This window comes from Sphaerodactylus townsendi, linkage group LG01 (assembly GCF_021028975.2).
Source record: "Sphaerodactylus townsendi isolate TG3544 linkage group LG01, MPM_Stown_v2.3, whole genome shotgun sequence".
Classification (NCBI taxonomy): Eukaryota; Metazoa; Chordata; class Lepidosauria; order Squamata; family Sphaerodactylidae; genus Sphaerodactylus; species Sphaerodactylus townsendi.
This window is the reverse complement of record NC_059425.1, coordinates 178,880,201-180,033,633: the sequence shown is the minus strand read 5'-3', so window position 1 is coordinate 180,033,633 and position 1,153,433 is coordinate 178,880,201. Positions and strand designations below refer to the sequence as shown.

Here is a 1,153,433-nt window from a genome sequence, read left to right as displayed (position 1 = left end):
GCCTAAGGGAAACAAAAGACAGATATTACATCCCAGAGATTAAACGGCAACACTACACACTCATAACTCAAAGCAGAATAGCGCTGGACGTGTATTCAATGCTTAACCTTCCTGTGCGGCGTGTATGTATGAGTCACAATTCATTGTTGCTGCCTCACTTTCAAAAACTTGCAAAACATTAGAAGGGGTTAACTGTGAAGGGGGGGGGGTCTCTGTGATGAAGGAGGAAGAGAATGAGGATCCAGAGTCAGAGTCCTGGCGAACCTTGGCTACGAGAGTCCAGGATTACTTTCGGTTCCTTTATTTTTTTACTGGTGAAAAGGCTAGGGGTCTCTTGAAAGCTATCTGGAAAAAAAAAGCCGGTAGGTTTCAAAACATCTCTTTTGAGCCAAGAGATTCTGTACTAACATTTATTTCCTGTCTAGCATTTATTTCCTGTATTGTATATGCTTTTTAATCCATTTTTTATTATTGTTGTACTGTTGTCTATGCCAATAAATGCTTGCTTCGTCTATAATTACAAGAGATTCTGTTCGAGAAACAGTCCTGGTCAAATATTCGGGACAAATGTTTTGCTGCGTTGTTCTTGAAGCTGAACCAGAAACTGAGATATGAAAATCGCACCGTTGGAGAAGGTGTGATGCAGCTGGCCATTAGAGACACAAAGCAGGCCACCTGGGCCACAACCCAAAGACCACAAGGGGTTGTAGACCACTCGGAGTATGAAGGTGGACCATGCGCTACAAGGAAAAACCCCTTCTCAATCAGATGCAACTTGGAAAATGATGGAGGAGAACAAGAGAATGCAAGCCAAGCGTTCTCGTTCACGTGTCTGTAATTCCACTGCAGTTTGTTTTAAATTTTAAAAAACCCTTTAAAGAGCGGTTGGGAAAAGGAGAACTTCTACTGATATGGCTGCCTAGATGAAGAGCAGAAGAGAGTCAAAGAAGGGAAAGAACGGGCCGGAGGCAATTACGGAAGCAGAGTTCTCAAAGCAGGCGACGGAGCTTGAATGAGTCCCTGGGACAAATAGGGTGTGATGTATTTATGGGGTGTGATGTATACATGGAAGTGTGGTAGAAGAAGGGAGACCAGTCGGCTGGTGGTGGTGGTTGAAAGTGCGGTCAAGTTGCAGCCGACTTGTGGCAATCTTGTAGGCTTTTCAAGGGGACAGCTTAAAAGGGGTGATTTGCCGTTGCCTGCCTCTGTGTAGCAACTCTGGTATTCCTCCTTGTTGGTTGCCCCACTCAAGTACTGACCAGAGGTGACCCTGCTTAGCTTCTGAGATCTGATGAGATCGGGCTAGCCTGGGCTATCCAGGTCAGGGCGACCAGCCAGCTAAACCAACCAAAAACAATCAGGAGAACTATTCTCTCATGCTCTCGGGATGTCCTCTCCAAGTTCAAATGTGGCTTCACATGGTGACTCCATAATGTGCGTAGTGCGGAGCGATGTTTTGTGACTCCGGGATAATGTGACTAAGGCATAATGAAAAATTCTTCTGGATTTTCATTATGTCTTAGTCACGTCATCCTGGAGTCACAAGGGAAGACGCTCCACACACATCCAATAATTAAGACAGAAAAGCCCCTGATACACAAAAAAACAACGGGCAGCTTCTGGACTGCACTGTAGGCCTGTAAGATCCAGAATTGTTCCAATCGGCATTTGAGTAGGCCAGCCTGCAGATTGGATGTCCCTGTGTTGTGGCGCGGCTGTACCATCATTGGCACTCCACCGATGTGACATCTTTTGGTATTGTCTGTCCCTCCTCGGCCTTGGAACTGGGGAGCCATCATTAGTATTATTAACATTGTTTTCCTGGCCTTTAGAATGCTGCTTATTCTGAGTTAATGTATTTTTTAACTATTTATCACTTTCTCTATTTATTGTGCATATTGTTTTAGTTGTGATTTTGTTGTACACCGCCCAGAGCCCTTCGGGGGTGGGCAGTTTATCAAATTTAATTAATTAATTAATTAATTAATTAATTAATTAATTAATTAATTAATTAATTAATTAATTACAACAACAACAACAACAACAATAATAATGAGCAGAGTAGCTGAGTCACTCTGCAAATCTGGCCACATCTTTCTGCACCTACAGGCTGGGGCCTGATGAAGAGAGCACTGACTCTCAAAAGCTTACACCCTGAAACCCTTGTTGCTCTCTGTATTGCTACTGGACTCAAATCTAACCAGGCTACTGCAGTCTGGAGAATGGCAGGCTGAATGGCTGCTCCCTTTAAAGTATTTGAAAGGCTGTTGCTTAGAGGAGGGCAGGGAGCTGTTCCTGTTGGCAGCAGAAAAAATGTTGCTCGGGGGGGGTGGGATGCAGGCCAGATGCAGGTATGTTGTTCTCAGAATGCCAGAAGCAATCTTTTTACAATCCTTAATTTTTTTTGTTTGATGTTTCTGCAGAGCATCTTCCAAGGGTACAGCAACTGATATATGATGGGGAAACTTTCTCTGAGAAAGGGCAACATGCGTTTTCTAGAAGACGCCATACGTTTTAAATGTCAATGACTATGTGCAAAAACTATACGTTTTATTGATTCTGATATATGATGGGGAAACTTTCTCTGAGAAAGGGCAACATGCATTTTCTAGAAGACACCATACGTTTTAAATGTCAATGACTATGTGCAAAAACTATACGTTTTATTGATTCTGATATATGATGGGGAAACTTTCTCTGAGAAAGGGTAACATGCATTTTCTAGAAGATGCCATACGTTTTAAATTTCAATGACTATGTGCAAAACGCTTTACCAGTTCTGTTACACACAACTGACATCAGCTGTCCGTCCCATCTCTTCCAGCTGGCCAATTCAATGGAAAGACACCGAATCACAATGTATGGTGAAGAGAAAAGAAGTTATCCTACCTTCTTCATGTTGTTGGCCACAGATTCTTTTTGGCTCAAGTCATCTGCAGATAGCTCGCTCCCAAATTTATATTCAGGGTGGGCTTCTTCTTCTTGGTCAGCTGCAATTCAAGCCAAAGAGAAATAGGACATATTAAGAAACTTACTGGAATTTTAAAAAAACAAGGCTGCAAAGTTATGGGAAAAACCACTGGCTTTCCTTGAATTGTTTTCATGAACTGAGGTCTATGCAGTAGCAGCAAACAGTCAGTGTGGTGGCCAGCGTGGTGTAGTGGTTAAGAGCAGGTGGATTCTAATCTGGAGAACCGAGTTTGATTCCCCACTCATCCACCTGAGTGGCAGTGATTTATCTGGTGAACCAGATGTCTTTCTTCACTCCTACATTCCTGTTGGGTGACCTTGGGCTAGTCACAGTTCTTCAGAACTCTCTCAGCCCCACCTACCTCACAAGGTGCCTGTTGTGGGGAGAGGAAGGAAAAGGAGCTTGTAAGCCACCTTGAATCTCCTTACAGGAGAGAAAGGTGGGATATATTTCCAAACTCTTCTTCTTCTTAGCACATACACAATTTGCTACTCCGTCACTGCCTACTACATGAGAGAAGGTGATATTTCTCTTTGTGCTTTGCTTTCCCACCATCAGCACATACGTTTATGGCTTAAGCAAGGTTGCTTACATGGCCTTGTAAATACATGGAAGATGGGAGCTGATAGATCTAGCCAAGATAGCTAAATTGAGCCTCCAGGTTAAGAAGCAGTAAGCCTATGGTGGTTGTTGTGGTTGTGTGTGTGGTGGGGAAGGGGGTGGTGGAACAAACAGACAATGCAGAACAGCATCTGACTTGCCACTCCCTTTCCAGCATAGTGTAATGGTTAAGAGTGGCAGACTCTAATCTGGGGAATCAGCTTTGCTTCCCCACTCCTCCACATGAACCCTGCTGGGTGACCTTGGGCTAGTCACAGCTCCCTTCAAACTGTCTCAGCTACTTCACAAAATATCTGTTGTGGGGAAGAGAAGGTGATTGCAAACCGCTTTGAGACTCCTTAAAAGTAGAGAGAGCAGGATACAAAAGCCTACTCTGCTGAAATTCATTTTGTGAGTTTGGGCCCAGCTCTCTAATCTGTCCAGGGATTCTAACCCTGTCCTCTGAGGCATTAGCTATCCCTAATGTGGTGTCAATTGCAAATTTCTGTTGCCTTTCTCCCCAATGAAGCTTGCATCATTCTCCTCTCCTCCACTATATCTTCACAAAAACCCTGTGAGGTAGGCCAGGTTGAGACAGTGTGAAAGGCCCTAGATCCCCCAGCAAGCTTCCATGGCAGAGAAGGGATTCAAACTGGGTCTATCCAACTCCTCTGACCACTACACCATGCTGCTTGTTCAGCTGCACAAGTTCCTTGCAAGGTCTCAGAACAATAAAATGTAAATTAATTGTCAAGTTCAAGGTCTCTCAGCAAGATAATCTGCATGTCAAATGAGCCAGTGAGTTGCCATAATCCAGTGGTGTAGTGTCAACGGGGCTGGGGGGAGGCACAACGCCCTGGGCAGAGCTGTGGCAGGGGAGTGGGCCGCATGGAGCTGGAGCTGCCCAGGGCTGGGCCATTGGCAGTGCTCGGGTGCAGGAGCTGCAGGCGCGTGGCGCGTCTCCCTAACACAGTCCCCCCTCACTCTGCCCCTGCCATAACCATTTGCAAAGGGAGGGAAAAAGTTAAGTGAGTGAGTGAGTGAGTGAGTGAGTGAGTGAGTGAGTGAGTGAGTGAGTGAGTGAGTGAGTGAGTGAGTGAGTGAGTGAGTGAGTGAGTGAATGAGCGAGTTTATTACAGTCATTGACCAACCATCATATAAAAATAAAATTGGCAAACATACAAAATGGAAAATACATAGTTAAGTTACAATCTATCATGAATTAAAATAATCACCAATTAAAATTTTTTAAATCCTCTTACAAATACACCACGCAAACTTGGCCATATTTAGAGTTATCCTCTCATCGGATCCAGCTGTTAAATTAGAAATAATGGTTTTTCTTTCTGTACCCGGGTATTTACAGAGAAGAGGGTCAATCAGGAGTTTGTGTTCTTCAGTCATCTTGTTACAATCAAATATAAGGTGTTCCAAAGTTTCGTAAGAGCCATCATGGCAGGTACATAAGAAAACTTCTTTTAAGATCTCGTTTTGTTTGGGGGAAAGGAGGGGGGGAAATCTCAGACCCGCCTTACCACTTTCGATCTCTTCTTCAGTGTCATCTTCCAAGATGCTGACCGGAGCAGCCGTTTCGCCAGCTTCCATCATACTTTTCAAAGCTTCGAGCTGTTCTATTTAAAGCAAACAAGACATACACCACACAAAAACGAAACAAACAGAAAGCATCATCCAGTTGTTAAACAAAATCTACTAGGAGAACTAGCGGAGGTAAGGCTACTTGGCATAGCCTGCTCTCGTCAGAACCAGAAAGCCAAGTTGGGTTGGTAATTGGAAGGGGGACCTCTGAGGAAGACTCTGCAGAGGAAGGAAATGGCCAACCTCCTCCACTTCTCACTCGCCTTGAAAGCCCCTTGGTGGGGTTGCCATACCTTGGTAACTAAGCAGGATCAGTATTTGGATGGGAGACCACCAAGGAAGACTCTGCAGAGGCAGGCAATGGCCAATCTCCTCTGCTCCTCACTTGTCCTGAAAGCTACACAAGGGAGCTAAACAAGGGAGACCACCAAGGAAGCTAGACAAGGGAGACCAGCAAGGAAACTAAGCAGGGTCAGTATTTGGATGGGAGACCACCAAGGAAGACTCTGCAGAGGCAGGCAATGGCCAATCTCCTCTGCTCCTCACTTGTCCTGAAAGGCCCTTGCTATGGTTGTCATATGTTGGAAGCTAAACAAGGGAGACCACCAGGGAAACTAAGCAGAGGCAGGCAATGGCAAACCAGTGGCGGAGCTACAAGGGAACGAGGGGTGCAGCGTGCACATGCTTGGGATAGGCAGGGCTGGTTCCCAGGCCACCCTCCCCCTGCCCCCCCCCCCCCCCGCAGTGCCCTCCTGTGGCGCCCCCAGGAGACCTTGGGACTCACAAAATCTCCTGGAAAGTATAGTCCCCATCAGGCCATTTTTAAGCCTGAACTGTGAATAGGCCTTTTTTTCAGCCTGAAAAAGTTCTGGAAAAGGAAAGGAACTAAGGTAAGTGTGGGAAGGGGGGACGCCACGGGGGAGGCGCCGGGGAAGGGCATGGGGGGTGGAAAATATAGACTGTCCATATAACCCAAACATTTCCTTCTCTCTGGACACAGTGTGTAACAGACTTCCCTCTGTTATACATACACCTCTGAAGATGCCAGCCACAGATGCAGGCGAAACGTTAGGAACAAGATCCACCAGACCACAGCCACGCAACCCGGAAAACCCACCAGAACCAGCTGAATCTGGCCATGAAAGCCTTCGACAGCACATCTGGGAACAGTCCCAGTAGCCATTTTCCTTGATGCCCTCAAAACAGCCTCCAACAAGAGACCGAACGGTGGCTTATTTTGGTGTTAGTTTCAGTGTTTGCATTTTCCTGCACTTACTTCTTTCTACTTCAGGTTTCAGCCTTTTGTTTTTAATAAGTATCTTCCTCTTCAGGTCATTTGGGGACGGCAAGGATCTCCCGGCTTCCAGCTGCAGCCAAGAAATGAAGCATCATTAGGCACAGCTTTTACATGGTTACGCTTGGCAAGATCTAAGTCCCTGGGATTCACAAAAACCGATCTGGCCTGCTGCCACATGCATCGGTCTCTTTCCTTCGCATATTATTGGCTGGCAATGGCAGCCTGTTGACTTGGGGGCAGCACAGTTTGATTTACGGTTTGGTCCTCTCTGCCATTCTTTAAAAAAGAAACTGCATATTTATGGTATTAAAAGACAAAATATGCTAACATTATACAAATACTATACATACATTTGGGTGCTGTGTGGTTTCCGGGCTGTATGGCCGTGTTCTAGCAGCATTCTCTCCTGACGTTTCGCCTGCATCTGTGGCTGGCACTTAGAGGATCTGATGTTGGGAAAGCAAGTGGGAGTATATATCTGTTGAGTGTCCAGGGTGGGTGGAGAAACCTTGTCTGTGAGTAACAAAGAAGGCAAACCAGGTCAATAGTTGAGAGCGCCTGAATAGAAGCATGAGTAACAATGAAGACTATAAGCATGGGCGGGTGATAACATTCTGAGGTAGCAAGGTCACTGGTATACGGGAGCATCTGAATAGAAGTATCCTGGCTCTTTGTTTCTTTGCTCTAATTGGTCATCCTGTGTTTGCATTGTGGGATTGGTTAGACACTGTCTTGACTCTAGTATTTTCACCTGGTGTTGCTCTGTTCATTATGCCGCAGTGTTGAAAAATACTAGAGTCAAGACAGTGTCTAACCAGCTCCACACAATGTAACATCAGGATGATTATTCCTTTAGACAAAAAAGAAACAAAGGCCAGGATACTTCTATTCGATGGATGCGTTCCCACCAGTGATCCTTCGCTATTCCAGTGTTAGCTGCCCATGCTATAGTTCCTTCATGCCGTTACTCAGTACTTCATTCAGATGCCCCTCAACTATTGACCTGGTTGCCTTTGTTACCACAGACAAGGCTTCTCCACCCACCCTGACACTCCAACAGATATATACTCCTAATTTGTTTTCCCAACACTTCAGGATCCCTCTTGAACGATGCCAGCCACAGATGCAGGTATGTAAACGGCCAGGAGAGAATGCTGCTAGAACACGGCCATACAGCCCGGAAACCACACAGCACCCAAGTGATTCCGGCCGTGAAAGCCTTCGACAATACTATACATACATTTGATGCATTTTGGAGATTCTAAACTTTTTCTATGTCATCTGCTGGTCTCCAGCCCCTTCCGCACATGCAGAATAATGCACTTTCAATCCCCTTTCACAATTGCTTGCAAGTGGATTTTGCTATTCCGCACAGTCAAATCCAACTGCAAAGTGCATTGAAAGTGGACTGAAACTGCATTATTCTGCATGTGCGGAAGGGACCTTCGGGTGTCATCTGCAGCTTCTGCAAAAACCCCGACTGAATGGCATATTAAATATTCCCATTTAATTTCTCATGCCGACCCACAATATATCAAAGCTGTGATGGGGAAAATCATGATGTGGAAGGGATAACTGTACTCTTGCTGCCCATTTGAGAAATATTTTTTCCAATAAAATACAAATACGACTGGAAGGTACCTACTGGATGAGTCTCTAGTGGTTGCTTTAATAGAAGGTCTCCAAAAATATCTTCACAGTATTTTGACATTTTGTACTGCTGGTATTTGCTGTAAACAATTGAAGATTCACAGTTATGAACCAAATAGTATATGGTATAAATCAGAGTATACTCTTAATGTGATAAGCTCGACCCGCGACATATGTCGAGGCAACCTTAATTTTACCACAAAAAACTGGGAAAACTTATTGACTACAATGAGCAAGTCGAGGGTGGGAAATGCAGCAGCTGCTGGTAAATTTCAAAAAATAAAAAATAGATGCCAATAAAATTACATCAATTGAGGCATCAGTAGGTTAAATGTTTTTGAATATTTATTTCAAAGAAAAACAGTAAACTGGCTCTGTAAGTGGAAAAGAGGATCAACAAGAACAATATGGTATCAACAATAACTTTAAAAGTACAAAAACCTTAGCTCAACCAGCAACCAAGCTAAAACAGAAGAGTTAAAATCCTCCAAAACTGGGTTCCTCATCATCATCTGTATGTCCAAATGTAACCCAACTTTAGATTTTGGTGAGGGATATTATCTGAAATGGAAAATTTACGACACATTAGCTTCCCATTGTAAACAATGGGGATAATATTCTTTGGGGTCAATAACTTTGGATCCTCTGATTCCAAACTCCATTGCAAACCTGGTTGATATCATAAAGAGACTCTCCTGAGGAGACCAGCTGTGGTTTGGTGAAGCTTGGTCTCAGGAGGGTCTTTAAAGTTATGGACCCCTCAAAAGGGTAGCCGCCCATCTTTATTAATAATTCCCATTGAAAACTGAATGGGGAAATTGGGGCATCCTCAGTTGGGGGTCCATAACTTTGGACCCCTCGAACCAAACTTTTACCGCCAAACTTTAGTTGGTATCATCAGGGAGTGTCTTCCTGAGGAGGGTACCCTTGGAATTTTGCGTGCCGCTAGCGATAAAAAATCTGTGCCCCCCTGCTGGCCGGCAAAGTAAAAACACACAAAAAATTTTAATGACCCAGATATGGGTATAGAGGGAGTTTCTCTTTTTCAGCATTTAAAAAAATGCAACTGAAAAAAATTCGACCCCCCCCTTATACTATGAGTATATGGCGGTGGTATATAAGATAACTTTTAATGCTCTCTGCCCACTACAGACAGAAACTATATCTGAAGAGTTTAATCATGCATAAAAATTGAGCACTGCAAATTATTTTGAGGCTGCAAATAAAACATTTTGGCAACTAAAGGGGGTCAAAAGAATGCAGAACTCCATGTGGGAAACATTTTATTTCCTGCCTGAAAACATTGTAAAAGGTTTGTGTAGAAAGGGCCAGAGTTTCTCTCTTATCTCACCACTGCAATATGCAAGATGAACAATCCTTCATAAAATACCTGCAGTGATTTTCAAATGACAAGATGACGGGATACTCGGACGTCACAAAAGCTGTTTCCTTGATGGCTTGAATCACATCCTTTAAAATACAGAGGAAAAAGTTACAGGATGAGCAATCAAGGCAAGATGTAAACAAGGTGAAAAACACATACACATGCTGGAATTTATTTATGAAGTAAATAACGGAAAACTGAAGCCACCGACAAGCGACTGCTGTTGGTAAAATCTAAATGTTGAAGCACTGAAGAAAACTTCTCCCACAAAATGGCTTTTAGACACAAGAAGAAGAAGAAGAAGAAGAAGAAGAAGAGGAGGAGGAGGAGGAGGAGGAGTTTGGATTTATATCCCCCCTTTCTCTCCTGTAGGAGACTCAAAGGGGCTTACTTGGCAATCTCCTTGCCCTTCCCCCCTCACAACAAACACCCAGTGAGGTGGTGGGGCTGAGAGAGCTCTGAAAGTGCTGGATGCATGTGGGAGTGCACAGGCTAATCTGAATTCCCCAGATAAGCCTCCACAGCTCAGGCGGCAGAGCTGGGAATCAAACCCAGTTCCTCCAGATTAGAATGCACCTGCTCTTAACCACTGCGCCACTGCTGCTCCCAACCAGAAGCGTCCTTGAAGAGCCTTGGGAGTTACTTGGCCCCAGTATTTATGCAAAGACAGGATATGGCCTTTGCCTATAAAAGGCACTCTGAATGGCTGTCGGTTTTGGCCACCTTTGCCTGACAAGAAGCACACTTCTGGAAGAATGCTCCGCTCTTTTTCGGTCCAATAAGGAATGAGAAGAACGGTAAAAAAGAGCAACGTTGAAGAGATTAAACTCAGCAGCAGAACACAGAAAACGGCATCCTCACATGGCGGCAAAAGAAGAACTGAGGGATATCCCCTCCCCCTCACGAGGTCATGAAGGTAGGAAAATTGATTCACAAGGAAAATCGATAAGGAAAGGTGAAGAATCCCTCCCACAACTGGCCTAGGCATCAGAGCTGGGATCCAGCAGGTTCTCACAGGTTTCCAAGAGTAGGTTACTAATTATTTGTGTGTGCCAAGAGGGGGTTACTAATGGGTGATTTTGCCAATGCGATTTTGCCTCAAGCTACGCCCCTCCTCTCAGCAGAAGCTGCCAAGTAGAACTGGAAGCAGTCTAGGGCAGGAGGGGTGGCAATGCAAGGCAGCATGGTGCCCGCGTCAAGGTATCTTCGCATTCCCCGCCTAAGGATCATGCACGGCTACAAGGCCCTTGCCACTAGCCCCGCTTCCAGGGAATGCTCCTGTTCCCGGAATGCCCGGCCACGCCCCCGTTGTGCCCCGCCCAGCCCCATTGGCGCTACGCCACAGTTTGAAGCCCACCACCATGGGAACCTGTTACTAAAATTTTTGGATCCCACCACTGCTGGGCATACACACTCCAATTGTGGGAGACTGCATAGTAAGACCTTGATGATGAACCTTCAGATACCTCGGTAGAGTAGCAGCATTACAAGAGGAAGTTTACTCTACATAGAAGTACATATGAAAATGCAAAAAATGCTTAAACAAAAATTTCCTTTTACTGCTAAAAACTATGTTATTGTGCAGTTTGCCTGAAAGTCTTCCAAAGAAGTTTAATGAACCATGTTGACACTTATTAATAACTGCAAGGGTAACAATTGCATCCCATTGGAAAAGTGAGAGATCTCAGCATAGCACTTTGGAAAGATAGAGAATATGCTACAATGGCCAAATTAACAAATCTTCTGAACAGATGGTCAAAACAAGAGTTTGATGAGAAATGGGAAATGTATTTTTTTATTTGAGGCTGAATCAATTATGTAAGAATAAGAATAAGTAAAATATTCATTTGTTAGTAAGATATAAGTAACTTATCATTAAGCTATTAAGTAACTTATTATTATGTTATTATAATTATAGAATTATATTATTATATTATAAGTAACTTATAATATAATAATCTAATAATAAAGTATAATTATATTATTATAAGTAACTTATTAAGTTATTAAGATATAAGTAACTGCTGATTAGATACTGTCATTTTGGAATGAAAGGTTAGAGGGTGATGAATTTTAAAACTATGTAGGCTTAGAAAGGTGTAATTGTGGTTGGGATCACACCTTTTGCATTTTAGGACAACTAATGGTTACCTTGAAAAGAATGTCTGTACACATCGCCTTCCCATGTGTGATGATTGGTTCTTGGTCTTCACCCTTTCCATCCCAGCAATCCAGTTCAACGCATCTAGAAACCAAGGCAAAAAAGTTCTGAACTCACTTTCCTGTTCCCTGAAGCAATTAACCGTCAAAAGAGAGAAAGACAGAACTCCCTGCAAACTATCTGGCGTACGAAACAGAAGCTCAGTTCATATACGTTTGGTGAGCACACAAAACATCTGAGGGAAAAGAATTTACTACCCGCTGTGGGATTTCATTGATGTGATTGTACCCTGCAATCAGTCAGATGAAAAATCACACTCATTCGAATGTAGGTTAGCGTAGATGCAGCTAAGCTGTAAATAAATGACACTGGGATGTGTTCCACGGTGTATCTAGGAAAAAATGTAGCCTGGTGCAAAATCTGAGTTTTCCGCTCCCCCCCCCCCCAATCTTCGTCTGAGGGGGGATATGATTGAAGTCTATAAAATTTTGCATGGGGGGTAGAAAATGTTGACAGAGAGAAATTTTTCTCTTTCTCACAATACTAGAACCAGGGGACATACATTGAAAATGCGGGGCGGGGGGGGGGGATTAGGACTAATAAAAGGAAACATTTTGTTCATGCAACGTGTGATTGGTATTTGGAATATGCTGCCACAGGAGGTGGTGATGGCCACTAACCTGGATAGCTTCAAAAAGGGCTTGGACAGATTGATGGAGAGGAGAAGTCGATCTGTGGCTACCAATCTTCATCCTCCTTGATCTGAGATTGCAAATGCCTTAGCAGACCAGGTGCTTGGGAGCAGCAGCAGCAGCAGCAGCAGCAGAAGGCCATTGCTTTCACATCCTGCACGTGAGCTCCCAAAGGCATCTGGTGGGCCACTGCGAGTAGCAGAGTGCTGGACTAGATGGACTCTGGTCTGATTCAGCAGGCTTGTTCTTATGTTCTTATAAAGAGGCATCATTCTTCCTCTGGTACCAGAGACCCATCATGACTAGTAACCATTGATAGCCCCCATCCTCCATGAATTTGCCCACTCCCTTTTCAGCATCTTTGAAGCTCGAAGCTATGACCACATCCTGTTTTGACACCTTCGCTGAACATTCATCCAATATATATTTAATCAAATGCAGTAGTGAATCAGATAAGTGTTTTATAACAGTTTCAGGGGGTAGCCATGTTGGTCTGCAGTGGAACAGTTATATCCAAGACCAGCAGAGTCTTAGACACCAATGAGCGTTTCAAGGTTCAAGCTTTCAAGAGTGAAAGCTCCCTTCATCAGACAGGAGTGCGAATGAAGATCCTTGAGTCTTTTTATCACAGTCGGGGGTGTTGTAAAGAACGCTCGTAAAGAATGCAGAAGTACAATGCATACTGTAATCAGATTAGCGCAGAGGACAAATGCTTAGAGGCAAAAAATTAGCATCGACCATGAGGTAAATTAGCATCTACAGCGAGATAAGAATCCAACGTCCCTATTCAGCCCCAGGGGGTTCATTCTTGAAAGCTTATACCCTAAAACTTTTGTACGTCTCTGGTGTGTTACTGGACTTAAACCTAAGTGTCTACACAAAATCTATATGGACTTCTGCTTAATATCAACTTAAAACACCATCTTGGCGTCCAACCTGCATCCAGATAAGAGGACTTGTCTATACATCTCCACAGAGGACCTCCCGCCAAACTGCCTCTCCTGTCAGATAGGTATTGTGGGAAGAGCTGATGAAGTAGTGAGCCAGAGGCTGTTCCATCTCCTGGTACGATTCTAAACGGTCAAGGAAGACGGGCGCATTCTCATCTGACATCAAGTACCGGCAAAACCCATCACTCGACATGAGACCTGAAATCAGGAAACCCATCATTTCTAAAAAAAAAAAAAAAAAAATCGTAAAATCCCAACCCGGGCTGTAAGAGGAGAGAAAACTTCGGCGCTTGTCTTTATTAAAGTCTAGGGACCCCAAATCCCTAGGAGAATGGGTCTTTGGTGTATATATCCAGGAAGGGGCGAGTTCCCTGTTTCCTCAGATGTGACACAAACGCTATCGAGATATTGGTGGGGGATGTCAGTTTTTAAAATATGAACATGAATACCAAGTGGCCTTTCTTCAGGTCTGGTCTACGAAGGCTGTTGTGTTTCAAAGCTCCACAGATGAATCACATCATCTGTCTGCAGAGCTACCATGAGAGGACTCTCCCTGAAGCTCCAGGAAGACCCCGATGTCCTCCAGTTTTCAAGGGGGGAGAGGTGGACATTTGATACAGGACTGCGAGTGGCCTTTCTGTAGTTACAGAAGACTAGAAAATAGTGGTTTTGAATCTGGGTCAATTTGTTTGCTGCTATCAGTGTCCAGATCCTGGAAAGGACCACCAGATGTTGACAGGAAGGCATCTTCCAAGATAACTCCTGTGACCACTGATTAGAATCTCCACCTGTAGGAGCATCATAGAATCATAGAGTTAGAGGAAACCACAAGGGCAATCCAGTCCAATTTCCTGCCATGTCTTAAAGGAGGGACTGGGGAATTCTGGAGGAATTTTAAACCATCCGGGTTAGATCCCTTCCGTTTATTTGTTTATTTGTTTGTTTGTTTGTTTGTTTGTTTGTTTATTCGATTTGATAAACTGCCCTACCCCCGGAGGGCTCAGGGCAGTGTACAATAACAAATAACAACACAATAAAACAAATTGAATATCCCCAATTAAAAAATATAAAACCTTAAAACTATAGCAGCAGTAACCTTCAATAAGTGATTAATAATAAGAGACGTCTGGCATCAAACCCCAGTGATCAAACCCTGGGAGGGAGGGGGTTGGCAGATGGTCAAATATATAGCCAGTGCGCGGGGCAGCAGAAGGGGGCGGGCTCAGCAGTCGCCCCCCCCCAAAAAAAGTTTCCAGACAATACCTCTGGAATCTGAGGTACCTGGTTTCAGAGAATAGCAACAGTGCTTCTATGTCACAGTCAAATCAAAGAACTACCATGGCCTGAGAGCTGAGAAAGAGAATAGATAAGTCTGGATCTGTTCATCAGTTAGTGGTGTCAACAATTCTCCTTCAACTTTATGGGCTTTGGTGTCTGGTGAAGCCCTTCCTATTCACTCAGACCTTTGGCCTTTGACCCCCCCCCCCCTTTGTGTCCCCTCTGGAGGCTGCCAGTGGGGTGGGGGATGGTATGTGGGTGGGTAGTACTATGTTTTTTGCGATGGTTGATGTTTTTACTGTTGTTTTTACAGTTGTTATTGTAAGTCGCCCTGAGACCTCTCTATAGGCTGGGGTATAAATTCCAAAAATAAATAAATAAATCAGAAATAAATGATCAAGACCAAAAAACTTACAGAAATTATCATTTTATCATTACATATCATTATAGCAAGAACCCTGACTCACCTTTGTTTTTTAAATCTTCATCTGGCTCGTACATTTCAACTATTTGCAAAGCTCTTTTATTATCGTAGAAGGGAAATAAAATTTCGTTCAGGCGAGGATCCCGCTGGTGCTAAAGTCAGAGAGAACAGGATTTAGACCGGTGAATTGCTGCACGGCTTGACTTTTGCAAACATTTAATTGATGATGAGGCAGGGGAGGGGTTTTGAAATGGAAACCTCGGCTATTCTGCCTGCAAACACACTTCCGATTCTTTTTTAAAATCACAGCATGTTGCAGATAAACTGATTTTAACAGATGTCAAATGTGGCTGCGTAATGCGCATTACTGTTCAAATGCGAAAAACACATGCAAGCAGTGCGTACAACAAGATCACAGGAATCACTTATCGCCCCACCTCACAGATTCATTGATAAATACATCTTGTCCAGTCCAAAACTGATTCGAATAGACAGGCTGAATTATTTTAGCAATAGATCACTTCCCGATTTCCCAAGAATCACATTGTCACTCTTCAAAAATATTCAAACATAAAACACAGAAAGCGCTCTACTGGAAGATGATCGCTTTATGATTTTTTTAAAGGATCCTACAAAGTCAGCAAATCAGTTTCAGAGGAAACCTGTGTCCATCTGTGGTAGGAAAAGCTAGATTCAAGGCCAGGAGCCCCGCAGAGACCAACAAAATGTGCGGGGGGGGGGATTCACTTTAGAAAGTCCAAAGTTCCTTACATGGACTCCAATTAATCTGTAAATTAGTTGTTAAATTTATTTCGACACATTTCAGTTCATTAGATCAGAAATAATAACTTGCATGCAAAGAAATTCAAGTGGAGCTCTGCTTTCCAGATGAACTTCTTGTGTCCTCCTCAATGCCTCTCTCCCCACCTGCCAACCCCATGGAACTATTCCTGAATGTCAGAAATGCAGTTGGGATGCCCCATGCCATTAATGGAACCTTCCCCACCCCTTAGGAGAGAAGGATCACTCTTCCATTGGGTTCCAACGCATGAGATACAAATGCTGTTGGCACAAAGGAAGAAAAAAAATCCTGAACAGAAAGAAAAAGGTTTCAGTTAACTTGGCGTGAAGATCAAGAACAGCGGTTCTCAACCTTCCTGATGCCGTGACCCTTTAATACAGTTCCTCATGTTGTGGTGACCCCCAACCATAAAATTACTTGTGTCTCGGTTCCTAAGACCATCGGAAATATGTGTTTTCCGATGGTCTTAGGCGACCTCTGTGAAAGGGTCATTCGACCCCCAAAGGGGTCACGACCCACAGGTTGAGAACTGCTGACCTAGAATGGTATCAACAAAAATCGCTGGCCAAGATCTAACACACCATTTGTAAAGTTCTGACATTCAAGTGATGGAGTTGACGTTAAAACCATGTAGTCCAAAATGGCAAAATGAGTATCTGAGGGACTCATGTAAACCAACAGTTTCCCAATCTCATCAATAGATTCTACAAACGTTCATTTTTTAACTTTTTGATGAAGAAGAGTTGGCCTTTATACCCCGCCTTTCCCTCCTGCAAGGAGTCTCAAAGTGGCTTACAACTACTCCCCACAACAGACACCTTGTCAGGTAGGTAGAGCTGACAGAGTTCAGAGAGAACTGTGGACTAGCCCAAGGTCACCCAGCAGGCTTCAAGTGCAGGAATGGCAAATGCAGTTCACTCGAGGAGAGGGGAATGAAACCCAGTTCTCCAGATTTGAGTCCACTACTCTTAACCACTACACCATGCTGCATATTAAAGGTCCAATTTGCTATTAATTTTTTTAACGAAAACCAAATATACCTCAGCTGAGTGGTATGTAAAGTGGATCCAAGCAAAATAAATCAATGATCATAGAAAGACCTTTCACCAAGGCCCAGATAGAAGCGTGAACCAAAACTCAGAGGTGGCCATCTTCTCTAAAAACCGAGGTAGTTTTCACCACCTTCTAAATGCGGAAATGCAAGGAGGTTCTTACTACCGAGATGAAGCGCACAGCTGAGAACACACCAGCCTTCATAATCCACCCAACTAACAGTCTGCACTGGATGGAGAACCATTTAATTCACTCTCCCTTGGCTTCCTGGATATTTAAGTTGAAGCCGATGAATGCTAGAAGCAGGCTGCCCTTTCCTAAGCAAGCGTCTCTCAGGAACCGTTCAGCCCAGCCATACGTTTGCAATGCCTGGGAGCAGGGGAATGCTTTGCACCAGGGGCAATCCTGCCAGAGGGACAGGGGGTAACCCCTGTCCCCGGGCACTGCCCATCAGGTCACATGGAGGGGCGCAAAATTGCCCCCTGCACACTGAAGCCTGCTGCGGAACTGCCGGGCACCCCTCAACTTGAGGGGCACTTCGGCGGGCTCATAGCGGGCTCTATTGGAGGCTGGCATGTCAGCAGAGAGGCCAAGGAGTGTAGGAGCCAGCGTCAGGCGTCTGCTGAGCCATTCCTCGAGCCCCCACCTCCCTGCAGGCTTGCAAAGATAAGTGGACCTTGGGGGTGGGGGGTCCCGCAGGGGTGGTACCCAGAGCCAGTGTTGCCCTCGGGTGCCATTCCCCCCCATACGCCTCTGCTTTGCACTGTCTGGTTTCAGATACAAGAAATACAACAAGCAGAGGGGTGGGTTCTGGAGCACTATGGGATGCCATGTGAAACTGGTGGAAATGGCTCTCAGCCTTCCCCCTTGTGAGAGAGGGATAGCAGGAGTGGATGGGAGGTTACTCCAGAGTTATCAGTCATTCTCCAAGCAGTCAGAAGAACTCTTCCATGCCTTTTTTCCATGCCGCTGTAACCACTTCCTTTCCCTTCCTTTCGAAGCAGCAGCCTCTCTCCTCTTCCTCGCACCCTTTGCTCTGACAGCATCTACCCCTTTCCCTACCTGCCTTTCCTCTTTCTCTGTGAGCATACACACACTCCCTCGATCTAGAGAGGAAAAGAATGTGCTGCTGACTCTTTCCCCCTGCATCAAAGTTGCTCGTTGCTCTGCCGGGGGAAAACACGGCAGTAAAACAACACTGCCTCATTGTGCGGTGCAAAATACAAATTTAGGGGAATGGTGGTCAGCTTGGGTGTTTCATCACCCAAGCCCTGCAAGTCCTTCTCTGAAACGCTGTAATTTTTGTTATTGGCTCCACCTCCTCAGCGGCCATTTTGTGACTGGTATCTCCCAAGGCTCTGAAAGAAAGCTAAGCAATTCCCAGAAATATAAAACCTGCCCTTTCCTGCTGTACATTACACACCAGTCTCCAGCATATACCTATGAAAAACCTCAACATTCACAGGCAGTAAAACTCTGGATCCCAGAGCCAGGAGGCTACAGGAATAGGCCTCAGCCTCTATGCCCTGTTGGTTTGCCCTCCAGAGTAACTTACTGGCCACTATAACAGGATGTAGGTCTAGATTCGTGGTGGCGAACCTTTGGCACTCCAGATGTTATGGACTACAATTCCCATCAGCCCCTGCCAGCATGGCCAATTGGCCGTGCTGGCAAGGGCTGATGGGAATTGTAGTCCATAACATCTGAAGTACCAAAGGTTCGCCACCACTGGTCTAGATGGACCCTCATAGGTCTGAGCTAGCAGGGCTCTTCTGATGTTCTTACATGGGGGAACTGACTAGTGAGATCCAGATGTAAACTGAGCACCTCAGGCCTTTGTAGGCTCTCAGGATTTCGCAAAGGTACCTGAAGATGCCCACTGCCGCTACAGTTGGCTCAAGGAAGGCCAATTTAAACAGTGAGAGAGGAAGAACCGACTGGAATATTTTCCAGTTTCCGGTCATGACTGTTGCCCAGTGGCGTAGCGCCCAGGGGACAGGGGCAGGGGTCTTGCTGGGGGCATGCCAGGGGCGCAGGGCACACATGTGCCCCGAGAAGAGTTCGCCCTCGCTACAGCTCTGCTGTTGCCCGAAGCTGCATAATGACCATGTGGAAATCCATTAACATTTCTTCTTTGAATGTAGTTTGTTCTTCACGAGAATGATTACTGATGAGGGGAACAAGTCTCCTCAACCTCAAGAAGGAAGAGAGGGGAAAGAACACAGAACAGCAAGGGAGATCCTCTCTTTGTGGAGGCAAAAAGAGAAGTGAAGGAGTGGTGCTTTCTCCTCCTGGCCATATGATCATTTTGGTATTAACTGTCAGAGGGAGGAGGGGTGCTCCTACAAGAAGAAGAAGGAGGAGGAGGAGGAGGAGGAGAAGAAGAGGAGGAGGAGGAGGAGTTTGGATTTATATCCCCCCTTTCTCTCCTGCAGAAGACTCAAAGGGGCTTACAATCTCCTTGCCCTTCCCCCCTCACAACAAACACCCTGTGAGGTAGGTGGGGCTGAGAGAGCTCCGAGAAGCTGTGACTCGCCCAAGGTCACCCAGCTGGCGTGTGTGGGAGTGCACAGGCTAATCTGAATTCCCCAGATAAGCCTCCACAGCTCAGGCAGCAGAGCTGGGAATCAAACCCGGTTCCTCCAGGTTAGATACATGAGCTCTTAACCTCCTACGCCACTGCTGCTCCTAGAAAGCTTTGGAAACATTCTCTGCACTGGCCAGCACACAGCGAGCCTTATTGGGAGAGCGCATGGAAGCCACAATGATGATGAAGAAGAAGAGCTTGGATTTATACCCCACCATTCTCTCCTGTAAGGAGACTGAAGGTGGCTTACAAGTTCCTTTCCCTTCCTCTCCCCACAACAGACTCTTTGTGAGGTAGGTGGGACTGAGAGAGTTCAGAGAGAACTGTGACTAGCCCAAGGTCACCCAGCAGGAACGTAGGAGCGTGGTAACACATCTTGTTCGCCAGATAAGCCTCTGCTATTCAGGTGGAGGAGTGGGGAATCAAACCTGGTTCTCCAGATTAGAATCCACCTGCTCTTAACCGCTACACCACGCTGGCTCTCCTAATAATACATACTCTTTTTAAAAAAAATTATTAAAAAGATGAAATTAATAACAATACAACAAAAACCATTAAACCACAAACGGTTAAGAAATAAAGGATAACGGGGAAGAAAGGTGCGTAAAAAATAATAATACATACTCTTGAATCCTTCAGTGGATTCAGACTCTTCAAAAACCCTGCAAGTGGAGAGGATGGCCACATTTTGCATCTTACTGACTACATGGCATGAGGAGGAGGTCATCTCAGGGCAGATTTTAAAACATCAAGAATATTACAAAGAGAATGACCAGAAAAATGCCCACAGAAAAAAGCCCACAGTTGTGAATGCCCACAGGAAACATGCCCACATGAGAAAGCTTGAGAAGGCTTGTATGACTGCAGGGAGGATTGCCTTTCCAAGCACTGAGGTCAAAGGGGGTTATTTTCATCTATACTAGGCTCTCATCAGGAAAATTAAAAATGTTGGCTTGAAGACTGACTATGGTCGCTTTCCCACTTACCGTCTGCTGCGCGCCACTTCCGCCAAGTAGCGCGGGGTCCCCCGGCACTCCCCACTACAGGGGCAGCAGCTCCTTGCCAGCCGCCTACGATGCTTTTCTGCCACTGGAATCGCGGCTCCCCTCAGCGCCAAGAGATCATTCCTGGCGCTCCTCAAAACAGCGCCTTTTGATGACCCCGCGCAGAGCGGGGTCATGGGGAAGCCTGGGGCGCACCAGAAATGACACGTGCTGAGAGTAGCGCCGGCACAGGGGGGTCGAGGTAAGTGGGGAAACGACCTATGAAACATTGGCCCCTTCCGCACATGCAGAATAATGCACTTTCAATCCACTTTCACAATTGTTTGCAAGTGGATTTTGCTATTCTGCACAGCTGCAAAGTGTACTGAAAGTGATGCATTACTCTGCATGTGCGGAAGGGGCCTAATAGAAACCTATTACACTTAAGTCTGCTTTCCTCATGTCTTGCTGGTATCGCCTCACCCCAATGGTGGGATTCAAATAATTTAACCACCAGTTCTGGTGGTGGGATTCAAATAATTGAACAACTGGTTGTTTACAAGCACCCTTTTAACAACCGGTTCTGCCAAAGTGGTGCGAACAGGCTGAATCCCACCACTGACAACAACCCTTTATTGCAAGTCGCATCCTCTCCAGCCAAATTTCACAAACAACAGGTCAATGCAATACTTCCCAAGGCACATAATCAGTGTTTATATGTTATTCATCGGAAGATTAATTGGAAACAAAAAAACACCCTCCAAATTTTACACAAGAGAAGCCCATAAACATGGGTGCCCCTTCAGAAAAACTCCACAAGGCATCACAACACGATGACCAGTTAACACACACAGTAGCTGCACAGCACGGCCAGAAATCAACACAAGCACTCGCAAAGCCAGGCATGAAGGGAAGCCGGATGCATCACGAAGGAGCTGATCTTTGCGCACAGATGAGGCTAAAATGGAAACATCAGCAGGGGTCAGGAGCGGAGCAAACGGTGGAAGGGGGCATGCGATGAGAGGGGCTGAAAGAAGCAAGCCACGGCAGACAAACTTCTACGTAGTTAATGTATGAAAAAGCTTACTTCATTTAGAAAGCTCACTAATTGGTCTACCGTTAAATAATCAGTTTTGTCGCCATTGCTGAAAAGAAATTTTTTAGACAAAGTAAGTTTTCATGTAAGTTGCTACAGCAGGTACGATTTACATGTTGACATTTTTTGATATGCTCAGCAGCCGTCTAATGTCCTAACGGGGATCTAAGCTCTGCTTTTTCGACATAGGAGCAATGATTTGTAAGGGACACTAACTAGCCTTGCTACAAACAGCAGCCCGCCCTGCCCCCGCCCCTACTTCCTGGTTCTAATAGATTCAAGCGATTTAAAAACCAACATGTAAGTCTTCCATTTTAAAATCTTAGTGAATGAAATTTCATACAGTAAGACTTTCTTAACCTAGTTAGTTCACGTATTATGTTAATCATCTTCAAAACAGCAGGTTAATTTTGTAGGTTAGTAAAGCCAGTACAAAAACAGTCCTCAGTACTTCCTTTGATAGTTTTTGAAAACTACTAATCTTAACTTTTACTGAAATTTGAGCCCCTGGAGAAGATGGTACCTCTGTCTACTAAGCTATGATTCAGAGATACCGTCCTTGAATAGGGTAAGATTGTAATTAGGTTAAATTGCACACTACAATCTGCTTACATCTTCCTAAAGAGGTCTTCGATGTCGGTGCGAGGACATATCTTCTGCGTCAGTTCATAAAATTTTTCGTAAGTAAACGCTGGAGGCTCTATTTCATCGTTCTGCAAAGGAAAGGATAACTGGTGTGGAATCGTCCCAAACACGTGTTTGACATTTTGACTACACAAACCCAAAATTACTGGTAAGAACCCCACTTGTTGAGTCAAACCAATATTCTATCCCACCCAATATTGTATTTCTGAGAGCGCCCAGACATAAACATTGTTTGCAACGAACCCAGCACAAGACTGTCACCCTAAGTTCAATGCCCAGAAACACCAGCTTAAGGTTTTGCAAGTATGACTCACAGACCAGATTGGGCTGCTATCCACAATATTTCACATACTAGGGCAGGGGTAGGGAACCTTTAACACTCAAAGAGCCATTTGGACCCGTTTTCCACGGGAAAAGAAAACACTTGGAGCCGCAAATAATTTTTGACATTTAAAATAAAGATAACACCGTATATATTGGGGTTTTTTTACCTTTTACTCCACTCATTCTGAGAAGCGCGTGGATGCGTCCGCCCTGCTGCCTGCAGGGTGGGCAAGGATGAGGCCAGCGGCTCGGCCTTGCCAGCTGCCGGGAAAGCACCCACCCCGCTACAACGGGGCAGGTGATAGGAGAAGCCCGTGGCGCGGTGCAGCCCAGCCGGCCGCAGGCAGTTGGTGCGCCCGCCCTGCTGCCTGCAGGGCAGGCAAGGATGGGGCCGGTGGCTCGGCTCGTGGAGCCGCAGTGCAAGAGCAGAAGAGCCGCATGTGGCTCTCGAGCCGCAGGTTCCCTACCCCTGTGCTAGGGTATTTAACATGGAAGTATTCGGCATCTTGCCGAATATTATTTGAAATAAAAACAAGAGAACTCAGAGATAATTCAAATTCACACGGCTATGTGAGATGGGTATCTTTTTAGTCCACCCTCTACAAAATGCCTTCCTTATAAATAGTGTGTAAAGATGGTACTAGTGGTTGGGATAGCCTGGGAATAATCTTCAGCTAGATCAACTGAGTATGTTGTATCATGACCCAAATCTAAAATTGATTAGCTCTTCATGCTTGAAAATTAAATATAAATACCTTGCCACTGGGAAGACCCAATTCCTTGAGTGCCTGAAAGATCACCTTTTCGGTTTTACCTGATGCAAAAGTTCGGGTAATGCTAGGGAAAAGAGAAAGGAAAGTTACTTGAAGACACTGAGGAATCCATCCACAGAGGTGACTCAGACACCACAGGGCTTCCCTTCTGGGCCATGCCTGCAAAGGTAACTTTAGCAAAAAAAACAACTAAGGAACATCCTGCCATCTAATCATTATGTATACAGACTTAGCATTTCATACAAGTCAGGAATAATTCCCTGAGAACTTTCAGTGAAATTGATTTATGCAATGGTTCTGAACAAGTGGGACCTCTAATTGACTAATTGTGTAGGTTTTCCACTGACATTACGGGGAGAGATGAAGCCAAACCAAAGGCGTATCTAGGGGAAATGTAGCCCGGTGCAAAATCTGCGTTTTCCACACACACATACCTCCCCCACCACTACCAAACAACTTTTTTTTGCACCAGGTCTTGAAGTTAGTGCATGGACCCAGGGGGAGGAGGAGGGGTGTGACTAAATTGCTGCAGCCCAGGAACATTTGACCCCATATGTCCCCCTGGGCAGCGCGCCCCTGAGCTAAACTCTCTCTCTAGTTCTCTTTTTGCCATAGAATGGAAAGACTTTGGTTTCTTAGCATGATCATTCTTAGCATGATAATCCTTCCCTTTTTATAATCTGTGGCCTTTTACATCTCGGGCCTTTCTGTTCCCTCTTCAGAGGGACTTTTAGATTGCCGGACGCGATGTTTTGTGCGCTGTTTTAAATGGTTTTAGTGTGACATTTAGAGCCCTAATTTTATCATATTGTATGGATTTATTGAATGTGCTCTTTTTGTTATTTTAGATTATAACAGTTGTTGGACACCACCCAGAGCCCTCCGGGGGTGGGTGGTATCGAAGTTGAATAGATAGATAGATAGATGGATAGATAGATAGATAGATAGATAGATAGATAGATAGATAGATAGATAGATAGATAGATAGAAAGAAAGAAAGAAAGAAAGAAAGAAAGAAAGAAAGAAAGAAAGAAAGAAAGAAAGAAAGAAAGAAAGAAAGAAGCCCAAGATCATGGATCCCAGTCTCTTGGGAGCAAGGTTGCTTTGCGACCCCTGAAATCACTGAACCAGAACCAAGGAAGTTTTCTAACCAGATTGAAATAAGCTTGTGTGTGTGTAGGAATACCCTCATCAGGCTGCAACCACACAGACCAGGAGAAAACATACATCCATGGAGGGGATTTTGGCTAAGCCTAACTATGCAGCATCTCTGAGCCTGTTTGAATAACGTCATAAATCACACAGTTTGGCTGTTATCACAATTTTGGAGTCTTTCTAGCCTGTCTTCCATGGCCTATATCAGGAACTTCCTGGTTGTGTGTTTTTTTTCCCCCTTGGAGCCTTAAAAATACCTTTTAAGACTTTTGCAAAATAATTTCCAGGATGTGGATGAAAATAATGAAGCATTTGATTTTTCAACCTGAACACTGTATGACAGGTTTGGTATTGAGCCCCATTGTGCTTCAACCCCCTTCTTTCGCCCACTTTTGTGATTTTTGTTACAAAAATCTCCAAAAAAAAATCTTCCCAGAAACATCCAATGAAGTTAGCTCTGACTCACAAAAGCTCCTGCTGGAAGAAAGTTTGTTACTCTTCAAGGAGGCAGGAGACACCTAATGTTTTTTTTTTTTAAAAAAAATAGCAACTGAGGTCATGGTACTAAACAGGTAAATAAAATAAAATCTGTCTAAGGCAGGGGTGTCCAACTCTGGTGCTTCAGATGTTCATGGACTACAATTCCCACCAGCCCCTGCTGGTATGGCCAATTAGCCATGCCAGCAGGGGCTGATGGGAATTGTGCTCCATGAACAACTGAAGCGCCAGAGTTGGACACCTCTGGTCTAAGGTTCTCAAGCAGTTTACAAGCTTCAAAAGACAGCAGTGGCTAGTATATCCGTCACCTGCACATTTTATGTATGAGTGTGTTACAGTCATATTGTAAAACGGACCAAGAAAATTGGAGCTCTTCTATTCAAGAATCTCAGCTCAATCCTTGCATTGTCAGAGGTTAAGGTTAAGAGGTGACATGATAGCCATGTTTAGATATTTGAAGGGATGTCATGTTGGTGAGGGAGCAAGCTTGTTTTCTGCTGCTGCAGAGATTAGGATCAGGAGTAATGGGTCCAAGGGGAAGGAAAAGAGATCCCACCTAAACATCATGAAAACCTTCCAGACAGTAAGGACTGTTCGGCAGTGGAATACACTACCTTGAAGTGTGGTGGAGTCTCCTCCTTTGGAGGTTTTTGAAGAGAGGCTGGATGGCCAACTGTCAGGAGTGCTTTAATTATGTGCTCCTGCATTGCAGGGAGTTCTACTTGATGGAGCAGCAGTGGGGTAGGAGGTTAAGAGCTCGTGTATCTAATCTGGAGGAACTGGGTTTGATTCCCAGCTCTGCCGCCTGAGCTGTGGAGGTTTATCTGGGGAAGTCAGATTAGCCTGTGTACTCCCACACACGCCAGCTGGGTGACCTTGGGCTAGTCACACCTTCTCGGAGCTCTCTCAGCCCCACCTACCTCACAGGGTGTTTGTTGTGAGGGGGGAAGGGCAAGGAGATTGTAAGCCCCTTTGAGTCTCCTGCAGGAGAGAAAGGGGGGATATAAATTCAAACTCTTCTTCTTCTTCTCCTTCTCTTCCAACTCCATGTTTCTATGATCCTATGATCCAGTTTGTTCCTTGCTTGCTTGCTTGCTTCCTTGCTTCCTTCAATTTTTATACCGCCCGATCCCCAGAGGGATTTAGTACTTCTTTATCCTCCCATTTTTCTCTGGAGCTACGTAAATGGTTCTTTGCTGCTCCAACTCCACCCCAAGCACCACTGGATGAATCAACTCATGTGGATTGGGTGTGTGTGTGTGTCTGTGTCATGCACTCTCATCTTCAGAATGCAAGTCCTTTCATCTGGCGGCATCTTCTATGGATCCGTCCTTTCGCTTGGTCTCATGACGTATCCTGCTATCCTAAACAGAAGTACGCTCTGCTCTTGACTGGCCAGTAATATAAGCCTAGCTCTACAAATGGGCACGAAGAGACAAGACCACATCCTCTAAGGCCAGAGACTGGTCGGCAAGCCTCCTCCTGGCTCTCCAACACCTGCCAGGTCTGGATTAAAAAGCTTGCAGCAAGCAGAGACGGCACTGCTATTATGACTAACTTCTTTCTCAGTTGGATCTGCTACCCCATTGCCCATATTAAATCTTGAGATTCAGATGGTCTGTCTAACACTGCCTGACAGAAGCAATGGAGGCACACACACACCCCACCACCAATTACTTACCAAAACAAAAACAGAACACACATACACAACTTATTGGATTACATTTTCTGCCATCAATAATAATTTTGGGCAACCGTCATCAAAAACAGTTCCTGTTTCACATCCCGCTGTAGCCTTGGAATGTCCCGCTGTATGTATTTTTCTCATCTCCTATCTCCTGGTAATTTCTCCAAATGTCCAAGTGGCCAGCATTACCGGAAGCGAATGATGAAAAACTAATGGTAAAGCAGAGACAGTCACTGTCTCGGGACTGAAGATAATGCTGAATCCTATTATTTTTATCAAAGCTAGCAAGTCTGGTAGTAACATGTCCAATTATTACTGCTTCCTGGACGTACATCTTGCAATGAACAGGGAACTGCCTCCTCCAGTGATCTCTCTAAAGCTCCCATTTGCCTGCCTCAGCCCTGCCAAAGGCTCATTCTGCACATGCAGAATAATGCACTTTCAAACTGCTTTCAGTGCTCTTTGAAGCTGTGTGGAATAGCAAAATCCACTTGCAAACAGTTGTGAAAGTGGTTTGAAAATGCATTATTTTGCGTGTGCGGAAGGGGCCAAAGATTTGGGTTTTCGGATGAAGCAACCGTTGGGCTGAGTGCTTTGGGTTCACAGTCTCGGAGACCAAACTTCCCTTCCGCTTTGAGTGGAAGACTCATAATCCATCCCAGCCGTGTGTGTGTGTGTGTGGGGGGGGATGTTGGCTTCAAATACAGTATCCTGAAGGACACACATTCTCCAAGGTGAACAGCATTGTTTGAGCTGTGCCAACACAATAACGACTGTTATCCATGGCCAGGGTTGAGGGTGAAAGGTATGGAGCGGTACTGAGTACCAGTAAGAAAGAGTCAGTATTCATTACCTCCCCAAGTTTCCATCGAGTCTCCCATGATAGACAATACTGACAATACTTTCAGTCTCAGTCAGGGCTAATGTCTCTGACAGGGGTTTTTAACTGAATCACCACAACACACACACACACACACACACACAAAATCTTATCAGGGTTTTAAAAAAAACTGAAAAAATCCCAATAAAGTTGAATATGATTTGGCTTCACTGTCTGAGAGAGCTTCAACTTCAACTGAAGTCCTTAATTCAGTTGAAAGTCCATCACCCCCATGTGGATTTGGGAACCAAAAACGTGGCTGAGAGAGCGCTTCAACTGCTCTCTCCTCCTACCACTGCCATTTCCCAAGCTGGGGTGGAGAGGGAGAGGAGAGAAGTTCTTCCTGCCACTGCTTTGCAATTCCATGTGGAAAACTGGAATTTTTCCAGTTCAAGTTTATAAACCCAAAAAAGTTCAGTAAAACCAATGTATATCAGTTTTATTCGGCTTTACCGAAATTTCCGAGTTTTTATTTCTTGTGCCCGAATTTTACCAGGTGCGATAGTTTGTGTTCAGTCCTAGTTTTTAAGTTTCTAATAACTTCAGAAGATACTCTCTCACTGCAAAAGCATGGGCACATGTGTCAAATCTTGCCGGAACTGTTTTTTGGCAGATCTGAACATTCCTTCCGAAATGCAGGACCTTGTGTGCGTGTTTTGTCTGTAGAAACCCACTGTGATTCTCTCTTTTTTCTGCAATTACTGAATGTCACTGACAAATATTTGCCAAGAGTCCTCTCACTTGGGGCAGTCCATCTTCTGATATGTCTCTACATGTAAAAAGCAACAGGTAACTCCGCATTCTCAAGTGCTGTAGGGGACCAGTTTGGATTGTGCACTCAACACAACACATGTGGTTCTCCAACAGGGGCTGTTTCAGGACCTTTTCCTCCTGTGCGATGGTTCCAACTCAAATTGGATCTTGTGGTACTTGGAAACTTAGTTCCCAGTAACAGCTATGTGATTAAAGGGAATGTAAAAGAAGCAGTGAAGATTATGGTTTCCATTCAAATCCCGAACCAAGGATCTCTACAACCTCAGAGAGTTACATAAAGCAGTAAAGAGGTCCTTGTTTTCCAAACCTCTAAGGGGCGCAAAATGAATTTGGGACTAGAATAAGGTTACTAGTTCTTCCCCCTTCCCCCAGCTACCTGTGGGGGTGGGGGTAAGGTGGCCAGATCCAGATTGGTAAAGTCCTAAAGAGTTAGGGGTGGAGCTTGTGAAGGACAAAGACCTCAGTGTGGTTCAATGCCACACAGTCCCCCCTTCAAACATCCATTTTCTCCAGAGGAATTGATCTCTGTCATCTGGAGATAAGATGTGAATCCAGGAAATTTCCAGGTCCTACCTGAAGGCTGGCATCCCTAAACTAAGAATACTTCCCCAAGTCTGTCCCCAGGTATCATCAGGCAAACAGGCAAGCACTGGGAGTTCTCAACTGAAACTTAAGATTCACAGGCTCATAGAAGCAAATTTGGATTGAAAACATGCTGTGCGGAGAGAGAGGGCTGATGTTTTATACAGCATAATCTCCTTGACTTGAAGTGGTCCAAGGATGCCACTAATTGCCCCGGTGGGGAAACTGATATATCACCCCCAATGATATACAAACATTTCCCCCAACAAAACCACAGGAACACTTTGGAGTCATTTCAGATTGGGAAAAGGGCATGCAAGGAGAATGGGAAGCTTAATCCTCTTCCCCCCCATCTATATTATTATTATTATTATTATTATTATTATTATTATTATTATTATTATTATTATTATTATTATTATTATTATTATTATTATTATAGATTTCATAGCTGCCAGATCTTTAGCTGGTTGTTGGCCTTCATTACAATTCGAGCCTCACCCAGAGGCCTAGGAAGTTATAATATATCGGCATAGTATTCATGCGGATCCCAGCAGCGCTGCCTTCTGAATTTGACAGATTATTATTATTATTATTATTATTATTATTATTATTATTATTATTATTATTATTATTATTATTATTATTATTATTATTGTTGTTGTTGTTGTTGTTGTTGTTGTTGTTGTTGTTGTTGTTGTTGTTGTTTGTTGTTGTTACTGTTGTTGTTGTTGTTGCTGCTGCTGCTGCTGTTGTTTGTTTGTTTTATTAATCTTATATGCTGCCCTCCCCCGGAGGGCTCAGGGTGGTGCACAACATGAATAGATATCTAATATCTAATATTTTAATATCAATATACAATATATAATATCAATATAATAGAGCACAATATAAAATAATTTAACAATCATAAATAAACGAATATAGGCTCTATAATATTAAAATACTACCCCTTTAAAATACAGCATTACAAGTTACCAATTACAAATATAACAGGTGGTGTCCAGCAGCTAAAAACCCTCCTGAGAGGGGAACGGCCTGCCAATGTTATAAAGGGGGGGGGGGGGGGGGCGCAATCAGCGGCCAGTCTACTCAAAAGCCCGGCGGAAAAGCTCAGTTCGCACCGAAATTGGCACCGAAGCCCTCAGAAATGTTGGTTTCAGTCAGGAGGTCCTGGCGTGTATCTCCTTGACAGAACTCAGGAACAGTTGTCTGGTGTAGTCAGGCCCCAAAGAGAGAGGGGGAAACCCTCCATTTTTCTACATGGTCTGGGGAAAGGAAGTGAAATCTCTCTGCTGCACGCAGAAAGGCAGGAAAAGGTGCCCCGAATTACAAACCATCTCCTGAGGCTTGGCAGGAGGCAGAGATATTCTCCCTCCCCTTTCCACATTGCCAAGAAAGATGGAGCAGGGCTCCCCCCACCCCACCGAGCTGAGGAAAGGAGCAATTTCCTGAAGAGGGGAGAGGAAAAAACAAACCTCCGTTTTTATCTGTCCACTTTTGCGAGATCTCCTGGACCCTTGATTAGGTAAGACCCAGGGCTCATGGCCAGGGCTGGCAGACAGCCGAAAACTTTTATCAACAGCAAGGGGGGGGATGCTTAAGCCCCCCCTCCAAAATGTCATTGCTGCACAGAAGAGTAGGGAACGGTGGAGGGGGGAATATAATATCCACAATCTTATGATATCACGCCCCGAGCCCCAACGGGAGAGCTGCAAAGCTTCAGCATGCTTGTGAAAGAAAAGAAATTGCACAGAAAAGAAATTACACAGTAGAGAAAAGCGAGGCATGAATCCAAACTCCAATGTGGCGCCCGGGGCTACTTTGATGTATTCATTTTCCAGTTGTTATTTTATGTATCGGTTGCAGTTTTCAATGAAGAATGATTGGGTTTCGTAATTGATTTTAGAATATTAATTTTTCTTTTTACTGCAGAACCACAGCTGTTTTCTTGAACTTGAACTCAGTAGCAGCCTCATTCCAGGACATTCTCGCCTCTCCTCATCCCGCTGCAGCCAGATGAAGAAGAATAGTTTGGATTTATATCCCCCCTTTCTCTCCTGTAGGAGACTCAAAGGGGCTAACAATCTCCTTGCCCTTCCCCCCTCACAACAAACACCCTGTGAGGTGGGTGGGGCTGAGAGAGCTCCGAGAAGCTGTGACTAGCCCAAGGTCACCAAGCTGGCATGTGTGGGAGTGTGCAGGCTAATCTGAATTCCCCAGATAAGCCTCCATAGCTCAGGCGGCAGAGCGGGGAATCAAACCCGGTTCCTCCAGATTAAATACATGAGCTCTTAACCTCCTACACCACTGCTGCTCCTACAAAATGCAGTTCCTGAGGAAGATACAAAATGTGCCCCCCAAAATGCAGTTCCTGAGGAAGATGCTCCCAGAAAAAAAATAGGGGGAAAGAATGGAAGAGAATGTACCCGCTCCACTGAGCTGCAGAGGCAGAGCAACAGATTCAACTCAGAGGCCCCTTCTGCACATGCAGAATAAGGCACTTTCAACCCACTTTCACAACTGTTTACAAGTGGATTTTGCTATTCCGCACAGTAAAATCCAGCTGCAAAGTGCATTGAAAGTGCATTATTCTGCATGTGCGGAAGGGGCCAGAGTGATTCAAATATCTATGGAAATGTATTCACACCAGCACAATCTGCAGCAATACTGAGGAATTGAATTGAGAACAGTTTTCACCCCATGGCTGTCATCTACACAGTTACCACAGAAGTACATCCCCTGGAGATTACTGCATCCAGCAAATGGAAACTGCTGGAAATCCCTGGCCCCAGACAAATCCAGCTGGCCTCAACCAGGGTTAGGGCTTTTTCAGCCCTGGCCCCACCTGGTGGAAAGCTCCATCTAATGAGCCCCAGAATCTGCTACAGTTCCTCAGTGCCTGTAAGACAGAACTGCTCCACTAGGCGTACAGTTGAAGCAGCTATGGCTTCTCCATCTGGCCTCCTCCATTCCACTCCACTGGTCCTTCTGATTTGGTTCTCTCCTCGGGAAAATGAATTATACATCTCTGTTATTTTATGCTTTCATTGCTGGAAGCTGCTCTGAGCCAAAAAAGGAGGAGTGGGATGGATGGATGGATGGATGGATGGATGGATGGATGGATGGATGGATGGATGGATGGATGGATGGATGGATGGATGGATGGATGGATGGATGGATGGATGGATGGGTGGATGGGTGGATGGGTGGGTGGGTGGGTGGGTGGGTGGATGGGTGGATGGGTGGATGGGTGGATGGATGGATGGATGGATGGATGGATGGATAGATAGATAGATAGATAGATAGATAGATAGATAGATAGATAGATAGATAGATAGATAGATAGATAGATAGATAGATAGATAGATAGATAGATAGATAGATAGATAGATAGATAGATAGATAGATAGATAGATAGATAGATAGATAGATAGATGACGGACAGACGGACGGCTGGCTGGAAGGACAGATATATAGATGGATGGACAGACAGATGAACGGATGGATGGAAAGACAAATGGCCAGATAGACAGACGACAGACAGATAGATAAATGCCCCACCCAGTGAGAAATGAAAAAAAAAAACCAAGGTCATTGAACTCCATCCCAACATATAACAATCTTTTTTTTTTTTAAAAAAAAAAACAAGCTCTGGCTGATTTTAAAATTCTTGCTGGGCACACCACTAACCAACAAGTACGCTCACCTCCTAACTGGAATCTTGCCGTTGGTGTTTGTCAGAAATGCCAGCTTCATCCAGCTAAAAGGTAAGAGAAGATAACATGAAAACACATTCCACAGGAGAAATGCAACGAGACACAGTTTCAGGGGAGGAAGGCAAAAAAGCAGGCAGCAAAACCGTGCCACATTCTCACGAATTTCACACAGCACAAGATCAATGAGATACCCTTTGAAAACCATGAGCTATGCTTTCCAGGATTCTACTCAGAGCGGAGTGAAACGCTCACAAGGTTCAACCATCCTAAACATCTCCATATTCCGTGCCGGAACTACAGCAAGAGAGGAATTTTAAGACTTCTCTAGTCCATGATTATGACTTTACCTCTAACCTTGTCTACGGTCACGTGGATGGAGACAAGGAGTGACTTACTGTGCAATCCTGCCATTAGTTCCTGCCATTTTTAACATCTTTCAACACCTTTTAACTGTTTTTGCATTAGAAGAAGAAGAAGAGTTTGGATTTATATCCCCCCTTTCTCTCCTGCAGGAGACTCAAAGGGGCTTACAATCTCCTTGCCCTTCCCCCCTCACAACAAACACCCTGTGAGGTGGGTGGGGCTGAGAGAGCTCCGAGAAGCTGTGACTAGCCTAAGGTCACCCAGCTGGCGTGTGTTGGAGTGTACAGGCTAATCTTAATTCCCCAGATAAACCTCCACAGCTCAGGCGGCAGAGCTGGGAATTTGTATGCCAATAAAGGCTTGTGTGTGGCTGGCATCTTCAGAGGGTCTGAAGATCCTTTGAAGATGCCCACCACAGATGCAGGCAAAACGTCAGGAGAAAATGCTACTGGAACACGGCCATACCACTTGGACAACCCACAACACCCTAGTGATTCTGGCTGTGAAAGCCTTCAACGATACATCTGGAATACTTTTTAAAAGGTCTGCCCAGCACATTTGTAACCCTCCCTTCCTTCCAAGAGGCGCAGAGGTAGCACATATGGTGTTCCCTTCTCCCACTTGACCCTGGCAACCACCCTGTAGGTTAGGCCAGGCCGGGACAGAGCGCAGCTCTGAGGTCACCCAGTGATCCTCTGCAGCACAGGGGAATCTGAACCCAGTTCTTCCAGCTCCTAGAAAAGTATCATGCCATATTGACTGTCCTGCTAGTCATGGCCAATTGTCATGACTAGTTCTAAGTTAATTAACTCGTGTCTCCAGGACTCCCTCCGAGGACTCTCAGAAAAACGCTAGGTTTTGTTGTTTTTAACAAGAGTTCTCAGAGAAAGCAACAGTCACACAAAGCTTTAAAAGGGGCTTGGACAGATTTATGGAGGAGAAGTCGATTTATGGCTACCAATCTTGATCCTCTTTGATCTGAGATTGCAAATGCCTCAGCAGTCCAGGTGCTCGGGAGCAACAGCCGCAGAAGGCCATTGCTTTCACATCCTGCATGTGAGCTCCCAAAGGCACCTGGTGGGCCACTGCAAGTAGCAGAGAGCTGGACTAGATGGACTCTGGTCTGATCCAGCTGGCTTGTTCTTATGTTCTTAAGACAGGTCTGGAAATGGGGGGTGGGCGGGCATTTTTTTGTCTCCTGAAAAGGTAATCAAAAGCTCACAATCTTCTCCATGCTCTGCCCTTGGATGGTGCTGTTGGCCATTCAAAGTGATGGTCTCCCCCCAAGAAGGATCTTTGTGCAGAACTAGGCCACTGTGCCTCTTTTTGCTCCCCAGTAAAAGTTCAGTCCAGGCCAAGAGCAGAAAACAGAATCTCTCCCTGCAAGAGTGGATTTGACTTCGGGAACATTTTTTTCCCTTTAATTTGTGTGGGGGAAAGTTATGAACCGAATATTAACACCACATTTCTCATGGATGTTTGCGTCCAAAGGGGGACGTCTCTTGCAATCTCCCCAGATATGATCTCCGGCTGGACCAAGTAAGGAAAGGAATTCTTTTTTTCGAAAGGGCATGAAGGAAAAATATGTGGCTAAAGGGGGGGGGGCAAGAATTGAAAAGGTGAGGGAAGAAAAGACTTACTGTTTCTTGAGACATGTCATGGGACAGACGTTGTTAGCTCTAAAGTTATGGATGACTGATCTGAGTCCATCCACCCATTGCTGAAAGACAAGAGATTAAGCAGTCAGTTGTGGGAAATGCCAGCAGGATCAAGCAGCGCCTTTTCTACAGCACAAAGGCTAATAATAATGACTCCATGGCCCTTGGGAGCTTCATCTGTTTTCTTTATTTGGATATTGGATATATTCCACTTTCACCCCTTATAGGGACACAAATGGCTTACACAGTTCTGCCTTTCCCCATTTTTATCCTCACAGCTACAACAACCCTGCTAAGGCGGTTCGGTTGTGAGAGAGTGACAGGTCAAAGGTCGCCCAGCAAGCTTCCAAGGCAGCGTGGGATTCGAACCCAAATCCTGGTCGGACACTTCAACCACTATAACACGCTGGCTAACACATATCTTATATTGCCATGGTGGCGAACCTTTGGCACTCCAGATGTTATGAACTACAATTCCCATCAGCCCCTGCCAGCATGGCCAATTGGCCATGCTGGCAGGGGCTGATAAGTATGATCAAAGCTATCTGGAGTGCCAGAATGCACTTTCCCACCTATTGCAAGATAGGTCAGGATTAGTACACCCGTAATTTCCCTGATTTGCTGTGGAAGCTAATTAAGTGACCTTTTGTCTATTGCAATCTCTCAGACTTACCCACCTCACAGGGTTGTTGTACGGCCAAAAGGGGGAGGGGGAGAACAATGTGTTAAGCCACTTCCAGAATCCAATTTGGAAGGAAAGAAGGATATACACAAACAAAAGTATTTCAGCCGTCACAACCAGATTCAGTTTTGATCTGTGCACCTTCTTCACTGACGCCCCTCCTTTTTCCATTCAGCTCAACAATTCCTTCTCGCCTTTCGTTAGGTCTCGAACCCTGAAGCAATAAACAGACTCTGTAGTGTTGATCAGCAGCGTTTATTGATAGCCACCGAAGCACCTAGTTGGACAAAGCCAGCTCTGGGGAATCTGGCTTTTGCTACCCATTTTATCCCAATGCTAAAAAAAACCTTTCCCTTTTTCCCAAGGAATGTGAGAAAGAGTTAGTTTGGAGCCAAGGAGCCCCAAGGTTGGTGATAGATAGAGATAAAGCCACCTGGCATCCTACCCCCACGGGACTAAAGTGTCAGGGGAAAGCCTAGTTATCCACATAGCATGTGAAGCCATAAAGCAAAGATCAAGGAAAGAATGCCCAGAATAGCAGTGATAACATATAGCAGGCTGGTTACATATATCTTGCAGTGGAGTAGTTACATATATCTTGTGGCAGTTGCATTGGGTTAGGAATGCATCATAATCACCAGATACAATCCCCCTGACACCTTTCACTCAAAGCCATATAAAGCAGCTGACCTCGTCTGCACTGACTTCATTCGGTTGCTGCTGCTTCTTCCTCTTTTCACATCTGTGCATTTAAGTAGCATCCCAAATCAGACATTTGCTTTTTATCTCCTTCATCAGGGGAGCTTTCCTAAGGACAAATGGGCAGGTCCCCAAGTGCTCACATGAGCAGCCACAAAAGACGTTCCTTCTTGAGTACCGTATATACTCGTGTATAAGCCGACTTTTTCAGCACATTTTTAATGCTGTAAAAGCCCCCCTCGGCTTATATTCGGGTTGGCTTATACTCAAGTATATACGATATTTATATACAACTGTATGTGCCCTATGTGCTGATAACCTCACACCAGCTATATCTGAAGCTCTGTTTGGACATACAGATGATGATGATGAATCCAGTTTTGAAGGATTTTAACTCGTTGCTGATTGAGATAAGGTTTTTGTACTTTTAAAGTTATTGTTGATACCATATTGTTTTTGTTGACGCTCTTTTCCACTGAGCTAGTTTACTGTTTTTCTTTGAAATAAATACTCAAAAACATTTAACCTACTGATGCCTCAATTAATGTAATGTTATTGGTATCTATTTGTATTTTTGAAATTTGCCAGTAGTGGCTGCATTTCCCACCCTCAACTTATATGCGAGTCAGTAAGTTTTCCCAGTTTTTTGTGGTAAAATTAGGTGCCTCAGCTTATACTCAAGTATATATGGTAATAACATGGGAGTTCCTGTATTCACTGCTACATAGCCTTTGTCTTTAAAAAACTAATAAACGCAGAGAGAGTTCATTTAGAAACAATCCAGGATTTCGACAGTGCAAACTGTCCTCATCTGATAACCATATAAATTATGGGTTTGACCTGAGGCTGTTCTGGGGTTGCCTTAAGATACATTCTATAGGTTGTCGAATATTGCCATTCAGTTTGTTGTTGGCCAGCTGGGTGCTTCTATAAGAAAGCGTTGGGCTAAGATCTGGGAAACCGGGTTCAAACCCCCATTCTGTCATGAAGTTTCCTGAGCAACCTTGGGCATGTCACTGTCAGAGTAACCTACCCAACAAGATTGTTGTAAGGCTAAACAGAGGAGGGGAGAACAAAACCCAGCACTTTAGCTCTTTTGAGGAAAGGTGCAGTAAAATGTACTAAATTCAAAAGTAACTGCATTATCTAACTGTGTCATTTGTATACGCAGGAATCTGCTGTCAAAAATCTTTCTCATTACGTTTTAGCGTGTGTATTTTATGCAGAGCCCAGAAACCAATTTATTGTAAATATAATCCCAGGCAATCTTTCTTCAGATTTCGATAAACAGGTACATTTGCTGTGGGATACCGATTCTTATGTATCCTACAGAGTAGCTATCTTTGCACTGACAGTAAGAAAGATTACAGCCAAAAGGTCTATAAACAAAGCATCTACGCTGAGCGGTTGAAACATATTTTTCAACCACTGAGTATTTTAACATAGATGTCACAAAGTTAACCAACCTTCCTTCCTTCCTTCCTTCCTTCCTTCCTTCCTTCCTTCCTTCCTTCCTTCCTTCCTTCCTTCCTTCCTTCCTTCCTTCCTTCCTTCCTTCCTTCCTTCCTTCCTTCCTTCCTTCCTTCCTTCCTTCCTTCCTTCCTTCCTTCCTTCCTTCCTTCCTTCCTCCCTCCCTCCCTCCCTCCCACTCCTCCCTCCCACTCCCACCCGCGACCAGCTTTTGGCCAGCCAAGTACAATAAAATTCTACAACTACTAAAATTCAAAAATGTATTCCAAGAAGCCCCCAGGGCCCACTAGTCGAAGATGCAAAGCCATGCAGAGTTACTTAGAAATATACCTCCATCAAACTCAATAGAACAGTGCTGGCAAACCCATGGCATGGGTGCCTGAGGTGGCACTCAGAGCCCTCTCTGTGGGCACACACACACAGAGTTCATCATGTGGGGGGCGGAAAAGCATCCCCCTCACACACACACATCTAGGGGCTGGCCCACGGGCCCACTGAGCAGTGATCGAACCTGGCTGCTCCCGAGTTCCCGGGCAGAGGGAGCAGAGGAGGAGGCAGAGATGCTAGAGAGAGCAGCACAGAAGCCCGGTAGCCATCAAGGACTTGCTGGAGGCTAGAGGCAGACTGGCCCTATACTGCTCGAAGCTTGGTGGGGGGGGCGGAGGAAGAGGGGAGCCAACCGGGTTTTTCTAAACTAAAACCCTCAGCATTCAGGTTAAATTGCCTGGTTGGCACTTTGAGATAAATAAGTGGGGTTTGGGTTGCAATTTGGGCACTCGGTCTCAAAAAAGTTCGCCATCACTGCAATAGAACTTATTCCACAGGAAATGTGTATGGGATGCATGCATACATAAATGTTACAGGGCAGGCACTAGGTGTCACTAGAAGCACGGTAAGCCTCACCACAAAGGAGAGCTAAATTGGAAAGAGGAAATTGAACAAAGCAATAAAAGCACCATTAACACCCAAGTAAGTTTCAGTCGGAATCAGTTATACAGCCTCCCTTATTCTAACAAGTGATCGATTCTTGAAAGTGGGGAAAGGCCTTCAGGAAAGTCACAGAGACGAGGAACTCAGTCCAGGGAGCTTGATGCCGCAGATGGCCATCTGACACAAATGACAGTAAAACACAGTATAATGTAAACAAGACATGGAGTCCCCTGTAATAAAGGCTACTGATAGCTGGCTTGTAAAAGCACTGTAGAAACGAGAGACTTTCCTTGCTGAGGTTTTGCAACTGGAATCCTTTAAAATAAATTGTAGTGGAGTCACAGTTCTTTAATCTGTTCAAACCGTTCGGCACTTTTATCCAAAGTAATTCAAAACCATTCACAAACAGGCTGATGGTTCTATCACAGTGATGGCGAACCTTTTTGAGACCGAGTGGCCAAATTGCAACCCAAAACCCACTTATTTATCACAAAGTGCCAATACGGCAATTTAACCTGAATACTGAGGTTTAGGAAAAATGGTTGGCTCCGAGGTGTGCGTTACTCGGGAGTAAACTTGGTGATTGTCGGTGGCTTTGCTTTGAAGCAACCATGCAGCTCTTCCAACGGTGAATCACGACCCTAGGAGGGTTTAATCAGAAGCAAGCCCCATTGCCAGCAACCAAGCATACTCCCAGGTAAGGATGTAGCTTTAGTTCCAGCGCAAGATATGAAAATCAGTGGGGTTAACAGCTTTAACAGGGTTACCTACCCTGCTTCCCCAAAACTAGGTCTTCGGTGTAATTCTAATAATCGGGCTCAGTGGCCCAGGCCAGCCCTTAGATGTGGGGGGGGGGGGCACTCTGCGGTACGTGCCAACAGAGAGGGCTCTGAGGGTGCCACCTCTGGCACCCGTGCCACAGGTTCGCCACCACTGTTCTATCGTGTTTTGACAGCCTTCACATGTGCACGTAGTATTTTGCAAGACAAATAAGATTATCTGACAGCAAGGCTGATTCTGGGAACTCAGGCAGATCACAAGATGGAGAGCAGCTGGAGAACCGTGTTTGATTCCCCCCCTCCACCTGAGTGGCAGAGGCTTATCTGGTGGTAGAACCAGATGTGTTTCCATGCGCACATCTACGTTCCTGCTGGGTGACCTTGGAGCTGAGTCTGACAGTTCTTTACGGAACTTCCTCTCAGGCTACACCTTGCCCTGGCACAAGGTGTCTGTTGTGGGGAGAGGAAGGGAAAGGAGTTTGTATGCCACCTTGAGTCTCCTTACAGGAGAGAAAGGTGGGGTATAAATCCAAACTCTTCTTCTTCTCTTACATGTTCTTATGCCTCTAGTCTGCCACTGCAGCTTATTTTGTCCTCCCCTTCTTCATTTGATCTTCACAACAACCTTGTGAAGCAGGTCAGGTTGAAAGTGTGGGTCTGCCTCAAGGTCATGAATGAGCTTCAGTAGCACAAGGGAGGACTCAAACCAGGTGTCTCCTACATCCTCATTCAGCATGCTAACCACTACACCACAGAAGTCTCTTCTCTAGATCAGAAGCAAGAACACAATGCCTCAAACACACACAAAAAAATCCCACTCTGCTTGTGTGTGCATCTGTACGTGTGCATGCAAGGACAGGAAGTCCCTCAACAGCCAGTTTGAAGAAGAGAAGAGTTTGGATTTTTTTTCCCTGCCGGATGTTCACCAAAAGAGTTGACAACATCATTGGTTTTATGTACTGTCGAAGGCTTTCGTGGCCGGAATCACTGGGATGTTGTGGGGTTTCCGGGCTGTCTGGTCGTGTTCCAGTAGCATTTTCTCCTGACATTTCGCCTGCATCTGTGGCTGGCATCTTTCAGAAGGATCTTCCAGAGGCCCCCTCTCATCTTCAAGATGATCCTCTCTGATGATGCCAAATCAACAAATGCAAGCTTAAAACGTCAGAGAAAATGCTACTGGAAGAAGAAGTATAAGAAGAAGAAGAAGAAGCTGGAGTATAAGGGGAAGAAGAAGAAGAAGAAGATGAATAAGAAGTAGAGGAAGACGAAGAAGAAGAAGAGGGAGGGAGGGAGGAGGAGGAGGAGGAAGGGAAGGAGGAGGGAGGAGGAGGAGGAGGAGGAGTTTGGATTTATATCCCCCCTTTCTCTCCTGCAGGAGACTCAAAGGGGCTTACAATCTCCTTGCCCTTCCCCCCTCACAACAAACACCCTGTGAGGTGGGTGGCGCTGAGAGAGCTCCGAGAAGCTGTGACTAGCCCAAGGTCACCCAGCTGGCTAATCTGAATTCCCCAGGCTAATCTGAATTCCCCAGATAACCCTCCACAGCTCAGGCGGCAGAGCGGGGAATCAAACCCGGTTCCTCCAGATTAGATACACGAGCTCTTAACCTCCTATGCCACTGGAACACGACCATACAGCCCAGAAACTCCACAACACAGCATCATTAGTTCTGGCCATACAGAATACCGAAAGGAGATAAAGCGGGCGAGCGGGATAGCAAGCAATCCAAGTGATCGTTTGGTTGTCCTAGCTGTAGAAATGGCGGTGGGATTAAGGACAACTTCGTCTGTTGGGACATGACACGTTATGGGGCCAGGTGGAAGTCATGTGAAAAGATTTCATAAAGAGCTGAAGCAAAAAGAACAAGTCAAGGCCGGCCATGAAACGATGGGTTAACATTTTTGCCTTCTACGTGGACAGGACTGCAGCGAGCCCTACGCTAAGATGACTTCAATCAAACTCATCCTTCCAGATGCATTAACTCAGTATTAAGGACCTACTGTTGATGGAGACCACAGAGGTCTTTCAGAACTAACTATGGAAAAACTTGTATGACTTTGCCCACTTTTTCTCCATCACAGCTGAACTACCAGGGCAGAGTTAAGGAACTGCCAAGTTTTCCAAATCAAGGTTATTATTAAACTTTAATCCTTGAATTATGCAACTCCTTGGTTTCAAGCCTTTTTAAAAAATAAACATATTAGCTCATGTTCCTTAAAATGTCAAGCCTAACTCTTTGGGGGGGGGGGGTGGATTTAATCAAGATATCAAATCAAGAGTTGAACTAAGAGACAGAAAGAAATCTGAAGTAGAAGAAGAAGAAGAAGAGGAGGAGGAGGAGGAGGAGGAGGAGGAGGAGGAGGAGGAGTTTGGATTTATATCCCCCCTTTCTCTCCTGCAGGAGACTCAAAGGGGCTTACAATCTCCTTGCCCTTCCCCCGTCACAACAAACACCCTGTGAGGTAGGTGGGGCTGAGAGAGCTCTGAGAAGCTGTGACTAGCCCAAGGTCACCCAGCTGGCATGTGCGGGAGTGCACAAGCTAATCTGAATTCCACAAGCTAATCTGAAGAAGAAGAAGAAGAAGAAGAAGAAGAAGAAGAAGAAGAAGAAGAAGAAGAAGAAGAAGAAGAAGAAGAAGAAGAAGAAGAAGAAGAAGAAGAAGAAGAAGAAGAAGAAGAAGAAGAAGAAGAAGAAGAAGAAGTATCCTGCGTGTGAGCTCCCAAAGGCACCTGGTGGGCCACTGCAAGTAGCAGAGAGCTGGACTAGATGGACTCTGGTCTGATCCAGCTGGCTTGTCTTATGTTCTTATGAAGGAGGAGGAGGAGGAGGAGTTTGGATTTATATCTTACTTTTCTCAACCTTAAGGAGTCTCAAAGTGGCTTACAATTCCTTCCCTTCCTCTCCTCACAACAGACACCTTGTGAGGTAGGTGGGGCTGAGAAAAAGAACTGTGACTAGTCTAAGGTCACCTAGCAGGCTTCCTGTGGAAGAGTGGGGAATCAAACCCAGTTGTCCAGGTTAGAGTCTAGCTGCTTTTAACCACTACACCATTACACAGCGCAGCACAACTTGTGGCTTACCGCATGCTCCAAAACCCTAATTTAGTAGCAAAGTCAGGGGAACAGTTTCAAGCAAATATCAACTTAGCAAAAATATTAGTTAAGCCTCGATAGCACCAGGGTGTACCAGGTAGATCGTGCCCGTGTACAATTAGGTCATAACCTGAATTAAAAGCGGGTCACCACCAAGCCACAAGGACCAACGTCAGATATTTCAGGAGCAGATGAGATAGGAGCACGGGGAGATGGGCAGCGAGGTAAGATACAGGCAGCAAATCAAGCGGGTCTCTTGTTGCAAGATAGGATTGCTTGCAAAAGCTGAGATTGAAGATGAGCCCCATCACCTTCAATTAAAGGAAGGGGACTGGGGGAACCTCAACTTTGTATGAAGAAGATCCCAAGGTTCAATCCCCGGCATTTCCAGTTAAAGGGACCAGGCAGTGGGTGATGTGAGAGACCCTGGAGAGCATCGGCCAGTCAGACTAGAACAGTGGTGGCAAACCTTTGGCACTCCAGATGTTATGGACTACAATTCCCATCAGCCCCAGCCAGCATGGCCAATTGGTCATGCTGGCAGGGGCTGATGGGAATTGTTGTCCATAACATCTGGAAATTAAGAGTTCCTATAGACTAGGCTATAGGTGTCAAACTTCAGCGACCCCTCGAAGTTATGGACTACAGTCCCCATCATCCCCTGCCAGCATCTTGCTGGCAGGGGATGATGGGAACTGTAGTCCATAACATCTGGAGGGCTGCGAGTTTGACACCTGTGGACTAGACAATATTGACCTTGGCGGACTTTAGTAAAAGGTGAAAGATTTATGCGATCTGAAGAGAGACCAGAGTATATGTGAGAATTTTACTGGAAGACCGAGTTTCTTTTATATCTCAGCAGGTAGCTAAATTTTGTATGATGGCACATAATAAGCGAAGAATCATGTTAGGACCAAGAGCCAGACCACATGAAGGTGACCGTAATAATGCTACAAGCTGATGATATTTTTTGTGTATAGACTTATACCATGGATTTCTGTACAAATTCGATTTTTCTTTTGTCTATTGTTCTTCCTTTTTCTTGTTCTTCTCTACTCTTTTTTGCTGGCCGAATGGCCGTAATAAAACTGAACTGACCTTGGCAGACCGAGGGTCTCATTCGGTATAATTGTTTGAAAAGTTGCAAACTATTATTTACAAAGTCTGGGAGCAGCCCTCTATACTGTTGCGGATAAACCAATTTCAAGCAGTGGGGAGTTCCAACGGCACAGCTACAGAGTTCAGTTTCCTTGGGAGGAGAGATTATCAAAGAGACTCATGAGGTCTCCGTGATATTTGTTTTATTTACTGACACACAAGCAGAGAAGCATGGACACAAATAGGCTCTCAGCCGATCCCTGGAGAGCAACTTGCACAGCTTCCAGCTAGAGACTCTTAACCCCACCCTGTTCTCTTTTTCCCAAATGGCTCTTTTTCCCACACATTTTAGTGAAAGACTCTAGTCCCAGACCCTGAGGGAGGACGGCCCATTCAGAAAATACCTCTGCCACTCAAAGACCGTGATGCTTGCCTTTCTGAAGGCAATTTAAGTCAGCCAAACCACACAAAAATCAGGCTCAGCTCAGACATCATGTGAAACCAGGCTTCTTTTCAAACTATGGTTATTTCATGAAGCTCCAATACTGGTTTGCTGGGACAAATGCTAATTTTGTCACCCTTGCCCGATAGCTAGGGAAGGAAGTGCCAAACATAGGATACACTCATACCTTCAGAACATGAATCTACCCAACTGGTACAGTCATCTTCTGAGGCCCTGCTTTGAGTGCCCCTATCTTTGGAAGGCAGACGGCAACCCAAGGCAGGGCCTTTTTAGTTGTGGCATTAAGATTCTGGCAATCCCTCCTCAGGAATGTTCCTCTTCTACCACACTTGTGTTCTGCCTCACAGTCAGCCTGCCTTCCTTTCACTGCAGACTTCCCGTTAACCTGATGTTTTTTGCCTCTTCCAAAACCAAATGCGGTCGATCAGAGAAGCCATGTGGCTTTCGAATGAGGGGAAAATGTTTTCTATCACTTCACTTTCCCTGCGAAGCAGAACGGTGTGCTACTCTTTGCCGTCCCGCCATGCCTTCCCCCTTCTGCCTAGTTGCTCTTCCGGTCACTCTATCATTGAAATGTTAATGGACAGTGAAATCTCTTAAATTTATGAATAGACCAAACCAGGGGCGTAACGAGGAAAACTGGAGCCCTGGGCAAAACCTGAGTTTGATGCCCCCCATGGGTGGTGGAAGGAGGCGGAGCTCCCCTGGCCTCCCCTGGTGGCTTATGGCTTCCTGTCCTGATGACACCCCCAAGTTTGGTGAAGTTTGGTTCACGGGGGACAAAGTTATGGACCCTCAAAGGTGCAGCCCCCATCTCCTTAGCTCCCATTGGAAACAATGGGGGATAGGGGCAACCCGTTTGGGGGTCCATAACTTTGGACCCCCTGAACCAAACTGCACCAAACTTGGGAGGCATCATCAGAACAGTCTCCTTATGATACCCTGAAATTTTGGTGCCGATATCTCTAAAAATGCGCCCCCTGCAGGCCGAAATGTGAAAAAACACCAAAAAATTAAAACGCAGGAGCATGCCCTGCAAAATTCCTGAGCCCTGGGCAGCTGCCCACATTGCCCAAGGGACATTACGCCACTAGACCAACCCCCCCCCAGAAGACAGTGGTAGGTGACCTCCCCATTCGGATGAAGGAGAAAGTGACCAGCGGCCAAATGGAGGAAGCTCCGTAGTGGGAGACTCCTTCAGAACAGGGAACCACAGTGGAAACCACGGAGCGAGGCACCCAGCCACGTGGCAGCAGTAAGTGCACAATGGGCCACAGTCTGCTACCAGAGGGTGAACATATTGTTGCTTTATCTGACATGCCTTCAATAATTTCTCCTCCCTGACAAACGTTTTTAATCAATGTCTCCACGTGTATGCACAGGCGAGTGTGTTTTAGTTCTAGTTTTTAACTGAAGAAGAAGAAGAAGAGTTTTGGATTTATATCCCCCCTTTCTCTCCTGCAGGAGACTCAAAGGGGCTTACAATTTCCTTGCCCTTCCCCCCTCACAACAAACACCCTGTGAGGTAGTTGGGGCTGAGAGAGCTCCGAGAAGCTGTAACTAGCCCAAGGTCACCCAGCTGGCGTCTGTGGGAGTGTACAGGCTAATCTGAATTCCCCAGATAAGCCTCCACAGCTCAGGCGGCAGAGCGGGGAATCAAACCCGGTTCCTCCAGATTAGATACACCACTGCTGCTCACTGTATTATGTGGTCCATTTATACCGCTCTTTTTTAGTTGCTAGCCGTCTCAATGGCCCTGACTCAGCTGAAAGGCAGCATATAACTTTTTGGAGTAATTAGGTCACAAAGAACCACGATTAACACTAATCGTAAATAATAAACCAACTTCAGACAATGGGGTTCAGATCCTAACTAACCGCGGTTAGTGCAGTGATCCAAGGCTGGATGTTCATCCTAACCACAGTTTGTCTAGTTAAACCACAGGTTTGTGTCGTAACTAAGGCCCCTTCTGCACACGCAACATAATGCGTTTTCAAACCACGTTCACAACTGTTTGCAAGTGGATTTTGCTATTCTGCACAGCTTCAAAGAGCACCGAAAGCAGTTTGGAAGTGCATTATTCTGCATGTGCGGAATGAGCCTAGGTTAAAAGCCCCAACATGGTATGCAGCAGATTTCAACAGACTGTGCCTCAATGTGGGCACCCAAACAAAAAGAACCAAAAGGAGATTAAACTAAGTCTTCAACCTCCTCCCCACTGTTGCTGGCACCTGGGATTTAATTCCCATTCCAAGAAACGTCCTCCAGCATCTCAAGAGAATTGCTTCCAGACTCATTCCTTCGGAAATTAACAAATAACCCCTAGCAAATTCTTTTCAACAGGAACAGACAATCAGAAACGTTCGACTCCGTAACCACCCACACGTCTGCAGCGCGCAGTATATTAACCAAAGCACTGCAATAGTACATTCCAATCAAGGAGTACGGAGCTGTTCCCATTAAATGTTCATAGCTGTTTTGCAAATATGTTTTGACTCGAAGATGCTATTAAAACGCTCCTGCCCGTTAAGCCGAGCTTTGTGTTTTCCCCGATGACCTGTTTGCACCTCGGTTGCCTTCTCTAAAGTACCATCTTCTTGAGACCATTATTATTCCCCACATAAATTGCCACGCATGCATATTCAACTGCCCACAACCACACTGAAAATGAGCTGGCAGCGCATCCCTTTGGAGACACTATCCAATGGCTCCTCTCTTTCTCATGCTGGTATTTGGGGGGAGCCGTCAGCTATGGCCCAAGAAACCAAAAAACAAGCACTTTCTCAATCAAGCTTGCCTACGAATGTGAACGAGAGCAACATAAAATCTGGCACCAGCAAGGCCATTCTAGTATTCCTTGCCCTCCCATCTCTTACAATCAGCTAGTAAAGCAGGGGCGTAACGAGGCAGCCCTGGGCAAACTGTAGCCCTGGGCAAAAGTTGGATGCCCCGCCCCCATGGGCGGCCACTCCACCACGACCAAATTTCTTTTTGCACCAGGACATTGGTGCCTGCAGGGGGTGCAATTTTAGACATATCAGCACCACAATTTCAGCATATCATCAGGAGACTGTCTTTATACTACTCCCCAAGTTTGGTGAGGTTTGGTTCAAGGAGTCCAAAGTTATGGACTCCCAAAGGAGGTGCCCCATCCCCCATTGTTTCCAATGGGAGCTAATAGGAGTTGGGGGCTACAGTTTTGAGGGTCCATAACTTTGCCCCCCCCCTGAAACAAACTGCACCAAACTTGGGGGGGTGCCATCATCTCCAGATGATACCCTGAAATTTTGGTGCCGATACATCCAAAAATGCACCCCCTGCAGGAACATCCTAGAAATGTGCCCAAGGATCTTTGTTCTGCATTGAGTTTTCTGCAGTGCTGTCAATGGGGGTTGCAGGCTGTGGGGGGCACATTTCTGAAGGCACAGTCTCAAAACTTTCAGGGTCTCATCAGGAGACTGCCCTAATGACACCCCCCAAATTTGGTGCAACTTGGTTCAGGGGGGCCAAGGTTATGGACCCTCAAAACTGTAGCCCCCAATCTCCTATTAGCTCCCATTGGAAACAATGAAGGATAGGGGCACCCCCTTTGGGAGTCCATAACTTTGGAATCCCTGAACCAAACCTCACCAAACTTGGGGGGTAACATAAGGACAGTCTCCTGATGATAAGCTGAAATTATGGTGCCGCTAGCCTAAAAACTGCGCCCCCTGCAGACCAAAAATGGAAAACCACTAAAATACCCAAAAACGAACCCAGCATTTTGATGCCCCCCCCCCAGGTGATGCCCTGGGCAGCTGCCCACCTTGCCCAATGGGCATTATGCCAGTGCTAGTAAGGTCTTGCCCAGACTACTGGATCAATAAAATTCAGGGGGTATCAGGTCATTTGGGAGGCAGCTGCAGCTTTTTCTCTTTCAGAGTGGTGAAGTGGTTAAGAACAGGTTGACTCTAATCTGACTCTAATCTGGAGAACCGGGTTTGATTCCCCACTCTTCCACATGAGTGGCGGACTCTTATCTGGCGAATGGGATTTGTTTACGCCGCTCGTACAGTCCTGCTGGGTGACCTTGGGCTAGTCACGGTTCTCTCAGAACTCTCTCATCCCCACCAACCTCACAAGGTGTCTGTTGTGGGGAGAGGAAGGGAAAAGGAGTTTGCGCGCCCCTTTGAGTCTCCTCACAGGAGAGGAAGAAAGGATATAAATCCAAACTCCTTTTCTTCCAACAAGCTTTCGGAGGCACAATACCAGTGTGTTGCTTTAACGGTAATGGCTGGTTGATTCTGATATTTTTATTCCTTAACATTCTGCAAATCACTTTGAATAGTTTAATATAACAATGGTCCAGCAAGAGAAGAAACTGTATGTTGTTGTAATTCTTGTGTCCACGGTGCGTTTTATTATGGATACTTTTTGTGCTGTTGCTTCTTACTCTGTTTACTTTGTGATCCACCTCAATCCACACATACAATCTTATCTGGATTTACCTTCAATTTACTTAGCCCATGAATACCCATGCCATTAATAGTCTGACATTCCTAGGACTCCTTCTTGTTTTCTGCTTTGTCTATCACAAAATACATCCAGACACCCCTTCCACCAAAATCCTCGAAACATTGTGCGCACCATAGCTTCTAAGAACCAAACTGCACGCAGACTCTCATGAGTGAAACAGAATATTTACTGAAAAGCACCATGAAGCCAGAGACCCAGTGAGCCTTTGCAATTCTCTTTCTGATGTCCTAAACGGCAAATAACTGCACAGGACTCCATTGAAGATCTCTGTATGCTGTCACCCAGAGAGATTCTGCAAACCTTAAAAAGCAGACTTCTAGAACAGGAATACCATATCTTGTTGGGCCAAGCAAATAAATCATGCTCACCCCTTTCTGTCGGGATAGTACCAGAACAGGGGCACATAGCCAAATATCTTGAACTATTAACTGAACCCCAACAGAGATGGATTATTACAAGGGCCAGATGCAATACTTTTCCATCGGCCATTACAAAGGGTCGCTACCTATCTATCCCCCTCCAGGATCGGGTCTGTTCACACTGTAAAAACCAAGTGGAGACTCTTGCTCCCATTATACTTGACTGTCCGAGATATGTGGGTATTAGGAATTTCTCTCCTGGGTGGGTCTTAGACAAATCTGAAAGAGACTCTGACAACTCTGTTGTGGAGCTTTTGTTAAATAACACAGAGGCCGTGCTCTTGGAAAAAGTAGCAAAATTTCTTTTACAAGTGACAGAATTTTCTAAGTAACATCCAGTGCTAGATACAGTTTATCTGTGTTTTGAATGTACTTTTGATTTGTACTTCAGAAATGTCTGTAACGCTCTGGAGCCTATTTTAATATGCCTAATAAAGGTTGTTGTATTGACTCCATACGCAAAAATCTCATTTGTCCTAAATGCTGCGATTTTCATGTCAGAGACATGACATAAAGTAAAACAAGCAACACTACAATACACAAAAAACAAACAAACTGGGGAGGATCTACTGTGCAGCAGCAGATGAATTGCTATCAATTCATGTTTAAGATCACAGGTTCAATTTTTGGCATCTTCAGCTACAGGATCTCTGGCAGCATGCTGGGAGAGCCCTTGGACAGCCATACCCAGTTTGAGCAGTGAATACTGCAGTAAACAGACCAGTGGGCTGCCTTGGGATAAGACGGCCTCAAATACTTCTATCGCCCTTAAAGCCGCAGGCCCACAATATTTACCATTTCGAGATTTCTTTTTTCTTTTGGCACTTTGTGAAATGTCAGATGATTTATTTTTTTTCCATTCAGGCTGCATGGTGTGGAATGGATAAATACAGAAACACGTCCGTTGGAGGGGAGTCAAGACCAGAGTGTTATTCGTTGTTGTTTTTTAAGTCGGATGAAAGCAAAGTCCGAACAGTCTTCCAGCAGCCCCTACTTTGAAGACTTACAGATAACATCTCTCGCTGTAATTTAATTTTATCGCACATCTACACACTTCCTAAGTTGCCCTTCAATCACATCCCCACATGGGGGAAACACCCTGTACTGCCAGCCTCACTTTGTAAAACCACTTTGCTTGTTTGTTTACGGATCGGTCTGGTTTCCTTGTAGAATGAAGTTCCAGCAGATCGGCGTCCTTTAGGATTCCACGACCAGTCGCTTATTCTCCCATAGGCTGGAAGATTTATACAGAGAAACGGAGGTGCGTTTAATTGTGCCGTACCTTAGCGTCTTCCGTGCTTTCTGCCACCATATATGTGAAGCTGATGTTCACCAGGTCAGTGCCACTACAGACACACACGATGCGCCCTTCCAGTTCATTTTCTGTTTTGCCAACAGCTTCTAGAACGGCTAATATTTTGGAGTCCTGTCAAAGACAATACACACCTTGTGAGTCGTCCAGAACTAAAGCAGAAAGGGATGTTCATCTTTTGGTACATTCATAGGGGAATCCAAAGTGTGTGTGTGTGTGTGTGTGGGAGGGAGGGAGGTGATGTGGTGGCGGTGTAACCAGAGGTGGGATCCAGCAGGTTTTCACAGGTTCCTGAGAGTAGGTGACTAATTATTTGTGCGTGCCAAGAGGGGGTTACTAATGGGTGATTTTGCCACGCGATTTTTGCCTTAGTTACGCCCCTCCTCTCAGCAGTAGCGCGCAGAACTTGAAGCAGTCTAGCAGGAGGTGCACCAAGGACTGGTGCAGTGGCTGCGTCCTTACCACAGCCCCGCCCAGAAATGCCCAACCCCCGGAATGCCCCGCCATGCCCCCGTTGTGCCCCGCCCAGCCCCATTGGCGCTACGCCACAGTTTGAATCCCACCACCATGGGAACCTGTTACTAAAATTTTTGGATCCCACCACTGGATACACTATCCTGACATTGTTCAGTTTTTGTTTATTTGTTGCTGTGAGACTTTCCATCCCAACCAGGGGTTGGATCCAGCATAAAATTCCTGCTTCTGCTCCAGCTCTTGCACAAGCCAAAGGGCAAGAAAAAGACAACGGTAGCTGCTTGAGCAAGTCAGACTTATCCCTTCCACACATGCACAATAATGCCCTTTTAATCCACTGTCTCAATTGCTTGTAAGTGGATTTTGCTATTCCGTACAGTAAAATCCAGCTGCAAAGTGCATTGAAAGTGCATTGAAAGTGCATTATTCTGCATGTGCGGAAGGGGCCTCAGAGTATTTCCACTTGCATTTGCATTTGTACAAGAATTTGTGAAACCAGTTTCAGGCTGCTACAGTATACAGGAAGGGAAGTGTGAGGTGTTGCTCTAGATCTTGCACAAGTGAAACTGTGCTGTTTATGCCTCCGTTCATGAATCCCTGAATCCTACTCCGTGTTTGCTGCAGGTGTTTCTAATGCACTTCTCCCCTTTATGGCAGGGGGCTGCAACCTGTGGCTCTCCAGATGTTCATGGACTACAATTCCCTTCAGCCCCTGCCTACATCCCAGGGATGCTCCATCCTCCACACAACCCAGTGGTGGGTTAAAATCGAAGCCAAACTTAATGAGTTGGGCATTTCCTTGGAGGACCTGCTAATGTTAACAGAGCAGGAGATCTATGGGGCTATCAAGAAGTGACTTTTTGATAGAGAGTTTCAACAGATGGTACAGGAAGCTAATAAAACCTGTTCCCCGATCTCTCTGGGAATACCTGTGGATAGATTAATTGTAGCCTGGTACCTTTATCTCCTGGTTGAGGCCCGGTGGCGTAGAGCAATCACCTTAGCTAGGTGTAATGCCCTGCCTTCTTCCTTTAGCCTTGGACGCCACCTTGGAATTCCACATAAAGAAAGGAAATGCCCGTATGGCATGGGTTCTGTGGAAACAGTATCTCATATGCTGTTGAATTGTCCTTTTTATGAGATAGGTAGGAAGAAGCACATAATCCCCTTCCTGCATGGAAGTGAAGGCATTACAGATAAACAGAAGGTTATATATCTTTTAAACAGCCACAACTACGAGCTGTTGGAAGCAGTGGCTAAATTTTTTAATGGTGTTATTTTAACTCGTCAGAAGTTGTAAAGGCTGTTATTATCTTGCAATGTTAATGTTAAACTATTTATATGCCATTAAAGGTATTAAAAAAAAATTCCCATCAGCCCCTGCCAATTGGTCATGCTCGCAGGGGCTGATGGGAATTGTAGTCCATGAACATCCGGAGAGCCACAGGCTGCAGACCCCTACTTCATGGCATTTTAATCCACTTATTTTGGCAGCTTTGGATCCTCTATCATTAATGCACAACCGATATAAAAACCTTGAAAAATTAGCAAAGTTGTAAAAAGGGGACACAAGGAAACTTTGCAGGAATTAACATTTATAGGCTCGAACCGCCACAAGCCAAACTGAAACAGCAGTTTTCCAAGCGAACAATGAGGGATGGGAAATCGAATCACGTCTCTATCGTTAAACTTTTTGTTCTATAGCCTGTATTCTGTGGCACTTACGTATCCGTCGCTTAAAAACAATAGATTTTAATCTCTACCCGTTCCAATATCAAATCAAAACTTCTGGTGTTTTAACAAAACTGTAGAATGAACTACAGCAATACCTTTGGTACTGCTCCAAAGCGAATACTATTGATAAGGGAACATTCCAAGACTTGCCCTTCCTGAAAAAAAAAAACAAAAGAAAAGAAAGGGTATGAGGTCGAAGGCATTCGCACATCCAAACAGGAAACAAAGCAAGTCCAGAGTAAGAAGCACAATCACAACTGACACAGCGAGGTACAGATTCTATTAAGTGGGGTTAAAAAATATTCATCATCAATATACCTATTTCTCAAGCGTGAAACCCTTCTGCAGACACTGAGATCTGAGGATTAGGAACATGCTTACCCCAAACAAATTTTTCTGCAAATGTGAGAAAGCCCCTCGGTTTGCAGAAAAATCTGAAAAGTTTTAAAAAAATCATTGTGGGATTTAAATTCCTCAAAATTGCCATTGGTAAACTGGACAGAGGACCAGCAGTGGCTGTTTCTGAGGCAGGGTCCTGGAGTCACCGCTGGACCCAGACAGAGCACAGTCTGAAGCAGAGGCGGAGCTACAAGGGGACCAGGGGGGTGCGATTGCGCGCCTGCAGGGGTGCAAAAATTTTAGGTTTGTTTTTTGTATTTTTTGTGTTTTTCAGTTTTTGGCCTGCAGGGGGTGCACTTTTAAGGCTAGCAGCACCAAACTTTCAGGGATTTTTCCGGGGACTCTCCTGATGATACCACCCAAGTTAGGTGAGGTTTGGTTCAGGGGGTCCAAAGTTATGGTCTCCCAAAGGGGGTGCCCCATTCCCCATTGTTTCCAATGGGAGCTAGTAGGAGATGGGGGCTACACTTTTGAGAGTCCATAACTTTGGACCCCCTGAACCAAACTTCACCAAACCTGGCTGGCATCGTCAGGATAGTCTTCTAAAGATACCCTGACATTTTGATGTTGCTAGCCTAAAAACTGTGCCCCCTGCAGGCTGAAAACTGAAAATACACTAAAAATACAAAAAAACAAACATTGTGGGATGGGGGCAGCAAAACTCAGATTTTGCACCAGGCTCCATTTTCCCTAGCTATGCCTCTGGTCTGGAAGAAGTGGCAAAGCCTGGGAGCTGCTCCCGGCCAGTTGCAACAGCAGCAGAAGGCACTCTGGGTTTGGTCATGGCTGCAAACTGCTTTAGGCCAGACTTCGGCAGATTTTGGGGATTACTCCAGGCTCAGAGAAGCTCCAATACCACACTTCAAGGTAAGTTGTCTTTGTCAGCAAGTGGGAGGGACATAGGATTTCCCCTCACGAGTTTTGTAGCAGGTGCCTTTATATTCTCGCAGTGAAGTCAGCCAATTCTGAGGATACTTAAATTTGATGATAACAGGCTATGAAAGGGCAAGACAGATCTGTCTGCAAACCCACACAGGGTTTGCAGAAAAAGTGTGAAATCTAAAGAAATAGTTTTTAAAAACCCCAAATGATAAAAGGTGTGCCTGTACCTTTAACAGACAGATTCTCTCAGTGGCTGTTACTATGTAACTGCAATCCCACCTCATTATGGCTAGGCCTGTCACTTCACTGGATCATTTGATACCACCCAACTGTGCAACTCACCCAGGCCTAGCAGCTTGCTACTGTTCAACAGCAGCCACACCAGTGAAACCCAGTGTGGTGCAGCAGTGAGCACTGAAGAGTAGGGTTTGTCACATGTTTAAATCACCCATCTGCCATGGAAGCTCACTAGGTGATATTTAGTTAGTCACATCCTATCTTACCTCATAGGGTTGTTGTGAGAATAAGGAGGGGAGTGATTGGAGCTGCTTTGATCACCAGTGTGGAGAAAGGTAGGATATAGAATTAGGTCAGTGATGGCGAACCTATGGCATGGGTGCCAGAGGTGGCACTCAGAGCCCTCTCTGTGGGCACGCACAAACAGAGTCCCCCCTCCCCCACACATCTAGGCTGGCCTGGGCCACTGGGCTCGATTATTAGCATTAAACTTATGACCTTGTTTTGGGGAAGCAGTGTCGGTAACCCTGTTAAGCACTACTAAACCCCACTGATTTTCATGCGAAGAACTAAAGAGTGATCCTTTACCTGGGAGTAAGCTCGGTTTCTGGCAATGGGGCTTGCTTCTGAGTAAACCCTCCTAGGGTCGTGATTCACCCATTGGAAGAGTTGCACGGCTGCTTCAAAGCAAAGCCACCGACTACCACCAAACTTACTCCCGAGTAACACACGTCTCAGAGCCAACTGCTTTTTCTAAACTAAAACCTCAGTATTCAGGTTAAATTGCCGTGTTGGCACTTTGCGATAAATAAGTGGGTTTTGGGTTGCAATTTTGGTGGTCTCAAAAAGGTTCGCCATCACTGAATTAGGTAAATAAATAATAAATATAGCTGAAGAGGGGAGGTAGCTGAAAGGTAGGTTGGTGAATGGCTGAGAAGGAAAGAATAAAGCAGGGAAAAGGGGGAAATATGGGGGTTGCCAGGAGGAGAGAAAGGGGAAATAATGTTTGGGTCACACTGAGGCCCCTTCCGCACATGCAGAATAATGCATTTTCAATCCACTTTCACAATTGCTTGTATGTGGATATGGCTATTCCGCACAATATAATCCAGATGCAAAGTGCATTGAAAGTGGATTGAAAGTGCATTATTCTGCATGTGCGGAAGGGGCCTAACAAATGCACACCTGAAGGTGAAGCAGCTGCTGCCATCTCCATGGTAATCTCACGAAGCAACTCAGGTGATCAGCCAAACGTAAGCAGATGGGATGCTGCTACTGTATTTGCCTCAGCCACCAGCACGGAAGTGGGCAGTAACAGGCGGGCATAGAAGCAGCATCAGCCTTACAAATGTCATCAGCAAGACAACTACCCTAATGCAGTTCTCCACATCTGCAGACTTCCTTTCTGGTTCCACACATGTGTCTTCCCAGCATGCCTTCCTGCAACAGAAGGCGATTGGGAGCTCTGAGGGAGAGGTCTATCCCAGCAGACTTGACAGTTTGAAAAACACCCTTTTCCCAACGGTGGCTTTTCTCTCGGAAATTAAGGCCCTGATCATTAGGAGGTGACTTATCAAAAACAGCGCTCTTCCATAGGCATGCCATGCTTTTCAGATCGGGGGATGTTTCCAAAGACAGCAGTGTTTTTGAAATCAGTTAACTGTACCTTTCCTTCACTTTTCCATGTTAGAAAAAAACCAAATTCATCCACTTTAAAAAGACAGTTGGGTTCAAACACAGAAGATTCCTGTTGGAAGAGAAATACAAAATAATCAGCCAGCTAGTCAAAGAAATAATTCAATAGATACATCTATTACCCCACGCATTTTTCAGATCATATATTTTGAAGGGTGGCGTAGTGATCAAGAGTGGCAAACTCTAATCTGGAGGACTAAATTTGTTTCCCCACTCTGCCACATGAAGCCTGCTGGCTGACTTTGGACTTGCCACAGTTCTCCGCCAACTCTCTCAACCCCATCTATTTCGTAAGGTATCCGTTGTGGGGAGGGGAAGGGAAGCCAATCACAAACTGCTTTGAGACTCCTTAAAGGTACAGAAAAGCAGTAAATAAAAACTAATTCTTCCTCTTCTTATACCTGAACCAGAAGGTATGTATAGTGGTCTGATGTAATACATTAAATATAAGACACATATGACAAATCCAAAAAACTGGCATGCCATTTCAGTGCACCAAATAATGTTCTGTATCTTATTCTCTCTGATGCAGAAGGGCAACAGATGGATAACGTCTCGCCCCATATGTCCCAGGTAGGCCTCTGCGGTCGTCAGAGGCCAATTTACTGGTGGTCCCTGACCCCTCCATGATGCAGCTGGCCTCTACACGGGTCAGGGCTTTTACGGCCCTGGCCCCTGCCTGGTGGAACACCCTTCCCTCAGATGTGCGGGCCCTGCGGGATTTTGGCGAATTCCGCAGGGCCTGTAAATTGGTTTTGTTCCACCGGGCCTTTGGTGAAGCCAGCCATGGACTCTCACTCCGGGATGCCCCTGTGTTGCGTGCCATTCCATCATTGGCACCCCCAATTTAACACCTAAGTTACACTGCTGCCCCCACCTGGCCTTGGGACCGGGCGCCACACTCTTATAATGCTGTTGTACTGTGTTGTACTTTACTGATGCTGCTAGGTTTTATGAATTTGTGAACTGTTTTTAGCTTAATTTAAGTTATTTTATGATGTGTAATGTTGTCTTTGGCCACTGTGTGAAATACTGTTTTGGCCTGGTGTACACCACCCAGAGCCCTTCGGGGGTGGGCGGTTAAAAAATTTAATATATATATAAATAAAATAAATAAACTGCGTTACTTGATCCACTGCAGTGACACTGGTGGTCTTTAGCCACTCAAACCCCGGACGCACCTTTAATAACCCGAGGACGTCAACATGGAACCCAGTTTCAGGTTCCACCCTGGTCCCACCTCAACTTGGGAGGAAGACTCTGGAGAAAGAGTCCTCAAGGGCTGAGGAACACCTCTCAGGACTCCACTATATCCAAGAGTTCCTGTACCCCCACAGTCTCCAAGGGATGGTCCCCTGCTTTCTCTACCACAGCAGGATTCCATTCTAGAACCTGTGGGAACAAAGCAGATCAGGAACTACATCACTGGTACTCTCAAAGTCTCACCCAAGATTCCAGGACCAAAGAAGAGAGCCAGAGCCGAAGTCTGGACTAGATGAACAAGCACACTCCAGGGTCATACAGAAGGAGGGCACCCCTCTCTTGACCAATGGTTCTTTAAACTTTTGGGGGCCACTATCTCCTTGGTTTCATGAGCTGGAAAATCATGGATTTGTACCACCAACTATATACAAGATCCAGTTGTTATGGACAAAGGTTTTGTTTAAAGAGCAAAGAGCACAGATTTACAAACTTGTAAAATGGAAATGTTGAGTGAGTGTTGGGTAATCAAATGCGATCATGGAGACTTAAAAGGACTTGAAGTCAAGAGTTCTAGAGGCACCAATGGCAAGAAACAAGCAGAGAGGCCAAAGTTTGTAAATCTGTGCTCTTTGCTCTTTAAACAAAAGCTTTGTCCATAACAACTGGACCTTGTATATAGTTGGTGGTACAAATCCATGATTTTCCAGCTCATGAAACCAAGGAGATAGTGGCCTCACTCACTCAACATTTCCATTTTACAATTAATATTGTGCTGTTCCTCTGGTTTGGGAATGTGGACAAGTATGCAAAAATATTACATATATCCCACCCTATCCTCGTGGGGCTCAATGAATAACTGCCCCAGGTTAGGCACATGCATAAATGGGGGGGAATTAAGGGGTTCATGGTGTTAGATTTCGTTTAGAGTCATGGATATGCCCAGTAGTGTGTGTGAATGCAGTTTATAGAAACTTCTCCAGAGACATAAATGTAAAAGGTAAAACTTATATTTATTCAATCATCTTCAGTTCACAACTTTGTTCCAAGAAAAGGTAGATAGAAAGAACCCTAGTCTAAAGAGATTACTTTCCCTACAACAAGTGGGCACAACTAACGCGCCATCACGTGTGTGCAGGTGAGAGGACGCTGCAGTGGCAAAGGCCCCACTGAGCAGGCTGCCATTGACCATGCGCTCGGGTCAAAGGCTAGAGCAGAAGTGAGGCTAGCATGGGGAAGAAAGGAAGTTAGTGGGCAGTCTCCTGGCCCAGACAAGGAGGGCAAACAAGAGAGGCAACATCACAGAGTGAGATACACAGCACCCCCCAGTGTCCAGGCATGCAGAAGTCACTTATTCCCACACATGTGGCCTGAATTGTATGGAGCCTGAAAGCACCAGTAGAACCAGCAAGCACATTGTCTGTCATGACCTAGATACATCCTCACCATTTTCTTTATTTAAATCGCAGTTATACCCTTAGATAGAATGGGCTTAATTGTTTTTGTGCAATATTCAATGGGAGTGAACTTTAGTTAGACACTGTCCCTTTAAGAAGCCCCCTCTAGGCAAGAGAACTATAGAATTTCTTATTAGTTAGTAGTCCCTTTTTTCAGTTTGTTATAGTTTCAGGCGTCTGGAAGCTGGAGACGGCAATATCCCAGATGTCTAAGATGTTATGTATATGGTGTTAGAGATCCACAGGACTCAGAGTAAACAAGTTTCAACAGGATTGCAGGAAAAAGAATCCAGTTAGAGGACACCGGGGGAACTCAGAAGAAGCATAAACAGACCAGACTTTCTTAGAAGCAGTTAAGGAAGAATTGGTGCCTGCAAGCTCCTCAAACAATCTCCAACTGTTTCCAGCATCGCAAGTATTCTTTATTAGTTAGACTTCATGGGAGGGGTCAGAGTCCTAAACTTTCAGTACTATTAAACTGTTTTTGAGCTGTTGCTCATTTGTCTATGGGTCTCACATTCTGTTCTGGCTGAGTGCAAGGCACCTGGTATTAGATTGCTTGGGAAACAGAACATTGTCACAGAAGGAAACATACCACGAAGGGGTGCTGGGATCACAAAGTCCTGGTTCTGGGCATTTGCATTCAGTGTGCAGAAGGACAACTACAGGAAACAGGAGACTGATCCGCCAAGATCAGAATGACCCAACCCATCATTGCTTCACTCCTATACAATGACTTTAACTGATGCTCTTAGGATTCCTTTAATCTTAGATAATCTTGATCCTTACTTTTGCGAAAGCGTAGCAAAATATCTTTTAAAGATTATAGATGCAACGCTAGATGGATACTAAGCATTAGATTGCTATCATCATAACAACAACGTTGCTTACATTAACTATTTGCTACTGGTATACAGTGCCTACCTCTGCCAGCAACCTTTGGGTTCACGGTCACCCAAAGTCAAATAACCTGTGGGTGATTCATTGAGAGATGTCGTAGTTTTGTTATTGATTGCCAGATGGAGTGACAACTGAAGGCTGTGGCAACCTATGGGAGTCAAATCAATTGTTTGCCCATTTCCTCGCCCCCTATCCCTTGTTCTGTGTTAGGTGCCACTTTAACAAACTCTGTGTTTTATAGTGGAGTGTTGATACTGTGTGCTGTTGTGATGCCTGGGCTCTGTTGGTGGGTTTTCAGTCTGGTCTGTGGAGAGGTGTATAGGAATGGCACTTTTGATGAGTCCATTTGGACTAAACTATTGATAAGACTCTGAATGGCTGTTGTATCTATCTGTCTCTTATGGACAATTGTTTTATTGTATTTTGGAATGCCAATAAAGGCTTGTCTATATACCAGGAGACTGATCCAAAGGACTATATGACATTCCTGGCTTCATGGAGGCTAACAGGGCTTGTGGGAATCTACTCTAGGCAGAAACAGCTTTTTCCTTATGGGGAACAAAATATACACCAAACTGCTGCAGAATAAAAATAATCACAGATGGACCATCGAGCCCATAACAACCATACAGCAAGCCTTACTTCATGAGTTTGCTGGATGCTGACGCGAATGTGAGGGATAAAATATTGAGCTGTCTTGGCAGGCCTTGATGTTCAAAAATACCTTTCCTTCATTTCAGGAGATTAGGGGATGAAGTCAAGTGTTACTGAAGGGATTTACTGAGACTAATTTTCTTTTTATTTGTTGTTACTCATCTTGTTAAACGGATCCGCTGGTTAATCTATCAAGAGCTGGGCAGATTAAGCCGGGAGGTTCTGTTTATGTGAAGACGGCTAAAGCGCCAAAACGATGCTGCCCGGCGAACTTCAGCTAGGCAGGAGTCTACCCCCTAAATCGATTCTTAAAAGGACGGCTGAGCAAATGATCAGATAAAGGGTGCCCCCCCCCCAGTGGTGGGATCCAAAAATTTTAGGAAGAAGAAGAAGAAGAAGAAGAAGAAGAGGAGGAGGAGGAGGAGGAGGAGGAGGAGGAGGAGGAGGAGTTGGATTTATATCCCCCCTTCTCTCCTGCAGGAGACTCAAAGGGGCTTACAATCTCCTTGCCCTTCCCCCCTCACAACAAACACCCTGTGAGGTAGGTGGGGCTGAGAGAGCTCTGAGAAGCTGTGACTAGCCCAAGGTCACCCAGCTGGCATGTGCGGGAGTGCACAAGCTAATCTGAATTCCCCAGATAAGCCTCCACAGCTCAGGTGGCAGAGCGGAGAATCAAACCCGGTTCCTCCAGATTAGATACACGAGATCTTAACCTCCTACGCCAGTGCTTTACGCCGCCAATGGTGGTGGGATTCAAACAGTGGCGCCGCCGCACACACGCACCTCCAGTCCCTATTGGGCAGGGAGGTTGCTTTAGTAACCCCTTCTCGGCACTCAGAAAAAATTACTAACCACTTCTAGAGAAGTGGTGAGAACTGGTTGGCTCCCACCTCTGGTTCCCCAGGTGCAATCAGTCACTCACATGATATCCTTCTCTTTCCACATGCACACTGGCACAATTCCTTTTTACAAATTCACAAATATAAAAATCATTTCATTTCATTTTAACCTTTAATGGCATACAAAATATAAAAATCATGCTGAGTGCTCTTATAAGCACATCTCACTGGAGTTGAATAGTTAGTTTTTGGTTATGCAGTCAGACGCATGGTTCCTCGGGCAAATGGAAGCCAAAGTGGCTCGGCCTTTGATAACAAAGCTTTTCAGGTGACATTGGCTCCCACAGAGGATTTCCCCAGACAGAGAAGGGGACCACTGTCTCTTGATTCCCCCCCTTCGACTCCTGACCTCCATCTCCCCCCTCCTGCTGTTCGTGGGGGAGTATTCTGTCCCCCAAAACAAAACATTTTGGGCTGTAGCAAGAGCAGGAAAAAATGGGGAAGTCATACTCAGCTGATGGAAATCATTTTTGCCAGGGGACAGTTCCAGTGGACACAAGTATGCGTTTCTACGCAGGAAATAGTCAAGGACAGAAAAAGAGCTCAAAGGTAGCCGCTGCCCTTAAAAAGGAAAAGGGAAACTTGGGTTTGCTTTCCTGCAAGGAAATGAAAATTGGCACTTCAAACACATGACTGGTTCAAAACTATCGTTTAGTATCACATCTAAAACAGCCCCCAGGGTACATACATGTTTTGCTTAATTAAGAAACAAAACCCCACTCCGGAACAACAGCAACTTGTACCAGGGGAAATGGGATTGTTGTTCTATTCTACAGCTTATTGCTTGCATCAGCTTGCTCCCACTTCACGGCCTTCTGCGTCTGTAATTTCATTTTCTGCATTGTTTATGGCATGTTCTATCATATGTACTCTTCTTTATTTGCACCGCTTTCTAGGGCAAAGGGGCAAGATCAGCACACGGGCGTTCTCTGTTGCAGCTCCATCCTTGAGCATCCTTGAGGAGGCCAGAAAGGCACCGACGCTTCCGTCACTTCACGAAGCCGAGTACAACAGAACTGTCCGGGAGGACATTTTTATCAAGGAAAAAGGCTGCAGTATAAAAGGAATGGTTTGAGCTGTAATCTATTCTACTGCTTATTGTCTTGCTCATATCGTATTATGATGATTGAGGCTTAGATCAAGCATGGGAGAGCCACGCTTATCTCACCCCAAACCCCAGGTTCTTTTCCTTCCAACAACTCCAGACCAGCTGAGTTCTCAAAGATTTATTGAAAAACAAAAATCAAAGAAATAAAACATAAATGCAGTTACAGAGATTGCTCAGCTGAATACATTCTTAGGTTCTGTTGGGACCTCCTGCCAAGAGGTACTTCTCTTAGTTTAGCCCATGATAGTGTCACCTTGGTCTTTGTTCTTAGTCTCCAAGAAAACTTCCCTCCTTGCCATGAGGTTGCCCAAAGCCTTTGAAGTGCCTCATTTGGGCATCTTCCTGCCCTGAGTACATTTCCATGGCCTTTTGGTTTCCCCATCCTGTGATCAAAGACCATTTTAACATGTAGGTGTGATGCTGCTAGCTTTACAGCATTACTCCATCACAGCATTGCTTTTTTACTTCTGTATTTCCATTTGTTTCCAAGTTTCTACGATCAATATTTGGAGTCGCTCAACACGTACCCAGTGCTCTTCTTGGACTGGAGACTGGGTTGGTTTGGACAGCCACTGGGTCATCTTCTCTGTCAAGCTCTTCTTTTGTGCCATTTTTCTGCAGTGCAGTTTGCTGCTTTCGTTTGGGCTCTGAGGGCTTCTTTGTCTGTTTTCACTCCACTTCCTCTGAGGCTCTTGGAGACCATGATGTCTCCCAGTGGCAAAGGAGACAGCTGCCCTAGGTCTGTGTCCTCATCAGAAAGAAAACTACACTGAATTCCTCCTGACCGTCACTGTCCTGGGGGAGAGGATGAACAAGGAGGAATGAACACAGGAGAGGAATGAAGGCGTGTGAGAGAGATTACGTCTGAGGATTAAGATCACTCTTGCAACAAGGATAGACCTTGGAAGGAGGAGGAAGAAAATAGGTGGAAGTTGGGTAGGAAGAATAGCTGCTGCAGAGAGCTGTTTTCCACCAGCTCTCCCTGTGCGAGGCAGGAAATAAACTGAGCCTGAGAGACAGGAAATGAGAAATTTGGCCCTATCTCCCTAAGTGGCTGGTGAGAAACACCCAAGATCCAAGTATGTCCTCAGAATGACATGATGACTTTTAGATCCATGCACAAAAGCCCCAGCATGCAAACAGAGCTGAACAGTGGGATTTTAAGAGAACCAGCGTGGTGTTGTGGTTAAGAGCAGGTGGATTTTAATCTGGAGAACCGGGTTTGATTCCCCATTCCTCCACCTGAGTGGCAGAGGCTTGTCTGGTGAACCAGATGTGTTTCCGCACTTCTACATTCCTGCTGGGTGACCTTGGGCTGGTCACAGTTCTCTCTGAACTCTGTCAGCCCCACCTACCTTACAAGGTGTCTGCTGTGGGGAGAGGAAGGGAAAGGAGCTTGTAAACCACCTTGAGTCCTTATTGGAGAGAAAGGTGGGGTAAACTCTTCTTCTTCTTCTTCTTCTTCTTCTTCTTCTTCTTCTTCTTCTTCTTCTTCTTCTTCTTCTTCCTCTTCGCAGCCACATTTCATATTACTATCATAATTACAACTATCAGAACAGTTCACAGACCTGAGTAAGATTCTGAGTAGGCTTGCTTAGGATGGCACTGTTTGTGTCACTGTGGTTCCTTGTGAGTCATTGTCAAGTGTGGGCCATGACAGTCACCTCTTCCACTCCCTAATCAGCTGTGGATGAGCCCATACTATCTGGGGGCAATATTAGGTAAGACGCCTTACCTCCTCATATCTGTCGAACATAGCACCCTCTTGAAGAAAGGATGGAACCGGCTTCTGCCAGTTGAATTCATATGGTTTCGCCATTCTTTTTTAAAAACCCTGAAACAAAACAAAGAGAAATTAAGTGTCCACCTGTCGGAACAGAAGGCAGCCGAGCAGCGTATTTGATTTGGTACAAACGATAATAAAAGTGGTTCATTAGAACTTCTCTAGCCACCATTTATTTTCTATGACAATTTACCCCTGAACACAGTCAGCATTTGAAAAACAGAGAATTAGATTCATGCTTCAAATATATCTGAGCCACACAGAATATATCTACTCCTCCCCCACTCCGAAAGTCAATGAAAGAAAGGGCCCTTCCTCAGTGGTGGGATCCAAACATTTTAATAACAGGTTCCAATGGTGGTGGGATTCAAACAGTGGTGCCGCTGCACACACGCACCTCCAGTCCCTATTGGGCAGGGAGGTTGCTTTAGTAACCCTTTCTCGGCACTCTAGAGAAGTGGTGAGAACTGGTTGGATCCCACCTCTGCCCTTCCTTCCCGCCCTCCTTTTCATGATCCACCTAAATTCATAGAATCAGCATTACTGTCCGATGGTCATCTAGCCTCTGCTTAAAAACCTCCAAAGGAGAACCCACCAACTTCCAAGGTAGTCTGTTCCACTGAGGAATTGTGTCAGGAGGTTGTTCCTGAAGTTCTTTTGATTTAATTTCATTGTGCTCTGGTCCGACCTTCTGGGGCAGAAAACACCTCTGCTCCATTTTCTATACGACAGTCTTTTACACTTGAAGAATTCTCCTCTCCTTCATTTTATGCTCACATCAACCCTGTGAAGTAGGTTATGCTGAGAGTGTGACTGGCACAAGATCACCTGGTATGTCTCCATGGCACAACTGGTAGGAAGAACCTGGCTCTCCCAAATACCAGTCCAACAGTCTTAACTACTACTCCACACTGGCTCTCACTCCCCTATTTCTATTTGTACTACTTCACTCCTTTGCCTTTCTAGCCAGCTCCACACAAACATAGGATGACTATAGACAAAGGAAACAAAGGCCAGGATACTTCTATTCAGATGCTCCCACCTATTGACCTTGCTATCTCCATTGTTACTCCCATGCTATAGACTTCATTGTTACTCATACTTCTATTCAGATGTCCTCACCTATTGACCTGGCTGTCTTCTTTGTTACTCACAGACAATGTTTCTTCACCCACCCTGGACACTCCAACAGGTATATAAACTCCACTCGCTTTCCCAACATCAGATTCTCTGAAGATGCCAGCCACAGATGCAGGCGAAACATCAGGAGAGAATGCTGCTAGAACACGGCCATACAGCCCGGAAACCACACAGCACCCAAGTGACTCCGGCTGTGAAAGCCTTCGACAATACATAGCATTACTGTTTGCTTGTTAATTGCCCCTAAGTCACAGAGAACTTTTGGTGATCCCATAGGGTTTTCAAAGCAAGAGATGTTCAGAGGTGGTTTGCCATTGCCTCTATGTAACTATAGATAGTTAAGGAGCACTGTGTAGGGACAATGGAATTATTTGGGGGTCTCCCATTCAAATACTGACCAGGGCTGATTCTGCTTAGCTTCTAAGATTGAATTAGCCTGCAGCATCCAGGGCAGGACAGAGAATTTAGAGGTGGTTTACCATTTAGAGGTGGTTTACCAGGAGAGCCAGTGTGGTGTAGTGGTTAAGAGCAGGTGGATTCTAATCTGGAAAACCAGGTTTGATTCTCCACTCCTCTACCTGAGTGGCAGAGGCTTTTTTGGTGAACTGGATGTGTTTCCCCGCTCCTACATTTCTGCTGAATGACCTTGGGCTAGTCACAGTTCTTTGGAACTCTCTCAGCCCCACCCACTTCACAAGGTGTCTGTTATGGGGAGAGGAAGGGAAAGGAGTTCATATGCCACCTTGAGTCTCCTTACAGGAGAGAAAGGTGGGATATAAATCCAAACAACAACTCCTTGTACTCCTCTTCTTTTCTTCATTACCTGTCTTTGTGTAACGACGACAGAATTCCTTGGAGGGGGGTGTGGTCTACCATCCAAATATTGACAAGGGCTGACCCTGTTTAGCTTGCATCAACCAGGTCAGCGCAGAAACATTTAGAGGAGGTTTGCTAATTGTCTGCCTCTGTGGAACAACCCTGGACTTCCTTGGTGGCCTCCCATTCCAATACTGATCCTGTTCAGCTTCCAAGATCTGACAAGATCGAACGAGCCAGGGTTATCTAGGTCAGGACGAGGCCATCATTATTACGTCATGTAGAAAGGAAGCACTCTATTTATGCTCCTTTCTGATAAGATAAAAATGGCTAAGCTTCTAAATAACTCTAATGTTGAAATCTCTGAAGCTGTTGCTATATTTTTACTCTGTGTACTGCAAGTTGTGCAATAATGCACAACTCTTTAGTTTGGAGAGGAGGAGGCTGAGGGGGGATATGATTGAAGTCTATAAAATTATGCATGGGGTAGAAAATGTTGACAGAGAGACATTTTTCTCTCTTTCTCACAATACTAGAACCAGGGGACATTCATTGAAAATGCTGGGGGAAAGAATTAGGACTAATAAAAGGAAACACTTCTTCACGCAACGTGTGATTGGTGTTTGGAATATGCTGCCACAGGAGGTGGTGATGGCCACTAACCTGATAGCTTTAAAAGGGGCTTGGACAGATTTATGGAGGAGAAGGATTGGTTATGGCTACCAATCTTGATCCTCTTTGATCTGAGGATTGCAAATGCCTTAACAGACCAGGTGATCGGGAGCAACAGCCGCAGAAGGCCATTGCGTTCACATCCTACATGTGAGCTCCCAAAGGCACCTGGTGGGCCACTGCGAGTAGCAGAGAGCTGGACTAGATGGACTTTGGTCTGATCCAGCTGGCTTATTCTTATGTTCTTATGTTCTTATGTTCTTATTGTATTTGGAATTCTTGACACACACCGGTTTTACGCCTAATAAAGGTTTTGGATTTGGATTTGGAGGAAGCACTCTCAACCACAGCCAAATTAAAATTCACAAACATTCCCTCTAACACAAGTGAAAAACCTTCAAACAACACTAAACAATATTTATTCCTAATTTTTGAACTGAAAAAGAAACCAAAGACGACTTTCTAAGAAAATGCACACGCCTGGAAGCCGGAACGTATGGATACTACAAGAATCTAGAGGCCAGACATAATTTGATGAGTATCAACTCATGATACGGGCAAGGAAAACAGCAATAACAAGCCATCATGTGATAAATGTTAACAGACAACACAATTTTTATTGGAAAGGGCTAAAAACGGGTTCAAAATTTTGCAGTAGCTTCTAGTTCAGTCACTCGTAATTGATTGTGTTAGCAATCGGCAAAATTGCATTACCGAAAGGAGAAACTATTAGGAACGAGGGGGGTTGGGTTTTTAACTCCCCACCTCCCACAGAATTTAAACACGCTCTTAAGAGAATTAAGACTGACATTTTAACTGAAGCTCCTTCCCCCTCGAGGGAATGAATGTTACATAAGCGATCCCTTTGCTGAAGCAAATACGTGACCTTCAATTTTAAATTACGACTTAGAATAGAAGTTAGCAAAGGAGTTGCGCGTTCCTTGGAGACAAGCAGCCAATACAAACGCACGGCGCTGCCTGCTAATGAAAACTATTTCAGACCTTTCATGAAGGGCAATGGAAATTATTGACATTTGAGTGCACTCTCTCTCCCTTTTAAGTTTTAATGTCAGGCAATTAGTTTTGAAAATAGATACATTAAGAAACAACTACGACGGAAAACAAAGGAGAAATAACCCTTGCCCTTAGCCCTTGCTTCTCTTCCCCGTGCCCTGTCGGCCTTAAAATTCCTTGGGGATAATCTTATCCGTGCCCTAGGCATTAACTAGGCCCAGATCTTCAACTATTACATTTCCTAAAAGCTCAAGATTATATCTCTGCCCTATCTTTTAGCTGAGCACTGGCAGTAGCCTCCGGCATGATAAAATATTTATTCAACCACAAACTTTATTAAAGTAAACCGTGGCATAATACGAGCTTGTCCTAACACTGCAGAGGGGTTTTTTTTTAAAAAAAAATACAAACAATGTTTATATTTACAAAAGTAAATTAAAAAAGCAAACAGGAAACTAAAATTGTACGTTGGAGGACTAAGAATTGGATCCCACAGGGGACCCCTGCAGATGTTAGCAGCCATTTCCCACCCCCACTCCTGCTAGAGAGTCCGTTCGCTCTCCCTTCCAGTCTTTCCTCTCAAGCAGAATTTGGGATATGTTTGGGGTAGTTGTGAAAGGGGAAATGGTGCTCCGCCAATCAAAATCTCTACCATCCACTGAGACTTCCATTAGATTAAGGTGACCAGCCATCCCGATTTTCGCGTGACACTCACGCTTTTGCACGATGTGTCCCACGTCCCGCCGGGCTTCAGCAGGCAGAGCCACCACCAGCCAAAGGAGCAGCCTGGCTGGAGTCGCGGATTAGAAGCTCTCGGCCTTATATCACGCAGGCTGCTCTTTCGGCGGATAGCCCTCAAGCAGTTGAATATGCTTGACTGGAGCCACCGCGCTGGGCACCTAAGAGCACCGGCGGGCAGTAAACTCCGTAGCCAGGCTAAGGTAAGCTGGAGATATACAATGAATGACTAAAAGACGTAATTCAAATATTTAAAGAGAAACCAACGCGTTGCACCTACCGCTATGCAATATATATTGGTATGACTCAGTTATAAACAAAGTGCAATAGACAATAAACATGCGCAGTGCTCTTATCCTATGTACAACATCAACATCCTCTAAAGTATACAAACAGAGTCCTGTAGGAGAATGCAGAATTAACCATCATATGAGCGTCTTTGGAGTGCCCAATTAGGCGTCAACAATATAGGCAATAGATTGGTTCAGTATCAAAGTACTTCTGTACTTTGTGCAATCGCTTTATGAATCGATACTGAACCGATCTTTGATACTGAACCAATCTATTGCCAATATTGTGGACACCACCACCCACACGTGCCAATGACTCTGGATCACCTTCCTCCTTGGTCACAGCACAGAACATTCTCCTCCGCTAAAACCCCTTAAAAACAGCACGCCTGGAAGATTGTTTTCTCCACCGAGGAAGGAAAATCCTTTCCAAGTGAGACAGGAAAAGGAACCCTGGTTCCCTTGGTAACCCAGCCTCACCCTTGGTGTGTGAAGCAACAAAAAGCTGGCAAAAGTCTCACTGTCTGGCTTGCCTTCTCTCCCTGCAGAGATCCGCAGGGATGGGGAGGCATGCCCATCATTGTCCTTCTCGTCCCTGGGGTCCGGTCCAGAGGCAGTGGTGGGATTCAAACAATTTAACAACTGTTTCCGGTGGTGGAATTCAAATAATTTAACAACTGGTTGTTTAAAAGTACCATTTTAACAACCAAGTGGTGCAAACCTGCTGAATCCCACTACTGGTCAGAGGGCAGCGTGGGTGTGCCTCCCCATTCCTGCAGAGCTCCGCAGGGAGAGCAGGTAAGTCTGGGGAAAGAAAATGGAGCATTTCCCTGGAGAAAGCATTGTGCCGCCTCATTTTGGAGGTGGCAGCCGTGCAAACAGCATCCCAGGTATGGCGTTTTTACTGCCCCGGGGCGCTGTTTATAGCCCGTGCAGACTCCGCCAAAGGGAATGGAATCCAGAGTTTTTACCATTCTGGTAAATCCTTGAATTAGCTCAACTTTGTGTATACACAATAAAAGCATGCAGAGAAAAATCTTTAAAAAGAATAAGATGTTACTCCACAGTGATATGATCACCAGCTTGCAGGAGAAGTGGACTTTGCAGGAAGGTGAAGCATCTAAGCAAACACGGATCCCTTTATTCCTTGCGTCAAAATCCCCAGCTGTTTGAAAAGGAATTTTCATTTTCTAGCAGCTGCTTATTTGGGTTTAAGGAGAGGCTCAAATGTAATTATATTTCCGATAGCTTTGGATGGAAAGGGGGAGAAAAAAAAGCTCGTTCCACACTAAGAATAGCTAACATCATTAAGCTCATCTGTCACTCAAACTCTGCTTGGAGCAGAATCCTGCAAAATCTTCCCCTAAGGGCATGCCTGGCCAACAAAGATCATCGCTATTATGTTGCAGATATTATGAGCATCTGAGACATGCCAAGATAGAAGTTCGGTGGGCGGCCTGGAAACTTTCCTTTTGTCATGACCCCACAGAGGCTTTTGTTATTTCCCCATTAAGCTTTGGTTACCCCATAGTTAGCATGGTTTTAGTTCATTGTTAAGTCTTCTAAGGAAGGGTATTTTAGTTAGCTCCTGTCCCTTTAAGACATTTCCCAATAGGCTGTTTCCTTTCTTTACCCAGCAATCCCCTGGTTTTAGTTCTAGCCAGTCAGTCAGAGTGAGGTGCTAAGAAAAGTTGGAGACTGGAATATTTGTGACGTATATAATATATGGTGGTCCATAGAGCACAAGCGTTTAAATTACAGTTAGAACTAGACAAAGACTGAAAGAACTGAAAAGAAGCAAAGACACAGTGCACTTTCTGAAAGCAGCCAAGAGAAGACACAGTCTACAGCTTCAAACCTGCTCAAGACAAGGGGTACTCTTGATTTGATAGACCCAAGGGTCTTAATTTCAAGTAATAAATCTATTGTTGAACTATTGGCTTGTGTCTCCCCCACTCTGTCCTAGCCAAGCACAGGGCACCAAAAATAGATTCACCTGGGGGGCAGAACACCTTTGCTGTTGAAGATGTTTATGTCTAAGGGTGGACAATATACAGTCCAAACCAATATATAATGGGCTTTTCCTCACAATTCATTTAAAACATTTCAAGGCAGGAAATAAAATGTTTCCTCCAAGGAATTTCGCATTCTTTTTACACCAAAACAGTTTATTTCCAGGCGCAAAATATTTTAAATGAATCCCCTTTTAAAACGATTCTCTGGGTTGGAAACGCTTTGAAAACAGTTCAATTGCTGTGCTGTCGCATTGACTAATATCACTTCCCTGAACTTCCTCCTCGGCGGCCATTTTCCTCGAAATACCGCCAGTTCTCCCTCGCCTGTTTATTTGCAGCATTTGACTGTTTGTTCTTTTATTATCAGGGGGCCAATATTCAAAGCATCAAGTATATGAAGAGACAAGAATGCAGCATGAAACTATGAAGCACTGGAGCTTCAATTCAACACAGAACTCAAAAAAGGGGGAAAATCACAAAATGGTGGCCAGGAATCATTGATGAATATGAACCTGTGTGTGTGTGTGTGTGTGTGTGTGTGTGTGCGTGCGTGCGTGCGTGCGTGCGTGCGTGCGCACGCACGCACGCCAGAAAGGGCCTGGGTGTTCAGATAATCACTGTTCATTCATGAATTTTATCTCGCCACTTTGGCTGACCTGTCTGGCGACCAAAGCACAGGTCTTTACCATCATGGCTCTGTGAAAAGGGCTCGTCTTTGAAGATTGTCAGAAGACACAGTAAGAGCTGGCTGTTTGCCAGGGCTTTTTTTTTGGGGGGGGGGTGAATCTTTTGAAGGGGGAGGGGAGATTTGGGGTTTGATTTTTTATTTTTGGTTTTAACGGAAACTGTTTTTCACTGTTGTTGTAAGTCCCCTTGAACCGAGAAGAAAGATTCATCTGCCTATCCCAACCGTATCATTTTGATAACTCTGTTTACCAGTTAAGGAATCTTATATCGCCATCAATGTGATTGGGGTGCTGTGTGGTTTCCGGGCTGTATGGCCGTGTTCTAGCAGCATTCTCTCCTGACGTTTCACCTGCATCTGTGGCTGGCATCTTCAGAGGATCTGATAGTAGGAATGGAAAGCAAGTGGAGTATATATACTGTGGGTTTTTGACTTGTGTGTAAACTGTAGGGTAACTGACAGTCGTACCCACATAGTTCCGTGGGCAAAAAGTGTGCTGAGCTGCGCAGAAACACAGCTTTGCGGAAACAAAGCGTTCTACCATTCCCACTCCAACTCAATTGCATGCGCTAAGCGACATGGCTCCACAGAACTTTTTTTAAAAAAATCCCGCCCCAACACAATGCAACAGCAAATGAGGATAAGGAGAGCATAGCCACTGAGCAGATTGCGCGTTCGATTGCGCGATTGCGGGGATTCCTGCATTGCCACTACATTGAGTGAAACCTGGATAGATTACTAGACTGCAACTGAGGTGGGGAGGAAGAAACCATGATGAAAAAGTGCTGATTCTTTTGGAACCTAGTTGTATCCAGATGGAAATTCTCAGTGGAAATTCGGCCCAGCAGGAGTAATGAGTTCAAGGTGAAGGAAAAGAGATTCCACCTAAACCTCAGGAAAAAACTTCCTGACAGTAAGGGCTGTTCGACTGTGGAATGCGCTACCTTGGAGTGTGGTGGAGTCTCCTTCTTTGGAGGTTTTTAAAGAGAGGTTGGATGGCCATCTATCAGGAGTGCTTTGATTATGTGTCCCCGCATTGCAGGGGGTTGGACTGGATGCCCCTTGGGGTCTCTTCCAGCTCTATGATTCTAAGGCAGGGAAGAGTCATGAAGACAGGGCCATAAGAAAACAAAACAGATATTTGATGAAAATATATTCTCCTTAAGGTTAACTTAAGAAACCAGCTCTGCAAGGGTTAGTTAGAATAGTAAAAGTAGAGAATTAGCTGAGTAGGTGCTATAGTGCGGTATATAAACCCAATTAATAATAATAATAATAATAATAATAATAATAATAATAATAATAATAATAATAATAATAATAATATGCATCAGAATTTTCTGCAAGTGCAGCTCGAGCCCTTCAATCCCGCTGTTCTGTCTGTTGGAATGTGCGACACGCACCGCTGGGCTGGTCCACACTTAACTAAACTCCAACACTTTCCCCATCCGTATAACGTCAAGCATAAACATGTTTGTCTACATGCATCAGATGAAATGGGCTTCGGGCCACGATATTTAAGACGGAGTAAATCTTGTCAGTCTTTAAGGTGCCACTAGACTCCCGTTCATTTGACCTCGCCAGCTTAGCTCACAAAGCCCAGTTGCTGTTCAGAACTGATAGTGAGGGTCTGCGAGCCAGGCAGCTTTTTGTTGCTTCACACACCAAGGGTGAGGCTGGGTTACCAAGGGAACCAGGGTTCCTTTTCCTGTCTCGCTTGGAAAGGATTTTCCTTCCTCAGTGGAGAAAACAATCTTCCAGGTGTGCTGTTTCTAAGGGGTCCTAGCGGAGGAGAATGAAATGTTCTGTGCTGTGACCAAGGAGGAAGGTGATCTACAGCCATTGACACATGTGGGTGGTGGTGACACCCTTGTCATCTGCTTGATAGATTATTCATCAGCTTGGGAGCAGCAGTGGCATAGGAGGTTAAGAGCTCATGTATCTAATCTGGAGGAACCGGGTTTGATTCCCAGCACTGACGCCTGAGCTGTGGAGGCTTATCTGGGGAATTCAGATTAGCCTGTGCACTCCCACACACGCCAGTTGGGTGACCTTGGGCTAGTCACAGCTTCTCGGTGCTCTCTCAGCCCCACCCACCTCACAGGGTGTTTGTTGTGAGGGGGGAAGGGCAAGGAGATTGTCAGCCCCTTTGAGTCTCCTGCAGGAGAGAAAGGGGGGATATAAATCCAAACTCTTCTTCTTCTTCTTCTTGATAGAAAACAGTGAATTCCTAGTACACGTTTAATGCAAGGATTCCTTTCTCAGGATCAAAATCTCTGTATGACAGAAAAAACAGCTCAGGAGAGGGGACCATAACCACCTGTGGTAGGCCCACATTGCTGTGGTGGACCCACATGGAAAACACAGTTCACTGTTGCTGTTGAGAGCAATGAGTGGTTCTGATGTTGTTGCATTGAACTTGGTGTGTTCCCCCACAAGATTTTTGTTGAATAATTTTTTTTACACAGCTGAGGGTCTTACACCTTGAAGACCCTCAGTTGTGTAAAAAAAGACTATATCTGCAAATGAAGCTGCTGTGTATGGAGTCAAACCAGAGGTGTGGGGGGGGGGAGATGGCGCCTAGGGCAATACCTGCTCTGGCCACCCCCCTCTCCACTGCCCCAGCACTCCCCACTTCCCCCCCACACCCCACTTCCCTTAGACTGGCTGGGGCGCCACCAGGTGTCCCTCGGCCCTGCCCCGCCCTGGCAGGCTGCTCCTTCAGCCAGTGGAGGCTACGCTGACCAAAGGAGCAGTCTGGTGGGGCTAGGTCGAGGGATGGGGCATGGGAGCGATTTGCCATCCCCCCACATGACCAGCTGGCATGTGCCCAGGGACATGTGGCCCACATGTCCCTGTGAGCGCTCCGCCTCTGAGTCAAACTGGTCTGTATAGTACATTATTTCCTCTACTAGATGGCTTTGCCTCCTTGGGGCCTCAGTCTCGGGGTCTTCCTTACTCTGCTACTACAAATTCATTCAAATAGAAATGCCAGAGGTGAAATCAGGGCATTGCCTCCGTTAAGGATCTCTGGCCCCTCTTCAAATTTTATAACCGTTTTAAGGATTTGTCATCTATATTAGATATCGGTGTGGTTTGTATCAGCTGGAAGCTAGGTAGGGCTATTTTAAATGGCTAAATGATGAATAAATCAGTCTGTACATTAAGGCTGCATGGCCATCTGACAGGAGTGTTTTGATTGTGTGTTTCTGCATTGCAGGGGGTTGGTCTAGATCAGGGGTAGGGAACCTGCGGCTCTCCAGATGTTCAGGAACTACAATTCCCATCAGCCTCTGTCAGCATGGCCAATTGGCCATGCTGACGAAGCTTGATAGAGATTATGGTCCCTAATTTATCTGGGCTCCCTGATCTAAATATTGCCCCGGTGTCATTCCAACTCTATGATTCTATGAACATAACCAACTCTGCAGCCACATAGGAAACAACAGGACTTCATGATTTTTGGACCTAATGGAATTTCTAACGGAAAAGCCGACCTGTCAGCACACACAAATAATTAGTAACCCACTCTCGGGAACTGGTGAGAACCTGCTGGATCCCACCTCTGCATGAGCTACATAGTAGTCAAGTTTGCAGACAAATTATTCAAGATCCTGAAAACCAAAGCAGATTGCAAAGAGCCACGTGAAAATTGGATTGTAAATCACACAAGTGGTTCACAATGTGACAAACGAAGTTTAACATGGGTAAGTGTAAGGCAAAATAGGTTAGAACAAAAAATCCTAACTTAGAATTCTGAACTGAGACTGAAAATGAAGACGATCTTGGAATTCTAGTGGAAAGCTCTATCCAACTGTTGACCCAGGGTGCGGCAGGAGTAAACAAGGCTAACTCCATGGTAGGGACTGTTAGAAAAAAGACCGAAAATAGAGCAGCGCATATTTGAATAGCCTTGTATAAAGCTAAGCTAAGAGCTTATTTGAAATACTGTGTGCAGTTCTGGTCACAAGAAGGATATTGCAGAGATGGAAAAAGTACAAAAGAAGACAGCTAAGATGATTGGGGGTCGTAGCATGTTATGAGGACAATCTGATCTTTTTCCGTTTCGAAGAAAGATGGGGGACGTGACAGAGATTTATAATGTTATGCACGGGGTGGTGAAAGTGGATTTGAGGGAAGTTTTTCTTTTTCTGCCATAAAACCAGAATTCAGGGGTATCTTAAATGGTTGGGAAACAGGTTCGGATGGCAAAAAGGGATACTTCTTTACTTAAGGAGTAATTAAACTGCAGAATTCCCCATCAATTAAGATAATGATGGCCACATGCATAGGTGTAGGCCAGCCATTCTCAACCAGGGTTCTGTGGTACCCTGGGGTGCCGTGAGCATGTCCCAGGGGTACTGCGGCAGCACTACCGCCCCCCCTCATTTTTGTGGTGTCTCCCACCGGTGCCCAGCAAGGACATGGAGCTGGCCCATGGGGCAGGGCCTGCCACAAGGTCAGCAGCCACCACCACCCCCAGTGCTTCCCTTCACCCTGGGAGGGGAAGGTGGGGTGTGTGGCAAGCAGGGGCAATGGGAGGGGAAGGTGGAGGGTGGCGGCAGGGGTACCGTGAGATATGAAGAGTGAGGTCAAGGGTACCCTGACCTCGAAAAGGTTTGGAAACACTGGTGTAGGCACTAGGACCTAAACAGAGCATTCCAAAACCCAGAGGTCTGCAAACTATGGCTCTCCAGTCCAGATGTTCATGGACTATGATTCCCTTTAGCCCTTGCCAGCATGGCACCAGACCATGCTGGCAGGGGCTGATGGGAATCGTAGTCCATGAACACCTGAAGAGTCATTGTTTGCAGACCCCTAGCCCATGGAGAATTAAATTACAACTTTTGTTTTTCCTTTTAGAGAAAGAGTATAGCTTTAAAAGGGAGTTTAAAAAATCACTACTAGCCAGAAGGGAGCCTTCACCTACAGAGGTGCTGGGAGGCAACAGCAGGGGAGGGTCTTGGCCTCCCAGTCCACTCATTGGCTGCTATTTGAAACAGGATGCTGGACTAGAAGGACCACTGGTCTGATCCAGCCGGACTCTTCTTAAGTTTTTATGACCAATTCACTACTTCAAGTTCTGTTCAAAATAATTTCACTCCTGCATCCAACTGTTTTACTAAATTAACTTAAAACTAACAATTTCAGTCAACTGGGGCCTTAATGCATATGTATACCTTTTTAACACAGAATATAACAATAGCCTTCAACTGTCTCTTCAAATAAGGAAAGGAGAATCAATTCCCAAGTTCAAAGGTCACCAGAAACTCAAAGACTATGCTCCCATTAACCCTAACGCTAACCCATTAACATTGTGCTACACTTCCCTCGCTGTAAATGTGTGCAAAGAAAACCTTCTAAAATTTTAATTGCTAAGATTAAATCAGACAGCCCTTCCCAAATGTTTTCCCAATACAGGGAGGAGAACCAGAAAAAAACATTTAGTTTCGCCAATGGATTCAAAATGTTCTGAAATTATACATCTCCACTCCCAAGCAAGGATACAGTTTAATTCATAGAAATGTACTACTGAGCATGTTCAGATATGAATGACAATGAGTGGTGTCAGGAACTGCTGCTCACCTTGCTGGATCCCCATACAGACGACCCTGATGATGCGCAGCAGTGGCATAATGGTTAAGAGCAGGTGCACTCTAATCTGGAGAACCGGGTTTGATTCCCCGCTCTGCCACTTGAGCTGTGGGGGCTTATCTGGGGAACTAGATTAGCCTGTGCACTCCAACGCATGCCAGCTGGGTGACCTTGGGCTAGTCACAGCTTTTTGGCGCTTTCTCAGCCCCACCTACCTCACAGGGTGTTTATTGTGGGGGGGGGGGGAAGGATATTGTAAGCCTCTTTGAGTCTCCTTACAAGAGAGAAAGGGGGGTATAAATCCAAAACTCTTCTTCTCTTCTTCTTCAGAATGGGGACCAGGCAGAAGGAGAGGGAGAGAAGGGGAATACAGAAGTCCAGCGAAGCTTCTAGAAGGAGACAGTGCAATTGCTTTGATAAAAACAAAATGTTTAATTTCTATGATCACTTCCGAATAATTCATGAACTTAACATCTTTTTTTTTTTAATTATTGTAGATGGGAACATGAGAAGGAAGCTTGTTGTGGTTTACAGCACACTCCTTCGTTCATCACATAAACATTAACTACGCTGGAAATGCTCCAATACTCTGAAGATGCGTCATGGTCCTATTTAACTAGGCCTAACAGGTGTTTTCCCCCGGGCGCGGTTTTCCCCGGATACACCTCTGCCTGAAACCAATTTTTGCCCGGATTGAACTCAGGTCATGAGCAGAGCTTTGACTGCAATACTGCAACTTACCACTCTGTGCCGCAGGGCTCAATACTTGGAAGGAAATGCATTTTTAAAGCACATCAACCCATTCAGCTACGGAATTAGGAGAGGGGTGGCACATTTTAAATAGGACCGCTGATCAGTGGTATGGCATGTACTTGAACATAAGACAGAACATGAAGACCACCCCTTCTGAGTGTAAATACAAGATATACATTCTCCAACTATATCCCTGGGTCAGGTTGGCAGATGTACTCTTGAGAGTCTGGGACTCGAAGAAGAAGAAGAAGAAGAAGAAGAAGAAGAAGAAGAAGAAGAAGAAGAAGAAGAAGAAGAAGAAGAAGAAGAAGAAGAAGAAGAAGGAGGAGGAGGAGGAGGAGGAGGAGGAGGAGGAGGAGGAGGAGGAGGAGGAGGAGGAGGAGGAGGAGGAGCTTGGATTTATATCCCCCCTTTTTCTCCTGCAGGAGACTCAAAGGGGCTTACAATCTCCTTGCCCTTCCCCCCTCACAACAAACACCCTGTGAGGTGGGTGGGGCTGAGAGAGCACAGACTAGCCCAAGGTCTCCCAGCTGGCATGAACTGGCTTGGTTCAGATCAGGACTACAGCAAGAGAGATGAGGGATATCTCCATTCATACCAATTTCCCCAAAAGAGCCACTGGGTTTGGTATTCACCCCCCTGGGGAAACCTGTCAGTATGTGGGGACTTCAATAAGCAAGCAGAACCCCTTCGGGTCATTTCCGCATCAGGAAAATGGCACAAGAGATGCCTGAAATCCTCTCTCTCCATGATCAAAACTGGACCCAGATTTATTTGGAAGGCACAGACTCCCAGAAGCCACCCTCTGACTCATGTATGTACCCAGGGAAGAGGTATCAGGCATGTGGCCACCACTAAGTCAGAGGTGGAGTTTCCACAGGACCACCTGGGGACAAACGCCCTGGGTGGCCGCAGTTCATTTCATGTGGGGGTGGAAAATTGCCCCACACCCCTCTTCCTTCCCCCTCGGTCCCGTCCCGTTCTGCCATGGTTCCTCATTCAGTCAGTGGAGGCTCCACTGTGTTGGAGTGTACATCTGAATTCCCCAAATAAACCTCCACAGCTCAGGCGGCAGAGTGTGGAATCAAACCCAGTTCCTCCAGATTAGAGTACACCTGATCTTAACCACTACACCACAGCTACTCCTAGATGGTTGACTAGCCCAAGGTCACCCAAGACATGCCAGCTGGATGACCTTGGGCTAGTCACAGTTTTTCAGAGCTCTCTCAGTCCCACTTACCTCACAGGGTGTTTATTGTGAGGGGGGGAAAGGAAAGGAGTTTGTAAGCCCCTTTGGGTCTCCTTATAGCAGAGATAGAGGGGCTATAAATCAAACTCTTCTTCTTCTTCTTCTTAAGTGCATAACCAAGTCCAATCCATGTTTTGAATGCGTGCTGAAATCGGAACACTAATTTTCCTTCCGACAGGGGGAACAGCCCAGATTAACAAGGATGGCAAAAATTAAACAAAGCTCAGAGAAAGCAAAACAGAGGATTTACCAATTGCTACTTTAAACTAGATAGATTTTCATGATTCAGCTCAACTCCCTTTGGAATCCTGCCAAGGAACAATCATGGGGAAGCTGCAGAGCAACGGATTCCCAAGGCAAAAATGTCATGAGAGCACAGCAAGGAAATTAAATTATTCGGTTTCTATATCCAGCATCGAAGAAAATCTCAACGAAACATGCAAATTTGCCTTGTTTGCATGGACAAACATACCCAAAGAAACAGCAAACTTAACTGGCAAACTGTGCAATTAAATGAACATAGAACAGAAAATGGGGGGGCTCGTCCATGACTCTTCTTTCAGTGACCAAATCAATCAATCAATTATTACGGTCATAGACCAGTATAGCAGTGACTAAAGATTTAATCCCCATCCCAACACCGTCCCTCACAGTTCAGTTTGGTATTTCTGAAACAGGGATGTACAAAACAGTTCAAATCCAGTTCATAAGAGAGAGAAAAATAGTTAAAGCAAGAGATACAAGAGATGGTGAACTAGAAAGAAGTGTACTGTATACACAGAATTCTCATGAAGGTATTTCCTTGCAACTCACAATGCCAGTTTCTCGGAAGACACATTGTGAAATAAACAGGCTTTACATCCTGACCCTTGTCTCATGTAGGAAAGTGCCCCGAACAATTTTATTGGTAAATTTCGGGTTCAGGGTTTTTAACCCAGACATTTTCAGGAAAATTCGGTTAAAAGGTTTAAAACCCCGAAACAGTCCCATTTCCTGGAAAGTGTCGATGGGGAAGATATTTCTATCAATCACCACTATCTTTAAGAGTGCAATGTCAATGTTAGCCCAAATAAATTCAAAAATACACGCGTTGCACTCTGGCTGTGCCCAATCTTATACAGAATTGGAATATGGACTATATGAAACTGAAGCTATGTTTCTGAACAAAGAATTGAATGGATCAAGTGATTATTTATGTTTAGTTATAAGGGTTGGAAAACTTATGCTGTATCTTTAAGAACATTGTCGGAGAAATAAGGAAATGTAAATACAAATAGAAGTGTTAAGTTGTTTAATTATATGTAAGATCAATATATAAGATTGGACACAGCCAGAGTGCAACATGTGTATTTTTGAATTTATTTGGGCTAACGAAGATATTTCTATGCCATGCTGAACGTGCTCAACGCAGCATGGAGATGCTGCTCCCCCCCCCACTGGCTCCCAAGTCCATGTGATTTTTTGGCCCCAGGTGTATTCGGCTTCTCAAATCCACCTTATTTTTATCAGTAAAAGAAAAATGGGGAAAATGCTGATATGGCTGGGGGGGAGGTCATTTGGCTTTACCAAATTGGGTTCATTTGGCTTTACCAAATTACCAAGCCTAGTCTCAAAGCCTCATGGTATCTAAGGGAAATATTCTCTCTATTCAGAAGGGAAAAGAGACAGCGAAAAACAGCCGACATGATGTAGTGGTTCAGTGGCAGACTCCAGGTTGGAAAAGTGAGCTTGATTCCCCCTCCTCCACATGAGCTGTGGATTCTAATCTGGTGAACCAGGTTTGTTTTGCCACTTCTACCATAAAGCCAGCTAGATGACCTTGGGCTAGTCACAGGTTCTCTGAGAGCCCTCTTAGCCCCACCTACCTCCCAAGGCATCTGATGTGGGATGGGAAAGAAATATGTAAGCCACTCTGAGGCCCTTTCTGCACGGGCGAAATACAGTTGCCCAAGGACGGCATTTTTGCCATCCTGGCCGCCCGGGAGCTGCTGCATCGCACAGGAGTCCTGGCTGCCTGGGAGTGGCGTGAAGGCGCCACTTTGAACCTCGCTCGTTGAGCAAGATTGTTGCAAAGTGGTGTCTTCCTGTCTGCGCGGTGCGAACCGCACCGCTGGGAAGATGCAGCTTTTCCCATCGCCTCCACTGACCTTCATGTCCAGCATCGCTCTGGAAGGCTGCAGAGACCCGCCCACGCTGCCCTCCGACCCCTGGAGGTCGGAGGGCAGTGTGGGCAAGTCCCTGCAGCCCTCCAGAGCGACGCTGGACATGAAGGAATCAATGCGGGAAGGGGTTGACTCCGAAACGCCTCTCCGGCTGGGGAAGTGGGGCTGCTGCTTTCGCACGCCTTCTTAGCGAAGCTTAATGGTACCCGAGCATAATTATGCCGGTGGAGGCTCGTTTCCGCGCATGTACAGAATGGGCCTGAGACCCCTTACAGTTGAGAAAACTGGAGTAGAAATCCAAACTCTTCTTTTTCTAAATCACTGCTATGAAAATGGGAATCCATACTCCCTTATGCCCCTACTTTTAGGGAACAGGAATGCTCTTCAATCCATGAGTAAGGACACTGACGTGTGTCATGAAATAACACCTGCTGCCATTTTGCTTCCTCTTGAAAGGATGCTGCATATGCATACTGAGAGGAGAGAAACACCAGGATGACGAGGTGAGATCACTCAGAGGTGGAGAGGACGTCTCCGTGAAACTGACCCTAGACTTGTTTTTCTCTATCGTACATCTCCTAGTGCCGTGGTGGCGAACCTTTGGCACTCCAGATGTTATGGACTACAATTCCCATCAGCCCCTACCAGCATGGCCAATTGGCTACAAATCCCATCCCAATTGGCCATGCTGGCAGGGGCTGATGGGAATTGTAGTCCATAACATCTGGAGTGCCAAAGGTTCGCCACCACTGTCCTAGTGCTTGACTGGTATTTGCTGTTCCTGGTTCTCTTGGTGTCTTGACTACAGTCTTGGTCCTGATATCAGGGCAGGTATAACCATGGTTCTTCCTTTCCTGTCAAGTGATTCTGATTTTACCTGATTGCAACTCACTGGGGTGAAAGCTGAGTTTGGATTCTGGAAAGGATGAAATTCACTATTTTGAGCACAAATCAACTGCAGAGGCAGGATTGGAATGGTCCTTTGACCTACAAGAAGGTGACTTGTAGGCAAGTCCAAGTTTCCTGTCCTTCCTAGTAGATCCACATACCACTCCACAGCAACATACAGAAACAGGGGAAAGACAAATATCGTGGAAGGCCATTGCTCTACGAAAGAAAATCAAGCCCAGTTGAAATCCTTTGGAGATTCTTCGGCCAAAGTAGTATTAGCAGAGACCCCCGTATGGCTCATCAACTAAAGGGAATGCCCAGTCATCTGATGTCCACTATTTTTTTCCATGAGATGCAGACCAGCAGGCTTAAGGGATTGCTACTGTACAGTGAGCCTTGATTACAGTCAAAACTGTCATGCTAAAGAAGGGGTGTCCGACTCTAGCTCGCCTGCTGTTCATGGACTATGATTCCCATCATCCCTTGTCAGCACAGCCAATTGGCCATAATGGCAGGGGCTGATGGGAATCATAGTCCATGAGCATGGGAAGGGCCAGATCTGGACCCCCCTGTGCTAGAGGCTTTGTACATCTCCTGAAGACTCTGATTTATGGACACAGGAAAGGGTAAAGTTCTTTCTTACTGGCTGCTCTAGTATAGCTGAACTTGGAAAAGTTGCTTTGAGCAGGACTCTGGAGAGGCAGAATAAATATTCATCGGGAGCCATTAAAATCTTCTAAATCAAAACCTCCTACATAAATTAATATTTACAAAACTTATTCACAGCTCTGAGGCCGTAACAAAAAGGCGTTGCCCAATTACCCGCCAGCAGTGATTTGGAGCAGAAGGAAGGAAAAATTATAATCTGTGCAGGAATAATGACCTCCATTTTGCAAACTGTCCTCAGGCTGATCCGAGAAAGGAAGGGCAGAACACACAGATATCGTCATGCATTGCATGAACACAGGCCAGAGTGCACCCAGTGCGCACACTATGTTTTCCGCCTCCTGTCCCGCCCCCTGCCCCTTGCCCCGTGGTGCCCTGCCCCCTTGATGTGCCTTCCCACACACTTACCTTCAATAAACAGTGCCAGCTGGAGAAGCAGCCAGTTCCCTTCAGGCTAAAAATGGCCTGGTGGGAACTATATTTCCCATGAGACCTTGTGAGCCCCAAGGTCTCATGGGAAATGTAGTTCCCACCAGGCCATTTGCAGCCTGAAGGGAACAGGCTGCTTCTCCAGTTGGCACTGTTTATTGAAGGTAAAGTTGAAGGAGGGCGCTGTGGGGGGCAGGGGGTGCTGTGGGGGAGGCGGGGCAGGAGGCAATTTTCCACGCCCCAGGCGCACGCTCGGTGTAGCACGCACCCCCGATCCCTTTGTAACTCCGCCTCTGCATGAACACAAAGAGCTACAGTAATTCTGGAAATTTGTAACTGAAAAGGTTCAAACAGGTCAGTGGCCAAAGCAAAACATCCAAGCTTCATGAGGGAATCTCTGCGCAAATAGAGCAGATCACACCCACACAGATAATGTGTAGATAGACTTCTAGTAACCTTCTAGATCCATCCAACATGACGTCACATGCTGAGACCCACTGCTTCCAGATAAAGGAGGCCGCAAATTCTGTGCGAAACGTGTTGAACAGTAGAGTTTACTATGCTAGAAAGAGCCCCTCAGGTGTCAGCCAAAAACTTTATATGATCAATTGGCAGCGAATGACTTGAATTCCTAACAAGCAGGCTTGCGTCAGGTTTTTCCAAAATTGGGCATGTATGAAGCCCTGCCAATCGAGGCAGATTGCAAGCCAGTGATTAAGGACAGTTTTGGCATACACAAGACTGCTTGCCAGAGAAAATTACCAGCAGAGGACAAATGTATTCCATTAACAAAAATACACACTTCCCCCCAAAGAAGAGTACATCAACATACACACGATGGACTTTCGATGATAAAAATCCCAACGCTTCAGGCTCACCCTTTTGCTGGGGCGGTTAGAAGTTCTTCTTCTCTTCCGGACACTGCCGCAGGGCAGCATCCTTCTCGATGATCAAAATCAAGGAGAGCAATGCTTTTGCCTCCACACTATGTATAAATTGGCTGAGGCAGCCTTAAATGATGCAAGCGTGGGGCCAAAGGTTTAAATTAAAACAGACTTAAGTTGAATCCTTAGGGTTTATTTCTACCTTAAAAGTGAAAACATTGTTTCAGAAAGTGTAGTCAGTGTTGGAACTATATTAGGGAATGTGTACAGGACATGTTTCTCTTATAAGAGAAAGGAAAACTAGATAGCATGCTAAGATATCAGGGTGGTTCCTACTCCTATCCTACTATTGCAGGGGTCTGCAACTTGCAGCTCTCCAGATGTTCATGGACTACAATTCCCATCAGCCCCTGCCAGCATGGCCAAGGAGCCTTCCACAGCCTAAGGCAGGGCTGGCCTCCAGATGTTCATGGACTACAATTGGCCATGCTGTAAGGGGCTGATGGGATTTGTAGTCCATGAACATCTGGAGAGCCGCAGGTTGCAGACCCCTCTACTACTGCACTGAGCATAGTTTGAACAGTTCCACCAGCTGAAAAGCCTTCCTCTAGCTTAAGTGTCTCTTCTATTAGAGGAAGATCCAGTTGAGTTGCAAGAAGACTCCTTAGGCCAGGGATGGCCAACCTATGGCGCTCCAGATGTTCATGGACTACAATTCCCATCAGCCCCTACCAACATGGTCAGTTGGCCATGCTGGCAGGGGCTGATGGGAATTGTAGTCCATGAACATCTGGAGTGCCACAGGTTGGCCACCCCTGCCTTAGGCTATGGAAGGCTCCTTGGGATCCACCCCCATTCTTTGAAAATGTTACAGTTCTCAGAGTGAACCCACTCACTCACAATCCGCTTCTCAAGATCCCTTCAGATGGCAGTAAAACATACTGACACAGTGTGAACCTGCTGGAGCAGTGGTCTTCAATTCATGTGCCAAGACTCAGGTGGGTACCAGAGATCCAGCACCTAGCTTGCAAGCTGTTGTGTTGCTATTTTTTGAAGGGACTTGCTAGTGTGCATCCATAACTAGTGAAAGGACCATATGCCTCCAGTCTCTCTTACTTTGCCAACTTTCTCAGCATGCATTTCCCAGCAGTGGAGAGGAGTCATCCAAGGCTGTGGCCTTTGAACACATGGACACATGAATCTGCCATATGCGAAAACAAACACTTCACTTAAGTCCAGTATTGTCTTCTCAGACTAGCAGCAGATCTCAGTGCCTCAGGCTGAGGTCTTTCCCATCAGCTACTGCCTAGTTCAGGGGTCTGCAACCTGAGGCTCTCCAGATGTTCATGGACTACAATTCCCATCAGCCCCTGCCAGCATGGCCAATTGGCCTAGTATGTACAATTGGAGATGCCGGGAATTGAACCTGGGGCCTTCTGATTGCCAAGCAGATGCTCCTCTGTCCCTCCCTAACTTGTTCTCTTTCACCTTGTTCCTTATTATGTGACCCCTCCTGGAGCTTTGCTTGGTGTAGCAGTTAAGAGTAGGTGGACGCTAATCGGGTTTGATTCCCCACTCCGCCATGTAAATGGCAGACTCTTACCTGGTGAACTAGATTTGTTTCCCTACCCCTACATTCCCTGCTGGGTGACCATGTGCCAATCACAGTTCATTCAGAACTCCCTCAGCCCCACCTACCTCATAAGGTGTCTGTTGTAGGGAGAGGAAGGAAAGGAGCTGTAAGCCACTCTGAGACTCCTTACAGGAGAGAAAGGCAGGGTATAAGTCCAAACTCTTCTTCTATTTCTTGTTCTTGGCTCCCTTGGTCTGCAGCTTCTCCTCAGTTCAGGCCTCAAAAGTGGAGAAGATGTAACTCTGGCTCCCTCTCCTTCTGACCTGTGACTGTGTCATCATATGGCTGATATCATGTGATTGTGATGTCACATGTTAGCCAGCTCTGTATATACTCAGTTCTGTTGCTGCCTGAGGTTAAAGATGGCTCCCTAGTCTGGAAGGGTTAAGGACCCCGGTGTTATTGGATTCCGGTTCTCTGCAGCTCCCTTGCGCACACGCACAGCGCCCCTACAGAACTGCACAGGTACTACAATGACAATGTTTACATGTGTTCCGTATTGCAAAGAACAGTGCAATCCTCTTTCCGCCAACCTTCCATAAGCCACTTATTGTGTTTGAGAAGGTACATGTACCTGAAAGCATTCTCTTTAAGCTAAATGTTATGCAAAGGTTCACTCACACGTCAATGAAAACAAAAAGTAACCACAATTGGCCTTTTATATTTAGCGTCTCCTGATCCATTCAAATTGCCCCTATTACAGTAATGGCTTTTGACTCGGTGTCTGTAATGAACTCTGTATTTATCAATATTTATGTAAGCCAAGCATCCTTGTGTAACTGGCTGATCAAGCTAGATGTGGTCTGGCAAGGAAAAGGGGAACCGATAATTTGAGTCACGCGGCAACGTACTTGCAAGCCACGTTTCAAACAGTCTGCAGAGCTGTGTGTGATACTTTAGAAAGGCCAGCCATCGGTCTAGATCAGGCAGATAAAAAAATATCCAGGTAAAGTTGGTGGTTTTCTATCACATATTTCTAAAATCATCTAACCAAATATGAAAGTGAACATTTATCATGATGTAGGCGCACAATTATATCTGCTGATTGAAACATGTAAACACCTTCACAATACGGCACAGTCTGAAATCATCTCCAGATATTTAAGAACAGAACCCAAGAAAATGAAGACTTATATATTCAAAGTATTTTTTTAAAAAATGTAATCATATTTGTTGCATGTTATTGAAAGAAATGTATTTAACAGCTTAGTGAATCAACTGTAACTACAGGAAAACCCCACTACTTTCAATGTGCTGAAATGGACTTGCCAACAGGTATAGACCACCACATACCTGTGTCCCCATCATAATTTACCACCTACCCCACAGCTGTTTCCTCATCCCAATTTACCACCTACCCCACTGCACTAGGGGTTCCAGCAGAATTTTAGAAGTTTCAAGGAGATAGAATCCAGGCCTGGGCGTAAACCCACCCAAGACTAAATAGATAAATGAGGAATACCAAGGTAAACTGAGAGGGAAAATTGGTTTACTTTTGTAAATGAATAAGAGCACGGTTTATTCAAAAAGAAAGATACAGCTGGAAAAAAAGATTAACAATTCAACAGGAATCATGGCATTCTCCTCTCTGGCAGGTTTCTATTGTATAAATGCAACACTCTACAGCAACTAAATTAGAAGCGAGACACAAGAAACCCTGTTGGCATGGTGTAAGGGCCGGTTGCTTATCCTGTAACTGCTGTTCACGTGGGCATCTGTATGTTCACTCTGATGGGCTGTGCGCTTGTATGGAAGTCAAAAATAGACACTTCTGAGAACTACAAAGCCCTGACTAGACCTCAGGAACAAAGCAGGGTCAGCCCTCACTACAGCGGTGGGATTCAAACAATTTAACAACCGGTTCCGGTGGGGTGGGATCAGTAGTGGGATCCAAAAAAATTAGTAACAGGTTCCCATAGTGGTGGGATTCAAACTGTGGCGTAGTGCCAATGGGGCTGGGCGGGGCACGATGGGGGCGTGGCCGGGCATTCTGGCGGCGGGGCATTCCTGGGCGGGGCTGTGGCCAGGACGCAGCCGCTGCGCCGGTCCTTGGGCGGGAAATGAATGCACGCAAGCGCAGGCTGCCACGCACGCCGGTGCACCTCCTGCTAGACTGCTTCAAGGTCTGCGTGCTACTGCTGAGAGGAGGGGCATAACTAAGGCAAAAATCATGTGGCAAAATCACCAATCAGTAACCCCCTCTCGGCACACACAAATAATTAGTAACCTACTCTCGGGAACCTGTGAGAACCTGCTGGATCCCACCTCTGGGTGGGATTCAAATAATTTAACAAGTGGCTGTTTACAAGCACCATTTTAACAACCGGTTCTGCCAAAGTGGTGCGAACCTGCTGGATTCCACCACTGCCTCACTAGTATTTGGGTGGGAATCCTTCAGAGTCCTGACATGGAGACAGGAAATGGCAAACCACCTCTGAGCATCTCTTGCCTTGAGGTAACAGTAAGGCGTCTTCTTTTTGTTCTTCGGGGGGAATAACAGGATGGACAGTTTGCTGACGCATTGATGATCGGGATTGAGAAGGACTATGGCCACAGGGTTGAGTAGAGTATCTGTTCCAGCGATTGCAACAGGAGCAATATTCCTGATAGTAACAGCAGCAGGAAGATCTGCTCAACTGTTTTTGTGATCTGGATATCGGGGGGACCTGGATCAGTGTAGGATCTTTAGCCCCTTCTGCACATGCAAAATAATGGACTTTTAATCCATTTTCACCATTGTTTGCAAATGGATTTTGCTATTCCGCACAGTAAAATCCAGCTGCAAAGTGCATTGAAAGTGGATTGAAAGTGCATTATTCTGCATGTGCAGAAGGGCTCTTTGAGGTTGCAGGTATTGACATGGTTGTGCATGGTGATGTTGAAGGTACCAAAAGTACACACAGCTGTTGGAAATGAGTTCAGAATGAAACAGCGTTTTCACACCTGTGCTGTATATCTGGCTGAGGAGCTGTGCTCAGAACTTATTTTACTGAGGTGAGAGTTTACTCCCACTAAAAGAGACAGAGGCAAGACTGCCAGTTAAGGTTACTTTGGGAATGCTTCTTAATGCTTACAGGCAGTGGTGGCATCCAAAAATTTTAGTAACAGGATCCCATGGTGGTGGGATTCAAACTGTGGCATAGTGCCAATGGGGCTGGGTGGGGCACGATGGGGGCGTGGCCGGGCATTCTGAGGGCAGGGCATTCCTGGGCAGGGCTGTGGCAAGGACGCAGCTGCTGCGCCGGTCTTTGGGCAGAAAACGAATGCACGGAGGCAGAGGCTGCCACGCACGCTGGTGCACCTCCTGTAGACTGCTTCAAGTTCTGCGCGCTACTGCTGAGAGGAGGGGTGTAACTAAGGCAAAAATCACGTGGCAAAATCACCAATTGGTAACCCCTTCTCGACACACGCAAATAATTAGTAACCTACTCTTGGGAACCTGTGAGAACCTGCTGGATCCCACCTCTGCTTACAGGCCTCAGTGTTGTGTCCTCTCCAAGGCGGAGGAAACAGCGACTATGGCTGTCCACTGATGGAAGGTTTCTTCCACAGCTTCAGAACTTTTGGAAGGAACATGGGAAATGAGAAGGGGCAAAGCCCCATAGGAGCCAACAGTAGCATGACACAAGGCAAGGAAGTTCCCAAAGAAAGATAACAAACTGTAAGGGATATGTGTTTCCTGCCCTTAAGAAATGCCTGTTACATCTCCAAACTGGGGGGGGGGGCTTTCATTACATTTTTGTAACTCTACAACTACCCAGTATCACCCTCCTCACAGGCACAGAATACATCAATGTGACACACAGAGACCAGGAGGAGGAAGAGAAGAGGAAGAGGAAGAAGAAGAGGAGGAGGAGAGTTGGATTTATATCCCCTCTTTCTCTCCTGTAAGGAGACTCAAGGGTTGTGGTGGTGGCATAGGATTACCCCCTGAGCCCCATCCCTGGGCTCAGTGCTTATAAAAGCAGCTCTTGGAGGCCGAGGGATGGCAGTCGTTTCTGGCCTCCCCAAAGGGGAGGGCAGAAGGGACTGCCGGCTGGGAGCCAGTAGCCGAGAGGGGGGCGGCAACCAGGCTGGGGGCGGAAGTGACCTTGGACCAGTCACAGTTCTTCAGAACTCTCTCAGCCCCTCCCACCTCACAAGGTGTCTGTTGTGGGGAGAGGAAGGAAAGGAACTTGTAAGCCACCCTGAGTCTCCTTACAGGAGAGAAAGGTGGCATATAAATCCAAACTACTCCTCCTCCTGCTGCTGCTGCTCCTGCTCCTCCTCCTTCTAATTCTGCTGTCAATAATGGTTTGGACTCAGCTCCATCTTTCTACTTATTCTTCTCTATGTCCACAGTTGAGATGTTCATCCACTGCAGGGTATCTTCCTCTCACACTAGGCATGTTTCAGCTCCTTGGTCTTGCCTGAGCAAAATCTCTCGCCACCCAAGGAGCGTGTCCTCCACAGTGGATGACGATACTGCGTGGGGAAATGAAGCGTATGATCTGAGCTGTAAACCCACTACGCTACGGTTAAATGAAGCAAAATTGGAATAGAGACTGAACTCAATGTTGGTGGTGTAATCTATTTTATTTATTTCATTTGTACCTCAACTGCCTCCCCAGTAGTAATAGAGGACCTAATGCAGCTTACAATGTTCTCCTCTCCTCCCTGGTATCTTCACAAAAACCTTCTGAGATAAGTTGGGCTGAGAGTACGTGATTGACCCAAGGTTGCCCCATACATTTCCACGATGGAGAGTAGGGATTTAAACCTGGGTCTTCCAGATCCTGGGCGGACACTCTAGCCACAACACTGTACAGAATTTAATGGTAGCAGACACACAAAAAGAAACATTTGTAGCTGAGGTGGAAGAAGAAGAAGAGTTTGGATTTAAACCCCCCCCTTTCTCTCCTATAGGGAGAGTCAAAGAAGCTTACAATCTCCTTTTCCCCCCCCCCCCCCGCCCACAACAAACACCCTGTGAGGTAGGTGGGGCTGAGAGAGCTCCAAAGAGCTGTGACTTGCCCAAGGTCACCCAGCTGGCATGTGTTGGGGTGCACAGGCCAATCTAGTTCACCAGCTAAGCCCCCACAGCTCAAGTGGCAGAGCGGGGAATCAAACCCGGTTCTCCAGATTAGAGTGCCCCAGCTTTTAACCACTGAGAGAGCTCCAAAGAGCTGTGACTTGCCCAAGGTCACCCAGCTGGCATGTGTTGGAGTGCACAGGCCAATCTACTTCACCAGCTAAGCCCCCACAGCTCAAGTGGCAGAGCGGGGAATCAAACCCGGTTCCTCCAGATTAGAGTGCCCCAGCTTTTAACCACTGAGAGAGCTCCAAAGAGCTGTGACTTGCCCAAGGTCACCCAGCTGGCATGTGTTGGAGTGCACAGGCCAATCTACTTCACCAGCTAAGCCCCCACAGCTCAAGTGGCAGAGCGGGAATCAAACCAGTTCTCCAGATTAGAGGGGCCCCAGCTTTTAACCACTGAGAGAGCTCCAGAGCTGTGACTTGCCCAAGGTCACCCAGCTGGCATGTGTTGGAGTGCACAGGCCAATCTACTTCACCAGCTAAGCCCCCACAGCTCAAGTGGCAGAGCGGGGAATCAAACCCGGTTCTCCAGATTAGAGGGCCCCAGCTTTTAACCACTGAGAGAGCTCCAAAGAGCTGTGACTTGCCCAAGGTCACCCAGCTGGTGTGTGTTGGAGGGCACAGGCTAATCTACTTCACTCAGCTAAGCCCCCCCAGCTCAGGTGGCAGGGCGGGAATTCAAACCCGGTTCTCCAGATTAGAGGGCCCCAGCTTTTAACCACTGAGAGAGCTCCAAAGAGCTGTGACTTGCCCAAGGTCACCCAGCTGGCATGTGTTGGCGTGCACAGGCCAATCTGAATTCCCCAGCTACGCCCCCACAGCTCAAGTGGCAGAGCGGGGAATCAAACCCGGTTCTCCAGATTAGAGGGCCCCAGCTTTTAACCACTGAGAGAGCTCCAAAGAGCTGTGACTTGCCCAAGGTCACCCAGCTGGCATGTGTTGGAGTGCACAGGCCAATCTACTTCACCAGCTAAGCCCCCACAGCTCAAGTGGCAGAGCGGGGAATCAAACCCGGTTCTCCAGATTAGAGGGCCCCAGCTTTTAACCACTGAGAGAGCTCCAAAGAGCTGTGACTTGCCCAAGGTCACCCAGCTGGCATGTGTTGGAGTGCACAGGCCAATCTACTTCACCAGCTAAGCCCCCACAGCTCAAGTGGCAGAGTGGGGAATCAAACCCGGTTCTCCAGATTAGAGGGCCCCAGCTTTTAACCACTGAGAGAGCTCCAAAGAGCTGTGACTTGCCCAAGGTCACCCAGCTGGCATGTGTTGGGGTGCACAGGCTGATCTAGTTCACCAGCTAAGCCCCCACAGCTCAAGTGGCAGAGCGGGGAATCAAACCCGGTTCTCCAGATTAGAGGGCCCCAGCTTTTAACCACTGAGAGAGCTCCAAAGAGCTGTGACTTGCCCAAGGTCACCCAGCTGGCATGTGTTGGAGTGCACAGGCCAATCTACTTCACCAGCTAAGCCCCCACAGCTCAAGTGGCAGAGCGGGGAATCAAACCCGGTTCTCCAGATTAGAGTGCCCCAGCTTTTAACCACTGAGAGAGCTCCAAAGAGCTGTGACTTGCCCAAGGTCACCCAGCTGGCATGTGTTGGAGTGCACAGGCTGATCTAGTTCACCAGCTAAGCCCCCACAGCTCAAGTGGCAGAGCGGGGAAACAAATCCGGTTCTCCAGATTAGAGGGCCCCAGCTTTTAACCACTCCACCACGCTGGCTCTCAAGCCAACTGAACATCCTTCTGCCAGACTCCTTGCCTCCCTCACGTCTCTGTTTTCCTGACTTGCCATGAAAAGATTATCACAAAAAGGTGTGTGTAAATGTTTTTGTTAGCTTTACCCTTTTCTAAGATGCTTCAGCACGCTTGTGCATTTTTTCCTGCTCATTGTTATATTAGTGCTCAATAACTCAGCGGCTCCCAACTTCACTCTTCAGCAAGTAGCTCTTCTCTACTCAGAGGCATGAAGCAGTTTCTACAAGTAGGTTGCCAGCAAATTTCTCCTCCCTCCAAATACCTACTGCTTTTTCTTTCTTGTCGAGCAAGCAAATGGTACCTGGGATCTCACCATTCAAGCACACTTTAATTTCCTTATGTCGGAGATGTCACTAAACCGGAACACCTGACTATGTTTCATTTTTCTAATTCTATAAATCAAGCCACTGATGGAGTAAAGCTGATCTGAAACCAATCTTATTTGGCTTGGACATCAGCAAAAACCACTAGTCAAGCTCCAAAGTCTACTAAACCCAAAATCTTTCCCAAGAAAATAGTAGACCCAATAAAACCTCACTTGACTTTAGTTGGAATTTGCTAGACCACAAGGTGCCCGCATACTTCAGTGCAGAGGCGGAGTGCTTACGGGGACACGTGGGGTAACATCCCCGGGCGCACGCCAGCTGATCATTTGGGGGCGAGAATCCCACACACACACCTCCCCTCAACCCTGCCCCACCAGACTGATCCTTTCCACTGGCTGAAAGAGCAGCCAGGTGAGTCCGGCCTGAGGGGCAGCCCACGGCAGCCTCCCTCTGGCTAAGGTAAATGGGGTGCGGGGGGTGAGGAGTGGCCAGAGCAGGTGTTGCCCCAGGCACCATTTTCCCCCTAAGCCTCTGCTTCAGTGTTATCACCCAGTACCTATTGGGGCCTTCAGATCTCAATGCATGTATACATCAGCATGTGCTAATGTCATTAGATAGCTCTGTCTGCAGACGTCTGTGAAGGCCTAAGAAAAGTCCACGGGTTACTATGGAAAGAAAAGGAGAATTCAAAAACCATAGGCCTTTTTGTGCATGTTTGGTCTCTTCAGCAGCAGTGGCGTAGGAGGTCAAGAGCTCGTGTATCTAATCTGGAGGAACCGGGTTTGATTCCCTGCTCTGCCGCCTGAGCTGTGGAGGCTTATCTGGGGAATTCAGATTAGCCTGTACACTCCCACACACGCCAGCTGGGTGACCTTGGGCTAGTCACAGCTTCTTGGAGCTCTCTCAGCCCCACCTACCTCACAGGGGTGTTGTTGTGAGGGAGGAAGGGCAAGGAGATTGTAAGCCCCTTTGAGTCTCCTACAGGAGAGAAAGGGAGGATATAAATCCAAACTCCTCTTCTTCTTTTTCTTCAGGTCAGATTCCCAATTGTATGAGTATTTTCCATTCATCAGAACTCACCACGCCACAGATCATAGAAGCTCTACAATTTCCAAGAGCAGGCAAAGCATAATTTTTTCCCACTGCCTGCGCAGAGAAAACTCTGCAGAGCAATATGAATTTTGCTTCATGGCTTTTTTCGCTTCTCCCTGCCCTTCCCCTGCCCACAATTTTTTTTCTCCACTGCCTGCCCAAATGTTCTGCCAGCATTTCCGGGAGATTGATAGGGCTCCTTGTTTTTGTTGCAATTTAAACACTTTCGCTCTATCCCAAAGCAACAGATCGAAGATACAGTCTTTTAAAAAAAAAATTAAATAGGCAGCAAACAACCACCCGAACCCAGAAGCATTCTTCTTGGGAGGCAGGCAAAATGGCAGCTAGGCTCGGGGGAAGCAATGAGACATCTCCTTCCGGGTAGACGAGAAAATGTAGGGAGACCCCACTGCAAATCACACATCCCCATTCATTCATTCATTCATTCATTCATTCATTCATTCATTCATTCATTCATTCATTCATTCATTCATTCATTCATTCATTCATTCATTCATTCATTCATTGTTTAGTTTTATATTCCGCCCTATCCCCGAAGGGCTCTGGGCGGTGTACAACAAAATTAAATCATAATACAACTAAACACAAGCAAAACTAAACAATTAAACTTCAATACAAATAAATTACTAAATCCCTTTTAAAAACAGCGGTTAATACAGATTTAAAGTCAAATTCAAAAATTCAAAATTCAAAAACTGTAAGCACACAAAAGGCCATAGGGATTTAGCAATGGATTCCAGTTACATCAACGTGAAAATCTGGCACAGAGTTTGCTGACCATGCTTCAGAGATGCTGCCAAGTTCAGATTTTGTTGTAAGTCCAGCAATCTCTTTGTACTTCAGTTCAATATTCGTTAAGCCCGTTAGATCACTATTAAGGCATAAGCTGCCAGGCCCATCGTCACCATCTTGAAGTCTTCATGTAAAAACTACCACAGCGTCAGGTTACGAGCAGAAGAGCTGATAATCCCCCACTCCACAAATGGCCATACTTGGGAAGAAAAGGGGGAAAAAATCCCCTGCTTGAATACCAAAGGCATGTTCAAGCATAAAGTACAACCGAACCACATTAATCAACTTTCAGTCAGTGCTCTGAAAAGCACAGAACAGGGTGTTTTCCCTGCTATGCCAGCTGAGATCATTCAAGATTCCACACGTTGGTACGCAACAGTTGCCCCATAACAGTGGCTGATGTTGGGTGCAAGCAGCCCATTAACCCGAAGTGTATTACGGTGCCAATTTAGCCCGCTGTACAAGACACGTGCGTGCACAATCCAGTGAACCAAAAAGCACATCAGTGAGGCAGGAAGGAATGCCTGCCCGGCTCTGCCACAACGAAGCAACTTGAGTGTCCACTGCTCAATGGAAGAGCAGAACGAGATCAAAACGGTGAATTTCATAAGAACATAAGAACAAGCCAGCTGGATCAGATCAGAGTCCATCTAGTCCAGCTCTCTGCTACTCGCAGTGGCCCACCAGGTGCCATTGGGAGCTCACATGCAGGATGTGAAAGCAATGGCCTTCTGCAGTTGTTGCTCCCGAGCACCTGGACTGTTAAGGCATTTCGGTAACGTACCTAGGGAACCAGGCCTGCTCCTGTGCATGTGCGAAAACAGAGAGAAGCAGCACTCAGAACACACTGAAACAAAAGGTAACTCAGCTTTGTCCCTCGGGCCAGCTTCTGCACTGTATTACATATTTAGCAATTAATTCAAGCCTGAATAAAATGGACACACGGGAGGGGTTTTTTTAAAAAACAAACATGAGAAGCTTCGATAAGTTCTTCTTCCTCTCAACTTACACGAAAAGCATATTCGACGGCACCTCTCCTTTTTAAAAAATGAAGAGCGAGTGGTCGTCTTTTCGTGTGATCTTTGCCAAACCTTCCACTCACAAAGCAGGGTTATCTGACTCGAATCACGTGGACGTCAACCAAGATAAAAATATTAGTTATGTAAGCATCTTGCAAGAGCAACTCCTCTCCCGATGTAATCTGCCGGGTTATGTATTCAATGCAACCGCATGATATGGGCGTAGAGGGTTAGTTGCGTGTTTTTTTTTCCCTTCGTCGGAGGCCGCAGTTAAAGATCACTCAGGCACAAAACCTCAAGCTTACAATATCGGCCTTTCTTTGCCACAGATGCTCAGTTGGACGCCCGATGGATCACCTCCGGTGTTTTGCATTTGCCATCAGGATTCTGGTGGAAATAAACATGCTTCGTGGGCTTCCCCTCTTCGAGAGCGAAGACAAAGCCGGCGTTACGTAATGAACTGAAAATGAAAACCTTCACGATGCCGCTGAGAAGAAATTAACACAAGAACCCCCTGAATATTTCATTAACATCCTCCTGCAGGAGAGAAAAAACAGACTCCCATTTTTTTATCGTTATATTTTATCTTTGAAAGAATCCACAGAGGAACGAGAGGCTGATCATGTCTATAATACATGGGAGCTGTCAAACGGGAACCCAAATAAGGACTCACTGTCTGAATTGTCTTCATAGCACCGTCTTTCCAATCGTGGAATGTTACAGAATCCTATCAGATATTTTCACTGTCGATCCCTAAACATTAACGTTTTACCATTCTCCTTATTAAAGTGCTATTCGTGGGCAGGAGGATTTAACTTTGTCTTTTCATTGTGAGTCAAATTATGAGTCAGAATACTGCCACCGTACAATTTTTACTGAGGTGTTTTGGGGGTTTTTTGCCGTGAAGTCACATCTGACTTACAGCAAACTGTCCTGGGGTTTTCCAAGGCAAGGGATGTTCAGAGATGGTTTGCCAATAACTGTCTGCCATAGCGAGCCTGCATGTCCTTGATGGATTCCCATCCAATTAATGATCAGGGCCAACCCTGCTTAGCTTCCAAGATCTGAGGAAATTGGGCTAGCCTAGGCCATCCAGGTTAGAGCAGAGACAAGCAGAGGTGGTTTGTCATTGGCTGTCCCTATTTAGCAATCCCAGACTTGGTGGTCTCCCATCCAAATACTAACCAGGGCTGACCCTACTTAGCTTCTGAGATCTGAGGAAATTGGGCTAGCCATCCAGGTTAGAGCAGAGACAAGCAGAGGTGGTTTGTCATTGGCTGTCCCTATGTAGCAACCCCAGACTTGGTGGTCTCCCATCCAAATACTAACCAGGGCGGACCCTACTTAGCTTCTGAGATCTGAGGAAATTGGGCTAGCCATCCAGGTTAGAGCAGAGACAAGCAGAGGTGGTTTGTCATTGGCTGTCCCTATGTAGCAACCCCAGACTTGGTGGTCTCCCATCCAAATACTAACCAGGGCTGACCCTACTTAGCTTCTGAGATCTGAGGAAATTGGGCTAGCCATCCAGGTTAGAGCAGAGACAAGCAGAGGTGGTTTGTCATTGGCTGTCCCTATGTAGCAACCCCAGACTTGGTGGTCTCCCATCCAAATACTAACCAGGGCTGACCCTACTTAGCTTCTGAGATCTGAGGAAATTGGGCTAGCCATCCAGGTTAGAGCAGAGACAAGCAGAGGTGGTTTGTCATTGGCTGTCCCTATGTAGCAACCCCAGACTTGGTGGTCTCCCATCCAAATACTAACCAGGGTGGACCCTACTTAGCTTCTGAGATCTGACGAGACTGGACTAGCCTGACCGATCCTGGTCAAGGCAGAGACAAAAAGAGATGGTTTGCCATTGCCTGTCCCTGCAGAGCAGCCCTGGGCTTCCTCAGTGGTCTCCTGTCCAAGCACTGACCACAGCTGACACTGCTCAGTTTCCAATACCTGACAAAATTGGTCTAACCTCAGTCAGGGAACGTTCATGAACTGCGTCCAGGGGGAAAAAGAGAGTAAAAACTATGCAATGAGACTGCACTAAACAGAAGCAAACGTGTGCACAGTCTTTATAATTGTCAGGAGAAAAGTCTGGAGGTTAAGGGGTGCTCCGGTGTAACCTGATTGATATGTCAAGGGCCTTTCTCTTCTTCCTTCCTTCCCTCCTGTGATGTTTATAGCTTTGACACTGATGGTAGATAACCAAGCTAAGTGACCCTGAGGACCCTGGGGGGGGGGGAGGAGGAGAGGCAGGTGGCTGCAGCTCTTCCTATCCTGACCTTGGGGCGCCTAAACCCCCAAACAACTCTTTTCACACTTTCTTTGGGAAAGCAGGAGAGGTAGACTGGGCACCGAAAAAGAGATCCAGAAAAGCCAGGTCTGTATGTGTATATGTATGTGTATATATGCGTGTGTGTGTATATATATATATGTACACACACACACACACACATGTATATATATTGCATTCACTACTCCTCCCAATTTGGTGTCATCTGCAAATTTAATGAGTAGCCCCTCCAAATCATTTATAAAAACACTGAAAAATATTGGGCCCAGAAGCAAGACCTGTGGCATTCCACTGGAGAACTCCTTCAAATCAGACAAAATGCCACTGAAAACTACCAGTTGGGTATTGTTCTTCAACAAGTTCCTTGTCCACTTAACTAGCTAATAATTTTGGTTCACTGTGAAGAACATATTTCATTGCAGTCACTTTTTTTGCAACTTACTCTCTGGAAAAGCATCTCCCGTATAACATAAGCTAAGAGCAAACTGCATTTTGATGCCACTTTTCCCTGACATCATTAATCTCCTTGGAAACCTTCTCAGAGTGACTTGGGGCCTCAGAGAAGTGCTAACTCATATCAGTTTGAGTGTAATATAAGAAAAGATTGGGTACCTGACATCTTACAGCTAAGGAGGCCCAAAAATAAAAAGAAACTAGATGCTCTCAATGTATCATCGAAGGCTTTCACAACTGGATTCAACTGGTTGTGGCCGTGGTCAGGTAGATCTCATTCCTAACGTTTCATCTGTGCAGGTGAAACGTCAGGAACAAGATCTACCAGACCACGGCCACACAGCCTGGAAAGCCCACAACAACCAGTAGAGCAGCAGTGGCGTAAGAGGTTAAGAGCTTGTGTATCTAATCTGGAGGAACCGGGTTTGATTCCCAGCTCTGCCGCCTGAACTGTGGAGGCTTATCTGGGGAATTCAGATTAGCCTGTGCACTCCCACACACGCCAGCTGGGTGACCTTGGGCTAGTCACAGCTTCTCGGAGCTCTCTCAGCCCCACCTGCCTCACAGGGTGTTTGTTGTGAGGGGGGAAGGGCAAGGAGATTGTAAGCCCCTTTGAGTCTCCTGCAGGAGAGAAAGGGGGAATATAAATCCAACTCTCCTCCTCCTCCTCTTCCTCCTCTTCCTCTTCTTCTTCTTTTTGACGCACCCAGTTTCCCATTCATAGAATTACAATCCTAAGCAAAACCTGTTGCATGAAGTCACACCAAAATATTACAATGCTCCTAGATTCTGATCAGCTCTTCGGCAACAAAGCCCTGGTTGCACTGGGACACCAGTACTGAACAATAAGAAATGGGGATCAGAGTTGGGTTTTATTAGGGGCAGCTCTGCTATCAATTTTTGTGGCATTATCAGATTATATAAAGGCCAGCTGGGGAAAACAAAGAGGCCTTTCTAATAAAACACTCATTAATCTTTTCGCTCAGAAAGCAGCCGTCCTAAATGGATTGCAAACAGATGTATCATGTTGTTTCGTTTTATATAATACCTCTTGTATACTAGCACAGCCAGTCACCATGACTATGGTCCCTGATCCAGAATCAGGGTATCCCTTTAAAAGAAAGATTACGCTCTGCAAATATGTTCAAATGTGACTTCGTGGATGTGAACACTTCTCTAACGGTGCAGTCTAATGAAGGAAGAATGCGCAAAACCCTTCCTCAGAAAGCAAAAAAAATGCACTTTACTAATCCAATGTTTAGGTTGAACAGATCCAAACTAAGCCCCTTGGAGATTGCACTCGACGTGCAACCAGCTGCCAAGAGGGAAAATACTACCCTTCGTTAAGTATTTCCAGTTGGCAGTATGGGAATAGAATAGCAGCAAAGGAGAAAAGGAGAAAATAGAATTATGCCAGTTTCATCATAGGCCCTTTCTGCACGGGCCGGAATCACCAATTCCGGCCCGGTAAAACATTGTGTGTGTGTGTGTGGGGGGTGGGGGGGGGACGCTTTGCACAGGCGGCGCTGCGAAAATGAGGCAGCACCGCTCTTTCCCTCCCCAAACATTGTTTTCAAACCTCACTTGGGGAGCGAGGTTTTCGGAACACACCAGCTTCCACCCGTTGCCGAGCGAACAGCAGCAGGTGGAAGCCGGTGTATTCCCTGCGCCGGCCCCAAACGGCTTCTTAACTTGTCCTGTCTTCTGTCACTCTGGGGAGGCCAGGGGACACACCTCCTGGCCTCCGTCGCTGCAGCCGTCACTCTGGCCATGGACGCGTGTCCCCTGGCCTCCTCAGAGCAACAGAAGCCAGAGAGAAGGTAAAAAGCTGTTCGGGGGGGCTGCACGGCTGTGCAGAGCCTGCTCCACCAGCTGCGTAGCCTGTGAATCATGCCGATGCAGCCCCGCAAATCTGGCCATGCTGAAACAGCCATAGAGACACGTTTCACTTTCCCACTCAGTTAAACCGAGGGTAAAAAGGAGTGGTGCGCCATCCCATGTACACTGCGGATCACAAAATATTACTGGGGGGACATGAGGGAACACGAAACACCACAAGGCAATTGACTTCATTAAGGCTGATGAGTACAGAGAGTTGCAGAAGACCAAAAACATCTGAGTATACTTTTTGGCACAGGTATACCAGAGAACAAAACTTCTTGTTAAAGCCAACCACAATCGATAAAATATACAAATCAAACATAGTGTGCATGCACTTATAAGCCAGTAGCTAACTGGCTGAATCCCCACCCTGGCAAGCTGCACCACATGCGCAACCGGATCTGGGGCTAGACAGGGCCCTCCATGGGGGGTCAGCCGACTGGGCCACACATGCGGCACGGTCTCCAGGGGAGGCCTCCCCCCAAAGCTGTACATGGTCTGTTAGGTGGTCAGCCAGCCCCCATTGGCCCCCTGAAGTCAGAGCCCCGAAGCCGCCACCTTCCCTTACCTCCCCCCCACAACATCGGAAAGAGAGGCGGGGCACAGCAACTAGATAAGTGGGGCACGCGGTGGGTGGGGGCGAACCGGTGTTTATAAGTATATGAATAGACATACATGTATAAGGTTCACTTCAGTGTTTGTTAGGTCTCTGACCTTTAGCCAGAGGTTCTCAACCTGTGGATCGTGACCCCTTTGGGGTCAAATGACCCTTTCACAGGGGTCGCCTAAGACCATTAGAAAACACATATTTCCAATGGTCTCAGGAACAGAGACCCAAATAATTTTAAGGTTGGGGGTCACCACAACATGAGGAACTGTATTAAAGGGTCGCGGCATTAAGAAGGTTGAGAACCACTGCAATAAACAGACTCTGGATGGTTGATCAGTAGCGTTTATTGAAAGGCAAAAAAAGTACCCAGCTTGAGAAAGCCGGTTCTGCCAGACCTGACTTTCGCTGTCCCATTTAACCCCAAAGAATCCCCCCCTATTTTCCCAAAGAAAGCGTGAAAGCAGTTAGCTCGGCAATTTGGTGCCCCAAGGTCGGAGATCGGGAGAGATACAGCCACTTGGCATGTTTACCCCTGCAGGCAACAAACACTTCCCGCTTTCCCCTGGGAGTATTGTGCTAGTCCAGTGATAGCGAACCTTTTTGAGACTGAGTGCCCAAATTGCAACCCAAAACCCACTTATTTATCGCAATGTGCCAACGTGGCAATTTAACCTGAATACTGAGGTTTTAGTTTAGAAAAAATGGTTGGCTCCAAGGCATGCGTTACTCGGGAGTAAGCTTGGTGGCTTTGCTTTGAAGCAACCATGCAACTCTTTGAACGGGTGAATCACGACCCTAGGAGGGTTTACACAGAAGCAAGCCCCATTGCCAGCAACCAAGCTTACTCTCAGGTAAAGGATCGTGCTTTAGTTCTTTGCATGAAAATCAGTGGGGTTTAACAGCACTTAACAGGGTTACCTACACTGCTTCCCCAAAACTAGGTCTTAGCTTTAATGCTAATAATCGAGCCCAGCGGCCCAGGCCAGCCTAGATGTGTGTGTGTGGGGGGGCGATTCCCCCACACACACGACAAACTCTGTTTGCGCATGCCCACAGAGAAGGCTCTGAGTGCCACCTCTGGCACCCGTGCCATAGGTTCGCCACCACTGTGCTAGGGTCAGCCTACTGATCTATACATGTTGCACGCCATAAAGATCAAGGAAGGGGGGAAAGGAAAGTTCCATTACATGTAGCAGGGCATTAACATATCTCTTGTCAGACCTGCCCTGAAGTGAAAGTGCCCTTTCATCACCTAGATAGCATCTCTATTAGCGTAAGGTGACACATATAACACTGAGCTGGAAATGTACCTCAATTACCAGGCGAGTTCCTGACAGTGTCCCTCAACACTATGAAAACATTAAAAAACTAAGGTGACTAACAGCCCAATCTAGACGGGGTCCGCGGGGGCAGGGGGGGCTCCATGGCAGGTGGGGACAGCAAGGCAAAGGCAGCCCCCTGCCACCTTCAAAAGGGTTTGGGGCAGTGCAGGAAGGAATGAAATTCAACAATTCTCCAGCTGCCCAAATAGCCCCATAGGCCAGGGGTCTACAACCTGCAGCTCTCCAGCCTGGCAGGGGGTGATGGGAATTGTAGTCCATGAATGTCTGGAGAGCCGCAGGTTGCAGACCCCTGCCATAGGCCAAGTAGGCTCACAACACGCTTTTCAGTAGTATCAGTCTGTGTCTGGGGAGGGTGGTCTAAAGAAAAAGGGAGGCAGACACATCTGCTCCTGTGGCGTAGGAGGTTAAGATCCTGTGTATCTAATCTGGAGGAACTGGGTTTGATTCCCTGCTCTGCCACCTGAGCTGTGGAGGCTTATCTGGGGAATTCAGATTAGCCTGTGCACTCCCACACACGCCAGCTGGGTGACCTTGGGCTAGTCACAGCTTCTCGGAGCTCTCTCAGCCCCCCTACCTCACAGGGTGTTTGTTGTGAGGGGGGAAGGGCAAGGAGGTTGTAAGCCCCTTTGAGCCTCCTACAGGAGAGAAAGGGGGGATATAAATCCAAACTCCTCTTCCTCCTCCTCCTCCTCCTCCTCCTCCTCCTCCTCCTCCGACCTGCAGCGTCTTGGGACTCTTTAGTTTGGAGATGATTGAAGTCTCCAAAATTATGCATTAGAAAATTTTGACAGAGAGAAATTTTCTTCTCACAATAATTAGAACCAGGGGCATCCATTGAAAATGCTAAAGAATTAGGACTACTAAAGGAAACACTTCTTCACGAACGCGGTGATTGGTGTTTGGAATATGCTGCCACAGGAGGTGGTGATGGGCTACTAACCTGGATAGTTTTAAAAGGGGCTTGACAGATTTTATGGAGGAGAAGCTTCCATTTATGGCTACCAATCTTTATCCTCTTTGATCTGAGATTACAAATGCCTTAACAGACCAGGTGATCGGGAGCAACAGCCGCAGAAGGCCATTGCGTTCACATCCTACATGTGAGCTCCCAAAGGCACCTGGTGGGCCACTGCGAGTAGCAGAGAGCTGGACTAGATGGACTTTGGTCTGATCCAGCTGGCTTGTTCTTATGTTCTTATGTTCTTATGTTCTTCTCTTCTTCTTCTTCTTCTTCTTCTTCTCATTGGCCCATTTATTTATCTGTGTTTTTTTTTTAAACTGAGCTTGTGGTTTTTTTTTCTTTTCTTCTGAATAGCAGAAGCTGCTTGAGGAACTCTGGTCAAATGCCCCCTTCTAAATCAGGGGGCGGGGGAGATCTTGCCCTTGGATGTTGCATAAAAAGCAGTTTGAGACACAATAGATGGGTCGTGCAAACTTCTTTGTTGCCAATTAAATTGACTGACGGGTGAGTGAATCAGTTTCATTGAAAATGCTGGGGGGAAGAATTAGGACTAATAAAAGGAAACACTTCTTCACACAACGTGTGATTGGTGTTTGGAATATGCTTCCACAGGAGGTGGTGATGGCCACTAACCTGGATAGCTTTAGAAGGGGCTTGGACAGATTTATGGTGGAGAAGTTGATTTATGGCTACCAGTCTTGATCCTCCTTGATCTCAGATTGCAAATGCCTTAACAGACCAGGTGCTCAGGAGCAGCAGCAGCAGAAGGCCATTGCTTTCACATCCCAAAGGCACCTGGTGGGCCACTGCGAGTAGCAGAGTGCTGGATTAGATGGACTCTGGTCTGATCCAGCAGGCATGTTCTTATGTTCTTATGTTCTTGAAGGTGGAGGAGGAGCTTGGATTTATACCCTGCTTTTCTCAACCATAAGGAGTCTCAAAGAGGCTTACATACTCCTTCCCTTCCTCTCCCCACAACAGCTACTTGTGAGGTAGGTGGGGCTGAGAGAGTCCTGAGAGAACTGTGACTAGCCCAAGGTCAGCCAGCAGGCTTCATGTGTAGGAGCGGAGAAACAAATTCAGTCCACCAGGTAAGAGTCCACTGCTCCTGTGGAGGGGTGGGGAATCAAACCCGGATCTCCAGATTAGAGTCCACCACTCCTAGCCAGTACACCCTGCTGGTCCCATCCTGCAGATGCAAGGAATATAAAATATGGTTCATAAAAGAGGAATCACAAGAGATATGGAAACAATGTCTGATGCAAAAGCGGTCACTGAAAAATGAGCAGAAGCCAAAGCAGCAACGGGATACACTTCTCATCCTATTAGACGAATGATTCTCAGACCCTTTGAAGTAAAACCCTACTGTTTGAATCCCATTTGCAAAATATTTACTACCATCCCACCATAAAAAAGTATTTCACAATCAGTTGACACTGAATAAGTTTATTGTGTATTTTCCATTTTTAATATGCATGCGTATATAGCATTATTGAGCAATAGACTGTATTTCATGACCTTTTCACACATAATGCAGAAGCTAAACCCCTATTTGCCGATGAAAACTGGTTTATCGCAAACCTGATTTATTGTTCAGTAGCTCACACAACAACCTTTATTAGGCATTTAAAATAGGCTCTAGAGCGTTACCAGACGTTTATAAAGTACAAATCAAGAGTACATTCAAAACGCAGACAGAAAGACTGTATACAGCAGTATACATTACTTAGAGAGTTCTGTCACTTGTAAAAGAAATTTGGCTACTTCTTCCAAGAGCACGGCATCTGTATTTTTTAACAGAAGCTCCACAACAGAACTGTCAGATTCTCTTTCAGATTTGTCTAGGGCCAGCCTGGGAGAGAAATTCCTAATGCCCACATATCTCGGACAGTCGAGTATAATGTGAGCAAGAGTCTCCACTTGGTTTTTACAGTGTGGACAAACCCGATCCTGGAGAGGGATGGATAAGTAACGACCCTTTGTTCAGTAGCTGTTCTGCTCTACCATGTGTGAGGGAAATGTCCTAAATATTAATTCCATAGTTACGAATGACAGCTCACACAGAATAAATCAAAGAATGTTTGAGTTTGACTAAGATTTGTCCAAGAGGTCAAATGCTTAGGGAGACTTGAAGTGTAAGCAACGGGATTCAAAGGGTGTAACAGTGTTTAGGTTTCGAATTGCACTTTTATTTGCCATTCTGCAAGAAGAGAGGCAAGGAAGTTGCCTTAATTGTGGTTGGCTCGATGCAAATATCAAGATAACCCATGGTTAATGCAAACTATGGCTTGCAAATATTCTTCTGACTGTGGTTTTACATGCTGGCTTGCAGCCAATTTTTAACTTTGATTTAGGTATTCAGATAGAAAATCCATGTTCAAGGAAAACCAGAATGTTGCCTGCAGAGAACTCAATCCCTCATTACACAATACTATTATTTCACAGTTGATAAAGATTCTCTAACGTGTACATCTCTGAGTCTTAATTGTTATGCATGAATCACAATGACGGAAATATTTGACAAATATTTGATAAATGCATTGACAAATATTTGACAAATGCATGAATCACAATGATGGAAATATTTGCACAAATCTTTGACAAATAAATTTCAAAAAATCAAATAGAATTTTACAAAGTCCAATAGAATGCCTCCGAATAAAATACAAACAGAAATGCATGCAACTGTTTCAAATCTTTGTGATCCTTCAGTGCTTAAAATTAGAGGTTTTCAGTGAGGAACGAGGTCCCTTCAAACTGAGCCTTACCTTAGTCAAATCATAGGGAATCTGTAGCTCTTATATAGGTAAATAAACTACAACAGCTGTTGCACTCTGGCTATGAAAATCTCTCAATGATGATCCTGGATTTACCTGTGATGATTTTGGACTTACCTTTTGGATGTTACTTGAAAATATGTGATTGTGATTATAACTAATGAAATATGTAAGGTGAACAATGATATAAGTTTGTGTGTATATATGCATCTGAGAGATTTTCATAGCCAGAGTGCAACAGCTCTTGTAGTTTATTTGCCAATATTTACTCCTGCACCCCTTCGTCTTATAGCTCTTATATAGGTAACTAAATAATTCCTTAAATGTAGCACATCTTCCCATAGTAGAACGACCAATACACAAATGTATCTTCAAAGATTTCCATAGTAGCCTTTAAGTATAAATTTTTTATCTTTGTGCCGCAACACAATATTTCTCTTTGCTGTTTTGCAGTTTCCTCCATGTTGCCTTTAATTTTGTTTTCTTAGTGCACAGAACTCAAGCAAAAATAATTGAAACTATTAACATTTTTTTTTTGCAAGATGCCATTGCTCAATTAGAGAAGGTCCCTTTATTCCAAATCACATAGTTTCATCATGGTAACTAGTTCAGTTAGCATGGCAAAACCATCGTACACAAAGGAACATGATACAAACAGCTGCACTCTGTTGAGGAAGAGGAGTTTGGATTTATATCCAATCTTTCTTTCCTGTAAGGAGACTCAAGTTGGTTTGCAAGCTCCTTTCCCTTCCTCTCCCTTGTGAGGTAGGTGGGGCTGAGAGAGTCCCGAAGAACTGTGACTAGCCCAAGGTTACCCAGCAGGAATGCGGAAACACATCTGGTTCACCAGATAAGCCGCTGTCACTCAGGTGGAGGAGTGGGGAATCAAACCCGGTTCTCCAGATTAGAATCCACCTGCTCTTAACCACTACACCAAGCTGGCTCTCATTTAGGCTTGTCTTGGCTGATAATTACAAAAGATTTCTGAGACCGTTTCTACTTTCCTCACTTTATGGAACACAATCAGGTTTCGCAAAGCATCAATATAAAAAGTACCCTCACTCCAAAAAATCAACCACCAGATTCTGCAGTAAGAATTCCCAATTGGTATCCTGAGGTTTTTTAAAAAAGTAGATCCATTGCCGTGAACTGACCTCAGCTCTGTCAAAAACATGTGGCTGAGCATCCAGCAAATGAAAACTATTTTGCACTTACACACCCCAAACAACGGGCACTCTGCTGTGAGACAGGGCTTCTTCATGCCAAAGGAGGCCCGACTGATTGCTAGAGATGATGGGACATCCCCAGTAGAACTTCACTAGCTGTGAAAACCTAAGCAAAATTGCAACTTTCCTAGTCCATTGAAGTAAATCAACTTAGACATGTTTTCTTAGTGCACTAAGCCATGTATTACTCTGCTCAGTATTTGCATAGGCCCATGGTGGCGAACCTTTGGCACTCCAGATGTTATGGACTACAATTCCCATCAGCCAATTGGCCATGCTGGCAGGGGCTGATGGGGATTGTAGTCCATAACATCTGCAGTGCCAAAGATTCGCCACCACTGGCATAGGCCAATCACAGTGAGTGCATGCCTTTGACTGACTACCACTTCTGGCTACACTCAGCCATCCTCTTAATAACATATGTAGTCTGTTGGCTGTCCTGACTAATGGAAGGGGAAGTCAAATGGATATTGCGTAGTGTCTCCTGTAATCCTTTCTTATGTGCACTAGAACAGACAGCAAAAGATTAATCTCACAAAGCCCGTGACATGTTTTGTCTTTCGTGACAGTTTTGTTTAAAAAGGGGGCTCCGATCAGCATCACGGGAAACGGTTGCAAAATGTGTCCTGTCAATTTCTACGGTCCTACCAAGGGGAAGAGGTTGAGGGATTCCACACTGTGACTTGAGCATCCAGAGAAGCTAACCGTTTTTCTCTAATGTACCTCTGGCAAAGCCACATTCTTTGGAGAAAGTTTCAGAAGCAACTTTGTTGAACGACTCTGTTTTTACAAGCATGGGCAGGCCAAGGCATTGGATAAGATGTACCAAAGGGAACTGGTGAGGAAGACAACGGGCAGAGAAGACATGCTCCTGGTTAAGAGGTGGGCAGGTGAAAAGGGCAGGGCAGAGGCGGAGCGCTCACGGGGACATGTAAGGTGAACACCAGCTGGTCACGTGGGGGGTGGAGAATCGCCTCACACACCCCTTCCCTCAACCCGCCCCACCAGGCTGCCCCATCGGCCAGCGGAGCCTCCGCCAACTGAAAGAGCAGCCTAGAGGGCGTGGAGGCCGAGGGGCGCCTGGCGGTGGCTCGTCCATATAAGTGGGGTGCGGGGTGGGGGGCACAGGAGGTGGGGGTGCTTGGGGTAGGGGCTGCCCCAGGCACCATTCCCCCCCCCCATGTCTCTGGATAAAGGGTCACGTATCGATTTAAAATATACAGACATCTAGCAGGATTGAACACTGCTGCTATTTTAGATATCCAGAAGTCACAAAGCCAAACGACAATACTGAGTGCAAGATTTTTTTAAAAAAACCTTTTACATTCACCAAAATAAAACGCAATCACACAAGAATTCACATTTCAAAAACCTCCGGAACCATCACTCGGCTTAATGCTGCTTTTAGGTAATTCCCATGATAAACCATAGCAGTGACCCCCTCTCTAAAAGTTTCTCTCTTTTTTGCGCTCTTTTCAGTTGGGTTGGGGGTTTGCAATATACAAGCACAGTCTCTTCCCAACAGGTACCAAGAAAGAACAAAAGTTCGCCACGCTTTGTACATTAGCTTTGTGCTACAAAAATAAAACAGCCTTTGGGGCTTTCCCAGGTTCAGTGGCACAAACTTTAATGCCTTTTTTTTAGTGGTGGCCTTTGACTGTGAAGTAGGATGAAGCTGATGTCTGGGTAACGGGATAATTATCTGGAAGGACCCCTGCTAAAAGGCTGAAGTATCCCTTTGCCTCTAGCACCTTGGGCAGTAGGACAGTAATTGCTGCTTGAAGGGCACACTATCTGCCCAGAAGATGCACAATACTAATACAATCAAACATCAGTTTTTATTGCCCCCCTCTCCAAATGATATATTCTCTGTTAATATTGAAGTCTGAGCCCCCAAATCATAAACAGGAAACTTACCAAGCAGCACTTAGACGTAGGGTAGACAGACGGAGTTCTTTTCGGGGGTCGAGGCAAACGTCTCTTTCTGCAAAAAGCAAGCATCGCGTCATTTTTGCACTTAGCTATTGATGGGGTATCTCCAGAGGTGGGATCCAGCAGGTTCTCACAGGTTCCCGAGAGTAGGTTACTAATTATTTGTGTGTGCCGAGACGGGGTTACTAATGGGTGATTTTGCCACATGATTTTTGCCTTAGTTACGCCCCTCCTCTCAGCAGTAGCGCGCAGAACTGGAAGCAGTCTAGCAGGAGGTGCACCGGCGTGCGTGGCAGCCTGCGCCTGCGTGCATTCGTTTCCCACCCAAGGACCGGCGTAGCAGCTGCGTCCTTGCCACAGCCCCACCCAGGAATGCCCCACCCCCGGAATGCCTGGCCATGCCCCCGTTGTGCCCCGCCCAGCCCCATTGGCGCTACGCCACAGTTTGAATCCCACCACCATGGGAACCTGTTACTAAAATTTTTGGATCCCACCACTGGGTCTCTCGGAACTACCCCCCCTCATTCCTCATTTTCAGTGACAGAAAGTAACCAAGTCAAATGAGTGACAGAACATTACAAAGCCAAAGGATAATCATGAGCGCAAGATCAACAACAAAAACTTTTAAGATTTACCAGAATAAAGCACACAGAGAAACATAAGAACTCACTGAGGACCATTAACATAAAAAAAAATCCTTAAAGCCAATTATGTTAAATCCACTTTCTGCTTAAAGTATTCAATGTGTTTAAACCATTGCAGATTTGATTGGGAAACTATTCCTAAGTATCTAAATTTAGTCACTGGTTGGAATTTATGTACACCAATTGTCCAAAGTTTGTTTGGTTTTATAGCAGATTTGGAAAATACCAGAATTTGGGATTTATCACCATTTATTTTTAAGAGCTCAAGTTTTACAATAATCTTCAGAAGCCCTGATTGAACATTTCAGTCCAATCTTAATTCTATACAAGTCAAGATCATAAAAATTAGGAAAGGAGTTGATAATAAAACTGCAAGGATTGTCATGCCCTTATATAAAGCCGTGGTGCAACTGCACTTGGAGTACTGTGTTCAGTTTTGGTCGCCACATCTCAAAAAAGATATCGAAGAGATAGAAAAAGTGCAGAGAAGGGCAACGAGGATGATTGAAGGATTGGAGCACCTTCCCTATGAGGAGAGGCTGCAGCGTTTGGGACTCTTTAGTTTGGAGAAGAGACGTCTGAGGGGGGATATGATTGAAGTCTATAAAATTATGCATGGGGTAGAAAATGTTGACAGAGAGAAATTTTTCTCTCTTTCTCACAATACTAGAACCAGGGGGCATCCATTGAAAATGCTGGGGGGAAGAATTAGAACTAATAAAAGGAAACACTTCCTCACACAACGTGTGATTGGTGTTTGGAATATGCTGCCACAGGAGATAGATATTTATTATTACGGCCTTTTGGCCAGCCAATAGTTTAAAATCAGAGTACATGTGAATACATAGCACTCCACTTATACAAAAATATAATATAAATTAAAATCCATTATAAAATCTATTAATAAATAACATTAGCTTCAGGCATTATTACAGTCCTCATCACACAGTGCGGCTCTTTGTTTTAATAAGGAACTACGCTTGTTGTGTACCAGTATGCAAAATTTAGCTACCTTCTGTGAGATGGCAGAAACACGATCTTCTAGCTGCCACAGGAGGTGGTGATGGCTAATGGATACCTGGATAGCTTTAAAAAGGGCTTGGACAGATTTATGGAGGAGAAGTCGATTTATGGCTCCCAATCTTGATCCTCCTTGATCTGCGATTGCAAATGCCTTAGCAGACCAGGTGCTCAGGAGCAGCAGCAGCAGAAGGCCCTTGCTTTCACCTCCTGCACGTGAGCTCCCAAAGGCCACCTGGTGGGCCACTGCGAGTAGCAGAGGGCTGGACTAGATGGACTCTGGTCTGATCCAGCAGGCTAGTTCTTATGTTTTTATCATCTGCATATAAAAATGCTGGTATTGATCAGTTTCCCAGATTTGGTTTAATCCATACGGTAGTTAAATTAGCCCCTTTCGTTGAAATGGTGAAATCAAGGTTGCTTCTTAATGGTCTAAATCAAAACTGTGCAGTAGACCTGGCAAAATTCTATTTGTCCTTTTGTCAAAGGTTTTAAAAATGGGTGTATGGTCTCATGGGCGGTTAATCCCAAATAAACTATGAACTCTGAATGATGACAAGAACTCGTGTGTCAAAAACCATTTTTGCAAATTCCTCCGAAACATTTTCTCAAACGCCCAATGCATATGCTCAGCACTCAGTCATTTTTAAAAACAGAATCCAAACATTTCATGAATTTGTAAACAGGAACGAGCTAGCCGAACATTTCCATGGGGAAAAAAAGATCTGTCACAACCATCAGGGTTGGATGACCTGGCGCTCAACAGTAGGCCACCCCCCCCACCCCCCACTGATTGGATGTTGCTCTCTGAACCCAATAAGCAAGGGAGAAAGTCACTAGCTCATTACCTGTACACATTAAATGCACCATCTGCTATGCTATGCTGAAGACAACGCATATTTGTGCTCGGAGAATTCCTGAACCTACCACATTGTTAGCCGGTTCGAGGAGGGGATCAGCGAGAGGGGAGGTACGACAGGCATAGAAAACACATGAACACCATCTGTTTGGTACAATTTGTCGGTCACTGCTTGTTTATTAGTGTTCAGACTAAAGGACCAGAGACGCAGCATGCGGACGGATCCCGGCATCAGGCAACCCACCAGAAGATCCGATGAATCCCACCTCCCATCTTGCCTCCTGGGGGGATAACCCATGAAATGGCAAGTGATTTGGACCCAATTGGTCCCCTTGCCACCCAGAGGTGTAGGCTGGCCAACAGCCCCCACCTGAGCACATGGCTCAGTGGTTACACACCCCAAGGCTCAATAGGGGCCCCAACAATGGGGAGGACAGGTGTGCAGGCGCAGCCTCCCTCCCAAACAGTGGTTCTCAACCTGGGGGTCGGGCCCCCGTTGGGGGTCCAATGCCCTTTCACAGGGGTCACCTAAGACTCTCTGCATCAGTGCTCTCCATCTGTAAAATGGATCAATGTTAGGGTTGGGGGTCACCCCACATGAGGGTATGAGAAGTATTAAAGGGTCACGGCATTAGGAAGGTTGAGAACCACTGCTCCAAAAGGATTTGTCTCAATGTCCAACCCATCAAGCTATGGCAGAAATCATGCGAAATACAGAAACAATACAACTCAGAAAACGTAAATGGTTATAGTTCAGTGATGGCGAACCTTTTTGAGACCAAGTGCCCAACTTGCAACCCAAAACCCACTTATTTATCACAAAGTGCCAACACGGCAATTTAATCCGAATACTGAGGTTTTAGTTTAGAAAAAACGGTTGGCTCTGAGACGTGTGTTACTCGGGAGTAAGCTTGGTGGTAGTCGGTGGCTTTGCTTTGAAGCAACCGTGCAACTCTTCCAATGGGTGAATCACAACCCTAGGAGGGTTTACTCAGAAGCAAGCCCCATGGCCAGAAACAGCTTATTCCCAGGTAAAGGATCATGCTTTTGTTCTTCGCATGAAAATCAGTGAGGTTTACCAGTGCTTAACAGGATTACCTACACTGCTTCCCCAAAACTAGGTCTTAGGTTTAATGCTAATAGTCGAGCCCAGCGGCCCAGGCCAGCCTAGATGGGGGGGTGTGTGTGTGACTCTATTTGCACGTGCCCACAGAGAGGGCTCTGAGTGCCACCTCTGGCACCCGTGCCATGGGTTCGCCACCACTGTTATAGTTGATAGACCAGGGATGGTGGACAAGCTGTTGCTCGGCAAGAAAGGGGAGAACAAGAGCAAGGCCCATGCCGGGCTCACTCTTAAAAGCCCCGTGACCTCCCAGGCTCAACTCTTGCCAGCCTGATGCAAGAAGATGTTTTCAGCCCTCAAGGGTTTTGCCCTGAGGACACCACGCAGCTGGCTGTGTGCGCCTCCTCCTGTCCACCCTCCCAAACAGCAATGGTGGTGCAGATAAGTCCACATTCTGTCACTGAAAACGGGAAACAGGTAGGTTCAGAGATACACCACAGACAGCAAAAAGCAGAGTTCTCTCAGAACAGGTGTTACTTTCCAGCTGCAAAACATGGGGAAAGCATGCCCCAAAACTTTTTCCTCTTTCATATCAAACGGAGGAAAACTCTTGACTGGGATGTATTGTCGCAGGCTTTCTTGACTGGGATAATTTCCACGAATGGGGATGTAGTGGTTAAGAGCAGGTGCACTCTAATCTGGAGAACAGGGTTTGATTCCCCGCTCTTCCACTTGAGCTGTGGAGGCTTATCTGGTGAACCAGATTAGCTTGTGCACTCCAACACACGCCAGCTGGGTGACCTTGGGCTAGTCACAGTTCTTTGGACCTCTCTCAGCATCAGAGGAAGAGGAGGAAGAAGAGGAGGAGGAGGAAGAGGAGGAGGAGGAGTTTGGATTTATATCCCACCTTTCTCTCCTGTACAGAGACTCAAATCTCCTTTCCCTTCCGCCCTCACAACAAACACCCTGTGAGATAGGTGGGGCTGACAGAGCTTTGAAGAACTGTGACTAGCCCAAGGTCACCCAGCTGTGTTAGAGCGCACAAGCTAATCTGGTTCCCCAGATAAGCCTCCACAGCTGAAGTGACAGAGCGGGGAATCAAACCTGGTTCTCCAGATCAGAGTGCACCTGCTCTTAATCACTACACCACGCAGGCTCTCTTTCCAGTTCTGGCTGGAAAGAGAAAGGGTTTTTCTTCCCTTCTTTGTTCTGGTCTAGGGCTGCACAGATGGTGCTTAGGACAGGAGAGAGCCCGCAAGACTCAAAGGGCTTTCTTCTCCTCACCCCACTCCTACACTTAACTGGCTTACTCTGGCACTGGCCTGAAGCAGTACTGGGATGGCAGAGGGCTTGTATCTGAACAGCCAATGAAAAGCCCTGCTGTGCAAAAGGCCTGACCTGGCCCCACCTAATTTCCAGGCACATCTGGCAGGTGCCAGGAAGGAGAAGAAGAGTTTGGATTTACACTCCACCTTTCTCTCCTGCAAGGAAACTCAAGGCAGCTTACAAAGTCCTTTCCCTTCCTCTCCCCACACCCTGTGAGATAGGTGGGGCTGCAAGAAGTCAGAGAAAACTGTGACTAGCTCGAGGTCACCCAGCTGGCGTGTGTTGGAGTGCACAAGCTAATCTGGTTCCCCAGATAAGCCTCCACAGCTCAAGTGGCCGAGCGGGGAATCAAACCCGGTTCTCCAGATTAGAGTGCACTTGCTCTTAACCACCACGCCACTGCTGCTCTCAAAGAGAAGATAAACGACATTCTGCTTTCCTGACACTATTTAGCCTATCATTCCAACCTATTATTCTTAATGATTATGCCAGGTTGGACCTCATGTGTTCTCAAACAAACACCCATCTCTTTTGTTGTTACAATAACCTGCTAACTTAAAAGAAGTCTCCTCCACTCTGTCTCACGCAGCCCAATCTACAAGGCTCTGGCAGCCGGGGATGGTGCTGCCGCCGCCGCCGCAAAAAAACCCCTATAAAGCCCTCCATAGGTTCTCAATGGACTTATGCCCAAGGTGACCCAGCTGACATGTGTAGGATGGGGAAGTGACCATAATGCCACAGACCCCACGGGAACTACGCTGGAGACTCCTAGCATAAAGGGAAAACGTCGTCATAAAATGCAAACCCCTCCAGCTTGGCAAAGCATCCGTATCGTAAACCTGCCACGAAAGCCGTTCGGGCAGGACTGATGGCAGCTATCGAGCGAAAGCGCTTCCTTCGGGACAAACCAGAAGCCCTGGTCCGGATCCAAGGAACTGGGCAATGAGTTCCAAGTGCCCCAGGGAGGTTCTGCATCGCAGGCTGCCACGTGCCTTTCGAAACCAAGAGGGCTTCCAGAAAGCAGGTTGAAATGGAGCATAAATATCCGCTGTTCAAAGAAGACCAAAAAAACCTCCCCATCAGGGCCAAGTGCGTTGGAACACTCTTTCCCTCGGAGGTCTGCCAGGTGCCGAGTCTGCAAGAGTTTAGGCACCTGCCGAGACCACCGTCTGTACCCGTGCATGAGAATAAGAACATAAGAACATAAGAACAAGCCAGCTGGATCAGACCAGAGTCCATCTAGTCCAGCTCTCTGCTACTTGCAGTGGCCCACCAGGTGCCTTTGAAAGCTCACATGCAGGATATGAAAGCAATGGCCTTCTGCGATGATCCCACTGCGTGGTGCCTCCCCCCTTGTCCCCATATACTTCCTTTTTTACTTGGTACTTGCCGTCCCTGTAGCGGCATTCTATTGGTGCAGCCCAGCCCAGTGGCATCGGGCCCAGGGGGCCGGGTGGGGTGCAACACCCCAGGCTTGCGCTGGTGTGTGGGGGTGTTGGGTTGTTCCGGGGCGTGGCGGAGGTGCAAGGCGAATGTGCATCCCTGGCACAGTTCCCCCCTCACTCCGCCCCAGCCCCAGCCCAATTTTTGAAGTGGGGTGGGGGAGCATTAAGGGGGAAGGATGATTATTATTTTTAGGATGGTTAGGATGGGGATGCTTCTAAGATTGTTTTATGTGTAGAAGGAGAAGGAGGAGGAGGAGTTTGGATTTATATCCCACCTTTCTCTCCTGTAAAGAGACTACAGGTGGCTTACAAGCTCCTTTCCCTTCCTCTCCCCACAACAGACACCTTGTGAGGTAGGTAGGGCTCAGAGAGTCATGAAGAACTGTGGCTAGCCCAAGGTCACCCAGCAGGAATGTAGGAGTGCGGAAATACATCTGGTTCACCAGATAAACCTCTGCCACTCAGGCAGAGAGCAGGGAATCAAACCCCGTCCTCCAGGTTAGAATCCAACTCAGAGGTGGGATCCAGCAGGTTCTCACAGGTTCCCGAGAGTAGGTTACTAATTATTTGTGTGTGCCGAGAGGGGGTTACTAATTGGTGATTTTGCCACGTGATTTTTGCCTTAGCTACGCCCCTCCTCTCAGCAGTAGCATGCAGAACTTGAAGCAGTCTAGCAGGAGGTGCACTGGCGTGCGTGGCAGCCTGCGCCTGCGTGCATTTGGTTCCTGCCCAAGGACCGAGAGCGCATGATGGCTGCGCGTCCCCTTGCCAGGGAAGCCCCCCCCCATGGGAATGCTCCCACCCCGGAATGCCCAGCCCATGCCCGGTCAGTGTTCACGCCCAGCCCCATTGGCACTACGCCACAGTTTGGATCCCACCACTGATCCAACTGCTCTTAACTGTAACCCACTGAGGGCCTTTGATGTTGGATGGGAAACGTTCATAGACAGAGACAGACAGACAGAAAGACGTACTGACGGGCAGACAGAAAGAAAGACCCACAGATACTGAATAATATTCACTGAATCCTGCCCAGTATCACTGAGTTGGAGAATGCATCCTGTTTGCACCATGTGGATCAGGCAACCAAGCACACCGTCCAGAAGTTCTTGTACTTAGTCCACGGATGGATGGGAAATTAGGAAAGCCACGGCATCCCGAGCAGTTAGGCGTGCATTTCCAGTTAAACCTGGAAATGCTCTGCAAGCAGCTTGCCATAAAATCTTATACAGAGTTCATCACTACAATCCATCATGTCAGACTGGGAGTAAATCCACACAGGATTTCACCATGACAGCCAGTGAAGTATCATGGTGAGTATGCTGGACTAAAATATTGGAAACCCAGGTTCGATTCCCCAGTGTGCTATGAAACTCCCTCTTCGCTCGCAGGAGACTATGAAACTCCCTGGGTGACCTTGGGAGGAGGAGGAGGAGGAGGAGGAGAGTTGGATTTATATCCCCCTTTGTCTCCTATAGGAGACTCAAAGGGGCTTACAAACTCCTTTCCTTTCTCCCCTCACAACAAACACCCTGTGAGGTAGGTGGGGCTGAGAGAGCTCCGTAGAGCTGTGACTAGCCCAAGGTCACCCAGCTGGCGTGTGTTGGAGTGCACAGGCTAATCTGAATTCCCCAGATAAGCCTCCACAGCTCAAGCAGCAGACCGGGGAATCAAACCTGGTTCCTCCAGATTAGATTTATATAAAAGTGCATGACAACACTAACTTTTTTTAAAAAAAGTCAACAACCTGCAAACTTTTTCAACTCACATTCCCTCCTCCGAACGAGAACATTAAAACTATCAAATGACTTGGAATGTAGCCACCGAAAGGCAGCCAAAAAGGAAACAAAAAAAGAAAGTGGCTACATTTTAAGAGTGAGGCATTACAGTTCTCTTGAAAGAGGGGATCTTCGAGTAATTAGAATTATTCCAAAAAAAAAAGAAAACAGTAGCTCTTGTGAGTACAGAAACATTTATGTTTCCCATTGCCAAAGTCAACACGACAATCTGTCTCCAATTCCCTATTGTATAAGCCCTAAGCACTATGATTACATTGTATGCCGGTAATGTACAGTTACTGAGCAAACAGCCGAGGAATTTCTTGTGCAACAGAATTCCAAACAGAAAGGAGGTTCCTATAAAGATACTTGCGCCCAACGCTGTAACTACGGAATCGTCTGAGGATTGAAATGGATGGCAGCATTAATCACTTCTTTCACACATTTAATTATATTTACGAGGAAGCTATATCCTCCAGGCTGCCCACAAAACTATAAAGCCACGGTATTTTGCAAGGATTTAAGAGATTAAGGCCACAAACACCAGGATAGAGAAGAAATATCAACAAATCCAGAAGGGTCATTCTGGAATAACTGAAATTATGTTTGCTCATGCTCATAGTTTTCTCCCCTACCTAGCTTCCTCGGGAGGTGATTGGCTCTCCATTTTTTGCAGGGTTTTATGCAGAAGTTAGTTGGTTGTCTGACAGCAATGCTGATTCCTGTGAACTTAGGCAAATAGTGAGGGGAACTGCAGGAAGAGATGAATCTGTGCTCGGTTTCCGTGGCTCGTTTTTCATGCCCAGGGTAATGCTGACCGCCAATCTGGGGTCAGGAAGGAATTTCCTCCAAACCACACTGGCCAGGGATCCTAGAGGGTTTTTTGCCATTTTCTGAGCAAGGAGCAGGGATCAATGATGCTGAGAGTGGGTGGTGGAGTGTCAGGGATGGCCTCTAGTTGATTGAGGTGCATTCCTAACTCAATGTAGGTAGTTGCAATGTAAAATAGGGATGGTGATTGAATCTGGGTGATTGAGATGCATTCCCACCAATGTAACAGCCACAAGATATATACTCAGCCTGCTATATGTTACCACTGTTCAATGGGACATTCATCCCTTGATCTTTCCTTTATGGTTTCACATGCTTTGTAGATAACTAGGCTTACCCCTGACACTTTCCTCTCCCATGGAGAACGGGATGTTTCCGTTGCTCTGTGGGGGTAGGAGTCCAGGTGGCTGTATCTCTATCTGTTGCTGACCTTGGGGCGCCTTGGCACTGAAGTAACTGTTTCTCACATTGTTTGGGAAAATGGGAGAAAGGATTATTTCTGAATAAAGAGGATAGCAAAAGCCAGGTCCACCAGAACTGGCTTCTTGCAAGCTGGGTGCTTCATTACAACAATCCAGAGTCTGTTTATTGATTCAAGGGTTGAGACCTAACAGGGAGGCAGTTGTGAATTCCCTGCATTGTGTAGACAGTTGACTTGATGACGCTGGAGGTACCTTCAGGCTCTGGGTTCCTATGCCCCTTATTTCAACTGTCACAGATATTCAGAAGCAAGGGCTGTTTCCACACGGGCAGAATACAGTGACCCAGGGACGCTAAAAACAGCATCCCTGGGGAGGAGTTCGCACGGCGACCTCGCAACCTCCGAGTGGCGCGAAGCAACTGTTTCCAGACCTCGCTCCCTGGGCGAGGTATTTTGGAAACAGTGGCTTCCAACCACTGCCGTGCGAACGGCAGCGGCTGGAAGGCACCACCCCCCCTTTCCCGAACGCCTTACCTTCCCTCCGACCTTCCGGTGCGTTGTCCAGGTTTGGGGACATGCCCCCCCCCGCCCTGTGACTCCAGAGCTGTCGCGCAGGGCAGGGGGCATGTCCCCTGGCCTGGGCGATGCGCCAGAAGGTCAGAGGGAAGCTATGGCATTTGGGCGACAGCACAGCGCTGCGCTGTCTTCCCCGCCCCTACCGGGACCGTTCAGGGTGCGTCAGTGTCATATTTGCCAACACACACCCCGAGCATGGCCGTGCGGAAACGGCCAAGGACTTCAAAGATTGCTAACAAAAGAAATTGTACCAGATATACTTCTTAAGCAGAACAGGAATTAATGATGATGCATCATAACCAGTGGCGTATCTGCAATGGGAACGGGAGGGTCAAATGTCCCCAGGCGCAATGGCGGGGATGCGAAATTGCCCCCCTCCCCCATCATACGGGGGGGTGCCAAACTCAGGTTTTGTCCCCCAGGCTCCAGTTTGCCTAGATGCGCCTCTGTCTCCATCCAGTTTAAGTGGATTTTCCTTCAGAGCAAGGAATTATTTCTGCTAGAAGAAGAATCCTGGAAACAGGTTCCATCATTAGCAGAATGAATTAAAAGGATCCCAAAGCAAGGAACAGAATGAAAAAAAATGTGTAGAAACCTTCAAAGCTTAAATAAATCACAGTCTGCTTTTACAAAATGAACCAAAAAGAAGCCATCGCTGAGCAAACCCACAAAGCAGACTGATAAGACACATGTTCAGGTGCACAAATTAATCAGATGCATCAATTAATAAAAACAAATGTTGACCCGTCCCTTCTGGTTCCATGCTGGGGCAGGGGGTGGGGGTGGCTCAGATGGACAAGTCAGCAACCCCCATCGGAGCCCCCCCCAGCCTCCCTGCAGACCACCTCCTGCCCTCCCCCGGCCCCCAGACACAGAGGGCGGCTCCGACAGGCATTGTGGGGGAGGAGGGGGGCAGGAGGGAGGTTACCAATTTTCTCCAGCCCCACACTGACTACTAACCGGAAAATTAACAAAAGAAGAAAGAATGAAGGAAGCAAAGAAGAGTGTAGCCTGCAACCATTTGGCAGAGCGAGGGTTACCAGGAACTGCCTCTCAATTGGTGGAAGAGTTGGGGCGGGGGGGGGGGGGGATGAAGTGTCACACAAGAATTTTTCTTTGAAAAAATGCAGCCTTGTGTACTTAGAAGTTCTTATCAGAAGTGGAACAGGGTAGCTCTAGGAACCGCCGGGAACTCTATGGTAAAACCAAAATGTTTCTGGCAAATTCCTTTGTTACTTCCAGTTAGAACTTCCAGGGAGTACATGATACTACCTTTAAAAAATATCTCCTTGCTGCTCCAAGCACTTGTGAGCAATGGGACCTGGGGGAAAGGATCCCCCACCCCACCAGGGAATTGGCAGTCCCACACAGAGCTGCTTCTGATCAGGGTATGGTTTGACATAACTGAGGCTATCTCAGTCCCAAGAGAAAGGCAGAGAAAGGCAAGAGGCGAGCCAATACGTCCATCTTTTACAGCTCTCTTTGCTTGTAGGGCCAGACAGCTGGGAGATTCCTTCAGACACCACATACATCTGGACGGCTTTCCCGTAGTGGCACAGCCAAAATCCAGAATTACCTCAGCACACAAATGTGCGAATCTTGCAAAGCTTGTTTGTATTTCAAGTCAGGCATCATTTCTCAATAAAGCTCGTTTCTGGCTCAGTGGGCTGCTTTAAATGCACATGAATATCAGTTTCTTTCACCTTCAGGGAAGAGGTTTTATTTGTTGTTTTTAAAAAGTTGTCCACCAGAGTTCCATTGCTATTGGAAGTACGCTTGTATCCCCCCATCAGCTTCCCTCAAATCCTTATTATAGAATCCTAGAGTTGGAAGAGACCCCAAGGGCCATCAAGTCCAACCCCCTGCCATGCAGGAACATACAATCAAAGCACTCCTGACAGATGCCCATCCAGCCTCTCTTTAAAAACCTCCAAAGAAGGAGACTCCACCACACTCCGAGGTAGTGCATTCCACTGTCAAACAACCCTTACCATCAGGAAGTTTTTCCTGATGTTTAGGTGGAATCTCTTTCCCATCTTGAACCCATTACTCCTGGTCCTAGTCTCTGGAGCAGCAGAAAACAAGCTTGCTCCCTCACCAACATGACATCCCTTCAAATATCTAAACATGGCTATCATGTCACCTCTTAACCTTCTTTTCACCAAACTAAACATACCCAGCTCCCTAAGTTTCTCTTCGTAGGACATGGACTCAGTGGTGGGATCCAAAAATTTTAGTAACAGGTTCCCTCGCCAGCCCCCCCTCAGCAAAGGGGGCAGAGGCGTACCTAGACAAACCTGAGCCCTGGGCAAAACCTGAGATGGATGCCCACCCCCCACCCCCATGGGCAGCCACCCCACCACGACCCCCCACATTTTTTTTGCACCAGGTCATTTCTAAATCATCATCCCATTATAGAAAATACTCCAACTCACAAATCTGAACACAGCAATGGTGAAACACACAGGTTCTTTGATAGAGACTGGTGAGATAAAAGGTACGAAAGACTGAGAATCAATGAATTGCAGTACCTGAAAGGGATTAACCCAGTTCAGGGAGTTACATTATTAGTCGCAATTGCTATATGGAACCTTCACGTTCAAAGGCAATATGCCTCTCGGGGCGTGGAGACGGAAAAGCGGACCCAATTAGTAACCCCCTCTCGGCACACACAAATAATTAGTAACCCACTCTCGGGAACTGGTGAGAACCTGCTGGATCCCACCTCTGCATGGACTCCAAATCTTTTCCCACTTTGGTTGCCCTCCTCTGGACCAGTTCCAGCTTGTCAATATCCTTCTCGAACTGCAGTGCCCAGAACTGTACACAATATTAGCACCAAACTTGTTCCAGCTTTCCCTAAGGTTTCTCTGTCTGCCTATGAGTGCCTTTTTAAAAAAATAAAAATAAAAATCTAGAATAGGGGCATTTTGGAGGACTCGGATTCGTAGGGTCACCATGAGCTGGAAGCAACTTGATGGCAGTTATCACACCCACCCACACAAGTTGCTGAAAATGCTGGGGGGGAAGAATTAGGACTAATACAAGGAAACACTTCTTCACGCAACGTGTGATTGGGGTTTGGAATGTGCTGCCACAGGAGGTGGTGATGGCCACTCACCTGGATAGCTTTAAAAAGGGCTTGGACAGATTTATGGAGGAGAAGTCCATCTATGGCTACCAATCTTGATCCTCCCTGATCTCAGATTGCAAAGGCCTTAGCAGACCAGGTGCTCGGGAGCAACAGCCACAGAAGGCCATTGCGTTCACGTCCTGCAGGTGAGCTCCCAAAGGCACCTGGTGGGCCACTGCGAGTAGCAGAGAGCTGGACTAGATGGCCTCTGGTCTGATCCAGCTGGCTTGTTCTTATGTTCTTATGTTGCTGCTATATTTCTTTAAGCATTCAGCCTCCATGTTTAATCCCTTCTACAGGGCAACTACCGGCAAAGGGGAAAAACTGTCAATTTTCCAGCCCAGAGCTCTTAAGGAGAGATGGTCACAGTCACAGCGGAGAACTATCCAGTGAGCATGAACAGCAGTCCCTGTCCCCAGGCCCAGTGGCTGATGCCCACCAAAGGTGCCTGGCAGGGGTGTACCGGCCATGGGGACATGTGGTGCCACATGTCCCTGGGTGCAGGCTGGTCAGTCATGCAGGGGGCGCAAAGTTGCTCCCCACACACCATGAGCGGAGGGGCCAGGAGCAGCAGGGCCAGGAGTATGCCACGGGCTGCCCCTCGTCCCACCCCTGCTAGGCTGCCCGGGACCATCGCCAGCTGCTATGGGAAGTGGGGTGTGGGGGCAGGGGGGCACCTGGAGCAGGCGTTGACCTGGGGACCATTTTACCCCCGATACACCTCTGGTGCCTAGACAACTGGAGGGTTATCTATCTATCTCCCCTACACAAAATCAGGAGTACCACCCCTACTCAGCTCACCAGAGTTCTGGTGTTACAAAAGAGGGGAATATATGTTTATCACCAGATACAGAATTCAAACACTTATCAGAGCCACCGAGACAGCTAACAGGTTAAAAACATACCTAATAAAAAGCAGTCCAACCATTAAAACCATCTTAAAACACAAACACATTAAAAGCAACAATTAAAAAAAGAATGATCGCAGAGGCACTGCCAGATGAAACAAAAGTTGGCATCCACTGGTGGAAGGCGGCAACCGAAGAGGACAACCAAATCTCACTGAGGAGTGAATTTCAGAGTTTTGGGGCCATGACAGGGAAGGTCCTGGATTGCCTATTGCCTAGTCTCATAAGATGGGCACAGCAAAGCAGAACTTCCAAAGATGACCAGAGTGGTTGGGTAGGTTCAAAATTGGGTAGGCAGTCCTTCATATAGAAATTATTTATTCCAGGAACAAGGACAATTATGCATTTTAAAATAATTTTGCTAAGGCGTTTTGGCATTTTTTTGGGGTGATGCTACATACCATTCTAATCCTATTTTTATTTTACCCTATTTTACCCTATTTTTATTTTATCTCCTCCAATATTATTCAGTAAGTACTGTCCTATAGTACAAAGACAAAGTTGAAATCATACAGCATTTTTGTAGCTAATTGGGCTTGATCCAGTGCGACATTGACAGTTCTCAGTATTTCTGATATATTATTACATTTCATTATATGCCTTAAAGCATATCCTTGTCTCCATACAAGACTGAAATCATCCTTCCCTACTTCAGGACAAGAAAACTATAACCTCTGTACTGAAAAAGACAGTGTCAGGTGACTGTATTTAGCGAATTAGGCATCACACCCTATACAGACAGCATTCTGGTGTACACTGGGTCAACGTATCTAATTTTCAATGTGACTAAATGTGTGGGTACTTAAATCTAGAAATTGCAGCCATGAACAGATATAACAGTTTCTTCTACAAACCAGAGACATGCTTCCAATTTGCAGGATGTTTTATTTCTTCTTTATTTTTTCCCGTCTTTCTTTCTCTCTGTCTTTATTTCTTCAATCACAACTATTATGGGCAGCTTCTTCACCCAAGTGCATGCCTGGGAACGCAACCTGGAAGCCACGTTAATGGGGGCCAATGCAATATCCTGGATTTCAAGGCTGTTAATAAGAGGTTGCCTCACGCTGCAAGATTGTATCTAAGTCGCTTCAACATACAGGTAAAGCAGATAAAAGAACCACCCTGCTAGATCACTCATCTAGTTCAGCATCCTTTTTCACACAGCAGACAACCAGTGATCTTGGAGGACCAATGAACAGTGCATGAAAATGTATTGGCAAGATGGTAAAATGGGTGAAACAGACATGTCTGCAAGGAAACAGTATCCACTGAAAATAAACTGTTATCAAAGGAACAGATCCATCATGGCTAGATTCTCTTCTTCCCCTTTCCATTCTATACTTTCCTTCTTTTCATTAAATTGGGAGGGGGTGGTGGTAAATTGTTCCACCCTTGGTTAAACCTCTAGCGCCATCTGATTTGGTCTACTGGTTTATCTGTTGTATATTGTTGGTGGGGTTTTTTTTGGTTTTAATAAATGTTTATTTGGCTTAACAACATTACAGAATAGACATACATTGTCTCACAATTAAAATTTTACATGAAGTTTACTTAAAAAAGGGTAAGATGGATTCCCTTCCCAATACATACATCCCTATTTGGGATTGTCATATCCATAATGATCAACTTATACAACTAAACTTAAGTTTGACTTCACCAATCGTAATAACATTCTTTTAGAAATTATTAATTGATTTTTACTAGCCATCTATCTTAAACAACATAACATAACATCTTCCTGTCCTTTACACCAGAAAAAGAAAACTAAAATTTTCAGATACAACTTTCGTATATACTTTAGTTCAAACAGTTTCAAATCTGTTTGCGAAGAATTCTTTCAACGGAGACCAGCTGTCTTCTTTATTTTCCTGCATATCTTTAGTTTGTATATTGTTGTTATGTATGGAACTGATCATTTCTCTGTTTGACCAATTTGCATTATTGTCCACGGGACCTGTCAGAAGAAAATAATGCATATGGGTCAAACGGAGAAATGATGTCATTTCTTGTAATGGGAAGGTCCAGCTGCTTCCAATTTATGACGTACCTTTTAACATGCAGTCTAAATACAAACCCGTATGCAGCACAGCATCGAGCATTTCTCTGACTTAGCCTGACACTGAAAAGAGACGTGAGCAAATCTGCATCTAGCAACTTTGAATGTGATGTCATAGGAAAATAGTGATCCCAAAAATACAGTGGGCAAGCCAAAATTACGTTGCTGATAGAGTGGACACATATCCACGAAACAGACTCTCTGGACGTTTTCCTTGCTGCTCATGATTGCATGAGACTAGCTTTGCTCTACTAGATTCTTATGAAGGACTTTTTATGGAGAGCCAGTGTGGTGTAGTGGTGAAGAGGAGGTGGATTCTATTCTGGAGAACCGGGTTTGATTCCCCACTCCTCCACCTGAGTAGCAGAGGCTCATCTGGCAAACCAGATGTGTTTCCTCACTCCTACACATGAAGCCTCCTGGGTGGCCTTGGGCTAGTCACAGTTCTTTGGGGAGAGGAAGGGAAAGGAGCTTGTAAGCCACCTTGAGTCTCCTTACATGAGAAAAAGGTGGGGTATAAATCCAGACTCCTCTTCTACTCTTCTTCTTTTTCACATTCATTTATGAGTCCATGTATTGTTATTAAGTTGTTAACTCCATGTTATTGGTTGCCATTATAGCCTGGGTATAGTGTTTTTTGTTTTGTCTTATTTTTCCCTTTTAAGTAACTGTTTTTCCATTTTAGGTAAAGAAGTATACTATGAGCTACTCTGAGTCCACTTCAGCAGGAGAAAGTGGGCATTAAATCAAACAAACAAATACTAATACTAATACTACTACTACTACTACTACTACTAATAATAATAATAATAATAATAATAATAATAATAATACTAACAACAACAACAACAACAACAACAACAACCCCTCACGGGTACCCCCTTGTCATGGGAAGGAGCCTGCATGCTTCGAAGACATTACGAGCTATGCTGGAGGTAGCATATTCTACCAGACGGATCTCCTAAATCAGACAGGTCTCAACCAAGAAACCACACTAAGAGTGTCCACCAACCCATATAACATGGTGTAGTCAAATACAAAAGAATTTCACACTGCATTGGAGGAGGGAGGGAGGGAGAGAGGGAGAGAGGGAGATTGCACCTATCACAACTACCCTGTTTCCCCGAATATAAGACATCCCCTGAAAATAAGACGTAGTAGAGGTTTTGCTGAAGTGCGAAATATAAGGCCTCCCCCAAAAGTAAGACGTAGCAAAGTTTTTGTTTGGAAGCATGCCCGATGAACAGAACACAGAAAAATAAGACATTCCCTGAAAATAAGACATAGCGCATCTTTGGGGGCAAAAATTAATATAAGACACTGTCTTATTTTCGGGGAAACACGGTAGATGAAGAGAGTAAGTCAGACTGGACTGGCGAAGCAACATTTCCACCTCTCCCAGTTACTGGAACAGTTTTTAATTTTTCCTTGAAAGGGAAGGCTATAAGCACCTACACTTGTATTAAAATACATATAAAGGTTTTTGTGCTTTTAAATAAAAAAGGAACAACATGCAATAGGATTCACAAGGTGGTACAAGTCCGGATCAAAAAGGGATGTTGAGGCACGGCCTGCTGACAAAAATAATGAATTTCGGTTTGTTTTGTTTTTAACGTGCCTGATGGCTCATGAACGTGGCTTACCAAAAGAAAACATAAACCACAAAGCAGAAAGCTGGGGCAACAGCAAGCTGTGCATATATAGCAGTCTTCATGAATTTCAGAAAACGAAGATGGAAAAATGGCAGAGAAGAAAAGTTCTTTGGGCAAGGCAAATAGAAACCAGCATGGGAAATAGACCCAGTGGGTTGCAGTGGTTAAGAGTGGCAGATTCTAATCTGGAAAACAAGTTTGTTTCCCCACTCCTCCACATGAAGCCTACTGGGTGACCTGGGCTAGTCACAGTTCTTTCAAAACTCTCAGCCCCAACTACCTCACGAGAAATGGAGCTTGTAAGCCACTTTGAGACTTCTTAACGTTAGAGGGAAAGGCAGGGCAGAGGTGGGATCCAGCAGGTTCTCACAGGTTCCCGAGAGTAGGTTACTAATTATTTGTGTGTGCCGAGAGGGGGTTACTAATTGGTGATTTCGCCACGTGATTTTTGCCTAGTTATGCCCCTCCTCTCAGCAGTTGCGTACAGAACTTGAAGCAGTCTAGCAGGAGGTGCACTGGCGTGCGTGGCAGCCTGCGCCTGCGTGCATTCGTTTCCCGCCCAAGGACCGGTGCAGCGGCTGCGTCCTTGCCACAACCCCGCCCAGGAATGCCCCGCCCCCAGAATGCCCACCCCCGCCCCCGCCGTGCCCCGCCCAGCCCTATTGGTGCTTCACCACAGTTTGAATTCCACCACCATGGGAATCTGTTACTAAAATTTTTGGATCCCACCACTGAAGCAGGGTATATAAAAACCAATTACTCCTACTCCTCCTCTTCTTTTATACAGGCCGTACAAATGATATAAGCAAGAACAGAACAACTTACAAAATTTTGTATTCCTCTGGAGACTGCTACAGCCCATAATGTGTAGAAGAAAGGATTAAGATATTTGCAAGAGTCTCCCTTCTCGGATGTAAATGGTTTCATGCGTAGCATAACTGAAGTACACTATCTTGGCTAATTAGTCTCTGGTCACTTGCCAATACCCTGAGCAGAAGAAAAGACGTTAAAATTGTCGATATTACAGCTTGAAAGGCAAACTGAACTTCAAGGCAAGGGACCACTTTGCTGTAAACGAGATCACATTCACTTTACAGAGGCTTAGAAAAGACCCCAAAAAGTCTAGTAACCCAGAATAACATCCTATGGCTCAGTCTCCCATTTGGAATCCCTACAAAAACCGTAATCATTAACTCCATGTACAAAACACACAAAGGACCACCAACACTTTTGTAGTAAAGTATATAATACATATTCCATACAAATGCTTCCCATTATTCATGAACTGGAACTCCATCCAATGTGGTGCCCCAACCTGGAAGACTTTGAAAACTTTGTTGGGTCTGCTGTACCAGGAAGGTCTTGCCCTGATGGAGGTTATGTACAGAAGGCTGGTTTTTACTTTAAGTGGCCCATGAATAGACAAATCCATATTTTGCATTGCCTGGCACCGAAAAGGCTGCAATAATTGTTGGAGAGGCCTGGAACGTTTAGAAACTCCCCATCGTATGGCCTCCGTGTTGGACATCATCAACCCCATTCGTGCTGACAAGGTCATGAGGGGAGTATGCCTGTAAATCGGCAGAGGCCAATTTACTGGTGATCCCTGGCCCCTCAACGATGCAGCTGGCCTCCACCCGGGCCAGAGCCTTTACAGCTCTGGCCCCGGCCTGGTGGAACGCTCTTCCGCCAGCTGTCCAGGCCCTGCGGGATCTTAATGAGTTCCGTAGGGCCTGTAAGACTGAGCTGTTCCTCCAGGCCTTTGGGGAGACTAGCCGCTGATGCCCCCTCCCCTTATAACATCAAGTGGATCCTACCGCCCTTCCATTTGGGGTTTTTAAGGGAATTGATAGTAGGCGCCATCTTTTATATGATCTTAAGAATGCTGCATTTTAATGGGGTAAGGTTTATATTTATTAGAGCCTGTATTAACTGATATTTAATGGATTTTAATCTGATATATGTGGTCTATTTTATATGTTGTTCACCGCCCTGAGCCCTCCAGGGGAGGGAGGTATATAAACCTAAATAATAATAATAATAATAATAATAATAATAATAATAATAATAATAATAATAATAATAATAATAATAGTAGTAGTAGTAGTAGTAGTAGTAGTAGTAGTAACAATAACAACAATAACAACAATAACAACAATAACAACAATAACAATAACAACAACAATAATAACAACAACAACAATAACAACAATAATAGTAGTAGTGACAACGACGGCGGCGGCGGCGGCGACAATAATAATAATAATAATAATAATAATAATAATAATAATAATAATAATAATAATTGATTTGCACCTTCTTGCCAGGCAGGATAAACTGATTTGAAACTGGGCCAATCAGGACTCCCAGACGTTTGAACCTCTGGGTAGGGTTCAGGGAGCTTTTGTTCAGATTGACAAGGAACCCAAAGCTCTGAAGAAAAAGAACAGCTTCCCAGAGACTATGGGTCTTCATCTTGCGTGTCAACTGATGGGAAAGAAAGGGTTTGGAAACTGTAGTTTTCCCATAGCCCAAGGTGTGCCTGGTTGAACAATGGGACTAGTTAATCTCCACAGTCTCATCCTAAAATGATTTAATCTGTGCTCCAAGCTCCAAGTCTATCACAGCCATTCATCATCAAGTTTCTCCCATCTCATTGTTAGAACCATGGAAAAGCAATCAATTCTTTGTCTCCGGCCTTCCTACCAGTTTACCTCATGCTGCCTCAGGGCCCGTTTCTGACTATAACTATTACTCGTGTGGCCAGTCATAGTGTGTACGTATCTTAGATCCCTGTGAACACCAGCAGGTTTGTGAGCGCTTCTTTTCTCTTTCGGCTGCTGCTTTTATTGGACCCTGTCCTCTGCAAGACTGGTAAATATCACCCATATCTGAAACCCTGTCCAACTCCTTCCTTTCTCTCTGAGTCAGCTCTTGTATGCCTTGTGTGTATGTGTTCAGCGCTCAAAATATATATTCCTTGTTTTTCATCATTTTATTAATAATAATCATTAACTTTATAGCAGCCTGCTCATTTAAGAGAATCCACCTGGACCACCTAGACCTGTGATGGTGAACCTTTTTGAGACCCGAGTGTAGTGGTTAGAAAGTGGAAGTAGGGCCTGGGATACCTAGGTGTGAATCCCACTCTGCCATAAAAATTTGCTGGGTGACCCTTGACCAATCACAGGGTTGTTGTGGCAATACAAATGCAAAATGGAGATGTTCCGCCAGGAATTTGGTTGAGGCCACCATGGGTCCATCCCATATTACTGGTCTTCTTATCCTACCACCCTTCCCCATCCTGATGGTTAACAATTAGATAATTAATGAGTTGGGGATGGTGTTTTTAGGCTATGTAGAGGTCCCGTTGGACACCCATTTTTCGTCATCTTTAATGTTTACTGTATGTTAAAGTTTCTTAGCGAGGTTTATATGGAAGCTGATTTTAAGATTGTGACTGATTTTAAGATTGTGACTTCTTTGTGACTCACATACCAGGCTACTCTATTCAGAGGGCCTCACCTTTTGACCTCACAGTATATATACTCCACTTGCTTTCCATTCCTACTATCAGATCCTCTGAAGATGCAATACACAATTACAATAGCAATCAAAGGAAGAAGAGAATCTCTACTAAGTATACTTGATAATGCAGCCCGGAAACCACACAGCACCCCAGTGATTTTAAGATTGTTGTTTCAAATAACGTGTATAAGCTGCCCTGAGCTCGGGTCTGGCAGGGAACATCGGGGTATCAAATATAATGAAATAAAAAATAAAAAAGAGTGGGGGGCAATGTAAACAGCTTTGCATCTTTAACGGGGAGGAAAGCGTGGTACACATGAAGTAAATTAAACAACTAATCTAAAGGAATGGGTGAATGCAATGGCAGGGACAGATTTATTTTACATACATTTCAATCAGGCTGGATTCCAGTCTGAAATACCATCTGCCCTTCCATTTTTTCCCAAAGTTCACCTCATCACGGAATGATGCTTTGTGGAAACGAACATTCATTAGCAAGCGTAACTTTCTGGGGCATCTGTTAATGAATGTCAGCCACACAAAATGCCAATTAGTTTCAAAATAATTAAGAAACCAGAGGTATAATGTGTGCGTACCTCAAACCCTATAGAAAATGTTCACAGGAGATTGTAAAAAATGGATGGCGCCCAGGGGCAGGCGATCTGCTTTAAATGAATTATAGATGTTCTCATTCAAACGCATAACTTACTCTTAAATTCCTCCCAATTAAGTGAATAAATATTGGGTGGCTGAAAGATTTGATCACTCAGATTCCAGCTAGAATGGAAACTTCTTTGGTGGTGCACATTTCTCCTTTAAAGGAAAGCAATGCGGCGTTCTCAGGGCCAGTCTGTGCACACAGATGCCGTTAGGAGACAAATGGTCATGCTGCCATTTTGGGAGCAGAAACCCAAGGGCAACATATGCAAAAGTCGCAGTGCGTGGCGTGCCGCAATCTCTAAGATCGGAATTATTAGGAGAGGAAAAGAAAATATGAGAACCGATGCCATTAATCTACCGCATTTGGAATTATGTGCTTGATTCTGCCACCCCATCTCGAAAAGAACACTGCACCACCCAAAAAATGTACAGAGAGAAGGAAACTACAATGACTGAGAGATTGGATCCTTCCCTGTGAAGAAAAACTGCGTGCTTGAGACTTTTTAGGGGTTTTTTTTTGTGGGGGAGACTACCATGAGAGACACAACAGAGGTTTATAAAGTTATGTACATTCCAGAGCGCAGAGACAGACACCCAGGTGTTCATCCCTCTTTTCTAAGATGAGAGAAACTGGGTTGCACATACCTATAATGGCTGTTCCTTGAGTGGTCACATGTGCAGGCCCTCCCCTTAGGAGGGGACACAACACATGCGCAGGCCAGCCACCAAGAAAAAGGCAAACTCTATGCTGGGGATAATTAGGAAAGGAGTTGATAATAAAACTGCAAGGATTGTCATGCCCTTATATAAAGCCGTGGTGCGACCACACTTGGAGTACTGTGTTCAGTTCTGGTTGCCACATCTCAAAAAGGATATCGAAGAGATAGAAAAAGTGCAGAGAAGGGCAATGAGGATGATTGAGGGACTGGAGCACCTTCCTTATGAGGAGAGGCTGCGGCATTTGAGAGTCTTTAGGTTGGAGAGGAGGCGATCTGAGGGGATATGATTGAAGTCTATAAAATTATGCATGGGGTAGAAAATGTTGACAGAGAGAAATTTTTCTCTCTTTCTCACAATACTAGAACCAGGGGGCATTCATTGAAAATGCTGGGGGAAAGAATTGGGACTAATAATAGGAAACACTTCTTCACGCAACGTGTGATTGGTGTTTGGAATATGCTGCCACAGGAGGTGGTGATGGCCACTAACCTGGATAGCTTTAAAAGGGGCTTGGACAGATTTATGGAGGAGAAGTCAATCTATGGCTACCAATCTTGATCCTCCTTGATCTCAGATTGCAAATGCCTTAGCAGACCAGGGGCTCAGGAGCAGCAGCAGCAGCAGAAGGCCATTGCTTTCACATCCTGCACGTGAGCTCCCAAAGGCACCTGGTGGGCCACTGCGAGTAGCAGAGTGCTGGACTAGATGGACTCTGGTCTGATCCAGCAGGCTAGTTCTTATGTTCTTAAGAAACGTAGTCAGTGGTAAGAGAGCAGAAGGAATGGCTCTCTCTCCTCCCTCGTGGCCATTATGGCAGGAATTTTCCTGCCTTTTGCTCAAGGAGGGAGGGGAAGAAGGTCCTTTGGAGAGTGAAGATCTACTGAGAAGCTTGTTACTCTTCTCTGCAACTGGCCAACGCAAGCGCAGTCTCCTCCCCATGGGACTGCATATAGGATCGTGAAGATGAATTTAGTATCAGCAAGGAGGAGGAGGAGTTTGGATTTATACCCCAACTTTCTCTCCTGTAAGGAGACTCAAGGTGGCTTACACGCTCCTTTCCCTTCCTCTCCCCACAACAGACACCTGGTGAGGCAGGTGGAGCTGCAAGAGTTCCAAGGTCACCCAGCAGGAATGTAGGAGTGCGGAAACAAATCTGGTTCACCAGATAAGCCTCTGCCACTCAAGTGGAGGAGTGGGGAATCAAACCCGGTTCTCCAGATTAGAATCCACCTGCTCTTAACCACTACACACACTGGCACAGTATACTCACGGCTAAAGAAAGCTGTTCTTCGCACAAATACATAATTAAACAACGGCCACTTGGGTGGGTGGTTTTTAAAGAGGGTTGGGTGTATTCATGGAGGAGAGTAGCGTTGTGGCAGTTTGCCACAACAGCTAACAAAAGCTCCAGATTCAGAGACAGACTACAGGAGAGGACCACCACTTTAAGGCTCTGAAATTCCTGTAAGAGTCCAGGTGGCCACTTGTAGAAACAAGATGGCACACAAGATGTACCCCAGGTGGTCTAGTGGGGGAAGGGTTATATTGCTGAACTGGCAAAAGCTAGAATAATGCACAAAGGGCATGAATAACACATGAAACCCATCTTCGGGCTGACACCTCTCCAAAACCCTCAAAGCATTCTTCTAAATAAGGCAGTTTCAGCAGCAGCAGCAGCAGCAGCAGGAGGAGGAGGAGGAGGAGGAGGAGGAGGAGTGGGGAATCAAACCTGGTTCTCCAGATTAGAATCCACCTGCCCATAACCACTACACCATGCTGTTAAGGCTTAAGCATCAGGGCTGTAAAAACTACACCATTACACAGTTCCAAAATTTAGATAACCAGTTAGTTTACGACGTAATGGTTGCCATCAACAACATTGGGTCTTTTTAACATACTAAAATATTTAGCAATTGAAAAACCAATATTCCTTCAAAGAAAGAGAAGATAAACTACATTCTGCCTTCCTGACACTTATTTAGCCTATCATTCTAACCTATTGTTCTTAATGTTTCTAAGCGCCAGGTTTGAACTTGTGTGTTCTCAAATCCACACCCATATCTTTTGTTGTTACAATAATCTGCTAACTTAAAAGAAGACTCCTCCACTCTCTCTCTCAGGCAGGCCAATGGCTCTACAAGGCTCCGGCAGCTGGGGGAAGTGCCGCTGCCGCACCACAGTGCCACTTCCAGAGGGCCAGTGGTGCTAAAAAGTGGCAGCTAAAAAGAAAAAAACCTCAGCCCCCTAGAAAGCCCTCCATAGGGCTCAACAGACTTTTCAGAAAACTCAATGCAGAACAAAGATTCTTGGGCAAATTTCTGGGATGTTCCTGCAGGGGGTGCATTTTTGGACGTATCAGCACCAAAATTCCAGGGTAGCATCTGGAGACTGTCATGATGGCAACCCCCAAGTTTGGTGCAGTTTGGTTCAGGGGGTCCAAAGTTATTGGACCCTCAAAAGGGTACCCCCCATCTCCTTAGCAAAGAATGGGGGATGGGGCACCCCCTTTGAGGGTCCATAACTTCGGCCTAAGAATCTTTGTTCTGAATTGAGTTTTCTGTATTGCTGTCAATGGGGGTTGCAGGCTGAGGGGGCACATTTCTGAAGGCACAGTCTCAAAACTTTCAGGGTCTCATCAGGAGACTGTCCTGATGATACACACCCCCCCCCCCAAGGTTTGGTGCAGTTTGGTTTAGGAGGTCCAAAGTTATGGACCCTCAAAACTGTAGCCTCATCTCCTATTAGCTCCCATTGGAAACAATGGGGGATGGGGCAACCCCTTTGGGAGTCCATAACTTTGGACTCCTTGAACCAAACCTCACCAAACTTGGGGAGTAGCATAAGGACAGCCTCCTGATGATATGCTAAAATTATGGTGCTGATATGTCTAAAAATGCACCCCCTGCAGGCACCAATGTCCTGGTGCAAAAAAAATTTGGTTGTGGTGGAGTGGCCACCCATGGGGGGGGGGGGGCATCCAATTCAGGTTTTGCCCAGGGCTACAGTTTGCCTCGTTATGCCCCTGCCACCACCACCCCCAGTGGGAAATTCCTATGAATGTCAGGTGGTGGCAGCAGTTACCCTTGAGAGAGAAACAAGTACTTCTAGAGTTGGGAACTCCTGGGAGAGGGTTGGGTGCATTAGAGCCTGCAGGTCAAAGCAGGGCTGTTCTGCCAAAGGCATGAAGCAGAATAATTTTCCTTCTTTGGTCCTACATCTTCATTAGCGTAGGGACACTAAGATTTTTTTTTCATTTTCTTGCTCCTGTCCCCTCTTCTCTGATTGTTCCAAAATAAAATTATGGATGCAGTTCACAGACAATTTGCCAACAATTACAGAGCCCAAATTAAATTACAAATCGCAGACTAAAAGGACGTTCCTGAATAAAAGAGGTTAGTGAAGCTATTTGCCCTTCAGTTTCAGTGGGGAGGGCCAGTTTGGGGGGGGGGGTCATGAGGCATGTCATATCACAACCCACCAAAGACTCCACCATCCAAGTTCCTTCTTCAAAGAGTCAACAAAGTTCTGATTGGAACCAAAGAAGCATCTCCCTAAATCCTTAACAAAGCTCTACTCTATAGCGATGGAAAACTTGGAGTGTTTATGCCTCTCCTGATATCAAGTGAAGGCAGAGACCTGCCAAATCTTCCAAATCCATTTTTCTATTAAAAGAAGAGGTATGTACTTTTCTTTAATCAGGTATGTACATTTTGTTGGTTTTCGTTTTTGAGCATGATTGGGAAGGCAATAGTATGTTCCTTAACAAAGGTACCCCTGTTTGTTTCTTACCTTTAAGGCTTTTTATACCATTCCTATGTCATACACCATTTTTATACAACTGATACCACCCAATTTTCAGTAAAATAATGCTGAATAAACTTTCAATAATGCCTTATCTTACTTCTTTGTTTAACGTTAACTATCGAAGAGCCTACAGCCTACTCCGTTACAACGCCCTTTCGTCTATACCAACTATACCAACGGGATTTATAACAAAGTACCAACTGAGGGTAGAATTTGCAGTTGTCAAATAGGAGGTGTTGAAAACTCGGAACATATATTATTTGAATGCTCATACTATGATGAGATACGTTGGATGCTTCTGTCCTTTGACCAGACAAACTCTCCTTTGGCTAAGAAAGAAAAGATTAAAATACTGTTATCAGATACCAATAAAAATCTAACGTATTCTGTTGCCAAGTTTGCCTGGATATCAAGTAAAATCAGGAAGGCCCAACAGAGCACTACTGGCTCTGCCAGCTAATCCTTATTATTAATTATTATTAGACTGACATTCCACTCATTATCTTGAGCTGATGTTCTGAGTTCCTGAGGCCTATTATCTGCACTTTGTTAACTGTTTTAATCTGTATATTTGTAATATCTGTGAATTTTATGATTTTAATTATTTTGGATCTTGCTGGTCAATGACTGTAAATAAACTATGATGATACAACTGATACAAAAAATAAAAAATAAAAACAAACATCAAATTTAATAGCCATATTTCTGTTTACGTTTCATCACTTTGGTCCAGAAAAAGGAGCAGTCCATTTTTGCCTCAAGTATGGAGAGGGCATAAAAGAAGTATAAATATTCAAACTAAACTGGCACTCTTGCAACATTTGTAAGATCCTTGTTTAACATTGTGCATTTGCCACAAGTCTAACAAAGCCTGCCGTGAAGATTTTTAAGCACACACATACTTATCGATGCAACTAAAATGTCCACCATATTCAATAAAGAAGATTCAAGTATTACAGATTATTTCTTTCCCACCGCTTTATACCACCTTTAATTCAAAAGGCTCTCAAGGGGAGGTAAGCAATACATCTTATACAAGAGCTAAGTTCCTAAAAACAGATTACTGCGTTCAAGAACTAAACACAGTATTTCAACAAACCACAATGATCGTAAATAAGACTGTTCGTAATTGTGGGGCTGTTAAGAATTGGGCAATTCTAGGAAATTTAAGAAATAGAAGTCATCGTTGTTTAACAAAACAAGAAAGGTTAACTCTAACTGTTCATTTTCCCACTCACCTGGAACTCTCATGCATCCTGCATTCAAAAACCATTCATTCTGAAGCTCTGTTTAACAAGATGCTTTTGAAAATGAATATATTGCTTGAAAACATCTTCTAGCACACACGCAGCTTATCTTCAGATATATAATGAAACTTGTGCTGCGGCGGCAGCTGCTGCTGAAGCAATTTCTTAAAAATCTATGCAGCCGATCAGAAGTCCTGCTAGACAAAAATCCTACTTTCTACAAATACATGGCAGGCATCATGGCGGGGAAACCCTGTATCACACTAACAGAACAATTCCACACAGAATAATTCAGGTCTAAGCTCACTGCCATCAACGTGTAGACTGAAGTAACTCTGCACAGGACTGTATTGTGACACACTGTCTAAAGGTCTGTTATACAATACTGTGCAGAATGCCACTGATAGGACTTGCCAGTAAAGATGTGTTTTCCAGATCAGGTTTTGGGGATTTACGAAGAATCCCCTATAGTTTGGATCCAGAGGCTAAGAGAATTCTACTGCCTCCCACCCACCCAAATGTCATATCCCTCAGGAGCATTTCAGATGGCATCTGGAGTCAAGGTCGAAAAGAGGCGTGAACATTCACCACCACAGATGGAAATTCCTTCTGTCTGGGCAAATTACGGGAGGAACCGAGCCTCTATTTATTTATTTTTTTAATTGTTCTGGACCAGACAGGAATCTTGACCTTGACAGCAGGAAGATTCCACCACATTTCACCTCAAAATGTATTCAGCGACTAGCCTACTAAATTAAATTGGAGAGAGAAAAAACATTTATTCTGGGGCACCACTCAAGCTAATGAGCATTCAGCAGTAATTTTGCAGCAATGAATTCAGTGAGGAATCACAAAATCAGGTTGAAGAAAATTATCTGCGCTAAAGGTTTGAGAAGAGCTCTTTCTTGTCATCATTGAGTTCAACACACTAAGCTGGGGGCGGGGGGAGATTACTATTTTCCCCAAAAAATTCTAGTTTTTTCGTCCATGGGGGTAGGGAGATGGACATAGGACATCTCTGTCCTTACAAGGTCCAACTGATCCCTTCGTTTCTCTTGACAGGATCTCATCTTCTCACTTTCCTGACCTCCATCAGCCTGAACAAAACCCATTCTGTGGGTCAAATGAATTGCCTCATAACTGAGAGTTGTATCATCTTTGTTCAGCAAAGTCTGCAAAGCAGATGGTTCAAGCTCCCTCTGATCTGTTTGCTTACGACCTACAGATCGCTGTTGGATATTGGAGCAGGCGGGCAGGCAGGCAGGGGGGCTGGTCTATTGGAAACAGCTTTGAGCTGACAGGAAAAGCGATATCACCTAAAATAAATGCAAAAGGGCCCCGTGAAAGATAACAGGAAAAGGACGTGAACCTTAGTAAACAAAAACATGACACCGAGAACACTGTTAGACAAGACAGAATCTGAGGAACAGGGGAAGATAGGTCATTATTTCAACACGATGAATAGTTGCATCAAATATTTATGGGACTATGTATTGTCGAAGGCTTTCACGGCCAGAATCACTGGGGTGCTGTATGGTTTCCGGGCTGTATGGCCGTGTTCTAGCAGCATTCTCTCCTGACGTTTTGCCTGCATCTTGGCTGACATCTTCAAAGGACCTGAAGATGCTCTGATCCTCTGAAGATGCCAGCCACAGATGCAGGCGAAACATCAGGAGAGAATGCTGCTAGAACAAGGCCATACAGCCCGGAAACCACACAGCACCCCATTTATGAGACTGCTTGCTACCAAAAGGTGCCATTTTAAGGAAGAGAGAGTTTTCCCCGTCAAAGAAAGCACATTGAAGGGATGGGAGGGATCGCACTGTAGCTAACATCCTCTAGCGTGGCAGGGTCCCCATTATAGGAGGCAGAAATCTTCACTCCTGTTTTCATGGTCTCCCTCGTAATACTGAAAAGGGCCCCTTTTCCACAGAGGTAAATATTGAGGGGCGGAGAAAGGCATCCATTGTCTTGGCTTAGCCTGCAGTACTGCAACTACTCTAAGTCCATCACAGGTGTAAAGCTACGATTGCAAAGGTTAATAAAGCAACTGCAAAGAATGCAGAGTCCAGAAGAGGAAAAGGAAAAAGACCATCTTAAAGGAACAGAGCAACTTTAGTTCCCCTTTCAATGAAGGCCTGGAAGACATTTTGTTGCATTAGTCAAGCGCTACATGTGGAGTAGCGCTCTATTTGCTGACAAAATGCATCGTGGTGGTGTTGTCTTTATGAATCTGCATAATCTTGTTTCATCAAAGGAAACATTTCTTCACGCAATGTGTGATTGGTGTTTGGAATATGCTGCCACAGGAGGTGATGATGGCCACTAACCTGGACAGCTTTAAAAGGGGCTTGGACAGATTTATGGAGGAGAAGTCGATCTATGGCTACCAATCTTGATCCTCCTTGATCTCAGATTGCAAATCCCTTAACAGACCAGGTGCTCGGGAGCAGCAGCAGCAGCAGAAGGCCATTGCTTTCACATCCTGCACGTGGGATCCCAAAGGCATCTGGTGGGCTACTGCGCGTAGCAGAGTGCTGGACTAGATGGACTCTGGTCTGATCCAGCAGGCTCCTTCTTATGTTCTTGTAACAGAGTTACAAAGCAAACAAGTGCATTACATATAGTGTACAACTCTAACATAGTGGTGTATAACTGTCTTTCGCCTGACTGACAAGTGTCACGTATTGATAAATCCATGCACCCTTGGGAAGCATCAGTAGTAACGGTGACTTCAGGTAACAGACTTCAGGTCACGCCCCCCAAAGATGCTGCTGTCTTTCAGTCACCTTAACAAGACCTTATCATCCAGGGTGGATGGAAAGCTTATGACTTTATGAATCAGGGTCAAAGTTTAAGGGTGAATTCTGAAGAAGTTGCATCCTCAATCTATCTAGTAAAATCACAGATGTAGTAGAGGCCATCAGACCCCTGAGTCTTTTTCAAGAAAGCCTCTTGAAAAAGTTAAGTAGAAAAATGCCGTATTAATGATTATGTAGTATGTGCTCTCACACTAGGTAAGAAGGACCAGGTAAATGTGGTATCCAAGATGGTCCCTATAAACTCTACACATTGCAATTGTTCAAACTAGAATTTTGTCCAATTAATCAAGAAGCCCAATCTTTGGCATGTTTGAAAGGCAAGACAGATATGTTTCCAGATAATATCTTGTAACGTAGCTGCTATAAGCTGCTATTAAGATAAGGGGAAATGGTAAATCCCAGAGAACTCAAATGTGAAATAATCACATCTACACACTTTGTAAAAACACCGAGAGTGGTAACCCGCACAGAAGGTAGAATGAGATCGTAATGCTTACATTAGGCTTAAAGTGGAGATGTTTCCTATAGGTGAAATTATAGATAGCAATAGTAACCAGTAAGCATCTAACACAACAGACCTGGTATTTATTTGCCACAACCTTAAAGCAGGCGAAAGTGTAAACATGCAAAAACAAGAAAACTTCTGAAAACGTATTCAAACCGCCTAAATCTAAAATGGGGCATTTCCCCCTCCTTTTTATCAACAAAGAAAAGAACTGGAGAAAAAACCCAAATAGTTCAGAAGGGTGCCCTTTTTGAATGCGAAAAGATCCCTCTCACTGGGTTAAGTGCCCCACGGAGGGCAAATCCACCAGAGCGACCACACGCCACTCCCATGGGCAGATTCAACCCCCCCACTCACCTCGGACGGGGCTCTCAAACTATTATATCATCTGCCAGGTAGATAGTCTTTGAGCAAATATCTTCTAGAAACTGGATAAATATGTGTAATGTAATCCATGCAGGGGTGGGGGGAATCAATGAAGCACTGTGCCTTGCAGTACAGGTGGGTGGACAAATGTTCAGAGAAAAGGCATCCTGAATTTTATGATAATGCCTCCACCAGTACAAAAGCATTGAAACGGGAGAGAATAGACACGCGGCAGAATACATTAATAATAAAATGTGAAGTCACAGAAAATGTTGGGACTGGTGAAGGATTTGTTTTGGTGACTGACAATGCAAGTAATATGAAAGTACCAAGGGAAATCATCGACGATAAATTTCCACATATTACTGCAACTGAATATACTTCCAGTGACCTAAAGCTGCTTCTTAATCGTTTTGTGGAGTCGCACAAAGTGGGAAAGATCTACTACAGACGAGCAAAAGAAAATATCAAATACGTAAAGTCTACTCAAATTGTAGTTGTAGTCTTTGAGAAGCAAGAAAAAATGGTAAGGACAGAGGAGACACAGTAAAACTCACTGCAGTCTCTTGGATCTGAGATTCAAAGGTCATAACGTCAATGACAATAGCATTCCTACTGCGTTTGGCTTGTTCAACAAACACAGAAGACTCTTAGAATGTACGGTGGAACCTCGGTAATTGTCGCCTCCGGTTTTCGCCGGTTGCCCCCGGCCATTTTTTTGCCTTGGTTTTCGCCGGGCGCCTCCATTTTCAGCTACACAGTTTGCGTAAATTTACACTTTTTGCGTAAATTTGCTACGCTGTTTGCATAGCGTGTGCGCGAACGGCTTAGCTTTGGTTTTCTCCAGTTTCGGTTTTCACCGAGTGTCGCCGGACTGATTACTGGTGAAAACCGAGGTTCTAGTGTAATGTCAAAAAGGTTCTCCCTTAACATTGCACGATAAAGCACATCGTCTGGAATTGGGTCCAGGAACACAACCTGACGCTCTTCCCAACACCCACTGCTTGAAACATGGGGATGAGTTCCATACACAATACAGTCTCCAACTCCCCCTGCTTCACACCTGCTCCGGATTCACCCATCTTTGCAACATGGGAATGAAACAGCCCATATTTGGCAGCAACCACACCAAATCAAGAAGCAAACTCACACATGAAAGAACAGAGAAGACTGTTTCAATTCATACGAACCTCAAGTGTCCCAAAGGGCTACATAAAGATAAATATGAAGGCCAAATACACACGGGTGCTCTGCCCCATGATGAATGGGGATTCATTTCGGAGCAGAGCTTCTGTTACAGACACAGTCCAAGGGACTGCTTTGCCTCTGTCATTTCAGGGAGGGATTATTTTTGGAACGGGGCTACAATATCAATATAACTGCAAAAACAGCAACATTGATATAACAGCAATTTCAAGGGCTTTAATAAAGCCAGCAATCTTGCAACTACCAGGTGTGCCTATAAAGAGTGAGTTGATGGGCAGAGTTAAGGGAACCAAAAAAAGCAGAGACCCAAGAGAGTTCAGCAGACTAACAGCACACCAATGCAGCGGGGTGCCTCCTTGTGTGCAGAGAAACACAAAAAGATCCCACTACAACCCCACTGCGCAGCGAAGAGCTTGAGATAAGCATTCCAGGCATAATGTGCCAAAGTCTCTGAAACTGACTCTGATAAGACACTTGAGATGCCAATACTTTTTAAACGGGACTAATTTCCCACAAATCAAAATGGTATCTATATATATAAACGCGAAATACCACTCACTCCGCAGCTCATCGTGGGAACTCAAAAACCACCGAAATACACACACACATGAAATTTGGCTTCCTATTTCCTTCACGTACTGGAGGTGCTCACTGAGAAACGATATCCCAAAACTATTCACTTCCACTCGATTTATTACCTATTTACTGTTTTAGCACTCATCTCTGGCCATCTACTTGAACATTCTAAAGAGAACCGAATATGCTCAGTCCACAGACATGCTGCACGAACATTCTAAGGGTGATAGTTCAACACCACCAGCTTCATGTCCTTCACCAACTGCACTCTACCACCGCCCTCGACGAACGTGAACCTATTTGAAAACAAACCCATCAGTCCACAGACAGGCTGTGAGGAAATATGATGCGTGTCACCCGAGGGATTCACAAACAGGCTGCAAAAAAAATTATGCCAGATATCACCCCGAAGTTAATAAGACAGGCTGTGAAAAATTACTCCTCCACCCACCCTCACGTTAACAACACCGCTTTACAATAAATACTATCAAAACAGATTACAAACCACACTATCACCTTGGACTACTAAACATTTGTCGGAGCTTTGCATATGGACATCAAGATTGATTACTGTGGGAGACAAGTTTGTGCTCCGCGACCTCCGATCCTGCCCCTGTGCTTGGTGTCGTGCTCTGAAGTGGCGGGATGCGTCCCCAGGAATGTACTGCAGTGGTGGAACAGTCCAGCTCCCTGCCCTTCAACCCTACCCTGAACCTCTTCACAGTCTTCTCACTCATCAGCACCCAGTGGCAGAACACTTCCTTTCTGCATCCCGAAAATACAACGGCTGCATCCAAATGATGTCTTTTGGAGCCCACCAGGTGGAAGAGAGCAATAACACATTGCATTAGAAAAAGACAACTACAGGAAGCTGCTGCAAAATATGCGAAAACAAACCCATCAGTCCACAGACAGGCTGTGAGGAAATATGCTGCATGTCACCCCAAAGTGCACAAACAGGCTGTAAAGAAGTATGCTGAATGTCACCCCGAAATTCATAGAGAGCCTGTGATGAAGTATGCGTAGCAAAGCACAGGTGCCCTGCTAGTAATGTATATGCTGATAACAGATTACTGAGCTGAGTGCTTTAATGTCATAAAGTTTAACTACATATTGAAATATGCTACCAGTTTTATTGTCTATGATCCTTTTCAATTCAGATAATATATTTGTATGCTATCTACCACAAAGCTTATGTTCTGTATTTAATTCATATTTTTTCTGCTTTTTTCTGCAAAAATTAAACCACACGTGCTTCTTTCAACTTCTTAGTCATGGTTTATGAAAAGACTGTTCAATATTGGATGAACTAATTTACATCAAAGGTTTTTGTTCACCATTGTAGTCAGAACTATTTGCAATCTAATGGATAGTTTTACTGAAAGTGGACTCCCTGAAGCTTCAAACCAGATTATAAGCAAAGGCCAAAACACCGGGGTGGGGAGCGGGATTTGTATGGCCTTCCTCTGTAATGTGACACTCAGGATACGCCAACCAAGAATCATGGGTTCAGTACTTTGACATGCATTGTCAAAGGCTTTCATGGTCAAAATCAACTGGTTGTTGTGTGTTTTCTGGGTTGTGCGGCTGATAACAATATAAGCTGCTTTTGTCTCCATTGTGGAGAAAGCAGCTTATGAAGTTAATAAATTATGAATATTGCTGAAGACAGGGGAGCAGATATAAGATAGTTATATCTGGTGGGAAGGAAGGGGGGTAAGGAAGCAGAGATACAGCGAGAGAATATAGGAGGAATTCCTAGAGATATTACATGTCTATGTTAAACTTGAGCAAGATGATTATTGATATATCCGTGGATTTGGACAGATGGGCAATCTTAAACCTTTCTTTATGGGATACAGTGCACACATTTAAAATGAGCATCATACCCCAGATAATATATATTTTCCATGCAATTCTTTTTCATACACCTTGTAGATGCAGTCATAAAATTAATATTTCATTTCAGAAATGTATATGAGGTTCCTTACCACCTTGGATTTCTTTGAAGAGGATGAGGCTCCTATTTCATAATTATTTCATTTCTTAATTTTAGATTATATGATCAATCATATTAATTTGTACTGATTATTGGGGTTGCGCCTGACAGACTACCCATCTTAGGTTATTTTGGAAGTTTCTTGTCTGGTGCCCCTCTTCAAATGGGTTGCATTAGGTACAGTGGTGGTGAACCTTTGGCACTCCAGATGTTATGGACTACAATTCCCATCAGCCCCTGCCAATTGGCCATGCTGGCAGAGGCTGATGGGAATTGTAGTCCATAACATCTGGAGTGCCAAAGGTTCGCCACCACGGCATTAGGATCTATTCATGCTAAAACAGATCCCGTTCCTCCTGCAATTTTTGCAATCAGAGAATTAAGGCATGTAATGTCGTGACAATATCCATCGGACGCATTTTCACATCCCAAAGTAACACAACGGGCCAATTAGGAAGAAATCTTTTTTATGGAAGGCTTGAACAGATACTGAGATTGTTACTTTGGACCAATTAGTAGACCACAATGACAAGTTTTTATTATTTTCTCTAGATATGACCTATCAACTTCCATTGATTTGCAATATGTATAACTGCAACATTTGTAAATATCTAAATACTGGACACCACACTGCCTTTTCAGTAAAGGACCAAAGGAAATGCCTAATTGCTGGTGCTCTTAACGCAGAAGACATGTCTCAAACAGATGATTTAGGCCTGTCCAATTATTTGGTCTTTGGGGGAAGAAGTAATTATGCATATGAATTTTGTGGTAAAATATTCACTGGTCATTAAGATGCTCACGTGCTTTTAAACTATTTAGCTATCTCCTGGAGACTAACAGATGGTCACCAAAAATAGACCTCCCATAACCTCACTGTTGCTAAAAGATTTATATTACCACGATGGAGAGATAAATGCCCATCCTGAGGAATCCAATCGATCGAGGACATTGCGACCTTAACAGCATTTGATTGTATGGCATAAAGATTGACACAGACATATTTTTTAGAGATTTGAACAAATTTTATACATGCTTATCTATGGACCTGCCACTACAGTTATTATATTTTTTTTTACATTTCTATCTGGTTGGAGGTTGAAATAAAAAAATTAAACAAAATAAGTAATACTTATGGTTACTCATAACAACAATAAAAAATAAGTGTTAAAAGGGAGGGGCACCCTGCCAAAGCCAAAATGTTCTCCAGCTATCGAAAGTTGGGTAAAAAATACTGACAGAACTAAGATTATACATACAAAGCTCTGGGAACACTACTAAGTGGTCCATGAATGGTCACTACTGATCGGATGTGCAGAGGGATGTTACTCCACACCAAATAAAACCAATATATCAAAACCAGCTCTTTATTTGTGTTTTTAAAATCACCCACAATTGGGGCAATGCTAAACCAGCTGGGGAATACAACGTCATGTTGATTCTAAACAGAGATGCAACTCACAGACCCAGTGACGTAACAAGGCAAACTGGAGCCCTGGGCAAAACCTGGGTTGGATCAGCCCCCCATGGGCGGCCACCCCACCACAACCAAAAAATTTTTTTGCACCAGGTCATTGGTGCCTGCAGGGGGTGCATTTTTAGACATATTGCCACCAAACTTTCAGCGTATCATCAGGAGACTTTCCTTATGCTACCCCCCCAAGTTTGGCGCAGTTTGGTTCAGTGGGGACAAAGTTATGGACCCTCAAAAAGGTAGCCCCCATCTCCTTAGCTCCCATTGGAAACAATGGGGGATGGGGGCACCCCCTTTGGGAGTCCATAACTTTGGACTCCCTGAACCAAACTGCACCAAACTTGGGGGGTAGCATAAGGCAGTCTCCTGATGATACGCTGAAATTTTGGTGCCACTAGCCTAAAAACTGTGCCCCCTGAAGGCTACAAACGGAAAACCACTAAAAATACCCAAAAATGAACTCTGCATTTTTGGTGCCCCCCACAAGGTGATGCCCTGGGCAGATGCCCACCTTGCCCAATGGGCATTACGCCCCTGCACAGACCTTTTCCAAGACTCTTTCAGCAATACATAACCTTTTTAGGGTTCTGTTGCCGAAGAAACAAACCATGGCCCATTCGCACAGAACACTTGCCTCAGGGCTCTTCAGTGTGCAGTGGGCTTGCAAAGGGGTAATGGTAGTGCCTATCTGGACGTGTTTCCCAGACAAGGAACATCAATATATGGATTTTCAATTTGTTGTATTCCTGCATGGCAGTGGGTAGGACTAGATGGCCTTTGTGATCTCTTTCAACTCTATGATTCTATGATTCACAGGTCCATTCAACCTCTTTGCACAAAATTAAATTATTATAATCAGCCCATTTATATGGATGTCTGTGTATTTCTCCATAAATGGAAAATCCAGATATTGATGTTCTTTGTCTAGAAACATGCCCCTTTAGGCACTTCCATTACAGCGTTCTTAATTTTAGACCAGCCTTTATTTTATCTTATTTAAATAATTTATTAGCCACCTTCCTACCGTGTGGAACTCAGGCCAGCTCACACAACATGCATGCAAATAACTTACAAGCACAATTTGAAAATGTGTACAACTTAAACTCATGACAGTCCTGGGGATGCTCACAGCACCATACTTGCATAGACAGAAACCAAATGGAACATTTTCCATGCTTAAACTACCTGTGCCGGATTCTCTGCTTGCTGGCGTATAAATAGTAAGTGACTGAGCACAGAGCCCCCTGCTGGCGGGAGGTTGAACAGTTCAGGGTAGTTCTTACCCATTCTGATTGGTTGTAGTTTTATGCTGGCCTCCACTTGCATTCCTCCCTCTTCTTCCTCCCTGTTTTCTGTTTGACTAAATGCAACTGATGAAGAGAGCTCTGGTCATCTTCTGGTCCTATGCTGAACCACTTCACCCTACTCTCCCAGTCTGATGTAGACAGAGTATTTGCAGCCATAAGACTTACTACTTGCTCTCTTGATCTGTGCCACTCATGACTGGTGAAGAGGCATTATGTGACCCCTGTTGGACACTGTCAACCACTCCCATGAGCAAGGAGTGTTCCCAGGGAGGTTGAAAGAGGCAACAATCTGCTTGCTCTTGAAGACACCATCTTCAGGTCGAACGGATCTGGCCAACTACTGCCCAGTCTTGAATCTTTTGTTTCTGGGGAAGGTAGTTGAGAGAACAGTTGACGAGCAACTGCAGGTATTTCCGGAGGACGCATCGGTACTGGATCCCTTCCAGTCTGGTTTCCATGTGGGTCACGGGACGGAGACCATTCTTGTTGCCATCACAGTTGCAGCTGGACTGAGGCGGGTCAGCACTGCTGGTGTTGTTAGATCTCACTGCAGCTTTTGACATGGCTGTGTTAGATTTAGTTTAGAGTCATGGATCTGCCCATTAGTGTGTGTGAGCGCAGTTTATAGAAACTTCTCAAGAGATAAATGTAAAAGGTAAAACTTACATTTATTCGAGCATCTCCAGTTCACAGCTTTGTTCCAGGAAAAAGGTAGATAGAAAGAAATCCTAGTCTAAAGAAATACTTTCCCTATGGACAAGTGGGCACTCTACCATGCCATCATCACTGTGTGCAGGTGAGAGAATGCTACAGTGGGAAAGCCCCACTGAGCAGGCTGCCATTGACCATGCGCTCAGCTCAGCGGCTAGAACAGAAGTGAGACCAGCATGGGGAAGAAAGGAAGTTAGTGGGTGGTCTCCTGGCCTAGACAAGGAAGGCAAACAAGAGAGGCAACATCACAGTTAGCGTGAGATACACAGCACCCCCCAGTGTCCAGGCATGCAGGTCGCTTATTCCAACAGGTTGGTCACGATCTTCTGACCCACTGCCTTGATGATGCTGAGATCTGGGGCACAGCCTTAAGATTGCTGACCTTGTTTCTCCAGGACCAGGGACAGCAGTTATCACTCGGTGAGGGGACATCACGGCGACACCTGCTTGTTTGTGGAGAGCTGCAGAAAGCTCTGCTCTCTTCGATGTAGTTTAACATCTATATGTGACCCCTGGCACAGCTGGTCTGGAGCTTTGTGCCGGGTTGTCACCAATATGCAGATGACACCTTAACTTGTTCTGTTGATGGAGGGCCGGACAGATGCTCTAACGCAGTGTCTGGAAGTTGTAGCTGGATGATTGAAAAAGAGCAGGCTGAAGTTCAATCCATCGAAGACAGAGGTCCTATGGCTGGGCCAGAGGGAGATGCTGGAGGGTCTCAATTTGACAGAGTGGCTTTACAACCTGCATCCTCAGCCAAAAGCCTGAGTGTGAGTCTGGAATCCTACTTATCAATGGAGGCTCACCACACACTGCAAGGGTGGCTCTTTCCATCTTCGTCTGGCCAGGAAGTTGGCCCCCTACCAATCCCATGCTGACTGAGTCACAGTGATCTATGCGATGGTCATCTCCAGGCTAGGATGTGAAGCTAGGAGCTGGCAAACCTAGGTTTCTCTACTTTGCCATGGGAGCTTATTGGGTGTTCCTCTCTCACAGTCTAACTCACCCCACACTGTTATTGTGAGCATAAAATGGAGAACAAGAGAACATAAACTACTCATTGCAGGAACCACGGATAAAATGTACTGTGTAAATAAATAAATAAATAAACAATCACAGCAGGAGCAGTAGTGGCGTAGGAGATTAAGAGCCCGTGTATACAAGGAGATTGTAAGCCCCTTTGAGTCTCCTATAGGAGAGAAAGGGGGGATATAAATCCAAACTACTACTACTACTACTACTACTACTACTACTACTACTACTACTACTACTACTACTACTACTACTAGTAGTAGTAGTAGTAGTAGTAGTAGTAGTAGTAGTAGTAGTAGTAGTAGTAGTAGTAGTAGTACTCTTCCTCTTCTTCTTCTTCTTCTTCTTCTTCAGGACCTTGTTCTTTTAAAACCAGTATGGGGGAAACCCAAACAGGGTTCAGCTATCCATCAGAGTTTGTGCACAGTCCTCTGAATAAAATACAAAAAGTAAGAACACCAAAGGGCACAAGAGTTGCTACTGGGAGCAGATCTAATCCTTGCTAATACCTGTTGAGATACCTGTTTGACTTTCAGCTCAGGGTACGTACTTGAAAAATTATCATTTTAATTGCTTATTAGAATTAACTAAGGGTATGATTTATCATTTTCATTACATGTCAGGAGTATTCTTACTGTATCAGAAAGCTGTGTCAGGGAAATAAATTGCTTTTTCATTAATGAGAGATAGGATGTCTGCCCATTATTTCTTATGAGCAACAATGGGAGACGTGGTGGGTTTTCCAAAACAGCTGTTTCCTTAAATGACAACATCTTAGTGAACCTTTCCACTAAGGATGCCCAAGTTTCAACTGAACTGGACAAGGAGTCCAATTTTACAACCCTTGAAGAGCCCCCCCCCCCCCCCGTATCATCTTTCTCCGTTGCTTACTATTGAGAGGGAGGAAAGGCAAGGAAATGGCAGGTTTTCTGGAGTAGCAAAATGTTCACTAACAGTAACCAAAATCTCAGCAAACGTAGCCCTCCATCTCTACTAAAGAGTTCCCAAATTTCAAAAATATGTAAAACAGGGTGAAATATTACAACCCCCATAAAGAAACCCACCAATCATATTTCTCCCTTGCTTCCTAAGAGGGGAGAAATGCTGTATTTCCAAAATGGCTAGTTTTCCAAAATGGCAACCCCTTACAAACACAACAAATGAACAACTGTTACAACAAGAACTATGTCTGAAATAACCAAATAACTTCCTCTCCCCCCGCCCCCACCTCAGAGAATATAACTATCCCTTTCCCAAGAGAGAATGGGAAAGTTAGCTACTAATTACAGTCATCCCTTCCACATAGCGACTTTCCACATAGCGATTTTGATACTTCACGGGTCAGCACAAGAAATTACATGGGCATTTTGGGGGAGTTTTGCAGAAGCTCCAACCAACACGCCAAAACCAGTAGATGACACAGAAAAAGTTAAGAAAGAAATGCATAAAATATATGTATATAATATCTATAATATAATATAATAATCTATAATATCAACATATTTTTATCTTTTAATACCATAAACGTACACAATTTCTTTTTTAAAGTTAAAAGAAAGGAAAAAAGAAAAAATGAGACACAGCCCAGAAAACCCACCAGAACCAGTAATCCTTCATTGTTTAAACTGCAGGTGCTGGGAATCAACCTAACCTAACCTTGGACCTCCGGCATGCCGAGAAGATGCTCTGCTCCTAAGTCACAGCCCCTCCAGTATGAACTTCTAAGGGAAAAGATTTATACAATGTGAGGAGAAAGAGAATATTCAACAATGGCAAAGCTGACATTTTTGGTTCATAGCAGACACTCCACAAAGAAGATGAAAAGGTTTTTGGGGGGACTACTTAAATCAATGACTTGGATATGGATAATTAGAGGTAGTAATGGTTATGCAGATAAGGAAAAACGACTGAGCCTGAATTTCAACCTTTTTTCCAGTCTCAAGATATAAAAACAGAGGACACCAATAGTGACACAATAAGTGTAATGACTGAATGTAATTTTATGCAATCAAAAAATGAAAAAAGGCAGAATGAACTTCTAAGGATAGGGACACATAATAGGCCAGACATATTTTCCTAACCTAACTAGGACCAAAAATATGAACTCCATCTTCTACATTTAAATGATGAGACTCGATTGGTGTAATGAACATAAGAACATAAGAACAAGCCAGCTGGATCAGACCAGAGTCCATCTAGTCTAGCTCTCTAATACTCGCAGCGGCCCACCAGGTGCCTTTGGGAGCTCACATGCAGGATGTGAAAGCAATGGCCTTCTTGGCCTTCAATGGCCTTGTTGCTCCCAAGCACCTGTCTGTTAAGGCATTTGCAATCTCAGATCAAAGAGGATCAAGATTGGTAGCCATAAATTGACTTCTCCTCCATAAATCTGTCCAAGCCCCTTTTAAAGCTATCCAGGTTAGTGGCCATCACCACTTCCTGTGGCAGCATATTCCAAACACCAATCACACGTTGCGTGAAGAAGTGTTTCCTTTTATTAGTCCTAATTCTTCCTCCCAACATTTTCAATGTATGCCCCTTGGTTATGGATAAACTGTGTCTGCCTTTGTCACCCAAACAAAATAATAATAAGGCCAAGAACCATCTAAAGAACTGGCAGCTGTGATATCAAACATAATAACACATGCCCATCTCTCTCCTACAAGCAGCAACTACCACTGCCTTATGCGGAAAAAGGCTGGATATGCTAAGGATGTAGCTATACTAAGTAAATACAAGCAGGTTTTATTTTTGCAAGTTTCTCAAGAAATAATTACAGCCAGTTTGCCAACACATCCTTCTTCACAAGCTAAGGCCACCAAGGTTATTGAACTGAGGATGACTAAATGCATCGCGGGCAAAGAGCCGCCTTTGGCAATATATAATAGTAGGTGGCAGGGAAGCACAGTCGCTCGACTACAGTCCGTGGAATGAGACGTGCTGCAATTATGTATGCAACAAAAGCTTCTTGAACAAGATCCCTCTTCCATCAAAGCTGTCTAATTCCAAATCTTTACAGAACGGGTTGGAAAAAACGTTTCACTCGAACCGAACCGAAAGGAACCGACACACTCGGTTCAAATGCAAAATTGAATTTTCCTCCTTCCCTCGACAAGGCCTAACTTCCTGACAGAGAGGCCAGTAGCATTCATAAAACCACAGTGCCATCTTTCACAAAGCCTGTTTCAAAAAATCAATTGCCAGATTGCAAATAAAAGTTCTGTTATTTTACCTTGTCCTGGTCTCTCCAGCTGTAGGATCAATTACCCTTTTGCCACACTCGAGAGGAAGAAAATGTCCTGAAGGCGCAGATACAAGCTTTGGAAAATGTTCCTGTGTCAGTGAGGCAAGAGGCCTTGTGAGTTGACCGAGTTGCCAATTTGCCCCTGGGCTGTATCACATGGCTGAAGCTGCTGCGTGTGGGTTTGTGTGTCTGTCTGTGCGTGTGTGAGTGTGATCTGGCTCATTCTCTGAGAGTTTACCTCTCCCGATTTCTGACCCCTTTGTCGCTGATGTTTCCACAGACGTTTCCCCCAGCTCTAACCGATGTTATCCATCAATTTCTTAGATTCAACCATTTTTATTCTTTATTTAAAACAGTTTAACGACACAGATAGATACAGGAAATATTATCGTAAGGATTCCCAATTTCGTCCGCATTGAATATTCGGAAAAATATACCTCTTGGCCTTTATCAACATAGGTAAAGTTATATCATTACAGGCGTTACTGATGAATTAATAAGAACCACCTTTTTCCTCTACCAAACCTTATTGTAAAAGTCCATTAACCTCCAATATTATCCATTCGTTTCTCACACAATTATATTTGCAACTCGCTAATTCCTTTTGCAACCACGTGTGTGTCCTAGGCGGAGAGTTTCATCAAGCACAAAAGCCCTGCTGAGAAACAGTAATCTAATTTAATGACCTTTCATCTCATGACTGTCTCAGACAACGGGGCGAAGCACATTTTAAAGAAAAGGTCTGAACAGGCGGCGCAGATGAAAACAGAACAGTCAAAAAAACCCATCGATTTGGGCAGTCGTCCATCTCAAATAAATCATTGTTAAATGAGAACACAAACAGAGATCGGTTGCTACAATCACGTAATCGCAAACCATTTGAGACTAGGAACAACAGAGATTTCAATTAGTGCTTGCTATGCCAATAGGCAAATATAGCAATTTTGGGACACCTTCTATTATTTATTTATTTTTAAAAGCCTGCTGCAACTGGATTAACTCCTGTAGCCCACTTGGAGTATGAACGATATTCAAGGAGGCAAGAAGAACCCGAAAAATGCAACCGAACCGAACCGAACCAAAGATACCATTCCATTTTATTTAGCATTCAAGCACACCAACACACCTCACTAATTGCTGCCATTGCATCACGCTCTAATCAGCCAATCACATAGCCAGTATCAAAGGAGAGTTGCAGACTTGTTAGAGGATATAAACTTCAGTCATGTTGATCGTACCAGCCATTGCATTTTCTCAAGCCCACCCACAGCAATGACTGCACCACACTAGGACGTGAAGGCCTCTTAACCAGTTCCCAAATCCATGAGTTCAACCCTACTAACCCACACCAGCTGGAAAAGTAGCAACATGGGAACAGGTCTGGAAGAGAGAGTTCTCCTTGGGTTGGAAGGCGACCATTCATCATCCCTCTGTTAGAAGAACAGAAAGCTGAACTGGTAGGCCAGCCCCACCAAAAGAAGCAGAAAACATGGTTTGCAACAGTGGTGAGATCCAAAAATGTTAGTAACAGGTTCCCATGGTGGTGGGATTCAAACTGTGGCGTAGCACCAATGGGGCTGGGCGGGGCACGATGGGGGGGCATGGCCGGGCATGATGGGGCGGGGCATTCCTGGGCGGGGCTGTGGCAAGGATGCAGCCGCTGCGCCGGTCCTTGAGCGGGAAACGAATGCACGCAGGCGCAGGCTGCCACGCACACCGGTGCACCTCCTGCTAGACTGCTTCAAGTTCTGCGCGCTACTGCTGAGAGGAGGGGCGTAACTAAGGCAAAAATCACGTGGCAAAATCACCAATTAGTAACCCCCTCTCGGCACACACAAATAATGAGTAACCTACTCTCGGGAACCTGTGAGAACCTGCTGGATCCCACCTCTGGTTTGTAACAAACAAAGATTATGGCACAAGGCAGAGCTATCCGCCTCAGGGCTGGACAACCATCTCCAGTCCCGTGCGGCCAGCAATAAAATAAAGAAGATGCTCAAGAGCTTTTCAGTTTGGCGTTAAAAGCTGTCACAGACAGGAAGAGTAAAATAGATATTCCAGAACAACTAGAACTAGAAAACGGTTTTATGCCCCTACATAAAACACAGTCTGATTTAGCACTTTCTTTTGACTTGTATTTAGCTAACCAAATTTCGAAAGTACCCCCGTGTTCATTTTGTGTCTGAACAGATAGAAATATCTGAACTTCTGATGAGAAAAAACAAGTGTGGTTTAGACGTCATGTTCAAAAATTTCAAAGCTTTATGTGGAAATTTTATTGGACAAGCGCTCAAACAAATTAAAAAAACAATACACCATGCACTTTCCTTACATTGTTTACATTTGAGAAAAATGGTAAGGAATTTAAACAGTTAACATGCGAATGTTGGCACACCGCTCTGCACACCCCTCCCCTTAGCCCCACCTTGCCAGGAAAGTGGGGCATGGGGGTAGTGGGGTGGGGGGGGTGCCCAGAGTAGGTTTTGCCCCAGGCGCCATTTTCCTTCCCTACACCTCTGGCTATGAGGAAAGGCTGAGGCACTCTCAAATGTTTGGTCTAGTAACGTGACATGTCTCTGAAGATGCCGGCCATAGACATGAGCAAAATGTTAGGGACTAAAGCTACCAGAACATGACCACGCAGGCCAGAAAACCCACAACAGCCAGTTTTAACTGTTATTTCTTTTCTTTTTTTGCACTTATTTTAAGTTCTGGTATTAGCTTATTTAAAACTACGTATTTGTGTGTTGGTTTTAATTGCTTTTAAGATGAGAGTCTAATTTGTTGGTTTTAATTTGTTTGGCTGGCTTGGCGGAAGAAGAACAAAGTAAGCATCTTGTTCAGGATAATAATAACAATGTCTACCTTTGCACAGCCTAGCTTGCTTAATGTGGCTCTCACAACCACCCCCGTTGGTTATTCAGTCTTCCATGAAACAAAGGAATCTTTTAAGAAGTGGAAAAATTCGGCAGGAAAACAAAACGCCAGAATTTTGTCCGCCCAACATCTCTGGGCAGGCGTCACACAAACCATACTCCTTCGGAACTAACCCTTGGCTATACCTCAGCAAGAAACAGTTAAAATGTGAATGTTTACAGTAAAGCCTACGCAGATAAATGAAGTACAGGCAACTTCTCTCTATTCAGCTCTCACGCACATTACACATTTATTTTAGAATGTATTTCAAGTCTATTAATGCTGGTCTTTCCAGCTCTTCTCATTTGAAGCTACATGCAACCTTCCAGATCAACTTAGTCCTCTGCACAGGCCCAGGTTTCATGTAGCTATTGGAATAGACCAGGGGTCTGCATCTCCAGATGTCCATGGACTACAATTCCATCAGCCCCTGCCAGCATGGCCAATTGGCTGATGGGAATTAAGAACATAAGAACTAGCCTGCTGTATCAGACCAGAGTCCATCTAGTCCAGCATTCTGCTACTCGCAGTGGCCCACCAGGTGCCTTTGGGAGCTCACATGCAGGATGTGAAAGCAATGGCCTTCTGCGGCTGCTGCTCCCGAGCACCTGGTCTGTTAAGGCATTTGCAATCTGAGATCAAGGAGGATCAAGATTGGTAGCCATAGATTGACTTCTCCTCCATAAATCTGTCCAAGCCCTTTTTAAAGCTATCCAGGTTGGTGGCCATCACCACCTCCTGTGGCAGCATATTCCAAACACCAATCACACGTTGCGTGAAGAAGTGTTTCCTTTTATTAGTCCTAATTCTTCCCCCCAGCATTTCCAATGAATGCTCCCAGTTCTAGTATTGTGAGAAAGACATTTTCTACCCCATGCATAATTTTATAGACTTCAATCATATCCCCCCTCAGCCGTCTCCTCTCCAAACTAAAGAGTCCCAAACGCTGCAGCCTCTCCTCATAAGGAAGGTGCTCCTGCCTATTGCACTCCATGAACATCTGGAGAGCCACAGGTTGCAGACCCCTGGAATAGACTGTTAGGAATGATTTACTCACTACGAAAGCCATGCTCACAAAAATCTTCACAAAGGTTCAAGAGACCAATGGTGTTTCTTTCCCCAGTTATGCATAGGCATGAGAATGAGCAGGCAGCACAATGGGATGCTGTGGGGAAGCACACTCCAAAGTCCAGAGGCGTAGTAAAGGGGAAAGCGCCCGGTGCACTGATGCGTCCTCCGCCCCCGTCCTGCCCTGGAACGCCCCCGGAACACCCTCGCAACGCCCCGCGCCCGGTGCATCGAGCACGCCCCTTGCTCTCTTGGAGCTACACCTCTGCCAAAGTCCTAGTCCCGTGGTGGCGAACCTTTGCCACTCCAGATGTTATGGACTACAATTCCCATCAGCCCCTGCAATTGGTCATGCTGGCAGGGGCTGATGGGAACTGTAGTCCATAACATCCGGAGTGCCAAAGGTTCACCACCACTGTCCTAGTCCAACCGACACCATGCACATTATTTAGATGTCAGATACTGATAGCTTCCATCCAGAGCTTAAGGAGTGAAAGGAGGGTGAAAAACAGGGTTCTGCTGAGATCCATAGGCATCCCCCTGGGTCTAAACAGAGCGCTTGCAACGCAAGTTAATTATGTATCTTATTTTTAATACAGAATTCGATTTTTAAAAAACTCTCAGCTCTTTAGCATTATGTGAGTCTTCATGATACTCAGACCAGCATGACCTCCTGCAAGCACTTTTACGGCCTGACACCATTATAGATTTTCTCCTCCAGGGAGAGAATAATATGGTAAACTTTAGCCTATACACAAAAAGATCCCAAGGCTTGTCGAATAGTCTGTTCAAAAAGTTTTACTGCTTGCCCCTCCCTCCTCACACTTAGCTCCTTGTGCAGGTCTATTCCATTCCAAACAATCTTCTATTCATTCAACTACTGAATCTTAACACTTAACAGGTACGGGGTTGATTTTGTGTTTACAGATTTACAAAGGAACAATGAGCTTAAGGTCTTTTTCCTCAACTCTGTATGTTTATTTCATAACATTTTTATTATGAAGAAGAGGCATGCTATCCAGTGGTGGGATCCAAAAATGTTAGTAACAGGTTCCCATGCTGGTGGGATTCAAACAGTGGTGTAGTGCCAATGGGGCTAGGCGGGGCACGACGGGGGCGTGGCTGGGCATTCCAGAGGCGGGGCATTGCTGGGCAGGGCTGTGGCAAGGACGCAGCCACCGTGCCGGTCCTTGGGCGGGAAACAAATGCACGCAGGCGCAGGCTGCCACGCACATTGGTGCACTTCCTGCTAGACTGCTTCAAGTTCTGCGGGCTACTGCTGAGGAGTGGAGGAGGGGCGTAACTAAGGCAAAAATCATGTGGCAAAATCACCAATTAGTAACCCCCTCTCGGCACACACAAATAATTAGTAACCTACTCTCGGGAACCTGTGAGAATCTGCTGGATCCCACCTCTGATGCTATCTCCACAGATACAAATTCACAGTTTTGAGAACTACAAAAAAACCCCAACCATCTGTGATAGTATCTTCTAGATGGAAATACTGCCCGAACAACCTTACAGAAATCTCTGGAAGAGCACAGCATTGTGAATATATGAATGGAATTCATTTACCAAAAAATGTAAACACTGCATGTATATGCAGTCTCATGCTGTATAATTAAAAACTAGCCCTTATTTCACGATGAGTAACCTTTGGACTATAATGCATCTTGAACAGAAAAGGATTTAAACTTTCTTTAGATACCTTTTTCTTCGAAAAGCATTTTATTTTTTTAAAAAAAATCTGTTCTAAAACAAAAAAAATCAACTTTGTGTTTTTTTAAAATTTGATTTTTATATACCCTGTTTCCCCAACCAGATAATGATCAACCTCAGGGATAACAATGACCTTGGTGGTTGACAAAGCCCAGCAAAAATTAGTGGATTCTTGCCCTGAGCCTTAGGACCATTCCACCAAAGACAGCCAGCGTGATGTAGTGGGAGAGCCAGAATGGTGCAGGTTAAAAGCAGATGGATTCTAATCTGGAGAACCGGGTTTGATTCCCCCACTCCTCCATCTGAGTGGCAGAGGCTTATCTGGTGAACCAGATGTGTTTCTGCACCTTCACAAGTCCCTTCAGCCCCCTCCCCCCCCCCAACTCTGGATTGGGCTGCTAGACTACTACGATCCTTTTTTGGAGTTCTACTACCAAGACTCATTCCCTTCCATATGTGCAGAATAAGGCACTTTCAACCCACTTTCAATCACTGTGCGGAAACTCTAATGACTGCAAACACACCGAATCTCTGCATTCAGTACCTTAAGGTTCTAAAAAATAACACCGAGCTTTTGAAGCGTGCCACCTCTCACGTAAAATAAATGCCACCGGTTGCAAAAAAAAAAAAATGAAAATACCGCATGCAACAACTGAAAACCATTCACGTTCTGTTAGATAACAGCTAGGCAGAAAGAATTCATTCCATAAAGAGATTCATGAAACGGTCTCCACAAACGGCACCTGCAAAAAGATGGCCTTGACCACAGACCTCCCTTTCATTCAGTTTTACTGACAACTGTACTAGGCCAAAAAAAAAGTCATTATGAGAAGAAAAGAAATGAGAAACTATTTAAATATGCTACAAAGGAAGAAGCTTTAAAATGCATCCTTTTGTCTGTCTCTTGCTTGTCAAGTATATCAGGTTTAAGGTCAAGGGAAGGACTCAAACCAACAGCGGGGCAAAGACACTCAAGATCAGAGAAGGTAATTTTAGAATATTTTTTCCTCTGGGTGTATCTATACATTACAAGTCCCTATTTTTTGTTGGGGGACAACCTAAGGACTTCACATTGAATGTGCAATGGGAGTTTTGTGTCTCTCAGACCCCTTCCATACATGCAGAATAGAGCACTTTCAATCCACTTTCCATGCATTTTGAAGCTGGATTTTACTGAGCGGAATAGCAATAAACCCGGGCTAACCACAGTATAAAACCTGTGTTGGGGAACTTCGCATGGATCCCACTCCTAATGCGAGTCTGCCCCACGTTTCCCACCCCACACCCTGGGCTTTTCAAGAATTGCACTATCAACGATTCTTTAGTTTGAACACGGATTGCAGCAGCTTGCGAGCGAACACTCTCTTCCCAGTTTTTAAAGGTCCTCTCTGCGCAGCTACGCAGCATGGTAGGTGAGGTGTTTTTTTAAAAAAAGACACACCTCCGTGCGAAGGCAGCCTGCATTGCTTCCGTGGGCTCCGTTCTCTGCCTGTACGGAGACATGTGAATGGGACAGCAGGAGAGTGGGTCACTTTATCCCGCCTGCAACCCGCTCTCCCAGTGCTGTGCAGAAAAAGCCTGGGAAGAGGTTCCAGTTCCAGTAACAGGCAGATTCACACTAGCCCAGGGGTAGGGAACCTTTAACACTCAAAGAGCCATTTGGACCCGTTTTCCATGGGAAAAGAAAACACTTGGAGCCGCAAATAATTTTTGACATTTAAAATAAAGATAACCCTGTACATATTGGGTTTTTTAACCTTTTGCTCCGCTCATTCTGAGAAGCGCATGGATGTGGCAAGGATGGGGCCAGCGGCTCAGCCTCGCCGGCCGCCGGGAAAACGCCCACCCCGCTCCAACGGGGCAGGCGAGAGGGAAAGCCCGTGGCACGGCCCAGCCGGCTGCAGGCAGTTGGAGCGCTCACCCTGCTGCCTGCAGGGCGGGCAAGGATGGGGCCAGTGGCTCGGCTCGTGGAGCCGCAGTGCAAGGGCAGAAGAGCCGCATGCGGCTCTCGAGCCGCAGGTTCCCTACCCCTGCACTAGCCTGACAAAGACCTTTGATCTCTGGATAGGAAGCTAGTGGCCAAACGGTTGTAGATCAGCGAGAGGTTGATTTACAGGAAGGGCCAGGAAACGGAGTTTACCCGAGAACCAAAGGGAGAGGACAAAGGGAATTCTGATCTGGGTTGTTCCCAGGTCTGCAACAAAGAACTTGCTTGGAACGATTCTGAAGTTGAGAAATCTATGTAATTAGAACATTTTCTTATTTTCTGTTTTTCAATAAAATCTTTGGAAAACTCAGTGATTTTTGAGTATCTGGGGAAAAAAGAACCCAGGATTTATAAGACAGGGGTGGAGCCCCCCCCCCCTCATTCCTGGCCTTCTATTCTAATCTTTCATGCATGGCAACGGGGGGGGGGGGGGTAGGCACGAAGTGCAGCCTATGTACCGGCTGCAAATAAAATTTGGAACTAAAATGTGAAAATATGCAAGTTAAACCATGAAAGAAGGGAGCGAAACAAACCCACAGAATGACGAGACAGTGGGAAAAATCCTCTCACCTCTCCACAGTGACAATTTAGTGACAATCTTGTGGGTGATCAAAAACCGAGAACATCTTTGTGGGTGAAAAAATCTTGACAACATCTTTCAGTCTTGTGGATGAGAAAAAAAAACTGAAAACAGCATTTGGGAAATCAGTGGATGCCTGACCACGATACCTACAAAACACCACGTTAACCTTACAGTACCTTCAGGTTCAACACTTCATCTCTCTCCTTCTTTGTTCACCTGAAACACAACAGTGCTACAGCTCTGGTGTGAACAAACAAATATGTATGTTTTGCACAATGCCATCTTGATTCAAAATGGTCCCTTAGAATATCCTTGATCTGCACTTTTAGTGTTTTTTTTGTACACATATAGTTTATGCTAATGGTGCTGTGAAATTGATGCATACTTGTTTTGTTGTACTGATCGTTGACTGTAAATAATTGATGGATGGATGGATGGATGGATGGATGGATGGATGGATGGATGGATGGATGGATGGATGGATGGATGGATGGATGGATGGATGGATGGATGGATGGATGGATGGATGGATGGATGGATGGATGGATGGATGGATGGATGGATGGATGGATGGATGGATGGATGGGTGGGTGGGTGGGTGGGTGGGTGGATGGATGGATGGATGGATGGATGGATGGATGGATGGATGGATGGATAATAGAGTGGGGATGTGCACCATTTTTTCAGGAATTGGGGGGTTCAGGTTTAATAGACCCAGAGGTTTTTGAAAAACCCAGTAGGAAGGGTTCAGTTTTTTTCAGATATTTGAATTGGGGGGGGGGGGTGTTTAAAACTCAAACCCAACAAATTCCAGCTGACACCAGGGTTCAGCTCTGCATTGCCTGCCATTTTTGAGACCCATGTGGAGTTTGGAGGTGGTGGCATAAAGTGGAACACCGGACTTAGCTAATCAAAGCCCAGCGTTCAGCTGCGCATCACCTGTTGCCTCCGAGTCGATGTGGTCTTTGGAAGAAGGGACAGCACAGAGCTATATCCGGCATATGGACAAGCCAAGCCTAGCATTCAGCTCTGTGCTGCGTGATGCCTTTGAGATCCAGCCAGCCAGCAAATAAGTGAGAGGAAGGGAGAGGGAAGAGAAAGGGGACTCCCCTCAAGGTTTTTTTTTTTTTGAAATGGTGAGGCCAAAGCAGCTCTAATAATACCGAAAAAACTATTTGGAATCAGCTTTTTGGTTCCCTTAAATTGCCACTATTTTGAGGGATGGGAGTGAGTGGTGGCATGCAAGAGAGGGGAAGGGGAGGAGCCCCTGGCATCTGGACATGGCCCACCCACCCTAGCAGAGGGAGAGGGAGGGGGAGGGGTGGAATGCAAGGGAAGGGGAGATAGGGAGGGGAGGGAGTAAGGGGTGGCATGCAAGGGAAGGGGAGTAAGGGAGGGGAGGGAAGGAGGGGGAGGGGCCCAGCATCTGAACATGGACCACCCACCCTAGAGGAGGGAGAGGGAGGGGAAGGGGTGGCATGCAAGGGAAGGGGAGTAAGGGAGGGGAGGGGAGGGAAGGAGGGAGAGGGGTCCAGCATCTAGACATGGTCCACCCACCCTAGCAGAGGGAGAGGGAGGGGAGGGAGGGGTGGCATGCAAGGGAAGGGGAGGGAAAGGGAGGGGTGCCATGCAAGGAAAGAGGAGGGAGGGAGAGGTGGCATGCAAGGGAGGGGTCCAGCATCTGGACATGGCCCACCCACCCCAGTGGAGGGAGGAAGGGGAGGGGAGGGGTGCCATGCAAGGGAAGAGGAGTGAAGGAGGGGAGTGAGGGGGGTGGCATTAAAAAATCCCCTAAAATGCCAATAACATATTTTTCAGGGGGGGGAGGGGAGGTTCTGTTTTGCGCTGTTGAATGCACAACCTAAATTAAAGTCCAAATCAAGCACAAGGCCTACATTTGATTCGGAACTAAGTTAATAAAACTGACATCCCTGGATAAAAGGTGCACTGTTTAACATACAAAGATCTAGGGACAATGAGTTCTTGAAATTAAGTATTCTAAGCGTATCAATTAAGAATAGAAAATTAGCAGAGAAAGCTCAGCGAGCGCTCTATCCTTTGCTGACTTAGCCAAGGCCCACCACTGATCCAGAAAAGTATGGAAAATGGATTAGACTGTTCCCCTGTGTCTAAAACCACGCACTCACACCTGGCGCATGACCAAAGACGTGCTCCGTACCTGTGAGACTGACCGGAGACACAATTAGTACAAAAGCCAGAACCCGCGGTTGCATCTGCAAAACAGATGGTCTTTTGCTCGAAAGCACAGCAAACTGCAACATATCAAACTGTAATTCAATTTACTCAGGGCCCACTATTTAAGCCCAGTTCACTCGAGAATGCATGTCCAGCCCTGCCTTAAACCACCAGTGAAATTTGCAGCGTGAACCATACAGAGGCATTCTGGGAAGAAAAAATATGACGGCAGCCAGTGTTTCAGTCGAGGACTATCTGCACACTAGACATTTGAAAAAGGGCTGGCGCCAAATGCGGCAGCAAGCAAGCGGCGCATGGACAGCTTCAGTTTACTTCTGCCCAACTGTGCATTACAAGCACCCGATTTCTCTCTCCAGTGAACCACTGGGACTACAGGTCACTTGCTAATTTTGTAGGAAATCCTGTCGAAAATAAACAAAACAGCCTCACCTCCCTGTGGGAAATGTGGGATAGAGAATGGAACTTTCAAACATGTTTGGCGGCTTTGCACCAAGATAAGCGAATATTGGAAAGAGATAAGAATACCAATTGAGAAGGTAATAAATCATGACCTCCCATTAAATCCTATAAACTATTTATTAGGACCTTCATTTTGTAAAGATCATAAGCTAAAACCACACATGCACCTTCTGCCATATATGATCATGGCAGCAAAAATTGTCTTAGCTCCAGTCTGGAAATCAGGAAATTTATCCACAATTGAGGACTGGACGCAAAAAGTGCAACATCTACATATGGTTGACAGAACAGGCCACCAATTATGTAATTCTCCATTCGAAATATATGAGATGAATTGGCATTTATGGATAAAATACATGAAGAAAGACAAAGATATGTCTGATACACTAAACACAACATGTTGTGTAAGAGAGAGCTTTACAACAGGATTAAATAGATCTGGAAAGAATAAATTTGATGGAGTGAGTGAGTGAGTGAGTGAGTGAGTGAGTGAGTGAGTGAGTGAGTGAGTGAGTGAGTGAGTGAGTGAGTGAGTGTGAGTGTGAGTGTGAGTGTGTGAGTGAGTGAGTGAGTGAGTGTGTGCGTGTGCGTGTGCGTGTGTGTGTGTGTTAAAAATAATGAATCAGTAAAGATTAGACTTCGGAATGTATAGTATATGAAATACTGTTAAGTCCAAATGTTTACCTTTAGTGAATGTTTATATTGATCTTATATGTTGGATTATTTATGTTAGAACTTGGAAAATCATAATAATAATTTTCAAAAATTGTAGGAACAAATTCACAGGCTTAGCATAGTTGGGTCTTCAATTCTAAGCCAGCTAAAGAAGCCAACGGGTGCTCTGAAGTCACCCTGAAGCTACCAACCTCTTCAATTTCAGCACTTGGGGGGGGGGCGGGGGGCAGTGTTTCAAAACACAGGCGAAAAACTGGACCTACCCCTTTGAAGAGCGTCTGGCGCACCTGAATTATAGTTCAGACGTTGTCACTGAGTGCCGGCTGTACGCTTCGGGGGGGGCGGGGGTGGTCTTTCCCTCAGATGGCTACACACATAAACAGACTCATCTGTTGAAACTCATGACCAAGCCAGTTTCTCTGTGATTATTCACAGTGCTAAATATTATTCAACTCCTGGAGTTTTACCCCTCTTAAGATGTACTCTGTATGGATAAGACAACCCCCCCCCCCAAAAAAAATCCATGGAACAAGAAATGTTCCATTTATGAACAGCAATGATAAGTTTCAGAAATCTGCCAAGTATCTGCACTTATAATGACCTCATAATGACTCGTTTAGCAGCAAACCAGATGTACAGTATCAGACAGCATGTTAGATTAATAAGCCTCGGGCATAAAAATATTGTGCCTGTTTTCAAAAATAATTCACCTTCAAAGATGGGGGCGGGAGGACACACCATTTAAAAATCTGTCTAGGACATACTATGACAAATATTTCTCACCCATTTTCATTTTAAAACACTGAACAGTTCTTAAAACACTGCTGCAGTTATCATTACAAATGCATAAGTTTTGTTCAGGAAGAAAAGACAGTGTTGTGTAGTGGTTAAGAGAAGGTGGACTGTAATCTGGAGAACTGGGTTTGATTTCCCACTCTTCCACATGAAGTCTGCTGGGGGACTTTGGTCTAGTCACAGTTCTCTCAGAACTCTCTCAGCCTCACCTGCCTCACAAGGTGATTGTTGTGGGGAGAGGAAGGGAAAGGAGTTTGTAACCTGCTTTGACACTCTTTAAAAGTAGAGGAAAAGGGAATATAAAAAACACTTTTTTTCTTCTTCCCTTTATACATAACTCACCCCAGCAGGGACTTGGAGTGGTTACCAATCTCATGACCCCATCTCTCTCTCAGTTCTTCGCTCACATTTTTTTGACTTTGTTTAGAGTTGGTGCCCTTGTGTTGAGGGCAATGGACAGCAGAGGCCTCCCTGACCAAAGGACAGCAACACGCAGGAGCCAGTTGGAGATAACTCAAGTAGCACTTGAAAGCTGGTAGAGACAGCAAGATATCCACCTATCCACCAGAAAGTACACCACGTTTCCATCTTGGACAGTTAAGGAGGAAGAACTAGTGTTGCAAAGAACTCTGTAAAAAGGGTAAAAATGGTTGCATGGCATGGGTTCACTAAAACAAAAAGAAGGGAAGAATCTTTTAATATTTATTTATTACACTTTTCCCCTGCCCACTCTCCCAATACAATAATATGTATTAGGACATTTCTATGTAGATTACGTGGATTTAATTTCCTCCCCATTCCCAATGAGTGGGGTTCATACTAATGCTCAGTTTAAAGTGGGGTCAGGTGGAGAATGTGAGAACTTTTTTCGGCAACCATATATTTCTGATCGGAATGAACGGAGATACATGCACACAATCTGCGATAACACAGTACAGTCTATAACTGTGGTGGCGAACCTATGGCACTCCAGATGTTCATGGACTACAATTCCCAATTGGCCATGCTGGCAGGGGCTGATGGGAATTGTAGTCCATGGACATCTGGAGTGCCATAGGTTGCTACCGCTGGTCTATAACTTCTGGGAGAATTTGCCCTAGCTAGCAGAGGCACAGAGCAAGCTTAGAAGTACAAGAGGCTCCCGCAAAGATCCCATGTGCACAGGTGAATGCGTGCCTACTCTGGCTAAGAGCCAGCATGGGTTCCTCAAGAACAAGTCATGTCAGACTAACCTACCTTTTTTTGAAGGAGTTCATACCTTGCTGGAGTGCAGTGGGCATCACTGACCCAGATTTATTGATTGATTGATTGATTGATTGATTGATTGATTGATTAAACTTTTATACCGCCCCATCCCCGAAGGGCTTTAAGGCTTTTGATAAGGTTCCACCTGGTATTCCGGTGGATAAGTTGGTAAAATGTGGTTTAGATCCTATTACTGCGAGGTGGATCTGTAACCGATTGACAGATCTCACCCGAAGAGTGCTCACTAATGGCTCCTCATTCTCCTAGAGAGGAGTGACAAGCGGAATGCCTCAGGGAACCGTCCTGAGCTCTGTGTGATCCAATATCTTCCTAAATGACTTGGATGAGGGAATCTTGGGTATGCTTATTCAATCTGCTGATGCTACTAAATTGGGTGTGATGTGAACCAACTCCAAGACTTGCAATAAAACTGGTTGTAAGGTCGTACATTCCAAAGTCGTCCACGTTCAGGCTCACACGGTACAATTCCTTGGCAGGTCAGAAACCTACGGCCTTGCCCACACGACAGTGAAACCCCTTAAGCATTCACACACACACACACACACACACACACACCCCACAAAACACAAACAAGAAAGCAGAAACTGCACAGCCACAGAAACAAAGTTGAGGTGAGACTCCAATTAGACAGTCTCCCGTTGTCTGGGGATAAGATGTTGTTATTGCAGGACCGATTATCTACATCTTAAGAAAGGAAATCCCTGAGCATCCTAAGCTACCCTGTTTCCCCGAATATAAGACATCCCCTGAAAATAAGACGTAGTAGAGGTTTTGCTGAAGTGCGAAATATAAGGCATCCCCTGAAAGTAAGACGTACCAAAGTTTTTGTTTGGAAGCAGGCCCAACGAACAGAACACAGAAAAACAAGACATCCCCTGAAAATAAGACATAGTGCATCTTTGGGAGCAAAAATTAATATAAGACACTGTCTTATATTCGGGGAAACACGGTAAGTGACACCCTTCCATGCCTGTCAACCCCAAGCCATCAACAATGTAAATTGTAGGATATCTTATCGGACAATATGACACAGCTACACCTCAAGGATATATAGTCAATGCTACTCAGCTAAGACTTGGAACGGATGCAGTTAAGACTATTTACGGAAAGCAGATTACTCCAATACAGAATTCAGCCGGCTGATTCCTAACAATTAATATAAACCTGAAAAGTCTTTAAAACGCAGCAGTACAAGCCACATTATGAATCATTTGAGAAAAGTATCGGCTTCTGCATCATTTGCTGACAACAACTTGTCGCTATATAAAGGAACAGGAAGATGAATTCTGAACCATTAAGCTGAACTGTGGATCACTGTCTGTAGTCGCTGTCATTAGCATAATTGGGAGCATATTTTACCCTAACCTTTGCAAAAGCTCTAATTTCCCAGACGGGATGGATACTGAATTGCTTTTTTTCTGTACCAATAGCTGTCCTTTCCTTTGGGAAAGTGCCAATTATATATTGGGGGGGGGGATGATACCTGGAATAGATGGATAGATAGAACATGGTTCTTCATCGTGGCAACCCTGAATTCAAATATTAGAATTACAGAATCATAGAGCTGGAAGAGAACTCAAGGGTCATCAAGTCCAACCCCCTACAATGCAGGAACACACAATCAAAGCACTCCTGACAGATGGTCATCGAGCCTCTGCTGAAAAACCTCCAAAGAAGGAGACTCCACCACGCTCCGAGGCAATGCATTCCTGATGTTTAGGTGGAATCTCTTTTCCTGCACCTTGAACCGGTGCTCTAATCGGTGCTCTAATCAAGTGGACTCTAATCTGGGGAACGGGATTTGTTTCCCTGCTCCTACCTTGGGCTAGTCACAGTTCTCGCAGAACTCTCTCAGTCCCACCTATCTCACAAGGTGTCTGTCATGGGGAGAGGAAGAGGTTTGTAAGCTGTTTTGAGCCTCCTTACAGGAGATAAAGGTGGGGTATAAATCCAAATTCCTCCTCACAGGAGATAAAGGTGGGGTATAAATCCAAATTCCTCCTCCCCCTCCTCTTCTTGTTGAAAACAAAAGGGGGGTTTCTACTGGTTCTTTTTGTTGGTTTTACTGACGGCTCAAATTAAATGTTGTTCGCTCTTCGATGTTTCGCTTGCCTTGTTCTTAGTAATCTTACAACTACTTTTCAGTTTAATTATTTTCACGGCTTACATTTCATGTTTTCATTCTTTTAATGGATATTGTGCATTGTCTCAGCTATTTTAAACAAGTCTCGGAAATATTTCAAACAAGTTATCTTGCCAGACTTTTAAAATGAAATCATGTGATGGCCAACCGGAGTTGCAGGGGAATGCAACCTCTTAAATGGTATTCAAGCCACTCGTGAAAGGAGTAGAAGATCTTTAAAATGACACTGCAGCTTTTGAAGGAAGTTTGAGCCGCTTTCAAAGCCAACAAAAGGCTGAGAAACACCACATAAATAACATACAATATTAAAACTTTAAAGAGCCAGGCCACACTGCTCGCTGATATAATGAATTAAGAACAACACAGTGAAAAACATCCAAAAGAGGGGAAGAACTAGTAAGAGGGGTTAAATTGGGGAGGGGGCAGAGGCGTAGCTACAAGGGGACCCGGGGGTGCGCGTCGCACCAAGCTTGCGCCTGGGGGGGAGCGGAGCAAAAATTTCAGGGGTTTTTTGGTATTTTTAGTGTTTTTCCAGTTTTGGCCTGAAGGGGGTGCAGTTTTTAGGCTAGCAGCACCAAAATTTCAGAGAGTTTTCGGGGGACTCTTGTGATGATCCAACCCAAGTTAGGTGAGGTTTGGTGAGGTGCCCCCATCCCCCATTGTTTCCAATGGGAGCTAATAGGAGATGGGGGCTACACCTTTGAGAGTCCATAACTTTGGTCCCCCTGAACCAAACTTCACCAAACCTGGCTGGTATCATCAGGATAGTCTTCTAAAGATATTCTGAAATTTTTATGCTGCTAGCCTAAAAACTGCCCCCCCCCGCAGGCCAAAAACTTAAAAAATACAAAAAATACAAACGAACATGGGGGCAGTAAAACTCAGATTTTGCACTGGGCTCCATTTCCCCTAGCTACACCTCTGGGAGGGGGGCTAGTCAGTCTGTGAAGCTAAGCACTGAGTCACAAGATTACTGTCTATGTGATATTTGAGCTAAGTGTTTTAAGGGGTAGCCCTGCGTGAATCTTTACCTGAAGGACCACAGTGGTCCGTAGCAACCAGAGTGACAGCTGGCTGGAGACCACCCAGCAAGCTTCCATGTCAGAGTGGGTATTCGGATCCGGGTCTTCCAGACCCCAATCTGACACTCTGTCCACTACACCACACTGTATTCAGGAGTTTCGGCACTCGCGTGATCTTGTCCTCGCCTTCTATATTGCAGTCACAAAACGTACTGCTTCCATCGCCCTTCATACCCAACTACTTCCAGCGGTGCTAGTGAGCAACAGGACTGAATTTAATTTCTTCTAAAATAAAAACAACTGCAGAGCTCTCTCTCTCTCTCTCTCTCTCTCTCTCTCTCTCTCTCTCGCTCTCGCTCTCGCTCTCGCTCTCGCTCTCTCAGTGACCTGGCATGTCACATCGTTCAGTGAAGCTCTTTCGTCTGTCCCTTCTTGATTTCACAAATGCCTCTTCTGCCTTGAGGCAAACTTCGAGACAGTTTAAGATAACTCGCAGTCAAACGCCACAACTTGAACAGCAGCCCACAGTGCCGCCGAAGAGGCCCATCAAGCCGGTTCTTAGAGCCACTTGTAAGACAGTCAGAGATCCCCCAGCAACAAGAAGGCTCCTGTCTTATTGGACCTCGTCCATTCAGCCACAGTCCCCAAGCTCTGATTTAAGACAGAGACAGAAACTCCTGGATGTTTTGTTAAGGGAATATACACAGGCACATTCGTAGCACTCCAGAGTCACGGCGCATCTCTCATATGGCCATTTTATAAAGATGTTAAGGAGCGCGGGAGATAACGCAGACCCCAATGGGGCACTACACTGCAGCGGCCAAGCTGACAACACCTTCCTCCCAGAACAAACCCCTGGGTGGACGCCAGCAAAAATGGAGCGTAAATACACATTGCAGCCAAGCATCAGGGTTAAAAGCTGGCCGGGTTAGTAAGCGTTTGATCACACCCCTGAAAAAGGTCAAAGACTCCACTGAATTATGAGTTGAGGACCTCGCCCCAAAGTAGCGGTGGTGATCGGATAAAACCAAACCACCCGTTCTATCCTCCGGAATACTGTCCTCCAGAATATTGGGTTTTATTTTTACCAAAAAAAATAGGATTTGGCTTTTTCGGAACATCCCCTCTCTCATTGGCAGGGCAGAGGAGCTCTGCTTGAACTGACTGCTGGAGTCCAACGTTCAGTTCAAGTGCTCGCCCGCTGCCATTTCCCAAGTCCCCATAGGGCAGGGGTAGGGAACCTGCGGCTCTCCAGATGTTCAGGAACTACAATTCCCATCAGCCTCTGTCAGCATGGCCAATTGGCCATGCTGGTAGGGGCTGATGGGAATTGTAGTTCCTGAACATCTGGAGAGCCGCAGGTTCCCTACCCCTGCCATAGGGGAACGGGGAGGAGTGCTTGCACTGCATGCTGGGAGTCCCAGCATGCAGTTCAAGTGCTCCCCACCACCACCACCTCCAGCAGCGTTTCCCAAATCCAGTGGGGGGAAAACTGGGTGCTCATCTCAGCCCATGAAAGCAATAAATATGCTCAGCAGTGGCGTAGGAGGTTAAGGGAGCAGCAGTGGCGTTGGAAGGTTAAGAGCTCGTGTATCTAATCTGGAGGAACCGGGTTTGATTCCCCGCTCTGCCGCCTGAGCTGTGGAGGCTTATCTGGGGAATTCAGATTAGCCTGTACACTCCCAACACACACCAGCTGGGTGACCTTGGGCTAGTCACAGTTCTTCTGAGCTCTCTCAGCCCCACCCACCTCACAGGGTGTTTGTTGTGATGGGGGGAAGGGCAAGGAGATTGTCAGCCCCTTTGAGTCTCCTACAGGAGAGAAAAGGGGGGATATAAATCCAAACTCTTCTCTTCTTCTTCTTCTCAGCCCTTTCACTGCATATGGTTCCTTAACTTTCTCTGCAGTCAGGCTCCCTTTGCTGAATGTACAATGGGCACCTGACCATAGAATGGTGGATTACACCCAGAGTCAATTTGCCAGGCAGTCTGAGCCTATGGATCCAATTGCGTCAGCTCCTTCTGAACGCTTCCTGATCTAACACAAGCTAGCTAGTATCCTGTGCTTAGCCTGACTGTTTCTTCAGGGATAGCCAAAGGGATTGCTGCATTTACTGAAAGGTAAAAATCAGTTTCACGCAGAAGAAGAGTTACCGTGCAGAGCTTCTTCTGTTGTGAGACCCACTCTGCATAGCTTTCCAAGAAAATTGTCTGTGTGCTTTCCACAAGATCTTTCTTTATGTAAGCTTTTAGCTATTTGTTTGCTCTGGTGCTTTGGGTAGAGGATTAAAGTTTTTGCCACTGTACAGTGCAGTAAACCTTTATTAGGCATAAATTAAAATGTCCATAAGCAATAAAATCCTGCACATAAACACAAAAATAAAATCCACTATCCAAGCCATAATAAAACATTGTGTACACAGATCATCAGATATATGACACAATATTTAGAATTAAGATTCACTTACATTTTGATAGCGGCTCACGTTTGTCGCTATATTAAATCACGTATAGATCCGTGTATTTGGAAACTTGTATGAGCTTGAGACGTTTTTGCCACTACTGTTCTATTGAGACTACGTCGAATTGGTTTTAACAATGCCATTTAACCAATCTTGCACATACCGTGTTTCCCCGAAAATAAGACAGTGTCTTATATTAATTTTTGCTCCCAAAGATGCGCTATGTCTTATTTTCAGGGGATGTCTTATTTTTTTTCTGTGTTCTGTTCGTTAAGTACATGCTTCCAAAACAAAACCTTTGCTCGTCTACGCCTTACTTCGGGGGGATGCCTTCCTTATATTTCCTCGCGACTCTCCTCAGCAAAACCTCTACTACGTCTTATTTTCAGAGGATGTCTTATATTCGGGGAAACAGGGTAATTCAAATTAAATATTAGATATCAGATCATTTGTATCAGTGAACTTTCCCCCAGGAAATGCAAGAAAAATTCTCCCTTTTCAGGAGCCGCCTATTACTTTTAATCCTATAAACAGAAAGAACTGCCCTGCGTTGCTTTTGTAGGTAACGGACAATTGTACACAACAGTTACAAATCGAATTCAAATCCATCGCTCTTTGTATTATCAAAAGCTTTCATAGCTGGCTGGTGTGGATTTCTGGGCTGTGTGGCTGTGGATTGGGTGAAGCCTATCTGTGCAAACACTCTGCCTATATCCCCTAAAGCGCTCGGCCCGTCTGCAGAGCCAAACGGTTTGCTCTACCCTGGTCTACCTTCTAGGACGTTCATGGTAAAACCTTGGCACTCCAGATGTTATGGACTATAATTCCCATCAGCCCCTGCCGCCATGGCCCATTGGCCCGTGCTGGCAAAGGGCTGATGGGAATTGTAGTCCATAACATCTGGAGTGCCGACGGTTCGCCAGCACTGCCCTAGAACAATGCACAGAAAATGCTGGGAACAGTTCACATTTGATAAGGGGCCGCTCTTCCCGGCTCCAAGGCCCCAGACAGTGGGAGAGCGATAACTGGACTCCTGCAGAGAAGAAAGCCTCACAGTTCCTTTGCAAATGCCCACCACTCAGATCCTAATGTTTCACCTGCATCTGCAGCTGGCATCTTCAGAGGCATGTCACAGTAAGATCTGTTTCCCGCCATGGCACAAAGTGAAGTATCCTGGGCAAATGGGTACCTGTTTTGTTTACCTCCCTTGTGGGAGGAAGAGAAGGCAGATAGAATACCTTTCAAATTGCATTTGGTTGAGTCTTGGTGGTTTGAGTGTGCGTGAGACTCATTTTAGAAACAGGTGATGGGGAAACGAAGGAGTTTATAGGATCCGGTTGATTGTTGAATGGTGTTTGAAAGTCCCCTGGTTTTTGTTCTTGGTGCTTTTTAGTACCGGTACTGTCACAAATATTACACCCATGCGTACTCCAACTCACTAGGTGAGTATCATTTTAACATTATCTTACTATCACAAATATGGCATAAAATGTTTAGTAAGTACACCGAAGCCAGGTATGGCTAGTACAACCTCTAGATTAGCTTTTATTTCTCGCAGTCCTTTGTCAAGCCAATCTGAAATGTACAAATACAAGTGTCAAGTGGGAGGGTTCTTTGGGTTTTGTCTAATTTGAGTATGAAAATGGGTATGATTGTAGATAGACTTTATATATTGACACCTTGTATTTGTACATTTCCAGATTGGCTTGACAAAGGACTGCCTCGAAATAAAAGAAGCCTAATCTAGAGGTATTATAGCCATACCTGACTCAGCGCATTCTACTAAACATTACCTTTTGTATATTTGTGATAGTAAGATAATGTTAAAATGATACTCACCTAGTGAGTTGGATGGGTGTAATATTTGTGACAGTACCTGTTGTACACCTGCCTTGATTATTATGGTATTTTAGTATCGGTAGCCAGATTTTGTTGATTTTCAGACTCGTTTTGCTGAACCGTCTCAGTATTTGTGGATTTCAATGGCTTCTTTGTGTCGTCTGACATAGCAGCTGTCAAAGGTGTCAAGAATTCCTGCATCATCAAATAAGATCCTACAACCCAAGCTCGACACAGAATCTTATTTGAGGACACTGAAATTTTTAACTCCGAGAGGTGGACGAAACAGATACCCAAGTAAACAGGACATGCCACACTGTGCCATGAAGAGAAACAAACCTTACTGTGACATGCTTCTGAAGATGCCAGTCATAGATACAGGCCAAACATTAGGAGTCAAAACTACCAGACTTCGGCCACGCAGCCCGGAAAACCCACACTGGCCATAAGTCTTGGTTGCCTAAGACAGGAAATTACAGAAATATTTTGAGCATTGCTGGACCATTTGTGGCTGCTCCTTTTTGTAGCCCAGAAACGTTTGTGAAGAAGAACATAAGAACATAAGAACAAGCCAGCTGGATCAGACCAGAGTCCATCTAGTCCAGCTCTCTGCTACTCGCAGCGGCCTGCCAGGTGCCTTTGGGAGCTCACATGCAGGATGTGAAAGCAATGGCCTTCTGCAGCTGTTGCTCCCGAAGAAGCAAGCCTTTATTGACATAAAGTGCAATAAAATAAATACAGCACAGTAAGCACCGATTTAAAAAAACCATATATATGTACATCTTCAAACAGGAAATAAAATGTTGAGTAAAAGGAAATCTACCGGCATTTAACAATTTCTAGGAGAAAGTCTGCCATTATCATACAGAAGGAAGGATCAGGATTGTACAGCAAGTAGTGTAATCTAAATAAATTGGGGAGATCAGGTGAGAGTGTAAAGGAGAAAATTCACATACTCGGATCTGATTTTCTTAAATCTGGGACAGTGTAACAATTGGTGGGCCAGAGATTCAACTGAGTCAGCATTACATGGACACAATCTGTTAGGCTTTTCTTGCTTGTTAAATCTGCCTGTGTGGCATCTTTTGCATATTATTATTGCATCATGCTGGCAGGGGATGATGGGCACTGTAGTCCATAACATCTGGAGGGCCGTGAGTTTGACACCTAGTCATTTTGCAAAAATAACCTTTCTAAAAAATGAAAACCAGCTAAAACATTTCCTGGCAATAAATAAAAACAGCCAGAGCCTGAAAGGTTGTAAAAAAAACCTCCTTGATATGACACCACTTCCGAAATATTAGAAATACACACACACACACACACACACACACACACACAAGTTTGCACAAATGTACTCTAACAAGAACCACCACCTACTGGATATCAAGGTGGAGAAAACACAAAGTTGATATGCAACACTTCTCCATACCTAGCAACTTCGACAGAATAAAAACTAGAAGGCCATGATCTCTTTCTATGCAACTATATACTGAGATTGAAAGGACTAGGGATGGAAGAGCGTCCGCCCTTGAAGCACACCTAATCGCTTTCATTACATTGAAGAGATTTTTTTTTTCCTTTCGTTGCCATTCCCGCGAACAGGGAACTTCAGGAGTTCCACCCAGTACGTTTCCATTTGGGATTAAATCAAGGGAGGACACCTACCTTTGAAATCCAGATTACATCCTAGAAATTCGCACTGCGAAGAACGGCACTCTTTTCTACAAAAAAAGAAAGAAAGGTTTTTTTTAATGAAAAAATCGGTATCTTGAAGTTCTCAGCTACGAAACTGCAGTTCATTTAGTTCGCTGTGAACGATGGGAATGTCAGTATGCAAAACTAATTTTGGACTTCTCTCCATTAATTATATTACCAGCAGGAAACATATATTAAAATGTAAGCACATTTCAGCCTCGCTGATTTCAACAGAAGTTTGACCTGCACTTCAATCTCTTCTGAAGACAGCAGGGGAACTTTGGGAGGATCATAACCCAAACCTGTAATCAACACTCCAGAAAGCAATTTTGCCAGAACACTTAGAATAAACGCTACAGTGACGCATCGCTCCCCGGAAGTCGTAGGGAGAGTTCCTGAGATGTTTCCACCTGCATCTTTCCTTCTTCGTCCTTGGAGCAGCAGTGGCGGAGTGGTTAAGAGCAGGTGCACTCTAATCCGGAGAACCAGGTTTGATTCCCCGCTCTGCCACTTGAGCTGTGGGGGCTTAGCTGGTGAACTAGATTAGCCAGTGCACTCCAACACATGCCAGCTGGGTGACCTTGGGTGAGTCACAGCTCTTCGGAGCTCTCAGCCCCACTCACCTCACAGGGTGTCTGTTGTGGGGGAAGGGAAGGGAAAGGAGATTGTAAGACCCTTTGAGTCTCCCTATAGGAGAGAAAAGGGGTATAAATCCAAACTCTTCTTCTTCTTCCACCTGTAGACATAGAGAACTTTTTCAGGCTGCAAAAGGCCTGTTCGCAGTAAAAACGGCCTGAGGAACTACAGTTCCCAGGAGACCTTGGGGCTCACAAGTCTCTGGAAAAAGAAAAGGAACTAAGGTGGCAGCAGTGTGGGGAGGGGGTGGGGTGCCTTGGGGCAGGAAAGGGGGAAAGGGGGAGGGGCCTGGGGGTAATTTTCTGTGCCCCCCAGATGTGTGTCTGGTGCACAGCGTGCACCCCCTGTCCCCTTATAGCTTTGCCACTGCTCTGAGGCAGAGCATAGTTCAGCTACCCGATTCAAGTGCAAAAGTGATCGCCCCCAATGTGTGTTTCCAAATTGCACTGAAAACTGATCCAACACAAACCATGCCTTAAAATACCTGATGAGGGAAATAAATACTAAAACAGATCTAAGGATCCGAGCCAGCTAATGCCCTAAATCAGCCAGCTCTCCCACAATATAGCAACGCTGGGGCGTGTGGTTTTTAATTCCATATTGTGTTTAATAGAAGAATCAAGCCTTATGGGGATTTCCCGCTTTTTAAAAATCCGACAGCTCTGCATGTACTTAGCAGCGAAACGACTCGTGCAAATAAATGAACGGATTAAACAAAGCTAAGGCTGCCTATTGAATGTGCAGGTTTTCTTTTCCTCCCAACCTGCAACATAGATTCTGTTCCTCTGCCCGCTCTGTACTCTGCTCCAATTCACTAGAAAAGCTCGCAACTGCCACAAGCAGACTCAGAAAGCATGCTGAGCATCATAACATCCGCATAGCAAGCTCATGAAGGAAGGAAGGAAGGAAGGAAGGAAGGAAGGAAGGAAGGAAGAAGGAAGGAAGGAAGGAAGGAAGGAAGGAAGGAAGGAAGGAAGGAAGGAAGGAAGGAAGGAAGGAAGGAAGGAAGGAAGGAAGGAGAAGAGAAGAAGAAGAAGCAAAGAGGAGGGAGGAGGGAGGAGGGAGGAGGAGGAGGAGAGGAGGAGGAGGAGGAGTTTGGGATTGAGCACCCCTTTCTCCCGCAGGAGACTCCAATGGGGCTGACAATCTCCTTTGCTCTTCCCCCTCACAACAAACACCCTGTGAGGTAGGTGGGCTGGAGAGAGCTCCGAGAAGCTGTGACTAGCCCAAGGTCACCCAGCTGGCGTGTGTGGGAGTGCACAGGCTAATCTGAATTCCCCAGATAAGCCTCCACAGCTCAGGCGGCAGAGCTGGGAATCAAACCCGGTTCCTCCAGTTTAGATACATGAGCTCTTAACCTCCTACGCCACTGCTGCTCCAGATTAGATACATGAGCTCTTAACCTCCTACGCCACTGTGACTGCCCCCCCCTTCCAAACATTTATTCATTAAACTTTTGAGTTGCCACTCACCCAGAGGGTCTCACGGTGACTTACACCATTTAAACGACATCCTAATTAATCAGCTAAAAACCGACAAAAACAAACGACACTGCTCCACACAAAAATTCAGGATATCAACTCTTTGTAAAGCATCTCCGGACAGTTAATGTAAATAACGATAACAATAATTAAAGCTCCCGTCTTCAGGGATAAGAGATAAGGGAACAAGTCATCTTCCATTTCCTCTTCGCATTCTAACCAACTGTTAATTACTTTGCGGGCACCGAGCGATGCTGGTGTCATAAATTTTCTAGTACACAACTGGGAAACAATACCCAAATGTTATTTATGTCTGCAGAGGGTTTGTTTATGTGGATCTGTGGTGTTTGAACCGCATGCCATATCTGTCTGGAGCACATTTTCATAAGGCCTTTCTTCGTTTCCAGTTTTGTCTACCCAGTTTGTGGAATTAAGGGCTGTATCATATCCCCTTGGAGTTAAAAAAAAAAAAAAAGGCTATCAGTAGTGAATAGAGCCAAGTGTTACTGGCCAGTAAATGAATGGGCTTTTAATTTCCATTTAATTTGCTTTTGAAACCACTTTATTCCAAATACCCTCTCAATATAGACTAGAACGTGGTTTCCAGACAGCCTAGGAACTACAATTCTATCAAAGCTTCGTCAGCATGGCCAATTGGCCATGCTGGTAGGGGCTGATGGGAATTGTAGTTCCTGAACATCTGGAGAGCCACAGGTTCCCTACCCCTGATATAGACAAATATTAAAATCTACACGGAGGGATTTTGACCTTGAGGCCCCACTGTAGCAGAAGAAACTGGTGCTCATCCAACTGAGTTGGTCCCTTGCTTCACAAAATTGGCTCTGAAGATTCGTGAAGGATCCTCTATGATTTGGGGGGACAAAGAGACCTGCAAACAGGAGAAATGGGACAAGACACATCTGGGTCATTCAATCCAGGTCACGATCTCTCAAAACTGACCCATGACTCTGCATCGATTACAGTTGAAGCAGGCTTCTTGGGTGGGGGGTGGGGGGACATACAAACGGAAAGCAAAAATACTATTTTCACAGTCTAATGCCTTATCTATTAGCACATCAACTCCTGAATATTTTATTCTGTCAATCCAATCAGCAAAGGTAATGGAAGAGCAAAGTTTCTCTGTGACACAGGGAAATCTAGGCACCTAACTTTCAGGAGAACGAACCATTTCAGCTGGTATGTGGTAGGAAATTTACACATAACAATAAATTACACTAAACCTTCCACACTGCGGGGGTTAGGGGCATAGCGCCCCTAGCAATCTGGAAATCTACATAAAAACTTTTGGCCCTTCCTTCGTACCAGAGAAGATGTTTCATTTTTTTCTTTTTTTCTTTTATTTTAACATTTAAGAAGAAGAAGAAGAAGAATTTGGATTTATATCCCCCCTTTCTCTCCTGTAGGAGACTCAAAGGGGCTTACAATCTCCTTGCCCTTCCCCCCTCACAGCAAACACCCTGTGAGGTGGGTGGGGCTGAGAGAGCTCTGAAAAGCTGTGACTAGCCCAAGGTCACCCAGCTGGCGTGGGAGTGCACAGGCTAATCTGAATTCCCCAGATAAGCCTCCACAGCTCAAGTGGCAGAGCGGGGAATCAAACCCGGTTCCTCCAGATTAGAATGTACCAGCTCTTAACCACTGCATCACTGCATGTACATTTATATCATGTATATTTATGGTATTAAAAGATAAAATGTGTCAATGTTATACAATACTATACATGTATTTTATGCATTTCTGAGTTCCTAGACATTTTCTGTGTCTTCTGCTGGTCTTCGCGTGTCGTCTGCAGCTTCCGCAAAACTCACACAAAAAATTCCCATTTAATTTCTTATGCCGTCCCACTATATATCAAAACCATGATGGGGAAAGTCGTGCTGTGGAAGTGATAACTGAGTTTCGACACCATTTCACACACTCACACTCTCTCTCTCTCTCTCTCTCTCACACACACACACACACACACACACACACACACGCACACACACACACGTTTCTGGTACTGCCTCTTTTCTTATTATCTGGCCAACCTTACCAGAGGACAGTGTTCATCATTAATGCCAATATCGTCCCATCTGGCTGCTAACTAATACATTTTCACGGCTGCTGCAACCGAGTCGTGGATTTCTGCTGGGAAAACATACGAACCAGGAAGCTAAATTGAAATCAGTGAGCAAAGACCGTGGCGAGTCAAACCAATTCAGTCTATTAGCCAATGGCATTCCTACTTGGTAAGCCTTGTGAACCATCTTCACTGCACAACGTGGCCGTGAACCTGAGGACACGAAATGCAAATGACTGCCACGTCGCATTGGCCACAGGTTAACCACAGTTAAGAAATGACCTGCTCACCAATTGTGTTCAACTGCTTGAAGAGTTGGTTTTTGTGACCTGCTTGTCTCTACCTTGAAGGAGTCTCAAAGTACTTATAATCACTTATAATCAATGGCGTAGGAGGTTAAGAGCTCGTGTATCTAATCTGGAGGAACCGGGTTTGATTCCCCGCTCTGCCACATGAGCTGTGGAGGCTTATCTGGGGAATTCAGATTAGCCTGTGCACTCCCAGACACGCCAGCTGGGTGACCTTGGGCTAGTCACAGCTTCACAGAGCTCTCTCAGCCCCACCTACCTCACAGGGTGTTTGTTGTGAGGGGGGAAGGGCAAGGAGATTGTAAGCCCCTTTGAGTCTCCTGCAGGAGAGAAAGGGGGGACATAAATCCAAACTCCTCCTCCTCCTCCTCCTCCTCCTCCTCCTTCTTCTTCCACTCCCCACAACAGACACATGGTGAGGTAAGTGGGGCTGAAATTGCTGTGACCAGCCCAAGGTCACCCAGCAGTCTTTATATGCAAGAACAGGGAAACAAACCTGATTCTCCAGAGTAGAGCTGTTCTGCATTTAACAACTACACCTCGTTGGCTCAACAAGTTTATGAAGCCCATATTCAAACACACTTTGTCCACCCTGCATCTCAGCTTCACTGAGAATTCCCTCTCAAATTCGAATTTTACGGGAGAAGAAGAACCTTCTCCATAGCCATAATTTCTCCACACGTGTCTCTGCTGTGTCCTTCCCTTAGTCACTTTTTTCCGAAACTGAAACCCCTCTGACTCATGAGCCTTTCCTCATACAAGTATACCCTCACTCACTGTATTACTGCATGAAACAACAAAGCTGGACCTTTGGTCCAGTGCTGTCTATTCCGATTGGCGGCAGCACTCTAGATTCTTCCCCAGGCCTGCTATGGCCAATCCTTTTCATGAGAAGGACCAAGGTTTGAATGCCCGCAATGTTCCTGATGACCAAGTACCTTCAAATGTCTAAAGGCAGAAGAATGGACACAGGGGTCTGGTGAAGACAACTAAACTGAATGGAGAGGAGAAGCAGAGTTGAGCAGATGCGTTTTTTATTGAGTACTTTTTGAAAGATGGGCTGTTTTCATACAGGGACGATGTACACTCTGTGAACGAAGAGCTTTGGCACTCCAAACCCCCCTGCTCCAACCAGCGTGGGGCAAATACACCATGCAGAATCAACCATGATTAAGTCTGCTATGCTGAATAGTGGGTTGGATTCCCAAATTAATGGGTTGGATCTTTCCCTATCTTTCCCAGAAGCCCCTTCAGACCCCTGAAAAGGCATAGCCGGGGACCAAGGATCCTCATGGATGCAAAGAAGCTTTCACATATGCTGAATAATGCACTTTCGATGCACTTTCACAAGCATGTCCAAATAGGAAATGGACATTTCCTATTTCACACAATAAAATGGTGCAAAGTGCATTATTAAGAACATTGTATCTATTGGATTAACTCTTGAATCTCTCTACCCTCTCTCCTATTCAGAAGCATATAAAGTATTAAAACGTCGGCTTTTAGACCAGGAATTTGCTAACCTATCTCTTGCAGCCAAACGGACCTGCTCTCCCTCACAACTTTTAGTTTTATTTCAGCAGGGACGGATGGCCCATTACTTATATTCTTTAACCAAGTCCTCTCAAGGAGAGCTCTCTCAACGGCTAGATATAATGTCATGCCATCTGCCTTGTTTAAACGGCAGGTTTAATAATCTCGAAAAAAACCTAAGAGGCCATGCAGTTGTAATTCAAATTAAGTTGAAACACTGGCTCACCGGTTATTACACTGTACTAGATTTGCCAAAATTAGATCCAAGTATGTCAATTTATCTCCTCTTTTTCAACCCGAGTTAACAGACTTGTTCAGATTATTTCTCCTGTTGGATAATTCCAATTCTACTTTTTGTGAAGAGGTAGCAAATTTTGCCATGGAAATCATTCAGAGTTTGTAATTTATTTATATTCACCAGAGTTTTATTGCCTGTTTTAATATTATTCATGTTAGTCACATTTTTTTTTGTTATGCCAATAAAGGCTATGCTTTGCTATTCATTATTAAGCAGGCGTGAAAGCATCCGAAGCCATGTTTCTTCGAGAGACTGCCACCGGAAAGGAAGGACCGAGTGATGTGCTATTTTGTATTATTATTATTAACCTCCTCCTCCTCTACCATGACGAAAGCAACAAGGTAATGGGAATTACTGAATTACCCCAAAAATCACCTCCCAGCTTACATTTTGAAAGAAGGTCTGCAACCGCTGTAAAAGTTATCAAATATTCCTCCGGCTCTAGCCTAGCCATCATATATTGATTGTCATGCCCTTATATAAAGCCGTGGTGCGACCGCACGGAGTACTGTGTTCAGTTCTGGTCGCCACATCTCAAAAAGGATATCGAAGAGATAGAAAAAGTGCAGAGAAGGGCAACGAGGATGATTGAAGGATTGGAGCACCTTCCTTATGAGGAGAGGCTGCAGCGTTTGGGACTCTTTAGTTTGGAGAGGAGACGTCTGAGGGGGGATATGATTGAAGTCTATAAAATTATGCATGGGGTAGAAAATGTTGACAGAGAGAAATTTTTCTCTCTTTCTCACAATACTAGAACCAGGGGGGCATTCATTGAAAAATGCTGGGGGGAAGAATTAGGACTAATAAAAGGAAACACTTCTTCACGCAACGTGTGATTGGTGTTTGGAATATGCTGCCACAGGAGGTGGTGATGGCCACTAACCTGGATAGCTTTAAAAAGGGCTTGGACAGATTTATGGAGGAGAAGTCAATCTATGGCTACCAATCTTGATCCTCCTTGATCTCAGATTGCTAATGCCTTAGCAGACCAGGTGCTCAGGAGCAGCAGCAGCAGAAGGCCATTGCTTTCACATCCTGCATGTGAGCTCCCAAAGGCACCTGGTGGGCCACTGCGAGTAGCAGAATGCTGGACTAGATGGACTCTGGTCTGATCCAGCAGGCTAGTTCTTATGTTCTTATGTTCTTATATAGCGAGAGCCAATGAGATGTCTTTAAAAGGGCATAGGAAGCATTTTCCTTTTAGCACTTCTTGCAACGACGGCCATGTTTACAACAGGAAGTTAGTACATCATACCAAGTAACACTAAACAGTTCCACGATTATCTTTCTGGTCCTTGTAACCAAGCAAAACACTGTCTTAAGAGACACAGATCCCTGCATACAGTGAATAAGTATGTATTCATTCATAAATCACAGAGCTGGAAGGGACCATACAGGCCATCTAGTCCAACCCCCTGCTTAAAGCAGCATCAGCCTAGACCAGGGATCAGCAACCTTTACCACCCAAAGAGCCATTTGGACCCATTTTCCATGGCCCCGAAGATCTACTGAGCCGGAGAGGTGGAAAGGTTTGGCCCCTCTACTCACCTTTCCTGGAGGAACACGCCCATGCTACCCTCCAACCTCCAGGCCACGTGGAGCCACAGTATAAGGCTGAAAGAACAGCATGCGGCTCTGGAGCCACAGCTTGCAGACCCTTGGCCTAGACCATCCTTGACAAGGGTTTGGCCAGCCGCTGCTTGAAGGCTGCCAGTGTGTATGGGGGTGGGGCTTACCGGTAGTTGATTCCACTGTTGAACAAATCTTACTGTATTTTTTTCTAATATCCAGCCAGTACCTTTCCATCCATAAGTTAAACTCATGATTGTAAGTGCTATCCTCTGCTGTCAAAAGGAACAGCTCCCTGCTCTCCTCTAAGTGACAGCCCTTCAAATCCTGTCCCCCCTCAACCCCTTCTCCAGAATGAACATTTCAAAATCCCTCAGCCTTTCCTCGTAGGGCTACGTCTCCTGGCCCCTGATCATTCGCGTCGCTCTCTTCTGCACCCGCTCCATTCTGCCCCCCTCCTTTTTGAAGCGAGACCTCCAGAACTGCACACAATACACCCAGGTATGGCCTGACTAATGCAGTGTAGAGTGGGACTATGAAATCTTGTCAGTTGGATTATGCCTTTGTTGATACCCCTGAAGACCACATGGGCCTTTTTTTGCTGCTGCATCACAATGGCGGCTCACATTTAATGTATGGTCAACCTGTACCCCGAGATCTTGTTCATGCACATTGCTACTCAGATTTGCTAAACCAGTTTTCTAAGTTCAAAGGAACAAATCTGTCTTCGCGGAGAACGACGTTGAATTGCACTTCACCCACCCATCCCAGCTACATGTGGTCTACTTCAACAGGAAGCAGTTCTCCCAACCAGGTTCCTGGAATCCTTTCGACAGTAGAGGCTACCAACCATGTCTGAAACCTCCTGTATGCCACCCCAAGAGCTCTACCACAAACCATGATCCCATCCCTCAAAACTGCAAAGTACATTTAATCACCCTTAATATTTATTTATTTATTTTATCAGTTTTATATCCCGCCCTCCCCCAAAGTGCTCAACATTAGCCATAAAAACAATTAAAATCAGTAACACAATCAATATCTAAATAATAAGAACCATATCTAAATAATAAGAACCAGTTTTAATTGGTTAATAGGTTTAAATTTTATGTTGTGTGATTGCTGTTTGGAATAACAGCCAGGTTGTGAGCCGCCTCGAGCCCTTCGGGGATGAGGCGGCTTATAAGTTGAATGAATGAATGAATGAATGAATGAATGAATGAATGAATGAATGAATGAATGAATGAATGAATGAATGAATGAATGAATGAATAACTTACTAACTTACTTACTTACTTACATATTTACTTACTGACGGCTTCAGCTCCCATCCGTCCCCCTAACTTGTACCCACAGGACGCCAGATCTTTTTTACATGGCGAAAAGTCGACGTTACCCCAGCTGGCCAAAAGCCTGGCGGAACAGGTCCGTTTTGCAGACCCCGTGGAAACTCTGCAAGTCCCGCAGGGCCCTGATCTCACCCGGGAGCCTGTTCCACCAAGTAGGGGCCAGGGCTGTAAAGGCCCTGGCCCTTGTAGAGGTCAGCCGGATCGCCTTGGGGCCAGGGATCACCAGCAGGTCTGCCTCCGATGAGCAGAGGGGCCTAGAAGGGCGATACGTGGAGAGAGGGTCCCTCAGATATGCAGGGCCAAAACTGCGAATGGCTTTAAAGGTGAATACCAAAACTTTAAACATGACCCGGTACTCGACTGGCAGCCAGCTGAAATAGGACCGGCATGATCCAGTCCCTAGATGTTGTCCCCGAAAAGAGCCTGGCTGCTGCATTTTGCACGAGTTTCAATTTCCAGATCATGGCTAAAGGTAAGCCCGTGTAGAGCGAGTTACAGTAGTCCAATCTAGAGTGTCCGTGGCATGGATCACAGTGGCCAGATCAGGATGGGAGAGATACGGGGCAAGTTGCCGCGCCTGTCGCAGATGGTAAAAAGCCACTGTCTGGGTGACCTGGGCTGCCAAAGATAAAGCTGGATCCAGGATCACCCCCAGGCTTTTGGCGGACCAAGCTAACTTTAAAGTTTCGCCATGAAGCGTAGGCGGGCCAAAGGCCACCAGACACTCCCCCGGCTCAGCCACAGGACCTCCGTCTTTGTAGGATTCAACTTCAGCCAACTTGCACTCAACCAACATACTAAAAAATAAAACAAAATTTGGGATTCCAGCAGAGCAAGAACCAGCAAATAACTCCCTTTGAAGAAAAGAAAAGAGATTTTGAAAGCATCTGTAACCCCCATGCTCAGAATGGGTTGACCCAGAAAGGGGTAGAGACTCAAAGCAGCAAAAGGCTGCAGAGCTCATGTAGTTTGGAGGAGACAAGGCTACCAGACTCGGACCTTGGTTTGTATAAGCCCTTAACACCTTGTTAAGGTAACTGCAATGTTGTTGGGAACTACTGGGAAGGTAGTTGTTTATTTTTTGCTATGTTGTAAATGTTGGAGTTTATTGTTTCAGGTTTTTTTGTGGTTGTAATGGGTGAGAGTTCTCCTGGAAACCTTCATCCTGTTGAATCCTGTTCATCAAGCCCTTGGAGTCTTCAGGAGCCAACCCACTTGCAAAGAAGAATTGGACTTGGCAGTATCAGTAGACTGTAAATATAAGGACTTGAAAATGCAACCTGAACAGGACCTTGAAGTGTGATGTTAAATGTTGATGTTATATGTTAAGAAAGTAAACCATTTTGTTTTGTTTTTTTAAATTTGTTGTTGCAAACTCATTCCAAGTTCTGCCCCACAGAACCCACAAGCTGAGGTTACACATCTACCCCTCACTTACAAGACTCATTGGGAACTATATTTTTCTGCAGGATAAAATCTACAACCTAAACCTATTCATATCTTCTTGACTTTTTCATGTCTCAAGGTGCTACCCTCTTCAGTTATGACATCTCCCTCTTACAGACCCGGAAATATTTTGCTGTCAGGCTGTTAAAGGCGTAAAAACCCTGGCAAAAAGAAAGGCATCTTTAAAAGCCTGTGATTAATGAGAGACACCTCTTCAAACAAATATATTCAACAGCAGCTAATCCCCCGGCAACCTCCTCAAGTTACAGCATGGCTACTTGGTGATTTCTTCTTCCATTAAAAAAAAATACAGGAAGTGGATTAAATTTTAAACGCTGTTCAAACAATAAAACAATGCTTCGTTTATAAACTCTGCTATGGCTAGGGTGGATGAAAGCAGCCTTATAAAACAAAATTATAGATAGCTTTTATACACACAGTGGGATTTCCCAGCTGTCTCCCGACTAGGCAAGCAAATGGATCAGGGACGGCCGTCAGGTGACGTGCCTATTTGTCTAGCAAACATACAGATCCTGCACGCTTCCTTGGGACCCAGTTGCAGATCACTGTGCAAAGTCAGCCGGCTCAAACTAGATCCTGAAGCCTCCAATAAAATCACAACGTGTCCACCAAGGTCAGTTCTGAACCCCGAGGGAGCATCTACGAGGTACTTGGAGAGCCGAATTAGATATTACGGACACAGCTATGCTTTTTCTGTGCGTACCTGCCTCAAAGTCCGGGGGCGGGGGGAAGGGAATTAATCCTTTTATGTGAAGAACTGCAAAGGAAACAAGAAGGGCAGTTTCAGCTCTCCTCTCCTACACACAACCTTCATTGTAAGAAACCGGTCACACTGTCCAACTACCCATTTAGATGCGAATGGGGCAGGACTGAATGAACAAGCCCACTTCCAGAAATGTGAGGAATCCCAATCAGTATCCCAGAGTCACCATGAGAAAAGTATATAAATAATTAAAACACAATAAAACAAATAAATCTTTGTCCGTGTTCCCCCTCCAGAGATTAAACGGTCTAAAAAGCACCAGAGTTTGGACCCAGCTGGTTCACTCTAGCAGGGTGCAGTCTATGGCAGTGGTGTATCTACCTAGGGACAGGGGCACCCTCTGCCCCCGGGTGCCACTAATCTGGTCATGTGGGGGGCCCAAAATCGCCCCCCCACGTGATCAGGAAGACGGCAAGGCAGCAGTAAGTCCCGCTGCCTCATCGTCTTTGGGCTCCCTTGGCCCCACCCATGTCATTATCGACATGGGTGGGGTCAACAAAGCAAGCCCGAGGACATCGCCCCCGGCTACCAGCCGGCAGTCCCTTCTGCCCTCCCCTCTGGGGAGAGCAGAAGGAACTGAAAGGCTCCATCCTCAGTTCCTTTGCTTTTATAACCCAGGGGAAGGGCTTGGGTTGGCCCCACCCCCAAGCCCTGCCCCCGTGCTTATAAAAGCAAAGGAGCTGAGGATGGAGTCTTTCAGTTCCTCCTGCACTCCCCAGAGGGAGGGCAGAAAGGACTGCTGGCTGCCGACTGGGAGCCGGGAAGGAAGCGAGGCCTGAGGGGGTGGGTGGGGCTCCACCCCCTGAGCCCCACCCCCTGGCATAGCGGGGGGGGGGACGCCCAGAGAATGGCTGTCTCTGGGCACCATTTTCCCACCATATGCTTCTGGTCTAAAAAGACTCCCACCAATAGGACCGGCTCCGTGGTAAAACACAAGTCACTGGCAGAGTACCTGGCAGATGTCAAGTTACAACAGCTGCACAGATCTCCTGTTGCACAGACCGCATAGTGCAAAAATGAAGCCACCTTCTTTTCTGTTAGGTTATCTATAACCTGCCCTTCCCACTGAGCACTGTGGATGACGGTTGCTTACAGAGACTGCCCAATACACAATACAACAATTAAAGCTATAAATAATCTAGATAACCATGCCATCAATAAGCCATACTCCCACAACATTGCTCCACATAATTGGTCAGATGCCAAAGGTTGCTAGTACAGCTCAGTCTAACGTAGGAGCTCTCCTTACATCTTCGGGGGGGCAGTCCTAAAGAGGATCCAAAAAGAGTCAGCATGGCGTAGTGGTTAAGAGCACATGGGTTCTAATCTGGAGAACCGGGTTTGATTCCCCACTCCTCCACTTGAGTGGCAGAGTCTTATCTGGTGAATCAAATGTGTTTCTGCACTCCTCCTGGGGTACCTCGGGCTAGTCACAGTTCTTTGGAACTCTCTCAGCCTCGCTTACCTCATAAGGTGTCTGTTGTGGGGAGAGGAAGGGAAAGGAGTTTGTAAGCTACCCTGAGTCTCCTTACAGGAGAGAAAGGTGGGGTATAAATCCAAACGTCTCGTCGTCATCGTCAAATAGGTCCAAAAGAGGTATCTACCAGGGAAGAGCCAAGATGATAGCACAGCCTCATAATATGACAAGACAGTCCTCTACTTTTGTATCTCCAGGCAGCAAACCATGCTAATTCCCTGTGGATTGAGAACGACCACAATGAATTCTTTAGGGTACTGGATTCTCAGGAGGGGGAAGAGCGGGAAACTACCATTAGATTCCTTTGGGAAACACATATTTTTGCTCACATCCATCTCCAGGAATTAATCAATTAGAAAGACATTGGCACGGATTCCCTCGAGCACCGTGCACAATTAATTTAGAAGGCAGTGGACCGATATTGGAATGCTACTGCATTGTCGTTTAAACACCATGGTGGATTAGGGAGCATTTCAAAAGCAGATACGTTTTGTTTCTATTGACAGGGGCTTTTTTAAAAAAAAATAGAGATGAGGGGGTTGTTTTACAATTTAGCTGAGAAATTCACTTATTATCTATCCTTTTGCCCTTGACGAAAACATGCCAAAGAAAAGGCCTGGCACACGGTGGACCTGCGTAGGGCACTCAGGATATATACTCAATGGACAGAGACTACTTGGAAAACAGACCTCCTATTCATTTCCTTGATGGCTCTGAACAAGGGGAGGAATCAGCTATAATATTGGATGGTACATCTTTCAGGCCTACAAGGCTAGCAGAATTCCTATACCTCATTCCGTAGCAGTGTTTTCACCTGTTCTTGCTAATGTTCTATGTTTATTAGATTCCTTCCTGTCTTCCTTCTTAGCTCAAACAGGATTTAAACTGAGCTCAGGAGCTTCCCTCCTGGGAAACAGGAGGTGGCAACTTAGTCCTGCCTCCCTGAACAGACGTTGGGAATCACCCAAGGTCAATTTTATGGACCCCATCCCCCACTGTTTCCAATGGGAGCTTAGGAGATGGGGACTATCCCTTTGAGGGTCCATAAAATTGCACCCCCTGAACCAAACTTCACCAAACCTAGGTGGTATCATCAGGAGAATCTCCTAAAGATACCCTGCAATTGTGGTGCTACTAGCTTAAGAAAATAAGCACCTGACAGGCACCCCAAGAAATTTCCCCAGATTCTCCCTTTGAACTGACCTGGCTCCATTGCAGCCAATGGGACATTTTTGGCTGTGTGTAAGCAGGGTGCACATTTTTCAAGGTAGAGGCACAAAACTTTCAGGAACCCCAAAATTCCACTTAAGAGACATTTTGTGATATCTGTATTTCCCAGTGATGAAGGGAGGGGAAACTGCACCCGAGCCATGAACTGCCCGCACACCCTATCCCATCCCATCCCCACTCCACCCCACCTCGCCCCCAAAATGCCCCCGAAACACCCCACCTCGTCCCCAACACATGACTGCAATGGCAGCGCCCAGGGCAAGCCGCCCCAGATATCCCCATTGCAGCTCCACCTCTGGTATTTCCCCTCAGCAATAAACTCCTCTTTAGGGGCTTTCCCCACTACAGAAGGGAGCTAAGGTCGACTCGGTTCCCTTCAGTGGAGGGCGATTCCAGGCTGTCCCCACAGCAACTGAGTCGGCCCCCTGGAACCAAGCTAAGTGGGCGGGATCATCTTGGTGCCTGTTTCGCTCCTCGATCGTGATTGGCGCTTGTGTTACGGAGGGAAACGGGAGCGTTCTCTTTTTTTTACAGTTTTCGTACGTCACAGCTACGTAGCACTAACGCACCAAACTGCTTCAGTCAGAGCTACGAAGCACTGGTAGCAGACGTATGATCGTAGCTTCGAAACGTCAGAGGAAGTTATTTTTTTAAAAGGCACGCTTTCTGCCTGCCACGACTCTCCCGTCTGTGCATGCCACAAAAGCGGCTCGTGATTGGTTGAATGGATGAGGTGTCGTCTCGATGCTTCCCCACTTCGAAGCTTCGAATCGGTATTGACCTTGTTCCGGCAGAAAAGTGTAGTTCATAACTGAGACAAAACAATGTTGAGCTGGGTGGCAGTGGGGATTCACTGAGGCGAACCTAGGTAAAAACCAGTTCAACTCTGTCAGTTGGGAAAGCCCCATTTGATAGAAAAACCTTTGGAGAGTTCTGTTCTGATCCAGTGGAGTGTAAGTAGAGAGGCAGGGCAGCACACACCAAACCATTTTTAACAACTAAACTATCGTCTGCCAGACCTTATGGCAGAAAACAGCAAAGCTGTTTAAAACGCTGTGTTCCCAGGGATTTTTAAGCCATGGAGACTTAGCTTTCAGAGTTAAGTCTGAACAATGGAAAACCCGAAATGTGTATCACCAGTGATTTGGGTTTTCTGGGGAGCCACCTCTGAACCCCTCTTGCCTTGAAAACCCTACGGGGTGGCCAAGAGTCAGTTGTGGCTTGACAGCACTTCAATACAATACGATAAACCTTTATTGGCATAACATGTTGACAGAGAGAAATTTTTCTCTCTTTCTCACAATACTAGAACCAGGGGGCATACATTGAAAATGCTGGGGGGAAGAATTAGGACTAATAAAAGGAAACATTTTTTCATGCAACGCATGATTGGTGTTTGGAATATGCTGCCACAGGAGGTGGTGATGGCCACTAACCTGGATAGCTTTAAAAAGGGCTTGGACAGATTTATGGAGGAGAAGTCAATCTATGGCTACCAATCTTGATCCTCCTTGATCTCAGATTGCAAATGCCTTAGCAGACCAGGTGCTCAGGAGCAGGAGCAGCAGCAGCAGCAGCAGCAGCAGGCCATTGCTTTCACCTCCTGCACGTGAGCTCCCAAAGGCATGTGAGCTCCCAAAGGTGGGCCACTGCGAGTAGCAGAGTGCTGGACTATGGTCTGATCCAGCAGGCTTGTTCTTATGTTCTTATGTATAACTATTCATAGACAGCAGTATAACTTCCTTTAAATTCGGTATTCGTGTTTATTCGCACCTCAACATGTTATTCCAGTAAAGGTTTATTGTATTGTATTGTACTGAAGTGGGACTTGACAGCACTTTCCATAACTTATTATTTGAATAATTGTTGCTGATACTGATGCTGTGACCTTTAATAGGCACAATCCAAGTACACAAAATGAGTATAACATATGCAATGAACCACAAAATAATCTCTATAAATAACATCCAGTCATGATATTCCATATAATAAAAGAAAATGCTCATACAAATATTGAAATACAACATAGATAGCCCCTGGCCCCTCAATGATGCGGCTGGCCTCCACCCGGGCCAGAGCCTTTACAGCTCTGGCCCCGGCCTGGTGGAACGCTCTTCCGCCAGCTGTCCAGGCCCTGCGGGATCTTTATGAGTTCCGCAGGGCCTGTAAGACTGAGCTGTTCCGCCAGGCCTTTGGGGAGACTAGCCGCTGATGGGCCCTCCTTCTTTATAATATCAAGTGGATCCTACCGCCCATTCCCTCTGGTTTTTAAGGGAATTGATAGTAGGTGCCATCTTTTATGTTGATCTTAATAATGCTGCATTTTAATCAGTTGGGGTTTATTTTATTAGAGCCTATATTAATTTATATTTAACGGATTTTAGTCTGACATATGTGCTCTATTCTATATGTTGTTCACCGCCCTGAGCCCTCCGGGGGAGGGTGGCATATAAACCTAACCAACAAATAAATAAATAAATAAATAAATAAATAGAATAACTTAGACCAATTAAAAAAGCACATAACCAATTAATTAATACATTAGACTGGACTGTAGATAAAAACCCTTATTTATCTAAAGCAGGGGTCGGCAACCTTTACCACCCAAAGAGCCATTGGGACCCATTTTCCACGGCCCTGAAGATCTACCAAGCCGGTGAGGCGGCTCCGCACAGAGCCGCCTCCGGTTCGGCCCCTTCACTCACCTTTCCTTCCAGCGCTGGGAGGCAGAGGCGCCGGGCAGGGAAACCCCCTCTGCCCGATGGAGCAGGCAGCTGCCTGCTGCATCGGGCAGAGGGGGGATAGCAGCTGCGGGAATGACAGAGGGGGGATCGTGGCTGCTCTGGAGGGACACACCCATGCTATCCTCCGACCTCCAGGCCACGCGGAGCTGCAGTATAAGGCTGAAAGAGCCACATGCGGCTCTGGAGCCACAAGTTGCAGACCCCTGATCTAAAGTTAACAGTGTTAATAAAAATGTAGATACTAAAATAGTGATCTCCTTATTAGAGTCTGACAACAGAATTTTCTGAGCATTATTAAAGGAACATTTTCTCTGTAATAAAGATGAAAGAAATATATTCCGGGACTCAGCAAATAAATGGCATTCTAGAATAATGTGAGTTAACAAATCAGGAGTCCCACCTGGATATAGTCTCTCAGAACAATTGTTAAGAACATAAGAACATAAGAAATAGCCTGCTGGATCAGACCGGAGTCCATCTAGTCCAGCATTCTGCTACTCGCAATGGCTCACCAGGTGCCTTTGGGAGCTCACATGCAGGATGTGAAAGCAATGGCCTTCTGCTGCTGCTGCTCCTGAGCACCTGGTCTGCTAAGGCATTTGCAATCTGAGATCAAGGAGGATCAAGATTGGTAGCCATAGATTGACTTCTCCTCCATAAATCTGTCCAAGCCCTTTTTAAAGCTATCCAGGTTAGTGGCCATAACCACCTCCTGTGGCAGCATATTCCAAACACCAATCACACGTTGCGTGAAGAAGTGTTTCCTTTTATTAGTCCTAATTCTTCCCCCCAGCATTTTCAGTGAATGCCCCCTGGTTCTAGTATTGTGAGAAAGAGAGAAAAATTTCTCTCGGTCAACATTTTCTACCCCATGCATAATTTTATAGACTTCAATCATATCAGACGTCGCCTCTCCAAACTAAAGAGTCCCAAACGCTGCAGCCTCTCCTCATAAGGAAGGTGCTCCAATCCTTCAATCATCCTCGTTGCCCTTCTCTGCACTTTTTCTATCTCTTCGATGTCCTTTGGGATGTGGCGACCAGAACTGAACACAGTACTCCAAGTGCGGTCGCACCACGGCTTTATATAAGGGCATGACAATCCTTGCAGTTTTATTATCAACTCCTTTCCTAATTATCCCCAGCATAGAGTTTGCCTTTTTCACAGCTGCCATGCATTGAGTTGACATTCCCATGGAACTATCAACTAAGACGCCCAAATCCCTTTCCTGGTCTGTGACTGATAGCACTGACCCCTGTAGCGTGTATGTGAAGTTTGGATTTTTTGCCCCTATGTGCATCACTTTGCATTTTGCTACGTTGAACTGCATTTGCCATTTCTTAGCCCACTCACCTAATTTATCAAGGTCCGCTTGGAGCTCTTCGCAATCCTTTGTGGTTTTCACCACCCTACAGTTCTCCAGATTAAATATAACCACCCTCAGATATAATAACAACTTTTAGCACTTTAACAAACACAGATGTAAAACTTTTTACCACTTGACAAAAAAGGACAATTAAGAAAACCAGAAATCTGGTACAAGATACTACTGATTTTCTCTGGAAGGAGTTGTGCTTGTCTCACTAAAATTAAAGTTAAAGTCCTGAGGGGAGAGAGAGAGAGAGAGAGAGAGAGAGAGAGAGAGAGAGAGAGAGAGAGAGAGAGTGTGTGTGTGTGTGTGTGTGTGTGTGTGTGTGTGTGTGTGTGTGTGTGTGTGTGTGTGTGTGTGTGTGTGTGTGTGTGTGTGTGTTTTGCTTTGCATCTTTGATGGGGTTCAGATGACCTGACCGACAGTCAAAAATCTGGGGGGTCACACTGGACCCAGCATTATTTCTGATTAAGAGGGTTATTTCCACAACAACAACAACCCCCCCTCCCCGATTTCTGCCATCTTCATCTAGCTTGGAAGAGGCATCCTTCCTTGACACAGCTGATCAGATCACAAGGTTCCTCATCCCCTTGAGACCAGACTACTGTACCACACTCCACATGGGATTACTCCCCAAAGGCAATCTAGAAACAGCTGTTACCACTGAACATTACTGCTTGATTCTTATCAGGAACCAGGCAGAATATGCTCTGTGGTAGTTCCACTGATTAATAGTTCCCGCATTCAATTCGAGGGACTGTCTTAGGGAGCTGGCGATGTTTAGCAGCGAAGGTTAAGGGGGGACATGATAACTCTGTTTAAATATTTGAAGGGCTGTCACGTCGAAGAGGGAGCAAGCTTGTTTTCTGCTGCTCCAGAGACTAGGACAGGGAGTAATGGATTCAAGGTGCAGGAAAAGAGATTCCCACCTAAACATTAGGAAGAACTTCCTGACTGTCAGGGCTGTTCAACAGTGGAATTCGCCACCTTGGAGAGGGGTGGAGTCTCCTTCTTTGGAGGTTTTTAAACAGAGGCTGGATGAGCATATGTCAGGAGTGCTTTGATTGTGTGTTCGTGCATGGCAGGGGGTTGGACTTGATGGCCCTTGGCGCCTCTTCCAACTCAACCACCTACAAAGCCTTTCATGGGCAACAGCTAGCCAAACCGCCTCTCCCACTATGCCCCACCGTGACAGTTGAAGCCTATAAGCAAAGTCTGCTAAAGGTGCCCCCATCCGTGCTGCACTATTTGCTGTGGAGTAGCCGGCCTGAGATGTCAGCAAGGCCTCTATACTTTGATCCTTCTGCAGAATGTGAAAAGCAGCGCTGTTGGGGGGAACGTTTTTACAAAGGAATGGGTCTGAAGTAAAATTGGAATTGTTCAGGAATTGTTACGCTTTAGCAAAAAAATAAGCACTGCAAATCAAGGCATGGCTTACTGGAGGCATTTCCTGTTTCTGAAGCATCGTTTGATAACGTTGGTAATCAGTTCTTGCATTTCTGGCGTTCTCTCCCGCTGTTTGCTACCTTTGTAATTCAATCTTATTATACTGTTTATTATAGATCAAATACCATTCCCATTGCCCCGCTGAGTTTCGCAATCTACCGTGAGTCTCAGGAACAAAGGCAGAGTATAACTAAAGAAAACGAATAAGTAATGAAAAGTTATCAGTCATCAGCTACTCTGAGTATCTCAGCCTAGCTCGGGGGTCAGCAACCTGAGGGTCTTCTGTTTTGCTCGTGAAGGTAACCAAAAATGTAAACATTTTTCTTTCATGTAGTTCTGTAATTTTATAAATAAACAAAACATGTCATAATTGTCATGGAAATGTATCGTTAAGGTCCCAAATAAAACATGATTGAACATATTAATGAATGTTCAATTAGACCTATTAGAAATGTTGATGGGCTAATTTAGACAGTGGGCTGTGTTACCTTCTTTATAAGGTTCAAATATGTTTTGTGACTCCAGACAGGGGTTGTTGTTTTTGTCTTTTGGGAGGGGAGGCAAAAATGGTTCTTTCAATAGTCAAGGTTGCTGACCTCTGGCCTAGCCAAAGCTTAGACACTAAGCAGGGACACCATAATTGGAGGAGGAGGAGGAGGAGTTTGGATTTATACCCCACCTTTCTCTCCTGTAGGGAGACTGACGGTGGCTTACAAGCGCCTTTCCCTTCCTCTCCCCACAACAGACACCTTGTGAGGTAGGCAGGACTGAGAGTGTTCAGAGAGAACTGTGACAAGCCCAAGGTCACCCAGCAGGAATGTAGCAGTGCGGAAACACATCTGGTTCACCAGATAAGGCTCAGCCACTTAGGTGGAGGAGTGGGGAATCAATCCCGGTTCTCCAGATTAGAATCCACCTGCACTTAACCACTACTCCACACTGGCTCTCACTGTACTTGGAAGGGAGATCACCGAGAAAGACCTGGGTTGCTATGCAGAGGCAAGCAATGGCAAACCACCTCTGAACATCTCCTGCCTGGATAACTTCATGAAGGGTTGGTTGCAACTCAATAGCGTGTTCTTCTTTTACAAGCCACGGCTGATTTATCTCATTAACTCTAAGGGGTCTTCAGTATGACTGACTTCTCTAGTGTGGGCTGGTAGACAGCCCACAATATGACTCTGCAGCAAGATATCTTCCACATCTGTGGTTAGATCTCCAGGGCCAAGCGTTTCTCAAAAGGGCAAAAATAAATTCATACTTCTGTGAAAGCCTGCGTATGCTACATTTTGTGTTAATCCAGACAGCTTTCTGCATCGGGCTGTTCACAGGAGCACAGTAATAAGGCAGGTCCCGTTCCAAACTGCGGTTTGGAGGATCAGAAACATACATCCACTGCATAACCCCACCAAACACATCACTTCTTTCTCTTTCTATCTCGTTAGCTTAAGGTGACCAGATGGTCACCTTTGGGATCCGGGACGGGGGAAGCGGCCGCACGCGCAGCTGCAGAAGCGCACGGCCTTCTAGGGCTTGCCTTTTGCCGCCCTGTGACAGGGCGGGAAACGGCAAGCCCCAGAAGCCCGTGCGCTCCTGCGGCCGGGCGCACGGGAGGCTGCCACACTGCCTTGCGCCCCAGAAGGCAGTGCAGCAGCCTCCCAAAAAATCGGGACAATTTGCAGAACCCACGGGATGCGGGACAAATTGTTTAAAGGCGTGACGGTCCCGCCAAAAGCGGGACGGCTGGTCAGCCTACGTTAGCTGCAACATACCAATTGGTAAATGCATACTGTTCACAGAAAAACAAAAATCCATGCTCGGGCATTGGTTTTCTGATTCGGGAATATCTCCCTGTGGCATTTCTCTAGGCTAGGAATGTCATCTTCCAGGTCTCCTAGAAGGCTAAATACACCATAGACTGCCAAAACTCCATTTCCAGCCACCTTCTACACATGAAGCCTGCTGGCTGACTTTGGGCAAGTCAAAGTTCTCTCCAAACTCTTGCAGCCCCACCTACCTCACGAAGTGCCTGTTGTGGGGAGAGGAAGGGAAAGGAGCTTGTGGGCCGCTTTAAGAGGAAAAACCCAAACAGCAACAATAACAAAACCACCAACTACTTTAGGCTCTATTTGACTCCCCACATCCGATTAGAAAAGCATGCGTTTTGCCTGGGCAAGAGTTTAAAAAAAAAATATATCGGGGAAAAGTCTGCATTCCATGCCTACAAAATTTACCCATTGTCAGAATTCAGCCCATGGAAACATAACTTACTTCAACTAATCACTGCAAATGCTGGAGGTTATCAACAAAACTAATAGGGAGGCAGGGCTGATAACTTACGTCTCTCATGCCTAGCGCCAGTTTATATATTCTGTGATATACGTTCAGGAGCGCAGGTGGGGAGAAGGTGGGGGATAATGTATGTCTGCGAATAATCAAACGAATCAAAGAAGCTGCGCTGTTTGACAGTTCCTTTCCCAATCAGAATCATGCAAATAAGCAGGAAGGCATGCAAATAAGCCAAATTTGCAACTTTTATGCAGCTAGTAGATGTGCTTTTTGTGGTTGTGAAAGAACAGACATACCAATCAAGTGGACAGATTGCACCTCCCTCAGTTCTTCAATTTTCATTTGCAGCAGGGACCACTGGCGTAATGCCCATTGAGCAAGGTGGGCAGCTGCCCAGGGCATCACCTTGTGGGGGGCATCAAAATGCTGGGTTCGTTTTTGGGGATTTTAGTGGTTTCCCATCTTTGGCCTGCAGGGGGCGCAGTTTTTAGGCTAGCGGCACCACAATTTCAGCGTATCATCAGGAGACTGTCCTTATGCTACCTCCCAAGTTTGGTGAGGTTTGGTTCAGGGAGTCCAAAGTTATGGACTCCCAAAGGGGGTGCCCCTATCCCCCATTGTTTCCAATGGGAGCTAATAGGAGATGGGGGCTACAGTTTTGAGGGTCCATAACTTTGGCCCCCCTGACCCAAACTGCACCAAACCTGGGGGGTATCATTAGGGCAGTCTCCTGATGAGACCCTGAAAGTTTTGAGACTGTGCCTTCAGAAATGTGCCCCCCACAGCCTGCAACCCCCACTGACAGAAATGCAGAAAACTCAATGCAGAACAAAGATTCTTGGGCAAATTTCTAGGATTTTCCTGCAGGGGGTGCATTTTTGGATGTATTGGCACCAAAATTTCAGGGTATCATCTGGAGATGATGGCACCCCCCAAGCTTGGTGCAGTTTGGTTTGGGGGGCCAAAGTTATGGACCCTCAAAGGTGTAGCCCCCATCTCCTATTAGCTCCCATTGGAAACAATGGGGGATGGGGCACCCCTTTGGGAGTCCATAACTTTGGACTCCTTGAACCAAACTTGGGGAGTAGCATAAGGACAGTCTCCTGATGATATGCTGAAATTTTGGTGCTGATATGTCTAAAAATGCACCCCCTGCAGGCACCAATGTCCTGGTGCAAAAAAAATTTTGGTCATGGTGGAGTGGCCGCCCATGGGGGGGGGGGGGCATCCAACTCAGGTTTTGCCCAGGGCTACAGTTTTCCCAGGGCTGCCTCGTTACGCCCCTGGCAGGGACCATGCAGCCAATGGTTCCTAGGGACCCACCGTTAGGACATTTGGGTAAAGAGACAATCAATTCTAGCTAGCACTGTGGCTGACGTAGCCAGGCTCAAAGCCAACCACCCAATCCACAGTTGTGCATCTCATTTAGGCAAAACAAAAGTACCTAACACAAACACACAATTCTCAAGTTGCAGTCCCAAAGAAAGCTAGTCAACAAACATGGAGGATAAAGAGAATTCCTGAAGATAGCCTTGTTGGTCCGTAGTAGAACCGTTAGATTCAAGTCAAGAAGCACCTTAGAGACTCATAAGTGTTTCAGGGTGTGAACTCCCAAGGGTCAAAGGTCCCGCTATCAGATACCACATAGCACAGATTCGAACAATTATACTGTTCAAATAAAATAACAAACCGCAACGCTCATTTGCAGTGGAGAAAGCTTTGCTGCTACCTGTTCTGGGAAGTATCTGAAGAATAAGGTCATTCATAACAAAAAGGAGGTTGTTCCAGCAGAGAGAACACAAGGTAAAATCCTGGTCGCTATATTGCAAAATAGTGCAATCCTCACAAGTCTTTTTTGCTCTCAAATCAGGGCCAAAGTACAACTGATAAATCTCATTTTAATACACTTGATGTCCAGTTATGCTACTGGGGATTTCCACAGTGAGTTTCTAGGATGCCGACTCCAAGTCTGAATTCATTTATTTGGTGTCATTTTTAATCCACCTTTCTCCTCTGACAGACTGAGGAACATTCACAAAAAAACCCCCAAACAAAACAGAAGCAAATTAAAACAGCATCAACAGGCCAGGAATTTATCAAGAATGAGTTATTCCCCCAGACCTCAGCCACTTGCAGAAAAAGTCCTGAAAGAGTCAGCCTTCATCCATATCCAAAAATGCATTCTCAGTATGCTCAGGGAGGCCTTCCCACAAAGGGGAAGCAAACAGGAGCAGGATGAGGCTAAACCCAAGAGGAAGTGGTGAGAAGACTCTCGTTCCCCTCACACTGGCCTACTGGCAGAGGCAGGTATGCGAGCCCCAGAACATGAAAGATTTCTAACAATAAGCACTGAAACTGGAAAATGGGTGTATTCCTCTGCCACAGAACAAAGCAGGCGGGGCCTTCTTTGCTCCATCTGGGTCCTACCCGTGTTTTTCCGAAAATAAGAGCAGCAGTGGCGTAGGAGGTTAAGAGCTCGTGCATCTAATCTGGAGGAACCAGGTTTGATTCCCCGCTCTGCCGCCTGAGCTGTGGAGGCTTATCTGGGGAATACAGATTAGCCTGTGCACTCCCACACACGCCAGCTGGGGGACCTTGGGCTAGTCACAGCTTCTCAGAGCTCTCTCAGCCCCACCTACCTCACAGGGTGTTTGTTGTGAGGGGGGAAGGGCAAGGAGATTGTAAGCCCCTTTGAGTCTCCTGCAGGAGAGAAAGGGGGGCTATAAATCCAAACTCTTCTTCTATATTAATTTTTGCACCAAAAGGTGCATTAAGGCTTATTTTCAGGGTAGGACTTATTTTAGGGGAAATACGGTACCCTCACAATTCATTCAGGTGGACTCTCGTCAGCCCCGTTTCTTCCCTGTCACGTGTGATGCAAGGAGCATCCTCATTGGCAGGGAGCACACTACTGGATCACACCATCCTAATTTGTAACTGCCGGTAGGGCTTATTTTTGGAGTAGGGCTTATATTTTAAGCCTGAAAATCCTGATAAATCATGATAGGGCTTATTTTCGCGGTAGGTCTTATTTTCGGGGAAATACGGTAGTACCTACCTAGCCCAGCTCCCCACCATCCATCTCAAAGTAAAAATACATTACAGTATAAATGCTCTTGTATCAAAAGTACCACGTTCAACAAAGCACAAAATAATGGTTTTGACAAAGGCAGTGTGTCAAAATGAACCATAATTCTCATATTCATTTCAGGACTATATTCTAATGCGGAAGCATGCAACGTTCTCAACCTCTCCCCCTCAAATGACCAAACTATCATCTTTATGCGAGACAGATGATAGTTTACGCGAGACCTCTGAAAAAGTTCTTCAATCCAGGCATATTTTTGTATGCAGTAGCCAATTACATGTAGCAACTGCTACGCTGGAACGCTTTTGCATTTTTCAATGCTTTCCCAGAAACCAAAAATGAATGGTCTCCTTTTGAGACAGAAAGCCCATAAGCCCATCTAGGGAATCTTTACTACACACACATCTTGGCATATTCTAGAAACCAGAGAATGCAAAAAGCATTCTAAATCAGCATTTGCTTAAGAAGTTTATTTTTATTTATTTATTCGATTTATAAACCGCCCTCCCCCGAAGGGCTCATACTGGCACCAATCGCCCCACAGTTTGGAAAGAGAAGCCCACCGTGGCTGTACGTACAGAGGGCAGAGGGGAACCCCCTTTTAGAGAATGGGGAATTTCAGATATCCCAAAGGGCTCCCAAGTTAGTACCCTGGACAGTACTGAGCCTTCTGTCAGGGACTCCTCTGCTCCCAGAGGAATTGACAAAAAGCCCACTGGCGGCGGCGGCGGAGGAGGAGGAGGAGGAGGAGGAGGCGGAGGAAGAGGCGGAGGAAGAAGAAGAAGAGGAGGAGGAGGAGGAGGAGGAGGAGGAGTTTGGGTTTATATCCCCCCTTTCTCTCCTGCAGGAGACTCAAAGGGGCTGACAATCTCCTTGCCCTTCCCCCCTCACAACAAACACCCTGTGAGGTGGGTGGGGCTGAGAGAGCTCTGAAAAGCTGTGACTAGCCCAAGGTCACCCAGCTGGCGTGTGTGGGAGTGTACAGGCTAATCTGAATTCCTCAGATAAGCCTCCACAACTCAAGTGGCAGAGCTGGGAATCAAACCCGGTTCCTCCAGATCAGAGTGCACCTGCTCTTAGCCACTACTCTTAGCCACTACGCCACTGCTGCTCCTATATTACTGAAAATATACCACTTTACATTTTGGGGAAAGTGTTACCACAGCTCAAATCTCAGGTTGCTGCAAGCGTTTTATCAGAAAACGGCAGTACACACACCCTGTGCAATATTTTAGCACATCAGCTATAAGTCTGCACATGGCTCACATTTGGATTGATTAAACTTAGGGTGTCAAACTCGCGGCCCTCCAGATGTTCATGAACTACAATTCCCATCAGTTTCTCCCAACCTGAGCATTGGCTATACTAAAGCATCTCCAAGAGAGCCAGCGTGGTGTAGTGGTTAAGAGCAGGTGCACTCTAATCTGGAGAACTGGGTTTGATTCCTCACTCTGCCACTTGAGCTGTGGAGGCTTATCTGGTGAACCAGATTAGCCTGTGTACTCCAACACATGGCAGCTGGGTGACCTTGGACTAGTCACAGTTCTTCGGAGCGCTCTCAGCCCCACCCACCTCACAGGATGTTTGCTGTGAGGGGGGAAGGGAAAGTCCCTTTGAGTCTCTGAATGTATCCAATGTAGTCTTCACCGTATCACTATAGTGGAGTTTTACGGACTATTGGATTTTGGATACTGTGAAGTCTACATTGGATACATTCAGAACTGTATGACTTGGAATTGGATTCCTTAATATATTGAAATGTAGTTCTGTCTCTTTGATGAAATCAAATATGCTTTACGAAATGTGTTTAGGTTTACGTTAGTGACCAAAATAAAACATTGAGCCTGATTTGTGACGTGTTTATTGTGATACATGTATTTAGTCGTTGTATTTCCTATGTTTAAATATCTTCAGAGGTATGCCGCAGTTAGATGGCACAGTCTGTGCTGAAGTATATGCTTTGCTCCCCTCCAAATCCACCTCCCCTCCCTGTGAGGTGGACAAAATATATACCCAGCACACAATCCCTCCATCGTGTGCCGTCTTACCATGACGTGCCTCTGAAGACGTCAGCCACAGATGCGGGCAAAGCGTTAGGAACAAAAACTACCAGGCCACGGCCACACAACCTGGAAAACTTACAACGTCGAATTCTAAGCTGCTTTTCCCAAATCATGCAAAACATCATACACATTTTTTTTTTAAAAAAAGATTTAGAAAAATTGACCAGAAAATGTAAAAAACAAGAACACAATTGATTGAGGGGGGGGGGGGTTGGGGGAGGTTGAGGGGGGGGACAACAGCATGCAGGAATAATGATAAAACCCAGTTTTGAAGTGAACAAAGTCTCTTCTCGTCCACACACACACACAGTGCAAGGGAATAAAGACAGCATCTGTAGAACTGCTCCAAGTCACAGCTAGCCTGAACTACCCTGTTTTCCGAATATAAGACATCCCCTAAAAATAAGACATAGTAGAGGTTTTGCTGAAGTGTGAAATATAAGGCATCCCCCGAAAGTAAGACATAGCAAAGTTTTTGTTTGGAAGCATGCCTGACGAACAGAACACAGAAAAATAAGACATCCCCTGAAAATAAGACATAGCGCATCTTTGGGAGCAAAAATTAATATAAGACACTGTCTTATATTCGGGGAAACACGGTACTTCCAGGAGTGGTGCTGGACAGTTGCAATCACATCTAAGGCACAGAGATGGATAGATGGACATCTAGAAGAACGTCCATAACAATTGTTTGTATATTTCGAAAGACATTTATATGCCACTTTTCTTCAATACCTGGGGAGGGGCTCGGTTGGCTTCCATGGCAGGAGTTTATTGTACACCGCCCAGAGCTCTTTGGGGGTTGGGTGGTCTATTAATTCTAATTAATTCTTATAAACAAATAAACAAACAAAACCCTGGCCACGGAAAGCCACAGACAGAAGTCAGCTTCCTAGCATTAATCCCAGACTTGGAGAAGTGCAAGAAACAAATGGCCATTTTTGACACAAACCGGAAAGTTTGTTTCCTGCTCCTCAAAGCATATGGCAAGAAACAGGAAAACTCAGTGACCTCCTCCCAAGACGAAGTTGCAAATACGTTCTACTTGGGGCCAGTAGAATTGCCGTGAGAGCTGGCTGCAACATCTAGAAGCACGTCCAAAACAATTGTTCATATGTTTCGAAAGACATTTATACGCCACTTTTCTTCAATACCTGGGGAGGGGCTCGGTTGGCCCAAGGTGAACTAGGTAGCTCCCACGGCAGGAGCAGGGTTTCCAACAGAGATCTTCCAAATCCTGATTGACACTAACCACTGCACGACACAGGTTCACAACCCAAAGCATTTCCACTTTTTCCAGGCCGTGTGGCCGTGGTCTGGTAGATCTTGTTCCTTAACATGAACAAGATCTACCAGACCACGACCACACAGCCTGGAAAACCCACCACAACCAATCAAGTATCCTTAATTCACATTAAACAAACAAAAAACCACTTTTCTCTCCCTCGCGGGAGGGCGCAAATGGATTTGACAAGCTCCCAGCAGTACTCCAACGCTAGGGTGCCAAAAAAATGCTTGGAACAATACAGACGAAGCAGAACCTACCGATAAATGTCACGTCTAGAGGACTGTGGAGTTACTTGCTAAAAAGGTAGAAAAGCAACGCGACGCAGTCACCCCGTCGATCCGGGACAGCGAACATTAACACCGAGCCATGAATAACCAGAACACATCCACCGTACGGAAAGAAGCGGGAAGGAAATCAGGTGGAGACATTTTTCCATTTTCAGACACCGGAGCTGACTGTTTGGATTACAGGTTCAATATTTCTGGATTATTTTTTTTTTAAAAGAACCTGCATTTAAGTTTTTTTTAAAAGCCCCCGCGCGTGGGAGTGCAGCTGTAAAGCAACGCACATTGTTATGCAAGCAGATACGAATCCCTGCCGAATGATCAAGGAATGCTTTAAATGTTTTGACAGTCACCGGCAGAGATCCATTTTTCAACAGGGGGGCTGATCCGCAGGCAGATACTAGGGCCATGATCCAGCCCAGAGCCAGGCGCGAGCAAATCCGCTCAGTCGTGGCCTAGGGGCCGACTAATTTTCTAGCACTGTGCTGCGTAGTTTTGAGATTGATGTTTGGTATTTTTTTTAAAAAAATGTAGTGCTGATCTATCCCTCCTGTTTTCACATGACAACTATCTATTCTCCCCTTTTTCAAGGAACTCAGGAAAGCACATGGGGTTCTCCCACATTTCATTCGTACAACAACCCTGTAAGGTAGGGCAAGGTCAACAAAGAGGGACTAGTGGTCCAAGGTCACCCAGCAAGATTCCATGGCAGAGTGGAGATTCAAACCAGATGCTAGTCCAGTGGTGGCAAACCTATGGCATTCCAGATGTTCATGGACTACAGCTGGTAGGGGCTGATGGGAATTGTAGTCCTTGAACATCTGGAGCTCCATAGGTTCGCCACCACTGTCCTAGTCTGACCCAATAACCGCTATGCCACATGAGCAACTGTTTATTTTATGTTATTATTGTTTTGATTTAATACCCTGGACTTGGAGCAGCTCACAATATAGTCATACAATACAACGCCATAAAATGCCATATAAAAATAATTAACCCTTAACAGGCTAGATTTCTATAAGGGAGCTCATGCAGTCAACACGCAAAAAGTTGTTCTAAAAATATGTATATGAGCACTTCCAAATAACTGGATGCAAAGCCAGCCTAATTCACCAACAGGTGACCCAAGCGACTTCACAACACACCATCAATATTGCTTTCCGACTGGGATGTTATTTCTTCTGCTGTTTCTGGGGAGGTTTAAGTTTAAGTTTTGGCCAAAATAACAACCCCGGTTGGCAAGCTGGGCCGTCAGAGCATGTTGCCAAAACAGCGAGGCTTCCGGTTTGCCAAATTTCACTGCGTTTGTTTTAATAGACCAATATGCTCAACTGGAAACGGGCCCATCCGTCAAACGCGTGTGCGGCACACAACTCTATCACAACCGGCAACATGTTTACATGGAAACAGGTCCTGCAGTTTTCGAAGGGCACTCGGTTCCTCTCCACACACACACACACACACCGTGTTCCAACCAATGCACCCGCTTCCACAAGAGCCACACCACAAACCCAGGGCCACCTTTCACCAACAACCTGTCCCAGACAAACGCAACGGTGAATTGCAACCGGAGCCCTGAAGAGCGTGGGCTCCAGCCTCCCAAGCGGGCAGCATCCGCAACAAGGAGGAATTGTGTCTTCCTTGGGTTCGTTGTGGGTGTGCGTGCTTCCCGGCCAGAGTTCACACCCAAAGCACAATCTCCCTGGCACTTCTGGAGGGGGCAGTGCCAGGGTCTTACTTGAGAGCAATGCAGTCCAGGTAAGTTCATGCAAACAGGCCAGTCGGGGGAAGAAAATTAACCGGTCGTTGTTGGAGAAGTTTTTCCTCCACCTTTTGCGAATTCCCCACGGCAGCCGCCTTTGCCACACAGTTCAAACCAGGCGCCGGGTTCCTTGAAGCGCTTTACTACATTTACTACTGACAGTTCGGGCTTCTTAAGCTGGCTGTTATTGGGAGGCTTTCAGACTTCTCTTTAGCAGCTCCCCCAAAATAAAAAAATATCATCCTTCACAGCCTAACCCTTGCCAGACTAGTGAGTGGAGGAAAGGGGTGGGGGTGGGGGGGGTGGACAGAGCCAAGAAGAGGGAGACGGGGGGGGGGTTCATCTGGAGCCCCAGGAGGGTTTGCTAACAGGTGTTTCCGGCTGCTTCCAAACCCACCTGCCCATCTCGGCTGAGGTCGAGGCGGCCAGAAAAGGTTCCGGATCGACCCCCCTTGTTGGGGAAAGCAGTCCTCCTGCTGGATCGCAGGGGGGTAACCCTCCAGATCCGGAGCGGGAATCGGCTCCAGATGAGACCCCCCTTCTCGCAACACAAAGACCACCACCCCACCCACCCCAAAAAGCGTCTCAGGCAAAGCCAACTTCAGGATCGCAGCCGGGCACCCCGCTCGGCACCATCCGGATGCAACCCGCCTCCCTCCCTCCCTCCCTCCGCCTTGGAGATGGCGCTTGGCAAAGGGGCTTGGCGCAATGCTGAGCGCCCCGGCCGGCCGCAGCCCCCCGCCCAGGGGACCCCCCCCCCGGACCCCCTCCGCGGGGAAGGAAGGAAGGAGGAGCGGCGGCCCCCTACCTGCGCCGGCCCTCCTGGAGACGCGGCCGCCCCGCAGCCCTCCGGCTCGCCCCAGACGCTCCGGCCGGCCCAGGCAGGCAGGCGGGCGGGGAAGGAGGGTTGCCTGGTTGGCGCTGCCTCCGCCCCTCCGCCGGCCGGCCGCGCCGATTGGCAGCCGCCCGGCTCGCCGCCCACAGGAGCCCCCCGGGGCCGGCGCCGCGGACGCGCTCCGAAGGGAGCGCGCCCGGCCGGCAGGTCTACCGCTCCCAGGCCCAGCCAGGGGCGAGACGGGAAGGGAGGCGCGGGCGGAGGGGGGCTCCTTTGTCCGCCGAGCCACGTCGCGAGAAGAGGAGGGCGCGCCGGAGCACGAGCAGCCCGGCGCTCCCCCCCCCCCCGCTCCAACCCGTGCGCGCGCCCGGCGGGGTCTCCGCTCGCCAGCCCCGACGGAGCAGCAGGGAAAGCCCCCTCCCCTCCCCTCCGGTGGCACTGTTGTCGCGCCGAGCAGGTGTATGGCTGGTGTTGGCGCAGGGGTGGCGCAGCCGCTTTGCCCCCAGCCCCCAGCCCGGTGATTCCCCAACCCGAGTGGGGAGGGGGGGGGGGTCGAAAAGGGGAGGGGGGAGAAACCAGCTTGTCAGGTGCAAACGGGGAGCCCTGTCGGGATTGAGCCCCTCCTGGGCCTTCCCCACTTGCTGCCGGGCTTCCCCGATCCCGCGCCCGAGACGGGGTTCCTGCTGCCAGGTTTTGTTTTGGTGCCTCTTACATAACCTTTTAAAAAGCCATTTGCGCCCAGCGGCTCAGGACCGGCAAGCGGGTGGGTGGGGGGGGGGGGGGAACGGAGACAGATCCGGTGCAAAACCCAGGCCTGGTGCAAAATGCCCACTGAAAATACGGAGATCTTACTTCTTATTATGGGTTATTCAATAGAGCATTCTGTTCAGGCCAGACTGGATGGATGGGTGCAGGGGCCAAGGGAAGGCTGACTTTGACTGGATGTCGCGAGGAGACTTCGTTACTATGCAGAATTAGAAAGTTTTTGGGAAATCTGGCCTTTGTTTTAGCTGCAGTTTGTGGCGCAAGCTGAAACCTGAGTGAGAAATGCATTGCGTCCAACTCATTTGGGGACGGCGTGCTTGAGTTACGGCACAAAAACCCCATATTCTTGAGGGGACGCTAAAGAATCTCCCAAACAGACATTGTCTCCGAAATAGGCATCGCATCGCTTTGATACTGGCACCTGCGACGTTGAGCAGCAATGGGCAGGAAAGCGGGAAAGGGAGCAGTTGTGGTTGGTTTTCTAGTTTGCCTGTATGCACGCACATCACTTTGGCGCCTAGCCACACCTGAAGAAAGAAATGACAGGCGACACGAATCGTGGTTGATAAATGCATCAGGATCTGGATTCAAATGATCTTGAAACCTGAATGGGAAGACTGGCTGATTTGGGAAACGGCAAAAGACTCCATAATCATGTTTGAAGTCAGGAATTAAATATGGTTGTAGTCTAAACGATGCCTGACAGCTCTTTTCCTTCAGCATGGCACAGTGGTTAAGAGCAGATGGATGCTAATCTGAAGATCCGGGCTCGATTCCCATTCCTCCTCATGAGTGGCAGACTCTTATCAGGTGAACTGGATTTGCTTCCCCGTTCCTACACACAAAGCCTGTTGGGGGAACTTGGGCTAGTCACTGTTCCTCGGAACTCTCTCAGCCCCACCTACCTCACAAGGTGTCTGTTGTCGTGAGACGAAGGGAAAGGAGTGTGTAAGCCCCTTTGAGTCTCCTTAGAGTAGCGGTTCTCAACCTATGGGTTGCAACCCCTTTGGGGGTCGAACGACCCTTTCGCAGGGGTCGCCTAAGACTCTCTGCATCAGTGTTCTCCATCTGTAAAATGTATAAATTTTAGGGTTGGGGGTCACCACAACATGAGGAACTGTATTAAAGGGTCGTGGCATTAGGAAGATTGAGAATTTCCTTAGAGCAGTGGTGACGAACCTATGGCACGGGTGCCAGAGGTGGCACTCAGAGCCCTCTCTTTGGGCACATGCAAACAGAGCACCCACATACACACATCCAGGCTGGCCTGGGCCGCTGGGCTCGATTATTAGCATTAAACCTAAGACCTAGTTTTGGGGAAGCAGTGTAGGTAACTCTGTTAAGTGCTGTTAAACCCCACTGATTTTCATACGAAGAACTAAAGTGTGATCCTTTACCTGGGAGTAAGCTCGGTTGCTGGCAATGGGTCTTGCTTCTGAGTAAACCCTCCTAGGTTCGTGATTCACCCGTTGGAAGAGTTGCACAGTTGCTTCAAAGCAAAGCCACCGACTACCACCAAGCTTACTCCTGAGTAATGCACGCCTTGGAGCCAACCGTTTTTTCCTAAACTAAAACCTCAGTATTCAGGTTAAATTGCCGTGTTGGCACTTTGCGATAAATAAGTGGGTTTTGGATTGCGGTTTGGGCACTCGGTCTTGAAAAGGTTCGCCATCACTGCCTTAGAGGTAGAAAAAAGCAGGGTATAAATCCAAACTCTTCTTGTTGTCTTTATTTAAAATATTTAGATGCCTACCTTTCTCTTATCTGAGGATCCAAGTCTGTGATAAGAGACTGTGTTTGTGGAGAACATTTGGAAATCCTGTCATACTTTCAATTCTCCGTCTCCAAAATAACTGTTCTCAGAAACCTGAGGGCCATTGGGTGGCTCAACACAGCCCCTTCCGCACAGGCAGAATAATGCACTTTCAATCCACTTTCAATGCACTTTGCAGCTGGTTTTTACTCTGCAGAAGAGCAAAATCCACTTGCAAACCATTATGAAAGTGGATTGAACGTGCATTATTTTGCATGTGCGGAAGGGCCCCAAGAAAGCATTTGCTTTGCATGCAGAAGGTTCAAGATTCATTTCGTAGCACCTCCAGTGAAAAGGACGAGGTCGTAGGCAGTGGGAAGAACCTCCAGCTGAGAGTCAGCAGCACCAATCAGAACAGACAATACTAACTGCAGAACAGACAATACTAACCAATGGTCTAACTCGGCATTCAGCTAATTCATATAGTCACATTTTTCGTTCTGTTGTGACTACTCCAGACTTGGTTTAATACTAACTCACACCAGCGAGAAATCATTCTGCCGTGGGTTAAACCAACAGGAGCTACCAGACAATCTCCAAAGGGCAGAGGCGTCCCGGGGGTAAATGGCGCCCGGAGACAAATTGTCTCCAGGACGCCCCCCCAGGCTCTGCCCCCTCACCACCCCAGCTCCGCCTCTGATGCCCCCAGCTCCAACCCCCACTGCCCTCAACCCCACCCATGTCACCATGGACATGGGCAAGGTCTAGGGTGCCCACCACCGACTGGACTCCCAGCCGGCAGGGGGGGAGGAAGGGAAGGAGGAGTCCAGGGTGGGGTTGAAGACGCTTGGAGGCAGTAGGAAGTCCTGCTGCTTCGTTTTTGCGTGCCTCGGATGGGGTTGAGGCACACGAAAACGACAAGGCAGCAGGACACGTGGAGGGCTGATTTTGCGCCCTCCGTGTGACCAGAAGAGTGGCGCCCGGGGACAAGGGCGCCTTGTCCCTAGGGGTACCCCTTGTCCCTAGGTAGATACACCACTGCCAAAGGGAGCCCCACAAAAACAGCCAATACAGTACTCCAACCTAGAAGAAACCAGCGCCTAGCTAGCGGTGGCCAAATCAAGTCTCTCACCATTCCAGCCATCAGTTACTTTACTAGCAGAAACCAAGGGCAACCAAGCTTTTACCATCATTTTCTTTTCCTGTTGCATCTGGGCAATGCTGAAGAACAGCAGTCTTCAACTTTCCCAGACCTCGGAGCCTCCTTGGCCTCCCAGGTTGAAATCTCGGGCCTACTGAGCTACAAGCACATGACCACGAACTGAAGTGTCAAGGAAGAATTAGTACCTTGCTAGGATGAAGCCCAGAACTGTGGCCAGCATGCCAGGAAACATAAGATGGACACTAGGAGGCACTCCGGGCAGACCCCACATGGTACTGTTGCTATGGAAATAAGAACATAAGAACAAGCCTGCTGGATCAGACCAGAGTCCATCTAGCCCAGCACTCTGCTACTCGCAGTGGCCCACCAGGTGCCATTGGGAGCTCACATGCAGGATGGGAAAGCAATGGCCTGCTCTGCTGCTGAGCACCTGGTCTGCTAAGGCATTTGCAATCTCAGATCAAGGTGGATCAAGATTGGTAGCCACAGTTCGACTTCTCCTCCATAAATCTGTCCAAGCCCCTTTTAAAGCTATCCAGGTTAGCGGCCATCACCACCTCCTGTGGCAGCATATTCCAAACACCAATCACGCGTTGCGTGAAGAAATGTTTCCTTTTATTACTCCTAATTCTTCCTGATTGACCAAAGGGGATACTCTGGACTGCTCCAGCACAGTGCTGGAAACCTGCAGGAAGAAGAAGAGTTTGGATTTATATCCCCCTTTCTCTCCTGTAGGAGACTCAAAGGGGCTGACAATCTCCTTTCCCTTCTCCCCTCACAACAAACACCCTGTGGGGTGGGTGGGGCTGAGAGAGCTCCAAGAAGCCGTGACTAGCCCAAGGTCACCCAGCTGGCGTGTGTGGGAGTGTACAGGCTAATCTGAATTCCCCAGATAAGCCTCCACAGCTCAGGCGGCAGAGCTGGGAATCAAACCCGGTTCCTCCAGATTAGATACACGAGCTCTTAACCTCCTACGCCACTTCTGCTCCTTTTACTTGTAAGGTCAAGATTAGGGAACACCCACCCCTCCCCGCCCCGCTCCTAGATTCCTACAGCAGAGACCGGTGTGATCAAAAACACCCTCTGTTTATGAACAAAGACAGGAGCAACAGTTTTCAGATGCAACGAGGGCATGGATTCTCTCCTAGCTCACTCAAAAGCAAGTTCCAACTCAGCGTGCCAAAGGGGAAGCAGTCCGTTCCATTGTCATGTATACAATAAATATATCAGTCACTGTGTAGGCACAGAGCAAGAGATGCCACTCCCTTTCTCTGCACGTGAAAAAAAGAAAATATGTGGTGGTTGCTTAGTAACAGTGGGTGGGGCTCTGTGACCCACCGGAGGGTCCTTACCCATGGGATGAAAATCAGTGTTATCAAACACAGATGGGGAAGGTTCTTCCACATAATTACCCACCTCCAAGCAGTAGCTTAATCCTGCAACAATGGAAACAATCCCTTCACTTCCCCTCTTCAGTTTTCGTTGGTCGCCGGCCAGTTACCCTCACACCAGTTCCTGAAACGCTATCCTGGAGACAACAACCACAAATGTCGCGACCTGAAAGACAGATTAATTGAGGCTCCGCTTCACGAAGCAGGAAAGGTTGAGGCCCCGCATTTCCTTTTAAGCTGGGAGCGATCTGGCCGCTGGAATGGAAGCCGGGCGTGTCGCCTGGCGGGGAGCCGCCTCTTGCCCGAGGTTGGGGCCTGCGGCAGGACTTCTTGACTCGGTGTTTTGAAGCTGGGTGGCATCTCCTGTTCCCTTCCACGCTGGTCCTCCACTGAGAGGGGCCAAAAATGCATGGCTCACTAGAAAGCTCCCCTCACTGTTATGTTTCCAGCGTTCCACCAAAGCAGCCAGGGCTGTATTAGCCAGGGACTCGGGGCCTGTATTATCCAGCCAGGGACTCGCGGCCTGTGAGGGTTTTTTTCCTGACGCACTGTTACCATCTCCTTAGGCATCAATGGTTAAAGGTGCCAAGAGTGCACCTGACGTCAAAAGGGGGTACAGGTTCTGTTATGTTAATGTGCTTTCTTTGTACTTTGTAACCTAAAGCAGTGGTGGCGAACCTTTCGCACTCCAGATATTATGGACTACAATTCCCATCAGCCAATTGGCCCTGCTGGCAGGGGCTGATAGGAATTGTAGTCCATAACATCTGGAGTGCCACAGATTCGCCACCACGGACCTATAGTATGTAAATTGTGCCCAAGCGCCAGGTGGGCTGAGGCAGGACAAATGGTTGTCACCCTGTTGCTTTGTACTGTTTTGCTTTGATGTTTCTGGGGACAGGAAGAAGGAGGAGGAGGAGGAGGAGGAGGAGGAGGAGGAGGAGTTTGGATTTATATCCCCCCTTTCCCTCCTGCAGGAGACTCAAAGGGGCTGACAATCTCCTTGCCCTTCCCCCCTCACAACAAACACCCTGTGAGGTGGGTGGGGCTGAGAGAGCTCCGAGAAGCTGTGACTCGCCCAAGGTCATCCAGCTGGCGTGTGTGGGAGTGCACAGGCTAATCTGAATTCCCCAGAGAAGCCTCCACAGCTCAGGCGGCAGAGCTGGGAATCAAACCCGGTTCCTCCAGATTAGATACACGAGCTCTTAACCTCCTACGCCACTGCAAGGGAGACCTAGGGGAACCTTTAGGCCATTAAAAGGGGTGCTAGAAGAGCTGATATTTAGAATTGGCTTCCTCTAGGGCTACCCCGCTGTCTGACAATAATAGACTTCTGATTGTAATCACTGAGTCCGGTATTGGTCCAGATCCAGGGCTTGACAAAAGGCACTTTGCATTCAGCTGAGGTTTGTATTGAGTCAATGGGGAGCAGGGGGAACAGTCAATCGCGCGCTAGTGTCAGGGTTGTGACGTGGTGCCGCCTCCTCCCTCATTACCCCTCCATGAGCAATACAGTTTAGTTGTGACCTTGATTGTGTGTGCGCAAACACTCCCACGAGCCAGCCAAAACAGTTATTATTTATACAATTGTACAAAGAACAAAACAGCAACCAATGTCGACAGGCACAAGTCAGGATTTCAAAAGAGAAATTGAAGAATGCCTGCGCTGTAACAAAAGAGGTCAGCCGATCAGGGTCTGTGTGAACACTGAAAGAAGTATGGCATAAATGATGGCATAAATACCTGAAAGTCGAGGGACCCAGTTGTGGGTTAACACAACGCTGAAAGCAGTCCCTATTCAAGCGAATTAAATCGCTGCACAAATACTATTGTGTACCAAACTGGAATAGCAAAGACCATATAAAGAAGGGGATTCCCTTTTCACCAGAAATGATAACACCATTACCGTCGTGCAATCCAGTAAGCACCAAAACTTTGGAACTCTGTCCCAAGGAAATTCACCTGTCTCCCTTTATTGGGGTCTTTAGCCATCAGGTGAAGACCTTTTTGTTTGACTTGGCATACCCCGAACATCGGTTATTGGCCCTCCTTCTAATGTGGCTGTTTATATATTTGAATGGAATTATTTTAAAATCTAAACTGTATTTGTATTTGTTTAAATCAGCCATTCTCAACCAGGGTTCCCTGGTACCCTGGGGTGCCGTGAGCATGTCCCAGTGGTACCGCGGCAACACTACCGCCCCCCCCCCCTCATTTTTGTGGTGTCTCCCACCGGCGCCAGCAAGGACATGGAGCTGGCCCATGGGGCAGGGCCTGCCACAAGGTCAGCAGCCACCCCCACCCCCCAGTGCTCACCCTGGGAGGGGAAGGTGGGGTGTGTGGCAAGCAGGGGCAATGGGAGGGGAAGGTGGAGGGTGGTGGCAGGGGTACCGTGAGATATGAAGAGTGAGGTCAAGGGTACCCTGACCTCAAAAAGGTTGGGAAACACTGGTTTAAATGTATTAATTTCTTTATGTTTGCCACCTGCGGATCCTGATCGGCCGGAAAGGCAGTAGGAAAAGGTTTTCAATAAATAAATCCGATGTCATCTACAAACTTACCCCCCGCCCCTCTCAATCACAGCTTCCTAAATGAGAATAATTATCTTTGACTTTCCTTTCAGGACTTGTGTAGGGACTACTGAATTATACGTGAAGCACTTTGACCATTGTCTTATGCAAATTAACATAAATGCAATCATTATTTTATTAAGTTCAAGAGGACTCAGTTAACAATAAGTGCCAGGAAGATCGCAACTCTCGTGTCACTGCAAAGTGCTTTCTTCTCCCTTGATTTCTTACGGCAGAGGTACAGGAGAGGCTCCCGAAAGCCCTTAGCAGACAAGGGAACCGCCAGGTACAGCAAGACTCAAAGCCAGAAGTACGACTGAGCAAAGGCTTTGTAATTCCACATTCCTTAGCCTCCCCGAGTAACCCCTTGGCCTAACAACTCTTCTTTACTGCAGAGAACAATGACAGATCCTGACCACTTAAACACAAGCTGGGCAGCTTCACAAGACTGTTTAAGCTGTCTGAAGGGAGAAAGAACTAAAGACCCGCATGCAGCCATTCGGAGGAACAGGATTAAAAAAAAAATCCACACCCCCCTTCAGCATCCTTGTGTTTTCTCGTTTAAGGTCAAACGTCGGCCAGTCAAAGAGTAGCTGAATCCACCAGAAGTCCAAATCGGAGTTTGCATTTGCATACGTACGTACACACATAATAAATGATTTGCAGTGTGGTCTTAAAAAAGAGTTACATGCCTCCAAGACCATTAACTTCAGCAGTCATAGAAGGGTGTAACCAGTGGTGGGATCCAAAAATTTTAGTAACAGGTTCCCATGGTGGTGGGATTCAAACAGTGGCATAGCACCAATGGGGCTGGCCCGAAGACCACGACAGGTGATGGCCAGGCATTCGAGTGAGGGCATTAATAATTTCTCTGTTACTGTAAAAAACTCTTACTGTAAAAAAAAAGTTCCTAATTTCCAGCTGGTATCTTTCTGTCCATAATTTAAACTCATTATAGCAAGTCCTATCGTCTACTGCCAACAGAAACAACTACTTCTCCTCTAACTGACTGCCTGTCAAATACTTAATACTTTCAAATACTTAATTTTGTTTCTAGAAATCAAAAGGAGGATACTTTCCTTAAACAAGGAACTTTACCATATTTCTAAAACATGTTTTTAAAACAGCCCAACAGGGAGAATTATCCCGTTTTCTACCTTCACTAACCAGCCACACAGGAAACAACAGGACTTTATGATTTTTGGACCTAATGGAATTTCTAACGGAAAATGGGATTTGTAGACCATGAAGATCTGGAGAGCCGCAGGTTGCAGACCCTTGTTCTACCCACACGTACACATCTGCTAGGCCCCGCAGGAGTGACGCAGATGTGTTTATTCTGCTCACTCTCTCTTCAATAACCGCCCAGAGCCCTTCGGGGATGGGGCGGTATAAAAGTCTAATAAAATAAAATAAATAAATGTCCAGTATGCTAGAATACACTATTGTCGCTACGTAGGTTGCTTTAAACAGAATAGGGTCTTGATACATTTTAAATGGGTTATCCACCATTGTGTGCTAACAAAAAAAAAAACACCCCTTCAACTGAAGAAGATAATGTTTCCCAGATAAGGCCTTCTCTGCGTACAGCAGAGCCGGCCTCTTCCAAATGGCTCTTCAACATATGCCTAATTTTAGGCACTGTCCTGGTTTTTATAAATGTTATTGATGTTGACAAAGCCAAAACACCTGCTGAAGTAAAACCAGGGCATTTTGAAATGCAGGGATAAACATGTGCTGGGAGACGGAAGGAGAAAGAACCATGTGCAGACATCCCAAACGCGGAGCCCCGATGGAATCATGCTCCTTCAGCACTGCCTCTTCAGGCGGCTCGACTTCTACATTTAAAAGTTCCAGGTGTACTAGAGTCGTCTGAGCATTGCACCCTGTGGATCATATTTAATTAATTGAATGACAGACATGATAGCGGAGCCAGAAGTGATTTTATTCCACTTCTGGTCTTGTTTTGAATAAAGATGGAACAATGTTTGATTTCTGTATAAGATAGGTAGGAACAAACTGTATTAGATAGAAAGTAGGACTTGTAGCTATCTTTTGTATTTGCGTCTGCATGGAACCGCCTTGGCTCAAGGCAGGAATCCACCCCTGCTCCACCTGGGCATGTCTCTGTCATTTGTAAAACCCTGAATGGACGTTGACAAAAGGGATCCTGGAAGAAGCGCCTCAATCTGCCTAATCCCACCAGCAGGCAGATAAGGGTGCCATCATCGTTAAGTTTCGTTTCCTGACCCCAAGCACCCAAAGGACTCTTTTGTGCTCTTCCTGCCAGTGCCTACGTCCATGCGCCCTGCATACTGCCTTTTGCCTTGCGAAATACAAGAAGAGACTGCCCGCTGGACCCTAATTGGTTCCCATGTACTTGTAGATGTCTGATTGGTTGTCATGTATTTTGCGAATGAATGGTTGTAGGCTGTCCTGTATTCTCCCGGACTCCCGGCGGGAGAAAGTGTATTTAAGGTGTTGTAAAGCTGCTAGGCAGTGCAGTTGCCATGGTGTGGAGGTGCTGACACGCAGGTCAGCATCTCAATAAACTCTTTTATTTTCACTATACTCGCTGTGTCGGGTCCCGTTTCTGTTCCCCTGCGCTGCCGAGAGCTGTTGGTCTGGAGCTATTAAAAGTTACCAGGCAGCGCGGTAACAAGACGGGACTGTCCCGCTTAGCACCGGTGGCTTCCTTAGCAAGCAAAGGTTACAAAAGCAAAAGCCTTCAAGGCTTTAGCTTCTGTAACCTTTGCTTGCTAAGGAAGCCATCGGTGCTAAGTGGGACGGGTAGTAAAGGACTGCAGAACTTTCACGAAGAACCGGACCTGTCCGGTACAACTGGATTGTGTATGAACTAATGAATTTAGGGTACGGCAATAGGTAACCTGATTCGGAATAACCTGATTCTCGTTTGTCTCAGTGCATACACGACTTGTTTTTGGTAGAGTCCCACAGAGAAATGCATAGTGGGCACAAGCCCCGTTTCTCTAGCCGGCAAACAATAAAGCTTTCTTTCTGGAACTCTGGATGGTGCGTAATCTAGCTTTTTGTTTAGCAACCCTAATGCAGATAGACTCTGGTTGCAGAAGGGTGTGGGGCCATGCAGAAACGTAGCGGGGGAAATTGGTGCCCAGGGCATCACTTGCTCTGGGCACCCCACCCCCATGCCCCCCCACACTCCCAGTGCCCACCCATGCCCTCCAAACCCCATTTACCTGAGCCAGCAGCGGTCCCGGGCAGGTTGGCGGGGCTTGGCGGGGACAGGCCAAGGGGTGCCAATCTGCAGCCTCTGCCAGGCCTGGCAAGGCAGGGCCAAGGGGTGCCAATCTGCAGCCCCTGCCAAGCCTGGTGGGTCAGGGCCGGGTCAAGGTGTGCCCAGCTGCGGCCTTCACTGGGCCGGGCAGGGCCGAGGGGTGGTCAGTGCTGGCTTCCATAGGGCCTGGCGGGGTGGGGCAGAGGCAAGTCAAGGGTAGGCTGACCAGACGTCCCGCTTTTACCGGGACAGTCCCGCCTTTAAACAATTTGTCCCGCCGGTTCTTCAAATTGTCCCAATTTTGGGGAGGCTGCCGCACTGCCTTCTGGGGCGCAAGGCAGTGCGGCAGCCTCCCGCGTGCGTGGCCGCAGGAGCACGGCCTTCTGGGGCTTGCTGTTTCCCGCCCTGTCACAGAGCGCTGGCAAACCTGAAGCCCCAGAAGGCAATCAGCGGCGCTCCTACTGACTCTTGTAGCGCAGCTGTAACCCGCCTACCCGATCTCGGTTCACAAAGGTGACCATCTGGTCACCTTAGTCAAGGGGTGTTCGGCGGCAGAGCAAGGTGAGGTGTGTGTGTGGGGGGTGATTCTCTGTCCCCCACATGACCATCTGGTGTATGCCCAGGGACATGTGCCCCACATGCCCTCTTGAGCGTTCCGCCCCTGGGGCCATGGAACTTTGCCACAGCTGATCTATCCCTTCCAGTTATCTTCTCTTCCCCACACACACCCTCCTTCCACTGACCCGTTTCAGGTCTGAAACAGGCAAGGGCCTTATCTGATTGTAGACTACAGAGATAAGTTCTTCTGGAGCAAATAGCTACTTTGAAAGGGGAACTGTCAAACTTTGTACCCAGCTGAAGTTTCTCCCCTACCCAAATACTGCCTTTCTTGGGTTCCTTTTGGCCAAAATCTCAAGGTATTTCTCAACCCAGAGCTGGTCACGTTCAGGCTTTGTAAGAGTGGGCTCAAACAAAATTTGGAGGGTGCCTGCTGTCATGGGTGCAACTGTTAAACTAGCAGCACCAAAATTTCAGGGTATCTTTAGGACACTCTCCTGATGATACCACCCGGGTTTGGGGAAATTTGGTTCAGGGGGGTCCAAAGTTATGGACCCTCAAATGTCTGGCCCCCATCTCCTATTAGCTCCCATTGGAAACCATGGGGGATGGGGTCACGTCCTTTGGGAGAGTCTCCTGAAAAATCCCTGAAATTTTGGTGCTGCTAGCCTAAAAACTGCGCCCCCTGCAGGCCAAAAACCGAAAAACACTAAAAAAAATACAAAAACACACACAAAGGAGCTTAGAAGCTTTGGACATGCAATGGGGGAGTTGAACCCGAGGAAACTCCCTCCTTACCTACGTCCTTGAACCCCATACGATGGATGAGCCAAACCAGCAAGCAGCTGAGCATCACTATTCAAACCTCAAAAGGTGCACCCAGTTTGAAAAGATTAATAGCAGGAACTCGGATCTTTTGAACCAAGGTTACTGTTTTCAGTTCCATTCGGAAATTATTATCATTCTTTTCAGTATAAGAATGTTTGTTTTTAAAAAAAACCCCACATGATATTCTGTTGTAAGACCTCCCATAATGCTTCGACTTGATGATTATCTAATAGATGGATATCAGGTTCTAAATACGCTTTGGAATGAGTGTCTCCAAGTAACACATTAGTTGTAGAACAAACATAACTGAAAACTGTGTCTCATATACCTTCTCTAAGGAAAGATTGTTGGCACTGAAATGAGGTGTGACTCACAAAAGCTTATACTACAATAAACAGTGTTAGTCAGTAAAGTGCCACGGGATGCTTGTCTTATTTTGTAGCTTTGCAATGGAATCTTTTTTTTAAAAAAAAAGTCAAATGATTTTCATAAGGATCTACTCGATAAGCCCAATATTTCTTAGTTCTGATGTAAAAGGAAAGTGTATTTTTCACTTTGATTATTCCCTTGATTGGTTTTCCTGTTACAACCATCTATACTCTGTCTGAGGAAAAGATGTCAGTACGGTCACATGAGGTGCAGCAGTCAGGAAAATGGTATGCTTCCGCTTTAGAATAAAGTCCTGAACTAATCTGAGAATTATCATTCATTTTACATGCTTACAGCAGTGGCGTAGGAGGTTAAGAGCTCGTGTGTCTAATCTGGAGGAACCGGGTTTGATTCCCAGCTCTGCTGCCTGAGCTGTGGAGGCTTATCTGGGGAATTCAGATTAGCCTGTACACTCCCACACATGCCAGCTGGGTGACCTTGGGCTAGTCACAGCTTCTCGGAGCTCTCTCAGCCCCACCTACCTCACAGGGTGTTTGTTGTGAGGGGGGAAGGGCAAGGAGATTGTCAGCCCCTTTGAGTCTCCTACAGGAGAGAAAGGGGGGATATAAATCCAAATTCTTCTTCTTCTTCTACCTTTGTCAAAATCATTATTTTGTGTATCATTGAACACGATAAGAGCATTTATAGTTCATTGTATTTCTGCTTTCAAATGGATGGGCTTAGCAGGGCTAGGTGGGCACTAGCACCCAAGTGGAACATTCTGCAACAAAGAAGGTCCAATATGTTTTGTTCTGTGGTGAGGAAGATGTGTGTTGAGTAGCTGTAGCAGAATGGGACAGGCAAGAAAGCCGCGCTTTAAGGGCGAAAATGCTCAGCAATTCCCACCAAGGTCTGCCTTAGAATACGCAGGTTGGTCAGAAAAGTTAAAACATATACACAAGGTATATTCTGCTAGCAGCCAGTCTGAAAACAGCATACATGAATGCTCTGCCAATCCCAATCCCGGCGTAGCTGACTAGCACGAACCATATCAAAGCAATCATCACTGAGGAACACTGGATTAAATAACACCAAAGGCACACGGCATTTCTGATCATGCAGGAAGGCAGGGTCAGCGTTACTGAACCACTGCAGCTGAAAGGGTCAATTAAGTTTCCAAAGGGGAATTCGCGCTGAAGCGATCGTTGCCACGCTTCTTCTGGGCACAGCGCCACAGCAACAAGATTTTCAAGTTTCCCTGAAGCAACAAAGCTCTAACAGTTCACTGGCACTGAGTAACTAGGAGTCACACAGTGTTACCAACAGCGATACTGGGAGACCGAGGCATTCCGATTCATTTCACTTCCCTTGCAACCAGTTCAACGGCTAGTTCAAGGTTTGGGGTCACCCCAGGCAGGGTCAATGCCCCCCACCCCATCCTGGGGTTGCAAGTAGAGCCCCAGCCCCACCTCATGGGACTGCCCCAAACAGCTGTTTGTGTGACCCAGGTAGAGAACCCGCCCCTGTTAATGCTGCAGATTGTTTGAAGCTGGCCAATGTCAAACAATCCCTGTTTAATAAGCTCCCTTTTGCATTTCAGGTCTCCAACAGATTGAGGTTAAGTGGGGGGAGCTCTCCTGGTGGTCCCTTTCCCCGCCGAGGTGTGGGGGGAGGGAATACGCAGGAGGACTTTCTCCATGGCCTGCTGCAGTTTATGGAACAGCCTCCCCATGGAAATTGACCCGGCACCAACCCTTTATGGGTTTTGGCGTCTGGTGAAGATTTTTCTCTTCACCAAGGCTTTGACCTTTGACCCCATTGATGACCCCTCTGGAAGCTGCTGGTCTGGGGTGGGGGAGGATATGTGGGTGGGTGGGTGGGTAATATTCTGGGACTTTGTTTCACAGTGTTTTATGACTGTTTTATATGATGAGGAGCTATTCGATGTTGTTTTAGTACTGTTCAATTTTGCATTTCTGGTACTTTGTTTTACGGCGTTTTTATATGTTGTTGTCAAGAGAGAATCCATTTGGTTTGCTAGAAGGTCTAGCAAAAATCCCTTTTCCTTTCTCGTGTGTTCAGAGGGTTTAGAAGGCAAGTGTTTCTTGATTGGGAATGTGTGCACTGGCTCTTCAAGGTCCTAGTTAGAGAGTATGGAATCACCTTTATCAATTTTAACCAGCTAGAACTGGTTAGCAAGAGACTAACTGGAAATGTTTCGTCTTAGGAGGGAGAAATAGGTTCACTCTTCATCTAGAACACAGGTGTCAAACTCGCGCCCCTCCAGTTGTTGTGGACTACAGTTCCCATCATCCCCTGCATCATGCTGGCATGGGATGATGGGAACTGTAGTCCATAACATCTGGAGGGGCGCGAGTTTGACACCTGTGTTCTACAACATTCCGATGATGGTGGACTCCAACTGGTTCATCAGTGTTCACTTGATGTGGCCAGCCTAAACCATAAATCAGTTCCGTTTGTATTAGCATTTACTCTCTCTTCTTCCCTTGTCCTATGCTTTCCCATTTATACTGCCTGAAAATTTTACTAGAACTTTGCACACGTGCTGAAGGGAACTACTACCTTTTACCTGCAAGTATTTCTTTCTGGTATGTAAACTGTAGCCTCGCTGGTTTCTTGGTGTAACTCAATTGCACCTTGATTTTGTGTTCTTTCTAATGTTTTCAAACCTGCATTTTACCTTCTTTCTTCAATAAAAATTTAAAAATCTATATTTTCTGTATTGTTGAAGGCACTCTGAAAGCCCCTGGCACTATGTCAGACTAATACTAGAAAATCCGAGGCCAGCCAAGCCAAAGAAGCATGGACTGTAGATATAGAGACACAAGACAATGAACTAATTGGCATATGCCATTACTTCGAGTATAAAGTCAGTAGATAAGGAAGATAAGGCTTGAGGAAGACTCCTTGGAGGATGGTTGGATATAGGTCACAGTATCTCAAAACAAAGGGGGAGATTAAAGAGCTGAAAAGTTTGCAGGAATGGCTGTCAAGGTGATTAAGGGATTGGAGCACCTTTCCTAGGAGGAGAGCATCTGGAGCTTTTCAGTTTAGCAAAAAAAAGCCGCAGGGGCCAATTTCACGGCAAAACAGCACGGGAAATGCCCCCGTGCAACGGAGAGTTCTTCACTGCCACCATTGCTGCAGCGTGTCTGCCACCTGTTGCCCCACCACCATCCCGGCTTTGCTTTGTGGCTTTCCAGAACTCCCAAAATGGAGGTTCTTTTTGAATGCCCAGGTGTTGCTCCGGGGGCTTCCCTGCTGGGAAGAATTCTACAGCAGGAGCACCGGGGCCATTTTTCCTGTGTCTTAAGAACATAAGAACTAGCCTGCTGGATCAGACCAGAGTCCTTCTAGTCCAGCACTCTGCCACTCGCAGTGGCCCACCAGGTGCCTTTGGGAGCTCACCTGCAGGATGTGAAAGCAATGGCCTTCTGCGGCTGCTGCTCCTGAGTACCTGGTCTGCTAAGGCATTTGCAATCTGAGATCAAGGAGGATCAAGATTGGTAGCCATAGACCGACTTCTCCTCCATCAATCTGTCCAAGCCCTTTTTAAAGCTATCCAGGTGAGTGGCCATCACCACCTCCTGTGGCAGCATATTCCAAACACCAATCACACGTTGCGTGAAGAAGTGTTTCCTTCTATTAGTCCTAATTCTTCCCCCCAGCATTTTCAACGAATGCCCCCTGGTTCTAGTATTGTGTCGCTTTTCTGGCCGGCCCCACCAAAACAAGAGGAAACGCACACACCCCATGCACAAAGAGTTTGCAGGAGGAGGACAATTCTCTTTGTTTTAACTTTTTTAAGTACTGGAAGTGAGTGGGGGGGAATGGGGCGAGATTCAGCCAATGGAGGCTGCCTGCTTATGCTTGGAAGAGACTGCGGAAGAGCTCGGGGCTTATGGGAAAGCCCCAGGCTCATGGGGAACCATCTGGGGCTTCCCGCCCCAGCCCTGACTCAAGTGAAGGAACTACAAGCAGGGTAGGAAGCCCCGCAGCAGGTACGCTCCCGGATATGCCACGGGGCATTTCAAAAGTGAAAAAAATCAGACAGGGAAGCATAACAGAGGCATTTGCAGAAACAGAGGACAGAGTGAGCTTTTTCCTCTTCTCCCAAAATCCAGGAAACTGGAAGGCACCCAGGGCACATAAAACAACAGACTTATTTACTCAACGTGATTGAAATGTGAAATTCACAGGCAAAGTACATAGTGACGGTCACTGGCATGTGTGGTTTTAGAAAAGAGATAGATTCATGGAGGAAAGGTCCATCAGGGGCTGCTAATCATTAAGACCAGTGGTGGGATCCAAAAAATTTTGTAACAGGTTCCCATGGTGGTGGGATTCAAACTGTGGTGAAGCGGCAATGGGGCTGGGCGGGGCATGACAGGGGCGTGGCCGGGCATTCCAGGGTCGGGGCATTCCTGGGCGGGGCTGTGGCGAGGATGCAGCCGCTGGCCCCGTCCTTGGGCGGGAAACGAATGCACGCAGGCGCAGGCTGCCACGCACACCGGTGCACCTCCTGCTAGACTGCTTCAAGTTCTGCGCGCTACTGCTGAGAGGAGGGGGGTAACTAAGGCAAAAATCACGTGGCAAAATCACCAATTAGTAACCCCCTCTCGGCACACACAAATAATTAGTAGCCTACTCTCGGGAACCTGTGAGAACCTGCTGGATCCCACCTCAGATTAAGACTAAAGGAAACCTTCATATTCAGAGACAGTAAACTGAGCCCAGGCAGCCCAATCCAGAGCCCCGGCAAGGCAGGGATGGCACTGCTGCCACCTCCAGAAGGCTTTTCAGTGATGCAGGGAGCCAAGCGATAAAAGTAAACATATATACCCCGCTGCACGAAAGTGCTCCATAGGGCTCCATGGACACAGCACAGTGCTACAGTGCATCTGAAGGCGAAGCCAAGGCGGAAGCTAACATTGACTCCACCCCCCACCCCCAATAATGTCCCCACTATGTCAGCAGGGCCAGCAGCAACGTGGGAGTACTGAGGAGGAGGAGGAGGAGGAGAGTTGGATTTATATCCCCCCTTTCTCTCCTGTAAGGAGACTCAAAGGGGCTTACAAACTCCTTTCCCTTCCCCCCTCACAACAAACACCCTGTGAGGTGGGTGGGGCGGAGAGAGCTCCAAAGAACTGTGACTAGCCCAAGGTCACCCAGCTGGCATGTGGGCACAAGCTACTCTAGTTCACCAGATAAGCCTCCACAGCTCAAGTGGCAGAGCGGGGAATCAAACCCGGTTGTCCAAATTAGAGTGCGCCTGCTGTAGGCCAGGCCAGCCTCTACAAATCCCTCCAGTGCCCCCACCCCCACGACTCTGTATTGGGCTGTAAGGCTCACTGACATTTTCCTAGATTTGGCAAAGTTCACAAAAGATTGAAATCTCTTTACACTTCTACAGCAGTGGTTCTCAACTTGTGGATCGGGACCCCTTTGGGGGTCGAACGACCCTTTCACAGGGGTCACCTAAGACTCTCTGCATCAGTGTTCTCCATCTGTAAAATGGATAAATGTTAGGGTTGGGGGTCACCACAACATGAGGAACTGTATTAAAGGGTCGTGGCATTAGGAAGGTTGAGAACCACTGCCTAAGACTCTCTGCATCAGTGTTCTCCATCTGTAAAATGGATAAATGTTAGGGTTGGGGGTCACCACAACATGAGGAACTGTATTAAAGGGTCATGGCATTAGGAAGGTTGAGAACCACTGCCTAAGACTCTTTGCATCAGTGTTCTCCATCTGTAAAATGGATAAATGTTAGGGTTGGGGGTCACCACAACATGAGGAACTGTATTAAAGGGTCGCGGCATTAGGAAGGTTGAGAACCACTGCCTAAGACTCTCTGCATCAGTATTCTCCATCTGTAAAATGGATAAATGTTAGGGTTGGGGGGCACCACAACATGAGGAACTGTATTAAAGGGTCGTGGCATTAGGAAGGTTGAGAACCACTGCCTAAGACTCTCTGCATCAGTGTTCTCCATCTGTAAAATGGATAAATGTTAGGGTTGGGGGTCACCACAACATGAGGAACTGTATTAAAGGGTCGCGGCATTAGGAAGGTTGAGAACCACTGCCTAAGACTCTCTGCATCAGTGTTCTCCATCCTGTAAAATGGATAAATGTTAGGGTTGGGTCACCACAACGCGAGGAACTGTATTAAAGAGGTTAGTGGCATTAGGAAGGTTGAGAACCACTGCCTAAGACTCTCTGCATCAGTGTTCTCCATCTGTAAAATGGATAAATGTTAGGGTTCTTGGTCCACCTAGCATGAGGAACTGTATTAAAGAATTGGCGGCATTAGGAAGGTTGAGAACCACTGCCTAAGACTCTCTGCATCAGTGTTCTCCATCTGTAAAATGGAGGAAGGTTGAGAACCACTGCCTAAGACTCTCTGCATCAGTGTTCTCCATCTGTAAAATGGATAAATGTTAGGGTTGCGGGTCACCACAACATGAGGAACTGTATTAAAGAATTAGAGTAGCATTAGGAAGGTTGAGAACCACTGCCCTAAGACTCTCTGCATCAGTGTTCTCCATCTGTAAAATCGATAAATGTTAGGGTTCGCGGTCACCACAACATGAGGAACTGTATTAAAGGGTCGTGGCATTAGGAAGGTTGAGAACCACTGCCTAAGACTCTCTGCATCAGTGTTCTCCATCTGTAAAATGGATAAATGTTAGGGTTGCGGGTCACCACAACATGAGGAACTGTATTAAAGGGTCGTGGCATTAGGAAGGTTGAGAACCACTGCCTAAGACTCTCTGCATCAGTGTTCTCCATCTGTAAAATGGATAAATGTTAGGGTTGGGGGGCACCACAACATGAGGAACTGTATTAAAGGGTCGCGGCATTAGGAAGGTTGAGAAGCACTGCCTAAGACTCTCTGCATCAGTGTTCTCCATCTGTAAAATGGATAAATGTTAGGGTTGCGGGTCACCACAACATGAGGAACTGTATGAAAGGGTCGTGGCATTAGGAAGGTTGAGAACCACTGCCTAAGACTCTCTGCATCAGTGTTCTCCATCTGTAAAATGGATAAATGTTAGGGTTGGGGGGCACCACAACATGAGGAACTGTATTAAAGGGTCGCGGCATTAGGAAGGTTGAGAACCACTGCTCTAGACCATACAAAACACCATTGTATGCTATCTGCCACATTAGATTGAAAATCTGCAACGCACATTAACTACTAAATCTTGCACGTATTCTATCTAGAGCAGTGATGGAGAACCTTTTTCAGACCAAGTGCCCAAATTGCAACCCAAAACCCACTTATTTATCACAAAGTGCCAACACGGCAATTTAACCTAAATACTGATGTTTTAGTTTAGAAAAAATGGTTGGCTCCAAGGCGCTAGTTACTTGGGAGTAAGCTTGGTGAAGCAACCGTGCAACGCTTCGAATGGGTGAATCACGACCCTAGGAGGGTTTACTCAGAAGCAAGCCCCATTGTGAGCAACTGAGCTTACTCCCAGGTAAAGGATCGTGTCCAGGCTAGCCTAGATGTGTGTGGGAGGGTGATTTTCCACCCCCTCCACATGATGAATTCTGTGCACGTGTCCCCACAGAAAGGGCTCTGAGTGCCACCTCCGGCACCCGTGCCATAGGTTCTCCACCACTGATCTAGAGCATTCTCCTTAGTTCAGAAGAAAATGTGTATCCTTTTCCTCTCAATCGCTTTAATTTCCGTACTACAGCCATGATCAGAGTGGAAAAACCACAGGCGTAGCGGAAGGAAATTGCGCCCTGGGGCAATGGCGCCCAATTGTGCTTCTCCCTCCACGAGCGCCATCCCCTCTCCCACACACCGACCTGGCTCAGACGAGCTGAGTCAGCACGGGGGAGGAGGGGTGTGGGGGTGATTTTGCACCCCCCCAAGTGACAGGATGGTGCGCGCCCGGGGGGGCGTGTGACCCTACCAAGCACATTTCCCAAGAGACCAGCACAATTTTGCATTTCTAGAACGGACATGGCCCAAAGTTTGGGTTGCCAGCGGAAACTGAGCAATTCCTGCATATTTCAAGATGGAGGGTGGGGCAGGTGGGTTAGGATGGCATAATCCCCCTCTGCCAAAAAAGCAATTTTCTCCAGGGGAATTAATTCATAGTCTGGAGAACAGGTGACATCCCAGGAGATCTCCAGCCTTCACTTGGCTTATCTGGGGAATTCAGATTAGCCTGTGCACTCCCACATATGCCAGCTGGGTGACCTTGGGCTAGTCACAGCTTCTCGGAGCTCTCTCAGCCCCACCTACCTCACGGGGTGTTTGTTGTGAGAGGGGAAGGGCAAGGAGATTGTAAGCCCCTTTGAGTCTCCTACAGGAGAGAAAGAGGAGATATAAAGAAGAAGAAGAAGAAGAAGAAGAAGAAGAAGAAGAAGAAGAAGAAGAAGAAGAAGAAGAAGAAGAAGAAGAAGAAGAAGAAGAAGAAGAAGAAGAAGAGGAGGAGGAGGAGGAGGAGGAGGAGGAGGAGTTTGGATTTATATCCCCCTTTGTCTCCTGCAGGAGACTCAAAGGAGCTGACAATCTCCTTGCCCTTCCCCCCCTCACAACAAACACCCTGTGAGGTTGGTGGGGCTGAGAGAGCTCCAAAGAACTGTGACTAGCCCAAGGTCACCCAGCTGGCGTGTGTGGGAGTGCCCAGGCTAATCTGAATTCCCCAGATAAGCCTCCACAGCTCAGGCGGCAGAGCTGGGAATCAGACCCGGTCCCTCCAGGTTAGATACATGAGCTCTTAACCTCCTACGCCACTGCTGCTCCAAACTCTTCTTCTTCTTCGAAGTTGGCAACCCTACAAGTAGATGTTCCAGAGCAGGCAAGTCCATGTGGAGAGGATTCCTCCAGGCCAGGGAGCTTGAAAGCTACTGTGCTGTTCCATTGCCTGTCACAGCTCAGCCAACCTATAAATGCCATCCAGTTGGATCCGAGCCGTCTGCAAACGGAGTGAGGAAGCACAGCGTAGGCTGCGTCTGTGAAAGCAGATGCTTCTTTTTAAAAAAAACAGTTCAGCGAGTCCTCTTTTTTTAGCACTCGGTTGCATAAACATCATCCTTCGGATTCAGCAGGGAAAATTTTCTCTGTCAGGGTGATAGCCCAACTGTCAAGTAATTACGTTTACACCCTAACTGTTCTTTTCCCAAGTACTCTTATCAAGAGATCAGATCCCTCCAGGAGTTATGAGTCTCCTGGACGCACGCAGAAAGTGCCTGGAGCTTTTACAAGTTCCTTTTTATAAGCAGGCGCCGCCGGGGCTGTAAGGGCCAGATTTCGGGGACGAAAGTCCCAGGCCCGTGGGCTCAGAAGAGGGCACTCAAAACCAACCGGTAGCCTCACAACTTCATTCCACGGCCGCTTTTAAAGGGGGTCTTGCTCCACAAGCTGATAAAGGCCAGAGTTCCAAAAAGTAAGATCGCCAGTTCTGGATTGGGAAATTCCTGGAAATTTGGGGACAGAATCGGCTGAGGTGAGGGAACTCAGCAGGTTATAATGCCACACAGTCCACCCTCCAAAGCAGCCATTTTCTCTAGGGGAGCTGTTCTCTCTAATCTGTTGATCTATTGGAATTCTGGGAGAACCGCCGGCCTTTCTGGAGGTTGGTACCAGCAGCAAGATCAACTGAAATATTGTATTAATGAATATTCTCAAACAGCACCTGGATAATTATTAGCACCTTGCGCATGCTTCTCATTTTGTCCCCAAACACTCTTCTGAAACGTTTGGTCCAAGGGCCATCGTTTGGCAGTGGAGAAATATCAGGGGTTGGATCCTGTCTACATTCCACGCCAAGTCCTGCACGTCCCCTCTCCAACTACAGCTTTAAAGACCAGTGGTGTAACTAGGGAGGGACACAAGGGGGCTGGAGCCCGGGGTGCTACTTGGGTAGGTCATGTGAGGGGCGTATCGGCTGTTTGCCTCTTCCCTTGTAATTGTGCCCCAGCCCCAAACTTCACGTGGAGTTTGGGGGCAGGTAATACTGAACTGGCCAGCATTTATTTGGGCTTGCCGTGCACAAATTCCACCTGCTGTTTGGGAGCAGAGTGGGCCCAGATAAATTCTGGCCAGTTCAACTGTGTGCCTGCCCACCGAACTCCATATGGTGTTGGGTCCCAGTTACAAAGTTACTCATTTCACTAATACTACTCTCATAGCAGAAAATAGTGTATGAGGGAGAAATTAAATAGTTAAATGAAAAGATCAGCAAATGAGGCTGAATCGATTATGTAAGAATAACAACAATAGTAAGAATATTAATTTGTCATTGATTAAGCTATCAATAACTGCTTACTAGATACTTATTGTTGTTTTGGAACTGAAGGTTAGAAGGTAACAAATTTTTAAGCTATGTAATGTTTTCTCTGAATGATACTAGTATTGTAATTCTCAGATCCAATGTGTTAGAGCTGGTGTGTATATGTGAGTGTGTGTGTGTGTATGCGTATACACACATCAGCTGGTTATGATTATGTTATGATTGTTATTATGTTGTTATAATTCTATGATTATATAATGTTGTTATGAAATGTTGTTATAAAATGTTGCTATGCAACGTTATTACGCTTATTGTGTTGATTATTGATATTTGAAATATTGTTTATTGTTGTTGTAGCCTATCTGACTATTATTATGTTTATAATGTTGTATTGTTCTATCATGATTGCTGATGTTTTGATTTTGTAATACTGCTTATTGTTGCCTATATTATGTGTGTTGTACACTGCTCTAACACATTGGCTCTTAGTATTACGAGAGAGAGAGAGAGAGAGAGAGAAAGAGAGAGTGAGAGAGAGAGAGAGTATTAATGGGTAACTATTTTTCTTTCTATCTTTTACTTTCTGTTTTTAAACTATATTTGAGAAAAATTAAAAATATTACACAAAAAGAAAAGACCAACAAACCAGTGACAGAAGAAGAGAGAAAGCACAGCACAAAGTATTCCTGTTCTGAATCTTGGATGTTCCCCACTTCTGTGTTGTAAGGAGTACCCGGGGTAATGCTACCAGCTTTGTTTTCCTTTGGATGAAACCAAGGACTTACCATGTCTTTGTACTGTTTGCTTTATTATTCAGCATACAAGCTAAACACAATGGAAGCAAATAGGCACTCCTTCGGGAGGCAACCGATTCCCACAGATCAACCTGTACACAAGCCCACCTCAAACCTATGTCAACAGTTTCAGACAATTCAGCCTAGAAACTCTCAGTTTGCTCTACCTCCCTCCCTCCTCCCCTCTTCCTGAGCCAGCTCCTCCCAGCTTGAGCAATGGCCGATTCTGCACAAGCAACTGAAACTGGTTACATGAACCCAGCAGCGTAGCACCCACAGGGTAGTGGGGGCACAATACCCCGGGTGGAGCCGCAGCGGGGGAGGGCGACACCACAGCAGGGGTGTAGGGCGCGCGCATGTCCTGGCCACAGCTTCCCCTCACTCCACCCCTGCATGTTGCCCATACAGCCATTTTGTACAGCAGGCACAGGGGCCAGTTGGGATTGTTGGGATCCCAGCGGCAGGAGGCAGCATGGTTCACACAGGAAATGCTATGTTTCCATGCAAACTGCACAGCTGAGAACCCCATCCCACCAGAGAATCCCCCCACCCGACAATCCCCACCCACTCACCTACTGGCAAAACATGGCGACTGCCTATTATAGAATCCACTCAAATGGCAGCCGCCTGGAAAATCCACCATAATGGCGGACAGCAGGGGGTGGGCACAGAGCCTTTGCTGTAGAATGTATAGGCAAGCAGGAAGTGTTAGAAACCCAGGTTGAAGGGGGGAAATCGCTAGTTTAGCACCTTTCATCTAACTTGGGTTCAGGCAAATAGAATAGGTCAGAAGCATTTGGAGGCCCAGTTCTGTGGGAATCTCTGCCTCAAAAATGCTTTGAAAAGGGACCTGACCCCGTTCTATTTGGCGTGTGCAGAATCACCCAATTTTCCCTTTGGAGCCTGGCAAAGTATCTTCTTCCAAAAACCGGGGAAAGATTGCCATTGATTAAGAGACAACTGCGTACCACAAATTCTTCTTGATAAAACACCAGAGACCATTGCAGAATGTTAGTGTAACCGTATAAGCATTTTTTTTAAAAAAAATTTTTTAATTCAGCCAGTATTATTTCAGCTTGGCCAAAGTTGTATCCCAAAATCCCTCATGTAGCCATATTCAGCCCAAGTCTCTTACCTCACCAAAGTGCTAACAAGCAAACTGACAGGATGTGGTAACAAAAAAGGCCATAGAAGAATCAAAGGTCTTTTGACTGACAGAATACGCAACACATCCCTGAAAGCATGTATCAAGAACCCATATTGTCTGCCCCAAGGGTCCCTGAGGATACCAGGTGTACGCCATTAATCTGTAAAGGGAATGATTTCTTTTGTTCAAAAGATCCATGCTTTTAGTCTTGAGATCCTAATTTACCTGTCTTTACTGCATTGTATTTCTATTTTTGTATATTTATATTTTGTAACTGAGAGACAATGATATTATGAAGCCCGTGGTTAACCTTCATGAAGAGAACTTGTAGAATGTTCGTTAAACTGAAGTGGAATTTCTGTCTGTCTGAATACTGAGAAGCTGTTCTGTCTCCCCTCAATGTTGCTATAATTCACACATTGCCTCCTGTAATCAAGTGCTGAGCCTTCGAGTATTATGACTAAAGAAAAACATCTGCTTTCCCAGAGTACTATCAAGTGTTCTAAAGGGCCCCTTTTTGTTGTGTTAGCAAGGTCATCAAGGACCAGGATGTTTAGGTACTGACTGATAAAAATCAGATGTTTAAATGGTAAACGTTGCCATCAAGGTGTTAACGCGAGTTAACCAATAAAGTAAAAGAAGCTCAAGAAAGCTCAAGCCGATACAGAATAAAATCGAATTGATTTTTATTCAGCCAACCATGGGCAATAGAGTACCAGAGGAGCCTCTATAAAATGGCAGTGTGTTCTTACTTTTATAGCATTATAGCAGGTTGCATCAAAATGGCAGAATAGAATACACCCCAAAATGCCCACATCATCAATCAATCATACAGAAAGGTGGAGATTTTCCCTTTCCCCAAAACATTTGGGGTTGTCTAAGACCCTTATTGGAAGATGGCAGCACCTGATCCTTTGACGCAAGATGAACTAGGGCCTGTTTCTTTGTTATCTGTATTGTCTTTTGTTGCCCTTCTTCTTAGACAAAGAGCCTAAACATTTTCATGTTTCTCTCTTCTGTCTCTAGAAGAAGGGCAAATTCAAGGTATCTGTTTGAGAACAGTGGGGCCTTTCCCCACTTCTCCTGCTGCCGCCGTCGCTGCGCGCTGCTCTGAGCACGCGGCATCCCTAGCACGCATCTGGGCATCCCCACTACCCCGCACTCTGCGCGGGGTCATCCAAAGGCGCCGTTTTCGCCAGCGCCAGCGGCAGTGTCGGGCCGGCTGCGCTGTTGCCGCCCCTGACGTGGGGAGTGCAGTGGGACCCCACGCTACTTGCGGAGAGTAGCGCGGGGCTTAAGGTAAGTGGGGAAAGGGCCAGTAAGACCTTAAAAACAGTTGAATTTGCACATTCTGTATAACTCTGAACAAGGGGCATTCTGCTGGGCTATCAAGCTTGCCTAGTAGCAGGAAAAGGATAGACTTTCAGGCCTGCATCTTTACTTTGTTCAGCTGCATTATGGTTGCCAACTCCCCATTACAGAAAGGAAGTAATGAGGGGCAAGAAGAAAACCTTTGCTTTTTAACAGAGTATATCCCTCTTATGCCTTCTGTGCCTATAAAGGTGCCAATGATTGCAGATGGATGCACTGATGTCTGAATGCTTGAATTGTTTTTGGAGACATTCCTTCCCAAGCTTGTTCCTATAAAAACCCTTGCTTTTTGCCGGTTGGTCGGTCCCCTACCACTGCTCAAGGACATTTCTTGACTCACAGTCATAGTCTGCTCCTCTTCATAAAACCCTCTGAACATTACCAAATTGTATAGACATTTAATACTAATCATTCGCTTTAAACTTAAAAGACTTATGTTCAGAAGATGAACGGCCTCATCAGACAGACAGCCAAAGGACAGCCCTCCAGTAATCATCACAAGACTTCTCCAGATGATCAAACTACACATCAGAAGAATGCACGCTACCCATGATCCTCCTGGTACAAATAGTCACTATTTGGTGTAAATTGAACGATACACATATTTCCCATCTTGGGAACCTTGGGAAAGGAACACTGGATTTTTGAGCGAACATGAAAGGAAAGATGTTCATGCTGCTGTGTTTAGAAGAGTTTGGATTTATATCCCCCCTTTCTCTCCTGAAGGAGGCTCAAAGGGGCTTACAATCTCCTTGCTCTTCCCCCCTCACAACAAACACCCTGTGAGGTAGGTGGGGCTGAGAGAGCTCCGAGAAGCTGTGACTCGCCCAAGGTCCCCCAGCTGGCGTGTGTGGGAGTGCACAGGCTAATCTGAATTCCCCAGATAAGCCTCCACAGCTCAGGCGGCAGAGCTGGGAATCAAACCCGGTTCCTCCAGATTAGATACACGAGCTCTTAACCTCCTATGCCACAAAATGGCGATCGCACTTATTGGGACGATTGTAGAAAATGAGGTAAAGAACATAGATAAACATCATTGACTGTTGGGTTTACTAACAGACAATTAATTCTTATATTGAATCATTTCCCAGACAAAAGCAAAGGTGGTGGAAGGAGCTGACAGATCAACCCTCAAGTCTCGTGCTAGTTAAGGCAATTCATTGCCTTCTCCCTTTACCATTCTGTTCTCTTGAAGAAATCAGGCCCAATGTTATTCCTAGTCTACTCTGCAGATTAAAACCCCAGACATACAGGAACATACCAAAGACTACTGCAATCCCCTCATTATTCAGCATCTTTGCTCCTTGTGCTGGGAGGGAAGGAAAGGTAGGTTGAATTCTAGGTAAATCTGACCTTCTAGCAAGCCTGGGTTTCGATATTTGCATTACAAACTGCTGTTGACCTATATAAGCGCCACGTGTGAAAACGTCCTCAGCGAAGGCCTGAAGCTATTTTCACTCTGACAGGTAAACAGGACAATACGACTGTGCCGTGATTTGTTTCAATGCTCTGTCTTTGCTGTGGGGAACGTACACTGGAGATGCCAAGAACAAGATCCTGTTCTGAAGCCAAGGCGTTTCTCCCCGGACATCTTAAGATTTAAAAAGCATAACGAGACAGTATTAAAAGCCTTCCGCATCCAAAACATGTAATAATCATCAGCCAAAGAACAAGTTTGGCGTAATTCAAGAGCCTGAAAACTTTGCTTGCCGCAAGTATTACTTTCCTCTCTGTGGTTTTCCTTTTAACGTCAACCGTTTTACTTCGGAGAATCCAGAAGAGCCATCTGAAAGAAGAAAGGAGGAAGAAGGAAGAAAAGAGAACATCCCATCTGGATTTTCCAAGACGTAAACAAACCAGGGGAGAGCAGAAACATGCAGAATTCAGCCACAAAGTGCCAGGCCGTTACTCTACATTTAGGTGTGCCTTCTAAAATTAATTACCCGCTTGGCTAAGGCCCCTTCCGCATGGGCCAATAAACATGGGATAATGATGGTGAAACCCTGTTTTGGGAGGGAACTTCGTACAATTCCCACCTTTAACGTGGGTCTGCCCCATCCCCCCCCCCCCAAAATGGGTTTTACCTGAATGGTGCCATCCGCAGGGCATTTTGAAAAGCCCGGGTCGCAGCTGCTTGCGTGCAAACAGCCCGGGCAGGGGCACTCTCTGCAGCTGCGCGTTCTGCTGTGGTGTTCCTTTCTGCCCTGTATCTGTTTGGCCACGCAGTTGCACAGGGTCGTCAGGCAAGGCAACGTGGCTGTGGCCACGCATCAACGGGAGGTGAGCGAGCAACAAATCCTGTGCCTCTGTGTGAAGGCGCGATGGCAGCTGGCATTCCCTCCATGGGCTCCGGTTGCTGCCTACATGGAGTCATGCAAACAGGACCAGAAAGAGAGTGGGTTCCTTCATCCTGCCTGCTACCCGCTCTCCCTGTGCTGTACGGAAGGGACCTAATATAAGGCCTATAGCAGTGATGGCAAACCAATGGCACGGGTGCCAGAAGTGATGGCAAACCAATGGCACGGGTGCCAGAAGAGTTTGTCATGTGGGGGGCAGAAAATCACCCCCCCACACACACACACACATACATCTAGGCTGGCCTGAGCCACTGAGCACGACGTGTGCGCACCATGGTGAGCAGGGAGGACTTGGCTGGCGGGCCTGGTGCCTGTGCTCTGGGTGATTGCTGCCCGAGGGGGGCGGGTGGTGCAGATGAGGCAGAGATGCTAGAGAGGCACAGAGCGGTGCGCGCGGGACTTGCTGGAGGCTTGGACAGGCTGGCCTCTGCTCGAGCGGGTGGGGTGGAGGAAGAAGGAGCCAACCGGTTTTTTCTAAATTAAAACCTCAGCATTCAGGTTAAATTGCCGGGTTGGCACTTTGCAATAAATAAGTGGGGTTTGGGTTGCAATTTGGGCACCCGGTCTCAAAAAGGTTCGCCATCACTGGCCTATAGTATATTGGTCACGTAGGTTCCCTGCCTTTAGAAGGTTCTGTTATTTCCAAAAGTGCTATGGACATATTCTGCGCACCACTGACCTCTGATTGATTCTCTGTCCCAGTTAGGCTCTGTGTAATCTGACATCTTTGGCACACAGTATTCTTGCACTCCAACAAGTCCTCAGAAACTCCCTCCATTTTGTATCTGGAGAATGAAATGCCTGCACACGTGCTTGCACACGCACAGGATTTCATGTTCCAAGGCACTTCCCCTCTGGATACATTTTAAACCCCTCAGCGAGGAAACGTTCAGAAGTCTGCATACTGCATTGTCCTATTTATTGGTCTGAACCAGGGGCCTTCAAACTATGGCCCTCCAGATGTTCATAGACTACAATTCCCATGGGCCCTACCACTTGGCCATGCTGGCAGGGGCTGATGGGAATTGCAGTCCATGAACATCTGGGGGGCCATAGTTTGAAGACCCCTGGTCTGAACAAAGAGATTATTTGCTGCCATCCTGTTACCAAAAGAGATTAAAAACAAAATGGAGACTTGTAAGAAAGTTCTCAGAGACAAGAGGCAGCTTTGACTTTCCCCAGGCCTCCAAAGGAAGGGAGCGAACACGGAGGAGGGCATGCTTAGTCACACCTGCCGCGTCCCCATAGCATCGGAAAGACGATAATGGGCTCATTTCTACATTGCACATGATTTGCGCTTCGCGGATCTCAAGCAGTCAAGCAAAAGGTATATGAAAAGTGCAACCTGGCTGTTTTCTAGGGACTGTTTCTGGAAGCCAACTAGAGTCACTCTCGTAGAGTCTAATGAACACGGAGACACCCTTGAACATACAGTGCTTAATATAGCAAGGTCAGCATCATCTACTTTGACAGGCAGCAGCTCTCTGGGGTCTCAGGAACAGGTTTTTCACATTACTTACTACCCAATCCTTTTTAACTGGTGGTTGAGGACTGCCTCTCCATCCATCCATCCATCCATCCATCCATCCATCCATCCATCCATCCATCCATCCATCCATCCATCCATCCATCCATCCATCCATCCATCCATCCATCCATCCATCCATCCATCCATCCATCCATCCATCCATCCATCCATCCATCCATCCATCCATCCATCCATCCATCCATCCATCCATCCATCCATCCATCCATCCATCCATCCATCCATCCATCCATCCATCCATCCTATCTATCCACCTGACCTACAATACAGAGACATTGAGTGCATCTTGCCCTTGTGGCACTTAGAGAGAAAGCAGGAAAGAAAGAAGAAAGGAAGCCCTAGCATTCTGGGTAAGCAAAGACCCATTCCGCACATAAGAAAGAAGGATCAGACCAGAGTCCATCTAGTCCAGCACTTTGCTACTCGCAGTGGCCCACCAGGTGCCTTTGGGAGCTCACGTGCAGACTGTGAAAGCAATGGCCTGCTGCTGCTGCTGCTGCTGCTCCCGAGCACCTGGTCTGCTAAGGCATTTACAATCTTAGATCAAGGAGGATCAAGATTGGTAGCCATAGATTGACTTCTCTTCCATAAATCTGTCCAAGCCCTTTTTAAAGCTATCCAGGTTAGTGGCCATCACCACCTCCTGTGGCAGCATGTTCTAAACACCAATCACACGTTGCGTGAAGAAGTGTTTCCTTTTATTAGTCCTCATTCTTCCCCCCAGCATTTTCAATGGATGCCCCCTGGTTCTAGTATTGTGAAAAATTTATCTCTGTCAATGCATAATTATGTAATGCATAATTTTATAGACTTCAATCATGTCCCCCCTCAGACGTCTCCTCCCCGAACTCGGGAGACATCATGCAGAATAATGCACTTTCAATCCGTTTTCACAACTGTTTGCAAGTGGATTTTGCTATTCCGCACAGCTGCAAAGTGCATTGGAGGTGGTTTGAAAGTGCACCATTCTGCACGTGCGGAAGGGGCCAAAGAGAGAGCAGCAAACGAGACAAGGAAGGATACAGGAAGTGACCCTTCTGAAATACTGGTTGCTCTGCACAAAGGAAACACTGCACAGCCCTTCGTCCCCAACATCTGGGACTTTGTGCATGCACAGGAGATGCTCTGCCACTGAGCCAGGTTCCCACACCCATGAAAGTTTAAGCCTCCTTAACTCTCCTGGGCACAGGTGAATGTGAACCTGCTTTTGCTTCCTTAAGGCAGAGGTGGGATCCAGCAGGTTCTCACAGGTTCCCGAGAGTAGGTTATTCATTATTTGTGTGTGCCGAGAGGGGGTTACTAATTGGTGATTTTGCCAGGTGATTTTTGCCTTAGTTACACCCCTCCTCTCAGCAGTAGCGCGCAGAACTTGAAGCAGTCTAGCAGGAGGTGCACCGGCGTGCGTGGCAGCCTGCGCCTGCGTGCATTCGTTTCCCGGCCAAGGACCGGCGCAGTGGCTGCGCCTTGCCACAGCCCCGTCCAGGAATGCCCCACCCCTGGAATACCCGGCCACGCCCCTGTTGTGCCCCGCCCAGCCCCATTGGCGCTACGCCACAGTTTGAATCCCACCACCATGGGAACCTGTTACTAAAATTTTTGGATCCCACCACTGCCTTAAGGAACTTGCCGAGCTCCGCCGTGGCTTTCTGCACATTGTGCAGAGAAAATAGTTGAAGGCAAACTGGGATATGGAAGATGGGGATGAAGTGAGAAGGGGCTGGAGCCAGTGGTGGGATTTAGCCGGTTTGTACCACTTCAGCTGGACCAGTTGTTAAAATGGTGCTTGTAAACAATCAGTTGTTTAATTATTTGAATCCCACCACTGGTTGGAGCTGAGATCCAGTCTCCTTAGTCTTTGCCTTGAAGTGTATGTGTGTGGGGTGGGGCGCGTGGCGTCAGGTCTAGGATTCATTAAATGACAGACTCTGGCATTTAGAGTAGAAGAAGAAGAAGAGTTTGGATTTATACCCCCCCTTTCTCTCCTGCAGGAGACTCAAAGGGGCTTACAATCTCCTTGCCCTTCCCCCCTCACAACAAACACCCTGTAAGGTAGGTGGGGCTGAGAGACCTCCGAAAAGCTGTGACTAGCCCAAGGTCACCCAGCTGGCGTGTGTGGGAGTGCACAGGCTAATCTGAATTCCCCAGATAAAACTCCACAGCTCAGGCGGCAGAGCTGGGAATCAAACCCGGTTCCTCCAGATTAGATACACGAGCTCTTAACCTCCTACGCCACTGCTGCTCCTTTTTATATTTATCACGCAGTAGCCTTTATTGAAACAAACGCTGACCCCCTGGCTTTCGCAAAGCCAATTCTAAAGCACCCTCCCCCCAAATGCCCATAGCTTTATTACCTCTGCTGTCCACTCCCTCCCCTACCCCCAACTACGTAAAGCACAGCTAGCAAGTGATCCAGAAAAAAATTCTTACGAGAAGACTGAAATTTGGTACGCGCACAGGGCACAGCGCAAAACCTAATTAGAATGACATCTGGAGCTAGCAGGTTATTCAGGAGAAATTCCTGCAAGGTAGAAGCCTGAAATTTGGTACACATATAGAGCACAGCACAGCCTAAGTGAAGAACTCTACCACTGATTGTTGAACTCTACCACTGATTGGTTAGACAATCAGATTAGATCTAGGACACAGATGTTATGGACTACAGCATCATGCTGGCAGGGGATGATGGGAACTGTAGTCCATAACAACTGGAGGGCCGCGAGTTTGACACCTATGATCTAGGACAGTGGTGGTGAACCTATGGCACGGGTGCCAGAGGTGGCACTCAGAGCCCTCTCTGTGGGCACGCGCACACAGAGTTTGTCTTGAAATCGCCCCCCCCCACACACACATCTAGGCTGGCTTGGGCCACTGGACTTGATGTGCATGCACCTCAGCAAGCAGGGAGGACTTGGCTGGCGGGCCTGGTGCCTGTGCTCCAGGTGGCTGCTACCCTGGGGGAGGGGGAGAGGCGGCAGAGATGCTAGAGAGGTACAGAGTGGCAGATGTGGGACTTGCTGGGGGCTACAGCAGGCTGGCCCCTGCTCGAGGGGGTTATTCAGGTTAAATTGCCGCGTTGGCACTTTGCGATAAATAAGTGGGTTTTGGGTTGCAATTTGGGCACTCGGTCTTGAAAAGGTTTGCCATCATTGATCTAGGACAGTGGTGGCGAACCTTTGGCACTCCAGATGTTATGGACTACAATTCCCATCAGCCCCTGCCAGCATGGCCAATTGGCCATGTATTATGCAACCAATTGGCCATGCTGGTAGGGGCTGATGGGAATTGTAGTCCATAACATCTGGAGTGCCAAAGGTTCGCCACCACGGATCTAGGAGATCTGGTTCAGGTCCCTACATGGCCATGGACATGGTCTGAGTAACCCCGAGTCAGCTACTCTCTGACAAGCCCCCCTCAACAGGGTTGTTGTGAGTATAACATGTTGGAGAGGAAATTATATTGTCAGCCACTTGAGGTCCCCATCAGGAAGAAAAGTAGGGTATACATATCTCAGTTAACTAACAAAAGGGAAAAAATCTCAAGAGAGAGATTAACTGTGCAATACAATGCAGAGTTACTCCAGTTTAAACCCATTACAATAGAGTTAAGCAAGTCTAACTCTATCGTATTTAGCAAAATCAGTGGGAAATGCACAACTTGGCAGGATCAAGCTGAAGCCTGTAAATGGGTTTTTAAAAAACAACACCACCCAAACCCAGATTTGTATTCTTCTCCTCAGAGAAAGGAGACACCCAGCATACTCCCGAACAGTGGTGCTATTTTTACAGTGACCAGATGCCTCATAACAATGACACAAGGTACCATCTGTATGGGAATAAATGACTCACTTCAAGCAGACTCCGGAAGGGAGGTTTCGAAGTGAAAGTCAAAGCAAGATGACTTCCCTTCACATCCTTGAAGCATCTCTGAGGTCACAACACAAAGGTGATGACCTCATAACAGATGCCAGGACACAGCATGCCAAGCTACACGTTAAACAGAAAAGTGGGCATTGGAGGGTTGGGGGCTTGGTTTCCACATCAGAGCAGGCCTTGGAGCATGGAAAGAATTTCCAGTGGTAGCCAGGAACGTATCACTACAGGTAAGTATTCAAGGTTTCTCCTCATAACTGAGAAAATAGGACACCCACCCCCCTGATCAAGGAGTTTACACATATGTCTTTCCCTCCAAGTGAGGGGAACCTGGCCTTCAGAGATACCTGCTGGGGTAGGGACTGTGTAGTTTTGTCTGGGGAGAAATTTTGAGACACTTCAGAAGCAAGCCTTTATTGGCATAGACAACAGTACAACAGTAATAAAAAAAACAGATTAAAAAGCATATACAAAACAGGTCGAAGGAAATCTACTGGCGTTTAGTAATTTCCTGGAGAAAGTCTGCCACTATCATACAGAGAGAAGGATCAGGGTTGTCCAACAAGTAGTGTAATCTAATTAAATCGAAGAGATGGGGTAAATGTAAAGGAGTAAGATTCACATACTTGGATCTGATTTCCTTGAATCTGAGACAGTGTAGTAATTGGTGGGCCAGAGATTCAACTGAGCCATCGTTACATGGGCACAATCTTTTAGCCTTTTCTTGCTTATTAAATCTGCCATGTAACAAGGCAGAAGGCATAACATTAAACCTGGCGAGCATTATGGCTCTCCTTTGAACAGGGTTTATTAAGCAATACAGGTAGTGTGCCAAGTGCCCCCGTTCAAATGGGAGAGAAAAATACAGGGGGGAGCACGTTTTCTTCGCTGTGGTGATTAGAGTAGAGAACTCTCTATCCAATAATTGGCCTTTTAATTTCCTATAAGCTTCTGAATAGGACACTTCTAGCCAGGACTTGGAACCAGTGGCGTAGCGCCAAGGGGAAAGGGGGGTGACACACTGGGCGCATGCTGGTGCAGGAGCGTGGCAGGGCGTTCTGGGGCACGGTGGGGGTGTTTCGGGCGAGGGCAGGTGGGGGTTTAGGGTTAGGGCCTGTGACTCACCACTGTGGTTAAATGGCTAAGAGTGAACAAACAGAACTAAATCCTGGCAGAACTAAATTTTTGTAATCCTAGGTCTATTGCAGTGGTTCCCAAACTTATTTGGCCTACCGCCCCCTTTCCAAAAAAAATATTACTTAGCGCCCCCTGGAAATTAATTTTTTAAAAATTTTAATAGCAATTAAACAGAAAGATATATGTATTAATGTTTCTACCTGTGGCCATCACTGCCCCCCTGGATCGCTGCAGCACCCACCAGGGGGAATCACTGGTCTATTGCATTGCTTATGAGGTCCCTCATGCTATTCAATCATGTTGCTTAATACCCATGCATACTCCTGAAGTCTCAGGGACGAAATTGGTAATTAAATAACAAAGCACAAAGAAAAACAAACAAACAAACAAACAAACAAACAAATAAATAAAGGAGCAGCAGTGGCATAGGAGGTTAAGAGCTCGTGTATCTAATCTGGAGGAACTGGGTTTGATTCCCAGCTCTGCCGCCTGAGCTGTGGAGGCTTATCTGGGGAATTCAGATTAGCCTGTGCACTCCCACACATGCCAGCTGGGTGACCTTGGGCTAGTCACAGCTTCTCGGAGCTCTCTCAGCCCCACCTACCTCACAAGGTGGGGATATAAATCCAAACTCCTCCTCCTCCTCCTCCATTAATTAATTAATTAATACATAAATACATACATACATACATACATACACACACACACACACACACACACACACACACACACACACACACACACACACACACACACACACACACACACACACACACACACACACACACACACACGTGCATAATAAAGAAAATAAATAATGATGGGCTGAGCACCCCTGGTCACATTTGTCCGCCACCCACCCATGAACATTTTCTGGCTACGGGCCTGATGGGGGGGGGAAGAAGAAGAAGAAGAAGGAGGAGGAGGAGGAGGAGGAGGAGTTTGGATTTATATCCCCCCTTTCTCTCCTGTAAGGAGACTCAAAGGGGCTGACAATCTCCTTGCCCTTCCCCCCTCACAACAAACACCCAGTGAAGTAGGTGGGGCTGAGAGAGCTCCGAGAAGCTGTGACTAGCCCGTCTGGCAGCGTGTCAGGAGTGCACAGGCTGGGAGGCTCCCAGGCCCACAGCTCAAGCAGCAGAGCGGGGAATCAAACCCGGTTCCTCCAGATTAGATACACGAGCTCTTAACCACTACACCACGATGGACTGAGTTCATAAAGAAGAAACTGGTGCAAAAAAAGTTGTTTGGTTTTGGTGGGGGGGGGGCAGAAGAATACTCATCTTGATTTGGGTGCACCCGGGCTACATTTCCTTGCCGTCATGCTAGTGCAGGAATCAAACCCAGTTCTCCAGATTAGAGTGCACCACCACAGAGAACACCCAGAAGACATCTGTGACTTCACCCAGGGACACACTCAGGAAAAATATAACATCCAGTTAGGGCTTATATTGTGGCTGCACAGGGCATCTGTCAAAGATGAGGTGTCAGTTACGATTGTGGGCATTTTAATCTTCTCCTGCTTTAGGATCCTTGATGGAAACAAGCAGAGTATTCATACAACTATCAGCCATTTCTATTTCCAGAGCAAGTGACAAATGATTGAAAACCCAGTGAAATCTAATACCACTAACACATTAGGTGTGCCTGGAAAGCCGGGCAAAATCAGGCTTCCGCAGGAATATTTTGATCTGTTATCTCGTTTTCTCCGCCCGCAGGCCTAGGGTAGGCAATCTAACAAAATGCATACCAAGGGAAAATCCCACTTCTAATCATCCTGAAGTTCAGAAAGAAATCAATCCACAATGGCGTGAGATTAAAACCCAAGCTACATTATCCCCGTCCCAGTTTAAGCCCCGCCAGGACCAAGCGAAATGAGATGGCCTTCCTGCACCGTCGGGAGGATTAAAGGGCTGAGTGGCTTTGAGTGGGCTGCGTTGCCCGGCAACAGCCGAGGCAGTGAGCTGACTGGTGGGGTGAGGAGGAACAGACCCAATTTTAACAACAAAGTAGGGTTCTGTTGGGGGCATCCCGCGCGCGGGGTCTGCAACCTGTGACTCTCCAGGTGTTTATGGACTACAATTCCCATCAGCCCCTGCCACCATGGTCAATTGGGAATTGTAGTCCATGAACATCTGGAGAGCCACAGGTTGCAGACCCCTGCCTAGCCACTCAGTGCGGTGTAGTGGTTAGGAGCAGGTGGGCTCTAATCTGGAGAACCAGGTTGGATTGCCCTCTTCTCTACATGAGCATCAGACTCCAATCTGATTAACTGGATTTGTTTCCCCAGTCCTACATATGAAGACCGCTGGGTGACTTTGGACCAGTCAAAGTTCTCTCAGAGTTCTCTCAGCCCCACCTATTTCACAAGGTGTCTGCTGTGGAGAGAGGGAGGGAAGGCATTTGTGAGACACTTTGAGACTCCTTACAGTTGAGAAAAGTAGGGTATAAATCCAAACTCTTCTTCTTTGCTCTAACCTGGAATGCACCCTCTCAGCAGTGTGGCTGGCATAGGAACAGCGGTCTTCTTAGCTACGAAGGTAGGACTCCCAGTCGTGTTGCAAGCCTTCTGGCAAATCCAAAGATGCATTTTGTCCAGAAGGGCTCTGAGGAGTATGGTGATATGTTGGCTTTAAAAGGTCGCATTTCTGTCTACAAACGGTGTTTTCGTTGCTCTATTTCATGGGCTTTGAAAATCAATTGTAAGATGCCTTAGAAGCTTAGAGTGTGATATATATTTTTCATTTATTTTTCACAAATTGCAGTATAGAATAGGAAATGAGAACAAAGCATAGTTTAATCACAGTTCTAAATATAAAGAAGAAGGAGGAGGAGGAGGAGGAGGAGGAGGAGGAGGAGGAGAAGAAGAAGAAGAAGAAGAAGAAGAAGAAGAAGAAGAGTAGTTTTGGATTTATATCCCCCCTTTCTCTCCTGTAGGAGACCTTGTGGGGTGGGTGGGGCTGAGAGAGCTCCGAGAAGCTGTGACTAGCCCAAGGTCACCCAGCTGGCGTGTGTGGGAGTGCACAGGCTAATCTGAATTCCCCATATTAAGCCTCCATAGCTCAAATGGCAGAGTGGGGAATCAAACCTGGTTCCTCCGGATTCGAACGCACCTGCTCTTAACCACTGCGCCGCTGCTGCTCTCAATATAATGAGGGAGTCAATAGAATTATAGCAATGACATTCTATAAAAACATAACTTGATCATCTAATATTCAAATGCATACACATGTGTTTGAATATTAGATGATCAAGCTATGTTTTTATATATATATATATATATATATATATATATATATATATATATACATACATACATATACATACATAGAGTGATTAGTTGCTAAATGAACAATTAGTTGCTAAATGAACAATCAAACCTCAGTGCCCCCAACAAGCATTAATACTGAGATAATCGCTGCATAGGTACCCCTCCCCCTCGGAAAAACCCAGCGGGTTTCAACTTTCATACTTGTTTTGAAAAGAGAACTTTGATCCTATCTTAGATCATTGTCAGCATATAAAAACAACAGCCTGCTATTCCTGAGCATAGTGGGTTATACCAAATGACTGTGATGGTCGTGGGTTGTCCATTATCTGAAAACCCACTTTACTGGATCCAGTAGAGTTTCAGATAAAATCTATGACAAAACAGCTGTACAGAGGTGTGGCTGGCAGAGGCTGGTAGGACTATTCTTGGCTATGAAGGTACAACTCCCAGCGGCGTTACAAAGCTCTAGCAAGTCCAAAGATACATTTCGTCCCAAAGGGCTCTGAGGAATGTAGACTTGCATTCCTGTTAACAAATGGTGTTTTCGTTGCTCTTCTTCACGGGCTTTGAAAATCATTTGTAAGATGCCTTAGAAGTTTATAGAGCACAGAGCTTGCTAAATGATCGAGCAAACCTCAACTGCCCCAATGAGCATTAATTCTGAGATTTTAAAAAACACACGCTGCATAGCTATATATTTTTTTAAAAACCGATTGATTTCACACTTGCTTTGCAAAGAGAACATTGATTCTACCCTGGGACATTGTCAGCATGTAAAAACTAGAGCCAGATATACTGAGCATAGTTGGATGTACCAACAGGATAAACCAACAGACATAGGTCGTCCATTATCTGAAGAGCCAATTGAATGGATCCGATACAATTTCATATACAATCTATTTCAAGGTAGCCGAATGGTAATATTAATCAGAAAACTATAGCGGATAAAACACTAATGGGAACTCTTCCCAGAGGGTGATGAATGCGTCAACATGTGAGACTTGGGGATTCAATGTTTGGTGTAACCCTTTGTAGACAAGCACCAAGTCATTCATCAACAGTGTGAAGGAGGTCTGACTCATTCCGACATAGGTTCAAGACAGAGTAGAAACAAAATGGTGCCCATTCCTCTAACGCAAGAGCAAAATTCTCCTCGAAGAGCGACTTCACAGACGGTATTAATTCTCTCAGATGGAATAGCTGTCTTATTTTGCCTGACTAGAAGCAACCAAGGGGGGGGGGGGGGGACACACAATACGCACAAAATAATCTTTCCAATTCCGGGTTATGAATGTTACAGTAACTTCTTCCTCACAGCTTTCCTCAGCAATAAGGGGAAATATTAGAAATTGCACGGAAGAGATTTCCACTGTCTCTATACCATCTGACGTGCCATGTGAAAGAAGACAGGTTCATTAATTAGAGGTTGATGCCACCAGGAGCAGTTTGAGACCACACAACCCAAGCCTATCTTACAAAAAACGAAATATCTTGAACAACTAATAGCCACAGAATCAGTTTCTCTCTGGGCTCTCATTAGGCTAACTCAGTGGTTCTCAACCTTCCTAATGCCGTGACCCTTTAATACAGTTCCTCATTTTGTGGTGACCCCCAACCATAAAATTGGTATCTATAAAATATAAAAAGACCGTTTTCTGATAGTCTTAGGCGACCCCTGTGAAAGGGTCGTTTGACCCCCAAAGGGGTCATGACCCACAGGTTGAGAACCACTGGGCTAGCTGGTCAGATCCCTTGAAGGCTGGCTGTGGTGACATTGTGGCTAATAACAGACTAGGTGTCTCTGCTTCTTCATGTTCTCCTGCCCACGTACCTCCTATTATTTGATAAATAGCCTCAAAATTAGTCTTGGGAATCTCTGACATAAAACATGGGTCACAAGTGAAGATGGGGGAAGGCATAAGGCAACATAATGGAAGCTGAATAGACAAGACACCAAGTAAAAGAAGAAGAGGAGGAGGGAAAGTTTGGATTTATAACACGCTTTTCTCGCATTTAAAGAGTCTCAAACGGCTTGCAAACTCCTTTCCTTTCCTCTCCCCACAACAGACACTTTGTGAGGTAAATGGGGCTGAGGGGGTTCTGAGAGAACGGTAACTACGCCGAGGTCACCCAGCAGACTCCCAGCCCCATCCAAAGCTTGTGGAAAACGGGCCACAGTGCCACTTCATCACTGCTCCTCCACCTCCAGGAGAGCTTCTCAGCCGCTCAGGGAGGGCTTCTCAGAACAATAGGGAGGCTAAAAACACCCCCCCCCCAAAAAAAAGCTGAGAAGTTCCTCATTGGGCTCTATGGGGCGGCAAGAGCCCAAACCCCAGCGCTCGCATTCCAGCAGGCAAAGACCAGGAGGAAGCCCACAGAGGCGTATCTAAGGAAAATGTAGCCCGGTGCAAAATCTGCCCCCCCCCTCCCCCCGCATGAGTACTTGCCCTCCCCCACCAAAACCAAACAACTTTTTTTGCACCAGGTCTTGAAGTCAGTGTATGGACCCGAGGGAAAGGAGGATCCATGCCAATGCAGAACTGCTCAGGCTCAAAAGAAGAAGAAGAAGAAGGAGAAGAAGGAGGAGGAGGAAGAGGAAGAGGAAGAGGAAGAGGAAGAGTTTGGATTTATATCCCCCCTTTCTCTCCTGCTGGAGACTCAAAGGGGCTTACAATCTCCTTGCCCTTCCCCCCTCACAACAAACACCCTCTGAGGTGGGTGGGGCTGAGAGAGCTCCGAGAAGCTGTGACTAGCCCAAGGTCACCCAGCTGGCGTGTGTGGGAGCGTACAGGCTAATCTGAATTCCCCAGATAAGCCTCCACAGCTCAGGCGGCAGAGCTGGGAATCAAACCCGGTTCCTCCAGATTAGATACACGAGCTCTTAGCCTCCTACGCCACTGAAGATTCTTCTCCAGATGAGGCTGTTCATATGTAGGAGCGGGGAAACAAATCCAGTTCACTACATAAGAGTTCACCACTCATGTAGGACGTGGGAAATCAAACCCAGTTCTCCAGATGAGAATTCACCTTCTTTTAACCGCTACACCACACCGGCTAGATGAGGAACAGAGAGCACAGTCCAAGAAATTCTGCGTAGGGAGTAAAAGGGGGCCTGCATTTCCTACCCGCAGATACCGGACTCACACAAATGATACCTGGAAAGATATGCATTGAAGGCACCACTCATTGAGAAAGGTTATTGGGTGACGGCGGGCCACTCACTGTTTCTTTTGTGAGGATTAAATGGTGGGAGGAGAAACCTGACGACACAATCTTACAGAATGGGCGGGCTAAATGTGTAATAATAAATCACACTCACCTTTATGAGCCATCTTCTGCGATGTTGTTTGAGTGAGCCTGTCGTAAACAGGCCCTCAGGAACCAAGGAGAGTCCACACACAGGTCTTAGCACAGTGATGGCGAACCTTTTCGAGACCAAGTGCCCAAATTGCAACCCAAAACCCACTTATTTATCGCAAAGTGCCAACATGGCAATTTAACCTGAATACTGAAGTTTTAGTTTAGAAAACATGGTTGGTGGTAGTCGGTGGCTTTGCTTTGAAGCAACCGTGCAACTCTTCGAACAGGTGGATCACAACCCTAGGAGGATTTATGCTGAAGCAAGCCCCATTGCCAGCAACTGAGCTTACTCCCAGGTAAAGGATCACGCTTTAGTTCTTCGCATGAAAATTAGTGGGGTTTAACAGCACTTAACAGGGTAACCTACACTGCTTCCCCAAAACTAGGTCTTAGGTTTAATGCTAATAATTGAGCTCAGTGGGCCAGGCCAGCCTAGATGTGTTTGCGCGTGCCCACAGAGAGGGCTCTGAGTGCCATCTCTGGCACCCGTGCCATAGGTTCTCCACCACTGTCCTAGCAGGTTCAGACGTTTAATAGGCACAGAGCAAGGAATCCAGACAAGACACAGTAACTTGCAAACTAAACCACAGCGCTGCTGCCACAAACTAGCTCAGCTGCAAGCAATCTTTCATAGCCAGCCTCCCATTCTCTTGTGAAATAACCTCTTGCAGCTGGGCTACTCTAGTCTGGCTCCTGAAAACACTCACAAAGGATATTGAAGAGATAGAAAAAGTGCAGAGAAGGGCAATGAGGATGATTGAGGGACTGGAGCACCTTCCTTATGAGGAGAGGCTGCAGCGTTTGGGACTCTTTCGTTTGGAGAGGAGACGTCTGAGGGGGGATATGATTGAAGTCTATAAAATTATGCATGGGGTAGAAAATGTTGACAGAGAGAAATTTTTCTCTCTTTCTCACAATACTAGAACCAGGGGGCATTCATTGCTTGAAAATGCTTGAGGGGGGGGGGGGATTAGAGGACTAATGAAAGGAAACACTTCTTCACGCAACGTGTGATTGGTGTTTGGAATATGCTGCCACAGGAGGTGGTGATGGCCACTAACCTGGATAGCTTTAAAAGGGGCTTGGACAGATTTATGAAGTCGATTTAAGGCTACCAATCTTGATCCTCTTAGATCTGAGATTGCAAATGCCTTAACAGTCCAGGTGCTCGGGAGCTACAGCCGCAGAAGGCCATTGCTTTCACATCCTGCACGTGAGCTCCCAAAGGCACCTGGTGGGCCACTGCGAGTAGCAGAGTGCTGGACTAGATGGATTCTGGTCTGATCCAGCTGGCTTGTTCTTATGTTCTTATGCATCTACTCCAGCTCACCCCAAAGCTGCTAACCTGCTGCTGCGTCTCCTTTGCTGTAAGCTAGCAAATAGTCTCCTCTTGTGTTGCTCCTGGGGCTTTGGAGACAGGGGTGGGGGGGTGGGGGAGCTGTTAGGGTCCCCTCTGGCTCTGTATCATAGGGCTGAAAAGTCTCAGAGCTAAGCTCTTGCTGGGGGATCTCAGAGCTTGGACCTGGCTGTGGATCCCAGCCTGAATGTTCTGCTTGAGCCTGGGAACCTGGTCCTGCAGGACATTCTGGCTGCTCAGTCTCTGCATCTACAGGTAGTGTTACCGCTGCTGCTCGGGTAACAATAAGCGATTTCAGCTCAGCAACATAATGAGGTGCAGGAAGTCGACGTTCTTCAAAGCAAAAGGATTTTATTTGCAAGTGATAGTCACAGCTCAGTCAGGAGAATCGCACCCTTGCAACGCAGTGCAAGAACTTTTATTCCCAAACTTCAAAAGGGGCAAAGGGGCAGGGAAAAGGGAGGAGAGGGGGAAAGTCCCTCACCAAACACCAATAAGAAAGCAAACAATGCAAAGACAAGATACAGTTACAACTTCTGAATGAGATTACAAAATATTAAAGGAATAAACACATATACTTATAGGCAAGACTTTCCTAAACCTAACAATAACAAAACTTTAAACTTAACTGGAGAACCTAGTCAAACTAAAATCCTAAACAGCGGGCACATCATAACTTCAACTAAAGAGGGGCTTTTATTACATCCTAGAATGGCATAAACAAGATGGAAACCATATAGCATTGGTACAATCCTACATCTACATTCTCTGTGAGTCTTATGGAGGCTTCTGAACCACACAAGTCTCCGCGTCCGGGCATGGAGCCAGTGTAGCCAGGCAACCTGACCCAGGAAAATATTTTGTTAATTTTCCTGGCGGTAACAGTAGTGTCTGAGAATCTGGAACCAACACTGTCCCCTCTTCTCTATCTGAGTCTTCCTCCCAAGGGTTCCCATTCAGACCAGGCTGAGCCCTAACAGAGCCCGAAGTTGCCATCTTGCGAACCCGAAGAGTGGGAAGAGATTGCCTGCTGTTCCAAACATCAAGATGGTTTCAGTGTGTAATCACTTGTAACAATTAAAAGAACTCCTCACAGTTTTATAGCGTCGGCACTCTGAAATCAATGTCCATGAAGAATTGTTATTGTATGCTGGGGGATATCTAAAGCAGGGTTTCTCTCAGAGCCATGAGAATTTGCTAGTTCCACATCTCAGTGACTCAGGTATGAGCAACAGAGAGGATTTAATGCAAATACCTTAAAGTTCCTTTCTGAATCAATTTACACTTGCTGGGTTTGAGAGCACATTATCCCAGATTGTCTGATCAAAAAGATTCTGCCTTCGTCCTCTGGCGACTAACCCCTTTGGCTCCAACTTTCCTCTTCAGACACATAAAGGGGACAGCACCAAATAGTTCCGCAAGAGAGTTTTTATTGTAAAAGGCCTTAATTTTTTTTCCAGATGCTTTGCACCATTAGCATTTTTTTACTTTCTAAAAATAGAGACCTAGTTTCTTTCACCTTTCTTTTTAATAAGAAACCTGTGCACTGTGGTATCACATTGGCTGCCTGCCAGTACACCTGGATCTCAGTAATGATGCTGTGTTGCAAGAACAACTCCCTTGGCATCCTAAAATAGTGTCCTCAATTTATATTTGGATACCATTTTTTTTCTTCTTCTGGAATCTACTACATCTTTCATTACTGAAAAAGTAAATCTCGGGATTACAGTCAGTATAAAAGTTGCGACCCTGTTACACAGTGTGTAACAGACTTCCCTCTGTGATACACCTCTGAAGATGCCAGCCACAGATGCAGGCAAAACGTTAGGAACAAGACCCACCAGACCACAACCACACAGCCCGGAAAACCCACCAGAACCAGTTGAATCCGGCCATGAAAGCCTTCAACAATACATATATAGATATATTTAGAGTTACACTGGAAGTATTTTTAGAGGAAGTTGAATATATGTTCAAGATCTATTACTTGTTTGATATATATCTGGGTTTTGGGTTTTTTTTTTCAATTCTTCAGATTCAGCCAACTCGATGGGAAAGTTCGTATTCGATTTTGTTATATTATTTGGAAAGGAAAGTTAAGTGGAAGAATTAAGCATATTATATGTCTACAGGACTAATTAGACCGGTTTATTCTATAATGTTAGTGAATCTGCCTTTATTATGTATGGAATGTTGATTTCTCTGACATTTCTTATTGTTTCTTACTATGTAATATATAATATATTAAATCAATAAGAACTTTCAAAAAATATAACTGAACCTGTTTTATGTTAATGAAACTCCTTCCTATTTGATCTGTCTCTATACGTTTGCATATATAGATAATTAGGCTAACCCTGCTCGGCACCCCAGGGTGGGCGGAAGTACTGGAGTCCGTGGGGACAGCCTGACAGGAGGCTATCTCTGTCCTGGCCTTGGGATGCTTAGCGTCAAAACAAATTCTTTCACACCTCTCACACATTCTCTGAGAAAACGGGAGGGGGGAAGTCAGGGGAATGCAAAGGGGGATAAATGTAACTGTGGAAGCCAGATTCAGCAGAATTGGCTTCCTAAGGCTAGGTACTTGATGCCAACTCAATAAACACTACTGTTCCTGAATCCAGAGTCCGTTTACTGACTACAGGTCCAAGACCTAACACATTGTGACTAGTGCAGAAGCAATAATAGGGATGGCTGGTTACATTACTTGGCTTAAAAGTAGTATGTTATTTACGGTTGCCAACATCCAGGTGGGGCCTGGAGATTCCCAAAATTAATGCCGGTTTCTAGATTACAGAGATAATTTCCCCAGAAGTTAATGGCTGCTTTGGAGGATGGACTCTATGGCATTATCACCCACTGAGATCTCTCCCCTTTCCAAAACTTGCTCCCCCTTCCAAATTTTGCCTCCCTCAACTCTCCAGGAATTTCCGAAGTTGGAGTTGGAAACCCCAGCCATCTATCAGTTCTCAGCACAACACAGCTAAGACTCTCTTAGGTAAGCATTATGAATGTCATTTTTAATGAGGTAAAATGAGTAAGGTATGCTATCGCAGGCAAACTACAACCCACTGTGTTTAGGACTCCTAACAACCGAAGAACTTACTTTCCCGATTCTTTCAGATTGTGTCTCTTTTAATCCGCTGATAATCTTGTGAGCAGATTCGTGAGGAGTGGATCCAAATTTATACGGAGTGAATGTTTACTTAGGAGTCCACCTCGCTGAACATATGCTGTGCTGAAAAAAAAAAGTTTATGCTTGGGACATAAAGTTAAGGCAAACAGATTTTATTTGCCTACTGACTTTCTATCACACATCCAACCCCGCAGCATTTACCGGGAAGCTATAAATATAGGACTGTAAACACGAGGAGCTTGAAAACGCAGAACAGATTAACAACAGTTTAGTTCTCAGTGTAAGAACATTTTAGAAGTCTGTCTCACTTGCTTTTTCATTGTGCTAGCTCTGAGGTAATTAAAAATCACGGAGTGTTCTAGCATCGATTAAGAGAACTGCTTGGCGCTAGTTGAAGAGGGAACCAGAGAGCGGCATATATAGATATATGCTTTTGCAGCATACCCAGGGATGCCATGTACCCACTTCTAACAGGAGGGGAACAACTTATTCCTCCTTGTTCCCCATCACTGCTTGAATGACCTATGGGAGAAAACAAGGTTGGAAAAATGAAACCCCCCCCCCCCAAAAAAAAAACAGGATTCCAACAAATCTCCCCACCCATCCTCCAGTAAGTCTGCTGGTGACTCGAAGTGTATGCATATTCCAGTTTCATATTCAATACATATTTTACTTCAGGAAGCAAATGTCATTTTTTAAAAAATAGCTTAGCTGATCTTTAGCTGAAGTAAATGTTATTCATAAACATGAACACCTAAAGATGGCAGCCAAAATAAAACCGCAATGACCATCTTAATTTTTTTCTGTGTGATATGAAACATCTAAGTATTTAATTTATTCCTGTGCGAACAGCACCCTGGGGACAGCGTTTTTTCCTTCTCTAGGGTGCTGTTATTTGGCCGTGCGGAAACGGCCTCTGTTTCCAAGCACAGTGATTAAAAACAAAAGGTCTAAGACAGTTGAATATGTGAAAGGATGTCCAAGTGTAGCTTTGGGCCCTGGCTGGTGTGGTGCCAGGGAGGGTGGGAGCTATACCTGACTGTGTTTGTTTATATTATTTATAGCCCACCTTTCTCACTACAAGGGTTTGCCTTGTAGAAATCTGGATGCAGTCAGAAGTGTAGTGAAGCTTAGTATTAGACAAATGCAAAAATTACATAGGAGGAACTTTCTTACAGCAACAGATTGTATGAATTATGCCCAGTGGTGCAGTCTAGAGTCCCTATCCCTTTACCTCACGCTTCCTTCCAAACCGCATTGTTACAATGCTGTTCTCTACACTGCAATGGAAGAAGGCATCTTTTGCAGCTACATTAATTTGCTTCTCTGGCAGAGCTGTTGGAGCCAATGTAACCCCAAGGCTGCTGACCGAGTCAGCAAGGGTCAGCTGAACCCAGAGGTGGGATCCAGCAGGTTCTCACCAGTTCCCGAGAGTGGGTTACTAATTATTTGTGTGTGCCGAGAGGGGGTTACTAATTGGGTGCGCTTTTCCATCTCCACGCCCTCACCTCCCCAAGAGGCATACTGCCTTTGAACGTGAAGGTTCCATATAGCAATTGCGACTAATAATGTAACTCCCTGAACTTGGTTAATCCCTTTCAGGTACTGCAATTCATGGATTCTCAGCCTTTCGTACCTTTTATCTCACCAGTCTCTATCAAAGAACCTGTGTGTTTCACCACTGCTGTGTTCAGATTTGTGAGTTGAGGCATTTTCTATAATGTGATGATGATTTAGAAATGACCTGATGCAAAAATATTTTTGGGGGTCGTGGTGGGGTGGCTGCCCATGGGCCCAGAGCTCAGGTTTTTTGCCCAGGGCTCAGGTTTGCCTAGGTACGCCTCTGCCCCCTTTGCTGAGGGGGGGCTGGCGAGGGAATCTGTTACTAAAATTTTTGGATCCCACCACTGGCTGAACCCCACTGAGAGCAAGGAACACAATATCCTTTCACAACTGCACCCTCCAAACCTACATTATCTCTGTCTTTTTCAGGAGTTAGTTTCAATGTATTCATCCGTAGCCATTTATCCACAGCACCCAAGCAGCGATAAAGGATATATAGAACAGAGAATACCGGCAGGTTGATGACTGCCGACCCCCAAACTATGCATTATTTGGCCCAAGGGCTTTACACAGAGATCAAACAGCATGGGAGATTTGGCCCCTGAGACTTTTCTCAGATATTAAGTATGGGGCTATCCTACTACACACAAGGAGAAACACGCTACCCCAAATTTCCCCAGTATATATTGTCATCATTTCATCTGAAATTGTCTCCTGTTTTATTATTTATTATTCTTTATTAAAATTTCTAGCACCCCTCCCCTCTCCTCCCCTTTTGGGCTCGGGGAGGTTAACAACATGATAGTCACATAACTTAAAACCAGTAATAATATCTAAAACAGTCCAATCCATTAGTTGGTGGTGACATAATTTACAATTTAACTAAAAATTTCCGGACGAACAAGCTTGGTTCACGAGGGACTCAGTCCATCTGCCTGAACAGCTCCAACTATAATAGTTTGACAATTCCCAAAATAAATTATTAAAAAGTGGAGAGCAGACAAGGGCAAAATGGTGCCTGTATTTACTGGGTGGACTGTAGATAGATCTCATGCTTCTGGTACGCACAGTTGTATACCTTCAATCATAACATCTGAAATCTCACCTCAAGAAATATCAGTATTAATAGAGGGAAGGTGTCGTGATCTTATTATTCACTGTTGGGAGATAAGCTTGTGGGTTTTTGATATTGCATAAGATTGCGGGTTTTCAATATCACATAAGAGATTCTTATATATTTCATTTGCATTGAGTCTAGGGAAGCCCTTCTGCCACAGTACATGCATAATTACTCCCCTAATGCTGATATTGTTAAATTACTTAATAGCAATGATCCTTGGATGCTAGGGAACACAGCCCAATATTTGCTGCAGGTTTTGCTTGTAGGGGAAACTTAATCTGTTCTGTCATAACTATCACTTTTATTATTTTATTTTGATATTTATGCTTGGGAGCAGCAGTGGCCTAGTGGCTAAGAGCAGGTGCACTCTGATCTGGAGGAACCGGGTTTGATTCCCAGCTCTGCCACCTGAGCTGTGGAGGCTTATCTGGGGAATTCAGATTAGCCTGTGCACTCCCACACATGCCAGCTGGGTGACCTTGGGCTAGTCACAGCTTCTCGGAGCTCTCTCAGCCCCACCTACCTCACAGGGTGTTTGTTGTGAGGGGGGAAGGGAAAGGAGATTGTAAGCCCCTTTGAGTCTGCTACAGGAGAGAAAGGGGGGATATAAATCCAAACTCCTCCTCCTCCTCCTCCTCCTAATAAAGGCCTTTCTTGTCGTTGTTGTATGGAAAAGTCCGTGAGACGAACTGATATTTGAAAAGTGGAACCAGGGCCCCTTCCGCACATGCAGAATAATACGTTTTCAAACCACTTTCACAACTGTTTGCAAGTGTGTTTTGCTATTCCGCACAGCTTCAAAGAGCATTGAAAGCAGTTGGAAAGTGCATTATCCTGCATGTGCGGAAAGAGCCTAAGCTTGAGTTGCTAGCCGCTTTTGTATATTGTGTAAACTCTATTTGTTGAGTAAAACTGTGAACGTGTTCAGTCTTTTTGCCTGCTAGTCGTTTCTTGTGCAAATAATAAATGTTTCAGAGAGGGCACCTCTTGCAGAATAAATCCAGAGGTGGGATCCAGCAGGTTCTCACCAGTTCCCGAGAGTGGGTTACTAATTATTTGTGTGTGCCGAGAGGGGGTTACTAATTGGGTCTGCTTTTCCGTTAGAAATTCCATTAGATCCAAAAATCATAAAGTCCCGTTGTTTCCTATGTGGCTGGTTAGCGAAGGTAGAAAACAGGATGATTCTCCTTGTTGGGCTGTTTTAAAAACATGTTTTAGAAATAGGGTAAAGTTCCTTGTTTGAGGAAAGTATCCTTCTTTTGATTTCTAGAAACAAAATTAAGTATTTGAAAGTATTAAGTATTTGACAGGCAGTCAATTAGAGGAGAAGTAGTTGTTTCTGTTGGCAGTAGACGATAGGACTTACTAGAATGAGTTTAAACTATGGACAGAAAGATACCAGCTGGAAATTAGGAACTTTTTTTTACAGTTAGAGTTTTTTACAGTAACAGAGAAATTATTAATGCTCCGCCCCCGGAATGCCCGGCCACGCCCCCATCGTGCCCCGGTCAGCCCCATTGGCGCTACACCACTGTTTGAATCCCACCACCATGGGAACCTGTTACTAAATTTTTTGGATCCCACCACTGAAAATCCTGTCGGCAATTCCAGTGAACTGTCTTCGCCAGACATTATTTTCCTAGAGCTGTTGTTCTATAGCAAGGAGGCCACCTGTGTTATAAACCATCTGCTCGAAGTTTATGAATATTGCCATTGACTTCTGTAATTAATGTTGCAAGGTCTAGCCCTCAGACACAGTATAATTTATTAGTGGGAACCCCCCCCCCCCCAATATTCAGTTTGAGTCCAGCCAAGTAATTGAATTCGGCAATTCACAGGCAGCTAGAAAACTGAGCATCGCTGGCAACCGAGAGAGGTGTGAGCTGGCAGCATTATAGGCCTTTGCCTTTTCAATTCCACATACATTGATTATTGTTCTAGGGTTGCAAAGGAATAATAAAACCAAGAAGTCTTGAGGGAAGGCAGGCCGGGGCCCAGAGGATTTTCCCCTCATTTATGCTTGGCTGGTGCTTTTGTTGAAAAAAGCTTTTCAACCAAGTCGTTGAGATACGATTAAAAAAATCTTCTTTATTAAAAAGACATAGTCAAATTACAAAAGACAAACATCAGAAAGGGGCTCCGAATTTCCTCTGCACTCAATATAGCCACTCTTTTTTTAAAAAAAAATCCCACTTGCTTCTTAACTACAGCCAAATAAAAATTAATTCTTCAATGTTATCCCTAAAAAAAACCCCATATCTTTTTCTATTAAAGCTCAATCCATTACCTTCTACTCCTCAGAACCACAAACCATTCATTCCGTTTTTTTCTGTTTTACACAAAAAGTCCATCAAGAGTTTCCCATAAACAATACATTTTCTCTAATCAAAGAAGTGAGTTTGGCCATCTCAGCCAATTCCAACGGCTTCACAAGCCGTTCTTCAGTTGTAGTATTGTATTAACCCCAAAACGTCTTCCTTTGACTAATCTCTCTCTAGTGACCACCTGATTTACGCTGCCATTGTTTTATAGTTATGATTGACTCAGCACTCTCCCCACCTCTGGGCACTTCAAGCTTAGCCCATCAGGCTAAGCACTCAAACCATTAGCTGAACAACTCAACACTTAAAGTTAATGTCTGTCTCTCACCTTTACCCTAAAAGGTAAGATTTCCCTTTGTCCTGGGAGATTAAGAGCCACCCTGCATAACCCCAAGGGTCCTTTTTCCCTATAAGGAACCCCGTCTCGCAGTTGCCAGTGTTCAGTATCTCAACACTGCTTATATTCTAGGGCTGGATGAAGGGGCTGACCTGGCATGCACTGCAGAGACCTGGGTGGCTCATCATTTACCCAGCTGTGTCCCCCAGGTAACTGTGTGCAACACCAGTCTAGGCTGGCGGAACAGAGTAAGGGAATGGCTGTGGTACCATAGAGATCCCATCACCCTCACCAGATGATTCTCCTGCCTGGTGTGGAGAGTCTGTTTTTGGTGCTTGGCCAAAGGGACTGGGACTGCTTCTGGAGTACCACACATCCCACGGCCCAGCTACCTCCCTGCCTGAACTGCTGGAGGCAGTCTTGGAGATGGTGTTGGAGGCTCCAAGTTCAGTGGTCCTGGGGGACTTCAGCCTCCATCTTGGGGATGCCCCTGATGGTCCAGCTCAGGACCTCATGGCCACCATGGCAACCGCCTCAGTTTGTTTCTAGACCAGTGTTTCCCAACCTTTTCGAGGTCAGGGTACCCTTGACCTCACTCTTCATATCTCACGGTACCCCTGCCGCCACCCTCCACCTTCCCCTCCCATTGCCCCTGCTTGCCACACCCCCCACCTTCCCCTCCCAGGGTGAAGGGTAGCACGGGGGGGTGGTGGCTGCTGACCTTGTGGCAGGCCCTGCCCCATGGGCCAGCTCCATGTCCTTGCTGGCGCCGGTGGGAGACACCACAAAAATGAGGGGGGGGGGGCGGTAGTGTTGCCGCGGTACCCCTGGGACATGCTCACGGCACCCCAGGGTACCAGGGAACCCTGGTTGAGAATGGCTGTTCTAGACCAACACATTCAGACTGACATGCTCTCAACCTGGTGTTTGCATTGTACAGCAGGTTGAACTAGATAATCCTTGGGTCCCTTCCAGCTGTATATTTCTACGCTGTCTTTAGGGCTATCCAAAAAGCACCAGGTCATAATGACATGCTATTAATGAGAAAGGAGGCAGAGTAGATCCTTAGAATAAAATGTTGAGCTAACTGGATTTTCTCGACTGTTTTCAAAAGCAGCTCCATTTATATATTTACATACACTGCCCAGAACCTCTGACAGAGGAAAGGCAGGATAAAATGCACTTAGCAAAGCGAGAGACAGTTCCTGTTAATGCCTGCTTTCCAAGGGGACACACCTATTAAGATATTTCATTAAATAAACTTGCAAGGCAAGAGGGAACAGCTCAGTGGTTTCTCTATTATTCCCTCAGGGGGTTAGTAAAACCAATATTTTTAAAAGCATCGTGTGTTTTTAAAGGCGATTAAAGGTGGTTTTATCATTCATACTCCCCAGTGGTGGGATCTAAAAGATTTAGTAACAGGTTCCCATGGTGGTGGGATTCAAACTGTGGCATAGCGCCAATGGGGCTGGGCGGGGCACGACGGGAGCGTGGCCAGGCATTCCGTGGCGGGGCATTCCTGGGCGGGGCTGTGGCAAGGATGCAGCCGCTGCGCCGGTCCTTGGGCGGGAGACGAATGCACGCAGGCGCAGGCTGCCACGCGCGCCGGTGCACCTCCTGCTAGGCTGCTTCAAGTTCTGCGCGCTACTGCTGAGAGGAGGGGCGTAACTAAGGCAAAATCACCCATTAGTAACCCCCTCTCGGCACACACAAATAATTAGTAACCTACTCTCGGGAACCTGTGAGAACCTGCTGGATCCCACCTCTGATATTCCCCCTCTGCATCTCTACCAAAGGAGGAAAAGGTGTGGATTGCAGCCCTGGTGGAGAGGTGGATTCTGAGGTGGAAACAAGGGGTGAAAATGGTTGCGATCAGAGGAGGGGGCAATGGCTTCAGGTGAGCATAGAGTACATTGAGGCAGCCATGGTGCCTAGATAGGAGGAGAGACTGAGTGAAGATGGAAGTGTACAGCTACATTCCTCTCCCCCCCCCCATTTTTTTACTTCCCTCTATTCTAGGAGGAGAAGAAGAGTTTGGATTTATACTTCACTTTTCTCAACTGTAAGGAGTCTCAAAGCGGCATACAAATTCCTTCCCTTCATCTCCCCACAATGACACCTTATGAGTAGATGGAGCTGAGAGATTCTGAGAGTACTGCGAAGGGAAACAAGGTCACCCAGTAAGTTTCAGATTAGGAGAAGGGAAACAAATCCAGCTCACCAGGTAAGAGTTCACCATTCATGTGGAAGAGCAGGGAATCAAACCCGGTTCTCCAGATTAGAGTCCACCACGCTAAACCGCTACCAGGGGGACGGGGTATGTGCATTACACCAGGCACGCGCCTGGGGGTGGAAAATCGCGCCCCCCCCCACTTTCCTTAGTTCAGCCTAAAAGTGCAGGCTGGAAAAGTGGCCTGTTCACTTGAGGTTGAAAATGGCCTGGTGGGAAGTCCATTTCCCAGGAGACCTTGCGAGCCCCAAGGTCTCTTGGGAAGTGTAGTTCCCACCAAACCGTTTTCAGCCTCAAGTGAACAGGCTGCTTTTTCCAGTCTGCTCTTTCAGGCTGAACTAAGGTAAGTGGGGGTGGAAAATGCAGAGTGCGCACCGGGCACAGTATGGCCCAGCTATGCCTCTGACCTTTACCCCAGGCTGTGTCTAGGGATGCGCATCCAGCTGATAACTAATAGAAACCCAAACTGAACCGACCCAGTAATGCCTCTGTCTCCACCTCCGAAAAGGAGTGAGGGGCCACCATGGTATAGTCCCTGCTCAAGGGAAATGCGGAAAAGGCCCAGAGGAAGGGGAGACAGTCTTGGGAGCAGCTTTCCTGCCTGGAGGACATCTTGAGGCCTCCAAAGGCCTCGCCTCGCCATGCCCTCTTGCTTTTATACAGTTTCAAGGCTGGGTCAATGATGGGGCCACCCTTGGAATAGAAAAATCCAAGTATAGTCACCACTGTCCTCTACGCAGAGACCTTAATTGTTGCAGATTCCAATTTAGGGTCTTGCTAAATGTGACATCCAGGCACTCAAAGGAGCTACATTGCTCCATTGGATTTCCATGAATGGTCCAGATGGATTTCTTTGGCTTTTTGCCAAAGCCAATCACTTTTGTTTTCAGATAGTTGATATTAAGAGCCTCCTCTTTACAGCATGTAACTAAGTGTTGCAGCAGGCTTCTTAATCCTATTTTTGCAAGGGAAATTAAAGCCATATCATCCGCATATAATAAGACTGAAATGTTTTGCTTACCAAGAGAAGGTGGAAAAATTGCAGATCAGAAAGCCTTTCTACAATGTCATTAATATACAAATTAAATAACAGGGGCGGGGACATATCCCTGTTTACTCCCTTACTGATTGTGATTTTATTGGTTAAGGACCCTGATGTACCTACTCTAAACTGAGCAGAGGTTTCTGTGTGCAGCTCTTATAATAAAAAAATAGTGATCTTTTATCATTGTTTGTTCCATGAACTTAGACCACATGCGGTCATTGTCTATGCAGTCAAATGCTGTAGCCAGATCTACGAATGCTACACAAAGCACTTTCTTTGGGCCATTTATATCTGAATGGGCCAACTGGTGGAGAGTTAGACAGTAGTCTACTGTACACAGCACAGTTGGCTTATGGTTCATGTCTCCACTTCTGACTGTGTCCCGTATTGGGGATGGGTTTACTCCTGTGCTGTAGCCTCATGTTTTATTTGCTCATGCTCAGCACTGACAGTTTATCTGTTTAGTCCATAGCTCATATTATTTTCCATAGCCACTGAAACATTTTAATGGTTTTATATCCATGCCTTTCCCATATGTATTCCCATAGTATTTTGGATTTAGTCTGCAATTTGCTTTGCTAGTGTGTTATGTACTAGTGCAGGGGTCTGCAACCTGCGGCTCTCCAGATGTTCATGGACTGTAAATCCCATCAGCCAATTGGCCATGCTGGGAGGGGCTGATGGGAATTGTAGTCTATGAACATCTGGAGAGCCGCAGGTTGCAGACCCCTGTACTAGTACATTTCAATAAACTGCAGAATTTGCATCAGTAACACTTTGGAGACTCTTTTGTTACATGATCGTCTTTGCATTCAGGCTTCATGCACTCTGTGGCTGATTCCCTAGCATGCACACTCTTTCGGCTTCTTCATGCTAACCCTGTCTCTGATCGTCAAAGCCCAGTGGTTTCCCAAACCTCTTAAATTGCAGTGTTAACTCCCCCTTCACAGAAAAAAATGAAGAACTCTGCAATATATTCTGCCCTATATGGGTCTTCCTGCTCTTCCTAGCTATCCCCACCCACAAAACAGCAGGGGGAATTCGGCGGGGAGAGGATCAGGAAGTCGGGGGTTGGAGCCACCTGGCTGCCCACTGCTTTGCTGCTGGAGAACCCCATTTGCCCAGAAAGCAACGGGGAAAACTCCATTTCAATGCTCCCATCTGCACCAAAGGAAGTGAGTGAACAATGGATCCGAGGCTTGCTATTGACGATAGCATACCCATCAGAGTGAGAAGAAGGGAGGTAACAGAGACCTCTGCTTATGGGGACTGAATTCACAATCTTTGCCCAGGTTTGTGAATTGTAATGCAGAAGCCCAGAGGGGAGGAAATGGTGCTCAGGGACAACACCTGCTCCAGGTGCCCCCCAGCTCCCCCCACTCTTGGGGCTGGGGCTTGGGGGCAGGGCTTGGAGGCGGGGGTAGCTCAGATGGGCACCGCAGCAGCAGCAGCAGGCCGGCAGCGCCCCGGAGCCCCACCCCCAAGGGCCTGGGGAGGGAATGAAGTGGCTCAGACAGGTGCCACAGCAGCAGGCCGGCTCCTGGCAACAGATCAGCACTACCTTTAGGCACCTTCCCCACGCCAGGGGCGTAATGCCCATTGGGCAAGGTGGGCAGCTGCCCAGGGCATCACCTTGTGGGGGGCATCAAAATGCAGGGTTCATTTTTGGGTATTTTTAGTGGTTTTCCATTTGTGGCCTGCAGGGGGTGCAGTTTTTAGGCTAGTGGCACCATAATTTCAGCGTATTATCAGGAGACTGTCCTTATGCTACCCCCCAAGTTTGGTGAAGTTTGGTTCAGGGGGTCCAAAGTTATGGACCCTCAACAGGGTAGCCCCCATCTCCTTAGCAAAGAATAGGGGATGGGGCACCCCCTTTGAGGGTCCATAACTTTGGGCCCCCTAAACCAAACTGCACCAAACTTTGGGGGTATCATAAGGACAGTCTCCAGATGATACCCTGGAATTTTGGTGCTGATACATCCAAAAATGCACCCCCTGCAGAAACATCCCAGAAATTTGCCCAAGAATCTTTGTTCTGCATTGAGTTTTCTGTATTGCTGTCCATGGGGGTTGCAGGCTGCGGGGGGGGGGGGGGACATTTCTGAAGGCAGAGTCTCAAAACTTTCAGGGTCTCATCAGGAGACTTCCCTGATGAAACCCCCCAGGTTTGGTGCAGTTTGGTTCAGTAGGGCCAAAGTTATAGACCCTCAAAACTGTAGCCCCCATATCCTATTAGCTCCCATTGGAAACAATGGGGGATGGGGCACCCCCTTTGGGAGTCCATAACTTTGGACTCCTTGAACCAAACCTCACCAAACTTGGGGAGCAGCATAAGGACAGTCTCCTGATGATATGCTGAAATTGTGGTGCTGATATGTCTAGAAATGCACTCCCTGCAGGCACCAATGTCCTGGTGCAAAAAAAAATTTGGTCGTGGTGGAGTGGCCGCCCATGGGGGGGGGCATCCAACTCAGGTTTTGCCCAGGGCTACAGTTTGCCCAGGGCTGCCTCGTTACGCCCCTGCCCCACGCTGTTGTACCTGGAATCATTGGACCCCACCTGTCCCCATGGGCGGTACGCCACTGCAGAAGCCAAGAGATGCTGGCATGATTCTGGCTCTCTTACTTAGGCACAGTTCTCCCAGCTGGCACAAGTTCCTCTATTTCCTCTCTCGACTACACGCTAGAGATGCCAGATGGAATTGTTGCTAAAACAGAATAAGCTTAATGAGGGCCAAAGTGGGAGTTCTGAGATTGGTTGGAAGCACGGCCTGAAGACGGCACGGTTGCAATTAAATGGAAAGCCCTTTTGGTTAGTGATGTAACTAACTCTTCTGGTATAACATGCTCCTGGTAGGCAGTCCCATCAGCAAGGATGCTTATGGAAGATTTTCAAAAGAGCTGCACAACGAATAAGTTTCTCCTCCCTGCGTGCCAATAATTCCAGAAGAACTCAGGCTCTTGTGGAGTGTGAAAGGCAGAGAGGAACAAGCGTGAAAAATCCTACAGCCCGCAAAGTTGGCAGCCGGGCGTTAGTCTGTGCTTACTCAGAAACGCAGTGTTTATGCGGCGGCTGCAGCTCCATCTGTGATGGTTGAAAAGTGAATCTGTTTAAGTCGACAGGCAATTCCAAATGCATAAATAAAACCTTTGCTCTTTTTTTTATTCCCACTGGTTTCTTTAAAGGAGGCTTTTTGATGCCTGATGGGAGAAGAACTGCCTTTAGATGTGCTAAAAGGGAATTGGGCAGGGGCAGGGAGCAACAGAGGATTCCTGATGGGATAGAGGAGGACTTTGTGTGGGCCAACAAGCAAAGAATGAAGCTTCACCAACAAAAGAAGAATGGATGACCCAAGTTATAGAATACCGTATATACTCATGTATAAGTCGAATTTTTCAGCACATCTTTAATGCTGAAAAAGCTCCCCTTGACTTATATGCGGGTCATTAAAAGTTTTTATGCTAGCGGCACCAAAATTTCAGGGTACCCTCAGAAGACACTCCTGATGATACCAGCCAAGTTTGGTAAAGTTTGGTTCAGGGGGTCTAAAGTTATGGACCCCCAAAGGGGGTGCCCCATTCCCCATTGTTTTCAATGGAAGCTATTAGTAGATGGAGCTACCCTTTTGAGGATCCATAACTTTTGACCCTCTGAACCAAACTTCACCAAACCTGGCTGGTTTCATCAGGAGAGTCTCTTTATGATACCAGCCAAGTTTGGTGAAGTTTGGGTCAGGAGATCCAAAGTTATTGATCCCCAAAGGGGTGCCCCATCCCCCATTGTTTACAATGGAAGCCAATAGTAGATTTTCCATTTCTGATAATATCCCTCTTAAAATCTAAGTTGGGTTACATTTGGACATACAGATGATGATGAGGAATCCAGTTTTGGAGGATTTTAACTCTTGTGTTTTAGCTTGGTTGCTGATTGAGCTAAGGTTTTTGTACTTTTAAAGTTAGTGTTGAGACCATATTGTTCTTGTTGACCCTCTTTTCCACTTTTTACAGAGCCAGTTTACTGTTTTTTTCTTTGAAATAACTATTCAAGGAAACATTTAACCTACTGATGCCTCAATTGATGTAATTTTATTGGTATCTATTTTTATTTTTGAAATTTACCAGCAGCTGCTGCATTTCCCACCCTCGACTTATACGCAAGTCAATAAGTTTTCCCAGCTTTTTGTGGTAAAATTAGGTGCCTCGACTTATATGCGGGTCGACTTATACGCGAGTATATACGGTACCTAAATATGGACAGATTATCGACGAGATTGAAAGAACTCCCACAAGAAAAGTTTTTGAAAACTTGGGGAAAGCTGATTATATATCTAGAAAAGAGTTCAAAGGATAAGATGATTGAAGAATATATAATATGAAATGGTTTACAAAAATTATATTGCAATAAGTTAATCTGCAAAAAAGTTGTATTACAAAATAAATTGTATACCTTTATTAAGGGAAAAATAAACATGGATTCAGTTACTTAACAGGGGAAGTCCAAAGCAATAAGTATTGGGCAGTTACATCACAATAAAAGGGATAAAATCATGATTATGGGATACTGAAAAGGCCTAGATAAAAAAAGAAATTTATTTAAATTAAAATATGAAGGACATATAGCATTATGAAATACAAGGTATATTTGTAGGTTAAATATTAAAAAATATGGAATGAAAAATAAGGTAGTATAGTATAGATATTTAAGTTTATTAAAGCTAAAGAATAAATTACCAAAGAATAGTGAAGTAACTGATTTAATTTAGATGTATTGAATTATGTGTTATTGTTATGGGTAGTTGGGGTAGGATAGATTATGTTTGGGTAACTGTAAATGTGGGTCATTTGTTACATGTTAATATTTGTTGATGTCTTATGTGTTTCAATGGTTTCATGTATGTTTTATGTTCAATGTGTTTTTTAAAGAAGCAAATTAATAAAAAGTATTATGAAAAAAACAAAACAAGCAACTTTCAAAAATCAAGGCAACTTTGAGAGCCAGCGTGGTAGAGGTTAAGAGCAGGTGGATTCTAATCTGGAGAACCAGGTTTGATTCCCCCCCTCCTCCGCCTGAATGGCTGAGGCTTATCTGGTGAAGCAGCTCCGTGGTAAAACACAAGTCACTGGCAGAGTAGCTGGCAGATGTAAAGTTACAACAGCTGCACAGATCTCCTGTTGCACAGACCGCAGAGTGCAAAAATGAAGCCGCCTCCTTTCCTATTATGTTATCTATAACCTGCCCTTCCCACTGAGCACTGTGGATGACGGCTGCTTACAGAGACTGCCCGATACACAATACAACAATTAAAGCTATAAATTATCTAGATAACCATGCCATCAATAAGCCATACTCCCACAACATTGCTCCACATAATTGGGCAGATGCCAAAGGTTGCTAGTACAGCTCAGTCTAACGTAGGAGCTCTCCTTACATTTTCGGGGGGGGGGGGGAGAGAGTCCTAAAGAGGATCCAAAAAGAGCCAGCATGGCGTAGTGGTTAAGAGCAGGTGGATTCTAATCTGGAGAACCGGTTTTGATTCCCCACTCCTCCACTTGAGTGGCAGAGTCTTATCTGGTGAATCAAATGTGTTTCCGCACTCCTACATTCCTGCTGGGTGACCTTGGGCTAGTCACAGTTCTTCGGAACTCTCTCAGCCTCACCTACCTCACAAGAAGAGAAGAAGCTTGGATTTATATCCCCCCTTTCTCTCCTGTAGGAGACTCAAAGGGGCTTACAATCTCCTTGCCCTTCCCCCCTCACAACAAACACACTGTGAGGTGGGTGGGGCTGAGAGATCTCTGAAGAACTGTGACTAGCCCAAGGTCACCCAGCTGGCGTGTGTGGGAGTGCACAGGCTAATCTGAATTCCCCAGATAAGCCTCCACAGCTCAAGAAAACAGAGCTGGGAATGAAACCCGGTTCCTCCAGAAAAGAATGCACATGCTCTTAGCCACTGCGCCACTGCTGCTCCTAGGTGTCTGTTGTGGGGAAAGGGAGAGGAGCTTGTAAGCCACCTTGAGTCTCTTTACAGGAGAGAAAAGTGGGGTATAAATCCTCCTCCTTCTCTTCTACTTCTTGTTGAGCAGGCAATCTAGGATTTGAGATCATTAGCTAGACCAGGGGTCCCCAAACTTTTTAAACAGGGGGCCAGTTCACTGTCCCTCAGACTGTTGGAGGGCCGGACTAAAAAAAACTATGAACAAATTCCTATGCACAAATGATTGTAAAATGTTTGATTTCACCTCTCAGCCTTTCTGTCATGGTCTATTTTTAGAACAGTAGCCAAAGTATGTCAAGTCCAGGGTGGGCTCCAAATATTGTTGGGGAGGCTGTGGAATACCTTCCCCTGTAAAAAAAAAGCAGAACTTTCCCAATGAAGCATTCCATCTAACCCAGGATCAGGTATCTTCCTGGGTTCTTTCCTCCCTAGCAGCCAGCGATTTGCCAGCCTGGCTGATGCCAATGGGAGTGAGGCGGAACAGAAAGCCTGAGAGCAACACATGGAGTAGCCGAGAGGGACGGGCGGAGCAGGCGTTGCCACATGTAAGGTTTCCAACTCTGGGTCAGAAAATTCATGGAGATTTGGGGGTGCCATCATGTAATTGCAATCAACAGCCATTGGGGCCGGTTCCTCCTCTCCCTTGAGCCCCCACTGCACATGAATGGAGCCATCGCCGCCATGCCTGGGGGGGCGGATAAATGCCTTCAGGGGGCCACATTTGGCCCCCGGGCCGTAGTTTGGGGACCCCTGAGCTAGACCATCTGGACAGCACAACCACTTTCGCATCTTCTAATGCTTTATATGTCATTACGTATCAAACATACCGCTTGCTGTCTGTGTAAGATGTACAGGTCGGCCCCTATGCAAACGAACAAGTGGATGCAAATTGGCAGTATTCAGAAAGGAATGGGAGAAAATGTTGATCATCCCAGGGCACATGGATGTGGATTTAAAAGTTAAAGTTCTCCCACAAAGGACTTGCAAAAGGGAGACTACAGGAGTAAACCGCCGAATTAGTATTCATCAAGAGGTTTGGCACAATCTCCCTTCCAGGACAGAACAAGGATTTGTTTACCTTGGCACTCCTCAGCCTACCAGTGTTAACTAGATCAGCAAAAAGAGCAAAAACCTCAGAAGGTTTCTGCTGATATAAAACCTGGCTTGTTTCTAAAAGCACCACTGGACCCCTGATGACTTTTGCTGAGACCTTTTGAATTAGTTCCCATTCTGAAAAGCCCCGGTGGAAAATGCGTGTGTGGAAGCACTTCTCGGCATTTAGAAAACAGTTTGGATCTGCTTCGTATGCTTCCAGAGCTCAGGTTCCGAATTCCTCCCAGGGTTCCTTCCCAAAACCAGACTTTAAAGCCTGTCTCTCTACTGCCTGTACCCAACCAGTTAATTCCACCAATGTAGCAAGAGTGTTCCCATTGCATTCATACTATATATGGAATAGAGTGTTAGGTCTTGGACTAGCTGATGTCTAAATGACTCTGGATGCCCAGTAGTGTTCATTGACTGGCAGCAGAGTATCCAGTTTGAGAAAGCTAGTTCTGTTTGGCCTGGCTTTCCTGGGTCCCTTTATCCTTGCCCAGTCCCCTATCCTGTTTTCCCAGAGAAAGTGTGAAAAGAGTGGTTTGGAGGCTCTATGCGCCTCAAGGTCACGATAGGGATAGATTCAGCCATCTGGCTCACCTCCCTTGGGCCAACAGGCCAACATCCTGTTTCTCTGGATGGCTCACCAGGGTCACAGCCTAGTTATCTACAATCCATGTCAAAGGCTGATTCCGCATGGGTGAAAAACAGCAGTGTGAAAATGGTGTGAAAACAGTATAAATCCTTTTATACTGTTTTAAACCCTTTTACACTATTTTCACACCGTTTTCACACAGCTTTTTTTGACCCATGCGGAATCAGCCAATGCTATAAACATCAGAAGGGAAAAGAAGAGAAAGGCCCTTTACATATCAAGTTACATATCATTTTTTTCCCAATTTCAATGTATACCCCACCCAATCCCTGAAGGGCTCAGGGCGGCTAACAACATAATAAAACAATAAACATTACAATAGAATAAACAGTAATAGCAATAATGAATACATTAAGAACTAGAATTAAGAATCAAAATACTCAGATGGCGACTTAAGCAACCGCAACAGCAGCACTAGAACAATACCTCAATACAAAATCCCTATCATAGCAATACACCGATAAACCAATATATAAACAATTATACAATTACAATAACAATATTTTAGCATGTGAAAAATCAATACGTATACACTTAACAATAAATCAATCCATTGAACACAGTATATTCAACAATATATTAACACATTAACGCTACTCTGACAGGACTAAAACTACTTCACACTAGCTATAACTGTCTCAAGAGTCAGTCTAGTAATACTATAGAACCCAGGTCTAATCTAACCACTAATGGTTCTAGTACAGGGGTAGGGAACCTGCGGCTCTCCAGATGTTCAGGAACTACAATTCCCATCAGCCCCTGCCAGCATGGCCAATCCAAACTAGCCCAACCACTAACATCAACTAACCTTCTACCTAAGCTAAGCTAGACAATAACCATACCTAAAAAGAACATACGAACTAGCCTGCTGGATCAGACCAGAGTCCATCTAGTCCAGCACTCTGCTACTCGCAGTGGCCCACCAGGTGCCTTTGGGAGCTTGGAAAAATAGGAAAAATATTTTCCTGAGCCCATCGCTGAACTACACTGGCTACGGATCAGAGCAAAGAGACCAGTGTGGTCCAGAAGCCTCCATAAGGCTTGGAAAGGACATATGTATGTGATTGTGCCAATGTTTTATATGGTTTCCTTCTAGTTTTTTGTCCCTTTTACGGTTTAATGTAAGCCCCCTCAGTGTTGGATTTATTATTTGCCCAATGTTTAGGATTATACTTTAGTTGATGTTACTGTTAATTTAGGATACTGTTGCTTATATGTATATGTGCTTGTACTGTATTGGAGGTTCTTTAAGATTTCCTCTAATGTTTCAGTTTAGAAATGTTATTTTAGAAATCTGTATCTGTTGGAAAAAGCAGCAGCTTGTAGCAGCTGATATTAAGGGCCAAGGAAGTTAGCCTTGGAATTCAGTTTGGACCAACACCCGGTAGATCTCTTTAGCGAAAACAAAGACCCCTTTGGATTTACAAATTGAATCTGATGATGGCACCCCAGATATCCCAGCCGTTGAAGAATGTGCCAAGATTGCCATTGGATCATTTGAACTTTCTTTTGTTGCGGGACTGAGCGCAGGAACCTCAGGACATATCTCAAGGAAGCAGCCCATCTGATGACCGGATTCCTGGGTGCGTTAAACAGCCTCACCCAGTTTTATGAATGGACACTCTCTGCTCTCCATTTCAGCACTATCGTAAAGTCTCGCGGGAAGATGCCTGACAGTGAGATCTCATGGTCCCATTCACAAAGTTGTAATTGTACCTTTTCTTTTAGGTGTTGATGTTTCCCTCTTGTTGAAAGGTAAGGGAACTGCCCCCTTACCTGCCCCCTTACCTGCCCCCTTTCCCCTTTTGATGTGTGTGTATAAGAGTTCTAGCGCTTGGCTACAAAAGCGTGATTCCCCTGCCCGAGCTGTAGGAACTACTTCTGAATAAAATACTTTGCTTTTGAAGAACAATGGCTTCCTGCCCCTCACTACGTTGCCTGAGCTGAAATCACTTAATGTTACCCGAGCAGCAGCGGTAACAAACTCACATGCAGGATGTGAAAGCAATGGCCTTCTGCTGCTGTTGCTCCTGAGCACCTGGTCTGCTAAGGCATCTGCAATCTCGGATCAAGGAGGATCAAGATTGGTAGGCAAAGAGCGACTTCTCCATAAATCCATCCAAGCCCCCTTTAAAGCTATCCAGGTTAGCAGCCATCACCACCTCCTGTGGCAGCATATTCCAAACACCAATCACACATTGCGTGAAGGAATGTTTCCTTTTATTAGTCCTAATTCTTCCCCCCAGCCTTTTCAATGAATGCCTCCTGGTTCTAGTATTGTGAGAAAGAGAAAAATTTCTAGTCACACTGCCTAACAATAATACAAACAAGTAGCCACTAATACAGCAATGCCCACTTAACCTCTCATTCAGCTAATCTACCAGGAGGAATCTACAACTTAACACTAACACCGCTGACTGAATCACCCCAAGGCTTCCACTGCTGGGAGGCAGGAAAAGGAAGAAGAAAAGGGCTGAGTGGGTGAGATGAGGGATTACAATCAAGGGCTTCATTGTAAGGTACAATCAAGTTGCATACGCCAGGCCCCATTCCCGACCACAAGGAACCAATCGTTTCTGCAGACCCCAGGAATAAAATATCAGTGGGCTCTCTGAGCTGCAGCGTGGAGGCGAAAGTGGGAAACTCTGTCCTGCAAAGTCTGCAGACGAATGAATGCATGACACTCTCCGGGGAACGCGAAAAGAGCTGTATCGGACCAGGAACCCTTTTAAGATGCATACAAGCATTAAAAAAAACTGATGGAGAAAGATGAGAGAGAATGTTCTGCCTTCTCTGATAACACAAGAACTCGGGCTCACCTGACAGCCGGTGACATTGATAAGCAGTAGACACAGGAGAAACAAAAACAAATGCACCTTCAAATAGCACCTAAAGCAGGTGTGAGAAGAAGAAGAAGAAGAAGAAGAAGAAGAAGAAGAAGAAGAAGAAGAAGAAGAAGAAGAAGAAGAAGAAGAAGAAGAAGAAGAAGAAGAAGAGGAAGAAGAAGAGGAAGAAGAGGAGGAGGAGTTTGGATTTATATCCCCCTTTCTCTCCTGCAGGAGACTCAAAGGGGGTGACAATCTCCTTGCCCTTCCCCCCTCACAACAAACACCCTATGAGATAGGTGGGGCTGAGAGAGCTCCGAGAAGCTGCGACTAGCCCAAGGTCACCCAGCTGGCGTGTGTGGGAGTGTACAGGCTAATCTGAATTCCCCAGATAAGCCTCCACAGCTCAGGCGGCAGAGTGGAGAATCAAACCCGGTTCCCCCAGATTAGATACACGAGCTCTTCACCTCCTACGCCTCTTAACCTCCTATTTAGAAGAAGAGTTTGGATTTATACCCTGCTTTTCTTGACTGTAAGGAGTCCCAAAGGGGCTGACAAACTCCTTTCCCTTCCTCTCCCTACAACAGATGATAGTAAATTGGGAGGGGTAGTAAACATGGTAGAAAACTGAGCCAGGAGACAGGATGATCCTGGCAGGCTGGATAACTGGGATGAAATTCATAAAAATGAATTTCAGCAGATGTTGAACAACACGGAGCCCAGGACAGATCTCTGAGGCTCCCGTCCAAGAAGATGAGGAATTATGAGTAAGCGTTAGTTGTAATCTGTGAACCAGTTCCAGGTCCACCTAACACTAATAGGATCCAAACTACATTTTACTAACTTGTCAACGCTGGTTATAGCAATGTTGTGACATTGGCCCCTTCTGTGCAGGTAGAGAATAATGCACTTTCAATCCACTTCGCAGCTGGATTTTACTGTGCATAACAGCAAAATCCATTTGCAAACAATTATGAAAGTGGATTGAAAGTGCATTATTTTGCTTGCGCAGAAGGGGCTATTGTGATGGGCAAAGAATCCAAGAGCAAACTGTTCCAGATCTCTGGGCTGGGAACGTTGCGCATGAGTTCAAGGGGCAAAGGGAAATAGTTTTTGCACGTCCCAAGCAGCACCTTGGGTTGGAGTCGGACCAAATTTCCCATCCGGGACAGCCCTTTCCTGCCATCATCCCAATTGACGTCCGTTGCCACTCCATTTTTACTGAGCTCTCTCTCTCCCTCCCCCAATATTCTGCAGTAAAGGAAAGAGGGCAATAAGCAAGCAAATATGATTTCGGGACTGTATAAAATCGTATTGAAAATTAAATTCTAAATCATTTAAAAGACACTCCCCCAAACTTGAAGTTCATTTATTTTCTGATACATGACACACTCAGGTGCATTCAGAGCACAAAGAAACGCGTGAAGCAGACACTTACCGTGGAAGAGGGCTGGCTGGTGAAGAACCGCAACTGCTTCCATGACCTGTGGTGTCCTTTTCTAAACCCGTCCCTCGAACAGTTCTTGAAGAATACGCAGCGGAGGAAGCTGCATCTGCCCCAACGTGGATTCATGACACTTTGGTGTTTTCATCCTAAAATGCTGTAGCTGTTAAGGACATGTTGATAAGAATTGGCTTATTGGGCTAAGATTTTGCCAAGCCGTGGCCAGTGCCGAGAAGACACAAAGCTCGGTGGCCCCGTACCCACCTGTCCGCGGGCCTCTACCTCCCTTAAGAAACGATAAGAAGAAGAGTTTGGATTTATATCCCCCCCTTTCTGTCCTGCAGGAGACTCAAAGGGGCTGACAATCTCCTTGCCCTTCCCCCCCTCACAACAAACACCCTGTGAGGTAGGTAGGGCTGAGAGAGCTCCAAAGAACTGTGACTAGCCCAAGGTCACCCAGCTGGCGTGTGTGGGAGTGCACAGGCTAATCTGAATTCCCCAGAGAAGCCTCCACAGCTCAAGCGGCAGAGCTGGGAATCAAACCCGGTTCCTCCAGATTAGATACAGGAGCTCTTAACCTCCTACGCCACTGCTGCTCCAGAGAGGAAAAAACAGGGAGGGGGTGATGGCCGGGGGTACGGGGAGAGAAGGGGTGGCGAACAACCCAGGTGCTCCGCATCGCCCTTACCCACAAAATTGGGGTGTTTCCCCGTGACCCCCCCCTTCGGCCAATGAAACTCCCCCCTTTATTGCCAAGGAAAAAACCGACTGCCCCAGGCCGCACCCCCTGCTCCAACCGCGAGCCTCCCCTCCGACGGCCAGTGCAAGGTAGGGTCTTAATTATTTCAAAAAGGTTTACCGCATTTTAAATGCGTCATGCCTGATTTCAATATTTTTTTCAGTCTTCCACATCAAAGAGAGCAAGGGTCAGCCTCTTCATCCATAGGCAGGTCTCTTAGGCAAGTGAGCTTGTCTGTTTCTTCAGTCCAGAACGTTGGGGTCTTCCTTTTTCAATCCCACTGCCCAATGAATTGTCCATAGTTTAGCAACCAACATCTCTGCTCCAAATATCAATTCATTATTAATTTATGGGGGTTGGGGGGGGGGGACCAGAGGCGTATCTAGGAAAAATGTAGCCCGGTGCAAAATCTGAGTTTTCCACCCCCCATTCTTTCATATGGGCAGCCGCCCTCCCCCACCACGACCAAAGAACTTTTTTTTTTTGCACCTCGTCTTCAAAGTCAGTGGACCCGGGGGGAAGGAGGAGAGGTATGGGGAGCAATTTTCCATCCCCCACGTGACTAAATGACCACAGCCTGGGGACATTTGACCCCATATGTCCTCCAGGGCAGTACACCCCTGGACCCAAACCCCTCCTTACTGCTCCACTGAGCCAAGTGTGTTTTGCTATTAAGAACATAAGAACATAAGAACTAGCCTGCTGGATCAGACCAGAGTCCATCTAGTCCAGCTCTCTGCTACTTGCAGTGGCCCACCAGGTGCCTTTGGGAGCTCACATGCAGGAGGTGAAAGCAATGGCCTGCTGCTGCTGCTGCTCCTGAGCACCTGGACTGTTAAGGCATTTGCAATCTCAGATCAAGGAGGATCAAGATTGGTAGCCATAAATCGACTTCTCCTCCATAAATCTGTCCAAGCTCCTTTTAAAGCTATCCAGGTTAGTGGCCGTCACCACCTCCTGTGGCAACATATTCCAAACACCAATCACACATTGCGTGAAGAAGTGTCTCCTTTTATTAGTCCTAATTCTTCCCCCCAGCATTTTCAATGTATGCCCCCTGGTTCTAGTATTGTGAGAAAGAGAGAAAAATGTCTCTCTGTCAACATTTTCTACCCCATGCATAATTTTATAGACTTCAATCATATCCCCCCTCAGACGTCTCCTCTCCAAACTTAAGAGTCCCAAGTGCTGCAGCCTCTCCTCATAAGGAAGGTGCTCCAGTCCCTCAATCATCCTCGTTGCCCTTCTCTGCACTTTTTCTATCTCTTCAATATCCTTTTTGAGATGCGGCGATCAGAACTGCAGACTCCAACTGCGGTCGAACCACTGCTTTATATAAGGGCATGACAATCTTTGCAGTTTTATTATCAATTCCTTTTCTAATAAACCCGAGCATAGAGTTTCACCTTTTCACAGCCGTTATTCATTGAGTTGATATTCCCATGGAACTATCAACTAAGATGCCCAAATCCCTTTCCTGGTCTGTGACTGATACCGTGTTTCCCTGAATATAAGACAGTGTCTTATATTAATTTTTGCTCCTAAAGATGCGCTTATGTTCCATTTTCAGGGATGTCTTATTTTCTGTGTGTTCTGTCTGCCGGGCATGCTTCCAAAACAAAACTTTGCTATAGCGTCTTACTTTCGGGATGCTCTTATATTTCCGTGACTTCAGCAAAACCTCTACTATGTCTTATTTTTAGGGGATGTCTTATATTCGGGGAAACAGGGTAGCACTGACCCCTGTAGAGTGTATATGAAGTTTGGATTTTTTGCCCCTATGTGCATCACTTTACATTTTGGAAGAAATGCTCCTTCAGGTGGAGGAAGATTCCACAGAAGACGGCTGGATCACATGTCCACATCTGGTAAGATACACAACAGAATTGACCACATATTTATATGAAGCCTCTGTTACATCAATTGTCTATACCAGGGGTAGGGAACCTTTAACACTCAAAGAGCCATTTGGACCCGTTTTCCACGGGAAAAGAAACACTTGGAGCCGCAAATAATTTTTGACATTTAAAATAAAGATAGCACTGTATATATTGGGTTTTTTTTTTTACCTTTTTTAATCTTCGCTTCATTCTGGAGAAGCGCATGGAAGCGTCCGCCCTGCTGCCTGCAGGGCGGGCAAGGATAAAATAGCAGCTCGGCCCAGCCAGCCTCGCCAGTTTAGCGCCCGCCCCGCTCAAACGGGGCGGGCGGGAGGGGAAGCCGGCCGCGGGCAATTGGTGCACCTGCCCTGCTGCCTGCAGGGCGGGCCAGGGTGGGGGCGGCGGCTTGGCTCGTGGAGCCGCAGTGCAAGGGCAGAAGAGCCGCATGCGGCTCTCGAGCCGCAGGTTCCCTACCCCTGGTCTATACTATAGACTCTGTAGTAACCATATCTTGTCACTTTGGGACCCAGTATCCCCCCTTCCCACCCACAAAGTATGTTCAAAATCTTTATCATAGTATTCAGGCCCTGCGGGACCTTGGTGAGTTCCGCAGGGCCTGCAAAACAGAGTTGTTCCACCGGGCCTTTGGAGAGGCTGGCCGCAGATTGGATGCCCCCTTGTGAGGCCCCTGCCATATTTCACCATCTTCGACAATGCCTTTTTCATCTGTTGGCACTGCCGCTCCCTCCTGACCATAGGAATGGGCGTCACTATCATGGGATTTTTAAGCTGTCTCTGTTTTGGTCCGCTGCTACTGAATTTTAAGGGTTTTAATTGTTTTTAATTATTGATTATGTTTTTGATTATTAATTATTGATTATTAATTATGGATGTTATGATTATGTTTTTGATTATTAATTATTGATTATTAATTATGGATGTTGTTGCTGTAAACCGCCTAGAGCCCTTCGGGGATGAGGCCCTCTATTGAAATCCAATCATTCATTCATTCATTCATTCATTCATTCATTCATTCATTCATTCATTCATTCATTCATTCATTCATTCATTCATTCATTCAATCAAGCAAGCAAGCAAGCAAGCAAGCAAGCAAGCAAGCAAGCAAGCAAGCATATGAACACTTCATAATAATTTTATTTTATTTATTTATTTATTTTTTAAACTTTTATACCGCCCCATCCTCTAGGGGCTCTGGGCGGTGTATGATATGAATATGAAGTACAAGCTCTCATACATGCTGAGATAAAGTGCTCCAGTTAATCGGGCGGGGTGAGTTTTGCTACGTGTCTCCTCTGACAGCGGTACTTTTAAAGATGGAAGAAACCAAATCAGATGCTTTACTCTTAGAAAATGGAAATTGAATGCGGAATGATATTTTAACTGAGCAACTGAAACCAGGCTTTTGACGCTGAAATGTCTTGCACCACAGAAAATTAAAGGTGGTTTATTTAAAAAAACTAACAATCCTGAAACACGGAAGTTTCAAATCTGGTTAATATTGAAACAGCAGAAAAGATTGACTTTTATAAATTTATTTTGAAAACGTATCCGCTCCCTCTCCAGAGAGTTGTCCAGGTAGCCCGAGAGTGAATTTTTCAATAGTTTGAAATGTTGCAGAGCTTTCAAAGAAGACGGAGGATTCACTTCCAGTGTTTTGATGCAGAATCATGTGCAATCTAGGGGCGTTGTAGCCAGAGGTGGGATCCAACCAGTTCTCACCACTTCTCTAGAAGTGGTTACTCATTTTTTCTGAGTGCCGAGAAGGGGTTACTAAAGCAACCTCCCTGCCCAATAGGGACTGGAGGGGCGTGTGTGCGGCGGCGCCACTGTTTGAATCCCACCACCATCGGAACCTGTTATTAAAATTTTTGGATCCCACCACTGGTTGTAGCCTTGCCCGTGCTAATCATCCGTGATTTAGAAACTGCTTTTGTAAGTATGCTGAGATCAGACAGGTCCGTAATCCCTGTACCTTCCTGAAGGAAGCAAGTTGTAAATGTGGACACATTTAAAACCCACAAAAGTGTTCTTCTGTTTGGCAAAGGGAAGGAACAATGTGTTTCTTGGAAACTGTAATACCAAGCCATCTGGGGAATACACTCAAATTGCCTTTATAAAGCAAGAATTATCCTGAATTCTTTCTAAAATAGCGCAATAACAATTTAAATGTCATGCAGATAAGTTGACCGAAGAAGGGGAAAAACACTAGCACTGGTGTCTGTAGCAGAGACAACACAGTGGAAAACCAGCCAGACACATGAGTAATTCAGAGAACCATACAAGACTCACTCCACACACACACACACAAACTAGCCAGGAATGTTGCCGCCTGCAGATGAAGCTTGATAACTCTGGCAGCGAATAAATAATACCCTTTTCACTCTCTGAATTCAAGCCGATGGGTTCAATTCAGGGGCACCATTTCTGCTCAGAGCATGATTTTCCACAGCAGCCTAAAATATCCCCCAAATCTTTTCCTGGGAGTCCCTGTCCTCCAAGAACACGATTTGAGGGGATATGTGAGGCGGCCACTAGCATAGGAACGCCAACTGCTAGTTGGAGTCCGGTGATCTCCTTAAATTACAACTAATATTCTGTGTGCAGAGATTTGTTCCTCTGGGGGAAAAATGGCAGGTTTGGTGGGTATGCTACCCCACTAAAGTTCCTCACCTCCAAACCCCTGCTTTCCACAGTCTCTACCGCCAAATCTTGAGGAAAATTCCAACATGGAGTAAGAACATAAGAACTAGCCTGCTGGATCAGACCAGAGTCCATCTAGTCCAGCTCTCTGCTACTCGCAGTGGCTCCACCGTAACCCTTTGGGAGCTCTCACCTTGCATGAAAGCAATGGCCTTTCGCTTCTGCTGCTCCTGAGCACCTGGTCTGCTAAGGCATTTGCAATCTGAGATCAAGGAGGCTCAAGATTGGTAGCCATAGATCGACTTCTCCTCCATAAATCTGTCCAAGCCCCTTTTAAAGCTATCCAGGTTAGTGGCCATCACCACCTCCTGTAGCAGCATATTCCAAACAAGACAATCGCACTGTACTCAATTCCAATACATTCCTCTGTAGGTAAACGTAAAAGTAAGCTGAAGAGTTTGAGTGAGGTTGGCCACATTTCCCAGCGAGGTTTTGCATATTCCTAACACCCATATCTTACCTCATAGTTTCAGTCACGCTCCTACGGATAAGTTTGGAATAAACAATAAGGAGTAAAAAATGAGTGTGGAAGACAGATCATAGCTCTGCAGGTTCAAACATTCTACTTTAAGAATGTTTCTTCGACTTTTCTACTTTTGCAACTTTTGCAACATTCTACTTTTGCAACTTTTAAACTAAGGGGCCCTTGCATGTGCGTCGAAAATGGTTTCGGAGCATCTTCCAGGGTGCCCTGTCTGTTTACACAGTGGCCAATCCCACTGAGTTGTATCTGTCCCCACAGTGAACAGACTCTGGAACACAACAAGCACTTTGCAGTCGGTATTTCCACAGACATCCAAGATGCTTGGAAGTTAGCCAGTTAAGAGAGAAAATACAGATTTGTGTCAAGAAATTTTATTTTGGATCTGTGATGAGAGCACAGGATTACAAGCGGAAGAAACAGAATGCCACCAACTTGCATAGGATCCTCACAGAAATGTGAATTGCACATCGAAAAAGGCGGGGCGCCAAATTATATACATGTTCAATAAGAGATTCCCCCCCCCACCCCTTATTGAAAGCAGACCACTATTTTTCCAACCTGCCAGCCATATACAGTATTCATATTATTTTACAACAGCCAGGTTAATTTCAAAGGAGGGAAACACCTCCTTTGTTCCGTTAGGCCTCTTTACAAGGAAACCTCCAAAATTATAAAGACGTTCTCTGCAAAAATGTCCAGCCTTTTATGAGCTGAAGTTCGACACGGGCTGTCAAAAACAAAGGGACTCTCGGGAGCGTGAAGAGTTGTGAAAGTTATAATAGAAATTCAACGTGTTTGGTTGAAGCTCTATCCTCTAAAGCAGGGGTCTTCAAACTATGGCCCTCCAGATGTTCATGAACTACAATTCCCATCAGCCCCTGCCAGCATGGCTAAGTGGCAGGGCTGATGGGAATTGTAGTTCATGAACATCTGGGGGGCCATAGTTTGAAGATCCCTGCTCTAAAGTAGTGGTTCTCAACCTTCCTAGTGCCGCGACCCTTTAATACAGTTCCTCATGTTGTGGTGACCCCCAACCCTCACATTTATCCATTTTACAGATGGAGAACACTGATGCAGAGAGTCTTAGGCAGTGGTTCTCAACCTTCCTAATGCCACGACCCTTTAATACAGTTCCTCATGTTGTGGTGACCCCCAACCCTCACATTTATCCATTTTACAGATGGAGAACACTGATGCAGCGAGTCTTAGGCAGTGGTTCTCAACCTTCCTAATGCCACGACCCTTTAATACAGTTCCTCATGTTGTGGTGACCCGCAACCCTCACATTTATCCATTTTACAGATGGAGAACACTGATGCAGAGAGTCTTAGGCGACCCCTGTGAAAGGGTCGTTCGACCCCCAAGGGGGTCGCGACCCACAGGTTGAGAACCACTGGTCTAAAACCAAAATGTCCACAGTCTGTTTCCACAGGCTCAACACACTCACAAGGCAAATACGTAAAAGGCACCAGACAAGTCACATCTTAGACTCCTTTTTATCATGACCGTACTTTATTTCAAGTAATATTAATGGTAAATAATATATTACTGTAAGTTTGAACAAGGCAAGATATATAATCTTACACACTAGACCACAACTGCAAAAAAAGGGCACTGTACAGATATATATATATATATTTATAATATATAAAATGTAAGTACAGTCAATGGTCAAATACAAATGTACTGAAAACCCAACTACAGCTGATAATATACTCTTGTCGAACCATTAACTTGTAAAATTATTTCATAAATTAAAAATCTCATTCAATTTCTCCTAGACTATTTTGAAGCTGCACTGTACACACGCAAGTCAAAAGAAATAATCTTATGTGTTTTTTGTAAATACTGCTATTATAGTATATCCTGCTTAACTGAAAACAATTCATTTAACCTTTATCGTATAAAATGCAGCATTAAACTTCTCACCTTCAAAGGTTTTTTTTTAACTTTTTGACCTTTAAAGGGTTTTTTTTTAATGATTAATATTAATCTTCAAAGTGCAAAAAAGTAAAATAAAATGACAGGAGTCATTTTCTTAAAATCAAAGGAAAGTCTGTTTAGAGTTACATGTTCTACATTATTCCAGCCATTGTAAGCAGAGCACATGGTATCTTGTACGTACTCTCCAAACAGTATACGTTTCTTCGTGCTTGCTATAAATTAAGAGGAAAAGAAAATACTGTTCAGCCAAAGTTTTAACTTCCCTATATGTACATGAAGCATTTAACTCAAAACTTAAGTTTGATCGCTATTTATTGCTTACATTTAAATGAATTAAGTTATTTCTAGCGTCTCCTGAGGGAAAGCGAACTACATATATGCTGTTATGTATGAAAAGACTTGCAGCTACCCGGCTAAAAATTTAGTGTTTCAATATTACCTATAAAGTAGTTTCTACTGAGTTCAGAGGGACATTAACCTTTCCTAAGGTTAACTGTATAAATAAAATTTACAGTCAGAACTCCTGCGTACTTCCCCCACATCCTTATACTGTCTGTCTGAATAAATTTGCCCCTACGTCCATAAGCATCCCACCCTGGAAAGAACCGTTTGATATATACATTCAGGAGATGGCGGTTTTCACATGCAAACTGTACAGTTTTTAAAACTATGGAAGAGATAGTCTGTATGTCAGATACTATACAAAACATTTTCAGAATCCAACTGTATGTGATTTGCAACCATGAAATAATAACTGAAAACAATACTCTAGAATCCACAAAAAGGTTTGAAAACCAATGTACAATATTAAGTCAAAGGTTTTTGTGATTTCCTACTACTTAGCAGTGGTAACAGTTATCACTTAGTCAGAAAAGCAACGTCTCTTTATTCTTGCTGGGTTTTTTTTCCAGCCCATCCTGATATCAGACTTCCAGCAAGGACGTGTATGTTTTGTACTTACAACGGGGCGGACACATGATGTGTGTCTATGCACATCTATGTGAATTCACACCTGTATGAAGCATATACAACCACATATATACTTCTAGGAAAAATATATATTTCCTCTTAGAAACATGCACAATACCGAAATTTCAATGGAACGCCTTTGGGACAGGTATTTCTGACAGATGGTCAACGCAGGAAGTGCTGGTGGTGTTGGCAAAGGAAAACAAAACTCAGTGCAAATATTAAGATGAAACAAGCGTCAAGATGCAATTACAGAAGGGGAAAGAAAGGGTTAAAAGGTGACAACTTGCTCAGAACACTTGGCACTGCGGCTTCACACAGGGGAGGGGTCTATGCACATTCACCTTAAACCAAAAGCAACACCGGTCCCCACAGACAGCTCCAGTGGGACCACACGCAACTTGACAAATGCCAGGTACAACTGGCTCGGGAAAGGGCTGTGCAGGTCAACGACTGCATTTTGAACGCGTTACAGTTTAGCATGCTGATAGGACAAAGGCCTATGAACATATAGCACGTCCACCCAGCTGGCTGCTCTAATCCCTCTGGATGTCTTCTATGTTGGAGGTTGCCCGGTGGCCACTCAAAATCCCCCAGTATCTGGGGAAGAAGGTAGTGATCTGTTCTGCCACAGTAATGTAGACGTGTGAACTGGTGGTGGTAGTTAAAGGGGGGTATCAAATTCTTTCCCCGGATTATCTTCCAGCTCTTCGTTTTGCAATGGTTTATGGTTCTGCTTCCTGCCCTCAGGCGCCAACGAAGGGGTTGAGCTGTGGTCGCCATCTTCAGTCATTTTGCCTTTCATGGCTTCCTGTACAAATTCCAGAATTTCCAACGGGAGTCTTTTGAACTTGTCCTGGTATTCTTGATCAAGCTCAGCCTGCAACTGGAAATAACATCAACAGTGTGATAAATAACACAACAAGACAAACTGGGTTCTTTCAGCAATGAGAAAACTGACAAACTGGTTTCCATTTTTACTGAACACAGCTGACAGGAACGTCATTGTGATGACTGTAAAGCGAACGGGGTGTGCTGCTATTAAAATTTGGGGTCATTTTGACACAGGCCGATTGCCCATGGGGCCACTGCGACACGCTGGCAACTGGAGCATGTCGGGGCAAGAAATCTTGTTCTGACACACTTCCTCCCTGAGGCGCGCTGACAGAGGAAGCATGTCGGGGCAAGATTTCCAATGCACTTCCTCTTCTCCCACCTGCTGCTACTTGCTTTCCCCACAGAAAGAGAGAACACTTCTGGTGCGACTTTTGCACCAAGCAGGGCAAGGGCAGGGCAGAGCCAGCTATGGGTGAGCTAGTTCCAATAAATTCTCACTGATACAACACTGATACCAATCCTCACTGATACAACACTGATACAAGTTTTTCAGGATAAAGGACGGTCGGTGTACTTTCTTCATTCAGAACGCACGTAACCTAAGATTATCAACATTTCAAAAGTAAGAAGAGTCTAAAAGTATTCTCTCAGGAAGGCCGCTGACTAAAACTGAAACACTTTTGTCCATGAAATTCTCAGAATTAGCATTGTTTAGTTTCTTGCACATGTTCTGGATATTGAATATCAACATCAAACACCTTAATGATGATCTTTGGATGCTAGAATCACAGCTGATATTTGAAAATATTTGACTGTAGATGTGTATGCTGTCACCCAGACAGATTCTGCAAACCTTAAAAAGCAGACTTCTAGAACAGGAGTACCATATCTTGTTGGGCCAAGCAAATAAATCATGCTCACCCCTCTCTGTCGGAATAGTACCAGAACAGAGGCACATAGCCAAATATCTTGAACTATTAACTGAACCCCAACAGAGATGGATTATCACAAGGGCCAGATGCAATACTTTTCCATCAGCCATTACAAAGGGTCGCTACCTATCTATCCCTCTCCAAACTGTAAAAACCCAGTGGAGACTCTTGCTCACATTACACTTGACTGTCCGAGATATGTGGGTATTAGGAATTTCTCTCCTGGGCGGGTCTTAGACAAATCTGAAAGAGACTCTGACAACTCTGTTGTGGAGCTTTTGTTCAATAACACAGAGGCCGTGCTCTTGGAAAAAGTAGCAAAATTTCTTTTACAAGTGACAGAATTTTCTAAGTAACGTCCAATGCTAGATACCGTTTATCTGTCTGTGTTTTGAATGTACTCTTGATTTGTACTTCAGAAATGTCTGCAGTGGTCTGGAGCCTATTTTAATATGCCTAATGAAGGTTGTTGTATTGTATTGTATAGGATCCCCCCCCCCTTTAATCTTCACAGAAATTCTGGGATGTGAAAGTAACACAAGTGACAGAATTTTCTAAGTAACGTCCAATGCTAGATACCGTTTATCTGTCTGTGTTTTGAATGTACTCTTGATTTGTACTTCAGAAATGTCTGCAGTGGTCTGGAGCCTATTTTAATATGCCTAATAATGAAGGTTGTTGTATTGTATTGTATAGGATCCCCCCCCCTTTAATCTTCACAGAAATTCTGGGATGTGAAAGTAACACAAGTGACAGAATTTTCTAAGTAACGTCCAATGCTAGATACCGTTTATCTGTCTGTGTTTTGAATGTACTCTTGATTTGTACTTCAGAAATGTCTGCAGTGGTCTGGAGCCTATTTTAATATGCCTAATGAAGGTTGTTGTATTGTATTGTATAGGATCCCCCCCCCTTTAATCTTCACAGAAATTCTGGGATGTGAAAGTAACACAGTTTAAATGGCTATGCATTTCAGGTATCAATCACTGCTCCTCCCCCCCCCCCTCCGCCCACCCCCCCACACACATTGGACTGCTGCAGAAGATATTAATCTCATTGTCAGGAAAAAGACCGTGTAACAGGGATATGGCTATGGTACTGTAAAGATTCAAAAAGCATACTTTCTCCTAGCATAAGGATTAGCCTCTGAGACAGACGTGGTGACCTGCAGAGTGTCCCAGAGAAACTACAGCATGTTTGCGGTGCTGTGTGGTTTCCGGGCTTTGTATGGGCCGTGTTCTAGCAGCATTTTCTCCTGACGTTTCGCCTGCATCTGTGGCTGGCATCTTCAGAGGATCCTCTGAAGATGCCAGCCATAGATGCAGGCGAAACGTCAGAAGAAAATGCTGCTAGAACACGGCCATACAGCCCAGAAACCACACAACACCCCAGAGATTCCGGCCGTGAGAGCCTTCGACAATACATACAGCATGTTTGTTTCCAGGCTATGCTGGGATAAGCTGGGGGGTGTGGGGTAGGAAGGAAATGCATTGTCCTTAATCTCTTCATGACGATCTCTTCCAGTAGTCACTGAAGAACACCTGATCAGCTACCTGAAAGCTCTGCCATAGCCACATGCTCTATACATCTTTAAACCAAAGACCCTTCCCTATTTTGAAGCCAAACAACGTTTTTAGTCACCCTGTAAATATACCCATTTCCTGACAGAAGTCATCCGCATTGTGAGTTTCGCTCTCACCAAAGAACTGACTGGGATCACGAGGAGAGGGAAGCAATTAAACAGTTCCAAAGCTGTAGACCAGGGGTCTGCAACCTGCAGCTCTCCAGATGTTCATGGATTACAAATCCCATCAGCCCCTGCCAGCATGGCCATGGTTGCAGGGCTGATGGGAATTGTAGTCCATGAACATCTGGAGAGCCGCAGGTTGCAGATCCCTGCTGTAGACAAATAGATTGGCCTCCCCATAATATCACTGCATGGTCCTCCCCAAAGCTAGCTAATGGCTTTACTAGAAATACTTCCATAATTATGACGCATCAATAGAATATTGGGGGTTTCCCCCCATTCACAAATGGAAAAACAGACACTAGGACATTCCCTCCACACCAGAGGCAGATTAATTTTTACAGATGGGGGAACTTGACTAGAGAAAGTGGAGATGGAGGAAAGTGGAGACAGATTTATGGAGGAAAAGTCGATCTATGGCTACCAATCTTGATCTTCCTTGATCTCAGATTGCAAATGCCTTAGCAGACCAGGTGCTCGGGAGCAGCAGCAGCAGCAGAAGGCCATTGCTTTCACATCCTGCATGTGAGCTCCCAAAGGCACCTGGTGGGCCACTGTGAGTAGTAGAATGCTGGACTAGATGGACTCTGGTCTGATCCAGCAGGCTAGTTCTTATGTTCTTATGGTAGGGAAGAAGGAGAGGAGTTTGGACTTACACCCTGTCTTTCTCTCCTGTGAGGAGTCTCAAGGCAGCTTACAAAATCCTTTTCCCTTCCTCTCCCCGCAACAGACACCTCGTGAGATAGGTGGGGCTGAGTGAGGTCAGAGAAAACTGGGATGAGCCCAAGGTCACTCGGCTAGGCTTCATGTGTAGGAGCAGGGAAACAAATCCAGCTCACCAGATAAGAGTTTGCCGCTCAGGTGGAGCAGTGAGGAATCAAACCCGGTTCTCCAGAGTAGAGTTCACCTGGTTTTGATCACTGCACCATTCTGGGAGAAACAGCAGCGCCTTTAACAGAGACTTGTTTGCTTCCTTTCATAACTCTTTTCTCTCTCGTTCCATATTGCCGGTGTGAATAGTCCAGCTGCATAATGGATGGCTTTTATATGGCTATACCACCACAATGGAGTGACTCTACTGCTACTGTGATGGGAATAACAAAGTTTGGCCACGTTACAAAAAGGAGGATGGACCTGAGGCCTCCCCTGGAAGACACAAACGATCTCTTCACTGCGGATCAAGTTCCCACAGAGACTTCCAATGGAACATGGACAGGAGAGCCATCTGTTAAACACGGTGACAGGATCAAGATCCTAGTTATGACGCTCTGCAAACAAACCGGCAGCAAGAGAACAAAGGTGAAGTTGAACAGCAAGGAGAGCACCTAAGCCAGAACAAACATTTGCGCTAACAAACGCCTTTTGAGTCATTCGACATTCACATAGACACTTCAAGTCGCACCGGAGCCAGAAATTGTGAGTCAAGCGGCCATCTGAGTGAATGCTGGCGCACGCTTTTGAACTCTCCGATGCCCTCCCATGGGCATATGCAGAAGACAGCCCGCCTTTTAAGCAGGAAGTAGATCCAAGGAGAAAGAGCAGCGCGAAAGTTTCAGGAGACAGCGACAGATGGCAATGACATGAGATGGTCAAGATGCTGCCTTTATCACAGTTGAAAACCAGCACAGTTGCAGCATTACAGTAGGATTTGTGAGACCCAAGTTTAAATTCCTCTCTGTCATGGAAGTCCACCAGTTACTTTGGCCAATAATTCTCTTTCAGACTAATCTACTAGCATGGTGTAGTGCAGGGGTCTGCAACCTGCAGCTCTCCAGATGTTCATGGACTACAAATCCCATCAGCCCCTGCCAGCATGGCAATTGGGCATGCTGGCAGGGACTGATGGGATTTGAAGTCCATGAACATCTGGAGAGCCGCAGTTTGCAGACCCCTGGTGTAGTGTTTAAAAGCCATGGACTATAATCTGGTTATATGCCTAAAGTGTTGTTGTTGTTGACTATAATCTAGAGAGCTGAGTTTGATTCTCCACTCCTCCACATGAGGGGTGAACTGGTGAACTCAGTTTGATTCCAAAGAAAAAATTTTAGAAGAAGAAAAAATAGAAAGAATTATGGTCAGTATGACGAAGATAAAGATTGAAAAATATGTGGAATTGGAAAGAAAGGTATAGAACCCCAATACAAGGTCACCCTTGTACTGAAATGGTATTGAACCCCAATACAGCTAGCCAATATGATTAAAGGATTAAGCCCAAAATGTTAGCACTGTGGAGAAAAAGGAGCATATTATATTCATATGTGGATAGAATGTAAAGTGGTAAAAAAGTTTTAGGAGAATATCTTGAAAATATGTAGAACAGTTAGTAAAAGTAAAAATTGATGTAAATAATGATTTACTAATTGTTGGGATAATAGATGATATAAGAGCGAACAGACGTTTGGAACCAATGTATAAAATAATGATCAGAGCAGCACATGCAGTGTTGGCGTTGGGCTGGAAAGATAACAAAAAATGGACAGTCTCAAAATGGTTGGAGTATATTTGGGAACAAATTCAGTTAGAGATTTTTGAGAGACTGGCAAAAATATATTATGGCAAGAAAAACTGGAAGATATTATGAAGCTATGGACATTGTATGAAAAGTGGATGGAAGAAGCCGGATTTAACGAAGAACTATGGAACAAGAGAATAAGAAGAATGAACCTTCTGCTGCTTGCTTGAAATAATCAATGGAAAAGAGGGGGGAGGGGGTGAAAAAGGAAAAATGTATAGAGGGAATAAATATATTGAATGTAACAAATATAAGAATATTCTATACAATAAAAAAAACTTGGTTCGATTCCCCGGTCCTGCTTATAAAGCCAGCTGGGTGACCTTGGGTTAGTCACAGTCCTTCGGAGCTCTCTCAGCCCCACCTACTGTTGTGGGGAGAGGAAGGCAAAAAGTTTGTAAGCCACTTTGAGTCTCCTGACAAGAGAGAAAGGGGGGATATAAATCCAAACTCTTCTCTTCTTCAACTAGCTACCTCACAAAAGCAGCTGCGAGGATATAATTGGAGCAGCAGAAAACAATGTGGTAAGTTGCACTGGGTCCCCATTGGATATAAATACGACAATAAACCTGTAAGGCACAGTTGTGTTGCGTAGACAATTAGTGAAACCTTGAGAAGTCCACCTTTTGTCAGCGGGATGCTATCCAGGTAAATGAGATACATTCCCAAGTCAATGTAATTGCTTAAAATAACAAATTAATTCTGCTTGAAAGATGTCAGGATGCCATTCTGTTGGGAGGGAGCAATTTCTGGAGCGTGCTTTTTGCCTGCAGATGCTGCCATCTCTGATTCCCAACCTTGAAGCTCAGCGGCTGGGACTGTGTTTCAAGTTGGCCTTTGCTGTCTTGTTCTCATGTGGGGGTGGGGGGGGGGGTGCTCTATCATATTATCAACTGTCTTGGCGGGGACACACCAGAACTCTCGTTGCCTTTCATACCCATGTATCCAATAAAGTCCTTGAAATCATCAAGTGTTGCTTTGAACTGAGACTTGACAAAAGATATATGTAACCAGCCCAGATGAGACCTCTTAAGGGCTGCGATCAATTTATCAACAATGGTCTCACATTTTTTATGAATGGCCTCAACTGACTGTAGCAGAGGTTTAACGTCAAAATTCTACGCTTTGATTTTGTTTATTTTATGCCAAGAAAGGTATTGCGTTGAACTGAATTGAAATTCTGGTCGTCTCTCCAAAGCCACTTCAGAAGGACTGTTGTGAGGATCGCACAATAGTTGATGCGAAGCTCTTCCAGCCCTCGAAAGCTCTGTGCCCACGCTAGGCATTTTATTTTTATTTATTTAAAACACTTCCATTATACGGCACACAATGAGGGCTGGCTCCTTGCTGAAGAGCTGCGCAACAGCAAGTGGTCTTGCGCTGCTCTAAGTACTTCATGCCTCTGTATGACAGTGATCAGTACAAAAAACGCCTTACTGTTCTCTAGTCAATTAAAGTAAGTGCTTGTGCCATCTGTCACTGGTCTAGCGTGGCTCAGAGACAGAACCTCCCTGGAGACTTCTACCACTGCGTTCCTGGGCTTTGGATAACAGCAAAACATCTCAAAAATGGCACTCGAGCTTCAAGGAGCAACACATGCTGCTGAAACCGTTTGTCTTTGAATCTACTTAGCCAATCAAATCTCCAATGTCCAATCAGAAGCCCAGTTGGGAAAAGTCCCACCTGGCCCCACCCACTGTCTAAAAATACTTGATGGGTGCCTGGAAATGTGTGGGTGCCCTGAAAGTATTTAACGTGAAAGTGGTCCAATATCTAATGTCTAGGGCAGGGGTCTGCAACCTGTGGCTCTCCAGATGTTCATGGACTAAAACTCCCATCAGCCCCTGCCAGCATGGCCAATTGCCCATGCTGGCAGGGGCTGATGGGTGTTGTAGTCCATGAACATCTGGAGAGCCACAGGTTGCAGACCCCTGGTCTAGGGCAGTGATGGTGAACCTATGGCACAGGTGCCAGAGGTGGCACTCGGAGCCTTCTCTGTGGGCACACGCACAGAGTTTGTCATGTGGGGAGTGGAAAATCACCCCCTCACACACATATATCTAGGCTGGCCTGGGCCACTGAGCACAGCGTGTGCGCACCGCGATGAGCAGGGAGGACTCGGCTGGTGGGCCTGGTGCCTGTGCTCCGGATGGCTGCTGCCTGAGGGGGTGGGCAAAGGAGGCAAAGATGCTGGAGAGACACAGAGCAATGTGCGTGGGACTTGCTGGAGGCTAGAGCAGGCTGCCCCCTGCTCAAGCAGGTGAGGCGGAGGAAGAGGGAGCCAACCGTTTTTTTCTAAACTAAACCTCAGCATTCAGGTTAAATTGCCAGGTTGGCACTTTGCGATAATTAAGTGGGGGTTTGGTTGCAATTTGGGCACTCGGTCTCAAAAAGGTTCGCCATCACTGGTCTAGGGTTTCTATATGGATCCACCATGGAAATCCAAGCTTGAACAGCTGCAGTCTAGCTTCCTATATAAAATCTTTGGATTCCCATACCGCACCCCCTATGCAGTCCTTGAGGCAGGACAGCACCTTCTGGAAACCAGGGTGTGGGTCACTACTTTCAAATTTTGGGGGTGCCTCTGTTTCCATTTTGACTTGCACAGCTTGGTCCAACTCGTGATGCATGAGCTCCAGACCTCTGACTGGTGGTGACTAATCGAGGTTAAGATCTTTTCATCGGGCCTTGCCTGAGACTCCCTGCTCATGCTCACTGCTAATGAAACCGTTCTAGTATGAAGCACAATTCCAAAAGGATTGATGGTGCCCTACATTGCACATTTGAACAAAGGGGCCTTTCCCCTATGGCAAATGTACAGAATTGAAACTATAATATGAAATCAGAACTGACCAGCTAGTGACTTTGCATCTAACGAAATAGCATGACAGTCAAATTAATAATGAGACAGTTAAGCTTACCCAAATAACGCACGCAGAAATATGACTAATGGGCTTTACAAAAACCAGCAACCATGATTACACCATGACTAAAAAAAGTACCCCAAATCGAGACAACAAAACCATCCACAAAAACGATTAATCATGGAACAAGAGAGAACTATCGAAAAAGCACCAAATGGTAAATGCTGTATTTATTATATTTATTCATTATATTTATAGGCTGCTTTTCCTCTTCTGGGCCCAGGCTGGATTTCATCATATAAAGGTATGATTAAATACTACATACTGCATGTGCTTGAAATTCAGGAAGGCTCTTCAGAGAAGCAGGAGGACTATTAGGCCCTTCCGTACTTGCGGAATAATGCTCTTTCAATCCACTTTGAAGCTGTGCGGAATAGCAAAATCCACTTGCAAACAATTGCGAAAGTGGATTGAAAGTGCATTATTCTGCATGTGCGGAAGGGGCCTTAGAGTAAATTCAGCGTTATCTTTAATGACTTCTTCCCCAGACTTTCAAACTGACTTGTCTGTTGAAAACAATGATTTTGAAAATCCAGAGCCTGAAAATACTACATGGGTCTCTTACCTGAACCAGTAATGCCCTACCGAAACAAAGCAGTTGTGGTAAACCTCTCCGCCCCCCACACCACTGAAGTCCAAATCTAAAAAAGTAATGAAACCCTCCCCCCTTGAAATTCTACCCAGTCACTTGTATGCTAAATTAGAAAGAAACTATGCAGTGATCAAAGCAAGAGGTGGAATATTTCCCTGAAACAAAGTTTTGACCTATTTTAATACAAGAAGTTGTTTCATTTCATTCTCTTTCTGTTCTTAAAACCCAGTGCATTATACAAGGTCAGTTTTTGTTGCAACCAGTGCTGGATGGAATCAATGCAAAGGTATGTATGTATGCTCTAATTGTAACACTCCAATAAAAGACAGCATCGAAAGATACTCCAACTTTTGAGTGCAGGTGTAACCCCCATGCTCAGAATGGGTTGACCCAGTAAGGGGTGGAGACTCAAAGCAGCAAGAGGCTGCAGCAGACCTCATGTAGTTGGAGGAGACAAGTCCACCAGATTCAGACCTTGATTTGTATAAGCCCTTAACACCTTGTTAAGGTAACTGCAATGTTGTTGGGAACTACTGGGAAGGTAGTTGTTGTTGTTTTTTGCTATGTTGTAAATATTGGAGTTTATTGTTTCAGGGTTTCTTTTTATGTTCGTAATGGGTGAGAGTTCTCCTGGAAACCTTCATCCTGTTGAATCCTGTTCATCAAGCCCTTGGAGTCTTCAGGAGCCAACCCACTTGCAAAGAAGAAGTGGACTTGGCAGTATCAGTAGACTGTAAATATAAGGACTTGAAAATGCAACCTGAACAGGACCTTGAAGTGTGATGTTAAATGTTGATGTTAAATGTTAAGAAAGTAAACCATTTTGTTTTTTAAAAAATTGTTGTTGCAAACTCATTCCAAGTTCTGCCCCACAGAACCCACAAGCTGAGGTTACACAGGTACAGAGCAAGCTATGAAAAGCACTGGGAGGCAGATCTCCACCCCCCCCACCCCGAATGAAAAGAAACTTTTAAATGAAAGCTCCATTTAAGAAACACCACTTCTGCTGCATACTGTTAACTATTCCAAAAACCCCTCGGAAAATGAATTTGTTTCCGCGTGTGCTGCCGAGAGATGGATTTTGCTGCCGAGAGATGAATTTACTATCCGCACATCACACTGGAGGAGGACTACGTGAAATCCCATTGTATGAATTGGTAAAAAAGAGAGCAGATGAATGAAGGCACTTCTTTCTTCAGGAGATCAGAGTGGAGAATGAATCATTCAAGCTGAACTGGATTAGACACGTCATGACAAGCCAACAAAGGAGTTATCAGAATCTTAGTAGAGATGTGAAATTTCTAGAGATTTTGAAGCCATGGACCACCACCACCATCCCCCCCCCCCGGTCTCGGTGCAGGGTCCCCCCTTTTTTGCAGCAGAAATTTACGCCAACAAAAAACATGGCTTAAATCACTCCCAGCAATGGGTTTCCCCAGGAGAGAAGAGGTTTTACTCCTTCTCCCCTTGATGCCAGAAAGACCTATAATCCAATGGGCAGGGATTTTTGCTGGGATCAGCTACACTGCCCTATTCATAGAGACAGAGCTACCAGGGGGTGGGGAGGTGTTGCACTGGGCGCGCACCTGGGAGGGTGGAAAATCACCCCCCTGAAGCGCCCCCCACGGCGCTCCCCCTACTTACTTTAGTGAAACAGTGCAGGCTGGAGAAGCAGCCTGTTCCCTTCAGGCTGAAAACGGCTTAGTGGGAACTACACTTCCCAGAAGACCTTGTGAGCCCCAAGGTCTCATGGGAAGTGTAGTTCCCACCAGGCCATTTTCAGTCTGAAAATGCTTCTCCAGCCTGTACGGTTTCATTAAAATAAGTGTGTGGGGGGCGGGGGGGGGGCAGGGCGCTGCGGGAGGGGGACACAGAGTGTGTACCGGGCGCAGTATGGCTCAGCTATGCTTCTGCCTCTTCATAATAACCTTGATATTATGAACAGCCTGGCCTCATAGAACAGAGCCAGAGTAGGATGGATGCGAGTTGTTTTTTAATTCAGGAATTAAGCAAGAGTTTGTTTGCTGCCTGACACATGACATCATTCTTCCCCCTCCCCAATTAGGAATGCAGAGCTTCAAACAGTGCCCCTACCCGAGTGCACTGCCACTCACATTCAGTTAACAACAGCCCAACTTTGAGAAGGTTCACCTGTCTCTGGCCCTACAATGATTTTGACATCCCTGCACCCTTTAATCTAACATTAACTCAATTATAGAAACTTCCTGCCGCCAAACCGTTAAGCTTCCTGGTTTCCTTTGCTTTAATCTCATCAGCACCGCCTAGAACTCATCAATTATTGGGCTCTCCCAGGTTTAATGTCATCAAATCATTTCCAATAGCATTGTCCATGTCTCAGAATGGGACTTTGCATTGTCACAAGGAATCACGCCCCTTATCATTGCCAGAGGGTGTATTTTGTTTATAACCAGAGCCTCAGATCCATAGTTCTCCACACCTGGACTTCTTCTTTGTGCCGGTTTGTGGGAAATGCTGGCCATTTTTTCCTTGCTCTCTTCTTGGACTTCTTCACTTCGAGAACGGTAAGTATTGCCCTTGTAATTCCCTAACCTATTTCTGCTTTTGCTCATCTCGTTATTCCTTAGGCCTCTTCAATTTGTGCGCTTGTGCGTGGTTTTATTACTTTTGTTCCCTTAATAAAATGGTAATCTCTTTTTCTGTAATCTCTTTTACCGGTTTTGAGTGACTGTCTGCAGGAATGGATCTCTGTTTGCACAGAGGGAGATATCGTACCTGCCTCTCTCATAGCCAAGTCTGCAATTCTCTCCACCGTTACAAAAGGAAAACCCAACCACTTTAGGTAACACTCCAGTTGCAAGTCACATTCACATTGTCATTCAACCATGATGGAAGAGAAAATTTTATAATCCACATTTAATGATGAGATTGATCTATACAATTCTGGTAAAAATGAGTCATTCCCTTCTTTTTTATATTCAAGTTGTATTAGCTTCTTACAAAGCAGGTGGCATATTCTGTCTTTCCTGTATTTCATTCATTGATTTTTCTAAGGCAATTTCTAATATTTCTTCAAAGCATTTATAATAAATTGCTGCTGGTTTAACATTCTTTTGTGTTCAGAGGAAAACTTTGCCATTGGTCCTTTTGTTAAAATTTTCTGCACATTGTCCACATCAATAGCATCTTTTTGTATAAGGATCTTTAAATATATATTTATTTGTTCATGTATTTCTTACTCTGGGTGAACTACTTGACTTCGTTTTTTGATCCCAGGTATGGCTACAGCGGTCTGCGACTCTTTTAAACCATTTTATACCGTTTTCAAACCGTTTTCACACCACTGTTTTGGGCCCATGAGGAATCCGCCTAAGTTTCCACGCTTCACTGCTAACCTGAAGTTCCCCTTCAGAGCCATTTTCTGAGCTCACTAAGTTCCCTCTCGCCTGTTTATTTGCATAACTTCTCTATTCTTTTATGTTGTGGGGGCAATCTTTGAAGCACTGAGAATACAAGGAGAAAAGAAAACGGCACGAGGCTGTGAAGCATTGATTCAACACAGAATTCCAAAAATAAAAGGGAAAAACCATGCAATGGCAACCAAGAATCATTTTGAGGAGGCGAGCGCAGACATAGGCTCATTCCGCACATGCAGAATAATGCACTTTCAAACTGCTTTCAGTGCTCTTTAAAGCTGTGTGGAAGAGCAAAATCCACTGGAAAACAGTTGTGAAAGTGGTTTGAAAACGCATTATTTTGCATGTGCAGAAGGGGCCATACATTCTTGTAAAGTAGCAGGGACTGAAAAAGTTTTAGAAATCTTTTAGGGATGTGTGGAAAGGGCCTAAGATTTGATTTGCAATGCATGTTTAAGTTATGTTATGAGTCTATAGCAGATGCGTAGCTGCCAGGGGGTGGGGCAGGGTGTCTTGCCCTGGTGTGCACACTGGTGTATGGCGTGGCAGGGGCGTTCCAGGGGGTGGGGGTGGCGTGGCAGGGCACACACGTTCCCCAGGCACAGTTCCCCCTCTCTACGGCTCTGGTCTATACTTTAATAGTTTAATATATGGTAGCAATGTCTATTCATCTTTTTAGAAGAGAGAGTTTTGGATTTATATCCCCCCCTTTCTCTCCTGTAGGAGACTCAAAGGGGCTTACAATCTCCTTGCCCTTCCCCCCTCACAACAAACACCCTGTGAGGTAGGTGGGGCTGAGAGAGCTCCGAGAAGCTGTGACTAGCCTAAGGTCACCCAGCTGGCATGTGTGGGAGTGCACAGGCTAGTCTGAATTCCCTAGATAAGCCTCCACAGCTCAGGCGGCAGAGCTGGGAATCAAACCCGGTTCCTCCAGATTAGATACACGAGCTCTTAACCTCCTACGCCACTGCTGCTCCTTATTGCCCTTTAAATAAAAAGGGCAAAAGATATCCCAAAACAGCAGAAGAACTTGGCTGATTTCTCAATCTTCTGCATGATGATGACATGTATTTGTATTAGATATACTTAATTTACAAATATGGCAGGCGAATTATGGGTGCAGCTCTGTGTTAAATTGTGACACAGAGAACAACCCTCTGCCATGCACAATTTCTCAAGCTAACGATGCGTAGAGAAATTGCTCCATTATACCTGTTATATGCCAAAATTCTGCCTGGTTCATAGCTGTTATGCTCAATTGCATCTCAATATGTAACTGCTAGCAAACTGTATTTCAGAAAACACACATTGTAAGGATGTAACTGACATGAATTTTAACTCAATTAAAATTAAGGTCATGTTAGGTTCAGACTAACCCGCCTTAATAATAAATCATATAATGAATTAGCTCTCTAAGGGTGATGGCTTATTTAGTGTTAGGCAAACAGCATGGCGTGCTAGACTAAGACCTTGGAGACGCAGGTCTGTATCCCCACTCAACCATGGAAGCATGATTGCTGACCCCTCCTTTATTTTGATATTATACCCGGTAAATGTCGGATAGCTGATTATCTAAACACACTGTCTAGCCCCAAGCTGAGATGGATGATTACCAGAGCAAGAATAAAACGTTTCCTCTCACATTACCTTTAGGGAGATTGATGAAATCTGTACACCAGAAGCGCATTTGTACTTACTATTTAGCTTCTGAAGAGTCGCTTGAGCACCCTTTGTTTCCCTGGAATTTATGAAATTTAGACCCAAACTTTTTCTAAAGGCCCCAACTTTGGCAGGTTCTTGCCCTGTTAACTTAAAACTGAGTTATCTCTTGAACAGTCAGGATCCTATGTTATTGGAAATGGTGGCCAATTTTCTGATCAAGATGGATTAATCTTTTGGATTCTCTTTTCTGTTCACAGTATTATATATCTTGGACATTCCTTTCTGTTCTGTTATTCTATTTATTTGTATTTGGCGATTCTCCTTTTGATGCCTAATAAAGGTTTCTGAACGGAACTGAACTGTATTGTCGAAGGCTTTCCCGGCCGGACTCAACTGGTGGTTGTTAGTTTTCCGGGCTGTGTGGCCGTGGTCTGGTAGATCTTGTTCCTAACATTTTGCCTGCCTCTGTGGTTGGCATCTTCAGAGGTGTATCACAGAGAGAAGTCTGTTACACACTGTGTCCACTGAGAAGGGGATGTTTAGTGGGGTATATATGGTCCATGTCCCCGGGTGGGGAGCCAATCAGTAAGTGTTTGGGTGGAACTTGCCATGCAAAGGGGTGGTTGTCTGCATTGCATTGCATTGCGGGGGGGGGGGGGGGTTCAGTCCATTTAACTGAACTGAACTGAACTGATCGCTGAGCTTGGGCCAGTCATGCTCTGCTTCACAGTGATGTTATTGTGAGGATAAAATAAGGGGGTTAGATAGATTTATGAAGGAAGGGTCCGTCAGTGGCTACTAGCCAAGATGAGTAAAAGGGACCTCCATATACAGAGGCAGAAAACCTCTACCAGGCTTTGGAGGCTACATCAGGGGAAGAGTCTCATTGACACACTCTTGTTAGGAGAAATGAAGACTGGTGAGCTCCAATGTTGGCCTCCTTGCCTTTGATAAATTTGGGCAAATCCCAAAAGATTGGAGGAGTAGCAATTATTGACCCCATGTTTAAGAAGGGGCTATAGGGAAGATATCTCCAGTTATAGATCTGTTAGTTTGCTTAGTGTAATAAACAAGTTGTATGCTAGACATCTTGAATGGAAACTTCAAGTGGATGGATCAAAAATATTGCTTGGCTGAAGAATATGCTGGATTTAGAGAGGATTGCTCCATGATAGACCAATGTCTATCATGATAGACTCCATGAGCAAACTCCATGATTTCTCCGTGACCAATGTCTAGGAGCAGCAGTGGCGTAGGAGGTTAAGAGCTCGTGTATCTAATCTGGAGGAACCGGGTTTGATTCCCATCTCTGCCGCCTGAGCTGTGGAGGCTGATCTGGGGAATTCAGATTAGCCTGTACACTCCCACACACGCCAGCTGGGTGACCTTGGGCTAGTCACAGCTTCTCGGAGCTCTCAGCCCCACCCACCTCACAGGATGTTTGTTGTGAGGGGGGAAGGGCAAGGAGATTGTAAGCCCCTTTGAGTCTCCTGCAGGAGAGAAAGGGGGGATATAAATCCAAAACTCCTCCTCCTCCTCCAATGTGTGATCCTTGATTATCTGACAGTAAAATATAGTAGCAGCTCCATAGTGTCCTTATATGCAGCTTTTATTGATTTAAGATTGGATTTCCTCTATTACTATGGAGGAAATTACAAGCTTAAGAACATAAGAACATACGAACTAGCCTGCTGGATCAGACCAGAGTCCATCTAGTCCAGCTCTCTGCTACTCGCAGTGGCCCACCAGGTGCCTTTGGGAGCTCACGTGCAGGAGGTGAAAGCAATGGCCTTCTGCGGCTGTTGCTCCCGAGCACCTGGACTGCTAAGGCATTTGCAATCTGAGATCAAAGAGAATCAAGATTGGTAGCCATAGATCGACTTCTCCTCCATAAATCTGTCCAAGCTCTTTTTAAAGCTATCCAGGTTAGTGGTCATCACCACCTCCTGTGGCAGCATATTCCAAACCCCAATCACACGTTGTGTGAAGAAGTGTTTCCTTTTATTGGTCCTAATTCTTCCCCCCAGCATTTTCAATGGATGCCCCCTGGTTCATCCATACATAGGCACTTACTATTTCAGATTTGTCCCTTATATGAAAATACGATCATACAAGTAAGATGTAATCCCCAGGGTCATCTTATAGATCCTATAATGGTAGGAAAAGGGGGTAAAACAAGTCTGCATATTAGCCCCTCTCTTGTTCAGTTTTTATAGAAATAATCTAGTTTACTATCGGAACAATCCAGAGTTTTACCCTCCCAAGTTAGCAGATAGGCATATATCTGGTTTTCTACACAAGGATGACACAGTTATCCGCTCCAGGGCTTCTACTTCTGGAGTAGTGGTTCTCAACCTTCCTAATGCCGCAACCCTTTAATACAGTTTTCTCTTGTTGTGGTGACCCCTAACCATAACATTTATCCATTTTACGGATGGAGAACACTGATGCAGGGAGTCTTAGGCGACCCCTGTGAAAGGGTCGTTCGACCCCCAAAGGGGTCCCGACCCCCAGGTTGAGAACCACTAGAGAGCCACTTGCCCATTAATGCCAAGAAGAACAGTTAGAAGTTATTTATTAAAAAAAACAAAAAGGATGGTCTTTGCTAAGAGACCTAACATTAGAGGCATGGGGGGGGGGGAATGGCACTCAGAGCAACACCTGCTCCAGCCCCCCCCCTTGCCCCCCACGTCCCACTTACCTTAGCTGGCAGGAGCCTGCTGCAGGCCACCCCTCAGCCCCGCCAGGCTGCTCATTCAGCTGGTGGAGCCTCCACTGGCTGAAGGAGCAGCCTGGCGGGGCGGGGTCAAGGGCGTCTGGTGGCGGCCCAGCTAGACTGCTCCTTCAGCCAGCGGAGGCTCTACTGGCTGAAGGAGCACCCTGGTGGGGTTGGGGTGGGCTGAGGGGCAGCCTGTGGCAGGTTCCTGCCAGCTAAGGTAAGTGGGGCAGGCCTGAGGGGAGGGGCATGGGGAGCGATTCTCCGCCTCCCACATGACCACCTAGGGTGCACCCGGGGACACATGAGCCCACATGTACCCATGAGCGCTCCGCCTCTGCCTAACATCCACTCATGGCACATAAATATGGTCGGTATTGAGTAGGTTTCTTATTTCAAATGTCTGGGGGTGGTCTTCCATGCAAGAGACTCTAGGGCCGTGGTGGTGAACCTTTGGCACTCCAGATGTTATGGACTACAATTCCCATCAGCCCCTGCCAGCATGGCCAATTGGCAGGGGCTGATGGGAATTGTAGTCCATAACATCTGGAGTGCCAAAGGTTCGCCACCAATGCTCTAGGAACACCCATGTGGCATATACTACTTCAAATGCACGAAAAGGTGCTAGAGCTGTACTGAGATTTTTCTGGAGTAATGGGAGCCACTGGCTTCCAGCAGCCCATAAGCTATTTATTGCCATCCAGCTTATGCATGGGGTGCCACTTAGAATCACCTTAAGTCTTGTCTCAATGGAGAGGGATGAAGAAGAAGAAGAAGAAGAAGAAGAAGAAGAAGAAGAAGAAGAAGAAGAAGAAGAAGAAGAAGAAGAAGAAGAAGAAGAAGAAGAAGAAGAAGAAGAAGAAGAAGAAGAAGAAGAGTTTGGATTTTTATCCCCCCTTTCTCTCCTGCAGGAGACTCAAAGGGGCTGACAATCTCCTTGCCCTCCCCCCCTCACAACAAACACCCTGTGAGGTGGGTGGGGCTGAGAGAGCTCCGAGAAGCTGTGACTAGCCCAAGGTCACCCAGCTGGCGTGTGTGGGAGTGCACAGGCTAATCTGAATTCCCCAGATAAGCCTCCACAGCTCAGGCAGCAGAGCTGGCACTGGCATAATGCCCATTGGGCAAGGTGGGCAGCTGCCCAGGGCATCACCTTGTGGGGGGCATCAAAATGCTGGGTTCGTTTTTGGGTATTTTAGTGGTTTTCCATTTCTGGCCTGCAGGGGGCGCAGTTTTTAGGCTAGCAGCACCGAAATTTCAGCGTATCATCAGGAGACTGTCCTTATGCTACCCCCCAAGTTTGGTGAGGTTTGGTTCAGGGGGTCTAAAGTTATGGACTCCCAAAGGGGGTGCCCCTATCCCCCATTGTTTCCAATGGGAGCTAATAGGAGATGGGGGCTACAGTTTTGAGGGTCCATAACTTTGGCCCCCGAACAAACTACACTAAACTTGGGGGGGGGGTATCATTAGGGCAGTCTCCTGATGAGACCACAAGAAAGTTTGAGACTGTGCCAGCTTCAGAAATGTGCCCCATGACCCTGCAACCCCCATTGTGACAGCAATGCAGAAAACTCAATGCAAAACAAAGATTCTTGGGCAAATTTCTAGGATGTGTTCCTGCAGGGGTGCATTTTTGGATGTATCGGCACCAAAATTTCAGGGTATCATCTGGAGATGATGGCACCCCCCAAGCTTGGTGCAGGTTGGTTCGGGGGGGGGGGGGCAAAGTTATGGACCCTCAAAACTGTAGCCCCCATCTCCTATTAGCTCCCATTGGAAACAATGGGGGATGGGGCACCCTCTTTGGGAGTCCATAACTTTGGACTCCTTGAACCAAACCTCACCAAACTTGGGGAGTAGCATAAGGACAGTCTCCTGATGATATGCTGATATTTTGGTGCTGATATGTCTAAAAATGCACCCCTGCAGGCACCAATGTCCTGGAGCAAAAAAAATTTGGTCATGGTGGAGTGGCCGCCCATGGGGGGGGGCATCCAACTCAGGTTTTGCCCAGGGCTACAGTTTGCCCAGGGCTGCCTCGTTACGCCCCTGAGAGCTGGGAATCAAACCCGGTTCCTCCAGATTAGATACACGAGCTCTTAACCTCCTACGCCACTCAAAAAAAATTTGAGATCAATTTTTCAGCTGCTGCCTACCATTTCAAATGCTATTTTACAGTCTAGTCCCGTGGTGGCGAACCTTTGGCACTCCAGATGTTATGGACTACAATTCCAAGGGGCTGATGGGAATTGTAGTCCATAACATCTGGAGTGCCAAAGGTTCGCCTCAAAGTGAAGGCTAGAGCAGTAGTAAAATGTATTGCCCATAGCCAAAGGCCATTATAACAATGGCTAGAGTATGGATAGCAGTTTTTACTGACTGACTAAAACTCAACTCCTCTGAGTTTGCAAGATTCTTTTGTCTCTCCATGGGTGAAACCTTTAAGTACTGAGTTCTGAGTGTATGGACTGATTCAGCAACTACTTCCATTTCTGGGATTTGATCAGGGCCGGGCCCTCTTTAAAAAGCGTATATTGGATGTTGAGAGGCAGCATGATAATTGGGGAAATGAATTATCATATGACCTGGTAAATTATTCTATGTTTTATCTCACACATTTAGAACATCGAGAATACAGGAGAGCCTTCACTTTGCTATGCTGCAATGCTCTTCAGGATTAATAGAGGGAAGATATAAAAAGATCTCTACGGAAGAATGACTATGCCCTTGGGGGAATGGAAGTGTAGAAACTGTAGAACATGTCATATTGGATTGTGTTAATTATAATCGGATTCATGATGTTTGTATCTCCCTGTTACGTAGGGAAACAAAGATTGTATCATCTCCCATTGATGCTTTCTGATTAGAAACCCGAAATTTTGTGCAAATTTGACCTGATTGCAAGTAGGATTAAGAGGTTCCCTCATCGATTCCATTTGACACCTATGGTGATGTTTACTGTTTTTAATGTGAACCTTATTTTTACTGAACTGCTGTGTTTTGTATTTTACATGGGTTTATTTTGTGCCAGTCTTGGATTGTGAATAAACTTTAGATCTGAACTAAACTACAGAGATCCTCTGTCCTTAGCATTGCCAGCTCTAGGTTGGGAACTTCCTGCATGCTTGAGGTGAAACCTTGGCAGGACAAGGGAAGCAATCTCAACAGGATATAATGGGGCTGGAGATTAGTTGTAATTTCAGGTGATTTCAATCACTCACTTGGAGATTGGCTACACCAGTTCTCCTAGAGCCGTGGTGGCAAACCTTAGGCACTCCAGATGTTATGGACTACAATTCCCATCAGCCCCTGCCAACACGGTCAATTGGCCATGCTGGCAGGGGCTGATGGGAATTGTAGTCCATAACATCTGGAGTGCCAAAGGTTCGCTACCACTGCCCTAGAGCAGAGGTGTCCAACTCTGGCACTCCAGATGTTCATGGACTACAATTCCCATCAGCCCCCTGGCCAACAGGGGCTGATGGGAATTGTAGTCCATGAACATCTGAAGCGCCAGAGTTGGACACCTCTGCCCTAGAAGAAATGGCTGCTTTAGAGGGCTGTGTGTGTGTAATGGATTAAGGGACTTCGACTCCAGAAAGCTTTAGAACCTTCAGACCCATAAAGGGTTAAGAGAAAACTCCTCCGGATTGACCAGCTGTTGCTGCAGTTGTTTATAAAGGCCAGAGGGTGTGTGTTGGTGAGGGAGAGAAGCAGAGCCAAAGAGGAGGCCGAGAAGGCCAGAAATAGATGTAGTTTTCTGAGCTGAGGGTCTTGAAAATTAACCAGAGCACAGTCACACTAGCGAACCCCACAAAGGGGGCTAGTCTGCATATCTCGAGAGAGAGAGACCCACCCAGATATGGACGCAGTGAAGCTCTTGAGGGTGTGGTAAATGTAGAGGAGGGGATTTTCGTCAGTTTAGGCCAGGGGTAGGGAACCTGCAGCTCTCCAGATGTTCAGGAACTACAATTCCCATCAGCCTCTGTCAGCATGGCCAATTGGCCATGCTGGTAGGGGCTGATGGGAATTGTAGTTCCTGAACATCTGGAGAGCCGCAGGTTCCCTACCCCTGGTTTAGGCAGAAAATCTTGAGGCTTTCCCTGTACTGCCCTGTGTGTGTGTGACAGGCACTCCAGGGGGGAGATTGTCTGTATGGCATTGGGTGTGCAACCCGTGGGAAGCTTAATTTCCTGAGGGAAAACGATAAGCCAAAAGCCTCTAAAGAGTGTAGGGACGGTTCTAAGAACAACTTAATGTGTGTAGCTTATGCTTTACCATAAACTTTAAAAAGAACAGTTTTCACTCCTTTCTGTAAAAGAATGTTTGTTTTGTCGTTCTCTAAAAGAAAAGCCTCTCATGTGCCATTAATAATTAAGAACTGGCAAAAACTCCAACAAGAATTTTAATTTTTTTGCCCCCTCGGCCCACCCTTTGGCAGCATCCCGCAGCAGGGCGTGAAACGGTTGGAGGGAGGTTTGTTATAGGGGGCTATGGCATTATGCCCTCCTGAAGTCCCTCCTATTCTCAAACCTACCCACCCTTGGCTCCACCCATCAAGTCTCCAGTAATTTCCTAACTTGGAGGTGGCAACCCTATCTCTCCCCAACAGCCAACCTTCTTTTATCCGCCTCTCTGTCTTAAGCTTTCCATCTCCTCCCTCTGTGGTTCTCTGCCTTGGGAAACAACAGTCTTCCCCCACTGTGGGGACCAGAGCAGCTTATCTAAGTCTCTTCTCCTTTTTGTCTGCACAACAACCCTGTACAGTAGGTTAAGCTGAAAGTTTGCGATTGGCCTGAAATCACCCAGTGAGGTTCCACAGCAAGATAAGAATTCAAACCTGGGTCTCTCATACCCTACTCTGAAGCTCCAATGGCTACAACACACTGGCTTTCGTAAGGTGGCTGCTGCAGGTCGGGTTGTATCAAGTCACGCAGGGGTTGCTGCCAGGCTTTGGGTTGCCAATCTCCAGGTGGGATCTGGAGCTCCCCAAGAATTACAATGAACTCCAGACTACGCAGATCTGCCCTCCTAGAGCAGTGGTGGTGAACCAATTGGTCATACTGGCAGGGGCTGATGGGAATTGTAGTCCATAACATCTGGAGTGCCAAAGGTTCACCACCATGGTCCTAGAGCACATGACTGCTTTGGAAGGTGGACTCTATGGCATTATATTTGGCTGAGGCATCCCTTCTTCCCAAACCCTACCATCAACCACAAAATCCCAGGAAATTCCCAACCTGGAGCTGGCAACTAGGCTTGAATTTGGATTTATTCGGGCATACAATTATCTGCAGGCCCAAATAAGACAAATAACATATTCAGATATACCCGAAAAATTCACGTCCATCTTATTTTTTTGGTATTTTTGCTGGGTTTTTTGCGTTTGCTCCTGCAGGGCGTACATTTGTAAAGCTAGTGGCACCAAAATTTCAGGGTCTTATCTCCAGGAGGCCCTCCTGGTAATAGCAAAGTTGGCTGGTTCCTTTCAGGAGACTCACACCAGCAGTTCTGAGAGAACTCAGCCAACAGGCTTCATGTGTAGGAGCAGGGAAACAAAATAAGCCTTTTGGGGGCCCATAAAATTGAACCCCCAGACGCAAAGGTCTCCAAACCTGGATGCTATTACTAGGAGGCCCTCCTGGAGTGACCTTGAAAGTCTGGTGCCTCTATCTTCAAAAATGTGCAGCCTGCTTACACACTCAGAAATTCTCCATTGGGTACAATAGTGCCAAGGCACTGCAGAGCTGAGAATCTGGGCAAATCTCTTGGGGTGCCTGTCAGGGGTGCATTGTTAAAGCTACTGGCACAAAAATTTCAAGGTATCATCTGGAGACTGTCCTGATTATACCACCTGAATTTGGTGAAGTTTGGTTCAGGGGACCAAAGTTATGGACCCTCAAAGCGGTAACACCCATCTCCTGTTAGCTTCCATTGGAAACAAGGGGGGATGGGGCACCCACTTTAGAGGTCCATAACTTTGGACCCCCTGAACCAAACTTCACCAAGCTCAGGTGGTATCATCAGGAGAGTCTCCAGATGAGACCCTGAAAGTTTGGTTTCGCTAGGTTTAAAAATGTGCCCCCTGCAGGCCAAAGCACAAAAACACCACAAAAATACCACAAAAAGTCCAAGTGCCTTGCATTTGGATTCGTTCATATTCAAGCAGGACATATTCGGAGCGATTTTGGCCCAAATATGCCCGAATGCACCCAGATTCGGGCCGAATCTGGGATTCAGTGCACCCGAATCTCCAAGCCTACTGGCAACTCTAGCCAGGTGTGGCCCCAAGGAGGCCTCCTTCAAATACCAAAATAGGCTGGAATGGGCTCTGCCTTCCCCTTTCCTTTTACTCACAGAACCAAGCCTTGGAATGTTGTGATTGAGCCACTGAGGGAATCTGTTGCTTAAAGATATACTCTTTTATCATTTTCATGGTTTTTAAACCACCTAATGTGTATATATATATATATATATTAGATTTCACATCGTTTCTACAAACCTGGGGCCCTTTTTAGATTTGTAAAAAGATCTGTCATGCCCATTGACAGCTTCCATCACTGAAGTATCCAAAGAATTGGCCAACTTTGCTATTAGAATATCACACATGCACACACATATATAATGAATAATGTTTTATAATATGATCATCTTGCTAGTAGAAAGGAAAATGACAATTCCTTTCCCGATAGGTACCAAACAACAAAAGGCAGCCCTTTGGAAGAGAAACAGCCAAAAACCATCTTTTGGCTCAGACATCTCTGCATTAAGTAGGGTAGTTTTAAAATCTGCCTCTAGAGTTTCACAGCTGATGATAAGGTTAATAAATTAATAAGTAGGTTACCTCAGAAAGGAAGGAACACATCCTAATATAGCAAGGTATTCAGCCACAGGAAGCTGTAGGGAAATTTAATACTTCCCAAAGCAGTTAGCGTGCTATTATCCCCTCTGGGTTTGAAGAAAACACAATTAGCTCCAATGCTTGCGGGGCTTCCTGGCGCTTAGGATGGGAGTTCAAGAGGTCATTTAAGGAAAAGCTTAAACTCTCTGGAAGCTCAGGTGACCTGAACAAGGGGTAAGACTAACCATCCTTCTTTCTATTTCAATGAAGCAGGTGTTTCTGCCTCAAAATATATACAGAAGAACTGTGAAATTTCCTTTGATCGTCCCTGGAACCAGAGTGGCCCCTCGTCTAAGGAGGCAGTTTTCGGTTGTATAGACGTTGCCTGACTAAATGGGGCACATCAGAAGGTAAGAACCCTGATCAAATAAATGAGGGAAAAGAGGAGGCATACGCAATAGAAGAAGAAGAAGAGTATGGATTTATATCCCCGCTTTCTCTCCTGCAGGAGACTCAAAGGGGCTGACAATCTCCTTGCCCTTCCCCCCTCACAACAAACACCCTGTGAGGTAGGTGGGGCTGAGAGAGCTCCGAGAAGCTGTGACTAGCCCAAGGTCACCCAGCTGGCATGTGTGGGAGTGCACAGGCCAATCTGAATTCCCCAGATAAGCCTCCACAGCTCAGGCGGCAAAGCTGGGAATCAAACCCGGTTCCTCCAGATTAGATACACGAGCTCTTAACCTCCTACGCCACTGCTGCTCCTAGGTACAAATAGGTACAAATTAAGATCTCTATTCAATACAATAAAAAGACACCCTTTGGCCCCTTCCGCACATGCAAAATAGTGCACTTTCAATCCACTTTCAATGCACTTTGAAGCTGGATTTTACAGTGCAGAAGAGCAAAATCCACTTGCAAACAATTGTGAAAGTGCATTGAAAGTGCATTATCCTGCATGCGCAGAAGAGGCCTTTGAGGACCCTATAGTGATCATAAAGCCTCTTTCCTTCCTGAATCCTGGCTTGCTAATATCTTCTCATTTCTAAGTATCTTAATAAAGGATTGGCACTCATTTGTGATGTAACCTTCTTTCCTCCACCAAGATTCCCACAGGTAAATCCTGCAGTCCTGGTACCAGTGACTGGCACATTCTCAAAAAGACTGTCCACATTTTGCTTGTTTTGTGAATGCATTTAAACCCCGCCCCTTCTTTAATTTTTCTCCCTGTACACAGCCCCATGGACTAGCTTCTGATTTTGGGAGATAGCATTTGAGTAACTTCATTATTTGTTTAGAAATTTATACCCTACTTTTCTTCCCTACTTTTTTTTTAACAAACAGAATGCACGGGAACTAATTTTTTGTGCTCTCCATCACATCGCCGAGCTGCACTTCATTGTTCAAAGGTCCCCCCCTCATTTTTACCCCTTCCGCACATGCAGAAAATGCACTTTGAATACACCTTCACAATTGTTTGCAAGTGGATTTTGCTATTCTGCGCAGTAAAATCCAGCTGCAAAGTGCATTGAAAGTGGTTTGAAAGTGCATTATTCTGCATGAGCGGAAGGGCCCTGAGTCTCGGATGGCGGCATTCTTGAGCTGGGGAAGAACACAAAAAGTGTCAAGGTGTTAAGGGGCGGGGGGGTTAGCCCTCATATCAGTATTTTCTGTAATCTTCTGCTTTGCACCTGGAGAGGCATGTATGGCTACATACAAACTGATCCTGATCTGTTGCGATTCCACAACAAGAAAGATGTCGTAAAATTGTGTCGAAACGGTAGCCTATTAACATCGAAATAAAAAAGCCAAAAAGGTAAAGGGGCCTTTTTTTCACCTCTCAAAAGCTCAGTGAAGGCATCAAATGTTAAACCATTAGTTAGTGCAATACTCATTTAAATAGAAATCTGAAAGCTGTAGAATATGGGCATGGCCAACGTGAGAAAGACATGATCCCAAATACAGGGACTCTTTAAAATTAAGTGCCCAATCGCAACTGCCGTTCAAAGAAGCCACACCTTCTCCTAAAAGACCACAAAACTCAAGCACAGGCTATGCAAACGTTTTTATGGAATTTTCTACATTTGTTTTCACCTTTTAATATTGCCCATTTCCATGTGTTTCCTCTCTCCTCCCCCATTTTTATGGACCACTGAATCAGTGAATGCCTGGATCAGAGGATCTTTTTTTATAAGCACTGAGGCCGTGGGGCTTGGGGAGCAGGAAGGGGTGGGACTTTCTGCTCCCCAAGCCCCACCCCTGGCCTCAGTGCTTATAAAAGAAGGTCTCCGAGGCCGGGACTGCAGTCTCTTCTGGCCTGCCTGGAGGGGAGGTCAGAAGAGACTGCGGGCTGCCGGCTGGGAGCCCAGCCAGCCGGGGGAGAAGGAAGGGAGGGGGGGTCCAGAGCAGGGTTGAGGGTGCTTGGAGGCAGCAGGAAGTCCTGCTGTCTCATCGTTTTTGCGTGCCTCAGGTGGCGTCGAGGCATGCGAAAATGAGGAGACAGCAGGACTTCCTGGTCATGTGGGGGGGCTGATTTTGCACCCCCCCCATATGACCAGAAGAATGGTGCCCAGGGACAAGGGGTGGGGATACAGCAGCCAGAAAGCAATATTTCAAGGAGGGAAGTGCGGACAAACATCAAGATAAACTATGGGATTGAAAACACTTTCAAAAATGGGGTAAGTGCTGTGTGTGGAAAAGGCCTCTGACTTCTTTGTGGGCTTCAGTGCAAAGTATAGTTGAAGCAGCTACTACAGTCGCACAAGGGATCATGAGTTGGATGACTGCATCAAAAACAAGGGTGGTGTTGGGGGTGCGGACAACACAACAGTCATGTGGCACCACAAGCAGCGAGACTCACACACTGAGAGGGAGATGCTGGGGGGGAACTTGTCATGGACGGACTCAAAGCAATATGTTCTCTCTTCTGTGTATTTGTTTTAGAGAGGAAAAGAAAAAAAGACAGACTTTCAGACGGAGTCTGTTGGAACAATCGTCTGGCCTTCTATATGATGTGCTGCCATGTGTCGTACATCTTGTATTTTAATAGTCACACAAAATAAAGATGTCGAAATGTGATCTGCCAAGCAAAATACTATTCTCTCTCATTAATGGGGCTGCCACTTAGATATGCAACGTGACAGCAATGCTGGGCAAGCTTCCAACTCCAGTGAGCGTACATTGTCAGACAAAAAACCCAACACCTAAAGTAAATGATGGCACAGTTCCTACTATTGGATCATGGGATTTGTTATGGCTGATACTGAGGCATCTGCACTTCGATCAAACAGAAGAAGAAGAAGAAGAAGAAGAAGAAGAAGAAGAAGAAGAAGAAGAAGAAGAAGAAGAAGAAGAAGAAGAAGAAGAAGAAGAAGAAGAAGAAGAAGAAGAAGAAGGAGGAGGGAGGGAGGAGGAGGAGGAGGGAGGGAGGAGGGAGGGAGGGAGGGAGGGAGGGAGGGGGGGGGGGGGGGGGGGGAGGGGGAAAGGAGGAGGGGGGGGGGAGGGAGGGGGAGGGGGGAGGAGGAAGGAAAGAAGAAGAAAAAGAAAAAGAAAGAAAGAAGAAGAAAAAAGAAAGAAGAAGAAAAAGAAGAAGAAAAAGAAGAAAGAAAGAAAGAAGAAGAAAAAAGAAAGAAGAAGAAGAAGAGAAGAAGAAAAGAAGAAGAAGAAGAAGAAGAAGAAGAAGAAGAAGAAGAAGAAGAAGGGAGGGGGAGGGGAGGAGGGAGGGAGGGGAGGAGGAGGAGGAGGAGAAGGAGAAGGAGGAGGAGGAGGGAGGGGAGGAGGGGGAGGAGGAGAAGGAGAAGAAAAAAAAAAAAAAAAGAAGAAGAAGAAGAAGAAGAAGAAGAAGAAGAAGAAGAAGAAGAAGAAGAAGAAGAAGAAGAAGAAGAAGAAGAAGAAGAAGAAGAAGAAGAAGAAGAAGAAGAAGAAGAAGAAGAAGAAGAAGGGGAGGAGGGGGAGGGGAGGAGGAGGAGAAGGAGAAGGAGGAGGAGGAGGGGAGGAGGGGGAGGAGGAGGAGGAGGAGAAGGAGAAAAAGAAGAAGAAGGGGAGGAGGGGGTGGGTGGATTCCGTTTCAGGGTGGATTCCGCACCCACAACCCAAATAGCATCATTTTCAATGTTGGTTATTGTGGGTTTTCTGGGCTGCGTGGCCGTGGTCTGGTAGATCATGTTCGTAATGTTTCGCCTGCATCTGTGGCTGGTATCTTCAGAGGTGTATCACACAGAGAAGTCTGTTACACACTGTGTCCAGACTTCTCTTATAACAGACTTCTCTCTGTGATACACTTCTCAAGATACCAGCAACAGATGCAGGCCAAATGTTAGGAACAAGATCTACCAGAACATGGCCACACAGCCTGTAAAACTCACAATATCCAGTTGAATCTAGTTCTGAAAGCCTTCAACACTCCAAAAGGGGTGGACTGAAAGAGAGAACCTGGGGAAAATTTGAGGGTGTCTGTCAGGGGAGCAATGTTTAAGCTAACAGTACCAAAATGTTAGGCTATCTTCAGGAGAAGTTTGATTCAGGGGGTCCAAAGTTATGGACCCTCAAAATGGTAGCCCCATCTACTATTAGCTCCCATTGGAAACAATGAAGGATAGGGTCACCCCCTTTGGGGGTCCATAACTTTGGACCCCCTGAATCAGACTTCACCAAACTTGGCTGATATCATCAGGAGAGTCATCCTGACATTTTGGTGCCACTAGCCTAAAAACTACACCCCCTGCAGGTCAAAAAGGGAAAAACACTAAAATATACAAAAAGCCACAAACGAACCTGCAATTTTTGCACCCCCACAAGGGGGGTGCCTGGGACATTTGTCCCCAGATGTCCCCATTGTAGCTATGCCTCTGAGTCTTGGGATTAGCTGGTGGCTTCTTTTTGGCCTACACTGGATCCTTAAAGAGGACTGATTGGAGTTGGATCAGCCTCTATGCTAGACCTGCAAGATTCTAAAAAGGGAAAGGGGAAGAACAGCCACCCAAAGCCAGGTTCCTCTCTAACAACCAGCAGGGAAGGGCGGTAGGTGTGGGGCTCCACTCAGAACTCAGCCTGAATTACACTCCCATCAGTTTCGTCAGCATGGCCAATTGGCTATGCTGGTAGGCTGATGGGAATTGTAGTTCCTGAACATCTGGAGAGAGCCTGCAGGTTCCTACCCCTGGGTCTAAACCCAGGGTAGGGAACCTGCGGCTCTCCAGATGTTCAGGAACTACAATTCCCCATCCTTACTCTGTCAGCATGGCCAATTGGCCATGCTGGTAGAATTGGACCCTGAGGCTATCCTGGAGAGCAGATTCCTGGGTACAACAGGCTTTCCAAAGTAAGTTCCAAGACTCAACAATATCAACATGATGACATCACTTTTGAATGTGACATCATTACAGTGATGATGATGAGAGAGTTGTTTGGTATTTGGGCATGATAGAAGCTGTTTTTACAATAGAGTTTCACCCAAATACCAGAGCATCTCCCTGGATATTGCTGACGTGATGATGTCACTTCTGAATGTGACATCATCACACTGGTAATGTCGAGGTCCTGGCTTCCTTTGAAGCCTGGTAAGATCTCCACTTTCTAGCTGGGTGGTACAGGAGGAATGGGGTCCCAAGTGGGGGTCCCTGTGGTCTGGTAACTCTGCTGGACCCCCAAGAGGCTGACGACAGGCAAGAACAGCACTTCCTGCTACTCCTTGGTTGTGTCCAACAGGTATGTTGGGAGTCTCACCAACAGCTGTTGGATTGTGAGTGGCATCCCATCCAAGGTCTGAGGAATCTGTAGTCAATCAAGTAGGGGCTTGAGTTGTCCTTCCCCTCCTCCCTGTTCTTCGCTCCAAGGCAGAGGTGGAACAGGAACACTTCCCTTTCAGAACTGGTCTCATCCTTGCGCATAGCATGAGGGTTCCCCAGTGACAGGTGGGAACACAGTTTGGCTTTCAAAACTCCATCATTTTTTTCTCTATAGATGCAAGAAAATTCTGTACAGAGGATCTACCGGACACAGTACAGGGTCTCAGGCAGTGACAGGTTCAATCGGCTGCATTTCAACCAGCTTAGTATTTAGAAGACTTGTAGTAAAGTGTTTGGAAATGGTTAGAAACTAAATGTGTTTTGTCCTGGAAAGCGTATGTGTATTATCATATTCCGCCCTGGAAACTGCAGTTCAGCAATACACATCTAAATCAGGCATTCCCTCTGTTTATTCCTGTATAAAATGTGGTATTGTGTTGTAAATTATACACCTACTTTAACAGGTTTGAGTAATTTGATAGCAATCTCTGAGAATTTCGTTGAAAGCACACAGCACTGCTGGGCTTTTGTGCCCATGGAGACAATGCAGTCATTTGGGGTACCTGATCTGCTGGACCCTGAAATTGAGGGCGGGGGGGGGTTAACTTCTATGCCTTCCCATTTGTGGGCCCTGCAGGGCAGCTGGCTGGCCACTGAAAGACAATGTTGGACTAGATCACAGGTGTCAAACTCATGGCCCTCCAGATGTTCATGAACTACAATTCCCATCAGACCTTGCCAGTATAGCCAATGCTCAAGTTGGGAGGGATTGATGGGAATTGTAGTTCATGAACATCTGGAGGGCCACAAGTTTGACATCCCTGGACTAGATCATAGGTGTCAGACTTGCGGCCCTCCAGATGTTGTGGACTATGCAGTGGCGTAGGAGGTTAAGAGCTCGTGTATCTAATCTGGAGGAACCAGGTTTGATTCCCAGCTCTGCCGCCTGAGCTGTGGAGGCTTATCTGGGGAATTCTGATTAGCCTGTACACTCCCACACACGCCAGCTGGTTGACCTTGGGCTAGTCACAGCTTCTCGGAGCTCTCTCAGCCCCACCTACCTCACAGGGTGTTTGTTGTGAGGGGGGAAGGGCAAGGAGATTGTAAGCCCCTTTGAGTCTCCTGCAGGAGAGAAAGGGGGGGATATAAATCCAAAACTCTTCTTCTCTTCTTCTTCTTCCATCATCTCCTGCCAGCATCATGCTGGCAGGGGATGATGGGAACTGTAGTCCATAACATCTGGAGGGCCATGAGTTTGACACCTGTGGACTAGATGGACCATGGGGTTTCACTTAAGATTCTTACATGAGGAATTCAATTGTGGAATTCACTGCCAGTAGTCATAGTCGTTAGCACAGACAACTTTGAACGGAACTGAGATGATGTCACGAAGAAGAGGGCTGTCATTGGCTGCTATCCACGCAGGCTATAGACTTCCGTCCCTGGAAGTATCCCAGCATCTGTGCTTTAAATGTAAAGACTAGAGTTTGAGGTCCAGGAACTTCTATATGCAAAACATGTTCTCGGCTACTGAAAGGGCTCCTCAGCAAGCTATCTTACAATCTATGTAGCAATGGAAAGCAGCATAATCACTCGGAGAATATTCACAGGGGAGTTGTCACACAACCATCATTGCTAAATCAGGATCACTATACAATGTGACATGGGTCTAGTTATCAAAAGCTTTTCAAAATCACTCAAAGCAATTCACTGTTCGGCATGCCATGCCCATTAGCATGCAAATCAACTTGCAATAAATAAAAAAGGTGAGTGCTTATTTTCATACAAGAGTAACGTTGCAATCAAAGCAGCATCCAAACGAGGTCACCTTCGAGTCATATCAGGCCCGGTGGATTACTTTCTTTCTGCAGGAAGGAATTCTCTTGGTGCAATCAGGAAAAGCAAAGAATAAATTTTAACCTTTTTTAAAAAAAGATTACAAGCCAATTTGATGTACTGATGTGTGAATTCTCTCTTCCGAATTAATCATTTTGGAGCTTTCATGGCAATTTCTCCGAAGGATCTGACACTATGTATTCATTTAATGTATTTTAATTCCCCTCTCGCCTCACACTTTCAAAGCCCCGTGACCATTTCGTGCTGTTTCCTTGCTTGTGCGGACATTATTTTTCCTCCCCTCGCATACACTGACTTGCTGACTGCATTTCTGTGGCTGAGTTCAGCTGATGAGTGGGACTGTGGAATAATGAAACCCACTATAGTGTATTGTCAAAGGTTTTCACGGCCAGCAGATGGCAGCCACAGATGCGGGGGAAACGTTAGGAGCAGAAACTACCAGACGACGGTCACATAGCCCGGAAAACCCACAATGGATATTATAGTGTGGATGTCCACCAGAGGCGTATCCTGGGAAAATGGAGTCTGGGGCAAAACCTGAGTTTTCCGCCCCCTCCCCGATAGGCAGCTCTGGAGGATTGTGAGCCTGCAGACCTAACCCCTGATTGATCCAGGATGCACCTGGCATGGCGCCACCCCCCCACGACTCCTTTGCCAAGGCGGACAGGGGAGGGGAAGGGGAGCTTTAGCTCTCCCTGCATTCTTCTCAATGAGAGTGCCTTCCTGAGCTTCACACATCGGGGGGGGGGGAGGCGAGGGCGGTCCAGCAACAGCCCCACAGCCACCACCGCTGCTGCTCCCCAGGTGCAGAGGCAATTTTCTGCCCCTGTGTGACTAAATGGCCTCCGCCCAGGGACATGTGATCCCACATGTCCCAGTGGGCAGCACGCCACTGTTGTCCACATATGTAAGAACATAAGAAGAGCCCTCCTGGATCAGACCAGTGAGGTTTCATTTCGCTCAGCATCCTGTCAATCAGTTGCCCTGGTGGGTCAACAAACAGAGCACAGGATGCTCCTCTAAACAACACAGAACCTTCCTATATATCAGTGATGGCGAACCTGTGGCATGGGTGCCAGAGGTGGCATTCGGAGCCCTATCTGTGGGCACAACACACAGAGTTCGACATGTGGGGGGGGGGCAGAAAATCACACCACCACTACCCACATACACACATCTAGGCTGGCCTGGGCCACTGAGCACAGCATGAGCGCACCACGGTGAGTAGGGAGGGCACGGCTGGCGGGCCTGGTGCCTGTGCTCCAGGTGGCTGCTACTCGAGGGGAGGGGCGCAAAGGAGGCAGAGATGCTAGAAAGGCACAGAGCGGGAAGTGGATCGCCGTGTCAATCCATCCGTGGCTGACGTTTCTCAGTAACAGGGACACCTACAAGTATCCGCTTACAAATACGTGCGAACTCATCCAGAAAGCATCTCAGCAGCTGACACGAAACAGTGCAAAATTCATATTTTTTCAGCTCAGCATCGCATGCACTCCATGGACCTCTGTAATGATTATTACTATATATTTATGTCGTCCGGTCATTTTGAGGTGGGGTAGATGGACAGATACAAATTAGCAGGCAGCGGAGCTTCCAAATGAAACAGCACAAGCTTTTTAATCGAATGGAAAAGGAACTGTTGGTGGTCCCGCTTGTTAAAACATGTAAGATCAAGGACTCGGTCATGCAAAGGGTCGGAAGGGTTGGATGAAGCAATGTTTTATGTTAGGATTCCTACCGATAATGTGCAAAATGAGAGCTGTTAGTTTTACTAGAGAAGAAAGGCAAACGTTTTCACTCACTTTCACTATACTCCATTTCTACTTCTGTTTTTCCTCCTCTACTTCTGGTTCTTCTATGCTCTTTAAAACAAAACCAAGGATTGTTTCAATTTTAGGCAAATCGTAAGTTGCTCTAAACTAGAATGACATGTTACAACATAACAGGATCTTTTTCATCATTGTGCTTTATCGAACGAAACAAAACTTATTCAAAGAATCTAAAAATGTCACCCCTTCGATATTTGCATCTCAGCCAACAACTCTGCTTCGTTGCTGCCTTTGACAAGGCAACAGGGTTTTCTTGAAGTTCCAGACCTCTACTTGAGAACAGAGAGTGCGCAGGGAGGGAAAGAAGCCCTTGAGGACAATGGCATCAGTCCAAGAAAAGAAAGAAGCCCTTGAGGACAATGGCATCAGTCCAAGAAGATGAAATAACCATCATTCTGTCTGAAAAATCACACACTGTGGGGTGTTGTGCACCTGAAGCCAAGGACTGCTAAGATAACATGCTTCTTGAATCGCAGACTTTCTATAGAAATCTAGACACGCTCAGTAGGAAATGTGAAGCAAAGCATAAAATCAAAGATTTTAACAACCAATTTTCACTACCTAGACTTGAATCTTGAAGTGATAAAAGTCACAGAGGGTATCAAAGCAGAAGTAAATTGGTCAGACCTTCTAAATATGAACCAAATTCCACATGCATCTTGACCCAGATGTTATCACGATCACCACTGACTTCCCTTTTGGTTATTTTTACCCAAATACCCTGTGTTGTTGTTTTTAAAATAATCAGATGTTTAACTTGGAGGTTCCCCTTGGCTTCCAGAACAGTAACTTTGGCTTTGCCTGGCCTCATTGTACAGATTTGCCTACCCACAGAGGGACCAGACCTTTGTGTATCAGATACAGGCATTGTTTTCAAAGGTGAAGATGTCTGGAATGTTTACATTTCATTCATTCTTTCACACCTATCTCTGTCTTTTAAAATGTAACTTGGCGCTATATAGCACTTTCCCCAGCAAAATAAATCCTGAAAATAAACCAAGTCACAACCTTTCGTAAATTGCCCAACGAAGTCAAAATCCAGAATAGGAGATCAAGAGCCAGCATAGGAGGAATGTCCATTCTTATAACTGAAAATTTGCAGGCTCTCGTTGTCCGGGCTGTGTGGCTGTGGTCTGGTAGTTTTTGCTTCTAACCTTGCCCGCATCTACAGTTGACATTTTCAGAGGCATGTCATGGTGAGATGTGAGAAACACATCTCGCCATGATATGCCTCTGAAGATGCCAGCCATAGATTGAATGAAATGTTAGAGGAGTTTAAACCAATGTTTCTCAACCTTTCTAATGCCACGACCCTTTAATACAGTTCCTCATGTTGAGGTGACCCCCAACCCTAACATTTATCCATTTTACAGATGGAGAACACTGATGCAGAGAGTCTTAGGCGACCCCTGTGAAAGGGTCGTTCGGCCCCCAAAGGGGTCGCGACCCACAGGTTGAGAACCGCTGGTTTAAACTATCTGACCATGGCCACACAGCCTAGAAAACCCACAACAGCCAGCTGTTCCTGGCCGGGAAAGCCTTTGTCAGTACGTTGAAAATGTACAACTTAATGCACTGATAACTGACATGTTAAGAAACGATACATAAAGTTTCTGAAGTCCAAATAATGACTGTGGCAAGTCCTGTATTATGCCGTGGCACAACAAGGTCTCAGAATAAGTAAGACATATGCAGAGAAGCACCCTTCTGCCACTGTTTTTGAACACGACCCTAAATCTGCACAAGGTTTACGCTTGGACTACTCCCAGCTTTTCACTCCTCTTAATTCCCTTTCTGGCAAGTATCCCTAGGAAGCCCTTTGGTCCCATAAACATTCATATGTGCTTCGCATGCTGGTCATGGTAGCATCTTGCCTACCTGTCCAAAACACCTGAACTTACAGACTGAATTTTCTTTTTTAACAAGAGCCACATTGGTTCTACACAGACCCACTGAGCCAAACGTTGCCGATTTCCTGAACCTAAGCCTAGGCAAGGTTTTAGAAAAGAAGCGCTGAACAAAACAAGGCTGCCCAAGCCCAGTTCCTGTTGCTGAAAAATAATAATTTGAAAAAGCGACATTGTGTATTTTCTATAAGGTATTACTGGAAGTGACGAAGGGTAGCTCTAGGAATCGCTGGAAACGCTGGTAAAACCACAGAATGCCTACAAACTCCTGGAGAGCTCCCCTTTTTAATAGCATAACATACCATGCTGCATTCCCCCATGCCCCCAACCAGTGGTGGGATCCAAAAATTTTAGTAACAGGTTCCCATGGTGGTGGGATTCAAACAGTGGCGTAGCACCAATGGGGCTGGGCGGGGCATGATGGGGGCGTGGCCGGGCATTCCGGGGGCAGGGCATTAATAATTTCTCTGTTACTGTAAAAAACTCTTACTGTAAAAAAATGTTCCTAATTTCCAGCTGCTATCTTTCTGTCCATAATTTAAACTCATTATAGCAAGTCCTATCATCTACTGCCAACAGAAACAACTACTTCTCCTCTAATTGACTGCCTGTCAAATACTTAATACTTTCAAATACTTAATTTTGTTTCTAGAAATCAAAAGAAGGATACTTTCCTTAAACAAGGAACTTTACCATATTTCTAAAACATGTTTTTGAAACAGCCCAACAGGGAGAATTATCGCGTTTTCTACCTTCGCTAACCAGCCACATAGGAAACAACAGGACTTTATGATTTTTGGACCTAATGGAATTTCTAATGGAAAAGCAGACCCAATTAGTAACCCCCTCTCGGCACACAAAATAATTAGTAACCCACTCTCGGGAACTGGTGAGAACCTACTGGATTCCACCCCTGCCCCCAACTCACAACCCTCCCACTGGTTGTTAGTTATTGCCTGACAGCTCTGGAAGAAAACACGCATATTCTGCTTCACTTCAGCTGGAAATGCTGTATGAGTCATTCTGGGCTCTTCAGACACTGATTAGAGAGTAATTTAAATGAACCAGTTTAGTGGTTTTACTACACACACATTTTACTACTGCCGTAATATTTGTTGTGATCCACGTACGATATATGAATGAACGAGACAGGATATGTCCAGGATTTGCTGTTCCTTGATATTATTAATAAAAGCTCACGTAAAACAGAACAGGGTGATGCTGTCAAGGCAGGATTTCGTTCCAAAATATGCAAATCGCTGCCTAAACAGGATTCATATTCTCTTTCTAGAAAATAATGAACGTTCCAAAGATACATCTGTCTAATGCATCCCTAAAATTACAACAGACTTACATTCACTGAGCCTCGTATGTGTATGATGCCATTGGTCCAATATCCAAACACACTTCAATGGTTAATGCACAAGGAAGAATCTCAGTCACAGAGATGCATAGGTGATTATTTCTCCTAATAAGTTTTGGGTTTAAATATCCAGTTAACGAGTTTTCACACATCTATACTTTCTGCTTTAGAACTGCTTTGGGAATAACCTCAAATCCGTCTCATCAATTAAGCCAGAGAGATATAACCTCGCCACAAAGGAGACTGCTCTTATGTTACAAGGTCGAGAGGTACTTCTGTCAATGTTGTGTCAGACATGATGGGTGCAAACGGCTTCAAACGAGAAAGGAACTTTCTAAACTGCCTTGCCAAAAGAATACAAAAGTAGGGCAAACTAAACTCTTTCATTCGTTAGGCAGAAACTTGAATTCTGCTGTATTGTTTGACTCCAAGTTTTCACCTACTGTATATACTCGAGTATAAGCCAACTTTTTCAGCACATTTTTAAGCTGAAAAAAACCCCTTCAGCTTATACTCGAGCATATGAGGTAATTCCAAGATGGCGGCCGGAGCTGGGGCTGCTGTGGGGATCCGGGAAGCATGTTGCTGCTTTTTTCCTAACTCACCAGAGAGCCGTAAATACAAGCTGTAAGGACAGCCTGCATAGCATTACAATTAGGTTGTGTTGCGTGTTACAAGAAACCGAGGCATTTCTCTCCTAAGGGTTATTGGTGCGTTGCATTCTAGATGCATACAATTCTTCATACAGTAGTTTACTGCCAAATACTGATGTTGCTGAAGACAAAGACTTTCTTTGGAGTGAAGTTTAGGCTGGCAGGGCTATGAATCCCAGAATTATTCTACATTTGGAGGAAAACAGCAGTTCATTTGTGTTCCTAGATTGCTGGAAAGCTGCTCATCCCTAATGCAAACTCTGTTAAGCAACTCTATCTCATCTTGCTCCCAAATCTTCTGTTTTTAGCTGCTACTGAGTCAAGTTCGAAGGCTTATACTTGAGTCAATAAGTTTCCCAGTTTTTTGTGATAAAATTAGGTGCCTCAGCTTATATTCAGGTCGGCCTTTGGCTGTCCAGATGTTCATGGACTACAATTCCCATTAGCCCCTGCCTGTATGGCCAATTGGAAATGGTGAGAATGGAAGTGGGATGAAAGAGCAGGGTAGGGGCTGATGTTTGGAATTCCACAGGATATGCAGAACTGCCAGCCTAGGATGGTACAGTCACATTGAACTGGGAAGCTACCAAGTTACCTACGCATGCTGCCACCAGCTCTTTGACAACATGTGCAACCCAAACTCGTGGCTGATTTGAATGTTCTGCTCTCCATGCAACTGAACACAACATCGGGCCTGTACCCAGGCATCCAGTGCAGCAGGAAGAACCCTTTATGTTGGTGAAAGCTCTTCCCACTGGTGAGAAGTGCCTCTCCCAGCACAATGGATCCATAGGGGCCCATCCACAGAATAGCTTCCTCCCTCCCTCCCTCCCTCTTTTCTTAAAGCACATTTTTTTTCCTTTTCAATCAAGAGACAATCCTTTTAAATAGCAATCCCAATTGTGACGCCGATCCAAGAACTGGGTATCTATAAACCTGGCCTTAAATACATTTTCTGAAAATCAAAAACACGCTGTGCTATTCTTAGTTTCATTCTTAAATTTTTTACTTTGTAAAAAAGGGAAGCAGGCAACCTCTTCCAGGCTGTACTCCATGGCCCAGCCATGTCCGCAAGGTCACCCCTGCCGAATTTGCCTGTGGTTGACATTGATGCATGCGGCCAGATGGTGGGAGATGAAGCGCAGTTGCTCAACACCACGTCTGACCCACTTACATGCCTGACAATCTGCTGCATAATACTTGGGAAAAGCTTCAAGCTTTGATTAAAAATTTAACTACGTTCCTCGGTGCAGACATGGGCTGCGCAAGCTGCATTTCTGAAGGCATCCTGACCAACAAAGCAAATGGGAGAAATCCAGCATTTCGATTTAAAGACTGTGGACGCAGAAATGCAAAACCGGTGGAACGCTGTAAAGCAATAGCAGAACAGAAAAATCAGCAATAGCAGAACACACGATAAACCAACCTGGACATAGAATATTATTTGAAAAAACAGAAATTCTGGACCACTCTGAAAGCCACTACGTCAGACTACACAGAGAAGCCATTGAAATCCATAAGCACATGGACAATTTTAACAGAAAGGAAGAAACTATGAAAATGAACAGAACTTGGCTGCCAGTGTTGAAAAATACTAGAGTCGAGACAGTGTCTAACCAGCTCCACACAAACATAGGATGACTATAGACAAAGAAAACAAAGGCCAGGGTACTTCTATTCAGATGCTCCCACCAGTGACCTTGCTATCTCCATTGTTACTCCCATGCTATAGACTTCATTGTTACTCATACTTCTATTCAGATGTCCTCAACTATTGACCTGGTTGTCTTCTTTGTTACTCACAGACAATGTTTCTTCACCCACCCTGGACACTCCACTTGCTTTCCCAACATCAGATCCTCGGAAGATGCCAGCCACAGATGCAGGCAAAACGTCAGGAGAGAATGCTGCTAGAACACGGCCATACAGCCCGGAAACCACACAGCACCGAAGCTGTAAAGCATTCTCACAACTAATTCTAATAGCCCAGGCTGGAGTGCGTTTGTGTGAACCGAGTTTTGGATGCGGTGTGGGCTCACACCAACGTGGGCGCCCATCCCGCTGGGCAAACACAGCAGCAGAGAAGGCACCCACATCAGCGGGCAGGTGGTGTACAGCCCTGAGGTGCCCGAACCTCGAAGAACCCACTGCCTTATCCCTGTTGATGCAGCAGAGAGTGAGTGAGGGGTATTCCCAAAGATGGAGCTGACGTTAGTCACCTTCCACTGGGCTTTTAGCATTGGAACACTCTCCTCCCAGGCCACAGACTTACACCACCCAAAAGTTTGGCAAAAGTCCTTTTTTTTTTTGAATAGGTGATTTTCAGGTGGCCGGGAGTTTTCTGTTTTAATGTATTGTCGAAGGCTTTCACGGCCGGAATCATCGGGGGTGCTGTGTGGTTTCCGGGCTGTATGGCCGTGTTCTAGCAGCATTCTCTCCTGACGTTTCGCCTGCATCTGTGGCTGGCATCTTCAGAGGACCTGATAGTAGGAAAGGAAAGCAAGTGGAGTATATATACCTGTGAGTAAAGGTCAATAGGTGAGGGCATCTGAATAGCAGTGGCCTGGCAAGTGAGTAACAATGAAGTGTAGCATGTGAGTAACAATGGAGATAGCAAGGTCAATAGGTGAGGGCATCAGAATAGAAGTAGCCTGGCCTTTGTTCCCTTTGATTGTTCATTGTCTGTAGTCATCCTGTGTTTGTGTGGAGCTGATTAGTCACTGTCTTGACTCTAGTGTTTTTCAAAACTGGCAGCCAAGTTCTGTTCATTTTTTTCTGTTTTCTTCCTCCTTCCCACGCCACCTTAAAGCTCTTTGAATGTAACACTGGCACTGTTCCTGGCTGCCACATACTCTGGATTGGTCTGCCTGGCAGCTACAGACAGATATTAATAATGACCCTGCTATAATACGTGACTTGATCCTCTAACACAAACAGAAGTCGGAAGATCCCTAACTATAACTCAAAGCTGTTTTGTATTTGGAAGACATACCATGCAACAGATTCCCACTCCCACTCCACCCCCACCCTTCTGTATACACTGAAATAAGAGTCCTCAAGTGAAGTATTCAGATATCATAGTTGTTCCACAATTCATTTCCCACTGAAATACTGATGGTTTAGATTTACCAGAGTGTGGACGGAAGGATTTCTATCTCCCAAAGGTGACTTTTTGGCTTCCCTTCTTCCACCGTAGCCCAAAATGTCCCCTGAAATACTTCTCCTATGTCCCCATGGCCAGCTGGTCATTCACAAGCCCAAAGGGACGAGGGACAAGCCACCTGACTTTGTGCAACGGGGGTGGTGTCCGTTAATATGTGGCTGCTGGAGGGAACATTGGTTGATGGTCACAAACTGTGCAAGAATGTGAAAGACCTCAAATAAATGAATGGTTACCAAGAACAGAAGAAGAACAGTATATCCCACCTTTCTCTCCTGTAAAGAAACTCAAGGTGGCTTACAAGCTCCTTTCCCTTCCTCTCCCCATAAGAGACACCTTGTGAGGTAGGTGGGGCTGAGAGAGTTCCCAAGAACTGTGACTAGCCCAAGGTCACCCAGCAGGAATGTAGGAGTGCGGAAACACATCAAGTTCACCAGATAAGCCTCCACCACTCAGGTGGAGGAGTGGGGAATCAAACCTGGTTCTGCAGATTAGAATCCACCTGCTCTTAACCACTACACCACGCTGGCTCTTGGAACTCTTGGATAGTCTTACCCATTTGGAATGGAGGGTTGCGTGTTATATTAGCCTAGGTTTCAGACTGACATTTTCTTCCAACATAGTATGATCTTGATAGCCATCTGTTTAAAAGAGGGAGGCACTTCCGCACCCCCCCCCCCAACCCAAACTGGCTCCAAACAGTTTGTGCACACAGCTGACCTTATGCTTATTTTGCAACGTGTGAAAATATCCAAAGAGGTCCTCCTAGTGTCATTAACTTTGATTTTCAGTATTTCTTGGTGACCTCCGAGGATGAAAATTGTTTATTTTGCCACAAAGACTTTGGTGTAGGGAGGGGAGGAACGTCACTCTTAGCTCAACAGCAGACAGAATGAGAACTGAGAAAAGACAACTGTGATTGAAGAGTAACTCATTAAAGAACAAAATGACAGACTAATCAGAATGTTTTGTATGTGAGAGTTAAAACCGCTCATTTTCTCTCCCGTTCAACTTTGCAACTAATTATCACTGTCAAAAAACCCCCCTCACATCAACTTCAGAAGAAATGTTTGCAAAACAATGAACCGTTGAAGCTGGCTTTGTGACAAACTCATTTTATGATTAGAGTGGGCAAGTACGTGGAGAAATAAGTCACGCTCAAATTGCAGGCGAGATCTGTTGGAGGCCATTTTGAAAATGGACTTGCTGTCATTAAACTCTGGATTGCATTTAGAGGGTGAAAAAATGGGCCAGTCAGGTCAGGGTGATCACATTAGCTAAACTCTGTTTTTGAGGTAGTCTAGGTCGCTGACTAGTAGCAACATATCTGAGGTGAAGAGAACGGACTTCACGGCCTAAGTCACGCAAATCATGCAAAATGTTCACCACTTTAGTCAATATCAACACACAGATACAATGAATTGAGTTCTAGAGAGATTAGCTGTAGGTATATTGTGTACAGTTCTGGGCACCACAATTCGAGAAGGATATTGACAAGCTGAAATGAGTCCAGAGGAGGGCAACCAAAACGGTGAAAGGTCTGGAATCCATGCCTCATGAAGAGAGACTTGGGGAGCTGGGTACGCTTAGTTTAGTGAAGAGAAGGTTAAGAAGTGACATGATAGCCATGTTTAGATATCTGAAGGGATGTCACGTTGGCGAGGGAGCAAGCTTGTTTCCTGCAGCTCCAGAGACTGGGACCAGGAGTAATGGGTTCAAGGTGAAGGAAAAGAGATTCCACCTAAACACTGGGAAAAAACTTCCTGACAGTAAGGGCTGTTTGACAGTGGAATGCACTACTTCAGAGTGAGGTAGAGTCTCTTTGGAGGTAATTAAACAGAGGCTGGATGGCCATCTGTCAAGAGTGCTTTGATTATGTGTTCCTGCATTGCAGGAGGTTGGACTGGATGGCCCTTGGGGTCTCTTCCAACTCTAGGTAGGGATAGAAGAAACCCATTTTGCTTTCAAGAAATATGAAAGCTTTCCCCACAGTGACATGTGGAAAGAGTCCAGTGACCAAGGCTGAAATCCCCACTTTGCTATGGAAGCTTGCTGGGTGTCTTTGGGCCAGCCTCTCCCTCTTTGCCTAGCCTAACCTAACCCAACTCACAGGGTTGTTTGTTGTGAGAACAAAACAGAACAGAGGAGAAGGGCGCAATTTGTCCTGGGTCCCCTCTAGGGAGAAAAGCAGGGAATCAATCAGGGCTGATCATTCGGTAAATTCAAATGACCACAAAACCGGGAAAAAATCCACATTGGCTTTCGGGGGGTTTCTTTCGTTGTTTCAGCTTTTTCAGCTTTCCTAGCTGCTAAGGCAAGTGTGAGATTCCCAGTCCCACAGGCTGTCCTCTCTCCACACTCGTGAAGCCGATTCCAACTTTGCAAGCAAGGAGGAGGCCAGCAGGGCTGGCTGTGGAGATCAGAAACCTTGAACTTTGGAGGTAACCCTACCTGCATGCTTGTGAAACTGGTTCCGACTTGGTTCCTCACTCCTCCATATGAGCAGCAGTGGCGTAGGAGGTTAAGAGCTCGTGTATCTAATCTGGAAAAACTGGGTTTGATCCCCAGCTCTGCCGCCTGAGCTGTGGAGGCTTATCTGGGGAATTCAGATTAGCCTGTACACTCCCACACACGCCAGCTGGGTGACCTTGGGGTAGTCACAGCTTCTTGGAGCTCTCTCAACCCCACCTACTTCACAGGGTGTTTGTTGTGAGGGGGGAAGGGAAAGGAGATTGTAAGCCCCTTTGAGTCTCCTGCAGGAGAGAAAGGGGGGATATAAATCCAAACTCTTCTTCTTCTTCTCCTTCTGGTGGGGCCTCAAGATCTCCCAGAATTCCAACTGGTCTCCAGATGAGAGAGATCGGCTCCCCAGGAGAAAATGGATGCTTTGGAGGGTGGACTCTATACCCTGTAACTTCCTGCCCCCCCCCCCCCGATCTAGACCCAAATCTCTGGGAATTTTCTAACCCAGGATTGGCAACTCAGCATCCCGACGCCAAGTTTAATTTGGCTTCAAGGGCTGCTCCGCTTCATAGGTTGCAGCAAAGCCCATCCCAGGAAATCAATGAAAGTCACCAGCATATTCTGTTCTAACAGACAAAGAAGGGAATACAGTTATTGTGCTTTCTCTTTGCCCCTCATCCGCAGCTATTCTGAAAGTCAACAGAGCGCTAGCCCACCCTCTTGGAGGCTGTGTACAAGTCTAGCAACTGACCTTTCATAACCTGGCTGTTTTTCACCTTAATGATAAAGAACTGAAAAACCACCACTTCATCACGAAATATGTCATGAAAATGGGTCTGTGCCGCATAGAAAGACGAGGGGCAGAAGAACACACACCCAGGGTTCAAGGTGGCGAGACCTGAGGTACAGCAATGGAACATCTATTCTCCTTGGATTGTGTAACAGACAATAAATTAATTGGTTCAAAAGAAGGGGTCAAGTGAGTTAATGTACACTAAATCCATCTGGCTGCACTAATGGAAAGGGCAGAAGAATGCATTATTTTCCATCATGTCCCTTGAACTCTTGACTGCCAGACAATCGGGCCAAACGAGCTGTGACAAATTCTTCTACGTGTTTCCAGGCTCAATCAGGGCCAAATACAAGAGGGGTGGGGTGCTGAGGCAGAGGCGTAGCTGGGCCACAGTGTGCCCGGTACGCACTCTGACTTTTGGGGGGGGGCCGGCAGCCCCCCTGCAGCACCCCCACACACACTTACTTTAGCAAACAAAGCAGGCTGGAGAACAGGCCTGTCTCTGTTCCCTTCCAGGCAGCAAAGGACCTGGTGGGAACTACATTTCCCAGGAGACCTTGGGAAATGTAGTTCCCATCAGGTTCTTTGCAGCCTGGAAGGGAACAGAGGCAGGCCTGTTCTCTAGCCTGCTCAGTTTGCTAAAGTAAGTGTCAGGGGGGCACCACAGGGGGGAAGGGGGAGGGGGAATTTTCTGCCCCCCATGTGACCCAAAGCCGTGCGCCCGTTGCGTGGCACACACCCGGTCCCCTGGTAGCTCCACCACTGTGCTGAGGGGAGGGGCAGACTATGCATCTTACTCATGCATAGGAGCAGCAGTGGCATAGGAGGTTAAGAGCTTGTGTATCTAATCTGGAGGAGCCAGGTTTGATTCCCCGCTCTGGCACCTGAGCTGTGGAGGCTTATCTGGGGAATTCAGATTAGCCTGTACACTCCCACACACGCCAGCTGGGTGACCTTGGGCTAGTCACAGCTTCTGGGAGCTCACTCAGCCCCCCCCCACCTCACAAGGTGTTTGTTGTGAGGGGGGAAGGGCAAGGAGATTGTAAGCCCCTTTGAGTCTCCTACAGGAGAGAAAGGGGGATATAAATCCAAACTCCTCCTCTTCCTCTTCCTCTTCCTCTTCCTCTCCTCTTCCTCTTCTTCTTCTTCTTCTTCTTCTTCATAATCAGTCCTATCCTAAGCATAGTTAAACCATTCAGAACCCATTGACTTCAGTGGATTTTGCAGGTATGATAATTTTGAATGATGACTGATAACTGAATGATGTATGATGATTTTGAAGATGGCTCCATAGGATGATTTTGAAGATTCAAAATGGCTTCTTTGATAGCTAAACTTCTAAAAGATAGTTCTCTTTTTGGATGCAAAGACAATTTAATACTAAAGCTATACATAGAGGTTGACCCCTGAACTGCTGATAAAAGTAGCGCTTCATTTTTTTTCCTACATTTTTTCTGATGGTAGGAAACGCCTACAAAGAGAATTCGGTGCCTGCTCCCCAAAGGATACAACCCTCATCCTTACTGCCACTTTTAATCTAACAGTGAAATTGTTTTTCTCACTCTGATGATTAATGCAATGTTCATAGGGCCTTGAACAAAGGGCAAAATGACGGAGAATCATGACCAACAGAGACTTTCAGTTTTTCAGAGCGCTACCAAGTCTACTTTACTTGCGAGAATGCTCGAAAGAACCGAAGCTGAAAAAAAATGCTTTTAGCAGTTTTTCTCTCACACACAATCAAAATTCTGATGGGTGCCATGCTTTAAAGGAAAGGGTCATCAAGAGTTCTTTTGACAAATCTTTGATCTCCCAGTTAGATTACACTTCAGGCAAAATCGTAGCGTTAGACCCATTCACAGTATCCTGTATGGGTGTGTTAAGTGCTGTCAAATTGCTCCCGACCTACAGCGACCCTAAGAATCAATGACCTTCAAAACTTCCCACCGTTAATAGCCTTACTCAGGCCTTGCAGAGATAGAGCCATGACTTCCATAACTGAGTCCATCCATCTCATGTTACACCTTCCTCTTTTCCTACCGCTTTCAAGGTTTCCTAGCACGGTTGTCTTTTCCACTGAGTCTTGTCTTCTTCGCAACACCCTAGTGAATCTCATTCCACACTAATTTAAGGGCACGGATTTAATTACTTTTGAAGTGCAGGCACATTTTAAAAAAACCAAAACTAAATTCCTATTAAAATTATTTGACCGGATGAGAGGTGGAAAGTGAAGAGTGACAGTCTATTTTTGCATGTGTCGAATCCAAAGCCCAACCAGCTTGTTGGTGCAAATTTACTTCCCTGTAGGCAATTTATGCATGTGGGATCTTCTCTGCGGTAAGCATTCATTCCCTCTAGGGCAGGGGTCGGGAACCCGCGGCTCCTTCCCGCTTGTACTGTGGCTCCCGGCACGGCTGCCCCTTCCAGAGGCGTACCAGGTCCAAATGGTGCCCGGAGTCAAAAAACCCTCTGGGCACCCCTCCTGCGGAGCCCCTCTTACTCGTGAGTAAGCGCAACGGCTTACTCATGAGTAAGCAGCACAGCGCTTACTTGCGCAGCCTGGCCTCCTCAGCAGCCACCCCGACTTACTCAGGCTAGCTCCAAGCTGCCGCTCCAGGCAGCCAGCCAGCCTCTATGACTTTCTTAAAGAGGCAATTCCCCAAAAGACTGCTTAAAGGGGAAAGCAATCTTTAATCAATCTTTGGAGAATTGCCCTTTTAAGAAAGTCACATAGAGGCTGGCTGCCAGAAGCCGAGCCTCAGATCCTGCCGTGGGAAGGTAAGTGAGGGGGAGGAGGGGAATGACGGCCGGCTGGTCAGTTGGCAGGGGTAGGGGGTAAGGGGTGAGGGGTAAGGGGTGAGGGGTAGGGGGTAAGGGGTGAGGGGTAGGGGGTAAGGGGTGGGGGGTAAGGGGTAAGGGGTGGGGGGTAAGGGGTGGGGGGCAGGAGCCTGCTAGGGAGGAGGCACTCTCCTCCTGTTCTGGAAGGGGGAAGGAGGTGCTCTGCCATCGGCAGCTGCTGAAGCTGCAGAGCTAGGGCTGGCTGGGTGTGGGGCGGGGCAGGGCGGCGCCGCGGGGGTGAGGCTCCCCAGTTGCTGCCACCGGGTCCAAATGGCTCTTTGGGTATCAAAGGTTCCAGACCCCTGCTCTAGGGGAATCTCTCTGTAATACACATATTTTACCCTCCTCCAAACTCATTGTGCCTCAGCTGTGAGAAGCCCCTCGGCTTTCAAAACCAGGAAAAGGTTGACTTTCCCCCTTCTTTTGCAGAAAAAGTGAAAGGAAAAAGATGTATTTTGTTTCCTATTCTTTCTCCTCCCTGTTTTCCCCACCCAGTTTCTCTGTTAGAGATAGAACTAGGAAGGGGGGGGGGGCAGGCAGAAGGGCAGATTCGCCCAGCTTCGGGATGCTTCACAGCAGGAGAATCCCGCTTGCTAAGAAAGCAGTGGGAAAAACTCACCGTGAAGATCACAGCTATGCAGAAAGTTGCAAGTCCACCAAAAAAAAGCACAAGTGTGCTCCAGCTTGCTAGTGGAGTGGGCTTACTAGATATTATTAGAGTGGAGTCAGTCAACATATTGTCCCTGTGGGGCAGACACAATGCCACATCTCAATAACCTTATTACCAGGGGGGAAATGTTTTCTTCCTTTGAGAAAGCTTTGGGAAAGCTTGTACTGTCAAGGGAGGGATGACTGAATCCCAAGGGTAAAAAAGACATTTGAAAACATCCGGATGGAGTAAAGACGACAGCAGAGCTGATACAATAAAACTGCAAAGCATCTTGCACAATATGTGGAGAAACCTGGCCAAAGTTGGCTGCTACAGCAGACTTAAGTCTTATCATCATTATTTTCCACTGGGAATTATTTTGTGGATGGTGTCTACCAACAGAGTGAAGAAGAAGAAGAGGATGAGTAGTAGTAGTAGTAGTAGTAGTAGTAGTAGTAGTAGTAGTAGTAGTAGTAGTAGTAGTAGTAGTAGTAGTAGTAGTAGTAGTAGTTTGGATTTATGTCCCACCTTTCTCTCCTGTAAGGAGACTAAGGTGGCTTGCAAGCTCCTTTCCAGATGCTCCTTAACAGAAGTTAATTTAATGTTAATTATTCAATTGTGAATTATTTCTGTTAGTTTTATCTACTGTACGCCGCCCAGAGTCCTTTGGGGGTGGGCGGTATAACGATAGATAGATAGCTAGACAGACAGACAGACAGACAGACAGACAGACAGACAGACAGACAGACAGACAGACAGACAGACAGACAGACAGACAGACAGACAGACAGACAGACAGACAGACAGACAGACAGACAGACAGACAGACAGATAGATAGATAGATAGATAGATAGATAGATAATACTGTTCAAAGACTGGTCCTAGGATACCTTCTGGGCTACCTTCTCCCATAGGCAAGGCTGGAACAAGATGGCAGGAGGGGATTTTCAAAAGAGTCCTTGGGCAGACGGTTTGCAGGCAGGAATACAGAATGGTACCTTTGCTGAAGCAGTACAACTCTCAATGGAATTCCCTGATCACATATGATTGACAGCTGAACTGGAGCCTTGTTTCAAAAGAAAGGGCAGCAGAGGCGTGCATTTCCTGTAGAGGCATCGGTAAGGTAAGGGCAGCATTCTAATTGCTTCCTTGCACTGCTGAGCTGGCAGCTGTGATTTAAATATTTTAAACCCTGTGATTTTAATTATGCGTTCTTGCTGTGGGCTTTGGGGCAATGGCTATTTTATTTACTTTGTGGCGCCACCAGCTGCCCTGAGGATGCTTTCCAGAATGACTGGTTGGAAGTGTATGGCATGCTAATCTGGAGATATTTGCTTTCGAAAACATGGTCCCTTGCGTTGCAGAATGCTACGCTTGGAATTTGCACTGGCTGATCTCCCAAGAATTGGTGCTTGGACAGCCCTGCTTTTGAGACAGGGACTGTCTATGCCCCTGCCCCAACTACTGCTGATCGCCAGACCATGACAGGCAATCCTATTTGTTTATATATGACATATTTATTTATATCCTACCCTTTCCCAACCAAGCCAGGTTGAAGGCAGCTATGTAAATACAGACAGAGCCACACTACCCACACACGCTTGCAGAGAAAGCCTGCATGGATGTTTTTCTCTGTCATAATCTCCTTTCAACCAAAGCTTACCTGAGCTCAACAGAGGTGGGCTAGTCAGGTTACAGACAACCCCTTGACTCACTGGCAAAGATTCAGCTATTAATCTTTGGGAGATAGCAGATGAAAGCAACTGCTGTTTTAGTGCGGAACATTAAACCATGTGTCACCAAGGGTGAAAAGAGAACGTTTGTTGAAATTACTCATGCGGCAACCACACAGGGAGTTCGCTTTCCTAGTAAACAGGTATGTCACCTAGAAGAAGAAGAAGAAGAAGAAGAAGAAGAAGAAGAAGAAGAAGAAGAAGAAGAAGAAGAAGAAGAAGAAGAAGAAGAAGAAGAAGAAGAAGAAGAAGAAGAAGAAGAAGAAGAAGAAGAAGAAGAAGAAGAAGAAGAAGAAGCAGCAGCAGCAGCAGCAGCAGCAGCAGCAGCAGCAGCAGAAGAAGAAGTTTGGATTTATATCCCCCCTTTCTCTCCTGCAGGAGACTCAAAGGGGCTTACAATCTCCTTGCCCTTCCACCCTCACAACAAACACCCTGTGAGGTAGGTGGGGCTGAGAGAGCTCTGAGAAGCTGTGACAAGCCCAAGGTCACCCAGCTGGCGTGTGTGGGAGTGTACAGGCTATTCTGAATTGCCCAGATAAGCCTCCACAGCTCAGATGGCAGAGCAGGGAATCAAACCCGGTTCCTCCAGATTAGATACACGAGCTCTTAACCTCCTACACCACTGCTGCTCCTAATGATTTTCATTTTTGCCCAGGCTCCTCCCTTTCTTCAGGGATTGAAAATGTACTAACTACTTTCTGTGTGGTGCTACTATTTGTTTACAAATTCATAAAATCAATTCTAGATTCATAGAGTTGGAAGGAGCCACACAGGCCATTGAATTCAATTCCTACTCAATTCCTACTCAATTCCTACTCAACCTAGAGCAGTGGTTCTCATCCTTCCTAATGCCGTGACCCTTGAATACAGTTCCTCATGTTGTGGTGACCCCCAACCCTAACATTTATCCATTTTACAGATGGAGAATACTGAGGCAGAGAGTCTTAGGCAACCCCTGTGAAAGGGTCGTTCGACCCCCAAAGGGGTCCCAATCCACAGGTTGAGAACTGCTGACCTAGAGCATCCCAGACAAGTGTTCATCCAGCTTGAAGACTGCCAGTGAGGGGAGGTCACAACCTAGATAGCTGATTCCATCGTTTCACAACTCTTACTGTAAAAGAAAAAAGATTCCTCATATCCAGCCAATACCGCTCCACCTGTAATTTCAACCCATTATTGCGAGTCCTATCCTCTGCTGCCAAATGGAACAGCTCCCTCCCCTCTTCTAAGTGACAGCCCTTCAGATACTTCAAGAGAGCAATCCTGCTCCACCTCAACTTCCTCTTTTCCAGACTGAAAATTCCCAAGTCCAATGAGGAATGGTTATTAGGGTCGATTCCTCACTGGTCAAAAAGTGTGTGTTAACAAAGTGAACAAATCCAGTTTGGGGAAGACTTACCCACGGTGTTCTGGTTGAACCAGGTTTCACCGCTGCTTCTCCCCATTAGCGCCTGCTTTTCCCAGACCTGGATGGAAGTAGAGCTTTTGAATGAAGGCAGGGTCAGTCCGGATTGGAGGGGATCAGTGGGGAGGATCAGTGGCTGAATTTCCCGCCATTGTGCGTGACGTGGAACTTCCCAGCCAATCAGGGTGCAGTGGGCGTCGCCCTTTAAAAAATTTTTTGTTAACTTTTGGAGCCAAGATCCATTTGTATACGTGGAGACATAGGGCCGGTTTTGAATAATTTCTCCCTGCAAAACAGTCATAAGCGACGCTACACCTCGTATCCACATGGATACGAGGAGAGAAACCGTAACGGAGATGGGGGATTTCCATGTTTGTGTGTACAGTTCTTCTGCGCATGCTCGCACAGACGTGGATTCGACGGGTTGAAAAAAATTCCTGCACCCAGCACAACACAACAGCCAATCAGAAAAGCCCCTGAGCGGATCACGCGGCAGATCCGTGACCAGTGGGCAATTCTGCCTGGCTGCTGCGTCAGCTAGAGCAGGGGTCGTTTGGTAGCCACAAACTGCAGTGGAGACTGTGAACGCGTGCTCAAAATATCCTGAAACAAACCAAACCGGTTTGTATCTACTTCAGTTTTGGGGGAATTGACCTAGGTTGTAATATGGCCTCGGGGAGTATTTTGGGGATTATATTGCTTATATGGAAATATATATTTTTGTACTGTATTGTTTATAAGTAACCCTGAGCTTGTCCTTGGACAGGAAAGGGCAGGATATAAACTAAATTAAACTTTCAAGGCAAGAGACTAGGCCACAAAAATTAACATACAGTTGAACGACCAAGCTTAGCTTCCTTCCACTGGCTGGATACCGAGACAAACTATTACCTGATACTTCTTGTGTTGTTCAGTTCATCACAAGGCCCAGTCACACAAACACCCCACACAAAGATAAAAATCAAACAATTGTACCAAGTTTGGGTTAGAACTGTTAACAAGCTGAGAAAGTCAAGTTCATGTTACCAAGTACGCTATTAAAAGATATCTATGTGAGATGGTGCCCAAATGAGGAGAAAGAGGAGGATGAAGAAGAAAAAGACGAAGCCGACCCTGATGGGGTCCTTTACACTGACAAAACTAACTGGCCTTCTGATTGGAGGAAAGGGGGAGACAGCGCTTCAGGACAGCGAGAAGACGAGAACTTTGTAGGGTTATCATGTGGCAACAGCCCTAGGATGCTTTCTTGATTCCCCTCCCTCAGAATGAAAAAAAAAGCCTCATTGTGTTGGTGGCAGCAATGAAAATGCAGATAAAGGGGACAAAGGGAGTGTTTCCTTTCATTCACACACAAGGCAGATCTTCCCTTCCAAACACATGAAAAAGCAACGCTGGGAAAGATTTCAGTTTTTCAGGTTTTAAAAAGGCACAGTTTCTAAGTGGAAAAAAAATGTTAATGATTTCTTCCAGAATGGAAGACAGTGGGAAAAGGCACACAACCCAACTTCTTTTCATATTCAAAGAAACATCCAGCTTTTACATGGAACAAGTGGCTATTTTTTTTGTTTAGATGCTGCTAGTACATGCTTTGAAAATCCTTTAGAGAGACTAGCTCCTCATGGAAGCAAAGCAAAAGGCTGCTGTTTGAGAGTGAGCAAAAATATTGCTGTCCAGGGTCCTGACTAGGGGGCCGAAGGGCATCTGCAGGCACTGTTCATCAAAAATGGTGCACGGTTGTTTTTCTGCTGTCCAGTTCCAGCAGATCTATGGCGACCCCTGGTGGGGATTTCAAGGCAGGAAATCTTCAGAGGTGGCATGCCATTGCCTGCCTCTGTGTAGTGATCCTCGGCTTCCATGGTGGTCTCCCATCCAAACCCTAACCAAGATCTGTTGAGACTGGGAGATCTTGGGACATCCAGGTGAGGATGATGCATAGGTAGCATCAGTGGGGAAACCCCCTTCTCATGGCTTTTGGGGGTGTCCAGTACTTTTCTCCCTCACCCAGTCAAAGGCCAACCTCTCTCTAAGGCAGGGGTCTTCAAACTATGGCCCTCCAGATGTTCATAGACTACAATTCCCATGAGCCCTACCACTTGGCCATGCTGGCAGGGGCTGATGGGAATTGCAGTCCATGAACATCTGGAGGGCCATAGTTTGAAGACCCCTGCTCTAAGGTCATCACTACCTGGATTTGATTCCCCACTCCTCCACCTGAGTGGCAGAGGCTTATCTGGTGAACCAGATGTGTTTCCGCACTCCTACATTCCTACTGAGTGACCTTGGGCTAGTCACAGTTCCCTCAGGACTCTCTCAGCCCCAGCTACCTCACCAGGTGTCTGTTGTGGGGAGAAGGGAAAGAAGATTGTAAGCCACCTTGAGTCTCCTTACAGGAGAGAAAGGTGGGGTATAAATCCAAACTCTTCTTCTTCATCATCAACACTGGGAATGGGACTTGTCCAAGGGATGCATACTGCAGACACAGGCAAAATTATGCACGGGGCCATTTTGTCATCCATAAGCCTGCGGGGGCGGGAGTCCGATTGTGCAGTGAGATGGGGCTGGGCTGACATGATCGCTGCCAAGCAACGCTGGCCACCGGCTCGTTAGCTGTGAACAGTCACTGACACAGAGAGCTTTAATTAGGTAAAAGCATGGCCCATCTATTGTCATCAAGAAAGGGGCGAAGCTGATTTGTAATTAAGCATTTAATCGACATGGCTGGGTGCTGCAGAACCGAACGAAAGTTAATTTATTACGAAAGAGTTGCAAACACACACAATCAATGGAAGCCAGCGTGAGTGCTTCCCGAAAGCCCTCTTGGCGGATTGCGAACGTGCACCCGTGCTCTGAAGGCATTGATCGTTTCTCATTGTGGAGTGCCATTAAGGCACAAGGGGAAAATCAATCAAGCCAAGGAAATTCAAAGCTCTAATGGCTTAAGATCCTACATAGTGATTTCATGGGCAGGGTAACCACCCACAGAGTAATGTAAGAATAAGGTTGTTCTCATGCCTTTGTAGATATTCAGAACGAATTATGATTAAAATCACATAAATCAGGTTATGGGAAGTGACGGCATTCCTGCACGAAGCTGATTTCTGCTCTTTAGATTCAATTTGCAAAATATATTTGGCTTCGACCAATGATCTTCAGAGAGCTGAAATGCAATTTTAACTTTTAACAACACAAACTGTTTCCTTGTTTACATTTTAATAATTACAGTGCTATCAAATATCCTCCTAATTACCCCTTCTCTTGCTCCCACAAAGCATCCTCTCCTGCCATATCCCACCTATCCTTCTCAGTTTCCCTATATGGATTGCCTTCTCCAAGTACAACTCGTTTGTTAAGATGTTACAATTCAAAAAACCCTGTGCTTAAATGACACTGAATGTGTTTATTCTATAATAATAATAATAAGCCTTTATTTGGCATAACAATAATCATAACACAATTTAAAAAACCTGAGATAAAAGGTACACAAACACAAAGGTTTAAGATAGAATATAAATGATTGATGGTGCATCGCCTCCAGTAAAAATCGTGCTACCAATTCACAAGTTTCATTGTAATCTCAGCATAACGTTACTACAGCAGTCATCTGCCCATGTCAGCTCTTCAAAATACCAGTTTTAAAAGTCCCTTCTTTGCTGCAATGACTTGAAAAATGTGTTTATTCTAATTGATGTTCTTTGAATGGACTCGTGAGCTATAACATTAAGGTCAATTTTACCGAGAGATCTGTTTATGCCCATAAAGAGCCTTGCCAGTCTCATGCTTGACTGTAGATAAATAACAAAAGGAAACTAATAAAAGGAAATATTTCTTCATGCAAAGCATGATCGGTGTTTGGAATATGCTGCCACACGTGGTGATGATGGCCACTAACCTGGATAGCTTTAAAAAGGGCTTGGGCAGATATATGGAGGAGAAGTCGATCTATGGCTACCAATCTTGATCCTCCTTGATCTGAGATTGCAAATGCCTTAGCAGATCAGGTGCTTGGGAGCAGCAGCAGCAGAAGGCCATTCCTTTCACATCGTGCATGCGAGCTCCCAAAGGCATATGGTGGGCTACTGTGAGTAGCAGAGTGCTGGACTAGATAGACTCTAGTCCAGTGGTGGGGAACCTTTGGCACTCCAGATGTTATGGACTACAATTCCCACCAGCCCTCAATTGGCCATGCTGGCAGGGGCTGATGGGAATTGTAGTCCATAACATCTGGAGCGCCAAAGGTTCGCCACCACGGCTCTAGTCTGATCCAGCAGGCTCTTTCCTATGTTCTTATGTAGAAAGGTTTTTATTCTCCGAAGGCATGAGTACAACCTATGCGAGGTGCAGAAGGAAACAGGTATGATAAGGCCTATTCTGATAAAGTTTAGCTAATTCTGGCATTAGCCTACGGAGACATTTTCCTTGTTCTCCACCGACTAGATCAGTCACATCACAAAGAGCTAAAAAGTTAACTTTCCACACCCTTGCAATATCCAAAAATATGTCCCGATGAAGCTGGAGTTGGGCAGCATCCAAATCAGTCTGGAAAAGTTGAGAAGGAATGCTCTAGCATTCTCTCCTCTAGCAAACTTTTCAACTTGGCACACGTGTTGGGACACATTTGGGGGAAAGCAACTGTGTAAACTGCTGCAGATATTATCAATGATTTCATAAATGATTTTCCAGTAGAAATTCTCAGGAAGGGGGAACTGATGAGGATCACATCCAGCATCAATACGTCATGCCGGCTTTCTGCATTTAGGAACAGTAGGACTCTCTAAGCCCCCTTCTGCACATGCAGAATAATGCACACTCAATCCACTTTCACAATGGTTTGCAAGTAGATTTTGCTATTCTGCACAGTAAAATCCAGCTGCGCAGTACACTGAAAGTGGATTTACACCATTTGGCTTACTTATGCCTCAGGTGTAGGCTGCCGAGATGTGGGGGTTCTACTGTTTAGTTTTATATAATTCTTCGTTTTTAATTTTCATTGTTTGTGCCTTGAGACACCTGAAGCAGTTTTTGCTGCAGATCAATCTCCTAACTGGATAAGAACAACCACCTGCCAGCTGGTGATTCCCCTAAAGACCCCCTTCCCCAATTTTCACAGGTTTCAGCTACACAGCCTTCTTCTTGTGAACTCACACATCAACAAAGAATCTTTCTCAAAAATGCAGCCTTCTAAATCACCTCAGATACGCTTGCTTCACCCTGGTTGGAAGGTTCTTCTCTCCACCGACAAACCAGTTATGCCACACAGATGCTGCTTCCTGGTTTCCTCTGGGGTGAAACTATGGCAAACCTAGAGGGTTTTATTCCTTGCAGGGTGGGAGGTTTGCTGGTTTTGCCTCTGGATACGGCAGGAAGGTAGGGCAGTCACGTGCTTCAGCTGCTGTTGTAACTTTTCTCCATATGGCTTGACACTGGTTGTCTCAGGGGAGGCTCAGCCCTCCTCCCTGGCCAAACTGGGTGGGGGGGGGGTCAAGCCCCTCAGCCTCCCCCCGCGATGTTCACACTTATGCACCTGGGTATGACTGATTGGATACAGGGGGCAGTGAATACCTCCTTGAGGTAGGAGGTGGTGCCGCTGGTTCTCAAGGAGGCGGCAGTGCACCCCCTTCTTGAGCGCTCTTCTTTCATTTTCATTTCATTTTAACCTTTAATGGCATACAAATTATTTCCATTTAAAAGAGAAAAGAGAAAACTTTTAAAACATTTAAAGGAGAAAACTTTTAAAACATTTAAATATGGGTATTTAAAATGCTTTCCAAGAATTTAGCCACTGCCAAGGTGATCGATGGATTACAGTCACTTAGCAGAAAGCGAGTGGCCTGGAACTTGGAGTGCTCAAGTCTTGGAAGCAGCAGAGGGTGAATTAAAATCATGGAGCGCTCTTCTTTAGATCCTGAAGATCTAAACAACTATCACCTGTAGGTTAATTTCTACAATTTTTTAGTCAAGGTATTAGAGCGGGTTGTGGCCGTTCAACAGCAGTCCTGCTTGGAAGAAGCTGATTACCAAATTCACTTAGTGTATCTGTACTAAATGTGGGATTGCAATTTCAATCTTAAAATTACTTGAGGGACAAGTGATCTCTTTGCGGGTGGATTGGTGGCCCTCCCACTCGGTCATGCTTCCCCAAAGAAACTACCGACACAATTTTAAAGTGGATAAGTAAATGGCCATAGCCAGAGAACTTTATTAACAGAAAGCATAGGAAAATAGATGGTGCAGCATGGGGGGTGATCCAAGCCTTAGTGCAGCACTAGTGCTGACCCCAGGGCAAACCAATTCCTCAGCCCAGGTGCTGGAGGAATAAACCAGGCGAAAGATTGGAGTGAGACAACGTCCAGTCCGGCGAAATGCCCATGAATGGAGGCCCCCTCCAACTTACGCTAGGGGCGCAAGCTTCTCAGCCAGCCAGCAGGCGTCCCCTTCCTTGAGCTTGCTCCTGCCCCACCTCTGGGAGGAGGTTGTTGCCCAAAACAGGGGAGCTCCCCCAGCTCCCCTTTCCATCAGATCATCCCCCATGCGCAACCCGCCAATGGCTATGACAAAACAACAATTAAACAAAAACGCGACAAAGCAGGGATCGGGTGGGAGGGAAAACCGTCTTATTCCAGGCTCCGAATGGGGCCTGGCCACGAGGCAGGGCCTTTTAAATGCCCTGCCCCACCCCCTCGACTGACATGCTGTCGCCCGACGTGAGAGCCGCCAGTCAAAGAGTCGACCGATCGACTGGCCCTCCCAACGGGCCAGCCGCCGCTTCTGCCGCCGCCCACGCATGTGCCTGATCCGGCGCGCATGCGTGGACCTCTCTGACGCCGGCCACCGAGACGGCAGGGCCAGCAGCCTCCTTTCCCGGGCCCCACTCCCACAACGGCGGCCGCGGTAAGGCGCGGCCGCGCTTTCCCTAAAATAAGTTGCTCCCTTCACTAGACACTATCGGGAAGACACCTTGATGCATCTTCAGCGACAGCTGTAGTATTTTAAACTGGAAAGCTACAGGTTTGGCAATAAGCCAAAAAATAGCCCAATGCAAGGAATAGTGCAAATAAATTCATGATAGCTATATTCTAAGTCACAACTTCCTTATAACTTTACAACATATAAATATACAGGTAAATCAAGGACATTCATCTATATCAGCCGGATATAACTAGACGTCTCATTCAATGGAAAATCGCATCAAGTCTATGTATGGTGAAGCGACAAAGAGCTCACCACACCGCCAAGGAACGTTGGAAGGGTTGCGAAAATGCTATCGAGGCGCGCATGCGTTTTGCTGATTGTTGATACTACATTTTGTCCTCATTATTTTCTGAACGCTGGGACTTTTGACTCGCTGCCTTCATAAACCACACGGAGAAAAGAACTGGCGGCGGTTATTTTGACTCCCTTCCAACGTTCCTTGGCGGTGTGGTGAGCTCTTTGTCGCTTCACCATACATAGACTTGATGCAATTTTTCCATTGAATGAGACGTCCAGTTATATCCGGCTGATATAGATGAATGTCCTTGACTTACCTGTATATTTATATGTTGTACAGTTATAAGGATGTTTACAGTTGTGACTTAGAATATAGCTATCCTGCAATTATTACTGTCTACGATTAAAATAACCTTTGAGTTATTGCTAAACAACAATTCAGTTTATTATATTTATGCCCGTTTGATTTTTTTCGTCAGCTGTAGTATTTTGCCATGCCTCTTGCTGATGAGCTACACAAGAGGATGAACTGGGATTCTGGGCTGGGTCTGTTATTGATATCTGAATTATGCTCTGTTACTCTGCTGGATGTTAATGATTTTATTGACTGTTCACACAACATTGTAAACCACCTTGAATCTTTTGCTGTAGACAAGGAAGTTTAAAATGTGAAAATACACAACAATACACCAAGTAAAGCAAGGTGGGAGACAAACATTAAAGAAAGGGGGGCATATGGAATAATAATAATAATAATAAGAATAATAATAAGAATAATAATAATAATAATAATAATAAGAAGAAGAAGAAGAAGAAGAAGAAGAAGACGAAGACGAAGACGAAGACGAAGACGAAGACAACGACAACGACAACAACGACATTTGGATTTATATCCCCCTTTCTCTCCTGTAGGAGACTCAAAGGGGCTTACAATCTCCTTGCCCTCCCCCCCACAACAAACACCCTGTTAGGTGGGTGGGGTTGAGAGAGCTCCAAAAAGCTGTGACTAGCCCAAGGTCACCCAGCTGGTGTGTGTGGGAGTGCACAGGCTAATCTGAATTCCCCAGATAAGCCTCCACAGCTCAATTTGAGTGCACCTGCTCTTAACCATAACACCACTGCTGCACCCTTATATGTCAGGCTGATTTTGTACGTCAAGATCAACTTGACATAACTTGCCAAAAATGGACCGTAGCTCTCGGCCTGACACTGGGCCTTCCTCTCTCTACTTCATGTCAAAATCGCTAAAGTCTTTGGCCAACCACTGCTTGTTTCGCTGTCCAACTGGGGTGTTGTTAACCAGTTCGTGTATTGTTTTACAACCCAGGATTTTAAACCAGTCTTAATGACTGCTGATTTGTAACACAAAGAAGAAACTAGATTTGGTTAAAATGCCTAGAATAGCCATTGCAAGAAATGAAGTACACTGAAAACATCTCGTTTTATCATTTCGACACTGTTGATGAGAGAAAAAGGAGCCTGCAGACCTGAGGTCTTTGGCCTGCTCTCATGCTTTATGCTTTATGACATCTGAATGCAACTCAGTTCGGACATCACTCAAGACCATAGTCAATGTGACTACCCCATGTATGGACCACTCTACTATGCTACAGATGGGCAGCTATGTTGGTATTTCAGGTGACACTGGGCACAGATTTTATTCTGCAACTGAAACTAATGAAATTTCCCAGGGTATAAGCTTTTATGAGTCAAAGCCCACTTCATCAGATACAATTGGGAATGAAGAACCATTAGCCTTAATATCCAGGATGGAAGACTTTTAATTTTTTTTAAAGGCCCAGCTGAAGTCAGAATGCCAAATGTAATTAGCGTCATTAGAGAGATGAGATATGCACAGAGTTGGAAAGGCAGGAAGTTGGCATCTGCAATGGGAGAAGAATCCTATGTCCTTATCTGGACCTGAGGTGCGTGTGTGTGAGCATACGTCCATTCTCCCAAACTTATTAATGAATTCTACCTCAGCAATTTTATGCTGCTGTTTTCCTCTACTAACTGTGGTTATTCCAATTCTCTCAAACCGGGGTCTGATGCCAGGGAGATTATATTAATCACAGTTAGTTTAAACCAGGGGTCCCCAACGTGGACCAAACCGTTTTCTGGTGCCTGCCAAGAGTTTTTGGAAAGTGGGTGGGGCCAAGTAGGGTTTTTGCCCAGCAAAGCTTCTGATTGACTACTGGATACTTGATTGGTTGAGCAGATTTTTAAAAATGTAGCCTTGGCAGCGGTTGCCACTGCAGTACAGTGCTGGACTAGATGGACTCTGCTCTGGTCTGGTCTGATCCAGCAGGCTAGTTCTTATGTTCTTATGTTCTTACAAGGATCTGCCCTGTGGTACTGGAGTGCAGCTGTGGCAATTATTTTGTGGCTGGCTCTGCCTCCTGTGGCAACCATTTTGTGGAAGCCGTTTTGTTGCTGTATCTACCATGTCATCAAGAATTCCAGGTGTGCCCACCAGCTAAAAAAGATCGGGGCCCTCTGGTCTGAACTACTGTACTATGTGCAGGGCCAGAGAGAGGGAAAACTGTGCCCTGCACCCCTGCCAGGCCCCACCCACACCCAAGAATACCCCTGCACCCAGCGCATCACGCACCCCCTTTCCCCTTGGTGCTACGCCACTGATCATGTGGCATACACACACACACACACACAAACAATCTGATCTAATTCTTACTGCCCCTTTACCGACTTCCTAATCATAGATCATTCAGCCAGAGAAAGGGTGATAGAGCCAGAAAATGTCCAAGCAACGTAGGATTTGAATGATCCAGTAGAAGCTGAATCTCGGCTTCAAAGACGAAACCAAAACTTATGCCTGCCCAGAGCCAACGTGTCCGTTTCAAAAATTACAACCCGCAAACCACGTTGTTCAAAAAATCACAGCTCTATAAAGCAACAAGGCAAAGCCATCAACAGGATCCAGTTTCTCAGTCAGATTAGGGTATGTCAAAGATATGGGAGACGATCTGTATTAGCAGATCTTCTTTGTAAGTTATAGGAATCCGCAAATTTGCTGTTCAACGGGGAAGTCGGTGATTTGCCCATCACATTTCCAAGATCCGGTGTAGGTCCAGTTGGCTTGTGGGAATTACAGCGAGGAACACAGTAGGGAAAAGCTCATGAAAAATTCATACTGCAGTCTAGTTTGAAACATCATGGCGTTGGAGGAAGCCCACAGGAAATTCCACTTGCATGCATGAGATATTCACATATAAACAAAGTTCTCTCAGACACCAGCTATGATCCTAAAAGCAGTCATGAGTGGACAACATTTGGCGCCTCTCCTGCCAGATTGGCTCCTGTGATGTACAGGATGGCAGGTGTGATCCTCTGCATTTATTTTTTTTCCTTCTCCAGTAGCCACCTTTTTGGCCCATATCCAGTGGTGCAAACGGCAGCAGCTGATAGGCGCCATTCCCCCCTTTCCCGAATGCCTTACCTTCCCTCCGAACTTCTGGCGTGTTGCCCAGGCCTGGGGACACGCCCCCCCTCTGCCCTGCGACTCCAAAGCTGCCGTGCAGGGCAGGGTGGTGTGTCCCCTGGCCTGGGTGACGCGCCGGAAGGTTGGAGGGAAGGGAAGGCGTTTGGCCGACGGCACAGTTCCGCGCAGGCTGCGCCGTCTTCCCCGCCCGTACCAGGACCGTTCGTGCAAACGGTCCCGGGGGGGTGCGTCGGCGTCATATACGCCAACGCACCCCCTGATCGTGGCCGTGCGGAAATGGCCTTAGATTTTGTGGACTAGATCCCCATTTCACTCATGTTTTTTTTTGGGGGGGGGGGGAGTAGGCAACCTTTTCACAGCATGAATAATTTTGTAAATCTCTATGACTGCTTAATGAGGATCCACTTCATGCATCAAAGTGAAATCTCGATCACGAAAGCTTATGCAAGAAGAAGAGGAAGAGGAGGAGGAGGAGTTTGGATTTATACCCCACCTTTCTCTCCTGCAAGGAGACTCAAGGTGGCTCACAAACTCCTTTCCTTTCCTCTTCCCACAACAGACACCTTGCAAGGTAGGTCGGGTTGAGAGAACTGTGACTAGCCTAAGGTCACTCAGCAGGAATGTGTAGGAGTCAAGAAACAAATCTGATTCATCAGATAAGAAGAAAAGGAGTTTGTCTTTATATCCCACCTTTCTCTCCTGTAAGGAGACTCAAGGTGGCTTACAAGCTCCTTTCCCTTCCTCTCACCGCAACAGACACCTTGTGAGGTAGGTGGGGCTGAGAGAGTTCCAAGAGAACTGTGACTAGCCCAAGGTCAGCCAGCAGGAATGTAGGAGTGTGGGAACACATCTGATTCACCAGATAACCTCTGCCACTCCGGTGGAGGAATGCGGAATCAAACCCGGTTCTCCAGATTAGAATCCACCCGCTCTTAACCACTACACCACGCTAGCATTACACCATGCTAGCTGACTTGCTAGTCCTTACGGTTTCACAAGACTCCCATTCTATTCAAAAGCAAATCTGCCACACAGTGGGCCTTTCCCCACTCACCATTTGCTGCGCACTACTCTTGCCAAGTAGCGCGGGGTCCAGCGGCACTCCCCACTACAGAGGCGGTGACAACACAGCCGCCCCGACTCTGCCGCTCTCACGCCCCCTCAGCGCACGTCATTTCTGGCACTGCTGAAAACGGCACCTTTTGATGACCCCGCGCTCTGTGGAAGTCGGGGAACACAATCCCCACGCTGAAAAGGTCCGCGCCGGATGAAACCGACGTCATTTTTAAAAGTGGGGAAACTGCCAGTGTTGGGGTCTGCTATAGGAAAAATGCAAGCCCAAAGCTATCTGTGTGGGGACAAAATTGCACTTTAACCTGGATCCCAACCAGAATGCATTCCATGCCTCTACTGAAATGCAAACCAGCTATCTCCAAACACCAAGCCCGCCCCTCCCCACTCTGTTGTTCTCAAAGGGACTGCACATTCAGGCCAACGCTCAACACAAATTAAAATTCACTTCCAAAGAATTACGTAGACCACATTATCGACTGCTTCCAAGCTTCAGACCAAAAATCCCATTAGCCGCGCGCACGATAATAACCTCATTGAACAAGGATGTGATTATGCTAAGGAAGAAAATGAGGTTTGATGAGGTGCAGAGAAGAGAAATTATGCCGACCCCTCCAAGGTCTACACAAGAAGATCAATACGTTTTTAGATTCCCCCTGACTTCTGGATCGTCTGCGGCTCATTGAACTTTCCAGCTACGCGGCTCATGCCAGAAATCATCCCTTTCTCCTGAAGGCAAACAAGAGTTAGAACATTTTTAGAAAGGGATGATTCATTCGGATATTCTTGAGGTTGTATGTATGCCATCGGAAGCAGTCGTGATCTTTTCAGGCATACACGCAGCATGGATTAGCAATAGTGACTGCAACTTGTGATATTGTTTACAATGTCGTAGATTTAACATGATGGAGCAAGAGGTCAGGAACTCCAGTTCACTAGCTGCTGTGTGTTTTCTGGGCTGTGTGGGCACAATTGGGTAGCTTTTGCTCCTAACATTTTGCCCGCATCTGCGGCTGGCATCTTCACAGACATGTGTTTCCCCCTGCGGCTCAGAGAAACTCATCTTTAACATGACATGCCTCTGAAGATACCAGCCACAGATGCGAGCAAAATGTTAGGAGCAAAAACGACCCAGCGGGAGCCACACAGCTCCGAACACCCACAACTGCCAGTTGATTCTGGTTGTGAAAATCTTCGACAATACAATTCTAATACACCTCACAGGCAGCCAGAGATGTAGCTGGGCCAAACTGCACCTGGTGTGTAGTCTTTATTTTCCACCCCCAGGCCCCCCCCCCCGCGGCGCCCCGCTCCCCCGCAGCGCCCCTCCTTCTCACACTTACCTTAGTTCCTTTCCTTTTTCTAGAACTTTTTCAGGCTGAAAAAAAGGCCTACTCACAGTTCAGGCTTAAAAACGGCCTGATGGGAACTATACTTCCCAGGAGACCTTGTGAGCCCCAAGGTCTCCTGGGAATTGTAGTTCCTCAGGCCGTTTTTGCCTGTTCTGTGAACAGGCCTTTTTTTCAGCCTGAAAAAGTTCTAGGAGAAGGAAAGGAACTAAGGTAAGTGTGGGAAGGGGGGTGGGGGGTGCCGCGGGGGGAGGGGGGAGGGGCCTGAGGGTGATTTTCCACCCCCAGGCATGCACCCGGTGCACGGCACACCCCTTCCCTTTGGTAGCTTCGCCACTGCAGGCAGCTTTGAAAAAAATTATGATATACTTAAATGTGTTTATGTTTTGCTCTGACTAGGACTTGGGGGTAGCATTCCAAAGTTCTCTACTTAAGTTCGTGGAATGACACCTTCTTTGGCCAGCTGCCCTATTCACTGCAGACCCCCCACCCAGTGGTGGGATCCAAAAATTTTAATAACAGGTTCCAATGGCGGTGGGATTCAAACAGTGGCGCCACTGCACACAAGCACCTCCAGTCCCTATTGGGCAGGGAGGTTGCTTTAGTAACCCCTTCTCGGCACTCAGAAAAAATTAGTAACCACTTCTAGAGAAGTGGTGAGAACTGGTTGGATCCTACCTCTGCCCTTCCTTCCTGCCCTCCTTTTCATGATCCACCTAAATTCACAACAGTTCCTCCTGTTGTGGTGACACCCAGCCATATTATTTGTGTCTCGGTTCCTAAGACCATCGGAAATATGTGTTTTCCGATGGTCTCAGGCGACCCCTGTGAAAGGGTTGTTTGACCCCCAAAGGGGTCGCGACCCACAGGTTGAGAACCCCTGGGCTATGTCAAAGAAGATGACAGGGTTGGTTATGACAGTAATGAATTGAGCGGGGGGGGGGGGTATAGTAAAAGCAGTGGTGTCATTAGCGCCAGTGGTAATGACTCCACAGGGTGAGCGTGGCACAGCTGACCTTCAGGAGAAGAATTGAGGGGGTTCTCGGGCTGCAACGAGGCTGGGGAAGGCCCATCTCCCGAGAAGTCAGCTCCAATCCTTCAGGGTTCTTTTTCACTCCTGCCGTCTGCAGTAAGTGCAGAGTTAAAGTCACCTACCAAAATAAGTATTTCCGCATTTTCTTTTTTTCTCCCTCGACACAACAGCACAGGGGCTCACAATTATGACATACGGAGGAATTATTATTATGTTTGTCACGCAAGCGCAAAACCAAAAGAGCTGGGATGTCTTTCTGGCTTAATTATTGTTAGGTTATTTTTAAAAGGATTCTTTGCCTGCTGGGTGCCTTGACTGCCTTGTTGAGAAACACCACCCACTGACAGGTAGTCTGTGCGAGGTATTCCTCAATGCTCAAATTAACTCACTACAGACTAAAAGAAAAAAGGAGCCTTATGAAGAATGAACATTTCAGGAATGTAAGATACCCACAGGGACAATTGCAATAACTTGGGAGTTTTGGGGGCCCGTTAAGCATACAGACATTTATTTAAACATTTCTGTCTTCTTATCTCCCCAATGGGAGGCCCAAAGTGACTTGCACCATTCTTCTCCCCTCCTCCATTTTATCCTAACCACCTCCCTGCGAGGTAGGTCAGATGGTGTACAATTGGCCCAAGGGCATTTCAGGATTCAAACCTGGGCCTTTGTCAGGGATGGAACCTAGCTGATTGAGATGCATTCCTAACTCCAGGCTGTGGCTACATAAAATATAGACGGTGATTGTATCTAGGTGATTCAGATGCATTCCTGTCAACGTAACTGCTTTTCGATATATGTACCCTGCTTGTTAAGTGTAACCACAGTGTTAATGGAACATTCTTTCCTTGATCATGCTTTTATGGTTTCACATGCTTGGTAGATAACTAGGCTTGCCCCTGACACTTTCTACTCCCATGGGAAATGGGATGTTTCTCTTGCTCCATGGGGGCAGAAGGCCAGGTGGCTTTATCTGTATCTGTTGCTGACCTTGGGGCGCACTTAGGCTCCAATGTAACTTTCACATTCTTTGGGAAAATGGGAGGGGGGATTGTTTCTGGATAAAGGGGGCTACAAAAGCCAGGTCTTGCAAAACTGGCTTCTTGCAAGCTGGGTGCTTCATTACCTTTCCAACGCTACTGATCCACAATCCAGAGACTGTTTATTGATTCAAGGATCAAGACCTAACAATCTTCCATATGGTAGTCCGACACTCCAGCTACTACACCAAACTGGCTCTCCTGTGCTGAAACAGCCCCATTTCTATCTTCATTAGCAGGAATCATGCACAAGGCCAATAAATCCCCTCCCCCCCCCACCACCACTGATGAGTAGTAGAAGGAGAAGAGTTGGATTTATAGCCCCCCTTTCTCTCCTATAGGAGGCTCAAAGGGGCTTACAAGTTCCTTTCCCTCCCCCCCCACAACAAACACCCTGTGAGGTGGGTGGGGCTGAGAGAGCTCCGAAGAACTGTGACTAGCCCAAGGTCACCCAGCTGGCGTGTGTGGGAGTGTACAGGCTAATCTGAATTGCCCAGATAAGCCTCCACAGCTCAAGCGGCAGAGCAGGGAATAAAACCCGGTTCCTCCAGATCAGAGTACACCTGCTCTTAACCACTACGCCATTGCTGATCACCATTGGAAACATGGCTGGAAATGGCTCTGACACATCAAGGCCTTTAATGCATGTTCCATTTCCCCCATAGCTGGTTGCTTTGCAGTGGGGTTTCCCTGCCACTTTCTGTTCTTTCTGATCACCCTGCAAGCATGCTGAGCCGAGCTGCCATTTTGCCCGCCCAACCCTGTCTTGCTTGTTTTTTATATCCACTTTTATACCTTTTTTTTGTTTCCCGTATTAGACCTAGCATTATTCCGTCTAATTTAATCTGGTCTATTGCTCCAATGCATTTAAAGACAAAAAAAAAGAGTCTTTCTGATTGATCTGTAATGATAGAATTAGGCGAAACTAGGGGCTGAATATGCAGAGAGGAGTGAAAAACTCCCAAAGAGAGAGTAATGCAGAGCCATCTGCATTACATAGACAAAAATGCAGATTAAAAAATCCTCAAAACAAGGCTATGCGCAAAGAAGGAACATTTTTTCCTACAAATTTGGAGGGAACTCCCGGTTTGCAGTAAAACACAAGATCTAATGATATCCCGGAAGATCTCAGCTGCCGCCATGGGGTTGTCTAAGCAACCATGGAAACAGACCCTCGATCTGGGCAATCCTAGCAGCAGCTGCTGGGACAGGAGCTGGAAAGAACAGCTGAGGAAGAAAGAGAGAAAGGAAGCGGAGAAAACAAGGTGATTGTGGTGGGAATAGAGAAAAGGATGAAAAGGGATAGATTGGGAAAGAGAAGGTGACAATACGCTGGTGCTCTGACCCACACTGAAGGGAGATTCCCCTCAGGGCAGAGCTTCTGTTATAGATTTCTTCTCCCCTGTCACACACCACTCACTGCACTACAGATCCCATAATCTCTGCTGCGGGGAAAGAGTGACCTCTCCATTTCAAGTATTCGTACCACATTAGATCTACTGAAATAATCATAGATTTCATACACCAATATTCAAATAACAAGCCTCTCCGCCTGTAGTAGCAGCAATGGCAGAAAGTGTGCATGAGTAAAGGGTGGAGAGAGAATATCAGTTCTAAGACATGGTTCCCTTGCTCAGGAGACTGTGGTCCAGGAAGCGGCTTTGTCTCTTTCATTTGTGGATTATGTCTGGAAAGGGGCTACCATATCGATGAAGCAGCAATAACAGCTGTATTGATATAACAGCAATTTAAAGGGCTTTAACAAAGCCAGCAAACTTGCGACTACTGGGTGCGATGAGGTGTGCCTTTAAGAGTGAGTTGATGGGCAGAGTTCAGAGAACCAGGAAAAGCAGTTAGAACTGAGATCTGGGAGAGTTCAGCAGGTAAACCACAATGCAGGCAGGGTGGTGCCCCCTCGCGTGTAAATAGGGAAACGTGAGGAGACCCCCCACTACAACTTCAATGTACAGCAAATAGCCCCAAGGAAAGCGTTTCATGCATAAAGAGCTAAAGAGAAGAAAATAAAATTAAAGACTGCAAAGAGAGAGACAACAGAAAATGGAGGGGGGGGGTTATGGAGAAAAATCTACAGAAAAAGTGGGGGGCAAAAGGGGAAGGAAAAACTGTCTGTGTGTGCAAATGTGCGTGTACATACACACGCATGCATGCACAGGAAACAAGGAAAGAAAGAGGTGGGGGGCCAGATTGGAGGGACAGTTTTCCTCTCCAAGGTTCATTCTGCACATGCAGAATAATGCACTTTCAAACTGCTTTCAGTGCTCTTTGAAGCTGTGCGGAATAGCAAAATCCACTTGCAAACAGTTGTGAAAGTGGCTTGAAAACGCATTATTTTGCATGTGCGGAAGGGGCCCAAGTTTCACAGGTCCTCAGTTTATGTACATTTGCTGGTTGGATGAGGGCTGCCCTTTTAGTACACAGATCAGGTAGAGACTGAGGAATTTTTTTTCAAATCAAGACTGGACACATCTTACTCCTGCCTTTCTCCATCCTCCGGCTCATACTTGAAGACCATCCCTGCCCTGCATCTCAAAATCCACCCCTTGTTGGCAGAAGCCGAGTCTGCAGGCATGAATATTAGTTCCTCTTCCCCAAGATCTACATCTGCCCATTTGGGGAAGGTTAGCTGAGCTACAACGCAGTATACGTTTTCCGGGCATACTCCCAGCTTAAGTGGTCACCTTGGGCAGACTGTTACTGGTTGCAAGTTTTGCTTTGCAGAACCTGATGGTTATTCAAAGTCATCTGCCCTCTCACTCCTCCAGTTTTTGGAGGTAAGTTTTATTTATGACCCTGCCCTCCAAAGGAGTCACTTGTGAAAAGCATGTTATGTCACTTCTTCAGAAAAAGCTGCTCAGCCAACCTACTGTTAAAAACCGCTCGCTATCCTTTCCAATTGGGTATTATCCGCCCGTTTGAGTTGGTACTTTCTGTTCTCCCCTTCAAGCTATGAATAAACCACCCAGCTCTAGACACGCATTCGTATTTTCTGAAGTGTTTGCGCTGTCATTGGGACGGGCATCCTCATTCTCCTTCAGATGTTTGCATTAGGTAACAGTGTCCCGGATTTTTAAAATTTGGAGAAGCAGGGAAGCAATCACAGCCAGAGGACAACTCTAGGTGGAAGCATGGGTGAACTAAAAACAGGATGCCTGACATTCTTTGACAACAATGACAGTCTTTCCGAAAATTAAGCCTTGATACACGGAACTCTTGAGAGGTGTAACTGAAGAACCATTGGATGGACCTCTGAACAATTTTTACACACAATTTTTTCCAACATTATAGACAGCTACATGGCAATTTTGGATGTGTTTGTTGGGATGGCCCTTGTGGCAGAACGGGCTTGCTTTGTCCCACAGGACCTATAACGCCCCAAGCTTCTACCAGAGGTTCCCAGCTTTTCCAGGCAAAGGCTTGCTTTCTCTCTTTGGGTAAACTGCTGCCACCACCTGACCATTTGAGGAACTGCCCACTGGGGTGGGTAAGGCCCCCCCCCAGCTTCCTTTCCCACTCGGAGGCCTAGCCTTGGTTTCCCCTGGCTCCCCTCTCCTGGGTTCTACAGGGCAGATTGGAGGCTCCACAGGAGTAGCTGCTTGCCAGCTTCCAGACTTCCTCCCCCCTCTTAGTTAGATAGTGCATCCAAGACAGTGGGGCATTCATGATACAGAAAACTGTTCTCCACATCTAAGATTTAAAGTATTTATTACAATTAAAATGGTCACAAGTCTGTTTTAGCACTGCACCAGATCGAGCAAGGGTTTCCAAAACAAGGGAGATATAAACGCAAATCCTCTGTCCTTTAATCTAAACATACAGTTGTTAAAATAGGGTAGGCTCTTAAACTTTAGAACATAGGTGTCAAACTCGCGGCCCTCCAGATGTTATGGACTACAGCTCCCATCATCCCCTGCCAGCATCATGCTGGCAGGGGATGATGGGAACTGCAGTCCATAACATCTGGAGGGCCATGAGTTTGACACCTGTGCTTTAGAAGGTTACACGGCTCACAGAGTTCCCATTACCTGGAAGGCCAAGTCAGCTCCCTAGGTGAACACATGGTCCAAAAATGGCTGCTCTCTCCAGAACCCAGGCAAGAGGTCTACTCCCTTCAGTGGCCCAGCAGAAAGAGACCTCGCCCCTCTGCTCCCAGCAGTTTTATCAGTTCCCAGGCTCCACCCCTCTCTCAGGGTCAGTTTTAGTTACCTTTTCCCCCTAGGTCAGGTAGCTCTTCCTGATGTCCTTCTGGCACTTTCAAGCCCTCCAAATCTATACCTGATTGGAGAAGGGGAGGGGAAAGGGGGGGGAAGGAGCCATTTCTCCACAGCCCACAGTACAGTGGAACCTCGGTGTTCATTGGTAATCCATCCGAAAAGAATCAATGAAAACCAAAACTGACGAAAACCGAGGCAAACATTTCCATTGGGATCAATGTAAATCCAATTAACTCCTAGACACTCCAAAATGCATACCAAAAACACATTTATAGAGAATAAACATGGTGTTTAACACTGAAAACAATAACAAACAAGCACTGGATTATCTTCACAAACCAGTGAAGAAAGCCTACATTGCACAAAATAAATCACTTGCCTTTAAAATCTGCAAAACAACCTTGAAACTGTACACAAGCAGACGCTGAATGCTCACCCAACGAGACACTGAGCGGGAAATTACGAGGTCACATGGCCGCTGAGAGCACACGAGGTCACATGGCCACCGAGAGCACGCCAACGAAATCCGAGGCAATCCGACGAAAACCGAGACATTTTTTTTCATGGAAAAAAATCAATGAAAACTGAAACCGAAAAAATCAACGAAACCGGCAAAAACAAAAGTCAACGAAAACCAAGGTTCCACTGTACTTAGGCTGTTGAATACACAAGCCGTAACACAAAACAATTGGACAAAAGTATTGTCAAAGGGTTTCACGACCAGAATCAATAGGCTGTTGTGGGTTTTACAGACTGTATGGCCATGGTCTGGTAGTTTTTGCTCCTAATGTTTTGCTCACATTACTCAGAATGCCTGATCATTCAGAAGTTGATAAAAGGCAAGTACCAAGGAAAAAACTGTCCGTCACCCATTTCCCCTCTAAACTGCTTCCTTACAGCAGCTCTTCTCCTGAGAGCAGAAAAACCTGTTGGGGAAGAGGAACTTCAGGAAAGAAACCCCTTCTAGTCTCTTTTTGCTTCTGACCACGGAGGGATCTCCACCTCCTGCAACAACAACTGACCGAGCTATGAGTAGTCCCAGTGCTAGCCCGCCGGTGGGGCCCAGAGAGGGCCCAGCTGTGCTGGGAGGTCAGCAGCAGGGGGCCTTCGGCACCATGGTGGGATCCAGAGGGCAAGCGGGGCAGCAAGTGGTAGCCCTGGTACCCCAGCCATTGGGACAGGTGGCGCCCCGGCAGGCCAAGCAAAAAGAACTGAAAGCGACATTCAATGGGGACCCAGAGAAGCTCCTGTATTTTTTGGTCCAAGTAGGATCCTACATGAGGATGATGAATGGGGCGTTTGAGACTGATGCTGAATGAGTGTATGAGGTTGGGATAAAGCTCAAGCCCAACTCAAGCAGTTGTGCCAGGGGGCCCGATCTGTGGCCAATTACGCAGGTGAGTTCCGAAAACTGGCCAGTCGCATTCACAACTGGCCAGAGAGGATCTTCATCCATATGTTCAAGGATGGCCTAGACCCAGTTATGCTGCAATGGGCACTGGCAGCGTGGGACCCCGACACCCTAACGGGATGGATCTGCTTGGTGGGAGATGTGGAAGGAAAAATGAAGGAAGTGCAAAGATCTCGACAACACACCTCAGGTACCTACTCCAGAGCAAAGAACTCTGGACCATCAAAGGTGTAGCTCTCAGCTCCTATGAGCTCCCATTGGAAACAATGGGGGATGGGGCACCCCTTTTGGGAGTCCATAACTTTGGACCCCCTGAACCAATTATCACCAAACATGGGTGGTATCATCATGAGAGTCTCCCAGAAAATCCCTGAAATTTTGGTACTGCTAGCCGAATTAAAGAAGGCAGCACTGGAGGACTCCAAACTGGAGGAATGCCGGGGGTGGGGGGGGGGCGGTCTGATGGAAAGCGAGGGGCTGTGATGGTGAGAGAATAAGCTACACGTGCCCACCACCCTCAGACTCAAAGGACTGCAAGGGTGCCATGATGTGAAATCAGGAGGACATTTTGGGTTAGTGAAAATACTGCATTTGGTGCGGAGGCAGTTTTGGGGGCAGTTTTGGTGGTGCGCCCTTAGAAAAGATGTGGAAGCTTATGTGAAGGGGTGCCCTATGTATGTCATGGCTAAAACGGTACCCAGGAGACAGCCAGGGTTACGTCAGCCATGTAGTAAACGGTACCCAGGAGATGCCTGAGGCTCTGGCACACGTTACAGACCCAATGCAGAATGGCATCTGGATTTAGCTTGCATTATTTATCTGACTTTAATAACTGGGCGTGCACACACAATTTCCTAGTACTCCTAGAACAAAGGCTTTCTAAAATTATAATCCATCTTATTCTTGATTGCCCAGGAAATGGGTGTGCTGGCCTATAAATTCAGCGAGCGAGACAGACTGCGGTTGTTTAATTCCCCGGGCATGTAAGCCTGTTGCAGCAAAACACAACACCTTAAAGACAAACCCATTTATTGTGGGCCACAACCCATCTGACAGATGGGAGAAGCGGTCAGTCACCAGTCTGCATCCGCATCTGTACATATCTGAGACAGAAATCTCTGAGGGACAGATAGAGAGGGGAGCTAAACCAAATGTCGCATCCCTTGCATCTGACAAAATGGGACCTGGCTCACAGGGTTTATGAATGCGTAAACTCTAGGAATTTGTTAGCTTTAGTGGGCACGATGAATTTGTAAGCTGGGGGGGGGGGGGGCGGGGGGTCACAGAACTCTTGTTTCGGCTACAGGAGACCAATACACCAACTCCTTTGAAATTGGCTAACATGTTCCAACACAAGAGATTTACATGGCAACTTAATCTGTACGACGTACGTAGGAAGAGCTCTCTTATTTCTTCCTAACAACAGTCCTATGGGGCATGTCATAAAGCCTATGTCAGGGGTGCGGAACCAGTGGTGGGATCCAAAAATTTTAGTAACAGGTTCCCATGGTGGTGGGATTCAAACAGTGGCGTAGTGCCAATGGGGCTGGGCGGGGCACGACGGGGGCGTGGCCGGGCATTACGGGGGCAGGGCATTAATAATTTCTCTGTTACTGTAAAAAACTCTTACTGTAAAAAAAAGTTCCTAATTTCCAGCTGGTATCTTTCTGTCCATAATTTAAACTCATTATAGCAAGTCCTATCGTCTACTGCCAACAGAAACAACTACTTCTCCTCTAATTGACTGCCTGTCAAATACTTAATACTTTCAAATACTTAATTTTGTTTCTAGAAATCAAAAGAAGGACACTTTCCTTAAACAAGGAACTTTACCATATTTCTAAAACATGCTTTTAAAACAGCCCAACAGGGAGAATTATCCCGTTTTCTACCTTCGCTAACCAGCCACATAGGAAACAACAGGACTTTATGATTTTTGGACCTAATGGAATTTCTAACGGAAAATCAGACGCAATTAGTAACCCCCTCTCCGCACACACAAATAATTAGTAACCCACTCTCGGGAACTGGTGAGAACCTGCTGGATCCCACCTCTGGGCGGAACTCACTTCTAACAAGGGTTGGATGTGACATAGATGTGACTTGGTCAAGCTGAGCTGAAGGCAGCGGGTAGCTAGTTCAGCTGGCCAGATCAGGAGCAGGGCAGGTGGGTGCCTGGACTGGCAAGCCACCCGGGGGGCTTGCCAGGCCAGATTAGGTACAAGTCGGGAGGGGGGTTAGCCTCAGCTGGTTTGCGGGCTTGATAACCCTCTCAATGGTCTGGCTTCGCATGTTTGACACCTAATGAGATTTACAGTTGACCAGGAATTGGAGTCTCGGGCCCCTTCCGCACATGCAGAATAATGCACTTTCAATCCACTTTCACAGTAGCTTTGCAAGTGGATTTTGCTATTCCTCACGGTAAAATGTGCAGAACAGCACAGCGATTTGTTAGCTGAAAAGTACATTCAGAGTGGATTGAAAGTGCATTATTCTGTGTGTGTGGAATGGGCCTCAGTCCTCCTTGCCTGGTACACCAAGAAAAAGAAGAAGAAGAGTTTGGATTTATATCCTCCCTTTCTCTCCTGCAGGAGGGGCTTACAATCTCCTTGCCCTTCCCCCCTCACAACAAACACCCTGTGAGGTGGGTGGGGCTGAGAGAGCTCAGAAGAACTGTGACTAGCCCAAGGTCACCCAGCTGGCATTTGTGGGAGTGTACAGGCTAATCTGAATTCCCCAGATAAGCCTCCACAGCTCAGGCGGCAGAGCGGAGAATCAAACCCGGTTCCTCCAGATTAGATACATGAGCTCTTAACCTCCTACGCCACTGCTGCTCCATTTTACTTCACCACCAGTGTTGTTTTGAAAAAACAAATCTCAAAACTGGTTGTGGTGGGTTTTCCGGGCTGTGTGGCTAGCATCTTCAGCGGTGTATCACAGAGAGAAACCTGTTACACACTGTTACACAGAGAAACATACTCCTCTCTGCGATGCACCTCTGAAGATGCCAGCCACATATGCAGGCAAAACGTTAGGAACGAGATCTACCAGACCACGGCCACACAGCCCGGAAAAACCACAACAACCAGTTGTATCCAGCCATCCAGGTCACCCAGCTGGCGTGTGTGGGAGTGTACAGGCTAATCTGAATTCCCCAGATAAGCCTCCACAGCTCAGGCGGCAGAGCTGGGAATCAAACCCGGTTCCTCCAGATTAGATACACGAGCTCTTATCCTCCTACGCCACTGCTGCTCCTGATAGGCAGCAACAGCCTATCAGAAGGATGTACCTCAACCTAAGGCTGAGAACAGTGATCGAAAATGGAACAGAAAAATCCAAAATCAACTTAATTACAGCAGGGGAAAAACCAGGCTATTTAAAACTGGCACAAATAAGACCCAATAACTAATACAGGCTCTGGCTTCACATATAAGCTCCTCTTTCCCGTATCCTGATTCTTGATCTACACTAGGGGTCTGCCACCTGCGGCTCTCCAATTGGCCGTGCTGGCACGGGCTGAATGGATTTGTAGTCCATGAACATCTGGAGAGCTGCAGGTTGCAGACCCCTGATCTATACCATAGGTGTCAAACTCGAGGCCCTCCAGATGTTATGGGCTACAGTTCCCATCATCCCCTGATGGGAACTGTAGTCCATAACATCTGGACGGCCACGAGTTTGACACCTGTGATCTACACAGAACTTTAACTGGAACTATCGTGTATATGCCAATAAAGGCTTATTGAATTGAGAGAGATTCCCAGCATTTAAATTACTGGCTTTTTGCATGCAACCATAACCAGATGGGATGCAAATATCCAAAATATAATTCTAAAACCAATCCCTTGTGCATATGGATATCCCAGCAGAGCCCAATCATTTTCCAGTACAATCTGGCGTTACATGACTTGGACCCAATTCTCTCTTCATACTACACAGAACCTCAGGCAGAAACATTCGGTACGAGGATCTTCTACATAAATATTTTCATGCAAATGGACTTCTTAGACCCGTGTAGGATTTTTATGCTTGACTTCAGTTGCTACAGCAGCTGCAAGTTGTGTCCGTGCTATTGGTCTGCTGAAACATGCACACAGTAAAAGATAGGAGAGACTGATAAACAGCCTGCCTATAAATATTTATTAAGATAGAACATTAGCAGCGATTAGAACGAAATCGCTTTGCTTCTGCGAAACGATCTGTTAAATAAACGGCTTTCAGGCATGGTAGCAGGCTTGTGGAAATAATCATATTAATAACAACCGGAGCCAGACTTGTTAAATATCTAGCCTAAGGATATGTCAATCATATCCTCTTGTAGGTGTTCGTTGCTGTTGTGGCTACGCTCCAGGATATCTACAGAAACTCGATGGGTTGGGCCAGATGTTCTGAACTGCGCACATGAACTGGAATCACGTTTGAATTTAAATGGCAGACGCTGCTCATTCTTTTCCGTGCATCTGTGAATGGACACTTTTTCTGCTTTTTGAATGGATAGCATGGTGTAGTGGTTAAGAGCGGGTGGATTCTAATCTGGAGAACCGGGTTTGATTCCCCACTCCTCCACCTGAGTGGCAGTGGCTTATCTGGTGAACCAGATGTGTTTCCCTACTCCTGCCAGGTGACCTTGGGCTAGTCACAGTTCCCTGGAGCTCTTTCAGCCCCTCCTACCTCACAAGGTGTCTGTTGTGGGGAGAGGAAAGGAAAGGAATTTGTAAGCCCCTTTGAATCTCCTTATAGGAGAGAAAGGTGGGTATAAATCCAAACCTCCTTCTTGCTCTTTGAATATCCCCATCCTTAAAACCGACAGCTTGACTTGAGTGGATATCAGTCATCGGCACTAATTTTCACTACTGGAAAGAATTCTGAACAAACTCCAACAGTGGATGAATTCAGCGGATGAGTCTGCTTCCGTACCAAGGATTTCCCATGTTTTTACCACCCGGCTGGCCGTGTTTCTTTTTATGTTGCCACATGGCACGGTCCTCTATTTGTGCGCAGACCAGTAGCAGTGTTTTTTCCACACACACAAAAATCTGTATTAAGTGAAGCCTGTAAAAAACAGCATTTTAGGGGCAGAAAGCTATCAGCACGGACAGTTCCTTGGGTCTGAAGGGGAAACCATGTAATTGCAGGACTCCAGTGAAGTGTGTGTTAGCTGGTTTTGCCAGCTGTTGATAACTACAAGAAGCAACCCCTGGAAATAATCAGCATAACAGAAGAGAACCACCTGCCTGTACACAAAGCAAGTGGAAGGCATTGCTTTATTCTTATCCAGCCTTATATATGCTCTTCTTTTAAAAACAGAAAGGAATCGCCTACAACTCAGCTTGCATCTTAGGGAGGGGGATTGTTGGAGGCCCTGCAAATCAGTCAAGGTTTTTTTTTTAAAGCGATGCGTTATTTCTATGTAGTGCTGTCTTACTCCAGTTCAAAACATAACAAGCAGGGTGGGTGGAGAATCCTGAAAGTCACGGAGAACACAGCTGGGTGGGTTTCAGTGCACGTCAGGTGTGAAAAAGAAAAAGATTACTCTGGCCTGTCTGGAATTTCCATGGCCAGGGTAATTTCACACAGAATTGCATCGACAACCAGACAGCCACTGAAAATCACCCTGGTGAGAAAGCAATCCCGGAGAGCCGTAAAAATCTGTGGTAGAAACAAATCTGTCTGAACATTGCAGCATCCTGAATCCAGTGTGTAAAACAGACACATGCAGACACTCAAACCTGCTTAGATGCCATATTACTTTTCTGTAAAAGAAGTGGAATATTAAATGCCCCACACTGAAAATGTCACAAAGGTGGTGGTATTTGCTTTCAGGTATGATGAATATACCCAGCGGAAAACACATGATTGGGAGAGACTATTAAAAAGCTAAATGACACTGGAGCTAACAATTACCGAAGGGAGGGTTTTCCACTTCCCAGCTGCCAATTCCAACCCAGGGGGTGTTTACCAGGTCTGAAGGATCCCCCATGGATGTTCTGCTTATAAACCAGAGTCCATGCAATAATGAGGCAGAGACGGTTGCTTTTACTGAAATATAGTTTACTTACTAAGAATAAGGGTAAGGTAACTTGGGAGATAAAACAAGAAATGTTTTACTAACTAGCCGGCTCATCAGCCAGCCCACTACTTAGACCCGTGGTGGCGAACCTTTGGCACTCCAGATGTTATGGACTACAATTTCCATCAGCCCCTGCCAGTATGATCAATTGGCCATGCTGGCAGGGGCTGATGGGAATTATAGTCCATAACATTTGGAGTGCCAAAGGTTCGCCACCACTGCCTTAGACTATCACATTGCTAACGAAGAACTGCTACTGTGCACACACAGAGTGTAACAAAGAATATATATCTAATGCCAACGTGTGCGACTGCATGTATCTCAGGCCAGCGGCTTAACCAATAGGTATCAATTACCTGGCTACTGACTTCTGACCTCACTAACTAATTAGCATGCAACAATTAACTCCTTCATTGCTGGATTGCGTGACTGACACTTTCCAAATCCCAGCACAATTTCATGGGATGGTAGGCTGCAGCCAAGAGGGAGAAGGAATCAAAATCGCCCTTCCTGCCCCCTTCATCAGTGGGGGTAGCTGTTCAATCCGCTGAATGCCAGGTGGAAGAAAGAGATTTCACTCCCTTCCGAACTGTAGCCCACCATCCCATGTGATGCCATGTGTGCCCCACAAACCCAGGAATCGACCTTCACAGGGTTGCTAATGGCTTTGGGGAGACTGGAAAGCAGGGGAGAGCCACTGTCCTTGCACAAAAAACCACAGTCTGGATTGCCGGGTCCCAACTGCTAGCTTAAAATTTTGTGAAGGATAAGCCACGTGTTGGAAACTAACCCAGTCCCAGCTGTAGGAGACTGTGGAAACAAACGGGCGTAGCTAGGGAAAAATGGAGTCCAGTGCAAAATTTGAGTTTTGCCCCCCCCCCCCCCCCGGTTCATTTGTGTTTTTATATTTTTGTGTGCGTTTTCAGTTTTTGGCCTGCAGGGGGTGCAGTTTTTAGGCTAGCAGCACCAAAATTTCAGGGTTTCTTTAGGTCACTCTCCTGATGATACCACCCAGGTTTGGTAAAGTTTGGATCAGGGTGACAACTCAAAAGGTGTAGCCCCATCTCCTATTAGCTCCCATTGGAAACAATGGGGGATGGGGGCAACCCTTTTGGGAATCCATAACTTTGGACCCCCTGAACCAAACCTCACCAAACCTGCGTGGTATCATCAGGACAGTCTCCTAAAGATACCTTGCTAGCCTAAAACCTGCACCCCCTGCAGGCCAAAAACTGAAAAAACACAAAAAACACAAAAAAACCCACAAACCTGAATTTTTGAGAGGCACCCCAAGTGAGCACCTGGTGCAACACACACCCTCTTGCCCCCTTGTAGCTTCGCCTCTGCAAACAATGTAAATGTGACCACATGTCAGCATGTTGTATATGCATCAAACATTCATCTGACTGACAGAAAATAAATATGTGGGAAGATTGACATGCATCTTTAATTTTCTTTAAAACAAACAGCCAGAGTGGTGGGCGGGAAGGAGATAATAGGAGGGATTTGGACCGCAGAAGGGTATGCTTGTGAATATTGTATCTTTTTTCGCGTTTCACTGGTTCTTTGAAACAGTCCTTCCACCGTTATGCTGCTAGAAATCTCAGTAGGGAACAGGGAAAGACGGGCACCTAAAGATCTACCTCATCACTGTTCTCCAGCATTCTGCATAGCGCCATCCCAAAACGCAACACCTCAAATTTCCTATATTCAGCATCTCTGTGTGAGAGAGAATCCTGTGCTTTCGCCTTAAACATCTTCTCAGCTGAGAAAACACTAGGAATTTTGCATGCTACAAAGATGACGCCTGACGCCCACGCATGCATACACACGGAGGAAACAGTGTAGATTTCATACTGCTCACAACATTGTCAGTATAGCACGCCCTCTGCTGTTGAAAGACACTCTTTGCAACACACACTGATGGATTAAAAAGCAATGTGAAATAAGCTTCCTGGTATATTCATTTTTGGCACAATAACAATAAACATCCCCACCACCACCACCACCCCTGCAAACATTTTCAAAATGTCACACCTCTGTATTTAATATTCACAATAAACCGTCTGGCCATTTATTAGCTCAACATCTGGAAACAATCGGAAACAGAAAAGACTAAATTGCCAGCGTTTCGGTCTCCTTACCTTGGGCTTTTCATCCAATATTTGCTGGCGAATCTCTTTGTGTTTCTCCACAAGCCTTTCTTGCCTTTTACTCTGAGCATCTTCTAGCTGCAAGACAAGAGCAAAACAATGAATTGAACTCAAACAGAAGTAATTACATTCAGCGCTGCAAAGATAAGAATGCTTTGAGATTCAATGTATTGTCGAAGACTTTCACAGCTGGATACCACTGGTAGTTGTGGGTTTTCCGGGCTGCGTGGCCGTGGTCTGGTAGATCTCGTTCCTAACGTTTTGCCTGCATCTGTGGCTGGCATCTTCAGAGGTGCATCACAGAGAGGAGTCTGTTCTCTCTGTGTAACAGTGTGTAACAGGCTTCTCTCTGTGATACACCGCTGAAGATGCCAGCCACACAGCCCGGAAAACCCACCACAACCAGCTTTGAGATTTGTTTTTTCAAAACAACACTGGTGGTGAAGTAAAATGCTTTCCTGCTTAGAAGGGTCCCTCACAAAGTTGTTTTTCATTACCAGGAATGGTCACTGGTGCTGTGTGTCCGGGCGCGGCCAGGGCTCCTGCGGCCGGGGCTCCTGCCACCTCCACGCCCGGACTTGCGCGTTCAGGCGGGCACCTAGCCAGCTGGTCGAAATGTCGATGCAACCATGGGAGAAGCGGGCGGCGAAGCGAAGCAGGGCTGCGTCGAAGCGGCGACGGGGAAGCAGAACGATGGCTCGGCGGTGCGCGGGGAGAACGCGCAGGGCCGTAGCCTTGGCCGCGCGCGGAGTGCAGCTGAGCCCAATCAGCTCGGCTCGGAGTGGCCTCAGCTGGGGAGAGGGAGGGATTTGAGAGCCGGAAGGGCGTTTAAGGCTGGAAGCAACTACGCACGGGAGCTGCCACTGCAGCGGGGTGCAGGGAAGGGACTGGTTGGTGGCAGTGGGAAAGTCGAGGGAGTGGCCGGGTTGAGCCAGGTGGGCAGGCCAAAGACAGCTCAGCCCGGGGAACTGACTCTAGCCCAGTGAGGTAACTGGGCAGGGCGTGCCGGCCCTTTGGAGCATGGGTCCAGCTGGCAGTGAGGCAACTGCAGCAGCTCCATTTACCGGCACTCATAGGGTTTGCAAGGGAAGGCTGTGAAGCCAGGGACGGGCTGCCTACAACAACAGGCGCCCTGTGGGCTAAACTATTTCTTGGCCACTTGGGCCAATTGGAAAAAGACATCTCTGGGGAGGAAAAGCCCCAGAAAAGGGAGGGAGGGAAGGCACCACAGCCTGAGAGCCCTGGGAAGGGGGGGAAAGCGCCACACTGTGTTACGCATGGGTGTGTTTGGTCCTTGTACTTCGGACATCAAGGGGGCTACTGCAGGCAAGATCTGTCCTGAACTGCCAGGGTCACACAAGAAGAGCAAACGGTGGCTCTTTCTCATTATAGAACTGCCCCAGTTTTTATCGCGTTCAGCCAGCAAACTGCCTAGAATCTAGATGAGTTGAGTTTTGGGCTGAGGACTTCTAGATCCTACTCAATACTTTAACCGTTGTATAATGCTGGCTTTGCTTTGAATTCCTGAAACAAGCTTGTGTAAATCTGGCCAATCTGTTTTAACGATGCACTTTTGATCATTTTAAAAGATTATTTTGGTACTGTATTTTTTTTGTTGCTGATGCTCGACTCTGCTGATAAAAAGGAGTGATGCACCCCCCCAATAAACAAACATGTACAATGGACTCACCCTTTTAATGTACTGCACCACCTCCTGAATATATGATCGAATCATTTCCGTCTTCTCCCTGAGAGAAAGATCAATTAATTATTAAAATACAGTACAGTTACAATGCACAAAAACCACAGCTAATATTTTTTACACCCCAAAATGAACCAATATTCAGATGATAACACCTAGCAATCAGAGTGTTAAACTAAAGCTCAGGAAACTCACTGCCACGCAAGTTCACTGGTTGGGCTTCCAGTCACACAATCTCAGCCTAACCCACCTCAGAGGGTTGTTGTTGCAAGGATAATAAAGGAGGAGGGGAGATCAATTTGTAAACTGCTTTGAGCCCCCGTTGGAGAGAGAAATGGATTAGTTAAAGGATATATTCATAAATTTATAGTAATGAAAAGCTTCCAAGATCAATTAGAACAGGGGTGTCCAACTCTGGTCCTCCAGATGTTCACGGACTATGACTTCCATCAGCCTCTGCCAACAGGGGCTGATGGGAATTGTAGTCCATGATAAGGTGACCAGATGGTCACCTTCGTGAACCGGGACGGGTGGGCGGCCCCCCCCGCGAGCACACGCACACTCGCGCAGCCGCAGGAGCACACAGCCTGTGACAGGGCGGGAAACGGCAGTGCCCCAGAAGGCAGTGTGCTCCTGCGGCCGCGCGGGAGGCTGCCGCACTGCCTTGCGCCCCAGAAGGCAGTGCGGCAGCCTTCCAAAACCCGGGACATTGGGGAAAACCCGCAGGATGCGGGGCAAGTTCTTTCAAGGCGTGAATGTCCCGCCAAAAGCGGGACGGCTGGTCAGCTTAGTCCATGAACATCTGGAGGGCCAGAGTTGGACACCCCTGAATTAGAACTTTCTCAATTGTTTTTTCAAGCAAACTCGCCAGTGGCCAATGTTCTTAATTTGGCAAAGTTTCTAGCTGAAAACTACTCCGAAGTTCAGCAAAGTGACAATAAAAACCAGACTGCACAGCAACCGCCTGCAGTGATAACACAGAGATCTCAGAATGATTTATGAGACAGCCAACAGCCACCTGCAGAACCTTTACTGGCAGGCAAAGCACTGGGCTTCTAGACAGACCTCAGAGGAGATCCTGCAAAATTAATGCAAAAACCTCCGTAAAACATTCTCGCACCTCCTCTACTTCTCACCTCGGGGTGAAACAAAAGTAAAGTTGGGATTCCAAATGGAAAAGAGCTTACAGAAGATCTGCCACCCTCCAGCATCTTTGGGCCTGTCCAGAATTAGCACGAGGCGGATCTAACAAAGCAGCACCGTCGACCTCTGGCTTTGCTAGGTGCCAAAGGGCAAATTTACTGGAGCCCAAACCATACCAGGTCTTGTTCCGCACAGCCAAGAGCACAGGTGTCAAACTCGCGGCCTCCAGATGTCATGGACTACAGTCCCCATCATCCCCAAAAAGCTTGATGCTGGCAGGGGATGATGGGAACTGTAGTCCAGAACATCTGGAGGGCCGTGATTTTGACACCTATGCCCAAGAGCTTTCAGCCAGGATGGCCATGACATTGGCCTCTGGCTATACTGGCGTTTTCTGAGCATCCACAACATGCGCAGAAAGATGCTCGGAACAGCATGAACAGAAATGATTGCTTGGTCTGATTATGCTCACGCACACAGGGTTGCAGAAACTTTTCCAGACTCTGTGCTAGAGTTTGGCAAAGCAGAATGCATTCATTCCCCAGACTTGCAAAATGTTGTCAGAGTTCAATACAAATGTTGGGCTCATAGGCGCAGATATAACAGGCACACCCGGGGACAACCGCCCTGGGTAGCCCCTGTTGAGTCATGTGGGGGGGCGGGGGCGAAAAATCACCCTGCAACTTCTGCCAGCCAGCCAGCCAGGTGCCACCATGGAGCAGAGCCAAGTGCCACCTGGGCAGGCCTCGGCTGCTGCCCAAGGGGAGGGCCAAGGTGAGCCAGAGGGGGTGGGGCAGCTGCAGCATGCGCAGATGCAGCAGAGCAGCCAGGCGCCACCCAGGCAGGCCTCGGTTCGTCGTCCGGCTTGGCTGCTGCCCGAGGGGTGGCCCAAGGCAAGCCAGAGGGGGCCTCTTTTTTCTCCCTCCTGCCGGCCAAGGTAGGCGAGGCACAGGAGGAGCAAGGGGGTGGGCGGGTGCGGCGAAAACTGGATGAGGGACTGGATGCAGATGAGCTACTCCATCCAATCAAGGTTGATTCCGCACAGCAAATGTATAATGGGTTGCAGATGTTACACAGGAACCTGTTTGCCTCGTACTCGTTCACAGAAGTGCCGCGCAGGAGCCCATGGAAACAATCCGGACTGCTTTCGTGCCTTCGCACAGAGATGTTCCTCTTTCTAAAAAAATGTCCTGCAACACCTGCGTAGCTGCGCAGGCATGCAGAAATGAACCCCCGCAGCCATGCCTATTGCTCCACAACACAATTGGCTGCACCTGTGCAGCTGCGCATGCGCAACACACAAAACAAAAGAAAAAGGGGCCTCCCTGCAACAACAGGCAGATTCTCCCAGGCTGTGGATGGTCCAGTGGAAGAGAGGGACATAAGGCACCTCCCGCCTGACGGTTTGTGCAGGAGTGGCTCCAACCCAGGATTTTGCAGAAGGATCGCTGGTTTAGCGGTTTTTGAAAATCCCACGTTGAGGGAAATAAAACAGGGCAAACTTGCCTTGCGGACAGGACCTGAGGGAAGTTCTTCTTCTCCCAAAATGGTTTGTATTGTGTCCCTCCCATTATATTTGTTCTGTGTGGAATCCAACCAACAGAGATAATGATAGTGGGAAGGTTGTTTGACTGAAGATAGCAAGACCCCGACCACCTGGAGGAGGGTCACCCTTTCTTTGGTCAATTTGTAGCAAGCCTTTATCGGCGTAGACAACAGTACAACAGCTTTTACGGCCCTGGCCCCTGCCTGGTGGAACACTCTTCCATCAGAGGTGCGGGCCCTGCGGGATCTTAGTGAATTCCGCAGGGCCTGTAAAACAGTTCTGTTCCACCAGGCCTTTGGTGAGGCTGGCTGTGGATTCCCCCTCCAAGATGCCCTTGTGTTGCATGCCGTCACTGGCACGCCTGATATACTATCTAATCAGTACTGTCCCTCCCGGCCTTGGGATCGGGAGCCATATGTTATTGCTGCTGCTGTGTTTCATGGTTATAGATTTGTAAATTGTTTTAAATTACCCTAGTTTTTATGTGTAAAATGTTGTTTTTAGCCTGCTGTGTTTAATGTTATTATGTATTGTTGTTGCAGGCCTGCTGTACGACCCCCTGAGCCCTTCAGGGATGGGCGGTTTAAAATCTAATATATAAATAAATAAATAATAATAATAAAAAATGGATTAAAAAGCATATACAATACAGGAAATAAATGTTAGGTCGAAGGAAATCTACTGGCGTTTAGTAATTTCCAGGAGAAAGTCTGCCACTATCATACAGAGAGAAGGATCAGGATTGTCCAACAAGTAGTGTAATCTAATTAAATCGGGGAGATCGGGTAAATGTAAAGGAGTAAGATTCACATACTTGGATCTGATTTCCTTGAATCTGAGACAGTGTAGTAATTGGTGGGCCAGAGATTCAACAGAGCCATCATTTCATGGGCACAATCTTTTTGCCTTTTCTTTGGCCTTTTAAAATTCAAAGTCTCTGAACATGTACCTACACTCTCAAGTAGTAGTAGTATTTTTTCATTACAGCCAAAAACCAGAACAAAAACATATACAGCACTCTCAAGTATGATACCCGAGTACCTTCCACTAACACAGTTTTGTAAAAAGCAAAATAACCTGTAACCATACCCATTGAAGAAAACTTTGTCATCATCATATATACAAAAAAGGAGAGTTTGGATTTATACCCCGCTTTTCTCAAGCGTAAGGAGTCTCAGAGCAGGTTCCCTTCCTCTCCCCACTACAGACACCTTGTGAGGTAGGTGGGGCTAAGAGAGTTCTAAGAGAACTGTGACTAGCCCTAGGTCACCCAACAGGCTTTATGTGGAGGAGTGAGGAATCCAACCTGGTTCTCCAGATCAGAGATCTTAACCACTATACCACGCTAGCTCTAATGTCAATTATTGCAGTACACCATCTCTTAACAAAAAGACAGAAGGTGTAACTATTAACCTCATGGAATAGGGGGTGGGAAGGAATCAAAAGAATGACACCATTGCTTCATTATATCTGTTAATTTCTCAGTATCTTCTGGCCACAGCTCAAGATACTGATTTGGATTTGCAGAGCCCAAAAACATTTGAAAGCCAGCACACTACCATCTACTTCCTGAACTTTCAGACTTTAATCTTTTTCAGTTGTGGAAAAAAAGTGTTGGGTTGAGCCACTGAAAGAGATTGGAAGGGGGAAAGGAGCAGTAGAACGAGTCTCAGATTCCTACTCTCAATCCTCACCATATCTAAAACAAACTTGGTCACTAGTACTGGAACAGGGGTCTGCAACCTGTGGCTCTGTTCATGGACTACAATTCCCATCAGCCCCTGCCAGCACGGCCAATTGGCCATGCTGGCAGGGACTGATGGGAACTATAGTTCATGAACATCTGGAGAGCCACAGGTTGCAGACCCCTGTTCTAGAATGTGTGATAGGGAGGATGGGGAAGTGAGAAAGCCCCTGGAAACCACAGTGACCTCTTGACTATACCATTCATACTACAACAAGATGGCTGCTTTTGAAAGCTACTTCAGCTGTGGGATTCTGCAGGTTTGATACAGCCCATGCCTATTTCCTGAAAAGTAGTCACTTGGTTCTCATCCACAAAGTGAGAGGCAGCTAAGAGGCATGGGTAGCAACAGAACTCAACAGATTTAGGATTAGGAGCAGCAGTGGCGTAGGAGGTTAAGAGCTCATGTATCTAATCTGGAGGAACTGGGTTTGATTCTCCGCTCTGCCGCCTGAGCTGTGGAGGCTTATCTGGGGAATTCAGATTAGCCTGTACACTCCCACACACGCCAGCTGGGTGACCTTGGGCTAGTCACAGTTCTTCTGAACTCTCTCAGCCCCACCTACCTCACAGGGTGTTTGTTGTGAGGGGGGAAGGGCAAGGAGATTGTAAGTCCCTTTGAGTCTCCTGCAGGAGAGAAAGGGGGGATATAAATCCAAACTCTTCTTCTCTTCTTCTTCCACCGCCTTTAATTAGATTTATAGAGCTGCCCAAAGCTGTGTGATCCTTTTCTAAGGCCCCTTCCGCACATGCAGAAAAATGCACTTTCAATCCACTTTGAAGCTGGATTTCACTGTGCAGAATAGCAAAATCCACTTTTGAACAGTTGTGAAAGTGGACTGAACGTGCATCATTCTGCATGTGCGAAAGGGGCCGAAGCCTTGACTTCAGTGGACTTAGAAGAGCCCAGCTCTCTGTAGAATGGCCCACAGCTAACTTTTGACGTGGTCTGAATTGATATTTTTTTACCATCAGGGTGAAGCAGGAAAGGTGCAAACACAAGTCTGACTAGAGGGAGAGATGAACAACACTTTTGTTTCTAAATCGGCAGCAACAGACTGGAGTCCAAAAGGTAGAAGATCATCAATGCACCAGTATGGAGCAATTGCTCGTCAATGTCTATGAAATGAAAATACTGCGCACCGTGCCACTCACAAAGACCTCTCAAAGGTTAAAACTGGGCTTACTCATCCATTTGATTCCGATCCTTGGATTTCGCTTCCGTGATCTTCTCTTGCCTCTTTTTGTCCATCTTTTTTTTCAAGTCTTTCTTTTCTCTGCAACAAAGAGAAACTTTTCAGCACGCACCACCATGGGGGCAACCAAGATGGGCAGACACAGCCAGAGGTGGGATCCAGCAGGTTCTCACAGGTTCCTGAGAGTAGGTTACTAATTATTTGTGTGTGCCAAGAGGGGGTTACTAATTGCTGATTTTGCCACGTGATTTTGGCCTTAGTTACGCCTCTCCTCTCAGCAGTAGCGCGCAGAACTTGAAGCAGTCTAGCAGGAGGTCACCGGCGTGCGTGGCAGCCTGCGCCTGCGTGCATTCGTTTCCCGCCCAAGGACTGGCACAGCCCCATGGCGGCAGCTGAGATCTTCCGGGATATCATTAGATCTTGTGTTTTACTGCAAACCTGGAGTTTCCTCCAAATTTGTAGGGAAAAATGTTCCTTCTTTGCGCATAGCCTTGTATTGAGGATTTTTGAATCTGCATTTTTTGGCTATGTAATCCAGATGGCTCTGCATTACTCTCTCTTTGGGAGTTTTTCACTCCTCTCTGCATATTCAGCCCTAGTTTCGCCTAATTCTGTCATTACAGATCAATCAGAAAGACCAGAGGTGGGATCCAGCAGGTTCTCACAGGTTCCCAAGAGTAGGTTACTAATTATTTGTGTGTGCCAAGAGGGGGTTACTAATTGGTGATTTTGCCACGTGATTTTTGTCTTAGTTACACCCCTCCTCTCAGCAGTAGTGCGCAGAACTTGAAGCAGTCTAGCAGGAGGTGCACCGGCGTGCGTGGCAGCCTGCACCTGCGTGCATTCGTTTCCCACCCAAGGACTGGCGCAGCAGCTGCGTCCTTGCCACAGCCCTACCCAGGAATGCCCTGCCCCTGGAATGCCCGACCAAGCCCCCATTGTGCCCCGCCCAACCCCATTGGTGCTACGCCACAGTTTGAATCCCACCACCATGGGAACCTGTTACTAAAATTTTTGGATCCCACCACTGGACACAGCTATGTTTCTTTTGCGACTCTTACCTTTCGCAAATCTCTTTCAGTTTCTTCAGCTGACTGCTTTGGCACTCCTCGGCGACATCTGTCAGCTTTTGAATGAGCTTTGGAGAAAGGAGAACAACATGAAATGGGTGGTTATGGTTGAAATGCTTGACCATTCTCTGTTTGTATGCCCTAAACATGATAAGATGCGCCTGAAATACATGAATTCCATTTTCTTGCAATGTTCTCAGTGGAAAGAGTGTTACAAGACACCCAACCTCCTGAACAGCTCTGATGTGCTCTTTTGTGAGACTGTTGCAAATTTTATACTGGACATTAGTAATTTTAACTGCGTTTTTAAATCTTGTTTTACTTTGAAATGTTGTCCTGTTTTATATGCCAACAAAGGTTTGTTGTTAAGCATAAGCATAAGCATTTTATTGTCATTGTGCACGCACAACGAAATTTACAGCAGCATTCTTCGATGCACACAATTTCAGACTCATACCCCATCCTCACTTTCCCCTTCCTCCACCCATCCCTACACAGCCCCAAACACATCAACACGAAGCAAAAACAAAAAAAATGGGTACACAAGTTATAACAATTCTATCAAACTCAAACTAGACTTTTATTAGGCATCAGAAAAGAAAATGTATAGTAAGCACCGATAGGGTTTAATAGAATGATACAACTGGTCAAAGGGAAAAAAATCAGGAATATACAGACATCATTAATACAAGGAGAAAAGCCCAGAAAATTATTTCAGGGTATTAACCAGGAAATTGGCCACCATATCTTAAGGTCCTGATTATTCAGGAGATAGTCCAATTTGGAATTTGTAGAGAACAGACCTGCCAAAGTTGGAGCCTTCAGAAAAAAAACTAGGTCTAAATTCTGTAAGACCCCTTCCGCACATGCAAAATAATGCGTTTTCAAACCACTTTCACAACTGTTTGCAAGTGGATTTTGCCATTCCGCACAGCTTCAAAGAGCACTGAAAGCAGTTTGAAAGTGCATTATTCTGCATGTGTGGAATGAGCCTAAATTTTGGCCAAGTGAACAGAATAAGCTCTAACGACTCTACAGAGGTTGGGCAATGTGCGCAAGGCCGCATCTGGTGCGAAGATGTCATAAATCTCTCTGGGGATAGAGCAAGAAGAAATGTGTTGGTTCTTGCTCTGGTGATCACCCATTCTATCATTACGTTCGTTTAGAATACAAACCTACGCAAGCCAAGGCCCGCAGAGAAAACTGATTTTCAACTCGTATTTATTTTAAAACATTTATTATCCCAACCTTTTCTTTCACTGCTCAAAGCAGCTCGGCCTATCATTTGCTCCATTCAACGGATAAGAATTAAATAAAACCAGTCTTCAAAAGGCAACACATAAACCCTTGGTTGTAATGCCCTCCCAAGTAAGCCTGGCCTTGCAGAACTTTCCCAGGATCTCCAGAGGAGACATCTGTCCCCACCTTCACTTCGCAAGGGTACCCACTCCACAGAGCAGAGCGAACCACTGCGCAGAGCGAACCACAGAGCAGAGCGAACCACTGAGCAAAAAAACCACTGAGCACCTGGTGGGCCACTGCAAGTAGCAGAGTGCTGGACTAGATGGACTCTGGTCTGATCCAGCAGGCTAGTTCTTATGTTCTTAAAATGTGGCCTTTAGTGGATGTCAGATGAGAAACCCACAGAGGGGAAAAAGGGAATTGTTCCAAAGGCAACAACTGCAAAGCAAAATTATGGCAATTCACCAACAAGGCTGAGCATTGAAACTGAGTTATTTTCTCTATGCCTTTTCTCCAAATGCTTTGCAAACGAACTTTCCGGTTGGTTGGTTTTTTAAATCGTCACAACTGTTAAAACAACTTTGTTCTAGATGATCCAAAACCACAGTGGCAGAACAACTGACACTCCATATGCTCTCTATAAACGAAAATCTGCTGATCAGATGCAAGACAAATCAAATAACCGTCTGGAGGACAGAAGTCTGGGGAGCTGGCATGCGTGCCCTTCCGCATGGAAAGGGTGTACTTGTGGATCCACAAGAGTTCAGTGTTGTACAAAGTATAGACAGGTCAGTAGATGACGTTCAAAGGAAATAGTCAATTCATGGTCGCACACCTGACTTGAATGTGTTTTTAAATTCTTCATAATCTAAATACTGCATGAGAGTTAACGCTGTTCAATCTACCGCGTTTCCCCGAAAATAAGACAGTGTCTTATATTAATTTTTGCTCCCAAAGATGTGCTATGTCTTATTTTCAGGGGATGTCTTTTTTGTGTGTGTGTTCTGTTCATTGGGCATGCTTCCAAACAAAAACTTTGCTACGTCTTACTTTCGGGGGATGCCTTATATTTCGCACTTCAGCAAAACCTCTACTACGTCTTATTTTCAGGGGATGTCTTATATTCGGGGAAACAGGGTGTTTAGCTGGCTGTGATAATCCCCCCAAGTCAAAGACAATTGCTTCCTTCAGTAAGAAAGAAAAGAAAAAAAAAGAAATGACATTTTCAGATGTCAGTTCAATCAATCTTTTACCAGAGAAGCAACACCCAATAGGCTACTGAACTAATGCAACATTTTTCAGTAGGACATAAATCTGGCGTGTGGCACTACAGCTTCTGCAGAAACAGTACAGCAAAAAAGGATTCCTCCCAGTATGATCACAGGGACTCTTCTAAAGCTTCAAGTCGCCACCAGGATGAGAGAATAAAGTGTGGGCAAGCACGAATGGACTTGTTTGGCCAATAACCTTCAAACTGTTTCTTGCACTGACCAAAGCAGAAAAGTTACGATGCTGAGATTCTTAAGAGCGACTCTTGAGAGTCGGATGTGGCTCCCAAATCACATAACGGCCATCACAAAAAAGAAACTGATCATATATCTATATCTATAAACGCGAAATACCACTCACTGACTCACTGACTGACTCATCAACAGAACTCAAAAACTACCGAAGCCACACACATGAAATTTGGCACACCTGTTCCTTACATACTTTAGGTGCTCACTAAGAAAGGATTTCCCAAAATATTCACTTTCACTCAATTTATTACCTATTTACTGTTTTAACTGCTCATCTCTGGCCATCTGCGTGAATATTCTAAGGGCAAACCAACTGCTCAGTCCACAGACAGGCTGCACAAACATTCTAAGGGTGACAGTTCAACACCACCAGCTTCATGTCCTTCACCAACTACACTCTACCACCACCCTCCACGACGCAAGTGAACCTATTTGAAAACAAACCCATCAGTCCACAGACATGCTGTGAGGAAATATGCTGCATGTCACCCCAAAGTTCACAAACAGGCTGCAAAAAAGTATGCTGAATGTCACCCCAAAGTTAACAGACAAGCTGTGAAAAAGTACTCCTCCATCCACCCTCACATTAACAACACCGCTACAGCCAAATACTATCAAAACAGATTACCTACACTATCACCTTGGACTACTAAACATTTTTCAGGTTTTGCATATGGACAGAATGTACTTGCACTCACAAATATGTTATATTTGTGTGTGCAAGTACATTCTGTCATTGAATTAAACTGTCCCTGGTTATTACAATTGTCTGAATGCAGGGAATTCAGACATCATTTATTTATTCATTTCTTCAGTTATATCCTACCTTTCTTCCCAATAGCAACCCAAAGCAGATTACATTGATTTCTCCTCGTCCCTTTTATTCTGACAGTAAAGGCTGTTCAACAATGGAATATGATGCCTTGAAGAGTGATGGAGTCTTTTTCTTTTTAAACTGGGTCTGGATGGCCATTGGTCAGGAGTGCTTTGATTGTGCCTTCCTGCATGGCGGGAAGTTGGACCGGATGGCCCTTGTGGTCTCTTCCAACTCTATGATTCTAGGATTCTATGACAGTTTCACATGACGTATGTGGAGAGTCTCTTTGGTGTTGTCCTAGGATCTAGCAAACCCTGGTTGGAATCCCCAGCCTGCCCGGGAAGCTTGCAGTGTGACCTTGGGCCAGTCACATGCTCTTAGTCTAACGGTAACCTTCCTCTCCGGGTTGATGTGAGGATAAAAAGGGAGGAAAGGAGAACAATGTAACCCATTTTGGGTTCCCATTTGGAGAAAAGGTAGCTAGACAAACAGACAGACAGAATGTCTGAACTGAGGATATCTATAATGCTTGTGCACACACATTATGTTACATTTGTGCACGTACATAAGTTATAGAAAATCTGTTGATCCCATGATTAATCTTAGCCATGCGCAGTCCTATGAACTGTTGTTCCAACACACCGACAGCATCAATGCATAAGATCCTAAGACGGAACTACACTGTAGTACATAGATGGAGCATTGAACTTTGACCTTTTGTACAAGTGCGTTACAGCAGAAAGGATGCCAGGAGGATAGATTGAAATGATACAGCTGTACTAGATTGCTAACTGCCTTCTTCTCTTTTCTCTTAACGTTCCAACCGAGTGAATCACCAGTGGACTGGAATCTTGCTTTAGGCCGGAGGGCTGCCCCACACAGAGAGCCTGCCTCCACCAACAGAGAGTTGCAGCTGTAAAAATAAAATCTGCTTTGGGACAATATATGCTTAATATCACGTTGCTGTTTAAAGCCCGTGCTCCGGCACCCATGTTGTGCGAGCTCAGTTTCACAGAAGGTTATTCAGCACAAACGAGAAATAGCTGAATGTCATTTTTAGATCGGACAGACTGTGTTTCCAATTTTGCAGGCTGCGCTAATTGGACAATTTCTTCTGTGACTCTCATCGAAGTGGATAAAACTTCAGTTAGAAGTTATTGGGTTTTACAGCATTCGACAAACAGAAAGCAGGATCCCCCGAAGACCGGCACTCGGAGGCGTGGGGGGGATGGGGTCCAGGGTAAAACCTGCTTTGAGTGACACCCAGCCCCCTCTTGCCTGGCTGGGCTGCTGCCAGGCGCCCGTCAGCCCCACCCTGCCAGACTGCTTCCAGAAGAGCAGCCTGATGGGGCAGTGTTGAGGGGAGGGGTGTGGAGGTGATTCTCTGCTGCCCACATGACCAGATGGTGCGCGCCCTGGGACATATGACCTCACATGTCCCTGTGAGCGCTCCGCCTCTGGTGGCACTAGTGTAAAAATAAGCGACTGTAACCCAAAGTTTTTATTCAGTACAGAGAGAATTCCCAAGCTCTGAAAAGTAGTGATAGTGATTGCCATTAGAATTAGGAGACAGCAAATAAATCAACCCGTGTCAGCAGGCAGATAAATAGAAACGCTGTCATACAGCCCAATTTGGAGTACGACGCATAGTTCTGGTGACACAATCTTAAAAAGAATATTTTTTAAGCTGAAAAGAAACTGGGGCAAGGAAAATTAATGCAGGGTTTGGGGATTTCCAGTACAAGCTCAAGAATTTGGGCGTTTTTCAGTTTAGAAAAGGATAGCTAAATGGAAACGTAACAAATGCAAAAAAAAATGTATGCAATAGAGAATGAGAACTTTTCCTCCCTCTCCTGGAACACTAGAAATTGGAGACCACCCAACTCAAAGGACAGGAACTCGGAAGACAGACCAAAAAAAGCCCTTCTTCACAAAGCACACAAATTATTTTTAGAATGTACAGCAACGATGGCTGCTAGATTTGGTTATGTTTGAAGGTAGTTAAGGGAATTAATTAGAAAATAGGTCTACTAGCCAAGGGGGGAATCCCATTTTTCTTCCCCTCCCCCTTGCTGAGTTCTGCATGGCTCCAGGGTTTACCACACACTTCTGTGGCTGGCCACAGTAGCTCCTGATGTGCTGAAGCTGGGCTCTGCTCCTGCTGTACACCACCATGGCTGGGCCAAGGATCCCTATGGCTGCCACCACCAAACCTGGGTGGGTGGGTTTGAAGACAGTTTGTAATTTTCAAACAGTCTTCAGACTCACCAACAAATACTACAGTCAGCAAAGGACAAAAGAGACTCCCTTACCTCTATCATGCAACTGGGGACAGATATAGATAGCTATGACGAAACATAGCATTCCGATGAGAATTAAAGAACATGAAAGGCACTGCCAAGTAATTCAGCCGGAAAACAGGTTTAGTAGCTGAACATGCTCTAAACAAAATCAGACATAGGATCTTATTTGAAGACACAGAAATTATTGACAACTCTGACAGCTACTATGTCAGACTACACAGACTACAAGCCATTGAAATCCATCAATACTGGTACAGTTTCAACAAAAAAGTAAGAGTAAAAAATCAGCAAAACCTGGCAACCAATACTAAAAAACACCAAAACAAAAACCAGAGACATGCAAATGCAACTCCCCCCCACCACCACCTGTGAGGTGAACAAAACATATGCACTGCAACATACTGTGCCATGGAGACAAACACATCTTATCAGTGACATACCTCTGAAGATGCCAGCCATAGATGCAGGCAAAACATTAGGAGGTCACAGCCACACAGCCCAGAAAACCCACAACAGTCAGATTCCCCCCAAGTTTGAAGAAAAGACTAGTTTTAGTGTGGGCATCATCTGTGGATTTAGTTACCTGCAGATCCACCCATGCTTAACCAACAGATATATAGAAATATAATTTATTTCACCATGAACCAGCCTTGACAACCTAGTATGCAATAATATTTAAAGATTGACAGCATTTGGTAGACAGCTGCCAGTTTGACAAAAACTAGCATAAACATGCTTTGATAAGTTAGTCTTTGTGGTGCCACTAGACTGCGTAGTGTCACATGACTTCCTGCTCGTCTAGAATTCACTTTCAAAATACTTATTTCAATTGTACTTAATTTATATCCTACCTTTCTCTTCACTGAGGATCCAAGGTAGCTTGCACCTTTTTCGTCTCCTCTGTTTTATCCTCACAACAACCCTGTGAGGTCGACTAGGGTGAGAGCTTGTGACTGTCCCAAGGTCACCCAGAAAGCTTCCATGGCTTAGTGGGGATTTGAATCAGGGAGAACTGATCCTAGTCTGACATTCTAGCCATTACAATAGCCCAAGAACAAAAAGAAATAAAAACAAGATCAATACATAAGGCAAAAAGCACAAAACCAGACTAAAGGACAAAAACCAAATCATGCAATGCACGATTTAATCCCATACCGTGAAAGACATTGCTAAATACAAGGCCACAAATATCACTCAAAACATGAGCACAACCGAGAATCCAACCTGAAATTGACCAGAGTCAGAAGCCGCATGTTACAATACACGTTACACAGAAAAACATCTGTAATTGAAGCATGGTCCAATTAAACAAACAAGGTTCAAAAAGAGTTTGCTACTTGATTCTTTTCCTGTTTCATGGAGCCGGCCCACTTCCTCAGCTCTGTGTTGAGTAGCTTACCCTTGACTCTTCCAGAACTATATTAGAGGACTAACTAAAGTACATGTACCTGGCACTGGGCTAAGCTGCACTTTCGATCTCCTCCAGCGCTACAGCATATTTGGACCTTTTAGAAGCTTTCGACTCTAGTCTGTTTTAGATTGGATTCTTGGTCGTGCTTACGTTTCAAGCTGCAATTGCGGCCTTGTTATATTGAGACATGGCTTTCACAGTATGGGATTAAATCTTGTCTTGCATGATTTTGCCTTTTGTCCTTTAGTCTGGTTTCATACTCTAACCATTACACCATACTAGCTAACAATTTAATTGGCTAATATTCCTTTTGGCTCTGAAAACTACTGGGAAGAAGCCATTTCATGCAGCAAGAGTGTATCTTGGAATTTTTATTTGGTGAAAGGGGAACTTCTGTGCATAGAGAAATCTGGACATGTTCCCCTTCATGCGGACACCAGTATGCCCCACTCTCCCTGCAGGACAGGCATTGTGAGCTCCCAGCAGACAGGAAGAGCCCTGTTTTTTAACACATACCAGCTTAATATGTGCTTGCTTCTGGTACTTTTCACTGTAATATTGCTCTTGCCGGAGATTGAGCAGTTGCTGCTGTTGTTTCTCCTTCAGTTCGATTAATTTCTGGGTCATTTCAGAATCCAGGGCGGTCAGTTCTTGCTCAACCATCGAAGAGCCATGATCTGGACTGCCGCTTTCCCCTCTGCACAAACGAGACAAAATACAAGCAAAGCACTTCAGTTGCATGGAAGCAGTTCTGCTACCTCTGCAGCCAGATTATTTGGGGGAATCCAGATGACTATTTCCCTTTTTGCTCCAACCTTCCTTGAATGTATCTCAATACAGATTACATGTGGAGGTCTCTTCCTGTTGCTTGTTCGAACTTGGACCCTGCTCGCAAGTGAGACTTTCTACTCATATTCTGGGGTGAAATAGCCATTGAACTGATAGGCATCGGCAGCCCTGGCAGTATGTCAGGGGGACCATGGCCAACAGCCTTCAGTGGCAACCATGACCACTGTCAACTCACTGTCTTCTCCTATAGTGTCAAAGGACACTGGGAGTGAGGGGAAACTGTGGGAGAGCCTACATACGTTGTTGGCCAGATCTGAGCTGGGTGGCTCCTGAAAGGCCAGCTGCTAGCCTCCGCGGGTTACACAACTTGGGTTACTCCCAGGCCATTTTAACTCTGCAGCCCACTCTTTCTCCCACTGACCCAGGTCAATCTATCCCCACATGACTGTAATGCTACTTCACCATAATAATCAAGGCAGGTGTACAACCGGTACTGTCACAAATATTACACCCATGCGTACTCCAACTCACTAGGTGAGTATCATTTCAACATTATCTTTCTATCACAAATTTTTTTGTATGTTTGTGATAGAAAGATAATGTTGAAACGATACTCACCTAGTGAGTTGGAGTACGCATGGGTGTAATATTTGTAATGCTACTTCAGCATGGAAGCACTGAGGCCTTCCGAATGGAGGTGCCCTACCAGCAAATCAATTCCGAAGTCAAGAATTCCAGTTTACCTCATGGGAATGAACCCTTTTGTCAGAAAATGGGAAGGTCCGAATTCAGACATGCAACAAAGATATATATTAGCATAAATCTGAGGAGGGGGTTGGGGTGAAGGTTTGCTCACTGGCCAGGTCATAGGAGTACTGTAATTATACTCCCTGTAATCGAAACAAAATGGCAGCAGACATATCTGAAAGAGGGCCAGCCATTTTGAAATGGATCCTGGTGCTGAAACCTGCAGACGGGATACTTAATTAAATTATCTCTTCACTCATTATAGGGCTTAGGTATGTAAAAAACCATTGGAACAAAATGCCACACAAACTTGTGAGCAGCCAATGGCAATGCATAATTATATCCTTCCTGTTTTGACCTCTGACTAAAGCATTCTATTGACCCATCCCTCTAACAGCCTCAATATTGTGCCCCAGTGTGTTAATTCCAAAACACACAGAACCCTCAAAGCAGTGGTGGGATTCAGCCAGTTTGCACTAGTTTGGTAGAACCGGTACCTAATTTTCAGTTGAGTTTGGTGAACCTGTTGTTAAAAGTGGCTTTCAGAGCCCCGGAGCAGCCGGGCACCTTGCTGCTTGGCTGCTCTGAGGTGCTAAAAGCCCCACTGCCCCCTCTCCCAGGGGAGCGAGGAGGCTTTCAGAGCAGTGGCAGCAAGGCCCTGTTGCCCCCCCCTCCACCCTCACAAGAAGTTCCTTTACAGCAGGAAATTGGTTGTTAAATTATTACAGTGGTGGCAAACCTTTGGCACTCCAGATGTTATGGACTACAATTCCCATCAGCCCCACCGGTCAGCACTGGCCGTTGGCAGCAGCCTGATGGGAATTGTAGTCCATAACATCTGGAGTGCCAAAGGTTCGCCACCACGGAATTATTAGAATCCCACCACTATCTCATAGCATGATTGATACACTTTTCTGTGGGGTTCAGAAGAACTACCTTATGCATTAAGCTTTTCCCTTCAATGGCAGTACTCCCAGAGAATCCTGCAAATGTTCGAATCTCATAGTGCATGGTCCCATGAGAAGAATCAACATTATGGTCCCACATTATGTTTCCCAGACGACGGTCACACATCCCAGAAAGCCCATAGTCCTGGTCAACAATGAACACCCCCCCCCCCTACACACACACATCAAACAGCAAATGGGATGGGTCAAACTCTAATGGGGTATTTTCCACGGCTCTAACCCATTTTGAAAAGGCAAGAATGTGAAATGATACAACCACATATTAAAACGGGAGGTACATTTTGGAGTGGAAGTCTGGGGCCTTGGCTTCCGCCTTCTGAAGTCTAGCATCCCATTTAAAGGGTATGTATATATTGGGGGGGGGGGATATAAGACCATCAAATCCAGCGTCTAAAATTACGAGATTGCCTCACTGTGTGGAATGTGTAAACACTGACTCTGTGTCCCAAGGCATGCCACATCCAGTGAGCCATCTCTCCCTTTCCACAGGCCATAGAAAGCCCCATCCCTTCCTCCCAATGACTTCATGATGGAGGAGGTGCCAGAACAGCCAAGTCTATAGTCCAGAATTACCTAACTGTATCCCTGTGAGGAAGGCGTAAAAACATCTTTTTACACTATCAAAATGTGGCACCATGTTTGTGGAATTAGCAGCCCTACATCAAGCTTAGCTGTCAAACAAACCTGAACAAAGATTTGTATGAACGGATCCTGGTTCGGTGACCGAAAGTGATATGTGGGAGATCAACATAGGGTGGTGAGAACATCGTTTTCTTTTATTATTTTTCTTTTAATTTAATTTTATTCAATTTGGTATACCGCCCCATCCCCGAAGGGCTCTGGGCGGTGTACAACATCAACATAAAATACAACAACAAGAGGGCGAGTAAGTAGCAACTAATAAATAATACCTAACATTAAGAACTCAGCCCCATAAACTCTAAAATTATTAATTTAATTTTAAACAGTGATTGCTACATAAAATTTGTGTCCTGCAAACCCTTACTTAAAAAATCCTCCTAACAAGGGAAGAGGGGGGGCACCGATGGGTCGCAAAGATGTAAAGGGACCCTCACAGGAAAAACAGAGGGGGGCACAATTCAGCCGCGACTGGTCTCTCCAAAAGATCTCGGTGGACAACTCAGGTCTTACAGGCTCCCCGCGTGGAAATCGGGAGACTTCCCTGCAGGGTCTCGGACAGCTGGGGAGAGTGTTCCTACCAGGTCGGGCCAGAGTCCGCAGCGTGCCCTGGCCCCGGTGGAGTGCTGCTGCCAGTCACATCATCTAGGGGCCAGGGACTTAGTAGATTGGCCCTCTGCCAAATGCAGAGGTCGTAGTAGGGACATAATGGGGTAATATGAAACCAAAGGCAATGGCAATGGTCCCAGACCTTCTCAGAACTTTTTTTTTATCTATTTTCCATTGGCCCAATGACATTCTCTTATGAGCAGCAGTGGCATAGGAGGTTAAGAGCTCATATATCTAATCTGGAGGAACCGGGTTTGATTCCCAGCTTTGCTGCCTGAGTTGTGGAGGCTTATCTGGGGAATTCAGATTAGCCTGTGCACTCCCACACACGCCAGCTGGGTGACCTTGGGCTAGTCACAGCTTCTCGGAGCTCTCAGCCCCACCCACCTCACAGGGTGTTTGTTGTGAGGGGGGAAGGGCAAGGAGATTGTAAGACCCTTTGAGTCTCCTGCAGGAGAGAAAGGGGGGGATATAAATCCAAACTCTTCTTATTATTATTATTCCTCGTACCAGTTTTTTTTAAATTGTGGCTGTTATTATTTCAAGATACATGAAAACACCCTTTTTATCTACTAAGCCCAGTACCTTTTGGAAGGTACACAACCCAAAATAAATGCAGCTTGATGCGAAGCTATTTGTTAGACTGCAACAAACAAGTTCCACCCCCACCCACCCCCCAAAAAACCCCTCAACAATCTATGCAGGAAACACGAGCTGTGAGGAACAACATAACAAAAAAGGGAAAATAATTTTCACAAAATGAAATCTGAACCACAAACTCCCAAAGGAACAGCCTGATATTTTTGGCCTGGGGAAAGAGGCTTAACGCTTAAGGGCAAGGTGAGCAGGGTAAAGCAATGAATGGGGCCATGTGAAATAAACCGCCGTGGCAAGCTCAGCGGCGACAGCGTTATTAAAACATTAAAATCAGGCCGAGACGAATGCGATACATTAGTCAGCTCCCGGATCGTCAGAGGTGTTCACAGCTCTACCCAGGTGTTAAGCTGGTTTCCTAGGAAACCACAAGAAGACTACCAAAAAAAAGAGGCCAGGATTATTGCTTAAGGAAGATCGTTATGCGGCACTGAAATCCGGCACGGGAATGCCAGTTAGAAATTCAGGCCCTTCAACTGGATTCTCATACCTGACTGTGCCCTCCTGAGAGGAGCATTATGATCAGATTGAGCCACAAAAACTTGTAAGCAGTCAGAGCCTTCCTCCATGACTGCCATATGTCCACAGACTGGCATAAGAGAAAGACTGGCATAAGAGAAAGACACTGGCATAAGAGAAAGACACTGCTCCGCAGAAGCGTACCAGGGGTAAATGGCACCCGGAGACAAATTGTCTCCAGGATGCCCCCCCAGGCTCTGCCCGCCTAGCTCCACCCCTGATGCCCCCAGGCTCCACCCCCACTGCCCTCGACCCCCGCCCATGTCACCATGGACATGGGCAAGGTCTAGGGTGCCCACCCACCCACCCACCCCAGTCTCCCCCTGCCGGCTGGGCTTCCAGCCAGCAGCCTGCAGTCTCTTCTGACCTCCCTTCCAGGCAGGCCAGAAGAGAGTGCAGTCCAGGCCTTGGAGACCTTCTTTTATAAGCACTGAGGACAGGAGGTGGCCTTCCTGCTCCCCAAGCCCCATCCCTGGCCTCAGTGCTTATAAAAGAAAGTCTCCGAGGCCGGGACTGCAGTCTCTTCTGGCCTGCCCGGAGGGAGCCCAGCCGGCAGGGGGGGAAGGGAGTGGGATTCCAGGGTGGGGTTGAGGGCACTCGTTATTTTTTGCGTGCCTGGGACGCGATCAAGGCACGCGAAAACTACGGGACAGCAGGACTTCCTGGTCACGTGGGGGCCCGATTTTGCGCCCCCACATGACCAGAAGAGTGGCGCCCGGGGACAAGGGGTACTCCTTGTCCCTAGGCAGATACGCTTCTGCTGCTCCGCATCATATGGATGCCTCTGGGGATCTGCCTTGTGTTTCAAGCCTTTTTGGACATTGCCAATGGCACTTGGGAGTGTGTATTATCTGCAATCCTCTTAATTCACATGGTCACCAGTGTGGTATAGTGGTTAAGAGGAGGTGGTCTCCAAACTGGAGAACTGGGTTTGATTCTGGTGAACCGGATTCGTTTCCCTGCTCCTCCACATGAAGCCTGCTGAGTGACCTTGGGCTGGTCACAGTTCTCTGAGACCTCTCTCACCTACCTCACAATGTGCCTGTTGCGAGGAGAGGAAGGGAAGGAGTTTGTAAACTGCTTTTCTTGCAGTTGAGCAAAGCAGAATATAAATCCAAACTGTTCTTCTTATGTGAGCGGTGGTGACATGTATTTACCATGCTCATGTAGCCTCCATACATGTAAGTACGAAGTCTGAAATGTTCAGAGCTCAGTTTGTGGAGTTGTATGTGCATGGCAAATATCTGCCTTGCCCCTGTTCACAGAACATAGTGATGGCGCTTATCAGGTAGGTAGGCTTAAGGCATGTAATCATTTGGTGTCTCATACCTAATGCCAATAAAGGTTATTGTGATTGTGATTGTAATCATTTGGGGATTGGGCGGTATACCAAATCCAATAAATAATAATAATAATGTGCAATTGCAATGTCTGAAAAGGGTTTCTTCTTCTCTGGCCCCTTCCGCACATGCAGAATAATGCCCTTTCAACCCATCTTCACATTTGTTTGCAAGGGGATTTCGCTATTCCGCACAGTAAAAGCAAGCTGCAAAATGCATTGAAAGTGGATTGAAAGTGCATTATTCTGCATGTGTGGAAGGGTATCCCTGTCTCTCTGACAATTCTTTTTTCAAATGCAGGAAGAATCTACAAAGTGTAGCCTGCGCTATTTTGCCTCAGGTCAGGAGCAGCAGTGGCATAGTGGTTAAGAGCAGGTGCACTCTAATCTGGAGGAACCGGGTTTGATTCCCCTCTCTGCCGCCTGAACTGTGGAGGCTTATCTGGGGAATTCAGACTAGCCTGTGTACACACACCAGCTGAGTGACCTTGGGCTAGTCACAGCTTTTCGGAGCTCTCTCAGCCCCACCTACCTCACAGGGTGTTTGCTGTGGGGGGGAAGGGCAAGGAGATTGTAAGCCCCTTTGAGTCTCCTACAGGAGAGAAAGGGGGGATATAAATCCAAACTCTTCTTCTTCTTCAATGCTTATTTCAAGCACTGACTCTTAAGGGGCTTTGGATGAGTCCTTTAAGATGAGCTTCCATCTGTGTGATCTTAAAGGATATTTAATAATCCATTAGAAGTAGCATCTATTTTGAGTTCCACCTACTAAAATCTCCATTCCATTTGAATAAATGGGAAAAGGCCAGGTAAAACATTTGCTTTTAAGAGGAGTGAGTATTATACAACATACTTTTTCTTGTTGTCCCTTTTAGCTGTTTTCTCCAAGACCGCTCTCCGTCGCATGTAGTCGTTTTGGATTTCATTGTACTTTGCCGTATGTTCTTTTATGAGATCGGTGGTCTTCTTGTGGTGTCTCTTCACAAGGTCCTTCATTTCTTTGTAGTGCTTCTTCTGAAGTTTCACAAATGCCTTCTGTTGCTTTAGCTCCTCGATCGTTTGTGCTTCAACTTCTGCAAGAAGGAAAAACAAAAGTTCTTCCTAGCAGACATCCCATACTCAAAGCAAATCCTAAACCTTACCAGCAGGTTGTGTTATAGAGGTGTGACACTCCAGGACACCCGCACCAGATGTCTACATCATGGTCTACACCATGTTCTACATCAGGAGCAGCAGTGGCGTAGTGTTTAAGAGCAGGTGTACTCTAATCTGGAGGAATCGGGTTTGATTCCCCGCTCTGCTGCATGAGCTGTGGAGGCTTATCTGAGGAATTCAGATTATCCTGTACACTCCAACACACGCCAGCTGGGTGACCTTGGGCTAGTCACAGTTCTTCTGAGCTCTCTCAGCCCCAACTACTTCACAGGGTGTTTGTTGTGAGGGGGGGAAGGGAAAGGAATTTGTAAGCTCTTTTGAGTCTCCTTAGGAGAGAAAGGGGGGATGTAAATCCAACTCTTCTTCTTTTTTACTATGACAAGAGGTAGTCTGCAAGATAACAGGTGATATGAGCTAGACCAGTGGCGGCGCACCTATGGCACCCCACCCCCACCCCCACACACATATCTAGGCTGGCCTGGGCCACTGGGCTCAATTATTAGCATTAAACCTAACACCTAGTTTTGGGGAAGAAGTATGGTAACCCTGTTAAGTGCTGTTAAACCCCACTGATTTTCATGCAAAGAACTAAAGCGTGATCCTTTACCTGGGAGTAAGCTTGGTTGCTGGCAAAGGGGCTTGCTTCTGAGTAAATCCTCCTAGGGTCGTGATTCACCCGTTGGAAGTGTTGCACAGTTGCTTCAAAGCAAAGCCACTGACTACCACCAAGCTTACTCCCAAGCAACGCAAGTCTTGGAGCCAACCGTTGTTTCTAAACTAAAACCTCAGTATTCAGGTTAAATTGCGATAAATAAGTGGGTTTTGGGTTGCAATTTGGGCACTCGGTCTCAAAAAGGTTCGCCATCACTGAGCTAGACAGTGTGGTGTCATGGTGTCTGGGATGGCACCTATTGATTGAGAGGCATTCCTAACTCCAGAGCAGGGCCATATAAATGTAGGCTGTGATTGTATCTAGGTGATTGAGATGCAGTCCTGTCAATGTAACTGTTTTTAAGATATATGTATTCTGGCTAGGTGTTAACTACTCTGTCAGTGGCACATTCTTGCTTTGTTCTTCCTTTCAGTCTTTCTCACGCTTGCTAGATAAACAAGGCTTAGCCCTGACACCTACTCCCATGGGAAGCGGAGTATTTCCATTGCTCTGTGGGGGCCGATGGCCAGGTGGCATTATCTCTATCTGTCTCCGACCTGGGGGCCTTCTAGGCTCCACTGGAACTCTTTCTCACATTCTTTGGAGAAATGGGGGAATTGTTTGCGATAAAGAGGGGTGCAGAAGCCAGGTCAGGCAGAACTGGCTTCTTGCCAGCTGGGTGCTGCGTTACCTTTCCAATAAACACTTCTGATCAACAATCCAGAGCCAGTTTATTGTTTCAAGGATCGAGACTTTACATGTGGTTACTGATCCGGGTGGTGGCTTAACCTTGCACTAGATAGTGGATATACCTCTATCAGCTTCCTTGCCAGCATGGCCAATTGGCCATGCTGGCAGGGGCTGATGGGAATTGTAGTCCAATTGGCCATGCTGGCAGGGGCTGATGGGAATTGTAGTCCATAACATCTGGAGTGCCAAAGGTTCGCCACCACAGATATATATTGTTGCATTCTATATAAGACTATTGGTTGCCTATTGTTGTTATATACTCTCATATTTAAGGCCTTTGTTGCCTAACATGAGGCTTTTGTGGCCTATTATACACATCGATTAAAAGCAGTTATACCCTAGAACCAATTTCTTGCTAATATAAGTATTGTATAAACTAATGTTTGTATAAGGCTATGCTGACCACGATGCATACATTAAACCCAAGTAGTTATAATCCACTACCATATTTTTGCTAATATGAGCACTGTATTAGACCATTAGTTATGTCGCAAGCACATAAAGCTGATAAAAACCTTATTGGGCCATGTGTAATAAAACTGTCATGCTGTTATAGGCATAATATTCAAGTATGATATATTCATTTAGCCTCGACACAGATTGCTGTTTCTGATCTGAGACACCCAAGCCTGCAATTCAACAGGGGGTTGCATTGGATGATTGTGAGCCACCAGCATTCTCTTTGCCCACGAGGAGAACCTTATGGGGAAGGGGGAGGCAAAATTATCAGGGTGGATCTTGCCCTTCTCCTCCACTGAGCCTTCCTTAAGCTGAAGGAACCTTCCATCCACTTAAGTGGCTCACTCCAGTTGAAGGAAGACTCTTTAAACTGGAATAAGGTGTCTTGGAAGATGGTTGGATCCATCCCTACAGCACTACACTGAGCTTTTGGGAGGATAAAAATGTGATCAGATATAGACAGCTTGGTATTCCAACCAGTCAAGACGAAAATGGGCACTTGAGCTGCTATGCATACTTCTAAGAATCCCCCTACATAAAGTATTCAGAGCAACACAGTCATTAGGGGAGGTTAACAGGAGCAGGGATGCCCACACTGATTTTGTCATAACCCAGCCCTTGGGAGAGGAGGAATCAGATGAAAAGCCAGACAACACCGTAGACCAGGAACTGGCTCCTTGAGAGGAGATGTGAGATGCCAAATCCCTCCCTGACAGCTGAGGCCAAGCCAGATGCAGTGCAGCTGGGAGAGCCTTCAGCCGCCCCAGAGGAGCTAAATGACAAGTCAGTTGCACAAAGAAGGCAGTGGCCACAGCTCAGTAATAAAAGGAGAAATGCCAGTATTGCAGCTCGTTATGGCAAAAGGCTCTGTTAACCAGAAGCAGCAACATCAGAGGAGGACTGAGCCAGTGGCTGTTTCTGCACGGCCCATTTATGACGGCCTGGGGGTGCCAAAAAAGGCGCCCCCAGGCCGCATGCGTTGCGACGAGGCGCCGCCAGCGCAACGCAGCAGCCGCAATTCGACTCTTCTTCCCTCCCCCAGAGGCGGCGCCAAGCAGTCTTTAAAATGAATGGCGCTGGCCAGCCGGAAGACGCTGTCTCCCATCTCCGCTAATAGCGGTGTCGCCATTAAGTATGCCTGCGAGTTCTGCCTGCCCACACTGTCCTCCCACCTCCAGGGGTCGGAGGGCAGAGTGGGCGAAGGCTGCTATCCGCGAGGCGTTAATGCAGGAGGACACCGCGGAGTGGGGCAGGGGAGGCTGAAGCAGGCGTTCGCGCGAGTCGCCGTCGCTTCGTCGGCCTCCTTACGCCTGCTGCGCTTGGCGTCTTGGCAAGCTCCCGCCAGCAGAACTCACTGCTGGCGTGCAGCCCCGGTCGCAGAAACGGCCTTGAAAAAGCCTGCTTGGTGTGGGCAAGGATGTGTTCTTATATCAGTGGTGGCGGTTCTTTTGTTATCTCCAGATGCGTGGACGCTATCAGTTCCCATCAGCCCTGCCAGCATGGCCAACTGACCATACTGGAAGGGGCTGGAGGGGAATTGTAGTCCATAACATCTGGAGTGCCAAAGGTTCACCACCACGTTCTATATCATAGGTGTCAACAATTTGGTGCCCTCAGATGTTGATAGACTACGAGTTTCATTATCCCCTGCCAGCATCAAGCTTGCAGGGGATGATGGGAACTATAGTCCATAACATCTGGAGGGCCGCGAGTTTGACACCTGTGTTCTATATAAACCCTGTCGTGGGCTTGGCTCTGTACAAATGAGCAATAAAGTATGACATTCACATCAATGCTGCATAAGCATCATAATGCATATTTTGTGCAATAACCACATTTCAATATGCATATTCAAGCATTATGAAATTGCACCAATTAAAGGTGTACACCCAATTTTTTCACAATCTTATACCTACATACATAAATTAATAACTATATAAACATATAGAATCGTACATCAGTCCATGTGACAGAATATATATGAATATCATCCTAATTATCTGTCTCTTATTCCTATACAGGGGAGTTCAGTTCAATGTATGTAGTTCAGTCATTGTGGTGTGCACTATAGTTCCATGTAGCCAGTCAAGCATCGGTTAATAATTTTCAAGCCGAGCCAGGTCAACAAGTGAACTAGCGAGTGTCAATGATCACTCTTCCGTATATACATCTATTGAAAGACTTCCGGACTATCACATTATACACCAGAAATGACAACACCTGCTTTCTGTTCTGCCTCGGTAATCTCCAGAGTCGTCAATCAAGCTAGGGCGACCACTTTTTCACGTGAATGTGTATCTATACACAGATCACCACACGCTTTCGATTCTTCTTCAGTGACACATTCCTCCATTGAATAAATATTTAGTCAGTTTGGGGTTATAGTTGGTACATGCAGATTGTACAGTAGCCTTGAGACTTGGTCTCATTGTTTTTTCTATCTCCGATAGAATAGTGTTTTCTTTTTTAATTATTTTCCTCCAACTAGTAAAATTGAGTACAAAGTATTAATAATCATACTTCGTATGAGGAATTCTGTAGGGGAAGTTCAGAGAGGGAATTTGTTGGAGGGAAGGGGGGAGAAGGGTGAGGTGTTTTTTAAACCTCACAGTGATCTCTAACTCCTTTCCATTATTGTTATTTGGTTGACTAGTTTAGGGGGTTACGATATAAGACTATAGAATTACCGGAATGTATACCTTACTATAACTTAATCACTACTGGATAACCTGAACCAAGATATTAATGTAAAAATAATACAAGTTTGTCTTTCTCGAGTTATCAAACTCAGGTGTCACCAGATAAAGTTATGGACTAATAGTTCTATCATCCCCTGCCAGCATCATGCTGGTAGGGGATGAAGGGAACTGTAGTCCATAACATCTGGAGGGCCGCGAGTTTGACACCTGTGCTCTAAGCTATAGCAAACAAGTTGTAACGAGATAAGAGTTATCACTCCTTAAATTTAGCATTGCATTATTTCTCTTTTCTTTTTGTATTTTCTTTTTCATTCTTTCCATTTCAAATGTATGTGTGTTTTGTCTGTTTAATATCAATAAAATTTATTATTAAAAAAAAAGCAAGCTTCCCCAGTGGCTACTTCAGTTGTGGGTTTGGCTCTGCCTGGGTGCAATGGGCATGTTTCACAGGGGAGTTCCACGCACCTGGTTTCATGCCTGGTTTCTCTGAACATTGGTTCCTAGCCTTCCTGTCTGCTTGAATTCCTGGACTACATGACCGTGGAATGCCTGACCACACCTGTGCCTGCCGTGACCTTGGACTGCCCGACCACGCTTTTCACTACAGCCTCCATCCTTTTTTCAGTCTGATCCTTTGTGCTAATATACACTGGCTTGATGCAATGGGCACTGGGTCCCAACATTGGCAACAAATGGTCCTTTGGGCATTCCTGATACACCCTTCCTCCTACTTGTGCAGTGGCCACGCGAGGTCACCCTTGGGATTTTCCTCTTGGCCGGCCAGCAGCAGGAGCACTTTGCCTTTAGATCCGAGAATCAAACAGCTGGTCAGGTAAATTTCCGGCCTCGTTCTCTGCTACTACAGATTTGAGAGTGGAACAGCAGAGGACAACCTCTTATGCAAGACAACAGATTGCGCAGTGGCTAGGTGGCTGACTCCAGCCCCACACACACCAATAACAGAGAGAAAAGAGCCTCCCCCAACTGAATAATATACCCTGAGCAGATTATTAGAATGGTTTCTGGAGATGCACTGCTTTGAAGATTAATAATAAACTTGAGGGAATTGAAAAACATGGCCCTGTAGAAGCGTCAGTTGTTTTGTTAATCTTTTCTCCTATCTCACATATGTAGCCATTCTCATTGAGAAACTACCATGCACATAAACTGTCGAACAAACCTATTTTTCAGCATTCAGACTCATCAACTTCTCTCTTCCTCTTATATAAGCAAGCTTTCCCTTCTCATTTTCATTCCCCCTAGAATGTCCACAGTCTCCCCCCACCCCTGTACTTTTCCATGCTACTACGGAAAGCTCATCATAAGAACATAAGAACTAGCCTGCTGGATCAGACCAGAGTCCATCTAGTCTTTGTGCCTCTCTTGCTACTCTGGGCAAGTGAAAGTGCCCCACAAGCAAGTGCCTTTGGGAGCCTCACATACTACGGTGATGTGTGAAAGCAATGGCCTCTCATGGGTTGCTGTTCCCGAGCACCTGGTCTGCTAAGGTATTTGCAATCTGAGATCAAGGAGGATCAAGATTGGTAGCCATAAATCGACTTCTCCTCCATAACCCTGTCCAAGCCCCTTTTCATGCTATCCAGCTTAGTGGCTATCACCCACCTCACTGTGGCAGCATATTCCAAACACCAATCTGCGTTGGCGTGAAGAAGTGGCTTTCCTTTTATTAGTCCTAATTCTTCCCCCCAGCATTTTCAATGAATGCCCCCCTGGTTCTAGTATTGTGAGAAAGAGAGAAAAATTTCTCTCTGTCAACATTTTCTACCCCAGGCATAATTTTATAGGCTTCAATCATATCCCCCCTCAGACGTCTCCTCTCCAAACTAAAGAGCCCCAAACACTGCAGCCTCTCCTCATAAGGAAGGTGCTCATCCTCACAGTGCCGAGGGGCAGACTGAAATGGGGAAACAGCCTGGGAAAAGGGCCCCACCCCTCAAAGAAGGGAGGCAGAGAAGGCCAGCCTGCAGAGCCAGCCTGCAGAGCCAGCCACCAGCCACCTCCAAGCCCTGCACATGGTTTAGGTGGGTTAGCCTGTGTAAGCCTTAAGCAGGCCAGGCACTGCCTTCCCCAGGTCACCCAGGCTGGGAGCCACCTCAGCTGGGGCGGGGGCTGGGGGGGTACTGACTTATCAGGAGAAGTCCTGGTGGCTGTGATGGCCCATCTGCCTCTCCCATTGCCTTATTCCAGAACTGATCTTGGAGAGGAGGGGACAATTGTTGAAAAGGCAGGAAATGACTCCAGCCTTCAGAATGAAGACCTGACCAATGAGAGGAGTGTGTCATGAGCCAGCCCCTGGGCACTTACCAGGATCCGGAGACAGAACCTGAGGAAGACCAGGCAGCAAAGCCAACGCCCAGCCCTTCCCTGCCTGATGACGTGCAGGTGGAGGAGCCTGCAGATCCTCCTAAGGTACCCAGTGATGAGCCATAAGGCTGAAGAAGAGTGCTACTGCAGAAGCATAAAATAAGTGCTCATCTGGCAGCAAGAGATAGGAGATTAGAAGTCTCTGCATCCGATGAGGATTAACGCCTTCCAGAATTCCAGCCCCTTGAACAAGGCTCTCTTAATATAAGCCTTGCTATGAGTTTGCTTCTGCCTGGGCGCAACAAGCGTGTTATCTGTTGCCATTGTATGCCTGGTTCTTTGTTGATTCTCAGCCTGCTTCTTGGTTCTCTCATGCCTTGACCTATTGGACTGTGCCCTGACTATGCCTTGCCTGCCACCTGCCTTGAGCTACTGGTCTGTGCCCTGACTATGCCTTGCCTGCCGCCTGCCTTGACCTATTGGACTGTGACCTGACTACGCCTTGCCTGCCATCTGTCTTGACCTACTGGTCTGTGACCTGACTACGCCTTGCCTACCACCTGCCTTGACCTATTGGACTGTGCCCTGACTATGCCTTGCCTGTCGCCTGCCTTGACCTATTGGACTGTACCCTGACTACGCCTTGCCTACCACCTGCCTTGACCTACTGGTCTGTGACTCCACTATGCTCTTGCCTGCCATCTGCTCTCAATCTGATTGTGGACTGTGTCCTGACCATGCTTGTGCTTGCCACCCGCTTGGCCCTGTGGGGCCAGATCCGGCCACGCCCCTGCCTGCTGGCAGCACAGTGTGTGTGTGGGAGCAATCCAAAGTGGCAAGGAAACCTTGGCAATGTCGCTTCCATTCTTCCCACACTGGGAAGTGTAAGCAACTACACTCCTCGTTTTTCTCTGAGGTTACTAGTGTGCTACCACATGTAACGGTGCCAGTGTCCAGGTCTCTCATACATTTTAGCCATTGCTACTTTCATTGGCCTTTCACCATAAGGCAGTTGGTTTGGGCAATGAGGAAAAGGGTCAGCGATGAGGACTGGTGGCACCGAAGCAGCTGATTAAAAATAAACTAATGTAGGGAAGTGGATGAGTCTATGAACACAATAAAAGTCTGCAGCATCAGACAAGCCATCCATCTAGACCAGCATACAATTTCACACAGTAGCCAACCAGTTGTTCTGGAGGCCAAAAAGACATGGAGGTTGAGCCCTGCTCCTTCCTTCCAGCTCCTGCCTTTGCTATGGAGTTTGCCTTCACTCACCATGGCCAGTAGCCACCAATGGACCAATCCTCCATGAACCTGTCTAATCCCCTTTTAAAGCCATTTACGCCCACAGTAGAGTTAGTGTGGTATAGTGGTTCAGGTATCGGACTAGGACAGGGGTCTGCAACCTGCGGCTCTCCAGATGTTCATGGACTACAATTCCCACCAGCCCCTGCCAGCGTGGCAATAATTGGCCATGTTGGCAGGGGCTGATGGGATTTGTAGTCCATGAACATCTGGAGAGCCGTAGGTTGCAGACCCCTGGACTAGGACCTGGTCAGGTTCAAATCCCCACTCTGTCTTGGAAGCTTGCTTGCTTGCTTATTTATTTATTTATTTACTTACTTACTTACTTGTTTGTTTGTTTATCGCCCTCCCCCTAGTGATGCAAACCTTTGGCACTCCAGATGTTATGGACTACAATTCCCATCAGCCCCTAAAACTGGCCATGCTGGCAGGGGCTGATGGGAATTGTAGTCCATAACATCTGGAGTGCCAAAGGTTCGCCAGCACAGCCCTAGGGACTCAGGTCGGTTTACATCAATAAATACATTAAAAACAGTAACCAGCTACCAACATACTAAAACATTCCACCCTCACAAAGTTAAAACCTATTTTGTTGATGGCGTCAGAAATGTTCATTTTCCCCTTCTCTCTCTCTTCCTCAGCCTCACAGAGGCCAGATATTATTTGTAGCGAATTACTGATGTTATCCTGGCTGGCCAAATTCCTGGTGGAACAAGGTTGTCCCGCTTTGCAGGCCCTTGCAGAAACTCTGCTTCAGGCAAGTCCCGGGTGAGAGGCCCTGATCTCACCCGGGAGCCTGTTCCACCAAGTAGGGGCCAGGGCTTGAGCTTGATACTTGGGCCATTCATGTGCTTGGGCCAGTCATACTCCCAATCCTATCCCTGGCAAGAGTTTGGGGGAGACCTCCAAAGAATACCTGGGACATGACACAGAGACAGGCAATGGTCAACCATCTCTGAACATCCCTTGCCTTGAAAAACTCCTTGAAGATCTGTGGTGAGTGAACCTTTGGGAGGGAGATGACTTATATTCATCCATGGATCATCAGCCCCTTCCCTTTGGCATTGGCCAATTGGTCATGCTGGCAGGGGCTGGTGGGAATTGTAGTCCATAACATCTGGAGTGCCAAAGGTTCGCCACCACTGCCCTACATGGTCACCATAAGTCAGCTGTGACTTGACGGCAAAGAAATGCCCGTGGCTATCACTACCTCCACTGGCAGTGAATCTGATTTAACTACTCAATGAGTACAGAAATATTTCCTTTTGTCTGTCCTCAGCCTATTTCTCAACAACTTAATCGCATGCCCCCAAGTGCTAGTATAATGAGAATGAGACAAAAGCTTCCCTCTGTCCACTTTTTCTCCTCTCTGCTTAATTTTATAAACCACTGACTACTGGTATGAGCTTTCTGCCCTCCTCTGCTTCAAGAACTGGTGCCATTCTTACGAGAACGGGTCAACCAACGACATCTTAAGGCGGCAGCAAGCAACAACCCGTTCATTCATGCAATCGCCATGACTGCATTTGCAATCAACAGATGCAAGTTTGGCCTTTCCTATGGAAGCGACCCAAAGCCTTGGGGTCATTCGTTCAGAAACAGAAAAAGATCACATCACGTTGATTGAACCTTCCTTCCTCTAGAACACAATTCACCCAGGATGCTCTCATACAAGGTCGGCGTGTTCTGTTACCTGTCAGAATACTTTGAATAAGGTCTTCTGATTTTGCTGGGGCTCTCACAGAACCTGGATGGAAACAATACAAACAATGTCAGCTGTTTTCAAATGGCATGAACTCTCACACCCTGAAACTGTAGGGAAGTGGGCTTTCTTTTTTTTTCTTAAGGTGAGAAAGGAACGTTGAAATGGTCTCATAAAAATGTTCAAATCTATACAGGCTTTCATTTCTGCTGTTGTGGCAATAGGTCAGTGATGGCGAACCTATGGCACAGGTGCCAGAGGTGGCACTCAGAGCCCTCTCTGTGGGCACGCACAAACAGAGTTCATCATGTGTGGGGGGGGGAAATCGCCCCCCCCACACACACACATCTAGGCTGGCCCGGGCCACTGGGCTTGTTTATTAGCATTAAACCTAAGGCCTAGTTTTGGGGAAGCAGTATAGATAACCCTGTTAAGCGCTGTTAAACCTGTTGCTCCGCCGACATACAATGAATCTAATGCTCCCAGAATGTGCCTTTCCATGAAACAGGCACCTTTGGATTGAACCTATAATATGCATCGACCAAGCCATTCACCACGTGGAATGGCACTGCATAGAGCAGCTTATTTTGTCCATCAAAATATGGCAAAAATGACAGGGCATGTTTAGAAACAGACAATGTCTTGGACCCAGTAATGAGCATAAATGGATGCGGAATAGTTCCTCTTGCGCAACGAGTCAAGCTTTGCTCCTCCAAAATATGGTGCCCAGAAATTGGTTGCACCAGCCTTTCAAACATACATGACTCAACATGTCATGTATGAGAAAGGAGATCTGCTCTGATTCTTATTCGTTCAGTCATTCACAGCACTAACAGCAGCAGCCCAAAGAAATAATTCCACTGGGGGTTTGGGCAGAAAGAACTATGGAACTGGTGCAACAGAACCAAATCTTACCTGGTGTTGGTTGGCTGGGGGCAACCTGAGTGGAAGGCTTAGGCGTGAGGGAAGCCGTGTGGTTTACTCCATTTTCAGCTGGTGCAGGCTTTGGTTCATTCTGAGCTTCTGAAGGTACATCTCCCTGATCAGCCTAATTACATAAAACACAACCCATAAATAAGCAAGGCAGCAAGGCAGTATAGCAGATGTACAGCATGTTCCCATAAACAAGGCAGTCGACCGACAAATGGTACACAGGCTCTATTTCCAGTGAGGAACACTTCCCCCCAAAACGGTCATCAATTATTCTCATCAAACATGTTTTCTGGTTGATGCAGCAGTGGTAGACCATCTAATGGTCTCCCTCTTCTTCTTCCTTCCATCTCTTCTGCTCCAAGAGAACAGGAATTTTAGAAATGCTGAGTGCTAGTCACCACTGAAGGAGCCGCATGGTGTAGTGGCTAAGTGCTTGCACTGTCACTCACACGGTCAGGAGTTCGAGCCCCCTGTGGGTCAGATATCCTGGCAGCTGGCTCATGGTCAACTAAGCCATCCATCCATTTCTTGGTCGGTAAATGAGTACCTAACTCATAGCTAGGGGGTAAAGAATAGCCGGGGAAAGCAATGGCAAACTACCCCACAAAGAGGCTTGCCTATAAAATCACTGCTCGCAACAGTACCCCAGGGTCGGACATGACTGAAGGGGAAACTTTACCTTTAGTCACCATTGAGTTTTATTATTTATTATTATTATTATTTATTTAATTTGTATACCGCCCGATCCCCGAAGGGCTCCGGGCGGTGAACAACATTCACTACAACATCAACAGGAGCGGTCGTACAAATATAAACACATAGGCTCCATCCAATAAAATAGGATAATTTATTGTTGTTGATATGGATTTTAACAGTTGTTTTATTGTATTGTATTGTTTTATTGTTTTTATATTGATATTGTTTTTATATTGTTTTTATATTGATATTGTACTTGGGTACTGTTGGAAGCCACCCTACTGAAATTGTACTTGGGTACTGTTGGAAGCCACCCTAAGCCACCCTAAGTGCATAGTGGAAGGTGAAGCCACCCTAAGCGCATAGTGGAAGGGGAATTATTTATTATTATTATTATTATTATTATTATTATTATTATTATTATTATTATTATTATTATTATTATTATTATTATTATTATTCAGTCAGACCAAAGACGTTTCTACCAAAGTGTCAACAAAAGTGGAAAGCAAAAAGAGAGAGAGAGAAATGTAACAATTCAGTTTTGAAAAAATCTGTGGAAAAACCAGAAGGATTATGAGAAGAAGGCACACTGAATAAAAGATTTTGAGAAAAGTGTTGGCAAAATACAAATGCAAGAATTGGAAATAACAACTAATATGATAAAAAATCAAGTCATGAAAGTGAAAAACTAGATGCCAGCTGGACACTGCAAACTGCATGGCTTCTGGCTCAAATACCTGACCAGTTTACACCCAACAATGGCCAAGCAGTTCAGTGAAACCATGCAAAATAGTGAAATTGATGAATGGCTAATGACTAGGAAGACATATTTGATTCAGAGAGATCCAATTGGCCATGCTGGCAGGGGCTGATGGGAATTGTAGTCCATGAACATCTGGAGAGCTGCAGGTTGCAGACCCATGATCCAGCCACAGAGACAATACCTGGAAACTACAGGCCAATAACATGTTTCCCCACGATGCTCAAACTGCTCACTGGCATAATAGCAGATAACATCATGGACTACTTGGAAGCAAATAGCATCCTGCCAGTGGAGCAAACAAGGAACAAAGAAGGAACAGGGGTGCAACAGGTCAACTCCTGATAGACAAAATGATAATGGAGAATTGCAAGAATCAAAAAACAAATTTGCACATGGTCTGGATCGATTATAAGAAGGCATTCGACTCACTGCCCCATAATTGTATTGTGAAATGCTTGGAATCAATTGGTGTCAGCAAAACCACATGAGCATTCACTGAAAAAGCGATGAAACGGTAGAGAACTGAACTGACAGTCAGAAATGGAAACTAGGGAACAGTCAGCATCAAGTGAGGAATTTTCCAAGGTGATTCACTATTGCCCTTACTGTTTATCATCACCACGATACCACTAACAGTGATTTTAAAGAAAACAAAGTTGGGCTATCCAATGGCCAAAGACTCAGAAAAAAATCTCATGTTTGTTATATGTGGATAATTTGAAGCTCTATGGAAAATCAAACACAGAAATCCAGTCACTAGTGAACACAGTCCGAATATACAGCACAGACATTTCTATGGAGTTTGGCCTGGAAAAGTGTGTCACCCGTCATTTCCCCACTTACCGTCTGCTGCGCGCTACTCTCCCCAAGTAGTGCGGTGTCCCACGGCACTCCCCACTACAGGGGCAGAAACAACGCAACCGCCCTGACGCTGCCACTCTCGCGCCCCCTCAGCGCGCATCATTCCTGGCGCTCCTCAAAACGGCGCCTTTTGATGACCCCGTGGGGAAGCCCGGGAGCGTGCCAGAAATGAGAGTAGCGTGCAGCAAAGGGTGGTCAAGGTAAGTGGGGAAACGACCACTGTGGCAACAAAGAGGGGCAAAATCAGTGGTGGGATTCAGCAGGTTCGCACAACTTATGAGGTGAAGCACCACTTCGGCAGAACCTGTTGTTAAAATGGTGCTTGTAAACAACCGTTTGTTAAATTATTTGAATCCCACCACTGGGCAAGATCACTGATGAATGGCTTGAGTGATGACATAGAAATGCCTGATGACCAACTAATCAAGTGCAACCAAAGGAAAGCCTATAAATACCTGGGGATTTGCAGCTGGATAACATCAAGCATGGACAAGTGGAGGCTGTAGTCAGACCAGAATACACCCAGGGTCAGGAAAATTTTGAAACCCAAATTGAATGACTATATCTGCCCCATAAATCTGGTGGCAGAGGGTTACTTCAAGTAAAGCAAACAGTGAAGAAGGAAAAACATGCACTGGCTGATTGTGTGACTGAAATTCAAGAATAGGCATTGACTGAAATGAAGAATGGGGATTTACTGAAAGCCCAGAGAACCAAACAGGAGTTCAGAAAAAATGTGATTAAAATGAGGACTGAAAGCTGGCACAAGAAAGCATTGCATGGCCAATTTCTGGCGAAGACCAAGGACAAGGTGGGCATTGAAAAGACCTGTTTGTGGTTAACAGCTGGAACTATGAAAAAGGAAACTAAATCACTGATTTTAGCTGCTCAAGAGAAGGACAAATAGGATCAAGGCCAGAATCCAAAAATCCTCAGATGATGCAAAGTGTAGATTGTGGCAGGAAGCTGACAAACTGTGGAATATGTACTCAGTTGCTGCAAAAAAATGTGAGAACAAGACTAAGTACAAACAGAGGCACAACTCAGTGGCCAAGATGATCCACTGGAATATTTGCAAGAATTACAACATTAGGACAGCTAAAAACTGGTGGGAACATTGTCCAGAGAAAGTGGCCAAAAATGAGAAGGTCAAGGATTTTCAAATTCAAACAACAAAGTGTAGGCACATAACACAGCAGGTATGACAGTGATGAAGGACAAGAAAATGACTATCATCAACATAGCAACACCTGGTGATAGCAGTGTTGATGAAAAAGAACATGAGAAGGTCACAAAATATCATGTTTTGAAGACTTAGATTCAGCAACTATGGCCAGTTAGGTTGTTCCACGGTAATCAGCGCCCTGGGCGCCATTCTGAAAACACTAGGGCTACACTTGAAGCACCTTCAAATTCACAAAATCAACATCTGTTAGATTCAAATGGCAGCCCTGCTGGGATCTGCACAAATCCTATGTTAATCCATTACAATGTCCTAGGCCTCTGGGTGAGGTGCAAGTTGTATTGAAAGGCCAACAACAACCAGCTGAAGAAGTGGCAGCTGTAATATTAAACAAAATTAAATAATAATAATAATAATATTTCAAATTATGTTCATTACAAGATACTGCTAATTCCAAGATCTTGAAAAGAATTAAAAATCAACACTCCCAGCATTATCCCCCCCCAAAAAATTCTCCCCAGAAATTCCAGTTCTCTTTTTCAGCTCCTTTTGTTATATGTGTGTCTGAATGTATATAGTGTGTGAGGAATCCTTTTACCCACAATGAAATTGATTGCACCACCTTTCCAGTTTTAAGAAGAAACAAATCAGGAATACTTTTATAGCATCTCACAGAAACACAGCTTCACTTAAAAGGTGTTCATAGCTTATCATGGTTGTCAAGAACATCTAACTTGATGCCACCCTATGAAATTAGCCCTGTGTGTGTAGCACAGAAATAGAAACGTTATTTGGAGTGGGGAAAGTGTCCTTATATTTTTCTTGAGCTTCTTCATACCTTCACACACACCTCTCTGAGCCAGTGTGGTGTAGTGGTTAAGAGCAGGTGCACCCTAATCTGGAGAACCGGGTTTGATTCCCCGCTCTGCCACTTGAGCTGTAGAGGCTTATCTGGTGAAGCAGATTAGCTTGTGCACTCCAGCACATGCCAGCTGGGTGTCCTTGGGTTATTCACAGTTCTTCAGAGCTCTCTCAGCCCCACCCACCTCACAGGGTGTGTGTTGGGGGGCGGAAGGAGATTGTAAGCCCTTTTGAGCCTCCTTACAGGAAAGAAAGGGGGGGGGGGGAACATAAATCAAAACTCCTCTTCTCTTCTTCTGTTGCTACATTCTTCCCCGTACCAGCGGAAGATGAGAGTTATGTCATCTCAGGGGTCCAAATAAAATTATGAATGTACACACATCCCAAGCTCCACTGTTGTCTTATCCTAACCACCCTAATATCACAGTACACCACACAAACCGCCCCTGCATGCAACATCACACAGAGAGATTTCTAGACTTTGGTCCCGGGCTAATTTCTCAGCATTTACAGGACGTCCACCCCTAATCCATCTTTCCCCTGCCCAAGGCACAGAAATCCATTCCTAGAACAGCTCACATGTCATGACAACGAACAGATAAGCTTGTGTAAACGGTACCTCCATTCTTGTCGCATGCTGGGAGCACAGAGCCTGTCTTGACCAACCTGCGTTCGCATCCCCCAGCTCTTGGAGCCCGTATCCAGCACCTATTTCCTTTTCTCTCGTCCTCTGTTTGTTTGTTTTTTGGCTACCAACTAACTGCCTCACAATGGCTGTGTGAGCGGCCACATTTATCTAAGCACGTTGCAGGTTCTCGCTCTTCACTAACGGCACAGAGCCCCGGAGCTTCATCTTCCCGAGATGCCCGCATTTGTAAAGAAAGACCTGTTGCCATGGTACCTTGCTGGTTCAGACTCACATGTGGCTTTCATTTTCCCTTTTCACTGGGAAGGCATCGAGAACGGGGAGAGCAGATTCTCTTTTATAGGTTTTAGGACAGTGATGGCGAACCTTTTCAAGACCGAGTGCCCAAATTGCAACCCAAAACCCACTTATTTATCGCAAAATGCCAGCACGGCAATTTAACCTGAATACTGAGGTTTTAGTTTAGAAAAAACAGTTGGCTTCAAGGTGCATGTTACTCGGGAGTAAGCTTGGTGAAGCAACCATGCAATGCTTTGAATTGGTGAATCATGATCCTAGGGGGGTTTACTCAGAAGCAAGCCCCATTGCCAGCAACCGAGCTTATTCCCAGGTAAAGGATCATGCCCAGGCCAGGGGAGGTGATTTTCTGCCCCACCCCCACACGATGAACTCTGTGCATGTGTGCCCACAGAAAGGGCTCTGAGTGCCACCTCTGGCACCCGTGCCAAAGGTTCGCCACCGCTGTTTTAGGAGTATAGCCACCAGTCAGGGAAAAATGCCACTGTGACACGAATAAATTATACCAAAACTTGGTTCAGTATCCGCACCCACGGGCCTCGATTTCCACTGCACTAATTTAAAAAAACCTAAAGAACATGATTTGATCCTTGATATTCTGTCCCCTATAAAAAAAAATCCCAGTCAGCAGTGAGTGGAGAGACTATGGCCCTTTCCGCACAAACCTTTTGCAATATTTTGAGGCAGGAAATAAACAAGTTTCCTCCATTGTTTTTTTCCCCCTTTCGTTCTGAAACATTTTATTTTAAAACAATTCTTGGGTTGAAATGTTTTCAGAATGGCTTCACTGGCTGTGCGGTCTATTTGAAATGTTTCCCACACCTCTGTGCTGTCCCTGAACATCCTCTTTGGCACCCTTTGATCACATCGCTGAGCTGGCCCCTGTTTATTTTTATTATGTTTTGCAGCTTAGTCTTTTAAGCATCGTGTATACGAGGTGTAGAGAATTGCACCACAAAGCTATGAAGAAGAAGAAGAAGAAGAAGAAGAAGAAGAAGGAGGAGGAGGAGGAGGAGGAGGAGGAGGAGGAGGAGGAGGAGGAGGAGAAGGAGGAGGAGGAGGAGGAGAAGAAGAAGAAGAGGAGGAGGAGGAGGAGGAGGAGGAGTTTGGATTTATATCCCCTCTTTCTCTCTTGTAAGGAGACTCAAAGGGGCTGACAATCTCCTTGCCCTTTCCCCCTCACAACAAACACCCTGTGAGGTAGGTGGGGCTGAGAGAGCTCCGAGAAGCTGTGACTAGCCCAAGGTCACCCAGCTGGTGTGTGTGGGAGTGTACAGGCTAATCTGAATTCCTCAGATAAGCCTCCACAGCTCATGTGGCAGAGCGGGGAATCAAACCCGGTTCCTCCAGATTAGATACACGAGCTCTTAACCTCCTACGCCACTGCCACTGCTGCTCCTGATGCATCCTGAAGCACCGATGCATCGATCCATCAACTAACTCAAAGAAGAAAACATGCCATGTCAGCTATGAATTGTTTCTAGGGGATGAGTGCAGACTTACATTGCGGTTAGGGGTGGGGATGGAAAACATTTTTCAAATGTTTCAGGCGATTTGTGCAGAAAGGGCCTGTATCTTTTGCATTTCCAGCTTTTATCTGCTTGGGGCTTAGGATCCCCGTTCAAAACGTAGTCTCAGACTAGCTCCAGACTTAATGCAAGAATCCTTCACGATCGATTGCAGTTAGCCTTCAAGAACAGCAAACAGAACAAAGGTTGGTGCTGTCAAGATCATGGTGGACACGAAGGATCAATCTGCCATTCTTCTTAAAGAATTGTTATTCTACACCTCGTCTCAGATAGCCATTTCTAAAGAGAAGCTGGCTCTGAGTTGTAGAGGTACTTCAAGAGAATTCCCTCTGATGGGAAAGAGATGCAATCATCTCTGTGGTCTATTAGGGGGATAACTGCATCTGAAACTAAACATACAGCCTCCTCAAGGGCAGAGATGCCAATTATTCAAACACTCCTTCTCCGACATGCAGCTACCGCAGCTTAGACAGAACAACTGTTAGCCGAGGGATCCCTCACCTGGCACTGAAATAATACTGCATCTGGGCCTGAGTCACAGACACATCACGCATCTTCAATGAACCGCCATTTTTCCCCATATGCATCGCACTGCACATGAAAGAGAGCCTTCCATAAAACACGTTGGCATGCAAGATCAGGGGAAAGACTGGTGTGATAAACAAAACTAAAGTGCAGATCAGCCTTTCAGGCAGGTTGTAATTACAAATATATCGCTACAAATGTCACTAACAGAGTCATAACGTTTGCTTTAGCAGCCTGGAGGATAAGAATCAAGAAAGTAATTAAAACTTGAAAGCATCCTGCCAATTAAATGTAAACCAGTGTATCAATAGGAGTATAGTGTCTAGATCGAGGGATGTAATTGTACCTCCCTATTCTGCATTGGTTAGACTTCACCTGGAATATTGCGTACAGTTCTGGGCACTACAGTTCAAGAAGGATATTGACAAGCTGGAACTGGTCCAGAGGAGGGCAACCAAAATGGTAAAAGGTCTGGAATCCGTGACCTACGAGGAGAGACTGAGGAAGCTGCGGATGTTTAGTTTGGTGAAGAGAAGGTTAAGAGGTAACATAATAGCCATGTTTAGATATTTGAAGGGATGCCATGTTGGTGAGGGAGCAAGCTTGTTTTCTGCTGCTCCAGAGACTAGGACCAGGAGTCATGGGTTCAAGGTGAAGGAAAAAGGATTCCACCTAAACATCAGGACAAACTTCCTGAAAGTAAGGGCTGTTCAACAATGGAATGCACTACCTTGGACTGTGGTGGAGTCTCCTTGTTAGGAGGTTTTTAAAGAGAGGCTGGAAGGCCATCTGACAGGAGTGCTTTGATTGTGTGTTCCTGCATTGCATTGCAGGGGTTGATTGGATAGCCCTTGGGGTCTCTTCCAACTCTATGATTCTAAAGATCATTCTGCTGATTTAAAAAAAATCAATATTTCAATAGAATGATTACCTATTGGTAATGCATTCAATCCTTGTCTGATTTTATTTGGATTTTATTTGGATTTTGCATTAGAGATCCATTGTTTGATTGTCTTATATCAGTAGTTCTCAACCTGGGGGCTGGGACCCCCTTTGGGGGTCCAACGGCCCTTTCACAGGGGTCGCCTAAGACTCTCTGCATCAGTTTTTCCCCATCTGTAAAATGGATAAATGTTAGGGTTGGGGGTCACCACAACATGAGGAACTGTATTAAAGGGGCGCGCCATTAGGAAGGCTGAGAACTACTGTCTTATATTGTTATGGCCAATGGCCAAATGCAATATTGTTTACTATTATCTAACCTCCATATTGTTAAATTTGATGAAAGAATACATCTTTAAAACAAATAGAAATTTTAGATGGAATTCTTCAAATTAAAAAAAAAATACTTGACAAAGTAGATTCCAGTCCATGGAAATAAAATTGTTAGCCTATTTATTTGTGCTACTGCTCCAGAAGCTTTACGATAGAAAGTGATTTCTGAAATTGCACATCTTACTTTGTGGCAACTACACACTATCCACAGTCCTGTTTTGATTTGAAGGTGAATTTTGGAACATATGGAATATCACATCTGGGCACACAACCGGCTGCGGACAAGACTTTGTTCTCATTTCTTTTCACAGTAACTTAAGATTGAAAATTCATTCTCCACAAGTTATGGCTGTATCCACTATAACTGTTTTCATTAAGCAAAGAGCCATACCCAGAAAAAAGCCACTCCCAGCTCCGGTTCTGCCTTCCATAATGAGAGCACAGACCACCTGGAGACCCCTCAGCAATATCCCCCCAAACGTTCATCCCCAGTATAGATGGGCCACAGTACAGCATACATCAGGGGTGTTCAACTCTGGTGCTTCAGATGTTCATGGACTACAATTCATGGACTACAATTCCCATCAGCCCCTGCTGGCATGGCCAATTGGACACCCCTGGCCTACATGAACGACCCCAAGGGTAAGGTGACCAGTGCCTGCCACACTGCCTTCTGGGGCGCTCCTGGTTTCCCGCCCTGTGACAGGGCGGGAAACCTGTGAGCGCCCCAGAAGGCAGTGTGCTCCTGCGGCCACGTGAGCGGGAGGCTGCCGCACTGCCTTCTGGGGCACGCCTCAGAAGGCAGTGTGGCAGCCTTCCAAAAATCGGGATGGTTCAAAAAACCCACGGGACGCGGGACAAATTGTTTTAAGGCGGGATTGTCCCGCCAAAAGTGGGACGTCTGGTCACCATACCCAAGGGATCCAACAGAGATGCCACAAGAGCAGGCCTTTGAAATCGTGGCCCGGCTTATCTTTTTCTTCCACATCTCCTTCTTCAATTCTTTATTTTGCAATGCCTAACCTGAAGAAGAGTTCTGGCAATCTCACGACCACGCACACATTTTTGTGTCATAGCAGCTAGTCCCGGTAAAAAAAAATGTTTTGTGGCTTGTGGTTGTTAGAACAACCAGATTTAGATCCTGCTCCTCTGTTTAAATAGCCTCGAGATGGCAAAGCCAATTCCATTCAGAAAAGAGCTGGTACATAATAAATTCCACAGCAACCCTTTTAACTAGCCTAAACGTCCACAATCTTCCCTCGAGTAGCCAAACTGACTTCGTGGCATATTAAAGGGGGGAAATGCATTAACAGTGAACCAGTACAGAACCAGTGCAGAACCAGTCCCCCAAGGAGATGATTCGTGGCTGACAGAGCTAAAATCAGTTTCTTGGCTTCTAAAAAAGTTGCTATCTTTAGGTTCTGACCTCTTTCTTGACTTCCTCTTCATCCTCCAGAGTCAGGGCTGCCAACTGGTTTGCTCTCTGCTCCATTAAGTTCACGTATCTGATGGGGTTGGACAAGGCTTCGATAACATCTGGAAACCAAACAGGAATTGAGAACCAGGCCTGCACATGTCCACTGGTTTATCCAGAAGTGTGAAGGGGTGGCTCCCATCACACTTCCGGAGAATAGCCAAAATATTCATTTATCCCTTTGTGTCTGGAAATACCTCTCAAAACCCTTTTCTGACAACACTCAACTCCTTTGCCCATTCAAATGTCACATCAAACCTCAAACTTTGCTTAGATCGTTTTGTTTATAAAGCCCTTAATTATATCACCTTTGTAATTTTTAGCTCCAATGTGCCAGAATTAATACCCATACAGTTCTTAGGTAGCTATATTTTTCCTTCTTTTCTTTTCCCTGTTTTATATTTCCATTTTTATCTGTTAATTAGAATGAGAAAATTAACAAAATTATTACTTAAAATAGATTTTCTTTGCTCTTTATAACATCTAGATAACATATATTGTATTATATATAGCTTGGAGGTTTTCATATTATTACTTTCTACTGTGTCCAATTTCAGAGAATAACAACTCAATAACAACAAGTTTTATTGTTACCTGCATAAGTATCGGGAACATAGTCTTTAACCTCTATGTATACAAACAAGGCCGGCAGAACTAAAGGCAGATTCCTCTCATTCCTCAGGGAGATGTAGTGATAACCTGGAAGAGAAGGAGGACAACCCTGCAGAATTCATCTAATTTATTTCCAGCGGGATGCACCCAATTACTGAGTAGGCGTTGCTGTGACAGAGAGGTGCAAGATCCCTTCATAAACACTCAGGGGGATCCTGAGCTCTTTCTCTGGGGACAGAACGACAAAGTTCGCAGATGGCAGGCTTGGAGAGATGAGGTTCCTTTACAGAGTCAGATAGGCAGGAATGACTATTTGTCTACGTGTCAGCAAGAGGCAAGGAAAGATTAGGCCAGGAAAGGCATTTTGGGTAGGCCACATGCACAGACTGGGAGGGAGAAGAGCAATCTGCTATGTAAAGGCAGAAGCCACTGACAAATCAATCCATCCATCCGTCTATAGCTGTCCATCCAACCATCCATCTGCAGCCATTTATCCATCCATCCATCCATCCATCCATCCATCCATCCATCCATCCAACCATCCATCGGTAGCCATCCATCCATCCATCCATCTGTAGCCACCCATCCATCCATCCATCTGTAGCCATCCATCCATCCATCCATCCATCCATCCATCCATCCATCCATCCATCCATCCATCCATCCATCCATCCATCCATCCATCCATCCATCCATCCATCTATAGCCATCCATCCATCCATCCATCTGTAGCCGTCCATCCATCCATCCAACCATTCATCTGTAGCCATCCATCCATCTGTAGCCATCCATCCATCCATCCATCTGTAGACATCCATCCATCCATCTGTAGCCATCCATCCATCCATCTATAGCCACCCATCCATCCATCTGTAGCTGTCCGTCCATCCATCCAACCATTCATCTGTAGCCATCCATCCATCTGTAGCCAGCCAGCCAGCCAGCCAGCCAGCCAGCCAGCCAGCCAGCCAGCCAGCCAGCCAGCCAGCCAGCCAGCCAGCCAGCCAGCCAGCCAGCCAGCCAGCCAGCCAGCCAGCCAGCCAGCCAGCCATCCATCCATCCATCCATCCATCCATCCATCCATCCATCCATCCATCCATCCATCCATCCATCCATCCATCCATCCATCCATCCATCCATCCATCCATCCATCCATCCATCCATCCATCCATCCATCTGTAGCCATCTATCCATCCATCAATCCATCCATCCATCTATAGCCACCCATCCATCCATCTGTAGCCGTCCATCCATCCATCTGTAGCTGTCCGTCCGTCCGTCCATCCATCCATCCATCCATCCATCCATCCATCCATCCATCCATCCATCCATCCATCCATCCATCCATCCATCCATCCACCCACCCATCCACCCATCCATCTATATGAGAGCCAGCGTGGTGTAGCAGATAAGAGCAGGTGGATTCTAGTCTGGAGAACCAGATTTGATTCCCCACTCCTCCACTGGAGTGGCAGAGGCTTATCTGGTGAACCAAACGTCTTTCCTTACTCCTACATTCCTGCTGGGTGCCCTTGGGCTAGTCACACTTCTCTTGGAACTCTCTCAGCCCCACCTGCATCACAAGGTGAGGGGAGAGAAAGGGAAAGGAGCTTGTAAGCTACCTTGAGTCTCCTTACAGGAGAGAAACCCAAGCTCTTCTTCTTCTATGAATATTTTTACCCTGCCTTATACAGGGGTCCATGGGTGGCTCACAATAAATAATAAAAACAATTAAAATAATAAAACACGCCAACTTGGAACATCCTAAATAAAACAGTAACAAAATATGACAATAAAGCATCTCCTACCCCACACCCCCAGACCAGCAGCTGTAGAGGGGCTTCCAAGGATGCTAGCCAAATGCTTGGTTTAAGAGAAAAGTTTGCATATTGGGAAATCAGGAATTTTACAGAATCCACGTGAACTCTTAGTCACCATCTAAATTTGAAACAGAATTTAATCTTGATTTTCATGTATGTATTAACATGTTGGAAGCCACCCTGAGCCTGAGAGGAGAAGGCCGGCATTGAAATAAAATTAAATGAATAAATAATGAATGACCCTTTGCAGACTCACAGTGATGTACACGATTTACCAGCAACTTTTGTCTATGAAAATTCACTGGGAAAGAAGATTATCTGTGAAGGAATGAAACTATTGGTATGGCAAGGAAGACAGATGTCCTTAAGAGGCATCTTCCATAATTTGTTTCTCCAGATACAACAGCTTGGTAAGAACTGGTATATTTGATTCCTCAGACTCAGCACAGCTGGGCACAGGTGTGAGGGAGCCCAGCTTTGCTCTGTCCCATTTCCATTGTTCAATGTTCTTATTGCCATTCACTCCCAGGAAGCCTCGATTATCTTACCTGGCCGAATCGCTGAAACGGGCAATATTCGGTGACCAATGAATTTCCCTCCTTCTTCATAGACTCCTATCCTCAGGCACGCCAGGGAAGGCAGAACCACCTAAAATAAAGGCAGACCTCTGATTGATAGTAGAAATAAGACGTGCACGTGATCTAAATGAAACATTTCTAAGCAGGTCTGTTTTCTTTTTGTCTCTTGCTGTTGCTTGACGGTGGCTCTGTTCTGACAGCGTTGTGATCCCCACTGTGGCAGGGATGCCCAGGGGCGTATCCAGTGGTGGGATCCAAAAATTTTAATAACAGGTTCAGATGGTGGTGGGATTCAAACAGTGGCGCTGCCGCACACACGCACCTCCAGTCCCTATTGGGCAGGGAGGTTGCTTTAGTAACCTTCTCGGGCACCTCAGAAAAAAATTAGTAACCACTTCTAGAGAAGTGGTGAGAACTGGTTGGATCCCACCTCTGGGCGTACCTGCCAAAAGGACATGGGGAGGTCAACTGGACCAGGCGCCAATTCAAGAGCATCACGCAAGTGCAAAATCTCCCCCACACCCCTCCCACGGAAAGGTGCCCCCGCCCGGACTGGGAGCCAGTCATGGGCCCACTAGGCGCCCCTCGGCCCGGTCCCACCAGGATGCCTGGGACCACTACCACTCTCCCCATTGGCTAAAATAAGTGGGGCATGGGGGCAGGTGCGAAGGGGGCTTGCCCAGGTGCCGTTTATTGCCGGTACGCCCCTGGAGATGCCCAAGTCCTTCTGGCAAACACTTGACCAGATACATGTCAGAGACTTTACAATTCACTAGCACAGAATTGGGGAGGGGGTATAGGCAGCCATGAATTTGGGATTCTAATGTCCATTATAAGACTTTCATGCCAAAGGCTTTTTGCTATGACACGCTGTAGGAAGCCACAGTTGAGACCTTACGATAAGATACGCATGAAATATATGAATTCTATTTTCTTGCAATGTTCTCAGTGGCAAGAGTGTTACAAGATACCCAACCTCCTGAACAACTCTGATGTGCTCTTTTGTGAAACTGTTGTAAATTTTATACTGGAAATTAGTAATTTTAACTGTATTTCTTAAATTTGTTTTGCTTTAAAATATTGTCCTGTTTTGTATGCCAATAAAGGCTTGTGTGTGAAAGAGAGAGACCTTTTGGAGACCTTTAAGACACAGCGTATATAAGACAGGATGGTCTGGACGATTTTAGTGTTCTATTCATTTAACGAAAGTTGCAACAAATATTGCCTTTCACATTTGCAAGTCAAATGCTTGTTGACATTCGCAGCTACTCTAGTGAGTGAATTGAGACATTTAGATTAGGTGGGCTGAACCGAAGGCACGCTACACGTTCTCGTTCTTTCTGAAACCCCACTTTAATGATCAAAACTCACCTGTGACAGGTCTGTGCTTTTATCTTTGACAACAAAAATACTAGCTCCGTTTCTCTTCATTCGGAGAACAGTCACCTTTGCCTTCTCCACGTGCACTGTCTGTGCAGTTAATTCAGGGTGAAGGAAAGGAGCTGGTGGAGCACTTTGGCGAACAAAGAGAGGCAATATCTGAGCCAACTTTCACATCAGCTGGTTAGTTTCAGACAAGCCACCTTCTTTCACATTCAGCACAATTCAACTGGCAAATGAGGTAAGTTGGAGACAAATATTGTCCCCAGCCCAACATTTGCACCAACACCCAAGTATTGCCCATTCCAAATCCACTCCGCTGCAACATCTGCCACCCTGCTACTTAAGAAAATACGTATCTTTTGGCTTTGGACGGCTTTCCATGCGCCTGATTTATCTCAAAAAGCAACAGTCTAGACTTGATGCATGAAGCCTTGTGCTTACCTTTGCTTAAGGACCATTAAATTCAAAGCATCCCAGCAAGACAATTAGGAAAACTCTTCACCCCACCCCTGCGCTGGTGTTTCCCAAGTCCACATGGACTTGTGAATTGCAAGTAGGGGAGGAAGAGACTAGAATGCTCAGCTCCATCCACATGGACTTGAGAAGCCACTTCAGGGAGAACTGGTGAAGTTTGGGTTCAGGTTTTAAAAACCTGAAAAAATCACTAAAAAGACAAATGAATTTAATGGTTATTGGCTCTGTATTGTCGAAGGCTTTCACGGCCGGAGTCACTGGGGTGTTGTGGGTTCTGAAGATGCCAGCCACAGATGAAGGCGAAACGTCAGGAGAAAATGCTACTGGAACACGGTCATACAGCCCAGAAACCACACAGCATCCCCGGTATTGGCTTTATTTGACTTCATGGAAAACTTTTTAAAAAACGGAACCCGAAATTTAACAAATTTTAAAAAATCACGCCCACCCTTACTTTAGACAAACTGAAATGGAAATTCACCTTATGAAGGATTCTTTGTTGCCATATTTGCAGTTTGGAGACAATGCAGGGTATATGCTTTGCTTTTATGAAAAATGTCACCCTTTCACAGATTGAGACAGATGCTGCCAAGATGGGCAAAATGGTTTGCCCATTCTGAGTGAGGGCACTGTTTCTTGAACTGTTAAATGTTTTTGTACTATGGCCAGATCTAGTGGGATATGTGGTATTGCCGTGACACCGATTCAACACAAGAAGGGTAACAAGCAAGACATAAGAACATAAGAACATAAGAACAAGCCAGCTGGATCAGACCAGAGTCCATCTAGTCCAGCTCTCTGCTACTCGCAGTGGCCCACCAAAACCTGTACTCTGAGCTGGTTTTGTGACATTATGTAGCCAAATCTGATCAGCTTTGCAGTCCTGTCACAAAGTCACTTCAGAAAGAAGACATGAAGCATTAGCTTTGAAAGACTGTGATTTAGAAACAAGGTACAGGAGTAATGTACTGTTGAAGGCTTTCATGGCCGGATTCAACTGGTTGTTGTGGGTTTTCCGGGCTGTGTGGCCGTGGTCTGGTAGATCTTGATCCTAATATTTTGCCTGCATCTGTGGCTGGCATCTTCAGAGGTGTATGACAGAGAGAAAACACACTTCTCTCTGTGATACACCTCTGAAGACGCTGTTTGGTGATGCAGGCTTAAACGCTAGGAACAAGATCTACCAGACATCGCCACATCGCCAACACAATTCTGTCTTGGCCACACAGCCTGAAAACGAACCAGCACAGGAGGACTTAATAAGCTTCAGAAAGATGTAAAATCTAGGTTCTTTTAATTCGTTTAAAGGATACTACTAAAAAAGATGCTTGAAAATGATTTCACCAATTATCAGTATTGATACGTTTGAGTAAAAAAAAATTAGGTCTATATTATATCATTAATTGCTGTAAATTTTAGCTCTTTATTTAAAAAAAATTAAAATGTATTCTGATTATTTATTTTAAAATTTTAAAATGCATTTCAAGTATTAAGATATAAATCCTAGTAGAAAATCCATCATATAGTTTCTGAAATCCGTCTAAGGGGCATTCTTTTCAATTGAAGGATTTCCCTCCTTTTAAAAGCATGCACGTTTATTACCCAGAGAAGCCATTCCTAGAGGCATCATGAACATCTAGCCCAGATTTTAAAAAATAACAATAAACTGCTTAAATAATATTACATGATTAATATACTTCCGACAGAATCAATTTTTCTATTTGCTTTCTGTTTCACACAGTTCCTTTTGTCATTTATCTAGCAAAAATCTGTTATTATTACAGAACTATTCCATCTACAATTAACCCCAGCACACAAAATAATTCAGGCATCAATCACACTTCTTAAACTATTATTTAACCAGCTTTTCATTGTTCAAGCACAAGTACAGAAAATTATTACAACAAAAAGTAAATAAAGATCATCTGTTTAAAATAAACACATATGTAGCTGACTTCCAACAGTGGCGCAGGAGGTTAAGAGCTCATGTATCTAATCTGGAGGAACCGGGTTTGATTCCCAGCTCTGCTGCCTGAGCTGTGGAGGCTTATCTGGGGAATTCAGATTAGCCTGTACACTCACACACACGCCAGCTGGGTGACCTTGGGATAGTCACAGCTTCTCGGAGCTCTCTCTACGCCCCTACCCACCTCACAGGGTGTTTGTTGTGAGGGGGGAAGGGCAAGGAGATTGTAAGCCCCTTTGAGTCTCCTGCAGGAGAGAAAGGGGGGATATAAATCCAAACTCTTCTTCTTCTTCCTACTAACAGGAAAAGCCCACTGCAGGGAGAGGGGGGATGCAATGAGCTCTGGCAATCATTCTCCCACCTCGCAATGGTCTCAACTGCTGGTGTCCTCCTGCCCCCCTCCCATAACACTTACCTTTGCAGAGGCCTGTGTAGGTGCAGTATTGAGGTAAGTGTCAGAGGATGTGGCTGCTGGCTGGTAGGATGGCAGGAAGTTCCATTAAGTATTGGGGGGCTGGCTGTTTTGGGGGTGGGCTTGTTATGGAGGGCAGGGGAGGTTGCTATGAAAAGGGCAGAGGCATACCGCCCAGGGGGACGTACGGGGTCAAATGTCCCCGGGCTGCGGCCATTTAGTCATGTGGGGGGCTGGAAAATGGCCCCCACACCCCTCCTCCTTCCCCCTGGGTCCATACACTGACTTCAAGTCCTGGTGCAAAAATGGTTGTTTGGTCATGGTAGGGGAGGGCAGCCGCCCATATGGGGGGAGGGGAGTGGAACTCAAATGTTGCACCGGGCTACATTTTCCCTAGATACGCCTCTGGGAAAAGGTATGGGCGAAGAGGCAGCAGGTGTGTGTTTTTCATCCAAATCCAGAGGGGTGAACCAGCTCCTCAGACTGGTGTGGGGCTGTGCCGGCATGTTTGCCCCCCCCCCCGCTGGCATAAGTGGCACGTACGCCAGTGGGGAAGGCAAACCCAGAGGCAGGTGCCGTGGAGCTCCAAGGGCATGAACCGGAAGAGTCTGCTGCCTGCGGAACTGCACCGACCTAAAGGAGTGGAAGAGGACAGAGGAGTAGAACAGAGGACAGGTGGGCTGTGTTTCGTGGAGGGGAGAGAAGGTGACCTGGCTTTCGTAATGAGCAGCATGTAGCTTCTGCTGGACACCAACAAAACAAGAACCAGAACTGACCTTCTTAAAGACGACAACCTCGTCTTCCCACACTGGATTCACAGCATTGCCTTGAGAGGTCTTGGTCTTGAGAGCTTTCCGCCTTGTGTCCACGGGCAGACCAAACATGTCCATTTCTACGTAAGTCCCAACTTTTTTATCCGAAAGAAACTGTCCAGAAATTATCTGAAAAACCCAAGATTTGGGCAGTGGGATCAACACTGACAGGTCGATAACGTTTCAGTTGTGAACATAGTTCATACAATCCTATTGTGCAAGTGTGTGACTCCAGGATAGTCGTTCGGTTGCACATGGTTCCTTCAAGTGGAAAGAGTCAGTACTAACTTCCCATTTAGATGGGCACATGGCTGCTGCAATTAGCATAATTGTTGTGATTCCTCTTGAAACGCTGCAATTCTTCAAATCCCAGCAGCCCTATTTTCCCCTTCACCCTCAACAGAGGTGCCAAGTTGCAGAACGGACATCGTTGCACAGTGCCACCATAGTCATGCTGGTGACCCCCTGCCTTCATGAAGAAATTATGTAGGGCTGGTAGCTTTAGGAGCCAGACCAGGTTGCAATGAACTAAGTAACCTACATAAATCTGATGCCCCTTCTGCCCATGCGGACTAATGCACTTTCAATCCACTTCTTGAAGTCTGGTGCTGTGGTGGTTTCTAGTTGTATGTTGCTGAGTTTGTGGCTGGCATCTTCAGAGGATCACTGTCGGATCCTCTGAAGATGCCAGCCACAGATGCAGGCGAAACGTCAGGAGAGAATGTTGCTAGAACGACGCACACAGCCCGAAACCGACACAGCACCCGCGATTCCGCCGAAAGCCTTCGACAACACACTTCACAATTGTTTGCAAGTGGATTTTGCTATTCCGCACAATAAAATCCAGCTGCAAAGTGCATTGAAAGTGACATGCAGAGCCACGTGACATGGTTTAACAATGACCCAATTAAAATCCTCTTTTGATTCACATTGAATACTCAATGTTGTTATTGGCTCTGTACATATTCATTCTGATACATCAATCATCTCCTAATTTATCCCAGTAAAGGGGGAGTGATAGAATGGTTTATTATTTTGTTCCTGTCATTTTTAAAGATGCTGTTAATTTGGGCAGAGTTTCTAAATTATTTATCTACTTTAATTTCTTTTTTTTTAAAGAAAAATAAATGCAGAAACATTGATATGGTCCAATCTAATTCCTTCTGAACTAGCTTACAGGCAGAAAAATTCAATATGCACACACTAGACAACAAACAGACTATCATGCGCGTGTCAAAATCCAGAAATGGGGTTTTTAAATGTATATTAGAACAGTGCTGAATACCAGTACAATATTGATATTAAAAATACTGATATCAAAATAAATAAACCATATTTTGGCTTGCTGTACACCAACAGTTTTCTCAGCTGCATATGCCAGAACACAAGCTACACAGGATAGTAAGAAACAGAAAAGGTGAAGATTCTGATTGCTTCTAAAGGCATGTCTATAAAAAGTTTCATATTAGTTGGGAATTGAACATATAAAAGGATTGGGAGCCAGAGAATTCATGGCCTGGAAGTTGGGACATCCTTACTATTCCTCCTGATCTACCCCACAGCTAGAGCCATATGAAATGTTGACTCAGGCTAAGAATGGACCACAGTGAAGACACTTTCACTCTGGGCCGTCTCTAGGGCATAAACAGGGAGCAATTCTTTGCTATGGGCAGGGGCGTAACGAGGCAGCCCTGGGCAAACTGTAGCCCTGGGCAAAACCTGAGTTGGATGCCCCCACCCCATGGGCGGCCACTCCATCACGACCAAATTTTTTTTGCACCAGGACATTGGTGCCTGCAGGGGGTGCACTTTTAGACATATCAGCACCAAAGTTTCAGCAAATCATCAGGAGACTGTCCTTATGCTACTCCCCAAGTTTGGTGAGGTTTGGTTCAAGGAGTCCAAAGTTATGGACTCCTCAGGGTGTTCATCCCCATTGTTTCCAATGGGAGCTAATAGGAGATGGGGGCTACAGTTTTGAGGGTCCATAACTTTGGCCCCCCTGAACCAAACTGCACCAAACCTGGGAGTATCATCAGGGCAGTCTCTGGATGAGACCCTGAAAGTTTTGAGACTGTGCTTTTAGAAATGTGCCCCTCCCAGCCTGCAACCCCCATTGACAGCAATACAGAAAACTCAATGCAGAACAAAGATTCTTGGGCAAATGTTCCTGAAGGGGGCACATTTTTGATGTATCAGCACCAAAATGTCAGGGTATCATCTGGAAACTGTCCTGATGGGACCCCCCCCCCCAAGTTTGGTGCAGTTTGGTTTAGGGGTCCAAAGTTGCGGACCCTCAAATGGGGTACCCCATCCCACATTCTTTGCTAAGGAGATGGGGCTACCCTTTAGGTCCATAACTTTGGACCCCCTGAACCAAACTGCACGAAACATTGGGGGTGCCATCATGACAGTCTCCAGATGATAACCTGGAAATTGGTGCTGATACGCCAAGAATGCCCTCCCTGCAAGAACATCCCAAATTTGCCCAAGAATCTTTGTTCTGCATTGAGTTTTCTGCATTGCTGTCAATGGGGTTATTGGGGCACATTTCTAAAGGCACAGTCTAAAACCTTCAGGGTCTCATCAGGAGACTGCCCTAATGATACCCCCCAGGTTTGGTGTAGTTTGGTTCAGGGGGGCCAAAGTTATGGACCCTCAAAACTGTAGCCCCCATCTCCTATTAGCTCCCATTGGAAACAATGGGGAGATAGGGCACCACCTTTGAGTCCATAACTTTGGACCCTGAACCAAACCCACCAAACTTGGGAGCAGCATAAGGACAGTCTCTCTTTATGGCATGCTGAAATTCTTGGTGCCGCTAGCCTAAAAACTGCGCCCCCTGCAGGCCAAAAATGGAAAACCACTAAAATACCCAAAAACGAACCCAGCATTTTGATGCCCCCCACAAGGTGATGCCCTGGGCAGCTGCCCACCTTGCCCAATGGGCATTATGCCAGTGGCTATGGGTCTATTTTTATTCTCCCTGGTGGGCTGGTTGTGGGCTTTGCTTGTTCACCATGTTGGTTGCTGGTTCGTGGGCCAGGAAACAACATTCTGCTTGGCCACCAGCTTGAAAAAGATTGGGTTTTTTACCCACTTGACCAACAACAATTCCTCTCTGGGCTTGCAGCACTGCAACTCACTTGCACTTTACAATCACAGTGGCGCTGGGGCTTTAGGAAGGGACTTAGCTTTGTGGGTGTTACCCTTTGGAAATAGGATTCTGGGGCACCCACAGGTATGACAGCCAGTGATGGTAGAACCTGACATCAGGACACTCAGCCAGAGGTGTATCTAGGGAAAATGGAACCTGGGGTAAAATCTGAATCCCCCACACCGGCACTCAGGTCTATCACCCAGAGTCAGCAAGACGCTCAGGTCTACTGCCAAGAGTCAGTAAGCACGGCCTGGAGCTAGTCCCCCCCCCCCCAACATGATAAGATGGCATGCACCCAGAGACATGTGATATTTATGTCCCTCTGGCAGATACGCCACTGCACTCAGCTCTCTCCTCCTTTGCTCCCAAGAAAAGTACATTGGGGGATTGGGTGTCCACTGGTATAATTGTGCTAGCATATTGGATGTGTTTTGGTTCAGGAGGCTGCAGATTGTTTTCCCTTCCAACCTGATCTGCTCCTTTTTTTTCACTGTGCGGATAACTGCTGCTTTCCCCTTAAATAAATATGGAAGCATGATTGTCGCCTGGTCATGGATTTCCAGTATTTCAAAGGGACACGAGCTTCAATTTCCACCCCGGGTGGTATAGAAGTCGACTAAATAGATAGATTAGATTGGATAGATTGGATGGATTGGATGGATTGGATGGATTGGATGGATTGGATGGATTGGATGGATGGATGGATGGATGGATGGATGGATGGATGGATGGATGGATGGATGGATGGATGGATGGATGGATGGATGGATGGATGGATGGATGGATGGATGGATGGATGGATGGAATGTGTAGCCTTTGCAGTGGACAGTGCATTTCATACTTAACAATCTGTACCCGAAGCACAAAACTTGCCATCAAAATTCACTTTGACCTTTCACGTTCAGAGCAATTAGGCTGCAAAAAATTCTCAATACGTAACACCGTACATACCTTCACAGACAAAGTGTTTGCTACTATTCCATCTACAATGCCTTCAGCAAACGGGTCAAATTGCTTGTCTGGCCGTCGCATGAACTCTGGTTTTAGCCTGTAGCCACTTTTGCCGTTATATTCATACATTCCCATATTTATTTGCATAGACAAATCTAGGCAATAAAAACAAGAAAACATGCACTTCACCATGTGTGTGAGTGTTAACAGTACAAACACTGATCTTCCACTGGAACTGAACTCACTGCACCCAGGTAGAGTCAGGCTCAAGGCAGAGTTTAGGAAGTCCTGGCTAATGAGGGTGGAATCCTGCAAGGGCTCAATCCTCCTCAGATGTGGAAGCCTCCATCTTGCAGAGCCTTCTGCATAGCGAGCAGCAATGCAAGCACTTCTCCTTTTACTCTGCAGCTGCAGCCTCTGTCTTTGCCTCCTCTGAGAGCTGGCTCATTACTTGGCTCTTCTGAGATTCCTGATGGCTCTCCCAGCTGCAAAGCATCAGGCTCTGCCTTAGCTTGCAAGGAAGGGTTTGGAGCTGGCTCTTCTGCCTGAATTTCCTCACGAGGCGTCAGCTCTGAATGCACAGTGTCTTCAGGCTCTACATCAGGGTCCTCAGTGCCCAGGTCAGCACCCAGGGGCTGGCTCATGACACATGATCATGCTTGAAATTATAGTAGGAATCCAGTTCAACAAAACAAAACCAGATAGCCAAGTGATTTGCCACTGTGCATGCCCACAACACTAATTGTATTTCCTTAATCAAATACTTTGTCATTCGTTACCTTCCCCCAAATTAGTATCAGCACAGAGCCTGCATTAGAATTTATGCCTCTTTAACAGAGCAGCCACAGTTCAGTAAGTTTACTAAACGACAGCCAAAATCCAACAATGAAATAAGTGCCTGACTATAAAAATGCAGCCTTTCAAAACCATTAAAATATATGATACTGAATATTTGTTTAATTTGTGGTCTAAAGTCAGAAACAGAAGTTGCTCATTAAAAGAAACTATTCGCTTTACCAGAAACATGCATGCGATATTTACATTTTCACTTGACAAATTGTTATTGTTTCACTATATTTCTCTGGAAATAAAACAAATGTGTGTGGGGTGGGGGGATGCTTACCAACAGTTTGGAAGTTCAGGGCAACCATCTGACAGCCGGCATTCCAAAAGAGCTGCGGCATGTAATTTGAAGAATCCACGCGTGTCCCTTTTGGATAAATTCGACTGAGTTGCATTTTGTTATATCTATATTCTGAGGTTAAGGGTAAAGTAGCACTGGCAGAAGGACATGCCCGAAAGGTTTAAACACAGAGATTGTTGATACATAACACCCAGCTCGACCACGTCTGCAAATACATGGTAAATTCTCATTAAACAGTGGGAAGAAGGAGAAGAAGAAGAAGAAGAAGAAGGGAAGAAGGAGAAGGAGAAGGAGAAGGAGAAGGAGGAGAAGGAGGAGAAGGAGAAGGAGAAGAAGAAGAAGGAGAAGAAGGAGAAGAAGAAGAAGAAGAAGAAGAAGAAGAAGAAGAAGAAGAAGAAGAAGAAGAAGAAGAAGAAGAAGAAGAAGAAGAGGAGGAGGAGGAGGAGAAGAAGAGGAGGAGGAGGAGAAGAAGAAGAGGAGGAGGAGGAGGAGTAGTTTGGATTTACACCCCACCTTTCTCTCCTGTTAAGGAGACTCAAGGTGGTTTACAAGCTCCTTTCCCTTCCTCTCCCCACAACAGACACTTTGTGAGGAGCTGAGAGAGTTCCGAAGAACTGTGACTAGCCCAGGATCACCCAGCAGGAATGTAGTACGGAAACACATCTGGTGCACCAGATAAGCCTCTGCCACTCAGGTGGAGGAGTGGGGAAATCAGACCTGGTTCTCCAGATTAGTATCCACCTGCTCTTAAGTGCTACACCCCACTGGCTCTCAGAGAGAATCAAGCCACCAAGCTCGATGCAGGTCTCTGAACAGCAGAGGTGGCTTTAGGGAAACATACGCCTGAGGAGGAATGAATCAACTTCTCCCATAGCCTTAATGACCATGATACAATCAAGATGCAGAGCTACTGAAACGTATGGCACAGTTTCCTCAACAACCATCACAGGACTCAGACAAAGATTCCCTCCGTCCCTTCCCTTCACACAATTTTGAACTCCAGTTCCCTTAAGTATATCACAGACAAGATGCCTGATGAGAATGGATATGTTGAACTATCCCCTCCGCCCCAACATGGCCACTTACCTGGCTACCCATAATCCTGTACTCCTAATATCCTCACTAGGGCCCCTTCCGCACATGCAGAATAATGCGCATCCAATCCACTTTCACAATTGTTTGCAAGTGGATTTTTGCTGTAAGTTTATAGAGTCGTCTTAGCACAATAATGAGACAGAGGCATTTGCTTACTGAAAAATGGTTTCAGTTACAAAAAAGGGAAGGGTAACTTGGAAAAACAAAACAGGAAACGTCTATCTGATTAGCTAGCTCCTTCATCGAGCTTGTTGGTTGACTAGTACATGGCTAACAAAAAAACTACTACTGACCACGTGCAGAGTGTAACAAAGAATATATATCTAATGCCTACGTGTGGGACTGCATGTAGTTCATGCCGGCTCTGCTTGACCAATAGGTATCAATTAACTGGCCACTGACTTCTTACCTCACTAACTAATTAGCATGCAACAATTAACTCCTTCATTGCTGGATTGTGTGACTGGCACTTTCCAAATCCCAGCAATTTTGCTATTCCGCACAGTAAAATCCAGCTGCAAATGAATTGAAAAGTGTATTGTCAAAGGCTTTCACGGTAGAATATTGTATTCGGGCTGTGGCTGTTCTAGAGGATCTGAAGATGCCAGCCACAGATGCAGGCGAAACGTCAGGAGAGAATGCTACTAGAACACGGCCACACAGCCCGGAAACCACACGGCACCCCAATTGAAAAGTGGATTGAAAGTGCATTATTCTGCTTTTGCGGGAGGGGCCTAGCTGGAATTGGCTTTTCTACATGGGTGATTATACAAACACAGTTACTGAAATCTTCACACTCATGAGTAAGATAAAAAAAATCACATTATTTACTTAAATGTTTGCATTAACTCAGGTCCTAAACTGGCACTGCACAACTTGTTCGCCAACCCTCTTAACAGAAACCCCCAGTAACTATCTGTCTCAATGACGACCGAGATATTATTTTCCCCCTTAATTTCAAAGATACTCGACAAACTCGACAGGGGATTTTGTGAGCTGCTCGAGCGCTTTGGTTTCCACAAAGGAAGACATTTCAAAACTCTTGTTCCGTTCTGAAATTTAAGAGAAAAAGAAGTTTTAACCATTTTTTATAAAGACTACGATATCCACATCGATACAATTATTTATTTAACCAATAAAAAAGTTATAGTTCCTTTCCTGCCCTAAACATTCAAGGTGGTTTTCAATGTGCTAAAACACTGATATAAAGTCACACTCAATTATAGCAGGGTCATGCTATGATTACCAAGACATATCTCACTTGGAACCGAGTTCTATGTAAAGGGATGAAAGGAAGAAGAGTTGGTTTTTATACCCCCCTTTCTCTCCTGCAAGGAGCCTCAAAGAGGTCTAGAATAACCTTTCTGTTCTTCTCCCAACGGACACCTCGTCAGGTAGGTAGGGCTGAGACAATTCAAAGAGAAGTGTGGCTAGCCCAAGGTCACCCAGCAGGCTTCTTGGGGATATGCAGGGGAAACAAACCCAGTTCTCCAGATAAAAGTCGGCTGCTCCTTTGAAGGGATGGGGAAAACAAACCTGATTCACCAGCTTAGTGTCCACTGCTCTTAACCATTACACTACCCTGGCTCTTTGAGTCTTGAAACTGTATATCCTGAGATTTTGTTGGCCTCTAAGGTGCTAGTGGACTTGAATCAGTGGTGGGATGCAAACATTTTAGTAACAGGTTCCCTCGCCAGCCCCCCCTCAGCAAAGGGGGCAGAGGCGTACCTAGGCAAACCTGACCCCTGGGCAAAACCTGAGTTGGATGCCCCCCCCATGGGCAGCCACCCCGCCACGACCCCCCAAATTATTTTGCACCAGGTCATTTCTAAATCATCATCACATTATAGAAAATGCCCCAACTCACAAATCTGAACACAGCAATGGTGAAACACACAGGTTCTTTGATAGAGACTGGAGAGATAAAAGGTACGAAAGGCTGAGAATCGATGAATTGCAGTACCTGAAAGGGATTAACCCAGTTCAGGGAGTTACATTATTAGTTGCAATTGCTATATTGAACCTTCACGTTCAAAGGCAGTATGCCTCTCGGGGAGGTGAGGGCGGGGAGATGGAAAAGCGGACCCAATTAGTAACCCCTTCTCAGCACACACAAATAATTAGTAACCCACTGTCGGGAACTGGTGAGAACCTGCTGGATCCCACCTCTGACTTGAATCTAACTGTTCCATTCTACTGCAGACCAACACGGTTACCATCTGAAACAGTATGTATAGTGTAAACTATCCCTTGCAGACACCTGCCTCATCTCCACTGAAAGAGGCACCCAGAGAAGAGTTCTGATTACATTCTTGGTGGGTGGAGAGAATTATAAGGAGAAAAAAAAATCAGGGTCTCCAAATACCATGAGGTTCTAGTCTGTTTAGGGCTTTAGAAATCCAGTTGTTTTCAATTACGCCTTCAGAGAAACTGGAACCCAGGAAAGATCTTTGAGCAGGGGAAAGGAATCTTCACTGTAATCAGTCCCCAGTAACAACCTAGCCACTCTTCAGGAGCAACAGGAGCTGTCAAAGGTTGTTTGGAGGCACCCTTTTATTATGTAACTAAAAAGCCTAGATTATGGTGGCAATACACTGAGGCACACTTGGAAAGGAAGGAAGCTATCAGCAGAGTTTAAAGGGGAGTCACTCTGGTAAGGTGAGAAGATCTATAGTCTTCTTGCACTCACTGCAACCTTGTACCACTCTTGGAAAAGAATACTCCATAGGAAGGCTGTTACTTTAGCAGTTGCAAGGTTACACAAGTTACACAAGTCTATGCTACACAAGACTATAAGACTATACAGAACTCTTCAGCTAGAACAAAGTTGAACACACAGAGAACTTAACTCAGACTCTTATCTCTATCACAACTTAGCATAGCATACACAATACATACATCAGGGATACTTTTCCCCGCCCAGACAGCAGCCTCTCATTGGTCTAGAGTTACAGTTGAATTCACCAATCATGTTAAAGGTCAATCTTTGCTACTTTTGCCCCTAGACTGACTGTCTCCATCTTCTGGGTTTTGCAAACTTCTGCTAACTTGAAATGACCCTTTAGTCAACCTTTACTCTTTTTTGTATATATCATGACAGAAGCTAGATAGGTGACAATAGAATGACTGTGCTGTGGTACTTCTCACAAAACAAGACACTGAAAAGACTACAGTGTAGAACACAATTTTGAGAACAGTTGTTTGGTCTGTTTCAGAGTAGCATTGTCCCCGTACCACCCTAAACTTTTTCTGTTACAGTCCTTATTCCAGCAAATAGTGTGATCAAAAGTGGATGCTTTTTAATTGTTTGCCCCAGATTTTAATTGCCCACCCCTGTCTTTTTTCCTCCACTTTTTTTGTTGAGTATAAAAATTCAGACAGAATGCTTCCCAGGTAGTTCTAACTTAACATGAAGGGAGGGATACCTTTATATGCCTTTATGAAGGGATCGTAAATCTGAAAAAGTATGCTTACAGAGAAATGACCCACAGCAGCTGGTCAATCATTCATTCTGCAAGTTTTTAAGGAACACAGCAACATCCTTTGTACCACCTAAAAGTTTTCGCCTGGTGGCAGACTCCTCTATATCGGATGGTTTCTTTGCTGCCTTTCCTTACTTATGAATGGAGACGAGAGTAGACATCGGCTGCCTATCAGCAGCAACAGACCGAATATTTCTGAAGAAAGATCCACTTTATGGGCTGGCCATTGGAAATGGCCAATTTGTGGTGCTTTCGACAACTGCCATGCATATGGCTGGTCATCATGCGATGGTGATATTTCACGTGTACAGAGTTTTCATGCTTGTATCAGCTGTTGGCATGAATAAGCATTGCCAGCATGAAAACTCTGGGCCAGAACATAACACACCAGCCAGGAGTTATGGTAATAGCAACCAGAGGTGGGATCCAGCAGGTTCTCACAGGTTCCCGAGAGTAGGTTACTAATTATTTGTGTGGGCCGAAAGGGGGTTACTAATGGGTGATTTTGCCACATGATTTTTGCCTTAGTTACGCCCCTCCTCTCAGCAGTAGCGCACAGAACTTGAAGCAGTCTAGCAGGAGGTGCACCAAAGCGCAGTGCGTGGCAGCTCATGCCTCGCATGCATTCGTTTTCCACCCAAGGACCGGCGCAGCGGCTGCGTCCTTGCCACAGCCCCGCCCAGGAATGCCCAGCCACGCCTCTGTTGTGCCCCCTCTACCCAAAGTCCCCATTACGGCTTTAACGCCACAGTTTTGAATCCCACCCCACCATGGGTGGGAAACCCTAAGTTACGCTAAAAATTTTTGGATCCCACCACTGATAGCAACCAACAAACACCAACTGGAATTTCACAGATGTCGACAGAACAGCCCTATATCTTGAGCTTAAGAATTTAAATTTTGAGGTGAGGCTGACCAACTTCAAAAGATATTAATTCCACGTGGGTTTGTTCAGAACATAGCCGCAGGGTTTAATTTCACGTCCATTATTTATGTTTACACCTACTGTGTTCAATGGGAGTGGGGAATGATTCACACATCACCTGATATGCAGACTGCAACAAAGAGTATTTAATTGCCCAAATGACGCATGCCATAACTGAAGTCATCTCTATATTATTTATGACCAAGCGATTTGCTCAGGGAGATACTTGCTCAGGGATCAAGCGTATTATTACAAATTACTTGTCACACACTGCAAGATACTGCAGTAGATGTCGGCATATTTTTCTCACTGGGTTTGGGGTTCACAGAAAATCCCAAAGTGTGTGGAACCCCAAATGCATCATTTGTAAATGCAGAGGAAGACCTGTGCTGACTTAGAAATTCACTTAGGGCACTTTCGCACACGCAGAATAATGCACTCTCAACGCACTATAACCATGGTTTGCGAGTGGATTTTGCTATTTCGCACAGTAAAATCCAGCTGCGAAGTGCACTGAAGGTGCATCATTCTGCACGTGTAGAAGTGCCCTTAGTCCGCCTAACAGAATGTGAGGGGGGAAAAATCAGTGAACTACACAACAGATGCGGTAAAATCTTTGGTGGGAAGCCAATCCGAATAAATCACGAGCCCCGTCTCCATCCCACACCATGCAAAAAAAAAAACAAACCCCTGGGTTTGAACATTTGTACTTCACACTATAGCTTCTAGTAAAGAGGTCAAGACTGCTTTCATCATTGACATTTTTGGCCAGAAATTCCCAGGTGATACAAAACTATGAATATCTTTATCCAGATCTTCGGACTGTGCGATAGAGGTCTAAACCACTGCTGTGGCTGCTATGGTTAAATGAATTAGACTGAACACATTGAAATGAAATCCTGGAACGACAGAAGTAATGGTAAGAGGCAAAGGTGTGATGGATTTTCAGAGCAAAATCCCTCCCCTCGACCTATATAAACCAGGGGCTTATATAACCCAGGGGCATATAAGCCAGGGGCTTAAATTGATCTGCGTTGGCAGCAACCAGTCTGGTGATATAAAGAGTGTCCTTTAGAATCCTTCCACCGATGGTTCTCCACCAATCAGAGTGAAGGATGGGGAGACTCTGGCTGGTAAGGGCTGAGATTGGGGGGAGATTTTAGCAAGGATCAGAAGCATCAGGTTGGTTATTTGGTCTCTGCTGGGTTTGATACGATTCTGCTTGCTCTGCCTTGTGTTCTTAATAAGTTACAAAGCATCCCAATTGTTTGTATATGCTAATAAAGAATAAATTGTTACTGTCACTTTTGCTTGTAACCTTGAATTTAACTTTCTTCATGCCACTCCCAGACTTGGCTATGTGTGCGTGAAACTGGAATCGGTTTTGTTTTACTTACGGGGCAGGTGTTCCCAGCATCAAGGAACTCAAGGAAGTATCTCCCAACAGTTTATCTAGGAGCTTGCAGGACCACTTCTGGTTAAAATGAGGACTCTGCTGGTGGCAGCAGTAGGTATTTAAGGAGCCAAGCGTAGGACAGGTTAAGTTCAGAAAACCTTGAAGCAACTTCAGTTGGGTCAGAGGAGGAGTCGCCTCCTCGTGACACAAACTGGTCATTACCCCAGTTCACCACAAAAGGTCTTTAAGAATATTCTCTCTCCGTTTTCAGTGGGGTTCAGCTGACTCTTGCCAACTCAGTCAAGAGCCTCGGGGGGTTAACTGGACGCAATGTTATTGCTGGAGAAGCAAGTTAATGCAGTTGTAAGAAAAGGCTTTCCTCCAACACACACACACATGTTAGGCACAGGGCTTAGCCCTGCCCTCAGAGCTAAGGCTCTGTCCGGTTACTCACAAATAACCATCCATAAGCTTCTTCAGTGTTCAGAGTTTTATTGTTTCAATTCTGCGCAGAAGAGGGAACTCTCCTATGTTAGCAACAGGGAGGAGGTTCAAAGGGGCTGTTGCTTGTGTAACATAATTTATACCCTCTTACAAACATCCCTCCTTGTCTTCTTGCTCATTGGTTTGAGTCAAGTAAACGTACAGACCTGGTCATCTTATCCCACCTTTTACCACACCTTTCCATCCCATATTTTTAATGTAACTTGAGTCTAAAACACCTCATGTACAAAATTTCTATAACAACTACTGGTTTCTATAGCAATCAAGTCTTCTGCTAATTTCTTATCTCCTTGGTGGGGCCCTATTTCTTTCAACTCAAGGCCAATGTCAGGCTGCTCTGAGTTTCGTTTCTCGGTGCCCTTTAAATTACCTTTCTGTTTATCAGACTTTCAGCAAACTCAATAGTACAGGCCCCATCAGTTTCGTTAGCTAAGATGAGTTTATGTAACGTCCTCCACCCTTTGTGCAGGCTACTATATGTGTATATATATACATGGCTTAAAACACTGTGAACTATATATGTGTACATATATCACACACACACACAAACACACACACACACACTCACTCTTGAGGCCCCCTTGTGGAATGGCCTTCCTGAGGAGGTCAGGACCTCAGGACTTTCTGCAAACTATGTACGACTGAATTATTGAAGAGGGTTTCCTATGCAGACAGCATGGCAGTATTGTACAGAAGACTTCACAAAGTTGCTTGAAAAAAAATCACTGGTGTGTAATGCAATACGACATATCAACACATGACTTCTGGTGGGATCGACAACCCAACCCCTATTTCCTATTTTGTTTATTGAACGACCCGTTTTGTGAATGGCATCGATCTGCTCTGTGTGATCTGTCTTGAGTCCCAGTGAGAAAGGCGGACAGTAAACAGCACAAATAAATAAATACAAAATGCTGAGCGGTGTCCACATCTTTTGGAAACGCAGCGTGCCGTTGAGGCCAAAGAACAAAGCTGTTGTCCAGAAAAGCTCAGTGCGAGTTTGGAATTTTCAACCTCTGTGTTGACAGTGCTCATTTCAAACACAGACAGGCAATTTGAACGCCGCAGTCGACCTTCGGAAAGGCAGCAGCGGAGGGTCACAGTGCTCTTCCGTGCGAAAGCCAAGCAAAACAGAATGGGCTGGCTTGAAGGGGGAGTGCTCACGTGCTCTGCTTTAAGGATCAACAAGGCGCCTGTTTATTTTCTCAAGATGTTGCAAAGTGCATTCCCAGCGAGGCCATTTCAGCAAAAAGCAGCAGGAATCCATGAGTCTGGTCCATTAGGCTCTTTTGGCAATTAATAGAATCGATGTGGGGAAATGGGACTTGTGTTCCTGTTCGTGTTATGAGTGAAAATGAAGGCATTTTGGAAAAAAAAAGAACAACAAAAAAGCCCTAACCCACTACTGTTCCAAGCCAGAGGCCTATCTAAGAAAAATGTAGAGCAGTGCAAAATCTGAGTTTTCCGCCCCCCACCGTGGTATGGGCAGCGCCTCCCCCACCACGACCAACTGGCCATGCTGGCAGGGGCTGATGGGAATTGTAGTCCATAACATCTGGAGTGCCAAAGGTTTGCCATCACTGCCCAAGGTGGTTCACCCCTGTTCTTAGCACACCAGTGTGTTCAAACTCTTGGGGAATAATGTCATCACGCTTAAACCCTTTCTATGACTGATTCCAACACAAGAATTAAAGGTCTCTCCCACTGACATTAGTGCGATTTGAAACTGCTTAATGTCAGCAGGACTGTGCCCTCGATCTTTTTACATTCCCATGGCTGCCAACTTAAGAGAACAGCACAGAGTTATTTTTGGTCCAAATGTCACTGCAGATGAATATGCTTTATAGATTGTTGACAAGAACTTTAAGGTTAGCTGTCAAGGAAGAGAAGAAATTCTACTTCCTTTGGAAGAAATGCACCATTGTACGTAGCGGGTGACCGACCACCTGGTGTGTTAACTGTCTCAGGAGCATCATCGTCTGCCTTCTCCTTTCGACAAATGACACAGAGCTCTCTGCTTCCTTTCAAAAGTGACGTGGCATTTACCCAAAAGTGTGATCAGAAGGCTCTTACTGGTACCTGTCCTTACAGCAATACCCAACAGAGCTTGCGTGTCTTCTTTAGGTACAAACTGGGTCCAGCCATTTTTTTAATCCAATTGTCCTATTTTCCTCTTTAATGCAGTCCCCCCATCCTGTCCGGGTTTTGCCTTCATAAATTTGACAAGCCATGCTGTAGCCTTCCCAGGGACCCCACAAAAACCCATAATAGCAACGTTGGCGGCATCCAACCCTTCGTCTTGATAAGAGTTTTGTAAACGGCATCAGTAGTCAAGCTCAGGTTTTTATTTGCAGCTCCAGTGATACATTTTTTTTCCATTGGAGCTAAAACTAGCTGCTAAATATAAGGGTTAGATTGCTGAAGACATCTAGCAAACATCTATAATGGCACAGGCTTTCCGCAAGCATTTAGGGCAGGGGAGTCCAACTCTGGCACCCCAGATATTCATGGACTACGATTCCCATCAGGCAGTCCCATGCTGGCAGGGACTGATGGGACTCATAGTCCATGGACATCTGGGGCATCAGAGTTGGACACCCCTGATATATGGGGACTATCCTTTATCAGAAGGGCATTTATGCATATGATCTTAAGATAACAAAACAATGAGAATCATCAAGGATTTAACTGTTAATGTAATTATTATACATTACGTTGTATCTGAGATTGGCTCCCAAGTTTTCAGACTAATTTTTTTTAAAAGATCAAATAGGAGGTTTCTAGGGATCCCCCAGCTGAAAACGTACTGCACCCTTTAAAATGTATTTGTAGTTTAAGCTTTTAACAGCCTGAGATGACTGCATCAGGTGCGTAAAATGTAACAGTCAGTGGGCAGGGGTTATTATGCACATTGGTGCATAGAGAAGATAAATATGGAGTATGGAAATCTGACTGAGACTGGAGAGTTTGAATTCTGATCAGAAGCTCCTGCTACAGCCATTAAATATTTAATAAAGAATAGGAAACTGGGGAAAGCATCAAGGTTAGATGGAATTCCAGTAGACCTATTGCAATCAAAATCCAAAATGGTGGGCTGAGATTTTGGCCCCATTAGTCACTATCATAAATAACTCAGGGTATGTCCCCTCATCTGGAAGAAAGCTTTGAGGGTTCAAATTTTTAAGAATAAAGGGGTAGATGAAATCCACAAATTTTGATTACATTACCCTTCTGACCGTCACTGGAAAATTCTAAAGCCTATTCAAGTTTAAAAGTGAAAGAATGGATGGAAGAATCAGAAATCTTGAGGGAGGAACAATACAGGTTTCATCAAAGATGTTCATCATTCTAGCATTGGTTGGTTTTATTTCACTTGATTGAGAAGGACACATCTTCTGTAAATACTCATTTATATGTACCCTTAATGGATTTGCACTTGACCTTTGATAATATTTATACAACTAGGCTACGGCAGAAAGTGAAGTAAACTATGGTTAACGGGGGTTTGTTATAGTTACTATTTAGACTAAATCACAGTACTGAAGTTAAAATTAGGTGCAGTTTGGAAGGCTAGACCACAGAAACCTTTTTGAGATGTTCAACAAGGTTATCTCTTAACCTGCTAGTGGTTTAATGTATACATTAATAATATTGTAAAAGCTGTTTCTGGATCCATTCATAAATCATGCGCCCATTTTGAACCGACAAGATCATTCAATTCTACTTTATGCAGATGATACGACATTATTATCCCATGGATCTGCAGTGTTTGCCAGCTAGTTTTGGCTTCTATTGTATAAATGAAGGATTAATGATAAATGCAGAAAAATCGAAAATAGTTGTTTTTTAAGAGTTTTTTTAAGAGGTTCTTATCCAAATATTAAGATTGAATAAGATTGAATTAGATTTAGATATTTAGAACTGCTATTGTCATGGGATTTATCCTGGAAAGCTCAATTTCAGTTATTTCTCAAAAGATATAATATCTAAATGCTTTATCATTTTCTCTCACACAGTTGGAGGAAGTATTATCTGACAGCCACAAAGCCCTTTTCGGGGAAAATTAACCAAATGATACTTTACAGTACTGGAGTTTGGGTAGAAGTTATTTCAGAGAACATCAATTCCTTTCTGTCAAAAATTTCAAGAAAAAGAACCAGATTGCCTAAGTGTGTATTGGGTATAGCTATTCAGCAAGAATTTGCAATTCCTTCATTGGGAACAGAGTGCTCTGGATTAAAATTGTATTCAATTATAGATCTAGACTCCTCCTTAGACAGTGTCAAAGGCTTTCACGGCTGGATTCAACTGGTTGTGGTGGGTTTTCCGGGCTGCGTGACCATGATCTGGTGGATCTTGTTCCTAACGTCTGTGGCTGGCATCTTCAGAGGTGTATTACAGAGGGAAGTCTGTTATACACTATGTCCAGAGAGAAAGAAATGTTTGGGGTATATATTGTCCATGTCCCAGGGTGGGGAGTATATACCCCAAACATTTCTTTCTCTCTGGACACAGTGTGTAACAGACTTCCCTCTGTGATACACCTCTGAAGATGCCAGCCACAGATGCAGGTGAAACGTTAGGAACAAGATCCACCAGACCATGGCCACACAGCCCGGAAAACCCACTACAACCAGTGAGAAGACTCCTTTCAGAGTAATTTGATGGAGTTAATTGCTCAAAGATTGGAACAGCTCCAGTTCTGCTTTATCATCACCTATGGAGAATGAGAAAATAGCAATGGGATAGGCAAAAAAAGCATTTAGATTTCAGAAGTACAAATCGGCAAGCAAGAAAAATTCGCTTTCTTTGGTGACCCTCCTAGCATACTTAAAATATCTCACTATTCTCAGATATTGTAATTATTTTTTGGTTGTCAGAACAAATGCCATACCATCATCTGAACTAAAAGGCCACTTTGCTGGAGTCTATTTTTCAGAACATTGATGCTTCTGTAACATGGGGAAGATAGGTATTTTTGTCTCAATTAGTCCTTGAAAATATTAAACTAATGTACTCAACCGAAATAAAGAATGACAAGACAACGAAATGTGGTATTGCTGAAAGCTCATGTGCTCACTTTTAGATGTCTCAAATGATTCAAACTTCACAGGCTGTATGTAATTCACCAAGTTGGACATTTCTTCAGTAGCCATGGCCTCACTTCCAGCCGTCCCCTAGAATGAAAAAACTAACATCAAGAGAAGTTTTGACCACAAATTTCTGCAATTCTGGCAGGGCTTTGAAGTTAATCCAAGCTTCAATTAACTTGGACTAATTGAATCCAATTAATTGGATTGAATTAGGGTTCAATCCCTAACCCTAACCCTAACCCTAACCCAACCCTAACCCAAGCAAATCTAACACTAACCCTATGACATCTTTTCAATGGTTCCCTAAATTTCCCCAGTGTTTATGTTTTTCAACTCAAAAGTCAGACTTGTTGAAGCTTCACAGGAGCTAATCTAGAGGAAGAAATCCAACCAATCTAGAGGGAGAAATCCAATCAACCTTCTGTTTTGATTGCAAATATGCTCAAGTTATTTGTGTTATCAATAAACAACTGGGCCATATTTTCGTATTAACATTTATATTCCTCCAAGTATGATTTATAAAATAGGGAATCAAGTCTGAACTTCTTCACATGGGATTCTGGAGAAAGCAGGAGAAACGTTTCCTAGAGCAGATATCATTCTGGTAGGAGACTGTAATGCCAGAGCGGGCTAAGATATTAATTATTACATTAAGAAGGAAAAGGATGGGGAGAAAGAAGAGTTTGGGTTTTCTCAACAGTACGGAGTCTCAAAGCAATTTACAAACTCCTTCCCTTCTCCCAAGAATGGACACCTTGGGAGATTGCTTGCCGGCCTGTTTTTGGGTTGGTTTTTATATTAATGATTTTATCCAGGCTACGGAATCTCAAAATTTTCCCATGCTCATTGGCAGGTCATAAAATGTCTGCTCTGTTGTATGTGAATGATCACAGTAATTATGCCTTATACCAACTTTGGGCTCAGAAGGATGCTTGTTAGAGTAGCTGATTATAGTGACAGGGAAAAGTTGAGAATAAACCAGTGATGGCGAACCTATGGCACAGGTGCCAGAGGTGGCACTCAGAGCCCTCTCTGTGGACACACACAAACAGAGTTCATCATGTGGGGGGGAAATTGCCCCCCCACACACACACATCTAAGCTGGCCTGGGCCACTGGGCTTGTTTATTAGCATTAAACCTAAGACCTAGTTTTGGGGAAGCAGTATAGGTAACCCTGTTAAGTGCTGTTAAACCTCACTGATTTCATGCAAAGAACTAAAGCGCAATCCTTTACCTGGGAGTAAGCTCAGTTGCTGGCGATGGGGCTTGCTTCTGTGTAAACCCTCCTAGGGTCATGATTCACCCGTTGGAAGAGCTGCATAGTTGCTTCAAAGCAAAGCCAAGCTTACTCCCGAGTAACGCACGCCTCAGAGCCAACCATTTTTTCTAAACTAAAACCTCAGTATTCAGGTTAAATTGCCCTGTCGGCACTTTGCGATAAATAAGTGGGTTTTGGGTTGCAGTTCGGGCACTCGGTCTCAAAAAGGTTTGCCATCACTGGAATAAACTATTACAAGACAAAAATTGTGGGTTTTGGAAAGAAAAGATACAAGCACAGATGAAACTGCACTATATCTTGGCATGGTTTTTCATCCCTCTCAGTTTTTCACACATCATAGTTTTCGTGTGTCTTTTGTCTTGTCAGGCACACCTTAACACCAGTTTATCAACGGCCCACCATTCAATGGGAGCCATTTTAAAATTCTTCTGCTCAAAAAGTGGACAGTTCATTACACTAGCTATTAAGGCATTTCTGGGTAAAGTCATCACATAGGAGCAGTAGTGGCATAGTGGTTAAGAGCAGGTGCACTCTAATCTGGAGGAACTGGGTTTGATTCCCCGCTCTGCCGCCTGAGCTGTGGAGGCTTATCTGGGAAATTCAGATTAGCCCGTACACTCCAACACACGCCAGCTGGGTGACCCTGGCCTAGTCACAATTCTTCGAAGCTCTCTCAGCCCCACCGACCTCATAGGGTGTTTGTTGTGAGGGGGGAAGGGAAAGGAGTTGATAAGCCCCTTTGAGTCTCATTTCACCCATTGGTGAAATTTTTTTGACAATTCAGAGGACGGGCAATATAAACAACTGTCTTCATTTTAAATTGGCTTCATTTGTGATGTGTCATAGTCAAATGTGTCTGGGTGTATGGCATGATGACACCATCGTATCTAGTGCTTGGCTTTTGACAACCTAGGATCACTTGAGTGGAGGTGGGGCGGGGGGGGGAGATAGCACCAAAGCAGCAGCACAGAGGAGGGAAAGAGTTGCAAAAAGACTGACAAACAACTTTTGAAAGAAAACATTTTAAATTCCCCTTCATTTTGAAACACCAAACGAGCTAAAATTCTTCCCAATCCTATTTTTAATCGAGTGCGTAAATGTCAGAAGTTTGAGCGTAACTACCATTCTTGCTGTGTAATTTGCCTCAAGACCGAAGCACACTCCTATTGTAAGCCTATATTAAGGAGGGTTTTTTTGTTGGAGGTGGGAGCAATAGAAGAGGCGTCCTTAATTGCAGAAACGAAAGAGGGGAACAAAATGACGGCAGTTCCAAAACAATCTTGAGGCAACTGTGAGAATTCTTCTGGGTTTCCATGAAACTGTGACATATCTCACAGGCACACAGAGAGGGTTTGTCCAAGGACGGTGTGTTCAAATACATCTAAGGCGATCAACACTGCAGGTATTTTAGTACCTCCTAATGATTTGACAAGGAAAACTCTCATTAATCAGGTTCCTGAGCTGTTTTCCCCACCTCCTCCATGAGAGTACAGTTTCAACCTGAGAAGCAATTAGGTAAATTTAGACTCTGAACTGAATGGTTGGGGGCTGGCTTTAAGTGGTAATATATACATCACAAGTGTATTTATTTATTTATGTATATTTATACCCTGCCCTTCAGCTTACAGCAGCTCATACGCAAGGTTAAAACATTAAAACAGTTCCAACACGACAGTATAAACACTAAAACCAAATATCCACACAGATAGCGAGGGGTATCCAAGTACCCCAAGCCAACAATTTATTTCATCCCCCTTCCGACAAATTGCCGGGGGTGGGTGGGTTTGGGGATTGTGCATTGGTGTAGTATGGCATTCTTCCACCGACACCCCATCTGACCGTGAGGATGGTACAACTTTGGGCACAGTGGGGGGGGGGGTTGTCTCTTTTTCCTCTTATGATCAGGGGATATAAAACTACAGCTGTGATGACCAGCGTCCAACAGTTTTCCAAAACCCGATACAAACAGATCCTTACAAAAGCAAGTCATCCTTAATTGTAGCAGTGCAGACTCCACAGGTTACTGTCACAATGACCGCAGTACAGCTGTCAAGAAAAAACCTCCACAGTTCTACTGGAAAAAAGCCAAGGTGATCTCCCTTGCTTCCAAGCAATTCAAGGTATTTCCAAAACCCCATACAAGTACCAGCTGGAGTCTTGACAAATGCACATATACATGTCTGGAATGAAGAGGTAAAGAAAATAACTGGCTGAAGGCTCTGTGCTATCTCCTTCCATGGGCAAGGAAATGAAGAGAAGAAGAAGAGTTGGATTTATATCCCCCCCTTTCTCTCCTGTAAGAAGGAGGAGGAGGAGGAGGAGTTTGGATTTATGTCCCCCCTTTCTCTCCTGTAAGGAGACTCAAAGGGCCTTACAATCTCTTTTCCCTTCCCCCCTCACAACAAGCACCCTGTGAGGTAGGTGGGGCTGAGAGAGCTCTGAAGAACTGAGTAGCCCAAGGTCACCCAGCTGGAATGTGTTGGAGTGCACAAGTTCACCAGATTAGTTTCCACAGCTCAAGTGGCAGAGCGGAGAATCAAACCCAGTTCTCCAGATTAGAGTGCACCTGCTCTTACCCACTACACCACGCTGGCCCTGTGCTAACTCCTTCCATGGGCAAATGTGCATTACCAATGGGCCAAAATCATTAGATTGTATACTTCACAGAGGAGCAATATTTATATTTTGGTTCACATTCTTCGTTAGCCTGCTTGAATGATACGTCTGAAGTCTGATGATTTTAGATCAAGGCCTCAGAAGGGTTATCCATCACTCAGAAAATGAGAAGACCAGTGAACGTTAGAAAAAGCAAGTAAAGTTATCTCAGCCACTGGACCTCTTCAAGCAAAGGTTGGAGGGCAGGCAGCAAACATCTAAAGCAGGGCCCCCTGAGAGGGCTTATCAGGCCTGTGAGCCAGCTGAGGCACCCCCCCCCCAAAAAAAACCCCTCTCTCCTGATCTGGCCTAGTGAGTTGCCTCAGCTGGCTTGTGGACCTGATAAGCCCCCTCAAGCTGAGGTGCAGTCGCCACTACCCAGCACCAACCTGGACTGGGGAGCCTGCTGGGGGCTCGGCTTGTCCACTGAGGCAGTCACACCACCCCAGAGCCCAGTCCGACCAAGTTAAGTCATACCCAGCCAGTGGTGGGATTCAGCAGTTTCACACCACTTCGGCAGAACCGGTTGTTAAAACGGCGTTAAATTCTTTGAATCCCACCACCAGAACCGGTTGTTAAATTATCTGAATCCCACCCAGCCCTCATAACAAAACGGTCTGACGCCTCTGGTCTAAAGTTTACAACCCAGTGTTAGTCCTCGGTATCCACAAGAGGGCAGTGCCGCACTTTGTAATACAGGCAAAAACACAAACACAGACTTTCAGAGTCCTGCCAAGATAAGGTGTGATCGGAAAACAATTAATTCCTTACTTCTTCCATTGAAGATTTTTTGCCATCGTCGTCGTCATCGTCATCGTCATCGCTCTCTATCTCCGCCTCTCCTGCAATATTTTAATGGGAACAAGAAAAGTCAGCACAGAGTATGAGAGAGAAAGTACATTCTCGGCCCACCAGTTTTATTACCACCACACCCAGAGAAGCTTCAACTCCAGTCAGTGTCAAATAATTTAACAACCGGTTCCAGTGGTGGGATTCAAATAATTTAACAACAGGTTGTTTACAAGTGCCATTTGAACAACTGGTTCTGCCGAAGTGGTGCGAACCAGCTGAATCCCACCGCTGCCTCCAGTACTATGGTTCTGTAGTAGGTGTGAGAGGCACAATAATGTTGTTAGCTATTTTCCAAACAATTTTTCTAGTCAAGGAGCCCAAATACCTCCCACATATGGATAAGATGTAACCGTAAGATGCTCACATTACCCAACAGAGCAGAAAATAAACTCTCACACAGAGGTCCGAACATGCAGAATAATGCACTTTCAATCCACTTTCAATGCACTTTGCAGCTGGATTTTTACTGTGCGGAAGAGCAAAATCCACTTGCAAACAGTTGTGAAAGTGGATTGAAAGTGCATTGTTCTGCAGGTGCGGAAGGGGCCAGAGATAGACTGGTTGCTACAGAGGAAGCCACACAGAACATGATTTATACCCGGCATGCATAAACTGTTATTTACAGCCAGATTCTAGACTGCAAGCAAAGACTGTCTTTTTGAATGACTGTCTACTTTAGCATAAGGCAGCTTCACGGGTTCAAAAATAGATGGAGACATAAGCATCCAAATATTTAGGGGATTTGAACCTGATACTCCAGTTCTCTGCTCGAGTCCTGTGGGACTTGTCCCATGGGGAAAAAAAGAGGGTCTTTGAGAAATGCTATGTGCAAGCCAAAGCAGAGTTAGTCTTTAGAATTGCACTGTAAATGACACACACACACAATCACACACACACACACACAGGGTTGCTTCCTCCACCCCAAGTTCTGTTTTAGGAGTGTTTTATTCAATATCAATGTTTTGTTTTTGCATTATGGCTACTTTTCAGGATCTCAGCATTTTAAGGTAAATGTGGTTGTTCACTTGGTTTCATCCACGCTGTCATTTCATTCTTATTAGTTTTAACGGTTATTTTTTTTTTTTGCTATCTACCTGATGTTAATGTTCCATTTTCCTCTTTTAAGCTACCCAGGCCCCTTCCACACGTGCTGAATAATGCACTTTCAACCCACCTTCATAATGGTTTGCAAGTGGATTTTGCTATTTCGCAGATTAAAATCCAGCTGCAAAGTGCATTGAAAGTGGATTGAAAGTGCCTTATTCTGCATGTGTAGAAGGGGCCCCAGAGTGCTTTTTTCAAGCAGAAGGGTAGCACATCAATCTTACGAATAAAGTACTAAAAGCAGGAAGCAACTCGACAGTTCTCCTTGGTGAAATTTAGCAGGAGTACTTTGCTGCCTACAGTGAGAAGGATTCCATTTGGGGCAAACGGAATGAAGAATCGGAGCGAAGAACACGTGAAGAAAGATTTGCACAGTTAAGTTCCTGTTGCACAGAAGAGGGGTGGCAGGAATCTCGAGAGCAATTTTCAAGCATTTTAGCCAACCAAAAAAAATATAGAACAGTGTTTGTAAACCTTGTGAAAAATCAGTGGGGAAAATATGAAATTGTACGGCTGTTTTCTGCTTCTGTGTTGGTTGCAGAAAGGAAAGTAACTGGGAAGAAGAAGAGAAGAAGAGTTTTGGATTTATATCCCCCCTTTCTCTCCTGTAGGAGACACAAAGGGGCTGACAATCTCCTTGCCCTTCCCCCCTCACAACAAGCACCCTGTGAGGTGGGTGGGGCTGAGAGAGCTTTGAGAAGCTGTGACTAGCCCAAGGTCACCCAGCTGGCGTGTGTGGGAGTGCACAGGCTAATCTGAATTCCCCAGATAAGCCTCCACAGCTCAGGCGGCAGAGGTGGGAATCAAACCTGGTTCCTCCAGATCAGAATGCACCTGCTCTTAGCCACTACGCCACTGATGCTTAGTCTGCTCTTAGCCACTACGCCACAAGATATACTTTGGGGAATATTTACAGGGAATGTACGGGGGGAAATTTAAAAGGAACAAATTCGGGGGGAGGAGAGGGTGTAGTACAATGACAGCCAAAGGGCATTTCCTCTCCCCAATAATAATAGACTGAAGATTCACTGAAGGGTATTTGAAATTGGAATCGGAAGCACTTGCTATGCATCACCAGGTGAGGGCAGCTGAACATGTTGTGCTGAGAAACTGTGTGGTTTCTTTTCCTGGAGGTTTTCAAATTCTATTAGCAAGAAGTTCTTGTTAAGCCTAAGGACACCTCACGTGAGAAGGGAGAGGTGGATGTTCCTTGAGGTCTGTTCCAATATGAATCTATTGTTAGAAGATCTAAGCAGTCAAATCCATGCGGAAGGTCTGGGACAGCCTAAGGGGTGTATCCAGAGGTGGGATCCAGCAGGTTCTCACAGGTTCCTGAGAGTAGGTTACTAATTATTTGTGTGTGCTGAGAGGGGGTTACTAATTGGTGATTTTGTCACGTGATTTTTGCCTTAGTTACGCCCCTCCTCCTCCTCAACTGTAGCACGCAGAACTTGAAGCAGTCTAGCAGGAGGTGCACCGGCGTGCGTGGCAGCCTGCGCCTGCGTGCATTCGTTTCCTGCCCAAGGACCGGTACAGTGGCTGCGTCCTTGCCACAGCCCCACCCAGGAATGCCCGACCACGTCCCCGTTGTGCCCCGCCCAGCCCCATTGGCGCTACACCACAGTTTGAATCCCACCACCATGGGAACCTGTTACTAAAATTTTTGGGTCGCACCACTGGGTGTATCCACACTGTGGCTTATCCAGCAACGGTAGAAACAGATTCCGTTGGGGACCCGTCATTGACAGTGCCCAGTTCAAGGTGAAACTTATCACCTCCAGAGTCTTAAATGGCCTTAGGAGACAAATATCAGTATGACTGTGACAACTTGGTGCATTTAAGCAAAGCCTTCTTAAGGTTCTACCTTACAAATGGGTAAGACGGGCAGCTGTCCTTGCATATTCTCCGAGGTGACTCCCCTCTTTATGGTACAACCTGCCTTGGGAGGTCAGGAATACTCCCACGCGTCTGGGCTTGTTTTGAGGTGGTACTCACACGTATCAAGCACCAGTACCTCTCAATTCCTGACAGGAAAATTGGTGGAAATCAATGCAACCTTGTCCATATGCACTGCATCTTTTTTTAAAAAAAAAAGAAGAAGAAAGCTCTGTTTCAAACATTCTACAGAATGTACAAAATAGTAATGTTGAGGAGGGCTGTTTAGAGTTGTACCGGAATGGAACTAGTCCAAGAAGGTGCCTTTAAAATGGGTTGTAGAACCATGGCAGTGATTATTCCGGGTACGGTCTTGCTTTTACTGTCCTCTACCTTTCTACGTTGTTTATAGCATACCTTGCCTTAGTTGGTTTGTTATTCACAGTGTCTATGAATTCTGTACTATAGACAGCGTTCACTGGATGTCCTGTAATGTATGAGTACATTGTTTGTACTCTATAGCTTACCTTGAGTCTCAGTGAGAAGAGTGGGCTAGAAATAAAGTAAACAAACAAAGCACCAAATCCCAGAAGAACCACCTGCGGCGTAGGAGCAAATCTCTCAATGATGGTTGGTTTCCACACACTCACCGCTACCCCACCTCCCTATTAGAACAGTGTTTTGGTTCTGGCTGGTGAGCAGCGTGTGGATCTGTTCACATTACTCGTGTGTAAGCTGCCTACAAAGGTGGCCTGCAAAGGATCTGCCACCTGGCGTGGATGGCGACCATCAAAACAAGCAACGTTCAATAACAAGCAATTAACAAGAAACCACAAAAATCCAGCCGAGCAACCAGAACAGACAAGTCAAATCACGGCTGCTTCCGTATTGACAGCCCTTCACTCTCGATTCATCAAATGCTCTCTGAAACAGAACTTTTTTTCGTATCTTCTCCTAAAAATCTGTAGAGATGATGCCATGATGTGTATCCGGCAGACAGTGAGATGGTGCTGCGGGGAAGCTATTTTTTTAAGCAATGCATCAAGGAAAGGTTTAGGACAGTGATGGTGAACTTACGACCCGCGTGTCAAAGGTACCATGCCGGGATATTTTGGGTGGCGTGCCAGCGTTCACCAACACCTGACAACAACTAATCTCTGTCATGATGGGGCAGTTGTTTGTGTGTGTGGGGGGGGGGATTCACTTTTGCAGGTGCTGTTTTATCACTTCTAGCTGTGGCCTTGAAGTTCTGCGGCTGAGACGAGACTCCAGACTGGACAATGTGAACTGTTTGTTCTCGTGTGGGTGTGGGGGCCTTGCACTCATATTATCGAGAGTTTGGTGCGGTTTTTGCCAGAACTCTCTTTCTATGTTCCTGACATGTCTTCAATAAAAGCCTTGAACCAATCAAGTGATTTATTGCAGTGATGGCGAACCTATGGCACAGGTGCCAGAGGTGGCACTCAGAGCCCTCTCTGTGAGCACGCACAAACAGAGTTCATCATGTGGGGGGGAAATCCCCCCACACACACACACACATCTAGGCTGGCCTGGGCCACTGGGCTTGTTTACTAGCATTAAACCTAAGACCTAGTTTTGGGGAAGCAGTATAGGTAACCCTATACTGTTAAGAGCTGTTAAACCCCACTGATTTTCATGCAAAGAACTAAAGCGTGATCCTTTACCTGGGAGTAAGCTCGGTTGCTGGCAATGGGGCTTGCTTCTGCGTAAACCCTCCTAGGGTCATGATTCACCCGTTGGAAGAGTTGCATAGCTGCTTCAAAGCAAAGCCAACTACCACCAAGCTTACTCCCAAGTAACGCACGCCTCAGAGCCAACCGTTTTTTCTAAACTAAAACCTCAGCATTCAGGTTAAATTGCCCTGTTGGCACTTTGTGATAAATAAGTGGGTTCTGGGTTGCAGTCTGGGCACTCGGTCTCAAAAAGGTTCGCCATCCCTGATTTATTGTCTGAACGGGGAATCTGACAATCTCTCTGTCTGTCGGAGTCATTTTTGTCATTATTTGACGGGACTGCATTTTTAAAATAGATGAATATTCAAAGAATTATTTCTCTTTTGTTGTGTGAGGTGGTGGGGGGGACGGTAGCAGAGTAAAGTTAGGCTTTTCCAAATTTTTGAAATGCCAAGACCAAAAGATTTCCCCATCACTGGTTTATGATGTTTGGAGTAAGGGTCCTCTCCACTCCACCCAGTGAAGACAACTGAGTTAGTTTGGAAAAAAATCTTTAAAAATGGTTTTAAAAGTCCAAAGCAGCATTAGATCCCTTCTTTTTTTATGGCATTAAAAATTCAGCAGGTTATGTTTATATAAATCTTCTGTTAGTGTGGTTAGTATCCCAAATCCATCTGTTTGATTCTGTCCCAGTGATGGTGAACCTATGGCACGGGTGCCGGAGGTGGCACTCAAAGCCCTCTCTGTGGGCACGCACACACAGAGTTCGTCATGTGGGGACGCTGAAAATCACTCCCCCCTACACACACATCTAGGCTGGCCTGGGCCACTGAGCATGACGTGCGCGCACCGCGGTGAGCAGGGAGGACTCGGCTGGTGGGCCTGGTACCTGTGCTCGAAGTGGCTGCTGCCCAAGATGGGGGGGGGGCGCAGAGGAGGCAGAGATTCTGGAGAGGCACAGAGCGGTGCGCGCAGGACTTGCTGGAGGCTAGACCAGGCTGGCTCCTGCTTGAGCGGGTGGGGCGGAGGAAGAGGGAGCCAACCGTTTTTTTCTAAACTAAAATCTCAGCATTCAGGTTAAATTGCCAGGTTGGCATTTTGTGATAAATAAGTGGGGTTTGGATTGCAATTTGGGCACTCGGTCTCAAAAAGGTTTGCCATCACTGTTCTATCCCATTTACTTTGCAGTAAGAAATGTGAAATCATCAGCCTTCAGATGTATGAACTCTTCTTAAAAGCTAGCCAGGTGCATAAAATAAGGGATACATATCTGAAATAAACAGACAGCATCCACACTGGGGAATGCATTATACCATATATGTGGTAGATGCTTGCCATTCCTATAAAGCAGGGACATGCTATAGCATTCTTATATTACCAAAGATCATGGAAATAAATCCTTGGAAATCAAGGGATGGGATTTGTTCATCCCCAGTATCAAAACTGACACAAAGTTATCTTAACGACAGCTGCTTAAATCTGAATAGCTTAGAATGCCCTGCCCTGCTAAATTAAAGTGTTCGTGTTCATGCCAGACTATTATTAGATATTATGTCAGACATACATTAATCACTGTTCAGAGCCAAAGAATCTTCTACTTCAACTGAATGTAGATTTCCCATTTTCTCTCAAGTCGCATCCATTTACAAGAGATAACATTCTGACAGTGTCCGGTAGATAAAATAGCCAAAAGCAGAGAACGGGGGGTAAATTTGAAGAGCAATAGGATATGTATTTCTTAAAATCAAATTGGAGTTTGGTAGAGCCTAAACAACTAACACAGTTTATTTTGGCAAGGGGTTCTGAGGAAGAGAGCTGTGATTCACTAAAGCTTATGCCAGAATTAATTCTATTAGTCTTTGAGAGTACAATCCAAAGGGGGCGGGAGGAGGAGGAGGGAAGGAGGAAGAAGAAGGAGGAGTAGGAGTAGGAGTTTGGATTTATACCTCCCCTTCTCACCTGTAAGGAGACTCAAAAAAGTTTACAATCTCCTTTCCCTTCTCCCCCCCTTCCCCTCCATAAACACCCTGTGAGGCGGGTGGGGCTGAGAGAGCTCCGAAGAACTGCGACTAGCCTAAGGTCACCCAACTGGCAGGTGTTGATGCACAAGCTAATCTGGTTCACCAGATAAGTCGCCACAGCTCAAGTGGCAGAGTGGAGAATCAAACCCGGCTCTCCAGATTAGAGTGCACCTGCTCTTAACTACACCACGCTGGCTCAGGGGCAAATACACTGGTGGAGGGGCTGTTATGCCAACAGCAAGGTGCTGCTTGCTGCATAGTGTCTGAACCCAGGAGCTGCTAAATTCACTGGGGCTTCTCTGTTGCAGGAGTACGTGCTAACATGGATAGTTTTTTTTTGGCGGCAGGGGGGGGGGGTTTCAGGGGCGAAACCAACTTCAGTCAGCTTCCAGCGTCCTTTTAGCCCAGGAGTGCCCACTTTTCTGGAAACAGGCCGATTATCCACTGACGCTCCGGCACACGGTGGGACCGGAAGTGCATTGGGTAAGGAATCTTGTCCCAGCATGCTTCCTCTTGCCCTGCGTGAGCTTCTCGCTTTCCACGGGGAAAGTGAGAGCAGTTCTGGCACAACTTTTCGTGCCAGAGTGGGGCAAGGGTGGGGAACACCCTGCAGTGGGTAATTGGCCTTACACAAGCAAAAAAAAAAAGGGGGGGGGTGTAAGCTGTCACCCTCAATGGGACTTTCCGCTGGCCAATGGTTTTACTGTGGGTTATGAAGACACAGCTAACTGATGGCATCCCGTAGGTTTTTTTCAAGTTAAGGGATGTTCACAGGTCGTTTGCTTCGCTTGCCTCAGCAGAGAGCCCCTAGTATTCCCTGGTGGTCTCCCATCCAAATACTAACCAGGGCCAAACCTGCTTAGCTTTTGAGACGGGACAAGATTAAGCTAGCCTGGGCCATCCAATTCAGCATGTAATTTTGCAACAACAGACTGTTTTGGCTACTCTTCCAAACTTGTTAACGATAAATACATTAGAGCTAAGTACATCGTTTTCTTGCATGTTTTAAAAAGCTCCGAAATTTGTGCACTACTTGCACAACTTTTATTTATTTGTTTGTTTGTTTGTTTGTTTGTTTGTTTATATATCCCCTGCCCAATCCCCAAAGGGCTCTGGGTGGTTTACAACAAGCTTAGAACATTTCTATGAACAAGGAAGACTGATGTTTGCATGATACGGTTTTGACACAACATTCAAGCAAAACCATAATGTCATGATTAGCATGATGAGTCATGATTAGCAGCAGTGGCGTAGTGGTTAAGAGCAGGTGTACTCTAATCTGGAGGAACCAAGTTTGATTCCCCGCTCTGCCGCCTGAGCTGCGGAGGCTTCTCTGGGGAATTCAGATTAGCCTGTACACTCCCACACACGCCAGCTGGGTGACCTTGGGCTAGTCACAGTTCTTTGGAGCTCTCTCAACGCCACCCACCTCACAGGGTGTCTGTTGTGAGGGGGGAAGGGAAAGGAGTTTGTAAGCCCCTTTGAGTCTCCTACAGGAGAGAAAGGGGGGATAGAAATCCAACTCTTCTTCTTCTCTTCAACATTATTTAAACAAACTCCCTTTACAGTTGGTGAAGCAAGCACAAAATATTACCAGGGAAACATTCAGGCTCTTGGTAAGGCATTCTTACAATCTGTAAAACAGTTTAAAATAATTTTTACTGGCTATTTTAATTTATGAGTCTATACTGTCTGCGTGTATCTTAGGTTACACGTAGAGTTCTTTTAAACGGCCTGGTGCTGCAATAAAACATTCTTCTTCTTCTTCTTGGTGGCGCAAGATTCAATGGCTGTCAGAATGGAATAATAAAGATCATCTAGCAGAAGAAGCCTGCGTGCGAACGGTTGCTATCTTAAGCTTTTATTTGGAAACAAGCCTCCATCTGAAGACCCCATGAAACAAGGCATGACTGATGAAGAACCCCGGAAGGAGGCTTGCAAAACTGAAGTCATTAACAACCCGCAGCTCAGCGACTGAACAAGCATCAGCCATCTGTGGCTATGAATATCTCAGTTCATTCATTTCATTCTTACTTCTATCCTCGTGACTCCCAAAGAGCAACAGGTGGACACTGAAAGAAAAAAAGGTATGAAGCGGCCTTGTGGGGCTGTCTATGACTGACTGAGTGCAACTTTTCAAAGCAGAGATTGTTCCCAGCAATCTCTTTTTAAATAGAGTTGATAGAATTGCCCGTCACCTGGCCATGCCCCTGGCTCACCTCTGCTGTGCTGGTAGCAGGGGCCAGTGGACACTGGTGCAATGCTCAGCACCATGTTCCAGCACTGGAGTGGGGGGGGGGGAGTGGCCGCACACCGGCAGGATTGCCCCTCCACCAGAGTAAGTGTCCTGAGGAGGGCAAATCTGCCAGTGGATTTGGGGGTCCTGTCTTTGGATGGGGCTCAAGGTCTCACGGGACCCTTCCGCACATGCAGAATAATGCACTGTCACTCCACTTTCACAAGTGGATTTTACTATTCCGCACAGCTTCAAAGTGCATTGAAAGTGGATTGAAAGTGCCTTATTCTGCAACTTTTCAAAGCAGTGGAGTTCCAGATCGTTTTCAAGGTGTTGGTATTGACCTTTAAGACCTTACGCGGCATGGGGCCCTCATACCTGTGGGACCACATCACCCCTTATGTCCCGCATAGGCCGCTGCGTTCAGCAGCGGCAGAACTGCTGGAGACCCCTGGCCCCGCGACAATGTGGCTGGCCTCGACCCGGGCCAGGGCCTTTACAGCTCTGGCCCCTGCCTGGTGGAAAGCTCTACCTCCAGCTGTCCGGGCCCTGCGGGACCTTGGTGAGTTCCAAGGGTCTATAAGACAGAGCTATTCCACCGGGCCTTGGGGGGGGGGGCTAGCTGTGACCCTACTGCCCCCCACTGAGGCTGCCTGTCTTCCATCTTGGCTGGGCCTGATTCCCATCTCGGGCCCTGCCTTTCCCCCTCCCTCTCTGGCCTTTGGATCGGGGCGCCTGTTTTTAACAACTTTTGTTGTTTTAACTTCTATTCATTTAAAGTAATTGCTGCTATTAGATTCTAATGGGGTTAAGTTATATTTTTGTATTTGTATTTATTTGCTGTCATTGTGAACAGCCATATTGTGAGCCGCCTCGAGCCCTTCGGGGGTGAGGCGGCCTATAAATCGAACACATAAATAAATATAAATAAATAAAAGTGCGGAAGGGGCCACAAAGATGTTGCTTCCAAGCTGGGTACTGGGAGATTTACTGCCTCTAGATGTGGAAGTTCCTGTTAGTCATTATCTCTAGTACGCCTTCACATTCATTGCTTTAGCATCCACCTTCTCTGGTTGATGGGGAGTGCAGCTGACAGGAATAAAACAATATTAGAAGCCCAAGGAATACTTCACAGGAAGTTCTTCCTCCGAAACAAAGAAGCAAACCTTTTCCCAGTCTCTCGTGCCTTGAAATATCAAGACTCCACAAAAGGACAGATTTTGGTGGGGAGCGGGGAGAAGAAAGAGAACTCTCTATGGTAGACTTCAAACGTCCCGGCTGACATTGATCTTGCGTTGCGAGGGGTTTCTCAGCGCTGCTGGTGCTGATGCTAAAAGCCAGTATCTCTTGACAAGCTTTTGAATGGAAGCTAACAAGTGAGAAACTGAGAAAAAAAATATTGGTACGTATGACATGTTAAGAAGGATGCTGCTGTCATGGAAACAGACTGCGGGGAGCCGCACGCTTTAGCATTAATCAGACAGGGATCATGGCTCCGTCTCGTTCTCTCGCAGGACGCAGAGGTTCAGCCACAGGTTGAGAAATGCTGAGCAGGAAACTGGGAGGATTTGCGCTGTGGATTGTTCCTACACCAGGGAGGGCAACTGCCAACTTGTGTGCAGGGGCATAGCTAGATAAAATGGCACCCAGGGCATGACTGTAATTGCACCCCCCTCCCAGACTGGAGACAGAAGACAGGTTTTCCCTGGGGTACTGGAGACTTCCCTGCTCCTGCTGCAGACATTGCTCCCAAATTTACCTTTGGAAATCTGTTGGGGAGGGAGGGGATATAACATTTCTAAAAATTCATTTAAGCTGAAAAATACATGGGTCTTTTACAGTGGTGGGATCCAAAAATTTTAGTAACAGGTTCCCATGGTGGTGGGATTCAAACTGTGGCGTAGCACCAATGGGGCTGGGTGGGGCACGACGGGGCATGGCCGGGCATCCCGGGGCGGGGCATTGCTGGGTGGGGCTGTGGCAAGGACGCAGCCGCTGCGCCGATCCTTGGGCGGGAAACGAATGCACGCAAGCGCAGGCTGCCACGCACACCGGTGCACCTCCTGCTAGATTGCTTCAAGTTCTGCGCGCTACTGCTGAGAGGAGGGGCGTAACTAAGGCAAAAATCATGTGGCAAAATCACCAATTAGTAACCCCCTCTCGGCACACACAAATAATTAGTAACCTCCTCTCGGGAACCTGTGAGAACCTGCTGGATCCCACCTCTGGTCTTTTACAATATTGTTTGTATCCGGAATTCCAGATCATCTTCAAGGTGTTGGTATTAACCTTTAAGGCCCTTCGCAGCCTGGGGCCCTCATACCTTTATTATTATTATTATTATTATTATTATTATTATTATTATTATTATTATTATTATTATTATTATTATTATTATTAATTCAATTTCTATACTGCCCGATCCCCAAAGGGGATACTGTCTTTTAGCATCAGCACCAGCAGCGCTGAGAAAGGACCTTGATGACCATCTTACCCCATATGTCCCAAGTAGGCCTCGGCAACCTGCAGAGGCTAATTTACTGGTAGACCCCCACCCCTTAATGGCGTGGCTGGCCTCTACCCGGGCCAGGGCTTTTATGGCCCTGGCCCCAGCCAGGTGGAACACTCTTCCATCTACTGTCAGGGCCCTGCAGGACCTTGGTGAGTTCCGCAGGGCCTGCAAAACTGAGTTGTTCCGCCGGGCTTTTGGGGAGGCTGGCCGTGGATTGCCTGCCCCCTTTTGATGCTCCCGCACTAGATTTTATACCATCTTCAGCACTGCCCTGTATTACATCTCTATTTTTTGGCATCGCTGGTCCCCTTCAGGCCTTGGGATCGGACGTCATTGCTAGGTTAAAATGGGTTTTATCATAATGCTGCTATTGTGTTTTAAGGGATTTTAATGTTTATAATTTGTATTTTATTGTACACCATCCAGAGCCCTTTGGGGTTGGGCAGTCTATAAAATCCAATAATAAGTAAAAATAATAAATTATTTGCACAAGGGCTGATTAGTCTTAAAGCAGCGCTGAATAATCTTGCAAAGCCCACAACAAGTAATTTTTAGGAATTTCTTGACAAGACGTTGTAAGTTATAACTTTAACTAATCAGGCATATGGTTTTGGTTTCCATAGTGCAACAATTAGTAGTAGTTACCATTTTCTCTTGGGTTCTTCTGTTCCATTATGGTTGAGGGGGGGAGGGAGGTGGCTGCGGGAGAAAGGTAGGGAATTATAGCTTTAAAAAGGGCTTGGGCAGATTTATGGAGGAGAAGTTGATCTATGGCGACCAATCTTGATCCTCCTTGATCTGAGATTGCAAATGCCTTAACAGACCAGGTGCTCGGGAGCAGCAGCAGCAGCAGAAGGCCACTGCTTTCACATCCTGCATGTGAGCTCCCAAAGACACCTGGTGGGCCACTGCGAGTGGCAGAGTGCTGGACTATATGGACTCTGGCCTGATCCAGCAGGCCCTTTCTTATGCTCTTAATGTTGTGGCAAATAGCATTGAGGGGAAGGGGTTGGTTATGGGCACGGATGTTTCAATTCCCTTGGCTCTGGCACTAAAACTTTCATCACCATTCTGAAGCTGGTAGCCAATTTACAAATGCCCAACTTTATTTGCTGATGAGTTATGTCTCTCAGAAACAGAGAGTCTTAGCTTCCAGTGCACATAGTATGTGGGGGAAGGGGGGGAGCTGTGAAGATGACCTGGTTCAGGATATTCCAATATCTTTCAATTTTGCACTGCAACTTTCACACTCATCCTGAAGTGGGTGGCTGATTTTGAGGCTCCTAACCTTCTTTTCTGGGGGCTTTTGTCTGCCACAGACAAGACAGATCCTTTAATGTTTACAGAACATATATTTCTCAACCTGGCCCATCTGCAGAGACTTAAATCTGGCGCATGGGGTCATGGACAGACAAGACAGATTATTCCACAAACTGAAGGAAAGCCCCAGGTTTGCAGAAAAATCTGAAATTAAAATGAATAAATAAACTGAAAGGTTATACCTTCCTGAATTGTAGAAGAATCATCTGGAGCTTTAAGAAATGAAAGCTTTCAACGGCGGTTGCCAGGCAACCAGAACAGTATAGACAGCCTTCAAGCCTCGGTTTCTATCAGTATAAGGCAAGGTGAGGGAAGAGGGCCCTCTCCAGAATTTTTTTTGTCTTTAAGGGATGACTGATTGGGCCTGGGCCTGGGCCTGGCAACAAATATGGGTGACTTGATACCACCCAACCAGCATGACTCTGAAACTGAGCAGCTTGCAACTATTCAGCTGAAGCAACCCCAAGATAGCCAGTGTGGTATAGTGGTAAGAGATTCACAGACAGACAGACACACACACACACAGGTTAACCTTTCTCACAGGGTTGCTATGACAGTAAAATGGAGGAGGGGTCAATGATGTAAGCTGCTTTGGGTTCCCATTGTAGAGAAGCACGGCATTAGAGGAAATAAATATAACTGAAGAATCCAGGCAGATAAAGAATAGGTTGGTGAGTGGGTGGGAAGGCAAGAAGGAAGTAGGGACAGGTGTGGATAGGGGGCTGGCAAGAGGATTAAAAGAGGAAATAAGTGTCAGGAGGGGGGAAATGTCAGGGGATGCCCACACAAATCCTTGTGAGCTCCCCACTGTGCAACTGAGACCTGCTTGAATGCAGCAGTTACACAGAATTTCCCCAAGGGAAGGAGGAAAAGCTGGAGGCAGGGGTGGGGGCAGATAAAGGTAGTCTGGCTTTGGCGGGAGGATGAGAAGGAAACAAGAAAAGTGAGGAGGCTAGGGGGCTTTCAGGGAAGGGAAAGAGGGAATAATGAGAGAAGTGGAAACGAGATGCCCCCTTGTAAGTCGTTCTGGGTCCACTGCTTGTGCATAAGTGTACGCAGACTTTTACCTGCTCCAGGAGATGAGGGCTCAAACCCACTCGAGGCATCGCTACATGCATTTGAAGCCTGTTCCAAGAGCTTCTTCTTAGCACTGCCGTCTGCAGACTTATGGGACTTTTTTTTATTCTTCACGAGGATTTTGTACATCAGGTCAGCTGGGCTTGGAAGGGGAACGCCACGTTCGAGCTGATAAAATAAAGGACATTGGCAGTAGAGAGGATGGGGAACAGTATCTGCCTTCTTTCCCCCTTGTATTACCACCCCTTCTTCTAGTACAGGGGTCTGCAACCTGTGGCTCTCCAGATGTTCATGGATTACAATTCCCATCAGCCCTGCCACTAGGCCATGCTGGCAGGGGCTGATGGGAATTGTAGTCCATGAACATCTGGAGAACCGCAGGTTGCAGACTCCTGTCCTAGTAGCACAACTTGTTCAATGTCATCACCTACGTAGTGATGATACATTTTGATGTGGGCAAGTGACATCATGTAGCCCTTTCTACAGTCATCTTGGGTTTATCCATGCTCTCATGGCCCTTGCGGCATGAGCCTATACCAGTGGTGGCGAACCTTTGGCACTCCAGATGTTATGGACTACAATTCCCATCAGCCCTTGCCAGCATGACCAATTGGCCATGCTGGCAGGGGCTGATGGGAATTGTAGTCCATGACATCTGGAGTGCCAAAGGTTCGCCACCACGGGCCTATACAGTCCTGTTCCCTTCCTCAGCTCCCCCCCCCCACTGATCTGGGTGGGGGAACAGAGAATTCTTCCAGTGGATTTATCCCTGTGCTGTCTTTCAACTAAACTGGCGATGCTCACACTCTTTGTTTCTTGAGTTCAAGGAAGACCCTTGGATCAACTTAGGGAAACTCGTATGCAAACACCTGTGCCCAGAACATGTAGTTTTCTTCCTGTACTCTTCTCAGTTTATGCCGCTCTTCTGGCCCTCAGGGAGATCATTCCCATCATTGGAGGAATTGCGCACAGCCCTAAGGTGAGGATGGATAAGTTCTTGTGTCATTCCTGGATGTGCAGCTTAACTGAGGAATCTCAGTTCCTTCCCCTTACGGTAGCCTACCTTAACATGGGTGCCTTTCCAGGGTCAGAATGGTCTGCATGAGGATAGAGCAGGGGTAGGGAACCTGCGGCTCTCCAGATGTTCAGGAACTACAATTCCCATCAGCCCCTACCAGCATGGCCAATTGGCCATGCTGACAGAGGCTGATGGGAATTGTAGTTCCTGAACATCTGGAGAGCCGCAGGTTCCCTACCCCTGGGATAGAGGAATACTGGAAAACTCCATGTGTTTTCTGTGCATATATGGTTGGGCACAGACCAGCATTTTGTGTACATCTGCTCAGGATAACATTACCACTTCTCCCTGACAGATAGTGCAGTGTAGTGGTTAAGACAGATGGACTCTAATTTGGTGAACCAGGTTTGTTTCCAGTTTAGTTGAAAGACACTCCAAACATGATGCCTTCTGGGTGACCTTGGGCCAGTCACAGTTCTCTCAGAACTCTCTCAGTCCCACCTACCTCACAGGGTGCCTGTTGTGGGGAGGAGAAGGAAAGGCGTTTGTGAGCCCCTTTGAGATGCTTCACAATTGAGAAAAGCTGGGTATAAATCCAAACTGTTCTTCTTCACTGCCTGAATTTAGGATTCTGGAGCAACAATTGCAAGTTTTGCCTTCTTCCAACATGCTGTTAACTAGCCAGGACACATCTCGAGCCCTGCAATCCTACTAGGTAGGCCAGACCCTTCATTGCTTAGCACATTGTTATTATAATGAGATACTCGTGAAAATGACTGCAATTTACTCCATTTATACGCCACTTTTCTCCCCAATGGTGATCCAGAGTGGTTGACAATGTTCTCCCTTTCTTAATTTATCCTCAAAACAGCCCTGAGAAGTAGTTAGGTGTGTATGACTGGCCTAAAGTCACCCAGTAAGCTTTCATGATAGAGATTCAAACCCTGGTCTCCCAAATATTAGCCTCATACTTTAACCACTATACTACACTGCCTGATACTATATGGATCCATAGCAGCACATTGTCAGAGAACCCTTGACAAGTTATGTGAGGGATTTTTGTACATCTTCTATACCTGGAATCCTTCTATAGCACAAGAACACAACTGTCGACATGTTATTCTCTCATTTTCTTTGCAGGTTATGTGCAGTTAACTGGATGGGGAAAAGAGTCTTCAAAGCTCATTTAGGAATGTAGGTCTTCTCACCTGACCATTTTCTTACAGGTACTGCAGGATGTTTACCATTTTTCCCCCAGGAGCTTTTTTCAATTTTTCTGACAGAAAAACTGGAAATGTGGGAGAGTACTGAAAGACACTCCTTTGAAATACTTCCTCTTTTTAGAACGAGTATAATGCTTTTAAAGACAAGGTGGATTTGCTGTAGACACAGGAAGGTCTTGAATAGATGGTGCATTTCTACACCTGAAGAAGAAGCATTTGGATTTATACTCTACCTTTCTCTTTCGTAAGGAGACTCAAGGTGGCTTACAAGCTCCTTTCCCTCCCTCTCCCCATAACAGACACCTTGTGAGGTAGGTGAGGCTGAGAGGTCCAAAGAACTGTGACTAGCCCAAAAATCCACCTGCTCTTAACCACTACACCACGCTGGCTCTCAACCTAGAACAGGGGTAGGGAACCTGCGGCTCTCCAGATGTTCAGGAACTACAATTCCCATCAGCCCCTACCAGCATGGCCAATTGGCCATGCTGGTAGGGGCTGATGGGAATTGTAGTTCCTGAACATCTGGAGAGCCGCAGGTTCCCTACCCCTGACCTAGAAGGACAGTTAATCTTCGTGAGGGCAGCATGCAGAGCTTTCGTTGCTTCTCTATTCCTGCATACCTTGTGTTGCCCTCTTGACCTGACTCTTCTCTTGTGGTTGACTTTCCCCATTTCTTCTTCAAACCACTGTGACCCAAATACCCATAGACTGGGTAACAAGTAGCTTACTGCCCGACCTTGGTGGACTGGAAGGGGGAACAGATCAGAAGCTGCACCAAAGATCCAAAGGAAAACTCTGGAAGTTTCATTGAGAACTGAGCTCTCTTTAACCAGTAGCCATGGAAGGAAGAAGACAGCATCTAGCTGGAACTATATCGTAGATATACAGACATTATTACCGATCCTCTGTGTGACCCCTTTTTCCTGATTAAATACTGCATTTTAAGTTATTCACCGCAAATCTTGCATTTCCTGTTTATCTCCTTCCCCCACTACTTTTCAGATAAAAATGTCATGATAAACGTCAGATAAAAATGCAGGTCCCTGTAGCTAAGGCAGCTCAAGGTGCATCAACTTGCAGGACTTTCTCAAGGCTTTGGTATACATGCAATTTTGCTTGTAGAAAACTAAGGCATTGATGCCTTTCAAATTCCATAAATATGTCAAATATTGTAATTTTGTATGCTAAGTCAGTTATAAATGATGTGTTTAATGTTGCTGAAGTAGGAAGGTTAATGTAGATTTGATAGGACAGCTACATGTATTTCAACTTTCCCCAAAATTCCTTTTTTCTTCTGTCGTTTTCTCCGTAATTCCATCTTTGATTGCTCAATAATTTTTCCTTTTAATCTGTTTGAACCTGCCTCACTTCTCCAGTGCCATTTTCAAGGGGATTTTTTTGGAAAGAAAAAGGCAATATTAGAACTATAGCTTGAAACCACCACATGCTATCAGAAAGGCTACTCAGTTCTGGGGGACCCAAAAAGGCAAAAGGTGGGAAAATTTACCTCACAGATAAATAAAGGTGTAGAGTGGTAGTTGGGGTGGCCACAACCCCTGAAGCATATTATAATTTTTTTAAAAAATCATGTAAGAGACTGCATGTGAAAACTCAAAAGATGCATTTTTAAAAAATTATTTGATGAAACCATCAAACTTACCGGGTATTTTTCCAGCGGCTCCATCATCAAAGTGTCGCCAAATATTAATCTGCAATATTCTGCCATTTTTGCCTGCTGTTTGGGCCTAGTAGGGGGGAGAAAGTATAGCATTAAATGAGGCTTATTCATAAAGCTTGAAGTGCAAATAATGGAAAATCTAATATCCTTTAACTCGATGAAGAGGTATAATTTTCTGATCCTATCATTGCAAATTGTTCTCCGTGATCTAGAAACACTATGCTATTATCTCGACGTCTGTGACAGCTCTCGTCACTGAGATTTTACATTAAATAGCTCAACAAAGGCCCTTGGTCATTTGAGGCAGTAAACAAAACAAAACAAAACAAAAACCCCAAGCCTGCCTCAATCACAGAGAAGCCGTCACAGACACTAAGGAAGGAGAATGAATGTCACAGCTTCACACTAATAAAAAGAGACTGATAAAAGAGATCTTCATATAGACACAAATACACACACACCACTCCCGTATTCTTCATTCATATGAATATTTCCAGTTCCTATCTTAGCTTTTGCAATTCTCTATTACATCTTACTAAACTGGTCAGGAGTGGCAGTGAAAACTGTCAACAAGTCACAGCCAAGTTATGGTGACCCCTCAGAGTTTCCAAGGCACGAGATGAGCAGAGGTGGTTTGCCATTGCCTGCCTCCAGTGACGAAGGGAGGGGGAATGGCTGCCCGCTTGCTTCCGAAATGCCCCGCCCCCAACACATGATAGCAATGGCGACACCTGGGTCAAGCTGCACCGGATGTCCCCATTGCAGCTACACATCTGCCTGCCTCTGCGTAGCGACCCCAAATTTCCTTGGAGGTCTCCCACCCAAATACTAAGCAGGGCCAACCCTGCTTAGCTTTTGATGGGATCAAGCTAGCTTAGACTATCTGGGTCAGGGGTGTCAAGAGTAGGAGACACCATCAAACAAAACAAAGGGAGGGCAAGCTCCCTATTCTAGTCATTTTCCTTCCTCCCTCCTCTCCCTTGCATGCCACCCCTCCCCCTTCCTCCACTAGGGTGGGTGGGCCATGTCATTTTCCTTGAAGTTACTCACAACTACCATTGGACTGCAAGAGAGATAAATGAAAACTTCACCATGCTCATTTAGGTGGAGCAACTGTACATACTGAAAATATAATTTTAAATGTATATGCATTTTAATGACATATCTTTGCAGAATTGTATGCAGAGGAGAGCTGTCACAGGAAACATAATTTTTGGCTGCCAGTGAATTATAAAACCATATTGCTTTATAACAATACAGTATAAAACTGTCTTGCATCAGTACCATCGGAAAAGCTCCTGGAGGAAGCAGCTTTAGTGATGGTTTCTGACTGATGGGTGGAAAACCAAAAGTTTCTTTCGACAGGGTGAGTTATTATCAAACACAGCAAATTAATTTAAGTGGAGAAAGGGTAACTTTGCAGCGTTTGGGCCGACCGTCCAACTCCAGACCTTTTAATCGCACAATGGCTAAAGGTAATTAAACGAACTGCTGAGCACGTTCCTTTTCCACTGAGTTTATTTACACAAATAGTTTTTTGGCAAGCTTTGCCTCATAGAAGGACATGCTTTCCACTGGATGGAGATTCAGCGCCAAGAGCATCCTTCCAAAACATGCATTTTGATTTAAGCCTGTCAATTATGATGCTTTTACAACAGATTGTGACTTACTGAGAATTAAGATACATCTATTCTAAAAGGTGAAGGGAATCCTAGTTTGAACACACACGTGCTTCCTGACGACAAAAGCCCTGGATTGAAACTAATATGTGAGCAAACAATTTCCACTATTCTTTTCAAAGTATGGCAGGGGTAAGATGTTTCTGGCACATATGCAGGCATAGGCCCATTCACTTGGCACTCAGTGCCAGATTTCTGCCCAAGCCACTGAAGAACTGGCAGGGGGGTGGTTTATGCCAGCCATCCTCTGACCCCTCAGACCTCTTCAGCCACCAACGAAGTCCAAGACAAAATTCCCAAGATGGTGGCAGCACCGTGGGAGCTTCACTTGCTCTGAGCATGTCCGATCCAGCACAGCCCTCGTGTGCCCCACCCTAAGCCGCCATTTTTTCTGCCTGCAAACCAGCATCTTTGAAGGAAGATACTGCATGGCTTCCAGCACTTGGGCCAAAAATGTTGCCTACCTCTGATGCATTCCCTTGGACTGAATACGCTTGCCATGATTAAATCGTCATCAATACGCCACAATATGAAGCTCTGTACTGAAAGTTAATATTATTCTTAAATTACTTACGAATCAACATGATTTTCAAACGAAAGGAGGATGGGGAACGGTGACGTCTTAAATGCGCATTCAGCAATAGCTTCTATTACTTCCTAGGAAGAACAAAAGAAAATCAAAATAGTCACTGAAAATGAATTTTCCTTAAAGAGCACAGATGCTCTTTCCTTAAAGAACATTTCCGTCATTCTGAGGGATCGTCTTCTCCCACCAGCTTATCTGAGGAAGATGTTCTCCATGTCACTCCACCGCCAGAACTTTGCTCACCGATCTTAGAGACACTCATTTGGCATCTTTATAGGTGGCATCTGGGTACCCTGTGAGAACAACTTCATTTGCCCAAGGTTGCACTAAGCCAGGGTGTCCAATTCTGATGCCCCAGATGTTCATGGACTACGATTCCTATCAGCCTCTGCCAGCATGGCAATTGGACACCCCTGCACTAAGCAATATGCATTCAGCCAGCTTTAACTGACTGACCACTAGACTGCTGATCACTAGACTGATTTGACTGTTTTCATTTGTTCACCCTTGCAAGTTCTAGGGAGCGGAAAGGCAGGATATAAATCTTCATGTAAAATAAAAACAATTTTTTAAATGTAGCTCGACAGCTTTCCAGAAACACAATCAGATGAGGTGTGCTTTGTTTTGGGTTTCTTTTGTTCGGAAATAAAAGGTTTAGAAAAAAAATAAGCATGCCACTGCTGATAAGAGCTTCTTATCAGCTTGCTTTCCTCTCTCATCTTCAAACACACTAGGATGTTCACTCATTCCCTGCTTGTTCCTTGCCGTGGGAGAACAGCCACCAGCTCGCCTGTATTGTAGGGCAGGCCTGTATGCCTAAAGCTATGGCTTTCATAGATTTTTCTGCATAGTTAAAAGTGCCATGTGCAGTCTGCAAGCTTTTCTTTCACATCACAAAAAAGAGAGATTTACTTCTGATTTTTTAAAAAAGCTTTTACTCTTGTTCATACGCTCGAACATGTTGTCTGGCCTGCATGTGACAAAAGATTGTACAAAGTCAATTGAAGTTCAATGTCTGGGGACTTTTCTAAAGGCTGCATTTTTGTGGCTGCTGTGGGTTTTTCGGGCTAGGCAGCCTGGTAGTTTTTGCTCCTAAAGTGTCGCCTGCATCTGTGCCGAATAGCACAGCAAATGACGAATCTATGCCGAATATCACAGCAAATGATGAATCTATGCCGAATATCACAGCAAATGACGAATCTATGCCGAATATTACAGCATCAATGACGAATAACGCATCTCGCCGTGATATCTGTCATAGATGCAGGCAAAACGTTAGGAGCAAAAAAGTACCAGACGCAGCCTGGAAAACTCACAACAGCCAGTTGATTCTGGCCTTCAATAATATGCTGTATTTATGGTTTATATAATGGGGGGGGAAAGCAATTCCATCGCCTCCAGTGCTTCTTACTGTTATGAATATGGGCTTTCTTGATTACTTTGAACTGGTTTTGACTGAACAATTACCAGATAGGTAGTCAAGGTGGGTGGGAATTCTTCTTCAACTGGGTTGAGGTCTGATACTGTCAGGGATGGCACCTGGTTGATTGAGGTACTTTCCTAACCCCGGGAGGGCCGTATAAACTAGAAAAGGTAATCGTATCTAGTTGATTGAGATGCATCCCCCCAATGTAACTGCTTTTAGTACCTTGCCTGCTAAACTAACCACCGCATGAATGGAACATTCTTTCCTTGATCTGTATCACACGCTTGATAGGAGGTGGTGATGGCCACTAACCTGGATAGCTTTAAAAGGGGCTTGGATAGATTTATGGAGGAGAAGTCGATTTATGGCTACCAATCTTGATCCTCTTTGATCTGAGATTGCAAATGCCTTAACAGACCAGGTGCTCGGGAGCAAAAGCCGCAGAAGGCCACTGTTTTCACATCCTGCATGTGAGCTCCAAAAGGCACCTGGTGGGCCACTGCGAGTAGCAGAGAGCTGGACTAGACGGACTCTGGTCTGATCCAGCTGGCTTGTTCTTATGTTCTTATGATAGATAATTAGTTTTGTCCCTGACACCACTGCCCTCCCATGGGAAGCAGGATGTTTCCATTGCTCCATGGGGGCGGGAGGCCAGATGGCTTATCTCTTTCTTTTGCTGACCTTGGGCCACGTTTAGGTTCCAATGTAACTCTTTCTCACATTCTTTGGGAAAATGGGAGTGGGGACAGTCTTGGGATAAAGAGGGATGCAAAAGCCGGGTCTGAATGAACTGGCCTCTTGCAAGCTGGGTTCTGTATTACCTTTCCAATAAACACGACCGATCAGCAATCTAGAGTCTGTTTATTGTTTTAAGGATCAAGATCTAACAGGTACCCCAGGTTTGGTTTGCAGTTGGACTTCAGAATGCATGAGACTGATAGAAAAAGACTACAAAGGGAAAATTTCCAGCCAGGGTTTGCTGAAATTTCTCTCTGTGTGTGTGTTTGTATGTTTGCACAGCTGTGTGAGATGAACTGTAGAGTCTAATGCAGGTAAGCAATTCTGCTGTCTGTTTGAAGGAGAATATTTCCTTCCAATATGCATACACTTAGTAAAGCAAATGTTAACAAAGCCACTAACTTCTCCCGGTTCTTTCAGTCAAATGAACCATATAGCACTGCCTGTGGAAATTTTCAGCGCTTGGGAAAATGGGAAGCATTCCAGGGTATTCATATTGAAGGTACCTCATTCCTTCATAAGCAATCCCTCAACTTTCGCTGCCATACCAGAAGAGTGATTCCGCTCTTCATGGTGGGCTGACTATTGATATTATTAACCTGTTCAAAACTGGGAACCTGGTGGTTATAAAAGACAAGAATACAGACAATTTTCTGAAAGACTGGAAATCCTTTGCGGACTACTTATCGAAAGCATATACAAACAGAGAAACAACGGCAGGATTTGAGACTTAAATGAAAACAGCGTATTGGATTAAGACAACTTTATAAGAAGTACAAAAAGTGGAAAAAATGTAGACATTAATTATAAGCAAGGAGTTAGATTTATGCTTGGATCCTTAGTGAGGTAGCTGGAAGTCACCATATATATGTGTAGGTGTTTGTGTATGCGTTCTTTTCTTTTCATTTAGTAGCATTATTATAGGGAAGGAGGGTTAGATCGGGATCTTTTCTTTATCTTTCTATCTATGTGTTATTTAGATGTGTAAAATAAATAAACATTCTTTTTTTAAAAAAAACTGGGAACCTGAAAACAGCCCTTACATCATGCAGTGAAGATAAATATATATTTGGAAATGTGGAGGGATTTTAAATGGGCTCCTTATAGACAGAAAAAGGCATACCCTCCATGTTTATTTTTATACCGCTTTTCTTTCTGCTAAAGAACCTTGACATTTTACTGGGTAAAAGGGGGTGGATTCCGCACAGTACAAATATAATGTCTTTAGGACATTATAAAATGTCTCTCTTCCCCAAAATGAGTTCAGTCCATTGTTTTTCTCTCAGCCCGGGTTTTTTAAAAATCACTGAAATAGCAATCTTTTCCCCCCAACCCAGCTTAAAGACAATTCCAGACTACTGAGCAAATGCCAGTAGGCAAGAAATGCTTTATTTCTCTCACCCAGACCTCTTACTTCATTCTTCCACTTGCACCCACCATTTTGTGTGCTGCAGCAGATTGTCTGTGAAGATTCCCCAAGGAGGCTTCCTTTGCTTGCAGCTCATCTGTGTGTGATTTCGCTGTAAAAAGTAAACGAATAAAGTTTGTTTAGCCTAGCAATCCTGCACATGTGTCACTTTTCCTTTTTTTGGTTTTTGTTTTGAGGAGGATGTCCGCAAGGCTATGGTGACACAATTAGAAAAGCTGCCATATGCACATATCTGTGTTGCCATAGCTTCGCAGACATCCCCCTCAAAACAAAACAAAAAAGGGAAAACGACATGAACACAGGATTGCTAGGCAAGACAAACTTTATTCATCTGCTTTTTACAGCAAAATCACGCACGGATGAACTGCAAGCAGAGGAAACCACTGTGGGGAATCTTCACGGAGAATCTGCTGCAACACACAAAATGGCAGGTGCAACTGTGAAACTGTGCAAGAGCTCTGTGCAGGAGGTGGGGAAAACGATCCATTTTGACTGGCAACACTTGTGTTCTCCCGCGCTGTGGGAACACAACAGCCCAAACAGATTTTTCTGTAATGTCCTAAACATGTAATATTTATGGCATGCGGAATAGTACATATATAACAAATAATCATACCACGGAATGAAAAAATAATTATCCCATACATGACTTCATAAATGGGTACTTGTATAATTTTGCTTCTATATTAAAAATATCTCTTTCCTATTATAAAACTGTTGCTACCTGATCATTGCTTAAACACACAGAAGGGCAGATATTTAACACACACACAATTTCTCGACAAGGGAGGGAACTCCTTCAAAACACCCTTTGCATAATTATTAATCAACCTATGCAGACACTAAGGGAAAAGAGTGACCGTACGTTTTCCACAGATTTTGCTTCAAGTGTGGAACATGAATCATCAAAAGGATCAAAATTAAAACATTTCAAGCGACTGAGATGAAAACACAAAAACAGTGGGAGAGAATCAAAAGGTGTCAAGATGGATAGCTCAACATCAAACAACGGCTAACAGTGGGATAAATGTTTATTAACTCAGTGTTCACTGTGATCTATTTTCCTCCATCAAGGATGGAGAAAAAAGGTCAAGGTACACAAATACCCAGAATCTGACGGGAAAACTATTTGAACACACAACCTTAAATGTACTTGTCTAGTCAAAACTCGTCCAGTTATTAAGTTCTGTTTTACCAGGAAATGTCATAGTTTGAGAGAAAAAACAACTTCCCAGGTTGCTCGAAGTCAAAAGGCGAGAAGACAAATTCAGGTCAGCCAAGCCGAAACATGGTAAAAATGCATTAGTTCTGTTTTCACATACTGAAACTTGAGTCAGGAAAGATGACTCTACACAAATTCTGATCACATACATGGGCAGCTGTGGTCCCAGCGTGCCCTGATTAATGCCAGTAGCTAGCGATAATTCAAAATCGATTCACCCTCCCTCTGACATATTATTTCAAGAACACTTCCTTCTTTACTAGTCAGTATGTGTCATCAAGCTGAAACACAGTGACAGCTGTATTTTTCAAGCGACATTCATACCGGCATCCTCACCAGCATTACAATCTCAGTTAGGACAACTTGACATTAACCACAGGTCCTGAAGAAAAGGTCAACGTCAAGGTTCTCGATACTAGGTGTCTCCAGTTGTCACAGCGTCTCAGCTACCCTTTCACATTTTTGGTTCAGAGGGTCCAAAGTTATGGGCCCTCAAAAGTGGAGCCACCATCTCCTGTTAGCTCCCATTGGAAACAATGGGGGATGGGGGCACTCCTTTTGAGAGTCAATAACTTTGCTCCCCCTAAACCAAACTTCATCAAACTTGGGGAGAATCATCAGGACAGTCTCCGGATGACATCCTGAAGGTTTGGTGCTGCTAGATTTAAAATTGTGCCCTCTGCATGCCAAAACGTGTAAAAACACTAAAAAATAAAAAATAAATAAAACAAACCCGAATTTTTTGGATTTACCCGAATTTTCGGGCATATCTGAATTGGCTATGATTCGGATTCGGGCATACAAATCATTTTATGTTCCAAAACAATCGAATCCAAATTTTACCGAACTTTTTTAGCATCGACCAACTCTAGTCCTGACCTTAATAACTCAACAGTCTGACTCCGTATAAAGCAGCTTTGTGTTTTATGATATTGCTGACTCTGATTGTTGGGCCTTTAACTGTGTTCTTGTTTCAGCTGTTGATTTTTGTGGGATACTTTTTATGTATAATTTTAATTTGCCATAGCTTTCTTGGTGTTTTGGGCCCAAAAAACAGGGAGACAAACTTAAAAAATATATCTTTATTGTATTATATTTGTATGCCACCCACCAACAATTTTATAATACAGTATAATAAAATAATAGTATAAAATACATTCTAATCTAATCTAAAACAATGGTGACAGAATTTCAACCATTGCATACCCAATGCAAGCAGGGAAAGCAAGATGGCAGAAGAGTGAAAGGCCTAAATCATAAACTACCTCAATACCCTGGCCCTGGTCAAGGCAAGCTGGACATCTCTCTGGCCAGGGATCACCTGTAGATTTTCACTCCCTGATTGCAGCAAACATACAGCAAACATATACAACAGTGCCTACAACAGTAATGAGGAAGTATACCAGTAAGCCATATTATATATTAGTACCAGCCTACTTTTTTGGAGACCGCAACAGATGCTTTGTGATGTTCAAATTGATTGATTTATAAATACCATTTATTTATATATATTTATACCCTGTTTCATAATAACTTCTCTAGGCAGCTTCCTGTATTGACTGCAGGAGTCAGAGCAGAGATTAACAGATACTACTCAGCACAGTATGTGAAGCCCTGCATTTCCAGACCTCCAAAACATGATGCAGGAAGAACAGGAATTAACTGACTATTGGAATTACCAGCAGCTAATACATTCTGTCTCAGAAAAAGATGTTAGCATGGTCAGTTGAGGTGCAGAGATCAAGAAAATTGTACGCTTCCGCATTAGAATGTAGTCCCGAATAAATATGAGAATTATCATTCATGTTTACATGCTGCCTTTGTTAAAACCATTGTTTTGGGCATAATTGAACATGGTACTTTGATACATGGTACTTTTGAATGCCAAAATGTATTTTTACTTTCAAACATTCAAAATGGATGGGGTGGGGAGCAGGGCTAGGTAAGCACTAGGACCCAGGCGCAGCATTCTACAACAAGGAAGGTTTGGCATGTTGAGTTCTGTAATGGCAGAATATACAACCCTGCTAGTATCTTTTTCTTAGATAGACTATACTATTCTGCTATTTGATCGAGAGTAGAATTGCTTTCCAGTGAAAAGCTCTTCTGACAGACACCTTCCTTACCACCTATTTAACTCTATCTGCCAAGATTACTTGACACATCAAGTTGAGTGACTGGAAGGAACCAGTAAAAAGAACTGTAGGACACAAAGCGCATTCAGCCATTTTTCAGACAGCCGCTTCGACATACATCTCATATATATCATGCATTGATACCAATTTGTTACCTATGCACACCTTAGCTTGTTCCAAATGCAAATGCCACATCCAACATAACCAAATTTTGTGTGCCTGCTACTTGTATCCCTGTAACTATGAAAATTACTTCCTGGACTAATATGTCATTTGGCTATTTGATCAAATAATAAAATGCATTTGATATATTACAGTGGGGCCACAAACTATACTCAGCATCAGCAGAAGTGGAGACAACATGTTAGCCTCGTAACAGGATGAGAGGGGTAAGCCACAAGGTCACTTTGGTAGGTAGCACAATGGAGTGTGGTTTGCAGAGGCGTATTGGGGGGAAACGGCACCAGGGACAACACTTTCTCAGGGTGTTCCAACTTCCACCCCCCTGTGCCCCCTGAGCTCGGGGGCAGGGATTGGGGGCGTGGCTCAGGGGTGCTGAGCACCACGCCCCACCCCCCTGCAGGCCAGCTCCTGCCATCCCCAGGGTCTGGGGAGGGCAAAAGTTGGCCTGCACGGAGGCCGGGGGCAGGGCTCAGGGGCATGCAGCTGGGGCGCATGCTGTTTCGTCATGGGGGCACCCAGCAACTCCATGTGACCAAAAGGTGTGTGTCCAGGGACATGGGTGATGCCATGTCCCTATAGGCCCGTGGTGGTGAACCTTTGGCACTCCAGATGTTATGGACTACAATTCCCATCAGCCCCTGCCAGCATACACCTCTGGTGGTTTGGAGGTACTTTTTTTACTAAATCTGTGTGGGAGTGTGTAAAGTGCTATCAAATTCCAGCTGACTTATGCAGATTGCAGCAGAGGGCTTTCAAGGCAAGTAAGAAGCAAAGGTGGCTTGCCACTGCCTTCCTATACAGAGTCTTCCTTGGTAGACCTTCCTTCCCAAGTATTGACCCTCCTTAGCTTCTGAAATCTGCTGAGATAAAGTTATCCCATGCCAACCCCTCCCTAAGTAAGGCTACGAACTACTAAAGTACAAAGGAATTAGAATAGAAAAAGAAGAGTTTGATACCCCACCTTTCTCTCCTGTAAAGAGACTCAATGTAGCTTACAAACTCCTTTCCCCTCCTCTCCCCACAACAGACACCTTGTGAGGTAGGTGCAGCTGAGAGTTGTGAGAGAACTGTGACTCGCCCAAGGTCACCCAGCAGGAACATAGGAGTGCAGAAACACAGCTGTTTTATTGTTTGTTTGTTTGTTATATTTTTAGACTGCCCTCCCCAGTAGGCTCAGGGCAGTGTACATCATAATTAAAAACATAAAATAAAACATAAAACAGTAGTTCAATCTGTAATTTAAAACAATCAATATGGTGACAGTTCCCTCCCCCCAACCCAATCCATGGGGGGCCTGGATGACATGAGGGTCTGATGGCTATCCCGGCTGGCCAAAAGCCTGGCGGAACAGGTCCATTTTACAGGCCCTGCGGAAACTTTGAAGGTCCCACAGGGCCCTGGTCTCCTTAGGGAGCCTGTTCCACCAGGTAGGAACCAGGGCTGTGAAAGCCCTGGTCCTTGTTGAGGCCAGCCGGATCTGTTTTGGGCCAGGGATTTCCAGCAGATGCTCCTCTGAGGAGCGGAGGGCCCTAGCGGGGCAGTATGGGGAGATGCTGTCCCTCAGATATGCAAGCCCAATGCCACTAGCCTTAACGTGATGCCAATGGCGTGCACCCGGGGCGTGGCACCCCTCCGCCCCGTTGCAGTTTTGCCACTGGTAGCCTGGATATTGGCTGTAATACGAGGAGTTCTCCAGGTTCCACATGGAGATTTGGCAATAAGCAATGAAAAGGGAAAGGTAGAAAACAAAACAAAAACAAAAAAGACGGGATGAAAACTACACACAACAAATATGTATAAAAACTTTAAAATGCTATAATGGTTCGTTCATAATTCAGTCTATTCTCAGAGCTTTCACAGCCATGAAGGTTTAAAACATGCAGCCTTGAGAGAGTGATGTCTTCAAGCATGTTGCATCAATTGAGAAACGCAGCCCGTGTGTAAACGGTACAACGTGGTTTAACTGAGTGAGATGGAAAATGAAGCCAAGAAGCATGCCTTCTCACCAGATCAAAAAATACGATTAACATGTGTCCTATATAAATATCTCGCAGGAAACAAAAGCCGACACACATCATTATCAACTGTAACTGCCAGAAAGGAAGTAAGTCTGAAATGCTACGATAACGCAAGTTAAGGGGACATGTGAGCTACGCATTTTGCAGTAACTTTTCATGCCACATTGTCTCAGGACTTTGGATATTCTGGTGAAAAAGTTAAGAGTGGAGAAGCACAAAAGAAAAAGTGTGTGAGAGAGAGAAACATGCACGTTTTGCCAAATTTCTCCCATAGTGCATCTCTCTGTAATGAGGGTATAAATCATGCAGTGCTGTACACAACACTGTACACTTTATAAGCCAGTTAATAAAATGCCCTTTGAGATGTTATGACAAAGGGAAAGGTCCTGCAAATGCATGACCTTGACCAGATATTTGCTGATATTGGTGAAATGGAAAGCAATTTTTCACTCACTCGACCAGCATTGTATTTGCTCATGTAATTTAACTTAAGCAGTTATGGTACCCAAACATTGATGAAGACATCTGATAAATCGCTGGGAGAAACATCTGAAACCGCTTCCTTGTTTTTCACAAACGCCTGTTATCATCTTTTCCATACAACCATCTCTAAGATATGCCTGCACCCTCAGCTTTCTAGAATCTTTGCATCTTTTCCTTTGATGGAACACATTGCTGGTAGTGAAGACGGATAAAAGTTAAGTGACATATTAAATATCCACCCTGCCTAAGTAACTGCCGCTGCACTTTTGTATATATTGAACTTGCCACTTGGTATTTCATCTGCTAATTGCTGCCTGGTGGGTCTGATTCCTGAACCACAGGCCATGCAGTTTCGGCTGCAAATTTATGCTTTCTCGGCAAGTAACATGTCCTACAATGTCCTGTAGAAATATCCCTGCATCTTGAAACAAGGCAATTCCTGAGCAGCTCATTCAAGGTTGTCACCTATTAAAGACCTTGATGGTATGGAGGAGCGGGGAGGAAGTACTTTGGGAGAGACACCAGAGATACTAGCAGTGGGCGTGTGTTGCTGTTCTTGCTTTCCTGCTTGTAGGAGAGGGTGTGCATTTAGCATGCGTGAGTGTTAGCACAGTCTGTTCATGAGGTTGAACCGTGTTGAGTGTAAGACAAGCAACTCAGTCAATGACGGCGTGGTTGGAAAGGCCTAGCAGCCCCTCTCCTGTCAACTTCCACATCTCTGTATGCATAGGGGGGAATGGCACCTGGGGCAACATCTGCTCAACATCTGCCCCCGCTCCCCTGCACCCCGCTTACCTTAGGTTGGCTAGGCTGCCACCAGGCGCCCCTAATGGGGTGGGGCCGAGGGTCGCCTGACGGCAGCCCAGCTACACAGCTCCTTTGCCAGCCAAGGGAGCAGTCTGGTGGGGCGGGGTCGAGGGGAGGAGATGATTCTCGCCCCCCCCCCACATGACCAGCTGCCATGCGCCCAGGGACATTTGACCCTGCATGTCCCCGTGAGATGTGTGTGGGGGATTCCCCCCCCATGATGAACTCTGTTTGTGCGTGCCCACAGAGAGGGCTCTGAGTGCCACCTCTGGCACCCATGCCATAGGTTCTCCATCACTGCTGTAGCTGTTCACTGTAGCTTGGGAAGATGTGACTCAGCCTCAGATGACATTATACTGCACATTTGCTTTAAGGTTTCAGTGATGCCTTCCAGCTTGACCCTTGAGCACACCCAATCTGGTACTTCTGGACCGGTGATTTTCAACCAGGGTTCCGTGGTACCCTGGGGTACTGTGAGCATGTCCCAGGGGTACCGTGGCAATGCTAACCCCCCCCCCACTTTTGTGGTGTTTCCTGCCGGCGCCAGCAAGGACATGGAGTTGGCTCAGGGCAAGGCCTGCCACAAGGTCAGCAGCCACTTCCTGCCCCCCCAGTTCTTCTCTTCACCCTGGGAGGGGAAGGTGGGGGTGGTGCAAGCAGGGGCACTGGGAGGGGAAGGTGGGGGGGATGGCAGGGGTACCGTGAGATATGAAGAGTGAGGTCAAGGGTACCGTGACATCGAAAAGATTGGTAAACACTGTTCTGGATAGATTTTGTCAACTCTCTCATGCTCCCCTGCCGATCAAACGGCACGCCTGAGCTTTTGCCCGCCATTTTGCTTTGCCGTTCTATTCCGACACGTCACAATCCAAGCAATGCCCTTCGAACGTACCTTAAACGATATTTCAGTCGTCATGGTAAACCCGTGTGTGATGACCGGCTCTTCTTCAGCCGTCCGGCCTTTCCAGCAATCCAGCTCAACACAACGGCAGCCGGACAACAGCACCTGGCGGTACATCTCTACGGAGGAGTTCCCAGCCAGCTGTCCAGCTGCGAAGACAAGGCACAGGAGAGATGGTACGTTATGTGGGGCTCGGCGCACATTTCCCAACAGCTACGGACACTTAACATCATCCAGTTTTGCCCAGTGACAAGGCCCAAGATAACAAATCCCTTTTAAAATGCATAAATCTGTATGAAAGTCACATAGAACGAATCAGCACGGCGCGGTTCTGCTTTTGCCGCCAGATGCATCGCCAGAAGTAATCTCTGACCCAAGTAAAGGAAATGACTTGGAGGCAAATGGAGGAAGAAGAAAAAAAGGAAAATGATGTTAAGAAGGAATGTGAAAGAAAATGTGCCTAATTTATATGTCCTTTATTTCCATATTTTTAAAGGGCTAAGCCAGATTTATCTTTCACATCTAAGGCAGGGGGTTTGTGACAATTTCAAAGTATTAATGAATAGGGTGCAATGAATTTGGCGTACGTTAATCAAAGTACAGCACTTTTATGTGGCTTTTGTTCTGGTCAGAGAGACTTAAGCATGTCCTGAATTCTTCCACAGTCAGACAGAGTACTGAAAGGAGGTCTGGTGACTCTGCCGCTCCTTCCAGAGACACAAGAGGGGTGAATGGAGACAATGACCCATTCCGCACAAACCTTTTAAAAACATTTTCAGGCAGGAAACAAAACGTTTCCGCTATGGAGTTCTGCATTGCCCACCCACCCCTTACATTCCAAAAACATTTTATTTTCACCTTGGAAACGTTCCATCTGAAAACCCTTTTACAACTACTCTTTTGTGTGACACTTTTTCAAAACGTTTTCTCTCGCTGGGCATGCATCAGTGGTGGGATCCAAAAATTTTAGTAACAGGTTCCCATGGTGGTGGGATTCAAACTGTAGCGTAGCGCCAATGGGGCTGGGCGGGGCACAACAGGGGCGTGGCTGGGCATTCTGGGGCCGGGGCATTGCTGGGTGGGGCTGTGGCAAGGACGCAGCTGCTGCGCCAGTCCTTGGGTGGGAAACGAATGCACGCAGGCGCAGGCTGCCACGCACGCTGGCGCACCTCCTGCTAGACTGCTTCAAGTTCTGCGCGCTCCTGCTGAGAGGAGGGGCGTCACTAAGGCAAAAATCCCGTGGCAAAATCACCAATTAGTAACCCCCTCTCGGCACACACAAATAATTAGTAACCTACTCTCGGGAACCTGTGAGAACCTGCTGGATCCCATCTCTGGCTGGCATGTTTAAAACATGTCATCATTCCTGCTGGGTTTTCCATGTTTTTGTGCTGTCCTTAAACTTTCCCCTCTTCATCATTTTATCGTGTTCCGGAGCTCATTCCGTTCCCCCTCATCTCTTTATTTTTGTCAGTTCCATGGTTTTTTTAAAAAAATTGGTTAAATCTTTGAGGCATTGATTACACACAGCAGCAGAGAATCCAGGCCCCAAATCTTCAAAGCACTGATTCTGCAAATAGTCCAAGAAGAGAGGAAAAAACCCTCACGGCAGCCATGAAAGATTTTGAGAGGATGAGTACAAACAAGCGGGAAGTGATTGAAAAAGTTTTGCAAAACTTCTGCAAACACTTTAGGTGACTTGTGCTCAAAGGGCCGTTGCCACCCAATTACCCTTCTTCACAGCAAGGTCTGGTTTCCCGCCAAATTTTGTCCACAGAGTTCCTGTGACACTGAGCATCCCCTTCTTAGGGATCTCAGGAAGCTGTCGGGGGAAAGCCCCCTTCTGCCGGCCATCTGTAGGGATCCAAAATGGGATCATGTGTGTGAGCCCCCCACCTTTTAATTCTAGTGGTACAACCTAGTCTCTGGTCTCACTGAAAAGTGGCCTATTATTTTATTGTCTTGTCTGCCAAGAAGACTAAAAAGCTCCAGGTTCTTTGGAGAACATGAACAAATTGCTATCCGTTGAAAAAAGACATGGTTAGACCAACATCCCCTCCCCTACAAACTACACACATGCATGCTACAGAGTTACAGAAACCAATAAAGTTTCAAAATAGGCTGACTTGCATTCTTTCCACTGAAATGACGGAGGAGAAGGCAAGGATGAAATGCTATAATGTTAGTTTACCTCTTCTTATCTAACCGACTGGAAGCTTAAGGGTTCTTAGCTGTTCAGGCTGGTAAGAACAAATAGTCTAGCAAGTCATGTTTTACTACCCAGCCAAAAGGTATGTGTCCCCCTAAATCTGGATACATAGGGTACAGAACATGTGCTTCTCCAGTGTCAGTACTATAAAAAACATGTGTACTAGCCATGCCTTGCTGCTGCTATGTAGGTTACCAGATCACACAAGATAATTCAAAGGTGCCTTTGGGAGCTCACACGCAGGATGTGAAAGCAAAGGCCTGCTGCTGCTGCTACTGCTGCTGCTCCCAATCACCTGGTCTGCTAAGGCATTTGCAATCTCAGATCAAGGAGGATCAAGATGGGTAGCCATAGATCGTCTTCTCCTCCATAAATCTGTCCAAGCCCCTTTTAAAGCTCTCCAGGTTAGTGGCCATCACCACTTCCTGTGGCAGCATATTCCCAACACCAATCACACGTTGCGTGAAGAAGTGTTTCCTTTTATTAGTCCTAATTCTTCCCCCCAGCATTTTCAATGGATGCCCCCTGGTTCTAGTATTGTGAGAAACAGATACAAATTTCTCTCTGCCAACATTTTCTACCCCATGAATAATTTTATAGACTTCAATCATGTCCCCCCTCAGATGTTTCCTCTCCAAACTCAAAAGTCCCAAACGCTGCAGCCTCTCCTCAAAAGGAAGGTGCTCCAGTCCCTCAATTATCCTCGTTGCCCTTCTCTGCACTTTTTCTATCTCTTCAATATCCTTTTTGAGATGTGGCGACCAGAACTGAACACAGTACTCCAAGTACGGTCGCACCACGGCTTTCTATAAGGGCATGACAATCTTTGCAGTTTTTTTTCAATCAATTCCTTTCCTAACTATCCCCAGCACAGAGTTTGCCTTTTTCACAGCTGCCATGCATTGAGTTGGCATTCCCATGGAACTATCAACAAAGATGCCCAAATCCCTTTCCTGGTCCAAGGGGAGAGAAGAACAAGTAGGGAGTGTGTCCGCAGATAGAGCACATAGCGGTTTCAAGCAGCAGAGCCGAACACTGAAGCTCCTTCAGAGGTGGGGAAATATAAAATAGGGGTCCACTGGCAAGACTAAGAACATTTACTCCAATATGTTTGTCCACTGGGGTTTGATGCCAGACGCCTTTTATTATTATTATTCATTTTTTTTTTGGTTACTGCTGCTATAGTTTTAAGGTTTTGTATTGTTTTTAATTGGAGCTATTCAATTTGTTTTATTGTCTTGTCATTTGCTGTGGCCTGCCGCCCTGAGCCTTTGGGGGGGTGAGGCGGTTTATCAAATCAATTAATAATAACAACAAAGTGGGGCCGACTTACGGAGACCGTAATTGCAGCCGAAGGGCTGTGTCTCCGCGCAGCGGTAGCACCTCCACCAATGGCTGAGCATAAAGGCTGCGCTGCGCATGCGTGTAGCAAGCGCCCAGCGATTGAATCATGGGGCTCAGTTGTGTGTGAGGCTGACTGGCCTCCACCCGTAATTAAATTGCCGGGCGAGTTTCCCCGTACTTGCTCAGCTGGCAGAGATCGTGCGTTGGATCTTCTGGGCTCAGCGGCGTCATTTCCCTGCGGGTGAGCACTCCCCTCCCTTTGCTCGTCGCTCCTTCCTTCTCCTTCCTTATTGCCTGTTTCTGAGTGCTGCTCTGGCCCCGCCCAGCCGCGGCCCCAACAGCCAACACGGCCTCTCGAGACCACGTCGTGACCTGCCCTGTCGGTCCTTGGCCACACCCAGCAACCTCCTGCGTTACATGTATCGGCGGGGGAAAGGCTCATAGCGCCACCCCTTCTTTTCTCTTTTTCTTGTTGTTTGGCTAGCTTTCCTTATTAGGTGATTAGGTTTGAAGCTGGCCATGCCCTAGCGAGTTGCAGCGGTAAGCCTAGTGCAGAGAGGGCTCGGTCCTCATACAAGCAAGAAGCGTGCCAAGCACAAACGTGGCAGATGCAAGCCCCCCTCCTCCTCCGCCCTCGCCCGGCAAAGGGGCCAAGCCTGCTTATGCACCAAGCACTGCTGGGCTTGGACCCACAGCAGTGCTTCCAGCGGCCTTCAGTAGACAGGAGGCCCTGCAGGGCAGACGGCAGCCCCCCTCGTTGCCAATTTTACCAGGCCCAGGGAGGGTACCAGGCCGGAGACCCCAGACCTCTCAGGGCATCTGCTCCAGCCTCCTAGGCGGCCGGGGAGAATGCTCCTGCGGGCCACCCAGCTGGCCTTGGCTCTTAGCCATGGCGGCAGCCCTCCGCTCCCTGGCATCTTCCTCAAGTGGGCGAGATGAGCAACCTCCTTGTTCAGGGCATGGCCGAACACTGGCTCAGTTTGCTCGGGGGGCCCCAGTCAGTTCATCCTGACGAGAGGTCAGTCCGCGAGGAGTGTGAACCCTTTGAGGGGTCCTGGGGAAGGGTTTCCTGCTACTCCCACGGGAAGCTGAGAACCTGGGCAGGGATCCACATCTTCTGAGGGGAGAAGGCGATTAGAGCTGCCAGGGCTGGGAGAGCTTCGCCAGAAGAAGAAGCTATTAAGAGGTTGTCGGTGGCCAAATTCCTCTGGCTTCGATGCGTCTAGTGAGTATTCTTGAGGATGCCTTCCCTCACGAGGAGAGGGGAATTATTGGGCCACCCGGAGCTCTCCCTGTTCTACCTCCCGCTCTGAAGCGTGGGAGAAATGCCTTCAAGCATTCACGAATCGACTCCAGCCTTCAGCTGGTTTGGCTGACCACTCTGCATCTGACCCCGGTTTCCCACATTCCGAAAAAAACTCAGGAACAGGGCATGTGGCTACTATGTGGGCGTTTTTTTGAATTCTTAGACCTATAGGGCCCTGGGTTATCTTGACAGAGCTCCCGTGGACCTAATAACAAGAAGGGTGGGTTGGCTGATCGATGAGAACTGGCTAGCTGGTTACAGCGAGTATGCCAGAGCTGATGTGACAGCCTTCCGCCACCGGGCAGCGGCTTATTTCGCACCAGTGCCATGTTCTCAGGGCCGGTCTATCGCCCGGCGATACTGCCATCAGTTATGATGAGGAGGCTCGAAGGGTGCCTCATATACACTATGCCCGTCTGGATGCAGTTTATAACCCAGCCTGGACCTATTCAGTCCAGCCCTATGCCCGCCAGCAGACCCTGGGTCCAGAAGTGCCTTTAGAGCGATGGGCGTCACCGGTTTTGCTGGGAGGAGTTCAATTCAGGCAAGTGCCAGCAGCGCCCGCGTTCTGGGGATTTGAGCATGCCTCACGAGGCCTACTGGCTACGCCCGCATTTCTTGCCGAGGGGCAAGGGCTTTCAGCCGCGTGGAACCCGACCGCCGCCCGGGTCTGTTACTTAGAAGGATGGCGGGTGGGAACCCAGCGCGCCCGCCGGGCAAGTAGTCCCTCTCAGCACTCACCCCCCCTTAGATCCTTGGCTCCCACCCCCCATCCGTCCCAGGCCCCACTTTTCAGCTCCTCAGCCATTATCCGCCAGAGTGGCTGCAAAAGTTCCTGGGAGGGCTTCTGCATACGGCTTTTCGCATTCCTTACTCCAGGCCCTAGGTTTCTACAGATTGCCGTATCTGAAATCTGTCGGAAATGCCCCAGGTGGCAGCAGCCAAAATCGCCAGAGGTTGGAGGCAGGCGGTGGCGGCCTTTCCTTCCCCTCCCTTCCCTAATCTCAGGGTCTCCCCTAGGGGTTGTCCTAAGAGGCAGCTGGGAGTATAGGCTTATTCACAATTTGTCTCATCCGGTCCTCAGTGAATGATTTTATCGATCCGCCCTGTATCTGTGCTACGTTATGCCACCTTGGATCATGCCATGTCGCTGATCCAACACTGCGGCCCTGGGGCTTCGTAATCGACATTCAGTCAGCTTTGACTGCTCCCGATACCCGATGATTCCGATTTGCTGGGCTTTAAATTCAGGGGAGTGCTGGTACTTTGACAAAGCCATGCCTATGGGTTGCTCTGTGTCTTGTTCGCCTTTGAGACATTCAGCACCTTCCTCGAATGGGCGCCAGGAGTCAGAGCACCCGGCTCCTTTATCCTCACTACTTAGGCGACTTCCTATTCATAGAGCGGGCCGGTACCCACAGTACGACTGGTGGCGCGCCAGTTTTCAGCTCCTCTGCAAAGGGAGTTGGGAGTGCCGCTGGCCAGCTGCTCAAGGCGGAAGGCCAGGTTGACTTTGGTTTTCTTGGCATGCGCCCTTGACACCCGTGGCTGGCAACGTGGCACCTTCCCCAGGATAAACTTGACAAGCTCTCAGGTTTGCTGAGGAACCTTTTGAAAGGCAGAAATGCACCTAAAGGAGATCCAGGTGGTACTAGGCCCATGAATTTTGCCTGCAGGGTTGTCTCCCCGGCAGCCCATTCTGTACGCGGCTGGTGCAAGCTACCATGGTGTGGCAGCCCACATCATCATTAGACTCTCAGCTGGCATCCAAAGCGGATCTAGCTGTTTGGCAGGAGGTTTCTTTCATTACAGCGGTGTATCGGCTCTGGCAGACCTCTCTACAGTTACAGGATGGCCTGGGTACATTCAGGCGCCTCTCTGGGAGCTGGGGCTTTGGGGTCTATTTCGAGTAAGTGAGTGCGCCCAACCCTGGCCTGACCACTGGAAGCATGGGTCTTTAACTGGTTAACCTTCTTAGAATTTTTTCCAATACTGACAGCGGTTTACCTTTGGAAGAGCACCTTTTCGAATAAGAGGGTAAAATTCTGGTGCGACAACCAAGCGGTGGTGGAGGTTATTAATAAACAGTCATCTCGCTCCGAGCGAGTCATGCGCTTAGTCCGGAGGTTAGTTATGTGCTGCTTGATCAATAACATCTCCTTTTTCTGCTCAGCATATTCCAGGCTTAGCGAGGTGGCGGGCGCCCTGTCCGGAGCTCAGATAGAGATTCAGATCTCTGGCCCGAGGCAGAGAGGTCCTCCCGACCGTTCCCTCGAGCTTTGGAGCCTTGGCAGCCAGCGCTCGCTCTGAAAGGTTCTGGATTCCCTCGCTCCATCGACCCAGCAGGCTTATCATGGGGCTCTTCGGGGCTTCCTGCTCTACCAAGGGGGTCTTCCAGAACTTCCTGCTGCAGCCTTCCAGGAGCTGCTGTGCTTTCGATACTTGGACCACTGCAGTGTTCGGGGCGGCTCAGCTAAGACTGCCAGCTTGTTTTAGCCGCCTTGTCCTTCTTTTGCAAGGCATCAGGCATCTGACCCCCCCTCCCTCCTTCATCATACGGCAGGCTGTAAAGGGTGGGCCAGAATCCGCAGCGGCAGGATGGCCTTGACCCATCACCTGGGAATCCTGCAGCCTGGCTGAAGTTATCTAGGATCTGCATAGCAGGTACTTATGAAGCCCTATTGTTTAGGCCGCGTTTTCGTTAGCATTTTTTTGGGGCTTTTCGCGGCGAATGAGCTTCGTGTCTGCCTCGCGCGTGATCACAAGGTGAGCCATGCGCCTTCCCGCGATGTCAGCATCATCCAATGGGTTCATTAGCATCGTGCGTTGCTCAAAGGCGATCCAGAAGGGCCGGGGGGTACCATTTTCATGGGGACCATGCGGCTAGTGGCCCCTGCCGGTCAGCTGGCGCAGCGCTTTTCTTGCCACCCGCCCTCGCCAGCAGGGCCCATTCCTGATTCACAAGGATGGGACCTGTCTTTCCGATTACCAATGGGCCAGTGTTTTCGTTTATGTAAGGCTTTGCCTCCATACTGGGAATACGGTCTGCATTCCTTCCGCTGTAGGCAGCCACCATGCTGCCTCCTGGAGCCCTCCCACTCCAGGGAGGGATTCAATCCTTGGGAAGGAGGTGGCTTCCCGGAGCATACAAGGCTTATGTCGCGGCCTCACTTATGTCACGGCTTGCATTGTTTCAGTTTTCCTTTAGGCTCTGGCCCGCGTTTGGGTGTCGGGCACAGCATTGTCTATTAGGCATCAGCGTTTTGCAACCTCGCCGGGATGGGGAAGGTACCTGGAGCCTTCCTTGAGGAGTCGATACATTTAGGTGGACTGGCATCAGAGGATCGTTGGAGTTAAGTTACTGCCGCTTGTAAAGGGACATGGTTCAGCGCCAGGACACCCACGGCTTGTAATACATCTTGGAAGAATGACTTGCGGCAACCAGGTGTGGTTTTGCAACAGCGTGCTGGAGGACCTGGGTACCATCGACCTTATTACCCAACACCACCTCTTCTGGTCAAGATGCTCGAGGCGGCCCGGTCGCCAGCGTGGGGCGGTTGATCCCCAAGCAGGTGGATTTAGCAAATTAAAAAAAGATCTGCCGCGCGGTGTCCCGTTGTTATCCTCATCGAGGGCAGATGCATATGGCACCGCGGACATTTCTCTGGAGGCTTTATACAGGAGGATGGGGGGTGCGCAGCCGGACTGGGGCATGGATACAGCTCCACAACCACAAAGCGGAAATGGCAATGTGATTGGCTGGGAGAATAGGCGTTAGGGAGCAGGCTTAGCCTGGCTCTGTGGCGGTTGCCCGCATGGGAATGGTTTTGGTTAAGGTTAACTGCCGGGTAACTATTTTGGGGCCTCCTAACGGGGGTTGGGATGGGGCAAGCGTGGACAGTTTAGCTTGGGCATGGGTTGAATTGGCTTGCCTCCCCACAGTAACAGGAGGTCTTCAGGCGGCCCAGCCCATCTGATGCTCTCCCCGCCGTTACTACCAGGCAAGCAGTTTTGCCGACCCTGTTTCCTCAAACAGGCGGGTTTGAGAAAGTGGATGTTGGATGACAGCCTGCATGGCCTGCCCAACACTGGATCAATCCCCATGCCTACGCCTAAGCTCTATTCACCAATCAAGCCAATAAAACCTGGCTATGGCCAAATTTTATACCATAAATAAAGTGTATTGTTTTTATTTCACAGCTTTAGTCTTTTATACAGCGGTCTTTCTCTCCCTCCGGTGGCAAAGAGGCGGGGCCGACTTACCGGGACCGCCAGTGCCGGTGAGGAAGGGCTGTGTCTCGCGGCGAAGCGGTAGCACCTCCACCAATGGCTGAGCGCAAGGCTGCGCTCGCATGCGTTAATGGCAAGCGCAGCCGATTGGATCATGGAAATTTGTGGCGCTCAGTTGTGGCAGACTGATAAACCTCCCACCCATGTTAAATTGCCAGGCCGAGTTTCCCCACGCCCCTTTGCTCGGCTGGCTTGAGATCGTCCCGCCCACCCTCCCTTTTCTGTCAATAGTTCAGTTGTGTCTGTTCATTTGTTATTGTCTGCGGTTTGCGCATGGGGGAATGATCTTGGTTAAGGTTAGCTGCCTGCTAACTATTTTGGAGCCTCCTAACGAGGTTTGGGATGGAGCAAGCCGTGGACGGATTTAGCCCAGGCATGGGTTGGAATTGGCTTGCTCCCCACAGTAACAGGAGAGTCTTCCGGAACGCTGACGAAAGCGTATCTGATCTTTCTCCCCTTCGTTACTATGAGCAACAGTTTTGCCATTCTGTTTCACTCAAACGGGCGGGTTTGAGGAAAGTGGATCGTGGATGACAGCCTGCATGGCCTGCCCAACACTGGATCAATCCCCATGCTTATAAGCTCTATTCTGAATCCAAGCCAATAAAACCTGGCTATGGCCAAATTTTATACCATAAATAAAGTGTATTGTTTTTATTTCACAGCTTTAGTCTTTTATACAGCGGTCTTTCTCTCCCTCCGGTGGCAACAACAACAACATAAGCTTTTGTGAGTCAGAACACACTTCGTCGGATGCAGTCTGCAAGAGACAGACAGACAGACAGACAGACAGACAGACAGACAGACAGACAGACAGACAGACAGACAGACAGACAGACAGACAGACGCAGTTTCTCTGGGCACATTCGCACATGCTGAATAATGCATTTTTAATTCTTTTTGATTGCATTTTAACAATCCTTTGGAAGTGGATTTTGCTTTTTCTCACAGTTTAGTCCAGTTGCAAAGTGCACTGGAAACAGCTTGCAAGGGCATTCATTATTCAGCGTGTGTAAAGTGCCCCCTCTCTACCTCTGTCTCTTATCTCTGGGGAAGCAGATGGGCTAGCCCAGGGGTAGGGAACCTGCGGCTCTCCAGATGTTCAGGAACTACAATTCCCATCAGCTCCTACCAGCATGGCCAATTGGCCATGCTGACAGAGGCTGATGGGAATTGTAGTTCCTGAACATCTGGAGAGCCGCAGGTTCCCTACCCCTGGGCTAGCCAATATGGGTGCTCCTAACTGGGCTGTAGAAATGTTGTAAGTCTCCGGGGTTCCCTCATCTAAAAGGGAGATAGCGGCTCATTGTGCCCTCTCAACCTCTCAAAACACTCAGGGAAACACGGAGCAAGTCACCATATATATCCAAAAAGTTTAGAGAAGTGTCCCTTGTTCATCACAGGAGATAAATGACTGTTGTTTCTTCGTTTCTGGTGCTAAGCAGCAAGGCTCAGCTAAATCCGTTCTTCACCCTGACAACAGTAATAAACTAAGCGGGGCGAGCAGAGAGAAAGCTATTGCAAAAGCCAGACTCCAAATTCAAGGCTAGAGGCAACAGGAGCAGAAAAGGGGTCGAGAAAAAAACATTATTTTGGTCAAAAGGATGACATTTTCTGCTCCCAGGTTTAGGATGGCAACTCTCGAAATTACTTTCCTGCTTCTCCTCGAAGGAGGCCAGCCTTGGATTATAAAAGTCATACTTCCCCGAAGGGAAAGAAAGAAACAGCTATAATGTCTCTAAATAAATAATCCACACTTGATGTACAGCCAAATGTTTTTAACGTTTGTGTTTTTTTTACTGAAGGCTAGGAAAATGGTCTTTATAATTAAGAATAAATTCATGCCATGTGTATGTTTTGCTTTGTAGTTTAATGTTGTTTCTTTGGGGATGCCAGTTTTGTGACTTAAAAGCTAACCAGCAGACCAGCAATTAGTAGGACGATAGACTAGAAAAAAAGAAAGAAAGAAAAGAGAATGTACAGTCAGGCTGAATGGCTTCTTTTATTTCCCTTAATTATGTGGCAGCTCCCCTTCTTAGATTTACGACCAATAAAACTGATTGTAAATTAGATAATGTGGACAAACACCCTTGGCATTATTCGTACTGATAAAATATTCATGGCACATTGAGAGACATATCCACACTTCCTATTCCAGTGCCTTGCAAATTTGGACAACATTTTGCATTGACGCTGCTGGAAGTGAAGGGCTTTGCACTGCCTCCCACTTCGGTGGCTGAGGGGGTCTGATCAGTGAGTCAGATAGCTAGAGGGGGTTAAGATGTTGGATGCCTTCTCTCTACTGCTCTGACATTATGTCTCCGATGTGTAGATGGCTACTCTCAGGGGACTTCTTTCCTTCCTCTCTCCACCATTCTAGCGCACACTCCTTAACCTTGAAACATATATACAGTAGGCTGACCAGACATCCCGCTTTTGGCGGGGAGGTCCAGCTTTAAACAATTTGTCCCGCCGGTTCTTCAAATTGTCCCGATTTTTTTGAGGAGGCTGCCACACTGCCTTCTGGAAGCTAAGGCAGTCGTGACCTCCCCCGTCTTGGCGACGCCAGAACTTATGACCTTCTGGGAAAGCTTGCCGCTTTCCAGCCCTGTCACAGGGTGGGAAGCAGAAGTGCATGAGAAACAATGCGCTCCCTCTACAGCTGCACCCATGACGCCCAGTCCCGGATCACAAAGGTGACCATCTGGTCACCTTAATATACAGAGAGATTCAGGCAGCATCCCTCGCCATCCAGCTAGCTAGACTAGAATAGGCTAGAATATCATTCCACTTTTCAATCCGGAATGGAGTTCACCAATAAAGATTTCTCTTATTAGTTAGAAACTGTGATTCGGCTCCAAGATTTCTTTCTACTGCCGGTGCTGGCCTCGCCTGGATAACCTCCACTGAACTTGGCCTCCGTGCACTCTGCTGTGATGAAAAGGTATCTCTTGCCAGAGAGAACTGCCAAAGAATACCAGGAGAAGAACATCTGTTGGCATGCAGGAGGTCCGAAGTTCAGTCCCTGGGGTCTCTAATTAAAATGAGAAAGCAGGTGGGGATGTGAAAGGTCTCCACCTGAGACACTGGAGAGCTGCTGCAGGTCCAAGTAGACCAGGGGTAGGGAACCTGCGGCTCTCCAGATGTTCAGGAACTACAATTCTGTAGTTGGCCATGCAGGAAGGGGCTGATGGGAATTGTAGTTCCTGAACATCTGGAGAGCCGCAGGTTCCCTACCCCTGAAGTAGACCATACTATGGACCAGTCGTTTGACTCAGTACCGTGTTTCCCCGAAAATAAGAAAGGGTCTTATACTAATTTTTGCACCAAAAGATGCATTAGGGCTTATTTTGGGGGTAGGGCTTATTTTGGGGGAAATACGGTACCTTCACAATTCATTAAGGCGGGCTCTCGGCAGCTCCAATGCATCCCCATCAAGTGTGACACAAGCTGCATCCTCATTGGCAGGGAGCACCCTGCTGGATCACACCATCCTGATCTGTAACTGCCGGCAGGGCTTATTTTTGGAGTAGGGCTTATATTTTAAGCCTCCTCCAAAAAGCCTGAAAAATCATGACAGGGCTTATTTTCAGGGTAGGTCTTATTTTCAGGGAAACACGGTAGAAAAGGTGTGTCTAATGCAACCTTTTATTGGCAGCATCTGAAATGGGTCCACTTTTCCCATCTCCAAAATTTGCCATAATTCTGATAAGTCTTGTCCCTTTAGCCAATAAACAGAGTCTGGATTATTGACCAGTACCGTTTATTGAAAGGTTGCAGAGTAGTAGTAGTAGTAGTAGTAGTAGTAGTAGTAGTAGTAGTAGTAGAAGAAGAAGAAGAAGAAGAAGAAGAAGAAGAAGAAGAAGAAGAAGAAGAAGAAGGAGGAGGAGGAGGAGGAGGAGGAGGAGGAGGAGGAGGAGGAGGAGGAGGAGGAGGAGAAGGAGAAGGAGAAGGAGAAGGAGAAGGAGAAGGAGAAGGAGAAGGAGAAGAAGTTTGGATTTATATGCCCCCTTTCTCTCCTATAGAAGTCTCAAAGGGGCTTACAATCTCCTCGCCCTTCCCCCCCTCACAACAAACACCCTGTGAAGTGGGTGGGGCTGAGAGAGCTCAGAAGAGCTGTGACTAGCCCAAGGTCACCCAGCTGGCGTGTGTGGGAGTGTACAGGCTAGTCTGAATTCCCCAGATAAGCCTCCACAGCTCAGGTGCCAGAGCGGGGAATCAAACCCCGTTCCTCCAGATCAGAGTGCACCTGCTCTTAACCACTATGCCACTGCTGCTCTCTTCCTTGATGGTCTCCCTGCAAAGTACTGAACCAGCTTAGCTTCTGAGATCGGATGAGATCAACCTACACCAAGTTGCCTTCCCCCCAAAACCTAGCATTATTTAATCAATTTTTTTCTTCGTTTATTACTTTTAATGTCAGAAATTAATTCAGAAATCATATACAGGGGCATTAGTGAGTTTGGATTTAAACCCCGCTCTTCTCAATGGTAAGGAGACTCAAAGCAGCTTACAAACTTTTTCCCTTCCTCTCCCTACATCAGACACCTTGTAAGGTCAGTGGGGCTGGGAGCATTTGAAGACTAGCCCAAAGTCACCCAGCAGGCTTCATGTGTAGGAGTGGGGGAAACAAACCCAGTTCACTAGATTAGAGACCACTGCTCACTTGCGGAATCAAACCTCAGTTCTTCAGATTAGAGTCCGCTGCTCTCAACCACCACATCACACTGGCAATCCACAAGAAATGTAAAAGAATTGTCCATTTGAAGCATTCTTCCAACACTCAAATTTTTGTTAAAACTTCTGACCATCTTAAATCAATCTTTTTGTACAGTGGTTGGATTCTGCTGCTGTTTTTAAGACGCAGTTGCATGCACAGATGTTGCTGAAGTGTCTTCTCACAAACGATGGCCCATCTTCATTGGGTGCTCTCGGTTAAGCTAGCTAACTTCATTTCGGTAGTGTTCATTTATACATTCAACTGAACTTAATATCCATCAAACGAAAACATTTAACAATACAACTGTAGCTGCCGCAGTTTCCGAATACAATGGATTGCTGCCAGCTGTCGTAATGAATCTACAAAATGAAGTGATTACACTGAACTCCAAACCAGATGTTTCGGTTTTATGTGGTGTAACAAAACCCGATAAAAGGCAGGGCATACATTTCTTTTCGCCACAAACTCAAAGTGCACTGTCTGTCTCTAATTCAAACATTTTTCATTTGTCTGTGCGGTAAACGCTATATAATTTTCTTGAGTTACATCTCTTATGCTAAAAATAACCCTCAGGACTATCTGTTCCAGAGCCAACATCTAAAATTACACACTCAACCAACATGTTACAAAGGAACTTGGCAACTGCAAATCTGGGTGGGTTCTGTGAAAAATGTGTACAGGCAATCGAAAACAAATGGAAACCAAAACTTCAGCTAGGCCTGAAGAACAACAATACGAACAGCCCACACGTCAGGGATTGCACCTAGTTGATTGAGATGGATTCCTACCTCAACGTAACCACTACAAGATATATGTAACCAGCCTGCTATTTGTCACTACTGCTGTAATGGGACATTCTTTCCTTGATCTCTTCTTTATGACTTCACACTCTACATAGATAACTAGGCTTACCCCTGACACTTTCCTCTCCCATGGGAAACAGGATGTTTCCATTGGTCTGTGGGGGCAGGAGGCCAGGTGGCTTTATCTCTAATTGCCGCCGACCTTGGAATGCCTTGGCTCTGGAGTAACTCTTTCTCACATTCTTTGGAACAACGGGAGGGGGGATTATTTTTGAATAAAGGGGACAGCAAAAGCCAGGTTTGCCAGAACTGGTTTTGATAAGCTGGGTGCTTGCTGCCTTCCAATAAACGCTGCTGATCAACAATGCAGACTCCGTTTATTGATTCAAGATTTATGACCTAACATAAATATAAACCCCTGACATCAGGGCTAGATCTACCTTTTTTAAAGGCGGGCAAAAGTACAAAATGACACCTTCCCCCCATATATTATGTGGATATTTCAAGATACCACATCTTGACAGAAACCAAAAGGTACCGGGGCTCAACCTCCAAGCAATTTCTCCTCCTTGATGAATGAGTTCTGCAATCCCTTCTGCAATCGTTTTATTTATTTTATAAATTTGTACCCCATCTTTTTCCACGCATGCCCTTCATTTTATCCTCACAACAACCCTGTCAGGTAGGCTAGAGTGCCACACTAGCCCAAGAGCACCCAGAAAGCTACCACGGCATGAGTGCTGATTTGAATCCAGGTCTTCCAGATCCTAGCCTGACTCTCTTAAACTGCTATGCCACGCTGATTGTCTGAACTTCATGGGTATTACAATAAACTTCCTTCGGCAAGTCTTCCCCAGTGGAAAGCCTTCCCCAGTTAAAAGACTGTTCTCTGCTCGAACTCATGCAAAGCCAACTGCAGGTGGTACCTCAGCCTGCCAGAGATCAAGGCATGTTTATGGCAAGTGACCTGGAGGAAGGTGTTGCTAACACTGCAGAACTTAAAGAGTGTCTGTGTCAGAGACCAGAGACATCACAGATTTGACTTCTGAGTGAAGGTGGCTTTCATTTCGACCAAAGGTGTCCAACTCCAGCGCTTCAGATGTTCATTAATTCCCATTAGCGCCAGAATTGGACACCCCTGCTTCAGACCTTTGGCTTGTGTGCTTTACAGACCTTTTAGTGAAATTTCTATGCAGCTGCAGCACTTACTGCAGAGGGCCAGACACCCCACCCTCCACAGTCATACAGAGCTGTGATTCTGCCCCCCCCCCACCCACATGCTGCTAAAAGATACATGTAACCAAACTGCTATATGTTACCACTGCCATCTGGGGCATTTCCTTTACCTTTTTAAATTATGGTTTCACATGCTTTGAAGATAACTAGGCTACCCTGACACCCCACTCTCATGAGAGACAGAGCTACATCTGTTACCTTGTGGGGGCGGGAAGCCAGGTGGCTTTCTCTCACTATCTGTCACCGATTTGGGGGCGCCTCAGCTCTGAGGACTGTTTTTCACAAATTCTTGGGAAAGCGGGAGGGGGGGCTTACAATGGGATAAAGAGGGTGGCAAAATCCAGGTTTGTCAGAACTGGCTTTGCCAAACTTTGGTGCTCCGATGCCTTATCAATAAACGTTACTGATCAACAACCCAGAGTCTGTTTATTGGCTTACTGTTCGAGACCTAACATCTTTCTAAGTTTTGAGATAAAAGCTGCAAGCTATATTTAAGCGGTGGTAAGCACCACTGAATGCTACGAGACTTCCTTCCAGGTAAACAAGACTGGGATTCTCAAAGAAAAACCCGCATTTCCTTTTGTACCTTTCTTCTACTACAAGGAACACGAAACACCTTATTTAAAAAAGAGATTAAAATCCTGCAAGATCTTGCAGAAAATTTTTTTCCAGCACAGATACTGCCGCTGCTTCCATGCTGGTGGGCTGACAGATCACCGTCCTTATCGACCTCTTCTGCAGGGAACAAACTCCTTTTAAAAAACAAACTAGCAAGACTTTAAGCAAACAGTAGCAGCTTTGTCGAAGGCTTTCACGGCCGGATTCAACTGGTTCTGGTGGGTTTTCCGGGCTGTGTGGCCGTGGTCTGGTGGATCTTGTTCCTAACGTTTCGCCTGCATCTGTGGCTGGCATCTTCAGAGGCGTATCACAGAGAGAAGTCTGTTTCACACTGTGTCTAGGTGAGAAGGGAATGTTTTAGTGGGGTATAAATTGTCATGTCCCCAGGTGGGGAACCAATCTGTAGGTGTTTGGGTGGAACTTGTTATGCAAAGATGTGGTTGATAGCATTGTATCGAGGGTGGGGCTTATCAGTCCAGGGAGTGATTCACATTTTCATGCCCTGCAGCAGCAGCAATATTGGTGAATGCAAATCCTGTGTTTGGGTGGAGTCCATTGTTCAAGAACTTAGCTGCAAACCCCAAGAGAATTGACCGATAAGCCCCACCGCCATACAATGCTATCAACCACATCTTTGCGTAACAAGTGTGTAACAGACTTCCCTCTGTGATATACCTCTGAAGATATCTGCCAGCCACAGATGCAGGCGAAACGTTAGGAACAAGATCAGTGGTGGGATCCAAAAATTTTAGTAACAGGTTCCCATGGTGGTGGGATTCAAACTGTGGCGTAGCACCAATGGGGCTGGGCGGGGCATGACAGGGGCGTGGCTGGGCATTCCAGGGGCGGGGCATTCTTGGGCGGAGCTATGGAAAGGACGCAATCGCTGCACCAGTCCTTGCGTGAGAAACTAATGCATGCAGGTGCAGGCTGCCACGCACGCAGCTGTACCTCCTAGACTGCTTCAAGTTCTGCGTGCTACTGCTGAGAGGATGGGCGTAACTAAGGCAAAAATCACGTGGCAAAATCACCCATTAGTAACCCCCTCTCGGCACTCACAAATAATTAGTAACCTACTCTTGGGAACCTGTGAGAACCTGCTGGATCCCACCTCCGAACAAGATTCACCAGACCACAGCTACACAGCCCGGAAAACCCACCAGAACCAGTAGCAGCTTTAACTACAGATTTGAGTCTTGCTCGTTCTCCGTGAATCAACCAGGCGTATCAACCACAGACACAAATCTTCAAAGACAGCTGGATTTCTCTTCACCAAGCCCTCTGTGCTCCTGAGTCCTTAGCTCCGCTGGGGACAGGGTGTTTACCATCTCAGCCAAAGCTGCTACAGTTCCATGACTCCTGCCTTCAGATGTTCGGGAAAGTTCCTCACACACCTCACCCGAGACAAGTGCTTTCTCATTAAGGGAAGGCAATTAGACAGAACTCCAGAAACGACCGCCTCCGGGGGCTTCAGGCATGCTCCCAAAATACCTGCCGCCGCCTCTTTCCCTCCCCCAGCTGTCAGTCACGGCAGATTCAGGCCTTCCTGCAGCAAGCTACATTTCAGAATGCCTCCGAGCAGTTCGTGAAGTCTTGATGACTCACTCATCAGACCAGCAGCCAGCCGGAGGTCTGGCCGCTTCAGGCAGGCCAACCCTGTACATGCTGCTGCAGAGCTAGGAGCAGAGTTTGGTGAGTCTACCCATGTATGGGGATCCACTGAATTCTTTTTAAAGTGATCTCTTACTGCAGGTTTGTGGGAACAGTGATCTCCACTGCTACATGGTCTTAAACAGAACAGGAAACAAGCCATGCACCAAGTGCAACAAAATTAAAGTGTCAATGTCCGAGTCGAATGCTCCCTTGAGGTCCAAAAAGGCCACACTTAGTGAAAGTGTCAATGTCTACAGAGCCAGTATTGTGTAGTGGTTAAGAGTGGTGGACTGTAATCTAGAGGACCGGGTTTGATTTCCCACTACTCCACATGAGTGGCAGGGTCTTATCTGGTGAACTGTATTTGTTTCCCCGCTCCTCCATGTGAAGCCTGCTGAGTGACATTGTGCTAGTCACAGTTCTCTCCGAACTCTCTCAGCCCCACCTACCTCACAAGGTATCTATTGTGGGGAGACGAAGGGAAAGGAGCTTGTAGCCTGCTTTGAATCTCCTTACAGGAGGGGGGTGGGGGTGTATAAATCCAAACTCTTCTTCTTCTTCTACATAAAAGCTTTCAATATCTTCCTCATCAGCATCCTTAACCAGGGCATCAGCTTGAATAATTGTGATGTTGATAGGCTTTCCTTGAAATATGACGGATGTTATTTACTCATTCTTTGCATTATGCTTCTTAACTTCCTGTGATACGTTGCCCCTCACTCCAGTTCTTTTAGGCTTGTTGTTCCCAAGTGAAACACTTTGTAATTTTCTGACTGCAAATGTCCTTATCCAATCTACTTGAGTTCACTCTGATGGGCTTTGAAGGATATAACTCTGCTTAGGACTGCACTAAAACTTAACTCCTACAAGCCATGTGATTTGCATTTCTATAAAACATACATCCTAAAAGCAATGGGGTTTGTCTCTCTATAGAAAAAGCTGGTATTTAAAAAAACTGTCGCAGTCTAATGTTTGTAAGATGCCAGCTTTTACCGTTCTGCATGTTTGCCCTGTGACCACAGTGCCTTGTTTTTGGTCTCTGCTATGCCTAGATGAAGACAGGGTGGAATAAAACATTCCCTGTCCAATCTTGGCTGGCAACTGTGCCCCGATCAGTCGGCGTAATCCTTTTTAACGCCAGATGATCAAACGGCAGAAGCTGCATCTTGTGGTAATTCTGCGAAGAATTATTTCTCCTCACTGGCTCTGAAAGTACTTGCAAACAATTTTGCCGGATGACCTAGAATTCTAGCGTTGCATGGATGTGGCACGAGGGGATACTATGGCTGTATCCACACAACTCATAATATATAGACCTCTTTGATATTGTCATCTTTCTTCCCCTAAGCATACAAACCCCTAAACTTTTAGCCTTTTCTAGAAGGCAGGTATCTGCGGCCACTTTTAGCCATCTTCTTCTTCTCTTGGGCTTAGACGGGTGGAGGAGGAGGAGGAGGAGGAGGAGGAGGAGGAGGAGGAGGAGTTTGGATTTATACCCCACTTTTCTCTCCTGAAAGGAGACTCAAGGTGGCTTACAAGCTCCTCCCCCTTCCTCTACTCACAACAACACATCTTGTGAGGTAGGTGGGGCTGAGAAAGTCCCAAAGACTGTGATTAGCCCAAGGTCACCCAGCTGGAGTGTAGGAGTATAGAAACACAACTGGCTCACCAGATAAGGCTGTGCCACTGAGGTGGAGGAGCAGGGAATCAAACCTGGTTCTCCAGATTAGAATCCACCTGCTCTAAACCACTTCACCCTGCTAGGAGTTACTGCCACTATTTCAGATCACATAAAATTACTCCTCCAGAGCACCTACATTTAATTCCCGCTCACTAATTCTACATGAAAAGTTGCACCCCGTTAGTAGAGATGTGTGCCAAAGAACCAAATCCCTCTTTGAGCCACTATGAAGTATAAAACTGGAATCATAGCCAATGCTTCCAAAATATTTTTTTTGGGGGGGAGGGGGAATTTAATCTGAAACTCTTCAACCAGCCCAGGTCAAAGTTTTGTCCTGCACTGAACTCTGAAATGATGCTCTGGCATGGACCACCAGAATTGCATACCAGGGTTCGCACTGCAGTTTTATTTTTCATCTTGAGGCAAACACCCAGGTACTAGGGAGTTTTCTATTTATGGTGTTTATCTGATTCTATAAGGCAGGATTCTCAGCTGTGGAATTTCACTGTCGACTCGCCCTACAGATGCCCATGCTGCTATTTTTCAAGCAAGAGCACAAACCTCCCTCCCCCCTTCAATTAGGACCCAGAACGGTGCGTTTGCTGTTTTCTGTTCATAAATTTAGATGAACTCCAGTTTGAGGATTCTGTCGCTTCACTTTAACTGTCTACTTTATTGCCAGTGGTTTCTTAACTACCATAAAATCCCACAAGGGTAATAGGTTTATTTATTTTAAATCATAAATTAAAAACCCTACCAATCTATACTGGCCTCCGGTCAAAAGCCAAAAGAGAGCATAAGATGCAGCTCTCTAACCTATCAGTGATACTTGTGATCACACCAAAAGTTTGGGGGACAAACATCCTCTTGTGCTGTCATCTGAACTGGCCTGTTCTGTTCCCTTTCATGATTGGGGGAATTAGCTGGAAACAGGCTGGCAATGCAAGTGATAGGTGGCAAATCTCCACCAAGACATACAGAAAGTGGTGGGATCCAAAAATTTTAATAACAGGTTCGGATGGTGGCGGGATTCAAACAGTGGCGCCGCCGCACACATGCACCTCCAGCCCCTATTGGGCAGGGAGGTTGCCTTAGTAACCCCTTCTCAGCACTCAGAAAAAAAATAGTAACCACTTCTAGAGAAGTGGTGAGAACTGGTTGGATCCCACCTCTGCATACAGAGGTCTGGGACTTACAGAAATCCACTCAAAACCAGAATTAAACGGAGAAGGGTTACAATTTTTACTGAGGGATTCAAACCAATCAAAATACATTCACAAATTGCAAACACAAGGGCCCATTTCACGCAGGCCACAGGAGCGGGGGTGCCCCTGCATACTTGATGCTGGTGCGACCCCGGGGCCATTCGCAAACTGTTGTGCAAACAGCCCCGGTGCCCCTGCGACCCGAGAGGCTGCCTTTGCATGGGCCCCACTGCTTTAGTTCCTCTTTTACCTCCTCTTGGGTACCGTCGTCCTGCAGAGGCTAAGGACATGCCCAGAGGTGGGATCCAGCAGGTTCTTACCAGTTCCCGAGAGTGGGTTACTAATTATTTGTGTGTGCCAAGAGGGGGTTACTAATTGCGTCTGATTTTCCGTTAGAAATTCCATTAGGTCCAAAAATCATAAAGTCCTGTTGTTTCCTATGTGGCTGGTTAGCAAAGGTAGAAAACGGGATAATTCTCCCTGTTGGGCTGTTTTAAAAAAATGTTTCAGAAATATGGTAAAGTTCCTTGTTTAAGGAAAGTATCCTCCTTTTGATTTCTAGAAACAAAATTAAGTATTTGAAAGTACTAAGTATTTGACAGGCAGTCAATTAGAGGAGAAGTAGTTGTTTCTGTTGGCAGTAGACGATAGGACTTGCTATAATGAGTTTAAATTATGGACAGAAAGATACCAGCTGGAAATTAGGAACTTTTTTTACAGTAAGAGTTGTTTACAGTAACAGAGAAATTATTAATGCCCCGCCCCCGGAATGCCCGGCCACGCCCCCGTCGTGCTCCGCCCAGCCCCATTGGCGCTACGCCACTCCCACCACCATGGGAACCTGTTACTAAAATTTTTTTGGATCCCACCACTGGACATGCCCTTGTGGCCATGACGATGCCTCTGGGATCAGAGGCCAGGAGATGTGTCCCCTGGCCTCTGCAGAGCAGCGGCAGCTGAGAAGAGGTAAGAGGGTAATGAAAGTGAGACGGGGAGGATGCCACCGTTTTTCAAACGAAAAACGCCGTTGTGGCTTTGCTTCACCTGCGGCTGCTGTGCGAAGTCCTCCCCCACAATGGCGTTTTTACCAGCCCCACGCCGGTCTTTATGACCCATGTGGAACGGGCCGTACGCAGAGTTTTGAGAAGCCTAGGAAAACAGAGAAATCACTGATAGCAGGGATAGAAGAGGGCATTGAGAGGAGGGTGATATTTACCATTCCAGAAGAGGTCCAAGGAAAATGAGAGACAACGACCAGTGCTTCTCACAGGAAACAATGTCGGACAGAAGGAGAGACGTCCAAGGGCAAATGGCCCTCCATTTTGGTCTTGTTATAGGAAAAGTTGATCCTCTGGCTATGATAAGAGGGGCAATCTTCCTACGAAAAAGCAATATTCCATTTCCAGGCACAGACAATGCTGTGGGAAAATGGTTTGATTGGATTAAGACTTAAGAACATAAGAACATAAGAACAAGCCAGCTGGATCAGACCAGAGTCCATCTAGTCCAGCTCTCTGCTACTCGCAGTGGCCCACCAGGTGCCTTTGGGAGCTCACACGCAGGAGGTGAAAGCAATGGCCTTCTGCGGCTGTTGCTCCCGAGCACCTGGTCTGTTAAGGCATTTGCAATCTCAGATCAAAGAGGATCAAGATTGGTAGCCATAAATCGACTTCTCCTCCATAAATCTGTCCAAGCCCCTTTTAAAGCTATCCAGGTTAGTGGCCATCACCACCTCCTGTGGTAGCATATTCCAAACACCAATCACACATTGCGTGAAGAAGTGTCTCCTTTTATTAGTCCTAATTCTTCCCCCCAGCATTTTCAATGTATGCCCCCTGGTTCTAGTATTGTGAGAAAGAGAGAAAAATTTCTCTCTGTCAACATTTCTTTTCTACCCCATGCATAATTTTATAGACTTCAATCCATATCTCCCCTCAGGCGTCTCCCTCTCCTAAGCTAAAGGAGGTCCCAAACACTGCAGCCTCTCCTCATAAAGGAAGGTGCTCCAGTCCCTCAATCATCCTCGTTGCCCTTCTCTGCACTTCTTTTTCTATCTCTTCAATATCCTTTTTTTTGAGATGTGGCGACTCAGAACTGAACACAGTACTCCAAGTCGCGGTGCGCATTCACGTAACTTTATATAAGGGCATGACAATCTTTGCAGTTTTATTCTCAATTCCTTTCCTAATTATCCCCAACGTAGAGTTTGCCTTTTTCACAGCTGCCATGCATTGAGTTGACATTCCCATGGAACTATCAACTAAGATGCCCAAATCCCTTTCCTGGTCTGTGACTGATAGCACTGACCCCCCTGCTTAGTGTGTGATATTGTCATGAAGTTTGGATTTTTTGCCCCTATGTGCATCACTTTACATTTTGCTACATTGAACTGCATTTGCCATTTCTTAGCCCACTCACCTAATTTATCAAGGTCCGTGGGAGTGCCCAAGACCTGGTGAGTTTTGGGTGGTGCAGATGAAATCAAAATGGAGGCATTTCAAGTCTTGACGAGCTTGGATTGTCAAAACAAAAAATCTCTGGAGATCGGATGACCCTTAATAGTTTGACAGGAAGTGTAAGATTAAGATTACGTTTGGGGGCAATCTAGGTGATTCAATCAGGGTGCGGACATTTGCAAGTTCTTTGTGAAGTCAGAGCCAGGTGCACAATCTCAAGGTTGTGCTGTTATGAGCAAGATTCAACTGCCTGCATCCTCAGAAGAGTCATCGTCTGGAGCCATGCATTCTTCATTTCATAAGGGTCTGGCAGAGGCTCTTGAAATCAAAGCCCCTGAATTTAGTGTTCACCGTCCCCTCGTTCTGCTCCATGATCTGCGCTGTATAGGATGTCAAGAGTGTGACTGGTTGGACTGAAAAATACCCCTCACCCCTGTCTGACTATGGCTTGCCTGGGTATCTGTATTCAGTGGTGGGATTCAGCTTATTCGCACCTATTTGGTAGAACCGGTAGCTAAATTTTTGTCTAGGAGCAGCAGTGGCGTAGGAGGTTAAGAGCTCGTGTATCTAAGCTGGAGGAACCGGGTTTGATTCTCCGCTCTGCCGCCTGAGCTGTGGAGGCTTATCTGGGGAATTGAGATTAGCCTGGGCACTCCCACACACGCCAGCTGGGTGACCTTGGGCTAGTCACAGCTTCTCAGAGCTCTCTCAGCCCCACCTACCTCACAGGGTGTTTGTTGTGAGGGGGGAAGGGCAAGGAGATTGTAAGCCCCTTTGAGTCTCCTGCAGGAGAGAAAGGGGGGATTTAAATCCAAACTCTTCTTCTTCCTCTTCTTCTAGGTTATAATCCCACCACGGAGTCCTTTCAGAACTGGTTGTTAAATTATTTGAATCCTACCGCTGTCTGTATTGAACACAATAATCACGTCCTCTAAAAAGTATGTATACTCCCCTTCTTCCAATGTTATATGGACAGCAACCCTGCAAGGTAGGTTAGCCTTCATGTTAAAGGAACACCTGACATTTACCTATTTGGTGGTCATCTGAGAACCAGACTTTAAAAGAAAGTCTAATGAGTTTACTTCAAAGTATATCTGGGGATCAAAGTGAGGAACGTATGCCACAATTGCCCTGCACTGCACTGTGCGTAAACACCAGGTGACCAGTTAGAAAAGAGACTGTCATCAGAAGAGCTGCAACTTGCAAAAACAACATTTGGTTTTCATCAAAACTGGCAAACATTGGCATACAACCAGGATGGGAACCAAGCACAAAAATAGTTTCATGGCCTGGGTAATTATGCTTTCCACTTCAACTTTTCACCTTGTGTTCGTCTAGCTACGTGACAGTCTCAACCTGACTGTACCACGCAAGAGATGAAAAATTGCTATCATTATATGTAGACTGGGTGGTTTGACAAACGTTTTTGATGTTATACAGAAAATAACACCCTTGCTGCCTAATTATTGGTATTATCTCAGTTAAAAACAATTTGTGCTCGTTGCCATCTTTGGCATGCAATTTCTGTTTAGCAGTGATGGGTGTTGCTCTTGAAATCAACCCTTAGAATGTAATTTTATAACACTGGCAAAGTTTCCTTTTGTGCGAGCATGTGTGTGTTAAGCACCGTCAAGTCGCAAGCTATGAATCAATGCCCTCCAAAACGTCCTATCATTTAAAGCAGAGGTATCCAAACTGGTGCTTCAGTTGTTCATGGACTACAATTCCCATCAGCCCTGCTGGCATGGCCATCTGAAGCACCAGAGTTGACAACTTTGCCCACTGGAAACCATTCTGTTTCTCCGTGTTCTGTCCTAACAGTAGCCTCTTGTCCAGGGCACAGGTTGCGCATCAAAACAGTCAGATGATGTGGGACACTCATTTCCTTTAAAACCAGCCTTTTTTAGATACTGATTTAAACTACCTGCTGGTCTTAGGTTTATTTTTGTTTTTTATTTTATTAGATTTGTCCCTGATGCAGATGTTAGTCACAGACACATGCATACATACATACAAACACACACACTGAAATGAACTTGTTCTGCAAGAAACATAAAAGGGGGGAAATGTTGAATCTTAGGCCCCTTCTGCACACACAATATAATGCATTTTCAAACCACTTTCACAACTGTTTGCAAGTGGGTTTTGCTATCCTGCACAGCTTCAAAGAGCACTGAAGGCAGTTTGAAAGTGCATTATTCTGCATGTGCAGAATAAGCCTTACTGCACTACTGTAAATGAACAGGGAGTTTCTCTCCAATGTGATGGTGGTAAGCAATGTCAAGTCGCAGCCCACTGATGGCAACCTTGCAGGGTTTTTCAGGCAAAAGACATTCAACGGTGGTCTGCCCCTGCCTGATTCTGTGTGGCAACCTTGGACTTCCTTGCTGATCTCCCATCCAAGTACAAAGCTGACCCTGTTCTGCTTTGGAGATCTGATGAGATCAGATTAGTCTGGGCCCTCCAGGTCAGGACTCTCTCCAATGTAAAAGGGAGCTTTCAACACACACCTTACTACAAGCCATCTCAAGAAGACCACTGTACTATAGCAGTTAAAGCACCCAACTAGGACTGGGGCAAATCCAGTTCAAATCTCCATTCAGCCATGAAGGTCACTATTGGCCCTGATACAGTCTCTCAACTAACCTCTCAGCCGAACCTGCCGTACAGTTGTTGTGAGGCAAAAATGAATGAGACAGGAATGGCGAGCTTCTCAAAGAACAATGGGATAAAGAGGTACTGAAAAGCAACATGCTAATTCTCTGGGGAGCCTTTTCTACTTGGCTCAAATGATATTACCAAAAAAAAGCCCTTAGAGATTACTGAGCTAAACTTTAGAGCTATACATGACCTTTCAATCTATGTTGTAAGACACCCTGAGCACAAAAAGGCACGGGAGGCCTATTAAGTCTAATAAATTAAAAATTAAAATAATCTGAGCCAAGTAAAACCATTTGAGCTGGGACCATTCAAGCATTCTAAATAAAGTCTTGGTGGTAAGGATAGGGAGCCGTGCTTCCTCACCCCCAGCTTTACAGAGGGGGTTGGGTTGTGCTCATCAAGTGCTCACTCTTGAAGGGGTGACCGTCACCCTGTTTTGCAGGTTTCCTGCAACCTACTGGCTCTCCTACCCGCCAGCTTTTTTGGTAGGCTGCACATGTTTTCACACTCTTAACAGGCATCAACATGGTCTACTAAGTGAGCAGCTGATTTGTTCTTTTTGCATACTGCACCTGTGAGGTAGGTGTTGTGCGACGAGTTGATCAAATAGTGCGACAGAGGCTGGGTCATGTCTTCGTTTAAATCCAGTTTTTCAGGTGGAACCACTCCATTCTCCTCTCCGCTCAAGTAGTTCATAAACCCATCCACTGATATCTGCCCTGAGAGAAAAATAAATTCAGAAGACACATACTTCAGTTTCAAGTACTCCAATTGTACAACCTTTTGAAAAGTTCAGCTTATTCCTAGAGACTGACTTATTTTTTCCTGTTAGCAGAAGGGTTGGAGATTCGGACAGTCCGAATCCAGATTTTGACCGAATCTGGATTGACCGACGAGCAGGGTCCGAATCTGAGCTGTCCGAATCACATCAGATCCGAATCCATGGGATTCGGATCACCAGCCAAATTGTGTTTTTATTTTTTTGCTGTTTTTTTGCATTTTTAAACATATCGGCACCAAAATTTCAGGGTATCATCAGGGGACTGTCGTGATGATACTCCCCAGGTTTGGTGAAGTTTGGTTCAGGGGGGGCAAAGTTATGGACTCCCAAAAGGGGTGCCCCATCTCCCATTCTTTCTAGTGGGAGCTAAGGAGATGAGGGCTACCCTTTTGAGGGTCTATAACTTTGGCCCCCTAGAACCAAACTGCACCAAACATGGGGGGTATCATCAGGAAGGTCTCCTGATGATACCCTGAAATTATGGTACTGATACATCAACAAATGCATCCCCTACAGGAACCCCCAGAAATTTGCACAAGATTCTTTGTTCTGCAGTGACTTGGTTGCATTGCTGTCAATGGAGAATTTCTGATAGAGGGCTGTGGAGTGCACATTTCTCATGGTAAACCCACAAAACTGTCATGGTATCTTCAGGAAAGTCTCTGGATGACACCATCCAGGACTGGGGAACTTTGCTTCAGGTGGCAGTGGGAGATGGGCCCTAACCTTTTTGAGTCCCATAGAATTGAACCCCCAGAAGCAAAGATGCCTGGAAGGTTGGGCAGGATTTCTGAAAGTTTGGGCGGGACTCCTGGGAGGTTGGGAGGGCCACCTGGGCCTTTGGGCTGGATGACTGGGAGGTTCAGCAGGACTCCTGGGAGATTGGGCAGACCGCCTAGAAGGTTGGGCGGGACAGCTAGGAGGTTGGGTAGGACCCCTGGGAGGTTTGTCCGGACGCCTGGGAGGTTTGTCCAGACGCCAGGGAGGTTTGTCTAGACACCTGGGAGGTTTGTCCAGACACCTGGGAGTTTGGGCAAGATGCCTGGAAGATTGGGTGGGATGTCTGAAAGTTTGGGCGGGACTCCTAGGAGGTTGGGCGGGACTCCTGGGCCTTTGGGCTGGATGACTGGGAGGTTCGGCGGGACTACTGGGAGATTGGTGTCCGGACAAACCTCCCAGGCCTGGGAGGTCTGTTCGGACGCCTGGGAGGTCTGTTCGGACGCCTGGGAGGACTGCCCGGAAGCCTGGGAGGTCTGTCCGGAAGACTGGGAGTTTGGCCGGCCACCTGGGAGGTCTGTCCTGACAGCTGGGAGGTTTGTCCGGACAGCTGGGAGGTTTGTCCGGCCACCAGGGAGGTCTGTCCGGCCACCTGGGAGGTTTGTCTGGCCGCCTAGGAGGTCTGTCCGGCCACCTGGGAGGTCTGTCCGGCCACCTGGGAGGTCTGTCCGAACACCTGGGAGGTTTGTCCGGCCACCAGGGAGGTCTGTCCAGACGCCTACAGGAGGTCTGTCGAGGACAACTAGGAGAGATCTGTTAGGACATTATGCCTGGGAGGAGTCTGTCAAGCTATGCAGCTTGGAGGAGTCTGTCCGACCATACCTAAGGGCGTCTGTCCGGAAAGCTGGGAGGTTTGTCCGGCCACCTGGGAGGTCTGTACGGACAGCTGGGAGGTTTATCTGGACAGCTGGGAGGTGTGTTCTGCCACCTGGGAGGTGTGTCCAGCCACCTGGGAGGTTTGTCCAGCCACCTAGGAGGTCTGTCCGGCCGCCTGGGAGGTCTGTCCAGCCACCTGGGAGGTCTGTCTGGACGCCTGGGAGGTTTGTCCGGACAGCTGGGAGGTTCATCTGGACAGCTGGGAGGTCTGTCCGGATGCCTGGGAGGTGTGTCCGGCTGCCTGAGAGGCCTGTCAGGCTGCCTGGGAGATCTGTCCGGCCACCTGGGAGGTCAGTCCGGCTGCCTGTCCAGCCATTTGGGAGGTCTGTCTGGACACCTGGTAGGTTTGTCTGGACGCCTGGTAGATCTGTCCGTACGCCTGGTAGGTCTGTCCGGAGGCCTGGGAGGTGTGTCCGGCCACCTGGGAGGTGTGTCCGGCCACCTGGGAGGTGTGTCCGGCCACCTGGGAGGTGTGTCCGGCCACCTGGGAGGTCTGTCCAGCTGCTTGGGAGGTCTGTCCAGCTGCTTGGGAGTTCTGTTCGGCCGCCTGTCCAGCCGCCTGGGAGGTTTGTCCGGACAGATGGGAGGTTTGTCCGGCCACCTGGGAGGTTTGTCCAGCCACCTGGGAGATCTGTCCGGCCACCTGGGAAATCTGTCCGGCCACCTGGGAGGCCTGTCCGGCCGCCTGGGAGGTCTGTCCGGCCACCTGGGAGGGGCCTCCTGGACACCTGGCCAGAGACTCCGGGCCGCCTGGGTAGGCTGTCCGGTGACCCACCTGGAAGGTTTGTCCAGACCTTGGCTTCCAGGAGGGTTTAATCCAGGACTAGCTAGCAGGTCTATCCAACCACCAGGAGGAGGTCTGTCCGACCACCAGGAGAGTCTGTCCGGACACCTGGGAGGTCTGTCTGGACACCCGGGAGGTCTGTCCGGCCACCCGGGAGGTCTGTCCGGCCACCCGGGAGGTCTGTCCGGACACCTGGGAGGTCTGTCTGGCCACCTGGGAGGTCTGTCTGGCCACCTGGGAGGTTTGTCCGGCCACCTGGGAGGTCTGTCCGGAAAGCTGGGAGGTTTATCTGGACAGCTGGGAGGTTTATCTGGAGGTGTGTCCGGCCACCTGGGAGTTCTGTCCGGCCGCCTGGGAGGTCTGTCCAGCTGCCTGGGAGGTCTGTCCGGACGCCTGGAAGGTGTGTCCGGACAGCTGGGACATGTGTCCGGCCGCCTGGGCGGTATCCGGCCACCTGGGTGGTGTGTCCGGCCGCCTGGAAGGTCTGTCTCCCAGACAGATGCCTGGAAAGGTATGTCCGGACGCCTGGGAGGTCAGTCCGGACATTTGGGAGGTCTACCGGACAGCTGGGAGGTTTGTCCGGCCACCTGGGAGGTGTGTCCAGCCACCTGGGAGGTGTGTCCGGCCTCCTGGGAGGTCTGTCTGGCCACCTGGGAGGTCTGTCCAGCTACTTGGGAGTTCTGTTTGGCCGCCTGTCCGGCTGCCTGGACGGTCTGTCCTGCCGCCTGGGAGGTTTGTCCGGACAGCTGGGAGGTCTGTCCGGACGCCTGGGAGGTGTGTCCGGCTGCCTGAGAGGTCTGTCAGGCTGCCTGGGAGATCTGTCCGGCCGCCTGGGAGGTCAGTCTGGCTGCCTGTCCAGCCATTTGGGAGGTCTGTCTGGACGCCTGGTAGATCTGTCCGTACGTCTGGTAGGTCTGTCCGGAGGCCTGGGAGGTGTGTCCGACCACCTGGGAGGTCTGTCTGGCCACCTGGGAGGTCTGTCTGGCCACCTGGGAGGTCTATCCGGCCGCCTGTCCGGCCACCTGGGAGGACTGTCTGGACACCTGGTAGGTTTGTCCGGACGCCTGGTAGGTCTGTCCGGACGCCTGGTAGGTCTGTGCAGATGCCTGGGAGGTCTGCCCGGAAAACTGGGAGGTCAGTCCAGACACCTGGGAGGTCTGTCCGGCCACCTGGGAGGTCTGTCCGGCCGCCTGGGAGGTCTGTCCGGCCGCCTGGGAGGTCTGTCCGGATGCCTGGGAGGTCTGTCCGGCCACCTGGGAGGTCTGTCCGGCCGCCTGGGAGGTCTGTCCGGCCGCCTGGGAGGTCTGTCCGGATGCCTGGGAGGTCTGTCCGGACACCAGGGAGGTCTGTCCAGCTGCCTGGGAGGTCTGTCCGGCCGCCTGGGAGGTCTGTCCGGCCGCCTGGGAGGTCTGTCCGAACACCTGGAGGTCTGTCCGGATGCCTGGGAGGTTTGTCCGGCCACCAGGGAGGTCTGTCCAGACGCCTGGGAGGTCTGTCCGGATGCCTGGGAGGTCTGTCCGGAAGACTGGGAGTTTGGCCGGCCACCTGGAAGGTCTGTCCTGACAGCTGGGAGGTTTGTCCGGACAGCTGGGAGGTGTGTCCAGCCACCTGGGTGGTATCCGGCCACCTGGGCGGTGTGTCCGGCTGCCTGGGAGGCCTGTCCATTGCCTGGGAGGAGTCTGTCGACCGGCATACCAAGTCTGTCCGACACGCCTGTCCACAACCCACCTGGGAGGACTGTCCGGACACCTGGTAGGTTTGTCCGACCCACCTGGAAGGTTTGTCCGGACAGCTGGGAGGTTTGTCCGGACAGCTGGCAGGTCTGTCCGGCCACCCGGGAGGTCTGTCCGGCCACCGGAGAAGTCTGTCAGGACACCTGGGAGGAATTTTGTCGGACACCTAGGAGGTTTGTCCAGGACACACCCTGGGAGGTGTGTCCGGCCACCTGGGAAGGGTGTCAGGCCACCTGGGAGTTCTGTCACAGTTGCCTGGGAGGTCCTGTCCGACACGCCCTGGGGAGGAGTCTGTCGGGCCGCCTGGAAGTAATGTCCTGGACAGCTGGGACATGTGTATCCGGCCACCTGAAGCTGGATATCCAGCCACCTAGGCGGTGTGTCCGGCCGCCTGGGAAGGTTTGTCAGGGCGTCTGGGAGGGATTTGTCCAGGAAAGCATGGAGGAGGGTCTGTCCAGGCAGCCTGGGAGGAGTCTGTCTCCCAGACAGATGCCCTGGGAAGGTATCGAGGAGGAGCCTGGGGAGGAGTCCAGTCCAGGACATTTGGGAGGAGTCTGTCCAGGACAGCCTTGGGAGTGTCTGTCTGGACAGCTGGGAAGGGTTTGTCCGGCCACCACAAGTATCAAAGGCCACCTGAGGGTGTGTCCGGCCTGGAAGGACTGTCCAGGGCGTCCTGGGAGGAGTTTGTCCAAAGCATGGGAGGTCTGTCCAGGCATGGAGTCTGTCTCAGACAGATGCCTAGGAGGTATGTCAGGAGGCCACCAGGAGGTCAGTCCAGGACATTTGGGAAAATCTGTCCGGACAACTGGGATGTCTGTCGGACAACTGGGAGACTGTCCGACCCACCTGGGAGAGTGTGTCCAACCACCCTGGAGGTGTGTCCGACCTCTCTAAGAGGAAGGAGTCTGTCTAGCCACCTGGGAGAGTCTGTCCAACTACTTAGGAGTTCTGTTTGGCCGCCTGTCCCAGTGGCCTGGATGTAGTCTGTCCCTGCCGCCTGGGAGGGTTTGTCCAGTGGACAGCTGGGAGGTTTGTCCGACCACCTGGGGAGGAATCTGTCCGGCCACCTAGGGAAGTCTGTCCAGCCACCTAGGAGAATCTGTCAGGAAAACTTGGGAGGTCAGGGTCCAGACACCTAGGAAGTCTGTCCAGGACACCCTGGGAGGACTGTCGGATACCGAGGGATAGTTGGACAGGGCCACAGGAGGTTGGAAGTAGGAAGCATGGGAGGTTTCTGGGGCCTGGGAGGTCTGTCTGGCAACCTGGGAGGTCTGTCCGGACGCCTGGGAGGTCTGTCCGGCCGCCTGGGAGGTCTGTCAGGAAAACTGGGAGGTCAGTCCAGACACCTGGGAGGTCTGTCCGGACACCTGGGAGGACTGTCCGGATGCCGGGGATGGTTGGACAGGACACCTGGGAGGTTGGGTAGGAACCCTGGGAGGTTTCACAGGACGCCTGGGAGGTCTGTCTGGCAACCTGGGAGGTCTGTCCGGACGCCTGGGAGGATCTATCCCGACATGGGGAGAGTCTGTCCAGGAAAAAACTGGGAGAGTCAGTCGAACACCCTGGGAGTCTGTCAGGACACCTGGGAGGAACTGTCCGGATGCGAGGATAATGGTTGACTGGGGCAGCCTGGGAAGGATTTCACAGGAGCCTTATAAAGTCTGTCTGGCAGCCTGGGGAGAGGTCTGTCAGGCCGCCTGGGAGAGTCCTGTCCGGTCACCTGGGAGGAGTCTGTCCGACCGCCCTGGGAGGAGTCCCGTCCGAAGCGCCAGGGAGGGTCAGTCTGGACAACTTCAGGAGGAGTTATCCGGAACAACTGGGAGGAAGAATTATGTCGGGCCACCTGGGAGGTCCGTCCGGACGCCTCGGAGGTCTGTCCGGATGCCTGGGAGGTCTGTCCAGAAAACTGGGAGGTCAGTCCGGAAACCTGGGAGGTCTGTCCAGACACCTGGGAGGTCTGTCCGGACAGCTGGGAGGCTGGCCGCCTGGGAGATATGTCTGGCCACCTGGGAGGTCTGTCCGGCCACCTGGGAGGTCTGTCCGGCCACCTGGGAGGTCTGTCCGAATGCCCAGGAGGTCTGTCCGGCCACCTGGGAGGTCTGTCTGGCCAACTGGGAGGTCTGTCCGGACTGCTGGGAGGTTAGTCCGGACAGCTGGGAGTTGTGTCCGGACGCCTCGGAGGTCTGTCCGGCCAACTGGGAGGTCTGTCTGGACAGCTGGGAGGTTTGTCCGGACAGCTGGGAGGTCTGTCCGGCCGCCTGGAAGGTCTGTCCGGCCGCCTGGAAGGTCTGTCCGAACGCCTGGGAGGTTTGTCTGAACGCCCGGGAGGCCTGTCCAGACGCCTGGGTAGTTTGTCCGGACGCCTGGGAGGTTTGTCCAGACGCCTGGGAGGTTTGTCCGGAAGCCTGGGAGGTCTGTCCGGCCGCCTGGGAGGTCTGTCTGGCCACCTGGGAGGTCTGTCCGGCCACCGGGGAGGTTTGGGAGGTTTATCTGGACAGCTGGGAGGTGTGTCCGGCCACTTAGGAGGTTTGTCCGGCCGTCTGGGAGGTCTGTCCGGCCGCCTGGGAGGTCTGTCTGGACGCCTGGGAGGTGTGTCCGGACAGCTGGGAGGTTTGTCCGGACAGCTGGGAGGTGTGTCCGGCCACCTGGGCGGTGTCCAGCCACCTGGGAGGTCTGTCCGAATGCCTGGGAGGTCTGTCCGGCCACCTGGGAGGTCTGTCCTGCAACCTGGGAGGTCTGTCCGGACAGCTGGGAGGTGTGTTCGGCCACCTGGGAGGTGTGTCTGGCCGCCTGGGAGGTCTGTCCGGCCACCTGGGAGGTCTGTCCGGCCGCCTGGGAGGTCTGTCCAGACAGCTGCGAGGTCTGTCCGGACAGCTGGGAGTTGTGTCCAGACAGCTGGGAGGTGTGTCCAGACAGCTGGGAGGTGTGTCCGGCCACCTGGGAGGTCTGTCTGGACGCCTGGGAGGTCTGTCCAGCCGCCTGGGAGTTCTGTCCGGCCACCCTGAGGAGAATCTGACGAACAACTGGGAGGAGTCTGTCGGTCACCTGGGAGGAGTCTGTCCAGACAGCCTGGGAGAGTCTGTCGGTGCGCCCTGGGAGGTAACTGTCCAGGACACCTGAAGTGATCTGTCCGGACGCCTGGGAGGTCTGTCCGGACACCTGGGAGGTTTGTCTGAATGCCTGGGGTCCCATAGAATTGAACCCCCTGAAGCAAAGTTCCCCAAACCTGGATGGTGTCATCCGGAGACTCTCCTGAGGATACCCTGAAAGTTTTGTGATCGTACCTTCAGAAATGTGCACCTCACAGCCCTCTACCAGAAATTCGCCATTGACAACAATGCAGCTAAGTCACTGCAGAACAAAGAATCTTGGGCAAATTTCTGGGGTACCTGCAGGGGGTGCATTTTTAGACGTATCGGCACCAAATTATGAGGATATCATCAGGTGACTGTCCTGATGATACCCACCAAGTATGGTGCAGTTTGGTTCAGGGGGACCAATGGTATAGACCCTCAAAAGGGGTGCCCCTATCCCCCATTGTTTCCAATGAGAGCTAATAGGGGATGGGGGCTGCACCTTTGAGAGTCCATAACTGCCTCCCCTAAACCAAACTGCACCAAACTTGGGAGGTATCATCAGGACAATCTCCTGATTATACCCTGAAATTTTGGTGTCAGTAGCTTTAAAAAAAAGTGCTTGTGTGTTTCAAGCTTAACCACTCCATCTAGCTTGCGCTTCGTATGTGCTAAAGAGTGGTGAAACAATGCAAACCCGGTTGCAAGAGATAGTGGCGCAAATTTCAAGAGGAACATCATCAAGAGTGACTGTCCTGATGATTCCACCAAAGTTTGATGCAGTTTGAAGTTCAGGGGGGCCAAAGTTATGAATCCTCAAAGGGGGGGCTATTCCCCCATTGTTTCCACTGGGAGCTAAGGAGATGGTGGCTACCCTTTTGAGAGTCCATAACTTTGCCCCCCCTGAACCAAACTGCACAAAACTTGGGGGTGTCATCAGGACAGTCTCCTGATGACACCCTGAAAGTTTGGTGCTGATACCTTAAAAATGTATCTCACTTCTCCTGGAGGTTCAACCACCAAGAAATTGCCAAAAAAATTGTTTTCCAGCTAGTGACACAAAACTTTCAGGGTGTCTTTAAGACACTGTTCTGATCATGCACCCCAGGTTTGGTGCAGTTTGGTTCAGGGGGGCCCAGGTTATGGACCCTCAAAGATAGCCTCTTTTGGCTCTGATTGGAAACAATGGGTGATAATGGGCCACCTGTTTGGGGGTCAATAACTTGGGCCCCCTTGAACCAAACTGAACCAAACTTGGGGTGCATAATCAGAACAGTGTCTTAAAGACACCCTGGAAGTTTGGTGCGAATATATTTAAAAATGCACCCCCTGCAGGGACCCCAGGAATTCCCCAATTGAAAGCAATTGAAAAAATTCAATGCAAACCACAGAATCTTGGGCAAATTCCTGGGGTGCCTGCAGGGGTATTGGCTTGAAAATTTCAGGGTATCTTCAGAATACTGTCCTGATCATGCACCCCAAGTTTGGTGCAGTTTGGGTCAGGGGAGTCCATGTTATGGACCCTCAAAGATAGCCCCTATCTTCCATTGGATCCCATTGGAAACAATGGGTGATATGGGGCACCTGTTTGGGGGTCCATAAGTTGGGCCCCCCTGAACCAAACTGCACCAAACCTGGGGGACATAATCAAGACAGTATTATGAAGATACCCTGAAATCTTCATGCCAATACCTTTAAAAATGCGCCCCCTGCAGGCCAAAATGTAAAAAACAGCAAAAAAATAAAAACGCATCCGAGAATCTCGGATGTCACTGCAAATTCGGGTGTATCTAAGCCTGGCAGGCTCGGATATGGGGGGATCTGACCCCATACACCCGAACTGGATCTGAATCCGAACCAGGGCCGATTTTTTTCCATTTACCAACCCTAGTTAGCAGCAACCTTGTTGATGCTGTCCTTCAAATCTTCACCTACAACAGTCTAGAACCTCAACAGAGCAAACAATCATCACTCTTCCTTTCTCTGCTAACATTTTTCAGTAGAAGAGTACCCTCCACATCTTCACATATAACAGTCTAGAACACTTGCGGCGAACCTTTGTCACTCCAGATGTTAAGGACTACAATTCCCATCAGCCCCTGCCAGCATGGCCAATTGGCACTGCAACCATACTGTCTTTCACATTCTCCTGTTACTAGAATGACTTCTTTCAGAGGGCAGCCACACTGGTCTGCAGTAGAACAGCTAAATTCGAGTCCAATAGCACCTCAGAGTTTTTGGTATATGAGATTTTGAGGGTCAAATTTCCCTTTGTCAGATATCTGAAAAGGGATTTTTGACTCCTGAAAGCTCATACCCCAAAAATCATTTTAGTGTCTAAAGTGCTTCTGGATTCAAATGTAGAATGGTGTCTGTACTCTCCAGGCAACTAGTCAACATTTCAAGAACATGAGTTCTCCCATAGACTGACAAGAAGAAGAAGAAGAAGAAGAAGAAGAAGAAGAAGAAGAAGAAGAAGAAGAAGAAGAAGAAGAAGAAGAAGAAGAAGAAGAAGAAGAAGAAGAAGAAGAAGAAGAAGAAGAAGAAGAAGAAGAAGAAGAAGAAGAAGAAGAAGAAGAAGAAGAAGAAGAAGAAGAAGAAGAAGAAGAAAAGAAGAAGAGGAGGAGGAGGAGGAGGAGGAGGAGGAATTTGGATTTATACCCCACCTTTAGCTCCTGTAAGGAGATTCAAGATGGCTTACAAACTCCTTTCCCCTCTTCTTCCCACAACAGACACCTTGTGAGGTAGGTGGGGCTGAGACAGTTCTGAAGAACTGTGACTAGCTCAACATCACTCAGCAGGAATGTAGGAGTGTGGAAACACACCTGGTTCACCAGATAAGTCTCCACAACTCCTAACCAGGTTTTGTTGAATCCAAAGATCTCGCAGTTTATATCAAAGCAAGCAACCTTTTTGGTGCAAATGCTTGAAGGGGGGGGGAGGGATGCAATGTCTACCTCTGTAGGTGTCAGGCAGGAAATCCATGGACTGGAAAAAGTTCTGCCCACCCAAAGCAACCAAATAGAGCTCTCCTAAAAGCCCAATCCAGAGGGGGCCCCCAAAGGGAGTTGTGGATTTGGTGCGGCCCTACACCAGTGGATTTACCTTCTCAGGGCACTAACCTTGGTGAAGGGGCAAATCTGCTAGTGACCTGCTGCCACGGCCCTCCACAGCGGATTCTCAGAGGCATGACCAGGGGTGGTGTAAGCCTGTTGAGCTCAATGGAGGGCTTTTCAGCTATGGCCCAGTCCAGCATGTCTCCTCGGCAGGGGCGTAATGCCCATTGGGCAAGGTGGGCAGCTGCCCAGGGCACCACCTTGTGGGCGGCATCAAAATGCAGGGTTCGTTTTTGGGTATTTTAGTGGCTTTCCATTTTTGGCCTGCAGGGGGTGCAGTTTTTAGGCTAGTGGCACCAAAATTTCAGCGTATCATCAGGAGACTGTCCTTATGCTACCCCCCAGGTTTGGTGAGGTTTGGTTCAGGGAGTCCAAAGTTATGGACTGCCAAAGGGGGTGCCCCCAGCCCCCATTGTTTCCAATGGGAGCTAATAGGAGATGGGGGCTACAGTTTTGAGAGTCCATAATTTTGCCCCCCCCCCGAACCAAACTGCACGAAACTTGGCCGAGGTATCGATAGAACGATCTTCTGTCTACTAGTATGGTGCTGATATGTCTAAAAATGCACCCCCTGCAGGCACCAATGTCCTGGTGCAATAAAAAATTTGGTCGTGGTGGAGTGGCCGCCAGGGGGGGGGGCATCCAACTCAGGTTTTGTCCAGGGCTACAGTTTGCCTCGTTACACCCCTGCTCCTCAGAGGAGAACTCAGACAGGAGAGAGAGAGCACAGCTTTGGCCCCAGAGTCCCACGTAATGCCTGCAGGCTTCGAGCCTGAGCCTCCAGTAATACTTGCAGGTCATGGCCCAGATTCAGGCAGAACCTTCGGTAGTCCCTGCATGACCAGGTCAAGAGGCCTCAACAGAGCACGCAGGCTGGGAGCCCCAGCCAAGCCCCAGCTCCGAGATTCCCCAGCCTCCTGACACCAAACCAGGGGATGCCCTGACAGCTTTATCACCCCCTTAGTCTCCAGAGCTCCAGGAGCAACTGCATGCCAGTTTGCAGGAAAGGAGACACAGCAACAGGCCAGCAGCTCTGGGGCGAGGTGGGCGCGATGGAAAATCTCTGCAGGCGCCAGACCAAACTAATGCAGCTGCATGAGGTTATTGACCTGGTGGGTGGGATATTTGCTACATAAGGGGTTGGAAGTCAAGCTGTGTTGTGGCAGCAACATCGTATTTGGACTTGAAAGTCACTGTGTGTGTTTCGGTTGCCTGAACCTGGTATTTGATCTTGCTTTAGACTCTGGACTTGGCTCTGTTCCCCCCTTGTGTACCTGATGCTTTATTGCATTAAATTGCGGAACCGGCTGTGAGCTGTTTCCGACTCAGCTTGGTAACAATCTGTCTACGACAGGGGTGGGGAATGACTGGCTCGCAGGCCGTATAAGGTCCACAAAATCATTTGGCCTGGCCTGCTGCTGCCCATCCCTCCCGCACCCAGAAACCGGGCACATCAAGAAGATGATAAGGAGGGCTTCCCAAGGACTTTATTGACATCTGAGTAAACGCAGTGTGCCCATCCAAACATCTGCTACATTCTCTGACCACATGAACAAACCCATTCTCAGTGGCGTAGTGCCAAAGGGACAGGGTGGGTGGGATGCCCCGAGCGCACGCTGGGGCGGGGGTGTGGCCGTGGTATGGTGTAGGCGATCCAGGGGGTGGGGGGCACCACAGCAGGGGCGCAGGCATGCATGCATGCATGCCCCAGGCACAGTTCCCCCCTCGCTTCGCCCCTGCCTATCTTCCAATGAGTCTTCCAAACAGTAGGAAAAATCTTTGTCTGGCATAAAACCAGCCAAGTGAAACTCGTAGGGATAAACTTATTTAAACAAACGAAAACAAGTGGATAAAAAACAATTTTGTAAAACTGTTACTATTCCTCTCTAAAGAGGCAAAAACCTCTTATATTTAATTGGTGTAACTTTCATACAATTCTTAATTAAACACATTTAATTTTTTTTTTTTTTGCAAGGGCTTTGATGCCTTCTGAGAAGCAGTCAGCGTGTATTATGACGTTTTAAGAGACCAACTTTTCCGACAAGGAAGAAAGATCAGCATGTACAGTTTGCTTAATAAAGAAGAACCCGGATCCTATTAAACTGGCCAGATGTCTTTGAAAGGGCATTTAGGAAATACATTTTCTGTCATCTTCACAGAAGAAGCTCTCACATGCTGCCCCATTGTCTACCTTCAACCCCAATATGGGCTACCTACCATCTACAGACATTCAGCTACTAGGCAGGGATCACAACCACCCCACACATACCGTTTACTTCTGCATAATATTAACATTTGCGTCAAATAAGTGGCAGGAACTTTACCAATTTCCCAAAAGGTCGCTTAACACAGTTTCACAATACAAGTAAATTGGTCTGCTAACGTTTTCTTTAGATAGTCATTTCCGAGTAAAATTTACTCCCTTTACTTATTCTTGGCACAAAGGAAATTGATTCGGAGAGCATGGCAGAGGAAATGTTCATGACATTTGAAGAATATGCAAGCAGTTATATTTATTGTCTTTTTTTAAAACAGAGTATATGGAGAACATCCATTCATCTTGCCAAATTTTAGTGGGATAGACTATAGACCTGTTGCCAAAGTTATCAAAAGAAGCACATAGCAATTATAAGGGGAGGAGTGTAAGTCAACAAACACACACACACACAATTCCCTAAACATAAGTCTGAAATGTTTAATGCAATGCTACTGTTGTGCCTTGGACTGCTCATTAACAAGATTCTGTATTCGGTTGATTTCTTTATTATGTAACAGCATCAGGAAGAAGCATTTAGACACCTATTGCCAGAACTAAGCATAACTAGCAACACTCTCTCCATTATACCCAGTCACCCTCCCACATCACATAATACCACCCCTGACTATCGGTTCCCAAGAGGGGATAGTACCGCTCCAATCCCACGGTCCAGAGATGAAGCCGCTGCTCTTGGGATCAAAACAACCCATATTCCACTCTACTGACATTAGTCCCTAAAGAGCTGAGGAGGAGAAGGAGGAGTTTGGATTTATACCCCACCTTTCTCTCCTGTAAGGAGACACAAGGGGGCTTACAAGCTCCTTTCCCTTCCTCTCCCCACAACAGACACCTTGTGAGGTAGGTGGGGCTGAGAGAGTTCCAAATAACTGTGATTACCCCAAGGTCACCCAGCAGGAATGTAGGAGTGCGGAAACACATCTGGTTCACCAGATAAGCCTCTGCCACTCAGGTGGAGAAATGGGGAATCACACCTGGTTCTCCAGATTAGAATCTACCTGCTCTTAACCACTATATCATGCTGGCTCTCATATAACACAGTGGTTCTCGAAGAAAGCCTGTGTGGAGTGTGCAGCGTCCCCTTTGGGGGATCAAAATTACCACCTTACCACTCACAGGGGTAAGCCTAAAAGACTCTCTCTGCATCAGTGTTCTCCATCATGTAAGAATGGATGAAATGTGTAGGGTTGGGGGGTTACCACACAACGCACTTGAGGAACTATGCTTAATATCAAAAAGGAGGTTGCAACATCCAGGAAGGTTGAGAACCCTGTGACCCGGATATAACCACTAAAGGCATTTATAACATAAGAGCAAGGCTTCCACATCCTGGGCAGGAGGCAGGAAACATGGCAGGAGCAAACATGGGCTGATCATGACAGCTATTAACATAAATAGCTTTTGCTTTTTAATATATCCCGATGGAGAACATTGGAGAATGATATATGTGAGGTTCCAATGTTTGTGGTAATCAGGATGGTTAAGATCCTTCCCCCCTCCCCAATTCATACAAAAATTACATAGACCATCTTAAGAAAGTGAACCCTTCTTAAATGAGGGACTCATTTCCCACAGCCAAGGCTGAAATTCTTAAACAACAAAAAAAACCCCTTCATTTTCCTAGGAGCAAACCCCACTTCAGCTGATTCTGTACAGCAAATGTTGCAGTCGTGATAAAGGAACCTGTTTTCCTGTTTACCCATTCACATGCAGGCAGCGATTGGAGCCCACAATCTGGGTTGCTGACACACCTTCGCCCAAAGACGTTTTTCTTTTTTAAAAAAATTCTGGCAAAACATGCATAGCTACGCAGGCATACAGAGATGAACCCCCACAGTCATGCCGATCATCCCACGATATGACTGCTATGCACCTGCATAGCTACGCAGCAGTGGCGCAGTGGTTAAGAGCAGGTGTACTCTTATCTGGAGGAACCGGGTTTGATTCTGCGCTCTGCCGCTTGAGCTGTGGAGGCTTATCTGGGGAATTCAAATTAGCCTGTACACTCCCACACATGCCAGCTGGGTGACCTGGGGCTAGTCACAGTTCTTCTGAGCTCTCTCAGCCTCACCTACCTCACAGGGTGTCTGTTGTGAGGGGGGAAGGGAAAGGAGTTGGTAAGCCCCTTTGAGTCTCCTTACAAGAGTGAAAGAGGGGATATAAGTTCAACTCTTCTTCTTCTTCTATGCAGATGCAACCCACATAATTAAAAAAAGGAAAAGGGGCCTCCCTGGAAGGCCGGGCAACCGCAGGCAGCTTCTCCCTCACCGTTGAGGGGCTGGTGGATGGAAGGCAAATAAAGCGCCTCCTGCCTGGCCATTCGCTCGGGGGCGGCTCCAGCCTGGGATTTTTAAAGAGAATCGCTAGGTTAGTGATTTTTGAAAAAATTGGGTTGGGGAAAATAAAACGGGGCAGACTTGTTTTGGAGACCTGTTTAAGCCCCCCTCCCCAAAAGGGGGGTTTTATAGCATCTTACACCTGTTTTTCCTGGCCAGTGTGGAACGGGCCTTTGGTTCCTTCAAACTCCTACTTTGGTTTGTTCAACAGGACTTACTCCAAGGAGAATGTTAGCAGGACTGTTCTGCAAACGGCTCAGAGAAGCGCTGCTAGTTGTGGGTACCCAGGTTACTGTTCAGACTGCCACCAGCTGCTCCCAAGAAATGTCCCAGGACAAACAGCTGGTGCCAATTTACCCTTCGGTATTTTCTGTTATGACATGTTACTTGGAGACAGAACAGAAACAGAGCCTATCCTTATGACTAAGGACTCTCATATGCTACGCCACAATAAGACATATTTTAAAAAAGGTAAAGTTTCCCCTTCAGTAGTGTGACCAGACGTCCCGCTTTTGGCAGGACAGTCCCACTTTTGACTAATTTGTCCCGCGTCCCGTGGGGTTTTTAAAATGTCCTGATTTTTGGAAGGCTGCCGCACTGCCTTCTGGGGCGCTCCCCTTTTCCCGCCCTGTCACAGGCTGCCGCACTGCCTTCTGGGGTGCTCCCCTGTGACAGGGTGGGAAACAGGGGAGCGCCCCAGAAGGCAGTGTGCTCCTGTGGCTGTGTGCATGCACGCGCGCACGTGTGCACCCCCCCATGGTGTCCCGCTTTAAAAAGGCGAACATTTGGTCACCTTACCCTTCAGTCGTGTCCGACCCTGGGGTACCACTGCGAGCAGTGATTTCATAGGCAAGTCTCTTTTGTGGGGTAGTTTGCCACTGCTTTCCCTGGCTATTCTTTACCCCCTAGCTATGAGCTACCGACCAAGAAATGGATGGATGGCTGAGTTGACCATGAGCCAGCTGCCAGGATATCTGACCCACAGGGGGGCTTGAACTCCTGACCGTGTGAGTGGCAGTGCAAGCACTTAACCACTACGCCACGTGGCTCCTAAGACATATTAATTGTGTGGCTAACATTAATATAACAAGTGCCATAGCCAACTAACACTAGATCTACTGGGACACCTTATTCCCTGGCTTCAGACGCTACCAGCAAATCAAATTCTAAATGAAATTCTTGCTCATTGTCAGCTCCCAGCACTGCACCAAACTCTCATAAATTAATATGTATATTTAATACAGATCTAAACATAATAAATACAAGCTGATGCCTATAAACACAGAAGAGAAATTTGTGTGTTTAAAAAATTAACGGCACACTGCTGCTTTTGCTGCCCTGGCAAGAGATTTACTTCTGGCAATGCACAGAACATTTTAAAAAAACAGCAACATTCTAAATTGCACAACTTGTCTAGCAATTGGCTACTCTCATGAGCTTGACAAGTTCGCCTTTTTATCACTAACAAAAATGTCAGGCAGCAGATGACCTCTTAAAAGGATATCTACATTTTTTTCCCTAACATGGGCCACAGATACTGTTTTAAAGGAAAAACGGCTCCATCCAAAGGAGAGGTTGAGAGAGCCTGTGGGAGCAGCCCGGCACTGCGCCAGTGCATCTGCCCCCCTCTGCCATGTAAGGGGCAGCCCCACCAGTACAGGAAGCAAATATATCAAAGTTTGGCTACCCCTCAGCTCCATGGCAGTGAAAACCAGAAGTCAGGGCTGCTATGGAGGGAGGAAGGGCCAGGCAGAGCTTCCACTGTAACATATGGGAACTTTTGCCCCAAGAGGGGCTGCTGTTCGATCATGTGGAGGTGCAGAAAATCGCCCCCACACCCCTCCTCCTTCCCCCGTTGGCCCGGCCCCACCACAGGGTGCCTCTCAGCCTCGCCCACTGCCCCTCAGCCCCACCAGGCCTGGCTCCGCTAGGTTGCCCAGGACCACCGCCACATAAGGTAAGTGAACCACTGGGGGGGGGGGCAGGCCCTGGGTGCCATTTCCCCTCACTACGCCTTTGGGACCAGGGCATTCCTGGATGTGGTGCCAACCCTAGTTGGCTTCCACCCATAGTTTAGGGCTGAGAGCATGGCACCTGAACCCTCGGGCATACAGCACCCTTTTGGGCCCATTTACAGACATTCCTGGGGGTGGAGAATGGCACCTGAGAACTTGGACATACACCACCCATTTAGCCGTATGGAGGGCTTTCTGGAGGTGGGTTTTATTTTAGTTTTCTCTGCTTCCCCATGGTGCCAGAAAGCCCTCTGGAGGTGGCACGACAGCTGCGCCATCCCCAGCTGCCTAGGGCTTTGGATGGAACCAGTGGTGGGATCCAAAGATTTTAGTAACAGGTTCCCATGGTGGTGGGATTCAAACAGTGGCGTAGCGCCAATGGGGCTGGGCAGGGCATGACGGGGCATGGCCAGGCATTCCAGGGGCGGGGCATTCCTGGGCGGGGCTGTGGCAAGGACGCAGCCGCTGTGCCAGTCCTTGGGCGGGAAATGAATGCACGCAGGCGCAGGCTGCCACGCATGCCAGTGCACCTCCTGCTAGACTGCTTCAGGTTCTGCGTGCTACTGCTGAGGAGGAGGAGGGGCATAACTAAGGTAAAAATCATGTGACAAAATCACCAATTAGTAACCCCCTCTCGGCACACACAAATAATTAGTAACCTACTCTCGGAAACCTGTGAGAACCTGCTGGATCCCACCTCTGGATGGAACTCCCCAAGAAACCTTTTCTAAAAATGTAAAGAGAAGTAATATTTATCGGTTGTATGATAACTGCCAATCTAGCTATCAAGGTTGACTTTTAAAAAAGAGAGATCTTCTTGATAGACTGCAGAACTGTAGAGGCAAGACATTAAGATATCTAGACTTTCTGGCTTCAAAGGAAGGTTAATTTTCCCCAATCAACCACACAATTTTTTAAAAAGGTGTAATCTTGCTTTCTAAACTCAGGTTAACACCAACTTTTCTGATGCTAAGAAACTGGAGCCAGAGTTTTATTTTGAAACACTGTACTTGTTTCAACATTCCAGTTTTACCAGAAAAAAAGAAAAGAAATTTTCCTACAAAATCAAATGGGAAAAGAAAGCCTCACAGGCACTGCTTTGTGGTACCAAACACAATAAAAAATGTTCTGCTTGATCAACAATGAAAATCCTGAGACCGAAATTATTTCAAATCAGGAACTGAATGCACGCTAACCAGTATACCGCATTGCCTCCAACTAATCACTTCCTGAAGATGACTGGGTGGGTTTTAGAACCCAGTTCCTTTGGACCAGGGACATCCTTTGCGTCTGAGACACCCCCACCCCCACCCCCATTATCATCCCTATGTATCCTCATCAGAGCTCTGGGAGGCATGCATTAATTTCTGCTTCTCTGTTTTACCCTCGCAAGCACGCTGTGTGGTAGGCTAGGCTGTGACAGTTTGGCCCACAATTACCCAGTGCTTCGTAACAGAGAGGAGACCTGAGCCCGGTTCTCCTCCTTAAGAACATAAGAACATAAGAACAAGCCAGCTGGATCAGACCAGAGTCCATCTAGTCCAGCTCTCTGCTACTCGCAGTGGCCCACCAGGTGCCTTTGGGAGCTCACATGCAGGAGGTGAAAGCAGTGGTCGCCTGCTGCTGCTGCTGCTGCTCCCAAGCACCTGGTCTGCTAAGGCATTTGCAATCTGAGATCAAGGAGGATCAAGATTGGTAGCCAGAGATTGACTTCTCCTCCATAAATCTGTCCAAGCCCTTTTTAAAGCTATCCAGGTTAGTGGCCATCACCACCTCCCGTGGCGGCACATTCCAAACACCAATCACACGTTGTGTGAAGAAGTGCTTCCTTTTATTAGTCCTAATTCTTCCCCCCAGCATTTTCAATGTATGCCCCCAGGTTCTAGTATTGTGAGAGAGAAAATTTTCTCTCTGTGAACATTTTCTACCCCATGCATAATTTTATAGACTTCAATCATATCCCCCAACAGATGTCTCCTCTCCAAACTAAAGAGTCCCAAACGCTGCAGCCTCTCCTCATAAGGAAGGTGCTCCAGTCCCTCAATCACCCTCGTTGCCCTTCTCTGCACTTTTTCTACCTCTTCGATATCCTTTTTGAGATGTGGCGACCAGAACTGAACACAGTGCTCCAAGTGCGGTCGCACCACTGCTTTATATAAGGGCATGACAATCTTTGCAGTTTTATTCTCAATTCCCTTCCTAATTATCCCCAGCATAGAGTTTGCCTTTTTCACAGCAGCCATGCATTGAGTTGACATTCCCATGGAACTATCAACTAAGACGCCCAAATCCAGTCTCCAATTTTTCTCAGTCTCCTTCCTATTCCTATTGTCAGGATGTGGTTAGTGTGTGATCTATCCTTGGGAGGTGGCCACCGGCTGCTTCTAGCTTTCTGCCTAGGTTGGGGATTTTTGCTTGTAGGTTATCTCTACTTGCCTGTATGAAACTATGCTTTGTTTATTCTGCATTGCTTTGAGTATTTGCTTTGTTTATTCTGTATTGGCGGGAGCGTGAAATGCCACTGTGTAAAATCTACTATCACAGGCTCTCAGACCTCACATTGCCTGTATCTGACTATGACTGCCAGCACAATAAAGAACTGAGAACGGTTACTTTGGCCTGGACTTTGCTGAATTCTCCAGATAAGCCTCCACAGCTCAGGCGGCAGAGCTGGGAATCAAACCCGGTTCCTCCAGATTAGATACACGAGCTCTTAACCTCCTACGCCACTGCTCAATCAATTTTTATTACGGTAATAGAGCATCCTAGAGCAGCATAAGGTAAATAAAATATAACTAAATGTTTTGAAATTATAAAGATATATCTGAAAGAATCTACTATGAATAAGGAATTGGAAACACAAAAAAACTATGGAAACATAAAACTACAGGATAACAATGTTAAAAAGGAACAAAAACTATGAAAAGACCGATAAAAAGATATAAAAGGGGAATAGGCATAGGAGGGGCAATAAACTGGTAAATAACAGGCTATACAACTATCAGCTCGTTGAATAAGTATCCATAATTTAGGCTGGGTGGGAGAATTCCTGTTGGAGAAGTGAAAGTTACAAACCAAGCTGTTAAACTCAAACTGAGTTATTAAACCTAAACTTAGAAGGAAAGTTACAAACTAAACTGTTTACAATATTGTGTGACAAATGTGATAGCCAAGAACCTTCAAAATAATAAATGTGTACAATAAATGTAGAAAAAACAAGTGGTTTTTCAAAAACAAGTCTACTATCTGAAAATTGTCAATTGTATATCTGGCAGAAACAGACAAGGTGTCTTGTTATAAGACCTCCCTGACACTTGCCATCACTGTTGCCAGTTCCAGCCAAAGTGGTACCCTTCCAAAATGACATCAGTAATAAAAATGATCAAGTGAGCAAATTTTGCCCTAAAGATAGAAGAGTTCAGATGCCCCGCCTTTCTCTCCTGTACTCAAAGCAGCTGAAAAACACCTTTCCCTTCCTCTCCCCACAACAGACCCCCTGTTAAGATAGGTGGGGCTGGGAAAGTTCTGAAAGAACTGTGACTAGCCCAAAGTCACCCAGCAGGCTTTGGATGTAGGAGTGGGGAAACAAATCCAGTTCACTAGATAAGAGTCTGCCACTCCTGTGGAGGAGTGGGGAATCAAACCCGGTTTTCCAGATTAGAGTCCACTGTCCTTGGCCACGCCGGCTGCCGCTTTAGGTTCTCATCCTGGGAGAAAAAACTATTGCCCTTTGGCAGCCTCTTTTAATTCGGCTCCTTTTTATACGTGGAATTTATCTTCCACTTAATTAAGGATGTAAAGTGCTTCAAAGTTTCGTCTGTTTGCTGACAGGGAGCTGCTACATAAACAGTCGGGAGGATTTCACATTACAAGAAGCTCTTTGGCTAAGCTTAGAACAGAGCTTCATTAACAAGGACACCTGCCGCACAGAAGGAAAAGCTAGCAGAGAGGGATCCATTCTGTGTAGTCAGATCAACACGCGGCTTTTGGTTCATTCCCATTTTATTTATACTTACGTGTCATTATAAAAACATACGCAGGAGAAAATTTGTGAAGTGATGCAAATCGGGATATTGCACCAGATTCGGAGAGATGATTCCCTCTCCCTTCAACCAGGGGCATACCTAGGCGAACTTGAGCCCTGGGCAAAACCTGAGTTTGATGCCCCCCCCCCCATGGGTGGCCACCCTCCCCCACCATGACCAAACAATGATTTTTTCCACCAGGTCGTTTCAAAGTCCACCATCACATTATAGAACATCCCCACACAGCCCATAGTTTGGAAAACATTTTCAAAATGCTTTCAAAATGTTTTATTACTGCTATGAAAACATTTTATGGTGTTGTATCCAGTCCCATAATTGGGGGAAACAGCATCACTTTTCAATGTCATTTAAACTGGGGGGGGGCCCAGACTCTCCCTTTAGGTGGGATTTAAATCTGGGCGTCCCCTAGTTTTAAACAAGGTGATGCCTGGAATCCACCCCCCGAAACAGCATCGAAGTTTAAATGGTGTTTAAACTGGGGACCTCAGATTCTCCCTTTAAATCCATGCCCGAGGATAGATTTGATAACAAACAACAACAACAACAAGCCTTTATTAGGCACTGGAGGAGAATAAAAAGAAAGTGAAGCGAAACAAGCATTGGTGGGAAGGGGAGTGAGATTTAAAGAGAATCTGGGGAAAATTTAAGGGGTGCCTGTTGTCAGGGGTGCAATTAGTTAAGATAGCAGCACCAAAATTTCCAGAGGTATCTTACGTGAGACCCTACTGATGATACCACTCAGATTTGGTGAAGTCTGGTTCAGGGGGTCCAAAGTTATGGACCCTCAAGGTGTAGCCCATCTCCTATTAGCTCCCATTGGAAACAATGGGGATGGAGGAGCACTCCCTTTGGGGAGTCCATAACTTTGGACTCCCTAATCACCAAAACTTGGGTGATATCATCAGGAGAATCTCCCAAAAAATCCCTGAGAATTTTTGAGAAGCTGCTAGCCTAAAATCTGCGCCCTGCAAGGCCAAAAAGCTTGAAAGAAACACTGAAAATACAAAATCCCTCACAAACCTGCAATTTTGTCGCCCACCACAAGGTGGCGCCCAGGGCAGCTGCCCACTTTGCCCAATGGGAGGTACGCCTCTGCCTTCAACACATTGAGCCAGACAATTTTCAAGAGAAGCACGCAGCTCAGGAGACATCCTGAAGTTCCTACATGGAACTGATGCTCTTCCTTTCATTACGACAGAACAGGGATCCCTACATGATGTCAGGACCATGCCTGTCAGTATCTTGATGTCTTGCTGTGTGTGATTTGCAATTGTTTTCCTGTTTCCCTCTTCCCTTTCTAGCAATCTCCTGGCACCAGCCCATCTTCAAAGAGGTGTGAAAGGTTCCCAGGTTCTTTGTAGCTTTGTAGTAGAAACTGTAGTGGACATTTGGTGTGGGGCGAAACGGGGGGGGGGGGCGGAATTAAAGGATACAAGTCCTGGATCTGAGCTCTCTAGCTTAGATCCTGCTTTACATTGTTACTCTTCGTATCGCCTGGAATAAACTGCTTTTGGACTTTCCTATGGTCTCTGTTATTTCCACATTCGAGAATCTGACACACGAAGCGGTTTTTTTGCAGTAAGAGGCTCATGCAAGGAACACAGATTTTGGGAGGTTTGTAGGAATAAGACATACAAGGACATGTGGGGAAGTGTTCTGCGTGCTCTCCTTGTACACCAAGCATCTGGGCCAACGGTACCCATGTCGGGTCTAGGAATGTGACAAATAAAATTGCCAAACAATCAGTTACTGAATGGGAAACCTCGGAGACCCCTTCCGCACAGGCCAATAAATGCAAGCTAACAACATTATAAAACTTGTGTTGGGGGGATGGGACTTCGCATGGATCCCGCTCCTAACGCGAGTCCGCTTCACGTTCCACCCCCACCCCCGGGATGTTAAAGAACTGAACTATTTGCGATTCTCTTGTTTTAAAGTGGATTGCAGTCACGGCCGAGCAAATGGTTGCCCCGGGAAACGCGTTACTTGGCCACGGTTTCCTTTTTTCCCCAGTCCCTGTCTCTCTGCTTCATAGCTATGGAGGGACACAGGGACGGCAGTATGGCTGTGGAGGTCCGTGCCTGCCAGGCTTTGTAGCTACGCAGCGGAGGGGGGGTGAATGAAAAAGCACCTCCGTGCAAAGGTGTGCACCCCAGCCAACACACTCACTGACTCCTGTTCAATGTACGGTCTACTCAGAGCCCTACGGGGGTGGAGCAGTTAATAAATCCAAATAAATAAATAAATAAGACCCCCAGTTGCCAGATAAGTCTCCTTCATCCTGTAATCATGCATTTGATTTCTCTCCTATCTAAATGCAGAACTTTACATTTATCTCAATTGAAATTCATTTTATTAGGCCCCTTCCGCACACGCAGAATAATGCGTTTTCAAACCACTTTCAAAACTGTTTGCAAGTGGATTTTGCTATTCCGCACAGCTTCAAAGAGCACTGAAAGCAGTTTGAAAGTGCATTATTCTGCATGTGCGGAAGGAGCCTTAGTTTTAGGCCACAGAAACCTGCTCCTTTTTTGGGGGGGGGGCAGTGGCTTCTTTGGTGTGTGCATATATTTCTTTCATATTCCTAATTGTACCTTTATAGTAAAGCTGCCTGGAGAACAGACTTGGCTGAGAATGAAGGGTTTGCCTTGGATAAACAAAATAAAAAGCTCGATCGGATGCCCAGGAACAATGTCATGTTCCAAGCTGGGATCGCATTACTGAAAAGAGCAATAAATGCCTAACCCAATGAATACAGATGCTCTTCGGGCTCTGGCAGAAAGAACCAGTGGACAAATGGAGAAGCTGCATGGGGTAAGTTGGAGGATGAACAGGGCAGCATCCCCTGGAGCAATGAAGGGTTGCTAGGATACCTGTGAGAGGATTCTGAAGGGCAGATACTATCTCAGGAGCTACGCAGACAGACCACAACAGGTTACAGCTTGAGGACCTAATGAACAATGACTAGTGACTGAGGAGGAAGAAAAAGAATACAAGAAGAAGAAAGAGTTTGGATGTATATCCCACCTTTCTCTTTTGTAAGGCTTCTCCAAGCAGCTTACAAACTCCTTTCCCTTCTTCTCCCCACAACAGACACCTTGTGAGGTAGGTGGGGCTTAGAAAGTTCTGTGACTGGCCCAAGGCCACCCAGCAGGAATGCAGGAGCAGGGAAACAAATCTGGTTTACCAGATAAGAGTCCGTCACTCCTGTGGAGAATGGGGAATCAAACCTGGTTCTCCAGATTGAAGTCCAGCTGCTCTTAACCATTACACCACATTCGCTCTGGTTTTTATACCTTGCTTTTCTCTACCTTTAAGTCTCAAAGCAGTTTATAATCACCTTTCCTTCCCCTCCCCACAACAGACACCCTGTGAAGTAGGTGAGGGTCAGAGAGTTCAGATAGAACTGTGACTACCCCAAGGTCACCTAGCAGGCTTCATGTGGAGGAACAGGGAAACAAACCTGGTTCACCAGATTCGACTCCGCCACTCTGAACCACTGCGGCTACGCCATGCTGTCCGAAGAAGGTGGTTTAGAAAGCTCAATTGAACATTATGCTTGACCATTGGCAATATGCTCTTTAATATTCCCTCTCCCCCTTCTGTTTTCATATAGACTAGACCAGAGGTGTCCCAACTCTGGCACCATGCCAGCAGGGGCTGATGGGAATTGTAGTCCGTGAACATCCGAAGCACCAGAGTTGGACCCTCCTACTAGAAGGTGCCCATTTCAATTCCCATTTCACATTTCTGAGTCTAATTTTGCAAATGAGGTAAACTATCGTATACGAAAGGCCCAACCTGTACTCTGTTTAGTGTGCGATTAAGAAAAGCATGTAGCCTTCACACAACCGTTAACCACCCAAGCAGAGATCAACAAGCCCACCACAGGCTGAAAATGTTGTGAGGATGAGACTTAAAAGAGTCACAAGAACTTTGGGCCCAAGTCTGTGCCTGGGTTCAAGTTGTGATCCGAAAAATCTTACCATGTTCATGCAAGCACCAAGCTGCCAAGGCAAATGCAAACTGGCCTCACTAGAGCCCCTTACACACATGCAGAATAATGCACTTTCAATCCACTTTCACAATTGTTTGCAAGTGGATTTTGCTATTCCTCACAGCTGCAAAGTGCACTGAAAGGGACCTGAAAGGGCATTGTTCTTCATGTGCGAAAGAGGCCTAGGTGGCTGCATACTGTAGACCAGGGGTCGGCAACCTTTAGCACCCAAAGAGCCATTTGGCCCTGCCTCCCCAAGCCCCGCCCTCGGCCTCCCCAAGCCCTGCCTTCAGCCAAGCGGGTGGGATAGACAGTGGTGGTGACGCCAACAATGGCAAGTTGCATTTGGGAAGTGGTGAGTACGCCTCCTACCCCGCCCCTTCCTTCCTTCCTTCCTTCCTTCCTTCCTTCCTTCCTTCCTTCCTTCCTTCCTTCCTTCCTTCCTTCCTTCCTTCCTTCCTTCCTTCCTTCCTTCCTTCCTTCCTTCCTTCCTTCCTTCCTTCCTCCAGCATCCTTTCCTCTCCTTCCCAGGCAACAGACAAAGGAAGGAGAGGAAAGGACGCTGGAGGGAGGGAGGAGGGGCGGGGAAGGAGGCGCGTTGCTGTGTCCCAAGGGCAACTTGCCGTTGTTGGCATCGCTGCTGCGGAGCTGCAGTACGAGGACGAAAGAGCCACATGTGGCTCTGGAGCCACGGGTTGCTGACCCCTGCTGTAGACTAATCCTTCACAGAGATACAAGTTGCCGCCCAATAGATTGTGGAACACCCACCACAGCCTGATGGGTCATCTGAATGTGGGAAAGACCCAGTAAACCAAAAACAAAAGAAGAGAACATGAATAAAATAAAGGGCTTTTGCCTCTTATCACATTCATGCCAATACACAAAAATCAACAATGTCTATCGTCCTGTATAAATCAGTCATCTATGCCTGTGCTGACCTGGATGGCAAAGGCTAGGGTTGGATCTCACTGGATCTCAGAAGCTAAGAAGAGTCATAAGAACATAAGAAGAAGAACATAAGAACAAGCCAGCTGGATCAGACCAGAGTCCATCTAGTCCAGCTCTCTGCTACTTGCAGTGGCCCACCAGGTGCCTTTGGGAGCTCACGTGCAGGAGGTGAAAGCAAGGGCCTTCTGCTGCTGCTATTTGAACTTGGTGCTTGCTCAATCCTGGCTATTATTTGGATGTAAGACCTCCAAGGACTATCAGGGTTGTGACATGGAGGCAGGTGAGGGGGAATGACCTCTGCTTGTCTCTTGCCTTGAAAACCCAACGAGGTCATCGTAAGTCAGCTGTGACTTGCTGAACTCTCTACCAACACGCCTAGCTCAAGGGTGAGGGCAAACAAGTATGCATAACTTAACCAGGAATTGCTAACAGACAGAGACTGTAACTATGGCAAACATGGAGAGCCAGAATGGTGTAGTGGTTGAGAGCAGGTGGATTCTAACCTGGAGAACCGGGTTTGATTCCCCACTCCTCCACTTGAGTGGCAGAAGCTTATCTGGTGAACCAGATGTGTTTCTACACTCCTACATTCCTGCTGGGTGACTTGGGCTAGTCACAGTTCTTCGGAATTATCTCAGCCCCACCTACCTCACAGGGTGTCTGTTGTGGGGAGAGGAAGGGAAAGGAGCTTGAAAGCCACCTCGTGAGTCTTCTTACAAGGGAGAAAGGTGGGATATAAATCCAAACTCCTTCTCCCCCTCCTCCTTCAAAATTTCAAACCCCATCATCCACCCACCCTCCATCTTATTTGGGTTTCTGACCACAGCTAAACAACAGGTTCTAAGAAGAAACTGAGCTTCTTTTTCAACAGGGACTCTGTCTCTTCCAAGACGTGCTGCCAGCAATGCCCCGGTTACACAAAGTGTGCCTTACAAGAAATGTGGTTTATGTTAGATGCTATATTTAAAATAGCACTGCATTATTAAGGTGTCTTCAAAGTGTAAAAGCGGGGCCTTCCCAGCTTTGTACTTTCTTCTTCTGCCAGGATGGTCCGTTGCCTAGGAGACAGACCCATCAAACTGTCAAAGGCCTCAACACACAAGTAGTTTTTAAGCTCTTTAGCGAACGCAGATTTAGACTAGCGAGACCAAAGGGTATAAAAACCCAATAGTTTCAACAGTGGAAGAAGAATAACAATTAAATGGAGGCTAAGATGCTACCTTATGTATTAGTCTTTTTTAACTGGAGGCAAGTCGGGGGGGGGGGGGTGTCGGGGGGGAATTCATTTTAGGAATACTAAAATCTTTGTGAAGTATCGTACCTTTCCACATCCTGCTGGAAAGGTACCAGTCACAGTTTCTCAGGACTCCTACCTCACAAGATGTCTGTTGTGGGGAGTGGGAGGGAAGGAGTTTGTGAGCTGCTGTGAGACTCCTCACAGTAGAGAAACGCAGGATATAAATCCAAACTCTCCTTCTCCTTCTTCCCTGAAACCACTGGTCAAAAAACAAACTGCCTCCAAGATTTCCTCATTAGCATTTATTGGCCACAGAAGCCTGGATTTTCTCCCAGGCTTCAATTCACCTTCTGGCCGGAAAAGTGGGTCAATAAATAACCTAAATAAATAAATGTCATGGAAATTGAGCACCCCGTGTGAAGTTTGAAAATCTACTTGAGAACACTGGAGACAGTAGCATGCGTGTTTCAAAAATCATTAGGCAGCTTATTATGCTCACCTGATGTGGAAACAACAATTCCAAATATACACTATTGTGAACTTGACAGAGAAAAAGGACCCCTGGTAGAAGAAATCCAGGTCTGAAGAGCAGCAGTGGCGCAGGAGGTTAAGAGCTCGTGTATCTAACCTGGAAAAACCGGATTTGATTCCCAGCTCTGCCGCCTGAGCTGTGGAGGCTTATCTGGGGAATTCAGATTAGCCTGTGCACTCCCACACATGCCAGCTGGGTGACCTTGGGCTAGTCACAGCTTCTCGAAGCTCTCTCAGCCCCACCTACCTCACAGGGTGTTTGTTGTGAGGGGGGAAGGGCAAGGAGATTGTAAGCCCCTTTGAGTCTCCTACAGGAGAGAAAGAGGGGATATAAATCCAAACTCCTCTTCTTCTTCTTCTTCTTCTTCTTCTTCATCATCATCATCATCATCATCCTGGGAGTCAACTTGTAAAGGTGGCTGGAGGATCGGGCCTTTATTAATGAGTGGTAGGCTCTCGCTCAGCCATGGGAAAACTTACACCAGTCTCTCTCTTGCTCTCAGCAAAGCTTACTTTATGTGAGATGCAAGGAGTCTCTTTAATCTCCCCCACTTCCTTCCTTCTTCCTCTTTCTTTCTCCTGTTTGTGCCACTTCCTTTCCCCTCACACCACATTCCTTCAGTCCTGCTTTCTGAACTTTGTCAATGTTAGGCAATCACACCTTCCATTTTTCTTTCATTGCTTCTGTCCACCATCTTCCATTTTCCTTTCATTGCTTCGGTCCCCCATCAGTTCCATGTCAAACCTTTATAAAAAAATGTTGCAGGGGCCTTTTCCGTACAAATCGTTTAGAGTGTTTCCGGGACGTTTTCGATCCCCCCTTCACCACAACGTTTGTCCGCACTCACCTCCTCCAAATGTTTCATTTTTTTTTTAGCTGATGCATTGACTCAGTGCCTTGTCCATCTGTTGAATCACCGCTTCATGTATTCATGGGTTTACGCGTGAATAAATTTACCCGCACAGAAGAGAAAATGCGAGAGGGAGAGGTGTGAGAAAATCGCCCCCACGCCCTCCTCCTTCCCCCTGGTCATGGTGGGAGAGGACAGCCGCCCATACTGGGGGGGGGGGAGGACACTCAGATTTTGCATCGGGCTACATTTTCTGATAAATCCCTCTGCATGCATATGGAGAAATGCTCACATGCAAACAACACTATCAAGCCATCAGGCAAAAGAAGATGGGTAACAGCTATGCATGGAATTGCTTTTTGGTGAGCCGAATAATTCCTAATTAGCATCCTGAGGTATCTTTCTTGATTTTCACCGCCTATCTTTCTCAAACTGCACATCACATCTGAATGAGTAATTACTGTTTACAGTACAAGTCAATAAGTAGCAATACAGGCTGTCTATATGATAGCATATGCATTTACGTTTGCACACATTATATATCACCCCACCAGGCTAGAGATCCAGGATCTGTCCTCAACCGCTAGATGAGAAGAGACAGGATCGCAATTGCTTTTTCGTAATAGATGCATCCCTGCCTTTTCGTATTTGTCTAACTGGCTTTCATGTGCGTTCCTTCTCTAAACAAAAAAAAGTGGATGATTGTGAGAAAATTCAATATACTTAAATAAAGCCTCAAATGTAGTAGGAATGCATTTATTCACCTAAAAAAATATTAAGACTTAAACTGAGGAGAAATCTCTGGAATGGATATATTTGTACTGCATGAGCGGGAACCGGGGCTAGTAGCAAAAGGTTATAGGTATAGCTACTGTGTAATCAGAGGTGGGATCCAGCAGGTTCTCACAGGTTCCCGAGAGTAGGTTACTAATTATTTGTGTGTGCTGAGAGGGGGTTACTAATTGGTGATTTTGCCACGTGATTTTTGCCTTCGTTACGCCCCTCCTCCGCTCCTCAGCAGTAGCACGCAGAACTTGAAGCAGTCTAGCAGGAGGTGCACCGGCGTGCATGGCAGCCTGTGCCTGCGTGCATTTGTTTCTCACCCAAGGACCGGCGCAGTGGCTGCATCCTTGCCACAGACCCGTCCAGCAATGCCCCACCCCCGGAATGCCCGGCCATGCCCCTGTCATGCCCCGCCCAGCCCCATTGGTGCTACACCACAGTTTGAATCCCACCACCATGGGAACCTGTTACTAAAATTTTTGGATCCCACCACTGTGTGTAATACTATCCTAGCATCCCACAAATAACAAAAGGCTGAATTATCTAAATCAGCGCTCTGCAACCTGTGGCTCTCCAGATGTTCATGCACTACAATTCCCATCAGCCCCTGCCAGCATGGCCAATTGGCCACCTTTTGAGGTAGGTGGGTCTGAGAGACACCTTTTGAGGTAGGTGGGTCTGAGAGAGTTCTGAAGAACTGTGACTAGCCCAAGGTCACCCAGCAGACTTCATGTGGAGGTGTGGGAAAACAAATCCAGTTCAGCAGATAAGACTTTGCCACTCAGGTGGAGGAGTAGGGAATCAAACCCGGTTCTCCAAATTAGAATCCACCTGCTCTTAACCACTAAACCATTTTGGCTCTCGCCACAGGATCACCACAGGGGTGTATCTTCTAAAAATGGCACCCAGGTCAAGCACTGCTCAGTGTTGAGCTGTGTGCCCCGCCCAGTGGTGGGATCCAAAAATTTTAGTAACAGGTTCCCATGGTGGTGGGATTCAAACTGTGGCATAGCGCCAATGGGGCTGGGCGGGGCACGACGGGGGCATGGCCGGGCATTCCGGGGGCGGAGCAGCCGGTCCTTGGGTGGGAAACAAATGCACGCAGGCGCAGGCTGCCACGCATGCCGGTGCACCTCCTGCTGGACTGCTTCAAGTTCTGCGCACTACTGCTGAGAGGAGGGGCGTAACTAAGGCAAAAATCACGTGGCAAAATCACCAATGAGTAACCCCCTCTCGGCACACACAAATAATTAGTAACTTAATCTCGGGAACCTGTCAGAACCTGCTGGATCCTACCTCTGGCCCTGCCCTCAAACTCCACTGGGCTTGGTTGGGTCTAACTTTAAATTGTGGGCTCCACTTCCTTTGTCTCATACCCAATGGCCAAGGCTGGTAAGGGTAGAGAAACAGAAAAACAATAGAAAAAGATGTTATAAAAGAGAAGGAGTAGCTTTAGGCTGATCCTGCATTGAGCAGGTCATAGAAATAGATGGCCTGTTTGGCCCCTTCCATCTCTATGATTCGAGGATGCCAGGAACATGGTGAGAAGTTTTGTTCCACAGCAAGAGAAGCCATTTGTGAAAGGAAAAGAATCTTGCAAGGGTGGGGGCCTGTAGCTTTCTGAGTTGGAGAGAAGGAATAATATGGGCTCATGATTTCTGCATTCAAGTGTAATCTTTCTTCCTCCTTCTACATTTCCAAACCAATCTTTCATATACAAATAAATCTTTCTTTCCTGTTTATTGTTCTACTTCTACAGTCTGTCTAACTCCATTATTGTTTTATGAGAATAGAGAAAACTTCAATAGTGGCAGGGGTTTTTTATGAGACAAAACAGCTAGGTAGTCCCTGGTGCCTGAAATGACATTCTTCAAAAATTCGCCTTTCTTTTCCGCACTCTTCCACCACCTCCCTTCTGCTCCTTCCTTAATTTTATATTTTTCTTGCTTTCTGAACTTCTGTCCCTTTCTAATCTTCGCATCCTTCTTTTCCCAGCATGCTCCATCAAGCTTTGCCATTCATTACATTTTTTTTCCACCACTCCTGAGACCCAAAATCCATCTTCCCAACAATTCCTCTGTCTCTATTCCCTTTTCACTCAATATTCTCAGCCGGTCTTTCTCTCTTTGTATTCATGACCATATTCCTTCACCTGGCCTTGAAATTGCCTTCTTTGGAACCTGCTCTTAGTCACTACATTAGTTCTTCACAATGCATTCCATAATCCACATTTATCATAAATGTCCCATGAAATGGATGGCAAAGTTAAAGGCGTATGTGCTGTCTTTCGTACAAATGCAGTTCAAATAATCTTTTCAATTCACACTTTATTCCATTTAGAAATAGGTCGTTTCAGGCTGGTTTAATTATTCTATATCACATTATATAATAAATTAAATTACAGAGTCAAGTAATACCTTGAGCACTGGGAGCAGCAGTGACATAGGGGTTAAGAGCAGGTGTACTCTAATCTGGAGGAACCGGGTTTGATTCCCCGCTCTGCCGCCTGAGCTGTGGAGGCTTATCTGGGGAATTCAGATTAGCCTGTGCACTCCCACTCACTCCTTGCTCTTCCCCCCTCACAACAAACACCCTGTGAGGTGGGTGGGGTTGAGAGCTCTGAAAAGCTGTGACTAGCCCAAGGTCACCCAGCTGGCGTGTGTGGGAGTGCACAGGCTAATCTGAATTCCCCAGATAAGCCTCCACAGCTCAAGTGACAGCGCCAAGAATCAAACCCGGTTCCTCCAAATTAGAATGCATCCCTCCCCCCTCTCCTCCCTTGCATGCCACCCTTCACTCCCTCCCCACCCTCCCCTTCCCTTGCATGCCACTCCTTCCTTTCCCTCTCTTTCTACTAGGGTGGGTGGGGCATGTCCAGATGCCGGCCCCCTCCCCTTCCCTCTCCTCCCTTGCATGCCATCCCTCACTCCCTCTGCTCCCCTCCCTCCCCTTCCCTTGCATACCACCTCTCCTTCCCCTCCCCCTCCTAATGCTAGGGTGGATGGGCCAAGTCCAGATGTCGGGGCCCCTCCCCCTCCTCCCTTGCATGCCACCCTCCCCTCCCTCCTCTTGCATGCCACCCCTCCTTCCCCTCCCCCTCCCAATGCTAGGGTGGGTGGGCTTTTGTACATCAATTTGTAAATATAGAAAGAGACACCGGGCGGTCAGATGGCAAGGAACGAGATGCCTTTTAAACATGATACAGTTTTAATGTCCAGTTTAATTTGTTGAAAGTCAGAGTTTTAAGTAGGGTTTTACAGGTACCTCTTACAATGGTGATTAACTTTTAATCCATGTATTAATTAATGTAAATGCTATATTACTGGCAATGACTGACCATATCACTGGCAATGACAATGACTGGCCATGCTGGCAGGGGCTGATGGGAATTGTAGTCCATAACATCTAGAGTGCCAAAGGTTCGCCACCACTGAGAGAGGTTTTTATACCAGTCGTTGACCGTAAATAAATTATTATTCTATTCTAGTGTGAGGTTGGTTGATAAGTCTCCCCCATTTTGCAAATTTCAGATTCAAGTAAATAATGATTATCCCTGTGATTACATTTATATGCCTTGAATTCTCTAACCCCTGAGCTGAAAAGCAGCAAGGAAAAGCACACCAAACTCCAGTATTTAAATTTTAACTACTTCACAGCTGTCAACTGTGAGGCCAACCGGTTGGAAATATTAAATCTGAAACAAGGCGTGCTCCGGAGCATATCTGTCCGCCACAATTTGTTCATTGTTTGAAACCAGAAACAGACTGTGGAAGATAATGAAAATTACTGACCTTTCTTAGCCAGACTGTTATTGGGTTCATATTTCTCAATCAGCTGCTGAACCTGTTCTTGCTTCAAGGGTGGATAGAGAATTTCATTTAGACGCGGGTCCCGTTGCTTCGAGTTTATAAATTCCATCATCTGATCAACGGTAAGATACGGCCTGGTCTTGGCCCCACTGCAGAAGATTGAAATGGAGGAGGAGGAGGAAGGAAAATTACCACCACCACATATACAAACAAGTTCTACTTCATTATCATTTCGTAGGAAAAAGCAGTGAAGTAAAACCTTCTAGAGCAGGAGTGTCCAACTCTGGTGCCCCAGGTGTTCATAGACTACCATTCCCATCAGCCCCAATGAGAATGGCAGTCTGTGAACATCTGGGGCACCAGCGTTGGACACCCCTGCTCTAGAGTATTAGGAACAGCATACCTTAAAGACAACTACTTCAAAATAGACCTGCTCGATCACTACAGACAGCTTCTGAGACCCTACTTTGGTGCCCCCACATTTGGAAGTTAGGCAAATGGAAACCTGGGAAAAGGCCTTCTCAGTGTTGGCCCCCAAATGATGTAACACTTCCTTCATTTATATTCATCCATCCACTTCTAGCATTGTATTTTGCCAGCAAGCGAAGGCTGTCTTTTTGTTCCTTCTGATATTCCCGCTGTGATTTTTCCCTCCTGCCCATATTTTAAGTGCTGCCTCTGTGGCCCCTTTCGCACCTGCAGAATAATGCACTTTCAATCCACTTTCACGATTGTTTGAAAGTGGATTTTGCTGTTCCGCACAGCTGCAAAGTGCACTGAAAGTGGATTGAAAGTGTGATTGGTGTTTGGAATATGCTGCCACAGGAGGTGGTGATGGCCACTAACCTGGATAACTTTAAAAAGGGCTTGGACAGATTTATGGAGGAGAAGTCGATCTATGGCTACCAGTCTTGATCTGCCTTGATCTCAGATTGCAAATGCCTTAGCAGACCAGGTGCTCAAGAGCAGCAGCAGCAGAAGGCCATTGTTTTCACCTCCTGCATGTGAGCTCCCAAAGGCACCTGGTGGGCCACTGCGAGAGCAGAGTGCTGGACTAAATGGACTCTGGTCTGATCCAGCAGGCCAGTTCTTATGTTCTTAAAGTGCATTATTCTGCAGGTGCGGGAGGGACCTGTGTGTCTACAGATGTATTTCAGTATTGGTTTTGTCCTCTGTTTTCATAATGTTCTGTTGCTAATTGTTAGCTGCTCTAGTGGCCGTGACAGGGCGAAAAGGAAGGATGTAAATTTCCTAAATAAATAAATAGCAGGTTGGAGCTTCCAGGCATAAGAACTAGGTTTTTATGCCTGGAAGGGGCCTGGAAGTGGGTGTCTCCCAACTCATCCCGCCCCCCTGCCCCCACCGTGAAGACAAGAGGGCAACTATTGCAGTGGCTGAGGACAACTGTGTTGGCTCCTTGTCTGTGTTCAGGCTTTAAAACTATCAGACAAGGAAGGGAGACAATGTGAAATCAACTGCTAAGAACCCTGTTCTCAAGTCTGATTCATCGTCCAGAAGACAGAAGCAGTGACAAACCCCTCTGCTTGTCCTCCGTTACCAGTGGTGGGATCCAAAAATTTTAGTAACAGGTTCCCATGGTGGTGGGATTCAAACTGTGGCGTAGCGCCAATGGGGCTGGGCGGGGCATGACGGGGGCATGGCTGGGCATTCCAGGGGCGGGGCATTCCTGGGCGAGGCTGTGGCAAGGACGCAGCCACTGCGCCGGTGCACCTCCTGCTAGACTGCTTCAAGTTCTGTGCGCTACTGCTGAGAGGAGGGGCGTAACTAAGGCCAAAATCACATGGCAAAATCACCCATTAGTAACCCCCTCCCGGCCCACACAAATAATTAGTAACTGACTCTCGGGAACCTGTGAGAACCTGCTGGATCCCACCTCTGTCCACTGCCCCACACTCCAGCAGGAGAACCGTGCTGCTCTGGTATACTTCACGGGTTCTCCAGATGGCAGGGGTGCCAACTCCAGGTTCAGAAATACCTGGAGATTTGATCGTGGAGACTGGGATGGTGTGGTTCAGGGAAGAGAGGGACCCTGGTAGGTTATAATGCGACTCAGTCCACCTTCCAAAGCAGCCGAAACCATTGAAATAAATGTTTTAAATAAATAAACAAGCTATCCGGATAATCTGGAGATCAGTTTTAATGCCAGGAAGTCTTTAGCCCTCACTTGGAGGTTGCCAATCCTACTGGGTAGGGTGTAAAAAGAGGGCACTTGAGAACAGCCCTACACCATGCGACTCTTTCAGCCTTATACTGCGGCTCCACGTGGCATGGAGGTCAGAGGGTAGCATGGGCGTGTCTCTCCAGGAAAGGTGAGTGGAGAAGCCAAACTGGAGGTGGCTCCATGTGGAGCCGCCTCTCCGGCTCGGTAGATCTTCGGGGCCATGGAAAATTGGTCAAAATGGCTCTTTGGGTGGTAAAGGTTGCTGACCCCTGCCCTACATGAAGGCTGCACAATGGTTAAGAGAAGGAGGAGGAGGAGTTTGGATTTATATCATGCCTTTCTCCCCTGTAAGGAGGCTTACAAGCTCCTTTCCCTTCCTCTTCCTGCAGCAGCGTCAGTCAGTAGCCTCTTAAGCCCCATATTCTGCTGCCAAGTGTCGCTGCCAGCTGTGTGTTTGGCTCACAAGAGAGCCAAGAGCAGGTGGTGCCGGTGCCATGTCTGTCTGGGCATCATCATTTTGTTTCCATCCCATCTCATGAACTTCTGGGCCTTGAAGACAGAAAGAAATCGGAAAGCAGCAAATGTGAAGAGAACAAGAGGAAGAGTTTGGACTCACACCTCACCTTTTTCTAAGGAGACTCCAGGCAGCTTACAAACTCCTTTCCCTTCCTCTCCCCACAAGAAGACAACTTGTGAGGTAAGTGGGACCGAGAGAGTTCTGAAGAGCTATCATTCGCCCAAGGTCGAGAAATGTAGAGGTGGGGAAACTAATCCAGTTCACCAGACAAGTCTCCACTGATCATATGGAGGAGTGGGGAATCAAACCCGGTCCACCTGCTCTTAACTACTACACCATGCTGGCTCTCAGAGGGAGGGGAAGGTAGGACAGAAAGAAGATGTGCCTTCAGGGCAACAGCAGCCAGGATTAGCCTCCTCAGAAATAAAGAGCGCCTGGGTAACAAAGACCCAATCAGGTGCAGGCCAAAGCAACCATAGAGTAGGTGTGACCAGAGCAGGGGGCTGCAACCTGTGGCTCTCCAGATGTTCATGAACTACAATTCCCATCAATGGGAATTGTACTTCATGAACATCTGGAGAGCCGCAGGTTGGAGACCCCTGGACCAGAGGAAGGCAGAAAGAGACAGCTAGAGAAGGGCAGCAAGACAAGCAGCTAGGAAAGCTTGGAAGATCAGGAGAGCAGCAGGTTACTTTCTGGAGGCTTGGTCACCTTAAAGCAGGGGTCTTCAAACTATGGCCCTCCAGATGTTCAGGAACTACAATTCCCATCAGCCCTGCTACTTGGCCATGCTGGCAGAGGCTGATGGGAATTGTAGTTCCTGAACATCTGGAGGGCCATAGTTTGAAGACCTCTGCCTTAAAGCCTAACCCTGTGGCAATGAGACCTAGGCCAAGGAGTCTTCTGCAGGAACCCCAGCCTGGGAGTAGCAGCAGCGTCTGCACAGGAAAATGGAGGGCAACTCAACATATCCCCCTGGAGTCAAGACTGGAGAGTCTGGAGACTGAAGGAACACCTGGGTGGGGAAGCACCCCCTGATGCTCGAGCTTTACCTGCTCCTAAGGGAAATGCTCAAGGTGAGAGTAGACATCCCCAAGATAGGCCACCATAAGAGCCAACGTGTTATAGTGGTTAAGAGCAGTAGACTCTAATCTGGAGAACCAGGTTCGATTCTCCACTCCTCCACACCAGCGGCAGACTCTTATCTGGTGAACCAGGTTTATTTTCCCCACTTCTCCACAAGAGCCTGCTGATTGACCTTGGGCTGGTCATAGTGGATTCTGGAATCTCTCAGCCCACCTGCCTCACGAGATGTCTGTTGTGGGGAGAGAAAGGGAAAAGCAGTTGGTAAGCTGCCGTGAGTCTCCTGTAAGGTGGGGTATAAATCCAAGCTCTTCTTCTCTTCATACTTGCTGCTCTTCCATTTCTTTCCCTTTTCAATGCCCAGAAGCTCATGAGGTAGAGTGGAAATAAAACGGAGATGCCCAGCCAGACATGGCGCCACCTGCTCCTGGCTCTCTCGTGAGCCAAACACGCAGCTGGCAGTGACACTTGGCAGCAGAATATGGGGCCTTCAAAAATTGTACCTGCTTTCCTAGTCCACTGGCTGAAACCAGCTGGGCCAGTTTTTGCCCAAGGATGAGAGTAGCTTGAGAGTCCTCATGCTGATACCAGCCTCTTCCTGCTGAATAATTCATATCAGGAACACGCAGAGGTCAAGATATGCAACGAACCCCTTGCAGCGGCCCATTACGACCAGTTTTTGCCTGCAGGCTCAACTTCAGATTTGCATTAAGATGACGGAACATCCTGAAAGCGCAGACTGTTGTTATTTTATCCTACGGTTAACCGGTGAGGAGTAAAATACCCTCTGGAGGAGGAAATGTTGTAACAGATGGAACAGAAATAACAGTAACCATTTTTTGGAAAAAAAAAATGAAAATTAGAGGAACTTGGATGATGGAACCCTTAGGAAAACGATACAGGTCTATCAAAACTAGGACAGAGAGGCTTAGAGACAGCTTCTACTCTAGAGCTGTGGCTATGCTGAACTCCGTGGCTTCAGTGTTGATGTGTTTGGGGCTGTGTAGGGATGGGTGGAGGAAGGGGAAAGGAAGGATGGGGTATGAGTCTGAAATTGTGTGCAACGAGGCATGCTGCTGTAAATTTCGTTGTGCGTGCACAATGACAATAAAATGCTTATGCTTATGCAGACCTTGGAATGTCCTGAAAAACACACATAGGTAAGAAAGTCTTAGAAACATTTTTTTAGAAATTGAAGAAGATTTAGGGCTGAGTGTTTTATGCAAATAGTCCTTCTCTAAACTGCCCCCTCCCCCCTGTTCCAAAGCATACATTTATAAGGATATCAGTGTTTTCTCTCATGAGTTTCTGCTGAATACTATCAGCCCTATAAAGCAGGGAGGGTTCAATATTGCACAAACTGATATTAAAACCATGGGGAAAGATCGGCATTAAATATTAAATTTATAATTAAATTGCTTCCAGTATTTCAAGACATTAAGGCATAACGAAACAAGAACCCTGTTGTCTGCTAATCAGCTGTGAATATGACTGCATACAATGAATATAGCCAATTTTGGGGTGGTTGGAAAACCTCCTGTCAAATGCATACAGCTTGTGACATTCTCAGCCTCTACCCATCCCAAATGTATTGAAATGGAGCTTAAACTAGAAGAAGTCAGAAGAGGAATCAAGCCAGGAAGTCACACTTATCTAGGAATCAGCTTCTCTTCAATTCCAAACAAGGTAACTCAGTGATTAATCGTAACTAGAAAGGCCACACACCATTTGTTGAGGTTAAACAACAGAACCAACAGGTAAAGAAATCTATGCTGGGCTGCCGTGATCAAGTTTCGGGGCCTGAATTATGTATGTGGCCAGAGGTGGGATCCAGCAGGTTCTCACAGGTTCCCGAGAGTAGGTTACTAATTATTTGTGTGTGTCGAGAGGGGGTTACTAATTGGTGATTTTGCTACGTGATTTTTGCCTTAGTTACGCCCCTCCTCTCAGCAGTAGCGCGCAGAACTGGAAGCAGTCTAGCAGGAGGTGCACCAGCGTGCGTGGCAGCCTGCGCCTGCGTGCATTCGTTTCCCGCCCAAGGACCGGCGCAGCGGCTGCGTCCTTGCCACAGCCCCGCCCAGGAACGCCCTGCCCAGGAATGCCCAGCCACGCCCCGTCGGGCCCCGCCCAGCCCCATTGGCGCTACACCACAGTTTGAATCCCACCACCCTGGGAACCTGTTACTAAAATTTTTGGATCCCACCACTGTATGTGGCCACCAGGCACAAAAGACACCACCACGACCAGGGAAGAAAGGCAGAAGCAAGCATCACAGCTGGTTTTCATAATTTCTTACTACTCTAAGAAGATGTGGTCGATTTCAGGCCGAGGACACATGTTGCTCAAGAACTCTCTGTATACTTCCGGAGTGAAGTCCTCTTGAGGAATTGAGTCATTCTGTGAAGGATAAACAAAATAAAGCAGATAAAGTCCAACATCTCATACCCCGTTGTAAATTAGAACGGCTTCTTCCATAACCTCCTGGACTTCTTCTGTTCCTGCCCTTTCGAAGCACAAGTAGTGGGCTAACCGCATGCCATACTTATTCAGACCGACTGCTAGATCAAGAGTTTCAAGTTCTGCAGGACAAGGTGAGAATCAATTGCTCCCCCCTCTTTTTTAACATCAAATTTAAAATCAATCACATGGCAGATTATTTGAGTTTTCTTCAGGAGCGCAAGCATAGATGGATAATCACTAGGGCTCATTGTAACTCCTTCCCTTGCTCTATGTTACAAGTAAGGTTCTGAAAAATCGACGTGCAAGAGCGGAAATGTCCTCACTGTATCACAGCGATTCAAACCATGGAATATATATTTATATTTATTTATTTATTTATATTTTAGATTTATATAGGCCGCCTCTTCCCCGGAGGGCTCGAGGCGGCTCAACAACATGGCTGTTATTAACAGCAACTCAACAGCATAACTTAAACATTAAAACTCCGGCAGCAGTTACAAATAATTTAAAAATAATTTTAGAACGATCCAAGCTATTCAACAATACAAAACAGTATAAAACAGTTCAAACAGGCGCCCGTTCCTAAGGCTAAAAGCAAGAGAAAAATGAAAAGAAGGAAGGGAGGGAGCAGGTGGGCCCAGATGGAATCATAGCAGGCCCAACCAAGATGACAACGATGGAAATTCGGCAGCATTTCAGTGGGGGGCAGTAAAACCGCGGCCGGCCTCACCAAAGGCCCGGTGGAATAATTCTGTCTTACAGGCCCTGCGGAACTCGCCAAGATCCCGCAGGGCCCGGACTGATGGAGGCAAGGTATTCCACCAGGCTGGGGCCAGAGCCGTAAAGGCCCTGGCCCGGGTTGAGGCCAGCCGCATCGTCGCGGGGCTAGGGGTCACCAGCAATTCTGCCACTGCCGAACGCAGTGGCCTATGTGGGACATAAGGGGTGATGCGGTCCCGTAGATATGAGGGCCCCATGCCGCGTAAGGCCTTGAAGGTTGTTACCAGCACCTTGAAGACGATCCGGAACTCCACTGGGAGCCAGTGCAGACGGCGCAGCACAGGGGTGATATGATCTGAGTAGTCACCACCTGTCAGAAGCCGTTGCTCAACTGACCCAAATACGAGGGATCTAGGACCAGACTTTTTGCTCTTTGTCCTGTAATCTTTAATGAATATTCTGCTGTGGGGAAGATTATGTTTCTACTAAACAATTCTGCCTCCGAGATTTTAACTTTTGTAGCTAGGTTCCTTATAGAAACTTTGAAATGATTACCTGCGATGGTTCTCATGTATGGGATACTTGTTTGGACAATGTTGGCTGTTATATGGATTCTATGCTTAATAAAGGTTTATATATATATACTTATTCAGACCTTCACACTGCAACTATACTTTTCCCAACTCCATTGCATCCTCTCTCTGCACTTGTGTCAATCAGTGGCATGTGACCAAATCCATCTTTTATAATGGATCTACCACAATCCAGAAATAGCTTGAAATACAGACTTAAATAACTTATCTAAGGCAAACGAGCCAATGATTCTTGAAATCTATTGGGCCCACAGATGACTTCTTTAACAGTGACCTTGCTACGGCCTCTAAAGGCCACGGAAATAGCCCTTTCCCTAAAAGAAGTTCTTTATCCCAGTTAATGAATTAGCTTTTCTCCAGCAGATTTAATTAGTAGAAAAGGATCAAGTACATAGGTGGTGAACCTGATGTTTCCAAGGATTCTGTCTATACCAGGGGCGGAGCAAGGGGGAACTCTGTGCCCCTGCTGCAGCACCGTCTGCCCCCGCCCTGGCCAGAACACCCCTGGCCACGCCCCCACTACGCCGCGTGCCTGGAGCATTGCGCTCCACCCAGCCCCGTTGGTATTACGCCTCTAGTCTATACCCATTGCTTGCACAAACTGTAAGGTTGTGAGTGTGGCAAGGCTCAGATAGCACACCTCCTGCAAGTCATGAGCAGTTCCACTGGGGCTGGTACAATGGATGCAATTTTTTTTAAGTTGGTTATAGTAGGTTGTGTAGGGGGATTAAGAACATCCCTTGAGGGCCTGCAGGTTACAAGCCCTCTCCCACGTGGAGCGATAATTCTTTGTGGGGCGGACAAGACACAGGGGTGATTCACATTCCTGTGTTGCCACCACTGGCATAGAGCAGGATCCAAAATTTGTTCTGGCTCCCGTGTTCCATCAGTTTTGGCACAGGGCTTTTCCAGACATCATTCCAGATGCTATCCCTGTTATTTCATGGCCCCCGGCTCCTCAGAAGACCAGAGACGCAAGCTTTGACAAAGGCACTGATGAGTAATCTTGCTTATTCTGAGCTATCCCTCTTCCAGACATTGACCAGAGTTTTGATAAGATTGTCAACCATGTCAGTTAGAAACTCTCCATAGCCATGAAGAATCCAACTGGATCCGTTATCCACTTTTGCAGAGGTTCAGGCATCCCATAACTCTGTGCTCTCTCAGAGGATGATTCATCCATAGCAAGTGCTTTCACTCATAGGAACATTTTTCCTGTCCAAAATGGAATGCCAAACCAAAGGCATGACAGATCACATGTATGGATCCCAGTTGTTAATGAAGACAATCCCTCATTATCATCTGGCTGATTGGCAGGTGAGCAACGCAGACTCCTGAATTGAAATCTATGCTCCCTCCAGCACCAATGGAGAGACCAACCTGGCCATCTCAGATAAAGAAACCATTGGGTAGCAGGGTTGGAAGTATGACAGACTGTAAATCCAATATTAAGCATAAGCACTCAAAACTAAGAAGAAGAAGAAGAAGAAGAAGAAGAAGAAGAAGAAGAAGAAGAAGAAGAAGAAGAAGAAGAAGAAGAAGAAGAAGAAGAAGAAGAAGAAGAAGAAGAAGAAGAGGAGGAGGAGGAGGAGGAGGAGGAGGAGTTTGGATTTATGTCCCCCTTTCTCTCCTGCAGGAGACTCAAAGGGGCTTACAATCTCCTTGCCCTTCCCCCCCCCCCACAACAAACACCCTGTGAGGTAGGTGGGGCTGAGAGAGCTCCGAGATGCTGTGACTAGCCCAAGGTCACCCAGCTGGCATGTGTGGGAGTGTACAGGCTAATCTGGTGAAGCAAACAGGATCAGGATAAATTGCCAGTACCCAACTTCTTGGTCCATTAGCTCTAGCAATCTGCTATGCTGAACAACCTGGTGGACTTCATCAAGAATCGCAGATCTAGGAGAGACCACAAGAGCCATCCAGTCCAACCCCCTGCCATTCAGGAACACACAATCAAAGCACCCCCAACAGTTGGCCATTCAGCCTCTGCGTAAAAACCTTCAAAGAAGGAAACTCTACTACCCTCCAAGGCAGCGTATTCCACTGTTGAACAGCCCTTACTGTCAGGAAGTTCTTCCTAATGTTTAGGTGGAATCACTTTTCTCACACACTAGTCTGTGCCTTGTCTCTAAAGCAGCAAAAAAGCAAGCTTGTTCCATCTTCAACATGACATCCCTTCAAATATTTAAACCCTTTCCCCCTTTTCAATTAGACATGTCATAATAAGCATTAATTTTCATAGCTAAGCTCTAGCTGTCCCTATCTTCCATCCCCATATGTCATATAGCCTTAGCCCAGAAGTGTATGATGCAAAACCCTGGCTGGTGAGAAAAACGGTTATTATTAGAAAGATCAACACAATAAAGGATTTAATTTGCTAAAATACATGCCCTGATTACAGTTGAACAGACTGGTTGACGTTTAGAAGCTAGCATGTCATTTTCCCCAGAAATATTTCAACACAGAAAGCAGGAAAACAATATGTAGCTTTTACCCATGCCTATGGCATGGCGTAGTGGTTAAGTGGTTGCACTGCCACTCACAAGGTCAGGTGTTTGAGCCCCCTGTGGGTCAGATATCCTGGCAGCTGGCTCATGGTCAACTCAGCCATCCATCCATTCCTTGGTCGGTAAATGAGTACCTAGCACAGTGTTTCCCAACCTGTTCAAGGGTACCCTTGACCTCACTCTTCATATCTCACGGTACCCCTGCCGCCACCCTCCACCTTCCCCCCCATTGCCCCTGCTTGCCACACCCCCCACCTTCCCCTTCCAGGGTGAAGGGAAGCACTGGGGTGGGGGTGGCTGCTAACCCTGTGGCAGGCCCTGCCCCGTGGGCCAGCTCCATGTCCTTGCTGGCGCCGGTGGGAGACACCACAAAAATGAGGGGGGGGGGCGGTAGTGTTGCCGCGGTACCCCTGGGACATGCTCACGGCACCCCAGGGTACCAGGGAACCCTGGTTGAGAATGGCTGACCTAGCACATAGCTAGGGGGTAAAGAATAGCCAGGGAAAGCAATGGCAAACTACCCCACAAAAATGGCTTGCCTATAAAATCACTGCTCGCAGTGCTACCCCAGGGTCGGATATGACTGAAGGGGGAAACTTTACCTTTTTTAAAAATGTGAGACTGGGAAGGGGGACAGGGAGAGACAATGCCAAGATACCCTTTAGGAGATTTTAAAGAAACTGCCTTTCACAGACTGTAGCGCACAGTTTATGCGTCTGAAGACAGTCTGTGGCAAGCATGCAGACCCAAGCATTACCCTGCATGACAGCAAGCAGTCAAGCATTAAACAGTGGGTGTCAAATTCCAGTGTACTGGGGAAGCAGAGGGTTGAAATCAGGGAGCATAACAGGTAAAACACAGTGCCAGAAAAGAAGAAAAATGTAGCTGGGGGTATTTGATGAACCTAAGGAAATAGCAGCAGGAGAGATGATATGATTGAGCAGCGCTGGCCGGGAAGGTGAGTGGAGGGGGCTGACCCAGAGGCTGCTGAGGCTGGGGAGCAAGTCGGGGCTGCTTGCACGATAGCGTGCGAACGGCCTCCGAGCCCCCACTGGCACAATTCATGCCAGTGGAGCTGCATTTCCGCCACCGTGCAGGAACAGCCTTAGATCCTGACTCACTCTCCTGGCTGGATGTGAAGTTTGTCTCTGCTCAGTCTGTGGATTTCTTTCCATTGTCTTTTCATGGGTCTTAAAAGACATGAATTGAGGTGGTCTATCATATTTTTAAGAGAGAACTAAAAATGTGAGTTTTATAAATTAAACAGTGCAGTCCTGGGCAGACAGACCCTCTTCCAATGACGCCACTGACTTCAAAAGACTCGGAGGAGGAAGGTGTCCGTCTGTTAAGATCTGTTGCAGTGCGAACATGTTCTCTATATCAGATCATCTAAAATATTATGTGGAGACGGGAAATTTGCTTTATTGTCAGTTTAAATGGCTAACATAGTTAAAAGAATCCAAATATTCCTGCTGTTTGCATTCTGTTCTCAACTTCCAGATGTAACTGTTTACTGAACTGGACTGCATTTCTTTACAAGCCAGCATCTTGAAAGAGCCAGCAGAGAATATATGTGACATGTCCTAATAGTGGAATGATTTAAATCAGCCCAAACAGACTACCAAAATGCAGGGAATGAATGACGGAAACCTCTCTGTTAAGATCGACAAGCAAATTCACCACCACATGTGTTATCCCGGTGCTTGCTGATGGAGTCAAAAGTCCACAGGGGTTCAGATTCACAGCTGGGCATTCCAATAGTAACTAGCAAAGTAGCAGAAGTAAACTTTCCTCCACGGCTGAATGGGCCGTCCCCGAAATAGAGCTTTCACTGAAATATCTGGCTGCCAAGTTCGTGACATGGGTTTTTATTGTGCCGGCTGCTTTTAGAATTGTGATTATACGCTTTTATTTTAAAGGTTTCTGTTGCTGATTGTTAGCCCTCTTTTGAAGGGAAGCCACAGATGGCATTGCCTGCTCCCTCTTTCCTTGTGCATGTTTCTGTCCATGTCTCAAGAGGAAGAAGCGATTCATCTCTAGAGATTCCACCAAACCAGGGCACAGGACGCAGGAGGCATTAGCATCAAAGGACTAAGTCAAGAAGCAACTGTAAGTGGAGACGTGAAGAAGAAGAAGAAGAAGAAGAAGAAGAAGAAGAAGAAGAAGAAGAAGAAGAAGAAGAAGAAGAAGAAGAAGAAGAAGAAGAAGAAGAAGAAGAAGAAAAGAAAAAAGAAAAAGAAAAAGAAAAAGAAAAAGAAAAAGAAAAAGAAAAAGAAAAAGAAAAAGAAAGAAGAAAAAGAAAAAGAAAAAGAAAGAAGAAGAAGAAGAAGAGGAAGAGGAAGAAGAAGAGGAGGAGGAGGAGGAGGAGGAGGAGGAGGAGTTTGGATTTATATCCCCCCTTTCTCTCCTGTAAGGAGACTCAAATGGGCTTGCAATCTCCTTTCCCTTTCCCTCCCACCCCGCAACAAAACCCTGTGAGGTGGGTGAGAGAGCTCCGAAGAACTGTGACTAGCCCAAGGTCACACAGCTGACGTGTGTTGAAGGCACAAGCTAATCTGGTTCACCAGATAACCCTCCACAGCTCAAGTGGCAGAGTGGGGAATCAAACCCGGTTCTCCAGATTAGAGTGCACCTGCTCTTATCCACTACACCACGCTGTCACTACACCATGCAACTTTCCAGTGCCTTCCACACATGCAGAATAATGTACTTTTAATCCACTGTCACAATTGTTTGCAAGTGGATTTTGCCATTCCACACAGTAAAATCCAGCCGCAGAGTGCATTGAAAGTGGATTGAAAGTGCATTATTCTGCATGTGCAGAAGGGGCCCCCCATCACGTCTTTGCTGCTCAGAAGAGCCCCTGCTACCACCCAGGAGTTAAAGATGGATAGGTTGAAGACCACTACCCCAAGAGTTTGGATAGATTGAGAACAAGAGCTACAGGTGATATCTGAGGTTTGTAAGTGACAATGTCTACAGACTGCTGACAGTAAAGAAATGATCTAATTGTCAGCTCTTTGCCCTGAACAGCACTATTTGAAATGTGTGCTTGTTTCATCTGTATTAACTGTGGATATATCAAGCGGTAAATTCTCTGTCACTTAAGTAGAACATGTTAGAACTATTAAACACTGATGATAGAGAATATCTGCCCTGATCCACTGCAGAGCATCACAGAAACATGAAAGAAGTCAGTTATATAGTGTTGGATCCTATAACTTCCTTCTTCAAAGCTGGGCCCTTTGGCTCCCTTCCATTAAGTCTTTTTTTCCAGTGGAGAAGGACTTTCTCTTTCATTTTGGCAGCTGAAGTTCTGGACTAGAACTGGAGAAACCATTACATCAGGTGGCGGACCGGTCTTTGGTAGTCACTCTCCAGAGGCATATTGGAAGGAAATGGCACTTGGAGACAAATTGTCTCTGGGTGCGCCCCCCCCCCCCCGCACCTGGGGGGCATGGCAGGGCTCTGCCCACCCCCAGCCCAGCTGCCACCCCCCTCCTGGCTCCCAGCTGGGAGCCGGCAGTCCCTTCTGCCCTCACCTCTGAGGAGAGCAGAAGAGACTGCTGTCCCCCGTCAGCTGCTTTTATAAGCACTGAGACCGGGGGTGGGGCTTGGGGTGGGGCCCCGCCCCCGGTCTCAATGCTTATAAAAGCAGCTCTCAGGGGATGGGGGACAGCAGTCACTGCTGCTTTCCCCAGAGGGGAGGGCAGAAGGGACTGCTGGCTGCCAGCTGGGAGCTGAAGGTTCGGCAAGGCTGGGGGGGGGCAGTGTCCTTGGGCTTCCTTGGCCCCGGCCATGTCGATGATGACATGGGCAGGGTTGAAGGCGCCCGATGATAAGGCAGCAGGACTTCCTGCTGCTTTGCTGTCTTCCTGGTCACGTGGAGGGGCCGATTTTGCACCCCCTACGTGACCAAATTAGTGGCACCCGGGGACAGAGGGTACCCCTCATCCCTAGGCAAATACGCCACTGTCACTCTCTCGAGGCTTCCTGGTGGAAGGGTAGGATAAAATTTGATAGTCATAGAATCTGACTTAAAGGAAGATCCAACCCACAGGAAAGGTAATAAGGCACCAGGACCAAGAAAACCAAACAACACAAAAATACAGAATATGGAATTGTGCTACATTTTAATTATTCTGGGTAATTCATAACGCGCTTTCAGCTTGAGTAAAGACGTATAGGCCAACAGCACAATGTAAAGTGGTGTTGATCAAATATAAAAAGAGCGTTTTATGATGTGCTTTAAATACTGCTGAGCCCATGCAAGTCATAATACAAACTCAGAGGGAGGAAATCATTGCCATTATTTACTCTGCTGTTTTGTACTGTTGCCAAGGAAACCGGAAGTGCCAATTTTGTTATTCATTTGGTATGTTTTTTTATGTAAAGGGAAGAACATTTTTGACAGTTTCCCAGAATATGTATTTTAAGTAGCCAACAAATTCCAAAGAACAATCCGGAATCAAAAACTGTGCAATGACTAATTAAAATCACATAATACAGTTTGAGGTTCTCCAAATCTCTTCTCCCAAAAGAAGGCAATGAGGGAGAGATTAAAAAGTTTCTCTTTATCAGATACACCATTTAGTTCAGTGATTCCCAACCAGGATTCCGTGGTACCCTGGGGTGCCGTGAGCATGTCCCAGGAGTACTGCGGAAATAATACTGCCCCCCCTCACTTTTGTGGTGTCTCCCGCTGGTACCAGCAAGGATATGGAGCTGGCCCAGGGGGCAGGGCCTGCCGCAAGATCAGCAATCACTTCCCACCCACCCCCACCCCCCGTGCTTCCCTTTACCCTGGGAGTGGAAGGTGGGGGGTGGCAACCAGGGGAACTGGAAGGGGAAGGTGGGGGGAGGATGGCAGGGGTACCACGAGATATGAAGAGTGAGGTCAAGGGTACCATGACGTCGAAAAGGCTGGAAAACACTAATCTAGTTGTTCTACTACAGACCAACACAGCTAACCTCCGAAACTAGCCATCATGGAAGGAAATAACACAGCAGGAGGAACAAGCATATCAGAAGATGGAGACAAAATTCAACAAGATTTGAACACACTGGAAAAGTGGACAGATGTGAATAAGATGAAATACAAGGAGGATAAGTGCCGTGTGCTACCTCTGGGTAACAAAGAACCACACGTACTGGATGGGGAATACACTTTTGGGTGAAGTGTCCATGAACCTCAAGATCTTGTTAAATTAAATAGGAGTGTGATGCAGCGGCAAAAAATGCTAATGCAATATTGGGATGTATCAACAGGAGCAGGCGGGCAGAGGGGGTTTCCCTGCCCAGTGCCACTGCCTCGCGCAGCACGAGAGGCAGTGGCACCGGGCAGGCTGCAGCCGCCATCCCCCCTCTGTCCCACAGAGCAGGCAGCTGCCTGCTCCATCGGGCAGAGGGGGTTTCCCTGCCCAGTGCCTCCACCTCCCAGTGCTGGAAGGAAAGGTGAGTGGAGGGGCTGAACCAGAGGCAGCCTCTCCTGCTCGGTAGATCTTCGGGGCCGTGGAACATTGGTCCAAATGGCTCTTTGGGTGGTAAAGGTTGCCGACACCTGAGATAGACCCTTCCAACCAGAGGTGGGATCCAGCAGGTTCTCACAGGTCCCCGAGAGTAGGTTACTAATTATTTGTGTGTGTCGAGAGGGGGTTACTAATTGGTGATTTTGCCACGTGATTTTTTGCCTTAGTTACGCCCCTCCTCTCAGCAGTAGCGCGCAGAACTTGAAGCAGTCTAGCAGGAGGTGCACCGGCGTGCGTGGCAGCCTGCGCCTGCGTGCATTCGTTTCCCGCCCAAGGACCGGCGCAGCGGCTGCCTCCTTGCCACAGCCCCACCCAGGAATGCCACGCCCCCGGAATGCCCTGCCCAGCCCCATTGGCACTACGCCACAGTTTGAATCCCACCCTCATGGGAACCTGTTACTAAAAATTTTGGATCCCACCACTGCTTCCAACTCTATACTTCTAGACTCATGTTGCATTGAAAATATTGCCAAAAGGTCCTTTGAGGTTCTAGGGAAAAACCCTTCTAATCAAAGTTATGGCTGAAAAGCATCTATTGCTAAATCTCAGTGGATCTTCAGCTAGTCAGGGCTGACATAGGACACCTCTTGGCAACACAATGCAGACAGCCAGGATGGAAAGGGAGATCTAAAGATACTAAAATAAATTCCATGCATGGTCTTCAAATTGGGAGCTCCTCACTTGTGTCACTTCCTGTTTTTGCCTTCGTGAAAAACATACTTTCTACACTTGCAATGTTCTTACAACAACACCTTTCAGCAAAAACTATTCAGAAGATGGCATGTAATCATTCAACATAATATAAACCAAACGAAAGAGGAAAAAAACCCCAAACGCTCAACAATTGGAACGACATAAATAATATGAAACTTCACTAATCCTCAGGTGTCCAGAGAAACAGTAGTGGTTTTATTCATCTGCAAAAACAAAGGTCACAAACTGACTTCTTGGAGGAAGAGCGGATCACAACTCCAGAGCTATGAGAGTAAAGATCAGATTTTAGTCCTATCCAGTTCAAGAGGATTGTGATGAACCAAATGCCTTGTTATTTTTTCTCCTTGTTCTTTTGTCTGCTATCTTGTCTGAATTTCTTGACCAACTCCTTGGGAGTTAAGTCCAGTGGTGGGATTCAAATAATATAACAACTGGCTGTTTATAAGCACCATTTTAACAACCGGTTCTGCCGAAGTGGTGCGAACCTGCAGAATCCCACCACTGGTTAAATCATATTTATGAGCTTTTCCCTTCCCATTAAACATTTCAGGAATGAGGAAATAAGTCAAATTCTGAAACGGTTGTTAAGACGTTGTATCAGTATCAGTTACGTTGTACCTTTACGATATATCAGTTATGTTGTACCTTTACGATTCTGCTTCGAGGGTTCTGATCAAAGTCCATTATTTCGCTTTGCAATAAAGAATTCTACAACACAACTGAACTTTCACGTCCATCCATTTTGCCCTGCTGTTTAAAATACTTATTCCCATTTTTCTATTTCCACATAGCCAAGGTACTTCACGATAAAACTCAGTTAAAACAAAACAAAACAATGATATAAAACAGTAAACACAGGAGCAAGAAATAAAACACTTGGGTAAATTAAAAGCCATAAATCAGCTGCCACAGAACCAAGGTGCTTAAACATATACTGAAGCTGAAAGAAGGAGGAGAACCAACTATGAAAACTTTAACAGCAGGAAACACCTTGGGACAGTATCAGAGGTGGGATCCAGCAGGTTCTCACAGGTCCCCGAGAGTAGGTTACTAATTATTTGTGTGTGCCGAGAGGGGGTTACTAATTGGTGATTTTGCCACGGGATTTTTGCTTTCGTTACGCCCCTCCTCTCAGCAGTAGCACGCAGAACTGGAAGCAGTCTAGCAGGAGGTGCACCGGCGTGTGTGGCAGCCTGCGCCTGCGTGCATTCGTTTCCCGCCCAAGGACCAGGGCAGCGGCTGTGTCCTTGCCAAAGCCCCGCCCAGGAATACCCTGTCTCCGGAATGCCCGGCCATGCCCCCATCGTGCCCCACCCAGCCCCATTGGCGCTATGCCACAGTTTGAATCCCACCACCCTGGGAACCTGTTACTAAAATTTTTGGATCCCACCACTGGACAATATAGTCATTAAAACTACCGGTAGTTACAGAGATTCTAAAAAGGTCTCAGAGACAAAAAAAATGTCTTTACTTGCACCCTGGAAGCTTGTAAATTGGGGAGGCAGTATTCCACTGCCTCAACGCCACCCCACTGAAAACCCAGTCTCTGGCGTTCTCACATTTGATTCCTGACAGCAGAGGTCAACACAGCAGGCTTTGAAAGATGGCCTTAACAAGAAAGAGTGGCTGAGAATTACCTTGGCTGCCATTGCTGCCTGGCAGTGGGGCAGGGAGAGGAGCAGGCTCAGTGCCTGGAGGAGGCAGGGCCGCAGTCTTATATGAACAGGCCGGGCCATCCCAAACGACTTCTCGCCCGAGCGCTGATGGCTTCTCCCGCCCTCCCGGGTCTGAGTTTGTTGTTGGAATTCTGTTTATTGTGATTGTTGTTGTTATTTGCATTTGTCACAGCCTTGTGGGTTGCGCATGGGGAGTGATCCTTTCAGGGGAGGAGGAACCTGCATGCCAGCCCTCCCCATTTGGTGGGGGTCTCTATTGAGGCCGGGGGGGGGGGGGGAGAGAGAGCCTGTGAACCACATGTCCAGGAGGGAGCTGCTGGTGGCTTGTGCCCCCTGGCAGCAAGGGGAGTTCATCCAGAGGCCACCACCGAGATGGCTCCCACTATCTTGCTGCTCCGGGCTTTGGCGTTTTCCCCCATGCATCTGGCTGGGGGAAGGTTATTACGGGGGAACAGCAGATGTGCTGCCCAGTTGTCAAGGGGGGACAGCAGACGTGCTGCCCAGTGCCGGATTTATCCCCTATTCCCGTGGTGGCGAACCTATGGCACTCCAGATGTTCATGGACTACAATTCCCATCAGCCCTAGCAAGCATGGCCAATTGGATGATGGGAATTGTAGTCCATGAACATCTGGAGTGCCATAGGTTTGCCACCACTGCATGCTATAACTCTGCTTCCTTGTGCCAGCACAATAATAAAACAGCTTTGGCCAAATTTTACCCACAAAGTGGGGTTTTCTGTTTCTCCTTCTGCACCCTCGGACTGTTTCCTCCCCTCCTCGGGCAGCAAGGGAAGGCTTGTACAAGATAAAGTGGTCCTTCAAAGTCTGTGGTCCAGGAACCTGAGTTTTTCAACCTGTATCTTGATTTCTTCCAGCTGCTTCCACTACAACTTCTGTCCAGCTGCTCACTGTCCATTGTTCTTCCCTGCATTCTCTCTGCATCAGAGAGGTATTAGGTAGTCAGAACCTCGTGGTTTATATTTTAACATCCGTTTCCTTTTCTCTAAGCCAAACAGTGGAGTGTCCTAATTTTTGTTTCCAGCATCCTGAGCCTCCTCCAACTATTAGGCTATGATTAATAGCTGAAAACGTCTTCTGGTAAGCACATCGTTTAAGCATCAATTGTGTGTCGCTTACCTATTAGTCTGTGCTTCCCAGAGGGAGACTCCAGTTGTTCAACACCATTTTCCTTTATGTGGATTTATTAGTGGTTCTCTTTACAGCAAGGTGACTGGGACTGCCCTTTACTCTTGTTTCCACTTGGCCACGTATCGTTTGCAACAATGCCACGTCGAGCAATCCACATTGCCCAAACCATTACTGCTGTATTAATTTGGCTTTTTGCCTGATAAGCATAAAACCAATTCCAAATATAAAATTTAGACTTGCTAATTAAATTGAGTACATGGATTGAGAACGATTGAGGTTATATCCTGCGGGGCCAAAAACACACAAATTGCTCTGTGGGTTATGCCAATCATACAAGAAATCATTCCTTGGAACTGCAGAGGAGGCACCGGTTATTTGATGCATGAGCAGACCGCTGGAAGTTTACTGGGGCAACCAAACAAATTCATTTACCCCACAGAACTGAAGAGGTTTTTACGAACACTTTTCTCTTCTGAGACTTTCCCTCATAACCTGAACTGTTCTACAAAATTACTTTAGAGTGTCTGTGTGTCCGGAAAAGCAGGTTGCTTATCCTCCTGAGACTATATCACATCAAAAATGCAGGTGTAGTTAGGATGTATGCCTGGTTTTTTCTCTCTGTGTACCTCTACTTTCAGATATCAGCAGAGCAATAACCAGAGGAGGGGACTTTTCTATGATAGAATGTCGTTATAGAATGTCATGTCCACTCCAATTTGCCTGGCACTACATTATTGTCAGGACTGCAACTCCTGACATGAACCAGTTCCCGCCTTTTTCCAAAAAGTGCAGGAAAGCAAACAGAGAAGCTAAATTCCACCAGAGCTTCAGAACCAATGGGAGAACAGGAGCTGGGAGGAAGGGAAAAGCTGATTGGTTGCTGTCTGTTTTTGTACATAGTTTAAATACTGGAACTGAGGACACGAATCCTCAGTTCCAGCACCCAATTCCAGCACCTAGGGCAGTGATGGCGAACCTTTTCAAGACCGAGTGCCCAAATTGCAACCCAAAACACACTTATTTATCGCAAAGTGACAACACGGCAATTTAACCTGAATACTGAGGTTTTAGTTTAGAAAAAACAGTTGGCTCTGAGGCGCATGTTACTCGGGAGTAAGCTCGGTGAAGCAACCGTGCAATGCTTCGAATGGATGAATCACAACCCTAGGGTGGTTTACTCAGAAGCAAGCCCCATTGCCAGCAACCAAGCTTACTCCCAGGTAAAGGATCATGCCCAGGCCAGCCTAGGGGTGTGTGTGTGTGTGTGGGGGGGTGATTTTCCACCACCCCCACATGATGAATTCTGTGCATGTGTGCCCACAGAAAGGGCTCTGAGTGCCACCTCTGGCACCTGTGCCATAGGTTCGCCACCACTGACCTAGGGCAACATAAATCAATACAGTTTTTCTTTTTTAAGCTGCTTTGCTTGAGTGTGTTCAGCCTTACAATTACCATGTTTCAGACACCAGTGAGGATCTTTTGTTGACAATGGAGGTGCCACTTAAGGGTTACCTGGTTAGTACTACAGAGAAGCAGGCAATGAGAAACCACTTCTGACCAATCCTTACTACAAAAACTCTATGATAAGCCAATCCAAAATGAAAAAAGATATAGTGCTAGAAGATGAAACCTCCAGATAGAATGGCAGTCAATCAACTACTGGAGAAGAGTAAAGACAAGTGTGATTCGTGCTATGTTTAGGCCCCTTCCGCACATACAAAATAATGCACTTTCAATCCATTTTTACAATTGCTTACAAGTGGATTTTGCTATTTTGCACAGTGAAATCTAGCTGCAAAGTGCACTGAAAGTGGATTGAAAGTGTATTATTCTGCAGAAGTGGGCTTGATGATGCACCTGGACTAAAGCTGAAAGGATGTTTAGTGGTTGATGTGAATGGATGCAAAAGTCCAAAGCTGCTTAATGCATATAATAGGAACACAGAACATGAGAAGCATGAATGAAAGTAATTGTAAAATGAGAAATTGAATGTTTGAACATTTCAGTCCTTGGAGTGAGCGAACTAAAGTGGACCGGATCAAACATTTTCAGTCAGAAAACAAAATGTTTTACTTGGGGAATGACAAAAACAGAAGAAATGGAGCTGTTTTAATAATGAGGCAAGTTGTAGCACAGGCAGTCAGGAGCGATAATGAAAAGTCTGACCGAGTAGCCATCAGATTTCAGGGCAAGTCTATCGATATTGCCATTCAAGTTTATGCTCCAACATCAGATGCTGATGAGGAAGAATTTGAAAGTTTCTATGAAAGTGTCCCGGAAGAAATTGATCACACGTCTAAATGAGATGTGCTGAAAATCTTGGGTGACTAGAACACAAATGTAGGATAAAAAACAACATAAAATAGTGTTGGCTTATTTGAGCTAGGAGCACAAAATTAAGCAGCAGAGTGTGCTGCCAGCAGGCAGGGGATGGCCAGGTTTGACCTAGCAGGGCCAAACAGGGGAGAAGCACAAGCATAGTCAGGCAAGTGGGTCCAGTGGGTCGAGGCAGGTGGCAGGCAAGGTGTAGTCAAGTCACAATCCAACAGGTCACGACACAGGAGGTCAGGTAAACAGGCTGGAGATCAGCAGTAGACCAGGCACACGGAGGCAACAGGAAACACACTTGATGCACCCAGGCAGAAGCAAGCTCATAGCAAGGCTTATATAGAGAGCCTTGTTCAAGGGGCTGGGATTCTGCAAGTAGTTAATCATCATCAGATGCAGAGACTTCTAGTCTCCCGTATCTGGCTGCCAGATGAGCACTCCTTTGCTTCTGCAGCAGCAACCTCTGCTTCTGCCTCCTATGCACAGCTGGCTCATCACTGGGTTCCCTAGGACAGGGGTAGGGAACCTGCGGCTCTCCAGATGTTCAGGAACTACAATTCCCATCAGCCTCTGTCAGCATGGCCAATTGGCCATGCTGGTAGGGAACTGATGGGAATGGTCCCTAATTTTATCTGGAAAACGCATTCCCTAGGAGGATCTTCAGGCTCCTCCACCTGTATGTCATCAGGCAGGTAAAGGCTGGGAGTTTGCTGCCCGGACTTCCTCAGGAGCAGCCAACTCTGGCTGCACTGTGTCCTCAAGTTCTACCTCAGAGTCCTCTGTGTCCTGGTAAGGACCCAGGGGCTAGCTCATGACACAGAGTGACTCATAGAATTTTGTGAGGAAAACAATTTGTTCATTACAAGAACATGTTTCAGGCAGCCAAATAGATGATTGTATATACGGACATCACCATATGGCCTGTACAGAAATCAAACAGATTATATAGCTGGAAGCAGAAGATGGAGAAGCTTTATTCTCTTTACTAACACAAGACTAGGAGCCAATTGTATACAGATCATGAATTGTTAATATCAACATTAGAGTATGCTGAAGAAAAACACCAGAACATTTATAGAGCCAAAATATAATTTAAACAACCCCCCTAAAGAGTTTAAAGACCATGTAAAGAACAGATTTGCATTACTAAGTTCAAGTGAAAGTGAACCAGAAGTACTTTGGGTAGAAACCAGAGATGTTATCAAAGATGAATGTGCAAAGACTATTCCTGTAGCCAAAAGAAATGAAAAACCTTGACGGATGACTAAGGAAACTCTCAAATTGCTAAAGATAGATGAGAAGCAAAAGTAAAAGGGACAAAAACAGAATCAAAAGTTAAAATGCAGCATTCTAATGACTCGCACACAAAGTCAAAGAAAACTATTATGATGCAGTTCGTAAAACTATTAAGTCATGGACCATCATTGGATTGACTCTGTAAAGCAAGTCATGGGTCTTCTGAACAAGGCTGTTAACAAGAAGACACTTTGGAAAATACTGACTCATAGGATCGCCAGAAGCGACTTAATAGCACTTAACATACACAAACACTATCTTGTTCATCATGATGTCAATTACCGACATTTTATTGCTTTACTTCTTTATCTGATTTTTGCTTTAACTCAAGTTGTTATTGATATAATCCCCGGTTACTTTTGGAAAAGGCAGGGCAGATATTTTTTAAAACACCATTAATTTAACTGTAGCTCGCCTTCCCTGCATCCCCCCCTTAGAAAAAGAGCAACCAATGAACTTTCGTATTCATTCTGAATCCATTCAATAGTCCCAAGACTGAACCCCCAAAATCAACACACGTTAGTGAAGCAAACATATTGCAGTGTACACAAAGAGGCTCGAAGACAAAGCTCAGCCTAAAATTTGTAAAAGAAAGCCAAAAATGGCAGTGTTGGTATCACGACAAACTGCAGGCCAACATGATAGATTACAAGGTGTCAGCGCTTACCCTAGCAGAAGGAAGATTGCAAGCTTCCAACGCCGTCTCGACACGCTTTCTGTCCGTGGAGAACAAGCGGTAAATGCTGCCAGGAGAAAAATTAACAAAAACAATGAGGGAATTCACTTGCCCTCCGTCCCTTTCTGGGTGCAATTCTAACCACTGATCTTGACCCTGAAGTCCAGAAGAGTCCGGGACCAGAGTACCCATAAGACTGCCCATGGGGACTGGTCTCTTGCTGTGTTCTAGGTGGTTCCAAGGTCTCTCAGCACTGGTGCCAACTCTAGGAAACACATACCGTATATACTCACGTATAAGCTGAGTTTTTCAGCCCTGTTTTAAGGCTGAAAAATGCCCCCTCGGCGTATACAGGAGTCACTGCTTACCAGCCGGCTCTTCAGGCCTCACGGGGCACTATGGCGGGGCGACCTCCCTCGCATTTTACTGCACAAGCCGCTTGTTGCTGCCCTCCTCGGAGGGTGAAGGGGAACCCTGGCTGGCTGGGCTTCCTCAAACCCAGCGAGGTGGAGGGAGCTCCTTATTTGGGCAGTGACTCCCCCTGATGTCATTGCCCAAATAAGGAGCTCCCTCTGCCTGCTGGTTGGCTGGGCTTCCTCAAACTAGGGAGGTGGAGGGAGCTCCTTATTTGGGCAGTGACTCTCCCTGATGTCATTGCCCAAATAAGGAGCTCCCTCCACCTCCCGGCTGCCTGGGCTTCCTCAAACCCAGCCCAGAGGTCGAGGGAGGTGAAATTTTAGGAGCAAAAACTACGAGTCCACAGTCATACAGCACAGAACAGCCAGAGACTTAGTTAACATAAGACTGTAAATCTGTATTTGGGCTATACCAATTCATACAAACCCTTCTTCCCAAATATAAGTAACAGTTGAACTGTAATGGCACACAACTCCATTTCTCTGTTTAGGTGCTATGTGGAACAACATTGCTAGTCTACAAATACCATGAATGGAAAAGCGTCCATAAAAAGGCCCACAAAACACAACACAACACAACTTACCTCTTCAAAAGGATACGTCCCTCCGTTGTCACTTGCAGTTTGAGCTTTGTGTAACTAGAGAGAAGACAAACATATTAATAAAAAAAGATCTTTGCAACCTTCATGGTAAAATGTGCTTTTCCACAGTGCTGACCAGATAATAACTTTTGACCTCTGTTGTCCTTCAGAAGAAAATAATAACTTCGCAAGCATCAGTATTTCCAAAACAAAAAACAAAAAACTTAACACCTTGAATACTTGCCTGAGGTGCCTCTAAGTACAGGTTATGAGATTCCTCTCAAATTCCCCTCAGGAAAGTGCTTCAAAGATGGAGTTTTGCTAAGATGGGTTCATGTCACTGAATTCTTCATGCCATGCACGAGGCACATTAAAAGCACATTAAAGGTTTTGGAAGATTCTGCAATGAAGTTTTGCCAGTACAAGTCAACAGTGATGTTGAGGCACCTTTAAATATCCATCAGCCCTGTGGCAGACCCTGCACCTTTCCAATTAGCACTTCCTGTTGTGCCTGGGGAAATTGCCCAAATGACCCAGGTGGAATGGATGTGGGGTACCTACACAGCCCACAGCAAATACTGGACTAGTTGGTTTTTATGGGTCTTCCAGGCTGTGTGGCCGTGGTCTGGTAGATCTTGTTCCTAACGTTTCGCTTACATCTGTGGCTGGCATCTTCAGAGGTGCATCACAGAGAAAAGTCTGTCACACACATATAGGTTGATTCCCCACTGCAGAGTCGACTAGATTCAACCCGGTTCCCTGAAAAGGAACTGACCTAGGTCGACTCCATTGTTACTCCCCACAGCAGCGAGTTATGTCCCACCAGAGCTGAGCTCAGAGGGCGGGATCACCTCAGCGCCTCTTCTGCTCTTTGTTCCCGATTGGCTGTTGTGTTACCATGGGAACGTGAACGTGCGTCCGGTTTTTTTTACATAATGGCAACATAGCCACAAATCAGTGCTCTATGTTGCTAGAAGCAGCGTGTAAACGTGTGCTGTTTATATGTATGGTCATCGCTTCATATACAAGAAGGATTTTTTTTTAAAGGGTGCACTTTTCCCCGCCGCGAGTCTTTCGTTCTGAGCATGTCCAAAACACTGAACTGTGATTGGCTGACCGGAGGGAACAGTTCCTCGATGATTCCCCACTTTACCGGCTTCGACCTGAGTTCAACCTAGGTTCGCTGAAAAAGTTGTACCTCCCTGATGGAGTCAGAATTGGACAGTTTGAGGAGGTGAAGCTGGGACGGAACCGTGTCAAACTCAGCGGCTGTGGGGAATACCTAAGTCAAACCTAGGTTGAACCTAGGTCAAACCTGCCAGTGGGGAATCGACCATAACAGGTGAAATGTTAGGAACAAGATCTACCAGACCACAGCCACACAGCCCGAAAAACCCACAACAACCAGTTGAATTTGGCCATGAAAGCCTTCGACAATACACTGGAGTAATTGGTCCCCATTGACAATGTTACGTTAATAGACAAACAGCTCCCACGTGACCAGGACAATGTGGAAAGGGCACCATTGACTGGATTTGTAGAGATGTACAAATTGAAGCAATGACCAAGGGACATTTTTTTCTTCCCAGAAGAATGGAGACTGCTAGTTTTGCTTTGATGGTTTCATGGCAAGGAGCAGTCACATGACCGAAGCTTTGAAGCTTTTTACATGCGATCAAAGAGCAAACTGTGGAAGTTTCAAATAACCTGTCTATCACATGGTGCTGAGGACTCTGAAGATTATTTTCTTCTAAGTGAATCCGATTTACGGGGGAAGAAGAAGAGTTTGGATTTATACCTCACTTTTCTCAACCATAAGGAGTCTTCAAGTGGCTGACAAACTCCTTCCCCTCCTTGCCTGACAACAGACAGCTTGTGAAGTAGGAGGGGCTGAGAGAGTTCGGAGAGAACTGTGCCTAGCCTAAGGTCCCCCAGCAGGTTTCATGTGTAGCAGCGGGGAAACAAACCTGATTCACCAGATCACAGCCCGTCATTCACATGGAGAAGTGGGGAATCCAACCTAGCCCTCCAGATTAGAGTTCACTGCTTCTAACCATTGCACAATGCTGGAAACAGCTTACAATATTTGTGGGGAAAGGAGGAGCTGTGGGAAGGAAACATTGCACTTCCAACAGTGCTTTCCCCAGTTCAGAAGCAAATGAGAAAGGCGGGAGAAACCAAAACACTCAAGACTCTAGCACAGGGGTCTGCAACCTGCGGCTCTCCAGATGTTCATGAACTACTGATAGGAATTGTAGTCCATGAACATCTGGAGAGCCACAGGCTGCAGACCCCTGCTTCTAGCAGGATTAGATTAGGATTAGGATGCAAAGAATCCTCACAGGAGTTCAAAGGGAACAGCCCAGTGGTGGGATCCAAAACTTTTAGTAACAGGTTCCCAAGGTGGTGGGATTCAAACAGTGGCTAGATATATATTTTGCTAGTTCTGGTAGAAAATCTTAACGCAAATCTTCTCGGTCTGGTAAAGCATGACTTCTCAACACAAATTCCTTCTGTCTTAACTTCAGGCTACTTAATTTTACCGCCTGGCATTGTATTTCTTTTTGATTAACTTCCATTTTTGTTTCCATTTTTGGAAAACTTTAACCAAACCTTTAATCTGTTTTTCAGTTCTGCTAAATCTTGCATCCATCTATCAACTTAATCTTATTCTTCATTTCTACTATATCTTTCTGTACAGATGCAAACATAGATTCAATTCTCAGGATCTGGTCTGATGGAACTAGCATAGCTGGGTCCGAAACATCTCTTGTTTTGCATTCTGAATCAACCATCCTTCTCCTCCTTTTCTCTCGTTTTCCAGCTATATTAAAATCAAGTCTTTTTACTCTGGGTGGTTTATGAGTCTGGGTGAATTATAACTCCTTTTTTCAAGTAAACTTCTTAAGTTTTGATTTGTTTAAATTGTGGGAAAGCATTACAGCAATACGGCACTAACAGATCTTTAAACAAAGTCTTTTACTCCAACACGGCGAATTTATGATGCCGTTCGTAAAACAGGCACAGAACTCGGTTGTACTTATCTGTTTGTAAGAAGTAAATTCTTGCTGGATGAAGTATGTGATAGGCAAGACTCCGTTTTTTTCATTTCTCGTCTTTTTCAGCATCACTTACAGCTTTAAATAAGTTTTTTTTTAAAAAAAAACCCTGCTTCTTGTCCCATTGCCAAGAGGATGTAAAGCAGGCTCCGATTGGTAAAAGTCCCAGGCCCCTTCTACACATGCAGAATAATGCACTTTCAATCAACATTCACAATTGTTTGCAAGTGGATTTTGCTATTCCGCACAGCTGCAAAGTGCATTGGAAGTGGATCAAAAGTGCATTATTCTCCATGTGCGGAAGGGGCCCCAAGGCTTCTGGTTTTCATCCAGTGCCTCTCACCCCTCCATTCCCTTCTCTGCAGAGCACAATGCCTTTCTCTCAAATAGCAGCTTTTACTCTCTCACACACACACAAAGCCTTTATTGGCATCATACAGTAAAACATTTTGTAACCAGAAACATTTTACAACCGGAATAACATAGTTACAGCTCAAAGAACCATCATTTAATATAAAAATCTCCCTTAGCAGATGTACTAGAGATGGGATCCAGCAGGTTCTCACAGGTTCCCGAGAGTAGGTTACTAATTATTTGTGTGTGGCGAGAGGGGGTTACTAATTGGTGATTTTGCCACGTGATTTTTGCCTTAGTTACACCCTCCTCTCAGTAGCGCGCAGAACTTGAAGCAGTCTAGCAGGAGGTGCACTGGTGTGCGTGGCAGCCTGCGCCTGCGTGCATTCGTTTCCCGCCCAAGGACCGGCGTAGCAGCTGCGTCCTTGCCACAGCCCTGCCCCCAGAATGCCCGGCCACGCCCCAGCCCCATTGGCGCTACGCCACAGTTTGAATCCCACCACCATGGGAACCTGTTACTAAAATTTTTGGATCCCACCACTGAGATGTACCAATTATATCCAACAGAAACTTGATAACTAATTCAGAAAAATCCTGATTTGATCCATCCAGGAAATACTTTATCCTTTGATCATCTGTCCTATCCACATTAAAAGATGTAAACAATGGTTGATACTTATACTTTTACTCAAGGGAGCTACAATTGCTCAGATACATCACCTGAGCGAAAAGGAGGCAACAGGGTCATCTGTCCCACAGGAGAGAAGCAGCCATCGTGGTTCCGCAAACCGGAATTGGAAGCCTCCACTGAATGGAGTTACAACACCTTTTTTGTGGCGTAAGTCCCAAGCCTGGGCCGCCGGCATGATGGCAGCAATGGCTGAGAGTGAGCTGACTAATGTTATCTCCTTCCCAGTCACGCTCCTGGACCACCCGTTATGCTGGCAGTGGTGGGAGCACAGTGACACTGATTCCACATCCAGCGCCATGTCCTGCCACCAGGTAGGGCTACGGTGGCCACGTGCTGGTAGATTCGGCCCTCCACCGAAACAAATCCGCCAGTGCGACTACACCCCATTCTTGCTGGTTGATCCCTCTCCACTCTCCTCAGGGCTGAAGCATCAGAGAGAGCTGAGCCCTTTTCTTTGAGTCCTTTTCATGGCATGTACACAGAGGTGGGATCCAGCAGGTTCTCACCAGTTCCCAAGAGTGGGTTACTAATTATTTGTGTGTGCCGAGAAGGGGTTACTAATTGGGTCTGCTTTTCCGTTAGAAATTCCATTAGGTCCAAAAATCATAACGTCCTGTTGTTTCCTATGTGGCTGGTTAGCGAAGGTAGAAAACGGGATAATTCTCCCTGTTGGGCTGTTTTAAAAACATCTTTTAGAAATATGGTAAAGTTCCTTGTTTAAGGAAAGTATCCTTCTTTTGATTTCTAGAAACAAAATTAAGTATTTGAAAGTATGAAGTATTTGACAGGCAGGCAATTAGAGGAGAGTATTGTCGAAGGCTTTCACGGCCGGAATCACTTGGGTGCTTTGTGGTTTCCGGGCTGTATGGCCGTGTTCTAGCAGCAATCTCTCCTGACGTTTCGCCTGCATCTGTGGCTGGCATCTTCAGATCCTCTGAAGATGCCAGCCACAGATGCAGGCAAAACGTCAGGAGAGAATGCTGCTAGAACATGGCCATACAGCCCGGAAACCACAAAGCACCCAAATTAGAGGAGAAGTAGCTGTTTCTGTTGGCAGTAGACGATAGGACTTGCTATAATGAGTTTAAATTATGGACAGAAAGATACCAGCTGGAAATTAGGAACTTTTTTTTTACAGTAAGAGTTTTTTACAGTAACAGAGAAATTACTAATGCCCCGCCCCCAGAATTCCTGGCCACTCCCCCGTTGTGCCCCGCCTAGCCCCATTGGCACTACGCCACTGTTTGAATCCCACCACCATGGGAACCTGTTACTAAAATTTTTGGATCCCACCACTGCATGTACACGCTTGCCCATCTCTGAGCAGCAGCCATCCCTTTGTCTCCAGAAAAAAATCAGATTTATTTAGCTATTTCCTCTTTCTTAGGGGGAAAAAGCCTGTGGTTTGCTGCTGCTGCTGTTTTTTTGTCCCAGAACCGTCAATACACTTTGTAGCTATTTTCCACAGACCCTTCTCTGTCAACACATTGCACCAGCAAATTTACACCAGGAAAGATTTACTTGTTCTCGCCATTGAGAAAAAAGGCAAAAAGAGATTTAAGAGGGGAAATGGAAACCTTGCATCGTGTTATTTTTTGACTAATAATAGAAAGACAACACTAAACTGGCCGGTCTGATGTCTGTTTATACCTTAAGTAGTGGGGCCAGGATCTTAACTTTAGGCGCTGCTTCTGCAGGCAGCAGGAAACCAGATAAGAATCTCCAAGCTGACCCGGCTCCTAACTACCGCTGTCTTTTTCACAGGAAAAAGCAGTTGTAAGCCAGTGTTTAAGGAAACACAGGGGCACTTACTAGCTACTTAAAAATGCAGTTTACACAACCCCTTGATCTCTTGCCAATAAACACTGGGCGTAGTTTGTCCTTTTTTGTTTGTTTATAACCTTTATTGAATAACAAAAATTCAAACCAAATATCAGATTCCTGTTTATATCCATACAAACTAACAAATAAAACACTACTTACATACATTGACACTTTCACTTACCATAGACTTCCAACCTTTATCCAAACTGTTTTGACTGTTTTATTGGCTTTAGATGTTGTATCATGAATGGGGTGGGGGGGGAGGAATGTAGTGGAATTAGGTTGTACTGGGTTTCCCTCCCATTCTGATCTTTATTATTTTTGGTAGTGTTTATCTTATCATTGTCAAGTTTATTGAGCTAGTGTTAGGTATAGTTCGTTTTCAGCTTAGTTTAGGTTTAGTTTAGTGATATGATATTGTATTTAGATTAGTCACTAGGCTTGGCTTTTTGGACCAACATGGCTGTAGATTATTTGGGGGTTCGTTCTTAGGTCATTGTGTATTCTGTAGTTACGCTACAAAAGGGGAAAGCTGCCATCTATGCTTATTATGGTTGTTTATGCTGATTATGTTTGTTATTCTGAATATTGCTGCTTTATAACTTATGATGTTACAATTACTGATGTTCTTGTTTGTAAGGCTATGTTTATTGTTGTTTATAATGATATGTTATAATCAGTGGTGGGATCCAAAAAAAATTAATAACAGGTTCCGATGGTAGTGGGATTCAAACAGTGCTGCCGCCACACATACGCACCTCCAGTCCCTATTGGGCAGGGAGGTTGCTTTAGTAACCCCTTCTCGGCACTCAGAAAAAAATAGTAACCACTTCTAGAGAAGTGGTGAGAGCTGGTTGGATCCCACCTCTGGTTATAATGCTATGCTTATTGATTCTATGTTTGCTGATGCTATGTTTATTGATGTTATGACTACTGATGTTTGTCATTATGCAGTTGTGGTTCACCGCCCTGAGCCCTTCGGGGGAGGGCGGTATATAAATCTAATAATACAATACAATAGAATAGAGGTGGCCAACCTATGGTGCTCCAGATGTTCATGGACTACAATTCCAATCATGCTAGCAGGGGCTGATGGGAATTGTAGTCCATGAACATCTGGAGCACCATAGGTTGGCCACCCCTGCGAATACAATAATGCAATACAATACACTTACGCTTTTTGCAGAGAAGATTCTCTGGACATGTTCTGTGCCAGCAAGTTGGTGGCCAAACTGAAGACTTCTTCTGCCCATTCCTAAATAGAAGGCAAGAAACCACGTGTCACTCTGTGCATCTGAATTAAGCATAAGCCAGATCTAGTACCCTTCAAGGGGACGTTCCAGGAAAGCAGTTGCATGCACATCCAATGGTGGGAACATTTTCTGGGGGGAAAACCCAAGGAAAAAACCATTGATAGTAACCGTAGTAGTAGTAAAAATTTGTATGTGGCCAAAGGCCCTCATAATATAGAAAAGAAAGAGGGGAAAAGAGAAAGGAAAAAACAAGATTTAGGATTGAAATATATATGTTAAAATACAATCTCTGATAAAACATTTTCAACCACTCAGGCCTCTTCCACACATGCAGAATAATGGACTTTCAATCCACTTTCAATGCACATTGCGACTGGGTTTTACTGTGCAGAATAACAAAATCCACTTTCAAACAACTGTGAAAGTGGATTGAAAGTGAATTATTCTGCATGTGCGGAAGGAGCCTCAAGAGCAGGTGCATTCTTTATTGCTCTTTAGCTCGAATCTTCCTTGCTGCTAGCACGAACAGAGCTACTTGTAGGACACATGCAGCTCAGCCTCAGACTGCAAGTTTATCAGTTCATCAAAATCTAAGGTAAGATCACCTGGGATTATCTTAACAATGAACTTGTTCCTGGGCTCTGCAGAAAGTGGACAATTTTTAAAAGTCTTTAAGGAGATTCGTGACAACAGGATTCCCCTTTTTGCAAAGATGGTATGATGGAATTTGAAAATATTGCCCAGTAAGAACAGCCAATTGCGTTGTTTGGTGCCCCTTCCACATCACTGGTGTTAAGAGCACGGTGCGCCCCACGATCTGGAAAACTGCACAAAATTTTTTGTAGTCTTACAGCAACAGAGACAGCATGTCGTTTTGGCAAGTGAGAGATGCAGGGGACAACTCTGCCATCCCGTTTCTCCCCAAGGCCTTTTATTGACAGTTTACAAGAGGAAAAACAAACAAGGCAGGTAGGGGGTTGCAGCTCCTGGATACAAGACAATGAACAGAGCAAAGGGCACAGGGGGATTTGGGCAGGGGATTTGGAAGTTGCACGTACACATTGGAGCCAGGAGGTCTTGCAACCTCAGGAGTTTCTCCAAAACCACATTTTGGAAGGAGTGGTCAGTCGGAGGAGTGTGGAATACCCTTTTCCAGCAGTGTGCCCCAGTAGTCGAGCATCTCCCAGGCACTCATGCCCTCCAACAAATTTTGGGCCCTGTGTTTGGTGGCAGATATTCAGTTCCTCTGAATCTGCTCCAGAGGCAGTGAATGGCAGCATTGGCGGTGGCAGCCCCATGATAGGGGTGAACATGGAGGGCTTTTAATTGGCAGCCCCCCTTGTGGTATCACGGCCCGCTTTGGGGTTTCTCATTTGGGGGGTTGGCATCACCTCCCAATGTCAAAACCACAACGTGGGAAGTCGTGGTGTGGAAGGGGCAACTGTAAACACCATCCTGAGGTTACATGCAGAGAAGTTTACCAGATACAATGCGCTAGGAATAGCCTTTTTTGATGGTTTTAAACCATGGACCAAATTTCAACTGGGAAATTATGGAACTGTCAATCATTGCATCCTCGTGGGGGTCCCAGGCTCATAAGTCAGTATCATCTCCCGTGTCTTTCATCAAATCACCTGGAATGGTTCAGTGCCAGAGAACAAACCCAAAAATGATGGTAACGCAAAACTGTCCAGGATGTAATGTATTTTATTTACTTTTGTGAGCTGAGTGGCAGGATGAAGAAAATCAAAGGCCTGACCTTATACTGCAGGACCAGCCTAAATGAGGGCAACTCAGAATGTTTTTTTTAAATAACCATGTTCATACTTATGCAGTGCTTTTGAAAATTCTAAGCTCCTATCATTACGTGTTCCCAACAATCCTGCAAAATAGACCGGTATTACTATCCACATTCCATAGACTGGTGCACTTTTATAAGATCACTAGTGTGCCCGACCACGCGTTGCTGTGGCTTCAGTCTGGTGAAGTGGAAAAGAAAGAAAAGGGAAAGTGAACGGTTTGAACATGTGTCATTGAACAATGCTTGCAAGGGAGGTGATGGGCAAGGGGCCCTTTGCTCCCCTCCCTCTCTCCCATTCCTTTGCATGGCATCCCGCCCCCTCCCTCCCTAAAGTTCCCCTTCCTCTGTTTTGGTGGGTGGCCCATGTCCAGATGGCGGACCTGTTCCTTTCATTCCATTCCCTTGCAGGCGAAGTGTGTTGCTGTTGACGTCCATCAGATGGCGCTGTTGTGGAACCATACCATGGTTCCAACAGTCATAGGTGTGGCAGGTACACAATACCTCTCACAGTTTGACTGAAACACACCCCTAAGAGATGTGTGTATGAAAGGTTATCCGTTTCTACTTGGCTTTCAGTTCCTATGTGTGTGTGATTGGGGGGGAGAACTGGGAGGAACGTAGCTTGTTATCATGGTTTACCTTGGCCAGTGTGGTACATGAGCTGGGTAAGTAGCTTAAAACATGCTGGGAGGCATGAGCTATGTTGTGTTCAAATTTCAGAGCGTTTGGTCCAGCAAAACCCCAGACCCTCCCTCACCTTCCCCTTCCTCTGCTAGGGTGGGCGGGCCATGTCCAGATGCCGAGGCCATCCCTTTCACTCCAGATGGCAGCGTTTTTCAAAGAAGGCATGGTTTCCCTTGTATCAGAGGGTGTTGCTTTGATGGCCAGCAGATGGCACTATTGCGGAACAGACCTGTGGTTCCAACTGTCACAGTTGTGGCATGTACACAATAACTGGCACAGTTGTGACATGTACACAACAGGAGGTGTGGAAACAGTATGGAAACCTGGCCGCACGCGAATGCTAAGTTGTGTGAAAATTTCAAAGCAATCGGTCCAGTAGTTTGAAAGATTACCTGTCAGCAGAAAACGCACGGATAGATTTTTATATATATAGATGACGTGAGGGAACGTCCTAATTCATAGGCTTGGTCTCTTGGCTCCCTACTAACACAATTATTAAATGACACAGTTTTAGGTTTCAGCTTCCCTCGAGTGAGGCAGGTAATGAATACATCAAACACCACCTACTTTATTCATATTGAGTAACACAGTGGCTTCCATAAGAAGACACATCAAAGCGAGATAACTTCACAACATTTTTACAACAAACATACACCTATCCCAACAATGTGGAGACAATGGAATTGATTCTCTTTTTCTCTCTCTCTACCTGGCAGAAATACTGCACATTTCAAAGAATCACATTTTCCACATTTTGAGGGGGGAAAACCGTAATTGCTTGTTGATCCCAAGCAGTGTGCATGAGAAATTTAAATGTTCAGGAAGCACAAAAAATCAAATCATTCGAGAACCTAAGATGGGGGGAGCAAAAAAATCTGTCATCTGTTCAGCTAATGAGGGATTTTTTTTTAAAAAAAAAGAAGCTAATATTACAAAATGCTGACGGACAGGGCTTTGCTTTGGATAATCAAGAATGAAGTGTATCCATTTGGACACCATGAACTCCAAACCACCTGTACAATCCCTTTCAAGTTGCAGCAATCACGGATTTCAATTGGAAGTTCCCACGCTCTGGAGGATGAAACAGAGCTAAACCCATCAGCCCTCCGCAGGTCATATGAATTCATTTTCCACCTCTCTCTTTCCCTCCCCACCTTTCTCCACCTCTGCTGACAAGAAGGAAACTCTCTCTGTCATTCAGCCTTGCAACCCTGGAAGTTCCCTCCCCACATTCCATCTTTCTCAGACCTCTTGCCGAGCTGTTATTTTACTTTTTCCCTCTCCAAACCTCACACCAAAATATGATTTAGGCCATCACTCTGAAGGGACCTGAAGTGAGCTACATCATAGTGTCCTCAACATGAACAATACATGATACTGCCGTCAACCCTGAAAGATACTGCCGTCAACCCTGAAAGATACTGCCGTCACCCCTGAATTTCGCAACTGACAGGAATCGGTGGCTCAGTTCAGAACCTTCATACGGTTCTACGCCCAACCATTTGAAAATCTATTTGCACGTCAAGGGGTGTCTAGCTTCCTGTTCCCGCATTTACACTTGTGAGTCTCCCTCAGTCCCTTTGGTATTTCAGACTCAAATTAGCTGGCGCCAATCTCAGTGCAGACTCTTGTCAACTGTTTCGTGATCTCAGACTGTTTCAAGTGTTCATTTCCACTTGGACAGTGTTCAGCCTTCCCTTTCTCATCATAGTTTTATCTGCAGTTACATCTGTACAAACCGTGGTATCTCTGGAGAAGTGCCTCAGAGCCACTTCACATATTTTCCAGACAAGATGCTCATGTTTTCAAAAAAAAGGGGAGGAAAAATAGAACAGGCATGTTCCTTATATCTTGTTTTTTGCCTCATCTTAAAGCAAAAGAAAGGTGATTAAACATCATTGCTGATGGGTGCCTTTATCAAAGTCCCAACGGGAAAAAAGCAAAAAGAAAGGAAGAGAGAGAGAAAAGAAGGCCGAAGTGACCATCTTTGGTGATACAAGAAGAAGAAGAAAAGTTTGGATTTATATCCCCCCTTTCTCTCCTGTAGGAGACTCAAAGGAGCTTACAATCTCCTTGCCCTTCCCCCCTCACAACAAACACCCTGTGAAGTAGGTGGGGCTGAGAGAGCTCTGAGAAGCTGTGACTAGCCCAAGATCACCCAGCTGGCGTGTGTGGGAGTCCACAGGCCCAGGCTAATCTGAATTCCCCAGATAAGCCTCCACAGCTCAGGCGGCAGAGCGGGGAATCAAACCCAGTTCCTCCAGATTAGATACACGAGCTCTTAACCTCCTACGCCACTGCTGACAGACTCCAGCTGGATAAAGTAAGATAGATGGCATACATTACAATCAACTCCAACTTATACCCAAGTTGATAGAACAGTCCGAGGCCCTTTCCGCACAGCAAATATACAGTGGGTTTCAGCCGGGATAAATGAATCAGGCATGGCCCCGGGCTGTTCGCATGGCTAGCTGTCCTATGATCAGCGAGCGAATTGGCCGGGGTGCGCACCTTTGCATGGAGGCACGTATTTTTTTAATCTATCTCCCACCGATGCATAGTTGAACCCCCACAGCCATGCTGTCTGACGTTACAACCCTTTGCACCTGTGTATCACAAAAAAAAAAGAAAGAAAAGCATGGCTGGAAAAAGTGTCTCCCTGCCGAGCCGTTCACTCGGAACCGGCTGCGACCCGGGATTTTTAAAAAGTCTCGCAGATAGTGCGATTCTTGAATTTCCTGCTTTGGGGGAAATAACACAGGGCAGACTCGCTTTAGGGGTGGGATCCGTGTGAAGTTCCTCCCCAAAAGGGGTTTTTTTTGCCATTGTTATCCCATGTTTATTGGCCTGTGCGGAAAGGGCCTGAGTTTCTTCTGCCAGGTTTGTCATGAGAGACAACTCTAACTTGTATCCTCTTCCAGCCATCTTCAGACAGTTGCTTAAACATTGCCTATCCTTCATACTGAAGGACAACAGGTATATTTACAATATATAATCCTGTTAAGCAGAGTAACGAGCAGAAATGTGGATTGTGTGGCATGTTAAATTAGAATAGTTGTCACTCAAAAGATCAGCCATTTTACTCAGAAGTTCATAAACACAAGGAGAACTTTAACTGAGAACAATAGACAAAGTATATACACTGTTTGTACACCGCCCAGAGCCCTTAGGGGGTGGGCGGGTTATTAAGTTGAATGAATGAACGAACAAACAAACAAACAAACAAACAAACAAATAAATAAATAAAATATCAACAAAGTGTCACATATATATCGTTAAATTCACGGTTCATCATTTGTTACAGGGCCACTACCCACTTACCTCACTAAACTGCAACGCCGCTGCGACCCCGCAATGAAAAGCCTCCGTGGCTTCTGACCACGGAGACATTTGTTCCCCACACGTTTGCAATTCTTGAAATAACGCGGGCAGCAAAGAGCGGGAGTTCCGTTGCAATGAGGGGAATGGAGCGCTCCGATTGGCCGTCGAACGTGTGCGTCATGAGTTACGAGAAAGTGGCGGCCAGCCGAGGGCGGGTCTCCAGTGTGATTGGCTGGGAAGAAGTTGTTTATGATAGGTTCGCACGAGCGTGAGTGCGAGCGTCATCAAAGAGGCGCGGACAGCCCTCTGTTAAGACGTCGGTCCATGCTGGCGTCAGCAGTAAATCGTTGGCTCGCGCTTTCTGTGGAGACACGTCATCAGCAGTGTTTGGAAGTGAAAGCAGAAGCCAGCTCACACGCGCCGCCTCTTGTACTTCCTCATTAAACAAGCGCCGACATTTTTTCCATTTGCTCGGCACGGGCCTTGAACAAGTTGAGGCGTGAAGGCGTGACTTCGACTGGATGTCGACCGATGTCACGATCATCACTACTGGCTGCCGCTTTTAGACGGGGACACCCCCACTTAACAAGATGGTGCTCCCTGTTCCCTGATTGGCCGTGAGCGGCGCGTCACAGCGAATCAGCCGCACGCAAACAGCCGAGGTTCCCCACAACCCCGCGGCACCCGCGGTTTTTTTTTTTAAAGTTGCTCTTTTTAGCGGAGCTAATTTGCCGCGCAGCCAGGAGGCGGGAGAGAGGTAAATCCCTGGCAGCCGCGCAGTGAGCGCCGGAGATGTGGGGAGCGTCCAGGACCCCCGTGGCTTTTAAAGAGGTGACCCCGCGGCTTATGGTGAGTGGATAGTGACCCACAGTTTGTTTGTGATAGTAAGCTTATACAGTATCTTTAGTCAAAAAGCACATTTACATAGCATTGGTTAGCAGTGCACAGAGAAACCTCTTTTCTCTCAGTCAGGGAACAACAGAACGACCAACGGTTTTTTAACTGTCACCTTTAGAATGTTCGTGCAGCTTCCCAGAATTCCCTGCTGCTTGTGCTGTGGCTGCATGCTGGAGCAGCAGTGGCGTAGTGGCTAAGAGCAGTGGCTAAGAGCAGGTGCACTCTGATCTAGAGGAATCAGGTTTGATTCCCAGCTCTGCCGCTTGAGTTGCGGAGGCTTATCTGGGGAATTCAGATTAGCCTGTACACTCCCACACATGCCAGCTGGGTGACCTTGGGCTAGTCACAGCTTCTCAGAGCTCTCTCAGCCCCACCTACCTCACAGGGTGCTTGTTGTAAGGGGGGAAGGGCAAGGAGATTGTAAGCCCCTTTGCATCTCCTACAGGAGAGAAAGGGGGGATATAAATCCAAACTCTTCTTCTTCTTCTGCATGCAAACAAGGCTGAAAATTCCAACACATTCAACCATTACTGGATTGGTTTGACAGAGAAGGTCAAACTTGCCCTAGGGGTCCCTAGCAGCATCACTGGTTCACTTGAACTTGGTTCGGTATTGACAGCTACCAGTAACATCTCTTGGTCCCACTTTGCTCTTTACATTCGGCATGCCTTTGGAGACTGGACGGCCATAGAGCTACACTGTCCAGGGAGGAGGATCCTTCCAACTTCTTCTGGCAACGCTAGAATTTAGTAAAATAGCTTACACACAGACAACTTTATGTAAAGCAAGAGCATTATGGAACCACCCAGTGGTAAAATTCTGCTGCCCACAGAACACAGACTTGCACAGCTGTACAACACCATGAACTATAATAACTGGAAAGGGGGCCAGTTCTGTTGAATAATGTGGAACATGGCTGCCGACCACCACTTTCAACTGGCCAGCCTGAATGCCACTTGAATGTCATCTGGACTGGGGCAGAGCGGCCTGGAGAGATGCCCGGTTAACGCAAAAACCAACTAATCATCTCAAAATGCTGACCTCATACGGGTCACTGACTGTGAGCCAACACAATTTTCTCACACATTACCCAACAAAAATGAGCTATGATTACTCTGGCACAGTTCCTCCACAGATGAGGATTAGTTAGCAGTTCACCTGGAAGGGGTAAGAAAAACTTCACTCGGACACTTCAGAAGCCTAGTCTACAGATGCTGCAGAAACAAGGACAGTCTAGGATGTGTGGGGCGTCCTCCTCTGCGTCAAAATTCTCTGCAGCTAAAAACTATCACCTGCCTAGTCAAGGAAGGTACTTAGTCAAGCGGGACTAATTTCTTACTTTCAAGGAAGTGCTTTAGGCAAGGGAACATTCAGAAAGGTGATCCTGTATAAATGTAACAACTTAAGAAGAAGAAGAAGAGTTTGGATTTATATCTCCCCTTTCTTTCCTATAGGGCAGTGGTGGTGAACCTATGGCATGGGTGCCAGAGATGGCACTCATAGCCCTCTCTATGGGCACGCGTGCACAGAGTTCGTCATGTGATAATAGTGTAATTATTTCAGGGAGATTATTAGCATTAAACCTAAGACCTAGTTTTGGGGAAGCAGTGTAGGTAACCCTGTTAAGCGCTATTAAACCCTACTGATTTTCATGGGAAGAACGAAAGTGTGATCCTTTACCTGGGAGTAAGCTCGGTTGCTGGCAGTGGGGTTTGCTTCTGAGTAAACCCTACTAGGGTCATGATTCACCCGTTCGAAGCATTACACAGTTGCTTCAAACCAAAGCCACCGACTACCACCAAGCTTACTGCCGAGTGATGTGTGCCTTGGAGCCAACTGTTTTTTCTATACTAAAACCTCAGTATTCAGGTTTAATTGCTATGTTGGCACTTTGTGATAAATAAGTGGGTTTTGGGTTGCAGTTTGGGCACTCAATCTCGAAAAGGTTCGCCATCACTGCTATAGGGGACTCAAAGGGACTTATAATCTCCTTGCCCTTCCCCCCTCACAACAAACACCCTGTGAGGTAGGTGGGGCTGAGAGGGCTCAGAAGAGCTGTGACTAGCCCAAGGTCACCCAGCTGGCGTGTGTGGGAGTGTACAGGCTAATCTGAATTCCCCAGAGAAGCCTCCACAGCTCAGGCGGCAGAGTGGGGAATCAAACACAGTTCCTCCAGATCAGAATGCACCTGCTCTTAACCTCCTACGCCACTGCTGCTCCAGAAGTCCTGCTGGATCAAACCAGTGAGGGTCCATCTAGCCCAGCGTCCTGTCTTATGCAGTTCCCAGTCAGTTCATCTGAAGGCCCAACAACAGGGCACAGTGGCCAACACCTTCCCCTGATGAGAACATAAGAAGAGCCCTCCTGAATTGAACCAGCGAGGGTCCATCATTCTAGCCCAGGGGTAGGGAACCTGCGGCTCTCCAGATGTTCAGGAACTACAATTCCCATCAGCCCCTACCAGCATGGCCAATTGGCCATGCTGACAGAGGATGATGGGAATTGTAGTTCCTGAACATCTGGAGAGCCGCAGGTTCCCTACCCCTGTTCTAGCCCAACATCCTAATTCACACAGTGGTCAACCAGTTCTTCTGGAGGTCCAACAACAGGGCACAGAGGCCGAGGCCTTCATAAGAACATCAGAAGAGCCCTGCTGAATTGGACCAATGAGGGTCCATCTAGCCCAGGGGTAGGGAACCTGCGGCTCTCCAGATGTTCAGGAACTACAATTCCCATCAGCCTCTGTCAGCATGGCTAATTGGCCATGCTGGTAGGGGCTGATGGGAATTGTAGTTCCTGAACATCTGGAGAGCCGCAGGTTCCCTACCCCTGCCTACCCCTGATCTAGCCCAGCATCCTATCTGACAGGGGCCAACAAGTTCCTCTGGAGGGCCACCAACATGGTAGAGAGGCCACTGTTTTCACCTAATCTTGCCTCCTCCCAAGGGTACTTTTCATTCAAAGAGAGACTGTCTAATCTAGGTTGATTCCCCACTGGCAGGTTTGACCTAGGTTCAACTTAGGTTTGACTTAGGTATTCCCCACAGCCGCTGAGTTCAACATGGTTCCGTCCCAGCTTCACCCCCTCAAACTGTCAAATTCCGACTCCATCAGGGAGGTACAACTTTTTCAGCGAACCTAGGTCGAACTCAGATCAAAGCCGGTAAAGTGGGGAATCATTGAGGAACTGTTCCCTCCGGTCAGCCAATCACAGTTCAGTGTTTTGGGCATGCTCAGAACGAAAGACTCGCGGCGGGGAAAAGCACGCCCTTTTTAAAAAATCCTTCTCGTATATGAACCAATGGCCATATATATAAACAGCACACGTTTACACGCTGCTTTTAGCTACATACAGCACTGATTTGTGGCTATGTTGCCATTATGTAAAAAAAACCAGACACACGTTCACTTTCCCATGGTAACACGACAGCCAATCAGGAACAAAGAGCAGAAGAGGCGCTGAGGTGATCCCGCCCTCTGAGCTCAGCTCTGGTGGGATGAACTCGGCTGCTGTGGGGAGTAACAATGGAGTCAACCTAGGTCAGTTGCTTTTCAGGGAACCGGGTCGAATCTAGTCAACTCTGCAGTGGGGAATCAACCCATATCTGCTTTGGCAGAAGACTTCCTGCTAGCAGCCTGCTGCCTCCACTGCCCCTTGCTAAGGAGCTAGTGAATGAGGTGGACACTGGAATTTCCTGAAGGATTTTGACAAATAACTACAGTGCGGCCCTGATGCATTAATGTCACTTCCAGATTATGCTGGAAGTGAAAGTAAAACATCTGGGAAGCACTGTAATATTTGCCCCAAATACGAGTATTGGTTGAAGAATCCCTCTGATATGTTACCATCGCGTCTGGTTTGGACAGGAAATGATGTCACAATGCTAAAGGGTGGCGGGTAGGTAGGCTCCTAAACTGCCCCCCAAACGTTCCTGCCAGCTGCTAGCCTCAAGTTTGCAATCTTGCTACCACTTCCCTTTGCCGCATACAAAGACAGAATGAGGGGAGGCGGCACTTCCTAGAGGCAAATGCATCTCTCCTCTAGAAATACAAAGCTAGAAATACAAAATGAAGAGCTAAGATGATTAAGATGCATCTTTTCCCTCCCAGTGTAGGTGGTCAGACCCCTCCACCACTAGAGGGCGTCATGGTTTTGGGACTCCATTTTGAGTGTCAAAGTATGAGTGGGAAGGTAGCTGGCAGTTGTACTTTTCCAATAACCTAAGCTATGCCTGGCTGCACAAAAGGAGTCCATTTTTTCTCTCCAATATGAGAAAATCAGCACTCCCGAGCTGACCTTTGCTTATTCTAATTTACAGCTAACACTGATCGACATCCATCAGAGCCATCTCCCGCTGGGATCTACATCTAACACAGTGGTTCTCTTTCATCCAGCTGGTCCATCATACCTCTCTTCTCTTTTGTTTGTACCCTGGAAAAGCAGAGAACTGTTCATCTCTGGCTTACTTGCCACATTACCTCATACTGCCTCAGGACTCATTTCAGGGTATAAATATCAGTTCTTTGGCCATTCATATTGTGTGTGCGCGTGTGTGTGTGTGTGTTTGGATTCACGCATACATCCCACTTGCGTGTGGGCTCCTTACCTTTTACTTTGGGAAATGCTAGCCCTTCCCCTCTTCAGCACTGCCTTCACTGGATCCTTCTTCTACTAGACTGGAAAATATCACCCATACCTGAACTTTCTCACCCTCCTCCTGGTTATCTCTTGACTGTCTTAAGTGTGAATGCATACATAACTTGTGGTCCAAGCAGAAGACAAAGGCAGATCTTAATGCCTCCAAAGGGTGACCTTGGGATGTAGGTGTTCCTTGGAAGGACAGAAAGTGAAGTACTTGTGACCAGTGATTGTCCTTTCTTTTCCTTTTTGAGGGGAGAAAGAATGGGGTGCTGAACTCACCTTAAGACTAAACTGTCCAATACTGTGGAAGTTTTAGAAGCTGATGTTTCCGAGATGAATCTTGGGGAAATAAGAAGAGGTGCGCTCTGTCCCCAGAGTGGGACAAAATAGACTCAGGGTCCCTGCCATGGTGCCCATTGGCACTTTTTCGTTTGCTCCCCAGGAAGTAAGTTGGGGCAAGTGGGGCTTCTGCCCAGCAAGGATTCTGATGGACTACAGGAGGTTAGGTTGGCTGTGAAGATTATTTTAAATGTCAGCTCGGCAGCAGCTGCCATCACAGCAGTGGCGTAGTGGCGTACTGCATGTGAGCTCCCAAAGGCACCTGGTGGGCCACTGTGAGTAGCAGAGTGCTGGACTAGATGGACTCTGGTCTGATCCAGCAGGCTTGTTCTTATGTTCTTATAATCAAACAGTGGTGTAGTCGTGAAGAGCAGGTGGATTCTAATCTGAAGAACCAGGTTTGATTCCCCACTCCTCCACCTGAGTGGCAGAGGCTTACCTGGAGAACCAGATGTGTTTCCACACTCCTACATTCCTGCTGGGTGACCTTGGGCTAGTCACAGTTCTTTCTGAACTCTTTCAGCCCCACCTACCACATAAAGTGTTCATTGTGGGGAGAGGAAGGGAAAGGAGCTTGTATGCCATCTTGAGCCTCCTTACAGGAGAGAAAGGTGGGGTATAAATCCAAACTACTACTCCTCCTCCTCTTCTTCTACCTCCTCTTCTTCTTCTATTACAACAGCCTCTTTATTTAAGAGCTTATTCTTCCCAGACAATTCCGGTATTCACAAGTTATCCATCTCAGTAACCTTCTCTTGATCTGTCTCTGCAGTGAATTTCCCCCATCGAAATGTGGAGAGTGCCCAGTCAAGATAACAATGATTTAATTTTCAAACCAGAAGCACCTTACAGATCAAGATTTTTGGGATATAAGCTTTCAGGAGACAAACCTCCTTTCATCAGATACAAAAGGAACTTTTAATATCGAAAGCTTATATCCTGAAAATCTTGTATTGGGCTTGGAATCTAGCTTTTCTGCTGCAAATGGACCTAGCTACCCTCTGAAACTACCACAATTTGAGTGCATTATAATCTTAGTTTCTCTCTCTGTATGATAGTGGCAGACTTTCTCCTGGAAATTACTAAACGCCAGTAGATTCCCTTTGACCTAACATTTATTTCCTGTATTGTATATGCTTTTTAATCTGTTTTTATTATTGTTGTACTGTTGTCTAGGCCAATAAAGGCTTGCTACACCTATAATCTTAGTCCCCCCCCCCCATTCATTTCAAGGTAAAGTTATGGGGACATACAGTAGAAGACAGACAAGCTAGGCCCTTAAGCATCCCATGCTTATCAACACGCTGTAGCTTATGTAGCATTTTAGTCCCCACTGTCTTGTTTTCCCAGCTTCCAAAAACAACCAGTCATTTAGTCAACATAGCTGCGTTAAAGAACTAATAACAGGTTCCAAACTTTGCTTGCGACGCTAACTGCTACCAAGATTAATCACGGAGTGAAGCAGCAGTTCAAGAGACATTTCGTGTAATAAAACCTGGTGACATTCTTCAAAAAACAAAAACACGCTTCTTAATCACATTAATTGCCTATGATTCATGAAAACAGCGAACAGGTATGCCTCCCCCCCCCCCCAATCAGGGGAGCGAGCACCTCATGATGCCGCACCAAGCTACTTCTGCACATCTGTCAAGATCTGATACAATACAATGCTTTGTTAGATGTCAGAATTTTATGATGTGAAACTTTTGAGCAGAACTTTCTATTAAAAATGATACGGGAGTAAACACCAGACCCTGAAGAATCCATTTACACACAGAGTTATCTGCTCCCTAATGCTCAAAATTTCCAGGAGCACAGCTGGTTTCTTCAGGATATGAGTACACTCAAGACGGAAGGAGTCTTAGTAATCCTTGCTTTGTTTATCCTTGTACTACCAGAACACAAGTGGCCAAGACAATGGGGATTCCTAAAATGAAGAAGAGTTGCTTGGGCAGACACCAAATCTGCATTTAGTTGACTGCTAACTCCACTTGGTCCTGACTTGGATGGGCCAAGGAGCAGCAGTGGCTTAGGAGGTTAAGAGCTCGTATATCTAATCTGGAGGAACTGGGTCTGATTCCCCGCTCTGCCGCCTGAGCTGTGGAGGCTTATCTGGGGAATTCAGATTAGCCTGTGCACTCCCACACATGCCAGCTGGGTGACCTTGGGCTAGTCACAGCTTCTTGGAGCTCTCTCAGCCCCACCTACCTCACAGGGTGTTTGTTGTGAGGTGGGAAGGGCAAGGAGATTGTAAGCCCCTTTGAGTCTCCTGCAGGAGAGAAAGGGGGGATATACATCCAAACTCTTCTTCTTCTTGATGTTGCCAGGATATCGGAAGCTAAATATGGTCAGCCCTGGTTGGTACTTGAATGGGAGTCCACCAAGGAAGTCTAGGGTTGATATGCAGAGCTGGGCAATAGCAAACCATTTCTGTTAGGCTCTATTAGGCTCTTGCCTTGAAAACTCTACTGGGGGGCTGCAAGTCAGCTGTAACCTTGCCATTTGTGGGGCTCAGAGGCCAAACCTCACCCCAGTGCCATGGGTGATCCTCTTTGATCTGAGATTGCAAATACCTTAACAGTCCAGGTGCTCGGGAGCAGCAGCAGCAGCAGCAGGCCATTGCTTTCACATCCTGCATGTGAGCTCCCAAAGGCACCTGGTGGGCCACTGCGAGTAGCAGAGAGCTGGACTAGATGGACTCTGGTCTGATCCAGCAGACTTGTTCTTATGTTCTTCTTATGTTCTTAACCTGATGGCAAGTTACACACAGGTTACTCCACCAGATGACATTGTGTTCTGCTGCTCCAGGGACTAGGACTTGGAGTCATGGGTTCAAGGTGAAGGAAAAGAGACTCCACCTAAACATTAGGGAAAACGTCCTGATGGTAAGGGCTGTTCAACAGTGGAATGCACTACCTCGGAGTGTGGTGGAGCCTCCTTCTCCGGAGGTGTTCAAACGGGCTAGATGGCCATCTGTTAGGAGTGCTTTGATTGTGTGTTACTGCATTGCAGGGGGTTGGACCTGATGGCCCTTGGGGTCTCTTCCAACTCTGTGATTCTATTAAAGGTTGCCAATTGACATTAATGCATGAGGTGCTTTTATGGGTTTGTATGAATATGCATTCCTGGTACTGTAACAGAGGCTAATAGTCACATCATGTGTTACAGAGGCTAATAGTCACATCATGTGTTAACAGCTGAAGGTGTATGTGCATGTTAAGTGCCCTCAAGCTGCTTCCAATTCATGGAGTCTTCTAAAATGTCCAATTGTTAACAGCCTTGCTCAGATCTTGCAGACCAAGGACCATGATTTCCTCAATAGATTCAATCCATCCCATCTTGGGTCTTCCTCTTCTCCTGCTCCCTTCACCTTTTCCTAACATTATTATCTTTTCTAGTGACGCTTGTCTTCTCATCATGTGACCTAAAGTATGATAATCACAATTTGGTCATTTGAAATTCTAGGGAGACTTCAGGCTTGATCTGATCTGGAACCCACTTATTTGTCTTTTTGGCAATCCATGGTGGGAGGGGGAGGGGGAGGGATGACAGGGTCCCCTCTGGCTTAGTATCAAGAAGGTGAAGAGTCTCAGAGCTAGACCCTGGCTGGGGAATCTCAGTGCTTGGACATGGCTGTGGATCCCAGCCTGAATGCTTTGCCTGAGCCTCTGGATCTAGTCCTGCAGGAACTATGGACTGCTCAGGCTCTGCATTGTCCCTGGAAATCTGCAACCAAAACTGTCCCATCCTCTCCATCTGGTCCTGCAAGAACTATGGACCGCTCTGTCCCATGCTCTCCATCTGGTCCTGCAGGAACCATCCTCTCCATCTGGTCCTGCAGGAATTATGGACGACTCTGTCCCATCCTCTCCATCTGGTCCCGCAGGAACTATGGATTGCTCTGTCCCATCCTCTCCATCTGGTCCTGCAGGAACTATGGACCACTCTGTCCCATCCTCTCCATCTGGTCCTGCAGGAACTATGGACCGCTCTGTCCCATCCTCTCCATCTGGTCCTGCAGGAACTATGGACCGCTCTGTCCCATCCTCTCCATCTGGTCCTGCAGGAACCATCCTCTCCATCTGGTCCTGCAGGAACTATGGACCGCTCTGTCCCATCCTCTCCATCTGGTCCTGCAGGAACCATCCTCTCCATCTGGTCCTGCAGGAACTATGGATCTGGTCCTGCAGGAACTATGGACTGCTCAGGCTCTGCACAGTGCCTGGAAATCTGCAACCAAAACTGTCCCATCCTCTCCATCTGAATCTTCCTCCCAGGGGTCCCCAGCCAGACCAGGCTGAGCCATAACATGGCTTGTGGCTAAGTAATATGTTAGAAATTTGTTTTATGGTATTTTAATGATAGTTTTATATGATATTTTTATTGCTGTTTTTAATTTTTGTGCACCACCTTGAGTCCTCCATATAGGGCAGAGTTTATGTTTCAAAAATAAATAAATAAATAAATTTCCTAAAGAAATCAACAAGTCAAAGTATCTTTAATATGGTCAATAAAATCCTGCCATCAGTTGACTTGCTTATTAAATCCCATACTTTCTCTGCTCTTTCTCAAGCTCCATTACAAATGCTTTCTCAATGCCTATTGCAAAATCCAAAGTGCCTTTGTGTACATAATTTCATTTCAAATTCCAATTCAGATTTCAGATGTTCAGACCTTTTATTATCTAGTGACATTTCAAGGTTATGAGAGGATTCTTCCTTTTGTTTGTTTGTTTTTAACCAGGGAGGAATGTGTATAAATAATGGTGTGGCAAGAAAAAGGGAGTCACAGCAAATGCAGAACAAAAAAAAACAAGAGTCGGTTGCTGTTTGGGGAGAATTAATATGAATTCAAACTTTGGAATCCCTGAGAGTTTTATATATACTTCATTAGGAAAATCTGTAAAATACAGTGGAACCTTGGTTTTCTTTGGTAATCCGTCTGAAAAGAATCAATGAAAACCTAAACCGATGAAAACCGAGGCAAACTTCTCCATAGGAATCAATGTAAATCCAATTAATCCATTCTAGGCACTCCAAAAAACATACCAAAAACACATTTTTGTTGAATAAACATAGTGTTTAATGCTGAAAACAGTAACAAACAATAACACTAGGACCAGCTTCAGAGCCAGTGGACCACTGTCGCACCAGAAAGCTGTCCAAAGAGGTCTGTTTCTGATGCCTCTTTAAGATTTGTCTGAAATGGGGCAAGACATTGTCATTAAACAAGTTGCAGACACGGCCTACAACAGCTTTGTCCGGGTGATTTTTCTCCACAAACCCCTGCACCTTACTGCAAATCGATGAAAACCAAGACAAATAGGTGAAAAGCGAGACAAATTTTTCACTGAAAAAATCGATGAAAATCGAAACAGATGAAAACCGAAGGCAATGAAAACCGAGTTTCCACTGTACAGTTAAGTCTGGACGTGTCCCACAGCAAGAATATTTGAGCATATCATATGAAAGGGCTAGATAAATTTCCAACATGTGGCTGACAAGGTTTCAAACCATATTTTCTGCATTCCAGTTATGTGTGTTCAGAGAACTCCCATTACACTTAGGATGTATTTACTAAACATAAAGAACATTACGATTATAAATCATAACTACAATTAAGATTCTCACAGGAGCAATCAGCACTTCTGATGATCATATGGGAAAAAAACATATTTTACTATGCAAAGCCGACTTCCTTTGAAAGAATCTTGTTTCAGGCTCTCTTGGAGTCAGGCCAGAGTCTGTGAACAAATGTCATGCTAGAAAGCACCTGTAGGAATTCTGGTTTCGGTGGGTTCCCAAAAACTGAAATCCACCCAGTTAGATTTTTCAATCTGTATAGCAAGAATACCATGGGGTAATGTAATTTCAACTGCCCTGGTCTTAGGAAAGGGCCTTCAGGGATTGACAAAGGTCATTCTTGCGTTTCTTCCAAAAACAGGACCCCAAGAAAAGTAGCAGCTGGCAGCAAGCAGACACCCAGGGCAACCAAAAGGAAGGAGCTATGAATGGGAAGCAGGCAACTTAGAACAGAGAGCTAGGAGCCACTTGGGCTCGGTAACAGACGCAGAAGCAGGACAACTCAGAATGTTACAGATTTCTTGAAGAAGGGACCCAGGCCAAGCTCCTGGATTATTATTTAATTTATATTATTTATTCAATTTACACCCTGATTTCCCCACTGTAGCGGGACAGAGTAGCAGTCCTTGCAGGATCATCTAAGCTCCACCCCCACGGCAAAAGGTGTTTGTCTTTAAAGGGTTCACGTTTGTGTTTAGAGTCTTTCAGCAATACTGAAAGATCACTTGACGGACGCCACAGCATCGCTTACAAATGGAACTTGATGAGTGGTGTCTCCAATGGTGGGATCCAAAAATTTTAGTAACAGGTTCCCATGGTGGTGGGATTCAAACAGTGGCGTAGTGCCAATGGGACTGGGTGGGCATGACGGGGGCGGGGGTGGGCATTCCGGGGGTGGAGCATTAATAATTTATCTGTTACTGTAAAAAACTCTTACCATTAAAAAAAAGTTCCTAATTTCCAGCTGGTATCTTTCTGCCCATAATTTAAACTCATTATATGTATTGTCGAAGGCTTTCACGGCCGGAATCACTTGGGTGCTGTGTGGTTTCCGGGCTGTATGGCCGTGTTCTAGCAGCATTCTCTCCTGACGTTTCACCTGCATCTGTGGCTGGCATCTTCAGAGGATCCTCTGAAGATGCCAGCCACAGATGCAGGCGAAACGTCAGGAGAGAATGCTGCTAGAACACGGCTAAACTCATTATAGCTAGTCCTATCGTCTACTGCCAACAGAAACAACTACTTCTCCTCTAATTGACTGCCTGTCAAATACTTAATACTTTCAAATATTTAATTTTGTTTCTAGAAATCAAAAGAAGGATACTTTCCTTAAACAAGGAACTTTACCATATTACTAAAACATGTTTTTAAAACAGCCCAACAGGGAGAATTATCCCGTTTTCTACCTTCACTAACCAGCCACATAGGAAACAACAGGGCTTTATGATTTTTGGACCTAATGGAATTTCTAACGGAAAAGCAGACCCAATTAGTAATCCTCTCTCGGCACACGCAAATAATTAGTAACCCACTCTCGGGAACTGGTGAGAACCTGCTGGATCCCACGTCTGGGTGTCCCTGAGCAGCATCTTCTGAGAGCTTGGTCTGATTTTTGGGTCTACACCAGGCCCCACCTTCCATTGGGGCCTCTGGGCCTACACCAGGCCCCACCTTCCACTGAACGGGGTCATGACCCTGGCCGCAGCCAGGAGGAACTGCACCCAGGGCACGCGTGTGCCCTGCGCCCCTGTCATGCCCCCACTATGGGATGCCCCCTCCACACCCTCGCCATGCTCCCACACCGGCGCATGCCTGGTGCATCATGCACCCCCACCCCGCCCCCTTGGTCATGACACAACCAAAGGCCAAAATCTCTTCCATATAATTCTTGCACAACTATCACTCACGCCATGGATAATATATTAGTTAAACTCAGATATTTGTAGAAACTAACAGATTAAACATTAAATCTTCAATAGAAAAGAAGAACGGCATGTACGCTTCACAGTCAGCCGAATGAACCTCCATAAATCTGAACTACATCTCAAGGCAAATTTGAAAGCTTCTCTTTTTAAGCAAAAGGTTCACAGAATGTATTGTCAAAGGCTTTCATGGCCAGAATCAACTGGCGATTGTGGGTTTTCCAGGCTGTGCGAATGTGGTCTGGTAGGTTTTACCCCTAACATTTTACCTGCATCGATGGGTGGCTTCTTCAAAGGCATATGCCATGGTGAGGTGTGTTCCTCTCCATGGCACAGTGTGGAGTGATTGTGTGGTGGGTATACGTTTCACTTACCTCACAGGTGGCAGGGGTGTGTGAGAGGTGCATTTGCATGCGTCCAGGTAGAGTTCAACTGTGTTCGGGTGGAGTTAATTTGCAGTTGCATTTGAATATCTCTGGTTTTTGGTTTTGGTATTTTTAGTACCATCAGCCAGGTTTTGTTGATTTTCAGACTCCTCTTTTTTGTTGAAACTGGCGCTCTGTTTGTGGATTTCAATGGCTCCCCTGCATAATCTGACACAGTTGTCAGGAATGTCTGTCTCTTCAAATAAGATCCTACGTCCAGATTAGTTTAGAGTATGTTCAGGTACTGTTGATTTCTCAGGTTGGATCATGTCCTTTAAATCTTGTCAGAATGCAGCAACTGGTAGTCACTATGTATACTTGTCCACAGCTGCCCACACATCCCCTCCCACCTGTGAGGTGGACAAAACATACAATCTCTCCACATTGTGTGATGAACAGAAACACATCTCACCCTAACATTCCTCTGAAGATGCAAACCATAGATGTGGGCAAAACATCAGGAGCAAGAACTACCAGACCACATTCACACAGCCCAGAAAACCCACAGCAGCTGGTTCACAGGGTATCAAGGAAAGCAAAAAGGCTTTTGATGAGTCCAGGAAAATTTCGAAGGGAAAAGAGATTCTGGATATCAATGGCTACCAATCTTGATCCTCATTGATATGAGATTGCAAATGCCTTAGCAGACCAGGTGCTCAGGAGAAACAGCAGCAGAAGGCCATTGCTTTCACATCCTGCAGGTGAGCTCCCAAAGGCACCTGGTGGGCCACTGCGAGTAGCAGAGTGCTGGACTAGATGGACTCTGGTCTGGTCCAGCTGGCTCTTTCTTATGTTCTTATATTATTTATTTATTTATTATTAATTTTATATACTTCCCTCCCCCCGAGGGCTCAGGGCTGTTCACAACAAGGTTAAAACATACATTAAAACATAATTTACATATCAATTACCTAAAAACAGAACCCATTTAAAAACGTGGATGGCGTCTGGCTACCCCCCTCCCCCCCCTTGTGCCCATGGGAGGCCAGATGACATGGTAGATGCATTTTGAACCAGGCTGGCCAAACGCCTGGCGGAACAGGTCCGTCTTGCAGGCCCTGCGGAAACTCTGTAAGTCCCGCAGGGCCCTGATCTCCCTAGGGAGCCTGTTCCACCAGGTAGGGGCCAGGGCTGAAAAGGCCCTGCCCCTCGTCGAGGCCAGCTTGATCATATCAGTTGACTTGTCCAATCCCAATGAACCCCAATTGTAGAGGACGATTGTTTCCACTTTGGCCTTAAAGCTGCTCTTCCACTTTTATCATGTGGACTAGATAACAGATCCATTCATTCGCCATTGTGACTTCATAGTTATGACCTGTATTTATGCAACTGAGCTGCACAGGAAAAACATTGTTTCTGTCCTCCCCTCCTCCCTTCTCTCATGTTTATCGTTATAAAGTAGTGGTTTGACATGAGATGATGAACAAATTGTGTTTCTGCCTCAGCAGCTGTAATGTTAATTTTTTTCAAGCTGTGTGTTCACACCCTCCTTCCATTCTGGGCTACAGCCTCATTCCTTTATTCACCCTGGGCTGTTCCCATTACCTATCAGCAAGTGCACAACATGCTGTTGTCCCAGTGAAGTACTAGATTTCGATATGTTGTTCAATGAACACATTTCTTTCATCTGTTCGGTGCATCAACCTGCATCCCTGAAGACATTTGTCTCAAAACAGGAGATGAGAGGTTCTTTTCATATGAAAAGACAGCATCTAATTGCTTCATGTTTTCAGAGGAGCTTCATCCAAATCAAAACAGACTATGTAAAGGCAACGCTTCTTCACACCCAGCCAAAGCAAGTGTGATGGCAGGGTGTCAGGAACCAATGGTTTGAATCCATAAGATTCAGATACCCAGAATCTCCAGTGAAAAAGGTCTGGAGTATAACACGCTAGGAAAAGGCTCCTACTTGGAACAAGGCAGCCAAGAGGGGGGTGACTGGGGGCACAAAGTTCCGAAAGCCCAAGTCAGCTGGGGGACCCCTGAAGTCAACGTCATGCTGAGGCACAGAATACATTTACTTCTTTATTTTACTTCTAATGCAGTTAGCACAGCAGCCACTAGGGGCGCAGGGGAGGCAAAGCACAAGAAACAGGAGTTTACTAGTCTACTGAAGGAAACCCTTGCCTTTCAGATCCTCCTAAACTCATCCATCAAACCAGCACTGGCAAAAGGCAAGACAAAATTTTTGCTTCTCCCTTCCACATTTCTCTCATCCTTCATTTTGGTTTCTTCCTTTCATGATCCACCATTTTGGCCCCACCTTCCTCACAGGGTGTTTGTTGTGAGGGGGAAAGGGAAATGAGTTTGTAAGCCCCTTTGAGTCTCCTTGCAGGAGAAAAAGGGGGGATATAAATCCAGTTCTTCTTCTTCTCCTCCTCCTCCTTCTCCTCCTTCTCCTCCTCCTCCTCCTCCTCCTCCTCCTCCTCCTCCTCCTCCTCCTCCTCCTCCGGGATCTACAACTTCTTGTGGAAGATGATTCTTCTTCTTACAGGCTTTTAAACATTCCAGTCTTTGCTCAGAGACTGCCCTCCTTCACAATCTAGAGTAACAACCCACCCCATAGAAACATAGATTCAGGGACCAATTCAGATGTTCCCAAAGGGCATGGTAAAAACCCTGGCTGGGGGGTGGGGGCAGTAAGATGCTGGAGGGGGGTCCCTTTGACCATGTTTTTTCACTTATTTACAACTGCACAGGCTAGGACACAAGGCAAAACACCTTCCTCACTTTGGCTTTAAGTTCTATCGCTCTTATATTTTTCAAAATTATTTTTCCTTTGGTCACACTTGTTTGTGTTTACGGTTCTGAGTTGTCACAAGATAGCCGACTAGTGGTAAGAGCTATTGATTTTTTCTTATGCATTAGCTACTGTACATCTGTGGTAAGTGAAGTTTTGTGCATGTTTGTTAAGTGTGTATACACACAGAGAGAGAGAGAGAAACAAAGACAGAGAGAGAGACAGACAGACAGACAGACAGACAGACGGACAGACAGAGACAGACAGAGACAGACAGACAGACGACAGACAGACAGACAGAGAAACATGTGGTGTAGTGGTTAAGAGCAGAGGACTCTGGAGAGCCAGGTTTGATTCCCCACTCTTCCACACGATGCCTGCTGTGTGACCTTGGGCCAGTCACTGTTCTCTCAGAACTCTTTCAATCCACGCAGAGGCAGGCAACGGCAAACCACCTTTGAACATCTCTTGCCTTGAAAACACTATGGGATCACAGCACTTTACATGTACACACTCACACATGTGATGAAGATTTTGAATGTTTGCCGCTCCATACAAAGTTTGTCGGCCCTCAAAAAGGCATCTGTGTGAGATGTCTTGATTACCTTTTTGACATTGTGGAGGAGTTTTTTGAAGACACGAATGCATTATTGCTCAGTGATGAACTTAAACGAGACTGACATTGCTTATTTATCAGAACCATCGGCAAAGATCGATAAATTAATTTGCAGCCGCGAGGCATCAGGTTGATCTTTTTAAGGCCATATCGGTTGTCCCTGCGTTTATTTCTGAGCTAACTCACTTTGGAGATACAGGTCGGGACTGGCATTTTTCCATCTACACCAGGCCAAGCAGCTGGTATGTTTCCCATCTCATCCCAATCTAGCCACAATGACCCAGGGTCACCTCTAGATTAGACTACGTAACTCACTCTAAGCAGAGCTGCCAATTCATTTCCCAAAACAACTGCTCATCCTTTACAAATAGCAAAATTGTACCCTTCAAGTTCGCCTACATTCAAAATCATTTCCTCACAAGCAAAACAATGTGTCGCATCTTAATTCTCGCCTATTTTTTTTCCCGGGGTCTTGTGTGTGAAAAGAAAGGTCAGCTCCAACTGCACAGACTCGAGGCTCGCCATCTCATTAATTTTCTCCCGAGCTGGGAAAGAAGACTGAATTATCTCCACGGAATGGCCAGCTTGGGGCTCAGAACCCACGACGACAAAGACGCTCTGAAGTGAATTATTAGCAGCTCAAACGCCAAAGGCAAACCGCAAGAAAGCGCCGACTCTCCGTGGCTCTTCAAAGCCATCTCCAAACTGTTCTGCCTATGCAAATCTCATTATTTTCAAAGCAACTCGGACCAAACGTTGTCGCTGATTACAGTTTGTTTTAAGAAACCGATCACTGATGGTAGCTTTGGGGAAAAGATAAAGCCGCCGTTTATGTGTCAAGTCAAACGGCCAAGTGGGCAAGGCGGTTGCAGAGAAAGCCTCAGTTATCGGAGCCCATGCAGAGAACAGCTCCCAGCGGGAGCTGAGGAGGAGATAAATAGCTTTGTGAAGCTGGCACGAAAAGCCGGAGGTCCGCTCCCTCCTGGGTGGAGGGGGATCCTCACAAAGCCCTGCTAATTTGACATCCGTTTTATCTGCGACTAGAAATCAAATAAATCATACTGAAAAACCATCGGCGGGCCAGCCGAGCAAAAGACTCTTCTCGGCGATTCACAGCATGGTCACAGCGCAGCCCTGTGTTGAGTTTTTCCAGTCCAAACCAACTGATTTCAGTGGGGTTTGACTGGAGAAGGTCTGTCCTCCATAGCCCAGGCTAGGGTGATCTCCTCCAATCTCAGAAGCTAAGCAGGGTCCGCCCTGGTTCACGCTTGGATGGGAGACCGCCAAGGAAGTCCAGGGTTGCTACACAGAAGCAGGCAATGGCAAATCACCTTTGGGCGACTCTTGAAAGCCCCAGGAGGTGCCGCCATAAGTTGGCTGCAAATTGATGGGGGGCGGGGGAAGTAAAAAGACTGGAGTAACTCTGCATAGGAATGGTGCCCAGGAATGCACCATATGTCACTGACCACCAGTGGCGTATTTGCCTAGGGACAGGGGGTACCCTCTGTCCCCGGGCGCCATTGCCCCCCACGTGACCAGGAAGTCAGCAAGGCAGCAGGAACTCCTTGTTGCTTTCTGGCGCCTTGTTGCCTTCTGGCGCTCTCAGCCCCACCCATGTTGTCATCGACATGGGCAGGGCCAAGGAAGCCAGAGGACCCCCCAAACCTCACCCCCTCCCATCTGCCGGCTCTGAGCCAGCAGCCAGGAGGGGGCAGGGCTTGGGGGGTCTGCCTTGGGCCCCGCCCCAGGCAAAGTGGGGGGCACCCAGAGAATGGATGTTTTTGGGCGCCATTTCCCCCCGGTACGCCTCTGCTGACCACCCCTTTCTGTCAAGACCCAGATGCTTTTCAGCACAGTTTTTGCCCTTTTCAGCCACCTGATACCCTCTTTTTCAGGAAGATCCTCCCCCAAAGCAACTTACAATTAAAAATGTCATCACATGGTTTCCAGGAGATCATCCTTTGGTTGGCCAAAAGGAGGGCACACAGTCTTAAAACCAGCAAAATAACCACACATCACAGCCTGTGAAGGTACAAAAACGCCAAATGCTTCTTATAAGCAAAAGAACAATTTACTTCAATAGTAAAACGAACAAGTTTATAAACACCATGCGCAAAAGTAATGCTGCTGTACAATTAAGAGAGCCAGCATGGTGAATTGGTTTGTTCTCACTTGCTCCTTTTTGGTTTTGCTATTTGAGTTGACTGACTGGCATCATTGACTCTTTATCTTACTTTTCCTCCTCTCCTCCTTCCCTGTGAGTTTTCTGGTTTTTCTCCCCCTTCCTTTCGCTCCTCCGCATAAGACACTACTTTACTATTCAGGAGATATTGCATCCTCCTACGTCCTTCGAAACACACACACACACACAAACACACACACACACACACACACACACACACACACACAGCTTTTTCGAAAATAATTCTGCTGCTTGGTATACACAAGGACACACACTGCGATTTCTACTTCAGTCTGGGATACATTTGTGAGAATGACACATGTGTGTCTGTGTGTCAAGCCGCTCCTGACTCATGGCGACATTTATGAATCAATGTCCTCCCAAACACCCTGTTGTTAACAGCAGATCTTGCAAACTGAAGGATGCAGCTTCCTGTATAGAATCAATTCTTCTTGGGTTGACTTCCTCTTTTTTCCTGCTGCCGTCAACCTTTCCTAGCGCCATTGTCTTTTACAGTGAATTTTGCCTTCTCATTATGTGACCGAAGCACAACAGTCTGTTTTGTCATTTTAGCTTCCAGGGAGAGTTCAAGGTTAATTTGATCTAGAACCCACTGATCTGGGGTTTGGGGGAGGGCAGTCCAAAATGAATATCTGTACGCTATTTTATGTTCCCACCATGACCTAGATGGTGCAGACTGGCCCAATCTTGTCAGATCTTGGGGCAGCCCTCATTATTATCCAGATGGGAGACCAATCGGCCATGCTGGCAGGGGCTAATGGAATCTGTAGTCCATGAACATCTGGAGAGCCACAGGTTGCAGACCCCTGCTCTAGAGAGTTGCCATTGGTCACCTGTCGCTCAGCGGCACATTCCACCGCCGCCATTTTATGCTGTCACTAGAAACAAGTGAAAATGAAGAAAACTTGTACCCACCAGGCTACAATAATAAGTTCAAAAATTAGTTCTCCCACTGGAGTAGCAATTTACTTATAAGTAGTCCCCTTGGAATCATATTATCACACATATAATCATTAAGACTCAAAGCATGCAAATGATTTGTATGTGGGATCAATCACCTGAGATCCCAGATGGTAGAGTGTTACCTCTATCTTTTAAGGATTGTAGAATCCTATCCTTATCCTGGGTCGAAACCCCACTACCATCTTAGCCAGGTTTCAGAACACAAACTAACCAGGTTTGAGGTTGTTTGTGTTCTGAAACCTGGCTAAGACGGTAGTGGGGATTCGACCAGGGAGGTCGTCCCTCAAACCTGGTTAGTTTGTGTTCTGAAACCTGGCTAAGACGGTAGTGGGGATTCGACCCTGGTCATTAAAAGCCAGGAGGCTAGTGGATGCCAAGGGCCCCAAAGGAGATTCCTCCATGCTACGCAAAAGGGGAAGGTACACACCAAAGTGAAAATGAAGAAAACTTGTACCCAACAGGCTACAATAATAACTTCAAGGGGCCTACTTATAAGTAAATTGCCACTCCAGTGGGAGAACTAATTTTTGAACTTATTATTGTAGCCTGGTGGGTACAAATTTTCTTCATTTTCACTTTGGTGTGTACCTTCCCCTTTTGCGTCACTAGAAACAAGCCACACCCCTTTGGGCATTTAACACAGACTGTCATTTTATGGCAGGTCGAAGTATGCATCAACCAATGACAGCAAAGCATCACCATTGTTATCACGCTTGTGTTACTGTGGTTTGGCTTTAAAAGTACACAGCGAAGCATCCAGATTCAGACTAACGGAGCGTCCCCCTTCTTTTTTTACCATAAAGACCACTCCACTACATCGGATCAGTAGCTTCGAGGCGGCAGGAGCAGTTCCTTTCAGCACAATCACAAAATGGCCACAGGTGGATGAGACACACGGCTGTGGAAGAGGGAGGGGCAAGGCAGATGGGCAGAGTGCTCTCAGTTCCCTTCCCGAGAGCCAGCGTGGTGTAGTGGTTAAGAACAGGTGCACTCTAATCTGGAGGAGCCGGGTTTGATTCCCAGCTCTGCCGCTTGAGCTGTGGAGGCTTATCTGGGGAACTAGATTAGCTTGTGCACTCCAACACATACCAGCTGAGTGACCTTGGGCTAGTCACAGTTCTTCAGAGCTCTCTCAGCCCCACCTACCTCACAGGGTGTTTGCTGTGAGGGTGAAAGGGAAAAGAGTTCGTAAGCCCCTTTGAGTCTCCTATAGGAGAGAAAGGGGGATATAAATCCAACACTTCTTCTCCCTCTCCCCCTCTGGGTGCCCCCAAACCCCATTTGAGCCCTAAGACATAGATGGCCTAAAGGGTCCTTCAGTCACAAATGCAAAGAAGCCCGGAATTAAAAAGGAAAGGAAGTGAGACAGAGAAAGCAAACAGAGACAAGGAAGACCAGGGTGTGTGTGTGTGTGTGCACAAGAAATCAGAGATGTGAAAACATCCACTAATCTCAGCGGGATCCATTTCTACTTCATTAGTCCCTCTCAGCATGGCAAGTCAAAGAAAGTGATATCTTCAGCACACATATGTTGCAGAAGAAGCTCAACGGTACTTCAGGGGGCCGAGTAAGAAAAAGTCTCTGTCGGAATTCAGAATCTACCAGCTTAATCTTATAGTTAGCTGGGAAGCATGGCAAATGCACTGTGGGTGAGGCAGTATTTGCTATGATTTTTTAGGTCAAGGAAAGTTTTCAAGTGCAAGATGTTTAGGATTCCTTGGGAGGGTTGTAGATGCTGCTGAAGTCAGGAGATGTAAGCTGTCCTACCGGGTCAACAGCCACTGTGCTGAGTGTTTCTATGCAACATGTAATAAGTGAAGAGGAGAAGTTTAGATTTATACCCTGCTTTTCTCAACTGTAAAGGGAAAGCAGCTTACAAACACCTTCCCTTCCTCTCCCCACAACAGACACTTCATGAGGTAGGTGGGGGTGAGAGACTTCTGAGAGAACTGTGACTAGTGCAAGGTCACCCAGCAGACTTCATTGGTAAGAGCGCGCGGGGGGATCCAGTTCACCAGAAAAGAAGAAGAAGAAGAAGAAGAAGAAGAAGAAGAAGAAGAAGAAGAAGAAGAAGAAGAAGAAGAAGAAGAAGAAGAAGAAGAAGAAGAAGAAGAAGAAGAAGAAGAAGAAGAAGAAGAAGAAGAAGAAGAAGAGTTGGATTTATATCCCTCCTTTCTCTCCTGTAAGGACAGTCAAAGGGGCTTACAAACACCTTTCCCTTCCCCCCTCATGACAAACACCCTGTGAGGTAGGTGGAGCTGAGAGAACTCAGAAGAACTGTGACTAACCCAAGGACACCCAGCTGCCATGTGTTGGGGTGCACAGGCTAATCTGAATTCCCCAGATTGTATCTAGCTGAGATGGAACCCTGACAATGTAACTGCTTTTAGATATATGTATTCTACCTGCTCAATGTAACCACTGTGTTAATGGAACATTCTTTCCTTGATCTTTCTTTTATGGTTTCACACGCTTGTTAGATAACTAGGCTTGTCTCTGACTCGTCCTACTCCCATGGGAAGTGGGTTGTTTCCGTTGCTCCGTGGGGGCAGGAGACCAGGTGGCTTTATCTCTTATCTGTCGCTGACCTTGGGGAGCGCTTAGGCTCCAATGTAACTCTTTTCTCACATTCTTTGGGGAAACAGGAGGAGGGATTGTTTCGGATAAAGAGGGGCTGCGTTACCTTTCCAATAAACGCTACTGATCAACTATCCAGAGCCTGTTTATTGATTCAAGGATCGAGATCTAACAGCTTATGAACTAGAAACCTGAAACAGCACACACATACCCCCACATCCTGATTACTAGAAAGATATGGAAATTGGTAGTTAATCTGTCCTCTCACAAAACAAGGAAGATGTTTAGTATGCAAAAAGGTAAAGGTATTCTCTCAACATCTGCGAAACTAAAACTATGTAGCAATCCACAATTTAGTACCACGCCATAGTAGTCTGAGGCACTGGTGTATAACTATGGCTCCAGGAATAAATGTGGCTCAGCCTAGAACTAAATATGGTTCTTTAAAAATTCAAAGTACACTCGGGGGATAGCTGGGATGCTAGAATAACCAGTGTTTGAAAGGGACAAAAGAGAAACATTTTATGGGACTCAAGATATGCTTCCCAGGAAGAGAAATGAGAGAGATAAACAGTTTTCCACAATCCAGGCATAAACCATGCCCAGACAGTGCACTAAAACAGTCCCACAGAGTGGTCTTGAGAAAAACGTATTACTCATTGAAAGATTTTTTGTGTACCACTTCGTAATAAAAACTCACAACGTCTTTCAGCTACAGAAACTTTGTTAATTGATCCAGTTATGCCAGGGGTCTGCAACCCGCGACTCTCCAGATGTTCCTGGACTACAATTCCCATCAGCCCCTGCCACCATGGCCAATTGGCCATGGTGGAAAAGGCTGATGAGAATTGTAGTCCATGAACATCTGGAGAGCCACAGGTTGCAGACCCCTGAGTTATGAGAATCTGCCTGATATTAGCTCTCTGCTGAGCTCTTGTTTGACATGGCTCGGCTCTTTCAATGTAAAAGGGTTGCAGACCCCTGATTTAGAGAGATGACGAAACAGAAAGAGAAACACACCATTAATGCAGTAATTAATGTTCACCTAACTGAAGACCTTAAAAAAAAAGGCAGGCCATTAAACCCATCAGTCATATCCCTAAAGATGTACAATGCTGACTAATGGAAACCAAGAGAAAATTTAGAGCTTCCCAACCATCTGTTTGTTGTCACAGCCATATTGCTTAAGAGCTTTAAGCTATGGAGCAAGACCAAAAGCACAAGCCATGCACTGATTCATTGAGCTTTGAAACGTGTTTCATTATTTCCACATCTCAGAATATAGCGTGCTTTAAAATGACGATCGCTTCCTACGCGGTTTACGGCCAAAAGTCTCAGACTCGTAACCAAGGGGATGAAACTTCTGACAAAAAGAGGCGTTTTTTATGGGAAGTCTGAACGCATTCTTCCAAAAGTGCTTTGGAAGGCCGCACGGTATTTTATACAACATGTTCAGAAAGCAAACAGCCAACACCTGGTTTATATCGCGGACGGCATCATTACTCCCATGGAACTACTACCAGATACTGCTCATTCATCTTAACCTTGTTCCTAAACAACTTCTTAGCAGCAGTTTTGTTTCTTTTGAAGTGACCCATCCCCAACGTTTAACCACACCCCATATTGCACTGTGTCATACCTTTGCGATGTCTTCTTGAGCCGCTACTAAATTCAAGTATGATATATTGACCAGGTCGGGGCCGTACACGATTGTGAGCATCCGGTTCTCCAGCCTGCCTCCGAGGTTCCCTGCATCCAGGTGCTCACGCAATTTTGGATCCTGGAAAGCAAAAGATGGGCAAGGTCATTAAAGTTTCTTCTTAAAGAAGAAAGACTCCCACACAGACCCCCACACATACACTGTATTTAAATCCTCAAGCAACACATTAAGCATTCCAAATTGTTCTTTTCAAAGCAATCAAGTCTTCGTCTGGGTTTGTTATGCTTTCCAATGCATTTCAGATACAAATCTGTCCTTGAAGCCTGATGAAATTAACTCAGATATTCACATGGTCTACACTGGGGGGAAGTAGAGCTTACCAAAGCAGCGCTTGGGGCTCAACCTGGGCACTGCGCTCCCCACTCAGCTGCGCCCCGTGTCAGGGTTAGGAACTTGGGAACAGAGTCAACAGTGTAAAGCTAGAGCTAGTCAGCGCCCCCCCCCCCCGCTCAGTTTGCTCCTGGCCTCAGTGAGTCTAGGGGCCAGCTTTAAACTGAAAGCCTGAAGTTTAATCTGGACCCAGGTGAACTGAGGCCAGCAATAAATGGGCTGCCTCACCCCCGAATTCCATGTGGAGATCAAACAAGGTGAGTCAGCTGACCAAACATAGAGTTTGGGGGCAGGGTCAGCCCCAGTGGGCAGCATTTAACTATGCCCCTGCCCTGAACCCCTTGGGGCTGGGGCACAATTGTGAGGGGAGGCAGTGCATGCCCCCCCAGGAAGTTGCGCCCCGGGTTCTTGCCCCCTTGTGCCCCCTCACTACGCCAGTATCTCCACAAAACTTGATGGGGATGTGCATGGATGTGAAGGTTTCACCAAAAATATTTACCCCAATTATGGCTGCTAGAATGAGAATCTGATCTGATGAAGACGACTCGAAAACGGACAGAATAAGCGCATTCCGTTCATAATTCCGCACAGACGGATTCGTTTGATTGTCTGATACTCCGTAGATTGATTCGATACAAAATGACAGTGTTGCATCACGATTGAAAGTACAGCGCGTTAATGCAGATAACGAACTGAAAATACTGCGTACGAATGCTGACACTCTTACAGCTAAGACTTGTTACAGTTAAAAACTCTGTTCTTGGAGATATTGAGTACTTAGAGTGTTGTTGTATAGCATTATTGTTGCACTCGTTCTGTTATATATATGCACTTATTGTTTGATATACACCTTTGAGCACATAAAAAGCAGTGGATGCAACGCATTTCTGACTGTGTGTGAGCTTTAACGTTGCATCGGTGGATTCATTGAGGCCATCACAAGTCCCAAACATGAATGGTTGTCAGTCAAATCCACTTCTCTCTTGCCTTCCAAAAACTTGTGAAAATAATTTCATCTCAGAAAGTGTTTTGGTGCTGTTCGTGCTTTTAAATGCCCCGGAATTCTTTTGATCAATGGATTCTATTGCTGGCTGTTTGTTAATGAAAACTGCTTTTAATCTTTGCTGCTTTATTTAAAAGCTATTTCTCTGCTTTTATTCTTCTGTTGTAGATTTTTAATTGTTTTAAAGCGGATTATATTTTTTCCAATATTTCAGTCTTATGTGAGGAGAGCCAGTGTGGTGCACACCATTTTAATGGAATAGAGGCTAGGTATAAATCCTCCAATTTTTTAAAAAAAATGCTAGACAAACATAATTGCAAAATTTAAGGCAGGTGAACACTTGAATACATGCTAACTGAGTCAAATATTTGATTACCTGCAGCCAAACTGCAGTATAGGGGAGCAAATGAGTTATGTGTTAGTGGACATTATGTTGTTTCTATTAAGCAGCAAGACACACAATTACAAATAACCTAATGGCAGGCTGTCAAACCATACAGGACAACCATTGTTAAAGGGAATTTGTTTCAGTAATACACATGTACTCTTACCAACCGTAACTAGAGTTACATTCTTCTAAGCTAGGCTGACCAGACGTTCCGCTTTTGGCGGGACAGTCCCGCCTTCAAACAATTTGTCCCACATCCCGCGGGTTATTTCAATTGTCCCGATTTTTGGAAGGCTGCCGCACTGCCTTCTGGGGTGCAAGGCAGTGCGGCAGCCTCCCGTGTGCGCGGCCGCAGGAGCACCGCCGCCCACCTACCCGCCAGTCCCGGTTCACAAAGGTGACCATCTGGTCACCTTATTCTAAGCCCATTCAAGTCAATGGAATTTCAAGGGCGGAGTTTTCGTTAAGATGATATTGCTAACATTTATTGTTAGGAACGTGATACATAAATGTCTGATGTAATGAACAGCTGTGGTATAATAGTTAGCATAGCAGATAAAAGCAAAGTTCAAATTCCCTACTCAGCCCTTAAGCTCACTAAGTTGCCTTAGGTTAGGGCAGTGATATTTTGTGGCAAGTGAGCTATATTAGCTCATTCAAATGTTCCTTATGGCTTTTCTGAGCACCATTCCCCATTGTGTCATCTTCCCCATATTTCAGGAAAGAGAGCAATGCCATTATTTTGTGGCGCTTGCAGTTGGCAGGTTGGTCCTACCTTGAAAAGAGTGGCCAGAGGAACTGTGAAACCCCCAGAGGTAAATATTTATTGTTATAGCCACAAGCTTTAAAAACATAACAAAACCATATTAATAAAAGAGATACAGTAAAATTAAATAGGATAAAACACAAAAGTCAATCCTATAGTCAAAGACAGGTCTGATAGGTCTATTTTTGAGGATTGGCGAGCAGGAACCTTTTCCTCAATTTAATTGATAAATCCATAAAAGCGGAAACCCTATATGTAATCGCTGGGTTTACGACCCCCAAAAGAAAACAAATGCGATCCTCATCCGACTCCAAAGACTGTGGAATAACTTACCCTCTGAGGCGTGGGTCTTGTGCCAGGGATGAAAGCAAACATGTTGGTAATTGCACACATAGCTGCGCACGGGTGGCAGAGTAAATGCCACTGTGAGGCAGAGATACAGAATAATGCACTTTCGATCCACTTTCAATGCACTTTGCAGCTGGATTTAACTGTGGGGAATAGCAAAATCCACTTGCAATTGTGAAAACGCATTGAAAGTGCAGTATTCTGCATGTGCAGAAGGGGCTATAGTCGAACCTGTCTCACAGGGCAATTGTAAGAACAGAATGTAAGAGGAGAGGGCTGACTAGACTACGCATCCCGAATGCCCTAGTGAACAGAGGGATAATATGATACACACTGATATGATGATATACCAGTGATGGCGAACCTATGGCACGGGTGCCAGAGGTGGCACTCAGAGCCCTCTCTGTGGGCACACACAAAGTTCATCATGTGGTGGGGGGGGGGAATTGCCCCCACACACATCTAGGCTGGCCTGGGCCGCTGGGCTCGATTATTAGCATTAAACCTAAGACCTAGTTTTGGGGAAGCTGTATAGGTAACCCTGTTAAGCACTGTTAAACCCCACTGATTTTCAAGAAAAGAACTAAAGCACGATCCTTTACCTGGGAGTAAGCTCAGTTGCGGGCAATATGGCTTGCTTCTGAGTAAATCCTCCTAGGGTCGTGAGTCACCCGTTCGAAGAGTTGCACGGTTGCTTCAAAGCAAAGCCACCTTTTACCACCAAGCTTACTCCTGAGTAACGCACGCCTCAGAGCCAACCATTTTTCCTAAACTAAAACCTCAGTATTTAGGTTAAATTGCCGTGTTGGCACTTTGCGATAAATACGTTGATTTTGGGTTGCAGTTTGGGCACTCAGTCTCAAAAAGGTTCACCATCACTGTGATATACCAACTCATTTATGCCTGTAAATCAGCTTGGTGTCATGATCTTCATTTTATACTGAGTTATCAAATTTATGTGCTACAGCTCCAGAAAGCTTATAAAGGAAGCATATGAAATTTTTACATGAAGGCAATTGAGAAAGTAATAATTTCTATTTTTTTCTGCCTCCCCCCCCCCCCCAAAATCTCAGATCATTCAAATAAATTTGACACAACCCTCTATTTGCAACGTTACCAAAATACAGGCAGGTAGATTATCAGATTTAAGTATCAAGCAGGAAAGTATGACTGTTGCAGGGGCAGGAGGAGACAGAGAAGGATTGTGACAGGCAGCGTCTATTTGCCTGTGAAGGATATTTTAAAATAGGAGACAAGATTTACCTGCAGATCAGCTGATGTGTTAATCGATCTGTGCAACGAGTGAGGGCAAATAATAACTGGAGGGACTGAGAGAAGCCCTGTTTCTCATGCTACTTGATTCTGATATTGTAGCTTAACAGGGAACTCACTGAAAACATGAAGCAAGGTCTTTTCTCCTAACGGAGGGCACTGTAACCCTGCTCAGCACTGAAAGTGGAATGAAGCAAAACACATACCAACAAGCCGTGAAAAACTCATGCAAAGATCTGAAAAGAGAGCAGTGAGTCAGTGAAGAGGGAAGGTCTCTGAAGGCGAGCAAGACCTGGCGGGTCAGGGAGTAGAACAATGCTGAGCAGGTGGAGCAGAGAGAAAACTACCCTTCATGAGTCCAACTATCATGGCCTGTCCATGAGCAGTCCTGCAAGCTTTCTGATTGGCTGGCAGGTAAAGAGAGCCACAAGGGGCCAGGGGGGGGAAGAAGAAGAAGAAGAAGAAGAAGAAGAAGAAGAAGAAGAAGAAGAAGAAGAAGAAGAAGAAGAAGAAGAAGAAGAAGAAGAAGAAGGAGAGGAAGAGGAAGAGGAAGAGGAAGAGGAAGAGGAGTTTGGATTTATATCCCCACTTTCTCTCCTGCAGGAGACTGAAAGGGGCTTACAATCTCCTTGCCCTCCCCCCCTCACAACAAACACCCTGTGAAGCATGTTGCCCTGTGAAGCCACCATGAATGGCAGGACAACCACAGTGGTTTATTTACAGCTAACAAAAACAACTACAGAACAGTTAACAGCTAACAGAAGCTCTCACCCTTGGTCTCCATTCCAACTGCTTTTGCCGGGTCTCTTAACTCTGCCCATCAACTCAAATTCTTAAAAGGCATATAATCACCCCCAGCACGCCATTGGGAGCATGGTGTCTATCCCTGCTTGCCAGGCAACAAGAGATCAGTCCACCTGGAGAAAACAGCTGCTTTTGACAAGAAATAACCACTCTATGGCATTATACCCCATTTAAGTCCCTCCCCTCCCCCAACCACCCCATTCTATTCAGCCTCCACCCCCCAAATCTGCAGGTATTTCCCAACACAAAGCTGGCAACCCCATGATCAATGGTTCTTCCCGACACATCTTCGACAGAATGAAGGCAGCCCTGAATCACCCACAGTAGGAGCCACAATCCCAAGGGTAAGCCAAGAACCTAATAACAAGTTGCAAATGTTGGTTTTAGTGACACGGAGTGTCCTCCAGCATAACCAAGCTGTCCTTCTGAAATCCTGCGATACCTTGACCATTGGCCAAGTCTGTCTCTTTCTGTCAGGCCCTGATGATTAATAACTGAATTGCCTCGCCTTTGCAGAGCCCGAAACAAAACAAATGTAGCAGTTTATTAAAAGCTCGTGCCGTGATTTATTTTTACATGCATTTCTTGTCAGCAAGCCAAAGGAAGAGTTCTCTCAGATGCAAGGCAGTGCACTTTTCTATTAACCTTGCCAAAGCTTGGGAATTAGCTTCTATTTTAAAAAGGAGGATAAAAAGAGAAGGAGTGGAGCAGCAGCAACATACACAGGTGAAATCTCCAACACTATTTCCTCCTTTCCAAATTACTCAGAAAAGCAAGTCTGTCGTTCTTATGATCCTTGATATTTTTTAATACCTTTGACTCAGAAATCAGAAGCACATTATTTGACAGAGGTATTAATGCCCATGTTGGAAATAAATGTGTTCATTAAAATGTGCAAAGTTGCGAACGTTTATTATGTAGTGACACAATGGATGAATTTAGAGATGCATCTAAATTCCCTTGACAAATAAAATTCGTCAACGCTGACACTCCTCACTTGTTGGAAAAACATAATGAATGGAACAGCTTTTAGGTTAACACCTAGGATGATAAGCTTGTGCCTGGGCTATATCACTTTACAAGACGTGCACCCAGTGGTGGGATCCAAAAATTTTAGTAACAGGTTCCCTCGCCAGCCCCCCCTCAGCAAAGGGGGCAGAGGCGTACCTAGGCAAACCTGAGCCCTGGGCAAAACCTGAGTTGGATGCCCCCCCCTCATGGGCAGCCACCCTACCACGACCCCAAAAAGATTTTTTGCACCAGGTCATTTCTAAATCATCATCACATTATAGAAAATGCCCCAACTCACAAATCTGAACACAGCAATGGTGAAACACACAGGTTCTTTGATAGAGGCTGGTGAGATAAAAGGTACGAAAGGCTGAGAATCAATGAATTGCAGTACCTGAAAGGGATTAACCCAGTTCAGGGAGTTACATTATTAGTCGCAATTGCTATATGGAACCTTCACGTTTAAAGGCAGTATGCCTCTCGGGGAGGCGAGGGCGTGGAGATGAAAAAGCGGACCCAATTAGTAACCCCCTCTCAGCACACACAAATAATTAGTAACCCACTCTCGGGAACTGGTGAGAACCTGCTGGATCCCACCTCTGCATTCACCCCATGAATGAATGTTCTTCCGTATACAAATTCCTTCCACAAAGGCAGCTAGTTAACAGCCCAATCCAGACTGGGGTGATGGGGGGGGGGGCGGGATTCTCCATGGTGGCCTCCAAAGGGGTTTCAGGTGGCTCAGGAAAGAGAGAAAATAAAAACCCCTCCTACCGCCTAAATAGACCCATAGAGCAAACAGGCTTACATCACAATTTCCTGTGGGGTAAGTCTATGGCTACAGAGGGGAATGTTCTTGGGCCGAAAGCCGGGTGGCAGATGACTGAGGTCAGCTCCACCCCTGGGAATGCCCCTAGCCCACCCCCAGTGTTACCCAAGGTGGAGACACAGTCTCTCAATAATGTGGGGAATATTAGCTTAGAGTAAGGTGACCAGATTATCACCTTTTTAAACTGGGGTGGGGGGGCGGCCGCAGGAGCGCACTGCCCTTTGAGGCGCTCCCCGGTTTCCTGCCCTGTGACAGATTGGTTTAAGGCGGGACTGTCCCGCCAAAAGCAGGATGTCTGGTCACCTTAGCTTAGAGCAGACTGCTTATATAATGCTGCAACTCTGGAGGGAGGCAGCCTCTTACAGATCACAGAACTGTGTGGTGCCTGCTTGTCCTTCCCGCCGGCATAGGCGCCAACACTTCCAGAACAAGCTTTGTGCCCCTCCCCCTGGATTGGGCTGCCCAGATCAGTCTGTCAGAGATGAGGCTAAGCTATTTGTTTGTGGGCTTTTTTTTGCCAATTCCTTTAGCAGTAGCAGATCACTCTTTTTTCAGGTGAACATTCAGCAAAACTGGGAAAAAAATGGTTGCCGGTTCCTGCATTTGGCCCTTTGTGTTATGTCACCATGCAGTCGAAGCCAAGGACGCATAAGGGAAAAAGTTATGGCACCTGCGAAACCTCCCCCCTTTGGTGCAATGGACATATCCTGTTGCCCAAGACCAGGATGTTTCTCAGGGTCTTGCCTAATTATCTATATTTGTTATCAAGCAATAAACACAAAAGGGGAAAGAGAAGAAAGCAGAAACAGACCTCTTCTACATATCAATCAGGAGGTATATTAATCAAGGTATACACAGAGCAGGCTACATGATCATGCCAGCCCCCACCAAGAGTTGGTTCTGACACCTTGTCAGATTGGGTTGGACTCTTCTGGCTCATCGCCGCTTATCCCTCACCTTTCTTCAATGAAGAATCAACACCAAACAGCTGTGAAAGCAAGACGCTACCCTAAATTCAGTTGAGAGTGTAGTCACGCACATGGACACTGCCATCATCTCCAGATCTTCAGGACATCTCCAGATCTTCTGGACATCTTCTGGACATTCTCAGCTATGCTTATAAGAGCCAGCGTGGTGTGGTGGTTAAGAGCAGGTGTACTCTAATCTGGAGAACCAGGGTTTGATTCCCCGCTCTGCCACTTGAGCTGTGGAAGCTTACCTGGTGAACTAGATTAGCTTGTGCACTCCAGCACATGCCAGCAGAGTGACCTTGGACTAGTCACAGTTCTTCGGAGGTCTCTCAGCCCCACCAACCTCACAGAGGTTTGTTGTGAGGGGGGAAGGGAAAGGAGTTTGTAAGGCCCTTTGAGTCTCTTTACTGGAGAGAAAGTGGGGATATAAATTCAAACTACTACTCCTCCTCCTCCTTCTTCATAATAGCAAATCAGGCCTTGATTTTATCACCACTGTACTCTATCATAAGTCTTATACCAAGCATAGCCAATCCTACCGCAGAATTGAAGAGGAGTTACATAAACAGAGGAAAATGGCAAGTGGCCAGTTTTGTTCCAGAGAATAAGTTATTTCAATCCCCCTGAAATAATCATGTATGTCTACATCTGAAGACAGAGCTGTTAGTACAATTCATCTACAAACAAAATTATAAATATGAGCAAATGAATCAAGGTAATGTCCTAACTTAATGCTTTATCTCAGACCACAGATGCAGGAAAAGTACAGTTCTCAGAATAGTAATTGCTTGAGACCACGTTATCAAAGAAAACACAACAATCTGCCGATGTCCCCTTAAAATATGAAACCACTTGGTTCTCTCGCTGTGTTTCTAGACACCCTACTGGTGGAAGCCCCGCCCTGCCTGTTCCACCTATTTTACAAGGCAGCCGAACTCCTCAGATGTTGCTACAAAGGCTGCGTGGTGCTGGCGCCAAGCAGAGTTGGAAGATGATTTCTTTGGTAGTTACATTTTTTTTTATGTAACGCGCATCTGCCTTATTTTAAGTGGAAGACTGACTCACTGAATTCATTATCACCCCAGCTGACAAAATTATATCACTGTTCCTTCACTACTGGAGTCTTAGTACAAAGAGACACCCTCGTGCAGACAAACCAAGGCGGAAGCTTGTTGGAATTTGAACTAAGGAGTCTTTTCCATCCTGCCACAGACTGAAATCTGTCACATTTGCAGTACAAGAATTAACTCTTTAAAGAACTGACAGCAGAGGGAATATGATTATCAAGGAGCTGCAAATATAACCCCAGGGTTGTAGAAAGCCTGATATATCCCACTTTATGGGCTGAATGCATTCAGTCTTTCTGCTGACAAACAAGTCAGAGGTGGGATCCAGCAGGTTCTCACAGGCTCCCAAGAGTAGGTTACTAATTATTTGTGTGTGCCGAGAGGGGGCTACTAATTGGTGATTTTGCCACGTGATTTTTGCCTTAGTTACGCCCCTCCTCTCAGAAGTAGCACGCAGAACTTGAAGCAGTCTAGCAGAAGGTGCACCAGCGTGCGTGGCAGCCTGCGCCTGCGTGCATCCGTTTCCAGCCCAAGGACCGGCGCAGCAGCTGCGTCCTTGCCACAGCCCCGCCCAGGAATGCCCCGATCCGGAATGCCCAGCCACGCCCCTGTCATGCCCCGCCCAGCCCCACTGGCGCTACGCCATAGTTTGAATCCCACCACCATGGGAACCTGTTACTAAAATTTTTGGATCCCACCACTGAAACAAGTACATATAAGCTCCCTCCAACCACCCAAAATAGATATGCTGGGGTCATGGGAACTATGTGGACAAGTCACATGGGACAAACAAATGCCATAAATTTGGCCCCTTCTACACATGCAGGATAATGCACTTTCAGTGCACTTTGCAGCTGGATTTTACTGTGCGGAATAGCAAAATCCCCTTTCAAACAATTGTGAAAGCGGATTGAAAGTGCATTATTCTGCATGTGTGGAAGGGAGCTAAGAGCGGAAATGGAGAAGGCTGGATGCAAAAGCTTTGTGACTATATAACTGAAACATGTTTTGCTTTATCACAAATCACCACTAGGTATGACAGTTGCCGTGGTCTCTGTCAAGTCGTAGGCAAGACTAGCCACTGTTTTGCCCCTCTCCCCCTTTGTGGCTGCTGCCACCACTTTGGATAAAACCCAGCACCTTGAAGGCAACCTCAAAAGGGGACCATTTAGTAGTATGTTTTGGAGCTAGGCAGGTGGGTAATGACTTGAGCAACTGCTTCAAGTTGAACAAGACTTTATTTCTACCAAGACACCAACTCAGGATATTGCAAAAGTCCGCATCTATAGCCTGTCTCAGATAAAGATGTTAGTATGGTCAGTTGAGGTGTAGCAGTCAAGAAAATTGAATGCTTGTGGGAAAAGGATTTTTTTTCTTTTTCTCATTAATCTATAGGACTAGGAAGAAATAATTCTTATATGTTAGAGTTCTTTTAGGTACAATTGTACTGTTATGTATGGAGTTCTTGTGCAAAATATGTGTGAGCTTTTATCTGTTTGTTTTGTTCCAGTTGCAAAATTTCTATGTTTTTTTTATGAATGAAACAATAAAATTTATTTTTTAAAAAAGAAAATTGAATGCTTCTGCATTAGAATATAGTCCCAGATGTCACATGAGAACCATCGTTGTTCGCATACGTCAGCTGCCTTTGTCAAAAGCAAGCTATTTTGTGCTTTCACCTACATGGTGCTTTGACATACTCATGAGCATAGTTCACTGAACAACTATAATCAAACTTTCAATGGAGAGAGCAGAACCAGGTAGGCACTAAGACCCAGGTGGAGCATTCTACAACAAAGAAGGTCCGGCATGCTGAGTTCTGTGGTGGAAGAACATTCACAGCTTTGACGCAGGCAACATTGATAGTTCACTCTTGAAACAACCAACACCGCCACTGTCTTAGATGGAGAGAGCAGACCCAGGTAGGCTCTAAGCATCCCAGGTGGAGCATTCTGCAACAAATGTAAAAAAACCGGCATGCTTGAGTTCTCCCGTGGAACATACAATCTACCAACATGTTTTTGAGAGACAGAGTATAGGCTAAGTAGAATAAAAAAGGGCAGATTCTAGCTGAAGTACTCACAATCTGTGTTTGCATCTGATCTCAATGGATGCAGGACGCATCTGCAATTCCCTTTCGCATCATTCCTCTTTGTCTTCCTTCATGGCGAATCACAGGCTCTTTAACCAAGAAGGAAAAGCCAGAACAAAGTCCAGTACAAGGCAACAGCTTCCTTTTTCAGATCCCACTACCACGTATGCTCTGGGGTTTTCAGCCGATTTGGGTGTTATGCTTTTGGCATCCATCCTGTCAAACCTGCATCCTCCAATCAAGTGCATGTGTAGTTTTTCATTCTGTTTTGTTTTGAGGGGGCTGTCTGTGAAGCTATGCTAACACAAATATGCACATATTGCAGCTTCTCTAGTGCTGCTGCCACAGCTTTGCAGACATCCTCCTCAAAACAAAACAGAAAAAGGAGAAACACATGCATTGGATCACTAGGCTAAAGAAACAGTATCTACGTTTTATAGTGAAATAGAAAATGGATAAGCTGCTATCAGAGGAAACCTCCATGGGGAATCTCCACAGTGAATCTCCTGTAGCACACAAGATGGCAAGTGTGAGCAGTGGAAATGAAAGTAAAAGGTTTGGGTGGGAGAAATAAAGCATTTTCTGCCTGTTGGCATTTGATCAGCAGGCAGGAATCCTCTCCAACCCAGGGTGAGAGGAATATAACAGGTTGAACTTGTTTTAGGAAGAGAACTGTGCGAAGTTGTTCCTGAAAATGCTTTTTATAACATCATAAAGATGTTATATTTGTGCTGTGTGGAATCCACCTATGAGTCACAGTGGTTTGAAGTAGTGGAAAAGGTAAACCACAAGGGAAGGGTCAGGTCAAAAGAGCAACGAGAACGAAAGCTCTTCATGCCACCTTTACGAAGATTAGGTATCCTTCTGGCATAGAAATGCATCTTCTGTTTAAGAGCTGTTTATGTTCATAGCATACCCGCCTTGCCTTTAAAAGCATTACACTAATTCCAAAAAGGAAATCTTTCATAGAAGTTTTTTTTTCAGTATTTCCCAAACTTTCCAGTTTTATTATCAGAAAAAAACTGAAGAAAAGCCTTAAGAAAAAAATGTGGGGGAAAAAACTTTCCCCTCTTTTCTCTCATTTATTCTCATTGCAACAGTTCCGTGTAATTAAACAAAATTTTGGGAAGGTTGGCGGAGGCAGACAGTTGACTAAAAATCTCTTGCTTTGAAAATCCTTCAGGGTCGCCATAATTTAGGTGTGACTTGATGGCATTTTCCACCACCAAGCGCATGTAGGATGGCAGCCGTAAGTTGATGGCTTTTGACTGTGTGGTAAAGTGGTTAGAGTGACATACTGGGAACCCAAAGAACCCAGGGTTGGGGATCAATGGAAGCCTATTGCAGGCAATCAGATTTTCACCTTCTTAAAGGTGGGATCGCATACAAGACACGGCCGTCAAGAGCATTCGCTGCCTTCTGGGGCGCTCCCCGTTTTCCCACCTGGGAGCGCCCCAGAAGGCAGTGCAGCAGCGCGGGAGGCTGCCGCACTGCCTTCTGGGGCGCTCCCCTGTTTCCCGCCCTGTGACAGGGCGGGAAAAGGGGAGCGCCCCAGAAGGCAGTGCGGCAGCCTTCCAAAAATCGGGACATTTAAAAAACCCCGCGGGACGTGGGACAAATTGGTTAAAAGTGGGACTGTCCTGCCAAAAGCGGGACGTCTGGTCACACTATCATTGGGGGACTTTGGACTTATCACAATATCTCAGTCAAACCTACCTCACAGGAGGTTTGTGATGATGAAATCAAGGAGAGACCAGCATGAGCCACTGCAGGCTCCCATGGGGAAGAAAGGTGGTGTATAAATGAAGTGAAGTAGCAGTAAGAGTACAGAAAAATCCTAAGTCAGCTGATGCCACGGTGGACTTAATGGATGAATACTATACACAACTTAAGCTCTGCGCATATTAAGATAAGCTAACAACTTATTCTGTATAAACATTCTGTTGTGGCTAAAGATATCTTCAAGACTTCAGAGACTGTGTTCACTTCCACATTTCAGAATACATGTCTGTCTTTTGCCTTAAATATGTCTTAATTATAATGGGGCTGAAAATACTAAGCAGCCTGCCTTTGTGGGGGTGGAGAGCTTTTGGGGAAAAAATATTATCTGTCTTCTGTCAGCTCTTGCCGTATATTTAAGGCTTTTTAACCTGTGAGTCATGACCCAAAATTGGATGACTAGTATGTGTGCAAGTTACATGGTGATTTCATTGTTGCTAGTAGCTAGTTCACTGGGCTATCAAAATCTACCATTCGTGACAGGGTTGCAAAACAGTAGGAAGAAGACGACGAAGAAGACGAAGAAGACGAAGAAGACGAAGAAGACGAAGAAGAAGACGAAGAAGACGAAGAAGAAGAAGACGACGAAGACGAAGAAGGAGGAGGAGGAGGAGGAGGAGGAGGAGGAGGAGGAGTTTGGATTTATAGCCCCCCTTTCTCTCCTGCAGGATTCTGATATCTTACAAACGGTTTGCCCTTCGATACCCTGTGAGGTAATGAGAGAGCCCCGAGAAGCTGTGACTTGCCTGCGGTTTCTCAGCTTTATGAGGGAGTGTACAGGCAGAGCTGGGAATCAAATCTGTTTCTCTTCTGGATAGATACGGGAGCTCTTAACCTTCTCACGGCTACCGCTGCTCCACCGTTAGCAGTATATTCTTGGGCAATCCATTGGTAGCAGTTTCATGTTTCCACAAGCTTAGGTCTATTACACACTTGCATTCTGTCTCGCAGCCAGCTTGCCTTTCCTTCGCTATAGATTTTCCATTAAGCATTGTTTTTTGCCCTTTCTTAAGTCATTGTGGGGCAGAGCCGAGAAGCTACATGCTTTCCAAATACTAGCAAAATGCTAGCTTTCCTGTTGCATCATTTTCCCCCGCAAAGCAAAACAGCAAAACGGGAAGAGTAATTCTTTATCTGGGATTTGTTGCTCCTTTCTGCCTTCCCCAGCTCACCCAATGGCAGTTTCTCACGCTCTTCTGTACATCATTTCTGAACAATCAGAAGGGCTTTTTTGCGTAGTTTTTTAAATGCTGCTGGTCTAACACTGGAACAAGAGATTACATAAGAACATAAGAATGAGCCTGCTGGATCAGACCAGAGTCCAACTAGTCCAGCACTCTGCTACTCACAACGGCCCACCAGGTACCTTTGGGAGCTCACATGCAGGATGTGAAAGCAAGGGCCTTCTGCTACTGCTGCTCCCGAGCACCTGGTCTGCTAAGGCATTTACAAATTTGCAATTTGCAAACACTTGATTGGGTGTCAAGAAGTTCCCCCTAAGGCAAAACTTCAAGCATCCCAATTTCCTGGTCTGTCCCAAAGAAAGATTCCAAACCTTAACACAACTGCTGTATAAGGTAGGTAATCATGACAGCTAGTGTGACAAATGAGTTCTTAGAATTAGTAAGAACACAAGACTTAGCTTTTAAGATTTATTTCTGGCAAGACTGAAGCACAAGAGCAAGCGCTAGTCAAATAACAAGAAAACAAAACCAACTTAGCTGCTTTTCTGGGCACTAGCTGAACACCTTTTCAGGCAACAATACATACACAAAACATAACCGGCTGGTTGGAGTTTCTTGGCTGCACTTTTCAGAACTCCCCAGATTGGAGCACTTCTGCCTTCCGCACATACACTCTCAAGTCAGCTACTCCTTTCATCTGAATTTCAGCCAATCACAGCCTTCCTCTCAGGTGTTTTGGCTTTACTGCTCAAATCCAATCTCCAACTCAGTGCTCCTGAAAACAACTGAGCAAATTAACTCTCTTCTTTTAACTAAATTGCTTGCAGCTGGCTCCTTAACCTTGTCTGCACAAGGATTTTTTTTTCAAATTTTGCAATTTTCATCCTTTAAGAAGATAAATCTTCTTGAAGAGCAGGGAATGGAAGTTCACCAAAAAAACTTTTGCCCCTGATGGACTGGCAGGAGTACTTTAGATAAGAAAAGGACTCATTAAAAATCAAATAATGTAGGCAAAAGGAACTCTGCTAGGTACATTTATTGTATATGTATGTATAGAGTAGAAGATTCTGCTTTTCCACTATTACCTGTGTAATTAACTTTGATCCTACTGGGTTTTTTTGTTTCAGTTTCTAGTTCTTGTGGCAAATGCTGTGGGTTTTTTGTTTCAGTTTCGAGTTCTTGTGGCTAATACTGATGGTCATAAGAGATGTCTTCCTTGCAAATAAACACTGTTGTTATGGACCAGTTTCTCTCTGCTGAATGGACTTCAGAGTTGTGTGAGTAATCTGGCCCAATCTCTTGTGTGAACTGAAAATTGTGGGAAAACCCCATTTCAAAACAAACAGCTTCAAGCAAGCAGGAAGTGTAGAAAAACCCTTAATTATAAAACTAAGATTTTTTTTAAAGCACTGTTGCATTAGATGGATTGATATGCATTGAATATCAAAGACCTTAGTTATCAATCTAAGGAGAACAAAGATAACCAAAGATCTTTACAGATAATAATTAACTAGTAGTAACTTAATGATAAAACAGTGGTAGAACAGGAAGATGAAGATGAAATGATAATCTCCTATAACTAGCAAAGAAACATAGAAAAGGTCTACATTTATATTAAGATGGAAAAGAACTATAAAGAAAAATTAGGATGTTGTGGGTTTTCTGGGTTGTATGGCCGGTTCCGGTAGTATTTTCTCATGACATTTCACCTGCACCTGTGGCTGGCATCTTCAGAGGATCTTGTGGAAGCCTTTGACAGTATATATAAAGGCAAATGTTGGAAATTAGAAATGGATGGTACCTTTTACAAAAAGACAAAAAAATGGGGAAAATACATACTGAAATTCAGAAAATGTTGAACATTAAATTTATTATTCTGTTGGGTACTTTGCTAATTAAAACAAATACTTTTGGAAGAACCATTTAAAAATATGATAATAGTGGGTAGAGTAATATTCATAGCCAAATAGACAGAATACGAGTATCCATCCGGGGAGACTGGGAAAATATGCGACAACAGCAAAATTAACAAACCATGCGAACAAAAGATGAATTAAAGAATTTAAAGATAAATGGAAAGCATCTTATTTATATTGTTCCTAAAAAAATGAAGAGTAGGGAAGGACCTATATGAATTATTAATAACATTCTTGCTATATTCTACCATATATGTGTTAAAAAGGGGGAAACAGTTAAATATATTATAGATAGATGAACAGGTATTGTATGATTTCTATTAAGATTATTATGATAATTACAATTTAGTGTCCATTGTTATATTACCATTTATTGTTCATAACTGTTATCATTTACAGCTCATTGCTTATTATATAATTGTAATTGTTGTTTGAATATAGTTTTTAAGTTTTCTTTTATTCTTTTTTATTGTTCTATTTATATCTGTAAATATATGTAAAATAAAAAAAATTACCTGCTTCTTTTTGGGCTAGGGGAGTTGTAAGATAATTGTGACGGACCCAAAGTCACCAGCAGGCTTCACATGGAAAAGTGGGGAATCAAACCCAGTTAACCACTACCACACTGATATGCATACACTTAGCTAGGGGTAAGTTCCATTGAATTGATTGGCTCCGAAATGAAGTAGCACAAGACTGGACACATTTCTGTTGTTCCTCAGAATGTTTAAAGTGTTTGTGAGGGGATTTTTACAAAGTTGGGAAAGCTCCCTCCTATCATTCCACGGTGTTTTCAAGGCCAGAGATATTTGGAGGTGGTTTGCCATTGCCTGTCCTGCCTAGCAACCCAGGACTTCCTTGGTGGTCTCCCATCCAAATACAATCCAAAGCTGACCCTGCGTAGCACTCGAGATCTGATGAGATCAGGTTAGCCCGGGCCATCCAGGTCAGGGAATGGGGAAAGAGGGAATAGAAAGTCCTAAGGAATGACTTAATAGGGCTATGGCAGCATATCTTCGTCTGCTGATTAATCCCACCCAGAGGAGAGCCTTGGCTACTGCAAGATGTAATGTGCTGCCATCAGCTCTGCTGGAGGGAAGATTTAAGAATATGGAACGTTCTAAAAGAGTTTGTTCATGTGATATGACTGCGGTTGAAACACTTGACCATTCTTTGTTTCTATGCCCTAAATACAATAAGATACGCATGAAATACATGAATTCCATTTTCTTGCAATGTTCTCAGTAGCATGAGTGTTATAAGATACCCAATCTCCTGAACAGCTCTGATGTGCTCTTTTGTGAAACTGTTGTAAATTTTATACTGGAAATTAGTAATTTTAACTGTATTTCTTAACCTTGTTTTGTTTTAAAATTTTGTCCTGTTTTATATGCCAATAAAGGCTTGTGTTGTGTTGTTGTGACTTAATAGGGCCATGGTGGTGAACCTATGGCACTCCAGATGTTCATGGACTACACTTCTCATCATCCCCTGCCAGCATGGCTATGCTGGCAGGGGCTGATGGGAATTGTAGTCCATGAACATCTGGAGTGCCATAGGTTCACCACCACTGTAATAGGGTCTACAGCAGGAAGGGGGCATCATTGGAAAAGTACCCAAGTGTTTTCATCTGCTTTCATTGTATTCTGTTATTCTTTTGAAATGATTCAGTCATTCCTGCAAAACTGATTTAAATGCCGAGGTCTTGAGGACAATTTTTTTTTTACAACATGCCTACAAACGAATGCTGAAACTGCTGATTCATTGGCCGATTTCAAACACAACCCCATAACTGAGCTTCAGGGCCATCCGTGTCTACTTGTTTTCCCACCGGGCAATGCTTTCTTGCATAAAACTCAGCTAATGATGTTACCCTGAAGTTTAATGGCAAGGTTTGAGCACTTCCACTACTCAATTAATAAATGTCTGATCATGAAGATTAATTATTATGGTTCTCAGTTAATCGTAGGGCCTGCCAAATTACACAAAGATCAGGAACAAAGACATGATAATCAGATAGATGAGGGTTGCTGGAGCCACGCAGGACAGACCACCAGTTTCAACTTGATCAGCCAAAAAATTGCCATGATAAGCCATCACCCCTCACAAAGGTTAGACATGTTTTTTTTTAGCAGCAATGAGAAACAGAAGTTTGTGGGAAATTTTGCTTCTTGGATGTAGCCTGGAACTTCCCTTAATTCTTGATGGAGTTGCTCAAGTGAGACCTTTCATTCTGTCGTGCTAAGCCATATTGAGCTTAGCGTCCCTGAAAGCCTTGCTCCAATGCTTTGGTTAGAAGAATTTTGATTTATTCCCTGATTTTTTCAACCATAAGGAGTCTCAAAACAAACTCCTTCCCTTCCCAACCCCACAATGAACACTTTGTGAGGTAGGTGGGGCTGAGAGAGTTTGGAGAGAACTGTGACTGGTCCAACGTCACCTAGCAGACTTTCTATCTAGGAGTGGGGAATCAAAGCCAGTTTTCCAGATTAGAGTCCAGCACTCTTAACCACTGGCTAATAGCACAATGCTTGGGGGAGGGGAGAGATGTTATTCTATTCTGTAAATCCACCTTTGGTTTCAGAATGGAGTAGCTCCTTATTGCCTGCAAAAGCTCAGTGAATGATAAAATAAATTGGCACAGCTCTCTCAGAACCCGAAGTACCAGATACTTTGTTTTACTGGCTATAGATTGTTACATGCACATCTGACAACATTTAATACCATACTAAAAACATTTACATAGATATCAAACAGCACATTGTAATTGGCAGGTAACCTCTGCTCAGAAATCTCCTGCAGCATCTCAAAAGTTCTGAGATAAATTCTGGAAGCTTTTCCCATGCGATTATTTAATAAACAGCCATTTGGTTTATTACTGAATAACCCAAACAGTCAAGAGCATAATTATTATCTCTATATACATGGACGCGAAGTTCTGTCTCGCTTAAGAAAATTGAAATGCAGACATCCTCCAAATTTAACAGAAGTTAATTTTGTTTACGTAGCTGCAAACATAATCTATTCATTTACCAACATAATCTTCTCTCTTCAGGGAAGACCCCCAACATAGAGTGTATTTAGAGTATATATCTCCACTTGATCTTCCAAAATCTGGTGTAGGGATCAGCTCATGCATTAGATGATCAATCTTTAAAGTTTCACAAAGAGACACCACCAATCTACCACAATCATATTTCTGCACATCAATCTCATCTTATGCTCTATGCTGGTATTTCAAGGCAAACTAAATTATTTTAATGAACGGGCCTGTGCAAACATTTCGTTTATTGCACTATTATAAGCAGCAAGGTGGTTGCTCCTCCGGGCTGCTTATTGCATGAAAATATATGGCCATTGGGACCCATGGGAGGGTTGTATAATGAAAATCAGACCGGACATAACCACCATGGTACATTGTCCACATGAGTATGTACAAATCTGCACAAATTTTGCTCTATTCACATGTGATAGAGGGAAGGGTATGTAACAGGGAAATCCGGTTATTAAAGTCACAGCGAGCACGGATGAGCCTGTGCCCAGGGAACTGGTCCCCAAAGCAGAAAGGATGCTACTGTCAAGTCCAGTAAATGAACTGAGCCGTACTCTAATTTGTAGGTCACATTAAATCTATCTGCTCATTAGGTTCCCCGCTGATATCAACTGAATCTGAAGGGCAGTTAAAACACCAACAGTGCAGTCCTGCTGTGGATAGAATGGAGTTGGTACAGAAGATGTTGGCATGCAAGCCCAGAGCAAGATTGGGGAGGGGGCATTTTTCTAAAATGTCCGACTACTAGTCGTATCTGGGTGTCACAGATGGTTCTGACTAGGAGGGATCACATCTTCATTCTTGGACTTTGATACTAAGAGGGGTTTGCCTGAATGTGCTTTCCCACTCCCAATCGGGTATGCATAGCAGCAGACAATGCCTTCCCTGAAGGCTCAGCCACTCAGATCTTTTTGGAAAACAACCAGAGGTGGGATCCAGCAGGTTCTCACCAGTTCCCCAGAGTGCCGAGAGGGGGTTACTAATTGGGTCCGCTTTTCCATCTCCACGCCCTCGCCTTTGAACGTGAAAGTTCCATACAGCAATTGCGACTAATAATGTAACTCCCTGAACTGGGTTAATCCCTTTCAGATACTGCAGTTCATGGATTCTCAGCCTTTCGTACCTTTCATCTCTATCAAAGAACCTGTGTGTTTCACCATTGCTGTGTTCAGATTTGTGAGTTGGGGCATTTTCTATAATGTGATGATGATTTAGAAATGACCTGGTGCAAAAAAATTTGGGGGGGTCGTGGTGGGGTGGCTGCCCATGGGGGGGCATCCAACTCAGGTTTTGCCTTGGGCTCAGGTTTGCCTAGGTACGCCTCTGCCCCCTTTGCTGAGGGGGGGCTGGTGAGGGAACCTGTTACTAAAATTTTTGGATCCCACCACTGAAAACAACAATGCAGTCTTGAGAAGACACACCTGTCCTCCAACCCACAAAGAATGCACAAATGCCTTGAGTCTCCTTACAGGAGAGAAAGGGAGGAAATAAATCCAAACTCCTCCTCCTCCTCCTCCTTCATGCCCTGATTCCAACTAGCTCATCCTGAAAACTCCTTCCCAAAAGTTAATTTAATCTGAAACCTCTGTCCAACTATCAATGAACAATCAAACCTTCAAAAGTTTCTTTGTTTAGCCTTCCATGCTTATTCTGACTTACAATGCCCCTTATAATGCAACAAGGATCATCAGGGATCTGGAGATTTAGCCCTACAAGGAAAGGCTGACGGACTTGGAAATGTTCCGTCTGGAGAAGAGTAGATTCAGGGGGGGAGGTGATTGCTTTCTTAAGTATTTGAAGGTCTGTCGGTTAGATGAGGCAAGGGGCTGTTCCTATTGGCAAGGACCCACAATAATAAGTGTAAATTGCAGGCAGAAAGCTACCGGCTGGATATTAAGAACTTGTTTTTACAGTGATGGTAGTTCGGCAGAGGAATTGGCTGCCCAGGGAAGTGGTGAACTCCCCCTCATTGGCAGTCTTCAAGCCGTATCTGGACAAACATTAATCAGGGATGCTTTAGGTTAAGCCTGCATTGGGCAGGGAATTAAACTATATGGTCTGCATGGCCCCTTGCAACTCTATGATTCTGTGATTCTACCGTGACATCTTCATGGACTTGGAAGAATGTACAGGTTACTTAGAACTGCGCCGTAAGCTTCTTGCAAAGAGTGAAACACACCAGATTAACAGCAGCCAGACACTCACCGAGATCGCCAACCTGTTTATGTTTTAGCGCCACGAATGAAGACAACCCAACGAAAGCAGGTTGCTGTGTACACTGATGGACAGCGTGCAATTAAATTACGTCAACTTTTGACTGCATTTCTGTGACTCACTGTTAAGCAATTAATCTGGTTTTATTCTAGCGATATAGTGCAGTGGTTGAGAGAGACTGCAATTTTAAAGACACTTTCCTAGGAGTATGCCATGTTGAATACATGGCCATAAACCACCGATTAAGTGGGTAGGGTAGAGATAACCTACTCTCGGGAACCTGTGAGAACCTGCTGGATCCCACCTCTGGAGACAACCCTGTGCACACTCAAAATCTCAAATATGCTCCAAACTCACCACCCGGCTTTTGCCTCCCTTCCCAATAAAAACCCAACACAGACAATAACAAAAACCTCAAGTCTGAAGTTACATGCCTGCCTGGAAAAGAACAGCCTCGTACTTCTACTGGAAAGCGGACAGCACAAGGGCTTTATGGATCTTCTCAGGCAAGGGCATACCAGAACACCAAGGTTTGGGAACACCAGTCCCCAAAGAGCAGACTCGTCCTGTGGCTGACCACACAGCTTGATGAAAGGTCTCAACTAGGAGGCATCCCAGGGATCACAGGAAGGACAGATAAAGTCCTACACTGGTTCCTCAAGTATGGCAGAAACGTGAGGGTTTTTAAAAAACAAACAAACATGAGTTCCTTGCAATCTTGACAGTCTCTTTCCCACCCTTCTCAGTAGCACAATATTTTTTTTAATTCTCTGAAGCTTGGGATGCTGCCTTAAGATCTATTCACAGTGGAGAAGAATTTGTGGGATTTTCAGATCACCTCACATCCTGATTCAAGTGAGATCTAGATGTGACACCACTGCGTACTGTTCCACTTTCTGGGGAGGTACTTTTTCTAGGGTTGTCAAACATGGGGTAGAAAATGTTGACAGAGAGAAATTTTTCTCTCTTTCTCACAATACTAGAACCAGGTGGCATTCATTGAAAATGCTGGGGGGAAGAATTAGGACTAATAAAAGGAAACACTTCTTCACACAATGTGTGATTGGTGTTTGGAATATGCTGCCACAGGAGGTGGTGATGGCCACTAACCTGGATAGCTTTAAAAAGGGCTTGGACAGATTTATGGAGGAGAAGTCGATCTATGGCTACCAATCCTGATCCTCCTTGATCTCAGATTGCAAATGCCTCAGCAGACCAGGTGCTCGGCAGCAGCAGCAGCAGCAGAAGGCCATTGCTTTCACATCCTGCACGTGAGCTCCCAAAGGCACCTGGTGGGCCACTGCGAGTAGCAGAGTGCTGGACTAGATGGACTCTGGTCTGATCCAGCAGGCTAGTTCTTATGTTCTTATGGGGCCCAGGGGCTGCCTCTTGAGAGGCAGCCCCTCTTATCAGCCCCACCCCTCACTTCCAATTTGGCCTGGGCTGCAGGCACCCACCCCACTCTTGATCTGCCTTGCTAGCCTCCCACACATGCCAATCTGAACTGGAGAGGCCACTGTGGGTTCACCAGTTGAGGCAGCCACCTCCCCCACTCCAGTGCTGATCTGGGCTGGAACACATCCTGTGGAAGCTACCCCCCCCCCCGTGCTGACCACTTTCCACAGTGCTGTTCTGGGCTGGCAAACCCACAGTACAGGCAACTAACTCCTTGCTCATAATCTGACCTGGTGAGCCACTCCCTGGTGCCAATCTGGGCTGGTGAGCCCACTCCAAGCTGCCAGCTGAGACAGTCCGCCCCAGTGCCAACCACCTTCCCCGGTGCTGATCGGGGCTGGCTCTTCACTTGAGACTGCCAATGTAGGCACATAGCCCGGTTAAAGGATTTCTCTAATCCCAATAAGTAACCTATAAGTAAGATTGTTTCCTTCCCCGCATTATTCTTTTCCTTGTAATGGGGTGTTGGCAACCATAAAGCTGCTGAACAAGAATCATGCAAGCCTCAAGCACTATACTTTTCTTTCTATTGACCAAGGATTCACAACCTTGATGAATACCCTTTGTAGTAACTTACCCAGTGGAATTTGGGAGATATTAAATTATGTGTTCATTTAGGCCTTGCAATGTCTGCTGGCACCATAAGTCTGTCCTTTTTCTGATACAAACTAGAACACAGCCAAATGTTTAGGCTCTTTGTTTAGATAAGTGGGGCAACTGAGAACAATACTGATAAGATGGTGCTAGGTCCTAGTTCACAGAACTTCAGAAGTGTGAAATACTGACATCCTCCAATGAATGCATTAAAATGTCTAAAATGTTTTGGGAAGAGGGAAGATCTCCTCCTTCTTGAATGATTGATTGATGATGATGGTACTTTGGGGTGTATTCTTTTTCTGCCATTTTGATGTAACCTGCCGTTATCCTATAAAAGTAAGAGACAGCAGCCATTTTAGTGTGGCTCCTCTGATGCTAGCTTGCCCTTTGTTGGCCTGAATAAAATAATAATAATAATAATAATAATAATAATAATAATAATAATAATAATAATAATAATAATAATAATAATAATAATAATAATAATAAACCGCCCTCCCCCGAAGGGCTCAGGGCGGTGAACAAACAAATAGATAGAGCACAAATAAAATCAAATTTTAAAATAGTTATTAAATATGGCTCTATATGTTAAAATCAACCCCCATTAAAATGCAGCATCTATCAAAATTACCAATGGCGTCCTACTCGTAGTCCCCTAAGAAAAGAGGGGGGGAGGAAAGAAGAGGGAGGGGGAATTTCTTTGATTTTATTCATTGTCGGCTTGAGCTTTTTGGCTTAAATATTTTGAACCTGTTACCCTGCGGTAACACCAACCCTGCCAGAACCTGACCCAACAAAGTCACATTTGTGTCATATCCCGCCCTTGTAACAAATCAGTTTGAAATCCCTGTTGTAGAATGTCACGCAGATCGCCTTTTCATGTACAGAAACGTGGTGGTAAATTATACTCTGAAAATACATTCCGCACACGGATATCCCAATCGTGATTTTTTTTGGTTCAAATACCAGCTTCAAAGCCCCCTTCTGGCAGGGACAAAGGCAACCTGTCAAAAGGGCCCCTCACCCGTCCCTTCTCTGTTCAGCCTTTTGTCAGGCAAGCCTGAAGTCAGAATTCTAATTTCTGTTCCATCTGTTGGTAATCCCTTTTTAAGTGATTAAAAAATGTTTGCATGGAAGAATTAATGGAGGCAGCAAAGCTTTGACGTAAGATGTGAGTAAATATCTTAGCGGCAGAAAAATTAGGAAAGCACTCTTAATTAGCTCCGGAAAATGCAAACCATGCCCTTGGGTGTTTTCTTCCTAGCAGTGCATTTCAAGCTTCTGTTTTGTTTTTGTTTTTTAAGTTTAACTTTTAACACTGCATTTTTCAGACTATTATTTTGCTGTCCTTGAGGCACGGATGTAGCCTTTTCTATGCTTATTTTGTCATAAATGTCACTCTGTTGTTTCCCCAGACCAAACATTTTTGTTTTGCTAAAGCAAATAGAACTTTAAAAAGGATCACAATCAAGGGAAGATGTTTGGGGAGCAGATAAATACAACAGGCACCCCGGACTAGCAAGATCTCCATGGAATGAATGTCTGCGAAGCGCCATCAAGTTGTAGCCAACTAAAGGCAAACCTCAGCACGGGGCTTTCAAGGCAAGTGAGAAGCAGAGGTGGTTTACTATTGCCTTTCTCTGCAGAGCCTTCCTTGGTGGTCTCCCATCCAAGTACTGACCTTGTTTGGTTTCCAATTATGGGGACTCAATTATGGGGACCCAACAAGAGTTTTCAAGGCAAGTGAGAAGCAGAGGTGGTTTGCCATTGAAGAAGAAGAGGAGGAGGAGGAGGAGGAGGAGAGGAGGAGGAGGAGTTTGGATGCATATCCCCCCTTTCTCTCCTGTAGGAGACTCAAAGGGGCTTACAATCTCCTTGCCCTTCCCCCCTCACAACAAACACCCTGTGAGGTGGGTGGGGTTGAGAGAGCTCCGAGAAGCTGTGACTAGCCCAAAGTCTCCCAGCTGGCATGTGTGGGAGTGCACAGGCTAATCTGAATTCCCCAGATAAGCCTCCACAGCTCAGGCAGCAGAGCTGGGAATCAAACCTGGTTCCTCCAGATTAGATATATGAGCTCTTAACCTCCTACGCCACTGCTGCTCCTCCAACAGTCTTCCTTGGTAGTCTCCCTTCTTACTGACTCAGCTTAGTTTCCAAAATCTGATGAAATCAGGCTAGACCATAATATTCCACATCCTCCCTCGTGAAACATCCCACTCCAGGTTATCCATATCACTGAACCAACTGTTTATATATCTATTTCACCCAGTTCTTTCACTTTCCTTTCCCAGATTGAGGGCTTTGGAGTGGTGCACAGTATCTGATACAAATCAAATAACTTTATGTATGGTCTTTGGCCCCTTCCGCACATGCAGAATAATGCACTTTCAATCCACTTTCACAATTGTTTGCAAGTGGATTTTGCTATTTCGCACAGCTGCAAAGTGCACTGAAAGTGGATTGAAGGTACATTATTCTGCATGTGCAGAAGGGGCCTTAGACCAGCAATTAAGATATTACTTCAACAATAAGATTTCTGCATAAAACACCCGATACACAAGGTGCATGATGTACAGCCTCAGTTGGTAGGCAGGTGTGTACACCTAAGCTCAGTTCCAAATCCAGGTATCTTTAATTGGCATCATAAAAAGCTTATTATACAGAACAATAAATAATATAATAACAAAACTAATAAAGCAATATAATCTAAAATACAATGTTGTCTCAGCATGGTTTGAACTAAGAGTCTGTTCATTGGTGGGCATATACATCAGGCTCCTGTATTTAACTGTGAATGCTGTTTCATAGCACAACACAAGAGCCTTGCAACCTTTTCAGTTACAACACAAGACATTATTTAATAACAGGCAGATTTTCTATTGATCCATAAATCCTTCTTTGTTGACCAAAAGAAGGGATCAACAAGGAACACCTGATAGTGCTGTAAAAAGAACAATATAGAAGTAAGTGACCAACAGTATGTACCTGGTTTGCATTACAAGCACGTGTTCTTTCCTGACAGGGAATTTTGAATATGTCCCTAGCTCAATTATCAGAATTAGAAAACATCAACAGCATGAAGGTACAAAACACAAAAAGTGCAGATGTAAAGACTGTATAACATTCAGTCATATACTAGACAATGCAAGATCATAATTCACAATGGCACTAACCCTGTGCCTCATCTGTTTTGCTTTTTTTATTTAAAGTATCCGATTCATAAAATATAAATGAATAGTTCATGAAACTTCCAAAGTACTGTTGACTAAAACATATGGAGGGTTTCCATATCTCTGAAATATAGATAAAACTGCCAATGACAATTCCAAATTATAGTTAAAAGATATCTTTAAAATATCCTACAATTTTTTGTCTAAAACCTGATGTATGATTTCCACCAGTTTCCCTATTATTATACGCCGCCCATCCAAATTTAGCAACCTTAAAAGTAAGCTCATGATTCTTGTCACCCAGGAAAAAAGTGAACGAACGGCCTTCCTATTTCTCCCCAGAAAACAAGCAATTATAATGTCAATAAAAACTTCCATAACATTATAGACTGTACAATCAAACAAGGTAGGGCAGATACATGTCACTATGGAATTGTGCACTGTAATATGCTAAGTATCAAATACACATAAAAGAGGAACGAACGAGAGAATTAGTGAATGCACAACGAACACTCATCTCAATAAAACTGAAGAATAAGAACGGAATGGAACCAACGACAGTTGGTCAACCTGACTCATGAAGCAGATGCATCCGAACGCCCAAGAGAACTCTTTCCAAGTGAAGGCCACTCAGATCTGCCTTTCAGTCTTTCCATCCGGTCACAATAACATTGAGTTTCCCTCTCATAGCATTTTGTTCAATCTTCGTAACTTACAGAATGTACAGTAGAGTATGTTAAAACAGATCCAGCGGTCATTTCTACTGATGGAAGGGAATGCCCATCCGGAATCTCCACAGGTCTACAGCGGGAGCGCAAAATCAGTGAAACTCAGTTCTCTTTGTCCTACTAATGGCTGAGACTTCAGGTATTGGTATAACTAGCTGTTTATTGAGCTTCTACTACACAAAAGGGGAAAATAGCAAACAGTTCCTTCTCAGGCTCCACTCATGCAGCCACACCCTACATCTCCCTGCTGGCTTCCTGTTTCCAGCTGTTGCTCCTTCCTGTTCCTTAATTACGGTTACATTTCACAACACGCTTCCATTACTGAAAATGTACTGCCAAATCCAACCCATTGATAATCTATTGTAATAGAAGGAGAGAGCCGAGAGTTTGATTCCACACAGCAAACATATGATGGGGTTGTAGTCGTGATAAAGAAACTCATTTTCCTGTTTGCCCATTCATGTGGGTGCCGTGCAGGCAGTGATTGGAGCCCATGGAAACCATCCGGGTTGCTTTCATGCCTTCGCACAGAGACGCTTCTCTTTTTTAAAAAAATGTCCTGCATCACATGCACAGCTATGCAGGCATGCAGGAATGAACCCCCCCCCCCCCAGCCAATCGTCCCACAATACAATCAGTTGCACCTGCATAGCTACACAGATGCAATATGCAAAATAAAAAAGAAAAAGGGGACTCCCTGCAACAGCCTGGCAGTGACAGGCGGATTCTCCTGACCATGGACAGCGCTGTGGAAGGAAGGGAAATACAGCGCTTACTGACTGGCCATTTACGCAGCAGCAGCTCCAACCTGGGATTTTTTCAAAAAGGATCACTAGTTTAGTGATTTTCAAAAAACCCAGGTTGGAGAAAAGAAAATAGGATAGGCTCGTTTGCGGGGGGGGGGGAGGACCTTTGTAAAGTCCCCCCAAAAAACGGGTTAAGTAGCATCCTGCACCCTTTCTATTGCCAGGAAGATCCCGTGCCCCTGGAATATTGTGTACAGTTCTGGACCCCGCTATTCAAGAAGGATATTGACAAGCTGGAATGGGTCCAGAGGAGGGCGACCAAAATGGTCAAAGGTCTGGAATCCATGCCCTACGAGGAGAGACTTAGGGAGCAGGGTATCTTTAGTTTGGTGAAGAGAAGGTTAAGAGGTGACATGATAGCCATGTTTAGATATTGGAATAGATGTCATGTTGGTGAGGGAGCAAGTTTATTTTCTGCTGCTGCAGAGACTAGGACCAGGAGTAATGGGTTCAAGATGAAGGAAAAGAGATTCCACCTAAACATCAGGAAGAACTTCCTGGCAGTAAGGGCTGTTCAACAGTGGAACACACTACCTCGGAGAGTGGTGGAGTTCTTTGGGGGTTTTTAAAGAGAGGCTGGATGGCCATCTGTTAAGAGTGCTTTGATTATGTGTTCTTGCATTGCAGGGGGTTGGACTTGATGGGCCTTGGGGTCTCTTCCAACTCTGTGATTCTATGATTCCATTTGCCCTGTGTGGAATCAGCCACAGTCTCCTGGTGTACCTGAATTTATATCCCCTTTGGGTATTTTTTTTCTCTGCCATTCAAACCATGTCTCCCCTTCGCTCCTCTTTCTTCCAATCCTCTCCCAATGATGTCGTGGCCTAGCTGATTGTTCCTTAGAGCATGCCCTATCAGGCTTCATGAGCTGCCCTCCGCTATGGACCCTCTCCCTCTCCGGCGTAGAGAACATGAAAAACAATCAGCATTTTTCTTTTAAATGACACGGGCAGGGCTAATCATCTCTTGGCTCCATTAGCGTTGCCATGGCGATGCATGTTGAGTTTTTTTCTGCAGCCAGAAGAAACGTAGACCACTTGCTGGACAATTTCAAGGCACATTGGAAGTGATGGGGTCTGAGAGTGAAACAGAGCTGAACTGGATGAAAGCTACAAAACATGTCGTAATTGACCAAGTTATAGATTCACAAGGCTTAACTCACCAGTCTCACACAATGAGTAAGGAGTTATCACTGACTTGCGGATAGGGGTCCCGAAATCATTAAAGAGTCTGTCCCATAGAAGAAGAAGAGTTGGATTTATATCCCCCCCTTTCTCTCCTGTAAGGAGACTCAAAGGGGCTTACAAGCTCCTTTCCTTTCCCCCCTCACAACAAACACCCTGTGAGGTGGGTGGGGCTGAGAGAGCTCCAAAGAACTGTGACTAGCCCAAGGACACCTAGCTGGCATGTGTTGGAGTGCATAAGCTAACCAGATAAGCCTCCACAGCTCAAGTGGCAGAGCAGGGAATCAAACACAGTTCTCTAGATTAGAGTGCACTTGCTCTTAACCACTACACCACGCTGTATGAACCATTGTATGAACAGACACCTAAAACTGGTTGCCAAAACCATGCCCGCTTCAAAGTAAGGACCAGAGGGTGCAACATGTCCGTGTCAGGATGCCTTTCTGTCAGGGGGGTTGTATTTAGGTGACTGAAATGAATTCCTAGCTCAATGTAACTGCTACAAGATATATGTAACCAGTCTGCTATATGTTATCTCTGCCGTCTTGGGGAATGATCTTTCCTTTATGGCTTCACACTCTGAATAGATAACTAGGCTTCCCCTGACATTTTGGTCTCATGGAAAACAGGGCTGTTTCCATTACCCTGTGGGAGGAGGATGCCAGGTGGCTCTCTATCTCTATCTATCGCTGACCTTGGGGCAGCTTGGTGCCAAACTAACTCTTTCTCATATGTCTTGGGAAACTGGGAGGGGGATTACTATCGAAATAAAGGGGGTTGCAAAAGCCAGGTTCACCAGAACTGGCTTTTTCAAGTTGGGTGCTTCGATGCCTACCAATAAATGAGTCCATTATTCATGGTTTGAGACTTAACAGTTGGCAAGAACACAATCCACAGTATGATAATGTTTTCAGGTGATTTTCATCAATAACTGCATAAGGGGTCAGAAAAGGCAACCTGAAGATCTCCTGTCCAGCTAAAAGGACACCTCTTAGGGACCTTTCGCACATGCAGAATAATGCACTTTCTGTTCTGATTGTTTGCAAGTGGATTTTGCTATTTCCCACAGTAAAATCCAGCTTCAAGGTACATTGAAAGTGGATTAATAGAGCATTATTATGCATGTGCGAAAGTGCCCTTACTGTCCAAATCCAAATCATTTATTTACAGTCAACGACCAGAACAACAAAATAAAAATACACAATTCAGCAACAATAAAACATAGGTCAGAGATAGTGCCCTTACTGTGTGTATAACCACAGTGGTACTTAACCACTACACCACGCTGGCTCTTCAAGAATAATTACACAGTGACATAATTCACATAGAAGTGAGTTTGCAAAAGCTTCAGACTTACACATCCCTTGCACTCTTGTTCATGGCTCAATAAAGACTTTAGATTTAAAAAAACAACTATTTTGTGAGGTCTGTACCACAAACCACAGTTCTTCTTCCTCTTCTGCGCAAAACAAGTGGTTTAATCCTGATTCGGAGGAAAGAGAACAATTCATAGAAATGAAGAGAGCAGGTTGACAGCATGAAAGCTCAGAACCCCAAAGGATGATTATTTCCATGAATAACATATTTTTTGTTTCCTGTGGAGGATACAGAGTCTGAGTTGTATATCATACAATCAGCAGGGGAATTACTTCCTAAAGACGGATATCATTGGGAACAAGTTGGCAAATCCTTATGTTAGCTTTCAGTCTAGTTTATTGCAAAAGATAAGTCAGAGGGAAAGGTTTTACTTCTGTCAATCTGCCCTCACTTTCTGTGCGGATGAATAAGACCCCTAAGGCAAAACCAGGTCTTAATTGCCCCCAGTGTATATTGCTGCACTATTAATAATACATCATTGCCTTGAGCCAGTAGCTTGCTGGTATAAGTCAGTCATCTTCGCTGTGGCAAATCTTCCATCTTGCTCATAAATATAAGCAACTTGAATTTAGTCCAAAGTTATAAAGACAGTTTCCCTGTTTATTTGTTTCTTTAGCAAGTCAGTGTTGTGTAGCGGTTAAGAGCAGGTGCACTCTAATCTGGAGGAACTGGGTTTGATTCCCCACTCTGCCACATGAACTGTGGAGGCTTATCTGGGGAATCAGCTTGTGCACTCCAACACATGCCAGCTGGGTGACCTTGGGCTAGTCACAATTCTTCAGAGCTCTCTCAGCCTCACCCACCTCACAGGGTGTTTGTTGTGAGGGAGGAAGGGAAAGGAGATTGTAAGCACCTTTGAGTCTCCTGCAGGAGAGAAAGAGGGAATATAAATCCAGACGACGACGACGACGACGACTACTACTACTACCACCACCACCTTTTATTCAAGTGCCTATGCCACTATTCCCAATAAGATATCAAAAGAAAATGAAGTCTAACCTAATCATTAACATGATGTAGATTCATAGAAACAGTTTATGAACAACAACAACTTAAAGTAAGAAAAAGATGATCGTTTCAATATATCGTCCTCCAAAAATTTATTCCAAAGCAGCACAGCTGCTTGAAGTAGGGGTTCCTCAAAAGCAAATGTCACCTATGAAATGCATGCCAACGGTGACACACCATAACATTTTGAGTGACACGCCAACGTTCATCAGACCTGACAACAACTATTCTCCCCGTTTGAATCGTTATTGTGATTATTTAACATTTCTTTATATAATACACAGCGCCACACATGACAATAAATGAATATGTAAGGAATTGTTTCTCTTTTATTCAAGGGGTGTGTGTGTGTGTGTGTGTGTGTGTGTGTGTGTGTGTGTGTGTGTGAGAGAGAGAGAGAGAGAGAGAGAGAGAGAGAGAGAGAGAGAGCAGCAGAGTCAAGTTAGGAACTTAATGAATTTTCGGCATGCTGGACCAAAAAGGTTCGTCATCACTGTTCTAGGCGGTCAGAACCCAATCCAGCCCTGCCCTGCCGCCCAGATCCCACCTATGTATCTGTCTAGTTCACATGGAAGTCACTTGGCAGTCCATGCATGACATATCAAATACCATATACGTGTCAATTTCCCCGTTCAAACAATAACTTGATTGTTGGGTTCAAGGATTTTATTGAAGACGTGAGAAAGACAGCAGAAGACTGTTCTGGCAAATTGGTGCCAGAATAGTTGATAATATGATGCAGCAATTCCCAACCCGCCACATGTGAACTAATGCAGCAGAAACAGTCCAGTCCGAAGTCTCGTCCCAGCTCAGAGCTTCAGGGCCAGGGAAACAGATAAGCAGCACCTGCAAATGCTAAAACTCTCCTTGGCTATTCCCCCCTCCCACCAATGGCATCCTGACAATACGCTTCCAAATTAAGATGGAGTAGACCACGATAAACCTGCCACAGCCTGACCCAGCAAATCAAAACAAACAAACAAAACACCCGTATATGTATGTTAGTGATATGCCACAGAAGTTAGTAGAGGTGTGCAACACCTGTCCCTTCGTTCCTGTAAGAGAGATCAGCCAAGAGACAGAGCCGGCACTCATGGCCACCTATGCTAGCTTAATGCTCATCAATTCCAAGCCCAGTGGCAGTATGGGGTTCCAATTCTGCTCCAGTTGGGGAAAGTGCCATTCAATTTGCTACATGCCATTCCAAGTCAGCGGCTCAGTTTTTGCAGTAATTGACGTCACTGTGAATGCCCATCAAGATGAATTTATCAGTGGAAAAGGAAGCTGCATTGTATTCCTCTGTGGGGAAGCTGAGGCACTTTAACAGACACGTGATCGACATATGGTCGCACGAAACGAAGCCAGCAGGAAAACACGGTTCAAGCTGAACTGAGAAATTACTGATGTAGCACTGAGAGCCATACGCTGTGAAGCAGGGGTGTCAAACTCGCGGCCCTCCAGATGTTCATGAACTACAATTCCCATCAGTCCCTCCCAACATGAGCACTGGCTATACTGGCGAGGGCTGATGGGAATTGTAGTTCATGAACATCAGGAGGGCCGCGAGTTTGACACCTGTGCTGTAAAAGCCCTGAGCCCTTCGGGGGAGGGCGGTATATAAACCCAATTAATAATAATAATAATTAATAATATTAATAATAAAAGGTTACGAAAGAGAACTGAGAAAAGGGAACAGGTCAAATCAGATTGCTCTGATAAAGGAGAGACTGCATTTCAGTGTTGAAGTTTTCAGCCTGCAATAATATATTCTGGTAGCAAACACTTGGAGACAATGAGGCAATGGGAACTGCAGAGCAAGAATTTCAAACACCGTCACGGGAACCGTGTGGCTCTGAGAGGCAGTCAGTGAACAGGCGGAACTTCTGACGAGGTCCGTGACAGAGACGAGCAAGCCAGCACAAGATGGATCCAAACAGAACCCAAGGAGAAACCTAACGGCGTGATAAGAGAAATTGGTCACAGAAAAGATTTTCAGGGAGAAAAGCAGGCTGGTGTGTCAAGGGGGGGGGGGAACTGCTACTGAAAAGGTTCATATGAAATCTGAATGTGAAGGTAAAGATGGAGACAGTTGCAGCGGAAATGGATTGCGCTATTAGAGAAATGGCCAGGGAAACCGAGATGGAATGCCAACCATGGGAAAACGGAAATGAGTCCAAACTCCTGTGGCTGAGCAAATGGAATCTTGGGGACCCATCCAGCAATAAATGAACACTAAGGGCTCATGCTAATTATCATTTGTTACAACAACATTCCATTTAACCAAGCCTGGTAACACAACTCCTCATCTGAACAACACGACTGAGATTCCCTAAGGTCAGAAGTGCTCATAAATGTTTGTGCCGGTGGCACCAGTTAACCTGCAGTCTGTCCCCGCCACCGCAACTCATACAGCACGAAGTCCCAGATGTGCTCCGGCTGTTTATTAAAGCTGCATCCGGAGGCACTCTCATTTTGTTGCATTGACTGGAACTGGAGTAAGAGAACTTGGCATGCCTGGACATTGGAGAGGACGGGCGCTACTTTGCTCTAGATGTGTATGCATGTTATCTTCTTAATGAATGGGATACCCCCCTTTGTCTAATCTGGGTTCCGTCTGACTCTTCTATGTCTTTCTGAGGCTCTCTCTCTCTCTCTCTCTCTCTCTCTCTCTCTCTCTCTCTCTCTCTGGTCTCTTCTGTAGAAGCCACACCATTTTGCCAACACACATCTGCCACAGGAGTAGCTGATCACTTGTTGCAGGGAACAGTATTCTTTAGAATCGTTTTCTCCCTCTCCATTAGACGGCAGCATGGATATGAACTGCATCTACCTCAATAATATCTTTGTGCAATATACTTCTTTGGAGTATATGCACACAATACACGTTTCTATGCCTGTGCAGCTTTGCTGTGTCAACTAGTACATATCCCCAATATTTAGGGCAATGATGGCGAACCTTTTCGAGACCGAGTGCCCAAATTGCAACCCAAAACCCATTTATGTATCGCAAAGTGCCAACACGGCAATTTAACCTGAATACTGAGGTTTTAGTTTAGAAAAAACAGTTGGCTCCGAGGCATGTGTTACTCAGGAGTAAGCTTGGTGGTAGTTGGTGGCTTTGCGTTGAAGCAACCGTGCAACTCTTCCAATGGGTGAATCACGACCCTAGCAGGGGTTACTCAGAAGCAGGCCCCATTGCCAGCAACTGAGCATACTCCCAGGAAAAGGATCACACTTTAGTTCTTCACATGAAAATCAGTGGGGTTTAACAGCGCTTAACAGGGTTACCTACACTGCTTCCCCAAAATTAGGTCTTGGGTTTAATGCTAATAATCGAGCCCAACAGCCCAGGTCAGCCTAGATGTGTGTGTGGGAGGGGGCGACTTTGTTTGCACGTGCCCACAGAGAGAGCTCTGAGTGCCACCTCTGGCACCCGTGCCATAGGTTCGCCACCACTGATTTAGGGTATCCCACCAATTTCTACTCCCTGAATAGAAACCATTTGCAGCGAGAATTGCACAGCAAAAGGACATTAACAGGACGCCAAGATCCCAAACGTGCCTTCGTGGAAACTCTCCATTTCCCACGTTGCCTCGATCTCATTTTCAATCTACCGGTCGAAATAAAAACAACCAAACCAGTTGAGTAATACAAAGCAAAATACGGAGGTACCATCGACTCACGAGCAACAAGGGAACACCAAGCCGCCATTTTCAATCTTTGGGGGACACTCAGCAGCAAATGGCGCATGTCAGCGGGCAAGCGCGAAAGACTGGGGAAACGTAGCACAGCTCCTGCTGTCCATGAGATCGAATCATGACATTGTGTGTGACCAACTGTGCCGAGCTAGAACTACAGAAAGGTTCTCTGTGACTGCAGACAGCGGGAAGGCATTCAGTGAACTCTAAGGTGTCCTGTCATGGTGAATAATCTGTCCCCACAGTGAAAAACCATTAAGTGCATCGGAGACTGAAGGGGGGAAATTACTTCCTTTTAGTGAGAAGAACCCCCAGCGAGCTGAAGCAAAATGCATCGGTACACACATCTGCACATACACAATTATGGTCTGTGTCAAATTAGCACATACTATTATTATTATTATTATTATTATTATTATTATTATTATTATTATTATTATTATTATTATTATTATTATTATTATTATTAATTGGGTTTATAGACCGCCCTCCCCCGAAGGGCTCAGTGCATACTAGTGCATGGCCAGCACCTATGAAGCAACCATTCTTCATAGGTGCCCCCCCCTCCCATCCTTGTTTTTGTTTACATCTTTTATTGATGGAGCCAGCAGTCTTCCCATTTAGGAAGGGTTTTAAGATGGGTTTGCTGGGTGCCCGATTTTGATTTTAAACTTGTATTAACCGCTGTTTTAATGGGGATTTAGTAATTTATTTAAATTGGAATCTAATTGTTTAGTTTGGATTGTATTTAGCTGAATTGTGATTTAACTTTGTTGTACACCGCCCAGAGCCCTTCGGGGATAGGGCGGTATATAAAACTAAACAATAAAATAAATAAATAAACCATTCTCACATTTGATAATCCTGAATTCTGCTCCTGTGGTAGTAAAGCACAAGGAAGCATACAACCCACTGTCAATCACAGAACATCTTGGTAAACAACATCAACAGCCTATCTGAATTGCTCGACAAAAATCAACAGAAGAGTGTGTGAACAAATATTAGCCTCCACACACAGACCCCTTCAAACAATTCCTTCAGCTCTCTCATGCCATGGACCTGTCGCAGGGGTCTGTGGGAATCTCTGGAATTCTGACACTGACCCTTTCTGCACAACCAAAAATAAAAGGTTCTGAAGCAGGAAGTAAAACATTTTCTTCATGGAGTTGCACATGATCTTTTTTAACCCCAAAACGGTCTGAAAACATTTTATTTGCAACCTGAAAACGTTTCTCATGCATACTCTTTGACAACGATTTGTTAGCCTGAAACATTTTCAACCTGTTTTCGGGGCTGTGCAATCTATTTGATGTGTTTTCCATGCATGTCTGCCGTCCACAAACCTCCCCAGCTCCATTTTCTATCGCCTCGCTGTGCTCACTCCATCATTTCGGGGGGCGGGGGGTATTTTGGGGAGTGCTAAATCTTTGAAACTTTGGTTACACGAGCTATGGAGAATCGCAGCATGACACATGGAAACATTCAAGCATTGATTCCGCGGACAATTTTTTAAAAACAGGAAAAGATACAAAACGGTGTCTAGCAATCATTTTAAGTCCCACCTGGGGTTTGCAGCCAGTTGCACTGTGGCCGTGGCCCTGGGACCATTTCTGGAGGCAGGAAAGGGGGGTCAGAACGATCCCGGACTGCCCACACGGTCCTGATTGGGCTGTGTTTGGAAAAGGCAACACAAATGCAGCCAGCGCACAGACGGAACTACTCTGCTGTGTTGTGTCGTCTGTGTGTGTTCCTAATGGTTTCGTTGGTAGATCTCCGTTCTAAAGGATGACACTGTAGCATCAAAAGAACTGTTTTTGTTATAGGGTGCCTTGGTCCCTAAGTTTGGAGTGCCATGGTCCTTGCTACAAGGCAAAGGGCTGGCACACAACCCAGAAAGTTGACCTCAGAATTTTAAACAACTAGCTTGTACATTAAGCCGCAGAGTTGCTCATTAAGCAGTGGCATCGACCACAGCACTTACCCAAGCAGCATATAAACATTCAGTCCCTCCTGCACATGCAGAATAACACACTTTCAATCAACTTTCAATGCACTTTGCAGCATAATAGCAAAATCCAATTGCAAACAATTGTGAAAGTGGACTGAAAGTGCATTATTCTGCATGTGTGGAAGGGGCTTTAGAGGTGAAACCACCCCTTTTGTGGGGGAGTTCCTCAGCAGACTACATTATCTGGGCATTTTGTAGCCCACATATCAGTTTCTAATCTTCTTTGTTGCAGAAACTGGGCACGAAGCCCAAGCCTCTGGGATCTCAGAACACCCAGAAGGCACAGCCACAATCCAAATCAAGGATTTATTGTCGAAGGCTTTCACGGCCAGAATCACTGGGGTGCTGTGTGGTTTCCGGGCTGTATGGCCGTGTTCTAGCAGCATGTTTCGCCTGCATCTGTGGCTGGCATCTTCAGAGGATCTGATAGTAGGAAAGGAAAGCAAGTGGAGTATATATACCTGTGAGTAAAGGTCAATAGGTGAGGGCCTCTGAATAGAAGTGGCCTGGCAAATGAGTAACAATGGAGATAGCAAGGTCAATAGGTGAGGCATCTGAATAGAAGTAGTCTGGCCTTTGTTCCCTTTAAGAACATAAGAACATAAGAACAAGCCAGCTGGATCAGACCAGAGTCCATCTAGTCCAGCACTCTGCTACTCGCAGTGGCCCATCAGGTGCCTTTGGGAGATCACATGCAGGATGTGAAAGCAATGGCCTTCTGCGGCTGTTGCTCCCGAGCACCTGGTCTGTTAAGGCATTTGCAATCTCAGATCAAAGAGGATCAAGATTGGTAGCCATAGATCAACTTCTCCTCCATAAATCTGTCCAAGCCCCTTTTAAAGCTATCCAGGTTAGTGGCCATCACCACCTCCTGTGGCAGCATATTCCAAACACCAATCACACGTTGCGTGAAGAAGTGTTTCCTTGTATTAGTCCTTATTCTTCCCCCCAGCATTTTCAATGAATGCCCCCTGGTTCTAGTATTGTGAGAAAGAGAGAAAAATTTCTCTCTGTCAACATTTTCTACCCCATGCATAATTTTATAGACTTCAATCATATCCCCCCTCAGCCGTCTCCTCTTTGATTGTCTATAGCAGGGGTAGGGAACCTGCGGCTCGAGAGCCACATGCGGCTCTTCTGCCCTTGCACTGCGGCTCCACGAATGAGCTGCTGGTTCTATCCTTGCCCACCCTGCAGGCAGCAGGGCGAGGCGCACTAACTGCCCGCGGGCCAGCTCGCGCCATGGCTTCCTCGCTTCTGCCCCGTTGAGCTGGGTGGGCGCTTCCCGCGGGTCGGCGTGCCGGTGCCGCTGGTCTTCATCCTGCCCGCCCTGCAGGCAGCAGGGCGGACGCATCCATGCGCTTCTCAGAATGAGCGGAGTAAAAAGTTAAAAAACCCAATATATACAGTGTTATCTTTATTCTAAATGTCAAAAATTATTTGCGGCTCCAAGTGTTTTCTTTTCCCATGGAAAATGGGTCCAAATGGCTCTTTGAGTGTTAAAGGTTCCCTACCCCTGGTCTATAGTCATCCTGTTGTTTTGATGTTTTGGTGGAATCTCTTTTCCTTCACCTTGAACCCATTACTCCTGGTCCTAGTCTCTGGAGCCGCAGAAAACAAGCTTTTCCCCTCACCAACATGACATCCCTTCAAATATCTAAACATGGCTATCATGTCACCTCTTAACCGTCTCTTCACCAAACTAAACATACCCTGCTCCCTAAGTCTCCCCTCCTAGGGCATGGACCTTTTACCATTTTGGTCGCCCTCCAAGTTACCCAAAATGCATCAGGCCCGCTTGGCCCTCCGTGAACACACTGCTGTCAGCTGTCTGCCTGTTTGTTCTCCTGTGTGTACCTTTTCAAGCTCAGGGGCAATGAAAGAGGTTGATCCTCCTCTGATTAAGTGTCAGCAACGTGAAAGGAAACAAACTGACCGAGGCTTGCTTTCAGATCAGCCGCCAGATAACTTCCATTCTGACCCTCAAACAGATTTTTTAAAAAATCCTTCAGCCAGAGAGGAAAACATTTTTCCACAGCATTATCTGAAAGGAGGACAGGAGGACCCCTGCCTTACAGAATGAATTGCTTACTGCCTGTAATCTTGGGACACAGAAAAAAGTGTCATTGCAACTACAAAGGCATAAAATAAATAAAGGCTCCCAGTATGTGGCCAAGAAAAAGTGCAAAGACAAGGACAGCCATTCCAAGCGATTTGAGTTTGAGACAAGACTGCGTCCCCAAAATATCTCGCTGAGCTTGTTATACACGCCAATGAATTCACAAAATGCATTTTGTTGAACGGACTCACTAGGCTAATAACATTTACACTTTCTTATTGGAGAAAATGTAGACCTACTAAACTCCACAATTACCCGTATATGCTCGAGTATAAGCCGACCCGAATATAACCTGAGGCACCTAATTTTACCACAAAAAACCGGGAAAACGTATTGACTCGAGTATAAGCCTAGGGTGGGATATGCAGCAGCTACTGATACATTTCAAAAATAAAAAGAGATACCAATAAAATTACATTAATTGAGGCATCAGTAGGTTAAACATTTTTGAATATTTATTTCAAAGAAAAACAATAAACTGGCTCTGCAAGTGGAAAATAAGGTCAACAAAAACAATATGGTATCAACAATAACTTTAAAAGTACAAAAACCGTAGCTCAATCAGCAACCAAGCTAAAACACAAGAGTTAAAATCCTTCAAAACTGGATTCCTCATCATCATCTGTATGTCCAAACAGAGCTTTAGCTATAGCTGGTGTGAGGTGATCAGCACAGTCTAGGGTACATACAGTTGTATATAAATACCGTATATACTCGAGTATAAGCCGACCCAAATATAAGCCGAGGGGGGCTTTTTCAGCATAAAAACTGTGCTGAAAAAGTCGGTTTATACACGAGCATATATGGTAAGTTGTGCTTCACAAACCAGTCCTGAGCTTACTCAGGCACAACTGAGTTCCACTGGGCATATTGTCAGTTAAATATATACAGTACTGCAGCCTTAGCTTTAACTTGCTCCTTCCGTTTTTTAGCAGCCATTTTGCTCAGTTAACAACATGGCATTGCGACTCTGTTAAAATGTGGGAATGGGGTTCCCACACAATTGGCATTTAGGTGTTCTAAACTTGATGTACTGCAGATCAGTGGCTACCACTGACAGCCAGCATGATGTAGTGGTTAAGAGCAGGTGGATTCTACTCTGGAGAACTGGGTTTGATTCTTCACTCCTCCACCTGAGTGGCAGAAGCTTATCTGGCGAACCAGATGTGTTTCCGCACTCCTACATTCCTGCTGGGCAACCTTGGGCTAGTCATAGTTCTTCGGAACTCTTTCAGCCCCACCAACCTCACCAGGTGTCGGTTGTGGGGAGAGGGAGGGAAAGGAGCTTGTAAGACACTTTGAGTCTCCTTACAGGAGAGAAAGACAGGGTATAAATCCAAAATCATCATTATCGTCGTCATCTTCTTCTTCTACCAACACTTGCAGACAATTCCATTCCTTTGTGAACCATTTCTCCAACACATCTGCCACAGCTGCATCCAACTACAGCATCTCCATATGAAACACTGTTCTGATCAGCGCAGGCCCACCTAATAAAACTCCAGGGTTCTGTGTAGAGTTACTAGAAATTTTCACTTCACAATGAACTTGGTACCGGCCCCTGGTGGGCCACTGCGAGTAGCAGAGAGCTGGACTAGATGGACTCTGGTCTGATCCAGCTGGCTTGTTCTTATGTTCTTATGTTCTTATGTTCTTATAATAGCCCAACAAATACTTGGTACAGAAGAACAATGAGAACAGCAATGCCCTAGTTGGCCACAACGTCAGCTACAAGTGACTCCTCGAGCTGAACAGCCTCTGCTTTCTTGGATGTCTTGCTTAAAATTCCGGGAACTAAAATTTAATGAACGTGCTCACAATGATCCACCTAATCCCTATAACCCAACTCTTGCACTGCACCAGATTTGATAACATCAGATCTAAATATACCAACTTACATTTTTTCTTCCAATCTGGGCTGCCTGATCTGACTAGGTTATCTCTATTGTTAAATAACTCGGACCCTGATCTTTCTGAAGAGATCGCCAGTTTCATTGCGGAGATAGTTGAGAGTTCTCAGTAGAACGTACTTGTTGTGCTCCCCGTGGGGCCTTTTTATCTATCATATATTCATGCATTTGCTCCTGATTTATGTATTTCTTTCTGACTATGCCAATAAAGGCTTATGTATGTATGTATGTATATGTAATCCCTATAACTCTTGAGAAAGTATATAATGGAAAAGTGGGCCATCAGACCCAAATCTCTAGATTAGAATCCACCTGGTACTAACCACTATACCCGTGGTGGCGAACCTTTGGCACTCCAGATGTTATGGACTACAATTCCCATCAGCCCCTGGCAGGGGCTAATGGGAATTGTAGTCCATAACATCTGGAGTGCCAAAGGTTCGCCACCACTGCACTATACCATGCTTTGAGAGACGTGTGTGTGTTTAATATGTTAAGAACATAAGAACATAAGAAGGAGCCTGCTGGATCAGACCAGAGTCCATCTAGTCCAGCACTCTGCTACTCGCAGTGGCCCACCAGGTGCCTTTGGGAGCTCACATGCAGGAGGTGAAAGCAATGGTCTGCTGCTGCTGCTGCTGCTCCCGAGCACCTGGTCTACTAAGGCATTTGCAACCTCAGATCAAGAAGGATCAAGATTGGTAGCCAGAGATCGACTTCTCCTCCATAAATCTGTCCAAGCCCTTTTTAAAGCTATCCAGGTTAGTGGCCATCACCACCTCCTGTGGCAGCATATTCCAAACACCAATCACACGTTGCGTGAAGAAGTATTTCCTTTTATTCCTTTTATGTTAGATGTTATACTGTGTAAAGTGAAATTATATAGTAGTAAAGAGAACCATGGTAGGAGATACAAGACAAAAAGTCAATGCAAAAAATGTAACTTTATATTTTGTAATATAATTCAACGTGTCCTCTAACGAGCTTTCCACAGTGTCAAATTGCCTCTCATCTTAATTGAGCGTGCAAAACTCAATTAGGCAGATGAGTATATGGACAGAACATTTTGACAGCCGCGCATAACTGGCCGTCAGGCACCTTGGCATGTTTCGGCAACACGAGATTCCCCAAGATTCCTCTCCTTACTGACAGTGTTAAATGTTTAGGCATCATGACTCAATCCCCAAAGTGATAGGAAAAGCCTTAAGAATTTAAAGCATTTTATTATTCTTTTTCTGGCTTCCTAATTACCAAGCAATCATCTTTGTTCTTATTTTGACAACCTGATCTGTAAGCACACTTGACTTGGAAAATACACACCCACCAAAATTCTTGCATACAGTGTGTTAAGAGTTGGTGCAGTACAGTGACCACGCAAGAGCATTTTGGGACAGGAAGTTCCAGATTTTCCACTTGTGCCATGACCCTTTGGCAGTCATTTTCTCTCAGTTTCTGGCAGATATCTCTGGCAGAGAGCCAGTGTGGTGTAGTGGTTAAGACCAGGTCCACTCTAATCTGGAGAACCAGGTTTGATTCCTCGCTCTGCCACTTGAGCTGTGGGGGCTTATCTCGCACACCAGATTAGCTTGTGCACTCCTACACATGCCAAATGGGTGACCTTGGGCTAGTCACAGTTCTTTGGAGCTCTCTCAGTCCCACCCACCTCACAGGGTGTTCCCTGTGGGGAGGGGGGAGGGAAAGGAGATTGTAAGCCCCTTTGAGTCTCCTTGCAGGAGAAAAAAGGGGGATATACATTCAAATTCTTCTTCATCATCATCTGCATTAGGGGCATAATAATACTGATCTACCTTGTCATTTTAAGATAAAGATAACCGATGGGAAAACCCAGCTGACCTTGGGTTGGAAACAGAACCTAACGCAACTGTTCTTCCTGAACTCAGAACACCTTTTGTGTGTGTGTGTGTGTGTGTGTGTGTGTGTGTGTGTGTGTGTGTGTGTGTGTGTGTGTGTGTCATCGTGGTTAGGAGCGGTGGCAGCCTGGCATCGTGGTTAGGAGCGGTGGACTCTAATTCCACATTAATGCCCGCATCTATGGCCGACATCTTCAAAGGCAGTTCATGGTGAGATATGTTTTTCTCCATGGCTCTACAACCATCTAATGAGTGTAGTTCTCTGTCAACTGTAGATGTAGTCTGTGGGGGGGTGGGGGGATGGTAGTATTATGCCCTGAGATACGTGGAATTTGAATACCACCTTGGAGAGGAAGTCTAAACCTGGGAAAAGGACAACCTTACCTCCATGAAATTTTGTGAATGGAGCATCATGCCGAAGAGCACAGAAATATACTCTAAATGCCAAGGTGACAGCTACAAGAAAGGCAGTCTTGTATGACAGTTGAGATAGATGACAGGAGGCTAGTCGCTTGATCACAAAATCGGGATAAGGTAGATTTTGCGACTGAACAGGCCACTATATGGATCAAAATTATCTGCGGGAAATCTGATCAGCAGCCAGAGAGGAGTTTGTATTTTCCCCTTCTCCTGTCAGCACTGACCACAGACACTAATCCCACAAGTGCATAAATCTGTGATTCAGGGATCTCACGGAAAGCACGCCAGTGTATTGCGAAGCAGAAAAAAGCAAGAAATCCCTTCAAACTTTGTGTGCAAATATAAATACAAATACAAAACCTTTAATGGCATATAAAGAGTGGTAAAATACAAATTATGTTAAAACCAATTGACTAAAATTTACAAAAAAGTTTCACTCTTGATCCAAGTGCCTTTGTTAAAAACCTAGCAACTGATTCAGTAGTGTGGGGATGATGGTCACTAAGCAAGTATGAAACTATTTCCTTGTCTGATCTCGCTGAAATTTTCTTCAGGATGGCCTCAAGAAAAAGCAACCGATAGTCTGCCAAATCTTTACAGTGTGCAAATACATGCAAGTACATTGAGGGCTGGTCTCCTGCTTTTATTTCTGTTACAGAAGGGCACAAGTGTACTTACTTGTCCCACAGAAACACCTTCCAAATACTCCTACCTAGCCCTGCTCCCCCCTTCCGTTTTAAAGCAAAAATACATTTTGACATTCAGTTTAATTACACAACATCAGAGGTGGAGCTTCAAGGGGGCAGCCTCGGGACAAACTCCCCAGGCTTCCCCCGTCCAGTCACGTGGGAGGGGGGAGAAAATCAGCCCCCACACTTCATAGCTGGCCGCCTGGGCTGCTGAGCACGACATGAGTGTGTTGTGGTGCGCAGGCAGGCCTCGGCCTGGCAAGTTGCAACCATGCTCTGGATGGCTGCTGCCCGAGGGGGGGGCGGAGCCGGAGGCAGAGGGGGCGGAGGCACTGGAGCGGCAGAGTAGAGCAGTGCATGCGGGATCTGCTGGAGCATAGGTGTCAAACTCTCGGCCCTCCAGATATTGTGGACTACAGTTCCCATCATCCCCTGCCAGCCTGATGCTAGTCCACAACATCTGGAGGGCACGAGTTTGACACCTGGGTGCTGGAGGCGGCCAACTGCTGCTCAAGGGGGTGGGGCGGAGCAGCAGCCAGTCTGCTCCAGCCTCCTGCAGGATTATATTCTAATGCAGAAGCATTCAGTGTTCTCAACCACTGCATTTCAATTGACCGTACTAACATCTTTTTCTGAGACAGAGTATAATTAAGACGTAAAGAAGGCATGTACTTAAGCAGCCAGTTCTTTTCTTCCCAAGAAAGGCTGCAGATGGCTAACTAGTTGAAGCCGGTAAAAGGCATTCCTGGCCACAGTGGCCACCTGCTTTTCCAGCAATAGCCCTGGGTCCAAGAACACTCCCAGACTACAGACTAACTAAAGCAGTGGCGTAGGAGGTTAAGAGCTCGTGTATCTAATCTGCAGGAACCGGGTTTGGTTCCCCACTCTGCCGCCTGAGCTGTGGAGGTTTATCTGGGGAATTCAGAGTAGCCTGTGCACTCCCACACACGCCAGCTGGGTGACCTTGGGCTAGTCACAGCTTCTCGGAGCTCTCTCAGCCCCACCTACCTCACAGGGTGTTTGTTGTCAGCAAGGAGACTGTCAGCCCCTTTGAGTCTCCTGCAGGAGAGAAAGGGGGATATAAATCCAAACTCCTCCTCCTCCTCCTCCTCCTCCTCCTCCTCCTCCTCCTCCTCCTCCTCCTCTTCCTGTTGTTGTTGTTGTTGTTGTTGTTGTTGTTGTTGTTGTTGTTGTTGTTGTTGTTGTTGTTGTTGTTGTTGTTGTTGTTGTTGTTGTTGTTGTTGTTGTTGTTGTTGTTGTTGTTGTTGTTGTTGTTGTTGTTGTTGTTGTTGTTGTTGTTGTTGTTGTTGTTGTTGTTGTTGTTGTTGTTGTTGTTGTTGTTGTTGTTGTTGTTGTTGTTCTTCTTCTTCTTCTTCTTCTTCTTCTTCTTCTTCTTCTTCTTCTTCTTCTTCTTCTTCTTCTTCTTCTTCTTCTTCTTCTTAAGACATGTTCCTTCAAGGGAAGTGCAACCCGAACCAGAATTGGTGACACTTTCAATCCTGGGTTGTGGCTTTTCATTTTTAAATTTTGTCAACAAACACAGGGACGAGATATCTGTTAGCTTGCTTTTGTGTTGCATCACACGCATGCATTTTCCACTCAAAGATCATAATTCCGGGAGATGTGGAAATATGCAACAAAGCGTCCTGCTTGTTGCCTATTTCTACATCTCCCAGAACTATGATCTTTGAGTGGAAAATGCATGCATGTGATGCAACACAACACTGTTGCGACACTAGACAAAAGGGTGAGCAGCCTTCTCTTTAATCTTTGGGTTCAGATCCTTGAAGTTGTGTGAAATGAGACAGAAGACTGCCAGGGTGAACTGCAGCTTTAAAAGTGGAATGAATCTTTCCTGAGGTGGAGCTGGGGGAAGCTGGCTGTCCTTTACATGACAAAGGGTTTTCTGCACAATTCATTTGAAACATTTTCAAGCAGGAAGTAAAATGTTTCCTCCATGGAGTTTACAATACAATACAACAACCTTTATTAGGTATATTAAAATAGGCTACCCACCCAGGAGAGAAATTCCTAATACCCACATATTTCGGACAGTCAAGTATAATGTGAGCAAGAGTCTCCACTTGGTTTTTACAGTGTGGACAGACCCGATCCTGGAGAGGGATAGATAGGTAGCGACCCTTTGTAATGGCCGATGGGAAAGTATTGCATCTGGCCCTTGTAATAATCCATCTTTGTTGGGGTTCAGTTAATAGTTCAAGATATTTGGCTATGTGCCCCTGTTCTGGTACTATTCCGATAGAAAGGGGTGAGTATGATTTATTTGCTTGGCCCAACAAGATATGGTATTCCTGTTCTAGAAGTCTGCTTTTTAAGGTTTGCAGAATCTCTCTGGGTGACAGCATACAGAGGTCTTCAAGTATTAAACCTAGAGAGTGGATTTTTAATTTAAGAAGATGATACCATTCGGAGGCAAATAGGTCTGGGCGCACAATATATGCCATGGAGTTCTGCATTGTTCTTTACCCCTAAATGTTTTATTTCCAGCCTCAAAACATTTTAAACGAATCCCCTTTTTAAATGGTTCTCTGGCTGAACATTTTGAAAAACGTCTTCAGTTGCTGTGTGATCTATTGACTACATTTCCCACACTTCTCTGCTTCCCTGACCTTCTTCCCTGGTGCAATTTTTGGAGTTGACCGAGTTCCTCCTTGCCTGTTTATGTGAAGCATTTCTCTGTTTATTCTTTTATTGGGGGGGGGGGGGATCTTCTAACCATTGAGTAAACAAGGAGTATAAGATGCAGCATGAAACTGAAAAACATCAATTCAACACAGAACTCAAAAAAGGAGGGGGGAGTTATATCATGGCCGCCAGGAATCGTTTCAAGGGGGTGAGTGCAAACAAAAAGGGGGTGGGTGGTAAATCTTTTACAAACGTTTTACAAATGTTTTAGGAGATCTGTGCGGAAAGGGCCACTGTTCACAAAACAAGATTCTTACACCAGTTGCTGAGGACTACATCTCAAGTAATACAAACCTTTCACTAATTAGGTCAGCGGTGGCGAACCTATGGCACGGGTGCCAGAGGTGGCACTCAGAGCCTTTTCTGTGGGCACGTGTGCAGAGTTTGCCATGTGGGGGGCGGAAAATCACCCCCCCACACACACACCTAGGCTGGCCTGGGCATGATCCTTTACCTGGGAGTAAGCTTGGTTGCTGGCAATGGGGCTTGCTTCTGAGTAAACCCTCCTAGGGTCGTGATACACCCATTCAAAGCATTGCACGGTTGCTTCACCAAGCTTACTCCTGAGTAACGAGCACCTCGGAGCCAACCGTTTTTTCTAAACTGAAACCTCAGTATTCAGGTTAAATTGCCGTGTTGGCACTTTGCGATAAATAAGTGGGTTTTGGGTTGCCGTTTGGGCACTCAGCCTCGAAAAGATTCGCCATCACTGAATTAGGTGCTTTCAACGCTTAGGTCTGGCATCTTCCATTCAGAATCAAGACCACATCTGGCCCAATTTTCACTGTGCCCCAGGCTGGCTGGTTTTTTCTATAGCTTGCTTGTAACTGAGGCTCCTTCCGCACAGGCAGAACAATGCACTTTCAAACTGCTTTCAGTGCTCTTTGAAGCTGTGCGGAATGGCAAAATCCACTCGCAAACAGTGGTGAAAGTGGTTTGAAAACGCATTATTTTGTGTGCGCAGAATGAGCCTTAGTGAATTAGGCAAGTCTCCACTTTATCTCCAGTTTCCTGGAGGGGGAGGAAGCCTGTTGCGCTGAAGTACCATAACAATGCTTCTTCCCACTGTCCCTTCTTACGCAAATTGTTTTGGGAACGGATGGGAGGGGGGTACTTGGATGAGCAAATGCTTCAAGATACATGGGGGGGGGGGGCAGGAACCAGAGCCTTTAGCTCTGGCTTTTTTAATTTTTTATTTATTTATTTATTTATTTACTTACTTACTTACTTACTTACTTACTATCGTATTTATATACCGTCCTATCCCCTAAGGGCTCTGGGCGGTGAACAACAAGATAATGCTACATAACAACAATAGCAATAATAAATAATACATCATTAAATAACATCATCAAAATATAAAACATAAAATTACAGAGTTCTACAGAAACTACTGGGCGTCTAGCATTAAAACTATCAATAAAACTCTCCCAGAGAGGGGGACGGTAAATCTAGATGTCACAAGCTCCCAGAATGTTAAAAAGGGAGAGAGAAAAAGGGGCGCACACCATCAGCGGCTGGCTTCCTCAAAGGCCCGGTGGAACAACTCGATCTTGCAGGCCCTGCGGAACTCTATACCGTCCTATCCCCTAAGGGCTCTGGGCGGTGAACAACAAGATAATGCTACATAACAACAATAGCAATAATAAATAATACATCATTAAATAACATCATCAAAATATAAAACATAAAATTACAGAGTTCTACAGAAACTACTGGGCGTCTAGCATTAAAACTATCAATAAAACTCTCCCAGAGAGGGGGACGGTAAATCTAGATGTCACAAGCTCCCAGAATGTTAAAAAGGGAGAGAGAAAAAGGGGCGCACACCATCAGCGGCTGGCTTCCTCAAAGGCCCGGTGGAACAACTCGATCTTGCAGGCCCTGCGGAACTCTCCAAGATCCCGCAGGCCCCGGACAATTGGAGGAAGAGTGTTCCACCAGGCTGGGGCCAGGAGGCCAGCCGGGTTCTGACACAGTTCAATAAAGCTCTTGAAATATTCTTAAGTCTGGAGTAACAGGCCCTTTACAGAGGTCCATACAGTTAAATGTGGTTGCCATTTGAAACATCTACTTACACCACAAGAGGAAACCAGAGTTAATGTTTATCTTTCCAGCCTCCAGCCTCCTCTTGATTTAGAATTACTGATGCCCCAGGATGTTTTTGTTAGGAGCTCACGGGGGGGGGGGGGGAATCAACTCCCCCTCCCTCTTTTTCTGCTTACAAACTGGAACGGGTAACAACTCAGCACTGTGTCTTTGAACAGAGCTTTAAGCCTCAATCTCTTCTGCCACAGCTTTTCCTCATATTGTTGTCTGGAATATAATACCTGCTCTGTTATCAAAGGAAAACAGGCTTTTAATCATTGCCTCTCCCCCTCCCCTGAATTAAAATGCAGCAAAATCAATGCGTTCGCACAATGTCATGAGCTTCAGAACGCAGGATTTTAATGATGCCTCAGACATTCTTGTATTTGGGGACATTCAATGGAACGAAAAATGAGAGTTCTCAATATCCCTGTTCAAACTGAACATGTTTCTATTGTATCAAACACCCTTCCTCCTTTACCTGGGTTTCACCAAGTGCTGTTATCACACAAACAGCAATATTCCATAAGATTTTCCTACACTGTTCCCCAGTGGCGTAGTGAGAGGGGTGCACAGCGGGGAGGGCTACAGCCCTAGGCACCACTTCCTCAGGGGCATATTGCAGGGCTGCACCTCCTTTTGCAACTGTGCCCCAGCCCCGAACTCCTTCTAGAGTTTGGAAGCAGATCACAGCTATGAGGGGTGCACGTTGCACTCAGGGTGAGCCCTGGGTGCTATTTTACAAAGCTATGCCACTGCAGAGTTCCTATAGCTATCAGAATTCTTATAGCTATGAAAATACTAGTGTGGTTTAGTGGTGACAGTGTTTGACTAGAATTTGAGAAATCCCAGTTCAAACCCTCTGTCATGGAAGCTCACTTGGCTGACCTAGGGCCAAATACATAGTCATATTAGAATCTACTTCACAGTGTGGTTGTGAGGATAAAATGGTGGACAGAACAACAATTATCCATGCTCATTTTCTTTTGGAGGAGAGAGCACTCAAAATGTGTGTGTGCGTGCGTGCGTGCGTGCGTGCGTGCGTGCGTGCGTGCGTGTGTGTGTGTGTGAGAGAGAGAGAGAGAGAGAGAGAGAGAGAGAGAGAGAGAGAGTGCGTGTGTAGTCAGTGGTGGGATCCAAAAATTTTAGTAGCAGGTTCCCATGGTGGTGGGATTCAAACTGGGCGTAGCGCCAATGGGGCTGGGCGGGGCATGATGGGGGCATGGCCGGGCATTCTGGGGGCGGGGCTGTGGCCGCTGCACCGGTCCTTGGGCGGGAAACGAATGCACGCAGGTGCAGGCTGCCACGCACGCCGGTGCACCTCCTGCTAGACTGCTTCAAGTTCTGCACGCTACTGCTGAGAAGAGGGGCGTAACTAAGGCAAAATCACGTGGCAAAATCACCAATTAGTAACCCCCTCTCGGCACACACAAATAATTAGAAACCTACTCTCGGGAACCTGCGAGAACATGCTGGATCCCACCTCTGTGTGTAGTTACAGACAGAGCACACACAGAGTTACAGAAAGAAGAATTCTTACAGGGCAGCACATCTGCTAGCCCTGCCCAAGAAGCTTAGCTGGAAATACTGGGGACTGAATAGCTCAGTAGAATTCCACTCACTGAACCCTTTCCCACGCAACATATGAAGAAGAATCCACATTTATACCTCCCTTTTCTCTCCTGAAAGAACACACAAGGCAGCTTACAATTTCCTTTCCTTTCCTCTTCCCACAACAGACACCTTGTGAGGTGGGTGGGAATGAGAGAGTTCCGAAGAACTGTGACTAGCCCAAGGTCACCCAGCAGGCTTCACGTGGAAGAGAGGGGAAATATCCAGTTGACCAGATAAGAGCCCCACTGGTCACGTAAAGTTCTGAACTGGTTTTCTCCTGTTTGGTTCCAGAAATATTTCCAAGCAGCTTTTTCTCTAATGTTTCTGAAAACACATCGAGATAGATGATAGAGTCGAAAAGACCTTAAAAATGGGGTAAGGGCTGTGTGTGGAAAAGGCTCAAGTCAGCCTAGGGAAAACTGCTAATTTATGTCTGTCAATTTAACAAGTATTACAACACAGAACTGCACCATCTGAAGTGGCTCAAGAGGTTCTTTGAAAGGTCAACAGCAGCTCTTGAGCAAAAATGGGTGCATACATGCTTTGTGACTCTCGCGCTCTTCTCCACATGCTGATGAGACTACTCAACAATCCCTGCTTTTCTCCACTGCTGGGACAGCAGGGATCACTGAGAAAGCACAGAATATCAGACATGCAGGAGAAAGGACAATCAACTGAAGCAGTGACATGCTACAGAACTGAGATCAGTCAGGAAATCATCCAGTCAGGGCCAAATTTATCTGTGGGCTAGGCCAGTGGTGGTGAACCTTTGGAACTCCAGATGTTATGGACTACAATTCCCATCAGCCCAATTGGCCATGCTGGCAGGGGCTGATGGGAATTGTAGTCCATAACATCTGGAGTGCCAAAGGTTCGCCACCATGGGGCTAGGCAGACTGAAGCCTAGTGCCTCAGAATCTAGCAGGTCACCTGTCAAGGTGTATAATATTTTCGACTCTGTTTCATAGGGCTTTCTTACACATGCTGGAATAATGCACTGTAGTCTCTTCAGTAACTTTCCTTACGTAACCCTGAGTCCACTAGGGGAGATAAAGAGTTAGGATACTCCACGTAATGAAGAAGAGGTGCTATAGATTCACTGGAGAGCCTGAAGCTGCAGGTAATTCTCCTCAGAAAGACGCCAGCTTTGTTATAAACTACACATTAGTATTCTAGGTATGAGAATTTCTTATACTGATTGCTGGAAGGGGAGAATGTTTATATTAATTGGCACCTCCCAGGGTGTCTGTTGGGGGGGGGGAGAAGGAGATTGTAAGCCCCTTTGAGAGAAAGGGGGATATAAATCCATACTACTACTACTACTCTCCGCTTCTTCTTCTTCTCCTTCTTCTTCTTCTTTTTCTTCTACTACTACTACTGCTGCTGCTGCTACTACTAGCCTGTATTATTATTATTATTATTATTATTATTATTATTATTATTATTATATTGATACAAAAACAGTTATACACAGCAAACAAGATCAATATGCTGGATTTTGTATTACATCACACGTCGGACACTTCCCAAGCATCTAAGACTGTGTGATGTATTGACGAATAATGCGTGCAGAGCTGGATAGGGTGGCCTTTTACAGCTGACATATGGTGATTTTGTCAGTGCCAATTGTTTTTAAGTGCCGTCCAAGGTCTTTAGGCACTTCACGCAGTGTGCCGATCACCACTGGGACCACCTTTACTGGTTTGTGCCAGAGTCTTTGTTGTTGTTGTTATTGTTATTATTGTTGTTGTTGTTGTTGTTATTTTATTCCATTTATTAAATGCTTTATTCCATGCTTCACTCCCTGTGCTGGCCACTCTTTAAATCTGGTGGGCCATTCAGCCGTTGACTGCTCCCTTGATACAATGAACCGTTCTGGCATTACCAATTAAATTTATACCTTCTTTTCACCCTCCACAAAAAGATAGGCAGTTCTAAAATCATTTTTGCAACCTCAGTCAAACGTGCCTAAATATGTGTCAGACATTAGGTGGGAGGCACATGCAAAAGCCACCGAAGCTGTTTTGGAAAGTTACCGTGCTATCGCTGATGCCCTCAATACTCTGACGTTAATGGGAAGGGTGGTACCAGGCTTCAAGATAAGAATCTTTTGCAGCAAATGGAAGAACTGGAATTTGTGTTTATGCTGCATTTTCAGGCCCTCTGTGCTAGGTCAGCAATGTAATTCAGAAATCAGAACTGTCACTGAGTACTTGTGCAAGTTTGTACAGTCACGAGAGTGAAGAGAAATATAATCAACTGTAATCACTGTGCTGCTGCATTGAGTAGAACAGGAAACAACACTTGCTCTGCTCTCTTTATTAAGAAAGCTACTTTAAATTCTAACCACTGGGTTTGATGATTTGTTTCTCCTGCACCTGATAAGGCAGGTTGGAGAGTCTCTTAGGAACCTGATAGAGCGGGTGACTGAGAGTATTTATAACAGTCCCAAGGCTCATACAAATAAGCCACGGAAGCTGACTCTTTGCACAGCCAGTGGGCAACACATGATACATAAACAAAACATAACTCAGATCCTCTGAAGATGCCAGCCACAGATGCAGGCGAAACATCAGGAGAGAATGCTGCTAGAACACGGCCATACAGCCCGGAAACCACACAGCCCCCCAGTGATTCCGGCCGTGAATGCCTCCGACAATGCATAAAACATTAACTTAACTTGATAGTAGTGATTTCCATAAGCAGGAACAAAAAATCTGCTGTGTGTTTGCATAACCAAAGGGGATAACTTGATCACGAAGAATGGGCGCAATTCTGGCATCCCCCGTCAGAAGGACAGCTTGGAAAGGTACCCATCCACCCCTAGCACTGTGCAGCCATTTTGTAAAACTCAATACAGCTCAAGGAGAGAGAGATTTATGTGTTTCCTTATTTCATCTATATGCCGGTTTTCTCCCTAATGGGGACCCGAAAGCCGTTTCTAACGTTATAGAGCGGCCAAGTAGGTTAGGCTGAGATTATGTAACTGAACATAGCTCACCCAAGCAAGCTTCCATAGCAGTGTGGGGATTCAAATTTGTGCCTCCCAGATCCCAGACCAACACCGCCAGGCTTGACAACACTGCATGTAAAAGGGATGTGGGAGTCTTAGCAGGCCACAAACTGAACATGAGTCAGCAGTGTGATGCAGCGGCAGCCAAGGAAGCCAATACAATTCTGGGCTGTATCATAAGAACATAAGAACAAGCCTGCTGGATCAGACCAGAGTCCATCTAGTCCAGCACTCTGCTACTCGCAGTGGCCCACCAGGTGCCTTCGGGAGCTCACATGTAGGATGTGAAAGCAATGGCCTTCTGTTGCTGCTGCTGCTGCTCCCGAGCACCTGGTCTGCTAAGGCATTTGCAATCTGAGATCAAGGAATGGCCTTCTGCGGCTGTTGCTCCCGATCACCTGGTCTGTTAAGGCATTTGCAATCTGAGATCAGGTAGCCATAGATCGACTTCTCCTCCATAAATCTGTCCAAGCCCCTTTTTAAAGCTATCCAGGTTAGTGGCCATCACCACCTCCTGTGGCAGCATATGCCAACTTAGCTACCCACCTGAATGTATTCTCAGGCCACAGTGAATCTTGTTCAGTTTGTATATTGGAACTATGTGCTAGAAGGAAAGCCAGAAGGAGTGTGGTAGTGTGAGTCTATACCCCCCCCCCCCCGGTTCATGTCTATAATGTAATGGCTAAATAAATATATCAGAATATAATGTCTACATTTTCTGCAGCAGCAGAAAAGTGCTTGAGTCCAGTGGCACCTTTAAGACCAACACATCTTATTGGTATAAGCTTCCATGCTCACACGTACTTCTTCTGAGAATGCAGGCATGGAAGTTACCCAGCATTAGTACCCCCCACTGCCCCCAATTTAGGAATATGATGTCTAAAGAAATATTTCAGGCCTAATAGAGTTGCCACAAGCCAGAAGTGACCAGACATCACTTAACACACATACAAATGCTAAAACTTCAGATGCTGCTGAAGTAAGATGGAGAATTGTACTATTGCAAAACAGAGTGGCTTTAGTTAGCTAAATAGCAGTGCTGGGAATGAAATCGGAGTCTTTTTGCACATTTAGAAAATATTGCTGGCTGGTTATATATCAACAGGAGTATAATGTCTAGATCGAGGGATGTAATTGTACCACTCTATCCTGCATTGGTTAGACCACACCTGAAATGTTGTGTATAGTTCTGGGCACCGCAATTCAAGAAGGATATTGACAGGCTGGAACAGGTCCAGAGGAGGGCAACCAAAATGGTAAAAGGTCTAGAATCCATGCCCTACGAGGAGAGACTTGGGGAGCTGGGGATGTTTAGTTTGGTGAAGAGACGGTTAAGAGGTGATCGCCATGTTTAGATATTTGAAGGGATGCCGTGTTGGTGAGGGAGCAAGCTTGTTTTTTGCGGCTCCAGGGATTAGGACCAGGAGTAATGGGTTCAAGGTGAAGGAAAAGAGATCTGTTAGGAGTGCTTTGATTGTGTGTTCCTGCATGGCAGGGGGGTGGACTTGATGGCCCTTGGGGTCTCTTCCAACTCTACGATTCTATGATAAAATGGAGGAGAGGAGAAGTATGTCTGTCATCCTGACCTACACTGAGGAGTGATATAATTTTAAGAAACGGTGGATAGTCATATTCCATCTCTCCCACAAGTAAGTACCAAAAGAACAAGAAGATGTAGAAGCTGTCAAGTCAAAAACAAAGTTTGTAAGTCAACTGATTGCAAATAACAACAAACCTTTTGGTTACAAATATATGTAATAATTATCAGTATATGTGGCTGAGTTACTTCAGACGCTTCTTTGAGAGTCAGCTAATTGCTTTCCTCTCAGGTTCCACATCAGCTTCATTGTAGTGGATGGGGGTGGCCTGAGAGTCTGAACTGTTCCCTTTGCGGTGTCTGCGGGACAACCCGTGGATTCAGATCCCTGATCCCGTTTACTTTTCTACAGGAGCCAATTTCAGCTTTGGAAAATCATTTTTAGATCTCGGAAGAGACATACGGTACAAAGACATCTAAAACGTCTTCTGCTCATCCCTCACTGTCAACTTCCATGTTGTGTAATTTCTCTGCAGTTATTACTTTTGCCTTCTTGATTTCTGACTGTAATTCTGCTTTGGCATTTTCTGCTTTAACCTACATCAGATGTTGCTGTTAGCCTTCGCTATTTTCTTACAGTAATGTGTCCTCGTCTGCGTATCTCAACGGTTAATGTTCCTTCCACCAATTTTCACTCCACCTTCACCTAAATCTAATCTCAGGAGGTGAATACCCCCATGCGACTTTTTCCCTTTAATGGATACGTTTCTCTATTGAGGATGGAGGGTTTTTTTTAATGGAGGCATTGTTATTTTTATCTGGTCTTATTTTGAAATGTTTTAAGTCATTTTTCTGCATTCCTGAGGAATCTCCTGAGTCGGTAGAGGTCCTTACTGTCACGTTAGGTCGTCATGTTGTGTAGCTTTTGCCATCCACATAATGGACAGGCAGTGATTTTAAGAGTGCAAGAATATCTCACGCATAACTTCCTTGAGTTTTCATCTGTGGTCCTTTCCGAACATGTAGAATAATGCACTTTCAATCTACTTTCAATGCACTTTGAAGCTGGCTTTTACTGTGCAGAATAGCAAAGTCCACTTGCAAACAATTGTGAAAGTGCATTGAATGTGCATTATTCTGCATGTGTGGAAAAGGTATTAAATACACAGCTTTGTTGGGCTTGGGTGGCAGGAGCCCCAGCAGGCAAATTGTGTTAGTGGACCTGATTATACTCACATCCAATCTGAGATGCAGCAATCATTCTGTTTTCCTGAGGGATCAGGTGTGCCTGTTAGAATTCTCATCCTGTCAACGGCTCCTTAATAGCATCTGGCAGGTTCTGTTCCGAGGGATTTGAAGAACCAAGAGTAAATACTCTGTTGGGAACAGACAGCTGTGTGATTGCCATACTGAGCTAAGAGTAGCTGAGAGAGAGTGTGTCAAACATCTGACCCCATTAACTTTGAAAGCATCACTTTGTGTGGGAATGGCTCTGCCATCATATGGACACAGTGGAGTGACTCGACAATTTTTCAATGAGCATTGAAAATTTTATGCTTTAAAACACTGCCTGTTGGACGTATTTCATGTAATCTGAGCATCTAAGAGAGCAGCAGTGGCGTAGTGGTTAAGAGCAGGTGAACTCTAATCTGGAGAACCGGGTTTGATTACCCGGTGTGCCACTTTAGCTGTGGAGGCTTATCTGGGGAACTAGATTAGCCTGTGCATTCCAATATATTCCTGCTGGTTGATCTTGGGCTAGTCACAGTTCTTCCAAGCTCTCTCAGTCCCATCCACCTCACAGGGTGTTTGTTATGTGTGGGCGGGAAAGGAAAGGAGATTGTAAGCCCCTTTGAGTCTCCTTACTGGAGAGAAAGGGGGGATATAAATCCAAACTACTACTCCTCCTCCTCCTCCTCCTTCTTAATTTGCCCTATTGTTGCCCACTCATCCAGTTTGTGGAGATTCTCCTGTAGCTCTTCACAGGTATTCTTGGTTTTCACCGTCAGCAATAATTTTTTGTCATCTGCTAACTTGGGCACTACACTACACTGTTAGACCTTTGGATTCCAGCAAGCCTGATACATGCAAATTCCCATGGCCCAGAGACCAGCAGGACTAAAATTTAGGTCTCGGGCCTAGTAAAATAACGTTTTTGTTCATTTGAAACATGCTTACATGGTTTCTATTGATTTTGGACCTTTGTCTCCTTATTTGCTCAGCATGTGACCTGGCCAAAACTTGTTCTATTTGGAGTGACTCTGGGCAAGATTCCAGGAATACTGTTAACAGTGAAGGTCAGAGGCCAGAGCAGCTGAAAACAGAGGTGTAAATACAGCAGGTTTAGGATAGGGAGACTGCGCAAGGATGAAACATGGAACATTTTCTTATGAGTATTAAGGACAAAAATGAAGCCTTCTGCCTTCCAAAGAGAACATTTCACTTGGATGAATGTTGGCCCGGCATTTTTATGATTAAAGTACTCTGAAGTAAGTCAAGGCAAGTTGGAAAGTGAGAGAACTAAGACACAAAAGATTGCTGATGGGTTTGGTGCCCAGAGTTTTAAATAGACAAATGAGTCCAAAAGGCTGTTACAGGATGTGTGGATTAATTAATTTCCTGAAGGAAATTTTTAAAATAATTTTTATTATTTTACCAACAAAAAAGATTCAAAAAATAAAAAAGAATAGAAAGCAAAACAAAGATAACAACCAGTCTTCCCAGCTATACAATAATATAATAGATACATAATCTTATATAGGTCAAAATAAATCAAAATAATCAGTCATTAATAAGTATAAAATGGATCTGCATTCATGATCTTATTAATGAGAGAATAAGCTAACATTCATTGGTATACTGAATAAAAGTAGCTCTAACTGTAGGTCATTTGAACAGCTTAATTAATTCTACCAACTCGCTTTTTGTTAAGTGATAGTAGCTCGCAAATTACTTTGGCAGTGGTGAAGTATTTGGAAAATATATTAAACATCTAAGTTTTAGAGATTTTAAATGACTATATTTTGTGATATTTTGTGATATAAATTTTGTGATAATCTCTCTTATGCCAATTAAGGTCAAACGATGAATTAATTCTACCTGTAATTTTGTTGTATTTAAAAAATTTAATAATGACATATTGTTATATATGCCGAAAAAATATTACAGTAATCCAAAAGTCTTCAGTCTGCTTAGTAGAGTATTATATACTTGACTTATAATTTTCTATTGATGTACATACATGAAAAGATACTCAATATTGTCAAAGGCTTTCACGGCCGGAATCACTGGGGTGTTGCATGGTTTCCAGGCTGTATGGCCATGTTCTAGTAGCATGTTATACTGTTACCGTGTTTCCCCGAAAATAAGAAAGTGTCTTATATTAATTTTTGCTCCCAAAGATGCGCTATGTCTTATTTTCAGAGGATGTCTTATTTTTCTGTGTTCTGTCCGTCGGGCATGCTTCCAAACAAAAACTTTGCTACGTCTTACTTTCGGGGGATGCCTTATATTTCACACTTTAGCAAAACCTCTACTACGTCTTATTTTCAGGGGATGTCTTATATTCGGGGAAACAGGGTAGACCACAGTAATGTCCCTTGCTGAAAGGTAATGTCTTCTTTGAAATTTTGCATCCACTTTATCCTTCAGGTTTTGACTTGTTCTTTTTCAGCATCATGTCTAAATAATAATTTACAGATTCTCCTTAATAGATCTCATTCTGCAGATTAATATCTTTTTCAAATTCTGGCATTTCTGTTAAGGTGCCTCCTGTCATACTTAACATTCTCCTGAGTCTTCGTGCTATTTGAAAATATCTCATCCATTGGATATTTTTTTGCTTCTTTAATTTCTTGTCAGGATTTAATTTGTCCTTGATTATTAACCGTAGTATATTCTTCTTCTGGGTGGTCACATCATAGTAAGCTTAAAGGCATTAAAGGCAAAGTTGGCATGCTTAATCATTTGTATGTTTTTGCCCAGATTTCTAATAGGCCCCTTCTGGATACATGTTTTTCTTTATGGTTTATGTCTCTCAACTGTAACACTTTTTCTGGTCCTAAATAGCTGTTAATGCCTATATTAGAATGAATTATTCTTTGCAAAATTTTGTGGGGTTCAGGATAATTTATTCTCCTGGTTCGAGGAAACCATAATAAGAAGCTGAAATGAAGGAATGAACTTTGTCGCCTTAAAATCTTTATTATTTCATAGCTGAAAAAAAGTAGTTAAATGAAGTTTGGATTACTTCTGGTTCTTTTTACATGGGATTTTGCTTCTTTTTTGCTAAGGTTAAAAGATCCCTTGTAATTGAAAGCTACCCGTGTTTCCCCAAAAATAAGCCCTACCCCAAAAATAAGCCCTATCGTGATTTTTCAGGATTTTTGGAAGATGCTTAAAATATAAGCCCTCCTCCAAAAATAAGCCCTACTGGTAGTTACAGATCACAATTGCAGACAATGCCCTGTGCTCCCTGCCAATGAGGCTGCAGCTTGTGTCACACGTGACAGGAGAAGCAACGGGTTGCCGAGAGCCCACCTTAATGAATTGTGAAGGCACCGTATTTCCCCGAATATAAGCTCTATCCCGAAAATAAGCCCTAATGCATCTTTTGGTGCAAAAATTAATATAAGACCCTGTCTTATTTTTGGGGAAACAAGGTAGTCTGAGAGCTAACAGATTAACAACTCACCCTTAGTTCCAGATCATTTATGAAAGTAAAAGCAGATACTGAATTTAAGGGTTTCAGGGACTTTATTGGTCTGCAGTAGAATAGCTAGTTTCAACTCCAGTAGTACCTTAGGATTTTCACCAGAGGTGGGATCCAGCAGGTTCTCACAGGTTCCCAAGAGTAGGTTACTAATTATTTGTGTGTGCCGACAGGGGGTTACTAATTGGTGATTTTGCCACGTGATTTTTTGTCTTCGTTACGCCCTCCTCTCAGCAGTAGTGCACAGAACTTGAAGCAGTCTAGCAGGAGGTGCCCCGGCGTGCGTGGCAGCCTGCGCCTGCATGCATTCATTTCCCGCCCAAAGACCGGTGCAGCAGCTGCATCCTTGCCACAGCCCTGCCCAGCAATGCCCCGCCCCTGGAATGCCCGGCCACACCCCCATCATGCCCTGCCCGGCCCCATTGGCGCTATGCCACAGTTTGAATCCCACCACCATGGGAACCTGTTATTAAAATTTTTGGATCCCACCACTGATTTTCACTGTATACACTTTCAATATTCCGCAGGGCCTGTAAGACCGAGTTATTCCGCCGGGCTTTTGGGGAGGCCGGCTGCTGATAGGTGACCATTAACAACTGAGATCCGCTGTTCCCCTCTCAGAGTTAGAGGAGTTAATGGTTGAACGCCATCTGTTTTAAATATTTATGGATTTGGAGCACTGCATTTTAACTGGTATTAATTTTTAGCATTTTATCCTGTTTATCCACTTGCCTGTAATTATGTTGTAAACCGCCCTGAGCCCTTTGGGGGAGGGCGGTATAAAAGTGGAATGAATAAATAAATAAATAAATAAATAAATAAATAAATAAATAAATAAATAAATAAATAAATAAATAAATAAATAAATAAATAAATAACCAAAGCTCCCTTTCTCCAGTATCTGATGAAGGGAGTTTATACCCTGAAATTCCGGTTGTACTGGACTCAAATCTCGCCATTCGACTGTTTTTAAGGGAACATTCCGAACGACGCTAAAAACTTGAAACGTGTTTCAGCTTTCAATATTGTCAAAACATATCCAGTCCAACTTGTTCTGCTCTATTTCAAAACTGCTTTACCCACGGCAACATCCATTTACAGCTCTGCTCACTCTACTAAACAGGTCGGCAATTTATCTATTCACGATGCTTAAAAACCAAATAATTTCCTCTACGCTCAGAAGCACCGCGCCACTAAAAAGAGAAAATGTGTTCAGTTGCCATGGAATACCCTGAATGACAGTGTCCTGACATTCTCTGAAGATAACATTCAATAGACATGCATTAACTTTTATTGCTTAGTTTCAGTGCTCTCTTTAGCTGGTCCATCATCAACTCATGCTCACACAACCATAGCCAGTCTGAAACAAACAAATTCATGTTTATTTTTTCCCCCTTAACATATATTCATAGCCTGAAGGAAACAAGCTCTTTCTTTCATGTCTCTGAACATAACCTTTGCTTACTACATCAATGTCACATCTGGCTATATTTGAGTAAGGCTTTGATGACTTGTTATTCCGTCAACATATTCCCCTCCCCGCTGTTTGGGTTCAAAGACAGAGGCTCTGCATTTTATTTTTAACACTCAACGTACATCAAAACTGTTGTTATGGCCTTTTTACACACTCCTCATTTCCAAACTGCAGGAACAGGCTGGAGTAGACCTAGCACAGCGCAGTGGTTGAGAGTGATGAACTCTAATCTGGAGAAACGGGTCTGATTCTCCACTCCTCCACATGAGTGGTGGAGTCTAAAATGGTGAACTGGGTTTGTTGCCCCACTCTTACACATGAAGCTTGCTGGGTGACCTTGGGCCAGTCACAGTTCTCTCTGAAGTCTCCCAGCCTCGCCTACCTCACAGGGTGTTTGTCTGTTTTAGGGAAAGGAAGGAGTTGATTGAAGTCTGTAAAATTATGCATGGGGTAGAAAATGTTGAAAGAGAGAAATTTTTCTCTCTTTCTCACAATACTAGAACCAGGGGGCATTCATTGAAAATGCTGGGGGGAAGAATTAGGACTAATAAAAGGAAACAGTTCTTCATGCAACGTGTGATTGGTGTTTGGAATATGCTGTCACAGGAAGTGGTGATGGCCTCTAACCTGGATAGCGTTAAAAGGGGCTTGGAGGAGAAGTCGATTTATGGCTACCAATCTTGATCCTCTTTGATCTGAGATTGCAAATGCCTTAACAGTCCAGGTGCTTGGGAGCAACAGCCGCAGAAGGCCACTGCTTTCACATCCTGCATGTGATCTCCCAATGGCACCTGCTGGGCCACTGCGAGTAGCAGAGAGCTGGACTAGATGGACTCTGGTCTGATCCAGCTGGCTTGTTCTTATGTTCTTATGAGTTTGAGACTCCTTGCAGTTGAGAAAAGCAAGATAGAAGTCCAAACTCTTCCTCTTCTTCTAGCTATGGCCCAAACTGATTCAGTCACCAACCTTTAACAGAAACTGACTTGTATGGCATCAGATGATTGCCCCCGGCAAGTTTAGTAGCCCATCTCACAAAGCAAAAAGCCAGCACTCAAGAAGCCAAGAGAATGATGACTTCTTGATGTAAGACTTTATTTACGGTCAATGACCAAATAAAATGTAAGACATTTTGGAGCCAAGACCAATCACGCGATTAAAGACCGCTGTACCTCTAATATTCTTCGGCGGATTCCGCATGTGCCAAAAACAGCGGTTTGAAAACGGTGTGAAAACAGTGTAAAACCTTCTACACCATTTTAAGCCATTTTCACACCGGCCCATGCGGAATCCGCCTTATATAACTGAGAATGTAAGTTGTACCTATGCAAAATTCCCCTCTACTGTACAGTTATTCAGAATCATATTCCTTCTCCACCTTCCAATTCCAATGATCCAAACAGTTGCATTCTTTTGACTGAACTGTGCAAGCAGCAGCAACTTGCAGAAAGGAAATCTGCAGCTGCTTTGGCGAAACTGCAATCCTGTTCTCCTGGAGGTGTGCAAAAACAAGTATCTTTTCCACGACAAAACCTTTTGGCTTCAGCGAAAGATCTTTTGGGTTTTTGTCAGGAAGCTCAGGTGGACCGTATCCTATTTAACTGTCGCTTTTTAGGTCCGAAATATTATCTTTTAATCAGTATTTCTGATTTTCAAGTGGGGGAGGAGAAACTCCCTTCTCCCCCAGGAAAGCTCATAAGTGCACAAGACTTACGGCCATGCTTTTTAGTGGCGTACGTCTGCACTGCTGAGGGGTGGGGGGTGTTCCTGGGGCGAAAGTCCTTTGGGAGCCAACTAAAACTGACTCCACCTCTGGGAATGCCCCTCTCCATGGTGGCACAGGGGGAAACTTGATAGTTCCTGCACTGGAGAGTTGCATGGCACCCTGAGGGTAAATCCCTCTGCGCCAATGTCCATGCCACTTTACATAGTGCTGGTGGCACTGACACTGGCACAACCCCCCTCCACTTCCAGCCCCCTCATCCCCTTTCAATTGCAGCCTTAAGCATCAAGTTTATATCTTCCTATGTAACTGTAGAATTAAAAGGTCTCGGATTCAAGGGATGCGTCTTAGATGTGTAGCCTGTTGGGGAATTGTGACCTTCTATAGGAGCTGCAGTTTATGATCTCCCCTCAAACATAACAAAAGAGAAAGCAAGATTGGCCACGGGTGAATCTGCCTTTTTATTGGCTATTCAGATGGGCAGTGGCTCTCTGAGATCTTGGGCAGAAGTCTTTTCACGTTACCTACTGCTTGGTTTTCTTTAACTGGAGACACCAGGAACGGAACCTGAGACATTCTGTACGCTAAGTAGAGGCTCTTCCAATGGACCATCATCCTTCCCAGAATGACACCAATGCAGGCCCTTTCCCCACTTACCGTTTGCTGCGAGCTACTCTCCCCAAATAGCGCGTGGTCCAGCGGCGCTCCCCACGAGTCCGGGCGGTGACAACGCAGCCGCCCCGACTCTGTGCTCTCACGTCCCCTCAGCGCACGTCATTTCTGCCGCTGAAGAAACGGCACCTTCTGACTGCCCCACGCTGCGTGGGGCAGTGGGGAACACAACCCCGTGGCAGAAATCGCTCGCGCTGAGAGTAGCGCGCCGCAAACGGTAAGTGGGGAAAGGCCCACTGTGTCATGCAGAAAGGTAGAATTTGCAGTCTATACAACCACATGGCATTGAAGAAGCTATGGTCTGACATCTGTTTCGTGGCTTGTTTTCACGGCTTGCAGCTTTTGTATTGTTACTGTATTATTTTAATTGCATTCTGGTTTGGGCAGGAATCAGAGGCAGTGGCATAAATATTTCCCAAAGTAAATAAATCCTAAATTAGATATGTCAACCTTAACATGTGCAAGCAAGTGCCTGTTGCTTGGGCATATTTCCACCTTCATCATTTCTTTCCAAGCTGGATATGAGCTTTGTAGGTCTGAACCATGACAGCCCCCACCCCACCCACCACAAACATATACTGGGTGTCATTTAGGTCCTTATAATTAACAACTCCTAAGCAAATCAAGCGCATCAATCACGAGTTTCTTTTACAAATCTGATTAAACTCATCCCCCCTTTGGTCTCCTGAAATTCTGAGCTCTTTGCTTTCCATTTAATGTCGTATTTATGCTTGCCTAAATTACAGACTGACAGTTATTAATCATATGATGAAAAGTAACAAGGGACCAGGTTAATGCCAGGATAAATAATATAACAGGTGCAAGGTTCTCAAAAATACTGAACTAAAATAAAAGCGGTAGCATTCTTTTTGTTTATCTGACTGTTTGTTTCTGACTAAATGAATATTGCAAGGAAAGGCACTGTCTGGGATAGCAATTTTCTTGACGAAATGCCAGCCATGAGAATGGATAAAATTATTCATAATGCAGACAACTTTTCTGATAAATCTCTCTCCGAACTGTCAAAAGCCATTCGTAGATATAGTTCAGTTGCTGGATGCAGTGCAAATAGGTGTTTATTAAATTGAAATTGAAGCCCATTTCCCTTGCCCCCGGGGGTTTGCTTACACGTTACCCTGCAGTTTTGTTTCTTTTTTATTTTAGAATGTGTTAAAATGCAACCATATATAATCAGAACAGGTTCGTGGAACAAATAACATGTCACGTTAACAACTTGAAAACAAAAGAAGGAAGAGAAAGTTACGGTTACAAAGTCTTGTGAGCCTAGCTATTTCTTTGATGCAAAAGGGCATCCGGGGCGGGGGCAGTTGAAGAAGAGTTTGGATTTATACCCCACCTTTCTCTCCTGTAAGGAGACTCAAGGTGGCTTACAAGCTCCTTTCCCTTCCTCTCCCCACAACAGACACCTTGTGAGGTAGTTGGAGCTGAGAGAGTTCCAAAGAACTGGGACTAGCCCAAGGTCACCCAGTAGGAATGTGAGAGTGGGGAAACATCTGGTGAACATCTGGTTCACCAGATAAGCCTCTGCCACTCAGGTGGAGGAGTGGAGAATCAAACCCAGTTCTCCAGATTAGAATCCACCTGCTCTTAACCACCTCACCATGCTGGCTGAAGACAGCTAAGGTTGCCCACTCTGGTTTCAGAAATTCCATCATCCCAATTGATGAGATTAGGGGAAATAATCCAGGTGAGCTCCTTTAAATATGGTCAGATGCGAGTACAAGGATAATAAGCCAATACTCACTCATTGTACAGAATTAAAACTTTCATTACGGACAGTTTGGATAGAATTAACACATTTCATTTATCTTGTCGTCACATAGTCCATCATGCTCCAGGAATACTTTGACACTAAACACCACTGAATGAGAATAAATACGCCACACAGCTGAATCTGTTGCTGTGGAGTGCCTTCAACCAGAAGCAAGCCTATCTAAGAATTCATGTGGACCATTTTCACCATTTTGCCAAAACAGACTTATTTCCTGAAAATACAAGTAATCAGAAAGAGAGGCAGCCCAATCCAGAGGGGGGGGGAGGTGAATCCTCTGCTGAAGCCCAAGGGGTAAATGCGCCAGTGGAGAGAGTACTTACCTTGGCGGCTTGGGCACTGCACAGCTCCACAGTGCCCAACCCAGAAGCTGCCATTGGTCAGGTCTACGACCTCATTCAATGCTGGACTCTGGCTTTTGCAATTCAGAAATCTTTATCGAAATGAACACGTGTGTCTGGTTTTCAGGGGCATAGCTAGGGAAAATGGAACCCGGTACAAAATCTGAGTTTTGTGTGCCCCCCCCCATGGGCAGCCGCTGTGATGCTGGAATCCATCCCCAAACAGCATCACTTTCAATGATGTTTAATCTAGGGCACCCAGATTCTCCTTTTAAATCCACCTTAAAGGGAGAATCTGGGGTCCCCAGTTAAAACAACATTGATAGTGATGCTGTTTTGGGGTGAATTCTCCCCCAGCCTGAAACAGCATCACTTTCAGTGAGGTCTGGGGACCTCAGATTCTCCCTTTAAATCCATGCCGAAGGGCGTGGATTTGAAAGGAGAATCTGGGGAAATTTGGAGGGTGCCTGCTGTCAGGCATGTTAAGCTAGCAGCACCAAACCTTCAGGGTATCTTTAGGAGACTCTCCTGATGATACCACCCAGGTTTGGTGAAGTTTGGTTCAGGGGGTCGAAAGTTATGGACCCTAAATGTGTAGCCCTGATCTCCTATTTTCTCCCATTGGAAACAATGTGGGATGGGGCACCCCTTTTGGGAGTCCATAACTTTGGATCCCCTGAACCAAACCTCATCTAACTTGGGTGGTATCATCAGAAGTGTCTTCCAAAAAATCCCTGAAATTTTGGTGCTGCTAGCCTAAAAACTACGCCTCCTGCAGGCCAAAAACTGAAAACACTAAAATACCAAAAAAAACACACAAACAAACCTGCAATTTTTGTGTCCCCCACAAGGGGGCATCCAGTGCAACACAACCCCACCCCCTGGTAGCTTCACCTCTGCTGGCTTTACAAAGCCAGTTCTGACCTCTTGCATACTTGACCCGGGCTTTATCCCCTCCAATTTCCACCCCCACTTCCCCATTCCCAAAGACAGCAGAACTGGGAAAGTGAAAGTCCTCTCTCCAAGGTCGGTGCAGAGATAAGAAGCCATCTGCCCACCCATCCCCCTTACCAGAAAGACACCAGAGTTGCATCTAATTAGCTACAGTTGCCAGCATGAGAAAAGGGGGAGAGACCCATAAACCAAAAAGGGGTCTGCACAGAGAGAGAGAGAGAGAGAGAGAGAGAGAGAGAGAGAGAGAGAGAGAGAGGTTTTAGTTTAGAAAAATGGTTTGCTCCGAGGTGCGTGTTACTCAGGATTCAGCTTGGTGAAGCATCCGTGAAATGCTTTGAACGGGTGAATCATGACCCTAGGAGGGTTTGTGTGTGTATGGGGGGTGATTTTCTGCTCCCCCCACATGACGAACTCTGTGTGAGCGTGCCCACAGAGAGGGCTCTAAGTGCCACCTCTGGCACACGTGCCATAGGTTCACACCACTGCTCTAGAAAAACATTGTGGGGCTGGAAAAATTACAGAAGAGGGCAACCAAGATGATTAGAGGGTTGCATCAACTTCACCATTAGGAAAGGCTGAATAGTCTCGGACTTTTCAATTTAGAAAAGAGACGACTAAGGGACGACCTGGTAGAGGCTTATAAAATTATGCACAGGATCTAGAGAGTTCACAAAGAGAACATCTTCTCCCTCTCCCAAAATACTCAAGGCCCCTTTTTATACAGCGAGTGATTAAAATGTGGAATTTGCTGCCAGAGGTTGTAATGATGGCCATAGGCATAGATGGCTTTAAAAAGGGATTAGACAGATTTGTGGGAAATTGGTCTATCATTGGATGCTAGCCCTTCTGACTAAAGGAAACCACCAGATTTGGAAACAGCCAACCTCAATACCAGGGGACAACCTTCACGGCAGGATAAAAAAAATTATCAGGCGCAAGGCTCTTAAAAATGCTGAACTAAAATAAAAGCAATAGGAGCATGTTCTTTTATCTGATTAAGTGGTTATTTCTGACTAAATAATCGCTGCAGGGAAAAGAACTGTCTGAAATAGTAATTTTCTTGAAGGAATGCCAGCCACGAGAATTGATAAAATTATTCGTAATCAGACTACTTTTCTCATAAATCTCTTTCCAAACTGTCAAAGTTGTTTATAGATATGGATCAATACTTGGGTACAATGCAAGTAGATGTTTATTAAAATGAAACTGAAGCCCGTTCTACCTGCCATCTGCTACACATTACCCTGCAGTTTTGTTTCTTTTTATTTTAGAATGTATTAAAATGCAACTATGTATAATCAGAACCAGTATAAGGATGTAGTGTACAACAGGGGCGTACCGCCCAGGGGGACATATGGGGTCAAATGACCCTAGGCTGCGGCCATTTAGTCAGGCGGGGGGGCAATGGTGTGGAAAACGTTATTTGGTCATGGTGGGGGAAGGCGGCCACCCATCCGGGGGTGAAGTGGGGCCCCCAAAAAACTAAGATTCTGCACTGGGCTACATTTTCCCTAGATACACTTTTGGTGTACAGACATAGATGGCTTTAGAAGGGCCTTAGGCAGATTTATGAAGGATAGGTCTGTCAGTGGTTGCTAGTCATGTTAACTACAGGAAACCACTACATTCAGAGTCAGTCAGCCTCAGTACCAAGAGCCTGGTACTGTAAATACCCTGTTGATGGCCTTCCAGAGGAACTGTTTGGCCACTGTGTGAGGGAGGATGCACGATTGGACGGACCACTTGTCTGATCCATCAGGGCTCTTCTTATGTTCTTATCTAGAGAATAGAATGAACTAGGCAAAAAACCTTCTAGAAACAAAATTGTAAGGCTGCAGAGAACTGCTCATCATAGGTAGAAAGGTGCAACTTAGAGGCATGGGGGGAAATGGCGCCTGGGGCAACACCTACTCTGAACGCCCCGCCCCCATGTCTCACTTACTTGACTGGTGGAAGACTGCCGTGGGCTCCGCCAGCCGAAGGAGCAGCCTGGCGGGGTGAGGCCGAGGGGAGGCATGTGTGAGTGGCGATGATTCTCCGCCCCCCCATGTGAGCAGCTGGCATTCGCCCAGGACTTATGACGCCACATGTCCCCATAAGCGCTCTGCCTCTTGGGCAACCTGCAATGGATATTCTTTGCTTTACCTGTTAAAAAAACTCCCTCTCACTGAACTCACAGATTTCAGTGTAAACATGTAAATGGTGAACCTTCAGTTGCTCAAAATGGATGGCAGACACCAAGTAGAAAGAGAATAGTGAGGGTTAAAGGGTTATCAGGGAAGAGAGCCTTTTTTTAGTAGGGAGATAAAATAGAGGAGATGAAACCATCATTCTGTCTACTTCTGCCCTGAGCACCGATGCCAAAAAAAAGCCCACTTCGTTTATAGAGTTAACTAAACATTATTTGAAATAGCGAAAACTGTTTAGAGGATCACAGCCAGTGATGACAGGACTCTGTGAAAATGACCTGGGAGCGCAAGTAATACCTATAATTAGGGCTCAGATGCTTCGTCGTGGCTTTTATTAATTAGTCAAAAACTTGTATTTCCCCTTGCTGTGTTGTAATGACTAAAATGGGGACAGAACCGCCGTGCTGACACAACAATGTGCCTGAAATTTATTACTGATACCTTTTTTCCAAAGTGCTTTCAATAAGGAATTACATCTGGAAAGCCACTCAGAAAAAATTACAGATTTGTTCTCTCCTTGCTTTGGGGAGAATGCTCCGGCGTGATTGTCGGTCACGCTTGATTGGATGGAGGAAATTGCTTGGCGCCAAGCAAGTTAACTCTAGAAAGGCACCACAGTGTCATGATCCGCTTTGGCTGCCATCCCATCTACTTCCTAGGAAGGAAGCCCTGTTTGAAATGAGTGAGGGTGGCTCTAAACGTGTGGAAGATCAGGCTGTTTGAGCAGAATTGCCCACCCAGACAGTGACATGCAAGTGAGCCATGGTGAGCCGATTGGCCATGGTGGCAGGGGCTGATGGGAATTGTAGTCTATGAACATCTGGAGAGCCGCAGGTTGCAGCCCCCTGGCTGTTTTGTACCACGCATTTGGCTTGGCAGCCTCCCCCCTGCTTCAGAACTACCATTTGTGTATTAAGCATTTCCTCTATTTATGCTGACAAATGTTCTGTATATTCTACTTGACTAGGACCTAGTGGAGGTGATAATATACTCTGTGGAACGGTATTTCCCAAAGCAGAGCTTATACACAACCAGACAGTGCTGTCTTAATAAAATATACTTTTTAAAGCCAATGCATTTGTCAACGCCGTACATATGAGCAATGTTAATTTAAGACGTCGTGTGTTTATGTCCACATTTTTGTAACATGTTGCAACAAAAATGCAACAGATGACAACGTGCATACACATTCATTACTTTTTTAAAAGCTCTATGAAGTCATGACTTCTGAAAGAATGACTTCTTTTTCCTCGAAAAGATCTTTCGTGAGGTCTTCCAGTGGAAAATGAAGGCCTGCGTCAAATTTTATGAAACCATCAAAGTCTTGCAACTCTTTAAACCATCAAAGCTAATATTTTCATTAAAAAAATATTCAGATATATCCTTATATTGAGGGGAACTTGCAAATAGGTTTTCATCTTTTAAACGTCCGCAGCGTTACCCATCTCAAAAGTGGTTTTTTGCTTGAAGTTCCTACTGAAGTCAGCAGGAAATAGGGAGAATATTGAAGTAAACAACATTCATAATTCAAGATTAAGCACTTTAGCTGATGGCTATCTGGGAATATCTCTTGCAGCTGCTAAAGCTAAAATGGTTAATGAAGCTATTTGAGTGTTTCTCGGTAAAATGAAATGATCTGGCATAATGAGGATTAAAAATGATTATGAAGTCTTACATTTTTAAAACCATTGCAGGTATGGATGGATAGAGCAGTATTAAAATAGCCAAAGTATAAACTTGGCAATTTATTTCACAGTTGAGATATGTTGTGCTTTATAACCTCTCAGCAACACTTTGTGTTCCTCCTAGTTCATATTAAATTGCCCAAACCATATTTAAAACACAAAAAAGTTTGTGCTTCCCTTACAGAAAATGAAAAGGTTGGTCTGGCAATACATGACTTCTTGATCTCTTTTCTAGAGTCATGTATTATATCGAGAACTAGTATGAAGTGTTGAACTAGGTATTGTCGAAGGCTTTCACGGTCGGATTCAACTGGTTGTGGTGGGTTTTCCCGGCTGTGTGGCCGTGGTCTGGTAGATCTTCTTCCTAACATTTTGCCTGCATCTGTGGCTGGCATCTTCAGAGGTGTGTCACAAAGAAAAGTCTGTTTCACGCTGTGTCTTTCACACAGCCCAGAAAACTCACCACAACCTGTCGAACTAGGGTCTGGGAGATCCATGTTTACTGTCTCACTCATTATGTCAAGAATGCTTGCTGAGTGACCTTGGGCCAGTCACATTTTCTCAGTCTAGACTACTTCATAGGGGCATTGTGCGGATAAAAAGAAGAAAAGGAGAATAATACAAACTGCTTTTGGCCCCCATTGGAGAGAAAGTTGGGTATGAATGATGTAAATACATAAATACATAACCTTTTCCCTGTGCTAGTTATGTTTGGTGGTCAGGACCCACTACATTAGAGAGCCAGCATGGTGAAGTAGTTAAGAGTGATGGACTCTAATCTGAAGAACTGTTTTTGATTTCCTACTTTTCCACATGAAACCTGCTGGGTGACCTTGGGCCAATCACAGCTCTCTCAGAACTCTCATAAGAACATAAGAACAAGCCAGCTGGATCAGACCAGAGTCCATCTAGTCCAGCTCTCTGCTACTCGCAGTGGCCCACCAGGTGCCTTTGGGAGCTCACATGCAGGATGTGAAAGCAAGGGCCTTCTGCGGCTGTTGCTCCCAAGCACCTGGACTGTTAAGGCATTTGCAATCTCAGATCAAAGAGGATCAAGATTGGTAGCCATAAATCTCTCTCAGCCCCACAGACCTCACAAGGTGTCTGTTGTGGGAAGAGAAAGGGAAGAAGTTGGTGAGCTGCTTTGAGACTCCTTTCGGTCGAGGAAAGAGGGATACAACTCTTCTGTATTAAATCATTTCCCTTCTGAAAACTTTTCAATACTGCTCTTCTTTTGCAGAGGTACTTGATGATTCCCCAACAATTGTATTTATCTGCATAAGGACCAATACGGACTGCTTTTCTAGCTGTGGTAGCTTCAACCTGCAGCATCCCGAAGCTGGAAGAGAACTATCTTCCGTGTCCAACCATCAGCATTTAACCACGTTGTGTGAATTTTCATGCTCTTTAGACAGCACCTGTCTGGCCTAATATGAAAAGAACCCATGACAGATCTCCCAGGATTTTATTTTGACAGCATATTCTTTACAGCAGTTCACAGGATTAGCGGAGTGTTTCCTGGCCCTGGAGTGCCTTATTGCTATCTTGGCACAGCCAGAGTAATAGAATCATAGATTCAAAGAGTTGGAAGAGACCCCAAGGGCCATCAAGTCCATCTCCCTGCAATGCAGGAACACATAATCAGAGCACTCCTGACAGATGGGCATCCAGCCTCTCTTTAAAAACCTCCAAAGAAGGAGACGTCACCACACTCCGAGGTAGTGAATTCCACTGTTGAACAGCCCTTTCTGTCATGAAGTTTTTCCTGATGTTTAGGTGGAATCTCTTGTCCTTCACCCTGAACCCATTACTTCTGGTCTAGTCTCTGGAGCTGCAGAAAACAAGTTTGCTCCATCTTCAACATGACATCCCTTCAAATATTTAAACATGGCTATCATGTAACCTCTTAACCTTCTCTTCACCAAACTAAACTTACCCAGCTCCCTAAGTCTCTCCCCATAGGGCATGGACTACAGATCTTTTACCATTTTGGTTGCCCTCCTCTGGACTCATTCCAGCTTGTCAATATCTTTCTTGAACTGTACACAATATTCCAGGTGAGGTCTAACCAATGTAAAATAGAGAGGTAATCCAAACAATCCAAACAATCTTGTGCAGTAGATTGGACTGCTAGGCCCAACATCATCCAAATCAACTTGATGGAACCCAGGTCTTCCAAATATTTAAACGTTGGTTCTGGCTGCCCCAAAGTGGGGAACCAATCAGTAAGTGTTTGGGTGGAACTTGCTATGCAAAGGTGTGGTTGATAATATTGTTTTGTGGGTGGGGTTTTTCAGTCCAGAGAGTGATTCACATTTGCATTCCCTGCAGCAGCAACAGTCTTAGTGAATGCAAACTCTGTCTAGGTAGAGTCCATTGTCTATGAACCTAGCATGCCCTTGGCCTTTGATTCTGGTGTTTTTAATTTACTGGTAGTCAAGTTTTGTTAATTCTCAGAGTCTCATGTTATGTCCAGTTTTGTTTAGAGCATGTTCTGCTACTGCAGATTTTTCAGGATGGTTAAGCCGACTGTATCTTTTGTGCTCCTTAACAGTTGTCTGAATGCTGCATTTTGTAGTTCCAATGTAGACCTTTCCACAGCTGCAGGGTATGCAATAGATTCCTGCAGAAGTGAAGGGGTCTCTCTTGTCCTTTGCTGAGCATAGCATCTGCTGTATTTTTCTGGTAGGCTTGAAGATTGTTTGTTGGTTATGTTTTTTCATCAGTTTCCCTATTTGATCTGTGATTCCCTGGAGGTATGACAGAAATATTTTTCTTGTGGTGAGCTGCTTCTCCTCAGTCCTCTGGGTTTCTCTTGGTCTGATTTCTGTTGTGGAGTAGCCACTAGCCTGCAGAGCTCAGTCTAGATGATTGATTTCATCAGGGAGGAGGTGAGGTTCATAAATTCATTTTGCACGATCTGTCAAAATTTTAGTTATACCCCTTTTTTGTTGTGGGTGGTGGTTGGAGTTTTTATGTAGATACTGGTCTGTGCGTGCATGTTTTCTGTATACTCTGTGGCCCAATTGATGGTTGGGTTTGCAAAAGACCAAGACATCTAAAAAAGGCAGTTTTCCTTCTTTTTCAGCTTCCATGGTAAATTGGATGTTTGGGTGGATGCTGTTAAGGTGGTCCAGAAAATTCAGCAGTTCTTCCTCGCCATGGCTCCAGATTGTAAAAATGTCATCCACAAATTGGAACCAAGTTGTGGGTTTTCTGGGTGCTCTTTCAAGGGCTTGTTTCTCGAAATGTTCCATGTAAAAATTGGCTATCACTGGTGACTATGGGGACTTTCCTGGCTACCCCATCTGTCTGCTCATAGTAATCATTGCCCCATTGGAAGTAGCTGGTTGTTAGGCAATGCTGAAACAAAGCTGTGATGTCGTTTGGAAAAATCCGGCCGATGAGTTTGAGTGTGTCTTTCACCGGAACTTTGGTGAACAGTGAGACAACATCAAAGCTGGTAAGTCTGCCATTAGGGTTGAGATGGAGATTGCTAATTTTTTTTTCGATGAAGTGGGCTGAGTCTTTAGCATAATGTGCTGTGAGTCTGATGTGGCCTTGTAACTGTGAAATCAAGAATTTTGTCAGTTCATTATGTGGGGGAACCAATCACACTAACAATAGATTTGAGTGGGATGGAGTCCGTGTGAATTTTCGGGAGCCCATATAACGGGGTGGAAAAGCTTCTGACTTGCAGAGTCATTGGCATGTGTCTGGTTGAATGGAGGAGGACTTAATCAGTGTGATGGTTTGGCGAGTGATTTTCTTGGTGGGGTCTTGTTTCTCTGGAGCAGGGGTCTGCAACCTGCGGCTCCAGAGCCGCATGCGGCTCTTTCAGCCTTATACTGCGGCTTCACGTGGCCTGGAGGTTGGAGGTGTGCCACTCCAGCCCTTCAGAGCGGCGCTGGAAGGAAAGGTGAGTGGAGGGGCCAAACCGGAGGCGGCTCCGTGTGTGAGGGCACCGCTTTTTGCATCCCCTCCACTTCTCCTTCCAGCGCCACTTTGGAGGGTTGGAGGGACATACCCACACTGCCCTCCAGCCCCTGGAGGTCGGAGGGTAGCATGGGCATGTCCCTCCAGAGCAGCCGCTGCCATTCCCACAGCTGCCATCCCCCCTCTTCCCCACGGAGCAGGCAGCTGCCTGCTCCATCGGGCAGAAGGGGTTTCCCTGCCTGGCGCCTCCACCTCCCAGCGCTGGAAGGAAAGGTGAGTGGAGGGACTGAACCGGAGGTGGTTCTGTGCAGAGCCACCTTCCGGCTCGGTAGATCTTCGGGGCCATGGAAAAAGGGGCCAAATGGCTCTTTGGGTGGTAAAGGTTGCTTACCCCTGCTCTGGAGGTACAGAAGATGCAGGCGCCTGCCCTGTTCATCCCAGGCCGCTGCAGCTCTGTTCCTCAGTCATATTAACCACCTGTTCTGGCCAGGCCTCTATCGGCCCCGACCCTCTGGGTCCCATGTGGCCTGTGCAGAGGGCAACCCTTGATCCCTTCCCTCCCTCCCTCCTGCTCCCTGGCAGCAATGGTGTCCCAGTAAGTCCTGGGTCATGCTTTTCTCTGGAGCTTGAAAGTTTATTTTATGATATTTTCATTGATTCAAATAAAAGATATTGCCCAGTGTTTGCCTTTGGAACCTGTCTGTAGGCCAACATGCAACTTGTGACTGAGCTTGGTCTGTTTGGAAAAATACCAACCGAGCCTATAAGGGGAAGAGCGACCTATAAACCACCATAAATCAAATCAAAATCAAACTGCAGCCGAAGAGGACTATCCAGCAGAGTAAGATTGAGTGTTGAATGGGACTTAGTGGATGATGGGAAAGCTACTCCCATAAGCAAATCATTATCCTGTTCTGCTTCCATAGATTCTTCACCTAGTGTAGCGTCTTAAATTATTCCCATCATTGTTATTTATTTATTTATTTATGGGATTTTTATACCGCCCAACCCCCGGAGGGCTCTGGGCGGTGCACAACACAAATTCTACATACAATATATACAGACAAAAACCCCATTAAATTAAAATAATTTAAATTTAAGAATTTAAAACACAGCGGTAGATTCAGTAAAAATGGCGTCAGAAATAACCCCAATTAAACCCTCCCAAGGAGGGGGAAATGGAACAAAAACTGGGTCCCCTAGATGACAGGGGGACTCCAAAATTGGAGGAATAGAATAGAAGGGGCACCTCGATCAGCGGCTGGACACTCCAAAAGCCCGGTGGAACAACTCAGTCTTACAGGCCCTGCGGAATTCACCAAGATCCCGCAGGGCCCGGACAGCTGGAGGAAGAGTGTTCCACCAGGCAGGGGCCAAGGCAGAAAAGGCCCTGGCCCAAGTGGAGGCCAGCCGCATCATTTAGCCAAAGACTATGAATGACTTCCTGTGTTTGCTCTCTGTGTTTTTCATTCAATACTGGGTAGACTTTTCATTAACTGCTACATTTCATGCTTATTAAGGCTCAATGCCATATATTTTTCTTTCTTCCCTTTGTGGCAGCGACTAGCTACAGCCTGAAAACTCGTCCTGCTCTCACCATCCCCTAAAATAATGCAGTTCAGGCTGCAACCTTTTATTTTCCACGTTCAGAAAACAACCGCAGACTTTGGGGTTTGTCATCATGCATCAAAGCAAAGCACAGTTTTCTCCTCCCTCTCCCTTACTTTTAAAATAAACTTTTATTTACTTCATCTACACTCCACTTTTCTTGCAGTGCTCGAAGCAAGTTACAAAAGATAAAAGCTAACAAGACAATAAAAATTATCCAATTTTTTTCCCCAGTGATGCTACAAGTTATAAAAGATTTTTCCTGATAAAAAAATGTTTTCCTAAAATGGTTCCATTTTGGAGATTCTGTGGAATGAGGGTATTCCAGAAACAACAGAGAGTGTTCAGGTAAGAGAAGCTGCTGACCGTACCGCTGTGGGGTACCACTAATGGGGACGTGGGGTATCCCCTGAGCCCTTCGGGGGTAGGGTGGTTTATCAAATTGAATTTAATAATAATAATAATAATAATAATAATAATAATAATAATAATAATAATAATAATAATAATAATAATGGGTGCATGCAGTTTCCTCATGACATGGCGTCCCGACCTCCCGGCTTCCCTCCAGGTCGGCTTCTGCCTTCCCCAGAGCCTGGGGACAACAGGAGCCGGCCTGCGGGGAGACCGGGGGTGGGGCTTGACAGAGGGCAGCCCTGTGGTGCCCGTCCGAGCCACCCCCCATCCCTGGCCTTCCCCAGCCTCCCTGCTGGCTCCTGTAAGTGGGGTGCAGGGAACCGGGGTGGAGGCGTGGAGGCAGTCATGCCCCCAAGTTCCATTTAGGCCCAGTACGCCATTGTTGTACCCATTTGAAAGGTGGCCCCAACCAAGGTCTTATCAGAACATACAGCCTGGTTAGGTGTTCAAAATAATGTGGAAGCTTGCACTGCTTTGGGATATGTGGGGGTCCCACAGCCCCTATATATATATATATTTTTTGGGGGGGAGGTTGTCTGTGAACCTCTGTGGCTGCTTCTAATGTTTCTCCACTCTGAAGAAACTTCACAGCACCAAGGAACAGCTGCATCCTTCGGAAGAGGGGAAGATGCGATGACCATGCCCTTCTTGCTTTGTGAATAAATACATGTGCAAAATAATGTTTACTTGTATTGTCAAAGGCTTTCACAGCTGGAATCAATGGGGTGTTGTGTGGTTTCCAGGCTGTATGGTCATGTTCTAGTAGATCCTCTGAAGATGCCAGCCACAGATGTAGACAAAACAGGAGAAAATGCTACGAGAACACGGCCATATGGCCCTCAAACCACACAATACCCTTCTGTTCCTTTCTTCCTCTCTTTCCAAGGTATAGATCGTTGCCACCAAAGCTTCAAATTCAACCCCCTTTTATGTCTCCTAAAGTGCTGTGTCCGAGCTCTAAAGCAGTTTTGAAGGGCTATGTGGTCCTGGGGAAGAAACCCTCATACACTACTAGTGCAGGATTCCAGGTTAATTTGAACAAACTGAAATTTTATTTATGCATTTTCTTTAGCTTAATGGTTACAAGAAATAATTTGTCTTATCTCTACAACGAGTAAAACAAACTGAGGCCATATCTTCTGGCTGAGGTGACTTTCACTTCACATAAATATACTCTCCTACTCTCTCTAAATCTTTGTGACTGTATTAGGGTTTGACTTCACTTCTGGTCTCCCAGTGTCTTCTACGAGTATTCTATCTATTTCTTTGGGCAATTTCATACTTTATACAACACTAGGAAGGATTCTGCTTTCCAGACTGGTAACATCATACTGTTCTCTGTTTACTTCAGCCCCTTCTTACTCTCAGTTTACAACAGACTCTCCCTCTCTCTTTAAACCAAAACCCTGCCCTGACTCTCTCAAGCACCAATCAACACCTCACCCTCTCAGCCTCCTCTCACCTCCCTTCCTTCTACAATATACCATTCATTTAAAGAAACACACACTCAACATTTTAAATCATTACAGAGTGGCTAATGGGATCCAGCAAGCAATGGTACATGAGTAAACAATAGAAGTGAGGCAGAGAACTGAAGCAGCCAGCAGCCAAGAAGAAAAGAAGAGTCTGGATTCATATCCCACCTTGCTCTCCTGTAAGGAGACTCAAGGTAACTTACAAGCTCCTTTCCCTTCCTCTCCCCACTCAGACACCTGATGAGGTTGGTGGGGCTGAAAGAGTTCTGAAGAACTGTGAGTAGCCCAAGGTCACCCAGCAGGAATGTAGGAGTGCGGAAACACATCTGGTTCACCAGGTAAGCCTCCACCACTCAGGTGGAGGAGTGAGGAATCAAACCTGGTTCTCCAGATAAGATTCCATCTGCTTTTAACCACTACATCACGCTGATTGCAAGTGAGCCTGTGGTACATACCAAATAGAAAGCTAGTTTGTGATATAAGGAGTGACCAATTTTTGGGACTGTGTCTTGAGGCAGGCATAGGTCTGTTGTTTTCTTCTAAGGTTACTAAATTCAGAATGTTCACCAGGGCTGACCAGATTCTCCAGATTAGAATCTACCTGCTCTTAACCACTACACCATGCTGGAAATGGTGGGACGATGAATAGGTCCTGGAATTCGGAAGGGTGATCTACCTCGGCTTTAATGGAATGGGCAGACAAGCTGTGAGTCAAGGGGAAAGGATCTGAAGCGCAGAGGGAAGAATCCAGCCTGATATGGCTTCTATGAACACCACAGCAACGTGACCTGACAACATGGGGAAACAGGACTGCAAATATTCAACTGAGGCTCATTCCGCACATGCAGAATAATGCACTTTCAAACTGCTTTCAGTGCTCTTTGAAGCTGTGCGGAATAGCAAAATCCACTTGCAAACAGTGAAAGTGGTTTGAAAACGCATTATTTTGTGTGTGCGGAAGGGGCCTGAGGTAGCCAGGTTTTTTTTTCCACTGCCAGCAGGCAGGCAGGATTTAAAACTAGACATTATCTTAGTATTAGCATAGTGTAGTGGTTAAGACGGGCAGACTGTAATCTAAAGAACCGGGTTTGATTCCCCACTTCCCCACACGAGTAGCAGACTCTAATCTGGTGAACTGGGTTTTTTCCACACTCCTGCACATGAAGCCTGCTGGGTGACCTTGGGCTAGTGACAATTTTCTCCAGACTCTCTGAGCCCCACCTCCTCACAAGGTGTCCATTGTGGGGAGAGGACGGGAAGGAGTTTGAAAGTCCCTCTGAGACTCCATATGGTTCAGAAAAGTGGAGTACAACAACAACAACACAAGCCTTTATTGGCATACAAAACAGGACAAAATTTTAAAACAAAACAAGGTTAAGAAATACAGTTAAAATTACTTATTTCCAGTATAAAATTTGCAACCGTTTCACAAAAGAGCACATCAGAGCTGTTCAGGAGATTGGGTATCTTATAACACTCATGCCACTGGGAACATTGCAACAAAATGGAATTCATGTATTTAATGCGTATTTTATTGTATTTAGGGCATAGAAACAAAGAATGGTCAAGTGTTTCAACCGCAGTCATATCACATGAACAAACTCTTTTAGAACGTTCCATATCCTTAAATCTTCCCTCCAGCAGAGCTGATGGCAGCACATTGCATCTTGCAGTAGCCAAGGCTCTCCTCTGGGTGGGATTAATCAGCAGACGAAGATATGCTGCCATAACTGAAAAGTGGAGTATAAATCCAAAGTCTTCTTTTTCTTCGACATTACATGTGAGCAGTAGCTGACTTGCATATTTCATTTTTAGCACATTGCTGCTGTCGACAACCGGGGGCTATTTCAAGATGATATGAAGTGTAACAAAAACGATCAAATACTTAGGAATAAAGTCTGCATCATGGAACCCATACAATGTACGTCTTTTGAAATGTGGGTAGACAAAGCTCTTTAGCAATGCTGACTGGTACAGCTGTCAACAGCCTTCTTCAAACCGGTACCAACGTTGAGTTTAACTGCCAGCACACACACTCTTGGAATAAATAGGAATACGAGTCAAGACAGTCCTTTTCTTTAAGAAGTGATGTGTTTAAACAGAGGATTATATTATTTTGTGCCACTTGGATATCTTCTGGCCGCTTTCTCACGACGGGTTTCATAAGCGCTCTCAACGCCGGGCAAGAAAGTTCCTGGCCGGGCGTAGGGGCAATGCAATAGCCCGCTTTCAAGACGCTAAAGCCGCAAGCGAAGCAGGCCAAGCAGAGGTTCCCCGCGAGTGAGAGGCGGCCTCAAGACGGAGTCAGCTTCTTCCTTCTCGTCCCACTCACGATGTTCTCGTTATCGCTTTCTGGTGGTTGAGCCCTGCACACGCCTGCCCTCCAACCCCCTGGCAGGTTCGGAGGACAGTGTGGGCGGGCTTCGGATGGCCAGCAGGCGCACTTAACGAGACATCGTGGAAGTGGATGGAGAAGGGAGACAGCGCTCTTCCCCGGGCGGAGCGATGTTCGCATCACTGGAAGACGCTTCGCCTTCAACAACAACCCTTGTAAAAGCGGTTGGTGCTGTTTAGGCTGCCTGACGCCTCGGGGAGGGGAGCGAGTCAGAGTCGGGCGCTTTCGCTGGCGTTGCAGCAGTGCCGCCTGTGCTAACGCAGCCTGGGGTAAGCAGCGCTTTTACCGCCTCTTCAGGTTGCTTTTCAGCTATTTTTTTGGGTCCGTATGGAAACGGCCTCCGAGATTCCAATTTAAGCCTCCAGTAGGGGTGGGGTGGAGACTTATAATCCTTTCAAGAAAATGCCTTTAAAGGCAAAGCATCTTTTTGGCAGCTTTCTCATCTTTTAAGCATAGGGTCCAAGAAGCATAGGGTCCAAGAAGTTCCAGGTGCATCCAACCCCTGTGAACAAGCCACCCAGAGCCTAGCCATCTTCTATCTGGATTCAGAATTTGCCTCATCCAGGTAGGATTCCCTCTACGAGGAAGGCCATCTCACAACCAATTTAATATTGTTATCTTTAATATAACAGCACTGAGGACATCAGCACACAGGCTGGTAGGTGCCTATTTATGGTGAAGCACAGGACAAAGATCTATACATTGCCCTTTGTGCAAAACTGGGTGGATGAAATGCGTTTATTTGCAAAGGACAGGTAGATCAGACAGAGGGTCCCAAGAGAAAGAAAAATAACAAGCTAATACCATGTAACCAAAGGATTTCATGTTTAACCTTCTGTAGTATTAAGAGATAATTACATCATTTTACACGGCAAACTATCAAACCAAAAGGCAAGATAATAGAATCGGGGAGAAAAAACTATCAAAAAGCGGCATTCTATTAATAACAATCATGGGGCGCTGTCAAAAGAGTTTTCGGTTCCCTACCGTATCGCCTAATTCTATGCATGTCATTAAAGCCATTCCACTGGGATACCTTGGACATGCACCGCTGAACATATGAATAAAAAGGCTTGCAAGAACTGCTAAAATATAAATGAATTCATCAGCCCGCTCGGGAAGAATGAGGCATACGAAAATAAAAGCTGATGGAACTTGAAAAGAATACTCCTCTGCAATCTCAATTAAAGTTGCCGCTTTACAGGTTTCCCGACAGCATCTTAAAAGCTGCATAAGACAACGAGGGGATAAAGTCTTACCAGAGAAAGAGGCTACCAGGCTTCAGTCCGTTGAGGAATGTGCCTTGGAGTTATGTACAAATAATAATCCCAGGGAGCTGATGGAAAGATGATTTTGTCTTCAACACCCCCCTCCCCAACCCCGTGCACAACAACTCCCACTCAATTCAAGCATGCCTTTAAAAATCTAATTAATTTTTCACCCTTGCTATTCAACCATTCAGAGCAACACGGTGTAAACTATAGTTCATCCCAGAGCTAAGCGTCATTCTCTATTCAAAACCTTGCTTTCTTTGCATACGTTTGGTTTAACACGCTTTGACCTTTCCGATAAGCTCAAGGTGCCTTGCCGTCACAAAAACTTGAAAACACTCATACAGCATCCTCCAGGTGCCAAAAGTCCAAAGGACAGCTGAAGCTACTATTACTAAAAAGCAGCAAAGAAAATATACCAGCTTGTCCACTAACAAAACTGACCAAAGAGGGACAATTTCCTAATGAAAAACAGCAGCCAGAGGTCTTGCAGAAAAGTGCTACAGAGAGAGAGGGCATTCCGGGGGCGAGTGGGGCAGGGCACACGCATGCCCCAGACACAGTTCCTCCTCGCTCCGGCCCTGGTTGGAAGAGACCCCAAGGGCCATCAAGTCCAACCACCTGCAATGCAGGAACACACAATCAACGGACTCCTGACAGATTCCCATCCAGTCTCCGTTTAAAAACCTCCAGAGAAGGAGACTCCACCATACTCTGAGGAAGCGCATTCCACTGTCGAACAGCCCTTACTGTCAGGAGGTTTTCCCTGATGTTTAGGTGGAATCTCTTTTCCTTCACCTTGAACCCATGACTCCTGGTCCTAGTCTCTGGAGCTGCAGAAAACAAGCTTGCGCCCTCATCAACAGGACATCCATTCCAATATCTAAACATGGCTATCAGGTCACTTCTTAACCTTCTCTTCACCGAATCAAACATCCCCAGCTCCCTAAGTCTCTCCTCGTAGGGCACGGATTCCAGACCTCTTCCATTTTAAAGGTTGGGAGGCGGGGCGCCCTGGCACCCCTCTTCAAGGAGGGGATTAGCTCGAATCAGAGCCATGATACAAAAGGCTCAGACTTTAACAGCAGATCAGTTGTGCTACAATTCTAACCCTTTTACATCTTGGCACTTGAAGCCGCTTTGCCCTGGACTGATGGTAGCTATGCAGAATTATGCATCTGACGTAGGGTGGCCAACTGCTGTCATGGAAATCCCTGGAGATTTGAAAGCGAAGCCTGGGGAGAGCAAGGTTTGGGGAGAGAAGGACCATCATGCTTCTAATGGCAGATGACCTGAATGTGTTCTACTGTAGGTTTGAAAACAATCTGCAGTCACCTTTCTCCACAACCTCTATTTCAGATGCACCAACAATAGCCAAACTTCCTACAACTGAACCCATTTCATTGGGTTTACAACCCCTGGTGATCTCAGAAAAGGAAGTGCAAGATCTATTTCACAGACAGAAGCCTGGAAAAGCACCAGGCCCAGACAAGATAACACCTTCTTGCTTAAAAGTCTGTGCTGTTCAATTGGACCCCATCTTCACCCAAATCTTCAAACAAATCACTAGAGAGATGTGCTATGTTCCTTCCTGCTTCACCCTCCCCACTATCGCCCCAGTGCCGAAGAAGCCTTCCATCAAGGAACTGAACGACTACAGACCAGTTGCTCTAACATCTGTAGTTATGAAAACTTTTGAAAGGCTAGTGATGCACCATTTGAAAACCATCACGGATCCACTGTTGGACCCCTTGCAATTTGCATACCGAGCAAATAGATCGACAGATGATGCTGTTAATATGGCTTTGCACTATATTCTACAGCATCTTGAATCGCCAAAGACCTATGCAAGGGTCCTCTTTGTTGACTTTAGTTCAGCATTCAATACTATCATACCGGACATTCTTCTAACCAAACTAAATCAGCTAGCAGTACCTGAGCATATTTGTAAGTGGATCACAAACTTCCTAACATATAGGTAACAGCAGGGGAAGCTAGGAAACGTTACATAAGACCCCTGTAACATGAGCACCGGGGCACCCCAATGCTGTGTACTTTCACCACTTCTCTTCTCTCTGTATACCAATGACTGCATCTCAAACGATCCATCTGTTAAAATACTGAAATTTGCAGATGATACAACAGTGATTGGTCTCATTCGAGACAACGATGAAACCGCATACAGACGGGAGGTTGAACAACTAGCCTCGTGGTGCCACTGGAACAATCTAGAACTGAACACACTTAAAACCGTAGAAATGGTGGTAGATTTCAGGAGAAACCCTCCCATTCTACCTCCTCTCACAATACTAGACAACACAGTATCAACAGTAGAGACCTTTAAATTTCTAGGCTCCATCATATCTCATGACCTAAAATGGTCACCTAACATCAAAAATGTCATCAAAAAAGCACAACAAAGAATGTTCTTTCTGCGCCAACTCAGGAAGCTCAAACTACCCAAGGAGCTGCTGATACAGTTCTACAGAGGAATCATTGAGTCTGTCATCTGCACCTCTATAACTGTGTGGTTTGGTTCTGCAACCCAACAAGATCGACACAGACTTCAGAGAATAATCAGAACTGCAGAAAAAACAATTGCTGCTAACCTGCCTTCCATTGAGGACCTGTATACTGCACGGGTCAAAAAAGGGCTGTGAAAATATTTACTGACCCCTCGCATCCTGGACATAAACTGTTCCAACTCTTACCCTCTAAACGTCGCTACAGAGCACTGCACACCAAGACAACTAGACATAAGAACAGTTTTTTCCCGAATGCCATCGCTCTGCTAAACAAATAATTCCCTCGATAATGTCAAACTATTTATTATATATTTATTATATAATTACTGCACTACTTTTTTTCATCATTCCTATTACCCATCTCCTCCCACTTATGACTTATGACTGTATGACTATAACCTGGGCTGACATTTCATTTCATTTATTTTATGATTTTACATTTTATGTTTTCATATTATTGATTGTTTCCTGATTGCTTACTAGACCTATATGACAATCATTAAGTGTTGTACCTTATGATTCTTGACAAATGTATTTTTCTTTTATGTACACTGAGAGCATATGCATCGGAGACAAATTCCTTGTGTGTCCAATCACACTTGGCCAATAAAGATTCTATTCTATTCTATGCCATAGTGTCCACTCTCCAAACCAGCCATTTACTCCAAGAGAACAGATCTCTTTTGTCTGGAGAGCAGCTGTAATTCCAGGAAATCTTCACATCCTACCTGGAAGCAGAGGTGGGATCCAGCAGGTCCTCATCAGTTCCCGAGAGTGGGTTACTAATTATTTGTGTGTGCTGAGAGGGGGTTACTAATTGGGTCTGCTTTTCCATTAGAAATTCCATTAGGTCCAAAAATCATAAAGTCCTGTTGTTTCCTATGTGGCTGGTTAGCGAAGGTAGAAAACGGGATAATTCTCCCTATTGGGCTGTTTTAAAAACATGTTTTAGAAATATGGCAACGTTCCTTGTTTAAGGAAAGTCTCCTTCTTTTGATTTCTAGAAACAAAATTAAGTATTTGAAAGTATCAAGTATTTGACAGGCAGTCAATTAGAGGAGAAGTCGTTGTTTCTGTTGGCAGTACATAATAGGACTTGGTATAATGAGTTTAAATTATGGGCAGAAAGATACCAGCTGGAAATTAGGAACTTTTTTTTTACAGTAAGAGTTTTTTACAGTAACAGATAAATTATTAATGCCCCGCCCCTGAATGCCCGGCCACGCCCCTGTCATGCCCCGCCCAGCCCCATTGGTGCTACGCCACTGTTTGAATCCCACCACCATTCGAACCTGTTACTAAAAATTTTGGATCCCACCACTGCCTGGAGGGCGGAAACTCAAATTCACACAGGCTTCCATTCTGTACTGTGTTTTAGGAAAAAGTATATGACTATTAGTGTAGCACAAAGGGACCTTCCGCACATGCAGAATAATGTACTTTCAGTCCACTTTCAATCCACTTTGCAACTGGATCTCAACTCAGATTTTGCCCCTTGATTCCCAAAAATTAAGAAAAACAGCAATCAGGCCCTTTACCCTTTTACACTTAATGAATTGAAATTTAAGAAAAGCATTCACCAACTTAAGATTTCACACTTTTCCATCAGATTATCTCTTTGGTAGATATAATAAGCGTCCCAAGGAACAACATATTTGTGATTGTGGCACAAACCAGATAGAAGATGTAAAACATTATATTTTGCATTGCTCTATGTTTGATCACATTAGGAACTTATATCTTAAAAATATTCTTGACAACATATCTAGTACTGATGAGAATAAAGTGTGTTTCTTGTTGGCTGATGTTTTTGAGGAAGATACGCATAGGGTTGCTTCATTTATGTTCCTTTCTACTAAACTTAGAATGCAGAAAGGTTGTAGCTTAAAGAATAAGTTATAAGATGGAAGATCTGAAACTTGGTAAGAAATGATGTAAGATCTGAAAAGTTGTAAATTCTTAAGGTCATGTTACTACCGTTTGTGTATATAATTTGGTCTTAATATGGTTTCTGTTTTAATTTGTTGATCTGTCATGTAATTTGAAAGGCCTATGGCTACCAAATAAAGACTGGTGATGATTGCAGCTGGATTTTACTGCACAGAATAGCAAAATCCACTTGCAAACAATCGTGAAAGTGCATTGAAAGTGCATTATTCTGCATATGCGGAAGGAAGCAAAGACTACTGGTGGAGATTGATGGGTCTTCTGCTACACCATGTTTCCATATTTGCTCTTTTTGCAACATGGTAGCCAAGAAGTTTACCATACAAAGTAAACGTGGACAGGGCTTACCCAACAAATTTTGTACACCTATGTGGACAGAATTTGCCAAAGAGGGAGATGAGTAGAGCAAAAATTGTATCTATCTAACAAACAGTTCACACAGAAGAAGAAGAAGAGTTTGGATTTATATCCCCCCTTTCTCTCCTGTAGGAGACTCAAAGGGGCTTACAATCTCCTTGCCCTTCCCCCCTCACAACAAACACCCTGTGAGGTGGGTGGGGCTGAGAGAGCCCCGAAAAGCTGTGACTAGCCCAAGGTCACCCAGGTGGCGTGTGTGGGAGTGCACAGGCTAACCTGAATTCTCCAGATAAGCCTCCACAACTCAAGCGGCAATGCTGGGAATCAAACCCGGTTCCTCCAGATCAGAATGCACCTGCTATTAGCCACTACACCAGTGCTGCTCCCAGAACAGAAACACAGCCGGTCAGAAAACAACTGTAATCATCAAATTATAAAACTCCTTGTTTGTAACAGATGCCTACTTCTGATGCACACTCCATGGGAAGTCAAAGTCATATGCATTCTTTTTCTTTACAAGCATTCCTGTGGAGCTTAGTTACAAATCTCTGTGTGTGCCAATTTCAGGGTTATCAGACTGGGAGCTACGAAGATTCATATATGAAGCACAGGAGACACTACGTTTAATGTGACTGTGCATATTAACAGATAGCAGGAACTTCAAAGTGAGCAAAAGGAAGCAGTGTTATTTTTAGAGGACCGTCAGATTAAAAGGGTTTCCAACCGGCCACGATTCGCCATGTTTATATATTAAATCTGATGGCATACAAGCCCAAACGGTACCACAGTGCCAAAACTGCAGTGAAATGGAATTATGTGCACAGTAAACATGATACTTTTTTCAAAAGCTCAAACTCCGGCCATCAAATCCCTGTGTTTGTCTAAGTAAATTTATCTCTACTCAAAAGAAACACTGGTTAAACGCTCCCCAACACTATTTAGTTTCCTGAGATGAAAGTGCACTGGAGACTTAAAGTGTCTTTGTATCATTTGCTTTATCTACAATTCCAGAAGGGCAACGAAAGCAAACAGGTACTCCTTCCGCAGGCAGATACAAGATCCCTGGAGAGCCACCCAGGCATCCCTCCACTCTCTTTCAGCAGATGCCAGATAATAACTCACATGAGACGTCATGAAAAACTCAGGTCTCATCCACGTATTTCTAGTACCTTCCTGCTAATCTTGCATAGAAATCTTGCATACCTTATATACTCGCATATAAGTCTACTTTTTCAGCACATTTTTGTGCTGAAAAAGCCCCCCTCGACTTATACACGAGGGTTCCACTTAATTCTTGTGTGGCATTCCCCTTCTCCCATCTTTGCTCTCTCCTGCCTTCTTCTCTGCCTCCCCCCTTTCAGCCGCTTTCTCAGCCTCCTTCTCTGCTTCACTCTCCTCTGCCTTCTTCTCTGCCTCCCCCTTTCAGTCGCTTTCTCAGCCTCCTTCTCTGCTTCGCTCTCCTCTGCCTTCTTCTCTGCCTCCCCCCTTTCAGCCACTTTCTCAGCCTCCTTCTCTGCTTCGCTCTCCTCTGCCTTCTTCTCTGCCTCCCCCCTTTCAGCCACTTTCTCAGCCTCCTTCTCTGCTTCGCTCTCCTCTGCCTTCTTCTCTGCCTTCCCCCTTTCAGCCACTTTCTCTGCCTCTGCCTTCTTCTCGGCAGCATCCAGCCCCTGGCTCTCAGTGGCTGACAGCCTGTCAAACTGGGTGAGCTGGACAAACTGCGGGACGGAGAGGTCGGTGGCAGAGACCTTGAGATTGGTGAGATGGGGGGTCCGTGGCAGAGACCCCCAAATAGCACCCAACCGTATCTATTTGTATTTTTGAAATTTACCAGTAGCTGCTGCATTTCCCACCCTAGACTTATACACAAGTCTATACGTTTTCCCATTTTTTTGTGGTAAAATTAGGTGCCTCGACTTATATTCGGGTCGACTTACACACGAGTATATACGGTAGTTATCTATTTCAGACCATTCCAATCTCTGTAAAATTGATTACTTTGAGCAGGTATACACAATTTGTTATTTATACCTGGAGCCTTCGGGGCATTAAGGACAAAGCAATAATTGGCGGTTGTGGGTTTCCCAGGATGTGTAATTGCGGTCTGGTCATTTTTGCTCATATTTTTTTGCTTGCATCTATGGCTGGCACCTTCTGAGGCATGTCATGGTACCATAACATACCTCTGAAGATGCCAGCCATAGATGCAGGAAAAACGTTATGAGCAAAAACTACCAGACACGGCTGCACAGTCCAGAAAACCCACAACAACCACTTTGACTCCAGCCATGAAAACCTTTGACAGTACAAGGCATTAATTCTGCATGAAATTCCATTATACAACACAACTGAACCAGGCAATCGGAATACATAGTAAACAATAAACAAATTTAATGCTTTCAATGTATCTCAGTGGGAAACACAGGCCAGCAGAACGACAAGTCCAATTCTTGGATTAATCAATCGTTATTTTACAGACAACTCAAAACAGCCCAGCCCCTGTCAAATTAAACAGCCAATGCAACACAACATAATTCAACAGCCAATGCAACACAACATAATTCATTTACGCTGATCAAATTATTGTGTCTCACAATCATACAATAACAAAAAGGAGCCAACAGAGGGATACTAGTAAAAGCAGTCAACTTGTAGGCATACTAATAAAACATCTGGGGGAAGAAAATTTCAGGAGAGAAAAGAAGGGTATCTGCAAACTAGGTGTTTATTGTATTGTCGAAGGCTTTCACGGCCAGAATCACTTGGGTGCTGTGTGGTTTCCGGGCTGTATGGCCGTGTTCTAGCAGCATTCTCTCCTGACGTTTCGCCTGCATCTGTGGCTGGCATCTTCAGAGGATCTGAAGAGGATCCTCTGAAGATGCCAGCCACAGATGCAGGCGAAACGTCAGGAGAGAATGCTGCTAGAACACAGCCATACAGCCCAGAAACCACAGAGCACCCTAGGTGTTTATTTTTCAGGCAGGCAGGCAACTGAACCATTAGTTCTACACAACGGGAGCACTGCTAAAGAGATTTAAGAGTAAGGTGGTGTTCATATTTTTAATACGATCCCCAATGAGAAGTTCCAGGAATCACTGCGGAGTGTTACGGATACAGCAACCACAAAGCAGCAATGCCGTACTAGCGCTCCCTGTGGGAGGGACCCAGTGGATCCACTCAGAGGCATAGCTAGGGGAAATGGAACCTGGTGCAAAATCAGAGTTTTGCAAGCCCCTCCCCATGTTTGTTTGTCTTTTTTGTATTTTTAAGTGTTTTTTCAGTTTTCAGCCTGCAGGGGGCTCAGCTTTTAGGCTAGCAGCATCAAAATTCCAGGGTATCTTTAGGAGACTCTCCTGATGATACCCTCCAGGTTTGGTGAAGGTTGGTTAAGGGGGTCCAAAGTTATGGACACTCAAATGGGTAGCCCCATCTACTATTAGCTCCCATTGGAAATAATGGGGGATGGGGCACCTTCTTTGGAGGTCCATAACTTTGGACCCCTGGGACCAAACTTCACCAAACTTGGCTGGTATCAGCAGGAGTGTCTCTGGACAATATCCTGAAATTTTGGTGCTGCTATCCTAAAAACTGTGTCCCCTGCCAGCCAACAAAGTAAAAACACTAAAATATCAAAAATACATTTTTGCTCCCCCCCCCCAGCACGCACCCGGTGCGACGCGCACCCCCCTGCCCCGTGGTAGCTATGTCACTGGATCCACTGCACTTTTCTTCTCTCCTGACATGAGAACCAAGCAAGAAGATACCACGGAGGAAGAACCATCACATGACCCTATTCTGAATTCCGAGAAACTGACACTCCATTAGAGATGATGCAGAGATAAGCGGAAAGGCAATTGAAATCACCCTTCTTACACCATGATCTTCTTGTAAAGGTTGTGAAAATAACTGCAGGAAGGCTGGGTGATACTTTGATCCTTCAGGTCCACCAAGTAACTGTATTCATTCCCCATTTAAGCATGACACGAACCTAGGAGCACTACAAATGGAGGGCGAGTTGGAAGAATGCGGAGCTACTCTAAGGCCCCTTCCGCACAGCACCGGGAAAGCAGGTTGCAGGTGTGATAACCCACTCTCCTGTTGTCTCATTCACATGCTTCCGTGCAGGCAATGAATGGAGCCCACGGAAGCAATGCGGGCTGCCGCTGCACCTTTGTACAGAGGTGTGTCTTTAAAAAAACCTCACCTCCCATGCTGCGCAGATGCACAGGGAGGACCTTTAAAAACCAGGAAGCAAGCACTCCCCAGGACAGCTGTTCACTTGCGAGCTGCTGCAATCCACCTTAAAACTAAAGAATCGCTGATTCCTGATTCTGTACAACTCCCACCTTTCCTGATGTAGATACCTAGGCTGTATTTGGATGGAGACAATGGAATTATTGACATCTTTCTGAGTCCAACTGGTGCGCGAACATGCTCTGAGCAATGTATTGTCGAAGGCTTTCACGGCCGGAATCACTTGGGTGCTGTGTGGTTTCCGGGCTGTATGGCCATGTTCTAGCAGCATTCTCTCCTGACGTTTCGCCTGCATCTGTGGCTGGCATCTTCAGAGGATCACAGGCGAAACGTCAGGAAAGAATGCTGCTAGAACACGGCCATACAGCCCGGAAACCATACAGCACCCAAATGCTCTGAGCAGTTTACTTCACCTCAGCCTGGACCCATTTTTGTGGTTAACTAACACCAAACACAGCCAAATGTAGGGAACCTCAATGGCCAGGGGATGCACAGCCATTTAAAACTATGTGAATATTACACAATCCTGATCAGCCAAGCCACTTACCCAGTTGAACTCCTTCAATAGTTTAAATGCATCACACGTCTACTTCTTTTGCACTGCGTTTCATTACAAGCATTTCAAAATTCAGATATGACACTAACAGGGCTGTTGTAAAACTGCCATGTTTGTAAGTCCCACCGAATGACAGAGCACACTAGCTTCAATCTATGAAACTCAAACAGTACAAAGAAGCTTTACAGGTGAACACTGGAGTGCCTATACAGTACCTTTTCCTTCTGAAGAAACCAAAAAGCAATGATGCTGGATCAAAACCAAGAGGTCCACCTAGGCTCATTCTGCACATGCAGAATAATGCACTTTCAAACTGCTTTCAGTGCTCTTTGAAGCTGTGTGGAATAGCAAAATCCACTTGCAAACAGTTGGGTGCTGTGTGGTTTCCGGGCTGTATGGCCGTGTTCTAGCAGCATTCTCTCCTGACATTTCACCTGCATCTGTGGCTGGCATCTTCAGAGGATCTGATGACAATACACTTGCAAACAGTTGTGAAAGTGGTTTGAAAATGCATTATTTTGCGTGTGCGGAAGGGGCCCTAGTTCAGAACTTGTTTGCAAACTTGTTTCCACATACGGCTAACCAAATCTTTCCCAGAAACCCACAAGTATGGTATGGATCCCTCTTGCTTGCTATTTGCTCCCTAGCAACTCACAGGCATAGCCATACCACCTCTAAATCTAGAAAGGTCAGTATCTATCATGGCTAGGGCTGTGTATTTGGATAAAGCCAACCCAACCCCCCCCCCAGCTACTTAGGCTTTTTCTAACTCCCCCCCCCCCAAAAAAAAAAATGGCCATCCGGGCACAGTCAAATATCCAAAGTCTCAAAAAGCCAAAGTCTCAAAATTTTGGCTTTTCAGCTTTTGGCTATCTCTCCCTAAGTGGGCTTCAGAGAAAGCTGGGCCAGTAGCATAGCTTGGAGAGGGGTCGGGTCACCCAATAACTGAATGCAGCTCTCCCCTGCTGTCTCTAAATCCCAAGCCGGCTTCAGAGGCAGAGGGGCAGCCAGCAGAGCTGCATGCAGGGGTCAGCTGAGCTGATCGCTGTTTTCAGCTCTGCTGGTGGGACTTTTTCGAGTTCGGCTTTGAAAGACCTGCAACTTCTTGAAAAATCCCAAAAAGCCCGCATGGGGTTCTGGCTTTTCCCCTCTGATTTTTGGGGAAATTCCAGGTCTTTTAAAGCCGAACCCAAGAAACACCAGAAAAAAATGGTGCGCGCATCTAATCATAGCAACTGTCCATAATTTATTGAACCCCTTCTTCAATCCACTGGAAAGCTAGAGGCTGCCATCCGGTCTTATTGACAACAAATGCCACTAGTTAATTATGTAGGAAGTGGCGATATATACCCTTGGGCATTCGATTCAGAACAATCAATGTCTGAAACACACACACACACACACACACCCTTCTAGAGTTACAAGAGAAGTGCTACTCTATTAGCTTTGTCTGCACAACCGTTAGTTTTTTTTAATGAAACAATTATAACTCACTTCAGTCGTTTTAAGGGAAACTTATTAGCAGTAAGTATCTCCTTTGATGTTCGTATTTGGTGAAGGTTGTAACATGGAAGTAATTATTCCCCACTGCATGTATCTCTGCGTAGACAAAACTAAGAGACGAACATATCCTTGATCACTTCTTAGGTACACAGTCAGTCTATCTGCATAGCAGCACCCCCAGGGGCCGTCCACTGAAAGCAAACTCTGCCTACTTTCCGCGCCTGTTTTATTCTAAACAACGTCTGGTGAGAAAATCCAAAATTATAAACCTAAAGTACTACACAAATGCCACACACACACAAAACACACACAGACACACATATAGCCCAGTCATAACATTTTTAGGATATATGACATCACACCACATTAAAAAAAATAAGGCAAAAGCTCTCCGTTTGGGCTATTTTCTGTTCTACCCACACCTGAAGAAACGTTGCTATGCTATATGCCTATCAGATCCTATTTCAGCTCTGAGATTCTGCCTAATACAAGGCCTCTATATTTAGCACCCGCAAAAATATGTTCTTAATATTAAAAAAAACCTGCAGCTAGGAAATCGCATTCTCATTAAACTGTGATGCACGCAAATGAGAACTAATGGGGAATCGCAGAGGCAGAGTTGCTTTCGCAGGCAAGATGGGGGCTGCCGATTGTGCCACTGGTATGCACTCCATGGCAAACCAGGCAGGTGCCTAGCAACACAGCTGTACGGCACACACAATTTGTTTACAAAAAAACAAGCAGCCTCGAGGGGTCGAGTAGCTGGGAAATATTAACAAGGGATATGGCTCCTTCTCAACATCCACCATGAACACACAAAGCTGCCTTATACTGGTTCAGTTCTCTGGTCTTTCAAGGGGCGTTTCCCCACTCACCAGGATCCCCCCTATGCCGCGCGCTGCTCTCGGCGTGCAGCATCCCTGGCGTGCGCCCAGGCGTCCCCACGACCCCGCACTCTGCGCGGAGTCATCAAAAGGTGCCTTTGCAAAGAGCACCAGGGATGCCACGCGCTGAGGGGGCACGGGGAGTGCCGAGGGACCCCGCGCTACTTGCGGAGAGTAGCGCGGGGCTTAAGGTAAGTGGGGAAAGGCCCAAGGTCAACACTATGACTGACAGGTAGGGCCTCCTGTAGAGGCCTTTCACATCATCTCCCAGCTGACATTTTCAAGTAGAGATGCAGGGGACTGAATTCGGGATCAGCCACAAGCAAAGCAACAGTTCTAGCTCTGGGCCATGGCCATCCCCATCAATGGAACATATTGCCTCATCTTATAACTGAGGATTCCTTGTGAAGGTTACAGCAGGAAGTGCCAAAGCTTGATTACAGCTGAACATGAAGAAGACAAAAGTAATGACTGTTGGGCAATTACTCAAATTGAAGGAGGAGGAGGAGGAGGAGGAGGAGGAGGAGGAGAAGGAGGAGGAGGAGGAGGAGGAGAAGACTCCCCTCTGCTCCCTCCTGTAAGGAGACTCAAGATGGCTTACAAGCTCCTTTTCCTTCCTCTCCCCACAACAGGCATCTTGTTAGGTAGGTGGGGCCGAGAGAGTCCCGAAGAACTGTGACTAGCCCGAGATCACCCAGCAGGAATGTAGGAGTGAGGAAAAACATCTGGCTCACCAGAAAAGCCTCCACCACTCAGATGGAGGAGTGGGGAATCAAACCCAGTTCTCCAGATTAGAATCCACCTGTTCTTAACCACTACACCATGCTGGCTCTTAAGCTTGACAATGAGGAAACTGGAATGTTTCAAGACTTTTTATTCCTTGGCTCCATCATCAACTAAAAGGGTAACTGCAACCAAGAAATCTGACAGAGGTTGAGACTGGAAAGGTCGACCATGAAAAAGCTAGAAAAGATTCTTAAGTTGTGAGAATGTGTAACTGAGAACCAAGACTGAGTTGGTTCATGTCATAGTAGTCACTGTCACTATGCATGGGTGTGAAAGCTGCACAATAAAGAAAGCTGATAGGAAAAAAACAGATTCTTTTGAATGTGGTGTTGTAGGAGAGCTTTTACAGATATCATGGACCACCAAAAAGACAAATCAGTGGGTTCTAGATGACGGACCACTAGGAAGACAAATGAATGGGTTCTAGATCCGATCAAGCCAGAACTCTCCCTAGAAGCTAAAATGACTCATCTGAGGCTATTGTACTTTGATCACATCACGAGAAGGCACGAATCACTGGGCAAGATAATAATACCATAGAAAGACTGAGGCAGCAGGAAAAGGTGAAGTCCCAACATGAGATGGACTGACTCAATCACGGAAGCCACAACAGTTTGCAAAACCTAAGCAAGTCTGTAAATTATAGGCCATTTTTATGCATAGGGTTGCTACAGATTGGAAGTAACTTGATAGCCCTCAAAACGCACACACATAACCAAAAGAAAAAGATAGTCCCCATATGATGAACAAGAAACAGTTAGCTAAGGGAGCCTTCATGGATATATCTCCCCCGCTTCACATGCAGTTTCCCATTATGTTAAAAGCTCTCTTTCTTGTGCTGTCCTTTCCAAGTAAATTACCATTTAGGGAAAAAAAATTAGCCAGGATCGTCATGTTTCCAGTCCCCTAATTATCTGCAGCTCTAACAGTAAAAACTGCTATAAACAAATGCAAGCTATAAAATGCTAACCACCAGAAGTACAGAAAACTAGACTCTGCTGTTTGTAGAGCTGACTACAAATAAAAATGTCTCAGAACTACTGTATTATGCAAAGGAACTGTGCCAACGCCATACATGGCATTCAGAAACCTCAAAGATTTAACTTCTGCAGCACCCATGAAATATTAGAAGATGCCTCACTGTTCACAGTGTGTTTGACATCACTAGATGTGCAACATATACTAAGAAAGAGATTTAAACCAGTGCTTTCACTTTGCTGTTTCCTCAGATCAGTTATAACCAGAGCGACCGACCGACCGACCGACCGACCGACCTGTCTGTCTGTCTGTCTGTCTGTCTGTCTGTCTGTCTGTCTGTCTGTCTGTCTGTCTGTCTGTCTGTCTGTCTAGCTATCTATCTAGCTATCTATCTTGCACAATTTATATTTCAAGAAGGAGGTATTTCTCTGACAACAGATAAATTGTCAGTAGAAGCGAGAGGCAGAAGGCAGTCATTTCTAGGCAGGACTTTTTCTAAAGGGGTTTCTCCTTGTCTAACTGCAGAACGCCATACTTAGACTTTCCTTTTAGAACAGTGATGGGCGAACTTAGGACACACATGTCAAAGGTGACACGCCATGACATTTCGGGTATTCACCCAACCATGATTATTCTCCCTGTCTGAATGTGATTCATTTTTGGAATTATTGGGCGTTTCTTTATATACCGGTAATACATAGAACCACACACGATTGGATTATATATTTTTTAAATAAATGAATATGTAAAAATTGTTTCTCTTTTCTTGGGGGAGAGGGAGTGGAGTGACATGCCAGAGTCAAGTTAAGCAGTTTCCAAATTTTTGACATGCCAAGCCCAAAAAGTTTGCCATCACCGTTCTAGAACAATGCATCATTCATTCACTCTCAGTTAGAAGGCAGCCAGGAACATCTTCTCCAATTCATTAGTCACATCAATACAGCTAATATTGATTGATTGATTGATTGATTGATTGATTGATTGATTGATTGATTGATTGATTGATTGATTGATTGATTGATTGATTGATTTTTATCCCGCCCTATCCCCACAGGTCTCAGGGTGGGTCACAACAAATTCCCCAAAATACAACAAAACTTTAAAACATTAAAATATATAATATCGATACAAAAATAAATCACAGTACTAAAAACCAGTACTAGAATAGATGTTAAAAAGATAGATGGTGGTAAAAGCTCCACCTCTGCTTCCTACCCATCCCCCCTTCCCACATCCAAAGCCAGAAACATCGGGAGGCAGCACCTGTGCGGGGGTGCCCCACCACCTCCAAAGAAGTTTCTGGAAGCGCAAGAAGCAAAAAAAGCCCTCCAAGAGCCCCCAGCTGACATCAGAAAGCCCCATAGGGTGGCATATGTCTGAGGTTTGGGGCATCACACTCCTGGCCTGGAACCCTGGGAAACCCCCAGTTTGCCCGCCCCCATGCTGGCATCCATTTGGAACACCAGTACAACCTTGCCGCAGTCTGGTCTTCCAGGTTTGGCCGCAGTAGGGCTGAGGGGCGGGCGGCTGCCAGTGCATTTGCCTCCTCCGTTGGGACAAGTGCCCTCGGGAGAGCCAATGTGCCACCACAAGGCCTCACGGCTCCCTCAAGAGCTTTCACACACACCCCTTGGATGGGGCTCTTAAATCAGTTCAGTGTCCTGACTGCTGCATGGGCCTTCTGCCAATGTAGCCTACCTCAGAAGATTGTGGTGAAGATAAATCAGAGAACAATCTGCAGGACTTCACTAGGGAGAAAAGCGTGGTATAAAAGAAACAAGTCAACAAATAAAAACTCATCTAGTTGATTTCCGTTTGGACAATGCGCCAACAAGAGCCAACATTTATAATCTAAGTATACACATCAGAGCTGTCCCATGCGCTTGCAGCATGAAGTTGAAGCGGTGGTACGTGACCATGCAGCAGAACCAGATTATTTGTTGGGTTAACTCAACTTGTGACAGACATGTTAGTGCAAAGTCTATTCCAGGACCTTTTTGACTTCAAGTCGCAAAGGCTGACATTGATGCAGATGCTCTGTTCCTCTGAACAAAACTAATTGGCAAATGAAGAGGGGAAACATGTTACAGGGATTATCTTCCACTAAAACAATTTCATAATACTGCTTTCTCCACTCCAACTGTCTCATGTGAAGGAATGGACTTGTGCTCGGTAGAAACAGCAGTTGCATTTTAAAAGCAAGTTGTGTTTTGATTTTTAATGATCTCTTAACCTTTTTTCCTATTCCCCTGAACTAGCTTAGGACAATTAAAGATTTTTGCAGATTGTTCCTGTATTTTTCCCAGTCCCATCTCCACTAACATGTAACACAGTTTTGCAATTTAGCTTACATCTGAGAGAAAAAAATGTGTCTCTCTTGTAGCAGTGTTGTAGTATTTTACAAAAGACAGTGGGGCTTTCCCCACTCACCTTCTACTGCGTGCCGCTCTCGTGCCCCCTCAGCGTGTGTCATTCCTGGCGTGCTCTCGGGGTTCCCCACTCAGCGCGGGGTCATCAAAAGGTGCCGTTTCTTCAGTGCCAAATATGACGCGCGCTGAGGTGGTGCAAGAGCGGTAGCGTCGGGGCGGCTGCGTGGTTGCCGTCCTTGCAAGTGGGGAGCACCGCTGGACCCTGCGCTACTTTCCCGGAGTAGCGCGCAGCAGAAGGTAAGTGGGGAAAGCCCCAGTGAGGCAGGTAGAGCATAGAAATGTGCCAAGGAGTATGTGAACCACTAAGCTTTTCCACACAAGTCCCAAAAATATGTTTTCAAAATGTTTGCAAAACGTTTTCAATCTCCCCCTTCATTTGTTCATACTCACTCTTTCGAAATGATTCCTTGCTGCCATCATTCCTCTCTTTTAAACGCTGAATGGTTTTGATGCTTTGAAGCTTCAAAGCCTCGTGCTGCAATTCTTTTATTGTGGCTTTGTAGCCATGAAAACATCACCCCTCCCCCCCCAAAAAAACCTGACAAAAATAAACAGGCAAGACGAAGGAGCAAGATCAGAAAATGGCACCAAGGAGGAAGTCTGGGGACTACAGAGGCATACATCTTAAAGAGATCATACAGCAAGCAAAAACGTTTTGAAAATGCTTTCAGGAAAAAAATCACTAAAATCCAGAATACATTTAAAATGTTTTCAGACTGGAAATGAAACATTTGGGGCTAAAAACACCGTGGAACTCCTCAGAAGAAAGGTTTTATTTCCGGCCTGAAAACGTTTTATTTTGTTTGTGCGAAAAAGGACCCACGAGAGGTGTGCCCTGAGCCAGTCAGCGGGAGCTGTGTACCGGGGAAGCATTTAGGGGTGACCAAAGTTAGGGTTTGGTCAGTTAGGTTTTAAGAACGGAGAGGCAGGAAGCCGTGAGGGAGAGGCAAGGGTTAATTAAACCGAAGTGTGAATTAAAGATTTCTGTAGACATCAGATCTTTGCTTAACTTTCTCTGCCTTAGGAACGGAGTGTAAAAAGTCATTACTGTATTCCAGCTGGGTTTGCTAGGTCTGGTGTAAAGCTATGCTGCGGCACAGCGCTTTATTTCATGTGTCATAAACCTGCCTGAGATGGTATTTTTTCCTTAGGCATGTACTGTCCACAAGCTAGCATCCCACAACTCTTGCTTCATTATTTATTTCAGTTCTGCTCCTTTCTGAATAAACTTCTTCCTTGTTCACTTGGAAAAATAAATCAACCTGTCAGTTTTACCTCAGCAATCAATCCGGGCAGGGGCACAGACAGTTTCCGGGGCAGGGGGGAAGGGTTGAGTCTGTTCGGGCCCTTCCAAAAACCATGTGCCATCAACAATTAACCGTGTCTTTTAAAAAGCATAATTTTTTCACTCATAATAGTCTGAATCTCAGTCAAAGAAAGAGGACCCTGGAAGGAGAAAAGAAAGATACAGGATGGTAGGTGAGGAGACATTCGGACAGGGTCGGCAAAAGGCAATCAGCTCAGTTTGACAGTAAATAGACTTTGCATCTGTTGACGAAATTACCATGATAGACTGAGGTGAGTGCCTGGCTCTGTAAGCCCCTGGGGCACTGGGTAGACATGCCGATGTCCCATCAGTGAATCAGTCTTCTGTCTAAAGTTTTGGTCCTTATTACCATTGCCTGAGGAGAACCTTGACCTCAGTGCCTCCAAAGCAAAGCAAGGCCCTGCTGCTTCCTACCAAGGAAAATTTAGCCATAAGAACATAAGAACATAAGAACAAGCCAGCTGGATCAGACCAGAGTCCATCTAGTCCAGCTCTCTGCTACTCGTAGTGGCCCACCAGGTGCCTTTGGGAGCTCACACGCAGGATGTGAAAGCAATGGCCTTCTGCTGCTGCTGCTGCTCCCGAGCACCTGGACTGTTAAGGCATTTGCAATCTGAGATCAAGGAGGATCAAGATTGGTAGCCATAAATCGATTTCTCCTCCATAAATATGTCCAAGCCCTTTTTAAAGCTATCCAGGTTAGTGGCCATCACCACCTCCTGTGGCAGCATATTCCAAACACCACTCACATGTTGCATGAAGAAGTGTTTCCTTTCATTAGTCCTAATTCTTCCCCCCAGCATTTTCAATGATTGCCCCCTGGTTCTAGTATTGTGAGAAAGAGAGGAAACATTTCTCTCTGTCAACATTTTCTACCCCATGCATAATTTTGTAGACTTCAATCATATCCCCCTCAGACGTCTCCTCTCCAAACTAAAGAGTCCCAAACACTGCAGCCTCTCCTCATAAGGAAGGTGCTCCAGTCCTTCAATCATCCTTGTTGTCCTTCTCTGCACTTTTTCTATCTCCTCAATATCCTTTTTGAGATGTGGCGACCAGAACTGAACACAGTACTCCAAGTGCGGTCGCACCACTGCTTTATATAAGGGCATGACAATCTTCCGTCAAGATGGAATCAGGGCAAATACCACACATCTAGGTAGAAAGGGGGTTCTTGATAACATTCCCTCATACCTACAGCTAAAGATAAAACAGCGATGGGACCGTTTCTTTCTCAAAGGGGATGGGGCGGTTTATAAATCGAAACAATAAATAAATAAATAAATAAATAAATAAATAAATAAATAAATAAATAAATAAATAAATAAATAAATAAATAAATAAAGGCAGGACTACCAGGACACAACTGTAATAATGCAATTATTAGTATCCCGTGTATAAATGCAAACCACAATTCTTTGATCCGTTACTTATATCAGTTTCAGGGAACAGCCCCTTAGAGACCAACAAAATGTTGGGAGTATAAGACAAAGTGGACCTGTGACTCTTGAAAGTTTATAACCCAAAAACCTTGCCTGTCTCTAAGGTGCTACTGGACTCGAATGTAGCTGTATGTACATCAGAGTTTGTGCTTCAGGCTACCTAAAATAAATTCCTCAGTCCAATTACTGAAGCCTTCTGACAGCTAGATGAAATTGATCTTTCCCGAATACCATGCTCTCCCTCTATTGTTTCTTCACAGACAGAATTATCCACTGAAAGTCCACCCCCACCCCCCATCTTTATACAAACAAACAAAACCAGTGTATTGTCGAAGGCTTTCACGGCCGGAATCACTGGGGTGCTGTGTGGTTTCCGGGCTGTATGGCCGTGTTCTAGCAGCATTCTCTCCTGATGTTTCACCTGCATCTGTGGCTGGCATCTTCTATCAGATCCTCTATCAGATCCTCTATCAGAATGCTGCTAGAACACGGCCATACAGCCCGGAAACCACACAGCACCCCAAACAAAACCAGCTCTGTGCCTTCTGGGAACTTGTTTAGTTACCGCAAAGACAAAGAGGACTGACAGAACCTGAGAACCCGAAAGTCCTAGCAGTTTCATGATGCTACTTGGTGGTGGTGGTGGGGACCCTGCCTCCCAGGGGAATTTCCCAGGGGCAATGCCCCATTAACTACCAAGTAGCTCCACCCCCCTGTCATTCACACCCCTAAATCCAGGCTTGAGTGGATCCGCATTCTGGGATAGGTTTTTCCCAAAAACTCTGCTAGCCCCAGGTTACATTCTGTGGCTCATTTGGCATACTCAGCATATTTGTGAGTCAGTTTCACCCGGAGTGTGCTATGGGTTCCAGCAGAATGGGAAACCTGTTATTTGGAGAGCCTTTTCAAGAGTCTAACCAAGGGATTGTCAGAGCTCGCAAGTGACACATTGAACTCTGTCACTGACTGTTCACTGTTTTAAATCTGAATGCCTGTCACATATTTTTTCCCCAGCATGTAGAAGGGGCAGTCTACACTTGAAATTCTTGAAGCAGCCTACGGTGTACTTATTGACTCAGGACTCTTCCGGTTGTGGTTTAGCGTGCATTGCCATAGGAAAACATTGTTATGGCTATTTACATTATATCATACATTATATCATTGTATACTATTTGCAATCTCTTGCATTTGTTCTCTTTTGCACTTCATTACATTTTGCACTCAAGCGTGGTGCTGTGCTAGAAATTGGCAGCCAGCGTACGACAGATGACTACCTTCTCCCAGACTACACAAATCTTGTCTCTCACTGAAGCTTAGCCTGACCATATGGAGTATTTGAAGCACTGATCTTAAGGCCACCAACTCAATGTTTCATTACTGCTTTTCGAAAAATGGCTTGCAACCATATTTCCTAGACTTAGCTCAGAGCTCTTGGGCTACATCCTGACAGTTCAGTCCCAAGAGGACATAAACTATGGTCAGAAAAAAGAGAGCGTTCTTTGCTTCTGATTGAGCCCAGCTGAGCTGCAGTCTTCTTGCAGAATCTTCACAAGAAGGATATTGCACAAACCGCTGTTGCTGTATTGTCTAGTATTACTCTTTCCGCGCGTGCATAGACAGCAACCCAGACAACAGTGATTCACTCAAGACCACATTGTTATGGCTATTTACGTTATATCATACATTATAACACTGTATAAGTGATTCACTCAAGACCTCACGCAGAGGACAGTTTCGGTATAATTGTGTGCATGAATACATCACTTCAAATCAGGTAATCAAAGCAGGGTGAAATGTTCGATTGCTGCGTTTTCAACACCATCCTGAGGTGTAAAACACATGCCACGCTGCAAGTTAACACCAACTAATAATGTGTCCCAGTTTTGCTACATTTGACATAGTTATTCTCATCCACAGCGTCTGATGCAGATACCAAAGAGCACTTGAAACGGACTTAACATTTGCTCATCAGTCTTACTAGCCATTCTTTCTACCAATTATGCTTTTCAACATACACAGTATAAGATCAGCATTTAAGGCGGTATATTTTATACAGAACTCATAAGGGTAAATCCATCGCAAAGAAATGGTTACGGAGGTAGCTTTTACCAAGATGATGAAATAATCACATTAATACTGTGTCACACGTTGTCAGCAGAATTTACGAACTTCCTAATTGTCCTTATACAGAACCCAACATTGAGAGAACCATAGTTAGAGTCAATTGTTTTCTGTGATGCTGCTTTTGTTTTTCATTTTTTCAATCTACCTTTATGAAAAGAAATCCAGTTCACCAGATAAGAGTCAGTCACTCATGTGGAGGAGTGGAGAATGAAGCCGAGTTCTCCAGCTTTGAGTCCACAGCTCTTAACAACCACACTATGCTGGCCAGGGAAAGATACTAGCTGGACATTAGGAAAATAATGTTACAGTAAGAGTTGTTCAACAGTGGAAATGGCTACTTGGACAGGTGGTAAGCTCCCTCTCACTGGCAATCTTCAAGTAGCAGGTGGACAAAACACTCGCTAGGGATGCTCTAGGCCAGCGGTTCTCAACCTGAGGGTCGGGACCTCTTTGGGGGTTGAACAACCCTTTCACAGGGGTCACCTAAGACTCTCTGCATCAGTGTTCTCCATCTGTAAAATTGATAAATGTTAGGGTTGGGGGTCACCACAACATGAGGAACTGTATTAAAGTGTCACTGCATTAGGAAGGTTGAGAACCACTGCTCTCTAGGCTAATCCTGCATTCAGGAGGGGGTGGACTAGATGGCCTGTATGACCTCTTCCAACTCTTTGATTCCATTCTATGATTCTAGGATCCCATACAGAGAGGGACTGCAACACCTATTTCAGCAAATCAGATACTAAAAACTGGCATTAAATACATTACCCTGTCCACATAAACTACTGTCTGATGTGCTGCAACTTGATGGTAATGAAGAATCTCATTAGAAATGCTATTTTATTACAGAAGGATTCTGTGTGATTTCACAGTTTACTGAGGAGACAGGGGACGTCAGAACACATTAAATCTTTTGATCATTTATCCCTATTATATTTAAGCCAGCTTCTCCCAGAACTATATGTAAATTCAGCTCATTATTCCTGTATTGTAATTCATGTTTCAACTATATTCGTGTTAAGCCGTGGATTTAACACAATTGTTTTACTAATTACAACCAAGCTTGTACAATGTAGCTTAAGATGGACAAGTCTATCCTTTTTTCCTTATCCAGGCAAGTCAGGCCAGACTAGGAATTCATGGTCAAACTTAAAGTAAAAACTATACAAGATTGAAATGTACTGTGTTTTTTTCCTGGCTGTACTCACCCTATTATCAGCACACAGATTGGCCTATCAAAAGAATCCAGGTGGCTCTGCTCCACTGAAGTCACACTTTGAGGGATGTAGGAGATGGGCTCAAGAAAACCACACAGCTCCACACCTGATGCCCCAGCACAACCAAAATGTTAGGCAGTGGCTTGCTTCACACAATGAGGAGAGAGGCCACAACTGAAGGCAGCTGCCATCATAATGAACCCTCTGTGAGGTCAGAATTATGCCAGCACACAGCTCCTTAAGGCTAACCCTCTTCAAACCAGAAAGAAGGAGGAGGAGGAGGAGGAGGTGGAGGAGGAGGAGGAGGAGGAGGAGGTGGAGGTGGAGGAGGAGGAGGAGGTGGAGGAGGTGGTGGAGGTGGAGGAGGAGGAGGAGGAGAAGGAGAAGGAGAAGAAGGAGAAGGAGAAGAAGGAGAAGAGGAGGAGGAAGAGGAGTTTGGATTTATACCCCTCCTTTCTCTCCTGTAAGGAGACTCAAGGTAGCTTACAAGTTACTTTCCCTTCCTCTCCCCACAACAGACACCTTGTGAGGTAGGTGGGGCTGAGAGAGTCCCGAAGATCTGTGATTAGCCCAAGGTCACCCAGCAGGAATATAGGAGTGCAGAAACACATCTGGGTCACCAGATAAGCCTCTGCCACTCAGATGGAGGAATGTGGAATCAAACCCAGTTCTCCAGATTAGAATCCACCTGCTGTTAACCACGACACCACGCTGGCTCTCAGAGCTCCCAAAAGGCACCTGGTGGGCCACTGCGCGTAGCAGAGTGCTGGACTAGATGGGCTCTGGTCTGATCCACCTGGCTTGTTCTTATGTTCTTATGCCTTGCTATTTCATCCAGGTCTTTCTGCCACTACCCTTAAACTACTTGTCTGAGTTAACCTCATCTCAGTTCATTTATCTCCGACCCAGTCATTGACTAGCAACATTTAATCCTCGGGTAAGTAGACTCAAGAGCATCATGACTACGATTGTCAACTTCAGCAACGGTAAACTCTTGGTGGAAATAAAAAGGATCGCTTTATTTAAGTTCATAGCGTTCAGGCTGGGGAAAGAGAGCATTGTGGTGGAAAAGCCACTGAGGACTAACACATAATGGGATGGATCCCATAGAAGATGACGACATGAGCAACGGTCCCTGTGCTCACACTGAAAGTGCTAAGGAGGAATGATTGCATGACTCACTATCTTTTCCATGTGCACAAGACCCATCCAAAGTGTTTCTTCCGACAATTTCAAGACCAGACTGAATGAAATCATATGAACTGCTGGTTGTCCATTCAGCTGCCTCATGTGCTCATTGTTAGTTGTTAACAATTACAGTGGAACCTCGGTTTTCATTGCCTCGGTTTTCATCGATTTGCAGTAAGGTGCAGGGGGTTGTGGAGAAAAATCACCCGGACAAAGCTATTGCAGGCCGTGTCTGCAACTTGTTCAATGACAATGTCTTGCCCCATTTCAGACAAATCTTAAAAGAGGCGTCAGAAACAGACCTCATTGGACAGCTTTCTGGTTCGGCATTGGTCCATTGGCTCTGAAACTGGTCCTAGCGTTATTGTTTGTTACTGTTTTCAGCATTAAGCACTATGTTTATTCACCAAAAAATGTGTTTTTGGGTATTTTTTTTGGAGTACCTGGAATGGATTAATTGGATTTACATTGATTCCTATGGAAAAGTTTGCCTCGGTTTTATCGATTCTTTTCGGATGGATTACCAATGAAAACCGAGGTTCCACTGTATACTAAAGTGCCATGCACGGCTGTAGCTGTTGCGCTACTGTTTGTGTAAACAGGACAAAGACGAGTATGCTTTTGTTCTATTCATACATTCCTGGATCATGTCCAGTGCTTTCTGGGTTTTAAACACAACCTTCCAAGTACATGGTAGTTCAAAAATACCTCCCTGGCTGCCCAAGATCTGTTTCCCAGCACGGCAGTTCTAGGGTAGCTGATGCCACATTCCATCTGCAGTTCTTCATAAAGAGCATGATTGTGTCACAGACGCCTCTTCCGCACATGCAGAATGATGCATTTCCAATCCACTTTCAATGTACTTTGCAGCTGTGCGGAATAGCAAAATCTACTTGCAAACACTTGTGAAGGAGGACTGAAAGAGCATTGGGGTGCAGTGTGGTTTTCGGGCTGTATGGCCACGTTCTAGCAGCATTCTCTCCTGACGTTTCGCCTGCATCTGTGGCAGGCATCTTCAGAGGATCTGATCCAGATCCTCTGAAGATGCCAGCCACAGATGCAGGCGAAACGTCAGGAGAGAATGCTGCTAGAACTTCGACAACACATTGAAAGAGCATTATTCTCCATGTGCGGAAGGGGCCAGAGAGAAACAAAATGACATGCTTCTGAAGATGCCAGCCAGAGATGCTGGCGAGACATTAGGAGAAAAAACTACCAGACCACGGCCGCAGAGCCTGGAAAATCCACAACAGCCAATACACCGATAATCCAAACAGTCTTCAATCAACCACTGGCTCAAATCTATTCTCTTCAAGATTCCCCAGGAGGATTTCCCAAACACGTTCGGAAGCTTTATGAAGAGGAATTGAGACGCTTCGTACCCCTGCTGAGAGGAACCTGAAGTCAACGATTCGTACTGGAAGCGCAGTCATATCAATTTCGCCTTAATTTTAAGGATTTTTGAGGAAGACCTTCTCTTACCAGGGGGTTTCTTAGCCATTTGTAATGCTTCTGTGCACTCATTTAACACCTACTTAACATTTAAGTGCTGTAAGATGACACATGAAGGGGTGTGTGGTAATTGCTTCCCTTTATTTGTGACAGATGTAATGGAAGAAATCCTGAAGGTGTAAATACATTCTCACAAGGTAATTAAATTAATTAATCATATTGACGAGTTAATATTTGCTCACCATAATAACCTGCACTGCTGCTTTGTTTTTAGCAACAGCTAGATCAGACCCGACACACAACCTCTATGATCTTGCCAAGAGATTTTCTCTGTACAGAATGACAGTGGGGGAAGATTCCCCAGGAAAGGATTCCATAATGATCTCTCTGGTCTTCTAAGTTTCGATTGGCAAATGTTTTTAAAATGTGCTATATCTCCATCTAACACTTATTCCTAAGAGGGCAGGGCAGGAGAGATTTTTATTTATTTATATTCTGCCTATATCCCCAGTGGGGTCTCAGAGTAGCTTAAATTGTTCTCCTTTGCTCCATTTTATCCTCACAATACAGTGGAACCTCGGTTTTCGTCGATAATCCATCTGGCGATTATCGTCGAAAACTGAAATCGGCGTAGCAAATTGAGTAAATTGTGTAAATTTACGCAAAAGTCGCCTCAAATGTCCGAGGCACCCACCGAGAACCAAGACATTCTAACAGCAGGGGGCAACCGGCGAAAACTGAAATTGGCGAATTCCAAAGGCGCCAATTTCCGAGGTTCCACTGAACTCAGGTTAGGCTAAATGCATATGACTGGCCCAAAGTCACCCAGCAAGCTTCCATAATACAAGAGGGGATTGAATTTGGGTCTCCCAGATCCTAGTCCGACACCTTAACTGCTAGACCAGGGGTAGGGAACCTGCGGCTCTCCAGATGTTCAGGAACTACAATTCCCATCAGCCCCTACCAGCATGGCCAATTGGCCATGCTGACAGAGGCTGATGGGAATTGTAGTTCCTGAAGATCTGGAGAGCCGCAGGTTCCCTACCCCTGCGCTAGACCATGCTTGCTCTCCAATGGTTCTCCTCTCTTCTATTGGGTATCTCAAAAAAAGAGGTTGAAAGGTCAGTTGAGGTGCAGCGCTTGAGAAATGTGTATGCTTCCACTTTAGAATACAGTCCTGAATGAATATAAGAATTATCGTTCATTTTTGCACGCCGCCTTTGTCCAAACCATTATTGTGTGCATTACTGAACATGGTGCTTCGGTGCAAGAGCATTTATTGACTGTATTTTTGTCTTTCAAACGGGGGGGGGGAGAAAGAGAGAGCAGGGCTAGGTAGACACTAGGACCCAGGTGGAACATTCTACAACAAAGAAGTTCCGGCATGTTGAGTTCTGTGGTGGAGGAATACTACAACCATACAAACATATTTTTTCTGAGACAGACTATAGTTTACACTCACAACAACCCTGCAATATAGATTAGGCTGAGTGGCTAGTGAGCTTCATAGCTGAGTGGGGATTTGAACCCAAATCTATGCAATTCTTGTCGGACATTAGTACACATTAGCCTCAAATCAATTATACACTGGAGTAAATCAAGAATCAAATCAAGAGATTAAAGAAAAAATGCATACGTTCTTTTTTTGTCTTTCAAATCAGCAATTCATGTCAATTTGTACACCCTGGACTGAAAGTACTTGGATTTGGTTTGGTTTGGTTAAAACATTTGGACCCCGTAGTGCAAAAAGATAGTATTTGCATCCATTAGCAAAGAGAACGTGGCCAACAATTTCACCCAGTGACTTGTTTCATCATAATTGTCCAATCATTCTTAAATGCACAAATACTCCCAGCCCATGAACTGTGATACAAAACAGCCATTTATTCAGCAACAGGCCTTTGTATACCAAAGCTAAGCATGTCTTAGTTTATAGGCAAGGAGGCAGATGGTAGCCTGAGCTGAGAGTCCACATGACTTATAAATGACTAATATAGATAAAGCATACGGAGCACTCAGCAAATGGAAGAATGACTTGGCTCACAGAAGCTGCCATCTCAACTTGAGACCTGTTAGCAAAATTAAACGCCACAACACAATCACAATAGGTTTATGAAGTGCCCCCTCCTTTGTTTCAATATATGCAGCGTACAACGAGAAAGCATTTGATGGGTTGTCCTGCGTTCTCTTTCTCCTCCTCATTCAATGAAGCGTGTTTAAGTAAAGCTTTCCATTATGCAAGACAATTTATGGTCAACCGGTCAAATGCAGACCACTATACTCTGTCTCAAAAAACAAAAGAGGTCAGTGCAGTTAGTTGAGGTGCAGCGGTAGAGACAATTGTACGCTTCCGCATTAGAATATAGTCCTGAATTAACATGAGCATTATCAGTCACTTTTATGCACAGCCTTTGCCAAAACCATTCATTTTGTGCATTCATAAATATGGTACTTTGGTACAAGAACATTTATAGTTCATTATATTTTCACTTTCAAACTGATTGGAGGAGCAGGATCCAGGAGGAGGAGAAGTCTGCAGCAAAGAAGGTCTGGCATGTTGAGTTCTGTGGTGCAGGAATATGCAACCCTACTATAGGCAATGCTACTGTTTTAATGGATTTTCATGCACCTTTGCTTTTTTGTTTTACTAGGTTAGGGGTCTGCAACCTGCGGCTCTCCAGATGTTCATGGACTACAAATCCCATCAGCCCCTGCCAGCATGGCCAATTGGCCATGCTGGCAGGGGCTGATGGGAACTGTAGTCCATGAACATCTGGAGAGCCGCAGGCTGCAGACCCCTGTACTAGGTTATATTGTCTGTTGTTGGCTTTATTGTACACTGCCCTGAGCCCTTTGTGGATAGGGCGGCCTATTAAATATTAACAACAACAACAACAACAACAACAACCCTACTAACATCTTTTTCGGAGACAGATGATAGCCATGGATGGATTCAAACCACCTTCTGCTTAGTGCCCTGAGTGGGAATAAAATAAAGGGATTCCACAAGGCGTGAGGCAAGCAACATATGGCTGGTGAGCAGTATCCAGGTTCTAAGTCGAAAGTTGCACTGACTCTGAATGTAACCCAAAGAAGAAGTTGCCATGTTTTTGAAGGGACAAAAATGAGTGAAATCCACTGTCAAAAATTCGGACTTTAAAAGAAAAAAGGAACCACAAATTTTTCCTTAGGACCTCTCCATTAAAAGCTGGAAACCATCCAACTACCCTCTCTACTTCTCTAAACACTGGGCAAACATGTTAGAGGGGGCTGGGGTGGGTGGGTAAGGTAAATGATACAGAAATGGCCAACACAACTTGGTAAGCAATGAATAAGAACATAGAAGATCTTGGGTTTACTGCCCAATGCTGCTGCTCTGTTTGCAATGACTGCAAACGCATTATCATTTTTAGACAACTATGAAGTACAAAGTGCTTCTTTTTTTTTAACTCCAGTGATTTCCCTCGCTAACATCAAGCGCATCCCTTCAAGAGATGTTTTTTCTTCATCAAAAGGCTATTGAGGAACGGAGGAGAGGAGATCACCGGTCATTAAAACTCAGGTTCTGCGCTGAGTTCCATGATGCAAATACATCATTATTGCTGTTGGCTTTTGCAGGGGAACAAAAGAACAAAAAAAATACCTGCATCAGAAAACAGAAAACTTTTGCAGAGAGGGAGGGGGGGGGGGAAAAACCTCTTCACCTTCTCGAAACTGTCTTGTTAAATTTAGTTCTTTCACTTCTCTGTCCTTTTGAGAAGCACAAAAGAATGTGCTTCTCAGCTTACACCTGTGGCGAGCAGAGCAGCGTGTTCCAGCTTCAAGAGGAGTGAATAACATGTTCTACCTCTCCACCTCGGGGTTATCAATAACTCTGCACCAACCCGCTGCAGTATAAAAGGTCAGGAAAGAATAGAACTTGTTAAAAGTCTTTGGGTTCCTAAAATATTCAGCAGAGATGTCCTTGAAGATCGACTGAAGACAACCCGCTTGGCTTTTCTTGCCCTTCACTGCCATTTCTCCCTGACACCTGAAGATGACCCAACAAAATCATTATCATGCTATTGAACACACAAAACACAACCCAATGTCAACATAGTCAGAAATTAATTTTGATTTTAAATGGCGAGTGTTTTGCCTTACGCTTTTGAATAGCTTGAAAGCAAAATTCAGCCACCAAGCGATTTCCGTATGATGGGCTTAATAATTTGAATCCAGAAAGGGCCAAAAATGAGAGTACCACATTGTCATGGAAGATGCTATCGCTACAGTAAAGGGAAGTCACATATGACTGTGAAAAGCATCTTTGCCTTTTGATCTCCTGGAGGGGGGGCAGGAAACTATGCAGAGGTGCTAGCATGAAACTTCAAAGGTTTTGGAAACCTCATGGCGAGCGGGAAAAGTTTTCTTGGAGAGTGAGGGAACAAAGCCTAGGTGACTCTATCATGGGCTAAGCTAAGAGAAGCACCTCTTGGCTAGAGGTCCCAAGAGATCCACAAGAAGCATACAGCTGGTCAATTTCTCTAAAAGCATTTATGTTTATTTCTTTGTTTTGAACTTTTACAATAAATCTTTGAGAAATCAGCTGTCTGGAGTATACAGGAACTTTCGGATGACAGCATGAGAAGTGGACAGATGAACATTTCATCTTTTGAAACTGGTGTAAGATTAATTGATGTTGTTGAATTACATGTAAGTTTTAATCAGTTTAATGGGAAAATTCATGTTTTGACCCATGAGAAAGGTAGAAATGCACAAATGAGTGTTTCCACTAGGCCCCAAGAAAATGTTGATTTGGAAGCGGGGGTGGAGGATGAAAAGTTGTGTGAGAAGGTGGATTTTCCACAAGGTGATAGAACTGTAATTATACAATCAGTCAAAGCAGTCTATATTGACGTGGCAGATCCTGTAACTGCCAAGAGCAGCAGCATTCCTCTTCAAGTTAAGGGGGATGGAGAGGAAGTCCTTTTGAATGCAAACTTTGAGGATGAAATTGTTTGGTTTGATATGCAAAGTGCTAAAGGTATCACACCAGAGCAGCAGGCTCAGGCGGCAGAAATGCTGGCTGAAGGAAAAGGTATGTTCTGCAGCAAGCCAGGTTACACTGACTTGATTTCACATTACATTGATATGGGCAGGAATTTGCCGATTGAAGTGATGTCCTACACAATGATGTTGCATCATGCAGTAACCAGGAAGAGAAATTCCAAAGGGAGAGATACTATTGTGTTTTCTCCAGAGAAGAAGGTATCAGACTATGGTTGAAAGAAGCATGAGTCTTGTAGTTCAATGCTCAAGGATATTGCATTGCTTATTAGTCTGAAAGTATGTATTAGTCGGAAATTCTGTTTTGTATTAACATGATTTTCTTCATTCTGTATTGTTATGCTATCATAAGGACTATGTTGTGCATGAAAGGAATTGTAGTTAGCAGATCTCTGTATTAGTTGGAGATGACTGATGTGGAAGTAACACATGTAATCTTTTCTATATGGATAGATGAAATATGTAGCCATTAGACTACAGATTCCCTCTCTAAAAGGGGGCGTGTGATGGAAAATAGTTAGCTGAACTATGTATTAGCTAGAAACATGTGATATTATGCAACCAGTATTAATAGGAAGCTGAAGTATGTGAACATGGAGTTTACAGACTTCATCCCAAAAGGGGGCGTGTCATGGAAGATGCTATCGCTACAGTAAAGGGAAGTCACATATGACTGTGAAAAGCATCTTTGCCTTTTGATCTCCTGGAGGGGGGGCAGGAAACTATGCAGAGGTGCTAGCATGAAACTTCAAAGGTTTTGGAAACCTCATGGCGAGCGGGAAAAGTTTTCTTGGAGAGTGAGGGAACAAAGCCTAGGTGACTCTATCATGGGCTAAGCTAAGAGAAGCACCTCTTGGCTAGAGGTCCCAAGAGATCCACAAGAAGCATACAGCTGGTCAATTTCTCTAAAAGCATTTATGTTTATTTCTTTGTTTTGAACTTTTACAATAAATCTTTGAGAAATCAGCTGTCTGGAGTTATTAGGAGGGAAAAGGACCCAGGACCGAGGTGAGATAAGAGTGGCTCTCCCAAGCTTAATCTCAGCCTCAGTCGTCATACACATATATCCCTCAAAACAGAAAAGAAAATGTATGAGGTTTTATAATGATGGGTGAGGAGACATGACTGCCTCCAAGTTCGTTATAAAAACACAGAATTGGAAATACCAAAAAAAGCTGTCATTCCAAAAGTCTTTTTATTTGCAGTCAAGTGGCAACCAACTTGCAGCCAGAGATGTTCAGAGGTAGTTTACCATTTCCTGCTTCTGCACAGCAACCCTGGATTTCCTTGGTGGTCTCCCATCCAAAAAATACTAACCAGGCCTGACTCTGCTTAGCTTCTGATGAGATTGGGCTATTCTGGGCTATCCAGGGCCTCTTCCACACATGCAGAATAATGCACATTCAATCCACTTTCACAATAGTTTGAAAGTGAATTTTGCCATTCCGCACAGTAAAATCCAACTTCAAAGTGCATTGGAAGTGGATTGAAAGTGCATTATTCTGCATGTGTGGAAGGGGCCCAGGTCAGGGAGTTCCAAGGCTTATAGAAAGGATCATCCACTCACCCATCCCACCGAATGGATCTATTCATGCAACCTTCAGGAAATGACAAGCTGTAGAACTGATCCATCCTTTCAGAACACTAACAGCCCCATCCAAAAACAGAGGGATGCTGTGCCAATACAGCGCCACTCGGTTGCCTCTAAAAGGGCTTTCCAGCAACTCAGGGGACAAGGAAAAACTCCATTCCCCTGGCTGCCAAAAAGGTGAGTAGGGTTTATAGGGAAGAAGAAGAAGAAGAAGAAGAAGAAGAAGAAGAAGAAGAAGAAGAAGAAGAAGAAGAAGAAGAAGAAGAAGAAGAAGAAGAAGAAGAAGAAGAAGAAGAAGAAGAAGAAGAAGAAGAAGAAGAGGAGGAGGAGGAGGAGGAGGAGGAGGAGGAGGAGGAGGAGGAGGAGGAGGAGGAGGAGGAGGAGGAGGAGGAGGAGGAGGAGACTTACAAGTTCAAGGTGGCTTACAAGCTCCTTTCCCTTCCTGTCCCCACACCAGATACCTTGATAGGTAGGTAAAAAAGTTCCGAAGAACTGTGATTACACTAGCCCAAGGTCACCAAAAGAGTGATGTAAGTCCACACATACCCACGCACGCCATGGGATGGGGCTGGTTCACTCTTAGCAATTCTCATAAATTAGCCAACTCAGAACAACGTGATGGGCTGGAGGGTTTCCCGCCCCCCAAAGTAAGAGATTGCCAAGCATGAGCGTACTCCATCCACCATGTAATTTCAAGAAATATAATTAGCCATGCTAGATTTGAGTCTAATGGCACTTTGGAAACCAACAAGGTTTTGGGGATATAAGCTTTTGAGAGTTAAGAGAACATAAGTTTTTGAGAGTCAGCTGCCATAATTAGCCAGTTTTCACATCTACCCAGCAAACCACCCCTGGGGCTGGACGCCTGTGATGTCTCAGATGAAAGGATATCGATGAAACAGAGGAAACAAGACAGTGTGAGATGGAACAATGAAAAGTGGAAGAACTCCCAAGATAGTATGTGGGGGAGGCGGGCAGTTGGCCAAGAATCAAGGAATGAGTCACACAAATGTCGTATCTAGACATATCCAGATCCAAAGTCCAGCGGATTTCTTTTTTCCCTACAAAACATGCTGGCAGATTACTCCACAAATGTAGACCCCCCTTAACTTTTGAACGGAGTGGTTTCAGTTGGTGGTTGTATGCTTTCCAGGGTGTGTGGCCATGATCTGGTAGATCTTGTTCCTAACAGATTTGGTGTAACAGACTTCCCTCTGTGATACACCTCTGAAGATGCCAGACACAGATGCAGGCGAAACGCTAGGAACAAGATCCACCAGACCATGGCCACACAGCCTGGAAAAAAACCCACAACCACTTGTTCCTAGCATTTCAGCTGCATCTGTGGCTGGCATCTTCAGAGGTGTATCACAGAGAAAAGTCTGTTACATTCCCTGCAGTAGCAACAGTATTAGTGAATGCAAATCCTTTGTCTGGGTGGAGTTCATGAACCTAGCATGTCCTTGGCCTTTGATTCTGGTGTTTTTAAGTACTGGTAGCCAAGCTTTGTTAATTCTCAGAGTCTCTTCCTTCTTGCTGAAGTTGTCTTAGTGTTTGTGGATTTCAAGAGCCTCCCTGTGTAGTCTGACATAGTAACCATCCGAGCTGTCCAGAATTTCAGTGTTTTCAAATAAAATGTTATCTCCAGTTTTGTTTAGAGCATGTTCTGCTACTGCAGATTTTTTGGGATGGTGAAGTCTTCCACAATACATTGAGTGGTTTCACTTGGTTCTTAGAAGCTGCTCAAAAGTACAAGTCCCCTAGCAGTTCAGAAGGCTGAGCTGAAGACTCAACCCCAAATGTTCTTTTATCTTGAAAGGAGGGGTGGAGTGAGAGGAGACATAAGGATTCATACATTTCCCCTCTTCCATTTAATCACCCTTTTTTGTCATTTGTATGTGATTCTAGCGGGAGTTGCATTCCTCATTGCTGCTGCCATTTCCCCCTCCTGTGCCGGAATAGGGGCAGGGTGCACTCACCCCACCTCCACTTTTAATTGGTCTGTGGGCATTCCCACATAGCCACATCTGACTGGCTACATAGCTTTGTGACATAATCAGGTACTCACATCTGATTGCTAAATAGTGATGTCCTAAAAACGCACCAATCAGATGTCAACTACATGGTGTCACAAAGTGTTAGATCTCAACCCTCTGGCCAATAAACAGACTCTGGATTCTTGATCAGTAGTATTTATTGAAAGGTTGCGTAGTACCTAGCTTGAGAAAGCCAGTTCTGACAGACTTGGCTTTCTTGGAGCCTTTTATTCCTAACCGGTCCCCCCCCCCTTTTTCCCAGAGAAAGTGTGAAGAGAGTTGTTCAGCGGCTTAGGCGCCTCAAGGCCACGACAGAGATAGAGCCAACCACCTGGCTAGCCTCCCCCTTTGGGGCAACAGGCACATCCTGTTTCTCTTGAAGGATGACTCACCAGAGTCACTTGGCCTAGTTATCTACAATCCGTGTTAAAGTCATAAAGATGAGAAGAGAGAGGAAAAGAGAGAAAGGCCTTTCATATATCAATCAGGTTACACATCAATCAAGTTACGATGCATAGGAGTTCCTCAATTACCGGTCTTCATTTCTGACACAAAGCCCGTTCAGAACAAGTACAAGAGGTCGTGCCCTCGCTCTGGCCTGGCTGCATGAAAACATCAAATCATTATCCATCAAGAGATGGGCGTGGGAGGCAGAAAACAGCTGCTGTGACAGTTTGGGTGTGCAAAGGGACAACCTAGTTGTTCCCCTTGGCAGAGGCATAGCACAGAAAAATGGCCCCCGGGGCAAAATGGCCCCCTGCGCCCCACATACCTGAGCCACCAGCGGTCCCGGGCAGCCTGGCGGAGCCTGGTGGGGCTGAGGGGTGCTCAGCTTCAGTATCCACCGGGCCTAACAGGGTGGGGTCAAGGAGCACTCGGCTGCGGCCTCCACCGGGCGGGGCAGGGTCGGACGAGGGGCACACTATGGTGGCCTCGCTAATCTGCTCCTTCAGCCTCCGCTGGCTGAAGGAGCAGCCTGGTGGGCAGGGCCCGCTAAGGGGGGAAGAGATGGGGGTGATTTTCCACCCCCCTGCGTGACCAAATGGGGGCCCGCCCGGGTCATTTGTCCCCACCCTTTCCCATGGTAGCTATGCCACTGCCCCTCAGTAATATGTTTCACAGGTTCCCTTTAGAAGGCCTTCAATCTATATAGCAAACGGTGGAACAGGATTGGCTCTTCTACATCACTTGATGCTTAGCCTCAAAAGATTTCTGCTAAACCTTCTCTGTTGCCTGAGTGAAACATAGGTCTATGGTCACCCAACTACTCTGCAAACCCTATTTGATTCTAAATCATTTTAATCAACAGTCTTCCTTCCTTCATACTTAGACAGGAACAACTATAAGGCTGTATGTGAACCAGGACTCTTTGTCCCCCTGCAAGAAACACTCACTTCTGTAGGGTTCTCTTCTAGTTCACTATACTATTTACTGCCTCTGTTCCCCCCTCCCTAACCATTATCCTTCTTTACATCTAAGGCACTGGGGTGGTCTTTTTGTGTTTCTGGACAGGGAGAGAGGCAAGGTTAACCTACTTTTAACATGTTCAAGAAGCTTTTTGAATTATCTATAAATACAACTACAGCAATGACACAAAACTATTTATATTAATTTACAATAATGAAACTCAGGCACATAAATACCATATGTCGCCTCCTAGTACAATTAATTAATGCTAATATTTAGAGGGTTTCTTTTTGAAAGTTACATTGCCCAAACTTTTTTTCAGCTCTACTTTCCACAATATTTTTCCATATCACAATCAGAATGGGAGATCCATGAAGTACAGCTAAAGAGGATGCTGCCCTATATAGAGTCAGACTGCTGCCCCATCTATCCCATTTTTCTCCTCTATCTCTGGGAAGTTTACGTTGGCAAATGTGGGTCGCCCTTCTCTCCTTGTGTTATCCCTACAGCCTCAGGCACAGACTATAATTGAATCAACGTCACTCCAGGGAGTTTCATGGTCAAACAGAGTATCCAAGTCCAGATCTCCCTTATTAAACACTGGACTTCTCCACACAGTTCATTTAAAACATTTTGAGGCAGAAAATAAAATGTCTCTCCACAGAGTTCCACACTGTTTTTACCCCCAAATGTTTTAGTTCCATCCTGAAAACGTTTTAAAACGATTCTCCGGAAGAAACGTTTTGAAAATATCTTCACTTGCTGTGCAGTCTGTTGAATATGTTTCCGCCGCTTTTCTGCTTCCCTGAACTCCCTCTTCGGTGCCATTTTCTGAGCTTCCTCCGTTCCCCTTCACCTGTTTATCTGCAGTATTTCTTTGTTTGTTTGTTTTTATTTTTGGGGGGGGGCGACAATCTTCCAAGCACTGGGTATATGAGAATGCGGCACGGGGTTTTGAAGCACTGAAGCATCGATTCAACATGAAACTCAAAAAGAGAGAGAGACAGAAATCAGATAATGGTGCCCAGGAATTGTTTCTTTTCTTTTTGTACAAAATTTTATTGAGTTTTAGAATAATAGAACAATATGAAATACAATAAAATAAAAAATTAGAAAAAGAAAGAAAGAAGGATATAAGAAAGATAGGAGAACATACAAGATAAAGGGAAAATTAAAGAGAAAGAAATATATATATTAAAAGAAACAAAAAATATTTCACACAGAAAGAAAATAAGGCTTTACATTAATTAGTACTTTTGTCATGCCCCCAGAAAAACTTTTACTATTTCTTATTAAGTCTCAGTTGTCCCTTTAGTTACAATGGGTTTAGTTCCTTTATATAGTGTTTATGGGAGGGAACCTTAGTTAGACCCAGTCCCTTTAAGTAGCCCCCTGGAGGCAACATCCTTACAGTCCCCTTTTTATTACCCAGTAGTGCTCTTGTTCAGTTAGTTATGGTCTAAGGTGCCAGTGGAGCTGGAAGGCTGTAATATCTGTTACATCTAAGGTGTATAGTATAAGGTGTATAAGGTATACACAGCCTGTAAGACTGTGTTGTTCCACCGGACCTTTGGAGTGTCCAGCCGCTGATGTGGTGCCCCCTCTCTGCTCTATGTGCTGTTTTACATCAGGGTAACCCTCATATTTTTCCTCCTTTTGGGGGAAGGCTTTAAATGTGGGTTTTCTGGACGCCTCTTATTTGATTGTATTAACTGCTGTTTTGTATGGAGTTTTAGTAAGTTTTACTGATTATTAACTGGATGGAACTTAGGTTATTTGTTTACTGTGTTTTTGTATGATTTGCTCCTTTATTCAGCATTGTATGAATTTTATGTTGTACACCGCCTGGAGCCCTTTGGGGATGGGGCGGTATAGAAATTTAATTAATTAATTAATTAATTAATTAGTTAATTAATTAGAGCATCAAGTTAAGGTGTTACAGAAAGCGAGATCCAGATAGATGACACTAAAGGAACCAAGAGGAAGCACTGACGAAGTGGACTTTCTTGGAAGAAGTCAAGAGAGGATCAAGGTCTCAAGCTCCAAGATGCTCCAGTCAAGCAAGTACTTTATTTTGGTCAGACCCTGGGAGGACTTAGGGACTTAATTCTTCTAAGCAATAAACCTCTTTTTTTGAACAGTTGCACCTTCGCTTGAATCTCCCACTCTGTTCTGGCTGAGTACAGGGCACCTAGAATATTTTACTTGGGGAACAGAACAACTTTGTCCAGTAAGTTAATAACAGTACTCTTTCCGAACTAACAATATGTTTACATTTAATTTGTCTTCTACTATTACTCATATTCAAATTTTGAATTAACATTATCAAGTTTAGGACCAACATCAGAATTCCTCCATTAGGCATCGTTTCAAGGGGGTGCGTGCGAACAAAAGGAGGAGCGGATGAAAACGTTTTACGAACGGTTTCAGAGATCTGTTCAGAAAGGGCCACTAGCCATAGTAGAACATAGGCCGAGGGTAGCGGCGGGTATCTATGGTTTCAGCCAGATAGCTGGGCTACCTGAAACCCCTTTAACAAAGGACAGCAAGGACTGAGGCTCAGACAACCCGCTGCCCCACAGCTTTACGAACTCTGCAGCAGTGGCGTAGGAGGTTAAGAGCTCATGTATCTAATCTGGAGGAACCGGGTTTGATTCCCAGCTCTGCCGCCTGAGCTGTGGAGGCTTATCTGGGGAATTCAGATTAGCCTGGGCACTCCCACGCACGCCAGCTGGGTGACCTTGGGCTAGTCACAGCTTCTCGAAGCTCTCTCAGCCCCACCCACCTCACAGGGTGTTTGTTGTGAGGGGGGAAGGGCAAGGAGATTGTAAGCCCCTTTGAGTCTCCTGCAGGAGAGAAAGGGGGGATATAAATCCAAACTCTTCTTCTTCTATAATGTTACCAGCATTATATGTTTTCTGTGGTGCCTACTGTTGTCAGTCACCTGAATGCTCTTGCCTTTCTCCCCTTCTTTGCCTCCTTACTTCAGTTTCCTTCCAGCTCTCCCCCAATGTTTCTCCAACTGCTTTCTACTTCCTGAGTTTAACCCCCAAGTTCCTCCATCCTCTGCTTCAAGCCTTTGAGGAGCTCAACTGGGTCATTTGACACTGTGTGTTTTACCTCAGGCTAACACAGAAATCCCTGCTGCTTTATTTCAGGATCACCTGCAAGTCCCCCCCCCCCCCCGGTCTCATGACAAACTAAAATTTAATAGGCACGAATGACGCACTCCCTCCCTCCTGACCAAGAGCTGGATTTCTGCCACTTTTGTGTGTGTATACCCACACACGCGACAGAGTATGAATTGCAACTTGACGAAGCAAACGGTTGCTCTCTCTTGCTCGCCCAACACTTCTGAAGAGCCGGATGGGTTAAATGTTTCATGATGCCACAGATGCCCCAGCACGTCCGTTAAGCAAAACCAGCTGATATCTTTCTCCAAGCGGAAGAGGGTCCCTGACCTTGGCTACGTATCATGTTCCTTTTGTGACTGCCCGCTCTCATTCTCTGATTGACATAATCTGCAAAGAAAACTTGTCTCCCAGTCAGACACTTCCTTTTATCTAAGGGTTCCAGTTTTAGCCGTTTGATGTTGCAAACACAGCATGGTTGAACAAAACTTGATTTCTCCCTCTGTCTTCTACCCAAAGATTTGACTTGCCTACCAGCCAATGTTGGAAAATTGCATGAGTATAAGGCCCCTTCTGCACATGCAGAATAATGCACTTTCAATTCACTGTCACAATTGTTTGGAAGCGGATTTGGCTATTTTGCACAGTAAAATCCAGCTGCAAAGTGCATTGAACGTGGATTGAAAGTGAATTATTCTGCGTGTGCGGAAGGGGCCTAAGATGCATCAGTGCATATAACTAGGTTCTTAACAAGAGTGATATTTGTTCTCTGCAGAGGAAGAGCAGCAGTGGCGTAGGAGGTTAAGAGCTCATGTATCTAATCTGGAGGAACCGGGTTTGATTCCCAGCTCTGCCACCTGAGCTGTGGAGGCTTATCTGAGGAATTCAGATTAGTCTGTACACTCCCACACATGCCAGCTGGGTGACCTTGGGCTAGTCACAGCTTCTCGGAGCTCTCTCAGCCCCACCTACCTCACAGGGTGTTTTTTGTGAGGGGGGAAGGGCAAGGAGATTGTCAGCCCCTTTGAGTCTCCTGCAGGAGAGAAAGGGGGATATAAATCCAAACTCCTCCTCTTCTTCTTCTTCTTCTTCTTCTTCTTCTTCTTCTTCTTCTTCTTCTTCTTCTTCTTCTTCTTCTTCTTCTTCTTCTTCTTCTTCTTCTTCTTCTTCTTCTTCTTCTTCTTCTTCTTCTTCTTCTTCTTCAGCACATGAAGCTCCCTTCCCTGCCTCAATGCAGATGCAGGTGTCTTTTTAAAATTTACCACATTTATGCCTCACCTTTCTCCCCAGTACTGCAGTGAAAAGCTCTGTCCGTGACCTGAGTTGGATCCCAATATAAATTTGTTTCAGGTAGCCAGCTCAAGACTTGACTCAGCCTTCCAAACTTTCAATCCAAGGATGGTAAAGTTACTCACTTGTTGGGGGTAAAAGTGCAGATGACTGGGGAGGGCAATGATGAACCACCTCATAAATACAGTCTGATATACTCTTTTCCACCGAACAATAGTAGAATTGTATATTAATCCACCACTTCCTGGACCTTCTTTGTTCCAGAATGCTCCGCTTCAATCCCACTACCTACCTAGTTCTGTCCCCAAGGCACTAGGATCCAAGCGAAGCATTCCAGAAGAAGGTCCAGGAAATGGCGGATTAATATACAAGTCTACTGTCATCTTTTGGTAAGGAAAAGTATAGTAAACATCATGATGTGACATCATGATGTATGGGCATGTCTCCCATACAATCTTTCTCCTTCCTTTAGTTAAAAAAACACAAGTTCTAAAGACTGGGATCTGATGGGGGGCACAAAATGCAACTTCCACCCCCTCCCGAAATAATGCAGATCCATAAGAGTTGTATAATGTGCTACTCCCCCCCCCCCGCATTTTCCTCTTCAGCTGTCATCAACCCATAACAAATCTACAAAGTAGCTAGATAGAGAGCAGAACTTCAGAAGAATTTCAATCAATTATTCTCTAATAGCTGTTTAGCGCTTGTTAATAACACAAATCTCTTTCTGCCGGCTTCTAATAAAGCCTTTCTGATAGCTGTAATTTCAATTCACAGAAAAGCATTTAAAGTTTGCATGCTGGATCTAATTGATCTTCTTCCCAATAAACAAAACCTATTCTGAGCTAGATTATATTTTTTTCCCCAAGCAATAGACATGCTTTGTGTAAACAACAGATGAGAACTCACAACTACTGTTTCACAACGTACGCTTCAGGAGGATGTCTACAGGGTATACTATGAACAGTGAAAAAATATTTTTTTCTCAATGTTTTATTGATGCCTAACTCAGATAGGTATAACCCAAGGGGAATGTGATATCATAACTCTTATTAAATATCTGAAGGACTCACTCCGAAGAGGATAGGGAGCTGTTTCAGTTTGTGATACATAATATGACTCATAGGAGCAGCAGCGGCATAGTGGTTAAGAGCAAGTGCACTCCAATCTGGAGAACCGAGTTTGATTCTCTGCTCTGCCACTTGAGCTGTGGAGGCTTATCTGGGGAACTAGATTAGCTTGTGTACTCCAACACACACCAGCTGGGTGACCTTGGGTGAGTAACAGTTCTTCTGAGCTCTCTCAGCCCCACCCACCTCACAGGGTGTTTGTTGTGGGGTGGGAGGGAAAGGAGATTGTAAGCCGCTTTGAGTTTCCTTATAGGAGAGAACTCTTCTCCTCCTCCTCCTAATAATAATAATAATGGATTTGTCAGGTCTTGACCCTTGAATCAATAAACGGACTCTGGACTTGTTGATCAGGAGCATTTATTGGAAGGTAACGAAGCACCCAGCTTGCAAGAAACCAGTTCTGGCAAATCTGGCTTTTGCTATGCCTTTTATCCAGAAACAATCCCCCCCTCCTGTATTCCAAAAGAATGTGAGAAAGAGTTACTCCACTGAGATAGAAATAAAGCCACCTGGACTCCTAACCCCACAGAGCAACAGAAATCCCAGTTCCCATAGGAGTAGAGAGTGTCAGGGATACGCCTAGTTATCTACCAAGCATGTGAAACCATAAAAGAAAGATCAAGGAAAAAATGTCCCATTACAGAGTTGGTAATTTATAGCAGACTAAGGAGATAAATCTAGAAGTAGTTACATTGACAGGACTGCACCTCAGTCACCCAGATACAATAATTGTCCCTCGGGGATAGGGCGGTATAAAAATCTAATAAATAATAATAACAACAACAACAACAACAACAACAACAACAATAATAATATATCATGTAGCAACTACATTGAGTTAGGAATGCATCTCAATCAACTAGGTGCCATCTCTGACAGGGTTCAAATTCCTCCAAGAGTTCAGAAAGGTGTGCACAGATCCCCCAACCTCCATTTTGTCCATGGCTCTATGAGAAAGATGAGACTGACAGAAAATGGCTGCCCCACCATCTTCCATTAAGTTTCGTTGAGGAATAGCGGATTTGAATAGTCCAGTTTAATACTTAAACCACTGCATTACAAACAGATTGTCAGGATGGCCCCCTTCCGCCAACGCGGGAAAGGGGAATCGGGTCATCGAGGTCGGCTATCGCCCTGGCACCAGCCCATCTCCCCACTCCCATCTGGCCAGTTGGCTGCGTGCCTGGCTAGCCTACCATTCTTCAGGTGTGAAGTGGTTGGTGTCTTTTGTGTCCTTTCCTTTGTCACTATGCTGAGGCCGCGGCCGTGCCATCAGGGATTTAAGATCTAGTCCTTGGTTTGTCCCGCAGAATTGTCTATGCTTAGTTATGCTTTGGTTACCGAATAAAGGCTACAGTTTGAAAACTACAGTTTCTTTATTTGGGGACTGAAGTCTTACACAGATAACACATAATTTATGCCTAAAAGTACGTCTATATCCTCCTACACTTTGTCTCAGAGAAAGATATTAGTAGGGTCAGTTGAGGTGCAGCAGTCGAGAAAATTGTGTGCTTTTGCATTAGAACATAGTCCCAAACGAATATGAGAATTATAATTCATTTTTACACGCTGCCTTTGTCAAAACCGCTATATTGTGCATTATTGAACATGGTACTTTGATACAAGAGCAATATATTTTTACTTTCAAACTTTCAAATGGATCGGAGGCGGGGGGTGGGGAGAGAAGGGCTAGGTAGGTAGTAGGACCCAAGCAGAGCATTCTACAACAAAGAAGGTCTGGCATGTTAAGTTCTGTGGCAGAGGAGTATACAACCCTACTAACATCTTTTTTGGAGACAGACTATAGGAACTACATAAGTGCCCGTTGAGACTGCCTGTAAGCCTGTAATGGCAAAGTGGAACCGCTATTTGCAGAAGCAGCAGGTATCGGATGCCAGGGGAGCTAACCATGGGGGAGGGGCCTCTGCTCAGGGGCGGAGTGAGGGGAAACTGCGACCGGGGTATGCACGCATCCTGCACCCCGCCGCAGCAGTGCCCGCCCCAGAATGCCACCGCCTGGGATGTCGTGCCCCTCACCCCATTGGCACTACACCACTGTCTCAGCTCACACCTTGCTTATAGACTTCCTGGAATTGTCCAGCCAACCACAGCTAAAAAAACCGAATGCAGAACTAGCTAGGCTTTTGGCCATCTCCAGCTGGGTTCTCAGGATTAAAGTGTATAGTGTTTGAGATAATGGGCGAATTCCCACTGCCTCCTTAGCACGGTTTCGGGCCACTTACTAACACGGTTTCATCGACGTCCTCCCCATGACTTCTGTGGCAGCAACCGTTTCTGACGCTCATTTTACCCATTAATGTGTGTCCCGGCAGAACCTGGATGCAAGTGGGTTGGGCCCCATTACCACAGTTAACGGCTGTTCTGAGGGGAGGAACAAGGTTTGGAACCTGGAGTTGTTCCCCGCCCCAGAGCGTGACGTGCATTTTGCGCAGCCAATTGATTTGACCCTTGCGCAGTCTACTTCCGGGTTGATGGAACGATCACGTTTCTGAGCATGTGCAATACAAGTGAAGGATCGCCTGTTCACCGATTTAACGGTAAAACTTTCAGAAAATAGTTGCTTTACAGTAAATGACAAGTATTCATAGTGGTTGCACTTCAGCGTTCGCACAGGTTTTTTAATGGGTAAAAATGGGTAGTGTTTCTGAAGTGGCTAACAGGTCCCGCCCAATAAAGGTTTACTGTACTGTACTGTACCGACCAATCAGATTAGGGCAATGAAGCGCGATCACATGGCTGTGGGGATTGCAACGATGCCTACACCCGGGAGTGTCTGCTGTGTGCTCGCTGTGGTGGGGAGGGAGAAACTGCGATGAGGAGGACACGGATTCACAAGGAACAGGTTTGGATCCGCATGCAATTTTCAAGTGGGAATTCGCCCAATGTGAGGGAAATGCAAGGCTTTTGTGATGACCCGGGCGGGCTACCGCTTGAACTCCCATATATAAAGTTGTGCCATGCAAATGAAAAGTTAAACTACCCCTATTTGTAGAGGGATGCTTATGAGTACCAACCACCACCTATTCTACTCCTAGCACAACAAAAAATGTAAAGATAAACGTTCAGAGCAAAGTAGCAATTAAATGGGGGTACAAATATAATAAATAAACATGCACCTTTTGAGCCAAGTACTGCTCTTAATGACAAAGACATTCAAATATTTTGTTCTGTACTCATCCTCCTCATATGCTTTTGTGTAAAGTTACTGTGAGTGGGATAGGAAAGTTTGAACTCGTGCACAGGTACTACAGTACAGAAGAAAAGAACTTTCAATTGCTTCAGATTCACAGGCATTTTATTAATGAACTGAAATCACAGAGGGGAAAAAAGCTATTTTCATATGCACCTGGCCATACTGTTTGCTTAACACCTGGGATTCAATTGTGCCAAGCTATGTTGTAAAGTAATGAAAAAAGCATAGAGATTCATGCACAATATTGCCCCTCAAAATAGTAAGCTATTCTAGTTAGATGTGGTTTAATTGCTCACAGGCTCCGGAGAAAAAACCTTTTCCTGCTTCCCCAGATTCCTAGATGTACAATGAAATTAAACCAAGAAGCCTATTACTCAAACTACATGGCTTATGCTACATCTGGCTGATATCAAACCAACATGATTCCTCAAAGAAGTAGCAGGAGGCTTCATTTGTGTAACAGTTCCATATATAGGGCAACAGCACAACCAAAATAGCCTCTGGACCTAGCAGCTACCCGTCTTTCTTCAGAATCACAGAACAAAAGCTTCCTTCTGAAGATCGACATGACCAAGGAAGTTCATATAAATATACAGACAGCAGGATAATTGTCACCTATATAAAAACCATGGCAGAACTAGCATTACCTAAAAAGATGATTAATGGTGGGACTACTGCTACCAAACTATACTCTGTCTGACAAAAAGATGTTCGTAGTTTGTATATTCTTCCACCACAGAACTCAACATGCCAGCTCTTCTTTGTTGTAGAATGCTCTGCCTGGGTTCAACAAGAAGAAGGAGGAGAAGGAGGAGGAGGAGGAGTTTGGATTTATATCCTCCCTTTCTCTCCTGTAGGAGACTCAAAGGGGCTTACAATCTCCTCACAACAAACACCCTGTGAGATAGGTGGGGCTGAGAGAACTCCGAAAAGCTGTGACTAGCCCAAGGCCACCCAGCTGCACAGGCTAATCTGAATTCCCCAGATAAGCCTCCACAGCTCAGGCAGCAGAGCAGGGAATCAAACCTGTTTCCTCCAGATTAGAATGCACCTGCTCTTAATCACTAAGCCACTGCTGCTCCTTCTAGTGCCCACTTAGCGCACACACAACAAGCAATGCGTAAAGTTAGCTGCAAATCTACAAAACGTTAACGTACCCAGAAATCTGCAGACTTCACAGAGACAAACCTTCTATTTCTCTCTCTCCTGCTGCAGCCCACTGAGCATGCAAAAACTGTACCGGTTAAAGGGTTGGGTTAAGATCTGGGAAACCTAGGTTCAGATCCCCACAGTCTCACAAAAGCTTGTTGGGTCATCTTGGTCCAGTCCCAGACACTCATCCAAACCTTCCTCGTAGGGCTGTTGTGAGGATAAAATGGAGGAGAGAATGAAGTAAGATATTTGGGTCTCCAATGAAGAGAAAGGCAGGGTGTAAATGGAGTAGATCAGGGGTCTGCAACCTGCGGCTCTCCAGATGTTCATGGACTAATTGGCCATGCTGGCAGGGGCTGATGGGAATTGTAGTCCATGAACATCTGGAGAGCCGCAGGTTGCAGACCCCTGGAGTAGATAAACAAAAGTAGGAGGAGCCTGAGGCACAGGGAAGGAATTCGCAAGTATCATTTTGCCATCTTCTAAAGATTTAGGCCTTTTCTGCTCAAGTGGTTTCCAACATATCCTGCCACCAAATGTCCTGCTTTTTAACTTTTAATTCCACGTTTTTTTCTCTTCCATTTGGTTTTGGAAACATTTTCCCTTCGTTTTTTTCTCCCTTGTTTTCCCAAGTGTTTTTACCACAATCTATTTTTTGATCTGTTTCCAAGCCGTTTTCCCTTGACTGAGTAATTATGTTGAAATAGTTATTTCTCCAACCCATCAAACACCTGTCCCTTATCCACACCCTATGTAGTCACCCAGCTTCCCCTTCTTCTCTCATTCATCCCCCATTTTCAAAAGGAATTTTTAATATTCTTGTCTGTCACATTAGCGATGTAACGTAAGGGCATAGATACAAGTTCTGATTTTCATCACTGTCAATTTCATCCTGAACGTTTGATGTCCCCTTAAGGTGAGTGAGATTGACAAGAGAAGCTGCTTTTGCAAGAGGAAATTGACCTCAGACTGCCCCAGTAAAGGGCAGCAGTCCCTTGCCAGTTTCCTCCTGCAAAAGTCGCTTCTCTTGTCAATTTCACACAGTCCTAATTGGGGACACAGTGTATCTTCAACTTAATGTGACATCACCATCTGGGATGAAATTGACAAAACTGATCCAATCAACCTTGCATCTTTGCCCTTACATTACATCACTAATAGAGATTTTTTTAAAAAAAAATCCTTTGGAAAACAGAGGACAAGGGGGGAAATTATGGGGGAAATTGTGGAGTGCAAAATAATTTCATAGAAAATGTTTCCATGTCACAAGGTTTGACCACATGCTAAGCTATGCATGTGGAAAAGCCTTAAATGCCCTTCAGTCATCAGAACGGTGAGCTTGAAAAGAAGCTAACGTAGTCTCCTTTGCTTACATTCTGCTTCAAGTTATTGCCCAACATGCAAAAACACGGCTAAACATCCATCAAAGACTGTGCTTCCATAGCACCTTGTCTCATGCACTTTACAGCCCGTATTTGAATCCATTACTGTACGTAATTGGGTTAACATTTGGGGCGCCCTCACTAAAAGATGTTTGCCTTCAGCCAGACTGGCATATAGACGGTAAAAGGGGATGGAAAGATCACACACAAAACACAGCTTTCTTCCGAAGCCTGAAGACAAACTGGACTGACTAGCATAGTTCTCAGAAGCATATTTTAATTTTTTACTCCTCGTGCCTATAGCAAGAAGATTGAATTAAAGTCCTTGCTATTTTGACATGTTTAATTCAATAGCTAGGAACACATCTCCTTCTCATCTTCATTTCTGCCACCACCATAGAGGCAGCATCTGTCAACGTGTAACCCGTAGGATGATCCTTGTGCAATTAATTAGCACGCACAGGCTTATTTCTGTGGAAAATTAAAGAAATGTTCAATTAACGACCTGATGACTCTTTAGAGTTATAAGTAGCCCCAACAATCTCTTCCATTTCTAGCATGTTGTAGTTACTTCAGAATTATATGAACCACAGACCCTGACTCCTCCACCCCATCACAGAAGAAGTAGTTGCTAGATTATTATGGACACAAATTCCTGTGACAGCTGACCCCCCCTGCTACAGTGGCTCTTCCCAGAGGTGGGATCCAGCAGGTTCTCACAGGTTCCCGAGAGTAGGTTACTAATTATTTGTGTGGGCCGAGAGGGGGTTACTAATGGGTGATTTTGCCACATGATTTTTGCCTTAGTTACGCCCCTCCTCTCAGCAGTAGCGCACAGAACTTGAAGCAGTCTAGCAGGAGGTGCACCGGCGTGCGTGGCAGCCTGTGCCTGCGTGCATTCGTTTCCCACCCAAGGACTGGCGCAGCGGCTGCATCCTTGCCACAGCCCCGCCCAGGAATGCCCCGCCCCAGGAATGCCCAGCCACGCCCCCGTCGTGCCCCGCCCAGCCCCATTGGCGCTACGCCACAGTTTGAATCCCACCACCATGGGAACCTGTTACTAAAATTTTTGGATCCCACCACTGGCTCTTCCACAGAATGCTAACATGACTGATACTATATTGGTGTGTCTACAGGGAAGCTCCCATGCCCGCTAATCCACGGAAGCAGTGAATTCCACTAAACTGGATCCACTGAGAAACTTTGTCAGTTAGAAGAATCCAGGGTAAGTCAGTTGGCAGCCACAAAACTGAACGCTACACACCAGAGAGAAAACCTCTCTTACCACGACATGCCTCTTAAGATGCCAGCCACAAATGCGGGAGAAAAATTCGGAGCAAAAACTACCAGACCTCGGCCACACAGCCCTGTTCCTGGTAAATTAGCAGAATCTATCATTAAAGATAAAATTATTAAACATGTAGAAAAGCAAGACCTGCTGAGGAAGAGTCAGCATGGCTTTTGCAGAGGCAAGTCCTGTCTTACAAACTTACTAGAGTTCTTTGAAGGTATAAACAGGCATGTGGATAAGGGGGAACCAGTGGACATTGTCTACTTGGATTTCCAAAAGGCTTTTGACAAAGTTCCTCACCAGAGACTATTGAGAAAACTCTGCAATGAAGGAATAAGAGGGGAAGTCCTCCTATGGATTAAAAACTGGTTGAGAAACAGGAAGCAAAGTCTGGGTGTAAATGGGAAATTCCTTCAATGGCGAGATGTAAGGAGTGGTGTCCCCCAAGGATCCGTTTTGGGACCAGTACTCTTTAACCTATTCATAAATGACCTGAAAGAAGCGGTGGGTAGCATGGTGGCCAAGTTTGATTTTTTTAAAAAGGGTGTAAAAGTTTAATGTTTAACTGTTTAACTGTGCAAACAGTTAATCGTTACCTGTGTAAACCATTAACGATTCAAAGTTACATGTTTGACTGTTTAACGTTTGCATCTCCTTCTGCTGGCCAATCGCAAAAGCGGAAACGAAACCAAGGAAAGGCTGTGTGTGCATCGCAACGCTGAATGGTTGCCTGAATTCCGCGTTACACTCCAGGGCAGGAAACCAGTCAGGGTTTCAACCCTCATCCCTCCCCTCGGATCAGCCGTGTTAATGGGGTCTATGCCACTTGCAACCAGGTCCTGCCGGAATGCAGATTAACAGGGAGAATGAGCGCCAGAAATGGAATCTGCCACACAAGCAATGGGGAGGTCGGTTAGTTTGTGTTCTGAAACCTGGTTAAGACGGTAGTGGGGGTTCGACCAAAGAGAGAGACCAAGATTAGCTGCCCAATCCTAACTGTGAACATAGGCACCATTAGAACTGCTGCGGCATATCAAAAAAGAGGCCTCCAAGTTGGAGTAACTGAAGTGAGGTATAGATTACCATTTTCTTGCTGTAATCATTCACATTTCCTTGGCAGAAAGGTGGGATATAAATCCAAACTCTTCCTCCTTCTCTTCCTCTTCTTGTCCTTCTTGTTCAGGCAGAAGCAATCCCAACCATCACCAAACGTGGACAGTTCAAAACCCTCTGAAAACAATCCACGTACTCTGAAATTGAATCAAGGTTCTCTTATTTTCCACAGCAAACTTTTCAGACTGGCTGCTCCTTCTGAATTTCCAGGCATATCAAGATGAATTCCCCTGCCTGCTTGACGAAAACGCTGTGTGACGGGTTCCTGACAGATCTTAGACACACACGGGCCCGGACACTGCCTATCTTCCCTTTGAATCATCATGCAGATGCAGTCTCTCCTCCCCCCCTCCCCAATTTATGAATCATCCACTTCAAACATGAGAAACTTCCATGCCGGGCTGCACTGAAAAGGGTAAATAGTCTGAGGTCATGCTTGACTATCCTTTCAATTACGGAGCCATGGCATCTTCAGAAGCAAGAGAACAGCACCCGAAAGTTAAACAGTGCAAGGAATCATGTGCAGAATCACATGTCTCTAAATGGAGCTTGGCTGTGTGGCATGCACTTAAAGAGCACTGAACTGGCCCGGCAGAAGGGCCCTACATGTGAGAGACCTATCAGGCCCCTAGAAATGGTTCCTCTTTAGTGAGCAATGTGTACATTCAGGGGTTTGGTTAACAGGACCATTACATGCACGAACTGACAGGATTCAGCCTTGAAAATTTACATCATTAGACACCCAAGGTCACTACTGCAGCCTCCCTCGGGGGTGAAAAGAAAAGGTGAAAGGGCCTCAGCTGTTGATTTTTAAAAGTCTTCCCTCTTGACTAGAACCAGCGTGGCGTAGTGGTTAAGAGCAGGTGGATTCTAATCTGGAGAACCGGGTTTGAGCCCCCACTCCAGATTAGAGTGCACCTGCTCTTAATTCCCCCACCATGCCCTTCAGAGGGTAAATTATTTTTCCTGTCAACACACATCTGATTTATGGTGATGCCTGGTGGGGTTTTCAAGGTGGGAGGCATTCAAAGGTGGTTTACTGTTGCCTGCCTCCATGTCATGACCCTGGTATTCCTTGGATGTCTCCGATCCCTATATTTGCCAGGATCAGCCCTGCTTAGCTTCTGAGATCATGAATTTGTGTCCATGGTTAAGAGCAGGTGCACTCTAATCTGGAGAACCGGGTTTGATTCCGCGCTCTGCCACTTGAGCTGTGGAGGCTTATCCAGTGAACCAGATTAGCTTGTGCATTCCAACACATGCCAGTTGGGTGACCTTGGGCTAGTCACAGTTCTTCGGAGCTCTCTCAGCCCCACTTACCTCACAGGGTGTTTGTTGTGAGGGGGAAAGAGAAAGGAGTTGTAAGCCCCTTTGAGTCTCCTTACAGGAGAGAAAGGGGGGAGCAGCAGTGGCATAGGAGGTTAAGAGCTCGTGTATCTAATCTGGAGGAACCAGGTTTGATTCCCCGCTCTGCCGCCTGAGCTGTGGAGGCTTATCTGGGGAATTCAGATTAGCCTGTACACTCCCACACATGCCAGCTGAGTGACCTTGGGCTAGTCACAGATCTTTGGAGCTCTCTCAGCCCCACCTACCTCACAGGGTGTTTGTTGTGAGGGGGGAAGGGCAAGGAGACTGTAAGCCCCTTTGAGTCTCCTGCAGGAGAGAAAGAGGGGACATAAATCCAAACTCTTCTTCTTCTAAATCGTTTATCTTACCTGAGTACAAAGTTCAACATTTATATGGCCACATTAAGCAATTAAGCAGTCTTATAGAGATCCAGTGGGCTATTTTACCCAGTGCCATCTGCTCTGCATGAAGCTCCCCAATATCTCATGCTGAGATTTGTTTATAGGCTACTGTTGAACATAGGAACACATGAAACTGGCTTCTATTTTATCCGACTTGGAACATCAGAGTCTTCACTGCTTACTCTGACTGGCAGCCTCTCCTGGGTTTTATGCAGAAGTCATTCACATTTCCTGAAGCCTGGTCCTTTTAACTGGAGGTGTTGGGAATCGAACCTGGGACCTCCTGCATGCCAAGCCAATGCTCTGCCACTGAGCCACAGACCCTGGTGGGGTACTTCAACTGGAGATACCAATCGCTGCACTAGAGACCTTTGGCATGCAAAATCTATTGTCCGTTGGGAAGCTGTCGTCCTCAAAAAGGAAGTTACACAGGGCTCTCAGATGCAGGGGCGTAGCTGCAATGGGACATCTGGGGCGGCTTGCCCCGGGCGGCGCCTTTGCAGTCATGAGTCGGGGTGGGGGTGCCCAGGCAGTTCATGCCCCGGGCGCAGCTCCCCCTCCCTTCATCACTGCTCAAATCTCCTAAGAGTACAGTCCTAAACAGAGTCATATTTGTCTAAATCCACTGAACATGATCTCAGAAGGGTTTACACATTATCCTCAGAATAAAGTTTTTAGTACAGTCAGTTGAGGTGCAGCTGCTGAGAAAAGTCTATGCTTCCGAAGTAGAACATAGTCCCAAATGAATATGAGAATTATCTTTCATTTGTATACGCCGTCTTTGCCAAAACGATTATTTTGTGCGTTATTGAACGTGGTACTTCGATAGAAGAGCATTCATAGTTCATTAAATGACTGTCACCAATACAATATTTTTTTATTTACAAACTTTCAAATGGAAGTGGGGAGAAGGGTTGGGCAGGCACTAGGACCCAGGCGGAGCATTCTACAACAAAGAAGGTCCAGCATATTGAGTCCTGTGGCGGAGGAATACACAACCCTACTAACACCTTTTATCTGAGACGGACCATAATTAGGATGCCAGGAGAAAGCCTAGGGACATGTCACCAGTTCTGTTTTTTGTTCTGCTACTTGGATGATAGTTTGAGCAACAAAACAAAATAACCCAATCAAGGATTTTCTACAACCCTGTGAACCCGTCTCTCCCTATATCGCCCTTCTAGGCCCCTCCGCTCATCGGAGGCGGACCTACTGGTGATCCCTGGCCCCAAGGCGATCCAGCTGGCCTCTACAAGGGCCAGGGCCTTTACGGCTCTGGCCCCTACCTGGTGGAACAGGCTTCCAGGTGAGATCAGGGCCCTGTGGGACTTACAAAGTTTCCGCAGGGCCTGCAAAACGGACCTGTTCCGCCAGGCGTTTGGCCAGCCGGGATAATGTCAACTCCGCCATAAGAACATCTAGCCTCCCATGGGTACATAAAGAGGGGAGGGAGGGGTTGAAGCTATCTGTAGTCTTAGTATTTTATGTATTATTTTACGTAAATTATATACTATGATGTTTTAAATTGTGTTATCACTGATGGACACTGCCCTGAGCCTTTGGGGAGGGCGGTATATAAATATAATAAATAAATAAATAAATAAATAAATAAATAAGTGGTCATCACGCAGTTAAAGCTTACTGCTTGTACATTGTTCTGATGTTAAAGCAAACAACAAATCAAACTTTAAAAAAAACCCACAGAAAGGCTATCATGAACTGCATAAAGTTCTTCATCTGTAGCCTGTTGTTTTTACACAGCAAAACCAGGAAATAACCCAGTTATATTTTTCCAGAGCAGGAGTGACATAAAAGTGTAATCGAATCTGCATAGAGATACCTTGGCCCGCCAAAATGGCCTTCAGACAAAATAGTCCCTGGTGCCCAAGAAGAGAGAGACTCGTAAATTGCTCTTGGAAATCCCGTAAGGATCTAAGATTGCAGCAAAAACAAACCCCTTCAAAAAAACCCTGTGCGCTTGAAGATTTCAGACCTATAAAACAGCGACAGCAAAGTGCTGCTAATCTCAGCAAACTTTTCAGCTTCTTACTTCTTTTGTAGTCGGTTGCTTTACTCTCGCCGGTCTTTTGTCAATATAGAAGCACTGCGTATGATATCACACAGGCTACAAAGCACAAATCAGCGATTTGCTGGGGATTTGCCAAAGCGTATGTACGTGTGAAGTGCTGTCAAGTCGCAGCCAACTTATGGCAACCCGGCAGCGTTTTCAACGCAAGGGACTAACAGCGGTGGTTTGCCATTACCTGCCTCTGCATAATGACCCTGGTATTCCTTGATGGTCCTCCATCCAAATACTAACCAGGGCCAGCCCAGCTTAGCGTCTGAAAGCCAATGAGATCAGTCTAGCCTGGGACATTCAAGTTAGGGATCTCCAAAGCATGCAAACCTATTTAACTCCTTCCTAATCCATCAGAATGCTTACGCGTCTAATCCAGATTTACTTACGACTGGCCTTATACCTTCCCCCTGAGTCTGCCGCTGGGATGCTTTTGTTGCTAAACCCAAGAACAAATGGGCTAGCGGCAGTGAGAGACCTGAACGAAAATAAGAACGAGTAAAGGAAAACAGCTGTATTACCAAGCCACAAGAGACCCTGGTGTATTTGCCCCTTCCACTGGAGTGTTTGCCCCTTTTGGTCAGCCTGAGTGGCCCTCGCTTTGGCCCGCCCTCATGCCACATGCGTGATTCTTTTCCCTTCTTTGCCCCCATGGTGGGTTGCCTTCTAGACTGGGAAGGGCAGCCAAGGAGGAGCTTAAAAAGTCTTAAATGTAAGGATGTGTTGCTGATGACCAAGATCAAGTTAATTGATGCTACAGTCTTCCCCATTACTATTTGTGCGTGAAAGCTTATGCACGTGAATGCTTATACCACGAATAAAACTTGGTTGGCCTTCAAGGTGCCACTGGACTCATTTTTTGCTGCTTCAGGTAAACAGGGCTACCCACCTGACTCTATCCTTCGAATCGAAGCATTTGCAGGAGAGTTTGGGAGCCAGTGTGACATAGTGGTTAAGAGAAGGTGGATTCTAACCTGGAGAACTGGACTTGATCCCCCTCTCCTCCATCTGAGTGGCAGAGGCTTATCTGGTGAACCAGTTGTGTTTCCACACTCCTACATTCCTGCTGGGTTAGTCACAGTTCTCTCAGAATTCTCTCAGCCCCACCTACCTCACCAGGTGCCTGTTGTCAGGAGAGGAAGGAAAGGAGCGTGTAAGACACCTTGAGTCTCCTTACAGGAGAGGAAGGTGGGAAATAAATCCAAACTATGACGACGACGACTACTACGACTACTACAACTACTATTACTATTCTTCTTTATTTTGCTATTGTTGTCAATTAAAAATTCATATTACCAGCACCCATGGATTTCTGATCATGTGACTCACAACCAAATAAACTTGGGCAATGGATCAGATGGTCTTCAGAGATCTACCCATCTGGATTTATAGTCCTAGATTCACAGAGATCAAAAATAACATTACTCCACAGTCTCAACCCAAGACTTCTTATGGTTTTTGCCCCGCTAATGTGAATAATATGACTTGCGAGGAGGACAGATACACTTTCAAATTTTAGACAAGATTATTTAAAATGGCACCAAGAGTAATTTCGCTGAAGTGAATGGGGAAACTGCATTAACAGGCATTTATTACTCAAGGAAGTCTACAGTAAACCAATTACTAAAGATTGCACTTCTCCTGACATCTAAGAAGTACATTACAAAAACCCAAAGCTTTTTTTTTCTGACTCGACTGGTAATGGAATATTGAAGTCATCTTTAAATACTTGTATAATGATATGTAAAGGAAAAAAATGTGTGTTTAATTCCAGTTCTGAAATTTCTGAATAGGCTATAATGCTTTATTTCTTCTGCAAGGTCGAAGGGAGAGGATGGATATGGTCACACCTACCACACGACATTTTATGTTCCATTTTCTCTGCCATCAATGCTAAAAAAATGAACATAACCCACTTGCTTGCAAAACAGAGCGAACCAGAAATGTCTAATTACATTTCCTGGATTTCATCATAATATTCATTCCTAAATAAGCATCATCAGACAGCAGGTAAACATCATAACTGAGCAATTAGCATCAGTAGCTATTTGGAAGGAGCATAAGCAGAGGAGTCATTTCCACACGCTGCGTCAAAATCCTTCTTTTAAAAAAGCAAGCCTCGGCCAAGCAAAGAATGGGGAGCCCTCACTAAGGAAAAGCCGTGGACGCTGACAACAGGACAAGCGAAAAGACAACTCAAGACATTTTTAAAAGATGACAGTGGAAGCAAGAAGCCGGGAAGGAGGGCAGGGAGAGGGTAGAAAGGCTCATTGAATCATAGGCCCCTTCCGCACACGCAAAATAATGCGTTTTCAAACCACTTTCGCAACTGTTTGCAAGTGGATTTTGCTATTCCGCACAGCTTCAAAGAGCACTGAAAGGAGTTTGAAAGTGCATTATTCTGCATCTGCGGAATGAGCCATAGAGTTGAAAGAGATCACCAAGGTCATCAAGTCCAACCCTGTCAGAGCACTGTCTGATCAGCAAAATCTAAATGAAAGTTGCCACATGACACAGCCTCTTCCTGGAACTAATTGGAAAGCAACTATGATTGGTTAATGAACTATATATAAGGCAGCACTGTGCTTTGCATTGTGAGACACTTGTCTTCACACTGCCTGGCGAAGCACTTTGTCTGAGAGAGCAACATTTCTGTGAACTGAATAAAGTAGGACCACTTCTGTGAAGCTGAATTGCTGTGTGCGTCTCAGTTCCTGCTGTGTTCCAGTGTGTGTTGCACAACTCTGCTATCTGGGGATTGAACCCCATTTCAGTACCACACCCCTCAACAAACCCCCTGCAATGCAGGGGCACACAATCAAAGCACTCCCCATATATGTTCATCCAGCCTCTCTCCAAAGAAGGAGACTCCACCACACTCTGGGGTAGTGCATTCCACTGTCGAACAGCCCTTACTGTCAGGAAGTTTTTCCTGATGTTTAGGTGGAATCTCTTTTCCTTCGCCTTGAACCCATGACTCCAGGTCCTAGTCTCTGGAGCCGCAGAAAACAAGCTTGCTCCCTCGCCAACATGACATCCCTTCAGATATCTAAACATGGCTATCATGTCACCTCTTAACCTTCTCTTCACCAAACTAAACATCCCCAGCTCCTTAAGTCTCTCCTCGTAGGGAATGGATTCCGGACCTTTTACCATTTTGGTAGCTTTCCTCTGGACCTGTTCCAGCTTGTCAATATCCTTCTGGAATTGTGGTGCCCAGACCTGTACACAATATTCCGTTTTTCTTGACTGCAGACTGAGTCCAGTGAAAACATTGGTCCTTACAAAATGGGCCACAAAAGGATTTTTTCCCTTCACCAACCTATACACAAGCCTAGAGCATGTTTAGAAATTTTGTTTTTCTTACTGTCGAACCTCAGCAACCTCCTGGAGAGTAAAACAGGAGGAAAAGAGCTGGGGAGAAGGAGACAGCACAGGAAGGGGCAGAAGGAAAAGCACCAGGCTATTGGGCCTTTCCCCACTTACCTTAAGCCCCGTGCTACTCTCCTCAAGTAGCACGGGGTCCCCCGGCACTCTCCACGACAGGGGCGGCGACAGCGCAGCCGCCCCGACGCTGCCGCTGTCGCACCCCCTCAGCGCGCGGCATCCCAGGCGCTCTTCTTAAGGGTGCCTTTTGATGACCCCGTGCAGAGCACAGGGTCATGGGGACGCCCAGGCGCGTGCCTGGGATGCCGCACGCTGAGAGCAGTGCGCGGCATAGGGGGAATGGAAAAGAGTGGGGAAAGGTTCATTGTTTCTTCTCCTTGGACCATTTCCCCCTGGGACAGAAACACTTGTCTCATTAGTATCAGGAAACACACACCTGTAATGTTGCTCATGGCCCTCAACAACCAAACTTTTTGTTTCTGTCTTTGCACTTCAGGGCAAACATGTGAAGGGGAAAAGGAAAGGCTGAGGGACTTGTGAATGTGTAGTTGGGGGGAAAGTGAGGGGGGATATGATTGCTGTCTTTAAGGCCCCCTGCGCACATGCAGAACAATGCACTTTCAATCCACTTACACAATTGTTTGCAAGTGGATTTTATTACTCCCCACAGCAAAATCCAGCTGCAAAGTGGACTGAAAGTGGATTGAAAGTGCATTATTCTTCATGTGTGGGCCTAAGTATCCGAAGGGCTGTCATTTAGAGGAGGGCAGGGAGCTATTCCTGAAAGCAGAGAATAGGACTCTCAATAATAAGTATAAATTACGGGGAGAAAGGTTCCGACTGAATAATAGGGAAACTGATGAAAAATCATAACCTACAAACAATCTTCAAACCTACCAGCAAAATACAGCCGATGCTACGCTCAGCAAAGAGAGACCCCCTCACTTCTGCAGGAGTCTATCGCATACCCTGCAGCTGTGGAAACATAGGAACTACAAAATGCAGCATTCAGACTCGTATTAAAGAGCACAAAATACAATGTTGGCTTAACCATTCTGAAAAATCTGCAGTAGCAGAGCAGGCTCTAAACAAAACTGGACATAACATTTTATTTGAAAACACTGAAATTCTGGACAGCTCGGACGTTTACTATGTCAGACTCCACAGGGAGGCTCTTGAAATCCACAAACATCAAGACAACTTCAATGAGAAGGAAGAGACTCTGAGAATTAACCAAACATGGCTACCAGTACTTAAAAACACCAGAATCAAAGGCCAAGGGCATGCTAGGTTAATGGACAATGAACTCCACCCACAGGATTTGCATTCACTAATATTTTGCCACTGCAGGGAATGCAAATGCAAATATGAATGTAATTGGACTGAAAACCCCACCCACAACACAATGAAGTCAGCCACACCTTTGCACAGCAAGTTCTACCCAAACACTTACTGGTTGGTTCCCCACCACTAAACATTCCCTTCTCACTGGACACAGTGTGCAACAGACTTCTCTCTGTGATACACCTCTGAAGATGCCAGTCACAGATGCAGGTGAAATGTTAGGAACAAGATCTACCAGATCACGACCACACATCCCAGAAAACCCACAACCATTCGACCACAAGCTGATGAAATTTGAAGGCTCTCATCTAGGAAGCAGAAGCACCTCACTCAACCCAGCCCTAAGTAATGTTTAGCCCCATAATAAACTCCTACAGATATTGGAGGACTTTGCAGAACGAATGAGCCCTTCGGCTTATCCGAAAGAGCAGCGAAAGGCAACAGACCGAGCACCTGAGAGAACCACCCTAGTGAAAGAACAGTAGAAAAGAAAAGAAAACTTTCAGGAAGTTTACTCATCCAGCAGATCATTATCATGGAAAGAGACCAGCTTCATTTCCTTTCAACATCATTTGCCCAAAGAAGAAAAATTAATCATCCGAAGCCCATTATCTGATCGCAAGCTAACCTCTACTGACAAAATGTGAGTAGATTCATTATATTATGCTACCCATGTACATACTCTGTATCTCAGCACCACCATTTCCTCAATGGCACCCTTTTAAAAGAAATGTTTCTTGATTCAGCTCTGCCCGTGGCAGGTTTACTTCCAAACCCATGGTCTCTCCCCACTGCCCCTTCTCTTCAAGCTTTGATTTGCTGCTCTATTATTATTATTATTATTATTATTATTATTATTATTATTATTATTATTATTGTTGTTGTTGTTGTTGTTGTTGTTGTTGTTGTTGTTGTTGTTGTTGTTTATTTATTAGTTTTGTTTACCGCCCTCCCCCGAAGGGCTCTGGGCGGTTAACATCATATAAGTCGAGCACAATTTAAAACATCAATAATTTACAGTACAAATGTACGGCTCTATTAGTATTAAAACAACTTTTTAAAAACCCTATAAAACACAGCGTTCCATATTTACATTACTAGATTTGTACCCCAGTCCCGCTCAGAAGCACCTGGAGTGCAATTCATACCTTTCTCCTCGTATTATTTAGTTTGTTCCCTTGTGCCTTTCTCCCCAATGATGACTCAAAGTGGCTTGGATTGTTATCTCCTCCATTTTAAGCCCAAGATCACCCTGCCAAAGTTCCTTAGGCAGAACAGGGATTAGATCTGCAGGTGGGGGCTAAGTCTTAGGTTCAATCCCCAACATTTCTAGTTAAAAGGACCAGGAAGTAGGCAAGGTTAAAGACCCCCATCTGAAATCCTAGAGCAGTGGTTCTCAACCTTCCTAATGCCACAACCCGTTAATACAATTCCTCATATTGTGGTGACCCCCAACCCTAGCCCCCAACACTGATGCAGAGAGTCTTAGGTGACCCCTGTGAAAGGGTTGTTTGACCCACAAAGGGGTCACGACCCACAGGTTGAGAACCACTGTCCTAAAGATATGCTGCTAGTAGAAACTATTGACCTTGATATTAGGATAGTTGATTTTCATTGTAGTTCTGTTTCTGAGTGAAAGTCATGTCACAAGTGCTCTTGCTTTCAGCAAGAGCACTTGTGGCATGACTTTTTATGCCAGAGCAGGGCTTGCAGTGGGAAATCAGCATGTGCGGGGCAAGAGGAAGCATATTGGGACAAGAAATCTTGCCCCAATACGCCTCCTCTTGGTGTACCGCAAAGAGGAAGCATGTCAGCACGAGATTTGTTGCCCCAACGTGCCTCCTCTCTCAGCACACCACAAAGAGGAAGTGTGTCGGTACAAGGTTTCTTGCCCCGACACACTTCTGGTTCCACCACGGGCCAGAGCCCCGGTGGGTAATCAGCCCAAGAGTCTGATTCAGTGCAAAGCAACTTCTTGCTGGTCCAGATCTCTAAATACGACATGAGGTCGGTCAGTCTAAGAGAAGGTCACAACCGAAGACCACCTTCAAGGCTCAATTGGTCTCACCCATGTTACTAGTTTTGTAGGCGCAGAGAAAGGGAAAGGGATTTTAATTCTATAAGTAAGGTTATTCTCCCCCCCCCCCCACATTAGTTTTCTTATAATGGGGAGATGGCAACCATAAAGCTGCTGACCAAAGAATTCAGGCAGGCCTTAATGCTTGCTGTTCTTTTACTGTTGCTAACCAGACTTGTAATAACCCTGAAAAATGCCCCTTGTTCTCAATCCCAAAGAATATGTGAGCTAAGCTATTTTTGAGGTCTCAATGTCTCTAACAGTACCTTGAAGTGGCCCTTTTCAGATACATGTTTAGGCTCTTTGTCTGGAAAGTAAGACAACAAAGGACAATACTGATAAGGTAAAGACAGGGCCTTAGTTCACCAAAGGTCAATGGGTGGCATACTGACATCTTCCAATAAGAATTTTAGCCAGCCCCAAAAGTTTTGGGGAAAGGGAGAATCCCCACCTTTCTACATGATTGATTGATGATGTGGGCATTTGGGGGTATATTCTTTTCTGCCATTTTGATGTAACCTGTTTTTACCCTATAAAAGTAAGGACCCGCTGCCATCTTAGTGTGGCTCCTCTGATGCTGTCTTGCCTGTTTGTTGGCCGAATAAAATACTTCTTTGATTTTATTCTTTGTTGGCTTGAGCTTTTTGGGCTTAAATTTCTTAATTCGTTACCCCGTTGTAACAGTTTCACTACATCCCATAGTCACTCAGCCCTGACCACCGGAAAATGAGGGGTTGGAGGTTGGGCCCTGATTATTGCTAAACTTCAAATTCATGGTCTTCTTGGATGCGTGAGTCCTGGCACCTCTCGCTACATTTCGTATGGGCAGGCTAGTGTTTCACACAGAGCTGCACGGCACCAGTGGAGGAAGATGGATCCAGCCTTTGTGTTACATCAGCCTTCATTCCAGGGAGATGGTTTGCCTCTAGGACTGTCCACTCTGGCACACATCCAGCCATCCAACTGTGCTCAGCACCCATCAGGATATGTGTGTTTCGATGAGAATGCTGTCAGGCAGATGCAGGGCAGTAGCCAGGAGTCAGACTTAATTAAGATTAAGTTAGGTTTATTTTCCAAATGAGAAGAATGATTATGATTATATGTGAACTCTGGTTTTATGGCCTGGAGAATGTGAACACAGTAGTTGGCTGGAACAAAAAAGTCCTGGGGTTGGATACTTAGTCATCATGAATCTCAACAGGTGACCCTGAACAACAAATGCCTCCCAGACTAAAAGTAAAACTAGATCGGGGTCTGCAACCTGTGGCTCTCCGGGTGTTCACGGACTACAATTCCCATCAGTCGCTGCCAGCATGGGCAATTGGCCATGCTGGCAGGGGTTGATGGGATTTGTAGTCTGTGAACATCTGCAGAGCCACAGGTTGCAGACCCCTGAACTAGATGATACCACATCCCCAAGTTCACCACTGGAGCAAGGTGCCACTTTACAGCTTGTTTTTCCCCTGTTGAAAATGGCATGGAGTTTGATCCTGCTGGGGAGCATGTTACAGGCCAACAAGGGTCTTGCATTTCCTTCTTCCCACCCCCAACCTCAACACCATTTTCAAGAGCTAAAAAAAAAAAGTTTGGTATTTTGGAAAGTTAAAAACTAAGCTCCAAAATTGTGCCATGTCCTTACGGCATACTCGGGGACATGACACCATCTACTTTGGTCCTCATTTACCATCCAACAGTCATCAGCTAGGCTAGAAGCAGCAGTGGCATAGTGATTAAGAGCAGGTGTGCTCTAATCTGGAGGAACTGGGTTTGATTCCCCGCTCTGACGCCTGAGCTGTGGAGGCTTATCTGGGGAATTCAGATTGCCCTCTGAAGGGCATGGTGTAGTGGTTAAGAGCATGTGCACTCTAATCTGGAGAACCGGGTTTGATTCCGCGCTCTGCCACTTGAGCTGTGGAGGCTTATCTGGGGAACCAGATTAGCTTGTGCACTCCAACACATGCCAGTTGGGTGACCTTGGACTAGTCACAGTTCTTCTGAGCTCTCTCAACCCACCCACCTCACAGGGTATTTGTTGTGAGGGGGGAAGGGTAAGGAGTTTGTAAGCCCCTTTGAGTCTTCTATAGGAGAGAAAGGGGGGATATAAATCCAACTCTTCTTAAATTAAAGATGTACTCTAACCTCAGAACCAAGTGGATCAACTGCAATAAGCAGGGAGATTTGTGAAACAAATCAAAACATTAAAACTCCAAGAAATTACAGTTATGATTATTTCAAGATGGTAATAAAACAATATCCAAAACTCTTGAAGGTTGGCAGTGGACTCAACGGAGGCCAGATGATCCCATAACTGCCTCAGCCGTACGCCTGGTAGAACAGCTCTGTCTTATAGGCCCTACAGAATTGCATAGAGCCCTGTCCTCATTGGACAGAGCATTCCACCAGCCCAGAGCTGGTTCCGAAAAAGCGCTGGCCCTGGTTGAAGCTAGCCAAACTTCCCTTGGGCCAGGGACCAACTATTACTGTTCACAGGCCAAAGTGAACTCTGGGGAACATACCAGGAAGAAACAGTCTTGTAGGTACGTAGGACCCAGACCATTTAGGGCAGGGGTCTTCAAACTATGGCCCTCCAGATGTTCATGGACTACAATTCCCATCAACCTCTGCCAGCATGACCAAATGGTAGGGCTCATGGGAATTGTAGTCTATGAACATCTGGAGGGCCATAGTTTGAAGACCCCTGATTTAGGGATTTGTACGTTAGTACAAGCACCTAGAATCTGATCCGGTACTCCACTTGGAACCAGGGCAGCTGGTGGAGCACAGGTTGGATGTGTGCCCACCACGGAGTCCCTCTAAGGACACTCACTGCTGCATTCTGGACCAGCTGGAGCAGGACCATCCCTGCCTAGAGCCCAAGTGGGAGGTGAGAGGAGATCAAGGCTCTTGTGCCTTCCCATCCCACTGCTCTGTAGACCTTTGAAGACAGCTCAAAGCTCTCTGCCGCTAAACATTTAAAGCATAAACTACCAAAGTCACGCAAGCAGCGACCATGAAAATTAGTGGCAGAGCAGGAAGTGGGGAGAAGAAAAGAAGCAAGATGAAATTAGGAAACCAGATCATAACCAATAAATTAAGGGGAAAGGGCAGTTAAACTTAAAAGCAAGTTCCTCCGACTTCAGTGGGAATGACTTGAACCAAAGATGACGCCTGAGCTGAACGCATTCCGCTGACGCTGAAAATAAACGTGTCGTTTCCAGTTAATGTGCTGTGCAATGAGTTGTTGAAACCGTCTGATGTTGCCATGGTTGTCTCCCTGTTCAGACTGCAAGTTTTATTGCATTCTCAAGTCTGGTTTCTTATTAATCTTTACAGCGTTGGGAAAAGAAGAGTTATTAGTGACGAATTATCCACTGCACATAAGTTAAGCATCCTCCTCAACTTACGAATTCTCTACCTAAAAACACAATTAAGGGCCTTTCCAGGTCATCAGTGTACAATGCAATAAATGCACGGTTGTTATTCACCTGCTGAGCCCATCCTAATGTCTTGCCTCAAGTTAGCTTGTCCGTGTTGGCATCGTGGTTAAGAGCAGGTGCACTCTAATCAGGAGAACCGGCTCCAACTCCCTGCTCTGCCACTTTAGCTGAGGAGGCTTATCTGGGGGACCAGATTAGCCTGTGCACTCCAACATATGCCAGCTGGGTGACCTTGGGCTAGTCACAGTTCTTCCTCTCTCAGCCCCACCCACTTCACAGGGTGTTTGTTGTGGGGAGGGGGGAAGGGAAAGGAAATTGTAAGTCCTTTTGAGTCTCCTTACAGGAGAAAAGGGGGGGGGGAATCAGTGGTGGGATTCAAATAATTTAACAACTGGTTGTTTACAAGTACCATTTTAACTACTGGTTCTGCAGAAGTGGTGCGAACCTGCTGAATCCCACCACTGGGGGGGGGATATAAATCCAAACTCCTCTTCCTCTTCCTCTTCTTCCCAGTTTCCATACCACATGCAAATCCCTCTCACCTAGCAGATGAACGTGCTTCTGGAAGGGTCCGCTGCAATTGACTGCATGATAGAAGCAGTTCTCACGTATCTGTGTCTTTGATTGTCCAGTAATTCGTAGTCAGTTCCCTTCCCTTTATAGTCACTTTTGTCAGTCTTCAGTTGTATTAGCAGAGCACCACCCACAAATGAGGCAAAATATGCCTCCTCTTTTCTGCAGCTTTCTGAACTGCCAGCCTATTCATCCTCCTGGGTCCCAGGATTTCCAAAGATGGAAAGGGTGTGGCAAGGAGGAAGACACAGAAAAGATCTGCGACTGTCATCGGTTAATGGATATATTAAACAGATCAGCAAATATATACAGTCAAACCAATACTAGAAAATCTGAGGCCAGCCAAGCCTAAGAAGCATGGACTGTATATATAGAGACACAATTGTTTTGTTATTACATTTATATCCAGTTGCATATTACTTATAATATCATCACAATATATCTTTATGAATGGTGTATGACTTATGTATTGTCTTTATACTCGAAGTAATTGCATTTACCAATTAGTTCATTGCCTTGTGTCTCTATATAAACAGTCCATGCTTCTTAGGCTTGGCTGGCCTCAGATTTTCTAGTATTGGTTAATGGATTGCAGGATCCAACCCATAAGATGGCAATCCACAAAATGTTCTGGAAGGAGAGGGCAAAGCCTTCTTGTGATGCAAGGTGTCTGCCTTCCTGTGCAGTCCAGCTAGCTTCTGCCATGCAATTCTGGAGTTGTTATCACGAAAGTGTATGAATTCCTGACAACTGCCGAAGTACTTGTGTCTGAGCTTGAAGCAACACCCTGCCATCTGCTGTCTTAGAGGGTGGATTCAAGAAAATCCCTTATGAACAGAGGCTCCGTGGTTGCTCCTTGGAAGAAGTCGATTCACTAGAACATAAGTTGCTTAAGTGCCCTCTATATGACAGGCTTAGAGAAGAAATCCAGGGGCTTATTTTGACTGAATGGGCTGGAAAAGACAATAAATAGAAACTGAACTATTTGCTGCTGAGTAAGGACAAAAGAGTTTTCAGTGATGTAACCCGATTTTGCATTTTAGTAAACAAATACAGGAGAGCAGGTAGACAGGAAACCCTTAATTCCTATCAAGTCAAGTACCTCTAATGGCACAGATATACATAAAAACAACAACAACATATGATACTGAAGTCGGCCCGCGAGGGTTGCAAGGAAGAGGCGAGACGCGGAGATATCATCCGGTGGAGAGAACCAGCAGCAGGAAGCGTGATCCGTGGATCTGGCAACTCTGCCGTGTGCTAGTCCCTGGCACCTTTTATTAGGGTTTACAATAGGGGCGGACTGGGGGGCGGGAGAGCGGGAGAGCGGGAGAATATCATATGATACATGACATCATGGGGTTGCCTACGTGCGGGAGGAAACGTTCGCGTCTGGGTCTAATCCATACCTGGGGCAAGCGCCCCTTTGTCCCTTTGTCTGGGACACCTGGTGACCATGAGTCAGGTAGTTCATGACCTGTGACTCATGGGGGGTCTGGGGGTTGGGTGAGCATGTGCGCCCAGAAGGACACAGATGGCACAGGCATTCCTGCGCTCTTTCTGAGGCTCTGCTGGGTTCGCGGGGCTCATCCCTACAGATACAGTAACCAAACATGAACTTGCAATGACCAAGCAAAAATGTGGTTTAAGAGAGCTTTCTTATAATAATACTAAGAAACCTATCTATTTGCTCTAAAGCAGCACCCACAATGTTGTTCAAAAGAAATGTTGTATTTTGTTGATCGGCCCAGCCTTCAGAACTGGCCAAGAGAGGTAGCAAAATCTTTAATCTAGCTGTCTCATATAGAGGGCAGTGGGGGAAAAAACCTGATGTATAGATTCCCCACTATTTAACCAGCATACACGAAGTCTTTCATGGTGCGGGATATTTGTACCTCTTCCTTGTCTCACAGCAGAAGGTAAGGCATTGCACCTAGCTAAAGTTAGTGTTTTACAGGAGAGCAGGTAGAGAGGAGACTCTTAATTCTTATAAAAGGAATGTTAGAATAAGTTTTACTTTAGATTTTAACTTTTTAATCTCTTTGTTTATAAATAATTTGGAATTTGGCTTTTTAGGAATTGTTGTTTTACTGGTTGTTAACCGTAAATAAAAAGGAGCCGCGTGGCGTAGTGGTTAAGTGCTTGCATTGCCACTCATGGTCAGGAGTTCGAGCCCCCTGGTGGTCAGATATCCTGGCAGTTGGCTCAACTCAGCCATCCTTCCATTCCTTGGTCAGTAAATGAGTACCTAGCACATAGCTAGGGGGAAAGAATAGCTGGGGAAAGCAATGGCAAACTACCCCACAAAAACAGCTTGCCCATGAAATCACTGCTTGCAGTGGTACCCCAGGGTTGAACATGACTGAAGGGGAAACTTTACTTTAACCATAAATAAATAAACTGAAACTGTGCTTGTGTCTTTTCTGTGGCCTTATTTACTCCGCTATGTGTAAATTACAAATATTGTCATACCCTTATATAAAGCCATGGTGCGACCGCACTTGGAGTCCTGTGTTCAGTTCTGGTCACCACATCTCAAAAAGGATATCGAAGAGAGAGAAAAAGTGCAGAGAAGGGCAACGAGGATGATTGAGGGACTGGAGCACCTTCCTTATGAGGAGAGGCTGCAGCGTTTGGGACTCTTTAGTTTGGAGAGGAGGCGGCTGAGGGAGGATATGATTGAAGTCTATAAAATTATGCATGGGGTAGAAAATGTTGACAGAGAGAAATTTTTCTCTCTTTCTCACAATACTAGAACCAGGGGGCATTCATTGAAAATGCTGGGGGGAAGAATTAGGACTAATAAAAAGAAACACTTCTTCACACAACGTGTGATTGGTGTTTGGAATATGCTGCCACAGGAGGTGGTGATGGCCACTAACCTGGATAGCTTTAAAAGGGGCTTGGACAGATTTATGGAGAAGTCGATCTATGGTTACCAATCTTGATCCTCCTTGATCTCAGATTGCAAATGCCTTAGCAGACCAGGTGCTCAGGAGCAGCAGCAGCAGCAGGCCATTGCTTTCACATCCTGCACGTGAGCTCCCAAAGGCACCTGGTGGGCCATTGCGAGTAGCAGAGAGCTGGACTAGATGGACTCTGGTCTGATCCAGCAGGCTAGTTCTTATGTTCTTATGTACAGACATGTAGCCGCCGGGAGAAAAAGTTGTAGCTGAACTTGAGGACTCCAAAGATGATTTCAGTGATGATGGAAAATAACAATAGTTTGAAAACGATATTAGATGTTAGCTGCTGGGAAACAATATTGTAAGATTGGCAAATAACACTGTGCATATTAAACTGTTGCTGCACTCAAAATTAAAAGATATGTCTTCGCAGTAACGTGAAGCTTCTCGTTATCCAGTAACAATGGATAAAAATCACATAAAACAAAGATTTGTTCCCCTGCAGAAGATCAAAATGAATTTCTTTATGTTTTGCCTCATTGGAAAGGCAAAAGAATAAGCTATGTTTTAGATGACAATCTGGATTAGGTAAAGCTCCATATGTCATAATGTTTTGTGTAAACTGCACGGCCACGCAGACACCATATTGGTGTGCACAGATTGGGCGGCTGCCAGCAATGGGAGCTCCTACAGACAACTAATTTCTGTGCAGAGACTTCCCCATAGTTCCCTACCATAGTTAGAAAGACTATTGGCCATAAACCATATAAAAACAGTGGCAGAGCTACAAGGGGGACTGGGGGTGCGTGTTGCACCGGGCGCATGCCTGGGGGGCACAAAAATCACCCTCGTTCCCCTTGCCCCGTCTTGTCAGGCCTGGCCCTGCACCACCAGCCTGGCCCATTCTGCCAGCTGGAAAAGGTAAGTGGGGGCTGCGGGGGAAGGGCAGCTGCAGGGGTGTGTGGAAAACACGGAGTGCACCCTGGGCGCACTCCTGCCCAGCTGTGCTTCTGAATAAAAATGTGGTAAAATTTATTTTATTTTGTTTGTGCTTGACATCACAAAAACAGTGATGGATAGAGGCACTCTTCTTAGTCATTTGTAGGAGAATCTATTAACTTTCCAATAGTGCTTTAACGTTGTGAAACCTGTTTTGTCCATCTTGATGACATCACAAAAAGCTTAAGCTACCAATCAGAACGATTAATCATATTACAACATAGCACAGACATACACCTTTCAGAAAAACATAGAGAAGCTTTGTCACCTTACCTGATACTGACATTTGGTCTGGCCCATGGACTAAATGGTATGTTTGACAGCCCCTCTCAACACAGACTTACATGCTACCATACCATACCTTTTACAATAAGGTTAAAGGAGGAATAGGTTGTGATATTATGACAACCTGTTCCTCCTTTTACCTGATTGTGCTTGTCCAATACTCTTTATTAGCTATTAGCAGCAAAGCCCATTGCAGGGGACATGCAATGGGCCCTAGGAAAGGGTGGAAGAGGAAGCATCTCCCCTGCAGTTGGCTTTAGTGGGGCCGTATCCCCCCACTCCCAGCGCAATGAGGGGGGGACACGGGGCCTGCTGAAGAGTCAGGTTTGGTCTAGGGCATAGCTGTTAAACTCGCGGCCCTCCAGATGTTGTGGACTACAGCTCCCATCATCCCCTGCCATCATGATGCTGGCAGGGGATGTTGGGAACTGTAGTCCATAACATCTGGAGGGCCGTGAGTTTGACACCTGTGGTCTAGGGCAGTGGTTCCCAAATTTATTTGGCCTACTGCCCCCTTTCCAGAAAAAATATTACTTAGCGCCCCCTGGAAATTATTTTAATAGCAATTAAACAGAAAGATATATGTATTAATGTTTCTAGCTGTGGCCATCACCGCCCCCCTGGATCACTGCAGCACCCACCAAGGGGCGGTGGCGCCCACTTTGGGAATCACTGGTCTAGGGGGTGAGGGCAAGACGGAAGGAGGAACGCGACCCCATCTGTGGACCCAGTGTTACTTTGGGGCGTGGGGGTAAGGTGGGGGGAGTGCCAGCCATATGGGGTGCAAGGAGGGGGAGGGCTTAAGGGGGCCACCAGGAGCCCTCCACCAATGAGTCCTGCTCCCAGATTGGTGGAGGGTTCATCATTGGGACATTCGATTGCTTAACCTTGTATTGTTTAGGATATTTTAAAAGCACACAGCTCCCTAGTTTGTAAATGTAGAACAATGTGACAAACCAAATTTGCTCCAGAAGAACAGCCCACTAAGCCAGACAATCCATGGACAGTGACATACACTGAGCACCAAAGGGATGGAAGTTGAATGTTAAAAGTATCAGCAGAGGGATGCTGAAACCTATCAGCCTAATGGACAGTCTCTATTGTGGGGGGGGGGGAGGGGAATTAAGAACTCAAACTTCCTTTGATGTGTCCTGAAGTAGCATTATGGCCCCCACCTACAAATGGTACACTATTTCCAATTCTAGAAGCAACACAGCAACCCTTTGTTTTTTGGCTTTCTCAAGGTTGGCCCCATTTTGAAACTACTGGCTCAACTGAAGCTCAGTTCCATGGGAACCAAAACACAAGTTTATCATCTGAATGGACTGTACTGTGCTTTATGTCACAGAAAACCCACAAGGCATTTGGCACTGTTCAATCAACTGTGTCATGTTTACGAAAAGGATAAGCTAGAAGAACTGCCAGCAGGACCTCAACAGAAGTTAAACAAAACAGATTCAAAGGACCACTCTGACACAATGGTGTCACCCTCCATTATTTCCAACTGGCTTGGCTCTGCCAAACCTTGCTGGGAAGGAAGTGAATCTGTAAACACTGGATGTTACAAAAGTGTCCTTGAAGGACAATGTTAGTAAGCCTACAGGCAATGTCCTACATCCTTTTCCTTTGACCAAGTCAAGGGGTGATTTCCATGAGAACAAATGGCAGACCCAGCTCAGAGAATCTTACATAAAATGAGATCAGCACAGGATCGGAATTAATGTCCTTTTGGCATCTGAAAAAGGAGAGTACTTTAAGGAGCAGCAGTGGCGTAGTGGTTAAGAGCAGGTGTACTCTAATCTGGAGGAACCGGGTTTGATTCCCCGCTCTGCTGCTTGAGCTGTGGAGGCTTATCTAGGGAATTCAGATTAGACTGTACATTCCAACACATGGCAGCTGGGTGACCTTGGGCTAGTCACAGTTCTTCTGAGCTCTCTAAGCCCCACCTACCTCACAGGGTGTTTGTTGTGAGGGGGGAAGGGTAAGGAGTTGGTAAGACCCTTTGAGTCTCCTATAGGAGAGAAAGGGGGATATAAATCCAACTCTCCTCCTCCTCCTCCTCCTCCTCCTCCTCCTCCTCCTCCTCCTCCTCACCACAAGACAGAAATATACTGTTGATTCGAGATTTATTTGTTTTCTTTCTATAATAAAACCATTTTGGAAGAAGCCCTGCCATTCATTTCTCTTCCATCAATCCATGATTCTTCAAATCCTTACTAAATACATTTTAGATGCATCACTCCAGATTGTGTCTAATTTAAACATCACCAATATGAACACACAACTTTTCAAAAACTTCAAGAAAAAACTGAGTATCTAAAGGTAAGTCATAACCAACGAACCAATTAACTATTTAAACCAAATCTGAAACTGTTCCCCAGCCCAAATGATATGACCAATGAACAGATCAACCTAACCCTTAGTTAAGTAATATCACATCATCTTACTATTGAAACCAAACAGCTAAAGCAAATTAAAACTAACTAGGAGCACATTTAGGTCTTCCCATAACTATCACACATAATATAACAGCCCAGAAAACTCTAGAAATATTGATCTGTTTGACAAAACTATGGTATAATGTGCATTAACTGTGGTATAATGTGCAAAACTGTGGTATAATGGTAGCATTAACTGAAGGATAATGGGACAGTTATTGCTTCAACAATGGTTGCACCTAGGTGTCAACAGACATGGAAAGAGTGGATATATGTACTGATTTGGCATGGTGGTCATGATAGCTCAATTCTTATTATTTGATATTATACCTGCTATTATACAGATGTAACAAGGGTCTTGCTGGAGTGGACCAAACATACATCTTAGTTCAGCTTTCTGCTCCCAACAGTGGTGAGTGAGAAGCCCACAAGCAGGTTGTCTTGCCAATACAATCATGCTCAATCCAGTTGGACCATTTGTACATTTCTATGTCCCCTGTAAAGGCCAACTAGCTGAGAATTCAGTCTTAAATTGACCGGTGGTTATGCACAATAGCATCCTGGTATGTGCTCTGGGATGGATTCACGAAGAAAAGGTCCCTCAATCAATCAGCTGGATCTCTTCCTCATCTTCTGGTGGTGTGAGAGCCAGTGGTGTGTCCGATCGAGATCAGGGAGACCCAATTTTGAATCCTCATTCTGCCAAAGAAGCTGGTTGGGAAAACTTGGGCCAGTCACACATTCTCAGCCCGACCTGCTCACAGGAAGGGTGGGGCAAGACAGCATTTATGTGAAACGACACTGGTGAGATGGCAGCAGTAACCAACACTAGAAGTAGCATGGTCACCAATGTAAGCCATGGGATGGTACTCATTCTGTACCCAATGTGCTCTTCGGTTGTATATTAGACAATAAGGTTCACACAGCCTTACCACCACCACTATCACCAGTGTGCCAGACAACATATAGTTCAAGGTATTAGTGGGAGGAACCTCTAAAGCAGTGGTGGTGAACCTTTGGCACTCCAGATGTTATGGACTACAATTCCCATCAGCCCCTGCCAGCATGGCCAATTGCCATGCTGGCAGGGGCTGATGGGAATTGTAGCCCATAACATCTGGAGTGCCAAAGGTTCGCCACCATGGCTCTAAAGGATAAGGGTGTAGAGGTCATACCCAAGACTGCCAAACAGGTTTTTATTGAATGGCTGCCAGATGCTGGCAGGGGATGATGGGAACTGTAGTCCATAACATCTGGAGGGCCGTGAGTTTGACATCTAAGATCTAGGATCACACAATACCCAGAAAATGAGACCTACTTTTGGAAAATGAAGTGGGACACAGCAATGAGACAGCTGCCCCAAAGGGGTCAGCAAACAGACACGGAGAAAGCGAAAGATCTGCCACAATTCAGGTCCTGTGAAACCCAAATTCTGAAGTCAAAAGACCAGCTCGTCGAAAGGTAGTTCAGCCCTACTGCTTAGCCTTTGGGTTGACTGCTGTAGTCCTAAGGGTGAGAACGCCTTTTGTCTTGACATGGAAAACATTTCAACAGTGAAGCATTTCCTTTTTCATCTCCTACTTACAATATCCACAATTTATGCAGATGGGCAGAGCTCTAGAATTGTCCAAAGAAAGCCCCCAAGTGTAATAACCCGAATACTTTGAGGCATTGTCTGGCAGTATCTGATCTTCAAAGTCCATATGTTCCTCATTACACTCACAAAGAGCTTTAGCTTAGACTCAGAAGGATTTTCATAAGAACATAAGAAAGAGCCTGCTGGATCAGACCAGAGTCCATCTAGTCCAGCACTCTGCTACTCGCAGTGGCCCACCAGGTGCCTTTGGGAGCTCACATGCAGGAGGTGAAAGCAATGGCCTTCTGCTGCTGCTGCTGCTCCCGAGCACCTGGTCTGCTAAGGCATTTGCAACCTCAGATCAAGAAGGATCAAGATTGGTAGCCAGAGATCGACTTCTCCTCCATAAATCTGTCCAAGCCCCTTTTAAAGCTTTCATAACAAAGTCTGAGCCCCATAGTGCTCAAGGAATGTATTCTCACAGCAACCATTGATTAAGGGTCCCTAACAGCACACACTTTTAAAAATAGCAACACCAATCCAAACGTTATCTTAACAAGACCACGTTATCTGCCTCTTTTGCTTTTCATCCAGCAGAATCAAGCAATTGAAGCTCCCAACACAGAGCTCTTCTTCAAACGACAAAACTTTTACTTAAAGCAGCAAAAGATAAAGACGATGGTGACATTCCTGTTCAACACTAATGTCTTTAGAACACCACTGATTTTCCTCCTTTGGATTGCCATGTGTTCGGCCATGTTCTTGATTGGGCCTGTAACGAAACAGAGCATTAGCCACAAGAAAAGGTCAGAGGATCGGATGCCTTTGTCTCCAGCAGCTGACTCCAATGTAGCAATTACCCTACCACCTTTGACTTGTCCCCGAGCTTTCCAAACAATGCCAGCTACTGAATAGCTGAGAAGCACATCAGCTACTTAGCTACACATTCAGTATTTTCTTTTCCCCCAAAGGAATGAAGTCAGATTAGCTGACTCCTTGAAAAGTATAATTATCAGCCATTAGCAGAAGAAAACGTTTTTAAGACTGGTGTTCATGAAGGGTTTCCCAAAGTCCTTTGTAAAAATATCTTCAAGGAATGAAGAAAGGGGAGAAAAACCCACTAACTGCATGTAGTTTCTCTGAATAATAGATTTTGGGAGGGTCACTTTCTAAGAGCCTTGCTATTAAACGGACCCCTTACTTTCTACCTCTGAATAGTAACATTCAATCCTTTATGCACAGTACGCCATTGTAGCTCACTGAATGTCATGCTGGCAACAGAACTCAAAGCAAGGAGGAAATCCAAACCTTTTGTTTTGACCTATCCAGAGTTGCCAAAAAACAGCTTACAGAAACACAATCCGTGCTTGTTGGCAGCTCACCAGCTTTAAAAGAAAAAAAAGTCCATGCCATCCTGAACAAGAAAGGAGAATAACAGTTTATTTTGCTCCTTCCATTTAGCTAGTCCTACCGAAAGCGCCAACAGTTTGTTTAGATCCTGAGTCACAGGTGCCCCTCGTGACTTTGTGGTGCCCCTCCACCGTGACTGCCCACCCAGAGGCATAGCTGGGCTAAACTGTGCCTGGGGCAGATTCTATGTTTTCTGACCCCCCCCTAGGCCGTGCCCCCCTGCGGCCCCCTGCAGCCACCCCACCCTCCACGTACCTTAGTTCAGGCTGAAAAAGTTCAGCTGAAAAAGTTCAGATCTGTTCAGTTCAGGTTGAAAAAATCCTTGGTGGGGACTACACTACCCAGAAGACCTTGGGGCTCACAAAGTCTTCTGGGTAGTGTAGTTCCCACCAGGGCCCCTTTCAGGCAGCTTTTCAGGCTGAACTAAAGTAAGTGGAGAGGGGGTGAAGGGGTGGGGGAGCGCAGGATGCCAGGGGAAAGGGGTTGGTGGCGATTTTCCTCCCCCCTGTCCCCTTGTAGCTCCACTACTGCCCCCACCATCAGTAATCCTGATCTGGCGCAAACCCTGTTTTACACTTAGCAGCAATTATGGGGCAGTGGATGATCACTACCACCACACTTTGGTAGTTTATTTCAGAATAAACATTTCCTGGTGGGTTGTGACCGAAGTGCTGACAACAAGCACTTATGATCATAGATCGGGCGGAAACGTCTTCGCTATTCCGTGGGCAAGGACACACTCTGCTTATCAGTGTTGTGGTGACTCAAACAGTGTGCCTTTAGTTGCAAAGGACTTTGATTTTCTCATCAAGCTATCATTCTCCCGCTAAATTGAATTCCTTTATCTGAGCAGCAGACGCAAAAGGAAAGGCCACTTATTCAGCACTAAGATTCTCATAAAGAAAATCCTGATCGAAGGCTATTTCATCCTTCCTGTGTATATTTTTCCCCCTGGTGTTATTCTCTGATGCCCAACGACTTTAGAGAAACATGCTGGACTTTTTAAAATCACCCACTTCCTCCAAAATGCTGTGCTCCCGACACTGAAAATGTGTGAAACACCTATTTGGAAATCTACCACCACCTACCTTGAATCAAGAGCAGTAAAACGGCACTCTTTAAATTCTAGATACAACTTAACAGCTGTCTGTTTTGTTTTGCCATCATGTTTTCAGGCATTCAGAAATCTGGGGGCAGAGGATAGATATATTTTAATTCCAAGCTGAGAATCCTGGGTTTCTTACAAAACCAGCGGAATAAAGAAGATAGGTTTTAATTCCAAGGCATCTCTAGAACCAAGCCTTGGACTAAACAAAAAAAAACTTATGGTGGAATAAATTCTTATTCGTCTTTAAGACGTCACTGGATTCCTGTTCTATTTGGCTGCTACAGACTCACACAGCTGGAATTGATTCCGAATCAATGTGCACTTCTCAGTTTTCTATAGCAATGTTGAATCCCACTCCAGATACTGAAGTACTGCTTGGCAGACAACTGGAGTGGCAAGATAGCTTACCAAGACTAAGATAAGCAACAGCATTCAATATTCTGCTGCACATGCTGTTCAAAATCTCCATAAGATGCACCACTTTGACTTTTTAGCTGCAGCTGTTGAACTGACAGATCTGCCAAAAGGCATCAACAGGTCCAGAGCAAGGAGAAAAGGATGTGAAGAAGAAGAAGAAGAAGAAGAAGAAGAAGAAGAAGAAGAAGAAGAAGAAAAGAAGAAGAAAAGAAGAAGAAGAAGAAGAAGAGGAGGAGGAGGAGGAGGAGGAGGAGGAGGAGTTTGGATTTATATCCCCCCTTTCTCTTCTGTAAGGAGACTCAAAGGGGTTTACAATCTCCTTTCCCTTCCCCCCCCCCACCCCACAACAAACACCCTGTGAGGAGGGTGGGGCTGAGAGAGCTCCAAAGAACTGTAACTAGCCCAAGGTCACCCAACTGGCATGTGTTGGAGTGCACAAGCTAATCCAATTCACCAGATAAGCCTCCAGAGCTCAAGTGGCAGAGCATAGAATCAAACCCGGTTCTCCAGATTAGAGTGCACCGACTCTTAACCACCACGCCACTGCTGCAAGGCACAGGGGGAAAGTGAGAAGTCAGGTCAGCACTTTTGGGGTATCTGGGGTCACGCTACAATAACCAGTGTCAGGCTATAAACATTTTGATCGCTTTCCCTTCCATCCATGTTCCACTCACCTTGCTCAGGCTGATCAAGGATAAAAAGAAACAATGTAAATGCCCAGTCCTCAAAACCCTAACTCTATATGTAGTCTAAACTATGTTTAGTTAGCATCAGATAGTATATAGTTGCAGCATTTAAAATTCCTCCATTACCGTATTTTTCATAGGTGAGGACTTTCAAAATAGAAGTAAACAAGGGCAGCAGCTGAGCTCAATATCCCTGAAGCATGAAGGCATAAAAATACGAGAGAATGTCCCCATTGTAGCAAGTACAAGTAAAGTGAGAGAGGCGGCAGCTACTCAGAGCCTTTAAAAGATAGCTCGGTAAAGACTGCAACAAGCATAAATCTTGAGAGTCTGTGTGATGTAGTTGTTAAAAGCAGGTGGATTCTAATCTGGAGAACTGGGTTTGATTCCCCACTCCTCCACCTGAGTGGCCGAGGCTTGTCTGGTGAATCAGTTGTGTTTCCACACTCCTACATTCCTGCTTAGTAACCTTGGGCTAGTCCCAGTACTGTCTGACTTCTCTCAGTCCCACCTACCTCACAAAATACCTGTCGTGGGGAGAGGAAGGGAAAGGAGCTTGTAGGCCACCTTGAGTCTCCTTACAGGAGAGAAAGGTGGGGTATAAATCCAAACTCTTCTTCTTTTGCATCTTGTGTCTCCTCTGCTCTGGGAAATGGATGTGGATGAATACTGAGCCAATGCCCAAACACAGCCTTATGTCTTGAACTTGGGGTACCATAATTCATTCAAGTCTCTCAGGGTTGAATGGAGCCATCATATTACAAACAAACTCACAAGCAGGAACAACAGACAGGCAAACCAAAGGCTACTCTACCAATTATCTGATAAAAAATGACCATCGGCTGGGTGACCTTGGGCTAATCACAGTTCTCTCAGAAGTCTCTCAGAGAAATCCAAATCCAAATGCCATATAAATCCAAACTCCTCCTCTTCTTCTTTTAGCAAGAGATACTCTTCCAGGTATGCTGGTGGTAGCAGAAAATACCCAAAGAGAAGCTGGTACTCAGGAATAAAGGAAAGGGCACAGGCACCAGTTAGAAACCTGGGGCAGCCACAGAACTTTCCACGGTCTCAGATCAACAATAAAAGGGCATGAGAGATTGTTTCCCCATATTTACACCTAGTTATTCAAATGCATCTATAAAACTCAATCTTGAGGAAGCCATTTGCATCATAGCGGTTTTCAGTTGTTTGTTGAATTTTCTTCTCTGATGCGTCCATATTTTTCCGCTTCCAAAAAGGAATTTCATTTTGTACAAAGTAAATTAGAAACCAATTCAAAAGCTGTTCAAGAATGGTTTCTCTTTCACAAGTTTCCAATTAAAAACAAAAAAGCCTGCCCCATCTCTTTCATGACTAACCATTTAACCCTACGTGGTTCAATTATTCCAACCGATTGATGATAGGCGAGTCTGCACACGTAATTACGCACTCTCAATATTTCAACGGCACTGATCCGCCTAAACAGTTGATTGTCCATCAGGTTCAAATGAGTCGCACCAAGCCTGAAAGGATGAGCAGTAGATGACTTTTACAAGTCAATTAAACTAGTTCCATGAAAAGGTCAGCTTCTTAATCATGTAATCATAGAGTTGCAAGGGGCCATACAGGCCATATAGTCCAACTCCCTGCCCCACCTACCTCACAAGGTGTTTGTTGTGAGGGGGGAAGGGCAAGGAGATTGTAAGCCCCTTTGAGTCTCTTGCAGGAGAGAAAGGGGGGATATGAATCCAAACTCCTCCTCCTCCTCCTCCTCCTCCTCCTCCTCCTCCTCCTTCTTCTTCTTCTTCTTCTTCTTCTTCTTCTTCTTCTTCTTCTTCTTCTTCTTTCTTCAATGCAAGATCAGCCCAGAGCATCCCCAACAAGTGTTCATCCTGCTGGCTGCCTGAAGACTACCAGTGAGGGGGAACCCATCACCTCCCTAGGCAGACGATTACACTGCTGAATTATTCTCACTGTTTTTTAAAAAGTATATTTCTGCCACAATGTATATCTCATTATTGGAAGCCCAATCCTCTGCTGCCAACTGGAACTGCTCCCTGCCCTCCTCTAAGTAACAGTCTTTCAACTACATCCAAGAGAGCAACCATGTTTCCCTCAACCTACTCTTCTCCGTATTGAACATTACCAAATCCCCCAGCCTTTCCTCACAGGGCTTGGTCTCTCCTCTGCACCCACTCTGTTCCGTCCACATATTTTTTGAAGTGAGGTCCCCAGAGATGTCTACAGTATTCCATAGTACACCAGGTATGTACTGTGAGGCTACGATATCTTGCAATTTGGATGTCATGCCCCTGTCGAGAAACCTCAAGACCACATTATCCCTTTTTGCCACTGCATCACACCAACTGCTTACATTTAGTCCAAAGTCCACCCACACACCAAGATCTTGTTCACACCCAATGTTACCCATCACTGTACCAGCCCATCCAATATGTGTGTTTCTCTTTTTGGTAACCCAGATGTAGAACTCTGCATTTACCCATGTTGAATTGCATCTTGTACACATTCGACCATTTGGTCCAGTGTGTTCATATCTCGACGAATTCTATCTCTGCCTTCCAGTGTGTTTGCTGCTCCTCCCAATTCTTATATAATTCAGTTCTTACATAACGGCATAAGAAACCCATGAATTAATTATTATAACTGCAGCGAAGACGGTCGCCTGAAGTTCTAGTAATCGCAGTAATAGATGGCACAATATCCTACTTCAGTAATTTATTTGAAATAGCAACTGAGACAATTCTGGAGGCTGCTTTCACCCTGCCCAACAAATACCCAGAGCTCATGTTAAAAGAGTCGTCAAACGTAATTTCACAAAAATCTGGCTTCTTAGGGTCAAGCTATATGTTCAGGTTTTTGATGAGTTGGACCCTTTGTTCTCTGCAGCCCCATAGCAGCTTTTCATAAATAAAGGAGAACCCAAACAGGTTCAGAACACACCATGGGAGTGGGTTCCAGTTCCAGTCATCGTCAATGGCAGCGACTCTCCCAAGGAGAGAGACTCCCTCTCTGTTTATTTCACCCAGAATGTGATCCTGGAGCGAGACCAGCTTTGTAGATTGTACAGAGCTGGAAGAGGAAGCGCTTTGCTACACAGAGGTTGGTAGGAGAGGTGAGGGGCACTGGAGAAATTCCAGCAACTCGGGCAGCTCTCCCCACTGCAACCTAATTCATATCACCCTGACAGAGGGAGAAGGAGGAAGTGATAGCTGTTGGAAGTCAGCACGATGAAGCACTTCCTTGGAAAAGTGATGAGTACATGAAAATAGAAGGGTCATTCTGCCAGACACGAGAGTTTTGGATCTACTGAGAGATGCATACTATCTGTTTGTATCCCGATTCAATGAACTGTGTCATTGTTTCTTCAGTCGCCATGTTGAATGAATAAAAATTATAATGGAACTGGGATGCTCTCTTAAAACTGCCTTCTTTCCTTTTTTAAAGAGTCAACAGAAAGATACTTAACAACAGAAGGGGAAGCAAATGAACTATTTATGGAAGATAGAGGGAGGAGCCTGCACTGGGAGTGGAATGAATAAAATTAAGTGAATCCAGAAGGACATGTAGTGAACCAAGGAGGACATCTAGTATCAAATTCTAGAACAGCAGCAAGAATGAAGAATGAAAACTGCAGACAAGAAGAGAAACCGCTTCTGATGTTAGTAGTCTGGATGCAATGGAAAAAATAGAACTGTTGTTAAATTCCATGCAAAATGATGTGTCAGATATGCAAGGTAAGATAATGGGGGAAATAGCAGATATAAAACAAATGTTTAAAATGCTAGCTACTGATTTTAAAGGGATTTCAGAAGAATGTAAGTCCCTAGAGACAAAGCTGGAAATAAACCAGAAAGAGATTAAGCAGAGAGATCGTGTAGTGAGGATGCACACAATGCCTGAAATGGAAGAAAATCTCAGAACAGATTTTATTCCAGCGTTAGCGAAATTTATGTCTCTCTGTTGCAGAAACAGAGTCTCTGGTGGATAACATTTATCATGTAAGATTGGTAGCAGCCAAAATAAAGAACTTCCCCCAGGACTATGTTATGTACTTGACACGAAGATCATTCAAAGACGACAGCCTTTCTATAAACTGTCATAAGGATATTTGTTACTTTTGGGGGGACAGAGGTCGATGCAGAGGCGGAATACTCACAGGGACATGTGGGGTCACATGTCCCTGGGCGCATGCCAGCTGGTCATGTGGGGGAGGATAATCACCCCCACAATCCTACCCTAGGCTCCGCCCTACAAGGCTGCACCTTCGGCTGGCGGACCCTCTGCCAGCCGAAGGAGCAGCTTGGCTGGGCTGCCATCAGGTGCCCCTTGGCCCCGCACCACCAGGCTGCTCCTTCAGCTGGTGGAGCCTCCACTGGCCAAAGGAGCAGCCTGACTGGGCCGCTGCTGGGTGCCCTGTGGCCCCGCCAGGCTGCTCGAAGTGTGGCCAGCTGCAGGCTCCCACTGGCTAAGGTAAGTGGGGGGCAGTGGGCGGGGATGGAAGGGTGGGGGCAGCCAGAGCCAAAAATGTAGGTAAGGGGGGGCTCTCGGGTTCAACCCCCATTGCATGTCCGAAGCTCTGCCCTTTGTTTGTGTGTTTTTGGGTATTTTTAGTGTTTTTCAAATTGTGGCCTGCAGGGGGTGCGGTTTTTAGGCTAGCAGCACCAACATTTCAGGGATTGTTTGGAAAACTCTCCTGATGATACTATCCAGGTTTGGTGAGGTTTGGTTCAGGGGAGCCAGCGTTATGGACTCCCAAAAGGGGTGCCCCCATCCCCCATTGTTTCCAATGGGAGCTAATAGAAGATGGGGGCTACACTTTGAGGGTCCATAACTTTGGACCTTCTGAACCAAACTTCACCAGGCATGGGTGGTATCATCACATGAGCCTCTTACTGATACCACCCAGGTTTGGTGAAGTTTGGTCCAGGGGGTCCAAAGCTATGGACTCCCAAAAAGGTGCCCCCATCCCCCATTGTTTCCAATGGGAACTAATAGAAAATGGGGCTACAATTGGCTGATGGGAATTGTAGTCCATGAACATCTGGAGAGCCGCAGGTTGCAGACCCCTGCCCCAGGGAATCCAGACCCAACTTGTTAAAAACAACAATTTGGTCCTTAATTGCACACATTCTAGAGCCTCTCTTAGTAAACTATCCAGCAACCACAAAATTGTTCAAAAGGGTTGGCATACAGTTGCACGTGGTTCTGATTAACAGTCACAATATGTCTCAATGAACACAGGCGGAAAAGACTATTAATCAATCACTTAAGTTCCAAAAACTGTAGAGTACAGCCACAAAAATGTCTGGGAGGTTAACTGAATCAGTGTTTCAAGTATTTCTTATAAAACTGTTCTCTCCTAAATATAATCAACGCAAGAAATTGGGGGCAAGCACATAGACATGTGCTTCGAAAGACTAGAATTATTTTTGCAATTAAATATTTTTTAAAATGAACACATGAACACTGTGATATATGTTTGACGTGGTTCTCCACTGAAGGACTGTGTTAAAAAGTTACCATTATTTTAGAAACTTCTGGCCTTCACTAAGCTGCTCTCAGAGGGGAGAAAATTTAAAAAATGTACTCAGGCCAATGGTGTGGCATTACTTCCAGGGAAAACCCAGAAGTGATATCAGTCCTCTCGAGGAATTACTGAGTATTTGGGTGCTGAGTGGTTTCCGGGATGTATGGCCGTGTTCTAGCAGCATTCTCTCCTGATGTTTCGCCTGCATTTGTGGCTGGCATCTTCTGAAGATGCCAGCCACAGATGCAGGTGAAACGTCAGGAGAGAATGCTGTTAGAACACGGCCATACAGCCTGGAAACCACACAGCACTCAAGTGATTCCGGCCGTGAAAGCCTTCGACAATACAATTACTCTATGGGTTAACTATATTCCAAGAGGCATGCCAGCAGAACTTACGCTATTGCTGATGGTCATCCCCACCCGCATCCACAGTTTCCTACTAGTTGTCAAACTATGTCCAGCAACTTTAACAAACAGCTAGATTGAAGTGACATTAATTTCACCACAGTCTCACCTTCTTGAAGATTATTCAAGTTTGTGGTCTACATTTAGTTGAATCTAGGATTTGGTTCCTGTTTTTTGTTTTTTGTTTTGGTTTTTTTGTGTGCTGTAAGCATTATTTAAATGTTGCTGCCACTTAGGGGACATTATTATTTAGTAGATTTAATCTCACATTGCATGGTTATAGAACGTACTATGTGCCTTCAAAGTAGATGCAAGGTTACATGGTATTTGGAGAGTTATGAACCACAGGTAGGGTTATATTTTCCAGTCTCAAGTGCATCAGAACTGTTTTCCCATTGGCTATATTTAAGTGGCTCTGTTCTCCTTGAGTGCAAACAGGTTTATACCACTAGCACCCAGGTTACATTCCAGAGATTTCCTCTCTAAACCTACCTCATGCACAATTAAATCTCTTCAATTATGTCTCTGTACCTCATTGCTTAGAGATACTCCTTTCAGTTAGGCTTCAAAAAACTGTATCAGACCCCATTTCGAGCTCAATGGATTCAGAAGTTACCAGTTTCACCACATTGTGGGGAACCCTTAAAGACCCTTTGAGCGGCTGCATCATAGCTCCTGCTGCTTTTAAAAAAGAATATCAGAAATAAGAAAGCTGCAACACTTGAGGCAACTTGCTCTATGGGCTTAAATCTAGCAGAAAATCTTGGGCTAGATCAACAGCATCTTTCCGCCCTCTAAAGTCAAGCACAAGAGCAGCAGTGGCGTAGGAGGTTAAGAGCTCGTGTATCTAATCTGGAGGAACCAGGTTTGATTCCCAGCTCTGCCACCTGAGCTGTGGAGGCTTATCTGGGGAATTCAGATTAGCCTGTACACTCCCACACACGCCAGCTGGGTGACCTTGGACTAGTCACAGCTTCTCGGAGCTCTCTCAGCCCCACCCACCGCACAGGGTGTTTGTTGTGAGGGGGGAAGGGCGAGGAGATTGTAAGCCCCTTTGAGTCTCCTGCAGGAGAGAAAGGGGGGATATAAATCCAAACTCTTCTTCAAACTCTTCTAAAAAGCATGCCTTCCTGATTTTGACCCCTTCCTCACGTGCAGAATAAGGCACTTTCAATCCACTTTCAGGGCACTTTGCAGCTGGATTTTACTGTGTGAAATTGCAAAATCCACTTGCAAACAATTGTAAAAGTAGATTGAAAGTGCATTATTCCGCATGTGCAGAAGGGGCCTTTGAGCCCTCATCCTCAGACTATAGCCCTTCACTCAGAAACCCTGGGACTTCTCCATACTGACAAGTCTCCAAATGTGAATGTCCTGAACTCTTCTCTTTCCTGCTTCAATTAAGAAACAAAATAGAATATCATCACAAAGGAGTTCATGCCTTTCCAGGAACAGTCTGTGCTTCTAGAAAGGAGGCTAGCTGTTGTGTTTCAAACATTCTGTGACACCTGCCACTTCTTTATGAAGAAACCCATTGAGATTTCTTGCCAGGGCCAGCTCAGGGTAGGGCTTTTCCATCCTTGCTCATTTGGAACCACGCAATGCCATTTATCAGGCACACTGTTTAAATACTTGAGCATTGCAGGGTGAAGTGTTTTACTGACGCAATCCTTTGCAGGCATGCTGTTCAGCTCATCAGCCAAGAAGAGGTTTTTCTTTCCAACCAATGCCTAGAATGTGGTACCAAATTTGCATTAAGACAAATAAAATTGAATGGGAACTGCAGGGGGGGAGGGGGGGTAAACCCCTAGGCAGGTGAAGGAGAATCCAGGACACAGCAAACTCACAGGACAATAAAAGAATGGGGGAAATCCATTCACATTTACTTCTCCCTAAGAGGCCCATAATACGTATGTCTGCCTTGTTGATTTGCACCAGTCTAGTGTCAGTTTTAGGAGCCGTGTGGCGTAGTGGTTAAGTGCTTGCACTGCCACTCACACGGTCAGGAGTTTGAGCCCCCTGTGGGCCAGATATCCTGGCAGCTGGCTCATGGTCAACTCAGCCATCCATCCATTCCTTGGTCGGTAAATGAGTACCTAGCACATAGCTAGGGGGGAAAGAATAGCCGGGGAAAGCAATGGCAAACTACCCCACAAAAACAGCTTGCCTATGAAATCACTGCTTGCAGTGGTACCCCAGGGTCGGCCATGACTGAAGGGGAAACTTTACCTTTAGCATCAGTTTGCTGATCCAGATATGCAGAGAAGCTTTAAACCCAGATGGACTGTTCGAAGATAATCATCTACTTTTCTAAACAGAGACCACAGCAGTTATGGAGCATTTTTTTTACCATGATTTATTAAACAAATCAACAACGCAACCAAGAACATTTGCAGACCTGCAAATTGAATGTAGTAATATTTTTCTGCTGGCAAGTTTGAGTACCAACAAGCACAAGTCTCCTAATTTTACTATTCGCAGTGCCAAACCTATAATTCTACTAAACCTATTTCCCCAGTCTCTTCCTCATTCAGCAGTCAAGAGTCAAAAAGAATTCAATTTTAGTCCAGAATCAGTGAAGACCACAGAACAGGTAACAATTACCTGGTACTGTACTGTGCTTAACCAGAGATTCATAATATCAATCTCTCTTTAAGCTAATTTCCTACAGAGCGCTATAAACCTTTGCATTGTTAGGAATAAGAATTAATTTTAGGTACTGTAAAATATATAATAGATGTATTTTTATAATTTTGTTTTCTGTTCGGTTTTCTATTACTTTTTAATGTTAATCAACTCTGTCTCCTTTCAACGATTATAACGGATTATGTTTTTGATGCCAAGAAAGGCATCAAAAGGGGGGATATAAATCCAAACAACTCCTCCTCCTCCTCCTCCTCCTCCTCCTCCTCCTTCTTCTTCTATATATGTATGTATGTAAACAGAACTCTTATTAATGTGTAATTTCTTAAGAGAGTAGCAACAATCTATACTAGAACAGCCAGATTTGAGTCCAGTAGCACCTTAGAGACCAACCAGTAACCATTCTTTCTTGAAGAATTACTGTGCTCTGTCTCAGAAATAGATGTCAGTGTGGTCAGTTGAGATGCAGCAGTGGAGAAAAATGTATTGCTTCCCCATTAAAATAAATTCCCAAAGATATATGAGAATTATCATTCATTTTTATGCGCTGACTGTGTCAAAACCATTATTGAACATAGTACTTTGAGACAAGAGCATTTCTAGTTCATTGTATATTTGCTTCCAAATGAGTGGGAGGAACAGGGCTAGGTAGGCACTAAGACCCACGTAGAGCATTCAACAATAAAGAAGATCCGGCATGTTGAGTTCTGTGATGGAGAAATAGACAAAACAATTTTTCCGAGACAGATTATATATACTGAAACATGATGATAATTTTAGGTGGCTGCATTAATCTGTAATAGCAGAACAACATTTGAGTTGAACCTCACCTGAAAGATGAATAAAATTTCTCAGGATATAAGCTTTTGTGAGTCAAAACTTGGGCCCCTTCCGCACACACAAAATAATGCGTTTTCAAACCACTTTCACAACTGTTTGCAAGTGGGTTTTGCTATTCTGCACAGCTTCAAAGAGCACTGAAAGGAGTTTGGAAGTGCATTATTCTGCATGGGCGGAATGAGCCTTGCTTTCTCAGATCTAACAAACTGAGCTTTGAGTCATGAATGCTTATACCCTGGCCTGGTCTTCCGAACCAGAATATTGAAACATCTGTCACATCTGTGGAGTTTTTAGTCTGACAACAGTACCACTAGTTGCTCACAAATCACAGACCGTACACATAGTCTACAATCAAACCTGGGTCAATTAATGTTCAAATTGACAGTTATTTATTTACTTCTCAAACTTCTTAATCACTCCTCCCAGAATTGGCTCGGGGCAATTCACAGATCAGCAACAATACAATAAAAGTAGACCTGTAAAATTGCAAACCGAGTAACGATCTAAAATTTACAATATAATTTAATTCAGTTACCATTAAAACAGTCTAATTAAAATTTATTACATATTTCATAAACTTAATAAATACCACTAGCTTTTCACATAGAGTTGGCTGTTGTGAGTTTTCCAGGCTGTGTGGTCGTGGTCTGGTAGTTTTTGCTCCTAATGTTTCGTTTACATTTACAGCTGGCATCTTATGGTAATATGTGTTTAAGAGAAACACATCTTGTTGTGACATGCCTCTGAAAATGCCAGCTACAGAAGTGGGTGAAACGTTAGGAACAAACACTACCAGACCACAGCCACACAGCCAGGAAAACTCAGCCACACAACCAGCTGATTCTGACCATGAAAGCCTTTCTCAATTCACTGACACAGCATGCTTCTTGCAACTTGGAACTTTTCAGATCATACACTCAAAACAGAGCTTGATAAGTGAAGTTCAAAGTACTTGGCATGTTAAAGCAGTTGAAACACACTGGTGTAAAATATTATAATAAAACCAGCGTACACCAAATTACGACAAGATGCCAAGTTTATGTCCGAGCATCAAATATCGGCAAAACTGTCACACTTTGACTCCAATAAAGTCAACCATTTTTCTTCCTGTAGTCTCATAATCTCCTCTGAAAGCAGATACACATTTATTGCAGCGTTTGGTTTCATAGCCACAATCACCCCTGACCTGTGAGACTGAAATTCAGCCTCTTGTGCCTTCTTTTATTGTGTTTCAAACCCATGATGGCTCATTTCAAACAGCAAGCCAAATGACTCCTACTGATCAAAGTTTAGAACACCAATCACACATTGGAAATATCTGTTGTTTTTTATTTTCCATCCGCTTGGAACTTCCAGTTTTATAGCACAGCACTTCCATAGGCAGAAAAACGACCGTGTCTAGGGCCCATCAATGGAGATGTCGCTCTCAACCTTATTTAATATAAAATATGCTTTGTGAACGCAACCAGTTGGTGATTCTGGTTGTCCAGTACTATACACAAATGCCTTCTCAGCAAGTGAGCTGTCTCAATTGAAAAATGGTGGTTTATGACTAGTTTGTTGGCATGATCTAGGGATAAAGCATATTTATAAATTCACAACAGACTACTCATAGTGGGCCATGCAAGGGATAGTAAATAATCTTAAATTACTCATAGAGAATTGCATGAGAATTTTCTGACTAGACCAAAAGAGCAGGTTCTTACTCTGAAAGTGAGAACGTACCTGCATTTACTAACACTATCTATCATACTAGCACGCTCCATTGATTTCTCAACAACCAGAAGAATGTCTGAAAATTTCTCGATACATTCATATTACACGGTGTATCAAATCTGGGGTTCCGGAAGCGATGTTAAGAAAGATTTGCACAGCAGATAATTTCCAAATATCGATGCCTTTGGGGAAATAGCCTTATTCCTACAACGAGTAACATGAGTAGTCAAATTAACAACTTAAACTGACAGACCAAAGAAGCCAGGCTTCGTTAACTGATATAACAGGAGAAAAAGGTCTGTCATGATCACTGATAAAACTCAGAACCCGGCACTTCAGTAATGCGGCTGGCCTCTACCTGGGCCAGGGCCTTTATGGCTTCGTTCACTGATATAGCAGGGCCTTTATGGCACTGGCCCCTGCCTGGTGGAACGCTCTTCCTCCAGCTGTCCGGGCCCTGTGGGATCTTGGTGAGTTCCGCAGCGCCTGTAAGACCAAGCTGTTCCACCGGGCTTTTGGTGAGGCTGGCCACGGGTTGGCTGCCCCATTGTGAGGCCCTGCCAAAGTGTCATCTCTGGCTGTGCCCTATATTAGTTCCATCTGGGGCACTGCCAGTCCCTCCCAGTCTTAAGACTGGGTGCCGCAAATATGGGTTGTTACACTGCATACTGATTTTAATGTTTTTAGAGGTAATTTAAGTAATTTATTGGTTGTTCTTCTGTCTGTGTTGTGAACCGCCTAGAGCCCTCCGGGGATGAGGTGGTCTATGAAAAATAGATAGATAGATAGATAGATAGATAGATAGATAGATAGATAGATAGATAGATAGATAGATAGATAGATAGATAGATAGAGAGAGAGAGAGAGAGAGAGAGAGAGAGAGAAAGAAAGAAAGAAAGAAAGAAAGAAAGAAAGAAAGAAAGAAAGAAAGAAAGAAAGAAAGAAAGAAAGAAAGAAAGAAAGAAAGAAAGAAAGAAAGAAAGAACACTCAACATTATTCAAATCTCCTGGAATATCATGTTCTGGATACCCTAGCATGGGTAAAAGGTCATACAAAAAATGATCTATTTTTGGAAAATATAAAAACAACTCCAGCGACCTTATTCAGAGGGAAAAGCTTTAACTCTCAAATAGATGATAACGTGGGGCCCCCGGAGACTCACTGGGAGGGGGAATCCCATTCCCCTCACAACCATGGCTCCAGATCTCCACCCCAACCCTGCTTTGTTGACAACTAAAGAGCGTTGCCTGCATATACGTAATATCAATTTGTGAATTTTTAATCGGGGGAACTTAACCTCCCCCTTCTTAGTTTTCAGATTTTTCTGCAAACTTGAGGAGTACCCCTATTTTGAAGAAATATCAGTTGGGGTAAGTATTCCCCTTATCTGCAGATTTAGCTATATCCGGGTGGGGAACACTTGTGGAAATTAGATGTGTAGACAAGAGGGAACTTGCAAGGACCTGTGGGAGGCGTCTCATTTCCCTCTCCCCCATTTTCCTGGTGGGGCCTCAAGATCTTCTGAAATCACAACAGATCTTCCAACTACAGAGATCAGTTCCCCCCAAGCACTGCCAGTTCCAGGTTGGGAAATTCAGGGACATTTGGAAATGATGCCTTGAGTGTCCCAGAATCCACTCTGAAGCTCTAACTGCTACACCACTCTGACTTTCATAGAGCAGCTACTGTTGAACAGTAGCAAGCAGCCAGGTCATGCAAGTTGGGTGACATCAAGTCACCCAGAGGTTGCTTCCTGGCCTAGGGCTGCCAATCTGTAGTTGGGACTTGGAGATGTCTCAGAATGACAACTGAACTCCAGATGACAGAGATCTGTCCCCCTGGAGAAAATAACTGCTTTGGAGGGCGGACTCTATGTCATTATGTTTCACTGAGGCCTCTCCTCTACCCCAAACCCCACCCACTTCAGACTCTACCACAAAATTTTGAGATGGCAACCCTACAGGTCTGGTCCCAAAGTGCCCTCCCTCAAAGGTCAAAATAGGCCTGGAAATGGCTCTGCTTCTTTCCTCTGCCTTTCACTGACAGAACCAAGCCTTGGAACATAGTGGTTGCCTAGCAATAGCCACTGAGGGAATCTGCCGCTTAAAGGTACAGATGCTCATTTTATCATTTTCCGTTTTTAAATAATGGCCCTTTTTAGATTTCACATTTTTCTACAAACCTGGAGCCCTTTTCAGGTAAGATCTGTTTTGGCCATCCCCAGTTCTAGACCAAATGGTTCTTTGGAGTGTAGCAGACAATTTGAAGAGAACAACAGGGTTAGCCTTATAAAACTGACTACACAAAGAATGGAAAGATTTCAGATTAAATTATAAAGTCTACTACAAACTGGCTTTGGTAGAATCCAAAGTACACTCTCAGAAAGGAACAATACATTTGGAATTGAAGGAATGAATAATACTGCACAAGAAAAATGGCATATTTCCACCAGCAGCATTACTTGGTCAATAAATCCTTCCTTTGGAAGATGTTAGATAACAAAACCATTACTGTTTAGTAGCGGTTTTATTAAGAGTACCAGAATAACTTCAGAAAACAAGGTAATATCAACTGTTGGTGTTGACAAATTTAGCTAGTAATACACAGCATCCTAAAACTCCCTGTTCGTATCTCATTTGTACAATAAAGATCCAAACAGTTAGCTTGACGTTAATGTAGTGTAGCTGGATCTACTTGCAAAGACAGATTTCTCCTTTGTGGTATCTTAATAATCTCTTTAAAGTCTGCCTGTTTTAGTTTATCTAGACAATGCGGCCTGCATTAGCGAAGTAATTCAATTTTTTAACCATGCATTTACTGTAGCTGACTCCATGCATAATAGCGATCATTAAGTCATTCTCCTTAAAAGCACAAGATGTTCCTTTATTCTTTTTTAAATCCTGGGGGGAAAAAAATCAACATCATGCACACATGAAAATATAGTACATCTGCTGACAATAATTTTGGCTTCTCCTTAACTACACAACTTTTGTTTTTGGTTGAACTTATGGTTTCCATTTGTAGTGGTTAAGAATAGCTAACTCTAATCTGGAGAACAGGGTTTGATTCCCCACTCCTCCACATGAGCGGCATGTGATGAACCAGTTTTGTTTTCCTGCTTTTCCACATGAAGCCTGCTGGGTGACCTTGGGCTAGTCACAGTTATCTTTGAACTCTCTCAGCCTCACCTACCTCACAAAGTACCTGCTGTGTGGAGGGGAAGATGATTGTAAGCTGCTTTGAGATTCTTTACAGTTGAGAAAAGTGGAGTATAAAAACCAACTCTTATTATTATTGTTTACTTAAAACATTTTTATGCCGCCTCGTTGTCCAGTTGTTGATCCAAGGCAGTGAACCATCAAAACGTTAAAACAAGCTTTAAAATACATGGATAACTATCAACAACAATAAGTAATGGAACATATATCAGAGTATACTTCCATGGAGTGGTGCCTAGGCTTTTCAGCACATTTTTTGTGCTGAAAAAGCCCCCCTCGACTTATACACGAGTCAGGTGTATTTTAAAAAATATTTTAAGGTTTTTAATTTGTCGGCCTACAGGGGGCGCGGTTTTTAGGCTAGCGGCACCCAAATTTCAGGGTATCATCAGGTGAAACTCCTGATGATACCAGCCAAGTTTGGTAAAGCTTGGTTAAGGGGGTCCAAAGTTATGGACCCCCAAAGGGGGTGCTTCATTGTTTCCAATGAGAGCTAATAGTAGGTGGGGCTACATTTTGAGGGTCCATAACTTTGGACCCCTTGAACCAAACTTTACTAAACCTGGGTGGTATCATCAGGATAATCTCTTGCTGATACCAGCCAGGTTTGGTTCAGGGGATCCAAAGTTATGGATCCCCAAAATGGGTGCTCCCATCCCTCATTGTTTCCAATGGAAGTTAATAGTAGCTGGGGCTACCCTTTTGAGGGTCCATAACTTTGGACCCCCTGAACCAAACTTCACCAAACCTGGGTGGTATCATCAGGATGGTCTCCTAAAGATACTCTGAAATGTTGGTACTGCTAACATAAACAGTTATTGTTGAGACCATATTGTTCTTGTTGACCCCTCTTTCCACCTCTTACAGAGCTAGTTTACTGTTTTCTTGAAATAAATATTCAAAAACATTTAACCTACTGATGCCCTCAATTAATGTAATGTTATTGGTATCTATTTTTATTTTAAATTTACCAGTAGCTGCTGCATTCCCACCCATTATTGGCCACAAGTCAACAAGTTTTCCCAGTTTTGTGGTAAAATTAGGTGCCTCATCTTATATGTGGGTCGATTTATACATGAGTATATACGGTAAGCAAGAAGGTGGCTTGTGTGGGAGCTGCAACTGAAGCAAATATTTTTTTTCCTTGCTGGTGAATGACAGGGACAGAGGAGGGCAGATGAAACAGCCTAAGAGGGAATTCCAAAATGTCACTGCCACAACTGAAAGGAAGTAAGTTCTGTCCACAGACGTGGTAAGAGAGCTAATTTTGATTTTATGTGGCTCTTCAGGTGATTTAGTTCAGGATAAAAAAAAGTTCTAAGGATGCCATAGCTATGTCCTTATCAATACCTGAAAGTGCTAATTTGTGTTGGATGATAACTTTACTGCAACAATTGATACTTATTGGAAGATTAATAAGGTGACCAGATTTTCACGTTTTAAATGTGGGATGTGCAGGCGCTGCCAAGAATATTAGAGACACTACGCGACGCCTCGGTTTTCCACCCTGTGACAGGCGGAAACCGAGCTTCAAAAGGCAGTGTGTTCCTGCAGCTGTGTTGAAGCTGCCGATCAGCTTCAAGCTCTCCTCGTTTCCGCCTCGTGACAGGAAGGGAAACCGGAGAGCCTAAAACGCAGCGCAGCCCTCCAAAAGCGGAGAATTCAAGCAACCCCGCGGGACAAATTGCTCAAAAGCGGGACTGTCCCACCAAAAGCGGGACGTCTGGTCACCTTGAGATTAAGGACTTGCATTTGTGCACTGGGAATCCAAACAGCCAGCTTGTGCACATCTGGATTTCTACATAAGACATTCATATTCAATGTGGCTCTTCTAAATCTTGCTTATTTAACTTTTTCCCATTAGTTTGATTACGACATTGCGGCCTAATGTACATTCAGGACGCAACAGATGTTTGCAGTCAACTCTGAATATGAAATGAAACGATGAGCATAATGGATAGGGAAGATGAACAGGCAGCTGGCAAGGACAAGCGCAAAAAAATCTGAACCCTGATTAATGAAGTATACAACTCGGTGGCTGCATCTTTCCCCTGTTTTGAAACATCCACAACTTTTGTATTGCATCTAGCTGACAAAGCACTGCATCAGGACACAACTGAAAGCCATCAGCATGACCTAGTTTGTCCCAAATCATGTTACTGGGAAATATTGCACTAAATGGCACAACTATGAAATATGCTTACTTACTAAAATCTTCAGTGAAACTGTACTAAAAATGACAGCTATCACCTGTTGTACTGCACAGCCTTCATGGAGAATTTCAGTTTTCTCGATTCTTTTGGTTTTTATTCATGAAATGACCCCAGGCTCCTTGAGTAATTAGCAGGATCCCATGGCACTCCAGGATTCACACTCCATCAGCCCCTGCTGTGCATGGCCAATTGGGCATTGTGGCAGGGGTTGATGGGAATTGTAGTCCATGAACATCTGGAGTGCCACAGGTTCGCCACCATGGCCCTATACACACCCAGTATTCATCTCAGTACTTTGAGCACAAGGGGTGATAGTTGAGGATCAACTAAGTAAACCTTGTTTAACAACTATGCTTCTAGAACAGCCTTGTCCTTCAGCAAAACAAAAACAAAAAATCACCGTATGATGCTTAAGCAGTATTTACCTTGGATGTTCCACAGACTGACTGCAGTGTTCTGCAGGAAGAGGGGTCTTCTAACCAATGCACATTTCCAGGAAACACTGTAGTTTCAATATTAGGGTCCCTATAAGCTTCCAGATAAATTAGGGACTACAATTCCTATCAGTTCTCTGGGTCAGCATGGCCAATTGGCCATGCTGGTAGGGGCTGATGTAAACTGTAGTTCCTGAACATCTGAGAGCCACGTTCCTACCCCTGCCCTACCACTCCCTCAAAGCCGGTCACCTGATAGCCCTCGAGCTGGGCATGTCCTCATAGAAGCTCTCACCCCAAAATCTCTTAAGAGGACCCCCAAAGGTGGTAGAAATGGGAATGAAGGGCACCTCCTCCACTAAAATGGATTTTGCCCTGTGATAATACCACCATGGGAGGTGAGTGTGGGCCCAACCAGATCTCTAAGCAAAGCCTTACAGTTATAGTCAGGCTTCCTTTGGGCTTCACCACCCAATACCATGAAGTCAGATAGTTTGACCCCACTTAGAAAGTGGACTCTATGTGGTTGGAATAATGCTTCGTGACAGCGGGAAACATCTGGGTGACTGGATCTTAACAACAGCCCAGGTCCTGACCTCTCGCCTAGCTTGCAGTGGGTCTTTCTCCAGGTAAGGTTCACCTTCTCCCAGCCAACTGTGCTGGGCCATGAATGCCTTTCTAGGCAATTGAACAACAACAAAAGAGGAGGGGAATCTGGCTCGCAAGCCGCATCGGACCCACCTGGCTACAAGCCGAATCCATGGTGGATCCTAAGCATCATTTGCACTCCAGCTGCAAATACCTCAAGGCAAATTCAGTGACCTCTCCTGGTGAACAGTGAAGAAAGAAAGAAAGAAAGAAAGAAAGAAAGAAAGAAAGAAAGAAAGAAAGAAAGAAAGAAAGAAAGAAAGAAAGAAAGAAAGAAAGAACACTCAACATTATTCAAATCTCCTGGAATATCATGTTCTGGATACCCTAGCATGGGTAAAAGGTCATACAAAAAATGATCTATTTTTGGAAAATATAAAAACAACTCCAGCGACCTTATTCAGAGGGAAAAGCTTAAACTCTCAAATAGATGATAACGTGGGGCCCCCGGAGACTCACTGGGAGGGGGAATCCCATTCCCCTCACAACCATGGCTCCAGATCTCCACCCCAACCCTGCTTTGTTGACAACTAAAGAGCGTTGCCTGCATATACGAAGACAATTTGTGAATTTTTTAATCGGGGGAACTTAACCTCCCCCTTCTTAGTTTTCAGATTTTTCTGCAAACTTGAGGAGTACCCCTATTTTGAAGAAATATCAGTTGGGGTAAGTATTCCCCTTATCTGCAGATTTAGCTATATCCGGGTGGGGAACACTTGTGGAAATTAGATGTGTAGACAAGAGGGAACTTGCAAGGACCTGTGGGAGGCGTCTCATTTCCCTCTCCCCCATTTTCCTGGTGGGGCCTCAAGATCTTCTGAAATCACAACAGATCTTCCAACTACAGAGATCAGTTCCCCCCAAGCACTGCCAGTTCCAGGTTGGGAAATTCAGGGATATTTGGAAATGATGCCTTGAGTGTCCCAGAATCCACTCTGAAGCTCTAACTGCTACACCACTCTTGAGAGCTTTCATGAGGGGCAGCTACTGTTAGACAGTAGCAAGCAGCCAGGTCATGCAAGTTGGGTGACATCAAGTCACCCAGAGGTTGCTTCCTGGCCTAGGGCTGCCAATCTGTAGTTGGGACTTGGAGATGTCTCAGAATGACAACTGAACTCCAGATGACAGAGATCTGTCCCCCTGGAGAAAATAACTGCTTTGGAGGGCGGACTCTATGTCATTATGTTTCACTGAGGCCTCTCCTCTACCCCAAACCCCACCCACTTCAGACTCTACCACAAAATTTTGAGATGGCAACCCTACAGGTCTGGTCCCAAAGTGCCCTCCCTCAAAGGTCAAAATAGGCCTGGAAATGGCTCTGCTTCTTTCCTCTGACTTTCACTGACAGAACCAAGCCTTGGAACATAGTGGTTGCCTAGCAATAGCCACTGAGGGAATCTGCCGCTTAAAGGTACAGATGCTCATTTTATCATTTTCCGTTTTTAAATAATGGCCCTTTTTAGATTTCACATTTTTCTACAAACCTGGAGCCCTTTTCAGGTAAGATTTGTTTTGGCCATTCCCAGTTCTAGACCAAATGGTTCTTTGGAGTGTAGCAGACAATTTGAAGAGAACAACAGGGTTAGCCTTATAAAACTGACTACACAAAGAATGGAAAGATTTCAGATTAAATTATAAAGTCTACTACAAACTGGCTTTGGTAGAATCCAAAGTACACTCTCAGAAAGGAACAATACATTTGGAATTGAAGGAATGAATAATACTGCACAAAGGGAAAAGATGGCATAATATTTCCACCTGTGGCATTGCTTGGTCAATAAGTCCTTCCTTTGGGAAGATGTTGAATGCTTTCAAAACCATTACTGTTTAGTAGCGGTTTTATTAAGAGTACCAGAATAACTTCAGAAAACAAGGTAATATCAACTGTTGGTGTTGACAAATTTAGCTAGTAATACACAGCATCCTAAAACTCCCTGTTCGTATCTCATTTGTACAATAAGAATCCAGAGCAATTTGAAAGCAGTAGACGTTAATGTAGTGTAGCTGGATCTACTTGCAAAGACAGATTTCTCCTTTGTGGTATCTTAATAATCTCTTTAAAGTCTGCCTGTTTTAGTTTATCTAGACAATGCGGCCTGCATTAGCGAAGTAATTCAATTTTTTAACCATGCATTTACTGTAGCTGACTCCATGCATAATAGCGATCATTAAGTCATTCTCCTTAAAAGCACAAGATGTTCCTTTATTCTTTTTTAAATCCTGGGGGGAAAAAAATCAACATCATGCACACATGAAAATATAGTACATCTGCCCCAACAATAATTTTGGCTTCTCCTTAACTACACAACTTTTGTTCTTGGTTGAACTTATGGTTTCCATTTGTAGTGGTTAAGAATAGCTAACTCTAATCTGGAGAACAGGGTTTGATTCCCCACTCCTCCACATGAGCGGCATGTGATGAACCAGTTTTGTTTTCCTGCTTTTCCACATGAAGCCTGCTGGGTGACCTTGGGCTAGTCACAGTTATCTTTGAACTCTCTCAGCCTCCCACCCTGCCTCACAAAGTACCTGCTGTGTGGAGGAGAAGATGATTATGAAAGCTGCTTTGAGGATTCTTTACAGTTGAGAAAAGAAGTGAATTATAAAAGAAACCAGCTCTTATTGTGTGTTTACTTAAAACATTTTTATGCCGCCTCGTTGTCCAGTTGTTGATCCAAGGCAGTGAACCATCAAAATGTTAAAACAAGCTTTAAAATACATGGATAACTATCAACAACAATAAGTAATGGAACATATACCGTATATACTCATGTATAAGTCGAGTTTTTCAGCACATTTTTTGTGCTGAAAAAGCCCCCCTCGACTTATACACGAGTCAGGTGTATTTTAAAAAATATTTTAAGGTTTTTAATTTGTCGGCCTACAGGGGGCGCGGTTTTTAGGCTAAGCGGCTTTTTAAATTTCAGGGAGTATCATCAGGTGGAGGCTCACAGTGATACCAGCTTAAGAGATTGAAGTAAAAGAAGCTTGGTTAAAGAGGTCCAAAGTTATATGGACCCCCCCAAAGGGGAGATACTTCATTGTTTCCAGTAGGAGCTAATAGTAGGTGAGGGCTACATTTTGAGGGTCCCATAACTTTGGACCCCCTTCAGACAAACTTTACTAAACCTGGGTGAAGATATCATCAGGATAATCTCTTGCTGATACCAGCCAGGAAGGAGTTTTGAACCAGAGGATCAAAGAGGTTATGGATCCCCAAAATGGGTGCTCCCATCCCTCATTGTTTCCAATGGAAGTTAATAGTAGCTGGGGCTACCCTTTTGAGGGTCCATAACTTTGGACCCCCTGAACCAAACTTCACCAAACCTGGGTGAAGTAATCATCCAGGATGAGATGCTCCTAAAGATACTCCACAGAGTGTTGGTACTGCTAGCATAAACAGTTATTGTTGAGGACCATGGTGTTCTTCGTTGACCCTCTTTTCCACTTACAGAGCTAGTTTACTGTTTTTCTTTGAAATAAATATTCAAAAACATTTAACCTACTGATGCCTCAATTAATGTAATGTTATTGGTATCTATTTTTATTTTTTAAATTTACCAGTAGCTGCTGCATTTCCCACCCTCGACATACACAAGTCAATAAGTTTTCCCAGTTTTTTGTGGTAAAATTAGGTGCCTCATCTTATATGTGGGTCGATTTATACATGAGTATATACGGTAAGCAAGAAGGTGGCTTGTGTGGGAGCTGCAACTGAAGCAAATATTTTTTTTTCCTTGCTGGTGAATGACAGGGACAGAGGAGGGCAGATGAAACAGCCTAAGAGGGAATTCCAAAATGTCACTGCCACAACTGAAAGGAAGTAAGTTCTGTCCACAGACGTGGTAAGAGAGCTAATTTTGATTTTATGTGGCTCTTCAGGTGATTTAGTTCAGGATAAAAAAAAGTTCTAAGGATGCCATAGCTATGTCCTTATCAATACCTGAAAGTGCTAATTTGTGTTGGATGAGAAATGCTTGCAACAGGTGATACTTATTAGAAGATTAATAAGGTGACCAGATTTTCACGTTTTAAATGTAACAATAATGCGAAGTAGCGTGCAATACGCAGGAGCACACTACCTTTACGGTAGCTCCCCGTTTTTCCACCTAGCGACAGGGCGGGGAAGCGAGGAGCGCCCCAAAAGGCAGTAATATTCCTGCAGCCAGTATGCTTGTGGGAGGCTGCCGCACTGCCTTCTGGGGCGCTCCCCTGTTTCCCGCCCTGTGACAGGGCGGGAAACCGGAGAGCGCCCCAAAACGCAGTGCGGCAGCCCTCCAAAAAGCGGGAGAATTAAGCAACCCCGCGGGACAAATTGCTCAAAAGCGGGACTGTCCCACCAAAAGCGGGACGTCTGGTCACCTTGAGATTAAGGACTTGCATTTGTGCACTGGGAATCCAAACAGCCAGCTTGTGCACATCTGGATTTCTACATAAGACATTCATATTCAATGTGGCTCTTCTAAATCTTGCTTATTTAACTTTTTCCCATTAGTTTGATTACGACATTGCGGCCTAATGTACATTCAGGACGCAACAGATGTTTGCAGTCAACTCTGAATATGAAATGAAATGATGAGCATAATGGATAGGGAAGATGAACAGGCAGCTGGCAAGGACAAGCGCAAAAAAATTTGAACCCTGATTAATGAAGTATACAACTCGGTGGCTGCATCTTTCCCCTGTTTTGAAACATCCACAACTTTTGTATTGCATCTAGCTGACAAAGCACTGCATCAGGACACAACTGAAAGCCATCAGCATGACCTAGTTTTGTCTTTGAATCATATTGCTGGGAAATGTACTTTCATTAACTGTCGCAACTATGAAATATGCTTACTTACTAAAATCTTCAGTGAAACTGTACTAAAAATGACAGCTATCACCTGTTGTACTGCACAGCCTTCATGGAGAATTTCAGTTTTCTCGATTCTTTTGGTTTTTATTCATGAAATGACCCCAGGCCCTATACCAGTGGTGGTGAACCTATGGCACTCCAGGTGTTCGTGGACTACAATTCCCATCAGCCCCTGCCAGCATGGCCAATTGGGCATTGTGGCAGGGGTTGATGGGAATTGTAGTCCATGAACATCTGGAGTGCCACAGGTTCGCCACCATGGCCCTATACACACCCAGTATTCATCTCAGTACTTTGAGCACAAGGGGTGATTGTTGAGGATCAACTAAGTAAACCTTGTTTAACAACTATGCTTCTAGAACAGCCTTGTCCGCCCCAGCAAAACAAAAGAAACAAAATCCCACTGTATGATGCTGCTTAAGCAGTGAGCTACCTTGGATGTTCCACAGACTGACTGCAGTGTTCTGCAGGAAGAGGGGTCTTCTAACCAATGCACATTTGTGAAACACTGTAGCTTCCCCTACCACTTCAAAGCGAAGCCACCTGGATAGCCCTCGAGCTGGGCATGTCCTCATAGAAGCTCTCACCCCAAAATCTCTTAAGAGGACCCCCAAAGGTGGTAGAAATGGGAATGAAGGGCACCTCCTCCACTAAAATGGATTTTGCCCTGTGATAATACCACCATGGGAGGTGGGTGTGGGCCCAACCAGATCTTGCCAAAGCTCTTACAGTTATAGTCAAGCCTTTAAGCCACACCCAATACCATGAAGTCAGATAGTTTGACCCCACTTAGAAAGTGGACTCTATGTGGTTGGAATAATGCTTCGTGACAGCGGGAAACATCTGGGTGACTGATCCAACAACAGCCCAGGTCCTTGACCTCCTCGCCTAGCTTGCAGGTGGTCTTTCTCCAGGCAAGGTCCACCTTCTCCCAGCCAACTGTGCTGGGCCATGAATGCCTTTCTAGGCAATTGAACAACAACAAAAGAGGAGGGGAATCTGGCCTGCAAGTCAGCATCGACCCACCTGGCCAAGCCGAAATCCATGGTGGATCCTACATCATTTGCACCCAGCTGCAACACCAAGGCAACCAGTGACCTCTCCTGGTGAACACAGTGAAGGAATGTAGGCATCAGCATATCCCATCATATTCCCTGTAAGCCAATCCAAGTAAACTACAGTGAACTCTCCAATCCCAGGGGTGTCCCCAGTAGGAAGATGCAATGTAGACTCCTTCCCAATGGACAATACTGTGCTCACAGATCTAAACTGCATTCCAACAGGGCGCTGAAACTAGAGTAAGGCAATGTTAGCAGCAAAGTCTTGCTTGTGGGTGAATATAAGCTTTAAACATGGCTGACCTCCACCTGCCAACACTCCATAGGCATGATGGCTGAAGTCCCAGGTTAGTAGCAATGGTGACTGCCCCAATCCAAAAGATGAGCCTGATTGGCCACAAGGCCAGAAGGAGGTCAAGAAGAGCGGGGGGGGGGGGGCACTGCCTGTGCACGGAAGCCTCTGCAGCCATTAACCAGCTATGTCATCAGTCCCCTCAAGGCCACCCAATGTTGCCCTCATCGTCCCCAATACAAGACCTCAATCAGGTCCCAGGTAAGTCTGGGGCCCGTTGGCAGAGGTGGGATCCAACCAGTTCTCACCACTTCTCTAGAAGTGGTTACTAATTTTTTCTGAGTGCCGAGAAGGGGTTACTAAAGCAACCTCCCTGCCCAACAGGGACTGGAGGTGCGTGTGTGCGGCGGCGCCACTGTTTGAATCCCACCACCATCGGAACCTGTTATTAAAATTTTTGGATCCCACCACTGCCCGTTGGCTTCTCTGCTGACTGCTTCCGAGGCTTTGAAAGAGCTTTCCTGGTTGCTATAACATGACCCTTGACCTCCAAATGGCAATCTAACTTCCAGCAAAAGTGATTCGCCTGAGGCCGGCCAGAGGACGCAGCATTCTGCCAGCATCCTCAACTCTTACTGCAAACAGGAAACCAGACTACAATGACCAATTGTTCTAAGTAAACCATGTCTCCACTATTTACAGTTATTTTGTGTGTTACGAAACAGAGGATTTCCACAAATGCTTGAGTGGCGAGGAGGACAGAAAACAGTGCCACACAAAAAGGGACAATTATTGTGCTGAGAATTTCACTTCAGGAGCTGTCTAAAGTGAGTGCATATCCACTTGTGCCTCAGTGTCCCTCACGAAGCAAGTGTTTGCTTTAACTCACACAAACAAGCTCTCTGTAAAGGATTCAATGGTGTTGATGAGAAGGGCAGTCGCCTGGCCTTGAGTACATTCCACAGCCCGGGCGATGGGCCAGCTTCTCCGGCGGAGACCTTATCTCTGCGAGGGAGATGAGACCTCCGTTCCCATGAGAATCCGGGAGGGGGGATGGGATGGACGGAGTTATAACCTGTGTTTCTGGCGGGAGATCTCATTCCTGCCACTGCGTGTACTTGAGCTTTCTAAGATGTCTGAATAAACGGTCTTTTACACCAAAGAGCCTTTTATTTCTGCTTCTATGGAATTCCTTACACTCTCTATATGAAAGGAAAAAATACCCCTTTAAACTAATCTACTTGCCGTGTTTCCCCGAAAATAAGACAGGGTCTTATATTAATTTTTGCACCAAAAGATGCATTAGGGCTTATTTTCAGGGTAGGGCTTATTTTAGGGGAAATATGGTACCTTCACAATTCATTAAGGCGGGCTCTTGGCAGCCCCGTTGCTTCCCTGTCACGTGTGATGCAAGCTGCATCCTCATTGGCAGGGAGCACCCTGCTGCATCACACCATCCTGATCTGTAACTACCGGTAGGGCTTATTTTTAGAGTAGGGCTTATATTTCAAGCCTCCTCCAAAAATCCTGAAAAATCATGATAGGGTTTATTTTCAAGGTAGGTCTTATTTTCGGGGAAACGTGGTAGTAGAGGCTGCTGTGCCCAAGGTTGCTAACCTCCAGGTGCGGCCTGCAACTCTCCCAGAACTACCACTGGAGTTCAGAAAATAGAGATCCACCCCCTGGAGAAAAGGGAAGCTTTGGAGGGTGAACTCTATGGTATACCATAGAATCCAGGAGAAACGGAAGTCCTTCCTCAAGTCTCTAAGAATTTCCCCACCCAGAATCGACAAAACTAGCTTGTATGTCAGAAACATGACCAGGATCAGGCCAGTCCTAAATTAGAATGCAAACGTGACCTGGCTCACACAGGAAGAATGAGATAGGGAAATGAGCTGCTTCACTTCACACTGCAAGTGGTGTCAGTCATTTTATACTATGGATTTTGCCGTCTGGGTGGGGAGGGGACACGACATTTCTCTTTATCCCTGGGCACAGTGGTGGGATCCAAAAATTTTAGTAACAGGTTCCCATGGTGGTGGGATTCAAACTGTGGCGTAGCGCCAATGGGGCTGGGCGTGGCACAACGGGGACATGGCGGGGCATTCCAGGGGCGGGGCATTCCTAGGCGGGGCTGTGGCAAGGATGCAGCCACTGCGCCAGTCCTTGGGCGGGAAACGAATGCACGCAGGCGCAGGCTGCCATGCACGCCCGTGCACCTCCTGCTAGACTGCTTCAAGTTCTGCACGCTACTGCTGAGAGGAGGGGCGTAACTAAGGCAAAAATCATGTGGCAAAATCACCAATGAGTAACCCCCTCTCGGCACACACAAATAATTAGTAACCTACTCTCAGGAACCTGTGAGAACCTGCTGGATCCCACCTCTGCCTGGGCACCTGCGCTACTGATTGCTTCTTGGGAAGCAGAACAGAGGTGCCATTCTCCTAATCCCCCACCCTTTGGACGGGCCCGTCCATGTATATATAATAATTACATGTCCTCACTTCCCTCACACAAGAGGGAACACCTTTTCTAGGTCGCTGCCTACTGCATCCAGTAAATATCAAGGAAGAAAGTCAGCCTCATGGTTACCATTTTATTTAATATGTTAATTGGCACAGATATAATCAACTAGCTGACAGAATCTCAGGGGCTCAATACACTGACTAGGCAATAGCCCCAAAATAACTTAAGCCGTTGGCTTAACTTCCTCAGCACTGATGCACACAGTCCTAATGGTTCACTAGCAAGTATTGTGTAGTGGTTAAGGGCAGGTGGATTCTAATCTAGAGAACAGGGTTTGATTCCCCACTCCTCCATCTGAGTGGCAGAGGCTTAGCTGGTGAGCCAGATGTGTTTCCGCGCTCCTACATTCCTGCTGGGTGACCTTGGGCTGGTCACAGTTTGTTGGAACTCTCTCAGCCCCACCTACCTCACAAGGTGTCTGTTGAGGGGAGAGGAAGGGAAAGGAGTTTGTAAGCCACCTTGAGTCTCCTTACAGGAGAGAAAGGTGGGGTAAAAATCCAAACTCCTCCTCCTCTTTCTTCTACATGAGACATGAGTTTAAAATTGGATCATGGAGGGGCAGTTGTTTTCACAATCACAAGCTATTTCCTAGCTGATTTGTCTATCGAGAAAACTAACTTCTGCTGGATTGAGGGTACGCTGTATGTTGTCTGACAGATAATGTACTCGATGTGTTCCCATACAGTACATATTTCCATCCAAACTCTACTCTTTGCTTTCTTGGGTGCCGATCTGCAATAGTCTCTAGAAGCTCAATTGAAAGATTTCTACCCAATCGTTCAACTGACAAATTCTCGGGGGCTTCTATCTCGACTGACGAAATAAGTGGCACATTTAACTGTCAGGTGCCCTGGTGCCTTTTTGAGCGCTTCCATGCAATTTCTTCCAAGTTATTACACATGGGTGCAATTCAATCACATTACAGAGTTGTTAACTATTATTCTGTTCCAATTGCCACACCAGGGCATGCTAGATGAGCCCAAGACAAATTATTTTCTTGCCAGTTCCATTAACAGTACAGAAAAATAAACTGTGCTTGTTTTATACACAAACAGTTCCAAACATTTAATGTGTTGTGGTTTTGATTCAAACCGCCATGTTTCAACATAAATGGATTTTCAAAGTCAAGTGCAACAGGACTCATCTAAATATACTATTGCTAAAAATGCTCGAGGCAATCTTTCAGGAGACACTATACCGTCTTAAATAATAGTAAATATCAACCAACAGGGGAAGGGCTCGTGGTTCAAAAGTAGAGCATATACGTTGTGAATACAAACAATTCAAAGTTCTAAACCTGGCATTTTCAGTTAAAAGGAGATCGGCTAAAAACATTCTGGGAAGAACGCCTTCCAGTCAGAACAGACAACATTGAGACAGATGGACAAATGATCCAACTTTGTATAGATGGCAATTTTATACATATCAGGAAGAAAATAAGGCCACGTCAGTAGGGAGGAAATAAAAAGAACAAGGTACAAGGTAAAGCAGTTTATCAGACCTTTTAGATCCCAACGTGTTTTCACTATGAGAGTAATCAGGGGATCCAATAACAAGTTTCAATAGATAAAATTACATGGAATGCTATGAGAACTAGAGCAAACATACAAAATAATAATTAAAATATTTTTTAAAAAAATTTAAATTACTGTTGAAATTATGTCTAAAAGTAATTCGAAGACGGGGGCAAACTGCACTGCAGAAGAGGCGCACAGCCATGCTGGCAGATTTGCCCTTCCTGAGGGTACTTTTTCCAGCAGGGGGGCAGAAACGCCAGTCGGCAGATGTTGTCATGCCCAGTGGCTTCCAGATGTGGCGCTCAGTGCTGCGTCAGTGCTTTCACACTGCCACCAGCGTAAGGAATCTAACTGAGCAGCAGTGGCATAGGAGGTTAAGAGCTCGTGTATCTAATCTGGAGGATCCGGGTTTGATTCCCAGCTCTGCCGCCTGTTCCCATAGGGAACCAAGGATTTCAATCTAAACATTCTTCCTCCCTTGTCATGAACAGCTTGTCATTATGGCCTGGTACTTTTTGGGTAGCCCAGAAGACAATCTGTAGTAGTATGGTTATATCCAAGCAAATGTGAAACAAGAGGTGCTCCTGTTTTTACAAGAGAGATGTTACTTTTATGTGCACAAATACATGTTTTCAAGGACCCCGAGGTTTTCCCAATACATACCCTGTTTCCCTGAATATAAGACATCCCCTGAAAATAAGACGTAGTAGAGGTTTTGCTGATGTGCGAAATATAAGGTGTCCCCCGAAAGTAAGACGTAGCAAAGTTTTTGTTTGGAAGCATGCCCGTCGAACAGAACACAGAAAAATAAGACATCCCCTGAAAATAAGACATAGCTCATCTTTGGGAGCAAAAATTAATATAAGACACTGTCTTATTTTCAGGGAAACACGGTAGCTTGTTGTATGGGCATCTAACAGCATATACCACTGCATTATTGTTGCAATTTGTAAAATTCCTTAATTCATGCTATTTTCCATCAATAGGATTTATGAATATTTTGATGTTGCAAGTATATTTATAGTACAAACAATTTCCACATTTTAAGTGACCTCTGCGTGAATGTGTACCCAACAACAAAGGTTGCACAATGTTTAAGCAGAAGTATCTCTATGGACCAACTGCTCTTTGAAAACAGGTTTTTTAAAGAAAAAAACTAATGATACATTTATGTTAAGTTATCTAATATATTCCAATTACGTTTTATGCTGTTAAATGACATACTACAGAACAGCTGGTCAAGGTGAGCTTTTTTGGAGGAGTTCCCACCTGTTCAAAGAAAATTGTTGTTCAAAGAAAACTGCTAGTTATGATAGAGCAGAGGTGTCCAACTCTGGCGCTTCAGACGTTCATGGACTACAATTGCCATCAGACCCTGCTGGCGTGGCCAATTGGGGCTGATGGGAGTTGTAGTCCATGAACATTCTGAAGTGCCAAAGCTGGACACTCCTGCGACAGAGAATTACTTCTGAAAATCTGAAATTTCAGAGAAATTTCTCTGCAGCCTCAAAAACTGGTTTTAAGGTAAGTTTCTTCTGATATGTGAAAAATGGTGGCTGTCAAATCTTACAGGGGAATTTTTATCAGTGGGCTTTTTTAATAAAGTCTGGTAGACAGTTTTGATTTGATGAGATAAAACATGATGTCAAGATAGTCATCTGCTGTTTATCACTATGCAGTTCAAATTTTATATTACCGGCTGACTGATTCAATCACGCATGGAAATTTGACAACTGTGTATGGTTACCTTCCCATATTTAAAAAAAACTGAAAAAAGGATGAGAACAGAATGGAGTAGATACAGAGGAAAGAGATGATCAAGGCCCTGGAGACCTATGAGGAGAGCCCTATGAGGAGAGGCTGGAGGACTTGGGAATATTCAGTTTGGAGAAAAGGAAGTCATGGGGGGGGACGGACGACATAATTGCTCTCTTGAACTATTAGAGAGGCTGTCACTTTAAAGGAGAGCAGGAAGCTATTCCAGTTGCAGGTGGGAAGGTACCAGATGGACATTAGAATAATTCTTTTTTCTATCATGTATTTATGTATTTTCTTCTGATTTATGATTGGTGTGATTGGTGTTTGGAATATGCTGCCACCGGAGGTGGTGTTGGCCACTAACCTGGATAGCTTTAAAAAGGGCTTGGACAGATTTATGGAGGAGAAGTCGATCTATGGCTACCAATCTTGATCCTCCTTGATCTGAGATTGCAAATGCCTTAGCAGACCAGGTGCTCAGGAGCAACAGCCGCAGAAGGCCCTTGCTTTCACATCCTGCATGTGAGCTCCCAAAGGCACCTGGTGGGCCACTGCGAGTAGCAGAGAGCTGGACTAGATGGACTCTGGTCTGATCCAGCAGACTAGTTCTTATGTTCTTATGTATTCGCTTCTGACTATGCCAATAAAGGCTTATGTATGTAGAATTCTTTTTTACAGTGAGACTTGTTTAGCAGTGAAATCAGCTGCCCAGTGAGGTGCTGATTTCCCCCTCTCTGGCAGTCTTCATGCAATGGTAAGACAAATGCCTGTCAAGGATGCTCTAAGCAGATCCTGCATTGAACAGGGGATTGGACTAGATCGCCTGTATGGTCCCTTCCAACTCTATGATTCCATGAATGATCAGAATTACCCCAGTCACCGAAAGCTTTAAAACTTACATTCCTAATCAGTTTGAAAACCTCTAAACATGAATCTAATGTATTGTCAAAGGCTTTCACGGCCGGATTCAAAAGGTTGTGTTGGGTTTTCCGGGCTGTGAGGCCAAGATCTAGTGGATCTTGTTCCTAATGTTTCACCTGCATCTGTGGCTGGCATTTTCAGAGGTATATCACAGAGGGAAGTCTATTACACACTGTGTCCAGAGAGAATAGAATGTTTTAGTGGGGTATAAATTGTCGTGTCCTCAGGTGGGGAACCAATCAGTAAGTATTTGGGTAGAATTTGCTATGCAAATTGGTTGATAGTATAGTACTGCAGGTGGGGTTTTTCAGTCCAGGGAGTGATTCACATTTGCATTCCCTGCAATTTCTACCCCACTAAACAATTTATATCCCACTCAGACATTCCCTTCTCACTGGACACAGTGTGTAACAGATTTCCCTCTGTGATACACCTCTGAAGATGCCAGACACAGATGCAATCGAAACATTAGGAACAAGACCCACCAGACCATGGCCACACAGCCCAGAAAACCCACAACAACCAGATGAATCTAATGGGTTATAACATGGGAGTAGGAACATCAAAGGGGCCCCTATTTAACATCTTTTGTTCATCCTTGGACATAGTCCTCTCCAAGAGATTATAGACCAAAGTTTGCACCAGTGATCTGAAGTGATGGGGCGTTGAAATGGTTTCTTCCATTTTGTAGATAGGATTCCTTGGTTGTTCTGTACTTCTCTGCCCTTGTCTGAAAAAGGGAGGACAACGGGTGTCAAAGTTGTTTGGCTTGTTGGCTCTCGTTTCCATACTCTCCAGTCCATCATTTCTCAGCTTCACATTTCTTGAGGCAGACTCTTGTCTCCGAAGAACTATTTGAGAGGCTGCAGAGTGTCATGCATACCAATGTCACGCCACACATAAAACTGTCTTTTCAAAATGGAGCCACCACACAAGGTGTTGTGCCTAAAGCCACAGTAGTTTCTGCAGCTGCCACACAACCACTGAAAAGCTGGAGGTAACTGACTACAACAGAGAAAAACGTCAGTCACAAGGTTGCTTCAGAGAGTTCTAAACCTTGCCCGTATCAAATCTATGCTCTTTCCTCAGGAACATAATATAATCCAAAGAGAACTTCCATGCAGACATCTGATACATTTCTCCATCCTTGTGAGTCAAGAGAAGACTATGGAAACTTGCTTAGAAGGGACTGCCTTCATTTCTAGATTTTATTCTGCCCTTAAAGTGGAGTACCAGCTATAAGCAGGTTAGTTCACCAATGACTTGACAAGACCTAGAGCAGTGATGGCAAACCTTTTTGAGACCGAGAGCCCAAACTGCAACCCAAAACCCACTTATTTATCGCAAAGTGCCAACACGGCAATTTAACCTGAATACTGAGGTTTTAGTTTAGAAAAAACAGTTGGCTCCAAGGCGCGCATTACTCGGGAGTAAGCTTGGTGGTAGTCGGTGGCTTTGCTTTGAAGCAATCGTGCAATGCTTCGAATGGGTGAATCACAACCCTAGGAGGGTTTAGAATCAAGCCCCATTGCCAGCAACCGAGCTTACTCCCAGGTAAAGGATTGTGTTTTAGTTCTTCCCATGAAAATCAGTGGGGTTTAACAGCACTTAACAGGGTTACCTACGTGTCATTCCCAGCGGCCCAGGCCAGCCTAGATGTGTGTGGGGGGGCAATTTTTGCCCTCCCCCCACATGACGAACTCTGTGCACGTGTGCCCACAGAGAGGGCTCTGAGTGCCACCTCTGGCACCCGTGCCATAGGTTCGCCACCACTGACCTAGAGCATTTGTCTTTTTTTCTACCCTTTACCCACACTGAGACGTTCAGTCACACTACACAAAAATCTGGTCTAGCTGCAAGTCCAGAAGAAACCCTGGAGAAACTAAGTAGAGGGCAGAAAATATGAATCAGCCCACAATCGCTACTTGAGTTAAGCAGATTTTAAATAGCCATAAGAGAGAGTTGAAACATTTTTAATACCCAACAGTTATACATCAACTTGACATTAACATACTAAGACAGTCTTGATAGTACAGGTGGTATTTTTGGCTTATTGACATCAAGTATCTCTTGAGCACAGTGGTTTAACGCCCAGAAACTGTCACTGAAAAGAAGGGAGGAAGCTACGTCCTTTCCTCTGCTTTGACGCCAGAAAAGAAAACTTGAACTCCCTGAACAATTCAACAATTGGTCATTAAGCTTCAAAAACAAGTATTGGAAAGCAGTTCACCTTGGGAGTAGGCATCTGTTTCCCCCGTAACACAACCACCATCACTTGATTAAGTCAACGAGCCAACTAGAAAGTCCAAGAGTTTGCCTATGAAATGTAATTGAGGACTTCCAAATTGAAGGTTAAAATCTTCCCATGGCCAGGAAACCACACCTCAAATGTCACAGCTCCTTTGCCCTCTCAAGGCGACATAACACAAACGTCCGACTTTTTCCAAAGCCTTGTTATGACCTCTGTTTCTATTTATGACTCTACTAGTGCTCAAGGGATTCCTAAGTTAATATGACAGGCCACGAGCCAATTATGTGCTTTGATGGTATTTTTATTTTGGCTTTTCACCTTGTCATCTTTGGAATGGCCCCCGCAGTTTCATTACACACTCTCTGTCATGAAGCAATTCTTTCAGGTTACCTTCTGATTTGAGTCCTACAAAATGGGCATGCTTCCTTTCATTCAATACAATTTCATTCAATACTTTCATTCAATGATTCAATTTCGACTCATTTGGTTCTGCAGTGATCTTCTGGGGCAACAGAAAAGAACTCTGCACCATCCTCTATATATGACAGCCATTCAAGCAAGGACATAGGTAAGGGAGGGGTTCTCAGGTTCAACCCCCCCATTCATGCCTGAAACTCCGCCCCCCTAGTTTGTGGGTTTTTTGATATTTTAAAGTGTTTTTTTTTGTTTTTGGCCTGCAGGGGGCACAATGTTTAGGCTAGCACAGGGGTAGGGAACCTGCGGCTCTCCAGATGTTCAGGAACTACAATTCCCATCAGCCTCTGTCAGCATGGCCAATTGGCCATGCTGGTAGAAGAGCTGATAGGAGTATGGATAATTTATCTGGAAACCGGGATTCCTAGGCTAGCAGCACCAAAATTTCAGGGATGTTTTGAGAGGCTCTCCTGATAATGCCACCCAGGTTTTGTGAAGTTTGGTTTAGGGGGTCCAAAGTTATGGACCCTCAAAGGGAGTGCCCCATCCCCCATTGTTTTCAATGGAAGCTAATAGAAGATGGGGGCTACACATTTGAGGGCTCATAACTTTGGACCCCCTGAGCTACACTTCACCAACCATGGCTGGTACTATCAGGAGAGTCTCTTACTAAAACCACCCAGGTTTTGTGAAGTTTGGTCCAGGGGGTCCAAAGTTATGAACTCCCAAGGGGGTGCCCCATTTCCCATTGTTTCCAATGGGAGCTATAAAATGGGGGCTACACATTTGAGGGGCCATAACTTTGGACCCCCTGAACCAAAGTCTTTCTATTCCTTCATCCGAATCACTTAAAAAAATGTTGAACAACGCAGGTCCAAAGACCAATCCCTGAGACAGTCCATTTGTAACTCCTCTCCAAGAGGATGAGGATTCATTTACAAAGTACGCTTTGGGTTACAGGTCCACCTAACAGTAATAGGATCCAAACCACATTTTACCAACTTGTCAATAAGAATATCGTGTGGAACTTTATCAAAAGCCTTACAGAAATTAAAATAAAACGATGTCCACAAGGTAGTGATTTTCTCCTTGATCCAACAAGGTAGTAATCTTATCGAAGAAGGAAACAAGGTTAATCTGACACGACTTGTTCGCGAAAAACCCATGCTGGCTCTTAGTAATTATCGCTATTTTTCCTAAATTCTCAAGAACTATCTAAATGCTCAAGGATTGACTGTAGCACTTTAGAGACCAGAAAGATTGGGAGGGCGGGGGGATGAACTTTTGAGATCCAAAGCTCCCTTCACCAGATTTCCTACATACCAGGACAGTGTGTTACCCATGAACCTCCAGATGCGTCTCCAGTGAGATGGCCATTTTCTGGGACTACGTCAACACACATGTTTTCAAACACTGGCATGTACAAACACACAACCACAGCAAACCTAGGTTTCCAATTGCACATACCAAAGCATGAACATACCAGTACATGCATTGTCTTATTCACACCACACACTGCTTCTGTGAATGAAGAAGACTGAGCATAGTGTGCTTTTCTGATAGGCAAGGCAGCAACACCAAACGTCTAGTGACTGGTAAAGGCTACTGTGACCTATCGAACTGTTGCCTCTGGGAACAATAGGAAGCTATCTTGTTGAACATGGGAAACAACGAGACTCCATTTTGCAAGATGGCAGAGGCCGAACACATTTCCCCCCTCTTTCGGAACACTGCCACAGAGTTGCAGAGATCTAAATACAACATGGTCTTTGTGTGGTGCAGTGGTTAAAAGCAGTGGACTCTAAACTGGAGAAACAGGTTTGATTCCCCACCCCTCCACATGGAGCCTGGTAGGTGACCTTGGGCTAGTCACAGTTCTCTCCAAACTATCTCAGCCCCACCCTGTGGTGGGGAGTAGAAGGGAGGGAGTTTGTAAGCCACTATGAGACTTCTTAAAGGTAGAAAAAAGCAGGGTATAAATCCAAACTCCTCCTCCTCCTCCTCCTTCTTGCCCTACACAGGCTAACAGTCCTCATTTAAGAAACAAAGTTCCAGAGGAGGCAAGCAAGATATTCTCATGTAGGTCATCGGTTCAGCCATCTCAAGAACTGCAGGACAGCTTGGCTGGACCAGCATCATGTTATTAACAGAAGCCCAAGGCCCTTTCCGCACGGGCCAATAATAGCGCCATAGGGATGGCAAAAACGCCGTCCCTAGGGAGCTGTTCGCATGGGGGGGCGCAGCTGCATCACAGCCACGCCGCCCTCGCTCCCCCCCCCAGTGGCGCTGTTTTTGGGAAACAGCAGCTTCCAACTGGAAGGCGCCATTCCCCCCCTTCCCAAACGCCTTACCGCGTCCTCTGGCCTCCGGCGCGTTGCACAGGCCAGGGGACACGCCCCCCCTGCCCTGCAACTTCTGAGCTGTTGCGCAGGGCAGGGGGGTTGTCCCCTGACCTGTGCGATGCGCCGGAGGCCGGAGGCCACAGTAAGGCGTTTGGGGGATGGTGCAGCCTGCGCGGAGGCTGCACCGTCTTCCCCACCGCAACCAGGACCGTTCGTGCGAACGGTCCTGGGGGGGTTGGGTTGGCGTCATGTACACCGACCCAACCCCCAGAGTGGCCGTGCGGAAATGGCCCAAGTTTCTAAAATGATGCAATGTTTTTAAACACAGTACAAGAAATATCGCCTGCATGTGAACCAAAGTACATAACATTTTTTTATTTTTTTATTTATTTTTTTCGATTTATTATACCGCCCCATCCCCGTAGGGCTCTGAATCTATAGATGAGGAAGCCTGGATGGGGATCGATAGAGATGTGATAGATTCACTATAACTTTTTACCCCGGAAGTGGCTGATGAGAAATATGAGAACCTTATCTGATGAAGAATGATCGAAAACGGCACAGAACGCGTTCTCCGTTCATTCACTCCGTGTAGACGGGTTCGCTGGATTCTCTCAAAATTGACTGTTTAGAATACAAAAGACTTTGTGCCTTTAAGGATAATGGAGATTGACTCTCATACAGAAAACAGTCGCACAAATTGTTTTGTATATAAATTATTTATTTATGCACTTTATTCACAGTGATGTTATGCACTTTGGTTCACCTAAAGAGCGGTTGATGCAGCGCAATATTTCTATTAACAGAAGCCTACCAGATGTTTCCAAGGGGCCTACAAGCGGAGCATGAAGACAACCAAGCATGCAGTTTTCGCCCCCACTGCTAAACTCTCTTTCTTCTCGGCGTCCTATCAACACCTTTCCAAAAGCTCAGGGCAGAATAAATTGGTCTCTCCTGACCCATTTCACCTTCACAAGATGCCCTGGATGCCAAGAAAAAGCAACGGATATCGTATCAACGAGCATGCTTCATGGCGGAGTAGCAGTCTTCCCAATTTTCATCTGACACCAAGCACCACGCGACATGGCTAGTAGCCATACTGTCTCTGAACCCAGAAATCTCGTTTAGGCATCCGGACCAATTGCTATAAGTTTTTGAGATCCCTTTGATTAAGCTCCTGTTAAAGCCAACATCAGCCCTGCTCAGTGCCGGGCCAGAACTTCAGTAACAGGCAGGAGACTACCGTGTTTCCCCGAAAATAAGACAGTGTCTTATATGAATTTTTGCTCTCAAAGATGCGCTAGGTTCGTGATGGCGAACCTTTGGCACTCCAGATGTTATGGACTACAATTCCCATCAGCCCCTTCCAGCATGGCCAATTGGCCCTGCTGGCAGGGGCTGGTGGGAATTGTAGTCCATAACATCTGGAGTGCCAAAGGTTCGCCACCACTGCGCTAGGTCTTATTTTCAGGGGATGTCTTATTTTTCTGTGTTCTGTTCGTCGGGCATGCTTCCAAACAAAAACTTTGCTACGTCTTACTTTCGGGGGATGCCTTATATTTTGCACTTTAGTAAAACCTCTAGTACGTCTTATTTTCAGGGGATGTCTTATATTCGGGGAAACAGGGTAGAATGGGAGAAATGCCATTCCATCCACTACCAAAATCAGTATTGTTAATGAAGAAAACACCTGTTTTCTTCCCCTCTCAGCAACCTGAGCCTATTCTTCACGCAACGTGTGATTGGTGTTTGGAATATGCTGCCACAGGAGGTGGCGATGGCCACTAACCTGGATACCTTTAAAAGGGGCTTGGACAGATTTATGGAGGAGAAGTAGATCTATGGCTACCAATCTTGATCCTCTTTGATCTGAGATTGCAAATGCCTTAACAGTCCAGGTGCTCGGGAGCAACAGCCGCAGAAGGCCATTGCTTTCACCTCCTGCATGTGAGCTCCCAAAGGCACCTGGTGGGCCACTGCGAGTAGCAGAGAGCTGGACTAGATGGACTCTGGTCTGATCCAGCTGGCTTGTTCTTATGTTCTTATTCTTGTCAAGATGGAGAAGATAAAGAGCCAGGAAGAGGATGATATGCTGAATGAGCAGGAAATCTGAAACTGGGGCAAGGGATTACAGAAGCCAAGTTAGAGTTAGGACAGTGTTTCCCAACTTTTTCGACATCACGGTACCCTTGACCTCATTCTTCATATCTCACTGTACCCCTGCCATCCTCCCCCCACCTTCCCTTCCCAGTGCCCCTACTTGCCCCCCCTCCACCTTCCCCTCCCGGGGGGGGGGGGGTACGGGAATTGGCTGCTGACCTTGTGGCAGGCCCTGTCTCCTGGGCCAGCTTCATGTCCTTGCTGGCACCAGCGGGAGAAACCACAAAAGTGAGGGGGGCTGGTAGTGTTGCCGCGGTACCCCTGGGACATGCTCACGGCACCCCAGGGTATCATGGAACCCTGGTTGGGAAATGCTGAGTTAGGAGGCAAGAGAAAGATAATGAATAGGGAAGAATGAAGCCCCAACGTCGCCTCTGCCAATGCCTCTGTGAATTCATGGGACTGTAATTAGCTTGGCTAATGCAAATATGTTCGCACATGCCATGAGAGAAAAGAGAACTATTATAGCAGCTATTACAGCAGCTGTCTTGCTCACCAAATTCCCTTCCCTCAGAGAACTAACCCATTGCTGCTTTTCAGGCCCAGTGAGGAAATGTCCCGCTGAGAATTTTATCCCTTCGCAACTTGTATGTTCACAGTTTGGCAGAGAACAGAAAGAGGATCGTTCAGAACGGTTGGCAGGTTCCTCTCCCTAGCTGCCGATCTCTGAAATGCTATTCTTTTTGCAGCAGCTCGACTACAACCCTGATGTTTCCACGGGGATGTAATGTTTGGGGGAGCGAGTTCAACTCACAAGCCCGTGTAACAGCATGCCTATATACAGGATCTCCAGGCAGCTCAGTGGCGTAGCGCCAAGGGGGGGCGTGATGCACCAGGCGCGTGCCCCTGTGGGGGTGTAGAGGGGGCATGGAGGGGCGGTGTGGATGGGGGCAGGGAAGAAGAGGAGGAGGAGGAGGAGGAGGAGGAGGAAATGGAAGAGGAAGAAGTGCTAGAGGTAGTTTGGATTTATACCCCACCTTTCTCTCCTGTAACGAGACTCAAGGTGGATTACAAGCTTCTTTCCCTTCCTCTCCCCACAAGAGACATCTTGTGAGGTAGGTTGGGCTGAGAGAGTTCCGAAGAACTGTGACTAGCCCAAGGTCACCCAGCAAGAATGTAGGAGTGCATAAACACATCTGGTTCACCAGATAAGGCTCCGCCACTGAGGTGGAGGAGTGGGGAATCAAACCCAGTTCTCCAGATTAGAATCCACCTGCACTTAACTACTACACCCTGCTGGCTCTCGGAGCTATTCCACCAGGCCTATGGTTGAGGGCAGCAACAGCACATCAACAGACCGGGGCCTCCCTTCTGTCCTTTAGCCCTCCCCCTCTTATTTTAGAAACTGGCTAAGGCACCACTGGATATACTTTCGTAGGAATTGCGTGGAATTTGTTGTCCATGCTTTCGTAAGCTGCCCTGAACCCCTGAGGGGAAGGGCAGCCTATAAATCAAATTATAAATAAAGTTGTGGGGGCAGCAAAGCAAATAGGTTCTCAATAAGTTCCAGTTCATTTCTGATGCTCTCCCAAAGGGTACTTGTTCTGCAGAGTTATTTTATCCCAATATCAGAAACCAGCCAGCAAACTTAATTACGCCTATATCCGTTTGCCTTTATTTTTTTCCCCTTGCTACTGCGCACACAAAGAAACCTCTTCCCAAGCCAAGTCTCTCACTACTAACGAATTATATGCCAAAATGAAGTTACAGCTTGCAAGATAAATCTAACCGGACCTTTTACTGCAGTGGCGTTGGCCCCTTCTTAGAGCTAAAAACAAAACACAAGGAGGGGGTAGCCACTCCCCAATATAAACTTGCCAACAACTCAAGGAAGTATTGTGTAAGAATACTCTATTTATAGTAATCAGTACTTAATACACATACACATATAATACAATAATCAGCAATATATAATACAATAATCAGCAATTATACTTATCATCCAATCCGTGCTATTGTAAGATAAGTCAGTTCATGTGTAAGAACCTCAAGAATGACTTCCCCATCCAGGAATAGCCGAACAGATCCAAGTCAAACCGTATAAAGTCACAAGTGGATGAAATTCATATGGTGTTATCAAGTATCAACTTTTGCTGATGAAAGAGCTGTAATCTTTGTGAGTTAGTATACAAGCGAAATGCGATGATTCCAAAAGGCACACAAACTCGGCTGACAGATTGCCGTCTTGATAACACCATATAGATGATAAGTATAATTGCTGATTATTGTATTATATATTGCTGATTATTGTATTATATGTGTACGTGTATTAAGTACTGATTACTATAAATTTAGAAAGTGAAATTCTTACACCATGCAATATCCCTGTAGGTTATTTGGCAGGTGTAACATGTGGCTAGAGTGGCTACACCCTCGCTTGTGTTTTGTTTCCTGATCTGCATTAATACTTGCCTTGCTTTGTTTTCCTTTCTTAGAGCTACCAAGGTGCCTCCTGTAGTAAACACATTCATCTTCGGAACCTAAAACAGCATTATAATGATTTGAGAACAGCGGAATCGCTGCTCAACAGGATCTGTCTCGTCCGTCAATTTTACTTTAAATGACAGATATAAAAGACCGGTAGACAAAAAAACCCCGAACCCTGCAGCCAGGATGAGGGACACCGAGAGTGATTTCCAGCTTCCCTCTGAATCAATCCTCTAAAAGCGGCACTATGAAGACCGCTGCGCCAGCAGCCCATTTAAAACCCGCTCTTCTCTTCATCTCTGCCATCAGGAGGGTACTATGGATTTTTAACATTGAAAGTCCATTGTTAAAAAAAAAAAAAAGGATGCTGAGTGGTTTCAAGTGCGATATCCAATTGACTTGCTAATTTTGTTTCCCTGCCTCCAGGGAGTTCAAAAATGGGTTATCGCCGCTGCATTTGACATCTGTTTTAATATGTAACTTTTTTTGTTGATATGCAAGTTAATAAACACATCTAATTCTCCATGAAATTCCTTTGCGGCATTTTCTTGATTAGCTCACTTTGCAGATTTCTAACCTACCCTGACACTTCTAACCTACCATGACACTTTTTCATTGGGATACTGCACTGGATCAGTAATCTAATTGGGTTGCTCACCTGATCACTAAAGTCTGATCAATACTACAGTAAATCAGTAAGAGAAAAGATTTTTTCTGCTGAGGGGAGGAGGAATCCACCAAGAAGACATTCTAATCCTAAATTATGCATTTCCTTGGATCCTTCAAGGCCAGCCACTCTTTATTCTTTAGAATACCTCATATCCATTTGTTTGTTTATGGAGCTTATATCCCGCCCTATATGGAGGTTTTCGGGTGGCTTACAAAACTAAAAACAATAAAAACAGCATATGACGCAATGATTAAAACACTACAAAAGAAACTTCCAAAATATTACCTACCCACATACCCTCCCCTACCCCAGCCTGGCGGCTTCCAGAGGGAGCATCAAGAGGTCAAAGGGCAAAGGCCTGAGAGAAGGGGAAAGTCTTTGCCAGATGCTGAAACCCATAAAGGATTGGAGCTTGGAGAATTTCTACAGGGAGGTTATAGTCTGGGGCTAGACGTGGAGAAAGCCCCCTGCCCCAAGTATTTCCTCCCACCCTCCCCCACACCTTGGGTTGGACCACGGGTAGAATCCCCCACTCAACCACCGTGGTCAGGCAGGTTCATATGGGTGCAGGCAATCCTTCAGATATTCCCATTTACAAAGTCTTCAATGTTTCCTGGTTTATTTAAAACTCCCTTTATTTACATTGCTGGGCATAAATTTAGTTCACATCAATCCATGCTTTTGGTTTGTGCACCCATTCACAAGAGACAAGATTTCCATTTTCCTCAATACATCCTCAAGGTTTTTGCAGTCAGTATGGTTACAACCACAGCTTTAAAAACATGACAAGTACATTGAAAAATAATTGATTCATCAAATCTAATGGTTCAGACAACCAAAAAATATTTCAATGTAGCTCCCGGAAGCACCCATGAAATTGAAGTATTTCTCAGTTATTTGCACAGCACTGTAATATTTGCACAGCACTGTCGTCTACTCAGATGGGCAGCCCAATCCAGGGGGAGGGGGAACAGAGCTATCTGAGGAAGTCATGCAGCCCTGCACTGGCACGGGTGCCCACCTCACTGTCGCAAGGGCCAAATGCACCAGTGGAAGGGGATGATGTGCAGGCGGGCGCTGTGCCGCTTCACAGTGCTCAACCCAGAAATTGCTACCATTCCTCAGCTCTGCCAGCGCAGACAGCTGCACCGGAATGGCTGAAGGCATTCCGGGGGGTGGGTCAGAGGGTGGAGCCAACCGTAGAGAGTCAGCGTAGTGTAGTGATTAACAGCAGGCACACTCTAATCTGGATAACCAGGTTTGATTCCCTGCTCTGCCACTTGAGCTGTGGAGGCTTATCTGGTGAACCAGATTAGCATGTGCCCTCCGACACATGCCAGCTGGGTGACCTTGGACTTTTCACAATTCTTCAGACCTCTCTCAGTTTCACACACAGTAATGAAGTTTTGCTGCAATGCCTATACAATGCGGAAGGCCTTGTTTAGTAAATCTGCCGGCTAACTTGGTATTTTTTTTGTACTGTTGCTGCATAATGTTTTTGTTCTGAACTTCATCAGTACTGGTCTATTATTGTGTTTAATAAACTGAACTGACTCCCCTTTGACCAAGGAGGTCAGGGGTGCATGTATCTTTTTGACCTCCACATTTTATCCTTACAGCAGTGTTCCTAATAAGTGAGTCAGGATGAGAGAGTGAGGCTAGACACAGTAAAGAATTGAAGCTGATTCTTCTGCATCATAGATCTACACACTGCTTCCTATATCATACCGACTTGTTGCACCAGAAATGAGTGAATAGCAGCTGGAGAAACTGCTGTGTTTGTGGTCAGCATCTGGTCAAGAAGAAGAAGAAGAGGAGGAAGAAGAAGAGGAAGAAGAGGAAGAGGAAGAAGAAGAGGAAGAGGAAGAGGAAGAGGAAGAGGAAGAGGAAGAAGAAGAGGAAGAGGAAGAGGAAGAAGAAGAAGAAGAAGAAGAAGAAGAAGAAGAAGAAGAAGAAGAAGAAGAAGAAGAAGAAGAAGAAGAAGAAGAAGAAGAAGAAGAAGAAGAAGAAGAAGAAGAAGAATTTATATCCACTTTTCTCAACCACAGGGCTCTCAAAGTGGCATACAACTCCTTCGCTTCCTCTACCCACAACCAACACTTTGTGAGATAGGTGAGGCTGAGAGGGTTTGGAGAGAACTGTGACTAGCCCAAGGTTACCCAGAAGGCTTCATGTGGAGGAGTCCGGTTCACCAGGTAAGAGTCCGCAGCTCATGAGGAAGAGTAGGGAATCAACCCTGGTTCTCCAGATTAGAATCCACCATTCTTAACCACTACACCATGCTGGTGTTATACATCTCAAACAGATATGCCTTTGATTCCAAGATGCTCTTTTTGTAAGGAATTCCATAGAAGCAGAAATAAAAGGCTTTTGGGAGTAAAAGTCCATTTATTAAGACATCTTAGAAAGCTCAAGTACACGCAGTGGCAGGAATGACACTTCCCGCCAGAAGCACAGGTTATAACACCATTCACCCCATCCCCCCTTCCTGCTTCCCATGGGAAATCGAGTCCTCATCTCAGCCATGAGATAAGGGTCTCCAACAAGAAAGCTGGGGCTCCCATCGCCCGGCTGTGGGAATGCACTCAGCAGGTTACTTCACCATCAACACCATTGAATCGCTCTTACCGCACTCTGCCTCCCTTAAAGAGAGACCCTCCCCTCCCCCAGGTTTCATGCTTTGTGAAAGGCGCTGATTGGAAAGCAGAAATAAGGGTGGGGAGGCTTCCCAATATTTTCAGGTAATTTAAACCCATTTGATTTATACCCAGAGGAATATCCCAACCCATAGAGACTAAATATTGCAGGCAATGCTATGCGACAAAGTCGCAGAGTCCAGAATATGCGTCAATTGCCAGAAGTGCTTGTGACCATCAATAATAGTTGGTACAGGGGCCTCTCCGCTGGTCGTGCACAGAGCATTCGAAGCGGGAGCCTCCTTGGAGCAAAGCTGGAATGGAAGACAGGATGAATGTTTACTAAGAGAGTTAGGCAAAATCTAAGCGCAGCAGTGACATCATTAATCACTTTAGTAATCCCGGTGCTGTCCCACAAATCTTTTGCCAAGTTTGGAGTATTTATGCATCGTCTCTGAGATTTTTTGTAGATAAATACACCCAGGTAGCCCATTTACGCAGAGGAAAATCCTGAGCGGTGTTTATCCGGCCTGCAGTTTTTGGGGAGGTCCTTTGTTTGTTGTAAAAGCGGTCTGGACCGCTTTCCATCCCTCGACTAGGGATGAAATCCACTGTTGAAACTCTTGGGGGTCCAAAGCCGCTCGCGTGGTAGTTGTGGCAACGGTGTTCGAAAGGAGCGAGCCATTCTGGTGACACAATTTCCCAAAGGGGGTTTTCTTTGTACTACTATGAACTGCATTGCATTGCTAGGCGTACTCTGCAAACGGAATAAGCTTCGCGCACCTTAATTGTCTTGGTGGTAGTTGGTGTATTTCAATCTTGTAAATACTGCTCCAGGGTTCTGAATTCGCTCTCTCCGCCTCTCGCCGTCACTTTGGAAGGCATTGGTAGGGGGCTGGCGACGGCAGCGGCCCCTAACGAACCCCAAAACGCTTCCAGGAACTTTGAGGATGAATTGGGGGGTCATGCGGTCGGAGACGCTGTACCTGCTAATGGGGGCGGAATGGAGACGGTGAAATCACCATGTTGAATGAACAGTCGTGCCAACTTAGGAGCGGAGGGGATGGACGCAGCATGGAATGAAAATGGGCTTGTTTAGAAAATAAGTCCGTACCACCACCCATAAAACCGTGGTTGCCATGACTTTCGGGCAAATCTGTAATAAAATCCATGGAGATGACTTCCTCCAGGCGGGAGGCCACCGGGAGAGGGTATCGGTAACAGCCCATGGGGCTTTTCTCCCGTGATGGTTTTGGCTTCTGCACAAACCGAGCGAGCCCATAATGTATGCCTCAATGTCTTTAGCGCATTGCGGCGCCACCAGAACTGCCGGCGGGCTAAATGCAGAGTTTTTTAAAAAAGCCAAAATGTCCAGCGAGCGAGACGGTGCATCGTGGCAAGCTTCAAGAACCACCTGCTACTTATGAGGAGGGGGGGAGGCACGTACCAACAGTCCCCTCCGGCCAAACTCCATTCTCCAAAACGCAATTGCAGGAGCGCTTCACTTTCTTCCGCTTTGAGCCAGGTTTGCGTGCAGCCCACGCCTTCTTCGAAGTTCCCAAGAGGAAAGCGAGAGACGAGGCTAGGGAATGGGGGTGGAGGAGGAGCGGAACGTGCTTGAGATCGGGTGACAGCCAACCCCAACTGGGAGGGGGAAAGGAACAGTCTTTGCGCTGGAATGTCATCTGCGTGAAGGCAGCTCCACCCTCCTTCCCGGGTGAAGGCGCCGAGATGCGCGTCAGCCAGTTGATATTGGTTTTTCCAGGGAAAAAATGGACTGTAAAAAAGCAGAAACGGCGAAAGAAATCGGCCCAACGAAGTTGTTTTGCAGACATCTTGAGGGGGTGGAAAGAGCGCTGCCAAGTTTTATGATCCCACCAAACCTGAAAGGGGTGTTTGGCTCCCTACAGCCAGTGGCGCCAAGTGGAGAGTGCCACTTTGATGGCCGCAGTCTCTTTATCTCCCACAGTCCAGTTGAGTTCAGCACCAGAGAATTTCTTAGACAAATAAGCACACGGAACCAGCCTACCATCTTTATTTTTCTGCAACAGGGCTGCCCCAAGTGCTTTGTCCGAGGCATCCACGGGAACCACAAACGGGAGATCTGGGTCAGGGGGCGTTAGGATAGGTTCGGTGGTAAGAGCAGACTTTGAGAGGTGAAAGGCTGTTTGCCACTCCTCAGACCAGGGAAAGGGGGGCCCCGGGCTTAGCGGACAGTGGATCTTTACCCTTAGTGCGTAAAGAGGTCTGTGAGAGGGAGAGTCAGTTCAGCTTAATTGGGGTATAAAGTCACGATAGAAATTAGCAAAACCAAGAAAAGATTGGAGTTCTTGGCGGTTGGTGGGGGCAGGCCATTGAGGACTGCGTCAATTTTAGCAGGATCCATTTTCAAGCCCTCGGCTAGATCCGTAACCCAAATAGTCAATGGAGGTCTGTGAAAACTGCATTTAGAGAGTTTGGCAAAGAGAGAGTTGTCGAGCCAAGCTTCAATACCTCCCGAACCAATGTCTCATGCTCTTCCATGGTTTGTGAGTAAATTAAAACGCCATCTAAGTATACCACAACTCCCTTTGTACAATAAATCATGAAGAACTTCGCTGATAAGGGCTATAAAAGCCCCGGGGGCCCCACTTAACCCGAATGGCATTATTAAGTATTCAAACTGTCCAAACTTTGTGTTAAACGCAGTCAAGTGTTCATAGCCTTCAGCAATTCTGACTCTGTAGTAAGCTTCTCTCAAGTCCAATTTAGTAAAATGCCTTTGCCGAAAGTGCATCTAAAAGGTCCTTGATCAAAGGCAAAGGATATTTATTGGACAGAGAGACCGCGTTGAGACCTCGATAATCTGTGCAAAGTCGTAAGGACCCATCTTTCTTTTACAAAACAAAACGGAGCAGCGTGTGTGTGTTTGGTAGCCCGCCGTGATGAACCTCATGAGCAAGGTTCTTGGTCCAAGAAGGCATGGAGTTCTTTCTCCTCATTGGGGCTCATGCGATAGATTCTACCTTTGGGTAGTTGCTAGCCTCTGGTTGTATAACAATTTTGCAGTCAGTGTCTCTGTGGGGTGGCAACTGATCGCATTCTTGCTCCTGAAAACTCTGGCTAGATCATGATATGCAGGTGGATGCCAATAAGATCGAGCAATCGCTGAAGAAGCCAGGGAGGGGTGTGTGTCAGGAGAAGTTGGGTTTTCCCCCCAGTTCATGTGTTCACCGCAGGGAGGGTCAGTGAATTCTAAGATCCGCTCTTTCCAAATGAACTTTGGTTCATGTAACAGTAACCAAGGCATGCCCAAAACTATGGAGTGTTTGGCCACTGGTGCCAAGATAAAACTAATTTTTCTCCCAATGGTCGGCGAACGGAGGAGGACCGCTGTGTTTTTATACTGGGCCGGGTCCTTCGTTCCCAAGGGGCTGCCGTCCATTTGGGTGAATGGTATGGGCTTGGCCAGGGGAATTTGGTCCAGACCTAGCTCCTCTGCCACCTGGGGCCGCATTAAGCAGTGGGAGCAGCCAGAATCCGGGCCGAGGCTATGATGCGAGTGTGTTTAGCGGGTTGGCCAGAAATGCTTGGACAGTAATGGGAGCGCTGCCTTCACTCACCGCGTCAGGAGTCGGGCCCATGTCCATGGGGCGGAAGAAAGGCAAACAGCTGCTTCCCCCTCCTCTGGGTCGCCTTCGATGACCGCTTTAGACGAGCCCGTCAGAGGCGGCCCTGACCTGCGCGGTGGTTTGGCAGCTGGGGTGCGCGGAGCTGGAGCGGTTGGTTTCTGCTTCTTGGGACAGTTGGCGGCTAGATGACCTGGCCCTCCGCAGTAAAGACACAATCCCAGTCGGCGACGGCGTTCCGAGGTGGTTTCGTAGGGGCAGCTGGGCTTGACTTGGTGGACACAGTAGTGGGTTTTACGTAGGCGGCCACCGCACGGCGTATTCCAAACGACGCCACCTGGGATCCCAACTGGATCCAATCTGCAATAGTACTTCAGGGACCCGAATTAAAACACCGTTTCACGCAGCTTGCCGCCCACAGCATCCGAGAAGTATTCGTGATTTCATGCGTTCAGGCCACTCAGGGAGGAAGTCGAGCAGCCGCAGACGAAATTCACGGGCAAATTCTGCAAACGGGCGGTTGCCTTGCTGGATAGTTTTGATGGTGCGGATAGCTTCATTCTCGGCGCCTGGATCTTGGAAGCCGCTTTAAGGCTTGAGGAATGCGGGCACCGTGCGAGAGTCTTCATCCTGCAAATCTAGAAGAGTCACTTAACCAGTCGGCTGCTGCCCCATCCAGGACGGAGCCGATGTCCCGTATTTTTTCGCGCTCAGACCGGTATAAATCATCATAGTCTTCCAAGTGGGCATTGAGTTGCAAAATGAAGTAGGGAAGTTTGGAAGCGGTCCCATCAAAACGGGCTGGTATCGCCGATAGTAGCCCCGCTCAACGGCTCTTGGTGCCTGCTGGGGTGGTGGTTGCGCGGGTTGGGCAGGTTGGGCAGGCAGCTGTTGTAACGGGGCCGGAATCGGGTGCTGGCGGTGCTGCTGCGCTTGGGTGGCAGGACCCAGATACGTGGCCCCCCTGGCACCGGGCGCGATCAGTAACAGCATAGACTCCAACTTGGGGTTTCCTGGTCTGCTGCCTCCTTAGCTCCTCTCCAACGCAGCCAGCTCCCTCTCCTTGCCGGGTCAATGCATCCTGGTGCGCATGCAAAGCAGCTTTCTCGCTCCAATTTAGCCAGTTCGTCCCGCTTAAGGGCTTCAGTGAGCTCACTTTGCGTCGCGCAGGGCCTGAACGCCAAGCTGCCGTTGTAAATCCCGTCTGGAGTGTTCCAGGACTTTATCATGGACTGACAGATTCTGGGCATATTGTCGTTGGAGCGCATCTTTGGCACGGTCCAACTCGAGCTGGACTTCTTTGCGTTGCCGTTCCCGGTCCCTCTGCAGGTTTTCGCGCTCTTGCTGCAACTGTGCCCGCTCCTCCTCCCATAGCTGACGTTCACGGGTCCATGCCGCTTGGGCATCTCGCAGTCGCCCCACTGCCTCATCCCAGTTCTCCTTCGAAGGGAGAGGGAACAGATCCGGCTGGGAGTGCAGGCTTTCTTCGGACTCTTCTTCATCTGGAAGCTTGGTGACATCGGAGACACCGTAGTCCGCCAGAAGCCACCGGTGGCTCCCCGAGGCACCTCAGGCGCGGTCGCCGGACCGGGATCAGGGGTCCGATTGGGAAGCGATACGGATACCCTCCCAATTCCAGGTTTAGTCCCGTGTCCTTTGGACGGGCCCCAGTGCTGTGCCACGGTGGTTCCTTGGGAGCATCACCAAAATACGAAGTCCAGGAACCGCTCAATGGATTCCTGGGTTGCCGCGATGAAAGGTGGTCAGGCCCGCCTCCTCCATGACAGGTTGCATCTGAGGTTTGTAATCCACACCTAAAACGGGTAGAGATCCGATCCACAGGCGCTTATCCATAGACAGCCCCAAACCACTCATGTAAGTCCCCATGGTCGCCGCCACGTCCCTCGTTCCAACGGAGTAAAGGAAGACTCGTGCTGATACGAGGACGGGAAAGAGCCACCAGCGAGGCCCGTTCTCCTGCCGGTTCCTCCAAATCCAGAAGGGAAAGGTCGGAGCCCTCTTTGGGGGCTACCGCACCTTCCGCAGTAACATTCAACCTCTCCATGTCGAGACACTAGAGGTCCACTACACTAGTAAAGTAGATGGTTTAAAGTTTCCTGCCACAATGTAAGGAATTCCATAGAAGCAGAAATAAAAGGCTTTTGGGAGTAAAAGTCCATTTATTAAGACATCTTAGAAAGCTCAAGTACACGCAGTGGCAGGAATGACACTTCCCGCCAGAAGCACAGGTTATAACACCATTCACCCCATCCCCCCTTCCTGCTTCCCATGGGAACGGAGTCCTCATCTCCCGCGCAGAGATAAGGTCTCCGCCGAAGAAGCTGGCCCATCGCCCGGGCTGTGGAATGCACTCAAGGTTACTTCACCATCAACACCATTGAATCCTTTACACTTTTTCTTGAAGAGAATGCCCACAGAGAATTTTGAGAAACAATTCTCCACATTGCCCATATTCGGTGTTTTGTTTAACGTGGGCCGCAGACAACGTTGATATCACTTACTTAAGAGTTTCTAATTCGACGCCAAGGCAGTCAAAGCAAAGAATGTCATGAATTTTTCCAAGAATTAAAAACAGAAATTGTGACAAACGGAAGTCTGAGACAAATCTCCCTGCAATGCAAAGCTGGTATTCTTTACTTACCTGCTGTCTTTGAATGGTGATATTTTTAGAAGATCATGACAGCTTGTAAGCCTATCTATTTAAAAGCAAAGTAACACAACATCATGCATATCCATAGTTTCATTAAGTTAAGGAATAAAGAAACTGTTAGAAATTCCCACACCGCTCTATTTCAGTTCCCACGAGGCAAGCACGCAAAACAGGTCTGTAAGCTTCGTTCTAGTAATTCATGCAAACCGCCCCCCTTGGTTGTTAATTAAAATCTGATCTACAATTAGCAGGGTTTATAACCTAAACTTCAAGGGGGGTGGGGCTGAAGGAAAGCGTAGAGTACAAGGTCACGGCTACTCAAACAGGCTTCCAATTTGTTTCAAGTGCTGGCTTTCAGTTTTACAGTTCTGAATGGCCACACCTAGCTGGCGACCTCCAACTGGCGATACCCTGCCCAAAAACCCTGCAACGAGGAAGGTGAGCATGTGGATTAGCAGCTGCCCACCCTCAGTATTGAATCCCAAAGTCAATTTGACTGCCTCTCTTCTGATGCACTTTGAAGATTTTGTTTCTCAGAGCCCCTTTGCTACTGCATCCAGTTTGTTTAATTCTTGCACTGTGAAGAGCTCTGGATGAAACAGAACGATCCATATACTGTTGTGGGTTACTGTGCTGTACATTTTAACTCAATCATTTTTACCCCATTTGGGTTGATTCACTTATATACTATTAGGTGACAGAATCACCTTGTGATTAATGCATTTATAGGTTTTGCAAGCTGCCCCAAGCAAGAAGAAGAAGAAGGAGGAGGAGGAGGAGGAGGAGGAGGAGGAGGAGGAGGAGGAAAAGAAGAAGAAGGAGGAGGAGGAGGAGGAGGAGGAGGAGGAGGAGGAGAAAAAGAAGAAGGAGAGGAGGAGGAGGAGGAGGAGGAGGAGGAGGAGGAGGAGGAGGAGGAGGAGAAGGAGAAGAAGGAGAAGAGGAAGAGGAAGAGAATACCAGTTACATTTCCTCACAATGTCCAATCCATATTAATTGTTTATATTATAAAAATAAACACAAGACTCCTGATAGTTATTATTGAAGGACACCAAATAAATGATCAAGTTCTCTTCCCAGTATTTCAAAATATCCTTTACAATTACAGTTGTTGACTATCATCTGTCCAAACAGAAGATAAAAAGTATTCCATATAATAATTAATTTTTCTCCTTATATGTCATAACCAATAGTCATATCTCTAGTTGAATCTTTTCCTGATGTATTTTATCCACAGTCTCCATTCTACCTTAAAACCCATAATTGGTTTATCTTTTACATATCTATACTCTATTTCACATAAAGTATTAGTTCGGTCAGTTGAGGTCCAAGCAGCTGAGAAAATTTATAGGACTCTGGGTTCAATGTTAATGTATCATTAAAGATTCTTGAAATCTCATTGAGAATATCCTGCCAAAATCGTTTCTCTATTTCACACGTCCACCATATGATACATTGTCCTTTTCTCCTCACCATAGTTCCAACCCGAGATACTTTTCTGCATTTTTGTTCATTTATATGCTTACATACCAGCAATAATAAATCTTGTAATAGTACTCTTTAATATAATAGCTATCTGTGAACTTCACATCATTTCTCCACATTGTTGCCAAGTTTCTAACATTACATTTTTTGCCCACTTAATAATTAATTCTTTCACAATCTCATCTTCAGTGTCCAAGGTCAGACTTGTTTAATACATTTTCTGATGATCATCATTCTCTTGATCAAATTATTGTCATTTAGTACCTCAAATTGTGACCCCCCCCCAATTTAGATCCCCATAATTGTTAATCTCCTTCAAATCTGTCCTTAATCTGTCTATACGGCCACCAGTCGTAACGACTGCTTTTTGGAGCCTTTTGGAAAACCAAATGCTACAACATTCACAGCAACCCAAAGACATGAAGGCATCCTGATAAAATCTCGCGCACTCCTTGAAAAACACACAACCTTCCCCCATGACTATTAAACAGAAACAAATTAAATTCACATCACATTTAAAAATGAATGTACACCATGTGGAAATGTGCCCTGCACCCAACTCACTCCACGATTTTGGCTTGTTAGCAAAATCCTCAGAGCTATATAAAGATTCTAGTTTCCATAGAAACTGTTGTCTGAAACTTCAGGATGTTAAAACATCCATGTTAATTTGAATTTCCATTTGCTAACTGCACCTACGCTATAATTTCTAGCTCTTCAACACTGAAGCTGTAGGTCATGGTCCAGTTTTCTCTTGCTGGGGGAAGCAGGGTAAAAGAAGAAAACTGGTGCTATATATACTACTCTTAAGAAAGCTTTTCAAAGGTTTGAGAAGCTATGCTTCCAAGTGGGCGTTCCTCAATGCGAACAAAGGCCAACAGCTGCCCGTGTACCCCAAAGCTGTTAAATTCAAGGCTATGGCCCCTTCCACACATGCAGAATAATGCACATTCAGTCCACTTTCACAATGGTTTGAAAGTGGATTTTGCTATTCCGCACAGTAAAATCCAGCTTCAAAAGTGCATTGAAAGTGGATTGAAAGTGAATTATTCTGCATGTGCGGAAGGGGCCTATGTGATGCGTTCAGCAGGACTTTCAGCTATGCAAAGAAAACCAAAACCACCGAAAACTTTGCCAACATGACAACAATCACTTTGCACACTCCTTTTCTGACATCTGTTGTATTAAACTGGAAAGATTCAACCAGACAACTCCAGCTGGACACTATTTTTCTTCTGCCAGTTCGCATTGTGCTAAATGGGCTTCTTCCAAGTTTGTATCGAGCAAGGTAATATCTCTGCTTCTCCCATTCTCCACTACGCAGACACATGTCACAAGCTCTACACGCTTTTAGCAGTTCAGAACGGAGAGCTACAAAGTCTGCATAGTGTAAGCCAAGGGTGTCCAACTCTGGGGCTTCAGATGTTCACGGACTACGATTCCCATCAGCCCCTGCTGGCATGGCCAATTGGGGCTAATGGGAATTGTAGTCCATGAACAGCTGAAGCCCTAGAGTTGGGCCCCCATGGCGTAAGCGATTTCGGGGGGGGGGGGAGGTACCAGCAACACTTACAGGTTGGTTTAGAGTACAGAGCTAAGCTTGAGAAGAAATTTTAACGAAAGCCAAGTTTAAAAGCCAACCTTTTAAGAAATGCATTTCACCTCCCCCCCTTTTTTCATTTCTGGAGTTTAATTTATGGTTCATCCTCCTCAGCTTTGTGCCCCAGAGACATGAGGAGTCAAAATCTAATTCCGTTTTTGAAAGCTGCGGAGATTTCCACTTATCACATAATTGCAGGAGCAGAACCTTTTGGAAAACCAAATGTTACAACATTCACGGCAACCTGACATTTGGCCAATCCAATTTCTTCTACAACTACTTAAAACCAATTTGTAAACCTAGCCATGAACAGCATTTTAAGCTTGGAACGCTCAGCTTCCTGTTTCTGAAAATCTTATTTATTAACGTTACTCGCCGTGAGATGAACGATGCCCTTAATAACGTACACGCCATCTGTCATACGTTTTATATGCAAATATGGGTTGTGTTTGGTGTTTTTTGTTTTGCAAGAGGAAAGGAAATGGACATCAAGGTCATCACAGGAAGTCTTATTAGGTCAAGTGCTTAAAAATGTTTGACAAAAGATAGCACCAATGAGAGCAATTTCCTGTGAGTCAGGATAGTGCAGTGGTTAAGGTGGACTTTGATCTGGAGAACAGGGTTTGATTCCCCGCTCTTTCACATGAGCAGCGGACTCTAATGTGGTAAACTCCTCCATATGAATCCTGCTAGGTGACCTTGGGCTAGTCACAGTTCTCTCAGGACTCTCTCAGTCCCACCAGCCTCACAAACAGTGAATCCCCACTGCCACCGAGCTCAACATCGTTTTGTCTCAGTTCCCCCCCCTCTCAGAACTGCGACATCCTTGTCACAGTTATGAACTACACTTTTCTGCTGGAACAAGGTCGATACCGCTTCGAAGCTTCGAAGCAGGGAAGCATCGAAACGATACCTCATCCGTTCAACCAATCACAAGCCGCTTTTGTGGCATGCGCAGAATGGGAGAGTCGTGGCGGGCAGAAAGCGCATGTAACTGTAAACTGTAAACTGTAAAAACTGTTTTAAAAAACAGAAAAATGTTTATGGTTTAATTTTCACTGAGGCACGTCTGGCCTGTATCTCTTCAGACAGGAAATGTGAAGTCCTATGACCAAATGCTCCTTGAGTAAAACTTTGCACCTAGAAAACTGGTATCTGCCCAATACTCTTCGCAGAAAAATGTTTATGGTTTGGTTGGTTTTCCAGGCTGTGTGACCAGTCTGGTAGATCTTGTTCCTAACGTTTCACGTGCATCTGTGGCTGGCATCTTCAGACCACCAGACCATGGCCACCCAGCCCAGAAAACCCACCACAACCAGTTGAATCCGTCCGTGAAAGCCTTCGACAGCTTATGGTTTCATTTTTGCTGAGGCACGTCTGGCCTGCATCACTTCAGACAGGAAATGTGAAGTCCTATGACCAGATGCTCCTTGAGGAAAACCTCGCACCTAGGAAAAGGGTGTCTTGTGGAGACGGCTAAGATGTTAAAGTCACTCTCCTCTACCTGGAGGGCTGAGGCAAGTCACAATAGGCAATACTCTCCTCAGCAGGAGAGTGCTTTTGCTTGGTAGAAAACTGTCCATCGCAGTACTCCATCGCAGCATCCTGTTTTGTGCAGCAGCCAACTAGTTGTCCTGGAGGGCCAACAAACAAGGCACAGAGGCTGAGGATTTCCCCTGAAGCTGTCTCTTTCCCCTGAAGCATTAGGGTTTCAGAGGTCTGTGACTTCTAAATATGACTAGTATCCATATTCTCCACAAATCCATCTAACGCTGTCTTAGAGCAGCAGTGGCGTAGTGGTTAAGAGCAGGTGTACTCTAATCTGGAGGAACCGGGTTTGATGTCCCATTCTGCTGCCTGAGCTGTGGAGGCTTATCTGGGGAATTCAGATTAGCTTGTGCACTCCCACACACGCCAGCTGGGTGACCTTGGGCTAGTCACAGTTCTTCTGAGCTCTCTCAGCCCCTCCTACCTCATAGGGTGTTTGTTGTTGGAGGGGAGAACGGGAAGGAGTTTGTAAGCCCCTTTGAGTCTCCTACAGGACAGAAAGTGGGGATATAAATCTGAACTCCTCCTCCTCCTCCTCCTCCTCCTCCTCCTCCTCTTCTTCTTCTTCTTCTTCTTCTTCTTCTTCTTCTTCTTCTTCTTCTTCTTCTTCTTCTTCTTCTTCTTCTTCTTCTTCTACTACTACTACTACTACTACTACTACTACTACTACTACTACTACTAAAGCCATCTGTATTCCGGACCATCACTGTCTCCACTGGAAGTAAATTTCACAACTTGGTTACTTTTGCCTGTCCTACTTAAAATGGCATCTCTGCCACAGTAACTCAGAGGTTACTCTGCCTCTCCAATTCAGCAAGCTATAAGCTGCTGCCTAATGCACGCAGGTACGGCACAGCTCAAGAACCCTACCAAACACTTTTCTGTGCGGTTCTAGAGCCAAGAAGAGGGTGCTCGAGTTGAGAAGCCTGAAAAAAGTACAAGGTGTGTGTGTGTGTGTTCGGGACTGAAAGAGAAAACCTTTTTTCAAAAAGCATTTTAAAAAAAAATAAGCGCACCATTCAATTACAGTTGCTTGCGACAAAGTACCTGGGAACAATACTAACCGGAGCCTTTATATAACTTAATGAAACAAAACCCACTGAGCAAATAATTACATACATATTTTAGGCAAGGCAACATTTTTGGTTACAGGAACACTTCTTTCAAAAAAAAATGTGCTTTTTAAAAAGGAACATTTTATCCATTATTAATGTTCTCGTGTTATTCATCACAAAAGCAGAAATCAGGAACAACTAATTTGATATTTAGCTGCACATCATAGACCGCCGCTGAGGGCGTTCAGTTGCAACACAGCCATTTAGAAAGCCCCTGGCACTCCAGAAGGCCCTCAGAAAAGGACTCAAAATGAATGTTTTTTCAGAAAGCCATTTCTTAGTCACAGGATATATATTCAAGCACCCGATTCGCACGCAAAGCAGCTGCCAGTTTTAGCAGCAAAAGCCCAAGGAAGACCACTCGTTTACTCCGAGCACAGCTTGTGAGACTTGGGGGTTTTTCCACAAGTGTCATCAAGCATAACTTTAGAGGTTGGTCTGCATATCCGTGCGCATTAAATGCTAGGCCGAAAATCCTGAAAAGCCGTGTCTGGAACACGGCAGATGAGTTAAAACATGGCAAGTTTTCATTCAACATATAAACGCAGGAAAAGAAAAAAATGGATTCTAAGAACATGTGAGGATACACAGACAACTGGGGATTTTTTTCAAGTTCAGCTGACCAGCAGAAATGCTCAGTGCATGTGCAGTCCCACAATGAGAACAAAAGCACCCCTCAGTGTTGCATCTCCTTGAAGGAAAGGCTAACACCACTCCCTTCTCCAGCAGCACAGTCCCAATCCAAATCAAGAAAGGAAGTGTTCCACAGCTACTCAATAACTGCAGGGAAAGCAAACTGAGTCAAGGTAGCTCCAACCCACGTCATGGCGAAGCAGTTTAGACTTCACTGAAGTGGTCGACCTATATTTGGGCTAAACCACTTCTGCCTGAAGGTGGAGTCTACAATGGAACGCTCCTCTTCACCAAGATAACTTGTTTATCTAAAAGAATAGATTCAAGCCTTTCCACCCGACCATCCAATCATCTCCGGGGAGGGAAACTTTATCTGCATAGAGGACCATTCAACCATCTGAGCTCCCCTCTGCACACAAAAGTGGTACAGCCCAGGCAATAGTTGCTTACTTTAATGAAAACCAGGACTTTGCTACAACAGCTGTATGAACTGCTAATACAAATAAACTACTAACAGAGACAATTTGTAGTAGGTCCACCACATTTTATGTGCATAATGATTGTCTTCTGAGTTGCATGCTGCCACCTACGCATTCTCGCTGCCACCACTTATATATTAATGGTCACTAAACACCGCCGAGTCCTGGGCCACCAATATATATGTACTGGTCACTGGCCCACCAACACCCCCCCCCCTACTATTCCCAAAGACTGAGGGAATCAACACCAGAGCCTCTAACAAAAATGGAGGGAAACTCTGTCAGAACGGGTTTTGGCTTGAACACAGACAGGCACTACTCCTTTTAGGCTCATAGACACAGACTGGCACTTTTGGTAACGTTAAATCAGGTTTTAAGTTTATTTAACAGAAAGGAAGGCTTCTCAGTTGGTTTAGACAGGTTTTAATGCTTGTGGTTACAGAAAGTTAGAGCTTTTTCTTGAGAGGTTGTTTCAGTCAGTTTCTTAACAAAGCTTGGTCACATGCAGATGGCCACTTCACGCTCTCTCTCTTAAAGAGTTTTCGGATACTTAAGCTTTCACACACATAAGTTTCTGGCTTCTTAGCTGTTAAACATACAGTTTCTAGCTTCTATAGCTTTTCCACATACAGACACTAGTTCCTCAACTGATCCACACACCCTTCTGTTCCCACACTCTCCACGTCTAAGTCTGGAAGGACCCTGGCTTACACAAGCCTCCTTCCCATAGTCCCCTGATAGGCCTCACTGCCCCTTTGGACTTGACTTCCCAGACTGGATTTGGAACTGGGGTTGGTCAGACACTAGGTCTGGACAGACAAGTTGTCTAGCCACTGACTGACGGGTCACTTTCCACCAAACTCAGGGCCACCAAGCTCCAACAAGCCTCCTCAGCTTAATAGAGCTGTCTGACTCTTGTCAACACACCAGCTGAATCAGATCCAACAGCAAAAGAATTCTTGTCACAGGCTTCTCCCTGCTTTTATATATTCAGCCCTTATGGCTCCCTCTACCTGAGGCACTAGGCGAACTGCGCCTTCTGCCAGCCAATCAGGTAGGACTTCCTTATATGGAGTGTGGTGTTGACTCTTTCTGGCTTCTGCCAAGGCCTGTCTCACTGGGCCTTACAAAAAAACCACACACCAACCCTTCAGGGTGGGCAAATCCGTCACACAGGTGCTGATCAATAGGCTTGCTGTAAAAGTATACTTTAATAATCCATGTGTTTTAAGCCTCTTTTGTAATAAACGCAAAGCAAATGTCACAATGTCTGCAGGATGTTTTTGGTTGTTTCTTCATTCCATTAAAAACATCACTAAACACATTACCATAACATCTGGAATGTAAATAAAATATTTTCCTACCTTAGGAGCTCTGGCATGTTTCCCACATCTGGCATCTCTGACGATACTGAGATCTAACAGCTCAGTCTCCTGCAACTGAATGAAGAAAAAAATAGATCTTAACTTCATTGGAAGAGATGTAGTCAAAACACTTACTGGGCAATTGCTAATATCAAGCAGGATTATCAATCAAGACATTAGCTAATCAAATAACCTATTCTCATAAATACGATTTAAAACAACATACTCTAACCTTTGATTTGGTCCATTATTCTGATGTCTCGCTGTCTGGCTTAAAGTTCTCGGAAATCAAAGAAAAGGACACTGACTCAGCATATAATGTAACTGACATTTTCCAGCCAGCAAAATTACCCAGGAGATTGGCAGGGTCTACCTTTCCAAAGTATTGACAATCAATGATATCGCTCATTTACTAGCCTACAAAAGGCTTGGATTCTGTATGAATGATGACACTTTTTTTGTTCGCTAAGTACACATAAGGACAGTGCTGGACATTGAGATGTGATAGAACAGTGATGGCGAACCTATGGCACGGGTGCCAGAGGTGGCACTCAGAACCCGCTCTGTGGGCACGTGCAGAGTGCCCCCCCCCCACACACATCTAGGCTGGCCTGGGTCGCTGGGCTCGATTATTAGCATTAAACCTAAGACCTAGTTTTGGGGAAGTAGTGTACGTAACCCTGTTAAGTGCTGTTAAACTAAAGCGCGATCCTTTACCTGGGAGTAAGCTCGGTTGATGGCAATGGGGCTTGCTTCTGAGTAAACCCTCCTAGGGTCGTGATTCACCCGCTGGAAGAGTTGCACGGTTGTTTCAAAGCAAAGCCATCTACTACCACCAAGCTTACTCCCGAGTAACGCACGCCTTGCAGCCAAGTGCTTTTTCTAAACTAAAACCTCAGTATTCAGGTTAAATTGCCGTGTTGGCACTTTGCGATAAATAAGTGGGTTTTTGGGTTGCAATTTGGGCACTCTGTCTCGAAAAGGTTCGCCATCACTGTGATAGAACCAAGCACTGCATTTGCCCTCCAACCAGACACTGGGAAACAAATTCTCAATAATTATACATGTACATGATCAGTAGTAAACAAGCCAGACACTTCACGTTAGCTCTACGAGCCTTTTAACTCAATTTACTCAAAGAAGCCTCGAGCCTGTAACAATCGGAGTGTATATTTATGTCCCCTGTCATTACAATGCTGTCTGGTGGAAACAGCAACTTTGGACTCAGAATTCTTACATAAGGAAACCCCATCCTGATTAGCTATCGCTAGGCAGAGAACCCTGGGCACAATTCCCCCGGTTATCTACCAGCCCCAAGGCATACCAAGAGGTCTCACCGTCCCAAAGACTCAACACCCTCCACTTCTGCTAGAAGCTGTGCTTCCATACAGCTCGTCCCAGCAATATGAACCTAACAGAAGCTACAAAACTCATTCCCAATACAGAAGCCATCCATAATTGGAGCCTCAGCAGCTATCCTGTTCATATATCAGTTCCTTTAAATGCTGACCCTTGCTGCTTTGTAAAGAGGCTTTTAAAAAAATGTTGAAAGAAGCGTACAGATTAGGACTGAACAAAAAATTAACGGTAAATTTCAGGCTTGGGTTTTTAAAACCCAGAAATGTTTGGTAAATTCAAGTAAAGCCAATACTTATCATCTTTATTTGGGTTTTTTTTCTTGAAATTTTACACATCCAAAGCCGAAATTTATCAGCTCTCCCCACCGCAGAGAACTGAAAGCCTATTTTTTTTTTATTCAATACATTTCAGGTTCGGGTTTAAAAAACCCAGAAATTTTTGGTAAAGCCAAATGAAGCCAATATTCATCTTCTTTATTAGGCTTTTTTTTACTGGAAATGTTGTGCATTTTAAAATCCAAACCCGAAATTTACCAGCTCTCCCCACCGCAGAGAACCGAAAACCGATTTTTTCACTTGGTAAATTTCAGGTTTGGGTTTAAAAAACCCAGAAATTTTCGGTAAAGCCAAATGAAGCCAATATTCATCTTCTTTATTAGGCTTTTTTACTGGAAATGTTGTGCATTTTAAAATCCAAACCCGAAATTTACCAGCTCTCTCCACCGCAGAGAACTGAAAGCCAATTTTTTTCACTCGATAAATTTCAGGTTTGGGTTTTAAAAAACCCAGAAATTTTGGGTAAAGCCAAATGAAGCCAACACCCATCATCTTCATTCGGCTTTTAAAGGACATTTTGCATGTTTTAAAATCCGAAGCTGAAATTTATCAGTTCTCCCTACTGCAGCTTTTCGAGCCCACGTGGGCTTGAGAAACCGCAGTGGGGAGAACTTCAGCTGAACGCTGAGTCTGGCAGCACCGAGCTGAGCCTTCAGTTCTCCTCCTCCCTTGCCACGTCCCAAGTCCACAAGGAGCTAAGAAGCTCAGCCGCACTGAGCTAAGCATTCAGCTCGCTCGCTCTCCCAGATCCATGGGAAATGCTGGTGTGGGGAGGGAACATCGACTGAGTTCTGGAGTCCAGCATTCAGTTGAAGTCAGAGGTGGGATCCAGCAAGTTCTCACAGGTTCCCGAGAGTAGGTTACTAATTATTTGTGTGTGCCGAGAGGGGGTTAATAATGGGTGATTTTGCCACGTGATTTTTGCCTTAGTTACGCCCCTCCTCCACTCCTCAGCAGTGGCACGCAGAACTTGAAGCGTCTAGCAGGAAGTGCACCTGTGTGCATGGCAGCCTGCACCTGTGTGCATTCATTTCCCGCCAAAGGACCGGTGCAGTGGCTGCGTCCTTGCCACAGCCCCGCCCAGCAATGCCCCACCCCAGAATGCCCAGCCACGCCCCCATTGTGCCCCGCCGAGCCCCATTGGCGCTATGCCACTGTTTGAATCCCACCACCATGGGAACCTGTTACTAAATTTTTTGGATCCCACCACTGGTTGAAGTGCTCCCGTCACTGTTTCCCAGGTCTATGGGGATTGAAAAATGGTAGTGGGAAGAGCTTCAAGTGAATACTGGACCCCAGCGCAGCATTCAGTTGAAGCTCTGCTCCCCTCGCTGCTGTTTCCCAAGTCCACGTGGACCTGAAAGATGCCTGCAATGGGAGTTGAGCTCCAGCTGAAAAAGTTGAGTAATGGTTGCCTTTTTCAGCCCCAGGGGTCTACCTAGAAAACTGGTAACTGCCCAATACTCTTCACAGAAAAATGTTCATGGTTTGGTTGTGGTGGGTTTTCTGGGCTGTGTGGCCAGTCTGGTGGATCTTGTTCCTAACGTTTCACATGGATCTATGGCTGGCATCTTCAGACCACTAGACCATGGCCACCCAGCCCAGAAAACCCACCACAACCAGTTGAATCCGTCCGTGAAAGCCTTCGACAGCTTATGGTTTCATTTTTGCTGAGGCACGTCTGGCCTGCATCACTTCAGACAGTGATTTACTTCAGACAGTAAATGTGCCCTGTATACCCAATACAGACTGCAGACTGGAGCTGCTTCTTTGTACCACCAAAGTTTCCTCCAATTAAACTAGCACATCAGGGTAAAGTGATTCTTGTGGTTCCACCTAGAATGATTCTTATTCTATGGAATGGAAGACTATACCATCACTCGTTGCAGTCAAAAGTGGTACAGTCCTAGCATCACCTCAGGGAACACGAGGGCCTAAATCATGACAAGAATATGAGAGACAGAGAGAGGGGTAGAGGGCCTGCCCACGAACATGCCACAAGGCCTGCATAAGGCAACAGCAAGTTGCCACCTTAGAAAGCCTAAAACATGCATTTGAGAAAGGCATACAGCTCTTTCATCAGTGCTACAAAGAAAGGAATGGCCAAGGATTAATGTAGACATGCATTCCTGGGCACACACGCTTATAAATCAATGTTCTTCTTAACCAATTTGAGCACAGCTTCACAACAATAGGGCAAGCCACTTTAATGAGACTTGGCACTGACTACAGTGTCTCTCTTGTGTATCTGATTTGTATTTAGGGTAAATAAAGCTATACTAATTATCTATATTAGCATAAAAAGATGCTCAGATCCACAAACATTGCCAATGCCAAAACTGTTATACCGCAGCACATTAGATTTAAACACCTTTCAGATCTTTAGAGAATGGCCATATTAATGAGGAACGCATTTATCTGCATTAAGAGCAGCTTATATTTCTCCTTGCCTGAATCCCTGTATGGTCTGTGACTGGCCCAAGGTTAACGAGCAACCTTCAATTCTCCAATGCCAACACTGTAACCACACTGGCTCTTGTCATCAGCTCCCAGACCTGCCCAGTCAGCAGATGAGTCCATCACAAGGCCCCAAGAGGCTACAGGCACCATTGGAGTCAAACTTGCTCCTAGCTTGTCTGGCCTAGTACAAGTCCTGCCCCTGCCCCTGCCCCGCCCTCCATTGCCCAAGTCCACCAAACAATGTAATAGGTGGATAATACCGTTTGGAGCAGTAGGAACTGGAAAAGTTGTTTCTCTCTTTCTTGTACTCCTTCCAGCAAACATTCCATTCTAGGGCATTCTCTGTTGGTTCCTGGTTTTAACTGTTCCATTTGTAGCTGGCCAGGGAACAGACCAGATTAATTTGGGGGTCAAACAAAAACAGGGAGTAGGGTACAGCGTGAGAGTCATTAACCTAAAAAACAGCCCGTTGTACCTGGTCACCAAATATCAAACCACACAAGTGATGGTTTTAATAGCGCATAAAGGTTCAAGTGCAGTAAGGTGAAAAAGTCAAAATACCGGAACCTATAAACGCTAGTAAAATATTCATCCAAATACTCAATGTATAAATAGGATGCAAAATTCCAATGAAAAACATACAGGTTAACATACAATCACAAAGATGAACCAGGAGAGTAGTGGGGAGAATAGCCAATATTGTGTGCTCCAAGTTCTGGATGTGTTTCCTGCAAATCAAAGGTAACAGTCTTAGATGAGCATTTGTCAGTCTGGCATCCTTGGCTGGCATCCTGATCTGTTGTGCCTCATACAGTACTCCTGGTGAGTTCAATAAGAATATGCTGCACAGATCAATCAAGTGTGTTGCAGAATGCTACCCAAAGTATGCAGTGTTTTCGTTCACCCTTCATCAGTGATCACACTGATTCTGCTAAATTACACCAGGGTTCTGTTGATAAGTAAATCACCTAAACTATCGACAGAGTGAGCCCTGTGCCACGAGGCAGGGCCTTTTATTAGCCTTGCCAGGCCCACTCTGATGATGTGCTCTTGCGGATCGCAAGAACACATTGTTCAATCGGGGCCCAGCTCCTGCGCACGTGGAGCCAGGGCACAAAGTCTCTTGCTGTGCGCATGTGAACATGCCAGCCCCAAAGCCTTTGTGAAATTGGAAACTCTGAAGCTTAATGCTCCAGAAGAATACCCCTTAGTTGGGCAGACGGCCTTCGCTGGGGCCCCCTCTGCCTCCCGCAATGGCGGCCGCGTTCGAGGCGAGGCCGCTCTTTCATCAAAAATAGCTGAACCTACCTATAATACTTTCTTAAAGGTAAGTGTACCTGTGTATATGCTATCACAAGCTGTTAAACATTATCCATTTTCTTTTTTTGTTAACAGGTGTACTACGGAACATTCTAACATCCCTTCCACTAGCATTACAAGAAGCAAGATAAATCTTGTTCTGAATTCAGCCCCCAATGAGAGCATAAATCTAATCTATGAATCCATAGTGCTTCCTGTCTCAATAAATGTTGCTTAATGCCCATTCTTGTGGTTTAGGACAATATCTGTATAACTCGCAGAATCTGAAGTACTTGTTACTATGTTTTTGCTCCAGGGAATGCTGCACCACAGGTACTTCTACACATGCATTACGGATCCTTGATGCGTGTTCCAACATACGTGTTCATAATGTCCCGCAGGCCATCCCCACATAGTTTTTTATACCCACATTTTAAGACATATGTGCATTTTTTGGTCACGCATGTAGAGAAATTTGGTGTTTGGCAGACTAATTTGTGTAGCAGCCTCCTCAGTACTACTCCCAAGGCCACAACCTTCTAGCAGAGCCAGCTATCTGTCATGCAACATTCAGCAGCTGCATTCCTAGGCTGGAACTCTCAGTAAATAAGACTTTCCCTAAGGTCTTTCGATCTTCTCATAAGGAATCAATCAGGTGAGACATACGCTCCCGAAGGAACGTTTGATAGCAACCCATCACTGCAGTGAAATTGGAAACTCTGAAGCTTAATGCACCAGAAGAGTACCCCTTTTCATCCCAATGTGTCTAGTTTCTTCCCCTCTTCATCCACGGGAGGTAAGTGGGACTTGGCTGTTGAAGCAGCGGTTACTCGGAGTAGACCACCTTGTAGAATGCAATGCAGAAACAACTGACAGACACAAGTCAACAGTGCAGAAGTTCTATTTATTGCTATAACTATCAAAGTGCTTCGCCAGACAACAGATGTTTTTAGGCAAACTCCTCTGTGTTCTCCATGCCAACTATATACAATACAGGTACCAATCAGGTGCACAGGTCTTATCAGTTATACACACGTTACTATCATTGCACACGACACTGATTATACACACGGCACCTGTCTAGGGGTGGACACATCTGTCATGTAAATTTTGCTCATCTACACATGTCTTTTTGACAGGTTCTGACATTGACTCTTCTAGGAGTGTAGCACTTCTGTGACTGAAAAATTAGGGGAAGGATGGTGAAATAAGAATTCAGATCCCTGTTGTTCAATCTCATATAGATTCTCCACTTTCTTTATGGAGGCCCTACTAAAGGAAGATCCGACCCAGACACTCTTGGCAATTTCTCAAATCCCCCTAATTGGAAGAAAGGTAATCGACCACATATTGGAACCATAGAGGACACCCATGATCGCAACAGAGGACCTCAAATCCAAGCTCAGCAGAACATCAGAACATCAGAACATAAGAACAAGCCAGCTGGATCAGACCAGAGTCCATCTAGTCCAGCTCTCTGCTACTCGCAGTGGCCCACCAGGTGCCTTTGGGAGCTCACATGCAGGAGGCGAAAGCAATGGCCTTCTGCGGCTGTTGCTCCCGAGCACCTGGACTGTTAAGGCATTTGCAATCTCAGATCAAAAAGGATCAAGATTGGTAGCCATAAATCGACTTCTCCTCCATAAATCTGTCCAAGCCCCTTTTAAAGCTATCCAGGTTAGTGGCCATCACCACCTCCTGTGGCAGCACATTCCAAACACCAATCACACGTTGCGTGAAGAAGTGTTTCCTTTTATTAGTCCTAATTCTTCCCCCCAGCATTTTCAATGAATGCCCCCTGGTTCTAGTATTGTGAGAAAGAGAGAAAAATTTCTCTCTGTCAACATTTTCTACCCCATGCATAATTTTATAGACTTCAATCATATTCCCCTCAGACGTCTCCTCTCCAAACTAAAGAGTCCCAAACGCTGCAGCCTCTCCTCATAAGGAAGGTGCTCCAGTCCCTCAATCATCCTCGTTGCCCTTCTCTGCATTTTTTCTATCTCTTCAATATCCTTTTTGAGATGTGGTGACCAGAACTGAACACAGGACTCCAAGTGCGGTCGCACCATGGCTTTATATAAGGGCATGACAATCTTTGCAGTTTTATTCTCAATTCCTTTCCTAATTATCCCCAGCATAGAGTTTGCCTTTTTCACAGTTGCCATGCATTGAGCTGACATTCCCATGGAACTATCAACTAAGACGTAGGAGAGTAGGTCCTCTCTCCATGGCAGTGAACAGAGAACTGAGGAAAGAATGCTCTCCCCACCTCCTTTCACATGACCAGTTGGGCAGAAAACCAGCCCATTCTCATCTCCAGAGGACAGAAGGTACTCAAAAGCTTCTAGAAGCCTCTTGTCAGATCTCCAGTGTTGGTCTGTGCCTGCATGGTTCTTGTGTGGGACAGCACTGAAGATAAGATGATGAAAACTCCAGTTAGGCGATCATCTATTATCTCAGAACTGTTTGAACTTTGAACTCTGCCTGGAGACCAATCTGGCACCAGGCAGAGAAATGTGCATCATCTCCATTTTCATTCTTTCTGGCCATTTTTTTTGAATAGCCCACTTTCTACACTTTTTAATGCCATCCATATTTTCAGTTTGCGTTTTATAATAAGAAGTTTTTACTTTTTTTTCTGCATTCAAATGCTGCCTTCACCCTCTGCCTACCTGCACTGCACTTTGGTTACACCTACCAGGCTATTTGTCTCTTAATATTGGGTTTCTTTTGTTCCATACTGAGGGGAAATGTAAACCGGTGTTCTCAGCCCTGAAAAAGTTCAATAAAAAGTTTCTTAAACTTAGGGAGGGGCAGCATACAGTTGCTTTTTAAAAACCCCGCTGTGGATGAGTATGAAAATGACAGCCCACACGGCAATGCAGGAATTGTTGGAAAGCACTCTTATAGTCCAAGAGTTACACTCACAATACTTGTTCCCACATAGCGTTTTTTTTTGTTAGCTTTAAAGAAATGCACATTCCAGTAAAGCACCTCTAGGTAGCACACAGAGCATGTGAAAAGCACCCCGCTCCTCCCACCTGTGGTCCAGGAGAGACCTGGTACCCCTCCCTGAAAAGACCTGTTCTTGATGGGGAGGGGAGTATCAGCAGAGTTTAAAGTGGAGTCACTCTGGTAAGATGAGAAGATTTAGGCTTCTTGCACTCACTGCAACCTTCTACCACACTTGGAAAGGAATACTCTCTACACAAGATATTCTTTCCACAAGAAGGCTTTTACTTCTGCAGTTGCAAGGTTACACAAGTCTATTCTATACAAGACTATAAAGCTATACAGAACTCTTCAGCAATAACAAAGTTGAACACATACAGAACTCAACTCAGTCTCTATCTCTATCAAACTGGCTCTATCTGAATTTAGCCTAGCATATACAATACATACATCCAACAGGATACTTTTCCCTGCCCAGGCAACAGCCTCTCTTTGGTCTAGAGTTACAGTTGAACTAACCAATCGTGTAAAAGGTTAACTGCTCCTTCGCCCCTAGACTGACTGTCTCCAGCCTCTGGGGTTTGCAAACTTCTGCTAACTTGAAATGACCCTTTAGTGAACTTTTACTCTCTTTTTTATATATCATGACAGGAAGGTGTGAAGGCTGTAGGTATTCGCATGGGAAAGGGTTGGTTGGGATTTTTCATACTATGGTGAGTTACCCACTGCAGGCTGTTCCCTGCCCTTGCCCGACTCTGGCACAAAAAGTTGTGACAGGATTGCTCTCACTTTCGCCAAGGAAAGCAAGAAGCATGCACAGGGCAACAGGAAGTGCTCCAGGACACGAAATCCTGCCCCATGACACCTCCTCTCTCACCAAGCTGCAAAGAGGAAGTGCTTCGGGACAAGATTTTTTGCCGTGATGTGCCTCCTCTCTCAGTTCGCTGCAAAGAGGAAGTGCGCCAGGACCAGATTTCTTGCCTGGAGGCATTTCCGGTTTCACTGTGCGCGGCTGGCTGACACATGCAGAAGAACAAGATGGTAGATAAGCCTGAACTACTTCAGACTGTGTGTGGGGGAGGGGGGAAGTCACACATTTCACAAAACCTTCCCTGTGTTAGAAATCAGCAAGTACAGAATTAACACATATGGTCCATTAGTCCAGCTGTTTGCTGCTGTTGCTTGCATACAGTGTCAGTTTTCACACATACTATTCAGTGTAGAGGAACTTCTGCAAAAATGTAACCCCTCACTTGAAGTGGGACAGTCCCTTCAAGTAACTCAGCCACTATCCTTTCTGTACCACCTAATTCAGTGGTGGCGAATCTATGGCACTCCAGATGTTCATGGACTACAATTTCCATCAGCCCCTCCCAGAATGGCCAATTGGCCATGTTGCCAGGGACTGATGGGAATTGTAGTCCATGAACATCTGGAGTGTCATAGGTTCGTCACCACGGACCTAATTAGTTTGCTTGGGGAGACCCCAGGATGCCGTATTTATTCAAAGCCAATTTTACTATTGCCTCATCAATCACACACATTTGAAGATCACAGGAAGAAAAAGAGAGTGAAAGGAAACTCATTTTTAAACAAGCCTTTAAAAAAAAGAGGTGTAGTGGTTAAGAGCAGGTGGATTCTAATCTGGAGGAACGGGTTTGATTCCCCACTCCTCCACCTCAGTGCCAGAGCCTTAACTGGTAAACTGGATGTGTTTCCACACTCCTACATTCCTCCTGGGTGACCTTTGGCTAGTCCAGGGGTTCGGGGAGCCCAGATGTTCATGACCACTCCCATCAGCTCCCTGCAAGCAGCATGACCAATTGGCCATGCTGGCAGGGGCTGATGGGAATTGTAGTTCATGAACATCTGGAGAGCCACAGTTTGCAGACCCCTGGACTAGTCACAGTTCTCTCAGAACTCCCTCAGCCCCACCTACCTCACAAGGAATCTGTTCTGGGGAGAGGAAGGGAAAGGAGCTTGTAGGCCACCTTGAGTCTCCTTACAGGAGAGAAAGGAGGGGTATAAATCCTAACTCTTCTAACGCCTTTTATTTCAGTTCTGTATTATTTTTGTTTTTGGGGCTAAGGAGGAGGAAAAAGCAGGTGTAGTAAATTGCATAAACTAAAATATCCCAGCCGTTCTAAAACAGCATCACCAAAATAATGTTCTAAATAAATAATATGCTAGGACCTAACTACACATACAGAATTAGACATCCCACTTTGAAACCTTGCCTACTGCTGCTCCAATGGCTGGCAGGGAGAAAATATATATTACCATTGGTACAATGGTGATTCATCACCTCAGGGAAAAACACAGAGGTGATACCATTCTGCTCTAGGAATCACTAGAAACTCCGTGGTAAAACCAAATATGATGTCATGCCACTCGCTGATGGCACCTATAATGCCCCTCAGGCTCCCTAGCATGAAGCCACTGATTTCCAGAACTGACCAGCATGGCCAACACTCCACCTGAGTGGGATCACACCATCACTGCTCACTGATAATGATTATCTGATTTTAATCATCTGACATGATCAGAGGGTAAAATGGAGGATTATTGATTGTAATGGATTTAAATTGTTGTGAGCCACCCTGAGCCCAGGTGTGTGTGTGTGTGTGTGTGTGTGTGTGTGTGTGTGTGTGTGTGTGTGTGTGTTGAAGGATGAAATCTAAACAACAACAACAACAACAAATACTATGCCAATACATTGCAATATCCTAGGCTTCTAGATGGGGCTCAAACTGAAATGAAAAAGCCAACCACCAGCTAAAGAACTGGCAGCTGTGATAGTAAACAAAATTTAACAACCATAGAGGGGCAAGATCACTGAGAGTGATGGCAAAGAAACGCCTGATGGCCAACTAGTCAAGTGCAACCAAGAGAAGCCTATAAATACCCAGGCATTTTGCAGCTGGATAACATCAAGCATAGTGAAGACTGTGGGAAGCAGAGAATATACCCACCGGGTCAGGAAAACTTTGAAATCTAAATTAAATGGCAAGAATGCAATCAAGGTCATCAACATCCGGGCCATACCCGTCCTCAGGTACGCCACTGGAATCATAAACTGGACACAGGCTGATTTGGATGCCTTGAATGGAAAAACTTGAAAGCTTATGACAATGCACTACGCTTTATACTTACGAAGTGATACCAATAGAGCCGTGGTGGTGAACCTTTGGCACTCTAGATGTTATGGACAACAATTCCCATCAGCTCCTGCCAGCATGGCCAATTGGCCATGTAGTCCATAACATCTGGAGTGCCAAAGGTTCGCCACCACTGCAATAGAGTATATCTGCCCCAGAGGTCCGGTGGCAGAGGGTTATTGCAAGTAAAGTGAACAATGAAGGAAGAGAAATGTGCGCTGGCTGAACATGTGAATGAAAGTCAAGAACAGACATTGATTGAAGTAAAGAACAGTGGTGATGGACATCCTGGGCGCCATTACTAAAACACTAGGGTTGCATTTGAAACGCCTTCAAATTGACAAAACCTGTCAGACTCAAAAGGCAGACCTGCTGGGACCAGCACAAATACTACACCGATACATTACAATGCCCTAGGCCTCTGAGTGAGGCTCGAATTGTAATGGAAGGCCAGCAACCATCTACAGAAGTGGCAGGCTGTGATTTCCAACAAAATTAAAAATAATAACCATGAGCTCCGCGGAGAAAGGGGTAGATACACGTATTGGCTACCAGTGGAGTATGAAGTCAGGCTCAAAGTTTTGGTTCTAGCCTTCAAAGCACTTCCTATCTACGAGACTGCCTCTCCAAATTCACCCCCAAGAGGGCACTTCACTCGATGGAGAACAACCGGTTGCTGGTTCCTGCCTCGAGAAGTATCCTGCTGTCCCCGACCAGGGCCAAATCTTTTTCAGCTCTGGCCACAGCTTAGTGGGATGCTCTGTCAAATGAGAACCAGGCACCTGCACGACTTGCCACGGTTCTGTAGAGCTATTCCACCATGCCTGTGATTGAGGACCGCAATGCTGTTTCCAACAGAGCTCCCTGTCTACCCTATTCCTTTGTCCCTTCTTCCCTTCCTGTTCCTCTTAGCTAGGCTGATTTTAGCATAAGTTGACACACCAGGAACTGACTGTATTTTAATGTTACGTAATGTTAGTCATAATTTTTCAGGACTCTCTCAGCTCCACCTACATCACAGGGCCTTTCCCCATTTACCTTCTGCCCCGTGCTACTGTAGGCAAGTAGTGCAGAGTCCCCCAGCACTCCCCACTTCAGGGGCGGCGACAACGCAGCCGCCCTGATGCTGCCGCTGTCGCACCCCGTCAGCACGCGCCATTCCCATGCTTCCAAACGGTGTGCACTGAGAGCAGCACACGGCATGGGGGGGGGGGTCGTGGCAAGTGGGGAAAGGCCCACAAAGTGCCTGTTGTGGGGAGAGAAAGAGAAAAGGAGCTTGTAAGCTGCCTTGAGGCTCCTTACAGGAGAGAAAGGTGTGGTATAAATCCAAACTACCTCTACCACTTCTTCCTCTTCCATTTCTTCCTCCTCCTCCTTCTTTCTGTGCTATACATTTGCCAGCTCTTGGGAAAAGCAATGCATGGGTGAGGTTGGGGGGGGAATGAAAACCTACAATCTTTTTGTACTATCTATCCTTGTAAGCAGTGGTGGGATTCAAATAATTTAACAACTGGTTGTTTACAAGGATCATTTTAACAACCGGTTCTGCCAAAGTGGTGCGAACCTGCTGAATCCCACCACTGCTTATAAGGTTAAAAAAACATTAAAACCAACCATTTTTGCCTACGCAACCATGTATCAGTGAAATGGGTATAGTCTATGGTGAGTTAACAGTCAACTAAAAAGTCACCTTCACGCCTTGCACCAACCTGCACCAACCAACCATGGTGTGCACACGACAACAGTAAAAACGTCTGCCAACTGCAAGTGAGCCAGACAGACAGTTTGCTTGCAAAGAGAGAAGATGCAAAGGTAGATTAATTTTCGGAGAGCCAACACAGAGCCTACAGAATAAATACTGGAGACACGTCCTGTTATATAAGAGTAGAGGTGATAAAACACTGAATTCCAAATAGCAGTGTAAAAATTAAAATAAAAACCCTCCACCATTCACCACCCCGGAGTCGACAAAAAAGTGAGCGTGGAGCTGACATTTCTACCTCCCCTGCTTCGCCAACTGCCAGCTGGCCCTTCCTGCCCACACAGTTAGCAAAAACTCACAATAATCCACATCCAGTGGAAAAGCTCTGACACAGAAGAGGCACAACTACATCCATCAAAGGGAATCCATGAGGGACACCTCTCTGTGGAGGACAAGGCTAACAACAGTGATAGAATACTTAAATTGCACGCAGGAGGTCTGAAGTTCTTTCCCTGGAAAACTGTTCCCTCCGAGGCAGCAGGGCTGGAAAACAGTGTCGCGGTCCATAAACTAGCAGAGCTGCACTCATGCAGAGAATAATGGCTTGGATAAAAACCAACACTAGGACTCGGAACAGGTGCATCATGTCCCATATATTTAACAAGATTATTGTGGAGAGGAGCACAGCTCAGGGATGCGAGGAAAACGTAGCCTGCCCGGTGGTTTGGAGATGCTTTCTGACTGGTTTTTTCCACCACTCTCCTTGGGAATCCTTAGCTCAAAGTAGCAAACCTTTGGAGCACGATCCAGAAGCCAGTGTGTGGCAATTGTAGTGGTTAAGAGCAGGTGGCACTCTAATCCTGGGAGAACCAAGGTTTTGATTCCCCACTTTTGCCCATACTTGAGTTGTGGGAGGCTTATCTGGTGAACCAGATTAGCTTGTGCACTCCAACACATGCCAGCTGGGTGACCTTGGGCTAGTCACAGTTCTTCGGAGCTCTCTCAGCCCCACCCACCTCACAGTGTGTTTGTTGTGGGGGAGGAGGGTTGAGGAAAGGAGATTGTAATCCCCTTTGAGTCTTCTTACAGGAGAGAAAGGAAGGATATAAATCCAAACTCTTCTTCTTCATCATCATCTAGGGTCCATCCACCCAGAGCTGAGAGTCTTTCACCCCTGATTCTATGTGAGATCTGAATTTAATTATATGAAGGGAGTCTGTAGCTTAGTGATTTTCAGTATGATGTAACAGCTAAGAAAGCCAATGCAACCATGGACTGCAGCAATTGGAATATAGTCCTAGATCAGACCCCTGGAGGCATTGCCTCTGACCTGGAGCCACATCCCGGTCCTCCAGGGATGACCTGGTTGACACCTACGTGCTGGGAGGCGAGGCGTCTTTGAAAGCCCGCAGAAGCGGTTGCGCGGCTGCCGGCTTCTCGCGGGGGGCCTCCGCGCCTCCTTCCCCCCTGCTGGCCTGGCCCTCCTGGCCTTTTTCTGTTTCTTATCTTGGCCCATGGAAAAATAATTGCCCTTTTGGTCAGTTCATAGGTGACAAACTTTTGCAGCCCGCAGATGTTAAGACTATAAAGTTCTCTATCAGAAGTCCCCTGCCAAAGCTTCATGCTGGCAGGGGATGATGGGAACTGTAGTCCATAACATCTGGAGGGCTGTGAGATTGACACCTATGATCTAGATCAAGATAAATAATAGTATCACTCTATTCTGTATTAGTCAGACCTCACCTGGAATACTGTGTCCAGTTCAGGGCACTGCAATTCAAGAAGGATATGGACAAGCTGGAACGTGTCCAGAGGAGGGCGACCAAAATGGTAGAAGGTCTGGAGTCCATACCCAACAAGGAGAGACTTAGGAAGCTGGGGATCTTTCGTCTGGAGAAGTGAAGGGATGACGTGACAGCCATGTTGAAGTATTTGAAGGGGTGTCACATCGAAGAGGGAGCAAGCTTGTTTTCTGCTACTCCACAGACTAGGACATGGAGCAGTGGATTCAAACTACGGGAAAAGAGATTTCCCCTAAACATTAGGAAGAACTTCCTGACGATAAGGCTGCTCAACAGAGAGTGGTGGAGTCTCCTTCTTTGGTGGTTTTTTTAAACGGAGGCTGGATGACCATCTGTCAGGAGTGATTTGATTGTGTGTTCCTGCATGGCAAGGGATTGGACTGGATGGCCCTTGTTGTCTCTTTCAACTCTATGATGAGAAGCAATGCCATGAATCCCAGCAGCAAATACTAGGACAGTCTAGATACAGCAAAACAAAATGCAGCAGCCATACCTTAAGGAGCAGAGAGAAAAGACAGAGGACAATTGGACAGGTGATAAGACAGTGTTCACCTCAGCAGGATTTTCAGCCAGCAATCCTTCTTCACAGGTATCACCTGGCTTGCTTCTTTTCAACTAAAGGTTATCCATTCAGACAGCCAAACTATCAAGGAGCTTCCTAGCCCAACTAGCCTCATGCCCTTACCTGAAAAAGTGATGCAAGAGGTGATGAAGAACATCACTCACCTTCACATGGTGACCCTCACATGGGAAATATCCTCCTCCCTTGAGGCTTGACTAGCTCCTGCTCTTCTGCCTTTTAAGCATAAGGCCAAAAGTTGTCCTTGCCCAGTTCTGGACACCACAATTCAAGAAGGTATTTTCAGTTTCGTTCACAGGCTACCCCTGGACTAGGGATTTCCAACCTATGGCCCTCCAGATGTTCATGAAGTAGGATTCCCATCAGCCCCTGCCAGCAGGACCAATTGGCAGAGTTGATGGGAATTGAAGTCCATGAACATCTGGCCACAGATTGGAGACCCATACTACTGTTTCACAAAAACAGCTATCCATTTATGGTGTTTTTGTGCTCTGGCTGGCTGTTTTAATAGCTTGCTAAATTGATTTTATTAATTGCTTTTATGATCTTTATCATGCTTTATTTTGCAAGGTACCTCAAGATGGTATCTGGAGAGGCAGCATACACATTTTTCTAAATCAAGATTCAGACAGCACTTTATTTGGATCAGTGGATCTGCCTGCAGAATGCTAGGTCAAAAAAGACTCAGAAGAATGCAAAATCAATGTGGCAAGAAAGTGAATTTCAAAGTACATTTCTGGCTTGGAAGAAACCACCATTTCAGTGAAGCTCATACTTTAGAGTAGACCCCAGTGTTAAAACAGCAATGTTTTTAGGCAGAATTAACATCAGACAAAACCTCAGTCCCTCTTCAGTTATGAGTTAGTTATGAGGTAAAGTGTTATGAGGTAAAGTTATGAGGTAAACAAACTGGTAGCCCCTAGATTACTCTTCCTGGCACTTCAAGGCTCTTCCTTCGGCTTTCATCAGTAGCATTTTGCATCCATCTCAGGATATAATGTTTGTGGCATCAGAACTGCTCTGCAGTTCAATTTTCACTGCCTGAGGCAGCGTCTGGAATTGTGTTTGTGTTTGCCTCAGTCTCTTGAAGCCATAACGTATTTCACACATCTTAATACAACTATAGGGGCTACCAGTTTGCTTACTTCCTAGTTGAATTCAAGGTGCTGGTCATGATTTTTAAAGGCCTTCGCAGCCTATGACTGTAATCCAATGCCACAAATTACCCAATCGCAGAGAACTACTACTGTACCTAATGGTCACAGTAATCTACTGAGGAAGAGCTCACAAAAACATCTCATCGCAAATGGCGTTTTAGAATGCCTTATTCTGGATTTTTTTGCACTCTTTAAGAAGGTGTACAGCTATTGTAGCCACTAACCAAGTCCCTTAAGTATGCTGATTATTACTATCTGCAGTAAAGGACTGCATTTTTTAAATTCAATCTATGTTTCATTACACAGTTAAAAACAAAAAGAATTCCTAGATCAGGGTGGTAATAATTGCGTTTGGCAAGCCTTTTCCAGGAAAGCTTCATGAATCCATAATTCCCATCAGTCCCTCCCAACATGAGCATTGGCTATACTGGCAAGGGCTGATGGGAATTGTAGTTCATGAACATCTGGAGGGCCGCGAGTTTGACACCTGTGTCCTAGATCATAATTGATCCTATGTATACAACTGTATTTTCTGCATGTGCATATTGTTAGTGGTCTATATTTTTTGTAAAAAAAATTGTATTTATGTATGTTCATAGTTGTTTTGATAGCAGTGCACTCATATTCACTTTTTAATTCACTCAGTAAATTAGTAAGTATCATAGTTTGCGAGTCTGTGTTCTTTAGCAGCAGGTGGCGTTTTTTGTTAATTGTTACTCAGTACGCTGAAGTCCTATTTATAGTGTTTAAAGCAGTTAACCCCAACCAGGGCCGGAGCGAGGGGGAACTGCGCCCAGGGCAAGCGTGTACCCTGCACCCCCGCCAAGCCTCCGCCACGCCCACACACCGGCACGCACAGTGGTGGGATCCAAAAATTTTAGTAACAGGTTCCCATGGTGGTGGGATTCAAACAGTGACGTAGCGCCAAGGGGCGGGGCGGGGCGCGACGGGGGCGTGGCCGGGCATTCCGGGGGCGGGGCATTCATAATTTCTCTGTTACTGTAAAAAACTCTTACTGTAAAAAAAAAGTTCCTAATTTCCAGCGGGTATCTTTCTGTCCATAATTTAAACTCATTATAGCAAGTCTTATCGTTTACTGCCAACAGAAACAACTACTTCTCCTCTAATTGACTGCCTGTCAAATACTTAATACTTTCAAATACTTAATTTTGTTCCTAGAAATCAAAAGAAGGATACTTTCCTTAAACAAGGAACTTTACCATATTTCTAAAACATGTTTTTAAAACAGCCCAACAGGGAGAATTATCCCGTTTTCTACCTTCGCTAACCAGCCACATAGGAAACAACAGGACTTTATGATTTTTGGACCTAATGGAATTTCTAATGGAAAAGCAGACCCAATTAGTAACCCCCTCTCAGCACACACAAATAATTAGTAACCCACTCTCAGGAACTGGTGGGAACCTGCTGGATCCCACCTCTGAGTTAACCCCAACCAGGGCCGGAGCAAGGGGGACTGGCTAAGCCGTGGGACAAGCTGCGGTAAATTTGCACCCACACTTTACGCCAAGTTTTCCCCTGCCACGACATTACACATCGGCACGCTAATTCCAGTGCATTGTGCACCCTTCCTTTCCCCTTGGCGCGACGCCACTGACCGCAACCCTAACAGAAATGGAAAGTCCTCTCAGTCAGCTGAACTCTGGTTGTTCCCTGCACACCTACTTCTACTGATCTCAAAGGGGTTCCACTGGTTTCCATGAAACCATCCCTGAAGAGTGAACAGGGTCACAGCCTGAAAGTCTGTCCCTAATTTGTGTACGCATGGTTGCATGTGAGTAAAGTGTCATGGTGACTCCATAGGGCTTTCAAGGCAAGAGATGTTCAGAGGTGGTTTGCCACTGCTTGCCCTGCACAAGAACCTTAGACTTCCTTGGTGGTCTTCCATTCAAATAATAATTAGGGCTGATCCTGGTTAGCTTCTGAGATCTGATTAAATCAGGCTGGGCTGGCCTACCCAGGTCAGGTCCCAGGGCCGAGCAAGGGGAAACTGCACCCGGAGCATGTGTGCACCCTGTGCCCTGCTATGCCTGCCCGTGCCCTGCCCCGGAACACCCCCTCGAACGCCTCTTGGCCCCGAATCACTGCTCGTCTGGGCCACGCCACGCTTCCCCACGCCTCTGCCCGCTGGCGCTATGCCCTCTGGTCAGGTCTACTGAGGTCTACTGGTCTACTGAGATCTACAGGTCTACTGAGAACACTCAGAAAAAATTATACCCTTTTAAATAAGATTAACTTCCCAACAATTGTGCACAGTATTGCAGCCTTAAACTTCTAAAATATCTCTCAGCAGTTAATTCTAAGTTAATTCTGAGTTTCTTTGCACAAACAATTAGGTTAATGGCTACAAAGAGAAGTCTGTTACACATTGTATAGCTCTACTTCTCACTAGACACACTGTGTTTAACAGACTTCCCTCTGTGATACGCCTCTGAAGATGCCAGCCACAGATGCAGGCGAAACATTAGGAACAAGATCTACCAGACCACGGCCACACCGCCCGGAAAACCCACCACGACCAGTCTGAAACCGGGTTTATAAAAAGAAGTAATTATCAACATGCGACTTTTTCTATAGATTTTTGGATAAGCCCCATTTTCCCTGTTATCCAGAGCTTCCAACAGTAAATACCGGACAGCTTGAAAAATGTGAATTTGTAATAAAGAAAATGGGTACTCCAGTACGTGTTGCCCATGCAAACAGGGGCGCCTCTACAAAAGATAAAGATGGTACCTGGGGCAAGCACTGAAATTGTGCCCCCTTCCCAAATCTGAAAGGTCTCCAGTGGCCAGGTCTACCCATTCCTTTCAACTATCAATAGACCAGCTCCCCAAACAGCTAGTCTACTTGCTGTTAAGAAGAACTTGGTGAACTTTGCCTCCGCAGTGGCAATTGCTTCTTAATGACTGAAATACCAGCCCTCTGAGCAGAGGAGGGAGAAAAGGCTGGCAGGGGCACCACGGCCAGAGGTGGGATCCAACAGGTTCTCACAGGTCCCCAAGAGTAGGTTACTAATTATTTGTGTGTGCTGAGAGGGGGTTACTAATGGGTGATTTTGCCACGCGTAGATTTTTTGCCTTAGTTCAAAAGCCCCTCTCCTCTCAGCAGGCAGTAGCACGGAACTTCTGAAGCAGTTCTAGCAGGAGGTGCAATCAAGCGCATGCGTGGCAGCTCGCAAGCCTGGTGCATTCATTTTCCCCGCCCAAAGGACCGCCCATTGCTGCCAAGGCCCTGCCACAGCCCCGGGCTTCAGGAATGCTCCTCGCTTCTGCAGAATCCCCGGCACACCCCCCCCCTGACTCTGCCCCGCCCCAGCCCCATTGGCGCTAGGCCACAGTTTGAATCCCACCACCATGGGAACCTGTTACTAAAATTTTTGGATCCCACCACTGACCACGGCTTCCTGTTTTGCAAAGGGGTGCCCAGGGCTCATCCCTTGTCTTGCCCCACCCTAAATACACCAGTGCCTACAAATCTAGGATTACGGATCAGGGCTTCTTGTATCTTTCATTCTTAATACCTTTTAGACAGAAACTACTTATCTTGGGATGCAGCTTCAGAACATTAACAGCCCAAACAGGACGAAATTGGAAATGTTCACGCAGGCAACTGAAAGATATGATGCGTTTCATGCCCCCTGTCTACTAGGCAATGCCGCTCAATCTGTCCCCTTTGGACTTGCTAAGTGCATCATCTCACAAGATCCCCCAGTTCTGAAAATACAAAAATAGCTTTTCTTTCTCCTGTTGCCCTCAACCTTGCAAACGCCAATGGAGGAAGGACTGAAACGCCACCTCCCCACATATTTAAAGAAAGGGATTCAATGTTTATTTTACTGAGTATTGCTTGTTGAATAATTTGCAGTTCTTTGAGGCACTGTTGGGTGGACCCTGAAATCATGGCCATTGTTTACTTTCAAACAGAAGTGTACTAAAAAGAATCACCTAAAAGGAATCACCTAAAAGAATCACCTAAAAGGAGCAGCAGTGGCGTAGGAGGTTAAGAGCTCGTGTATGTAATCTGGAGGAACAGGGTTTGACACCTCCCCACATATTTAAAGAAAGGGATTCAATGTTTATTTTTACTAGTGTTACTTGTTGGAATAATTTGGACATTCTTTAGAAGGCACTGTTATGATTGTGGACCCTGAAATCATGGCCATTGTTTACTTTCAAACAGAAGTGTACTAAAAAGAATCACCTAAAAGGAATCACCTAAAAGGAATCACCTAAAAGGAGCAGCAGCAGTGGCGTAGGAGGTTAAGAGCTCGTGTATGTAATCTGGAGGAACAGGGTTTGACACCTCCCCACATATTTAAAGAAAGGGATTCAATGTTTATTTTTACTAGTGTTACTTGTTGGAATAATTTGGACATTCTTTAGAAGGCACTGTTATGATTGTGGACCCTGAAATCATGGCCATTGTTTACTTTCAAACAGAAGTGTACTAAAAAGAATCACCTAAAAGGAATCACCTAAAAGAATCACCTAAAAGGAGCAGCAGTGGCGTAGGAGGTTAAGAGCTCGTGTATGTAATCTGGAGGAACCGGGTTTGATTCCCAGCTCTGCCGCCTGAGCTGTGGAGGCTTATCTGGGGAATTCAGATTAGCCTGTACACTCCCACAAATGCCAGCTGAGTGACCTTGGGCTACAGGTCCCACAGCTTCCTTCGAGCTTTCCTCTCAGTCCCCACCCTACCCTGGCTACAGGGGTTTGCTGTGGAGGAGGAAGGGCGGGAGATTGTGAGCCCCTGTGAGTCTCCTACAGGAGAGAAAAGGGGGGATATAAATCCAAACACTTCTTCTTCTTCTAAAAGAATCAGGTGAAGATAATGTTGGAATGAGCGACTTCTGCATGCCTGGACACTGGGTGTGTGTGTGTGTGGGTGTGTGTGTGTGTGTATGTGTGTGTGTGCGTGCGTGCTGTGTATCTCACTCTAACTATGTTGTTGCCTTTTTTGTTTGCTTTCCTTGTCTGGGCCAGGAGACAGCCCACTAACTTCCTTTCTTCCCCATGCTGGTCTCACTTCTGACCTGACCTTTGACCTGAACGCACGGACAATGGCTGCCTGCCTCAGTGGGGCTTCAGTAATTCTTAGATTAGGGTTTCTTCCTATCTACCTCTTACCTGGAACAAAGCTGTGAACTGGAGACGCTTGAATAAATGTAAGTTTAACCTTTTACTGTTATCTCTTGGGAAGTTTCTATAAACTGCACTCACACACACTACTGGGCTGATCCATAATTCAACTAAATCTAACAGATAACGCACCTGGATTAAATGCCAAACAGAGGAGATGAATGCTGGCCGTAAAAATCCTGAGACCAGGGCTATGTGACGGATGACCTAATTGAGAGACCCCAGCTCCAGGCTGAGAAATATCTGGAGATTCTGAAAACGGTGGCTGAAGAGGGTGGGGTTTGGGAAGGGGAGAGGCTTCTATGGGGTATAAATGGTATAAATTCCACTTTCTAAAGCAGTTTTTATCTCCAGGTGAACTGATGTTTGTTGCCTGGAGATGAGTCGATATTTCAGGAGATCTTTATGCATCACGTGGAGGTCGGAAACCCCTTTGGGAGAGCTTGGGGGTATCTCTCTTGAAGGGCAGGGTTCACCTAGGCTGGCAGAAGGTTTAAAAGGTGGAATCTTCCTTTGTTATTAGCTCAACTACTTTGCCTGGATGCTGGGATCTATGCGGGGATCCAAACTCCTCCACAAAGGGGCAGTGGGGGTCAGGGGCATATCTGCCAGAGGGACATGAGGGGTCACCCATTAGGTCACATGGGGGGCACAAAATCCCCCCCCCGTGACCTGAAGGAGCAGCCGGGCCGGCCATCGGCCGCCCCGGAGGAGGTAAGTGGGGCGCAGGGGGTAGGAGGGCAGGGGGCAGAGGGCGTGGGGGCAGGTGTTGCCCCCGGGCGCCATTTTATCTCGGTACATCTCTGTGGGGGAGTCTGGGGAAATGTTCGCTTCAACTAAGGTAACAATCTTGTGTTGTAACTTAGCAAGACCGGTGTTTCATTTTTCCTTCCCCACGTCTGTATCTGCTCACCCTGACAGCTGTTTTCCACGTCTGTGCTCCATTTCACCCTTAGTAATAAAGCTTCTTTTTTTGTTTAAGAAAGCAGACTGTGACTCAACTCCTTCTCACCCACTGAAGACTACACGGACACGCTACAGACATGCATGCACAGGGGGAGCTAAAGTAACTGGACGCTCTGCCCTTTGGACTTGCTCAGAGGCCACCTCACCAGGGTTCCTCCAAGGCACTGGTCATGTAATTGGCCGGGTTTTATATCTTGGGGTGATGACATTGAAGAGGATCACAATTGTGTATGCAAGCGAACATACAACACTCATGTGAAAACATGCAGATTCAGGGAAGGTTTCTTGAAGCCATGAGGCAATTTTTCTTAAAATTGCTTATTTTCAGAAGCCAAGATCTTGCCGATGCGGACCTTCGGGCTGAGATGAAGAAGCCTGTTCTATCTGAAAAGCAAAACACTGCTCCTTCCTTACCGTACTCATGAATCATAGCTGTGATTGCTCTCCCTAGATAGAACTAACAGAAAGAGGAATAGGTCTGATTCCTCTGCAGACAACTGTCTGCACATTTGGATCTACAAGGACCAGCACTTTTTTTTTTCAAAGGAAGTTGGGAATCCAGGCCTGCTAACAAGCGCCATCTGGAATGGCCAGATTCTCAGTAAAACCGCTTCAGCCGAGGAATGCGGCAAACCAATTAATAGACATATTTAGGATAACTGGGTTAATTATAAGTAGTACTGTGACGTCCAGGCAAATTTTGGCAGCCATCTAAAGAGGAGATAAATTGCTGTAATATAGTTCATTGTTTTTAAACACATATCATGCAACTTCATTATTGCTATAGTCTGTCTCAGAAAAAGATGTTAGTAGAGTTGTATATTCCTGCACCACAGAACTTAACATGCCAAACCTTCTTTGTTGTAGAACGTTCCACCTAGGTCCATGGTGGCGAACCTTTGGCACTCCAGATGTTACGGACTACAATTCCCATCAGTCCCTGCCAGCATGGCCAATTGCTGGCAGGGGCTGATGGGAATTGTAGTCCGTAACATCTGGAGTGCCAATGGTTCGCCACCACTGACCTAGGTTCTAGTGCCTACCTAGCCCTGCTTGCCCCCATCCATTTGAAAGTACAAACATAAAGTATAAATGCTCATGTATCAAAGTACCATGTTCAATAATGCACAGAATAATGGTTTTGACAAAGGCAGCGTGTAAAAATGAATGATAATTCTCATATTAGTTCAAGACTGTATTCTAATGTGGATGCATACACTGTTCTCAACCACTGCCTCTCAACTGGCCATACTAACATCTTTTTCAGAGACAGAGTAGAAACACTGTCCGAGAGTGGCATAAGGCTCACCATGTTGTTTTTGAACAAACGTTAAGTCTTCCAATTTGTCCAGAAGGAAACTACCATGGTTATTTTCTCCCTAGCTGAAGTTTAGAATATTTCAAGTTGTTCAAACATCCATACATAAGTTTCAAAGTTCATTATCAAGCACGGACAACCACTTTCCCCCCTTAATGTGTAAGCTTTCCCTATAACAGGCCTAAAAGTCTATGACCTTTAACATTCTAACATACATACCTAAAACACATACCCTTAAAGCCAAATCTTCCATGCATCTAAAGCAGTGGTTCTCAACCTTCCATATGCCATGACCCTTTAATACAGTTCCTCATGTTGTGGTGACCCCCAACCCTAACATTTATCCATTTGACAGATGGAGAACACTGATGCAGAGAGTCTTAGGCGACCCCTGTGAAAGGGTCGTTCGACCTCCAAAGGGGTCCCGACCCCCAGGTTGAGAACCACTGATCTAAAAGGTATCAATTGCAACAAGGTACGCTGCTTTATAACCATAGTTTTAGAGGGTAGTCATGTTGGTCTACAGTAGAAAAGTTAGATTTGAGACCAGCAGTGCCTTAGGCCCCTTCCGCACATGTAGAATAATGCACTTTCAATCCACTTTCACAATTGTTTGGAAGTGGATTTTGCTATTCCACACAGTTTTAAAGTGCACTGAAAGTGGATTGAAAGTGGATTGTTTTGCATGTGTGGAAGCGGCCTTGAAGATCAACAAGAGTTTCAGGGGTCAAGCTTTCAAGGGTCAAAGCTTCCCTCATCAAGAAGGAGTACGAACAAAGATGAACAAAGATTCTCTTTTTTCTCTCTTTCTCACAATACTAGAACCAGGGGGGCATTCATTGAAAATGCTGGGGGGAAGAATTAGGACTAATAAAAGGAAACACTTCTTCACACAGTGTGTGATTGGTGTTTGGAATATGCTGCCACAGGGGTGGCGATGGCCACTAACCTGGATAGCTTTAAAAAGAGTTTGGACAGATTTATGGAGGAGAAGCCGATCTCTGGCTACCAATCTTGATCCTCCTTGATCTCAGATTGCAAATGCCTTAGCAGACCAGGTGCTCAGGAGCAGCAGCAGCAGAAGGCCATTGCTTTCACATCCTGCACGTGAGCTCCCAAAGGCACCTGGTGGGCCTCTGCGAGTAGCAGAGTGCTGGACTAGATGGACTCTGGTCTGATCCAGCAGGCTCTTTCTTATGTTCTTATGCCTGAGTCCTTTTATCACACTCAGAAGCTGGAAAGGGTGTTGCAAAGAATGCTAGTAAAGGATGCAAAGCTACAAGGCAAACTGTAATTAGATTCATTACAGCAGAGGGGGAATGTTTGGGGGCAAAAAAAATGCCATCTATAGTGAGATAAAAATCTTTTTGTGCCTATTTAGTCCTGGGGGATGCATTGTTCTGCATTTGTGAATGAACTCAAGCAATCTCACACTGCAATTTCCCCATGATACCTTTTTTCCCCCCAAGAGTGCCGGCAATGGAAAATTAAAATGTTCTCCCGCTGGTTTTTGAGTGTTGTGGTTTTGAATGTCAGATTTATGTCCATTTATTCTTTTGCATAGGAAGTGACCTTTTCGTCCGAGGTAGACAGTGGAACGGCACGGCTGACATTTGATGGCATATATAATGCTAGAAGGTGAACAAGTGAATGAACCTGATATGTTACGGCTGGCGTTGTTAGGTCTAGTTATTGTGCCGTTATGGTGAACATGAGGCCAGTGATGGAATCTTAGCTTGTTGCCGTCCCAGAGTCTGTGTTCATGTTTTGAAGGATGTTTCTGGCGTAAGAAGTTGTTTAAGGTGAGGAGATTCTCTGTGGGTCTATGAAAGAGCAGCATCTAGTACAGGTTGTAGATCCGTGGTGGCGAACCTTTGGCACTTCAGATGTTACGGACTACAATTCCCATCAGCCCCTGTCAGCATGGCCAATTGGAGTGCCAAAGGTGTGCCGGTTCACACTGAGAGCAGGGGCGTACTGGTCACAGGGACACGTGGGGTCACATGTCCCCGGGCACTGGCCATTTAGTCACACAAGAGGCAGAAAATCACCCCACCCCCTCCTCCTTCCCCCCGGATTCATTGCCTGCACGGCCACAACTAGCATGCTCGGCTCCAGCCAGGCTCCTTCTAAACACGCCCCCCACCCTCGACCCGGCCCAGGGAGGGACCGCCTGCCTCTTGGCCTCTTTGCTGCCGGCCAGCCAGCCAGCCAGCCGCCACTCACCTCAGGCCCAGCAGGCAGCAAAGGATCTTTCCTCTGGCTGACCCTTTCCTCTGGCTGCCCCTTACCTATGTGGCAGCTGGGCTGCTCCTTCAGCCGGTGGGGGCCAGGCCAGGCTGTCTGGGACCGCTGCCGCCGGCTAAGGTAAGTGGGGTGCAGGGGTGGTGGAGGAGGGTTGGTGGCATCAAGAGCAGGTGTTGCCCCAGGCGCTATTTTCCTCCGGTATGACTCTGACTGAGAGCTTTGTGAGGTCACCAGTAGGCTTCTGCTGTTGTATAGACTGGACCTATCTTCTAGCAGAATAGCATCATTCTGGCTTTGTTGATTTGTTTCCTCACAACATCAATTGGGCATTATAATTCCAAAAGTGTGCTTTGCAGATCCTACAGGTGAGAATCTCTGTCTGAGGGATGGGAACCGCTGTAGTGAGCAGCAGTGGCGTAGTGGCTAAGAGCAGTGGCTAAGAGCAGGTGCACTCTGATCTGGAGGAACCGGGTTTGATTCCCCGCTCTGCCGCTTGAGTTGTGGAGGCTTCTCTGGGGAACTAGATTAGCCTGTGCACTCCAAACACGCCAGCTGGGTGACCTTGGGCTAGTTACAGCTTTTTGGAGCTCTCTCAGCCCCACCTACCTCACAGTGTGTTTGTTGTGAGGGGGGAAGTGCAAGGAGATTGTAAGCCCCTTTGAGTCTCCTACAGGAGAGAAGGGGGGGATATAAATCCAAACTCTTCTTCTTCTTCTTCTTCTTCTTCTTCTAGTGTAGAGCTTGGCTATAGACAGTGGAACATTTGGTGTGTTTCTGACAGTGACTGGAGGCATGTTGATATGTTTGGCGATCAGTAGATTTCATGTATAAGTTGATCTTTATGCTTCCATGATGTGGTTTCTAGAAAATCTATTTCTTGCGTGGATTGGTTCATGGCCTGATTGATAGTGGGGTGGAAATGGCTGAAGGCCCCGTGAAATTTCTGCAGTACTTCTTTCCCCTGTGTCCAAATGATGAGGAAAATGTCATAAATAAATCTCAGGTGCAAGAGAGACATCAACTCCCATCCATTAAGATCCCTCCCGTACCTGAGATTTATCGCTGACCTTTTCACGCACGTTCAGGACAATAGGCTCTTGAAAGTTTATACCCCGAAACTCTTGTTGATCTCCAAAGTGCTACTAAACTCAAACCTGTTTCATGACTAGGATCGTTCCATATCTCATACCCAGCCAATGAATAAATGGTGGCCAGTATTAATGGTTGGCCTTTCCAATGCAAGTCTTTTCAGACAAAATCACCCTGCAAAGAAAGTCAGAGTGGAAATGACGTTTCATCTCGTTATTGACCCTCTACTTAGTTTCAGGAGTTAATGCATTCACTGCCCAGTGAGAGAATGCAGAACTGTTAACTGTTAACTCAGGAGCAGCAGTGGCGTAAGAGGTTAAGAGCTCGTGTATCTAATCTAGAGGAACCGGGTTTGATTCCCAGCTCTGCCGCTTGAGCTGTGGAGGCTTATCTGGGGAATTCAGATTAGCCTGTGCACTCCAACACACGCCAGCTGGGTGACCTTGGGCTAGTCACAGCTCCTCGGAGCTCTCTCAGCCCCACCTACCTCACAGGGTGTTTGTTGTGGGGGGGGGGAAGGGCAAGGAGATTGTAAGCCCCTTTGAGTCTCCTGCAGGAGAGAAAGGGGGGATATAAATCCAAACTCCTCCTCCTCCTCCTCCTCCTCCTCCTCCTCCTCCTCTTCTTCTTCTTCTTCTTCTTCTTCTTCTTCTTCACCAGGGAAATGTCTCATGGCAAAGCTAGGTTCTGTTCCAATGGTATAGTATTAGCCCATCTGGTAATATTTAAATCTGAGGATTGGGCCGACTCAGACAGAAAACAGATGGTTTTTCCTTTTTAAAAATTTTTGGAGGAGCTATTTCTATAGCTATGCAGACACAAATGTGAGAATCTTAGGCGCTCGGAGGACTCCCACTGAAAAGCATTGGGACCGCGGAGGACAGGTCTACCACCCATTCTCTATAGGCAGTAGACCTGTCCTCCGTGGTCCCAGTGCTTTTCTTTGGGAGTCCTCCGAGCAGCTAAGAAGAGAAGAAGAAGAAGAGTTTGGATTTATATTCCTCTTTCTCTCCTGCAGGAGACTCAAAGGGGCTTACAATCTCCTTGCCCTTCCTCCCTCACAACAAACACCCTGTGAGGTGAGTGGGGCTGAGAGAGCTCCGGAAAGCTGTGACTAGCCCAAGGTCACCCAGCTGGCGTGTGTGGGAGTGCACAGGCTAATCTGAATTCCCCAGATAAGCCTCCACAACTCAAGCGGCAGAGCTGGGAATCAAACCCGGTTCCTCCAGATCAGAGTGCACGTGCTCTCAGCCACTATGCCACAGCTAAGATTCTCACATTTGTGTCTGCGTGGCTACAGATGTTTTGGAGTCAAAACTATGCAGAATTCCTTAAGAGTAAACATTTTATCCCTGCCTCAAAACATTTTCAAATGCCTGTGTGGAAAGGCCTTGTGTTTTGGAGAGGGGTTGGTTTGTGTCTGTTTGTGGGAGACCTCACCAATCCTCTCTAAATATTATTATTCTGGAAGAATGCCAATGCAAATGCGTACGTCGCTCCAGCTTCTGTTTCTCCCTCAATAGCACAATGTCTGAAAGCATTTCCAGGAATGTGCGTCTCCCATTTAAAGTGAAGTCCTCATTAAATTTAACCGGCAACGGCTGTGAAGTTGCAGAAACCAAATCTAGAGATGCTTTATGCGTTAATCTGAGCCACCTTCCTTCCGCACTCTGAGACAAAAATGTCCTTCCCTCCCACGTCAAGTGTTCTTACTTCGTGTCAATGCCATCGAACAGACACATACTCCCACCTTCCTCGGGTTAGAGTTTAATGCATGTCGACTAACACAAGGTGACCCCTGTTAACAATACAGATTTCTGTAGTTTCTGTGTTTCAGAATGCTGGCTTTTGTTACAGGTGCCCGATTTTCAGCCTACATACATCGTTCGTTCCCTCTCCCCGTTCTACGTTTTCCAGTTCAGCCCTCCCGCCTCCTTGCACCACGCAATAGTTTGTGATTCATTCCAAGGATGTACGAGACGCCCTTCGGAAAAGCTGCCAGTCCAAAGGCAACGCTATCGAGCGCAGCTTCATTTCAACAAGTCACAAGCCAAAGTCTCGCATCCAGCAATTCACCACGGTCCCAGGAAAGAGAGCATCGCCTTGGCTATGCTTTTACGCTGCTCCTGCCGCCCTTCGCTGGAGTTGCTTGGTTGTCAAATCTCAGCCACAAGAAAACCACCACCATGGAACTGCCGTGTTTCCCCGAATATAAGACAGTGTCTTATATTAATTTCTGCTCCCAAAAATGCCCTATGTCTTATTTCCAGGGGATGTCTTATTTTTCTGGGTTCTGTTCGTCGGGCATGCTTCCAAACAAAAACTTTGCTACGTCTTACTTTCGGGGGATGCCTTATATTTCGCACTTCAGCAAAAACTCTACTACGTCTTATTTTCTGGGGACGTCTTATATTCGGGGAAACAGGGTAATTCTAAACTCACTGGAAATGAATGAAGAGCAGTTATATGGGAATGAACATCATAGGCTGTGAGAGTGCAGGAGAACAATAGAGATTGAAAAACATTCTTGCAGACATAGAGGAAAAGCTCTTATAACAACTGGAGAAATAATGGTGGTCTCCCACCAGGGCTGACCCTGATTAGCGGCCAAGATCTGACGAGATTGGGCTAGCCTGGGCCATCCAACATCAGAGCTTGCTAAGCTGAAACCCAGTAAACTACCCAATGAACTTCATGGCAGAATGTGAGATTTCAGCCTAAATATCTTCCTGGTCCTAATACAACATGGTCAGTACATTTTTTTTTTGGGGGGGGGGGGGACATTTCCCCCCTAAAGGAGCAGCAGTGGCGTAGGAGGTTAAGAGCTCATGTATCTAATCTGGAGGAACCGGGTTTGATTCCCAGCTCTGCCGCTTGAGCTGTGGAGGCTTATCTGGGGAATTCAGATTAGCCCGTACACTCCCACACATGCCAGCTGGGTGACCTTGGGCTAGTCACAGCTTCTCGGAGCTCTCTCAACCCTACCTACCTCACAGGGTGTTTGTTGTGAGGGGGGAAGGGCAAGGAGATTGTAAACCCCTTTGAGTCTCCTATAGGAGAGAAAGGGGGATGTAAATCCAAACTCTTCTGCTTCTTAAAACCATCTCCTCCCTTCAAGGTAAAGTGACATGCAAAGGAGGAGACAAAAAACAAACAACTATATCTGAGCACAAAATGAGCAGCGCTAGGAGATCTCAGATGTTTCTGCCTCATTAGCTGCTGAGCGCATGTTTCTTCTATTCAGGTTCTTCCTCTCCCTGGTGATCAGACTGATACACTGTCTGAAATTCTGATGGCGTTTTATTTCCATTAAACACAGGCCATTGGGAGCAAAGCAGAAAATTAGACTCGAATAACAAAATTAAACTATCAACACAAACAATTAATATGTGCAGCAGTTCCCTTAATAGCAAAGCACCTGCATATCATGTCTCTACCAAAAAAAAAGGGAGGGGGGACAACAACATTAAGATAATACATAAATTAGTTTAGCTTAAAGACAAGCATTCTGGATAAACTTTGCTCAAAGTCATGCCAAAGATGTTATGTGGCACACTGCCCTTTGTTCCGCTCCCAGGTCACACGAGCAGTGACGTATCTGCCTATGGACAAGGGAGGGCACTTGCCCCCAGCCGCCCCCTTATGGCGGGCGCCAAAAATGCAGGTTCGTTTGTGGGGGGGGTTCCGTATTTTTAGTGTTTTTTCTGTTTTTGGCCTGCAGGGGGCGCAGTTTTTAGGCGAGCAGCACCAACATTTCAGGGATTTTTCAGGAGACTCTCCTGATGATATCAACTAGGTTTGGTGAGGTTTGGGTTAGGGGGCGCCAAACTCAGGTTTTGCCCTGGGCTCCAGTTTGCCTAGATACGAGTCTTTGTTTCTAAATTTACACAAGCAAAATCTTCTGGCCCCAGAGGAGCCTGCAGATCTTCCCATTATAACAGAAGGCAAAATTACACTGGGAATGTAAAATTATCAAATCAAATCCCCCCTCATTTTACAGCTACAAATGCAAAACCCGTGAAGCATGGCACCTACCCTTCAAACTTCCCAGGGCTGTTCGGTACTTTATGCCGACCCACCGTGCAAAATTATACCCACTTCTCGCGAAGACACCATCACCCCAAAAGATGTTACTGGGATTTTTTTCCCCTCCTTTTGATCACCACCTTAAATTTCAGCAGCTTCCAACAAGTCTCCTTTGAGGACTATAATCCAACAGTAATTCGAAAGGGCCATTAACTCCTGGAGTTGATTGTTGAACGTAAACGATTTGATGGCTACAGACTTCAATTCATCGATTTTGCTGTTAGTCACATCTATCCCCCTTTAACAGTTGTTGAGCGTATTTAGTATTTCAGCTTTTCCTTCGTTTCCTTTATATTCCCATGCCTTTTGTGTTCTCAACTTCCATTTATGAGCTGATTTTTCAAAAAAATTCTTTATAGATACATAGCTACTGTTTTAATATGTTTTATCCTTTATTTTATTTACCCTATGCTACTCCGTGATCACAACAGACTGACTGACTTCTCTGTTTTTACATTAAGCATTTTCCCAATTTAGAAATGTCAAAGCCCTGACTAGAATGTTACCCAAGGTGGAAACAGTCTCTAAATAACGTGGGGAAATTAACTTAGAGAAAACTGTTTATTTGCAAGAGGCTTGGGTAAGGAATCTAGTACCAGTGTATATGGGGATTGGCTCACAGAAGAAAATCCGCAGAGTGGAATATAATGCAAATTTATTTTCCAGCCTCTCTATACCTTAGGGACTCTTAGGAAGTGTGTGTGCATGTTTGCTGAATTCAAAATCCACCAAGTAGAACATGATGCAAATTTATTTTCCAACCTCTCTATATCTTAGGACAGTGGTGGCGAACCTATGGCACGGGTGCCAGAGGTGGCATTCAGAGCCCTCTCCGTGGGCACGCGCAAACAGAGTGCCCCCCCATACACATCTAGGCCGGCCTGGGCCGCTGGGCTCGATTACCACCATTAAACTTAAGACCTAGTTTTGGGGAAGCAGTGTAGGTAACCCTGTTAAGCACTGTTAAACCCCACTGATTTTCATGCGAAGAACTAAAGCACGATCCTTTACTTGGGAGTAAGCTCGGTTGCTGTCAGTGGGGCTTGCTTCTGCGTAAACCCTCCTAGGGTCGTGATTTACCCGTTGGAAGAGTTGCACGGTTGCTTCAAAGCAAAGCCACCGACTACCACCAAGGTTAGTCCTGAGTAACGCGCACCTCAGAGCCAACCGTTTTTTCTAAACAAAAACCTCAGTATTCGGGTTAAATTGCCGTGTTGGCACTTTGTGATAAATAAGTGGGTTTCGGGTTGCAATTTGGGCACTCAGCCTCGAGAAGGTTCGCCATCACTGTCTTAGGAACTCTGTGCGTGCATGTTTGCTGGGTTGAATCAGTTGCTTGTGAACCCCTTCTCCTTCTAGGTGTTACTCCTCTGTAGTACCTAGAGTTCAGGTCTCTGTGTGATTACTGGTGCACAGTCTGGTCTTCTGTCTCCATTCTCACAAAGCTCTTACATTACAGCTTAAACACAGTACTTGACAGGCTCAGTCAACAAACCTTGTATCACTAGCACTGCTGAAGCAAGGACCTGCAGGAAATGTTTTAAATATGACCACCATGTGACGGAGGCCAACTTGGAAACGTTTCTGCTAACAGAAAGGCTGTAAGTCTGTTTTCAAAAACAACAGAGAACTAATGTATCGTCGAAGGCTTTCACGGCCGGATTCAACTAGTTGTGGTGGGTTTTCCGGGCTGTGTGGCCGTGGTCGGGTGGACCCACCACAACCAGAGAACTAAGATTTTGGAAACACTTCCAAAACTACAGTGGGGGGAAACAATGCAGAAATCCACAGAGGAAACTTTTTTTTCAGTCTAAAAACATTGCAAATGGCTTATCTGGTAAAAGGTCTAAATCAGCCATTCTCAACCAGGGTTCCGTGGTACCCTGGGGTGCCGTGAGCATGTCCCAGGGGTACCGCGGCAACACTACCAGCCCTCCCCCCTCATTTTTGTGGAGTCTCCCACCGGCGCCAGCAAGGACATGGAGCTGGCCCATGGGGCAGGGCCTGCCACAAGGTCAGCAGCCACCCCCACCCCCAGTGCTTCCCTTCACCCTGGGAGGGGAAGGTGGGGTGTGTGGCAAGCAGGGGCAATGGGAGGGGAAGGTGGAGGGTGGCGGCAGGGGTACCGTGAGATCAGAGGTGGGATCCAGCAGGTTCTCACCAGTTCCCGAGAGTGGGTTACTAATTATTTGTGTGTGCCGAGAGGGGGTTACTAATTGGGTCCGCTTTTCCATCTCCACGCCCTCGCCTCCCCGAGAGGCACACTGCCTTTGAACGTGAAGATTCCATATAGCAATGGCGACTAATAATGTAACTCCCTGAACTGGGTTAATCCCTTTCAGGTCCTGCAACTCATTGATTCTCAGCCTTTCGTACCTTTTATCTCACCGGTCTCTATCGTAGAACCTGTGTGTTTCACCATTGCTGTGTTCAGATTTGTGAGTTGGGGCATTTTCTATAATGTGATGATGATTTAGAAATGACCTGGTGCAAAAAACTTTTTGGGGGTCGTGGTGGGGTGGCTGCCCGGGGGGGGGGGGGCATCCAACTCAGGTTTTGCCCAGGGCCCAGGTTTGCATAGGTACACCTCTGCCCCCTTTGCTGAGGGGGGGCTGGCGAGGGAACCTGTTACTAAAATTTTGGATCCCACCACTGCGTGAGATATGAAGAGTGAGGTCAAGGGTACCCTGACCTCGAAAAGGTTGGGAAACACTGGTCTAAAGTGAATAACCCTCCTGAAAATGAAACCTGTCCAGGTAAAGGTTTGGCACACTACAAAGCACAGCTTCTTTTTCAGGTCTAACTCCACCTGTTCCTTCAGTTTTGGAGCTCCCACAAGCAAGAGGCTTGGCAAGCGATGAATCCACGTTAGACAGGCTTTGGCCCCCAGTGGGTTTGTTTTGCTTCAACAACAAGAGGGGAGGGGGGGATCTCTCTCCAAAGAATACACAATGGCTTCAAAACACCCCCACCACTTATAGAGACTGACACTTCCTTTCTAGCTCCGATAGGAAGTGTCTCGCTGGGGCTTGCCAAGTCCTAGCTGAGATTTCTAAAGGAATTCTGAATCTCATTTTTATCCCTTTCAGCTCCACATCTGTTGTTTCGCTTTCTTTGTTATAAACACCATATCATTGTCTGACGCTGCGGCGCTTGCAGAACAAGCCAAATGTGTTGACATGCAAAGGAGGAGCCGGGAAACCACCAGAAGCAACAACAACAACAACATGGTTTCTGCAGTTTTACTTCCAGAAGGCAATTGCTAGAAAGTTCCTTGCCAAAGTTCCTTCCAAAGTGGTGGTGGAGATGTTCAAAAACGATCATCCACGTGCTTATGTAAAGGATTTCCCAGCCTGAAGCTCTTTTCACCAAGGGAGAAGGTGGATGGGTCCAGTGGTGGGATCCAAAAATGTTAGTAACAGGTTCCCATGGTGGTGGGATTCAAACTGTGGCATAGCGCCAATGGGGCTGGGTGGGGCACAGCTGGGGCGTGGCCAGGCATTCCGGGGGCGGGGCTGTTGCAAGGACACAGCCACTACGCCGGTCCTTGGGCGGGAAATGAATGCACGCAGGCGCAGGCTGCCACCCACGCCGGTGCACCTCCTGCTAGACTGCTTCAAATTCTGCCCGCTACTGCTGAGAGGAAGGGAGTAACTAAGGCAAAAATCACGTGGCAAAATCCCCAATTAGTAACCCCCTCTCGGCACACACAAATAATTAGTAACCTACTCTCGGGAACCTGTGAGAACCTGCTGGATCCCACCTCTGGATGGGTCCCAAAGAAGGCGAGGCAAATTGGAACTTCTCCGCTTCCAAATGAAACCATACAGGAAACTACCATGAGCAAACAGCCGCACAGTTCTATTTACCGAGAACAAGCGCTTGCAACGCACCACCGTAACCTCGCCCGTTGTTCAACAGGGCCGTAAACCGCGCCCACGTTAGTTATAGAGGCGTTATGTGCAACAGGGAATTTTCCACATGCCCAATATAATGGCAGCTTAATCATCCGTCCCTCCTTGTACCTTCCCGGGGCAGAAACAAAGCGTGCATTTCATTAACCTATCATCAGCCGATTTGTTAACTCGACACAGCGTCGGTCTGTTTGATCAGAAGGAAAATGGGTCACGGCGACACTTTCCTGAGGAGCCAGGACTACTCAACCTTTAAGCATCCCTTACAGACTAAACTATCTAGAAAATAGCCGCTGACAAACACGGCCCAATTTCCCCTCATTCAAATCAGCTACGCTCTCGTATAGCCGCAAACCGTTTACCATAGAAAGCCAATTAGTATCAATTCCATTAGCTGAGAGCAATGCAATCGGAATAAATTGGATGGTTTTGTAAATGTATCTGAGCGGGGGAAAGGGGCGTCAAGAACCCTTTATGGATACTCTGACCAAATCCAATCTGTGCCAAGAGCCAATGAGTCTCCCTTCTCGTTCCCTGAATTCTGGTATTTAAAACTGCGGTTCACTTCAGCGTCAATACTTGTAGGACTGATTTATAAGCATCGTTTTGGCCATCCTGGACTGCTGTAATTTACCCCATAATCCAACATATGGTCAAAAGTGAGTTTTCAACATCCTTTCTCAACACAAATACAAATACAAATACAATACCTTTAATGGCATATAAAAAGTGGTAAAATACAAATTATGTTAAAACCAATTGACTAAAATTTACACAAAGGTTTCGCCCTTGATCCAAGTGCCTTTGTTAAAAACCTGGCAACTGATTCAGTAGTGTGGGGATGATGGTCACTAAGCAAGTATGAAACTATTTCCTTGTCTGATCTCACTGAAAATTTCTTCAAGATGGCCTCGAGAAAAAGCAACCGATAGACTGCCAAATCTTTACAATGAAGGAGCACGTGTTCAGTTGTTTCGGGTAGGCCCGCTGCGCAGGAAACCTTTCTCAACACATGCCCTAAATCATTGCAATGTCTACTGATCTGAATCATTTTAGTGGCGCCTCGTCGAATCCCAGGAGAAAACCAATTGGTTAAGACCCTTAGAGCAAAGGTCTCTTGTTGGATCAAGGCCTTGTGAGAAAAGCAAGGTGAATCAAATGGACTAAACCTGAGTTTAGTGTGGACGTTATTCCCTTGGCTCCACTAATCCATGATACAATGGCAAGACTGGGCTACTGTGAAGTGGTCTTTTTGGGACTGCCCTTGAAGACACCGTTGAAGCATCAATCCTTGCAGAGCGCAGAAGCCTGCCTATTAGCAGAGGCTAAGTGCTTTATACTGGCTACCTCAGCTCTGAAATCCTTCCACCAGCTGCCCATCGAGATCCACATTCAACCCGTGGTGCTGGCACTTAAACCTTTAAAGTTCTTTATAACCTTGGACAATCACACCTGAGGGACTGTCTCCATGCATTTGATCATTTCGAGCAACTAAACCACCTCAGGTTTGTTTCTTGCTTGAGCCATCAGGGCAATGAGGACAGTTTTTGGCTCAGACTGAAGTGTTCTCAGTACCCACTTCTGTTTCGTGGAATGGATTTCCTGAAGCCATGAAGAATAAGAGGAGTTTGGAGTTATACCCCATCTTTCTGTCCTGTAAGGAGCTTACAAGCTCCTTTCCCTTCCTCTCCCCACAACAGACACCTTGAGAGGTAAGTGGGACTGAGAGAGTTCTGAGAGAACTGTTACTGGTCCAAGGTCACCCAGCAAAGTTTTGTGGTTAGGAGAAGGGAAACAAATCCAGTTCACCAGATAAGACCCTGCCACTCAGATGGAGGAGTGGGGGATCAAACCCGGTTCTCCAGATTAAAGTCCACCTGCTCTTAATCACTATACCACAATGGCTCTCCACAAAAAAACTGACCCTTCTGAAGTTTCAAAAAATTATGGAAAGCCTTTGATATTGGGCAAGAGGCATGCTAGTTTTTAAGAAGTTGTCTTAAGAAATCTGCTGTGCTGTGCTATTGGACTTGTGAATTTGTTGATTTTTAAATACACTTATTAAAAACCCCACTATGGAGACAAGCAAGGAATACGTTTTCCCCCCCAATAAATCTGACCTTTTAATTCATTATTTTATCGCAACAAAACACTCTGTCATCCCTGAGACTTTTCTCTCAAGTTTACATTTCTAGAAAGGTCAGATGACCATTCTACGGAAAAAGGCTTGCTTGAAAAATCAATCACAACTCAGTAGAATTGGGATCTCTAAGAATTCTGATCCATCTCAATTATGTTTTGAGAAATGCTGCAGGATCGGCTTGGGTTTAATTGGCCCTGTTATTAATTTCTCCTTCTTGTCTGGAACATGTGCCTATAAATATCACATACTTTGTGTGCAGAGCAGCAATACCATTCTCCATCGAATGGAAGGAGAATACTGTTTGGTGCTTATAAAAATATAATGACACCCAGTGTGGTGTACTTAAAATGTCCAACGAGATCCGAGAGAACCAGGCTCGATTCCCACTCAGGCATGGAAGTTTCCTGAGTGTCATAAGTGATCCTGCTGGATCAGACCAGAGTCCATCTAGTCCAGCTCTCTGCTACTTGCAGTGGCCCACCAGGTGCCTTTGGGAGCTCACGTGCAGGATGTGAAAGCAGTGGCCTTCTGCTGCTGTTGCTGCTCCCAAGCACCTGGTCTACTAAGGCATTTGCAATCTATTGATTTACTTTAAATCTGGTCCCTCAAATGGGGAGGCTGATTCCCAGAGTTCCTACTCAGAAATTAAAACCACTGTAAAATAAAAAGAAGTCATTAGTGGCGCCTCGTCTAATCCCAGGAGAAAACCAATGCTAAGGGTTAAGACCCTTAGAAGATAACAGCTTATTTTTAATGCCTCGTTTTGCGCAGTGTGGTGATTTTAATTGCAACCTGCCTCAAGCAGGACTCTGAAGAGTTGGCATGGAACATAGGAACATAAGAACAAGCCAGCTGGATCGGACCAGAGTCCATCTAGTCCAGCTCTCTGCTACTTGCAGTGGCCCACCAGGTGCCTTTGGGAGCTCACGTGCAGGATGTGAAAGCAATGGCCTTCTGCCGCTGTTGCTCCTGAGCACCTGGTCTGCTAAGGCATTTGCAATCTCAGATCAAGGAGGATCAAGATTGGTAGCCAGAGATCGGCTTCTCCTCCATAAATCTGTCCAAACCCTTTTTAAAGCTATCCAGGTTAGTGGCCATCGCCACCCCTGTGGCAGCATATTCCAAACACCAATCACACACTGTGTGAAGAAGTGTTTCCTTTTATTAGTCCTAATTCCCCCTCCCCCCAGCATTTTCAATGCATGCCCCCTGGAGAAAGAGAGAATGGTCGTGATGGCGCAGCCTGCCGCTCTTCAACAGGCTTCCCAGCAGCGTGGGGAGGCTCGAAAGGCAGAAAAGCCCCCCTGCCACTCAGAGGCCCCCACTGGGCTTAATGGACTTATAACACCTTTTCGGTGTTATGATACCTCGGTTCGGTGGCATAAGTCCCAAGTTCAGGCCACTGGCAAAATGCAGGTAGTGGCTGGGAGGGAGTCGTCTAGTGTTGGCTCTTCCACAGCCATGCCCCCGGACTGCCCTTGCTACACTGACGGTGGTGGGGGGCACAGGGACGCTGATGCCACAGCTGAATGCCACTCCCAGGGAGGGCTGCTGCTGCTGCTGCTGCACACCAGCGGATTAACCCCTCCGCCAGGGCAAGTCCCCCCAGGGAGGGCAAACCCACCAGTACGGCAGCATATCATTCCTACCAGTGCATCCCCCCCTCTCTTTCAATGGGGCTGTCCAAAGCAAACATATCTCACAGGATTGTTGTGAGAATAAAATGGAAAAAAGCAGAATGATGTAAGCCTACTTTGGGCCCCCACAGAGGAGAAAGATGTGGAGTACATGAGGTAAGTATTTAAATACATGTGTCACTGATACCTGTCTAGTTTTGTGCTTCAAGTGGATTAGGAGCCAGGCCTGACTCTGATTCAATGCCAGCCTATGGGGACAGCCTTAGACCTTCTGTGCAGCTGAGTGAGATCTGGCCGTAGTATGGTCAGCCCACGACCCATGAAGGGAAGGAGGGGCAGCTGGTGACCCTAGCCCAGAGTTGGTGTGGGGGGGGCATATTATGACATGACTTGATCAGGTGACATTAGCCAATTGTCCATACTAATAGTTTTTTCCAATAGTACAGCAGGATCTGCTATTATTCCTCACACACTGAATTAAATCAGGACTCAGAACAAGTCCCTCCAGCCCATCAGCTTTCCTAACAAGTACCATCTTTCTGTGGTCTGGATTCAACTGCAGGATTACTCATAAAGAGAAGACTCTCGACATCGGCAGAATATCTTTGTCAGTTTAAATCTAGTTTTAGCCCAGGTCCCAAACATAAAACTAAGCTCCAGCAGAAGTAAACAAGTACCGTATATACTCGTGTATAAGTCGACCCGCATATAAGTCTCAGTCCTTTACAGTTCTCTCTAGCTGTATACAGACTCCAGGCCTCTTAGTTGAACACAATATCCCCTTCTCAACAATTAATACAAACATTCTCATACCTGAAATACAGGCCTCTTAACAGTTCTGAGAAATGGAGCCTTTTCTTCCTTATGTGGAAAATCTGAGCTCTTTAGCTCCCCCTAATGGACCCTGGGTTACACAAACAGAGCTGAGCTATAGTATAGCACCGTGGTGGCGAACCTTTGGCACTCCAGATGTTTTGGACTACAATTCCCATCAGCCCCTTCCAGCATGGCCAATTGGCCATGCTGGAAGGGGCTGATGGGAATTGTAGTCCAAAACATCTGGAGTGCCAAAGGTTCACCACCACTGGTATAGCACATACAGTTACCGTATAAACTTGAGTATAAGTTGACCCAAATATAAGTCGAAGGAGGCTTTTTCAGCATTAAAAATGTGATGAAAAAGTCGACTTATACACGAGTATATATGGTACTTTCCCAAGAATCTAATTCCAAAGTCTCTTGGTGAACAATAGGAAAAGCTTCAGAGCCTGCAATTTCCATTCCCAAGTAGTTTCCTTGCCCAATCAAATGAATACAGAGGCTAAGGCCCCTTCCGCACATGCAGAATAATGCACTTTCAATCCACTCCCAATGCCCTTTCCAGCTGTGCAGAATAGCAAAATCCACTTGCAAACAATTGTGCAAGTGGATTGAAAGTGCATTATTCTGCATGTGTGGAAGGGGCCTTATAGAGGAAGTCTACTTTTTCATTATAACTAAAAAAAATGAAGGGGGGGAGGCTGGAAATTGGAGGAGGGGGCAAGGAAGGATACTAAAGGCACACAAAGATGTCCAAGCGATAGAAGTGTCTTGCAGAAAAGTTATGTTTGATCCACAATACATTCAAGCAATACAAGAAATGAAAAGTCATATTCTGAAACTATGCACACATTTTGGAAGTGTAACAAATAACAGTATTATAGTTTATCTCAAGGAAGAGGAAAAGCCGCAACTTTGGGATAAAATCAGGCCATGGGATTATGTTAATCAATCTACAAGGCTGCCCTCGATGGAATAAACTTCTAAAGGCTGAGGAACAAACCAAGTTTATCCTACAGCCGTGGCGGTTTAATAGATAAACAAAATCTTCATGGTTAATAGAGCATTCTTATAAAAATATAAAAGGCGAGACCCATTTTGACTGGGCAGACTTCAGAGCGATCTATTCAGACTGCACGTTTCTAGAATAAATTTGATTTGTTCCTCAGCCATTTGGGTTTACTACTTTGGTGAGTAAGATGTAGGTTTATCCCCCCTCCCCATCCACACCATTTTTCTTTCTATCTGCTTTATGGAGTCAGGCTATTGATTCATGTATCCGTGTTCTGTCGATGCTGATTCACTAGCTCGCCGTGTCTCAGAAAGGCGTTTTCCCCAACCGTGCTAACAGACATAATTTTCTCTCACGACACCAATGTTTGAACGTGCAATCTCGATGCATGCAAAAAGCACATTTTCCCTCTGATCCGTGATCCTTCCGTAGCGTAGTGTTGTAAGAGACAAGAATTCAATAAATCTGAATTAATCTTTCATGAAGGATCTAAGATGTAGCAAGGTATTGTACAGAGAAGCACTTGTATGAGCTTCAGACTGTATAAACACCCTTGTAGATGGAAGATAGCCAAGTTCATGGCATAAGGAAATGTCCATAGCTACAGGTAACACTACTCCAAGATTCGCTGGGGTTAGGGCGCAGTGCCCCATGATCCTGAAAATCTGCATAATCCAGCATCTGGGCTTTTAGGGGAGCTGGCATGCTGAATTATCACTCGCCTTTGATGCCCTCTGTACCATCTTTTTCTTCGACAACTTGCCGGTCCCCCCCCCCCAGGGTTAGGACCGGACGCCATCCACCAAATTGTGGGTGGGCTGTATTGCTGCTACTGATTTTATTAGTTTTATATATTTTAATGATGTTCTTAGATGTTTTGTTTTTGCTTTTAACTGTTTTTGTACACCACTCTGAACCCTTCGGGGGAGAGCGGTTTATTAAGTCGAATGAATGAATGAATGAATGAATGAATGAATGAATGAATGAATGAATGAATGAATGAATGAATGAATGAATGAATGAATGAATGAATGAATGAATGAATGAATGAATGAATGAATTTTGGCCCTCCCTTCATTCTGGAGTACAAGCCTAATTTTTTCTTTTTCTTTTCTTCTAACTTTTAAAAAGAAATTGCGTATGTTTATGGTATTAAAATGTTAAATATGCTGATATTATACAATACTATACATACATTTATGCATTTCTGAGTTTCTAAACTTTTCCTGTGTCATCTGTTGGCCTTCACATGTCATCTGTGGCTTCCACAAAACTCCCATAAACTTCCCATTTAATTTCTTATGCTGACCTGCGATATACCAAAACAGCAATGGGGAAAGTCGTGACGTGGAAAGGATAACTGCATCATATATTACTTAATTAGCAACCTACCAGTCAGACAGGTGGAGAGTAAGGATCTGTTCATTGCAGGTAGCAAGCTGAACCTATCTGTGCTCTCTGGTATATAGGATGTCCCAATTGATTCATCTGTCATGATCAGTCCCGCACTAAAGTCAAAATAACCTGCATTCCACACTACTAAGAAATTATAATATTATCAAATGACCAACAAACTTTGTCCAGCTTTATGTCTTGTTTTAACACCCGCTCTGTCCTGTATTTTGTTTTATTTTTACTGATATGCCTAATAAAGGTCCGTTGAAGTTGACTAACAAACTAATAACCAATATCCAAGTCCCAGGCATGAAATAAAACATAACACAATCAAACAACACACAATCAAACAAAAACTAATCATGACACTGCTCCTAGGCCCTGGTTGGCCCCTCACCATAACCCTGTCCAAATTTGGCTCTGATATGGCACCAAATCTGGGTACCCTTAGTTGGGATGAAGATTAGGTTCACCTCCCTTGGTCCTAGCTAAGTATTTTTTTTATTGAGCTGGAATGTGACAGAAAATTGAATATCAAGGGGGGAAAAACAAAAAGAAAGCATGGTGGGGTGCAAGAACTCAGCTGAAGAGAAAAAACCCAAAATCAATATACTGTAGCTAGCAAAATAACACGTAACATTTTAATGCTTATACATGTGTAGTTAATAAAGTGCAACCTCTAAACGTCCAAAGTGCGTAATCGTGATACTGCACAAATATGTTCAGAAAACTCTGCCCAAGCCCAGATCATATACTGGACAATCAGCTAATATTCAAAAAATAAGTCATAATCCATATACATAGCAGCCCAGAGAATCCAATCACATAGTCCAAAATATGTATTTCAAATCAGGTATTCCAAATCAGGACAGGTGTCTGGATAAAATCCTGTTTTGTAGATGCCCAGTAATTCCCTTCATCAGCAACAGGTATATGCCGTCATACCCATCGCTTACATTGGATCGCCATCATTCAAGGATTTTGTCCGATTCAAGTAGCTTCAGTAATGAGATGTACCGGTATTCCTTAGCAATTGGGCAACGCCAGAAGCTGTGATGATGTCCCTTTGTCCCTCTCCTCAATTCCATTTGGTGGAAATCATCTCCATTTGTATTCTTAGCTAAAATGACCCAAGCCTCGTGTTGATCTCAATTTCTCCCTCCCCATTATAAGACATTGCATTTACTCTCGAGAATATGGGGAGGGTCTTCTTAGAATACAATTTTTTTCCCAAACAGGATGAAATAAATGAAGAAGAATCAGGTTTACCTTCATAGCAGATCATCTAGATCACAGGTGTCAAACTGGCGGCCCTCCAGATGTTATGGACTACAGTTCCCAGATGTTATGGACTACAGATGTTATGGACTACAGTGCTGGCAGGGGATGATGGGAACTGTAGTCCATAACATCTGGAGGGCCACGAGTTTGACACCTGTGATCTAGATCTAGCAGAGAGCCGTAAGTAAAAACTGACCTCGTATCACTCTAGATTCTGGTACCTAACCCTGGGACTAAAAACATGGAGTAGACCTTTGCATCTGACACCCAATAAGTTAACAAATGCTTGTGCTGAACTGCTTGCTTGTTTGTTTTGTGGAGGAAACCTTGTGTGAAAAAAGTGTGGCCTTCTGGTGCCACGCACCTTCTGTGTGGAGTGATAGGTATCCTGGATTACCAAGATAATTGCCTTTGCTGTGGTGATAATTTAGCTGAGTTTAAGAAAAAGGTATGTATGTATGTATGTATGTATGTATGTATGTATGTATGTATGTATGTATGTATGTATGTATTATTATTATTATTATTATTATTATTATTATTATTATTATTATTTATTTATTTATTTATTTATTTATTATTTATATTTATATACCGCCCTCCCCGAAGGCTCAGGGCGGTGTCCATCAGCACTAAAACAATTAAAACATCAAATACATAATTTACAATAAAATAATATATAAAATACTAAAACTACAGATGGCTTCAGCCCCTCCTTCCCCCTTTATGTACCCACGGGAGGCCAGATGTTCTTATGGCGGGGTTGACATCATCCCGGCTGGCCAAACGCCTGGCGGAACAGGTCCGTTTTACAGGCCCTGCGGAAACTTTGTAAGTCCCGCAGGGCCCTGATCTCACCTGGGAGCCTGTTCCACCAGGTAGGGGCCAGAGCCGTAAAAGCCCTGGCCCTTGTATTATTATTATTATTATTATTATTATTATTATTATTATTATTATTATTATTATTATTATTATTATTATTAATTAGATTTTTATACCCGCCCTATCCCCGAGGGGCTCCGGGCGGTGCACAACAATAAACATAATACAACATAAAATGGCCAAATCTTTAAAAGCAGTGATAAAACAGCAAAAGCTAAATCCTATAAATACAATACAATAAAAATACAATAAAAATACAATAATAAATATAAATGGCGTCCAGCAACTCCATATTCAAAATCCTCTCCCCAAGAGGCCAGCCGGATCGCCTTGGGGTTTTTGTTTTTGTTTTGTTCTAAGGGCGCTATTTGGAACCTCTGTGTATTTACACGGTTTATGGCACTTGCGTACAAAAAGAAAGAAAGACAGAGGAAACCATCTGTCTGAACTAGAATGAGGGGTTGACAGTTCATTGAGCCTCGTTGCTATCCAGGCCCAGGAAAATGCCGCTTGGCAATCTGGCGGCATCACATATTTTACACATTCAGCTCCTGATGCCTTCTCAGCCAGGATCTGATGCACCATGAATTTGAATTCAAAGTAGCTTTCCAGACCGGCTCCTCGCTTCTCTTCATAATTTAAGCAGTACAGTACAGTAAACCTTTATTAGGCATAAATAATTCTGCATACAGTATGTTTGTATGATAAACAGCAATACAACGAGGAATCCAGTTCACCAAGTTAGGACAAATCATACACAAACTCTCCGGAGACACACCGCAACATCCATATGTTAATCAAAACTGATTTGAATTACTTCCCTTGTTCACCACAATGACCTGAGCCTCAGACATCAAATCAATGTAATTTAGATGATTTGATACATTGAGGGACACATTTTAGTACCGTCTTTGGGATATTACTTCCGCTAGATATGTAGCGACCCTAAAGGTTATCACAGAAGATGCATCACTAAGTAAATACTTCACTACATAAGCCGAAGGCAGATTTGTTTTAGCTTTAATAATCGGGATTATATAGTGACTACGTAATGCAGAGTGTAGCTGACATTCTAGGAGGATATGCTGTATTGTATCCACGGCATTAACAGAGCATGGGCATAGTCTGTCAACGAATAAAACACCTTGAAATCTCCCGATTGTAACTTTAGAAGGAAAGGCGTTTACTCTGGCAAGCATAAATGCTCTGCGACGAGATGGACACAATTTAAGCATCGTTTATCTATTGCTTCACAAGACTGCAAGCTTGCATCTCGAGTGCTGACCTCCGTCCTTGCGGACTTGAGTTCTTTCGGACACCCAAATCTGTGCTCAAGGACTAAAACCACAAGGCACTTGCTTAGAAATTGTATGCATGCCATAGGCCTACTGGGAGAACAGAAAAGAAAAAAACACTTATTTGACAAATTGGCCCAGCTGTGAAACAACAGGAAAGGAGTCTTTTTTTCACGACTTCCAGTTGGGAAAGAGGTGGAAGAATCCACAGTGCCAATCTACTGCAGAAAAAAAGAACAATGTTTTAAAGTATTGTCGAAGGCTCTCACGGCCGGATTCAACTGGTTGTGGTGGGTTCTCCGGGCTGTGTGGCCGTGGTCTGGTAGATCTTGTTCCTAACGTTTCGCCTGCATCTCTGGCTGGCATCTTCAGAGGTGTATCACAGAGGGAAGTCTGTTTCGCACTGTGTCTAGTGAGAAGCAGAGTTACACGGTGTGTAACAGACTTCTCTCTGTGATACACCTCTGAAGATGCCAGCCAGAGATGCAGGCGAAACGTTAGGAACAAGATCTACCAGACTACGGCCACACAGCCCAGAAAACCCACCACAACCAATGTTTTAAAGAATAATGGATTTCTTGTGGGTATACGTTTTTGTGAACTGCAGCCCACTTCATCTGATGCACCAAATATGCTCTCTGTTGGAAGACTGAAGGGTGTCAATTGAAAATATTTAGTGTTATGAATGTTCTAAGCTTCAATATATACAGAAAGAGCACATGGCACCAAGTGTATGTGCCTTATGCTTCTTCGTGGCCACGGCTACAATTGTTACCCATGCACCGCCTAAATTATCAGCCCATGTAAATTTCATTGCATGTAAAGCAAGTGACCTGGATAGCCCACGCTAGCCTGATCTTATCAGATCTTGGAAGCTAAGCAGGGTTTGGTGAGTATTTGGATGGGAAACCACCAAGGAAGTCCAGGGTTGGTATGTGGAGGCAGGCAGTGCCAAACCACCTCTGTTCCTCTCTTGACCTGACCTAGCTTGTCTAATTTTGTCAAAACTTGAAAGCTAAGCAAGTTTGGTCTTGGTTTATAGTTGAATGGGAGACCACAAGGGAAGTCCAGGGTTGCTATGTAGAGGCAGGGAACGGCAAACCATTTCTGTTCGCCTCGTTCCTCGAAAACCCTACAAGGTTTCCCTACGTCAGCTGAATTGTAAACTTACTACAAAGGGCCTTATAGAATTTCCACCCATTCAGCAGCAGCAGCAGCAGCAGCAGCAGCAGCAGCAGCAAAAGAAGAAGAAGAAGAAGAAAAAGAAGAAGAAAAAGAAGAAGAAGAAGAAGAAGAAGAAAAAGAAGAAGAAGAAAAAGAAGAAGAAGAAGAAGAAGAAGAAGAAAAAGAAAAAGAAGAAGAAGAAGAAGAAGAAGAAGAGGAGGAGGAGGAGGAGGAGGAGGGAGGAGGAGGAGGAGGAGGAGGGAGGAGGAGGAGGAGTAGTTTGGATTTATATCCCCCCTTTCTCTCCTGCAGGAGACTCAAAGGGGCTTACAATCTCCTTGCCCATCCCCCCTCACAACAAACACCCTGTGAGGTAGGTGGGGCTGAGAGAGCCCCGAGAAGCTGTGACTAGCCCAAGGTCACCCAGCTGGCGTGTGTGGGAGTGCACAGGCTAATCTGAATTCCGCAGAGAAGCCTCCGCAACTCAAGCGGCAGAGCTGGGAATCAAACCCGGTTCCTCCAGATCAGAGTGCACCTGCTCTTAGCCACTACACCACTGCTGTTGCATATGTCACACTTTTGACCACCAGAAGCAGCAGCAGATGTATTTACAGATAGGGCCATGCATCCTTTCCTAGAAGCAGCAAAATCCTAGCCGGACTGTCCCGGGATGATATAAAAGAAAGGGGACGCTATCACAGGCCACTTTCCCGCGAAAAAAACCTGCACAGACTTTTGCTTGAAAAAAAATATCCCAGGCAAACCGTTCACTTGAAAAAACCTGTGCACAAAAAAAAGACCACGCGCTGCTATTTGACTAGACCTTTGAGCCTCTGCCAAGTAACACGCCTGACAAGTGAAATGAGATTTGTTCATCTATTAAGCCCTTATTCAAACGCTCCCTATATGGCAGAGGGATGACTTCTTTGTACTTGGTCCATAAATCATTTTTATAGCTGCTGTTAAATTTAGCATGCAAAATACAGTCGGTTTCCCTCCCCGCTCCCCTTCCCTTCCAGCCACAATTTGCATACCAGGCAATACCTGAGTTTTAAGCTGCTGGGTGTTTCTCAAAAACATAGTGGTATATTTTACATGCTTCAAGACATCTTTTTCAGGTCAAACCTGGTGAACATTCTGAATGTGGCAACCGTAGAAGAAAACAACAGTCCTATGCCTGCGTCAAGACACAGTCTTGGCCGTGTTCCAGAAATTGGTCACTCCTTGTGTCACAAGCTAGCTCACCATTTGGCATATACCACATGCTTGCTTGGAGCCAGCCTGGTGTCGTGGATAAGAGCAGGTGGATTCTAATCTGGAGAACCGGGTTTGATTCCCCACTCCTTCACCTGAGTGGCAGAGGCTTACCTGGTGAACCAGATGTGTTTCCACACTCCTACATTCCTACTGGGTGACCTTGGGCCAGTCACAGTTCTTTCGGAACTCTCTCAGCCCCACCTACCTCACAAGGTGCCTGTTGTGGGGAGAAGAAGGGAAAGGAGCTTGTAAGCCACCTTGAGTCTTCTTACAGGAGAGAAAGGTGGGGTATAAATCCAAACAACAACCATCACCACAACTTCTCCATCCTTCTCCTCCTCCTTCTAACTCATTACAAACTAATTCCCTTCCCCACAACAGGTACCTTTTGAGGTACTGGGGATTAGAAAGTTCAGAGACTAGCCCAAGAACTCACCTGACTGATTGCTTTATTAGATTGCTTTTTTTCTTCCTGTCTCATGGCAGTGTACAACCACCACCACCATTCAAACAATTCATCAGTATTAAGGCATCTTGTAAACCAACCAGTACAGATAAAACTGTCCAAGTAGCAAGCGAAATCTTAATAGAACAAGAAAAGTTCTATGCACCAAGGGGACCGACCCAATTTGTTGGTAATTATAACTACAAATAACTTATCAGATGGTACATGTTGGCTGTTGATAAAGATTGATGATGATTGATGGGTGATCTATAGGCTAACTATAGTTGCCTCAATCGTATGCCTGGCGGGTTAGAGTCCAGTTTAGAGTCTGCAGCTCATCTGGAGGAGTGAGGAATCAAACCTGTTTCTCCAGATTAGAGTGACTGCTTTCAAAGGGAAGAAGAAGAGAAGAAGACTGCTTTCAAAGGTCTTTACTAGTTACAGCCACTACAGGATGCAGCATGCAGACTCTGTTCAAGCATTCCCACCAAAACCATCGAATGTCGAGATGCAGCTGTGTCCAATGGTGGGATTCAGCCGGTTCGCACCCCTTCGGCAGAACCGGTTGTTAAAATGGTGCTTGTAAACAACCAGATGTTAAGTTATTTGAATCCCGCCACCAGAATTGGTTGTTAAATTATTTGAATCCCACCCCTGATGTGCCCCTTTCTCTCAGTTCCACCGGAGCCACCGGCAAGATACAAAGAGCTCACAGCAGGACAGGAGAGAGGAAATGTGTCTCCGCTGCAGACCTCGATGAACAGCGGTTACAAGTAAGTGCAACTGTTTTCATTATCGGATTTCTGTGCAGTCCCACCTCGGGATTTTCCCAAACTACACAGAAAGATGGAGAGGCAAACTCTCACAAGAAAAAATGTAATATAAAATGGAAGCCATGCTATCAGAGATGGATTATTTAAAATTGGGAAAACGACACACACAAAAACTAGCCTTCTATCTCCACTAATGTCACCTAGACAGGCTTACTACGATAAAAATGCTGTGGAAAATGCTGACTTTACAGATGATGGAGATATGATAAGAATTCGAGGTGAAAAGTCTTGGCGAAAAATAAAGGGTGAAGGCACAAAAATTACAATGATTATAATATTTTCAGCCAGTTTCAAGACTGAGGAAGGAAATTGACACAGCAAGAGGTGTTTTAAGGAGACTGACAGAATTGGAAAAAGAAACAACAATTCTCACAATACTAGAACCAGGGGGGCATTCATTGAAAATGCTGGGAGGAAGAATTAGGACTAATAAAAGGAAACACTTCTTCACACAACGTGTGATTGGTGTTTGGAATATGCTGCCACAGGAGGTGGTGATGGCCACTAACCTGGATAGCTTTAAAAAGGGCTTGGACAGATTGATGGAGGAGAAGTCGATCTATGGCTACCAATCTTGATCCTCCCTGATCTCAGACTGCAAATGCCTTAGCAGACCAGGTGCTCGGGGGGAGCAGCAGCTGAAGGCCATTGCTTTCACATCCTGCGTGTGAGCTCCCAAAGGCACCTGGTGGGCCACTGCAAGTAGCGGAGTGCTGGACTAGATGGACTCTGGTCTGATCCAGCAGGCTAGTTCTTAGGTTCTTACGTTCTAACAAAAATTTTATTTATTTATTTTATTAAACTTATAGGCCGCCTTATTTATTAGGATGAATTTATAATTATTTCAATCTGATACAGTAAGAAAACAAATGAAAATGTGAACGAGTAGATGGATTCAAACCTTTGAGGAAGAAATATCTTTTCAACAAAAGGAAACCTCATGGATGAAAGGTATAACATTTACTACCAGCCAAACATTAAGAGGGAATTGGTACGTTCCTGCATTGCAAGGGGGTTGGGCTTGATGGCCCTTGGGGTCTTTTCCTACTTCATGATTCTATGCTCTATTGGTGGCACATTTCTCCTTAAAGATATCAAGAAGATGGACAAGAATTACAAAGAATAATGCCAGAAATGTAAAGAAGTGGATTGCTCTTTTAAGCATAAGAAGAAGAGTTTGGATTTATATCCCCCCTTTCTCTCCTGTAGGAGACTCAAAGGGGCTTACAATCTCCTTGCCCTTCCCCCCTCACAAAAAACACCCTGTGAGGTAGGTGGGGCTGAGAGAGCTCCGAGAAGCTGTGACTAGCCCAAGGTCACCCAGCTGGCATGTGTGGGAGTGCCCAGGCTAATCTGAATTCCCCAGATAAGCCTCCACAGCTCAGGCAGCAGAGCGGGGAATCAAACCCGGTTCCTCCAGATTAGATACCCGAGCTCTTAACCTCCTACGCCACTGCTGCTCCTAAGTGGCGGACATGTTAAAAATAAAAATGTTAAAAATATTGAAATAAATTCATGCAGAAATCTTTAAAATCAAATTTGAAATGGATGCTGAGTCTACACTGTTGGGAATATTGCCAAAATATTCCCAAAAATTTAGAACTGTTTCAGTATATGTTAATGGTGGCCAGAGTAATACTTGGAACAGAATGGAAGGCAGAAAGATGACCAAGCCAAGAGCACTGGGGAAATAAAAAAGCGGAATATGTAGCAATGGCAAAATTAATAAACGTTGAAAACAAGTGAGCAAAGAATTGCAAGATAAATGGAATGTGTTTCACTTATTTTATTCCAAAAAGAAAAAGAATAACTGTGAAAAGTGAAGGATATTGTTGAAATGATATATAACATCTATCATTAATCTTGATGTATATTAGATGAAAAAGGGGTTTAAAGGGAAACAGAAAATAGATTAGTCACATTTTGAAAAATTATACTAATACGTTGAAACAACTTTTATTTTGTGAGAAAAAATTAGAAAGTTATAATAAAAGTCATTTATTACTGTCCTTTACATTATTTTAGATTATTAGAATTTGTGCTCAGAGAAGAACAGGAGGAAGAGGAAAAGGAGTTTGGGATTTCTGTTCTTTAAGGAGACTCAAGGTGGCTTGCAAATTCTCCCCTTTCTCTCCCTCCAAGAGACACCTGGTGAGTCACCCACTGGTCATCTTTTCAAATTTTCATACATAATACGTATAATTTAGTTTCATCTCTTAGTTTCTAAAACTAATTGTAACTAAGGCCATTTCTGCCCGGGCCGAAATCAATAAAACGCTGTTTTGGAGGGAGCTTTTGCACAGGCGCCGCAGCCAAATTGATGCGGCGCCTCTCTCCCCCCCCCCCCCAATGGATAGGTTTTTCGAAAACGCCGGCTTCCATTCAGTGCCAAGTGAACGGCACCAGGTGGAAGCCGGCATATTTCCTGCGGCCCTCCCAAACACGTCCTATCTCCTGCCGCCTTCTGTCACTTTGTGGAGGCCAGGGGACACGCCTCCTGGCCTCCGACCCCAGAGCCGTCACTCTGGCCCCGGGGGCGTGTCCCCTGCCCTCCACAATGCAATGGAAGGCGGCAGGAGGTAGGAGCCATTCGGGATCAGCGCAGCCTGTGGAAAGGCTGTGCCATGGGCTGCACAGTCACGCAAGTGGTCCGGGGGGGGGGGGGTGCATCAGCATAAACTATACCAATGCACTCCCGCTCAGCTGGTCATGCAGAAACGGCTTATGATTTGATTCTGGTTTCTTTTTTCCCGTTTTATTAATTTCTAGCTATTAAAATATTTAGAAACTAAAAAAAAACCCCATGGACAGTAATTCTAGGGCTAATTTAGGAATAGAATTCTGAACTGCCCGGGCTACCCGGGAAAAATGTAGGCTTATTACTGAATTCCAGCTTATAACTTCTCATGAACATGGCTTACACCCAAGAGTCTATCTTGACTTCCTGCCATGCAGGTGCAAACAGGGACAAAAGGTCCCCAAATAACAGGTCTTGGGTCTGCATTGATGCTCAGAATTTGAATAATTTTATCGACTGATTTTGTTATGTCAACAAGGCCAGCAAAGATACTCAGAATTGTGGTTTCTGCTGATGTGAACCCTCTGTGGAGGACTGATATTAGTTAGATCTAGGTCTGGAAGAAGAACTCTGCCACTTTGAAAAAAACGTGATTGACAGACAAGGAGTGGGACACTGTGGACTAGGGAAGAAACACTGCCGATGCCACAAATACAGTCGCCACTCCTGCCTAGAGAAGGACCTTTGCTCTGACTGTGGGGTAGAAGCCACTGTCCCTAAGGATTTTGCAGTCTGTCGATTTCTCTTGACCTGAGCAAGGATGTAATCAGCCTTTTCTGAGAATGGGACATCCTTAACCTTCAGTCGAGTTTCTCAGGGTAGTGCTGTGGATCTCACCCATACATTGTGCCTGACCACCATCGAGATGCCCATGCATCCTGCCACAAAGCCAACGCAATGCCTTCTGGCACTGATTTCCTGTTGTGATAGGCAATTAGCTTTTATCTGTAGTAGCCTTGCCAAGGGCCTCAGGAATCAATTCCAAATAGGGGAATAGCTTCTCCCACAGGAATAGTTGGTATCCTGCCATTATGGAATATGCATATAAAATCGTTGCTGAAAACAGTAAGTGCTACAAGGAAATTCCTGGCTGCCAGAGCCAATGTTATAGGTACTTGTTTTTTCAAAATGCAGCAAATTCAATACAAGAGGTATGCAGGAGCAACAGTCAAACTATGGTTCCCAATTTCCAGGTGGCGCCTGAGCTCCACACTCTTTCAGCCCCACCTACTTCACAAGGTGTCTATTCTAGGGAGAGGAAGGGAAGGAGTTTCTAAGTCGCCTTTAGACTCCCCATGGTTGAGAAAAGCAGGGTACAAACTCTCACTCCTCTCTCCTCTCTCTCCTCCTCCTCCTCCTAATTTCCGCCCTGTTAACTCTGCTTACACAAACTCACACCACACAGATCTTACCCAACTTTTGCTCAAAGACTCCAATATCTCCTTTGCTGTGGCAAAATTCTGTTAATTTGCATATTAAAAACGCAGTCTTATGATGAATAAGCGGGCATGTGTCTCATCGTAAGAACATAAGAACAAGCCAGCTGGATCAGATCAGAGTCCATCTAGTCCAGCTCTCTGATACTCACAGTGGCCCACCAGGTGCCTTTGGGAGCTCACGGGCAGGATGTGAAAGCAATGGCCTTCTGCTGCTGCTGCTGCTCCCGAGCACCTGGTCTGCTAAGGCATTTGCAATCTCAGATCAAAGAGGATCAAGATTGGTAGCCATAGATCGACTTTTCCTCCATAAATCTGTCCAAGCCCCTTTTAAAGCTATCCAGGTTAGTGGCCATCACCACCTCCTGTGGCAGCATATTCCAGGGTCATACTTACTTTTATCATGGTTGTTTTTCTATTTTGTAAACTCTGTAATTAATTTGTGATGAATGTAGTGGTTATACGCTTTCCATTTTTATACATTATATTTATACTGCTGGTGTAGGACCATACTTATTACATTCGATTTGATATTCTGGAGCATTTCCTAATATGTATTGTCGAAGGCTTTCGCGGCCGGAATCACTGGTGTGCTGTGTTGTTTCCGGGCTGTATGGCCGTGTTCTAGCAGCATTTTCTCCTGACGTTTCGCCTGCATCTGTGGCTGGCATCTTCAGAGGATCTGAAGATGCCTGAAGATGCCAGCCACAGATGCAGGCGAAACGTCAGGAGAAAATGCTGCTAGAACACGGCCATACAGCCCGGAAACAACACAGCACCCCATTTCCCAATAATTTGGGGATCTGATTTTTCACTGTTTGTTGGGGTATCTCAATCCCTCATGCCCTTTACACAGCATGGGTACAGGCAGAGGAAAGGGTGACAGGTGAGAAATACTTCTCGTTTTAGTCACAGAACATGCTGCTGTAACGCGCTGATCATCTGCAAACCATCAATGTCATTGTGTGCCCTTCTGGCAGGAGTAGCACAAAAGCGAGAGCCAGAAAGTCATGCCAGTTTCCAGGGACAACACAGCACCAAGTTATGCATCCCGAGGAAGCTACGCAACTGCGCCGGACCGCTATTCTTTACGTGTTTGAGACCCGTTTTAGCTTGCCAGATTAGAAACCTCTTTGATGAAGCCAACCATACCAACAACATCAAGTAACTTTATCTAGACCACAGATCTTTGGGCCGGGCTTCTACCTTTTAAACTTTTGCATGGCATGTAGAGATCTTATCTATGGCTTATGCATCATTCCTCTTTCTTTCTTTCTTTTAATCACAAGCCAAGTTGAGAGTTTCAGACTGGGCTAAGCCCTTGGGGAGAAAGGGAAGACAGAAGAATACAAATTGAATTGACCCTAAAAGGCATCACAAGGAGTTGAATGCAGAAGCAAGACTGATGTCTAGTGAGCATGTTTGGACAGGTATATGAGAGCAGGTATATGAGAGTGCAGGTATATGAGAGCAGGTATATGAGAGCGACAGGTATATGGTATATATTTGGGCAGGTATATATTTGGGCAGGTATATGAGAGCGACTGAAATCCTGACACAGTAGGCCAGGGAGTGTCATCTTGGAAGCTTCACTTTCTGCCTCTATTGGTATTTATGAGCACCCCCTCACCTGCCACCCCTGCAGGGTAGGCCATCTCAGCCGTGCAGGAGCACTGCCTATTGAGCACTGGATCGTCTTCAAAGTCTTGGTATTGGCCTTTAAGGCCATTAACGGTCTTGTACCTGCATATCTGTGAGACAGCCTTTCCCCATATTGTCCTCAAAGGTCCCTCTGATCTGCGGAGGGGAATTTGTTAGTGGTCCTGGGTCCCAAGGATGTCCGGCTGGCATCAACACAGGCCTGGGCCTTTACAGCCCTAGCCCCGACCTGGTGGAATGCACTCTCCAAGGACACCTGGGCCTTGCGAAATCTGTTTCCGTTCCGTAGGGCCTGTAAAACAGAGGTATTCCGCCGGGTCTTCCCTGTTGGGCTAGCTAGCTGGACACCCTTTGTGATACCGTTCTTGATCCTTGCCTGGGATATGTTTCGCATACCTGTTCCCTTTTGTTGTGTAGAAATTAATTGATTTAAATCTGGTTTTAGCATTTATGTCTTGTAATTTATAATTTTGTGCTGTTTTTACATGTTTTTATCATATATTGATTGTAAAGGTGCCTCGAATCCTTCGGGAGATGTATAAATAAACAAGGAAGGAAGGAAGGAAGGAAGGAAGGAAGGAAGGAAGGAAGGAAGGAAGGAAGGAAGGAAGGAAGGAAGGAAGGAAGGAAGGAAGGAAGGAAGGAAGGAAGGAAGGAAGGAAGCAAGCAAGCAAGCAAGCAAGCAAGGAAGGAAGGAAGGAAGGAAGCAAGGAAGCAAGGAAGCAAGGAAGCAAGGAAGCAAGGAAGCAAGGAAGGAAATGAATGAATGAATGAATGAATGAATGAATGAATGAATGAATGAATGAATGAATGAATGAATGAATGAATGAATGAATGAATAAATAAATAAATAAATAAATAAATCCATCTACTCTGCCCAAGACAGCTCTCCTCCCAAATCCATGTAGGTCATTAAAGTCATGAACAGGAACTGCTGCTGCATCATATTTAACAGCTGTTGCTTTACCCAAATTCCGATGGGCTTTCTCAAGAGCACGCTTTAATGATTTTCCATTGGTCTTGCTTAATGGGAGATTCCAGCAATGGCCTACGGAGGCACGTTCATGACCTTGTAATTCCGACAACGGCCCATATTCTATTATGTCATGAATTTTACAGGGATGTTAGAAATCGCTTAATCTCGGCCGTTACCAAACCTTCTGGATATTTTAGTTATTCCAGTAACCCTCGTCATTTACTCGTTAAGGTTTTGGTCAAAGGTAAAGATTCCACCATTTCGTATGCAGTGACGAAGTTTCGTTACATTGCTAGCAGAATATAAACATCCTGTGAAATTGCTCATTAACTGTTCATTAACATGATGGCTGTGCTCGTTTTTAAATCTTTTTTGCTGGTCTATGACTGTATTTACTAAAATGAAAGAAGCTCCAGACTTTGGGAGGTCCGCACCAATCAAAGGATTTCATGCTATATTTAGGACGGACAATCATGTTTCCATCTCTCATCCTAGTCACAAAGGCAGATAGGAGCATTCTATACTCAGCATGGTGGTATTCCGGCTATATATTGACCCAGAATGCATTGCAAGATGTGTGAGTTGTGTTACATGGATGGGCTTGTACTGGCTGGCTATATCTACATATCCAAGATCAACTGTTTGTTTCACAACATCTTGCTGCCTTGTTAGTGACCCTTCACCGTGCATGGCAGGGGGTTGGACTTGATGGCCCTTGGGGTCTCTTCCAACTCTATGATTCTATTATTTTACCACCCATCACGCTTTGCCCTGGAATAGGTAACCAGGAATTTCCCCCAAAAATCATGCAAAGCTTTTTAGATGCATTTAGACAGTATGCCAATTTTCCACCAAGGCAAATCTCAAAGACATTTTGCTATATTTAAATCCATTCAGCACAAAAATGCTGGTAATTTTACCAGATGCTAGTCATTTTGTGGCATATTACACAGCCACAATTGAGAGAACGCAAGAAAGTCTCTCATTCCAGCAAGCAACAGGATGTAATACGATATAAACCAACTGACAAGAGCTCCCTTAAAGTAAGCTGCCACAGAAAAGACTGTCTGGACACCAGTCCAGCATGATAAATAAAAATATTAAAGCCCAACCCCATGAATTCCCTGCAGTGAATGAAAATGGTGAGATGCGGTTACTGGGGAAGATACATCCATCAACACTGAGACTCCCTGCGTCTTTAAGGGAAAGGGAAAAAGAGAAAATTTAGAAAACAGCTCTTTTTTTATGTGTGTTTACTCTTCAATTTTCAAAAACAGCAAATGGGTTTTTGAAGCGCATTTGCGCTCCATAAAATTGGTACAGCGGCAGGAGGCCGTGTTTGTAAACATTCAAGGGATGCTCTATCTGTGTTCTTGTTTTCTCAAACTGGTGCTGAAGGACAAAGACATTTTCCCCGCGGACAAAATATCCTGGGATAAGGAGGTGAAACATCCCGGTTCGGGCATAGCTTCTGCACGGCTTCCGGGCCAAACTCGGGGCCGCCCTGCAAGATTTCCCTCATCCCGCGGCTTTTAAAAAACGATGAACTTGGCAGTTCTTTCGAAAAAGCCCACATCGATCCCACTCCCATGCAAACACCGTGGGAGATGGGACGACTTATTTTTACGGCTTTGCCGCCTGCTCTCTCTGCCCCTTAGCTGCAGCCAATCAGAACACTGGAATCTACATAAACTACGTAAATGTAAGCAAACTACGTAAAAGTAAATGTTCATGTGAAAAATGAAAATAAACAAGGGGTTCCAGTTCTTCCTCCTGGCCTGAATGCACTGACGGGCAGCCGTGCGAAGGGAGAAACTAGGGAAAAAACACCATGGGATGAAATGATCCCGGGTCTATCCCAGGATATTTTGTCCATGGGGAAAACACCGTAGACACAGGCCCATGTTCAGACAGGCAGCAAGATGAATATTGCAAAAATTGCATGAACGATGCCTGTACCTGTATAGACATACAGGGCTCAAAGCCGACATCTGGCATAGGGCACTGATGTCCAAACTTGCTCAACAGCTGTAATCTTACTTCCTTCTACATGCATTCCGTGTGCCAACTCTGAACATCTACACAGCCCTACAGTTCTTCAGGGTCTGGAACTTATCTGTTACTCACATGGAAGTCATGTAGGACAGCTCAGACTTCCTTTATATCCATAAAGGTTTCAAAAATTATTTTCCTTCTACAAACTTACACTCCATGGGTCAAATTTTAGCTGACAGAAACATGCTGTAAGGATCCCCTTATTCAGCCTAGCTTATCGATCACTTTCTGACACCCATCTGGGCCACAGAGTTAGTCCTAAGTGATTCCCTTCTGCAGTGAATAGCAACCCTGCAATTTCTCACTTTGCACCTGTAGTACATTTTGCAGCAACACCACATTTACTAAAGGGAACAGGGTAGCAACCTCTATCATCTCCTGCGTACTAAAGTAACACACATCATGTAGCTAGCTGGAACTCCACTACTATTATTTTTAACCTTTTGCTTTATGAAATGGGGCTTTCAGGCAAGGAAGCTGTGGGATTCTGGCTCAGTTAACAATATATCTCTACCTTATTGTGCAGGAACACTGTAAGATTTCTGTAAGAAGTAGAATTCAAACATCCAAATGAATGGATAGCGGTAAGCATTCAGTATTAAACACACTGCTAAAAAATCATCCAAGCTTCTGCAGATGTCTTCTATAAGTACATAAGAAAATAGAAAACTTGCTCACCTTTACATCTATCAATCCCTTTACAACATAACAGAATGGCCTCCTATTTGTATCATCTGACCAATCCAGACCAGAGAAGAGTTTTTTCACTTGCTCGCTTCAATGTTTTCCCTTCTGCTATACTACGTGGTAGATATAACAATCTAGAAATGAGCAAAAGGGTGTGCTCGTGTGATGCAAACCAATTAGAAACATTATGTCACCAACTGTTCTGTTGTCCCAAATCGTGTCTCTGGAGCCAAGCTCAGAGGGTGGGACCACCTCCCTGCGCTGCATTCCGATTGGTTGCTGAGTCCCCCGTTCTGCGCATGCCCAAAGCTTTTCGCGCTGCCACGACTCTCCCCTTCTGCGCATGGGCGAAATACTTAGCTGTGATTGGCTACATGGCAGAGTCGAGTGACGGAGATTCCGCACTCCGTCGGCTTTGGCTCGAGTGCAACCCGAGTCCGCCAGTCGACTCAACTCCCCAGTAGAGTCGAGAAATTCAATGGCGAGAGGGAGGTGAGTCGAGTCAGACACGAGTCCGACGCTACGTCTGTGCGGAGGACTCGGGTCGGACTCAAGTCAATCTAAGGTCGACTCCGACAATGCGGAAGGGCCCCTAGTGAGCTGAACCAAGCAGATTATTGTTTTTATTAAATAACTCTGATGCTACAATCTGCAAAATGGCTGCAAATTTGCTATTGGAAGTGTCCCATAAGCAATAGCATGTATGAATCAACTCTATTTGCTATATGTTACAAGTTTGTATTTTGATGTGATTTTATATTGGTTATGCCAAATAAAGGCTGAATGAATGAAAAAGAACATAAGAAAAGGCTGCTGGATCAGACCAATGGTCCATCCAATCTGGCATAATGTCTCATACAGTAGCCAACCAATTACTATGAAAGGCCAACAACAAGGCATGGCAGCTGAGATCTTCCTCTGCAGTTGCCCCCCAGCACTGGGATTCAGAGTTTAACTGCCTCTGAATATGGAGGATCCCCGTAGACACCATGGCGAGTAACCACTGACAGACCCATCTTCCGTGCATCTGCCTAATCCCCATTTAAAACCATCTACACCTGTGGCCATCACTACATCCTCCAGCAGAGAATGGCCACATTTTAATCATTCATTGTGTGTAGGTAAGTATTTTCTTTTGTTCATTTTGAATCTAAGAACATAAGAAAGAGCCTGCTGGATCAGACCAGAATCCATCTAGTCCAGCACTCGCAGTGGCCCACCAGATGTCTTTGGGAGCTCACATGCAGGATGTGAAAGCAATGGCCTTCTGCTGCTGCTGCTGCTGCTCCTCCTCCTCCTCCTCCTCCACCTCCTCCTCCACCTCCTCCTCCACCTCCCCCCCCCCCCCCCGAGCACCTGGTCTGCTAAGGCATTTGCAATCTCAGATCAAGGAGGATCAAGATTGGTAGCCATTGATCGACTTCTTCTCCATAAATCTGTCCAAGCCCCTTTTAAAGCTATCCGGGTTAGTGGCCATCACCACCTCCTGCGGCAGCATATTCCAAACACCGATCACGCATTGCGTGAAGAAATGTTTCCTTTTATTAGTCCTAATTCTTCCTCCCAGCATTTTCAATGTTTGCCCCCTGGTTTTAGTATTGTGAGAAAGAGAGAAAAATTTCTCTCTGTTGACATTTTCTATCCCATGCATAATTTTATAGACTTCTACTGCTGATCAATTTCATTGGATGCCCCCAAGTTCTACCCTGTTTCCCCGAAAATAAGACATCCCCGGAGAATAAGACGTAGTAGAGGTTTTGCTGAAGTGCTAAATATAAAGCATCCCCCGAAAGTAAGACGTACCAAAGTTTTTGTTTGGAAGCATGCCCGTGGAACAGAACACCAGAGCATGCAGATGGGGAGCAGAAAAATAAGACATCCCCTGAAAATAAGACATAGCACATCTTTGGGAGCAAAAATTAATAGAAGACATTGTCTTATTTTCGGGGAAACATGGTAGTATTTTGGAAGAGAGAGAGAGAGAGAGAGAGAGAGAGAGAGAGAGAGAGAGAGAAATTTTCTGTCTGCGCTCTTTACCCCTTTCATAACTCTTTGTTGTATCTTTTCTAAAAGGAACAGTCCCAGACTCAATAGCCTTTCATCACAGGGAAAATCCCCAGTTCTTAATCCTTTAGGTCGACCTCTACTGTCCTTTTCCCAGTTCTGTAATGTCCTTTCTGAGAGATGGTGGCCAGAACGGTACACAGTATTTGAAATGAGACCTCGCAGGGCCATTATAATATCGACTGCTTTCTGTTCAATTCCCTTCCTGATAATCCCCTGCATAGAGTTTGCCTTTTTCACTGTTGCAGCACACCGGATTGACACGTCACTGAGCTATCCACTGCGACCCCCAAGGTCTCTCTCCTCTGTCTCAGAAAATATATACTCGAAGTTGGGATCTTTTCTCTCCAGAGTGCATCACCTTGCACAAACCTACAGTTAATTACATTTGCCACATTGCTGCTCACTCACCCGGTTTGAGGAGAACGTGCTGAAGCTCTTCACATTTAGCCCTGATTTTCACCATCCAGAAACATTCGTCCTCTGTCAGAATCAGAGAATCATAGAGTTGGAAGAGACCCCAAGGGCCATCCAGTCCAACCCCCGGCCATGTAGGAACACACAATCAAAGCACTCCTGACAGATGGCCATCCAGTCTCTCTTTAGAAACTTCCAAAGAAGGAGACTCCACCACACTCCAAGGTAGTGCATCCCACTGTCAAACAGCCCTTACTGTCAGGAAGTTTTTTCCTGGTGTTTAGGTGGAATCTCTTTTCCTTCACCTTGAACCCATTACTCCTGGTCCTGGTCTCTGGAGCTGCAGAAAACAAGCTTGCTCTATCTCCAACATGACATCCCTTCAAAGATTTCAACATGGCTATCATGTCACCCCTTAACCTTCTCTTCTCCAGACTAAACATATTTAGCTCCCTAAGTTGCTCCTGCACTTTGAATCAATCACTCCTGGTCCTAGTCTCTGGAGCAGCAGAAAACAAGCTTGCTCCCTCACCAACATGATATCCCTTCAAATATCTAAACATGGCTACCATGTCACCTCTTAACATGGCTACCATGTCACCTCTTAACTTGGCTATCACACTGTTCACCCCTAATTCCAGATCACTTATGAACAACTTAATTAGCCCTCGTCCCAATAAGGATCCTTGCTGGAGCCTATTGCTTACTTCCCTACATTGTAAGAACTGTCCATTTGTCCCCACCCTTCCAATCATTTAACCAGTGAGTTATAGTGGTTAAGAGTGGTAGACTTTAATCTGGAGAACCGGGTTTGAGTGCCCACTCCTCCACATGAGCGGCAGACTCTAATCTCGGTGAACCAGGTTTGTTATCCCACCCCTACACATGAAGCCCATGGGATGACCTTGAGCTAATCCCAGTTCTCTCAGAACTCTCCCCCGCCTTTCGAATTCTCAAGCAGTCCACGATTAGCATCACAAAGCAGCGTATGGCTGGGCTCTCATTCTTTTGCTTTCAGCTTTCAACACCGTACTGTAATCCCCCAGTTATTCTCCCTTTCACATCCCCGTGAACTTCTTGCATACCCAAAAGAAGAAAATCAATCTCTAAGTAATTTGCAGAAGGACTTTACACACTTCAAGAGATACTTTAAATGATCCGTTCACATTAAGAGGCCTTACCCACAGGGTATTCTTTAAAAAGATATTATGAATTGCTCCACAGATTGCAATGCAAGGCTGAAGCCATCCTTTGTGTGTTCAAGTAATCCACAAGAATCTTGAAGTGCAAATATTCCATTAGGACGGGTCTATGGGAGCACATACTCCAGATAAATCCAGGTTCTTATTTCTGATATGTTATCCAGTCCCAAGCCCATTGCTTCGTTATCAAGCTGTCCAATCTGAAGGGAGATTTCAACACTCCCCAATTCACACAGGCTGCATTTTGCTTTGACCCATCGATACATCCAAGCCTCTACGGATATACTGTGGTTGGCTTTAAAAACACATGATGGTGCACATGTTCCAAACTCAAATGTGTATACTGCCTGTGTACAGTTAAAACCAAAGAGCTACGTGTATGCAGATGTAGTTTAAATCAGAGTGACGACATAATGCACTACACACTTCATTGCCCTTTTTACTCTGCTATCCGCAACAAATATATCAACGATATCCTGTCAGGCCTGACAGGTAGTGAGGAAGAGAAAGTTTGCTTTCTGATGGTGGACGTGTATGCTGAGGTTACATTCAAAGTAGCGATGTTCATGTTTTTGGCAGCGAAAATCAGAGAACATTTAACTGATGTTCAAAACATACAAGCTAAGTTGTAATAAAGGTGGTTAGAAAACCTTTATAATTACAATCAGATCCTGCTATGAGTAAATATATGATACTTGCTTCGGTAACTTAACGCTATTAGAACTGTAATGCTTCTACACTCTAAAGCAGTGGTGGCGAACCTATGGCATGGGTGCCAGAGGTGGCACTCAGAGCCCTTTCTGTGGGCCCGCATAGAGTGTTCCCCTCACATCTAGGCTGGCCTGGGCCACTGGGCTCGATTATTAGCATTAAACCTAAGACCTAGTTTTGGGGAAGCAGTGTAGGTAACCCTGTTAAGCGCTGTTAAAACCCACTGATTTTCATGCAAAGAGCTAAAGTGTGATCCTTTACCTGGGAGTAAGCTTGATTGCTGGCAATGGGGCTTGCTTCTGAGTAAACCCTCCTAGGGTCATGATTCACCCATTGGAAGAGTTCCACGGTTGCCCCAAAGCAAAGCCACTGACTACCACCAAGCTTACTCCTGGGTAACACACACCTCGGAGCCAACCATTTTTTCTAAACTAAAACCTCAGTATTCAGGTTAAATTGCCATGTTGGCACTTTGCTATAAATAAGTGGGTTTTGGGTTGCAATTTGGGCACTCGGTCTCGAAAAGATTCGCCATCGCTGCTCTAAAGCTTGAAAAAATCCTCACAATGTGTTTTATATTTTTGTAAACTGTGGGGAGTAGGGCTTTGGTTGAAGTATCTGTTTATATGTGTGTGGCCTATGGCTAATAAACATTATCTCAAACTCAAACAGTTAAAACAACAGTTTGCGCAACTACCTGATTTCTCCGGAACGTCTTATCAGACAGGATGTTAAACAACAAAGCGGGGCGGGGGGGGGGAGGGGGGGTGTCGTTTAAGGTCTGATTTTATACCCTCTTGGTTACATCCTGGGTGGAATTTCAGGAAGGGCCTAACAGCTTAAGTTGCGCTGGTATCATATCTAATTTGAAGACTGGCAATATGAACGAAAAAGGCCTGAAATTCTCAGCTAGTTATTACATTAAAAAATTAAATAAACAAACCTGTAAAATGCATTACCGATGGTATTTACCACCATCCAGGATCTCAAAAATGCATAATAACAATGGAAATTTGTGCTGGAAATGCCACAGAGAAGCAGGTTCATTTTACCACCAATGTTGTGAGATAGCAAGACCATTTTGGAAAGAAATACGTTAAGAAGTCTCAACAATTTTGAAAAGAAAGATTATATTTAATGCAGAAAATTATCTGTTTGGAATTTTAAACAGATCTTCAGAAAAAAAACAAGCTGATGTATTTTGGGGGTATTTTTCTGCCGCTGGCAGATTTATGTGGGTTAAGAAATGGAAATCTGAAGGAATATTCACAATTCGGGAATGGCATTATAAGGTTATGGAATTAGCCAAATTGGCAACATTAACTAGGTGTATAGAAAGATGAATGGATTGTCTGGAAATTATAGATGGGCCAGAAAGTACATAGATTTAAAAATAACAGTATGACTTTAGGATATGTATCATGGCAAGGAAGGTTATACAGAGATATGGTTTAAATATGAAACATTATTATTACCTATTGATTCTTTCTTTGTCTCTTTCATTTTAGAGGCAGAAAGGGGACAAACCGCGAAGGTTTGGTGGTTAAATTTAAAGCCAGAAGTAAAATCAGAAGTATACTTCAGTTTTACTAAACTGGATAAATGTACGTAATAAGATTTTTTTTCTATTTCTTTGGAATGTCTTTCAGGGTATGTATATATCTTAATTATTAGATAAATAAAGATCAATACTCAAAAGTTGTACTGGTATCAAGGCGTATCTTTAACCTTCTGTGAAGAAGGAAAAATTACAGCTTTCAAACGGATATATAAAACTAGTGATTGATGGACATTGATGACATGTCCATAACACCAAAATGATCACACGGGACTCCTAAAATGCCGCAAGCAACTGTGTTATTCCATTAACAAAACTAGAAATTAATTTTAGAGGTTACAGTGGGCAAAGTATCAAGGACAGTCAAACTGAGCAATATTAAATAATAATGGGGAGCAGGGGAAATCCTATTAAGCACTATATCTTCACAGATATTCTCTCATCAGTTGAAGAATCCCTCTCGTTGATACAGTTTCCAAAACAGACAACAGGTGCCCTGTTTCCCCGAATTTAAGACATCCCCTGAAAATAAGACGTAGTAGAGGTTTTGCTGAAGTGCGAAATATAAAGCATCCCCCAAAAGTATGATGTAGCAAAGTTTTTGTTTGGAAGCATGCCCGATGAACAGAACCCAGAAAAATAAGACATTCTCTGATAATAAGACATAGCGCATCTTTGGGAGCAAAAATTAATATAAGACACTGTCTTATTTTCGGGGAAACACGGTACTAAGAACCATGATGGTCCAGACCAAAACCTCAAAACAAACGTTATGGAAAGTCCTCTCATTAGGAGCTAATCAAAGCACTACTGAAGAAGAGTTTGGATGTATACCCCCACTTTTCTCCTATAAGGAGACTCAAGGTGGCTTACAAACTCTTTCCCTTTCTCTCCCCACAACAGAAATCTGGTGAGGTAGGTGGGGCTGAGAGAGTTCAGAGAGAACTGTGACTAGCCTAGGTCACCCAGCAGGCTTCATGTGTGGAGGAGCGGGGGAAACAAACCTGGTTCACTAGATAAGAGTCCGCTGCTCAGGTGGAGGTGTGAGGAATCAAACCTAGTTCTCCATATTAGAGTCCACCACTCTTAACCACCATACCGCCCTGGCTCTCTCACTGGAAGGCTGAGTGCTCCAGAACTTTTAAAAGTGTTCTGTTATTTACTATCACCATCCATCACCCATCATCCATTAATTTACTTGTATCAGAACATGTGTAAATGTTTAGATGAGCAAAATCTAAATGACAGCTGGACCCTCCTTCTAACAGGTGCCGAGTGCAGATTAGGACTGAGTGAACAGCTTGTACCGTGTGCAAACCTGATAAGGTGTGGGCACCTGATTGGTACCACTTTTGTATATAGTTAGCACAGACAGCAGAGTGATGTGTGCCTGACAACACCTGTGGTCTGGCGAAGCACTTTGTCAGTAGATAGCAATAAATAGGACTGCACTGGTGACTGTGTGTCTGTCAGTTCTTGTCTACATTGCGTCCTGCAAGGTGGTCTACTCCAAGTAAATCCGCTGCTTCAACAGCTTGCTCCTTTTACAAGTAATCTAAAACTGGGTTTGTCCTGACTTGGATGGCCCAGGCTAGCCCAATCTCTTCAAATCTGGGATGCTGAGCAGGGCAATATCCTGCATGGAAGAAGGCAATGGCAAACTGCCTGTTAGACTCCGGCCTTGAAAACCCTAGAACAGAGGTGGCGAACCTATGGCACGGGTGCCAGAGGTGGCACTGAGAGTCCTTTCTGTGGGCACGTCAAACAGAGTGCCACCCCCTCTAGGCTGGCCTGAGCCATTGGGTTCAATTATTAGCATTAAACCTAAGACCTAGTTTTGGGGAAGCAGTGTAGGTAACCCTGTTAAGCGCTGTTAAACCCCACTGAATTTCATGGGAAGAACTGAAGCATGATCCTTTACCTGGGAGTAAGCTCGGTTGCTGGCAGTGGGGCTTGCTTCTGAGTAAACCCTCAAGAAGAAGAAGAAGAAGAAGAGGAGTTTGGATTTATATTCCCCCTTTCTCTCCTGCAGGAGACTCAAAGGGGCTTACAATCTCCTTGCCCTTCCCCCCTCACAACAAACACCCTGTGAGGTAGGTGGGGCTGAGAGAGCTCCGAGAAGCTGTGACTAGTCCAAGGTCACCCAGCTGGCATGTGTGGGAGTGCACAGGCTAATCTGAATTCCCCAGATGAGCCTCCACAGCTCAGATAAAGCCACATCTGTACCAATAACCCCATCTTTTCAACTCAGCCAAGGCCTATGAGGCAAACATCAAATTCAAGTGACCTAAAGTCAGCTACCAAATTTGTTTGTTTGTTTGTTTATTCAACTTAATAACCCGCCCACCCCCTAAGGGCTCTGGGCGGTGTACAAACAGTGCATAACTACAGTACATCATAAATAAAACAAAATATACATGTGATATTGAAACCTTTAAAACACAGCAGCATTAACACAACCACCACTGCTTGATCACAATTCGTTGACGGCACCCGATCCCAAAGGAGAAGATAAATGGATGCTGGGAGGTTCTTGATGCTGACTGAAAAGATATTTTTTTAAAGCATGCTCTGAACATAACCCTTTCTTTAAATATATGCTCAGTCTTGCTGCTGCAGGCAGTTCAGTAACACGATAACCGATTTTTGCAAGGAGTTTCAAAATGACAACAGGCCAAAGATGTTGGCTGTGAAGTTGTTTTCATAACCGTGGCACAGTAGAATCATGTGCCCCGGTCCCTTGCACGTTGGGACCTGAAATATTTAAGGAAGACTCTTCAATATTCATGACAACCTGCCCCTTTGAAAGGGGCAGCTGTGCCCTGCAGCTCTTTCAAAAACATCAACCTAGAATTTGCTTACATGATGACTTCCCACTAGTTCCAAAATATCCTCCAACCCCACATGATTCCCCCACCACACACACACACACACAAACACAAACACACCATGTAACACAATCCAGAGCGACTGAAAATAGAAACACACAACACTTTCAGATCCAACTCACGCACCCAGCAGGACTGAAGCAGCAGTGACGGCCCACGTATTTATAGCCGTCACTGGGATATGAAGGAGGGTGTCAAGACAAGGAAACCATTCTCAAAATGTCCAATCGACTTTAGAAGTTAACTTCTGAGTTGGAAAAAAATGAGAGAACTATCACAGATACGGAGTTCTGGTCTTAACCCATTAATATCACAGCAATAGCCGACAAGCCCCTCCGCCTGGTCTTTTCGGTACCCAAAGAGTCAATTACATCGCTGAGAATAAAAAGACAGTGGCTTTAAAAAGTGGCTGAAAGTCAAACTTCCCAGACTGCTGATTCATATATTATATACATATATTATATATATTTACCTGGGTTTAAAATAACATAACCCATCTTGAGTTCTCTTCTGCCTGGAGAACCATTATTATTATGAATAAAGCAACGGGCATAACTCCAACACTTGTCCAGAAAAAAATAATTGAAATCACGCTTAAAGTAGCTAAATTTGCTTGAATGGCATTCAAAATCAGGAATATAAGGGACAACTGGTAGTTTATCACACTGTCATTACAGTGGGTCTAATACTGTTTTAACCAAATGGATAGAGAAATGTAATGTTATTTATAATGAATCTTAGATAGTTTTATTTAAATTGATTGTATTACATTAGTGTAAAACTCTTTTGACAACATTTCCCATGCTTCTCTGCTTCCCCGAACTTCCTCCTCAATGCCTGTTTATTTGCAGTATTTCTCTGTTCTTTTATTTTGGAAGGGGCAATCTTCAAAGCACCGACTATACAAGGAGCGGAGGGTGCAGCACGAGGCTGTGAAGCATTGAAGCACTGATTCAGTACAGAACTCAAAAGGGGGGGCCACATAATGGTGGTCAGGAATCATTTTGAGGGGATGCGTGTGGACAAAGGGGGGGGGGGGCTGAAAACATTTTACAAATGTTCCACAAATGCTTTAGGAGATTTGTACGGAAACAGTCCACGTGTCTCCTCTTCCCGCAAGTCCCCAATTTTTTTTCACTCATGTTTCCCTTGGCAACCCACTTCCCTAAAATTGTACCCCAATGTTAGCAAACCTATCATGTAACTTTTTTCGTGTACCCCCATACAGCGCGTACCTCTGGAGTATGCATCCTGCAGGTTGAGAACCACTGGCCAATTGAATTTTTGATAGTCCAGCAGTGTAAATAAAAAATGGCGTGGCCAGAAGAACTGTAGGGTGGTGGCCGGAGGAAGATGGGCAGGGCAGCAAAACCCGAACAAAGAGTTAAGTTTCTTGAATCATTCCACAGGAAAAGCGAAGTAATAGGCAAAGTCACAATTTGCCAAGTTTTGAAAACCAGGTGGCTTCTCCAATCTGCAGTACGTTGAATTTGGGAGCGGCGAAAATGAACGCATAATGGAAAGTCTATGGCAAAGGGAAGGTAAGCTTGCTACAAGTGTAAAAAGCCTCAGTTTATTTGCTGCTAACATTCTTTTGTTATTCAAAACAGTTACTAAACTAGATATTAAGAATACAGGGCATACATCTGTGAGATCAATCTCCAATGCACTTAACCTTAATTGCTGAAAAGGCCAGGGCCGGTTGTCTAGCATATTCCATTTCAAGCAGGAACTGTTAATTAATAAGCAGCATATATTGGCTCTTGATTTATTTCAGTGGGACTTGGCTGCACTTGACTTTTTTCCCCCCAACATTACAATTCTTGATCAAAACAGCAAGTCGAGCAGATGCAAATTAAATGCATCATGCACCTAATTCCCAACTCAGTCGCACCACACAGTCCAAAAACGCTTCAAGAGAGTCAGTTCTTGGATCGGGTAGATGTTTCCAGGTTTATAAAGAAGTCTGCACAGTTATTTAAAAAGCTGTGGGGCTAAAAAATCCCCAAAAGCAGCCAGCGTTGCTGTGAAGTATTACAGCCGTAGGCAAGTTTTTAAAAGACGTTTGCATGGACCATCACGCAAGTGGCATCGTGGGTTGCCTAGCAACTCAAGAGCTCCACAAAAATGTTTAACAATAGAAATGGGAAAGCTGAGGACCACGAGAAAGATGGGGTGGATTGGGGAAGATAAGAAAAACAAAGGACGGGATGGTTGGCATGGCCAATGAGGGGGTGGCAGAAGCGGCTTGGAGCTCAAAGCATGTCGTTTTCATAGCCTCGAGCTACTGAATGGTCAAAAGCATTCTCTATACTTCCCACTTCAAGCCACCTTCTATGAGCTGGTTGGCAGAGTCCTTTGCAAACATTTCATCCTGAAAGCATGGTCCTCAAGTCATTGAGGGTCATCTGCACAGTCGCTCCCATTGTGTGGGGCCAGCAACTAGTAGGAGAGGCAAGAATAGGAGTAACTCATCCTCCCACAAGTTGTTACAACCCCCTCCCCCGTTGTGTTCTCATAGATGTTAACGTCAATGTTCATAATATGGGAAACCTTTGGCATGTTTTAGAATAGCTGTGGATCAACACATATGCTCCTTCCATTGGTAATTCTTCATAGAATAGAATTATAGAGTTGGAAGAGACCACAAGGGCCATCTAGTCCAATCCCCTGCCATGCAGAAAGACACAAAGTACTCCTGACAGATGGCCATCCAGCCTCCAAAGAAGGAGTCTCCACTACTCTTCGAGGCAGTGAATTCCACCATTGAACAGCCCTGATGGTCAGGAAGTTCTTCCTAATGTTTAGGTGGAATCTCTTTTTCTGTACCTTGAAGCCATTACTCTTTGTCCTAGTATCTGGAGCAGCAAAAAACAAGCTTGCTCCATCTTCAACATGACATCCCTTCAAATATTTAAACATGACTATCAGGGCACCCCTTAACCACCTCTTCCCCAGACTAAACAAACCCAGCTCCCTAAGTCTCTCCTCGTAGGGCATGGATTCCAGACCTTTTACCATTAACATAAGAACTAGCCTGCTGGATCAGACCAGAGTCCATCTAGTCCAGCACTCTGCTACTCGCAGTGGCCCCCCAGGTGCCATTGGGAGCTCACACGCAGGATGTGAAAGCAAGGGCCTGCTGCTGCTGCTGCTCCTGAGCACCTGGTCTGCTAAGGCATTTGCAATGTCAGATCAAGGAGGATCAAGATTGGTAGCCATAGATCGACTTCTCCTCCATAAATCTGTCCAAGCCCCTTTTAAAGCTATCCAGGTTAGTGGCCATCACCACCTCCTGTGGCAGCATATTCCAAACACCAATCACACGTTGTGTGAAGAAGTGTTTCCTTTTATTAGTCCTAATTCATTGTGGTCACCCTCCGCTGGACCTGTTCCAGCTTGTCAATTACTCTTCCTCACACCATTAACAAAAGAATGTTGGTTTCATATTTAAGGAATGGGATTTATCTATTCTCTCTAGGCGCTATAGAGCATACAAACATCAAAGAAAGTTTATCTTCTTGTTTTATTTATTTCATTTATACTTCATTTTTGACCTGAATGGCAAACAAGATGGTTCACCACATTCTCCTCACCTCTGCTTTATCCTCGCAACAACTTACTGTTCACCCATACCCGTACCCCCACACGTGCTGCTACTCAGTAATGTATCCCCCATGCAGTATGTGTGTTCCCCATTTTTGTTACCTGTGCCATAACCACTTACCTACCTGAGTGGCAATACGTAAGCTTATGCATGTATTGAGAGCCAGCATGGTGTCGTGGTTACGAGAAGGCACGCTCCAATCTGGAGAACTGGGTTTGATTCCCCGCTCTGCCACTTGAGCTGTGGAGGCTTATCTGGTGAACTAGATTAGCTTGAGCACTCCAACACATGCCAGCTTGGTGACCTTGGGCTAGTCACAGTTCTTCCGAGCTCTCTCAGTTCCACCTACCTCATAGGGTTTTTATTGTGAGGGGGGAAGGGAAAGGAGTTTGTAAGCCCCTTTGAGTCTCCTTACAGGAGAGAAAGGGGGGATATAAATCCAAACTCCTCCTTCTGTGCAGCACCATTCTGGGCTGACTTTTCACCCCAGTTACATGTTGGGAGGCAGAGGCTTGACAATTTTTTCCTTTTAGGAAGAAAGCCTCATATCTAAAGGCAGCAAACCTCTGAATCCCAGTGCTGGGAAGCCGCAGCAGGAGAGGGCCTTGGCCTCTACACCCTGTTTGTTTGGCCCTGTGGGATTCAAATAATTTAACAACCGCTTCCGTTGGTGGGATTCAAATAATTGAACAACCGCTTCCATTGGTGGGATTCAAATAATTTAACAACTGGTTGTTTACAAGCACCATTTTAACAGCCGGTTCCGCCGAAGTGGTGTGAACCTGCTGAATCCCACCACTGCCTCTAGGGCACTGGGTGGCCGCCTTGTGAAACAGGACACTGAACTAGAAAGAAAGCCGGCCTGATCCAAGAGGGCTATTCTTATATGAGGTGTATCTATATGGGCATAACATCCAAACCGCAAGATGTCCTAGTCTAAGGTGACCAAATTGTCACCTTTTAAAACCAGGACCGGGGGGGGGGGGTGTATGTGCACGTGCGGCTGCAGAAGTGCACTGCCTTTTGGGGCGCTCCCCGGTTTCCCACCCTGTGACAGGGCGGGAAACGGGAGTGCCCCAAAAGGCAGTGCGCTCCTGAGGCCGCGTGCGCGGGAGGCTGCTGCACTGCCTTCTGGGGTGCTCCCCTGTCACAGGGCAGTAAAAGGGGGTGCTCCCCTGTCACAGGGCGGTAAGAGGGGAGCACCCCAGAAGGCAAAATTGGGACAGTCAAAAAACCCCGCGGGACGCAGGACAGATTGGTTTAAGGCGGGACTGTCCCGCCAAAAGCAGGACGTCTGGTCACCTTATCCTAGTCCCGCTGCACACCAATTGGTCAGGGAGCACCTGGAGCACTGTGTGCAGTTCTGGAAACCTCATTTCAAAAAGGATATGAACAGAATGGAGTGGGGGCAGAAGAGACAGATGGGAATGACCAAGCCCTTGAAGACAGGCCCTATCAAAGGAAAGGCTGAGGTACTTGGGAATGTTTAGTCTGGGGGAGGAGGGTGAAGGGGTACATGATTGCTTTCTTGAAGTATTTGAAAGGCTGTCACTTACAGGAGGGCATGGAGCTGTTCCTGTTGGCAGCAGAAGATAGGACTCAGAATAATAGGTTCAAGTTATGAATGGAAAGGTACCAGTTGGACATCAGGAAAAAAAAATTACAGTGAGAGTCACTCAGCAGTGGAATTGGCTGCTTAGGGAGGTGGTGAGCTCCCTTTCACTGGAGGTCTTCAAGCAGTGGCTGGGGGAACATTTGTCAGGGATGTTCTAGGCTGCATTGAGCAGGGGGTTAGACTAGATGGCCTGTATAGCCCCTTCTGACTCTATGATTCTATGTTCTTAGGATCACTCACATGTTAAGTCAACAGTGTGTCTCCAAACTGCTCGTCACTTAGGAAGGGGGCTTTTCCCCCTAAAAACAAAAGGCACCTGGTGTAGTGAACAATTCCAGGTAACTGGCTTGATCGTGAGATTTAGGGTGCAGTAATATTTTCATGCTAGATCATTCAATATACTTAGAGACACCAGAGTCAAAAACACAGTAAAATTTGTGCGGTATAATAAACGCTATCTGGATTAGTGTCAAGTGCAAAGATACAACCTCTTCCTCAATTGATACAAAGATGGCTCACTATTTTGCAAGGCTGTATGCCGGGGGCGGGGGGGGGGGGGGTATGTAGTCCGAAACCGTACATCAAGGCTGTTTAAAATATACTCACTTAGGTCAACAAAAACAGTGGTGTTATCTTTTAATTGTGAGACTTTTTTTGGCCCAAAGTCCAGTGGAATTTGGCCCGGAATAGGGAATACAGCCCAAATCCCACTCATGTTATTATTTTTTAACATCAAGCTAATAGTTTGCCCCATTTTCTATACTGCAGAAGCAGCCCAATTCCTCCTAAATCCAAAGTCAGCACCCAACTAAAAACACTGGCGGATGATCACACTCTCTCCTGCCAGGCTCAGCAACCAGTCTCAAGCTAATCTAACCTTGCTGCTGGAAAGAGGTTATGTTACCCACAAGTCTCATATCAAGTGTTTGATTTTTCAACTAGAGTATTAACTTTGTAGTTACAGGAACAGTATTTAACCAACATGCTCTTCAGCCTGATAAAAACCACCAGGACAAACAATCAGCCAGGTTAAATACATTACTTCAGATTCAAGCAGCTGCGCTACAAAAGCTGCACTTGCTGCCGGATTTCTTGGCTGGAAAAGCAAACCTTGACTGTTTTCCATAAGAGCACATATTCAATGGACCAAAAGCATATAGTTCTAAACAATCTACCTAGCACAGGGGTGTCCAACTCTGGTGCTTCAGATGTTCATGGACTACAATTCCCATCAGCCCCTGTCAGCATGGCCAATTGGCCATGCTGGCAGGGGCTGATGGGGGAATTGTAGTCCATGAACATCTGAAGCACTATAGGTTAGCCACCCCTAGCCTATACACTTTGCTTCTGGCCTAGGAGAGACTATGGCTGTTTCCACATGGGCAGAAACAGCGCCCTAGGGACGGTAAAAACACTGTCCCTGGGGCGCTGTTCGCATAGCTGGTGCTTGCCCCTCCCAAGCAGTGTGAAGACGCTGCTGTTGAACCTCGCTGTTGAACCTCTGCAGTTCGCTGCAGCCTTGGAGCCACCCGCACAATTCCGTGCAAGCGGTCCCGAGCCTCCACTGGCATAATTAATGAGGCGGAGGAGGTTAAGAGCTCGTGTATCTAATCTGGAGGAACCGGGTTTGATTCCCAGCTCTGCCGCCTGAACTGTGGAGGCTTATCTGGGGAATTCAGATTAGCCTGTAAACTCCCACACACTCCAGCTGAGTGACCTTGGGGTAGTCACAGCTTCTCGGAGCTCTCTCAGCCCTAACCACCTCACAGGGTGTTTGTTGTGAGGGGGGAAGGGCAAGGAGATTGTAAGCCCCTTTGAGTCTCCTGCAGGAGAGAAAGGGGGGATATAAATCCAAACTCTTCTTCTTCTTCTTCGATGCCCTAAGAGATGTTTTCCACCAGCCCGTCACCGTCCTGAAAGCTCCAAATCATTTGTACCATATTAGCATTCATTCTAGGGATGCATTTTGCATTCATTTCCTGAAGGGATATTTTCAGCCACACATCTGCACCCGGATGTAGCACAGGGGCTGATGGGAATTGAAGTCCATGGACATCTGAAGCGCCAGAGTTGGACACCCCTGACCTAGCGTGTTCATGACAAAGGCAACCTTTGAATCAGCAACTTTCCATCTTATCATGTGTAACTTATTTAGGTGACACATAATAAACACGTAATGATATGGAGGCCCCGTGGAAGATGACTAAAGTCAGCTCCATCAATGGAAACGACTCCGGCCCACCCCACCCCCCAGGACTGAGGGGGTCTCACATATCAGCAGAGCCACGAGTTGGCAAGCTCTTCTGAGTCTGGATGCCAAAGGACCGTGCGGCACCCTCCCATTGATATTGGTGCCCCCTCTGCTAGCATGTTTTTCCCTTATGCTAATGAGATGGGCACCCATGTCGGTGCGAGCCCACGACACATCCAAAATTTCACACACACCCCCGCCCCCCAATTGGGCTGTCAGACTCATTTCTTATGACATTAGCACCCTCATCTAATGCTTACTGAAATTAATTACCATTATTCATTGGAGGATTCACTTTCAGAACTGACTGCCAAGAAGTTGCAAAGGCATGCAGCTTTCAAGGGTATCCAATATAAATTTTAAAAACCTTAAGTACTGTGCCAGGAATCTCATCTGTAAAATGACAGGGTATGTGGAGAAACTTCACCAACAGATTTTAATAAAATGAAAAATAAGGAAACATCATCATCTATGTACAGAATCACATGTTCTCTCCTGAACAGCAAATGTTGAACTGAGGCATGATGATGAGTCATTGACATTATGCATGGACCACTTACCTCAGGGCTCTTCAATGTACAGTAGGGTTGTAGGGGGTCTCCTCTCGTTTCTCTGTTTGCATGAGAGGAGGAACTCCACCGTGTTTTGCACAGTTTGCCTGCTGAACTCTACCAGGTCTCTACTATCCCTGGTTCTCTTAACTCCACTCATGAACTCACTCTTAAAGGCCTACAGTCACAAGATTACTGGCTCTATTAAAGCCCTTAAAATTACTGTTATATCGATATTGCTGTTGTACCAATATTCTAGCCCCTTTACAAAAACAATCCCTCCCAAATGAAAGAGGCGAAGCAGTTCCCTATACCACACTCTACTGAAGAACGGGACCATGTCCTAGAACTGATATTCTCCCTCCCCTCCACACCACACACACATACACTTCCTGCTGCTGCTGCGGTACAGGAGAGGCTTGTTATTTCAATGTTCCTAGATATTTCAATATTCCCGTATTAGATCTACCATTATTTTGATGGATCTAATATGGTACAAATGATTGACGTTGAAATAAAAAATTTAAAGCCCTCCCAGTCATCAAGGAGGGCAGAAGGAGAGTGGGGAGGCAGAGTGAAGCAAAAGATCTTGAGGCAAAGAATAATGCAGGGCCATTTCTTTCGCTTTCCCTGCAAAGCAGAGAGAAAGGTCACTCTTTGCCTGCTCTCACAAACAGTGGAGATTATGGGATCTGCCATGCAGTGAGCATGAGAGTGGGGAAAGGCATCCATAACAGAAGCTCTGACCCAAATAAAATTTCCCAAAGGCACCTGGTGGGCCACTGCGAGTAGCAGAGTGCTGGACTAGATGGACTCTGGTCTGATCCAGCAGGCTAGTTCTTATGTTCTTATGTTCTTATGAAGGCTGTAGACTTCTCAACCATCAGAGCTCAGCTTCTGCAGAGATACTCCAGATGTCAAGTGCAGCCAGACTGTCAGTATTATTGTAATTTTGAAAAAAAGAAATTCTATTTAATCCCCACCCTTTACTGCAGTCTCAAGAAGGGTTCCAATAATAAAAGCCATAATAAAATCCCACACAATGAGAAACCGATCCTGAAACCATAAAACATTCTAAACTCTAAAAACTCCCAATCCCCAGCCCCCAAAGAGGGAGGGGCATACAGGACACCTTGAGGGTTGTTGGGGGGGGGGGGTTAGAATGTTTTATGGTTTCAGGATCAGTTTTTCGTTGTCTGCAGAAACGTGTCCCCTGCACAAGCGACAGCTCTCCTACTTCTCTATGAACAATCGATGGATCCCACTAATTGGCAATCAGAAACTCAGGGTGGGGAACTGTACATCAGTTTTATTGTTCGCATCTGCTCCTGCTAAATGGCTTTTCTTAATTACTCGAGCAACATTTCTTTCATTAATTTAACGATTTATACCCGGCATCTCAAGCCTCTTGTCTCCAGGGTGGTCTTCAACCACAACAACATGTTATTTCCCACACATCTGCTTCCCCAGGGCAGCTGGGGCAGAGTTCTTTCTACCTGGGGAAGGAAGCAAGCCCTCTGCAACCGCTCGATTTCTGAGAACTAGAAGGGAACGAGAGGATCTTCCCCTTGCCGAGACGTCTTTCTGGGCAGGAGGAGAGAGAGTCTCCCAGAAGGCCTGGGACGCTAGCCAGATGGAGAAGACAATGGCCCTTTGCGCACAAACCTATTAAAATGTTTTGAGGCAGTATTCGCAGCTTCAAAACATTTTAAATGAATCCCTTTTTAAAACTTTGGTTGCAATGTTTTCAAAACAGCTCCGTTAGCCCACGCAATTCCTTTAAGGCGTTTGCTCCCCTCAGACTTTCTCTTCGGCGCCATTTCCTCAGCCCCCTCTCCATTCCCCCTCGCCTATTTTAGGAGCACTTCATTTTCTTACGTGTGCTAACCTTTGAAGGATGGAGTGTAGAAGGCACAGACAATTGCAGCGCCCTGCTGCGAAGCACTGAAGCGTCGATTCCACAACGAACTCAAATAAGCGGGGGAATTCACAAAATGGGGGCCAGGAATCATTCTGAGGGGTTGAGCGCAGACAGACATCATGAAAAAGGGAAGGATTGGAAATGTTTTAGAAATGTTTTCAGGGATTTGAGCAGAAACAGCCAATGTCCCATTAGCCTCAGGTCTTCAGAACAACTGTACTAACATGTCCTTATTAATCAACACCCTACAGATAAACCAATCAGTCCCCAATTTGGTGAAATGCTGTGGGCAACCAGAACAATCACACGCAATCCTAAAGAAGAAGAGGAGGAGGAGGAGGAGGAGGAGGAGGAGGACAAGGACGAGGACAAGGACGAGGAGAAGAAGAAGAAGAAGAAGAAGAAGAAGAAGAAGAAGAAGAAGAAGAAGAAGAAGAAGAAGAAGAAGAAGAAGAAGAAGAAGAAGAAGAAGAAGAAGAAGAAGAAGAAGAAGAAGAAGAAGAAGAGGAGGAGGAGGAGGAGGAGGAGGAGTTTGGATTTATATCCCCCTTTCTCTCCTGCAGGAGACTCAAAGGGGCTTACAATCCCCTTGCCCTTCCCCCCTCACAACAAACACCCTGTGAGGTAGGTGGGGCTGAGAGAGCTCTGAGAAGCTGTGACTAGCCCAAGGTCACCCAGCTGGCGTGTGTGGAAGTGTACAGGCTAATCTGAATTCCCCAGATAAGCCTCCACAGCTCAGGCGGCAGAGCGGGGAATCAAACCCGCTTCCTCCAGATTAGATACACGAGCTCTTAACCTCCTACGCCACTGCTGCTCCTGAGTCAAACAGTGTACAGAGTGCATAGCCTATATCAGGGGTGGAGCTCCTGATGTTCATGGATTACAATTCCCATCAGCCAATTGGCCATGCTGGCAGGGGCTGATGGGAATTGTAGTCCAGGAACATCTGAAGTGCCATAGGTTGGCCACCCTGGCCTATACACTTTGTTTTTGGCCTAGGAGAGACTAAGAGATGTTTTCCACCCACTAACCAGCCCGTCACCATCCTGAAAGCTCCAAATCATTTGTACCATATTAGCATTCATTCTAGGGATGCACTTTGCATTCATTTCCTGAAGGGATATTTCCGTCCACACATCTGCACCCAGATGAAGCACAGAATATGCCCTTTTCAAAAGGAAATAAAATTGTGCAAGGAAACCCACTTGTGTTTTTTCCTGCTTCTGTATTTCTGCAAATATGTTTACGTGGGTGAGTAATGAGCCTCAACACAAAGTCACCATTTAACATTCGAAGCACTCCCAATTCATGGAGAAACACCAGGCAGAGAACGTGAACGGCAGGGAATCTGGTGCTGAATAAACCTCTGGCTCCTATCCAAACACCCTGAAAATCAATATTGCTTTTGCATAGATTAACACTTTGGCCTAGTTCCCACTGAAGCTGTCAATCTGGGCCTGAGCAGCGCTAGCTCAGAAGGAAGGTGCAGCTCGTGAGATGCTTGTCCGTATGACAAAAAAAACAGAGAGAGGATCAAGAAGTATTCAACCATCACAACCTGCAGCTAAAGGGGGTTCCGCCTAGGACTGGCCACCCTCGCGAGAACAAGACAAGGACTCTGAGCTCCAGACACTTTCTTTGGAACATCTCCTTCACCTTTGATAATGATCTCCTTCACGTTGTATTGCTGCCTGTTGCACAACAAGCCTGCTTTGACCTGCAGACTCTATTCCACCCAGCCATCTCCCAGGGGTCCCCAAGTTCTCGTAGAAGGGACTTTCTCTAAGAACATAAGAACTAGCCTGCTGGATCAGACCAGAGTCCATCTAGTCCAGCTCTCTGCTACTCGTAGTGGCACACCAGGTGCCTTTGGGAGCTCACATGCAGGATGTGAAAGCAATGGCCTTCTGCAGCTGCTGCTCCTGAGCACCTGGTCTGCTAAGGCATTTGCAATCTCAGATCAAGGAGGATCAAGATTGGTAGCCATAGATCGACTTCTCCTCCATAAATCTGTCCAAGCCCTTTTTAAAGCTATCCAGGTTAGTGGCCATCACCACCTCCTGTGGCAGCATATTCCAAACACCAATCACACATTGCATGAAGAAGTGTTTCCTTTTATTAGTCCTAATTCTTCCCCCCAGCATTTTCAATGAATGCCTCTCTCTCTCTCTAGGGCAGTGATGGCAAACCTTTTCGAGACCGAGTGCCCAAATTGCAACCCAAAACCCATTTAATTATCGCAAAGTGCCAACACGGCAATTTAACCTGAATACTGAGGTTTAGAAAAAACAGCTGGCTCCAAGGCATGGGTTACTCGGGAGTAAGCTTGGTGGTAGTCGGTGGCTTTGCTTTGAAGCAACCGTGCAACTCTTCCAACGGGTGAATCATGACCCTAGGAGGGTTTACTCAGAAGCAAGCCCCATTGCCAGCAACCGAGCTTACTCCCAGGTACAGGATCGCGCTTTAGTTCTTCACATGAAAATCAGTGGGGTTTAACATCGCTTAACAGGGTTACCTACACTGCTTCCCCAAAATTAGGTCTTAGGTTTAATGCTAATAATCGAGTCCAATGCCCCAGGCCAGCCTAGATGTGTGTGCGGGGGTTAGGGTTTGTGCGTTTGATTGTGCGTGACTCTGTTTCCGTGTGCCCACAGAGAGAGCTCTGAGTGCCACCTCTGGCATCCATGCCATAGGTTTGCCACCACTGCTCTAGGGTAACTGCTGACACTACCTCACCCTTCTAGGAATTTCCCACTGGGGAGGGTCAGGACCCTCCAGCCTCCTGTCCAACTCTGAGGCCTGGCCTCTGTGTCTGCTACTTCTCTACACCTGCGGACCACAGGATGGTTTACAGTCTGGTGCGCCCCTGGAGGAATAGCCGCTTGCCAATTGCCAGCCTTCCCCTCTCCTGGTGCCCTCCTTTTAAAATAGCGTGTCCAAGATGGTGGAGGTCTATGTGGTACAGAACTCTACTACCAGCACCCAAGTTAAAAAGAAGAAGAGGAGGAGGAGGAGGTTTGGATTTCTATCCCCCCTTTCTCTCCTGTAGGAGACTCAAAGGGGCTTACAATTTCCCAACAAAAACCCTGTGAAGTGGGTGGGGCTGAGAGAGCTCCAAAGAAAGTCATTTCTTCACAGTGTCACTGAAGAGCCGCTAAGTGTGTACCATGGTCCTCACAAGAGCATCACCAACACATGAAGACGAGATTAAAACACTTAACTCTACCTCCATTCGCTTTTGCTGAAGCACTGGCTTGCTGGCCAAGCTAAAACCAAGCACTATAATCGCAAATAAGCAAGCTAGTTGCAGTTCTCCACCAACAGTACATTTTCTGCAGCGTGCAGGGCAATAGTACTTTTTACATCTCAGACACACAATGCTCCATTCTGATTTCTGCCAGAGAGGAGAGAGACCATTGGTCCGTCTCAGCCACAATTAGTGAGACCATTACTTACAGCCTAATAATAATAACAATAAGCCTTTATTTGGCATAACAATAATCATAACACAATAAAAAACCTGAGATAAAAGGTATACAAATACAAAGGTTTAAGATAGAATATAAATTATTGATTGTGCTTCACCTCCAGTAAAAATTGTGCTACCAATTCACAAGTTTCATTGTCAGAATTGTCCAGAAGGAAAGGAAGTCTACCTGATTCTCCCATTTCACTAGGTATCCTAGAAAGAATATTGGAATATTTTGATCTGATATTAGCAGATTTAGGGCAGCAAAGCAGTTGATGTGCCAATGTTTCAATTTGTTGTTCACCACAAGAGAATACCCTTTCGCTCATTTCCAAGTTGTTAAATCTACCACGCAATAAAGCGGAGGGGAAAACATTGACGCGAGCAAGTGTGAGGGCTCTTCTCTGCATTGGATTAGTCAAAAAATACAAATAGGGAGCCATCCTGTTTTGATATAGGGGTATTGAAAGAGGTAAGGGTGAACAAGTTTTCATAGCAGCCCTAAATAAATTAATCCATTCGCTTTCCAACAATTTTTGTTTTAACAAGTTGTAGGATTCTGATACAGCCTAATAGAAGCAGTGCCTGCCACTTACAGAAAAAGGGAAGGCGGAAAAGCTCTTTACCTCGACAGGGGCTATCTAACGCCTACAGTTCCCACTTAGCAGCAGGTTTAGGTGCTAGCCAGTCAGACTGTTCCTTGTCCAAACGTTGTTTTGTCTTCCTGTCCAGCTACCAGGAATACAGAAATTAAAAATCGCAAGTCCGCTATTCTTCGTTTCCCTGCGTTGCTACAAAACTTGGATTTCCTGCCAGCCACCACAAATCACAAAAAAGAGAGCGTATTCCAGGGGAAGCAAATAAACTGGATTCACAGCCAGCTCCTCACTGGTGCTCCCAAGCCAAGGTGCCAAACATTTTCTAACGCTGTGTTGACGTTCTGTGATGCTCAATTTTCAATGTAAAAACTGCCATTCTCAAGGGTGAGCAGGGTCCCTACGTTTGGCTCTCGTGCATTGTTTTTTTTAACACCTCTTCACAGACTTGGTAGGACGCTGCCTGAATTTGCTTCCCCCTTGATTGTTTCACAGTATGATCCCAGCCAATCAGTCGATGCGGGTCTCAAAGACACATTGGGCTCCGTAGGCATGCTCTCAAAAATCACACTCTTCCTACTAAGAGTTTAGGGTGGCCTGAGTCGTTCTCTCCTTCTCTCCTTTATCTTTACAAGCTTGTAAAGTAGCATTCACCTCTCAAGCAGAATGAGGGCCACCAGCCCGTAGTCACCCTTTGACCATTTATCAGCTGACACTGTTTTTATATGCTGCCTGTTATGCTCATTTTAAATGGTTTTAATTGTATGTTGTTTAATTTGTTGTTCACCACCCAGAGCCCTTCGGGGGAGGGGCGATATAAAAAACTCAAATAAATCAATCAATAGATAGATAGATAGATAAATAGATAAATAGATATTCACTTGTGGACTGTCTTGGAGTGAGTCTACATTTCCTTCCGGTCAGATTTTTGGTTGCACACACGCTTTTCCCTCCTCCTGAACTCACCGCGTCACAGATTAGATCAGTGGTTCCCAAACTTATTTGGCCTACCGCCCCCTTTCCAGAAAAAAATATTACTTAGCGCCCCCTGGAAATTAATTTTTTAAAAAATTTAATAGCAATTAAACAGAAAGATATATATGCACCTGTGGCCATCACCGCCCCCCTGAATCGCTGCAGCACCCACCAGGGGGCGGGGGCGCCCACTTTGGTAATTACTGGATTAGATAAATCCCTACAGCCAGTGAAAGTGGGTAAAGTGTGACTTTTCCCCGACCTGTGCAGGGAAAGTGAAGCTGACCAGTCTGCTTTGGCTTCCTTCGGGTTTTCCCGCTCCTTTTAACCCTTCGCTGCCCATACACAAATAATTCCTCCCACTCCTCAGCTGGCATTTCCAAGGGATCAATGGAACCTCTTTTTTTAGAAAAAATATATTTTGACACTTTGGGTCTATAACAGGAGTGATAGATTGTTAAAATGGCTCCAAAAAAGGTAGCAAAAAACCTCATGACCTAAAAGGCAAAATGGCGGCTGGGCTCGGAGGAATCAGCGGGGCACTTCGGATGTAAACTAAGAAAAAAGACTCCACTGCAGAGCAAACGGTCTCAAGGTAAGCACTGTACGCATAAAGAGCCTGCGGCTTCATGATGAAGTAGTGGTCACACTGTGACTAATCCTAGCCTGACTGCACCAAACTGGTTGTCTTAACACAGTGAAATCCATGATGGCATGCATTTATTTAGCACAGGGGTGTCCAACTCTGGCACTACAATTCCCATCAGCCCTTGCTGGCATGGACAATTGGCAGAGTTGGACACCCCTGATTTAGCACTTTTAAAAATCCTACCAAGGAGCTCAGGGTGATGTATACAGGGCTGCCAGAATTACAGCTTATATCCATACTATGGAGATCAGTTTCCATGGAGAAAATAGAGGCCTTAGAGCAGTGATGGCGAACCTTTTTGAGACCGAGGGCCCAAATTGCAACCCAAACCCCACTTATTTTTCGCGAAGTGCCAACCCGGCAATTTAACCTGAATGCTGAGGTTTTAGTTTAGAAAAAAACGGTTGGCTCCCTCTTCCTGTGCCCCAACAGCTCAAGCAGGGGCCAGCCTGCTGTAGCCTCCAGCAAGTCCCTCTGTGCCTCTCTAGCATCTCTGCACCCCCCCCCCCCGGGCAGCAGCCACCTGGAGCACAGGCACCAGGCCCACCAGCCAAGTCCTTCCTACTCACTGTGATGCATGCACATCATGCTCAGTGGTCCAGGCCAGCCTAGATGTGTGTGTGTGTGGGGGGGGGTGATGACGAACTCTGTGTGTGCGTGCCCACAGAGAGGGCCCCGAGTGCCACCTCTGGCACCCGTGCCACAGGTTCGCCATCACTGCCTTAGAGGGTAGAATATATGGTAAAGCATAGATTCTACGTGAAACCCCTTCCCAGGTTTCCCTCTACAAGGCATTGCTCCCAAATCTCCAGGGATTTTCTAGGCCCAGGAGTTGGCAACTTCAAGTATACACGATCACTTCCCCTTCTGAGGTTTTATCCTTACAAACGTTGGCTGGGCTGAGAGATCAAGTCACAGTGTTATCGCCACTGATGGGCAAGAATGCCGGAGATCTTGGAGCCTGTTCTGCAAACACGCTTCATGAAAACCTTGGAACCTTTTCGAGTGGATCCTCAAAACCGTTTGCAAAACTCAGCCCCCAAAGTTCACTCTGGCGTTGCATCTTCATTCAGCTAAGAAAAAGAGTTGGTCTTTATACCCCGCTTTTCTTTCCCATAAGGAGCCTCAAAGCAGCTTACAATCACCTTCCCTTTGGCTCATTCCACACATGCAGAATCATGCACTTTCAAACTGCTTTCAGTGCTCTTTGAAGCTGTGCGGAATGGCAAAATCCACTTGCAAACAGTTGTGAAAGTGGTTTGAAAACGCATTATTTTGCGGGTGCGGAAGGGGCCTTCCTTTCCCCACAATGAACACCTTGTGAGGTAGGTGGGGCTGAGAGAGATCTGGGAGAACTGTGTCTAGCCCAAGATCATCCAGTAGGCTTCATACAGAGAGTGGGGAAACAAACCCAGTTCTGCAGATTAGAGTCTTAACCACTATACCACGTTGGCTCCCTAAAACAGCAGAATATTGGTTCAGGGCAACTGCCCTGCAGATTGGTCTTCAACGCAGTCCTAGATGCTAGTTTCATGTGCTAATCAGCACTATGGAAACTGACATGCCAGCATAGAGTTAAGTCCAATTTGTAAACACCAGATGAGCCATGAATCAAGGCAGGCAACAGCTGTTATCTGGCATGCCTGCATCCCATTCCAATGTGTCATCTCCATTAATACCAAGATATGGCTGCAATCCTAAGAACGTTGTTCCAGAAGTAAGCCCCAGTGAATAAAATGGGACTGTTCAGGATTGCTCCTGGTGGCATTTTAACATTAATACATGCATGCATCGTTGGCTGCCACTTTGTGTACTATTGCATTAATTATTAGCCAAGGGTTATGTCAGGTTACTCAGGGTTGGTTAGCATAGTAAGGCCTTCGTTGGGTGTTTGCTTTCCAAAGAGAACTTGTTTCTTTTCCGATCCAAACAGTCTTCTTTCATGTTTAACAGCAACTTGATAAGAGCAAGAGAAAAATACAGAACTGGGTACAGGCTTATACATACAGGCTATTTGTTCTTATTCGACATTAATTCGATATGAAAGAAGATTGTCTTTACTGCCAGTGTGTGTGGGGGGGGAGGAGATCTACTCTGCCCTGGAACTTAGATGTAGCAGCTCCATTGAGATCTACTCTGCCTTGAGACTAGTAGCCAAGCTGTTGTCAGGGGCTTCGCTCTTTCCATGGTGACACAGCCAATGGCGGAGCGGCAAGGGGGCGGGGAGCGTCGTGCACCGGGGGCACACCTGGGGAGTGGAAAATTGACCCCAGCCCCTCCCCCTTTTCCTTTTCCTTGTGTGGGGCTCACAAGGTCTCCTGGGAAGTATAGCTCCTCAGGCAGTTTTTAGCCTGAACTGTGAAGAGGCCGCTTTTTTCAGCCTGAAAAAGAACTAGAAAAAGAAAAGGAACTAAGGTAAGTGTGGGAAGGGGGGCGGGAAGGGGGGTGCCATGAGGGGGTGGGGTGGGGCCGCGGGGGGGCATGGGGGATGGAAAAAAACACTGCACACCGGGCGCAGTTTTGCCCAGCTAGGCCTCTGGACACAGCCCTCACTCTCTCAGCTCTCAGACACTTCCCACCTGCTGAGGGAAATATCTGCTGCAGGTGTCTGGGTTTCCACTCCGTCCCTCTTCTCTGAAGTCCTTCAGAGCTCCTCATCTGTCTCCCTCTTGCTGACTAATTGTGCTTGATAAATTTCAGGTTTGAGCAATAAAAACGCAGAATGTTTGGGTAAAGCTGAATAAAGCTGATACCTATTGGTTTTATTCGGCTTTTACCGAATTTTTTGAGGCTTAAAAACCCCAAACTCGAAAATTTCAATTCTTCCACACTGCTGATTCTCAAGTTCACATGGACTCCAGCGTTCAGTTGAAGTTATCTTGGCCAATAAAGCTGAATCATAGCTCCCAGTCTATTTTGATCTGCTGAACAGCCTGAATTTTTATTTTCCCTGTTTCCCCGAAAATAAATCAGTGTCTTATATTAATTTTTGCTCCCAAAGATGCGCTATGTCTTATTTTCAGGGGATGTCTTATTTTCCCGCTCCACAGCTGCATGCTCTGGTCAACGGGCATGCTTCCAAACAAAAACTTTGCTACGTCTTGCTTTCGGGGGATGCCTTATATTTAGCACTTCAGCAAAACCTCTACTACGTCTTATTTTCAGGGGATGTCTTATTTTCGGGGAAACAGGGTATCTGTTTAAAAAAATCTTTTTAAAAAATGTCAAGGATTTTGGAGGGTTTTCGCATGGTTTGGTTTTTATCAAATCACCAGCCTTACTGTTGACTAAGCTAGTTGAAGGGGGATTAAAAGGGGCCAGTAGGATTGCTGCATTCTCCCTGATGTCTGATTAGTTCTTCTCTACCTAGGCTAAAGGATCAATATGACAACCCTATTTCCCCTTCTTCAATTGGTTAGCTTTACCACCCCTACATTTGAATTGTTCAGCTTTCTAATATACATAAAAACCTTGAATTCATTCTGATACATATACTTTTATGTTTAATATTGTATATAGAGAGACGAGACAAACATATAGAAGGTTTACTTTTAATTTCTTCACAGGGTATAATCCCGTGGTGGCGAACCTTTGGCACTCCAGATGTTATGGACTACAATTCCCATCAGCCCCTGCCAGCATGGCCAATTGGCCCTTTGGAAAGCCACAAATCTTTATATTTTGCTTTTCTTTGCAATGGGGACTTAAAGTCACTTACAGTATTGTTTTCCTCCAATTTTATCTCACAATAACCCTGAGAGGTAGTTTAAGCTGAGAGTCCATGACTGGTCCAAGTGAGCTTCCATAGTAGGGTGGGATCCAAACCTAGGTCTCCATGATGCTAGTCTAACCACTACACCAGCTGGCTCTCCTCAAAGCATTTAACAGTTGATATGTGTATTACAAGACAAACTAGTTATTTTGATATTTGAACACTTCTGATTGTTCATGAATACTCCTTTTAAAAAAGAATGTGAATTTCATGGGAAAAGTATTGATTTTATAGGAAGGCACAAGCATAACCATTACAGAAAAGATAGTATAGAAAGCCAGCATACGGTAATGCTAGAATGAAGGGAACACCTTCGTTTGGAAAGCGACATTGATGCTAAACAAACAGTTTATGCACACCTAACAAAACTATTACCCATCCTCTCACTGGATATAATAAAATACATTAACTGGGTGGATTTATTCTTATTGTAAGCAGAGAATCTCCCAGCCTACATTTGGCATATATTATTTTACCCTTTGGAAAGCCACAAAGAAGGAGTAATGCTATTTCCACTTAATCGGTCTTCAATTAATTATGCAAACTCCATGAACAAAAGGAAAGTTTGCATAAGAGGGGGTGGGCAATTCCAGCTGCTTGCTGGAGCTCCCGTATTGCGAGGTGTATTTGTTCTGAAGGTCCACCTACCTTTCCAGAGAAGCAGAGAACTGTTATAATAGGCTTTTAAAGTCACTCCTGCAAATTCATTAGTGGATCCAACCCACTAAAAATGTGAATATGCTAATATGCCTCTACCTCAGAAAAAGATCAGTCAACCACACATTCACACTCTGGCTCATAATGCATAGAATGCTTATCTCAGGGCACTTCAGTGAACAGTGGGCTTGCAAAGGGGTCTCCTCACATTTTTCTGTTTACATGTGAGGAGGCACTCCCTCCTGGATATACAGTTTTTCTATAGAGAACTCTCTAGGCCTGGTTCTCTTAACTCCATCCATCAAATGATTCTTAAAGGCACAGATCTTAAAGGCACTTATTCTTAAAGGCACAGATCTCACTACATCCAGTCGCCAAAACTGTTGGCTTAGCCGTTAAACTGCACTTTTATCCACATTACTGTTCCAAAAATAATCCCCTCCCTAAATGAAAGAGCAAAACCGTTGGCAGCATGGGATCAGTGGCGTAGGAGGTTAAGAGCAGGTGCATTCTAATCTGGAGGAACTGGGTTTGATTCCCTGCTCTGCCGCTTGAGCTGTGGAGGCTTATCTGGGGAATTCAGATTAGCTTGTGCACTCCAACACATGCCGGCTGGGTGACCTTGGGCTAGTCACAGCTTCTCGGAGCTCTCTCAGTCCCACCTACCTCACAGGGTGTTTGTTGTGAGGGGGGAAGGGCAAGGAGATTGTAAGCCCCTTTGAGTCTCCTGCAGGAGAGAAAGGAGGGATATAAATCCAAACTCCTCCTTCTTCCCCACTTAGATTGTCAGGCGCATTTGTGCCAGGTTTATTTTGGCATGTGGGACTTTCTTGAGTTCTGTTTCTTTCAACTACATATGTGAGTGGCGTCAATACAGCTTTTTAGTTATTAGAAACATTTTTGGAACTATTTTGTGGATTGCAGTTCTTTATTATTCTTAAGGTACTGTTTATAATACAGAGTTAAACTTACATCTTTTATACCGTTAAGCCATGGTGTCGTTTATACATTCTTAATTAGCACTGAGGAACATCAACAGATCTTATCCGACCCTTTGCATCAAGAAGACTCTTCATCTGAACAGTCACACATGTACGTTTCCACCCGCAAAATGCAATTGCGAGGCATTGTTTTTTTAGCACCGCATTTATTTCTTTTTGCGCGGAGCTCCTTCACTGCCAAGAATAGAAGCTGCTGCACTCCGGTCCTCTGCATTGATTGTATTCCACTTCAGAAGGTAACAGATGCCGCCGGAACCGCTTTTAACCTCCAAGTAGAACATTAACTCACCTGACAGGGTTGCTGCAGCAAATATGCAGCAAATCAAAGCCACCTGTGAAATGCATTCTCATCTATTTTAAGGATGCAAGGAAGCTAAATTTAACTCTCAGAACTAGGAAAACCATCAATGGCTCTCTTCCCAGCAGCCTTCAACCCTTTGAAGCGCTTTAAAAAGAACAAACGCACACGAACTGCCCCCATGCTTTCAATTGTTTATCTATGCCACTCAGAAGGTCAAGTAAATGGCACACTGCCAGCTTTTTCATTACTTATCACCTTGAGTCCTTTTTTTTGCTTTCCTTCTCAAACATATGCATCCAAATGCGCATATCTGTTTCAATAGCATAGCAGAATGGATTTACAAGCCTACACTACCTCAGAAACACACTTTGGAACAGAGCCCTTCATTCTAAGGTGGTCGATTCATTCTAGAATGTTTAAAAAAAAAACCCTGCACACAAGAGTTCCCATTTGTTTTGTCGAAGGCTTTCACGACCAGATTCAACTGAAGATGCCAGCCACAGATGCAGGCGAAACGTTAGGAACAAGATCCACCAGACCACGGCCACACAGCCCGGAAAACCCACCAGAACCAGCTCCCATTTGCGATTGCTGTTTGAGGAAGGTGAGTTAGAGGCTCATCACGAGAGGAGAAAGCCCTCTGCATGCGGAAAGGTAGCAGCTTGAGAGGATTCCAGTTCAGAGACTGTTCTGATCTGCTAACTTACTATGAGCAGTGAGTTTTTAAAACCCTGAAAAGGGTTCTGCTGTATCGGAGCAGTGGTCCCTATCATTCACACAGCGGCTCTCGGCTGGTCCACAAACAGGACCTAGAGGCCACAGCATTCTTCTGAGTATTGCTTCCTAACCCAGGGTCTTGAGGTTTACTGCCTCTGAATAGAGAGGTTCCACTTTAATCGCCATAGCGAGCAGCCGCTGAGCCTATTCTCCATGAATCTGGTTAACCCCTAATCTAATTTAAACCATTACTCCTTGAATAAAGTATTATTCCCTTGGATCTGTCCTTATTCTATTGCCCTTCAACATTCCTGGGTACCCCAGTAATTCTGGGGGGGTGGGGAGAGGCATGAGGACTGGTCCTGAATATGCCAGCCCCAACCTATCCCAATAAAACCACAGGTAAATGACTTCAAGAGGTATGCCCCACATACAGTTCGCTGCAAATAAAAGGTGATTTGAGACCTGTAATCAAGCATGGGGTAGGGCAGGTGAAACTGAAGGCAATTCTGCAAACATACCCCCTTGCTCACCTTGAACGATTCATTCCCATAATGCACTGCGATGACACTTAGCAGCAGTGGCGTACTAGGTTAAGAGCTCATGTATCTAATCTGAAGGAACCGGGTTTGATTCCCAGCTCTGCCACCTGAGCTGTGGAGGCTTATCTGGGGAATTCAGATTAGCCTGTGCACTCCCACACACGCCAGCTGGGTGACCTTGGGCTAGTCACAGCTTCTCGGAGCTCTCTCAGCCCCACCCACCTCACAGGGTGTTTGTTGTGAGGGGGGAAGGGCAAGGAGATTGTAAGCCCCTTTGAGTCTCCTGCAGGAGAGAAAGGGGGGATATAAATCCAAACTCTTCTTAAGCCATCATAGGTTTAAATAGGAACAAGATGACAAAACCCTACTTTGGCATGAATCATAGAGTTGGAAGAGACCATAAGGGCCATCCAGTTCAATCCGCTGCCATACAGGAACACACAATCAAAGGACCCTTGACAGATGGTCATCCAGCCTCTGTTTAAAAACCTCCAAAGAAGGAGACTCCACCACACCCCAAGGCAATGCATTCCACTGTCAAACAGCTCTGACAGTCAGGAAGTTTTTCCTGATGTTTATTAGGTGGGATCTCTTCTCCTTCACCTTGAACACATTACTCCTGGTCCAAGTGTCTGGAGCAGCAGAAAACAAGCTTGCTCCCTCACCAACATAACATCCCTTCAAATATTTCAACATGGCCATCATGTCAGCCATTAACCTTCCCTTTTGCAGACTAAACATACCTAGCTCCCTAAGCTGTTCCTCCTAGACCTTTTACCATCTTGGTTGTCCTCCTCTGGACCTGCCAAGCTTGTCAATATCCTTCTTGAATTGTGGTGCCCAGAACTGGACACAGTAATCCATTTATTAAGTACAAATCATTAACCATACAGAAATAAAAACGTATACAGAAAATTTACACTTCCTATTTAGTCATTGCACAATACCATCCTGATTCCAATAACAAACTTCCTGCTAGAACGTAAATACCCTGTTTCCCCTAATTTAAGACATCCTCGAAAAATAAGACATAGTAGAGGTTTTGCTGAAGTGCGGAATATAAGGCATCCCCCGAAAGTAAGACATAGCAAAGTTTTTGTTTGGAAGCATGCCCGACGAACAGAACACAGAAAAATAAGACATCTCCTGAAAATAAGACATAGCGCATCTTTGGGAGCAAAAATTAATATAAGACACTGTCTTATATTCGGGGAAACACGGTATATCTTTACCCATCCCTTACTACTTTATTACTATCTCAAACTGATTATTCTCCAAAACTAACTGTTCACAATTTTGACTACATCACTAAGCCAATGTCAAAATCAAATATAAACTTCCACTCTTCATTTATTAGTATTGTAAGCCCAGCAACAGCTACTGATATTCTTTTCTCCTTCAAAAAAATTACTACTACTTCACAGTCTTTTACTTTTTTTCTAAATTCTGAAATGTAATCAGCATTGCTAATTTATCTATTGTTGTGTACTCTACCAACTTATGTAACCATTTTTTCACAGTTTGTAGAGACTTCGATTCCTTTGCAAGAAAAATCCTTGCTGCTATAATCATATACATTAATTTTACATTTCTTTTTCCTATAACTGGGTCTATAATATTCAATGAAAACATTTCAGGTCCAAATTTAAAGTTATGTCCCAGTACATAATTCAGCACTTTATACATTTCATCAGCTTTTTAATGGTCTACTCTGTTTTAGGGACAGTTTTTATATGGATTTATTTGATACTGTGGTTTTTAATTGTGAGCCATCTCAAGTAGGACTCTGAAGACATGACATAGAAATGTTCAAAATAAACAAATGAATACAACCAAGACCAAGTATTAAAATATGTAAGTGGGATTGTAAGCAAACAGATCAACAAAACTTCATGGTGGGCCCTTTTAGGGATTCCACATCCATCAGTACTGAGTAAACACAGGATTCGGATAGTAAACATGTTGTCAGTAGCAAGAATGTTACTAGTTCAGTAGTAGGAAAGGGAATTCTCCTGGATATGCCTAAATCGCTTTGGAAAGTTTGATACATGACATGTATAAATAAAACAGCAGCTTTGAAGAATTTAAGAGAAGAAAAATTATAGGCATGAAGTGTACGCAGAATAATGACATTTTGGTATTCATTACTGGAATCGAGCACACAGATTAAATAATGTTCGGCAAGAGTTTTTTCTGTGCGCTTAATTTAAGTTACAGATTATATTACAGTGCCTTTCTTCACAGAGATACAATCACTGCATTTAGTTATGTAGCTGTGCATCTGGAAATGTGTATGTGTTCATGAATTTTAACAATACAGAATTGAAAGCCCCCATGAAGAAGAAGAAGAAGAAGAAGAAGAAGAAGAAGAAGAAGAAGAAGAAGAAGAAGAAGAAGAGGAGGAGGAGGAGGAGGAGGAGGAGGAGGAGGAGGAGGAGGAGGAGGAGTTTGGATTTGTATCCCCCCTTTCTGTCCTGTAGGAGACTCAAAGGGGCTTACAATCTCCTTGCCCTTCCCCCCTCACAACAAACACCCTGTGAGGTAGGTGGGGCTGAGAGAGCTCCAAGAAGCTGTGACTAGCCCAAGGTCACCCAGCTGGCGTGTGTGGGAGTGTACAGGCTAATCTGCATTCCCCAGATAAGCTTCCACAGCTCAGGCAGCAGAGCTGGGAATCAAACCCGGTTCCTCCAGATTAGATACATGAGCTCTTAACCTCCTACGCCACTGCTGCTCCTGGTGATGGTGATAATCCCCATTCCTCATTAACAAGACACCGTATACGTTTGTCCATATCTTCCTCTGCCATTCCCTTGATGGCACATCTTCTCTGCCCCCCATGACCTCCCTTCACCCCCCTCCTCCCAAATTCACCAACTGCCATTTTGTTTCATTCCCCTAACCCAGGGGTAGGGAACCTTTAACACTCAAAGAGCCATTTGGACCCGTTTTCCATGGGAAAAGAAAACACTTGGAGCCACAAATAATTTTTGGCATTTAAAATAAAGATAACACTATATATATAGGGGGGGGGGTTACCTTTTACTCCGCTCATTCTGAGAAGCGCATGGATGCGCCTGCCCTGCTGCCTGCAGGGCGAGCAAGGATGAAGCCGGCGGCTCGGCCTTGCCAGCCGCCGGGAAAGCGCCCACCCCGCTCCAATGGGGCGGACGAGAGGGGAAGCCCGCGGTGCGGCGCGGCCGACCGTGGGCAGTTGGTGCGCCCGCCCTGCTGCCTGCAGGGCAGGCAAGGATGGGGCCAGCGGCTCAGCTCATGGAGCCACAGTGCAAGGGCAGAAGAGCCGCATGCGGCTCTCGAGCCGCAGGTTCCCTACCCCTGCCCTAACCTCTCCGCCCTTAAGACTGGCCTCAGATATCCTGAGGCGGCCCAGAACAGAAAAGACAAAATTCAGTTGGACTTCCTGTTATTAGATTCCTGAAATTCCATCAGGGCCGGGAGAGGAAACACAAATAATTGCACGTTATTGTTGCTTCGCCTTAACACGAGAAGCGCCTCAAAACTATGGGTTTAATATCCTGCGTTCCTCCAAAATCCTTTTCCCTCCTTCAGAAAAAGATCCTTGCACTTAAGTGCATTTCCAAGATTGCCAACGCCACCCGTGACATCAGAAAACACCTCAGGATAGAAAACCAGCACAGCAGGCATTTCCTATCGCAAATTAACCATGTCTGTATAACTGTAAAAGCACTAAAATTTACTTCTAAAGCAGACAATTTCAAAGGAGCAAAAGTAATCATATCTGTTATGCCACAAGCTTTTTTGTTGGGGGAGGGGGGGGCACCATACAACTATGAAATCTGTTTATTACAACTGCAAGATTTTTTTCCAGGTCTACCGATCTGCAGCCGGTGAAGACTTCAGTTTTATGGCTTGAATCCAGCGGAGCATTTCTGCAAATTTCCACCTGCAGTCAGCAGCTCTCCTGCTTTCATGCTGCAGCACAAAATGCTCCGAAGGTTGCGTCTCAGTGTCATCAAGTCACAGCTGACTAATGGCGACCCCGTCGGGTCTTCAAGGCAAGAGATGTTCAGAGGTGGTTTGCCACTGCCGACCTCTGAGGGGTCTGAGAGAGTTCTGAGAGATCTGGCCCAAGGTCACTCAACAGGCTTAATGTGGAGGAGAGGGAAACTGGTTCTCCAGATTAAAGTCTGACACTCTGAACCACTACATACCATGCTGGCTCACACATAGCCTATAGCCGTGGTGGCGAACGTTTGGCACTCCAGATGTTATGGACTACAGTTCCCATCAGCCCTGCCAGCATGGTCAATTGGCTATGGAATTGGCCATGCTGGCAGGGGCTGATGGGAATTGTAGTCCATAACATCTGGAGTGCCAAACGTTCGCCACCACGGGTCTATAGCAATCTATTAAACACATCCCACTCAGCTATGAATTATTTTCTGCCGCCCTTCAATATCCAATTGCCTCTTTGCCCACTGAAAGAAATGGACAAAGAGGCGATTGGATAGAGAGTTAAGGGCAGGTGGATTCTCATCTGGAGAACCGGGTTTGATTCCCCACTCCTCCACCTGAGTGGCAGAAGCTTATCTGGTGAACCAAATATGTTTCCGCACTCCTACATTCCTGCTGGGTGACCTTGGGCTAGTCACACTTCATTCAGGACTCTCTCAGCCCCACCAAGCTCACAAGGTGTCTGGTTTTTTTGTAATTTCGCCTTTACAAAATGAATTAATAAATGTTAAAATTGGGAAGGTGAAATCCCTCCTCAACTACCATGACATTGGGCACAACACAATGCTTAAAGAATTGCAAGCCGTTCAACTCTTGGACCGAGAATTTGGTGGGCTTCATAGGGCTGTTGCAAGGATTATAACAATATATATATATTTTTAACAAGCCTTTATTGGCATAGACAACAGTAGAACAATAATAAAAAACGGATTAAAAAGCATATACAATACAGGCCTGCGTGCATTTGTTTCCCGCCCAAGGACCGGTACAGCGGCTGCATCCTTGCCACAGCCCCGCCCAGGAATGCCCCACCCCCGGAATGCCCGGCCACGCCCCCATCGTGCCCCGCCCAGCCCCACAGTTTGAATCCCACCACCTTGGGAACCTGTTACTAAAATTTTTGGATCCCACCACTGACTATTCCTGAGAGCCAGCATGGTATTGTGGCAAGGGCATCGGGCTGTGACCTGGAAAACTCAAGTTCAAATCTCCACTCATGCCACGGAAGTTTGTTGGACGGCCCTAGGCCAGTCACACACTCTCACCCCTAACCATGGCTAGTAATTGGATGGAAGACCTCCAGGGAATACCAAGGTGAAACAGGGACAGGCAATGGCTAAGCATGAGTCATCTGTCAAACCATGAGTCAGCTGTGTGGTCACAGCAAAAAAATAAAGGACTATACTGTAATGAAATGCTTTATAGAGGGATAGGGGCTGCAGTCTGTACTATGGCCTTTGTAACGTATGGCCTGTTGTATAATACGATTCTTCTGTGTTATTCCTAAACTCTTTGAATGGGTCACATTAGTGTGTCCGCTTTGTTTCACCTTGGTTCCAGCTCTGAGATTTTCTTCTCCTATTCAGATTTCTGCCATCCAAACTCTGACAGTGTTGTTTACTGGATGCTCCGCTCTTGTTGACTTGAATTGTTTTGCGCTGTGCAACAGGGCTCGAGTCTCAAGGAGAAAGGCAGGCGATAAAACGACATGAAAAAAACAAATACTTAAGAAAGCCCAACTGAACTGAAGAAAACCAAACATGTTTACGATTAGAAAAGTAGGATGCTGCGGAAGCAGAAGGCAAAAAGAAGCACCTCTCTTTCCTCTTGCACTTCCAAGTAGCCTGCCTGGTGGAACACTCCCTCCAACTGTCCGGGCCCTGCGGGACCTTGGTGATTTCCGCAGGGCCTGCAAGTCTGAGTTGTTCCACCGGGCCTTTGGAGAAACCAGCCGCTGAGTGTTCCCCCCCCCCCCAGTTTAGGGGTCCCCAATATCAGCGGGACCCATTATTGGGACTTATGGGTCCTTAATACCATCAGGACCCACTACCTCTCCCTCCTCCTTTTAGGAGGATTAGGTTTAGGTGGGATGCCATCTTAGGATACAACAACTGCTGTTTTTATTATAATTATGGAAGTTTGATTACGATGATTTTATGTGGTTTTATGCTGTACACTGCCCAGAGCCCTTCGGGGATGAGACGGTATATTAAATTAAATTATAAATTAAATTAAATTAAATTAAATTAAAGTAGTAGTAGTAGTAGTAGTAGTAGTAGTAGTAGTAGTAGTAGTAGTAGTAGTAGTAGTAATAGTAGTAGTAATAGTAATAATAATAATAATAATAATAATAATAATAATAATAATAATAATAATAATAATAATAATAAATCTCACCTAGCATAAGCCAGGTGGATCCATGAACTGTTTTTATCTGAATCATAAGCTGAAATATTGCTTTTAAGTTCAAAACGTATGGTCAGTGTCTTATTTAAAGTCACGGCTTGCAATTCTTTAAGCATTGTGTTGTGCCCAATGTCATGGTAGTTGAGGAGGGATTTCACCTTCCCAATTTTAACAGTTATTAATTCATTTTGTAAAGGCGAAATTACAAAAAAACCAAGATAATATATTGATTCTATCTCCACCAGGTGTATCACCGCACAAAATTCCATTTTCGCTTTGTTAAATATACCGTTTAAATTTAACTATCAGAGCATATAACCTAATAGTTTGTTAAACATATATATATTTCTTATCCTAAATGTTCTTATCATCAGTTGTAAGTATCCAAATAATCTTTACTACCTTATCTTAACTTTTCTAAACATCATCCTACTAACATATCTTAAATATTATCTTTATTACTATCTTAACCTTTTGTAACTACTGTTCTTAATTAACTCAATATTCAACAGGAGAAATCATGACATCATTACTTTTATTTATATATTTTGTCCTTGCAAAAAGGTAAAAAGTTATGGGGAAATGATACATTCGCAAATCATAAAAGGGATAGGAATCAATTTTCCTATGAAAACAATTGCCTACCTTTTAAGTCTGGTACTATCATCTTGTCATGTATTAAAGCCTTATGCACATATAACGTTTCACCTGAAAGCCACAGCGAGAATAGTTCTAGCTCGGTTATGGAAAACAGACAGATGACCATCAATAGAAGAATGGTAGGATAAGGTACAACAATTGACAGAATGATGTGATGGAGCCCTTAGGGGGAGGGCGGTCTATAAACCGAATATATAAATAAATAAATAAATAAATATGGACAGAATGGCTCACCAGCTAAGGAATTTACCTCATGATACATATAGACCACAGGTGTCAAACTCACGGCCCTCCAGATGTTATAGACTACAATTCCCATCATCCCCTGCCAGCATGATGCTGGCAGGGGATGATGGGAACTGTAGTCCATAACATCTGGAGGGCCGTGAATTTGACACCTATGATATAGACAAAAAGAGGGGGGATTTCTTGGGTAGGTTCACCTTTCAGTCCATTCAGCAGTGGGATCCAGCAGGTTCTCACCAGTTCCCGAGAGTAGGTTACTAATTATTTGCGTGTGCCGAGAGGGGGTTACTAATTGGGTCTGATTTTCCGTTAGAAATTCCATTAGGTCCAAAAATCATAAAGTCCTGTTGTTTCCAATGTGGCTCGTTAGCAAAGGTAGAAAACGGGATAATTCTCCCTGTTGGGCTGTTTTAAAAACATGTTTTAGCAATATGGTAAAGTTCCTTGTTTAGGGAAAGTATCCTTCTTTTGATTTCTAGAAACAAAATTATTTGAAAGTATTAAGTATTTGACAGGCAGTCAATTAGAGGAGAAGTAGTTGTTTCTGTTGGCAGTAGACGATAGGACTTGGTATAATGAGTTTAAATTATGGGCAGAAAGATACCAGCTGGAAATTAGGAACTTTTTTTTTACAGTAAGAGTTTTTTACAGTAACAGAGAAATTATTAATGCCCCCCCCCCGGAATGCTCAGCCATGCCCGCGTCGTGCCCCACCCAGCCCCATTGGCGCTACGCCATTGTTTGAATCCCACCACCATGGGAACCTGTTACTAAAATGTTTGGATCCCACCACTGAGTCCATTTGTTTGACGCTGAACACAAAGCTGCTAATGTCAGGTTCACTTAAGGTCCAGGGGTAACATTAATCTTTACAAAACCCACAATCAAGAGAAATCTTGAAAGACAAAAGCCAGAGGGTTCAAGTTAGGATCACCACCGCTTTTGTGGGTGCGTGCTACTACAAGTTTACAAAAAGATAATTTTTTCTAAGTCCAATCAGAAGCAAAACTGTTCTGTTGCCAGCTGCCTGCAGAAAAAGAGGATTGGCCCTTTAACAGGGGCTTGACATGAGAAACTGAACAGCTGAAACTTTTCATGGCATGGAGGTAAATAATATCACCTGTTAAATAATGCCCCAACCTGGAAAGCCCAGGATGGCCCTGTCTTGTCTGCACATGCTAAGTGGGGTCAATCCAGGCAAGTATTCGGATGGGGGAACCTCCAAGGAATAAAGATTGTTGTGGTCCAGAGGCAGGAAATGGTTGGCCACCCCGAAGTTCTCTTGCCTTGAAAACCCTATGAAGGGTTGCCATAAGTCAGATGTGTCTTGACGACACAAAAAAAAGGAAATATGCCTTAAAGCCTCTACTGAAACAACAGGAGAATTTTCTCTTCAACTTTTTGGCACATCTAAGGTGGTCTCGTTCTGATGCGGCAAATGAAAAAGCTCGTTTCAAAAAATGGTCACATGAGGCCAACCAATCCAGACTGCAGGCGAGAAGAATAACATTTCTCAAAATCCTTCCATGTAGAAGTAGAAAAGCAGCTCACAGGGACGGCGCGGGTAGAAAATATTTGCCTGCTTTGCTATTTTTTTCCTTCTCAGTCGCTATCCGAAATGGTCACGTCTACTGACGTTCCCACTTCATTTTGCAGCATGCGTTAGACACAAGACTCAGCGGGAAAATCTTGATGGGAAAATCTCCATCTGATGCTGCATGCAGGAAGTAGCCACTCCTCACCTTAATTGGACAGTATCAAATGGAGGTTATCTTCCAAGGCTTACAAAAAGAAGCCTCAAAGCAGCGGGAAAGGCGGGCCGAAGCAAAACAGTTCAAAATTAAATTTTCAGGTCTTCGTTAAGGCATTTTTTGTGCATCTGTGCTCAACCAACCATTATGCAATTAGTACACCGTTCCCTTGAGTCACAACATAATTTTGAAAGTTGTTTACTCATCCAAGCCTAAAGGACTTCTGGCATCTGACTAATTTTCACTTATTCATTCTTGATGGCTGAGGAGCTGAAGATAATGACAGAATTGTGGAATGGTGCGCCTGAATGGCGCGGAGGGCCACCATGCGCCTTGTGGGCTGCAATTCTTCACGCCGACTTCCCGGGATCATTTAAGCCCTGTAAAATATGGGAGGAAATACGCACAGCAATGGCCAACACCCGCGTTTCTCTAAGACCCCTTCCGCACATGCAGAATAATGCACTTTCAATGCACTTTCAATGCCCTTCGAAGCTGGATTTTACTGTGCGGAATAGCAAAATCCCCTTTCAAACAGTTGTGAAAGTGGATTGAAAGTGCATTATTCTGATTGTGCGGTAGGGGCCTTAGAGTTAATTTGTCAAGCTGGATAACCAAGCAACTAGCTGATCTTCACAAAGATGGCAACACAGACACACTTCCCCAAGCGGTGCGGTACTTAGGCACTGAGACCGAGAATAGTATATTTTAAAAGGGAGAGGTGTCGAGATGGGGTAGCTTGGTGACAAGCTACTTCGGGGTCCTTTGCATTGTGAGGTTCTGGAAGCAGCAGAGACAAACCCCTACAGGAATATCGGTTCAGGGCACCTCCATAAACTGGACAGAGTAACTGCACCGAATCCAAGTAGCAAATGACTACACAGATCATACAGTTTGAGGAGGAAACGGCATGCCAAATGTCGAATTGTATAACTGAGTCCTGAAAAAGGCTTGGCTGTTACGAAATAGAGATGGGTGGAAGGAACATTTTAACCTCTTTTCTTTCCTGCAACCTATTTACTCCAAACACCCAGAGGTGGGATCCAGCAGGTTCTCACAGGTTCCCGAGAGTAGGTTACTAATTATTTGTGTGTGCCGAGAGGGGGTTACTAATTGGTGATTTTGCCACGTGATTTTTGCCTTCGTTACGCCTCTCCTCTCAGTAACGCGCAGAACTTGAAGCAGTCTAGCAGGAGGTGCACCGGTGTGCGTGGCAGCCTGCACCTACATGCATTCGTTTCCCACCCAAGGACCAGCGCAGCGGCTGCGTCCTTGCCACAGCCCCGCCCAGGAATGCCCCGCCCCGGAATGCCCGGTCACACCCCCGCCGTGCCCCGCCCAGCCCCATTGGCGCTACGCCACAGTTTGAATCCCACCACCATGGGAACCTGTTACTAAAATTTTTGGATCCCACCACTGCAAACACCCCAGTTTCCTGGCTTCCACACTGATGTTTACGTAAGTTCTCTGGCTTCCACTGGTTAACCTGACATCAATTCCACTGTAAAACTTTCACCTTTCAGCCTCAGCACTGTGGTAAAGAATTACAAAAGATGACACATTTAAGAAAGAGTTAATATTTGGAGGAGAGACCATCTGCGTCCTGGGGATATCTGGGAAGACGAAGTGTTGCTGTTGTTAAGAGACTGCTGGAATTGCTGCAGTTAAGGTCGCTGAGGCCCAAGTTGCATTATATGTAAATAAATCTGTTGAGCTCCTTCACAAGCAGCAGGGTTCAGCAGAGTTCCCATTACCACAAGCTCTAATTTAAGTTTCATCTAAGACTAGCAACGCTATTCCTTGTTCTTACTGTCTTCTTGTGGCACATCATTGGTCACAAAGGGCACTGTAAACAGCCCTGTTCACATGTTACAGTGAAAGCGTACTTCTGTAAGAAAAAGCCAACGCTATGTTCTCTTTGCAACTGAAACCAGCGACCAGTAGCTGTATAAATGTGTGGCTGGTATCATAGATTCAATGCAACATTCCCTGTAAACCAGTGGTTCTCAACCTTCCTAATGCCGCGACCCTTTAATACAGTTCCTCATGTTGTGACCCCCAACCCTAACATTGATCCATTTTACAGATAGAGAACACTGATGCAGAGAGTCTTAGGCGACCCCTGTGAAAGGGTCATTCGACCCCCAAAGGGGTCCCGACCCCCAGGTTGAGAACAACTGCTGTAAACTGTGGGATGCGTGGCATATTGGTGCCACGCAGATAAGGGGTCACCCAGCCGGGGAAGTTCTCCCTGACAGCTCAATTCTGTGAAGCACCAGGGAATGCTTAGAAGGGCTCTTTATTCGATAGTATGTGCATTGAATGTAACATGTAATCGCCTAGCACACACATTAAAAACAATCAAATGCACGCTGTTCAGTATAACTTCTGAACAGGGCTCGTGGATTTGATGAAAGCATGAAAAGCATGGATTTGATGAAAGCATGAAAACTTGCTAACCAAATACTCATCTAGCTTAGATACGGAAGGCCCTGTCTGTACGTCATTAACAGACCCTTTATCCATTCCTCACAAACTTCTATTATCACAGGCAGAAAAGTCATCTCTGTCCAATGACCAGCATACATTTAGACTGTTGGGAACAATACAAATCTGTATCCAATGGCTTAAACCACAAACAACATGGGTAATTTTATCCACAATGTATGATACACAATTTCATAAGCAATGGTTTACATGATGTACTTTTCCCAACTTTATACATTTACAATTTGTATTAGATTGAGTACAATTATGTACAAAGTACATTTGTAATTCATATTGAAGTAAATACAATCATGCACAGAATAATACTTTATATATGAGTTGTTGCTTCAAAATAAATACAAAAAGTGGGGCTAGTTAACCTCCTGTATTGGTTAACCTTTAGACTGAGACAGCAGTTAAGGTTTTATTTTATTTTCCCTTCACTTCCAAACAAAACAAAATACAGTGTGGAGGCTAACAAAAGTGAATATTGGATCTGTATCTAAAGACACTATAATAAAGCAATTCATGTATAAAATTAAAGAATAATAAATACAGACTTTTTTCATTAAATTGTGCTTGTTTGTATTCTTTCAATGTTAATTGTCGACAGCTTTATGCAACAACAGTTTTGCAAAATGCCATAAGTCAAATATTCACAATTCTACACACAAGACAATTACCATATTGTTCAAGGCAAAAAGAAACAGTTGAGTCACAGTTCACTGAAATAAAACATCAATGTTGGCATTTTATTTTTATTATTTTATTTCAAATATTTATATCCCACCTCTTGAGAAAGTTATACTATTGGTTTCCTTGTCAAAATTTAAGAGACTATATAAAATGGAGCTTTTAAAATGGTGTGTATGAATTACGTTAATTTTATTTATTTATTTATTTATTTTTCAAACTTCTATACCGCCCCATCCCCGAAGGGCTCTGGGCGGTGTACAACACAAAAAAGGAACAATATAGGCAGTTAAAACATTTAAAAGCAGCGACAACTGTAAAAACATTTCTAATAAATACAATAAATTACAATAAGATAGATGGCGTTCAGCAGTCTACTATTATAATTCCCTCCCTTCCCCTAAAGGGGGGGGAGAAATGGCGTCCAATATTCCAATTCTAAAAATTCCCTCCCCCCTCCAAAAGGGAGGAATGGCGAGTCTGAGATGACAGTTGGCCCAGGTGTCAGGGCCGGAGGAGGGGGGCACCATCAACGGCCGGTTCCTCCAAAGGCCCAGCGGAACAGCTCCGTCTTACAGGCCCTGCGGAACTCACCGAGGTCCCGCAGGGCCCGGACAGGTGGAGGAAGAGCGTTCCACCAGGCCAGGGCCAGAGCCGTTTTACGGCTCCTGATTTGTGTGTAGATAATTCGGTCCTGTAAAGAGAACTTTTTCAAACGTTTGAATCTACTTCCTACCCACTTTTGAACTACTTCACCTTTTCCAAAACATCACAGATGTGCCGAATTCAATTTGTTAACATTAGACCTTTCCAGTGGGGCAGATCTGAGAACACACTGAGCTACCACGTAAAATCTCATTTGGTGTAAAGTGGCAGTGCAGTTTGACAAAGCCACCATTTATGAAGGAAATATATAGGTCGCCTCTCCAGTGACCTCCAGTGAACAGATGAAAACTGACTAAAAGCACAGAACATAATAAAAACCAGGAATAAGCTGACAGAATAACTACACAGGGTCGTAAAAGAAGAAGAGTTAGATTTATATCCCCGCTTTCTCTCCTGTGAGGAGACTTAAAGGGGCTTACAAACTCCTTTCCCTTCCCCCCTCATAACAAACACCCTGTAAGGTAGGTGAGGCTGAGAGAGCTCAGAAGAACTGTGACTAGCCCAAGGTCACCCAACTAGCATGTGTGGGAGTGCACAGGCTAATCTGAATTCCCCAGATATGCCTCCACAGCTCAAGCGGCAGAGCAGAGAATCAAACCCGGTTCCTCCAGGTTAGAGTGCACCTGTTCTTAACCACTACGCCACTGCTGCTCCTCCAAATAGCAACAAGTCCATGTCACAAAAACAGCATCAAGCTTAACACAGGAGTGAAACACCACTCTGGCATGAGGCAGCCTTAAAACAATTTTCTAAAGTAGGGGATAAAAGTGATTCTCTGGCTGAAACGTTTTGAAAATGTCTTCAGTTCATGTGCAATCGATTGCCTATGTTGCCCGTGCTTCTCTGTTTTGATGAACTTCCTCCTCGACACCATCTTCTGAGCTCACTCAGTTCTCCCTCACCTGTTTATTTGTGACATTTCTCTGTTTGGGTGGGCGGGATCGTCGAAGTATTGAGTATACAAAAAGCAGAGAATGAAGCACAAGACTGTGGAGCATTAAAGCATCAATTCAACACAGAACTAAAAAGAAGGGGGGAAATCACAAAATGGCAGCCAGAAATCGCTCCAAGGAGGTGGGAGGAACAAAAGGAGGGAATTGAAAATGTTTGAGGAGATTTGTGCAGAAAGAGACAATAACTGGAAATTGCATAGATTGGACCCAGATTACGGGTTTCACTTCTTTCTGAAGCAGTGAAGTCTATATACATTCTGTCATTCTTTCAGGTAACAGGACTGTTTTGAAGATAAAAGACTGAGGCCTCTTCTACACATGCAGAATAATGCACTTTCAATCCACTTGCAATGCACTTTGCAGCTGGATTTTATTGTGCGGAATAGCAAAATCCACTTGCAAACAATCGTGAACTGAAATTGCATTGCTCTGCATGTGCGGAAGGGGCCCGAGTGTTGTAGTGTTGAGTTCCTTGAAAGAGCGCCACACTGATACCACCAGCTACGTAAACTGCCTCCAAAACATTTCACTGTGGAAACGTTCTTGCTGACACCTGTTTCTGCTTATTACTTTAAGGTTCATACTCAAAATAAGCATGGGATCTTTTTGTAGTTTCAACACATTTTGATTAAGGCCTACAAAAAGTGAACATCAACTTGAGGATGCAAATACCAAACTCAGGCTCATTCTGCACAAGCAGAATAACGCACTTTCAAACTGCTTTCAGTGCTCTTTGAAGCTGTACGGAATGGCAAAATCCACTTGCAAACAGTTGTGAAAGTGGTTTGAAAACGCATTATTTTGCGTGTGCAGAAGGGGCCTCAGACCATCAAGGCAAAAACATGACACTGGGCTTTTGTAAATCATATCATTTGAGACTCTGAAAATGCCTTCGTAAAATTCCTACAGACTATCTTTGGATTTAATTTAATTCTCTGATGCATGGATTTATTTTGGTAGTTTTTTTATTTTTAAAAAAAGTGCAGTGAAATGCCAATTTATTAAAGCAAACACCCAAAAAGATGGTGGAGAGGGAATAACTAAGTTATGTGCTCTTGTAATTAGACCCTATCAGAGGTCTAAAGAAATCTGGGGCACTTCTCTAATCAGACGCCAAAAAATGTCTAAATCTAAGGCCCTCTTTGAGCTGGTCCTCCTGCTACCATACCCTCATTGCGAAAATGCTACTACTCAACAGGTCTACCTGCTCATCACATTTCAATATTCCAAGAAATGACGCACACAGCGCACAGTTTTCACATTCAATTAACTCACAAATTTGTTTTTGAGTCAGGCTTTTTTTTTAATCACAGTCAACAGCCAGCTTCTAAACAAAGGTATTAAAAAACCATTACTATTCTCATTACTGGCGACAGGTTTTCAGCATAAACAACAGCAGCAATACTCATAATAAATGTAAATGTCAGCATTCATCTATATATTCTAATAGCTAAGTTGGCAAAATCTGAAAATACTTAAATCCACTAACTAGAACTGTGCATCGGCAAAACAAATCTCTGTCTGCAAATGTGAAAGAGCCCCAGGTTTACCAAAAAAAAGTGAAATAGAAAAACCAGAGCATTTAAAAAACCCGAACATGATAAAAGAAGCTCCTGTAGCTTTAAGCAACGGATGTCCTCAGTGGTCACTGCTAGGAAACCACAGCATTTTACTGTTTCATCTCTGTGTGTAAGAGGCAGGGGCACAGTGCAGGGCCCTTTCCACACCTATTTTGTCCTATGAGGAGAGGATTCATTGAGGCCAGGCCTGACTAGGGCCCTCTTCGCACACAAAAGGTGACTCAGGTTTGACTCATGTCCGTGGAAATCATTACCTGAGCTCAACTCCTCCGTTTCTCTGCACAGCAGCTGACTCGTGTCTCCGGAGCCGAGTTCAGAGGGCGGGATTACCTCCTCATATCTTCCACTCCTCATTCCTGATTGGCTGCCGTTCTATGGCAGGAAACGTGAGTGCGCGTCCCCCCCCTTTTTGGGGGGTTTACTGACATAGGAGATACGTAGGAGGATTTTTTAAAGGGGCGCTTCTCGCTGCCGCCATGAGTCTCCCGTTCTGCGCATGGCCGAGAATGCTGCACTGTGATTGGCTGGCTGGCAGAGTCAAGCCGAGGGAGATTCTACACTCCGCCGGCTTCGGCTTGAGTGCAACCCGAGTTCACCAGGAAGTTGCACCTCCCAGTCGAGCTCAACAATTTAACGGTGAGAGGGGGGTGAGCCGAGACAGACACGAGTCCAACGCTACAGCTGTGCGGAGTACCCAGGTCGGACCTACGTCGAACTGAGGTCGAATCCTACAGGGCGGAGGGGCCCTAGGGTAACCAGATCCAGGCTGGGAAATTCTTGAGAGATTTTGTGGTGGAGTGTGAGGAGGGCAGGGATTGGGGAGGAAAGAGGCCTTGGCTGAATGTTATGCCATACAGCCCCCCTCTTCAAAGCAACCATTTTCTCCTGCGGGACAGACCTCTGTTGTCGGAAGTTCAACTGTAATTTTGAGAGGTCTCCAGGTCCTACATGGAAGCCAGCAACTCTAGACCTTGCAACAACCTCTGGGTGACTTTGCCCCCCCCCTCCCCCCAGTTGAAACTGTTTCATCTTATTTGTTAATTTAGGATATTTCACGCAACGTGTGATTGGTGTTTGGAATATGCTGCCACAGCAGGTGGTGATGGCCACTAACCTGGATAGCTTTAAAAGGGGCTTGGACAGATTTATGGAGAAGTCGATCTATGGCTACCAATCTTGATCCTCCTTGATCTGAGATTGCAATTGTCTTAACAGACCAGGTGCTCAGGAGCAACAGCCGCAGAAGGCCATTGCTTTCACATCCTGCATGTGAGCTCCCAAGGGCACCTCGTGGGCCACTGCAAGTAGCAGAGAGCTGGACTAGATGGACTCTGGTCCGATCCAGCTGGCTTGTTCTTATGTTCCTATGTTCCATGCCAACTCTTCAGAGTCCTGCTTGAGGCAAGTTGCAATTAAAATCACCACACTGCGCAAAACGAGGCATTAAAAATAAGCTGTTACCTTCTGTAAAATGACTTCTTTTTATTTTACGGTGGTTTTAATTTCTGAGTAGGAACTCTGGGAATCAGCCTCCCCGTTTGCGGGACCAGATTCAAAGTAAATCAATAGATGTTAAACAAGTACTGCTTTATTAGCGTCTGCAGGCTCCTTTCCAGCTTGTATCTTCAACATACTGAGCCCTTAGGGGGAGGGAGGTATATAAAACTAATAATAGTAATGATAAACAACAGATGGGAAGAAAAAGAAAAGGTACTCCCCCCCACCCACCCCCCATGGCTGCTGAGTCATAATTTTTAACTAAGGTGAGAGCTACACTAGGAGCTTCCAAATTGGGTACAGAATCTTAAGCGTTCTGTTATAGCAGGATTAAGGTGTGATGTCATTTCAGTTGTCAATCAAACCACAGTCCAAGAGTCCCAGACTGTTTTCTCCTCAATATTGCTCTCCCAATGAAATATAACTTATGAGACACTTAGGCTTCTTCCGCACCTGCAGAATAATGCACTTTCAATCCACTTTGCAGCTGGATTTTACTGTGCAGAATAGCAAAATCCATTTGCAAACAATTGTGAAAGTGGATTGAAAATGCATTATTCTGCAGGTGCGGAAGGGGCTTTACTCTAGGCAACTTTTAAACCTTCTGCATTATACTAACAAATGGGCCACCAAATTGGAACATGGTTGAAAGGGAACTATTTATATCCCCTCCCCATAACTGAAGTTCAAAATATTTGCTCTTCAGCTCTGTTTCAGTATATTTTGATCTCTCCGAATTATAGGTTTTTAAAAAGGAACAGACACATGCTGGTAAAGGATATCAGACACCTGACTGATAGAAATTCGGTGCTGCCTTGGTCAAAAATATCACTGAAATCCATGTTTCTGGAGAGTAAAATTGATGTGTTTGGTGACACGTTTCTACTCACATTTGATATTCTCGGGCCCGGTTTTCTGAAAATATCTACTAATCATTAAAAATATAGTAAGTTTAAACTCAGAAAGCAACACAGTTTGCTATCATTTTTCTAAAAGGAAAGGGACACTCAAATGCATACAGAATTCCCACTATTCTGTTACATTTCAATCAGTTGTGGCAAAGACAGTATTTACAAACAACAATATTAAGCAAACCCGGTTGAATGCAAATGATGTAATCTAGATTGTGAGGATTTGAGATTGGCCACGAATTCATTTTAGCCTCAACCGTGCAACCGTTTCAGTCTATGACAGCAGCACATTCCTGGAATGAAGCAAATTGCAAAGAAAAAGAAACAGGATGATGAATCACTGCTGCAAACTATCAGAACACAATTGTCTAACCTGTGCAAAGTTGTGGGGGTGGGGGAAAGCTACCATTAGGGTTTTTTTCTAAATGGCAATTTTTGCATTAAAAAAATACCCCGTGACATGTCCACGCAGCATTAATTTCAAAACACTTTCTGCTACGTAGAGAGAATTCCGGGCCATCCATTTAATGGTCTAGTTGCTCAAAAGGAATTGCACTTTATTCATACATACCTTTACAGATGTTGCAGAAATTAATACTTTAGTACAAATGTTATAGTTTGTCATCATCACAAGCTGTCTTCCAGAGGCATTCCTCCCATTGGGCAAAGTGGGCAGTTGCCCAGGGCGCCCCCTTGCAGGAGGTGCAAAAACTGCAGGTTCGTTTTGTGGGATTTTTTTGTATTTTCAGTGTTTTTCCAGTTTTGACCTGCAGAGGGCGCAGTTTCTAGGCTAGCAGCACCAAAATATCAGGGATGTTTTGGGAGACTCTCCTGATGCTATCACCCAGGTTTGGGGAGGTTTGGTTCAGGGAGTCCAAAGTTATGGACTCCCAAAGGGGGTGCCCTATCCCCATTGTTTCCAACGTGAGCTATTGACCTTTGAGGGTCAATAACTTTGGACCTCCTGAACCAAACTCCACCAAACCTGGGAGGTATCATCAGGAGATTATCTTTCTGATACTACCCAGGTTTTGTGAAGTTTGGTCCAGGGGGTCCAAAGCTATGGACTCCCAAAGGGGGTGCCCCATCACCCATTGTTTCCAATGGGAGCTAACAAAAGATGAGGGCTATGAGCAGAGGAATTCCTCCCATTGGGCAAAGTGGGCAACTTCCCAGGGTGCCACCTTGTGGTGGGCGACAAAATTGCAGGTTCGTTTGTGGTGGATTTTGTATTTTCAGTGTTTTTTCCGTTTTTGGTCTGCAGGGGGGCGCAGATTTTAGGCTAGCAGCCCCAAAAATTCAGGGATTTTTTAGGAGACTCTATGGTTTTACCATAGAGATTTTGAAATCCTTAGAGTGTCATGATGTCACTTCAGGCGTCAAAACAGGAAGTGACTTCCAAGAAAGTCAGACTTTGCTTATTGTATCTTTGGAAATCTTTTCTACGCAGTAATACTAAGTCCCCAAGGTAAAACGCATGCTGCTGGCAAAATGTCATTGTAATTACAAGTTTCGGTATGACTGGGCTGCAGGATGGGTGGTATTAGGAAACATGAATAACTTTTAAATGTGACGCTGTAGTGAAAGGGTCTGACCATTTGGGGGGGTAGGGTACATTCACAGGCAAGAATGCTTTCAACACCTGATATGTCACCATCCGATTCTCAGGAAGTGACAACTCCAACCCTCAAGCTTTGGTATATCCTGATGCTTACAAGGAATGGCAAACTCAGGTGTATTGTGCCCCGTTCTGTAACGTAGAGACTACTGAGTCAAATGCCAAATCTTCTCTACTGTAATGAACTGGGTAATTAATGGCAGTCAAATTTAGAAAATCTATTGCTATAACAATGATTAGTTAATCTAATTACCAAATAGCCACTACTTCTAATTAGAAACTAGCTATTTGGCAAGCCAAAATTGGCGAAGCTACGAAACTCGCTCCTACATTGTTGAAAATATCAAGGCCGGAGATTTCAATGAGTCCAGACTGTTCACTTCATATGCAAGTGAATGATGTTCTTCATCACAAACACTGACAGTTCTTCTAATCATAGAATCGTAGAGTTGGAAGAGACCACAAAGGCCATCAAGCCCAACCCCCTACCTTGCAGGAATACATAATCAAAGCACTCCCGACAGATGGTCATTCAGCCTCTGCTGAGAAACCTCCCAAGAAGGAGACTCCACCACACTTTGAGGCAGTGTATTCCATAAGCTAACTCAACTGTCCGACATATTTCCATTCACAAGACATTTTCTTCCAAGCCCACTTGCTTCAGGCAGTGAAAGCTTCATGGTCTATTATGACAAAAAAATGCCGATGCATTTTAAACACTTCTGGCACCCTTTAAAAAGGCAATTTGCAATCATAAGCGTGCCGCATAATGAACCTCCCATCTGAACGTCTCTTTTCCAAACCTTCGTTAACTCAGCCCTTTCGGATAGGAACGGCAAGTTGTCAAAAGTATCCACAGGGTTCCAATGAATTAATCATACAACATTTTAATCAAGGAGTAAAATTCTTGGGGCTGTCTGTTGACCTTGATCTCTGGCAGAATATCCACTGAAACATTATTGCAGCCGTTAAAAAGAACCCCTTTAATTAAGAAGGAAATTTATCAGCATAGAGTATTGTGCACGCTCCGAAAGGTCAAAAAAATGAGTCTTTAGCAGGCAATTATCCACATGCCGATCAGAAGAAATGCTTTTGAAACCATTTCTCCAAAACCATCACTGACAAGGTCAGAAGAGTTACAACTCTACGTTGCTTGTTTATGTGCAGAAGCTAATGCTGAATTCCACTAATTTCCATCTCAAAATAGATGGAATTTTTTTAAAAAAACTATTACTGCATTTACTTGTGTTGCTAAAGGTTTGCTGCCCGAAGTCATGAATGGGAGTCGTACAACCTTGACTATCGGTATAAAATGCTTTCCAGCGCTTATGAGTTGTAAAATATTAACAACACTCAAGGAACTATCTCACTATTCCAGGACGACGTTATGAGACACTGAGGCCCCTTCCGCACATGCAGAATAATGCACTTTCAATCCCCTTTCACAATTGTTTGCAAGTGGATTTTGCTATTCCGCACAGTAAAATCCATCTGCCAAGTGCATTGAAAATGGATTGAAAGTGCATTATTCGGCATGTGCGGAAGGGGCCTGATATCTGCAAATTTCAAACTAAATCAATTAACACAAATCAGTTAACACAAACTAAATCAATTAACACAAACTAAATCAATTAACACTAAATCAATTAACACAAGATACACAAATAGGCAACCCATGAGGACTTGCTGGGTTCTCTGATATTCTCTGGTATTGGGGAACTGAAGACAGAGGTTCTCTGGTATTGGGGAAAAATGGCACCTGGAGAAAAACCTTCTCCAGGCACCCCCCCCCCCCATTCCTGCAGGCCGGCTCCTGCAGTCCCCAGGACCTGGGGAGGGCAAAAGCCAGCCTGCATGAAAGCCAGGGGCAGGGCTCAGGGTGGAGTCGCTCACCTCTTAGCCCCACCCACTGCCTCCCTGCAGGCCAGCAGCAGGCTTTCTTTAGTTGACTCCCCCCGCGCCTACCCAGCTCTTCCAAGCCAGGTCAGCATAGGAAAGGAGGGGGTGAGGGCGATTTTGTGCCCCCCGCCGCCATTGCGTCCGGGGTCATCTGACCCCCCTTGTCCCCATGGGCAGTATGCCACGGCCCCTCCCCCACTGGTTTCTCTTTTGCTTCCCTGGAGGCCCCCAAAACCTCAACCCTTTTCTCTGCTTCCTTCTCTCTTTCCTACCCAACAGCGAACTTTAGCTGCCTCTGTCTTCAGTTCCCCATCCCCCACAGAAACTTCTACTTGAAAAAACCACAGCCTAGTTGTGAGGTATGGTGACAGCTAGTACAGTGCAGTGGTTATGAGTAATGGACTATAACCTGGAGAACTGTATTCGATTCCCCACTCCTCCACTTGAAGCCTGATGGATGACCTTGGGCCAGTCACAGTTCTCTCAGAACTCTCTCAGCTCAAAAGGAAGCATGTAGTGGTGACACCTCTGGACGTCACTTGCCTTGAAAATCCTAGGGAGTCACTACAATTCACCTGTGGCCAGACAGCACATTTTACTACCAGTGTGTGGTGCCATCTGTTGGTCCAGACCCACTGAACTGGCGGACAACCCACAAGGACTTGTGGGGGGCACCTCTCTTTCCCCCATATTCCCTTCCTTGCACTATTTTCTCTTACCCTTCTCCTGGCAACCTCCATATGCTCTGTTCTTTCTCCGCCTCATTCTTTCTTCAGCAGCTATTCAACAACCTACCTTTCACCTACCTCCCAACTTCAGCTATATTTATTATTGATTTATCCCATTTATACTTGTCAGGAGGGCCTCCTGCTATCAAAAGGGGTTCTGTTTTCTGTCATGGTAATGGATTTCACTTTTCTTTCAGTTTCCCGCCGTCTTTGTGCTTTGTAACATGTAGTGATTTAGAATCAACCCCAGTGCCGGTTCATCCTGATATCTCTTCACATGGCCTTGAGACCTAACAGCTTTTGCATTCCTGTTCTGTATCGCCTTGCTTTGATATCTCTGGAGCAGGGGTAGGGAACCTGCGGCTCTCCAGATGTTCAGGAACTACAATTCCCATCAGCCCCTACCAGCATGGCCAATTGGCCATGCTGGTAGGGGCTGATGGGAATTGTAGTTCCTGAACATCTGGAGAGCCGCAGGTTCCCTACCCCTGCTCTGGAGGAAAAGAAGAAGAGGGGCACATTGGTGGGCATAAAACGGTGCTTGGGAAAGGCAGTTCTTAGAACTGGTTTCTTCTGTGACCATGTTGTCATCTGTCAATAAAGGCTTCTGATTGAAATCACTGAGTCTGATATTGGTTGCAGATCCAGGGCTTGACAATACTCCATCTTTCTCCTCATTCAGGACCAAAGCCTCTTACATTGTTCTCCTCTTCTCCTTGTATCATTACAACAGCCCTGAGAAGAAGGTTAGGCTGAAATTATGCAACTCATTTAAAAGCCGCTTGCTTTCACGGTTACGTGTACACTTGAAATGACTCTGGGTTTTTCCACACATACACAACTTATTCTGGATTTTCTTCGTAGTTAAACCACAAGTACTGGCATTGGTTTGAGCATTTTCACAGCTGTGGAGTCAGTTTATTTTCTTTCATGGACGCCTTAAATACTCAGGATTTTTAAAGGAGGGTCCTATCATCATCAGTGGTGATTCAGTACCTCTTTTATTCTTTGTACATGATTATGTATCCATATACTGATATATCTGTATCATGACCGAATTGAAAAAGTTCAAAAATGAACACATGTTTAGGAAGGGACAGACTGCCTGGAGGGGCTCCACTAACACATATAAGGATGCTGGGGCGGGGGTCGTATTCCTGGGGTGGGAGGGATGCAGGTGCCTACTGTGGAGGGTCAAGGAGAGTTTCCTTCACCTGTATTTGCATGGGAAAACCTAAAGGGGAGCAGCTCTGCCCCCCATCTGTTTATGAACCTTACATGAAATGCTATGTCCCCAGAGGAGTAGCTAAGCCAGAGTGCGCACGGTGCACACTCTGGCTTTTTTGGGCCCCCCTGCAGCCCCCCATAGCCCCCCCGCGGCACCCCCCTGCGGCACCCCACCCCACCCCACCACGCCACCCCACCTCACTTACTTTTAGGAAAGGAGCAGGCCGAAGAAGCCTGCCTGCATTGCCTGGGCCTTGTGGGAACTACATTTCCCAGGGGCCCCTGGTCCCACCCCAGATGTTCATGAACTACAATTCCCATCAGCTCCTGCCAGCATGGCCAATTGGAGAGCCGCAGGTTGCAGACCCCTGATCTAGGGAAAGATAGAGCCATCTCGTTACCTCTCCCTATGCAGAGAGGCCCAGAGATGCCACTGTTATCTACATTGCTATGCCACTGTTATCTACATTGCTAGCACAGTGAGAAAGAAGACATGAATAGAGAGATTCAGTAACTCAAAGAGGCCCCAGACATTAAGCACATACTGACACCATTTTAGTATTTGTGTTTTGTTTGGATCTTAGGGCCCCGGGGATAAGAGCTCAATGAGCATGTGTAGTTGGTATGCTTGCTTACATATTACCAACTGCAAGAGCCCCACCCTGCTCAGTTGATCTGGCCTGCAACAAGAGAAATAAGGTCCACAGCTCAATTGAGGGACTTGCTTATTTTTTTACAGGTATGTGGTGGGCCCAATAAGAGAGAAAAGTATATTAGAATTTGCCCAATGTAATGGAAGGGTGTATTAGTTTCTTAATTAGTTTGTTAGGGGCAGAAGTAGCGTAGCAGTTAAGAGCCGGTGCACTCTAATCTGGAGAACTGGGTTTGATTCCCCGCTTTGCCACCTGAGCTGTGTAGACTTATCTGGTGAACTAGATTAGCCTTTACACTCCAACACACACCAACTGAGTGACCTCGGGCAAGTCACAGTTATTCGGAGCTCTTTCCCACCTACCTCACAGGGTGTTTGTTGGGGGGGGGGGTGAGGGAAAGGAGATTTTAAGTTCCTTTGAGTCTCCTTTTAGGAGAGAAAGGGGGGTATAAATCTAAACTCTTCTTCTTCTGCTACTATGCTCCTGAGTGCATCTGGCCTGCAACAGGAGAAATAAGGCCCACAGCTCAATAGAGGGAATTGCTTATTTTTTACAGTCCAAAGTTGAAGAAGGACCTTCAGCAGCTTCACCCTATGTAGAAGATCAGATAGGATAAAGAAGTCCTGCATTCAGGGGTGGAACAAGGAGGAACTGTGCCTAGGGCATGCCCGCGCCCTGCACCCCTGCCCCTCCATGCCCCTGCACCGGAGCACGCCTGGGGCATTGCCCCCCGCTGCCCCATGGGTGCTACGCCACTGCCTGCATTATTAATTGTTTGGATTTTTTTTGCTTTTCTTTATTCACTGGGTACTGTTAGTAGTTATAACTGTTTTGAGTGCTTTTCCTAAAAGACACTGAAGATTTTGTATAATTGAATTGTGCTGTGTATTTATTTTATTTATTTATTTTATTTTATTGGACTTCTATACCGCCCATCCCCGAAGGGCTCTGGGCGGTATAGAAGTCGGTATAGAAGTATACACATATATGTTAACTATTATTTATCCCGAAATGACAGGAAGTTGTTGTGTTTAAATTAAAGGTTTGTCAATTTGTTGAAGCAATTTCATATTTGTTTGTCAAGCCAGTGGAAGCTGTCATCATATTAACTTTTAAATTTTCCTAGGTCTCCAATGGAGATTGATGTGGCTAAGGATAAGTAGGTTACACTAGCAAAAGAAGGCAAATATACCATAAACAAGCCTGGACCATGTGTACGCACTGAGGTTTGCCCATGCTTTGTATTCCACACTTAACCCATCTAGCATGATAGAATTGCAGCACAACAGTACTGATGATTGCAGATAAACAGTCAATATTTACAAAGGTGGGGCAGAAATGTTTGCACAGAAAAGCAGAACATCAGAGAATTTTCCATGGAACAGTTTCGGTCCCACCCCCACTGAAAGTGAAATGAATCCCTTGCTTCTCATGTTCACCACTTTCAGACTGGAGCTCCTCAACGGGGGATCAGAGATCAGCGCAGCCAGGAACTAAGAGAATTCCACTTCGGGATTCATATTTAATCTGTTTCCGTGTTCCTCTACTTTAGCAGGTGAAAACGGCACAGAATGGCACTCATTTCAAACCAGCGGGAAAGTAAGCCATTGTGTGTCTTGCCTCTTCGCTCAATATTAGAAGAAGAAGAAGAAGAAGAAGAAGAAGAAGAAGAAGAAGAAGAAGAAGAAGAAGAAGAAGAAGAAGAACAAGAACAAGAACAAGAACAAGAACAAGAACAAGAAGAACAAGAAGAACAAGAACAAGAACAAGAACAAGAACAAGAAGAACAAGAACAAGAACAAGAACAACAAGAACAAGAACAACAAGAACAAGAAGAACAAGAAGAACAAGAAGAACAAGAAGAACAAGAAGAGTTTGGATTTATATCCCCCCTTTCTCTCCTGCAGGAGACTCAAAGGGGCTTACAATCTCCTTGCCCTTCCCCTCTCACAACAAACACCCTGTGAGGTGGGTAGGGCCGAGGGAGCTCCGAGAAGCTGTGACTAGCCCAAGGTCACCCAGCTGGCATGTGTGGGAGTGCCCAGGCTAATCTGAATTCCCCAGATAAGCCTCCCCAGCTCAGGCAGCAGAGCAGGGAATCAAACCCGGTTCCTCCAGATTAGATACACGAGCTCTTAACCTCCAACGCCACATTCAACCACAAGCTGATGATGTTCACAAGGCGCCCGTTTGGGTAGCCGACCCACCTCACTCAACCCAGCCCTAAGTAATGTTTAGTCCCATAATAAACCCCCAAAGGACTTTACACAACAGACCGGCTTATCTGAAATGGCAGTAAAAAGAAACAGACCGAGTACTGGAGAGAATCATACTAGTGAAGGTACAGTCATCTTCTTCTTTATCCATTTAGTCGTGTCCGACTCTTGGATACTCTGTAAACCAGTCCCCTCCGTGCTTCCCTGCTTGCCACAACTTCTTTCAATTGGTCGACGTTCATGCCTATGTCCCTCTTAATGGTTTCCAACCAACGAGTCATTGGTCTACCCCTGTTTCCGTTTACCACTGATCATTCCGAGTAGCCTCTCTTTTTCCAGTGAATTTGCCCTCATCTAATGTCCAAAGTAGGTCAGCTTCTGTCTAGTGATCTTGCCCTCCAGGGACATCTCTGGGTTAATATGCACCAGGACAGCTTTGTGGGTGACTCCAGCTGTCCATGGGATCCGTAAAAGTCTTCTCCAACACCGCAGATCAAAGGCGTCCACTTTTCGTCTATCTGTTTTTGGCAGTCTCCATGTCTCACAACCATACGTCATGATTGGGAACACGATGGCTGTTATCGGTCTATGGTGGTAATTGGAAGGAACAGTAGAAAAGAAAACTTGCAGGAAGTTGACTCATTCAGAAGAGAGAGAGTGTGCATGCTTATATTGATATAAGACTTGTATTTTTTTAAAAATCAAAACAAAACAACAAGGAGAAGGATGATGACTGATCATCAGAAAGTGAGCTGGAAGTTTAATAATAATAGCAAGATTATTAATTTGTGAATGATTAAGATATAAGTAACTTAGATGCCTATTGCTATTTTGGAACTAAAGGTAACAAATTTTAAAACTATAGAATGTTCTCTCTAAGGCCCTTTCCGCACGGGCCAATAACAGTGCCCTGTGGGACGTAAAGCCATCTCTAGGAGCTTATTCGGTGATAGCTGCATTGCAGCCGCACGCCTCGCCGCCCCAGCAAAGTTGCTTGTTTCAGCTTTGGGAAACAGCTGCTTCCAACCGCTGCCGCAAGGACACGACAGCAGCTGGAAGGCGCTTCTTTATCTCTTTCTAAATAAAAGCCGCACGAAATTGTTTTCAGACAAGATAGTTGGGGATACGCCCCCTTGCCCTGCGACTTCCGAGCTGTTGCGCAGGGCAGGGGGGCGTGTCCCCTGGCCTGTGCGACGCGCCGGAGGCTGGAGGACACGGTAAGGCGTTTGGGGGACGGCGAAGCCTGCGCGGAGGACACGGTAAGGTGTTTGGGGAACGGCGCAGCCTGCGCAGAAGTTTTCCCCACCGCAACCGGGACCGTTCGTGCTAACGGTCCTGGGGGGGTTGGGTCGGCGTCATGTATGCCGACCCAACCCCCAGCATGGCCGTGCGGAAACAGCCTAAGTGATATTAGTGTTTTAATTTCAAGATCCAGTGTATCAGAATGTATATAACTTATGGGAAGCTGGATTTCTTTTTCTTTCTTTTTCTTGGTCTATATTTCCTTTTCATGTTTGTGAATTGCATTTGAGAAAATTAATAAAAAATATTTAAAAAGAAAAGAAAAGTGAGTTCGAGATGGTTGGGAGTGGGCGGGATAAAGGACACCACAGAAACATTAATCACAAGGAAAAAGGCGTCAAAATTGGCTTCCAGAAATTGGCTCTAATGTGCCAATTGGCACACATATGCGTGAGGAAATCAAGGGATAAACCAAAGCAGCATGGGAACAGAATTGACAAAGAGCCCCACGTGAAAAAACCCTTACTCATTTTGACCCTTACCACTCCCTTGCTGCAAGGAAAAGAAAAGTTTAATTATTTCTGCAACTTATTTTCTTTTAATTCTACAAATAAATGTTTCATCTTTGTTCGCCTGTTAATAAGCCTCAGGAGTCATTTAAGAGTGCCCCATTCCAGCCTGGTAAGAGCAGTCAGTTTTGGAGGGAAAAGCAAAAATCCCCTCACAGAGCTGTCAGTAAACCCAAGAGGTGGCAGCGAGAGTGACGCTGACAGGAACTCCTGAGGAACCTTAGGTGTGGGGCCGCTCAGTCTGCGCTAGATACCGTTACAGTGGTGGCAGTGGTGGGATTCGAACCCACGCCGTTGAAATGACAGTGAACCACCATGGCCAAGCAAACCTGCCAAACAGCCCCTGGCTCCAAAAGTCATTTACTGAGTGATCAAAGACAGATGACTGCATGGCCACTCATGTCGTCAACAGAATATCAGCCAATAGCGGCTGCTGAACTCCCAGGGCCCAAGAGACCAAAGTGCACCCCACCCACCACCCTCCACCTCTGGCATGTACACAATATTTGACAGTCTAGTGCTGTAAAACACGGAAGGTCTTTTCAAAAATCCACTGCGAATTTACAAATCAATTTATCTGCCCCGGCATTCATTTGTGCTATCTCCCAAGTGGGAGGACTAATCAGCGCTTCACATTTCCATAGACAACCAAACAATGAACTCTGGGTAGTTGTGACACTTGGGGATCATACATAGGATCTTTCTCATTGAGTTTAATTGCACACAACTGAGGGAATAATCAGAAAGAGGAGAAAGAGCTCACACTGATGTGCTAAAACTCCCATAGCTCAAGTTCAGAATTCTCTCCCTTATGTGTTGTTCTCAAAAACCAAAAAAAACCCATTCGATATGAAGAACGGAGTTACGTCTGGATGTAGCTCAGTGGAAAAGCATATGATAAAAACAAACAAAAGAAAGGTCCCAGGTAGTATCGCTGGGACAGATCAGAGACTTTGGCAGGAGAAAAAAAGGTGAGTTACAGAATTGGAGTAATTTAAAACTGTCCTTCTTAGGAAGAAAACCACTAATGAAAATTCATATCTTACCGAAAATGCTGTACCGATTTCAGAATTTACCTATTAGACATAACGTAGTCATTTAAGCAATGGCAGAAAGACTTAGCAGATTTTGTGTGGCAGGGCCAAAAACCAAGGGTTAAAACGTAAATATTACATGACTCTAAAGTAATAAGTGGTTTGGCATAGCCTAACTTAAAATTATATTTTGAAGTCACGCGTATAGTTCGGCTTAAGGATTGGATAACTTTAAAAAATGAAAGATTGTTAAATTTAGAAGGTTCGTATTTAAGATATGGTTGGCATGGTTACTTATGGGTTGCCAAAGTTGACGTGATTTTTTTTCCAAGCTTTATTGGCATAGACAACAGTCTAAAAAAAACTGATAAAAAAACATATACAGTACAGGAAATAACTGTTAAGTGGAGGGAAATCTACTGGCATTTAGTAATTTCCAGGAGAAAGTCTGCCACTATCATACAGAGGGAAGGATCAGGATTGTCTAGCAAGTAGTGTAATCTAAATACATCGGAGAGATCAGGTAAATGTAAAGGAGTAAGATTCACATACTTGGATCTGATTTCCTTGAATCTGAAACAGTGTAGTAATTGGTGGGCCAGAGATTCAACTGAGCCATCATTACACGGGCACAATCTTGTAGCCTTTTCTTGCTTGTTAAATCTGCCATGTAACAAGGCAGAAGGCATAACATTAAACCTGGCGAGCATTATGGCTCTCCTTTGAGCAGGGTTTATTAAGCAATACAGGGAGTGTGCCAAGTGGCCCCGTTCAAATGGAAGAGAAAAATACAGGAGGGAGCACGTTTTCTTGGCTGCAGTGATTAGGGTAGAGAACTCTCTATCCAATAGTTGGCCTTTTAATTTACTATAGGCTTCTGAGAAGGACAAAGGGCAAAGTGAATCCACTGACAGTCCAATAGAAGCCATTTTTTCTTCGATTATGGAAAACCAGGGGTTGGAATGGGAATCAGAGAGCAGACGGTGGACCAGGGAATTACAGTCCGAGAGAAAATGAATTCGCAGCCAGAATCTAAAAGCCCTCAGCCAGGCGGCTGATTCCAAGGAGTTTTGACCTAACTCCAGACAAAAGGCTGCATAGGGCACACAATTTGGGAGTCCAGTTGACATGATTTAAGGATTGTGTAATAAGAAGGGACCCTTACTGAAGATATGGGACCCCTATAAATAGAAGATACATTTAAAAATAATATTTTGGGTGCCCCTACTCAAAAAAGAGCAATTGATAAAAGTAGCCAATCTTGAGCTTAATGTTCCAATCATCTGGGCTCCAGAGGCATAAGGGGGGAAAATGGCACCCGGGGTAAACTGGTACCCAGACCCTGCCCCCCCCCCTCCAAAAAAGCATCCTGCTCCAGTCAGACTGTTTTGGGCAACAGGCCCGGTAGCAGCTTCTGCCAGGCCTGGAAGGGGGGAAGAGGGTGGTGTGTGGGGGCAATTTCTACCCCCACATGACCCCAATGGCATCCCCCCCCCCGCCCATGCTGAGCTCTGAAACACACACATGCTAGATTTTCTATTCTGGGGCTTTTCCCCAGGTTCTCACAACACAGCCAGTGAGAAACACCCAAGCTTGAAACTGGCCTCCTGCTCTTCAGAGCAGCGGCAGCAAAGGTGACTTAGAAAGAAGTTGATGAAGCTTTTAACTACATTCTATACAGTAACAGCCTTTACAGCTATATATAACTTGTTAGCTAGCATTTCTATGCTTATTAAATACGTTCTATGGACGTAAGTGATTTGAGTGAAGCTTTTAAGCCAAAGAGAGTTAAAAATAGCAGCCATCGCCTATAACATGCCTGGATTTGCTTTTATTTACATTCATGCAATTATTCCACTTTACGCAGAAAGTTTTATGGAGCTGCCTGAGCGGAGCTTTCAAAGGGCTTCTTTCACAGAGGTTCAAAGAAGGTGAGCCATCCCCATTTGATCAGACAGCATGTTGCCCGAGTCTAGCGTTTTTACAAAGAGCTCACTTTGAAAAGGACCATGATGTGCAAACAGTTTTACAAATAATTGTGGTGTCTTTCTGACCCCAAAAAAGGCAACGTGACCCTTGACAAAAACATTGCTAATACCCATCTTTAGCGGCTGGCATTATATTGCCATGACAAGATTTGATATCACGCAGGCACACAGGCAGAAATACTAGCAGCAAATAACCAAAATTAGCAAGACATTTGATCTCAGTCTTCAGCGTACCTGCTGGCACAGGAAAAGCTTGCAGGGCAAGATACCAATAAATTGTTGCTCACCAGAGACAAAAAGCGTTCCACAGGCTGAAGCAAGGCACCCCAGCATTACATTATGTTTCAGAACAGATGCATGGTAGACTTTGTGTTCCAAGTGCTCTGCCAAAATGCCACGCCAAAGATAAAGCCACTAAAACAACAGCAAAACAAATGACTTTCAATGGCATCTTTCTATCAGTTCAGCAAGCTACACCAGACACACACACCCTGTATTTTTCTCTCCCATTTGAACGGGGCCACTTGGCACACTACCTGTATTGCTTAATAAACCCCGTTCGAAGGAGAGCCATAATGCTCGCCAGGTTTAATGTTATGCCTTCTGCCTTGTTGCATGGCAGATTTAACAAGCAAGGAAAGGCTAAAAGATTGTGCCCATGTAACGACGGCTCAGCTGAATCTCTGGCCCACCAATTACTACACTGTCTCAGATTCAAGGAAATCAGATCCAAGTATGTGAATCTTACTCCTTTACATTTACCCCATCTCCCCGATTTAATTAGATTACACTACTTGTTGGACAACCCTGATCCTTCTCTCTGTATGATAGTGGCAGACTTTCTCCTGGAAATTACCAAACGCCAGTAGATTTCCTTCGACCTAACATTTATTTCCTGTTTTGTATATGCTTTTTTAATCCGTTTTTTATTATGGTTGTACTGTTGTCTATGCCAATAAAGGCTTGCTTAGATTAAGCTACACCAGACCCAGAAGCGGGCTAACCTTTTCACCGTTTCATATCACCCTGCACCCACCCACCATCTCAAACAGTTAAAATTCTATGTATTGTCAAAGGCTTCCACGGCCGGACTCAACTGATTGGTGTGGGCTTTCCGGGATGTCTCTGTGGTCTGGTAGATCTTGTTCCTAATGTTTCGCCTGCATCTGAATTGAAATCCACAAACACTAAAGCAACTTCAGCCAGAAGGAAAAGACTCTGAGAATTAACAAAACTTGACTATTAGTACTTAAAAACACCAGAATCAAAGGCCAAGGACGTACTAGGTTCATGGACAATGAACTCCACCCAGACACAGGATTTGCATTCACTAATACACTTGGCACACTACCTGTATTGCTTAATAAACCCTGTTCAAAGGAGAGCCATAATGCTCGCCAGGTTTAATGTTATGCCTTCTGCCTTGTTACATGGCAGATTTAATAAGCAAGAAAAGGCTAAAAGATTGTGCCCATGTAACGATGGCTCAGTTGAATCTCTGGCCCACCAATTACTTCACTGTCTCAGATTCAAGGAAATCAGATCCAAGTATATGAATCTTACTCCTTTACATTTACCCGATCTCCCCGATTTAATTAGATTACACTACTTGTTGGAAAACCCTGATACTTCCCTCTGTATGATAGTGACAGACTTTCTCCTGGAAATTACTAAACGCCAGTAGATTTCCTTCGTCCTAACATGTATATCCTGTATTGTATATGCTTTTTAATCCGTTTTTTTATTATTGTTGTACTGCTGTCTATGCCAATAAAGGCTTGCTTCTGTTGCTACTGCAGAGAATGAAAATGCGAATACGAATGTAAATGGACTGAAAACCCCACCCACAATACAATGCAGACAACCACGCCTTCACATATCAAGTTCCATCCAAACACTTACTGATTGGCTCCCCACCCGGGGACATGGACAATATATACCCCACTAGACATTCTCTTCTCACTGGACACAGTGTGTAACAGACTTCCCTCTCTGAGACACCTCTGAAGATGCCAGCCACAGATGCAAGAGAAATGTTAGGAACAAGATCTACCAGACCACGGCCACACAGCCCGGAAAACCCACAACAACCAGTTAACATTCTGCTCAGGTATCTCCCCTGAGGGAGAAATGCTGGATCCTATCAGCCCTAGCAAGCCTCCAGACCGCATGAAGACGTACTTTGCATTTCACTGTTTACAGACCACTTCAAACAGCATTTGAATATCTTCTGGACCTTGTTGGCTCAGCCAGTTTGGCTTCAAATATATTTGTTCCAGGCAAAAGGTTCAGCGCAACCCGCTCAACAGCGAATCACAAGTGTTCCAAACCAACACATGAGCCCCTACACACCAAGCAAGCGTTACTATTCCTGTGGGCACCACGTATCCTGTGAAAGAAAAACCTAACAACGTTGTCAACAGAATCTCCTGGTCCTCTTGGTCCTACCTTTATTGTATGCGAATTGATTTTATCCAAGCGAAGTGACTCACACTTGAGCAGTTCAAAACCAGCCTGCAACACCAAAAGCGTCCTGTCTGCACATTTCTGTTCCTGGGAGCAAAATCATCAGCACCAACTGCTTGCTGTCAGCAAATTCAAAGGGCCTGGAACTGGAGGCTTATTGCATGCCAAGTATCAGCAGAGCTAGCAGCAAGACTCAACATTACGTCTTCAATGACACACTCTTTCCATTAGTAAAGCTGTTAACTAATATCTGCATTCTCTGGAGGAAATTTTAAACTACCGTGGAGGACACCATCTTGGTACACAGATGTTCAGCTGACCCCAGATGTGACGCAAAGGGCAACTCCCTTACAGTGGCACACAATTCAAGGGAACGTGCTATGCCTACGATCCTATCTCACAAGCCACCAATCAATGAATCAAAACAGCTATTGTCCTTAGTAACGTTTATGTAAGCACAAACTGCTATTCCCCATTTGTTGCTAAAACAGTCTTCTGTTTCTTTTGCTTAGACCACTGCTACGAGCAGCAGTGGCGTAGTGGTTAAGAGCAGATGCACTCTAATCTGGAGGAACCGGGTTTGATTCCCCGCTCTGCCGCTTGAGCTGTGGAGGCTTATCTGGGGAATTCAGATTAGCCTGTGCGCTCCAACACACCCCAGCTGGGTGACCTTGGGCGAGTCGCAGTTCTTTTGAGCTCTCTCAACCCCACCTACCTCACAGGGTGTTTGTTAGCAGCAGCAGCACCAAGCCTTTACTGGCATATAAAATGATATAGATAAAATACAGAGAGAAAAAACCCCAGATTTAAAACAATACCCAAAGAGAATAATAACAAAGAATCTTTTAATAACAGACTGACACAACAAAGTTTAAAAAAAAACAGAACTATCCTTTAGGGTGTATAATTTCTAGTAAAAACTTGGCCATCAATTCACAAACTACAAGATCAGGGTTATTTAGCAAGCATAAGATCTTTTGAGTATCTGGAATCCTGTCACAGTTCAAGGGAAGAGTATTTGCATATTTTCCCTTAATTCCCTAATATTTAGTGCAATAGAAGAGGGAATGGGTTAAAGTTTCCTGTTGATTAGAGTTACACGAGCAGAATCTCTTCGTGCCTGCTATTTTTAAAAATCTACCATATAGCAGTGCTGAAGGCAGAACACTGAACCTAGCCAATGATATAGCTCTCCTAGGGCTAGGGTTCAAGCATTATGCATATATAATCAGCTATGCATCCCCGTTTAAATGGTACTGAGAAGCTAAGGGGTGAACATGTTTTGGATGCCGCTGCAAATAGGTTTTGAGATTCTGTTTCTAGTAATCTTTCTTTCAAACTGTTATAGGCTTCAGCATGGGACAACATACCCAAGGATTCAATAGAATGTTTGTTGGGGGGGGGGGGGGGGCAGGGAGAAGATTGTAAACCCCTTTGAGTCTCCTTACAGGAGAGAAAGGGGGGATATAATTCCCACCTTCTTCTTACCTCACCTGTATTGCAGGATGGCCTCTTGAGCCGCATCGAATTGCTTTGATGGTCAGGTGTAGTCTACAGGTGTAGCCTTCCTTTCTTCCAACCCCCCTTTGTCCTTAAACCAAGGTCTTGAACAATAAAACCACAAAACTGAAGCAAGACTCATATGTAGAAACACCTCCCTTCGACTGGCTGAGCAATAAGGTTGTGGACTCTGTTCAGTTCTGCGGGTGAAGACGTCACAGAGTTTACAGTGCCATCTAGAGGTGAGGGGTAGTTGCACAGCCATGGAGGACACAGCCATGGTGCCGCCGCACCGCCTCCTAAGAAGCCTGCTGCCCCAAGGCCAGCAAGCCAGCTGCGATGAGGTCCCTTCCCTCATCAAAGGGCAGAATAATGGGCTGTGCCGATGATTTTTTCAGTGTAAGGTCACTCTGGCATATGGGGGCATTCCTGGGCCAAAATGGCTCAGGAAACCGACTAAAGCCATCCCTGGGAATTCCCCCTTTAGTCCTGTTCTTTTCTCCTGTGCTGGAAGAGCGCTGCCGGAATGGCTGCACTGGTGCTTGGGCGTTGCACTGTAGTGTGGCTCCCCAACACCCCTGCACCGGCAGAAATGTCTCTTAATGTTGGTGCAAGTGGCATTTACGTGGCAGTCCCCCCCCCCCCCCCCCGGTTCGGATTGCACTGTTAGACGCCGAGATAGTAGTAAAAAGCCTGCTGTGATAGGCCTGCTTCAGGACCCCGGACAGTGCAGTGTGGAAGCTAAGGGCAATACAGACAGGTTTTTGTTGATGGTTATGGGCCAGGCCAGGGGTCTGCAACCTGCGACTCTCCAGATGTTCGTGGACTACAATTCCCATCAGCCCCAATTGGCCATGGTGGCAGGGGCTGATGGGAATTGTAGTCCACGAACATCTGGAGAGTCACAGGCTAGGCCAGGGAGTATGAGATGTTAGCTCAGTCTGTGTTCAGCACCTGATGTGAATTGAAATATTCCGGGGGGGGGGGGGGGGGGGGTATAGCCTGCTTCCCCAGAGCATTTATTTGCCTACGAAGGAGCAACTGATTCTTGCCAAAATTCATCTCTACCTTCAATGCTTATATTGTTATGTATTGTCAAAGGCTTTCACAGCCGGAATCACTTGGGTGCTGTGTGGTTTCTGGGCTGTATGGCCGTGTTCTAGCAGCATTCTCTCCTGACGTTTCGCCTGCATCTGTGGCTGGCGTCTTCAGAGGATCAGATGCAGGCGAAACGTCAGGAGAGAATGCTGCTAGAACACGGCCATACAGCCCAGAAACCACACAGCACCCAACTTATATTGTTATATTTAAAATACTGGCATTCTGATCTCTCTGCTTTGCTTGGTAACTCTATGCATGTGTTGCACAGTCTTAAAGTCAAAATACTGAGCACCTGGCCATTGGCTTTAGGCTCACTGGAGGTCAGCAACTGTCTGACAGTGTGCATCTAGCACCCTTGGTAGCGCTCTGTTCAGGAAATCCAGAGCATCACATGCATTTCTGCACAATGAGTTTTTCAGACACGTCCATCTTTGGATTTCTAAGCAGGCCTTTTGTGGAAGCAGTTCAACCATCAAGGTAATATAGCAGAGACACAAACTAGCTAGAACCAGCATTTCTTCTCTTGATGTAGAAGGATATTGACAAGCTGGAACGAGTCCAGAGGAGGGCAACCACAATGGTCAAAGGTCTGGAATCCATTCCCTACGAGGAGAGACTTAGGGAGCTGGGTATGTTTAGTTTGGTGAAGAGAAGGTTAAGAAGTGACATGATAGCCATGTTTAGATATTTGAAAGGGATGTCATGTTGGTGAGGGAGCAAGCTTGATTTCTGCTGCTCCAGAGACTAGGGCCAAGAGTAATGGGTTCAAGGTGAAGGAAAAGAGATTCCACCTAAACAACAGGAAAAACTTCCTGACAGTAAGGGCTGTTTGACAGTGGAATGCACTACCTCGGAGTGTGGTGGAGTCTCCTTCTCTGGAGGTTTTTAAAGCGAGGTTGGATGGCCATCTGTCAGCAGTGCTATGCTTGTGTGTTCCTGCATTGCAGGAGGTCGGACTTGATGGCCCTTGGGGTCTCTTCCAACTCTGTAATTCTATGATCCTAGTGACAAACCATTCCTTTGCATATGCTACTCCTTTAAAAAGCACACATTGAAAATAACCATACTAAAGCATTCCAATGCAACACAACCATACACTGCCATACATATTCTGTAAATTGACACACACATTTTGCATGCTATGTACCAAGTATTTCTATGGACAAGGGGACAGTCATTGAAGCATTAAATAGTTGGCTTTGCAATATAAAGATTGTCTCCTACGCAGTGGCGTGGGAGGTTAAGAGCTCGTGTATCTAATCTGAAGGAACAGGGTTTGATTCCCCGCTCTGCCGCCTGAGCTGTAGAGGCTTCTCTGGGGAATTCAGATTAGCCTGTGAACTCCCACACACGCCAGCTGGGTGACCTTGGGCTAGTCACAGCTTCTCAGAGCTCTCTCAGCCCCACCTACTTCACAGGGTGTTTGTTGTGAGGGGGGAAGGGCAAGGAGATTGTCAGCCCCTTTGAGTCTCCTGCAGGAGAGAAAGGGGGGATAGAAATCTAACTCTTCTTCTTCTGATCACTCAGGACCGCAATACTGCCAGTGCATGCTAGTTACCTCTAAGATTTGTAGTTTTTCTAAGAAAATGACTCGCTATGATGGCTAAAAAAATAATAATGAACTGGCATTTAAAATGCACTTAGTTCCAAACTCTATAAATGTCACAGCAAAAGCCAATTCACTGTTGACATTTACTCTACTGCAGAGCAATCCGAAAGGATCGTGGCACGGAGGAAAGGCTTCAACAATTTCTGTAGTCTGTGGCTAAAAGGTACGATTCATTAATGCTCCGGTTCACCGGCCAGATTGGTGTCAAGTACAGCTCTAAATCTGCAGTGTTGGTGACGGGACTTGTTCGACCCAAAATTAAAGGGCATGTCGCACCAGACTGGTATTGATTGAGATACAGACATTAACCTTGCTATGTTCTGGCCGTCGCATGTTAACACGAGCATCTTGCGAAATGTAAAAGTCAACATGAGGCTCCTGAAATTCCTGTTTAGGAGAACGTATTCAAGGCACATGTTAAAATGGTGCACACGCCAACAGACTGGAATGTGCCAGCAGCAGTGGCGTAGTGGTTAAGAGCAGGTGCGTTCTAATCTGGAGGAACCGGGTTTGATTCCCCGCTCTGCCAGCCTGAGCTGTGGTGGCTTATCTGGGGAATTCAGATTAGCCTGTGCACTCCCACACACGCCAGCTGGGTGACCTTGAGCTAGTCACAGCTTTTCGGAGCTCTCTCAGCCCCACCCACCTCACAGGGTGTTTGTTGTGACGGGGGAAGGGAAAGGAGATTGTAAGCCCCTTTGAGTCTCCTACAGGAGAGAAAGAGGGGATATAAATCCAAACTCCTCCCCCTCCTCCTCCTCCTCCTCCCCCCGCCCCCCGCTGTATACCACCTACATACTGGCTGATATATTTGAGTTCCATCATAAGTCACTGAAATTTGCCTATCTTAGGTAACTATGCATATTTCCCCAGCATGGACCACATTTTACATGCCCTTACTACTGTCATCTTTATGTGAAATAGAGCTCAAGCACTGGCAGCAACTCTTCAGATTCTCAGACAAACATCTTTCCCAACTCCTGCTACCTGAGATCCTTAAACTGGAGTTGCCAAGGGCCGGAGACAAGTCCTCCTTCTTGTCAAACATGTGAGTCATAGTCCCGCCCATCTTCTGGAAAAGTCACGCGTCATGCTTGCAAGCGCTGCTTGATGTCTATTAAGTACGAAATTCATATTTATCTATATATATTGATATTTCTACCCCGCCCATCCCTGAAGGGGTCAGGGCGACGTACAACAGAATAAAAACATATAAGTCAGAACAACAATTAATAACAACTCTAAAATACATTAAAACCAGCATGTTCAATAACGCAGGGGCTGATGGGAATTGTAGTCTATAACATCTGGAGGGGCAAAGGTTCGCCACCACAGTCCTAGCCCAATCCTCTGACAGCTAAAACAAAACTCATTCATTCTGGTCCTCCCATCGCAGTATGCTACATCAATAAGTCTGTCACACTAGCCACTTACTCTCTAATAAATACAGTTAAGTAGCACAATAAACAGTGCCATCTGCTCCCTAGCATTAGCCACTCTCAGATAACCTCCAGGTACAAATGACTCTTTGAGTGATAGGTTTGTCCTACCACTTTATACAATAACAGTGAAATACAAAGTGCATTGTCCCAACTTGGTACCATATCGCTCTCAGTTTTGTACGTTCTGCAGAAAGATGATAGCAGATTGTATATTTCTCCACCACTGAACAAAACATGCCGGACCTTCTTTGTTGCAGAATGCTTCACCTGGGCCCTAGTGCCTGCCTAGCCCTGCTCCCCTCATCCGTTTGAAAGTATGAAAATAAAAATACCTTTTGGCACAAACACTCTTATCTCAAAGTGTTATGTTCAATAACGCCAGACAGAGGTGAAGAAGAAGAGCTCAGCTCAGAATGTCTTTCTCCTGAGGCAGTGAGAGAAAGGCTGAGGGTGAGCTCCCCGTGTGCTCCTCACAGGGTGGCATAGCACCAAGGGGGCAGGAGGTGCGATGGCAAGAAGGTTCTCGTCTTTTTGGTTGGGAGGAGGAGGGGAACAGCCCTCTAGCGAGCGGGAGTCTGAAAAGCTTGGAATTCATCTTTGCGGCAGGCCTCTACCAAGCCCAGTCCCAATATGGGGATGCACAGAGAGACCACGACGACGAACCTGGCCTTCACTGCTCGACAATGTCTCAGAACTAACCAGAATTCAAGCAAAAAGGAAGGTGAGCATATGAGTGTGTTAAGTGCCCTCGAGTCATGGCAACTCTTATGAACTCATAACTTTCCAAATATCCCAGTCTTACCAGCCTTGCTTTGGTCTTGCAGAGATGAGGTCATGGTTCCCTTGACTGAGTCAATCCTTCTCATGTTAGAAGGGAGCAGCAGTGGCGTAGTGGTTAAGAGCACGTGCATTCTAATCTGGAGGAACTGGGTTGATTCCCCACTCTGCCTGAGCTGTGGAGGCTTATCTGGGGAATTCAGATTAGCCTGTGCACTCCCACACATGCCAGCTGGGTGACCTTCGGCTAGTAGTCACTGTTCTTCTGAGCTCTCTCAGCCCCACCCACCTCACAGGGTGTTTGTTGTGAGGGGGGAAGGGAAAGGAGATTGTAAGCCCCTTTAAGTCTCCTACAGGAGAGAAAGGGGAGATATAAATCCAAACTCCTCCTCCTCCTCCTTCCCTAATGCCTTCAACTTTTCCTATTGTCTTCTCAAAGGTGAGCTGATGTATTCAATAAACCTTCTCAGACAAGTAGCTTTTTAACTTATTCGTTTAGAAGTTGCCCATACAAAGGCACTGAAGCCTTTGCAAAACATTATCATACCGAACTGTGCAGTCACACACAGTCACATGAACTGTGTATTCCAAACATTCCAATCTGCAAAAAGCATGTACTGGAAAGAATCAATAGCTAATATTTACAGTAGTCTTTAATTTTATGTAGCATATCCCAGAGCCAACTCTAACTCAGTCCAGTATAATCAACAGTTAGTGTACAGATGACCATAATTTTGAGCCTCTAAGACACACGTGTCAACCTTGTGGCCCTCCAGATGTTCATGAACTACAGTTCCATCAGCCCCTACCAATATAGCCAATGCTCATGTTGGGAGGGACTGATGGGAATTGTAGTTCATGAACATCTGGAGGGCCAAGAGTTTGACACCCCTGCTCTAAGATCTGTAAGCTTGGCTATAATTTTGGTGGCTGTATTCTCCCTGTAGAAGGCTAGACAACTGGGTAGCCCAACTATTGTCCATCGGCTATCCGTCCTGGTGGGTCCCAAAGCACTTATGTGTATATTTGGCACATTCATTTCACTTACTTCATTTTTGCCCAGTGAGGTCTGGGACGTTTGGAACATAGCCGGGACTTGGCCCTACAGCCTGTATCTGTTGTTTACTTCACCTAGGCCCAGTAAAATGTAGAGACGCTTCACTCCCTTCCCCCATGAGTCCAAAATATGTCCTGTAACCTTTAGCTGTCTGTACAACTGGCAAGCAAGGAATATGGTATTTCCATTGCAAGGAGAACAAAAACGGTTCTATTTCTCTCAACACAAAATCCTAATGGCTGACTTCAGTGGTACAGGGAGGAATTTAAAGAGGTTTTTTATTGTTTCAAAACAATCTTTTCACCACAAAGCCAACAGACTAAGGCAAGGTAACGAGCTCTGAATCACAGATTTGTTTTTATTGCAAGGACTCTGCTACTAAATCAACTTTATGTCAGATCGGGGGTTTTTTTAAACTCCTCTTCCGTTGACTTAATTGTTGACCTGCAAATGTACCGAAACCAATGCATCCAGTAATCAACAGCTCAGTTAAGGATGTAATTTGAGATCCAATGAGAAACAATGTATTTACTTTGCCTGCCCATAAAAGCACCAAAATCAGCATTTGGTCGCAAGATGACTGGAGTTTCCAGCTCCTCTATCAGAACTGGAAGGCCAAGTTAATGTTTAACCTAGCAGTCACATTCTTTATGTATATGTGTGCAGTATAACTGTCAAACATTACCCACTCTCAAATTATTCTTCATTATTCACCTGCAGAAAACCAGAAGTGGTAAATGCCTTATGGGAGGGAAGTACCGGTGATACAGCTAATCATTATTTATGCCCGCATGATTTACCGAAGTAATAAAGTTAAAAGACACAGCTCAGATCCAATATTCATTCACTATCACAGCCAACACCTGCTTAAATGGAATTGTGCCAGCTCACAGCTATGTAAGCAGTCGTGGTTGGGGCAACAACAGAATACATCACAAACGTTTCGTTTTGCTCACAGATACTTTGTCCCATTCATGGTCCCTTTTAGGAGGTCAACGTAGTTGAAAATTAGAACCTGAGGCCTCGCTCTCAAGTTTGTCCAACCTGTTAAAGTTATTACCAGCCGCTTTCAGTCTGTCTCAGAAAAAGATGCCAGTAGGGTTGGATATTCCTCCGCCAAGAACTCATCATGCCGGACCTTCTTTGTGGCAGAGTGCTCCACCTGGCTCCTAGTGCCTACCTCGCCCTGTTCTCCCAATCCTCTCTAGCAAATATTAGTGATACTCGTTCAATTAACTATAAATGTTCTTGTGTCAAAGTACCATGCTCAATAGTGCACAATGGTCTTTGCAAAGACAGCACATAAAAACGAATGACAATTCTTATATTTGGGACTATATTCTCATGCGGAAGCATACAATTTTCTCAATCCCTGCACCTCAACTGACAGTACCAGCATCTTTTTCTGAGACAAAGGATAGTAGCCAACAGCATCTGAAAACGGCAGTCGTAACAGAGGCCCCTTCCGCACACGCAAAATAATGCATTTTCAAACCACCTTCACAACTGTTTGCCAGTGGATTTTGCCATTCCGCACAGCTTCAAAGCGCACTGAAAGCAGTTTGAAAGTGCATTGTTCTGCATGTGCGGAATGAGCCAGAAACCATTCTGATGCTAGAGGGAAGAGGATGTTTCCCAGTTAGTCTATCCCGCTTGCTACGATTAATCCCTTGCAGGATTAATTACTTGCAAAATCTGACTACCTTAAAGTTGGTTTCATAACAATAAGAGGAGGAAAATCTGAAATTCATCAGGCCTGGCTGGAAAATCTGATAGAGACCAAACAGACGGCCATACCATAAGACACTGCACAATTGGCAAAGGCAAACACATTGAGTGTCGGGGTGTGTGTGTGTGTGTGTGTGTGTGTGTGTGTGTGTGTGTGTGTGTGTGTGTGTGTGAGTGAGAGAGACAGACAGACAGACAGACAGACAGACAGACAGACAGACAGACACGGACGGACGGACGGACGGACGGACGGACGGACGGACGGACGGACGGACGGACGGACGGACGGACGGACGGACGGACGGATGGAGAGACGGAGAGAAAGAGAGACAGAGAGACAGAGAGGCCCTCAAGTCACAGCTTACTTACGGCAACTGTGCCCACCACCTGTCTGCTCAAAAGGTTATATTCTAGGTACGACGTTTAAGTACATCGTTGGCTCCCAGGACTCCAAGATGGCATTCTTCCAAGGGAGCAGAGCCACGGAAATGTAGTTCCTTCTCAACAGCTCTCATCCAGCATGAGCGGAAATTCATGTTTGAATTAATGAAATTAATCCAGAAGCGTTAAAGTCTAATTTGAGCCAAAAGCTTTTTGTTATGCGTGCCAAGGGTATGCAGAACCCATGCTCTCTACACATCTGCTCAAGCAGCAGGTCCTTTCTAAATCCAGCAAAAAAAATTTAAATAAATAAATAAATAAAAATGGCTGCTCCATAGAGGTTTGTGGCCCAGCAGATGGGGCTCTGCTAGCAAACAAATTCCTGACCCATGGGCACGCTGAAGAAGCCCTTGCCAAATAGTTTACCTCTGAGTATTGGATGCCCGGTCATTACTTTAGTTCCCTCCTGGAACGTTTCCAGGGACATTTGGCTGGCTGGCGAGGGAAATGGAATCTTGCATAAGGCCTGACCTGGCCGTTCTTACGTGATTAGTCAGTTTCTTTTTCCAAGTCCCAGACTGAACCCAGGACCACTTGCTAGATCAAACCCAAAGGCTGGCACCTTCTTTCCAAGGGAGCAGACCTGAGAAACGAGGAGGCCTCTCCCTCATTTGCTCCCAGCAACTGTTTCTCAGAGGTCCTACTGCCTCTGAACTAAGAAGTGTGACAGGAGGAAGGGAAGGAGTTTGTAAGCTGCTTTGAGACTCCTTACAGGGTAAATCCAAACTCTTCTTCTCTCCTTCTAGGCCACCTACTGACTAGCTGGAAGTGTGCATGTGTCAGAGTCCGCTGAGTACACTGAAGGCGACTGAGGGTGGCAGTGGGGAAGACTTTCCCCCTGGCCCCAAAGGTGGACACCAATGATTGCAAGTGTTAAAAGTACTAATCAGAAGCTTCCCACAGGCAAGAAAACCACTGCATAGATCAGTGGTGGCGAACCTATGGCGAATAGACCCCTCCCCCCCACATCTAGGCTGGCCTGGGCCACTGGGCTCGATTATTAGCATTAAACCTAAGACCTAGTTTTGGGGAAGCAGTGTAGGTAACCCTGTTAAACCCCACTGATTTTCATGGGAATAACTAAAGCGCAATCCTTTACCTGGGAGTAAACTCAGTTGCTGGCAATGGGGCTTGCATCTGAGTAAACCCTCCTAGGGTCATGATTCACCTGTTGGTAGAGTTGCACAGTTGCTTCAAAGCAAAGCCACCGACTACCACCGAGCTTACCACCAACTACCACTAACGCACGCCTCGGATTCAACCATTTTTTCTACACTAAAACCTCTGTATTCGGGTTAAATTGCCGTGTTGGCACTTTGCGATAAATAAGTGGGTTTTGGGTTGCGATTTGGGCACTCAGTCTTGAAAAGGTTCGCCATCACTGGCATAGATGACCAGTACCCATTAATTTTCCCCTTTCAGTATTGTTTACTGTCTTCATTTAATCCCTTGTTCCAGCAGAGTTTTCTTCAAGTGGAAAAAACTTTACATTCTCACCAATGGCCTTATGAGTTTTCCTAACTAGGGATTCATCAACAAAAGATGTATCCTGATAAATTCCATCTCTGGTCAGGCCAGGTTAACATCCAGGCTGTTTTTCATCCTTGCTTGGACCCCATCTATACACCTTACTTTCTCTGTTGGTTATCTTTGAGGACCATTTCATGACTAATTTGTTTCTTTGGCTTTCTCACTGAAAGCACGCAGCCCATTTCAACAGAACGCAACCTTGCCTTACTTCCAAAAGGTAGAGCAATTATTTTATTCTTATGAGGCAACAAATTACAAGGTTCTTTGCTTTTTATACAAAAGCAGTCCCTTAAAGCCCAATACGTTTGTGCTTTACGAACCCACTGTTAACAATAAAAACAAATGCTTGAAGTCAAACACAATTCTGTGCTTACCTACCTCTTGTTTACCACTTCTGCATTATAATGGTAAAAACCTTTCTAGTATCAATTTGTCCAAGTACAGTTTTCTTGGAAAGGGCTTGTTTCATTCTGCTTAAAAGCTCCCACGGCCAGTATCACTCGGTGTATTTAATGCACCATGTAGCCAAGTCACAACAGTTTTTATTCTTTCGCCTTGCATTTAAATTACAGTCGTGCCAACAACTCAAGAGCTTTTTTTCGGCCATAATTATTTTTACTTGGAGGAGAGGTTTCCCCTCCATCCCATTCTAAGCATAGCCTGATGTCTCTTATCAACAGCCATCGATCTAGGACATTAGTTTAAACGGACCAATTCTTCCTAAACACAGATTCAGCTCCCAAGAATGAAACAAGACCTTTCACTCGTTAAAGGAGAGTTGATTCTAACTTGCTGCTTACCACAAATTTGGGGATTGTTCTGAAAAGTTTTTGAAGAAGGGATGCCAAGCGTATGCCCACGAGCCAGGTGGGACAGCCCCCCTGCCCTTGATCCCAATCTGGTTTACCAGTCCACCCACCCACCCACCTCCCAATCTGGCCTGATGAGTCCAGCAGTGGTGTTAAGAGAAGGTGCACTCTAATCTGATTGATTCCCTCCTGGGGTTTGATTCCCCGCTCCACCACTTGAGCTGTGGAGGCTGATCTGGGGGACTAGATTAGCCTGTGCACTCCCACACACGCCAGCTGGGTGACCTTGGGCTAGTCACAGCTTTTCGGAGCTCTCTCAGCCCCACCCACCTCACAGGATGTTTGTTGTGGGGGGGGGAGAGAGAAAGGAGATTGTAAGCCCCTTTGAATCTCCTTACAGGAGTCCTCCTCCTCTTCCTCTTCTTTGGGGGGGGGGTGGCTGCCTCAGCTGATGAGCCCCCACAGGCTCACCAGCTGAGCCAGCCAACCCACCCTGAGTTGATCTGGGCTGGCAAGCCAAGGCAGTCAGCCCACCCTACAAAACAAGATCTATCCAAGTCATATAGGGCCCTCGCAACAAAGAAATTCAACCCTCTTGATTTAAAGGCTTCCGTGGGCTATATTATCTGCTACCCCAAGCAGATCTTTGCATTGGTGACTTACAATGAGTAGATCTCTAAGAAGCCAAGAGCCAAAGTAGACTATCCGTAGGCAGTGTGAAAGAACACTTCTGTGTGGGGAAAAAGAAAAATATTAAGTACTACGAACACTTCAGAGAACTGAATAAATGATGGATATTAGGATATAATGCTTCAGAGGTATGTACGGATGCATGTGTGGCAGAATTTCACTTGACATGCAAGTTATTGGTTGGATACAGTCGGTTTTTCTACTCAGTCTCTCAACCCCGATTCCTAAGCCTCTGTCCCATACAACTTCTGTTTAACGGTTCGTGATCCTCAGTATAGACATGTTGGGTGGTCAAAGGAGACCCCTCTTTTTCTCACCAGCAGAAAATCTGATCACACAACCCTACATTCTTATCCGGCCGTTTCTATTTACAGTGGAAAAAAGAAAAGGAAAGCTTTATTTGATGGGAGTCTCTCACCGTCCGAGGTCCAATCTAAGCCAGGACCTCGCTTCTGACCTCTGAACAGCCGAGCCGCCAAACCAACAAAAATGCACTTTCGGTAACAAACATCGGCATCGTAACAATCTGCTCTCAGGTCCTCCATCATGAGATGCTTACTGCAAAACCTTCGGCGGCTTATTGTGAAGAGCAAAGCCACATCACGGCACATTTTGGAACCTGAGTCATACGAATGTTCCTGGGTTAGGGGATATAAATAAAATGCAACCGACGCTGTCCTGTCCTTGTAGCCAACAGTGGGTCACGGCAGAGGTTTTGTGTGTGTCGCAGCACCAAGATATGAGCAAAGTCTCATGGCAGCAGTTAATTATTAAAATGCATCAGCCTGAACGTAAGCCAACAGGCATTTTAAAATGATTGGCAGCAACGCCGTCACATATGGGACAAGATGTTGGCGCACCGGCAATTTCTTCATCTGAAGTTCGTGAACTCTGAGGCCAGCATCATACCAACCAACCAGGCAAGGTGGCAAACATCACTGCTCCGCAACATACCTCTTCAGGTGATGACAGTTCTAGTCTTCCATGGATTACAGCATTAGAATTTCAACCATGTTTCGGAATACATCCAAGAGGGTAATTGGAGAGTCAATAGTATGTACATACAGGAAATGCAGAGCTAAGGTCCCTTCCGCACATGCTGAATAATGCACTTTCAATCCACTTTGCAGCTGGATTTTACTGTGCGGAATAGCAAAATCCACTTGCAAACAATTGTGGAAGAGGATTGAAAGTGCATTATTTTGCATGTGCGGAAGGGGCCTAAGTACCGGCAAGCAACTTGGCGGAGCAAAACTATAACTAACTACAATGTCGTCCTTCACACATGCTCAGTTGGCTGTCTCAAACACAGTTGTCTGCTACTGTGGTGGATTTTGAAGGGAGCTTCATATTCCTTTTCAATTACGAAAGAGGAAAGCAAAGCAACAAACTGGCAGATCTCAAATTTCATTTTCTCCACATGAACTTATTGTAAAGGTGTTGTGAAGGAATCAAAGGGCTGACCAAAAGCTACCACCAGCTGTTTAGAGAAAGGTAGCCTACGATTTCCTGTTTAGATAGCAAAAGCAACAACAACAAAAATGTTTTTGTACTTCATTGGAGCAGCAGAGCAGGCATGCAGTGCGAAACGTATGCCAGTAAAATTGCAGGTACTACAGAGAAAAAAATTGTTCTTCACTTCTCTCTGTGATACACCTCTTGAAGATGCCAGCCACAGATGCAGGCAAAATGTTAGGAACAAGATCCACCAGACCACGGCCACACAGCCCGGAAAGCCCACAACAACCAGTTGAGTCCGGCCATGAAAGTCTTCGACAATACATTGCTCAATGAATTCACCAATAGAAACTCGCCAACCACAAGCTTGTGTTCGTTATTTACTTCATGCATACCCCAACCTTCTTCCCAGCAGGAAGAATAAGGAGATTACAGAGTTCTTTTCACCTTCAACAACCTTGTAAGGTTGCTCAGGCTGAAGGCCAGTGACTGACTCAAGGCCACGCAGCAACTTCCAGGGCTCAATGAGAATCCAGACTCCAGTCTTGGAGATCCTACTAGGATATTTAACTACTCTACCATATTGTCTCTCAAATGTTCCTTACAAAGAGACACTGGGGGAAAAGAGTTTTTGAACCCTATGAGCTTAAGCAGTTGGGGCTTTTTATTTCAGTTTCATTTGGGACCTGAAGGGTATTTACAATAGGAACCACAAAACACTGAAGTGGTCAGGAGGAGCAGAAAAACGGACGGCACAAAATGTAGGAAATCCTTAAGCTTCAGGTGTTATTAACGCTCAAAATTCATGGCACTGAAGAAGGAGAAGGAGGAGGAGGAGAAGGAGGAGGAGGAGAAGGAGGAGGAGGAGGAGGAGGAGGAGGAGGAGGAGGAGGAGGAGGAGGAGGAGGAGGAGGAGGAGGAGAAGGAGAAGGAGAAGAAGGAGAAGGAGAAGAAGGAGAAGGAGGAGGAGGAGGAGGAGGAGAAGGAGGAGGAGGAGGAGGAGAAGGAGGAGGAGGAGGAGAAGGAGGAGGAGGAGGAGAAGGAGGAGGAGGAGGAGAAGGAGGAGGAGGAGGAGGAGAAGGAGAAGGAGGAGGAGAAGGAGGAGAAGGAGAAGGAGGAGGAGGAGGAGGAGGAGGAGGAGGAGGAGGAGGAGGAGGAGGAGGAGGAGGAGGAGGAGGAGGAGAAGGAGAAGGAGAAGGAGAAAGAGGAGGAGGAGGAGGAGGAGGAGGTGGAGAAGCAGCAGCAGCAGGAGCAGGAGCAGCAGCAGCAGCAACTAGCCCAAGGTCACCCAGCTGGCGTGTGTGGGAGTGTACAGGCTAATCTGAATTCCCCAGATCAGCCTCCACAGCTCAGGCGGCAGAGCGGAGAATCAAACCCGGTTCCTCCAGATTAGAGGTTTGACCACGGTGTCGTAAATCATCTGAGTGTTCTCAGTTTGATGCCAAGAGTTAAGACACGTATTTTTAAAAAACTGACACTAACATATTATGCTAACCTTTGCAGCCGAACTCAGTTCCTGACAGGGGTACTCTGTTTTAACCTGATTCCTTTTGGAAGAAAGGGACTTTACGATGTTTCCTGCCTCATCCTGCAGAGGGGTTTTTTTACTAGCGAGCTAGTGGCTAGATAGGGACTTAGGAATTTGTCACCTTTACTCTATCATGCTGACTCTATCCCTTTGATGTAGACTGATATTCTTAGGGACTTCCTCCCAACCTTTATGAATCTGTCCATCCTCTTTTAAATCCATATAAGCCACAGCCATCATCACATCTTGCAGCAGGGAGTTCCACAAGTCACCTGCCGATACACCTCAAAGAAACATCTTTTAATCTGTCTCAAGTTCACTGTAAGTCTGTTATGATTTCTTGCAAAAAGTAGAATGCTGAAGGAGCTAATGCATCTTGACAGACACGTTTAAGATTTAGGAGAGCAGACCAACATTACCATGCATGACAGGGCTCTCAGCACATAAACATATTATCCGAGACAGCAGCAGCAGCAGCACAAACTTAACTGCCATTTATTTTTATGGAAACCGGCAGTGACGGCTCCTGCACGCTTCCTGGGTGAGCAGGTTTTCAAATTGCGATTCAAACTGCATCCTTCCTAATTTCATTATCAATTACCCTCCCATATCAGAGGCATCAGGAACAAAAAGGTTGACAGCGGACAACCCGTCAGGTGAAACTGGAACCAACCTTCTTCATTCATGACTATCCAATGTCAATGTAAACTTAGGAGTCCTTCACAATGGAGTGAATTTGCTAAAATACGTCTTGAAGAGAGCCTGCCCAACATAAGGCCTACAGTCCATCGTGGTATCTACCACCACCATTTGTGGCCTTTTGAAGGACTTCTAAGGACCCATTGTCTGCCATCCTCCCTAACACCATTGCGGGTACATCTTCTTAAGCTCAAGGGCAGAAGTGTAGCTGGGCCAGAGTGCACACACTGTGTTTTCCGCCCCCCCCCCCGGCACCCTGCCCCCCCCCTTACCTTAGTGCAGGCTGGAGAAGCAGCCTGTTCCCTTCAGGCTAAAAACGGCCTGGTGGGAACCACACTTCCCATGATACCTTGGGGCTCGCAAGGTCTCCCGGGAAGTGTAGTTCCCACCAGGCCATTTTCAGCCTGAAGGGAACAGGCTGCTTCTCCAACCTGCACTGTTTCATAAAGGTAAGTGTGGGGGGGCGCAGCAAGGGGGGGAAGGAGGGGCGCCAGGGGGGCCCCCAGGCGCACAACTGGTGCAACACGCACCCCTCAGTCCCCTGGTAGCTCCGCCTCTGCTCAAGAGCAAGTTACACTGGAGGGCATAAAATCTCCCACTCCCAGCAGGCACACAACAACCTTACTGTGTACCACAGCTGCTAAATTCTGAGAGGAGTGCTAGCAATTACAGAAGCACTATACGAAGGGCAGAGCCATAGGATGAGTTGCTGAGATCTGTGCTAGGAAGAAATAACAACATGGCTTCTTTTGTCAAAGGTAGTAATAGTTGCTGTGTGTTTTGCGTGCGATTTGCTGCTGCCTCTCAAGAAATAAGCAAGTGATGCTCCGAGGAGGAAAAGGGGGAGGCAGGGAACAATCAGACTCCATTACTGACTCAATTTTGGATCTGAAGAGTCTGTTCAGTGCATTTCAGTTGTTGGTTATTTAGAACCTTTTTTTCTGACTGGAGTCTTAACACAGTTATTTTGTTTTCAGGAAGTGTTTGAATCTGAATGCTTTCCAATGCTCTAAGTCTAAACAGAGTGCAATCTAATGTAGTATGTTCACTTTCACTTACGTTTAGTAAACAAATGAACTATATGGTGGTGGAAAGTAGCAGCAACACACAGTCAACTTATGGCCACCCTATAGGGTTCTCCCTATGGGGTTTGCCCTATGAGGAGAGACTTAGGGAACTGGGGATGCTTAGCTTGGTGAAGAGAAGGTTAAGAGGTGACATGATAGCCATGTTTAGATATTGGAAGGGATGCCATGTTGATGAGAGAGCAAGCTTGTTTTCTGCTGCTCCAGAGACTAGGAGAAGGAGTAATGGATTTAAAATAGAGGAAAAGAGATTCCACCTAAACATCAGGAAAAACTTCCTGACAGTAAGGGCTTTTTGACAGTAGAATGCACTACCTCTAAGTGTGGTGGAGTCTCCTTCTTTGGAGGTTTTCAAAGAGAGGCTGGATGGCCATCTGTCAGGAGTGCTTTGATTTTGTATTCCTGCATTGCAGGGGGTTAGACTTGATGGCCCTTGGGGTATCTTCCAGCTCTATGATTCTATGATTCTAGTCAAGGAGATATTCAGAGATGATTTGCCATTTACTGTCTCTGACCAGCAACCATAAACTTCCTTGGTGGTCTCTCATTCAAGTCTCAACTAGGTAGGACCAAGACTACTTAGCTTGCAAGATCTGCCAAGACTAGGCTAGCCTGGTCCATCTAAGCTTGTGCATGGAAGATGACGTTAACTGTATAACCCGGCAGGAACAAGTACTTGAAATAAAATGACTGACAGGGGGAAGGAATGGAATGTAGCATAAAAGTTATAGTCAAACTCAAAGCTTTAAATAGAAATGATTTGAATGCCGTTTAAAAAATGATAATTTAGCACTGTACTGTACTTCTTTGCCTTATTTAAATTTGCAGGGGATTTAAAGTCACTGAAAGCCACTGACACTAAATTTTAGCACATCCGATGAATTATGCAAGACGCGCCACAGACGCGGTTCTCCACTCATCTATTTCAACAATATTGAACCGTCTCCCACAACAGGCATCTTGCTTTTACTTTTACGACTTATTAATTCCATATCAGATTGGTAATTACAATATCCATCCACTGTGTCAGAAGACACAAATTGTCACTTTGGTTTTGATTTAACTTGCATAGGCACTGTGGATTTTTAAAATCTCTGAATATGTCACTTTATCCCTTCACCTCCATTGACAGATCAACAAAACATATCCACATTCTCTCTCCATTTCTAGGAACACACACTTTAAAAACATTAAATGACAACTTTGAAAGTGCTAAGTGCACCTAATAGTGCATTTACAGCATCATCCGTTCATGGTTATTAGTTTTATGAAACAAAAAGGCTTTAGAAATTGAAAATTTTCTAGAGGGAAAAAAAATCAAGCCCTGGAAAAGTCTCTGCAGGGTTGGTGCTGATGTGAAGTAGGCAACTAGAATGTACGGGACAACTAGGAGCAGCAGTGGCGTAGGAGGTTAAGAGCTTGTGTATCTAATCTGGAGGAACCGGGTTTGATTCCCAGCTCTGCCGCCTGAGCTGTGGAGGCTTATCTGGAGAATTCAGATTAGCCTGTACACTCCCACACACGCCAGCTGGGTGACCTTGGGCTAGTCACAGCTTCCCGGAGTTCTCTCAGCCCCACCCACCTCACAGGGTGTTTGTTGTGAGGGGGGAAGGGCAAGGAGATTGTAAGCCCCTTTGAGCCTCCTGCAGGAGAGAAAGGGGGGATATAAATCCAAACTACTACTACTACTACTCCCCCTCCTCTCCTACTCTCCTCCTCCTTCTCCTCTTCTCTTCTTCTCTTCTTCTCCTTCTCCTCCTCCTTCTACTGGGGCTCAAATACAAAGGTGCATAAAGCGTGTAGGCCACTACAGTATTGTAAAAGGAAAGCATGGTTGTTTAAAAAGCAAGAGGAGTTACGAAGGGCTATAGCAAAGGGGAATTCCTCATGAGGTACAGAAAGGACAGGGAATCGGTGAGGAGGAAGAGGAGGGGGAGCTTGGATTTACTCTCCTGTGAGGAGTCTCTCCTTTCTCTCCTGTAAGGAGTCTCAAAACAGCTTGCAAACCCCTTTTCCCTTCCTCTCCCCACCACAGACACCTTGTAAGGCAGGTGGGGCTGAAAGAGTTCTGAGAGAACTGTGACTGGCCCAAGGTCACCCCAGCAGGCTGCGTGTGGAGGAGCGGGGAAACAAATCCAGTTCACCGGATTAGATTCAGCAGCTCACATAGAGGAGTGGGGAAATCAAACCCCCAGTTCTTCAGATGAGAGTCCACCACTCTTCACCACTACACTGGCTCTCCAGTACTGGCTCAATATTAGCAAAAACTTGTATTTACAGTGGGAATAGTTCAGTCGTGGAATTGGCTGCTTGGGAAAGTGGTGAGCTGCCCCTCACTGGCAGTCTTCAAGCAGCAGCTGGACAAACCCTGGTCAGGGCTGCTATAGGCTGATCCTGAATTGAGCAGGGGGTTGGACTAGACGGCCTGTATGACGCATCCCATCTCTATGGTTCTATTCATGGAATCAACACAGCATCAGCAAGGAATGGCAACAGTGCTAATAAGGAACTTGTAATGCTTCACTCCAGAAAGCTTGCCACACGAGAGTCAACTAGTTCATCCCAAATCAGAGGCCGTTTCCGCACGGCCAACTGAGCAGGGGTGCATCGGCATAGTTTATGCCCGTGTCCATTCGCATGGACGGTCCCACTGGGTGCGGTGCCGACGGCGCAGCCTTCACAGAGGCTGTGCCATCCCCAAGCAGCTCCTTACCTTCTCCTGTCTTCCGGTGCTCTGTGGAGGCCAGGGGACACGCCCCCATGGCTAGAACGACGGCTGCAGCAACAGAGGCCAGGAGGTGTGTTCGCTCGCCTCCACAGAGCACCAGGAGACAGGAAAAGGTAAGGAGCCATTTGGGATGAATGGCAGCTTCCACCCGCTGCCGTTCACATGGCAGTAGGTGGAAGACGCCACTTTCCAAAAAAACTCGCTCGGGGAGCGAGGTTCAAAAGTGGCGTCTTTGCGCTGCTTGGGGGTGGCGAGGCCGGCGCTCCCAAAGACTGTGTTTTTACTGTCTCTGGGGCACTGTTATCCACCCGTGTGGAAACGGCCGGAGGAGAAAAATCCAGTTAAACTAGCAGAAGAGGGGGTTCTGCTAAAGTCACCTTCACCAGCCACAGAATCTGTAGTCGGAATGTACAAGGATGGATAGCGAAGCCTCCCAGAGATCTATGGAGGCTAAGGCCCCTTTCCGCACATGCAGAATAATGCACTTTCAATCCACTTCCAATGCACTTTGCAGCTGAATTTTACTGTGCAGAATAGCAAAATCCACTTGCAAACCATTGTGACAGTGGGTTGAAAGTGCATTATTCTGAATTTGCGGAAGGGTCCTAAGTCGCTCACTTGGAGAGTCTCGACTACGAATCAGAGGGTTTCCACATGAAATCATCTCTTTTTCATAAAAGTGTTGAGGTGCTTTAGGTCCAGAATTACCCTCCAATCTACCATTTTTCTTGGGCACAGCAAATGAGATAAAGAGAACTCCTTGGCTCCTTTATCAACCAAAAGGGAGACTACAACTAAGAAATTGTAAGAAAATTGAGACTGGGAAGAGCAATCTATGAAGCAACTAGAAATGTTCTTCAGTGTAAAGATGTATTGCTGGCAACCAAGGTCAAATTAATTCATGCCACTGTATTCCCTATTACTGGGTGTGAAAGTTGGGCAATGAAGAAAACTGACAAAAAAAGTAGATTCCACTGAAATGTGGTGTTGGAGGAGAGTTTCACAGATACCGTGAACTGCCAAAAAGATTCATCAGTGGGTTCTAGATCAATTCAAGTCTGAACTTCCGCTGAAAGATAAAGATAAAGTCTGAACTTCTGCTGAAAGATAAAAACTGAAAGATAAAAAGACCCCCTTGTCCTTGGTAGAATGAAACCAAGTGGGGATGAAGGCCTGCAGTTTTGGTGTCAGGAAATGAAAGTTTATTTCCTTTTTTTATAGGGAGATGAACAGAGAAAAATCAAGATCTTTTCTAGCTTGCTCGCAGAAACTGGAACCCTGGCGCTGAAAGGATCCTTGGCCCGACAGGTCTCTGTTGGTTCTGTTGTCTTTTGGGGAGAAAATGGCATACCTTTCTTCTTAGCCCAAATAAACTCAAAAATGGACACGTTGCACTCGGGCTGTGTCCAATCTTATATATTGATCTTACATATAACTAAACAACTTAACACTTCTATTTGTATTTACATTTCCTTATTTCTCTGACAAAGTTCTTAAAGATACAGCGTAAGTCTTCCAACTCTTATAACTAAACATAAATAATCACTTAGTCCATTCAATTCTTTGTTCAGAAACAAAGCTTCAGTTCCATACAGTCCATATTCCAATTCTGTAGGTTCTACATAAAAACGTCTCGCACGTATAGAACGTTTTTCATGCGTCTTCCTCAGTATGCCAGTGTGTTCAATCAACTTCCAACAGTTCTTTGAGGCTTCTAATGGGTATATCTGAAATTACACAGATACATATATACTGAAATCAAAATTATGCCTATTCATCTATCTTTCTTGCATCTTATGCAATCTTGCATAAGATTGGACACAGCCAGAGTGCAACGGGTGTATTTTTGAGTTTATTTGGGCTAACGTTGACGTTGCACTCTTAAAGATAGTGGTGATTGTTAGGATACCTTTCTTCTTAGCCTTGGTTTCCACTGGGCCCTCAACCAGCACAGTGAGCCCAAAGAGTTTCTCTCCCTGGTATGCAACAGCTGAGAGATGGTTCTTGGAAAGACGACCCACCTTCCAGTGGTTCAGCCAAAGGTTATGGTGAGTTATGACGCCGAAGGTTAAAGAGCAAGCAGAAAACTGCGAGGCATCCAGACTGGGAACTGAGGAGAATTCGGCAGCTCTCGATTTCAAGCAGGTGATTCTGAGCTTGTCTGGGGCCAGGGCTGGATCCTGGACGAGTTCCTCTGCCCAGAGAATAGGGACTCCGGAGAAGACCAACGAGGCAGAACTTGCTCTGATGGAAAGGGCACAGGCCTCACACGCTTTTCTGAGGGGAAAACTCCTTTCTGTCACTTGGGTCTCAAAGAGTGCTGTACGCATCCTTGGGGAAACTTGCCTCAAACAAAACCAGTAAAGGGGACTCATTCTGGAGGTGTCTGCAGGGCTTTCATAGTGGAGGAAGGGACGATAGACATTCTTCTCCTTGCGGAGATAAAGCTTAACCGTCACCCAGAGAGGCCCACTCTCTTTTGAGGGCCTTGGAATTTGGAAGAGGAACAACAGCATGTTCTGGGACTAGAGGGCCAAGGATTCTAGTACGTCCCCCACTGGCCTAAACACTTGAAAAGTTTAAGCCACATGTTGCCTTCCCCTGAGGTGAGAGAAAGGTCTCCTCTTGGAACAGCCACACTCATTCTCCTTCTTGCTTGATTAAAACCAGAGCCTGAAGCGCAGCGCAGTGACTCAGAGCAGCTAAACCGAGCAGAGGGTCAAGTAGACCTCAAGTCTACTTGGGCACACCGTTCCTACTTGGGCACACCGTTCCTCAGCCTGGGGACTGAGGGCAAAGAAAGGAAAAGGAACAATCTTCCGCCTCTCCTCCTACAGCATCTCCTTTTCCTTATCCGTTCTCTTCAGGTGATGTTTAACATCTTTCATTGCTTTTTAAGTAATGTAAGCGAAGGCCCTGCCGGTGGTGATCAGGAAAGAGACACCCTCTGAAGGCAAATGAAGAGTCCCGTTGTCCCACCTTGAGGCTCCCTTCCCATGGCTGAAGCTGGGATGGGGGAGGACGGACACCCTTTCGGTGCTTGTCCTCGCTGGGGCCTGTGAGCTTCATGATGTTGACAGGGTGAGAGGGATGGGTTTGAGAGAGCCGTGGGTGTCTCAGCCAATAGGCTGTCCACCGCCAGGGCTTTTCAGGGGAGAGGAGCGCAACAACTAACAGAGGTGCCAGCTGGCCACGTGGAGGTTTTGTCCCTGGACCCCAGAGAACAAAGCTGACATGCAGTCCTGCCACAACAGCTCTGGTCTCGTGGCAGCCTTGAGGCATTCCAGCCAAGAGAGCTTCTTGGGTTCTGCCTCACTGCAGGTAAGCGAGAGGTAGAGGGAGCCAGAGCAGATTTCTTCAGACGTTTTACCATTTTGCCCTGCTTTTTCTGCAAGGAGGTGAGAGAGCATATAGAGCATGGGGGAGGGGTAGTGGCTTACCTAGACAAACTGGAGCCCTGGGCAAAACTTGAGTTTGATGCACCCCCCCCCCCCATGGGTGGAGCAGCCCGGCCGCGGCACTCACCCTTCCCGGATGGCCCCAGCAGCCCACCGGAGGCAGAGCTCCCCCATCCTCCTGCTCTGCCTCTGGTGGCTTGTGGGCCATTGTCCAGAGTGGGCAGGGCTTAGCCAGTGGGGCTTAGAAATCAGGCACCCCCACGTGACTAAAAATTTCTGCGCCTTGGGCAACTGCCCACTTTGCCCAATGGGTGGTACGCCTCTGGGGAGGGGACAGTGCCTCTTCAGGAGAGTGGAAGCTTTTGCAAGAAAAAAAGAGCCCTGACTGCATATTCTCTCTCCCCACAGAGCAAGGGGAAGGCATAGCCCAGACAAGGACACCTTTTTGCACAGTTGGAGAAGATCTCTTCTAGACTGGCCACAGGTTCTTCCATTCAATCTGGGAGGGCGTGGCTTCTCTGTACTGATTAGAATAGGCATTGTGCAGAATCTATGATGCTCAATAGGAAGGTTTTTGTGATGTAATTTCAACTGTGTAACTACTTTACTGTTATATCACATTTGTATATCTAATTTGTTAAAGATGAGCCAAAATTCATCTTTGTAAACCAATTTCACCCATAAGCGAAATCTGAATGACACAGCCATTTTCACATTTTACGTATTACTTTTTACATTTACCTTGTGGCCTGATGCTTCTTTCATTATTTTAACACATTCCAAATCCTTTCCACATCATTTTAAAAAACCCTTTAGCCCAAAAAGGAGCAAAATTGACATGCATAGCCCTAAGCAAAGTGGTCTGCATTTTGCAACTCCATAAAAATTGTTTTCCCCTCATTTGCAGTTCATGTGCCTTCACTGATCAAAACAGGTCCTTCATGTGCCTTCACTGACCAAAACAGGTCCTTCATGTGCCTTCACTGACCAAAAAAAGGTCCTTCATGTGCCTTCACTGACCATAACAGGTTCTTCATGTGCCTTCACTGATCAGAACAGGTTCTTCATGTGCCTTCACTGACCAAAACAGGTTCTTCATGTGCCTTCACTGACCAAAACAGGTTCTTCATGTGCCTTCACTGATCAGAACAGGTTCTTCATGTGCCTTCACTGACCAAAACAGGTCCTTCATGTGCCTTCACTGACCAAAACAGGTCCTTCATGTGCCTTCACTGACCAAAACAGGTTCTTCATGTGCCTTCACTGACCAAAACAGGTTCTTCATGTGCCTTCACTGACCAAAACAGGTTCTTCATGTGCCTTCACTGACCAAAACTGGTCAGTTAAATTAAGGAAGTGGTCAAAAGGCTTCACATGGACTATGTCGCCCACCAATATCACCTGACGTGGAAGTGACTCTGAAGCATCATGGGAATGTGTGGTGCACAGAATGTTCCATATGTGCATACAAGTGTTCTAGAAAATGCTAGGGGCAAACTAAGTATTGGTTAATATTCAGTGACCGACCCAACCCTTTGGTTTTTCTCAGCTGAACTAAGGAAGTGCTCAAAGGGCTTCCTGTGGAGTGTAATAAATACCCATGTCACCCAGCAATATTACCTAACACTGAAGTGACTCTGAAGAATGTGTGGGGCACAGAATGTTCAACAAATGCATACAAGTGTTCTAGCAAATTCTAGGGGCCAACTAAATATTCTTTAGGAACACATTGTCCATAATCATCTCCAGCTTTACTTGACAACATATAAAAACAGCGCTCAAAGGACTGCATTGGGTGCCTCTTTTGTTTCCAGTCACAAATCAAAGTGCTGGTTTTCACCTATAAAAAGCCTTACACAGCTTGGGACTGGTACTCAAAGGCCTGCATACTCCCACACGTAATCTTGCCTGAATACTGTGTTTATGAATGTAGGTCTTTGTGGTTTCTCTCTGCCTTCCAGCATGATGTGGGTCTCCATAACAGAGAGGTCCATTTTGGTGGTTCCCCCTTTCTCTGCACCGACTCTTGACGTTTTCTTCTACCAGCAATATCATGTTTGACTATTTTTAAGCGACAAATGCCTCTCTGCTGGTTAGTCTCATCTGCTATCTCCTGCTCTTCCATTGCTGCAAATGGGTCTGTTGGTCTACTTTGGTTTTAGTCATTGTACAATGGCACCTCTGTTTTCGTCGATAATCCGTCCGAAAGGAATCGACGAAAACCAAAACTGACGAAAACCACGGCACCATTTCCCATAGGAATCAATGTAAATCCAATTAATCCGTTCAAGGCACTCCAAAAATTGCCTCGAAGGGATTAATCGGCTTCCTCAAACCCCAGCGGGGAGGCAGAGGGAGCTCCTTATTTGGGCAGTGACATGAGGGGGAGTCACTGCCCAAATAGAAACTCCACTATCCTCAGCTGGCTAGGCTAGTATGAGAACAGAGGAGCTCCTTATTTGGGCAGTGACATCAGAGGGAGTCACTGCCCATGGGAAACTCCCTCTGCCTCCCGGCTGAACTCCTCAAACCCCAGGCCCGGGGAGCCCAGAGGAGCTCCTTATTTAGGCAGTGACGCGAGGGGAGTGCTGCCCAAATAAAGGAAACTCCACTAATCCGCTGGCTGAAATTTAAAGGGAAGTATGAGGAAGGCAGAGGGGCTCTATTTGGGCGTGACATCAGGGAGTCACTGCGAAATAAAGAATAAACTCTCAAACCCCATCCGTTCCCCTGATTTTAAGTGGACTTTTTAGGATCAGTTTTGGTTTTCAGGGACTTTTTCTGGGCAAACTTTCTCTGGGTTTGAGGACGAAAACTGAGGCAATCAACGAAAACAGAGACAAATTTTGCCCAGAAAAAGTCGACGAAAACCGAAACCGATGAAAACCAAAGTCAATGATAACCGAGGTACCACTGTACTCTTCACGGATGTACTGAGTGCTCCTCGGCATATATTGATTTTATGCTACATTTCATTGACTGTACACCTTTAGATACACTTTTAGGGAGGAAGCAGTATAAGTGTCTCAAATAGGACAAGAAAGTGATGGCATAAACATGTCATATTATGCTAGGGGGCAACAATATGTAGAAGGGATTTAAACATCTAATTGAAAACCACCCTTTAAGACCTCTTTCAGCATGTGGTAAAACTCCCCCATGGATACAACATCATGTGCCAATTAGCAGAAAGACCAGGTTGGTTCAGTGTAATCAGTTAACCGAAGTTATCAGTATCCAATGAAAAGAGCGTTGACTCTTGAGATCTTATACACTGAACATTTTGTTGGTTGTTGGGTCTCAAACCTTGAAGCAAGAAATAGATTGTTGTTGATCAGTAGCGTTTATTGACAGGCACTGAAGCACCCAAATTGACAAAGGCAGTTCTGGTGAACCTGGCTTTTGCCCTTTATTCCGATGTCGATCCCCGCTGCTCCCATTTTCCCAAGAAATGTGAGAAAGAGTTAGTTTGGTAGTTTGGAGCTGACGTGTCCCAAGGTCAGTGATATAGATAGAGCCACCTGGCCTCCTGCCCCTACAGGTCAATGGAAACATCCTGTTTCCCATGAGACCAAAAGTGTCAGGGGTAGCCTAGTTATCTACTGAGCGTGTGAAGCCATAAAAGAAGATCAAGGAAAGAATGTCCCCTTTATTCAGAAGTGAATCTCCCCTCCTGTTTCCCCAGAGAATGTGAGACAGTGTTATTCCAGAGCTGACGCGCCCCAAGATCAGCAACAGATAGAGATAGAGACACCTGGCCTCCTGCCCCCACAGGACAACGGAAACATCCTGTTTCCCATTGAGACCAAAGTATCAGGAGAAAGCCTAGTTATCTACTCATTGTGCGAAGCCATAAAGTAAAGATCAAGGAAAGAATGCCCCAGAATGGCAGTGGTAACATACAGCAGGCTGGTTACATATATCTTGTTACATATATCTGGCTGGTTACATATATCTTGTTACATACAGCAGGCTGGTTACATATATCTTGTTACATATATCTGGTTACATATATCATGGCCAATTGGCCATGCTGGTAGGGGCTGATGGGAATTGTAGTTCCTGAACATCTGGAGAGCCGCAGGTTCCCTACTCCTGACCTAGATACAATCCCCCTGACACTGGTCTCAAATCTAAATTGTCTACGTTGAACCAGCCACCCCATTTAAGCATTAAGAAATTAAACGTCATGACCTGTGAGACTTTAGTCAGGAAATGTCCCCGTAATTTTACTTAAGCAAAGATCATTCTATCTTATAATGGTAGAATTATCCACCCAAAAGCGCCCACTATGTGTTCACCAATGCTGTGTTTACACTCTGATTCCAACTAAGTTTTTTTTTTAAGCTGCCTGTCACACTCATTTAACTTTGCTTTAGGGACAGACCAAATTGAAAAAGCTAAATTCAGTCCAGAGCTCAGCAATGTTTCATCTTCCTCCGATGGAACGCCGGTTTCGGGTTATCCAGCTATGAAATTGCTTTCTTTTCAGCCTATCCCTCTGATGTTGCTAGTTTAAAATCAATATCCAACGTATCGGTGCCAAGTGACCCCGCCTGCCTCCTCAGCCCCCACTCCGCCCCCTCCCCGAGTATCATGACAAGCGAGCGCTGGCGTTAGAGCAAAATCTTCCCACGAGCCTTTTTTTTTTTTTTTTTTGCAACTTATCTCTCAAGAGCTGTCAGCAATTACGGTAAATAAACACTCGGTTTCTGAGCAAAGCTTTCAGGAAGCTGCTGTAGTTTTGCTTTCTAAACAAAACCATTTAGTATACATTTCAACAAATATTTCTAGAGCCATCATTGTTAGTCAGAAAGGAGAAAAACCTCCTTTGACCTTTTTGAATTGGGTGGTTTTTATTTGGAGTTTTTATACAGAGCCAGCACAGTGTAGTAGTATAGGGGAGCGGACTCCAATCTGGAGAACTGGGCTCGATTCCCCATTCCCCCACACGAAGCCTGCTGGGTGACGTTGTGCCAGTCACAGTTTTCTCAGAGCTCTCTCAGCCCACATGGAGCCAAAGCACTGGCAAACCACCTCTGAAAAACCCTATGGGGTCGCTGTAAGTCAGCTGCGACTTGACGGCACTCCCCACTACCAGTCTTTGTACATTCAGCAATGGAGTGGAGATCCCTTGTGCCAATTCACTTTTTTTAAAAGTTATGCGGATTTAAGCCCTTCAAGAATTAGAACAGTACTACCCTGTTTCCCTGAATACAAGACATCCCCTGAAAATAAGACATAGTAGAGGTTTTGCTGAAGTGTGAAATAGAAGGCATCCCCCGAAAGTAAGACGTAGCAAAGTTTTTGTTTGGAAGCAGGCCCGACGAACAGAACACAGAAAAAGACACCCCCTGAAAATAAGATGTAGCACATTCTTGGGAGCAAAAATTAATATAAGACACTGTCTTATTTTCGGGGAAACATGGTAGAAATAAACACACTTTTGGAGTGTCCAGTCGCTGAGAGTGCCCCCCTTTTATTCCTCCGGTTCGGAGTCCCCATGATCATCCATGGGACCCACTTTTTGTTTTGCTTCCCCCCTCTGGAAGGGTTTTAATTAGGGTTTTGCGGGACGTCATCTCTGTTAATCTTATCGCTGTGTTTTAATCTAATTTTAACGGGGTTGTTATATGGGTTATTGTACACTATGTAGAGGAAGTTATGTTGTACACCGCTCAGAGCCCTCCGGGGGTAGAGTGGTATAAAAAACCCATAAATAAATAAATAAATAAATAAATAAATAAATAAATAAATAAATAAAACAAATACAGCATCCTTTCAAGAGGCTGTTTCGCAGACCCAAGGAAATACAAGGAAGTGCCCAGATCAATATGTAAAACTCGAAGACGTGTCAAAAGTTCAAGAGCAGTGCTCTCCTACTCAGCTGCATTTCATGTTCAAAACTCTCTCCGGCGACAAACCGGGCTATTTTCAGGTCTCGTCTCTGATTAGTCACTGCTTTGTGGTGTCACTGGCCCAGAGACGTATCTAGGAGAAATTGAGGCTGAGGCAAAATCTGAGTTTTCCTTCCCACCCTTGACGGTGCCCAGGTCTACTGTCTGGAGCCAGAGAGTGTAGCCTGGGCCCAGAGCCCCCCCCCCCCCCGTACCCAGGGACATGTGATACCCCATGTCCTCATAGGCAGTACGCCCCTGCACTGGCCAGAATTGAAATCAAGAGCCTGACTTTGAGGTAAATGTCCAGGGCCCTTGCTGCCCCAAAATGCAGTTGCAGCTGAAGATGGATAAGCTCCACCATGCTTACTACTATCTTCATTCTTCCCCTTCCTTCCCCCATTATATTAATGGTCAGGGGAAAGCCCTTGGACCATTCAGTCCATACCCTAAAATGATCTTGCTGCCCTACTTCATTTTAGTGTTCACTATATTATCGACAGCCAAGAATGGTTTCCATCCAGATATGTGCCATTTGGAACCAAATGCCACTTCAGAAACATGCTCACACACAGTACCGGTAGCCCCGACTCCTAGACCACAGTTCCTACCTCTAGGGAAAAAAACCAAAATTTATGCCAGCAATGTATTGACTCAACAGACATGTTCAGCTACCAAGAGGATACGTGAATACTTCAACAAAATTACCTTATTTTGGTCTGTCCAATACAAGAAAAATCCTTGTGGGTCTGTTCGGAGGAAAATCGATGTCACACTTGTGGAATCCTGCAACAGAAAAAAAAACCCAGAAACCATGTTAATGCACAACACAACCAAGTATACCGAAGGCAGCTCACCTGATATGCACAAAAAAACTCCCTAAAATCAAGTGCTCACAAATCTCACGCTCAAATGACTAATTTTATTTATCAGACTTCCTCTCTCTAAAGATATATTTTGGATGCCCAGGATGTCAACACAAAGGAATACTAATAACCTTCCCTCCCCACCCCACAAAACCCCACATCAGTGTCCTGCAATATGAGCCTATGTATAGCGCTGTTTTAGCCTTCTAGCTCTTCACAACTGCCGGACAAGATCCCCAGAGCAGTGCGCTGTAACCCAACACCGCAGAAGCCAAGCACTTTTCAAAGCCAAGCATTATAAGCCTGCTGCTTTCCCTCTCGGGGATGCAGTCTCAAATCTGTAACTTTGGCAAGAGCCAGCCAACTTCACTTATCACAGAGTTCATTTCCAAAGCCCATTCCCATGTTGCAGCACTCTTGGCTTCATCGTTTCCCAAATCCCAGCCCCGCCCCGCCCGGAAACGCACAGTCTGTTCCTTAAGTGCTTTTGGTAGTTTGCTCCGCATGTATCATGTTAAATTTAATCCAGTTTAACAACTGCCAGTAATTCAAGCCTCAGAGCATCCCCAGCTGTGTCTGAGAGCAGGGGTGTCAAACATGCAGCCTGGGGGGCAGATCCAGACTCTTGAGGGGACTTATCAAACCCGCAAGCCAGATGAGGTAATACCCTCCCTGCTTCCAATCTGGAGCAGGGGGATTTACCTCAGCTAGCTCGTGGTCTTCATAAGCCAGTGGTGGCGAACCTATGGCACTCCAGATGTTCAGGGACTACAATTCCCAGCAGCCCCTGCCAGCTGAGGTAAATCCCCCAATCGGCCATGCTGGCAGGGTCTGATGGGAATTGTAGTTCATGAACATTTGGAGTGCCCACAGGTTCGCCACCACTGTCATAAGCCCTCTTAAGGGGCTCTGATCTGGGCTGGGAGCTCACCAGTCAAGGCAACCCCCACCCCTCCCCCAGGCCTCACCCAACCCAGTAACATTTATGTCATATCCGACCCTTGTAACAAATGAGTTCGACACCCTTGCTCTATCGCAGAGGTGTCCAACTCTGGCGCTCCAGATGTTCATGGACTACAATTCCCATCAGCCCCTGCTGCCATGGCCAATTGGCATTCCATGTTCAAAAGCTAGCAGGGGCTGGTGGAAATTGTAGTCCATGAACATCTGAAGCACCAGAGCTGGACACGACTGCTCTAGAGGCAGGCTTCTTGCACTGCAATGCAGCATCTTTAAGGGCTCATGGAAGAGCAAGAGAATATGGCTCATTCCGCACATGCAGAATAATGCACTTTCAAACTGCTTTCAGTGCTCTTTGAAGCTGTGCGGAATAGCAAAATCCACTTGCAAACAGTGGTGAAAGTGGTTTGAAAATGCATTATTTTGCGTGTGCGGAAGGGGCCTATGTTAGCAACTGGGGGGGGAAGAGGCACAGGAGTTATGCCCCACACCAATGCCCTCAGTTTATTGTCATAAGCTTGAGCTACTTCTTCCTGAGAGTCCGTTTGCTTCGACAAGCAGCAGCAGCAAGAGAGCCCACTTCCGTCTCTTCCTGATCGCCGCGATACAAGCAGTTCTGAGATAGCAGCTCACGGGTTTATCAGTCAACGTACAGAGAGCTCCTTTCCTCTGCAGCCCTCTCCATTTTCTCCTATCTACTTCTTCATGTCCAAAGAGGGGGCTACTTTGCTCTTGCAGGTATAATTTCACTGGATAAGATTCTGCAATGCTTTTACAGCACTGCATGTAGCCAGGAGGCGAGCCTTTGGCACTCCAGATGTTATGGACTACAATTCCCATCAGCCCCTGCCAGCATGGCCAATTCGCCATGCTATCAGGGAACTGATAGAGAATATGATCCATAACTTTATCTAGAGTGCCAAGTTCCTACCAGGCATTAATTAGTTAAGAAACAGAAGTGGGTTCTAGTTTGGAGAACCGGGTTTGATTCCCCACCTGATTCCTCCACTTGAGTGGCTGAGGCTTATCTGGTGAACCAGATGTGCTTCCTGCTGGGAGACCTTGGGCTAGTCACAGTTCTTCAGAACTCTCTCAGCCCCACCCACCTCGAGGGGTGTTTGTTGTGGAGGGGGGAAGGGAAAGGAGTTTGTAAGCCACCTTGAGTCTCCATACAGGAGAGAAAGGTGGGCTATAAATCCAAACTCTTCTTCTTCTCTTCCCTAACAGACCGTGAATGGTGTGGCAAAGGAAAAAATTCAGTAAAACCCCTGGACACAGCCATCATCAGTTTAGTTGCCCAGAAGCACCCATTTCAAAGCATCCAGCTTCCGACAAGCTGCTGACTGAACGTTTTCATGCTGAAGACGCAAGAGGAAGGCAGATGGTGATACGGGTTGCCAGGCCCTGTGGAGTGTTATTGGTACACAGCCTGCTGGTGGCAAGCACTCCGAGTACAACTTGACAATTCATGCTATGGGGATCTGTGGGTATTTTTAACTCCTCTTTCTTTATGAAAACTTTTCTTAGTGACTCCAGGAGGCTGACCTCTATCTTAGGCAAGTGGGCAGCGTTCCGAGTACAGCATGAAGTTATTCCTAAAGTCTGCCTCTGCAAGGCGTCTTTCCCCAAGCGTGCAAATCTGTAACAGGTTGCTGAAGTAATGTGCTGATTTTAAAGAGATTCCCTGGCACAAAAAACAGTGAGATGAACAAAGGGGACCCCACCCTTGATCTCGCCTTTCCCCACATGCTGCAACTACCAGGCAGTGGTGGGATCCAAAAATTTTAGTAACAGGTTCCCATGGTGGTGGGATTCAAACAATTAGCCAAAAGTGTAGCAATAGGGGCTGGAGACAGCGGGGGCATGGCCAGGCATGGCGGGCATTCCAGGGGCGGGGCATTAATAATTTCTCTGTTACCATGCCAAAAAAAAGTTCCTAAATTTCTAGCTGGTATCTTTTCTGTCCAAGAATTTAAAACTCTCATTGCCAGCAGAGTCCCTGTCAGTCTACTGCCAGCAAGAGAACAACTTCGCTACTCCTCTAATTGACCGCCTGTCAAATACTTAATACTTTCAAATAATTTTGTTTCTAGAAATCAAAAGAAGGATACTTTCCTTAAACAAGGAACTTTACCATATTTCTAAAACATGTTTTAAAACGGTAACAGGAGAAATTATCCCGTTTTCTACCTATCGCTAACCAGCCAATGTAGGAAACAACAGGACTTTATGATTTTTTGGACCTAATGGAATTTCCCCTGGCGGAAGAAACAGAGCCCAATTAGTAACCCTCTCTGCGGCACACACACAAATAATTAGTAACCCACTCTAAGGGGAACTGGGTGAGAACCTGCTGAGTCCACCTCTGCTACCAGGCAATGCAAGATCTTTCTCATTTTCAGGATCTCCGCGACTACATTGCAGCCTTTCCACCCTACTCATCCCATGCACTACCTTCAGGAGACGCATTAGTGGGAGAAGAGCGTAAAGATCTTCCAGCGGGTTTCCAGAACTAGGCAGGCGAACTGCTGGATGCCTCCGTTTCCTGTCCCTGACTCTCAAACCCACACACAGATGCTGGTCTTTTCACTCCCTGGTCCTACAGAGACTATCAGCGATATTAACTTAGGTCCCTTCCGCACGTGCAGAATAAATGCACTTTCCATCCACTTTCAACGTACTTTGCAGAGGAATTTTACTGTGCGGAATGGCAAAATCCACTTGCAAACAATTGTGGAAGTGGATTGAAAGTGCATTATTCTGCATGTGCGGAGGGGGCCTTAGAAAAGCAGCTGCTTGCAAGCCAGCCATTCAAGATCAGACCCCAAGACCCCTTTAAAGAGCCAAAGGGGAGGCAGGGGTGGCACTCACATACCTACTGATTCTCACCAGCAATTGCCTTTTCCCAGCTGTCAAGCAACCTATTTCAACAAAGTTAACCTGCTGCTTGGAACCCAGCTCTTTTTGGAAACAAAATCAATGTAGAAGTGCTGGAAAGGAGGGATTTCGGGGGGAGAAACGGGGGGGGGGGGGGGGGGGGGGGGGGCTGAATGTCTTTCCACCTGTTTCTCCATTGCCCATATCCTTCACTCCCATAAGTGTGTTAAAGGCAATGAAAGGTTAAGATCCCTAAACTTAACCCTTTATGCCAACTTCTAACCTTTTAGAGCCAGCGTGGTGTAGTGGTTAAGAGAAGGTGCACCCTAATCTGGAGAACCGGGTCTGATTCCCCGCTCTGCCACTTGAGCTGCCAGGCACAGCCAGGCTTCTCTGGTGAACTAGATTGCTTGTGCACTCAACGCGATTTTTTACTCCAAAGAAAGCTGTGTGACCTTCAGGGCTGCGTCACGAATTCTCTGGAGCTCCTCCTCAGCCTCACCCCACCTCTCACAGGGTGTTTGTTGCAGTGGGGGGAGAGAAAGGAGGTGTGAGCCCTTTGAGGAGATCTCTGGGAGAAGGGGGGGATATAAATCCAAACTCCTCTTCTTCTTCTCTTTTAATCAATTAACTCTTTGGGAGCCGTTGCAGTAGCCAAGTATTTTGGAGTAACTGGTTTTCAACTGAAGAGCCAGCAGGGACCACATTTTGAGACAAGGCAAGCCAGACTTCCTTGAAATAATCCAATTCGTCTGGGAGATGCGCTATGTTTGGTGTGCTTTTACACGATACGTTGGCTTGTTTAAAGGCAGGGTTTTGGCGGCTGCAGGAAAAGCAGGCGGTGTTCCGTGGCTGGCAATACACTCATTGTGAAGTGTTAGCAGAAATTGCTTTCTCAAAACTTTAATTGAATTCGACTCATAAGCCAACAGTGGGAGTCGTAACATGTCCTCTGGGCATTCCGTGCGTTAATCAATGGTGGTTTATTAAACAAAGTGTTAACACAACAATATTACGCATCAATAATGTAGTACTTTGCACTTCCTAGAGGTCAGTGTTAAAGCAGACAAAAAAAAAAACACCCCTCCGATATTGCAACTTGGAAATGAGTTATCTAGTTATTAAACCAACCTACCGTAAGTCAAAAGCTATATTGTAGTTCAGAGCCAGTGGTGTTGTAGGTAGAAACTGGATTACTATCTAGGACAGGGGTCGGCAACCTTTAACACCCAAAGAGCCATTTGGACCAGTTTTCCATGGAAAAGAAAACACTTGGAGCCGTAAATACTTTTTTGACGTTTAAAATAGCTGCCGTCAGGGGGGGGGACCTTGGGGAGGGTGTGAGCGACAGCCCATGAGGAACAAAGGTAACGTGAGCTTGTAGCTGGGATTGCTTCTCCACCTCCGTGGCCTGTGGGCTCGGGAGGCCGGAGCTGTTGCAGAGGCGATGTGAGGGAGAGGCAGTAGACGCGTGGCAACATGTTGTTTTTCTCTCCTTGCTTGAGGCTGCAGTGGGACTCTGTGGGTATCCCAGCTCCCCTCCGGATCTGAAGCCTTTGGCTTCTCAGAGAGAGAGAGAGAGGAAGAAGAAGAAAGGCAGGGATGAGGCCCGAGACGCCTCTCGCGAGGGCCGAGGGAAGAAGCTCCCCTCGGTGCGCCCCACCCCCAGCCACACACAGAGCCGCGTTGCATAAGGACGAAAAGAGAGCCACTTGTCTGACTCCAGAGCCGCCTTGAGTTGCAGACCCCTGATCTAGGAGAATAGGTTTGAATTCCCATTCTGACAGGGAAGCATGATGGGTGAACTTGGACCAGCCACAAACTCTTGACCTAACCTACCTTGCAAAGTTGTTGTAAGAATCGAAAGGAAGAGAAGAGAACAATGTAAATTTTAGCTCCACTGTGGAGAGAGCGGTATTAAGAGAATAAATAGTTGTCCAGGTCTCCCAAGAGGCCCAGGTCTCCCAAGGAAGGTCACCTTATGACTGGCCTGCAGCTGGGAGTTCCCATGTTCACATGTCCCTCTAGCCCAGCAGTTCTCAACCTGTGGGTAGCGACCCCTTTGTGGGTCGAATGACCCTTTCACAGGGGTCGTCTAAGACTCTCTGCATCAGTGTTCTCCACCTGTAAAATGGATACAACTGGCCCAGGGTTTGGGGTCACTCACAACACTTGAGGAACTGTATTAAAGGGTGGGCAGAGGTGGGATCCAGCAGGTTCTCACAGGTTCCCGAGAGTAGGTTACTAATTATTTGGTATTGGTGCGAGGGGGTTTACTAACTGGTGATTTTGCCCGTGATTTTTTGCCTTTGAATTCACGCCTCCTCTCTCAGCGGTAGCCCATAGAACTTGAAGCAGTCTAGCGGGAGGTGCGCACTGGCGTCGTGGCAGCCTGTGCCTGCGTGCATTGGTTTCCAGCAAGGACGGTGCAGTGGCTGCGTCCTTGCCACATTACGCCCAGGAATGCCCTTGGCAGGAATGCCCATTGCGCCCGGTCATTACTCGCCCAGCCCATTGGCCATTACGCTTTAGCCACAGTTTGAATCCTACCACCATAGGAGACTCTTGTTACTAAAATTTTGGATCCCACCACTTAGAATTGGCTGGCATTAGGAAGGTTGAGAACCACTGCTCCAGCCAATCAATTTCCTCCTCATGATAAATATTGGCAAATTCCACACAAGTAATTGAAAACGCATGCAAAATGTATTCAGTCCCGTTGCAAAATGTATTGTCCCTCCTCAAAACAATTCCTGGGCACCATTTTGTGGTTGTTTCATTTTTTAAAAAAAGATCTGTGCAGCTGACACTATGAAGCTTCAAAGCCTCATGCTACGATTCTGTAGGGGTCATGTCTTTGAAGCTACAGAGGCATTACCCTCCCCCCCAATTAAAAAACTGACAAAAATACAGTGCGAGACAACCACTGTGAGTTCAGAAAATGGCGCCAACGAGGAAGTCCAGGGGGCGTGAGAAAAAAAATTAAAGATCTAGCTATCGGCCAGGTGGAAAATGTTTTCAAAACATTTGCAGAAAAAAATAACTGATAGGGAACAGGATGCAAATAAACATTCTGAGGCTGGAAATACAATGTTTTGGGCTAAAAACTATGCAGAACTCTTCAGAGGAAACATTTCATTTCCCACCTCAAAACATTCTATTTTGGTTGAACATGGAATCGCAGAGAAGCAGTTTCAGCCTCATTAGCACGTTAATTTCTCACGGGAGAATCAGTTGGTGTGAAGGACCACGAAACATCTCACTGTGAACAACTCCCTGACACCAATGACTCCGTAGTGGTAAACAGTCCAGGCATGCACTGACCACAGTCAGGGACACGTGCGCCACAGGAATGTTTGCTGAGGTACCGAGCCACTAGACAAAACACAACTGGCTGGCTGTCACCATAGTGAACTCAATCCATTCTAGCACATAATAAACTGTGACACTGATTTAGGACAGTTCTACGCATTCCCTCTTCTGGATAAAAATCTGTCTTATATTTTAACATCACCTGCAAGCAATGAAGGAGGATGGAGATATCCAAATAGCAACAGTGAAGCAAAGAAACGTGCGCTTCTTAAAGTAAGCCGTATCTAGCCAGAAGCTGGGTCAGTGGCCACTTCCACACAAATCCCCTGAAAAGTTTTTGAAATGTTTTCAATCCCCTTTACAATTATTTACGTTCACACCCCTCCCCTCCAAATGATTCCTGGAGGCCATTTTGTGATTTTTTTACCTTTCTTTTTAGTTCGTCGTTTGGAATAGCTGTTTCAGTGCTTCACAGCACGGTGCCGCGATCTCTGCGCCTTCTACACTCCCGCCTGTTCTGTCCTGCAAGACTGAACCTGGTGACACCCTGCCTGTCTGCAGCACAATAGCTCAGAACACTCTAAAGTTACTATCCCACAAAGTAACATCAGTCCTGTGATTATCTTGATCCTGCACATATTGTGTTCGTAGCTCCTGCAATGTTCGCCAAATAATTGTCAGGATTCTTCCTGCAGAAACTGAAGACTGTGTTTGAAACACAGCCAAGTTGTCAACACTTGGTTACATTTAAACATGGAAGGTGTTTATTGGGGGTGGGGATGCTGCCTTCTGAACAAACCCTGATTTTTCAAACTCCTTATGAGTTGTTCAGTTCTCTCAACCACCCCCCTGCATCTATTATCATAAGCCTAGCAAGAAACATTTTTGGATGCAAAACTTTCAAGAAGAGGTACCTTTTTGACAATGCGAACCATTTTGGTCCAAAAACATCAACTTCACTACCTGCCAAGCATCAAAAGAGAACTGGTACAAAATGTTTAATAGATGGTATGTGACACCAAAATATATCAAGATGAGTTTAAAAAATTAACAGTCTTTGTTGGAAATATCAAGAAGTTGGATCATTCTTTCACAAAGTGATGGACTTGTAAAAAAAAATTCTGTGTGGAAGTTAACACGAAAAAGCAAAACATATTGAAGATCAAATGCACATTTGCAGCGAAGAAAATATTATTGGGAATCCTTCCTGAGAATTTTCCTAAGAAACTTAAAGAACTATGTTTGTATTTGCTCAGAACTGCCAGGAGTAACGGTGGCAACCAGTTGGAAAAACAACAGAAGTCCAAACATACAAATCTGGGAGGAAAACGTAAGAGAACGCGCTCCAATGGTTAAACTAACAAATCTTGTAAACAGACAGCCAAAACAAGACCTTGATGAGAAAGGGGAATTGTTCTTTTAACATATTGCTGAATCATTTGCTTAAAAATAATAATAACAATATTAATACCAACCGAGATTAAAATTAGATTCCAAAGAATTAAATGAATAGGTTAATATGTCATTAATATGTTACTAGCTAAGGTAAAAAGTTTATTTTATATACACACACACGCATACCCCAGTGGGTGTTAATTAAATAATTAAATGGCAGAATGTTAGATGAAATAAGTAAGATGAAAGGTTGTCGAAGGCTTTCACGGCCGGAATCACTGGGGTGCTGTGTGGTTTCCGGGCTGTATGGCCGTGTTCTAGAAGCATTCTCTCCTTACGTTTCGCTTGCATCTGTGGCTGGCATCTTCAGAGATCCTTTGAAGATGCCAGCCACAGATGCAGGCGAAACGTCAGGAGAGAATGCTGCTAGAACCCGGCCATACAGCCCGGAAACCACACAGCACCCCAAGATGAAAGGTTCTCTCTCAAGTTTGTATCGCGCCTATATTTTATTGACCATAAGGATCCATTTTATTGCTATTTTGTTCGTCATACGGTTGGCTTTTAAAAATAATTTCTGTTTTGGTACGTGTTTAGAAATGGATAAAATTAATTTAAAATATTATTTTAAAAAGAAACATTTTAGGGACAGGTTTTAACTGCCTTCTCCGGTTCTAAGCACATGACCTGGAATGTGAACACAGTTCAGCTTTTGATAGGTGAGTACTGCCGTCATAGCTGGAAGAAATATAGGCCAACTTTCCTCCTAGTCAACTGGTCACAAATGACACAAGGAGGAACCGTTTCTTGGATTGAATCTAGTCAGCTGTTTCACACAGTCTCAGCCAATCCCCCTCTTTATTTCCATTCCCATCTTTCATGGCTTTTGTCTGTTCAATTCTCATGGATCCCCCAGCAGAAAATGTTTCAGTAATAGGAGCAGCAGTGGCGTAGGAGGTTAAGAGCTCGTGTATCTAATCTGGAGGAACCGGGTTTGATTCCCAGCTCTGCCGCCTGAGCTGTGGAGGCTTATCTGGGGAATTCAGATTAGCCGGTGCACTCCCACACACGCCAGCTGGGTGACCTTGGGCTAGTCACAGCTTCTTGGAGCTCTCTCAGCCCCACCTACCTCACAGGGTGCTTGTTTTGAGGGGGGAAGGGCAAGGAGATTGTAAGCCCCTTTGAGTCTCCTGCAGGAGAGAAAGGGGGGATATAAACCCAAACTCTTCTTCTTCTTCTAATAGAAGAAAATCTCTTCCCCTCTGTTTGTCACCAGCAGAAAAGTTTGTTGGTATTAACCCCTTCCGCGAACTTCAACTCTTCCCCAGTTAGCTTCCACCTGACAATCAGACACAAGTGTCAGAGCCCATTATAAAGCAGTCACTCTAAAACTAACTAAAATTATCACTCTGACCTCTTGAAATACACACGGTCAAGACTTATGTGCTGAGACAGCAGCAACTGGAAACCTGTGTTCCCAAAGCACAGAGATAAGAAGGGTCAAGAGTCAGCCTGTCTGTCCTTGTTGCCTCCAGATTTGGACTAGAAAACTAGAAACAAGCTTACCCTCCCTCCAATATTGGACCCTTTTGAACCAGCTTCGGCCAACTAAATACTGACCCTATATGTATCTTCGACCATTGCTACAACAATCAAACTACACACACACACACACGTCCTCCCAAAATGTCAGATATTTCTCGACTGTTGAGACACTTGGTACATATTTTGAATCCCGTAGCATCTTAAAGGCCAACATTTTTTTCCCAGGGTCTAGGTGTTCATTTGTTCAGACAAAGTTAGCTTTGACACATGGATTGGAAATTGGAAAAAAAATGTTGGCCTTTAAGATGCTCGAAATATGTCCCACTGCTACAGACTAGAACAGTGGTGGCGAACCTATGGCACGGGTGCCAGAGGTGGCACTCAGAGCCCTTTCTGTGGGCACGCGCAAACAGAGTTTGTCATGTGGGAGTGGGATGGAAAATCACCCCCCCACACACACATCCAGGCTAGCCTGGGCACGATCCTTTACCTGGGAGTAAGCTCGGTTGCTGTCAATGGGGCTTGCTTCTGAGTAAACCCTCCTAGGGTCGTGATTCACCCATTCGAAGCATTGCACGGTTGCTTCACCAAGCTTACTCCCGAGTAACATGCACCTCGGAGACAACCATTTTTTCTGAACTAAAACCTCAGTATTCAGGTTAAATTGCCAGGTTGGCACTTTACGATAAATAAGTGGATTTTGGGTTGCAGTTTGGGCACTCGGCCTCGAAAAGGTTCACCATCACTGGACTAGAACAACTACCCAACTGAAATTTTGTACATATTACTTACTTCTGCACTGTTGTTTTCCTAAACCAAAAAAACACCACTGTGGCACCGTCTGCACACGCAGAACAATGAACATTCAATCACAATTGTTGAAGGTGGATTTTGCTATCCCGCACAGTAAAATCCAGCTTCCACGTGCATTGAAAGTGGATTGAAAGTGTATTATTTTGGTGTGCAGAAGGGGCGTTCGATTCAAACTTCTAAATCCTCACAATACTGAGTGTTTTTTTTAAAAAAAAAATTCCTGATATCACATTTAACCATAATTAGGATTAAGAACCTTGGTCTGTTCTCACAAATAGTAAGTCAATCGTTAACACGTAATGCAGTCTCTACACAACGGCCTACTTCTGGTTGACTGTACGGCTGCTCATCTGCTTCCAAGAGGAAGAAGAGTTGGTTTGTATACCTAGCTTTTCTCTATCTTAACGAGTCTCAAAATGGCTTCCCCCTCTCCAAACAGACACCTTGTGAGGTGGATGGGACTGTTAACCACCTCTGAGGCTCGTTCCACACATGCAGAATAATGCACTTTCAAACTGCTTTCAGTGCTCTTTGAAGCTGTGCGGAATAGCAAAACCCACTTGCAAACAGTTGTGAAAGTGGTTTGAAAACGCATTATTTTGCGTGTGCGGAAGAGGCCTGAATGTCTTCTGCCATGAAAACCCTACAAGGTTGCCTTAAGTCAGCACTTTTCATCACCACCACAGCGACTGGTCTAGATGACCTATTTTTTAAAAAAACAATGGAAGAACCAAATATACAACAGTACTCTAGCCTGTTTTTGAAAATGCTATTAAACAAAGATGGGTTCTTTCAGCTCCAACAAGAATACTTCTCCTTAACTGAGGCATGTCGGCTCTGGAGACATAAAACCCCCGGGTCTCTTTCACATCTCTCTTAAAACCTAGAGAAGAGCATTTCACACAGGGGGAAAAAAACAATTTCTCATGCAGCCTTCTGCTCTTCACCCTTGCAAGAATGATGCTCGAATATGTGGGAGGTAGCCGTCTCTTGTTAACAGATGGCGTGAGCTGCCAATTCTACGACTACAGGTATCGTTTAGCAGATTTTCCCACTGGAGCAAAACTGTTCCCATAGCCCCACATGTAAGAAAATTCAGAAGTGGAGTGTGAACATGACAGACCATAGTAACAAAGCTGAAGAATACACTTCAATTTGCTGAGACTATCCCAGTCTATGTGGGCGTAGGTAAAACACTCCAATACCATCAAACCAGGCCCTAATTTGATGTGCTTACCCCTCCAGCTCTTTGGAACTCCATTAACTCCTTTAAAATAAATCTGTATTCTTTTCACACAGAAACTTCTATAGCTGGAATTCAAGCCATCTAATGTACCTGCTGAAGATATTGAAGGTTTGATTGCGTTCCCTCCTCTTTAACAGTTCAGAATCCTAAGACACTCCAGAGAGACAATGTGGTGTAGTGGTTAAGAGCAGTGGACTCTAATCTGGAGAACTGGGTTTGATTCCCCACTCCTCCACAAAAGCAGCGGGTTCTTATCTGGACTGGAGCTTTTTTCCCGCTCTCCCACATGAAGCCTGCTGGGTGACTAGTCACAGTTCTCTCAGGACTCTCTCAGGTGGGGACCTACCTCACAAGGTGTTTGTTGTGGGGAAAGGAAGGGAAGGGAGTTTGTAAGCTGACCTGAATCTCCTTACAGGAGAGAAAGGTGAAATAAAAATCAAAACTCCCACTCTTCTTCCTCTAGGTAGTATGAGAGATCCAGCACATTGTAAGGTTTAGATTAGTGGATAGAACTCAACATGTAAACCAACAGGAAAAGCATGGTATAAATATTTTAATAAATAATACACTCTGACAACTTTTAGCTATTTTGTAAACAAAGTTTATACCAGGACAAGCCATCTAAGTCAATATTGTCTAGGCTCTTCTCAGACTAGGATCTGAGAACTGAATATATATATAGTTCTATATATAGAACTGAATATATATATCAGTGATAGTGAACCTATGGCACAGGTGCCAGAGGCGGCACTCAGAGCCCTCTCTGTGGGCACATGCACACAGAGTGCGTCAGGTGGGGGGGAAAGCACTGTTAAACCCCACTCATTTTCATGGGAAGAACTAAAGTGTGATCCTTTACCTGAGAGTAAGCTCAGTTGCTGGCAATGAGGCTTGCTTCTGAGTAAACCCTCCTAGGGTCATGATTCACCCGTTCGAAGAGTTGCACACTTGCTTCAAAGCAAAGCCACTGACTACCACCAAGCTTACTCCCGAGTAACGCACGCCTCGGAGCCAACCGTTTTTTCTAAACTAAAACCCCTGTACTCAGGTTAAATTGCCGTGTTGGCACTTTGCGATAAATAAGTGGGTTTTGGGTGGCAATTTTGGCACTTGGTCTCGAAAAGGTTCACCATCACTAATATATATAGTAGCAGTCTACTGACCCATAAAACATACATACAACAGAAAATAATACGTGATCAACAACAACCAAATCTATTGATTAAAAGAACAGGAGTAAGGTTCCGTAGGTTTGGGAACAAAGTATTACAACAAGGGAACGGCTGCTTGAAATCTCTGGTTTTTAATTCTGAAAACCTCTGCCAGAAATTTTGCAGCCTCTAATGCAGGGGTAGGGAACCTGCGGCTCGAGAGCCGCATGCGGCTCTTCTGCCCTTGCACTGTGGCTCCACGAACCTAGCCGCCGGCCCCATCCTTGCCCGCCCTGCAGGCAGCAGGGCGGGCACACCAACTGCCCATGGTCGGCTGGGCTGCGCCGCGGGCTTCCCCTCTCACCCGCCCCGTTGGAGCGGGGCAGGTGCTTTCCCGGCGGCCGGCAAGGCCAAGCCGCCGGCTTCATCCTTGCCCGTGTTATCTTTATGTTATCTTTATGTTATCTTGTGTTATCTTTATTTTAAATGTCAAAAATTATTTGCGGCTCCAAGTGTTTTCTTTTCCCGTGGAAAACGGGTCCAAATGGCTCTTTGAGTGTTAAAGGTTCCCTACCCCTGCTTTAATGTAATCCTAAAATTTTTGCCTTCTAACAAAACACAGTTATGCAGGATTGTTCTGCACGGCCTCTCAACTTCAATAAAAGAGGGAAAGCCTCTGTTGACACTCATGATGATAAAACTTGCTGGTAAAAGGAATAGGAGATAAAGTTTCAATATCCTGAGAGTCACAAGGGCATAGTCTAAAAGGATAATCTGAGAGTTAAACTGAAATTGCCCACCCTGCCATAGAAGCGTGCTAAATGATTCTCAGCCAGTCACAGCACTCTCAATCTGACCTACCTCATAGGGTTGATGTGACTGAAAAAGTGATGTAAGCATTTTGGTTGCCCACTGGGGGGAAAGGCAGCATGTAAGTAAATGAAATAAATGATTCAAATGGTAGCATCTCTCCCAAGCCCTTTGGAAGAAGGCAACCCGAACCTTGACACAGGAAATGCTCTTAAGCAGCAGTGGCGTAGGAGGTTAAGAGCTCGTGTATCTAATCTGGAGGAATCGGGTTTGATTCCCAGCTCTGCTGCCTGAGCTGTGGAGGCTTATCTGAGGAATTCAGATTAGCCTGTACACTCCCACACACGCCAGCTGGGTGACCTTGGGCTAGTCACAGTTCTTTGGAGCTCTCTCAGCCCCACCTACCTCACAGGGTGTTTGTTGTGAGGGGGGAGGGGTAAGGAGATTGTAAGCCCCTTTGAGCCTCCTGCAGGAGAGAAAGGGGGGATATAAATCCAAACTCCTCCTCTTCTTCTTAAAATTGGAGATCTCAGGGAAACTTCAGCATGTGCTTTTGCATGGAATTATGTGCTCTCCTCAGCTATAACAGACATTTCATTTCATATCGCAGCCTTATGCTCATCGCACCCTAGAGATTGCGGTTCCAAATTGACTTCTCTCGAGTATCTATTGAGATGCAGCTCGGAGGTGGAGAAACCTTCACCATGTCCTTCGCACCGGAACCAACTGCAAAGATGCATCTTCACAGCACCAGCTGAGCCTCCGTAAGTTAAATAGACCCACCAAAAGGAATGCCAAATTGGATTCCCAATGCATTAGCAATGGCGTAATCACATTCATTCAGCTGACACAGGAGCGATGGACTTCATTCTGAATAGAAACGGCACAGTGAAAAAAGAACGCTGGCCTGGAGCAAGATCCCACAGCAACTCCATTAATAAATAAAACTTTTTTGCTAGCCTTCACAGCTTGCATAGATTTTAGCCTCTTGAATGCAGCTGACTCAAAACACCGCAGTCCTTCCATTAATAAAAATGTTGGCATTCAGCTAAAAACAAAAAATCTTTGTTATGACCAGCAACTCAACAGATTTCAACGATCTCCCCCCACCCTGATCATACAACAAGCACAGCGTAACCCAACAAAGACTAAACTTTTTTATTGTTTTCAAACAGGTTAGGACCCGCCTAACAAATGCCAAAGAAATGGTGGACTGTTGAGGTACCAGAATGGAATATATCAGGAATCCCCAACCTTTTCGTGCCTACTGACACCTTTGCAATTCTTACACAGCATGGTGCATACAGCCACAAAATGGCTGCCACAGGAGACAGTCAGTCGTAAAACAACTGCCAAATCTTGCCTTCAGTCACACAGTGAAGATGGTGAAGAGCTTAGATTTAAACCCCGCCTTTCTCTTTTGTAAGGAGACTCAAGTCAGCTGACAAACTCCTTCCCTTTCTCACCCTACAACAGACACCATGTTGAGGCAGGTGGGGCTGAGTTCTGAGAGATCTGTGACTGGCCCAAGGTCACCCAGCAGGCTTCATGTGTAGGAGATTGGAAACAAATTCAGTTCACCAGGTTAGAGTCCGCCGCTCATGTGGAGGAGTGGGGAATCAAACCTGGTTCTCAAGTGTAGAATTCATTTCTCTAAACCACTACGCCACACTGACTCTCCAGATTCTTGTGCTATGATGCCAAAGCAGCATTTTTTCAAATCTGTACAGCCAATCAAATATCCCATGGCCGATCAGAAGCCCTCTGAGGCAAAAGATCCACTTGGGCCCAACGGCTTTCTAACAACGTCTGGTAGGCAACAGGAAAGGTGTCGGTGAGCACCACATTGGTGACTTCTAGACCAGCGGTTCTCGACCTGTGGGTCGCAGCCCCTTTGTTACAATGGAGTAACGACTTAAAATAAATAAGCTTAAAGAAGCTCAAGCCGATACAGAATAAAATCAGAGAGATCTTTATTCAGCCAACTGCGGGCAAGACAATATCAGGGGAGCAGCACTAAAATGGCGGTGTGTTCTCACTTTTATAGTATTAATGACAAGCTATATCAAAATGGCAGCAAAGAATACACCCCAAAATGCCCACATCATCAATCAATCACACAAAAGGTGGAGATTTTCCCTGTTCCCACAGCCCTTTGGGGTTGTCCAAAGTCCCCATTGGAAGATGTCAGCATTTCACTCTTTGACGTTATATGAATCAAAAACCCTTGTTTCTGCTTATCATTAATATTTCAAGTTGCCCCATGTTTTAGACAAAGAGCCTGAACTTTCCCATAGGCCTTCCTATTGTCTCAGGAAAACAAAAGGGCAACTTTAAGGTATCTTTTGGGTACAACAGGATCTTGAAAACAGTTTGCCTTGCACATTTGGTATAACTGTGAACAAAGGGGCATTTTTGGAGCTATTAGGCTAAGCTAGCAGTAGCAAAAGAATAGGTTTAAGGCCTGTGTGATTTCTTTGGTCAGTAGCATTATGGTTGCCATCTCTCCATTATAGGAAAAAAAATGGAGGGAAAGAAGAAATAACCTTTCTTGTTGAATCCAAAACTCTTTCCTCTGTCTCTTTCTCTACATTCTCTTTTCCTTCTGTCTACATTCTTTTTTCTTTCTTCTGCGCCTACACCTTTGGGGGTCAAACGAACCTTTCACAGGGGTCGCCTAAGACCATCGGAAAACACATATTTCTGATGGTCTTGGGAACCAAGACACAAATCATTTTATGGTTGGGGGTCACCACAACATGAGGAACTGTATTAAAGGGTCGCGGCATTAGGAAGGTTGAGAACCACTGTTCTAGACTAAGCCATTTCCAACTGAGCGTGGCAGATTCCAGTTGTGAATGCCCCTCCTCACACAAAAAAAAGCTTTCTAAAAACAGCACGGGAAAAGGAATGTTTAGCACTTCAACTGCAATCCTTCACCTACACTCTGAAGAGATACAGTCCATTCTCAACTCGGGTACCTGCCCCCACTCTGTCCTTTGTGAGGAAGGGCTTTTCCGCACGATACCTCTAAATACAAGATACGTTTTGAGGCATGAAATAAAAACGTTTTCTCCTCGGAGTTGCGCATTGTTTTTTGCCTCCAAACGTTTTCATTCTGATCTCAAATCGATTAAATGAATCCCCCTTTAAAGCGATTCTCTGGCTGCAACGTTTTAAAAACGTCTTCAGTTGCTAGGCGATCTATTGACTGCTTCCCTAAACTTCCTCCTCAGGACGATTTTCTTTCACTCCATTCCCTGTCGCCTGTATTTGCAACATTTAACTTTTATTTTTACTTTGAAGCACTGAGTAGACGAAGAGTGTAAAATGCAGCACAAGCAGGTGAAGCATCGAAGCATCAATTCAACACAGAACCAAAAGGATTTGTGTGGGAAGGGCCTAAATGAGGCATAGGAGACAATGGGGGAAAGGCTCCACAACTCCTAGGGATTACCTCAGAAGTAGCCACATGTCATAGCCTACTACTATTGGAAGTCACCTCATATCCTGGTCCACAGATATACAAAGGACCTAGAAGAGCAGCACAGCCTCACCCTTGACCAGAAATGGCCCTTATGAGGCAGAACCTCTTTTAAAATTGCCCTATAGTTAGGTTCATCCTCTCAACCTAAGCATCACCGCAGCCAAGAAAATGTGCTCCCCCCTGTATTTTTCTCTCCCATTTGAAAGGGGCCACTTGGCACACTACTTGCATTGCTTAATAAACCCTGTTCAAAGGAGAGCCATAATGCTCGCCAGGTTTAATGTTATGCCTTCTGCCTTGTTACATGGCAGATTTAATAAGCAAGAAAAGGCTAAAAGATTGTGCCCATGTAACGATGGCTCAGTTGAATCTCTGGCCCACCAATTACTACACTGTCTCAGATTCAAGGAAATCAGATCCAAGTATGTGAATCTTACTCCTTTACATTTACCCCTTCTCCCCGATTTAATTAGATTACACTACTTGTTGGACAACCCTGATCCTTCTCTCTGTATGATAGTGGCAGACTTTCTCCTGGAAATTACTAAATGCCAGTAGACTTCCTTCGACCTGTATTGTATATGCTTTTTAATCTGTTTTAATCTGTTTTTTAATTACTCTCAACTTAAGCTACCTCACAAGATTTTTGGGAGGATAAAATGAAGCCTTAAACAGGGGGTTCTCTTTTGCTGCAACATATACAGACCGTCCCACCAGCCATACCTTCCAACCTACTTTTAACTCCTGCTTTCCAAAGAATTGTTTTCTCTTCAGAAATGTAATTTGGCAGGGTTTTTTTTGGCAACATTCCCCTCTTTACACCCTCCAGGGCACTGCTTGGAAAATCAGCAAGTCCGCCATGGAAGTAGTATTGCTAACCACTCCACAGTATAATAGTTCATTGTATCTTGAACAGCCAACTGACTGGATTTCTCAGGGGAAGTTCAAGCACTATTGAAATGGTTTGTGATCATGTTTTTGTTTACATTGCCTTGAATTTCTTCTTTCTTGGCGCCTAGAACCACAGTGCTGAAAGGGACCCTACAGGCCATCTAGTCCAACCCCTTTTTCAGTCAACTTGAAGCATCTTTGACAAGTGTTTCAACTAGCCACTGATTGAAGACCGCCAGAAGCTCCCAACCTTCCCAGCCAGCCGAGTCCACTGCTGAACTACCCTCACTATAAAAACCCTACTATCCAGCCAGTTCCTTTCCGCTTGTAATTTAAACCCATTATTACAAGTCCTATCTCCTTCTGCCAACATGAATGACTCCCTGCCCTCCTCAAAGTAACAATCTTTCAAATACTTCAAGAAAGTAATTACCTCTCTCATCAACCTCTTCTTTTCTAGACTAAACATTCTCAAGTTCTTCAACTTTTCCTTACAGAGGTTGGTCCCCAGGTCTCTGATCGTCCTTGTCGCTTTCTTTTGCACCCATCCTGTTTTCTGCACATCTGTTTTGAGGCGAGGCCTCCAAAACTGCATACAGTACTGCAGATGCAGCCTAACCAACGCAGCATACAGCAGGATTGTGACATCATGTGATGTGGACATTATGCTTTTGTTGATACATCCCAAGACCTGATTAGCCTTTTTTGCCACTGTATCGCCCTTACTGATTGCTCATCCTTAACCTGTGCACCAAGTTTTTGTTCACACACATTGCTACCCAGAAGTCTATCCCCCATTCAGTATGTATGCTTCTCCTTTTGGTTACCAAGATGCAGAGAACAACATGGGGAATTCTGTCAAAAGCAGGTAAACAACGCTGACAGCCCTCTCTCGATCCAATGAGCTCATCATTCAATCAAAGAAGGAAATTGAACTAATTTGGCAGGATCTGTTGGGGATAAATCCACGTTGACTTCCCCAGATCACTAAGTTGTGCTTCAGATGCTCACAGGAGGTGGTGATGGCCACTAACCTGGATAGCTTTCAAAGGGGCTTGGACAGATTTATGGAGGAGAAGTCAATCTATGGCTACCAATCTTGATCCTCTTTGAACTGAGATTGCAAATGCCTTAACAGACCAGGTGCTCGGGAGCAACAGCCGCAGAAGACCATTGCTTTCACCTCCTGCATGTGAGCTCCCAAAGGCACCTGGTGGGCCACTGCGAGTAGCAGAGAGCTGGACTAGATGGACTCTGGTCTGATCCAGCTGGCTTGTTCTTATGTACCCTTTAAACTCTATCTTTCCTAGGATAGAGATCAGATTAGACTGTTTCGTCCCTCCTCCCTTCTTTAAAGAATGCGACAACATTCACCCTCTTACAGTCTTGTGGTACCCCTTTCGTCCTCCAAGTGGTCTTGAAGATGATGGACAAAGGCTCTGCAAGCTCTCTAGAAAGTTCTTTCAGCATTTTTGGGTTGCCCGGGGGAATTTCTTTAAGCATGCTTAGTTACCCGGGGGATTTCTACTCATCCAGTGCAGCCAAATCGCTCTCAACAACCTCTCCGTCCATATCAACCAGCAGCTGGGATGCCACGTCTTGTCTACTAAAAACTCTAGATCAGGGGTCTGCAACCTGTGGCTCTCCAAATGTTCATGGACTACAATTCCCATCAGCCCCTGCCAGCATGGCGTGCTGGCAGGGGCTGATGGGAATTGTAGTCCATGACCATCTGGAGAGCCACAGGTTGCAAACCCCTGCTCTAGATAGACCTATCCTCTTCCTGTGGGAGAAGAAAAACTGAAGCGAAATAGGCACTGAGCTTTTCTGCTTTCTCTCTATCTTCTGTCAGAGTTTCTGAATTTTCACGCAACAGTGGGCCTACTGCCTCTTTTACCTTGTCTTCGCTCCTCACGAATCTGAAGCTTTTCTTGTTACAAAGAGTTTCCCCGGGCAGCCTCAACTCACTCTGAGCTTCGGCCTCACGGGTGGCTGACCTAGAGTGCCTAGCAACCGTCAGATATTCTTCTTTAGAAGTATGTCCTTGCCTCAGTTTCTTGAACATTTTATCGTTTTCCCTTCACTCATCATGGTTTCATCCACAACCTCCTGTGTTAATTATCAGCTGTGTTTACCCCTTGCACAATCCTATTTTGTTTTGGTAGCCCTGGGGCTGTGGCAGGGGAGAGAAGATACTTTCTATTCTGTTTTGATATACACAGCTCTTACTGATCACCAACGTTAAGGGTAAAGCCTTGATTGACAGCCAAATTTAGGCACCTCCCCCCCCCCAAAAAAAGTGATAAGCAAGGCAATGCTAAGTAAGCTGGGAAGAAGCACCCAATACAAAATTTACTTCGCTAGATTCTAACACAACTTCAGTATTCTGAACTGAAACCTTTATTGAAACCTTCAGATAACAACAATAATACATACTTTAAAAAAAATACAGATCTATAAAAGAGCATATAACAAAATAGGGATCTATATTTTTAAAAAAATTCTCAAATGATAAATTGAAAACTAAATAAAATGTTTCAAAGGTGACGTTAAGAACACCTTGCAAATACAATACAGAGGAACCTGGAAGTCAACTCCAAGACTTCTCTGGAGCCACTGTCGAGAAGGAAGAAGGCCCGTGAGAATGTGGTTGTCAATCAACAAAGGTGCCAGGAACTTCCCCCCCAGCTGCATTATATAAAGGACAACGGTGTAGGACACAGATGTCAAACTCGCGGCCCTCCAGATGTTATGGACTACAGTTCCCATCCTCCCCTGCCAGCATGGTGCTGGCAGGGGACAATGGGAACTGTAGTCCATAACATCTGGAGGGCCGCGAGTTTGACACCTATGGTGCAGGATATGATGAGCTGACTCTTCACAATTCAAGTTATACATGCAAAGCCTTTCACGGAGTGGTATTTTCATCCCCCTACCAGATCTCAGGGAAGATGGTGTGATGTTACATCTCACCTAGGAGACTGCACGTCGGAATTTGGGTTCAGGAAGTAAATCTAAATAGTTGGATATATTTGTTGTCCCCAAAGAAATGCCAAGATACAAAGGCGAGCGGAATCGACTAGCCTGATCAATCAGACTCTGATACTAGATCATAGAGTCTGTCTCCGATTCCGCTACACACTTCATTAGAGGACAGCGTAACTAAGGAGTCTACCGGAAGTCCCTTCGTGGCTAGCTAGCCCTCAATATGGGTCCATCATTCCAAGGAATCCAGTATACTGTACTCCCAGTCAGACACAGCCTCTCCAAACGCTGTAAAGCATACTTCAGAAGCCAAGAGTCTTTTCTCCTGGCATGTGATCTGGGAGCGATTATGAACTGTTCCCGGAGCCGTTCAAAACCTTTCCCTACTAATGAAGTTAGACTTTTGCTTCTCGCTGTCCCCCTTGAAAATCAGCTCACTGCATCTACCGCTTTTTACATCTTTTGACAAAAGAGGCAACGTCAACGTTCAATCGTGTGTCAAGACGCCGCACGAGAAAGAGGAGAGAATCATTTCCCAGCCCAGCTTTCAAGCCACTGCAGGGCTACGGTCTGTCTGCAAAATTTGATCTGGGCACAGAATTATGATCTCACCACTATCTCACACCCACACGCAACTCCTGTCTCTCTCGACTGAAGCGCCAGGGCAATATGCTGTAACTCCTGCAAGGAACACTAATTGCTCAGACATGACTGGGCATACAGGCGCCCGGTCTCATCCACACTCAGGAACACATGCCCTGCTGTAACAGATGCCGTTCCCCAGGCTAAATGAGACAAGCAATCAGACCTGGGGGTGCTGGTTATTGTTTGAGGAACCAAATATGCTCCATGCCTCTAAGCCAGTGATGGCGAACCTTTTCGAGGCCGAGTGCCCAAACTGCAACCCAAAACCCACTTATTTATCGCAAAGTGCCAACACTGCAATTTAACCTGAATACTGAGGTTTTAGTTTAGAAAAAATGGTAGGCTCCGAGGCGCGCGTTACTCGGGAGTAAGCTTGGTGGTAGTCGGTGGCTTTGCTCTGAAGCAACCGGGCAACTCTTCCAATGGGTGAATCACGACCCTAGGAGGGTTTGCTCAGAAGCAAGCCCCATTGTCAGCAACCGAGCTTACTCCCAGGTAAAGGATTGCGCTTTAGTCCTTCGCATGAAAATCAGTGGGGTTTAACAGCGCTTAATAGGGTTACCTACACTGCTTCCCCAAAACTAGGTCTTAGGTTTAATGCTAATAAGGCTAATAATCAATTAGCTAATGCTAACAATAATGCTAATAATCAAGCTCAGTGGCCCAAGCCAGCCTAGATGTGTATGGGGACACTCTGTTTGCGCGTGCCCACAGAGAGGGCTCTGAGTGCCACCTCCGGCACCCGTGCCATAGGTTCCCCACCACTGCTCTAAGCCGTCGCACGTCATGTTTTTATCCCATCCGTCCTCCAAGCTCCTCAGGGCTGCTTTGATGGTTATTTAGGAGACTTATAACCTGCTCCTTCTGCTAGAAAGCAGTCCAAGTGACTTACAAAGCAGACGAGACTATTGAACAATCAAAACTAAGGTAATCCTCTTTAAGAAGAACAGTAGTGGATTTACTTACTCTTTTGTAAGGAGGCTCAAAGCAGCTCTTTACTCTTTTGTAAGGAGTCCCAAGCAGCTTCCAAACTCCTTCCCTTCCTCTCCCAACAACGGACACCATGTGAGCTAGGTGGGACTGAGAGAGTTCTGAGAGAACTGTGACTAGCCCAAGGTCACCAGCAGGCTTCATGTGTAGGAGTGGGGAAAATCTAGTTCGCCAGATAAGAGTCCGCAGGTCATGTGGAAGAGTGGGGAATCCAACCCGGTTCTCCAGATTAGAGTTCCCCACTCCTAACCGTTACGCCATGCAGGCTTTCAAAAGGAAATAAAGGAATAAGCAAGCCATAGTGGTTAAAATGCTTCCTACAGTTCATCTCAATCTAGCTTTAAAACCCTAGAACAGTGGTGGTGAACCTATGGCACGGGTGACAGAGGTGGCACTCAGAACCCTCTCTGTGGGCACGCACGCACAGAGTTTGTCATGTGGGGGTGGCAGAAAATCGCCCTCCCCCCCACACACACATCTAGACTGGCGTGGGCCGCTGGTCACGACGTGTAGGTAACCCTATTAAGTGCTGTTAAACCCCATTGATTTTCATGGGAAGAACTAAAGCGCAATCCTTTACCTGGGAATAAGCTCAGTTGCTGTCGATGGGGCTTTCTTCTAAACGCTCCTTGGGTCATGATTCACCCATTCAAAGCGTTGCATGGTTGCTTCGAAGCAAGTAATGTACTCCCAAGTAATGTGTGCCTTGGAGCCAACCGTTTTTTCTAAATTAAAACCTCAGTATTCAGATTAAATTGCCGTGTTGGCACTTTGTGATAAATAAGTGGGTTTGGGGTTGCAGTTTGGGCACTCGGCCTCAAAAAGGTTCACCATCACTGCCTTAGAACAACTAAAAGATGCTGTAATATAACACAACAGCATTGGCAGAAACCTGAGCATAACTTGTAAGAAACAATTGAAAGCTGCATGCACAACCCTCTTAGGTGTTGTGCTTTCATTGTGTTAAAGGGATCCTCTTGTTCACAAAAGAAAATCTAGGGGCAAACCACTGCTACTGTGCAATTTCCAACGTAGCCGTGGTTGTCCCCTTGTAGACTTTTAGTCTGTTTTGCATACAGAAGGGTCCAGGTTGAATCCCCTGCTCCCTGGCCAAAAATCTCAACTAGCTGGAGATGTGAACAATCTCCCCCTGAGACTTGGAAAACCACCGCCAGCCTGAGCAGACAGTACTGACCTTGCTAGACTCAATATAGCCTTCATATACCCAAGACGTACACCAATGCTTTCAACACCTTCAAGGAAACGCCAGCCCCAATGTGGAAGGGGACGGCCAGCATTTCCAGAATGTACAACCATCCGGTGTCAGTCACCAGCTGTTCCTGGCCAGTTACATGTTGAGCGAACCGGCAGGGGAGGGAAAGGTGACCACTTCGTTCAAATGCATTACATCCCAGTTAGGAGCACATAAGAGCCTTTTGCCCATTTCACACTGACAAGACTTCTTCATGCTTCAGCAGGGGTAATTTTGCATTGTAACTGCTGCCTTGACACTAATTTCTTAGCACACGGGGGTTCACACTCTTTGCCGTTTTCCAAGCAAACGAAACTCGATGCACATGGAGACGGCTAATCTATTTCTAGGCTGGAAACCCTCAGACTGGAGGGAGAGGGGTGTCAAAAATGCAGTGCTTGTCCATTGTGGGGAGGTAGAAGGCTGGCATACAGCAAGACAGGTGCCCCGATGTATTTGCTTTCTAAATACACAAACAAGAAGAAGAGGAAGAGGAGGAAGAGGAGGAGGAAGAGGAGGAGGAGGAGTTTGGATTTATATCCCCCCTTTCTCTCCTGCAGGAGACTCAAAGGGGCTTACAATCTCCTTGCCCTTCCCCCCTCACAACAAACACCCTGTGAGGTGGGTGGGGCTGAGAGAGCTCCGAAAACTAAGCCCAAGGTCACCCAGCTGGCGTGTGTGGGAGTGCACAGGCTAATCTGAATTCCCCAGATAAGCCTCCACAGCTCAGGCGGCAGAGCAGGGAATCAAACCCGGTTCCTCCAGATTAGATACACGAGCTCTTAACCTCCTACGCCAGGAAGAGGAAGAGTTTGGATTTATACCCTCAGGGCTGCTTTGATGGTTATTGAGTAAACTTATATCCTGCTCCTTCTGCTAGAAAGCAGTCCAAGTGACTTACAAAACAGATGAGACTATTGAACAATTAAAACTAAGGTAATCCTCTTTAAGAAGAAGAACAGCGGATTTATATCCCCCCTTTCTCTCCTGTAAGGATGCTGAAGGCAGCTTACAAACTCCTTTCCCCTTCCTGACCCCATAACAGACACCTTGTGAGGTAGGTGGGGCTGAGAGAGTTCAGAAGAACTGTGACTAGCCCAAGGTCACCCGCCAGGCTTCAGGTGGAGGAGCAGGAAAACAAATCCAGATAAGAGTCCGTTGCTCATGTTTAACAGACGAGAGTCTGTTGCTCACATGGAAAAAATGGTAAATCAAACCCAGTTCTCTAGATTAGAGTTCCCTGCTATTGACCACTACACCACGCTGGCTCTCAACTCCCTACATTCTTTAACAATACAATCCAGGCACACCTCTGTGCAAACAGCAGCCAAGAGTGCAACTAGATCCAGTACATTTTTACTCCAAGCTTCCTCCATGATTACTCTTCTTCTCCTAAACCCCATCAGTGGGTTAGGCTGGGATAGAGGGAAACTGACCCGAAGGACCGTTGTGCCAACAGAGATTCACAAGTAGCTTCCCCAGATTCCTGCCAGACCCACTAACTGATACATCACACTGGCTTTCTATCTGTTCCATGCAATTTCTTTTCCATTCTTCTACAGAATGCAGTCACTGGGCCTTCAAATGTAAAGCCAGTGGCTGGTGCAAGTGTAATAGAGCACCTGAATATCCTCCAAGCCGGCAAGGGTGATAAGAGCCAGTGTGGTGAAGAGCAGGTGGGAGTACCGGGTTTGATTCCCCACTCCTCCACCTGAGTGGCAGAGGCTTATCTGGTGAACCAGATGTGTTTCCCTACTCTTGCATTCCTGCTGGGTGACCTTGGGCTAGTCACAGTTCTTCAGAACTCTCTCAGTCTCACCTACCTCACAAGGGGTCTGTTGTGGGGAGAGGAAGGGAAAGGAGCTTGTAAGTCACCTTGAGCCTCCTTACAGGAGAGAAAGGTAGAGTATAAATCCAAACTCTTCTTATTCTAATGTCACATCTACACATTCATTATAATGCACAGAATATTCTATGACTGTGACTTCTGAATATACAGGCAAAATTGAAATACATTGCTGAAGGGATAATTTTACCATGCAACAGGCAACAGAAGCAAACTCATCCAACATTGGGAGACTCTGCACAATTGTGGACTATATAATTTTCTTAGACATTCTGGCCGGTTCTGTAAGTCTGTTCTGAGATGCCTGCACTTTTGTTATTGTATTAAATTTTGCACTTTTGGCACTGCATGTAGCCTGTGTCATTTTCCCTTGTGCCATTTTTTGACTTGATTGTCCCTTGTGCCATTTTTTGTCCCTTGTGCCATTTTCCACCATCTCGAAAACTGTCCTCCTCAAACTGCTTTGACTCCGTTGGGGCAGCCTGAGGAGACACAACTTCCAGAACAACGTCCTCCTAATATTACAAAACTGCCTTCTACTGAATTAGGCACTTGGTCAACCCTGGTCAGAGTTGTCTGCTCAGGCCCGCAGCAGCTCTCGGGGGGGTCTTCGGCAGAGGTCTCTCACATCAGCAAGGGATGTTGTAACTGGAGATATTGCAGGGCCTTCTTCACACCCTCTCCCAATCCCATGCTGATCATTTATGCGGGACATTTATTCACATTTCTGGATAAAAGATCTTGTGACTAACACCGCACACAGCTCACCACCTTGCACTCTCACAAGACCACAGCATGCAAAGAGACACAGAGGCAGAGCAAGCATCCAACAGGAGAAAATTTAAACAAAGATCCGGAAAGGCACGGCAGCGAAGGAGACCGAGAGTTACAGGGCTTGGAACATACGAGAACTCGAGACTTTCACTAGCAGATACACTGCAAAGGTTCTCCAGGAATACACCGGAACTTTGCACAAGTGCAAAAGAAGAATTAATTGTGCATGCAAGATCTAACTGGGTTGATGGTACAAGGTCCGTCTGTTTTAGGGAAAAGCTGCTGATGTTCCCCAGTTTGACTTGACACAACTCATCACCATCCCCTCCCCGCCTCATAAAGGCTGCATCTATGTAAATGTGCCCTCCCTCCCTTCAAGACGTCGGCTGCCTGCCTTATAGCACCTCAAAGCACTGCTTGGCTTGTTGCTAGGGGTAACTTTGCCAGAGGCAAAGCTCCGGCTCTGCCAATATTTCGCTCCAGCAAAACCACCAGCTCCACCCGCTCACTCCTCTCCCAACTTTATTGAAAAATGGAAACAAGCTGGCCGCTCCTGCCCCAAAGGACGTTTCCTTGGACCCCCTCCACCCACCCGGCCCCTTGGAAGATGCTTTAACCCACACTCCGCTGGAGGGAGCCCACCCCCACCCCCCGACGGCGGCGGCTCCTCCTCGGCGGCGCCCTGCTGCAACGCCTCGGTGAGCGCGCGGAACCAGGCCTCCTGCTCGGCCTCGCTGTCGGCCGCCAGCGCCACGTACTCTGCGCGCGTGTAGAGGGCCAGCAGGTGCTTGTGCTTGGCGTCGGCGCGCTTGTGCACGTGGAGGCAGGAGGAGTCCAGCGCGATGGCCCGCTTGGGCGCCGCCGCCTTGCTGCGCCACTTCTTCTCGCTCTCGTAGTACTCCAGCCGCGCCGGCGCCTCCTGCGCCTCCTCGCCGCCGGCGCGCAGCACGAAGAAGCGCTTGTGGCCGTGCTTGTGCTTGCGCAGGTAGCCGCACTTGCGCACGTCGGCCGGCACCTCCGCCGGCGGCGGCGGCGGCGGCTGCTGCTGGTTGTTGTTGTTGTGGTTGCGGTTCAGCGCCGGGCTGCCCGGCGGCGGCGGCGGCGGCGGCTCCTCCTGCGACGGGGGGCTCGCCATCCCCCAGCGCGAAGGTCGCCTTCTCTGCGCTCGCTGCTCGCCTGCGCGCTTCTCCGCCCCGCTCCGACACCGCGCAGGCGGCTCCGCGCGCCCCGGCTAAAGAGCAAAACAACACGTGACCCTCCGGGTTACCCAGACACTCGCACGGGAGGCAAGGCGGGGAGAGGAGGGGGGGGGGCCGTGCGGGGTAAGGGGAGGGGGCGCGTCAAAGACAACGCGCTCCGCCAATGGGCCGGAAGAGGGCGGGCCTCCTCGAGGGCTCTCGGCCGCCATTGGGCGGCTGGCCGCGCGCGCGCCTTCCCCGCCCTCGCTACCTGTTTTGCCTGCGTGGAGGGAATCGCTCGCGCCACCCTTTCGTGCCCGGTCGCCGAGACCCTCTGCGGGCAACCCGTTTCCTCCGAAGGAGCAGCCCAGGCGCTCTCCGTCCCTCTGGCCCGGGTCGGCTTGCCTGGGAGGCAGGATGAGATGGGAAGGAAGGGCTCCTGAGCACCCACCTGGCGCGGTGCGCATCCGCCTTTTGTCTCCCCCGAAGTGTGGGGCGTGTTGAAGGTGGGCAGCGCCCTGTTCCGAGGCTCTGATTTCATCCGGCTTGCTTTTCTGAGTTCCGGGGCGGTAAGGCTTTGTGGTGGCTCGCCGTGAAGCGTAGCCATGTGTCAGAATCCCTTGATGGTGGTGGTGGAAAGGACAAGCGGGTCGTGACGGCTGGCGAAGACCCTCTAGGTTTTGCAAGGCAAACAGTGCGGTCAGAGGTGGTTTGCCATTGCCTACCTCTGCATAGTGACCCTTGACTTCGTTGGTGGTCTCCCAGTCAAGTACTAGCCAGGGCCGACCGACCCTGTTTAGCTTTTGGGATCTGACAAGATCAGGGTAGCCTGACCCATCCAGGTCAAGCACCAAATCCCATAGCGCCCCCCCACCCCACCCCAATTGTGACGGTCAGACATCAGTGTGGGGCACCAGGTTCCAATAATGGAGACGTGGGGGTGTTAGGCCAACATGTCCAGCGGAACCTCCAACCTTCAGAGATGATTTCCTGACCATGAAGAAGGCTGCAAAGAGAAGTGGGGTTGGCTAGAGCTTTGAATAATGCATTTAAAACAAGTTGGCATCCCTTGCTTTCTCAGCAAAGGACTCAGAGCAGCAAAGTATAGTTCCAGGATATGTGGGGGGTGGGGGTGGGGAAGCAACCAGAAATCCAGGGGCCTTACCATGCATCCAGCAATTGGTGGTGCTGCAGCTTTGGGCCATAGGACAAGGCATAGATTTGGCTGCCCCGGTACTCTCTCGACTTTTGAGTTCACGGCAATATTCCTCTTCAGAACACGGTCCACATGTAACTACATACCCAGTCTTCTCTTCTCCTGTTTTGACTTTTCTTCACTAAATTTCAGCCAATGTACAGTATTTCAGGAAGAAATATTATTTAACTGGTGCTTAACATTAAAAAGGTTACATTTAGCTTTTGTATTAACTGCTGAGGGGGAAAAAGAAACAGATAAGATCAAGGGGATCCTGTTGGTTGGGACAGTTCCTCCCTAGGGGACGATTGGGGCTCCGGGTAATCTTTATAAGACAAAGCCAGAACTTGAAAATGAGAGGATAGAAGACACTATCCTCTACCCTCTTCCCTTTAGAGAAGGCTGGAGGGGGTCAGAACACAGGGAGGGATACTGGTGTCTCTCTGTATGCTAGTGCTAGAAACCATGCCAACCTGGGGAGCAGGAGTCTTTGATGCTGAATGACAGTAGAGATGCTGTGGGTATTTTAGAAACCAGGCAGGATTGGGAAGGGGGGGTGTAATTTGGATGTGGTTATTATGAGATATAAATGCTATAAACAGGGAAGGATACACTGGTGGCGTATTTATATCAAAGAGAGCAGACAGGCATATAATGGAAGCATAATGGAAACAAAGTTCTGTATAGAATTTGTGTGTGCGTGGAGATATCGGAACCTATACATAACTTGCAAGTCTGAGTTTTGGTTGATGGGCCAATCCCCTGAAAGCCATCTCAAGTTAGAGAAGAAAACGAGAGGTGACTGAAGCAAGGAATGTTGTGATGATGGGTGACTGTAATTGCCTTCACATGGAATGGATAAATGTGTCCTCAAGTCATGGCACAGAGTCATGGTTTCCAGCTATCATGGATGAAGGAACTCCGGAAAATTTGGTCATGGGGACAGCTAGAGGACAGTGACCCTAGACTTGCTTCTGAGCAGAGCCCCAGAACTGGTGTGAGATGCAGTTGTTGCTCCTGAAACTGGGAACAGTGGTCACAAAGCTTTTGCGTTCAGCATTTATTTTACAATGAGAAGATCCATGAAAAGTCAACACATTCACATTTGATTTCAGAAGGGGAAATGATATAAAAATGTGGGAACTAATTAGAAGGAAGCTGCAAGGGAAGATCAAGAAAGTCAAATCCACAAAGAGGCTTGGAAACAGCCTCATCTACTGTGTCCCAGATGTCTCATTTTAGGAGAGGTACCAACAAATCTAAAAGACTGGTTGTGGTGGTTTTTCCAGACTGTGTGGCCGTGGTCTGCTACCAAACCATGGCCACACAGCCCAGAAAACCCACCACAACCAGTTGAATCCGGCCGAGAAAGCCTTCGACAATACAAATCTAAAAGAATCCCTGCATGGCTAACCACCCAAGTCAAGGAAGCCAGAAAGACATCTTTTAAAAAGCAGAAAGTATGTAGTGGTATCTTGACTTGGAGCTTGAATAACATATCTAAAAAAGAAGTGGAAGATTTACATGAATGAGGTCAACTGAAAATAACAGAGGTCCTGGCAAAAAAATGTAGGCCCCTTCCGCACATGCAAAATAATGCGTTTTCAAACCACTTTCACAGCTGTTTGCAAGTGGATTTTGCTATTCCACACAGCTTCAAAGGGCACTGAAAGCAGTTTGAAAGTGCATTATTCTGCATGTGCGGAATGAGCCATAGATAGGCAGGTAAAAAGAAAATTGGTAACATGGATTGATAAGTCACGAAATTTCTTTAAATACTTCTGAAGCGGGAAACTGGTCACATTTCTGCATAAGGATGTCCTGCCACTCTAGTTACCCCTTTTGGAGTTCAAGGAGGTGGGATACAATACTAGATACTAGAACCAGGGGGCATCCATTGAAAATGCTGGGGGGAAGAATTAGGACTAATAAAAGGAAACACTTCTTCACGGAGCGTGTGATTGGTGTTGGGAATATGCTGCCACAGGAGGTGGTGATGGCCACTAACCTGGATAGCTTTAAAAAGGGCTTGGACAGATTCATGGAGGAGAAGTCGATCTATGGCTACCAATCTTGATCCTCCTTGGATCTGAGATGGCAAATGCCTTTGAAGTGCTCAGGTGCTCAGGAGCAGCAGCAGCAGAAGGCCATTGCTTTCACATCCTGCATGTGAGCTCCCAAAGGCACCTGGTGGGCCACTGCGAGTAGCAGAGTGCTGGACTAGATGGACTCTGGTCTGATCCAGCAGGCTAGTTCTTATGTTCTTATGGGAGACAAAATGCCTTTGACATAATGACTCACCAAAGACTGCTGAGTAAGTTTAGCAGTCATGCTTAACTCTTATGGCTCAGAAGATGATGGTGCTGCCAAGTCACACCTGACTCATGGCAACCCCCATGCACAGGGCGTCCATGGCTAGAGAGAAGCCGGGCTGTTTTGCCATTGTCTTCCTCCACATAGAAATACCAGAGAGAGAACATGCCCAGTAGCCTTTGGTATGGCAGTCTGACAAGTACCGGCTAAGCCGCTGCCCTGGCCTCTCTGCTGTCTGTTTACTTTGGCACTCTTCCTGCATCTGCCACACACAGCTACAGCCTCAAAGAACTTCCTTCTGCTCTAATTCTCATGAAGCGACCAGATCTGTGCCAGAACTGTGCAGATGGGAGGATGGGTTGTGCACATAAAACGAATAAGAAACCGGCACAGTGGGGAGAAAGCTAGGTTAGAACAGAGAGCCGAATTAAGACGTTTAAAAGCCCTAAGCACTAAGTGATTATGGTATCCTCCTGTTCTGTTCACGTGATTCAAAATGCAAACAATAGAAAAGCATATATATATGTGTGTGTGTGTATTCTCTAATGAATAAATATCATTATTTGTATGAAACAAAACACCGATTATTCCATTTCTTTCTTGCCTTGAAGATACACAGCATTTTAACTTCAAGAAGGATATTGACAAGCTGGAATGGGTCCAGAGGAGGGTAACCAAAATGGTAAAAGGTCTGGAATCCATGCCCTACGAGGAGAGACTTAGGGAGCTGGGGATGTGTAGTTTGATGAAGAGAAGGTTAAGAGGGGACATGATAGCCATGTTTAGATATTTGAAGGGATGTCATGTTGGTGAGGGAGCACACTTGTTTTCTGCTGCTCCAGAGACTAGGACCAGGAGTCATGGGTTCAAGGTGAAGGAAAAGAGATTCCACCTAAACATCAGGAAGAACTTCCTGATAGCAAGGGCTGTTCAACAGTGGAATGCACTACCTTGGAGTGTGGTGGAGTCTCCTTTGGAGGTTTTTAAAGAGAGGTTGGATGACTATCTGTCAGGAGCGCTCTGATTATGTGTTCCTGCATTGCAGAGGGTTGGACTTGCTGGCCCTTGGGGTCTCTTCCAGCTCTATAATTCTATGATTCTAACTTACACAAATCAAAGATGCAAAATAATGTTTACTGTTGCCCAGTTTTAGCTCACCTTTTACTTACAACGCTAGCCACGTGTGTTATGGCACGGACTGAGTGCCATTTGCCTGCTTCACTCACAAGTGATGTCACACTTGACAGGTATTGTCGTACCAAATACATTCTAAAGCGAGCTGAGGTTGCTCCATCTTTGTGGACCTCGTGGCAGTTGCTAGATTTCAATTTTGTTCTATTCCCAAGATTAAAATATATTGTTCACTTTTTCAGTTACTATAAGTATATTAATAATAATGTTGTTTCATTTATTGTGGGGCACCCTTTTTATGGGCTTTGGTTTAGCTGCACTATGGTCCATGGTAAATCCGGCGCTGGGGGAAAAACCCTCTATGGCAGTGGTTCTCAACCTTCCTAATGCCGCGACCCTTTAATACAGTTCCTCATGTTGTGGTGACCCCCAACCCTAACATTTATCCATTTTACAGATGGAGAACACTGATGCAGAGAGTCTTAGGCGACCCCTGTGACAGGATTGTTCGACTCCCAAAGGGGTCCCGACCCCCAGGTTGAGAAGACCAGCAATCACACTTTGGCCGCATTATGAGAAGACAAAAGTCACTAGAAAAGACAACAACGCTAGGCAATTTTGAAGGCAGGAGGAAAAGAGGATGACCCAACAGGAGATAGTTGGATTTTTTAAAGCAAGGCACGGCCCTCTGTCTGCAAACCCTGAGCAAAGGTGTTAATGTATTGTTGAAGGCTTTCAGGGCTGGAATCCCTGGGGTGTGGTGGGGTTTCCGGGCTGCATGGCTGTATTCCAGTAGCATTTTTTTCCCCCTGATGTTTTGCCTGCATCCTCTGGAGATGCCAGCCACAGATGCAGGCGTCAGGAGAAAAGGCTACTGGAACACAGCCATGCAGCCCGGAAACCCCACCACGCCCCAAAGGTTTTAACGATAGGACGGTCATTAATCGATAAGGTCGCTAGGGGTTCAGAGTGACTTGGGGGGGCTCTGAACACACACACATGCTCCAGTTCACCCAGGCTGCCAGGAAGGCTGGAATACCTTCCCCCCACTCGATGCTCAGCCTGCAACGCGGAATTGCAATGGCTGCTGCCAAGATGGGGGGATGGTGGGAAGAGAAGCTGATGCACCACGAGCGGGCAGGTGCCGCAGCCCGCCGTGTTCCTCCCGGAGCCGCGCAGTCACGTCCCGCCACGCGCCAGAGAGGGCCGCCCCTTCCCCGGCTCGGCTTGCGCGGGGAAGGGGTGGGTCGAGGCAGCCGGAAGCCCTCCGCCGCCTGCCTGGGGGGAGCCTGAGTCACGTCCACGCGCGGGGGAGGGAGGCGCAGCCATGGCCGCCCGCGCGTGTTCCCGGGCGCCCCCCCCCACGTCTGAAGCCATGACGCGCGGCGAAGGAGACGCGGGGGGCGCCCGTGACGCGCGGCGGGAAGGCGCGGGGGAGCCCGAGAGCCGAGCAGCTGCCTAGATCGCGGGTTCTCCAAAGGCGGGGAGGCGACGGCATGACACTCCCGGTTGGCACCGACGTGCGCCCCGCGCAAAGGGAAGGCGGCGCAAACTTGGGTGCGCGCCAGGAGGGGGATGGGGGGCTGCCCGGAAGGATCGGGGGTGTTTCCCGGCTTCCCGGGACCCCCCCCCTCCCGGTTGGGGTTGCTCCCGGAACAGACGGCGGCAGCCCTCATTGGTTCCTCCACCGCGTGCGCAAAGCAAGGCGCACAGGAGCGCCCCAAAGCGTCTTCGCCACGCCTTCCGGAAGCGGCCCCCCCCCCAGATTCTTTCCCCCATTCCCTTGGCAGGTGGGAGGAGCGAGGTGGGGGAACCGGGAGGGCTCGGCCTCCTTTCTGACTTTCAGGTAGAGCTTGGAGATATCCTAGGACCGTGGTGGCGAACCTTTGGCACTCCAGATGTTATGGACTACAATTCCCATGGCCAATTGGCCATGGTGGCAGGGGCTGATGTGAATTGTAGTCCATAACATCTGGAGTGTCAAAGGTTCGCCACCACGGTCCTAGGATTTCAGCATCTCCGCAGCACGCCTTGGAGAAACCAGCTGCTCTGGTGGGTTCGGTGGGATTATTTAGATCCCACTGAGGTTGCCCCTCAAAGCCCCTCTTCCTCAAGCTCCATCTCAGACCGTCAGGCAAGTCCCATCCCAGATCTGGCAACCTTGCTTGGTTGGCCTCCTTCCTCACAAGGGACCAGGTATAGAAAGATGGCCAAGGTGGGGCATGAGGCAAGGGACGTTGACCTCTTTCAGCCTTCCCTTCCTTTCTGACTTGGAGATGGAATCCATTCCTGGTGCAGGGCTGTATTATCCATAAAGAAGAAGAAGAGTTTGGATTTATACCCCACCTTCCTCTCCTGTAAGGAGACTCAGAGTGGCTTACAAGCTCCTTTTCCTTCTCTTCCTCTCCCCACAACAGATACCTTGTGAGGTAGGTGGGCCTGAGAGAGTTCCAAAGAACTGTGACTAGCCCAAGGTCACCCAGCAGGAATGTAGGAGTGTGGAAACACAACTGGTTCACCAGATAAATCTCAGCCACTCAGGTGGAGGAGTGGGGAATCAAACCTGGTTCTCCGGATTAGAATCCACCTGCTCTTAACCACTACACCATGCTGGCTTTCCTTCTTAACCAGTGCCTGGTGCAGGGCTGTATTATCCACAAAACTGACTAGGCTGAAGCCTAAGGGCCCCACAGAAACATTCCATATGATGGAATGTTATAGAATCCCTATGATTCCTTTTCACACAGCCATATGCTGAACATGCAGTCAATATGTTAAAATATTAGAGTAGTTGGAAGGCTCACTCCCAGTCAACTGAGGTTAGTTTGGAGTCAAGGGGGAGGGAGACAGCTGGCCAATAGCGCGCTAGCGTCAGGATTGTGACATCATGCCGTCACCTCCTTTCTTGCACCTCCCTGAGCAATTCAGTCTAGTCATGACCTCGATGGCATGTCGTGGGCACCAGCCAAAGCTGTTATAATTTTTTTAAAAGAAGAAATGGCAGCCAACATGTACAAGCACAAGTCAGGATTTCAAAAGAGAAAGGAAAAGGAAGAACAATTGTGCTGTGAGAAGAGAGGTCAGCAGAATGTATTTCCACTGAGTACTCATTTCTGTGTGAACACTGATGGCATACGCATAAACTCTCCTAGAAGTACCTGAAAGCCCAGGGCTCAGCCATGGGTTCATATGGCACTGGGCTTTTTTCATGGGTGCCTAGGGCCAAAGCTGTCCAGTAGGTGACAAACTGTGCTGAGCTGCTGCTACCTTCTCTGCTCCCTCTCACCTGCCACAGGGAGCTGTAGTGGCTAAGAGCAGTGGCTAAGAGCAGGTGCACTCTGACCTGGAGGAACTGGGTTTGATTCCCAGCTCTGCCGCTTGAGTTGTGGAGGCTTATCTGGGGAATTCAGATTAGCCTGTACACTCCCACACCCGCCAGCTGGGTGACCTTGGGCTAGTCACAGCTCTACGCAGCTCTCTCAGCCCCACCCACCTCACAGGGTGTTTGTTGTGAGAGGGGAAGGGAAAGGAGATTGTAAGCCCCTTTGAGTCTCCTGCAGGAGAGAAAGGGGGGATATAAATCCAAACTCTTCTTCATCTTCTTCTTCTGGCTTCCCAAATGGACTAGACGGCTGCACTGCATCCGGTGGGACAGTGCCCCAAAGGTGGCTGCTGCAGTTTTTGTTTGTTGGTAGTTTCTATGTTTTCGTCTCCATATGGTTCTAAACTGCTCCAAACAGCTTAATTTGGGAGAAGTAATGAAGGCATGTACTGAATAGGGACAGATGGACAGCAGGAGCCATTTCCCACAACCAGTGAAGAAGTGGATGGAACATGAGGTTGGTCCTTCAGTGGCCTTCAATGTGTGGCCTGGGACCTTTAGGCAGGCTAGAGTACCTCAGTTGCTGGGTTATCACCCTCTCTAGAGCTGGCTTCTCTCCTTGGCTTCTTTGGTGCTTACAGATGTGTGTAGACGTCAATCTTGTCACCTCTTTGCAAGCAAGCTGGGAACAGTCACAGGCCTGGGTTGCCAATCTCCAGGTGGACCCTGGTGATCTCCCAGGACGATTCAGATTGCAGAGCAGTTACCCTGGAGAAAACTGCTGCTTTGGAGATTAGACTCCAAAGGGGTGTCCAATTCTTCCGCTTCAGACACTCATGGGATTTCGCATCAACTCACTGGCAACTGTAGCCCCAACAGACTGAAGCATCCTGAGTTGCACACCCCAAACTAATGCAGTCTTACCCTTACTTATCCATCCCTCTCCAGGATCGGGTTTGTCCACACTGTGAAAATCAAGTGGAGACTCTTGCTCACATTATTCTTGACTGTCCGAGATATGTGGGCATTAGGAATTTCTCTCCCAGGCTGGCCCTAGACAAATCTGAAAGTGACTCTGACTGTTCTGTTGTGGAGCTTCTGTTAAACAACACAGACGTCGTGCTCTTGGAAAAAGTAGCAACATTTCTTTTACAAGTGACAGAACTTTCTAAGTAATGTATACTGCTATATACAGTCTTCCTGCCTGCGTTTTGAATGTTGAACTCTTGATTTGTATTTCAAAAATGTCTGGCAATGCTCTAGAACCTAGTTTTAAATGCCAAATAAAGGTTGTTGTCATTTGTTAAAAAAGGTATCTTACCCTACTGATGTCCCTCCCCAAACCCCACTTCCCCTATCTCCAAATTGCCACAAATTTCCCACCCCAGAGCTGGCAACCTTACGTGATGTCACACAATAGTGGAGAGGGTTCTTCCATAGTTCTGATCCTTGGCTTGCATCTCACTGTGGCACATACCTTGGTACTCAATGTCTGTTTTCTGTCCCTGGCTCTTTTGGTTGCCTCCCATTGGCTTTGACTTGATGCTGAGGTCATAATTGTGCCTTCTGTTCTTGTCACGTGATGTTTACAATATCATGTACTTGACACTTAGTAGGGTCTGGAATACTGAAGACCACTGGTGAGTTCTGTTTACCTTCATGTTCAAAACTCTCTTACTATGCAGTAGCCGAATATGTGGTGAACCCATTTACGGAGCTCTGGAGCTCCACTGTAAGGTGACTACATAGGAATTTGCCTGGTGATGGAGATCGTGTGTCTTTTCCTCAAGCATCTTTAACATTGCATCCCCAACGCATTTCAGTGGACTGGCCCTATGTACCAGCAGAGTTTAAAGCGGAGTCACTCTGGTAAGATGAGAATGTTTAGTAGTCTTCTTGCACTCACTGCTACCTCCTAGCGCACTTGGAAAAGAATACTCTTCACGCAAGATGTTCTTTCCATAGGAAGGTTTTACTTTAGCAGTTGCAAGGTTACACAAGTCTATGCTATACAAGACTATTAATACTATACAGAACTCTTCAGCAAGAATAAAGTTCAACATACACTGAACTCAGTCTCTATCTCAACTTAGCATAGCATATACAATGCATACATCCAACAGGATACTTTCCCCCACCCAGCCAATAGCCTTTCATTGGTCTAGAATCACAGTTGAATTCATCTATCATGTTAAAGGTCAATTGTTGCTACTTTTTGCCCCTAGACTGACAGTCTCCATCCTCTGGGTTTTGCAAACTTCTGCTAACTTAGAAGATGACCTTTTTGTGAACTTTTCTCTCTCTTTTTATATATCATGACACTATGTTCATACGATACAACAGAGAGCACCATCTTCCATCCTCTGATAGATCTTGCACCTGCAATCCTGGTCTTGAAGAAACCGTCCATCATGTTCTATTATATTGCCCTTTATATGCTGTAGAGCGGGAAAGACTACTTAATCCTCTCATAACTGATCTAGGCAACACTACAGATGCTGTCAAAACTTTGTTCTTGTTAGACAGCAACTCAACTGCTACTATCGAACAAATTGCTAGATTCTTGTCATCACTGAATGTTCCCAAATGCTTAGTAGACTCAATCCTAATTCAGTGGCTTAATATTCCAGCTCTCATGATGCTTGTTTTTTTAAAACTTTTTTACCAGCCAATTCTAATTTCTATTGTATAATTTATATATATGCCATTAAAGGTTTCATCATCATCACTATGTTCATACCCTACAAATTGCCAAGGAGAAACACCAATTTGAATAAATTTCATAGATGTTCTTGCAAAACTTCCAATTAAACTTGACTATGCTTCCCTTGATTCCTTCTCAAACAGATGCAAGGACATCGATTCCTCCCGAGTTAGGTAAATGCATGGTCAACACATTCCCTTCTCTGGATAACACCCTTGATCCATTAAAGACCACTCCTTTCTCACTTTATATATTGTGGCCCAATAGGTTTAGGGGGACTCATCCTCAGCTACTAAAAAGATGTGGTTATAGCGGATCTACTCAGAAGTAATTCCCATGTTATTCAATGGGAAGTACTTTCGGGAAGGTATCTTTAAGATAGACGCCTTAGTGACCATTGTGTAATGTTCAAGAGATACTAGATCATTGTGCCAAAGTAAATTAACTAAGCTACCAGGTATATCCTGCAAGAACATACAGGCCACTAATGCATGCTGTTTGCTTCACAGAGGGGTTTTCCCATGGTTTTTAATTTGCACAGGGATTCTCTCCCTGTGAAGCATCCCAAGCCAAGCTGCGATTTTACCAGCCCACCACTTCCTTGCTCTTTCTGTGCCTCCCTTGTGTCTGTTTGGCTCCTTCCGCACGTGCAAAACAATGCATTTTCAATCCACTTTCAATGAACTTTGCAGTTGTGTGGAATAGTAAAATTCACTTGCAAACAATTGTGAAAATGGATTGAAAGTGCATTATTCTGCAGGTGCGGAGGGGGCCTGTGTGTGCCATGCCAGCAAGGGCTGATGGGAATTGTAGTCCATGAACATCTGAAGCACCAGAGTTGGACACCCTTGCCATACATGATCAACTGGGTGTGTATCTGCTCATCTTCTCCAGTAACTGTAGTTAAACAGTCATCAATGAAGATCTCCTCGGTTGCATGTTTTATTTGTTAGTTCTCTACCAGACTCTATCCCATAATTCATTTGAAAAGAGACAATCCCAGATGCTTCAGCCTTTCCCCATATAGAAGGTGCTTCAAGCCCCTCATCATCTTGATTGAGTGGCCAATGTTTATTTTATTTATGTCCTTTATTTATACATTACTGTTCTCCCCAATGGGACCCGCAGTGGGCATGCATCATTCTGCCCTCTGCCATTTTACCTTCACAACTCTGGCCCCTTCCACACAGGCAGAATAAGGCACTTTCAATCCATTTTCACAATTGTTTGCAAGTGGATTTTGCTATCCTGCACAGTCAAATCCAGCTGCAAAGGGAATTGAAAGTGCATTATTCTTCATGTGCGGAAGCAGCCCAAGTGAAGTAGTTCAGGCTGAGGATTTGTAACTGGCTCAGCATCACCCAGCAAGCTTCCTTGGCAGTGTAGGGGATCAGAGAGGGTCTCCAAGGACTCTATTCCTATGCTCTAACCACTGCCTCATGCAAGGTCTCAAAGTATTCTGCAGTGCAGTCCGCCTGTGTGTGTGTGTGTGCATGCGTGCATGCGCGTGCATGCAGTTTTGTGGCAGCTGGGGACAGTGCCTCTGTGGCACAGCTGCAGCACCTCCACTGGGTTTCAGGAGGTGTGGGAAGCAAGAAAAATGGCACAAATCCTCAGCACCTTGCAAACTCCCTAAGCAGCCCAATGGACTGTGCCATACCTTTAGCTGGCATAAATCAGTGTCTTCCCTAGCTGCAAGGCCATGGAAAGATGACTAAAAATGACTCCATGCTGGGGGGCACCCTCAGAGCACCCCCACCAGCACGGGCTCCTTGGTGGAGAAGTGTTTGGTGCGGTGGCAGCTGCTTGGGGATAAAGATGGTGGGCATTACAAGCATGGTCAGAACTGGCTTTTGCAAAGCCAGGTGCATGCTGTTTTTATCAATGAAGACTTCTGACCAAGAATCTAGAGTCCCTTATTGACTTCAGTCATAGAACCTGACATTTGCACTGTTGAGTGTTCATATTTTCCATCTAGCCAACTTCCTGAGATTATTCTACTGTTAAAATATTTGACCAAGGAAGAGGTCAGCTGTGCTAAAACAGAAAAGCATGAACAAATAAACACTGCAAGTTGGGTCCATAATCATTGTGAATGATGACTGGACTTGATTCCTATTGTTTTCCATCTGAAGTGTCTTTCCGTGCATTTTGTTTGTAAAAAAAAGCTCGCTGAGAAGCATTTGCGGTACCTGACGGATCCTGCTTTTTTCTACCATGTTGCGTCAGAGGAGCTGTGCTCAGTGGCCAAGCATCTGCTTCATTTGCGGAAGGTCCCAAGTTCAGTCCCCGGTATCTGCAGTTAAAAGGACTAGAAACTAGATGATGGGAAACACCTCCCTGCTGGAGACCTTGGAGAGTCCAGCTGCCATTCCAAGTAGACAGCACTGACTTTGATAGACCAAAAAATCTGGTTCAGAAAAAGACAGCTTCAGGACTTAAATGAAAACAGCATATATTGGATTAAGACCACTTTATAAGAAGGATTAAAAGTGGGGGGGGGAAAGTAGATATTAATTATAATCACAGTTAGATTTATGCTTGGACTTGGACGGTCACGAATGAATGCAGCATGGTTGAAATGGCGGCAAGCTACTGGCATTCTATGTGACTCAAATCCACATCCAAATACAAAACCTTTATTAGGCATAAAAACCGGTGTGTGTCCAGAATTCCAGATACAATAAGAAGATCATTATTGCACAACTTGCAGTACACAGAGTAAAAATATAGCAACAGCTTCAGAGATTTCAACATTAGAGTTATTTAGAAGCTTAGCCATTTTTATCTTATCAGAAAGGAGCATAAATCCTGTTGGTAATACAGTTCTCAAATCTGTTCTGATGTTGTTGTATTTTGAGCAGTGAAGCAGAATACGAGAAAGTGAATCAGTTGTATCAGGACAAAATCGACAGCAACGCTCATTTTGTGGAATACTAGAGAAGCGACCTTGAAGATGTATTGACGGAAAAGAGTTACACCTTGCTCTAGTCATGACCCATCTGTAATTGTAATTAACAAGTTGTTCTATGTGACTCTAAAATGCCTGAAAAACTCAAGGCTAAGATCTACACTACAGTTACTCACGCAGTGGCCCTCTATGGGGCAGAGTGCTGGCCAGCAACAGAGAAACACAAACAAGCCCTTAACACAATGGAAATGAAAATGTCAAGATGGACACTTGGCCTGACACTTCTTGACCGTGTGCCAAATGATGACATCCGTCAAAGACTAGGAATAAGAACATAAGAACATAAGAACAAGCCAGCTGGATCAGACCAAAGTCCATCTAGTCCAGCTCTCTGCTACTCGCAGTGGCCCACCAGGTGCCTTTGGGAGCTCACATGTAGGATGTGAACGCAATGGCCTTCTGCGGCTGTTGCTCCCGATCACCTGGTCTGTTGAGGCATTTGCAATCTCAGATCAAGGAGGATCAAGATTGGTAGCCATAAATCGACTTCATAAATCTGTCCAAGCCCCTTTTAAAGCTATCCAGGTTAGTGGCCATCACCACCTCCTGTGGCAGCATATTCCAAACACCAATCACACGTTGCGTGAAGAAGTGTTTCCTTTTATTAGTCCTAATTCTTCCCCCCCAGCATTTTCAATGAATGCCCCCTGGTTCTAGTATTGTGAGAAAGAGAGAAAAATTTCTCTCTGTCAACATTTTCTACCCCATGCATAATTTTGTAGACTTCAATCATATCCCCCCTCAGCCGCCTCCTCTCCAAACTAGAGTCCCAAACGCTGCAGCCTCTCCTCATAGGGAAGGTGCTCCAGTCCCTCAATCATCCTTGTTGCCCTTCTCTGCACTTTTTCTATCTCCTCAATATCCTTTTTGAGATGCGGCGACCAGAACTGGACACAGTACTCCAAGTGTGGTCGCACCACTGCTTTATATAAGGGCATGACAATCTTTGCAGTTTTATTCTCAATTCCTTTCCTAATGATCCCCAGCATAGAGTTTGCCTTTTTTACAGCTGCCATGCATTGAGTTGACATTCCCATGGAACTATCAACTAAGACGCCTAAATCCCTTTCCTGGTCTGTGACTGATAGCACTGACCCCTGTAGCGTGTATGTGAAGTTTGAAAAGGAATAAAAGCAATTAGCAAGAAAATGCAGGAAGCCAGACTACGGTGGTATGGCCATGTCATGAGAAGAGAACCAACATCAGTAGCTCAAACAGCACTACATTTGGAGACAGCAGGACGACGACCATGTGGACGGCCAAAGCAAAGATGGATGGACACCATCATCGAAGACATGCGTGCTGCCAACCTGTGATTGGTGTTTGGAATATGCTGTCACAGGAGGTGGTGATGGCCACTAACCTGGATAGCTTTAAAAGGGGCTTGGACAGATTTATGGAGGAGAAGTCGATCTATGACTGCCAATCTTGATCCTCCTTGATCTGAGATTGCAAATGCCTTAGCAGACCAGATGCTCAGGAGCAGCAGGAGCAGCAGAAGGCCATTGCTTTCACATCCTGCACGTGAGCTCTCAAAGGCACCTGGTGGGCCACTGCGAGTAGCAGAGTGCTGGACTAGATGGACTCTGGTCTGATCCAGCAGGCTAGTTCTTATGTTCTTATGACCCCTGTGGATGCACAAAACAGAGACCTGTGGAAACAACAGTCACAGTGCTAACCCCTCCACTGGGAAAATAGTCTTGAAAGAAGAAGAAGTTGTTAGATTTACGCTTGGGTCCTTAGTGAGGTAGCTGGAAGTCACCATATTTGTAGATGTTTGTGTATGTGTTCTTTTTCTTTTCATTTAGTATAATTGTGGGGGCGGGGGAGGATTAGATCGGGATCTTTTCTATATCTTTCTATGCATGTGTTATGTAATGTGTAAAGTAAAAATTCTCATTAAAAATAAGGAAGCTTCGTGTATGTATTTGTGAATGGAAATTGACAGGATTGAGAAAAAAGCACGAAAATACCAAGGGGACATGAAAAGGAACACTTTATAGGAAGCCTCATCAGACTGTCATTGCATAACCTGTCTGAGAGAAAGACAAGAGAAGTGATGAAGGAATGTGAAACAGAAGAAGAGCAGACAGGGTTATTATTTTTTTTAATCAATGAAGCCGAACACAAGGCAGGAGATTCGCGTCCTTGTCATGCTGAAGGTATCTGATTTTAAACAAATCATCTTCCAACTTTCTTTTTAAAAAATGCAGGAAATAAAAAAGTTAAATGATTCTCTAATGTACACTGTATTTACATCCTTGACTTAATACTTTGGCACACTAACCCTAAATACATTACTCATGATTTAAACAAGATGTAAGCCTTTTCCACGTGCTGCATTTGCCCAATATTGGGCTTTCAATCCCATCATTTCCCACAAAGTCTGTCTTCACTCCCCTCCTCCAAATGGCAGTTGCCACATTATTTATTACGGGGTGGATGCGCCAGAGGCGTAACTGGGGGAAATGGAGCCCAGTGCAAATCTGAGTTTTGCGACCCCCACCCCAGGGGAAGCCGCTGTGATGCTGGAATCCACCCCCAAACAGCATCACTTTAGAAGAAGAAGAGTTTGGATTTATATCCCCCCTTTCTTTCCTGCAGGAGACTCAAAGGGGTTTACAATCTCCTTGCCCTTCCACCCTCACAACAAACACCCTGTGAGGTAGGTGGGGCTGAGAGAGCTCCGAGAAGCTGTGACTAGCCCAAGGTGGTGGTGGTGGTGGTGGTGGTGGTGGTGGTGGTGGTGGTCGTCTTCTTCTTCGTCTTCGTCTTCTTCTTCTTCTTCTTCTTCTTCTTCTTCTTCTTCTTCTTCTTCTTCTTCTTCTTCTTCTTCTTCTTCTTCTTCTTCTTCTTCTTCTTCTTCTTCTTCTTCTTCATCATCTAATGGATTTTAACTGTTATTTGAATGATGGACACCACCCTGAGCCCTTCGGGGAAGGGCGGTATAGAAATTTAATAAAATAAAAAATAAATAAAATAAATAATGTCACTCTAGCCCAGCCTTTTGGCATGGCCACAGAAGGCCCTATTCAGAAACCCAGAACAAGAGTATTTGAGCTGACCTTAATTTTGGACAGTGGAGTTGCTACTGAGAAATACTCTTAAGTGGAACACGTGAAAGTGGCCAACACTGCTGATCCCAGTTAGAAACAAAACATTTTGAGAGCTAGTTTTCTTCATAGTATATTCAGGTTCATTTGAGAACCTTCAGTCTACTGAGAAATGAAAACAAACAATGATTTTTCTGTACGAAGAAAATGAGCCTTTGAAAGGTTTAACAGACGTCACCTGCAGTTTTGGACTGTGGTCCATTTCACATCATCGGTTGGCAGACCTGGGCACATGTCTACAGAGGAAAAGTCATAAATGGGGACAAAGGGTATTTTTTTTTGTGTTTATATGTGTACATATATACACACACGTTATATATATATCTGTATATACAAACACACTCAACAGATAACCCTTTTCTGCTGCTCCTCCCCTCTGCCTGCCCAAGAACAAAATTGGTACGAAATAACTTTTCCACTGACGCACAAAGGGGACGCTATCAGGTGTCCTTTTGAGTCACAGCTGTCAGAGTGCCAGCAGGACTCTGGGCAGAGAAAACAGATCCGCTTTAAATTTCTCCACTGTTACGTAACTGTGGTTTCAGGGATTACTTGTACTCTTGCGTGAACAAGCCCACCGCTACCTTTTTTCTCCACTGCTGTTGTAACGGCTTTGTCAGCTACCAAAATATTGACACGTTAGACAGAATTGCTCAGGTACCTGCCTGAGTCAAGGGATCTTCCGGAGGTTTGTCCTAGTCAGAGCCAGATGTCTGTCCAGAGGCTGCAGCAGGCTATGGGGTGAACTCTATTCCACCCCAATGGCCCCTTCCACACTTGCAGAAAAATGCACTTTCAATCCACTTTCACAAGTGTTTGCAAGGGGTTTTTGCTATTCCACACAATAAAATCCAGTTGCAAATTGCACTGAAAGTGGATTGAAAGTGCATTATTCTGCATGTGTGGAAGGGGCCAATGTGTTCGGCAACCTTTTTAAGGTCAGGTGACCAGACGTCCCGCTTTTGGCGGGACAGTCCTGCCTTAAACCAATCTGTCCTGCGGGGTTTTTTAATCATCCGACGGTTTTGCCTTCTGAGCGCCCCTCCTTTTCCCCGCCTCTATCACAGGAGCTGCTCTACAGGAAGGCAGTGGCGGCAGCCTTCCTCGCGACGCAGTGCCGCAGGAGCCGCGATTCAGTTTTGGGGCGCTCCCCGGTTTCCCGCCCTGTGACAGGGCGGGAAACAGGGGAGCGCCACAGAAGGCAGTGCGCTCCTGCGGCCCCCCGTCCCGGTTTAAAAAAGTGACAATCTGGTCACCTTATTGTAAGGTCTTTCCCAGGACAGTTTGTTTGGTTCAGTGTGTGTCCCTGGAAGTAACAGGAAGACATCAAATGGTGGGTAATACTTACAACTTTCAATAAAGTCCCACCCCAAACCATGTGATGATGTGGAATGACAGTAGCACACCATGATTTTTTTTTTTACGGGAACCCCTCCTGTAACAATGCCGCTGTATTTACAATGGTAGCGCATATTGATGGTTGGGATTGACCCCACACTATCCCCTCATAGCGTCCTTTAATTTGAGATCACCACGAGCCCTTTCATAAATCCACAAAGAAAGCTTCACTGCTATCCTTTCTGATAGCTAGATTTTTTTAATGTTCTATGGGGAATGTTTTCCCCACTAACTTTGGGATACCCCAGTTCAGTTCTCAATTGGATCTCCTGAAGTTTTAACATCTGTAACCCAAATGATTTCTAATTCATGAGAGAATTAGCGTTACAGTCAGTGGTGGGATCCAAAAATTTTAGTAACAGGTTCCCATGGAGGTGGGATTCAAACTGTGGCGTAGTGCCAGTGGGGCTGGACGGGGCATTCTGGGGGCGAGGCATTCCTGGGCGGGGCTGTGGCAAGGACGCAGCTACTGAGCCGGTCCTTGGGCGGGAAACGAATGCACGCAGGCGCAGGCTGCCACGCACGCCGGTGCACCTCCTGCTAGACTGCTTCAAGTTCTGCGCACTACTGCTGAGAGGAGGGGCGTAACTAAGGCAAAAATCACGTGGCAAAATCACCAATTAGTAACCCCCTCTCGGCACACACAAATAATTAGTAACCTACTCTCAGGAACCTGTGAGAACCTGCTGGATCCCACCTCTGGTTACAGTAGTTAAAAGCTCACATTCATATTGTCTTTAAGCTTCCCGCTCTTTTTGTTTCATGTTCATGGGCAGACTCCCATCTCTGTCTGTCTGTCTCCCTTGTTTCTCTCTCCTGTCTCTCAGTTTTAAAAATCTTACTCTTTTGATTTTAAACTTTCTTATTCTTTCTGCTTATCTTTGTCTTTCTTTGGCTTCCTGGGCTAACTTTGCCATTTCGCCCTCTGCAAAATCTTCGTATTTCTGATATAAAAATTATAAAGTTGCAAGGCCACAATTGAGACATATTCATAGCCAAAAATATGTCTTGCGGGTACACTCGGGAAGTCTGTAGCTGGATGCTGCTGAAACCGCTGCGTTTGCTATTTTGCAAGAACCAGCAGATACTTGCTTATGAGTGAAAGGGCAACAGTGAGCACTGACCTAGGGGTTTGAGGCATATGGAGATGGTTCACCCAACTGGTTAGGCTTTTTGCTGATTATGCTTACTGGACAGAAGATATACGTAGCCCCAGACGTAACCAAGTCAGATGATGCTGAATGTATTCTTTTAAATATATATATATATTGGAATACGCTGATTTGCAACAAGTCAAGATTGTGAGCCTGCGTGGACAGCCGGCCAGGATTGGCCAGAAGTGGTCAGGAGGGTCTGTTCAGAAATGTCTTAAAATGCACTGTATTGCGATGCAGACTTCAGAGAGGTGGTACCCAGGTATTATGCTCTCTCCATGTCCACCTGACATGTCAATAAATCTAGTTTGCTAGTCGCCATCTTTGTCTGGAGTTTTTCATGGTTGGAACCTTCCATAACATTTCCAACTGTTTTGCCCCCAGTTTCTTCAGCCTCTGCCTCAGTAAATTCAGATTAACGCTTGGATTATTCTCTTTAGTCTCTTGAAGAGGCATTATGACAAACTTTTACCTCAGGGTTCACTTTTAGTCTCTTGAAGAGGCATTATGACAAACTTTTACCTCAGGGTTAGTCTCTTGAAGAGGCATTATGACAAACTTTTACCTCAGGGTTCACTTTTAGTCTCTTGAAGAGGCATTATGACAAACTTTTACCTCAGGGTTAGTCTCTTGAAGAGGCATTATGACAAACTTTTACCTCAGGGTTAGTCTCTTGAAGAGGCATTATGACAAACTTTTACCTCAGGGTTCACTTTTAGTCTCTTGAAGAGGCATTATGACAAACTTTTACCTCAGGGTTAGTCTCTTGAAGAGGCATTATGACAAACTTTTACCTCAGGCACTTTGAAACTGAGATTTTCGTTCTCGTTTCCTCTCAGATTTGGAGGTTTTCGTTTCCAGGGCTGCTTTCCCTCCCTTCTCCTCTCCTCCCTATTTTTTGGCTTTCTGTCCAGACCACCAGGGTATGAAGGTGACTGACAAATACTGGAAAACAGGAAGGACTTGACTCTTGTCTGCCATATCACTCAATAACTCAAGCATCACTGAAAAGGTGATCTGAAATGGTTTGTGTCTACTGGATAGACACAGGCTGGGTAACCAAGCACTCTTCCAGTTAATAAAGTCAGTTGGTTGCTCTGGCTTGCATGCTTTTGGGAAGTGAGTTTTTCCGTTGCTTCCCCTCAGAATCACGGGACGTTCACACATCTTCCAGGTTTACCCCCATCTTTCCTGGGATCCTTCCCAAACTGGTTTTGCTGTGATGTTTTGGGAAAGATCGCAACAGACTTGGAGTTATTTCCATGTGACTGGAAAAGTCTGGATGCTCCATATCCTGTCATGAGATATATGTATATATAATAAACAAAAGGCTCATCTTCTAATCAGCAGAAGTTTGCCCAACAGCAAGGCCGGAGATAGTAAGTCTAGACCATAGGTGTCAAACTCGTGCCCCTCCAGATGTTATGGACTACAGTTCCCATCATCCCCTGGATGATGGGAACTGTAGTCCATAACATCTGGAGGGCCACGAGTTTGACACCTATGGTCTAGGGTAAAGTAGCAACAGTTGACCTTTAACATGATTGGTGAGTTCAACTGTGACTCTAGACCAATGAGAGGCTGTTGCCGGGGCAGGGGAAAAGTATCCTTGTTGGATGTATAAGAACCATTACGTTGTATATGCTAAGTTCAGAGTCTGAGTTCAGAGTCTAGTTCAGTGTGTGTTCAACTTTGTTCTTGCTGAAGAGTTCTGTATATCATTATAGTCTTGTATAGCATAGACTTGTGTAACCTTGCAACTGCTAAAGTAAAACCTTCCTATGGAAAGAACATCTTGCATGGAGAGTATTCTTTTCCAAGTGTGCTAGGAGGTTGCAGTGAGTGCAAGAAGACTATAGACCTTCTCATCTTACCAGAGTAGCTCCACGTGGGTACCATTTTCCCTGCTACTGTCTCCCATAGTGTTTATTGCCCCCTTTGTAAACAACCCCCCACAAATGGTTGACATATCATTACCATGTTGCAACGATCTATCAGGTTATCTGAATCTCCGGTTTTCATTATAAATTTGAATAAAAAGCGCTAAGCACTAACAAAATGAAACCTGGGAATTTGGAAAATCTGATAGACATATTGTTTTATAAACTGGGAAGAGACGAACCAGAGGGGTATGTGTAGCACAAAACAACTGTTAGACAACAAAAAGAGATCCCACGGTTTCTTAAAACATGCTTATCTTAAGATGTGTGTCGGAAATCATTTGTGAGAATGAGCACATATCTGTTTTTACAACTCGGTCACTTCTCTACTTCAGTTCTTGGTAATCATTTTCCTCCCTGCTCTAACTGCTAGCCAGATGTCAGGAATTAAATCCAAGCAATTAAATCATTGCCCCTAATCTTGGTTACAGAACCTCCCATCTGTTTTTTTAGTTCTAAAAAGAACACTCAGAAACAATTGTTGCAGGTATGCTAAAGGACGGTTGGCCATCGATCCCACTGTTGTTAAAAGCCTCCTTTTAAATGCACTTATTTCCTTCTTGCTGGAGTAAAAACAGGGTTTTTTTAAAAAGCACTTTTTTTTGTATGTGTGTTGTTGCATTTCTTGTAACCAGATAGCCTCAGTCACTACAGCAACATTTTCCACTTCTTTGCTCCAATTCCAGGTGCAGCGGGGAGAAAGAGCGGAAGCAAAATGCGTGGTTTTCAAAGCAGCCTTTTTTTCTCTCCTTTGCAGTTAATCCGCCAGTTATATTCATGAACAAATAAGGACGGAACAATCATATAGAACATGATGTACTTTTGCCGGCATGGAGAGAGGCAGAGAGTTCCCAGCGGCAAAACTACCACAACTGCGTCATGCTGTGACAGCTTGTTTCCTTAAACACGTGGCTCGCTAGTGTTGTCGTCTCCTCCGTAAGCTAAGAAAATAACTGCCCTTCCTGAAAGCATTACCAAAAGAGAGAATAAATGACATATGAGGTGGTGGTTTGGTGGGAGAGCATCTTCTCAGCTTGTAGAAGGTCCCAAGTTCGATTCCCAGCAGCTCCAGCTGAAAGAGATCTAACTGTAGGCGAGGTGAAAGATCTCTGCCTGTCACTCTGCCTGTCACTCTGGAGAGCAAGACTAAGGAGGATCTTGTTAGATCTCTACAGTTAGATCTCTTTCAGGACTTCCCTTTTGTATGTTCCTGTGGTTATCAGACAACCATCTGTTGACTACAGCACCAATTAGGGGGGGGGGGTCCATCTGACATCGACTAGAAACGGGGCCTTTTCAAACATAACTCCAGCTTTGTGGAATGGGCTTCCTGAAGAGGTGAAGTGGTGTTGTTGTTGTAAATACTCTCAGTCACCCGCTGTATCAGGGTCTCAAGAAACTCTCTGCAACCCTGTCCTATCAAGTTCAGGAGAAACAAATAATCGAACCTAGTGGTCAGAATTCAAAGCAGCTGTATTAATAAAGGGAGCAGAGCAGGTGGTGTTTCCTGCTCTACTCAAAGCAGCATAGAGATGACAGCAGTTTATATTTCCCTGATCTCCCGTGATGCAATGGTCCGGCTCCTCTTTCCATTTGCCGAGGAAATCAGGAGGTGCAACTTTCCGGAATGTCTATTACACACCATAAACCCCTACCCCACATATAGCAAGCCCCCTCCCCACTTATATACATCCCATGATACATCCCACTTATATACATCCCATGTACATGTAGCAAGCCCTCTCCCCACTTTTATACATCAACACCCCTTATTCATACGGGGGTGTAAAAGTTAATATGCATTAGCTAATTATGCTTGCTTCTTTTACGTGACCTCCTGCCCTCTGCTTGCAGTTTATATCTAATCAGCTTTGTGGCTTGTGTTACAACTCACACACTTGTTTTTAGCCTGTTTTTATCATCTGTTTTTATCTTGTGGTTGGGACTTTCTACCACCCCAATGCTGAACAAACGTTAGTCTGTTAAAAACCTTTAACCCTTTTATAACAGTGGGGGGGGGGGGAGGTCTTCTTGGAGATCTTCAGGAGGCATTGTGAGGCCTACCAGCTTGTCAAGACTTTTGAGGGCGGTTGAATGGCCGGTGTCTTTTAAAGGAGAGATTCGGGGTTGGCTATTTTATTTTTGGTTGTAGCAGAACATGTTTTGAACTATTATTGTAAGCTGCTTTGAACCACAAGGAAGGGGGATATGAATGAATGAATAGAAGGCAGCTGCATGCATAGAAATCACTGAGACTCTGACAGCTATGGCTCCAAGAGGTCCCTGGGGTGTCTCAGACCCCTTCTGCACAGCACATGTACAGCAGGTTGCACTTGGGATAAAGTAACCCGCTTTCCTGTTTTTGGTTCACATGCGTCCATCTTTGCTACTTTTTGCCCCTAGACTGACTGTCTCCATCCTTGGGTTTTGCAAACTCCTGCTAACTTAGAAGATGATCTTTTTGTGAACTTTTACTCTCTTTTTTATATATCATGACATATTGGTCTGTGCGAAAGAGGCCTCAATGAGCCTATGCATCTTGTCCAAGTTGTTGTGGCCCAACTTTGAACTGAGGGAACACTGTAGCACCGCCAGGATCTTAGAAGGCCACTTGGTTCTCCCTGATCCTGGCTGACAGCATCCTTCTGGAAACCTCAACAGCCAGTCTGCTGCAGAAATGAACAACCCCTTGGCTAAGCAAGGATCAAGTACAACTCTTGTGCAATTCAAAGAGGGATATTCAATTAAGGAGGGAGTTCCCATCTTTGGCAATGTGATCTCATCCGGTGACACTTAACCTTTAGGGAAATAACAGTAAACAGACTTTAAATATGTTCTTTCCTTTGTTCGTAAGAAATAATATGTAGAACAACAATTGTGCACATAAAACAATAATTAACTTGTAACGCTGGTTGTTGTGGGTTTTCCGGGCTGTGTGGCCGTGGTCTGGTAGATCTTGTTCCTAACATTTCGCCTGCATCTGTGGCCGACATCTTCAGAGGTGTATCACAGAGAGAAGTGTGTTACACACTGTGTCCTAACATTTAACAGTTCAGGCCTGTGGTGCTTAAGCAAACCAGGTTCTCGGTCTTTGCTGACCTCTGTCTAGCCCAGTGATAGCGAACCTATGACATGCATCCCAAAATGATACACCGCAGTGTTTTTAACAACATGCCAGTGTTCACCAACCCCCAACAACACCTATTCTCCCTGTTTGAGTTTAGTTTTTGTAATTATTTGACTTTTTAATATAATACATAGCACCACATATGATTGGACAGTATTTTAAAAAATGACCATGTAGAGAAATGTTTCCCTTCTTTTTGACTGGTGTGCATGTGTGTGTGTGTGTGACATGCCAACAGAGTCAAGGTAGGCATTTTCCAAATTTTGGACATGCTGAGCCCAAAAGGTTTGCCATCACTGGTCTAGCCAAGTCCTTAACAAAGAATAGACTTCCAGCTCTGCCCTGCCTTGATGTGTTATCTGTTCTTTCTTTTCAGGAGTTCCCGTATAGCCAGAGGTGGGATCCAGCAGGTTCTCACAGGTTCCCAAGAGTAGGTTACTAATTATTTGTGTGTGCCGAGAGGGGGTTACTAATTGGTGATTTTGCCACGTGATTTTTGCCTTAGTTACGCCCCTCCTCTCAGCAGTAGCGCGCAGAACTTGAAGCAGTCTAGCAGGAGGTGCACTGGCATGCGTGGCAGCCTGCGCCTGCGTGCATTTGGTTCCTGCCCAAGGACCGGCGCAGCAGCTGCGTCCTTGCCACAGCCCCGCCCAGGAATGCCCGGCCATGCCCCTGTCGTGCCCCGCCCAGCCCCATTGGCGCTACGCCACAGTTTGAATCCCACCACCATGGGAACCTGTTTACTAAAATTTTTGGATCCCACCACTGCGTGTAGCCCTAGAATATTAATATGTAGTTTATAACAAAACTGGAATCCATCTGAGGTGAACTACCTGCAGTTGCAGGCCCTCCAGTCAATCTGGTGTGAGCTCAGAAAATGGCGCCAACAAGGAAGTTCGGGAGGCATGGGAACCACCTTAAAGATCTATGCACAGCAAAAGAAAATGTTTTCAAAAGGTTTTCAGAAAAAGAATTGCTAGCAAACAGGATGCAAATAAAACATTTTGAGGCTGGAAGTAAAACATTTTCGGCTAAAAACTATGCGGAACAGTTCAGAGGAAACATTTTATTTCCTGCCTCAAAACGTTTTATTTTGGTTGGGCAGAAAGAGCCACTGCATTACAGTTCACTTCCAACAGAATGGTCCCTAGAAATATCCCGGTGCTTGACTGTACTGCTTTCATGCCACCTGGCTGCTGCCCCTGCCTCCTCCATTGGCTAGTTGAAAGAGAAACAAAAATCCGTTTCACATTTTTTTTGTTGCGACTTACAGCTTAAATGTTTCAACGTGTTTTGGTGTCTGCCCGTAAATTTAGCTAATCTAGCTGTCCGCCCTTCTGATCACTCCTTGACAGATGATGCGAACTGCACAAACCCTTCAAAGTGGGCATATTATCCTCTGCGACATTATTTGAGGGACGAGTCCAACCGCACAGGCACAAAGCAGGTGTGGACAGCCAGCATCCCCCACTTGATGAGTAGTTCGCCTTAAAGATTCAACAACAGCCCTACAGGATTTGTGGCTCTCAGGTAGGAGGGTTAGTTACCAGAAAGTGCAAGCGCAAAAGCCTCCAGTAACCAAAAATCATTTATTACATCTTTCAAGGCACAATCAGGCACAAGCAAATGTTGAGCAAGTGCAAGTATGTTTTAGGAGATGGCTTGAGATGAACTTTTCACAGAAAAACGTTGAAGCGATCTTTTCAGGAGCTCATCTCTTGTATAAGCAAGGAAGGTCGTTTAAGGTAAGTTCACCTGGCGATTACGTTTGTGTCCCAGTTCCTAGCCTGACTGCTTCTCTTTTTCCACCCTCCTCCCAAAATTTCAAGACTGCTGCTCTTGGCCCCCTTCTCCTCTCTTCTCCTGCTGATTTCCTCCTCAGCTGCTTTCTGTGTGTTGCAGAGGCCACACAGAAGGCGCTACCTTTGAGCAAATAAAAAGCAGGTACACCTACAAATTGTAGAAGCACGCTGGGTGCACAGAAGTTGCTAAAAGGGTGCTATTCCCGCCTTGGAGCAGCAGTGGCGTAGGAGGTTAAGAGCTCGTGTATCTAATCTGGAGGAACCGGGTTTGATTCCCAGCTCTGCCGCCTGAGCTGTGGAGGCTTATCTGGGGAATTCAGATTAGCCTGTGCACTCCCACACACGCCAGCTGGGTGACCTTGGGTTAGTCACAGCTTCTCAGAGCTCTCTCAGCCCCACCCACCTCACAGGGTGTTTGTTGTGGGGGGAAGGGCAAGGAGATTGTAAGCCCCTTTGAGTCTCCTGCAGGAGAGAAAGGGGGGATATAAATCCAAACTCCTCCTCCTCCTCCTCTTCTTCTTCTTCTTCTTGTTTTGAAATGGTTGTGAAAGAGAGCGCGCACTGTTCACCTTCTAACATATGCAAAAAATTAAGGGCATACCAATTATGATTTGCTTGGAGTTCTGGTCTATTTGATAGTTTCAGAGAATATCTGTGTTGTTCTGCAGTAGAAGAATTAGATTAATGTCAGACAGCACCTGTCAAAGACTTGACCTGGTCTGGTCTTTGGGTGGGGTGGCCCTCAATAAGCTTCCAGTCCCATCGGCTTTTTGGGGGGATAACTCTGCAGAAGGGGGCTTCTGAAGTCCCTCCCTTAGCATTGCTGGGTCCGTTGGTTGGATCTCCCCTGAGGTGGAGGTCTTGGGCTGCTCTGCTCTGACCTGGCGAGCCTGGGCCTATTGATCCAATGGCTAATGCCTCAGAGCCAAACTATATATAACTAGCAGGCCCGGCCACGCGTTGCTGTGGCAATTGTCCTTCTCATCACAGTCCGCAACCCACACAGCTGTCCATGCAGGTCCAATGATCCCCAGCATAGCCTTTTGGGGTGGTCAAATGGAATCCCTTTTTCCCTTTTCAATGCACATCGTTATATGGTGCTGTCTTGTTTTTTTAGTATAAGGTAACCCTTCCCATTCCACAACGGAACTGTCCAGAGTGGGAATCCCGCTGTCCATGACGCTGGTTGACATGCACAGTCCTGGCTTGGGTAAGGCAGAACTGGGGCAAGGAGGCTATCCCAGTCAGGCAGCAGAGGCAGGGGGGTGAGGCGCTCAGATCGAGGCCAGCTCCCTGGGTTCTTAAAGGGCCACGTGCAAAAGAAGCGGAGCCGGTAGTGTTGGTTCGCCCTCATCCCGGCGATTTGAAGGTCTGATTACCTGCCTCCAACAGGGAGGGACATCCTGTGAAAATTTGGGGCGATCCGTCCAGCAGCTTCTGAGGGGGACCATCAGGGACAAACACACTGTTAGATTTTTATATAGAGAGATGACGGCCATGCGCTTCCTGCTTGTCCTTGGTGTACTCATTCAGGGCTTCTCTCTCTGAGCCGAGGGAATGCTAGAGGCAGCAGCTGTCAGGAAGAGACCAGCATTTCCAAGACCCAAGAGCAGCACTTGAACTCTGAGCAGAAAGGAGGCCAAAGGCCGTCTGTCCATGACCGGGGACTCTTCCTCTCCTGTCTCCCCTTTTCTGGAGAGAGAGCAGCTAGAAGGGGTCGCTCTGGTCAGCACGTGAAGGGAATGCTCCCAATGAACTTGGGAGAACTTTGCTTGGAGGGGTTGATCATTAACTGGGTTGAGGGCAGAAGAAGAAAGCAAAGGGAGAACGAAGAGGAGCCGGGCCTTGTTTGCTCGGCTTGCATCAGAAACGAGCCGGCTGTTGATTTAGGCTGGAGCCGTTGCACTTCTTTTGATAGCTGAACAGCAGATGAAGAATCATAGATCATGTCCGGCAAGAGGCCGATCCCCTTTGAGTCTCTGCAGAAAACATCCTGTGAGCCTCGCTGAGTTTTTATCACAGGTGGGACAAAAAGATGAAACAACTGAAGCGGTTCAAGGGCAAAGTCGCAAAACTCAGTGCTGGTCAATGGTCATAACTGTCCCCCACCCAAAAGAATTCCTTCTGAGTTTTTTTTTCTTTTGGTCATTAGACCCCCGGTAATCAGTAACTCCATCTCTACTCTTTCGGAACATAACATTGTAGATTTCAGTTCAGGAATAAAGTATCGGCTTGCTAACCACTAGTTGGGGTCTGGAAACTCTTCGGATTAGAAGAAGAAGAAGAGTTTGGATTTATATCCCCCTTTTCTCTCCTGCAGGAGACTCAAAGGGGCTTACAATCTCCTTGCCCTTCCCCCCTCACAACAAACACCCTGTGAGGTGGGTGGGGCTGAGAGAGCTCTGAAAAGCTGTGACTAGCCCAAGGTCACCCAGCTGGCGTGTGTGGGAGTGCACAGGCTAATCTGAATTCCCCAGATAAGCCTCCACAGCTCAGGTGGCAGAGCTGGGAATCAAACCCGGTTCCTCCAGATTAGATACATGAGCTCTTAACCTCCTACGCCACTGCGCCACTACGCTACAACTTGTATCCAGAGTACTGGTCCGCTGGAGAAAATGGCTGCTTTGTAGGGTAACTCTATAGCATTATACTCCACTGAGGAATCTCCCTTCCCCAACTCTGCCCTCCCCAGACTCCACTCCCTAAAACTCCCAACCCGGTTTGCAGTCCTGTTATTGTACTCCCATTATTTTGCAATATCCTCTTCCCATAATGCCCAGGAGTCTGGATAACAATTTCACCTTCTCCCACGACATCTCTTAGACTTAGTTAATTTGACTCTCCCCCCAAGGCAAGACTGATGGTTTCGCGTCAAGATCATGACCTGAATCTAGTACCCCTGTGTTTTTTTTAAAATACATCCTCTTGGATGAAGAGTTCTGCAGAACGTAAAAGCCTGCACAGTGTTCTGAAAAACTTCAGTTGGTCTGAATGAAGGAGATTAGCCTTGACCTGAATAGTCAACACTAGTCCGATCTCATCAGATCTTAGAAGCTAAGCAGGAAGCCCTGTGTGATATTTGGATGGGAGACCACCATGGAAGTCCAGGGTCGTGACACAGAGGCAGGCAATGGCAAACCACCTCTGAATATCTCTTGCCTTGAAAACCCTACAGCAGTGGTGGCGAACCTTTGGCACTCCAGATGTTATGGTCTACAATTCCCATCAGCCCCTGCCAGCATGGCCAATTGGCAATGCTGGCAGGGCTGGTGGGAATTGTAGTCCATAACATCTGGAGTGCCAAAGGTTCGCCACCACGGCCCTACAGGGTTGCCATAAATGGGCTGTGACTTGACAGTACTTGTTTTGTTTTCCTTTGGACCAAGATGCTTACCTGTGTTAATCTGTACCTTAAGGACTGCCCACAGGAAAATAGGAAAATGCTGTGAACAGCGCTAGTCAGTGGGAAATCAAGGGACTCGGAGTGACAGCTGCTGGTGGGGTGTAAATCTTCTGAGGCAACTATTAGATGGATCTAAGAAGGTGTCACTGGGTGTACTGGACCCAGGCAGCTGTGGAACTCTGTCACCCTCTGCCCTTTGGCCATGAGCCTTTCCCAAGAGGATTAAGCATGACTTAGCATTCTACTTGTTGACACAGATCTGCTAACTACAGGAAAACCCACATTTTACAGAACCATAAAGTGGTTTGCCAGTTTTCTATTTGTGCATGACTCCATCTATAGGTATTTGGTTTTACTGCACTTTCTCTGACTCTCCTCCAGAGGATACCTTGATAAGGGCTGATTATGCACAATCCCTCTCCTGCGTGATGGGAGCGAATGTCAGTCGCAGCAAGATTTCTTGTACAGATGTATTTGCTGGAATCCTGCTTTCACTTTCCATTCTCTCCGCAGCAAGCGAGACCACTTCTGGCACAACTTTAATTTGTTCATGCCAGAGCAGAACAGATTTGCACAGATTTGTCCCGGACATCTTCCCTCTGCCCACGGCCAACCTGTGTATCTTCTGCATGAGGCCCTATGTCCCAAAAAAATCTCTACACCTTTACTCAATAAGAAGCTCATGCTGATTATCATTCCTCTTCTCTACTTCATAAATACCCTTGGGAACCTTCCTTGTTCTTTCTGCTCTGCAGCTGTGTGGGTAATCCCTCTTAGAGCTTTACCCATACTTCTTTCTTTGCCACTGTTATGGGGCCTTGGAGTGTACTAGAACCCAGACTGATTACTAGATAGGCTGGGATGATTCACATCTCCCCTGAATTCCATGGGTATTTCTTTGAGGAGGAAGAAGAAGAGTTTGGATTTCTATCCCCCCTTTCTCTCCTGTAGGAGACTCAAAGGGGCTTACAATCTCCTTGCCCTTCCCCCCTCACAACAAACACCCTGTGAGGTGGGTGGGGCTGAGAGAGCTCCAAAAAGCTGTGTCACCCAGCTGGCATGTGTGGGAGTGCACAGATAAGCCCCAGATAAGCCTCCACAGCTCAGGCGGCAGAGCAGGGAATCAAACCCAGTTCCTCCAGATTAGAATGCACCTGCTCTTAACCACTACGCCACTGAGTAATGATTTCTGCTTCCCAATGATCAGTGTAATATTTAATTGACCCAGGGAATTCCTTCTGATTCTATACAAGTGCCGCCGGTTCTTTGCATGAGCCACTTTGTTTTCTGGAACTTGGAGTTCTCTGGGGTTGCACCTGTCAGGAACGGATAAAACCTGTTTGCAAATGATTGAAAGCAAGGCAGAAAAGTGGGATAGAGACACAGGTTATATCTCCTCTGTGAGAGAAAACTCTCTTCTGGCAGGGGTAGAAGCAAAGGCTCTACACCTGCAGACTGGCAGGTAGGCAAGGCAGGGTGGAAATGGCAGCAGAGGCTAAGGACTTGGCACCCTTTTCCGGTGGGCTGCCTGCCTCTCTCTGGGTAAATATATGTGAGAGAACTGCTGATTCAGGATTCAAAATCTCTCAGATGCTTTTAAGTATTTGAAAGTACAGTTATAAGTCCATCCATTCACACACGAAGCATCATGTGTAGGTCTATATGCCACAACTGGTTGGACTTCGCGATTTAAGCATTTTTTTTCTTGCAGTTATTTTCAGATACTGAGAAAAAGGTCAACTGGGCTGGGGGGAAATGCTGAAAGAAATGGGAATACAGTGAGATTCTCGGCCATTACAAAGGGTCGTTACTTATCCATCCCTTTCCAGGATCGGGTTTGTCCACACTGTAAAAATCAAGTGGAGACTCTTGCTCACATTATTCTTGACTGTCCGAGATATGTGGGCATTAGGAATTTCTCTCCCAGGCTGGCCCTAGACAAATCTGAAAGAGACTTTGACAGTTCTGCTGTGGAGCTTCTGTTAAACAACACAGACGTCGTGCTCTTGGAAAAAGTAGCAAAATTTCTTTTACAAGTGACAGAACTTTCTAAGTAATGTATACTGCTATATACAGTCTTCCTGTCTGCGTTTTGAATGTACTCTTGATTTGTATTTCAAAAATGTCTGGCAACGCTCTAGAACCTATTTTTTAAATGCCAAATAAAGGTTGTTGTTGTTGTTGACAGTGAGATTCAGCACTAGGGGGAAGAGGTTGAATTCCTTTTGCCCTTCCCCTGTGCGCTTGCAGCAGTTTACAGCTTTTATCACTTTCTCTTGTTTTCCTGAAACTTGGAAGGAAGGAATCTTTGGGTGAGCAGTGTAATCTTAAAGAACATCTAGTCTATTTATAAGGAGCGTTACACCCTGAAATTTATTTCCCATTGAAAACAATTAGAAGAAATTTGGCAATATTGGCCTAATAGGATGAATTGTTTTACTAACTTAAAAAAAGGGTAATTAAGAAATGTAGTCAAATACAGCTTCAGTTTGGTTGGGATTTTTGTGTAGAGGGGCATACCTGTACTCCATTCTGTGTGTAGATCGCCATTGATCAAGCTTTGGAATTCAAGTTAAGGCATTTGCAGATTTACTCACATTTCAAAACAAAATAAAAACCACCATGTGGTTTGTAAGTTAAGGTAGCGGGTGAATGTTTCTGCCGTTTTGGCCAGTTTTTATATCTAGGCGAGTTCTTCATGCTAAATGACAAATGACATTTATGCTAAATGTCAGACTAATAAAATCCTCATTTTATTGTGAGAATACTCCACCATCGTACTAGAGAGACCAACATATGTAGACAATGTGGGTAGTCTCATGGCAACATGAGAACAGGGCAGCATTGCCTCTAGAGTTGGAGATTTGGATGGTCCGAATCCAAATTTGGACTGAACCCGTGCTGATTCGGACACATTCAGATGAGCAGGATCTGAATCCAAGCCATCTGAATCCCTAGTGTGTGAGATGGGCTCTACCCTTTTGGGGGCCCATAGCATTGAACCGCCTGAAGCAAAGTTCCCGAAACCTGGATGTTGTCATCCAGAGACTCTCCTGAAGATACCCTAAAAGTTTTGTGACTTTACATTCAGAAATGTGCACCCCACAGCCCTCCACCAGGAATTCCCCATTGACAGCAATGCAGAACTCACTGCAGAGCAAAGATTCTTGGGCGAATTTCTGGGGGTGCCTGCAGGGGGTGCATTTTTAGACATATCGGCACCAAAATTCCTGGGTATCATCAGAAGACTGTTCTGATGATGCCCCCCAAGCTTGGTGCAAATTGGATCATGGGGGCCAAAGTTATGGACCCTCAAAAGGGTGGTCCCCATCTCCTTAGCTCCCATTGGGAACAATGGAGATGGGGCACCCACTTTGAGGGTCCATAACTTTGGCCCCCCTTAACCAAACTGCACCAAACATGGGGGGTATCATCAGGACAGTCACCTGATGATACCCTCAAATTTTGGTGCCAATATGTCTAAAAATGCACCCCCTGCAGGCTGAAACATAAAAAACACTAAAAAAATAAAAACGCTGTTCGGCTGCTGATCCGAATTCCATGAATTCGGATCGGACAGCTTGGATTCGGATCCTGCTCATCCGAATCTGCATGGGTTCGGTCCGTCCGAGTCTCCAACTCTAGTATCGACCAACTCTAATTGCCTCCCTTAAAAGCTATGCTGGTCACCTTACTATCTTCCTTTGGGGATGGAATAGAGTAGTTTGAAACATTATGAGTTTCTTCCCCAATTTTCTTCTCTGGGAAGCTTTCTCATTACCCATACTTGCTTGTAGCAACAAGCAAAGAAGAAAACTGACCTGTGACTGTTATTAGAGAATGGTCAATAGTCAGTTCTCTACTATTTTCTCATCTGAGATCTGTATGGTGGTGGTTGTAACAGGAAATGCCCCTCAGATCTCTTGACTGATAGGGGACAAGGGCCCATCCCACCAAGTGGCCAGTGCCACCCATGTTTGTGACACTGGATAGGACAATCTGTGGGATCTTTGCTTGGTGACTGCTCTTAGTGGCACAGCCAGGATAAAACTGACCTCCAGTTCTATGCCGGCAACTTGTGTAAAACAAAAGTCTGTTTATAGAACAATTTTTTTTTACAGAAATAATTTTATTACAAATTTTCATTTTTAACTACACGGTCAAGGAATTACCTCAAAGGCCTTACTGTTCAACTTTTTTTATATTGGCTAGGTTATATGACACAATCAGTTTTAGACATAAACATTCTCAAATATCGGTGTGTTTTATAGAAATTCAATAGAAATCTGCTAAGTGTTTGACATGGGATATTTAATACAAATCTTAAGGCCTTGTACATGTTTTAAAAAATCAAGTCATTCAGTGTATTAGTGCTTAACCCTGAAAATATTAAATACTTAAAAAGGAAGCTCAAGGTATGTCTTGCTGAATTAGTCACAGGGCGACCGGCAGGATTTTAACTAGCTTGGACATCATTTTTTTCCTCAGAGAATTAGATGTTTCACGCTCCCCTTCTGTGAGAGTCGGTACTGGGAAAAAGGAGATCTAAAAATAAACTAAAATTCACTTGCCCAGTCGTTGACATAAATTACTCTTTATTTATCACTGGACATTCTGAATTCCACAGAAAATTGGCTGAACTGCCATTAAAAAAGCCACATAGTACCAGAGGGCAAATGCCTTTTGCGACTGACAGGACGTCTCCTCTTCTTTCCTGCCCATTTCTTAGTGCGATATGCAACCGGCAACTGTTGCGGGTCAGCGCCTTCTACGGCATCACAGGAAATCCAGTCCTCTTCCCCCAGAACTCTTATTTACATTAGTATTACTTTGTACAATGGCCATAAGTACAAAACCAAGAGCTGGAAATCTGAGTGATGTCGGGCAGGGCTTAGGAAAGAAGTAGAAAGTCAACCTGCATATCTGGTAGGCACAAGTGGGAAAGGAGGCATGTTACACACAAGGCAGAGACGCAGCCTTCATAGCACCTTTTGAGGGGATGGAGGGGTTCTGGATTTTGGGTAAGTATCAGTGCATCACTTTCTAGATATAAAATAGTAGGGTGGATCCTACCCCATTCGATAGCTCCACTGAGCAAAGTTTATTTATTAACACATTTATACCCCACCTTTCCTTTTGGCTTAAAGTGGACGCCATCCTCCAATCTGAAGAGACTTCTGCCAACTTAAGTGGTTCTTCCACTGACTGAAAAGCCACTCGGAATTGGAAGAAGGCGCCTCAGGCTGGAAGAAGACGGGTTGGATCCACACCAGCATTTCTTCAAAAGTGCCATCTGAAGCTTATCTTCATTGTATCTTCTTCCTCTTCAGCAAGAAAAGGGCCAAGAAAGCAGAGATTTGATTAGACAGGTTCCTGTAAGGCACTTGACGGTTTTTATACTGGGCAACAAGATTGAAGTCCATAGGATATATGCCTAAGCTTCAACGCTGTTAAAGGAATAGCACCATATTGTGACATTAGCTACAACTGGGAAGTCCTTATGTTCTCCTCATACAAACTTGGCAGCGGCTGACATTGGAGCGGAGCTCCCCTGCTTTCAGTGTGGAAGGAGTTGGTTTTCTGAAAAAGAGAGAGAGAAAAATAGAGACTCTACAATAACCTGTGAAGGAAAATGTCTAAAGGTCTCAAGAGACTGATGGAAGACTTTCAGCCCCATCCAAAGGGGGGGAAGGCCGAAAGGGCTTGAGGGAGCAGTGCAGCCTTGCGCAGGTGCATCTGCCGTCCCCAGGGCACATACACCGGAGAGGGCAGACATACCAGCGGCCACACGTCTCAGAGTCCACTGCTGCAAAACTCAGAAGTTCGGGCTGAGGGACAGGCCAGGGCATTCCTGGGCAAGTGGTGAAATTAGTCAGCTCCCTCCCGGAGTTCAGGGCCACCTGCATGGTGCGCCGGTCCTTGGATGTCTGCCGCCCTTTTGGCAGCATATGTCCTTTATATCCTACAGGGTTTTTGGCAGCAAGGGAGTTTCAGGACTTTTCTGAACTTACTGCGCTGCTGGAAAGCTCTAGTGGGGGTGGTGAGAAGGTGCTGCAGCAGTGCTGCATCCTGCTGCCTCCAGGTTTAGATAGAACTACCTAATGTGAAATGCACCCAGCTACGACAGCCAGATATATGTGACTTTTTAATTATTATTATTATTATTATTATTATTATTATTATTATTATTAGACTTTTATACTGCTCACCCCCAAAGGGCTCTGAGCAGTGTACAACATAAACAACATAACACAACTTAACAACAGAGCACTCTCATTATTTAACTATAAGTACAATATAAATATAGGCTCTAAACATTAAAATAATTAAGGCCATTTAAAACACAGCGTACAAAATAAGCCAGAAACCCCACAATATCTGCCTGGAAGAAATTGGTATGATAGTTAAAAGAAGGAAGGAATAAGGGCCGTATTTGGCCAAACATACAGGAATGAAGTCGTTTGGCACTCTCAGTATCTCAGGGGCTTGCTCTGCTTGGTTGCTTGGGCAAAGAATAAATCCAGCATGGTAGGCAAAATGGTCTGGAAGGTAGCTGTTTGGCATGTATGCTCGGGGCTTACCACCCTGCATTTACTACAGAACAGTTATAGACAGTTCTCAGCATACATGCTGAACAGCAGCCTGCCAGACCATTTACTATAGATCAGGGGTAGATACAGCCCTCAGCATACATGCCGAACAGCAGCCTGCCAGACCATTTACTATAGACCAGGGGTAGATACAGCCCTCAGCATACATGCCGAACAGCAGCCTGCCAAACCAATTACTATAGAACAGGGGTAGATACAGCGCTCAACATACATGCCGAACAGCAGCCTGCCAAACCATTTACTATAGATCCGGGGTAGATACGCCCTCAGCATACATGCTGAACAGCAGCCTGCCAAATCAATTACTATAGAACAGGGGTAGATACAGCCCTCAGCATACATGCTGAACAGCAGCCTGCCGGACCATTTACTATAGATCAGGGGTAGATAGTCCCCAGCATACATGCAGTCTGCTGGACCATTTTATCTACTGTGCTGGACCAATTCTCTGTAAATGCATTTACTTAGATGGGGACTGAGGAACTGGCTTGTTTATCTAGGCAGGCACACTAGGTTATTGAGCACGTCGGACTTACTTGAACATTTCATTCCTCTCAATCGTGGCAAGCCAGAAACTGTAAGCATTTGCATAATAGTTGCAGGTGCCCTTGCCATGGCATTCAATGAATGGCGCACTGCGGAACTCTTCCAAACATGAGCCAGGAGACGCCAGGGCTTGCCCTGAGCCCTCGGCCCCAGCACTTGTATGCTGTGAACAAAGAAGGATATCTGGTTAGAGGGACACAGTGTTGAGTTTGGTTATAGATTGTACTTTTTGTGCAACAGTTCTTTGGGGCAGGTGGCCATCATTGGTATTCTCCAGTTGGGAAATGGAGGCAGATGAACAACAGCATGTAGGAATTGCATTTAATCTGAAGTCACATGAAAACAAACAAAATTATGTCTTTCCCTATTACGTTATGAATAGAATTCATGTTTGGACTGTGACCTGATGGAAAACCCTGGTTTTACCCTCCCTCCCTCCTGATGCAGGCCTTCCCTAGAAACACATTCTGACTTGGGGGCTGCTTGAGTCTGAAATGTGTCCCTACACAAATCTCAACTTGCGAGGTGCCCTTATGGCTCTTGATGCAAGTGGATGAAGCAGGTAGAGACAACCAACAGATCTGCCGACTTCTTTGTACTGCAAGCCTAGCCTTTTGGGAAGGGCAGGAAAGCTTTCGATATTTCTATTTTGTTACAAAGTTAAAGTTATAGTTCTTAAAATACCAGAAGTATCTTTTCAGCTTGGGCAGTAATGTTCTTACAAAGCAGCCAAGTATGCTGCAGGAACTTAAAAAGGAGCGGTAAGAGAAGCGCAGCAATGTAATGAGGCGCCTCTTATCTTTTCCATGTAGCTTCTGCATAAATTCTCAGCAGAGAGGGGGACCCCTATGCCTCCCTCTGCAGTAATTTTCCACTTTATTGTCAATAAATTCTGGTGTTGGCTGCAGCTCAGTTGTCAGGCACAATTCAAAATGCCAGCGCTCACTTTTCAAGCCTTTAAGCAGCTTGGGGATGGGGTACCTGGAGGACTCCCCCCATATCTGTACTGTCCAGCCCATCAGTTAACATCCGCCTCCCAAGCCTGTTCTCTGCACCCTGCTTGCAGAAATGAGGCGGATGGCAAGCAGAGGCAGGGCTTTCTCAGTGGTAACACCCTAATTGTGGAATGCTCTCTCCTTTGAAGTTTACCTTCTGATGCTGCCCCTGCTAGCATTTGGGAACTGGATGAAAATATTTCTAATTTTAACTGAAAACTAAAACCCGAATTTTAACTGAAAACTTGTCCCGCCTTGTTCTTTCCCCCCTACCTGTCTCATGATTTTTTGGCCTGTTTTTCTACACCGTTGGTTATATTGACTGCAGCTTTTATACCAAGGATATAGCTTGGGCCGATAGTATTGCTGGGAGAATGTGTATACACACATACAAACCACCTTGCACAGGCGGGCTATCAGTACTCAGTACTAAATAACAGAAGAAACTTTACTTGACGTTCAAGGTGCCCACCAAACCCTCATTTATGTCTCATTAATGTAATATACTCTTCATAAACATCACACGCATAACAATCATGAAGCACACAATCCTTAGATGCTTCTCATGTCGTAACAATCTAATTAAGCCTAGACACAACTCACATCTTAACAATTCAAAGCTGTAGCATTTGCAACCACAGAACTTAGCACCAAGTCACAGTAGTTTTCTCCACACAAACTGACTTCTTTGAACAGTTTTCTTTCATATTCTGTGGCCGAATCTCACACTGCAAACCATGCTGTGCGCTGGGAACTTGGCACAGTATGAAACCAGATTCATCCTGTTCCCCTTTTGCTCATGAAATGGAAGACTGGCTCAGATCACCTCACAGTGAGAAAACCAGAATTTTGTGACCCTCAAAATCTTTTGGCAATTACAATCTACTGTTTTCTTTAAATTTCAAACCCTGACACTACTTCTCTGTTTGAATAGTTATTCGAAAGGTATTCTGTCAAAGGTTTCCAGTTTTGTGAAAAATTGTTCAAACTGTTATCTCCCTACTCCTGAGGAAACAGGATCAAGCCTCTGATCATTTTCCCAATGAGTTGTTCCTGGACAAAAGTTTGAGAGATAATGTTATCTAGGAACAAAATGTATAATTGTGGAAACCATATTGCTGATGTGTATTGGTTTATTTAGATCTTAGGATTTTCTTAATTTGTATTCTATAAAAATGTTTCTAATAACATTTTTTTAAAAAAGAAACAGGATCGAGAGAAGAAGAAGAGTTTGGATTTATATCCCCCCTTCCTCTCCTGTAGGGAGACTCAAAGGGGCTTACCAGGTCCTTTCCTTTCCCCCCTCCACAACAAACACCCCTTGAGGTGGGTGGGGCTGAGAGAGTTCAGAGAGAACTGTGACTAGCCCAAGATCACCCAGCAGGAATGTTGGAGTGCAGAAACACATCTGGTTCACCAGATAAGATTCTGCCACTCAGGTGGAGGAGTGAAGAATCAAACCCGGTTCTCCAGATTAGAGTGCACCTGCTTTTAACCATTACACCACACTGGGATCTTTCTGACTGAGTGGAATCTTTCTGACAGAGGAACGCACAAAAGGTTCGACTGGTGTCTGATCCTGACACACTGGGCACTCACCATCACAAATGAGTAGCCGATCCAGAGTGACCTCCAGCCATCTGGACAGGGCGGGATTTGAACCGTCTGGCTGTGGACTGCCATCACCATTGCTGGAGCTTCGCACACAGCACATCTGAGAGATGGTTCCAGAAACAATGAAAATGAGATACCCCTGTGAGTCCTTTTCCTCCCACTAGTCTTTGCCATTTCACACACCATAACCCTTACTTGTTGGGCAAAGCCCCACAATTTTTCTATTCAGATATCAATTTACCAACAAGAGAAGAGAGGCGGAGTTTGGATTCATACCCCGCCTTTCTCTCCAGTAAGGAGAATCAAAGCAGCTTACAAACTTCTTTCCCTTCCTCTACCTACAACAGACACCTTGTCAGATAGGTGGGGCTGAAAGAGTTCTGAAAAAACTGTGACTAGCCCATGGTCACCTAGCAGAATTCATGTGGAGGAGCGGAGAAATCCAGATCACCAAATAAGTCTGCCGCTCATGTGGAGGAGTGAGGAATCAAACCCAGTCGTGAATGAGTCTGAATGTTCTGCTTACTAAGCTAAAAGTAGAATTAGATAGCTTTTTATTTCACGCATACAACCAAGCAGCTGAAGGAGAAAAGTATTATCGTGCAGTGTGTGTGTGTGTGTGTGTGTGTGTGGGGGGGAAATAATGCATGGATAACTCATCTCCCTGTTGAAGGAGCTGAAACTCAAGGAAGGTGGAACAAAAACCACCATCCCCTGAGAACATTACTATTGGGTATAAGAATTAACAGCCAGCTATAAAGGAGAAGCATTAGAAAGGCCAGCAAGATTTGGGGGGTATAGGTTTGCTGGTCTCTAAGGTGCCACTGGACTTGTGTCTGGCTCTTCTACTGCTAACACAGCTGTCCATGGAAGTGTTTGAAAGCTGTTTAAGTTCTATTTTCAGGACTGCAACAAATACCAAAAGATCAGCAGCTGGGCCTCTCCTTTGTCCACCCCTTGAGGAAAACAACCTAGCCCTCATCACTCAGGGTGCCACAGCTGAATCACTTGGTTCTTCCCTCTCCACCCCTGACAGACAGAAGACTTGGACTACAGGAGGAAGGAGGAAACAACCAGAGAATGGACCATCCACTTGGCAGCAGTCTGGGAAGCAAGATAGATAGAACCACAATGACCTATCAGGAACTGGGGGTTGGTTAAGATTGCCATTCTCCAGGTGCAGTGTGGAGATCTTCCACAATTAGAGCTCATCTCCAGGAAACAGTTCCCCTGGAGAAAATGGCTGCTTTGGAGGGTGGACCACGTGGCATTATTGCCAGTGGTGGGATCCAAAAATTTTAATAACAGGTTCTGATGGTGGTGGGATTCAAACAGTGGCGCCACCGCACACACGCACCTCCAGTCCCTATTGGGCAGGGAGGTTGCTTTAGTAACCCCTTCTCGGCACTCAGGAAAAATTAGTAACCACTTCTAGAGAAGTGGTGAGAACTGGTTGGATCCCACCTCTGGTTATGCCCCGTGGAGCTGCCTCCCCTTCTCAAATCCTACCCTCCACAGGTTCCTCCCACAAATCTCCAGGAATTTCTCAATCTAGAGTTGGCAACACTAGGTTTGCATGCAACATCACCCTGAACAAAGAAGAAGAAGAGGAGGAGCAGCAGCAGCAGCAGCAGCAGCAGCAGCAGCAGCAGCCACCGCCGCCGCTGCCGCCGCCACAGCAGCTTGGATTTATGCTCTATCTTTATCTCCTGTGAGGAGACTCAAGGTGGCTTACAAGCTCCTTTCCCTTCCTCTCCCCACCACAGATACCTTGTGAGGTAGGTGGGGCTGAGAGAGTTCTGAAGAACTGTGACTAGCCCAAGGTCACCCAGCAGGAATGCGGGAGTGCAGAAACACATCTGGTTCACCAGATAAGCCTCTGTCATTCAGGTGGAAGAGTGGAGAATCAAACCCAGTTCTCCAGATTAGAATCCACCTGCTCTTAACCACTACACCCGTGGTGGCAAACCTTTGGCACTCCAGATGTTATGGACTACAATTCCCATCAGCCCCTGCCAGCATGGACAGAGAGAGGCCCCTTCCGCACCTGCAGAATAATGCACTTTCAATCCATTTTGCAGCTGGATTTTACTATGCGGAATAGCAAAATCCACCTGCAAACAACTGTGGAAGCGGATTGAAAATGCATTATTCTGCATGTGCGGAAGGGGCCAGAGCTCCACAGCATCCTTTTTAATTCTTTATACCAGCATAAGAATTTTAGAGGCAAAAGTATTATCCATCTGCTCACCTGCTGATGAAAGGCTGGATGCTGTCCCCCGTCACAGGAGCCATACTCATTGGCATCGGTTCCGGGGTAGAGAGCCAGTAGGAGTAATCATTCCGGGAGGCAAAATTGCACACGTTGTTAATATTGCAGAACAGGAAAGGCATCGTGCTGAATTTACGCAGACAGCTGCCAGCCGTGCCTGAAAGAGCAAACATATTAGTCGGCTCCATATGTTTCCTGTGACATCCTTGTGACAAATCAAGGCTAGTTCTCGCAATTTCTTTGAAAAGGATTTCGGCAAAGGACGATGATCTCTATAGCTTCACTTTGAGACAGGCAGGAAGGCTCGTGTTGGTTTGGAAACTCGCTCGAGGTTTTCAAAAAGCGCATGTGAACAGGCAGCAGCTGTTTTCCCACTGAGGCAAAAATTCATGCTCAATTTGTACCATCCCACCTGTGACTCAAATTGGTCCTTCCTGGATTCATCTCCATCCCTACCTGCCAGTTTGCCCAGGCCTGCCAGTTTGCCCAGGCTTTTGAGGGGGTTGGAATGGCAGGCATCTTTTAAAGGGGGAGCAACCTGGGATTTGCTGTTTTAGTTTTGCTTTTAACTGAAACTGTTCTAAGCTATTACTGTAAGCTGCCTCGAGGAAAGGCAGGATATGAACGCATTAAATAAATACATACATAAAATTATGCTGTCCAAGATGAAGAGTTGGTTTTCATAACCCGCTTTTCTCTGCTGTGAGCCATTTCAAAGTAGCTTACAAAGTAGGATATAAATGCTTCAATAAATACATAACATTATGTTGTCCAAAGAGAAGAGTTAGTTTTTATAACCCGCTTTTTTCTGCTGTGAGTCATCCCAAAGCAGCTGACAATTGCCTTCTTCCCCCCGCACATGCAGAATAATGCACTTTCAATCCACTTTCACAATTGTTTGAAAGTCCATTTTGCTATTTGCACAGCAAAACCCAGCTGCAAAGTGCACTGAAAGTGGATTCAAAGTGCATGATTTTGCATGTGCGGAAGGGGCCTAAGTGAGGTAGGTGGGGCTGAGAGAGTCCAGAGAGAACTGAGACTAGCCCAAGGCCACTCAGCCAGCTTTATGTGGAAGAGCAGGGGACCGATCCCATTTCTGCATATCCTCTTCTCATGTGGAGCAGCGTGGAATCTCCAGATTAAGAGTCCACCGCTCTTAACCACAACATCATGCTGAATCACTGCTGAGTCACCAAATTATTTGAAATAAATAAAAGAGGAATTAATAACTGTACGAGACTAGTTTTGTAAAATGGGACAGAGCCAGATGCCTCTTGAAGAGCACAGGGGTCCTGTCGACAGCACTTAGGCACCTTCCGCACGTGCAGAATAATGCACTTTCAATCCACTTTCAATGCACTTTGCAGCTGGATTTTACTGTGAGGAATAGCAAAATCCACTTGCAAACAATTGTGGAAGTGGATTGAAAGTGCATTATTCTGCACGTGCGGAAGGGGTCTTACACAACCGATCAGCCTGCTGCAATCTTAACAGAGGAGGCCTTCCCTTCTCCAAGGGAACGGACACTGCAGTAAACTATGCTTTTTGCTAGGCAAGGCAAAACTGGGTTTCTTTTAGGGCCTCTCACCCAAGTCCTGGCCGTGTGCACGCTCGTTCCCTTGCACATAAAGCAAGGAATACCCAAAGTACATGACTCTCGTCCCAGGTGGACACTGGGGCTCTTCCGTCGTCTGACTGTGCCGAGTCACAAGGAAGCCGTGAGCTACAGAGGGAGCGCCCGGTTGACCCATTGGCCCTGGCACGCCTTCTGGGCCAGAGGGGCCAGGAAAACCTCTGGGGCCTGCAACACAACAAGCGCATTTCAAAAATGAGTCGACAGGATCAATAAAAGATACTTAGCTGTCAGACACAGTTGTTGTATATTACTGCACAGGATGTTTTAAACGCTTAAGCAAAGTACCTCGTATCTACATCAGGGGTGTCCAACTCTGGTGCTTCAGATGTTCATGGCCATGCCAGCAGGGGCGGATGGGAACTGTAGCCCATTAATTAATTAAACTTATAGGCCGCCTCATCCCAGAAGGGCTCGAGGCGGCTCACAACATGGCTGTTCCAACGAATAGCAAATCAACAAATCAAATCAACAAATCAACGGATCAGCATATAGAAACTTAATCCCTTAAAACCTATGCAGCAATAGATTAAATAACTAAGTATCTTAAAACGAAAATTATTTTGAACATCTGAAGCACCAGAGTTGGACACTTCTGATCTATATGATCAACAGATTACATATATTCCTTTTACACTAACAAACAGAGGGTAGTTTTCAATTTATTAAGGCCGTTGTAAAGGTCTAGGGATTTTCGCTTTCCTGAAACCAGGATAGCTAATCCTTTCTACTCAGACAAGTTCTAATTGACAGCAGTACCTAAACTTTTACACCAAATTATGGGAATCTGAATGTTTTGATTGGATTCGCCCGTGCCAGCATTTTCACACAGATCTATAGCACAAAAGCAACCCAATGCAAATAATTCGGATTTTTAGCTGTGTAGCCATAGCTTGGCACTGACAGTCGGGCGGTATGACTGCCGGTGCCGTCTCCGTAGTTCCACCCACACAATTTATCGGAGTAGCAGACAGTCCCAGCAATCTTTTTGAGAGTCCAAATATTTTGCAAGCGCCCCTTGCCAATTTAGAAATAGCAACAGGAAAAGATACAGACCCAGCGTAGCAAACAGGAAAACACCCCTTTTATCAGATGTTACCAAGATCTTGAAGAAACAATGAATTGCATGGAAGAGTTCAAATATCTGAGCTCTGCAGGCTGGATCCAGACTATATTGGCCATTTCTACTAATTTCTCCTTCCTGATGCAGAACCCAGTCCTGCAGTTCTTTGGGTCTCCCGTCCCCTGAAGCAGATTTTTGTGGAGGCCCGTGGATTTTTCAGTGAGAGACAGGAAAGTTCCATTCCACCATTGGACAGTTTAGTCAGGATCCAACCCTATATCTGGCACCATTTTTCTTACTAAACCATGGGGAATCTGGTTGGGAGTGGGAGGAGCACACGGGAGTGTTTCTTAACTAAAGCTTGCTACTCAGTCTCTGCGACGAGCCTGCGCAAGCACTGTCCCAAATGTGTGTCTGTACAGAAGGCCACAAGGATGAATGGGGCTTCTCTTGGAAATGGAATAATGGCACCTGGACTTACCTGGAGGGCCAGAAGGACCCGTTTCTCCTTTCTGACCAGGTGTGCCATCAAATCCCGGGACACCAGGGGGACCAGGTACCCCCACAGGCCCTGTTACACCTGTTAAAAACAAAGATATATTATTATCATGAAAGCAAGCCTGGGAGAGCCACGCTTGTTTCAGTAAAACCTGGGTTCTTTTCTCCAATAACTCCAACCAGCTGAGGTCTCAACGATTTTTTATTGAAAAACAGAAATCAAAGAAATAAAACTTAAATGCACGGAGGTTGCTCAACTGGTTACATTCCTTTTGGTTCTTTGTCCCCATTCCGGGAACCCATGGCCCAGAGATGCTTCCCTGACCACGTCTCAAGATGGAATTCAAAACCTTTTGTTTTCCCCTTCTCAGGAAAACTCTGTTCAGGCCACGAGGTAACTTAGGCCTTTGAAGTTTCATCCTGGCACCTTTGTATGGCTTCCTGTCCTCCCTCCAGGAGATCAAAAGGCAAAGATGCTTTTCACAGTCATATGTGACTTCCCTTTACTGTAGCGATAGCATCATTCCATGACACGCCCCTTTTTGAGATGAAGTTTGTAAACTCCATGTTCACATACTTCAGCTTCCTAATAATACCGGTTGAATAATATCACATGTTTCTAGCTAATACTATTTTCCATCACAATTATTATTACTGATTCTGGGAATTACTGGACTTGGAACATGGCACAGGACCTCCTGGGAGGGATGCAGATTTACAGGGAGTTAATGCAAGAGGTGGAAATTCTTCCATTATTCACTTGATTATTTTATTGTCTTGGGGACTGCTCTATTGCGAATTGATGTCGCAGCCAGATCGCCCTCAATCCCAATTGAGTGGCTTAATATTCCAGCTCTCATGATGCTTGTATTTTTTTTAACTTTTTTACCAGCCAATTTTAATCTCCATTGTATAATTTATATATATATGCCATTAAAGGTTTCATCTCTATTGCGAATAGAAGAAACAATTAAGATTGTAAATGGCTTTGAGGCAATGAGAACAAAAGGAAGACCCCCCCCCCCCACGTAAGATGGATTGAGTCAATATAGGAAGTCATTGCCTTCAGCATAAAACACCCGAATAAGGCTGTCAATGACAGGATGTTTTGGAGGTCATTAATTCATACGGTCACCATCAATCGGATGCAACTTAATGACACATACAAACTGTTTGAAGGGCTTTCCGGTTCAAAAGCAGGATCTGAATACAATCAGGAAGAACAATGAAGTCTGATCTGGAGAATCAGGCTTGATTCCTCACTCGACATAAGTGGCAGACATATCTGTTGCACTGTATTTGCTTCCTCACTCTTACACACAGAGCCTGCTGGGAGACCTTGGGCTTGCTGCAGTTCTCTCAGAACTCTTTCATTCTCACCTACCTCCTTACAGGAGAGAACCCTAACCCTAAGGCGCCACCTGAAGCAAAGTTATACCACTATAAGCTCATTTCAACAGACATGGGGCCAAAGTACATGTTCATGTTTTTAATGATTTGGGTCTGGGCTTTCTGGACCAAACTCGGGTTCCCCACTGCCACAGAACAGCTGCAGGGAATGGCTTTTTAAAAAAAAATAAAGAAAAGCTTCAATGGGCTCATAACGCCCATATTGGGGGGGGGAAGGGTTCTTGGCTCCCCCCCACCCCCAGCCTTTTTTCTGTGCAGAAACAGCATTGGGAGGAAAATTATTGTCACATTATTGCTACTTCCAGGGGTACAGAATCCACATGGAGCAGTAAAAATGGGAAAATAACTCCCTCCCAGCTCTTCAAGATAGAAAAAGTTTTGGGGGGATGGGGGGACGGGACCAGCATGGTTAAGTTATTAAGAATGGTTGATTGTAATCTGGAGAACCCAATTCGATTCCCCACTCCTTCACATGAAGCCTGCTGGATGATCTTGGGCCAGTCGCAGTTATCTCAGAACTCTCTCAGCCCCACCTACAGAGGTGGGATCCAGCAGGTTCTCACCAGTTCCCGAGAGTGGGTTACTAATTATTTGTGTGTGCCGAGAGGGGGTTACTAATTGGGTCCGCTTTTCCATCTCCACGCCCTCGCCTCCCCCATACTGCCTTTGAACGTGAAGGTTCCATATAGCAATTGCGACTAATAATGTAACTTCCTGAACTGGGTTAATCCCTTTCAGATACTGCAATTCATTGATTCTCAGCCTTTCATACCTTGTATCTCACCAGTCTCTATCAAAGAACCTGTGTGTTTCACCATTGCTGTGTTCAGATTTGTGAGTTGGGACATTTTCTATAATGTGATGATGATTTAGAAATGACCTGGTGCAAAAAAATTTTTTGGGGTCGTGGTGGGGTGGCTGCCCATGGGGGGGGCATCCAACTCAGGTTTTGCCCAGGGCTCAGGTTTGCCTAGGTACGCCTCTGCCCCCTTTGCTGAGGGGGGGCTGGCGAGGGAACCTGTTACTAAAATTTTTGGATCCCACCACTGCCCTCCTACCTCACAAGGTGTCTGTTGGGGTGGGGAAGGAAGGCGATTTTTAAGCCCCTTTAAGAGTAAAGTTGGGAATAAAAACCATTTCTTTTTCTTACTCTCTTCATAGTGATGGGTTTCAGCACATTTGAGTTCTCTACCTTTTAAAAGCCATTTCTCAAAGCTGTTATGTAGCAGTGGGAAACATGAGCTGGGCTGAGGAACTCATGAAAATCCTGAACGTATAGTTCAGCCTCTAGAAGCGTTGGATTCTATTTAGGCCTATTTAGCATGCTGTGACTCACAACGATATAATTAGCAGGATCTCTTTTGCGGCATGCTAAACCGTGGAAGGATCGTTAGTTCTTTTATGGAACAGACTCCGTATTTTAATTCTCCTCTTAGAACTACCACAGGCTATTACATGCTGCTTAGCAATCCTGTCCAAAAGTCAACACTGACTCAAACGTCCATGTCCTCCCACTGGGAACAAGCCCCCAGGTTTCCATATATGAGGTGCCATGCATGCAAGCAGACATGCGTCCCAGTCACGATAAGATTGTACAAAGACTGTACAGAAATGCCAACCCACACTTGCCTGACAACCAAACTGATTAATGTGCAAAAGCCCAAACCATCCAAAAGAATCCATGTTGCTTACGAAGAACCGTATATACTCAGGTATAAGTCGAGGCACCTCATTTTACCATAAAAAACTGGGAAAACTTATTGACTCAAGTATAAGTCTAGGGTGGGAAATGCAGCAGCTACTGGTAAATTTCAAAAATAAAAAATAGATACGGTTGGGTGCTACTTGGGGGTCTCTGCCACTGACCCCCATCTCACCAATCCCAAGGTCTCTGCCACCGATCTCTCCATCCCGCAGCTTGTCCAGCTCACCCAGGTTGACTGGCTGTCAGCCACTGAGAGCCAGGGGTTGGACGCCGCCGAGAAGAAGGCAGAGGCAGAGAAAGCGGCTGAAAGGGGGAAGGCAGAGAAGAAGGCAGGAGAGAGTGAAGCAGAGAAGGAGGCTGAGAAAGCAGCTGAAAGGGGGGAGGCAGAGAAGAAGGCAGAGGAGAGGGAAGCAGAGAAGGAGGCTGAGAAAGTGGCTGAGGGGGGAGGCAGAGAAGAAGGCAGAGGAGAGGGAAGCAGAAAAGGAGGCTGAGAAAGTGGCTGAGGGGGGAGGCAGAGAAGAAGGCAGAGGAGAGGAAGGCAGAAAGAGTGAGGCTGGCTGACTGAGAGGGGGGAGGCAGAGAAGAAGGCAGAGGAGAGGGAAGCAGAAAAGGAGGCTGAGAAAGTGGCTGAGGGGGGAGGCAGAGAAGAAGGCAGAGGAGAGGGAAGCAGAGAAGGAGGCTGAGAAAGCGGCTGAGGGGGGAGGCAGAGAAGAAGGCAGGAGAGAGTGAAGACGGGAGAGGGGGAATGCCACACAAGAATTAAGTGGGACCCTCACAAAAAATGTGCTGAAAAAGTAGACTTATACACGAGTATATAAGGTATATGAATTATGCATTACACACTGGAGTACCCGTAGTTCAGTGGTAGATCACATAGAAGGTGCCGGCACCAACCCTTGGTATTGCCCGTCAAAAGGGTAACATAGCACATGATGTTATAGATCTCCACCCGAAACCCTGGAGAGCAGCTGTCAGTCAGAAAAAAAACTATCTTGATTTTGCGAGCCTAAGCATTGTGACTTGGCTCCGTTAATTAAAATGGGTCTGGATTGGAGTGGTGCTTGCAGTCTCACTGGAGCAGAGTTAAAACTTCCCTTCCCCTTTTCTTCCCTTCCCCTAACCCCTTTTCGTCCCTTGTCCCTTCCCCTTCTGGCCCTCCCCCACTTCCCCTGCCCCATTCCTTATGTGGATTAGAAAGAGATAGATCTTAGGAATTTGGAGGTGGAGGGGAGGGGGTCCTTTGAGGTTATTTGAGAGGAAGAATGTAGCCCGGTGCAAAATTTGACACACACACACACGGCCATATGGGCAGCCACCGCAACCAAACAACTTTTTTTTTTTTTTGCACCAGGTCATCTCAGAGTCACCATCACATGAATAGAATGAATAGAATAGAATCTTTATTGGCCAAGTGTGATTGGACACACAAGGAATTTGTCTCCGGTGCATATGCTCTCAGTGTACATAAAAGAAAAATACATTATAGAACATGCCCCAACTCACAAATCTGAACACAGCAATGGTCCAGTGTATGGACTGGGGGAAAGGAGGAGGTGTGTGGGTGCGGGTGTGGGTGCGTGTGTGTGATTTTCTTCCCCCCCACGTGACTAAATGGCCACATTTGACCCCATATGTCCCCCTGGGCTGTACACCCCCTGCTGGTGGGGGTATCCGTTCCTATCCACACTACTGGGAAGCCCAAAGACAAGGATGATTTTAAGTACAGATTTTCAAAATGATTGATGTTTTAGTTAGAGATGTGCCGATTATTGAACAGTTTTATTATATTTATAGTAGGTGACGTGCTGAGGCCAGCTTGTTGGGGTAGGGTGAGGTATAAATCTGAAGTGAACTAAAACTAAACGAAAAACACAGAAGCAACATACAGAATGGCTCACGGGCATCATTCTTTTGCTAAGTATACATAGAGCATCTCACCTTGTTGCCCTTTTGGGCCGGGAAGACCAGAAAATCCTTTGGGCCCAGCTGGGCCATTAAGACCTGGTAAACCTGGTTCTCCTTTCAGAAGCTGAGCAGGACCTGGAGGACCAGGTGGCCCTGGAAAACCTGGGAAAACAAAGGAGGCAAATAGCTTGAAAAAAATGGCTACTGACATAGGCCTGAAGTCAAAGCCCATTTGATATAGATCAGGGATCGGGAACCCGGGGCTCCTGAGCCGCAAGCGGCTCTTCGCTGCTTCTCGTGTGGCTCCCGGCGTGGCTGCCCCTTCCCGGGCAAGCCCGGGCAGAAATTAAAGGCAGCGAGGCAAGCAGGTAAGTGGGCGAGCAAGCAAGCGAGTGGGTGGTGGACAGAAGTGAGAGGCTGGCCGGGCGAGAGCGACGGCCCGGCGGTGGCCCGAGCGCCAAATGGCTCTTTGAGTGGAAAAGGTTCCCGACCCCTGATACAGACCCTCAATTGGCGCAACCATTTAAAGCCAGCAGGAATATTTGCAATTCTGACACAGAGTGGTCGGTGCAACAATAAAATGGCTGCTACAAAGCGGCCACCACAAGAGGCAAAGCCATACGCAAAATGGCTGCTGCAGGTTAACTTCAATGATACAGGGCAGACTGTTGGCTGTACCAGCAGCTGCTGCCAAAGCAACATTTAACAAAATCTGCCCAGCCAATCAAATTTCCAATAGTCAATCAGAAGTCTTGCTGAGCAAAAAACCCTCCCTGGCCCCACCCACTTCCTGAAAACACCTAATGGGTGCCAGACAAGGTGTTGGTGGGTATTCTGGTGCCTATGTGCACAGGCTGATGGGAATTGTAGTCTGTGAATATCTGGAGGGCCAGGGTTGGACACCCTGCTCTAGATCAACATTTAATGGTGTGCGTTCAGGGGATGAAATAAGACCATTCCCACTCTGTCAGGTTCAAACAGGGTGTTCATGGCAGAGGCTTCTTGAAGTGCGCTCTAACATTCTTCCCATTTCACCCGCAGCTGCCTTCCTGTTCACAGAAGTTTACAAAGTCTTGCTGTACCTTTAGCACCAGGAGTCCCTTGATCGCCTTGTTCGCCTTTGAGTCCAACGAAGCCTGGAGTACCTTTTGGACCTGAGGAAAGAGGAAATCTTTATTTTTCCCCCATTATTCTACCTTACTCATATTCCTCCCACAATACTAAATAGACAAGCCACAGGCTGATCTCAACTGTACTTCCAACTGTATTTAAATCATGGGACTGTTCAGGGGTAAACTTACTTAAGACTTTGGCATGGGCATCCTGTGTTCCCCTCAGCACCACTGGCAGCCAGAAGCAAGATGAACTGAGTCCACCTCAGGGTGGTGGCACCACAGGAGCTCCTAGGCAGCATGGCAAAGCTGGCCAACGGGGCTCAGCTCAGCTTGTTTCTGGACTGAGGGAAGGTTCTGATTCAGCCAGTGGTGGGATCCAAAAATTTTAGTAACAGGTTCCCATGGTGGTTGGATTCAAACTGTGGTGTAGCGCCAGTGGGGCTGGGCGGGGCACGATGGGGGCGGGGCTGGGCATTCCGGGGGCGAGGCTGTGGCAAGGACGCAGCTTCTGCGCCAGTCCTTGGGCGGGAAACAGATGCATGTGGCGCATGGCACCTGCCACGCACACCCGGTGCACCCTCCTGCCCTAGACTGCTTCAAGGATTCCTGCTTGGCGCTACTGCTGGTGAGGGATGAGGAGGCGTAACTAAGAGCAAAGAAGTGCAGTGGCAAAATCACCAATTAGTAACCCCCTCCCGGCACACACAAATAATTAGTAATCTACTCTCGGGAACCTGTGAGAACCTGCTGGATCCCACCTCTGGATTCAGCCCGTGGATATCAACCAGGGGAGCGAGCTGTGATTATGCCACGAATTTACCATTAGAAGCAATGACAATCACATCATGTTATCCCTGACCTAGATGTCCCAGGCTTGCCTGGATCTTGCCATATCTTGGAAACCAAGCAGGATTGGCTCTGGTTAGTATTTTGGATGGGAGACCACCAAGGAAGTCCAGGATCACTATTTAGGCAACAGCAAACCACCCCTGAACATCCTCAAACATCCTATGGAGTCACCGCAACTTGATGCCACTTTGATATGCATGCACGTAGTTTTAGATTGTTTCCAGCTGCTTAAATTAAGTGAGGAGTAGGACAGAAAAAGATTTATTTTTTTCATTTGTGGAAGGAAAGACTGTCAGCAAGAACCTACGGTTTTGCCCGCTGCTGCTAGTACTACGGCTGATTAGTACTCGTGGAAAGAGACACCACATTTTTGTTCTTTTTTACTGAAATACATACTAGCCGGAATTCTCCCTAGAACAGTGGTTCTCAACCTTCCTAATGCCACGACCCTTTAATACAGTTCCTCATGTTGTGGTGACCCCCAACCATAAAATTATTTGTGTCTCGGTTCCTAAGACCATCGGAAATATGTGTTTTCCGATGGTCTTAGGTGACCCCTGTGAAAGGGTCGTTCGACCCCCAAAGGGGTCGCGACCCACAGGTTGAGAACCACTGCCCTAGAAGCTCAAATGACTAAACTGAGGCTGTCATACTTCAGTCACATTATGAGAAGATAAGAGTCACAGGAAAAGTTAATGTTAGCCAGCGTGGCATAGTGGTTAAGAGCAGGTGGACTCTAATCTGGAGTTTGATTCCCCATTCCTACACATGAGTGCTTGACTCTTATCTGGTGAATCAGATTTGTTTCCCCATTCCTATATTCCAGTTGGGTGACCTTGGGCTAGTCACAGTTCTCTCAGAACTCTCTCAGCCTCACCTACCTCACAAGGTGTCTGTTGTGGAGAGGGGAAGGGAAAAGGAGTTTGTATGCCCCTTTGAGTCTCCTTACAGTAGAGAAAGGTGGGGTATAAATCCAAACTCTTCCTCTCAGTGGTGGGATTCGGCAGGTTCACACCACTTCAGCAGAACCGGTTGTTAAAATGGTGCTTGTAAACAACCAGTTGTTAAACTATTTGAATCCCACCACCGGAACCAGTTGTTAAATTATTTAAATCCTGCCACTGCTTCCTCTCCTTTGATAATGCTAGGAAAAGTTGAAAGCAGCAGAAGAAGAGGAAGACCCAACATGAGATACATTGATTTAATCAAGGAAACCACAGCCCTTAGTTAATGATAGGACATCAATGATGTGGCTGGCCTCCACTCGAGCCAGGGCCTTCACGGCTCTGGCGCCGGCCTGGTGGAACACTCTCCCTCCAGCTGTGCGGGCCCTGCGGGACCTTGGGGATTTCCGCAGGGCCTGTAAGACTGAGTTGTTCCACTGGGCCTTTGGAGAGACCAGCCGCTGAGGGTGCCCCCTCCTCTTTACCCCCATGGGCCCTAATACCATCAGGACCCATTATTTCACATTAGGAGGGTTTTGTAAGGGCGCGGGTGATGTTCTAAGATACGACTGTTGTTTTAATTATATGTATGCTTTACACACACACACACACACACACACACACACACACACACACACACACACACACACTCACCCTGGGAGTTCAGAAGAACAATATCAGGCCATTCATATCTTGAAAGAACTGCTATTCCCACCACTCCAGGCTTGCTTATATATTGTGCCTACCTTGAGGGCCTGGAATTCCAGGGGGTCCCATGTCACCTTTCGAACCTCCAGCTCCAGGAGTGCCAGCATTTCCCTGCACAAAACAAAACAGCAGCCCTCAAATAGTGGCACCTAAGCCCCATCGGAGAAGCATGATGCACTCATAGGTTAGCAGATTCTACAATATACTGCAGTACAGTGCAGACTGTATGTGGATCCTCTCATTTCAAAAGCAACCCAAGGGAGCTCTGCTTGGAAGACAAGATCTGGTATCCACTTGGCAACCTTCAGCCGCACCCAAGGATGCCGAGAGCATAGGAGAATATGCGTGCCAATGAAATCCACATTTTGCTCTTAAAGGCATCGTTCTGACATTCCCATCTGCTTTGTGAAGCTGGTTGTCCAGAGAGCCAGCATGGTGTAGTGGTTAAGAACAGGTGGATTCTAATATGGAGAACCGGGTCTGATTCCCCACTCCTCCACCTGAGTGGCAGAGGCTTATCTGGTGAACCAGATGTGTTTCTGCACTACATTCCTACTGGGTGACCTTGGGCTAGTCCAGGGGTAGGGAACCTTTAACACCCAAAGAGCCATTTGGACCCATTTTCCATGGGAAAAGAAAACACTTGGAGCCGCAAAAATTTTTTGACATTTAAAATAAAGATAATACTATATAGAGAGAGGTTTTTTTACCTTTTACACCGCTCATTCTGAGAAGCGCATGGATGCACCCGCCCTGCTGCCTGCAGGGCGGGCAAGGATGGGGCCGGCGGCTCGGCTCATGGAGCCACAGTGCAAGGGCAGAAGAGCCGCATGTGGCTCTCGAGCCGCAGGCTCACTACCCCTGGGCTAGTCACAGAACTCTCTCAGCCCCACCTACTTCACAAGATGTCTGTTGTGTGGAGAAGGAGGGAAAGGAGCTTGTAAGTCACCTTGAGTCTCCATACAGGAGAGAAAGGTGGGGTATAAATCCAAACTCTTCTTCTTCTTACAGAGGTGGGCTTAGGTGAGCGGAATGTGTGCTCAGCAACAGGGGAAATGCTCAAAATGGCTGCACAGAGAAGGAAGCGGTCATCGTCAAGGTACAAAAGCTTTGCAGCCTGATCCTGACCTGCCCAAGGTCCATTCTACACTGACTAACATCTAATGAAAAGACATGACTACTCTGTGCATGGAATGCTTTTATGGAACATAGTTGCATAGTTTCAAGGACACTAGCAAGAAAAAGAGCATTTATCTTCTGCCAAATCCCCCCCCCCCAAATAATTTATTTTTTCAGTCTGCTGCTAGTATCAAGAAATGACTTGTGCTCTTAGAAATCGACTTACAGGGAGTCCTTGGGATCCTGGATCACCTTTGGCTCCTATCCTTCCAGGTGGCCCCGGCCAACCTGGGCTCCCTTGTTCTCCTTTTGTCCCTGACAGCCCAGGAACTCCTGGAGATCCTTGTGGTCCAGGTAGCCCTAAAAAAGAGTGGATTAATCATTGATCAGCAACACGGAGATGGGGCTTTCATGTTCCCCACTGGCTAGTCCAATGGAAAAAGGAAACAACGGCCCCTGAAATCCAATGGCATATTGCCTCAGGTAAGAGCATTTATTGTTATTACTTGGGAAGCAAAAGGTACCAACTTGAATATTCTGCCTCCAACCAGAGAGGGATTTGACACCAATGGCCTTTTCTGCACACGACTTTTAAAACGTTTCCAGGCAGGAAATGAAATGTTTCCTCCACGGATTTCCGCACTGTTTTTCCCCCTTTTGGTTTCAGAATTATTTTATTTCCAGTCCGAAAAGGTTTCTTCTGAAACTTTTCTTTTGTTTGATATGTTTTCAAGCCATCTTCTGTCACCATGTGATCATTTTGAAAACATTCTATCGTTTCCGCTGCCATTGTCCACGCACCTCTGGGCCCTAGCTCAACTTTCAGAGAGTACCAGCATGGTGTAGTGGTTAAGAGCAGATGGATTCTAATCTGGAGAAGGGAGGTTGATTCCCCACTCCTCCACCTGAGTGACAGACTCTTGGGCTAGTCACAGTTCTCTCAAGACTGCCTCAGCAGCACCTACCTCACAAGGTGTCTGTTGTGGGGAGAGGAAAGGAAAGGGGTTTGTAAGCCCCTTTGAGTCTTTTTACAGGAAACAATGGTTGTTTCCCCACTTACCTCGACCAAAGGTTGCTGCGCGCTACTCACAGCGCACGTCTTTTCTGGCGCGCTCCCGGGCTTCCCCACATCATCAAAAGGTGCCGTTTCGAGGAGCGCAGGAATGATGTGCGCTGAGGGGGCACGACAGCAGCAGCGTCGGGGTGGCTGCGTTGTCGCCGCCCCTGTAGTGGGGAGTGTCGGGGGACCCCGCGCTACTTGGGGAGAGTAGCGCGCAGCAGCAGGTAAGTAGGGAAACGACCAATGACAGGGTATAAAATCCAAACTATTTTTCTTCTTCCTCAGCGCTATTTTTTCCCATCCTTGAGCTGCTCTTTCCCTCTCACTTCTTTATTTCCTGTCATTTTTGGCTGTTTCTCTTCTCTCTGGCAGTTTCTCTCTCCCCTTTGCATTTTCTCTTATGTGCAGGTAAATTAACTCACAAATAAACCCACGATTACATGAACCCGATGATTTTCTTCCTGCAGTTTCTCTTATGTGTGGGCAAATTTACTCATGAGTAAACCTGTGATTACTACAGACCATCTATGAAGTGTTTTATTCTTCAATTAACCCCCCAAAAGAGAAAAAAACTCTCACGGCCACCATGAAACATTTGGAGGGAGGGAGTGCGAACAAGCATTGTGGGTAAAGGAGGGACTGAAAACGTTCTGCAAATGTTTTAGGTGACTTGTGCGGAAAGGGCCACCGTGGATAAAATATTTATTTTTTTCAGAGCTGGCAGTTATTAAAAAAACTTTGATGTCCTTTAAATATTTCCCCTCCATCTTAGGTTAGTCATTTAATTGCAGTGCACAACAATGTTTCCCCTTAAGTTATGATGATGGCAATAAACAAACCAAGACCTAACAGCTGGTGAAATGCCAAAATGACGGATCCCCTTGCCCTCTTAAGCCCACCAGTCTGGAAGAGAAACCACGGGAGAAAGGGGGCAGTGGGTAATAATAACCAACATGCCCTAAAACAAAAGACTCTGCGACGAATTCTATTTGGGATCATGGCAAGCTCACCATGCGTAATGAGCCAATGACACTTGCAAGGCTCATTCCGCACATGCAGAATAATGCACTTTCAAACTGCTTTCAGTGCTCTTTGAAGCTGTGCGGAATAGCAAAATCCACTTGCAAGCAGTTGTGAAAGTGGTTTGAAAACGCATTATTTTGCGTGTGCGGAAGGGGCCTTGGTGAAAAGAAACAAATGCTGCTGGCCTGAGCAGACAATAAACCTTTACATATGATAATCATTACCTATTTAATTTGCCCAGTCTGGGCTTGAAGTTAACAATGGTTCCCTTACCTGGAATCCCTGGCTGACCTTGAGGCCCCCGGTCTCCCTTTGGCCCTTCTGTGACAATGCCCGGCAATCCTGGAAAACCCGGTTGGCCTTGGGGACCCTGTGGACCCACAAATCCCGGATCCCCTTTTGGACCAGGAATCCCTGAACTTCCTGGAGCTCCTGGGAAGCCCACGTCTCCTTTTATTCCTAAGATTTAAAACAACCCTAGTATTAGTTAAACTACATCTATAATAAAGAAGAAAAAGTATCCAGAAGGATAAAATTCACAAAGTTGTCCTAATGAAGCTACTGTTTTACAGCCCTGGCACTGGACATAATACTTTTCATCACGTGAAAACTGCCCTTCACTACACATTTCAGATCTGAAGACACCCATCACTCAGACATACGTCAATTTTCTTTCTGAGGAGAGTTGTGTATACTGGTATGCATATTAACCCCCACACACATGGTGGGGGGTGGAATAACTCACCATTATCATGATACTCACTACCCTCTTCTACTCACATGTTCAGCCTTCCTAGAATGTTTTCTGGATCCATGGCATGGTAATTTCAAGTCTAGACTACTGCAATGCCTTCTACATGGGTTTGCCCTTGAAGACCACTTGGCCACTCCACCTGGGGCAGCGTGGAGGATGCCTGTTCTGTCACTTGACTATCAATTACTTCCTGAGTTTATTTCAAGGTGCTGGTTTTCACCTACAAAACTCTAGGCTTAGGACCCACTGATCTACAGGACCTCTTGATATGCTTCACTGAGCAAAGTCTCATGAAGGTGCTGAGCTACAAAGGGGTAAGAAAAAATGCAGCTTTTACATGAGTTTTCTCTGTTGTGGCCCCTACCAGGTGGAAAGGCCTGGCTGATGAGATTAGGAAACCTCCCATTTTCAATCATTTAACAGAATTTGAAGGGATGTCATGTTGGTGAGGGAGCAAGCTTGTTTTCTGCTGCTCTAGAAACTAGGACCAGGAGTAATGGATTCAAGGTGAAAGAAAAGAGATTTCACCTAAACATCAGAAAAAACTTCCTGACAGTAAGGGGTGTTCGACAGTGGAATGCACTACCTCGGAGTATGGTGGAGTCTCCTTCTTTGGAGGTTTTTTAACAGAGGCTGGATGGCCATCTGTCAGGAGTGTTTTGATTGTGTGTTCCTGCATTGCAGGAGGTTGGTCTTGATGGGCCTTGTGGTACCTTCCAACTCTATGATTCTATGATCCTTTCTCCTTTTTTACTTAACATACTCCACCCTCTTTTTCTGAAGATCCCACCTTCCAGAGTTTGGAGTCCTTGGGCTCTTTCTGTGGACTATTCTTTCTGCCTGATGCCTAAATTCCTGCCTGTTTTCTCTTTGGTCCTTGACATAGCTCCTGACCATTGCGCCTCTGACTTCTAGAACTTGTCGAGACTCACTTTGGGTCATGCCTTGGCTGCCAGGACAACCTGTTCCAATTCCTGCCAAACAACCACTCCAAAAATGTCAGTTCATTTTTTGCTTGTTCCACCAGCATGGGTTTGAAATACATACAATGCACATCTTCCTGTTGGGCAGCTGATAAAATATTTAAAACATATCAAAATTGTAGCTTATTGATAGCACCGGACAGTTCTATGAAGCTACTCTCAACACAATAGCCCCATCTAATCAACATATCCATATTTCAGATGTCCACATTTCTTGCTATGTATTTGGTAATATTGGTTGTACATCCAGTGCTGTTCATATTACCTTTCTCGCCCTTTTCCCCTGGGAGACCAGGAAGTCCTCTGCCTGGAACACCTGTAAGACAAAGGAAGCATATGAGAAAATGCAACCATAGTTAGATGATACGTGAGTGATGTGCCATCAAGTCACTTCCAACTTATGGTAATCTATGAACTGGCCAAGTATCTCTGATTGTCTCTTGCCTTGAAAACCCTACGAGGTCACCATAAGTCAGCTATGACCTTATGAATTAATGACCTCTAAAATGACCTGTCATAAACAGCCTTGCTCTGCTCTTGCAAACTGACTACCTTTATATCATGTTGGGACTTGCTCTTTTCCTGCTACTTTCAACTTTTCCTTGCATTATTGCCTTTTCCAGTGAGTCTTGCCTTCTCATGAAATAACCAAAGTACAATAATCTCAATTTGTTTATTTAGTAATAAATGTTTAAATATTTTATTAAATTGCCATACCACCCCTTCCCTTCAGGTTCAGAGCAGCTTCCAAAATTTTATATGGATGATAAGCACAACCATTATAATTACCTACTATAAATTAAAAGTTTAGTCTTCTTATAGGCAATGCCAAGGTTTAGATGACTGGGAATACCCCATTAGCCTAGGACTGCCTTTCCAAAACACTTCGGTAGAACTATATGAAAACCATCTGGAATTCCACAATGGAGAAAGGTGGGATACACAAATAGTTATTTGACTTGGGTGTTGGGAGAGAGTGGCATGTGCCAAACATACAAGCCAGAGACAGTCAGGAGCCACGTGGCGTAGTGGTTAAGTACTTGGACTGCCACTCACACGATCAGGAGTTCAAGCCCCCTGTGGGTCAGATATCCTGGCAGCTGGCTCATGGTCAACTCAGCCATCCATCCATTCCTTGGTTGGTAAATGAGTACCTAGCATATAGCTAGGGTGAAAAGAATAGCTGGGAAAAGCAATGGCAAACTACCCCACAAAAACGACTTGCCTATGAAATCACTCTTTGCAGTGATACCCCAGGGTCGAACCCGACTAAAGGGGAAACTTTACCTTCAATTGCTCTGAATTGGTGCTGCTTGTCTAGATGCCTTCCCCTTTATTTCCTTGGATAGTGTGACCAGACGTCCCGCTTTTGGTGGGACAGTCCCGCTTTTAACCAATTTGTCCCGCGTCCTGCGGGGTTTTTTAAATGTCCCAATTTTTGGAAGGCTGCCGCACTGCCTTCTGGGGCGCTCCCAGTTCCTACGCTGTGACAGGGCGGGAAACCGGGGAGCACCCCAGAAGGCAGTGCGCTCCTGCGGCCACATGCACGCGTGTCCCGCTTTAAAAAGGTGAAAATCTGGTCACCTTATCCTTGAATAACCTTCCACTCTTTTCCATAGTGACAGGGATAATCCTTGTGTATTATCCTGCTGGACCACCTCTCCCCGCATTGCCCTTAAGATCCCTCTGTTCTTCAGAGGAAAATTTGCTGGTGGTCCCTGGCCTGAAAAATATCTGGCTGGCCACTATGAGGGGCAGGACCTTTATGGCCCTGGCCCCTACCTGGTGGAACAAGCTCCCTAGTGAGATCAGGGCCCTGTGGGACTTGAATGGTTTCTGCAGGGCCTGTGAAATGGAGCTGTTCCACTCCAGTGGTGGCAAACCTTTGGCACTCCAGATGTTATGGACTACAATTCCCATCAGCCCCTGGGAATTGTAGTCCATAACATCTGGAGTGCCAAAGGTTTGCCACCACGGCACTAGGCTTTTACGTCGGGCCAGCTGGATCTGAACAGAAATCAAATTGTTAACGTGGCCTCCCAGGGATGTATAAGGGAATGGGATGGCGCCATCTATTGTTAATTTATTGTTCATGTTTTAATGCTGGTTTTTATGATGAAATGTTTTATAATGATTCTTGTTTTTACATTGTTATTACTGTTGTTCACCGCCCTGAGCCCTGCGAGGAAGGGTGGGTTATATATCGAATTATAAACAAAATAAATAAATTAAATGTATGTAAGTTTTCAGTAATGGTGAAAAAAACTTAGGAAATCGGTGGAGACTAACTGGTTAGAATGCTCAGTCACTCAAAGAATTCAGTCACAGGTGTCAAACTCGCGGCCCTCCAGATGCTGGCGGGGGATGATGGGAACTGTAGTCCATAACATTTGGAGGGCTGCGAGTTTGACACCTAATGCTTCTATACAGGAAGATGGAAGGAAGGAAACTGCTTACCTGGGTCACCCTTGTTTCCAGGGGAGCCTGGAATTCCGTCATAGCCAGCCTGTCCTTTCTCTCCAGGGCTACCAGGAAGGCCCTGGCGCCCAGGGTCACCTGCAAAAGATCAAGACTTTTGTCATTGAGGTCTCAGCATTTCTCTTGCTGTGTAGAAAGAATAACAGCTTCCTCTCTACTTTACAATGCATATATTTATAGGCAGCCATTATCATCACTCCTGGATTGACACTGCATGTGTGAGGTACCTGAATTTCAGAGTTTAACAAAAGGCAATCCTGGGGTCCACTCAGAATATCTATATATATATAAAGCTAACCGTCCGTTTGTTGGTGACGGTCTAACTCGGAAAAGGCTGGACGGATCGCCCCCAAATTTTCACACTGTGTCCCTTCCCTTGGCGAGCAGGTAATGCACCCTTCGCCGGGCTCAGGGAACACACCTGTGTCATGTGAAACTCTAAAAACGGGGCTAGAACTCGGTGCGCATGCGCCGGCCCGTCTGTGTGACGTGAAGGAGACACTGAACACAGCCAAACGGCCCCCACCGGAGGAAGGCGAGAGCGGCTGGCCGCTAGGAGGAACCACAACGCCCACCGTCAGGAGAAGCACAGGCCCAGCCGATGGGCCCCAGTCCCGGCCCCGAGCTCGCTGGAGGCAGAGGCGGAGGCGGAGACGGGGGGAAGAACCAACTGAACGTTCCTGTGCCCCCGGCCTGTTCCTCATGCCGGCCCATGCATTACAACAAGCGGTGGACACTTCCAGGCAGCCACTGCTGGAGGAATACGCGAGCGTGGGGGTGGCGGGAGCAGGCAAGACAGCCGCCGTCGGGAAACGCACGAGGCCAGCTGATTGGGCCCAGTCCTGGCCCAGAGCTGACTGCAGCCAAGGGAGGGGGGCTGAAAAACCTAACAGGTCATGTGCCCCCCACCCTGTCCCTCTCAACGCCCCTGCTCTCCTTGAGCTACAGGAGACGGTGAAGACACCCAGCCGCCCTGCGCCGGATGAAAGCGCCAGCGGAGGCCCGCCAGGAGGAAGCTGCCCTGTGGCCCCCCTTCTAATCTGAGCCACAGCAACGCGTGGCCAGGCCCCGCTAGTTTATTATGAATAAGAAGCAGCTATATCTTGTCAGGATTTTTAAAAAGTATATATCTTATGACTGAAAAAAGATGAGGGTAGCAGAATATATATCAAATGTATTCAATGTACACTTCACTAAACTACAAAGACATAAAAATATAGTCAGTTACCATAAGCTGTAACATAATAGCTTAGCATTAAAATTTGCATATGTATTTATTTCTTGCTATCATTTATTTTTTCTGTAGCCTCGGTATAGCAATTTTGGGTTCCGTCCCTGTATTTTGTCTGCATAGTACACAATAACTTTGTTTCATTGTTGCTTAGAATTAAGATTATAGCAACTCTCCAAACCACTCGCTGCATCAGGTGACATGTCCTCCAGCCCACAAAAGTGTACATTTATTGGATCTTCTCAGAATGCTTGGTACTCTTAGCAAAATACAAAGGCACCGTGTCTTTGCTGGAGAAATGTTTTGGTGAAGACCTTGGCCATAAATTAACTACCCTATATACTTGTGTATAAGTCGAATTTTTCAGAACATTTTTAATGCTGAAAAAGCCTCCCTCGACTTGTATTCGGGTCTTATACTCAAGCATATACGGTATTTGCTGTATGTGCTGTAGCTGAAGCTCTGTGTAAGCCAGGGTCCATTAGGGGGAGCTAAAGAGCTCAGATTTTCCACATAAGGAAGAAAAGGCTCCATTTCCTCAGAACTGTTAAGAGGTCTGGAGCCAGTCAACTTCACAGAGTTCAGGTGTTATGAACTGCATTTGCATATTTCAGGTATGAGAATGTTTGTATTAATTGTTGAGAAGGGGATATTGTGTTTATATTGATTGACTATTAGTTTGTATTTTGGTTTCCTGTTATAAAATGTTATAATGGGTGCTATATAAATATTATTTTCCTCAGAATTGTTAGAGGCCCTTGCTGGAGCCAGTCAACCTCATAGAGTTCAGTTGTTATGAACTGTTTTTGCATAGTTCAGGGCTACCCTTGAAGGCTTGACAATAAGGAGAGAGGGCTTAGCAAAAAACAGCAAAGCTGCAAGTCCATCAACCGTGCCACAGGACACAGCTAGAGAGAACTGTAAAGGACTGAGACCCGGCTAGCCTGTTTTGCACAGCAGGCCAGAACTATTATATGTTGATTACTGTTTCTGTATTGGTTTGCCATATTTCATTGTTATACTGCACCCTATTGTTTATGAAACAGAAAACAGATTTAAAGTTTCTTTAAAGTTTTGTTGTAAGTCTGGTGAATGTTAAGGGTCACAAGGTGGGATCACACTGGCAAAGACTTGAACTCCTTTTCTATTTCTGATAATATCCCTCTTAACATCTAAGTTGGGTTACATTTGGACATACAGATGAGGAGGAGGAATCCAGTTTTGAAGGATTTTAACTCTTGTGTTTTAGCCTGGTTGCTGATTGAGCTAAGGTTTTTGTACTTTAAAAGTTATTGTTGATACCATATTGTTCTTGTTGACCCTTTTTTCCACTTACAGAGCTAGCTTACTGTTTTTATTTGAAATATTCAAAAATATTTAACCTACTGATGCCTCAATTAATGTAATTTTATTGGTATCTATTTTTATTTTTGAAATCTACCAGTAGCTGCTGCATTTCCCACCCTAGACTTATACATGAGTCAATAAGTTTTCCCAGTTTTTTGTGGTAAAATTAGATGCCTCGACTTATATGCGGGTCGACTTATACACGAGTATATACGGTAAACTATTAACAGTCTCTCCTAAGCACCAACAAGGCCAACTGCATCCTCCTGGGTCTGGATTTCCTTTTGTTTTCACAGATATTGAAAAAAGTCTAATTCTCAGCTCTCAACAGATCAAGAGAGGCAACAGCTTCTAAATCCCAACCCACACAGCCTAAGATTATTCTAGACATGCGATGAATTAGAGTAGTCTTGCTGTGTGGTTTGTTTGCAAAATTTCCTAATGAGCCCATTACTAGCTAAGAACCAGCATAGTGTTAAGAGCGGTGGACTCTGATCTGGTGAACTGGATTTGTTACCCCGCTTTTACACAGGAAGCCTGTGTCAGGATGTCTCCTTTCCTGCCATCAAAGGGTAGGGGATAGGTAGGGGGTCTCACACCTGGCTGAGGGGGTATGGTATGTTAATGGGCCTGCTATGTTAATGGACCTTTTTCCTTTCCCTTCGTTTTCCGCCTTCCTCGATGTTTGCAACTGTAGACAAGCAGGAGCAACCCTGGCATCTTCCCAGCGAAAGGGGGCGGCAGGTGGCTGAGGACTATCACTGTGCTGGCCTTGAGATGCTCAACTCCCAAACATCTTTCTTCCGCGCATTATTCTCACATTCCATGGGAAACCGGGAGGGAAGATTTATGGCGGGAACTCCAAGGGGATCAAGGCAACTGTATTTTGGTTATCTGGCAGAACTGGCTTTCTGAAAGCCAGGGACTAGCTGTTAATCAATAAAGAACTTCTGATCCAGCATCCAGAGTCTGCTCATTGACTTCAGTCTCAAGACCTGACGGCCTGCTTGGTGACCTTCAGCCAGTCACAATTCTTCAGGAAGCCTCGCCTTCCTCACAACACGTCTCTTGTGGAGAAAGGAAAGGAGTCTGTAAGTTGCCTTGAGACTCCTTACAGGAGGGAAAGACGAGTGTAAATCCAAACTCTTTTCTATACTTCTGGCACATTGCTCACTCGCAGGGCACTGGACCTAGAAATCACCTGTTGCTTTACAATTGGACCACAGCTGATGCGGCTTCACATTTTTGTGTACCCAGGACACCTCTAGGAGGTAAATCCTTCAGGATAAAGCATTATCTGTGAAGAGGCCTAGCCTAAAGAAACCTTACTGATAATCAGCACAGATAATGCCACGGCTGTTCACAACCTAAAACCGAGGCTCTCTCAGTTTCACAGGAACATGCCAAGTCTGGATAGTTCTTGCGCTGCAGTCTTGGCGAAGAAGATAGGTCTTCTCCACCAAGACTGCAGAACACAGCGAAAAACAGGAACGGACCAACAAGATACGACCCTCCTTTCATACAGTACAGGAGCATTTCTGATATCATTTAAGTGGAATTCCTACCTGTTTGTCCTTTTAAGCCAGGAAAACCAGACAGGCCGGGCAACCCCTTTTCACCCCTTTCTCCTGGTGATCCTGGAACTCCTGGAACACACAAACACACAAGGTTCAGTTTTATTGTTTGAGAATTTGGGAGAGTTCGAGTTTAGTATACAATTTTTTAAAAAACGGCTTTTGGTTGCTTACCTGGAGCCCCTGGAAGACCTGACTGCCCTTTGGAACCTGGAAAACCAGGAATACCTGGAAGTCCTACAAGACCTTTTTCACCTCTCTCCCCAGGTAGGCCTGGAACACCTGACCTTCCTTGTTCTCCCTGAGGGGAAGAAGAATCAATAGCAACATCCATATGACAGTGATAGCAAAACATTCCATTAATTATGTGGCAGGGAAAGAAGAAAAAAATTCACTCAGCGGCAGAGGAGCCAATATAGCAGAGCTCAAACAACCAATCGGAGCTCGGTGTCGGGTCAGTTAAGTACTGATCACTGCATTTTTGACAGTTGGAGGTAGGTTTGGCCAACAGTTGAAGATATGGGGGTGGTGGCCATTGGTGATGGCATGATGTCACTTCTGGGAAAATCTGGAAGTGGTGTCACATCTCTCCAGGAATAGCTGGAAACTCCATGGTTTTACATTGGAGGTTCCAGCAAATCCCTAGAAAGGTGTGACATCATTTCCTGCTGTCACTTCATTTTACTTCATTACTGCTGTCTTAAACACTTTTTTATTCCTGTTGGCCACTTGATTCCCATCAGGCAACAGCTACTGGGAGGTGGGAGATTTGTTGCCCAACGCAGGCAGGCAGAGGCATGGGGGAGGGAGGGAATGGTGGCTGGGGCTACATCTGCTCTGGTCACTGCACTCCCCATCCCCCACTTATCTTAGCTGGCAGGAGCCTGCTGCGGGCTGCCTCTCAAGCAGCCTAGCAGGGCGGGGCTGAGGAGTGCCCAGCAGCAGCCCAGCCAGGTTGTTCCTTCAGCCGGTGGAGGCTCCACTGGCCAAAGGAGCAGCCTGGCAGGGCGGGGTGAAGGGGAGGGATATGGGGGTGATCCTCTGCCCCTGCACATGACCAGTTGGTGTGCGCCCGGGGACATGTGACCCCACATGTCCCCGTGAGCGCTCCGCCTCTGCAGGCAGGCCTATGGCAATCTAGCTGGCGATAAGGAGGTGGAGGTAAAGGTAAACATTTGGTAAACAGGTTAACCTAACAATAGAGATATTTTAAGGACAGTGTAGGGGTCATATTTTTCAATACATTCCCTTATGCTGTCCTGGAACAGGGAGAGGGAATGTTACTGAAGTACAGCTGAGAACCAGGGGTTGTTTGTACTCGTCCGATCCTATGTGTGAAATAGTGGTAAACCACAAAATAAACACAAACAGGTGTGTGGCGTGAAACTGATAACCCAGGAAATAGCGCAGCACACCGGCTGGCTGGTAATATAAACATCAACAATTGTAGTCAAATAAATAGTCTACTATAGTCTCAAAACTCAAATATATCTTATTGACATAAGTTCTTAAACTGTAATACAATTTTACATAACAATGTGCTGAAATGCATCACAAATCCTAAACATAAAGAGGTTTGGTTCATAAGAAGCTAAATTCCTTATTCAGTGTTATATATCTGAAATAGCAGAAAGCAAACCGCAAAAGTCCATAACAGAGTGGGGTGTAGGGATGCACTGCTGACCCAGCAGCACCGTAAGTAGAGCGCCGGCACACCAGCGCTCCTGCGGCCTTCTGGTCGCACCACTCCCCCACCCCTCATCCCCCGATGAGTCACAGGTCATGAACTACCTGGCTCACAACCACCGGGTGTCCCGGACAAAGGGACAATGGCCTTGCCCCCAGGTGAGGATTAGGCCCAGACGCCGATGCTCCTCTCCGCACGTAGCAGCCAGGTGAGATCATGCATCACATGATGATCTCTCAGTCCCCCGCTCTCCCGCTCTCCCGAAGATTCCCCGTTCCAGCCCTTCTACCTGCGCCCCCCCCGCTAGAATCATAATAAAAGGTGCCAGGAGCCAGCATACGGGAGAGTCGCCTGGAACACGGAAACCCGTGCTCCCGTTGCTGGCTCTCCAACCCAGATGAAATCACCGGCGTCTCGTCTCAGTTCTTCACGGGCTTCGACCTCGCGGCCCACGACTACAAGCTGGTGCTTCGAAACCCGGGAATCCCTCGAACCTCCACCCTGCTCACCGTCGCCTGGGAAAGGGGTCAGCGGTACCGAAGTCCAGCTGGATCCGGCGCATCCAGGGACCACCATTTCGGTATCGGCCTCGTCCGGCTGGATCGGCGCATCCAGGGACTCCTCGAAGTCCTACAGGACCACTCTGCGTCCGGACCAGGAACACCCGGTGGAGTATGGGGAGCTTGCAAAAGCAGGGCTTATGACAAGCATCGTTAACGAGCTAAAAGCGTTAGCCCGAAACAGCGGCAGGGTCCCCGTAAAGAGAGGAGCTGCTCAAATTGGTCGAGGAGATTGAAGCTCTAATGTCCCATGGTGGTACCCCGGAGGGGACATAATGAATCTTAAGGAATTGGGGAAAACATCGGGCCACTCTTCGCACAGAGCCTCGTAGCGTCGCCGGTGTCGCTGCTACAGCGACGTGGAGACAATGTTATGTCGCTTCATCAGCCTGCAGACCCTATGGCCCCTCCCTTGCTGTAGAGCCGCCACTCCTTTCAATCTTTCAACTTCAATTTCACCCCCGGAATTTCTCTCTATCCTCTAAATTGGGCGCCTGTCCTCCTTCTGCCCCCCCAATGCTCCCCTGCCTCCTTCAAATTCTCCGGCGGCTCGGCCGCCCCCACCCCTTGCTCCGCCTTCATTTTTTCTGAAGCCATAGCACCTCCCGTCCGGTGCCGCGTAATGGCGCGGGTTTCAAAACCCTACGCAGAGCCGATGACATTAACCACTTCACCTGGCTTGAAAAAAGGAAACCCTGGCCGGAGGAAGGAAACTGATACCCGATGATTCTGGCTTTATGCCCCGTTCCACTTCCACCCGGATACCGAGGGAGGATGGTATTGTTCGGCGGGTTGTCGAAAGTACCATGCCGCTTTGAGCTATAATATATCCTCACCGAGCTCCAAGCATAAGCGATGCCGGGGACGTAGGGAGTCACTCAGCCCGCTATGTGAGAGAGGCATGCTAGAAGCAGCCGCCATGAATCACCTAATGGTTCCGGATGACTGGAAGACCACCTTTCGCATGCTTTTGAGCCCCTGCACAATTTGTGCATCTAGGAAAGCGAGAAGTTCCGCCAGCAGTGTATCGCTTAGGATTACGCCTCGGCTGGCGCCTACACGCCAGCGCAGCTTTACGGCTCGGATGCCTTACCGCCAACCCCAACTAGATCAGATTGTCCTGCCAGAAGGCCACCCTTCACGGTGCGCCTCTGAATGTCGCCTTCACAAAGGCGTTCATCATAGAGTCCCCTAATGCTGGCCAGCCAACCCAGAAGTTTCTCCACCTCATCCGACAGAAACCCCAAAGGCCCTAACGCCGATTTTGTGAACAGGCTCCAGGAGGCGCCTTTAAGGAGCGCAGTAGTAGATGGCGAGGAGGCCCAAAACGAGCTCCTCATGCGCCTACCAGCCAAAGAGAACGCTTCCAACTGAGTGCGTGAGGGCAAATCACGCAGGCCTAGGCAAAGATCCTGAACCTGGCCGACATTACGCTTAAAGGCTTTTGCCAGGACATGGCGGATCCTCCGCCCACCAAGCTAGCCTCCTTGCCGCCAGCACTCTCCACCGCCAGGGGACAGCCCCAAGGTGAGGGTGTTTCTTTAATTGCGGCAGGTCAGGCGACGCTTCCGAAGGGAGTGTAGGCAGCCCGGCGGGGGGGCCTACAACCCCGATGTGGAGGAGGGTCCTCCCCCAAGAGGCGAAGGCCCGAGGCCGCCTTCAAAACCCGATGCCCCCTGTGCCCAGAGAAAGGCTTCCCACTGGAGTTTAGCGACTGCCCGTCCGGGAGAACTTCAGCGCTCGGGCATCTCCCCAGCCCAGGACCAAGGGGAAGGAGTACTCAGAGCAGGCCCTAAACACCCAAGACCCACACCCAAACCACCCCCCCTCTGCGTGGCATCTCAGCTCATGTGCGCACTCCAGCCCATCTCCTTTAAATTCCCCCACGAGGTCCTGGCTTCAGCCCCAACCCCAATATGGCGACCCCATCCCCTATCGGGACCAGCCATTGGGCTGGGTGCTGCCAAAGGCCTCTCGCCCGCTGAGCAGGGATTGTTCATCATCCCTGGAGTCATTGACCTCCGCGCACCAGGGACCTCCATCCATCTCCAAGTTCTGGACAAACATCCCACTTGGGAGTTGCAAACCAGCCGGGACCAGCTTGCGCGCAGCTTGATCCCTTCCCTGCCACCCATCGCTGCCCTTCCGGGCTAAGCCCACGATGCAATAAAGGCCCACTGAGCCCGGCAGCCATCCAGGGAGCATCCAATACCCTGGCCTCATTGGCGGGGCGGTGGAAACACCCATCGAGAAGCTCCGCCCATTATCTGGAGCTTCACTGTGGAAGGGTGTCTGTTCAAGGGGCCTGGTGGACACGGCTGATGTGATTTCCGTCATCCAGAGGCGTTTCCGAAAGTGGCCTGACCAGTGGCCAACCGAGACCCTGTCCCGCACATCTGGGGGGGTGGGGGGGAAAACAAACCGCAGCGAGACGGAGCATCCGCCAGCTCACGGTCCACAGCCCAGGGCTTCGGCCGGCAGCTCACAGTCCGGGCCCCAGCATCGTTCTGGACATATCCATGTCCAATCTCTTGGGAAGGAGGACCTCATGAGCCAGGTCAAAGCACGACTCCTAGTCTGGGATGGATAAACCCATCCCACACAGATCATAGATCCCTAATTGGTGCCCTTCCGAACTCATTCTCCTCCTGAACTTCCGCTTGCGGAAACTACCCCCCTTTTTCTCTGCTTTTCTTTTTCCCTCTATCTTTCCAACCAGCAGAGGCGGGAGGGGCCAATTGGCTGACTGGCCCTCCCCTGGATTAAAAATCTGAGGCCGACGTCCTGGTACCGCGAGCACTGCTACAGGACAGGCCCCAGTTTAAAAAAAGGAGGCTGCCGCCACTATGCCCCTGGAAGCAAACCTGTTTGGCTTGTGGCTACCATCGCCAGGAAATAACGGCCCGAAACCACCCTTATAGGGAGTGGTTTTACGGTGACCAGAAGGGCAGGCCTCTAGATCAAAGGGATGCTGCGCGCATCTTCAAATTCACACACAAACCTGTGTGGGTTGTGGATTGCCCAGCGCCTGGCGGCTGTGCAAGGCCAGGCGTGGCAGCTGGCACCATATAAGGAGGCGGTTTCAGTGACAATTCCCCAAGATAATTCGATTACAAATTCAGCACCATTTCAGCCTCTCAGCGTTAACCACCAAGGTCACGGTAAGTACATTTTCCCCGCAAAGAAAGAACCCCTCCCCTTTTGTGTGTGAAATTTACCCCTAATCGCCTGATTACTTTGTCTCCCGGATGCATCCATCACCCAAAAGCGCATCCAAGCCCTCTTTTGTGTTGCAAATTAAGCATGCATACCCACAATTTCCCCAGGGTCCGCTTGCCCCTCCTTCCTCGAGGATCGGACCCTCGCTTTGACGCACCCTGATGATGCCCTGAAGCCAGCTTCCATCAGGATCGCCTACCCTCTGCCCTTCCTGTCAAACAATTTAAAGAAAGAGGAGTGGACGGCCCCCAGTAGACTGCATTAAAAGCAACCCTTACGCAGGCTGCAAAATAAGCCTGTCGTCCTATATCAAACACTAAACCCAACAAACCTGATTTAACAAACTTGATTTTGACCTCCCGCCATCGGCTCTCCAAGCCCGGCAGGACCCGGCCCCCTCCTATAACCTGGGGAAGGGGGTGTGTTTCAGTCCCTCTTCCTACAGATCTCCGGTGGATCCCGACTCGCCATGACAGGCCAGCCCATGGAATGGCGCCAGGAGGAAATCGACCCCATCCCGGAGATGGAACGAATCTCTCTGGAGGATCCCGCCCAGCTGACCTCGACGTGGGAACGCCGCCACCCGACGCCCAGACGGTCCAAAGATCCGGATGACCTGGGAATGTCAAAGCAACCGCCAGCCAAGCTCAAGAGCTGCTGCGCCAGCAAGGCCACCCCGAGACGCCCGAGAACCTCTGTGCCGCCCTCTTTGCAATCATCACTGCCAACTTTCGATGGCCACCATCGCTTGCCTGCTCTGCTGCCTCCTGCCGGTGGCAGTCGGCCACCCCTGACGAGATTTGACCAGACCAACATCTGGGAGCAATTTGCTGCCGCTGCCAGCGTTTCGTCCTTCTGCCTGGGCCAGTACCTAGGAGTCGGAGGAGCCTGCTAAGCTCCTGCCACCTGCTCCCCCCGTTTACCAAAGCCCCTGGAGACTTCCCTAAGCGGAGTCTGGCTTAAGCTCCCTTTATGAATAAGCTTCATCCATCCAAGTACTCTATGAGCTGCTTGGGACTGGGGACCCGCTGCGTCTACAAACCCTCCCGGGCCGGCGCTCTCTCCCTTGCTAATTGCACCAAGACTGTCGCTAATCCACAAGTCCAACACTACTGCGCCCGCGCATCTCCGCTGTGGCGAGACGAGGAATTTCGACCGGGCCCATTCACCCGGTTGACCAGCTGGAACTTGTGACACGCGCACCAGAGGACATTCCCCTGCCGTTAATGCGGGGAACATCTTGCTCCCGAAGAGTTGGTTTCTGGACTTGCGGGGAGAGAACGCTTTCAACTACATCCCTGCTGCGGCTCTCTGCCGGGACTCTCTGTTGCCTTAGTCGCTTCTCACCATCGATCCTGCTCCTCCCAGGCTCCACCCCAGGAGCCGAGCTCCGCCGCCTTCGCCGCTCCACTCTGCCCCTCGACCCCTCTTGCCGGGAGCTGACATGCGGTTGTTGCCCCTCTCCTGGAAGCCGGGAGTTCGTCTCCCTCGCTGACTTCTCCTCTGAGTGGGAGTCCCCTGGACTACGCTTCTTACAACGCTTAAGACCGATTGGGCCGGCTGGCCTGTGCCCTTCGCTATGAAGTCCATCAACTCTACCTCCCATTGCTCTGGATGCTCTGGCCTCCGAGCAGCAGTGGAACTTTCGCTGCTCAGCGACTCTTAGATAATCGATGCCGCTATTGGATTATTTGTTGTTATTGCATCACCAAAGGTTGTGAGAATGTACATAAGCATATGTTGTTGTTTTAATCTTTCTGATAATTTCCCATTTTGATTCCATAATGAAGGGAGTGCGTGAACTGCAAGATGTTGTAATTCTAATCTGAAGTTATGACGTTTCTACCACCCCACTGGTGGTCAGCCCTCTGGAGCTGGCTACCGGGGGGATGGTTGAGTGCTATTGTACAGCTCTGCATTGGCTTGATTGTGTGCCTCATTGTCGGATCTTGTTTCATTCAATGTATATCTAATATTGCCTGTAACATGTGTAAGAAACCCCTTGACTTTCCCTTACATCGCAACCAAGTCCTAATGTTGCACAAGCAACTCGGCCAGCTTGGCCAAACGGCGGAGGGGACGAGCGTCCCCCTAAATCGCCCCCTAACATTTCGGCCTCCCTTCTAAATGTAAAAAAAAGGAGGCGATGTAGGGATGCACTGCTGACCCAGCAGCACCGTAAGTAGAGCGCCGGCACACGAGCATCCTCACTGCGACTTCTTCTGAGTGCGCGCGCTCCCCACCCTCATCCCCGATGAGTCACAGGTCATGAACTACCTGGCTCACAACCACCGGGTGTCCCGGACAAAGGGACAATGGCCTTGCCCCCAGGTGAGGATTAGGCCCAGACGCCGATGCTCCTCTCCGCACGTAGCAGCCAGGTGAGATCATGCATCACATGATGATCTCTCAGTCCCCCGCTCTCCCGCTCTCCCGGAATTCCCCCCGTTCCGCCCTTCTACACGCCCCCGCTAGAATCATAATAAAAGGTGCCAGGAGCCAGCATGCGGGAGGAAAGTAAAAGCCTGGAACCACGGAAACCAGCGCTCCACGTTGCTGGCGCTCTCTCACCAGATGATAAGAATCGCGGCGTCTCGTCTACGTTCTTACGGCTGACCTCGGCGAAGCCGCGACTACACGAGTAAGGGGTGCCAGCAATATCTTGCCAAAGAGTTTGAGGGCTGCTCCGCAGTGCAGGCAGGTAAAGCCTGCTCCGCTCTGCAGGCAGGTAAAGGCTTTACCTCTGCAGGTAAAGCCTGCCTGGCAAGGGTCCTTCTCACCTCACCCTCCAGCATGAATGGTTTAAAAGTCCCACCTCTACCTGTTTCCTGATAATACTCCTCTCCATTTATGTTATACGTTATAAGTAGGGGTTTTTTTGTTTACTTTTTAAAAAGAAGAATGGCCATCTTATCTCTGTCAATTCACCTGCAAGCTAGCTTATTGGCCATGAACTCGGGTGAGTTTTACAGGAAAACCAAGAGATGAGCCCAGGAGCACCTTAAAGGCAAACAAAGTTTTTCCAGGATATAAGCTTCAATAGATTCTCGTAAGCTAGTATTCTCTGGAAAAACTTTGATCTTGAAGGTGCTACTGAACTTGAGTCTTCAGACCAACACAGCTACTCATGCAAAACTACAGGTAAATCAGAACCAAACATTATTTTTGCTGGAATCTCCAGTGCAGTGGGAAAGGCAGGAAAGTGACACAATTGAGGGGACAGCTTGATGAAGTGAAGTTATTTTAAAAGGGACTCACTCCAGGCAAATGTTCTAAAGCAGGGGTGTCCAATTCTGGTGCTTCAGATGTTCATGGACTACAATTCCCATCAGTCCCTGCTGGCATGGCCAGTTGGGAATTGTAGTCCATGATCATCTGAAGCACCCCTGTTCTAACGCATGCTTCTAAAATGGCATATTTATAACATTCACCACTCTAGCCTTTTCATCTCTACTGTCCAACCTACTGTACACTCATGACCAAAATATCTATAACCGTATTTATTTTGTTTGCCGCTCCCTCAATGATTCCTCCTGCCTAACCCATTCCAACCTCTGCTTTTATGTTCTGTATGTATTTTAATTCTGCTTTTAAAATTGCTTTAATGATGAGAGTTTGAGGGTGTGTGAATGTGAATGGTTTTAAAATGAGGTCCTAGCATGCATGATTTAAATCGTTAGATGCTTTTGTGGCCCTGGTAAGTGCAGAAAGGTGGGATACAAATTTTGTTAAGAACAAAAACAACAAAACAGCAACAGTAACAACACAGCTGTGTGCAAAGTCAACTAGTGCAAATAACTGGTAATAAAGAAACAGCACAAGGGTGTGGGTGTTAAGTCTACTCTGCCCCTTGTTTTTCTCTGCAGCTCTCAGTCCTGTGTTCAGTTTCAGATTCCATGGTGGGTGGGAGCAATTGAGGCAAAGTTTCAGGAGCAACCTGTGAAGGAGGAACATCTTTCCACATTCCTTATTCATCACAAATCACCCCTTCCAAGGACATTTGGCAGCAGAGAAGCAGAGGTTGTATGTTGAGGGTCCCTGAAGTGCCAGTGAATTCCACAGGGTGATAACTGAAGAGCTCTAACAGCCAAGGAAAAAAGAGCAGAGACCAGATTGGCACAGAGGTCGCTGAGAGAGCATGGCACAAAAGAGGCTGAAGGGACTAGGCTTGGATAACAAAGAGGACATGAGAGCCGGGGGCTGAGATCTGGTGGGTGACATCCAAAGCAAGAAGAAACGTGGTTGTTAGGAAGAGGAATGCAGCACCCATGTTTGATTAAAAACAGCCCTGCAAATCTTAATCTTTGGCAGTTAGTCTCTTCTGGAATAAATAAACAATATTCTATACTCTGTTCCACATAAAGATATTAGTAGATTGTATATTCCTCCACCACAGACGAAAACATGCTGGATCTTCTTTGTTGTAGAATGCTGACTGGTCTGAATGCCTGCCTAGCCCTGCTCCCCCCGCCCCCCCAACACATTCGTTTGAAAGTAAAAAATGCATTTGGTTCAACGAACTATACATGCCCTTGTATCCAAGAATCATGTTCGACAATGCACCAAATAATGGTTTTGACAAAGGAAGCATGTCAAAATGAATGATAATTCTCACATTCGTTTGGGACTATATTCTAATGTGGAAGTGTACAATTTTCTCAGCTGCAGCACCTCAACTGACTGTACGAACACCTTCATGTGGAACAGAGTATAGTGTTAAAGAAGCCATTTTAAAAATTGTTTACATCTGCACACATGTTGACTTCTAGTATAGCCCTTTAAAAAAACCCTCATTGGCTTAGCTCAGCATATATTGTCGAAGGCTTTCACGGCCGGAATCACTTGGGTGCTGTGTGGTTTCTGGGCTGTATGGCCGTGTTCTAGCAGCATTCTCTCTTGACGTTTGCAGGCGAAACGTCAGGAGAGAATGCACTGCTAAATTCTGTCATACAGCTCCGCCAGCCACATGCCTTCCTTAGCTTCAGCATGTTCAATTAGGGGGTTCTGCCCATTAAATTAGAAATAAATACATTTAGCAGAGAAGCCTGTCTATCCTTTAGAATGCTGAGTATAACTGAAGGGAGGATCAAGGATACCTTTTCATACCTTTTCACCAGGTGTCCCAGGGATGCCGATTCCGGGAAGTCCAGCCTCTCCTTTCTCCCCTTTGATGCCTTTCTGTCCTGGGAACCCCGGTATGCCCGGATCACCCAGAACACCTGGCACCCCCTTTTCTCCCGAGTGTCCTAAGACAGAAGTTTATAGGATATTAAAATATTTATTTATATTTATTTATTTATTGGGTTTATAGACCGCCCTCCTTCGAAGGGCTCAGGGCGGTGAACAACATATAACAGAGCACAATAATAAATTAAAATCCAATAAATATAAGTTAATATGGCTCTAATAATAAACCCTATCTTATTAAAAATACAACATTATTAAACTTAGCATTAAACTAACATTAAAACAAGATGGCGCCAGCTTCAGTTCACCCAGAGCCCCAGAGGGGGGATGAAGTAGTGGATCCACTTGATGTTACATAATAAAGGAGAGGGAGGAGAAAAGGAGAGGGAGGGGGCCCCTATCAACGGCTAGGCTCCCCTAAGGCCCGGTGGAACAGCTCTGTCTTACAGGCCCTCACGGAACTCAACCAGATCCAGCATGAGCCCGAACTTGGCCTGGTGGGAGAGCGTTCCACCAGAAGCTGAGGGGCCAGAGCTGTAAAGAGCTCTGGCCCAAGTGGAAGAGCTCAACCCATTATCATTGAGGGCCAGGAATCCCACCCATTAGGTTGGCCTCTGCCGAGATGCAGAGACCGATTCTAGGACATATATAGGGTAAGGAGCCGGTCCCACTTGAGTAAATTAGGGTCCCAAGCCGTGTAAGGCCTTAAAGGTTAACACCAACACCTTGAAAATGATTCGGTATTCTATTGGCAACCAGTAGTATATCCTTCGCCACAAATGGATTTTCATCTAAATGTTGTGGGTACTACCAACACAACAGAGCCTAGACACCAACAAAGCTGAAAAGTTAGCATTACCTGGCAGGCCCATTTCTCCCATTGCTCCCTTCAGTCCCGGAGTGCCTGATTCGCCGGGGAATCCTGGAGAGCCAACCTCCCCTTTGCTCCCTGAATGGGGAAGTATTAAGCATTAGATTAAGCCACTGTGATAAAGCTTCTGCTTCTACACATGCAGAATAGATTTAGCCTGTGGTAGCCAGAAGGTACTCTGGGAAGAAATCAGTGCATCATACCTGGTTGGCCAGGTGAACCAGGATCGCCATCTTTCCCTGGCACACCTGTTGTGCCAGGATCCCCTTGAATCCCCTTCTCTCCGATTGCTCCCTGCAGACCTAGAAAGTACAATTTAAATTGGTGGCTCATTTCATCTTTCTCTTCCTATCGCATAAGAAGCTATGCCCCACATAACGGTAGGATAGTTTCACAAGTCAGCTGTCCTGGCCTGCAATAGAAGAGCTCGATTCGAGTCCACTAACTCAGCAGACACCAACAAGATTTTGGGGGTATAAACTGACAAAGGAAGCTTTGACACTCAAAAGTCTACACCCACCCACCCACCCCCACCCCCCAAATTTGATGGTTTCTAAGGTGCTACTGGGCTTGAATAATGTAGGAATCCCTCTGGGCATTCCAGATTCATATTTCCATGTTAAAAGGTTGTGTGGTGAAGGAGGAGGAGGAGGAGGAGGAAGGAGGAGGAGGAGGAGGAGAACGAGGAGGAGGAGGAGCAGGGGGAGGAGGAGGAGAAGAAGGAGGAGGAGGAGGAGGAGGAGGAGAAGAAGGAGAAGAAGGAGAAGAAGAAGAAGAAGAAGAAGAAGAAGAAGAAGAAGAAGAAGAAGAAGAAGAAGAAGAAGAAGAAGAAGAAGAAGAAGAAGAAGAAGAAGAAGAAGAAGAAGAAGAAGAAAAAAGCAGGAGCAGGAGGAGTAGTTTGGATTTATACCCCATTTTTCTCTCCTATAAGGAGATTCAAGGTGGCTTACAAGCTCCTTTCCCTTCCTCTCCCCACAACAGACACCTTGTGAGGTACGTGGGGCTGAAAGTTTCGAAGAATTCTGACTAGCCAAGGTACAGAGGCGTAGCTCCAAGGGGAAGGAGGGTGCGCTATGCACCAGGCACGCGTCCCTGTGGGGGCACGGTGGGGGCATTCCGGGGTGGGATGGGGGGGCGGGCAGAGGATGCACCAGTGCACCCTTGCTACACCTCTGGGAATGTAGGAGTGTGGAAACACATCTGGTTCACTAGATAAGCTGCCACTCTGGTGGAGGAGTGGGGAATCAAACCTGGTTCTCCAGATTAGAATCCACCTGCTCTTAACCACTACACCATGCTGGCAAGTCTTAGTAGTATGAGTATGTATGTTTACTCAGTAGTATGTTTACTCTAAAGTATCTTGGCCCAGGATGCAAAAGTACTCTCATGATCGCTTGATGGCCAGTGAATGCCATCTTCTACAGAGATACTCCAGTCTAAATGCACTGAATTCGTTGGGCTTAGACTAGAGCAACTTTGCATAGAATAGCACTGGTCATTCCCCCTCCAAAACTGGTTATTCAAGGTCATACACCTGTGTTTATTGGCCTGTGCAGCAGGGGCCTAACTGCAGTCAGTGTGAGTAGTTGTTTCCACACATGTGTAAGCCACATTAGAGTCTGCTTTGCCACTAAACACCACCCGAACCCAAGACAAGGGTTCTGCAAGTGACCGTGCTCTGCAGAACACGCTGTTCAGCTTTACAGACCTCTGTCCCCTTGGTCTCCCTTCTGTCCTTTCATGCTCTCCATGTCGACATTATCCATTTTTCCTGGCTCTCCCGGCAGACCAGTTTCACCTTTTTCACCCTTGAATCCAGGGCCACCTCTGAGTCCGGGCACTCCAGGAAAACCAGATTGTCCTGCAACACACATGTGTACCAATTATCAGACACCTGCCCCGCCCCCAAAAGGGCTGCATGCACTGGAGGAAGAGTGATGGGGCACTTTCACAACCCACTAGAAAGCCTGCTATGTATGTATTGTCGAAGGCTTTCACGGCCGGGTTCAACTGGTTGTTGAGGGTTTTCCGGGCTGTGTGGCCGTGGTCTGGTGGATCTTGTTCCTAACGTTTCGCCTGCATCTGTGGCTGGCATCTTCAGAGGTGTATCACAGAGAGAAGTCTGTTACACCTTGTGTCCAGGGAGAAGGGAATGTTTTTGTGGGGTATGTCCTAGGGTGTGGGGAACCAATCAGTAAGTGTTTGAATAGAGCTTGCTATGTCCTATGTCCATGTCCTAGGGCAGGGGTGGGCAACTATGGCCCTCCAGATGTTTGTGGACTACAATTCCCATCAGCCCCTGCCAGCATGGCCAATTGGCTATTCTGGTAGGGGCTGATGGGAATTGTAGTCCCAGGCTGTCTGGAGAGACCCATAATTACCCACCCCTGTCCTAGGAGTAATGGAGAGAACTGTGAGCTATTGAAATGTCACTTCAGCAGGAATGTACAGAGGGGAACCAATCAGTAAGTGTTTGAATAGAACTTGCTATGTCCTATGTCCATGTCCTAGGGTGTGGGGAACCAATCAGTAAGTGTTTGAATAGAACTTGCTATGCAAAGGTGTGGTTGACTGTACTGTATTGTGGGTGGGGGTTTTCAGTCCAGGCAGTGATTCAGGAGTGCAAATGCCTTTGGGGTCATGACAGTCACCAGGAATATATGCACCAACTGAAGAAGAAGCATTTGGATTATTTCCCCCCTTCTCTCCTGTAAGGAGACTCAAAGGAGCTTGTCAACTCCTTCCTTTCTTCTTCCCACAACAGACAACTTGTGAGAAAGGTGGAGCCGGGAGAGTTCTGAGAGAACTGTGACTGGCCCAAGGTCACCCAATAAGCTTTATGGAAACAAATCCAGTTCAATAGATAGGGAGTCTGCTGCTCGTGTGGAGGAGTGGAAAATTAGACGCAGTACTCCAGATTAGAATCCACTGCTCTTAACCACTGTATCATGCAGGTTGGCTTTCCAAAATATCTGTCTTCAAGAGACACTGTGCTGTGCTTTATGTCTTTCTTAACCCCCAGAAAAATGAACGGGGATTGATTTAGGTGTCTTAAGGTTCAAGGGAGAAGAAGAAGAAGAAGAAGAGTTTGGATTTATATCCCCCCTTTCTCTCCTGCAGGAGACTCAAAGGGGCTGACAATCTCCTTGCCCTTCCCCCCTCACAACAAACACCCTGTGAAGTGGGTGGAGCAGAGAGAGCTCCGAGAAGCTGTGACTAGCCCAAGGTCACCCAGCTGGCATGTGTGGGAGTGTACAGGCTAATCTGAATTCCCCAGATAAGCCTCCACAGCTCAGGTGGCAGAGCTGGGAATCAAACCCGGTTCCTCCAGATTAGATACATGAGCTCTTAACCTCCTACGCCACTGCTGCTCCTATGGGACATTGCTTTTGATTATCACTTTCCTTTCCCCCATTCAATAATCAGCAAGCAGCTAAAGTTATCTTTCAGATTTCAAACAAAATTGCAACCTGAATGTTCGTACTGAATTTCAATGTTCAATGGAGCTGCATGTTGCAAGAAAATGCAAAAACGTTAACAATGGAATGATGAGCAATTGTGTTCAGTCGCAGACCTTGGTTCAAACAGCCACTCAGTCGACAAGTAATTCTTACCTTTTTCACCGGGAAGTCCAGAAGATCCTATAGGGCCAGCAGGACCCTGGATGCCAGGGGTTCCCATAACTCCCATTTCTCCTTTGATTCCTAAAACCAAATGGGAATAATTGTTTACATACCTGTGCCTAAACAATGATATTATTCTATTGTCCTCCAATGGCTCCAATGGCCAACCATCTTCCAGGGCCAAGAACCACCTAAATCTCACCCCCATGTCTAAATATTTAAAATGATTCACTCAACTACCATTCAACATTGACTTCCAAACTTCACTTGCTTGAACTGACATTCATCATATAAACTGATGTAAGACAGGCTGTTATGGGTTTTCAGAGGCTGAGCGAGGGGAAACTCCGCCCGGAGAGCACGCACCCTGTGCCCCTGCTGCGGTACCCCCCACCCCGGAATGCCCCCACCATGCCCCTTGCGAAGCATGGCCACACCTCTGCCGCAGCTCTGCCCGGGGCGTCGTGCCCCACCCCTCCCCTACGCCACTATGGGTTTTCAGGCCTCTGTGGAAACATGGCCTGAAGTGGTTTTTGTAACCAGCGTTTTGCCCAGATCTGAGGGCCTTCGGGCCGCATATCACGATGCGGTATGCCTGCCAGCCCGCAATGGTTTTAGCTCCACATTTCACCTGCATCCAGGGGCAGATCTGCCAGAGGGACATGGGGGGATCACATGTACCCGGACGCCACCCATTTGATCATGTGGGGGGTGCAAAATGGCACCCACACATGATCAAGCTGCCACCCTCTCACAGCTCTATTGGAGGCCGTGCCTGCCTTGCTTGAGGTGGGCCTGTGGCAGGCTCCCGGTGCCTGCTGCCCCCCCCCCCCCCATTGCAGGTCATGCCTGCTCAGGAAGGCACGGACTCCAATAGAGGTGGGGGGTGTCTTCTGGGAGGCCGTAAATGGGGCCGGGTGGGGGCATGGTGCAAAATAAGGTCTTGCCCGCGGCGCCATTTTTGGCTGGTACGCCTCCGCCTGCATCTTCAGAGGCATATAACAGTAAAATGTGAGAGAAACACATCTTACCGTGCCATGTCTCTGAATGCCACAAATACAACGTTAGCAGGTAAAACCACCAGATCATGGCTACTGAGCCCAGAAAACCCACAACAGCTTTTGACAATTCATTGATTTAAGGCAATTTGAGGCAAGGTGAAGCATCTTTAAAAATAAATAATCTAGAATGTTTTTCTCAGAAGCACTGGGAAAGGCACAACGAAATTAAGTGACGCTGATAAAAATAAAATCTGTGTTTCATTCTTTTCTCATCAATCCTATCAACTTGTCCATTGTTTCTTTTTCTGTATTGTGCTTTATAATGGATGAGGGTAACTATTGAAGAACATATGCAATCAGATAGTCCAAGTTCCTGCAGCAGTCAGAGTGGTCAAAAAGTATTTTTTAAAGTGCTAACTGGAAACTCAGCATCTGAGGAGACATTATAAACTTCACGCATTCGCCACAGGAACTTGCAGTTATACTACAGCTGCATATTCCTAGTGCTATGGGTGAGAAAACATGCAGCTTGGCCTGATTCAGACCAGGATCACTGTATGGGAGAAGGCAGAATTCATGCTTTCTCTCCTATGCTGTTTTCAGCAGCGGCAGCACTCCAGGGACCGAGGCAGGAGGAAAAGAAACAAAATGGTGCTTGAGGGAATGCTCCAGAACAGTGATGGCAAACCTATGGCACGGGTGCCAGAGGTGGCATTCAGAGCCCACTCTGTGGGCATGGGCAAACAGAGTCTGTCATGGGGGGGGGGGGAATCGCCCCTCCCACACACACATATCTAGGCTGGCCTGGGCTGCTGGGCTCGATTATTAGCATTAAACCAAAGACCTAGTTTTGGGGAAGCAGTGTAGGTAACCCTGTTAAGTGCTGTTAAACCCCACTGGTTTTCATGCGAAGAACTAAAGCACGATCCTTTACCTGGGAGTAAGCTTGGTGGCTTGTAATGGGGCTTGCTTCTGAGTAAATCCTCCTAGAGTCGTGATTCACCCGTTCAAAGAGTTACATGGTTGCTTCAAAGCAAAGCCAACAACTACCACCAAGCTTACTCCCAAGTAACGTACGCCTCAGAGCCAACCGTTTTTTTCTAAACTAAAACCTCAGTATTCAGGTTAAATTGCCGTGTTGGCACTTTGCGATAAATAAGTGGGTTTTGGGTTGCATTCTGGGCACTTGGTCACAAAAAGGTTCGCCATCACATCATCGCTTCAAGATATGTTCCGCCTGGGTCCTATTGCTTACCTAGCCCCGCTCCCCCCATCTGTTTGTAACAATACATTTTGGTATAGATGTTCTTGTATCAGAGTACCATGTTCAGTAGTGCACAAAATAATGGTTTTTGACAAAGGCAGTGCGTAAAAATGGATCATAATTACCATATTTGTTCAGTACTATATTCTAATAATGTGCGCATGTATTGGGTGATTCCCCCTTTCGTTTTGATGCTATTATATTGGTAGTGTTTATTGTATCATTGCATATTCAGCTAGTGTTAGGTATAGTTAGTTTGTGTAGATTTAACTTAGTGGTATGTTATGGTATTTAGATAGTTATTAAGCTAGGCTTTTGTGCTAACAGTTGTAGTTGATATTGAGGGTTAGTTCTTGGGTCTCTGTATGTTACTGAAAAGAAAGTTGCCGCCCACTTTATTATTGTTGTTTATGCTGCTAATGATGTTGTTATTATCAGTACTGTTGCTTCATATAATTCATGATGTTATGTTATGATTATTGATGTTTGTTATGTGATGCTATGATGTTAAATGTTGATGCTTTGTCGTTATAATCCGATGTTGGAAATGTTATATTTATTGTATTGTCGAAGGCTTTCACGGCCGGAATCACTGGGGTGCTGTGTAGTTTCCAGGCTGTATGGCCCTGTTCTAGCAGCATTCTCTCCTGACGTTTCACCTGCCTCTGTGGCTGGCATCTTCAGAGGATCTTGTCTTCAGAAGATCCTCTGAAGATGCCAGCCACAGATTCTGGAAATGATTAACGTCAGGAAAATCACTGCTAGAATTCCCCACCAGCCGTACAACCAAGGAAACCACACAGCACCCCAGTTATATTTATTATAGTTTAGAATGTTGTGTTATAATGCCATGTTATTCATTCTATGTTTATTGATGTTACATTTTCTGCAGGTTGTTATTGAATGTTATGGTTATTGCTACTGTCATTTTGCAGCTGTTGTTCACTGCCCTGAGCCCTTCAGGAGAGGGCGGTGTATAAATCTAATAAACCAAACTAAACTAATATGGACGCATACAATGTTCTCAATCGTTGTACCTCAACTGACCTAACTAACATCTTTATGTGAAACAGAGAACACACCTCTAACAATTCCCAAGTATGCTCTTCTGTGCCATCTTGGATCACAGCCAAGGGGCTCTCACTCCCTTTTGTGGAGTTCTTTTGATGTGAAGGTGTTCCAGAAAGGGGAAGGAAATTCAACACTGCAGAACTGTACACCCTTGCCATTTTCTTCCTCCTCATATCCCCAGGTATCGAAGTGACATGCTGTTTCAACCCATTAATGAGGCAGTAACATAACATGTAATTGTTTATTAGAGGGAAAAGGGAGTACCTGGAAAACCCGGCTGCCCCTCTTTTCCTTGTGGGCCAGGTACACCTGGGAGTCCTTGCAAACCTGGAAGACCAGGTAATCCTTGGCTACCTTTATCTCCTTTTGGCCCTGGCATATCTTGTCCAGGGACACCAATGTAGCCTTTCTCTCCTTTTATTCCTGAAGATCCTGTAATTAAGAGAAAATTATATACAGCAGCTCCTAATACCTCACATTCAACATAGCTGGAGGTACACAGCACTATTGTGCCCAGAGGGAAAAAATCTCATTTTCAAAGCTTTCTTTTTAACCGTTTCCACTTTTGTTCCCCTTCTATCACTTATGTCAGGTTGTTGATTAATGCAAGAAAAGCTCCTATAATGTAACAATTTGCTCAGAGAAATCTGCACTTCCAACACTATGCAATAAAAAATAAAGCAAAGCTATGATTTCCTCAAAACAACTGCCGGCTCATTTACGTTTCAATTTTTTAAAAAAAGAAGAAATCCAGGCCTTTTCACATCAATCCTCCTTCATGGTTACATGATATTCAGAACTAAAGCAAATATTAAGAAATGCAAACCTCCATAGTTTATCAAGAAGAGCTTCATGTGTTGGAAATCCAAACGGATGTACTTGGTTTTAAAGCACTCGTTCTATGCACCTTATTTCAAATGTCAATGAGAACAAACCAACAAATTACCAATTGGTCCCGGAGGTCCACTTTGTCCTAATGGACCTGGAGGGCCAGGTGGACCTATTCCTGGCGCACCAGGAGATCCAGGTAGACCTGGTAATCCGGAGGAACCGGGGTCACCTAAATGGAAAATTGAACAACATTACCCATCCATCCATATATTGACCCGTCAAGTCTGCTTTTTTGTCTTATATAGCCAGTGTTCTCCCCCAAGCAGAATCACACCTTTCTAAGTGCATTGACTTAAACGGTCTTAGATGGGTCTATCTCTGTTTAGGACTGCGCGGTCTTTGAAATGTATAAAAATACAATTCAAAATCAAAGCAACGAAGCCATTAAATCAATGACATTAGTTCTTTCCCAAGTACCCTTTGCTCAAGGTCATCAAGAGGCTTTTGATCTGGGATAGAAACAGCCTAACATATTAGAAACAAATAAGAATTAATATTGATATCCTTTCCCATAAAGCCAATGGTAATGTTCTTTTTTTCAATAAAACAATAATAAGATAGCTATTTTTTTTTCAAGAAGGAAAAGAGAATGTATATCAATGGGGAACCTACGTTCCTTTTTTTTAATGTACTAGCAAAAAACAGTATAAATGGCTTGCAACAACCAGAATTTTTTTTTAATAGATTGGGGACATTTTGATCAATATAAGTGTATAAGGAAAAATAGTTTAATAGTAGAAGAAAAGACAGTACTAACGTAGAGAGGTTAAGAAAACCGATAGAAATTATTTCAGTCTCCTACCTTTTCAAAAAATGTTGCAGCTAAACCTGAAATGTTTTAATTAACCTTTTGACGATTGTAAAATTACGATAGTTGTATGTTTGTACGTGCGTGTTTGTGTTAATTTTTGTAACTATGTGATTATTTAATAAACAATATTAAAAAAGAGGCTTTTGATCACTCACAGTAGGAAAACTATCCCCCAGATGTTCCATGCCACAAAAAAGAGATCAGGGATGGGGTGAGCCAGCTGGCCCCACTCCTAAACTCCACATGGAGGTTAGGGGCAAGGTGAGCTCGGCTGGCTCTGTTTCCAAGCTCCACTTGGAGATTGGGAGCGTGGCGCCCAGGGTTAGTCCCAGGCTCCATTTTATAAAGCTACACCTCTCCCAGTAGGATGTGGGCCTCGGTCCAGATGAGATGCAATTAAGACCTGTCCCTATTGTTACTTTTGCCTGGCACAGCTTGTATCCCTTCGAGGTCCAAGGGTGTTAACATCACAAAGTGTATTTACCATTCACTCTGTATTATCGTGAAATCCATCTATGCCCGTGGTGGCGAACCTTTGGCACTCCAGATGTTATGGACTACAATTCCCATCAGCCCCTGCCAGCATGGCCAATTTGCTCCAATTGGCCATGCTGGCAGGGGCTGATGGGAATTGTAGTCCATAACATCTGGAGTGCCAAAGGTTCGCCACCACTGAATGCTCGCAACTTCATAAAAAAGGGGGTAAGTCCAGTCAACAGACAGGTTGCTACAAATTTCACCTCGTTCACGTTTTTACACAGAAAAATTTACCACAGAACAATGTTAGGCAGTCATACAAAAGAAGTTACCTTGAGAACCTGGCTGCCCGGGCACACCTGGGAGTCCTTTTTCTCCTAGCAAACCAGGTAGCCCTTGATCCCCTTTTGGTCCAGGAAGCCCATCTCGTCCTTTTGGGCCAGGAAATCCTTTCTGTCCTGGGAGACCTACTCCAGCATCACCCTTAAGATATGAATAATAAGTCATTGGTGATAACAGGACCAACCATCGCAACATCAGATAAAAAATTTCATAGCTACATACAGTTCGATGCTAACAAGATGCGAAGATAAATGCAGCTAGAATATTAAAAACTGGCTATCATGTGCAAGCTCCTCCCACCCCTCTTGGACCAATCATTTGCTAAGCTGTTAAAATGTTATAGAGTGATCATGGACATTCCACCTTCAGGGGATTAAGGTGCAAGCAACAAAATTCCAGCAAACTCTGGAATTTCTACTTCAGCAGGATAAACATTTCACACAGAGCTTAGGAAGAGGTGGGGCTACTTGAAGTTATCAAAAAGGGGGAAAGACAGGGAGAACGAGTAGGAAAAAAGTGGTAGATAAGGAGGAACATACAACGGGAGACTAATAATGAAGTGACTTGGGGTAATTATGGATGCAGCAGATAGAAGACAAAGAGAGGATGAAAGGAGAAAATGGAGAAGGAAGCATGAGAAAAAATATCATACAACTCAAGAACAAGAGGGTCAGTGAAGGAGTCAAGGATGTGAAAGAGGCAGGGACTCAATGTCATATATTGATTTAAACTAAAAAAAATCTAAGGCTAAAGATCTCTAATTTTATTTATTTATTTAAAAACAACTTTGATTTCGTTTATTAGATATCTGGCTCCTGAATAACATACCCCTTATTCTCTGTCTTACCTTGGTTGTGAGATATATAGCTTCTGTTTTAATGTTAAAGTTATCCTCTCCCCACACCTCTTTGCCCTAATAATACTAGAAAGGCACAGATATGACCCACCCACTCTTAGGGGAAGGGGAGGGAGAGGGGAGGGGAGGGGAAGGGGTCCAGTCATCTGGTCATGGCCCACTAACCCTGGGGGAAGGGGGAAGGGGGCCATCATGTGGTCGAGGCCCACCCACCCTGTGGGGAGGGGTTGGGGGGAGAGGGGAAGGGAAGGGGACCTGTCATCTGGTTGTGGCCCACCCACCCTGGGGGGAAAGGGAGGGATGGAAAATTTTCCACAATATGAGGAATGCTGGGAAGAACTTTTTTTTCTTTTACTTTATTTCAGATGTATACCCTATCCTACCCTTGTAAACCCAGCTCAATGCGGTGAACAACATGGTTAGAAACATAATATACAAACAGGCATTAAAATATCGAATAACAATATATATCACTATAAAACCTATAATATAGATTCACAGTTTGGTGATATAAAAGAACTTCAGCTTTCCAAGGTCGTTTCCCCACTTACCTGGGTGAGTGGTTGCTGCACGCTACTTCCAGTGTATGTCATTTCTGACGCGCGCCCGGGCTTCCCCATGACCCCACGCTCTGCCAGGAATGTCGCGCGCTGAGGGGGCGCGACAGTGGCAGCATCGGGGCGGCTGCGTTGTCGCCGCCCCTGTAATGGGGAGACCCGGGGGACCCCACGCTACTTGGGGAGAGTAGCGCGCAGCAGCAGGTAAGTGGGGAAACGCTCCAAATTAGGTGTCAGAGGAAACCCCTACAAGGACCTCCTCCCAGTCTAAAACAGGGGTTCCAAACAGATTCTCCCCTTATCTCAGTTTCTAACATGTCAAGGGGGAGACATGGAAACAAGGGAAAGAACGAAAACAAAAGGAAGAAACAGGGATGAAAAGGGAAGGGAGGGGCAAGAAGGGAGAAAGGGAGTGGGAGGGAAAGGGAATTTGGACAAATTGATGTCAAATCCCAGTTAACTTCAATGCTCAGTGGAACATTTCAATTTTTGAGGCCCTGTGGAACTTTTGCTATATTCTGCAGGGCCCTAGCCTCAAGTGGTAGGCCATTCCACCATGTTGGGGCCAGTATCAAAAAAGTCCTGGCCCTAGTCAAAGCCAGCCGGATATCCTTCAGACCGGGGATTTTCAGGTTTGTATTGGAGGAGCAGGGATAATATTGGGAGATGTGGTCCCAAAGATACAAACCAGGCAAGCAGACAAACAGCAGAAACACAACTGCCAGCCTCAGTGTCCAGGCAAGGGTAGTGAGTGTCTAAGCAGTCATCATAGTTGGTCCCAGCAGCTGCCCTTCTCCCAAGTTAGCCCAAGCGGTAACTTACTTTAGGGCCTTGGAAACCTGGTGCACCAGGTACCCCACTGGAACCAGTATCACCCTTTGCACCATCTAGACCAGGTGGGCCCGGCTGTCCTGGAAAACCTGCAAAGCCAAATACAGAATCACTAAAATAATACCACTAATAGATAATGCTAAATGCCCCCCATGATCCCCAAGTGAATAAAATACATTCCAGGGATTGCATTGATTCAAGGTAGGGAGAAAACAAAGGCTGACGATGGCCTAATCTTGGAGATAAACTGAATGCTGTTTCTTCCAGTTGAGATGCAAGCCTATCTTAGCCCTGAATCTGAGTAGTTTGATGCAACCAGCGAAGACTTCACAGAGCAACATTAGCGCTTCTACAGCATGACAGTTGAGGGTCAAACTTAGGGGTGTCCAACTCTGGTGCTTCAGATGTTCATGGACTACAGTTCCCATCAGCCCCTGCTGGAATGGCCTGTTCAGAGGATCCTCTGAAGATGCCAGCCACAGATGCAGGCAAAACGTCAGGAGAAAATGCAACTAGAACAGGGGTGGGCAATTATTTTTTCCATGGGGCCGCATAAGAAACAGAAAATATTGTGGAGGGCCGGGCCAAAAGGCAGGGGGGCGAGGCGCTTTTGAAAGCCCCACAGAAGCTGGCAGCCAAGGCAACCGGCTTCTGTGGGGCTTTTAAAGACGCCTCACTCCCCAGTAAGGCAGGGGGGACAGTCAGGGTCATCCGGCGGGCTGGATGTGGCCCTCGGGCCGTATAATGCCCAGGTCTGTACTAGAACATGGCTGTACAGTCCGGAAACCCCACAACACCCCCGTGATTCCAGCCGTGAACGCCTTCGACAATACATTGAATGTCTCTTCAAATGTCCAACTACTTTTCATGGCATACCTTGAGGGCCAGGAGCACCAGGAAAGCCTATTCCTGCCGGGCCTCTTGTGCCTTTTTCACCTGGTTGGCCAGGTCTTCCTGGGATTCCAGCAACTCCCTTGTCACCTGTGCAGTTCAAAGAGAATAGGTTATGGTTAGCAATGATGCAAGCGGAAACTTGTTGGAGGGGTCAGGGAGATGAGGAGCCACCCTGAACATTCCTCACATGAAAAGGAGGTGCGGTACCTTGGATGCCTGGTAGTCCAGGAGACCCGGGAACACCCGCTGGCCCTGGTGGACCGTGCAAGAAAACGGCCTGTCCAGCTTCACCTTTAGGCCCTGGAAATGCAAGACAAAGATGCAGCAACCAAATATTGATTGATTGATTGATTGATTGATTGATTGATTGATTGATTGATTGATTGATTGATTGATTGATTGATTGATTGATTGGTTGGTTAAACTTATATACCGCCCTCCCCCGAAGGGCTCAGGGCGGTGAACAACAAAACAGGAATAGAGCACATAGACCAAAGACTATAATCCATTAAGTATTAATTAAATTGGCTCTATATAAAATAAAATAGCCCCACCCCATTAAAACGCAGCATACTAAAATCAACATAATAGATGGCACCTACTATCAAATCCCCTAAAAACCAGAAGGAGGGTGGGGGAGCAGCAGGATCCACTGATGTTATAAGGGGCCATCAGCGGCCAGCCTCCCAAAAGGCCCGGCGGAACAGCTCGGTCTTACAGGCCCTGCGGAACTTGTTAAGATCCCGCAGGGCCCTGACAGCTGGAGGGAGAGCGTTCCACCAGGCCGGGGCCAGAGCTGTAAAGGCTCTGGCCCGGGTAGAGGCTAGCCGCATCATTGAGGGGCCAGGGATCACCAGTAAGTTGGCCTCTGCCGAGCGCAGAGACCGATTCGGGACATATGGGGTAAGACGGTCCTGCAGGTACGGAGGTCCGAGGTCGCGCAAGGCCCTAATAGACGCATTTGCTTTCAGAGCAAACCCTTATTCTCTTCTGATGCTTTCCTCTCTTCCATTTTCTGGAAGAAATAGGAGTGGGCCTCTAACTAGACATGACAAAGGACCAGAATATCACAAGTTTGTTTCTCAGACTTCAAAGTAGTTCCATGGGAATGTCAACTCAATGCATGGCAGCTGTAAAAAAGGCAAACTCCATGCTGGGGATCATTAGGAAAGGAATTGATAATAAAACTGCAAAGATTGTCATGCCCTTATATAAAGCAGTGGTGCGACCACACTTGGAGTACTGTGTCCAGTTCTGGTCGCCGCATCTCAAAAAGGATATTGAGGATATAGAAAAAGTGCAGAGAAGGGCAACAAGGATGATTGAGGGACTGGAGCACCTTCCCTATGAGGAGAGGCTGCAGCGTTTGGGACTCTTTAGTTTGGAGAGGAGGCGGCTGAGGGGGGATATGATTGAAGTCTATAAAATTATGCATGGGGTAGAAAATGTTGACAGAGAGAAATTTTTTCTCTTTCTCACAATACTGTCAGGAACCAAGGGGCATTCCATTAGAAAAATGCTGGGGAAGAATTAGGACTCAATAAAAGGAAACATCATTCTTCATGCAACGCAGATTGGTGTTTGGAATATGCTGCCACAGGAGGTGGTGATGGCCACTAACCTGGATAGCTTTAAAAGGGGCTTGGACAGATTTATGGAGGAGAAGTCGATTTATGGCTACCAATCTTGATCCTCCTTGATCTGAGATTGCAAATGCCTTAACAGACCGGGTGATCGGGAGCAACAGCCGCCGAAGGCCATTGCGTTCATATCCTACATGTGAGCTCCCAAAGGCACCTGGTGGGCCACTGCGAGTAGCAGAATGCTGGACTAGATGGACTTTGGTCTGATCCAGCTGGCTTGTTCTTATGTTCTTATGTAAAGCACCTTCATGAAGAGGCCACTATTGCGATTGGGGAAGACATACTGTGCGTCGAGGGGAGTTGCATTTTCTCTCTGTGCATTCTCCTTGATTGATTCATTAGAATTTTATACCCCACTTCCCTCGCAAGCTCAGGGCGGTTACCAACATTTGTGTCATAACAAACACTACATCACAACAATGACTGACACAGACACAGTTGTAATCAACATTGCAGCACACTGTAACTTTTTGTCGCCTTTATACAGCTAATAGCATCTCTTGGGACTGCACAATTGAGATGGGGAAACACCATGGGAAAAACAGAGTTGCACTTACCTGTGACTGTTCATCAAGTGGTCCTCTGTGCAGTCACACACAGGAGACCTTTAACTAGCTTTTTTTTTTTTGGCAGGGGGACCATTAGCCGACCAGAGAGTGCTTCCCTTGTCCTATCACATGCCCTGGCAACAGTTTTTCCCGCCCAGGGTCATGTGACGAAGGGAAGGGATGAACTCTTTCTCCAGTTCTCCCTTCGCCCCCACAGGGAGCCACCTCTTGCGCTAGATTACAGCCCCACAGTGGAGAAAGGAGGGAGAGATGTGTGCCTGTACAGAGGACCACTTGATGAACAGTTACAGGCAAGTGCAGTGCTGTTTTCCATCTTTGTGGGCATGTGCAGTCCCATATGGAAGAATGGCAAGCTATTGTGCTGTGGAGATAGGTGTGGAGCTGTCCACAACACAGAGATCGCAAAAACAGCTTTACCCAGAGTCCTCTGTGCCCAGGCAGCAATGTGCAAAGTGGTAGTAGTAGTAGTAGTAGTAGTAGTAGTAGTAGTAGTAGTAGTAGTAGTAGTAGTAGTAGTAGTAGTAGAAGAAGAAGAAGAAGAAGAAGAAGAAGAAGAAAAAGAAGAGGAGGAGGAGGAGTTGGAATTATATCCCCCCTTTCTCTCCTGTAGGAGACTCAAAGGGGCTTACAATCTCCTTTCCCTTCCCTCCTCACAACAAACACCCTGTGAGGTGGGTGGGGCTGAGAGAGCTCCAAAAAGCTGTGACTAGCCCAAGGTCACCCAGCTGGCATGTGTGGGAGTGCACAGGCTAATATGAATTCCCCGGTTCCTCCAGATCAGAGTGCACCTGCTCTTAGCCACCACGCCACTGCTGCTCAATAAAGGTCAGTGCAGCAGATCACGTAAGGTCCACATAGATCTGAGGGCCATCAAAGTGGCCAGAGCCCTAGTAGAGGGTGCCCTAATAGCAAATAGGCACGGAACCTTAGCCTTGCGATAAGCCAGTTTGATAGGAGAAGTCACCCAGCAAGATAAAGCCAGGGTAGAAACACCAGAACCCTTCCTGAGTCCTCTGAACAGACAAAAAGGGAGGTACCCTTCCTAAAGGATTTGGATTTATCTGTTTAAAACAAAAGGGGCCTGCAAACATCTACAGTGCAAAGCAATTGGGGATCCTTCCTGGAAGCACCATGTCCTGGGATGGGTGGAACCGTGACACCACCTTGACTAGGTGTTCTAGACTAGGTCATAAGACTTCTTTGTCCAGGAAAGAACTGGGTAAAAGGAGGGTCACAATGTCAGGTTCTTAAGTTACTGACTCTGTAAGCAGAGGTGACAGCCACCAGGAAGGCTGTCTTGTGGGACAGGAATTGAATAGGGCATGAAGTTAGTGGCTCAAACCACCCATGAGATGGTTTAAGACCAGTGTCAGGCTTCACTGCAGAACTGGGGGGAACATGTTGTTAAGACCCTTTAGAACAGCCATTCTCAACCAGGGTTCCCTGGTACCCTGGGGTGCGGTGAGCATGTCCCAGGGGTACTGCGGCAACACTACTGCCCCCCCCTCATTTTTGTGGTGTCTCCCACCAGCGCCAGCAAGGACATGGAGCTGGCCCATGGGGCAGGGCCTGCCACAAGGTCAGCAGCCGCCACCACCCCCAGTGCTACCCTTCACTCTGGGAGGGGAAGGTGGGGGTGTGGCAAGCAGGGGCAATGGGAGCAGAAGGTGGAGGGTGGCGGCAGGGATACCATGAGATATGAAGAGTGAGGTCAAGGGTATCCTGACCTCAAAAAGGTTGGGAAACACTGCTTTAGAAACTGCTTTGAAAGGGGAAGAGAAAACAGGGAGCGAGAGCCCACCCCATCATGAAAAGAAGAAATAGCTGCTAAATGAACCTCAATAGAAGAGTTGACCAGGCCACAGCCCTTCAGGGAAAGTAGGTAAGAAAAGATCCTGTCAACCAAGCAAGAATAAGCATCCACTCCATTCGAATCCACCTGAGTGGCAAACCTGGCCCACTTAGCCACATAAGACATCTGGGTACAGGGCTTTCTCGAGGCAATTATACTGCTAAACCTCATCGGGCCAATCAGTCAGGGAGTGATGAGCCAAGCCATGATGTGTAGTGAGGGAACATCATGGTGGAGAATTTGCTGAAAGCTCAGAAGGTCGGCTTAACAGGTAGAGATACGTGTCTCTCTCTAGTCAGGTCCATAAGGGCCAGACCAGACCTCTCTGGATCAAAAGGAGGCTGGCCTCGACCCGGGCCAGGGCCTTTACGGCTGTGGCCCCTGCCTGGTGGAATGCTCTACCACCAGCTGTCCGGGCCCTGCGGGACCTCGGTGAATCCCGCAGGGCCTGTAAGACGGAGCTATTCCACCAGGCTTTTGGAGGGGCTGGCCGCGGTTCTATCGCCCGCCCATTGAAACTGGAACTAAGCTGCCTTTTCTATCTTGGTCGGGCCCTGATCCCATCCTGGGCCCTGCCTTCTCCTCCCTTCTCCTTTGGCCTTTAGACTGGGCACCTGTGTGTGTGTTTTTACACAACCTTTGTTGTTTAATCTGTATTTATTGTTATTAATTGCTGCTGAGTTTTAATGAGTTAGATTTTATGTTATATCGATTTACTGGTCTGGAAACAGTCATGTTGTGAGCTGCCTCGAGCCCTTTGGGGATGAGGCGGCCTATAAATTTAATTAATAATAATAATAATAATAATAATAATAATAATAATAATAATAATAATAATAATAATAATAATCATCATCATCATCATCATCATCATCATCATCATCATCATCATCATCATCGTCATCGTCATCGTCATCATCATTGGCGGCCTTGTCTAACTTGGTCTGTGAAATCACCTTGTGGCAGAGGTGGAAACATGTACATCAGTGGCCCAACCAACTGACCTGAAAAGCACAGCCAGGGAATTCTGGCCTACCCCTCCACTGGTGCAGTACAGGGAGTACTTGGCATTCTTCACTAAAGCAAACAGATCTACGGCCAGCTGTCCCAATGGCTGCAGTTACGTGTCTGCCACCAACCTAACAAGAACATTGTCTTGTTGATTGTACACTAATCCTATTGCCATCCTTGTGAGGAAAGTTCCAAGGGTGTGCTGGTTTTCTGCTGCAAAAATAGATATCATGATGTATAATAAACATTGGGTTTTTTTAAAAAAAGTGATACAAATAGTGCTAATGGTCTTACCTGGAAGTCCAGGTGTGCCAGGGATCCCAGAAAGACCCGTTTCTCCTTTACTGCCAGGTGCCCCTGGAAGCCCCACTCCGGGACTACCAGGGAAGCCCCTCTCTCCACGGGGGCCTGGAAACCCACTTGTTCCTGGAGAACCACGGTCGCCTTTTAAGCCAAGTGTTCCCTGTTTGTAAGGAGGCAGAAAAAAAACCTCTTCTACATCAAAAAGTCCTGTGGCCTCCACACCATACAGATCATTTAATATTCTTCCATTAGTCTAACTCTGACAGCAGATGTCAATACCCATCTTCAGGGGTGGATTGATCCATATGATAAATAAGTTATGAAAAAAGGTTCAGGCAATATTACACTCCTGTTTAGGTAACATTTAGGTGGGACTTCCTGGATGCCTGTAAATTCTGTTTCTGCAGTTGGGTAATTTCAGATCTCTTGCTGGTTATACTTTTCAGTGGCTGTCTCCAGTGGTGGGATCCAAACATTTTAATAACAGGTTCCGATGGTGGTGGGATTCAAACAGTGGTGCCGCAGCACACACGCACCTCCAGTCCCTATTGGGCAGGGAGGTTGCTTTAGTAACCCCTTCTCGGCACTCAGAAAAAATGAGTAACCACTTCTAGAGAAGTGGTGAGAACTGGTTGGATCCCACCTCTGGCTGTCTCCTCAGTACAACGCAAGGAAGAACAACATCTGTTTCTGCATATAGACATATCTGGAATGCTTGCATGGACAGGCACTCTGAGAACCAAGTCATTACTCTTTGTGGGGGAGGGGGGGAGAGAAATGGCAAGAAAAAAACAGGGCATATACTTTCTCCCTGGGAAAGAGTGAAAGATGCCCGGTTCTTATTCTGGGTTGGAAAAGAACATCAGTGAGTCAGAGATAAAAGGTAAAACTCCCCATGACCAATTTCCAACTGAACTGTGAAACCGTGGCCTCTGGTGGTGACAAAGATGTTCTGCAGTTATGAGAAGTCAGAAATTGGGTAAAAGTTGAACGTGACATCAGGGCTAGCCAAATGCCTTCCTGTGCCAGTGCAAACAACTTAAAAATACAAAGTTGCATCCCAAAATGACAAACCACTTTCGAGGAAGTAACACATTTTCTGTTTATTTTGCCTTACTGTATCAGCCTGCTGGTGCAGAATGAAAAAAAAATCTTTCCTTGGGCAAAAACCAAAAAAACCCCCAAACAGTTGCATTTATTTATTTTTCATCTTACTGCATCAATGCCTCAGTGCACAGTAAATTTTCTTTAAAAGGATCCCTTTTCTTTGTAAGAAAATACTGTTCTTCCTTCAAATTTCACTCCCTTCTTGACTGACCCCATGACTTATCGTAACGATTTCCATTTCTTACCCTCCCTTTTTTGCTGCATAGTATACAGAGCAGGATTACACCCGCCCCCTCTGCCTCCTAGTTGTGTGCATTCAGCCCCTTGTCTGTGCATCCAGTCTGTTCAGGCACTACTGCTGTTCGCACAACCAGGATCCTTAGAAAAGCAACATCCCCAGACACACGGGTCCAACCAGTCCACACATACACAAACTCTGCCTCTGTGCCAATGTGGGGTTGAATACGCACAGGAAGGGGCAGCGTTCATTGCTGCAATCTTGCTCTCTGCCTACAAACACACCTATAGAGCCGACAGGGTTCTTGTCTGAGACTCTTTCATTCTCTACAACAGTGTTTTCTCACTCATGTACCCCTTGGTAACTCACTTCCCTAAAATTCTACCCCAATATTAACAAACCCATTACGTAATTATTATTGGACTAGCGGGGCCCGGCCACGCGTTGCTGTGGCAATTGTCCTTCTCATCACAGTCTGCAACCCACACGGATGTCCATGCAGGTCCAATGATCTGCAGCATAGCCTTTTTGGGTGGTCAAATGGAATCCCTCTTTCCCTTTTCAATTCACATCGTTACATGGTGCTGTCTTGTTTTTTTAGTATAAGGTAACCCTTCCCATTCCACAACGGAACTGTCCAGAGTGTGAATCCTGCTGTCCATGAGGCTGGTTGACATGCACAGTCCTGGCTTGGGTAAGGCAGAACTGGGGCAAGGAGGCTATCCCAGTCAGGCAGCAGAGGCCGGGTGGTGAGGCGCTCAGATCGAGGCCAGCTCTCTGGGTTCTTAAAGGGCCATGTCCAAAAGAAGCGGAGCCAGTAGTGTTGGTTCACTCCCACCCTGCGGATTTTCTTAGAAGAAAAAGGCAAACTCCAGCTCGCTTTTAGTAAAAGAGAGCTGTGGTGAATATGGGTGAAGAAGGGGGTAAGTGGTGGTTGGATGTGAGGGAGGGCAGAGTGAGGTGTGTGAGGATGAGCTGGATGTGCATTGTGTGGTAGCAGTGGGTGAGGCACAGAGAGTGAAAGTTACCTGCGTGTGAGGGGGGGAACCCCACCTGACGTCTCACACGGCAAAGTGTGTCTGTGTTTCACTTCCACTTGTATTACCTAACAGTATTACCTATTTACTTTTTTCACTGCTCATCTCTGCCCATCAGCGCGAACATACTAAGCCCTCATACCATCCCCTCAGGCCACAGACAGACAGGCTAAAACAACATTCTATAAGGACAGTTGGAACACAGCCAGCTTTACATAGTCTGGTGTTTGCAGGAAAAAGACATTTTACCTGGCCTGCAGGTATGGACTTTCAAGCACATTTGAAGGTCCTGACATTCGCCCAGAACAGGGGAGGAACATCATGTGAAAATTTCAGCTTATCCGGGTCCAGTCGTTTTGGCGTTAGGGAGTCACCAACAAACGGATGGCCAAAGGCTTTTTCTTTTTTTTTTTTTGAGGAGACATAGATTTGACAGCCTCCCAGAGAGCAGGGCATCGTTGTTTGGCAAACTGTCCTAGCACAGTTCCTGTGTCTGGTTAAAGATCACGTGTTGGATTGTTAGTTTCTTTGGAGTTAGGTTACCTGCCAGTGAGTTGCAGGCCTCCCTTGCCTTTAAAATCATTGGTGCATCACCTGTGTTTTGAAGCAGATTTGTTCCCACTGGATAGCTATAAAGATGCTTCAGGTCTTGTTCTTTGCTGAATTGCTCACTTTCAGGAATGTGAATTACCTGAACCTTTCTCAGGAGGGGTGTACTGCTACTGTCAGAATCTGCACCGCTTCAGGATTTCTGTGTTCAAAGCTTATGTTGTAGAACAGTGGTTCCCAACTTGGGGTACATGTACAGGAATACACACCAAAGGGGTGGAGGGTACACAAAATAATTGAAGGTGACCAGAGGTGTGTGTGTGTTTGTATGTGTGTGTATAGCTTGGTTGCCACTTTAAATGAGAACAGTTATCTTGGTGAAGACATGCCTTTCTTACCTCAGAAATCATAAACAAAAAGTACTTTACTTATACTGATATATATATATATATATATATATATATATATATATATATATATATATATACACACACACACACACACACACACACACACACACACACACACACACACACACACACACACACACACACACACACACACACACACACACACACACACACACACACACACACACACACACACACACACACACACACACATATATACAGTTCATCATTTGGTTACAATTTGGTTACCAATAATAAGCATAGTATTAAACTTTCAGTCAGAGGCTTTTACATACCTTTAGTTAACATAAACCTGAACAACATCTCTCCTCAGTCAGAGAGCTACAGTCTCCAACTGTCACTTTTAGAATGTTCGCTGAGCTCTCCCAGAATTCCGTGCCTGCTGCATGCAGGGCTGTCAAATCTATATATATAAAAAGCTATCAGTGACAGAAGAAGAAGAAGAAGAAGAAGAAGAAGAAGAAGAAGAAGAAGAAGAAGAAGAAGAAGAAGAAGAAGAAGAAGAAGAAGAGGAAGAAGAAGAAGAAGAAGAAGAGGAAGAAGAAGAAGAAGAAGAAGAAGAAGAAGAAGAAGAAGAAGAAGAAGAAGAAGAGGAGGAGGAGGAGGAGTTTGGATTTATATCCCACCTTTCTCTCCTGTAAGGAGACTCAAGGTGGCTTACAAGTTCCTTTCCCTTCATCTTTCCACAACATTGTGAGGTCGGTGGGGCTGAGTTCCCAAGAACTATGACTAGCCCAAGGTCACCCAGCAGGAATGTAGGAGTGCAGAAACACATCTGGATCACCAGATAAGCCCCTGCCATTCAGATGGAGGAGTGGGGAATCAAACCCGGTTCTCCAGATTAGAATCCACCTGCTGTTAACCACTACAACACGCTGGCTCTCTTTAATATTTAAAACTGTTTAAACCTTCTGACTTTAAATATTATTGGGGGAAGGGGAAGCCAGACTGAATGAAAAACCACAGCCGTTCAATCATATGCCTGGTGGAACAGCTCTGTCCTACAAGCCCTGCTGAATCTGCATCAGGTCCCGCAGGGTCGTGGTCTCACTGGACAGAGTAGGAAAAAGTCCTGGCCGGGGGCTAGCTGGACATCTTTTTATCCAGCTTAATACTTTTCCGGTATGGCCATTGCATAGTTCAGCAGAAATAATTCAAGCAGATGTGAGTAGAAATCATTCTCATGCGTAAATATCTGTCATAGGATTTTCAATACTAAAACCAGCGGGCATACATTGAAAATGCTGGGGAGGGGGGAGGGGGGAAGAATTAGGACTAATAAAAGGAAAAATTTCTTCATGCAACGTGTGTTTGGGGTTTGGAATATGCTGCTGCAGGAGGTGATGATGGCCACTAACCTGGATAGCTTTAAAAAGGGCTTGGACAGATTTATGGAGGAGAAGTCGATCTATGGCTATCAATCTTGATCCTCCTTGATCTGAGACTGCAAATGCCTTAGCAGACCAGGTGATTGGGAGCAGCAGCAGCAGAAGGCCATTGCTTTCACATCCTGCACGTGAGCTCCCAAAGGCACCTGGTGGGCCACTGCGAGTAGCAGAGAGCTGGACTAGATGGACTCTGATCTGATCCAGCAAGGCTTTTTCTTATGTTCTAAAGTTCTTTTATTGCAAAACACTCATATGATTGAGAGTCATAAGATGGAATAATGCAACATGACATGCACAAGGTCAAGGATGAACAGAGGATGTATGAACTTGGTTCATCAAGCACAATAATAGTCTTCTATTAATGGACTATAAAGAATGGCAGACAAAACATCAACGGATGTGACATACCGATGCACCTTTAGGGCCTGGAGAGCCTGGCACCCCATCTCGCCCGGGTCTTCCATCGCGGCCAGAAATGCCTGGAGTTCCAGGGAAACCAGGGTTTCCTTTGTCACCCTTCAAATCAGAGTCAAAGAAAACATCTCCGGGTTCTCCTTTAGCTCCTGGGCTTCCAGATAATCCAGGTACTCCAGCAGAACCCTGAAATTACATTCAGTTATGGCATCATCAAACAAAGAATAACGAATAACCAAGTAATATCACTAAAGCTGCAATCTTAAACACACTGACCAGAAAGAAAATCCCACCGAATATAGCAGTGTCTTAGAAATCTTACTTTTGTGTAACATATTTCGGATCCAGCTGTAAAAGTCCAGTGCCAGAACAGTTTCAACTTTTGCCATAGCTACTCCACAACGGCTAAGACGACAAGTAACCCAGATGAAAGTGGTTCAGTTTTCCCAACAATTCTGCAAACGTGGCAGGTAAGCACGTGGCACGCCATTTCTATGGTCACATGTGAACACTCCCTGCTCCTGGTTGTTGTGGGTTACAGACTTCCCTCTGTGATACACCTCTGAAGATGCCAGCCACAGATGCAGGAGAAACGTTAGGAACAAGATCTTCCAGATCACGGCCACACAGCCCAGAAAACCCACAACAACCAGTTGAATCTGGCCGTGAAAGCCTTTGACAATACACTTCCTGCTCCATTTTACGCATTCCCCTGTTGTTGTTTTTTCAGAGTAGGGGAGACATCCAAGCTGTTTGGCTTCCCGCAGGCTGAAACAGTGCCCTCATGACAAAATACAGCTTTTTGCAAAAATTCCACGTCATTTCCAAGACAGTCAGGCTGTCCTAGTGGTCACTGGTGGAATAAAGCTTGAGGGTGCAGCATCCTCATGCTAGGCTGATAAAATGACCTTTAAAGTCCTGTTACACCTTAAAGTCTACCTCCTCACATACAAACTTATCTGCTCACCCAGACCATACTTGTAGAAGGGTGGCACCAAAGCTTTGAAACTCCCAGCCCAGGGAAATTAATCTGTCTCCCTATATCGGGGGATGTTCACCCAACATACCCTCAATAATGGTATTGCCCCTGAATTTTCTAATTAGAAGTGTTTAAGTGACATATTTAATTGCTTAAATGTTTCTATATTTGCTGCTTGTGAATCATGATTGGGTGTAGAGATGGCATAAAGGAAGGAAGGAAGGAAGGAAGGAAGGAAGGAAGGAAGGAAGGAAGGAAGGAAGGAAGGAAGGAAGGAAGGAAGGAAGGAAGGAAGGAAGGAAGGAAGGAAGGAAGGAAGGAAGGAAGGAAGGCAGGAAGGCAGGAAGGCAGGAAGGCAGGAAGGCAGGAAGGCAGGCAGGCAGGCAGGCAGGCAGGCAGGCAGGCAGGCAGGCAGGCAGGCAGGCAGTGGCTTCAGATCATTCGCTGAGACAGTTGTCAAAGATGATGGATGACAAAGATTATTGATGTCGCGGCATTTCAGGTGATAGAGAACTAAAACTCAGTGGTGAGGCATCTGGGGCCATTCACTTACTGCCACTCCAGGTACGCCATCAAATCCAGGAGCACCCCGGTCCCCTTTAGCTCCTGGCGATCCTGGAAAGCCTTTCAAAGAAGAGGGGGAAGAAGTTCATTCGACTGGTAAACGAGAACTGCAGATAATAAAGTCTCTCTTTAGCCTCTGCCCTTGAGACTCAGTTCACAGAAGAAATGCAAAAATATTGGCAGAAGCAATCCAAGTAAACAGCAGGGCAAAAACAGGCAGAAGGAGCTGATGGTCTGTCCAGGCCTTCTCTTTTAACAACATTCTCATGCTAGCTATAACCCAAGGCGAATAAAGTAGGGATAATATGGGAATGCCCATATTATGTCCCTGCAAGATCATAGCACTGAGGTGAAGGGAGGATCTGCTTGACAGGCAGGGCCGGTTTCAGGTTGGGGGGGGGGGGGCTCGGACAGACAGTGCTCAGAGACCGCCTTTCCTCTGCCTCCCCAACAGCACCCCTTCCCACATACCTGCCCATCTGCCTATCTGGCCCTCTATCACTGCTCACCCATGCATCATTCCCCAGTGAGCTCTCCTGCCTCCTGCATCCCCAGCCACATGTTCCCCCTGCAAGCCTTTCCCCAGTGGCACTAGACAGCACATGCGGCCAGGTGGCAGAGCCACTGCATGTGAAAGGAAGGCAGTGGGCCCTCCTGGACGATCTGGGCTTTGGCAAATGCCACACTTTGGGGTATGCCGATGCCAGCCCTGTTCCCACTCCTTCATAAGAAGGCGTTGGTGCTCAAGCGATTAGCAGTGCCGTCCAAAGGCTTCAAAAGGGCACCGTGTCAGCATGGGAATGTTCAATTTTTAGAGCACAGAAGAATAAAAATAAAAGGTCACAGAACGGTGTGGACATTTTGCAATCCCCCGAAATAAAAAAAAATTAGCAAGGACCCAGCAACAGTTAGCCTTAAGAACAAGGCATAGAAGGTGTCCTGGTCTCAGATGTGGCTAGTTCAGTGGTAGGCTGGGGAGCTGGGTCTCCCCGTCCAAGAATTAACCAGGGCTGACCCTGCTTAGCTTCCAAGATATGACCAGATTCAGCTAGCCTGGTCCACCCAGGTCAGGTCACCAGTCTTAGTACGGATCTGCAAGCAACATGGATTCTCGGTATAGGTTTACTCGTTATGAGCCCCGTTCTTCGTTTGTGTTGGGATTGGACTGCAAGAAGAGTTATGCATTGTCGTGGTTCAGCACTTATGCTGCAGCTCAAGAAAGTTTTGCACGTGAGCTTTGAAAAGCGTACAGAGTTTTCTTGAGCCAATATGAGCCTACATCTTAAGAGGCTGTACACCAGTCATCCTGCCATTGGAACGCGGTCCTACAATCCCACTCTTAGTGATCTCAAAAGGGGTCTGTTTTAATCATAAGTCTGATCACTGAGTGAAAGTTTTGTTGGAACGCCATAAGCACACCACCGAGTGTGAGAACCACAATTCAATTTTTGTAGTTCAGTGCAGAAGAAACTTGATGTTCGGGCATTCTTTCAACTGGCAAGTCATTTTCCTGATCTAAGCTAGTGGAGGAATTTGCTAAATTCCTTGGCATGTGTGTTATAGAAAAGGCCAGTTATATTTGAAGCAATTTGATTCATTGCAAAATGGGAAGGTGGGGATGAGCCTTGTTGGACTTTTCCCCTTGCAGCTTAGTGGAGTGTTTAAGAACATAAGAACAAGCCAGCTGGATCAGACCAGAGTCCATCTAGTCCAGCTCTCTGCTACTCACAGTGGCCCACCAGGTGCCTTTGGGAGCTCACATGCAGGATGTGAAAGCAATGGCCTTCTGCGGCTGTTGCTCCCGATCACCTGGTCTGTTAAGGCATTTGCATTTATATAGTATATTGTTTATATTGTGCTTTGGGAGATTCCAGAATATTCTGTTGCAGGGCAGAATATGCATAAGTCAGTGGTGGCGAACCTATGGCACGGGTGCCAGAAGTGGCACTCAGAGCCCTCTCTGTGGGCACGCGCAGAGTGCCCCCCCACACACATCTAGGCTGGCCTGGGCCGCTGGGATCGATTATTAGCATTAAACCTAAGACCTAGTTTTGGGGAAGCAGTGTAGGCAACCCTGTTAAGCGCTTTTAAACCCCACTGATTTTCATGTGAAGAACTAAAGCACGATCCTTTACCTGGGAGTGCGCTTGGTGGCTGTCAATGGGGCTTGCTTATGAGTAAACCCTCCTAAGGTCGTGATTCACCCATTGGAAGAGTAGCACGGTTGCTTCAAAGCAAAGCCACCGACTACCACCAAGCGCACTCCCGAGTAACGCCTCGGAGCCAACCATTTTTTCTAAACTAAAACCTCAGTATTAAATTGCCGTGTTGGCACTTTGCAATAAATAAGTGGGTTTCGGGTTGCAATTTGGGCACTCAATCTCGAAAAGGTTCGCCATCACTGGCATAAGTTCTACGAATTCCCCATTCAACATATTATCTTGGATTGGCAGTTACATGCAATTTTATTCTTCCCCTAATCAGCTCTGAATACTTAATGAATAAGGATGGCACTGTCCAAATCACTGGCGTAATGCCCATTGGGCAAGGTGGGCAGCTGCCCAGGGCATCACCTTGTGGGGGGCATCAAAATGCTGGGTTCGTTTTGGGGTATTTTAGTGGTTTTCCATTTTTGGCCTGCAGGGGGCACAGTTTTTAGGCTAGCAGCACCAAAATTTCAGCGTATCATCAGGAGACTGTCCTTATGCTACCCCCCCAAGTGTGGTGCAGTTTGGTTCAGGGGGTCCAAAGTTATGGACTCCCAAAGGGGGTGCCCCTATCCCCCATTGTTTCCAATGGGATCTAATAGGAGATAGGGGCTACAGTTTTGAGGGTCCATAACTTTGGCCCCCCTGAACCAAACTGCACCAAACTTGGGGGGTATCATTAGGGCAGTCTCCTGATGAGACCCTGAAAGTTTTGAGACTGTGCCTTCAGAAATGTGCCCCCCACAGCCTGCAACCCCCATTGACAGCAATGCAGAAAACTCAATGCAGAACAAAGATTCCAGGGGCAAATTTCTAGGATGTTCCTGCAGGGGGTGCATTTTTGGACGTATCGGCACCAAAATTTCAGGGTATCATCTGGAGATGATGGTACCCCCCAAGTTTGGTGCAGTTTGGTTCAGGGGGGCCAAAGTTATGGACCCTCAAAACTGTAGCCCCCATCTCCTATTAGCTCCCATTGGAAACAATGGGGGGTGGGGCACCCCCTTTGGGAGTCCATAACTTTGGACTCCTTGAACCAAACCTCACCAAACCTGGGGAGTAGCATAAGGACAGTCTCCTGATGATATGCTGAAATTTTGGTGCTGATACATCTAAAAATGCACCCCCTGCAGGCACCAATGTCCTGGTGCAAAAATAATTTGGTCGTGGTGGAGTGGCCGCCCATGTGGGGGGGGGGGCATCCAACTCAGGTTTTGCCCAGGGCTACAGTTTGCCCAGGGCTGCCTCGTTACGCCCCTGGTCCAAATTTTACTGAACGATCATATCCCAGAAATTACTGTCACAGTGGCTACATTTCTTGCAGAAATCGTGGCAGTCAGAAAGTAGATCGCAAAATATTATGAAACAACCTTGTTCTTGGTTTTTTTGCACACAACTCTAACATAACCTGATTTTATTCAGACATTTGTCTGTCATTTGCAATCTAAATGCCAATAAAGTTAAGGAAGGAAGTATTGAGCCTTACCTGGTTCCCCTGGGAGTCCTTGGGGACCCGGTGGTCCAGGAAGGATTGGTACATCACAGGAGATACAACCTTCGCCTCTTTCACCTGCAGGACAAAGTACAGAAATGGTTAAGGGGATTCAGCTCAAGACTTTTTTTAAAAAAAGAACCCTTACGATTGCCACGTAAAGGAAAAGTCCACTTCTCATTTGAAGATTTTGCACCAAAGTGTATAGGAACTATTTTTAGAAAGGTATAAACTCTGTTTAGGATTTTGAGCAGTGTGGGAGAATCAGAGCTGTGTGACCAGTAGGATGACACAAGGAGGCTTTGAGAGCAACTTGTATATCATTTCAGCCAATGATCAATACAAGCCATTCCTCAGTGGGGAGTTTTCCGTGGGGCATAAAGCCAGAAGAGTAATTCCTGTGCACAGCAAATACGAGACATGCCTGGAAATGCAGAACATTCTTTGGTGTTCACTCAGGGCTTGAAGAAAAGTATAGGCTCATTCCGCACATGCAGAATAATGCACTTTCAAACTGCTTTCGGTGCTCTTTGAAGCTGTGCGGAATAGCAAAAGCCACTTGCAAACAGTTGTGAAAGTGGATTGAAAACGCATTATTTTGCGTGTGCGGAAGGGGCCATAGAAAGTTTTGGATTTATATCCCACTTTTCTTAATCATTATGGCTGGTTACTGGACCCTGCCAGAACCACCGGACCTGTGAGTGGCGTAGCAGGAAGCTGCGTAGGGACCTGCAGGGTCAAAGCTGGAGTACTCGCTTGGCAGCCTGGCACTGCCTCGGCCTCAACAGCAAAGAGGAGTGTTGGCAGGAGTTAACATGACAGCCAGGTGCCAGCAGTGTCCAGCTGCTGGGGCAGTGCCCTGTTAAAATACACTGGGAAACAGGAGGCAGCATGGAAGTATGTGTATTATCTCCTTTGGGCTGAGCTTGGCCTGGACTCCTGGATTTGTGTTGATCAGATTGCCCTTGTTGTTGGATTTTACAGCTTGCTTGCATGCAGCAGCATGGAATTCTGGGAGATCTTAGCGAACATTCTAAAAGTGACAGTTGGCTACAGTTGCTCCCTGACTCTTGCAGAGGAAAGAAGATATGTGTTCTGTTAAACCAAAAGCCTCTGACAAAATGTTTAATATTGTAGACTATGCTTGAAACCAAATGATATGTGAATGTATCAAAGTATATAAGTGATACTTTGTTTATGTACATAGTTTATTTCTCAGTTTAAGTAAAGCTCTCCTTGGTTATGATTTCTGAGGTAAAAAGGCTGGTCTTTAGCAAGATAACTGTTCTTATCACAAAATGGCGCACAAAGTTTCTGCTCGTTACTCTACCAACAGGATCATATAGAAATATACTTGTTGACCTTCACTTGTTTGGACTCAATGCTCGTAAGGACTATCAGTGTTGACTTAGGAGTGAACTTGGTCTGTGTGCGTGTGACACCATGGACAGCCATATGACCAATGGTGGGATTCAAATGATTTAACAACCGGTTCTGGTAGTGGGATTCAAATGATTTAACAACTGGTTGTTTACAAGCACCTTTTTAACAACCGGTTCTGTCGAAGTGGTGCGAACCTGCTGAATCCCACCACTGCATATGACTCTGCTACAGACTTTCCAAAAAATAACCTTGGCTCCTTTTTCCTGAAACTCACTTCAGAAATAAATGAAAAGTAGCCTTTTCGGAGGACTGGCAAGGACATAAAAACAGAAAACTCAAAACCAAGGTCAATAGTGTTACCTTTCTCTCCCCTTTCTCCTGAGAAACCGTGCTGACCAGCAGAGCCCGGAGGACCAGGGTCACCAGGGGGGCCAGGTTGACATCCAAGAATTTCATCTGCAATTTGAAAACACGAATGAAGAACTCTGTTCCTAAATGACAAAAGCTCAGTCTTAGGACACTTGTAGCTAAGAGGAATCTGAGTCATCAATGCAGGCAACCACAAGCAGGAATATACAGCAAATCCTCTCTGACTGCAGCCATGCACAGCTGTGAGCCATAATCTCCTCTTCCCTCAGGCAGATTCATGCAGCATTTCAGTCCCATACACAAAACACTACTAAGATCTGCATTTGTATTATGTAAGGTGCAAAGTGGCAGATCACAGGTGATCCCAGTAGCTGCTTCTATGATGGCAGTAGCTGGAAGCTTGCTTCTGCAACTGAAAAATTTCACCCCTGGCTAGGACTGTGCAAAGGGAGAGCGCAGGGAAAGCTCAATGGTAGAGGATCTGCTTTACATGCAGAAGGTCCCAGGTTCAATCCTTGGCATTTGCAACTAATAGAATCAGGAAGTAGATGATGTGAGCGACCTTTTTCAACCTGAGACCTGACAAGCAGCTGCAAGTCAGAGTAGCCCAGACTCAGCCAAGCCCTTCCATTAAACCCACCAGCTTGAGTCCGTCCAGCAAGAGTTGCTCCAGCAGCCCTGCAATCCACTAAGCTACCAAAAACTTTGTTATGGGGAGTCAATCAATTGTCAGGAGCATCTTGGGAGGCAAAGGATAAGAAGCATCTTTCCACTTTCAGAACTGAACTGGGTGCAGATCAGCGCCGTGTTAACAGTATTACAGGCCCCCGGGGCAAAGCAGCGCTTGAGATACATACATATACATACTCGTGCGGTTGCAGAGGTGACCGTGATGCTAAATCAGAGACGAATGCCAATATCCACTAGCTATCATAAAAATTAACATTAATAGTGTTCGTTATCTTTAGTAAAACACACGCCGAACAGGCATTTCCCAATAACAAATATTTATCGTTTAGTATAGTATTTCTTTCTGTATTGACAGCAAGTCACAACATACTTAACTCAGCTTGACCTTTATTGGCATTAAGCCAAAAAGTCAGTACAAAGTTTATCAGATGTTTGGGTTGAAAAAGATTACAAACCGGCACACCTAGGCCAGGTAAGAATAGTCAGGAAATGCTACATTTTGCTATAAGCTGGGGCAATATGGCTGCCAGATATTTTTCCACAGTATCTGTTGTAAATGAGTCTTTGTCTCGCAGAAGAATTTTTATTGTTAACTTCCTTTAGGCTTTGGAGGTCCTTCTCATTTATATATTGTTCCGGTGGAAAGTGTTGATGAACAAACTGTTTGCAATTGAGCAATAAATGTAAAAAGGAATCTGGAGCATTGCCGCCAAATAAGCATAATCGCTGCTGGAACGGGTATCTGTTTGTATCTTCACTTGTAGCATTTGATGGAAAAACATTAAGTCGGGCTGGAGTAAATGCTCATTGATGGAATGGGATGTCTAAAAAAGCTAGGTAAGGCATTGAGCTCTTGTATAAATACGTTAAAGTGAGAAGCACAGATTTTTTTTAGTAGATCCTATGATAGTTTGTCTCTCAAGGTCTTCTAACTTATCAACAACTAGCCTCAGAATGAGCTTTTCTTCCAAGCCAACTAGGAAATTTATATCCAACCCTAAACAAATGAGCTTCTTCGAGTCAAATTTATGCCAGCTGGAAGTAAAGGAGTCACTCTACAGAAAACCACATTGCACTTACCTGAAACTGTTGTTCCTCAAATGGTCTTCTGTGCAGTCCCACTTTGGGGTCTGCACTTGCAAGCTCCTGCGGAGAAAAAGTCCCACCCTACCCCTCCCACCTGGGGTCTCCAGGCAGGGTTCGGGAGGGAGGAGAGCACTCCCTTCAGTTCTCCTACTGCCACCGCAGAACATGTTCACCAGTAGAAGAATTCCTTGCCATTAATAGACATCTAAGGAACAGACCACAGCGGGGTAGGAGGGAGGGATGTGTGCCTGCACAGAAGACCACTTGAAGAACAACAATTACAGGTAAGTGCAACGTTGTTTTATCTCTTTGTGGCCTTCTGTACAGTCCCACATTAGGAAAGTAGCAAGCTCATTTCAACCCGGAAGTAGATGTGAGGCTGTTACTGAAGCACTGACCACCACAAGAAGGCAACGCTAAACAAAGTTCCTTTATTAAACCAGTCACTTAAATGTCCAATACTGCCTCCCCCACATTGGCATTCCTACTAGAGTCCACATCAAGGCAGCTGAAGAAGGCTGAGAACAGGTTGACTGAGTGTGTACTGGGAGAGGGCAGTCCACCTTGGCAATCAAATAGGCTTCGACAATGTCCTGGAAAACCCAGTGGGATAGAGTTTGGGTAGACACTTGGTGTTTTTTGAGGGCTGCTGAAACAGATGAATAGATGATTATCTCTATGAAAGGGGGCTGTCCAGTCCAGGTAAGCTAATAAGCAATGCCTAACATCTAAAGTGTGTAGGGTCCTATCTGATTGTGAGGATGGGTTAGGAAAGAACACCGGGAGAACTATGTCCTGCTCCAGGTGAAAAGAAGATACTACCTTAGGGAGGTGGTCCAGATTGGGTCTGAGGATCACCTTATCCCTGTGTACCTTAACGAATGGGGGATCACACCTGACAGCCTACAAATCACTCACTCTCCCCGTGAGGTGATGGCCACCAGAAAGGCAGTCTTGTAAGAAAGTAACAACTAGTCACAGTTGGCTATCAGCTCAAAAGGTCTCCCCTTAAGGTGGGATAGGACCAGGGACAAACTCCACTGCAGAAGAGGGAACTGAACTGGGGAGGTAAAGGTTTGCTAAACCCTTAAGAAAACATTTATGGAACAGATTCGCAAAAAGCTAGCAACCCTCAAAACCTAAATGGAAAGCCAAGATGGCGACTAAATGAACTTTGACAGAAGAATTAGAGTTCTTTAAGGACAGTAAATAATAAAAAATAACAGGAAGATGGCAAGAGGTGGGGTCAACGTTACGATCTATAGCCCACTGCATTAACCTGAATCACTTGGACTCATACGTGTGTCTAGTGGAAGGCTTACGAGATGAAAGACAGACCTCCTTGATCCTGTCTGGCCACGATTCTACTGCAGGACCGCCAGGCTTCAAAGTGCAGGGAAGGAATATCAAGGTGTAGGATACCTTCCCTGCTGAGGAGGTCCTCCCTTGCTGGAAAGAGGTGAATATTTCCCTTGGCCAGATTGCGAAGCACATGGGACCACAGCTGTCCGGACCGGTGGGGGCGATGACTATCCCAGAGGCCTTATCCACTAGAATTTTTGCCACAACTCTCTGTAGAAGGTTGAAGGAGGGAAAGATGTACAGAAACCTTCCATTCCAGTCAATCAGAAAGATGTCCCCCATCGATTTGTGGTCCAGCCCTGCCCTGGAGCAGAACAGATGACACTGGTCGTTCCAGGGTGAAGTGAACCGATCGACCCCCACTTTTGGAACACCGGCTCTAGATAGTATCAGTTTAAGGCCCAGTCCTGGTCCATGACTAGCTCCCTGCTGAGGGAGTCCACAATGGAATTCAGATGACCTGCAACATGGATAGCCAAGAGATGGACAGTCTATGGCCCAGGACTACAGCAGATGAGCCTCTGTGCAGAGGTGAAGCAAGGTCGTGCCACTCTGCTTGTTTACATAGAATTTTGCAGTGGTGTGGTCTGTGTGGCCACCTGCACTTGTTTCCTGCAGATGATCATTGCAAAAGGAAGAAGAGCATATCTAACTGCACTAAGCTCTGCCAGGTTGATGTGGAAAGATGATTCATCAGGGGACCATAAACCCTGGGTGTGCCGACCCTCACAATGAGCACCCCAGTCCTGTGAACCTCTGGATATCCCAATTGGAATCTCTGAAAGGTACCCCCTGAAGCAAGTTAAATGTGTCTGACCAACACCTAAGCAAGCGGAGTATCAAATGGGGGATAGACAGATGCTTGGACCCCCATGGGGTCAAAGGTGTTGGAGAAACCAATTCTGCAATGGACGAAGATAAAGGTGGGCATGTACCACCACCATTATGGAGGCCATAAGGCCCAACAACTTTTGAATAGATCTGACCCTTTGGAAATAATTTGAAGAGAACCTCTGGACTAGGGATTTTATGGCCAGAGTCCTCTGCAGTCAGGCTCTAGCATGGACACAATCTAACACTGCCCCAATGAAGTCTATTACTTGGACTGGAGTAAAATGTGACTTGTCTAAATTCACCAGAAAGCCAAAGCTGTCCAGGCAGCCAAGGTCATTTTAATGTGGACCATGAGGGATTCTGGGAGGTCCTATACCAGCAATGACCAGGAGTGGGATCATCGGTGACAGGAGGACTTCGCCTCTGACTTTTTCTCATGTTTGGCTCCATGCTCTCTTGGTTTAGAGCGTTTTGAGGCTTTTTTAGCTGGCGGCTTGGAGGAAGCCTGGCCAGGGGCTGAAGACCCGGCAGGTAACGAACATGGAGTCATGAGTGAGGCGACAGGGGGGGATTTGGTCAACACTTCCCCATGAAGCCCTTGGGAGCCAAAGATTTCTCCCACAGCGAGCCCTTCAGGCCTGAAGCTCTATCGGCCTGGGATTGAGGTGTTAGGAGAGTCCAATAGTGGCAAGTAGATGGGATATGGCCTTCCCCGAGGCACAGCAGGCAGTCCTTGTGACCATCTTTTTTTGGTCATTTTTGCTTCTCGAGTGGAGCAATTTTTGAAAACGACTTTTCCTTTGCCAGACATGATGAACAGAAAGAGGATTTACCTCAGAAATATAGCAAGAAGACTAAGAGAAGCAGAGCAAGAGAGCTTGCCACGGTGGGGGGTAGAAGAACTGAGGGGAGTGCTCCTCTTCCCTCCCTATCACGTGAGCTTTTAGGCAGGAAAATCCTGCCTGGAGGCACAGGGTGGGAGCACTCTAGAAGCTTCTAGACTGTTTTTCTCCATAGGAGCTTGATAAAAAACATGGCTGGCCTGCGCAAGCACAGTCCCCAATGAGGGACTGCACAGAAGGCCATGAAGAGGTAACAAGAGTCTTGTTGGTTGAGAATGAAAATGAGTTCTTAACCAATAATGAAATGCTGAAGTCCATGCCTTTGTCTTTAACCTTTGCAGGCCCAGTTCTGAACAGATTAGTGTTCGTTACGTTAATAGGTACGTCCAAGAGCTTTTGAAATATAATCAATGACACCATTGCCTTGGGAAGAGATATGTGTAATCTCCTGCATGGGTATAATGGGGCTGACCATTTAAAATGATTAAATTAAATATACTACAGAGTTCTAATAGGTGTGAGCTTGTATTTATAATCACTTGATCTTTTGAATTTCTGATGGTGGACAAAAATAATGGAACTTTGCAATCAGTATCAAAGTCAAATGCGTCTTTCAGAGAATCATTTTTAGGCCCTATTCTCACGTTTAGATCTCCTGCTAGAATCAGCTTGGCTCTGAAAAACTTGTTATTAAGAAGGGCCATGTAGTTTGTTGATTTAATCCAGCATGAAGTTCTTTCAGATGGATCAGTTACTGAAGGAATCTATATATTTACAAAAATTCTTTCCTTGGATCCAAATTGGATTTGTAAGGCTTGAGCCAAGGGAGAGAAGGGTTTTGGACAGAAAATTCCTAAGTCCAAGGATGACTTTACTAATATACTCCTGCTTTCAGTCTTCCTTTATTAATTTGAAAGTATGTAAAGTATCCTGGAATAAAAACGGCTGTGTCTGTCCAAGTCTCCTGTAGTAAAATAAAATCGTATTCTGAAAGGAAATCTGCAAGATTGCTACCACCAACTTTACTTTTCCATCCTGCTATGTTACCGAATAAGATGTTTTTAATAAAGTCCCTAAAAGGAGACAGTCAATTCTGAACGTCCAATTTTTAAGTGGGTGAAAAATTGAAAGGCAAAGTTTCACCTGTAGTTCCACGAGAAAGGTCTTGATGAGCCAGCACAGAGGTGTTGTGTATAAGGTTTGAGGACTGTGTATTAATGTCATTTATCCTTAAACTGTCTGCTTCTATCAGAGTTTATGATTCTTCCTGAAAATTTTGTCTAGAGTTTTGAGGTACACTTGGTGGTTGGTCTAAATCTGCCAGTTCTTGTGCCCATGTTTTCTTAGCAACCATTAAAACACAAGTCCACTGGAGGGCTTCATAAGATCTCATGTCCAGATCTATTTCCAAAGGTTCCTATCTGCCCCTCAGGCTGCACAGAGTTCATCCTTGAAAAATTCTCAGTGTTAGGTTCCTTGGAATGCAGGTATTGTGAATCAATCTTGTTTGCAAGGGAAGTTATAGAATAATTTGAGGTTAGCGCAAAAAGTTCTACTTGGTTTCTCTCAGTATAGGCGTCTCACTTTTGGACCAACAAATGGAGATGAGTCTTTTCTATTTGGTCTAAAAGAGATTCAAATCGTGCTCATTTGACTGTCACTTCTTTAGTCAATAGTTCAGTAGGCCCATGAGTACTAGGGGCAGAAGGGTTCTTATCTTTGAAATGTTCAGAGAATTGCTCACGAGTCGTTTTTGGCAAGGAGGTAACAGAGTCTTGACGAGGTTGAAGGAATGAGCAGCGGCTTCCCGTTGACATAATTTGTATTTTTGTTAAAACTGTGTCTTTAAAAAGTCTTGAGGCCCAAAATTTTGAATTTCTTAATTTGTCGGTCCCTTATCTTCATTAATAAGGAGGGGGTTCTCCCTTGCCTGAATGTTAAAAATCAGTCTTCTATAGTGTTTCATTGCTGGATGTTAAAGTTGGATGCCTTTTATTTTGCAGTTCTAACGCAGGCTTAATGAATCCCTGACAGATAAACAACATTAGACCATCTATTTTGGTTTAATCTCGATCTTCCTATAGAAATAACCACCTGCTTATTGGATAACATGAAAGCATTCTTGTTTAGAGATAGGGATACACCACTCTTAATTGAGGGGAGCAGGTCAGTTTGCAGCTTACCTCTTGACTTGCCTTGCCTAGTGTCCTTGCAAGGCTCCGTCAGCTGGTTTATTTTTGTTTCCAGTTTTTTAAAGTTGTCGAGCAGAGCGCTCAGCATTTTAGACATTACAATAGCTTCGTTTGAAAAAGTCTCCAACATTGCCGATAATTCGGGTAAAGACTCTGTGTTCAGGTGACAAAGCTCCCCCGCACTATCAGTTTCTGTGGGGGAGGCGTCCTCGTGCGAACGTCCTGGTAGGGAAAATGTATCATTGGCCAAAACTGTAAATATACTGCAGAGTGGAGTTTCAGTTGAAGATAGCTCCAAGAGAGTTACTTCCAGTAAGGACTGGTCTATCTTCAGCTGCTTACTCAACCTGTCGTTATGTGTACCCAGCTAAGAGAGTTGCCCCCAGTGCAAGGTAAACTCTATTTTTCAAAGTCCAATTGTTGTCTGTGTCAGAGAAAGAGCGTCGGGAGACCTTCAAATACCACAACAGTAGAATATAAGGCGAAATCAATATTAAAAGACAGCCAAATAGAGAGAGCTCAGCAGCTGTTGTTAAGTGCTACTTCTGGTCTCCGCTCCTCTTAAATCTCCATATTCTTGCATATTTGTTCCATTTAATCTTATTAATTATATCCTGTGGTGTTCTCTGCATTTTGGGACTTCAATCTAAATCCAGTACTTTGGTCCACTTTGGCTACAACTACCAGAGGAATTGCTCATGGAACTCAACTTGCAAATGCCCCACCTAGTGGGGCTGACTTCTTCATTAATACGTGGAAGGAGCAGAGACAGTCTCTCCCTTCCGCTCTAGTTGGAGGGTCCATAAAGGCGCTGGTGTGGCCCGCTGCTGTGTGGCCATGAGGACTCACTACCCAGCATTTTGTTCTGCCTGGCCTGTCACCATAAACCTCTTGACACGTTTGACAATTTACTGTTATCCCTTCCAACTGACGACTTTCCCTATCATGGTTTCGATACACTGCGGGTCGGCATAAGAAATTGAATGAGAATTTGGGGGGAGTTTTACAGAAATCACAGGCAACGCACGAAGGCCAGCAGAAGACACAGAAAAGTTCAGAAACTCAGAAATGCATGAAATATATCTATAGTATTGTGCAAAATCAACATATTTTATCTTTTAATACCATAAATACACACCATTTCTGTCAGAACATGTGTTTAGATGAGCAAAATCTAAATGACAGCTGGACCCACCTTCTAGCAGGTGCCGTGTGCATAATTAGGCCTGAGTGCACAACATGTACCGTGTGCAAAACCTGATAAAGTAAGGGCACCTGATTGGTACCACATATGTATATAGACAGCACAGACAACAGAGTGATGTGTGCCTGAAAACACCTGTGATCTGGTGAAGAACTTTGTCAGTGGATAGCAATAAATAGAACTGCACTGGTGACTGTGTGTCTGTCAGTTCTTGTCTACATTGCGTCCTGCAAGGTGGTCTACTCTGAGTAAATACGCTGCTTCAACAATTTCTTTTTTAAAAAGAAAAGACAAAGAAAAAATTCAGGTGCGAAGGGAGCGTCAAATTTTTTTACACAGATTTCCAGAATCGTGGGAGGTGCCGTGCCCCCAACCCCAGCGATTTGGAAAGGGTAACTTTAATCTACTGCATATTCTCTGCAGTGCAATCTGGTTTATTCTGTTTGTATCCCATTGTTCTTTCAAACTCATACTTCTGTCCTCACTTTTCGGCCAGCCTTTTGTGTTTGGGGTGGGGTGTTTTTTAAGCATTAGTGGAAAAGGTCTTTGGAGACGGAACGCTCCTCCACTGTCCAGTTCCAAATCAGGAGAGAAAACACCACACTTAGGCCCCTTCCGCACACGCAAAATAATGCGTTTTCAAACCACTTTCACAACTGTTTGCAAGTGGATTTTGCCATTCCGCACAGCTGCAAAGAGCATTGAAAGCAGTTTGAAAGTGCATTATTCTGCATGTGCGGAATGAGCCTTACTGTGGTTTGAAAAGTGGTGAGGAGAAGGCAGGCTTCTCCATACCACAATGGTCATCCCCATTTGTAACCTGAGGTTACATTAAAAAGGTTTGCCAATGAACTAAGCTGAGGAGGCAGGACTACCCTTTCTCCACTCCTGCTGAACCCACAGCATGCCCCCTCCCTGAAATTTTGCTCCTCCAGGGCTGGCATCTCCAGGAACAGTGTTGTGTGTGTGTCTCTGTGTGGGGGGCAGCGGAAGCCGTAAAATGAAATCTGCAGAGGAAAGGAGGAATTGGCAATTCATTTACACCCCCATTTTCTCCCCAACGGTGATCCCAAGTGGCTTCCAACATTCTCAGAGATTCATTTCATCGAACAATAACTTTGTGAGGTAGGGGAGGTCGAAAGGTCACCCAGCCATCTTCCCTAACAGGATACTCTAACATTTTGGTATCATCATCATCATCATCATCATCATCACCATCATCACCATCATCACCATCACCATCACCATCACCATCATCATCATCATCATCATCATCATCATCATCATCATCATCATCATCATCATCATCATCATCATCATCATCATCATCATCATCATCATCATCCCGCACTATCCCCGAAGGGCTCAGGGCGGTGTACAGATAAATCTTATCTTATCTTAGCTCTTTCTGCTTTTATCTTAGCTCTTTCTGCTCACACAAAATTCGTTGTGCATTGTGGGTTGATGGACTTGCCTATGATGCCGGGTGGCCCTGGAGGCCCTGGCAGACCAGGAGGCCCTGGGAGTCCATCTCTTCCTTTTTGTCCAAACAGTGAAAGTCCGGGATGGCCCTGGTCCCCCTTTTCTCCTCTGTCGCCAGGAATCCCAGGAGCCCCTATTACCCCTGGGCTGGGAGGTCCTTAGAAACAAGAACACAGAGAGAAGAAGAGAAGATGAGAACCAGCACAAAAACAGCTTTAAAGTTTAATTTTAATTTAATGTAACTTAATTCTTCGATTTATAAACCACTCTCTCCTGATGAGCAGGGCTCAAAGCAGTGTACAAGCATTTAAGCAATTAAAAATACAATCAGATATACAAATTTAAAACTACAATTCATGCATGCTTCCACATTAGAATATAGTCCTGAACAAAAACAAGAATATTCATTCATTTTTATGCAGTGCCTTTGTCAGAACCATTATTTTGCTGTTTAATGAAACAATGCCAGATTGCATTTTTTACTTTCAAATTGTCAAATGGATAAGCGGGAGAGCAGGGCTAGGTAGACACTAGGACCCAGGTAGAGCATTCTATAACAAAGAAGGTTTAATAAGAATAACAATTTTGAATGTTTCTTTTAAATACATTCACACTTTTTATATTTGAAATTAGGACATAGATATGTAATAGATTAATTAATCTCAGAATTAAGTTTAAAGATAGATTGAAAGGGTTAAATACAAATGTATAAAGCACTTAGGAATGTAACAGTACTATTGAAGTTGATCAAAGAACTTATCCATTAAGGAAGGATTAATGAATAATCAAAGGAAAATTACTCCTGAAGTACAGCAAGGAAGTCTTTTAATTTTGTTGTATAAAATGAGAGTTATAATGTTAGATATTTGTGTGGTATTGTAACCAAATATGGTATAAGTTTTTGTTACATATCTGTGTAAACCACCTCTTCTTTTTAACATTTCAATAAATTTTATTAAAAAACAAAAACAAAGAAGGTCCAGCATGTTGAGTTCTATGGCGGAGGAATATACAACCCTACTAACATCTTTTTCTGAGACAGAGTTTAGCTTGTTCCATGATTGTGGGGCTGCCACTGAAAAAAAGGCCTTTCTTGTGAGCCCACCAGATGAGAGACTTTGATTGGCAGGACACTTTAAGGGGTGCCTCTCCCAATGGGAGCCAGCTCTTTGCTCTGACACTCTGGCATGGCAATCTGCCTGGAATAGCATTGTTGAATTAAAAAAAATGGAATAAAAAGAATAAAATAAAACAATGTAACAGAAGAAAGTGGTATGTGGAACCTCCTTACATCTATGAACATCTAAAATTTACACCGTCAAATATTCTGAAAATATCATATCCACATAACTATTGTGGTCACATATTGCCTCAGACCTATGCAGTCTAAAAAGACATTTCATTCCTTTCTAAATTCTGTAGGTGTTCTTATATCAAAAATGTTAGCTTCGCTATTGTTGCATATTGTTAGTTCATCTATTCTAAAAGATCTAGAGGTTGCTCTGCTTTCTGTTTGGCTTCAAATGCAATCCTAGACGCAGCTACCATATACTGAAACAACTTGTTAGATACTTTCGGCACATTAATTGGCAAAATGTTTAACAACATGCTTTTAGGATCTGATGCAAACTTAACTTTTTTTCACATACATGGTAGAATGTAGAAGCACATGGGGAGCGGCTACATACAAACAGCTTGCCACGTGGGCACCCTCCGAGAGTGTTTGAGTTCAGGAACAATGACACCAAAGTGTTTTCGTGTGAATCTTCCATCACACTGTCAGGCTGCATTCAGAGGCTGCATGTAACAAAGGCCCCTTCCACCCATGCAGAATAATGCACTTTCAATCCACTTTCAATGCACTTTGCAGCTGTGCGGAATAGCAAAATCCACTCGCAAACAATTATGAAAGTGGATACTACAGAGTTATAAAAAGTACGAAGGAGGAGGAGGAGTTTGAATTTATACCCCACCTTTCTCTCCTGTAAGGAGACTCAAGACAGCTTACAAATTCCTTTCCCTTCCTCTCCCTACAACAGACACCTTGTGAGGAAGGTGGGTCTGAGAGAGTTCTGAAAAACAAATATAAGCTCAAGGCCACCCAGCAGCCTTCATGTGGAGGAGTGCGGAAACAAATCTAGTTCACCCAATAACAGTCTGCGGCTCATGTGGAGGAGTGGGGAATCAAACCTGGTTCTCCAGATCAGAGTGCAACACTCTTAACCATTACACCAGGCTGTCTTATTTGACTCTAGCAATATTTTATAGGGAGAGAAATATGGTTCAGAGATGCAGAAGAAGAAGTAGAAGAGTTGGATTTATATCCCCCCTTTCTCTCCTATAGGAGACTCAAAAGGGCTTACAAACTCCTTTCCATTCCCCCCTCACAACAAACACCCTGTGAGGTAGGTGCGGCTGAGAGAGCTCAGAAGAACTGTGACTAGCTCAAGGTCACCCAGCTGGCGTCTGTTGGAGTGTACAGGCTAATCCAGGGGTAGGGAACCTGCGGCTCTCCAGATGTTCAGGAACTACAATTCCCATCAGCCCCTACCAGCATGGCCAATTGGCCATGCTGGTAGGGGCTGATGGGAATTGTAGTTCCTGAACATCTGGAGAGCCGCAGGTTCCCTACCCCTGGACTAATCTGAACTCCCCAGATAAGCCTCCACAGCTCAGGCAGCAGAGCGTGGAATCAAACCCGGTTCCTCCAGATTAGAGCACACCTCCTCTTAACCGCTACACCACTGCTGTTCCTTAATACTAAAGTGACAGTGTGACATTTGTACAGAGGATTGGACACTGTGAATCTTTTCTGCTGGATTTTCCTTCAAGGGAGAAAGACTTCTCTCCATCAAGGGAGAAAGACTTCCTCCTCTCTCTCTCTCTCTCTTTTTTTTTTTTTACAGAGAAAAGCTTATTTTATTGGAGAAAAGTTTTTATTTGTTGAAGGATGCCTTTCCGCTTTGGCAAAAAGGTTGGTGGAAGGGAATCATAGGAGCTAACCCAGTGGCTTCAGAAAAGTGGACAGATGATACAGCAAACTAGGCTGTGACAGAAAAACAGCTCTGGGGTGACCTCCAGAGGGGATTCTTTTTGTTTGACATTGTGTCACAATCACTATGTATTAAATCCTGTTGATGCTGATTGGCCCAAGTTACTATAATCTGAGCATGACCTATGAGACATTCCTCAGCCACAGCTGCTGTTTATCTAGGGAGCAATCACTTTTCACCATCACAGGCTCAAATGCTGAAGGAATATTCGGCTGCAGGAATATTCGGCGGCAGGAATATTCGGCAATTTCAAAACATGACGATCTGCTAGAACGGCCAATTTCCAGGTGTGGCCTGGAGATCTCCAGAAATTACACCTGATCTCTAAAGAAAAATGGCAGCTTTGGAGAGAAATATAGTTCAGAGATGCAGAAATGGCAGTTGTGTTAAAACTAAAAAAAAGTATCCAAGACATTTTAGAATTTGAGCAGAGAGACAAGGTTTCTCCTCAAACAAACCAAATACTTCTCTCTTACCTGGAACACCAGGAATACCTGGGAGCCCTGGAAAACCTACAAAACACAAACACAGGAATGTTTAAAGTGAATCTTCGAATTGGTTCTTTTCAATAACCGCTTGCCTTCATAACATGGAAAAACACAATTACTGGGAAAAGGCATGAAATCAACAATTGTGTGGAACCCAACCAGCAAGGCCCATTAAAGCCGGGCATTAACTGGTAATTTCAGTTTGCAGGAGACTAAATGAAAGGGTGGGATACCTTTGTAACCTTGTTCTCCTTTTTGACCTGGAAATCCCGGAGTGCCTGGATCTCCCTTCTCCCCAAACAGTTCCACTTCATCTGGACCAATAACCTGAACAAAAGGAAAAAGGACAAGTCACAAGGAGCTACCAGCTTCCAACTGATAAGAGCTCTGGGCTTCCTTCTATGTAGACTTTACTTGCTTTGTTTCCTTAGAATTCTGGCAAGGGTACACAGATTGTAATTACAATGCCTCATGGGATTCTGCAGTGGTGTACTGCTAATGGGGACATGGGGTATCCCATGTTGTTTTGTCATGTGGGGGGATAGCTGAGTCACTGTGCCCAACCTCTGCTATGGCACCCCGGCCAGTACCCAGAGGATCTCCCCGTGCTGGGGAGCCATGGGCTCACTCCTGCCCCCCTGGGAGGCCAGGGAGGCCAGGAGCTGGCCTATCGTCATGGCACCTGCATGAGCTGACTGCCGCCAAGCCCCGCCATCCCTGCTGGTTCCCGCAAGTGGGGTGGGCAGTGTGGAGAGCTGGGGGGGCTGGTCATGCCCCATTTAGGCGGCTTTTAGGCCCAGTACGCCACTGGAGTTGTGGGTTTTGGTGGTCTGAGGTGTGGGTTTTCCGGGCTGTGTGATTTTAGTCTGGTAGTTTTTGCTTCTAATGTTTCACCTACATCTATGGTTGGCATTTTTAGAGCCATGTCGTGTGTTTCTCTGTGGCACAGTGTGTAGTGATTGTCCACCTGAGAGAAGGGGGAGGCTGAGGCCTTTATTAAAAATATGTGTAACCAAGGAAATAGCATACCATAGTCATACTTTAGACATATGTACCTTTAAATATAAGGTTTGACTAGGGCTGATAAGAGTAAAATATAAGTTTTATCACCAATCACAGCTGTTGCCCGCAGTGGGGGGAAAATAAGAATGCTGCCAGGCACTTCTATATCACTTGTACAATGGGTTTTACCATAGAGTTTCTGGCCTAGAGCTACCTATTGTCACTTCAGAGTTGTACAATGTACTGAGAAGTGATGTCAATGATATTGCCATTGTCACATGCCCCATGCCCCCCTCCCACCACGTTCCCACCTAGGTTTTACACTTACAGTTCCTGGAAGACCCGGAAGACCAGCTACACCCTTATCTCCCTGAAGAAGAAAACAAAGAAGAAAAACAAAGTCAGTATGAGCTTTCATGAGTCACTCGCTGCCCACTTCTTCAGAAATATGATGGAAAAAATCATTCTGAGAATTCTTATGGGAAAGATTTCGCGAGCAGGGGGTCGAGGCAGAAAGTTTGGTGTGAATTCCCTCATGAACTTTTCCAGTGTAAATTCTCAATGTAAGGGGAAAAGGAAAGACCTGAGGTAGAAAAGTTAGACGAATCTCATCCTAAATCATGTGATTTCCCTCATGAACGTTTCCAGTGTAAATTCTCAATGTAAGGGGAAAAGGGAAGACTTGAGGTGGAAACGTCAGGTGTACCTCTCATCATAAATCGACAGATTAGCAGCTACATATGTTGACAGAGGTCAGAGATTTGAATAGATTCACCAATAAAAGAAAATTAACTGATACTGGGACAAGGTTAGCTCGATAAAGCATGTTAAGAACAGCTCATTAACATTTCTTTAAAAAGGAAGTTCTTTAGAGCCATTAGAGATTATAGTGAGAAAGAAAACCCAAGTCTCTGTTTAAGCCATCTCGTATTGCAGCCAAGAAACACAGGGGAAAGCTACGCAGAGTCAGAGAGCATCAAAGTATATCAGTCCGTCTCCCCCTATCTGCACTCCTGAAAGTGTGCTCCCTGTTGGGCTATGCTCTAGATCACAGGTGTCAAATTCGTGGCCCTCCAGATGTTATGGACTACAGTTCCCATCATCCCCTGCCAGCATCATGCTGGCAGGGGATGATGGGAACTGTAGTCCATAACATCTGGAGGGCCGCAAGTTTGACACCTATGCTCTAGATGGCATCCATTCAAAAGGTCAGGTGAATCTCATCATACATCATGTGAATTCCCTCATGAACCCTTCAAGTGTAAATTCTCGTTTCTACGTTTAAGAGCATACTATAGTTGAGAACACGAGTGCAAAGTCTGCCATTCACCTTACTGCACCCAAAGATTGCCAAGTACTGCCCCTTAAGCGCATTATTAGTGAAATGTAAGTCAAGGCTGAAATTCTGATGAGCTAGTTTTGCTAAACTGTAGTTAGATCAGCAGCTGCCCAGCACATTCCAGTGGCTTGCCAATCTCCAGTTGAGGCCTGGAGATCTGTTGCTATTTTAACTGATCTGCAGACTACAGAGATCCATTCCCCTGGAGCAAATGGCGTCTTTGAAGGACAGACCTATGGCATTATGGTGATGGCCACTAACCTGGATAGCTTTAAAAAGGGCTTGGACACATTTATGGAGGAGAAGTCGATCTCTGGCTACCAATCTTGATCCTCCTTGATCTCAGATTGCAAATGCCTTAGCAGACCAGGTGCTCAGGAGCAGCAGCAGCAGAAGGCCATTGCTTTCACCTCCTGCACGTGAGCTCCCAAAGGCACCTGGTGGGCCATTGCGAGTAGCAGAGAGCTGGACTAGATGGACTCTGGTCTGATCCAGCAGGCTAGTTCTTATGTTCTTATGTTCTTATTATACCAGAAGCGGAGCGCTCACAGGGACAAATGAGGTCACATGTCCCCAGGTGTATGCCAGCTGTTCACATGGGGAGATGGAGAATCACCCCCCACACCCCTCTTCTCAGCCCTGGTAGGCTGCTCCTTCAGCTGACTGAACCTCCACCGGCCGAAGAAGCAGCCTGCTGGGGCTGGGCCAAGGGGCAGCCTGCAGCAGACTCCTGCCAACTAAGGTAAGTGGGGCGCAGGGAGCGGGCGCCCAGAGCTGGTGTTGCTCCAGGCGCCATTTCCCCCTTGCCACGCCTCTGAATTATACTGTGCTGAAGTCCCTCACCAAACTCTGCCCTCCATGGGCTCCATCCACAAAATCTCCAGGCATTTCTCAACCCAAAGCTCACAGCCCCACTTCCCAGCCTCAGCTGCAGAAGACAGAACAAAAGCAAGATTTCTCAACCTGCACTGTATATAGTGGCATTTTAATTGTGGCACTGCTCCCTTCTGCGAGCATTTCACCAACCTTATGTTCAAGGGCTTATGTTTTGTTTCAGGTTGTTTCAGACCTGCAATCAGATGGCTACATGTTTTCAGAATTCTGCAATCCCAGCTCTATTGCACTGTTCCATTAGAGGTCCATGCTGTTGACTGTATTTGACTGACACTGTGTCAGTGATGGTGAACCTCTTTGAGGCCAAGTGCCCAAACTGCAACCCAAAACCCACTTATTTATTGTGAAGTGCCAATTTAACCTGAATACTGAGGTTTTAATTTAGAAAAAAACGGTTGGCTCTAAGGCACACATTACTTGGGAGTAAGCTTGGTGGTAGTTGGTGGCTTTGAAGCAACCATGCAACGCTTTGAATGGGTGAATCATGACGCTAGGAGGGTTTAGAAGCAACCCCCATTGCCAGCAACTGAGCTTACTCCCAGGTAAAGGATTGCACTTTAGTTCTTCCCATGAAAATCAGTGGGGTTTAACAGCACTTAACAGGGTTACCTACACGTTGTGCTCAGCGGCCCAGGCCAGCCTAGATGTGTGTGTGGGTGGGTGGGGGACGATTTTCCACCCCCCACATGACGAACTCTGTGCCCGCGTGCCCACAGAGAGGGCTCTGAGTGCCACCTCTGGCACCCGTGCCATAGGTTCGCCACCACTGCACTATGTAATCCGCCTGGAGTCTGAGTGAAAAAATAAAAGTATGTCTTACCTTCAGGCCCTCTGCACCAGGTAATCCTGGAAATCCAGGCGGGCCACTCGGTCCCTAGGGAGTTAGAATGAAAAATGCCAACAAAAGTACGTTATCAGTGACTACTCCCTATAAGAGAATGAATTTAAATGGCAAACCACCAAATAAACACAGTCTGCCTAGTAAACACTGTGATATGATCTCACCTCACAGATCAGTAATGACCTAATGCTTGCACAGGGGACTATCTTTACTTTTTACCTTCTTCCAATTAAAAAAACTCCTCCAACTCTTTGATTTCTTGTGATACTAAGATGTCTCAAGCCATTGGTAGTTTCAGTTGCCCTTTGATAGCTTTCCAGCGTGGTGTAGTGGTTAAGAGCAGTGGGTTCTAATTTTCATTCTCCACTCCTCCACCTGAGTGGCAGAGGCTTATCTGATGGACCAGATGTGTTTCCCCACTCCTACATTCGTGCTGGATGACCTTGGGCTAGCCACAGTTCTTCGGAGCTCTTTCAGCCCCACCTACCTCATGGGGTGTCTGTTGTGGGAAGAGGAAGGGAAAGGAACTTCTAAGCCACCTTGAGTCTCCTTGCAGGAGAGAAAGGTGGGATATATATTCAAACTCTTCTTTTTCTTCTTCCATATTTTTATTTCATGGGCTGACCAGAACTTCACATTGTGGTTTCTATCCGACTCCATTGTTCAGTCAAGTTGGAAGCCTTGGAGATATCTTCTCCCAGAAGAGGTTCAGAGGTCCTCTTCCATAAATAAGAGGAAGACTCCTGAGCCAGCGGAAGGCTTCCAACTTAGTTGAATGGATGGCAGGATAGAAGAAGAAGAAGAAGAGTTTGGATTTATATCCCCCCTTTCTCTCCTGCAGGAGACTCAAAGGGGCTGACAATCTCCTTGCCCTTCCCCCCTCACAACAAACACCCTGTGAGGTGGGTGGGGCTGAGAGAGCTCCGAGAAGCTGTGACTAGCCCAAGGTCACCCAGCTGGCATGTGTGGGAGTGTACAGGCTAATCTGAATTCCCCAGATAAGCCTCCACAGCTCAGGCGGCAGAGCTGGGAATCAACCCCGGTTCCTCCAGATTAGATACATGAGCTCTTAACCTCCTACGCCACTGCTGCTCTGGATACAGGCCAGCTCATCAATCAATGATTGATTACAGTCATGGAGTAGCAAAATAAAACAGACATTAGCAGAGGGGTTAGATACAGCTCAGTAATCTGCAGGTGGCCATGCTGCAGTAGTATATAACAACCTTACACTTGCTGTACTTTTCTGAGGCCAGAAACGAAATCCCTGAAAGGAGAGGAAAATGTATGGCTTCTGTTTTAAATTTTACAGTTAATATAGAAAAAAAATTAATTCTGTCCTCTTAGAGCAAGAGGATATAATATAATGCAGAAAGGTAAATATTTCACCAACGGTAGGGAACTGCATGGAAGTTCCCTACCTCTACATGGCAGTGGCGTTCCTACCTAGGGACATGGGGTACCCTTTGTCCCCGGGCGCCCCCCATTTGGTCACGTGGGGGGGCGCCAACATTTCAGGGTCGTTTGTATGTTTTTTACATTTTAAAGTGTTTTTTCACGTTCCGGCCTGCAGGGGGCGCATTTTTAAGGCTAGCGGCACCAAAATTTCGGGGTACCACCCAGAGACTGTCCTGATGATACCACCCAAATTTGGTGATGTTTGGTTCAGGGGAAGCAAAGTTATGGACCCCCAAAGGGGGTGCCCCCATCCCCATTGTTTTCAATGGGAGCTAACCTGAGATGGGGGCTACCCATTTGAGGGACAATAACTTTGGTCCTCCTGAACATAACTTCACCAAACTTGGGTGGCATCATAAGAATAGTTAACAGATGATACCCTGAAATTTTGGGGTCACTAGCTGTAAAAATACACCCTTTACAGGCACCCCAAGAAATTTGCCCAAGATTCTTTGTTTTGCAGTGACTTTGCTACATTGTAGCCAATGGGGAATTTCTGAGTGTGTAGGCAGGCTGCACATTTTTGAAGATAGAGGCACCAGACTTTCAGGGTGGCTCCAGGAGGGCATCCTGCTAATTGCATCCAGGTTTGGAGACTTTTGCTTATGGGGGTTCAATTTTATGGGCCCCCCAAAGGCTTATTTTGTTTCCTTGCTCCTGCACATGAAAGCCTGTGGGCTGAGTTCTCCCAGAACTCTCTCAACTCCCCCCTCCAGAAGCAAAGCTCACCAAGCTTGGATGCTATTACTCAAGGTCTCTTGGAGCCACCTTGAAAGTCTGGTGCCTCTATCTTCAAAAATGTGCAGCCAGCGCTTACACACTCAGAAATTCCCAGAATTTGCCAGGCTCTTCAGCAAGAGTTCTGTGGTGGGAAAAATTACTTTCCCCACCATAGACTTCAATGGGGCTATCTGTTATGCCCAGATGGCTCTGTGGTAGAGGTTTCAACAGGAGGCACTGTGGTAGGGATGTTGCTCTGAGTGGGGGCATTTCCTGTAGGGCTGCTGGTGTGAGTCTCCTGAAAGGAACCAGCCAAATTTGCTAAAATGTGTGTGGAAGAGGAAAATGCTGTGGGCACCGAGTTGAAGGTGAACCTGATGCCCACAGCATTCGGCCATCACAGGCAAACTTTAGCAAAGTTGGCTGGTTCCTTTCAGGAGATTCCCACCAGCAGCCCTACAGGAAATAAGTGCCCCCGCCCAGAGAAAAACCACTACCACAGTGCCTCCTGTTGAAACCTCTACCACAGAGCCAGCTGGGCATAACAGAAAGCCCCATTGAAGTCTATGGTGGGAAAAATATTTTTTCCCACCACAGAACATGCACATCATGCAGGCTTGATGGCGGGCAGATTCTGGGGAATTTCTGAGTGTGTAAGCAGTGACCACACATTTTTGAAGACAAAGGCGCCAGACTTTCAAGGTGGCTCCAAGAGGCCTTGAGTAATAGCATCCAAGCTTGGTGAGCTTTGCTTTTGGGGGTGGGTGGGGGCGCTGAGAAGTTCTGAGAGAACTCACCCAGCAGGCTTCATGTGCAGGAGCGGGGAAACAAAATAAGCCTTTGGGGGGTCCATAAAATTGGACAGAAGCAAAGGTCTCTAAGCCTGGATGCAATTAGCAGGATGCCCTCCTGGAGCCACCTTGAAAGTCTGGTGCCTCTATCTTCAAAAAATGTGCAGCCTGCCTCAGAAATTCCTCATTAGCTGCAGTGGAGCAAAGTCACTGCAAAACAAAGAATCTTGGGCAAATTTTTTGGGGTGCCTGGAAGGGATGTATTTTTACAGCTAGTGACACCAAAATTTCAGGGTATCATCTGTTAACTATTCTTATGATGCCACCCAAGTTTGGTGAAGTTATGTTCAGGAGGACCAAAGTTATTGTCCCTCAAATGGGTAGCCCCCATCTCAGGTTAGCTCCCATTGAAAACAATGGGGATGGGGCACCCCCTTTGGGGGTCCATAACTTTGCTTCCCCTGAACCAAACATCACCAAATTTGGGTGGTATCATCAGGACAGTCTCTGGATGGTACCCTGAAATCATGGTGCAGCTAGCTTTAAATGCGCTCCCTGCAGGCCGAAAAAACACCAAAAATAACCCCAAATGCCCAAATTGGTCATGGTGGGGGAGGGTGGCCGCCCATATGCCAGGCCGGGGGGGGGGGGGGCGCCAAACTCAGGTTTTGTCCCCGGGCGCCAGTTTGCCTAGGTACGCCCCTGCTACATGGAAGTAAGTTGACTATGGGAGCTCCCCCTACTGGCGGTCACCTGACCTGCATGGCACAAATATGGTCTGTGCGGTTTACAGGGAACGTTGCTTCCAGCTTAATTTTCCCGTTCTCATCATATTATTCATTTTATAGGAGTCACGTTGCAACTGTAAGAGTTTCTATCACTAAGCTAAGCCTCCAGGATTGGTGATCAAACCTTCTCCATCAGCCACTCAGCAAAGTCCCCGGAGGGGGGAGTCAAGTGGCAAGCAAGCCAATATATGTCTACATGAAATCAATCTGAACAGCTCGAGACTAGTGCTTGAACTGAGTATAGGAAACTGTTTTCCAAAGTTTGCCTCCATGGCTGAATAACAACGGGGGAGATGAAAAACAACAAAAGAATGTAAATTGGAACAGAACCCCCCCCCCCTTTTGAAAACATTATCAAAAAAGAAGGCTTTAAAAAGTATGTAAAGGCAAGACAATATGGGCGACAAAGCGAAATACATACTGTTCTTCCCTTTTCTCCATCCTCTCCGTCCTTCCCAGGCCTTCCCTGTAACAGGAGATGTTTCATTTCATTTGGTCAAAAAAGAATCTATTGCATGACATATTAAGGATACAGAATTAAGCACCAGGCTAAGATCCCCCCCCCCTCCCTTGACAGATGGCAAAAGGCAGCCGAAATGCCACAGCGCCATACGGGGGTATCTTTTCTTCAGATGCTCAAGCGTTGAAGGTTTGGAAGTGGCTTAGTTGTCAAAATAAAGAACCTTCTTTCAATAAAACTTGCAATAAGTTAAACGGCAGGCGCTTCTAGAGACAAGGGGAAAACCCTTAGTGGCAACAGATCTCCATGCACAGGTCATGCCTGCAAACAACGGATGTGCCAAAGTGGAAATCCCAAAGCACCCTTCCACCAACTGTGGGAACTGGATTCACATTAGCCACCACATGTTCTGCTATGCTTATGTAACCCCCATGCTCAGAATGGGTTGACCCAGAAAGGGGTGGAGACTCAAAGCAGCAGGAGGCTGCAGAGCTCATGTAGTTTGGAGGAGACAAGGCTACCAGACTCGGACCTTGATTTGTATAAGCCCTTAACACAGTGGTGGGATCCAAAAATTTTAGTAACAGGTTCCCATGGTAGTGGGATTCAAACTGGCGTAGCGCCAATGGGGCTGGGCGGGGCATGACGGGGCGGGGGCGGGCATTCCGGGGGCGGGGCTGTGGCAAGGACGCAGCCGCTGCTCCGGTCCTTGGGCGGGAAATGAATGCACGCAGGCGCAGGCTGCCAAGCACGCCGGTGCACCTCCTGCTAGACTGCTTCAAGTTCTGCGCGCTACTGCTGAGAGGAGGGGCGTAACTAAGGCAAAAATCACGTGGCAAAATCACCAATTAGTAACCCCCTCTCGGCACACACAAATAATTAGTAACCTACTCCCGGGAACCTGTGAGAACCTGCTGGATCCCACCTCTGCCTTAACACCTTGTTAAGGTAACTGCAATGTTGTTGGGAACTAGTGGGAAGGTAGTTGTTTATTTTTGCTATGTTGTAAATGTTGGAGTTTATTGTTTCAGGGTTTTTGTGGTTGTAATGGGTGAGAGTTCTCCTGGAAACCTTCATCATGTTGAATCCTGTTCATCAAGCCCTTGGAGTCTTCAGGAGCCAACCCACTTGCAAAGAAGAATTGGACTTGGCAATATCAGTAGACTGTAAATATAAGGACTTGGAAATGCAACTGAACAGGACTGTAATGTGTTAAAAGTTAAAACTGTTATTTGTTAAGAAAGTAAACCATTTTGTTTTAAATTTAGTTTCTTTGCAACTCCTTCCAAGTACTGCCCCACAGAACTGGCAAGCTGAGGTTACACTTATACCTCCCAACTCTTAAGAACTGGGGAGAGAGGCGCCTCCCAGCTAATGTCTAATTGGTGCAACAATCTATCAGCACTGTTATTGTAAGAGAGCTCCTGGCCGGCTGGAGTCATTCTATTGATTGTAACGGTTTCTTCCTAGTCCGCCCCCTCCCTTAAATCAATATGTAGAATAAAGTTAAGCGAGCAAATTGCCTTTTGCATGATTACTTCACCCTTCTCCACGGTTCTGAACATGTTGACCAATCTATGTTCCTTCATAGGTCTGCTTAAAATTTACTTTAAAACGTTACTCCGACTTCAGCTGTAGATCTGTATTCTTTATTCAGAGATCATGAGCATCTGTCTGTAACTTTATTTGTGTCAGTGTATACATTGCTTCTATCTCTCTGTCTCTGTATCTCTATCAGTATTGGAGTCTGGGTCACTACTTGTGTCTGTGTGTCACCAATTGAGATGAATCTTTCTCAGGGTCTCGGTGTCCATGTTGCTATCGGTGTCTGTGTCTCAGTATATCTGTATTTGTATAACTGATAGCGGAGTCAGAAGTGATTTATTCCATTTCTGATCTTGCTTTTAAATAAAGATGGAACTATGCTTTATTTCTGTGTAAGTTAGGTAGGAACACACTGTATTAGGTAAAAAGTAGGAATTATAGCTATCCTTTGTATTTGTGTCTGCATGGAACCTCCTTTGCTCAAGGCAGGAGTCCACCCCTGCTCCACCTGGGCATGTCCCTTTCATTTGTAAAACCCTGGATGGACACTGACAAAAGGGACCCCGGAAGAAGTGCCTCCATCTGCCTAATCCCACCAGCAGGCAGATAAGGATGCCATCATCGTTGAGTTTCGTTTCCTGACCCTAAGCACCCAAAGGACTCTTTTGTGCTCTTCCCGCCAGTGCCTACGTCATCGCCTCGCCCTGCCTTCAGCACGAAATTCAAGAAGGGACTGCCCAATGGACTCTAATTGGTTCCCATGTACTTGTAGGTGTATGATTGGTTGTCATGTATTCTGTGAATGAATGGTTGTAGGCTGTCCTGTATTCCCCCGGACTCCCGGTGGGAGAAAGGGTATTTAAGATGTTGTAAAGCTGCTAGGCAGTGCAGTTGCCGTGGTGTGGAGGTGCTGACACGTAGGTCAGCATCTCAATAAAATCTTTTACTATTTTACTATACTCGCTGTGTTGGGTCCTGTTTCTGTTCCTCTGCGCTGCTGGCAGAACTGGGGAAATAAAATCACCCAGGCAGCGTGGTAACATAACAATGAAGTTCCTGATGGCACCATATGTAAATCTTGATGGTATTACCGATGACATTTAATAATACTCTGTGAAAAGCAAAAGCAAACAGATGAATGGATAGCATGCGTACGTACCCTTGGACCGGGTTTCCCAGGTTCTCCTTTCTCTCCTTTGATGCTTAGGCCTGGCGATCCCTTTACAAAAAAGATCAGTATTGATGTTATTCATATTTTGTTAATTTCAAAATTAATTCTAAAACCCCCCAAATTAATCCCCCAGGATGTTTATAACCACACTGTAAAAGAGGCAAACAACAGGCTTGATGTTACTCACTGGGAAGCCCGGCTCTCCCTTGTCACCAGGATCACCCTGTTAAAATCAAAAGATACAGCAGATGAACAAACCACAGTTTTGCATAAGCATAAGCATAAGCATTGTATTGTCATTGTGCACACACAACGAAATTTACAGCAGCATTCCTCGATGCACACAATTTCAGACTCATACCCCATCCTCACTTTCCCCTTCCTCCACCCATCCCTACACAGCCCCAAACACATCAACACGAAGCCACGGAGTTCAGCATAGCCACAGCTCTAGAGTAGAAGCTGTCTCTAAGCCTCTTTGTCCTAGTTTTGATAGACCTGTATCGTCTGCCGGATGGTAACAGTTCAAAAAGAGAGTGTGCTGGATGAGACGGGTCTCTCAGAATATTTTGGGCTTTCTTTAGGCTTCGGGAATTATAGAGTTCTTCCAAGGAGGGGAGAGGGCAGCCGATAATCCTCTGTGCAGTTTGGAGCACCTTCCTATCTGCCACTGTGCAACTGGAGAACCATACACAGATGCAGTAGGTTAAGACACTCTCTACAGCACAGCGGTAAAAGGACACCAGGAGTTTTCCATTCAGTTGTCGTTTCCTTAACAGTCTCAGATAGTACAGTCTTTGTAGGACTTTGTAGGACTTCATTGCACCTTCTACGGTCCCTCCAACCTACACCTGCATACCACAACATACTCTAATCAGGCCATATACTTGGAACAGCTACTAAGTGCTTGATGAGTTTGGGGGAGGATTTTCTGTGAGATCAGGGAAAGAATAAAGCAGAGGATTCTTCTTTCTCTTTAAACAGTAGATGTTCCTTTTGAGATACACCAACATGAAGACATTAAAAAATGGGAAAGAGAAATCTCCAGAATTCTGGAAGTTGTCGGCTGTTTCTAGTCTCAGTTTCCAGCCAACAGTTCTCCATTCCATGATTCCGTGGCTTGTTTACCATCTGCCATCTCTAGATTCTTCTCACTTTCTTCCTTTTCATTCTCTGTTTTCATGCCCAGCCTCTCTTCTCCTTTCCTCTCCTCCCTCCCTCCCTTGCTTCCTTCCCTTCCCTTCCCTTCTTTGACCTGCAGGTTTTGAGTAGTATCAACCAATCCCAACTAGGAATAAGAGGAAGAAAGGAAGAATTCAAGCCACAAAGGGCCTCTCCGCCTTCAGTAGTTCAATACTCCCATCCCTCCACATCTCCCCTGTTCTATTTTCAGCTATCAGATCTATCAGGGCCAAACATGATCCTTAGGATGAACACGTGGGACTCCCTTCTAGCTCCACCTCTCAAACCTCTTATTCCCAACAACCCAATACTGGGCTGGAAGGAAACCTCATGGGCAACAGACATAGGGAAAGAAAAGTAAGAATAATTCAGCTATCTCATTCTCATCATAATTCATCTCATCATCTCATAATTCTCATTCATATACTCCTGTTGATGGTAAAATGAGACGTACAAAATTGCCCCTACTGTGTAAGTGGAGGGCATATAGCTTGAAGTAAAAGGGCTACTTAGAAGCTGGAGGACCTACTTCTGCCCCGCTGTTTTGCACATGTGCAAATGATAACACATTCTACATATACGCAGGCAAAATGGATGGTGAGGTGGAAGGTGTGTGAGCCTGCTTCCTCTTCCTCAGATACTAGGTGGTGTCAGCAGTATGATTCATACCTCACCCCACACCATGACTGCTGAGATGACCGTGGATCAAAAGAACCTCCAGCTTTGAAAATGTCCCAGAGAGAATGATTTACAGAGAGAGAGAGAGAGAGAAGCAGAAGAGAGAGAAATAAAAAGACAGAGAAAGAAATAAAGCAAAAAAGAGAGAGGAAGAGAGAGAGGAAGAAAAAAGAAAGCAGAAGAGAGGGAAAGAGAGAGAAATAAATAAAAAGACAGAGAAAGAAATAAAGCAAAAGAGAGAGAGAGAAAGAGAAAGAAAAAAGAGAGAGAAAGAAAACCCAAATACTATTTATTTTTAGTTTTATGTCCTCATTAATCCTTGTCATCACTTTTGGGCATTATACGATTAATATAATGGTGGAAAGTACAGTCAAATTGCAGCTGATTTATAGTGATCCTGTGAGGTTTTAAATGCAAGAGGCATTTGGAGGTGATCTGCCGCTGCCAGCCTCTGTGTAGAAACCCTGGAACTCCTTGGTGGTCTCCCATCTACATACTAACGAAGGTCAACCCTGCTTAGCTTCTGAGATCTGATGAAATGGAGCCAGCCTGGACCATCCACAACAGGGTGCTACTAATATAGCCAGCAATAAAAGCCACAAACTTACTTTCTCTCCTTGTATGGCTATGGTCCCTTTTTCTTGCTGCTGAGGTGTACCTCCTTGGGGTCCTGGAGGGCCCATGACTCCCCGTTCACCCTAGAGATGCCACAAACAGACAAACAGACACATCAGCAACTAACGTGGCAGGCTACATAGCCAGAAATTCTTCTACTCACTCCAAAATGTACAATTGTTTTTTGAAACTCTTTATAGTCTAGCAAGAGTTGAGACACCAATAATTTGGAAAGGTCAAATTCAACTAGCCCAAGCTCATCCTTTCATTGATCATGATTGTGACCCAAGAAACTCTGACCTTTTAGAATAGTGGCGAAGAATTCAGATTTTTCTGCTTATACTAAATAAAGTTGTTTTGGGGGAGAGTAGCTATGTTAGTCTCCAATAGAAGAGCCAGATTTGAGTCCAGTAACATCTAACAGGCCAACAAGATTTTCATGATACATCTGAAGAAGGGATCTTTGACTCTCAACATTTACGCCCTGAAAATGTTGCTGATCTCTAAAGTGATACTGACTCAAATCCAGCTCTTCTATTGAAGAAACGGCAATTCTTCAGAGAGACCATAAGTATTTTTGGAAGCTTGCAAAATTCTTCATTTCTCTGTAAATTCATATTTTCACAGTTCATGACCAAATAAATGTGTTGGCTACACGTCAAAGACACATGTTGTTTCAACCAAAGAGAATATATAATATTGCCCTATTATAACCAATTTTTATCTGGTTTCCCACTCTTATGGAATGTATGGCTCTCATTGGCAGCTAGATCTCAAAACGAAACTAATGTGTAATGAATTAAGAAATTTGCCTATAGGAGTCGCAAATCAAGCAAAGTTACAGATCTCTGATTATCAGAGGACTTCGAGCATACATGTTGTTTATCAGACAAAGATGGTCAGAACAAAAGTAGAATGACATGTTTCAGGAAGATGGCAAACTGGATGAGTCTACGGTAAAAAAAGAACAAAAAAAGAACAAAAGCAAAAAACCATGGTGCTTGAGGGAAAATATTTATTGTCTATACACCCTGAGCATTTTGTATGAGCCCTGGAGTTGTGTTTTCAGAAAGGAAAGAGAACACTGCATACAGCCTTTGAAGTTACATCCCACCGATAAAGTGCACGCGAAACACGTAGGGGTGTGCAGATAATAAATATTTTCCCTCAAGCACCATAGTTCTTTTTGCATTCCCTTGAAACTGCTGTAGCAAGTAAAAGTGGAAAGTACAGAAAATAACTGACTCACAGAAGGGATGGACATATTTGAACATCTGAAGCAGTCTTATATTGAGCTCATCCATCTAACCCGGTATTACCTACAGCTGGCTGGCAGTAACTTGCATTGTCTTATAGCAAAGAAAAGATCCTTCCAAGATTGTTGGGAACTGAGTTTGAACCTTCTGCATACTAAGCTGAGGAGAAACATTGCAGAGTGTCTTTCAAAAAGCTGGTTGCTAGCCAAACATTCAGGGAACTCCATCAGCCAGAGTAGTTCTTTGAAAACTGAATAGGTGACTTGAGGTAGAGGTCTGGCAAGACTAAGGAGGTGGGCTCACAACACACAGGTGAGTCTCACAAGCACTCCAGCTGTGAGCTCCCAGTTGCCACTACAAGCGTAGGCGGATGGCTTTCAAAAGAACAAACTTACCTTTTCACCTTTGGGTCCTTGGAAACTTAAGCCCATATGGCCCTGGTAACAGAGAGAGGAAGTATTTTGTAAATGAAAGCCCACGTAGGACACGGACGGTTTTATTTCTGGATACAGTCTTGCGATTTGCTTCTCAATAGACAGGTTAATTTACAAAACAAGTCTGGAAACTGAGAGTCTAATTATTACAGCGGAACCTCGGTTTTTGTTGACTTCGGTTTTCGTCGGTTTCGGTTTTCGTCGATTTTTTCAGTGAAAAATTTGTCTCAGTTTTCTTGATTTGCCTCGGTTTTTGTCTATTTTCAGGGGGTTGTGGAGAAAAATCAGAGGTTTGTGGAGAAAAATCACCTGGACAAAGTTGTTGCAGGTCGTATCTGCAACTTGTTTAAGACAAATCTTAAAGAGGCGTCAGAAACAGACCTCTTTGGACAGCTTTCTGGTGTGACATTGGTCCACTGGCTCTGAAGCTGGTCCTAGTGTTATTGTTTGTTACTGTTTTGAGCGTTAAACACTGTGTTTATTCACCAAAAAAATGTGTTTTTGGTATGTTTTTGGGATTAATTGGATTTACATTGATTCGGATTAATTGGATTTACATTGGATTTTCATTGATTAATTGGATTTACATTGATTCCTATGGAAAAGTTTCCCTCGGTTTTCGTTGATTTCAGTTTTCTTTGATTGTTTTCGGACGAATTATCAACGAAAACTGAGGTTCCACTGTATTATGAAAGTAGCGGTAATGGGTGTGGCAACAGTGGGCGGATTGGGAATATGGACAGCCTGTATCATCTGCTCCAGGAGTCCCAACTTTTTTGAACCTGTGGACACCTTCTGGAGTTCTGACACAAAATGGTGGGAACAACAACCCACCCCCAGAGGAGTTTCAAGTGCAGAACAGAAGAGGAACTATATTAAAAACACTCTGGCTAAGAAAAGCATGAGAGAGAATAAAACCAAACTGGAGGCAGCTGCTCTTATGCAAAATCATTTAAATCAAATCTCCAACGTCCTGTTAGAAGCTGTACTGGGGCAAGAGCTCCATCTTGCTCCACCCACTTTCTGAAAACATTTCATGGGCACAGCCTCCATGTTGGGAACCCCTAGTCTGCCGCCATGTTTGCAGGGAGAAAAGAAATATGCGCCAGACCTCAACCTAACGCAGAGCTTTTCAGCCTGTTGGATGATAACTGGCCATTGGGTACATCAAGATTGGTCAGCAGTGGCTGCCACAAAGACAAAACGGTCAACCTCAACCATCTTTATTGCCTAATACCGATACTCTATCACAATCAATACAGCCGACTCTAACAGAATCTCAGGGGTGAGATCTTTCACACAGCCTCCTGACTGGGTTTTTTAAGTGGTGATGCTGGGGATTGAAGCTGGCAGCTTATACATGTCTAACAAATGCTCTCTCTCCCTCCCCCCACCCCGCAAGCCATGATTTCCCTAATCCAGAAATATGTTTTCTTTATATGTAGTTCATTCGTCATTAGAATGACTATTGATGAGATCAGCTAGTCTCCTCAGCCTCAAAAATGAGGTGAGGAAAAACGCAGAATAGCAACGGAGGACCTCTCTTTGGAGAGGCAAAAAGAGAACTGAGGAGTAGTGCCACTTCTCCTGGTCATGTGACTGTTTTGGCGGGAAAGTGTCAGAAGTGCGGCGGAGGTGTGTGTGTTGCTCCTAGTCTGCTAGTAAGCTTTGGAAATCTTTTCCACGGCTGGCTTTCACACACGCAGTCGCCACTGTGGGACTGTACAGAAGCCATGAAGATGAAAAGATGCTCTCCCACTGAGCCATGGTTTTCCTAAGGAAAGAGGTGCCAGAAAAAGCATTTCAAACATCTGCCTCATTGACCGAGTTCATACTTACCTTCTCCCCTGGTATGCCAGGTGGCCCAGGAGGACCCTGCGAAAGAGAACAGTTTATTAATTTTACCTTGTATTAACTCTTTTCAGGTCAGTCACTTCTTTAGCAAAGAGCTACTTAATAAGAGGGATCATAATTTCTATTACATTTTTATTCCAACCTACCTCTGTAGCTCAGGCCCCTTCTGCACATGCAGAATAATGCACTTTCAATCCACTTTCGATGCCCTTTGCAGCTGGATTTTACTGTGTGAAACAGAAAAATCCACTTACAAACAATTGTGAAAGTGGATCGAAAGTGCATTATTCTGCATGTGCGGAAGGGGCCTCAGAGTGACAGGCAACACTCGCCTTACCTCCATTTTATCCTCATCACAACCCTGTGATGGAAAGGTTAGAGCTTAAAGCAGTGGTGGGATCCAAAAATTTTAGTAACAGGTTCCCATCGTGGTGGGATTCAAACAGTAGTGCCAATGGGGCTGGGTGGGGCACGACAGGGACGTGGCCGGGCATTCCAGGGGCGGGGCATTGCTGGGCGGGGCTGTGGCAAGGACGCAGCTGCTGCTCCGGTCCTCGGGCGGGAAACAAATGCATGCAGGCACAGGCTGCCACGCACGCCGGTGCACCTCCTACTAGACTGTTCAAGTTCTGCACGCTACTGCTGAGGAACGGAGGAGGGGCATAACCAAGGTAAAAATCACATGGCAAAATCCCCAATTAGTAACCCCCTCTCGCCACACACAAATAATTAGTAACCTGCTCTTGGGAACCTGTGAGAACCTGCTGGATCCCACCTCTGGCTTAAAGACAAAGACGATATACCTAGTTTTATTGCACAGAAAACAAATGGCAGGTCCATGAAGCCTCTATTTGCCTTGGAGTCATGCCAGGCATGTAGAGGGGATTTGGTCCTTTAGCTTCTGTTCAGTTTTGTTACGCAAAACTAGCTCCTCATTCTGCTCTTAGATTTTAAAGGTCAAAATACAAGTCTTTTAAGCACACATATTTCTACATTTAAAATGCAATGCTAGTGTGGTGTAGTTAAGAAAGGCAGACTCTATTCAGGAGAACCGGGTTTGATTGTCCGCTCTTCCCTATGAAGGCTGCTGGGTGACCTTGGGTCAGTCACAGTTCTCTCAGAACTCTCTCATCCCCACCTACCTCACATGGTGCCTAGTGTTTGGAGAGGGGGAGATGATTTTAAGCCACTTTGAGAGTCCTCAAAGTACAGAGAGTCAGGGTATATAAACCAACTCTTCGTCTGTTAATACCAAACCGTGTCAAATGTGATACCCAAGTTTTGGTAAGTCACTGTATTTGAAACTGGGTTCCATGCCAATTCTCTTTTACCTTCTCTGCACGGTCCCAAGGCAACTTGAGGTTGCCATTTGCATTTTATGGGCAAAATGAGATGTCTATTCTCCAACTTATTTGCTTGTGTCCTGAGAAAGAGTTCCACGTGAGCTTCCTGGGAATTTGAGCCCACTGAATTTCACCCCCCAAACCCCCACAACACCCCAAAGTCTTGGGACTTCCAGCTTCTGGATTCTTGGGGCCCAATGAGAATTAGGACGTATTCATATTTTGCATCACTGTATCACAGCTCCACCTGCTGATCAACGTATTTAAACCCAGGCATGTTTTACAATTAACTGCTGACCACAGTAGCCAGTATTGCAGGATCATTGGGCTCCCAGAGGCCAGAAGGTCACTATTCAAAGGCCTGTCCTAATCTCATAAAGGAGTCACATGCTTACACACCACAGCTCAACCCACAAATTCTCTGCATCATCCACAACAATGGAGAGCTGTGTTGAAATACAGCCCAGTTTTCTGCTACAAGAAAAGTTTAAGGAGACCCGGGCAATATTCTCTAGGGTCAGGAATGTACCGACTTGGCTGGTGTGTCTTCGCTTTCGTTTGTGTTTTGCATTTATGGATTGGGCCTGAGTTCCCTGTGGCTCTCAAATCAGATCTTCTCTTGCTCCAGTTTACCTTTTTTGAGTGGTGGTGGTACGGATTTCCATAATAAACTTCTTTGCCTTTACTTGGAATGTGTCATTGCATTTCCCTTTTAAGCTTGGCATCTATCCAGGGAATTCACAGCCCAGATAAATAGCAAATATGAAAGGGGTTAACCTTCCATCCTAAATTTGTCTGTTCCCGAATGCTGTGTGCACTGCTGTCCAGGGTCCTGAAAGAGTAGCCAGGAGCACCTGGATCAATTAAGAGCAATGTTCTGGCTGGTGGCAGCAGCAATTCCTTCCTTCACTTTGTTGTTGGGGGATTTCAGCTCCCTTTCCCCCTTCATCCCAACCAGGGGACAAAGCCTCTCCTTCAGATATCAGAGCTGACTCCAGGTGGTTTGAGAATGGGTCAAGCCAGAAGTGTCCAACTCTGGCGCTTCAGATGTTCATGAACTACAATTCCCATCACCCCTTTCTGGCATGGCCAATTGGCCCTGCCAGCAGGGACTGATGGGAATCACAGTCCATGAACATCTGAAGCGTCAGAGTTGGGCACCCCGGGCTAAGCATTCTGGTAAGCTGAATGCGTGGAAATAAAAAGGAATACCAGAAGAGAGCCAATTTGGACACAGTCTGTTTGGATCAAAAAGTCAGAGGGAATTTCAGTTGGATTATTTACACTTCTCTTGTAGGAAGGAGCAAATACACACCTTCCTGTCTAATTTGTTGCCACGCTGTTCATGAGCTAACTGACTTTTGTCCTAGCTCTATGTGCATGCTGGCTCCCTTCTTTTTCTCTGCTCTGGTACACCTAGGATCCCTTGACAAACGTAGACTGTCACATCCTTGCTATCATGAATTATAGTTAGCTGCATGCAAATGAGAAAAAGTTGATACTTACTGGTCTTCCTTCGGGTCCGGGGGGTCCACTGGGGCCTTGATGTCCTGGGGGTCCAGCTACTCCCTATTTACAAAGAAGCCATTAAGACAGGAGTTTGTATGTATATAATATTTATTCATTTACCATCAACGACCAGTATAAGAACCTATCTTACAGTCATTCATCAACATCAACATCAATACAATATTTACAATAATTAGTACATTCTATGCCCATGGTGGCGAACCTTTGGCACTCCAGATGTTATGGACTACAATTCCCATCAGCCCCTGCCAGCATGGCCAATTGGCTGATGGGAATTGTAGTCCACAACATCTGGAGTGCCAAAGGTTCACCACCACTGTTCTATGCCAATAAAGGCTTCCTGAAAAATAATGAGTACATAAGAGTTATTCACCATTGTAAGAAGTACCTGTAAAATCCTACTTAAAACTCTAACTTTCAACAAATTAATCTGGGCATTAAAACAGTTTCATGTTTAAAAGGCATCTCGTCCCTTACACCCGACTGCCAGATGTCTCTTTCTATATTTCTATATTCTATAATTACAAATTGAAATGTGATTCTGTGGTCACTGCCTGTTAGCATATAGTCCAGTATTTCTTTGTCATTCAAGCCTGGCAGGCCTGCCAGCACTGAACTAAGAATACCCTCATGAGACTTTTCATAAATGGGGCAGGATTTTGTCTAAAAATATAATGAAATAGAAGTTATATGTGTGTGAAATGTGTGTGTGTGTGTGTGTGTGTGAGTATACATACATACATACATATCGATAGATCATTTATTTAACCATAAAACTTAGAATAAACCAATACCAGTATAATACTAAATGATTAGCATTCAGAGAAGATCTTACTCACATATAATATGTGACTTTAGAACTGGGAAATAAATATAGCAATCTGTTGAAACTTTAAAACCAATTTCTATAAAACCAATCATTATTCTCAAATATAAGCAATATTAAATAGCAAAATATATGATTAAAATTGTAATAAAATCTATCACTTTTATACTAATATAATACAACCAATTTAAATAAAACTATCTCAAATTCAGATAAATAACATTGCATTTCTCTGTTGATTTGGTTAAAACAATATCAGACCCACTTTAATGACAATACAATACATTGTCCCTTATATTCCTGATTTTGAATGCTATCGAAGCAAATTTAGCTACTTCAAGCATATTTGGTCATTGACCATAAATAAAGTCTTCTTCTTCTAGTTACTTTAAGCATGATTTCACAATCTTTGCTAGGGAGCATCATTGCTATTCTTCCTGCCCCAGCCTGGAAAACGGGGCATTATAGGGTTAATAACAATCCTTCCAATGCTATCATACCACTTGCAATCAAATAGAATATGCTCACATGACTTCCGGGATCCATCATTTCATACACATAGACACCATTCAGATAAGATTCCTCTTTATTTACCATAAAGGACCGCTGTGTGTAATCATACATATCTATACACACACACACCTACATATGTGTGAGAGAGTGTGTGTGTGTGTGCTTACGTGTGTATGTATATATTTGCTGTAAAGTTAAAGGTGACTCCTGGTATGGTTTTCCAGGCAAGATGGGGGCAGAGCTAAGGAAAGAACAGGCCTCACTAATGGAAGAAGGGTAACTCCACTCCAAGAAGAAAATAGGGTCATTTGGAGTAACAGGAAGACTCAGCTTCTAGCCCATTAGTGGTCTGGACCACATATGGTTTCCTTCCACACCATACGAAAAGCCCATAAGCCTTCTTCAGCGTCAGACCATTGGCCTATCAAGGTCAGGGGTGTCTGCTCAGACTGGCAGCGGCTCTCCAGGACCTCAGGTAGAAAAAAGTCTTTCACCTGACCTCCCACTTGATCCTTTCTACTGGAGATGCCAGAACGTGAACCAGCAGAGATCAAGAAGATGCTCTACCACTGAACACCTCCCCATAGGGCACTTTCACACTTTCACACATGCAGAATAATGCACTTTCAATCCACTTTGCAGCTGGATTTTACTGTGTAGAATAGCAAAATCCACTTGCAAACCATTGTGAAAGTGGATTGAAAGTGCATTATTCCGCACTTTCGCACATGCAGAATAATGCACTTTCAATCCACTTTCAATGCACTTTGAAGCTGGATTTTCCTGTGCGAAATAGCAAACTCCACTTGCAAACAATTGTGAAAGCGGATTGAAAGTGAATTATTCTGCATGTGCGAAAGTGTATGCACCCTCAAATAAATAGATGGAAGTGCCTTATAATAAGTCAGATCATCAATTGCAGCCCCTTCCAAGTGGCCGGCTGTGGCCGCACCACCCCACCACTCCTACAGAGGCTTCCCAGTGGCATAGGAGGTTTGAAAAGCAAAAAAGAATCCCCACTGCAGAGAAGCAGCCACCAGGCTTAATAGACTTGTGCTGAGAAGCCCTGGCTGCTGGCGTAACACAGAGAACTGTTGGGAGGAAGCTAACGTTGGTTCCTTCCCCAGTCATGCCCCCGCTACACTGGTCCTCCATTCTATGCAAAAGGGTACACAACCAAAGTGAAAAGAAGAAAACTTGTACCAACCAGGCTACAATAATGACTTCAAAATTTTGTTCTCCCACTGGAGTAGCAATTTACTTATAAGTAACCAAAATAATTTCACAACACAATAACCAGATGTTTTGGAAAAACATCTCTCCCACTGGAGTAATGAAAAAAAACAGTTTTATACAGTTTAGAACGGCACAGCAGTATAATCTTAACACAAAAATGACAGCTAGCCAGATTCTAGATAAATAACTGGCCTCGTTATACTTCAAGGCTGTTAAAGGCAGGTCAAGGTTTTTTCAAAAGTACAATAGTGCTGATAATCAAGGAGGACAGCACTCTGCAATTAGTTTATTCTTATGCTTCTCGAAACGCCCTTAACCACAAGACAGAAGCAACCTGGTGGCAGGGGTGCTGGAGCAGCGTCCGGCATGGTGTCCCAGAACTGGGGAGGGTGGCGGCTACCACACACTGATGAAATCACCCCTCCACCTGAGCAGGCGCTCCGAGGAGGGCAACTCGACTAGCACTGTGCCTCGTCGCTGCCATAGGAAGATTTGGGCTGTTAGCCTGGTTCAATATTATCTCTTCTGATTGGCAGCAGTTCTACCATGTTGCATGCAAAGACCTTTCCTAACACCTGATACCTGAACACCTTTTTAACTGGAGGCATCAAGGATCGAGCTTGACACCCTCTTCAGGCAAAGCAGAAGCAAGTCACAACAGTGGGTCCAAACCTGCGTTCCTGCCCTTTGTACGTGAGGTGCCAGTTTCCAGTGAGAGGGATTCCATCATACAGAAAAACTTCCTATGCATATTTTTCTGTGCAATTTGCCCAGAAATGCATTTCAGACCCCGTCTAGGCAATTGCTGTCTTTGGGGCTCTGAATCAACCTCACATCTTATAATAGTAATAAATTCTGCCAACTTTAGAGTGAGTCTTACCGGCAATCCAGGTTGGCCTTGAAATCCTTTTTCACCTTTTAGTATACCACCGGGTAATTGCCCAATAATTTCTCCTGGGTCTCCCTACAAGATGTGAATTAAACAAAAAGATTATGATGACCTGTTTTGGGGGTGCCGTCTGCTTCCCCCTCCCCCCTTAATGTTGACATGTAGGTAGCACCCCTCGTCATAGCACTCATAGGAGGGGAGAGGCGTAAGTAGGCCTGTTTCCTGCAGAGGATACTTTTTGCTGCGGTGGAGAGACAAGGTTACGTATGGCGTGCATGTCTGACTACAAGAAACTGGGGGGAACAATCAAGGGCAAAACCAAGGCCCTTTCCGCACATGCAGAATAATGCACTTTCAGTCCACTTTCAATGCACTTTGCAGCTGGATTTTACTGTGTGGAATAGCAAAATCCATTTGCAAACAATTGTGAAAGTGGATCGAAAGTGCATTATTCTGCATGTGCAGAAGGGGCCTAAGCAAGTACACACAAATTTTTATCTTATTTTATTTGTTTATTTCTTCGACTTCTATACCGCCCACCCCCGGAGAGCTCTGTCAGTGATTTTTGTCAGTGATTCAGCAACACATGAAAAGCAGGGCACATAATGACAGAGGTCCCCAACGTGGGGTCCTGTACATTTCCTATCTAAAGGCAACAATCTGCATGTCGTGAGTCATTCTGTGCTAAGGTCCACACTGCATGGAACAACCAGCAGGAATTAGTTTTAAATTGTCAGGACCTGAGTAAGGTTTACTAACATTATGGTGTTTTTAACATCATCTTCACATTAATATGCTACCAACCATAACGCTTTAAAACATTTTAGAAGTACCTTTATTCCTGGAATTCCTGGAGGCCCCTAGAAAAGAAATGATACGTTTTCTGAAAAAATGCAGATATCAACCACATTTAAAGTCATAGAGCAAATTTTCCATCAAGACAGTTGCTTAACTATTTATTGGTAAAACATACTTTTACGCCATTTTTGCTTTAAATGCAAAAAAATATTTTTTTTTCAAAATTAAACTTTGTTAGGGCACAGAAAGGAAAAGAAATCTAAAATTGTAAGAAGTTTGTCCATCTTACAAATTGATTATTTCAACATTACAATTTTAAAGAATCAGAAAGAGAAAAAGGAAGGAAGATATAAAAGAAAGGAAGAAGTAAAATTAAAAAAATTAAATTAAAAAATTAAAAATTAAAAATTAAAAATTAAAATTAAAAAATTAATTAAAAATTTAAAAATTAATTTAAAAATAAAAATAAATAAATAATTAAATTAAAAAATTCTTACCAGTTTTCCAGCCAGTCCAGGTTGACCTGGGGGACCCAAAGGACCTCTTTCACCCTGATGGAATAAAGAAAAATAACTTCATATTTGTATTCTGTCATGTAAGCGAAGCGTTAAACACCATCAAAATGGTGGCTTGAAGTGTTTACCTTTGTCCCATTGCATCCTGGGATACCAGGAGGACCCTGTGGCCCGTCTCCTCCAGGGATTCCCTGAATTAGGAGAGAAGATGGAATAAGAAAAGAAAAAGTACCACATTAATGGCAGGTGGACATTAGTGCTAAAACCTTGGTGATGTTTCGATTCTGGATCAGTGCAATACATACAGGGAGGCCAGGGTTTCCTGGATAGCCCGCCGGACCTGGTGGCCCCTGAAATTAGGGAAGACAGGACAAGAGTTAAAAATGAGAAGTCAAGAATGAGATGAATCAATAGGGCAAATGTGAATAATACAACCAAGAAAAGACATTGCTGTTAATATGCTTCTATGAAGATTTTGAATTCCATGAAATATTGCAAATTGACAACAGGTTAAAAACATGAATCAATTGGCAGGGGGAAGACTTTGAGCCTCCCAGTTCTGAACTAGAATGCATGGCGAGTATCTAAGAGTTCGTGATACCACATCTGCATCCTTTCTGGGGCTTAGTACTGGTGTTACCAAAAATATAGTCCTCCCAAATGTCCCTTTTCATGTACATCCCCTTGCAATGTCTGGATTGGGCTTTCAGCAAACGATCTGGAACAATTTCTTACGGACAGGAGATAAATCAGCTGACACAGCGGAACCCAATAAGACTGGAAATGGGAGTGGCTATTTCATACCATCCAGTAGTGGGATCCAAAAATTTTAGTAACAGGTTCCCTCGCCAGCCCCCCCCCCCCTCAGCAAAGGGGGCAGAGGCGTACCTAGGCAAACCTGGTGAGACTGGTGAGATAAAAGGTACGAAAGGCTGAGAATCAATGAATTGCAGTACCTGAAAGGGATTAACCCAGTTCAGGGAGTTACATTATTAGTCGCAATTGCTATATGGAACCTTCATGTTCAAAGGCAGTATGCGTCTCGGGGAGGCGAGGGCGTGGAGATGGAAAAGCGGATCCAATTAGTAACCCCCTCTTGGCACACACAAATAATTAGTAACCCACTCTCGGGAACTGGTGAGAACCTGCTGGATCCCACCTCTGATACCATCCCCAAATCACTGTCTCAGGTGTCTTTGGAGAATTTCTTAGCAAGCTGAGCAAAGCTTGAATAAGATGCTCTGCTTGTTGGCCTTCCAAGGTAACTGGCTGGCCACTGTACAAAACAGGATTCTGGAGTAGATGGACTACTGTTCTGATCCAGCAGGGCTCTTCTGATGTTCTTATCTAACTTAAAAGTTTGAGAGCTACCAAATTCTCCTCCACCACAGGTCAAAATAAATCCAGTCAAACTTACTCTTGTTCCTTTTGTCCCTGGTAATCCTGGTTCTCCAGCGTCACCCTGCAAGAAAGAAAGTCGAGGTGAGAACGGGTCTTCCGCTTTAGCACAGCTGGCCTCAAATTAAACCCCTTCAGGTTAATTCTGTTCACTGTAGAAGGAACATGCAGATTGACGAGAAAACAGCTCCCTGATCCGATCCGATCATCTGCCTAAAAATGTTAACAGGTCACTGTTACGCTCCCCCAATCAGCCACTGACTGTTACTAACATTGTAGAAATTGTGGAAGATCCATGGCCAAAGCATCTGCCAGGGTGTCTGGTTTGGTGGTCTTGAATCTTACCTTCTGTCCGGGGGGCCCTGTATGCCCTTCAGGTCCTTGTACTCCAGGAAACCCAACCAAACCTTGTAAACCTGGTAAGCCTCTTTCACCCTGTGAAATTTGAAAAAAAAATCCCATTTAGTAAAACACACGAATGACATCCCTTATCTACATAAAACCACTTTCTTTTATTAGGCAAGAAGAAGTGAATAAAGCACCCAGGAGTCATGAAATTGGCTGTCCATCATTTTGGGCCTCAAAGTATCTTTTACCAACATTTCGATAACTCCTGCATCCAAATTAGCACACAAGAGTTTAAGCCCGTGGTGGCAAACCTTTGGCACTCCAGATGTTATGGACTACAATTCCCATCAGCCCCTGCCAGCATGGCCAATTGGCCTAACCCAATTGGCCATGCTGACTGAAAAGATTGATGGGAATGCGTCAACATCTGGAGTAGGTCTACTGCCATCAGACCAACATACCCCTCCCCTTTTCACTCCTATAAAAAGACTCAAATGGGGCTTACAAACTCCTTTCCCTTCCTCTCCCCACAACAGACATCTTGTGAGGTAGGTGGGACTGAGAGAGTTCTGAGAGAACTGTGACTAGCCCAAGGTCCACCAGCAGGAGTGTAGGAGTGGGGAAACAAATACAGTTCACCAGATAAGAGTCTGCCGCTCATGTGGAGGAGCAGGAAATCAAACCTGGATCTCCAGATTACAGTTCACCTACTCTTAACCACTACACCATGCTGGCTTTCATTGACTGAGTAAGGGGTAAGTAAGAACCATAACGCAGAAACCTGGTCATATTTCCGTTCTCTTCAATAAAAATTAATGCCTGAAGTCTGAAACATACTCACGTGGAAGTGAGTCAAAGCTACTCAGATGGAAGACTTGCAAGGACTTGCAAAGCGAGCAATGTGAGGAACTGAAATAGCCGCACAGGGATTTGTTATTTGCCCCACTACACTAGCCAAAGAGTAGTAAGGGTGGTGTTCTGGTTTTCTTGTTTATACTTTATTTAATCCTAATCAAGATTCTATTATAGGAGAATATGAAACAGAATACTCAGTGTTCTTGCTGCTCTGACAATGATATCTGCCACCTTTCATTCTCCCAATCCAGTTCTTCTAGAGACACTTGTACCATCCTGCAATGGCTTGTACACAGTGGTGGGATCCAAAAATTTTAGTAACAGGTTCCCTCGCCAGCCCCCTCTCAGCAAAGGGGGCAGAGGCGTACCTAGGCAAACCTGAGCCCTGGGCAAAACCTGAGTTGGATGCCCCCCCACGGGCAGCCACACCACCACGACCCCCCAAAATTTTTTTGCACCAGGTCATTTCTAAATCATTATCACATTATAGAAAAATGCCCCAACTCACAAATCTGAACCCAGCAATGGTGAAACACACAGGTTCTTTGATAGAGACTGGTGAGATAAAAGGTACGAAAGGCTGCTTTAGGAATGAGCTGACTGAAAGGTGGACCAAAGAAACAAACACTTCTACCTTGCCCTGGATCTTGTCAGATAAGCAGGATCAGCCATGGTGACTTCTTGGATGGGAGACCACCAAGGATTGCTACGCAGAGGCAGGCAACAGCAAACCACCACTGTTGCCTCTTGCCTTAGAAACCCCACGAGGGATCATCGTAAGTTGACTGTAATCTGGAGACACTTCACACACACGCACAGGCCCCTTCCGCACACGCAAAATAATCGTTTTCAAACCACTTTCCCAACTGTTTGCAAGTGGATTTTGCCATTCCGCACAGCTTCAAAGTGCACTGAAAGCAGTTTGAAAGTGCATTATTCTGCATGTGCGGAATGAGCCACACACACACACACACACTCACACTCACACACACACACACACACACACTCACACACACACACACACACACACACACACACACACACACACACACACACACACACACACACACACACACACACACACCCTCAGTACGTATGTCTGATTTATGCATAAATCTGAAGGTGTTCAAATTGTCCCTTCAAAAATAATGGTGTCACGTTTGGCCCTAAATGTGTGTTCTCTTTCGGATAAGCAACATATTGTGGATATTTTGTGAGAAAGCAACGCAAAAACAATCAAGAGGAAGAGGAGGATGCCAGATAAGGTGACGGACAGCAGAGATCCCAAACAGACTTACACTCTTCTAAACCCATTGAAGTCGATGGGCTTAGAGGAGTGTAGCTCCATTTGGGATCGGGCTGGGACGGTCTTTGCTCTGTCCCGTGGACAGTTTGTCCTTCTGGCAATGAAACAGCAAGTGCATCTGCAAAAAAGCGATGGAAACTCGGAGTGGATCTTGAACATCTGTTCTTGTAGCCAATGGGGATTAAAAGGCTCGGAAAGATACAGAAGGTACCAAAAGAACATTCAACGCTAAAACGCTCAGTCATCCAAGAAAGCACAAGATGTTCAGACAATGGGGGGGCTGGGGTATCTTTCACAACATATGAGTCATAAATTGTTTTTCCATAAAATGGGACTAACGACTTCTTTGTTGTTTTTTTCATCGCCTCATATTTAATGGACAGCAAAGGTCCCGTAACTCTCGGAAACATTTCACTCATTACACATCTGAGCCTGATCAATCCACCGGAAAATTATGAAAACGATCTCTTGCTCATAACGGGATGTTCGCGTCACCCTGCAAACCACACCTGCTTAATAAGCCGAAAAGCATTAAGACATTAGGGCAGAGTTGCTTTGGATGAAGAATGCCTAGAATTCTAAATTCGACCACAGGGTTTGAATGTGTGCTACTGGCAAACTGCTGTGTATGAATCAGGGCCAAGTAACATACTAAAAATAATGTGGAAGGCAGGTGGGAAACACGAAGGGCTTTTCCTCTGTATTCTCTGGAAGTGTCTATGGTTGCACATTTGGTGCGTGGTTGTGGTGGGCGGCATAATGGGGTGTTGTTTCAAAGCGCTGTGAAGATTACAAGGTAGCATTTATGCTTTTTAAAAAAGTTTTTGAATGTCACCTGCCCATTCCTCAAAAGAATCACAAGCATTGGGAATCCTTATTCTTTCACCGTGGTTCTTCTTGGATATATTCTCACAATACTCCAGCAAAGACTTTGATTTGGCAGGGCTACCCTGCGTACCCCAATGCAAGGACATTCTAAGGGGCTGCCCCCAAACCACGGAACTCCCTCCCCTGTGAGTTATGAGGAATATCCTCATTACAAGCCTCGGAGCAGCCTCTAAAAAAACTGCCATCTTTGAAGGCTTTAGAATTTCTACCTCTTTTAAAAGTCACTTTGGCTGTTCTTTTGATATGATTATCAAGTTTTTACTTTTATAAGCCACCTTGAACATTTTATGGAAAGCTGTCCTAGCAAGCTCTTTAATAAATATATGCAGCAGAACTTCACCACTCACTGGTTTGAGACTTGCAATTCCACTTATTTTTGGCCCACCGTTTGATCACCTGGCATGGTCCTCAGCCCCTTTTAATCCCAATCACCCCATCAATATAATCACTAAATGTTACAGGACATTTAGGTTTTTCCTACTGGTAGGAGGCAGCAGAACCCCACCTTCCAGATGTTATGCATTTCCTCATTCAAAGTAATCCTAGGAACAGATCTCCTGTGAATTGTGAGGGTCTACAGGAAATAAATCTGCTTCCTTTGTTTGCAATCCATGACATTTTGTAAGGTTCTGTACAACTATTAAAAAAATGGGCCTGATCTTTGCTGACCGTTGCCAGTCAGCAATTCTTGCCGCTGCTGAGCTGGGTGGTGGGAAAAACATGGGGGAAATGGTGGCAACTGGCATTATCTTGGTGTGATGACATCACTTCCTGTGTGACAGGAAGTGATATCATCACATTGCCAGCAATGCTCTAGCATTCAGGCAAAACTTGGCCAAATACTACTAGGTCACTAGCGATTTCTGGACATGCTGTAAGCGATGTCACAGTGTGACTGGCAACATCCTAACATCACTTCCAAAGGAACCTACAAATGGGAGTCTCCTGCTGATTGCTAGTCTTGGGTTGGCTACCTTATCTGTGCCCTACGGATCCTTCTGGTAGAACAGGGGTCTGCAATCTGTGGCTCTCCAGATGTCCATGGACTACAATTCCCATCAGCCTCTGCCAGCATGGCCAATTGGTTTATCCCCAGATAAGCTAATTGGCCATGCTGGCAGGGGCTGATGGGATTTGTAGTCCATGAACATCTGGAGAGCCGCAGGTTGCAGACCCCTGGGGTAGAACATTCCCTGGGCCATTAGAGCAGAAAACTCCACAGGGCTACTCCCACCCATCATCAGATACTGTACTGTTTTTTAAATATGTTTATTAACAAATATAACACAGTTATTAACAAATATAACACAGTTTACAAAATATAAAATGAAAGATTGAAAAAATACAGAACACAAATTTAAACCAACAAAAGTTGACTTCCGCCATGACTGTTAAGAAGTTACATTTCATCCCTTCAAGAATTTTATTCACTAATGATTTTTGAGTCTAGTTAGAATCTCTCAAAAAGACCTTGGAGAGTTCCGCAGGGCCTGTAAGACCGAGTTGTTCCACCGGGCCTTTGGAGAGACCAGCCGCTGAGGATGCCCCCCCCCCCCCTGCTCTACAGGGGTCCCTACCAACATCAGGACCCACTACTTTGCTCCTGGGAGGGTTGCATATGGGTTTGTGGGACATCGTTTTAGACTGTAACTGTTTTTAAGTTATATGTATGCTTTTATATTTTATTGTTCACCGCCCTGAGCCCTTCGGGGATAGGGCGGTATATCAAATCAAATAATAAACAAACAAACAAACAAACAAACAAAGAAACAAATAAAATAGTCTGGAATCACTCTGACCGCCCAGGTTTCACTTGGCTGGATGCAGTCATATCAGGAGAGACTGGCCTGCTCCTGAGTAATGCTCAGTTGTACTACACATCGGAGGGCTTGCTCTCTGGCAAGATCACCCACCTGCCCATTCACTGTTGGAGTGACCAACTCAGCATCTCTGGACATGGGGGGGGGGCGCTATATCATTCTAAGTGTCTATATGTATCATCACCTTGAATAGGTTGTCTGTCTTCCTGCCTGGCAGGAGGTTGGACTGGGTGGTCCCTGTTGGTCTCTTCCAACTCTATGGTTCTATAATGGCAAATAACCTCCGTTTATCTCTTGCCCTGAAAACCGAGTGGGTCACCATAAATTGGCTGCAACTTGACAGCACTTTCCACACGTTCCTATGTTTTTAGCCACAAGAGGGAGCCCAAGAACAGCTTTGAATATGTTAAATAAAATAATTCTGCTTTCCCATAGCTGACCTTGCTAGATACCATTTATCTAAGACTAAACAACTGTATTTTTATTTCTACTGTTGTCCCAAAACATTTCTGTCTGTGTCATTTAATGTGAGGGCATTTCTTAATTATAAAATAATTTTAAATGCATGTATATGAAGAAATTATTTAAAAGCAAGTGCTTCGTATATTCTTTTGATATTTTTAGGATTCCACTAATTGCATTCAAAGTATTTTCTACTTAACCCTGAAAGAACATGATAACAATCTGGCAGGAAGTTTTGCTACAGACTGAAAAGCCCCCATTCTTCAACTAAAATATCTTAGAGAGACTCCACTGATTCATGAACAAATCTGATGGCTTTTCCAAAGACGTGGCGAAAGAACAAGCAATTTCCACATTCTACAGCTATCAGTCAACTAAGCAAAACTTGACAAACTATTATCGTCAACTGCAGCTATTACAAATAGTCTCTCTGCCAATCCTGTATGTGCATGTAAAGTGCCATCAAGTCACAACAAAAGGGCTGAGACCCCAGCAATGTTAACAACAACAAAAAACAATCTATCTGTTCGGGATCTGCATAATTGGCACCAGGAGAAAAACATATAATTTTTGGAAATCTTAAATGAGCATATATTAAATATTGGAACAAATGTAACGCCAATCCCCAACAGTATAGATATGTGATCCAATGCAACTTAATAAAGTGAATAACAGCTAATCAGTGTCGACTAATCAGCTAACCAGCTAAATGTGCCCATTTTTGTAATGAAGAGATTGCTGGAAAAATATACTCAGGATTCAGGAAAGCTCTCTAATATAAATTAAATTATTCCTGAATGTGATGCAGTTTTGCTATCACACTAGAGAACATACATGTGTTTTCTAGATTTGTTAGGAAAAAACATTGTGAGAGAAGAGAGAAGCTCTCTTTGTACTCCAGCAGTTTGATTCCTGATGTTTGACAATGTCAACAGAAAATAGTTGAGGCATTTCTGTCGGGGCTGATGGGGGACAGTATTCCTGATCAATATAGAACACTTTTCCTTTACTACCTCTAGAATTTATGTTTCTCTCAGACAAACTAAAAATGTCTAAGCTATTGAACAGCCCTCATGTAGAAATTTCTGAAGCAGTTGCTACATTTTTAATCCATGTTCTACATGATATATAAACAATGATCCTGTTTTTGTATTTGGAATGTATGGCTGTTTCTGCACGGCCGAAAACAGCGACGCGATGACGTCGTAAAGTGCGACGCCTCCGAAAAAAAGCGTTTGCACAGACAGGTGGAGCTGCGGGCGTCCAGACCCCCGCAGACATGTGACGGTTACGGTGACTGGGAAGCTATGCGAGCGGGCGTCTGCGCCCACGTTAAGCCTGCGCACTACGTGTCAAGCCAGCGCCAGTCCCGGACGTCATGTCTTCCGCGCAGCAGCGCGATGGTAGCCAATGTGACAGCCCTGATGTCCTGCCCGTCCCCCATCCATCAGTGCCTCCCCTCCCAGCTACTGTCCGTCCCAGTTCATGTTACCCGTGAGGCCAGAGTGTGTATGGGCAGCCACCATCTTCGCACAGGCGACATGGATCTGGGACAGGTGCCTGACCATGCAGGGACATCGCCAGGGACGAACGTGTGCGTGTGTGGGGGGAGGGGACCCAGCTTGGCTGTCTGGCAGTCTCCATTCATGAGGACGGCTCCGTGCCGGCGGTTCGCACGAGTGCGGCGTCGATGCGTCACGAGGGGAAAAAGAACGGTTTAAAGCGTTTTTTGAATACGGCGTCTTCGCGCCGGTTTAGCGTTCCAGCGGCGACGGGCGCGATCTGCAAAGCGAAAGCTCAAATCCGGCTTTCTTGGCGTCGCGAACGCAGCCTCGCTATGACGCTTCTTTTTCCGTTGCCACGACGTCATATTTTGCCCATGCAGAAACAGCCTATGGTACTTCTGGTTTATGCCTAATAAAGGTTTTTGGATTGGATTGGATTGGATAGAACACTTTTCATGGATATGACAACTGCAGCAAGGATTTGGTACGCATACAAATAGTGAGAAGACAAAATTCCAACAAAGACTGGATCCTGAAAGTCACAGCGAATGCAGAGGTGGCAAGGCTGACGGCGGTTATTAGAGACAAGAATACGGACAATTTTCTGAAAGACTGGAAATCCTTTGCAGATTACTTATTGAAAACAAAAGAGAAACAACAGCAGGGTTTGAGATGTAAACGAAAACAGGGTATTGGATTTCGAAAACTTTACAAGAAGGACTAAAAGTGAAAAAATGTAGATATTAATTATAAGCGCGGAGTTAGAATTATGCTTGGATCCTTAGTGAGGTAGCTGGAAGTCATCATATATGTGTGTAGGTGTTTGTGTATGTGAATTCCCCCCCCCCCTTTCCATTTGGTATTATTATTATATGGGGGAGAGGAGGAACTAGATTGGGATTTTTTTCTTTACTTTTCTGTGAATGTGTTATTTAAATGTGTAAAATAAACAAAAATTCTCTAAAAAAAAAACCACCAGAAGATAGTTGCAGGCATTTCCTCTGAGCAGAAAGTGATCAAACCCGAAAAGAGACGGAACAGTGGTGGGATTCAGCCGGTTCACACCACTTCGGCAGAACCAGTTGTTAAAATGGTGCTTGTAAACAACCAGTTGAAATCTTTCCAGGGTTATAGCATTAAACCTGACACAGTGCAAATGAGGAGACAAAAAGTAGAAGCACGGGCCAAGAAGAGGCTTGTGGACAGAGGTCCGCAACTTCGTGATGTTTTGAAAATGGGTGTGCGTTTGGACCCTTATGTCCATTCGTATCCAAACTTTCCAGGGAAAGTTCTATCAAACAAACAGTTGGAGAATTAAAACAAACTAAGGACAAAGTTGAAACTCTTGAAGGGAAGACAGAAACTTTGAATAGAGATTGAGAAAGACAAAGGGACAATTTTAACTCCTTTGGTTCTGGAATTGAGAGAGAAAGAATTCTACTTGAGATTCAGAGCGGTTTCTGAGTCTGCAGATGAAAATAGAAGACAAATGATTATAACTGTCCTGGCATACTTTCTAGGGGTCGCAGAGAAAGATATGGAGACTGAAGTTGATCACGTCTATGGAATGAATTCCAGACATTCTGCAATGAGGAACATCCCAAGAGCTATGCTGGTACAATCTGTAAGGAAGAGGACGAGAGATCTTACCCTACAACAGCCTTTTGTGATTGCAAAGTAATTATGTTGAAAATTGATCCAAGATATCTGATACAGAAATCTTATCAGACTTTTTCAGACCATAAGCCAAAATCCCAATGAAATGTTCTCTGACTTTTGGGTCTGAATCCAACTGGCCAGACCTGGCGATTTTTCTAGCACTGCCAAGTATCTGGGACTCCATGCTCCAACCGGCCTCCTATGCTGTTTTGAAATGCCCATTTCCCACAGGGTATCGAAGGGTGGGGAACGGGCATAATGAGGAAAGCGTGACTCAGAAGTTTGATAGATGCGAAGTCCAAGCAGAGCACAGAACTCACGTCTGCAAGACTTCTGGTGTTGAAACAACTAGAGGGGAAAAGAGTTTTCTCCTGGGATGTGCTCTCCCAGCTAGAACTTTCCATCCAGCATTTCTGACTTATTCATTGCTAGAGCTGTATTGGCAGAACCTTAATAATCAACACTATGGATAATTTGTAAGAAAAAATACACCACGTTCTGGTCTCTGAACATTTGGGCAGGGGTTGAACATGGATGATGAATTCATCTGTCATTATGGGATGCCGTTTCAGCTGCCAAGGCCTTTTCGTATAGACTGGCAAAAGTGAAATGTGTCTGAGAGAGAGGGCTATGTCTGTCTTCTCTCTCGGAATGGTCCCTGTAAGGAATTCAACATGTATGTTCCACTGAAGTCCATCCCTTCCAAAATGTTCAGAAACCAGATCTCTTCTGGAGAATTCAACAAGTTGCATCCACACCAGGAGTGTAGTATAATCTAAGTAACTCCTATAAACATACTCCAGTTGTGACAATCAGCATCAATTAAGTGATATTTTGTTTACTGAGAGCCAGTGTGGTGTAGCGGTTAACAGCAGGTGGACTCTAATCTGGAGAACCAGGTTTGATTCCCCACACCTCCACATGAGTGGCAGACTCCAATCTGGTGAACTGGATTTATTTCTAAACTCCTACACATGAAGCCTGCTGGGTGACCTTGGGCTAGTCACAGAACTCTCTTAGCTCCACCTACCTCAAAAGGTGTCTGTTGTGAGGAGGCCAATTGATTGGAGTTTGTAAACTGCATTGAGATTCCTTGCAGGAGAGAAAGGTGGCCCCTCAATGATGCGGCTGGCCTCCACGCGGGCCAGGGCCTTTACGGCCCTGGCCCCAGCCTGGTGGAACACCCTTCCTCCGAAGCTATTAGGGTTCCCTCACGCGGACCTCAGTGAAGTTCACTTGGCCAGAGGCCTGTAAAAGACGGAGTTGTTCCGCCGGGCCTTTGGAGGGACCAGCCGCTGAAGTGGTGCCCCTCGCTGGCTCTTTACATCTGGGCCTGTCATCTTGGGACTCGTCCTCCTCCTCCAGGGAGAATTTTAAAATATGGGGTTGGCCGGACGCCTCTATTACTGTTATTATTGTTGCTATCGCTGTTTTAAAGGTTTTAGTTGTTTATTTATATCAATATTTCATGCTGTACACCGCCCAGAGCCCTTCGGGGATGGGGCGGTATAAAAGTCCAAACAATAAATAAATAAATAAATAAATAAATATAAATCCAAACTTTTCTTCTTCTATTTGTTTATTCATTTGTTCCCCATTTTTCCCCAGTGAGGACCTAAACCAACCTACAATATTCTCCCATTTTATCCTCACACCCACCCTGTGAGGTAAGTTTTTCTGAGACAATGCCACAGTCCAAAACCACGCAATAACCTTCCATGAGAGAGTGGGGATTTGAACTCGTATCTCCAGTATTCTAGTCGGACGCTAACCACTGGACCACTCTGGCTCTCCACATAGGATGGCAAAGGTTCAGCAGAGCAAAAGGCACACAAACATAACCGTAGAGCTGCACCCTTCTGAATCCATTGACTTTGATGGCGGTGGAAAGCATTGTCAAGTCACAGCTGACTTATGGCAACCCCGTAGGGTTTTCAACGCAAGAGACATTTTGAGGTGGTTTGCCTTTGCCTGCCTCTGTGTGGGCTGAGAGAGTTCTGAGAGAACTGTGACTAGGCCAAGGTCACCCAGCAGGCTTCATGTGCACAGGAGAGGAAACAATTCTGGCTCACCAGATAAAGAGTCTGCTGCTCATGTGGATGAGTGGGCATTCCGGGGGCGGGGCATTCCTGGGCGGGGCTGTGGCAAGGACGCAGCCGCTGCACCGGTCCTTGGGCGGGAAACGAATGCACGCAGGCGCAGGCTGCCACGCATGCCGGTGCACCTCCTGCTAGACTGCGTCAAGTTCTGTGTGCTACTGCTGAGAGGAGGGGCGTAACTAAGGCAAAAATCATGTGGGAAAATCACCAATTAGTAACCCCCTCTCGGCACACACAAATCATTAGTAACCTACTCTTGGGAACCTGTGAGAACCTGCTGGATCCCACCTCTGCCAGGAACACAGGAAGCTGCCTCCTGCTGAGTTAGACCACAGGGCCCTCATAGTGATGAGTATTGTCTACTCAGAGGCCCCTTCCACACCTGCAGAATAATCCATTTTCAATCCACTTTCAGTGTATTTGCAGCTGGATTTTTACAGTGCAGAATAGCAAAACCCACTTGAAAATAATCGTGAAAGTGGATTGAAAGTGAATTATTCTGCAGGTGCAGAAGGGGCCAGACTGGCAGCAGCGCTCCAGGGTCAAACTGAGATCCTTCACACTAACTGCAACTTGATCCTTGCTATGCTCTGTTCCACAGAAAAAATGATAGTATGTTCAGTTGAGCTGAAGCGGTTGAGAAAACTTCCACATTAGAATATCGTCCCGAGCAAATACGAGAATTATCATTCATTCATTCATTCTTATTTATTTATTCATTCATTCCTTCAATTAATTAATTAATTAATTAATTAAATTTATAGGCCGCCTCATCCCCGAAGGGCTCGAGGCGGTTCACAACACGGCTGTTTCCAACAGCAAATTAATACAACATAAAAGTTAACCCATTAAAACTCAGCAGCAATTAATAACAATAAATAAATTAAAACAACAAAATTGTGTAGAACTCATATACACAGGCGGCCGATCTAAAGGCCAATGAAGAAAAGAAAAAAGAAGAAGAAGTAAAAACTGCCTTTGTCAAAACCATTATTTTGTGTGTTACTGAACATGGTATTTTGATGCAAGAGCATTTAAGCCAACATGTATTTTTACTTTCAAACGGATGTGGGGGTATAGGGTATGTAGGCTCTAGGGCCCAGGAGGAGCAATCTACAACAAAGGAGGTCTGGCATGCTTTGTTCTGTAGTAGAGAAAAATATACAATCTACTACCATCTTTATGTGGAACAGCATATAGAGATGCTTGGGACTGAACCTGGGACCTTTTGCATGCCAAGCAGATTCTCTACAGCAAAGGTGTCAAACTCGCAGCCCTCCAGATGTTATGGACTACAGTTCCCAGCATCCCCTGCCAGCATCCCCTGCCAGCATCTACAGGTTGAGCCAGATTCAAGCAGCAATGAGACTCTCTCAAGAAAAAGCCCTTCATCCATTCCCTGCTTGAATTGTGTCTGGCTCACTCCATAGTTACTTCTGATCCTCTCGGCAAACTGGCAGAAGCCCAACCCAGCCTAATTTTGCTGACTCGCTCTTTTGCAGCTGCTGAAATTGTGCCAAGACACAGCACCGTTACAGATCATCTACAGTTTGAAACCCCGCAGGTGGCTACTTTTCCGCTGTCCTGCAATAAAATATTGCCATTAAGACTGTAGATGACAGGCCCCTTCCGCACATGCAGAATAATGCACATTCAATCCACTTTCACAATTGTTTGTAAGTGGATTTTGCTATTCCGCCCAGTAAAACCCAGCTTCAAAGTGCATTGAAAGTGGATTGATTATTCTGCATGTGCAGAAAGGGGCAAGAGTCTCGAAGGCCCCTTCCGCATTGTAGGAGTCGACCTTAGATCGACTTGAGTCTGACCCGAGTCCTCCGCACAGACGTAGCATCGGACTCGTGTCTGACTTGACTCATCCCCCTCTCGCCGTTGAATTTCTGAGCTCGACTGGGGAGTTGAGTCGACTGGCAGACTCGGGTTGCGCTCAAGCCGAAGCCGACGGAGTGCGGAATCTCCGTCGACTCGACTCTGCCATCTAGCCAATCACAGCTAAGTATTTCGCCCATGCGCAGAAGGGGAGACTCGTGGTGGTGCGAAAAGCTTTGGGCATGCGCAGAACGGGGGACTCAGCAACCAATTGGAATGCAGCGGAGGGAGGTGGTCCCGCCCTCTGAGCTCGGCTCCGGAGACACGAGTCGGCTACTGTGCGGAGGAACAGGAGGACTCGAGTTGAGGTATGATTCCGCCGACACGAGTCGAACCTGAGTCGTCTCGTGTGTCCGGAAGGGGCCGAAGATGTCCTTTGTTATTCATTTTATTTCATTCAATTTATACCCTGCCCTCTGCTAACTGCAGTTAGGCTGAGCCGGCACTTTGACACAACACAGCCAAAGTAAGAGAAAACATAACTGCTCAATCTGCAAAGCTGCTTGGCCCTGGGGGAATCGGGATTCTTGACAGCTGTTGAATATGGAAGAATTGGGAAATGTGTAGTTTATGGCCCATTTTCATAACATTTGCAAAACTCCGGTCTTGCGGAACGCTATGAGCACGCGTGGTGTAACAAAGCCCCCGTTCCTAGAAGTGTACCATGAAATATTAAAGAGAGTGGGAAGTCAGCAGAGGAAAGCAGTCGATTGCAGCCACCAATGTTCATCAGTGCCCCCACATCTGTCTTGTCTTTCCACAGGCAACAGTCCAGCCTTCCAGCAGCTGCAGAGGCAAGGTTTTCCACATGCCCCTGGCAATGCGGACTATAAAACTATTATAATGGTTTTGACCAGGGGTCTGCAACCTGTGGCTCTTCAGATGTTCATGGGCTACAATTCCCATCAGCCCCCGCAATTGGTCACCTCTAGGCTGGATTATTGTAACGCTTCCACGCCAGCCTCCGCCTCCTGTCGCGGTGATCCGAAACTGGAAACTCGCTCAAACGGCGCGCAGCCAGACTACTTACAGGAACAGCTAGTTGGGACCGGATTACTCCGGTCCTATACCATCTACACTGGCTGCCCATCGAGTTCCGGGCCATCTTCAAAGTGCTGGTCTTGACCTTTAAGGATATTAGCGACTTTGGGCCTACATATCCAGACGATTGCATATCCCCGTACTTCCGTGAAATAAGGCCCTCCGCTCTACGGAGGAGCGGTTGCTGGAAATCCCTGGCCCAAAAAAGATCCGGCTGGCCTCAACAAGGGCCAGGGCTTTTACTGCCCTGGCCCCTACCTGGTGGAACATGCTCCCTAAGGAGACCAGGGCCCTGCGGGACCTTCAGAGTTTCCGCAGGGCCTGTAAAACGGACCTGTTCCGCCAGGCTTCTGGCCAGCCGGGATGACCATCTGACCCCCATACCATCTTGGTCTCCCGTGGGCGGGAATGGGGTTGGGATAAGTCGCCATCTGTAAATTGTAAATTGTTTAAATTCTATTAATTTAAAATTGTTATAGATTGTTTTATATTTGTATTATGATGTTGATGTACACCGCCCTGAGCCCTTCGGGGGAGGGCGGTTTAAAAATGAAATAAATAAATAAATAAATAAACATCTGGAGAGCTGCAGGTTGCAAAACCCTTGTTTTGACAAAGGCAGCATGTAAACATGAATGCCATGTAAAAATGAATGCTACGCCACTGCCACTGGGAAATGCGTTACCGTGCAATTTGGGTGACTCTGCCAAATTCAAAAGTGGCCACAACTTGATGTTTCACAACTTGCCTGGGCCCAGCAGCCTCCAACACCACCTGTGTGACTTGGCTGGGCCAAGCAATGGTCATCACACAACTTACCTGAGCAACCTGCTACTAATGATTTTTGGGATATACATGAAATCAATAACACTGAAACCCTGACTCACCAACTCTTGCACTGCACCAGATTTGATAACATCAGATCTAAATATACCAACCTACATTTTTTCTTCCAATCTGGGCTGCCTGATCTGACGAGGTTATCTCTATTGTTAAACAACTCGGCCCCCAGTCTTTGTGAAGAGATCGCCAATTTCATTGCGGAGATAACTGAGAGTTCCCAGTAGAATGTATTTGTTGTGCTCCCCGTGGGGCCTTTTATCTATCATGTATCCATGCAACTGTTCCCGATTCATGTAACTTTTTTCTGACTATGCCAATAAAGGCTTATGTATGTATGTATGTATGTATGTATGTATGTATGTATGTATGTATGTATGTATGTATGTATGTATGTATGTATGTATGTATGTATGTATGAATGAATAAATGAATAAATAAATAAATAAATAAATAAATAAACTGAAGACTGGGGGCAAGTAGAAGAAAAGTTGAATGAGCGAAGAAATTAGGGGGAGGATATGTGAGCTACTGGGGGAAAGGAAGAGGAAATAGTGTGAAGAAAGGATAAGGGGAAAATGAGGTGTTTCCCTGCAAGTCTTTGGCCCGCACATGCAGAATAATGCACTTTCAATCCACTTTCAATCCACTTCGCAGTTGGATTTTACTGTGCAGAATAGCAAAAATCCACTTGCAAACAATTGTGGAAGTGGATTGAAAGTGCCTTATTCTGTGTGTGCGGAAAGGGTCTTTCAGCGATTCCTCGTAATTTTTAATAAGTGATTCATGCAGAATAAATTATGTCCAAAGTGACTGAATAAAGAGCAGATAAACTGAGAATGACGAACGCAGTGAGAAAAATCTGGTTATCATTACGCACTAATTGCAGTGATTATATATGTCAGCATTGCCATAAATAGGCACTTGTTTTGCATGCACAGAGCACATTTAATAACTGTGGTTAGCCATTAAAAGATGTTATAATCATTACTCCTATTAATTTACAGCTAATTCTTGTAATTGAGGAATAGTGTTATTGATAGTATCTGTAATGTCCATTTCATGTTTTACATTAGTTCCAGGAGACTAGAATCTGTCCAGGCTTTACATATGCCTATATAAGCTGGCTGGGGAATTACTATGAAGAACTCTACTAGGGCTTGTGTTTTCTTCTTTCTTTCTCCTGTGTGTCCCTCTGCAACACAACTCCTCAGGGCCTCTGCACTGGTGTAAAATCTTTGCCCATTACATCAGAGTAAGTGGCATTTACACCAGCCCAGGGGTCCTTTTGGACACTTCTGAGTTAGCAACCCAAGCATTTAAAACTGTTCTTCAGTATTCTAGCTGTATGCACAATATGCACAGTATTCTAGCTGTATGCACAAGAGCATAGATTTAAGCCAAAACTTCTCAAGGACAGAATTAGCTTATTCATGTTTTACAACTACCTGATTTACACACAATATTTGTGTATGTATTTATCTCAGTATCGCTATTTAAAGACACAGATATATATCCTTCTGTATTACTGTATAGTGTGTTTATGGTTCATTGCTACATAAGCACATAAGAAAGAGCCTGCTGGATCAGACCAGAGTCCATCTAGTCCAGCACTCTGCTACTCGCAGTGGCCCACCAGGTGCCTTTGGGAGCTCACATGCAGGAGGAGAAAGCAATGGCCTTCTGCTGCTGCTGCTGCTCCCGATCACCTGGTCTGTTAAGGCATTTGCAACCTCAGATCAAGAAGGATCAAGATTGGTAGCCAGAGATCGACTTCTCCTCCATAAATCTGTCCAACCCCCTTTTACAGCTATCCAGGTTAGTGGCCATCACCACCTCCTGTGATATATACATATACATCCCTTAAATCAAAAAACCTACAGAGAATGCACTATATTTTAGATCATAAGAGATTTAAACCTGTGTTGTAACAAAATTCCTCTTCTGAACCAAAGGGCAAGCTTCTTCAGTGATCTCTGCCCATAATGAAGAAGAAATCAGACTCTGACGATTTTGGCGCCGCAATCCGATAGTGGACCAAAATAATAATTGCGTACTGCAGAAAGACTTCATGTGGCCACTCGATGGAGCTATTTCAGAAAAGGTTTCCCTACCATGGACAGAAGGACCATGCGGCCCTTGCCGGTTTTCAAGCTTCCAAGCACAATATTTGCAGAGATATAGCTCAAGCTTTTACGACTTTTATTGAAAACAAAAGGGGAAAAAGTCAAGGCTGGAGGCCAAACTACACATTACACATGAGATCCACGGCTGGATTTTCCCAGTGTTTTCTTCAAAACCAAATAGAAGCCACCAGGAAACCCCAAACTGGCCTGGGGCTGTGGCAATGGGGGAGGGGATAAAATTATTATTATTATTATTATTATTATTATTATTATTATTATTATTATTATTATTATTATTGGGTTTATAGACCGCCCTCCCCTGGAGGGCTCAGGTCTATATTTGTAATCTGTTCCCCTCCTGGGCATTTCCCTTAACGAAATTCAACCCCCCAGCATGTGATATTTAGCCACATTATCCATGTTTTTCACCCAGGAAAGATGGAATTCTCTCAGAAGAAACACAAAACTTCCACCCTCAGTTCTAGTCCAACACAGGTGTCTTGCTATTGCCTGCCTCTGCATAGTAACTCTAGAGTTCCCTGGTGGTCTACCATCTAATTACAAACCAGCTTCCAAGATCTCACAAGATAAGGGCATAGAAAACTTAGCAAATCTTTTTTATTCCAGAAAGACGGGTTTAGCTGTTGGCACAGGATGATCAATTTAAAGCTGTACTATCGATGCAGATGGTCTGCCAGTGATGTAGAGATAATGGAGTAGGGCTGCCCCGGGCGCCCGCTATTGGAGTCATGTGGGGGGGCCCAGAAATTTCCCCCACCCTCTCCCCCCTCCTCCTCACCCTGCCCCACCTCACCAGCCAGGCCCCGGTGACCAGAGCAAGCTGTTTTTTCAGCCAGTTGCCTGCTGAAATAAAGTGGGCAGGGGCGGGGCTTTGTGGAGGGGAGGCTCCATGGGCGTATTAATTCCAGTGGTCTAAAGCCAAAAACTTTTATTAGTCTTATGAAGTGGCCTTCAAATAATTCTATTGCTTGTGTATATCGTTTGAATTAATGGTATCCTGTGAATTTTCGCAAGCTCTTTCTGGTGTATGAAGAATTCCAGAAATATTATATAAATACATAAATAATAGCCAAGAGGACTGGCCACAGATCTCAATTACAATTGTAATTTGGTCTTCAGCCAACACTTCTCAAACTTTTAAAACTGGGATTCAATCGCTTCAAAAATTACAATTCCTTTTGGGAACCGCTTCTAAATTTACTCTTACTTTGCAGGACCCACCTGCAAAAAGCTGCTTCCCACACACAATACAAACTGCCAAATTCTCACACCATTTAACACTGAGCAACTTTATATTGTGTTTTTCTTCTCTATAAATGCACTGAACTAGTGAGCAAGAGGCTGCATTTCACAGTCATCTTGCATGTAATGCAAAGGCAAGCCCAAATTTGCCAACAAGCCATCTGCTTTGGGAATCGTCCTGAGTCTTCCTCCGCCCCACAGTAGACTTTCAACACAATCCAGATTCCGAAGGCGGATGGCAATGGCATCACTGCTGTACCACCCCACTGCCTCCAGAGGGCTTTCAGGCAGAGCAGGCAGGCAGAAGAAACAAAAAGACCCCCCCACCGCTTGAAAGCCCTCTATAAGGAAAAATGGAGTTATTACCATTTCAAGAGATTGGCATAAGTCCATCCTTCCCACCATAGTGTTCCCTAAGAGCCAAGAAGGAAGGTCTAGTGGGAACCAGGCTGGCGTCAGGGCTCTTTTGCACATGCAGAATAATGCACTTTCAATTCACTTTCAGTGCACTTTGGAGCTGGATTTTACTATGTGGAATAGCAAAATCCACTTGCAAACAATTGGATTGAGAGTGCCCAGAGTTCCACCTCTGAGAAGGACCCTGGGACATCCCCAGTTGCGCCTAAAAATTAGGCGGCGCAACCAGAGGTGGGATCCAGCAGGTTCTCACCAGTTCCCGAGAGTGGGTTACTAATTATTTGTGTGTGCCGAGAGGGGGTTACTAGTTGGGTCTGCTTTTCTGTTAGAAATTCCAATTAAGGTCCCAAAGAAAATCCTTAGAAGGTCCCACTATTGTTGTTTCCCTATGTGGCTAGTTATGAAAGGTAGAAAGCGGGACAGATTCTCCCTATTGGGCTATTTTAAAAACATGTCTTAGAAAATATGTTAAAGAGTTCCTTGTTTTAAGGAGAATATCCTTCTTTTGATTTCTAGAAACAAAATTAGAGTGTAGAAAGTGTTAAGTGGCCCCTGACGGGCAGGTCAATTAGAGGAGAAGTGGCTGTTTCTGTTGGCTGGACACTAGGACTTGCTATAAAGAGTTCAAAGTATGGATAAGAGAAGAATGCCAGCTGGAAATTAGGAGTTTTGCAGTGAGAGTTTTTTACAGTAACAGAGGAAATTATTAAATACTTGACCCCGGAATGCCACAAAACTCGCCCCATCATGCCCCATACAGTCCCATTTGCGCTTCGTCACTTTCTTGAATTCCACCCTAATGCAGGAACCTGTTGCTAAAGGTGCGGGATCCACTGGGTGCAACTCTGGTAGTGGCGGCCAGTGGTGCATCAAAATCTCAGTCTCTGAGGGCTCACACTTTGGGAGTTGACAGCAGAACCCATGCCTGCTTACTACATCCATTCTGCCCCCAGCTCCTCCAGTCTGGATTGGGCTGTTAGTATTCCCCATTGTTATGTATGGGTGTGAAAGCTGGACAGCAAAGAAAGCTCACAGGAAGAAAATAGATTCTTTTGAAAGGTGGTTTTGGAGGAGAGTTTTACAGATACCGTGGACCACCAAAAAGATAAATCAGCGTTTCCCAAGATAAATAGGCCTAAGACTCTTCCTAGAATTAAAAGGGATAAGCTAGAACTAGTTAAGTGTGTTGAAGGCTTTCACAGCCGGATTCAACTGGTTCTGGTGGGTTTTCTGGGCTGTGTGGCTGTGTGCTTATCAGTGTGTAACAGACTTCCCTCTGTGATACGCCTCTCAAGATGCCAGCCACAGATGCAGGCGAAACGTTAGGAACACGATTCACTAGACCACGGCCACACAGCCCGGAAAGCCCACCAGAACCAGTTGAGGCTGTTATACTTTGCTCACATCATGAAAAGACAAAAGTTGCTAGAAAAGACAATAATACTGAAGAAAATTGAAGGCAACAGGGAAAAAGGAAGACCCAACATGAGATGGAGTGATTCTATAAAGGAAGCCATGTCCCTCAGTTTAAAATGATGATGATGATGATGATGATGATGATGATGAAGAAGAAGAAGAAGAAGAGGAGGAGGAGGAGGAGATTGTGCAGAATAGCAAACTCCACTTGCAAACAATTGTGAAAGTGAATTGAAAGAGAAGAAGAGTTTGGATTTATTTCCCCCCTTTCTCTCCTGTAGGAGACTCAAAGGGGCTTACAATCTCCTTGCCCTTCCCCCCTCACAACAAACACCCTGTGAGGTAGGTGGGGCTGAGAGAGCTCCGAGAAACTGTGAGTAGCCCAAGGTCACCCAGCTGGCGTGTGTGGGAGTGTACAGGCTAATCTGAATTCCCCAGATAAGCCTCCACAGCTCAGGCGGCAGAGCTGGGAATCAAACCCGGTTCCTCCAGATTAGATACCACGGGCTCTGTAACCTCCCTCACGATCCCCTATTCGTTCCATGGGAGTTTGCTATTGGTCGAAAGAGACTTGATAGCACGTCTCTTGATGGCAAGTAAACACACACACACAAGTTAAACCACAAACAAACACAGAATAATGTTTTCCTTCTTTCACCTTTCAAGATTCTTCTACCCTGATCCACTGAGGGAAACTCGTTTGCTTTTACACGTGGATGGCTTTGCAGCTTGAGATCTACCCACTGGGAAAAAGGTCCCAAAAAGTTTGAGATGTCTTGCTTTATTTAGCTCCAGCCCCTTTGGGGTACAGGGACACTGCTCCTAGGTACTCACT

At 45.6% G+C, this 1,153,433-nt stretch overlaps 3 protein-coding genes across 4 annotated transcripts in view; all 3 read right to left on the bottom strand.

Annotated features, from left to right (window-relative positions):
• The window catches only part of LOC125438128 (1-phosphatidylinositol 4,5-bisphosphate phosphodiesterase beta-4-like), a 257,416-nt gene extending 51,485 nt beyond the window's left edge, over positions 1-205,931 (bottom strand). Inside the window, 22 exon segments of the mRNA XM_048506335.1 lie at positions 1-2; positions 2,890-2,990; positions 5,107-5,202; positions 6,444-6,534; positions 8,110-8,194; positions 9,505-9,584; positions 11,650-11,743; positions 13,288-13,349; positions 13,351-13,499; positions 15,047-15,155; positions 21,516-21,573; positions 22,137-22,237; positions 23,249-23,330; positions 32,552-32,605; positions 34,565-34,644; positions 50,013-50,156; positions 52,346-52,405; positions 55,435-55,515; positions 63,417-63,515; positions 108,625-108,691; positions 174,372-174,427; positions 205,734-205,931. The exon segment at positions 1-2 is cut by the window's left edge and continues 31 nt beyond it. Of these exon segments, the coding sequence (XP_048362292.1) occupies positions 1-2; positions 2,890-2,990; positions 5,107-5,202; positions 6,444-6,534; positions 8,110-8,194; positions 9,505-9,584; positions 11,650-11,743; positions 13,288-13,349; positions 13,351-13,499; positions 15,047-15,155; positions 21,516-21,573; positions 22,137-22,237; positions 23,249-23,330; positions 32,552-32,605; positions 34,565-34,644; positions 50,013-50,156; positions 52,346-52,405; positions 55,435-55,515; positions 63,417-63,500 (1,613 nt within the window). The 5' untranslated portion in view covers positions 63,501-63,515; positions 108,625-108,691; positions 174,372-174,427; positions 205,734-205,931.
• Positions 205,932-279,992: 74,061 nt separating this feature from the next.
• Positions 279,993-958,428, bottom strand: LOC125435056 (1-phosphatidylinositol 4,5-bisphosphate phosphodiesterase beta-1). Of its 2 annotated transcripts, none has more exons than XM_048501078.1 (31): positions 958,355-958,428; positions 804,083-804,157; positions 589,141-589,281; positions 558,712-558,791; positions 551,612-551,665; positions 550,603-550,678; positions 533,260-533,360; positions 527,164-527,330; positions 493,785-493,931; positions 467,022-467,179; positions 455,677-455,759; positions 453,406-453,490; positions 449,495-449,672; positions 435,585-435,655; positions 430,866-430,962; positions 420,446-420,530; positions 418,363-418,487; positions 417,240-417,394; positions 413,093-413,257; positions 408,052-408,151; positions 405,666-405,770; positions 405,024-405,133; positions 394,941-395,073; positions 394,017-394,070; positions 383,832-384,051; positions 377,231-377,411; positions 369,413-369,489; positions 368,343-368,432; positions 362,711-362,768; positions 361,012-361,098; positions 279,993-282,292 (listed from the first exon to the last, which is right to left on the bottom strand). In XM_048501078.1, exons 3-31 carry the CDS (start codon positions 589,219-589,221, stop codon positions 282,071-282,073), a joined length of 3,345 nt encoding a protein of 1,114 aa, XP_048357035.1. In that variant the 5' UTR covers positions 589,222-589,281; positions 804,083-804,157; positions 958,355-958,428; the 3' UTR covers positions 279,993-282,070. The 2 variants fall into 2 exon arrangements, with proteins under 2 accessions (XP_048357035.1, XP_048357028.1); XM_048501071.1 differs by lacking the exon at positions 958,355-958,428 and adding an exon at positions 315,004-315,063 and having other exon boundaries at positions 282,194-282,292; positions 804,083-804,151.
• Positions 958,429-1,020,350: 61,922 nt separating this feature from the next.
• Positions 1,020,351-1,153,433, bottom strand: part of COL4A1 (collagen type IV alpha 1 chain) — a 193,810-nt gene continuing 60,727 nt past the window's right edge. Inside the window, exons 3-52 of the mRNA XM_048501044.1 lie at positions 1,133,012-1,133,101; positions 1,132,686-1,132,730; positions 1,131,574-1,131,618; positions 1,131,397-1,131,459; positions 1,131,251-1,131,304; positions 1,130,789-1,130,815; positions 1,129,947-1,130,030; positions 1,126,468-1,126,530; positions 1,123,604-1,123,639; positions 1,121,726-1,121,767; positions 1,120,068-1,120,157; positions 1,117,787-1,117,822; positions 1,117,588-1,117,647; positions 1,114,845-1,114,889; positions 1,110,646-1,110,699; positions 1,107,921-1,107,962; positions 1,106,824-1,106,917; positions 1,106,579-1,106,614; positions 1,103,042-1,103,206; positions 1,093,349-1,093,444; positions 1,091,600-1,091,683; positions 1,087,896-1,087,966; positions 1,086,358-1,086,549; positions 1,081,191-1,081,359; positions 1,076,029-1,076,121; positions 1,075,804-1,075,908; positions 1,074,919-1,075,016; positions 1,072,674-1,072,824; positions 1,071,109-1,071,222; positions 1,070,427-1,070,594; positions 1,066,818-1,066,907; positions 1,064,912-1,065,064; positions 1,063,407-1,063,505; positions 1,063,192-1,063,281; positions 1,062,252-1,062,391; positions 1,051,854-1,051,980; positions 1,051,671-1,051,751; positions 1,047,507-1,047,605; positions 1,045,315-1,045,365; positions 1,043,586-1,043,771; positions 1,041,456-1,041,589; positions 1,040,149-1,040,221; positions 1,037,577-1,037,648; positions 1,036,528-1,036,656; positions 1,031,458-1,031,556; positions 1,029,869-1,030,081; positions 1,028,260-1,028,437; positions 1,025,994-1,026,108; positions 1,023,390-1,023,562; positions 1,020,351-1,021,822 (exon numbers count right to left, since the gene is read on the bottom strand). Of these exons, the coding sequence (XP_048357001.1) occupies positions 1,021,741-1,021,822; positions 1,023,390-1,023,562; positions 1,025,994-1,026,108; positions 1,028,260-1,028,437; positions 1,029,869-1,030,081; positions 1,031,458-1,031,556; positions 1,036,528-1,036,656; positions 1,037,577-1,037,648; positions 1,040,149-1,040,221; positions 1,041,456-1,041,589; positions 1,043,586-1,043,771; positions 1,045,315-1,045,365; positions 1,047,507-1,047,605; positions 1,051,671-1,051,751; positions 1,051,854-1,051,980; positions 1,062,252-1,062,391; positions 1,063,192-1,063,281; positions 1,063,407-1,063,505; positions 1,064,912-1,065,064; positions 1,066,818-1,066,907; positions 1,070,427-1,070,594; positions 1,071,109-1,071,222; positions 1,072,674-1,072,824; positions 1,074,919-1,075,016; positions 1,075,804-1,075,908; positions 1,076,029-1,076,121; positions 1,081,191-1,081,359; positions 1,086,358-1,086,549; positions 1,087,896-1,087,966; positions 1,091,600-1,091,683; positions 1,093,349-1,093,444; positions 1,103,042-1,103,206; positions 1,106,579-1,106,614; positions 1,106,824-1,106,917; positions 1,107,921-1,107,962; positions 1,110,646-1,110,699; positions 1,114,845-1,114,889; positions 1,117,588-1,117,647; positions 1,117,787-1,117,822; positions 1,120,068-1,120,157; positions 1,121,726-1,121,767; positions 1,123,604-1,123,639; positions 1,126,468-1,126,530; positions 1,129,947-1,130,030; positions 1,130,789-1,130,815; positions 1,131,251-1,131,304; positions 1,131,397-1,131,459; positions 1,131,574-1,131,618; positions 1,132,686-1,132,730; positions 1,133,012-1,133,101 (4,896 nt within the window). The 3' untranslated portion in view covers positions 1,020,351-1,021,740. The remainder of the gene's footprint in view (positions 1,021,823-1,023,389; positions 1,023,563-1,025,993; positions 1,026,109-1,028,259; positions 1,028,438-1,029,868; positions 1,030,082-1,031,457; positions 1,031,557-1,036,527; positions 1,036,657-1,037,576; positions 1,037,649-1,040,148; positions 1,040,222-1,041,455; positions 1,041,590-1,043,585; positions 1,043,772-1,045,314; positions 1,045,366-1,047,506; positions 1,047,606-1,051,670; positions 1,051,752-1,051,853; positions 1,051,981-1,062,251; positions 1,062,392-1,063,191; positions 1,063,282-1,063,406; positions 1,063,506-1,064,911; positions 1,065,065-1,066,817; positions 1,066,908-1,070,426; positions 1,070,595-1,071,108; positions 1,071,223-1,072,673; positions 1,072,825-1,074,918; positions 1,075,017-1,075,803; positions 1,075,909-1,076,028; positions 1,076,122-1,081,190; positions 1,081,360-1,086,357; positions 1,086,550-1,087,895; positions 1,087,967-1,091,599; positions 1,091,684-1,093,348; positions 1,093,445-1,103,041; positions 1,103,207-1,106,578; positions 1,106,615-1,106,823; positions 1,106,918-1,107,920; positions 1,107,963-1,110,645; positions 1,110,700-1,114,844; positions 1,114,890-1,117,587; positions 1,117,648-1,117,786; positions 1,117,823-1,120,067; positions 1,120,158-1,121,725; positions 1,121,768-1,123,603; positions 1,123,640-1,126,467; positions 1,126,531-1,129,946; positions 1,130,031-1,130,788; positions 1,130,816-1,131,250; positions 1,131,305-1,131,396; positions 1,131,460-1,131,573; positions 1,131,619-1,132,685; positions 1,132,731-1,133,011; positions 1,133,102-1,153,433) is intronic.

Bases quoted from the DNA above. Each gene is read 5' to 3' on its own strand.
- LOC125435056 (XM_048501078.1), bottom strand. From the start codon at position 589,221: ATGCTCACAATCGTGTACGGCCCCGACCTGGTCAATATATCATACTTG. The intron at 408,152-413,092 runs GTCAGTTCTGGT...CCTTTATTTTAG, and splicing joins AGGTTGTCGTCTTTAAGAAG to GTGGTTCTGCCTTCCCTGGC. The intron at 377,412-383,831 runs GTATGTTGTATA...TCGTTTGTGCAG, and splicing joins AAAAGGGACAACAAGAAAAA to AGGGGAAAGCGGCAGTCCAG.